Source organism: Lissotriton vulgaris, unplaced genomic scaffold, assembly GCF_964263255.1.
Source record: "Lissotriton vulgaris unplaced genomic scaffold, aLisVul1.2 SCAFFOLD_346, whole genome shotgun sequence".
Classification (NCBI taxonomy): Eukaryota; Metazoa; Chordata; class Amphibia; order Caudata; family Salamandridae; genus Lissotriton; species Lissotriton vulgaris.
Genome location: NW_028246697.1, coordinates 250,317 through 1,403,749, shown reverse-complemented (window position 1 = coordinate 1,403,749; position 1,153,433 = coordinate 250,317).

Below are 1,153,433 nucleotides of genomic sequence, written 5' to 3'. Positions count from 1 at the left end.
ATTGTAAATCTAAAGATGTGTTAATCTGCACTTCCAGTGACAAATGTTCTGCTTTACCGGCTACATCTCCTCTGTTGTGCAGCACAAGTTGGAGCTACACTGAACTATACAAACCTTTATGTCTATCAATCCCAAAGACCTCTCTGACAATTTCAAACTTCAGCAAGATTCGGGTAAACATTCAAAATGAATGGCATTCCGCCTTGTGGTATACAAAGATGCCTATGCGTGAGTTTCAGAGTAATAGTTCTTCAAATCCAGCATGGTTATCAACCTATAGAGAACTTGTCCTGCAACCCGCCTGCCCTCTGCTCTGCGAGTAATCTTAACACGCATTGCCAAAGCCAATAGGTCTCGAGACGCCTTTGGAACCTTTACAGATATTTAGTTATGCAGTACTTGTAAGGTCCCAAAGGCAAGACGTATTTGCTATGCTAATGCTTGTTTGTCAAGGTTACTGCCTAAGATCCTGTATGAGGACAAGCACCAGTTGGGTGAGCCCTAATTGGGTAGTAGCTCCGGCCCTTGCCAGACTGAATGCACCTGCATATGTAAGGAAGGATCAGATAGCAAGAGACTGGTGGTTGGTGCCCTGGCAGCACAGGAGCAAATCCGTCTGCATCCTGGTACCCATCTGTCCTTACGGCCGCATGCCAGCCCAGTACTTTTCTTGCGTCCCAGAGACCCTTGCTCTATTTTACCTAAAATGGCATCTTCTGGCCTATCTAGAATTTCCTCCTAGACAATTCCACTTGCATTCATGGCAGTAAATGACATGTCAGGGTAAAAAAAGAAACCATGCTGTGACGAGAGACTTGCCCTTCTTCCATTGCTTTTGCTTGGACAGCAGCCTGGCTCTGACCTGGTAGTTCTCAAGTTTGTTCAGTCTTGGTCCACCTCGTCAGTAGGTTTTTTCAATTCTCTTGTACTTTCTGAGGCTGGGGTGCTCAGAAGGTTCTCCCTGCCTTCAGTGACATGCGTACAATTTGAGATTATTGATAAAATCACGGACCTGGTTTGAAAACATTCTAATAATGCTAGTGATTACCAAAACTTTTCATAGGCTTTCTTATTGTCCTTTGTTGCTTTCAGTGACAATGTACATTTATTTAACAATGTTGCCTTTGCATGTATATATATGTATTTATATAAATGCAACTTTTCACTTTATAATTAACAACTAGCTCTATCTGTACCATTTAGAAATCACCTCGGACAGTATTTTCACTAGGTCTATGGTCATCTGACCCAGCAGGAGTTTTTTTTCTGGGGGGCGTGCACTCTGTATCACATTATAAAAACAAGAAAAAAATGTAATTGCTCTGCATGTGATCAATGGCTCACGAGCCCGAAACGCGTCATTGCCAGTAAAATTTCTGTTTGGCCAGATCCTGTGGTCCGTCTCCTGTTTTGCTTCGCCGGTCCGTGGATTAGAGGTGGCTTTGGGAGTGTTTTCCTGCATGTTACTTTGGAAGTTGGTTTGCTTCCGGTAACGGACCCCCTCTCCAGAAGTCGGCGTTCAAAATCAAACTGCCCTTTTTTCGGAATCCTCGTTGGAATCTCGGTGGACGCCCCCTCTCGCAGCCGGAAGACTCTGGTCGAATACTAGGGAAGAAAAAGGTGACGTCTGGGCCGGAGGATCCGTCGAAGGTTTGAGTACGCGCTACGCGGTGAGTCTTTGGCATAGCTGAGGTGAGGAGGTTTTGTGATCGGCGTTGTCAAGGGTGTAGCTGCCTGTGAAGAAGCAGTGCTACTTACTGAAGTACACAGGTTTTGTAACAGCATGTCTCCTGAAGCTGTCCGTGCATGAAAGGCGGAGGCTGGAGCTATTTGGGAACATACCGGCTTCAGTGGCAGGTTCCAATACAGTCAGGCCCGGCTCCAGGAATTTTTATTTGGGTGGGCCAAGGGTGCATTTGGGTGGGCCACTGCGGGCTCGAATTGTTGCATATATTTCTGAGCAGGCCTCCTTCAGGGCCCTCCTTTGTCTCTTCTTAGTCTTGGAAGGTCCAGTAAAACCCACTCTTTTCCAAATCTCTTTCTAAATATTATCACTCTCAAAAAGTGTTTTTTCCATGTAATGGTCCTTTGATGGGAAGAGGAGGTTTCTGAGGTGGGGGTATCAGGCAAGTGATACTTCTCGGGCTCCCTCTGTGCGAGCCTTCAGGGAGAATCCCTCTTCGTTACTACCTCCACCTGACCCCAGACTCTGCAACACACTCCCTTACAGGCTTGAATATCCACTACTCCTCTCCAGTGCACATTATGTCACAGCTGACCTCGGGCCCCAGCCCCATATCAGGCACCATTGGGCTCCACTTTCATTTTGCCCGGTAAAAACATTAGAAAAATCACCTTCAAACTTAAAACATTGAATATAGCAGTAAATGTAATTAGCACACTCTTTAAAGTATGTTCCACAGTAGCCCTTATGACCTGACTGCTAAATAAATAAACAAAAAAACAGAAAGGCCATGACAGGCCCGCCTTTATCGCTGATGCAAAAGTCTTATTTGGGGCCACACCAATAACCTCTTTCTCCTTAAATACCTTTACTACCACCTTCCGAAAGTGCCCCTCATCCCTCCATGACCCCCTATTGACCTCCTCCTCAGATTTCCTCACTGCCTCACGCCACAAGTGCCCCTCATAGCCCCATAGCCCCTCCCCCTCATGACCGCCTCTTTGGAGACCAGTACCCCATATCTCTCTGTAGCCCCTCTGTAGCCCCTCCCACTCATAACCTCATCGTCTGACTTCCTCACTACCACCCTCCACCAGTGCCTCTCATCTCTCCCCCTCCACCCCATGACCTTTTCCTCAGATTCCCTCACTGCCACCCTCCAACAGTGGCCCTCATCCCTCCATGGCCCTCCCCATTGACCTCTTCCTTGGATTCCCTCACTGCCACCCTCCACAAGAACCCTTCATCTCTCCGTAGCAACTCCCCCTCAGGACCTCCTCCTCGGACTCCCTCACTGCCACCCTCCAACAGTGCCCCTTATCGCTCCATAGCCCCTCCCACTACCCCCAACAGTGCCCCTCATCGCTCCATAGCCCCTCCCACTACCTCCTCCTCGGATTCCCTCACTGCCACCCTCCAACTGTGCCACTCATCTTTACGTAGCCCCTCTCTCATATGCATTTCATTTGTTGTATAGTGCTATTCATATCAGTGTAGTGTGTGTCAGTACTTTACACCACGCACACATTATACAGAGGCAATGAATCATACAAGTATGTAAATCAGTCTATAGGGAATGTCACATAAACCAATGAGGATTACAAGTTGTATGAATCACATGTCATCCATACTGGTGGGTGGGATATTTTAAGAGGGTTTGGTCTGGGGAAACAAAACCTTAGGATTTAAAGAGTATTCCATGGGGGTCAGCTTTACTGATAACAATTTATATCTGTCCAAGCATACTCATTTTAGCAACATTAGAATAACGAAAGACCGGGGAAGTTCTAACTATATCACAAAACAAAAAATTCGAAGTATTAACTATACCATTCAGGTTTGTATGTAGCTCTTTGGTGACAGTTCATTGGTGTAGGAAGGGGGAGTCTCTAGTTGGCGCAGTGTGACACTAGCGACAAGCAGGGACTCTCCTCTTCCTCGTCAGGGCTGAGGGTTACCTTCCAGACAACCTCTGCTTACCCTCTAGGTAGTGTGGCTTAAGCAGTCGCAGGCTAATCTTTGGGGCATATATGTTAAACACTTGCAATAGTACACCTTTACAACCAACCCACCACACAACGAGACCAGACTGTATTCTGTAAAAATATATATCTTTATATAGATTTTAAGCAGGCTTGAGAATACAGTCAACGTACTTTACGATAACGGTTGCAAGTTACTCAGTTCAGGTTACCACAGTTCTTTCTAGCAGTTTAAGCGTTCTCTTGGGGCCCTCAGTCCGATGTCAACAAAAGTTCTTGTGGAGCAGGCGGCTTCCAGGGGATCTGTCCCACGTCGCGTTGCCTTCCCGGGGTCGCTGTACGTCGCGGCTCTCAGCCGAGCAGTTCACGGGTCATCCGGGGCAGCGGTGCTCTGTGGCGGCAGGGTCCTCTTCTCGTCGTCCGCTCCGACCCTGGAGGCGGCGGCTGTGCGGTGGCGGCAGGTGGCAGTACGGTCCCCAAGTGCAGGACGTACCCAGCCAAGTGCCGGTGCAGCTGTGCGCTCACAGCTGGGCTGTCGGGCAGGCTACCGACCTTACGGATTCTCACAGGGCAACTGTCCGTCTTTGCAGGTGAGTGGCTGCTCGTTGCGCAGTCCACTCGAGAGCTTGGACCGGACGGGTCCTCCTTTGCTTTGCTCTCGAGCTCCCGGTGCAGTTGCGGTCACGGTGTTCGGGCCAGCGGCGGCTGGTCCTCACTTTGCTTTCGCTGTTGCTTTGGGCCCCGGTCACGGTGGTCAGGTGGATGTCGTTGCCTTGGAGGAGATTCCTCCGTTGAGGTTCCGTGACAATTGTAAGCAGTGTTTTCGACTCGCACGAATATGGTCGAGTCTGGTATCTATGAACCGCAAATGACGAGTTTAGTAAGTGTGCGCAGTTTCGCTGTGCTAACTTAAACCGTTCGTTTGTTATGTGGGTTTTTCATCTGTACCCACGGGTTCCATCTTAGATACGGCATCCATTTTGTCTCTTGCCCTCAAGTAGCCAGCGAACGGACGTTGTCCGCTTCGCGACCCTGGGACTCCCAAGATATTTGCGGAAGACACATGTCTTTTGTAAGTGTCTTTATGATGAGGGGGATGATACTGTAAGGCAGATGGCCCCGCTCGAGGCTCATCTTGCCGTGCCGGTTTATTGTCTCAGCCGTGCATCTCATTAGGCACGTCCCTTTGATGCCTGTATCTCGTGTTTCCCGATACCTCCCCTTTTACACCCTTTCCGATCTCCCCACTGTCTCCATATTCCTCTGCACCTGTCTTTGTTCCTATTTCGATCTGTTTTACTGCTGATTGGAATGCACTAATGTTGGGAAGATGGGTTTTTACAGTTGGGAACCGCCAAATGTTTCCGCACTTATGTTCCGGACCTTGTGTGAATCAAAGTGACCAAAGCGACCTCTCTGGGGGATAATTGTGGGAACCGGGTTGTAAACCTTTGTGTATCATGTTGTCCTATGGGTAAATTCTGTATAAAAGGAGCGATCCACAGAACCAATTTGAAGCAGTCTCCCCAAGTTGCACGTGTTGTACTTGTCGTGACTTCTGTGTTCCCTGCAGTAAATAAACCTTGAATCTTTGACGCCGAAGGAAGTGTCCCGTGTCTCTGTCATTCGTACGCCGGAGCAGGTTACCCACGAAGGTTTCAGGTGTTGTGCCCTGGCACCGCTGGGTACTAAATAACCCAGTCCTTCAGTTGGCGCCCAACGTGGGGCTGCATCAGTGGTACCGGTCCAAGCCCGACGATCGTGAGGAACTTCGTGTGAAATCTCCGAGGGAAGGTGCACTCCGCTTCATCGATCCTGTTGTCGAAACAAGTGGCCCGAAGACTTTTCCTGCGAAGATTCCCGCCTCCTGACGGCTGCGACGGACTGCTGCCCTGACTGTAGACCTGTTTTGGCGCCTGGCGTAGACCTTGGTAGAGCGAGACGATTGACGGGCCTTCCTGGTGACGCCATCGATCTTTGAGTTAAGTATTTGTGGGTCGCTCCCAGAGTCCTTAGTTGTTGACACTTTAGCGAGTGTTTTTGTTGTTGACGCTGTGTGAGTGTTTTTGTCGGCGACACTTTGCTAGCGTACTTTGTTGTGTTATTTGACGACTGCAGCCGCCAAAAACCGGGGGTTTTTGCTCTTTGCTGGGACTTGGTAAATCCCGTAACCCTTGAAGTTTGTGAAACTCGGCTAGTGTGCAAGATGCCTGGTCGTAGTACTTTGTTTAGTTGTTTCAGACCTTGTGGTGCGGATTCCCGACTGGAGGACTCGTGTCCGATACCTCCGGTTGGAACTCCGACTTATGAACTGTACAGTAAACATGGGCTAGGCCCGATTACCTTTAACGATTACTGGATTCGCTATACAAAGAAGGACGGTGTCCTTAGTTGGCCACCTCATGGTAGCTTTGAGACCCCGATTTTAGATAACCTAGAGGCGAAATTGTTCGAGAAAAAGTCAAGGCCGGCCATGTTTGATGCCTTTCGGTTGTGGCGTAAAGAAGCCCGACAGAAAGAAATCAGACAGACTAAACGAAATCAGAGAGATAGTGTTGCTGCCATTGTAAAGAAAGCGGAGCAATTTCAGCATGATAAGGAGGTTAAGGAAAAGGAAGTGTTTGATAGGCTACAGCGCATGACTATATATAAATGCTACCCTGCTTTGCCTACGGAGTCGGAAAAGAAGGAAGAAGCAGTTGAGGATCCTTTAATGTCCTATCTTATGAAATCGCCACCTCCGTATGTACAGGGTATCGCAGCTCCTGTGATTCCCCCTGTACCTGTTCCTGCACCTATTCTTCCTTTGCCTGTTCCTCAACCTGCACCCGTTCTTCCGACTGTTCCTGCTCCTTTGCCTGTTGCTATCCCTACTGCTCCTCCGCTTCCACATACTCCTGCTCCCGCTACTGCTCCTGCTCTGTTAACTCCTGCTGTTGCTTCTGTTTCTACTCCTTCACTTGTTAGTCCTGTGTCCTATACTTCTCCCTCTACTCGTAGTCGTAATTCTCCTCTTGCGGCTAGTTTCTTTCATTCGCTTGGACCTGTTCTTGGGTCTGCAGGTTCAGATGGTCCTCAGAGACGTAGTCAGCTTCCTGGTAACAGGGAACGCGCTTCGCTATTCAATATGGCGATGGGTTGGATGACACATCCTCTTCGAAATCCACCACGTATTGTACTCGACACATTCTGTCAATTCAATATTCCAACCCAGAGATTTGTGTTCGAGGAAATGTGTAAGGTCCTTCGCGATCAGATATCGGCCGACGCACCTGACGAGGTGCTGACCGCTTTGTCTGATCTACAGGGTATGCACCTGTTACAACGCATTTTTTACTCCGCACTACCACTACAACGCAGGCATTACAACGCATACCGTTACAACGCATTGCGCTGGGGGCGCTCTAGGATAAGAGGTAAGTTTAATTTACTATCCAACACCTTCCCTAGGGTCCACCGGGACTGGAGTTAGAATAGTAAATTATACTTACCACTATCCAGCACCCCAAAGCGCTATGCGTTGTAGCGGTATGCGTTGTAAATACCGCGTTGTAATGGTATGCGGAGTAAAAGTATGCGTTGTAACGACATACATCCGATATACAGCTTCAGTTCTCGACTGGACTGATAGTGGATACCAATGTTCGACGTGCTGTTGAACGGTTGTTATCTTTTCGTCCCACTCCTATACCTCAAGCTTTGTTTGTTGAGGATGTCGAAAGACAACCAGACGAGTCTGGTCAGTTTCCTATGCGAGAAGTTCCGCCAGTTTGGATGCCAGGTAATCCTGCTGCTAACCCCCCGATTCCGCCATTCTTTCAGAGAGTGTGGATACATCTCCCATGGAAACGCTCAGAAGTGTTACAGGTGAAACAATCCTTGCCTGACCCTCGCAAAAATCCTGCAGGGTATTATAAGGAATTATCGCAGCTCGTAGACGCTACGGTAATGAATCTTGCCGATATTGACATGCTGTTTGGCAATGTCGTACCGCAACCGGTATGGGCTAAGATTCGTCAGGAAAACCATCCGAATGAACTAGGTGGTGCTTGGGCTGCCATTGTAGCGGCGGATGCTCGACAAGTTGGTGGTGCTAAACCCGAGCAATTGGTTGCTGATCTTCCTCAAAGAATAATAACGTTGATGAAAACTCTTATGCCAGCTATGAGGGTGAATTGGGACAAATTGTCAGCTTGTAAACAGAAGAAGGACGAGAGTGTCTCCGACTTCTTTACGAGGTTTGAGGAGGCATTCATTGATCACAGTGGTCAGGATATGAGCACTGAGGGTGGTCAAAGGTTGTTCGTGGATAAATTTGTTTCGAACTTATTGCCCGATTTGAGCAATAAATTAAAGAATTCAGAAAGTGCGTGGGCCGTTTCTACTTCAGCTCAGATATTGGCCACGGCACAATATTATGAGAACAGAGAGAAAGAAGAGAGCGACCGTGCTGATAAAAAGACGAAAGAACTTAAAACTAAAGTGTTGTTGCAGCAGGCCTACCCTCCACGTTCGAATCAGAATTCTTCGCAACAAAATAGATCGCAGCCGCAATCGAACCGATCACAATCTCGTAATGATTCCTCTTTCCAAAGATCGTCATTAGGCTACAATCAATGTGCTTATTGTAGACAGGAGGGACATATCAAATTCAATTGTCCTGTTCTAAACGAACGTAATAGTGGTAATTCATCTAGAGGAGGTCGTGGTGGTTCACAGCAGGCACCACGTGGTAGAGGTCGTGGTGCTCAGAATGATCGTTCAGATAACTCATCCAATTCCGATAATTGTTTTGATCAACGTGGATCGTCGCAAGGACGCTCTGCGCAGTACAATGTAGACGATTATTACGTCGATCAGGGAACTGACGACAGTAATTACTAGGACAGCCATAGACAAGGAGAGGGAGTGGTATCAGTTCCGGTTGATCAGAGAGGGCCTTACGTTGCAGTTGCTACATCGGGCGTCGTTGAGCCTTTTCTGTTGGACACTGGTGCAGCGAAAAGTTCCATTAAGCATTCGAAACTCCCTGGCGCACCTTTGTCTGGCTTAACAAATGTTTCCGTTGGATTCTCTGGCGCCCCCGTTAGCAATCCAGTTTCGCGCCCTTTGCCCCTTACAATTGGGCCTCGTGCACTAGAAGCTCCGTTGATTTTGACTACTGGCTGTGGTGAAAATCTTTTGGGCCTGGATTTGCTTAAACGTTTGTATGCAACTCTGTATTGTTCTCCTGCGGGTGTAAAGCTTACGCTGGGAGAGAGGGTTGTCTCTCCTATGTACTTGTCTCTCGATAAGCTTCCACCGGAATTGAGTTCTCTTCCTGTATCTTTGTGGGCGACAGGTCCCAATGATGTGGGCCTGCTTGACATCTCACCTTATGTTGTTCAGTTGAAATCTAATGTGCGATTGCCACGTATTCCCCAGTATCGTATCTCTCTTGATGGTGAACGAGCATTGTTAGCGATCATCTATGATTTGATCGAGAAAGACGTCATTGAGGAAACACGGGGAAACGTGTGCAACAGCCCTGTACTGCCCATTCTAAAACGTACTGATCCTTCGAAACCACCTGTTTATCGTTTTGTTATCGATTTACGGGAGGTGAATAAAATTGTGATTCCTCAGTTCCCCGTTGTGCCTGACATCACAGCACTACTGACTCTGATTCCAGCTTCTGCATCGTGGTTTTCAGTGATTGATTTGAAGAATGCGTTCTTCAGCATTCCCATTGCAGAAGAGAGTAGAGACCTCTTCGGTTTCTCTCTTGGTGGACGCAGCTTCCGGTTTAAACGCGCTCCTCAGGGCTACTGTGAAAGTCCATCGATTTACAGTCAAGCCTTGAAGGGTCAACTGGATGCGTTTAGGTTGCCGGCTGGTGCGGCCTTAATCCAGTACGTCGATGACCTATTGGTGGCTGCTGATACTCAGGACATTTGCAAAATTGCTACGGTGTCGTTGCTGCAACATCTCTGCGAGTTAAATCACAAGGTGTCACCTTCTAAACTCCAATATTGTTGTCAAGAAGTAACCTATCTAGGTCACTTATTGTCAAAGGAGGGAAGACGGTTGACCCCAGAGAGAATTGCAGCGATTGCGCGAATGGCTGTGCCAACAACCCAAAGAGATGTGCGTGCCTTTTTAGGTATTACGTCGTACTGCAGGCAATGGATTCCTAACTTTTCATTGCTAGCGAAACCATTAGTGGCTCTTACGTGCAAGGATGTTTCGACTCCTTTACCATGGACGGAAGAATGTCAGAAAAGTTTTTCTGAATTACGTGATTCATTGTGCTCGGCTCCTGTGTTAGGTACTCCTGACTATAGCAAGCCGTTTACATTATATGTTCACGAGAGGGAAGGTTGTGCGTTGAGTGTCTTAACGCAACCTTTTGGTGGTAAGCAACGTCCATGTGCATATTTTTCCTCGACCTTGGACCCGGTAGCTAGAGCATTGCCGAGTTGTTTACGAGCAACGGCGGCAGCTGCGGTCTCCATCCGACAATCAGCAGGATTGGTCATGGATAATATGCTTACCGTGATGGTTCCGCATGCAGTCGACACTCTTTTGAATCGTACGAAAACTCAGCACTTGACGAGTGCGAGGTTGTCTGGGTACGAGTTGACGCTGTTGGCAAGCCACATTCAAATAAAACGTTGTAATGTTCTGAACCCGGCAACTTTGTTACCGATTAGCTCAGAGTCAGATGAAATAACAGAACACGATTGTTATTTGAGGACAGAGGAGGAAACAAAAGGTCGAGTGGACCTTAAAAACACCCCATTGGAAGACCCAGATGGAACACTGTATGTGGATGGTTCATGTTTCAAGTTGCCGAATGGCGATGTGACTACTGCTTATGCTGTTGTAACATTGAATACTGTTGTTGAGACTGCGAGATTAAATCAGAATTCTGCCCAAGCCGCAGAGCTGATCGCTCTCACTAGAGCGTGTGTGTTAGCGAAAGGGAAACGTGTGAATGTGTTTACCGACAGTCAATATGCCTTTGGCGTCGCACATAGTTTTGGACGGTTGTGGAGAGAGAGAGGTTTTCTAACATCGCATGGTACGAAGATTCAGCATGGCCAGCTTGTGAATGATCTTTTGGATGCACTTACGTTGCCTAAGCAAGTGGCGATTGTCAAATGTAGTGCGCATCGTAAGGTGACGGATGATGTTGGTCGTGGTAATGCGTTTGCGGATGAGACTGCTAAGGAGACTGCCCGGAACCTTAGTACTCGAATGTATGTGATGAGTTCGGTTAGGTGGCCTACAGAATCGAGTATGTGTGAGGACACTATCGAGAGTGTGAAAGCAATTCAGAATGAGGCCACCGAGACTGAAAAGACGAAGTGGAAAGAAAGTACGGGAAAGTTGGATGCAAGTGGTTGTTGGATTGATTTATCGGATCAGAAAAGGTGGATGTTGCCCGATGCGTATGTGCTGGCCGTTGTGATAATGGCGCATGGGTTAGCACATATTAGCGCGAAAGGTATTTGTAAGTTGCTGTCCCCTGTGTGGAAGAATGATGGTATTACGAAATGTGCTGAACGCTTGGTTAAGAACTGTATGGTGTGTATGTTGTACAATCCTGGTAAGGGAACCCCAACTCCTCCTGGCAGTTTTGCTCCCCCTTCATGTCCCTTTGAGGTGATTCAATTGGACTTCATCCATATGGAGCGATGCAATAACCTGAAATACGTTTTAGTTGTGGTTTGCGCATTCTCCCGATGGATCGAGGCCTATCCTCTCAAAGACAATACTGCTTTGTCTACTGCGAAAATCCTACTGAAGGAATACTTTCCTCGGTACGGAATGCCTAGAGTTGTGTGGTCAGATAATGGAAGTGAGTTTGTGGGGAGTGTGATGAAGAGTGTGTGTAAGGGCCTTGGAATTAATCAGAAATTCCATAGCGCCAACCATCCCCAGTCAGCTGGTTTGGTTGAATGGTATAACGGCACCCTTAAACTAAAGCTAGCAAAGATTCAGGCTACGACTGGTCTCTCGTGGCCTGACGCTTTACCCTTAGCATTACTGTCAACTAGGGCGACTGTACACTCCCGAGTAGGGCTTAGCCCCTACGAAATAGTGTTCGGTCGTCCTGCGAATGTTTGGGGGGTTCCTAGGCCAGGTGCGTTCTGTGATCTTGAGTATCCAATGTTGATCGATTATCTTCATGACTTGACTGCTAAACTGAGGTTAATTCACCAACAGGTTCACGAAGCATTGCCGGCGCAGACGGAGGGTCCAGGCCACCAGCTCCAGCCCGGAGATTGGGTGGTAACGCGAAACTTTTCGCGCAAGAACAATTTGGATCCCAGGTTCACTGGACCCTACCAGGACCTCCTTGCCACGAGAACTGCAGTTCGTCTTGAGGGACGGAAGAATTGGGTGCACGCCACCCACACCAAAAAGGTCCCTATCCCGTTGCCGGCAGACTCGTGGGTGAGGAGAGGCATTGCATCAACTGAAACTGAAGGATTGCCGGCGTTTGTACCTTTCAGTGACGCACAACCTGTCGGAGAATCCTCAGTGCAGCAAAAAGACAAAGTTGAACATTTGTCATCAAAAGACTCAAGACCAGAACATTCAGCTGATCAACAGGACGCTGTCCCTTCGACGGATCCTTTGTTTGACGAACAGACACGTCCTGGGAAAACCCGATACTTTTTGCGATCTAGCACCAGAGACTAATAAAAGATCCTGTTCTGTCCCTTGACAATTGCATTATCCCGTTTTCCACGATCAGTTTGAACATTTGTATCGTTATGATTAGTTTTGTATATATTCATTGAGTTTCGTTCCTTACACTTTTTTTGCTTCCACAGCTGAGAAACATTGTTTTCGCATATATATATTTGTGAAATAAAGGCCGTAGGGCCGCGTGCGTACTTCCTTCTGGTAGGTAGGTCTTGACGCTAGGTTAAAGACCGTCGGTTCCTGGGAACTCCTAGGGATTGACTACTGCTACACAGAACGAAGTGCGTCAAGAAACGTTGCGGACGGTCATAGGGGATGGCATTTTCGAAGCTGATGGACTTGGAAGGAGCTCAAGCGCAAAGATTCAAGCTGCAGCAACTTAGTCGTACCAAATGTTTTATGTTCCAAATATTCGTATTGTTTTTGACTGTTTCTGCATTATTGGCGCGTGGGGTGTGTTACACGATGTCTTACTTCTTACCTTCTGCCATACCTACTCCTACCCCTGACCTTAAACTCACTTCCACTGCTTCTCCTCATTCTTTTCATATCTTACCTGAACACGAGCAGGCTAGACGTGCAGAATTCCGCAATAATTCCTTTATTCAGCTCCTTCACCAGCATCAGTTAGTGGTTAACACTACTAATTGTTGGGTGTGTGGGTTGATGCCACATACTACGGATAAGGGAATTCCATATCTGGTGTTACCGTATAGTTCCCAAGGGTCTGCTCGAGCATTTCAAACAATGTTTCGAAGCGCACTAGGTTTCCACCCCATTCGAGAACCACGTTCCCCCTACTCTGGTCCTACCTCGTATCAAAAACCCCTGTCTATAGCAATAGAGGATTTAGATAGCGATATCTATGATCCCTCGCTTATTCCTGAAGAAGAGGTACAAGCCTATAGGGTCCTGAGTAGAGGCGAGTATAGTGTGTTCACTAGTGAAAAACAGCTTAAAAGCTCGCCTCCGATATGGGTCCTACCCCACATTGGTAATTTTTGTCTAATAGGTCGTGGCCGAAGATCGAAAGCCCGACTTGGAGAGAGTGCTTGCACTGAAAATTACATTCTGCCGATGGTCTCGTCCCCTGTGTTTTTGGCTGCCAAGGGTACATACTTTATCTGTCATGATCGTGCGTATGCATGGCTGCCCTCTGACTTCATGGGCTCATGTTTTATCGCAAACTTGTTGCCTCCGACGTTCACTGTAGATGCAGATTATCATAAGACTAGAGTTGTGAGAGGCGTAATTAGCGAAGAGGATACTGCCGGTCAAGAGGCAGGAGACTTTTTCAAGGGTTTCCTCCCGTTTTGGGGACCTATGGTTAATAGTAGGAACCTGAGACAGTTGACTCGAGTGGTAGAATCGACAGCTAATATTACTGCCAGTGCCCTTGGTAATATCACCACTGAACTTCAGGCGGATAGACTTATGACGTTACAAAACCGTATGGTTTTAGACGTGATCTTAGCAGATCGAGGTGGGGTATGTAAGGTGATCCATTCGAGCTGCTGTATTTTCATTCCTGATAACGCTCCGACTGTCTATCAAGCCATCTCAAAGTTGCATAAGATCTCCGAATCCATACACGTGGATGTAGGGGATTGGACGCTGCTTGGATGGTTTTGGGGCCTGATGTCGACTTGGGGTTGGAAGATTCTGATGATCATCGGAGTCGTTGTGGCGTTCCTGTTCACGTGTTGCCTTTGTGTGCAGTGCGGTCCTGCCTTATGTGGCCTCTGTGCTACAACGTGTATGAGACAGCCACCTGTTACCAAGGGGACTCGGTTGGACAGAGCTATGCTACAGCAACATCTAGATGGTCTGATGAATATCGAATATGATTCCGACTAGTGCTTGCCTACATGAGGGCAAAAGGAGCGTCTGAGGTTCCGTGACAATTGTAAGCGGTGTTTTCGACTCGCACGAATATGGTCGAGTCTGGTATCTATGAACCGCAAATGACGAGTTTAGTAAGTGTGCGCAGTTTCGCTGTGCTAACTTAAACCGTTCGTTTGTTATGTGGGTTTTTCATCTGTACCCACGGGTTCCATCTTAGATACGGCATCCATTTTGTCTCTTGCCCTCAAGTAGCCAGCGAACGGACGTTGTCCGCTTCGCGACCCTGGGACTCCCAAGATATTTGCGGAAGACACATGTCTTTTGTAAGTGTCTTTATGATGAGGGGGATGATACTGTAAGGCAGATGGCCCCGCTCGAGGCTCATCTTGCCGTGCCGGCTTATTGTCTCAGCCGTGCATCTCATTAGGCACGTCCCTTTGATGCCTGTATCTCGTGTTTCCCGATACCTCCCCTTTTACACCCTTTCCGATCTCCCCACTGTCTCCATCTTCCTCTGCACCTGTCTTTGTTCCTATTTCGATCTGTTTTACTGCTGATTGGAATGCACTAATGTTGGGAAGATGGGTTTTTACAGTTGGGAACCGCCAAATGTTTCCGCATTTATGTTCCGGACCTTGTGTGAATCAAAGTGACCAAAGCGACCCCTCTGGGGGATAATTGTGGGAACCGGGTTGTAAACCTTTGTGTATCATGTTGTCCTATGGGTAAATTCTGTATAAAAGGAGCGATCCACAGAACCAATTTGAAGCAGTCTCCCCAAGTTGCACGTGTTGTACTTGTCGTGACTTCTGTGTTCCCTGCAGTAAATAAACCTTGAATCTTTGACGCCGAAGGAAGTGTCCCGTGTCTCTGTCATTCGTACGCCGGAGCAGGTTACCCACGAAGGTTTCAGGTGTTGTGCCCTGGCACCGCTGGGTACTAAATAACCCAGTCCTTCACCGTCGGTACTGCAGCGATGGCCAGCACCCGCAGTCGCTTTCTTTCAGGGGGTAGCGTCCACTGGTCCTGGGACGCTGGTCAGGGGGCAAGTTCAGTTGCAAGCCCTTGGAGATCTCTTTAGCAGAGTTTGGCACAAAGTTAAAGCAAAAGTCTTCTGGTAGTCTTTTCTCCTTCCTCTCCTTCGGCAGCAAGGCACCAGACACAGGCAAGAGTCAGCACCCTTCCTTGTCTCTCACGGTCCTCCTCGTCGGGCAGAGTCCTTCTGTGGCCCAAACCGGATCTAATTTTCAAGGAGCAGGGCTCCTTCTTTTATAGGCCAATTCTTTTGTTCTTGCAGGCCAGGGGGGCCTTTGCATAGCCACTCTCAGTCCTTGAGTACCCCGGTGGGTGTACTCCGGCTTCTGCTTTCAGTGTGAGGGGCAGGCGCATCAGACGCCCCACAGGAGGTGGAGCCAGCATTGTGCGGACAGGGGCGGCCAGAGTACCTTGTTGATGGGGGCTTCGCCCTTCCTGGGCCAGGTGCCGGCCGAGTCATCCGCCGCTCCCCAGGAGGGTGGAGCCAGCATTGTGGTGGCCGAGCACGGCTACAGTTCGAGTCAAGAGGCACTCCTACCTCCCACTAAGGTGTAATCTGCGCATTCACCACCTGTCATCCCTCCAGCCCTGTCACTCACACGTCCCAGACAGTCAGATACACATACCAGCAGAGGCGGGCTGAAATGGTTAAGCAAGCAAATGCTAACTTTCTAAAAGTAGCATTTGCAAACCCAGGATACTAAAATAAACTTTACTAAAAGAAATATTTTATCATCCTGAGTTCAGGCATACTAAACACGACTCGCTACCATGCTCCTTGAGCCTGCTGGGATTATAGGGTGTAAAAATTCCGGCAGCTCAGTCTGGCCTAATGGAGCAGGTAGCCTTCAATAGTGAGATACGGTTTTGGTTGTAAGTCACTACTAGGACATGCCACACACATCAGGGCTTGTCCTACCTTACACCTACAACGCACCCTGCCCGCAGGCCTACCATAGGGGTGACTAATATGTAGTCAAGGGAAGGTTCGAGGCTGGCAAGTGGGTGCACTTGCCCAGCTAGCGTGGCAGTACGAGACCGCACGCGGGTTCTGCGGTCGCAGTTCCCAGACACATCTTTACGGCTGCTTCGGTGGGTGGCGCAACCAGCGCTGCAGGCCCACCAGCAGTATTGGCATCTACAAGCCCCGGCACTCTCTAGTGCGCGTTACTAGGGACTAACAGTAAATCCAATGCACCAATCATGGATACCAATCGCATGTACAATTTACAGTAGGGAGCACTTGCACTGCGGCACGGGTTAGCCGTGGCGCAGTGCCCTGAGTATCGGAAAACCAGCAAAACATCGGAGGCACATCAGCAAAAAGTGGAAGGGAGACTCACGCCAAGGTGCCAGGTCTAACATGTGTCCCCTCCAGCTGAAATGTGGGGGGAACTACCCTTCCCCAGGGAGTTCCACATCACTAAGGCGGAAAAATCTGGACAGACCGTCAGCGTTGGCGTGATCGGTGCCAGGGCGGTGTTCCACCGTAAAGTCCATACTCTGTAGAGAAATGGACCACCTCAACAGTTTCGGGTTCTCACCCCTCATTTGCATCAACCATCTGAGGGGCCTGTGGTCCGTCTGAACTCGGAAGTGAGACCCAAACAAGTAGGGTCTTAGCTTCTTCAGCGCCCAGACCACAGCAAATGCTTCACGCTCTATTGCACTCCACCTACTTTCCCGTGGAAGTAACCTCCTACTTATGAAGGCTACGGGTTGGTCAAAGCCCTCCTCAGTCATCTGTGAAAGAACAGCCCCTACACCATGCAGCGTCTGTTTGCACTGTGAACTCCTTGGAGAAATCAGGGGCCAGGAGCACGGGCGCCGTGCACATGGCAGTCTTCAGGGTGTCAAAAGCCTTCTGACAGGTGTCAGTCCAAATCACATTCCTGGGCTGCTTCTTCGAAGTCAGCTCTGTCAAGGGGGTCACGATCGTGCCATAACCCTTGACAAACCTCCTGTAGTACCCAGTGAGCCCCAGGAAGGCTCTCACTGCAGTCTGGGTCTTGGGGGGTTCCCAAGCCAGGATGGTCTCAATTTTGGGCTGCAAGGGCGCTACCTTGCCACTCCCAACTTGGTGTCCCAAGTACACCACTGAACCCTGCCCAATCTGGCACTTGCTTGCCTTGATTGTGAGGCCTGCTCTGCGCAGGGCCATCAACACTTCCCAGAGGTGTTGCAGGTGTTCGGGCCAGGTGCCACTGAACACCGCGATGTCATCCAGGTAGGCGGCACTGAACTCGTCCAGTCCAGCCAACACCTGGTTGACCAATCTCTGAAAGGTGGCAGGGGCATTCTTCATTCCAAATGGCGTAACCCGGAACTGGAAATGCCCATCTGGTGTAGAGAATGCCGACCTCTCTTTTGCCCCATCGGTCAAGGCGATCTGCCAGTACCCAGACGTTAAATCAAACGTGCTGAGGAACCGGGCAGCCCCTAGCCGATCAATGAGCTCGTCAGCTCTGGGGATGGGGTGCGCGTCAGTCTTTGTGACTGAATTGAGTCCTCTGTAGTCCACACAGAACCGGAGTTCGGGTGTGGCTCCCGGCGCAGCAGCCTTCGGAACCAAGACCACAGGGCTGGACCAAGGACTGCTGGAAGACTCAATCACCCCTAGGGCAAGCATCTTGGAGACCTCCTCCTTGATGCAGGCCCGGACCCTGTCAGTCACCCTGTAAGCCTTATGCTTCACAGGTAAGCTGTCTCCAGTGTCCACATCATGGACGCACCAATCTGTGGCACTCGGAACCAGGGAGAACAGGTCTGGAAACTGCCCCAGCAGCTGGCAGCAGTCCTCCTGTTGTTCGGTGGTCAGGGTGGGTGAGAGGTTAACTCCATCCACTGACCCATCTTTCTCACAGGCCACCAAGAGGTCAGGAAGAGGCTCCGACTCCTCCTCCATTCCGTCATCAGTTGCCAACAACATGCCCACTTCGGACCTTCGCAAGTGGGGCTTGAGGCGGTTGACATGTAGGACCCGCAAAGGGTTCCTGGGCGTCTTCATGTCCACCAAGTATGTCACAGGGCTCTTGCGCTCCACAACCTCAAATGGGCCTGTCCACTTATCTTGAAGGGCACAGGGCTCCACTGGGGCCAGGACATACACCTCTTGTCCAGGTTGAAGCTCGACCAGAGTGGCATTCTGATCGTACCACCGCTTCATTTCCTCCTGGCTCGCTTCCAGATTTGCCTCGGCAAGTTGTCTGAAGCGTCTGGTCTGGTTTCTGAAGGCCAGCATGTAGCTATATACATTCTGGGGAGGTTTCCTGGGAGATTGCTCCCAGCCTTCTTTTACCAAACTCAGCGGTCCTCTCACGGGGTGACCGTACAGTAGTTCAGAGGGGCTGAACCCTAGGGACTTCTGTGGCACCTCGCGATATGCAAAGAGCAGGCATGGTAAGAGGACGTCCCACTTACGCCTCATCGGACCTTCTAGGCCCATGATCATGCCTTTCAGGGTTCGGTTGAATCTCTCAACCAACCCGTTACCTTGGGGATGGTAAGGCGTGGTGAACTTATACGTTACGCCACACTCTTGCCAAAGGGACTTCATATACTTGGATATGAAATTGGTCCCCCTGTCGCTCACCACCTCTAGAGGGAATCCTACTCGTGAGAAAATTCCCATCAGTGCACGTCCCACCACGGGGGCCGTCACTGTCCTCAGAGGGATGGCTTCAGGGTACCGGGTGGCATGATCCACCAAGACCTGGATGAACCTGTTGCCCATGGCTGTCTTGGGGTCCAGAGGCCCAACAATGTCAATACCCACTCGCTGGAATGGCGTACCGACCACAGGGAAGGGTTGGAGGGGAGCCTTGTTCTTCCCTCCCGTCTTCCCACTTGCCTGGCAAGTCGGACAGGTTCTGCAATGAGCATCTGAACTCTTATGCATTTGGGGCCAGTAAAAGTGGGTGACAAGCCTGTCATAGGTCTTGTCCATCCCCAAATGTCCTGCTAAGGGTACATCATGAGCCAGACCCAGTAGGAAGGCTCTGAACTTCTGGGGTACCACCAGCACACGGGCTGACCCAGGTTCAGCAGCCTTAGGCTCCGAATACAGGAGGTCGTTCTCCCAGTACACGTAATGTGTTTTGGCCTGAACACCATTGGCCTGGTCTGCAGCCTGCTGCCGCATACCCACGAGAGAAGGGCATTCTTTCTGCTCCCTGCAGAATTCCTCCCTGGAGGGTCCTCCTTCTTGCTGCCAATGGGTCAGCTCAGGCAGGTCCCCCAGTTCGGCGATCCGTTCCCCTGTAGGCTCCAGGGCATCCCCCTCAAGGTCTGCTTCCTCCTGGACCGTGGGAACTTCAGGAGCCGGTTTCCCGCGCCCCCTGCGTCTTCTCCCTAAGGCCGGTTCCTGGGCCTCTCCTTCAGACCCCAGGACCTCTCGATCACCCCTACTGGCTGCCATAGACCGGGTGGTCACGCACGCCCAGTCAGGCAGACCCACCATCCGCAGGTGAGTCGTCTTCTCCACCTTCTCCCAAGGGGAGTGCTCCAAGTCGTTCCCTAGCAAACAGTCAACAGGCATGGTTTTTCTCACACAGACCTGCAGAGTACCAGAGACCCCCCCCCCACTCGAAGGGAACTTGAGCCATCGGACACTGACTCTCAGAATTATCAGCGTTGATAACCCTACAGTAGGCATGGGGTACAACCTGCTCTTGAGACACCAGGTGCTGCCTCACTGCAGTCACGCTGGCTCCTGTATCTCTAAGAGCCTCAGCTTCCTTACCATTGATGATCACCACCTGCCCATACTTCTTAGTGTTAGAGGGCAGGTAGTTCGTAGGGATCATCTCACTGTCTCCTAGCGAGACCAGGGTCATGTGAACGGGATCTCCACCCCCCGGGACCATCATTTCTTCTCCCAGGTGAACGCTAGTCACTTGTCGGGGCGGAGCACCAGTGGGTGCGGGTTTTCCAAACAGGCGACACTTGGGGTCACTGGATATGTGCCCAGGCTCGCCACATTTGAAACAATTGAAGGACCCCTTTGGAACAGGTTTACCTGTCGGGGCTCCGTTCTGCTTCGGGGGTGGGGAAGGCTGAGAACCCTGCTGCGGGCTCCCCTGGGAACTACTTTGGGGGCCTTTTTGGAACCCTTTCTGTTTTCCCCCCTTGTCCCCCCCACTCTTCTGCTGGGGACCCTGCCCACTCTTGGCGGAGTCTCCCACGGGACCCTTGTGGACCCTGGTGCTGAGCCAGCGGTCCGCCTCCTCAGCAAGCTTCCTCTGGTTGGACAGCTTGCTATCGATCAGGTGTTGGGGTAACTCAGGAAAACAGTGATCAGACAAGTGCTGCCATGCAATCAAATCAAAGAGACCTTGAAAATCATTAACTTTGTTACCCTTCACCCAACCATCCAGTGCTCTGCAAAAGTAAGTCACATACTCCACATACATATTCCCAGGCCGCTTAGTACATCCCCTAAACTTCTGTCTATACATTTCAGGGGTAAGCCCGTACCTGTTCATTAAAGCTTCTTTCATGTGGGAATAGGATCTCTGATTTTCAACGGGCAAATCTAGCAAGGTATCTCTCCCTTCGCTAAGGAACCTTCCCCACAACCCCGCTCCCCAATCCTTGTCAGGGACCCGGTGGGAGGACATGGCTACCTCGTATGCCCTAAACCACTGTCCTATGTCATCCCCCTTAAAGAACTCCTTAACTACGTCCTTCGGGATGTGCACTCTTGACTCTACCTGCACTGACGATGTGCTGCCACCAGAGGGAGGATGATCCAAGTCTCTCTCCTTGAGACTTATCTCCCTCATTTTCACTTCATAATCCATTTGGTGCTTTCGCTCTTCCAGCGCCATTCTTTTTGTTTCAAGCTCCAGTTGGATTTTCAATTCTGCCAGCTTTCTTTCGTGATTCCTCGTTTCCTTCCTGTCCGCCAGCTCCTCTGGCGACAGGCCTTTACCAAAGCTGTGCACGCTGTCTTGTCTCTCGAGGTCAATCAGATCCCCAAGTGCATTCTGCTCCTCCGTTGCATTCTGCTCGGCGAGGGCGTCTTGATCCTCCGGGGTCTTTCTGGACTCTATCCAGGCTTTCAGGGCCTTGGAGAGCTGTGTCTTGTTTTTGCAGCCAGCGTGCGGAACCTTGAGTTTCTTGCAAAAGAACTTCAGTTCATCCCTGGAATATTTATCCAGTTTTGCGGGGTCCCACTCCACCTCCAACACCTCGGAGGTCGTGGATTCCGCTCCATCCAGGCTCTTCGTGCCCGGCATGGCTTTCACACTCGGAATCTTCTTTTCTGCAAAATTCAAAAGCAAAGTCTGTGGCTAAGTAACTGGACCGTAATCCTTGTGTAGTGGTCAGAAGCTCAGGTATAGATATCGCAAGTTTAAATTCGAAAATCCCACCGCTGCCACCAATGTAGGAAGGGGGAGTCTCTAGTTGGCGCAGTGTGACACTAGCGACAAGCAGGGACTCTCCTCTTCCTCGTCAGGGCTGAGGGTTACCTTCCAGACAACCTCTGCTTACCCTCTAGGTAGTGTGGCTTAAGCAGTCGCAGGCTAATCTTTGGGGCATATAGGTTAAACACTTGCAATAGTACACCTTTACAACCAACCCACCACACAACGAGACCAGACTGTATTCTGTAAAAATATATATCTTTATATAGATTTTAAGCAGGCTTGAGAATACAGTCAACGTACTTTACGATAACGGTTGCAAGTTACTCAGTTCAGGTTACCACAGTTCTTTCTAGCAGTTTAAGCGTTCTCTTGGGGCCCTCAGGCCAATGTCAACAAAAGTTCTTGTGGAGCAGGCGGCTTCCAGGGGATCTGTCCCACGTTGCGTTGCCTTCCCGGGGTCGCTGTTCGTCGCGGCTCTCAGCCGAGCAGTTCACGGGTCATCCGGGGCAGCGGTGCTCTATGGCGGCAGGGTCCTCTTCTCGTCGTCCGCTCCGACCCTGGAGGCGGCGGCTGTGCGGTGGCGGCAGGTGGCAGTACAGTCCCCAAGTGCAGGACGTACCCAGCCAAGTGCCGGTGCAGCTGTGCGCTCACAGCTGGGCTGTCGGGCAGGCTACCTTACGGATTCTCACAGGGCAACTGTCCGTCTTTGCAGGTGAGTGGCTGCTCGTTGCGCAGTCCACTCGAGAGCTTGGACCGGACGGGTCCTCCTTCGCTTTGCTCTCAGGCTCCCGGTGCAGTTGCGGTCACGGTGTTCGGGCCAGCGGCGGCTGGTCCTCACTTTGCTTTCGCTGTTGCTTTGGGCCCCGGTCACGGTGGTCAGGTGGATGTCGTTGCCTTGGAGGAGATTCCTCCGTCGGTACTGCAGCGATGGCCAGCACCCGCAGTCGCTTTCTTTCAGGGGGTAGCGTCCACTGGTCCTGGGACGCTGGTCAGGGGGCAAGTTCAGTTGCAAGCCCTTGGAGATCTCTTTAGCAGAGTTTGGCACAAAGTTAAAGCAAAAGTCTTCTCGTAGTCTTTTCTCCTTCCTCTCCTTCGGCAGCAAGGCACCAGACACAGGCAAGAGTCAGCACCCTTCCTTGTCTCTCACGATCCTCCTCGTCGGGCAGAGTCCTTCTGTGGCCCAAACCGGATCTAATTTTCAAGGAGCAGGGCTCCTTCTTTTATAGGCCAATTCTTTTGTTCTTGCAGGCCAGGGGGGCCTTTGCATAGCCACTCTCAGTCCTTGAGTACCCCGGTGGGTGTACTCCGGCTTCTGCTTTCAGTGTGAGGGGCAGGCGCATCAGACGCCCCACAGGAGGTGGAGCCAGCATTGTGCGGACAGGGGCGGCCAGAGTACCTTGTTGATGGGGGCTTCGCCCTTCCTGGGCCAGGTGCCGGCCGAGTCATCCGCCGCTCCCCAGGAGGGTGGAGCCAGCATTGTGGTGGCCGAGCACGGCTACAGTTCGAGTCAAGAGGCACTCCTACCTCCCACTAAGGTGTAATCTGCGCATTCACCACCTGTCATCCCTCCAGCCCTGTCACTCACACGTCCCAGACAGTCAGATACACATACCAGCAGAGGCGGGCTGAGATGGTTAAGCAAGCAAATGCTAACTTTCTAAAAGTAGCATTTGCAAACCCAGGATACTAAAATAAACTTTACTAAAAGAAATATTTTATCATCCTGAGTTCAGGCATACTAAACACGACTCGCTACCATGCTCCTTAAGCCTGCTGGGATTATAGGGTGTAATAATTCCGGCAGCTCAGTCTGGCCTAATGGAGCAGGTAGCCTTCAATAGTGAGATACGGTTTTGGTTGTAAGTCACTACTAGGACATGCCACACACATCAGGGCTTGTCCTACCTTACACCTACAACGCACCCTGCCCGCAGGCCTACCATAGGGGTGACTAATATGTAGTCAAGGGAAGGTTCGAGGCTGGCAAGTGGGTGCACTTGCCCAGCTAGCGTGGCAGTACGAGACCGCACGCGGGTTCTGCGGTCGCAGTTCCCAGACACATCTTTACGGCTGCTTCGGTGGGTGGCACAACCAGCGCTGCAGGCCCACCAGCAGTATTGGCATCTACAAGCCCCGGCACTCTCTAGTGCGCGTTACTAGGGACTAACAGTAAATCCAATGCACCAATCATGGATACCAATCGCATGTACAATTTACAGTAGGGAGCACTTGCACTGCGGCACGGGTTAGCCGTGGCGCAGTGCCCTGAGTATCGGAAAACCAGCAAAACATCGGAGGCACATCAGCAAAAAGTGGAAGGGAGACTCACGCCAAGGTGCCAGGTCTAACAATTGGTCACTGTCTTATGATACGATTGTAACTTCTGAACTGCAAGTAACACATGGGTCTCTGTGACAAACGCAGTAACCCACTGAGATATCCAGATACAATACAGTTCATCTGCATTTAAAAACTACTAACAGACAATTGATTGCTCTCCAGAATTTTCATTTATCACCAGCGTTATCTGGGCATTTTGTAATGTCTTATTGTTGTCCTGCACCAGCCATGATCAAGATAAAAACCGTTTAAATGAAGCACACACGAAGTATGTGTCCTGCTGGGCCTGTGCAGATTTCAAAAAGAAAAAAATGTAGCAACACATTCTCTTACCTACTCCATTAGTCAAACTTTGTGTCACAGCCTGATGTGATAAGCCACTGCAGGGGTTAGGAAAGGTGACTAAGAATAAACAAATTTCTTTTCGCCTGAGCTGCGTAGAAAAAGAACGCAGCAGGACAGTAGGCAAAGGTTATCAAAGTCAAAGAAAGGATTTGTCACCTTTCCCCATGCCGAGATGAAGGGGTGAAAAAAGTAAACAAAGCCTCGTTAACATGTTAATGGTCTTCAAAGACCTGAGAAGTACTGGGTGCAGGGCTGTGATAAGGTCTAAAACTGTTGGTGTGTGTGCGCCCAGGAAAGCTGTCTCAGCCCGGGCTGACACACACAACTTGCACATTGTGCGCCTGCCTTCAGCCCTCACTACTGAGGGCCAAGGCTACTGTTTGGGTGGGCCAGGCTTATATTTGGGTGGGCCTGGCCCACCCGGCCCACCTGCTAGAACCGGGCCTGAATACATTCCGATTAACAACGATGCTAAAGAGAATACTAATGTTAAAACCTTATATAAAGATTTAGAGAAAAAATAAAAGACTCAAAATTACGAAGTGGTGGGAGCACTACTCACTAAACAAATATGCTGATGTAGGGAAAGTGCAAAAACAACAATTGATGGACAGAATGCAGAACAATGTCATACATTCACCCCAGTACAAAGATCTGGGCCTAAATCCATCGTTTTTTTGCACTCCACACCATCCCAGTTCAGACATGGCCATATGCAAATCAGCCTTGACCCTGTGCCTCATGGGAACAGTCCAGCCCGAACTGCCAAGCCATGTCTTTCCTGGACCGGAATCAAGCATCCTAGGACCAGTTTCAGGCTATCAGCCGTCTTCAGCCAGGATAGCTTGACTCCAGTGGTGTGGAGAGCATGGGACTCACGTCTGAGCATACCCATCCCACTCGGGGTGACAAATGCAAAAACAACATTTGATGGGCAGAATGCAGAACAATGTCATACATTCACCCCAGTACAGAGATCTGGGCCTAAATCCATCGGACCTCATTTATGAGGCTGTGAGTCACTTTTACGCCGCCGGTGCGTCACTTTTTGTGACACACCAGTGGCGTAAAAAATGCGCCTTGTTGGGCGATATTTACAAAGTGACGCATCTAGGTAGATGCGTCACTTTGTAAACACCGGCGCTACATTATACCTATGCCAGGTATAATATATGCAAGGGGGGTGTTTTGACGCAAGAAAGGGTCATGGGAGTGACGCAGTGAAATCTATAAGATTTCACTGCGTCACTTTTAGGACACAAATGCGTAAATTTCTTACGCCTGCCTCACAGCAGGCGTAAGACTGACGCACGCCCTTTTACATGGGGCTTGCCCCATGTGAAAGGATGCATTGCTGGAGTTGCGTCACTTTTGTGACACACTCCAGCAATGCGTCACTTTTGCACCATACAGATACGCCAGAAATACTGACGTATCTGTAACTCCTTGCGCCATGATGCGTCATACTGTAAATACAACGCATCATTAATGTTGCAAGGAGGGCGCAAAAAAAAGTGACGCTTCGCTGTTTTCACGCAGCGATGCATCACTTTTCATAAATGAGGACCATCGTTTTTTTGCACTCCACACCACCCCAGTTCAGACATGGTCATATGCTAATGAGCCTTGACCCTGTGCCTCATGGGAACAGTCCAGCCCGAACTGCCAAGCCATGTCTTTCCTGGACCGGAATCAAGCATCCTAGGACCGGTTTCAGGCTATCAGCCGTCTTCAGTCAGGATAGCTTGACTCCAGTGGTGTGGAGAGCATGGGACTCACGTCTGAGCATACCCATCCCACTCGGGGTGATAAATGCAAAAACAACAATAGATGGACAGAATGCAGAACAATGTCATACATTCACCCGAGAACAGAGATCTGGGCCTAAATCCATCGTTTTTTTGCACTCCACACCACCCCAGTTCAGACATGGCCATATGCAAATGAGCCTTGACCCTGTGCCTCATGGGAACAGTCCAGCCCGAACTGCCAAGCCATGTCTTTCCTGGACCGGAATCAAGCATCCTAGGACTGGTTTCAGGCTATCAGCCGTCTTCAGTCAGGATAGCTTGACTCCAGTGGTGTGGAGAGCATGGGACTCACGTCTGAGCATACCCATCCCACTCGGGGTGACAAATGCAAAAACAACAATTGATGGACAGAATGCAGAACAATGTCATACATTCACCCCAGTACAAAAAAACACAACAAAAAAACGATGGATTTAGGCCCAGATCTCTGTACATTTACACACTGGAATTACTAGATGATGATGTAACCTCCACAGCCAGGAAACGTAGGTGAGTATATGTCGCTGTAGTATGTAGCTGTATATATCCTGTTACGCTTGCAGTGTGACTACCAATGTCAAAGGTTACAAGGAAGCCTAACCACATAATTCTAGATTCTTTACGATTGTGGAAATGTCATTAGAGACTTTTACACCCCCAGGGAATGGAATTGCAGATGCCTCTTAAGCAGCTATTGTACATTTCTGACGACCCATGGGGTGTTAGCGCAGCTGTTTGGGAATGTGCAGTGCCACTGTGTTATTCAGTAGATGTGCAGAGGTGAGGCAGCTTTGGGAACGAGGTTAGACAACTCGGGCAATGAGTAGGTAAGTAGGTGAGCGGCCTAAATGGAGGAATGACTGCCCGAATGCTAACTGACCAGCTTTGGAAATCTCAACTGATCATTGATTCAGAGAGCAGAACATTCTTGCGAGAGGAGAGAGGGGGCAGGAGGAAGGAGGGGGCAGGCAGCCATGAAAAGGGAATACTGTGTAACCTGGTTCCTTTGCTTCAAGCCTTTGCTGGCTCTTGGAATTATGCTCTGGGGCTCTGTGTATTGCTCTGTGTGTGTGTGTGTGTGTGTGTGTGTGTGTGTGTGGCTGTGTGTGTGTGTGGCTCTGTGTGTGTCTCTGTGTGTGTGGGTGGCTCTGTGTGTGTGGGTGCAAATGCAATAGGTCTCGCATTTGCGAGTGATTAAGCTATTGGCATTGTAAATGACAATGCCATGTATTTATCTGTTTTCAAAACCAACACATAAATAACAATTTTGTCATTTACAATGCCAATAGCTCTAACTTTTGCAAAGGCGAGACCGTTGCATTGTAAATGTTTGTTTCCTTAGCTGTCAGGAGCACGGAGAAAGAGCTATGGCAGGCAGGGAGCGCTTGACACACATGTTGTGCACCAGCCCTTGGCACACATGTTGTGAATTGGCCCTTGACACACATGTTGTGCACCGGACCTTGTCACACATGCTGTGCACTGGCTTGTGACACACATGTTGTGCACCGGTCATTGATACACATGTTGTGGACAACTCTTGACACACATGTGCATTGGCTCGTGGCACACATGTGAATCGGCCCTTAACACACATGTTGTGCACCGGACCTTGACACACATGTTGTGCACTGGCTTGTGATATACATGTTGTGCACCGACCCTTGACATGCATGTTGTGCAGAGCCCTTGACATACATGTTCTGCACTGGCTCGTGACACACATGTTGTGCACCAGTCATTGACACACATGTTGTGTACCGGCCCTTTACACACATGCAGGGTTGGCTTCAGCAATTGTGGCGTCCTGTGTGACAATGTTTGTTGGCACACTCATACTGGTGTAGGGTGTCAGAGCACTTTAAATCACACACAGAGACAATCATAAGTGTGTAAATCAGTTTATGTAAGTAAGTAAAAAGTAAGAGGACTACAAGGTGTAGGAGTCACATATGATCCATACTAGTAGGCCGTATACTTTAAGATTCATTGGTCTGGAAAAGCACAAATTCAGAATTTAAAACGTAACATTGTTAGGGGTTTCCTTTGATAAAAATTGATTTCTTTTACCCAACAGAACCCTTTTTTAAAGTTTAGGATAATGAAAGACTGGGGAAAAAGACATGGCGCCAATACATATCTTGTAGTCTGTATGGAGCTCTTTGATGACAGTTAATAGCTCACTGTGTTATATTAGGATTTTAACTGATAAACTGGAAGTAACAAAGGATCCCTGGGAAACCAGCAGTAACCCACTGACCTGTTTACATTATATGTACTTTGTGATCTGCATGGTATATATTCTTTGCAATGGGCACATTAACCCACTGCACTACCTTAGGATGAGTTCAAACGTCCACCAGACAAACCTCCATCTCTCTCCAGCGGGACACTCATCACTGGAGTGATCTTGGCGTTTTTATTGACGCCTAAAAATTGCTGGAAGCAAGGAACGTGGCAGCATGGGCTTTTAAAAGGAAAATATACTTGCAAGCAGGCGCCCCCAACGCAAGTCAGCCCCGGTGCGGTGGCACCGCTCGCACCGCCCTAGAGCCGGCCCTGCACACATGCTGTGCAGGTGGCTGGCGTCCATCCTCCGAGTCAGGCGCGCAACACCCATTGGGCTCACAGGGCTCCAGCCCCCACCCCCCCCGCCCCGTGTGTGTCAGCCCGGGATATGAGAGCGTCCCCCGGCACCCCCCAGCACTTCACCTTTTGCTTGTTAATGAGGCGTTAATGCCCCCACCATGCTTGGAGCCCCTGCAGCTCCACTCTGCTTGAAGAATCACCCCCCCTCGAAAATATTTCTTAGCTCCCCCCCTCCCCCAAATTTGACTGTAGGTGCGCCTCTGCTCCGAGTCACACAAGTCCGGTCCTTGTCGGGGTTCTGCATGCGGGGGGCCTTGAACCCGGGAGCCCCCCGCCTGCACCGAGAGGCCTGTCCCCCCCCTGCCTGCAAGGGGGGTGGGGGCTGGCATGTATGTGCTAGTCGCCTCACAATCCTGGCGCCTTCCTAATGTTAATGATGAGTTTGCTTCAGACGGAGGTCATTGCGCGCACCACAAATATTCAAATAGAATCACGTGACCCCCGCCCCCTCCTCACAGTCCCCGCCTCGAGGTCTCTCCTCACCCGCGCGGTCTCTCCTCACCCGCTCCCACCTCCCATTGGCTGGATCCGCCGCAGGCGGGACCGCAGCATTCTTCGAGCGCAGCGGCGACCACGAGCTTCGATTAGCTGTCTCTACGCAGGACTCCGATTTCTAAAATGCGCCTGGTGCTGATTGGTGGCGGTCCGCCTGCCTTGCCTCCCTTGAGGTCACAGGATTGCTTGCAGAGGATGCCCGTCCCCCTGGGGTGCGGGGTGTGAGGGGCACGTGCAAGAGTTGAGGAGGGGGCGCGGCGAGCACAGAAGAGCCCCCCTAAGAGTGAGCGCCCCAGAGCCACCGACCCTGCGACGCGAGCGGCACCCCGAGGCACCCTGGACATGTGAGAGCCCCCCCCCCAGAAGGCACCCCAGAAATGTGAGAGGACCAAAGAGGAACCCCAGAAATGTGAGAGGACACAAGAGGCACCCTGGACATGTGACAGCACCCCAGAGGCACCCCAGACATCTGAGAGCCCCCCCCCCCGAGAGGCCCCCCAGAATTGTGAGAGCCCCCCCCAGAGGCCCCACAGAAATGTGAATGCCCTAACCCCCCCCCCTCCGAAAGGCCCACCAGAATTGTGAGAGGACTGAAGAGGCACCCTGGACATGTGAGAGGACACAAGAGGCACCCCGACACAAGAGGCACCCCAGAAATGAGAGGACACAAGAGGCACCCCGACACAAGAGGCACCCCAGAAATGAGAGGACACAAGAGGCACCGCAGAAATGAGAGGACACAAGAGGCACCCCGACACAAGAGGCACCCCAGAAATGAGAGGACACAAGAGGCACCCCGACACAAGAGGCACCCCAGAAATGAGAGGACACAAGAGGCACCCCGACACAAGAGGCACCCCAGAAATGTGAAAGGACCGAAGAGGCACCCTGGACATGAGAGGACTCAAGAGGCACCCCAGAAATGAGAGGACACAAGAGGAACCCCAGAAATGTGAGAACTCCCTCCGAGAGGCACCCCAGAAATGTGAGAGGACCGAAGAGGCACCCTGGACATGCGAGAGGATACAAGAGGCACCCCAGAAATGAGAGGACACAAGAGGCACCCCAGAAATGAGAGGACCGAAGAGACACCCCAGAAATGTGAGCGGACCCGAGAGCCACCCCAGGAATATGAGAGCGAAGAGGCACCCCGGAAATGTGAGAGCTCCGTCCGAGAGGCACCCCAGAAATGTGAGACGACCGAAGAGGCACCCTGGACATGTGAGAGGACACAAAAGGCACCCCAGAAATGAGAGGACACAAGAGGCACCCCAGAAATGTGAGCGGACCCGAGTGCCACCCCAGGAATGTGAGAGCGAAGAGGCCTCCCAGAAATGTGAGAGCTCCCTCCGAGAGGCACCCCAGAAATGTGAGAGTACAGAAGAGGCACCCTGGACATGTGAGAGGACACAAGAGACACCCCAGAAATGAGAGGACCGAAGAGACACCCAAGAAATGTGAGCGGACCCGAGAGCCACCCCAGAAATGTGAGAGCTCCGTCCGAGAGGCACCCCAGAAATGTGAGAGGACCGAAGAGGCACCCCAGAAATGAGAGGACACAAGAGGCACCCCAGGAATGTGAGAGCGAAGAGGCACCCCAGAAATGTGAGAGGACCGATGAGGCACCCCAGATATGTGAGAGCTTCCTCCAAGATGCACCCCAGAAATGTGAGAGCTCCCCTGAGGCACCCCGAGGTGTGAACAGTCCAAGGTACCATAGGGGACCCCAGAAATGTGAGAGAACGCAAGGGGCACCCCTGAGGTGTTCACACCCCAGGCTCAGCCGTCATTTTCTGAGCACCCGAGAGGCCCCCCCAGAGACACCCTAAAGACACCCTAGGAACCAAGAGGCCAGCAGAAGTGCAAGCAGCCCAGGCCCAGCCGTCTGCTTGTGAGAGCGCCAGCAGGACACCCCTCGGGCGTGGACGTTCAGGGGCGCCCGAGATGTGAACGTGGCCCAGGGTGCAGACTCCGAGACCCCCGCGACGTGTGAGCGCCATCGAGCTCCCCTCGGTTGCTGAGCCCGCAGGTCGGGCAGCACCAGACCCGGTGAGTGATTTATTGAAAAATGATGTCCCGGGTTGAGGCGGGGGTGCATGAGAAGAGCGGGGGGCATGTGAAGAGGGTGGAGGGGCATGTGAAGAGGGTGGAGGGGCATGTGAAAAGGGTGGAGGGGCATGTGAAGAGGGTGGAGAGGCATGTGAAGAGGGTGGGGGGCATATCTAGTGGGGCAGGTCACTTGCAATGGGAGGGGCCCCAGTGGACAGGCGCATTAGTGGGGTGCCGGGGGGGTGGTGCCAAATGTACTCGGAGGTTGGAGGGCAGGGGGCGGGGGTCACTGACCACGTGAACAGTCCGAGGGGGCGTTTGATGGCACAATGGCAGGGTGGGTATAATGCAACAAGTGTATTTCTTTCTGCTCAGGTTGAGAGCACTTTTATTGTATTGGCCATGTTAACAATAGAAATGGAAATAACTAGACTATGCCAATATAATGCAGACCAACTGCTTCCCGAAAGCCTGGAAGATGGCTTCCGTGTTGCAACTTCTTTAGGAGCCCAATCTTGATCCTACCATTCCCGCCAATTTCAGGCCAATCTCAAGAATCCCATTCCCGGCGAAGATATTGGAAAAATTACTGAATACACAATTTGCATGGTTTGTTAGGGACTCCCATGCCTTAGATGTTTCCCAATATGGGTTCCGAGAGGAACATGGCAGCGGAGGAAATTAGGAGCATATTGGACGTAGGGGGGAAGGCCGCCCTATTTTTGTTAGATCTGTCGACGGCCTTCGACGCGGTGAACCATAGGATCCTCCTAACCCGGTTGCAGGAAATAGGCCTACATTCATTTGCAATTGCTTTACTGGCCTCCTTCCTGGGAGAAAGATCTTTCTCGGTCCAGCTCGGTGAATTCACATCAAGGTCCTTCAGTTTGCCTTGGGGGGTACCACAGGGCTCCTCGCTGAGCCCTTCCCTGTTCAATATTTATGTTGCCCCCTTAGCCAACATCATTGGAAACTGCGGGTTTGGAGTTCTGGACTTTTTGGTTCCGTCCAGAGGTGTCAGGGATAACACCCGAAGACCCCGGAGGTCTACCTGTCTCGGTGCACAAATAAACAGAAACACGGGCTTCTCGATGGTGGCGTCAAAGACCAAAGGTTTATTACTGCAGGGACACAGAAGTCACAGAAACTACACACGGGCAGAATCTAGGAGACTGTTCGATTTGTACAAAGTGGGTTGCTCCTTAAATATTAGATTTTCAGGTTGGGGCAAATTCTTTACATGCGAGTACATTTCTAAACCTTCATGTCCTAAACAATAAATATTTGGCGTTACACAAGAATCGTCAACAATATCTGATGTCAAAACATTACGAACGAGGGGTTCCCACTGTTCCATCATAATCCCATGTCAACTTTCCATGTAAGAGCCGGACCGCCTCATCGTAAATTTCATTACCTCCCCCTAATAAAGGCCCAGAAGGAAAGGAGCAGAGCCAGGTGCAGAAGATAGAAAAGCAGGATTAGAGATGTTTGTGGGTCATAAATGGGCAAGGCTACCAGCTTCGGCCGCCTAATCATGATCAGGCCAACGAACACGAGAACCAGTATAGCAGGACTGGCCTCAGGCTGGGGAGGCAGTTTCTGTCGAGTCATGCGGCCATGGCGTTTTCTGTCCTAAGGTGCACGTGTCACTAGCAAGGTGAATCGCCGGCTAAAGCTTACATGTCCTTAAGTAAAAGAGGTCACTGCATGTCCATTGACTATGTGAGGGCAAGAATACAAAATGGCTGCCGTACTCTAAGATGGATGCCATGGGTGAACCAGAATTGTGTTCATAACAGGAGTGCTCTTGCTCGTAGTATAGCGAAAACACCAGGATATGCTAAATGGATCATTTGCGGTTCACTGATACCAAAATTATGAATTTACGACAATGTTGAAAACACGGGTTCAAATCGTCACGGAACCTCAGACCCTCCTTTTGCCCTTACATAGGCAATTACTCAGTCTATGTCAGAGTCTATCTCGATGCTCATCAGGTCAGTGACATGTTGTTGTATCATCATCCTTTCTTGTACCTTGTCTCCAAACGCAGGTGGTTTTCTAAGACAGGTTGCAGCACAGAGACTACACAAAGCGGGACCACATTGGATAATAAGGCAGCACGAGAACAGGAATACTAGGATGATACCAACGACCATCAGAACCTTCCATCCCCACGCTGATAGCAGAGTCCAAAGCCACTCCATTAAGGACCAGTTTCCTTTGTCTACGTGTATAGAGTCGGAGATCTTGTGTAGCTTAGAGATCGCTTCGTATACTGTCGGAGCATTATTGGGTATAAAAACACAGCAGCTCGATTGGATCATTCTGCATACCCCACCTCGATCTGCAAGTATTACGTCTAGAACCATACGATTCTGCAACGTCATGAGACGATCCGCCTGAAGCTCAGCTGTCAAGTTACTAAGGGCACCAGCAGTTTCTGTAATAGTAGATTCAACTACCCGTGTTAGCTGACGTAGATTTCTACTATTGGCCATAGGCCCCCAGAATGGAAGGAAACCTTTGAAGAAGTCTCCAGCTTCCTGACCAGCGGTATCTTCCTTGCTGAAAACACCTCTTGCTACTCTGGTCTTGTGATAATCTGGGGAAGCAGTGTACGTTGGAGGCAACAGTCGAGCAATATAGCATGAACCTGAAAAGTCAGCAGGCAGCCATGTATATGCTCTATCCAGACAAATGAAGTAGGTACCCCTAGCAGTAAGAAAGGCAGGGGAAGAGTTAGACGGATACACGTAAGTCTCAACGCACTCACTCTTCCCTAGCTGAGCTCTTGGATTTCTCCCACTACCTTGCAAACAGACTTGACCTTGGTGAGGTACGACCCAGACTGGAGTGGAGCTCTTACGCTTGCTTTCACCCAAACTAATGCGATACTCCGTAGAATTCCAACTCAGATATACTCGTAATTCATCTCTAGGATAAGATGGGGTGTTATTGACGTCTTTAATCATGTCAATGATTCCCTTGACTAAAGCTTTATTGGCAGAGTTATATTTAGTGGAACGTGGTGGACGCGGAGGATAGGTCTCAACGGCATAGACAAAAATAGTCTGAAAGGCCTGAAATGATCCATTATAGCTAAAAGGCAAGACTAGATAGGGAATGCCTTTGTCCATAGTGTGGGGTAGGTATCAAACCACACACCCAGCAGTCTGTTGTGTTAACTACCAGTTGGTGTTGATGCAAGAGCTGTACAAAAGTGTTATTAATGAATTCAGAACGTCGAGCTTGTTCGTGTTCAGGAAACGAGTGAAAAGAATGGTAAGAAGCAACAGTAGAAGGAACAGGATTAAGGGGAGGTACTGTAGCTGTTATCGGTGACAAACTTAAATGGACACCAAAAACGATTCCACCCACCAACGTTATTAAAACAAAAACGTAATTGCACATTGCATCAGAAAACATTTGTTAAGAAGAATCTTGTAAAGTCTATTTCTGCGAACATAAATTACATTCTCTCGGTGCAGCTCAGGAAGCTCCATCTTCTACAACCGCTCGCGACCACTGATGATGTGTACGTAGTTGAAAATGCCTCTATCAGCCCTGGGAGTTCCCAGAACTAACAGAAAGATCGACCTTGTGTCTGACCCCCGCAAATTCAATTAGGCACACAGCCACGACCCTACGGCTACCCAGACGGCAAGGCAATTTTAAAACAACATACAAATACAAAATATTAGCAAACTTCCTGGCTGGAGGCAATGTATCGAAATTCAAATACGTAAAACAGGCAGTTTCCTGCTTTATTTGTCCTTTGTGTGAGAACGTAAGTTGTATTTCAATTTTCCTGGAGCTGTTTGATCCGGAAACAGTGTATTTTCAGCAGAGGTTGCAATGTTCAGGTTCGCAGATGGCAAATGTTCTTTTGATGCAGAGGACAAATGCTCGGAGTTCAAAGGAGCAGTTTCAGAAGGGGAGCCAGAGTTCGGTGAATCAGTGATCAGTTCTGCATCGCTGAAAGGGATGAACCTGGGGACTGGTTCAGTTTCAGAGGCACCGATTCCTTTCTTCACCCAGTTGTCATAAGGAAGTGGAAGGGGCACACGTTTTGCGTGCGTCGCATGGATCCAGTTCTTTCTGCCAGCCACACGTATAGCGGTCCTCGTCGCCAACAAGACCTGGAATGGTCCGACGAATTTGGGTTGGAGATTTCTCGTCCGTCCAAAGTTTCTGATGACCACTTGGTCACCGGGTTTCAGCTGATGACCTGGACTCTCCGGTGGCTTTGGCAATGCATCGAAAACCTGTTGGTGAATAAGACTCAATTTAGTAGTCAAGTCGAAAAGGTAATCAATTAACATTGGATATTCCAGCTGCTTAAACTCCTTCGGTCTAGGTACCCCCCAAATATTCGCAGGTCGACCGAATACAATCTCATAAGGGCTAAGCCCTACTCTAGAATGTACAGTCGCTCTTGTGGATAACAGAGCCAAAGGTAGTGCATCTGGCCAGGACAAACCCGTGGAGGCCTGTATCTTGGCAAGTTTCAGTTTGAGGGTGCCATTGTAACCCTCAACTAAACCAGCAGACTGGGGGTGATTCGCACTGTGGAACTTTTGTTTTATCCCTAAACCGGCACACACACTCTGCATAACTTTCCCTACGAATTCACTTCCGTTATCTGACCATACAATCCGTGGCATACCAAACCTGGGGAAGTATTCTTTGAGAAGGATTTTGGCAGTGGACAAGGCAGTATTGTCCTTTAGTGGATATGCTTCGATCCATCTGGAAAAAGCACAGACTACCACTAGGACGTACTTTAGATTATTGCAACGATCCATGTGAATGAAATCTAACTGGATCACTTCGAAGGGGCAGGAAGGAGGAGCAAAATGACCAGCGGGTGTGGGGATTCCCTTGCCAGGATTATGCATCAGGCATATCATGCAATTTCTCACCACTCTCTCTGCACACTTACTAATCCCATCATTCTTCCAGACTGGAGCCAACATCTTACAAATCCCTTTAGAACTGATGTGCGCTACTCCATGCGCCATTGTTACTTCTGCAAGCACATATGCATCGGGCAACATCCAACGCTGCTGTTCCGACAAATCGATCCAACACCCACTCGAGTCCAATTTACCCGTATTCTCTTTCCATGCAAGCTTTTCCTCCTCAGTCGCCTCTTTCTGAATTTCTTTCACACTTTCCACTGTATCCTCACACATTCCTGACTCAGTGATCCATCTTGCAGACGTTGCAACATACATTCTACTCATCGTGTTTCTAGCTGTCTGCTTAGCGGTCTCATCAGCAAAAGCATTTCCACGACCAACATCATCCGTGATTGCTCGATGAGCACTGCACTTCACAATCGCAACTTCAGTCGGCAAGGTTAGAGATTCCAACAAGTCATTAACTAGCTGACCATGTTGGATCTAAGTCCCATGGGACGTAATGAAACCTCTCTCTTTCCACAAACGACCAAAACTATGGGCCACGCCAAATGCGTACTGACTATCTGTGAACACATTCACTCTCTTTCCCTTAGCTAAAACACACGCTCTTGTCAACGCGATCAATTCTGCAGCTTGGGCAGAATTCTGACTCACTCTTGCAGTCTCCACAATCGTACTCAAAGTCGTTACTGCGTAAGCAGCTGTCACATCACCATTCTCCAATTTAAAACATGACCCATCAACATACAACGTGCCATCTGGATCTGATAACGGAGTGTCTTTAAGATCAATTTGTCCTTTTGTCTCTTCCTCGGTTCTGAAACAACAGTCATGTGGTTCCGAATCACTCGACTCCTGACTAGTCGGCAACAATGTTGCTGGATTCAATACATTGCATCTTTTGATCTGAATATGACTCGCTGACAGTGTCAGCTCGTAGCCTGATAATCTAGCACTGGTAAGGTGCTGTGTCTTGGTTCAGTTCATGAGTGTGTCCACAGCATGAGGAACCATGACCACTAGCATGTTGTTCATCACCAAACCAGCAGATTGTCGAATGGACGCTGCAGCTGCTGCTGTAGCTCTCAAACAACTAGGCAATGCTCTGGCTACCGGATCTAATGTTGATGAAAAATACGCACAAGGGCGTTGTTTATCACCAAATCTTTGCGTCAGAACACTCAACGCACAACCTTCTCTCTCATGAACATAGAGCGTAAACGGCTTACTGTAGTCAGGTGTACCCAACACAGGAGCTGAACACAGTGCATTTCGTAACTCAGAAAAACTCTGCTGACATTCGGCAGACCATGGCACCGGACTGGGAACACCTTTCCCAGTCAAAGCCACCAATGGTTTTGCCAAAAGAGAAACATTTGGGATCCATTGCCTACAGTATGAGGTAATACCTAAAAAGGCACGCACTTCTCTCTGTGTGCTAGGAACATTCATCTGCGTAATTGCTTTTATTCTCTCTGGGGTCAACTTTCTTCCCTCCTTTGACAAGAGATGACCTAAGTAGGTCACTTCTTGACAACAGTATTGCATTTTCGAAGGTGACACCTTGTGATTCAAACTAGACAAATGATGCAATAAGGAAATTGTAGCTGCTTTGCAAGTTTCCTTGTCATCGGCAGCCACTAGAAGATCATCGACATATTGCACTAAAGCAGAACCAGGAGGAAGTACAAAGGAGTCTAACTGACTTTTTAATGCCTGACTGTAAATAGACGGACTCTCACAATAGCCTTGTGGAGCACGTTTAAACCTGAAGCTTCGACCTCCTAGAGAGAAGCCGAAGATATCTCTGATTTCCTCGGCTATCGGAATGCTGAAAAAGGCATTCTTCAAGTCGATAACTGAAAACCATGTGGCTGTAGCAGGAATCAACGTTAATAATGCAGTGATGTCTGGAACCACAGGAAACTGTGGAATTACAATTTTGTTAACCTCTCTAAGATCGATTACAAATCTATAGACTGGAGGCTTTGAAGGATCAGTGCGTTTCAGAATCGGCAATACAGGACTATTACAGACATTTCCTCTAGTTTCTTCTACTACGTCTTTCTTGATCAAATCTTGCACAATCAATAAAAGCGCACGTTCACCTTCACTAGAGATCTTGTATTGTGGGATTCATGGAAATTTGACATTCACTTTCAAAGTGACTACATATGGTGGAATTTCTAAAAGACCTACATCGTTAGGACCAGTCGCCCAAAGAGAATCAGGGAGAGAACGCAGCTCTGGTGGGAGCGGATCCATTGACAAGTACATAGGGGAGATGATTCTCTTACCTAATGTAAGCTGTTCTCCTGAAGGAGAACAGTACAATGTCGCATATAGGCGTTTTAACAAGTCTAAACCAAGCAGATTTTCATTACAACCAGTCGTCAAAATCAAGGGATCTTTCAATTGACGCGGTCCAACAGAAATAGACAAGGGACCAGATACAGGGTTGTAAACAGGGGCGCCTGAAAAACCTACTGAAACATTTGTTAAGCCGGACAAAGGTGCGCCAGGGAGTTTCGCATGTATGATAGAACTTTTTGCTGCACCAGTATCCAACAGAAATGGTTCAACTACACCTGATGTTGCTACTGCGACATAAGGCCCACTCTGATCTACTGGAACTGATACTACTCCCTCTCTTTGTCCATGGCTGTCCTAGTACTCATTTTGCTGAAATTCTTCACTAACTCCACAGTAGTCTTCAACGTGATACTGTTGAGATCTATTTTGTTGGGCAGACTGTCCATTTCGCTGATCAAAATAATTAGAAGGGCGATCATTCGCCTGTGGAGGCATAGCACCTCGTCCTCGACCTCTAGAATTTGGCATAGAACCACCACGACCTCTCTGAGCTGCTGCAGCATTATTTTGTGCTAATACCGGACACTCATTCTTATAATGACCTTCTTTCTTGCAGTAAGCACACTGATTCCATTGATATTGCGGTCTCTGAGAACCATAATCTGTCCTTTGATATGACCCTTGCTGTGTGTTAGTCTGATTCGTGCGAGGCGGATATGCTTGTTGCAAAAGAACTTTAGTTTTTAAATCTTTCGTTTTCTTATCTGACTTTTCCTTCTCTTCTTTATCCCTATTTTCATAATACTGGGCAGTTGCAAGTATTTGCGCAGTCGTAGAGACAGCCCACGCACTTTCAGAATCTTTCAATTTATTACTGAGCTCTGGTAACAGATTGTGCACAAATTTATCAACAAATAGTCTCTGTCCTCCTTCCGTGCTCATATCCTGACCACTGTGATCTACGAAAGTTTCTTCAAACCTTGTGAAGAAGTCGGAGACACTTTCGTCCTTCTTCTGCCTGCATGCGGACAACTTGTCCCAGTTAACGCGCAATGCTGGCATCAGAGTCTTCATTAAATCGATTATTCTACCGGGCAAATCAGCAATTAGAGGTTTGGGTTTAGAACCACCTATTTGTTGACCATCTGCCGCTATTATAGCTGCCCAATCACCACCTAGGGCAACTGGATGATTTTCTTTACGAATTTTAGCCCAAATTGGTTGTGGCACTACATTGCCAAAAAACATGTCAATGTCCGCTAAATTCATTACGCAAGCTTCAACTGTCTGCGCTAACTCTTTGTAGTATCTGGCTGGATTTTTACGCGGATCTGGCAAGGCCTGTTTCACTGCTAACACTTCGGCTCGCTTCCACGGAATGTGTATCCACACTCTCTGGAATTGCGCCGGAGCGGCTGCAATACCACGGACCGCATCAGCTTGCACAGCTTCGCGCCATATTGGAGGAACCTCCCTCATAGGATATTGGCGACCTTGTTTCGTACAACGTTTCTCTAACTCTCTTAGTGAACGAAGGGATGGGTCATTCCTATAACTTAAAATCAATTCCATCGCTTCCTTTATACTCTGTCCAACTATCAAACCTGCAGCAAATTCTTTCTGAACATGAATTAATTTGTCTAGAATTGATTCAGAGTCATCCTCTTCCAATTCCTCACGCAAAAGGGAGCACATTTCATCAAACACATATCGCTGTGTCGGTTCATTCCATTGCATAAATGTATCTAATACATCTCTTACACTATATCTTCCACTTTTCGAAATCCATCTAAGAGCTGTGGAATCTAATATTCCCCGTTCTTCAGTACTGGGAAGCTGACTACGTCTCTGAACGGAGTCAGAAGCAGGAGTCTTAATCAAAGTTTTATAGAAGGGAGATAGAATATTGGAGACAGAATCAGTGATTCTCCGACGAACAGAAAGCAGAGTCATAATGTTAGCAGAAGCCGTAAGTAGAGTAGCAGTCGGAACAGATAAAACAGGAACAGTAGGAGTAGTAGGCAAAGTAGCTTGTGAAACAACAGGTATGAGCGGTACAGGCACAGGCAAAGGAGCCGGCAACCCTGGAAGAGGGGGTGCCGGAGGAACATTAACATTGACCACAGGAAGTACAGGAGCTTGATTCAGGGGAGCAGGAGCAGGAATACCAGGCTGTCCAGCAACCGGTAATTGAACATTCGGTAAGGGTGGAGCTGTAGCACCCTGTGCATACGGTGGGGGTGACCTTAACAAGTAAGACAACAGGGGATCCTTTTTGGGGTCCTCTACTATCTTAGCTGTACTCGATGGCAAGGCAGGATAGCACTTGTCTATCGCTAAATTACGCTCTCTATTGGCCACCTCCATCGCTTTCTCAGACTCGTTTAGTTGCAGCTGCTTGGCAGACTGTTCTAAAGTCAACTCTTGTTCTTTCTGTTCTTTCTTTAACTTTTTAGTTTCTCTCTGTTTGGATTCTTTTCGCCAATAACGGAAAGAATCAAACATTGCCGGCCGGGCTTTCTTCTTAAACAATTTCACTTCTAAATTATCAAGAATTTCGGGCTCAAAACTACCATGCAGTGGCCAACTAAGGACACCGTCTTTCTCTGTATGTCGGATCCATACCTCATTATAAGATATAGGACCCACTCCGAACTCATAAAGAGGAGTTCCATTCGGAGGAACCAGACATGAGTCCTCCAACCGGGAATCACTGTTGCAACCAAAACACGACAACATACAATTTTTCCGACTTACCATTTTATAGTCTGGAACACAGAACAGACAAAACACAAACGAAGGTGCGCGCTCGAACCAAGAACTTAGGCCTACCAAAACGAACAAATGTATCGATACCCAAACTAAACCAAATGATTATCGTAACTAGAACAACCAGTGATAATCTTACGAAACCAAACCAAACCAAGAACTAAAATGATTATCCAAACGGGAGCAACCCTTACGAAGTAACCAAACAACTAGCAACCACTTAATACTTAACTGAGGCACTGAAGACGTCACCAAGGAGAAACCCGTCACGTCTCGCCGTACTAAGGTCTGCACCTCAGGTCCAAGACAGGGCAACAGTCAAGGCAGCGGACCACTGCAGCCGTCCGAACGGGAACCCTCGTGGAAGAGAACGTCGGGCCACTTTTGCGATATGCCGGGATCGATGAAGTGGGGCGCCTCCCTCTGGAATCTTCACACGAAGCTTCTCGAACTCTTCAGGCTTTTGGACCGGTACCGAATGACGTCGCCCCACGTTGGGCGCCAATTGGAGTTCTGGACTTTTTGGTTCAGTCCAGAGGTGTCAGGGATAACACCCGAAGACCCCGGAGTTCTACCTGTCTCGGTGCACAAATAAACAGAAACACGGGCTTCTCGATGGTGGCGTCAAAGACCAAAGGTTTATTACTGCAGGGACACAGAAGTCACAGAAACTACACACGGGCAGAATCTAGGAGACTGTTCGATTTGTACAAAGTGGGTTGCTACTTAAATATTAGATTTTCAGCTTGGGGCAAATTCTTTACATGCTAGTACATTTCTAAACCTTCATGTCCTAAACAATAAATATTTGGCGTTACACAAGAATCGTCAATATTATCTGATGTCAAAACATTACGAACGAGGGGTTCCCACTGTTCCATCATAATCCCATGTCAACTTTCCATTCAAGAGCCGGACCGCCTCATCGTAAATTTCGTTACCTCCCCCTAATAAAGGCCCAGAAGGAAAGGAGCAGAGCCAGGTGCAGAAGATAGAAAAGCAGGATTAGAGATGTTTGTGGGTCATAAATGGGCAAGGCTACCAGCTTCGGCCGCCTAATCATGATCAGGCCAACGAACACGAGAACCAGTATAGCAGGACTGGCCTCAGGCTGGGGAGGCAGTTTCTGTCGAGTCATGCGGCCATGGCGTTTTCTGTCCTAAGGTGCACGTGTCACTAGCAAGGTGAATCGCCGGCTAAAGCTTACGTGTCCTTAAGTAAAAGAGGTCACTGCATGTCCATTGACTATGTGAGGGCAAGAATACAAAATGGCTGCCGTACTCTAAGATGGATGCCATGGGTGAACCAGAATTGTGTTCATAACAGGAGTGCTCTTGCTCGTAGTATAGCGAAAACACCAGGATATGCTAAATGGATCATTTGCGGTTCACTGATACCAAAATTATGAATTTACGACAATGTTGAAAACACGGGTTCAAATCGTCACGGAACCTCAGGTTCATCCCACTCTCCTACGCGGATGATACCCAAATAGTGGTGGCAATTTCAAGCAACACTCCTGAGACTGCAGAAAGATTTAAGCATTGTATGGGCCAGGTCAGTCATTGGATGCAAGCTAACTGCTTAAAACTTAATGGCGACAAATCGGAGGTGATGCTCCTTGGGGCTGAACGCAATATCTGGTTTAGCAACTGGTGCCCGACAGCCTCGGAAGATGTCCATCGCCACTTGACAACGTAAGGAACCTTGGGATCACATTTGACTCCAAACTCACCTTTAAGACCCAAATAGACAAACTCGCATCCCCGGTATGGTACACACTAAAACTAATCAGGAAGCTGTTGCCATACATTCCACCGGATACATGCAAAACCCTGGTCACCTTGCTGGTCCTTTCAAAATTAGATTATGGAAACGCACTGTATGCAGGCTTACAAAAACAGCTACTATCAAAACTCCAGCGAATGCAGAACGCAGCAGCACGGCTGGTACTGAACATTCCTAGGTTCAAACCAGTAGCCCAAAAAATTAGAGGTTTACACTGGCTCCCTATAAATAAAAGGATCCAGTTCAAGTCAGCGTGCCTGGCCTACAAAACACTGCATGGATCGGGTTCTCATTTCCTAAAGAGAAATCTAAAACCATACGAACCATCCAGGACACTCAGATCAAGTAATACTAAACTTCTCATAACCCCCAGATTTAAACAACTACGCTGGAGGGGAAGAAGTTTCCTACTAAATACAGCAAAAACATGGAACAAGCTTCCGATGGAATTAAAAAACAGCCCCTCACTGATGGCCTTTCGGAAAAACCTGAAAACCTGGCTTTTCTCAGTTTAGACCAGCACTATGCACAGCTAGGCTCTTTCACTTCTGCAGTCAGATCATCAGCGCCAAGACGCCCGCGGGCATTTGCGCGCTCTATCAATCCCCTAATCAAATCAATCAAAAAATTCCCCACACACACCTCACACACCACCCTTACCTCAATACATCACCCTTACCCCACACCACCCTTCCCCACACATGCCTCACACACCACCCTTACCTCAATACACCACCCTTACCCCACACCACCCATCCCCACACATGCCTCACACACCATCCTTACCTCAGACACCACCCTTACCCCACCCCACCCCACCCCACACCACCCTTCTCCACACATGCTTCACACACCAGCCTTACCTAAGACACCACCCTTCCCCACACATGCTTCACACACCACCCTTACCCCACACCACCCTTCCCCACACATGCCTCACACACCACCCTTACCTCAGACACCACCCTTACCCCACACCACCCTTCCCCACACATGCCTCACACACCATCCTTACCTCAGACACCACCCTTACCCCACCCCACACCACCCTTCCCCACACATGCCTCACACACCAGCTTTACCTAAGACACCACCCTTCCCCTACACCACCCTACCCCACACATGCCTAACACACCATCCTTACCTCAGACACCATCCTTACCCCACACCACCCTTCCCCACACGTGCCTCGCACACCACCCTTACCTAAGACACCACCCTACCCCCACACCACCCTTCCCCACACATGCCTTGCACACCACCTTTACCTCAGACACCACCCTTCCCCACACATGCCTCACACACCACCCTTACCTCAGACACCACCCTTCCCCACACATGCCTCACACACCACCCTTAGCTCAGACACCACCCTTCCGCACACACCATCCTTACCTCAGACACCACCCTACCCCCACACCACCCTTCTCAACAAGTGCCTCATACACCACCCTTACCTTAGACACCACCCTTACCACACACCACCCTTACCCCACACCACCCTTCCTTACATTTGCGCAGTGTCATTTCAGAAGCTGATAATTATAACGTAGGCTACGCATGTTATTAGACCGACTGTCATAGCGCTTGAAATTGTAGCGCCGCCCGCCCCGCTTTTTAATTGAGTGTGTTTGCTTTCTTCTACCAGCAACTGCAATACTTTGATTTCTCTCTCGGTATCTCAGGCTGCCCCTGCCTCGCCTCCCCTTTGACCTCCATTTTGTATTCCGTGTTGTTGTTGTTCCCAGGCACGCCCCTCCTCCCCGCTACCGCCTCCCAGCTGCTGACCCTCCCACCCACGTTCATAGAGCTCGCCACCCCCTCTCTACCCTTGTGACCGCCCGGACTCGTTCCTGACCGGTTGCTCCCTCCTCGCTCCTCTCCCACTGCTGCTGCTGCCTGCCTCTCATTGCTACTGCTGCCTGCCTGCCCTGAGGATCATCGCAGCCCTCACTGAACAATACGGTATCGCCTGCGATCACTTACATTTGCGCAGTGTCATTTCAGAAGCTGATAATTATAACGTAGGCTACGCATGTTATTAGACCGACTGTCATAGCGCTTGAAATTGTAGCGCCGCCCGCCCCGCTTTTTAATTGAGTGTGTTTGCTTTCTTCTACCAGCAACTGCAATACTTTGATTTCTCTCTCGGTATCTCAGGCTGCCCCTGCCTCGCCTCCCCTTTGACCTCCATTTTGTATTCCGTGTTGTTGTTGTTCCCAGGCACGCCCCTCCTCCCCGCTACCGCCTCCCAGCTGCTGACCCTCCCACGCTCCGCCCCCTCCACCATCCTTTAAATGCCAGATGTTCCAACGCGCAGCGTCCACGCGCTTCGGACATGCCGAAGGTGCGCCAAAGGTAAGCCCGTCTACGCCCGTCCGCGCCTGGACCGCGCCCAGCGCCAGACCCCCTGCCCCTCGCGCTCCACAGCCCTCCCGCATTACCTATGATGCCGCCACCCTCCTAGCCCTTGACCCCGGTCGCGCCCCCAACTGCGTCCAAGCCGCTCCCGGACGCACCCATGGACCGTTCTCCTGCTTCTCCTGCAAATTTAGCGGCACCGACAACATCTCCGCTACGACCACACCACAGATTCCCGACCCCAACCACCTAGAATGCATCCTTCTCAACACCCGATCAGTCCACAGGCACGCCATTGACCTTTGGAACCTACTTGACACCATCTCTCCTGACGTCGCCTTCCTAACGGAAACTTGGATGAACGCTTCCTCCGCCCCTGACATCGCCATCGCTATCCCTGATGACTATAAGATCACACGCAAGGACCGCACCGACCATACAGGAGGTGGAATCGCTATTGTCCATAAGAAAACAATCCGCATCTCAACCAGCTCCGACGTCAACCTCGCCAACTCTGAACACCTTCACTTCCAGATCCACATCGACCCCAAGACCACACTCAGAGGCACCCTCCTCTACAGACCACCTGGACCCCGCGCAAAATTCAGTGAAGACATCACGGACTTCATCACTCCACACGCGCTCCCCTCCAAAGACTACATCCTTCTGGGAGACCTCAACTTCCACCTTGAAAAGATCAACGACCGCAACACCGCCACCCTCTTGGACAACCTCGCCAACCTCGGACTTAAACAACTGGTCACTTCCCCCACCCACATCGCAGGTCACACTCTCGACCCCATCTTCACCTCCAGCAACCATGTCTCCTTCAGCCACACTACGGAGCTCCTCTGGACTGACCACAGCTGCGTTCACTTCATCTACAACAAGCCGAAACCCATCAACCACCCCCAACCAACTCTGCAAAGAAACTGGAACAAAATCACCACAGAGCAGATCTCCACATCACTCCTTCAATCCTCCCCAGCCCTCTCTTCTAACGCCAACGAAGCCGCCTCCAACCTCACCCTTTGGTTATCCAACACCGCCGACACCTTAGCACCACTGAAAAAACGTCAACACAAACTTGGCTTCAAGAAGGCCTCATGGTTCAACGACGACCTCAAGAAATCCAAGAAACTGTGCCGCTCCCTTGAAAAGGCATGGAAAAAAGACCCATCCACCAGCAACAAGGACGCCTTCAAAAGCTCCATCCGTACTCACCACCAACTGATCCGAAAAGCCAAGAAAACAGCATTCAAAGATCGACTTGACAACAACGCCCACAACAGCAAGGAACTTTTCAACATCGTCAAGGAATTTTCCAACCCCTCGGCCAACTCTAACGACATCACCCCCTCTCAAACCCTCTGCGATTCCCTAGCCTCATTTTTCCACAACAAGATTGCTGACATCCACAACAGCTTTGACAACCAACCCGGAAGGCAACCCACCCTACCATCAGCTGACCATCCTCCCCCCGTTAACACCCTTAACGCCTGGAACCCAATCTCCACTGAGGACACCATCCGCCTGATGAATTCCATCCACTCCGGATCCCCCACAGACCCATGCCCCCACCACATCTTCAACAAAGCAGACTCCGTCATAGCTCCGCACCTCCGAGACGTCATCAACTGCTCCTTCAACTCCGCTACCTTCCCAGAAGACTGGAAACACGCTGAGCTCACCGCCCTTCTGAAAAAACCAACAGCAGACCCCACCGAACTCAAAAACTACCGCCCCATCTCACTTCTTCCATTCCCGGCCAAAGTCATCGAGAAAGCTGTCAACAACCAGCTCTCCACCTTCCTCGAAAACAACAAATCACTCGACCCCTCACAATCTGGCTTCCGAGCCAAACACAGCACTGAGACCGCCCTCATCGCAGCAACAGACGACATTCGAACTCTACTGGACAATGGAGACACAGTCGCCCTCATCCTCCTCGACCTCTCTGCAGCCTTTGACACAGTCTGGCACAGCACCCTTTTACAACGCCTCAGAAACATCGGAATCCAAGGAAAGGCACTGGAATGGATCACCTCGTTCCTCACCGGAAGAACCCAGAGAGTCCGCCTCCCACCATTCAAGTCCGAGGCCTCTGAAATCATCTGCGGCGTACCACAAGGATCCTCACTCAGTCCCACCCTCTTCAACGTATACATGAGCCCCCTCGCGGCCATCGCCCGCCAACACAACCTCAACATCATCTCTTACGCGGATGACACTCAACTGATCCTATCTCTCACCAAGGACCCCAGCACCGCCAAAACTAACCTACACGAAGGAATGAAAGAAGTCGCCGAATGGATGAAACAAAGCCGTCTGAAACTGAACTCAGACAAAACAGAAGTCCTCATCTTAGGTAAATCCCCCTCTGCATGGGACGACTCCTGGTGGCCGGAAGCCCTCGGAAATGCACCCATCCCGACAGACCACGCACGGAACCTTGGCGTCATCCTGGATTCCTCACTCTCAATGAACAGACAAGTCAGCGCCGTATCCTCTTCCTGCTTTAACATTCTTCGCATGCTCAGAAAAACATTTCGCTGGATCCCCTCCGAAACAAGGAAAACAGTCACCCACGCTCTAGTCACGAGCCGACTGGACTACGGAAACACCCTCTACACAGGTACCACCGCTAAACTCCAGAAGAAACTACAACGAATCCAAAACGCCTCAGCCAGGCTCATATTAGACATCCCACGCAACGAACACATCTCTGGTCACCTTAAAGACCTCCACTGGCTACCCGTCAATAAGAGGATTACTTACCGACTGCTTACCCACGCACACAAATCACTCTACGACATCGGACCAGATTGCCTCAACTTTCGACTGTCCTTCTACACCCCCTCCCGCCAACTGCGCTCTTCCAGCCAAGCCTTCGCCACTGTACCTCACATCAACAAAACCACCATGGGAGGCAGATCCTTCTCATACCTGGCTGCCAAAACATGGAACTCACTCCCCGCTTACCTTCGCCTCACCCAGAATCACCTAGCGTTCAGAAAGCAGCTTAAAACGTGGATATTTGACAAATAATCCACCTCCCCTTCCTAAGCGCCTTGAAACCCTCTGGGTATGTAGTGCGCTATATAAGTATTATGACTTGACTTGACTTGACATCAGACACCACCCTTCCACACATATGCCTCACACATCACCCTTACCTCAAGACACCACCCATACCCACACATGCCTCTCACACCATCCTTACCTCAGACACCACCCTTCCCCCACACCACCCTACCCCACACATGCCTCTCACACCATCCTTATCTCAGACACCACCCTTACCCCACACCATCCTTCCCCACACGTGCCTCACACACCATCCTTACCACAGACACCAACCTTACCCCACACCACCCTTTCCCACATGTGCCTCACACACCACCCTTACCTAAGACACCACACTTACCCCACACCCCCCTTTCCCAAACAAGCCTCGCACACCATCCTTACCACAGACACTACCCGCACCCCACACCACCCTTCCCCACACATGCCTCACACACCATGCTTACCTCAGACACCACCCTTAACCCACACATGCCTCACACACCACCCTTACCTCACCAGTTGCCATCCATTCACAACCCTCCGCCATACCCCAGCTGTGCCCAGCACATGCCTCCGCCATACCCCAGCTGTGCCCGGAACATGCCTCCACCATACCCCTTCTATGCCCGACTCCTACCCTCATGCTTAGCACTGTCTTCTACCCTTCCTCATACCCCAGCTGTGCCCGGCACATGCCTAAATGCTTAGCACTGTCTTCTATCCTCCATCACACCCCAGCTGTGCCCGGTACATGCATCTGTGCTTAGCCCTCTCTTCTATCCTCTGTCATACCCTAGCTGTGCCCAGCACATGCCTCTGTGCTTAGCACTGTCTTCTACCCTTCGTCATACCCCAGCTGTTTCAAGAGATTGGAGAGGATTTGCTTTAGATTTCTATGGGGTATAGCCGTCCGAGAAGGGCTTATAAGAAAATTATGCTTCCAAAAGATCGTGGTGGTTGGGGTATTCCACATTTTATGCTGAATTACTGGGCAGCGATGATGCAGTATATAAGTCCCTTTGTAGTTGGTGATAGTGCAGAAATTTTGGCATGTCATAGTCCATCAGTATATTAATTTGGGTTGGATGATGAGACAAGTGAATGTTTAGTCAAAATTATAGAACCAAGCAATTTTAAGAAAACCAAATTCAAGATTCTTCGAGCAGCATATTTTGTTTAGAGGCAAGTCAAGCGCAAATTAGGTATCTCTAATCTTAATGCGTATACCCCATTTTCAGCTCCTGGGCTTCTCCCATTAATTTTTCATGATCAAGTGGCTTACAGATGGCGATCAAAGGGAATCCACAGTTTAGGTGATCTTTGTGAAGATGGCCAACTTGTATCATTTGTAGACCTGCAATTGAAATATGGACTAGCTTAACAAGCGCTTTTCAAATGCCTTCAAATTCGCAGTTTCTTAACTAAACAAGGGCCTGGTTACGAACATCCGTTTGTTAAGATTGCGCTCATCGAAAAAATGAAGAGAAAAACACCTATAGGTCAATAGGTCAATACTACACTCATTTATTAGAGATATTCCCTGATGATTTAGATCTATTTCAAGGGAACTGGGGAAGAAAATTGGGGGTTGAGGAGGTCAACATAAGGGATTCTTTCGGGCTCGCAAATCAAGTTTTGATGACAGGGAGGATGCACACTCAGCACTATATTGCCCTTTTTGATCAGTATTACACCTAGGCTGTTCGGAATTCGGTTAAAACCGAATGTAAACGAAAATACCCCACTGAATGAAAATCAACTGAGCTGGTTTAAACCGAGTCTCACCGATTTTCATTGTTGTTGCGCCTCTTGACCACTTGATGGTGCCAAAGCAATGCAAATCATTGCCTGCCTGTGATGTCTGGTACGGAGGTGTCAGGGGAAAGCTCTGCTTTTTCAAATGGGCAGACGAGGTGTGAATGGCCCAAGGGTGAGAGTAACACCAGGCCCCCTGCCTGGCTCACGTGGGGGGAGAGGAGCTGTTCAGTTGTGGTTTGCTGTCTTACTGAGGCCGGGTGCACTGGAGTACTTAACAGGTCTTTCAAAAGACCATTTACTTAACAAGGCTTTGTCAATAAAGTAATGGTGGTGGACGGGCGCCGGAGAAAGAGGTTGTGCGCTCGTTTCTGGATTGTTAGTTCTCGCCTAGCACAGCCCTCCACTGCCTTCCTTGATGGCGTTGAACCCTGACGTGTGTGGCCCTCTCTGCACAGTTTAGTCTATGCTTGCAAGAGTGCTCAAGTGTGGTTTGATACGCTTTTAAACCGGCTCTAAAGAATGCTGTTGAAATACAAGCCACCCTTCCTGATTCAGGCGGGAGACTACCGATTTGATGGCTAGTCTCCGCCTCCCGATTTATGCATCTAGAAACCCGATGCCAGCACGTAATTGAATAATGTGCCTCTCTTCTTTAATGCGAGGAAGTGGCAACCTAAACCTGCAGCAGCAAACTGGAAAGAGTGGCTGATGGCACTGTGTGTCTCTAAACGGAAGTTACAACTAGCCTGTTAGAGCAGCAGGGGAGCCCTCGTTTTGCGTTATCTTTATTGAAGTGAAAGCCGGTTTGTAGAAGCTGGAAACAATAGAGATAAGGGGTGAGTATTTTCCTTCGCACCCAGCAGTGGGCCGTTTATACGCCTGCAAAAGATAATTTATTTTGCAGGCATATAAACGGCCCACTGCTGGGTGTGAAGGAAAATACTCACCCCTTATCTCTATTGTTTCCAGCTTCTACAAACCGGCTTTCACTTCAATAAAGATAACGCAAAACGAGGGCTCCCCTGCTGCTCTCAGAGTTGACATAGAATGCTGGGGTGGTCATAGCTGCCGAGGTTGCAGATTCCTTATGTGTGGCATTTTTATAATCTTGGTGTTTTTAGGAGTGATATTCAATGACTATGAATGACACTTTCCAGTTAGCAAAATCAAGCAATGTAGAGAAGGAGAACGTGTAAATATCAGAAATTACACCCATTTGCTCAACAAGAAATTCTAAGATCTTAAAACTGCATTAAAGCACCAGAAATGGAAAGGCACTGTAGGACCCAACTGCTCCAAACGGGGTTATTTCATTGCTGAATTGTACAAAATTTTTACGTGGCAGCAGTTGAGTGCAGCTGTGAGCTTGAGGTGGAAGAAGATCAGTACCCCTTCTATGTGCCAACAATGCGTATGCAGAACTTGATATTTATATTTTATTGAAAACGTTTTTAAGGTGATAAAAAAACACTACCCTTTTTAAAATGTGCATTCATCTCTTCCAAAAACAAAACGCATATTTTCAGGTGACCGTAAGCAGCAGCAGCTTACCTCAACATGTAAATTCAGGCATCCGCTTTATGCAGAGGGTCTGTCTGCAGCATTTCGTATTGTTGCCAATGTTTTGGGGGCATAGCTTTCACTGTCAGACTCTGACTCACGTTGCTGCACCTCCTATGTGCTGACGCTCCTCGACCCCCAGTGTATGGGATCTCAGAGTATTTCTTCTGCCTCCAGCCTGACTCTACTGGTCCCCATCAACTATTCCCCTAGAGTGAGTGGAAGCGAAGGCGGCCTCGGAGTCCCGGGTCGGTGCCAAGCTCTCTCGCCTCACTCTGCCGCCGGGGGCATTTTAGCGCATAGACACAAGAACTGTACAACAGGCAGAATAAACAATCAGATGGGCTGTTATCATCCCCGCTTTATTTAACGCCACATCCAGTAGCAGCACTAGCAGTCCTGTGACCTCACCAAGGAAGGCCCACATCTAACCCCATGAAACACTGCGTCGCCCCTGTATGAGTCACCTTGACGGACCTTGCAGCACAATCTGCGCATAACACACAGATTAGCACAGCAGTGACTGGCAGTACCACAGGGTGGCTGTGCAGTGCAGTGTGGGTCGTCTGAACGTATAGTGTCAGGCAGGGGGAGGCTAGAAGCACCCTTGCGAGACCGTGGTGCTGACCGAAACAGAGCAATTTAAAGGCAGCAGGAAGAGCAGCTTTCGGAGCCGACTTCGGTGCCCTGCTCAATTCAGACACACATGCTCCTGTCCCAGAGCTGCCCTGCAAATCGCATAGGAACCCTGATTAATTTAAAACTTGAACGCAGAGCTGCTGTTTGCAGTGTGACTGCAGTCACTACCTGCTTCACCCGGGCTTAATCCCGAAGGTGGTCAAGGCGCTAAAAATGCGTGACTAATGCATTTTAATGCAGTGATGCGGATCACCACATTAAAATGCGTTAGTGTAATGCCTGATGTGTGGTACTTGGCAGTGCTGCGTGTTCAAGCCCCTGCGACGGGCAGGGCGTGTCTACCGAGATTCCCGCCTAAATTGGATTCCTGAACAAACAGGACAGACCAGGTTAGGGAAGAGATAGGGAACACAAGTTAGCTTAAAGGCATTATCTGTTTTAACAAACAAAACTTCTGTTAATGCTTGCTCATTTTAGAGTCAGAAATTAGCTGTACAAGCCCTCATTCCGTCAAGCATGGATTATCGTTATAGTCTCTATCTTGGCATTTCAAATGCTGGGCTGTCCAAAATTCAGGTAGTACAGATTTCAGTCATCCAGTTAATACTTGGTTTGAGGAGACAGGAGCATGTGTCTGTTTTCACTCATAGATTACATTGGCTCCCTACTGAGAAGGATTTAATTTGAGTCTGCCATGTTTCTTATTCAATACATGGAAGAGAGCCCCTTTCCAAACAAACTTTCACCTGTAGCAACCCAATTGCCGACCCCGCTCATAACCTTGTGCTCCTCAAGGTGAGACCTATTGCCTGTGCCAATGCTTGTTTTTTAAATGTGCGCGATTCCCCGTCTTCATTGAACTGCAAACTCAAACTATGCAACTGATGTTGACCAAGTCCTTATCAGAGTTGGTAGGCTACCAGAAACATGCTTAAAAAGCAGACACTGCACTAGTCAGGTGACCATGTACTTCGTGGAGTGCAACACTCTCTGAGCAGAAGAGGGGTAGTGACTCTGGAACACAGACTGTAACTTCCAACTTGCTGAGTGATTAATTCACGCTCTCATTTAAAACAAGCATTTGCAATGCATTAGGTCTGGCATTTACGCAAGTTTGAGCTATTGGCATTGCAAATAACAATGCCTTTTATTTTTGTTTTCGTTTTTAAAACATTAATAAAAGGCTTTGTCATTTACAATGCCAATAGCTTAAACTCGCATAAATGTGAAACCTATTGCATTTCAAATGCTTGTTAAATCTGAGCTGCAGAATCAAAGGACAATGGAAAGTATTTCATGACTGTATTAAGCTTCTGAAATGTAGAACAGTACACAATTTCTGACGAAAAATGGGAAAAGCAATAATAAAAGCAAAGCGTTCCATAAACACCGGTAAAACACTGTTTCAATTGTTTTTTTATGGCGCGAAAACGAGTAACCACTGAAAAGCACTGTTTTTATGAGGTATTGAAATCACTGGAAAACACTGAGAAAACACCACCAGAATTTCCCAAAAATAGAAACTGAAAACAGGAAAGCCTAATTATACCCCAAGCAAGATCTCTAAATGGGGGACATCCGCTGGTGTCAATTGTAATAGATGTGGTCTTTTTGCAGCAGATTCAATTAATATGTTTTTTTCATGTCCTAAGTTAGGGGAATTTATCAGGGAAATTGAGCAGTTTCTCTGCATAATAATGGGAGCTTCTGTGTGTATAACGGAAGAATTGGTGTTGATTGGGGTGGGGTCTGATATTTCAGCACATACAAGATCATGACCCAACATATCTTTCTTGTTTATTTGTATGGCAGTGATACAGACTTGTGTAACTAAGGATTGGATTAGCCCAGAACCCCTGACTTTCGTGAGATAGCACTCAAGGCTATTAGCCATGTATAACCTAGAATTTACAATATATAAAACTAAAGGGACAAGGAAGAGAGCAATGGGAGTCCAGATCTGGTCTCCCATAACCAATTGGATTTAGGTGTCATTGGTCTGTGCTCATCCTGCTCTGGGCAAGGCATGAATTGAAAGTGAATGACATTTCTGTTTTGCATGTTTACTTATTTGGGTTTGTATTTCATTGATGTATATGGGATGTGCTTCAACTTCATTCTTTTTAAATGTTTGCAGTACTTGTTACTGATTTATTTTGTTTAGTTTTTGTATCATAACCTTGTTGCAAGATGTATGTGTCTATCCTTACAAAAAAGGGGAACACAACTAAGTTAAAAAAAAATGCCCCAGCAGTGCCCCTCACATGCCTCTGTGCTTAGCACTCTCTTCTATCCTCTATCATACCCCAGCTGTGCCCGGAGCATGCCACTACGCTTAGCACTGTCTTCTGACCTCAGGGATACCCCAGCTGTGCCCGACACATGCCTCCTTGCTTAGCAGTGTTTTCTACCCTCCGTCATATCCCAGCTGTGCTCGGCACATGCCTCTGTGCTTAACACTGTCTTCTGGCCTCCGTGATATGACATCTGTGCCCAGCACATGCCTCCTTGCTTAGCACTGTCTTCTGTCCTCCGCCATACCCCAGCTGTGCCTGGCACATGCCTCCGTGTTTAGCACTCTCTTCTATCATCCGCCATACCCCAGCTGTGCCCGGAGCATGCCTCTACACTTAGCACTGTCTTCTGTCCTCAGGGATACCCCAGCTGTGCCCGACACATGCCTCCATGCTCAGCACTGTCTTCTACTCTCTGTCATATTCCAGCTGTGCCCGGCACATGCCTCTGTGCTTAGCCCAGTCTTCTGTCCTCCGTGATACCCCAGCTGTGCCCAGCACATGCCTCCGTGCTTAGTACTGTCTTTTACCCTACATCATTCCCCAGCTGTGCCCAGCACACGCCCCCATGTTTAGGACTGTCTTCTGTTGTCTGCCATACCCCAGCTGTTCCCGTCACCTGCTTCTGTGCTTGGCACTCTCTTGTATCCTCTGTCATACCCTAGCTGTGCCCAGCCCCTGCTGTAGCAGGGTTTCCGTTCTCCCACAGAACTGTGCATAGAGATCTAGAACCTTAGTGAATTAGGGTGACCCAAAACTCACCGTAGTATCAGAAATCCCCTTACCGAGCTAGCTACAGTGTCTCATTGGTCATAACAAACTCCCAATGACTTAGACAAACCAGAACATGAACTTTGAATACCTCAGGAATCGTGGAACACATGAACACTCTTTCGCTCTATAATCATTTCAAACCAGAACTTGGAGTAAAGAGGACACGTGCATATTTGAAATATTTATTAATCAATGCAATGTTCTCAAACGCAGTATCTTATACAATACTAACAAACAGATTATAAGTATCAAAGTTATCAGCATAGTTACTAGTCCATAGTACGCAAAAGGTGATAGCATGTTATAATGCTGAAAATAATAGGAATTAACACCTATTTCTCACCTCCCTATTTAGCATATTATATTATAGTATGAAGATCTCTTTTGGGTTTTAGCAGGGCGGGCCCATACCTCTAAATGTCAGGATGAGAGGATCACATCATCAGCTAACAGCTCTCTGCATGCGAAGCATCTTCAAGTGTGTTGATTCATTCCCTGTAACTCTATCTTAAACCCGCGTAGAGCCCAATGTTGGCAGCAACTGTATTTATGTTATGTCTAATGTGGTGCGAAGATCAGACCTCCCAGCAACCTTGTATCGAGTTATTCTTAGAGGTTTTAGCACTCACTGTTCAGACAGTGTACCAAGCAAAACTGATATCAGAGTAATAACATATTATTCTCAAATAAATCACATCGGCTTCTAGGTTGAAAGCTACAACAATAAGTTTGTGTCGTGTGCAAAGCTGAAGCCGAAGGTAAAATGGCGTTTAAACATGTAAAAAACTCATGCTAACTTAACACAATATATATAATGAAGTATCTATATGACACCCCCCCCAATGATCCGAGCACGGTCAAAAAAAGAAAGGAGAGCCAATACTAGAATAGAGGCTTAACATGAAAGCAGAGTTCAACAATATTGAGCTAAGTTAAATGTAAAAAAATGTATGACTGCGTATAGTGGCCAAACAAAATAAATCAAAACACTGCAAAGCAATGCCTCAAGTAGTTATAGGGTAATAGGACCAGGCCGTATAAGTCCAAATGTCTATACCAAAAAGAAAAAAGGGGCACTCTCCAAAAAGGAAAAAGTCACGTGCCATAATAATGAAAGTCTCCAAGGCAACTCACGATTGGACAGAATATGCAAAATATGTAGCAACCGCTTCCAACATGAAATCACTGTTATCATCCGAAAACAGTTCAGCCATCCAATTAAGCAATGGGAATGAACATACGTGCTCCTCCATCACCGGATCCTCTAGCAACATCAGAAGACAACTCAGTGGGTTCTCAAGAACGCTATGTGCGGGGGGAGGAGCTTCGCGGGCAACCAAGATGGCCGCGTAAGCTCGGAGCTCCGCGGACCCTCCGATCCTCCTCATATATCCTGCCTGAAATCCTGTTCCACGTGGGTGGATTCTTATCGCTGATGGTCTACTGAGGCGGGTGCTACCTTCCGATGTCGAATCGGTGGTTCCTCCGCTGAGCTACGTCGAGTTGAACTCCGTGCCAGGGCTGTGCCATTGTCTCTCCGGTCTCCGCCACTCCGCACGATTGGACTGCGGAGTTCTCGCCTGCTGTCTCTGTTGGCGGAGAGCGGGTGCCTACTTCACGTTCCTTCATCGGCCTGTCTAACTATCTAGCCCGGATTCTCTACTTGACTCGCTGGGGTCGGGCTCGGCTGGTGGAGCCCTTTGTCCTCTTCGGAACCAACATGTCGGGCATAGGGGACCCCGACAAGACGTCGAACAAAGGCGTCCGCGGGAAAACACAGCCGCAACAGAACAGAATTGAGCGATATGTCCAGCCGAAGACGCCGCCCGCTACGGGACCCTCTGCCAAGGGCGTCCCACCTACGGGCTCGCATGACGGCTCCGAGCCTACCCTAAGCGACATCATGGGGGCCATCACCAGTTTTCGGGCTGACATGCAGAAACAACATGAGATCTTAACCCACAAGGTGGACACAATGGCTGTTGATCTGACTCTCATTAGAGCCGACCTGGGCAAAACTAATGATCGTGTGAAGACACTAGACATTAAGACCTCCAGTTTAACGGCTGATGTCTCGGACCTGCAAACCGAGGTCCGGAACCTGCGGATGACTGCGGACCAATTCTCTAGGAGACTGGAGGACTTTGAGGGCCGTGCCAGGCGGCAGAACGTCCGCATTGTCGGTGTTCCGGAGGGATCGGAGAAAGCGGCGACGGACCTCTTTGTGGAGGAACTGATAAAGACCCATTTGGCACCGTCTGGCCTTAGTAACTTTTTCTCTGTGGAGCGTGCCCATCGAGTGCCAGGCGCCCCGCCGAAGTCGGGCGTGGCGCCCAGGCCCATCGTGGCACGGCTTCTCAACTTTCGGGACCGGGATGCGGTCCTGCAGGCATCCAGACGGCGCGGACCGCTTAAATATCAGAACGCTGAAGTACACTTCTACCCGGACTTTACCAGGACTGTTCAGCGGCAGCGCCAGAGCTATGCGGGAGTAAAGCGAAGACTGCGAGATATGGGATATAAGTACTCCATGATGTTTCCTGCTAAACTCCGGATTGAACATGAGGGCCGTGCCCTGTTCTTTGACTACGCTGAGAATGTGAGTGACTGGTTAGACACTTTGTCGCCGCGTCGGGACACTCAAGATGACCACGATGGAGGTGCGGCTGGTGGCTCGGATCTATGAGACTTGGCTTTACTGTGTACTACCGGCGCTTGGTGACCCAGCTTCGTGAGACTGTTGGTATTGTTTCTACAATGACCCTGTTGACTTTCCTGTTGATTACATGGTGGGTGGCGGGAGGTGTTCGCGGAGATTCCTTACTCCTCTGGGACTTTTTGTAGAGTAGTTATGGGGCGACAGGCACACTGCTGGTTGGGGGGGCTTTTTAGTCTGATGCAGGGGTGCAGGGTGGGGGGTGCAATTATGCAAGTTTCTTTGTTTGTTAGTTCTTTCTCTTTTTCTTTCTATAGGCAATGGAACGTGTTTACTGCTGTTCTCCATTTGATGGTTGGGTTGGCTGGGATTGGGTGGGACGGGTTGCGGGACGATGGGGGGTAGGAAATTAAAAGTGATCAGTTGGAATGTTAATGGGATGGGTGACCGTGTTAAGAGAGGGGTGGTGATCCAATCGCTTAAGAGACATATGCCCGATATTGTGCTTTTACAAGAGTCGCATTTGATAGGAAACTCTTGCAAGGCTCTTAACCGTAAAGGTTACAAGATGGTGGCCCACTCTGGGTTCTCTTCGGGCTCCCGGGGGGCGGGTATCCTTGTGCGTGCATCCCTTCCTCTTGAGATAGACGTGACTGTGATTGATGAGAGGGGGTGCTACGCTGCAGTGGCGGGGAGATGGGAGGGGCGTTCCCTGACGCTACTTTCGGTTTATGTTCCCCCGGGCCTGCAATCTAGTACCTTCCAGGACCTTGGTGCCGCCATTTTGTCCTTGCTTGATGGTCTATTGATAGTGGGGGGTGATTTCAATTCAGTCTGCTCTGGTTCCCTAGACCGCCAACCGCCGAGAGATCTCCGCAGTTCTCAACTGTGGTTGCCTTCATTTCTGGACTCCATGGGCCTTGTGGACAGTTGGCGTCTACTACACCCCGTGCTCCGCCATTTCTCCTTCCTCTCGAGTGCCCATGGTAGTCTCTCCCGTATAGACTATGTCTTTACCCTAGCCGCACATGCATCTTCTGTGTCTGAGGCCCGTTTTTTGGCACGGGGTATTTCCGACCACTCCCCGCTGTGGGTCTCGTTTGATTTTAACATCGTCCTGTCTGACCGCCCGGTAGCGGTTAACCCGTGGTATTTCCGTAACTTCAAGACTCGTGCACTCCTTGCTAAGGCCATCGACCTCTACTTTTCGGAGAATGTGGGCTCGGTTGGCTCGGCTATCACCTTGTGGGAGGCATTCAAGACTGTGTTGAGAGGTGAGGCTCTTGCTCTCATTGCGGAGGCCAGGCAAGTCAGAGATGCCGACCTCGCGTGTACAGAAGACAAGGTTTTGCGCCTTGAGTCCCGACTGGGGCCCGAGCCCGATCCCTCTCTTTTGCATGACCTTTTCCTCAAACAGGCGGAGTACCATGATCTCGCCACGAATGCTGCTCTCACCCTGGCCAAGGAACAGCAAGGTCGTATCTATGACGTCGGGGATAAAGCTCGAAAACTGCTGGCGTGGTTGGACAGGCGCGAGATGGCTAGCCGCGTTGTGCCCGAGATCTTGGGCGACGATGGGGTTGCCGTCACGAACCCCAGTGCTATTGCCGAGTCTTTTGCTGACTATTTCCGGGGTGTCTACACTTCTAACTCGGACCGCTCCGAGGCTGACTCGGCTGAGTTCCTATCAACGATTGACCTTCCCTGTCTCTCTGAAGAGGACCGTGCCGACTTAGATCGAGACATATCCGCTGATGAGGTCGCCTTGGCGATCCGTGCACTGAGGTCGGGTAAAGCGACTGGCCCCAATGGTCTTCGAGTTATACAAAATTCGACCGGATGTGGTATCCCCGCACCTGCGGACTATGTTTTTGAAGGCACGGGACGAGGGCCTCCTCCCCTTAGATCAGAGGCTGGCCACCATCGTGGTTATTCACAAGGAGGGAAAACCGAGAGACGTATGCCGATCCTATCGCCCCATCTCTCTCCTCAATGTGGAACCCAAGATCCTAGCCAAACTGCTTGCCAATCGATTGGTTGGAGTCATCGGAGATTTGGTGCACCCGGACCAGTCGGGTTTTATTCTCCGCCGTAACACTGCCCTCAATCTGCGTCGGCTCCATGGTGTCATGGCCAGAGCTCACACCCTTGAGGAACCGGCGGTACTTGCTTCGCTTGACGCCACAATGGCCTTTGACTCACTTGAATGGAGTTATCTTTGGGCGGTGCTGACGAAGCTTGGGTTTGGACCGGTCTTTCTGAGCTGGGTACAACTCCTTTACGCTTGCCCGCTGGCTAATGTCACGGTCAATGGCCGCGTGTCGGCGTCCTTTGCCCTTCACCGAGGTACCAGGCAGGGTTGCCCCCTGTCTCCTCTCCTGTTTGCCCTGGCTCTGGAACCACTTGCGGCCATGCTACGTTCACACCCGGACTTACATGGTATAACCTGGGCCCCGGGCGTTGAGGATAGGGTTTCCCTTTACGCAGATGATATTCTGCTCTACCTTACCTCTCCCTGCAAATCGCTCATTGTAGCGTGCGATGTGCTCAGGCTGTTTGGACGCCACTCTGGCCTTGTCATCAACTGGGCCAAGTCCTCTCTTTACATTCTAAAGGGGGACACGCCGTGCCTCCCCAGAGGTTGCAATATCCAGATGGCCGGACAAGGTTTTAAGTATCTGGGAATATACATTTCCGGTAGCCCTAGGGCGCGATACGACCACAATCTACTCCCCCCACTCCAGCGCCTGCGGAGAGACGTGGATAGCTGGCGCAGGCTCCCGCTCTCTCTCCTGGGCCGGGCAGCATTGTTTAAAATGATGTCCTTACCCAGGTTTCTGTATGCCTTACAGAACACTCAGGACTTGGTTCCTGCCCGCTATTTTCGGGAGATTGAGAGCTTGCAAAGGGCCTTGCTCTGGGATGGCAGACCCCGTGTCGCCATCCAGAAGCTCACGTTGCCGTGGTACGACGGAGGCATCGCCCTGCCGGATGTACGTAGGTACTATTGGTCCTCTCAGCTTACTGCCATCAACCACGGCTTTTATGGCCCTATAGATAGCCCAGGCTATGCAATGGACAGGTGGCTCTTGCGCGGTGGTAACTACTACCGTACCTTGTATTCCAGATCCTTTGATCGGCGCCTATCGGGCCCGACCAAGGCGGCGGTTCTAAGCATGGGCGAATTTTGCGGATCTCGCGTTCGCGAATTTTGCGGATTTGCGAACTCGCAATCCGCAAAATCCACGAATTCCCGCGAATTTGGGGATTTTTTTTTTGTGTGTTCGCAATTGTTTCTGCCAGTTCGCGAGGATTTGGTACTAGTTCGCAATTGCGAACTTACTTGTTGGCTCGCAACGGTCGCGACTATGTTGTTTCTACGTCTGGTTCATCATCACAGCCTCCCAGCACCCTCTGTTTCACCACTGGCACCCTCTCTTTGACCCATGCCACCCTCTGTTACATCAATGCCACCCTCTGGTTCATCATCACTGTAGAAGATGGGGGGGAAAAGCAAGCCCACCTGCCCTGCTTGAACTGACATGAATTAATTTGGGGTTAGTTTATTAACAACACCTGCCCTGCCCCAACTGACAATAATGAATTAGGGGCTAATTAATGTGTCACTGAAAAAATTTCAAGTTCCAGCCTGGCACCTGCTTGTCTGCTCCTTTAGCTGTAAATCAGGACCTTTGTGGCATACAGTTAAGGTCAGAGCAGGGTCACACAATAGTTGCAAGCAGGCAACCGAATTCTGGAGGGCCCCCTCAGGAAGCACTACAAAGAATCGTTACAAATCATGAGGTTGACCTTTTGCACCTGCTCATTGCTTTTGCTTTTGCTGAAATCGTTTTTCGGTTTTTTCGTGCTATTCGCGGAGCGCAGCGTCGTGCGAAACCGACCGCGGAAGCCGCCAATTCGTGCGAATGAGCATTTTATTTTTTTGCGGCTTGTTGTTTCGCGAGTTTTTTTGCAGTATTCGCAAGCCGCTTGCAGCGCAACACGCGAATTTACCCCAAGGTCGAGTACGGGCGCGGCCATTTTGTTTGCGTGACGTATTTCCGTTTCCGCCCGCTATGTATAATCTCGCGCAGTAAGCGCATTGCGAGTAGAGGTTCGCACGAGATCGCGCGGTGTGAGAAGTTGGCCTGATATGTAGTGTTTCCAATTCTGGAACCACTGGGTATCAGTCCAAACAAACCCCAAAGATGTCAGGTTGTAAGTCAACCTTCTTAGACAAGCTATCCTAGTGGTAGCATGGACTAAGCAGCCTTAAAGGCTTAACTTAAGAGGTTGTGTTAAGCGAGCTGTTTTACCACATACAATCCTATAATCAAATGAAAGGACACCACACAAGTATATATTATAAAAATATATGTATTTATTTCTAAATTACTCCCCAGTACTCTTTATGAGGAAAGGGGCACAAGCGTTAAATCAAAAGCACTGTTACACATATAAAGTTGCACAATTATGGATGAGGGCGGGTGGCCACTCAGACCATATACTAAAAAAGTGGTATAAGTAACACTTATCGAATAATGGTTAGGCCTAGGGCCTAGAGATTCGCTGGGAGCAGTCAGGACTAGCAATGATGAAGTCGGGAGTAGCCCACAGGAGACGGGTGCAGCACGGAAAGTGCGGCGCGCACCAATGCACTGTCAATGGTGCGTAAAAGTCAGTTAAAGTGAATTAAAAGATACTTCCGCTGAACCTAGGAACACAAAACTTTAGACACAGACCCTAGTGGTGTGTACCAGTGTGGGAACACCGGCGTTGCAATGTTACCTCACCCACAGGCCGTGGATGCACAGGGTCGAAGTGGCGTCGGGTTCTGGCACGCAGGTTCTTGGTGCTTGAAGCTGTTGCAGCTGCAGGCGCTGTGAAGCAGAAGTGTCCGGTGCGATCCAAGGGTGGATCGAAGTAGAAAAGTACCTGAAAGCAGAGGGGACAGAGTCTGGGTCACTCAGCAGTGACCAGGGTGGAACCAGGACGGAACCAGGCAATGTCGGGCGCAATCAGGCGGTTGTCGATAGGCTTCTCTCCGCTGTCACGTGGGCTCTGGGGCATCTGCGACATCCAGGAGCAGGTCACGATTTGTCCCACGTAGGCTCTCGCCGTCAGCACCGTCGGCTTCAAGATTGCAGCAAACAGCACTTGGCAAAAGCAATCCACGCGGAACCGGGAGATTGCTTATCACTCGAACCAGGAGGGTCAGAGTGGGGGCTCCTTTTCACAGGAGCTGGTGCAGATCTGGAGCAACCAGAAAAGCGAGTCGTATTTCAAGTTTCGTCGGCACAGGGGCCACAAGCCAGCTGGCAAGTGACCGGGCCAACGCGTCAAGCGCACACAAGCAGAAGGGCCCCACGCAGCACTCGTCGAGTGTGGAGGGGTGAGCTTTGGTGCAAGTGGAGCTCGGGGCTGGGGCTTCTCAAACCCCGGTGCACAGCTTCGAGGATCACTCGTGGGCTGCACGGTCAGCGTCTCGTGGCCTTTTCAAGATGGCGTGCCCCACGCTTCCGGTCGCCTCCACGGGTCTCAGCTCTGCAGGGACTGTGGATCGGGCAGGTAGAAGGCAGGCAAGCTTGATCTCGTCGATCTCTGTCGCTCGAGTTCCGGCGGGAACTGCAACAAAGCAAGGGTCGAGGGCTGGATGGTGCCTGTTTGCACAGGGTGGTCACTCCTTGACCACAAGGGAGATTCTTCAGTCTTCTCACGTCGTGTAGAAAGTCGAAGGGTCCAGAATTCGTTTCTTATGTTTCTTCAGGATGATATGAGTTGCATTGGGACTGCTCCCCCTCTTATTCGAATCTGAGGGGTTGGACATCCTGCTAGGTCCCCTCCTATGGGTGGGACCCAGGAAGGGGGTGGTTACACCCCTCTCCTTTGATCCTGGCCACGCTGGGACAGGGGCTGGGAGGCCCCAGAACCGGTTTGGCCGGATTATGCAAGGGGCAGCCTTGTGCTCCCCAGGCAGTGTCTGGTTTCTTTGAAACCTCCCTACTCCAATCCACTATCTCCTGTCTGGGGTGGTTTGACACCGCCCTGTGACAGGAAACTCTTTGTCCAGGCCTCCTCTGCCGGGTTTCGGTCAGCAGCAGGAGGCCAGACCCGTGTCTGTGGCAGGGGCATCCATTTTGTGGATCTGAGGCTCATTTTAAATCAACCGCGTTTCAGTAAAGTAACATGTCTTCTCCCTCTAGAAGGGTGGAATGCTACCCCCGTCGCCAGAACTGGCGAGGGGGTAGTATTCCAATTCGTATGACACCTTACACGACATGTTTTGATAAAGCCAAACCAAAGTTGCTATATAACCGCGAGGATTATAAGGCGCTTAAGAGTATATGGTATGGCATTATCCCGGATCAGCTTAGGGAGTTGTTCCCGACAGCTGCAGACAGGCTCAGCTCATGCCAGAGCACCATCTCACATAAAACCACGCACTCTGCCTCCAGGATTGACGAGGCCTTCCATAGGAGTGGCTTACAGGCTATATATGTGTCCAGATATAGGTTTAGATATAGGTATACTATATCTAAGCAAGGGGTGATTACACCCACTTGCCCCAGCTGAGTGATCAGCCAGTTGTGTCAATTTAAGAACCAGCCAGGGGTGGCAAAAGCTATGCTTCAGCCCCTGGTAGGCCTTGGTGGCACCTATGCCCTGAGCACCTATAGTGCATGGTACAGGGGCTGACAAGGAGTCCATTTCCAATTGTGGTATGTGCCTATAGCACATGTATTATAAATTTAGAGAGAGAACAGCAGGCTGGGGGTCTGATTAGCAGGCCCACAGCCTCAGTAAGTCGAAAACCAGTGAAGCAAAAAGCAAAAATTGGGGTGACCATAGGATAGCAGACCCTACTCTCCTACACGCGGGAAATCTAGAGGTTCGCACGAGATCGCGAGGAAAATCTCGCGCGAACTTACTTTCGCGCTCGTGAACGGGCGCCAGCCATCTTGTTTTTCATTCATTTCCTGTGTCTGGGCATGGTGTGTAATCCTCTTGGTATCTTTGCCATCCTTTGCTTGTTTTCAGTTTTTTTTTTACGATTTTGCTTCTTATCTATCCCTCTCTTTTCCTAGCTGTATATTTTTGTCTTTTCTGCTATTTTTCTTTACTTTTAAACTACTTTTTTAAACTCTTTTCTTTTCTTCTTCCCTATCCTATTCTTTCTTAATTTTCTACTTCTTCCTACCTTACCTGCCCAGACCATGGTCAAGCCAGGCGCCGTGAAGCTGCCCAGGCACTTGAGGGCTGCAGCGGCGGCGGGGAGTAGTGCTGGACCCAGTGCCAGGACAGCATGCGGGAGATTGAGGGGGGAGCAGGTGACGCGACGGGAGATATTCAGCCCGGAGGAAGTGGGCGCGCTGGTCTACTTCGTCCAGCGCCGCCTGCCCAGGACCATCGCGGGAGGCGGCAGGATCGCGGCCGGCGGCTACAACATGCGGGAGCGCCGGAAGCGGTGGGAGAAGGTGTGCTGGGCCATATCCCACCTCTACGGGGTCCAGCGCACCTACAGCCAGGTCACCCATCGCTGGACGGACCTCCTGGACCGCGAGCGCGACCTGCTGGACCAGCTCGGCTTGGAGATCCCCGGGCTTGGTGAGTAGTAGTAGCCATTTAATCACTCACTACTATGATGTTTTCTCCTGCTCTGTGTTGTTGTATTGCAAATATTTGTTTTTTACATGGAGCAAGCCAATAATGCCGCTGATGACGATTACATTGTAGTTAAATTATATTTCAAAATCTTCTGTGCATTTCAGGTGCACTGCTCTCCTTCTCAGTGGCGTTGCTACTATGCTTATTTGTTTTCTATTTCGTGGTCTCATTGGCCTGAGTAACTATTATGTATGAGTGTACTTTACAGAACTGCGTAATGCTAGACACTAGGGGGCAGATTACATTTACAAGCCCCTTGCGCCACGTTTACGTTGCCTTGCGTGACGCAACAGCGGCGTAAACGTGCCGCATCCCTGCGAGTCATTTACAGCATGACGCATCTAGGGAGATGCGTCACGTTATAAAGCCATGGGCCTGCACCACAATGGGTGCGTTCCTAGTACGCAGGGTGGGCGGTCCGGCGGCTGTGCGCCTCGCAAAATTGCCTGCGTGAAATCTACAAGATTTAACGCAGGAACTTCTGCGACGCTGCTACGTCAATTCAATTCCTTATGTCTGCTCGAAGCAGGCTAAAGGACTGACACAGCATGTTAAGTATTGGGTGGCCCTGAGCATTACTGGAGTTGCATTGCTTTGGCGACGTGACTCCAGCGATGCGCCGCTCTTACGTGACGAGATGCGTCACGCAAGTGCCTACCCTTGCGCCAGGGTGCGCCGCATTGTAAATGAGGCGCATCTGCCGTGTCGCAAGGGTAGTTTTGCGTGACGCATTTGATCTGGCACATCTCTGGAGATGCGCCAGAACGCGTAAGTAAGTATGCCCCTAAGGGGCAGAATTGCAATTACCGTCGCATCCCTGCAAAGTAGCAGGGATGCGCCATTAATTGTGCGGCCCGCTACCACCACCAAACATGGTGCGCCGTATTTGCAATGCGGGGCACCATGGGCCCAAAACGTTACCGAAGCTTTACTGCTGGAGTTGCGTCACAACGATGGCGCAGCTCCAGTAATGTTCTGGGGTACCCTATCTCCCCAATGCTGGGTCAAGCCGTACGTCTGCTTCAAGCAGGTGCAGGGTTTGTGTGACGCATCATTGTCCTAAAGGTGACTGATTGAAATGTTGTAGATTTCCCTCAGCCACTATTAGGATGTGTTCCAGCGCAGGAATGCCCTCCCTTGCGCCGGAACGCCCCCTGATGGCGCAGGGCTTTATAACGGGATGCATCTCCCAAATGCGTCACGTTGTTATAATATTATACGCCGCACCATGGCGCCCTTTTTTGTTTAGCTGCTGCGTCACAAAAGTCACGCAAGAACGGCGCAAAAGAGCCGCAAGGGGCTTAAATCTGCCCCTTCCTTTGTACCCCTGACAATAAGAAAAATAGTGGCGGTGGATTGATAGTTCGACTATTTAAATGACTGGTAATGTAGCAGGCAACTGTTAGTGTTGTCACTGATCTGACTGAAATCACAATGGAGTTTGTCTGTCACTTTGCGTCTTGCCTGCGGACTGCTGCCTGCCAGTCCTAGGTGAACGTTTCAGTACTTTGTTTAGTGAGTTACGTGACTTTCGAAGTCACAGGTCCGCAAATAAATGAAAACTAACCCTAATCAATATAATTTCGCGGAAATATTTTGTTATTCTTTTGAAATGTTTGATTTAGTTGACATTGACAAGCAACAATCATCCATGTTTTCTGTTCTTTCTTTCATGTTGTACGTCAGCTCCCCCCAGGGGCGAGAGGAGGACACAGGAGCAGCAGGCGGTGGATGCTGTTCAACAGGGCCAGGATCGGGCAGGCGAGGGCTCCTCTGCTGGCCCCAGTAAGTTTTCATTTTAGACTAGTACCTATTTTTCCTAGCGTTCCTCATTTGACTTTTTTCAAAATTGTCTTTGCTCTTCTTGTAGACTGTATCTAAATTCTTATCCTGCCTCTACTATGACTCCCTGTGGTATTACTAGATTATTCTTATTAGTCTGTCTGTGTAGCTAACTAAGATTGCACGGTTGGCGAAACTCCCATGATTCTAGTCAGCAATAGCTCTATCAACTTAGTGCAGTCCTCTGGGATTGTCCATAATGTCTTTTGAAGTGTTCTATCTGGACTCATGCTTGCAAAAATTGCAAAACCTTTCGCTCAGTCACTCTAGTCTGGACCAAAAAACACAGATTGTATTTAAGTTTAAAAGCTTTATTAAAAGTAAACACATTTATTAAAATGAAGTCATAATAAAACTAAACGTTTAACTGATAATGGAAAAGTGGTTAGTGCTGACGATTAATTGAAGACATTTCTTGTGGCCGAGCCGAGCTCTCACCTCGTTTCAACTTGATCTTGTTGTTAGAAGTCCATCTTCTGTCTGTGTGGAGAAAAATGGTGCGTGTTAAAAAAACAGCCTTCATCAGTTGTGCCAAAAAGTGCAGCAAGACAACCTTCCCTGGAAAAAGGGACATTTTTTTTAACTTTAACGTAGACAGTCACAAATTACATTGTTTTCACATGTCTTCATTCCTAGACCAAAGACTAGTGAGTGCTTTATTCTAACATTCTTAAATGTACTTTGTAGGTGAAATATCTGGTGGCGGGGCCAGTGTGGAGGTGGTAGTGCTCGACACGGAGGCGGAGGGCGATTCTTCAGGGGAGGAGGCGGCGGCTGTGAGAGTTGAGACGGTGGTGGTGGCGGCCAGAGGTAAGCTCTTATATATTCCTTACTTATTGAGATTGAAGACTAGCTGGGAAGGCAAGAATATGAGATGCATGGCTGGGTGAATGATGAAGCAATGATGGGTGGAAGGACAACAGCCTGGGTGGGTGACACAGAAACTGTATGTGTCCATATACCTGGATCATGCTACTATCTGACTCTTAGATAGCATATGTGTATCTAGAGCAGGGGTACTCATAGTACGGCCCACGAGCCGGTGATGGCCCGGCAAGCCTTCCTTGGCGGTGCGCAGACCTTGCAGACAATCACTGCTCCCCCGGCTCCCACAGAGCAGAGGCTTTTTTGTATTTCACCTGTTAGCGCCCCTGCATCTCCACTCTGACAATCACTGCTCCCCCGGCCCCCACAGAGCAGAGTGGAGATGCAAGGCCACAAAGAGGTGAAATAGAACAAAGCCTCTGCTCTGTGGGGCCGGGCAAGCAGTGATTGTCAGGGTGGAGAAGCAGGGGCGCTACAACAAACAAAGCCTCAATAATATGTTAATGACTTAATGGTCTTTTAAAGACCTGTTAAGTACTTTGGTGTTGTTGTCTGTGTGTGCGCGTTGAGGAAGCGGTCTCAACCCGGGCTGAAGGCTGACACAGTTAGACACACGCACAGTGACATGACAGAGGGGGAGGGAGAGGGAGGGCAGGAGGGAGAGAGAGATGGAGAGGGAGGGCAGGAGGGAGAGCAGGAGGGAGAGAGATGTATGTAAATGCTGGGTCTGGTGGCTCAGTGGATGAGGGCATCTGCTGCAGGGACCTGTGTGCAACCTCATGGTCACAAGTTATCGTTTTGCTTTAGCCCCGCCCCCTCTGACTCAGCCCCCACCAGTGCGGTCCTCGGCCCCAAACTACACTGTAAATGTAGCCCCTGAGAGAAAGTTTGTGAGTACCCATGATCTAGAGAGAGTAGACGGTCAGTGGATGAACTAAGTGTAACTTAGAAGAGCATGTAACACTGCACCCGCACGTCCGTTCCAGTGTAGGAAAGGCAAGGAAAAGAACTTTTAATTTTGTCAAAATACTACCGTCAATAGTAGCAGAAGTTTGTATTGCAAGCACTGCATAGATCCGGTTATTATGGTGGCCACTCCCTACCTCTCTTAATAAGTTTAGTAGTACTCAGTCATTCATGTGTGGATGTATCACTGGTCACTCAATAAAAAGCAAAGCACCTAAAGTCATCCCATATATAAGCAAAAACATCCCATGTGAAGTGATAGATAATCAGATTATTTATCTTCTTCAATTTTCCATTTCTAGTACTCATTTCCACTGTAGGGTGAAAGTTAAATTAATTAAGCAGTAGCCCTTGAGTTGTAACAGAGTATTCTCAGTGCCACCCGTAATAGAAAAGTAAGAGCTTCACCACCTGCATGTACTGGACGGGTACAGTAACGCAACGCAAGTCTAGGTCACTCCTCATGGCGTGCGTCTCTTTTTCTCGGGTGCAAGTTTACTGCGCTGCCATTATGCCGGCTTGCAGAAGATAACGTACCAATTTTCCAAAACAAGAGACAAGAAGAAGAATAAGACTGGTGTACTTTCATAGTCGACTCCAATGGAAGTCCATAGTGCTCGTAGAATTTGTTCCTTAAACTCCAAACTAATGTTAGAGCAAGGATGAAGAAGTGTGAGGTTAGATAGATACTGGCCTCAATAGTTATGTAATGCGTTTGCAAGTTGCTAGTTGTAGTGCAACACAAATTTCTGCTAAATGATTGAGTTAATCTTAAAGAGCATTGGTTACAGACTATGTCTTTCTTTCTTCATATAGGTTCTCCTTCCAAACGAACAAGGAGGAAGGAGCTGGCTAGAGCGGCCCGGCAACGGCGGATCGATGCCACTGTGGCCGAATATCGGCGGCTGGTGGCCCTGGAGGACGAAGAAAGTGTGCAGTCGACCACAACAACTACGTCGTCTGCATCGGCCTCCGTTCCCCCACGGGCTGCCAGTGCCACCCAGCACAGTGGTCCACCCAGACTGAGCCGGGCTGCCAGAGCCAAACGCCACCGCCGAGTAGCAAGGACAACAGCTACAGCTTCCTCTCACAGCCGTTGCACCTACAAGGCATTGAAGGCACGCCTGCGCCGCAGTACCCTGATGGTGTCCCGCCTCCAGCAGGAGCTCCACCACTTTTCCAACCAGTTGGAGGGGCTCCGCGTAGAGCACGCCTTGCTCCGCCAGGAGCATGATGCCCTGGCCCAAAAAGTTGACAGCATCCACCCATAGTGTCCCTTGCCCCTTTTTTAGAGACTTTTGGGGGGTGGGAAATGGGAGTTGGGTTTTTGGGGACTTTTGAAGGACAATCGTTGGGGTTAGGGAGGGTCTTGCGGGAGATTATTTTGTTAGGGATATAAATATACTTTTTCAAACTTTATCTGAGCATACCCGTTTCTTACTGCTTGCCTGGTGGGTGGGGGTTTAACAGTGACTTTGTTTTCCTGAAAGTTTAGTTCCATTTTCTTCCTTTAAGTGTAAATGCCCAAATGTTTTCAACACTAAGTGCCTCTCACAGACTAAGTGAAGTGAATCCAAGAGTCCTAGGACTTTAGTAGTACTACCTTCAGTCTCTCGTCTCTCGTACTAATACTCCATTATACCCCCAAACCACCAAACGCTTATCTTACCTGTAATTTGTGTTTGAAAGTAGGGCTAGACCCAGGGCTGGCTCCAAGGGAAACAGCGAATAAGGTTGGCAATCTTGGTCGGATAAAATTTCCTCATAGCAGTGGTACTAGTGGTGTGACACAGTGGCAGTTGCATGCCTATGAAAAAAAAGAAAATGAAATCTGGTTTGTCCTCCTGAGCAATTCAACGGTACAACTGAGAATATAGCAGGTGACAGAAGTACAGTAGAACAGTGCCACATTGTAGCCTAACAAATGGTAATGTATAACTACTAATTCGGTTGAAGTTCTTTCACATTAGCAATGGTTCTTTGTCAAGCAGAGTAAGAATATATCCTCGGATTTCTTCACCAGCCTGTTGCTATTACCTTATCCTCCCCAGCAAGTGTGTGGATTTATTGCTGTAATTTAGTCACACATCAATCAAAACCACACAGCCCGGGGGAAGAGGGTTAGGGTTTGAAAAATGGATGGGTACGGGGGTTTTTGGGAAAGGTTTTGGGAGACAAGAAAAAATAGCACAGCATAGACAAAGAATTGTGAACATAAACAAATCTTTGGGTACAAACCTATCCATCAATCTTTGAAAGTGGATGCACTACTGCATGCATGTCAGTGAAAAGTAAGTAGTACATTCGACAACTGTGGAAGAAAGAATGCGACAGTACAGGGCCTGTGTGGAATTATTGATAACGATATTCAACATAAGGTCTCTGTAGCCAGATACCCGAGAGCCTTGCTAGTCACTATAAATCCATTCACAACAACACTCAGTGGGGTTGGTCTGGAAGGTATAGTAGATAGAAAAGGAGAAATTGCTTTTTTTCTAGGTGTCCCCTCACTCCTTAGGGTTGCCCCTTGGTGACATGCTTCATCATTGGGGCCATCCCAGTCCTCTACGGCCTGGGGCGTGCTGCGAATTACGTAGGAGCACTTACAAATGACTATGTGTGGTGCAGATGTGATAGTGGAGTGGACTAAGTGATGTGTTAAGGGATCAATTTAGAAGCAGAGAGAGATCCAAGAAATGCAGTCACAGTCAGAGAAAAAGGCAAGGGATACTGTATCTATGTGGTTGTAGTGGTCCTGTTGGAAGTGGTAAGTCAGTTGCCTGCAGAAAAAAAATCCTCCTATTAGCGGCACTCCTCCATTGCAGCCGACGCTTCGTCCATCGATGTTGGTCACCAGAAGACACCCTGTAAAAAAAAGCACAGCATAGACAAAGAATTGTGAACATAAACAAATCTTTGGGTACAAACCTATCCATCAATCTTTGAAAGTGCATGCACTACTGCATGCATGTCAGTGAAAAGTAAGTAGTACATTCGACAACTGTGGAAGAAAGAATGCGACAGTACAGGGCCTGTGTGGAATTATTGATAACGATATTCAACATAAGGTCTCTGTAGCCAGATACCCGAGAGCCTTGCTGGTCACTATAAATCCATTCACAACAACACTCAGTGGGGTTGGTCTGGAAGGTATAGTAGATAGAAAAGGAGAAATTGCTTTTTTTCTAGGTGTCCCCTCACTCACCAGGGTTGCCCCTTGGTGACATGCTTCATCATTGGGGCCATCCCAGTCCTCTACGGCCTGGGGCGTGCTGCGACTTGCGAATTACGTAGGAGCACTTACAAATGACTATGTGTGGTGCAGATGTGATAGTGGAGTGGACTAAGTGATGTGTTAAGGGATCAATTTAGAAGCAGAGAGAGATCCAAGAAATGCAGTCACAGTCAGAGAAAAAGGCAAGGGATACTGTATCTATGTGGTTGTAGTTGTCCTGTTGGAAGTGGTAAGTAAGTTGCCTGCAGAAAAAAAATCCTCTTATTAGCGGCACTCCTCCATTGCAGCCGACGCTTCGTCCATCGATGTTGGTCACCAGAAGAGACCCTGTCCACTGCCTGCCTGATGCTGAATTGTGGCTCGCTACTGTGAAGCCTGACTCCATCCTTTTTTCCCCATTACAGAGACTGAAACCCGGCCTGTAATTATTCAACGAAAAACAGGAAGTGATATAATATTACAACACCACTGATAAATAAATATAAGGTATGTAGGCTGTGGAGTGCAAAAAGTCACAATTTGATTTTCCTAGTAGACAGTACAATATTTTTGAAAGTGCGTACTCTGTCTGAGTCACCTTTTGAAGGATAAATAAGTATGGGCAAATTAATGTAGCAGATCTTTACCCTCAAGCTAGGTGTACTGTAAAGTGTTTTTTAGAACAAAATTAGATCTTCCTAGCAGTGCTCCCACCCAGACCCTTACTAAAGCCAGTCGCAAAAATGTAGAAGACCCCCAATCAAATCTCAAAAAACGAGGCCTAGCAGAAAACTGGTGACAAAACTTACTTTGAAAGTAACAGTAGGCCGAAGTACCCCCTTCCTAATTACCCCTTACCCACCGTGGATTGCATTCAAACCACTTGCAAGCAACCAAGCAAAAGTAGCCATAGCCAGCATCGCTCCAAGACTCGAAATCCCCCCCACTCAAACACATGCAATAGAAATACTGCTAACCCTAACGAACCCTAAGTTAAGAATAGTGGCAAAGGCTTTCTTTAACTATGCCAAATCCCCCCTTTCCCACCATGGATTTTCTTCAAATGACTTGCAACCAAAATTACACATTCTCACGAGTGCTCTAAGACCCCAGAACTCAGTTGCAAAAATCTAGAACACCCTGAAACACATGCAATCCTGCTGCTAGGGCTAACCCTAACGAACCCTAAGTTACAAAAAGTGCCAAAAGGCTTTTCCGCCTGGATTTTGTCCCAACCACTTCTACCCGGTATTAGACCTTCCCAGGAATGCCCCAAGACCCGCCAACCCACCCGCCAAGAAGCATAACACCCCCAAACAGGCCAAAAGCAAAATCTCATACTTGCAATATTTCTCGGCCTTCGGTCCAAACGCGCTGCGTAGCTAGGCCATAAGTCGGGGTTGCCACGACGGATTTCCTGAAAAGCAAATGCAATCAAGATTAGAGTGTCCCAGCAGTGCTCCCAGACCCCGAAACTCACCCACAAACACCAGGAAGCCCCCCAAACAGGCCCCCGAAAAGGCCACATTGAGCAAAATGTCAGAAATAGCCAAAAAAAAATCGGCCTGGATTTTGTCCCAACCACTTCTACCTGGTATTAGACCTTCCCAGGAATGCCCCAAGACCCGCCAACCCACCCGCCAAGAAGCATAACACCCCCAAACAGGCCAAAAGCAAAATCTCATACTTGCAATATTTCTCGGCCTTCGGTCCAAACGCGCTGCGTAGCTAGGCCATAAGTCGGGGTTGCCACGACGGATTTCCTGAAAAGCAAATGCAATCAAGATTAGAGTGTCCCAGCAGAGCTCCCAGACCCCGAAACTCACCCACAAACACCAGGAAGCCCCCCAAACAGGCCCCCGAAAAGGCCACATTGAGCAAAATGTCAGAAATAGCCAAAAAAAAATCGGCCTGGATTTTGTCCCAACCACTTCTACCCGGTATTAGACCTTCCCAGGAATGCCCCAAGACCCGCCAACCCACCCGCCAAGAAGCATAACACCCCCAAACAGGCCAAAAGCAAAATCTCATACTTGCAATATTTCTCGGCCTTCGGTCCAAACGCGCTGCGTAGCTAGGCCATAAGTCGGGGTTGCCACGACGGATTTCCTGAAAAGCAAATGCAATCAAGATTAGAGTGTCCCAGCAGTGCTTCCAGAGCACGAAACTCACCCACAAACAGACGGAACCCCCCCTAAGAGCACCTGAAAGGCAAGCAAGTCATCAAAAACACTAAAAATTTTCCGCCTGGGATTTGGTCCAAAACACTTTTATCCGGTATTAGAGCTTCCCAGCAATGGCCCCAGAGCCGTCAACCCAGGCGAAAACTAGTAGAAGACCCCCAAACAGCCAAAGAGCAAAAGTACAAAAATGGGGACTTAGTCAATTTTTCACAAATTTCCCAAATCACTCCACGCGCGCTCTGCAGCTAGGCCCTAACTCCCCTCTGCCACCATGGATTTGCTTCAAACCTCTTGCAAAGTAAAGTATATATAGCCAGCAGTGAGCCCAGACCCCGAAACACACCCACAAACACCAGGAAGCCCCCCAAACAGGCCCCCGAAAACGCTACATTGAGCAAAATGTCAGAAATAGCCAAAAAAAATTCGGCCTGGATTTTGTCCCAACCACTTCTACCCGGTATTAGCCCATCCCAGGAATGCCCCAAGACCCGCCAACCCACCCGCCAAGAAGCATAACACCCCCAAACAGGCCAAAAGCAAAATCTCATACTTGCAATATTTCTCGGCCTTCGGTCCAAACGCGCTGCGTAGCTAGGCCATAAGTCGGGGTTGCCATGACCGATTTCCTGAAAAGCAAATGCAATCAAGATTAGAGTGTCCCAGCAGTGCTTCCAGAGCACGAAACTCACCCACAAACAGACGGAACCCCCCCTAAGAGCACCTGAAATGCAAGCAAGTCATCAAAAACACTAAAAATTTTCCGCCTGGGATTTGGTCCAAAACACTTTTATCCGGTATTAGAGCTTCCCAGCAATGGCCCCAGAGCCGTCAACCCAGGCGAAAACTAGTAGAAGACCCCCAAAAAGCCAAAGAGCAAAAGTACAAAAATGGGGACTTAGTCAATTTTTCACAAATTTCCCAAATCACTCCGCGCTCTGAAGCTAGGCCCTAACTCCCCTCTGCCACCATGGATTTGCTTCAAACCTCTTGCAAAGTAAAGTATATATAGCCAGCAGTGAGCCCAGACCCCGAAACACACCCACAAACACCAGGAAGCCCCCCAAACAGGCCCCCGAAAACGCTACATTGAGCAAAATGTCAGAAATAGCCCAAAAAAAATTCGGCCTGGATTTTGTCCCAACCACTTCTACCCGGTATTAGACCATCCCAGGAATGCCCCAAGACACACCAACCCACCCGCCAAGAAGCATAACACCCCCAAACAGGCCAAAAGCAAAATCTCATACTTGCAATATTTCTCGGCCTTCGGTCCAAACGCGCTGCGTAGCTAGGCCATAAGTCGGGGTTGCCACGACGGATTTCCTGAAAAGCAAATGCAATCAAGATTAGAGTGTCCCAGCAGTGCTTCCAGAGCACGAAACTCACCCACAAACAGACGGAACCCCCCTAAGAGCACCTGAAAGGCAAGCAAGTCATCAAAAACACTAAAAATGTTCTGCCTGGGATTTGGTCCAAAACACTTTTATCCGGTATTAGAGCTTCCCAGCAATGGCCCCAGAGCCGTCAACCCAGGCGAAAACTAGTAGAAGACCCCCAAACAGCCAAAGAGCAAAAGTACAACAAGCATTGGAAATGCAATAGGTCTCGCATTAGAAAAGTTGGAGTTATTGGTATTGTAAATGACATATGTTATTTATTTGTTGGTTTTTAAAATTGCTAAATTGATGGCTGTGTCATTTACAATGCCAATAGTTATAACTTTTGCGAATGTGACACCTATAGCATTTGGAATGCAACATATTTTGTATTTACGTGACTTAGATGGCAGCTCTTGTCGTTAGGCCACATCTCTAGAGAGCAGGAGAGTGCAGCAGGGGAGAGAAGCACAGCAATGCAATAGGTCTTGCATTAGGAAAGTTTGAGCTATTGGTATTGTAAAGGACACATTTTTTATTTATGTGCTTGTTTTGAAAATAGCGAATTAATAGCTTTGTTATTTACAATGCCAATAGTTTTATCTTTTGCAAATGTGACACCTATTGTAACACAATATGTGTTGTGAGGGTGAGTGAGGGGTTGAGGGTGAGGGGTTGAGGGTGAGGTGTTGAGGGTGAGTGAGGGTGAGGTGTTGAGGGTGAGTGTGGGTGAGGTGTTGAGGGTGAGTGAGGCTGAGTGAGGGTGGGGGGTTAAGGGGGAGGGGTCGAGGGTGAGGGGTTGAGGGTGAGGGAGGGTGAGGGGTTGAGGGTGAGCGAGGGTGAGGTGTTGAGGGTGAGTGAGGGTGAGGGTGGGTGAGGGGTTGAGAGTGAGTGAGGGTGAGTGAGGGTGAGGTGAGGTGTTGAGGGTGGGTGAGGGTGAGGGTTAGGGGTTAAGGGGGAGGGGTCGAGGGTGAGTGAGGGTGAGTGAGTGTGAGTGAGTGAGTGTGAGTGAGTGAGGGTGAGAGAGGGTGAGTGAGGGTGAGTGAGGGTGAGTGAGGGTGAGTGAGGGTGAGGGGTTGAGGGTGAGTGAGGGTGAGGGGTTGAGGGTGAGTGAGGGTGAGTGAGGGTGAGGGATTGAGGGTGAGGGGTTGAGGGTGAGTGAGGGTGAGGGTGAGTGAGGGTGAGGGGTTGAGGGTGAGTGAGGATGAGGGGTTGAGGGTGAGTGAGGATGAGGGTGAGTGAGGATGAGGGGTTGAGGGTGAGTGAGGGTGAGTGAGGGTGAGGGTGAGTGAGGGTGAGGGTGAGTGAGGGTGAGTGAGGGTGAGGGTGAGGGTGAGTGAGGGTGAGGATGAGGGGTTGAGGGTGAGTGAGGGTGAGGGGTTGAGGGTGAGTGAGGGTGAGGGGTTTAGGGTGAGTGAGGGTGAGGGTGAGTGAGGATGAGGGGTTGAGGGTGGGTGAGGGTGAGGGTGAGTGAGGTTGAGGGTGAGTGAGGTTGAGGGTGAGTGAGGGTGAGGGTGAGTGAGGGTGAGGGTGAGGGTGAGTGAGGGTGAGTGAGGGTGAGTGTGAGTGAGGGTGAGTGAGGGTGAGGATGAGGGGTTGAGGGTGAGTGAGGGTGAGGGGTTGAGGGTGAGTGATGGTGAGGGGTTGAGGGTGAGTGAGGGTGAGGGTGAGTTAGGGTGAAGGGTTGAGGGTGGGTGAGGGTGAGTGAGGGTGAGGTGTTGAGGGTGAGTGAGGGTGAGTTAGAGTGAGGGTGAGTGAGGGGTTGAGGGTGAGGTGTTGAGGGTGAGTGAGGGTGAGGCATTGAGGGTGAGTGAGGGTGAGGTGTTGAGGGTGAGTGAGGGTGAGGGTGAGTGAGGGTGAGTGAGGGTGAGGTGTTGAGGGTGAGTGAGGGTGAGGGTGGGTGAGGGGTTGAGAGTGAGTGAGGGTGAGTGAGGGTGAGGTGAGGTGTTGAGGGTGGGTGAGGGTGAGGGTGAGGGGTTAAGGGGGAGGGGTCGAGGGTGAGTGAGGGTGAGTGAGTGTGAGTGAGTGAGTGTGAGTGAGTGAGGGTGAGTGAGGGTGAGTGAGGGTGAGTGAGGGTGAGTGAGGGTGAGGGGTTGAGGGTGAGAGAGGGTGAGGGGTTGAGGGTGAGTGAGGGTGAGTGAGGGTGAGGGATTGAGGGTGAGGGGTTGAGGGTGAGTGAGGGTGAGGGTGAGTGAGGGTGAGGTGTTGAGGGTGAGTGAGGATGAGGGGTTGAGGGTGAGTGAGGATGAGGGTGAGTGAGGATGAGGGGTTGAGGGTGGGTGAGGGTGAGTGAGGGTGAGTGAGGGTGAGGGTGAGGGTGAGTGAGGGTGAGGGTGAGTGAGGGTGAGGGTGAGTGAGGGTGAGGGTGAATGTGAGTGAGGGTGAGTGAGGGTGAGGGTGAGGGTGAGTGAGGGTGAGGGTGAGGGTGAGTGAGGGTGAGGATGAGGGGTTGAGGGTGAGTGAGGGTGAGGGGTTGAGGGTGAGTGAGGGTGAGGGGTTGAGGGTGAGTGAGGGTGAGGGTGAGTGAGGATGAGGGGTTGAGGGTGGGTGAGGGTGAGTGAGGTTGAGGGTGAGTGATGTTGAGGGTGAGTGAGGGTGAGGGTGAGTGAGGGTGAGGGTGAGGGTGAGTGAGGGTGAGTGAGGGTGAGTGTGAGTGAGGGTGAGTGAGGGTGAGGATGAGGGGTTGAGGGTGAGTGAGGGTGAGGGTTGAGGGTGAGTGAGGGTGATGGGTTGAGGGTGAGTGAGGGTGAGGGTGAGTTAGGGTGAGGGGTTGAGGGTGGGTGAGGGTGAGTGAGGGTGAGGTGTTGAGGGTGAGTGAGGGTGAGTTAGACTGAGGGTGAGTGAGGGGTTGAGGGTGAGGTGTTGAGGGTGAGTGAGGGTGAGGCATTGAGGGTGAGTGAGGGTGAGGTGTTGAGGGTGAGTGAGGGTGAGGGTGAGTGAGGGTGAGTGAGGGCGAGTGAGGGTGAGTGAGGGTGAGTGAGGGTGTGGGTGAGGGGTTGAGGGTGAGTGAGGGTGAGGGGGTTGAGGGTGAGTGAGGGTGAGGGGTTGAGGGTGAGTGAGGGTGAGGGTGACTGAGGGTGAGGGATTGAGGGTGAGAGATTGAGGGTGAGAGATTGAGGGTGAGTGAGGGTGAGGGTGAGTGAGGGTGAGGGGTTGAGGGTGAGTGAGGGTGAGGGGTTGAGGGTGAGTGAGGGTGAGGGTGAGTGAGGATGAGGGGTTGAGGGTGGGTGAGGGTGAGTGAGGGTGAGTGAGGGTGAGTGAGGGTGAGTGAGGGTGAGTGAGGGCGTGTGAGGGCAAGTGAGGGTGAGTGAGGGTGAGTGAGGGTGAGTGATGGTGTGGGTGAGGGGTTGAGGGTGAGTGAGGGTGAGGGGTTGAGGGTGAGTGAGGGTGAGGGTGAGTGAGGGTGAGGTATTGAGGGTGAGGGGTTGAGGTTGGGTGAGGGTGAGTGAGGGTGAGGTATTGAGGGTGAGGGGTTGAGGTTGAGTGAGGGTGAGGGTGAGGGGTTGAGGGTGAGTGAGGGTGAGGGGTTGAGGGTGAGTGAGGGTGAGGGTGAGTGAGGATGAGGGGTTGAGGGTGGGTGAGGGTGAGTGAGGTTGAGGGTGAGTGAGGGTGAGTGAGGGTGAGGGTGATTGAGGGTGAGTGAGGGTGAGTGAGGGTGAGTGAGGGTGAGGGTGAGGGTGAGTGTGAGTGAGGGTGAGGGGTTGAGGGTGAGTGAGGGTGAGTGTGAGTGAGGGTGAGTGAGGGTGAGGGGTTGAGGGTGAGTGAGGGGTTGAGGGTGAGTGAGGGTGAGTGAGGGTGAGGGGTTGAGGGTGAGTGAGGGTGAGGGTGAGTTAGGGTGAGGGGTTGAGGGTGGGTGAGGGTGAGTGAGGGTGAGGGGTTGAGGGTGAGTGAGGATGAGTGAGAGTGAGGGTGAGTGAGGGGTTGAGGGTGAGTGAGGGTGAGGGTGAGGGTGAGTGAGGGTGAGGGTGAGTGAGGGTGAGGGGTTGAGGGTGAGTGAGGGTGAGTGAGGGTGAGTGAGGGTGAGGGTGAGTGAGGGTGAGTGGTTGAGGGTGAGTGAGTGTGAGTGAGGGTGAGGGTGAGTGAGGGTGAGTGAGGGTGAGTGCGGGTGAGTGAGGGTGAGGGTGAGTGAGGGTGAGTGAGGGTGAGGGTGAGGTGTTGAGGGTGAGTGAGGGTGAGTGAGGGTGAGTGAGGGTGAGGGGTTGAGGGTGAGTGAGGGTGAGTGAGGGTGAGGGGTTGAGGGTGAGTGAGGGTGAGTGAGGGTATGTATGTATGTATGTATGTTGAGTTTGAGGGTGAGTGAGGGTGAGGTGTTGAGGGTGAGTGAGGGTGAGGGGTTGAGGGTGAGTGAGGGTGAGGGGTTGAGGGTGAGTGAGGGTGAGTGAGGGTGAGTGAGGGTGAGGGTGAGTGAGGGTGAGGGGGTGAGGGGTTGAGGGTGAGTGAGGGTGAGTGAGGGTGGGTGAGGGTGAGGGGTTGAGGGTGAGTGAGGGTGAGGTGTTGAGGGTGAGTGAGGGTGAGTGAGGGTGAGGGTGAGGTGTTGAGGGTGAGTGAGGGTGGGTGAGGGTGAGTGAGGGTGAGTGAGGGTGAGTGAGGGTGAGGGGTTGAGGGTGAGTGAGGGTGAGGGTGAGGGTGAGTGAGGGTGAGGGGTTGAGGGTGAGGGGCTGAGGGTGAGGGGTTGAGGGTGAGTGAGGGTGAGTGAGGGTGAGGGGTTGAGGGTGAGTGAGGGTGAGAGGTTGAGGGTGAGTGAGGGTGAGGGGTTGAGGGTGATAGAGGATGAGTGAGAGTGAGGGTGAGTGAGGGGTTGAGGGTGAGGGGTTGAGGGTGAGTGAGGGTGAGGGGTTGAGGGTGAGTGAGGGTGAGGTGTTGAGGGTGAGGGTGGGTGAGCGTGAGGGTGAGCGTGAGGGTGAGTGAGGTGTTGAGGGTGAGGAGTTGAGGGTGAGTGAGGGTGAGGGATTGAGGGTGAGTGAGGGTGAGGGGTTGAGGGTGAGTGAGGGTGAGGTGTTGAGGGTGAGTGAGGGTGAGGGTGGGTGAGCGTGAGGGAGGGGTTGAGGGTGAGGTGTTGAGGGTGAGTGAGGGTGTGGGTGAGGGGTTGAGGGTGAGGGGTTGAGGGTGAGTGAGGGTGAGTGAGGGTGGGTGAGGGTGAGGGGTTGAGGGTGAGTGAGGGTGAGGTGTTGAGGGTGAGTGAGGGTGAGTGAGGGTGAGGGTGAGGTGTTGAGGGTGAGTGAGGGTGGGTGAGGTTGAGTGAGGGTGAGTGAGGGTGAGGGGTTGAGGGAGGGTGAGGGTGAGTGAGGGTGAGGGGTTGAGGGTGAGTGAGGGTGAGGGGTTGAGGGTGAGGGGCTGAGGGTGAGTGAGGGTGAGGGGTTGAGGGTGAGTGAGGGTGAGGGGTTGAGGGTGAGTGAGGGTGAGAGGTTGAGGGTGAGGGGTTGAGGGTGATAGAGGATGAGTGAGAGTGAGGGTGAGTGAGGGGGTGAGGGGTTGAGGGTGAGTGAGGGTGAGGGGTTGAGGGTGAGTGAGGGTGAGGTGTTGAGGGTGAGGGTGGGTGAGCGTGAGGGTGAGGGTGAGTGAGGTGTTGAGGGTGAGGAGTTGAGGGTGAGGGGTTGAGGGTGAGTGAGGGTGAGGGTGAGGGGTTGAGGGTGAGTGAGGGTGAGGGGTTGAGGGTGAGTGAGGGTGAGGTGTTGAGGGTGAGTGAGGGTGAGGGTGGGTGAGCATGAGGGAGGGGTTGAGGGTGAGGTGTTGAGGGTGAGTGAGGGTGTGGGTGAGGGGTTGAGGGTGAGTGAGGGTGAGGGGTTGAGGGTGAGTGAGGGTGAGTGAGGGTGAGGGGTTGAGGGTGAGTGAGGGTGAAAGGTTGAGGGTGAGTGAGGGTGAGGGGTTGAGGGTGAGGGGTTGAGGGTGAGTGAGGGTGAGGGGTTGAGGGTGAGTGAGGGTGAGGTGTTGAGGGTGAGGGTGGGTGAGCGTGAGGGTGAGCGTGAGGGTGAGTGAGGTGTTGAGGGTGAGGAGTTGAGGGTGAGTGAGGGTGAGGGGTTGAGGGTGAGTGAGGGTGAGGGTGAGGGGTTGAGGATGAGTGAGGGTGAGGGGTTGAGGGTGAGTGAGGGTGAGGTGTTGAGGGTGAGTGAGGGTGAGGGTGGGTGAGCGTGAGGGAGGGGTTGAGGGTGAGGTGTTGAGGGTGAGTGAGGGTGTGGGTGAGGGGTTGAGGGTGAGTGAGGGTGAGTGAGGGTGGGTGAGGGTGAGGGGTTGAGGGTGAGTGAGGGTGAGGTGTTGAGGGTGAGTGAGGGTGAGTGAGGGTGAGGGTGAGGTGTTGAGGGTGAGTGAGGGTGGGTGAGGGTGAGTGAGGGTGAGTGAGGGTGAGGGGTTGAGGGTGAGTGAGGGTGAGGGTGAGGGTGAGTGAGGGTGAGGGGTTGAGGGTGAGTGAGGGTGAGGGGTTGAGGGTGAGGGGCTGAGGGTGAGTGAGGGTGAGGGGTTGAGGGTGAGTGAGGGTGAGGGGTTGAGGGTGAGTGAGGGTGAGAGGTTGAGGGTGAGGGGTTGAGGGTGATAGAGGATGAGTGAGAGTGAGGGTGAGTGAGGGGTTGAGGGTGAGGGGTTGAGGGTGAGTGAGGGTGAGGGGTTGAGGGTGAGTGAGGGTGAGGTGTTGAGGGTGAGGGTGGGTGAGCATGAGGGTGAGGGTGAGTGAGGTGTTGAGGGTGAGGAGTTGAGGGTGAGTGAGGGTGAGGGGTTGAGGGTGAGTGAGGGTGAGGGGTTGAGGGTGAGTGAGGGTGAGGTGTTGAGGGTGAGTGAGGGTGAGGGTGGGTGAGCGTGAGGGAGGGGTTGAGGGTGAGGTGTTGAGGGTGAGTGAGGGTGTGGGTGAGGGGTTGAGGGTGAGTGAGGGTGAGGGGTTGAGGGTGAGTGAGGGTGTGACCATATCCATTCCAGACACTGATAATTAATTGGCGACAAAAGTTATTATTTGACGTGGCATATCTTAATTGCTAGGTTGTTTAATTACTAGTTGATGTTTAATTTTTGTAATCATTTTTTTAAGTATGCACCTCTTAAAAAATAAATAAAAATATTGCTTGTTATGTATTTCCATTTGTAGACCTAGAATAGTTACGGTGCATTGTATGTAGCTTTAAAAAATAAAAATGTAGACTGCTCAATGTATTTCCGTGAATAGATGCAGGTTGCCTCTTTCTGTCAAATAATATCCCTTGTTCAACTTACTATAGTGGCGCGGCATACTATGAAGCAGAGGAGGACTGACTGTCAGAGCCTTGCTCTTTCCTCTCTTGCCAACAGGGCTACTCCAGAATAAGACCACGAAAACCATAATTTGTGAAACATGGCCATTTGACTCGCAGCCCGGTCCGTGGAGGGGCTCCGCTTTCTGATCCGTAGAGGCTGATGCGCAGTCACTTTCTTGAAGAGGAAATGGGGAATAAAAACTTTACTTTTGCAGTGATGTCGATGAACCTGGCTTGATGTCACACTGCTGCATTGTGCTGATTTTCTAAGTAAAAACATGCATAGTGAGGAGCACTAATACGGGTTTGAGATGGTGGAAGAGCTGCTTATCTCTTATGGAGATAGATTATCTGGGGGGAGGAAGGGCTCCTAATGGGAAGTGTAGACGGGGAGAAATTGAGAAAAAAAAGCTGAGCAGGGAGGGTGTTATTGCGGCTATCTGTTTGCCCGAGGGGAGGAGAAATGCAGGCCTGAGGCAGAGCACACGCTGAGAAGCTTGTGGGAGGAGGGCTGGGCTGCCTTTGATCTGGTAATGCGAGGCAGGCAGGCAGGGGGCTGGTGGCATTGTGCACGCGCTTTTTAGGGCTTGCGCTTGCGCAATGACCTAAAAAGCACATGCACTTGAAGAAATCGCCAGTGGAATCGCCAGTGGTGGATCAACACTGGATAAGCCGTAATAGAGCTTCGCCAGCGATGCGCAGAAGCGCATCAGCAGGCGAGCCCTAAAAATGGGGACTTAGTCAATTTTTCACAAATTTCCCAAATCACTCCGCGCGCGCTCTGCAGCTAGGCCCTAACTCCCCTCTGCCACCATGGATTTGATTCAAACCTCTTGCAAAGTAAAGTATATATAGCCAGCAGTGAGCCCAGACCCTGAAACACACCCACAAACACCAGGAAGCCCCCCAAACAGGCCCCCGAAAACGCTACATTGAGCAAAATGTCAGAAATAGCCAAAAAAAAATTCGGCCTGGATTTTGTCCCAACCACTTCTACCCGGTATTAGACCATCCCAGGAATGCCCCAAGACCCGCCAACCCACCCGCCAAGAAGCATAACACCCCCAAACAGGCCAAAAGCAAAATCTCATACTTGCAATATTTCTCGGCCTTCGGTCCAAACGCGCTGCGTAGCTAGGCCATAAGTCGGGGTTGCCATGACCGATTTCCTGAAAAGCAAATGCAATCAAGATTAGAGTGTCCCAGCAGTGCTTCCAGAGCACGAAACTCACCCACAAACAGACGGAACCCCCCCTAAGAGCACCTGAAAGGCAAGCAAGTCATCAAAAACACTAAACATTTTCCGCCTGGGATTTGGTCCAAAACACTTTTATCCGGTATTAGAGCTTCCCAGCAATGGCCCCAGAGCCGTCAACCCAGGCGAAAACTAGTAGAAGACCCCCAAAAAGCCAAAGAGCAAAAGTACAAAAATGGGGACTTAGTCAATTTTTCACAAATTTCCCAAATCACTCCGCGCGCGCTCTGAAGCTAGGCCCTAACTCCCCTCTGCCACCATGGATTTGCTTCAAACCTCTTGCAAAGTAAAGTATATATAGCCAGCAGTGAGCCCAGACCCCGAAACACACCCACAAACACCAGGAAGCCCCCCAAACAGGCCCCCGAAAACGCTACATTGAGCAAAATGTCAGAAATAGCCAAAAAAAAATTCGGCCTGGATTTTGTCCCAACCACTTCTACCCGGTATTAGACCATCCCAGGAATGCCCCAAGACCCACCAACCCACCCGCCAAGAAGCATAACACCCCCAAACAGGCCAAAAGCAAAATCTCATACTTGCAATATTTCTCGGCCTTCGGTCCAAACGCGCTGCGTAGCTAGGCCATAAGTCGGGGTTGCCACGACGGATTTCCTGAAAAGCAAATGCAATCAAGATTAGAGTGTCCCAGCAGTGCTTCCAGAGCACGAAACTCACCCACAAACAGACGGAACCCCCCCTAAGAGCACCTGAAAGGCAAGCAAGTCATCAAAAACACTAAAAATTTTCTGCCTGGGATTTGGTCCAAAACACTTTTATCCGGTATTAGAGCTTCCCAGCAATGGCCCCAGAGCCGTCAACCCAGGCGAAAACTAGTAGAAGACCCCCAAACAGCCAAAGAGCAAAAGTACAAAAATGGGGACTTAGTCAATTTTTCACAAATTTCCCAAATCACTCCGCGTGCGCTCTGCAGCTAGGCCCTAACTCCCCTCTGCCACCATGGATTTGCTTCAAACCTCTTGCAAAGTAAAGTATATATAGCCAGCAGTGAGCCCAGACCCCGAAACACACCCACAAACACCAGGAAGCCCCCCAAACAGGCCCCCGAAAACGCTACATTGAGCAAAATGTCAGAAATAGCCAAAAATAAATTCGGCCTGGATTTTGTCCCAACCACTTCTACCCGGTATTAGACCATCCCAGGAATGCCCCAAGACCCGCCAACCCACCCGCCAAGAAGCATAACACCCCCAAACAGGCCAAAAGCAAAATCTCATACTTGCAAAATTTCTCGGCCTTCGGTCCAAACGCGCTGCGTAGCTAGGCCATAAGTCGGGGTTGCCACGACGGATTTCCTGAAAAGCAAATGCAATCAAGATTAGAGTGTCCCAGCAGTGCTCCCAGACCCCGAAACTCACCCACAAACACCAGGAAGCCCCCCAAACAGGCCCCCGAAAAGGCCACATTGAGCAAAATGTCAGAAATAGCCAAAAAAAATCGGCCTGGATTTTGTCCCAACCACTTCTACCCGGTATTAGACCTTCCCAGGAATGCCCCAAGACCCGCCAACCCACCCGTCAAGAAGCATAACACCCCCAAACAGGCCAAAAGCAAAATCTCATACTTGCAATATTTCTCGGCCTTCGGTCCAAACGCGCTGCGTAGCTAGGCCATAAGTCGGGGTTGCCACGACGGATTTCCTGAAAAGCAAATGCAATCAAGATTAGAGTGTCCCAGCAGTGCTTCCAGAGCACGAAACTCACCCACAAACACCAGGAAGCCCCCCAAACAGGCCCCCGAAAAGGCTACATTGAGCAAAATGTCAGAAATAGCCAAAAAAAAAATTGCCCTGGATTTTGTGCCAACCACTTCTACCCGGTATTAGACCTTCCCAGGAATGCCCCAAGACCCGCCAACCCACCCGCCAAGAAGCATAACACCCCCAAACAGGCCAAAAGCAAAATCTCATACTTGCAATATTTCTCGGCCTTCGGTCCAAACGCGCTGCGTAGCTAGGCCATAAGTCTGGGTTGCCACGACGGATTTCCTGAAAAGCAAATGCAATCAAGATTAGAGTGTCCCAGCAGTGCTCCCAGACCACGAAACTCACCCGCAAACACCAGGAAGCCCCCCTAAGAGCACCTCAAAGGCAAGCAAGTCATCAAAAACACAAATAATTTTCCGCCTGGGATTTGGTCCAAAACACTTTTATGCGGTATTAGAGCTTCCCAGCAATGGCCCCAGAGCCGTCAACTCACCTGCAAAGAGGTACAACAACACCCCCACAAGTGCTGAGTCTTTCTTCATTGGGCGTAAACCAGCCCTCTGGTTTGATGGAAATAGGAGTCTGGAGGAGGAGGATAGAGGAGCATGTTCTTCTGAAATTGTGAACCTGAGGAATGCAGACTGCGGCAACTTCAAATCAATTAGCAAACCAGTGAAGACAGTTCTGCTGATGGGCTTGATTTTGTGATTATCTGATTAAAGTTTGTAATATATTAACTGTGCACAACAAAGAAAGACAGACAGACAGGAATAAAAGTGAATAGGGACGAAAAAGAAAGTTATTGATTCGTTGTCTCATTTTCAGGGCTCGGTATCACGGTCCAGGAATAAGAATAAGGCTTCGTCATCATACTCTGCGAATTCAGGCAGGGTGAGCTCAGTGTCACCTGACAGAGTAGAAATTCCCTCATCTATGTTGCTGGCCACCTCCTCTTCATCCGGCACGCTTTCTCGTACTCTGAAATCTGGTGGTATGAGGTGCTGATTCATCTTGATCATTGTTAACCTCTCCACATTTTTGGGCGAGAGGCGGCTCCGTTTGGGAGTTACAATCCCACCAGCCGCACTGAAAACCCGTTCAGAAGACACGCTTGCGAGTGGGCAAGACAAGTAGTTTAAAGCCAGGTTGGTGAGCTGTGGCCACAATTCTTTTTTCCCATGCCAATACGCCAATGGGTCAGAATTAACATAGACCTCTGTTGAGTCATTCAGATAGTCCTTCACCATCGACTCAAGGTCCTCTTCCAAGGTTCCTCCACTTTGCTTAGCTCTTGCTGTGCCTCTGACCTTTTGAGAACCAAACCCACGCAGAGCTAGCCAATCCTCTTCAGCCTCCAATGTTCCTGTTGTGTCTCGTGCAGATGATCCGGTTGCCGGTGTCTTTAACGGCTGAGAGGTCACTTGTGCCCAGCCACAGGTGCAGAAGTGGATTGTTTTGACTGGGGATGGCCTGCTGATGTACTGCCATTTCCTTCAATTTTCAGCCGTTCTGTTTCAAACTTCTTGGCTGACAAGGCTAGCCAACGTTTGTACTTTGGAACATGTTCATCATCAAAAGGAAAGAATGCTTGGCCTGCCAGCGCCTTTTTGTAGCGTGGATCCAGAATAGTAGCACAAATGTAATGCTGTTCTGAGTGGATCTTTTTAAGACGTTCATCACCTTGTAGGAGCTCTAATAATTGCTCAGCCAGAAGCAAAGAGTCTTGGTTTTTGTCATCTTTTTCAAACACAGAACACACACAGAGTCCTCCAGCATGTACAACAATGGGATAGCTTTTCCCAAATTAGAGTCCTCCTTGCTGACTGCACGCGTGAAGAACTCAAAAGGACGAAGCATGTGTGTCAGGCCTTGAACTATGTTCCATTGCGGCCCACCCATCCTCAGCTCCTCTGTACCCTCTGTAAGGAAATATTGATCGAGTTCCATACACTGCTCATACAGACGCTCAAGCATGTAGAAGGTTGAGTTCCAACGTGTTACCACCTCCTGGATGAGTGCTTTCACTGGCATTTTACGTTGATATAGCAGGCTCCTCAGCTGCTTCCGGGCCTTAAAAGAATGGCTGAAATGCTTGCACATTTTTCGGCAGGTGTCCAATACACTGTACGCTGCACTGGCTTTATTAGCCAAGAATTTTTGGACAACCAGGTTTATACAGTGCGCCAAACACGGCACTCTGAAATAGTAACCGTCCCTCATGGCCTTAACTATATTGGCGCCATTGTCCGTGGAAACATAACCAACCTGGTGTTTTAGTGGGGACAGCCAGTTAAGGACCTTTGTGTTAAAGACATCCAAAATGTTTTCTGCTGTGTGACGTTTCTCCAAACCAAACATGGCTAGTGTTGCATGTTTCCGAGCAGCTTTAAAAACAATGTCCGTGTCAACACCTGCGTTTAGCTTTGCTTTAGCCCCTGAAAAAGAGACCCAGTGTGCAGTGATGCACATGTAATCAGCGCCTGCGCCACTGGTCCACATGTCTGTTGTCAGATGTATAGTGTGAACAGCACTCTTCTGCAAAGCTGCCCCAATCACCTTCAGAACATCTTCATGTAGTGCTGGAACCGCAACTCGGGCAAAATAGAACCGGCTAGGAACCTTCCATTTAGTGCAGAGCGCTGCCACTAATTTTAGAAAACCAACCCCTTCTACAAAAGAAAAAGGGAGAAGGTCCAGAGCTAGCATTTTAGCCAGCTTAGTGTTATACAGACGCGTCATTGGGTGGTTGCGTTCATATTGCGCTTCTGTAAACAACATCTTTTTAATGTTGCCCTGGACCAAGGATTTACGGGATGATGATGATCTCTTCGACCCAGTTACGCTCGCTGATGTACTTTTCCGCATTGATGTCTCACTCTCTCCCACACTCTTAGTGTGGCTCACATGGGGTGTGCTGCTGACAGGGGTACTGGGTGTAAGTGAAGTGTTTGAATCGTCTTCTTCCTCCTCGTCATCATCAGATGAAAAATCAACGTTTTCATTACGTGCAATTCGGGCTTCCTTGACCGCGTCTAGGTGCGCAAACCATTGGACAGCGTGCGTTCTCCTAAGATGACCTCTCTGGCCTCCGGTACCATAGTTGGTACCAAACTTACCACGACTAACTCGTAGCTAACAAATGCTACAAATGGCTACGTTTTCCTTTTTTGGGCAAACACTAAAGAAGTCCCAAACTGGAGACTTGAAATGTCTTTGGGGGCCGGAGGAGGCGGCGATACTGGTGGTGGTGGTCCTGCTGCTAATGCCAGATGAAGTGGAGGATGTGGATTGCCGAACTTCAGTACGTTTTGCACTTTCACCACCACGAATTGAGGTCGAGGACGAGGTGGGTACCTTCTTGCGAGGAAGAAATATGGAAGCGGTAGGTTTTGGTGTACTACTTAACTCCAAATCTAATGATTCCATTTCCATTGCCTCCTCGCCGACATCATCATCACGCTCAGCAGCTTCTCGGGATAGGGTCAAAATGTCTCTTTGCTGCATGCCCGGTGGGGCTGCAGTGACCTTTGTGATGACTGGCTCGTCGTCATCGTGAGAGGCTTCATCACCAGCAGTATCTGTCACTTCTTGTTGAGCCTCATCACACTCCATAGGTTTGAGTTTTTGGACGACCTTCCTTTTACGCTTAGGTACCTCTGTCAGATCATGGTGTGCCTCACTGTCAGACCGCAGTTGTGGTTCCCAAGACAGATCACTTGCATCAGAACGAGGTGGGCTTGAAGAAGATGTAGACACCCCCCTTGATCTTTTCCTTGCTAGGGATGTGGAAGACAATGAATGATCATCAGGAGGAGTGGCTTCCAATGATACCTCGGCTTCATTGTCGATTTACTGATGTGCCCCTACTTCGGGAGGAACAACTATTGTGGGCACTTGTGAACCTCCATGCACCTTTGCTTGCGCATCTCCTTTTGCTGCCTCTCCTTCCACATGTACTTGGGCGTGTACTTGCACATGGTGTTGTTGTTGCGGCTGTGGTTGTTCAACACTTTTCAGATGAGTTACAACAACCTGTGTTGATTCAGGGACATTGCTGCTACTTTCTTGCGATGAGCCAACATCACTGGTCGATGGTGATTGGAGAAGTACACTGACTGCCTCTAAAGCACTCAAGGGCTTTGACTTAAGTTGGCGTGGTGGTGGAGGCACTGAACCCAATGGAGCAGGGGTGCTGCTCCCAGCTTGGTCCCCAGCAGATCCTGCTGCTGCAGGCGTACTTTTTTTTTTTCTCCCAAAAAACGTGGCGGGTGGCACACCAGCCTCCTTGGTAACTTGCTTCTTCTGCTCCTTACTAGCAACTTTCTTGCTAGAGGAGCTACGGAGACCTTTCTTTGGGGCCATCTTCTTCAGAGCAGGTCAGACAGCAGGCCGCAGTTGCACGAATTGTAGAGTTGTCTGAGGCCAGACGTGACGTCGCGTGACGTTATGCTGCACACACACACCGCTGCAGGACTTCTTCCTGGCACTGGTGGTTCTCTTGAGTCTTGTGCACCTAAAAAAAATGGAAGACAGAGGAACATCAGTTCAGTTATACAGCACCCAAAAAATCAAAAAACACTGCAAAATCAGGACAATCCCAATCCATCCATGCCCTCCATAATGTTTAAATTCAAGACAACCCACAGAAAGACTAGGCCCATGCAAGACTCACTACCCCTGGGCATAAATAAAGGTTGAAAAGTAGGCAAAATGGTTGGAGGCCTAACAACAAAGCCTGCATTAAAAATGGCCACTTGCCTGCCAGCACATGGCCAGTGCCTGTAGCTGCACTCAAAATGGCCACCAGCCACATGGCCTGTCCCTCCCCATGAACACCCCCAAAAATCGAAAAACACTGCAAAATCAGCACAATCCCATTCCATCCATGCCCTCCATGATGTTTAAGTTCAAGACAGCCCACAGAAAGACTAGGCCCATGCTAGACTCACTACCCCTGGGCATAAATAAAGGTTGAAAAGTAGGCAAAATGGTTGGAGGCCTAACAACAAAGCCTGCATTAAAAATGGCCACTTGCCTGCCAGCACATGGCCAGTGCCTGTAGCTGCACTCAAAATGGCCACCAGCCACATGGCCTGTCCCTCCCCATGAACACCCTCAAAAATCGAAAAACACTGCAAAATCAGCACAATCCCATTCCATCCATGCCCTCCATGATGTTTAAGTTCAAGACAGCCCACAGAAAGACTAAGCCCATGCTAGACTCACTACCCCTGGGCATAAATAAAGGTTGAAAAGTAGGCAAAATGGTTGGAGGCCTAACAACAAAGCTTGCATTCAAAATGGCCACTTGCCTGCCAGCACATGGCCAGTGCCTGTAGCTGCACTCAAAATGGCCACCAGCCACATGGCCTGTCCCTCCCCATGAACACCCCCAAAAATCGAAAAAACACTGCAAAATCAGCACAATCCCATTCCATCCATGCCCTCCATGATGTTTAAGTTCAAGACAGCACACAGAAAGACTAGGCCCATGCTAGACTCAAATACCCCTGGTGAAAAGGCCACAAGTACAGGCCCAAAAAACGAAAATCACTGAAAAATCAGCACAATCCCATTCCATCCATGGCCTCCATGATGTTTAAATTCAAGACAACCCACAGAAAGACTATGCCCATGCAAGACTCACTACCCCTGGGCATAAATAAAGGTTGAAAAGTAGGCAAAATGGTTGGAGGCCTAACAACAAAGCCTGCATTCAAAATGGCCACTTGCCTGCCAGCACATGGCCAGTGCCTGTAGCTGCACTCAAAATGGCCACCAGCCACATGGCCTGTCCCTCCACATGAACACCCCCAAAAATCGAAAAACACTGCAAAATCAGCACAATCCTATTCCATCCATGCCCTCCATGATGTTTAAATTCAAGACAACCCACAGAAAGACTAGGCCCATGCAAGACTCACTACCCCTGGGCATAAATAAAGGTTGAAAAGTAGGCAAAATGGTTGGAGGCCTAACAACAAAGCCTGCATTCAAAATGTCCACTTGCCTGCCAGCACATGGCCAGGGCCTGTAGCTGCACTCAAAATGGCCACCAGCCACATGGCCTGTCCCTCCCCATGAACACCCCCAAAAATCGAAAAACACTGCAAAATCAGCACAATCCCATTCCATCCATGCCCTCCATGATGTTTAAGTTCAAGACAGCCCACAGAAAGACTAGGCCCATGCTAGACTCAAATACCCCTGGTGAAAAGGCCACAAGTACAGGCCCAAAAAACGAAAATCACTGAAAAATCAGCACAATCCCATTCCATCCATGGCCTCCATGATGTTTAAATTCAAGACAACCCACTGAAAGACTAGGCCCATGCAAGACTCACTACCCCTGGGCATAAATAAAGGTTGAAAAGTAGGCAAAATGGTTGGAGGCCTAACAACAAATCCTGCATTAAAAATGGCCACTTGCCTGCCAGCACATGGCCAGTGCCTGTAGCTGCACTCAAAATGGCCACCAGCCACATGGCCTGTCCCTCCCCATGAACACCCCCAAAAATCGAAAAACACTGCAAAATCAGCACAATCCCATTCCATCCATGGCCTCCGTGATGTTTAAATTCAAGACAACCCACAGAAAGACTAGGCCCATGCAAGACTCACTACCCCTGGGCATAAATAAAGGTTGAAAAGTAGGCAAAATGGTTGGAGGCCTAACAACAAAGCCTGCATTCAAAATGGCCACTTGCCTGCCAGCACATGGCCAGTGCCTGTAGCTGCACTCAAAATGGCCACCAGCCACATGGCCTGTCCCTCCCCATGAACACCCCCAAAAATCGAAAAACACTGCAAAATCAGCACAATCCCATTCCATCCATGCCCTCCATGATGTTTAAGTTCAAGACAGCCCACAGAAAGACTAGGCCCATGCTAGACTCAAATACCCCTGGTGAAAAGGCCACAAGTACAGGCCCAAAAAACGAAAATCACTGAAAAATCAGCACAATCCCATTCCATCCATGCCCTCCATGATGTTTAAATTCAAGACAACCTACAGAAAGACTAGGCCCATGCTAGACTCAAATACCCCTGGTGAAAAGGCCACAAGTACAGCCCCAAAAAACGAAAATCACTGAAAAATCAGCACAATCCCAATCCATCCATGGCCTCCATGATGTTTAAGTTCAAGACAACCCACAGAAAGACTCAGTCCACCCACCACTGAGTACCCCTGGGCAAAAGGCCCCAAAACAGCCAAAAAATCGAAAATTCCAAAATTTTAATTGCAGCAACTGTAATGCCCCAAACAAACTTACTTGTAAAATTTCTAATCCAACAGTGATCCAAAGAAAGTCAAAAAGGCCTCAAATCCAAATATCCAGCAGCATCCACAAAAAGTAATCCTTCCAGCTCCAGACCCAAATGAAAAGTGACCAGGAGATGGACAAAGCACTGGGAGGAGCCTGCTGAACAGGAACAGGAAGTTGAAGACTGTGGGGCACTTCCTTCCTCCCACCCCCCTGCCCCCCTCCCCAAAATGGACTCCTCGCTAAAAAAGTGCAGGCAAATGTCAAACTAAGGAGTTATTCAGATAAAAATCATCATTTCTAGAAGGTTTATGCTGCTTGCTGGTGGATTTCTTGTGCAGAATTGCAAATTTTATATTTTCGCTCGCCGCATCTCAAATCTCGCAATTGCGAAGTACCGCGAGACATGATCTCGCCGTACTCGCGTTGACAAACTATCGCTGGCAAGCCGCGATGACGTAATCGCGCTCGCCAATTCCCGCGGGATCACACAGCAAGATCCAAAATGGCGCAGCACTCGCAAACTATCGAGAAAAACAACTCGGCAAACGATGATAAACGCCGCGCGCCGCAAAAATTGTATCACCAACGCCGCGCGCCGCAAAAAAAATCCGCTGCGTGCGAATTTGCGGATTTTGCGGGAAATTCGCAAATCTCGCGGATTGCGAATTTCCCAAAAATCCGCAAAATCCGCGAGCGTAACGGATTTTCCGCCCATGCTTAGGCGGTTCACGTCTGGCGGACGATTACTAAAACGCAGGTTTGGCAGGGCAGACTGACTCGATTTACCCCACTGTATGACTCCGATATCCTGGGTAGACTGTGGCACACCAAGGGCTTCGACAAATGGGATCTTATAGGCATTTCCAGGGTTGACGACATGGTCATTAAGGGCGCAATCAAGACCTTTCCCCAACTGCAGACCGAATACCATTTGGGCGCTTTGGAGTTTTTCCGCTACGCCCAGCTGAGACACGCGCTGCTCTCCGCCAGGCCGACGGAGGGTGAGATCCCCGAGAGCACCCCCTTGGAGGACAGGATACTGGATGCCTGACAGTGCTATTTCCCTGTCCTACAAGAAATTGATTAATGTGCGCACTGATCTCCTCCTGCGCTTGCGAGACCAATGGACTGCGGACGGCCTGGAACTGGACGATGAGGACTGGCAGAGTGCAGTGTCCTCCCCTAAGGAGGTCGCTATCTCCTCACGTCTCCGACTGGTGCAGTTCAAAATTCTTCACCGGGTCTATGTCACCGGCCCTCGGCTCTTACACATGGGGTTCTCGTCCGATGGCCTTTGTCGCCGAGGTTGTGGGGCTCTCGCAACCTTCTTACATATTCTTTGGGAGTGCCCCGTCATTGCCCCTTACTGGGCGAAAGTGCACCGTATAATGGGAGAGGTAACTGGTGTGGTGTTGGCAGCGGAGGCGCGGAGGTGCCTCCCTAATGTTTGGGAACCATCTGATCACAACACGGCGCAGACTCGTTGGGTGACGTTGGGCAATATGGTTGCCAAACGCGATATTGCTCAAAAGTGGGGTGCTGCTACAGCCCCCCTGGTGGTACAATGGAAAGCCAACATGGATTGGTGCATGATCAGAGAAAAGACGGTCTACGTTGCCAGGGGGAGGCCACAGACATGGAATAAAGTGTGGGGGGCATGGAATGCATATAGGGGAGATGTGTGTCTACCACCGGAACCTGTCCCTCAGGACGAGCACCTATCACCTTAAACCTGTGACACCAACTGTTTTATGCTGTATGTATTTCTCCTGCCTTTTCCTACCCCCCCCATCCTACTATTTGTTCTTTTCCTCGATTCTCTACCTGTCCCCCTCTACCTGTAGCCGACTCCTTCCCATTTCTGATGCTCCATTGCCACTCTCACGCGCCCTTTGGCGTTTCTTCTCTTGGTTTAGTTATCTTTCTTGTAAATAAAAATACAAAACAACCTGCAATGTTCTGCTGTGAATCACCTTGCTCCTCCTGATTCTTTGCTGCCTTGCCTCCGGGATGTTAGGCTGAATAGCTGTGTGCTCTTTCACAATAAAGGTTTTAAAAAAAAAAATTTAAAAAAAAGAACGCTATGTGCCAGAAAGTCATGCGCCGCTGCGGGTATATCCCACTGACCCATTAGTCCATGCATCGCTGCCACGGCCATAACCCTTTTGCCAGAACAAACCAACTCGTGAGCAACTACGGGGCTCATCAGCTGATCAAAATCGACGTCAGGAGATGTCGTCAAGCAGAGACACAAATCAATGGCCCAGTCGAAATCACAGCTCAGGCAATGAAACACAGGCTGGACACACGTGAAATAGGAAAATCGAAATGATAATCCAAAAGCCGTGCTTAAAGTCGCAAGCGGCAGGGTGCCATAGTAATCAAGCATCCTATTACGAAACAGTGTCAGGAGCTGTTGAACGGCTTCTTGCGCAGGATGGGCATCCATGTTTTATAAAGCAAAATATCACCAAAAATCCTGCAGCCAAAGCCAGCAAAACAGGGAATCCGCCAAACAAACTCGCGAATATAGAATGAAAGAACGCGGGGATAACACCAAATACTTTTTCAAACGTAGTCACGAGACCACTGCTAACCAATTTAAAAAAATATGCGAGTCCAGACGTGGAGGAGGCATTAAAGATTTGATGAACCAGCTCGCAGAAATGAAACGGCAAGTCAGTATTTAAAAGTGCCTGCACCTCTGTGCATGTGTTAGCTATGTGAAGGACATAAGTTTCACGGGCCGAGCTCAGGGCCACTTCTTTTTGAGACAAAAGGGTTCTTATTCGGCTCAAACCGTTGAACTTCGCTCTCAAGGTTGGGATGCGCAGCCAGATGGAAACATCTGAGTTCCCATGTGTGGGAGGGTATAGAACGTTCTTGCAACACACCACACGCTCAGATACAGTTACCACATAAGCGATACCGATTATTAACCCACAACACTCCTCGTTATTTAAAAGTAAATAACTACCATTTGTCAATAACGTAAACGTGGGAACTATCGCTGGAACTGGTGTGCCTTTCAAAACACAGGCTAAATTAGGCCGGTCCTGATTACAAGAACCGTGTAACTGGATGTGTCTGCATATCAATGAACGGTCAGGTGACTGCGTGCATTCTTCACCATTAAGATTCACTTCCTTTCCATCCTTCAGACATCTGTATGTGTATGGTAAGGACCAAGCCTCATGGAGGAATGCGCTGCCTAGTGGTTCTTATCGTCCTATAGCAATATACTGCATACAATTAGTGAATTTGTACAAAGCAAATGGTAATGTAATTAGTCCATGGATAAGCCACGTTGCAGCAGTGTCTTCAGCTACAGAAAAAGGTAAAGATTCTAACCTTTCAATATGTAACATAGAAAATGATGCATCACGCATTGAAAGCATGGGCTGTTTGTCAGTCAAATTAAATGGGGCAAAAAGGGAAGAAACGTTCATATAGCTCCAGGGCACTCGACCTGCCTTAAGTGTCTTTAGGGTCCATGCAAACTGCATCACAGAACGCAATTGATTTTGACCATGGTATAACACAGACACCTCATCATGCACAATGTCAACAACAGAAGAAACAATATTATCTAACGTGTAAATTCTGGAAGAAAGCATGTTAATACTGTTATCGACCACTGCAAGCACTTTTTCCAAATTAGCTTGGTCAATAGCTCTCAGGCGTCTAGCAGCTTCAATTTGTGAAAATTTCCAAATTTCATTGTACACTGCATAAATCCAGCGCTTAGTTCTACCCTTAGCCGGGCCTTTTATAAAATCATTTAAATCCACATTATCACTCAACTGGGACAGATGTAGTTTAACTGTAGCTAATGTGGAATGTTGTAGCCAATTCTGACACAATTTACCCACTGAGTGAGTAGTAACCGTGTGATCTGTCTCAAAACGGGGATCAGGCCTGACTTGTGTAAAACCTTCAGACAAACCCAGAAAACGAAGTCGGCAAGAATCAGAGCTTCTATGCCACATCAGCCAACCCTTTGGATCCAAACTGGACACATTAAAGGATGAATTGTGCAATAGTGTTTGTAAATCACAAATGGACAATTTTGTGTAATTACCCCAACCCGAATATTCTTCCAATTCTGGGATAGTTGGTGTATTCAATTTTTTAGAAGTAGCCAATCCAAAGCATGTTGTTTGAGAAATGGTAGAATTTAGAAACAACTTGTGATTCGGGATGAGACATGCACGATGCAAAGCCTCAGTGCCTTGTACCTGCCAATCTTTGGTACCCCAAACCGATTTAAGGTCAATTATCTCCTTCCATAGCTCGTAGCCATCCACAGCTAACTTGTCTAGAAAGGACTTCGAATACAGCAATTTTGTATCGGTAAGTCTAACTTTGGACATGGACCTTTGTGTCATTTTAAAATAAAACGACTCAGGATTTGATTGATTAAAGTCTGTAAAATAAGTGTATTTTTCCAGAAACGTACTGGAGCTCCCTTGTAATGGAGCTGGGCAGTGTTCCCACTGCGTGTAATTAACAGGAACCCTCCTTGAATTTGTTTTATGCAAAAAATGATTTCCATAATGTTGAAAGCAAAACAAATCACCATAATTAACAGAATCTAAGTATAAATCCTCAGCATCAAAGGCAGCATAATATTTTAAATCATTGAACAAAGCTTCAACTGCCTTAATATCCCAATCATCAGACCGGGTGTTTTGTTTCACTACATCCCCCATATTCACTCTAAGTACATTAGGAACATTAATTACTTCAGTGGGGCCATGAATTTGAAACCTAACCGCATCCCACACAATCCCATCAAGGACAGGCCAAGCAGTGATGTTAACTGTATTCAGTTCTCTTTTTAGTCTGTGTGCTGAATGTGAAGAGGAAAGTGGGGCCAAAGTTCCATTAAGGTGCCGTATTCCTGTTCTTTCTTTGACATAATGTCCATTAATCAGACGGAAAAAATAAAACACAAAACCAATTGACATAAAAAGATAAACCGAAAAGAGAACCATCCAAATGTATGTCCAAGGGGGAATCAAAAAATGTTTTTTAAATAAAGTGACATATTTTGCCAAACGTGATGGTTTTTTCGAATGTGTTGAAACAGAGTCAAATGAAAATCTGGATTCCGTGGCCAAACGAGTCTGTAAATCGGGCATTGATAAATCAGCTGGGTAGGTATAATTCAGATCATCATTGTCATTAATAGCAAAAGTATTTAATAAAGGAGTGGAAACAACAGGCATCTCGATGTGCACCGCTGGCTCAGCACTAGAAGTAATGGCCAACACAGAAAGCCTCACAATGGAAGGACAGGATACTGCTGGTGTCATGCTATGAAGAATCGGCCACCCTGTGTGTCTTGACATTGTCAATTGAGATAAACCTGTTTTCCTTACGACCTGGAAGTGGTGGTAAAATGACTGTTCTTGTGCCCTTCGCTCCAAGAACACGAACCGGCGTACGATATGAAGGACCAAATTCTTTCTTGTCATCGATCTTCTCCCGAACCAGTTCTCCAACTTGGGGTAGCCAGCCAACTACCGGGATCTGCAACGCATCATCCGAGGTTGAGGGCAAATGTTCCTTAGCTAGACTGTCTCTGGTCTTTTGTAGATTCTGTAAAACATTGCAATGTTCATCTACGTCAAAGGCCGCGGCCTGGCAGTCTAGACCATCGAGGTCAGGAACATACATCTTGATACCAAAGAGCATTTCGTATGGGGTCCGCCCACCCAGAGACCTTCTAAGGGGGGTTATTAAGAGCACGCTGCACGCCATTAAGGTGGGCCAACCAGTTTCTGCCAGTGCCTATAACTAGAGCTGTCAAAGATTGCTTTAAGTCACGGTTCATTCGTTCCACTACACTGTTACCCTCAGGTCTGTACGGACTCGAAAACTTGACTTGGACCCCCAACGAAACCATAGCATCCTTATACGCCTTAGAGGCGAAAACCGGACCCTGATCCGAATGGAAGGTACCACAGGCAAAAATCCCTACAAAGACACGCAAATCTCTTATGACAGTCCGTGAATCAGCGCTGCGATGGGGCCATACCCACACAAAGCGTGTGCATGAATCAACTGCTACTAAGATGTACTTATACGCAGTATCAGAAGAAAAAGGACCGCAGTGATCTAAATAAACACATCCTAGCGGTTTATTAGAAAATTACAACTGTGTCTGTGGCGGACGCGCAGCAGTCGAAGGCTTGATCTGCTGGCAAATGTCACATTGAAGGACATAATCACGCGTTTGTTTGTACAGTCCCCGCCACCAAAACCTCTGTTGTAACTGAGTAACAGTGGCTGAGACGCCCGCATGCGCAGACGCCACACCTTCATGAGCCGCTGTAATCAGAGTTGCTCTGCGATCCGAGTTGGGAACTAAACGTTCACCAACTTCAGGAATTTTCACATAAGGAACCTTATCGGGACTTAAGTGGTACGTGTACTTTGAAGGGAACCCTGCAGGATATTTACCTCCTTTCTCAGTGGCAGCTACAGCCGCCAAGATGTCATCATCTATTTTACTTTTGGACCGTGTAACAGCTGCAACTAAGTATTTCGATACTGCAGATTTCGCCTCCCACGCGCTGGTGGCCAAGAGTATGAATCACAAACATGAGCGGCAACTTGTCTTTAAGTTCTGCCACTCGGACCCAGATCATTTTATGTTTTATTGTGCTACCTTTGGAATCACGAAAATCATTCTGAATCCAAAAGAACAAGTTCTCATTGTAAGACTGGACACAGTAGTAAGAATCACTTACGATTAAAGTCGTCACACAAGGATCAGCGTACTCCAATGCAAGCATCAGAGCACGAAGCTCTGCTAACTGAGCGGTGCAGTGCCCAAGCGTCTGCGTGTGCACGACACTGGACTTGAACTCATCGTTCAGCATGGCACCGACCACAATGGCGCACGCGGAAACGTAGGCATGTTTAGAGCCATGCGCAACCTGCGCCGAACCATCAGTGTAAATGATGCAATGGAAATCCTCCAACGGCAGCATTGCTAACGGAGCAGGATGAACAAACTCATACTGTAAGTACTCCTGCGACCGTAAAGTGGCGTCAAAAATAAACGTGACATCCTGGGATGACAAGGATACAGCCCATTGAATCCACCGAGGGTGCAAAGCTTTGGAATTAGGTACACTGGCTTTCGTAACCGCCTCTAAGGCAGGACACGGGGTAACAACCAACATGCGTTTTCCCTGTGACAGGGCTCTTTCCTTGAGAATTGCCATCTGCACAGCCGTCAAAACTTTCTCCACAGTGGAAAATCGCATTTCAGCCGAAGTGTACAAATGTGACTTGCAAGAAATAGGTACTGTATCTCCCTCATTAAAAGTTAGGTACGTGAAACCCACCGTCCCAGGGACAATTCTTATCACCAGGTTGGTCTGGTTATCACGAGTCTGTAAGTATTCAGAAGCGAGCAAATCAGCTTGCAAAGACTGCAGAATAGCTGAATGCTCAGGCAGCCAGCATGATTCGGAAAAAGATGGTTGTATCAAAGCATATAAAGACTTGATACGCTGGGCATATTCCGGAATGTAAGTCCTCCCGAAATTCAAGAAGCCCAGTAAAGACTGTAATTTTTTCAGTGTTGTTGGAGAGCGCAACTGGGCGCATTTCTCCAGGAAATGAGGAGCCAACCCCTTTCCTTCATTGTTAAGCTAGTAACCCAGAAACAACACTGTGTACTCTGCAATGTGCGATTTTGCTAAGTTAAATTTGTAACCCATGTCTGCAAAGCTACAAATTATGCTGTTAACACAACACAGATGCTCCCAAAGATCGTCGTCTGTGAGATAAATGTCATCCACATAAGAACAAGCAACTGGGTCGATTCTCTCCAAAAGAGAGACTATGCGGGCGGAAAAAACTCCAGGACTGTTCTTATAGCCCATCGGGAGACGCCGAAACATTTTTTGCACACCGCCGTAAGTAAAGCTGGTCCATTGGGAACTTAGACCATCTAATCTATGGGCATAAAAACCATTGGAAATGTCAAGCGTGGTTTTGAACCGTTTACGCTCAAGACTATTCACTAAAGCAGAGCCGTGTGTATTCTATACTGCGCAGTTACGGCAATGCGAGTTTAAATGCCTATAATCCAAAACCAAACGATATGAGATGTCCGGCTTGTTTACAGTAAAAAGGGGGTTATTCATCGGTGACACACACGTTTCAATTACACCTTGATATTCCAATTGTTCAAGGATAGCCGCGACTGAAGCTTTGGCTTCACGCCGTATGGGATATTGAGGTTGAGGCTGCGGTTGAGACCGTAAAGGAATCTCGTGGCTAGGAGACAATTTATCCCAGCCACATTGATTGTGGTACACAGCCGGCGCAAGCGCCAGAGCCCACTCTTCTGCAAAATGCAGCGCTTCCACTCTCAAACAGTATGCGCGAAACAGGGGAGGATCACCTCCTCCCCTCGCGGAGCTGCGAGAACAAAAGGCGGGGGCCAGTCAGCAAAATGTCATACGTAGACGAAAGATTTTCCCAAAATACCCCTTTTACAGTTCGCTGTATGTCACCTTCAATTAACAGGATAATTTCAAAAAGTCTTTCAGGGGGAGCAACATGTGTATCAGCCGTTTCAATCACAACATAAGTGTCAGTCGCTGTCACCTTCAACAGTGGACGGAGGGCCTCTTTCACTATGGTAATCTCCGCCGCGCTGTCCAGCAAGGTCAGAGCCCATGTCAGATTCCGAAGCCGCGTTCTCACTATCTGGGGCATATCGATGCGCTGTTAAGGCGGCGACTTTCTTCTTGGCAAACTGCGGTCTCTTGGGCGTAGTGCCTTCCTGTTGATCTCCACCGTTTCACGGGCGGGGCTGACCACGTCCTTGCTGGCCACCCCGGCCCCTGCGGCCCCCTCCACCACCGGTTGACGGAGCCGATGAGTGCTGAAAGGAACGAGGAGAGCGTTGGTCAGAAGCCTGAAACCTTTCAGGTGATTTAATCATCGCGCGATCGCGCAAATCATAAACTTGATCCGACTGCGCAGGCAACGGAGACGCAGGACGAGAAACCTGTGTTTGTTGTTGTTGCTGTTGCTTACCCTGATTCTGCTTCTTTGGCCAATTTTGTTTCTTGGACTTGGGTTGAACACCCGCTTCCGAAGACTGTCCCTGGGGCTGCTTTTTCTCTTTATCAGAAAAAGACTTAAGACCCTTGGCATTGCGGCTAACCGTTTTATAAGCCGCCACAATTATCCTTGCTAACTGACGGGGTTTCTCGGCATCGGGAATCAACGCCAGAGCGTTAGCCACCTGAAAGTTCACTGCATCCCCCTTGACATTCGCAAGGATCAGATCGCAAACTACATCAAAGGTGCCACACAGGCGCATACCCAACTCAACCGCAGACTCCGGTCTGTGTTCATCTTGAACACGTTTAAGTACCGTAGACAGGTTGGACATAGACGGGGTGCCAAAGCATCTCGAATAGACCGCTGCAAAAGTCTTACCCCAGGTCTCACAGTCAACAAGTTCAGGGGCTATATCTTTCGGCAAACTAAGCGTAAGAATCCGGTGTTTTTCACCAGGAGTCGAATTAGGAAACACAGCCTCCAGCTGGTCGAATTTCTCGGCAAGCCAGAAAGGAAAATCATCCTTATCCTGGGGCTTCTTGCCCATTACTGAATTCACCATGACAGGACTGATTTTCAAACCAGCCTGCCCTGCTTGAAGCTGCGCACCTCTAGGGGCCGCGCCTTGAACATTACGACTTGTGTACAAGCGCCCTAATCACTTCTACCGCGACCTCATGAAGCCGCCGCAGATCTCCCACGTTACAAGTGGCGCGATTAGGGTGAGGAGTGAATCCAGCCAAAGCGGGCCAATTTGTGCCCGGAATGGACAAAGGACCCAACCTCGGAGCTGTCAAAGAATGGGGTAGGGCGCCACCAAACCAAACTCCATGCTGCCATACATCAATAGGAATCTCCAGTGCTCTGTACGGAGCATACGCAGCCGGCACAGCCGAGGCAGTGTAAGAATGGAACATTCCAGAATTAGCGTCCACCGGCGGAAATGTCACCCACGAATAAAAGAGTTTGTACGGGTAAGCATGTTCCGCACTCACCACCAGAACCACAGCAAGCCTTCCACAGGAACATCATGAGCCCGCAAATGGTCACGCACCGCAATGCAACTATGAAGCAGGATGTCCACGGCTTGAGCCATGACAGCACAGGAAATTGAAAAAACAAAGTAACCTTTGTAGCACAACTGGGTAGTAATTCAAGGAAACCGTTTTAGATAGATTCAAGCTTAAAAAAACCTATTTCAAAAATAGGTAGGTTTATTCCGACACCACCGTTTTCCGGAAACAGCAATGAAGGGGTTAAGGTTTGAATGATATACTACACGAGTGTCATGATATAAGTCCACCAGCGTATGGGTGCCATGTAGCAGGGTTTCCGTTCTCCCACAGAACTGTGCATAGAGATCTAGAACCTTAGTGAATTAGGGTGATCCAAAACTCACCTTAGTATCAGAAATCCCCTTACCGAGCTAGCTACAGTGTCTCATTGGTCATAACAAACTCCCAATGACTTAGACAAACCAGAACATGAACTTTGGATACCTCAGGAATCGTGGAACACATGAACACTCTTTTGCTCTATAATGATTTCAAACCAGAACTTGGAGTAAAGAGGACACGTGCATATTTGAAATATTTATTAATCAATGCAATGTTCTCAAACGCAGTATCTTATACAATACTAACAAACAGATTATAAGTAACAAAGTTATCAGCATAGTTACTAGTCCATAATACGCAAAAGGTGATAGCATGTCATAATGCTGAAAATAATAGGAATTAACAACACCTATTTCTCACCTCCCTATTTAGCATATTATATTATATTATGAAGGTCTCTTTTGGGTTTTAGCAGGGCGGGCCCATACCTCTAAATGTCAGGATGAGAGGATCACATCATCAGCTAACAGCTCTCTGCATGCGAAGCATCTTCAAGTGTGTTGATTCATTCCCTGTAACTCTATCTTAAACCTGCGTAGAGCCCAATGTTGGCAGCAACTGTATTTATGTTATGTCTAATGTGGTGCGAAGATCAGACCTCCCAGCAACCTTGTATCGAGTTATTCTTAGAGGTTTTAGCACTCACTGTTCAGACAGTGTACCAAGCAAAACTGATATCAGAGTAATAACATATTATTCTCAAATAAATCACATCGCGCTTCTAGGTTGAAAGCTACAACAACAAGTTCGTGTTGTGTGCAAAGCTGAAGCCGAAGGTAAAATGGCGTTTAAACATGTAAAAAACTCATGCTAACTTAACACAATATATATAATGAAGTATCTATATGACACTGCCTCCATGCTTAAAACTGTCTTCTACCCTCCATCATACTCCAGCTGTGCCCAGATCATGCCCCGTCCTTAATACTGTCTTCTATCCTCCATCCTACCCCAGCTGTTTCTGGCACATAACTCTGTGCTTATTTATTTATTTTATTTATTTAGAAAGTTTTATAGAGCGCAGATAAGACCCTTGCGGGTATCAGAGCGCTTTACAGTCTGCATGTATAGGTATATCAAACATTAAAGATAAGCAGCACCATAAAAAATAGCAACAGAAAGCTTAACAAACAAAAGGACAAATCCAATATGATGCAGAACTGGAGCGGCCTGATAGGTCATGGTAGTACATTAATGATAAGAACGTCAAATAAATAGAACAAACTGAACATATAAAAGCAAAGCAGTGAGGTGCAGAGCAAGGGTGAAACATACGAATCATGGTAATGGCAAAAATATTGATTAGGTTGATAAGTAAGATGAAGGGAATGGAGGTTCTCACAGACACTTGAGGATATGTTTACGTAAATTTTGCCATAAGGGGTTCAGTCTTATTTCTGGTGGAAGGGCATTCCATATCCTGGGTGCCATTCCTGAAAAGGATCGATTATAAGTTTTGTTCTTGTTGAATTTTTGTGGTTTTAGAAGGAGTTTTTCCACACTTCTTGTTGATCTCGTCCCTCCAGATATTGTGGGTTTTTGTGTGAGATAGCTGGGTGCATTATGATGTAAGGCTTTGTGCGTCATGCAAGCTATTTTCAGGTGGATTCTGGCTTCAAATGGCAGCCAGTTTAAAGATTTTAGGTCCTGGGAGATGTGGGCCCTTCTTTTTGAGCCATTGATGAGTCTCGCTGCCGCGTTGGTAGAGGCTCTTAGAGGAGCTGTAGTGGCTTTGGGGAGACCGCATAGTGAGAAACTTCCATAATCCAGCCGTGGTAGAACTAAAGCCTGTACCGCCATCTTGAAGTCATTGGGAGGTAGGAAGGGCTTCAGCTTCCTTAGTGTATTAATCTGAAAGTTTGCTCGCTTCGTTTCATTACTAATATGTTTCTGCATATTGAGGTTACAGTCCAGAGTTATACCCAGTGATTTTGCTGAATCCACAATGATTGGTTGAACATTGAGTGCTGTAAGGTGTTTGATCAAGTTGTGCATTGTGGGGACTTTTGGCGGGTGGGGCAATAAGGAGGAATTCAGTTTTTAAAGAATTTAGCTTGAGGTGATTCTCTGCCAGCCATGTTTGGGTTTTCTTAATAGTATTGTTAAGCAAACTAATGTCGTCCAAGGTGTTAATCTTGAGGTACAGTTGGGTATCGTCAGGGTACATGTGAAATTGCACATTGGATGTTTGTAACAGATCGGTGAGTGGTTCCATGAATAGGTTGAAGAGTGTAGGGGATAGCGAGGAACCTTGTGGGACGCCTAGCGTAAATGGAACAGTTTTGGACAGGGTGTTGACCTTGAATTTTTGAGTCCGGTATTGCAGAAAAGAGGTAAACCATTTGAGCACTATTCCTGAGAGACCCATTCTGTGTTTCAACAGATCTATCAATTGCTCGTGTTTGACCATATCGAACTCTGAAGAGAGGTCTAGTAGGATAAGAAGGCATGCTTCGTTTTGATCAAGTATTTGAGGTGCATCATCAATGATGTGTGTCATGGCTGATTCCGTGCTGTGGTTTGCACGGAAGCCGCATTGGTGTTTGTTTAGGAGGTTAAAGTGATCGATATGTTTTTTCAGTTGGTGTTGGACACATTTTTCCAGAAGTTTGGCCAGAGTGGGGATATCGGAGATTGGGCGGTAGTTTTTAGGTCCGTGGGGGTCAGCTGTGGGTTTCTTAAGGAGGGGAGACACCTGCCCTACCTTTAGGGAGTCAGGGATGCAACCTTGTAGGAGTGAACTGTTGATGATTTTGGTCCAGAGAGGTAGTAGCAAAGGGTTAAGATCTTTAACCGCATTTGCGGGGAGAGTGTCAGTGAGGTGATTGGAAGGCTTCAGGGCATTGAGACATTTGCCTATAGCGTCTTCAAAATAGGTGTAAAAGTATGACCATGCCGCATCGTTTTTTAGGGTAAACTTTGATGGGATTTGTTGTGATGCAATTGGGGGTAGATGGGAGGTTTTGGTGAGCGGGCAAGAGTGAGAGATTAGGTCCTTGAGGAGATCTTTCTTGATGTTCTCAGTCTTTAGGTTAAAGTAGATAGAAAAGTCCTCACATGTGGGTTGTGGGTGAGTTAGTTGTGGCCGTTGAGGTTGGTCCTTAGTTTGAGTTTTGATTAATTCAAAACGTTTTTTTGGTCGATTTCTTGCCTGGTCAAGTTGTTGGCTGAAGAAGTCTGCTTTAGTGCATTAAACCTTTCGATAGTAAGCATTTCTCTTTCTTTTTTAGAGTCATAAGGAGCTTGGCAGATGGGACTGATCTCCAGTTGCGTTCGGCAGTTCTGAGAGAACGTCTGTCCTTGTTAAGGAGACCGTTGAACTAGGGTTTAGAGTCTTTCGAGGAGACTCTCTTTAGTTGTAGGCGAGCAAATTCGTTAATTATCGAAGTCATGGAGTTGAGGTAGTGGTTGGTGAGATCATATGGCTGAGATACCCGCCACCCCCTCTCAACACAATCCCCAAGAATGGGAAGACGGAAACGGTTCTGAGCTTTTTGGAAGGCGGGAGGGAGTTACCCTCCCGGCCGTATTTATTAAAATATGAAACAAAATTAAAACATTAAAATAACAGTTTCATATCATGTACAATTTCATTTACACATTATGATGTTCTTGGCTGACCTTAACACATCTCTAATACAAAGGATCACCTAGCCGATACTAAACATCCTGTAAATGCATTTCTCTACATTGAAATTGTACATCCTAACATTACAGGCCAACGGCAAGGTCGTAACCGGTGTCAGATCCCTAATACCAGAACTCCCCCCTCACTTGTGAGGGGCGGGCGCACAGAGGACTGTACCTCTGTGCCTACTTCCAATTTCCCTTGTCTTAGCGGGGCCCCTGTTAACTCAACGCCATCTTAGTGGTCGTCCGAGGACTCGTGTGAGGTGTCTAGAAGGTAGCGTAGACCCCCCTCCCACCCCACACAACTTACCACATCTGCCGTCGCAGATGTCCTGGCCCTGGGAAATTCCCAGGAGGGGCCCGTAGCCCCTCCTCCCCAGGGAGGGGCCTATGACCGCCTTCCCTTTCGGCGTCCCCCTCCTTAGAGGGGACCGCCTCCCCGCTTGAGGGGCCAATGGCCGCCTCCCCCCGGGCGCTCCCATCCATAATGGGTGACGCCCCACCTCTAGGGATCTTCCAATTACTGCTCACCGATCATGACCTTACCGCCCGACCAAAATAAATACGACAATCTAAGACTAAAGAGGAGAAAAGACAATTATACTTAAGCAATTCAAAGTATACCTCCACTGCGCATCACTGTTCAACTCTGGTGCAACTACTTTGCCTAAAAAAACCATGCTGAAAATTATCAACTTTATTACATACCAAATCATCAACTTTTATTCACAACAACCTGTAAAAGAAACAATATCACGTCACTCGACTTTATTCAAACAAATCGCTGTCATCAGGGGCTGGTGGGTGGGTCAAAACTGGCTCTTCGTTCCGTCTCGAGCTCACGTGCAAAGGGGAGGTGCAGCTTCAGAGCACAGGAACAAGAGGATGCTTCCTTGGCTTGTCGCTCCTTTTATCCTTCTTCGGGCGGGCGTGGACCCACCTCCAATCCGCCTCCGGGGCGTGGCTAGCGGTGTCGGTGTCTAGGACAACCCTCTCTTGGGCGGGAAAAGGCGCGCCCCGGCTACGCCGCTTCGGGCATACCAGCCGAGACTCGCATCCCGCCCAAAATGGCTTCCCGGGGGGATCGGGGTACTCCACCATACGTTCGGGGGGACCGAGTGGTCGCCCCTTTCCATATGGCTGAGATACCCGCCACCCCCTCTCAACACAATCCCCAAGAATGGGAAGACGGAAACGGTTCTGAGCTTTTTGGAAGGCGGGAGGGAGTTACCCTCCCGGCCGTATTTATTAAAATATGAAACAAAATTAAAACATTAAAATAACAGTTTCATATCATGTACAATTTCATTTACACATTATGATGTTCTTGGCTGACCTTAACACATCTCTAATACAAAGGTTCACCTAGCCGATACTAAACATCCTGTAAATGCATTTCTCTACATTGAAATTGTACATCCTAACATTACGGGCCAACGGCAAGGTCGTAACCGGTGTCAGATCCCTAATACCAGAACTCCCCCCTCACTTGTGAGGGGAGGGCGCACAGAGGACTGTACCTCTGTGCCTACTTCCAATTTCCCTTGTCTTAGCGGGGGCCCCTGTTAACTCGACGCCATCTTAGTGGTCGTCCGAGGACTCGTGTGAGGTGTCTAGAAGGTAGCGTAGACCCCCCTCCCACCCCACACAACTTACCACATCTGCCGTCGCAGATGTCCTGGCCCCGGGAAATTCCCAGGAGGGGCCCTTAGCCCCTCCTCCCCAGGGAGGGGCCTATGACCGCCTTCCCTTTCGGCGTCCCCCTCCTTAGAGGGGACCGCCTCCCCGTTTGAGGGGCCAATGGCCGCCTCCCCCCGGGCGCTCCCATCCATAATGGGTGACGCCCCACCTCTAGGGATCTTCCAATTACTGCTCACCGATCATGACCTTACCGCCACAGGCCGGATAGTTGACCGGCTATCCGGATCCCCCACAAAACTCCTACTTAAAGGTCATGGCTGCACAAACTCTTTAACCAAGCTAAGAAGTCTCCTATGAGTAAGGTATTCCCCACCCGGGACAAATGGACCCCATCCTCTAGATACATATTTTCCCCCCTGATACATCCATGAGGAATAGAATGCAATGTACTTGTACGGAACAATCTACCAAGTTTGTTATTCACTTTCTTCACCGAATGATTTAAAGCTGACACAGAATTAGCCCCCCGCCACACCTTCCGTGGAATCATATGGGACCATGCAATCGTGCACCCCGGAACCCTTCTCGCCAACCAACTTACTGTGGATAGTATCAACTCGAGAAGTACTCGTCGACCAGTGGTCACCAAATCATTGCCCCCAAGATGCACTATGATTACAGATGGCGGTGACCTTGTCCGCCCTAACAAACCCTCCACAAAAGTTTGGAACTGGTCAATACAGAGCCCGCCCCTTCCGTGGAAGGTCACCCTGTACCCGTATTCCCCAGCCATGTGAATCATGTCACCTGCTTTGAATACGTCTGCGGCACGCCTCACGTATGAGTGGCCCACGACCCACACCACTCTTTCCTCAGCCGGTGATCTTTGACCGCTGGTTCCCAGGTGTCGGGTCGACTGCACAGTCCGCCCCGCCTCGCAAGCTCGCGAAACTGTAAACCAAACAAAAACAAGAAGCGTGAGTGCATGACATTTGCTTCACAACATGTGCAACCGCACATACCTTTTATAACAATTCGAGGACCAACGCCCCAACCGTTTCACTTTCTCCACACTCAGACCCCTGGCTGTAGCCTCTGTAGCAGCCCCTATCCGAAAGGAATGGGTCCCAAACTCGCACGGGTTCAAGCCCGCAGCTGCGATTGCCATTGTTAGCACCCGCTGGAACTGAAACCTAGTCAGTGGGGTGGCGTTGGCGTGCCTCAGCAAACTTCCCCCCCATGATGCCGCCCTCTGCGCCAAATACTCCTCAACGCATGTTACCGGGCACATGGGAGATCCCGGAATCCGCTGGACTACTACGCTGTCCCCGATCCCACCCTGATCGGTCTTGGACCTGGCAAATGAGACTACCATTGTCTCCCCCTTAATTTGAATGTGCTCTCGGCACAGACCTCCCCCCGTATCCTGCTTGTTCCTTGCTACCAGTTCGCTTACCCGCATAGCCCCATGGAATGCTAATGCAAAAGCGGCCCGGAATAGCACTGTCTCTGATTGAGATGAACATGTCGCAGGGAGTACGGACAGTAACAGGGCCAACCTTTCCAGACCTATCGGGTGCCTCTCATCCATTCTGCGACCCTCCAGGCGTTGCCACCCACGCAGCGCCTTTTGTACCAGAAAAGACGCTGTGGGGTCCTGGATGCCATGAGCCCGTGCCATGAAAGAAATGGCGGCCCGGTGCCTATTGGCCGTAGCCACTGATTTGCCTGCCTGATGTAATGATAACAGAAATTTTAGGACATACTCCTCCTGTCCGCAAAGCTCCCCCCTAGCCGAACCCAAAAAGGACCAATAGGAATGGAACGCCCCTTCATATGCCTTCCTTGTCCTGGGTGCTAGACTCTCTCCCACGAGGTCTTGTAGTCCAGGGCACCGAGAGACCAGAGAGCTTCGGGAAATGGTGCCGCCACCGGGTCCGCTGAGGGCAGAAAACCCCAGAAGGCCTGCATACAGGAACGAGAAAGCGCATCAGCTGCCAGATTTAACACCCCTGGCACATGTCTTGCCCTAAAGTGGACGTTTAGTCTCATACAGAGCAGGACAATCTCCTTCAGCAATCTCAAGATCCATTTGCAGCGGGCTCCCTGACTATTGATACACTCAACCACTGTCATATTATCAGACCAGAACACCACAGAGCGATCACGAAACCCCTCAGGCCATGTTTTTAAGGCCACCAAAATAGGGAACAGTTCGAGAAACCCAATGTTACCTCTGAGCCCACTCTCGTGCCACCATGCCGGCCAGGTTCGTGCTGACCAATGATTACCAAAGATGGCGCCAAAGCCCACACTCCCTGCCGAGTCTGTCCACAACCCCAGCTCCTCGGAGGAAACCGCTGGTTTGTTCCACACGACATGACCGTTGAAATCCGCCAGGAATGCCAACCATATGCGCATGTCCTGGCGAACCTCTGCCGAGAGCCTTGTGCGGTGGTGCCCTTCCTTAAGGCCAACCATGGCTTGAGCTATAGAGTGGGAAAAAGGGCGAGCCATCGGTATCACTCTAAGGGCAAAATTCAGCTGACCCACAGCCTGCTGCAACTGATGCAAATTTACTTTCGTCTCGCTAATACATGTTTCAAGCGAGGCCTTAAATTTCGTTACCTTTTCCTTAGGCAAACGGAAGCACCCCTCTTCGGAATCGAGCTCTATTCCAAGAAACTCGAGCGAAGTAGACGGCCCCACTGTCTTACCTGGTGCCAATGGCACGCCAAAGCGTCTCATGAGATCACAAAATTCATTCAAAGCCTGTGCACATTCTGTTTCCCCGGCTGCCCCCAGGAACAGAAAATCGTCAAGATAATGCATAACATGTGTAAACCCCGTTGTTCTTGTGAACGCCCATTGCAAAAAACTACTGAATCTCTCAAAATACGCACAAGAGATGGAGCAACCCATTGGCATACATTTATCCATGTAATAGCGTCCCTGAAACATGAAACCAAGGAGACGCTGATCATCTGGGTGTACCGGGAGCAACCGGAACGCCGACTCGATGTCTGATTTAGCCATCAGCGCTCCGGGCCCCAGGCGATTCAAAATGGCGACGGCCTAATCAAAAGATGCGTACCGCACCGAACAAACTCCCGGGTCAATCGCATCGTTCACCGAAAGACCCCCTGGAGCTGACAAATTATGTATCAACCTGAATTCCCCTGGATCCTTTTTGGGGACCACTCCCAGAGGCGAACAAACAAAATTAGCAACTGGCGGCATGTCATATGCTCCAGCAACCCGACCTCGGGCCACCTCTTTCCCAATCTTTGCTTGTACCACCGCAGTATTCTGCTGAACCGATAGTTGGTTCCTACATTGTGCTTTCCCCTGTAAATCCCCCGCCGGGATGCGGAATCCATACGAAAAACCATCTCGCAACACCCCAGCGGAGATATGATCCGGGTATTCGTTCAGCCAAGGGATCAGTGCCATGATATCAACCGGGGTAGGTAGAGGCGCCCCTCGGACTATTTCAGACCTGTTTGGCGCCTCCTCTACTTCCCGTATCACCAGTCTTGGCTCTGCACATAGTCTCGGGGTGCGAGGACTGCCCGCACCCTGCACATTCATGCCTGAACCTGCAAGACCCCTGTGGCCTAGAACATTTGCCTCTGTTAAAGCTCCAGCAGACCCCTTTTTTACCTGAGTTGCCATTATTCCTTGTGTTCTGGTCATTGCTTGATCCCGCCCGAAAGGGCGCCCCTGACGAATGGCGGGAAGACTCAACCACGTTTCCCCCTAAAGATGGCGACTTCGCCATGCCCGACTTCTCAATTTTTTGCCAGGAAATGGAGTCGAAACAATCCCACCCCAGGGATGAGTCGTGCTCCTTGGACTTACGAAATATGCTATCATAACAAAACCATTGACTACCCCCATATGTTTCATAAAATTCCATGATACGTGTCTGATATACGGCTAATTCCACCAATAATTCGGGCCTACGTTCCCCCATAATTGCAGTGAACATTCCAAACGCTCTGGCCCAATTGGCTATCGATTCATCAACTCTGAAACCGGCCATCTTTGCGCGCCATACACTAGGATGCAAAAACTCTTTTTGATTTTTTACATGCTCAATCTCATAGTGATCGGTCAACAAGGAAAACATGTTCACATATTTATCCGCCCATATCCTTTCTTTTACCTCAATCGGGATATGCTGAACAACTTTTTCCCTCCTTGAAGGTACCGATCCCTCCCCCGCCATCGGCAGCAGTGGCTGCTTACCTGAACCGGTAGCTGTGACCGTTGTCCCTGCCGAACCAACGCCCGATACTGGTTGTTCCACGGGAGCCTGCGGGGAAACAAGAGGACACGGTGCCTTCGCAGCATCTTTCGATTGCCGCAAAACTGGCTCTTCGTTCCGTCTCGAGCTCACGTGCAACGGGGAGGTGCAGCTTCAGAGCACAGGAACAAGAGGATGCTTCCTTGGCTTGTCGCTCCTTTTATCCTTCTTCGGGCGGGCATGGACCCACCTCCAATCCGCCTCCGGGGCGTGGCTAGCGGTGTCGGTGTCTAGGACAACCCTCTCTTGGGCGGGAAAAGGCGCGCCCCGGCTACGCTGCTTCGGGCATACCAGCCGAGACTCGTCTCCCGCCCAAAATGGCTTCCCGGGGGGATCGGGGTACTCCACCATACGTTCGGGGGGACCGAGTGGTCGCCCCTTTCCATTCCAGCAGGGGGTTGAGATTTTTCCAATCTCTTTTCCATACTTTAGGTTTTGGGGCTTGGGCCGAATTCAGTTTGACCCTTTCCTTGATGAAGAAGGTGATGATGTGATGGTCAGACCAACCACAGGGGAGGATCAACTCCAAATGGGTGGAATCACACTTAGAGATTATTAAGTCTAAAATTACGCCTTTAGTGTGTGTAGGGCTGTTGCACAATTGGTTGAGGTCTAAGGCATTGAGGAAGTTTTTGAGGCTGTTCACGACTGTATCGTTGGGGTCCTTCCAGTGGAGGTAAAAGTCACCCGGGAAAATGCGTGTGTTTCGTCGACCGGCGTGTGTTGTGATCAGATCCATGAGGTGTTCTGTGAATAGGAGGTTGTCACCAGGTGGGTGATAGATGATGTGTAGCGAGCAGACAGGTTTACCATTACTGTTGATGTCGAGGCTTATGTATTCACAAGAAGGGAGTACCGAGGATATAGCTCTGTTTACGGTAATGTTGCTTCGGTGTATGCATGCAATACCTCCTCCAATCTTACCAGTCCTGTCTAGTCTGATGATGTCATAGTTAGCGGGTACTAGGATGTCGATGAGGGGCTAGAAAGATTCTGTAAGCCATATTTCAGTGAGAATTATGAGGTCAAGATCAGTAGAGGTAATGAGGTCGGCTATGTCAGTGGTGTGTATCGAGGCCGATCTGCAATTCAGGAGTGTGCATTTATGACGGGGGTGACGGGGGGAGTTATGTGTTCCTGGATGAGTGGGACTTTACAGAGATTATTGTCGATGATTCCTCTGTTGTTGTGAGTCGAGGGCCTGTGAGGGTTTGTGAGGATAGAGGGGATGGGCATGTGTGTGAGAGAATCAGGGGTCGCAATGACCGATTCGTAGGAGAGCAGGAGAGAGCGAAGATCGGTCTCCGAAAAATGGTTGTTGTTACGCAATGGGCGGGAGGATAGGTTACGGGAGGGTATTGATTTCCACCTGTGAGCATTGTGTTTGGGGGTGCTATGGGGGTGAGTAGGGGACTTGCTAGGTATATTGGTTCTGTAGGATATGGGGAGCCATGGATGACTCGATAGCATCACTTTAAAAGCGTGGAGATCCTCTTTGATTGAATGAAGTGTGGACATGATCTCATCTAATCTAGTGTCTGGTGTGGTTATGATGAGATGAGTGTGTGTCTAGGGTGTAGGCTGGTTGGGTGTATGGGCTGGTGCAGGGGAGCGTGAGTTAGAAAGTGCAGATGTGTGTGTGTGTGTGTGTGGTAGGGATGGTGATGTAAGTGGCTGAATAGAGGGTTTGTCATGTTGGTGGGCAGGTGTGTGAGATGTGGTAGGAGGCATTGGTTGTTCAGAGGGTGGACTGATGTCTGAGAAATCGAGGGATGAACGGTGGAGTGCAAGAGACTGAGCTGTGGGGGACTGGTTAGCATGCGTGGAGTCCTTGAAAGGTGTGTTATTGCAAGTAGGGGAAGAGGTGAGGGGGGAGAGAGTAGTGGGGGGAGTGTGTTAGCACTGTATTCTATCCTGTGCCATACCCCAGCTGTGCCCGGCACATGCCTCCGTGCTTAGAACTGTGTTCTATCCTCTGTCATACCCCAGCTGTGCCCCGCACATGCCTCCATGCTTAGTACTCTCTTCTATCCTCTGTCATGCCCCAGCTGTGCCCGACACATGCCTCTGTGCTTAGCACTTTCTTCTACTGTAGTATTGGGGTTCCCAAGGCCTACATGCTCCGTAGATAACCCACTTACATTCAAGAACTGTTGGCGCGGAAACTGTAAAATTCAAAGAACAAGTTTATTAAGACCCCATGGGGTGGTGGTACACTCCTACAGCACCCTTAGGTAATGCAAGAAGTATCACACCGAACATCGGTGTGACTCGTTCTTTTATACAGTTTACAGGTAATTAAAGATAGGCGGCACAAAGTTACAAAGCGTTATGTACATATAAGGTCATCTTTTGGAACACAGCCAGCTCATTGGAGGGTTACAACCCCGCTGGTCAGTTTGGAGGCACATTCCTGAGGGACGACTGGTCAGTGGGGACTGCGCATGTACGGGTTGACCAATACTAAAAATAGCCTGTTGCTGGGCAAACTCGAGTGGTCAGTGGTACGGACAACGGACTAAAGGGCACGCTAGCCACGAGGCTGCTTATGGTCTAAGATGGCCGCCGTAACCTACAAAATGGCGTTTTCATGTATAGCCAATTTAAGCGGGAAAACGTGTAGCACAGCTAAGCGCTAACTCGGCCATTGTCAAATTACGACAGACGACCCTTTTAGCGTTTAGCTGAAGCTACCTTATAGTGAACATAGTCAGGGTGTTCATCTTCGATATCTATCAACATTATTTGGGTTACTTCTTTATGAAGCATCATTTTGTCATGGGCAAGAGCTCGTCTTGATGGTACACAAGCTGATAAACACATAGAGCATAAAGCTGGGCCACATTGGATACATAAGCATACAAAGAACAGTATTCCAACAATGATACATAGAATCGTTAACAGTTTCCAACCCCAAGTGGTGAGCATTGACCAGAACCATCCCGAAAGTGTCCAAGTTCCATTGTCCGGATGAATTTCAGCAGCGATTTTATGTAACTTAGAAATGGCATCATAAACAGATGGGGAATTGTCAGGTACGTATACATAACAGCTGCTTCCGATAATTCTACATGCCCCCCCACGGTCAGCTAGGACAACATCTAAGACCATCCTATTTTGGAGCGTAACGATCCTGGAAATCTGAAGTTCTTCAGTGATATTCCCAAGTGCAATGGCAGTGTCATTTGCTACAGCCTCAACAACACGTGTCAATCGTCTTATTTTCCGACTGTTCAACGCAGCCCCCACAAAAGAAAACAGTCCCAAATTGAAGTCCACATATTGCTGCAAGGCAGTATCAGTCTGGTCGATGTCGTCCAGAACAACAGTCCGTTTAACCCGATTCAAAACAAAATCATGGTATAAGACATAATCATTATGATACATTGGTGGGGCAATGAATACAGGGGGTAGTACAAAAGATACATAGCACGTGCCTAACCATCCCAACGGAAGCTGATGATAACCCTTCGTTCCACAGATAAAGTAAGTATTGCGAGATGCTACAAATGATATGCCAATTGGACTGTCAAATGTGAGTGTGGTGTTGCATTCACTTTTCCCAACTGAAATTGTACCTTTATTGCGTATACACAAATCAGCTTTTGTAGCAATAACATTAATGACATGCGAACTGGATACGTTGATATTCCGCTGATTACTGTAAACACGTGGGGCAGACACATTATCGGGGCGGTACTCCTCCCATTCAAATCGAGTACCCTCAGCTCGTGGATACCCATCCCGATCATGATAGCAGATTTTATTCAGACGGAAAAGTACCCCCCCCTTTCGTTGGCCATCTCAAAGTGAATAAGAGGGTGTACCAAGCATTGCAGGATCCATTATGTGAAAACGGGAGTGGAATGAGTGGTGTACCCCCTTTTTTCTGATGCCCAGGCAACATCCCACACACCCAACAGTTGGACGTATTTGTCATGTTATGCGTATGATGTAGGATCTGAATAAAGCTATTGTTCAAATAAGTCTGTCTGTGCCGTTCTTCATGGTAGGGCAAAGTGAAGTGAAAATGTTCAGATGGAGCCGGGGTAGTCGGCAGCAAATGTTCACGTGCAGGTACCACAAGTTCAACTACCCAAGCTATCACCGCTATTACCACAATGGTCAAGACGAAAAGGATGGCACCAAGTATTCTTTTATCTCGTGCTGCAGACGACGCCATAGTTCAAAAAGTTCTCAAATAGTTCACAAAGTTCACAAAGTCTCAATGCACATATGCATATACCTAAAAAAGAAAAATACGGTGCTGAGCTCCGAGGTAGCCGTTGTTTTCTTCTCCGGGCCAAGACGGGTGTCGCTACACTTGGCAGAACTGATCCCCCCCCTTGGAATTCCCGGTTTCCGTTTCACAAACCCCAGAGCGGTAACCAACCAGTCTCGAAAAAACCAAAAAATCTTCTTTATCGTGGCCGCAGATTGTAACGCTCTCGTCCAGAAACAGTATGGTCCGGGAAGGCTCCCTCAACTTCGGCCGATGTCGCAGCTGGGCTCTTTTCTTTATCCAGAATCTCCTTGTAGTCAGTCAGCACAGCGGGATTCACCAGATCAGGAGAGACACGCCGGCAGTGAGTTGAGTGCACCCACCGCTTCCTATTGGTCACTCGTACTGCTGTCCGGGTCGCCAGAAGGACCTGCTCAGGGCCCCGCCACCTCGGTTCCAAGCTGCTCGCCCTCTCAAACGATCGAATCATTACATGATCACCAGGGCGAAGATCATGGCCCTCTCCAGTAGAGTTGTCAGGGAGCGCTTCTCGAACCTGTTGATGAATAGAAAGCAAATCATTTGTTAATCGTGCCAAATAATCATTCATCATTATACAAGGCACATCATGTATCAATCGCGGCTTGGGCACTCCCCAAATGTTCATCGGCCTTCCGAACACCACTTCGTATGGTGTGAGGCCAGTTCGGGAGTGGGGTACTGATCTAAGAGAGAGTAATGCTAGCGGTAAGGCATCCGGCCACTTCAATGACGTGGATGCCACAATCTTAGCCAGTTTGAGTTTCAACGTAGCATTCTACCGCTCAACCAGACCTGCCGACTGAGGGTGGAACACAGCATGAAACTTCTGCTGAATCCCTAACCCCTTCAGCACATACTCCACAATCTTCCCAACAAAATGAGGCCCATTATCGCTCCACAAAAATTTGCAAACTCCAAAGCGAGGAAAGAATTCCTTAAGCAACACCTTAGCCGTTGTTAGAGCTGTATTGTCTTTTGTGGGGAAGGCCTCAACCCATTTGCTAAAGGCACACACCACCACTAGGACGTACTTCAGATTGTTGCAACGCTCAAGCTGGATATAATCCATTTGGAGTACCTCGAATGGTGCGGAAGGTGGAGCGAACCCTCCTTTTGGAGTATAGGTCCCCTTTCCAGGATTGTGTTGCAAACATACCAGGCAGGTCTGCACTACTCTCTTGGCAGTATTAGCAATCTCGGGATGTTCCCAAACTCGTGTTAGCAGTCGAGTGATTGCAAGAGCTCCCACATGCGCCAACCCATGTGTCATCTGGACCATCGCCTGCAAGTAAGCTGCAGGCAATTTCCATTTTTCCATATCCTTGCTTCTCCAACAACCTTCATCATCTAGCACCCCATCTGCTGCCCATGCCGCAAGTTCTGATTCAGTAGCTGATTTCTGAATATCTAAGATTTCTGCTCTAGCATCGCTCCATCGCTCAGCCTGTGATTGTGTCACATACATGGGGGAGTCAGTCCGAGACATAGCCGTTTGTCTCGCTATGCTATCTGCGAAGGCATTTCCCTGACCCACTTTATCAGTGATCTTTTTGTGGGCGCTACATTTTATTATCGCCACTTTCTTTGGACAAAGCAACGCGTTTAAGAGATCACGCACTAGTTCTCCGTGCATAATATGAACTCCATGAGAAGTCAAAAACCCACGTTCTTTCCAGAGTAGCCCGAAGTCATGCGCTACTCCGAAGGCGTACCGGCTGTCCGTGTATATGTTCACACATAGGCCAGCACTCAACTCGCAGGCTCTCGTTAAGGCTATCAGCTCTGCTGCCTGAGCCGATTTCTGAGGTATCCGTGCTGTTTCTACCACCGTTTTAAGTGTCGTGATTGCATAGGCTGCGGAAGTCGTACCATCTGGCAGCCTCAAACACGATCCATCAACCCACAGTTCCCCATCCACATCTGGAAGTGGCATATCCTGTAAGTCGACACGACCCTTTGTCTGTTCCTCAGTCAGGAAAACACAATCATGGTGTTTTTCTTCCTGACCCTCCTCGACCGGATAGGGCAATAAAGTGGCAGGGTTCAGGGTAGCGCACCTTTTCAGTGTGATATGTGGCGCCAAAAGTGTAAGCTCATATTCCTGTCAAACGTGCACTCGTGAGATATTGGGTCTTTGTTTGATTTAACAAGGCATCTACTGCATGGGGGACTAGCACCAACAATTTGTGCGATAACACTATTCCCTCACTCTGCCGTATAGCTACTGCTGTTGCTGCCACTGCTCGAAAACACCCAGGTAACCCTCGTGCTACAGGATCAAGAATGGCAGAGAAATACGGACATGGCCTCTGCTTATCCCCGTGTGTCTGCACTAACACTGACAACGCGCACCCGTCTTTCTCGTGCACGTACAATGTGAAAATTTTCGTGTAATCTGGTGTACCTAACACGGGTGCAGAGCAAAGGGCCTGTCTCAATTGTTCAAAAGCATTTTGACATTCATCTGTCCATTCAAGGGGCATTGGTGTAGTTTTGGACAGTAACGCTAACAAAGGTTTTATAATGTGCGAAAACCCCATGATCCACTGCCTACAAAATGACGTTAACCCTATGAAGGCACGTACATCTCTCTGTGTGCGGGGGACTGGTGTATCTAAAATCGCCTGAATTCGATCTGATGTTAATGCACGCCCCTCCTTAGACAAAAGATGACCGAGGTAGGTCACCTTGGGTCTACAGTCTTGAAGCTTTTTCTTAGAAACCTTGTGATTATTCTGTGCCAGAAAAGAAAGCAACGCAATCGTACTCTCCTCACATTGTGCATAAGAGTCTGCAGCAAGCAGAAGGTCATCCACGTATTGGATAAGGACAACCCCAGACTGTAACTCAAAGGAATCAAGCTGTCTTTTCAGGGCCTGGCTGTAGATGCTCGGGCTCTCAGTGTAACCTTGAGGAACACGACAAAATCTATACGATTTATTATTTAACGTGAAGCCAAACAAATATCTGCTATCAGGATGGACAGGGATGGAAAAGAATGCGTTTTTCAAATCAATTACACTAAAGGTCGTGGCCGTTGGTGGCACCAGTGTAAGCAAGGTCGTAATATCGGACACCACCGGGTATTGGGGAATGACAATTTTGTTAATCTCTCTCAAGTCAATAATAAACCGATAGACTTTGTCGTCAGTATCTCTCTTAAGGATCGGGAGAATAGGGCTGTTACAAACATTATAAGGAACCTCCTCCACCACTCCTGCAGTTATCAAATCTTGAACAATGTGTGTCAGGGCAATTTCACCTTCCCTCGAAATCTTATACTGTGGCACCCGTGGCAGAGAGGCCCCTCCTGAACAGTAATGTGAATAGGTGGAATACGCATCTCTCCCACATCCGTATCTGAGGTCGCCCATAACGTGTGCGGGAGAGAGGCCAAAGCTGGAATGTCCAGTATAGTGCAAAATCTATCCGAGTCAGGGTAATTATCATTCAGGATAACCCGCACTCCCTCAGGAGCACACCGTATCGTTGCTCGAAAATACTTAAGCAAGTCAATACCCAGGATATTATCTGGAGTATGGGGTGATAACAAAAATTGACCAAAACTAAAAAATTTGTCAAGATAAAGTGCAAGGGGTTTTGACAATGGGCTAGGGGAGGGTGTGCCATCAGACCCTACGCATGTTATCATTTCGCCAGACAGGGGAGCCCTCGGAACCAAGTTTTTTGACAAAGCGCTACGAGTAGCCCCTGTGTCGACTAGAAATTAATCAGTAGAACCCAGAATACCCGCTGTTACATATGGACCCTTCTGATCTACCGGCACTTCAATTGATTCCGTACCCCATCCTACGCAGTCCTATGCATGCACATAATCCTGGTGCTCCACATTCTCACCCTCCGATATCTGATATTGGTTTCGTCTATCAAACGTATTACGTTCATCCTGGCCACGGCCCCTCTCTTCAAACCTGCTACGATCACCTCCACTACCTCTTGCTCCCGAATAACCTCCTCTCGACCTTCCACCTCCTCGACCACGCTGACTACGCTGTTCACGCAGTACCGGACAATCATCAGCCCAATGCCCAAACTCCTTACAATAAGCACATTGGTCCTCCGCTATATCTGTACGCCCGTACGATGCATTGCCCGTCCCTCGTCTACCTCTATCATTCCCTCTAGATTGCGTTCCACGAACCTGTGCCAACATCACTTTTGTTTTCAACTCCTTCGCTTTCTTATCAATACATTCTTAGCCTCCAATTCCTGTCGCTCATAATACTGAGCCATAGTTAACAAAGACGCAGGGGTCGCCGTGGCCCAGGAACTTTCACTCGATTTCAATCGCTTTGCAATCTCCGGTAGGAGATTAGCTACATACTTATCGACAAACAAATGCCTACCCGTATCCTCTGTTAAAGATTGACCACTGTAATCATGAAACGCCTCTTCGAAGCGTGTAAAGAAATCTGAAACCGTTTCGTCTGGCTTTTGCTTGCACGAAGCTAACATAGTCCAATCGATCTTTTTAGAAGGTACGAGCATTTTTAATTTAATCAAAATAGCCGCCGGGAGGTCCAAAATCAACTGGCAAGGCTTACATGCCGGTTCCCTGTCTAAATCGGCTGCCGTTATTTCTTTCCAAGTTCCCCCAAGTATCGTTTCATCATTATTTTTACAAATCTGTCTCCACATATCAGGTGGAAGAATTAACCCAAAAAACAAATCTATATCAACAAGAGTCATCACACAAGACGAGATAGCCCCTTCCACCCCTTCATAAAATGCCACTGGATTTTTACGAAGATCAGGTAAAGAATTTTTAAACGCCATAACATCTGCTCTGTTCCAAGGCGTATACACCCAGTTATATACAAAATATCCCTTTGCATCCTTTGACAATTTATCATCATCTGTACCTTCCCCTTTAGGTGGAACATACAAGGGTGCAGCTTCACGCATAGGCATAACATGCAATGCAGAATTCTTATCTGAACCCCGGAGAGAACACTCCTTAGACTGCACGTTAGACTCCGGCCCGGACTCCTTATTCTTTTTCCACTCGTCCCGCAATCCGGTAGTCTCATCTCGCAGCTGGATCAGTAGCTTGTAAAAGGCATCAACATCTGCAAGATCAAATAAACCTTTATCCAGATTCTCACGGTGAACTGACACAGCTTTAGATTCTAACGTATCTGAAAGTTGACGATATGCGGTAACAACTTCATCTGCCAAATTAGCCAGAAAATACAGTAATTCATGATCCGTCCATCTACCCCTTTCCGTAACAACTTCAGACTGAGAAACATAGTTCGTATTCACTTTACGAGCCCAACTACGTAAATGTGCGGATCTCTCCGCAGAAAACCTGAGAGCAGATACACCCTTCTTCTCCGGCTTATCCTGTCCATCATCCTCCGAATCTGCAGCTGGAGCCGTAGGCGAAACGTACGGAGGCGGTGACCGATCTAGCAATGAAAAATCATCAATTTCATTATTAAGGACAGGATAAAGCGGCCGGCGAATAGGGAATTGACCAGTCGTTTGCAATTTACGTTCCCGTTCCTCCCTCTCTTTCTTCTCCTGAACCTCTTTGTCCTCAAGCTGTAAAGCCTTATCCCGAGCAGCCTTGCGCTGCTCTTTGTCCGCCAAGGCGACTTCACGTTTCATACGCTCACGCACCGCTTTCTCCCACATTCGCACACAATCAAACATGTTTTGTCTAGACCTGCGTTGAAACAAACATTGCTCCACAAACTGTACTTTACGTAAATCGAACGACCCATGTAGAGGCCATTGCAATTCAGGATCGGACTTAGTATACGTATGCCATAATTTGCTGTACATTATAGGGGGAAGGCCAAATTTTATGTACATATCACGGTTTGGTGTTCCTTCTGGGGGAGCCGGCTGTGCTTCTGCTAACCTAATTGTGGTACCATTTCCAAGACAACACATCCCTCGGAGTGTGCTTAAAACAGGCATGTTCACAAAGTATCACGAAAGCGTGACACCGTATAAAATGGCACTTACAGTACTCCACACAAATGTGCCGTTCAAAGGAAAGAAACAAAATTAGAGAAACATCTCTACATGCCTGCCTATGTGAAGTGCAATACACATATAGATTCAAAGATCACAAATTCACAAACGTTAGCTAACTCAAATCAAATCATAGGTCATAGAACTCCGGCAAGCCTCCGAAGACTACCTTACCGATCACAAATCATAGGACTTCAGTAAGCGTCCGCAGACTACCTTACCGATCACAAATCTTACCCAAACTCTCAAATGTCCAGATTCCAACTGCCAAGGTCTTGTAATCGAATCAGCCAAACGGCACTTTCCCAGCAACGCAGACGATCGAAAACTCAGTCCGAGACCGGCGCCACCTGGAAGGTCAGATCGGAAGGAAAGGAAGAAACACCGCGGGTGCCAAGACTCGGGTCACTCGGTGGCAGCGTACGCGTCCATGGCGAGTTTCCAAACCTTCGTCACGACCTCTCCTTCGGGCATCCGAGTCGCCGATGAGTCCCTTCGTGGTCGCCAATTTGTAGTATCGGGGTTCCCAAGGCCTACATGCTCCGTAGATAACCCACTTACATTCAAGAACTGTTGGCACGGAAACTGTAAAATTCAAAGAACAAGTTTATTAAGACCCCATGGGGTGGTGGTACACTCCTACAGCACCCTTCGGTAATGCAAGAAGTATCACACCGAACATCGGTGTGACTCGTTCTTTTATACAGTTTACAGGTAATAAAAGATAGGCGGCACAAAGTTACAAAGCGTTATGTACATATAAGGTCATCTTTTGGAACACAGCCAGCTCATTGGAGGGTTACAACCCCGCTGGTCAGTTTGGAGGCACATTCCTGAGGGACGACTGGTCAGTGGGGACTGCGCATGTACGGGTTGACCAATACTAAAAATAGCCTGTTGCTGGGCAAACTCGAGTGGTCAGTGGTACGGACAACGGACTAAAGGGCACGCTAGCCATGAGGCTGCTTATGGTCTAAGATGGCCGCCGTAACCTAAAAAATGGCATTTTCATGTATAGCCAATTTAAGCGGGAAAACGTGTAGCACAGCTAAGCGCTAACTCGGCCATTGTCAAATTACGACACTACCCCCCGTCATATCCCAGCTGCGCCTGGCACATGCCTCCTTGTATACCCCAGCTGGGCCTGGCACAGGCCTCCGATCTTAGCACTGTCTGCTACCCTCCATCATACCCCAGTTGTGCCCAACACATGCCTCCGTGCTAAGGACTGTCTTCTGTCCTCTGTGATAACCCAGCTGTGCCCGGGACATGCCTCTGTGCTTAGCACTGTCTACTACACTCCGTCACACCCCAGCTGTGCTCAGCACATGCCTCTGTGCTTAGCACTGTCTTCTACCCTCTGTCATAACCCAGCTGTGCCCGGGACATGCGTCCGTGCTTAGCACTGTCTTCTATCGCCACCATTCTCATGTTTACCACTCTGCCTCGGTGTCTTCTATTTTTCATAATTCTCTGTGATAATTGAAGGCTGTCTTGGATTTCAGGGCCTTGTGTCCTACAGCTCATGTCCGGTGCCACACTTCGGCTCTGTTCATCCCTTAATACAGACATCCAACACCTCGCAACTGGTGCCTAGCGGCTGGAAATCAGTAACATGGTGGAATAGCAGTGTTCCCCGCATGGTAAACACGTGTGTGCCCCTGCTCTGCGTGCCTCTATTCTGTGTATCCCTACAGTGTGTGCCCCTACTATGTGTCCCCCCTACTCTGGGTTCACTCTACTCTGAGTACCCCTACTGTGTGCTCCTACTTTATGTACCCCAACTTTGCTTATCCCTACTCTGTGTACACCTACTCTGTGTATCTTTACTCTGTGCCCCTACTTTCTTTACCCCTACTCTGTGTGCCCCCTATTTGGTGTATCCCTACTCTGTGTACCCCAACTCTGTATATCCTTACACTTTGCCCCTACTTTCTGTACCCCTACTCTGTGTGCCCCTACTTTGTGTATCCCTTCTCTGTGTGCCCCATCTCTGCATAGGTGTACGTACCCCTGCTCTGTGTGCCCCTACTCTAAATACCCCTTCTCTGTGTGCCCATCTCTGTGTATCCTTACTCTGTGCATCTACTTTTTGTATCGCTACTTGGTGTAACCCTACTCTGTGACTGCTTACTCTCTGTCCTTACTTTCTGTATCCCTACTCTGTGTGCCCCAACTTTGCTTATCCCTACTCCGTGCCTTTAGTCTGTGTGCCCCTTCTCTGTGTGCTCCTTCTTTGCATAGGTGTACGTACCCCTGCTCTGTATTTCCCTACTCGTTGTACCTCTACTCTGTGTGCCTGGCTGCATATGAAACAAACATCTTGTTTTTATTTAGCTCTGGCATCATGCTAACCTAGGGTATATCTAAGCGTGTTCATGGTAATGCAGGCGCAGAACCCATGTTGTGACCTGCAGCGGTGCACAATGCTCGCCCTCATAGTGGGCGTTGAACAGCTTTCCATGTTCTGGGTAAGTTGCACAAAGCGGTGGTGGCCGCGTTCCTGGCTTTTTGTAAATCGTTTGCGTGACCAGACCTTTTCATCCGTGCCAGGTAGAGGCTATTCTGCCAGCACCTCAAATGCAGTTTTCTGCTTTCATGTGAGCCCCAGATTCATTCCTACATACAGTACGTGTATATACAGTGACTGCTTGGCACATATATGTCAGTAGGACTGTATGTGTGGTGAGAGGCTTTATATCAATGCGGATGCCTCTGGTTTATCACGATTCAGAAAAGGGGGTGGTGATGAACAGAGTGTCTGAATTAAGCAGACCACTCTTACCCAGTCCAAAGATCAGGGCTTGATCCATCACAGTTATTTAGCTCACTGCACCATCCCAGCTCAGAACCTGGCTATATGCAAATCAGTCTGTCCCTGGCCCAGTGCATCATGGGAACAGGGCAGACTCAACTACCAAGCCAATTCTTCACCAGAAAGGAGACAAGCTTCTGGGGACCGGTTTCTGGCATTTCAGCCGTCGTCGGCCCGGCTTGCTTGAATCCTGATGGTGCAGTGAGCAAGGGACTCATGTCTGAGTTTACCCTGCCACACCTATAGTGGCCAAAAACGATTCAGAAAAGGGGGTGGTGATGAACAGAGTGTCTGAATTAAGCAGACCACTCTTACCCAGTCCAAAGATCAGGGCTTGATCCATCACCGTTATTTAGCTCACTGCACCATCCCAGCTCAGAACCTGGCTACATGCAAATCAGTCTGTCCCTGGCCCAGTGCATCATGGGAACAGGGCAGACTCAACTACCAAGTCAATTCTTCACCAGAAAGGAGACAAGCTTCGAGGGACCAGTTTCTGGCATTTCAGCCATCGTCGGCCCGGCTTGCTTGAATCCTGATTATTATTATTATTATTATTATGCTGTTTTATAACGCGCTCCATTACTGCCGGAGTATCCTGGCGCGAAGAAGAAAAAACAGAATAAACAGCCTACCCTACACAGAACAAAAAACTAAAAGGCTTGGCGAAACAGATGGGTTTTCAACCCTTTTTTAAAAGAAATAAAGTTCCCAGTAGCTCGCAAGGATAGAGGAAGCTCATTCCAAGCCAAAGCGGCCTTCACCGCCACTGATTGCCCTCCCAGCCGAGAAAGCCGGAAGAGCGGGACCTGAAGCAGATGTTGAGCGGCAGAGCGCAACAGTCGCTTAGGAGAGTAGCGCCTAAATCGTTTCATCAGGTAGGCGGGGCCTTGTCCATAGATAGCTTTGTGGGCCAGGGTCAAAATTTTAAAAGTAATCCTCTGGGAAACTGGCAGCCAGTGCAGACTCTGTAGGTGATTCCTAGCACTGACCCGACTGGGGATATTACCCAACAGTCTGACGGTTGCGTTTTGGATCACCTGGAGACGTCTCACCATATAAGCCGGGGATCCACTCAGCAGGCCATTGGCATAGTCAAGTCGCGAGAGAATTAAAGCTCTCGCAACTGACTCTCTTGCTGAGGCAGGCAGATAGGGGAAAAACTTCCGCAACGCCTTAAGAATCCCGAAACAGCCTCCTGCCAGCTTCTTGATATGCCCCTCAAACCGGAGGTCTTCCCCAAACCAAACCCCTAGGTTCTTGGCGAGGACATTGACTGAACTGGGCATCGGGAAACCGGCCGGCCAAAGTGCTTCTCTAAAGTTAGGGGGGAATTGACCGTAGAGCAGTATTTCCGTCTTATCCTCGTTGCACTTCAGTTGCGCGGAGGCTAACCAGTTGAAAACCACAGATAAACAAAACTGAATCCGCTCGGTATCTAAGACAGCACTGGGCCAGGTGAACAACAGCTGCGTATCATCGGCATAGGTGATGATTTTGGACCCCAATTGTTCGGCAAGCTCAATCAAGGGGGTCAGGTATACATTAAAGAGAAGAGGGCTCAAGGTGGAGCCCTGAGGGACCCCAGTCATGAGGGGCTTAGCCAAAGATGAAAAAGCAGAGAGCCAAACCTGTTGCGATCGAGACGAGAGAAAGGAGCGCAGCCAGTCCAAAGCGAGGCCAGCAACCCCAATGTCCGCAAGTCTAGTGAGGAGGCGTTGGTGCGGCACTGTGTCAAACGCGGCAGAGAGGTCCAATAGAATTAGAGCTGCTCTGCCGCCACAGTCCAGACACTCCCTAACTGCCTCAGAGATCTCCACCAAAGCAGATTCCGTGCTGTGCGCAGCACGGAAACCAGATTGAGCAGGATGGAGAGCCCCAGATGATTCCACAAACTCATTAAGCTGCCGGAAATCCAGTTTTTCTCCTATTTTTGCCATAGCCGGGAGCAGGGAAATTGGCCGGTAATTGGCCAGCCCTTCAGGGTCAGCTCCAGCCTTTTTCAGCAGGGGAAGTAGCTTAGCTTGTTTCCACTCAACAGGAACTGTGGCTGATTTAAATGAAAGGCTGACGATATGCGTCACTTCCTGCACCACCACTTCCGCTACCCCTGCCAACACCCGCGCTGGACGCGGGTCAGAAGGTGATCCAGATTTCAAGGATTTAATCACGGCCAGTATGTCAGTAGCAGTGGGAGGAGTGAGCTCCACTATCCGGGGAGATGAGCCCTCTAAAGGAGGGGAAAGATGGAGAGAGCCATCCGGAAAGTGGCTAGAGCTAAGACTCGCCTGAATAGCCGCTATTTTTTGTTCAAAGAACCCGGACAAGCTCTCACACCATACTGCAGAAGCTGGAACCACCTGTTGCTCAGCACAGGGAGAAAGGAAACTCTTAACAATCGCAAAGATCTCGCGACTGCTGTTGTTAGCTGTGTCAATCCGGCTAGCAAAATATTCTCCCTTAGCTGTTTTAATGCTGGCATAGTAGATTCTCTGCTCCCTCCGTAAAGCAGCCTTAGCTAAGGGGCAATAGGATTGACGCCAGGCCCGTTCAACCTTTTTACAGGCCAACTTGTGAATGCGTAGTTCGGGGGAGAATGGTGGTGCAGTGAGCAAGGGACTCATGTCTGAGTATACCCTTCCACACCTATAGTGGCCAAAAACGATTCAGAAAAGGGGGTGGTGATGAACAGAGTGTCTGAATTAAGCAGACCACTCTTACCCAGTCCAAAGATCAGGGCTTGATCCATCACCGTTATTTAGCTCACTGCACCATCCCAGCTCAGAACCTGGCTATATGCAAATCAGTCTGTCCCTGGCCCAGTGCATCATGGGAACAGGGGAGACTCAACTACCAAGCCAATTCTTCACCAGAAAGGAGACAAGCTTCTGGGGACCGGTTTCTGGCATTTCAGCCGTCGTTGGCCCGGCTTGCTTGAATCCTGATGGTCCAGTGATTAAGGGACTCATGTCTGAGTATATCACAGCACAAGATGGGGCGTTGATGCACCTTTCCTGGACAGTGGGATGTATTGATTGCATTTCTGTGGCTTGAAGGCGGACACACAGATACTGACATGTAGGAGAATGGAGGCCAGGACCCTTTTAGAAATTCACTGAGGGCAAAGTGATGGAGATCAGTAGTTCTGGAACACTTCTGTTTAGTGGATGGTTGGGGCCTATCCCTACTCTAACTGTCCTAGTTCCTGTCCCCGGCTCCTCCCGTTCCTGCTCCTCCCTTTAACTCCACCCCCCAACCACTAGACTACATCACACAATCCTACATCTCCCCCTTTCTTAACAAAATGAATTTAGGGGCATATTATCAAGGGGGTTTATCTCCGCTTTTTTGGCTTTAAAAGCCAAGAAAGAGGAGATAAAATTATCTCCCTATTACCAAGCTGTCGCTAACACCAGTTAGCGACAGCTAGTAGGAGATAGCGACCATCTTGGGCCCCACTTTGCATGTCAGTGATATTTATCACTAATGAGATGCAAAGTGGGCGTGCCAAGATGTTAGAGACTGAAAACAGTCGCTAACATCGCTATCTCCTATTACCAACTTTTGGAGATATTCGCGCTTAGCGGGAAAATCTCCAAAAGCTAACACCTGCCCTGAGCAGTTCTTAGCCATGTTATCCAATGGGAGGTGGATAACATGGCTAAGAGCATTTGCTCGATAATGCATGAATATCGCTGACTTTTCAGCGATATTCATGCATTTCGGCCTTTTTTTATCGCATTTGCGATAAACCTTGTTAATAGCAAGGTTTATCTGCGATAAAAATCGCCGATGTGCGGCGATAATTTTTGTCTCTAAACAAGTTAGAGACAAAAATTATCGCTAGTTGTTGGTAATATGCCCCTTAATTTCCACAGTGTTCGCAATTCTTCAATCCACCACACGGGTTGGCTGACAGCCTGTTCTTCAAGCATCAGTAGTGTCGAATCCGTGGTGGGCCTTGTGAGAAGTTGGCCCGATATGCAACGTTCGCTATTCTAGCGACCGCTATGTATCGTTCCAACGACCCTTATGGTGTTTTGGTTGTAAGTCAACCTATAGACCAGCTATCCTAGTAGCGTGGATACGAGCAGTCTAAGGCTAAAGACTCGAGAGGGCGCGTTAAGCCAGCTGTTTACCACACATGTACCCCTTGAACACCCAGTGAAAGGACACCACACAAGTGTTATGAAAATAAACAGTATATTTATTAAGAATCACAACAGCCCTGTACTCTTTATGAGGACAGGGTACTAAGCACAAACCAAATCTCTTTAGCAAATACTTCAAGTGCACAATTAAAACAAGTGTCCGAGGACACGGAAAGATTAAGGTCTCGGGCGGACCCGATAAGGCAAGTCGGAAGCGAGGGACTCAGGACCCTAGAGTAAGGAGGCTATGCAGGCACCGAAATGCCGAGTTACCTAGCCACGAGGGCTGCGGCTGCACAAGTCTTACAGGCGTCGGGGTCTTCGCTGACGAGCCAGGAGCCGGAAGAAAAGGAGTTGCTGGCCGGCGACCAGTGCTGAATAGTTTGTAGAGATCCAAGCCTGGATCGGAGATTGATGAAACCTGAAAGCAGAGGGGACCAAGTTCGTACTACTAGCCAGTAGTCAGAGGGTACCAGGAAGGCACCGGTTGGCCGTCACCTCGACCAGGTGAGTGGGCGACGCTAGGCTCTGCAGTCTCACGGACCAGGAGGCGTTGTCGGCGACCACGGTGGAGGTGCGAGCTGTCCCACGAAGGATGATGCTGTCGGCGTCGCTAGGCCCAGGATGGGGCAACAAGCCTTGGCAGATCTCAGGGCCACGTGGTGGGCCTAAGATGGCGTCTTGAGTGGACCAGGAGGGTCCGGGGTGCTTCTCGCAAAGATGGAAGCAAGGGCCAGTCTTTAGCAACCAGACCAGCAGTGATGATTCTCGGATGTCGTCACAGAAGGGCACAAGCCAGCGGCTAGTGACCAGACAACGTGCTGAGCAGCGAGCAGAAGGGCCCCACGCAGATCGTGGAGATGCTGGGAGACTGCACTTCGGTGCTGGAGCGGCTCAGGGTCGGGGCTTCTCGGACCCCAGAGCACTCACCAGAGAGTTACCTCGATGGTCGTGCTGGTTTTAAGAGCGTGCAGGTTCTGAGGATGGCCGGTCCCTCGAGGTCTCGTCGCACCCACAGATCACAGCTGAGCTGATGACGTGGGTAGAGGTCAGAGGTACCAGGGAAGCCGGTTCTCGTCGAGCTGGGCAGTCGGATTCCTTGAGGAAGGACTTACAGCAAACCGCAGAGTTCTTAGTTGGTGCCCGCTGATGCAGGGTGACTACTCCTTAGTCACAAGGGAGAAATCTTGAGAAGAGTCTTGAATGTCCTTTCGTAGAAAGTAGTTCTTGAATCAAAGATGATCTAATTTGGAAGGGTCCCCGCTCCGGTCTTTATTCTAAAGAAAGGGGTGGGTACATGACTAGGTCCTGCCCTAAGGGTGGGACCAGGAAGGGGGGTAGTTACACCCCTCTCCCCTGCCGGACTTTCCCCAGGCCAGGGCTGTCGCCCCTGGAACTGGTTCTAACCGGCAGATGCGTAGTGAGCACCGGGGTGCCACTCCGCAGTCACCTTCTCGCCAAAGCCCTACCTACCCAGAATACACAAACCCCGTCTGGGACGGTGCGAACACCGCCCTCGACAGGAAACCCTTTGTCCAAGTGCTCCTCGCTGGAAGGACTCCCAGCAGCAGGAGGTCAGACTCGTGTCTGTGGTGGCAGCATCCATTTTGTGGAGCTGAGGCTTCAGTTAACTTTAACCGGGGTTCACAGTTACGTACATGTCGTGTCCCTCTAGAAGGGTGGAATGCTAACCTCGTCGCCAGCATTGGTGAGAGGGCAGCACCCCGATTCGTATGACACCTTACTCGACATGCCTTGATAACGCGACACCGGAGTTACCGATATGGTACGCGTTATCATGGAACAGCTATTGGGTCTTGATTCCGCAAGCTGCAACCGGGCTCGGCTCGGGCCTGAACCTAGCTCACACGAGCCCACGCACTCTGCCTTCAGGATCGTTAAGGCCTGCCATAGGAGTGACTGATAGGAACTCGGGTGTCCATTGTATGGTTAGATATAGAGCTACTATACCTAAAGCGAAGGGTGGTTACACGTCTTCGCCCCAGCTGTCGTGCAGCCAGTTGTGTCAAATTTAGGAGGCCAGCCAGGGGTGGCACAATACATGCTTCAGCCCCTGGCGGCCCTGGGTACACCTATGCCCTGCGTTACGGGGTCTGATAAGGTGGCCCAGTACCAATTGGTAAATGCACCTAGGGTACATATCGTAATTTAGAAAGAGAACAGCCAGGCTGTGGGTCTGATTAGCAGGCCCACAGCCAGAGAAAGTCGTAAACCAGTGAAACAAAAGCAAAAAATCTGGGTGATCATAGGATTGCAGACCCTACTCTCCTACATGACCCCCCCCCCAAACGTCGGAACAATAAGCTAACCTTGACCAGGTGAGTCTTCTTGTTCTAAGTGGAAATATCTGGAGAGCCCATCGGCATTGCCATGATCAGTACCAGGTCTATGTTCCACTGTAAAGTCCATCCCCTGTAGGGAAATGGACCACCTAAGCAGTTTGGGGTTTTCACCCTTCATCTGATTTAGCCACAAGAGGGGCTTATGGTCGGTCTGAATCTTGAAGTGAGTGCCAAACAAGTATGGCCTCAGCTTCTTCAGGGCCCAAACCACAGCAAAGGCCTCCCTCTCAATAGCTGACCAATTCTTCTCTCTAGGGGTCAGCCTTCTGCTTATAAAAGCAATGGGCTGGTCTTGACCATCAAAATTCAGTTGAGAAAGAACAGCTCCCACACCCAACTCAGAAGCATCTGTTTGGACAATGAATGGTTTGGAGTAGTCCGGACTCTTGAGGATAGGCGCCGTGCACATGGCCTGCTTTAGGTCATCGAATGCTTTTTGACAGCTCGCTGTCCACTGAACTTTTTTTGGCATTTTCTTACTTGTCAGTTCGTTTAATGGTGTCACAATTGAACCATAGTTCCTGACAAACTTCCTATAGTAACCAGTCAGGCCCAAGAAAGCTCGAACCTGAGTCTGGGTGGTTGGAGGAGCCCAGTCCCTCATTGACTGTATCTTGCTCTCCAGTGGCTGAACCTGACCTCCACCTACAAGGTGGCCCAGGTATACAACCTGTGTCTGCCCTATCTGGCACTTGGTGGCCTTGATAGTGAGACCTGCTGCTTGCAGTGCCTCTAACGTCTTCCGCAGGTGGACCAGGTGATCCTCCCAGGTGGAGCTAAAGACAGCAATATCGTCAAGATACGCCGCACAGAAGTCATCCAGCCCAGTAAGGACTTGATTCACCAACCGTTGGAAGGTGGCAGGTGCATTTTTCAGACCAAAGGGCATCACCACGAACTGATAATGCCCACCAGGGGTTGAAAATGCGGTTTTAGGCTTGGCGTCCTCAGCTAACCTGATTTGCCAATACCCAGCTGTCAGGTCAAACGTACTTAAGTAGTTGGCCGAAGCCAATCTATCGATAAGCTCGTCTGCCCTTGGTATTGGGTGGGCGTCAGTCTTAGTGACTGCATTGAGACCCCTGTAGTCTACGCAAAACCTCATCTCTCTCTTACCACCCTGGGTGTGAGGTTTCGGCACTAGAACTACGGGACTAGCCCAAGGGCTATCCGAGGGTTCAATGACTCCCAGCTCCAACATTTTCTGCACTTCACTCTTGATGCAGTCTCTAACGTGATCAGGCTGCCTGTAGATTTTACTCTTGACGGGCAAGCTGTCACCAGTGTCAACCTCATGGGTGCACCAATCGGTCTGACTGGGTGTTAGAGAAAACATATGTCTGAACGACTGAAGAACCTGTTTACAGTCGCTCTGTTGATGTTCGGAGAGGCTGCCACAAAAGACAACACCATCTACCGAGCCATCGTCAGGATTCTGAGTGAGCAGGTCGGGGAGAGGGTCACTCTCCTCTTCCTGTCCCTCATCTAGGGCCATGAGCAAACTCATGTCCTTCCTGTCGACATATGCTTTTAGCCTGTTGACATGAAGCACCCTGTGGGGGCTCCGGGGAGTTCCCAGGTCGACCAGGTAGGTGACCTCTCCCTTTTTCTCCAGGATGGTGTAGGGCCCGGACCATTTGTCCTTGAGTGCTGCTGGGGCCACTGGCTCCAACACCCACACCTTCTGTCCGGGCTGGTAAACAGTCAAGACAGCCTTTTGGTCATGCCAAGCTTTTTGGAGTTCTTGGCTGGCCTTAAGGTTTTCAGATGCCCTTTCCATGTATTCAGCCATCCGCGAGCGGAGGCCAAGCACATAGTCCACTATGTTGGCTGCAGGCTTTTTGAGAGGTCTCTCCCATCCTTCCTTCACCAAACACAGGGGTCCCCTTACATGATGCCCGTACAAAAGTTCAAAAGGGCTGTAGCCAACCCCCTTCTGCGGGACTTCTCTGTAGGCGAACAAGAGGCAGGGGATCAGGACGTCCCATCTACGCCGAAGCTTTTCCGGTAGTCCATGAATCATCCCTTTTAGGGTCCTGTTGAATCTCTCAACAAGCCCATTGCATTGTGGATGATAGGGTGTAGTGAACTTGTAGTTAACACCACATTCCTTCCACATAGCAGTTAAGTAGCTCGACATAAAGTTTGCACCTCTGTCGGAGACGACCTCCTTAGGGAAGCCCACTCTGGAGAACACTCCAACTAGGGCTCTTGCCACAACAGGTGCTGTAGTGGTCCTAAGGGGAATAGCTTCAGGATACCTGGTGGCATGATCCACTACCACCAGTATAAACTTGTGCCCTGATGCTGTAGGTGGTTCCATGGGACCGACGATGTCGATCCCCACCCGTTCAAAGGGCACCCCCACCACAGGCATTGGTATAAGGGGGGCCTTTGTCGTGCCACCTGACTTACCACTGGCTTGGCAAGTGACACAGGAGCGGCAAAACTCCTTGGTATCTTCGTTCATGTGAGGCCAGTGAAAGTGTGCGACAAGCCTGTCCCACGTTTTCGTCTGACCTAAGTGACCTGCTAAGGGAATCTCGTGGGCCAAGGTAAGTAGGAAACCACGCTGAGACAAGGGTACAACCAGCCTCCTGGTCATGCCAGGCTTGGGGTCTCTTGACTCAGTGTACAGGAGTCCATCTTCCCAGTATACCTTGTGGGTACCTGTGGCGTTCCCAGCAGCCTCAGCAGCAGCCTGCTGTCTGAGGGGTTCAAGAGAAGGGCAGTCTAACTGGTCCTTCCCCAGGTCTTCCCTTGAGGGTCCCCCTGAACCCAAGAATTCAACTTGATCAAGTTCGAATTCCCTAGGCTCAGTTTCCCTCAATTCCTGTAGGTCAGCCTCCTCTGAGACTTGATCCTCGACCTGGGGCAAGGGGGAAGGCGCAGCCTTAACCCTACTGCTCTTTTTCTTGGGAGGTGTCTGGTCCGTTGTTCCAGGATCCAGCACCTGTTCAGTGGGGCATTTCCTGACCTGTGACCTAGTCACAGCGAACACATGTGCTGGCAAACCTAACATTTCCATGTGAGTCCGGTGCTCCACTTCTGACCATTGTGACGACTCCAAATCATTGCCCAACAAACAATCCACTGGGAGGTCTGGACTAACTACAACCTTCTTTTGGCCAGTTACCCCTCCCCAGGAGAAAGCTACAATTGCCATACTGTGATTGGTAGTGACATTGCTTGCATTGGTCACCAGGAATTCTGTACCTGGCATGATCTGTCCAGGGTCCACAAAGTTAGGCGTCACCATGGTGACACTGGCACAAGTGTCCCTATAGGCCTGAGCCATCTTTCCATTTATGAAAGGCGTCTGTCGGTATTTGCCCAAAGTATTGGGGCTTACGTCAGGGGATACGTCCGCGTCCCCTGTACTGACAAGGACAGCCTGAGTGAGTGTGCCAACTAAGTTGTCACGCCCCTCAGAACCCAGGGTTAACCCTACTAAACCCTTGGGAGGCGCACTACCACTGCTGACTGTACTAGGGGGCACAGGTGCCTTAGGGGCTGCAGTGGCAGGAGTCTGCCCTCCTCCTTTCTTGGTGCACTCACTAAACCAGTGAGATTTACTTTTACAGTACTGGCACCATCTTTTGGATTGGCCTTCTTTCTTCTTTTGGGGAGCCTGACCCCCACCCTCTTTGGGTTGTTGGGGACCTGTCGAAGACTTCTGGTCGTTTTGTTCCCCTTTAGAATCTTTACCCTTCTGGTCTGCTTTCTTCTGACCACCTTGATTCTGGCCCTGGTTCTGTTTAACTCTTGTACGAACCCATCTGTCTGCCTTCTTTCCCAATTCTTGGGGAGAGGTCAGATCCGAGTCGACAAGATGCTGATGCAACAACTGGTTCTGACAATTGTTTAAAATTTGTTCTCTCATCATCAAATTATACAATCCTTGATAATCAGTAACCTTACTGCCCAGCAACCAGCCCTCAAAAGCCTTAGTGGCACAATCGACAAAATCAGACCAATCTTGAGACTGCGTTTTCTGGGTATCCCTGAACAGCACCCTGTACTGCTCAGTGGTTAGGCCGAACCCTTCAACGAGTGTATTTTTCAAGATTTGGTAATTGTTAGCATCCTCCACCCTTGTGGTGAGGAGCTTGTCTCTTCCTTTTCCTTCAAAGGAGAGCCACAAGATAGCTGCCCACTGACTCTGGGGAACACCCTGCACAGTGCAGGCCCTCTCCAAAGCAGTAATCCATTTGTGGATGTCGTCCCCTTGTTTAAAGGGGGGCACTATCTTACCAAGGTGTTTCGTATCGAAACTCTTTTCCCTATTACTAGGTACTTTGCTGCCACCAGTGGGGACTGCCCCACTTAACTGTTGCTCTCTAGCAAAGGCAAGCCTTTCTTTGGCCAGGGCAAGTTCTTCCCTTTCGATCCTCAGATTAGCTGCCCTTTCCTTAGCTTCGTACACTCTCCTCTGAGGGGACGTCATCCCTCTTTGAGAAGAGTTGTGAGAGCCATTGGTTTGAAGGGATCTGCCAGAGTCTCTTGACAGAGATCGGGCTCGTCCATTCCCAATGTTAAGCTGACCTGATAGTGGCCCCAGGGGTCCCCCAGTACCGCTATCATGTTTGCTTAAGTTGGACCTGCTTAGTCTGACGACTTCTACCTGTCCCTTATCTGCCTCATCCCCAGAGAGATCCTCATCCTCATCCTCCTCCACATCTTCGTTCTCAGTTGCGAGGTGGATGAGTGTTGTGAAGTCAGCGTACCAGTAGTTGGGTGTGGGCGGAGCTAGGGGGTCAGAGGAAGAGGAGGAGCGGACTTAGGAAGTGGGCAGTTAGAGCAGGGACATGGAGAAAGTAAGATGCATGGAATAAAGCTCCTGAAGATAAGCCCTGGTGTCTGTGGTTATTTGTAGCTGGACGCTACAACTGGCGACGAGGGTGGGATGAGCAAAACCCCACAAGCCACAGCACCTCGTGGAATCATCCTGTTCCTACAGCGTCGAGAAACGAGCTCCGCTGCTGAAGCAAGCGCCAAGAAGAAGAAACCGCCGTTGCACGGAGCTGCCCCAGAGAGGAGCTGGCAGCCGGTGGCCCTGCCCCCTCGGAGGCTTTGGGGAAGGAGAGAGGGAGCCGCAGTACGAGCGTTGAAGCGCTCGAGAAGTCGGCGCAGTTCGCGCCAAAACGCGACATTGCTGCAGCCTCGGCAGATAGAACAGAGGTCACATAGAACAGAGGTCGAGAGCCCACCCCGACTCTGCACAGTGCTGAAAAAGCGGAAAAGAGTGCCCCCAGGCGAAGAGCATCGCCCCAGAAGATTTGGCGGTAAGCGCTGCCGAGAGCGATAGAGCTGGAGCTCGAGTGACCCCAGCGCTGGGAACCTCACGCCTGATGCGTGTGTCTTTGGCACGCTGTCGACGCGTGGAAGCGGCCCCCCTAGCGCAGCGAAGCGGGAACTTGCTCCAACCTCACCTGTGGCTCAGCGTGGGGACCGGGAGAAGTGCTGATGTCCCTGGGACCGGCGGCCGGTGAGTCCCGATTGAGTCTGCTGGGTCTGAATGAGCCACGTGAGTGAACGAAGTGAAAGTCTCGTGCAAGCCGGGATTTCAGGGGCGGCGGCCATCTTAGAGTCAGGCAGCTGGAAGGACATCCCTGTGAAATTTAGCGGCGGCCATCTTTAAGTCAGGCGAACAGTGGGAATAAGCATTGGCAAAGGACAAACATTGGCAAAGACCAAACAGCCATTGGCAAAGGCAACAGACATCCAAACAAGCACTGGCGACTACAAGAAACAAGCATTGGCAAAACAAACAAGCACTGGCGACTACAAGAAACAAGCATTGGCAAAATAAACAAACACTGGCGACTACAAGAGACAAACTTTGGCAAAATAAATAAGCACTGGCGACTACAAGAAACAAGCATTGGCAAAATAAACAAACACTGGCGACTACAAGAGACAAACTTTGGCAAAAAAAAAATAAACAAGCACTGGCGACTACAAGAAACAAGCATTGGTACATGCCAGTAAACAAGTATTGATACATGCAAATCAACGAGCATTGGTGCATGCAAAGGCAAGTGAAGCAAGCATTAGTGACTAACAAAACAAACATTGACACATGCAAACAAACATTGGCAAATGCAAGTGAAGAGTAAACAGACATTGGCAACTGTAGGTGAAGCAAGCATTGGTGACGGCAACAGTACAAACATTGACGCATGCAAACAAGCGTTGGTGCATGCAAGTGAATATTAATAAAGTGCCGAAAAGACGACAAACCAGCCCATGCAAATGCAAGAAGCAATCTAAGAAGACGAGCATTGGTAAAGGAAAGTCACCAAGCATTGGTGCCTGTAAGGGCAAGCATTGGCCCAGAGCGAACAAACATTGATACATGCAAACAAACAAGCACTGACACGTGCAAATCAACAAACGGAAGCAGGCGTTGACAGTGACCAAACTAACACTGGGGAAGACAAGTAAACAAGCACTGGTGCAGGCAAACGATCACGTGTTGGTGCGTACAAGTCAACAAGCCTTGGTATGTGCCACTAAACAAACGCTGGTAAATGCAACAGCAGTAAGCGAGGACAACGACACGTGGACAACATTGCACGGATCGTGGCAACCAACCAGAATAAGCACATGCTAACGCGAGAGTGTATCAATCAACAAGCACGAGCAACCACAAGAGTGACTTAACGAACAAGCAGCGACAAAACTAAGGTCAGCACGGGTGGAAACGCGAACAGTGGGATACGCAAGTGACTGTGCAGTGGCAAATGTCAGGAAGTAACGCGCGTCCGTCAAATAGAGGAGGCCACAAACAAATATAAACCACGACAAAGCATAAGTAATTACTCCCGAATCAGCAACGAGCACAAGCCAATGCGCATGTGGGGTAGCCAATGACCACACACAACAAGCAAGGGAAATCCAACATTGTCACCAACAATGGACAAGTTCAGGAATGTAATGTCGACCGAATACTGAAGAACTAGTGAGCAAGCTCATGCTAAAACGGAAACGGAAGCACCTGAAATCCAAGGAAACATGGACAGCACAAGGTCCCGCGTCTACGACCGGTCAGGATTTCCTTCTCTCAGGGCGGGAGGAGACGTAACTCAATGCTTCAATCCACATCTTGAAGTATCGCCCCCAGTGGCACAGAGTAACGATTGGATTCAGGACCTCAAACGGCACTGGTGGCTGGAAGCATTGGACGATTTCTTGAAAGCCAACGGTGAGCAAAGGGAAAGAAAATGTCTACTATTACTCCTCCGTCTGGTGGGTCCCGGGGGCCGATGCCCAATTAGAACATTTTCCAAGGAAGAAGCAGACACTTATGACAAACTCCAAGAGGAACTCCATGCCCATCTCAACGCACAGGCAGAGGTAGATCACAATCGCATGGTCTTCAACACGGCACGGCAGGAACCAGGCGAACCATTGCCGCATTTCATCATTCGGTTGCAAAGTCTGGTTCAAGGCTGTCATTTCAACACGTTTACGAATGAGGATGCTGTTCGGCTCAGAATAATCGAAGGCTGTGAAAGCCCCGAAACAAGCCGCAAGATACTTAGAGGACATTGGTCGCTAAATGAAATTATCAAGAAAGCTGAAATTGGGATGCACGTCCAGACAAGAGGCAAATGGAGGGATGTGCATCTGAGTACAAAACTTCGAAATACCTGGGAAGAGAGAACCCAGAATTCCAACAACCACAAAAAGAGAGAGAGAGAAGGCAGGCCAGAGAAAAGACAAAAAAGACAGCGGAGGAGACACAGTAACATGGAATGCTCAGAGTCAGACTACTCAGCGTCTGGCCACTCGGAGAGAACCAAAGAATACTCGGAGTCACCCCGGACTCATCCATCCTCCAGGAGTCCCTCAAGAAGTCAGTCACCGCACAACACACGTCACTCTGACAAAGAGGGAGCGTCCAGTGGGACAGACTGCACTCCTGGGCAAAACGACATTCTGCACAACCAGTGGGGGAGAGAGACAAACAATAGGAGGAGCGGCAGTGATCAAGACAGGAAATCGACGTGGGAACATCAATCACCAAGGGGCAAAGATAAGCCCGAGGAAACAGCTAGCAGAAGGATGCACCCCCCACCGATCAGAGACGCTAGATCACCAAACAAATGGAGAGGAAAAGACCCACACAGTCATGGGCCTCAAGGCATCCCTGGGCCCCGCGACAACGTAGAAACAGAGCGTGGATGGATAACATCAGACGAGGAGAACGAAGAGGCAACCGCCTGGGATCAAGCGCAAGGAACAAGCGCGGAATCTTCAAACAATCTCTCAAATGAGACAACCGTGAAAATGTTACGACACAGACACACGAAGAAGCCTTGCAAAGGCAATTCCGAGACGGAAAGCAGCTCGTCACGGACTACCCGGTTCCGAAGACCACCGGGTAAGACATTCCCAAAGGAGCACTCACAGGGGAGACCAAAGGAGCACCCCTCTGATTCAGAGAGCATGTCGGTCCGATCCTTTGAATCAGGAGAATCGTGGTCCCGACAACGACCACACGCAACATTTTTAAAGAAACATTCTCAGCGGGAAGTGAGTGAGGACCCCTCTGACTTAGATAACATCTCGGTCCGATCCGTTGAGTCGACAGAATCGTGGTCCCGACAACGGCCATGGCGCCAAGCACCTGAACACATCAGCGGGCCAAGGGACACTTTTCCCGTTCAGAACAACGTGTCTAGCCCCAATGACAATGCACACTCGATTACTCCACCAGACAACCTGCCACATCGAGCACAGGTGCCTTACGACGCAAAGACTACACCGTCACCCCGGGTAGGGGCAGAAAGGCTGACTCGAAGGTCCTGGTCCTGGTCCCACAAAGGGGAAACAGATATCGTGGCCAGTAGCACTCAAATAAGGATGGACCAACCAGTTGATCCGCAAAGGAAGTTGGGCCCGCCCGGAGAGCCAAGTCATCATCAGACAAGAACGAAACACACAACTATCCAGCCGGTTCCAAGGTTTGTTTGGATCAGGTGCGAGCAGGAGTGGGAGAAGCAACCCGAGGCAACCACTCAATCTCCGAGTCATACCAAGATGGCCTCCCCAGGTCATACTCCACCGGCTGGCATCTCAGACTCGAAACAGGAAGACAGTGTTGGTCTCGACCTGACAAGGCAAAATGAAGCGAAAACACATACAGACACTTGGAAGGGAACTAAAGTAACATCCCCGTGGAAAAGAGGCCGAGCGTCGCGAGAGTCACAATGGGGGACAGACTACCGATATCAAACTGAGCTCACCGGAGGCACCCCAGACATTGAAGGCCCCATCCCTCCAGACATCCACAACAGAGCTTTTCTAGTCAAAGACGAACCATTGGCGAATACTTATCACGACATACGTCCATCCCAGAGACTGATAGGGGAGATGGACTGAGAAGTCAGTTTATTTGTTTGTTTTGTTACAAAGGGGGGAGATGTTGTGAAGTCAGCGTACCAGTAGTTGGGTGTGGGCGGAGCTAGGGGGTCAGAGGAAGAGGAGGAGCGGACTTAGGAAGTGGGCAGTTAGAGCAGGGACATGGAGAAAGTAAGATGCATGGAATAAAGCTCCTGAAGATAAGCCCTGGTGTCTGTGGTTATTTGTAGCTGGACGCTACAATGAGGTCAGGATCGTCTCGGGTTCCCTCGAGGGGAGGCATGTCTCCTTCTGGATTAGAAGAGCTACGAAGTTTCTCAGCTCTTCTGGCATCATAAGTCTCCAAGAGACCAATCAGAAAGGACGTTGTGGGGTTAGACCCCTGCTGAATCTTCCTGGAGTGACACAGTCGTCTTAACTCCTTGAAGCTCAGCACAGTATATCCTGAAGGGATGACCTGTGGAGGGTCAACTGACACAAGGGGAGACCCAGAGTTTCCTCCTTTGTCCGACATACTGTTTCTAGTGTGGTGTAAGTGATGCACCTACCTACACTACGTGTTTACCTACTGTACCCTTGCTAAGAGTTGTAGCCAAGGTGTGCTAAGCCTTGAGGAGCTACAACAGCTGGTTCAGTAGAACTCAGAGTATTCTAAGCTTTTAGTTATATGTACTAACAGTACTTGTGCGATCTTTCAACAAGATATTCTTAGGATACGTGTGGTAAAACAACAGCAAGCTCAAATCCCAACCGCTGCTCACCAATGTGAGAAGTTGGCCCGATATGCAACGTTCGCTATTCTAGCGACCGCTATGTATCGTTCCAACGACCCTTATGGTGTTTGGTTGTAAGTCAACCTATAGACCAGCTATCCTAGTAGCGTGGATACAAGCAGTCTAAGGCTAAAGACTCGAGAGGGCGCGTTAAGCCAGCTGTTTACCACACATGTACCCCTTGAACACCCAGTGAAAGGACACCACACAAGTGTTATGAAAATAAACAGTATATTTATTAAGAATCACAACAGCCCTGTACTCTTTATGAGGACAGGGTACTAAGCACAAACCAAATCTCTTTAGCAAATACTTCAAGTGCACAATTAAAACAAGTGTCCGAGGACACGGAAAGATTAAGGTCTCGGGCGGACCCGATAAGGCAAGTCGGAAGCGAGGGACTCAGGACCCTAGAGTAAGGAGGCTATGCAGGCACCGAAATGCCGAGTTACCTAGCCACGAGGGCTGCGGCTGCACAAGTCTTACAGGCGTCGGGGTCTTCGCTGACGAGCCAGGAGCCGGAAGAAAAGGAGTTGCTGGCCGGCGACCAGTGCTGAATAGTTTGTAGAGATCCAAGCCTGGATCGGAGATTGATGAAACCTGAAAGCAGAGGGGACCAAGTTCGTACTACTAGCCAGTAGTCAGAGGGTACCAGGAAGGCACCGGTTGGCCGTCACCTCGACCAGGTGAGTGGGCGACGCTAGGCTCTGCAGTCTCACGGACCAGGAGGCGTTGTCGGCGACCACGGCGGAGGTGCGAGCTGTCCCACGAAGGATGATGCTGTCGGCGTCGCTAGGCCCAGGATGGGGCAACAAGCCTTGGCAGATCTCAGGGCCACGTGGTGGGCCTAAGATGGCGTCTTGAGTGGACCAGGAGGGTCCGGGGTGCTTCTCACAAAGATGGAAGCAAGGGCCAGTCTGGAGCAACCAGACCAGCAGTGATGATTCTCGGATGTCGTCACAGAAGGGCACAAGCCAGCGGCTAGTGACCAGACAACGTGCTGAGCAGCGAGCAGAAGGGCCCCACGCAGATCGTGGAGATGCTGGGAGACTGCACTTCGGTGCTGGAGCGGCTCAGGGTCGGGGCTTCTCGGACCCCAGAGCACTCACCAGAGAGTTACCTCGATGGTCGTGCTGGTTTTAAGAGCGTGCAGGTTCTGATGATGGCCGGTCCCTCGAGGTCTCGTCGCACCCACAGATCACAGCTGAGCTGATGACGTGGGTAGAGGTCAGAGGTACCAGGGAAGCCGGTTCTCGTCAAGCTGGGCAGTCGGATTCCTTGAGGAAGGACTTACAGCAAACCGCAGAGTTCTTAGTTGGTGCCCGCTGATGCAGGGTGACTACTCCTTAGTCACAAGGGAGAAATCTTGAGAAGAGTCTTGAATGTCCTTTCGTAGAAAGTAGTTCTTGAATCAAAGATGATCTAATTTGGAAGGGTCCCCGCTCCGGTCTTTATTCTAAAGAAAGGGGTGGGTACATGACTAGGTCCTGCCCTAAGGGTGGGACCAGGAAGGGGGGTAGTTACACCCCTCTCCCCTGCCGGACTTTCCCCAGGCCAGGGCTGTCGCCCCTGGAACTGGTTCTAACCGGCAGATGCGTAGTGAGCACCGGGGTGCCACTCCGCAGTCACCTTCTCGCCAAAGCCCTACCTACCCAGAATACACAAACCCCGTCTGGGACGGTGCGAACACCGCCCTCGACAGGAAACCCTTTGTCCAAGTGCTCCTCGCTGGAAGGACTCCCAGCAGCAGGAGGTCAGACTCGTGTCTGTGGTGGCAGCATCCATTTTGTGGAGCTGAGGCTTCAGTTAACTTTAACCGGGGTTCACAGTTACGTACATGTCGTGTCCCTCTAGAAGGGTGGAATGCTAACCTCGTCGCCAGCATTGGTGAGAGGGCAGCACCCCGATTCGTATGACACCTTACTCGACATGCCTTGATAACGCGACACCGGAGTTACCGATATGGTACGCGTTATCATGGAACAGCTATTGGGTCTTGATTCCGCAAGCTGCAACCGGGCTCGGCTCGGGCCTGAACCTAGCTCACACGAGCCCACGCACTCTGCCTTCAGGATCGTTAAGGCCTGCCATAGGAGTGACTGATAGGAACTCGGGTGTCCATTGTATGGTTAGATATAGAGCTACTATACCTAAAGCGAAGGGTGGTTACACGTCTTCGCCCCAGCTGTCGTGCAGCCAGTTGTGTCAAATTTAGGAGGCCAGCCAGGGGTGGCACAATACATGCTTCAGCCCCTGGCGGCCCTGGGTACACCTATGCCCTGCGTTACGGGGTCTGATAAGGTGGCCCAGTACCAATTGGTAAATGCACCTAGGGTACATATCGTAATTTAGAAAGAGAACAGCCAGGCTGTGGGTCTGATTAGCAGGCCCACAGCCAGAGAAAGTCGTAAACCAGTGAAACAAAAGCAAAAAATCTGGGTGATCATAGGATTGCAGACCCTACTCTCCTACAGGCCTGACTTTGGTCAATCTTTCTGTTGTCTTAACCAAGGCATCCTTGACTACGGGAGTGCACTTTTGAGAATGCAACCCATTGCGTGTGGGCTGCTTATTCTCCGGTTCCGCAGTTATCATGGTTCTTTCTTGTTGTGTGACTGCTACTGGCTCAGCTCGGCAGTGGCAGTCTGCTTTCCTTGGTGACTCTTGTTCTATTGATGATCGAACTCCTTCAGGAGTGGACGATGTTCTGGTTCTCTTCCGAGCTCCCACCTGTAAGGTTACTTCTCTTTGCCTTGTCAGGTTGGGAGCAGCACTGTTCTTCTGTTCACCGTCAGGCATGCCAGACGTTCATGTACTATCTGAAATGGGTGTCTTGGCTTGATTCTTGGACTCGTTTGCTGCCTCTGTTTGTCTCTCCCACTCCCACTCATGTTTGAGACTGGTAAATCCCTTGAACATCCGGGCATGTACCTGTTTCTCTCTCATCCAGTGACACTCTATCTCTGTCACCACATTTGGTCCTCCTCGCAGGGTGACAGGATAGTCCTTTTCCACTTGGTCGATGCTGTCCCATCTCCTTGTTTTCCTTCTGTCAGTCCTTTGAGTCAGCCTCGCTGACCCCATCAGGGGTGACGGTATATTACTCGTGTCTTGATATGGCGATGACTGACATGACATGTTGTCCTTTGGTTCCATTGCGCGTTCGGGTGATTGATGCCATAGACGTGGTTAGGACCGTGATTTTGTTGACCCGAGTGATTGGACCGACATGCTTTCCGAATCGGAGGAGTCGTTCACCGATTCCCTTTGAGAACGTTCCTTTGAGGGTGTCTTGACTGGTAAGTTTATTGAGTTGGTAGACTGTGATGACATGCTCCTGGAGTCGAAACTATCTGCGGGACATTCCTTTGGGTACCTCTCTTTACGTGTCTTCTATGTTGTTGCTGTGGAGAGGTTGTTTGCTAACCACGCGTTTACTTCTTTAGTTTGATCCTGGAACATTTGGTCTCTGCCCCTCTCACGTGACAGCAATTGTCTCTTCCCCGTTTTCTCATTGTCATGACTGTCTTGAGTGCACATGCCTCTCCCGTTTCGGTGTCTGAGTGGCTTACCACTCCTCATGTGGTTAGTTTCTTCTTCTCGCTTTTTGGGTGTACTGACGTTCGTGCCATTGGGGTGATGTGTCTCGCTGCTTGATGCTTCCTCGGACTCATCTACAGACTTTTGTGAATAGTGGGAGGATGCCCGGGGGTGTTCGTGTGCCGATTTCCAGTGTTGACGGGATTGGTCCCGTCTTCTGTAGTTTGTCTTTCTTGCCCTCTTGTTGGGCAGGCTGCCATCTTGTCCATGGGTGTGATCTGTCCCACTTGACACTTCATCTGCTTCAGAACCGTTTTCACCATCGGTTGACTGACTCCTTGAGGTTGAGTAACTCCGTGAGGTTGTATCAGTACCACGATCTGTTGACTGACTCCTTGAGGTTGAATAACTCCGTGAGGTTGTATCGGTGCCGCTATCGCAATCCTGACTCATCCTGGTCTTTTGTGTTGTTGACTTGGAGTATTCCATGATGCTTTGTCTCTTGTTTCATCTTGGCTCTGATCTGCCTTCACCCTCCCTCTTTCCGGTTTTGTTTGTTTCCTGGGCCTTGCCCCCAGACATGAGGGATGTCTCTTTCCAGACATCCATGTGTCTTGCATTTGAGTGCACGTCTTTTGATAAGTCTTTTGCTTTGACCCGCACTCCAACCTCGGCCCCTCTGATGATTCTCTTTAGCGACCACTGCCCCTGAAGAATCTTGTGCTTTGTGTCTGCATTTGAAAACCCTTCGATTATCCGAAGCCGAACGGCTTCTTCATTTGTAAAGGTATTGAAGTAGCAGCCGGGTACCAATCTTTGCAACCGGGCAATGAATTTTGGCAGTGGTTCTCCTGGTTCCTGCCGTGCTGTGGTGAAGGCGATGCGAGCATGATCCACGTCTACCGGTGCATGGAAATGGGTATGTAGTTTCTTTTGGAGTCTCTCATAGGTCTCTGTATCCTTTTCAGGGAATGTTCTTACTAAACGTCGGCCCTCATGACCTATCAGCTGGAGAAGTAGTGTCAGACATTTTCTATCTCTTCGTTCACCGATCGCGTCAAGGAAATCGTCCAATGATTCCAGCAACCGGTTCCATTTGGGGCCAAAACTCTGACTGTCAGTCTGGGTCACTGGGGGCGGTACTTCAAGGCAGGGATTGGGCCGATGAGTTGCTGTAACCACCGCCATGAGGAAGGAAAGTTTCCGTCTGCTACCGCCGCAGGCTTGTTCACTTTGCTTCCCGTCTTATTTGCTGACCTTCTTCTGCCGAGTTCTTGTGTCTGGTTGTTTCCTTTGATTCTGGGAATGTTCACCACACCTGGGTGACTACTGTGTTCTGTCCACCTTTAGTATGACTGTCTCAGTGAGTTCAGCTTGGATTTTCTGACCATGCGTGACTCAGCAAATCCCCACTTTCTTTTGAGTTGCCTGCTAGCTGCAGGTGATTTGAGGCTCTTTCGGGATGATGTGCGACGCAATTGACATCTCGTTCTTGTGTGTCTTTTCGGCCTAACACAGGTTATCCAGTGATTTTAATGATGAGAGAATGCTTCCGTGGTATTCGTTTACTCATGCTTCTGGATCATTTGCTTTCTTAGGTCTTCTTACTGTTGATCATTTACCTTTTGCGTGGTGCTGGAAGTTTACTTCGATACTTGCCTTGGCTCGTGTTTGTTACGTTCAGGGTCTGTATTTGCTTGGTGCATTCAGGACGTGCACTTACTTGTGATCACTGACTTCGGGACTTGTATTTGTCCGTACTTGGCATGCTGGGGTCTGTATCGGCTCGTGCTTGTAGCGTTCTGGATTTGCATTTGCTTGTGCTTGTTGTGTTTATTGACACTTTTGTTCCTTTTGCTTCATGTTTCTTAGACTCGTGCTTGTTTACATTCAGTGTGATCTTCGGTTGTTTCTGGTACTGCCTTCTTCTGGGTGTTCTGCAGTTCTGCCCCCTTCGGGTCTTCTGCCGTTCTGCCCTCTTCGGGTCTTCTGCCGTCCTGCCCTCTTCGGGTACTTCTGTAGGACTGCCCTCTCCAGGGTCTTCTGCAGGACTGCCCTCTCCGGGGTCTTCTGCAATTCCGCATTCTTCGGTTTGTGCTCGCCGTTGTCTTTATCCGTCCCTTGCATGGGCTTGGTGCACTGTAAATCTTGCCTTTGCCAATGCTCGTTGCTAACAGTCGCTTTTGTTCATTCGCCTTCTGATCACTTGTATTGGTGCTTGTTTGTGTTTACCGTTGTCTTTAGTTGTCTCTGGCATTTGCTTTTACTCGTTTCGTTACTCTGCTTGCATTAACTTATGCTTGCTCTGTTGCACTTCTTGCATTTGCTCATACTTACTTGATTACCTTTCTTGCATTTGCTTAGGCTTATTCCATCACACTCCCTGTATTGGCCAGTGCTTGTTCATTTACCCTTGCCAACGCTTGCTCCTTTGCATATACCAGTGTTCGTTCTCTCGCGTTTACGGATGCTTGTTGTACTCTCTCCTCTTGTCTATGTCAATGCTTGTTTTGTAGTTGCTCGTGTTTCTTTATTCTGTTCTCTTGCATTTACTTGTGCACGTTTCACCTCTTGCCTTATCTTGCGCTTGTTTTCTTTTATACTTCTTGCATTCGCTAATGCTTGTTTCATTACAGGTGCCAATGCTTGTTTTCAGTTTCCAAATGCTTGTTTCATCAAGCTGGAGGTTGCCTAACTCCAAGATGGCCGCTTCTAGTTCTCACATAGGGGATGTCTGTGGCTGCCTGACTCAAAGATGGCCGCCGGGCTTAAAATCTAGTGTCTCCCGAGATTTGGATCCCTCTATTGAATTTCAACTATCGGGTACCGGCAGGCTTCAGGCACTCACCGGGCATATGAGGTCCACGCTGGATGCTGGGATCTTTGCTCCTCGCAGCTCTCACTCGCTCAGGATCTCCTCACATCAGGTAGGACCGGGGTGGGCTCCCGACGTCGCTACCACCTTGCTTCTTTTCGCTTCGCGCTCACTCGGCGACAGCGCGCCGAAGCTCACGCATCGGGCGTGAGGTCCCGATGTCGGGCGCACTCAAGTTCCGTTTCCCTGCGCTCTACAGCGCTTACCGGCTGGCCTTCTTGGGGGCAGCGCCCTCTTCCACAGCGATCCTCACCACTGCGGGGCGCTAGGCAGAGTCGGAGTGGGCTCCCGACTTCTGCTCCTTCAGGGCACGCCGATTCCCACGCATCACGCGTGAGTCGCGTTTTGGCGCGAACGAGCGCTTCTCCTCCAGGCGCTCTGGCGCTCGTTTTCCCGGTTCCTTCGTGCTCCCTTCGTCGTCTGGCTTGGGGAGAAGGTCACCTGCTGCTGGCTTCTTTCTTCAGGCAGCAGCTCCACACGGCAGCGTTCTCCTTTCCTCGACGCTGCATGAGACAGGGCACTCTCGTCGGATTCTGTGGGCAGTGGTCATGCCCATCCCACCCTCTTCGCCAGTTGTCATGTCCACACAATGATGACAGACAAGTATCCTATGTGTATAAAGGAGCTTTATTTCACACGTCCTTCATTGTCCCTATCCCTACTCTAACTGTCCTAGTTCCTGTCCCCGGCTCCTCCCGTTCCTGCTCCTCCCTTTAACTCCACCCCCCAACCACTAGACTACATCACACAATCCTACAGGTCCGTGCAGGTAACAGTGGTGAAGTGGCGGGGCAGGTTGGTGGGATTTCATGGGACGATGCAGAGGGAAAATTAAATAAATGATTAATTTTTCCTCGTCTGTCAGAAACCTACCGCTGTTACCTGCACGGACGGTTGCTGGTGCACCGGCTCATTTGTCATGGTGTACCATGGCCATCAAACTCTAAATCCCTCTTTGAGTGGCTAGGCGCTATGGTGTTTTCTTCCTCTTAACATACAGTGGTGTCGCTATTGGAAGGGGACGACTGTAATTGTCCTACCCACCCTTTGTGCCCCTCTGTGAGCGACAACAGCAGCCATCAAAAACAGACTCTGGCCTCTCAGCCTGGGGACAGCTGTGTTGTTCTTGTTTGCATTTCGTGTTTCACTCACTCTTGAATTACATAAGAGCATTTGTTTTTCTGGATGTTGTGTTTGTGTAGTTTTTTCATGCAACATATAGCTCATAAAGTGCATAAGTTGAAAAGAGCATCCACCATGTATTTTTGTAAATTCTAGTTGGTGAGTGTTTATAATGGGCAGTGATTGAGGATTGTGAATTTCTCACAGTGCCCGTCAGTGGCTCATATAGGAGATCAGAGTACATGCTCATACAATCGCTGGCCTCTCCTCAGAGCATATAGCGCAAGGGCTAGGTGTGCAAATGTGAATCTTTGTGAAAGTGAGTGAAGCAGGTACATCGCTGTCAAAATATTGCAAAAGCAAAAAATAAAGAAAAGCAGTACTTCAGGTGAGAGGGTGCATTGTGTGTTGAGGTGCGAGGAAAAAGAGATGCATTGAATTATGTGTAGGTGCAGAAAGCTGAAGCTGGCTTTCTGTGTAGTGTACCAAAACGAGGTACATAATGCAGAAAGTCCCGGTAACCTTTATTGCCTTCAGGGACTTGATTTAACAATACAAAAAAGCTCTATTTGTGGTAGTGTGGCAGAGCAGTCTAGGCTTATCCGAGTGAAGTGTTGGGCATTTGTTGAACACAGAATCAATAAATGAGACACACACTCAATAAAAAACAATCCAAGACCAATTTAGAAAAATAACACAGTATTTTATATATTTTTAGACACTAAACTCATCATGATCAGGTAAGTACTTAAGACGTTATTGATTTTTACAGTGAAAACAGTAGAAAATTACAGTTGTCAGATTTGAAGCATGAGCCTGGAGCACGGTCATGCTATCCTATGGGAGTAAAAAACGTGTACTGCACGGGTATACTTTCAAACCAGCGTAGAAAGTATCTTTTAGAGCGTAAGGTGCTTAGGGCCCAGGGTCCAAGAAACCACCAGCAGTTCGAGAATCGATGCGCTTGTGTGTCGAGGTGCAGAGGTGCTGGTCGCATTGGTAGTCTCGAGCGCTAAGCTCTAAAATTTAAAGGGACATGTCAAAAACCATAGTGTTTGCAATGGATGGACTTGCGGACAAGTCTGGTAGAGCCCAATGAGGGGCTCGACTCGTGGGGACTCCTAGGCCAAGGGGACACAGTCAGAAGTTGTGTACTTGGGTTGTGGGGCTGGCTGGGTGGCTGGCCACTTGGAGTTAGAGGCTTTCACGCTCCTTGGTGCACCTGCAGAGGAAGGAAAAGAAACAACATGGGGCCATTCTTGTTGTGTAGCCCATCTCTCCTGAAGTCCCTCGACATGCAGGTATGTTTTGACGGCGGTGGTGTCCAGACTGGACCCAAACAGGCCGTGGTGAGTGCAAATGACCTAGAATCAGGGTATTTATGCAATTGGGCTCCTGGAGGTTCTAGCGACTCATAACTCAGCAGAGAAATGGGCTCTGACCTCCTAGTGCCACAAGAACCTCTTCCTGGCGAGCTGCTCCTTCGGTGGGTCCAATGGCCAACAACACGGAGTACCGGACAGATGTGGGTGGTGCCTGCAGATGCAGGGGGATGCCTCCACCAAGCTCTGGACAGTTCAGCACAGCTTTTGGATGAGTCGGGTCGGTGCAATTGTCAAGGTTCCAGTACGATGGCAGAGTTTGGCACCAAGATGCGGTAAATTCTCAGTTCTCGTGGTGACTGTACTACTTTAGTCCTTCCTCGGGTCCCAGGAGCCTAATCAGAGTTTCCGGTGTCAAGGGGACCCCTAAATACGGTATTTAGGGGCATGAGGAGGAGGATACCGTAGTAGCCAATGGGTTACTTACTCCCTGAGATGACTACACCCACTTTATGACCAACTCCAGTCAGGAGTGGGAATAACCATGACCAAAAGTTCCTAGTTTCACCCTTTTTAAAACGGTGAAACCCTTTCTTGGCTGTCCACTTCAGGTGGCTCACCTTAGGGGTGTACCTGGACTGAGAGCGTGACACGCCTCTTGACTAGCTAATTTCTCCTCCTGCTCTGGTGTTAATTGGACTGCAGGGCAGGGGGCGGCATCTCCGAGGTCTGGGGGATGCTGAGGTCACATATCAAAAGTGGCTGAGGCTTTGAAGCCTTCTGGCCTTGACATGCTAAATTACTAACCTTCCTGCTGGAGGAGGTGAGAACACCTTCCGCCAGAGTAGGCATTTTTAAAGACCTCCGAGCGTGAGCTCTCCCTGGCAAGGACTTCAAAACTCATCTGTGGTGGCACACTGGATGTTACTAGTTAGCCAGCACTCTAAGAGACTAATAGTTTTTCAGGAGAAATGTATACGGTGCCCTCTGGGAGCCACTGGATTCAGGCTAGCCTGGCTGATGAAGGGTGTTAGACAGAAACTGGTCCCAGGATTCTTGTTTCCGGTTCAGGGAAGACCTGGCCTGGCAGTTCAGGCTAGACTGTTCCCATAAGGCACAGGGACACAACTGGTTTGCATATAGCTGGGTCTGAACTGACGTGGTGAAGTGAGCTAAAGAAGGATGATGGATTCAACCCTGATCTGTGACTGGGAGTGAGTGCCTGAAAAGTTTCAGCACTCCGTCCATCATCTCTTTGTGTTTGCTTTGTTTGCCCTCTTGGAGCATGCCATAAAAACCAACGCACAGCAGCAGAATGATCAGCACCGGGTCTATGCTAACCATTCAGACCCCCATGGCCATCGTGTCGTCCACCGACCCCTACCCTCACTATCTTTTCAACCTCGGAACCAACCCAGTCAGCATTGAACTCACCAGAACATCAACCCTGCCATCACCACAGCAGCCTTGCAAGACAGATTTAAACACGCAGAGGTCAGTCCTCTCTTAAAGAAACCCTTCTCTGACCCCTGTAAGTTCTCAAATTATCTACCGGACTCCCTGCTTCCCTACCCTGCCAAAGTACTCAAGCTGGCCATCAATGAACCGCTCACAAAATACCTGGAACAAAACCACCTACTTGACACCTCCCAATCAGGATTCCGTGCCAGCCACAGTAGCAAGACTGTGCTGATCACTGCCACAGACGACATCAGAATCCTCCTCGACCACAGAGACTGTGGCCCTGATCCTCCTCGATCTCTCTGTTGCGTTCAAAACCGTCTCCCACTTCACTCATCGACAGACTCTACAACGTTGGCATACAGCAAAACACCCTCAAGTGGATAGTCTCTTTCCTTACGGGATACACAAAGAGCATACAACTGCAACCCTTTACCTCGTACCCTTGGACATCATATGCGGCGTACCCCAAGGATCATCCCTCAGCCCCACCCTGTTCAAAATCTACTTAAACGCCCTTGCAAACATCATCGAATGTGATAGACCCAACATAATCTCCTACGCATAGGACGCTCAACTATTCCTCTTGCTCTCGGAGGACCTTCAGCGCCAAAACCAACTTCTGCATGCCACCACCAGTGTAGCCAAATGGATGAGAGACAGCTGCTGACTCAAACTCAACTCCGACACAACAGATGTACTGATCTTTGTGAAGAACAACTCTTTATGGGACCACAGCTGGTAGCCAACAGAACTCAAACTTACACCCACACCAACAGAGCACGCATGCAACCTCTGAATCATCCTTGACAGCCAACTGACCATGAAAGTGACAAAGGGAGAATCGAGATGCCCTTTGAGTGTGGTCACCTCAACTGTGGTCACAAGCCACCGACGCAACCCTTCACTGAGGAAAAAGGAAGAAAGATGTAAGACGACGAATAATCTTGTTGAAGTGGCACTTTTATTCGTTAAGTCAAAAGCATATCAATAAATGCATATTATTTCATAATCTAAGCAAAACCATTAAGAAAGCTGACTTCACTCTATCAGGAAAACCCACATGATCACCTTTATAATGCTCAAAAGTCTAGAAAGTGGGCTGGAATTTGCCCTGTAAAGAGGCATAATTGAAATCAGTAAGACATTCGAAGACATAGAATACATTTTATGAAAATCTAGTGCCTAGAAACAAGCTTTTCTGAAGAGAATTATCCATGCAGGTTTAACATTTTAAAGAACCCAAAATGCGAGGGACTGGGATCTTTAAAAAGGCACCGTTGAAATTAGTTAGGGAATACAGAACACATTCTATAAAAATCTAGTGCCTTGAGGCAACCTAACTAGGGAGACTAGCCATGCAAGATCTTAATGATTCAAGAGACCTTAAATGCAAGGAATTGGGTGTGGATTAAAAATACTTAGAATAATCAAAGTTTAAAAAGGCAAAAAGCTTATGTAGATTGGCAGTTACCACCTGAGAGAGGCTTTTGAAGTCCCAAACCAGATAAACGGCTGGCCGGAGAACCAACGCTCATGCCAAGCACTTGCAGGAGAGTTCTGGCTTCTAATTGTGGTGTTGGATCCTTTACACCTGAAAATGCAGAACCAACACCTAGGACACGGAAATGGTCAGGTGGTCTGAGTGGGTGGTTTGGCCATGCTTGACCACAGAATATAAACAAAGAACATCTTATCACGTACATATCTTTAAAAATATATTTGAGAGCGGAACTTAAGACAAGTGCTACTAACACAAGATGTTGCGGTTTTCATTTGAGCAAGCTATCTTTCAAAATAGTACTGTTAGTAAAGGTCCACGATGTACCAACTTGTACCAGCTGGCCCTGTGTACGTGCGTGTGGGGAGGTGTCCTGCAATTGTGCTGTGGAAAGATACTGTACTTTCATGGTTGCTCAAGTTACCTTGTTGTGTTGTGTTCATCAGAAATGCACGTTTAAAAATCATTGAGGCCTAGTGGATTATTATGAGGCGGTGGCATTTGGCCTTTGGCCTTTGGCTTAGGTCTATGAACCCGGGGTACAGGGGATCTGTTGGATTTCATTTACTGATTGTATATGGTAAAAACATGGGGGATTTTAAGCATATTTTCAGATTCTCTCTATCAGGGCCATATGAAACCTTCATTCTATTGGTGTTGATCAAAATGCCATGTTTGGAAATCAGATGGTAAAACTCGATCCTCCATCAAAAGACAAGTCAATGCAGTAGCATCTTCCTGCTTCCATACTCTACATGCTCATCAGAATCTTCAGATGGGTCCCAATCAACACCAGTAAGACCGTCACGCAGATCCTCGTAACCAGCTACACACTCTATGCCAGAATTTCAACCCAGCTCCTCAAGACCATACAGAACACTGCAGCCAGACTCATTCTGGAATACCCCAAACAGATCCACATCACCCCTAACCTCAAATATCTCCACTGGCTCCAAATCCAGAGCTCTACATGATCCCAGATCAGCCTACACAACTACCGACTGAACTTCTATATACCAGCAAGATGCATGCAATCCTTCTCACTGGCCTGTGCACACACCCGCATCCGTCGCTGCCACAGCGGAGGTCGATCCTTCTCCTACATCGCCGCCAAGACCAGGAACGACCTGCTCCTCCATCTTCAAACAGCACCCTCCCTGGCAGACTTTCTTTTATTTTTTATTTTTATTTTTTAGATGTTTTGTGTCCTCATATATGCCACCAGTAAGTACTCTAGATGGGAACCCCATATGCCTTTCACATTGTCAAGATTGATACCGTCCTGGACTCAATGTGCGGCAATCAAGGGTCACCCAGAGGTAGGCTGTCTCCTTGTCCAACTCCCCTGTCCTCTGATGGAATACCTCAGACCTGGGGAGGACAGGACCGACACAAACCTCTGGCATAATCATCGGACCGTTATCTCGATAGCCCGGCCACCAGTTCCAACCACACATTCTCTGTGCTCTCTACTCAGCACGCTATGTCCATCTTACTGACTTCTATGATATTTCGTAAACAGTCAGTAAACCTGGGAGGGGCCGCTGATTTCCATTCTTTACAGATCTCTCTCCTTGCTATAACCATCACATAGAATATACATTGTGAGGAATAGTTGTTAATGTTGTAACCAGGTGGTAAACCAAAAATAACTAACCTCGGAGAGCATGTAATAGTGGTTGTTAAAACCTTCCCCAGGAAATCTCCTTCCAGTATTCAAGAATCTTTGGACATTCTAGAAATATATGTATGTCATCAGCTGCCAGGAGTTTACAGCGGGGGCAACAATAATTCTCAAGTGTAAACCTCGACAGTTTAGCCGGGGTCCAGTACACCCGATAGACCGTGTACAGATGATTTCTCCTTAGATTAGCTGGTTTTATTAGGCTCTGGGACAAGGAGAAAGAATCTGTCCAGATCTTACTAGTTACTTAGGGACTATCTGATATCACATTACCCCAAAGACTCGACAGCTCACAGTTTAACATTCCTGTTGCCCCCATTAGTGCCCTGTACCAACATGAGACGTCTTGTTTCCACCCTCCTCCCCTGCAGACGGAATCAAGGATCTCAGACTCCCTTTCCCACTGTAACGTCTGTCTTGACCACCAGGCGGAGAGTTGGTAAAACTTAAATCTCGTTAAAGATCCATTTGTCAGTGACACTAAAGAATCCCAATCCATAAGACCGGAATTGCCCCTGAGATCCCCCCATCTCCTCACACCTGCTGTTTTTAAAGGCTGGGACAGCTGATCCTGAAGGCACTCCAGAGTGCCCGGGGAATCCCAAACTGGTGCATTAGTATGGTAATATGGGAATCCCAGAGCTCTCCGGACATATACCCAGTTCCTAAGTGCCGCCTGCAGGATCTTTAGGAGGACTTTTTTTATAGAATTTCTGGTTGCCGAATTTGAATAGGAAAAACTCCTATCCCTGTGGTAAATCATAGAGCAATGCCTGGAATAAGCGGCCCTGCGAAGTTGAGTCCAATTTGTTAGCCAATAATCTAAAGTTTTTAAAATGAAAGGCATGACAATACATGAGTAGGTCTGGTAGGGCTAAACCCCCGATTTTTAACCCCCTCCTTAACTTTTTCCAGGCTATCCTGGGAGATTTACAAGCCCAGATAAAGGAGCTGATCTTGCCTTTGAAGGCTCTTAATCTCTTTCTGTGGAAATTATAGAGGAATGGAGTTATAAAGAAAAGTTAATTTAGGGAGTATAGACATTTTGATGAGATTAACTCGTCCGTATATATTTAATGGCAGGCTACCCCATCTTGTTAATGTTTTTGTAATTTCTTTTACTACTGTCTGCTAACTAATTTTCGGTATATTCTTTAGTTCTTGAGTCAAATTGATTCCCAAGTATCTCATTTTATATATTACACCCTGAATGGGCGTACTATTATTGCAACCCATTATTTCTGTCTTCTCCCTGTTTATTTGATATCCCGAAAGCCTTCCACATTCCTCAGCTAGATAAAATAGCCTAGGTATGGCGTCCACGTGATTGGAGGTGTATAAAAGAAGGTCGTCTGCATACAGTGCGGCCTTAAGCTCTAGGTCTGCTATTCTAAAAGGTTGAATTACATGGTCAGCCCTAATACAACATACAAAAGGCTTAATATAAATGTCAAACAAAAGGGGGGATAGGGGGCAGCCCTGTCTCATGCTGCAGGATATTTGGAACCAGTCGGACAGGCCATTATTAACCAAAACTTTAGCTCTTGGATGCTGATACAAAGATTTAATGCCCTCTATGAAGATTGGAGGAAACCCAAACCCAGCCATAGTAGCCCACAGGTATTTCCAGTTTACCTGGTCAAAAGCCTTGGCCACGTCTATCGCAATTAAAGCTAACAGTAGCCCTCTGTCCTCAGCATAATCTATGGCTCCAATCACCTGGAAGGTTAGCTCATTCTGCTGCCTCCCCGAGATAAACCCTCTTTGATCCTGGTGAATTATAGATTTTATAATTTTGGCAAGTCTAGTTGCCAAAATCCTCGAGTGAAGTTTAAAATCTGAATTCAAAAGAGAAATAGGCCTATAGGACTCAATTTTTTTAGGGTCCTTATTAGGCTTTGTGATAAGAGTGATCGTGGCTTCAGCCCAGGTGAGGGGGATGCTGTGGGCGTGAATCAATAAATGGTTAAAAAATGTAGTAAGCACATGTACCATTTGCTCTGAATAATCAATATAAACTTCACTTAGTAGCCCATCTGGGCCAGCAGCTTTTCCCCGCTTCATTTTCTTGAGTTGAGCTATTACTTCCCCTTCCATGATCTCACTCTCTAAATACTTCCTGTCTATTTCTGAAATTTGTGGTAAATTTCTCTGGCTTAACCAAGTCTGAGCTTCCTCCATCCCAAAACTCTTATCTTCCGTATATAGGACTTGCATGAACCCCCTAGCTTCCTCTCTAATGCCTCCATCCTCCATGATTGATATACCTGTCTCCCTTTGCGTTAGAACTTTGATATTATTCCTGGATCTTTCTTCTCTGGCTTTCCAAGCGAGAAGGGCCCGCACTTTTCCCCATACTCGAAATTTTTCAGCTTACTGGTTTCCCATTTTTTTAGGTCGAGCAGACCTTACTCTCAATGCGTGAGCATTGAGAGTGTCTGCTTCAGACCTTTTGCCGCCTGTATGGGGAATGAGTTGGGAATGAGGACACCAATCTGTTACGAGCGTTTTTCCTCGCGGGAGCGCGCGTCTGATACCTGCGCATGCGCGGTGCAAGCCCTGGCTCTCACACAGACACAGGCAGCCCCCACCCCTCTGCATGCACGCACGCACACACACAGGCGCAAGCCCTCGCTCACACACAGACACAGGCAGCCCCCACCCCTCTGCATGCACGCACACACACACAGGCGCGCGCATGCACACACAGGCACACTATCCCCTGCCTCGCATTCTCTCAATCACACACAGTCACGCATGCGCACACACATGCACACACACACACACACGCACACACGCATACACACAGGCCTTCACATTAGCCCTGGCCGGCCCCCCCCTCCCCTCCCCTCCCACTCACCGGGCTCTTTCGGCGTGTTCCGTGTCTCCTCTGCAGCGCTGGTCGGAGTCGGCCGGCTTCACTGCTTCCTCGGCGGCGGCGGGCGGAACTTCCTGCTGGATTGCAGGCCCCGCCCCCGTCTCGGCCAAAAGTGCCTGACTTCCGGTTTACACGGAGCAGGGCTGATTTAAAATCTGCCCTGAGAAGGATGCGCGAAGAGGAGCAAAGAGAAGGGAATTAGGACTTGAGCTGATGTGTGATTGTCTAATTCAAAGCTCGTAGGAGTCTATAGTCACTGGAGCAGATTCCTGCACTTCCTCTTCAGTCCCTCTGATTTGAACTCATGGTACACTTAATTGTCGCAGTCTGCTTCTTTTTTGTGATATCGTCGTGCTGATGCCGCTCGTACTTAGCTGGCCGCGGTGCAGTGCACAGTGACTACAATAAAAATATTGACTCAGACTGACAGACATAACTACCATTGTTGAGTTAACCACGATTATAATACCACTTAATAATTTTAGCAGCCCGGGCGTCTACCTGGTAGAAGGCTGCTTACAGTGTCTCGAGCCTTCATCGGGCTCTTGCCACGGTTTTGGTGCTGGGCTCAGCTGGCTGCATTAGCAGCTGAGACCCCACGATTGTCTCAACTCTCTGTCACGTGGCTGATGCCTGCAGAACTAACTTCTGTGCCCGGTCCCTGTGCAGGTCATTTACATCCATCGCACAAACTGCCTGAACCCGTGCCTTGCTCGTCAACACTGTTATCTTTAAATAGACAGTCAGTGCCTCGTGTGTATCCAGGGGGACTGCGCTTTGCCTTTTCACATCTTCTGCCAAGTTGCGCCTCTCACTGTACTCATGCAGTGGTTGACTTCCGAGGCAAACACAACAGTGGGCGCCTGCTTAAAGTTTTGTTTTTCCACGCGCCCAACACTCCTGCTAGTGCTAGCGTCAAGTGTTGCCTGGCCTCCGTCGGAGTTAGGGGATCGAGTGTGTCATTCTGGGACCGTTCGATGCACCATGATTCTTTACTACTGGTTCCGGTACACAATCTACAGTGTAGGGCTGCAAGTCCTTCATATAACATGTAGACAAAACATGCAGCAAAAAATTACAATTCATTTTATGACACCATGCTACTTATGATGTCTCCTAAAACCCCAGCACACACACCCTGTTTCCGTATGGTACAACACCACTATAAACTAACCTGTGTCTGGTACTTGTAGTGCTTTTGCTTCAGCTACGGTTGTTTCCTTTCCACCAACAAAATACTGGCCAGTTGTTGTTTTAAAAGTCTGAAAGTCCCGTGTATCATATGAAATATGATTTTAAACAAAATCATATACATTTATTTATAACATCACTTTTTTGCCTTTGTTGCCTACAATTATTAACCAGGTCTCGTTAAAGTAGCCCAAGCACACATTTAAAAGTGCTTTATATTTATTGTTTGAAGTATGTACAGATAATGTATACAAATACTGCTTTCGTGATTTTGCTTATTGTTGTGCCAGCCTGTACAGCAAAATAAATACCAGTGGTGCTGGTAGAACACTGGCCAGGTCCCAACACAAGCCTCAGCAGTCCCTCCTCCCGGAGCATTTCACCCTCAACTGGCACCGGGCCTGCAGGCACTGAACCCGTCCCTTGCCCTCCCAGGTGTGTTGTGAGAGCAGGGTTGGGGCTGCAGGGCCTCGTGTCCCTCCGAGAGAAGTGAAGCAGCCTGTCAAGGTAATGACATGACCCAGCCTGCTGTGAGAATGAGTGACAGTATATCTCCTTGTTGCACTCGCTATGCTGTAAGATTTGTTTTTTAGGCTAGCGTGCGGTTATGAAGGATCCAATCAATGAGACAATCTCAGCAGCTGCAGTGCCTGCCTTCCCTCTGTCACTGAGAACTGCAGTCCCTCAGTCCGTCTTCAATCATTGTCCTTCCATTTCTGGTGCTTTGCAGGAGTTTTAAGAATTTCTTAGTTTTTTGTTGCTCAAATGGGTGTAATTTGCGATATTTGTATTTTTCCCTCGTCTTCATTGCTTGGTTTTGCTTGTGAGAAAGTGTCACTCATAGTCCTTGAAATGTCACTCATAATTACACTGAAATTATGAAAATGTCACACATAGCAATCTGAAACCTTGGCAGCTATGCAGACTGTGTATTTATTAATCCTGGCCTCCCGTGAGGACTCAAACCCCCTTCAGTGCATTGGACCCTCCAGACCATCAAACATAGAATGTCAACAGCTCCGTGCGTCAGCCCTGGGACCCGGAGATAAACAAATTCACATTCGAGGCCCTGGCTCACCTGAGAGGGTTCTGGAAGGGTGAGGGGCTTCTTGTTCCCCAGATAGCAGCGGTAGGCCAGCTCAGCGAAGGAAGATGTGCCCCTCTGCACGCGCTGACTCCGAGAGCAGTCTCGAGCGCAGCTGCGGGTGCTTCCTACCGTGTCCTAATGCCCCAATTATCAGCTTATTGTTTTACAGTAGCTGAGAAAAACCTTTTAATATTGCCAAAGGACACAGTGCAGCAGAGAGTGCGCAACAGAGGTTTATACATTTCATTCGAAAACAGTGCTGGGCCGACAGGATAAGCGCCAGGGTGGACAAACTCTTGGTTTACTAAGGATTTCGCTCCTCCTTAACCTCTCGCTGCCCTCCAGAGGCGACGGGACCTCAGGACGTCCCCTCAGATTAGCAAACTCCCACTGCGCGCCAAAACTTTGAAAGTAGCAAAAATAACCAGGTTTCGTGTTCCTTGTTAGCTGGCTGACAGGCAGCTGAGGGTGCTAATTCTGAAGGGGCTAACAACCGCGCTAGGGTCCTATCTGGCACGTGCCCTACAGGGCAGTTATATGTGGCACTGCTGAGAGCCGAGCCACAGAGATGCTTATCTGCGGATGACACTGATGAGGAGTACCTCGGAGGAAATGAAGAACTGACTCTCCCACCCACTCACTGACTCTCCCACCGGCTCACTGACTCTCCCACCGGCTCACTGACTCTCTCACCGGCTCACTGACTCTCTCACCAGCTCACTGACTCTCCCACCCACGCACTGACACTCCCACCCACGCACTGACTCTCCCACCCACTCACTGACTCTCCCTCCCATTCACTGACTTTCCCTCCCACTCACTCTACCTCACACTCACTCTCCCTCCCACTCACTATCCCTCCCACCCACTCACTCTCCCACCCACCCACCCACCCACTCACTGACTCTCCCACCCACTCACTGACTCTCCCACCCACTCAATAACTCTCCCACCCACTCACTAACTCTCCCACCCACTCACTGACTCTTCCACCCACCCACTCACTGACTCTCCCACCCACCCACTCCACCCACCCACTCACTGACTCTCCCACCCACCCACTCACTGACTCTCCCGCTGTCACGCTCTCCCACTCTCAACAATACATATATTGCATTACAAATGCAATAGGTGTCACATTTGCGAAAGTATAAGCTATTGGCATTGTAAATAACAATGCTATTAATTTATCCATTTTCAAAACCAACACATAAAAAAAATTGTCATTTACAATGCCAATAGCTCAAACTTTCCTAATGCGAGACCTATTGCATTGCAAATGCTTGTCCTAATGGTCTTTTCATCACTGACTTTAAGAGATAGTTGTAGATCGAAAAGCTCCTTTTCCAGTTCCGGAATCCTCTCTCTATCTGAAACAATAGCCACTTGTAATTCAGAGTCTTTTTCAATAATTGCTTTCAAATCATCATGCTTTTTTAAAAAATAATCTTCCTATTGTGAGCCATTAAAGAGCTCAACACGCCTCGTAAAAAGGCCTTATATGATTCCCACACGGTCTGAATGGTGGAGGAGCCAATGTTAATATTTAGAAATTCGATTGTTTTTTCTCTCACTTCTACTTTTACTCAATCATCTAAAAGTAGTGTCCTCTCTAGTGTTCATCTAATATCCAGGAATCTAGAACATAATGAAAAAACCATTTCAACAACCGCATGATCTGATATCCCCATTGGGGTTTGCGAAAGAGAGGTTATGTCTGTAAGCAAATGTTGGTCTACCAGGAAGTAATCTATTCTCGAATAGTGTTTATATTTCTTACTATAGAATGTGAACCCACTAGTAGAACCATATATAGCCCTCCAGACGTCCAACAAATTAAAATCTTTTATCATAGATCCCAGGACAGAAAGTGATTTAGTAGGAGCATGGTATTTAGCCTTTGTGGTCCTATCCAAGTTGTAATCAAAAATCAAATTAAAGTCACCTCCCAAGACCACAGGACCTGAGGTCTCTAGTAGAACTGCTGCCAATTTCAAAAGAGGACCGGGATTGTCATCATTGGGGCCATAATACACTGCACATGTGTAATGAATACTATAAATAGAAAGGGCCGCCACAATCCATCTACCAGTCTGGTTCGTTTCAGTCTTTATCAGCCTTATCCCCCTATTTGCCCTAACAATTATCGCAACCCCCCTGGTTGCCCCCCTCTGTCTAGAACACACTATTTCCTGCACCCACCCCAGTTTCTCAAAAAGTGCCTTACATACGTTCAACTCAAGGTGTGTTTCTTGTAATGGTCAACAATGATGGCCTGTCCCTTATGCGCTCTATGGCTAAAAGAAGTTTATAGTTTATATTTTAGTATAATCAAACAGAGATGTACATACATCTTCTATCTGTGTGAATTGCGCTTTTGTTACAATCAGCTGATCCTGAAGGCACTCCAGAGTGCCCGGGGAATCCCAAACTGGTGCATTAGTATGGTAATATGGGAATCCCAGAGCTCTCCGGACATATACCCAGTTCCTAAGTGCCGCCTGCAGGATCTTTAGGCGGACTTTTTTTATAGAATTTCTGGTTGCCGAATTTGAATAGGAAAAACTCCTATCCCTGTGGTAAATCATAGAGCAATGCCTGGAATAAGCGGCCCTGCGAAGTTGAGTCCAATTTGTTAGCCAATAATCTAAAGTTTTTAAAATGAAAGGCATGACAATACATGAGTAGGTCTGGTAGGGCTAAACCCCCGATTTTTAACCCCCTCCTTAACTTTTTCCAGGCTATCCTGGGAGATTTACAAGCCCAGATAAAGGAGCCGATCTTGCCTTTGAAGGCTCTTAATCTCTTTCTGTGGAAATTATAGAGGAATGGAGTTATAAAGAAAAGTTAATTTAGGGAGTATAGACATTTTGATGAGATTAACTCGTCCGTATATATTTAATGGCAGGCTACCCCATCTTGTTAATGTTTTTGTAATTTCTTTTACTACTGTCTGCTAATTAATTTTCAGTATATTCTTTAGTTCTTGAGTCAAATTGATTCCCAAGTATCTCATTTTATATATTACACCCTGAATGGGCGTACTATTATTGCAACCCATTATTTCTGTCTTCTCCCTGTTTATTTGATATCCCGAAAGCCTTCCACATTCCTCAGCTAGATAAAATAGCCTAGGTATGGCGTCCACGTGATTGGAGGTGTATAAAAGAAGGTCGTCTGCATACAGTGCGGCCTTAAGCTCTAGGTCTGCTATTCTAAAAGGTTGAATTACATGGTCAGCCCTAATACAACATACAAAAGGCTTAATATAAATGTCAAACAAAAGGGGGGATAGGGGGCAGCCCTGTCTCATGCTGCAGGATATTTGGAACCAGTCGGACAGGCCATTTTTAACCAAAACTTTAGCTCTTGGATGCTGATACAAAGATTTAATGCCCTCTATGAAGATTGGAGGAAACCCAAACCCAGCCATAGTAGCCCACAGGTATTTCCAGTTTACCTGGTCAAAAGCCTTGGCCACGTCTATCGCAATTAAAGCTAACAGTAGCCCTCTGTCCTCAGCATAATCTATGGCTCCAATCACCTGGAAGGTTAGCTCATTCTGCTGCCTCCCCGGGATAAACCCTCTTTGATCCTGGTGAATTATAGATTTTATAATTTTGGCAAGTCTAGTTGCCAAAATCCTCGAGTAAAGTTTAAAATCTGAATTCAAAAGAGAAATAGGCCTATAGGACTCAATTTTTTTAGGGTCCTTATTAGGCTTTGTGATAAGAGTGATCGTGGCTTCAGCCCAGGTGAGGGGGATGCTGTGGGCGTGAATCAATAAATGGTTAAAAAATGTAGTAAGCACATGTACCATTTGCTCTGAATAATCAATATAAACTTCACTTAGTAGCCCATCTGGGCCAGCAGCTTTTCCCCGCTTCATTTTCTTGAGTTGAGCTATTACTTCCCCTTCCATGATCTCACTCTCTAAATACTTCCTGTCTATTTCTGAAATTTGTGGTAAATTTCTCTGGCTTAACCAAGTCTGAGCTTCCTCCATCCCAAAACTCTTATCTTCCGTATATAGGACTTGCATGAACCCCCTAGCTTCCTCTCTAATGCCTCCATCCTCCATGATTGATATACCTGTCTCCCTTTGCGTTAGAACTTTGATATTATTCCTGGATCTTTCTTCTCTGGCTTTCCAAGCGAGAAGGGCCCGCACTTTTCCCCATACTCGAAATTTTTCAGCTTACTGGTTTCCCATTTTTTTAGGTCGAGCAGACCTTACTCTCAATGCGTGAGCATTGAGAGTGTCTGCTTCAGACCTTTTGCCGCCTGTATGGGGAATGAGTTGGGAATGAGGACACCAATCTGTTACGAGCGTTTTTCCTCGCGGGAGCGCGCGTCTGATACCTGCGCATGCGCGGTGCAAGCCCTGGCTCTCACACAGACACAGGCAGCCCCCACCCCTCTGCATGCACGCACGCACACACACAGGCGCAAGCCCTCGCTCACACACAGACACAGGCAGCCCCCACCCCTCTGCATGCACGCACACACACACAGGCGCGCGCATGCACACACAGGCACACTATCCCCTGCCTCGCATTCTCTCAATCACACACAGTCACGCATGCGCACACACATGCACACACACACACACGCACACACGCATACACACAGGCCTTCACATTAGCCCTGGCCGGCCCCCCCCTCCCCTCCCCTCCCACTCACCGGGCTCTTTCGGCGTGTTCCGTGTCTCCTCTGCAGCGCTGGTCGGAGTCGGCCGGCTTCACTGCTTCCTCGGCGGCGGCGGGCGGAACTTCCTGCTGGATTGCAGGCCCCGCCCCCGTCTCGGCCAAAAGTGCCTGACTTCCGGTTTACACGGAGCAGGGCTGATTTAAAATCTGCCCTGAGAAGGATGCGCGAAGAGGAGCAAAGAGAAGGGAATTAGGACTTGAGCTGATGTGTGATTGTCTAATTCAAAGCTCGTAGGAGTCTATAGTCACTGGAGCAGATTCCTGCACTTCCTCTTCAGTCCCTCTGATTTGAACTCATGGTACACTTAATTGTCGCAGTCTGCTTCTTTTTTGTGATATCGTCGTGCTGATGCCGCTCGTACTTAGCTGGCCGCGGTGCAGTGCACAGTGACTACAATAAAAATATTGACTCAGACTGACAGACATAACTACCATTGTTGAGTTAACCACGATTATAACACCACTTAATAATTTTAGCAGCCCGGGCGTCTACCTGGTAGAAGGCTGCTTACAGTGTCTCGAGCCTTCATCGGGCTCTTGCCACGGTTTTGGTGCTGGGCTCAGCTGGCTGCATTAGCAGCTGAGACCCCACGATTGTCTCAACTCTCTGTCACGTGGCTGATGCCTGCAGAACTAACTTCTGTGCCCGGTCCCTGTGCAGGTCATTTACATCCATCGCACAAACTGCCTGAACCCGTGCCTTGCTCGTCAACACTGTTATCTTTAAATAGACAGTCAGTGCCTCGTGTGTATCCAGGGGGACTGCGCTTTGCCTTTTCACATCTTCTGCCAAGTTGCGCCTCTCACTGTACTCATGCAGTGGTTGACTTCCGAGGCAAACACAACAGTGGGCGCCTGCTTAAAGTTTTGTTTTTCCACGCGCCCAACACTCCTGCTAGTGCTAGCGTCAAGTGTTGCCTGGCCTCCGTCAGAGTTAGGGGATCGAGTGTGTCATTCTGGGACCGTTCGATGCACCATGATTCTTTACTACTGGTTCCGGTACACAATCTACAGTGTAGGGCTGCAAGTCCTTCATATAACATGTAGACAAAACATGCAGCAAAAAATTACGATTCATTTTATGACACCATGCTACTTATGATGTCTCCTAAAACCCCAGCACACACACCCTGTTTCCGTATGGTACAACACCACTATAAACTAACCTGTGTCTGGTACTTGTAGTGCTTTTGCTTCAGCTACGGTTGTTTCCTTTCCACCAACAAAATACTGGCCAGTTGTTGTTTTAAAAGTCTGAAAGTCCCGTGTATCATATGAAATATGATTTTAAACAAAATCATATACATTTATTTATAACATCACTTTTTTGCCTTTGTTGCCTACAATTATTAACCAGGTCTCGTTAAAGTAGCCCAAGCACACATTTAAAAGTGCTTTATATTTATTGTTTGAAGTATGTACAGATAATGTATACAAATACTGCTTTCGTGATTTTGCTTATTGTTGTGCCAGCCTGTACAGCAAAATAAATACCAGTGGTGCTGGTAGAACACTGGCCAGGTCCCAACACAAGCCTCAGCAGTCCCTCCTCCCGGAGCATTTCACCCTCAACTGGCACCGGGCCTGCAGGCACTGAACCCGTCCCTTGCCCTCCCAGGTGTGTTGTGAGAGCAGGGTTGGGGCTGCAGGGCCTCGTGTCCCTCCGAGAGAAGTGAAGCAGCCTGTCAAGGTAATGACATGACCCAGCCTGCTGTGAGAATGAGTGACAGTATATCTCCTTGTTTCACTCGCTATGCTGTAAGATTTGTTTTTTAGGCTAGCGTGCGGTTATGAAGGATCCAATCAATGAGACAATCTCAGCAGCTGCAGTGCCTGCCTTCCCTCTGTCACTGAGAACTGCAGTCCCTCAGTCCGTCTTCAGTCATTGTCCTTCCATTTCTGGTGCTTTGCAGGAGTTTTAAGAATTTCTTAGTTTTTTGTTGCTCAAATGGGTGTAATTTGCGATATTTGTATTTTTCCCTCGTCTTCATTGCTTGGTTTTGCTTGTGAGAAAGTGTCACTCATAGTCCTTGAAATGTCACTCATAATTACACTGAAATTATGAAAATGTCACACATAGCAATCTGAAACCTTGGCAGCTATGCAGACTGTGTATTTATTAATCCTGGCCTCCCGTGAGGACTCAAACCCCCTTCAGTGCATTGGACCCTCCAGACCATCAAACATAGAATGTCAACAGCTCCGTGCGTCAGCCCTGGGACCCGGAGATAAACAAATTCACATTCGAGGCCCTGGCTCACCTGAGAGGGTTCTGGAAGGGTGAGGGGCTTCTTGTTCCCCAGATAGCAGCGGTAGGCCAGCTCAGCGAAGGAAGATGTGCCCCTCTGCACGCGCTGACTCCGAGAGCAGTCTCGAGCGCAGCTGCGGGTGCTTCCTACCGTGTCCTAATGCCCCAATTATCAGCTTATTGTTTTACAGTAGCTGAGAAAAACCTTTTAATATTGCCAAAGGACACAGTGCAGCAGAGAGTGCGCAACAGAGGTTTATACATTTCATTCGAAAACAGTGCTGGGCCGACAGGATAAGCGCCAGGGTGGACAAACTCTTGGTTTACTAAGGATTTCGCTCCTCCTTAACCTCTCGCTGCCCTCCAGAGGCGACGGGACCTCAGGACGTCCCCTCGGATTAGCAAACTCCCACTGCGCGCCAAAACTTTGAAAGTAGCAAAAATAACCAGGTTTCGTGTTCCTTGTTAGCTGGCTGACAGGCAGCTGAGGGTGCTAATTCTGAAGGGGCTAACAACCGCGCTAGGGTCCTATCTGGCACGTGCCCTACAGGGCAGTTATATGTGGCACTGCTGAGAGCCGAGCCACAGAGATGCTTATCTGCGGATGACACTGATGAGGAGTACCTCGGAGGAAATGAAGAACTGACTCTCCCACCCACTCACTGACTCTCCCACCGGCTCACTGACTCTCCCACCGGCTCACTGACTCTCTCACCGGCTCACTGACTCTCTCACCAGCTCACTGACTCTCCCACCCACGCACTGACACTCCCACCCACGCACTGACTCTCCCACCCACTCACTGACTCTCCCTCCCATTCACTGACTTTCCCTCCCACTCACTCTACCTCACACTCACTCTCCCTCCCACTCACTATCCCTCCCACCCACTCACTCTCCCACCCACCCACCCACCCACTCACTGACTCTCCCACCCACTCACTGACTCTCCCACCCACTCAATAACTCTCCCACCCACTCACTAACTCTCCCACCCACTCACTGACTCTTCCACCCACCCACTCACTGACTCTCCCACCCACCCACTCCACCCACCCACTCACTGACTCTCCCACCCACCCACTCACTGACTCTCCCGCTGTCACGCTCTCCCACTCTCAACAATACATATATTGCATTACAAATGCAATAGGTGTCACATTTGCGAAAGTATAAGCTATTGGCATTGTAAATAACAATGCTATTAATTTATCCATTTTCAAAACCAACACATAAAAAAAATTGTCATTTACAATGCCAATAGCTCAAACTTTCCTAATGCGAGACCTATTGCATTGCAAATGCTTGTCCTAATGGTCTTTTCATCACTGACTTTAAGAGATAGTTGTAGATCGAAAAGCTCCTTTTCCAGTTCCGGAATCCTCTCTCTATCTGAAACAATAGCCACTTGTAATTCAGAGTCTTTTTCAATAATTGCTTTCAAATCATCATGCTTTTTTAAAAAATAATCTTCCTATTGTGAGCCATTAAAGAGCTCAACACGCCTCGTAAAAAGGCCTTATATGATTCCCACACGGTCTGAATGGTGGAGGAGCCAATGTTAATATTTAGAAATTCGATTGTTTTTTCTCTCACTTCTACTTTTACTCAATCATCTAAAAGTAGTGTCCTCTCTAGTGTTCATCTAATATCCAGGAATCTAGAACATAATGAAAAAACCATTTCAACAACCGCATGATCTGATATCCCCATTGGGGTTTGCGAAAGAGAGGTTATGTCTGTAAGCAAATGTTGGTCTACCAGGAAGTAATCTATTCTCAAATAGTGTTTATATTTCTTACTATAGAATGTGAACCCACTAGTAGAACCATATATAGCCCTCCAGACGTCCAACAAATTAAAATCTTTTATCATAGATCCCAGGACAGAAAGTGATTTAGTAGGAGCATGGTATTTAGCCTTTGTGGTCCTATCCAAGTTGTAATCAAAAATCAAATTAAAGTCACCTCCCAAGACCACAGGACCTGAGGTCTCTAGTAGAACTGCTGCCAATTTCAAAAGAGGACCGGGATTGTCATCATTGGGGCCATAATACACTGCACATGTGTAATGAATACTATAAATAGAAAGGGCCGCCACAATCCATCTACCAGTCTGGTTCGTTAAAGTCTTTATCAGCCTTATCCCCCTATTTGCCCTAACAATTATCGCAACCCCCCTGGTTGCCCCCCTCTGTCTAGAACACACTATTTCCTGCACCCACCCCAGTTTCTCAAAAAGTGCCTTACATACGTTCAACTCAAGGTGTGTTTCTTGTAATGGTCAACAATGATGGCCTGTCCCTTATGCGCTCTATGGCTAAAAGAAGTTTATAGTTTATATTTTAGTATAATCAAACAGAGATGTACATACATCTTCTATCTGTGTGAATTGCGCTTTTGTTACAATCTAGAGTGGTGCTGATCACCTATGTATGTGTGTATGCGAGGTTCCCTCTCTCATCCAACTGTGAAAAAAGGGGAGGGAAGGTTGACAGTGCCTCACGGAAGCAACACCAAGGGGAGGATTCTGACAGACTGGTACTCGCCTGTTTCCTCACTTCTCATCATTAGCTACTGTCAACCCGAAAATAAAATGGGAGAAAACGATTGTGCAATCAAACCAAACAACCATAGTGTAATACACGTGTTATATAACCAAATGGGATGTTCCCATATCCCTACCAGAATGGAATACAGATAAATCACCCTTTAAAAAGAGCAAAGCTAACTGGCAACTATATCTTTATTCTGTGCTGTTAGCTCACTCTATTAAAAAGTCCACCGACATGTTTCATCACTGTTTGCTACTTTACCAGTGATTTCTTCAGGGTTTCGGGTCAGCATGTGATTTGCACGTTTTAAATTCTTCCCTTATTGTACCTGTAGTCGGGTATAGGACAAACAATACACACATATATGTCATACATTAATCTTGTCTCAACATGTAGCACCGGTTCCGGTGCAGGTTACAAAGTAGTAGTTGTGCTTCTGGTTACTGGCTATGATGGATAATACATTACCAGGTGGCCTCCACTGACGTGCCTACCCGGCCCCCGTGGAAGAATATATCGCTTTTCGGAGCCCCTATCTCTGTAGTGGGTCCCGTTGACCGCCCATAGGTCGGTATCTGTGGTAAAACAATTAGAGGGTGTGAGTCACATCGTACATGTATCCCCTTACTCATGCCTGTCCTCATCTCAACCACTCGTCATTGTGTTCGCCTTACGGCCAGTTGTGATCACATTTTTACAAGTTTCGTTCACTTTACAATTCACAAAATCTCCTGCCTTTCCTAGTTGCCCGTACCGCCCTGGAGTCTGCCGATACTGCTCCTTACCATTAGCGTGCACCGGTGTGGTCTCTGCTCACCCCTGGTGTAGCGCTGCTACGGCGGTGTTTTCCGTATACATCCGCATTGTCCCGATCACATGATCGTGACGTGCACTCAGACCGCCCACATTGCATGTCGCGTCATCGTAGCTAGACGTGAGCGCCATTTTGGATTGGGGGTTTTTCTATTGGTAGTAAAAGATACCTGCCGCATTACCAGTGTATTTAAATCGATTTAACATTTAAACTGCAATCTAATGTATATTGCGGAGGCTGACAATTTATAGCTGTTAGTTTTAATAATTGTCAGCCGATATCTGGCCATTATTTATTGCAATTAATGTTTTGTATGCATAGTATTTACGGTATGCTTATCTACATGGTCACCTTGACAGGTGAGCAATTATCAAGCTTCTGTGTCTGCGCCCTAGTCCGAGGGTGTTCTTATACTCCCGGGAGAATGCCCAAACACTCAATATTTATTTCATCACTGTGTTCCATCATAAGGAAGGTTTATGTCTATAGGTGTAGCCCTCACCACTGATGCGCATATTGGGGAAAAGCCCTATACTGCTGATACTTTATTCCACTCAATAATTTCATTGAGACCATGCTCATCCGTGGATTCTTCAAATATCCAGTGGGCCTCCTTTTTGAGCAGTCTATTACTCATATTGTGCTGATCTCCTTGCACCCTTTCAATGACTACCCAACGTAGGGCCCTTGGTTTGTGGTTTTGATTGGAAAAATGTTGCACAAGTTTGGTAGAGAGTTTCCCTGCTTTGAGTGTACTGAGGTGTTCCTGGATTCTGACTTTGATTTTCCTAGTCGTTAGTCCAATGTAATGCATTCCGCAGGGGCATGATAACCTATAGATCACATTGCATGTGTTGCAATTACTGAAACAATTTAGGTGCCAGGTCCTCCCATTTGCTCTTATGATTGAACTAGTTTTTATAGTGAGGGAGCAAATCGTGCACTCACCACATGGGTAATGACCCGGTGGGAGATTGGAATGTGGTAACTTCTCCTGAGGGCGTGTGTGGACCAGCCGGTCCTTCAGACTTGATGATCGCTTAAAGGCAAAACGTGGTTGCGGCATTCGCATGGATTTTGTACTTAAGATATGCCAGTGTTTCCTCAGTATTTGGCGAATCTTGGTGGAATGTGGTCCAAAGGTAGTGATTATAGGAATGCAATCCTGTGATTCCTTGACGCGTCGGTCCAGAAGGGCCTCTCGAGGAGTGTTTAATGCCCGTTTCTTGGCCTGGTTCACAGTTTTTCGTGGATAGGCTCTGGCAGCAAGTTTGTCAGCCAAACTAGCGGTCTGCTCTAAAAAACTGTCAGTTGTGGAGCAATTCCTACGGTACCTCATGAATTGCCCTACCGGGAGATTATCTCGCAAGGACCTGGGATGGAATGACCTGTAATGTAACAGAGAGTTCTTATCTGTTGGTTTCTGGTGGACTGATGTTAAAAGCTTGTGATCTCTGGCATATATATCTAAATCTAGATATGTAGCTTTTTGGCGATCCACAGACCATGTGAATCTAAGGCAGCTGTCGAGACTATTCAGCCACGATAGGAATTGATTGAGTGTTTCAGAGGATCCCCTCCAGATGCACAGTATGTCATCTATATATTTCTTCCAGAGGACAATGTTCCCATGGAAGAGATTGGCTGCATGATAGATGTAGTTTGCCTTGAATTGCCCGACATAGATACATGCCAGGCTGGGGGCAAAAGTTGCCCCCATCGAGGTCCCGGAGGTCTGCAGGTAGAGTTGATGTTTATAGGCAAAGAAATTGCGAGTCAAGGCTATCTCAATGCACTGTAGTACGAAGGTTTGTGCAGTGTCATAGAACCACTCGAGTTCCCCCAGGGAGCGGGCTGCTGCCACCAGCGTCGCCTCCTGGGGTATATTCGTGTATAGTGACTCGATGTCAATCGTCACTAGGAGGTTCTCATCAGGATCATATGTAACTGACTGCAGGTGTCTCAAAATGTCAGTTGTGTCCTGTACAAATGAAGGTTGGGTAATTACACACTCCCGCAAGAAAAAAATATGCAAATTGTGACAGTGGCTCAAGTATCGAGTTTATACCAGAGACTATCGGCCTCCCGGGTGGAGGCCGTTGTGCTTTGTGAATTTTAGGCACAATGTAGAACGCTGGTACCCTGGGAGATGGATTGACCAGGAACTCAGCTTCTTTTGTTGTTATCCATTTCTTTTCTCTGGCAGTAGCTACCATGGTTTGTATTATGGTTTGCAGTTCGGGTGTTGGGTCTCTAGCTAGAGGTTTATAATGTTCTCTAACTCTTAAAAGTCTATTTACTTCAATCTCATAGTCCGAGGTGTTCATCACCACCACCGCCCCGCCCTTATCGGCCGGTTTGATGGTGATGGAATCATTGTCCTGAATGGACTTGACCGCCAGCCAATCGGCTTTAGACATGTTGCTCTGTTTGATGGAGTGCTGTTCAAGTTCTAAGCCAGCAATATCTTGCAAAACTTTCTGCTCGAATACCGCGACTTCAGGCCCAACTTGCTGGTTCAAGGGCGTGAAGTTAGAAGGGCGCCGTAGGTCGGTGCAGAATGTCATATTCACCGGGGTGTTGTCTTTACCATCAAAGAATTTTCGGAGTTTGATTTTTCTCATTATCCCATTTCTTGTAATAACATAAGGTGGGCATCTGTGTTTCTTAAAAATTCGCAGACCCTAGATTGTTTCCTCCTTTCACCCATACCATTCACATTCCAGGAGAGGGTTTTAATACTTATTGACCTACTCATGACCGTACTCTGCGTTTTGATTTTTCCTATATATGAGGACTTTTTTTTTTGCTTTTTTCCCCACCACCCAACACCCCACCCTGACCCCTCCCCTGAGGAACCCCCCCACTCTCCCTTTTCAAGCCATGCTATCAGTTTTCCGGCATTATTTCCGTGCTCGTACACCCTACTTTGAGTCTCATCATTCTGCGCTCTAGCCTTGCCCCTAGTGATTCAGAAAAGGGGGTGCTGATGGACAGAGTATCTGAATTAAGCAGAACACTCGTACCCAGTCAACAGATCAGGGCTTGATCCATCACCGTTTTTTAGCTCACTGCACCATCCCAGCTCAGAACCTGGCTACATGCAAATTAGTCTGTCCCTGGCCCAGTGCATCATGGGAACAGAGCAGACCAAACTACCAAGCCAATTCTTTTACTGGAAAGGAAACAAGCTTCCGGGGACCGGTTTCTGGCATTACAGCCGTCTTCGGCCCGGCTTGCTTGAATCCTGATGGTGCAGTGAGCAAGGGACTCATGTCTGAGCATACCCTTCCACGCTTATGGTGGACAAAACGATTCAGAAAAGGGGGTGGTGATGGACAGAGTATCTGAATTAAGCAGAACACTCGTACCCAGTCAACAGATCAGGGCTTGATCCATCACCGTTTTTTAGCTCACTGCACCATCCCAGCTCAGAACCTGGCTACATGCAAATTATCCTGTCCCTGGCCCAGTGCATCATGGGAACAGGGAAGACCAAACTACCAAGCCAATTCTTTTACTGGAAAGGAAACAAGCTTCCAGGGACTGGTTTCTGGCATTACAGCCGTCTTCGGCCCGGCTTGCTTGAATCCTGATGGTGCAGTGAGCAAGGGACTCACATCTGAGTATACCCTTCCACGCTTATGGTGGACAAAACGATTCAGAAAAGGGGGTGGTGATGGACAGAGTATCTGAATTAAGCAGAACACTCGTACCCAGTCAAGAGATCAGGGCTTGATCCATCACCGTATTTTAGCTCACTGCACCATCCCAGCTCAGAACCTGGCTACATGCAAATTAGTCTGTCCCTGGCCCAGTGCATCATGGGAACAGGGCAGACCAAACTACCAAGCCAATTCTTTTACTGGAAAGGAAACAAGCTTCCAGGGACCGGTTTCTGGCATTACAGCCGTCTTCGGCCCGGCTTGCGTCCCGGCTTGAGTCCCTTGCTCACTGCACCATCAGGATTCAAGCAAGCTGGGCAGAAGATGGCTGTAATGCCAGAAACCGGTCCCCGGAAGCTTGTTTCCTTTCCAGTAAAAGAATTGGCTTGGTAGTTTGGTCTGCCCTGTTCCCATGATGCACTGGGCCAGGGACAGACTAATTTGCATGTAGCCAGGTTCTGAGCTGGGATGGTGCAGTGAGCTAAAGAACGGTGTTGGATCAAGCCCTGATCTCTTGACTGGGTACGAGTGTTCTGTTTAATTCAGATACTCTGTCCATCACCACCACCTTTTCTGAATTGTCCCTAGTGAGGCACTTATACTCATCCTGTCGCAATTTTAGCCGGTGTAGCACTTCTGGGGTCACTGCCCTAGACACCTCCGCCTCCAACCTCGTCACCTCCCTCTGCCCTCTCCATTTCTGACTGCCGTTTCTTTTTCTTCCCCGCAACCAGGGATTAAGCCTCCCCGGAAGACAGTTTTATACGCCTCCCACAGAGTCTATGCCTGGTCCACCGTACCCGCATTCTCCTGGAAGTACCTGTCTGAGACCGTAACAATTTCTTTCTTAGTGGTGGGGTCCTTCAGGTGCCATGCGCTAATAGGGGTAACCCTACCTACATCAGACTGATTGAACTCCAACCGGAGCCAAACTCGAGAGTGGTCCGAGATGCCCCTCCCTAGGTGTCGAGACTCCCGAAACGCATTTGCCTGAGCAGCTGGCACCAACACATAGTCTATCCTAGACAGGCTATGGTGTGCGGCGGACATATGCGTATAGTGCACACCACTCGGATTGCGCACCCTCCAACCGTCCACAAGCCCCATTGTTTCTAAGAAATCGGGAAGCCACCTCTGTGCCGGTCTCAAAGCTCGGGCTGGGTGCCGATCTACCTCCCCATCCACCACCGCATTAAAGTCCCCCCCCATCACAAGGAGGCCCAATAGCATAGTTGGGAAGATAGAACCCAGGTCTAGGAAAGTGTTGAATTGGAGGCCGGGTGGGACATAGATGGAGACGAAGGTGACCGTCCTCCCCTCCCACTTCCCTGATATGCTAATGTACCGCCCTTGCTGGTCAGACCATGTGGCCTGAATCGTTAGGGGAAAGGATTTTTTCACCAAGACACCAACCCCTCTCGACCCAGTGGTGAATCCAGCGTGCGCTACCAATTTATAACCCCCTCTATGTAGGGCCATGCAATGATTGCCAGTGAGATGTGTCTCCTGTAATAGCACTACATCTGGGGAGTGCCTTCTGACCAACTGACTGACCATTCCTCTCTTAATTTTGTCCCCAAGACCGTTCACATTCCAACTAAGCACATTCATCCCCGATCCCCGTCTAACATTTGACATTGAACTGGTATGGAAGCAGTACACTCATGGCATTGTCTCCTGACGTGAAAACGGAAAAAAAAGAGAAAAGCACATTGCAAACCATATTTGACATTACACTAATATTGAAGTGTTACGTTCGCTGAACTGTCCCCTGATGTTGTAAACATAAAACAATAACCCAACAAACACACAAACAGCGTGACCCCAAACACCGAGAGCCCCGCCTACCCCGAACCCCTCCCCCCCTCCCCCTCCCTGCACCCCTGCTATCGGCTTACGCCCATCCCCAACTGGCAGTGTGCCTGTCGCCCCACACTCTAACTCTACAACTAAATAAAGGTAGTAACGAGGAGGAGAGTTGATATCCCACACCCCCCCCACCCCGGCTCATAAGCAAACCTTAGCTTCCGGAACTCAGAGTGACCCACACACCTAACACTATCTCTATTCTAAACAGGATAAAAAACATCCCGGGGGCAAACCCCACTACCCGTCATTACTCATCAGTCCCACAGTTCCTACTGCCACCACCAGTCCTGCTCCTGTTGCTTGCCTCTTCCTTCACAATCACGCCCCTCTGGCGCTGCCAGGGGATGATTGTCAATCCAGTCCGACACCACCTCCGGGTTATCGAAAAAACCAGGCTCTCCCATCAGCTTTCACCCTTAGCCACACCGGGAACATCATTGCATACCTCAAGCCTTTGTCCCTAAGTTTCTTCTTCACTTCTAGAAAACTTTGACATTGTTTCTAGACAAGCTGTGTGAAATCAGGGAAGAAAGAGAGGGTGGCGTTCTCGTATCGAAGGGGGTCCCCCGAGCGTGCCGCCTGCAGTATAGTGTCTCTGTCCCTGAAGTTCAGGACCCTCTCGATCATCGGACGAGGCGGCTCCCCCGGTCTGGGCCGATACCCAGGCACCCTATGCACACGCTCAATTGTAAAAAAGTTACCCAGTCCCTTGGGCTTAAGATAATTAAGGATGATGTCCTCGACTAACAGATCAGGGGCAGGGTTCTCAACTTTCTCTGGGACCCCAAGAATGCGAATATTATTGCGTCGGGCTCTCCCCTCGAAATCATTCAGCTTCTTGTCAGTCAGATCCCGGGAGGCCTTTAGGTCACGCACTTCCTGCTGGAGCAGCGCTACGTCGTCAATCAAGCTGGCCGTTTCAATATCCAACGATTTCACTTTTTCACTCGCTTTCATGAGAAACGCCCGGATGAGGTTAACCTCCATCGTGACCGTGTCCAGCTTATTGTCTAATAACTCCATGTTTTGGCCCAGAGAGGACTGGACACCCTCTATCGCAGCCATCACGTCCAGTAACATCAATTCCACCGGCTGTTCCGAAGCGTCATCCCCCACAGGGTGAGCCCGCTTTGGGTCTCTGGGCGAGCCTTTAGGTATGGTTAGGCGTTCCGGAATTCGGTTTAAATCGACTCTGCCCAATAGTACTCTACCAGATGAAAATCAGCTGACCCGGTTTAAACCGAGTGTCACTGATTTTCATTGCTGTTGCACCTTTCTGCCACTTGATGGAGCCAAAACATTGGTGACTTAAATAAAAATGGGATTTAAAGAAGAGCCAACGCTACGCTTTGCTGCGGGGTGGGGGGCATGGTATCTGCAGACTTGCGCCGAGATGTTACATTTTGGGACTGAGAGCAGCAACCAAATTTGCCCCCAGAATAGCATTAACCCCTGGTGCGCACAAGGGGCAGGGAGCCGGGGACACACACTTCTATTTTCCCTGTAGTAACATTTAGCGTTTTTTTTTTTCATTTTCTTTTTAGCACACAACAAAAAAGTCAAGGGTTCGGGAATCACGGGCTTCTGAGCCTTGTCACCGAGGCGGGGCTCTGACCCCTGTCCTGTGTGCAGGGAGCCCTTGAGGTCACGCACTACCTGCTGGAGCAGCGCTACGTCGTCAATCATGCTGGCCATTTTAATGTCCAACTATTTCACTTTTTCACTCGCTTTCGTGAGAACTGCCCGGATGAGGTTAACCTCGATCGTGACCGTGTCCAGCTTATTGTCTAATGACTCCATGTTTTGGCCCAGTGAGGACTGGACACCCTCTATCGCAGCCATCACGTCCAGTAACATCAATTCCACCGGCTGTTCCGAAGCGTCATCCCCCACCGGGTGAGCCCGATTTGGGTCTCTGGGCGAGCCTTTAGGTATGGTTAGGCTGTCCGGAATTCGGTTTAAATCGACTCTGCCCAATAGTACCCTACCGGATGAAAATCAGCTGACCCGGTTTAAACCGAGTGTCACTGATTTTCATTGCTGTTGCACCTTTCTGCCACTTGATGGAGCCAAAACATTGGTGACTTAAATAAAAATGGGATTTAAAGAAGAGCCACCGCTACGCTTTGCTGCGGGGTGGGGGGCATGGTATCTGCAGACTTGCGCCGAGATGTTACATTTTGGGACTGAGAGCAGCAACCATTGTGCCCCCAGAATAGCATTAACCCCTGGCGCGCACAAGGGGCAGGGAGCCGGGCACACATACTTCTATTTTCCCTGCAGTAACATTTTGCGTTTTTTTTTCATTTTCTTTTTAGCACACAACAAAAAAGGCGAGGGTTTGGGAATTATTGGCTTCTGAGCCTTGTCACTGAGGCGGGGCTCTGACCCCTGTCCTGTGTGCAGGGGCAGACAGCACGAAAACAAGAAAAAATAAACTTCCCAGAACTTGGGCCTGCAGCAGCCCCTCCCGGACCTCGCACACTTGCTGGGGAGTTACTGAGGTAAGGTTATCAATGTCTGCGTAAAGGGGCTAGAGGGAGTGATGCACGCAAACCAAATGAATGGTCTGAGCTAATTTTCACAGAGGTGCTATTTGATGCTACAATAATTGTCCTCTGTATGACAAATTGATATTTTTCCGTGGATGCATGGACAACAGAAAATACATTGTTTTTGTTACTAACTTAATTGTAGGCAGTTTAGTGTTTTGCTCATGTATTTTACCAGCAGTCTGCAAAACTATTTTGATGCGCATGGAAGAAGTGAAGTTACCTATGATTTTACACACTAAAATACAACTGGATATCCTAGACCGTAAACTTCAGTCACTCAACCACGTTCCCACCTTACGAGTTACTCAAATGTTTGGAATTGGGATTGGAATTGGAAGTGGATTTGTAGAGCGCGTAGCTACCAGTGGGCGTCCCAGCGCTGGACTTGTGAGGTTACATCTGGAACATAATGACCTAGCGGAACAACCAGGTCTTCAAAAGCCTGAGGAACTTTAGTAGATTGGTCTCTTTATGGATGTTGAGGGGTGGGGAGTTCCACAGCTTGGAGGCATTGTATGAGAATAGGCGTCCTCCTGACCGTGCTTTCTTGATTCTGGGGATGCTTGCCAGGGAGAGGAGATCGGATCTTAGCTTCCTGTTGGCTTTGTGTGATTTGACCAGGGATCTCAAGATTGGGGGTCCCTTGTCTTGGAGGATTTTATGTGTAATGCAGAGGGATTTGAAAATGATTCTTTCATGGATTGGGAGCCAGTGTAGGGAGCTTAGGGCCGGCTTAGCAGAGCATAGGTTTTTTGTGCCTGGTAGCAGCCTAGCTGCCGAGTTCTGGACCTGTTGCAGTTTGTTGATGACCGATTTCGGAGCGCCGAGGTATAGGGCATTTCCGTAATCTAGTCTGGACATGATAAGGCCCTGAATGAGGAGTTTTCTGAAATGGGGGGGTTAAAGAGGGAGGATTTTGTGAGCGGTACGTAGGAGGCCAAAACAGGTTCCCGCTGTTTTCCTCGTTTGTGTTTGAAAGTTGAGGTCCTGGTCGAGCCAGACACCTAGGCTCTTTATTTCTTTTTTTGGGATGGGGTTTGGTCCCATGCATGATGGCCACAGAAGTTTGGTGGGGAGTTTGGATTGATTGCCAAGCAATAAGATCTCTGATTTGTCACCATTAAGTTTGAGGAGAGATTCACTCATCCATTTGGAAATGTCTTTGAGACAAGAGCATAGGTTTTTCTGTCAATGGTCCGACTGATTTAGGGAGACTATGAGTTAGGTGTCGACGGCATACATAACTAAGTTTATGCCAAAGGGGGCTACAATTTCCTCCAAAGGGGCTATATATACGTTAAATAGTGTGGGGCTTAAGGATGAGCCCTGGGGGACCCCACATTGGAGAGGAACAGCTCTAGATGGTGTGTTTCCTTCGGCGACCTCAAAAGTTCTGTGTTCAATGAAGGATTTGAGCCAGGATAGGGCAAGACTGGTGACTTCAAGTCATCCTCTCCAACTCAGGTGCGCAACGATCATTGGGCTCAACCCCTCCCTGTCGTGTGTGTGTGTCAGCCCGTTTGAGGCAGCTTTCCGGGCACACATACAGCTGCACCCGAGTACTTCACAGGTCTTTAAAAGACCATTGACTTGCTTAACGAGGCTTTTTTGTGTATTCACCTCCCCCCGTAATTTTTAGTAGCCCCTACCCCCCCGCCCCGTAATTTGAGTCTAGTTGTGCCTCTGGGTTCCTTCGTCAATCCCTCAGTCAAAACACACACAACCTTGGTTTATTTCAAGTGTATGTTAAACGTGGGTGCACAAAATGCTAGGTGATTCGGGCCAGGACGTTTCCAGATTTGATGAGATGAGTATGTGATACTATGAATTTCAGGTGGAGTAGTCTGACATTCAGTAACGTGGTTATTTTATGCTTCCCTAAAAGAAAACAGACCGAAACAGATTAACTCTTGATTACAGCTTTTCTTGGTCTTAAAAGTCAATTTTAGATGTATAAATATCCCTGAAGTAAACACATGTGAGATAGATAATGCTGTTACAGCACCATCCACGCAGCTGTGCAGCAAACATATTTCACAATGCCATAGCGCATATATAAACCCTTTATGTTACAGACCATCAATCAATGTTTTATTTGCTTGCGACTATTTAAGGCTATTGCCAGAGATAATAATAAATAGTACTTGTGAACACTGGTATTTCGCTGTCTCATGTGGCTTGAAACGTAGTTTATTAGAAAGGTACACATCCACAGCCCCAGATTTGAGATGAGATCTCAGAGTACAAAGTGCAGAAAGCTGTTTATTAGTGAAGGCAGCAGATAATAAAAATAAAGAGGGGATTATGGGTGTTTGTGTGCTTGAGTGGGCTGGTGAGGAGTACCACTTTACAGCCATATTGCGTTGCTAAAATGGCATGTGTTCCAAGGGGTGAGAGGAGTTTACTAGTATATGCTGAGCCTCAGTCCCTCTATATTGTTTGCCCTCGTTCATGGTGGATATTATTTACATTGAGCTCATAGAACCAGCCTGATGCTAACTTTAAGGTTGCAGGGTGATCGTGGGCTGTTAGACTGTCATTTGCAATCCACATTACGCATTGTTTAGGAGTCACGCTTGTAGGGTCAAGTCATCAGATTTACCATGGCGAGCCCCCGATGGGGGAGGGAGGGATCAAGTTTATATTCCTGTCCAGTTTTTCCTTCTGCAATCTATCATGATACAGAACTGTAGTCCAGATGTTTCAAGTGAGGCCAATCATTCCTTAATTTTCCCGATAAAACCAGTATTGGAGAATGGTGTTCTTCATGGAAACCTTGACTTGAAATGTGGGTGTCCAAGGCATTGAAAGGTTCAAGCATTTTGGGGTTCAAGGCTTCTTGTCTTCATATAGGTACCCCCTTTTGTCTGCTGATCAGTAAGTTCTTTGAATCTTCTTAGTTAAAGTCCTGACTTCATCAGGAGCGGTCGCTCCCCACGGCACCTGGTCTCTCCTGGGTATCGTTGTGCTGCTCGCATTGCTTTGCTGCCTTTAATCGAACTGGTGCCTGCTTGTGCTCCGTAGCGCTCGTCCGCTCATTTGTGCATTGCTCGCATTGCCTCTTTGGATAATTCTGCCATTCTGTAAATTGATAGCTTTGCCTTTAAGAGTGTCTGGGCCAGTTTATATTGTAGCGCTCACATTGCATGATAGATTATAATTATTACTGCCTGATTGTGCCAGTGCCTCTGCCCACAGCGTAATTCCTATTTGTGCCCCAACCTGTTCCGGTTTCGCTTTTGCTGCCATTTTATTGTTGTTGTGCCTCGGAGCCCGTCCTCTCCAACCCGCTCCCGCCTCCCAGCTGCTCCTCCCTCGCTCCGCCCCCTCCACTCTCCACATATGTCAGATGCATTTGCGCGCAGCGGTCGCGCCCTATGCGCGCCGAAGGTGCGCCAAAGGTAAGCCCGTCTATACCCGTCCGCGCCTGGACCACGCCCAGCGCCAGACCCCCTGAACCCCGCAAAATTCACTCCTCCCGCATAACGTACGACGCCGCTACCCTCTCAGCCCGTAAACCCGGCCGACCACCAAACTGCCACCAGGCCGCCCCAGGTCACACCCATGGACCCTTCATCTGCCACTCCTCCAAGTTCGACTGCATCAAGCCCCACACCAAATCCACAAACCCCAAACAGAGCTCCAACACTAACCACCTGAAGTGCATCCTGCTCAACACCCGCTCGGTCCAGAGACATGTCATTGACCTCTGGAACCTACTCGACACCACATCGCCGGACGTCGCCTTTCTTACAGAAACCTGGATGAACGCCTCATCAGCACCCGACATCGCCATAGCCATCCAGGACGGCTACTAGATCATCCGAAAGGACCGCATCAACCAAACAGGAGGAGGCATCGCCATCGTCCATAAGAACACCATCCGCATCACGACCAGTTCCGGCGATAACCTCGCAGCCGCCGAACACCTTCACTTCCAGATCCACATCGACCCCAAGACCACACTCAGAGGCACCCTCATCTACAGGCCACCAAGATCCTGCACACAATTCAGCGAAGACATTACTGACTTCATCAGTCCACACGCCCTCCCCTCCGAGGACTACATTCTACTGGGAGACCTCAACTTCCACCTGGAAAAGAACAACGACAGCAACACCACCACCCTTCTTGACAACCTCGCCAATCTCGGACTCAAACAACTTGTTAAAACCCCCACCCACTAAGCCGGACACACGCTCGACCCAATCTTCACCTCCAGCAAGCACATCTCCTTCGATCACACCACAGCTCTCCATTTGACAGACCACAGCTGCGTTCACTTCAACTACAATAAGACTACGGCCCACAACCACCCACAACCAATTCCACGCAGAAACTGGAACAAAATTACCACCGACCAACTCTTCACATCGCTTCACCAAAACCCTCCTGAAAAATCATCGGACCCAAACCTTGTAGCCACTAACCTCACACAATGGATCACCCACAGCGCTGATGAACTAGCACCCTTGAAAAAACATAAAATCAAGCAAGGTAGCAAAAAAGCCCCCTGGTTCAACGATGACCTCAAGAAATCCAAGAAGTTCTGTCGCACCCTCGAGAAAGCCGAAAAAACCAAACCACTGACAATCTGGCCACCTTCAAGAGCGCCACCCGCAAACACCACCAGCTGATCCGATCCACCAAGAAATCAGTATTCAAGAATCGACTCGACAACAACACCCACAACAGCAAGGAACTATTCAACATCGTCAAAGAATTTACCAACCCCACTGCCGGCACCAACAACATCACTCCATCCCAAGACCTCTGCGACTCCCTAGCCTCATTCTTCCACAACAAAATTGCTGACATACATAACAGCTTTGAAAACCAGTCCGGAAACCAGTCCACCCGAGCCACCTCCGAACTAAAACCCCCCTCCAGCAACCTTTGCGCCTGGAACCCAATCACCACTGAAGACACCATCCACCTGATGAACTCCATCCACTCTGGATCGTCAACCGACTAATGTCCCCATAACATTTTCAACAAAGCAGGCTCCATTATCGCACCCCATCTCCAAGACATCAACTGCTCCCTCAACTCCGCTACCTTCCCAGAAAGCTGGACACATGCCGAACTCAGCGCCCTTCTGAAGAAACCCACAGCAGACCCCACTGAACTTAAGAACTACCGCCCCATCTCGCTCCTCCCATTCCCTGCCAAAGTCATTGAGAAAGCCGTCAACAGTCAGCTCGCCGCCTTCCTCGAATCCAACAATTCCCTCGACCCTTCACAGTCCAGCTTCAGAGCCAAACACAGCACCGAGACCGCCCTCATCGCAGCAACAGAGGACATTTGAACACTACTGGACAACGGAGACACAGCTGCCCTCATCCTACTCGACCTCTCCGCAGCCTTCGATACAGTCTGTCACAGCACCCTTATACAACGCCTCAGCAACATCGGAATACAGGGAAAAGCATTGGACTGGATCATCTCGTTCCTCGTCGGAAGAACCCAGAGAGTCCGCCTCCCCCCTTTTAGATCAGAGGCCACCAAAGTCATCTGCGGCGTACCACAAGGATCATTACTCAGTCCCACCCTCTTCAACGTATACATGAGTCCCCTCGCATCCATCGCGCGCCAACACAGCCTCAACATTATCTCCTACGCAGACGACACCCAGCTGATCCTCTCCCTCACCAAAGACCCAAACACTGCCAAAACTAACCTACACGAAGGAATGAAAGAAGTAGCTGAGTGGATGAAGAACAGCCGTTTAAAACTGAACTCGGACAAAACGGAAGTCCTCATCTTAGGTTCATCCCCCACCGCCTAGGACGACTCATGGTGGCCACCAGCCCTGGGAAACGCACCCATACCCAAGGACCACGCACGTAACCTGGGCTTCATCCTGGACTCCTCCCTTTCGATGACCAGACAAGTCAACGCCGTCTCATCATCATGCTTCAACATCCTACGTATGCTCAAAAAAACCTTCCGTTTGATCCCCATCGAAACAAGAAAGATGGTCACCCACGCACTAATCACAAGCCGACCGGACTACGGAAACACCCTTCATGCCGGAACCACAGCCAAACTACAGAAAAAACTCCAACGCATCCAAAACGCATCAGCCAGACTCATACAAGACATCCCCCGCCAAGCTCACATTTCCGGTCCCCTGAAAGACCTCCATTGGCTACCCGTCAATAAGAGAATAACGTTCCGTCTCCTCACCCACGCACACATAGCCCTCTACGACTTAGGACCCGATTGCCTCAACACGCGCCTGTCCTTTTACACTCCCACTCGCCAACTACGATCGTCCAATCAAGCCATCGCCGCAATTCCACGCATCCATAAATCCACCATGGGGGGAAGATCCTTCACCTACTTAGCGGCCAAATCCTGGAATTCTCTCCTCACCCATCTCCGCCTCACACAGAACCACCTCTCCTTCAGAAAACAACTAAAAACTTGGATCTTCAACAAATAATATACCTCCTTCCCTCAAGCGCCTTGAGACCCTCTGGGTGAGTAGTGCGCTATACAAATGTTAAACTTGAACTTGAACTTTCCCTTCTGATCTATAGACCTCCAACAATTTGCGCCTAAGGAAATTATTGGAGCGACGCACATTGTGATGCCATCATGTCATTGTTCCAGCTGCCATAACCATTGGTTGACGAAAGGTCCAGGGCATGCCCTGTGCTCCGGGCTTTGACCAGTGGTGCGGCAGCTAGGACAGTGTCTCTCAGGTTCAGTCAATGCAAGGTGCTTCTCTCTGATAGCATTGCAAGGAGAGGCGCTACTTACAGATACGGCCTAGAGAACAAGAGGTGCAACATATGGACACTGCACACACAGCAAGAGATGCCTGTCGCTTACACCACATAGACTGAGAGATATCTCAGAATGGGGCTGGACTGAGAAGCCATCTACAGCCCTGGTGGTACGCGACCACAGTCAAGTTTAGAAACTCACACCATATCCACCTCTTCGCGAGCACCTTTGTGGCAGTCATTTATTGATAAGTGTCTGTGGGAGGAACGTGCTGCAGGGCAGTAGGCGTCAGACCAAAGTCTTTTACCCTTAGAATTGGTAGTTAAGCACCTTCGGTTAGGCCTCTGTTGAGGGATTCCTTGACTAGGTGTAGCATAGATGGTTGCACGAAATGTATTCCAGATCCAAGCAATAATAAAAGCAAAGCGTTCCATAAACACCGGTAAAACACTGTTTCAGTTGTTTTTTATGGCGCGAAAACGAGTAAACACTGAAAAGCACTGTTTTTTTAGGTATTGGAATCACTGGAAAACGCTGAAAAAACACCACCAGAATTTACCAAAAATAGAAACTGAAAACAGGAATGCCTAGGTATGGTGTAGCAGTGCAACCTGTTGGATTGCACTGGTTTCGAAAACCTAGGTGGATGCTTGTCAGTGTCTGGTTTAGATGCCATCTGATAACTCCTTGATGGGCTTGACCACTCCCGGGCTCTTCGCGGAAATTAATGACCCAGACCGGGTCCGCCACGCTCGTCCACTGTGACCACCCCTCTGCTGTCCAACGTCCACGACCAGGGTAGGGTCAAAGCCACATAGCGTCCTAGGAAGCGTGACAGCGCGGATCCGGGTACACAAACTCCGCAGGCACAAGTCAGGGCCACCACCGGTTAAGCCACTTCCATGGCTGGCCGGGCAGCCCGAACTCTGTGCAGCACACCCAGGCCACACCAAACGGCCAATAAGCCGGAGGTCCAGTGGGACCCCACACGGGAGGTCACGACACAATCGAGGGACCGTCCGAAGCGATGAATCCAATGTGGCCCAATGTTACAGAATGGACGCCCCACGGTGCATGGTGCAAGCACTGAGCGGGACAGTCACCACCCCAGCCAATCACAGGTTACACCGGACACACTTTAGGTGTATGGCGCAGTACTGCTCTCCAAGTCCCCTGCGTGGTCACTCAGCCGGGGCATTTTCCAGAGCCCCCACGTTGCAGGATCACCAATGCGGCCGTCGCCGCGCGGGGGGCCTAACTCCGCCACAATATGCTGTCTGACCCAGAAGTCCACAAGCGGGGGGAACGACCGATCTCACCCCCCCAATGCCCCCACTATCCAAGCCACTGGCTCACCGCCGGACTTCCGCTGCTTTGCATCACAGGATAACTTCAGCGCCGCCCAAGGGCCACAAAGGAGATGATGGGGTCACCGACAGGGCCGCCCGCCAGTCAATAGCGCATCCCCCGTTCCGGACAGGACCTGCGCACCTCTGTCGAATTTCGGCGGGCCCGACCGGCGACTTCCGGTGTCCTGCCCCGCTGTGGATGCAGTTCACTCCGGCCACCAATAAAACTCGAGCCCCCTGTCTCAGCCGCTTTCCAGACCGCAACTGCTAGGCGATGTATCTCTGGCCCCGGGAGTCGTAGCGGGGCCAGAGTCGCAGTCAGGAGCTCCGACGCACTTTCCCTCCCAGGCGGTGGGCTCCGATGCCAGGATTATTTGCAGGATATCGGAGCCGGAGGGTAGGTAACCAGGAGCCGAGGTCCTAAGCGGCCATCGTGCTCAACGTGTAGCTCCTCCTCCGACTGAGTCTTGTTTTAAGGAAAAGAGCTCTGGCACTGGGGACATGGTTAGCAGGACCCAGTGCACCTTCAGTCAAGAAATAATCCGTAAAAAGGTGGGGGTGACCATGTCAAAAAGTGGCACGTTCCTAAAGCAGATGAGTGAAAAGAGTGTGCTGAAGAGGAAAGATGAGGTGTGAGATATGAAGATGGGCTTTTTAGAAAGATATCCTGAGAAAACAGACATGCATGTCTAGCGAGCAACTACAGAAGAAAGTGGTGTGTGTAGGAGAACTAGAGTGTTTGGGACACTTCAAAGTTCACTATCTCTCCTACAGACCAATTATCTGATAACTTAAAATGGTTACATGTCTGTGTGTCTGTGTATGTATGTTTACATGTTTATATGATACACATGCACACAATCGGCACAGTTGCTTGCATAGGTGGCCTCTCCACTTTTATCTGTGGCCCCTTGTGTGCCCCACTATAATATCTTCTAGAGACGGCACCGTTAACATAACCTGTCAGCCCATTTATATTTAGTGATGTTATATTTATGGGCATTGGATTATTCGTGAGTAAGTTTTGCATGGATACTTTGAGAAGGAAAATATATGGCAAACATAGGAGAGACCAAAACTGGTAATAATAGTAAAGAACATCATGCCTTCACTACGAAGCCCCTTCTAGAGGGACCCAGAATGTTTAGCAGATGGGCTATTTGACGGGTTGGGCATAGCTAGCCTCCATTAGCTCTAGGTTCAGTATAGAGTGGCCATCAAGATGTGGTGGATTGTGTTAATTTTGGTTCAGATGATAGAACACACTTTTCCAGTTTTGTCCAAGGTTCGATGCAAAATATCCAAAGACAAACCAGCAAAGTCACAAACTTTGTCTATCCCCACGACCACACCAGAGTTAACAGTTAGGTTAGAAACCTGGGCTACAGGCACTCTGCACTATTGGGGTATGGGCAGTTCTAAGCCCAGAGTGCGTGAGCCAGGGAGGGGGCAAGTTGGGGATTTATTATTAAGTTGGTTCATTTGAGACATCAACAGGTATATGCTAGGGTGGAGTTGGATAGAGATGGTACAATGGAGGCACATACATGCAGCAGTGACGTAGCAGTGAGTACGTCACCCTCGCCCCGCTGAAGAACCCCTCCCCCCACAGAGACACCAGCAAGAGGACCAGCTGGTTCACCCCAGAACTCCTAGTCTCCAAGCAAGCCTGCCGGAAACTAGAGAAGAAATGGCACAGTGAACAAACTCCGGACAGCCACGCAGCACACAAGGACGCCATCCGCAACCACCACCAACTCATCAGGGCGACCAAGAGGACCTCCTTTAAAGACCGCCTCGACAACAACACACACAATAGCAAGGAGTTCTTCAACATCGTAAAGGAACTCTCCAACCCCAGCTCCAACACCAACAACATCCCACCGTCGCAAGCCCTGTGCGACTCCCTCGTCACCTCGTTCCACCGCAAGATAGCAGACATCCACGACAGCTTCAACACCCAGACAGCCAACAGACCCTCCGCACACCATCAACCATAAACCCCTGCTAGCCTAGGCCAGCATGAGTATCGATGACACCATCAAGACCATGCACACAATCCACTCTGGCTCTCCGTCAGACCCATTCCTACACCACGTCTTCAACAGAGCAAGCAGCTCCATGGCACCCTACCTGCGCAACATCATCAATTTCTCCCTCGAGAATGCGACCTTCCCAGAGATCTGGAAACACGCTGAGATCAATGCCCTACTCAAAAAACATAAGGCAGACCCAAGAGACCTCAAGAACCTCTGACCCATCTCTCTGCTCCCCTTCCGGCCAAGGTCATCGAGAAAACCGTCAACAGACAGCTAACCCGATACCTCAAAGAAAACAGAATCCTGGACCCTTCCCAGTCAGGGTTTTGCAGCAACCACAGCACCGAGACTGCCCTCCTAGCTGCCACCAACGTCATCCGGACCCTGCTGGACAACGGTGAGACCTCAGCACTCATCCTACTAGACCTCTCTGCCGCCTTCAACACCACCTGCCACCGGACACTACACGCATGCCTCCACGCCACAGGGATCCGAGACAACACTCTGGATTGGACCACCTCCCCATATTCCATTCCAAAGCCTCTGAGATCATCTGCGGTGTACCCCAGGTATCCTCCCTCAGCCCGGCGCTGTTCAACATTTACATCGACCCGCTCGCACACGTAGCCCGACAGCACGACCTCAACATAATCTCCTACGCCGACGACACTCAGCTGATCCTCTCCCTCACCAAGGACCCCATCACTGCCAAAACCAACCTCCACGAAGGAATGAAGGATGTTGCAGACTGGGTGAAGACCAGCCTCCTGAAGCTGAACTCGACAAGACGGAGTTCCTCATCCTCTGCTCCAACCCTTCAGCCTGGGACGACTCCTGGTGGCCGATGGCACTGGGGGTAGCCCCGACACCCACCGACCACGCACGCAACCTGGGAATCATTCTCGACTCAACCCTCTCAATGACCAAGCAAGTCAACGCCGTCTCCTCCTCCTGCTTCAACACCCTCCACATGCTCCGCAAGATCTACAGATGGATCCCGACGAATACAAGAAAGACAGTCACCCAGGCCCTCGTCAGCAGCAGACTTGACTACGGAAACACCAACTACGCGGGAGCCCCGGCCAAGCTCATCAAACGACTACAACGCATCCAAAACGCCTTGGCACGACTGATCCTCGACATACCACGCCATGGCCATGTCACCCCCCACCTGAGAAATCTGCACTGGCTCCCCGTCAATAAGAGGATAACCTTCAAGCTCCTCCTCACTCTCGCACACAAGGCACTCCACAAGACTAGCCCAGCCTACCTCAACAGATGGCTCTCCTTCTACATCCTCAACTGCCAGCTACGCTCCGCCGATCTCTTACTCGCCACCCGCATCCGAAGAAAAACCACTGGTGGGAGATCCTTCTCCCACCTCGCCGCCAAGACATGGAACGCCCTCCCACTGAGCCTACGACAGACCCAAGACCTGCTGACCTTCAAGAGGATACTCAAGACCTGGCTGTTCGATCAGTAGATCCCCCCCCCCCACCACCTTGAGACCCTCGCAGGTATGCAGTGCGCTTTACAAATGATTTCTTTATTTATTTATTTAGAAGTTTTCTATAGCGCTAACAAGACCCGAAGGTAGAAGAGCGCTTTACAGTAGAGGGAATGAAAAAGAGAACAACATGACACAAATCCAATAAAAGTGATCAGCGAGCGACAATTTGGAATGAGGAAAAGTTCGGACAGCAGGACTTCTTGGTAACAGGATTCAGTGTTACCGCATGGATTCCGGAGACGCTTGCTGATCCAAGTTACCCGCAACCAAGGGAACGGATAAGGCACAAGGATTTGAGTTGGCTCTTGAATTCTGCATAGGACGGTATAGTTCTGATGTGCGGGGGGATGGCGTTCCATATTTTGGGGGCATTTCCTGAGAAAGAGCAGTCCGCAGTTCTCTTCTTTCTGGTTTTTGGTAGGATGAGCAGCAGGGAGTTAGAGCTTCTCAGATTTCTGGCTTGGCCTGCTTTTTTGAGCTTGTTTGACAAGTATTCCAGTTTGCCGGTGTGGAGGGCCTTGTGGGTGAGGCAGGCCGTTCTGAAGGTACTCCGCATTTCCGCAGGGAGCCATTGGAGTTCTTTGAGTGCCGGGGAGATGTGGTCAGATTTTTTGCAGTCTGTGATCATTCTCGCTGCCGCATGAAGTGTTGTTTTTAGTTAGGGCCAGGTGCGATTTGGGGATGCCTGTTAGGATTGAGTCCCCATAGTCCAGTCTTGATAGAACTAGAGATTGCGCGGCTAGTTTGAGGTCCTTGTTAGGAATGTAAGGTTTGATTTTGGTCAGAAGTCTGAGGTTGAGAAATGCGCTTTTCGTCGAATTCTTAATGTGGTTTGTCAGGGTTAGTTTGGGGTCTAGGGTGAAGCCCAGGGATTTGACGGAGTTGGCTAGCGTGAGGTTACCTTTGAGAGCATCGATCGACTTTAGCCACTCGGTGATTTGAGGGTTGTCTTCTTTGTTTGAGATGAGGAATGTTTCTGTCTTGTCGGGGTTGAGTTTCAGGTGATTCTTTGTCAGCCAATCTTGAACTTCATTTAGGACATCGTTAAGTCTGTGGATGTCTTTAAGAGAAGAGGTTTCCAGGTAAATCTGCGTGTCATCCGCGTAGAGGTGGAAGTGGATGTTGGCGTTCCTGAGTAACTTGGCGAGCAGTTCCATGTAGATGTTAAAGAGCTGAGGAGAGAGCACTGATCCTTGCGGGACACCCTTGTTGACTTGCTGGGTTTCGGAGGTGAAGTTCTTCATTTTTATTATTTGCGTACGGTTATGTAAGAAGGAGGAAAACCACTTGAGAACTACCTCACCAAGGCCGGCTCTTTCTTGAAGAGTCATGATGAGGAGCTTGTGGTCCACCGTGTCGAACGCTGCGGAGAGATCAAGGAGTATGAGGAGGCAGCACTTGTCTGCGTCAAGAGAACCATGAATGTCGTCTATGATGTTCAGCATAGCGGTTTCTATGCTGCGGCCTTGTCTGAAGCCGGATTGGAGGGGGTCCAGGAGATTGATGTAGTCCAGATGTTGCGTCAGTTGCAGGAGTACGCAGCGTTTAAGTGTTTTCGAAAGCAAAGGGAGGTTGGATATCGGTCTGAAATTGTTCAAGTCAGTTGATTGATTGACTGAATGGCATGGTGAGCAAAAAAACTATGGATTCAGGCAAAGATCTCTGTACTGGCGTGAATGTATGACATTGTTCTGCATTCTGTCCATCAACTGTTGTTTTTGCATTTGTCACTACGAGTGGGACGGGTATGCTCAGGCATCAGTCTGTGCACTCCATGCCACTGGAATCAAGCTATCCTGGCTGATGAGGACTGAAAGCCCGAAACTGGTCCTAGGATGCTTGGTTCCAGTCCAGGGAGGACCTGGCTTGGCAGTTCGGGCTGGACTGTTCCCATGAGGCACATGGTCAAGACTGATTTGCCTATGGCTGGGTTCAAACTGGAATGGCATGGTGAGCAAAAAAACAACGGATTGAGGCCCAGATCTTTGTACTGGGTTGAATGTATGACATTGTTCTGCATTCTGTCCATCAACTGCTGTTTTTGCATTTGTCACCCTGAGTGAGACGGGTATGCTCAGACGTGAGTCCCATGCTCTCCATGCCACTGGAATCAAGCTATCATGGCTGATAAGGGCTGAAAGCCCGAAACCGGTCCTAGTATGCTTGGTTCCAGTCCAGGGAGGACCTGGCTTGGCAGATCGGGTTGGACTGTTCCCATGGGGCACAGGGTCAAGACTGATTTGCATATGGCTGGGTTCAAAAAGGAATGGCATGGTGAGTAAAAAGAACAATGGATTTATGCCCCGATCTCTCTACTGGGGTGAATGTATGACATTGTTCTGCATTCTGTCCATCAACTGCTGTTTTTGCATTTGTCACCCCGAGTGAGATGGGTATGCTCAGACGTGAGTCCCGTGCTCTCCATGCCACTGGAATCAAGCTATCCTGGCTGATGAGGGCTGAAAGCCCGAAACCGGTCCTAGGATGCTTGTTTCCAGTCCAGGGAGGACCTGGCTTGGCAGTTCGCCCTGGACTGTTCGAATGGGGCACAGGGTCAAGACTGATTTGCATATGGCTGGGTTCAAACTGGAATGGCATGGTGAGCAAAACAAAACAATGGATTTAGGCCCAGATCTCTGTACTGGGGTGAATGTATGACATTGTTCTGCATTATATCAACTTTTGTTTTTGCAGGTGGGTAGGACGGCACCTATAAACCCGTTTCACTTAGGTAACCCCAACATACATCACAATGTTATTTTATCAATTGAGCATTATTTCCAGGAGAATGAGGGTTGGGTGGGCTTCGCCCACACGCTTTGGGAAGCATTCAAAACCGTGGTGTGTGGCCAAGCAATCTCCCAAATACCTGGGGCCAAAAAGGAGAGTAACGCCACACTACTGCAGCTGGAATGTTGGTGCTAGAGGGGCAATTGTTGATATCCGGGGGATCTGGATGTACTACTTAACTTCACTCTCAAGAAGGAAGAATATAAGAGTGTAGTGACGGACAGGGCTACAGAATTGCAGAGAGATAAACTTAGTAGGATATATGAGCTCGGAGATAGAGCAAGTACATTTCTTGCGTGGCTAGATCGGCGTGAACAGGCCAACCACCTGTTTGTGGAAATCACAAGCGGAGTGGGGAAGACAATCAATGATGTGTAACTGGTTGCAGATGAGTTAGCTGAATATTATACTCCAATATATAAATCACAAATGATAATTCCTAAAGATGAGTCCAGAGTCTTGTTAAGTGACGTTCGGCTCCCAGTGTTGTCGGAAGTGGACCGGGACTTCCACGATAGTGAGCTTACAAATTACGAAATAGCACTGGCTATCAGGGATTTGCAATCCGGGAAAGCTTTGGGCCCCAATGGTCTCCCAATAAAACTCTATAAACTAAAGCCTGACAAAATAGCCTCCTATCTCAAGGTCATGTTTGAGGGAAGCCTGGAGGCCGGGCTGCTTCCACAGGATCAACAACTTGCCCCAGTGGGGGTTCTACTTAAAAAGGGTAAACCTAGGAATCGATGCTCCTCGTACAGACCCATCTCGCTTTTGAATGCCGAAGTGAAGATCCTAGCCAAGTTGTTGGCTACACGGTTGATTGGAGTTATTTCAGATCTGGTCCATCTGGACCAGTCTGGTTTCATGCCATCTAAGAATACTTCTAGAAATCTTTGATGGCTCCATGGGGTACTTGGGAGAGTAGACATTCTGAGAGAGGACACGGTGGTAGTGTCCTTGGATGCCGCCATGGCGTTTGACATGATCGAATAGCCCTATCTCTTTGCGGTATTGGAGAAGATGGGGTTTGGACCTGGATACATTGGATGGGTGAAACGCCTATATTCTGAACCATTGGTATAAGTGGTGGTAAATAAGAGGAAATCGACTATCTTCCCCCTCAGAATGGAGACAAGGCAGGGACAACCCCTGTCTCCGCTGCTTTTTTCCTTGGCACTTGAGCCCCTTGTGAGCTGGATTCGTAGGGACCCAGTAATGCGGGCCTGAAATGGTCAGAAGACTGGGAGAAGCGTATTTCCCTGTACGCCAACGATAACCTTTTGTACCTAGCATTGCCGCGGTCCAGGATCTTCAGAGTCTTGGACATCTTTGCTACATTTTGCAAATAATCTGGGTATGCCATCAACTAGGCTAAATCTGTGATCTATGTACTCAGAGGGAGATTCCCGCATCTGCCCAGGGGGTGTAGTCTGATGGAGGCAATCAATGGCTTTAAGTATCTTGGCATGCACATCACGGGGGATCCTTAGCAGTACTACGAGCGTAACCTTTTGCCACCATTGAGATGACTCCGGAGCGATGTGGAGCAAAGGAAGACCCTTCCGCTCTCCCTGCTGGGCAGGGCTGTTCACTTCAAATTGATGTCCCTGCCTTGCTATTTATATATTCTATATAATTCGCCCACCGGTCCCAGCTTCCTATTTCGCGGCAATCGAAGGAGAGCAGAGAGCCCTACTGTGGGCTACGGGTATACCTTGTATATCACTTCCCAATTGGTGTGGGGCTGGCATGATGGGGGAATAGGACTTCTAGATTTCAAACAATACTACTAAGCGGCACAATTGTCCGCAATTAGTCAGGGTATATACCGTCCTCCTAACGACCCAGGATATCTAATGGACAGGTGGCTGCTACCAGGGGAGTCTTACACAAGGGCGCTCTATTCCAGACCAGCTAGTTTACGCCTCACAGGTCCGACGGCACGTTCAGTCCAAATCTGGCAGACAGCCCACAAGAGTCTTGGGTGGGACAAGAAAATCATGCAAGCCACCCCCCTGTGGGACTCCTATTTATTGTGCACCCTTAGAAACTCCATGGACTTTGATAGGTGGGACCTGATAGAACTGTCGAAAGTGGGAGACATGTAGAACGGGTAAAGTCATTGAGTTCTCCACGTTGCAGCAAGAATATGATATGTCGGACTCAGAAATATTTCGATAGTGTCAAGTAATACACACCCTGTATACACATATCCCAAAAAGGAAACTCTACCCAAAGCAACACCGCTGGAAGACAGGCTCCTTGACGGCTAATGGCCAAAAATTCAATATCTCTCACGTACCGTAAATAAATTAACCATGCCATAGATTGTCAGGTTCAGCTGCAAAAGAAGTGGACAGGTGACCTGTTAGAACTGGACGATGAGGACTGGACTGAAGCGCTAGCGTCTCCAAGGGAAGTGGCAATCTCATTGAGACTTAAACTACTACAGCTGAAAATATTGCATAAAACGTATTAGTTACTCGCAGCCCTGGCCCGAATGGGCTATGGAGACAACGCACGGTGTAAGAGAATGTGGAGGGAAGGATACATTCTTCCACATTTTATGGAAATGTCATATCATTTGTAAGTAATGGAATAGTGTGTTAAGCATGACAAACGAACTAGTCCAAGAATTAGACCTGAAGGGCAGAAGATGTTTACTTAATGTGTGGGGGCAGACAGATCTAAACAGCAAAGAGAAGCTGTGGGCGACCTTGGGGCACATGATAGCTAAAAGCAATATAACCTGATTGTGGTTTGCGAGTGAGGCCCCGACACTGGCACTATAGAAACAGGACATGGATTGGTGTATGTTTAGGGAAAAAACTGTCAATGTATCTAGGGGATGTCCAAAAAAATGATCACTAATATGGACAAAATGGAATGACTATCGTGGTTGTATGTGTGTCCCCCGTGTCTCTCCACTCTCCCTGCCCTTGATGAAGCTATATCGGCTGATTAGTGTGATACCGAAATAAGTGTTTATAATGACCGTCAATAAAGTCGGGTGAGGTCACGCACAGACGAAGGTGAAAGCCCCAGATTTGCCATAGGCGGCAGTGAAGTTAGGAAGCCCTGTATCTGAAGCAGTGCAACACCCTGGGCCGCATCTTGCAGCTAGTGATCCGGTGCCTCCAGGGGAGCGAGGGGAGACCGAGGCGAGACTCCATTCTACAGCCGGTAGTACGAGGAGAAATAACCACGCAGTGCCTGATGGTGTGCATGTGGGACCCCAGGGTATGCACATAAAGGGGTAAAGCTGATAAGTCTTCGGCCTGGAACAACCACATTGAGTGCCCTGGCGGCCTGTCCCTCAATTACAGCAGCGCAACAAGTAGTGCCAGCTGCACTGTTTAGGCCTTTTACAGCTGCGCAGGGAGACTGGAAGGTTTATTGGGCGCCAGGCCATATTACTATTATGTGGTGCTAGGACATTTTTTTCATGTAGTATGATTTACGCACCCTGTTCTGAGTACCTCTGAAGGTGGTTTTATGATGATGAGGTTGTCTTGCTTGATTTGGCTATGCTAGTGAGGTTTTGTTCCACCCTATGCTTTATGCCCCTAATGTTAGTGATTCTCAGGTGGTTTGGGCCCAATATTAGTCTGTTGAGATTATGGGCGTTCAATGCGGTTGGTGCCGAATGTGATTTTTGTTACAGGCTGATGCTGAGTACAGCGATCACCAGTGGTTATTGGGTGTTCATTTATGATCTATTTTACTTTTACTAAATTTGCTTTGTGATGGTTCTGACAGTGGTCCAGTTGGCCCTGTCATATGTAAACTATTCCCTTGCGAACATTATCCAGTTCCAGGTGGCATCATGTATACCTAGATGAAGGGCCCAACAAATCCCACCCGGAATCATTGAGACTCCTAAGCCCCCCATCTTCTTCTGCTCTGAAGTAGTAACCTCTTCCTAATCACCTCACTTCCCGGACGGCACATTAGTTCAGATATCTTCACCCAACATCTGTAATATGTGCCCCCATTTATGTCCTTATACTTCTCTTTACCACCGCTTTCCTAGTAACACCCTTCTCATATCCCCCACACACTCCTCCTCCTCATTTTCCCAACATGGCCACCACTCCAGTTAAGGCTGGAATTAATTGCTACAAAATCATTTATCCTCCAGACCAGACTAAAGCTTCAGTAAAACGATTGAAGCATAACACTATTGAATGTTTCCCTGATTCCCTTTTTGTTGATCAATTTTACAATGGTCGTTTTGGGAGGCTCAAAAACGATTTCATTTTCTTCACTCACAACACCCCCTCTTGGTCCACCAGTTTATATAATTCCCTTAATGTCACCTACTCCTCCTCTATCCCTCATGGGAAAGAACTAAAAATGCCCCCCTCTGCGTGTTTCAACGGCTCCCTCACTATCTCACTCTATAAAAACAGTACTGTCATGATCCAAGGCAAAGACTCCTGTCTCTCTCTCTTTGACCACCTCTTCCCCTCCCTACGCCCCTCCTCTGTGGCAGGGTTATCCCCTGACACTTCATCTAGCTCCACCCATTACTCCCTTTCTCCTCCCCTGACCCCCCTACACTCCAATAGGCTGCAACCTCGAGAAGCAGAGGTCGGCCCTGTTCCCTTCCCCGTGCCCCCCCCATTCCTCCCCACTTCCTCACTTCAGCCTTACCTCTAGCTAATACGCTCCTTGTCCCATCTGCACAGTCCTGGTACTCCAATCTCATCTCCTCCCCCCTATTCCTACCTGCCACCCCACTTTTTAGTCCACCTCTCCTCCAACCTTCTCCCCCAGGTAACTTTCCTTATGCTCCCTTTTACCTACCTCTCCCCCTCCTCTCTACCCCTTCTCCCCTCGCTATTTACTCCGATTTCTCCACAAACCCATTACATCTCTCTCCTTCCCCCTACTCCTCCAGCAATGCTGTGCTACCCCCTTTCCCCCCTTGGTAACCCTGTCTATTTTTCTCCCTCGGGCCCAGCAGAACCATTTCCTTTCTTCAACTTCCCTATCTGCGTACCCCCTCACGCTGCCGGATACCCGTTCCCTCACAGCCACCTCTCCTAGCTGACAGAACCTCTCCAACCACCTCCCCTCTTTTCCTCCCAAACCTCCTACATTCCTATGACTCCACACAGTCCTCCCCTCTCCTTCTACCCCACCGCCTTGATCCACACCCATCTCCCCCTAATTAAGTCCTTAATTCCTTTCCTTCTTGCAACGCGAACATAGACAACTCTCCCTTCACCTCTGATACACCAACTCCTGCTCTCAACCTCCACCTTTCCCTACCTATGAACCGGTTGTATGTCAATATAACGCGGTTGTTACACCGCCCTACCATTGCAAAGCAGGCTTTTTCAATGCAAGTCGTTACCACTACTTGGGCTGTAGGGTGCTGGACTTAGGAATAGTAAGATTTACTATTCCAACCCCAGCCCATGTACAGTAGGGAAGGTGTTGGAATAGTAAATCTACTATTCCTTAGCCTAAAGCGCCCTCCAGCGCCAGTCGTCGTAACGACTTGCGTTGTATTGCCCGCGTTGTAATGGTAGCGCGGTGTAACAACCGCGTCGTAATGGATGTTCCCCTATGAACCCTACACCTCAACTCTCCTCCTGTCCCCCCACCTCTCCCTCCCTTCCACAACCAATTTCACCCCCTCCTGTTTCCATCGAGCCACCCAAACTTCCGTGCTCTGTCCTACTCTCTCTAAAAAATAAGCTAGGCTATCTTTTCACCTCCATCTCCCAGCTTGTAGCTACCATTTCACTTTTAAGCTCCAGGATTTCCACTTTTCCATAGACCTCAACTCCTTTGGAAAACTCTCACCTTCCCACAAGATGCACCTCGCCTCCTCACCCCATTATAGCCAAGCATAACCTGTGGTCTGCAAACATCATCAACTCACAGAAGCACTTGAACACCACCATTCTTCAACTTCCATCTCCTAGTAACCGTACTATCTACACTATTATGACCATCTCCTCTGTCAGAACCAAGCATCCACCCAAACCCTCCCGAGCACCCCCATATAAGAACAATATCCCTATCACCCTTCATAGCCAAAGTGCCCCCGTCATCAAAACAGTCTTGTCAGAGCTGCGCTGTCTGCTCCACAATTGCAGATCTGCAATAAAACACAAACTTGAAATCTCCAATATCATCACCCTTCACAGTATTGACATGCTCTTCCTCACAGATTCCTGGTTCAACGATACCTCTCAATCTATGTTTGATCTCCTATTACCTACAGGCTATTCTTTATTTAGGAATGACAGAATTGACAAAGTTGTGGGAGGTGTTGCAGTCATCTTTAGAAACTCCCTTCAACTTAAGTCTTTTCCTATCAGCTCCTTCCACACTTTTGAATGCCTATCTCTCGAGCTTAAATTACACCACCGTTCACCCCTCAGATTCCATGCCAAAAACCGCCCGCTTTGTAGCGGCCCTTCGTTTTTGGAGGAACTCACTGACTTCAGCAGCGGCCAATACTCGCAAAGTGAGAATCAGACCTTCGTGGGTGACTTCAATCTCCACTGGGGCTTACCACAAGACACTTCTGCGAATTTGCTGGCCACCTACCTCTCTGAAAACGATCTGATCAAACACTGCACAGAATAAACACACTTCAAGGGCTCTATCCTGGACCTTGTTATCTCTAAAGCAGGCATGCTTTCTATCGCTACCCCGATTCATGTAGACTGGTCTGACCAACTCCTCATCCTTTTCGCTCTTCACCTATCACACTCTATAACTCTTGGCCAACCTAAGAGGGCTACCTCCTGGTTCCGTGACACTAAAAATATTGACGTTGGTACCCTCTGTGAATCAGCTTTGCTATCACTTCCGCGGCTAGACCCGAACCTAGATGTTGATGAGCTCACCTCCCAATGCCTCACAGTCCTTGCAGTCGAAATCAATAATCTTGCTCCTCTCCAAAGCAACAAGAAAAGGCCCACTCCCTCAGCACCTTGGTTCAACAATTCCCTCTATGAAGAAAGGAAGCACATAAGATGCCTGGAGGAACAATGGAGGCAAGCGCCCTCCACCAATAATTTGGCCACGCTTCGTTCAGCAAGATCCAAGTACCACAAGCACATCTTTCTTTGGAAAGCGTCACACTTCAGAACCCTCCTTGACTCAGTCAAAAATAGATCCAAAAAACTATTTGATCTCATCAAGAATCCCAACTGCTCTCCCCCAACCTCCAAGTTGGAGGATTCTACAAAGAAAGCAGCGGATTTTGCTATATTCTTTGACGAAAAAGTGTAATCACTCGTGGATCAGGTCGTTCATCCTACCCCTCCAGAAGAGCGCAAATCCTTAGCCATTTGGCAGAACTTTGAACCCATCTCTGAAGATGCCCTCCTCAATTGCATCCTCGAAACAAAGCCCTCCAACCATTCCTAGTGCCATTGCCATTGACTTCTATACCCATTCTCTTACCTATTGGACCACTCTGGTCAACCTCTCCCTCTGTCAAGGCTCCCTTCCTGTCTCCTTCAAAACTGGGCAGGTCATCCCTCAGTTTAAAAAACCCACTGCTGATGCGAATGACCTCAACAATTTCTGCCCCATCACTAACCTACCCTTTCTTGCAAAGATCACAGAAAGATGTGTAGCGAAACAACTCTCTCGTCATATCAAGGACAATGATCTTTTTGACAATTGTCAGTCTGGTTTCATCCAAAACTGCAGCACTGAAACAGCCTTGCTGCAAGTGATTGATGACGTACTGCGGATACTCGATTCGGGGGGGAGGTCTTGTCTTCTAATTCTCTTTGACCTTTCTGCAGCCTTTGACACTGTCAATCACAGCACTCTTCAACATATGAAGAGTGCTGTAGTGTAGTCTGATGGAGGCAATCAATGGCTTTAAGTATCTTGGCATGCACATCACGGGGGATCCTTAGCAGTACTACGAGCGTAACCTTTTGCCACCATTGAGATGACTCCGGAGCGATGTGGAGCAAAGGAAGACCCTTCCGCTCTCCCTGCTGGGCAGGGCTGTTCACTTCAAATTGATGTCCCTGCCTTACTATTTATATATTCTATATAATTCGCCCACCGGTCCCAGCTTCCTATTTCGCGGCAATCGAAGGAGAGCAGAGAGCCCTACTGTGGGCTACGGGTATACCTTGTATATCACTTCCCAATTGGTGTGGGGCTGGCATGATGGGGGAATAGGACTTCTAGATTTCAAACAATACTACTAAGCGGCACAATTGTCCGCAATTAGTCAGGGTATATACCGTCCTCCTAACGACCCAGGATATCTAATGGACAGGTGGCTGCTACCAGGGGAGTCTTACACAAGGGCGCTCTATTCCAGACCAGCTAGTTTACGCCTCACAGGTCCGACGGCACGTTCAGTCCAAATCTGGCAGACAGCCCACAAGAGTATTGGGTGGGACAAGAAAATCATGCAAGCCACCCCCCTGTGGGACTCCTATTTATTGTGCACCCTTAGAAACTCCATGGACTTTGATAGGTGGGACCTGATAGAACTGTCGAAAGTGGGAGACATGTAGAACGGGTAAAGTCATTGAGTTCTCCACGTTGCAGCAAGAATATGATATGTCGGACTCAGAAATATTTCGATAGTGTCAAGTAATACACACCCTGTATACACATATCCCAAAAAGGAAACTCTACCCAAAGCAACACCGCTGGAAGACAGGCTCCTTGACGGCTAATGGCCAAAAATTCAATATCTCTCACGTACCGTAAATAAATTAACCATGCCATAGATTGTCAGGTTCAGCTGCAAAAGAAGTGGACAGGTGACCTGTTAGAACTGGACGATGAGGACTGGACTGAAGCGCTAGCGTCTCCAAGGGAAGTGGCAATCTCATTGAGACTTAAACTATTACAGCTGAAAATATTGCATAAAACGTATTAGTTACTCGCAGCCCTGGCCCGAATGGGCTATGGAGACAACGCACGGTGTAAGAGAATGTGGAGGGAAGGGTACATTCTTCCACATTTTATGGAAATGTCATATCATTTGTAAGTAATGGAATAGTGTGTTAAGCATGACAAAAGAACTAGTCCAAGAATTAGACCTGAAGGGCAGAAGATGTTTACTTAATGTGTGGGGGCCGACAGATCTAAACAGCAAAGAGAAGCTGTGGGCGACCTTGGGGCACATGATAGCTAAAAGCAATATAACCTGATTGTAGTTTGCGAGTGAGGCCCCGACACTGGCACTATAGAAACAGGACATGGATTGGTGTATGTTTAGGGAAAAAACTGTCAATGTATCTAGGGGATGTCCAAAAAAATGATCACTAATATGGACAAAATGGAATGACTATCGTGGTGGTATGTGTGTCCCCCGTGTCTCTCCACTCTCCCTGCCCTTGATGAAGCTATATCGGCTGATTAGTGTGATACCGAAATAAGTGTTTATAATGACCGTCAATAAAGTCGGGTGAGGTCACGCACAGACGAAGGTGAAAGCCCCAGATTTGCCATAGGCGGCAGTGAAGTTAGGAAGCCCTGTATCTGAAGCAGTGCAACACCCTGGGCCGCATCTTGCAGCTAGTGATCCGGTGCCTCCAGGGGTGCGAGGGGAGACCGAGGTGAGACTCCATTCTACAGCCGGTAGTACGAGGAGAAATAACCACGCAGTGCCTGATGGTGTGCATGTGGGACCCCAGGGTATGCACATAAAGGGGTAAAGCTGATAAGTCTTCGGCCTGGAACAACCATATTGAGTGCCCTGGCGGCCTGTCCCTCAATTACAGCAGCGCAACAAGTAGTGCCAGCTGCACTGTTTAGGCCTTTTACAGCTGCGCAGGGAGACTGGAAGGTTTATTGGGCGCCAGGCCATATTACTATTATGTGGTGCTAGGACATTTTTTTCATGTAGTATGATTTACGCACCCTGTTCTGAGTACCTCTGAAGGTGGTTTTATGATGATGAGGTTGTCTTGCTTGATTTGGCTATGCTAGTGAGGTTTTGTTCCACCCTATGCTTTATGCCCCTAATGTTAGTGATTCTCAGGTGGTTTGGGCCCAATATTAGTCTGTTGAGATTATGGGCGTTCAATGCGGTTGGTGCCAAATGTGATTTTTGTTACAGGCTGATGCTGAGTACAGTGATCACCAGTGGTTATTGGGTGTTCATTTATGATCTATTTTACTTTTACTAAATTTGCTTTGTGATGGTTCTGACAGTGGTCCAGTTGCCCCTGTCATATGTAAACTATTCCCTTGCGAACATTATCCAGTTCCAGGTGGTATCATGCATACCTAGATGAAGGGCCCAACAAATCCCACCCGGAATCATTGAGACTCCTAAGCCCCCCATCTTCTTCTGCTCTGAAGTAGTAACCTCTTCCTAATCACCTCACTTCCCGGACGGCACATTAGTTCAGATATCTTCACCCAACGTCTGTAATATGTGCCCCCATTTATGTCCTTATACTTCTCTTTACCACCGCTTTCCTAGTAACACCCTTCTCATATCCCCCACACACTCCTCCTCCTCATTTTCCCAACATGGCCACCACTCCAGTTAAGGCTGGAATTAATTGCTACAAAATCATTTATCCTCCAGACCAGACTAAAGCTTCAGTAAAACGATTGAAGCATAACACTATTGAATGTTTCCCTGATTCCCTTTTTGTTGATCAATTTTACAATGGTCGTTTTGGGAGGCTCAAAAACGATTTCATTTTCTTCACTCACAACACCCCCTCTTGGTCCACCAGTTTATATAATTCCCTTAATGTCACCTACTCCTCCTCTATCCCTCATGGGAAAGAACTAAAAATGCCCCCCTCTGCGTGTTTCAACGGCTCCCTCACTATCTCACTCTATAAAAACAGTACTGTCATGATCCAAGGCAAAGACTCCTGTCTCTCTCTCTTTGACCACCTCTTCCCCTCCCTACGCCCCTCCTCTGTGGCAGGGTTATCCCCTGACACTTCATCTAGCTCCACCCATTACTCCATTTCTCCTCCCCTGACCCCCCTACACTCCAATAGGCTGCAACCTCGAGAAGCACAGGTCGGCCCTGTTCCCTTCCCCGTGCCCCCCCCATTCCTCCCCACTTCCTCACTTCAGCCTTACCTCTAGCTAATACGCTCCTTGTCCCATCTGCACAGTCCTGGTACTCCAATCTCATCTCCTCCCCCCTATTCCTACCTGCCACCCCACTTTTTAGTCCACCTCTCCTCCAACCTTCTCCCCCAGGTAACTTTCCTTATGCTCCCTTTTACCTACCTCTCCCCCTCCTCTCTACCCCTTCTCCCCTCGCTATTTACTCCGATTTCTCCACAAACCCATTACATCTCTCTCCTTCCCCCTACTCCTCCAGCAATGCTGTGCTACCCCCTTTCCCCCCTTGGTAACCCTGTCTATTTTTCTCCCTCGGGCCCAGCAGAACCATTTCCTTTCTTCAACTTCCCTATCTGCGTACCCCCTCACGCTGCCGGATACCCGTTCCCTCACAGCCACCTCTCCTAGCTGACAGAACCTCTCCAACCACCTCCCCTCTTTTCCTCCCAAACCTCCTACATTCCTATGACTCCACACAGTCCTCCCCTCTCCTTCTACCCCACCGCCTTGATCCACACCCATCTCCCCCTAATTAAGTCCTTAATTCCTTTCCTTCTTGCAACGCGAACATAGACAACTCTCCCTTCACCTCTGATACACCAACTCCACCTTTCCCTACCTATGAACCGGTTGTATGTCAATATAACGCGGTTGTTACACCGCACTACCATTGCAAAGCAGGCTTTGCAATGCAAGTCGTTACCACTACTTGGGCTGTAGGGTGCTGGACTTAGGAATAGTAAGATTTACTATTCCAACACCAGCCCATGTGTGAGAAGTTGGCCCGATATGCAACGTTCGCTATTCTAGCGACCGCTATGTATCGTTCCAACGACCCTTATGGTGTTTGGTTGTAAGTCAACCTATAGACCAGCTATCCTAGTAGCGTGGATACGAGCAGTCTAAGGCTAAAGACTCGAGAGGGCGTGTTAAGCCAGCTGTTTACCACACATGTACCCCTTGAACACCCAGTGAAAGGACACCACACAAGTGTTATGAAAATAAACAGTATATTTATTAAGAATCACAACAGCCCTGTACTCTTTATGAGGACAGGGTACTAAGCACAAACCAAATCTCTTTAGCAAATACTTCAAGTGCACAATTAAAACAAGTGTCCGAGGACACGGAAAGATTAAGGTCTCGGGCGGACCCGATAAGGCAAGTCGGAAGCGAGGGACTCGGGACCCTAGAGTAAGGAGGCTATGCAGGCACCGAAATGCCGAGTTACCTAGCCACGAAGGCTGCGGCTGCACAAGTCTTACAGGCGTCGGGGTCTTCGCTGACGAGCCAGGAGCCGGAAGAAAAGGAGTTGCTGGCCGGCGCCCAGTGCTGAATAGTTCGTAGAGATCCAAGCCTGGATCGGAGATTGATGAAACCTGAAAGCAGAGGGGACCAAGTTCGTACTACTAGCCAGTAGTCAGAGGGTACCAGGAAGGCACCGGTTGGCCGTCACCTCGACCAGGTGAGTGGGCGACGCTAGGCTCTGCAGTCTCACGGACCAGGAGGCGTTGTCGGCGACCACGGCGGAGGTGCGAGCTGTCCCACGAAGGATGATGCTGTCGGCGTCGCTGGGCCCAGGATGGGGCAACAAGCCTTGGCAGTTCTCAGGGCCACGTGGTAGGCCTAAGATGGCGTCTTGAGTGGACCAGGAGGGTCCGGGGTGCTTCTCGCAAAGATGGAAGCAAGGGCCAGTCTGGAGCAACCAGACCAGCAGTGATGATCCTCGGATGTCGTCACAGAAGGGCACAAGCCAGCGGCTAGTGACCAGACAACGTGCTGAGCAGCGAGCAGAAGGGCCCCACGCAGATCGTGGAGATGCTGGGAGACTGCACTTCGGTGCTGGAGCGGCTCAGGGTCGGGGCTTCTCGGACCCCAGAGCACTCACCAGAGAGTTACCTCGATGGTCGTGCTGGCGTTAAGAGCGTGCAGGTTCTGATGATGGCCGGTCCCTCGAGGTCTCGTCGCACCCACAGATCACAGCTGAGCTGATGACGTGGGTAGAGGTCAGAGGTGCCAGGGAAGCCGGTTCTCGTCGAGCTGGGCCGTCGGATTCCTTGAGGAAGGACTTACAGCAAACCGCAGTGTTCTTAGTTGGTGCCCGCTGATGCAGGGTGACTACTCCTTAGTCACAAGGGAGAAATCTTGAGAAGAGTCTTGAATGTCCTTTCGTAGAAAGTAGTTCTTGAATCAAAGATGATCTAATTTGGAAGGGTCCCCGCTCCGGCCTTTATCCTAAAGAAAGGGGTGGGTACATGACTAGGTCCTGCCCTAAGGGTGGGACCAGGAAGGGGGGTAGTTACGCCCCTCTCCCCTGCCGGACTTTCCCCAGGCCAGGGCCGTCGCCCCTGGAACTGGTTCTAACCGGCAGATGCGTAGTGAGCACCGGGGTGCCACTCCGCAGTCACCTTCTCGCCAAAGCCCTACCTACCCAGAATACACAAACCCTGTCTGGGACGGTGCGAACACCGCCCTCGACGGGAAACCCTTTGTCCAAGTGCTCCTCGCTGGAAGGACTCCCAGCAGCAGGAGGTCAGACTCGTGTCTGTGGTGGCAGCATCCATTTTGTGGAGCGGAGGCTTCAGTTAACTTTAACCGGGGTTCACAGTTACGTACATGTCGTGTCCCTCTAGAAGGGTGGGATGCTAACCTCATCGCCAGAATTGGTGAGAGGGCAGCACCCCGATTCGTATGACACCTTACTCGACATGTCTTGATAACGCGACACCGAAGTTACCGATGTGGTACGCGTTATCATGGAACAGCCATTGGGTCTTGATTCCGCAAGCTGCAACCGGGCTCGGCTCGGGCCAGAACCTAGTTCACACGAGCCCATGCACTCTGCCTTCAGGATTGTCAAGGCCTGCCATAGGAGTGACTGATAGGAACTCGAGTGTCCATTGTATGGTTAGATATAGGGCTACTATATCTAAAGCAAAGTGTGATTACACGACTTCGCCCCAGCTGTCATGCAGCCAGTTGTGTCAAATTTAGGAGGCCAGCCAGGGGTGGCATAATACATGCTGCAGCCCCTGACGGCCCTGGGTACACCTAGGCCCTGAGTTACAGGGTCTGATAAGGTGGCCCAGTACCAATTGGAAATGTACCTAGGGTACATGGAATCCATTTTAGAGAGAGAGCAGTAGGCCTGGGGTCCTGATTGGCAGGGTCCCAGGTCGACTATGTCCAAAACCAGCTAAAACACAGGGCAAAAAGTTGGGGGCAACCATAGTCAGGATGTACCTTCCTACACAACCCCCCCCCAAACGAAAGGAGATAAGGCTATCCTTGTCCAGGTAAGCCTCTATTACCTAAGTGGCCATATAAGGAAGGACCAGCTCTGGCTTGGTTTCCCCCTGTGTCATGGTCCACTAGGCAACCCCTCACCCTAAGGGTATCTGAGGGTCTCCACCATAGGGAATCTCTGTCTCGGGTGTGTCTTGGGAAAGAAGAAGGCTGATGCTGGGATGGAGTACTGAAGTGAGGCTCCTCTACCTTTGGGCTCAACTTCCTCCAATCACCATTCATCATGTGTGCCTTTCTTTCTTTAGCTGAGATGCACTGAGCTCTCAGGGTCAGCCTCTGGCTACCTAAAGCTGGAGGCTGAGTCCCTCTGTTTGGCTTACTGGAGGGACAGGTCAGGTCTGGGGTTTTTAGGCCCCATGTTTGGCTGTGCCCAACAGTGTCCAGCTGTGGGAGTTCCCTAACTACTTTTAAGGGGGATCCCTCAGGAGTCTGTTCTATTTTCACTTGGCTAGGTTTACCAGCTTCAGTGATCCTAATCTGTTGATTAAGGGGTTCTTTTGGACAGGGGGCCCTTTTGGGTCCGCCGCTGGCCTCCCTGTCCTCTTCAGCCCTGGGCTGACTGAGGCAGGGTAGAGAGGTGCAGGTTACCTGCTCCAGACTGGGTCCCACCTGGGAAGGGTCCACTGCCATCAGGGGTTCTGCCAGGCTAGGCCTGACTACCTCTGGGGCAGTTCCTTCAACAGGGGTAGAGTCAGTTCCCTGAGGAGGCTGGCTCTCACCTAGTGTCTGGGAGGGGGAAGACTCTTCTTCCTCCTCAATGCTCTCTGTTTGAGTGGAGTGATCCATCGTTTCAGGCTTCACAACCTCACTATCTGTCTGAGTAGAGGCTGAGACCATTTCAACCTTGCCAACCTTTTCAGGAGGGCACTCAGTCTGTGTTTGGGCTGTGACTGTCACAGCTCTCCTATCCTGCTCTGGAAAGTCTGTCTGAGCCTGGGCAGTGGCTACCACTGCCCTTCCAACCTTTTCAGGGAGGAATGGTGCTTGGACTGGGGCTGTAGCTATTACTGCCCCACTAACCTGTCTGGATAGGCCTATCATTCTGGAATGAGTTTCTTGCTCCACCCCAGCCCATGCTGAGAGTTCCAGGTCATTCCCCAGTAAGCAATCTACAGGTAGGTTATCTGTCACTGCCACTCTCATGGGCCCTGTGACATTACCCCAGCTGATCTTGACTACTGCCATGGGATGCCTTCTCTTCACTCCATGAATGTCTGTCACCTGATAAGTAAAACCAGGGGTCAGTTGAGCAGAGGGGACCAGATGGTCACTCACCATGGTGAGGCTGGCCCCTGTGTCTCTGAATGCCTCAACTTTCTGACCATTCACTAAAACTTCTTGTCTATACTTTCCCAAAATGTGGGGTCCAGTAGTGAAGTTGGCAAACCCCATGCCAGTCTCACAGACAAGAGTGTGGTCAGGGAACCTGGCTAAGCCATAGTCCTCCTGATTGCCCAAAGTAATGCCCACCACATTCTTGGGGCACTCCCACCACCTGGGGGATTACCACTAGTGGTAACAGGAGGTTTGGGAGTGTTACTTGGGGGTATGTTTTCCTTATTGCTATTTTTAGGGCACTTGGCATCACTTTTGTAATGGCCCACCTGTTTACAGGTATGGCAATAAGGCTTCTTCTGTTCTGAAGGAGTGTTCTGGGACCCACCACCCTTGTTGGAGTTTTGGGGCCCTTGGGAAGTCTTCTCTGTGGATTTATCCCCACCCTTCACTTGAGGCTTGGTTGATTCCTTTTTCTGGTCACCACCCTGGTTTTTAGGCCTAACCCTGGTCCTGACCCATTTGTCTGCCCTCTTACCCAATTCCTGTGGAGAGGTCAACTCAGAGTCTACCAGGTGCTGATGTAATAGCTGGTTCTGACAATTATTTAAGATCTGCTCCCTTATAATTAGATTATACAATCCTTTAAAATCAGTAACCTTACTACCCAGTAGCCAGCCTTCAAAAGCCTTAGTGGCACAATCGACAAAATCAGACCAATCTTGAGACTGCGTTTTCTGGGTATCCCTGAACAGCACCCTGTACTGCTCAGTGGTTAGGCCGAACCCTTCAACGAGTGTATTCTTCAAGATTTGGTAATTGTTAGCATCCTCCACCCTTGTGGTGAGGAGCTTGTCTCTTCCTTTTCCTTCAAAGGAGAGCCACAAGATAGCTGCCCACTGACTCTGGGGAACACCCTGCACAGTGCAGGCCCTCTCCAAAGCAGTAATCCATTTGTGGATGTCGTCCCCTTGTTTGAAGGGGGGCACTATCTTACCAAGGTGTTTCGTATCGAAACTCTTTTCCCTATTACTAGGTACATTGCTGCCACCAGTGGGGACTGCCCCACTTAACTGTTGCTCTCTAGCAAAGGCAAGCCTTTCTTTGGCCAGGGCAAGTTCTTCCCTTTCGATCCTCAGATTAGCTGCCCTTTCCTTAGCTTCGTACACTCTCCTCTGAGGGGACGTCATCCCTCTCTGAGAAGAGTTGTGAGAGCCATTGGTTCGAAGGGATCCGCCAGAGTCTCTTGACAGAGATCGGGCTCGTCCATTCCCAATGTTAAGCTGACCTGATAGTGGCCCCAGGGGTCCCCCAGTACCGCTATCATGTTTGCTTAAGTTGGACCTGCTTAGTCTGACGACTTCTACCTGTCCCTTATCTGCCTCATCCCCTGAGAGATCCTCATCCTCATCCTCCTCCACATCTTCGTTCTCAGTTGCGAGGTGGATGAGGTCAGGATCGTCTCGGGTTCCCTCGAGGGGAGGCATGTCTCCTTCTGGATTAGAAGAGCTACGAAGTTTCTCAGCTCTCCTGGCATCATAAGTCTCCAAGAGACCAATCAGAAAGGACGTTGTGGGGTTAGACCCCTGCTGAATCTTCCTGGAGTGACACAGTTGTCTTAACTCCTTGAAGCTCAGCACAGTATATCCTGAAGGGATGACCTGTGGAGGGTCAACTGACACAAGGGGAGACCCAGAGTTTCCGCCTTTGTCCGACATACTGGTTCTAGTGTGGTGTAAGTGATGCACCTACCTACACTACGTGTTTACCTACTGTACCCTCGCTAAGAGTTGTAGCCAAGGTGTGCTAAGCCTTGAGGAGCTACAACAGCTGGTTCAGTAGAACTCAGAGTATTCTAAGCTTTTGGTTATATGTACTAACAGTACTTGTGCGATCTTTCAACAAGATATTCTTAGGATACGTGTGGTAAACCAACAGCAAGCTCAAATCCCAACCGCTGCTCACCAATGTGAGAAGTTGGCCCGATATGCAACGTTCGCTATTCTAGCGACCGCTATGTATCGTTCCAACGACCCTTATGGTGTTTGGTTGTAAGTCAACCTATAGACCAGCTATCCTAGTAGCGTGGATACGAGCAGTCTAAGGCTAAAGACTCGAGAGGGCGTGTTAAGCCAGCTGTTTACCACACATGTACCCCTTGAACACCCAGTGAAAGGACACCACACAAGTGTTATGAAAATAAACAGTATATTTATTAAGAATCACAACAGCCCTGTACTCTTTATGAGGACAGGGTACTAAGCACAAACCAAATCTCTTTAGCAAATACTTCAAGTGCACAATTAAAACAAGTGTCTGAGGACACGGAAAGATTAAGGTCTCGGGCGGACCCGATAAGGCAAGTCGGAAGCGAGGGACTCGGGACCCTAGAGTAGGGAGGCTATGCAGGCACCGAAATGCCGAGTTACCTAGCCACGAGAGCTGCGGCTGCACAAGTCTTACAGGCGTCGGGGTCTTCGCTGACGAGCCAGGAGCCGGAAGAAAAGGAGTTGCTGGCCGGCGACCAGTGCTGAATAGTTCGTAGAGATCCAAGCCTGGATCGGAGATTGATGAAACCTGAAAGCAGAGGGGACCAAGTTCGTACTACTAGCCAGTAGTCAGAGGGTACCAGGAAGGCACCGGTTGGCCATCACCTCGACCAGGTGAGTGGGCGACGCTAGGCTCTGCAGTCTCACGGACCAGGAGGCGTTGTCGGCGACCACGGCGGAGGTGCGAGCTGTCCCACGAAGGATGATGCTGTCGGCGTCGCTGGGCCCAGGATGGGGCAACAAGCCTTGGCAGTTCTCAGGGCCACGTGGTAGGCCTAAGATGGCGTCTTGAGTGGACCAGGAGGGTCCGGGGTGCTTCTCGCAAAGATGGAAGCAAGGGCCAGTCTGGAGCAACCAGACCAGCAGTGATGATCCTCGGATGTCGTCACAGAAGGGCACAAGCCAGCGGCTAGTGACCAGACAACGTGCTGAGCAGCGAGCAGAAGGGCCCCACGCAGATCGTGGAGATGCTGGGAGACTGCACTTCGGTGCTGGAGCGGCTCAGGGTCGGGGCTTCTCGGACCCCAGAGCACTCACCAGAGAGTTACCTCGATGGTCGTGCTGGCGTTAAGAGCGTGCAGGTTCTGATGATGGCCGGTCCCTCGAGGTCTCGTCGCACCCACAGATCACAGCTGAGCTGATGACGTGGGTAGAGGTCAGAGGTGCCAGGGAAGCCGGTTCTCGTCGAGCTGGGCCGTCGGATTCCTTGAGGAAGGACTTACAGCAAACCGCAGTGTTCTTAGTTGGTGCCCGCTGATGCAGGGTGACTACTCCTTAGTCACAAGGGAGAAATCTTGAGAAGAGTCTTGAATGTCCTTTCGTAGAAAGTAGTTCTTGAATCAAAGATGATCTAATTTGGAAGGGTCCCCGCTCCGGCCTTTATCCTAAAGAAAGGGGTGGGTACATGACTAGGTCCTGCCCTAAGGGTGGGACCAGGAAGGGGGGTAGTTACGCCCCTCTCCCCTGCCGGACTTTCCCCAGGCCAGGGCCGTCGCCCCTGGAACTGGTTCTAACCGGCAGATGCGTAGTGAGCACCGGGGTGCCACTCCGCAGTCACCTTCTCGCCAAAGCCCTACCTACCCAGAATACACAAACCCTGTCTGGGACGGTGCGAACACCGCCCTCGACGGGAAACCCTTTGTCCAAGTGCTCCTCGCTGGAAGGACTCCCAGCAGCAGGAGGTCAGACTCGTGTCTGTGGTGGCAGCATCCATTTTGTGGAGCTGAGGCTTCAGTTAACTTTAACCGGGGTTCACAGTTACGTACATGTCGTGTCCCTCTAGAAGGGTGGGATACTAACCTCATCGCCAGAATTGGTGAGAGGGCAGCACCCCGATTCGTATGACACCTTACTCGACATGTCTTGATAACGCGACACCGAAGTTACCGATGTGGTACGCGTTATCATGGAACAGCCATTGGGTCTTGATTCCGCAAGCTGCAACCGGGCTCGGCTCGGGCCAGAACCTAGTTCACACGAGCCCATGCACTCTGCCTTCAGGATTGTCAAGGCCTGCCATAGGAGTGACTGATAGGAACTCGAGTGTCCATTGTATGGTTAGATATAGGGCTACTATATCTAAAGCAAAGTGTGATTACACGACTTCGCCCCAGCTGTCATGCAGCCAGTTGTGTCAAATTTAGGAGGCCAGCCAGGGGTGGCATAATACATGGTGCAGCCCCTGACGGCCCTGGGTACACCTAGGCCCTGAGTTACAGGGTCTGATAAGGTGGCCCAGTACCAATTGGAAATGTACCTAGGGTACATGGAATCCATTTTAGAGAGAGAGCAGTAGGCCTGGGGTCCTGATTGGCAGGGTCCCAGGTCGACTATGTCCAAAACCAGCTAAAACACAGGGCAAAAAGTTGGGGGCAACCATAGTCAGGATGTACCTTCCTACACCATGTACAGTAGGGAAGGTGTTGGAATAGTAAATCTACTATTCCTTAGCCTAAAGCGCCCTCCAGCGCCAGTCATCGTAACGACTTGCGTTGTATTGCCCGCGTTGTAATGGTAGCGCGGTGTAACAACCGCGTCGTAATGGATGTTCCCCTATGAACCCTACACCTCAACTCTCCTCCTGTCCTCCCACCTCTCCCTCCCTTCCACAACCAATTTCACCCCCTCCTGTTTCCATCGAGCCACCCAAACTTCCGTGCTCTGTCCTACTCTCTCTAAAAAATAAGCTAGGCTATCTTTTCACCTCCATCTCCCAGCTTGTAGCTACCATTTCACTTTTAAGCTCCAGGATTTCCACTTTTCCATAGACCTCAACTCCTTTGGAAAACTCTCACCTTCCCACAAGATGCACCTCGCCTCCTCACCCCATTATAGCCAAGCATAACCTGTGGTCTGTAAACATCATCAACTCAAAGAAGCCCTTGAACACCACCATTCTTCAACTTCCATCTCCTAGTAACCGTACTATCTACACTATTATGACCATCTCCTCTGTCAGAACCAAGCATCCACCCAAACCCTCCCGAGCACCCCCATATAAGAACAATATCCCTATCACCCTTCATAGCCAAAGTGCCCCCGTCATCAAAACAGTCTTGTCAGAGCTGCGCTGTCTGCTCCACAATTGCAGATCTGCAATAAAACACAAACTTGAAATCTCCAATATCATCACCCTTCACAGTATTGACATGCTCTTCCTCACAGATTCCTGGTTCAACGATACCTCTCAATCTATGTTTGATCTCCTATTACCTACAGGCTATTCTTTATTTAGGAATGACAGAATTGACAAAGTTGTGGGAGGTGTTGCAGTCATCTTTAGAAACTCCCTTCAACTTAAGTCTTTTCCTATCAGCTCCTTCCACACTTTTGAATGCCTATCTCTCGAGCTTAAATTACACCACCGCTCACCCCTCAGATTCCATGCCAAAAACCGCCCGCTTTGTAGCGGCCCTTCGTTTTTGGAGGAACTCACTGACTTCAGCAGCGGCCAATACTCGCAAAGTGAGAATCAGACCTTCGTGGGTGACTTCAATCTCCACTGGGGCTTACCACAAGACACTTCTGCGAATTTGCTGGCCACCTACCTCTCTGAAAACGATCTGATCAAACACTGCACAGAATAAACACACTCCAAGGGCTCTATCCTGGACCTTGTTATCTCTAAAGCAGGCATGCTTTCTATCGCTACCCCGATTCATGTAGACTGGTCTGACCAACTCCTCATCCTTTTCGCTCTTCACCTATCACACTCTATAACTCTTGGCCAACCTAAGAGGGCTACCTCCTGGTTCCGTGACACTAAAAATATTGACGTTGGTACCCTCTGTGAATCAGCTTTGCTATCACTTCCGCGGCTAGACCCGAACCTAGATGTTGATGAGCTCACCTCCCAATGCCTCACAGTCCTTGCAGTCGAAATCAATAATCTTGCTCCTCTCCAAAGCAACAAGAAAAGGCCCACTCCCTCAGCACCTTGGTTCAACAATTCCCTCTATGAAGAAAGGAAGCACCTAAGATGCCTGGAGGAACAATGGAGGCAAGCGCCCTCCACCAATAATTTGGCCACGCTTCGTTCAGCAAGATCCAAGTACCACAAGCACATCTTTCTTTGGAAAGCGTCACACTTCAGAACCCTCCTTGACTCAGTCAAAAATAGATCCAAAAAACTATTTGATCTCATCAAGAATCCCAACTGCTCTCCCCCAACCTCCAAGTTGGAGGATTCTACAAAGAAAGCAGCGGATTTTGCTATATTCTTTGACGAAAAAAAGTAATCACTTGTGGATCAGGTCGTTCATCCTACCCCTCCAGAAGAGCGCAAATCCTTAGCCATTTGGCAGAACTTTGAACCCATCTCTGAAGATGCCCTCCTCAATTGCATCCTCGAAACAAAGCCCTCCAACCATTCCTAGTGCCATTGCCATTGACTTCTATACCCATTCTCTTACCTATTGGACCACTCTGGTCAACCTCTCCCTCTGTCAAGGCTCCCTTCCTGTCTCCTTCAAAACTGGGCAGGTCATCCCTCAGTTTAAAAAACCCACTGCTGATGCGAATGACCTCAACAATTTCTGCCCCATCACTAACCTACCCTTTCTTGCAAAGATCACAGAAATATGTGTAGCGAAACAACTCTCTCGTCATATCAAGGACAATGATCTTTTTGACAATTGTCAGTCTGGTTTCATCCAAAACTGCAGCACTGAAACAGCCTTGCTGCGTGATTGATGACGTGCTGCGGATACTCGATTCGGGGGGGAGGTCTTGTCTTCTAATTCTCTTTGACCTTTCTGCAGCCTTTGACACTGTCAATCACAGCACTCTTCAACATAGAGTGGGCATGGAGGGCACTGTGCTTTGATGGTTTGCTTCCTTCCTCTCTAATAGATCCCGTAAAGCGCCGGGATTCTCTTTTTGAGTAACCGTTGCGCTATACTAAATAAAAAATAACATAACATAACATAACAAATGATCAAAATAGCGAACAGTCTTTCATCTCCTTTGGTGGTAGATCAAGGTGTTCCTCAAGGCTCCATACTTGCACCCACATTGTTCAATCTCTACTTAGAACCACTGGGAAATCTCCTAAGTAAATCCGGGATCCACTATCATCTCTATGCAGACGACACTCAAATCTACCTCAAGGTTGCCTCCACTCACAATCTCTCCATCCTAAGCTCTACTCTCGACTCCATTCAAAACTGGATGTCAAATCATCAACTGATTCTGAATCCCTCCAAAACTGAATTCCCCCTCCTCTCCTCCTCACTTTCTCCTCCCTCGGTACAATCATGAATGGATCAGATGAATCTACTTAACAATAAACCCATCATTGTCGACAGCGCAAAATCCCTTGGTTCCATACTCGACAAAAAACTCAACCTAATCTCCCACATCAATTCCGTTGCAAAGTCTGCTCAATACCAACTGTGCCTTCTTTAGGGAATTTGTCACTTTTTCCCGGGGCAAGACCTTAAAACCCTGGTCCAATAGCTGGTCCTCTCCAGACTGGACTACTGTAATTCTGTTACTGGCCTCCCCAAATCCCACCTGTCCCCCCTTAAATCTGTTCTCAATTCAGCAGCTCGTTTCATTTATGGGGTCAAAAGAAGCGACCACATCACACCCATGTTATCCACCCTCCGCTGGCTTCCCATCGAGGCTAGAGCTATCTACAAGACTGCCTGTATCCCCCACAAAGCCTTGCACTACTCCTCTCCTCGCTACCTGGCGAATAAGCTGGAACTCTATGGAGGCTCTAGACCATCACATAATGCGGAAAATGTACTGCTTAAACCTCCTACTTTCAAGAAGGAAAGATCGATGGCCCAATCCTTTTCAGGCAACGCAGTGAGAATCTGGAACTCACTTCGGCCTCAGCTCCAGACCACCACCTGCTCCCAGGCCTTCAAAACTGACCTCAAAGTTCTCCTCCTTCAAAGACACTTCCAATTTTAATTCAAGCCCTCTCTATTATCTGAAGGAAGACCTTCCATTATAGGAAATTCTATTCTCCATGACTGTGGAAGTGCCTTCCCAGTGTGCTCTTGTGGTTTGAGTGTCTGCCATTTATTGCAGTATTATCCTTCTGCCTGTGTCTGGTACTCTTTTGTAACATGCACACGTCACTTTTCTCTTGTAACACACTGTTTGCTCCCTCTCACATTTTGTTTGCTTTAGATAGTTGCAAAAGTGCCACTATTGCCTACGTAACGTTTGTTCTTGTGTTTGAGTGTCTGCCATTTATTGCAGTAGTCAGTCATAAAACTTTTATTCTGTTACATCTTAGCGAAACCATAAAAAGTACAAAGATAAAACACTACAATACATATAAGAAAAAAAGAAAAGAAATCACAGTGTCTAAATACATTAAAAATAATTGTCGTTTAAATCCATTGCTAACAATAGTTCATTGGCATACTAAACAAGAAATGGGGTAAGCTGGATCACTCAGGAATTATAGCGAATTTTTAAACATGATTTTAGAAAGCAAGCTACGCACTTAGCAGTATATTGAGAATCCAAAAACTGCAGAGCCAGATAAGCCAGCCGACATGTTCTCAGGCCCATTTTTCGCAGTAAGGGAATAATCCAGCGCTTGCGAGGGAGCTCATAGTGTCTACAGAACAGTATTACATGCATCGTAGACTGAGATGATATGCCGTCACAAGGGCATTTCATTGGATCAAGTGACCAATCCTGCTCTTTTGGGAATGTAACTAGGCGAAAGAAAGAATTAAATCGGAACCTAGTCAATACATATTTTTCATAAGTAGTTAGATGGAATGTTAGGTTTGGTTGAATACCAAAGCAGTCTGGACTGATAGGATCTGTACGTTTGAGGGTTTGTTTATTTCTTGAGAAAGACGTAGTTCCCTAAGATTGGTTAAGCATAGTTTTTTCCAGTCTTTCCTGGTGATGTCTATCATCGTGGAAGGTTCTAAAAAATAAGAAGTACAGTCCAAGTCCTTAAGGAATTTGGAGACGTACAGAAGCCATGGAATTTTACACCAGTTTGCCAAGGCCAAACAATCGGTTATCAGTGAGCGGGTTAGATGGCATTGTGTTTTGGTCCAGATACGGTGCCACAGCAAGATCGGCTGGCATCTAATAATATCTAACAAATAATCTATACCCAGCTCGATGTGGCAACCGTATGTTGGAGCACTTTGAGGTACTGCCAATAAGTATTTTAGAAACCCATTCTCAACCGTTTGCAGGGTATCGATGGGAGCGTAACCCCAAACCCCTGCACCGTAGGTTGCTACGCTATGACACTTTACGTGATACATTTTTAGCAACTCCACTGGGGGAGGCTTACCCAGTTTCCTCGAAAAGGAAACTAGAGCTGAGGTCGCTCTCTGAAAAAGTAGCTTTTTACTGACCAGGGCTTGTTTCCAGCTTAATCTATCGTCCACTAAAATTCCTAGGTAGGGATATTCCCTGGTACGTTCCAACCTAACTTTATCAATAAAAACTGGTTTAGGTTTCTTTGCCCTGGGACCGATATGCATAACATAGGTTTTATTTTTATTCACTTTTAGGCCTAAAGAGAGCATAAATTGACAGTATTAATTTAGCTGTTTTTGTAGCTGATTTAAGGTTCTGGCTAAAATGACGGAGTCATCCGCGTATAATAAAGCGGGAATAGGGCGATGGTTAATGGATGGTAGATCCTGGCTCCCTTCGAGCACGTTTGTTCTTGTGTTCGAGTTTCTGCCATTTATTGCAGTATTATACCTCTACTTGTACTTTGTACGCCTTTGTAACTTGCACACATGTCACTTTTTCCTCCTGTAATATACTGTTTGCTACCTCTTGTATTTTGTTTGCTCACAATTGTCACTTTTACCTCATGTAACTTAACTTTTGCTTTTGTAATTTGTTCACTTGCAATTTTCTCCTCATGTATCATTAAGGTTCCTATTGTGAAGCGCTCTGACACCTTCGGGTAAAGTCTGCGCTATAAAAAAAAAGCATACGATAAATAAATAAATAAAAATAAATAAAATCATTGTACAACACTGAAGTTTGTGGTGATCAATACCCTTTGCTTTGAGAAAGACATGGTGGTTCTGTCTGTGATCCCAGTAGCCCAATATACTCCCTGACCTGATTACTTCCTAGAGTGCTTCTGAGGAAGTAGACCAAGACGGTCATCAAAACCGTCAGGAGCCCAAACTAAGAATGCACCCAGGGGCCTCAGTACTACTCCACTGCCATCAAGCCAGGGGACAAAGCCCTGCCCATTTAAGTGCCCCCACACCAAGGCAAAACTCCTCACCCGCTAGAGTCAGACATCAGTTTCCAAAAAGTGTAGTAGGAAACTCCCGTCTAAGGCCCACAACCGCGCTCCTGCTTCAGCAGCACTGGGAGAAGACTTCGAGCTAGGTCTTGACGAAGGGTATTGAGCAATGACAGTCAGCAATCCCCTCGCTGTTAAAATTTGCAAACCTCCGGAGCAAAAAAGACGCGGAGCACCTCTGAGACCGAGCACTAAATTAACACTCGGTGCTCCTTCGATTCACAGATGGAAGGAATCTGAGGCTGGAATGACTGGCTGAAAACCTCAAAGCTAGGAGAAAGCATTTTTATTCAGGAAGAAAAACAACAAAACTACAAGCCATCCACCCGACTCCCTATACCCAGGGAATCATCTCCACCGCCGCCTCCTACACCACCATGCCCATTCTCACCTCTTACTCCACTTTTGACATTTCAGCACACTCACTTTCAGACCCTAGTGTCCCATTCGGGGAGGGAAACCCTTATGAGCAGCCTCTTTGGACAGGTGACAGGTAACATCTCCATGATATTATGTTGACCCTGTGCTAGATCCATTGCCACTCAATTGATCTCCATTATGTGATACTACCACATACACTCATTCAGAGAGCAGCCTGTCACTATTGAGTAAACTAACATCCCCTACAGGAGGATGATCATGTTTTAGTGGAGTCCCACTCCAAGACTAAACCTACAGTTAGGTTCCTGTCCAGTGCTGAAGGGCGTTTGTAGCAAAAGTGCCTCTTTTAGACCTCGTCACCATCACTTTTAGACTACTGGTGCTGATGCTCTTTATAGGCAGTGCTCAGAGTATTTTGTTCTGTCTGTGATCCCAGTAGCCCAATATACTCCCTGACCTGATTACTTCCTAGAGTGCTTCTGAGGACGTAGACCAGGACGGTCATCAAAACCGTCAGGAGCCCAAACTAAGAATGCACCCAGGGGCCTCAGTACTACTCCACTGCCATCAAGCCAGGGGACAAAGCCCTGCCCATTTAAGTGCCCCCACACCAAGGCAAAACTCCTCACCCGCTAGAGTCAGACATCAGTTTCCAAAAAGTGTAGTAGGAAACTCCCGTCTAAGGCCCACAACCGCGCTCCTGCTTCAGCAGCACTGGGAGAAGACTTCGAGCTAGGTCTTGACGAAGGGTATTGAGCAATGACAGTCAGCAATCCCCTCGCTGTTAAAATTTGCAAACCTCCGGAGCAAAAAAGACGCGGAGCACCTCTGAGACCGAGCACTAAATTAACACTCGGTGCTCCTTCGATTCACAGATGGAAGGAATCTGAGGCTGGAATGACTGGCTGAAAACCTCAAAGCTAGGAGAAAGCATTTTTATTCAGGAAGAAAAACAACAAAACTACAAGCCATCCACCCGACTCCCTATACCCAGGGAATCATCTCCACCGCCGCCTCCTACACCACCATGCCCATTCTCACCTCTTACTCCACTTTTGACATTTCAGCACACTCACTTTCAGACCCTAGTGTCCCATTCGGGGAGGGAAACCCTTATGAGCAGCCTCTTTGGACAGGTGACAGGTAACATCTCCATGATATTATGTTGACCCTGTGCTAGATCCATTGCCACTCAATTGATCTCCATTATGTGATACTACCACATACACTCATTCAGAGAGCAGCCTGTCACTATTGAGTAAACTAACATCCCCTACAGGAGGATGATCATGTTTTAGTGGAGTCCCGCTCCAAGACTAAACCTACAGTTAGGTTCCTGTCCAGTGCTGAAGGGCGTTTGTAGCAAAAGTGCCTCTTTTAGACCTCGTCACCATCACTTTTAGACTACTGGTGCTGATGCTCTTTATAGGCAGTGCTCAGAGTATTTTGTTCTGTCTGTGATCCCAGTAGCCCAATATACTCCCTGACCTGATTACTTCCTAGAGTGCTTCTGAGGACGTAGACCAGGACGGTCATCAAAACCGTCAGGAGCCCAAACTAAGAATGCACCCAGGGGCCTCAGTACTACTCCACTGCCATCAAGCCAGGGGACAAAGCCCTGCCCATTTAAGTGCCCCCACACCAAGGCAAAACTACTCACCCGCTAGAGTCAGACATCAGTTTCCAAAAAGTGTAGTAAGAAACTCCCGTCTAAGGCCCACAACCGCGCTCCTGCTTCAGCAGCACTGGGAGAAGACTTCGAGCTAGGTCTTGACGAAGGGTATTGAGAAATGACAGTCAGCAATCCCCTCGCTGTTAAAATTTGCAAACCTCCGGCTTCGGAGCAAAAAAGACGCGGAGCACCTCTGAGAACGAGCACTAAATTAACACTCGGTGCTCCTTCGATTCACAGATGGAAGGAATCTGAGGCTGGAATGACTGGCTGAAAACCTCAAAGCTAGGAGAAAGCATTTTTATTCAGGAAGAAAAACAACAAAACTACAAGCCATCCACCCGACCCCCTATACCCAGGGAATCATCTCCACCACCGCCTCCTACACCACCATGCCCATTCTCACCTCTTACTCCACTTCTGACATTTCAGCATACTCACTTTCAGACCCTAGTGTCCCATTCGGGGAGGGAAACCCTTATGAGCAGCCTCTTTGGACAGGTGACAGGTAACATCTCCATGATATTATGTTGAGCCTGTGCTAGATCCATTGCCACTCAATTGATCTCCATTATGTGATACTACCACATACACTCATTCAGAGAGCAGCCTGTCACTATTGAGTAAACTAACATCCCCTACAGGAGGATGATCATGTTTTAGTGGAGTCCCGCTCCAAGACTAAACCTACAATTAGGTTCCTGCCCATTGCTGAAGGGCGTTTGTAGCAAAAGTGCCTCTTTTAGACCTCGTCACCATCACTTTTAGACTACTGGTGCTGATGCTCTTTATAGGCAGTGCTCAGAGTACCTGCTAGCCAGGCCCAGTGCCAGTGATCATTTCCTAAATATGACTAAAATGTTAATTGTAAACAAAGTGGCACAGACTGTAGCACCCTTGTAAGTCCCTGGCAAAGGGCACCTATGGTACCCAGGGCAATGTTATTAAAGAAGGTCCCTAAGAACTGAAACATGTATTATGCCATTCCAAAGTGACACTCACTCAAACACAGACTGCCATTTCAGGATGGGTGAAATGGTGGAGACCATTCAGAAAACTTAACTTTGCACACACATGTGAAATGCCCATGTGCACCTCATGTACTATATGTAAGTCACCCCTTCAGCAGGCATTACAGCCCTAAGGCAAGGTGCATTATATTACATGTGAGGGTGCATTAGCATGAGCAGATAGATATGCCCCTGTGATGCCTAGTTCCATTGCTAGACATTGCAAGAGGTCCGGAAGCCAATTCGAGAACATGTACTGGACACTGGTCATTACAAGTTAATCAGCCACATGATGATTTCCCTGAAAGGAATGGTGTTTGACATCACACACCTTGTATTAATGTAGGAAAGTATGATCTGCTTTCATGGTTACCCCAACTTTTTGCCTGGTGCTAAGCTGTATCTGGGATCCTGCTAATCAGGACTCCAGTCTACCTGATTTCTCCCTAATTTGTTATTTACAGTACATAGGTGCATCCCAGATTGGATACTGGGGTACCCCTATACATCCCTAGTATATGGTACTCAGGTACCCAGGGCATAGGTACCCCTGAGATCCCCATGTTCTGAAGAATGTATTATGCCACCCATAGGAGACCATTGACAATGGAACTTCAGGCCTGCCATTCAATCAATCAATTATTAGTAAAGCGCACTACATACCCACAAGTGTCTCATGGCGCTGGGTAGGGGGGGGGGGGGCGCTACTGATCGAACAGCCAAGTCTTGAGTATCCTCCCGAAGGTCAGCAGGTCTTGGGTCTGTCGTAGGCTCAGTGGGAGGGTGTTCCATGTCTTGGCGGCAAGGTGGGAGAATGATCTCCCACCAGTGGTTGTTCTTCCGATGCGCGGGATGGTGGCCAGTGATAGGTCGGCGGAGCGTAGCTGGCGGTTGGGGATGTAGAAGGAGAGCCGTCTGTTGAGGTAGGCTGGGCCGGTCTTGTAGAGTGCCTTGTGTACGTGGGTGAGGAGCTTGAAGGATATCATCTTGTTGATGGGGAGCCAGTGCAGGTTTCTCAGGTGGGGGTGATGTGGCTGTGGCTTGGTACGTCGAGGATCAGTTGTGCTGAGGCGTTTTCAATGCGTTTTAGTCATTTGATGAGCTTGGTCGGGGCTCCCGTGTAGAGGGTGTGTTTGTTATCAAGTCTGCTGCTGACGAGGGCCTGGGAGACTTTCTTTATTGTATCTGTCGGGATCCATCTGTAGATCTTGCGGAGGGTGTTGAAGCAGGAGGAGGAGACGGCGTTGACTTGCTTGGTCATTGAGAGCGTTGAGTCGAGGATAATTCCCAGGTTGCATGCATGGTCGGTGGGTGCTGGGGCTTCCCCAAGTGCCATCGGCCACCAGGAGTCGTCCCAGGCTGAAGGGTTGGAACCGAGGATGAGGACCTCCGTCTTGTCCGAGTTCAGCTTCAGACAGCTGGTCTTCATCCAGTCGGCGACAGCCTTCATTCCTTCGTGGAGGTTGGCTTTGGCGGTTATGGGGTCTTTGGTGAGGGTGAGGATCAGCTGAGTGTCGTCGGCGTAGGAGATTATGTTGAGGTCGTGCTGTCAGGCTACGTGTGCGAGCGGGGCCATGTAAATGTTGAACAGCGTCGGGCTGATGGAGGATCCCTGGCGTGGAGTGGTGTGGGTTACTGGTTAGAGGCGACAGACACGGAAGCAGAGAACAGCCTGGGACCAGGGTTCAATTCCCGACACGGCAGGGTCGTGGACCAGGGTCAGCAAACTCGATAATTCTCGCCTCGGTGCCTACTCTAACCAGGGATCACACTCGGCAACTCTGGGCATTAGCTTGCCTCATCTCTACAACGATTCAGAAAAGGGGGTGGTGATGAACAGAGTGTCTGACTTAAGCAGACCACTCTTACCCAGTCCAAAGATCAGGGCTTGATCCATCACCGTTTTTTAGCTCACTGCACTATCCCAGCTCAGAACCTGGCTACATGCAAATTAGTCTGTTCCTGTCCCAGTGCATGATGGGAACAGGGCAAACCAAACTACCAAGCCAATTCTTATACTGGGAAGGAAACAAGCTTCCGGGGACCGGTTTCTGGCATTTCAGCCGTCGTCGGCCCGGCTTGCTTGAATCCTGATGGTGCAATGAGCAAGGGACTCACATCTGAGTATACCCTTCCACGCTTATGGTGGACAAAATGATTCAGAAAAGGGGGTGGTGATGAACAGAGTGTCTGAATTAAGCAGACCACTCTTACCCAGTCCAAAGATCAGGGCTTGATCCATCACCATTTTCTGGTGAAGAATTGGCTTGGTAGTTTGGTCTGCCCTGTTCCCATGATGCACTGGGCCAGGGACAGACTACTTTGCATATAGCCAGGTTCTGAGCTGGGATGGTGCAGTGAGCTAAATAACGGTGATGGATCAAGCCCTGATCTTTGGACTGGGTAAGAGTGGTCTGCTTAATTCAGACACTCTGTTCATCACCATCCCCTTTTCTGAATCGTTTTTGGCAACTATAGGTGTGGCAGGGTATACTCAGACATGAGTCCCTTGCTCACTGCACCATCAGGATTCAAGCAAGCCGGGCTGACGACGGCTGAAATGCCACAAACCGGTCCCCGGAAGCTTGTCTCCTTTCTGGTGAAGAATTGGCTTGGTAGTTTGGGCTGCCCTGTTCCCATGATGCACTGGGCCAGGGACAGACTAATTTGCATATAGCCAGGTTCTGAGCTGGGATGGTGCAGTGAGCTAAATAACAGTGATGGATCAAGCCCTGATCTTTGGACTGGGTAAAAGTGGTCTGCTTAATTCAGACACTCTGTTCATCACCACCCCCTTTTCGGAATCATCTCTACAACGGCCCCCCACATTCGCCGGGGATGCCTGGTTTCACCTTGGAGATACCCAGTAGGGACCATCTCACAGGGATAGCCAGGACGGGTTCCCCAGCGGTCTACAGCGCCACGACGCCTCAGGGCAGCAGTGCGCTTTACAAGACACATACATTACATTACATTACATTACGCCGCAGATGATCTCGGAGGCTTTGGAACGGAATGGGGGAGGCAGACGCTCTGGGTTTTGCTGGAGAGGAAGGAGTTGGTCCAATCCAGAGCCTTGTCTTCAGCCACGCCTCTGAGCTCACATGGACCGACCACCACTGCGTCCACTTCATCTTCCAGAAACCCATCACACACCACCGCACCCTACAGATCCCCCGCCGCCGCTGGGGCAAAGTCACCAAGGATCTACTTGAAACACACCTCACACTCAACCCTCTGACCAGCCCCACCAACCCTGAGGATGGGGCCCGTACCCTCAGACTCTGGATGGAAGACTGCACCAACACCTTAGCACCAGTGAAACAACCCACCGACAGAGACACCAGCCAGAGAGCCAGCTGGTTAACTGCAGGGCTCCTGGCCTCCAAGCACACCTGTCAGAAACTTGAAAACATCTGGCTCAGCGATAGAACGCCCGCCAACCGAGCAGTCCACAAAGACGCCATTCGCAACCATCACCACCTCATCAGGACCACCAAAAGAGCCTCGTTCAAAGACCGCCTCTACAACAACGCCCACAACAGCAAAGAGCTCTTCAACATCGTGAAACAACTCTCCAATCCTAACTCCTGCACCAACGACATCCCGCCATCACAAACCCTGTGCGACACCCTCGCTGCCTTCTTCCACCGCAAGATCTCCAACATCCACAACAGCTTCAACCCTCGGCTGAACCCTATGAACCCCCGCCATGACGAACACTTCGAACCCCACCGACCACGACCTTCTGACCACATGGATCAACGTGAGCACCGAAGACATAATCAAGACCATGAGCACCATCCACTCAGGCTCCCTGTCCGATCCTCTTCCCCACCATATTGTCAACAAAGTCGACAGCCTCATCGCACCCCACCTGCGTAACATCATCAACCACTCCTTCGAAACCGCCACCTTTCCTGACAGCTGGAAGCACGCCGAGATCAACGCCCTACTAAAGAAACCCAAGGCGGACCCGAGTGTCCTCAAGAACTTACGGCCCATCTCCCTGCTTCCGTTCCCAGCGAAAGTCATCGAAAAGATCGTCAACGCCCAGCTCACCCGCTACCTAGAAGACAACAGCATCCTGGACCCTTCCCAGTCAGGCTTCCGCAGCAACCACAGCACCGAGACCGCCCTCATCGCCGCCTTCCATCAGAATCCTACTCGACAATGGCGAGACAGCAGCCCTCATCCTCCTTGACCTCTCCGCCACCTTCGACACCGTCTGCCACCACACAAATGCCTCTACGACACAGGGTTCCGAGACAAGGCCCTGGATTGGACCACCTCCTTCCTCTCCAAAAGAACCCAGAGAGTCCGCCTCCCCCGTTCCAATCTGGAACCACCAAAACCATCTGCGGCGTCCCGCAGGGATCCTCCCTCAGCCCGACGCTGTTCAACATCTACATGGCTCTTCTCGCTCGCATCACCAGACTACACAACCTCAACATAATCTCCTACGCCGATGACACCCAGCTGATCCTCTCCCTCACCAAGGACCCCCTCACCGCCAAATCCAGCCTGCACCAGGGTATGAAGGCCGTCGCCGATTGGATGGAGGCAAGCCGGCTCAAGATGAACATGGACAAGACAGAGATCCTCATCCTTGGGCCCAACCCCTCTGCGTGGGACGATTCCTGGTGGCCAGCCTCACTGGGAACATCCCCCGGCACCTACCAACCACGCACGCAACCTGGGAGTCAGTCTCGACTCTAAGCTCAGCATGACCAACCAAGTCAACGGAGTCTCCTCCTCCTGCTTCCACACCCTCAGTATGCTCCGCAAGATCTACAGATGGATCCCGGCAGACACACAAAAAACCGTCACCCGCGCCCTTGTCAGCAGCTGACTCAACTACAGAAACGCCCTCTACGCCGGAACCCCGTCCAAACTCATCAACAGACTCCAAAGAATCCAAAACGCCTCCGCACGCCTGATCCTAGACGTCCCACGCCAGGACCACATCGCCCCACACTTGAGAGACCTGCACTGGCTCCCCGTAGAAAAAAGAATCACATTCAAGCTCATGATCCACGCACACAAAGCACTCCACAAGACCGGCCCAGCCTATCTCAATAACAGACTCTCCTTCTACGCACCCAACAGGAAACTCCGCTCCGCCGACCTGTCCCTGGCCGCCGTCCCGCGCATCCACAGAACCACTTCCGGGGGCTGATCCTTCTCCCACCGCGCCACCAAGACCTGGAACGCCCTCCCCCTCCACCTACGTCAGACTGCAGACCTCCCAGCCTTAAGAAGACTGCTCAAGACCTGGCTCTTCGACCACTAGCTGCAGCTCCCCCCCACCCCCCCTAGCGCCTTGAGACCCTAGCGGGTAAGTAGGGCGCTTCACAATTCCCCTGATTGATTGATTGATCCCTGCGGCGTGGAGGCGGGCGTGCGCGTGGTGTGTGGTGGCAGACGGTGTTGAAGAGGGCAGAGAGGTCTAGGAGCATGAGTGCTGAGGTCTCGCCATTGTCCAGCAGGGTCCTGATGTCGTTGGTGGCAGCGATGAGGGCAGTCTCGGTGCTGTGGTTGCTGCGGAAACCTGACTGGGAAGGGTCCAGGATTCTGTTTTCTTCGAGGTATCAGGTTAGCTGTCTGTTGACGGTTTTCTCGATGACCTTGGCCGGGAAGGGGAGCAGAGAGATGGGCCAGAAGTTCTTGATGTCTCTTGGGTCTGCCTTAGGTTTTTTGAGTAGGGCGTTGATTTCGGCGTGTTTCCAGATCTCTGGGAGGGTCGCGGTCTCGAGGGAGAGATTGATGACGTTGCACAGGTGGGGTGTGATGGAGCTGCTTGCTCTGTTGAAGACGTGGTGCTGGAATGGGTCTGACGGAGAGCCGGAGTGGATTGTGCTAGTAGGGGGTTGTGGTCAATGGTGTACGGAGGGTCTATTGTGTTGCTGTATGTTGGGGCTGTCTGGGTGTTGAAGCTGTTGTGGATATCTGCTATCTTGTGGTGGAAAAAGGTGGTGAGGGAGTCGCACAGGGCTTGCGACGGCGGGATGTCGTTGGTGTTGGAGGGTTCCTTCACGATGTTGAAGAGCTCCTTGCTATTGTGTGCGTTGTTGTCGAGGCGGTCTTTGAAGGAGGTCCTCTTGGCCGCCCTGACGTGGTGGTGGTGGTTGCGGATGGCGTCCTTGTGTGCTGCGTGGGTGTCTGGAGTTTGCTCACTGTGCCATTTCTTCCCTAGTTTCCGGCAGGCTTGCTTGGAGGCTAGGAGTTCTGGGGTGAACCGGCTGGCCCTTCTTCTGGTGTCCCTGTGGGGGGTGTTTCTTCAGCGGGGCGAGGGTGTTGGTGCAGTCCTCGATCCAGCTTCAGAGGCTGTGGGTAGCGTCGTCGGTGTTGGAGGGTTCGGTGGGTGGGCCTAGAGCGAGGTTTGCGTGTAGTTGGTCTTCGGTGATTTTGCTCCAGCAGCGGTGGGGGATCGGTTTGGTGCAGTGGTGTGTGGTGGGTTTCTGGAAGGCAAAGTGGATGCAGCGGTGGTCGGTCCAGAGGAGTTCGTGGTGTTGTTGACGGAGACGTACGGGCTTGAAAAGAAGACGGGGTCGAGCGTGTGTCCGGCAGAGTGGGTGGGCGTTGTGATGAGTTGCTTCAGTCCGAGGTTGGCGAGGTTATCAATCAGGGTTGTGGAGTTGTTGTCGTTGTTGTTCTCAAGGTGAAAGTTCAGGTCTCTGAGGAGGATGTAGTCGGTGGAGGTCAGGGAGTGCGTGCTGATCGAATCGGTGATGGAGTCGCTGAACTGGGGGCGGGGTCCGGGGGTCAATAGACGAGGGTGCCTCTGAGGGTGGAATTAGGGTCTGTGTGGATCTGGAAATTCATGTGTTCGGCGGTGCTGAGTGAGTCGTCGACGCTAGTCAAAACCCTGATGCTGTTCTTGTGGACGATGGCGATTCCTCCTCCTACTCCGTTGGTGCTGTCTCTGCGTGTGATCTTGTAGCCGTCTGGGATGGCTATGGCGATTTCGGGTGCGGAGAAGTTGTTAAACCAGGTCTCTGTCAGGCAGGCGACATCCGGGGATGTTGTGTCGAGCAGGTTCCACAGCTCGACGGCATGCTTGTGTGTAGAGCAGATGTTCAGTAGTATGCATCGGAGGTGTTTGGGGTCTTCCTTCTTGGCGGGTGGTTCGTCGGCTATGAGGCTGTTGTAGTTGCAGTTCCAGCAGTGTGTGCATTGCGGGGCGGCCTTGCAGGAGGTGTGGCTCCGTCCTGAGTTGAGAGCAAGCAGTGTGCTGGTGTCGTAGTGGCAGTGGTCGTCATGGCAGGTGTGGGGACAGGGTTTCTGGTGCTGGGCCCAGTATAGGCGTGGACGGGCGCAGACTGGCTTGCCCTAGGCGCACCAGAGGCGCGGCCGCGCAGCGGCTGGCATATATGGGGAGATGGGAGGGAGGAGCAGCTGGGCGGCGGGAGGCGGGGGCAGCGAATGGGCAGTGGGGGGGTGGGGATGCAGCAGCGAGGGCGGTGAGGGACAACAAAGGTAACAGAAGGAAAAAATTCACAAAATCAAGTGAAAATGAGTGAAACAGAAGTTAAAACCTACAAGTCACCCCTACTGCAGGCCTTTACAATCCTGAAGGCAGGGTGCTTGGTTCTAAGTGTGAGGGTGCCCCTGCATTAGCATGACTCCCCTACAGCCTATGGAGTCCATTCTCCTGGGTTGTCATTGAAGCAGCTGTATACTATATAGAGGAGCACCGTGTAATTAGGTGATGACCATCTCGAAACTGGCTGCAAGGAATCCTGTTGTGTTTGGTATCAAACACACTGGAATCATACCCCCACACTGTAAATGGTATGGGAGGTATGATTCCAAGCACTGGAAGAGCCCTCAGTTAGGCTCTCAGTGTTCCTGGTACCAGCCTTCTTGACCCTGGACAGCACAAAATGGTTGCTGCCAACCAGAGACACACATCTGTACTCCTGCTGTTGAGCCAAGCTCGGGCAGGGGAAGGCAGAACAATAGGTATCCTGTCACAGGGAGGTTTGACCACCCCCCAGACAGGGATCAGTGTATTGGGGCAGGGTGGGAGCACTTGCCTGCGCCACTCAGTCTGCTTGAAGGCCACTCTAGGAGCCATTGGCTCCTGCTCTTGCACGAAACTGGACAAAGGACATGGGAGTAACCTCTACTTGTCCAGACCCTCAGCTGGGGGGGTCCCCTGAATCGTCCCAACCCTATTCTTAGGGTACTTTAGGTCCCTAGATTTGTCGTGGGACAAGGTTCAGATCAGACACCATTTCTTCTTCTACTGTCTGGGCACTCTGGACTTTGTTTGGGCTCGACTTCATCTCCCTTCCAGTCCTCTGCATCATCTGTGCCTGTGCATCATACATGAACCTTTCAAGGCCTGTGGGCATCAAAGACACCTGAAGGAATCTCCCCTAGAGTGAAGGAGTCACTCCCCTGCATTTGTAGGCACCGCAACAAAGTTGACCGGTCTGCTGATCCTGAGCTCCTCCGGACTCTGTAAGGTTCTGCAACACAGGTGGTGGTTTTCCACAGCTGCAGAGGCTGGCCCTCTCACCAAGTTTGAGGCAAGTATACCTCGTGGGGGTTGCAGTAACCGGACCCCTGTGCACCGCACACAAATAGAGCACTTGCGATTATGAAAGTAAGTCTTGTAAACCAATAAGGGTTGTCTGGATGTTTTGCATGCTGTGCCCTTACGTTGGCATCGCTGCATAAAATGTAAGCTTCCTACAATGTTGAAGTTGAGATGAGGGCACCATAGATACAAAGGCTGGCACTTTACCATTGACAAATGTGTGACTACAGAAAGTCCCCCCTCACCAGGACCATGATATCCCCATAACCCATATTGGGGCTTTGCAACCATCAGAAGAAACAAAGAGGGCGACTATAGGGAAGTGCCCCTCACACAACCATGACAACCTGTTAACCCATATTAGGGGTGTTGGAAAGTGGGTTATTAGTTATGGTAAATATGCATCTACCTCTGGCAATAAGGCCATGGACACAGTCTAGGGCTCAGACATGTCTCAGAAAATTATTCCTATGCTCAACCCTGGGTAGCTTGGCTGCGGGCAGGCAGGCTTATCTAATGAGGCAGGTATGTAAAGCATTTAAAAAGAATTGAGTCAGTAAATAATTAAGACCCAACATCCAATAAAAATCCAACACCAACTTATAAACATAGGAAATATTTGTATCTTTAAAATTACAGCATAACAACAAAAACCTAATATAGGGAACCAGAGATATAAATTGTTAAAGAATAAACTTTTTCTAGCACTTAGTCATCTTAGCTTTTTTTCCAAATTTGCTCCAAACTTCTTGAATTTCTTCCTGATGGTCCAAAGGGTCCAAAACCCAATCCTAGGGTCTTGAAGCTCCAAGATTCTCCTACAAAGTTTGGGACCACAATCCCCCTGGGCAAAACCCTTAATAGTCCATTGGATACACTCAAGGCAGGGGACTCTTGGCGGAGTTGACGCAGGTGAGCTCTGTTAACCTGTAGCTTGCAGGGAGCCCACTCTATATTGCTCATGTAAAGGGCTGTAGTTCCAGATAATGCAGCAGGGGCAGTCAGTCAGAATGCAGGGCCTGGTAGTGAAAATCAAGTTTTCAGCATGGCAGTCCTTCTCTTAGTTTCGAGCAGCAGATCTGACAGGCTCTGCTCCTCACTTGTTTATTCAGTGGTCTTGGGGTCAAGCAGGAGAGCACTGTTGTCCAGTGATGTGGTGGGCAACACCCAAGAGCATGACCCTACGTGTGGCATAATCTTCTCCCAGGAATAACTATTCCTCCACACCTCAGTATGGCTGAAATCTCAGCAGAGGAGCAAGAACCAGTTAAACCAAATTCCAGTATGGCTCATTTCCATAGCTCTCCTCCCCCTGCCATCTGTAAAAATGCCTGCCTGAAGCCTACCATCTGGCTGGGTCAGAGGGGTTGGGGTAGATGGACCTGACATTCCCTTTCTGTCCTAATCCCTCTTTGAAACTTCATGCTTTACAACCCCTCCCACCTGCTCTGGCATTCCTGTGTAGCAGAGCTCTCTCCACTAGAAAGCCCTTCCCTGTGTGAGGCACTTATCACTTCATCAAAGCAGCCTTGCTAATCCTGTTAACTCTGACCAACCAGGAAAGCAAACAGGAAGGCTGAATTTTGGCTTACATGCAAGCAAGCTTTATAACTTATTTTCTGTATACTTTAGGACAAATTCAACAATGTCATAATGTTGAATTTATCAATACCTTTCTCCTAAGTCCTTGAATGGTATTTATATTTAATTCCTAGTAATAGTTATGCATCCATAAACGATTGCAATGTTATCCTATGGGACTACTTATCTACAATGGGAACATTAAATGACCCATTTCTCCATCGCCAGGGCTTATAAAACATCTTTATATAGAGACCCTGCTTGAAGTCCCATGACATGCCAAAATACTGTGGTTTGTTACTTTTTAAATGCCCCTGCCACCAAAGTCGAGATTGTACACAATTTACATTTTAAAAGCAGTGCTGCAAAACTGGGCTGCTTTTAAAATGAGCTCAGGCTCTCAGCAGTGCACACAGCAAGTGCAGAAGGCATTTAAAGGGTAGGTGTCGCCAGTTATAATTGTACCCTTGTATATAGGGTACCCTCATGTATGTGTGATTTCACTGTGTTTTTCAAGATAGCACTGGCCCTGGGCGTGGTTAGACAGAGCCCAGGGACAGTCAGTGTCCGTTACCACCAGTACCAGTGATTAAAAATGGGGGTACATAGGGCACAGGATGACTTTGCAACAATAGTTTTTACTTTTGAAAGGCTAGTAGCCCCATTGATAAGTACAGGGTTACATGCTAACTACTCAGATGATTCCAGAATATGATTACTAAAGTTTCAGCAGTAAAAAACCCAAATTGTAATTTTTACTTTGGAAAGCTAATAGCACGATTGGCAAGTACAAGGTTACATGCTAACAACTCAGCGGGCTCCTGGTTACAATTACTAAAGTTGGTACTTCAAGGTATCAAAAGAACTGTTACATTATATCGACTTGACGCCCAAGTTGAATTTAATGGATTTTTTTTTCCTTTTAAATTTCTTTTTATTATGATCATAATCAGCAAGGCAAAAATCTTCCAGATGGTGTACAAACACATTGTAAATCAACATTACGCATTCCCACAACATTATTACTTTGGCATTCATTTCATCATAATAACAATACCCCTCATGTTATTCACGCTACCCTCCCCAGTGTTCTTCATCTGTACTTTCTTCCTCCTGTTCCCGCGGTGGTTCACAAATGTCTCTCCTGAATTTATTCCACGCCCCTCATATCTTGCTCCATTTCTGGTGACAACCACGAATAATGAAAACTGTTTTCTCGGCCACCAAAGCTGTGTCCATGTCTTTGCACCATGCGGCGAGAGATGGTATTTCCGCTGCCCCCCATTTTTGCGCGTTATTGTGTTTTGCAACCATTATCCCTAGCGTGGCCCTTTCTTATGCCGGATGAGTAAGGTCATTTGGCTCCCATATATTTAACAAACACCTCTTGGGCTCCGGTACCAACAACACCCCCTCTGTCTGCGATATTGTTCTCATCACTTTTATCCAGTAGTCAGCGATCTTCAGGCAATGCCATATGGTGTGGTAAAAAGTACCCTCCTCCCCACAGCGCCGCAGGCAACTTGAGTGTGATGATTTTCCCATCATAGATAGGGGTGGGCCTAGTGTAATAGGTTTGATGCAGAATTTTAAGCTGCACTAGTCTGAGTCGTGAAGGTATACCCACCTCCCGTGGTTATGTTATGTTATGTTAGGAGGTTCTTGTAGAGCGCACTATCACCGTAGGTTTCCTGGCGCTGATTGGGATACTGAAAGTGGCAGAATAGAGTTTATCCAGATTGGGGGAAAAGCCAGGTTTTAAGGGACTTACGGAAAAGGATGAGTGAAGTGACAGATTTGAGAGAAAGGGGAAGAGAGTTCCAGAATGTGGGGGCAAGATATGAGAAACTTCGGTCTCCCATCCTCGTAAGCTTAAAGGGTGGGATGACCAGGAGGTGAAGATGAGAGGATCTGAGAGTGCGAGAGGGGCAGTACGGAGTGATAAGAGATTTCAGAAAACTAGGAGAAGGGCCAGTGAGGGACTTGAATACTAGGCAGCCGGTCTTAAAGGCTGCCCTGAGATTGATAGGGAGCCAATGCAGTTTAGCAAGGAGGGGTTTGGCCGACTGCCATTTAGGGGTCCTAAATACAAGTTGCGCCGCTTGGTTCTGCACGACCTGTAGCCTGTAGAGCAAGGTTTTTGGCAGGCCATGATATAGAGAATTGGAAAAGTCCAAACGGGAAAGGACTAAGGCCAGAGTGACTTGAAGTAGGACTGCGGGGGACAGGAGGTAGGCAACCTTCCTGGTCCTGCGGAGCTGGTACATGCAGGAGGAGACCACTGCCCCCACCTGGGCCTTGAGGGAGAGTTCGGAGTCAATGATGACACCCAAGCTCTTCACGGATGTCACAGGGACAGGGGGAGGGCCGAGTCCAGAAGGCCAAAAGTGTGGACCCCAATAGATGGAGCTCCTGCCAGGAAGAAGGAGCTCTGTCTTTCCAGGATTCAGCTTAAGCTGATTTTGGCTCATCCAGAGAAGAATATGAGACATAACAGAATGAAAATTAGAGACAGCAGAAGGGGTGGAAAGAGGAAAGATGAGTTGTAGGTCGTCAGCGTAGTTAAAGACGGTGACGTCCCACTGCCTCAGAGAAAGAAGAAGGGGGCGAAGATAGAGGTTGAAAAGGAGGGGGGACAGAGAAGAACCCTGGGGGACACCGCAAGTGGAGGAGACTTTGGGTCCACGAAAGGTCCCCAGACTGACCGTCTGAGACCTACCAGATAGAAAGGAGTGGATCCAGGCCAGCGCCGGGCCCTGGAGGCCGGCCTGCTCGAGACGGCGGATGAGAATGTCATGATCCACCGTGTCGAACGCGGCCGACAGATCTAACAAGACCAGGGCCTGGGGGATGCCCTTGTCGGCATTGCCTCTCAGAGTGTCGAGCACGGCTAAGATGACTGCCTCCTTGGAGTGGTCGGGTCGGAAACCGGCTTGGTTAGACTCCAGGAAGTTCGAATTTTCGACAAACTGTGAGAGGCTAGCCGTAACATGGGCTTCCAGGATTTTGGAAAGATAGGGAAGGAGGGAAATAGGTCGGTAATTGGCTGGGACCGATGGGTTGGCCCCCGGCTTCTTCAAGAGAGGAACTAAAACGGCCTCCTTAAAAGAGCCAGGCACCGTGCCCGAGGATAGAGACGAGTTCAGCAACGGAAGAATGCTTTCGGGAAGAGAGAGGCAGATGTCTCGCAGTATAGACGGGGGGCAACAGTCGTCCGGGGAACCAGACTTGACCCGGATAGCTAGTTTTGCTAGGGTGGTTGAGTCAAGAGTAGGAAAGTGCAGAAGTGAGGAAGAGTTATGGGGGACCGGAGTAGTAACAGCGTCAGGAGAGGGGGCGGTGATAGAGTCCTTAATCATAACAATTTTTTCAACAAAAAAGGAGCTAAGGGCATTGCAAGATTCCTGGGTAGGGGCCTGGATGGGGAGAGTCCTGGTGTCAGTGGTGAGTTCCCCAATCACTTTAAAAATTTCTTTGGATTGAATGGGTGCAGAGAGAATTCTTTCCGCGATATATGCAGATTTGGCCGCGATGATGGCTTTCTTATACTTGTTGCGTGCGACCAAGTAAGTCTCCCTGCTTGAGGTGTGATAGTCCCTTCTCCACCTGCGCTCCAGTTGGCGAAGTTCAAGGTGTTGCTGTTTAAGATCGGAGTTATACCACTTATGGGAGTGATTGTGCCGTGACCGAGGGAATTTGGTGAGGGGGGCTAAGATGTCGCTAGCCAAGACAAGCCAGTGAGAGATGTCATGAGCTAGCTTGTCAGTGCTGAGGTCAGACGTGAGGGAAGGGCGGGATTTCGAGAGGAGGTCAAGAAGGACCTGAGTGTCTACGGCCCTCCATTTTCGTGCCATGCCGCCCTCTGAGGGAGGGGCTCTGATATGGCCAGTAATGGTGAGGGTGGCGTCGACCAGAAAATGGTCGGACCAAATACAGGGAGTGATCACCGGATGGGAGAGCTTGACCCCATGGGTCCAGATGTGATCGAGAATGTGACCTCCAGTGTGTGTGGGGACGTCAATGTGTTGTTTTAGGGTAAGGGACGATAGGGCCTCGAAGAGCTCAGTAGCCTGAGGGCCAGCGTCCTGATGTAAGTACCAGTAGTTGAAGTCCCCAAAAATGGCTACACGAGGGGAGGAGGTGGTGAGATTGGCTATTTGTTCAACAAAAGAAGAGGGAAAAAGAGGCATAGGGTATGGGGGGCGGTATAGCACCACGTGGTGAGGCCAATGCCTCCTGCCATTCTCTGTCATCACGGTCACCTACATCGAGAGACCATTTTTCCCTGAGTGGTACGGTGGGGTCCGGAAGGCCGTTAACTAATTTGCGATATGTGAATGATGTAGCCCGATTATGCATACAATCTGTCCGTAACCTGTCCTCCAAGGGAGAGGCCTCCGGGACCTCAGTACCAGGTGGTAGGGCCGCTGTCAGTGCGTGTTTTATCTGCGGGTATCAAAAGATTTCAGAGGGTGCCAGCTCATATGTTTGCTGCAGACGCTTGAATGTAATTACTTCCCTCTTATTCCACATGTCAACCATCGTGGATATGCCTAAAGCGTCCCATTGCTCGAAGCCTTTACTATTCCTGAGCCTTCCCAGCCCCCTCGTGTCCCAAAGAGGAGTGAGTTGGGTTATAACCCCTTGCCAGCACATTTTAGCCTGCGCAGGGTGCCATATGGTGACAGTGTTTTTTGTGGGCCCTATTAATGCAGGGGTTTGCCTCTTGTTATAAAGGGCAGACAGCATATTTCAAGTTCCCAATATAAATCTGTGTGCCTTAAATTCGGGGTCTACTTGTGGGGCATGTATTTACTGGTTGATTACCTTTAATTGCGCCGCCCAGTAGTATAATTGTATGTTTGGGAGTGCTATCTCACCGTCGTACCATCCATGAACCAAGTTGGTCTGCGCTATGTGCACCGGTTTGCTACCCCATAACAGGTTGGTAACCTGGGCAGCTATCGTTTTGAAGTAGCTTGGTGGTACTGGGAGCGGTGTGTTTTCCAGCGCATACAGAAATTGAGAAAGCGCTATCATTCTAAAAAGCGCTGCCTTTCCCAACAATGGTACAAAAGGGGGTGGCAGTGCTGGATTCAAGCAAGCCGGGCTGAAGACGGATGGAATGCCAGAAACCGGTCCTCGGAAGCTTGTTTCCGGTCCAGGGAAGACATGGCTTGGCAGTTCGGGCTGGACTGTTCCCATGAGGCACAGGGTCAGACTGATTTGCATATAGCCATGTCTGAACTGGGGTGGCAGAGTGGGCTAAAGAACGGTGATGGATTAAACCCAGATCTTTTGACTGGGTGTGAGTGTTTGATTGATTCAGATGCTCCGTCCATCACCACCCCCTTTTGCACCCTTTCCCAACAGTGTCAGCGGCAATGTCTCCCAGTGTGTTGCATCTCTTTTTAGGCGCTATAATGTGGGGAGCAGATTTATTTTAAAGAAATCATCCGGATTGGCTGTTATGTATATACCTAAATATTTAAATGTGTCTTCCGTGATCTGGAGCGGGCAGTCTTTAGGGAGTTGCGTAGTCTTTAGGGTGTTGCGGTGGGGGGCCGGTTAGTACGTATAAGACAGATTTGGACCAGTTTATGGTGTATCCAGATGCCCGCCCAAAGAGCTCGCATATATTTAGGAGAACCAATATGTAACGCCCAGGGAGGCCATATAAAACAATACGTCATCCGCATATAAGGAGATGCGGTCTTCCCACCCTTCCGCCCATTTGATTTCCCGTAACATTGGTTCCCCCCTAATCCATGCTACCAGCAGCTCCAGCACTAGGGCAAAAAGCAGTGACGACAAGGGACAGCCTTGGCGTGTTCCCCGTGCCAGTGGAAAGTTGGCAGAAATGTGTCCATTGGCCGTAGCGTGCGCCACTGGTTTAGTGTATAGGAGACGAACCCATGCGCAAAATTTGGGCCCGAAGCCCATGCAGGCGTCTCAGGTTCAGTGCCGTACATCTGCCTTGCATAAAACCGGACTGATCCGGATGTATCAAGGTCGTGCGGCGCAGTGTCAGTCTAATCGCCAGTAACTTCGCAAGCCTCTGCATTGATCAGCAATATTAGGCGATGCGGGGTACATTTTGCAGCAGGCTTTCCCGGTTTAGGTACTATGATGGCCAGTCACTGATCTAGTGGTAGTTCACCTACCTGCAGGCTATCGGAATACATATGCAGCAGGTGTGGGGCAACAGTCCCGCCGTCTTTTTATAGAGTTCAACAGATATACCGTTAGGTCCTACCGCTTTACCACATTGCAATGACTCGATCGCCACTTGTAATTAATCCACCGTGAGGTCTGTCTCAAGCATGAGGGCCACCTCCCGGGTGAGCTTAGGCATATCTATATCTTTTATATAAGTCAGCGCTTCTTCTAATGTCATCGCGGAGGACGGCGTATACACCTGCCAAAAATGTAGTGCTAGTGTGTGCACTATTGTATGCGGGTCCGTTGTCATTTGCCCCTCCCCCATGCAAATCTGTGCTATACATTTATTACCCCGTTCCCATATATCTAGACACAGCAGAAGCTTTCCTGCTTTGTCACCGGTTTCATATAACTTACGTTGTGTGGCTGAGAGCTGCAACTTGGTCGCTTCCCTAAGATATTCTTTGTGCTGTTGGTGTCTAATGCGCAAAGTCTGGGATGTAGCCGGCACTTCTCCCGCTTGTGCCCTGCAATAGAAACAATGGCCTGCCCTCTAAGTACAGATTTATAAGCCTCCCACAGGGTAGTTGGAGAGCTAACCGAAATGACATTCTTCTGGAAGTAGTGTTTCAAGACCTGCTGACCTTCATGAGGATACTCTAAACCTGGCTGTTCGATCAGTAGCGCGCCCCCCGTGCCTTGAGACCCTTGCAGGTATGTAGTGCACTTTACAAATGATTGATTGATTGATTGATTTTGTCGCCATAATGACAGCTTTTTTGTTCTTCTGGACCTGTAGATCGCCAGGGTAAATAGGGTAAATATGCCTCTGTGTCTTGTGGTGATATGTGTATGTTAATAGCACCGGAGAATGGTCGGAGATACCTCTAGGTCTAATCTCTATACTGTCAATATTTCCGAGACTATCTGCTGAGGCTAGGAAGTAGTCTATTCTGGATAGGCTATTGTGTGCCCAAGAGTGGAAGGTAAATTGCTGTGCCATGGGGTGGTGCCGTCTCCATACGTCAGTAAGCCCAAGTGCCTCCATAAAACTCTTAGGTCGTGACACGCTAGGTACGCGCGTCGTCACAGGGTATCAGTCTAAAGTTTCATCTATAGTCACATCAAAGTCCCCTCCACTCAGTAGCTCTCCCTCCGGAAAGTCAAGTAAGAACTCACTAAGAGCTGTGAGTGCTACCGCGTGTAGTGCAGGAGGAATGTAAACGGATACTATTTTGACAGACCGCCCCTCCCACTGAACCACTATTGCTGTGAAGCGGCCGTGACCGTCTGTTTTTGTTTTATGCACTATTAGCGGAGATTGTTTTTTCACTAAGATACCAACCCCCCTGGAAGCAGAAGAGAATTCTGAATGTACTATCATTTTAACCCCTCATCTGTCCATCGCATTATATGTGGTACCAGTAAGGTGTGGTACCAGTAAGGTGTGTCTCCTGCAGAAGGGCATCCGCTGAAGCGCACCACTTTAAACACTGCAGAACCATGCCCCTCTTTATTTTGTCTCCCAAGCAGTGTACGTTCCACGTAAGCAAGGACAGGGGCGCCACTTGGGTCATGGTTTACGTCCTTGGATCGGGGTCAGTTTGTACTGCCATTTCTGGTAAAATGTATAAGAGTAGTTACGGAGTCATCTGCGCATTGTCTCTGTCGGCCAATGTGTAGGAATACTTCTAACTTGAATGGCTCACTAAAAAATAAAGCGGTACAAAAGGGGGTGGTGATGGGCGGAGCATCTGAACCAATCAAACACTCACACCCAGTCAACAGATCTGGGTTTAATCCATCACCGTTCTTTAGCCCACTCTGCCATCCCAGTTCAGACATGGCCATATGCAAATCAGTCTGACCCTGTGCCTCATGGGAACAGTCCAGCCCGAACTGCCAAGCCATGTCTTCCCTGGACCGGAAACAAGCATCCTAAGACCGGTTTCTGCCATTTCAGCCGTCATCAGACAGGCTTGCTTGAATCCAGTGGCAAAGTGAGCAAGGGACTCATGTCTGAGCATACCCTTCCAACTTATGGCGAACAAAGCGGTACAAAAGGGGGTGGTGATGGACGGAGCATCTGAACCAATCAAACACTTACACCCAATCAACAGATCTGTGTTTAATCCATCACCGTTCTTTAGCCCACTCTGCCACCCCAGTTCAGACATGGTCATATGCAAATCAGTCTGACGTTGTGCCTCATGGGAACAGTCCAGCCCGAACTGCCAAGCCATGTCTTCCCTGGACCGGAAACAAGCATCCTAGGACCGGTTTCTGGCATTTCAGCCGTCATGAATGAATGAATGAGGTCTTGTACAGCGTGTACTTAGCCCAAGGGCATCAAGGCGCTAAAGCGGTACATCCAACACAAAAACAATAGGGGAAGCTTACACATATGCCTCAGAGAAAAGCCATGTTTTTAAGGCCTTGCGAAACAAAAGGAGGGAGGGTTTCCCTGAGAGCTCTGGAGGGAGAGAATTCCACAGTCTGGGCGCCGCAGTGGAGAACGCTCTACCACCCCATGTGGCCTTGAAAAACCTAGGAACAGCAAGAACATTTTTGTTGGAAGATCGAAGGGATCTGCTAGTGGTGTAATGATGAACAAGTGACTTGATGCCCTCAGGACCGGCGCCATAAAAGGCTTCATGAGTCAAACACAAGATCTTAAAGGTGATCCAACGGTCCATCAGAAGCCAGTGTAAGTTCTTGAGTGCAGCCGAGGCTGAGCCGTATCTGGGAAGATTCAACACCATCCTCGCTGCAGCATTCTGGACCATTTGAAGACGGCGGATGAGACTCTTGTTAATGCCCATATAGAGGGCATTACAATAGTCCAGTCTGGAAGGAACTAAGGCCAGAGTGGCCTGCTTGCGAGAGTCCAGGGAAAGATAGTGAGAGATCTTTCTGAGGACCCTGATGATCCCAAAACAGGTGGAGACAGTCCTGTTTACCTGATGATCGAAAGAAAGGGCAGTGTCCTTAATCACCCCCCGGTTCTTACTGTGGCGGACTGGACAGGGGCATTCCCCAAGCGAGGGCGGCCACCAGTCACTAGACCAGATTTCCTGGTTTCTCCCAAAAATCAATACAATATCATCAGCCGGGCTTGCTTGAATCCAATGGCAAAAGTGAGCAAGGGACTCACGTCTGAGCATACCCTGCCAACTTATGGTGAACAAAGCGGTACAAAAGGGGGTGGTGATGGACGGAGCATCTGAAACAATCAAACACTCACACCCAGTCAACAGATCTGGGTTTAATCCATCACCTTTCTTTAGCCCACTCTGCCACCCCAGTTCAGACATGGCCATATGCAAATCAGTCTGACCCTCTGCCTCATGGGAACAGTCCAGCCCGAACTGCCAAGCCCTGTCTTCCCTGGACCGGAACAAAGCATCCTAGGACCGGTTTCTGGCATTTCAGCCTTCTTCAGCCAGGCTTGCTTGTATCCAGTGGCAAAGTGAGCAAGGGACTCAAGTCTGAGCATACCCTGCCAACTTATGGCAAACAAAACAGTACAAAAGGGGGTGGTGATGGACGGAGCATCTGAACCAATCAAACACTCACACCCAGTCAACAGATCTGGGTTTAACAGACCACCCCTTCCACTGACCAACTATGGCCAGAAAGCGGCCGTGATCGTCTGTTTTTGTTTTATGCACTATTAGCGGAGATTAGTGATTGTTTTTTCACTAAGATACCAAACCCCCTGGAAGCAGAAGAGAATTCTGAATGTACTATCATTTTAACCCCTCATCTGTCCATCGCCTTATATGTGGTACCAGTAAGGTGCGTCTCCCGCAGAAGGGCCTCTGCCGAAGCGCACCGCTTTAAACACTGCAGAACCATGCCCCTCTTTATTTTGTCTCCCAAGCAGTGTACGTTCCACGTAAGCCAGGACAGGGGCGCCACTTGGGTCATGGGGTACGTCCCTGGATCGGGGTCAGTTGGGGTTTGTACTGCCATTTCTGGTAAAATGTATAAGAGTAGTTACGGAGTCATCTGCGCATTGTATCTGTCGGTCAATGTGTAGGAATATGTCAAACCTGAATGCCTCACTAAAAAATAAAACAAAGAACATACAAAACCATAAGAACATTCCTATCCCCTCCATCCCCCACCCTGCCTACCTGCCAGACGGAGTCAAAACTACCCGGCACCCCAACTTTGCAGAGTGCTTAGTCCCAAACCCCATGAACAGTACTTGCTTGTAGGAGGTGAGGAGTCCGAAGAAGGTCGCAGTCCTTTCCCACCCCAAAGACAATCTTTACATAAAGTTTTGTAGCCGTCTCATAGTGCTAGTAAGTTCGCCTGAGTGTCCTTGCTTATCGTCCGTTCGTGGTGTTCAACCGCCTCACTCAATCTCACTCCTCGGTCTCACTCCGGTGCGGGTGTTCCTCCTCCTTTTCCTGACCACGGTCCGAAGGGTCCTCCTCCACCCTGTGATGTTGCTGGCGTCTCCACTCGACGCCATCCCTCGAGCCAGTCGTGGGCCTCTTCAGATGTCTCGAAAAAACACGTTTTTCCATCCGCCACAACACGCAGTTTCACTGGGAACAGCATCAAGTATGGCAATTCCCTGGTTCTCAATTCTTTTTTGACCTCCAGGAAGCTCCTGCGATGTTTTGAGACTGCTGCCATATAGTCTGGGAAGAAAGACACCACTGAGTTCTCGATGCGTAGTGTCGGAGCCACCCTTGCTGTTTTTAGTATGGCATCTCTACCCCGGAAATTTAAAATGCGGCCCAGAATAGGTCTAGGGGGAGCCCCAGGTTTGGGCTTACCCCCTGGCACCCTGTGGGCCCTTTCAACTGAGAAAAAGGTGGAGAGACTTCTGGGTTGAAATCTAGTTTTTATGAGGTCCTCTACATACAGGTCCATGGCAGGGGCCCCCTGGCTCTCAGGAATGCCCGAAATTCTGACATTATTGCACCGGGAACACCATTCCTGGTCATCCAGCTTTGCCATCATGCGCTTTCTTCATCTTCCAATCAATTTACTTTGTGGATCAGAGTGGTAGTGTCCTTCGCAAGAGATTTCGTCACCTGTTCAACTTCTGTGACCCTGGCGGTCATCTTTTAAAAATCCGCCTGCAGGAAAGAGACATCCACAGAGATCGTTCCCACCGTCGACTGTAAATTAGTGAGGGCAGACACTACGTCTTCCAATGTTACTTTGGTCGCACCCTCCTCTCCAGGGGCCTTGTCTGAGAGATCCTTACGCTCAGTCAGCGCAGGAAAGTGTTTTCCCTGTGCAAATGTCTAGTTTGACCTGGGAGGTCGTGCGTGGGCCTCTGCCAGTCATTCTTGCCTGGATTGTTCAGCGCTGGTCGTAATCGCTGCCGCCTGCCACAAGACTGCCCGCCCTGCGTGGTCTCTCGGTTTTCCCTCTGCGCACAAAATGCTTTTGTGGGGTTTGTAACTGTCGATGCAGGGCCAAGGATGCTGCCTACAAAGTACTTCAGTATTGTGTACCCCGTAAACTCTGCTGCCCTACTCTCGGGGGCCACCAGCTAGTAAGTTCATGCAAGCCTCCGTTTGCGGCCTGTAGTGGTGTTTGGGACCTACAAGCCGTGCCGCCGCCGATGTCAGTAATCTGGCCCTGAGCCGTGAGCCCCCCGTACCTGCACACCGGATGTTAGGAGCAGTCCCGGGTGTCTGTCAAGCCTACACGCCACTTGCCAGCGCTCAGCCCTCAGTTAAGTGGATGCCACAATATTGGGTGTCTCCCGCCCCCTGTTCCAGTCTATCAGACAGGACTCTGCCGTACTTGAGGTCCCAGCTACAGCTGGGCGTTCAGGCCGCGACCCGAGGCTGGGCCGCTGATGTTACCGTGCGGGTCCCACTATGCCCCAGCAGGGCCGTTTCTAGGTGTTTTGCCGCCCTAGGCGAGAATTGAAAAATGCCGCCCTCTCCCTTTCACAACCATGACTCTGTCCCCCTCCCCCTCCCTTTTACAACCATCACTCTGTCCCCCTGTCATCTAGGCCTCTTCAGTTTCTCACCCTCTATACGCTTTCATTCTTTCTCTTCCAACAAAATCGTTTAGCACTCTTTGAGAACTTCAACTGCCAGTTACAGTGGCACCTCTGCTTGTTTTGCTGCAGAGTAGACTGGCCTTGGTGACTGGCCCATCCCTATACCAGGCTGTCATCTCATCATCTTCCATCTCATTAAAGCCTCACTGACCTCACTCGATCCAGTGACATGATGTGAGAGGGTACAGAGAAAAATCTAGAAGTGAAAACTGAACTCTGCACAGTGAAGACAGACTGATGTCAGCTTTCAGATACCTGCCTCAGAGCCAGAGCCTGGAAGTAACTGCATGCTGCCCGAGGGTCCATGCACCAGCAGCTGAGGGGCAGTAGTGGATTGATGCTGGCAGCTGAAGCCGGAAAAGTTGGAAAAAAACTGACTTTGTGTGTGTGTGTGCGTGTGTGTGTGTGTGTGTGTGTGTGTGTGTGTGTCTGTCTGTGTGTGTGTGTGTGTGTGTGTGTGTGTGAGAGAGAGAGAGAGAGAGAGAGAGAGAATGTGTGTCTCTCTGAACATGTGAGCACGTGTGTTTGTGAGTAGAAATTACACATTTCTGTCAATGGCATATGTAAAGTAATTATTGGCACAATTATGGCACTGGCGTACTAGATGTAATTGTTAACATAAGGGAATACACCCAATTCATATTGGGTGCACCAATTGACATACACAGTGTATCCACTGCACATTTTGAATAAATGGGGTACACGCCTGGGGAGCGTCAGGCTGCACTGGCTTGGCACACCAATGGCTATTGAGCCAATCAGTGTAACATTTGACCCCATATCATTCAACATTTTCCCAGTGGAGAATCTCCCTGAGCCCTTATAGCAGAAGTCTATGAATTGAATATGATTCACACCTGCACTCCTACCATCAATGCTGATCCTGATCGCTGTGCCTTTCGTACATAGTTTTGCCTTTTCATGTGGTGCTGTGGCTGGTATTGAGACAGAAACTGGACATTGGGGCTGCAATTGGACAGAATAGCACGGTCATCTGGATATATATGCCCATAGATATATGATAGCCAATGAACACTTTAGACCTGGCTAGCAAGACAAGAAATAGGCCCTATGGTTCACCAGAAACCACTCCAAATTTCATCTAGTGGTCTAAGTGCAAAACATCCACCCTTCTGGATGTCGAGTTCAGAAATTCAAAGGGAAATGTAAAACTTTATCCACTAGTGGACTGGCACGTGTTAAGGGAAGTAGAAATTTAATTGGATACATTACTAATGCACAGTCTGCTTCAAATGAACTAGGGGTGGGCACAATTTATCACAAAAACCAAAAGCAGTATTTCGTTGGTGCGTGCAGCAAGAGGAATTTTGCATGAAAATTCAACTACCTACGGAAGCATGATTCTGAAAGGTATAAATAAAAGGGGTAGAGTTCTACAGAGTGCATTTGTTTTTCGGTCTGGTCTTAAGATATGTTGGAATGGAGCAAAACAGGCTGTGGCAGAGTGCCAATTTAGTGAAAGTTTGCAATCAGAGTGTCGAAGATTGGTCTAGGAAGGCGCGCAGAAGGAAAGCGATCTGGCAGTGAGCATGGTGAAGTCTTGTATCTGTAAACAGGAAGCAGTTTACACCTGCTGAACTTTTTCTTCTAACAGGCTAAAGAACCAGACACAAGACTGTTGCTCTCCCTTTACTTTAGAAACATCTTTGGGGTCACGGGTGACAAGACGGACTGCGTTTAACTTTCTCCTCTGCATCCCTAAACTGTTGCAAGAAAGTGAAAGGCAATCCCAAACTCCTGCTTTTTGCCGCCCTCCCCCTTTTGCCGCCCTAGGCGGCTGCCTAGTCTTGCCTAATGGCAGAAACGGCCCTGAGCCCCAGGCTCCGGATCTGGCCGCACTGCAGGACCATTCCTGCCCCTGTTGTCCTCGTGGTGTATCGAGCCCCGGCACAGCCCCGGAGGTAGCGGAGAGCAAGCTCCGGGGTGGTGGTGGTGGTGGGGGGGGGGTGGGGGGGGGGCTGCACCTCATGCATTTATCCCGGACCGGATCGAATTCCAGTAGGGGCAAGCCACCCCTGGCGTCTCTGTTTTCAGTGCTGCAAGGCTGTTGAGCTGCGTCCCTAGATGGTCGTAGCGCGGCGATCCTCGCCCCTCTCAGACAGGCTCTCGCTAAAGTTCAGTCCCCAGCTGCTGCCGTATCAGCAGACCGCTGCCGTCTCTGCGCTCTCCCCAGCGCGCTGAGCATCGGATAGTGACCACAGTCGGATCAGCAGATTTCTCTCGCTCTCCGCTGTCAATGTGCGTCTTTGGGCTATAATTAGTGGCCGGATTGTGTGGCGGATTGTCGGGGGAGTCTACTTTGCCCTCGGAGCTCCTCTAAGCAGCAGCCATTTTGCTCGGCTGCAAGCCCCGCCCACCCTTTTATGAAACTTTTGATTAAAAGTCAACTTCAGGAAGTTGCCACTCTGTTGCCCAAGTTTAACTGCGACTATTGGTAGATTCGGAACACACTTCAGCCTTCTGTCCTAACGGGGGGAGGTGTGAACAACTCCCAGGAAAGGACAAAATAAGCCTGCTGTTTAAATAGGTGTTACCTCTCCCTGGTAGGAAGATCTATTTTTATAAATTGTTGCCAGATTTCTTTTGTGTCACGTTTCTTTACCATTCAGTTGCTTTGATACTACTAACTGCTTTGCAATTGTTAAAGTGTAGCTACTTGAAGCCACAGCTACCCAGGTTTGAGCTAAGGTTTCGAAATCGAGCCAGACTGTACCCAAGGCAGGTTTCTAAGTTTATTTCTTGGTGAGGCGGCACAACCCCACCATATAATTAACCACATTTCCTCACAGGGTATGACTGGTTTAATTGAAAGGAGATATCTCCCTGAGACCTATACGAAGAGGGGGAAAACTAGTGGCTGAAGGGCAGATTATTTTCAATGCCATTAGCTGCTGTGCCCTCAGTGCTGCCGTTGCAGCCTCCCTTTTGATGAACCACAGAATCCTGCCACACCACCTTGCATGGCTACGCATCTCAGAGTTTAAGCCAAAGATACAAAAACACCTCAGCAGCATCCTATGAGATGTGGAACACTTCCTTGGGCCCCAAGTGTACGAGCCACAAGAAAAGAAAGTGTTCCTTGCTAAGTCCATTGGCATTGTAGCCTGCCACTTCCCTGGTGTTTTTTCCTTGGCAGTAACCCATTGGGGAGCTTAGCTTACACACTCTCTGTCCAGACACAAATATACCAGTTTCAAGGGCAGGACCTTCACGACTCTTAGCAGGACGAGGTCATACCATGAGTGGCTACCAGAGTATCAATGGCAGTGATGGAGGCGGCTCTGACAGAGGAGAACCCGCCCCCAAACACTGCCTCACCAACACCCCCACGATCCCACAACACCTATCAGAGACTAACAGATTTTAGACCCTTGCATTTAGAAGCAGGGATAAAACTCATTCTCTTCAACTGTCTGTTAGCACATGAGATCCATCTCTGTGCAATTTACAACCAGTTACAGCTCTTATATACTTATTTTTAAGTTTTATATAGCACTAGCTAGACCCGAAGGTATCGGAGCGCCTTACGTGTTACGTGCATATGTTTCCCTGAGCTACATGCAAGGATTTATGTGGGTCAAATTAGTCAAGAGAGTAGAACAATTCAGCTTTAAGATTGTTAAGAAACAGCCACAAAAGTATATACCAATACAACATTAAGGTAACTGCATTAGTGGCAGATAAGAGATTGAGCAAGCTGGCCACCACATAGAGGGTCCTGTTAGTGAGGGTATGATCTTTGGGAACCTAGCTCCGTTTATGAGCTTGTTGAAGTAGTTGTTGAGCAGCATTGATTTGAGGTCTCATTTGAAGCAGGAAAAGGAGGGGTTGCAGCAGAGATCCGTAGAGAGTGAGTTCAAATTCCTCTGCTTTTCCTGAGAGCGCGCGTCTGGGATAATCAGCTTTGGAGGTATGAGAAGAAGTGATTTGGAGCATCTTGATGCCCAGTTTCTTCCTGCTCTCGATAGTTTGGCTTCTAGGTATTTCGGCTTCTTTGTATGAAGGGCTTTGTGGATGATACAGGCTGTCTTGAAGGTGCATCTTCCTTCAATGGGAAGCCAAATGAGACTCTTGAGGGCAAGTGAGGTGTGGTGATCGGCCGTTTGATTCCGGTGAGGAGTCTAGCAGCGGTATTGAGAGTTGCTCTTAAGGGTGGAAGGTATAATCAAGGGTAAAGAGGACTAGAGATTGCGCTACTGTCTTAAGATCGTCAGGGGGAATGAACGGTTTGATTTTCTTGAGGTGTTTTAATTTGTGGAGCTCTCCTTTGGCTGAGTTGATGTACTCCTTCATTGACATGCTTTTGTCTAAGGTGAAACCCAGGGATTTTACAGAGTTAGAAACTGAGGGAGAACAGCGTACTGCGTCCAGATTCATTAGACATTCTTGGACTGCTAAAGGTTTATTTTTAGGGGAGAGGAGTAGTATTTCAGTCTTGTTGGGTTTCATCTTTAGTTGATTGGTGTTTAAGCAGGTTTGATACTTATTTAGTGTAGAATTCAGATGACGGATATCGCTGGGTGATGTTATTTTGTATTAGAGTTGTGTCGTCATAATATAGGTGATATGTGGTTCAGAATAACTATGAGGGGTTACATGAAGAGATTAAATAGTGCTGGCAAAAGGACAGAGCCTTGAAGTACACCTTTCGGGACTGGAGCACGCTTTGAGATTCAGCTGTTGATTTTTATTTGTTTTGAGCTATGTTGCAGGTAGTATGTGAACCATCTCAGGACTGTGCCATAGATACAAGTGTTGTTTTTGAGTGTCTCAAGTAAGGCCTGATGACTTACTGTATCAAATTCAGTCGATAAGTTGAGTAGGATTAGGAGGCAGTAGTCACCTTTATTTAGGGATCTGTGAATGTCATCTGATATATTGAGCATTGCAGTTTCTGTGGTACAGCCTTTTCTGAATCTTGATTGGAATGTATGGAGATTGAATTTATCTGTGTGTTGGTTGAATTGTAGTAGGACACATGTCCCAATTGTTTCAGCTAAGAAAGGAAAGTTGGTAATTGGTCTGAGGTTAGTGAGGTCATTTGACTATAACCTTGTTTTTTTGAGAATTGGCGTGACTTGGAGGTAGTCAGGTACCTATCCTGATTAGAGAGAAGCATTGATGATTTTGGTCCAAAGCAAAGAGATGATGTAGTGTAGGGGAGGGCATCAGCAGTGTGGGATGTGGTCTTCAGCTTTGCGATTATTTTGAAGACTTCTCCTTCTGTCATAGGTTTGAAATCACATTGTTTTTCAGTTGTGGGAGATCATTACTGCCTTGAATCTCTTGGTGGAACACCTGCCAGAGTGGACAATAAGTTTGCGGAGCTGTTGTAAAGGACACATCAACAAGTCTGCTTTTGGGAACTCCATCCGCTGGTCCTATGCAGGTACTTCTAACTGCGGGAAACCCCAACCATCAGCTTCTTCACCATTCCAGGATACTTAAAATGCCTAATTATCACCTCTTGGTGCCCCCACGAACATTTTATGAGCAATGCACTGTGGATGAATTGGTCAGGCATCCATGCTTCTTTTTTTTCTGCTTTCATTTCTCTGTGTTGGGGGTGAAGCTGAGACAAGTGTCCATTATACACATCTTAGTGATCTCAACTTGGGCCGGCAGCTCTGGTACTCCGTACTAATGGAGATATCGATCAGTCTCCATAAGAAGTTACCAATCAGGCTGAGCCTTCTCACACAACAGCTCGGCCAGTGAGGATTGCGGATAGCCAAGCACTGCAACCTAGCACTTGATATTTTCGAGTTTGGCACCTTCTCCTCCCTGATAAATGTATAACCATATTACATGAGGCTCATAGACACACCACACACATGTCCACACATACCACACCCCTTCAAGTCATGCGTCAAACCTTTAACACCTTCGTAAGGCATCTACACGTAGCCACTGACACACATGCAGACAGCACTCATCGTTTTGCAAAATCCCTGTGATTAACATTAACACGTTCATGGAGGGACTTACTACAGCCAAAAAACTGCTCCGCCTCAGTGCAGAATCTTAACATAGTTCTCACAAGGCTGACTGGTCGATCTTTTGAACTGCTCCACTCTTACCACCTAAAGGTTATGTCGTTGAATGGGTGTTTCTCATAGCCATAACCTCACTCAGGCACATAAGTATGTTAAAAGCACTCCCCATTCACAAGGGCAATATCTGTCCTTCGGGGGGCGGGGGGCATTACCTTTCACCATCCTGATATCAAATTTAGAGATGACCACCGACCCAGCAGTCCTCTATCTACATTGAAAGGAATCCCATTGTGGTGGTTCCTTTCAAATGTACAACTAGTTTAGTGGACGGCCGCTGTCAGTTTTAATGGGCATTCACCAAATGTTTCACGTTTTTCATTTTTCATAAAGAAACTCCCAAAGTAGGAGTTTGCTTCACGCACAATAAAAAACAAATGATCCCCACACCACGTTTCCTTGCAGGGAGTGGGGGGGTCTTTATTTGTTTTCTGTACCTCACTACCAGATTTTTCCTAGTAGTCCATCTTAAATAGGGTGAGGGTGTAATGTCCTTCATCTGATGCTCCCTATCCTGATGGGCCATCGGTTGATGTTTCCTGTCAACAGAAAGTTGAAGGTCCACTTGTGTAAATTGTCAAAACGAAATACTTTGACACCAGTGTGTATTCAGTCAGGATTGTGCTTCTAAAATCTGTACTTTCTATGTGTCACTTTAAAGCCGATATTTATCTTGGTAAGCTATCACTAGTTATTTGTTCTAAGAGACAAATATAAAACTTTAATTATATAAAGTTACCTGTGTTCTCACTACAGTAATTTACAACTGGTGAATGTTTTGAAGGATCACTGCAGTGACAATAGAGATGCGATGAAGTGGCCATAGTTGAGGGTAAAGGTGGCTTCAGAGATATTTATTCTAAAATGATTCTTGTTGGTAAGAACAGGAATATCAACGATATTTTTACACAGTGGACATGTGGATCCATCTTGTACCTCCAGCAGTCTGCAAAAAAATGGCCTATTAATCGGAAAATCACCGGACGCCTTTTGTCTGAACTTATTTATCAGCGTTTGTTGATAGACAAGAAGTAACCTCTCTCGTGTTGTCCTCTTTTCAGGCCAGTGAGCAGCGGACATCTTCCTTGTAAACCTGCAGCTGTTGTGCGGACAACAAAGGTAGGACATTGGTTTTGGTCCGGATGTTGTCAGTTGCAAGCTTCACAGCTGCAAAAACCTTTTGTAAACGACGCCATAGCTAACAGGCATATAAAAAAGCTAAGCTCACATGTGACGTGTGACAACGATTGTGTTTGTTACGTTACTTCTTTCATATTGTAAGGATGTGGACTTTGTCAAATTTGTGTGGCATCTGGTGGGCTGACTGGGAGAAGACATTGCTAAATTTGTAAGTCAATAGTGGTATTGACATCTTACAACACAAAAAGACTTTTTCAATTGAATAACAGTATTTAATAAATATTTATAACATTGTATTACCTGAGATGCAAATGTGCTTGAATGGAGTGCTAAGGTCCCATGTGAAAAGAGCGCTGTCATATTGAGTTATTATGGCAGGTAATGTCAGGTGTGAAGCTGAAATTAGTTTTGGGGTCATTGTTAACCCCACTGGACCTTGGTAGCCCCATCTTGTCTGGTGAGACACTTAATGTGGCTGAACTCTGGGGCCTTCAGATTATTAGGAATGCTTCTGGCACAGGATTCTTTTTTAAGGATGATGTTTTAAATTATACAATGAACTCCAGTGAATCTGCTTAGGATTTTGCAAGGGTCAACAGTGGAGTTCTAGAGGCAGCTCATAAGTTTGCTGTTTCCTAAGCGAGCTATGGGTCAATGCGTCTTCTAAAGAATAACAAAACTCTGTAGACCTCTTGAGCTTGGATTATGTGTTACCATTACCATGGGAATCTAATAAGAACATCTTACCATGTATGGGTCTTAACAAAGAATGGGCAACTCCAACTAACTGCAGTAAATCAAACTTGGCATTAATTATGGGTGAACGTTAGGAGCAGCTACTTCTTTTTGTTGTTGTTGTTGCTGCAATTGTTTATTTATTTGAATCGTTGCGCAAGAACAATGCCAGTAATACCATAGAGTAATACAAAAAGTGGTTGGCAGCGATAACATATTTGCTCTTCTGGATAGTTACAGTTACACAAACCTATAACATTAAATGTATGCTTGTGCCAGGTTCAGAAGGCATAAAAAAGAACCTCAAAGAAGATAAAGTAGGGTTTGGGGATTTGTTTTCAAGTTGAAAGGAGGTGGCTGGGAGTTGGTGAGAGGAAGGGGGGGGGGGGGCGGCGTGTAACAAAAAATTGGGGAGGGGAAAATTGAACCAAAGGCAAGGAAGGGACCACAGGAAGGGTGGGGGTTAGGCGACAGAGCATGCAGCTGAGGAGCATGGCTGCATTCTTGTGAAGCTCCCGGTGAGCGCTGGCCTTGTCGATGGTTCCAGCCCGGCTTGCAGGTATACTTACTGGGCATCCACTGCCTGACCTCGCCTACATGTCCTGCTGCCCCCTGGACCTGGATGGTGGATGATGCAATACATAAAAGTAGAGGTATGAATGTTTAAAAGAGTAAGTGAAAGATAGCACCTAGAATCAAAATAGTACTTTGGGGTTACTTTAGCTCACGCTGGACAGGAACAAAGTCAAGAGTTCAGGCCGCCGGTAACCGAGTGCATGCCGGCTGCAGGACTCACACAGGGCCCCCTAAGAAAATTACCTTAATCCTTGTAGAACGAAATGCAGTAATGGCAAAACGTCAGTTCCGTGAAGAAGGGTCGAGTCCAGTCACAAGGACAATACGCCACGTTAATCCACCCTGGAGAGGATGTGTTGATCTTTTCCACACTCTGGCGGAGATACGTTGATCACTGAAGCAGTGATTGCATTGATGCTGCAGCGGTGCTGAGTGCGATATTGCTGGTGCAGACATTGCAGCTTCAGTGATGCGTTGATCACAGTGTCACAGCAGGTAATACGTTGGTGTCCAATGTACACAAACATGTCAAATCTCAGGTTCTGGCAGATGCAGCACTTTAAACACACTTTCATGGTGTCCAGGGCTGGATTGGCACCAATTGGCAGAGCAGGGCTTACGGCAAGTACATTCCAGGCGCTGGGATAAAGATGAAGCCTTTGATATCCCTGAGACTTCAGCAACAGGAGGCAAGCCAACAAGCCCTTGGAGAAACTTCAGTCCTTGAGATGTACAGAGCAGGTCTAGGCCTTCTCACTTTCAGGCAAGAAGCAGCAGGCCAACAGAGCTGAGCAGGTAGCAAAGTGGCACCGCAATCAGCAGGCAGCAGGGGTTGTATGGTATTACCATACGTGCTTTTACCACACACATCTTTTCAACACATATTTAACCACGCACACCATTACCACCCATGTACATCCATTACCATTAAAAGTACACTTACCATGCAAACTACAAGCGCACACACTTTCACCATGCATACCATTTCTGTAGTAGGGGATCTCTGTGTATAGTCATAATCTAGTGAATAGTCCCGCCCATGTGCGGGGACCCCGGAGCAATCAAAAATAGTCTCTTAAGTTGTCTTCTTCGGCAGTCCTGCATAGACACTTAAGAGAAAATCAAAGACAAATAATGCAGCCTAAACTACAAGGCTACATTGGCCAGCACTTCATCATGAAGTGAAAAGGATAGCCAAATTAAAATCAAATTTTATACATTCTGCCAAGTTTTACACATAGAGAAACTCCTCTCCACACAAATCCTTTGAAATGATAGAGAGGAAGGGTTGGACAGACAAACCCCATAGGCTGCCATTATGTGTCTGGAAAAGGGATACAGTGCCTTTAAGAAACCATCCAGAGACCCTCGGTATCCCAGATTGCACAGCCAAGCCCTTTAACTTTCAGTTATTTTTTCCGGCTCCTGCTAGCAGGACCCTGGAGCATTAACTCTTCATTTTTGAGCTTTTTTTATTCACTTTTAGTGATTATTTCTGGATTTTTGCAGCTTCACTCGACGTCTTTGGCCTTTATCTACGTTTTTTTGTGTTTTTTTTGGCAGAATTTCTGCAGTCTCTTGTCTTTATGCTATTTCTATCAGACAAGTGCTTTGTCTGCAGTTGAAATAAAGACCAAAGCTGAAGCTCACAGAGTTTGTATTCTGTGCTCACAGAGTTTGTATTCTGTGCTTGCCTGTGTCTTATGTCTTTGACACCTGTCTTCTCTGTAACTTCTTTTCCAGGAGGCTTCGCCTCCCAGGTTTGCAGCAGGGGAGTTTGAAGGCATCTTCTTCAGCCTCTGGGTAAGGAGAGGGTAGGTCTTCTACCGAGTCCCATGCTGGACCTCTGGGGTTCTCCCCAGTAGGAACGCGTCTGAACTATTACGCAGTTCCGGTCAGCGTCGTGGATAGCGACGTTGAGAGCAGGTATACTCTCCGTCAACCCAGGACTCCAGTCGACGTGATGTTAGAAATGGGATTTCTGGCTGGCCAAGGCTTGTGCCAAAGTCAGTCAGAGACCACCACTCTACGTCAGGGCAAGGGAGTTACACGCCGAGATAACCCCTGCAAACCGTCTGTTTGTGGGTGAGTTTCGTGGTCTGGGAGCACTGCTGGGACACTCTAATCTTGATTGCATTTGCTTTTCAGGAAATCCGTCGTGGCAACCCCGACTTATGGCCTAGCTACGCAGTGCGTTTGGACCGAAGGCCCAGAAATATTGCAAGTATGAGATTTTGCTTTTGGCCTGTTTGGGGGTGTTATGCTTCTTGGCGGGTGGGTTGGCGCCGCGGGTCTTGGGGCATTCCTGGGAAAGGTCTAATACCGGGTAGAAGTGGTTGGGACAAAATCCAGGCTGATTTTTTTTTGGCTATTTCTGACATTTTGCTCTATGTAGCGTTTTCGGGGGCCTGTTTGGGGGGCTTCCTGGTGTTTGTGGGTGAGTTTCGTGGTCTGGGAGCACTGCTGGGACACTCTAATCTTGATTGCCTTTGCTTTTCAGGAAATCCGTCGTGCCAACCCCGACTTATGGCCTAGCTACGCAGCGCGTTTGGACCGAAGGCCCAGAAATATTGCAAGTATGAGATTTTGCTTTTGGCCTGTTTGGGGGTGTTATGCTTCTTGGCGGGTGGGTTGGCGCCGCGGGTCTTGGGGCATTCCTGGGAAAGGTCTAATACCGGGTAGAAGTGGTTGGGACAAAATCCAGGCCGATTTTTTTGGCTATTTCTGACATTTTGCTCTATGTAGCGTTTTCGGGGGCCTGTTTGGGGGGCTTCCTGGTGTTTGTGGGTGAGTTTCGTGGTCTGGGAGCACTGCTGGGACACTCTAATCTTGATTGCATTTGCTTTTCAGGAAATCCGTCGTGCCAACCCCGACTTATGGCCTAGCTACGCAGCGCGTTTGGACCGAAGGCCCAGAAATATTGCAAGTATGAGATTTTGCTTTTGGCCTGTTTGGGGGTGTTATGCTTCTTGGCGGGTGGGTTGCCGGGTCTTGGGGCATTCCTGGGAAGGTCTAATACCGGGTAGAAGTGGTTGGGACAAAATCCAGGCCGATTTTTTTTTGGCTATTTCTGACATTTTGCTCTATGTAGCGTTTTCGGGGGCCTGTTTGGGGGGCTTCCTGGTGTTTGTGGGTGAGTTTCGTGGTCTGGGAGCACTGCTGGGACACTCTAATCTTGATTGCATTTGCTTTTCAGGAAATCCGTCGTGCCAACCCCGACTTATGGCCTAGCTACGCAGCGCGTTTGGACCGAAGGCCCAGAAATATTGCAAGTATGAGATTTTGCTTTTGGCCTGTTTGGGGGTGTTATGCTTCTTGGCGGGTGGGTTTGCCGGGTCTTGGGGCATTCCTGGGAAGGTCTAATACCGGGTAGAAGTGGTTGGGACAAAATCCAGGCCGATTTTTTTGGCTATTTCTGACATTTTGCTCTATGTAGCGTTTTCGGGGGCCTGTTTGGGGGGCTTCCTGGTGTTTGTGGGTGAGTTTCGTGGTCTGGGAGCACTGCTGGGACACTCTAATCTTGATTGCATTTGCTTTTCAGGAAATCCGTCGTGCCAACCCCGACTTATGGCCTAGCTACGCAGCGCGTTTGGACCGAAGGCCCAGAAATATTGCAAGTATGAGATTTTGCTTTTGGCCTGTTTGGGGGTGTTATGCTTCTTGGCGGGTGGGTTGCCGGGTCTTGGGGCATTCCTGGGAAGGTCTAATACCGGGTAGAAGTGGTTGGGACAAAATCCAGGCCGATTTTTTTTTTGGCTATTTCTGACATTTTGCTCTATGTAGCGTTTTCGGGGGCCTGTTTGGGGGGCTTCCTGGTGTTTGTGGGTGAGTGTCGTGGTCTGGGAGCACTGCTGGCTATATATACTTTACTTTGCAAGAGGTTTGAAGCAAATCCATGGTGGCAGAGGGGACTTAGGGCCTAGCTGCAGAGCGCGCGCGGAGTGATTTGGGAAATTTGTGAAAAATTGACTAAGTCCCCATTTTTGTACTTTTGCTCTTTGGCTGTTTGGGGGTCTTCTACTCGTTTTCTCCTGGGTTGACGGCTCTGGGGCCATTGCTGGGAAGCTCTAATACCGGATAAAAGTGTTTTGGACCAATTCCCAGGCGGAAAATTTTTTGTGTTTTTGATGACTTGCTTGCCTTTGAGGTGCTCTTAGGGGGGGTTCCGTCTGTTTGTGGGTGAGTTTCGTGGTCTGGGAGCATTGCTGGGACACTCTAATCTTGATTGCATTTGCTTTTCAGGAAATCCGTCGTGCCAACCCCGACTTATGGCCTAGCTACGCAGCGCGTTTGGACCGAAGGCCCAGAAATATTGCAAGTATGAGATTTTGCTTTTGGCCTGTTTGGGGGTGTTATGCTTCTTGGCGGGTGGGTTGCCGGGTCTTGGGGCATTCCTGGGAAGGTCTAATACCGGGTAGAAGTGGTTGGGACAAAATCCAGGCCGATTTTTTTTTTGGCTATTTCTGACATTTTGCTCTATGTAGCGTTTTCGGGGGCCTGTTTGGGGGGCTTCCTGGTGTTTGTGGGTGAGTGTCGTGGTCTGGGAGCACTGCTGGCTATATATACTTTACTTTGCAAGAGGTTTGAAGCAAATCCATGGTGGCAGAGGGGACTTAGGGCCTTGCTGCAGAGCGCGCGCGGAGTGATTTGGGAAATTTGTGAAAAATTGACTAAGTCCCCATTTTTGTACTTTTGCTCTTTGGCTGTTTGGGGGTCTTCTACTCGTTTTCTCCTGGGTTGACGGCTCTGGGGCCATTGCTGGGAAGCTCTAATACCGGATAAAAGTGTTTTGGACCAAATCCCAGGCGGAAAATGTTTTGTGTTTTTGATGACTTGCTTGCCTTTGAGGTGCTCTTAGGGGGGGTTCCGTCTGTTTGTGGGTGAGTTTCGTGGTCTGGGAGCATTGCTGGGACACTCTAATCTTGATTGCATTTGCTTTTCAGGAAATCCGTCGTGCCAACCCCGACTTATGGCCTAGCTACGCAGCGCGTTTGGACCGAAGGCCCAGAAATATTGCAAGTATGAGATTTTGCTTTTGGCCTTTTTGGGGGTGTTATGCTTCTTGGCGGGTGGGTTGCCGGGTCTTGGGGCATTCCTGGGAAGGTCTAATACCGGGTAGAAGTGGTTGGGACAAAATCCAGGCCGATTTTTTTTTTGGCTATTTCTGACATTTTGCTCTATGTAGCGTTTTCGGGGGCCTGTTTGGTGGGCTTCCTGGTGTTTGTGGGTGAGTGTCGTGGTCTGGGAGCACTGCTGGCTATATATACTTTACTTTGCAAGAGGTTTGAAGCAAATCCATGGTGGCAGAGGGGACTTAGGGCCTAGCTGCAGAGCGCGCGCGGAGTGATTTGGGAAATTTGTGAAAAATTGACTAAGTCCCCATTTTTGTACTTTTGCTCTTTGGCTGTTTGGGGGTCTTCTACTCGTTTTCTCCTGGGTTGACGGCTCTGGGGCCATTGCTGGGAAGCTCTAATACCGGATAAAAGTGTTTTGGACCAAATCCCAGGCGGAAATTTTTTTGTGTTTTTGATGACTTGCTTGCCTTTGAGGTGCTCTTAGGGGGGGTTCCGTCTGTTTGTGGGTGAGTTTCGTGGTCTGGGAGCATTGCTGGGACACTCTAATCTTGATTGCATTTGCTTTTCAGGAAATCCGTCGTGCCAACCCCGACTTATGGCCTAGCTACGCAGCGCGTTTGGACCGAAGGCCCAGAAATATTGCAAGTATGAGATTTTGCTTTTGGCCTGTTTGGGGGTGTTATGCTTCTTGGCGGGTGGGTTGCCGGGTCTTGGGGCATTCCTGGGAAGGTCTAATACCGGGTAGAAGTGGTTGGGACAAAATCCAGGCCGATTTTTTTTGGGCTATTTCTGACATTTTGCTCTATGTAGCGTTTTCGGGGGCCTGTTTGGGGGGCTTCTTGGTGTTTGTGGGTGAGTTTCGTGGTCTGGGAGCACTGCTGGGACACTCTAATCTTGATTGCATTTGCTTTTCAGGAAATCCGTCGTGCCAACCCCGACTTATGGCCTAGCTACGCAGCGCGTTTGGACCGAAGGCCCAGAAATATTGCAAGTATGAGATTTTGCTTTTGGCCTGTTTGGGGGTGTTATGCTTCTTGGCGGGTGGGTTGCCGGGTCTTGGGGCATTCCTGGGAAGGTCTAATACCGGGTAGAAGTGGTTGGGACAAAATCCTCGCGAAAAAGCCTTTAGTTTTGGCACTTTTTGTAACTTAGGGTTCGTTAGGGTTAGCCCTAGCAGCAGGATTGCATGTGTTTCGGGGTGTTCTAGATTTTTCCAACTGAGTTCTGGGGTCTTAGAGCACTCGTGAGAATGTGTAATTTTGGTTGCAAGTCATTTGAAGAAAATCCTGTGTGGGAAAGGGGGGATTTGGCATAGTTAAAGAAAGCCTTTGCCACTATTCTTAACTTAGGGTTTGTTAGGGTTAGCAGTATTTCTATTGCATGTGTTTGAGTGGGGGGGATTTCGAGTCTTGGAGCGATGCTGGCTATGGCTACTTTTGCTTGGTTGCTTGCAAGTGGTTTGAATGCAATCCACGGTGGGTAATGGGTAATTAGGAAGGGGGTACTTCGGCCTACTTTTACTTTCAAAGTAAGTTTTGTCACCAGTTTTCTGCTAGGCCTCGTTTTTTGAGATTTGATTGGGGGTCTTCTACATTTTTGCGACTGGCTTTAGTAAGGGTCTGGGTGGGAGCACTGCTAGGAAGATCTAATTTTGTTCTAAAACACAGTTTACAGTACACCTAGCTTGAGGGGCAAGATCCGCTACATTAATTTGCCCATACTTATTTATCCTTCAAAAGGTGACTCAGAGTACGCACTTTCAAAAATATTGTACTGTCTACTAGGAAAATCAAATTGTGACTTTTTGCACTCCACAGCCTACATACCTTATATTTATTTATCAGTGGTGTTGTAATATTATATCACTTCCTGTTTTTCGTTGAATAACTACAGGCCGGGTTTCCGTCTCTGCAATGGGGAAAAAAGGATGGAGTCAGGCTTCACAGTAGCGAGCCACAATTCAGCATCAGGCAGGCAGTGGACAGGGTGTCTTCTGGTGACCAACATCGATGGACGAAGCGTCGGCTGCAATGGAGGAGTGCCGCTAATAGGAGGATTTTTTTTCTGCAGGCAACTTACTTACCACTTCCAACAGGACCACTACAACCACATAGATACAGTATCCCTTGCCTTTTTCTCTGACTGTGACTGCATTTCTTGGATCTCTCTCTGCTTCTAAATTGATCCCTTAACACATCACTTAGTCCACTCCACTATCACATCTGCACGACACATAGTCATTTGTAAGTGCTCCTACGTAATTCGCAAGTCGCAGCACGCCCCAGGCCGTAGAGGACTGGGATGGCCCCAATGATGAAGCATGTCACCAAGGGGCAACCCTGGTGAGTGAGGGGACACCTAGAAAACAAGCAATTTCTCCTTTTCTATCTACTATACCTTCCAGACCAACCACACTGAGTGTTGTTGTGAATGGATTTATAGTGACCAGCAAGGCTCTCGGGTATCTGGCTAAGTATAGAGACCTTATGTTGAATATCGTTATCAATAATTCCACACAGGCCCTGTACTGTCGCATTCTTTCTTCCACAGTTGTCGAATGTACTACTTACTTTTCACTGACATGCATGCAGTAGTGCATGCACTTTCAAAGATTGATGGATAGGTTTGTACCCAAAGAATTGTTTATGTTCCATTCTTTGTCTATGCTGTGCTTTTTTTTACAGGGTGTCTTCTGGTGACCAACATCGATAGACGAAGCGTCGGCTGCAAAGGAGGAGTGCCGCTAAAAGGAGGATTTTTTTTCTGCAGGCAACTTACTTACCACTTCCAACAGGACCACTACAACCACATAGATACAGTATCCCTTGCCTTTTTCTCTGACTGTGACTGCATTTCTTGGATCTCTCTCTGCTTCTAAATTGATCCCTTAACACATCACTTAGTCCACTCCACTATCACATCTGCACCACACATAGTCATTTGTAAGTGCTCCTACGTAATTCGCAAGTCGCAGCACGCCGCAGGCCGTAGAGGACTGGGATGGCCCCAATGATGAAGCATGTCACCAAGGGGCAACCCTGGTGAGTGAGGGGACACCTAGAAAACAAGCAATTTCTCCTTTTCTATCTACTATACCTTCCAGACCAACCACACTGAGTGTTGTTGTGAATGGATTTATAGTGACCAGCAAGGCTCTCGGGTATCTGGCTAAGTACAGAGACCTTATGTTGAATATCGTTATTAATAATTACACACAGGCCCTGTACTGTCGCATTCTTTCTTCCACAGTTGTCGAATGTACTACTTACTTTTCACTGACATGCATGCAGTAGTGCATGCACTTTCAAAGCTTGATGGATAGGTTTGTACCCAAAGAATTGTTTATGTTCCATTCTTTGTCTATGCTGGGCTTTTTTTTACAGGGTGTCTTCTGGTGACCAACATCGATGGACGAAGCGTCGGCTGCAAAGGAGGAGTGCCGCTAAAAGGAGGATTTTTTTTCTGCAGGCAACTTACTTACCACTTCCAACAGGACCACTACAACCACATAGATACAGTATCCCTTGCCTTTTTCTCTGACTGTGACTGCATTTCTTGGATCTCTCTCTGCTTCTAAATTGATCCCTTAACACATCACTTAGTCCACTCCACTATCACATCTGCACCACACATAGTCATTTGTAAGTGCTCCTACGTAATTCGCAAGTCGCAGCACGCCCCAGGCTGTAGAGGACTGGGATGGCCCCAATGATGAAGCATGTCACCAAGGGGCAACCCTGGTGAGTGAGGGGACACCTAGAAAACAAGCAATTTCTCCTTTTCTATCTACTATACCTTCCAGACCAACCCCACTGAGTGTTGTTGTGAATGGATTTATAGTGACCAGCAAGGCTCTCGCTCGGGTATCTGGCTAAGTACAGAGACCTTATGTTGAATATCGTTATCAATAATTCCACACAGGCCCTGTACTGTCGCATTCTTTCTATTCTTCCACAGTTGTCGAATGTACTACTTACTTTTCACTGACATGTATGCAGTAGTGCATGCACTTTCAAAGATTGATGGATAGGTTTGTACCCAAAGATTTGTTTATGTTCACAATTGTTTGTGTATGCTGTGCTATTTTTTCTTGTCTCCCAAAACCTTTCCCAAAAACCCCTGTACCCATCCATTTTTCAAACCCTAACCCTCTTCCCCCGGGCTGTGTGGTTTTGATTGATGTGTGACTAAATGACAGCAATAAATCCACACACTTGCTGGGGAGGATAAGGTGATAGCAACAGGCTGGTGAAGAAATCCGAGGATATATTCTTACTCTGCTTGACAAAGAACCATTGCTAATGTGAAAGAACTTCAACCGAATTAGTAGTTATACTTTACCATTTGTTAGGCTACAATGTGGCACTGTTCTACTGTACTTCTGTCACCTGCTATATTCTCAGTTGTACCGTTGAATTGCTCAGGAGGACAAACCAGATTTTATTTTCTTTTTTTTCATAGGCATGCAACTGCCGCTGTGTCACACCACTAGTACCACCGCTATGAGGAAATTTTATCCGACCAAGATTGCCAACCATATTCGCTGTCTCCCGTGGAGCCAGCCCTGGGTCTAGCCCTACTTTCAAACACAAATTACAGGTAAGATAAGCGTTTGGTGGTTTGGGGGTATAATGGAGTATTAGTACGAGAGACGAGAGACTGAAGGTAGTACTACTAAAGTCCTAGGACTCTTAGATTCACTTCGTCTGTGAGAGGCACTTAGTGTTGAAAACATTTGGGCATTTACACTTAAAGGAAGAAAATGGAACTAAACTTTCAGGAAAACAAAGTCAACGTTAAACCCCCACCCACCAGGCAAGCAGTAAGAAACGGATATGCTCAGATAAAGTTTGAAAAAGTATATTTATATCCCTAACAAAATAATCTCCCGCAAGACCCTCCCTAACCCCAACGATTGTCCTTCAAAAGTCCCCAAAAACCCAACTCCCAATTCCCACCCCCCAAAAGTCTCTAAAAAAGGGGCAAGGGACACTATGGGCGGATGCTGTCAACTTTTTGGGCCAGGGCATCATGCTCCTGGCGGAGCAAGGCGTGCTCTACGCGGAGCCCCTCCAACTGGTTGGAAAAGTGGTGGAGCTCCTGCTGGAGGCGGGACACCATCAGGGTACTGCGGCGCAGGCGTGCCTTCAATGCCTTGTAGGTGCAACGGCTGTGAGAGGAAGCTGTAGCTGTTGTCCTTGCTACTCGGCGGTGGCGTTTGGCTTTGGCAGCCCGGCTCAGTCTGGGTGGACCACTGTGCTGGGTGGCACTGGCAGCCCGTGGGGGAACGGAGGCCGATGCAGACGACGTAGTTGTTGTGGTCGACTGCACACTTTCTTCGTCCTCCAGGGCCACCAGCCGCCGATATTCGGCCACAGTGGCATCGATCCTCCGTTGCCGGGCCGCTCTAGCCAGCTCCTTCCTCCTTGTTCGTTTGGAAGGAGAACCTATATGAAGAAAGAAAGACATAGTCTGTAACCAATGCTCCTTAAGATTAACTCAATCATTCAGCAGAAATTTGTGTTGCACTACAACTAGCAACTTGCAAATGCATTACATAACTATTGAGGCCAGTATCTATCTAACCTCACACTTCTTCATCCTTGCTCTAACATTAGTGGGAGTTTAAGGAACAAATTCAACGAGCACTATGGACTTCCATTAGAGTCGACTATGAAAGTTCACCAGTCTTATTCTTCTTCTTGTCTCTTGTTTTGGAAAATTGGTACGTTATCTTCTGCAAGCCGGCATAATGCCAGCGCAGTAAACTTGCACCCGAGAAAAAGAGACGCACGCCATGAGGAGTGACCTAGACTTGCGTTGCGTTACTGTACCCGTCCAGTACATGCAGGTGGTGAAGCTCTTACTTTTCTATTACGGGTGGCACTGAGAATACTCTGTTACAACTCAAGGGCTACTCCTTAATTAATTTAACTTTCACCCTACAGTGGAAATGAGTACTAGAAATGGAAAATTGAAGAAGATAAATAATCTGATTATCTATCACTTCAAATGGGATGTTTTTGCTTATATATGGGATGACTTTTGGTGCTTTGCTTTTTATTGAGTGACCAGTGATACATCCACACATGAATGACTGAGTACTACTAAACTTATTAAGAGAGGTAGGGAGTGGCCACCGTAATAACCGGATCTATGCAGTGCTTGCAATACAAACTACTGCTACTATTGATGGTAGTATTTGGACAAAATTAAAAGTTCTTTTCCTTGCCTTTCCTACACTGGAACGGACGTGCGGGTGCAGTGTTACATGCTCTTCAAAGTTACACTTAGTTCATCCACTGACCGTCTACTCTCTCTAGATCATGGGTACTCACAAACTTTCTCTCAGGGGCTACATTTAACGTGTAGTTTGGGGCCGAGGGCCGCACTGGTGGGGGCGGAGTCAGAGGGGGCGGGGCTAAAGCAAAACGATAACTTGTGACCATGAGGTTGCACACAGGTCCCTGCAGCAGATGCCCTCACCCACTGAGCCACCAGACCCAGCATTTACATACATCTCTCTCCCTCCTGCTCTCCCTCCTGCCCTCCCTCTCCATCTCTCTCTCCCTCCTGCCCTCCCTCTACCTCCCCCTCTGTCATCTCACTGTGTGTGTGTCTATCTGTGTCAGCCTTCAGCCCGGGTTGAGACCGCTTCCTCAACGCGCACACACAGGCAACAACACCAAAGTACTTAACAGGTCTTTAAAAGACCATTAACATATTATTGAGGCTTTGTTTGTTGTAGCGCCCCTGCTTCTCCACCCTGACAATCACTGCTTGCCCGGCCCCACAGAGGCTTTGTTCTATTTCACCTCTTTGTGGCCTTGCATCTCCACTCTGCTCTGTGGGGGCCGGGGGAGCAGTGATTGTCTGCAAGGTCTGCGCACCGCCAAGGAAGGCTTGCCGGGCCACCACCGGCCCGCGGGCCGTACTATGAGTACCCCTGCTCTAGATACACATATGCTATCTAAGAGTCAGATAGCAGCATGATCCAGGTATATGGACACATACAGTTTCTGTGTCACCCACCCAGGCTGTTGTCCTTCCACCCATCATTGCTTCATCATTCACCCAGCCATGCATCTCATATTCTTGCCTTCCCAGCTAGTCTTCAATCTCAATAAGTAAGGAATATATAAGAGCTTACCTCTGGCCGCCACCGCCACCGTCTCAACTCTCACAGCCGCCGCCTCCTCCCCTGAAGAATCGCCCTCCGCCTCCGTGTCGAGCACCACCACCTCCACACTGGCCCCGCCACCAGATGTTCCACCTACAAAGTACATTTAAGAATGTTAGAATAAAGCACTCACTAGTCTTTGGTCTAGGAATGAAGACATGTGAAAACAATGTAATTTGTGACTGTCTACGTTAAAGTTAAAAAAAATGTCCCTTTTTCCAGGGAAGGTTGTCTTGCTGCACTTTTTGGCACAACTGATGAAGGCTGTTTTTTTAACACGCACCATTTTTCTCCACACAGACAGAAGATGGACTTCTAACAACAAGATCAAGTTGAAACCAGGTGAGAGCTCGGCTCGACCACAAGAAATGTCTTCAATTAATCGTCAGCACTAACCACTTTTCCATTATCAGTTAAACGTTTAGTTTTATTATGACTTCATTTTAATAAATGCGTTTACTTTTAATAAAGCTTTTAAACTTAAATACAATCTGTGTATTTTGGTCCAGACTAGAGTGACTGAGCGAAAGGTTTTGCAATTTTTGCAAGCATGAGTCCAGATAGAACACTTCAAAAGACATTATGGACAATCCCAGAGGACTGCACTAAGTTGATAGAGCTATTGTTGACTAGAATCATGGGAGTTTCGCCAACCGTGCAATCTTAGTTAGCTACACAGACAGACTAATAAGAATAATCTAGTAATACCACAGGGAGTCATAGTAGAGGCAGGATAAGAATTTAGATACAGTCTACAAGAAGAGCAAAGACAATTTTGAAAAAAGTCAAATGAGGAACGCTGGGAAAAATAGGTACTTGTCTAAAATGAAAACTTACTGGGGCCAGCAGAGGAGCCCTCGCCTGCCCGATCCTGGCCCTGTTGAACAGCATCCGCCGCCTGCTGCTCCTGTGTCCTCCTCTCGCCCCTGGGGGGAGCTGACGTACAACATGAAAGAAAGAACAGAAAACATGGATGATTGTTGCTTGTCAATGTCAACCAAATCAAACATTTCAAAAGAACAATAACAAAATATTTCCGCGAATTTATATTGATTAAGGTTAGTTTTCATTTATTTGCGGACCTGTGACTTCGAAAGTCACGTAACTCACTAAACAAAGTACTGAAACGTTCACCTAGGACTGGCAGGCAGCAGTCCGCAGGCAAGACGCAAAGTGACAGACAAACTCCATTGTGATTTCAGTCAGATCAGTGACAACACTAACAGTTGCCTGCTACATTACCAGTCATTGAAATAGTCAAACTATCAATCCACCGCCCCTATTTTTCTTATTGTCAGGGGTACAAAGGAAGGGGCAGATTTAAGCCCCTTGCGGCTCTTTTGCGCCGTTCTTGCGTGACTTTTGTGACGCAGCAGCTAAACAAAAAAGGGCGCCATGGTGCGGCGTATAATATTATAAGAACGTGACGCATTTGGGAGATGCATCCCGTTATAAAGCCCTGCGCCATCAGGGGGCGTTCCGGCGCAAGGGAGGGCATTCCTGCGCTGGAACACATCCTAATAGTGGCTGAGGGAAATCTACAAAATTTCAATCAGTCACCTTTAGGACAATGATGCGTCACACAAACCCTGCACCTGCTTGAAGCAGACGTACGGCTTGACCCAGCATTGGGGAGATAGGGCACCCCAGAGCATTGCTGGAGCTGCGCCATCGTTGTGACGCAACTCCAGCAGTAAAGCTTCGGTGACGTTTTGGGCCCATGGTGCGCCGCATTGCAAATACGGCGCACCATGTTTGGTGGTGGTAGCGGGCCGCACAATTAATGGCGCATCCCTGCTACTTTGCAGGGATGCGACGGTAATTGCAATTCTGCCCCTTAGGGGCATACTTACTTACGCGTTCTGGCGCATCTCCAGAGATGCGCCAGATCAAATGCGTCACGCAAAACTACCCTTGCGACACGGCAGATGTGCCTCATTTACAATGCGGCGCGCCCTGGCGCAAGGGTAGGCACTTGCGTGACGCATCTCGTCACGTAACAGCGGCGCATCGCTGGAGTCACGTCGCCAACGCAATGCAACTCCAGTAATTCTCAGGGCCACCCAATACTTAACATGCTGTGTCAGTCCTTTAGCCTGCTTCGAGCAGACATAAGGAATTGAATTGACGTAGCAGCGTCGCAGAAGTGCCTGCGTTAAATCTTGTAGATTTCACGCAGGCAATTTTGCGAGGCGCACAGCCGCCGGACCGCCCACCCTGCGTACTAGGAACGCACCCATTGTGGTGCAGGCCCATGGCTTTATAACGTGATGCATCTCCCTAGATGCGTCATGCTGTAAATGACTCGCAGGGATGCGGCACGTTTACGCCGCTGTTGCGTCACGCAAGGCAACGTAAACGTGGCAACGTAAACGTGGCGCAAGGGGCTTGTAAATGTAATCTGCCCCTTAGTGTCTAGCATTACGCAGTTCTGTAAAGTACACTCATACATAATAGTTACTCAGGCCAATGAGACCACGAAATAGAAAACAAATAAGCATAGTAGCAACGCCACTGAGAAGGAGAGCAGTGCACCTGAAATGCACAGAAGATTTTGAAATATAATTTAACTACAATGTAATCGTCATCAGCTGCATTATTGGCTTGCTCCATGTAAAAAACAAATATTTGCAATACAACAACACAGAGCAGGAGAAAACATCATAGTAGTGAGTGATTAAATGGCTACTACTACTCACCAAGCCCGGGGATCTCCAAGCCGAGCTGGTCCAGCAGGTCGCGCTCGCGGTCCAGGAGGTCCGTCCAGCGATGGGTGACCTGGCTGTAGGTGCGCTGGACCCCGTAGAGGTGGGATATGGCCCAGCACACCTTCTCCCACCGCTTCCGACGCTCCCGCATGTTGTAGCCGCCGGCCGCGATCCTGCCGCCTCCCGCGATGGTCCTGGGCAGGCGGCGCTGGACGAAGTAGACCAGCGCGCCCACTTCCTCCGGGCTGAATATCTCCCGTCGAGTCACCTGCTCCCCCCTCAATCTCCCGCATGCTGTCTTGGCACTGGGTCCAGCACTACTCCCCGCCGCCGCTGCGGCCCTCAAGTGCCTGGGCAGCTTCACGGCGCCTGGCTTGACCATGGTCTGGGCAGGTAAGGTAGGAAGAAGTTGAAAATTAAGAAAGAATAGGATAGGGAAGAAGAAAAGAAAAGAGTTTAAAAAAGTAGTTTAAAAGTAAAGAAAAATAGCAGAAAAGACAAATATACAGCTAGGAAAAGAGAGGGATAGATAAGAAGCAAAATCGTAAAAAAAAAACTGAAAATAAGCAAAGGATGGCAAAGATACCAAGAGGATTAAACACCATGCCCAGACACAGGAAATGAATGAAAAACAAGATGGCCGGCGCCCGTTCACGAGCGCGAAAGTAAGTTCGCGCGAGATTTTCCTCGCGATCTCGTGCGAACCTCTAGATTTCCCGCGCGATCTCGTGCGAACCTCTACTCGCAATGCGCTTACTGCGCGAGATTATACATAGCGGGCGGAAACGGAAATACGTCACGCAAACAAAATGGCCGCGCCCGTACTCGACCTTGGGGTAAATTCGCGTGTTGCGCTGCAAGTGGCTCGCGAATACTGCAAAAAAACTCGCGAAACAACAAGCCGCAAAAAAATAAAATGCTCATTCGCACGAATTGGCGGCTTCCGCGGTCGGATTTCGCACGACGCCGCGCCCCGCGAATAGCGCGAAAAAAACCGAAAAACGATTTCAGCAAAAGCAATGAGCAGGTGCAAAAGGTCAACCTCATGATTTGTAACGATTCTTTGTAGTGCTTCCTGAGGGGGCCCTCCAGAATTCGGTTGCCTGCTTGCAACTATTGTGTGACCCTGCTCTGACCTTAACTGTATGCCACAAAGGTCCTGATTTACAGCTAAAGGAGCAGACAAGCAGGTGCCAGGCTGGAACTTGAAATTCTTTCAGTGACACATTAATTAGCCCCTAATTCATTATTGTCAGTTGGGGCAGGGCAGGTGTTGTTAATAAACTAACCCCAAATTAATTCATGTCAGTTCAAGCAGGGCAGGTGGGCTTGCTTTTCCCCCCCATCTTCTACAGTGATGATGAACCAGAGGGTGGCATTGATGTAATAGAGGGTGGCATGGGTCAAAGAGAGGGTGCCAGTGGTGAAACAGAGGGTGCTGGGAGGCGGTGATGATGAACCAGACGTAGAAACAACATAGTCGCGACCGTTGCGAGCCGACAAGTAAGTTCGCAATTGCGAACTAGTACCAAATCCTCGCGAACTGGCAGAAACAATTGCGAACACACAAAAAAAAAAATCCGCAAATTCGCGGGAATTCGCGGATTATGTGGATTGCGAGTTCGCAAATCCGCAAAATTCGCGAACGCGAGATCCGCAAAATTCGCCCATGGTTATCTGAAACCCAATTATTCCTTTTAAGAAAAAGTGCCTGGAGTTCTGTATCATAACTCAGTGCTCTGACCAGATGTGTAGACCGTAGTAATGCTGTTAACAGACTGCACCATAACTATAGACTCGGGCAGCTTAGTTTGAAAACACGAACACGCTGAGCTGCAGTATCGGTGACCCAGTATTGAGGTTCTTTGAAATCTGAACCTGTGTTTAAAATATCATTATTCTGCTATGATTTTGATATCAGAGAAACGAAAATGGCAAGTTTAATATGTGTGTGTATTTTCATCACAATACAATGATGCATGCAGGAGTTATTGGCAAATTCATTCTGAGCCCACAGGCCCCAGGTGGTGAACAAGCGTCCATTTTAGTTGTTGCCCTTTACATAGGCATATACATGAGCCAATGATTCTTAAAGGACACGTATTCCTTAGCTTGAGTTCTTCCTGACTCCCATTTGACCTGAACAGGCTGAATCTGCCTACGTGATGTTGGCCTCACCAAACCAGTCCATGCCCTCTAGTCAATCTATATTAAAGATCTGAGCAACTTGTTGTGTACATTGGCCTGAGCAAGATTAGAAGGCCGAATACAGTAGCCATGCCTGTTTATGACCCACAAGCATCCCTTATCCTACATTTCTATCTTCCACACCTGGCTCTGTTTCTCTGCTTCTGGGCTTTTACAATGGGGAGGTGACTGTTTATATGATGGGGAGGAAACCAGTTCTATTGTGAGCTTCTCCGGACTGCACAGGAAAATATGTGAAGTTTGACATATGTTCATGATGGAAGATGGGTTGGTCAGTTTGGGCAAGTAGAATGGAATTCATAATTATAGCCTGCTTTGTTATGGTACCATGGGAGCGACCTACAATGATGTGTTTCACAGCAAGAATGTGAGCCTAGGGCCAAACTTTTTGTATAAAAGGCCTGCCTGAGAAAGCTCAGGCAGGCTCCCTCTTTCAATTGTAAAACTACGGTTGGACGACGAAGCCTCATAATTAATTATAATAAAGATGTCTTTTGATTTTACAGATTGGCTGTCAATTCCTATTCTGCTTTATTATGCAAACTGCTGGATAGATCCCTGCTGGGGAGAGTGAGTCATTTTCCACTTTTCTTCAGTTGGCGCCCAACGTGGGGCCTTATCATGGAGTGGTTATCTGCAGGAGTGTTTTGTCAAAGGATGGAAGAACTACTGGGGAAGACAAGACAGAATTCTACCAAAAAGAGGTACTCTGGGCACAGGGTTTTCTGGGGGATTATCTGTCTCTGTGGCCTAGTATGTTTTTTTTGATTTTTCTGACTTAAAACTCTCCTAAAGATGTCACTCCTGACTAAGGAACCCATTCTTTTTTTGCTGTAAGTATTTTTTAACAGACTGTTAGTGCAGTGGGGAATTGACAGTTATAATCTGGACAAATATTTGTGTATATGCAAATTGCAATTTGTATAGGCAGTTGAAGAGATATTTTCTCCATCTGTTTTAGTTGAAGAATAAAAATGGGTCGCTCCCAGTCCTTTTTTGGTTCTGAGTCCTTGGTTATTTATTGGTCGCAGAAATGTGACGCTTTGGTTTGGGTACAGGTACATTTGGTTCATTTGGTAGGCCTTTGGTTGCTGTGGTTCAGATTATCGTTGGATAATCTTCCTCAGTATTGGTTTCTTAGTTTTATTTGAACACTGCAGTATTCAAAAACCGTGGGTCACGTACATTTGCGTGTATATCGTTGGAGATAGCCCCATGAAGTTTGAAACCCGACTAGTGAGCGCAGATGCCTGGTCGCGGTATTTTGTTTGGTATTAGTATTGACTAGGTTGCAACAAAGGATTCCCATTTGGAGGATTCGCGTCTGATACCTCCGGTTGGAACTCCAATTTATGAGCTCTCTCTAAAGGTCTGTGAGGCTGTCTCTTTTGCAGCCTTCTGGAAATCTGTTGAAGAATTTTAAAAAAAACAAAAAAGAGAAAAATAGGAACTAAAACGTTTTTGTTGTAAATATGGTTTACAACTAGTTTTGGCAGGTTATTTTTGAACACAATCTGTAGGCTGTTCCTTGTTCCTGTCCTAAGTGTTTACCTATGGGTTAAAATGTGTGTTTAAATGTCTATGTTGTTTGTGGGTTTTGTTGTAAATTGCGACGACGCGATTTACAAGAAATGGTTAGAGCGCGCTGTTTTGTGTGTCCTGAGTGTTTGACCCCCCTTCTGTTTTGTGTCTGGAATGAGCTCAATGTATGTATGTGTATGGGTCACGTTCAATAGATGTAAATAAGGCTCCAAAGAAAAAAAAATGAAAAAACGAAATTGCTTGTTCTTTAGACGCACGGTGTTAGATGTTCACAGCCAAGTCTTTTCAGCTGCAGTATTATCTAATAAAAATGTTCATTCAGCCAGCACCTCTCTAGTTAAACACGGGTGGTGGAATTTTGCAAACAGTCCTTTCTAAATGTGGCGCAGTAATCTCACGCATTCCCAGTTAGGCAGCTGCGCTTAGGCTTGTGTGTTAATATGTATCTAAATAATAGGCAAGGGATGTAGTGAGCATTTTATATGTAGAACAGTCACAAATAGCAATAATTAGGCTTCATTAGGAAAAAATAATTATTAATTATGAAATATAATTATTAAAAACAAGTGCTACAAAAATCGTTTTTTAATATTTGTGAAGCTTAACACTCATACTATGACCCCCTAGCATTAAAATGTTTGATTTAAGTTATGTTGTACCACGAAAATGACCAAACACCTCTGTGCGCAATTTCCCTTACCCTAGGCGCAAACAAGCTCATTTCTATAAGGTATAACTTAGTATTTTCAAAAGTATGGCTCATAAATTAGGTATTAGACATTCTAGTAATACCCAGTATGCACTAAAATTATAGAATATTTTTTCTTAGTATCCAGAATACAAAAGTCGATTTTCACATAAATAGACTGTTTTAAATGGTTTCAGGGCCCCTGTTTAAAGTGTTTCTTTAGCAAATACATACATTTAGATCTTAATATATATGTTTGCAGGTTGTGCCTTCTTATGATTCAGCGAGTCAATGTGTCATAGAAATTGTTTTAAATATAGTGAAATATTGCAGGTTATGTGGAAGTGGTTAAACCTACTGGCCTTGTCAGCTTCAGTTACCAGGAGCAGGGGACTGGCAGAACCTGTATAACGTGTTCCAGCAGTAGCGGCCGAGATGTTATCTTGTAAGGCTGTCTTGTTGACATTTGTGACCTTTTAATTAGGGCCTCGCCTGTGGAATGCAGCATGCTTTGTATTTAAATCCCTGCCCCTGCCACGGTCCTGACCTGAGGTCACTTGAATAGCCTGACTTGCTCGATAAATTTAATTCCTGCTCATGTTCATAATTTAAAAGTGTCTTCTTGTTACAAATTTGACATTAGCTGGGATGGGGTTTTTGTTTTTGAACTAAAATGAGCAAAGGATGCAGGGACATGTACAGCAATGATGATTGCATTTTAGCCAAAGAATAAATAGTAGCTTCAGCATGTTTCCCACAAAACGCTTGTTGTTCGGTAAATTATGTCATCAACACATTTATCTCAAATTAGAAATACGGCAGGGCTGACACAGCATTGCATCCCGCTAATAATAATAAAAAGGAACACTATTTAATTTGTAAAACTGCAGCCTCATTTGTCAGTGCCCTGAAGGATTGTAGAGCCCACACGTGGTTTGCATAGCTCCCAGTTGCTTTCAAAATGCTGCACACAAGCGCTTTATATGAGATGTAGTTGATTGTATATGATTTAAATCTGTAACCTTCATTCATTGCAGGCTGGCTTGTTCTCATTTGCCGCATTCACATTACATCTGCGTTAAAAGCGCACATCTGAGATAATAAACAAATAGGAAAGGTATTCCTCATGCAAAATTGTAGCACCTGCACTTCATGTCTTACAAATTAAGCACTGTGTAAAATGAGGGAACATGATTTCAAAAGGGCAAATGCAAAAGTGATTTCTTTGAAAAAAATCAAACATTCTGCTAAATGATCTGTAGAACTGGTATATGTGTGTCTCCATGCTAGGAACGAATTTTTTTAGTCAAGTTTATTTGACAAAAAGAAAAACGAAGTGTTACATTGAGTTTTAGATAAGCAATAAGTAGAAACTCTTCCCAAAAATTCTGCAACTTAAAGGCCTTAGGCCTGAGTGAGAATGGGCGTTTTTGCAAGGTACATGAAAAAAAGGTTACAGGTAAGTAATGAAAAGTTTTTGTATGTCACGTTGTGTCATGTTTTGTAGTCTGATAAAAAGGGTTATAATTGATGTTGTATTATGAGGAATGTGTGTGTTGTGTATCTTTTCTACTTCTTCCTACAGATAATTCATGGATTAATTCACAAGACACGTGAGTTGGCTGGTTGAAGAGAAATGGTTTTTTTTGCGTAATTTCTTTAAGGAAAAAATGTGTGTGTTTATGTTTCATTTATACATTTGGTCCACTGAAACGCGTTATTTGACACAGCGACATTATATTTTACAGCAGAGTATCAATTACCTGATGCCCTGCTGTCAAAAGAAGGGAATACTTGACAATTGAGATTGGGCTGCAGGTTTATAGTATACTTGATATGTGTATTTTTTTAATGTTTTGTGTGTATGTTCTGTTCTATGGTGCTACTTTGAATTACAAGTTCCCCTGTGTTGTGAAGGAACGCATATGACGATATGCATTGTTTCACAATAAATTGAATGAATATTGTATTAAGATAAATTTCACAGATATGGACCTCATACTGTGAGCGAGTAAGGCAGCAGTTTTTTCAGTGCATGCCTCGATTTGGCTGTAATGATTTTTTTAAGAAAACTAAAATGATATACTAAATCAAGGATTGCCATCCGTTGTTAGTCACTTAACTGCCCTTTTTCCTTAAGGACAGGCAGCTCTGCATTTATGTATCCTTGATTGGGCCTAAGGATGGAATTATAGATCCGTGACTAAAGGTGGCCTAATTTCGATATCGCATTTTTTTGATCGCATTTTTTGATTCCTGAATAAGCCTATGGATTCATTTTTTTCCCAGAAGAGACAACTGAACATTAGTTAGAATTACCGTGTAGGGTATGGATTGTCAGCGGTAGAGTTAAAATTCTGTAACATTGGTCTTTTCATGTATCCCCGTGCTCTTGGTGCTGTGTCACATGCCTTAGGCCACCCAAGCAAACTCTTGTCCTTCCTATAGATTTTTCTTTTTGCTCCTTACCTGACCAATGTTGCATCATGTTTAGTTATTGAAGACTTTTGTTGTGTTCTACTTCCATTTTCCCTTCTCCATCTTCCTTTCACCTGTCAGCCCATTTATTATTATGGGTGTATTGTTCATGTTCACACTTTTAGGCAGTGATGTATTAGGAACCCCTCTTATGCTACATACCATTCCCTTTTGTGTGACCAGACTAGTTTTCGAGAATTTTCTTTAGGCCCACTTCAAATGTCTTTTTTCAGACTGACTGTCAGGATAGTGATAGCCTGGTTAAATGACCCAATACAAGTTTTCCATCTCAATAGGAGATATCTCAAGTTTACATTCTTTTTAGTACGACATATTTTTAATGTCTATTTTTAATTTTTCAGTTCTCCTCTGTTTCTGCTGTTTCAATTTTTTATAAGATGTGTTCTAATCATGCAGATACCAGGACTCTCTAGTTCTTGTCCTCTTGTCTGCACAGTTGATCATTAGCCTTTGTATTACATAGCGCACTTGATGCACATTGTTTTAAAAAGGGACTTTTCTTCATGTCCTTGATAATGTGTATTATGCCATTGCTCTATTTGAGATGTTCTAGATAAGGAGTTTAGGAACACCTAGGCTTCATCATTAAGGAGAATATGTATTTACCCCATTAAATAATGTATCCTATTAGATAATGCCACTGTATGAGGGCATCCATTTAGGTTCCCATGACGAATTGCCACTCCTTTGCAGATTGCAGGCCACTTGCTTGCAGCCCTCTTGTCAAAAAGCCAACCCATGAACTGTTTTTATATCTGACTTGAAGGAAACTAACAATTGTGTTACACTTCCTATATCACTAGGTTCTGCGGGAATCTTCCAGAGTCAAAAAGGAAGAATGTTACCCTGCAGACCGGTGATCAAAAAAAGCCTGGTCCCCATCAGTAAACATGGCAGACGACTACAGACTTCTTGGCCTTGCAATTCCTGACAGCAATCAGCAGCGTGACAGCAATCAGCAGCGTGAACAGCAATCAGCAGCGTGAACAGCAATCAGCAGCGTGGGCAGCGGTCATCAGCATGGACAGCGATCATCAGCGTGCCTCCAGTGGTACCTCCTAAGCAAGCCATTTGTTTCATCAGAAGGCGTTGTAAAAAGAAAAAAAAAAGGAGCTGATTTTCTGTTTTGCCTCAGAAGTTCAGTGCAAAGATGCGAAGGATCCCTGCTTTTGATGGCAGGACTGTCATCCACTTTGTGCAATTTGTTCAAACTGTCATGTGCTTGAACCTCTGGCAGGGCGCGGTCCCCTGACCCCCTTGGCCTGAGTTTTTGGCCTTTCCCCACACACACCTCTTTTCCCTTTGCTCCAGCAGAAAGGCAGTGCACCTGAGAATCCAAGTTTGGAAAAGGCACTACATTCCGGTGCCCATGAAAAGAGCAGCTTGATCGTCCTCTGACACTAAATGATGAGTGTTGGAGTCTGAAAGGAGCTACTGATCTTGAGAGGTTGATTCTCAGTGGTGCTTGTTTCTTCACAAGATGTTTTGTGCCCTTGATCAATGAAGAGCACATTTCCTGAGGTGTCACAGAGAAGAGACACTGGTGCATTTGTTTTAAGACATTGAGACTTTGAATGAACTGTGGGTGTTCCAGGAGGGCACTCCTACTGAGCATGAAAAGGCCTGGATCGAGAGGCCCAACGCGGAAGAAGATGATGGAAGCGGATTTGATGGACAATAGAAGCCTTCCAAGAGGCTTATAACGAATTTTGGACACAGCTGCTAATATAGACTGAGTAATTGCCTATGTAAGGGCAAAAGGGGCGTCTGAGGTTCTTTGAAATCTGAACCTGTGTTTAAAATATCATTATTCTGCTATGATTTTGATATCAGAGAAACGAAAATGGCAAGTTTAATATGTGTGTGTATTTTCATCACAATACAATGATGCATGCAGGAGTTATTGGCAAATTCATTCTGAGCCCACAGGCCCCAGGTGGTGAACAAGCGTCCATTTTAGTTGTTGCCCTTTACATAGGCATATACATGAGCCAATGATTCTTAAAGGACACGTATTCCTTAGCTTGAGTTCTTCCTGACTCCCATTTGACCTGAACAGGCTGAATCTGCCTACGTGATGTTGGTCTCACCAAACCAGTCCATGCCCTCTAGTCAATCTATATTAAAGATCTGAGCAACTTGTTGTGTACATTGGCCTGAGCAAGATTAGAAGGCCGAATACAGTAGCCATGCCTGTTTATGACCCACAAGCATCCCTTATCCTACATTTCTATCTTCCACACCTGGCTCTGTTTCTCTGCTTCTGGGCTTTTACAATGGGGAGGTGACTGTTTATATGATGGGGAGGAAACCAGTTCTATTGTGAGCTTCTCCGGACTGCACAGGAAAATATGTGAAGTTTGACATATGTTCATGATGGAAGATGGGTTGGTCAGTTTGGGCAAGTAGAATGGAATTCATAATTATAGCCTGCTTTGTTATGGTACCATGGGAGCGACCTACAATGATGTGTTTCACAGCAAGAATGTGAGCCTAGGGCCAAACTTTTTGTATAAAAGGCCTGCCTGAGAAAGCTCAGGCAGGCTCCCTCTTTCAATTGTAAAACTACGGTTGGACGACGAAGCCTCATAATTAATTATAATAAAGATGTCTTTTGATTTTACAGATTGGCTGTCAATTCCTATTCTGCTTTATTATGCAAACTGCTGGATAGATCCCTGCTGGGGAGAGTGAGTCATTTTCCACTTTTCTTCAGTATGCACCGTCTGCTTTGGGGAAAAAACTATTTGCTTCAATTAACAGAAAACAGGCACATGCATCTCAGTAGCTCTGGCTTTGAAGCGTGGAAGAAACAACTACAGCTCTGTAGGTTAATTTACCGGAAGCCGCAATACGTGTGCAACCTGCAGTCACCGGTTTAAATCCGAGAAGGTAGGACGCAACCTTACATTTCACATTAATATAATTGTTTGAAGTATACAAATCTGTGTTTACGATAAACAGGTATTACCTTCACTGTCCTCCTTCTGTTTATTTGCTCCCTGTGAAATGGATCCAAACAAGAACAAGAAACGTCCCCAGCACAGACTAGTCAAAATAGGTCACGATACACAGACCTACTCAACCCCGATGGAAACCTCAGTGCAAGGGACTGGACACATTCAAACCTCCACGGCGTTTATCTCCCTATATTTACGCACTAGCCAAGAGTATAACCCACAGCCCCATCCATCCCCAGCAGCCTGTGCCCTCCAATGTCAATACTGCACGTATGGTCTGAAAACAACAGGCCTCTATTGACATTCTCCAGCCTGCGCCCATGGTTAACTGTTTCTAGGCCGCCCTCTGGTGCACGCGACTCTACCATGGATGTCCCAAGCCCCACTCCCCCTTCCAGCTCAGAGAAGCAGCCCCTGATGGAGACCCGACGGCTGAGATCACTTACCCAGCGCCGGCGGGACTGCGTCTGCGGCCTCCTCCACCGTGGCGAGCTGGGGCATCATATACTGAATATGTGGGGGCACCCCCAAGTCCACCTGCTCGGAGACCGTGGGACAGGCGGATGCAGTTCAGGCGCGGCGTCATCCTAAAACAAGTCGGCCTGTAGCGGAGAACAGCCTAGGAGACGCGGTAGGGCATGAGCGTGACGCCGTGAGCGTGCAAGTTGGCGTTCCCTGCGGCTCCTGCCAGTGGCGGCCCTGCAAAGCTAGAAGCGCGTTCACAGACCTGAATCGGCTCGTGCCCATACTAGAATCGGCTCGTGCACAGGTCTGTCTCCAGGTCTGTCTCCCTTGGAGGCAAACACGGCAGCTATAAGTCTCGTTGGCGGCCGCGCTTCGCGCTGCAACGCCAGCGAGACCTAAAAAGGTGTGGGAGGGGGGACAACCGGGAGATGGAGCAAGGTGGGGGCAGAATCCTTGGCACACTAGACCAAGCACTACTGTTTTATTCGTACCTATTATCTGCTCTGTGATTATTGCATTTATTTGACTATAGTAAAGCACTGGGTTGGATAATCAGTTAATGCACTACTAGGTGAATGCTGAGTTCTGAGCTTGTGCACACACACACTAACGTTTGGAGAAGCTTGCTAATACCTGGCATTACCACCACTGAGAATCCAGTGATGATGGGGTAGTACTTGATCCAGTTTTACATGGAGATAACAGGACGCACCCCAGGACAGCATACGGTAAGCAATCCCAGCCCACACGGCTGAGGCCCAGTAGCCCCTACTTGCCCTGGGGACCTGAAGAGAGTGTGGCATTATTCGTCTAACAGCTCGCTAATTTAAATCTAGACACTAAAAACACAACTCTAGGTCTCATAGTAGATTAAAGGACTGGTCAAGGCCTAACACACTTGCTCCACACATGCACTTTGGTGACTCCTTGGGGGTATGAAGTGATACATATATGTGTAATCCAATGCAACTTCTGAGGATTTGATTTAGAATATTTAGAGAATGTTGTCTTGGCTTCTGAGATCAATAAACACCTTACATTGTTAAAGACACAACAATCACAAAAAACAGTTCCAAAGGAGAAGGTTGCAGACGTGTGGGATAGCGCGGAAGAAGGACCATTGAGAGGAGGTTATACAACGGCGCGAGTTTGGCGGGAGTGGGGGTGGATGTGCCCAATTGAAAGATCTTTAGCTGCTTTCTAAACGGTACGAGGTCTTAGTGCCAATATCGGTCCACTCACCAGTCCTCTCGCAGCAACATGCATGTTGCATAAATTAAGCAGACAAGACAACTTTTTGTTGGAGAAAATTAGCTGCCCTGGGGGGGTTTCACACCTTGGGTGTCCGGGGGGGTCACACCTGGGGGGGTTCGGGGGGCTGGGGGGGTTTCACACCTCTGGGGGGCTGGGGGGGTTTCACACCTCAGGGGGGTCGGGGGGGGTTTCACACCTCGGGGGTCCCTGGGGGGTAACACCTCGGGGGGGCCTGGGGTGGTGACACCTCAGGGGGGCCCTGGGGGGTCACACCTTAGGGGGACCCTGGGGGGGTTTCACACCTCGGGGGGCCTAGGGGGGTCACATCTCAGGGGGTCACACCGGGGGGCCCTGGGGGGTCACACCTTGGGGGGGCCTGGGGGGGTTTCAAACTCGGGGGGCCCTGGGGGGGGTTTCACACCTCATGGGGGCCCTGGGGGGTCACACCTCGGGTGGTCTGGGGGTCACACCTTGAGGGGGCCCTGGGGGGGTCACACCTCGGGGGCTCTGATGTCAGTGGCTCCCGGGGGCCCTGGGGGGGTTTGACACCTTGTGGGGGCCCTGGGGGGTCACACCTTGGGTGGTCTGGGGGTCACACCTCAGGTGGTCCAGGGATCACACCTCGGGGGGGCCCTGGGGTGTCACACCTCAGGTGTTCTGGGGGTCACACCTCGGGGGTGTCCAGGGGGTCACACCTTGGGGGGCCCTGGGGGGTTCACAACTCGGGGCGGCCCTGGGGGGTCACACCTCGGGGGCTCTGACATCAGTGGCTCCGGGGCGCGCACACTCGGGGGGTCTCCAGAGCTCGGTCGCTCGCCCCTCCTCCCTGTAGAGAGCAACTCGGGTGCTCCCATACAATGTATCTGCACCACACGCATACCTACACCCCTCGGGGCGGGCTCGCTCGGGGGTTATAAATAAACGGGCGGAAGACCGCTCGTGGTCTTCCTGCAAACGGTATATCACTGTGTCCTGTGTGGTCTTTTGCTGGTGTTTCTAGAGCCAAATATCACATAGGCCCCGCCGCACCACATTGACGACGAGGCCGGTCGCAACTCACGTGTGCCCGCCTACCTGCGGTATCGTGATCGCCTGCTCCCGTGGTGCTGCCTACATCGAGAAGAGGAGCTGCGGTGCCCACCCGTGTCGCTCCGTGTGCTGCTTGCTGTGGCCGTTCGACGCAGCCAGTTCGAGCCCGCCCACGCATCTCCCTTCTCCTCTTGAGCGCCTTCAGCTGGCGGGACTCGCCGACAGCGTGCTGGTGCCTGGGTGAGTGTTTAGCCGCCCCACCCTGCCCGCGGACTGCCCTGTCTGTGCAGTGGTACCTCGAAGCCTACCTCTCCCTTCGGCAGCTCCCAGCGAGAGGCCCTGCTCCAGGCATCTGCCCTCCTCCCTGCTGCAGGCCCGAGTGAAGCCGAGAGACCGGGGGTGTCAGGAAACTGCTCCGAGGCCCCGAGATTGGGCTGACCTCTCCACTGCCTGCACTTATCCTCCTACCTGCCGCCTGCTCGAGGTACAAGGGTTTTCTTTAATTCTGGTGAGAAGAAGCTAAGGGTTGGGACGCCCTGAGAAGATAAGGGTTGGGACGCCCTGAGTGAGCCATCAAGCATTGGCACATTCAAACGCTCCTGCACCGGTGAAGACACGTGCGAGCTTCCTCGAAGGCCGCGAGCGGGGTGGTGCTGCCGTAGGAGAAGGAAGGATCATCAGGGGAGACCTGAAGTGGATAGGCCCTTACACAACTCCCCTGCCGCCACGACACCTGAAGAAGGGGCAAGCAACGCCGTCGCATGGCGAGGACATCAGGCCCACGTGTCCGTGAAACGCCCCATTGCTGTGCACCTTGACGCAAGCCGCACCCGTGCACTCTCTAGCACTCGTGCCCAGGCCAAATGAGCAACACTGCGCCAGGGTTGGCAGCGGCCCCTCAGCAAGATGGAGGGCTTAATCAAGCTGGCACTGCGGCTCCTCAGCTGCACACAGCGGTGGCGCCGTTACCCCCATTCAGCGAAGCCACAGATCCGGCGACGGCGGCACCCAAATGGAAGGCATTGGTCGGGAGGCTCAACCACTACTTCAAAGGAACCAGAGAGACAGACGGGACTGTCAAGAGGTCACTCCTCATCTACTATGGTGGAGCGGAAATATACGATCTATTTGAGACGCTCCCCAACACCGGGGAGGATGACGACTACGAGGCGGCGGTCGACACGCTCAACAAGCATTTTGATCCACAACTCAATCACGACTTTGAGAAGTTCAAATTCAAGAGAGCATGGCAAACCGAATCAGAGTCCGCCGGCTGGCCAGCACGTGCTCCTTCTTGAAGCCAAGGGACGAAATCAGAGACCAGATCATACTCGGATATCGCTCGAAACTTTTATGGAAGGTCATCCTGAGACAACCGGGGATCTCGCTAGACGAGATCCTGATCCTGGCTCGGTCTCACGAACTATCAGACATCAGAGCGGAGGAGATGGAGGCGGCCCTACACACCCCAGTTACCGCACCATCATCGTCAAGGCTCCTGCTGGTCAAGGAGGAAAAGGTGGATGCCATCCAGAGAAGACCTCCGACGGTCCGCCAACCACCTAAGCCCACACCGGGGAACCAGTGTGGGTATTGCGGAGAGGACCACCCTGCTGGGGCCACGTGCGGGGCAAAAGCGAAGACATGTTCCCGCTGCGGAAGGCTGAACCACTACGCCAAAGTGTGCCGCGGGGGAAGATTTCGGTCGACGATGTCCAGACCCATAGGCCTGCCACAGCGCATCTGTCAGATCTCCCTGGATAACCCATCACTCCCGTCTGATGATCAGCCCCAGGAGAGGTGCCCCATGTACGAAGATGATGACGATGATGAAGTGTTCCTCGTGTCGTATGTCAGTCGATCGGGGACCAAGCGAAGACCACCCCCCATGTGCTCCGTCTCCGTCGAAGGACCGGATGTGCAGGCCCTCATCGACACCGGAGCCTCAGTTAATGTAATGGATTCTGATCAGTATGAGAGACTGTCGCCGAAGCCTCCCCTCGCACCATCTGGTACAAGAATCTATACCTAAGGAGGGACTGATCCTCTACCGCTGCGGGGCGTCATTCAGACTACCATCGTGAGTGGGAGCTACTCCACGGAGGCGAAGTTTCACGTGACTGAAGGAAAGAAGGGGACTCTGCTCAGCTGTCACACTGCGGAGGACCTCGGACTCGTCTTCTTCGTGAACCAGGTGCACGAGTCACATGCAGAAGCTCTGTTGAAGGAATTCCCATCGCTCCTCCAAGGTTTGGGTAAACTAAAGGGGAAGAAGTTCCGACTCCACATCGACACCTCTGTGCGTCCCTTGGCCCTCCGGCACCGGCGTGTGCCCTTCAACCCACGCCTACAGGTGGAGGAAGAGCTCCGGAAGTTAGAGGAACTGGGAGTAATCGAGAAGGTGTCCTGGCCCACACCATGGGTGTCTCCGCATGGCGCCAAAGCCCAAGCAACCAGGAGCGATTCGACTCTGTGTCGACATGAGGCTGCCTAACATGGCGGTGAGGTTCCGTGACGGTTCCGTGACGATTTGAACCCGTGTTTTCAAGTTTGTCGGAAATACACAATATTGGTATCAGTGAACCGCAAATGATCCATTTAGCATACCCTGGTGTTTTCGCTACGCTACAAGCAAGAGCACTCCTTTTATTAACACATTTCTGATCTACCCACGGCATCCATCTTAGATCATGGCAGCCATTTTGTGTTTCTTGCCCTCACATACGCAATAACCTTTGATCACTTCATTTCGATTAAGGACACGTAGCCTTAGCCGGAGATTCACCTCTTTCATGACACGTGCACCTTAAACCAGATCACGCTGTAGCTGCATGACTCGACAAAGGCTGCCTCCTCTGCCCGAGGCCAGTCTCACTAAACTGGTCTTCGTGTCCATTGTCCTGATCATGATTAGGCGGCCGAAGCCGGTAGCCTTGCCCATTTACAACCCACAAGCATCTCTTATCCCGCTTTCCTATCTTCCACACCTGGCTCCGTTCCTTTCTTTCTGAATCTTTAATAGGGGGAGGTAACGAAATTTACGATGAGGCGGTCCGGCTCTTGAATGCAGTATTGACAAGGGATTGTGATGAACTAGTGGGAACCCCTCTTCGTAGATGTTTCGTATCAGATTTTATCAACGGTTCCTGTGTACGCCAAATATTTATTGTTTATGACACAAAGGTTTTGGGAATGTACCAACATGTGAAGAATTCGCCTGAAGGCCAAAAACTAGTATATAAGGAGCAACCCACTTTGTACAATTTGAACAGGCTCCTAGATTCTGCCCGTGTGTAGTATCTGTGACTTCTGTGTCCCTGCAGTAATAAACCTTTGGTCTTTGACGCCACCATCGAGAAGCCCGTGTTTCTGTTCATTTGTGCACCAAGGCAGGTGGAACTCCGGGGTCTTTGGGTGTTGTTCCCTGACACCTCTGGACGGAACCAAAAAGTCCAGAACTCCAGCGGTGAAGCGAGAGCGGCACAACCCCACTATGGATGACATCGTAGCCGACCTGAATGGCGCAAAATGGTTCTCAAAACTAGATCTTAATGCGGGGTACCATCAATTGGAGCTGGAGCCAGAAAGTCGGTACATCACCACCTTTTTAACGCACATGGGTCTGCGCCGGTACCGGAGGCTCAGCTTCGGCGTGTCCTCAGCTGCCGAAGTATTTCAAAATGCCATTTGTGAGGTGCTGTCAGGGCTGCGGGGAGTAATCAACCTCAGCGACGGCATCCTGGTGTATTCGGACACGCTTGAGGAACACCACTCGCACCTGAGGGCGACGTTGCAACGGCTGGTGGACTGCGGACTGACCCTACACAAGACGAAGTGCTCTTTCAACCAAGAAAGCATTGATTTTTTCGGTTGCACCTTCAAGCGAGAGGGACTCTGGGTGGATCCAAAGAAGGCCGAGGCCATCCGTGCAGCGAGCACCCCACGAAACCCCACGGAGGTAAGGAGTTTACTTGGCATGGCTACGTATTGTGGCCGATTCATCCCCAATTTGGCGGCGATGTCAGAACCCCTGCGGGCGCTCACGCGCCAAGACCATAAGTGGGAATGGTCTTGTGCAGCCAACAAGGCCTTCCAGGATATCAAGGCGAGCCTGCTCGACAAAACTGTGATGGCGTACTTCCATCCACAGCGCAAGACGGAACTGGTTGTTGATGCAAGCCCCGTGGGCCTTGGAGCGGTGCTCATGCAAGAACATGGCCCGGAGATGTGGATGCCGGTTGCCTATGCCAGCAAAGCTTTGACCTACACCGAGACACGCTATGCTCAGATCGAGCGAGAAGCGCTGGCCATCAAGGGGGCATGCCAACATTTTCATCTATATCTGTGCAGCCAGGAGTTCAATGTGGTGACCGACCACAATGCGTTGCTTGCACTGTTTGTGGGATCGTCCCGGCTGGCTCCCCCACGGATTGAACAGTGGGCCGTACAGCTGCAAGGGTATAACTTCAAGGTCATCTTCCGCCTTGGGGCTCACAAACCGGCAGACTACCTGCCCCGACATCCGGAAGTGGCAGTGCCAGCACGCCCTCCGGCTGGCGGCTGCAGCGAGGAGGTCTTCGTCCACATGGTATCACAGGTGGCGTGCCCCAAGGCCATGACGCTGAAGGAGCTAGGCCAAGCCACCCAGGAAGACGCCACTCTATCTCGGGTCCGGGAAGCCCTGGAGAACAACAGCTGGGCTCACTTTATGGATTGGGCTCGAACCCTCCGGCTGGTGGTTGGCCATTCACGGCAACAGTTGTGGCAAGTTCGGAATGAGCTGAGTGTGGGGGAAGAAGGAGTCGTCCTTAGGGGACATCTCATCGTGGTCCCGAGAGCCTACAGAAGAGGATCCTTGCCCTAGGGACACCAGGGAATGGCCAAGACCAAGGCAAGGCTGAGGAACAAAGTCTGGTTCCCGGCCATGGACACGATGGTGGATGAGATGGTGCGGTCATGCCTTGCCTGCACGATCACCGGGGGAGACCCCGCGCCAGCACCAGTGATCATCGAGGGACCGTGCAGTACCCCGTGGACACATTTGAGTGTGGACTTTGGAAGTTTCCCCAACGGTCATCACATGATGGTCATAGTAGACTCGTTCTCAAAGTTTCCCGTTGTTGAGGTCATCCCATCGACAGCTTCCCTCAAGTAGAGAAAGTTATGGACCGCGTCTTCGCCATGATGGGGCTGCCGGAAGAAATCAAGTCTGACAACGGACCCCCCTTCCAGGGGCGAGAATTCCAGGACTACCTTGCGAACCTGACAATACGACACCGGAAGATCACCCCATTGTGGCCCCAGGCGAACGGGGAGGTAGAGAAGCTGATGAGAACCATCAATCGTGCACTTCACATCGCTGTAGACAACGGGGAGGATCCGGAGACAGCCCTTGACCGGTTCCTCGGCACATATCGTCAAACTCCTCACAGCACCACTAAGTGCGCCCCCGCTCATCTACTGTTTAAGAGAGCTCCCCGAGACAGCATCCCGTCGGATCCAACATGGGTGCCCTCGGCATGGGATGACGAGGCCGTCCAGGTGAGAAGAGAAACCATGAACCGGAAAGCAAGCGAGGCTCGTCCAGCTCAGGAGCCAAATCTCAAAGTGGGAAACCCGGTGGTGATCAAAGACCGACACCCCGGGTGGAAGTTTCGAACACGCTATGAGCTGGAGGTATGGGTTGTAGAAAGGGTTCAAGGGACGATGGTGACGGCCTGGAAGGGGCAGCACCTGGTCACTCGCAACGTGTCCAGCTTCAAGAAGGCTACGGCCGTCGTGGATCAGGACATGGCACCAAGGACACCCCTCTCGGGGTCACCAACGGCGTGGAGTCCGTCAGTGGAGTTGTCCTGGCCATTGGGCCAAGGGGCAGGGGCAGTCCCCTGTTGACCAGTCAGACCAAGGACGACGAGCTGGCCGAGGGAACCCCGACTGGGGTTGCGACATCTTCCTGTGGCCGAAGCCAAAGATACAGCCTCCGGCCTAACCCTGGCCCAAGCCAACGGCTCCGAGACTTTGCCGGTGCATCCCCATGAGTGTGGTGAAGTCGGTGGTATAGGACTAAAAGGAAGGAGGGATGTAGAGAGCCACTCGGGCGCTCCCATACAATGTATCTGCACTACACGCATACCTACACCCCTCGGGCGGGCTCGCTCCGGGGGTATAAATAAATGGGCGGAAGATCGCTCGTGGTCTTCCGGCCAAGGTATGTCCTGCGTGGTCTTTTGCTGTAGTTTCTAGGGCCCAATATCACATAGGCCCCGCCGCACCACACGCCCCTCCTCAGCTCACAGTTTCCCCCTCAAATCCACACACGGGCACCCACGGGAGGGGCATGCTCAGCAGCCAATCCCGTGTCCCGCAGGAGCCAGGGCGGGCACACATTAACCAATCAGCCCCGGGCACAGGTTTCAAATCCGAGCCCGTTCTCGCGCTGCGCGCACAAAATGCACGATCCTGCCCGTGGCGGACTCAGCCAATGGGAGCAGAGAGCGGTTCAGCGTGGTGACGCTCCGGGGCACGGTGACGCTCCGAGGCGCACGTGATGACACACTCTGGGGTCTCAGCCTGAGGGGAGAGGGCGCCTGAAGCAGGGTCCGTTTGTCAAAGAAAAAGGGGCAGATTTACAAGCCCCTTGCGCCACTTTTGCGTCATTTTTAACATTGGAAAAATGACGCAAAAGTGGCGCAAGAGGCTTGTAAATCTGCCCCAAAGAGCCTCAAATTCAGCCCCGCTCTGGCGTACATTGATTTTATTTGTATTCCTGTGAAGCGCCTGGCTGCACCGGAGCGGTGTTTCTAGCGCTGGGAGGTTTGACGAATTAAGAAAAGAGTTATTGAGAATCAATATAACACACGTGTTCATTGCTCTGTTAAAACCCTGCAAGTGCTGGGACGAGGAACACGGAGTGCTTAGAAGGGGTAGTAAATTCATATGAAGAAATCCAATAATGGGGTAACCCAAATGTAAGTTTAATAGGAGAAAAGGACCCACGACCTCCTGCTCACAGCTTCAATGCAGGCTCTACCAAGAGCCATGTACAACATTCATCATAAGAGTTCTACATTCAACATTCCTTAGAGATAACACCTAAATACATTATATCGCACCACCCTTTCCTTAAAAGTAATAAAAATAAGTGACTATTTACACAAACAATATACAATTAATAATACACATAGGGGCAGATTTACAATAAGTGGCGCATCCCTGCATATCAGCAGGGATGCGCCAGTTATTGTGCGCCGCGGCTCCGCCAGCATGGATGCAATGCGGCGCATCATGGGGCAAAAACGGCACAGATGCATCACGCATCTGTGCCGTAAAGGCGGCGCATTGCTGGAGTTGCGTCTCAAGCGCGACACAGCAACAGCAATGCTCTACGGGCCCTATCTGTACAATGCTGCGTCAAGCCTTACGCCTGCTTCAAGCAGGCGCAGGGGTTTGACGCAGCATGGGCTCAAAAGTGACTGAGTGAAATCTTGCATATATCACTAAGCCACTTTTAGTAGGCGTTCCTGCGCCTGAACGCCCCCCCACCTGCGCCTACTTCTGGCGCAGGACTTTACAACATAACGCATCTCCCAGAAGCGTCACGTTGTAAATACCCTGCACCATGGCGTATCGTTTGCGCCGCCGCATCACAAAAGGGACGCAACTGCGGCGTAAAAGAGGCGCAAGGAGCTGCGGTTCACAATGCTAATTTGCAGGGATGCGCCAGTAATTGTAAATCTGCCCTCAAGTGTTTCGTAAACTGGAAACTCATGTTGTGAAAACGAGGTAACCCGGCGTGTCTCTCCCCCCTCCCCCCCTCTCCCACTCCAACCCCTGCTGTGAGACAGTACAAACTCAGTAAGATGCCCTAAGTCGAAGTGATTCCTTTCTCGCCACGTACATCAGAACCGTATGTCCAGGGAATCTGTTTTTAAACTTCATCTGGGAACAGCTGGAAGGTTGTCATCCTTTCCAAATGGACATAACAAACGATGGCGTGTCCATGTTCTTCCTGCCCCTGGTTTCCTTTCCTGGAATGCATCTCCCTTAAGTGATGGAAGGCAAGTGAGGCTGATTTTAAAAAGCCCCGCCATTGGTAGTTGAACTTGAATGCTGAGTTAATTGGTGGTGATGGGTAAAGGGGTGCTTGCTGTCTGTCTGACTAAAAGCAGCGCTTTGCCTGAGGTTTACACTGCGCGAGAGCTGTGAATGCCACGTACGTCGCATCTCAAGAGGAGCATAGGAAGGTACTATGGGGCATATTACCAACGATTAGCGATATTTATCGCTAACTAGGCTCAGCAATGAATTTTTTATCGCTGAGATAACGTGCTATTAGCAACGTTTATCTCCAAAGCGATACATTTTCCGGCGATAGAGTGAATATCACTGAGAATACAGTGATATTCACGCATTAGCGACAAAATGCTCTTAGCCATGTTATCCACCTCCCATTGGATAACATGGCTAAGAACTGGTCAGCGCAGGCGTTAGTTTTTGGCGATAGCGGGAATATTTCCATCGCTACGCCTGCCTTGCTAATAGGTGATAGCGACGTTAGCGACTGCTTTCAGTCGCTAACAGGTTGGGTACGCCCACTTTGCATGTCATTAGCGATAAATATCGCTGACATGCAAAGCGGGACCCAAACCGCTCGCTATCGCCTAAAGCTGTCGCTAACTGCTGTTAGCGACAGCTTGCTAATAGTGGGATAGAATTAGTGCCGCTTAGCGGACGAAAACAGCCGCTAAAGCGGCGATAATTGCCTATCGCCCTGCTTGGTAATATGCCCCAATATATTTTTTTATCTCTACTCAAATTTCATGTCCGGCATTTCGTAAAGGCTTCCTGCAGACGGAATTAATTTAGAACTATTAACTTCGCTTGTATTTGGAAGCACGCCTTTACTCATTCGGGCATTTACCAATTTACCAGCTGTTACCCGATTGAAGGACATGCATTTTATCGACTTTGGAAGAATGAAAGGCTAGGCTTTGGGATTCGAACCTGTGGCCATGAAGGTCAGCATACATTCCTTAGTAGTCTGTAGACAAAACAGTGGATCTCACGACAGACTAAAAACCCTGAAGGGTCAGTAGAGCTAGTGCAGAGTCAGTGTTATGTGAGGGACTCCAGACCAGCCCTTCTTGCCTCTCAGGTTTGCTTAATTCCGTTATAGTTTAATTATAGTAGTCCATGGCATCCTGCATGTCTATTTCCATTGCTGTTCGCTCCTATGCGCCCCTTTTCATGCAGAGAGTCGTCAGCTCGTCCGTTCTATTCTATTGCTGACCTTTCAATAGTCACCAAGGTCCTCATAATTTCCGACCGCCACCTCCCCCAAGACTAGTGGTGGCGGCATTTGCAGAGGACAAGGTTTGAATGGGCCTTTAGAGTGCTGAAGTTTCTCTCTGTGGACGAGTGTGGCCGAGGGCAGTGTGAGTGGTTGGCAATCCTTTCACCCATACCAACAAGCATTTGCTCGCATTATTAAAGTTTGAGCTATTGGCATTGCTAAATAATGCAACTTTAATAATGCAACATTGCAAATGCTTGTTTTTTGCAGATTTTTATATAGCGGGAACTCGAACCGAACCGGGTATCAGAGCGCTTTACATATCACCGCTCATTACATTTCTATTTTGTCTGCTCGGGGAGATGAATTGAAATGCCCAGTATCACAGGATGTTTGAGCGACATTACCGAGACTCGATCCCGGTTTCCGTTCCCCATGGTCTGAGGTCGAGCGCCATAGCCATTAGGCCACCTCCTCTTCCCTTAAAGATTTTGCCCACTTCTGCCATCAGCTTCACTTTTGCGGGGGAAATTAAGTTCTGTCACTCAAGAGAAAAAAAACAGCCGCCTCAGGTGTGAGCGGTTACTCTTCAGGTACATAAAGGGCCGGGCCCGGGCCGAACCCAGCTGACCCTGATTGTGGCTCTGCGTTGCTACTGTGCGTGTGGACCCAGACTCTACTCGGACCCGGCTGCTCGTGCTCTCCAGGCCCCCCTGGACCCTGCTCCTGAGCCCCCCTGGACCCTGCTCCTGAGCCCCCCTAGACCCTGCTCCTGATCCCCCTGGACGCTGCCTGTGCTCTCCAGGCCCCCCTGGACCCTGCTCTTGCTCCAGGCCCGCTCGTGCTGCTGTGGATGGCCGGAGCGCCCCCCCCCTCCATGCCCTCAGACCCCGGGGCTGTGATGGTCTTCCTCCGGAACCTCCTGGAGGAGGCCTGCGGGCGGGTGCTGAGCCGCCTCATCGAGGCCGTACAGCTGAGAGACGAGGACCTCCAGCGCCCCGCCGCCCAGCTCCTGGAGGCCGTCCTTGGCCTGCCCGCCCCTTGCCAGCCCCAGCAGGTCACCCCGCTGCTCCTGGAGGCCTGTGACTGCAGCCCGCTGCCCCCGCCGCCCTGCAGGCCCTGGTTGGGAGGCTGCTGGAGCGCCTGGACCCGGCCCACTTCGAGCTGGTGCTGGGGCACCTGCAGCAGGCCGTGGAGACAGAGCGTCGCCTCCAGGCGCTGCTGGCCACCCCGGGCGGCTTCAGCCAGGCGCTCTTTCAGGAGCTGGACGAGCTGCGGGGCCGCCACTGCCCCCACCTGCTGCTGGAGCTGGACTACACCGCCCGGTTGACCTCCCCCGCCGCTGCCCCGGAGCAGGAAGAGCAGCAGACCCTGGACCTGGTCCTGGCAGAGCTCCCCAGCAAGATCTGCTACTACATGAACGTCTGTCTCAACCCGCCGGATGCGGAGGCACTGAGGGCCCCCACGGGCCCCGCTCCGCGCCCTCCTGGAGGCCGAGAGGACCAGCGCCCCCGGAGCCGTCACCATCGGGCAGGAGGGCCGCGTCTGCCGGCTGATCGTGCTCCAGACAACCGAGGCCCCGGAGGTCGGCAGGCTGCTGAAGGCGCACTGCACCTACCGCGAGCCACAGCAGCTGTACCAGGAGGCCTAGGGGCTGCCCCCCCGGGAGGTGGCGGTCGCCATCCTGTACATATACCTGTGGCCACACTAGCTCAAGAGCCCTGTCTGTAAAAATGTATATAAAGGATAATGTGTGCACTGCATCTCGAGTCAGTTCACTCTGTTCCAATCCCAAAGACTCCTCCTTGGGCCTCTCCGTCCTTTCTCTGCCACCACCATCGTCCAATCCTGCTTTCTTCCTCCTCCTCCACCCCTGCTCTCTTCTTCCTCCTCCACCCCTGCTCTCTTCTTCCTCCTCCACCCCTGCTCTCTTCTTCCTCCTCCACCCCTGCTCTCGTCCTCCTCCTCCACCCCTGCTCTCTTCCTCCTCCTCCACCCCTGCTCTCTTCCTCCTCCTCCACCCCTGCTCTCTTCCTCCCTCTCTTCCTCCTCCTCCACCCCTGCTCTCTTCCTCCTCCTCCACCCCTGCTCTCTTCTTCCTCCTCCTCCACCTGCTTTCTTCCTCCTCCTCCACCTGCTTTCTTCCTCCTCCTCCACCCCTGCTCTCTTCTTCCTCCTCCACCCCTGCTCTCTTCTTCCTCCTCCACCCCTGCTCTCTTCCTCCTCCTCCTCCACCCCTGCTTTCTTCCTCCTCCTCCACCTGCTTTCTTCCTCCTCCTCCACCTGCTTTCTTACTCCTCCTCCACCCCTGCTTTCTTCCTCCCCCTGCTTTCTTCCTCCTCCTCCACACCTGCTTTCTTTCTCCTCCACACCTGCTTTCTTCCTCCCCCTGCTTTCTTCCTCCTCCTCCACACCTGCTTTCTTCCTCCTCCACACCTGCTTTCTTCCTCCCCCTGCTTTCTTCCTCCTCCTCCACTCCTGCTTTCCTCATCCCCCTTCTTTCTTCCTCCCCCTGCTTTCTTCCTCCTCCACACCTGCTTTCTTTCTCCTCCCCTCCTGTCCTCTCTTCCTCCTCCTGTTGAGCGTCCCTCCCTCTCCCCGGCTCTTGCTTGTGTCCTCTCTCTTCCAGGTGTGGTCGTGTTTAGGTCTCCTGTACGCCTGCGGCCTCCCCTGCTAGGGGTCTCATGGGGGCCGGGCAGTGAGCCATTGGTTTGTAATCTTAGCCAGCAGGCCTCGGTCAGGCCCGGGCCCGCTGCCGCCTTCAGCCCCCTTTCATGGGTGGGAGGGGGGGGAGGGGTCACGGGAGGTTTGCCCAGGCAGCAAGTGTTTCCCCTTGGCTGCGGGAGGCCCGTTTGTGGGGGTTTGTGCCCGGCGGGGGCTGCCTCTTAGCGTCAGCCCTGGCGGGGGCCTTCGCCTGTGGGTCCGGCTACCGCAGGGCATGTATCTCGGCCAGCGGGCATCAGAGCTGCCCCCCTGGCCAGAGGACGCGCTGCCCGGGGTGACCCGCGGGCCTGCCGCGTGTCCTGAGCTGGGTACCAATGGGTGCTGGCGGAGGTGTCATATGCAGGGCTGAGCCGGAACGCCCCAGTGAGCTGGGTCACACAGGCTGGAGGGTACCTTCGTGTAAACGGTTTCAATACATGCCACAGTCCTTTTCACCCAGAAGTGTGACAAAGAATGGGTTGCTCGCCGTGTTTGCATTAATTTCTTCAGAGCAAATCCTGTATTGAGGGCGGGTGCTAGAGGCATTGCTACACGTGGCACCCCCGCCCTACCTCACAGCACCTCTGCTGGCGATGAGCGGGAATCCCTCTTGTCCACGTAGATCACTTGTTAGGCCTCGTCTGTCTGTCTGCCTGCCTGTCTGTCTGTCTGTTTGTCTGGATGCGAGCTCAGAGGCCCTGGCGCTGCGCTGCAAGCCCGGGGGGCTATCCCTCAACTAAACCCTGCTGCCCCCATATAAAGTTTTTTTCAAGTTTAAATACTTTATTCGACAACATTGTCATAAAAGCATGTTTCCCTAAGCTAAACAGAATAAATACTACCCTAGAATTTGAAAAACAAGATAAAATACTTATTAAATACCATTCATTTCATACAGTGTTGGCGAATATTTCAATTTGTAAAATTCCTACATTATAAAATTAAGTCACAGCACAAGGCTTTAGCAAGTTGAAATTTGTCATTACATATACATTTCGCATATGTAGTTACAGTTTTAAAGTGCGCGGGCGTATTATCCAGGCCATGCCCATGTATTTGGCTACAGCGATTGCAAGATTGGGGGCACAATTTGTTTTTAATATCCATATCCTAGCAGCCTCCTGCTCTGGCGGCCCTGCTGCCCCCATATCCTGCGCCTCCTGCTCTGGCGGCCCTGCTGCCCCCATATCCTGCGCCTCCTGCTCTGGCGGCCCAGCTGCCCCCGTATCCTAGGCAGCCTCCTGCTCTGGCGGCCCTGCTTCCCCCATATCCTGCAGCCTCCTGCTCTGGCGGCCCTGGCCTGCTGCCCCCATATCCTAGCAGCCTCCTGCTCTGGCGTCCCTGCAGCCCCCATATCCTGCGCCTCCTGCTCTGGCGGCCCTGCTGCCCCCATATCCTAGGCAGCCTCCTGCTCTGGCGGCCGTGCTGCCCCCATATCCCAGGCAGCCTCCTGCTCTGGCGGCCGTGCTGCCCTCATATCCTAGGCAGCCTCCTGCTCTGGCGGCCCTGCTGCCCCCATATCCTAGCAGCCTCCTGCTCTGGCGTCCCTGCTGCCCCCATATCCTAGGCAGCCTCCTGCTCTGGCGTCCCTGCAGCCCCCATATCCTGCGCCTTCTGCTCCGGCGGTCCTGCTGCCCCCATATCCTGCGCCTCCTGCTCTGGTGTCCCTGCAGCCCCCATATCCTAGGCAGCCTCCTGCTCTGGCGGCCCTGCTGCCCCCATATCCTAGCAGCCTCCTGCTCTGGCGTCCCTGCAGCCCCCATATCCTGCGCCTCCTGCTCTGGCGTCCCTGCTGCCCCCATATCCTAGGCAGCCTCCTGCTCTGGCGGCCCTGCTCTGCTGCCCCCCATATCCTGCAGCCTCCTGCTCTGGCGGCCCTGCTGCCCCCATATCCTAGGCAGCCTCCTGCTTTGGCGGCCCTGCTGCCCCCATATCCTAGGCAGCCTCCTGCTCTGGTGGCCCTGCTGCCCCCATATCCTAGGCAGCCTCCTGCTCTGGCGGCCCTGCTGCCCCCATATCCTAGGCAGCCTCCTGCTCTGGCGGCCCTGCTGCCCCCATATCCTAGGCAGCCTCCTGCTCTGGCGTCCCTGCAGCCCCCATATCCTGCGCCTCCTGCTCTGGCGGCCCTGCAGCCCCCATATCCTAGGCAGCCTCCTGCTCTGGCGGCCCTGCTGCCCCCATATCCTAGGCAGCCTCCTGCTCTGGCGGCCCTGCTGCCCCCATATCCTAGGCAGCCTCCTGCTCTGGTGGCCCTGCTGCCCCATATCCTAGGCAGCCTCCTGCTCTGGCGCCCTGCTGCCCCCATATCCTAGGCAGCCTCCTGCTCTGGCGGCCCTGCTGCCCCCATATCCTAGGCAGCCTCCTGCTCTGGCGGCCCTGCTGCCCCCATATCCTCGGCAGCCTCCTGCTCTGGTGGCCCTGCTGCCCCCCTATCCTGCGCCTCCTGCTCTGGCGGCCCTGCTGCCCCCATATCCTAGGCAGCCTCCTGCTCTGGCGGCCCTGCTGCCCCCATATCCTAGGCAGCCTCCTGCTCTGGCGGCCCTGCTGCCCCCATATCCAAGGCAGCCTCCTTCTCTGGTGGCCATGCTGCCCCCATATCCTAGGCAGCCTCCTGCTCTGGCGGCCCTGCTGCCCCAGATCCTAGGCAGCCTCCTGCTCTGGCGTCCCTGCAGCCCCCATATCCTGCGCCTCCTGCTCTGGCGGCCCTGCAGCCCCCATATCCTAGGCAGCCTCCTGCTCTGGCGGCCCTGCTGCCCCCATATCCTAGGCAGCCTCCTGCTCTGGCGGCCCTGCTGCCCCCATATCCTAGGCAGCCTCCTGCTCTGGCGGCCCTGCTGCCCCCATATCCTGCGCCTCCTGCTCTGGCGGCCCTGCTGCCCCCATATCCTAGGCAGCCTCCTGCTCTGGCAGCCCTGCTGTCCCCATATCCTGCGCCTCCTGCTCTGGCGGCCCTGCTGCCCCCATATCCTAGGCAGCCTCCTGCTCTGGCATCCCTGCTGCCCCCATATCCTAGGCAGCCTCCTGCTCTGGCAGCCCTGCAGCCCCCATCTCCTGCGCCTCCTGCTCTGGCGGCCCTGCTGCCCCCATATCCTAGGCAGCCTCCTGCTCTGGCGGCCCTGCTGCCCTCATATCCTAGGCAGCCTCCTGCTTTGGCGGCTCTGCTCTGCTGCCCCCATATCCTAGCAGCCTCCTGCTCTGGTGGCCCTGCTGCCCCCATATCCTGCGCCTCCTGCTCTGGCGGCCCTGCTGCCCCCATATCCTAGGCAGCCTCCTGCTCTGGCGGCCCTGCTGCCCCCATATCCTGCTCCTCCTGCTCTGGCGGCCCTGCTGCCCCCATATCCTGCGGCCTCTTTCTCAGGCGGCCCTGCTGCCCCCATATCCTGCACCTCCTGCTCTGGCGGCCCTGCTGCCCCCATATCCTAGGCACCCTCCTGCTCTGGCGGCCCTGCTGCCCACATATCCTAGGCAGCCTCCTGCTCTGGCGTCCCTGCAGCCCCCATATCCTGCGCCTCCTGCTCTGGCGGCCCTGCAGCCCCCATATCCTAGGCAGCCTCCTGCTCTGGCGGCCCTGCTGCCCCCATATCCTAGGCAGCCTCCTGCTCTGGCGGCCCTGCTGCCCCCATATCCTAGGCAGCCTCCTGCTCTGGCGGCCCTGCTGCCCCCATATACTGCGCCTCCTGCTCTGGCGGCCCTGCTTCCCCCATATCCTAGGCAGCCTCCTGCTCTGGCGGCCCTGCTGCCCCCATATCCTAGGCAGCCTCCTGCTCTGGCGGCCCTGCTGCCCCCATATCCTAGGCAGCCTCCTGCTCTGGCGGCCCTGCTGCCCCCATATCCTAGCAGCCTCCTGCTCTGGCGTCCCTGCTGCCCCCATATCCTAGGCAGCCTCCTGCTCCGGCATCCCTGCAGCCCCCATATCCTGCGCCTCCTGCTCCGGCGGTCCTGCTGCCCCCATATCCTGCGCCTCCTGCTCTGGCGTCCCTGCAGCCCCCATATCCTAGGCAGCCTCCTGCTCTGGCGGCCCTGCTGCCCCCATATCCTAGCAGCCTCCTGCTCTGGCATCCCTGCAGCCCCCATATCCTGCGCCTCCTGCTCTGGCGTCCCTGCTGCCCCCATATCCTAGACAGCCTCCTGCTCTGGCGGCCCTGCTCTGCTGCCCCTCATATTCTGCAGCCTCCTGCTCTGGTGGCCCTGCTGCCCCCATATCCTAGGCAGCCTCCTGCTTTGGCGGCCCTGCTGCCCCATATCCTAGGCAGCCTCCTGCTCTGGCGGCCCTGCTGCCCCCATATCCTAGGCAGCCTCCTGCTCTGGCGGCCCTGCTGCCCCCATATCCTAGGCAGCCTCCTGCTCTGGCGGCCCTGCTGCCCCCATATCCAAGGCAGCCTCCTGCTCTGGCGGCCCTGCTGCCCCCATATCCTAGCCAGCCTCCTGCTCTGGCGGCCCTGCTGCCCCCATATCCTGCAGCCTCTTGCTCCGGCGACCCTGCTGCCCCCATATCCTGCGCCTCCTGCTCTGGCGGCCCTGCTGCCCCCATATCCTAGGCACCCTCCTGCTCTGGCGACCCTGCTGCCCCCATATCCTAGGCAGCCTCCTGCTCTGGCGGCCCTGCTGCCCCCATATCCTAGGCAGCCTCCTGCTCTGGCGGCCCTGCTGCCCCCATATACTGCGCCTCCTGCTCTGGCGGCCCTGCTGCCCCCATATCCTAGGCAGCCTCCTGCTCTGGCGGCCCTGCTGCCCCCATATCCTAGGCCGCCTCCTGCTCTGGCGGCCCTGCTGCCCCCATATCCTAGGCAGCCTCCTGCTCTGGCGGCCCTGCTGCCCCCATATCCTAGGCAGCCTCCTGCTCTGGCGTCCCTGCAGACCCCATATCCTGCGCCTCCTGCTCTGGCGGCCCTGCAGCCCCCATATCCTAGGCAGCCTCCTGCTCTGGCGGCCCTGCTGCCCCCATATCCTAGGCAGCCTCCTGCTCTGGCGGCCCTGCTGCCCCCATATCCTGCGCCTCCTGCTCTGGTGGCCCTGCTGCCCCCATATCCTAGGCAGCCTCCTGCTCTGTCGGCCCTGCTGCCCCCATATCCTGCGCCTCCTGCTCTGGCGGCCCTGCTGCCCCCATATCCTAGGCAGCCTCCTGTTCTGGCGTCCCTGCTGCCCCCATATCCTAGCAGCCTCCTGCTCTGGCGGCCCTGCTGCCCCCATATCCTGCGCCTCCTGCTCTGGCGGCCCTGCTGCCCCCATATCCAAGGCAGCCTCCTGTTCTGGCGTCCCTGCTGCCCCCATATCCTAGCAGCCTCCTGCTCTGGCGGCCCTGCTGCCCCCATATCCTAGGCAGCCTCCTGCTCTGGCGGACCTGCTGCCCCCATATCCTAGGCAGCCTCCTGCTCTGGCGGCTCTTCTCTGCTGCCCCCATATCCTGCGCCTCCTGCTCTGGCGGCCCTGCTGCCCCCGTATCCTAGGCAGCCTCCTGCTCTGGCGGCCCTGCTGCCCCCATATCCTAGGCAGCCTCCTGCTCTGGCGGCTCTGCTCTGCTGCCCCCATATCCTAGCAGCCTCCTGCTCTAGCGGCCCTGCTGCCCCCATATCCTGCAGCCTCTTGCTCTGGCGGCCCTGCTGCCCCCATATCCTAGGCACCCTCCTGCTCTGGCGGCCGTGCTGCCCCCATATCCTAGGCAGCCTCCTGCTCGTCTCAGGGCAGGTCTCCGCGTCCACTGTGGGATACCGCATGGAAGGGGTGCGGGGAGAGGGTTTGATTGCACTTGAAATAATAATTCAACTCTACAGATTGAATGATCCGAGTGCACCTGGACGCCTGCCGTCCATCCGCCTCAAATGTCCTTCTTCCAGTGGACATCTGATGAGCCCCACCTGGAATAAAGGAAGGATGAAGGCCCTCGACAGGAATGCACTCACAGCCGAGGTCTGGCTTGACCGTGCCTGGGGGGGTCATTCCAAGCTCCAGTCCGGCAGAATGATGAGGGGGGGGGGGGGGGGGGGGGGAGTCGTGTGACCTTAGCGCTGTACAGATGTGGTCAGTTCGTCTCAGCACGATACCCCCTTTTCTTTCTGCTCCCCAAGGTGCAGCTTAACGGCTCGAAGACCTGAAGGGGATGTTTCACAGCAGGGGTCCCTTTGATGATCTTAAATCCCGTGCCAGCGGTTTCAGTGGGGGGTGCAGTGGCAAAGAACGGACAGTGGCCACAGTAATCTACTGGACCATGACCTGCTCCAGCCAGGCAGGGCGCTGCCCGAGAGATGCTGGGGCCACTCTGGCTTTGCTTAGTGAATGCTGCCCTCCTTCTCCCTATTCGATGGAGCGCCAGACCCCCGGCGCCCGGGGTCAGGGATGGATCATTGCCGCGGGCGGGCAGACCCGGGTTCGAGGTTCCAATTCAGTGTCTCGAATGCTCGTTGAAGGGGCGCTGCGGCAGCCAGCAGCCTCTGACGGGGGCGGTGGGATGGGCTGCCTCAGTCCTTGGCGGGGGGCTTGGATGGCAGCCCTTGGCCCTGGCACTCCGTGGAGCTGCTGCACCCCTTGCTTTCCATCCACAAACTGCGGGTGTCTCTTGCAGGCATCTGGTTTTAACGCGCTGCATTGCTAGAACTCTGATTTAAAAAGCGTCTTTCATTTGATTTCATATCGCCTGCTGTATTAATTATTTGTTAGCGCTGCCTTGTCTGAACTGATTTGTTACATTCCGCCTGCTGCTGTATTGACTATTCCATAACGCTGCCTTGCCTGAACTGCTTTAATTGTACTAGTTCATTTGGATACTCTTCATCTGCTGTGTTGATTATTGCCGCTTTGCTTCGCTAGCGCTTATTAATTGTTTCCACACTGCTTACAGTCCTGTTAGCGCGTTTAACTGTAGCGCTACGCTGTGCCCCCCCCTCCGCCTCCATTTTGTTTGTTGTTGTCCTCGTGTGCCCGCCCCGCCTCCCAGCTGTGACGCCCTCCCACAGAATAGAAAGTGTGCTCCACTCCCTACATGCTTCGTGACTCGCTCCTCGCCTACAAGCTGAGTGGTCGCTCCCAGTGTCTCTTGCAGGCATCTGGTTTTAACGCGCTGCATTGCTAGAACTCTGATTTAAAAAGCGTCTTTCATTTGATTTCATATCGCCTGCTGTATTAATTATTTGTTAGCGCTGCCTTGTCTGAACTGATTTGTTACATTCCGCCTGCTGCTGTATTGACTATTCCATAACGCTGCCTTGCCTGAACTGCTTTAATTGTACTAGTTCATTTGGATACTCTTCATCTGCTGTGTTGATTATTGCCGCTTTGCTTCGCTAGCGCTTATTAATTGTTTCCACACTGCTTACAGTCCTGTTAGCGCGTTTAACTGTAGCGCTACACTGTGCCCCCCCCTCCGCCTCCATTTTGTTTGTTGTTGTCCTCGTGTGCCCGCCCCGCCTCCCAGCTGTGACGCCCTCGCCCCGCCCCCTCCACTATCCATATATGACAGCGGTTCCCACGCGCAGCGTCCGCGCCCAATCCGCGCCGAAGGTGCGCCAAAGGTAAGCCCGTCTACACCCGTCCGCGCCTGGACCGTGCCATACCCCCTGGCCCCCGTCCCTCCCAGCCCCCCCGCACTACCTACGATGCCGCAACCCTCCTAGCCCTTAACCCCGGTCGCGCTCCCAACTGCGTTCAAGCCGCTCCTGGACACATCCATGGACCTTTCTCCTGCTACTCCTGCAAATTCATCGGCACCGACAACATCTCCGCTACAACCTCACCACAGATTCCCGACCCCAACCACCTACATTGCATCCTTCTCAACACCCGATCAGTCCACAGGCACGCCATTGACCTATGGAACCTACTAGACACCATTTCTCCGGACATCGCCTTCCTTACGGAAACATGGATGAATGCTTCCTCAGCACCAGACATCACCATTGCCATCCCTGAAGAATATGAGATCACACGCAAGGATCGCACCAGCCACACAGGAGGAGGAATCGCTATCATCCATAAGAAATCAATCCGCATCTCAACCAGCTCTGACGCCAACCTCGCCAACTCCGAACACCTTCACTTCCAGATCCACATCGACCCCAAGACCACACTCAGAGGCACCCTCCTCTACAGACCACCAGGACCCCGCGCAAAATTCAGTGAAGACATCACGGACTTCATCACCCCACACGCGCTCACCTCCAAAGACTACATCCTTCTGGGAGACCTCAACTTTCACCTCGATAAGATCAACGACCGCAACACCGCCACCCTCGTGGACAACCTCACCAACCTCGGACTTAAACAACTAGTCACTTCCCCAACCCACATCGCAGGCCACACACTCGACCCCATCTTCACCTCCAGCAACCATGTCTCCTTCAGCCACACTACGGACCTCATCTGGACTGACCACAGCTGCGTTCACTTCACCTACAACAAACCAAAACCCAGCATCCACCTCCAACCTACCTTGAAAAGGAACTGGAACAAAATCACCACGGACCAAATCTCCGCATCGCTCCTTCAACACACCCCAGCCCCCTCTTCCAACGCTAACGAAGCCGCCGCTAACCTCACCCTATGGTTATCCAACACCGCTGACACCTTAGCACCACTGAAAAAACGTCAAAACAAACCTGGCAGCAAGAAGGCCTCATGGTTCAACGATGATCTCAAGAAGTCCAAGAAACTCTGCCGCTCCCTTGAAAAGGCCTGGAAAAAAGACCCAACCACCAGCACCAAGGACGCCTTTAAAAACGCCACCTGCACTCACCACCAACTAATCCGAAAAGCCAAGAAAGCAGCATTCAAGGATCGACTCGACAACAACGCTCACAACAGCAAGGAACTTTTCAACATCGTCAAGGAATTTTCCAATCCCTCGGCCAACTCCAACGACATCACCCCCTCTCAAAGCCTATGCGACTCCCTAGCCTCTTTTTTCCACAACAAGATTGCAGACATCCACAACAGCTTTGACAACCAACCCGGAAACCAACCCACCCTGCCGTCTGCTGTCCATCCTCCCCCCGTGAACACCCTTAACGACTGGAAGCCAATCTCCACTGAGGACACCATCCGCCTGATGAACTCCATCCACTCAGGATCCCCCACAGACCCATGTCCTCACCACATCTTCAACAAAGCAGACTCCGTCATAGCACCGCACCTCCGAGACGTCATCAACTGCTCCTTCAACTCCGCTACCTTCCCAGAAGACTGGAAACACGCTGAACTCACCGCCCTTCTGAAAAAACCAACAGCGGACCCCACCGAACTCAAAAATTACCGCCCCATCTCGCTTCTTCCATTCCCGGCCAAAGTCATCGAGAAAGCCGTCAACTACCAGCTCGCCGCCTTCCTCGAAGCCAACAAATCCCTCAACCCCTCACAATCTGGCTTCCGAGCAAAACACAGTACTGAGACCGCCCTCATCGCAGCAACAGATGACATTCGAACTCTACTGGGCAATGGAGACACAGTCGCCCTCATCCTCCTCGACCTCTCTGCAGCATTCGATACAGTCTGCCACAGCACCCTTCTACAACGCCTCAATAACATCGGAATCCAAGGAAAAGCACTGGAATAGATCACCTCGTTCCTCACCGGAAGAACCCAGAGAGTCCGCCTTCCTCCATTCAAGTCCGAGGCCTCTGAAGTCATCTGCGGCGTACCTCAAGGATCCTCACTCAGTCCCACCCTCTTCAACGTATACATGAGCCCCCTCGCGGCCATCGCACGCCAACACAACCTCAACATCATCTCTTACGCGGACGACACTCAACTGATCCTTTCTCTCACCAATGACCCCAGCACCGCCAAAACTAACCTGCACGAAGGAATGAAAGAAGTCGCCGAATGGATGAAACAAAGCCGTCTGAAACTGAACTCAGACAAAACAGAAGTCCTCATCCTAGGCACATCCCCCTCTGCTTGGGACGACTCCTGGTGGCCGGAAGCCCTCGGAAAAGCACCCATCCCGACAGACCACGCACGGAACCTTGGCGTCATCCTGGATTCTTCACTCTCAATGAACAAACAAGTCAGCGCCGTATCCTCTTCCTGCTTCAACATTCTTCGCATGCTCAGAAAAACATTTCGCTGGATCCCCTCCGAAACAAGGAAAACAGTCACCCACGCTCTGGTCACGAGCCGACTGGACTACGGAAACACCCTCTACGCAGGCACCACCGCTAAACTCCAGAAGAAACTCCAACGAATCCAAAACGCCTCAGCCAGGCTCATATTAGACATCCCACGCAACGAACACATCTCTGGTCACCTTAAAGACCTCCACTGGCTACCCGTCAATAGGAGGATCACTTTCCGACTGCTCACCCACGCACACAAATCACTTTACGACATCGGACCAGATTGCCTCAACTCTCGACTGTCCTTCTACACCCCCTCCCGCCAACTACGTTCTTCCGACCAAGCCCTCGCCACTGTACCTCGCATCAACAAGACCACCATGGGAGGCAGATCCTTTTCATACCTGGCTGCTAAAACATGGAACTCACTCCCCGCGTACCTTCGCCTCACCCAGAACCACCTAGCGTTCAGAAAGCAGCTTAAAACGTGGATATTTGACAAATAATCCCCCTCCTCTTCCTAAGCGCCTTGAAACCCTCTGGGTATGTAGTGCGCTATACAAATTTTATGACTTGACTTGACTTGACTTGGCTGAGAGTGAAACCTGAGGTGAAACGGGGTCCAGCCTGCCCTGTGCGTCAGATGGAAAGCGCGCGTGAGCCTCGGGGTGCGGAGAAGACGGGGACACACGGGAAGGGACGGGAAGGGATTTCCTTCTGAAGCCGGGAGTGGCACCCTTGGTCCAGGGCGCTGGGGCACTCTAGGAACTGCCTGGCTAGAAGGAAGGAGGGTAGGGATGCAACGTCTACAGTCAAATGAGTCCTTGGGAAGCGCACACGCTCCACTGGGATTAGGACACGCTGCAAATGTCGGCCATCCTTCTTGGCAGGGGACTGGCATGCCTAAAGTGCGTGTAGCCAATGGAATGGATCTACTGAAGTCAAAACAGTCCATGGCGACTTGTGGGGCTCGGAGGCTCTCATTGAGGTCATGAGGAAGGGTCCGCACGTGGAGGGGTCAGCTGTAATGGGAGAGGCGGTCCATCCTCATCCTCCGTGGGAAGGCAGCTCCCAGCCAGGTTCATGGATCCAGGCGATGCCGTCCAAGCAGGGTTGCATCGGGTGGCCTGCTCTTCCCACGGTGCTTGGCGTTGGTGACAGCCCGCCCCTCCGGGCCCTGTCTCTCTGTGAGAGGACCAAAGCAACGGACAATAATAATTATTTCAACATACAGAACATCTATTGCCTGCTGCCCATGCCAACCGTATAGCACTGGGGGCCTGGAATAGTTTGAATCTTCACACTTGCACAATTGTTTGGGTTAGGAGTTGTCATGTTACTAGGACTGGCAGCAAGTCAGGAGCAAGGTGGTGCAAACTGAAGTGGCCTCCGGACGCGAGGAGGGCCACTTATGCTGTGGGGGTGATTTGGCAGACAGAGGACAACGCATACATCCTGGGTGCCGTTTTGACTAAATGGACTTTGCAGTAAGAGACGGGGTTGTATTTTGCATTGAGCGGATTCTTCGCTGCGTGACCAACAAGGTCCTTGGGCCACCTGGAGTGAGGCACGTGCCCTCTCTCTGATTTATGGATAAATGCTGCCACTTTGAAAAAAACAAAAGGAAACGGGGTGTGAACGAAAGGGGCCGCCTGCCACCAGCCCTGGCATACAGGTATGCATATCAAGCACGTGACGTTTGGAATCTGTGGGCACGGCTGGGCCGCGCGTAGGTCAACCATAGTGGGGTATGTCGCATGTGCTCTCCTGCTCAGGTCTCAACACAAGGGGTAGTTACTTGGGCATGCTCCTTGCTGTGTTCAGCGCGCTAATCTAATGCATGTGTATTTAAGGGCATGGTATATCGCAAGAACTGCAAATTACATACATCCTTCAGTACCTCCAAGATACGGGTATGCCCATTTCACACACTTCCGGTGGAGGGCTAGCAATTCCGGGGGATACGAAGCGAACCAGGACATGGTTGGTTCAGCACCAAAGGTCACTTGGTCAGCAGGTAGGGTTCCCTGGGATAGGATTACAGCAAGTAGGCAGGATGGGCAGTGTTAGAATTGGGGGTCTCTGGTTGGCGCAGTGTAGCACTGGTGACAAGCAGGGACCCTCTCCTCTAAGTCAGGGCGAAGGATTACTCACAGACATAACCCCTGCTCACCCTCTAGGTAGTGTGGCGCAAGCAGTCTAGGCTAAACTCTGGAGTGCATGAGGTTAAACATTTGCAGTATCACACATAATAACCATCAACCCACCACACAATGACACTAGACTGTATTTTTGTAAAAATATATCTCTTTATATATATTCAAAGCAGGCTTGTAAATACAGTCTTATGCAGGTTATGAAATGGTTCCAGTTACTCTTAATCAGGTTGCCACAGTTCTTGTTCAGCTTCTCAAAATAGTTCTTAAATGCAATCTTTGGGGCCTTCTGCCCAGTTCCTAGAAAGTACAGTACTCCCTAGCGCTTCTGTGCGGTTCCCAGCGCCTCCGTACGCTTCTGGCGAGTGAATCGGGCCCGGCCTGCCAAAGCTCACGCTTCTCGCGTGAGAGGCGTACGGCACGGCCGGGTCTAACTTCGAGTACGAGTCGTACCACTGTGAGTGACTCTACCCGGAGGGTGCGCCGGCCACGGAAGGTACCAGGGGGGCCTCGGGGGAGCAAGATGTAATGTTACTCGTCTTCTAAATAATGACTCTGCAGCGGTTTGTAGTAGCAACACTTATTTATTTAGGAAGCATCCCTAAAGAGCGCCGAGCCGATCTGTATCGCCGGTCGGCTTTCGCGCCTCTAACCAAGTTGCGCGTGCATCCGCCAACATGGCCGCCCGCACGTCACGTCATGACGTGACGTGCAACAACTAGTGCGCGACATTACATATCTCCCTTTTTTCCAAACAATGAATATATGTAACTTACAGTTCGCTGTCCATATCAAAGTCTCGAAACCTTGCAGGTCTCACCACAGTTCTTCCACTCCGGGTTACCCTGGCAGGGGTAGACGGCGTCCCCCTATCCTGGGTTTCTGTGCTTAACCTTCCCTCTCTCAGCGCAGCCGCACTTCCATCAGTTCTCTTCACTTGCGTTTCCATTGCAGTTTCTTGGTCGCTGCCAGGGTTATTCTCCTCGTGCTGTTCGCTTCTCCTCTCCTGCAGCTCTACGGCGTGTTGTTCCTGCTCCCCATTGGGTTCCTCCATATCTTCCCATTCTGCTCCACCTTGAGCCATCGTAAGACTTTGTTGCACCTGGCCATGCGGTCTTGGGACCACACATTCCCATCACTCAACAAGGCTGCTCGGTCATACACCTCCCGGACCTGCATCGGTTTACTATACTTGCTGTCCCCCTTCCTTTGCAACATTGCCAACTTTACCCGCACCCACTTGCCTTTTTCCAGTTCTATCCTTTTCACATTCCTGCGTTTGTTGTAGTGGTTGGCATAAATGGTCTGTGCTTTTTCCAGGTTGGCTTGTACCACTGCGGGGGACCACTCACTCGTTAGGATTTTTTTCTTCCATGCACGGTTGTCATGAGTGAATGGTTCGCGCGCTCTTAGTATTTGGAAGGGGCTGTACCCTGTACCTGTGGGTGTAATTCTGTACGCCCACACCATGTGCCACATCTCTTTTTCCCAGTCCTTGTTGTTGGAGATCGCTGCCTGTACAGCTCCCATCACCACTCTATTGAATCGTTCCACCAGACCGTTACCAGCCGGATGGTAGATCGACGTGCGTTTGGTGATGATGCCATTCCTCTGCATGAAATTGTTCCATTTGTCAGAGGTGAATTGTGGGCCATTATCACTCAGGATGGATTTGGGGATGCCCTCTCTCACGAAAGTGTCCGATAGAAACTTTAAAATGTTCTCCGCATCCATAGCTTCATCTACTTTTACCTCAGGCCATTTCGAGTATCTGTCTATGAGGACACATACGTACTTGTGGATACCTTGGCCATTGAGAATTGGGCCCAAAATGTCTATCGACAGTTCCTCCCACGGATTCTGTGGGGGGTCGAATTTTAATAATGCTGGACGCAAGGGTTTGAGCGTCTTGTCTGCTTCCTGGCACTGTAGACAATCTCTGACATGTCTCTCTGCCCGTAGGTCCATACCTGGCCACCAGTAATTTTGTTTGGTTATTAATTTCATTTTTCCTATGCCCAGATGGCCTTTGTGTAGTATGTCCAGTAACTTGGGAATGATGCCTCCCGGGGGGATACTTTATCTCCTCTGTACACGAATACTCCTCGGTCATCCAACGACAACTCTTCCCTGACCTCATAGTATGGTTTAAGGCTCTCGTTCATTTGTCTTTTGTCCGGCCAACCCTTGATGATGTGTAACTTCACTTCCTGTAAGCTTCTGTCCACTCCTTATTGCAGATGACTCTCTCTCTTAGTCCTCCGTGAGTGCTACCATCTCCTCCTTTCCTGCTTGGTCTTCTTCTCCTGGCTCCATGGCCACCGCTCTGCTTAGGTAGTCTGCTACTCTGTTCTGATTTCCTGGGATGTACTCTACGTCGTACCTGAATTCAAGCAACTTCAAGGTCATCTTTGAGATCCGGGGCGTGGTGCTGGCATGTCCACTGGATGTTAACACTTTCACCAAGGGCTTGTGATCCGTCTTCAGTTGGAATCGGGTGCCTGAACCTTGTCATCGCCCACACGACGGCCAGCATCTCTTTTTCGATAACACTGTATTTCTTTTCCGTATCACTCAATGTACGGGATGCGAAGCTGATTGTCTCCATTTTCCCGTGTCCCCGATCTTGCATGAGTACAGCACCCAGCCCCTGGTCGCTGGCGTCGGTTGTGAGCACCGTTATGCCCTGGGGGTCATATCCCTGGAGTGGCACGGCTCCTGCAACGTCCTTCCTAATGGTTTCAAATTCACTCTGAGCCTCTGCTGTCCACTGGAACGCAGTGTTCTCCCTTGTCAGCATCCGCATGTGGTGTGTCTTTGTGGCAAAATGTATCACAATTTGCTGCAATACTCCGCCATGCCCAAGAATGACCTGACCTCCTCTTTGTTGGTGGGTGGCGGAGCTTCATCAATAGCTTTTACGTTTTCTGTCTTAGGCGTGATCCCTTGCACCCCTATCTCGTGGCCTAGGTAGGTTACCGACTCCAAGCCCAGTCGGCACTTGGCCCATTCTGCTGTGAGGCCCTTGACCTCCAGGGTCTTCAGCACCTTGAGCTTCGAGTCGTGGTCCATTTTGGCGCGCCCCATTACCAGGATGTCGTCCTGGAAGTACTGGATGCCGTCTATGTTCCTAAACAGCTGGTGCATCAGTTTCTGGAATACTGCTGCCGCCGAGGCTAGTCCGAACGGCATGCGGCAGAACTGATAGCACCCAAATGGGGTGATGAATGACGTTAATTTCCTGCTGTCAGGGTGCAAGACAATTTGATGGTAAGCCGAGGTCAAATCGATGGTAGAGTACCACTTGACTCCCCTGGTTTTTGCCAACATTTCCTCGATTCTTGGTAGAGGGAACTTCTCCACCACGATATTCTTGTTCAACTCCCTCAGGTCAACACATAGCCTGACCTTTCCGCTGGGCTTCATGACCACCACTAATGGTGCAAGCCACTCTGCACACGTGATGGGTTCGATAATTCCTTTTTTCTCTAAGTCCTGTAGTTCTGCTTGAACAGCGTCTCTCACCGCTAGGGGCACGTTTCTCACTTTGTGGGCGACTGGTATGGCTCCTTCCTTCAGTACAATTTTGTGTAGGAATTTCTCCAGCCTCCCCACTGTGCCTTCAAATACTTTGGGGTAGTCTTCTTTCCACCTGGCTCGGTCTGGCCATGCTTCTGGTTCTGTGAGGAGTATCTGCTCCTTCCCGCCTGGATCTAGTTTGATACACAGGTCGCCTTGATCCAGCCATCCCAATACTGACGGTCCCTTCTCTGATATGTACAGCTTGCAAAATGCGGACTGGCCTCTGAACTCAAAATTTAAGGGTCGGAATCCAGCCATCGGTATGCTTTCCCCATTGTATGTGACTGGTCGAATGTCCAGTTTCTCCAGTTCTGGGCCTAAGTGTGGTCTGAAGATTTCATTCCACACCGCTCTCTGGACGATGGTGTAGGAAGAGCCGGTGTCCGCCACTACGCTTATGGGTATTCCACCGATCGTCATTTCTAGTACAGGTTTGGTTGTCCTTTTTCCGTCTACACTCAGCACCTGGTCGTATATACACAGTACGGTGACTACTTCTTCCTCCGTGCTTCCCTCATGGTCTTCATGATCCTGGTCGATGTATTTCACCATGCTCTTTGAAGATTTTCTCCGGCACACCTTCTCGTAATGACCCATTATGCCACAGTACATACATTTGGCCCTGAACGCTGGGCATTTCCTGTCGTGTGCTTCATGGGACCAGCTTCCGCATCTGTAGCACGTTTTCTTGTTGATTCCTGCTTGTTTCCCTGGTGGTCCGGGGTTGCCTTGCCATTTATTTGGTCCCTTTGGGGCCGAACTTTTGTATTTGTAGTCTCTGAGAGGTTCCTCGTCGTCTACTTTGTTCACCATGGGACTGGGTGTCGTTTCCTTCTTTGCAGCGTCTGCGCACCTGCGTGCCAATTCCGCCCTTTTGACTATGACCATCACCTCCTTCAGCGTGGTTTCTCCACTGGCCCACAACTTGTCCTGTACGTTCGTGCTCGTGGTGTGCATCACTATTTGGTCTTTGATGAACTCATCTTCCCACGCGTCATATTTGCACGTAGTCGCCAGTTTCTTCAGGGCTGCCACATACTCATCTACCAACTCCCCGGAACGTTGTTTCCTTTGTTGGAAGTTAAATCTGTCGACTGATACGCACACTGCCGGTCGGTAGTGTTCGTTCAAATCATCAATGGCATGGGCATACACGTCGTCGTCTGTGCTTCCTCTTGGTTTGGGTACCAGGCTCTTGTAAATTCTGAGTCCTTCCGGTCCTAAATTGAGTAGTAGGATGCGCTTTTTTCTCTTGGGGTTAAATTGTTCCTCATTCTCATCTTCTAGGACTCCTATGAAGTTGTCTACATATTCCCTCCAATCTTCCCACTTCATGAGTGGTTCCCCCGGTTTCGGCAGGAATTGAACTGGCGCTATTGCGTATCCTGCTTGTGCGCTCATTTTCTCCTCTTTGACCGTGGGCGGTGTGTTTCCTTGGCTTCTGGGACTGCCTGGAGTGTTATCAGACTCCTGTTTTTCCCACTTGTAACTGGGGACTATCTATATCAGTCTCCTCGCCCTCCTTTAAGGTAGCCAGCGCGATTTCCCTTGTTTAAGTTGGCCGTGTGTATTCGGCACGCTCAGTCTTGACTACGCCTGGGTCCTTTCTGTCCCCCCTGCATGGATATCTTCCCCCTGGGGTATATCTGGGCTCTGCCGTGCTCTTTAGGGTGTGGTACCTCATGCAGTGGCTTGTTCGTCCTTCCTTGACACTGTGCTTCTCTTGGCTGCTCGGCCGTGCTGTCCTGTTCCCTGCTTGGGTATGGATACACCGGTGTGTAGCTGTCTCCCTCGGTGTATTTTCCTGATGAGGTTCGTGTTTTTTTTCTTTTTTTCTCCAGGGTGCAGGGGTTAAGATCCCGTCCTCGTCGCCATTGTAATGTTACTCGTCTTCTAAATAATGACTCTGCAGCGGTTTGTAGTAGCAACACTTATTTATTTAGGAAGCGTCCCTAAAGAGCGCCGAGCTGATCTGTATCGCCGGTCGGCTTTCGCGTCTCTAACCAAGTTGCGCGCGCATCCGCCAACATGGCCGCCCGCACGTCACGACGTGACGTGCAACAACTAGTGCGCGACATTACACAAGAGCGGTGCGAGCCTTGCTGAAGGGGGCGGCTCGTACCGTGGCTCAGGTTGCACGCTGGGGGCTCCCGGGGGCAGCAGAGGGTCACAGAGCGGTGCGAGCTTCAAAGGCAGGACGGCTCGCACCGCGGCTTGGACACAGTACCTTAGAGATCCTTGTAGAGGGTCGAGGCGGCAATACAGGGGTCGGCTGGTAGTCCAGCGTCGCGGTGTCTTCCTTCCTGGGAAGATGAGAGCGACGGCTCGGCTTGGGCCCGAAGGTTGGCGTTGCGGCGCGGGCCGGGTCAGTCGGGCACAGTGCCTCGGGTCTTGGATAGAGGGGGCGGTGCCCCGGGCAGCAGAGTGAGGCACAATCCTTGGTAAACGCAGGGGGTGCTCCTTCTCTCCCCACACCGCTGCTGCACACGAGCGGCGGCTGGTGCTTCAGGGCAACTTCTCCTTAGGAGCAGACAGCAGAAGGCAGAGTCCGGTCTTGCGGTGCAGTCCGCAGTTAGGCAGGCGACAGGCACGGTGCTTGGGCCAGCGAGGCTGGTCTTTGCGATGTTAGCTGGGAACTGCCAGGTAGCAGATGCGTTGCTCGGCGGGACGGGGGTGCTAAGGGCCTCTCAGGGGGCGCAGTGATTCCTTCTCAGCGCACTCAGCTTTTCCTTAGGAGGGTTTACCAGGCAGATGCAAATCTCACGGCGGCTTCTCTTTCCAGGGGGGGTAGTGCCCACTGTTCCTGGGGCGCAGTTCGGGGGGCAAGTTCCACAGCAAGCCCTTGGAGATCTTTGTAAAAGTTTGGCACAAGTTGAAATGAAGCAAAGTCTTTCAGTCTTTCTCTCCTGCTCTTCTTCAGCAGCAAGGCACCCACCACAGGCCAGTCTCTTGGGGTCAGAGTCAGTACTTCTCCATGCAGCTTCCAGGGTCCTCCTCTTCAGGCAGAGCTTCTTCTTTGGCGCAAACAGGATCTAATTTACCAGGAGCAGGGCTCCTACTTTTATACCACATTTTCTTTGTTCTTGCAGGCCAGGGGGGCCTCTGCATAACTCCTTTCAGTCTCTGAGCACTTGTTGGGTGTACTCTGGCTGTTGCTTTGTAGGCAGGATGGGCTGTATATGGGTCACCCCACAAGGGGTGCAGTAACTGCAATAGTGGCCACATTATAAGCCTTCCCTCTATACATATTGTCTCCATTCATGAGTTTGTCATGTTACAGGATGCCTCAATTAAACAACATTCCCTGCCCGGAGCACCATAGATACATGGGTGAGGAAGCTGGCTTCTAGCAGGGGGGGCCTCTCTCCCACAATGAGGGAACAAGGTGTTTAGAGCACTAATGCTACAAGGTTGAAGGAATGGTGGCAGGGCCATTATTTATTTGATTTGTTTTAGAGGTTTTATATAGCGCTGGCTGGACCTGGGGGCATCAGAGCACTTTACATTTTGTGAGCCAGACGGTCAAACAACAGGACCCCAAAACATAACAGTATAGTATATACACAACATATGGGGGACTTCAGGAAGATAAATATGGGAAGACAAAAACACCATACTGTGGAGAAAGTGATAATTATAATTACATACGGCACAAGATTAAGAAGAGAGCTGGGAAAATAGGGCAGTCAGGAAAGGGAAGTTAGGTTGATAAGGAAAGGTAGGGCAGGGCAGTAAGTGGAGGGGGTTGGAGAGGGATGATGAGGGCTGAGGGTTGACGATGGATGGGGGGTGCAAGGGAATGTGAGGGTGGTAGACAGAAAGGGGATGTGATGAGAGCAAGGGCGGGTGGGGCTGGTCACGGGGCGGGGGGCGGAAGCATCTACGGTCGGACAGAAGTGGCCGGTGAAGGGGAGCAGATAGGGGTTAGAGTCCCCAGTATTTATTGAGGAGATATAGTTTGAGTTCTTTTTTGAAGCTAGAATAGGAAGGATTGCATCGAAGGTTAGTGGGAAGGGCATTCCATATGGAGGGAGCATTGCCGGAAAAAGATAGAGGCTGAGTGGTTTTCTTTTTCAGAAGGGGGGGATAAGAAGGAAGGAGTTAGTGCTTCTCAGGGATCGGGAGCAGCCGGCTTTACTAAGTTTGTTAGTGAGGTAGGATGGTGTGTTCTGATGGATAGTTTTGTGTGTAATGCAGGCCGTTTTGTAAGTGGACCTACCTTCAATGGGGAGCCATTTAAGGGTTTTGAGGGCAGAGGAAATGTGGTCGAATCGTTTGCAGTCTGTGATAAGCCTCGCTGCAAGGTAGAGAACAGATTTGAGAGGTGCTAGGTGGATCTTGGGAATTCCAGTAAGAATGGCATTGCCGTAGTCAATTCGAGAGAGGGCAAGGGATTGGACAGCTAGTTTGAAGTCCTCTCTAGGGATAAAGGGCTTGATTTTATTAAGGTGGCGGAGAGTGAAGAGGGCCCCTTTGGCAGAATTGTTGATGTGGACCTTGAGGGTGAGGAGGTTGTCAAGGGAGATGCCTAGTGATTTGACTGAGGAGGACAGGGATAAGGAGCAGTTGAGGGCATTAAGGTCTGTGATCCAGTTCTGAAAGGGAAGCTGGTTGTTTTTTGGGGAAAAAAGAATAATTTCGGTTTTTTTGGGGTTAAGTTTGAGGTGGTTCATGTGGAACCAGGCTTGAATCTTGATGAGGGTGTTGTTGAGGTGAATGATGTCGGCATGAGTTTTAATCCCATAGTAGAGTTGGGTGTCGTCGGCGTAGAGATGTTAAATGTTAAATGTTAATGTTAAAAATGGGACTTCTATAGCGCAACGGCTACTCCAAAGGAGTGTCCCGGCGCTTTGGGCTTCAGACCATGAAGAAGAACAAAAACATAACAGTAACAGAAGGGACACAGAGGAAAGGAAAATTATCCAGCAAACAACCAGGTTTTCAAGTTTTTCCTGAAGACAAGCAGATTTGAGGTGTTTCGCAGGGACAATGGTAAAGAGTTCCAAAGCTGAGGAGCGAGGAAGCTAAAAGACCGGCCACCTAGCCGAGCCTTTTTAATGCGTGGTACCCGAGCCAAAGCCAAGGCTTCTGACCTGAGGGATCGTATGGTAGTTGATCCCGGCTTGTTTAAGAATGAGTGTGAGGGGTTCCATGAGAGGTTAAAGAGAGAGGGAGCGAGGATAGATCCTTGCGGAACTCCTGAGGAGGTGGGGGTAGGGTTAGATAGGCAGTTATGGACTTTGATTTGTTGAGTGCGGTGTGGAAGGTAAGAGACAAACCATTTGTGTGTCATACCATTTAGGCTGAATCTATCTCTAAGAACATTAAGTAGAGCAGAGTGATTAACGGTCTCAAACGCTGCGGAGAGATCTAGGAGGATCAGAAGGCTAGATTCGCCATTGTTGAGTGAGTGGTGGATGTCGTCTACAATGTTGAGCATGGCGGTTTCCGTACTGCATCTTCTCCTACAGCCAGATTGGAAGGGGTCAAGTAAGTTAAAGTGTTCAATCTGTCTGTCTAGTTGGAGAAGGACGCATTTTTCCAGGGCTTTAGAGAGAAGGGGAAGGTTGGAGATGGGACGGAGATTGTTGAGGTCATTTGGGTCCGCCAGTGGATTTTTGATAATGGGGGGGATTTGTCCAAGTTGCAAGGAAGAGGGTACACAGCCAGTGGCAAGGGAGGTGTTGATAATAGCAGTCCAGGGAGGGGTGATATGTTTGAGGTTTTGGACAAGTTGGGAGGAAGGCTTAAGTTTGGTGATGATGTTGAAGACGTCTCTTTCAGTGACTGGCTGGAAACTAAGCCATTCGGCATTATTTTTAAGAAGAGAGTTAGGTAGCTTAGGGTCCAGGAGACTGTGGGGCAGGGAAGGGATAGGGAGATCAGAGTTACGGTGGGTAGTAGCAGGAGTAAGGGGAGTTATGATGGAGGGGGCGGGAAATAAGAGATGTCAGGAGTGGTGGTAGGGATCACACTAGGGAGGAAGGATTGCTCAATCTTTTTAATTTTGTCAGAGAAAAAGAGAGCTTTTTCCTCACATCTAGTCGTCGAGGCAGGTGGGACAGGGGAAACAGAAGCAGTTTGATTGCGTACAATGTTGAAAAGTTCTCTAGGCCTGTTCTTAGCTCAATCTAGTTGAGTCCTGAAGAAGGAAGCTTTTTGTCTCTAGATGTGTTTTCGTATGACTACTGTGAGAAGTTGGCCTGATATATGATGTCTCCAATTCTGGGGTCACCTTCTATCAGTCCAAACAATACCTTATGGTGATGGTTGTAAGTCAACCTTATAGACAAGCTATCCTAAGGGTAGCATGGACAGAGCAGCCTTAACGGCTTAACTCAAGAGGGGATGTGAAGCCAGCTGTTTTACCAATTACAATCCTGTAATATCAAATGAAAAGACACAACACAAGTTATATATTATAAAAATATATGTATTTATTCTCAGAATAATCCCCTAGACTCTTTATGAGAATAGAAGCACAAGCGTTTAAACAAAAGCACAGTAAAACATATGAAAGTTGCACAATTATGGATGAGGGCAGGAGCCACTCAAACCATATACTAAATAAGTGGTATAAGTATCACTAATCAAACAGTGGTCAGGCCTAGGGCCTGGAGAATCGCTGGGACTAATTGGGACTAGCAATGCTGAAGTCCGGAAAAGCCCGCGGGAATCGGGTGCAGCGCTGAAAGCACACACATGCACCAATGCAAAGTCAATGGTGCGTAAAAGTTATTGAGTTACAGTTTTAGGAGTCTTCCGACTGGACTAGAAATACCAAACTTTGGACTTAGACACTAGAGGTGTATACCACTACAGGAGCACTGGTGTTCAAGAGTTACCTCACCCACAGGAAGCAGGTGCACAGGTGCAAAGTCGTGTCGGCTTTCGTCGTGTAGATCTATGGAGCCTGGAGATTAAGATGATGCAGGCGGCCAGAAGAGAAGTGTCCGGTTCGATCCAAGGGAGGATCGAAGATGTAGCGAACCTGAAAGCAGAGAGGACAGAGTCTGGGTCACTCAGCAGTGACCAGGGTGGACCAGGAAGGAACCAGGCAATGTCGGGCGCAATCAGGTGGTTGTCGTGAAGCTTGTCTCCGCTTCCACGTGGACTCTGGGGCAACAAGAATGTCCAGGAGTGGATCACAAACTGCCCCACAAAGGCTCTCGCTGTCGGCGGTGTCGGCTTCTGGATTGGAGCAAACAAACCTTGGCAAGCGCAACCCATGCAGGATTCGAAGATCGCTTCTTACTCGGACCAGGAAGGTCAGAGCGGGTGCTCCTTTTCAGGGAAGCGAGGGCCAGTCCAGAGCAACCAGACTGGCAGAGCAAATTCAAAGGTTCATCAGTACTGGGGTCACTAGCCAACGGGCAAGCGACCGGACCAACATGTTGAGCAGAAAGATACAGAAGGGCCCCACGCAACACTCTGAGAGCGTGGAGGGGTGAGCTTTGGTGCAAAAACTGCTCGGGGCTGGGGCTTCTCAAACTCTACTGCACAGCGTCAAGGGAGCCTCTGGAGCTGCGCGGTCAGCACTTCGTAGTTTTTCCAAGATGGCCGGCCCCACACTTCAGGTTGCCTCCACGGGTCTCAGACTTGCTGGGACTGTGGATCAGGCTGTTGGAAGGCAGGAACGCTGGGTCTTGTCGATCTCTGTTGCTCGAGTTCCGGCAGGAACTGCAACAAAGTAAACGGTGAGGCACTGGATGGTGCCTGTTTGCACAGGGTGGTCACTCCTTGACCACAAGGGAGATTCTTCAGTCTTCCACGTCGAGTGGGATGTCGAAGGGTCCAGAGTTTCATTTCATAAGTTTCAGTCAGTATAATCTGATGTGCGTTGGCACAGCTCCTACCTTTATTGCAAATCAAGGGGCTGGATTACCTGCTAGGCCCCTCCTATGGGTGGAACCCAGGAAGGGGGCGGTTACACCCCTTTCCCTTTGTCCAGCTTCACGCCAAAGCTGGGATTGGAGGGTCCCAGCACCGGTTTGAACTGGACTATGCATGGGACACCTTGTGTGCCCCAGGCAGTGTCTAGTTTCATTCAGCCCACCCCAATCCACTATCTCCTGTCTGGGGAGGTGTAGCACCTCCCTGCGACAGGAAACCTATTGTCCAGGCCTCCCCTGCCAAGTTTCGGTCAGCAGTAGGTCAGACTTGTGTCTGTGGCAGCAGCATCCATTTTGTGATGCTCAGGCTCTGGTTAGGATTAACCGCGTTTTAGCGAAGTAACATGTCTTTCTCCCTCTAGAAGGGTGGAATGCTACCCCCATCACCAGGACTGGCGAGGGGGTAGTATTCCAAAGCGTATGACACCTTACACAACATGTTTTGATAAAGCCAAACCAAAGTTAGCAAGTAACCGCGAGGATTATAATGCACTTAAGAGTATATGGTATAGCAATATCCCGGAACAGCTAAGGGAGTTTGTCCCGACAGCTGCAGACAGGCTCAGCTCATGCTAGAGCACCACCTCGCATAAAACCACGCACTCTGCCTCCAGGATTGTTAAGGCCTGCCATAGGAGTGACGTATAGGTATACATATGTGTCCAGACATAGGTTTAGATATAGGTATACTATATCTAAGCAAGGGGTGATTGCACGACCTTGCCCCAGCTGAGTGATCAGCCAGTTATGTCAGTTTGGATAGCCAGCCAGAGGTGGCAAGAGATATGCTGCAGCCCCTGGTAGGTCTTGCACCTATAGTGCACTGTACAGGGGCTGATAAGGTGAACCAAGCCAATTTAGTTATGCACCTAGGGTACATGGGATCCATTTTAAAGAGAGAGCAGATAGCCTGGGGCCCTGATTAGCAGGGATCCAGGCCAACTAAGTCGAAAACCAGCTAAACACAAGGCAAAAAATTCTGGGGTAACCATAGTCAGGTATCCACCTTCCTACATAACCCCCTCCCCCACCCCCAAAACGAAAGGAGATAAGGCTATCCTTGACCTGGTAAGCCTATATTGCCTGAGTAGCCATATAAGGAAGTACCTGCACTAGCATGGTTACCCCCTGTATCATGGTCCACTAAGCAATCCCTCACCCTAGGGGTGTTAGAGGGTCTCCACCATAGGGAATCACTACCTGTGGTGTGTTTTTGCATAGTAAAAGGCTGGTGTTGATATGGAGTACTGAAGTGAGGCTCCACTAATGTAGGGCTCAGCTTCCTCCAATTATCTTCCACTATGTGTGCCTTTCTTTCATTGACTGAGTTGCACTGTGCTCTCAGGGTCAACCTCTGGCTGCCTACAGCTGGAGGCTGGGTCCCTTTTGTTGGCTTACTGGAGGGACAGGTCAGCTTTGGGGCCTTGGGGTCCCAGGTTTGGCTGTGCCCAACAGTGTCCTTACCACTCCTTAACTAGTGGTAAGGGAGATCCCTCAGGAATTTTTAAAGTTTTCACCTTGTTAGGGCTGCTAGCTTTGGTGCCCCTAATCTGCTGAAGGGGGTGCTTTATATGACAGGGGGTCCTATGGGGCTCACTGACTTCCCTGACCTCGGTAGCCCTGGGCTGACTGAGGCTGGGTAGAGAGGGGCAGGTTAGCTGCTCCAGACTGGGTCCCACCTGGGAAGGGTCCACTGACATCAGGGGTTCTGTCAGGCTAGGCCTAACCACCTCTGGGGCAGTTCCTTCATCAGGGGTAAGATCAGTTCCCTGAGGAGGCTGATCCTTTCCTAAAGTCTGGTGGGAGGGAGATTTCTCTTCCTTCTCAATGCTCTCTGTTTGTGTGGCGTGATCCATTGTTTCAGGCTTCACAACACATGAATCAATTTGAGTTTGGGCTCGGGCCATCAAAGCCCCACCAACCTTTTCAGGAGGAGACTCAGTTTGGGTATGGGCTGTTACAATCACAGCCCTGCTAATCTGTCTAGGAAGGGAGTTAGCTAAAGATGGGGCAGATACTTGCACAGTCCTACCAACCTTTTCAGGAAGGACATCTTGGATTGGGGCTGTAGCCATCACAGCCCCACTAACCTTTCCATGGAGATTTTTCATTCTAGAATGGGTTTCTTGTTCAACCTCAGCCGAGGCTGAGACTTCCAAATCATTCCCAAGTAGGCAATCTACAGGCAAGTTTGGGGACACTGCCACTCTCTTGGGGCCAGTGACTCCTCCCCAGCTGAGATTGACCACTGCCATGGGATGCTTTTTCTGCACTCCATCAATGTTTGTCACCTGGTATGTGGCACCAGGTAAAAGTTGCCTTGAGGGGACTAGGCTCTCAGTCACCATCGTGTCCCTATAGGCCTCAACTTTCTGACCATTGATGTTGGGTTCCTGTCTATACTTGCTCAAAGTGTTTGGGCAATCAGTGAAATTGGCAAACCCCATGCCAGTTTCATAGACAAGATCATTTGGGGACCTGGTTAGGCCAGAGTCCACCTGTGTTCCAAAAGTAAACCCACCCAAATTCTTGGGGTGCTACCACCACCTGGGGGACCACTGCTAACAGTGACAGGAGGTGTTGGAGCTTTACCTGGAGGTATATTTTCCTTATTACTATTCTTTGGACAACAGCTGTCTGTTTTCCAGTGGCCAACCTGTTTACAGGCATGGCAGTAAGGCTTTTTCTGTGTAGAGGAAGTGTCTTGGGACCCACCCCCATCCTTGGAGTTTTGGGGCCCTGGGGAAGTCTTCTCTTTAGAAATATCCCCACCCTTTTCTTGAGGTTTGGTAGACTCCTTCTTCTGGTCATTACCCTGATTTTTAGGCCTAATCCTGGTTCTGACCCATTTGTCTGCCCTCTTACCCAATTCTTGTGGAGAGGTCAGATCTGAGTCCACCAGGTGCTGATGTAAAAGCTGGTTCTGACAATTACGTAAGATCTGCTCCCTCATAATCAAATTATACATTCCTGTATAGTCATGTACTTTGCTGCCATGTAGCCAACCTTCCAGAGCCTTAGTAGCCCAATCTACAAAATCAGTCCAGTCCTGAGTCTGTGTCTTCTGGGTATCTCTGAACATTAACCTGTACTGTTCAGTGGTTAAGCCAAACCCATCTATTAGAGCACTCTTCAGGACAGTGTAGTTTTTAGCATCCTCATGTCTGACAGTGAAGAGCTTATCTCTCCCTTTCTCAGAAAAGGAGTACCATAAGATTGCTGCCCACTGTTCCTGAGGAACCTGCTGTACCATGCAGGCTCTCTCAAGAGCAGTTATCCACTTGTGGATGTCATCCCCATCTCTGTAGGGGGGCACAATTTTGCTCAGGTTTCTATGTTCATAGGACCTGTCTTTATCTTTAGGGATAATGTTGCTGCCACCAGTGGAATCTAATCCACACAATGTGTGTTCCCTTGCTAAAGCAAGTTTAGCTTGGGCCAAGGCTACCTCTTCCCTCTCTATCTGGAGTTGGACAGCCCTCATCCTGGCCCTATGCTCTTTTCTCTGGGGGGAAGTCATTCCCCTTTGAGATTCCCTTGAGGCACTAGAAAGGTGAGAGTCCCTGGAAGGAGATCTGTCCCTTCTGTTGCCTGGAAGTATTCTGTTATGTACTCTGGGGAGGTGCTGGACCTCTCCATTTCCATGTAGGTCCAAGTTGGCCTGGCTAAGCCTCCCAACTGGTACCTGGTTGTTCCCTTGATCCTGATCTGACTCATTATCTTCTGATTCTGGGTCCACCTCATCTTCTGGGGTGCTGTTTTCAGTCTCTGGGGGGTTCACTCCATCTCCTGATCCTAAGGGAGGTAGTCTAGCTTTCTCAAGATCATCCTTCTCCAGGATGCCTATCAGGATGGGAATGGTAGGGTTGTGACCCTTTTTCAGCCCTCTTGCAGTGCACAAGGCACTCGTCCTTATGGCTGAATTTGTCATAACTGGAAGGTGCCTTGGTAAGGTCAACCAACACAGGCAGAGAGCTGGAAGCTTCGCCTGTGCCAGACATGACTGCTAGTGAGGTGTAAGTGGTGCACTTACCTACACTAAGTGTTTTCCTACTGTACCTTGCTAGTGAGGTGTAGGCAGGGTGTGCTAAGCCCTTTAATCTACAACTACTAAGTTCAGTAGAACTTAAATATGTACGCTTTGTTTATATGTACCTATGGTACTTGATGTGATCTTTCAATTTGATAAAAAGATTGCAATGGTAAAACAAAAGCAAGCTCAAATCCGCACCGCTGCGCACCAATGTGAGAAGTTGGCCTGATATATGATGACTCCAATTCTGGGGGCACCTTGTATCAGTCCAAACAATCCCTTATGGTGATGGTTGTAAGTCAACCTTATAGACAAGCTATCCTAAGGGTAGCATGGACTAAGCAGCCTTAAAGGCTTAACTCAAGAGGGCATGTGAAGCCAGCTGTTTTACCAATCACAATCCTGTAATATCAAATGAAAGGACTCCACACAAGTTATATATTATAAAAAATATGTATTTTTTCTCAGAATAATCCCCTAGACTCTTTATGAGTATAGAAGCACAAGCGTTTAAACAAAAGCACAGTAAAACATATGAAAGTTGCACAATTATGGATGAGGGCAGGGGCCACTCAAACCATGTACTAAATAAGTGGTATAAGTATCACTAATCGAACAGTGGTCAGGCCTAGGGCCTGGAGAATCGCTGGGACTAATTGGGACTAGCAATGCTGAAGTCGGGAAAAGCCCGCGGGAATCGGGTGCAGCACTGAAAGCACACACATGCACCAATGCAAAGTCAATAGTGCGTAAAAGTTATCGAGTTTTAGGAGTCTTCCGGCTGGACTAGAAATTCCAAAATTTAGACTTAGACACTAGAGGTGTATACCACTACAGGAGCACCGGCATTCAAGAGTTACCTCACCCACAGGAAGCGGGTGCACAGGTGCAAAGTCGTGTCGGCTTTTGTCGAGTAGATCTATGGAGCCTGGAGATGAAGATGCTGCAGGCGGCCAGAAGAGAAGTGTCCGGTGCGGTCCAAGGGAGGATCAAAGATGTAGAGAAAATGAAAGTAGAGGGGACAGTCTGGGTCACTCAGCAGTGACCAGGGTGGAACCAGGCAATGTCGGGCGCAATCAGGTGGTTGTCGTGAAGCTTGTCTCCGCTGCCACGTGGACTCTGGGGCACCGAGGATGTCCAGGAGTGTATCACAAGCTGTCCCACGAAGGCTCTCTCTGTCGGCGAAGTTGGATTCCGGATTGGAGCAAACAAACCTTGGCAAAAGCAACCCATGCAGGATTCAAAGATTGCTTCTTACTCGTACCAGGAAGGTCAGAGCGGGTGCTCCTTTTCAGGGGAGTGAGGGCCAGTCCAGAGCAACCGGACTGGCAGAGCAAATTTAAAGGTTCATCAGTACTGGGGCCACTAGCCAACGGGAAAGCAACCAGACCAATGCGTCGAGCAGAAAGATGCAGAAGGGCCCCACGCAGCACTCGGAGAGTGTGGAGGGGTGAGCTTTGGTGCACAACCTGCTCGAGGCTGGGGCTTCTCAAAACCCAATGCACAGCATCGAGGGAGCCTCGGGAGCTGCACGGTCAGCACTTCGTAGTTTTTCCCAAGATGGCTGGCCCCACGCTTCAGGTCGCCTCCACGGGTCTCAGACTTGCTGGGACTGTGGATAGGGCTGTTGCAAGGCAGAAACGCTGGGTCTTGTCGATCTCTGTTGCTCGAGTTCTGTCGGGAACCGCAACAAAGCAAAAGGTGAGGCGCTGGATGGTGCCTGTTTGCACAGGGTGGTCACTCCTTGACCACAAGGGAGATTCTTCAGTCTTCCACGTTGAGAGGGATGTCGAAGGGTCCAGAGTTTCATTTCATAAGTTTCAGGCAGGATAATCTGATGTGCGTTGGCACAGCTCCTACCTTTATTCCAAATCAAGGGGCTGGATTACCTGCTAGGTCCCTCCTATGGGTGGAACCCAGGAAGGGGGTGGTTACACCCCTTTCCCTTTGTCCAGCTTCATGCAAGAGCTGGGACTGGAGGGTCCCAGCACGGGTTTGAACTGGACTATGCATGGGACACCTTGTGTGCCCCAGGCAGTGTCTAGTTTCATTCAGCCCACCCTGCCCCAATCCACTATCTCTTGTCTGGGGAGGTGTAGCACCTCCCTGCGACAGGAAACCTATTGTTCAGGCCTCCCCTACCAAGTTTCGGTCATCAGTAGGAGGTCAGACTTGTGTCTGTGGCAGCAGCATCCATTTTGTGATGCTGAGGCTCTGGTTAGGATTAACCGCGTTTTAGCGAAGTAACATGTCTTTCTCCCTCTAGAAGGGTGGAATGCTATCCCCTTCACCAGGACTGGCGAGGGGGTAGTATTCCAAAGCGTATGACACCTTACACGACATATTTTGATAAAGCCAAACCAAAGTTAGCAAGTAACTGCGAGGATTATAATGCACTTAAGAGTATATGGTATGGCAATATCCCGGAACAGCTAAGGGAGTTGGCCCCGACAGCTGCAGACAGGCTCAGCTCATGCTAGAGCACCATCTCACATAAAACCACGCACTCTGCCTCCAGGATTGTTAAGGCCTGCCATAGGAGTGACTTATAGGTATACATATGTGTCCAGATATAGGTTTAGATATAGGTATACTATATCTAAGCAAGGGGTGATTACACGACCTTGCCCCAGCTGAGTGATCAGCCAGTTGTGTCAGTTTGGATAGCCAGCCAGGGGTGGCAAGAGATATGCTGCAGCCCCTGGTAGGCTTTGGATGCACCTATGCCCTGGGCACCTATAGTGCACTGTACAGGGGCTGATAAGGTGAACCAAGCCAATTTAGTTATGCACCTAGGGTACATGGAATCCATTTTAAAGAGAGAGCTGTTAGCCTGGGGCCCTGATTAGCAGGGAACCAGGCCAACTAAGTCGAAAACCAGCTAAACAAAAGGCAAAAAAATCTGTGGTAACCATAGTCGGGTATCCACCTTCCTACAACTACCTAGCAAGTCCTAAGGTGGGCAAGGCTGGAAGGGGAGGGGTGCTGTCACCATGATCTCTCCATCTGTCTGAGTGTGCATCTTTCCTTTTTTAGTTCTGTGTTAAACCAAGATTTTGAGGGGATATTTCTCTGGTTTTTGAGTTTGAGCGGGACTAGTATGTCAAGAGTATCAATGACAGCTTTGTTATAGTGTTCGGTTAGCTCGTTCGCATTAAGGGAGGGGGATGGCGAGAAGTTGGGCATGGAGGTTAGATTCAAGTACGCCGGGAGAAATGTGGCTAAGATTTCTGGTCAGTTTCATGGGTTTAATAGTTTTGGTGGGCGGGGGAAAGGTATGGGTAGTTATGGAGAACAGGATGAGGTGATGGTCGGACCAGTCGATGGGAATGATGTTAGATAGGAGGGCTAGATCCTTGCTGGTAATGATAGCGTCAAGGGTGGCTCCTTTGGCATGGGTTGGTGCTTTACAGATTTGTTTAAGTTCATTTATTTCTAGAAGGTTAGAGAGGAGGAAGATTGAGGGATCTTTGGTATCATTCCAGTGGAGGTTAAGATCTCCCAGGAAGATGTTTTTAGAAGTGAAAATTGAGGATTGGGTAAGCAGGTTAGATAGCTCGTCAATGAATGGGTGGGAATTTCCGGGGGGGTTATATATATTGTGAAGGCGGATGGGGTTGGAGCCCTGTATTTTGAGTTCAGCTACAAGGTATTCAAAGGAGGAGAGTTTGGCGCTATTGATAAGGGAGAGCTGTAGTTCGTCTTTGAAGATGATAGCTACCCCCCCCGCCTATACTGATGGGTCTATCTTTCCTAAGGATGGAGTAGCCCGGGGGTACGAGGTGGTCAAGATTGCTTGCAGAGTGGACATTTAGCCTGGTTTCCGTAAGAAACGTGATGTCAAAGGATTCACTAAGGATGGTTTCAGAGATTTCTGTGGCATGTCGGGCCGCGGAGCGACAGTTAACTAGCATGCTGGCGAGGGGTTTGGGAGTAGGTTTGTAATAGGGGAGGGTGTGGATGGTGGTGAGATGAGGAGGGGGCCTGGGTGAGGCCGGTGAGCGGGGAGTATGACTCATCCCCAGTATAATGGGGATGTTTGCAAAGGGGGGAGGCGTATACACGGTGAATGAGCAGGGAGGATAGGAGTTAAGAAGGTCAGAGACCTCCCCAGGGGAGAGGGAGCAAGATGTGTGAAATGGTCTACGCGCTCGGCACAGCAGGGGAGTTGTTTTCCACGGCTTGGAGGTGGGAGGGTTTAAAAGATCAGTGCTAGCAGCGTTTCTTCGGGCAGGGAGGTAGCTGGATTTGAGGTTGTAGAAATCGTTCCTGAGTCGAGAGAGATCTCTCGTTAGAGTGGCGAGGTAATGTTCGATGTTGCGAAGGGAGTGTGAGAGAGGAGTGTGGGGAGAAGTAGGGTGTGGGGGGGAGGAGGACAAGGGGGTTCAGATTTGGCAGTATATGGTGGTCTTTTCTGGGGGGGCAGTGAGCAGGTACACGCGGGAGGCCGGTTCTGAGGAGGAGGTGAGCGGAGACCGGCAGGAGAGCAGGGAGGGCTGTAGTTGTAGGGGAGGAGGTGTGGCATGGCGGGGTAGGGTGGAGAAGTGAACTCGGGAGATAAGGATTTTAGAGATAGAGGGGTGGAGCAGTTGCGGTGCGGTGTAGGAGTGATGGGGGGGATACTGGGAGCGGAGATGTTCTGAGGAGGACTGGATGAGTTGGGAGAAGGGGGGAGCGGGGAAGTGTAATTCAGAAGTTGTAAGGATGAGTTGGGAGAGGAGGATTGGGGAGGGGGAGGAGGATGTAGGGAGGGGGGATCTGGGTGGGGAGAAGTATGATTCGGAGGGTGTGAGGGTGAGTTGGGAGGGGATGATTGAGGAGGGGGTAGCAGCGGAAGGTGAGGGGAATCTGGGTGGGGAGTAGTGCGATTAGGTGGTTGTGAGGATGTAGCGGGAATTCCGTTCTCCTACAGAACTGTGCATAGAGACCTGGAACCTCGGTGAATTAGGATGGCCCAAAACTCACCTCAGTACCCAAAATCCCCTTACCGAGCTAGCTTCAGTGTCTCATTGGTCATAACAAACTCCCAATGTTTAGACAGACCAGAACATGAACTTAGAATACCTCAGGTATTGTGGAACACATGAACACTCTTTCGCTATATAATCCAAACCAGAACGTGGAGTAAAAGAGGACACGTGCATGTTTGAAATATTTATTTACTAATGCAAGGTTCTCAAACGCAGTATCTTGTATAATACTAGCAAACATATTATAAGCAACAAAGTTATCAGCATAGTTATCAGTCCATAAAAGGCGAATGGTGACAGCATACTAAGATGCTGAAATGAATAGAAATTAACAACGTCTAATTCACACCCTCCCTATTTAGCATAGTATTTTATATCTATAAAGGTCTCATTTGGGTTTAAGCAGGGCGGGCCCATACCTCAAAATCTCAGTGGCAGGAGGATCACATCATCTTCCACTAGCTCTCTGCATGCGAAGCACATCAAGTGTGTCTTTGTGCGTTCAGCACAACAATATAAAACTCACTAGAGCCCGATTTTGGCAGCAGCATGTGTGTTATGTCTATATGGGTGCGAAGATCAGACCTTACAACAACACTGGGTTAAGTTATCCAAGAACTCATGCGCTGCTGCGAGTACATCCCAACGACCCATTAGTCCATGCATCGCTGCCAAGGCCATAATCCTTTCGCCAGAACAAACCAACTCGTGAGCAACTACGGGGCTTATCAGATGATTAAAATCAACGTCAGGAGACACCGTCAAGCAGAGACACAAATCAAGGGCCCAGTGATAATCGCAGCTCAGGCAATGAAACACGGGCTGGACACATGTGAAATAGGAAAATCGAAACGATAATCCAAACGCCGTGCTTAAAGTCGCAAGCGGCAGTGCGCCATAGTAATCAAGCATCCGGTTGCCTAACAGTGACTGGAGGGGCTCTTCTGCTCCTAATGCAGGATGTGCATCCATTTGTAATAAAACAAAATATCACCAATACGCCTGCAGCTAAAGCCAGCAAGACAGGGAAGCCGCCAAACAAACTCGAAAAAATAGAATGAAAGAAAGCAGGGATGACCCCAAGTATTTTTTCAAATGAAGTCACGAGACCGCTGCTAACTAATTAAAAAAAGTGAGCAAGGCCGGAAGTGGAGGAGGCATTAAAGATTGATGAACTAGCTCGCTGAAATGTAATGTTAAATCAGTATTTAAAAGCGCCTGCACTTCTGTGCGTGTGTAAGCTATGTGAAGGACGAATGTTTCTCGGGACAAACTCAGGGCCACCTCTTTCTGAGACAAAAGGGCTCTTATTCTAGTCATACCATTGAACTCTGCCTTCAAGGTTGGGCTGCGCGGCCAGATGGAAACATCTGAATTCCCATGCGTAGGGGGATACAAAACGTTTTTGCAGCACACAACACGTTCCGATACAGTTACCACATAAGCGATACCAATAATTAAACCACAACACTCCTCGTTATTCAACAGCAAATAACTACCATTTGCCAGAAGTGTAAACGTGGGAACAATTGCGGGAACAGGAGTCCCTTTTAACACACAAGCTAGATTACAGGAACCATGTAACTGGATGTGTCTGCATATTAATGAATGGTCAGGGGACTCAGTGCATTCCTCCCCATTAAGATAAACTTCTTTACCGTCTTTCAGGAACCTATATGTGAAAGGAAGAGACCATGCCTCATGGAGGAAGGCACCACCTAACGGTTCATAACGTCCTATTGCAACATATCGCATACAACTAGAGAATTTGTACAAGGCGAATGGTAACGTAATTAATCCGTGGATAAGCCACGTTGCATCAGTGGCCTCAGCAACAGAGAACGGTAAAGATTCCAACCTCTCAATGTGTAACATGGAAAATGATGCATCTCGCATTGAAAGAATGCGCTGTTTGTCAGTCAAATTAAACGGGGCAAAGAGGGAGGACACATTCATGTAATTCCAGGGCACACGGCCAGACTTAAGAGTCTGCAGAGTCCACGCAAACTGCATTACAGAACGCAATTGATTTTGGCCATGGTATAAAACAGACAGCTCATCATTTACAATATCAACCACTGAAGAAACAATATTATTCAACGTGTATATGCGTGAAGAAAGCATGTTAATACGGTTATCGACAACTGCAAGCACCTTTTCTAAATTAGTTTGATCAATAGCCCTCAGGCGCTTAGCAGCCTCAATTTGTGAAAGCTTCCAGATTTCATTGTAAACAGCATAAATCCAACGTTTAGATCTACCGCTAGCCGGGCCCTTTATAAAATCATTTAGGTCCACATCATCAGTTAGCTTAGATAGATGTAATTTAACAGCAGCTAATGTAGAATGTTGTAACCAATTCTGACATAATTTGCCAACTGAGTATGTTGTAACAGTGTGGTCAGGATCAAAACGTGGATCAGGCCTGACTTGTGTAAAACCTTCAGATAAACCCATGAAGCGACGCTGGCAAGAGTCAGAGCTTCTGTGCCACAGCAGCCAACCCTTTGGATCAAAACTGGACACATTAAAGGATGCATTATGTAGTAATGTTTTCAACTCTCGAATGGAAAACTTTGTGAAATTATCCCAACCGGAATATTCTTCCAAATCAGGGACAGCAGGGGTATTTAACTTTTTTGAAGTAGCCAATCCAAAGCACGTTGTCTGAAAAATAGTAGAATTCAAAAACATGTGATTCGGGATGAGACATGCACGGTGCAAAGCCTCAGTGCCTTGTACCTGCCAACTTTTAGAACCCCAAACCGATTTAAGGTCAATGGTTTCCTTCCATAGCTCGTAGCCTTCGACAGCCAACTTTTCTAGAAAGGACTTCGATTACAATAATTTAGTATCGGTAAGTCTAACTTTGGACATGGGCTTCTGTGTCATCTTAAAATAAAAGGACTAAGGACTCGATTGATTAAAGTCGGTAGAGTAAGTGTACTTCTTCAAAAATGTACTGGAGCTGCCTTGTAATGGTGCTGGGCAATGTTCCCACTGTGTGTAATTTACAGTACCCCTTCTGGAACTTGTTTTATGCAGGAAATGGTTACCAAAATGTTGAAAGCAAAATAAATCACCATAATTAGCAGACTCTAAATATAAATCTTCAGCATCAAAGGCAGCATAATATTTTAAATCAGAGAATAATGATTCTACGGCCTGAACATTCCAATCAACAGAGCGTATGTTTTGTTTTACCACATCCCCCATGTTCACTCTCAGTACATTTGGGACATTAACCACTTCAGTGGGGCCATGAATTTGAAATGTAACTGCATCCCACACAATCCCATCAAGAACCGGCCAAGCAGTGATGTTAACAAAGTTCAAGTCTCTTTTCAGTCTGTGTGCAGAATGTGAAGAGGAAAAGGGGGCCAAAGTTCCATTAAGATGCCGAATTCATGTTCTCTCCTCGACATAGTGTCCATCCATGATACGGAAAAAATAAAACACAAAATCAAATGACATAAAAAGGTATACTGAAAAAAAGCACTAGCCAAATATATGTCCAAGGGGGAATCAAAAAATGTTTCTTGAATAAAGAGGCATAAATTGCACAACGTGAGGGTTTTGTCGAAGTCACTGAAGCAGAGTCAAATGAGAATCTTGAGTCTGTGGCCAAATGTGTTTGTAAGTCATGCATCGATAAATCAGCAGGATAGGCATAATCGAGGTCATCAATGTTATTAATCGGGAAAGTGTTCATTAAAGGATTGCAAATGACAGGCATCTCGAGGGCCACTTCTGGCTCAGCAGCTCCAGTAATGGCCAAAACAGAATTTCTCACCATCGAAGGACAGGAGACTGCCGGTGTCATGCTATGAAGAATCGGCCACCCTGTGTATCTTGACATTATCAATTGAGATAAACCTGTTTTCCTTACGACCTGGAAGTGGTGGTAATATGACTGTTCTTGTGCCCTTCACTCCAAGGACTGGGACCGGTGCTCGATAGGAAGGACCAAATTCTTTCTTGTTATCGATCTTCTCTCGAACCAGTTCTCCAACTTTGGGTAGCCAGCCAACTACCGGGATCTGCAACGCATCATCTGATGTGGAGGGCAAATGTTCCTTTGCAAGACTGTCTCTGGTCTTTTGTAGATCCTGTAAAACATTGCAATGTTCATCTACATCAAAGGCCGTGGCTTGAGCCACGCAGTCTAGACCGTCGAGGTCAGGGACATACATCTTGATACCAAAGAGCATTTCGTACGGGGTCCGCCCACCCAGAGACCTTCTAGGGAGATTATTAAGAGCACGCTGCACGCCATTGAGGTGGGCCAGCCAGTTTCTGCCAGTGCCTATAACTCGAGCTATCAAAGATTTCTTTAAGTCACGGTTCATTCGTTCCACTACACTGTTACCCTCAGGTCTGTATGGAGACGAAAACTTGACTTGGACCCCCCAACGAAACCATAGCATCCTTATAGGCCTTAGAGGCGAAAGCCGGACCCTGATCCGAATGGAAGGTACCGCAGGCAAAAATCCCTACAAAGACACGAAAATCTCTTATGACAGTCCGTGAATCAGCGCTGCGATGGGGCCATACCCACACAAAGCGTGTGCATGAATCAACTGCTACTAAGATGAACTTATATGCAGTATCAGAAGAAAAAGGACCGCAGTGATCTAAATAAACGCATCCTAGTGGTTTATTAGAAATGTACAACTGTGTCTGTGGCGGACGCGCAGCAGTCGAAGGCTTAATCTGCTGGCAAATGTCACATTGAAGGACATAATCGCGCGTCTGTTTGTACAGTCCCCACCACCAGAATCGTAGTTGTAGCTGAGTTACAGTGGCTGAGACGCCCGCATGCGCAGACGCCACACCTTCATGCGCCGCAGTAATCAACGTAGCCCTGTGATCCAAGTTGGGAATTAGCTGTTCCCCAACATCAGGAATTTTCACATAAGGAACCTTGTCGGGACTTAAGTGGTATGTGCACTTTGAAGGGAACCCCGCAGGATAGTTACCTCCCTTCTCAGTGGCAGCGACCGCCGCCAAGATGTCATCATCTATTTTGCTTTTGGACCGTGTAACTGCGGCAACTAAATATTTAGATACTGCTGACTTCGCTGCTTCATCAGCAAGCGAATTACCGACAGCGTGGACTTCCACACACTGATGGCCGAGAGAATGAATCACAAACACAAGTGGCAACTGCTCTTTAAGCTCAGCCACTCGGACCCAGATCATTTTATGTTTCATTGTGCCACCCTTGGAATCACGAAATTCATTCTGAATCCAAAAGATTAAGTTCTCATTGTAAGACTGGACACAGTAGTAAGAATCACTTACAATTAGAGTAGTCACCTTAGGATCTGCGTACACCAATGCAAGCATCAGAGCACGAAGCTCTGCTAATTGTGCAGTGCAGTCTCCAAGTGTCTGCGTGTGCACGACACTGGACTTGAAGTCATCGTTCACCATGGCACCGACCACAATGGCGCATGCGGAAAGGTAGGCATGTTTAGAGCCATGCGCAACCTGCGCCGAACCATCGGTGTAAATGATGCAATAGAAATCCTCCAGGGGTCGAATTGCTAAAGGAGCTGGATGAACGAATTCATACTGTAAGTACTCCTGCGACCGTAATGTGGCGTCAAAGATAAACGTGACATCCTGAGATGTCAAGGACGCAGCCCATTGAATCCACCGAGGGTGCAAAGCTTTAGAATTAGGTACACTGGCTTTTGTGACTGCCTCCAAAGCAGGACACGGGGTAACAACCAACATGCGCTTTCCCTGTGACAGGGCACGTTCCTTAAGAATATCCATCTGCACAGCCGTCAAAACTTTCTCCACAGTGAAAAGCGCAATTCAGCCGAAGTGTACAAGTGTGACATGTAAGCAATAGGTACTGTGTCTCCTTCATTAAAAGTCAGGTACGTGAAATCCACCGTCCCAGGGATAATTCTTATCACCAGGTTAGTCTGGTTATCACGAGTCAGTAAGAATTTAGAAGCTAGCAGATCAGCTTGCAAAGACTGCAGAATAGCCGAATGCTCAGGCAGCCAGCATGATTTGGAAAATGATGGTTGTATCAAAGCATACAAAGGCTTGATACGCTGGGCATATTCCGGAATGTAAGTTCTCCCGAAATTCAAAAAGCCCAGTAAAGATTGTAATTTTTTCAGTGTTGTCAGAGCGTGCAATTGTGCGCATTTCTCCAGGAAGTGAGGAGCCAATCCCTTACCTTCATTGTTAAGCTCGTAGCCCAGAAACAACACTGTGTACTCTGCAATGTGCGATTTTGCAAAGTAAAACTTGTAACCGAGATCTGCAAAGTTACAAATTATTCCGTTCACTCGACACAGATGCTCCCATAGTTCGTCATCTGTGAGATATATGTCATGCACATACGAACAAGCATCTGGGTCAATCCTCTCCATAAGAGAGACAATGCGGGCGGAAAAAACACCAGGACTATTCTCATAGCCCATAGGTAGACGCCGAAACATTTTTTGCACACCGCCGCATGTGAAGGAGGTCCATTGGGAACTTAGACCATCCAATCTATGGGCCTAAAAACCATTGGAAATGTCAAGCGTGGTTTTGAACCGCTTACGCACAAGACTATTCACTAGGGCAGAGCCGTGAGTATTCTGTACTGCACAGTTACGGCAATGAGAATTTAAATGCCGGTAATCCAAAACCAAACTATATGAGCCGTCAGGCTTGTTTAAAGTAAAAAGAGGGTTATTCATCGGTGACACACACGTTTCAATTACACCTTGATATTCCAATTGTTCAAGGATTGCCGCGACGGAAGCTTTCACTTCACATCGTATAGGATATTGTGGTTGAGGCTGCGGCTGAGACCGCAAAGGAATCTCGTGGCTCGGGGACAATTTATCCCAACCACACTGATTGCGGTGCACAGCCGGCGCCAGAGCTAGAGCCCACTCTTTTGCAAAATGCAGCGCATCCTCTTTCGAGACTGTGTTCGCGAAACTGGGGAGGATCACCTCCTCCCCTCGCGGAGCTGCGAGCACAAAAGGTGGGGGCCAGTTGGCCTCCGAAATCAAAATGTCATATGTAGACGAAAGATTTTCCCAAAATACCCCTTTTATGGTTCGTTGTATGTCACCTTCAATTAACAGGACAATTTCAAAAAGTCTATCAGGGGGAGCAACTCTGGTGTCAGCTGTTTCAATGACAACATAAGCATCAGTCGCTGTCACCTTCAGTAGTGGACGGAGCGCCTCTCTCACTATAGTAATCTCCGCCGCGCTGTCCAGCAATGTCAGAGCCCACGTCAGATTCCGAAGCTGCGTTCTCACTATCTGGGGCATATCGATGCGCTGTTAAGGCTGCGACTTTCTTCTTGGCACGCTGTGGTCTCCTAGGCGTAGCGCCTTTCTGCTTTTCTGCACCGTTCCGTGGGCGGGGCTGATCACGTCCTTGCTGGCCACCCCGACCCCTGCCGCCCCCTCCACCACCGGTCGTCGAAGCCGATGAGTCCTGAAAGGAACGAGGAGAGCGTTGGTCAGAAGCCTGAAAACGATCAGGAGTCTTAATCTTCGCGCCGTCGCGCAAGTCATAAATACGTTCCGACTGCGTAGGCAACGGAGACGCAGGACGAGAAACCTGTGTTTGTTGTTGTTGAGATTGCTTTCTCTGTTTCTGTTTTTTAGGCCAATTTTGTTTTTTGGACTTGGGCTGAACTTCCGTCTCCGAAGTTTGTCCCTGGGGCTGCTTTTTATCTTTAACAGAAAAAGGCTTTACAGCCTTACAATTGCGACCCACGGTTTTATAAGCCGCCACAATAATCTTCGCTAACTGTCGGGGTTTCTCGGCCTCGGGAAGCGCCGCTAACGCGTTAGCAACCTGAAAGTTCACTGCATCCCCCTTGACATTAGCAAGGATCAGATCGCAAACTACATCAAAGGTGCCACACAGGCGCATGCCCAACTCGACCACAGATTCCGGTCCGTGATAATCTTGAACACATTTAAGGACCGAAGACAGCACGGACATAGACGGGGTGCCGTAGCACCGAGCATAGACCGCTGCAAAAGTCTTACCCCAGGTCTCAAAGTCAACGAGTTCAGGGGCCAAATCTTTCGGCAAACTAAGCGTAAGAATCCGGTGTTTTTCACCAGGAGTCGTATTAGGAAATACAGCTTCCAGCTGGTCAAATTTCTCGGCAAGCCAGAAAGGAAAATCATCCTTTTCCTGGGGCTTCTTACCCATAACAGCATTGGCCATGACAGGACTGATTTTCAAACCACCCTGCCCCACCGGAAGCGCCGCACCCCCCGAGGCTCCACCCGGAAGATTACGGCCCATGTAATGCACTAAGGCTCTAATCACGGCAATCGCGACTACATGTAGTGGTCGGAGTTCAGCCACATTACAATTGCCATGTAGAGGATGAGGAGTAAATCCAGCCAAAACAGGCCAACTAGCACCTGGAATGGACAAAGGACCTAACCTCGGAGCGGTTAAAGAATGGGGTAGGGCGCCACCAAACCAAACTCCATGCTGCCAAACATCAATAGGCACTTCCTGTGCTCTGTACGGAGTATACTCATTAGGTACAACCGTGGGAGTGTATGTGTGGAATACGCCAGAATTTGCATCCACCGCCGGAAATGTCACCCACGAATAAAAGAGTTCGTAACGGGTAAGCATGTTCCGCACTCACCACCATAATCACAGCCAAGCCTTCCAAAGGTACATTGTAAGCCCGCAAATGATCTCGCACCGCAGTGCGACTATGCTGCGGAATGTACACGGCTTGGGCCATGACAGCACAGGAATGAGAAAAAACAAAGTAAACTTTGTAGCACAACTGGGTAGTAATTCAAGGAAACCGTTTTAGTAAGAATCAAGCTTGAAAAGACCTATTTCAAAAATAGGTAGGTTTTTCCGACACCACAGTTTTCCGGAAACAACAGTGAAGGGGTTAAGGTTTGAACGATATACTACTCGAGTGTCATGATATAAGGCCAACAACGTATGGGCGCCATGTAGCGGGAATTCCGTTCTCCTACAGAACTGTGCATAGAGACCTGGAACCTCGGTGAATTAGGATGGCCCAAAACTCCCCACAGTACCCAAAATCCCTTTACCGAGCTAGCTACAGTGTCTCATTGGTCATAACAAACTCCCAATGTTTAGACAGACCAGAACATGAACTTAGAAAACCTCAGGTATCGTGGAACACATGAACACTCTTTCGCTATATAATCATCACAAACCAGAACGTGGAGTAAAAGAGGACACGTGCATGTTTGAAATATTTATTTACTAATGCAAGGTTCTCAAACGCAGTATCTTGTATAATACTAGCAAACATATTATAAGCAACAAAGTTATCAGCATAGTTATCTGTCCATAAAAGGCGAATGGTGACAGCATACTAAGATGCTGAAATGAATAGAAATTAACAATGTCTAATTCACACCCTCCCTATTTAGCATAGTATTTTATATTTATGAAGGTCTCATTTGGGTTTTAGCAGGGTGGGCCCATACTTCAAAATCTCAGTGGCAGGAGGATCACATCATCTTCCACCAGCTCTCTGCATGCGAAGCACATTAAGTGTGTCTTTGTGCGTTCAGCACAACAATATAAAACTTGCCTAGAGCCCGATTTTGGCAGCAGCATGTGTGTTATGTCTATATGGGTGCAAAGATCAGACCTTACAACAACACTGGGTTAAGTTATCCGTGTAGCCTTCAGCACTCACTGTGCAGACAGAGTGCAGAACAAAACTGATATCAGAGCAATAACATATTATTTCTCTAGTAAATCACGAAGCTCTTCTGGGTTGAAAGCTAAAACAACAATTATGTGTCGTGTGCAAAAGTGAAGCAAGAATGAAAACGGCGTGCAAACATTTAATAAACTCGTGCTAACTTAACACAGTATGTAGAAAAGAAGTAGCTATATGACAAGGATGAGTTGGGAGAGGAGTGATGAGGGGTTGTGGTAGGAATGGACGGGTAGACTGTCTGGAGAGGATGTGAGTCTATAAGGGTTGGTGGATGGAGGGCTGGGTGGGGGGACTGAGCGAAATGGGGGGGAAACTGGTGGGTGGATTGCTTGCGAAGGGGATTGTGAGTGGGGAAGTGTGGTGCGGATCACGGGGAGCGGGGGTGTCCAAGTGGGGAAAGATGGGGTTGGAGACAACGTATGCAGTGTGTCAGAGGAAGTAGAAAGGTCTGGCGAGGGGGAGGTGGGTTGGGGGGCCTGTGGGGAGAGAGGAAATTGAGAGTGTGGGAGGTTATTTGCAGAGTTGGGAATATGTAAGGCCAGGGATCAGAAATGGAGTTCGAAGGTACGGCCGCTTGAATGAGGATGTTCCCCGTTTTAAAAATTGAGATGTTGATTTCCCCACAAAAGGTTGGTGAGGAAGTGGTGGAAAGTTTGTGGCCTTGGGGTATTTTGGAAGTTTTAGTGATTGTGCGGTGTTTTAAGAAAATGCTTTTCCATTTAGAGGGGCGTTTGGAATAGAAAATGTAATTAGTTTTAATAGGGGCGGTAAGACTGTAATAGTTGTCAACTATAAGTGTTTCCGGATTACTAATAAGGAGATTGTGTTTGAGTTTTTCCTTGCATTTTTGGAAAGTTTAGGCAGGTAAGGGATGGACTAAGAGTTGGGACCGTGTCTAGATAGAGAAAGGTCCTGGGTGTGGGAGGGGATATTGAGAGGAGGCATATTGGCAAAGGTGGTGGAGAAGAGGTGGGGGGAAAAATCGGAGGGAAAAGTGAGTCGTGCCAGGAGGGCAGAGGGTCGAAGCTGTAGGGGGAGGGACGTGGAAAGGGAGGAGTGGAAGGACGCGATGGAAAGAATGAGAAGGGGAGGGATAGGCCGTGAAGAAGAAATGGAATGTGGTCACAGGATAATAATAGAGAGGGGGGCCAGAGTCAGGAGAAAATAAGTCTAGTAAGTGAGTACGACGGAAGAGGTAGTCAGACGGCGATCAGAGTGAGTGGGATAGGCATATGAGATTAGTTGTGCGTTAAATTCTTCATACAGTCTTGTATGGCCTGTAGGAGAGTAGGATCTGCAATCCTATGATCACCCAGATTTTTTGCTTTTGTTTCACTGGTTTACAACTTTCTCTGGCTGTGGGCCTGCCAATCAGACCCACAGCCTGGCTGTTCTCTTTCTAAATTACCACATGTACCCTAGGTGCATTTACCAATTGGTACTGGGCCACCTTATCAGACCCTGTAACTCAGGGCATAGGTGTACCCAGGGCTGCCAGGGGCTGCAGCATGTATTATGCCACCCCTGGCTGGCCTCCTAAATTTGACACAACTGGCTGCATGACAGCTGGGGCAAAGTCGTGTAATCACCCTTTGGAGTAGGTGTAGTATACCTATACCTAACCCTAAAACGGACACACAGATTCCTATCAGTCACTCCTATGGCAGGCGTTGACAATCCTGAAGGCAGAGTGCTTGGAATCGTGTGAGATGGTGCTCTGGCATGAGCTGAGCCTGTCTGCAGCTTGCGGAATCAAGTCCTAATAGCTGTTCCATGATATCGCATACCATATACTCTTAAGTGCATTATAATCCTCGCGGTTAAATGCTAACTTTGGTATTGCTTTATCAAAACATGTCGAGTAAGGTGTCATACGAATTGGAATACTAACCCCTCACCAATTCTGGCGACGGGGTTAGCATTCCACCCTTCTAGAGGGACACGACATGTATGTAACTGTGAACCCCGGTTAAAGTTAACTGAAGCCTCAGCTCCACAAAATGGATGCTGCCACCACAGACACGAGTCTGACCTCCTGCTGCTGGGAGTCCTTCCAGCGAGGGAGGCCTGGACAAAGGGTTTCCTGTCCGGGGCGGTGCTAGCACCATCCCAGACATGGTTTTGTGTATCCTGGGTAGGCAGGGCTTTTCAGGAAGGTGACTGTTGAGTGGCACCCCGGTGCTCACTACGCATAGGCCAGTCAGAACCAGTTCCAGGGGCACACCAACCCCTGGCCTGGGGAAGTCCGGCAGGGGAGAGGGGTGTAACCACCCCCCTCCTAGTCCCACCCATAGGCAGGACCTAGTCACCGGGTCAGCCCCCTTTTTTAGTATAAAGATGGGAGCGGGCCCCCTGTTCAAATTAGATCATCTTTGGAATCAAGACACGACTTTCTTCGAAAGGACTTCAAGATTTCTTCATCAAGATTCTCCCTTGTGGCTAAGGAGTAGTCACCCTGCATCCGCAGGCACCATCCTAAAGAACACTGCGGTCTGCTGCGAGTCCTTCATCACGAATCCGACGACCCAGCTCGACGAGACCCGGCTTCCCTGGCATCTCTGACCTCTACTCACCTCTACAGCAAAGCTGAGAACCGTGAGCGCGACGAGACCTCAAGGGACCGACGATCGCCAAGACTGCACGACTTCTTTACAACAAGCCCACTGTGTCCTCCACTGGTGAGTGCTTTGGGGTCCGAGAAGCCCCAACCCTGCGCAGCTCCAGCACCCAAGGTCAGCCTCCCTGCATCTCCACGATCTGCGTGGGGCCCTTCTGCTGTTTGCTGTGCACCGCGTTGTTTGGCTACTAACCGGCTGGCTTGTGGCCTTCTGAACGACGCCCGACGACATCACTGCTGCTGGTCTGGTTGCTCCAGACTGGCCCTTGCTTCCTTCTTCAAGAGAGGCACCCCGGACCCTCCTGGTCCACTCCAGACGCCATTTTAGGTCCACCGCGTGCGCTTGAATTTGCCAAGGCTTTGTTGCCCAATCCTGGGTCCAGCGACGCCAACAGCTTCTATCTTCGTGGGACAGCTTGATCCTCCTTCCTGGTTGCCGACAACGCCTCCTGGTCCGTGAGATCTCCGAGCACAGCGTCACCCACTCACCTAGTCGAGGTGGCTACCATCCGGTGCCCTCCTGGTGCCCACTGACTACTGGCTAGTAGTCTCGAACTTGGTCCCCTCTGCTTTCAGGTGTCATCTTCCATCGATCCAGGCTTGGATCCACCGAACTTTCTTCACTGGTCGCCTGCCAGCAACTTCTTTCTTCCAGGCTCCTGGTCTGTCAACGAGGATTCCCGACGTCTTTTGAGTCCTATGCAGCTGCAGCCCCTGGGCTAGGTAACTTCGGCATTTCGGTGCCCCAGCATAGCCTCACTATCCAAGGGTCAGGATCTACTTTCGTTTTCCTCCCACCAGGTCGGGTTCGCCCGAGAACACTAACTTTGCAATTTCTAGCTAACATAGACTTTGTCCCGCATCACGCGTGAGAGTGCACACTCTGCACCCGAGTCCCCTGGGTCTCCTAGAAGTAATCTAACGATTCTATAGTCAAGTCCTAGCGATTCCAAAGCCTATTAGTACTGTACTTACCTGCTAGTAATTTCACATTCCACTTTTCAAGTATATGGTTTTCCGTGCCCCTCGGGCCTTTGTACATACTGTGCTAACTTAAGTATTTTTGTAAGAGTTTTGGTTTGTGCTTAGTACCCTGTCCTCATAAAGAGTACAGGGCTGTTGTGATTCTTAATAAATAACTGTTTATTTTCATAACACTTGTGTGGTGTCCTTTCACTTGGTGTTCAAGGGGTATATGTGTGGTATAACAGCTGGCTTAACACGCCCTCTCGAGTCTTTAGCCTTAGACTGCTCGTATCCACGCTACTAGGATAGCTGGTCTATAAGGTTGACTTACAACCAATCATCAATAAGGGGTGCTGGACTGATACATAGTGTTCACTAGAATAGTGAGCACTGCATATCAGGCCACCTTCTCACATGGCCTGCCCTAGACAGTCCAAGTATGAGGATAGGGGATAAAAAGGTAAAAAAAGATAAAAGGGGGATAGGTAAATAGGTGAAGAGCTGTTATAATAGCAATATGAGGCCACAGACAATAGTGTAGTGGAAAACACAAGACATGATACATAAACAATAAAAACTGTCACAATAAGATCACTATAAACTTGTCAATAGGAGGTCATGGGCAGTTAACACAAAATAGAAGTGGCCGTGATAAAAATATATTTAAAATATAGTGGCTAGGAAGGAGAGCTAGCAAAACTGGTCATATAAGAGAAAACAATGAGGGACGAAGTTCAGGATAAGACCACATGGATCAGGAGTGGTGCAGTGAAAGTTCAGAGGAGATAGTCATCGGATAGGGGTGTTGTTGTTGACGCAAGAGTCTTCAGACCCTAATTCGACGCCATTTTGCAGGGCTTTCTGGTGGTGGGCATGTTTAGATCCAAAAACATCCCTTAAGTCAGTAACAGTGCCGCAATAAGTCATCTCTTACTGTCTGTGCAGATACGGTCCTCCAGTTCTGGATCGGCCAGTGATTCGCAGCCCCTGCACAGTTAGCAAAGCTATGTAGCTGGAATTGGCAGAACTTTCTATGTGCATGACTTGCACGAGGAAGGGTTATCAGCCTGGAATCACAGCAGTTATATTTGCAGGCAGAAGGTGAGGGGGTAGCACGCATTATGGCCAGGTTATGTAGCAGGTCTACAGGTATTTTATCTATAGGTCTCAGATGTGAATACTAGTACATTTCTTAAGGTGTACTTGCATTTGGCATAGAGATCGCAGTGTAATCCCCAGGTCAAAGATCCTTTCCAAGCAGGATAGCCCACTAGGGTATGTGCCTGCTGATAACCCCTTTTATAATGGGTAGTGCATCAGTAGCTAGCTCAATCTTTCACTCCTTTAGTGTGATAAAATTAGCAACAGTAAGTTTCCTTGCAATTTACAGCCTTTATTAAATAGCAAAGTAATAATTACGATTGTACCAAGTTTACTATGCACAGTTATTGGGTAAGGATTCCACTACACCCGCACAACATCACATATATTGGGCATTCAGAACACATGCTAGATGTTCTGCCCATACCCTAACGGGAGGAAAACACACATTGTCAGCTAAGTTAACAGGACACCTGCAACAGGGAGTGCCGCCATGCGGCAAGGAGTTGAAGGGTAGGTAGGACTGGCAGGTCCTGCTGGCCACTTTCAACAGACAGGGTGCTTTCTAAGGGCATAGGAGGGGTCAAGCACCTATCATCCTAAAGTATGAGGTCACTGTTACATTTTAACAGGTATAATGAGCAGGGGACTATGGACTTGGTGTGGCACAAAAGACAATGCACCAAGGGTACAGGACTACAACACAACATGGGCAAGCAGTTTATCAATAGTTATGTGGAGGTGCATACTTAGTGGCCAGCTAACGAGAATGCCTATTTGCATAACCGGTGGGTACCACAGGACGATCATCAGTAGAAGGGATAAGCGGGTGCCACGCAGCTGGTAGAAGGTGTGAGGCTAGGGTGCAATCACCATGCCCCTCAACATAAGCAGTAGGTACCACAGGACGCTTCACTTAAGGTTGAGACTGCCTGCCCCATAGCTGGCCCAGCCAAATGGGTAGGATTGGTTGCCTTTAGAGGGGGAAAGGTCCTCAGGGTGTGGGGTACACTTGTTGGAGAACTGCGGATGATAGTTTATTAGAGCTCCTACTTTTCCGCTTCTGCATCAAAAAGAAAGGGCAGGCAAGTTATTTGTATGATTTACTACAGGGCTTCACGAGCCACTTGACTCTCTTGGGGAAGAGGGATCTCCCCTCCCAACATGTTGGGCACTCAACTGGGAAACAATGATTTGAATTTCCTGGGTAGGAGGGCACAACGGTAAGGCATGATTTCCTCCAGGTGTAAGGAGTGGTATGGGTTGTTTACAATGAGTCAAGAAAGGGGTTTGGCAACTTTTCGTTGCTTTTCTGCCAGGATCTTACATCTGGCTGACTGGCCATACAGGTGTGTTGTGAGCGGCACAGGGGGCGGAAAGCAGGGAATGGAGGCAGGGCTTTTCCGTCACCAGGTTCACTGGGGGAGGCACCCAGGAGGGCGCTGGGACAGCTTGCTGAGTAAGCTGCAGCACAGGCTGGGGGGGGGTTCCCCTCCCAACGTCCTGGTCCGACACCTGGGAAGCAATTGATCGGATTCTCTGTGGGGAAGAGGGATCTGTTGCAAGAAATGAAGTCTTCCAGGTGTAAGTAGCACCCATTGGGGGGCATGTGAGTTAAGGGGGCAGAAATAACACCTCGTTGAGGGTAAGGAGGAGCCCGGTCTGGGGAGGCTGTGGTTACCTCAGGCAGAAGAGTTAACAGTGCCAGGTGTAAATACCCTGATCAGAGAGGGTTGGCTTTTTAGGCATGGCTTGCTGCATGCCAAGTCCACAGGGTGTTTTCAAGTAGATGGGGGTTCCACCTGGTTAAGAGGGTACTGCTCAAAGAATTTGAGGCCACATTTTGAAGCATTGCAAACTTTCATCTCTTTAATTACCAGGAACTATGGTCTGGGTGATTGGCCATTCGTGCATCTTGCGAGTATCACAGTGGGCTGAAAGCAGGAAATGGAGGCACGGCCTCACAGACATTATTCTGGCTAGGATACCCAGGAATGCACTGGACCTGCTTGCTTTAGAAGCTGCAGTAGAGACTGGGGGGGATTCTGCCTTCCAATATGTTGTTCATACACCTGGGAGGGAATGATCTGCCATCCCTGGGGAGAAGGACACTGATCCAAGAAATGACGTCCACAAGGTGTAAGTTGAGCAAGCAGCTGGGTACCTGTGCAATATGGTGGTTGGAGATAACTCCCTGGCGGGTGTGGCAGGGGGCACGATCGAAGGAAGCCATGGAAGTCTTTCGCAGGAAGGATAACAGCGCCATGAAAAAATTCACTGAGCAAAGGGGGTTTGGTTTAATCCATCATGAGTTGCTGCACGCAAAGGCCACAGGGTGTTTTGATGAAGATGGTGTACACCTGTCCAGAGTGGGTATGGACTTGTTCCTACTTGACCTGGGGGAGGCCTTAGAGACAGCAGGGTGTAAGTAACGAAGGCTATCTTGGTGGGGGGCTCTGGGGTGTGGCGGAGTTACAGGGCGATCCAGAGGCTGTAAGGTGCATACGGGTACCATCTGCAGAAGCACAACAAGGGTGCAAAGGCCAAATATCCACAGGGAGGTCCTCACGTGGGACCATGGAGGAGCAACGGCACCCCGTTAGTCCTATCAGCGGTTGTGGACCTGAGCTACCGGGGGTTGCCTGACAGGCTCCGCCCCCTTATGGGGCATGAGCAAAGGGGTGGGCTGGTGGCCCACCAGTGGGAGGGTCAATCTCCTCCCCCAAAATATGGGACACACCGTTGGGGAAGGCCACGGTGTAATTTGGCTCCTCAGGTGGCAGACGGCGAGGGGTTGCCTGCCTTGGGATCGCCCGTAAGATAACCCACCAATGTTGGCATATTTGTAATGCTAATAAACCTGCAGCAGTTTTCTCCACAAAAAAGGTGTCTTGTCTGGTTATTGCTCTAGGAGAATGCCGTATTGGGGGAGGCAGAGTGTTTGCCGATATTGGCACTAAAAGCACAGCAACTGTGGGAGATCAGCTGGAGGCTTTCAATAGAGGAGCACAGAGGAGGGGAAATAGTAGAAAAGAGTTGAAGGTCCATTTCTGAGAGCCCACATCCTTCTTTCCTCAGTTGAAGCAGCTTTTCTTGTGGTGCTTGTAGCTCCTCTCCACACTCTCCTGTGTAGGTCTCTCCCAGCGCTTCATCCTGTACTTTTCACCCTGCTGCCCCCTCACCTCTCCTGTTTGACCTGCAACAATGCTGTACAGCGTCCCTCGCAGTTCATACCATATTTGCTGACATTTTGAACATGAAGCAAGCACACTAGGTGGAACTGAAGGAGTGCTCTTTTAAAGCCCTGGCACTGTCAGATTTAGAATTAATGAATAATTAAAATATACATGTCTGTGGTGTTTCCAATCCATATATGGCGGTGTCTGCTTTAAATCCCAAAGCTTATAAACCTTAGGCACATTATATACACAGTGTTGTACTGGTGGGGACGGAGGGGAGCAACAAGAAGCAAAGAGATGTGGAAATCAATTGTGGTGAAAACTCAAAACACAGAAGATGAGCCTTCGGAGCAGTCTGGGATGGCAGTGGTGTAGTGATAGCTCATAAGGTGCCACAGAGCTCCCTTCACAACCCCCAGGGCCTCCAGCCGCACAGACAACACAGCAGCAGCAACAAAGGCAGCAACAACAGCAGCAAAGGCAGCAACAACAGCAGCAACAACAGCAGCAGCAGCAGCAGCAGCAGCAACAACAGCAACAGCAACAGCAAAGGCAGCAGCAACAGCAGCAAAGGCAGTAGCAACAGCAGCAAAGGCAGCAGCAACAGCAGCAACGGCAGCAGCAACAGCAGCAGCAGCAGCAGCAGCAACAGCAGCAACAGCAACAACAGCAACAAAGGCAGCAACAACAGCAGCAGGAACACCAGCAGCAAAGGCAGCAACAACAGCAGCAGGAACAACAGCAATAACAGCAGCAGCAGCAGCAACAGCAGCAACCGCAGCAGCAACAGGATAGCCCCTGGATCCACTCCACTGGCTTTGCTCAGCCTCCTGTCCCGAAGTATGGAGGTCCTCGCTCCACTGGAATCCTTCTCTGCCGGGGAAGACTTTATTTCATGTTACGCAGTCACTGTCAGTCACGTTTTAGAGTGCCCAAAGGGCGCTCAGTAAATTCAGATGTGTAACTTCGAAAACAGTACTTTCAAGGCATCGTCTGTACTGATTCACATAGTTACAGCAAAGAACATTCGCCTGGCATCACAGGGAAGAAAACTCGTCAAGTGCTGCCTCTGGGTGTGCACCTTGCCTCGCTCAGGCCCAGGTCCACCACCGGACACCAGCAGGACAAGGATTGGCTGTGTCAGGTTCTGCCAATCCTCATTGGGAGCCTTGGGGGCTGAGGCAACATCCACCGGGGTCCGACATTGCAGAGCCTGGTGAGCATTTAAGTGTGCATGTTGAGCTGGTCGGAACAAAGCACCCGCCCAACCAGACACGCGCAGTTCACCCCAAGGAGGCGCGGCACCACCCAATCAACAAGCAGGCTCGAGCGGACGTTCCCCTCTCTATCACGAAACTTCTTTGCCCAAGTCATGCAGCTGCACACAATGCCGCAAACAAAAACGATGGAATCAACAGGGTTAATTACAAATTATTAATTGGGCACACAAATGGTGGTGACTCCCCCGCGCCCCAATAGGGAAAACGCTGCTGCACAACCAACACCAGATGGGTCTTAGGAGGTTATCTTGGATGTTGTGTCTGGTCAGGAGTAATCAGGGGTCCATTTAAAGGCCGGAGATGGTAAGCAACTGGATGGAACCTTGCAATATGCTGTATGTCTTCACGACACACTCTGATCTATAGGTCCCTTTTATAATATATACGGAACAGCATGGCAAGGGTCTCAAGCAACGCTAACATGAAGCGATCGTTCTGAAGCGACACCAACAATACGAGTTGTGAATTAATTGTAATGCTCGCGCCATGAGGTGAATCTGAAGCAACACCAACGCGGACCATAGGGGGAAGTACTGAAGTGACACAGCACTATGCGTCGCTTTAAATCAACCACGCACACTGAACCAGTTCGGAAGCTTACAGCATGAGCCAGTTTTGAAGTAACCACGACACCAAGAGTGTGAGGATTTGGGTGCATTATATGGTATGGCTGTGCAGCCTTACTGTGGAATACACTCGCAAAAACTGTATTGGGTCTAGTCAGGCTCGTTTGACTTAAACTCAACCCTGGGTAGCTATTGCTTCAAGCAGCAAGGCGTGAACAAAGGAGCTAGTGTCAATCAATCAATCAGGAGTTTGTATAGCGTGACTATTCACCGGTGAGGGTCTCAAGGAGCGGAGTCTAAAGCATTCAACACTAACAAACAATGAAATATGAAAGCCACAGAGCACAAAAGAAACACAACACCAATTTATAAAACTACATTCTCTCTAAATACATTTTTAGAGTCAAAGTTGAGCAATCTCCACCAGAGGGTTCTGGAGGTATGGATTTCTAAATAAATCTTAATTCTTAACCAACTGCAAACAAGCATGGGTAACCATAAAGTTTAAAAACATTTAAAGTTTGTATAAGTTAATTTGGCTACTCTGGCCTGGCTCGGGTGACCAAATCGGAGATGGGTAAGGTCTGGGGGCCAATGGGTTAGATCGGGACATTTACCTGGCTACCAGAGAGTTTTCCAGTTCACTTCCAAACTTTACAGGACGTCCACCATAGACTTCAAAACTGTGGTCCTGATGCTGTGGATAGAGGGCATGAAGATGCTCAAAGATACTCCAGATACTGTACAGTCGATAAAGGAGCCGTTGCGGTTTTTCCACGGGTCAGGTGTGGAGACACTGGCCACAGAGGTTGGAGTCTCTCAAAAGTCCTCTTGAGCCAGTAGGAGGCCAGTGGCTTCAGCTGTATCCTGATGTAGAGGCTGTTGTCCCTCCTGTGTCACCAATCTAGACTCAGGTGACACTCCTGGGTCCAGGTGACTCAGGTGCAATTTTTGGCCATCAAGGATTGGTCTCTTGGGGTGCCCAGTGGCTGTCTGTGGAGATTCTTATGAAGAGGCTACTGAGTGGGGCTACTTCAGCTCTTGTGTTCCTAGAGCTGGTTCCAGAGGGGTCAGTCGACTGAACCTTGAAGTCACTTCTATGGTTTGGGGCATGACTTTTTCCGGAGCCAGGAGCTACTGGCACAGTCCTTTTTTTGCTAGCCTTTGTGCAGTAGGAGCAGTCCAGCAGATGGTACAACTTCCCATTTGTGAAGTCGAGGGGTCAGCTGGGAAGTACTTTGGTACTTCTTACAGTTCCGACATGATTGGAGGTTCAGGGTGCCGTATGTGTTCCCAGAAAGTGCCCTGGGGGACGATGCAGTCAGTAGCAAATGGGAAACCAGGTACCCTTCCTCTTGGAGATGGCATACCTGCTATGTGTGGCATCTGACAGTCCCAGAGTGCACTATTCTGCCCACTTCCAAGATCTCTGCACCCTTCCCCAGCTGTCAAGAGCTTGGTAGCCCACCCTAGAGGCGTGACTATCTGGGGCTACACACTCACAAGAAAATCAGGTTGAGCACTAGCCTTCCCTCGGTCACCAGCTCATCTACCTGAACAAAGGGCAGACCCTCTGGAGTGTGATCACCTTGTGCCCACCAAAGGCTGCTTTAACTTTGAAGTTCGCGTTTCAGGCTCACACCCTAAGTGGCTATCGTTCCTACACCTGGAAGTCATTCACACAACTCCCCATGTGGGCAGAACGCTGACCATGTGAGACAGTCAATATTGAAACAGTCAATGTCAATATGAATAACAATACATTCATGTATAAAAAATAAATTGCAACTTTATTGCCAGCACTGCACAGCTATTGGCAAAGCTGGTCTCCCCAGCAGGTGGAGGATCCGCCGGTGCCACTAAATCAGGGAGTGTTTTGCCCCAGCCTGAATCACCCTGCACTCTCCAAGTGTTGGCAGAGTGGTCTGAGTGTCCCGGGGTAGCCACGGCAGGAAGGGGTGGGCATGGCCTCCATCACTAGTCCCGCCTGCTGCAACACGTCAGCTGAACCCCTCCGCTCGCGATCTTGGTTCTTCCTCCTTCCTTTGGCTCCCTCTGCAGCTTCTGCCTAAGGCTCTCACCGCCGCGCTGCTGTAAGGGAGCCAAATAGGGTTTGGGGTCTGCAACGCGACCCCCGTTCGACGGGCTGCAACTGTAAGACAGTTGGGAAGGGTGGGCACTACTACCCTCACTGGGCTCCGCCCACTGTAGGATGCGAGTAGGGATCCTTGGCTCTTCCTGGAGTCAGACCTTGCTCACTGTTACGGCACCTCCCGCCTCACAAGCAGCGCAGGACAATGTAAGGAGCGCTTCCCATGCGCTTTCACCTGTAGGCTCCACAAGTGATCAGGGAAGTACCATCACACGCTCCCCATGCTTGTGGCCACGATAAAGCTCTCACACGTGCAGCTCCTGGCACAAGATAGGCTAAAGGAAAAGTGGTCTCCAGACCCTGTACATTGCTCCACAAGTGCTTCAAAATAACAGGGCGGGAAAACCCAGTGCTAACTATGTGTCGTTTCAAATAACACAGGGCAAGCCACAAAGCCCTGGGGGATCACTGAGGGCCCGAGCAGGAAGCAGGCTCAGGCCAGCACACAAAGGCAAAGTCCAGATGGCGGTTACCTGATAGCACAGCAATCCTCTGGGGAGCAGGTAGAACCAGCAGCATCTGGTTCTAAGTCCACGCAGTGTCTTCTCATTTCCATTGGATCACAGCCCCTGAATTTATAGTGCAAAAGTCTTTGTTCTGGGGGCATGTCAAACACATATTCCAAGTGCACAACAACCCCATTCACATTGTAAACCCTGGCCCCAGACACAACACAGGGGGTGGTGACAGCATTGCGGAATGCAGGCATAGCCCTATTCAGGTGCAACTCCTCCCACCACTCCAAATGCAGACCAGGCCTAATCAGGTGCAAGGTAAACCCTCCGGTACTCTAAATTCAGCCAAGTTCTATGCAGCCTATCACTCAGTCACCCACGAAAGGCCAGACATACCTCAACCCCCCCTTGTGACTGGCTAGAGTGAATGCACTTCCCCTGTCTCCTGTCAGTCAAAACATCCAGGCAGGGCACAAAGACTCTTAAGCACAAAGAAATCCCCACTTCTAAAAGTGTCATTTCTAAAATACTAATAAAAATTAGCATTCACCAGTAAGCAGGATTTATCACTACTATTCCAACCATACCAACCATGGCCATGCTACCCCTCTCAGATCAGAAATTGCCACAGAAGCACATATCAGTGAATTCCCAATGCAACCCTATGAGAGGGCAGCCTCACAGCAGTTAGAAACCAAATAGGCTGTTTGTCACTACCAGGACATGTCACACACTTAAGGTACATGTCCTACCTTTTACCTACACCTGCCAATAGGGCTAGCTGAGGCCTAACTTAGGGGTGATTTATATGTAGTTAAAGGGGAGACACAGACGTGGCAACCTCTTTATGTGCCCAGTCACTGGGGCAATAAACTGAGCGCTCAGGCCCTGCAGAGGCAGAGTCTTAACAGGTTTGAAAGGCTACTTCGGTGGGTGGCGCAATTAGCGCTGCACGCCTGCTAGTATCATTTAATTTACAGGCCTTGGGTATATGAGATACCACTGTACAAGGGACTTACAGGTAAATTAAATATGCCAAGCAGGTGTAGACCAATCTTACCAAGTTTGTGAGAGAGAGCACATGCACTTTAGCACTGATCAGCAGTGGAAAGTGCCCAAAGTCATAAAGCCACCAACAGGTAAAAAAAATACAGGAGGAAGACAAAATGTTCTAGGGTGGCCCTACAAAAAGGGCCAAGTCCAACAGTTAGGAACACATAGCCAATTAGGACACAGCACACTCAGTACACGCAGTGATCACATGCTCCTCATGCCGGACATCTGGACACGTAACTGGCTGCATTGTGTCCACGCAAGGTTGAGGTCCACCTGGATTCCTCATTCAATACATTCATTAATGACTCCAAAGACAGAGGTTCACATTCCTTACCAAAAAAGGATTGCAGGAACTATTTTATTGCATTCAATGAATTGTATAAAAACAAATTTCAGACAGATTGTAAATTGAGACAGTGCTCAGACCCTATGCCTGTGCCGGTGCTCCCGGCCGCATTGTTTCATTAAATGAACGGTTCCTGTTTTGCCAAGCGCCTCTTGTGCTTTTCAAGGTATTTCATGTTCAAGCAACATTCTAGCGAGCCACCATCGGAGAGTATTGGTACCTCAAACCCAGCTGCAGCCAAAGGAGGGAGACCCTGCCCGGACAGATTCACATTTGCACAACAAGGAAGGTGAGCAGACACCACAACTGATTGAAGTTCTGCTGAATCTGCAGGGCGGAGGTCCATCCTTAAGCAGCTGCCACAGAGGGTAAGAGACAACACCAGAACCCTAGTAAAGCTAATGGTGTATGGCAAATTAGGAGAAGCGTAAAAAGATAACCTGAGACCCCTGTCACTGACAGAATCTGGCATATTACCTATTTTTGTAATGTCCTTGTTAAATAGTCGCAAGACGGCCTCAAAGGCAATCCTGCAGAAGTCACCTTTTTCGCTAGTCAGAACACTAACTAGGCAAGGTGAATGTTTATTTATATAGCCCTCTATGACTCCCAGGATGCTATTTTTGTATTAGGCTATCCTAATTTGACAGAGTTGGCACATCAATCCTATTTCTAAGTCTAAAAGGGTTCTCTCAGTGCCACTCGTTTCTTAGCATTGTTGGTACCTGAAAGGAGTGAGAGTTGCTGGTCGCTTGAACCGTCAGGTGTAACACAGATTGTACTCTTGGTTCCGGGGTGTGATACAGGATGCGGTTTTGACATATAGGAAAAAGATTTGGACCTGAGAGATTAGGTGTAACTTGTAGTTGGCCGAGAGGGGCCTGTGCTTTTCGAGTTATTCCCTTTTTTTCACAAACTATTATTCTCTTGTCCTGGAGCCGATATTGACAGACTATCAGGCTCAATTAGCCCTGTGTACTGCGCAGAGCTTCCCTTCATCACAGGATAGCATACGCTAGGAGCGGGCTAAGGGATTTTTGACAAAGTCATCCTTTTTTCTGTCAGTTTTTATTGCGATAGATGTATGGTAGATTTGTGATGTTGTGGTGCTGTTAATTACTGCAAACTGTGTTTTGTCTTAAGTAGTGTGTTTTTGTCATTGACCCAATGTTTATGAAGGCGCTGCTATTTCTCACAAACTGTATGTGATGCCAAGAGTCAATATTGTTCAGATATTGTTTATAATGAGAAATTGCAATTTCCCTATGTTGCAACCCTTCTTTTTCATTGTTATTTGTGTATTACATGATGATGTAATCTTTCATCTTCCCTGCTACTCTATTTTTTTTTATTCAAATGTTCTTATGATACTACTATTTTATCGTGATTTTAATCCTTGTTTATCTAGGATGCTCGATTCTCCCCAAAAGTTAGTCAGGGTCAATCTGTAGAGGGGCAGTTCTCACATTTATACTGTACTAGCAGCCCGTCTCGACGTTGTACGGGGATGAAAAGTAAAGTGTGTAATGTTGTTACTGATGAAGTGTGACCTTATTGTAAGATGTTGCGGTAAACAACATTTTTAGTTTCATTTGAATGAGGATGTAGAATAAATAGATTTTTGGCATCACCGGTGCGAGAGAGTGCAACATATAACTGGCCATGAGTGAAGCAGTCTTCTCGTAAGTCAATGCCTATAACTTTGTATGTTTGACCTTGCGATTTGTTAATGGTGGATGCAAAGGCAATGTTAATAGGGAATTGCAATCGTTTAAATTGGAAAGGTAGATCTGTAAGGATCATGGGTATGCGTGGAATGTGAGCTAACTGTCCTGCTGCTGGTCCTGATAGAATAGTTGCTTTAATGAGATAAGGTAAAAGACTTTTAATTTGTAGTCGTGTTCCATTGCATAGATTGGGTGGATGTAGGTTGCGCAATAAGATGATTGGAATGCCTATTTTTAATTGTAGTACATGAGGCGGAAGTCCTGAAGGGTTAAGCGAATTGAGGAATTCTTGAGGATAATGTACTGCGTCTTCAGTATCTAATACTGTGTCAATGGATTTATATATTTTATTTTCACCTGGGACTTGTTGGAGTATATGTTCATTGATGTGGTTGACATTTGTGTTTCTGGGTGCAACTATAGCTCTTTCATAAATCCATTGATAGATAGTGTTTGTTAATAATCAGTTGAACGTCTTGGTATACATGTTGTATGAGTTCTTGTAACGTAGAGACAGCCGTTCCTAATTTCTCAATGTTAATGTTATCATTTATGTTTGTGAATTTGCCATTACCAACTTGAAGTAGAAGATCAGCAAACATGTTATCTCCACCTCCTAAATGTGTTCTCATGTTAGTGCGTAAGGTAAGAGTTTGTATGGAGTCCCATAGGTGTGATGCTTTTAAACATGCTTTAAGTATATCGGCACGTGTTCCTCTTGGGACAACAGGAAGAGTCTGACGGAAGTCACCTGCAAAGACGAAAGTGACACCACCCACGATTTCATGAGAATTTCGAATGTCTTGTAGAGTTCGGTGTACAGCGTCTATATGTGCGCGGTGTCATAGTGCATTCGTCCCACATAATAAGAGACACCCTTTGAAGCATGGTGCCTACGGGTCCGTTTTTGCGTATTGAGCAAGTGGATTCTTTTTCAATGGAAACTGTTAAAGGTAGTTTAAAGGTGGAGTGTGCTGTTCTTCCTCCAGTTAGCAAAGTGGCAGCTATTCCAGAAGATGCAACTGCAAGAGCCAGTAGTCCTAAAGACCGTACTTTTGCAAGTATTAGGTTAATTAAGTACGTTTTACCAGTCCCTCCTGGTGCGTCTAAGAAGAAAATTGTCCCTTTATTTTTTTCAACACTTTCAACAATGGTGTTGTATGCTATTGTTTGATCGCGCACTAAGTTTGGTAAATGTTGTGCAACGTAATGCATTAGGTTGTCTGTAGAGTTTTGCAGATCAGTATGATTGTACAGTGTATGTATATTTCTATTTGTTTGGGGTAGTTTGAAGTCTTTTAATGTTTTTTCACTTGGTACATACAGCGAGTTTTCAATTTCAATGAGACCTTTGTTAAAGATGTCATTACTCATTGGTATTGATTCATCATTTGTTTCTTGACGCCTATTGTGTAGTATATCTTCACACAAATCTCCCATAAAGTAAGTGGATCAGATGGGTTACAAAACAGCAGAATAGTAACAAACAATTCACGTAGCTTAGATGGGGAATGTGAAAGTGCAGCATCACCTAATGTATGTTTCCAATGTTGGTCGTCTTCAATGAGTCCAAGTTCTTTACACGCTGCTTGATAGGTAGGCATTAGTTGTCCGTTAACAGTTAAAAGAGTGTCAAAGCCTGTAGATCCGCGAACATGTTGTAAAAGAATGCGTAAGTGGAAACACTCTGATTGGTTTGGGTGAATAGTGTACATTCTACCAAGAGCTGAGTCTTTTTTTACACCAGGGTGTCCTAATATTTGCTGTCCGCGTTTTCGCCGTTTAAAATTTGCTTTTGACCATGTATAGTATTGTGGTACTTCTTGGTATAGCAATGTTTTTGCAAAATTGTCGGTGGCACAAAATTGGAAGAAGGCAGTAAGCATTGTGTGCGTTGGGTTCTCTGCTACATGTTGAATGTTCTTGTCATTGAAATAGACTCTTTGACCATTTTCAAGATGCACAGCTAGATGTGTGACAGTGGGATGGGGTTCATGAATGTGAAACTCAAGAATGCGCCACACTGCTTCGGAAATGCTAATATACCGTCCATTTAGATATGTGTCTATTTCATTGTGTTTGTTTTCAATAGCAGCAGTTGCTTGATCCAAGCCTTTGTTAATATATTTGCAAATATATTTGATTGCTTTAACAGATTGGCAGTATTCAATATTAATGTGAGCATTGAAAGTGCGACAGAGTAGTGGTGAATATGGAACAACCCACTGATTATTGACAGTGACTTCCTGTCCTCTGACTGTCATTGTGACAGTATGTCCACCATGTTCGGTGTTCCTTCTACGATAAATGGGGTAGCCGTTAACCCCAGTTTCGGTCTCATTAATGAGAGGGCGTGGGTATTTTTTGATGCAAATGCCGTTTTTCATACATGGTGAAAGAATGTTGTGTTCACCACAAGGACCATGTATCATGTTTTTCTTGACAATTAGAAATAGTTTTGGATCGTTAATAGGATCAGGCAGCTCTGCGGAGATAATGAGATCAACGTCATCAGCATTAATTTTTGGATCAAGCCATAATAGTATGTGTACATGAGGTAGTCCTCTCTTTTGCCATTCAATAGTAAATATGTAAGCTTTAGTAGATCCAAAGATACCCTGTTGTGTTAATAGTTTCATTAGTGTTTTAACTTTTAAATTGAATACCCGTGCAACTATGTCATGTCTATCGCATGGTTTTTGTTTCGGGAACAATTGATCTTTAATTTCTTGCCAGTCTGGATTGCATGTGAAAGTAATGAATAAATCTGGTCTGCCATAGCGCCTGACGTATGTCATAACATCTTGTGTTTTTTCGTGCATGTACCTTGGTGATCCAGTGAAGGTAGCTGGTAAAATAACGTGCTGTCCAAGGTCTTGAGCTTGTACGTTGTGATCTTGATTGACAGCATCTTTTAAATTGATGTAGTTGTCTGCGCGTAGTTGTTTTTGATTGTGCCTGATAAAGTCTAGTCTTTCTGTGATCATTTTGTCCATCATATCTACAATGTATTGATTGAAGAGATTGCGAAACCAATGCAAGGTATTGAAAGTTGTATTTCTAACCATAAGAGTATAGGCATAGTACTGCATGCATGTAACTGTTTTGTTTCTTGCAGAGTTTGTTTGTGGTATATTGAGACAATAACCATCTTCACCTGTAGGGAATAGGATGGGGTATTGTAAAGGATCATAGGATCTATGTAATTCAGATACTTTGCGTAATACTCCTTCTCGGGTATTTAATACGATGTCGCGTGGTCCCTTGTTCTCGTTGACTAAAAGAACTGCAACTTCATCTGTAGTTGGTGCATTATATCTTCCTACATGTGTATTTGGTGGCCGTTTATCAGCGTGTATAATAATGCGCAAATCTTCCTCTTGTGAATTAATTTCATAGTTGTACTTTAGTGAACGAATGTATGTGTTATGATGGTGCAATGTGTCTTGTAGTAGTTGTATAAGGTGTGTGTTTAAATTTGGCACCATGTGTGAGCGTGCGTCTATTTGTTGTTGTTCAGATAGGAAATATATTTGTAGGAACTGTGGCGCTTTCCCTTCCATTGGAAGCATACTTCCAATCAAGTGGTATAACTGTCCTTGTATTTTAAAAGTTGGCATGAAGGTGCCTTCCCTAACTTCATTTGCACCAAAGGATGTCATTTGGAATAGAGTATTATAACGACGTGTGTTTGTTAAGAAATGATTTGAAAGTGTGTGAGTGCCATCTAGTAGTTGTCTAATGAGTGGCGGTGGATCTTGAATGTTGTTAATAAGTACTTTTCCTGATGAGCAGCAAAGGCCTTTAGGTTCTGCCTTCCATTTAAGTGCGTTGCAGTGAGTACAGACATTGTCCATGTCTCCAATTTTGACAGGTGGACTGTTGCAGTAGTCATGAAGTGGGTTGTAGTTGAATGCAGATCTGAGAGTGTGTGTGTGTTGTACTGTATGTTCTTCTTGTTGTGATTGCATATTTGGAGTTATTAAAGTTTGCTGTTTTTGTATGTGAGTGGTGTCTTTGTTGGTCTTGTTAGTGTTGTCCACGTGTGTGGTATTAGAGGTTGTTGGCTGTGGAGTACTGTTATGATGCTGTTGTGAATGTGTTATATTGTTTGTTTGTGGAAGATGTGAGGTTGATGGTGCATCGATGTTATGTAACGTTTCCTCATGATTTGTCTGTGTCAGTTTTATGCGCTTGTTTGTGTTTGCGCGTTTTTTGTATGTAGTCCGTGAAAGATGTGTTTTCCTCTTCACCATATTGAAATGTATGTTTTGTAAATATTTTCAGAAGAGAGAGTAATGTAGTTATGTTTATGTTCACTGTTGCTTTCCCTAATTGTTTTTGCGTAGTAATGTGTGTGGCACCGTTGCCTACGTAACGTTTATTCTTGTGCCTGAGTGTGTAGCATATATTGCAGTATTATACCTCTATTTGTAGTTTGTTTTGTCTTGTAACCTGCACACTTGTCACTGTTTCCTGCTGGCAGTTTTTGCTACCTCATGTATTTTGTTTGTTCCCAATTGTCACTTTTCTGTCATGTATCTTAACGTGTGGTCTAGTAATCTGTTCACATGTAATGTGCTCCTTATGTTTCAATTCTGTTTGTTTCACACACCAGTTTTCCCTTGTACCAGACAGTATGGTAGCTCTCACATTTTGTTTGCTGTTGATACTTGCACAAGTGCCACCATTGCCTACTTAATGTTTATTGTTGTGGCTGATTGTATAGCATATATTGCAGTATTATACCTCTTATTGTACTTTCTTTTGTTTTGTAACCTATCTTGTAACCTGCACACTTGTCACTGTTTGTTACGTAACGTTTATTGTTGTGCCTGAGTGTGTAGCATATATTGCAGTATTATACCTCTAATTGTACTTTGTTTTGTCTTGTAAGCTGAAAACTTATCACTGTTTCCTCCTGGCAGTTTTTGCTATCTCATGTTTTTTGTTTGGTCACAATTGTTATTTTTCTGTCATGTATGTTAAAGTCTGGTTTTGTAATCTGTTCACGTGTAATGTGCTCCTTATGTTTCAATTATGTTTCAATTCTGTTTGTTGCACACACCAGTTTTTCCTTCTAACAGACAGTATGGTAGCTCTCACATTTTGTTTGCTGTTGATACTTCCACAAGTGCCACCATTGCCTACTTAATGTTTATTGTTGTGCCTGAATGTGGAGCATATATTGCAGTATTATACCTCTTATTGGTTTTTTTTTCTCTTGTAACCTGTTTTGTAACCTGTGACTTGTTTCCTCCTGTCAGTGTTACCGTAAGTATTTTCTTTGGTCAGAATTATCACTATTATGTGTATCTTAACATCTGCTTTTGACGTGTAATGTGCTCCTTGTGTTACTTGCACACACCACTTTTCCCTTGTAACACAGTATGCTACCACTCACATTTTGTTTGCTGTGTGCTATTTTGCAGTATTGTACCTCTAATTGTACCTTAACGTCTGCTTTTGACGTGTAATGTGCTCCTTATGTTACTTGCACACACCACGTTTCCCTTGTAACACAATGTTACCATTCACATTTTGTTTTCTGTGTGCTATATTGCAGTATTGTACCTCTAATTGTACTTTGTTTGGTGTGCACACTTGCTCTGACGCCTTTGGTTAAGGCCGGCGCTATGTAAAGACGCCTTCGGCTAATTAGTGCGCTGTGTAGAAACGGGTCCGTGCTACCTAACCTGCACACTTGCTCTGACGCCTTTGTAATTGTAGTTGGCCTTTGTAATATTAGTTAGTTTGGTCTGCACTATCGAATGCCGCCTTCGGCTAATTTCTGCGCTACTTAGGAAGGGCTCCGCGCTATCTAAAGACGCGTTCGTGAGATTTCCGCGCTCTTTTGCAAGTTCAAAATGATGCAATGATCGTGTTTGTATTTCCGAAGAAATGCCGCCTTGTTTATTTCCTGTTTGGCCCCTTTATGACATCATTGGCCAATGGTTCCCGTGTTGTGTTTTTTTTACAAAGAAGTCGTGTGTGTGTTTCAGTAGATGCATCGTGATTCGTTAACAATGTTATTCAGCCTGCCCCCCTGTGTGACGTCATGTTCGAGTTTTCGTGTATGGAAGGCATGTCCGCTTTTGATTCCAATGGGACGAAGGCGTCAAGGGTAACTAAAAGGAATGTGTTTGTATCACAATATTTGTTATAGCGCTCATCCTGCGCCGTATAAAAAGATTTTCCGATTTATGGTTTTGTCTTATTTTCAAATCGTGTGAAAAGCGCATTTCGGTCTGGGTCTGGATATAATGCCTGGGTCTGCATAATGCGTTTAAAATTTGGTGAAAGTGCATAATTCTGCATTTGTGCTGTATGTGTGCAATGTAAGGTGTTGTTAGCAGTTGGCATGTCCCTGTAAACGCCGACACATGACCACGCCCCCAAGGGACTACTTTTACAGTTTTTGCGTTTTTCTTTCTTAATGTATATGGTGTACATATGTATAGCCTATGTCCTTCTGCTATATCTCCCCTTTCAAATGGTGTATTGTGTGTAGTGATTGGTGCATTACTTTTCTAGTTTACCTGGCTCAAAGGTTTGTGTTTTCTCTTTATAATAGTAGTATAGATAAGTCTCTGACTTCAAGGGTTACAACGTGAGAGATGTAGGAGAGTAGGGTTCGCTTCCTATGGTCACCCCCACTTTTTGCTGTGATTTAGTGGTTTTTCGACTTTAGTGTGGCTGTGGGCCTGCTAATCAGACCCACAGCCCAGCTGTTCTCTCTCTAAATTGAAACCATGTACTTTAGGTACATACCTATTTGGGAATTGGGTCACCTCTTTGAGCCCCTGTAGAGTGTACCCTAGGTACCCAGGGCATAGGTGCAGCCAAGGCCTACCAGGGGCTGCAGCAGTTATTATGCCACCCCTAGCTGGCCATCCAAACTGACACCACTGGCTGATCACTCAGCTGGGGTAAGGTGGTGTAAGCAACCCTTACTTAGATATAGTATACCTATATCTACCTTATATATAGACACATATATACCTCTAAGCCACTCTTATGGTAGGCCTCGACAATCCTGCAGGCAGAGTGCTTGGTTTTATGTGAGAGGGTGCTCTAGCATGAACTGAGCCCTTCTACAGCTTTCGGAACCATCTCCTTATAGCTGTTCTATGATATAGCCATACCATATACCCTTAAGTGCATTATAATCCTCGCGGTTAATGCTAACTTTGGTTTGGCTTTATCGAAACATGTCGTGTAAGGTGTCAAACACTTTGTAATACTACCCCCTCGCCAGTTCTGGCAACGGGGGTAGCATTCCACCCTTCTAGAGGGAGAAGACATGTAGTTACTGCTTTACCCGGTTAAAGTTAAACAGAACCTCAGCATCACAAAATGGTTGCTGCTGCCACAGACACAAGTCTGACCTCCTGCAGCTGGGAGAAACTTCAGCGAGGGAGGCCTGGACAATAGGTTTCCTGTTGAGGGAGGTGCTAGCACCTCCCCAGACAGCCTTTAGTGTATTGGGGCAGGGTGGGTTGAATGGAAAGATGCTTTTCTAGACACTGCCTGGGGCACACAAGGTGCTCCATGCATAACCCGGTTCAAACCAGTTGCTGGGGCACTCCAGCCCCGCTCTGGCATGAAACTGGACAAAGGGAAAGGGGTGTAACAACCCCCTTCCCAGGTCCACCCATAGGAGGGACCTAGCAGGTAATCCATCCCCTTAGATTAGTATAAAGATAGGAGCTGTGTCTAGAGACATTAGATTATCCTGGAACGAAACTCTTAAATGAAACTCTTGGACCTTCAACATTCCACAGCGACTACAAGATGGAAGAAATCTCTCTTGTGGTCAAGGAGTGACCACCCTGTGCAAAACAGGCACCACCAGTAACTTGCCAGTTTGCTTTGTCGATGCTCCTGCCGGAACCCGAAGACTCAGCTACTCAGGCCTGGACTTCCAGGCATTTCTGACCCTGACCAAAGCTGAGACCCGTGGCGGACATGAGAGACGTGGGACCAGATACCCTGGACATCCTGCATTTTGCTAACCGTGCAACAACTGAGGCACCCTTGATGTTGTGCATTGGGGTTTGAGAAGCCCCAGACCCGAGCGCCATTTGCACCAAAGCTCAGCCCTCCACACTCCACAAGTGCCGTGTGGGGCCTGCTCCTGCATTTCAGCTTGACGCGTCTTCCTGGTTGCTAGCCCGTTGGCTAGTGAGCCCTCTGAGGACGAACCTTTAAAACTACACTGCTTTCCTGGTTGCTCCAGCTTCCCTCCAAAGGAGAAGCTCCACAGACCTTGCTGGTCTGATCTGAAGCCAATCTTCCCTTCCTGCATGGATTGCGTTTGCCAAGGATTGTTGGGTCAAATCCGGATACCGACACCGCAGTCAACTAGATCCTTTGTGGTACTGCTCGAATCCAGCTCCTGGTTGTTGTTGAAACCTCCTGGTCCTCGTGGCTGCAGAGACAAGCTTCACCTTCTTCACCTGAAATCACTCGACATCGCCTGGTTCCTTCCTGGTCACTGGCTAGTGACCCAGACTCTGTCCCATCTGCTTTCAGGTTCTTCACATCGCTGATACACCCTTGGATCCACCCAGACACTTTTCTTCTGGTCGCCTGCAGCACTTCTTTGCAGCTCTCCATAGGAAACAGCGACGAAACCCGACACGAAAAGACACCTATGCACCCGGATTCCCTGGGTGAGGTAACTCGAGTACTCCAGTGCTCCCATGGGTATTGGCTATCCAAGTGTCCTAGTTTAAAGGGGTTTTACCGTAGTCCATCCGGAAGTGTCCTGAATGAACTACTTTATAACTTTTACGTTTACTATGGTAACTCGCGACTGTGTTTAGATACTGCGCGCGTCTCCCTTGGGCCTCCTACTTCCAATCCTTTGGTTGTCCAGTGTAGCCCCAGCGATTTCCTAGGCTCTCTGCCTATTCACCATTCCTAAAGTGGTTCTTATACCACTTACTTAGTATATGGTTTGTGAGGCCCCTAGGGCAGAACTGTATTTTGTGCAACTTATAGTATGCTAATTGAGTAACTTGTAATGTACTTCGATCTATGACCTCATAAAGAGTCCAGAGGGGTTGTGTTAGAAATAAATACATATATATTTGATATATACCTTGTGTGGGGTCCTTTCATTTGGTATTCAAGTGATTATATATGGTAAAACAGCTGGCTTCACATGCTCTCTGAAGTTTTAGCCTAAGACTGCTGGTCCATGCTACCACTAGCATAGCTTGTCTACAACCACCATCCTTAAGGGTCGTTTAGACTGGTGCAAGGTGCCCACTAGAATAGTGGACATCATATGCCAGGCTAACTTCTCACAAGAGAGCAATCATTGTAAATTGTTTATACCCTGTATAATGTTATCTTATGATGTGATATATATTTTTCCCTTAAATGAAATTATGTGACCTTTTTATTGTGCTTTTATGGCAGTAATGCTGAAATAAAGTTTTCTTGAAGTGAAAAAGTGAATTTGTGTTTATGAGATGTCCATGTTAAATTGTTGTTGCATCTATAGTTCAAAGTTCAAAGTGCTTTATTTCGATAAAAACATATCTTAAAAGCATAAATACAACTCGACAATTTAAGAACCATAAAAACAGTTTGTTGAAACAACCATAATGACTGTTACAAAATTCAATCAATTAGAAAGTGCACATAGTCCATTCTGCAATCTATACATATAGTCCGGTGCAAAAGCACATGGTTTCAATTCATTACATCAGTATTTAAAACTTGTATTAAACAATAGCCTTTAACCTTTGAGATCTGATGGGCCAAGCCCATCTTAAGAACTTTGCAATACCGCATACGTAGAGTGTGCGAGTATCTGATTTAAAAATACGAAGTGCCACAGAGTGTTGCCTAGTTCCCAATTCTTTAGATAGCGCTCAGCTTGTAGTTAGGTAATTAGAAGCAGTGACAACCCCTGTATATTTTCTCTGCGTTTCAGATCAAAACCAAAGAGTCCCTAAAACAAAGAAGCTAATAATCTTGTCCTTTAGACCTACCAAACTTATCATCGAGACACTAAAACACATGCAAACCAGATACCCCAGACAGGCTAAAAAACATAATAAGGTTTGCCAAGAATGGTACAAGGACACAAAGGTGCACAAATTTCCCCGGCCAAAGGAGGGAACTTTTGACACTAACGCAATTGAACACATTAGAACACACATGAAAACTAAATACACAGGTCAAAAGAAAGATAGGAGAGAGGCCTTATAAGACCTGTGGGCCATCTTGCAGGAAGCCCTGAAGAACAGCCCTGCACTGCAGACAGCAAGCAAGGTGTCAGCACCCTCCCCCCTCCCTTATGCAGGTGTAAAGGTGCTCTCACGTGCTCGCCTTGTTCTTGACCGCTCTCCCCACATTAGGATATTCCAATTCCCTAGTTGAAGAAGCCGGCGGACACCCTACAGAACAATGAATGGTTAGGCCTAGGAATGAGAAATAAACAGGTCAATTGGTCCAGGCAGTTCCAGCGCAACCCCAGTCCCGTGAAAGGGCTTCCAGAGTTCTGTGACCCAACACATAAAACCCAAGCAGCATGCAGTACACTCACTCCTCCTGGCTTAGGCAAACAGACACAAGTGACAAGGAAGTTTGTAGCAGTTCTAGAGTGTGATAGAGCTAGCAGGAAAAAGGAAGGGAGCCCCAGTCCCCTGGAATCCATTGATAAGTGCAGTTACAGAATTTTCTCAGGTAGCCGAGGAAACAACAGAGTGAAATTGAGGGCAAAGCCAGACTGAAAAGCTCAGAGTGAAGAAGGCAACTTAGACAAGATGTGGAAGAAAGTCTCGAGCTATGGAGGGAAAGAGAAAGAGCTCACACCCACGAGGCCCAGCGAGAAAATTGAGCATCACCCGCCCCCCCCCCACACACATGAGGAGAGCGGGGTAGGGACAGGGCACCGATCAGGAAAGAATCAGAGTTCGAATTCGATAAGAGACTTCTGGCTGTGAGCCATGCCTCATCACATTTTTAACGCAGGAGAGGGGCTGACCAGGAAATAAGAAACAAAGGTAACCTGATACTGACCCAGCCAAGACATAGGAAAAACAGGATGGAACCTTTGCATGTGCATGAGGAGAGCAGCGACGAAGACATACGCTGCTCCACCCGAACTCAAGGAATAGATAGACCATCGAAAGGAAGATGGAGGCCAAAGAGGAAGACGAGACCTTTGTGCGGCCATTCAACCACCTGCTAGCCCACTGGACCGAGGGAAAGGACCAGTACGATAGACCCTAGCCGAAGGAGGTATCCTTCGAACCAGAGGACATGGCCATAGCAGAAGACTGCATCCCGCATGGCGGGGGAGATCCTGATTGGAACTTCCCCTACATGCGGGAATGTCTATAAAGATGGGAACACTATGTTAGGGCGAAACCAGTAGAGCTACATAAAGTAAAAATGTACCCGCTACTACAGAAGGGCACATCAGGGACCATTTATAAGTGAGTAAGAAAATAATTTGTAGAGCGCACAAATGGTGAGACGTCTTGGCAGTAGGGTTTGCAAAGGAAATTTTAGCGTGAGTGGGAAGAACTGGATCATTCCTGAGCAAGGAATAACCACGTTTTAACTATTTTCCTAAACAGGGGTCTGGTAGATTGAAGCCTAATATAGGTAGGTAGCTCATTTCAGAACTTCGAAGCTCAGTAGGTGAAGCATCTGCCTCCCTATCTTGCCTTATTGACTTTAGGAACTCGAACAAAGGCTTTACTGGCTGATCTGGGATTCAGGTGGGGGTGTACCACTGAAAAAGTCTTTGTAGGTCCAATTACCCTTTACCGTAGAGTGCTTTATGCACCAGGCATAGCGCCTTAAACTCAATGTGCTGCCTGAATGGAAGCCAGTGAAGCTTCCTGATGCTGCTAGAAATGTGATGGTATTTAGGAATATTGAGCACAATTCATGCAGCAGAATTTTGCAGTGATTTCAATTCTAGCAGTTGACGTTCGTCAACGCCCAAATAAAGTGTGTTACACTAGTCAATTCGAGAGAGAATTAAAGTGACTACAACCGTTTTTCTAAGGTCTGAATTTTACTCATAATGTTTCAGTAGAAAAAAACAGGATGATGTCACAAGGTTAATCTGCCCTGAAAAATGTAACTGGACATCACACCAAAATCCAAAGTTCCTTACTTTTGCCACCGGGTCCGAGCAAACCCCTGCTATAGCCGGCCATTAAGATTGTTTTCAGATTGGAGGTCCATTTCTAAACTCCATGATCTCCGTTTTATCCTTGTTTAATTTGAGGTCAATATTATGCATCCATTCCATAATGTGCTCAAGACAACTGTGGAATCTCACCCTGCACTGTATCTACACTTGAAGATATGGAAATAACAATCCGTGTGACTTCGGCATACGATACCAACGAGAAACCGCAAACCCCTATAAGTTTGGGCAGAGGCGTGACATGGATGTTGAATAATGTTGGCGACAGTGGTGAACCTTGGGGGACTCCACAAGGGAGGGAAAATCACTCAGATTTGAGGTTGTCCCAGCACACACTCTGTTCTCTTGCAGTCAGGAACGAGGTGAAAGGGTTAGAGCGACCTTTTTGATTCCTGTTGCCTTCAGCCGTTGCGTGAGTACCAAATGATTCACAGTATCAAAGGCGGCTGCTAGATCAAGTAGGATCAGGACTGCTCTACCTCCACCATCAATCTGAAAGCGTATTTCTTGAGTGGCCATGATTAGCACGGACTCGGTGACGTGGTCGGAAGCCATGTTGAGTGGAATCTAGGTGGTCATTTATGTGCTGTGGGCTCAAACGGATAAGGGATGGCTAAGGACAAAGTTACTGCCATTGCTGAATGGAGCGGGAAGTGGAACTCATGTTTTGAGAAGAACGTCATTGGAATAAACCTAGTGATAGGCGATATCAAAACTCTGCTAAGTAGTCTTATCCGAGAGCATATTAAACGCGCATCGCAGCAATTATACTGACAAACACCGAGCATGATGGGGCCGCATTCAATTGGAGATTGGCCCCAATAAAGCACACATGGCTGGAGGGGTGCAGGCACTCTCATAAAACCATAACATCATATTCCACATGAAGTTAAGAACACACATCCAATCAGAACACAGCACACAGTACACACAGTATCACACGTTCCCCATGCCTGACATCTGGATATGTTACCCTATGGCCGCATTGTGTCCACGCGGGGTCGAGACCCACCTGGATTCCTCACCCAATGCATTAATTTGTGACTTCAAAGACAGAGGTTCACATTCCTTACCAAAAAAGGACCACCAAAACAATTTTATTGCATTCAATGAAACGTATGAAAACCCATCTCAGAACGATTATAAATGGAGACAGTCCTCGGACCCTTAGCCTGTGCTCCAGGACGCATTGTTTAATTAAACAAACTGTTCCTGTTTTGCCAAGCGCCTCTTGTGCTTTTCAAGGTATTTCATGTTCAAGCAACATTCTAATGACAAGACCACTGGTCAAGTGGGTCACAGAGTGGCAACTTTCTAAAAGTTGCATTTCTTTAATAGTGACATAAATTTGACCTGGGCATCAACTCGGGTACAATGCCACAATTAATTTGATACCTTACAGTATCAAGCTAGGTACTTTCATTCAGAAGTTGGCAGCCGAACTGAGGTGTCTTCTGGTAACCCTGGCAAAATTTCCCGGGGTTCAAGGCCAGACTCTGAGCCAGTCCAGCATGATGGGCAACTTGTCTCACATGTCATGACACATTCTACGTTATGCCGTTGTGCAGAGGATTCCGGGCCATACTTGAAGTCATGCCAACCACAAATCTTCTCAGCACACCGGATGTGACGTTTTGCACCCTACCATACATCTTACTAGAGTGTAAAGGTTGAAGTCTTGGAGGTGTCACTGTGTTGGCTCTACACACATGCACATGGCATGACACAGTTACATCCATAGAGTGCTTTGGCTTCAAGGCCAGAGCTTAGGGCTCGGTTTGCACTAGGCACACACTGATAAGATTCTGTACCATATTCTTTTATGCAAACCCATCGCTGTCACGCCATGTTTGCTATGGCTTCAGACTGGGTCCAGGGTGAAGCCTCAATAAACGATCTGCCAGGCCAGGCCATATCATATCATGCCATACCATACCATGTAAGCTGCAAACAGTGGCAAGTCTTTAACTTGCTTGTAAAGACATAACAGAGACTTGTAATTGAAGCATGGAAAGGTGCAGGAAAAGATACAGACCCCGGTGACAGAGACATGTCCAGGCCTTGTGGCAGGGTGAGACACCGGGGAGGAACCAGGGTCCATCATCTTTTTGCAGCTACGCTATCTCTTTGTAATGAAACCCTTTTTGCAGGCTTCTCACCCACCATTTGCCCCCATTTCCACTACTAGCTGCTGATTTTCTGACTCAGAGCGCACGGAGGGCTGCTAACCAGACTCCAGTGCCAGTGTTCGAACTCCTTACAAAGGGCACGTCAAATTGGCTACTTGCTTTCTGAGCTGCTCAGTTGCTCCTGCAGAGAAGTGAACACTTTGTACAGGGTTCTCACCTGTAAGCTCTGGTGTATCTCCAGGACAGCCATCCTTACACAGGAGGGGATGGGAGGATTGTGGCAGCAGGCCAAGGGATATCAGCATTACTGCAAACGTGAGGGATAAGCACCGCCAGTTGTTTCTGATTCGCACATTTCCATCCCAATGCTGAGTATGTGGGGACCCCACTCTAACGACAGGAGCTTGGCGCGAAGCTTTCACTTGCCTTGCTTTGCCTCTGATCCATCCTTTCGTTAATCACGAAAGGAACAGATTATGTTAATCACTTCAAGCTGACAGTCATTCCCTTTACATAATATCTAGTCAGCCTTGCAGCATCCTACCATCCGCTCAAGATGCCAAATATAGTAATAGAATTCGCTGCGCTGCTCTTGGCGCACCCAGCGGGCACACATGCAAGGGACATTCAGGAGATCTGCCACATATGTTTCCTCATTGACTACTGAGGGAAACCGGGTTTTTGATTAAGGCATGCAAACCCTCCTTAACCAACAACCACCATTCTTGTCAGGGTGAACCACAAAAGTCATTAAATTAACTTGGGGGGGCGATTGAGCATGCCAACGAGGTGCATGGTGGCATCCTCCCAGGTTCCCGGCTAGCGCGGCTGTAGCCGATGAGTCCGGCCCGACTGCAGGCAGATTTTGCCAGGCCCTTCTCGCCGGATCGTATCGATGTGCCCTGATGCCTCCTGATACCTGGATGGCAGGGACAGAGCAGCATTAAGAGACACTCGCACCCACAGCTTAATGGAACCAGACGTCACTGGAGGTGGTGGGGACGCGTCACGGCCTGAATTGTGGCTCGTTTTATGTCAGACCTGGGGGGTGCATATTGCCCAGCTGCACTAACCCTGTGCCAGGCTTCCATGACCTGCATGGGTAGAAGGGCAGCTGCTCAGGGACCCCATCTGTGGTGCTCATGCTGTGGTATGATCTTGGTGGGGCTTCGAAGTCCCAGGCTCTAGCTGTATTGCCACTTGGAAGGCTGATGCCCCTACCAAAGCCCAATATAGGGGCTGATAGACTTCAGCCCTTTTTCTTTGGCCCACATGCTCTGCTTGGACCTTGAGGCCTTTAAGATTGGACCACCTGAGGCCTGAACCGGATGTGGCATGCACAGAGGGGGACTTACCCCAGACACTTCTTGGGACGGTGATGGATGCTCAGTACTTCGGATGGGGTGGCCTTGTCCCTGTTCCGTGGAGTGTGTTGACTCATCTACTGACGACGTGCGGCAGCCTTGTTGTAGTATTTTAGGCCTATAGAGTTCTCCTTTACCTGACCCGTGGAATTCATCGACTTTGTCTCTTCAGAGATGCTGCGTGTTACCTCTGGATGGGACCTAACCGTCGCCCATGTCCTAGTCCATGCGCCAACTGGTATTCCTGGAAACGATCTCCAGGATGATGCCGCCCCACTGTTCACAACAGAAAACATGGCAAAAGCCCCACCATCTTTAGCGCCTTCTGCTACGGACACCCTGCTTTGCGATTTCTCCGAAATCAAAGTCTCCATGGGCTCCATTACCACTGCTGTCGCAAACAGGCTGAGGACGTGGAGTCGATTTGCATGGACATTGCCTCCTTTAACCAACGACTTGAGGCCACAAAAACCTGCCTCACAGAAGTGGAGGCATGCACTGATGGCATCCAGGACTGGTCTATGGAGGTGGGTGTGCTGCAGAGGAAAGTGATTGACCTGGAGGATAGGAGCAGACGGGACAATGTTTGCTTCTCCGGCCTGCCAGAAAACATGGAGGGCTGCACATGATCTAATTTCTTTGTGACTTTTTGGCAAAACTATTGGACCCATCCTTTGTCCCAAAACTGGAGATCAGGGTCGGGTCTAGGGCAGTGCGACCGGTGCCACCGCACCGGGCGCTGACTTCGGGAGGTGCCATGCTTTCAAATATATAATAGATTTAAAAGCACCTGCTGCAGCGTTGCTGGTCTCCATTAATTTTCAACAAAAAAAATGGCAAGATAACGCTGGTGATTAATGGAGCTTCTCAGGGGCGTAACCCCGCGCTTTGGGGGCCCCGCCGGGCCCCAGACTTAATACATGATGTGCCGCACTGCCGCAGAGTAGGCTCTGACAAATGGTGCGCACTGCGCGGCGCGGGCCCCGGCGGGGGCCCCTACGTGCAAGCATTTGAAATGGTGCGGCCTGGGGGCCCTGCGTCACAAGTCTTTGAAATGGCCGGCCCGAGAGTCAAGTTGAAGACAAGTTCGACTTCGAAATCTGGTGGGGGTCCCCGGCCGGGTCCCGTCAGCCGTGTGAGTGACTGTGAGCTGCCCTGAGGCACATATGTTGTTGTCCACTTGTCTGGTCCCCGGACGACGGGGCCCTGCCTGCGGCTCGAGGACAGGTGTTGGTGCGGTCAAATTGCGGCAGGCCCTGCTGGGCAGGCCCCTGGCCGGGCCGGGCCCGTGAGGGCGTCAGTAATTTAAACTGATGCCAGTCTCACTCTGGCTCTTGATGCATGCAGGCAGGAAATGGAATGGCCGGTCAGGACAGCAGGTGCGGCCCGGGGCCCCGGCTGGCTATACAAAATGGTATGCGGGCCTCGGCATGGATGGGGCAGGGGCCCGGGTGTGACGTGCGCACATTATCCCATATGTAGCCCCGTGGATCTTTAGTTATGCGTTATAAAAAAATTTAAAGTTATATAAACATAACATACCAACACTGTTAAAGGAGCAGACGATAACCCCCCCATCCACTAAAGTTTTCCTCATACAAATCACTGCCCCTCCAAAAGACAAGAGTAGCGAAAAATAGCATTTTATTTGGTGTGACGTGTACAATGTTAACAAACAAAGGCATGGATACAAAAAGGTTAAATTCATGCATGGAGATCAAATCATATTAAGTAAGAAGACTACTGAGTGAGGTGAGCATAGTGGCTGTAATGGTGCACACTGTGACGGACTGACTGACACTCACTGCGGGGGCAGGCCTGTCTCTCGTTGCGATACTCTGGGAGAACTGTGCTCGCCGTGCTCGGCAGGGGCAGCGGCAGCACGGCCGCAGCGGCTCTGATGCCATTATAAATGGTGCCGGGGCCGCCCATGAGCAGTTATTAATTTATCAGTCGATGAAAATGGCGGCGGACAGGGTGGATGCGCGCGGGCGCGCACACACTTGTTTACTCCCCGAGAGTCCTGTGTCCTGACTTTCACTTTCCGCCGGGTATGCGTGTGCCCTCATTACATTTGTCGGCACAGGGGTACAACACATGCGCAATCGCCGGCGGCGCAATGAGCTCAATGCAAATGCGCGTTACTAGTAAGGTGTGGCGTGTGGTATCAGGAGCGTGCATAGCCATAGTCAAGAGAAGACAAGGCCAGGCCCACCCTCACTCAGTACTGTCCGAAGAAGTCCGTCACCGGCGGGGCCTTTATTTTAAATTTTTTCATAATTTAAATTGCCCGGCCCCTACCTGGATAGCCTTGCGCTGCCCCCCCCTTCAGCCCCTGCCTGCCTTCAAGTTCTGCCCGGCCGGTGGCAGTGCCCGCCTTCTGCCCATCACCTGCGCTCGCCTCGCGCCGCCCTAGAGTCTGAGCTGCAGCCTCCTCAGGCCAGAGCAGCAGGCCCCCGGCCCTCAGGTGAGTGAGTCTCCTCTGCTTCAGTTCACACACGGTCTGAGGTGACCCAGGATAGGCAGCACTGCAGCAGGGGCCAGGGAGTGGTTTGGGCCGGGGTGGGGGAGCGAGGAGGACCGTGACAATCGTCGGACTGTTAAAGTAAGGGCTAAGGGGTCACTAGTCTCCGCTTGCAGAAAAGCCCTGCGCAGTTGATTTTGGTTCCTTTTTAGGTTTCGCCTCATCGAGAGCTGTGCACTGCGCAGCTTTTCGGCGCAGGCGAAATCTAATGTTAGAACAGTTGGCTTGGGAATCCGCCCCTCTGTTCCATTGGCTAGCTCCATAAATGGAGGCTAGCCATTGGAACAGAGATCTGTCCATCATGGCCGGACCAGATTCGTGGGCGTTCTCGCGATTTCTTCCCTCCCTGCCCCTCTGTGCGCGTCATCTCGGCGGTGGGCGGGTTGTTTTTTTTTTTTTTTAAGGTTTGTTTTCTTCATTCCAGGCCGACCGCCGCCGGAAGAAGTCCAGGTGAGTGCCCGTTCCCACCCCCCCTCCCGCTGTCCGTGTGCCGTTCCCGCCCCCCCTCCCGCTGTCCGTGCCTTTCCCGTCCTCCCTCCCGCTGTCCGTGTGCCCGTAGGTGCTTGTTGTTTCTTTGCTAATGCCATGACCCCGGGGTCTTGCAGTCAGCGTCCAATAAGAGTCTTAGCAGCTCGCAGAGCCCAGGCTCAGTGCCTGCCCCCGCTCCTGCCTTTTAAAGGGGACGCGGCAATCCCCGGTTCTGTGGCGTCCAGGTCTCTGCTCGAGCGTCCTCGGAGGAGAGCTCCAGGCAGAAGGACTCTGACGACACAACGAGGTGAACCTCCTGCTCCCCTCTGTAGAGTGGCAGTGACTGAGAGCGCAGAGAGCCCCAATGCAGGGTGAAGGGGTGGGGAAGGGAAGGGAAAGGTACCGCCCACTCAGGGGATCCCACTGCAGCCTGCACACTGAACTGATCACAGAGTAAGGGTCTGTACACAGGAAGCACTGTTGCTTCACAGACCCTCCCGCATCCTCAAGTCAAGTCAAGTCAAGTCAAAGAATTTATATAGCGCTCTACATACCCAGAGGGTCTCAAGGCGCTTGAGGAGGGGAGGGGAATTACTTGTCAAATATCCACGTTTTAAGTTGCTTTCTGAATGCTAGGTGATTCTGAGTAAGGCGAAGGTGAGTGGGAAGGGAGTTCCAGGTTTTAGCTGCCAGGTAGGAGAAGGATCTACCTCCCATGGTGGTTTTGTTGATGTGGGGTACAGTGGCAAGGGCTTGGTTGGATGATCGTAGCTGGCGGGAGGGGGAGTAGAAGGACAGTCGTGTGTTGAGGCATTCTGGTCCGGTTTCGTAGAGTGCTTTGTGTGCGTGGGTTAGGAGCAGGAAGGTGATCCTCTTATTGACGGATAGCCAGTGGAGGTTTTTCAGGTGACCAGAGATATGTTCTTTACGCGGGATGTCTAATATGAGCCTGGCTGAGGCGTTTTGGAATTCGTTGGAGTTTTTTCTGGAGTTTAGCGGTAGTACCGGCGTAGAGGGTGTTTCCGTAGTCCAGTCGGCTCGTGACCAGGGCGTGGGTGACCGTTTTCCTAGTTTCGGTGGGGATCCAACGAAATGTTTTTTTGAGCATGCGAAGAATGTTGAAGCAGGATGAAGAGACGGCGTTGACTTGTTTGTAAATCGAAAGTGAGGAATCCAGGATGACGCCCAGGTTCCGTGCGTGGTCTGTCGGGATGGGTGCTTTTCCAAGGGCTTCTGGCCACCAAGAGTCGTCCCATGCAGAGGGGGAGGTACCTAAGATAAGGACTTCTGTTTTATCAGAGTTCAGTTTCAGACTGCTATGTTTCATCCATTCGGCAAGTTCTTTCATTCCTTCGTGTAGGTTAGTTTTGGCGGTGTGTGGGTCATTGGTGAGTGATAGGATCAGTTGAGTGTCATCCGCGTAGGAGATGATGTTGAGGTTGTGTTGGCGTGCGATGGTTGCGAGGGGGCTCATGTATACGTTGAAAAGGGTGGGGCTGAGTGAAGATCCTTGTGGAACGCCGCAGATGACTTCAGTGGCTTCTGACTTGAATGGTGGAAGGCGGACTCTCTGGGTTCTTCCGGTGAGGAACGAGGTGATCCATTCTAGTGCTGTTCCTTGGATTCCGATGTTTCTGAGGCGCTGTAGAAGGGTGTTATGGCAGACTGTGTCGAAGGCTGCGGAGAGGTCGAGGAGGATGAGGGCGACTGTGTCTCCATTGTCCAGTAGGGTTCGAATGTCATCTGTTGCTGCGATGAGGGCGGTTTCAGTGCTGTGTTTGGCTCGGAAGCCGGACTGTGAGGAGTCGAGGGAGTTGTTGGCTTCGAGGAAGGCGGCGAGCTGGTTGTTGACGGCTTTCTCGATGACTTTGGCCGGGAATGGAAGGAGCGAGATGGGATGGTAGTTTTTGAGTTCGGAGGGGTCCGCTGTGGGTTTTTTCAGAAGGGCGCTGAGTTCTGCGTGTTTCCAGCTTTCCGGGAAGGTGGCGGAGTTGAGGGAGCAGTTGATGACGTCTCTGAGGTGCGGTGCTATGATGGAGTCTGCTTTGTTGAAGATGTGGTGAGGGCATTGGTCTGTGGGGGATCCTGAGTGGATGGAGTTCATCAGGCGGATAGTGTCCTCAGTGGAGATTGGGTTCCAGTCATTAAGGGTGTTCGATGGTGGTGAAGGTCCAGCAGATGGTTGGGTGGAATGGTCTCCGGGTTGGTTGTCGAAGCTGTTGTGGATGTCTGCAATTTTGTTGTGGAAGAATGAGGCTAGGGAGTCGCAGAGGGCTTGAGAGGGTGTGATGTTGTTGGAGTTGGCCGAGGGTTTGATGAATTCCTTGACGATGTTGAAAAGTTCCTTGCTGTTGTGGGCGTTGCTATCTAGTCGGTCCTTGAAGGCGGTTTTCTTAGCTTTTCGGATCAGTTGGTGGTGTGTGCGAGTGGCGTTTTTGAAGGCTTCCTTGGTGCTGGTGGTTGGGTCTTTTTTCCAGGCCTTCTCCAGGGATCGGCAGAGTTTCTTGGATTTCTTAAGATCATCGTTGAACCAGGAGGCTTTCTTGCTGCCAAGTTTGATTTGTCGTTTTTTCAGTGGTGCTAGGATGTCGGCGCTGTTGGATAACCATAGGGTGAGGTTGGTGGCGGCTTGGTCGGGGTTTGAGGAGGGGGCGGGGGGCTTTTGAAGAAGCGATGAGGAGATCTGGTCGATGGTGATTTTGTTCCAGTTTCTTTGCAGAGTTTGTTGGGGGTGGTTGTTGGGTTTGGGCTTGTTGTAGGTAAAGTAGCAAGGGACCACGATCACCTTTTTCAAAACATACATTAAATGGAAGGTGGGTCACTTTTTCTGATGACATAGTTCCTCTTTCAAACTTCCTCTAGTTGGGATGCCTTTCTGAATATCTTTATAGAAGGCATGGTAGAGTGCCCGTAAAAGTACTTTAGAGAGTCTTTTGAGTGGCAGACCCGCTCCTTCCCTTCACGCCCGAGGACATGCAACGAGCCAGCCCCTTAGCCCAGCCCCCGGGACTGAAGTGCAAGCATCCACCAGCCCTGGAATAAAATCGTTTCACCAAATGCATTTCTGGGTTTCCAACGAAGGGGCAGTGCGAGTTACAGTGGCCTAACAGCATTATGCAGCTTTTACCAGCTCCCGGAGTCCGCGACCCATGCCCAGCTGGGAGGATAGATTGAGCAAGGGTGGCTCGAGCAACAGATGTGAAAATCAAACACTGAAAGCTGGAGCCGCGCGCCCGCTAGTGGAGAGAGAAGGGATCGGTGCCACAGCATGATGAATTAAAGTAGAGGGTATTTTCCCATGGACACAAATGGGATTGTTCCGTACTCTCCACATAGTGGGATTTGTAAAATGCTCACCTTTGAGGTGTTGAGGTTACAAGTCGGCACCTCTGTAACCAGAAATGCTTGTCACATGCCCTCACTACACTTCTATTGTCAGAAGAATTGAATCGACGTGATAGGAAAGTCCCATTTTACCTGATACCACACAACTGCCTCTTACAATCAATGCCAGTCCCTAGTACTAATAAAGTTCAGCTACTATCATTTACCCTTCCCGGTGACTGTACCTGTTGTCAGCAAGAAGTGGCGGAGCCGGGAGTCCTGCCGAGTATCTGCATTCATTCCCGCTAGCACTGCGCTCTAACGCAAGACCGTTGACACCAGGCAGACTCCTTATTCCATATTTAAAGGCATGGTGCCTGATGACTTCACAGGCAGCGGAGCTACCTCAAAGTGTGTGTCTCTGTATAGCTTCCAAAAACTTATCCAGGGTGACTCAGGCACTCTCGCTGGAATGCCATTGGCACAGGGCACTTGCTACGTTTTATTACTATCTTTACCCTCAATGTTTAATAATAGCATGATTGGCATATTTTTATTAAACGTTTTTGGGAAAATTATGCAAATGGCCCTACATTTGGGAACTTGTGAGGACGATGAAAGGACTCTGCATTTGCATAACGCTGAGACACCTCTTTGCAGGTTGAAGCAGCATGCGCTGATTGTGTCTGAGTGCCCTGTGTGTTTGTTGTCAGCTGAGCTGAGGTGTGCAGTGTACTCCAACCCCTTATATCGCACAGGGCCATCTTTCAGTATAGCACTGCGCATGGGAAAGTGCGAGACCCCAGGGCGCTGGCACTTCCTTTCTCTGAGTTACATCCACTCCCCATGAGTAGCCCTACTCCGAAGAAACGCACTTACAGATTCCAGTGAGCAAAAGTCAATATTAGCTGTCAGACCTAAACTTAGAAATGGAGGGAACCAGGTTACACCAGAGACAAAAATACAACATAGCCTTGAACTGGCCCAGTGTTCATAAGGAGGAAAACGTTCCACGGACACGCTAAAAGGTCAACATTGTGTCTTCTATGCACTTTAGTGTTTTTTTTCAAACTTGACTTTAGTGGACCCATGCCAGGATAAAATATTTCAAAAACAGTTATCAATAGCAGCGTACCTATCTTTAGCAGGCCTGCCCACATAGACGTATATCCAGGTGCTAATTGCAACGCAGGATGCCAGACTCTTGAAAATTACATAAGTGCATCACCAGGTAACCAAATGTATTCCACCCTTATTTTCAAAACACTGCAGTCCAACTAAATGGTCCCAAATGTGCGAGAAGGTCATGTTTCTAATTTCGAACGCCACTGGCTGGTGTGTGTGTGCGGCTGGCTGGCTCTGTGTGTGTGTGTGTGCGGCTAGCTGGCTCTGTGTGTGTGTGCGGCTGGCTGGCTCTGTGTGTGTGTGTGTGTGCGGCTGGCTGGCTCTGTGTGTGTGTGTGTGGCTGGCTGGCTGTGTGTGTGTGTGCGGCTGGCTGTGTGTGTGTGTGTGTGCAGCTGGCTGTGTGTGTGTGTGTGTGTGCAGCTGGCTGTGTGTGTGTGTGCGGCTGGCTGTGTGTGTGTGTGTGCGGCTGGCTGTGTGTGTGTGTGCGGCTGGCTGTGTGTGTGTGTGCGGGCGGCTGTGTGTGTGTGTGCGGCTGGCTGTGTGTGTGCGCGGCTGGTTCTGTGTGTGTGTGTGCAGTTGGCTGGCTCTGAGTGTGTGTGTGTGTGCGGCTAGCTGGCTCTGTGTGTGTGTGTGCAGCTGGCTGGCTCTGTGTGTGTGTGTGTGTGTGCGGCTGGCTGGCTCTGTGTGTGTGTGTGCGGCTGGCTGGCTGTGTATGTGTGTGCGGCTGGCTGTGTGTGTGTGTGTGTGCAGCTGGCTGTGTGTGTGTGTGTGTGTGTGCAGCTGGCTGTGTGTGTGTGTGCGGCTGGCTGTCTCTGTGTGTTTGCGGCTGGCTGTGTGTGTGTGTGTGTGCGGCTGGCTGTGTGTGTGTGTGCGGCTGGCTGTGTGTGTGTGCGGCTGGCTCTGTGTGTGCGTGGCTGGCTTTGTGTGTGTGGCTGGCTGTGTGTGTGTGTGCGGCTGGCTCTGTGTGCGGCTGGCTCTGTGTGTGTGTGTGTGTGTGTGTGCCTTTGTGTGCGTGTGTGTGTGGCTCTGTGTGTGTGTGGGTGCAAATGCAATAAATGCAATAGGTCTCACATTTGCGAGAGATTAAGCTAATGGCAATGTAAATGACAATGCCATTTATTTATCTGTTTTCAAAACCAACATATAAATACAAGTTTTGTCATTTACAATGCCAATAGCTCTAACTTTTCCAAAGGCGAAACCATTGCATTGTAAATGCTTGTTATTTACAGCACGCCACATCATGGATCAGTAAATAGATTACAACATAGCTGCCAAAGTTTCAAATTGCGATGTGTGACATTTTCATATTTTTAGTATAATTATGAGTGACAATTGAATGACTATGAGAGCGACATTTTCTTGTGAGCGAAATCATGCAATTGATAAGAAATTACACCCAACGAGAAACTAAGCACCAGACATAAAAGAAAGCCTGGAGTCTAAGAAGGGGAGAGCAGAGAGTTAAAGGAATTATGAGAGTGCTGTCCTCATTCTGATTTAGCAGAACCCCGACTCGAGCTCACTGCAGAACATCCATGGTGGCGTGGAGAGGAAGGAAAGAGTGTGGGTGTGGTGGGAAAGCTTGCATTCTTGTAAGTCACAAGTTGTAACCCTGATAGCATTGGGTGGAGGGAATGAGAAAAAGGGGGTTGGCTGGCAAACTACGGAGGTTTTGTGCCCATTTCCAGTGACAAGATAGATCTGTGTTACACCTTTCACAATTCAATATTTTGCACTTTTTTTGTTAAAAGGTAATTTTAGGTTGCAGTTTAATTCGTAAACTACTAATATTTCCATGTGTAAATGGTGTCTCCCACTAGAAGAATTTAAATGTTGGAGGTTTCAAAGCAAAATATGCTAGATTTCTGGGTGGTAGGGCAAAGTGGTACATGGTGGGCCGCGCCGCGGGGGGGGGCCTCCATGTGCTTTGCAGGGGGGCCCCCTCAAGTTTCGTTACGCCACTGTCTAGTGGAACTTTTGACTCAAAGTGGCACAGGGGATTAATACTGTTGCTGCATAGCATGTGTACCATGCAGATCACAGACGTGCAAATAAATAGCTCAGTGGGATACCATTTTTTATACAGAGATATTTTTGCTACTTGCAGTTTATAGGTTAGAACCTTAGTTAATAGCTCACTGTGCCATACTGTCAAAGAGCTGCATGCAAACTACAAGGTATAGGTTACAGCACTAGGATTTTTCCCCCAGTCCTTCATTATCCTAATGCCGCTTAATGGGTTAATTTGGGTAGAAATCAGTTCTTATTAATAAAGACAACCCCCAACCACTGTGGCACATCTCAATTTCTGAGTTTGTGCTTCTCCATACCAAGGACTCTTAAATTATACTGCCTTCCCATATGGACGACATTTGACTCCACACCTTGTAGTCTTATGTAACCTTTCTCATAGACTGATTTACATAAATATGATTCATGGTCTGTATAATGTGTGTGATGTAAAGTGCTCTGACACCTTTCACTGGTACGAGTGGCATTATAGAACCAAAGGAATGCATGTTAGAGATGGTGGTTATGGAGACTTGAGGGGCACTGGTAAAGAGTGGTAGTGAGGGAGTCCATGGAGAAGGAGGTCATTTGGGGTGCCCCCGGGTGCCCTCCAGCACTAAAGCCGTCTCTGCTGGAAGATACAGCAGGCAAACATATGCGTCCCTCCTTCTCTTCTAAATGGAGACCATGCCCATCCTGGCATGCTTTCTGTGGCACCAGCAAGGGCAGCAGAGTTTCATGGCAGCAAAACAGCCTGGCTGGGGCTGCCAGCTGATAAACCAGGACGTTGCACTAGGCGTCCTAAAGCCCTGGCCTTAGAAAACAAGCCTCTGCATTTAGGTTTTGTTCTTTCTTTTAGCGGCTTCCCCTGTTGAGCTCTTTTGTGGCTTAGTCGCTGCATCTCTGCACGACAACGGAGACGAGATGGGCTCAAAGATGAGCAGGGGGTGTGAAGTTAAGGAAGACCTCACCGTCCAGAAATTAACACCAGGGTATCCTGTAAAACGTACAAAAATCAGAAAGGGAATAAGCTCCACCCACAATTGGCATGGCTTCCTTGTCATAGACTCGGGGGGGAGGTGAATTTGAAGTGGAGAGGTGATAGATGTGTACAGAGTTACCAACTATTTCATATCAAATATAGCCACTGAACTGGTTTATCAATATGGGGAAAATCTGATGTATGCCTTTTATTTCCCAATTCCGCCTCAGTTAGCTTTAATAATCATTGAGAGATTCATTAGTGGCTGGTACTAAACAAGGGTGGCTTAAAAAATTACTATCAGTTACTGTGCAAGGGCGCCCACTCTCCTCCATCGTTGTCTCTGATCCGCTTCGGTCTGGGTGGAACAGGAAGCACACAGGCTCCCCATAGCCAATCAAACGCTGCTGTATGCTGCACTGTGATTGGTCTGAGTGCAGTGGTACAGCCTGGTGGGGAACATGGCAAGTGTGCATGACTGTCCGGCCGGCCCAAGAGGGACGGCCAAACAGACATGCACGCTTAAGTGCACAGATTCCCCCCCCCCCCCGGGTGGCTGTGACACAGCCAAGCCCAACACGCCCCAAAACAAGACTTAGAACGGAAAAATAGAATGATAACTGTTGGACAGGCCACGTGACGGGCCGCTCCCCCCTCTGCCCGACCAGGCCCGAGCCCGGTCCCTCAAGTGTCACACACCACCACTTCACGTTTTCCGTCCCCTCCGGGACCCTTGCCTCTGAACATATCGACCTCGTGGGCCCGATCCATTACTGGCCCGCGCGCCCAGCCTGGGCGCCATCTTGGACACTCCGCCACGAGGCCGCGTGGCCCCCGATCGACCCCAACCCTGGGCCTGGCCAGGCCTCAGACATCCCGGCACCACCATCCACCCAGGAGGTGAGCGGACTACTTGGCAGGTCAATGGGAGAAAGAGGTGTCGATGGTTCTTCCTCGCCAGGTGCCACTCGCCCACAACCTCCCCGGGCGCTGGCTCCACCCCCCTGCTGGGTGTCTGGACCCCTTCATCCCGGACCCCCCAACCTCCAAGTGCGAGGGTCCGGACATCAAAGGGCATCAGCCCTATAACTGGGGCAGCTCCAGAGCAGGAAGGCAGTTGTATCCTGGAGTCGAGAGACGCAGTGAAGAACTCATCCTTGACGGACTACTGGCGCTGCCGTAGCCCTGCCTTGCGAACCATCGTCCTGCCTGTTGGCGCTGCCGCAACCTTCGTAACCATCATCGTCGTCGGGACCTGCTGGCGTGGCCGCGGACCGTTTGTAACCACCATCTTCATCGGGACCTGCTGGCTCCGCCGCGGACCGTCGCTTCCTTCATCCATCTCGGGACCTGCTGGCTCCGCCGCGGCCCGATCATCTAGAACGCCGAGCTCGAGGATTGAGAGCTATTTTCATCTATTGGTAACAAGACTGTCCCGCTACCCTTTTCCCAATCCAGAGACCAGAATCGAGGGGACCCCTGAGTCCAGACCTCCTTGTATAATTTTACCGTACCTAAAGAATTGCTGATAAAGTATCGTTGAAACCTTATCCTGGTGTGGTGTCCGTCTGTGGGGGGGAAGTTACTTGTCTGTACGATCGTTGGAGACGGCTCTCCCCGGAGACCTCTCCCCTTTTCCTCGGCCGACCCTCCCGGTCCGTCTAACAATAACATTGTGTTAAGCTGAAAACCAGTGGGGCGTCACTCCACTGCCTTAGCGGAGGAGCCGCCACTGTACATTGCTTGGAAATCATTTAGGGGCGATTTATGCTTGTAATAACTGTTTAAACATTTTTTTTCTAGCCGGAATAAACACCAGGCTTTGCTGACGTTCTAAGTTTTCTTTTATCACCCTTGTTTAAAAAAATACCATCCATTTTACAAACAGGCGAGAGACGAGTAAGATTGAGGTGGGTGAGGCCAACACATTAACAGGGAGAGCCGAAGCATGGGTCTGGCTCAGATCTTAGAGTTCGCGGACGAGCCGAGCCAGAGCCGAAGCACAGGACTGGCTCAGATCTTAGAGCCTGTGGCAGAACCAAGCCGGAGCCGAAGCATGGGTCTGGCTCAGATCTTTGAGCCTGTGGACGAACCAAGCCGGAGCCGAAGCACGGGACTGGCTCAGATCTTAGAGACTATGGACGAGCCGAGCCTGAGCCAAAGAATGGGTCTGGCTCAGATCTTAGAGCCCGTGGATGTGCCGAGCCAGAGCCGAAGCGTAGGTCTGGCTCAGATCCTAGAGCCTTTGGACGAGCCAAGCCGGAGCCGAAACACGGGACTGGCTCAGATCTTAGAGCCTGTGGACGAACCAAGCCGAAGCCGAAGCACGAACTGGCTCAGATCTTAGAGCCTGTGGACGAGCCAAGCCCTGAAAATATTTGCTGTTAATCATACAACAAACAAAGCTAAATATGTTCAATTCTCTTCAAAATTCTAAAAAGTATTTCTTTAAAGTGTGGAAGCTTTGGCATTTTAGGGCACATTATAGCACTGTATTGAGAAGTACTTGTTATAAGTGATAGTTTTGAACAACTGGCAGTTTGAACTCATGTATTTTGAAGTGCTTTCAGACACCATAAAAATGAAGAAAAAAAGTTTTGGTGAAATAAAATATTCACCTAAGATCACACAATTTAGAGTAGAAGCTGCGATTTATCCAAAGTTTCTGGTGTCACTTTGCTGAAATCAGCCAGTAAATGGGAATCTATGTGCCTGTCATTGTGTTCAGGGTTTGTTTTTACCTCTTAGTGCATTTTTTTTAAATGTTGCAAATTTACCCAAAAGTCTGGGAACTTGTCACATAAGCACCGGTTCCATTACACAACGGCACGTGCCTTTGTTATAGGCTCAGAGAGATGAAGTGATCGACCCATAATCACAGAATGTTGAGCCAACGCTGAGACTCGATCCTGGCTCCCCAGTCCCCCCTCTAACAGTGATGCGGCATCTGGGGTAGAGAAAGCCAGGATAGCTTGGCCTGGGCTCGAGGTTCCAACAAAACCTCGAGCTGAACTAGACCAGGCTTCAGACTCGAGCTTTCAGTGGCTCGCCCGACTCCAATGTCTCCCGGGCAGAACCAGAGACGGAGCCAGGCTTCAGGCTCGAGCTTTCAGTGGCTCACCCGCCTCCAATGCCTGCCGTGCAGAACCAGAGCCAGGCTTCAGGATCGAGCTTTCAGTGGCTCACCCGCCTCCAATGTCTGCCGAGCAGAACCAGAGTCAGAGCCAGGCTTCAGGGTCGAGCTTTCAGTGGCTCACCCACCTCCAAGGTCTGCCGGGCAGAGCCAGGCTTCAGGCTTGAGCTTCCAGCGGCTCGCCCACCTCTAATGTCTGCCGGGCAGAACCAGAGCCAGGCTTCAGGCTCGAGCTTTCAGTTGCTTGCCAGCCTCCAATTTCTTCTGGGCAGAGCCAGGCTTCAGGCTCGAGCTTTCAGTGGCTCGCCCGCCTCCAATGTCTGTCGGGCAGAGACAGAGCCAGGCTCGCGCTTTCAGTGGCTCGCCCATCTGCTGAGCTGAACCAGAGCCAGGCTTCAGGCTCGAGCTTTCCGTGGCTCGCCTGTCTCCAATGTCTGCCGGGCAGAGCCAAGCTTCAGGCTCGTGCTTTCAGTGGGTCGCCCGCCTCCAATGCCGCCGTGCAAAACCAGAGCCAAGGTTCAGGATCGAGCTTTCAGTGGCTCACCCGCCTCCAATGTCTGCTGAGCAGAACCAGAGTCAGAGCCAGGCTTCAGGGTCGAGCTTTCAGTGGCTCACCCACCTCCAATGTCTGCCGGGCAGAGCCAGGCTTCAGGCTCGAGCTTCCAGCGGCTCGCCCACCTGTAATGTCTGCCGGGAAGAACCAGAGCCAGGCTTCAGGCTCGAGCTTTCAGTTGCTCGCCAGCCTCCAATTTCTTCTGGGCAGAGCCAGGCTTCAGGCTCGAGCTTTCAGTGGCTCGCCCGCCTCCAATGTCTGTCGGGCAGAGACAGAGCCAGGCTCCAGGCTCGCGCTTTCAGTGGCTCGCTCATCTGCTGAGCTGACCCAGAGCCAGGCTTCAGGCTCGAGCTTTCCGTGGCTCGCCTGTCTCCAATGTCTGCCGGGCAGAGCCAAGCTTCAGGCTCGTGCTTTCAGTCGGTCGCCCGCCTCCAATGTCTGCCGGGCAGAGCCAGAACCAAGCTTCAGGCTCGACCTTTCAGTGGCTCACCCACCTCCAATGTCTGCAATGCAGAACCACAAATAGGCTTCAGGCTCAAGCTTTCAGTGGCTCGCCCGTCTCCAATGTCTGCTGGGCAGAACCAGAGACAGAGCCAAAGACAGAGAAAAGCATGGAAGTGAGAGGTGCATATAGGAGAGCTTATAACAAGCACGTAAAACTAAAAGGAGAGGGAAGAGAGAGGGAGATGCAGGAGAGGCAGGACCGGCAAGAGAAGAGAAGCTGCTGGGAGGGGAGACAAGAGGTGGATGTAAAAGGGACAGGACCAGCATGAGAAGGCCAGGGGAAGACTCTAGACTCTCGCCCAAGACACCGCCTCGTCCGTGGTGAGATCTCCTTGGTACAGGAGCACAAGGCCTCCTTCTTGCAGAAGAGTGGATTGATCATCACTTTTCAAAAAGACTGCGGCAAAGAAGGCCAGGAGCCCAAATCCCATTTCCTAAATAATAAGTCAGTTGGCAGTGAAGAAAGTTCAATTGTTTATTTAAGCAAAATACTCTATAGAGGAGCCTCTCCGACCCTCACCCATCATGTGCACAGAGAAGACTGCTGGCTTACAGTCAAAACCAAACATATATACTTTCAGATCAACACATGCAGCAAGAAGGCCTCATGGTTCAACGATGATCTTAAGAAATCCAAGAAACTCTGCCGCTCCCTTGAGAAGACCTGGAAAAAAGACCCAACCACCAGCACCAAGGACGCCTTCAAAAACGCCACCCGCATACACCATCAACTGATCCGAAAGGCCAAGAAAACCGCCTTCAAGGAACGACTAGATAACAACGCCCACAACAGCAAGGAACTTTTCAACATCGTCAAGGAATTTACCAATCCCTCGGCCAACTCTAACGACATCACCCCCTCTCAAGCCCTCTGCGACTCCCTAGCCTCATTCTTCCACAACAAAATTGCAGACATCCACAACAGCTTCGACAACCAACCCGGAGACCAACCCACCCAACCATCTGCTGGACCTTCACCCCCCTCAAACATCCTTAATGACTGGAACACAATCTCCACTGATGAACTCCATCCACTCAGGATCCCCCACAGACCCATGCCCTCACCACATCTTCAACAAAGCAGACTCCATCATAGCACCGCACCTCCGAGACGTCATCAACTACTCCTTCAAATCCGCCACCTTCCCGGAAAGCTGGAAACACGCTGAACTCAGCGCCCTTCTGAAAAAACCCACAGCGGCCCCCACCGAACTCAAAAATTACCGCCCCATCTCGCTCCTTCCATTCCCGGCCAAAGTCATCGAGAAAGCTGTCAACAACCAGCTCGCCGCCTTCCTCGAAGCCAACAAATCCCTCGACTCCTCACAGTCCGGCTTCCGAGCAAAACACAGCACTGAGACCGCCCTCATCGTAGCAACAGACGACATTCGAACTCTACTGGACAATGGAGACACAGTCGCCCTCATCCTCCTCGACCTCTCCGCAGCCTTTGACACAGTCTGCCATAGCACCCTTCTACAGCGCCTCAGAAACATCGGAATCCAAGGAAAAGCACTGGAATGGATCACCTCGTTCCTCACCGGAAGAACCCAGAAAGTCCGCCTCCCACCATTCAAGTCAGAGGCCACTGAAGTCATCTGCGGCGTACCACAAGGATCTTCACTCAGCCCCACCCTTTTCAACGTATACATGAGCCCCCTCGTGGCCATCGCCCGCCAACACAACCTCAACATCATCTCCTACGCGGATGACACTCAACTGATCCTATCACTCACCAATGACCCTAGCACCGCCAAAACTAACCTACACGAAGGAATGAAAGAAGTAGCCGAATGGATGAAACACAGCCGTCTGAAACTGAACTCTGATAAAACAGAAGTCCTCATCTTAGGTACCTCCCCCTCCGCATGGGACGACTCTTGATGGCCAGAAGCCCTTGGAAAAGCACCCACCCCGACAGACCACGCACGGAACCTGGGCGTCATCCTGGATTCCTCACTTTCAATGAACAGACAAGTCAACGCCGTCTCCTCATCCTGCTTCAACATTCTTCGCATGCTCAAAGAAACATTTCGTTGGATCCCCACCGAAACTAGGAAAACGGTCACCCACGCTCTGGTCACGAGTCGACTGGACTATGGAAACACCCTCTACGCCGGGACTACCGCTAAACTCCAGAAAAAACTCCAACGAATCCAAAACGCCTCAGCCAGGCTCATATTAGACATCCCGCGTAAAGAACATATCTCTGGTCACCTGAAAAACCTCCACTGGCTTCCCGTCAATAAGAGGATCACTTTCCGGCTCCTAACTCACGCACACAAAGCACTCTACGAAATCGGACCAGAATGCCTCAACACACGACTGTCCTTCTACACCCCCTCCCGCCAGCTTCGATCTTCCAACCAAGCCCTTACCACTGTACCTCGCATCAACAAGACCACCATGGGAGGTAGATCCTTCTCCTACCTGGCAGCTAAAACCTGGAACTCACTTCCCACTTACCTTCGCCTTACCCAGAACCACCTAGCATTCAGAAAGCAACTTAAAACGTGGATATTTGACAAGTAATTCCCCACCCCTCCTTAAGCGCCTTGAGACCCTCTGGGTATGTAGTGCGCTATATAAATCCTTTGACTTGACTTGACTTGACTATAGATGGCAAAATACCACTTGGCTCTGGGGCCCCAAGGAAAGACCATGTATGACACACAAGATTGGTTCAAAGTGTGAGAAGTTGGCCTGGTATATAATGCTCACTAATTCTTAGTGATCACTTTGTACCATGCCAAGCAACCCTTATGATGATGGTTGTAATTCAACCTTGTAGACCAGTTATCCTAGTGGTAACGTGGACAAAGCAGTCTTAGGCTAAACTCTGAAAGGCATGTGAAGCCAGCTGTTATACCATACACAACCCCCTTGAATACCAAATGAAAGGGACACCACACAGATATATATTGAAAATATATATTGATTTATTAACTATAAAATCCCCTGGACTCTTTATGAGCACAGAAGCACAAGCGTTAAATCACAAGACAGTTTAAAATACACAAAAGTTGCACAATATGGATGAGCCCTAGGGGCCACCTAAACCATATACTAAGAAAGTGGTATAAGAGATACCAATAGGAAAGGGAAGAGGCCTAGGGCCTTGGGAATCGCTGGAGCTATTCGAGACTAGCAATGATTAAGTCGGGAAAGGCCCACGGGACTCGGGTGCAGTGTTCAAAGTGCATGCACTTTCCAATGAAAAGTCTATGGTGCGTAAAAAGTACAAAGTTAGAAAGTTAGGAACCTTCCGAGTGACCTACGGAGCTGAAACTTAAGACACAGGCCCTTGAGATGTGTACCAGTGCAGGAGCACCGGCGGAGCTGAGTTACCTCACCCACAGGAAGCGGGTGCACAGGGTCGAAGTAGTGTCGGGTTTCGTCACGCTGGTCGATGGTGCTTGGAGCTGAAGATGCTGCAGGCGGCTCGATGTGAAGCGTTCCGGTGGATCCAAGGGTGGATCTGAAGATGTGAAGACCTGAAAGCAGAGGGGACAGTGTTCAAAGTCACTAGCCAGTGACTACCGTGGAACCAGATTGGAACCAGGCGATGTCGGGTGCAAACAGGCGTTGTAGGGTAGCTTCTTTCTGCAGCCACGTAGATACCCGGGGTCGAGGACGTCCAGAAGTCGGTCACGAGCTGTCCCACGCAGGCTTCTCGCTGTTGGCGGTGTCGGCAACTTGATCGGAGCAAACAGGCCTTGGCAAAGGCAAGCCAAGCAGAAGTTGAAAGATGCTTAGCACTCGGACCAGCAAGGTCAGAGCGGGTGCTCCTTTTTACAGGAGCTTGGGTAGGTCTGGAGCAACCAGACCTGCTGTGTAAATTGTCGGTTTCGTCGCCAAGATGGCCGCTGACCACGTGGCTAGTGGCCGGGATGGCGCGTCAAGTGGCACAATGCAAAAGGGCCCCACGCAGATCGTGGAGATGCTGGAGGGCTGATCTTCGGTACAAAGGCTGCTTGGTGGTGGGGGTTCTCAATCCCCAAAGCACAATGTCGAGGATGCCTCAGAAGCTGCACAGTCAGCTTTTCAAGTGTCTTCCAAGAGGTCCGGTCCCACGTCACTCGGTGCCTCCACGGGTCCCTTCTTTGCAGGGACTGTGGATCGGGCTGTGAGAGGTCTGGGAGTCTGGTTCTTGTTGGGCTCTGGGCTCGGGCTCCGGTGGGAGGCGGCGGCAAAGCAGACATCGAGTTGCTGGTTGGTACCTGTGTTCACAGGGTGGCCACTCCTAGACCACAAGGGAGATTCTCTTCAGTCTTCTGTGCAGCAGAATGTCGAACTCCAGTCTTCTTCTTCGTGTAAAGTTGATTCAGGATGATCTGCTGTGCAATGGCACTGCTCCCACTCTTATTCCCAATCTGAGGGGTGGATCACCTACTAGGTCCCTCCTCTGGGAGGAACCAGGAAGGGGGGCGGTTACACCCCCTTTCCTTTGTCCAGTTCCGCACCAAGCCTGGGTCTGGAAAGTCCCAGGACCGGTTTGGACTGGCCTATGCACGGGGACACCTTGTGTGCCCTGGGCATGTCTGATTCTATTCAGCCCTGTCCTACCCAATACACAAAACCCTGTCTGGGGTGGTGCTCGCACCTCCCAAGGCAGGAAACCCTTTGTCCAGGCCACCATCTGCCGAGTTTCGGTCAGCAGCAGGAGGCCAGACTCGTGTCTGTGGTGGCAGCATCCATTTTGTGATGCTGAGGCTCTGTTTAACTTTAACCGGGGTTAAGGCTACACACATGTCGTGTCCCTCTAGAAGAGTGGAATGCTATCCCCGTCGCCAGAATTGGCGAGGAGATAGTATTCCAATTCGTATGACACCTTACTCGACATGTTTCGATAAAGCCAAACCAAAGATAGCAAATAACCGCGAGGATTATAATGCACTTAAGAGTATATGGTATGGCAATATCCCGGAACAGCTTAGGGAGTGGTTCCCGACAGCTGCAGACAGGCTCAGCTCATGCTAGAGCACCATCTCACATATTTCCAAGCACTCTGCCTCCAGGATTGATGAGGCCTTCCATAGGAGTGGCTGATAGGAACATATGTGTCCAGTTTAGGGTTAGGCACAGACATACTGTACCTAAGTAAGAGGTGATTACACCAACTTACCCCAGCTGAGTGATCAGCCAGTTGTGTCAAATATGGAGGCCAGGCCAGGGGTGGCATAATACATGCTGCAGCCCCTGGTAGGCCTTGGATACACCTATGCCCAGGGGCTCATAAGGTGAACCAGTTCCAATTCGTAATGCACCTAAAGTGCATTGGCAGTAATTTAGAGAGAGAACAGCAGGCTGTGGGTCTGATCAGCAGGCCCACAGCCACATTAAGTCAGAAACCAGTGAAGCAAAAAGCAAAAATTTGGGGTGACCATGGGATAGCAGACCCTACTCTCCTACAGAAAGCTTTTCAGAAGTTATTACTGGGTAGGTCAGAAAGGCTGACTCCCCTTCGTCCTGGTGCCCGGGAGTGTAGAAAACGGCGCCTCCAGGCGCTTATCGCACCCAAAACCAGATGCGACCTTGAGTACCAGGAGAGAGGGAGAACAGTTTACTTTCAGCTGCTATCATTAACTCAAATTGACTGGGACTTGACAACTACTAGCATGTGATCACAGCTCAGGCCTAACACAGCCAGAACAAAGATGGCATCTATATGGTTCTCGGCCTGCTCCATTAGTATGAGCAAAACGGAGAGAATAAACCTTTCCCTACTGGCTAAGCATATGAGAAGCATGCGGCGTGCATATTTTAGCATGGAAGAAATATAGTTACATCATGCTAACATAATATAGGTATACCTGATACTTCTCATGTAGGGAAAATCTGACTTTCATCCTTCAGCCTGGCTAGCCCCGATGTCTTTCAGAGCAGTGACTGGGACCCCATTCACTGTCACATGGTGGAAGTGACATCTCCCACTCACAGGAATCACCAGCTCACTGTCCAGCACCCACTAGGTCCTCCTCCCAGTTTCTCAGAAGGGCATGGGACGCCTTCCTCCTCTCTTACCCTGGGATCTGTCTGTGTCCCCCATGACCTCCCCCTCACTCTGCTGGGGTGAGCCTGAACCAAGAAGGTGGTGGCGCAGATCTGGAAAACAAAGACTAAACATGTGCTCTGTTGCAAACAAATGACACACACCCTGGTAATACTTACCTCACTGCCCTGCACCCAACCATCCAGTGCCTTGAAAAAGGTATCTACACAATCCACCCAAGTCTTTTGGTACTTCTGATACTCCTCCTACTTTCGCCTATGCCAACACACATCAACCCACCACACCGAACCCCCAACCCAACACAAATGAAGCTACCTACACGCCCATACCCACTTCCCGTCCAGCCATTCCCACAAGCCACCCACCTGCATTCACTACTCTTCCCGCCCCAACAGTCCTGCCACCCTCCCCCAGAGCCCTCCTAACACACACACACACACTCCTGCAACACCCTTACCGCCACCACATACAGTGGCCCCTAACCACATTCCAGGCCGGCCCCCAGAGCCTACTTCTACACCCTTAACACGGCCCCATTCCCCACTCGTACCCACTCCCACAGCCCCCCCAACACTCACACCCCCACCAGCTGCACCCCTCCTATGCACACTCACACATACAACAGCCCCTACACCAAGCCAGACTCTACTCCTTGCACCCTTATCCACACCCACAACACAGCCACTTACTTCGCGCCCGCCTGTACAAAACGACAGACTTGATGAGATTATAATCTCATTGAATCAAATCCAAGAAGAACTCCAAGCACTCAAGGACCGTTTCTCGAAACAACCTTGGGGCACTAGAGCAACAAGACTCCCCAAATCTAGTGGGCCCAGAATCCTTCCTACATCAAACTCGAATCCCTATCATCCCAACTGGCCCTCAGTCCCCCCCCTACAACAATTCATCTCGGCAAATTAGAAGCACTAACCCGGTCCCATAGAGAGATTTACTCTCCTTGGTGAACTCATATGTCGCGGCTCCCATGAAGCCCACCTCACCTGCATCATTGCTGATTCCTACTATCACCTCCAATCCCCATAGGACCAGTAAACCAAACACTAGAGGCGTCACAAACAACAACCTCAGAAGAATCCCTATTACTCAGATACCTTCTCCATCTGCCAGTACGCCCAAACTCAAATGTATACTCCTAAACTGTAGATCGGCCGCCAGACATGCAGCGGACATAGCTAACCTCATTCTCACACATGAGCCAGACCTGATTATCCTCACAAAAACCTGGCTAAAAGAATCCTCCACACCAATCATTGACATTTTAGTCCCACCTAATTACAACATCATCAGATTAGATAGAGACAGAGCTGATAAGTCCGGGGGAGGTATAGCCTGTATACATCGTATGAGCATTACAGTAAATAAAGCCATTTCCCCTTCTTTTCAGTCTTGCGAATACATGTGCCTCAACATCACTAGCAAGGGCAAACCTGTCTGTTCTCTGCACATCATCTATCACCCACCAGGTGAAAACCTCACCTTCATTGAACACTTCATGGACATGGTATCTTCAAACATGGGACAACAAAATACCCAAATATTCCTTGGAGATTTAAATCTCCACTGGAACGATCCTAATGATACAGCAGTAAACAGTCTCAAGAACGTCCTTATTGACCTGGACTTAATGCAATTCTGCAGCATCCCAACACACGACAAAGGCTCTATCCTGGACTTACTAATCTCTAAAATGGAATCCATTCAGCTAGCGGCGATCCAACCCTGCGACTGGTCAGACCATCATATCATCACTTTCTCCATTAAGGAAAAGGTGAAACTAAACTCAGTGCAATCCACAAGACCGAAAGTGTGGAAAAGAGATCTGAAAAAACGTAACCCCAACACCCTGCCATCTTCCTGCTCCAACCTACTGCTGCCCCCCGTAGGGTCTTCCAAAGTACACGATCTCACCAACCACTACCTATCGACCATGAAATTGATAATAGAAGAGGTAGCACCTCTGCAACTTAAAGAGTGTCTTTGAAAGACTCAAAACCTTGGTACAACGGTACACTCAACGCAGACAGGCGTTCTCTCAGAACATCGGAACAGGCTTGGAGATCTATACTATCCGCCAACCACCTCAAGATACTCAGGACAAAAAGGAACACATATTTCCGAAAGATCAAACGCACCAAAGCCGACTTTTTCAGCCTTCAGCTTGATCAGGCAAGAAATTGTCCCAAAAAACTCTTTGAACTGATCATAACTCAAACCAAGGAGGCATCTCATCGTCCACAAGATCTAGAATGCCGGCAGCCAAGTTGTGAAGAATTCTCCACCTTCTTCACCTTCAAGACTGATTCCATCAAGAAAGACCTCCTAAAGGATCTATCCTTATACGCTAGACCCAATACACAAATCACTCTTGCTCCCCAAACCGCCCCATGCCAACTTCTATCAAAGGCCCACCCAAAAAATAATGCAGACTGGTCATCATTTACCTCCTACTCCGAAGAGGCCATAGGCAAAATACTCAGGGCACTGAAGCCAGCTAACCACCTTTCTGACCTGCTTCCGGCAAGCGCAATTAAAGTTTTCACGCCACTGCTTCTACCCCTCTGGTCTAAGATCATTAACAGTTCACTTCAACAAGGATGCATTCCAGATACGCTCAAAGTAGGCCAGGTTTCACCCATTCTAAAGAAGCCCACGGCAGATCCTAGTGACCTTACCAACTATCGACCTATCTCCAATATCCCTACCTTAGCCAAGCTGCTGGAAAAATGTGTGCACCTACATAATCTGCCATGGCACACATAATTAACGACGAGCTGCAAATACTCGACCAAAATAGATCCTGTCTTCTCATCCTACTGGACCTCTCCTCTACCTTTGATACGGTTAAAAATGAGAACTTGTTAGACCTCCGAAAACGCTGAATGGGTCTGTCTGGCTCAGTCCTTGCTTGGTTCACCTTATTTCTCCAAAATCGGACACAGCAACTCATAGTCAATAACACCCTGTCCAAACCTGTCCCAGTATCTGTAGGTGTCCCGCAAGGATCCGCACTATCCCCAACACTGTTTAATCTCTTCCTAGAACCTCTCACTGAAATCCTACAAGCCTCTAACGTGCAATATCACATGTACGCAAATGATACACAACTATACCTCAAGATACACACCCTAGAGGACATCAAAGTACTTAATACAGCGCTTAGGAACACCCAATCTTGGTTGGCAGAGAACCATCTCAAACTGAATGCCCTAAAAACCGAATTCCTTTTAATAGCTCCTCCGGCCCAAATCCCCAAAATGCAAGATTGGATCAAACATATCACAGCGTTTAACGTCCAACCTACCATCGTAGACTCAGCGAAATCACTAGGAATCACTCTAGACAGTAACCTCAACATGCAAAAACATATCAGCAATGCTACTAAAGGAGCCAATTTCCAGATATACACATTGAGGAAATTGAAACCCTTCCTACCTCACAATGACTTCAAAAAGGCAGTACAAGCTCTGGGTATACCCAGAGTTGAATACGGATGTGTTTCTCTCTGTGGCCTTCCCAAAACATCATCTGCACCACTCAGAGCATCAATCAACGCTGCAGCAAGACTCATAACTGGATCTAAAAGTACCTCCCACATCTCCCGGGACCTTCAATCCTTGTACTGGCTACCCCTGGAGGCGAGAATCCACCTGAAAATTGCCTGCATGACACACAGAGCCATGCATCACACGTCAACCAGCTATCTGGCACAGAAATTGACGATATCGGGTGGGTCCAGATCCTCATGAGGTGCAGCAAAACTACTTCTAAAACCACAAAAATTCCATAAGAAAAAAATTATAACAGATCCTTCTCTGGGATGGCACCCAGAATTTGGAACGCCCTACCCCCAGAAACCAGACTCAACACCTCCACTACCTTGTTTAAAAAGGAAGTTAAAACCATCCTCATGGCCAAGTTCACATGATTATAATCTACTGAAACCCGGTGTCGGAACACACATGCGCCCCCACCCCCAAGACACTTTCGTTTTTGATGTTACACCTATTTATGCAGTTTATACTATATGCCTTGTACACATGTCTTGATTTGCTCTTATTTTCGGTATTGGTAACATTTACTGTTTGTACAGCGCTCTGATATCCGCGAGGATCTTGTTCGCGCTCTACAAAAGTTTCTAAATAAATAAATAAAGACCTTGGAGCTTCAGTCTATTTGCCTGCATCACTCTGCTTCAGCCAATAAAGAACAATTTGGAGCAAAACATTGATAGAGCCAGTTTCCATAATTGTTGTAGCCATAACATGTGTGGGGAGCCGAATCACCGTTCACACCATCTCTATAATCATGTATTCCTCAGTCATGCTCAAGCCTTATATGTTTCTTTTTAACACTGTGTGGGCAAGTAACATTGATCAAAACAAAAGATGATGTATAGTTAGGATGGAGACAGGTTTCCCTAAGAAATTTTAGGGAAAAATGATGAATGATGCATTTTAATGCTTTCTGGGCCAGGAAAATGGAGAAAAAATTGGACTTACCCTACATTTTGCATGGGACTTCTAGCTTCTTTCCAGTGATTACTTACAAAAAAGGCATGGGGCGCTTAGAACACGTAGGTGTTTTCTGGAAAAAAAAGCCCAATAGAGAACTGTTCTAAAGTGCCCGAAAACAGGGCGTAGTACATAAAAACCAGGGGCCTCATTTACAAGCTCCTGTGCACTGCCGGAACATCACTGACGGAACATCACTTTTATAGACATTCCTGCGGCGCACAGTGCTGTGTCATATGTACAAGGCCACGTTCATGGTCTTGCAGATATGGTGTGAGGCAATGCAGCGCAAGTCGCTGTGTTTCCTCACACCGCAATAGGGAGCCTGCCATGGGCGCTACTGTGGGTGTTTTCACGTAACACCCGCGGCATTTGACACATTCCCAGATTTACAACGTTCTATAAATCTTGGAATTCATCTAAAGCCTCCTCCTCCCCTGGGGTGGAACAACAAGGAGAAAGAACTTTCTATCTCCTTGCTAGGTCGAGCAGAGCGGCAGCGCGCATGCGCTGCTCGCTCTGTGAGGCACGCTGTATTGGACTATGCACTGGACGCCCCGCTCGTTCTCCGCCCATTTTTTTAATTGGCGTGTGTCATAGTCCTTTGTCAATGCTGGCTTCTGACTGGTTAATAGGCTTGTTAGTCCCTCCTTGGTACAGCCTTGTCTTCATTTGTAACTTCCCTTGGCGACTGGCCCTTTTACTTCTGTTGCAACATAGTATGTCTTATTTAGTCTGTAAGCAGTATTTTGTTTAATACATTTCTCCTACTGCAGGCACCACCTGCTTTTCTTACATTCAGCTCACCGTGCGCGCTTACACTTTCAAGCAGCCCAAGCCCCAAATAGTAGACACTTCTCTGAAGTTCGATTGGTCTAGCATTTACATGAGTTTGAGCTAAAACTCTCGTAAATGCAAGACATGCGCCTATATTTTTAGGTAAACCCCTGCCTTTCGAGAGCACGAACATCACACATTGGCTGTACCGAGGAGTTGGACGAAGTGCAGAGTGCTGTACAGAAACGCAGATACGTTTACGAAGATCACATATCATTTTGGCGGCGTTGTTTACTGGAATGCTTTTACGGAGAAGGGGTAGCCTGGCCTGGTGCCTAAGCTGCTGGTTGTGGAACAAAGAGCCCCGGTTGTCCGTCTTGCATTTTGAACAGATTGTGCAGTACTGCATAAGTCACCATGGTGCAAGGGTGCCTGCGTTGGCGCATGGCAGCCAATTGTGCACCAGTGATGGGGAAGAGGACAGGAATGCGCCGTATTTCATAGATAAAGCACATTCCTGTTTTTTTTCTTTTGACAAAGGGCAGCGCAGCAAGAAGGCTTGCGGTGCAGCACTACGCCAAAAGCTTGTTAATGAGGCCCCAGGTGACTATGAAAAGGGGCCGGGCTGGGACGGATTCAGTCGCATGCCAGGCAACAATATAATTAAGTATCCTCTGACATATGATTTGATTCTTACCCATCCCTGTCAGCCTTTCAGAGACACCACCTGTCTCATCATTAAACACCAATCACAAGATTTTTGAGGATTTACCAAAATGGCTGCATTTTTATTTCAAGGCCAGAAAAACCTTTGGGTAAATAGAAAAAAAAAACATTTCAACTTTGAGATATAAAGTCATAAAGTCATAACATCTCCATAATGATTTCATTTCAAAGGTTTTTTAGAGCTGTTATATGGAGGCAGTACCCGGCTGAAAACGAATGCCAAACATTTTACATAAAGTTATAAACATGAGGCCCTCCAGAGTCCCATAAAGTGCAGAAATAGCCAATATTTTTCTCAGACAAATGTCACAACCCAGTACTGCACATAGAAAACTCTGGACAACCCTGTCAGCCAATAAGGTTTGGTTTGAGCAAATTAAGAAAGCATGGAATTCTTTACAGCAGAAAAGTCCTTTGCCTCAGCTCTCCTGCTAGCGAGATCGACAAAAGCACGAGCCTCAGGCAAAAGTGATGTTTTATAACGATAAGGCACAAATGGGTGCTCTTCTACTTCTGGATCAGCATTGGGTGGGCCAGATAATTTCCACTAGAACAGGGCCTTAAAATAGAGGGCCTCATTCATAAGGAACTTACACATCTGCATTGATGCGTCAGTTTCCTTGTGCCAGTGCCGAATGTCCTTGCGCCACTAAGCATGCGTTGTATTCACAATACAGTGCTCCATGGCACAAGGTTTAAAAGATGAGTCTGAAATTCTGACGCATCTGTTGGCACAAAAGTGACTCATGCTGGAGTAGGACGGATGGTTGAGTCCCATTCAAAAAGCCCTGCGTCATTCCTTACCCCTGGTCTGAGCAGGCGTAGTTATTTTAACGCAGTGAAGGTGTAGAGTGACACCATGAAATCTAAAAGTCTCCCAGTCACTGGAAGTAGAGGAAATAAAGCGGTGAAGCAATCCTACCATTGGAACAGCTACCCTTTGTATGGTATTGTGATTAATATCAGGAGCACGGGTACTGGACCACAACCAGCTCCTAGTCCCCCTCTTATTTGTTGAGATATATCAAGCGCGGCGGTTCAGCAGAGGGACTCCCCTATTCTCTTTCTTTTTCGCTCTCTCCTTGATGCTCCCCCTCCCCCCCCCGAGACATGACTACCTCCACCATGAATGACAATTTGGGATTGAGCTTTGGTGAGGACATCGTAGCAGAAATCCTTTGATAACCATGACTACTCGATAGTGAAGGACACATTGCAGGTGCCAGTCTACAGGGAGACTGGAATTTCCTAGCTACAAGTTAAAATTGCAGTCCAAGAGCCTGTAATGAGAATGGAGCCAAATCGGGTGGAAATGTACCCACGACTGGCTCATATTGATCATTGGCACAGCTAAGCGTCCCTCAGAAGCCCTAATTATTAAAATCAACATAGCAGAAAATGGCTTCAAAACAGGCATTAGCATCTCTGCCTTCAAATCCCTCCTAGCTGAGATCAATGCCGAGATGTCGGACTACCACAAGTACCTTTTGCAACAGAAAATCCAGAAGTTGCAAAAGGATATCAAAAGATTTGACAGGAAAAAGATATACCCCTATACCAGAGAGGATTTTCAAGCTTAGGAGACAGACGCACTCTCAGATGACGGCTCAACAACCTCTAACAATTCAAACCGTTCAACCAACAGTAACTCGAGCAATAACAGCTGGGGCAGAAACACCAACACAGAGGGACTCCTCCCACAACATCCACTACCAGCCATGTACGGGTACCCCAACACACCATATCCCCACAGGGACCTATGTGGTACCCAGCCTACCCAGGACCTCAGCAAGGCTTCCAACAGAGGCAGAGGCAGACGGTGAGGAAGAAGAAAAGGAAACAAGCAGGGCCAGTAGCAAGAGACCCTTCTGAGCTGTCATGGACTGAGTGGTTGCACACGCCCTCTCAGGCAGACCCAACATTTCCAAGTGAGACTTTCTCTTCACCGCAACCCACAGGGAGTTCTCTAGATCATTGCCCAACACAGTCTACAGGCATGGGGGGCCTCACAGCCACCTGAAGAGTTCCTGAGACCCCCCACTCAAAGGGAACCTGAGCCACCTCACACTGGCTCTCTGAGTTGAGACACTACAGGGCAGAATGCATGGGGAACAACCTGCTCTTTGGACACCAACTTGGAGCTGACAGCAGTCACACTGCTCTGGTATGCCTGAGAGCCTCCACCCTATGGCCATTGATGGTCACCCACTGACGGTATTTTTTAGTTTAATTAGGCAGTCTGGGGTTAGGGACCTTCTCAAAGTCTCCTAGCGAGACAAGGGTTAACTCTACGGGATCCCACCCACCTTGGACCTCCATCTCCTCCCCTCCCAGGACTACACTGGCAATCTGGCGAGAGGGTGCCCGTGGTGGTGCACGAGGGAGTGCATTGGGGTCCCTCTGGGTATACTGGGGCTCATAATACTGGTTTCCCACTTGACCACTCTTGAAACAAGTAAGTTGTCCCCTCTGAACAGGCCCACCTGTCGGGACAATGGCTTCTTCTCAGGGGGAGGCTGGGACACCACTGCTTGGTTCCCTTGGGAATTACTTTTGGGCCCTTTCTGGAACTCCCTCGGTTTACCCTTGTCCCGCCACTTCTCTGCTAGGGACCCTGCTCACCTCTGGCGAAGTCTCCCACAAAACCTTTGCAGACCCGGGTGCTCACCCAGCAGTCTGCCTCCTACGCAGGCTTCCTAGGGTTAGTCAGCTTGCTATCAATCAGGTGCTGGCATAGCTCTGGAAACCAGTTACTAGAAAAATGCTCCCACGCAAACAAATCATACAGCTACTTAAATGTTTCCACTTTGCTACCTTTCACCCAGCGATTCATTGCTCTGCAGAAATAAGACACATATTCATCCCACATGGTACCCTCTAACTTCTTACAGGTTCTATACCTCTGCCTGTACATTTCTGTGATAGAGAAAAACAGTGGTCCTCAAGGCAATTATTTGCACGAGTGAAAGTATTCATAATATTTACTGAGTTTGGTGCTAAAGTAAAATTGGCACTCCTTTTGGACAACATTGTTCCAACATATAGAATTAGCAATATAACCAATTTATGTATATACAATAAATGTAAACTTTCTGCGAAAACAGAAAAAAAGGATGTTCAGAGACTAACTTTTGTCAGCATACAACATAAATTTATTTTAATTTCAAGCTTTACTGACATTTATCATGAGAAACAGTGGTTGCTCCGAGGGGAACGTGCAGAGAAAAAGTGCTTGAAGGTATGAGTAGGGTGGGGAAGTATTCCCAGCGTGAAATCTTAGAAGGAAAAGTAGACAGATTCAGAGTGAGATTGATCAAGTGTATCAATCTGGGTGTCCTGGCCCGATCACATATTTTACGAACACATTCCCCTGTACCTGGACCTACCAAGCCCTTAATGATCACGTGCCACAGATGACTACATGTAAAATATATGATCGGCCTATCTCAGAGGCAGTGTGTTAAGCGTTTATGACCACGTACAATAAGGAAGTAATGACACCACAAAAGGACACAACTCAGGTAGGCATAGAAAAATAATATCTTTAGCTAACAGTTTAACTCAAAACTCTCAAAGCGTTTCAACAACTACAATTCATGTCAACCCGTAGGGACTCAAAAAGCGTGACACTGACTGAGTTCAGGGCTTGGGCCTACGCGACCCATTGCGCACCATATACCTGTCGTTTGAAAGGGGAAACAGCACGCAGCTTCTTGAAGAAGCGGAGACGGTGACAGGTGGACTCCCAGTGACCACAAGTCTTGGAGGCTGAGGTCCACAGCGTGCACCCACAATGATCCGGGAACTCAGGGACAGGCGGCCGCTCAGCTTCAGCAGCACGCAGCTGTGACAGCCCGAGATGGTGGTGGCGATGACTCTCGTCATGCAGCTCCATTGTGGGCTCACAGCGACAGCAGCTCTCTCTTAGCTGTGCTGGCCCACGAGAATATAGCGACAATCCTCAAAAAGGGAGGACAAGGTGTGGGCACACAGTGGCAGCAGCTCTCTCTCAACTGCGGTGGCCCACGGAACAAATCCCAAGGATGCAAAGTTGCCAAAGGTACGGGCGGTTAGCGGCCATAGCTGTCAAGTTCCCCTTCAGTCTTCGCGGAAGCAGAATGGACGCTGAATCCCAATGCCTGCCCGCCAGTAAAGTCGCTTAATAAGCAACGTCACCAACTGGGGGGGAAAGGGGAAGTGGATAGAGAGAGACACTCCAACTACAGCTGACATTCCACGAACCTTCCTAGAATCTTCTAGATTGTCACAGGACCGCTGTCTGCTACCTAATGCACAAAGGGGGGAAAAAAACATAAACACTTCCTTCTAACTGTACTTCTACCTTCAATTAAAGTTAAGGACAATTCATACCAGCTGTCTTCGGAGTATTGCCCCTCTCTTATGGGTAGTTACAGGGCATTTGTGTATTTGGAGATATGTGAATCTAGAAGACAAGGTGACAAGGTTAAAGTCTGCACTGACAATTGTCTTTCACTATAAATGCATTAACAGCAATCTCTACCTTCTCCAATAGCGCTTTACTCAGGAATTGGATGACTGTCTTATCAAAGTTAGTAGATGCTGCGCAAGAGATTCCCTGAAGATCCAAAAGGTGCGCGCAAAAAGGAACTAGGGTGGGAAGATAGGGAAGGCAAGAATTGGGTAAGCGCAATGGGGAAATTAATCCTTTGGAAGGAATGGGGGAATTTCTGATGCGCAATTGAGGGTGAGACTGGATAGTTCTTACTTGAGAGATGTGTCGTAACTTTCGCCGTCAGTTGCCTTCTACTCCGACACCTTCCTCGACCTTAGAAGGGAGGATAGTATCGAAGGTAGATACCTGCTTGCCTGACTCCACAATGGTTGAACTGGAGAATGTCCGTAATTACCCTCAGAGTCACGGACTCACGCTGCCAATTCGAACTCCCTGTAAACTGCCTTCAAACTCCATGTATTAGTAACAGAACACCAAAGTAACTAACTCGGGCTTCAGAACTTCTTTAAACTCCGTTTTCTACCGAAACACGGAGAGCGTGACAGAAGCTGCTCTTCATAATGAATTCTTTGTTGAAGTGCGCAGGTGAGAACGCGCGCACTTCCCACAAAGCCTATAAACTAGAATGTGCAATTAACGGAATACCGCGGCTAAAGCGGCGCCGTCTTAGAATGTCCAGAGTAACAGAATACAGCGGCTAAAGCAGCGGCCATCTTAGAATGTAAGCCAGAAGTTCACCAAGTGAGGCTTTACAATCACTCGGTGTCTCTTGCCAGCATGACAGGGTTTTGCCCACCTAACTGCACTTACAGAATGGTTCCTGACAGTACCCCCTCTCAAAGACAGATTTATTGGTCTTGGCTTGGATGGATATTGAGAATGAAATCGTTTTACCAACTGAGGGGCATGAACATCCTTTGCTAACTCCCAGGATCTGTTTTCAGGACCGTAACCCTTCCAGTCAAATAAATAAAACAGTTTTTTCAACCGAATCTTGGAGTCCAAAATCTCCTTAACCTCATACTCAGGACCACCATGAACCTGAAGTGGCGGAGGGGGCCTGGATATTCGAACATGTGGAGAAGTTTTCTTCAGAAGAGACAATGGAATACAGGATGAATTCCTAGTTTAGGGGGAAGTTTCAGTTTCACAGTGACCGGTCCCAAAATCTTATCAATGGAATAAGGACCCACAAAACGAGGCTCAACCTTCCAATTCCCTTTCAAATGCAAATGCTTGGTGGACAACCACACTCGATCTCCCACCTGATACGGAGGAGCTGGTTTTTGGTACCTATCTGCACTTTCCTTGTACTTTTCCTTAGCTTTAATTAAATTAGTCTCAGCTGTCTTATGAAGAAGAGAGATGTCTTTCAACAAAACTCCAACTGCAGGAACTCCTAACTCTTCTTGAATGAGAAAAGGATTGGGGTGTCAACCATAATTGAGATAAAAGGGAGAGTAACCAGTAGAGGTGCTCTTCGCAATATTACATGCGAACTCAGCCATCCATAACATGTCAGACCAATCCCCACCCCGATCCAGAAGGAACAACCTATGGTACTGTTCTAGTTCTTGATTCTGTCTTTCAGTCTGACCATCTGTCTCGGGATGATAGCTGGTAGAGTATCTAGCTTCCACCCCTAAGCCATGCAAGAATGCCTTCCAGAAATGAGACACAACCTGCGAACCCCTAACAGAGATCACAATCTTTGGTACTCCATGCAACTTCACTATATGTTCCCCAAATAACTGTGCTAAATCTTGTGCTGTCGGAATCCCAGTTAACGGAACAAAATGGCTCATCTTCGTGAAGGTATCCACAAAGACCAATATGGTATTGTGACCCTGACTCTTAGGTAATTCTACAATAAGATCCATCGAAATGGTGTGCCATGGATAAGTTGGAGTGGGTAAAGGTTGCAACATTCCCTGAGGAGCCTGCCGAGTAGGTTTACTACGGGCACACAGTTGACAAGACAAAACATATTGTTTAACAGAAGAGGACAATCCAGGCCACCAAAAATAACGCTGAACCAAATCCAAGGTCTTCAAAATTCCTTTATGCCCTGCTAAAGGTTGATCATGACACATTTTGAGAGCCTTTTCTTGTAAAGCAGAAGTAGGAAGGTACAAAGCATCTTTGTGGAAAGGCAATTGCTGATGACACTTTCGCTCTGGATCCTGAGCTACCCAATTGTTTACTTCTTCTGAAGTCAAATATTTCCTAACTTCATCGTGAAAATTGTCCAGAGAGATGGTACAGATGACCTTAGATTCTGGAATGATCGGCTGTGACTCCACTGGATGCTGAGTCTCCACTGTGTGAAATTGGGACAAGGCATCTGCTTTCCCATTCTTGCTGCCAGGACGATAAGTGATTACGAAATCGAAGTCAGCGAAATATAAAGACCAACGTAGCTGTCGTGGGGTCAAAGTCTTTGCAGTCTTCAAAAATTGCAAGTTTTTAGGATCCGTAAATACAGTTACCGTATGTCGGGCTCCCAAAAGATAATGCCTCCAGTCTTCGAATGCATCCTTCACAGCCAGAAGCTCTTTCTCTGCGATAGTGTAGTTGATTTCGCCAGGATTCAATTTACGAGAACGATAGGCTACTGGATGCAATTGTCCGGTCTCAGGATGTCTCTGTGAAGGAACCCCTCCACTTGCTTGATCTGAAGCATCTGCTTCCACGAAAAAAGGTTCCGAGGGATCAGCATGAAGTAGAAGGGGGGCAGACGTGAAACTTTTCTTAAGAGTCAAAAAGGCACCTTCAGCCTCGGATGACTATTGAAATTTCACCCCTTTTTTCAGTAACCGAGTGATGGGAACAATCAATTGAGAGAATACTGAAATAAAGCGTCGATAAAAATTGGCAAATCCCAAGAATCTCGGGACTTCCTTGACATCTTTTGGAGATGGCCAACTCTCAACCGCTTGTACTTTTCCAGGATCCATCATGATACCTTGAGGTGACAACACAAAGCCCAAAAATGCCACTTTTCGGAGCTGAAAACACATTTTTCCAATTTCACACACAGACGATGAGAACGAAGGCGTTCCAAAACAGTTCTTACATGTTCTGGGTGATCTTGCGGGTCTTTAAAATAGGTCAAGATGTCATCCAAATAAATGCAATCTTGTCAATTAAGTCTCCCATGACGTCGTTTATAAAGTGTTGGAACACTGCGGGAGCGTTACACAACCCAAAGGGCATTACTCTGTATTCAAATAAACCGAACTTGGTTCAGAATGCTGTTTTCCACTCATGGCCTTCTTTCATCCTGACCAAATGATAAGCGCCACGAAGATCTAACTTGGTAAAGACTTGTGCATCTTTGATTTGATCTAAAAGAACAGAGATCAAAGGAAGCGGGTAACGATTCTTAATAGTTGCTCTATTTAAAGCTCAATAGTCGATGCATGTCCTCAAGGTTCCTTCCTTTTTTGGTATGAAAAACAAAGGAGACGAGACTGGAGATTGAGAAGGTCTTATAAACCCATTGGCCAGATAACGATCTAGGTATTCTTTGAGATGTTGATTTTCCGTTTCCGTGAGAGCGTAAATTCGACTACATGGAAGGTTCCAGGTTCTAAGTCAATGGCACAATCGTATGAACGATGTGGGGGTAATTGCTCAGCTTCCTGCTCACTAAAAACTTCTTTAAACTCTTGATACTCCTTTGGAATTTCAGTAGAATCAATTACACCAATTGATTGCCCTCCAAAAGAGAGTAATAGGGCTTGTGAAGGTTCCTCCACCACTGGAACACATTGATAGCAATGTTCTTGACAAAAGGTGGATTGTATCTTGACCGTTCGACTTTCCCAATCTATGGTAGGATTATGAATCATTAACCACTGTAATCCAATAATCATTTGGAACTGATGGACATCAATCAAATTAAACTGTAACACTTCACAATGTCCATCTGACTGGATTAACTCCAAAGGTTCTGTGTGACTAGTGATAGGGCCTGACGACAAATTTGTCCCATCAACTGCTCGCACTGGTTCATTCTTTGCCTTGCGAATTGCTTGAATGCCCATTTGTTGAGCATATTTGATGTCACAAAAATTTCCAGTGGCTCCAGAATCCAACATTATAGCCACTCCCTTAATTTCTTGATTCCAAAATTTTATGGTCAAATGAAGAATTACATGAGGAATCAGAGTCTGTAATGTATTCAAAATTGAATGGGAATCTGGGATCGTTTTTGTATCTTTCGCCATCAGAGCGACCCCTTCTACTGATGGTTCAAGGCGTTTCCCTTCACAGGAACCTTAGGACTCTTCGGACACTCTTTCACAAAATGCCCGGGCATGCCACAATACAAACACAGTTTCTTTAATCGCCGCTGATCCTTTTCTTCTTTACTCAAGGGACCTCGAACAGCTCCAATATGCATTGGTTCCACCTCAGAGTTGGTTCCTGAGCCTCTTGATCCATCGGTCTTTACTCTGTCAAAACGTGGAAAATTCATCCGAAATTCCTTCTTCTTCTCTCCTTTCCTCTCAAAACTACGAAAATCCAATTCAAGAACTAGATCCACTGACGCAGAAAGTTCCGTAGGTCTATTGGGTATTTGTGCTAAGGAGTCCTTAATGTCGTCTCGTAATCCTCGATAAAAGAGAGCTGCTCTCTTTTCTTCTGGCCAATTATATTCTACGATCAATTTGTTGAATTGTGTCAGATAAGTAATCAAATCTCCTGAACCCTGTCGGAGTTCTAATAATTCGTTATCAGTGGCCTGGGAAATTCGCCTCCTGTCAAAAATGTGAAGGAACTCAGTCTTGAACCGATCAAAATCATGCAAAAAGGGGTCATCTCTGGATACTAGAGGCATAGCCCAATTAGCAGCATCCCCATCCAGATAAGAAAAAAAAAAAGCCACACGAGACTGGGTGTCAGGAAACAAAGTGGGACGACATATAAAATGTAACGAACATTGAGTCAAGAACAACTGAGCCTTTTGTGGGTCTCCCTGAAATCTTTCTTGGGCTGATAGGGGGATCAATGGGGAAACTGAATGGATAACCTGGGCTACAGACCTGGGATCAGTGTCTGGTGATACCTTACTTGAGCTGGAAGACGGAACCACTGGATCACTCATGGCTAACCCATCTACCTTTTGAGAAAGTAACATGGTTTCCTGACGAGAGGCTATCAGTTCCTGTTTTAACGTCTTGTTCTCCTCTCTAACTGCCCCAATTTCCCGCTGGATTCCTACAAGCATCTCTCCTAACATCTTTAAATTGAACCCTTCAACCATTCTGCTTGGGCGAGCAAACCACGTGGGCACTTCAAACTGTCAAGTTCCCCTTCAGTCTTTGCAGAAGCAGAATGGACGCTGAATCCCAATGCCCGCCCGCCGGTAAAGTCGCTTAATAAGCAACGTCACCAACTGGGGGGGAAAGGGGAAGTGGATAGAGAGAGACACTCCAACTACAGCTGACACTACGCGAACCTTCCTAGAATCTTCTAGATTGTCACAGGACCGCTGTCTGGTACCTAATGCACAAAGGGGGGAAAAGAACATAAACACTTCCTTCTAACTGTACTTCTACCTTCAATTAAAGTTAAGGACAATAACTACCAGCTGTCTTCGGAGTATTGCCCCTCTCTTATGGGTAGTTACAGCGCATTTGTGTATTTGGAGATATGTAAATCTAGAAGACAAGGTGACAAGGTTAATGTCTGCACTGACAATTGTCTTTCATTATAAATGCATTAACAGGAATCTCTACCTTCTCCAATAGCGCTTTACTCAGGAATTGGATGACTGTCTTATCAATGTTGGTAGATGCTGCGCAGGAGATTCCCTGAAGATCCAAAAGGTGCGCGCAAAAAGGAACTAGGGTGGGAAGATAGGGAAGGCAAGAATTGGGTAAGCGCAATGGGGGAATTAATCCTTTGGAAGGAATGGGGGAATTTCTGATGCGCAATGGATGGTGAGACTGGATAGTTCTTACTTGAGAGATTTGTTGTAACTTTCGCAGTCAGTTGCCTTCTACTCCGACACCTTCCTCGACCTTAGAAGGGAGGATAGTATCGAAGGCAGATTCCTGCTTGTCTGACTCCACAATGGTTGAACTGGAGAATGTCCGTAATTACCCTCAGAGTCACGGACTCACGCTGCCAACTCGAACTCCCTGTAAACTGCCTTCAAACTCCATGTATTAGTAACAGAACACCAAAGTAACTAACTCGGGCTTCAGAACTTCTTTAAACTCGGTTTTCCACCGAAACACGGAGAGCGTGACAGAAGCTGCTCTTCATAACGAATTCTTTGTTGAAGTGCGCAGGTGAGAATGCCCGCACTTCCCACAAAGCCTATAAACTAGAATGTGCAATTAACGGAATACCGCGGCTAAAGCGGCGGCCATCTTAGAATGTCCAGAGTAAAGGAATACCGCGGCTAAAGCGGCGGCCATCTTAGAATGTCCAGAGTTAATGAAGATCAAGCCAGGAGTTCACCAAGTGAGGCTTTATAATCACTCGGTGTCTCTTGCCAGCATGACAGGGTTTTGCCCACCTAACTGCACTTACAGAATGGTTCCTGACAATAGCTCTCTCTTAGCTGCGGCGGCCCACGGGACAAATTACGATGATGTAAAAGTTGCCAAAGGGTACGGGCACTCAGAGGCAACAGCTCTCTCTTAGCTTCGGCAGCCCACACGACAGGGGATAGTCTCGGCCAGGCTGGCACAAGTGTGGACTCTCAACGGCTACAGCTCTCTCTTAGTTGCAGGGGTCCACACAGATTCAGTGAAGGGCTGGAATGTGCAGATTCCGGCGGGCTCTCAGCGGCGGCAGCTCTCTCTCAGCGGCAGCGGCCCACACAGATCCAGCGGAAGAGATGAAGGTGCAGATTAAGGCGGGCTCTCAGCAGCGGCAACTCTCTCTTAGCTACTGTGGCCCACGCAGGTTTAGCAAAAGATTAAAAAGTTCAGATTTAGACAGGCCCTCAGCGTCCGGCAGCTCTCTCTTAGCTGCAGCAGTCCACACAGGGTCAGCGAAAGTGTCGAAGATGCCCAGTCCGCGGTCCTCACAGTAGAACTAGAGGCTCCGGATTACTCGACGGAGGCTTTACCTGCAAGTAGAATTCCTCGCACATGAATACTGATGGCTGACGGGGTGAAATCTAATGTCCCTGAGATTTCGCAGGAGGTGCGCTCGATTTAGGCCCTCGGGTAGTTTCTTCAGCAAGCTTGGTTAAAGTTTCAAAGTCCTTTCCTCTGTTCACTCGGACAGAGTTTTGTCTTGACATCCAGAAGGAACACACTTGGACAAAGTTCCAGCACAGCATTTTATACCTAAAAACTTCTTTGTTCTCTTAAGTCTCAACTCCCTGACTGCAGTCAGAACCAGTTTGGTGGGGCTGGGGAGCACTTGGTTTACGAGGCGACATCCTGCCCTTTCAGAATGGTGGAGCCATCATTCACCTTGCCAGGCACAGCCCTGCTCGGATCAAAGAGTCACCCCTCCCCATGCTCTGAATACTGATCTCTCTCTCCAGCCAGGTCTGAACCAGCTGGCCCTGCTGCTCTAAAACCAGATGGCCAATAGACATACTCGCAACAGCCTAGAGTAAAGCTTAGGCAAGAAACTACTGCGTTTTCAGGAAAGGCATTTCAAAACATGTGATATATTAAATGGTCCTTACTAAAAGGTGTCCCTCAATGTCCTGAGCATAAACATATCAATCTCGATGCTCTTATCAGGTTCCTAGGACCAGATAGGTCCATCCCGGCCTATGAGAACGTATAGTTTCACAGTAGCAACAGTGAAATGGAGGGTAACTCACTATTGGAACAGGCTACACAGATTTAGGAATTATGGTTACCCTTATTCATACAGTCATTTATATACAGGGAGCATTCGCGCTGTTGCACTGATTAGCAGTGGCACAGCGACCAGAACATCCAAATCCAGCCAACATAAAAGACAGAAAGAGTAGAGGGGAAGGGAGACCCACGTCAATGATGCCAGGTCTAACAGGGTGATTAACATCCAAACAGAAAGCAATCATAAGTAAGCAAAGGGTGACCTACACCCAACCAGAAATTAAGCAACCCAACCATAAATCGAGCAGAGGGTGGGTTACACCCAACATAAAACAAGCAATGGGTGGAAGCACCCAACCAGAAAGCAAAAACGGGTGGCTTAGACATCATCCCAGGGGACGGACATGTAGTGAAAAGTATAGAAAGAGTGAATAACATCAAATTGTGAATCCCCAAACAGTAAGTGCAAGGAAAATGTGATTGGGGTGAACTGCACCACACAGAAAAGAAATAGTGCAATCACACCTCAAATAAGAGCACACTTGAGAAAAACGCAAAGGGGATACACGCACAAAAAACTGTGTACCCTAGAAGATACACTGTCAATTAAAGTAATATAAAGAAGCAAAGGTTAGCAAAGAGAAAACGGCCCATGTCAGAACATATGAAGAAGCAAAGGATAAAAAGAAAATGCTCAACATAGAAGTAGTGAAAAAAGTATGAACTTGCATGCTAAAGAAGAAATGCATTACCAGCAGAATACCATGTAAATGGCATTATGATAAAAAGTACATAATATGATTAAATTAGGGCAGGAATGTTAGAAATGTAATGGTAGTATTATACAAAACAAATGAGCATCAATGCACCAATCACAACGCAGCGGGGGAGGGAGGCTGCCTGCCGCCTTCCTGATGAGTCATGATGTGCACAGTGACAGTGCTGCAGGAATTCGAAACTAAGACGGCGGGAGTCGGAAGTCTCGGCAGTGACGGTATGTTTACTTTATTTTATATATATTTCCATTTCCATTAAACCCCTCCTGCCTCCCCACCATCCCTTCCGCAGCGCGACCCCCCCCTCCAGCCGCCCGTAATGCCGGCCGCGACTGCAACATGTTACTAGCCTTAACTCCTTCGACACTCATGACGAGCTCAGCTCGTCATGCAGTGTACTGCTGGTACACTGATGACGAGCTGAGCTCGTCATGAAACCATTGTTTTGGATCATCCCCAGCACAGCAGGGGAAAATGCCTAGCATTGATGTGGTTAAGAACTAATCGATTTTGCATTAACTTCAAAGTATACCAGGGCGTGCTGCCACCGTCCTTCCTGTGTCTCACTTTCTCTTTCTCTGTCGTTCTCTGTCGTTCTCTGTCTCTTATTTCAGGTCTCCTCGCTTTCCCTTTCGTTTTTTCTCTCGCTCCCTACGGAATGTGTCATCAACTTATACCAGCAGCTTTCTCACACTCGAGTTATTGGTCATTCCTTTATTTGGGTTCGCCGAGTCAGCCGAGTTTATTCACGTGATCGCATGCTCTGGCAAAGGCAGAAATTGCATGTTTTACAAATGTTTCCTTATTTGTTTTTAGACTTGCCTGTTTCTTTCGAAGTAGGTCAGTGTGCGTTTATAAATTTGTTCTAACGTGTATTTTGGCATGTTATCTCTTGATGTTATGCAATATTTGTCTCAAGTATGGCATGACAACGTTACCGGCATTGCAGGACTGCCCACACAGTGCCAAGGTTTCCAATGGCTGATTCAACTTTTTGAATGTGTGCGACAGTCACAGTAGCGTGAACCTTTATATTAACATTGCTGCATTAGGTGAATTTGTGAACTTCAGTGACCTGTGACTGTTTTATGAGTGACACTAGGTGGCTCAAATTAGGTGCTGCCGAATACTCGAGGCTGGAGGTTTGTGTCAGTGTGTGGTAGATTGCTGTTATTCTGGGCTGTGTTGATTAAAGGACAGTGTCATTTCTCTAAGAAACACTGCCCATAAACTCAACCACGCAATAGGTGGTGGCCATCTTGTGTTGTCACATACAGCTTTCGAGTTGGACGTGTGGAGAATAGGAGGCAGGAGTCCGAAAAGTGTTATTGCACCATTTGCCCACGCTTTTTTCGAACTTTTCTTGGGGGAGAACCCCCCTCGAACCACCCGTAGAGGGTTCAGGCTTGCTCACTACGCTCCCTCGCCGCAGTCAAGTACAACAAACCGGATCAAATGCCACGTTTCAATTTTCTGCAGAAGTAGGAGGGACAAGCGTGCATTGCATCAAGTATATAGTGAGAGGGGAAAGACAAAATGTAATGTGCAGACATGCAAGGTTGAAAAATATGTAACGTTAAAGAAACTTTGTTGCAATCATATATATATTTGAGTAGAGTGGTGTTTATAATTATTCTGTCATTATTCATTGTAGTAACCCCCGAAGAAGGGCACCAAGAGGCCCGAAATGCATTGAGTTTTTAACATGAAATAAAGACTGCTTGCGATGAATTTTGCATTACTCATATTCTTACAAGAGGCCTGGATTGGCACAGTTTGAATGGCAGAAAATTGAAAATTGGCATTTGACCGCTTGTGGATTTGGATTAAAGTGAGAATAAAATGTTTCAAGAGAAGTTAAAATATTGGATAAAAGTTGGCATATCAAAAAGAAGCGGTTAAAAGTTTTGGTGAAAACATGCACGCCAGGGGCGGCATGAAGCTGTGCGACTGGTTCTTTGGGGCTAGATGTTGTCCCATTTCATACAAGACCACTTGTGGGAGGGCAGGTTTGATAAACAGGCGAGGAGGCTGTATGTATTTGCCAAAAGGACGATTTTTATTGTCAATAGTAGAAGTTGTATGTTGTTCAGGGCATTTTTCTTCTTGGTCCTCTTCTGATGTGATCTTGATTGAGCTTGATGGGGATTCAGAGGTCGATGTTCCTTGCTCCTCTTCTTCATTGTCAAGGCTGTCTCCCCAGAGGCTCCTAAGAGAGGAAAAGAGGGGAAGTGCTCACCGGTTTTCTCTATATGTGATGGTTCTGGGGCGGGGGGGGAAATATTTATACAGTGCGTGTGGGACCTATTAGTGTTCGGTCTAACAGAGTGCCTTAAAAAAGAATCGCAATACGAAATGAAATTTGTTATCTGTCACGCTGGTTAAATAGAGTAATTGCAAATAAGAATGAGGCTTGTTATCTGTTACGCTGGGTAAATAGATTAATTGCAAATAAGAAATGAGGCTTGTTATCTGTTACACTAGGTAAATAGAATGCCACCTGTTCAGGCAACCAATATACGTGAGCGTACAACACACAGGTACTTTCAAAACGGAACCCCTAGTTCCCTGCCCGCATTCCTTCCCGTGTTTGCCACCGCTTCCCTCGTACCCACCCCCTGGTCCCTGGAGACGCTATCACTCAACAGCTCTGCCGCAACTCTCCTGAGTCGCGGCCGCTCTCCAGCATCCTCCGGCGGACACCACCACTCCTCGCACCACCGCTCGTCTGGTTCCGCGTCTCCTTCTCCCAGGGTGTCCTCGTTCCTTGGGTCTCCTTCGGTCATCTGCTTGCAGGGTCCGTCTTCTTCCTTCCGCTCTCCGGACACTGTTCCTGCTGCTCCGGCACCACCGGTCTGAAACCCCTCCTGTTTGTTTCCTCCTCCTTTGGGCTCTGACAAGGTCTTCCGGGGTTATGCTCGTCTGCTTCTGGGTTCAAGTCAACGCCTTGCTGTAGAGAGACAGGATAGGGGAGTGGATTTTGTAGTTCTTCGTAGTCCTGCATGTCCCAAACGTGGAAAGGAGTACGGGCTCTTAGGAAAAGGTCCTCCCATGGCGGCACACCGGTGAGCCCTTCCTGCATTTTCTCACATGGTGCAAGCCAACGAATTGAGAGAGACCCGAGCCAAGGGTCTCTGGCTTCGTTCTCGGAACCAACATGCAGACAGGACCATTTTGTTACCTAAGATTATATGACTGCCTTAAGAGGCATTTATCTGATGGTTTTTAAATATCAACTTTTAAACGTTCATGCCTCTGCTCGCCCCCTCCACCCCCCAATAAAGTTGTCGTTTATGAAATATGAGGCAAAGCACCTGTCTCGTTCCCCCTATATGTGGTCTGACCAACATTATAGTAGGGGCCACTGGAATTATACTATAATCTTCTGCTATTTAGAGATTTACCACATAATCCATTATCTTCTCCATAGCGTGTAGATTTTAGCACACTAGCATATATTTATTTTCTAGTTTAAACGGATGAAGTGTATATTTAAAAAAAAAACTACCACTCATTTTGCTGCACAGTGGCAGGCCTTTTGACACACATACACGGGTCACCTTTCAGTCCGTGATTGCTGTTTTGAGATGCTAAAGATATTTAGGTCAAACCGTTAATCATGCAGTGTTAACGTTTAAAAATAATTGAGCAATGCTGCTTCAAAATGTGGTCCATAACAGTGCATTGCCACATAATTTGTACCTCCCATGCCACTTAATTTCAGCAGCAGTATATTACACCCGAGTCATTCTGCACAGCACACATCCTAAGCTCACGTGCCTGAAAGTGCTCTCATATGCATTAATGAAGGGGTCTCCTCAGGAGGAGCAAACTGGTCAGTGTTATTTGTCAAAATGATATAGACATTAATTAGGATTGGAAACTTCCTAGTGAACAAGTTCTTGGGGCCTGAGTTTAGGACGCAGAAGCCACATGAAAAGCTCGTAGTATGTTAGAGTTTAAGGATCCCAGCCAGAACTCGGCATCTGGATTAACCCTTTTTTAGGTCTCATCTGAGCCAATGCGCTTGCACATTGCTCTGGCGAGATTATAGTAAGCTTAAAAGAAAAGTCTACCAAAACGGCTGCGGATCGCTTACAGTTCATGTGATCTATGCGCGTGCACACCAGCCACATAACACACCACCATTTGTGCGTGCCTCGGCATCAGATTTCAAAGGCTGCCGCTCCCCCGGCCTCCCACAGCATATCCTTCCCTTTCATGCTTCCGTACTTATTTTGGTTTGCTGAAGGTAGCGTGAATATCTCAGTAAAATCCAGCCGCGAATGAGAGCTCGCCCCAATAATATCTAAATGTAAACGTCTCACTAGCAGGAAGTGAGACTTCAGGACCATCTTTGGTTTATTTTAATCATCAACGTCCCTCATCTATTCGCTCAGCAAAATGACAATAGGAAAAAAATGCAATCTAAAAAAATCAAAATGTTTCCCAACCTGGCATGGCCGCCTCCTACAAGATGTGGTCTAGTCATTTTCCCTCTCATTTCCGCTTGTATTTCATCGTTATTATTTGATCCAATTTCAGTCTAAAATGTAACTACTCCATTACGCCATTTGGAATCACTAGCACGGCCTTGGCATCAGACTTCAAAAGAAGCCGCTTCCCCGCTCCCCCCCCCTCATCAGACTTCAAAGGAAGCCGCTCACGCACCACTGCAATGCCGAGAGCTTGTTTTAAGAAGGTATTACTTTTGAGTGCCTGAAAGTGTTTCCCTGAGGGGCAGCTCAGCGCAAAAACACGGAATACCCAATGGATCTCCAGAAAAGTACAACAAGCCCTAAATTTGTTATTTAGTTTACAAACGCCCAACCACTTTGTTCGCCCTCATGATGCGTGTGGGGTGCTGGAAATAAGGCATGTTGCTTTAGTCTCTCCTTTTTAGCTACTCATTTAAGCATGTATAACTACTTTTCTCTGATTTGAGTAATTATTTCTCTTTGGGGCAGCATCAAATTTGCAATGTCAGCTCAATGTAACCTGTTACCATAATGTTCTCTCCGGTATCGAACAAGACACTTCTTTGACTGTTGCTCATGTTATCCAGCACTCTTCCTTCGTCTGTCTCTGTTGATACAATCTGAGACCACTCAATAGACATCCCCTCCTTTCTATATGAAGCTGCTGATCTTTACTTCTTCATTTGCTTTGAGTATACATCTTTACTAATCACTCTTTTGAATAGTATGTTGAAGGGTCTTGGTGGTTCGGAATATTGATGAGTGCATGCTGAGCTGCTCGAGCAGCTCTGAATCTGCCTTCCATATTTTCAAACTATTTCTGAATACACCCCCTAGCGATTTAAATCGGCCAACACACACTTGTGCAAGTCCTTGGGGCTTATTGTGGTGTTCATTTTCTTTTAGGTTCATAATATCAATGGTTTGCAAATTCTGCCTCTTGGAGTGCTGTGTTGTTCGGACAGCTCCTAATCCTTCCATAAATTACCTTAGTTTATGCCTTTCCTAGTCTGACATGGAGTGAACACCTTGATGGTCACCCATTTGTTAGGTTTCTCCCTGGCCGTAGCACTGCGAAGCAGTGCCCCGCCCAGGGCGAAATCTTATGATCTACAGTATGGGGCTTTGTCCGGCCTCTGTCTTCCATTGGCTAGCTCCATAAATGGAGGCTAGCCATTGGAACAGATTGGCTGTCAATCACGCTTTCCCTGTGAAAATGCGAATCGTGGGCATTTCTGACTCTTTTTTTAAGTCCCGCCCCTTGTTGCCGTGTGTCCCAGGCCGCGCTGTGATTGGCTGCCGGCCCGGGACCTGACTTGTTTACCTATGAAATGCAAAAATTGACAACTTTGGCTATAATACACAAATGTCAAGCTTATGTAGGTAAAGACCAGCACAGCTAAATGGTTCTTTAAAAGGTTTCACAACATGCATTCATTTCTTTTATGCCCTGTCTGTTTAAAAAACAAAAACGAAAGAAGCAATGAGCTTAGGCGATATTAGGTTACATCCAGGATGCTTTTCATTTCTCTGAGATTTCCCTCTCTTGGTTAGTCACTGCAAGTACTCTTATTTTAGTTTTGGTAAAGGTTGTCCTTCTAAAGGAGATAATTAATCATTAGGAAAAGTTCCGCAATGTATGTGCAAAAAACATTTTCACAACTTATCCCGGCATCCGTAGCCGGTTTAAATGCTATTTTGTAAAGGACGTGGGAACACCGCAGCAGGTCACGGGTGTCAGTGTCTATTAAAGGAATACAAGAATAGCCCGGAGCGGGAGGGAAGTCGGTCTGTCCCACCTGCGGCGGACACGGACACCGTGTAGGACCCGCACATGCCCGAGGATCCGTCTCCGAGAAATACCTTCCCCTCAAGTATCACGTGCACTGTTGAGCAAGGCTTGGACACTGCCTGGAGCGTGAATTGATTGACACGAGTCCATCTGTGTGAAAACGAAGACTGATATAACGAAGAAGTAAGAAAATGACGAATACACAGAATGAAATTTAAATGACACATTTTTACAAAACTGTCTAGATTTTTTTTCAGGCGTTCCCGCAGTCCAAGCAGCTCTGCCTCGAAGCGGCCTGGGATGCGTTTCGCCAGCACACTTGAGGAGGAAGTAATTGTCTAGGGATTGATTCAATGTCCAGACAGACAAGAGCCCAGTCTGAAACCCAGACACCGTTCTAGTGCTAATGCCAAACCCTGTCTGGGTGCGAAGTGGAATGTTTTCAAACCTTCACCGCCCATTGCGCAGCAGCTGCTCAAAGTTGCATTGTTGCTTACCTTTCTATTTGTGACTGGCTTGATACATTTCTTAAACATCCATCCCTCATTCAAGTGAATTGCTTCTTCAGCAGAGATAATAGCGCTTCAGAAAGATAACAGAAGGAAATGTTGCTAAAACACTTGCGTAATAAGTTCTCTTCATTCGCTATGTGCTGTGATCCTACGCAGGTCCCATGTTATGTGCAGCACCTTATACTCTTCCTGCTATTTTTCGATAGCCAATACCAATCTGCTATCAGGGATATGTATTTTTGTGTGGCAAATTATGGGTAAATCACTAAATCTTCCAGTGCCTCTAAAAAATGTTCCTGTGTCCTTATATAATGTAACTGGTGCTCATGTAAAGTGTTCAGGTCGAGTTCACGATATATAAATAGAACTGCAAAAAAAAGTATGGTCAAATCGCGATTGTTTCGAAAGCCAAGAGGTCATACTGCTATTCAGCCGCCGTTCTTCACACAGTTTGTTTACGTAGTCATTTACATGCCCAAGGTGCAGGGCTTTCATAAAGTCTGCAGGGCATGCAGGCGCTTAGATGTTTTCAAAACTGTCACGGCCATGGTTTACAGTGAACAGACAACACAGAACTGGAAATGCGCTAGGCTAACAGGCATGAATGAGGCTGCCTAAATGCCTGATGGGAAGCGCAGGAATAGAGAGCAGTACGATTGGTATAGTGCAAGGGCGTTGTCACAGTCAACTTTTCATGGCTGGTAATATGCGTGACTGGAAGGCTCTGTACCTGCCGGCATTGCAAAGGGGCCATGGCTGGTATTAACGAGTGCTGGTCGTCTGCTTGACTGGCACAGTGCAATGTTGTCTTTATTGCCACAAGTGTGCAAGGATAGCAGAGAGGGCTTAGAGCTGCACGAGCATTGGTGCACAAGGCCAAATTTGCACACAAATGTCACTAGGGCTGATGGTGTGAGGCAGCTTGAAGGACTGTCTGTGCAATGCTGTCTATACAAAGCTACCTGTTGGCTCTCTGCCTAAGGCGATCTCTTTACATTTATCAATATATAACCACAATAGATAGTCCAGTGAAAAGCAAATAAGGAATAACACGAAGAAACCCTCATTCGGGTGTGTATATTACTCGGTCAGTATGTGATGCTTGTTTACATAAAGGACGCAAAGTCCTCAGTCACCCTAGCATGGCACGCTTCATCATAAGGCTGGCTCCTCACTCATACTACGCGTAGGAGATGTGCACTCCGTGCGCGTGCACATCTCCTGTCCCTAGAGGCTGGTAGCGCGCGCAGCTTCCCCCGTCAGCTCAACTTTCAGCGCAAGTTGTTTTTTTCAAAGACCATACACTGTGACTCCCTCGCGAAGCCGTTTTATGGATCTGTCTTTCACACAACGTCCACGTTACGTCAAGTGTGTTATTTTTAAAGTGGCCCTGTCATATTAAGTATATACAGATTTTCATTTAAAAATACTTCTTTTCTCTACTGTGGATATGGCGCTGGAGAAGAGGTCAGAGGCTGCGTGGGTCTCAAAAAATAGAATATGGGCCGGCAAGGATGGCTCCTCGTTGACAGCCGTTGCATTATCTAGTTTATGATTATCCATTTGTACATGGCTCTGTCTGTCTGTGTGCCTCTGGGAGTGGGTGGCACAGCAACAACTAGAACAGTGACCATCAGGTCACTACAGTAACATGGACCATCCCAGTGTCTCCTCCTGCCAGCCGAGATCAGGGTGGACAGAGTTCTTTTTATGCCACTAACATACTTGGAGATACGTGCCTTTCTTACTTGTCAAGGGCTCCAAACTCTAACCACGAGGGGCCACGAGCTCTGGACCCCCAGGGCACTAGCAGAATCTCTACTGTGACCAGTAGATTTTTGTTGTGTTTCTAGACCCCCCAATCTTGACGAAAGGTCTGGGTGGTCCTTGGACACACACAAGACATCCCTGGACCTAGCGTCCAGGAGCTGTTCTCTCTTCCACCCCAGCAAGGCCCAGTTCCATCAGTGGACCATCGCGTGAGTGAAACCTTCAAGGGGCTGCCTCAACCAAGGCTCCATTGAAACATATCTTTCTATCCAGTGCTACTCCGGATAGCTCTGTTTCTCTTCGTGCTGTGTTTTAAGAAATGCAATAGGTCTTGCATTTGTGAGAGATTAAGCTATTGCCATTGTAAATTACAATGCCTTTTATTTATCTGTTTTCAAAACCAACACATAAATAAAAAGTTTGTCATTTACAATGCCAATAGCTCAAACTTTTGCAAAGGTGAAACCGTTGCATTGTAAATGCTTGTTTTTGCTTTTCCTTTTGCTGTCCCTGTTGACTTTTGTTGTTGTGAGGTACCGGGTTTTTCAGAACCGGTACGGATCCGGTAACCCAGCGGTGTCAGGGGCAACACCCAAAGACCTCGAGTACTTTCCTGATTCAGACCACAGAAACACGAGTTTTCTAGGTGAAGTCAAAGATCGAATTTATTGGCTGCAACCAAGTAACAAGTGTCCTAGAAGTACAACAACACGGTGTGTATATTCTCAGGAGACTGCTCAACCTTACAAAGTCAGGCTCCTCTTTTATACTAAATATTGAGCCTCAGGCAAACATTCTTAGATTTACAGTGCAAACATTCTTGGATTTACAGTGAGCTATTCACATATTTTCATTACAAAGAAATAGCAGAGACATGATGACAAGTCCAAATTTGATTGTGTCCAGTTCGTGATCAATTACCCGGCAAGGCCCAACATCTTCATCAGATATCGGTGTACCCTCAATAAAACCGGGCTCCTCCTCATCATAAAGCAAAAGAAGAGAAAAGAGCAGGGACAGGTGTGAGCAAGATTTGGGCGGGGGTGTGTGCGCGATGGGAACAGTTTATGGCCTGTTGTGCTTTGATGCTATCTCGTTCGGCCACTGGGAGAGGAACTGACCAAACAGGTTTGGCTTGGGGCAATGGTTCCAGCTTGCCCAGGTCACAGAAGAGTCAATTAAGGTGTATGTGTCCTTTGATATCGAATTCAGCTGTGGTTACAAGCCTATGTGAAGGGCAACTCACAAAATGGCTGCCAAGCGTAAAATGGAACCCAAGGGTTCAAAAACGAAAATGACGATTTCAAGGTGAAATCGTTACTCGATTATGACGAAAATGCTTGTGCATAGTGTACTAGCCATTATCGGTCTTTTGATACAAAAATCGTCATGCTACGACAAAGTTTGTTGCACGAGTCCAGAATTTTCAGAACTACAGTTGTGTGTGTGACCCTGATGTCGAAGAAGTGCTGCGCCCCTCCACACCCCACTACTCACAGCAGTACAGCAACCACAGTCTACATTTAACAGATTGTCTTCTAGTTTCGGCCCATTAATCTATGCCTGTACTGAGAAATGTGCGCCCTGCAATAGAGGGGTGTTCTGTTGGCTTCTTGTGACTATTGTTTCCCACCATGTGTCTCTTCTCCCAACTGCTGCTGGACAGTATCACGACGAAGTCCCTCCTCTTGAATACATGACACTAAGTGTCCCAGTTTTATTTGCATCCGCATGACTGCTAGGTGCACACATTTCCATCTAAAAGCAGGCCTGGAAACATAACTGCATCCAGTACTACATTGTTAATGGGAGGGTGGGGACCACTACACAGGTTTGCTCCTTTCATGAAGCTGTGTCCCCTAGTGCATTGAAGTTTTGTGCACAAATACCGGTGACAGTGATATGAGCTGCCTCTAGTGACGCAAACCCTGAAATATAGCCTATGCTGGTACCCTGGGAAAACAGTTGTGTCCCACAGCGTGACCTGCTCTGCTTCTCTCCACACGTGTGAAGTCAAATTTGTTTTTTGTTACACATCGATATTGTCAGTGACTAGGCTCCTCGAGGTCCAGTTCGTCTCCCCTAGGACCCATCCAAGAGTAAACCCTAAGTTGCTTTTTACTCGTGAAAGCGTTAGGAGGTTACTTTTTTATGGGCCGTTCAAATTGTATTACCCGCATCCGTGCGGCGAGAATTCCCCGCCCATGCTGACTCCGCCTTGCGCGGGCGGAGTCATGACGGAACGGTTCCGTCATCAGCACAGCTCAGCCGATGCTGATGACGGAACCGTTCTGTCATCAGCATCGAAGGGGTTTTAAACCAATAAATCTGTCTACTTCCTTTAAGATAAAACTTTGGAAAGAGGTGTTGGCTAAATCTGAATTCGTATTAGAGTGGTTTCTTTGATGTGCTGTGCTCCTCACTGCTCCACTCCGGGGCAGCAGTGACGTGGCATTGGTTTTGATGCAGCGCCTCGTCTACTGATGTAGCGCCAACCCTGCTGGATCTGCGTACTCCGATGGCGTCTGGAGTGAGACTGCCTGCTCCCTGCCTCCCATCGAGTCCTTGGGGCAAGGAAGAGGAGTATCGGCACAGGCCCTTGGGGACCCCGCAGCTCCCCGAATCCCACGGCAGAGCCCCAATGCAGCCGCGAATGACGCCCCAGAACAGTGCAGCCTGAAGCCATCACCACAAGCCGCCTCCAGGTCACACATACTTCATGCGAGTTCTGATAAGCAGCATTCTGCCTGCCTTACCCAGGTTACAAGATAGCAATGAGCAAGCTCAGCCCGCGGGGTAATAAAGGCCTTAACAGACTCTATCATAATACAGGGGGTCACTTGTCCGCGCGTGACGTAGTATTGCAGCCAATGCAGTTCCGGCACAGCCTAAGGCATCGTCACAACAAAAGCAGATGTCTGCACAGCTGCAGCCATGTGGGGGTTTAGCATTGTTTTGAAGGGAAAGCTGAGCCTGTGCTTTAATAATGGCTCGAACCAATAACATTGCAAGAAGGAGCCCATCAGCTAACAGAATCACAACAATGCTGCGACAGCAGTGACGTCAATGCTACTGGGCACTGAGCGTTTCGAAGACTGGAAACTCATGTTGTGAAAACGAGGTAACCCGGCGTGTCCCCCCTCCCCACCGTCTCCCACTCCAACCCCTGCTGTGAGACAGTACAAACCCAGTAAGATGCCCTAAGTCGAAGTGATTCCTTTCTCGCCACGTACATCAGAACCGTATGTCCAGGGAATTTGTTTTTAAACTTCATCTGGGAACAGCTTGAAGGTTGTCATCCTTTCCAAATGGACATAACAAACGATGGCGTGTCTATGTTCTTCCTGCCCCTGGTTTCCTTTCCTGGAATGCATCTCCCTTAAATGATGGAAGGCAAGTGAGGCTGATTTTAAAAAGCCCCGCCATTGGTAGTTGAACTTGAACGCTGAGTTAATTGGTGGTGATGGGTAAAGGGGTGCTTGCTGTCTGTCTGACTAAAAGCAGCGCTTTGCCTGAGGTTTACACTGCGCGAGAGCTGTGAATGCCACGTACGTCGCTCCTCAAGAGGAGCATAGGAAGGTACTATTTTTTTTTTTATCTCTACTGAAATTTCATGTCTGGCATTTCGTAAAGGCTTCCTGCAGACGGAAATAATGTAGAACTATTAACTTCGCTTGTATTTGGAAGCACACCTTTACTCATTCGGGCATTTACCAATTTACCCAATTTACCAGCTGTTACCCGATTTAAGGACATGCATGTTATCGACTTTGGAAGGATGAAAGGCTAGGCTTTGGGATTCGAACCAGTGGCCATGAAGCACACATTCCTCAGTAGTCTGGACAGAGTAAAAACCCTGAAGGGTGAGTAGGGCTGCTACAGAGTCAGTGTTATGTGAGGGACTCCAGACCAGCCCTTCTTGCCTCTAAGGTTTGCTTAATTCTGTTATAGTTTAATGATAGTGTCCATGGCATGCTGCATGGCTACTTCCATTGCTGTTCGCTCCTGCAGAACTTTTAATGGTCACCAAGGTCCTTAAGATTTCCGACCGTCACCTTCCCTACCCACGACACCTCATCCCACCCCATCCCACCCCCATCCCACCCCACCCCACCCCTTGAGAGTGGTGGCGGCATTTGCAGAGAGGACAAGATTTGAATGGGCCTTTAGAGTGCTGAAGTTTCTCTCTGTGGACGAGTGTGGCCCGGGGCAGTGTGAGTGGTTGGCAATCCTTTCACCCATACCAACAAGCATTTGCTCGCATTATTAAAGTTTGAGCTATTGGCATTGCTAAATAATGCAACACCAATGGCTAAAACTTTAATATATTGCAAATGCTTGTTTTTTTTGCAGAGTTTTACATAGGGGGAACTCGACCCCAACCGAACCGGGTATCAGAGCGCTTTACTTATCACCAGTTCCGTTACATTAATTGTGTTAGGTTCGCGGAGATTAAGTGATTTACCCAGAATCACAGGATGTTTTAGCGACATTACCGAGACTCGAACCCAGTTCCCCAGGTCCGAGGTCCAGTGTTCTAGCCGTTAGGCCACCTCCTCCCCATGTCCACTTCTACCATTAGCTTCACTTTTACGAGGGAAATAATCTAAAAAAAAAACAGCCGCCTCAGGTGTGAGCGGTTACTCTTCAGGGATATAAAGGGCCGGCGGGAGGCCGAGCCCAGCTGACCCTGATTGAGGCTCCGCGTTGCTGCTGTTCGTGTGGACACAGACTCTACTCGGACCTTGCTGCTCGTGCTCTCCAGGCCCCCCTGGACCCTGCGCCTGAGCCCCCCTGGACCCTGCGCCTGAGCCCTCCTGGACCCTGCGCCTGAGCCCCCTGGACCCTGCTCCTGAGCCCCCCTGGACCCTGCTCCTCTGCCCCCCTGCACCCTGCTCCTAAGCCCCCCGCACCCTGCTCCTGAGCCCCCCCTAGACCCTGCTCCTGAGCCCCCCTGGACCCTGCTCCTGAGCCCCCCTGGACCCTGCGCCTGAGCCCCCTGGACCCTGCGCCTGAGCCCCCTGGACCCTGCTCCTCAATCAATCAACCAATCAATCAAAGACATTTATAACGCGGGGCCGTGAGTGTCTTCCTCGGGCGCCTCCTGACGCAGGCCTGCGGGCGGGTGCTGCGCCGCCTCTGGAGGAACCTGCTGCCCAGAGCCGAGGCCCTCCCCGCCGCCCAGCTCCTGGAGGCCGTCCTTGGCCTGCCCGCCCCCGCCAGCCCTAGCAGGTCACCCCGCTGCTCCTGCAGGCCTGTGACTGAGGCCCGCTGCCCCCCGCCGCCCTGCAGGCCCTGGCCGGGAGGCTGCTGGAGCGCCTGGTCCCGGCCCACTTCGAGCTGGTGCTGGGGCACCTGCAGCAGGCCGCGGGGAGAGTGCGGCGGCTCCAGGCGCTGCTGGCCACCCCGGGCGGCTTCAGCCAGGCGCTCTTTCTGGAGCTGGACGGGCTGCGAGGCCGCCACTGCCCCCACCTGCTGCTGGAGCTGGACTACACCGCCCGGCTGACCTCCCCCGCCGCTGCCCCGGAGCAGGAAGAGCAGCGCACCGTGGACCTGGTCCTGGCAGAGCTCCCCAGCAGGGTCTGCTACTACATCAACGTGTGCCTCAACCCGCCGGATGCGGAGGCACTGAGGGCCCCCCGGGCCCCGCTCCGCGCCCTCCTGGAGGCCGAGAGGACCAGCGCCCCGGAGCCGTCACCATCAGACGCCCGGGCCGCGTCTGCCGGCTCCTGGTGCTGCACACAGGCGACGCCGAGGAGGCCGTGGCGCTGCTGAGGGGGCAGTACAGCTCCCACGAGAGACGGCAGTACCAGGAGGCCTGGGGGCTGCCCCGCCGGCAGGCGACGGTCGCCGTCATCCCCATAGACTAGAGAGCCCCCGTCTAGAGCGAGCTTGTACATATGTAAATAAATAAATAAATACTGTTCACTGCACCTCGAGTCCGTGCGCTCTGTTTGCAGCGGGCGATCTAGTTAGAAGACGAAAGACTGTCCGTCCTTTCTCTGCCACCACCATCCTCCACCCTGCCCTCTTTCTCCTCCACCCCTGCTCTCTTCCTCCTCCACCCCTGCTCTGTTCCTCCTCCACCCCTGCTTTCTTTCTCCTCCACCCCTGCTTTCTTTCTCCTCCACCCCTGCTTTCTTTCTCCTCCACCCCTGCTCTGTTCCTACTCCCCTCCTGCCCTCTTTCTCCTCCACCCCTGCTCTGTTCCTCCTCCACCCCTGCTCTGTTCCTCCTCTACCCCTGCTCTCTTTCTCCTCCACCCCTGCTTTCTTTCTCCTCCACCCCTGCTCTCTTTCTCCTCCACCCCTGCTCTCTTTCTCCTCCACCCCTGCTCTCCTCTTCCTCCCCTCCTCCGCTCCTGCTCTGTTCCTTCTCCTCCACCCCTGCTCTGTTTCTCCTCCACCCCTGCTCAGTTCCTCCTCCACCCCTGCTCTCCTCTTCCTCCCCTCCTCCGCTCCTGCTCTGTTCCTCCTCCCCTCCTGTCCTCTCTTCCTCCTCCTGTTGAGCGTCCCTCCCTCTCCCCGGCTCTTCTTGCTCTGTTTCCTCTCCCTTCCAGGTGTGGTCTCCTCTGCTCCTACAGCCTCCCCTGGTAGGGGCCTCATGGGGGCCGGGCAGTGAGCCATTGGTTTATAATCTCGGCCAGCAGGCCTCGGTCGGGCCCGGGCCCGGGCCCACTGCCGCCTTCAGCCCCCTCTCATGGGCGGGAGAGGGGGGGAGGGGTCATGGGAGGTTTGCCCAGGCAGCAAGTGTTTCCCCTTGGCTGCGGGAGGCCCGTTTGTGGGGGTTTGTGCCCGGCGGGGGCTGCCTCTTAGCGTCAGCCCTGGCGGGGGCCTTCGCCTGTGGGTCCGGCTACCGCAGGGTCAGGGATGAGTGGGGTTAGGAGTGGTGCACAAGAGCCCCCTGGTCTGACCGGGCTTCTGTCAGGGGCACTGAGTGCTGCCCCCACCTTTGGGCTCCTGATGCTTCGGCCCTCCCCTCGAGGCGAGCGCTGGTGCCCCTGGCCCAACTGGGAGTGCCGGGCTCCCACGAGGAAGGTACTGCCTGTGCGGGGGGGAGGGGCAGCGCAGGGGCATGTATCTCGGCCAGTAAGGGGGGCGCAGCGCATGGGCAGATGGGGGCACGCATTAGTCAAAGCGGGCATAAGAGCTGCCCCCTTGGCCAGAGGACGCGCTGCCCGGGGTGACCCGCGAGCCTGCCGCGTGTCCTGGGTTGGGTACCAATGGGAGGTGGCATATGCAGGGCTGAGCCGGAACGCCCCAGTTAACTGGGTCAGACAGGATGGAGGGCACCCTCGTGTACACGGTTTCACTACATGCCACACAGTCCTTTTCACCCAGAAGTGTGGCCAAAGAATGGGTTGCTCGCCGTGTTTGCATTAATTTCTTCAGGGCAAATCCTGTATTGAGGGCGGGTGCTAGAGGCATTGCTACACGTGGCTCACAAGCACTACCTCACAGCACCTCTGCTGGCGATGAGCGGTAATTCCTCTTGTCCACAGTAGATCACTTGTTAGGCCTCTCGCCTGCCTGTCTGTCTGCCTGCCTGCCTGCCTGCCTGTCTGCCTGCCTGTCTGCGAGCTCAGAGGCCTTGGCGCTGCGCTGCGAGCCCGGGGGGCTATCCCACAACTAAACCCTGTTGCCCCCATATCCTGCGCCTCCTGCTCTGGCGGCTGTGCTGCCCCCATATCCTGCGCCTCCTGCTCTGGCGGCCCTGCTGCCCCCATATCCTAGGCAGCCTCTTGCTCTGGCGGCCCTGCTGCCCCCATATCCTGCGCCTCTTGCTCTGGCGGCCCTGCAGCCCCCATATCCTAGGCAGCCTCCTGCTCTGGTGGCTGTGCTGCCCCCATATCCTGCGCCTCCTGCTCTGGCGGCCCTGCAGCCCCCATATCCTAGGCAGCCTCCTGCTCTGGCGGCCCTGCTGCCCCCATATCCTGCGCCTCCTGCTCTGGCGGCCCTACTGCCCCCATATCCTAGGCAGCCTCCTGCTCTGGGGGCCCTGCTCTGCTGCCCCTCATATCCTGCAGCCTCCTGCTCTGGCGGCCCTGCTGCCCCCATATCCTAGGCAGCGTCCTGCTCTGGCGTCCCTGCAGCCCCAATATCCTGCGCTTCCTGCTCTGGCGGCCCTGCTGCCCCCATATCCTAGGCAGCCTCCTGCTCTGGCGGCCCTGCTGCCCCCCTATCCTAGGCAGCCTCTTGCTCTGGCGGCCCTGCTGCCCCCATATCATAGGCAGCCTCCTGCTCTGGCGGCCCTGCTGCCCCCATATATTAGGCAGCCTCCTGCTCTGGCGGCCCTGCTTCCCCCATATCCTGCAGCCTCCTGCTCTGGCGGCCCTGCTGCCCCATATCCTGCAGCCTCTTGCTCTGGCGGCCCTGCTGCCCCCCATATCCTGTGCTTCCTGCTCTGGCGGCCGTGCTGCCGTCTCAGGGCAGGTCTCCGCGTCCTCTGTGGGATACCGCACGGAAGGGGTGCGGGGAGAGTGTTTGATTGCACTTGAAATAATAATTAAACTCGACAGATTGAATGATCCGAGGGCACCTGGACGCCTGCCGTCCATCCGCCTCAAATGTCCTTCTTCCAGTGGACATCTGATGAACCCCGCCTGGAATAAAGGAAGGATGAAGGCACTCGACAGGAATGCACATCACAGCCGAGGTCTGGCTTGACCGTGCCTGGGGGGGGGTCATTCCAAGCTCCAGTCCGGCAGAATGATGAGGGGGGGGGAGTCGTGTTACCTTAGCGCTGTACAGATGTGTTCAGTCAGTCTCCGCACGACACCCCCTTTTCTTTCTGCTCCCCAAGGTGCAGCTTAACTGCCCGAAGACCTGAAAGGCATGTTTCACAGCAGGGGTCCCTTTGATGATCTTAAATCCCGTGCCAGCGGTTTCAGTGGGGGGTGCAGTAGCAAAGAACGGACAGTGGCCACAGTAATCTACTGGACCGTGACCTGCTCCAGCCAGGCAGGGTGCTGCCCGAGTGATGCTGGGGCCACTCTAGCTTTGCTTAGCGAATGCTGGCCTCCTTCTCCCTATTCGATGGAGCGCCAGCCCCCAGCGCAAGTGTTTCCCCTTGGCTGTGGGAGGCCAATTTGTGGGGGCTTGTGCCCGGCGGGGGCTGCCTCTTAGCGTCAGCCCTGGCGGGGGCCTTCGCCTGTGGGTCCGGCTACCGCAGGGTCAGGGATGACTGGGGTTAGGAGTGGTGTACAAGAGCCCCCCGGTCTGACCGGGCTTCTGTCGGGGGCACTGAGTGCTGCCCCCACCTTTGGGCTCCTGATGCTTCGGCCCTCCCCTCGAGGCGAGCGCTGGTGCCCCTGGCCCAACTGGGAGTGCCGGGCTCCCACGAGGAAGGTACTGCCTGTGCGGGGGGCAGCGCAGGGGCATGTATCTCGGCCAGTAAGGGGAGGGGGGCAGCACAGGGGCATGTATCTCGGCCAGTAAGGGGGGGGCTGCGCGGGGGCAGAGGGGGGCACGCATTAGTCAAAGCGGGCATCAGAGCTGCCCCCCTGGCCAGAGGACGCGCTGCCCGGGGTGACCCGCGAGCCTGCCGCGTGTCCTGGGTTGGGTACCAATGGGAGGTGGCATATGCAGGGCTGAGCCGGAACGCCCCAGTTAACTGGGTCAGACAGGATGGAGGGCACCCTCGTGTACACGGTTTCACTACATGCCACACAGTCCTTTTCACCCAGAAGTGTGGCCAAAGAATGGGTTGCTCGCCGTGTTTGCATTAATTTCTTCAGGGCAAATCCTGTATTGAGGGCGGGTGCTAGAGGCATTGCTACACGTGGCTCACAAGCACTACCTCACAGCACCTCTGCTGGCGATGAGCGGTAATTCCTCTTGTCCACAGTAGATCACTTGTTAGGCCTCTCGCCTGCCTGCCTGCCTGTCTGCCTGCCTGCCTGCCTGTCTGCGAGCTCAGAGGCCCTGGCGCTGCGCTGCGAGCCAGGGGGGCTATCCCACAACTAAACCCTGCTGCCCCCATATCCTGCGCCTCCTGCTCTGGTGGCCGTGCTGCCCCCATATCCTGCGCCTCCTGCTCTGACGGCCCTGCAGCCCCCATATCCTAGGCAGCCTTCTGCTCTGGCGGCCCTGCTGCCCCCATATCCTAGCAGCCTCCTGCTCTGGCGGCCGTGCTGCCCCCATATCCTGCGCCTCCTGCTCTGGCGGCCCTGCAGCCCCCATATCCTAGGCAGCCTCCTGCTCTGGCGGCCCTGCTGCCCCCATATCCTAGCAGCCTCCTGCTCTGGCGGCTGTGCTGCCCCCATATCCTGCGCCTCCTGCTCTGGTGGCCCTGCTGCCCCCATATCCTAGGCAGCCTCCTGCTCTGGCGGCCCTGCTGCCCCCATATCCTAGGCAGCCTCCTGCTCTGGCGTCCCTGCAGCCCCCATATCCTGCGCCTCCTGCTCTGGCGGCCCTGCAGCCCCCATATCCTAGGCATCCTCCTGCTCTGGCGGCCCTGCTGCCCCCATATCCTAGGCAGCCTCCTGCTCTGGCGGCCCTGCCCTGCAGCCCCCATATCCTAGGCATCCTCCTGCTCTGGCGGCCCTGCTGCCCCCATATCCTAGGCAGCCTCCTGCTCTGGCGGCCCTGCCCTGCTGCCCCCATATCCTAGCAGCCTCCTGCTCTGGCGGCCGTGCTGCCCCCATATCCTGCGCCTCCTGCTCTGGCGGCCCTGCAGCCCCCATATCCTAGGCAGCCTCCTGCTCTGGCGTCCCTGCAGCCCCCATATCCTGCGCCTCCTGCTCTGGCGGCCCTGCAGCCCCCATATCCTAGGCAGCCTCCTGCTCTGGCGTCCCTGCAGCCCCCATATCCTGCGCCTCCTGCTCTGGCGGCCCTGCTGCCCCCATATCTTAGGCAGCCTCCTGCTCTGGCAGCCCTGCTGCCCCCATATATTAGGCAGCCTCCTGCTCTGGCGGCCCTGCCCTGCTGCCCCCATATCCTGCAGCCTACTGCTCTGGCGGCCCTGCTGCCCCCATATCCTGCAGCCTCTTGCTCTGGCGGCCCTGCTGCCCCCCATATCCTGCGCCTCCTGCTCTGGCGGCCGTGCTGCCGTCTCAGGGCAGGTCTTCGCATCCTCTGTGGGATGCCGCACGGAAGGGGTGCAGGGAGAGTGTTTGATTACACTTGAAATAATAATTCAACTCGACAGATTGAATGATCCGAGTGCACCTGGACGCCTGCCATCCATCCGTCTCAAATGTCCTTCTTCCAGTGGACATCTGATGAGCCCCGCCTGGAATAAAGGCAGGATGAAGGCACTCAAAAGGAATGCACATCACACTACCTGGAATCGTTTGAAATTTGTAATGTTCAGACCGCCCTGATCTTTTGAGAGCTTGAGCTTGTGTAGGCTTATTCTGTTTTTTTTTCCCCTCCACAAGAAATTGTTCAGTATCTGTCCAGTCTCTTGTGGAAGTCTTCTGTGTTAATCAGTGGAAGCATGCTTAGCATATAGTTAACCATCGGTGTGAGCATCATTTTTATCGCTTCCACTCTTCCCCACCATGTTGTGAACTTGGGGGACCACCCTTCTACCTTATCCTTAATTTTCTGGATTGTTGCTTGTTCGTTGTGTTCCAGTGTTGTTCTTAGGTCTCTCTCAAAGAGGATGCCCAAGTATTTTATGGGCTTCTGTTGCCGTGTTAGTCCGGACATTCCTAATACTGTTCTAGTTGTGTGGATGTTTAACGGTTTGCACTTTGATTTGTCCTTGTTGAGTTTGTACCCCGAGACCTGGGCGTATTTTTCTATAGTGTCAGTCAGTGCTTTGATGGATCTTTCTGGGTCTTCTGTGACTATTAGTACGTCGTCTGCGCAGGCCGCTAACTTGAAGGTCTCTCCCCCTATTGGTATCCCTGCTATCTCTTCGTTCTTTCTAATCATCGTCAGGAGCGGTTCTATGGCAAGTAGGAATAGGGCTGGTGAGAGCGAGCAACCTTGTCTCGTTCCCCTACCTAAGTTGAGTATGTTTGATGTGCCTCCGTTAACTACCACCCGCGCCTTTGGGTTGTTGTATAGGGCCATCACCATCTTCCTATAGTTTGGTCCTAATCCGAATTTCCCCATGCATTGATCTAAAAATGGCCATGATACCCTATCGAAAGCTTTCTCAGCGTCTAGGCCTGTCATGACTGCTGCATTGCTGCTTCGGGAGGGGTGGTTAATTATGTGGCATAGTAGTCTCGTATTGTCGTGGGACATGCGGTTTTTAAGATAGCCTACTTGGGAGTTGTATATGAGCTTAGGTAGGTATGCGTTGAGTCTATTAGCTAGTATTTTTGCGTAGATCTTGCAGTCTACATTTATGAGGGAGATCGGTCTGAAGTTCTTTGCCTCAGTTGTGTCCTTCCCTTCCTTTGGTATAACTATTATGTTTGCCTCAGCCATAGAATGTGTCATGCGTCCATTTTGGACACATTCTGTGAATACCTCTTTCATTGTGGGTTTGAGAATATGCAGGTACTGCTTGTAGAACCCGGCCGTGAAGCCATCTGGCCCCGGTGCCTTGTTGTCCTTCAGGCTTGCCGTGGCTTTCCCTATCTCATCTTCTGTTATGGTCAGCTCAAGGATGTCGCGTTCCTGGTCTGATAGTGTGGGTGTGGATATGCTACCTAACAGTTCTTTGCCTCCATTGTCTTTTAGCGTTTCGTCTTTGGTATACAGTCCCTCGTAGAAGTCTCTGAAGACCTCTAGGATGTCTTTGTTTGCAGTCTGGGACTTGCTATGTCGATCTTTAATGGCCCCTATCGTGTGCTGTTTCTGTTTCCCCCTTAGATAGGATGCTAGGTTTTTGCCCGCTTTGTTTGCAGTGCACAGGTTAATAGATGTGTATTTATTAATCCAAGTCCCTGCTCGCTCGCTCAGTATTCTGTTAAGTTCGTACTTCCGTTTGGTCAGGTCGTAAGTGTGTTCTTATCTTCTATTCTGGCTATGTGGCTGTTCTCCAGTTTTTTAATCTCTTTCTCTAGGTCTCCAATTTTTTTGTTCCTTTCTTTGTTCATCCTGCCCTTAACTGTCATAACTGTTCCCCTGATGGTGGCTTTTAGGGCGCCCCATAGCAGCTCCCTATTTGTCTCTGGTGTGTCATTCATTATCATGTATTCCTTTATCGCCTCCTCTATCTCAGCTTTCGCTGAGATGTCGTGGAGTAGATTGTCATCAAATCGCCATCTATTTCTTATATTTACATATACAATTTGGGTCAGTGCCTATAGCTCCCTTTGAGTGCTTTGAATATCTTTCCTTTTTATATACAACAGCTGTTCTGCGTGCATAGTCACGCCGAAGTGTGGGGGTGGGTGCCTAGAGGTAACGGCCTCGCGCTAATCGGGTATTTACCTAGAAGCAGAGGTCCCACAAGAACAGTCTGTGGGGACCATTCCAAGGGCTTGAGGGGCTGATCCCCATGCAGGACACCGGCCTGCTTTGGTCACTGACCCCTCAGGTTGTATACTATATACTTTATAGCCCCTTTTGGGCATATTATGAGTCTATGAGCACAATTTGGTCCTGAAGAATTGCCAATAGAGCATGAAACATGTTGACCGACCATAGCTGAGGGTTGAACGAGGCCAAACTACATTGTCTTTGAGTCCCGGTACCCCTCCCTTCACTATTTTAACAAGGCAGTTAGCCACATGAATAAAGTTGTCTTAGTGGACTAAACTAACCTTTTTTAAAACACCTTTACACGCTCACTTCTTCACCTCCTTAGGCCCCTCACACGCACTCAACAACGGCCAGGAACAAAAGAACTCCACAAAAGTGTAGCACTTAGTGCTACCCATCAGGCATTGCAGCGCCGTCTTGACGTTGGAGCAGGAAGCCGATGATGAGATGATACAACCATCTTGCTGGATGGCAATAGTCACCCAGCTCATCAGTTGTGTGAGGCATCCTAAGTTCCGACAAGGGACCCCCTCGGTTCCCTGACGATTGATTATACATTCATTCAGAGAGAGAGAGACTACCCTGCCATATTAACATTACTCCTAGGGGAACTTTGTACACCACTTGGTTATATTGAATGATGACATACCATGGGTGGCTCTATAAGAACGTGACAGTCTGACTACTTTAGGCTTCCATCACTTTTACGAGAAGGACCCATCTCAACGAGTGAGTAAGGGAAACCACTCTTTGACAACATAGTGAGTATACACTATATATATATATATATATTTGTCACTCCCCTGAGAAACTGTTAATAACGGTTCTGTATGCTATATAGTACACACTTTAATTAATGCTGCAGAGTCCTAAGGATCAATGACTACCCTATTGGTCTTTAGCTACACTAGACTCTGTTATGGTACATACATCACAGCATTATACATTATATATGACATAATTTGCTGCATAAACAAACATAATAACAAAGCAGGAGTGTTTACCACTGCATTGTATCTGTCATTTTCCACAACAATAACTCTGGTTATGAAGGAAGACGCAGATGCGTGGGTAGCTCTTTAAGACAGTTATGGCACCTATTGCATTTTCTTTTCTGTGTTTACATAACATCCTCCCTTCCCTTCTAGGGACTCTGCCAGCTCTCCCTGCTATGTCTTTTTAATACCGGCTTTTGTGTTGGGCCTAAATACCCACAGCTCGGTCCAGACACATACACTGTTTCGAACGCGTTATACTCGCGTTAGAGACATAGAGCGCATACACGCCGGTCACCTAGCGTTCCTTGACGCATGCGCGATAACTATCAGAGATGTGACTCTGCTTTCCGTCTACACGCATGCGCGGGACCCTTACACTTGTTCCCGGCGCATGCGCATTCCGCATACAGGCGATATGATTAGACGCCTCTGAGAGGGCAGGACCCCGTCTCTACAGCTGCGGGCAATTACAAACATGCTATTAAAGCACAGAGTCTTCCTGCTGTTCGGCACCTCCCGGGGCTAGCTCTACTTGAGCAACGAGGTACCGACGGACAGGTAAGACTTCTGGAGCACTACATTCGTGTTACTAGTACTAAGGGGTATTATTGTAGTTACAGGAAAGGCTTTGGCTACTTTAGTATTTCAAGCTGTGCAGAATCTAGTTAGCCTTTAAACTTACAATGGAATTCCCCTTTACTATTTCTTATATTTACATATACAATTTGGGTCAGTGCCTATAGCTCCCTTTGAGTGCTTTGAATATCTTTCCTTTTTGTTGAGCCTATATTTGGAAGTTGTATGGTGTACTAGCCTAGACACCTTAGTTCTTGCAACAAACATATAGATACATAAAAATCAATATTTTTCCTCCCCATAGCGCGGGGCCTCCTCCCAGAGCAGCCAGCCAGGTAGAGGTGAGGCAGGATTTTCCTACTAGTGAGGGTAAGTCCTAATGAGTGTAAACTTACTGTACACCATTAAATCAATGACATATCATTCATCAACATATGTAATCTAAACAAATGTGTATATGTTTTTCTCTTGTCTCTCTTTGCTTTGCTACTTACCTTGCAGATACCTGGGTATGACCTGATCAACTAATAAAGACAGGAATACGGGTGGAGTATATAAATTCAGTTTATTTGTTGTCACATACAATTGCAGCAGCAGTATCACATGATTTTTCCATCTGGTCCTGAAGAAAGCTTATGATACCTTTGGATCAATAGGCTGAAACATGTTGACCATCTAGTGACAGTGGTTCTACCTCTATACCACTGTGCTGTTACTTTTTAACCCTGTCAAGCGGAACACATTAATAAAGTACTTTAGTGTATCCACTTAGATAGTTTTAATATTCACTTACCCTTCCTTCACAGCGCTGCTAACCTCACTACACCTATTTACTCACATATGGGATTACCATCCCTTTGTCCAAAAAAACATCTCTAAGCTCCTCCTTTAAACTCCGGAGTAGTAGCTCCCAGTGTTGACTAGGATTTCTACACTGGTAAGGAGGACCCATATGATGAAGCATGTCACCCTCGGGTGAGTGAGGGTTCTTATCCTTAAGGGATGTCTCCCCCAGTCAGGTTTGTAGCTTCACATTGGTTATGAGAGAGGTAACCTAGCACATTTATCGTATACATATGACCGTGACCACAGTTGTGCAATTTTGTGTTGTGCTTAAATTGGGGAACGCACACTGAGTGGTCTATAGACATCCCTACAGACCCCCAATCTACAGTAGTTTTTTCATTTTCATTGTGCTTGCCAGATAGGGTTAGGCTTATGTGCGAGTGATCTGATATTGATCTGGGTCCTATCTCCGTGTGGTCTATGAGGTGGGTGTGTGTTTCTGACATTAGGATGTAGTCTATACGGCTGTATGAGTTGTGTGGGTTGGAGTAGAATGTATATTCTCTGGCATCTGGGTTGCTTATGCGCCATGGGTCTCTCCGTCCAAGTTTGGAGCATAGGTTCTTCAAGATGTTGGAATTGTTTGTTGATTGGCTCGGTCTGTGAGGGTGCTTGTCTATCGCTGGGTCGAGAACCTGGTTCATATCCCCTGCGACGATCAGCAGGTCGCCCAGCGGTAGGTTGTGTAGTTGTGCTCCTACGCCATCCCAGAATGGTTTGTCTTCGGTGCTGGGACCATATATGTTGGCCACATGAATTGTTTCTCCTGCTCTTCTCAGGGTGGTCACTAGGGTTCTTCCCTGGGTGTCTGCTTGTGAGTCTACGACTGTTAGTTTGGAGTTTTTGCTGATGATTGTTACTACCCCATTCTTCTTGCTCTGTGCCGGTGATCCCACCACTTCGTCTATCCAGCTAGTTCCTAGGCGCCTAATGTCAGCTGCTTCTAATCTTGTTTCCTGGAGTACATATATGTCACTCTTTAGTTTCTTAAGGTGTTCCAGCACCTTCCTCCTTTTCACCGGACTGTTGAGGCCCTTGACATTTAGGGATACTATCTTAATGTCAGTCGCAATGCTAGTCTGGCTATTGTTTGTCATTTGTGATGTTTTTATCTTGCGGTCCGTGTGGCCCTACTCTGTGTGCTTCTGGTTTCTGTGTTCTGTGTGGGTCCATGTCCCTACGTCTGTGCTTGCTGCTCCTAGATGTGAGTGTATAGAAAGAGAGGTAGTAGAAGAAGAGAAGATGATAGAAAGTAAGCCCATGTATACGCTCCCCGCTTCCCCTGCCCCCTCCGCCCATCCCTCCCCTCCCGCCCCCCGCCCTCCCTTACTTGCTGAGTGGGTGTGCGACGACAAAGTTCCTCTGCACCGCATCATCCTGGAGGTAGAGTTTGTGTTCTTCCTTTGGTATAGCCTTTGAGGTAGGAGAGAAAAGGCACAGTCTTCCTCTGTCTCTGCATCGTCTTGGCTTGTTCGTTTTGTGCCTTTTTTGTCCTGTGGTCCGTTGGACATGCCACAGTCCGCTGGTGAGCCTTGTTGTATCTGCTTGGGTCTGCTACCAGGCCATTGTGTCTAGTTCTAACTCCTTTTTATCTGTCCTGGGTATCGTAAGGTAGATATGTTGTCTTGTATTTTGTATTTTGTAGTTTGTAGTGCGTCTTATTCAGATTGTCCGTTCACGTCTGGTGAGGCACTTATTTTCGCTGCCCCGGGGCTTTTGATTTCCTCCATCTCTTCCACCGGCGGTCCTTGCAGGTAGCGCCTTAGGTCTCCCGGGGATTCAAAAATCATTGTTTTCCATTTATCTGTTACTTTGAACCTGGCAGGACCAACGAAGCTGAAGGTGGCGCCTCTTTTGCGCAGGGTTTCTCTGAGGGCCAGGAATCCTTTTCTTGTCTCTACCGTTGGCTTTGAGTAATCCTAGGTCAGCACGATCTTGCTTCCTGCCCACGTCAGGTTCTGATTTTTCCTGGCAAAGGCAAAGACGGCGTCTGTTTGGCTTAGTCTAAGCGGGTTGCATATTATTGCCCTTGGCCTCTTGACTGTCGTTGGTTTTCCTGCTGGTACTCTGTAGACCTTTTGCACCTCGAACCTTCTTTCGAAGGTGATGCCTGTGAGTTGGGGGATCATCTCCTCTAGCATGGCTGCACACGAGCCCGCCTTGTCTTCTGCCCCTTCTGGTACGCCCAGGATCCTTACGTTGCCTCTTCTTGCCCTGTCGTCCTGCTCCGCTAGCTGTTTTTGTATGGCTTTCGTGGCTTTCTGCAGTTCTGCTATGGCCTTGGTGTTCTCACCTGTTTCGTCTTCCACTGAGCTTATTCGGCCTTCTGCTGCTTCCATTCTTGTGTTGGTTTTGTGAAGGTCCGCTCTTATAGCCGCCAGCTCAAGTTACATGTTCTCCACTTTGAGTTTTGTCTCTTTCGCCACTTCATTGCCTTCGTTTATTCTCCTTAGGATGGTCTCTAGGGTGGCTGTTTCGCCTTTAGTTTTCAATGGGGATCCTTGATTGTCTATTTTGGGCTTTTTTTGATCACCCACCGTCTTCCACTCGTTTCCCGCCATTGTTCCAATGCCCCTTCTTGATAGAATGTTGCCTAGCCGCCCCTCTACTTGGACCACCTATGGCATGCTTGTTGCCCTTGACGCCGGTGCGTAAATTCCTTGAGATCTATATCTGCTGGGCTCTCTGATGTGCCTTGTTCTGGTCTTTGCTTTAGGCCCTGCCAGCGTGTGCTTTGTCTCGTTTGCGGCTGTTCAGGCCGCTTGCTCCCTAATTTTGCGGCACTCTGCGTCTTGCGCTTGAGGGGATGTTGGTTGGGGCGATTGTGATTGTGGTCTTATTGAGCACTTGTTGGTCCTCTTTGTCCGCCGCGCGTCTTTGGGTTTCCGCTTCTTGCCCCTTGCTCGGGCACTGCCTTCGCCTTCCTCTGTGTCGCTTTCTGGGCACTTTGCGTGCTTCTGCGGCTTTTGGGGCCGGCGCTCCTTCTTGTTCTTGTGCCTCTTCTTTCTATGCTCTCTTTGTCCACCATGCGCTCTTGGGTTCCCTTTCTTAGCCCCTTACTCGGGCCTGAAGGCTTGCTGTGTTGTCTATGGGTCACAGGCCTCTGAGTGGTGGCAGTCGTTGGATTTTTGTAGGCTTGACTCCGCTGTTCTGAGCTCAGAGCGATGGGTTATGTGTCTTTTCCCCAGGTAAGGGCAGGCTCGGTCTGGTGGTGGTTCACAGTGCATACACCCTGTGGTAGTCTGGCAGGCAGCTACTCCAGCCTCACCCCCTCCGCACTGTTAGTTGTGGTTACCAGCGCTCGGTTCTCCTCGCTGGACAGAGATTTCTGGTGGAGCAGGCTTAGGTGGGCAATTGCTCACTCACTCTTTTTAGCCCTCTGGCCTCACCCCCTCCGGGCTGTTGGTTGTGGTTGCCAGCTCTCGTACCTTCTTTCTGCTCTGCAGCTCCTCGCTCCGCCGCCCAGGGAGTAAGCCCCGCCTCCTCCGATCTGCTGGGCCGGACGCTGTCCCAAGCTGGGCTCGCGTTCTCTCCTCGCCTGTGATCCGCCTATGTTCCGCCTGGGATGGGTCCCTTTTCCTCTCCTTGTACGTGCCCAGAGTTACTTAGAGTGCCGACGTGGAGTCTCTCTGTTGTCGCTTAGTTGCACCGGCGCTGCCTTAGTTGTGTTGCCTGGTTGCGCGCGGTGCAGCTTAGCACTGCCGTTAATATGCCCCTGCACTTTTTGGCTCCGGCACTGATTCTCGTAACCTTCTTCGTTCATGCGGGAGCTTCCGGTGATGGCCGCCCTGTTTCCGGTCCTCCACTTCCGCCTGGAGCTGGTGAAGACTTCCGGCAATGGCGCCCTCTACTGCAGCTCCTTCCGGTTTTACCCTGACTCTACCCAGTCGGTAAGTCTCCCCTTTGGTTGGCACGATGGGTCGTTGAGCGGTCCCCTCCATTGCGGCTTGCTCCCCTTGCTGTACTTTTGTGCCGGTCACCGGCGTTGTTCACCCTGCTACTTGCTACTTCTTTTTTTGGATCCCGGAGTGGCATGAGTTTTGGCATGTTGGTGCGGGTCTCCGCTTCCGATTGCCGGGGGTGATGGCACAATGGTGGGGTACCTCCTCTGTTCGCCTCTCTGTTGGTTTTTTCCGATGGCTCCACAATAGCCTCAGGGCGCCATCTTGTCCTTCCTGTTGCTGCTGCCCAGTGATGAATATAAGGGCAGATTTCTTGGTGTTGTGGCTGCTTTTCCTTCTTTTCCGTCGGTTTCCATGTTGCCTAGATCTTCCCCTGCCTGTTTCCGTGCTTTGAGGCAGGATCTGGCTAGTTTGGCGGGTTGGTTTGTCCTCAGGGATACGGAGCCGACGGACTCAGACGACCGTCCACATTGCCGTCCAAGCCACGTTCCAGGTAGCGTGCATAGCCAGAGAGGGGCTCCACTGGCTTGACCCAAGACAGGAATACACCCCCGCATGGCTAACACTCGAGCGAGGACTTCTAAAAGGCATTAACCCCATCACCCTCCTCACCGCCACCAGGCACCCAGCAATCAAAGAGAACCCCGTCCTGAAGAACACAAAAATAGCGCTCCTGGGCGTCGACAAACTACTGACAACAAGCATCAGGAAGAGCCAATTTGAGTCCATCTGGCACAACTCCACACTAAGATACAGGGATAAGGTTCTCGACATGCACGAATGGTACAGACTCGGCATTGCCACCGCCCATGACCTTCAGAAACAGGGCACGCACACAACCTTTGACACCCTCAAGGAAGCTCACAACCTACAAAGCATGGAACTCTACAACTTTCTGAAAATCAAGGTAGCAATTAGAAAGGCAAACGTCAACAGTCTGACACCATTGCTCATACAACTTGCCGCCAATCTCAACACACTAGGACACCAAGTGGCACAAATATACAAAACCCTCCGCCCCAAAACCACCAAACTCAACGACAAGGTCACGAATTCCTGGGGAACCTTAGCAGGCAGGGAACTAAGTGAGGCCGAGAAGGCAGAGCTATGGAGATCCACATCTAGGAAAAAGATAACGGCAACGCTAAACCAGACAAAATACTGGCTAGTGCACAAGGCATACTGGACACCGGCCCGCCTGGCCTCCATAGGGATCCGAGAGAGTGATGCATGCTGGAATTGTGACAGAGGGAAGGGGGACCTAGAACACCTACTCTTCAGCTGTCCTAAGATCAGGGGATTCTGGGACAGCAGAATTGGAACACTTACCAATGAGATCACAGGAGTAGACATACACATAGACTTCCCAAGTCTAGTCCTAGGGTTCGCATCCCCATCAATCGCAACGACAGAAGATCGTGACCTCGTTGACCTATTGCTGACAGCGGCAGTCAAAATAGTCCTAAGTAATTGGAAGGACACCTCGAAAGCTGCGCCCCAGGCATGGCTCAACTGGATCACCTTCCTAAGGGGGGCAGATAACATCACAGCGAAACACTCACCGAAAACCCACAGGCAGTCGAACATGTGGAGGCCCCTAGACCTCTACCTATCATCGCATAAACCCCCATAGGCGCAAACTCTAGCTAACCAACGAAGTGGCACATTTGGCGGATCCATGAGCTTACAAAAAGAAAATAGCATGCAATGCTCCTCTCCTCTTTCCTTTCCTACTCCTATTCCTATCCTGTTCTATCCTCCGGGGCGTAGGACAAGGACACTAACCAAGCAGCACGAAGGGGGCGGCAGACGACAACGACAAGCAGAACTTTGAAGGACTGGCAATCGAACTATCGCTAGGACACGGAAGGCCGATGGCCAACCCCCCCCCCCGAGCATCTTTTGTCCCCCCCTCTCTCTTCCCTTTTCCTCCACCCATGTATATTCCATGCTCCATGTAAATATATATATTTTTTTATACAATAAAAAATTACAGAAATAAAAAAAAAAAGGAATGCACATCACAGCCGAGGTCTGGCTTGACCGTGCCTGGGGGGGTCATTCCAAGCTCCAGTCCGGCAGAATGATGAGGGGGGGGGGGAAATTGTGTGACCTTAGCGCTGTACAGATGTGTTCAGTCCGTCTCCGCACGACACCCCCTTTTCTTTCTGCTCCCCAAGGTGCAGCTTAACTGCCCGAAGACCTGAAAGGCATGTTTCACAGCAGGGGTCCCTTTGATGATCTTAAATCCCGTGCCAGCGGTTTCAGTGGGGGGTGCAGTAGCAAAGAACGGACAGTGGCCACAGTAATCTACTGGACCGTGACCTGCTCCAGCCAGGCAGGGTGCTGCCCGAGTGATGCTGGGGCCACTCTAGCTTTGCTTAGCGAATGCTGGCCTCCTTCTCCCTATTCGATGGAGCGCCAGCCCCCAGCGCAAGTGTTTCCCCTTGGCTGTGGGAGGCCAATTTGTGGGGGCTTGTGCCCGGCGGGGGCTGCCTCTTAGCGTCAGCCCTGGCGGGGGCCTTCGCCTGTGGGTCCGGCTACTGCAGGGTCAGGGATGACTGGGGTTATGAGTGGTGTACAAGAGCCCCCCGGTCTGACCGGGCTTCTGTCGGGGGCACTGAGTGCTGCCCCCACCTTTGGGCTCCTGATGCTTCGGCCCTCCCCTCGAGGCGAGCGCTGGTGCCCCTGGCCCAACTGGGAGTGCCGGGCTCCCACGAGGAAGGTACTGCCTGTGCGGGGGGGCAGCGCAGGGGCATGTATCTCGGCCAGTAAGGGGAGGGGGGCAGCACAGGGGCATGTATCTCGGCCAGTAAGGGGGGGGCAGCGCGGGGGCAGAGGGGGGCACACATTAGTCAAAGCGGGCATCAGAGCTGCCCCCCTGGCCAGAGGACGCGCTGCCCGGGGTGACCCGCGAGCCTGCCGCGTGTCCTGGGTTGGGTACCAATGGGAGGTGGCATATGCAGGGCTGAGCCGGAACGCCCCAGTTAACTGGGTCAGACAGGATGGAGGGCACCCTCGTGTACACGGTTTCACTACATGCCACACAGTCCTTTTCACCCAGAAGTGTGGCCAAAGAATGGGTTGCTCGCCGTGTTTGCATTAATTTCTTCAGGGCAAATCCTGTATTGAGGGCGGGTGCTAGAGGCATTGCTACACGTGGCTCACAAGCACTACCTCACAGCACCTCTGCTGGCGATGAGCGGTAATTCCTCTTGTCCACAGTAGATCACTTGTTAGGCCTCTCGCCTGCCTGTCTGTCTGCCTGCCTGCCTGCCTGCCTGTCTGCCTGCCTGTCTGCGAGCTCAGAGGCCCTGGCGCTGCGCTGCGAGCCCGGGGGGCTATCCCACAACTAAACCCTGCTGCCCCCATATCCTGCGCCTCCTGCTCTGGCGGCTGTGCTGCCCCCATATCCTGCGCCTCCTGCTCTGGCGGCCCTGCAGCCCCCATATCCTAGGCAGCCTCCTGCTCTGGTGGCTCTGCTGCCCCCATATCCTAGCAGCCTCCTGCTCTGGCGGCCGTGCTGCCCCCATATCCTGCGCCTCCTGCTCTGGCGGCCCTACTGCCCCCATATCCTAGGCAGCCTCCTGCTCTGGGGGCCCTGCTCTGCTGCTCCTCATATCCTGCAGCCTCCTGCTCTGGCGGCCCTGCTGCCCCCATATCCTAGGCAGCCTCCTGCTCTGGCGTCCCTGCAGTCCCAATATCCTGCGCTTCCTGCTCTGGCGGCCCTGCTGCCCCCATATCCTAGGCAGCCTCCTGCTCTGGCGGCCCTGCTGCCCCCCTATCCTAGGCAGCCTCTTGCTCTGGCGGCCCTGCTGCCCCCATATCCTAGGCAGCCTCCTGCTCTGGCGGCCCTGCTGCCCCCATATATTAGGCAGCCTCCTGCTCTGGCGGCCCTTCCCTGCTTCCCCCATATCCTGCAGCCTCCTGCTCTGGCGGCCCTGCTGCCCCATATCCTGCAGCCTCTTGCTCTGGCGGCCCTGCTGCCCCCCATATCCTGTGCTTCCTGCTCTGGCGGCCGTGCTGCCGTCTCAGGGCAGGTCTCCGCGTCCTCTGTGGGATACCGCACGGAAGGGGTGCGGGAAGAGTGTTTGATTGCACTTGAAATAATAATTAAACTCGACAGATTGAATGATCCGAGGGCACCTGGACGCCTGCCGTCCATCCACCTCAAATGTCCTTCTTCCAGTGGACATCTGATGAACCCCGCCTGGAATAAAGGAAGGATGAAGGCACTCGACAGGAATGCACATCACAGCCGAGGTCTGGCTTGACCGTGCCTGGGGGGGGTCATTCCAAGCTCCAGTCCGGCAGAATGATGAGGGGGGGGGAGTCGTGTTACCTTAGCGCTGTACAGATGTGATCAGTCCGTCTCCGCACAACACCCCCTTTTCTTTCTGCTCCCCAAGGTGCAGCTTAACGGCCCGAAGACCTGAAAGGCATGTTTCACAGCAGGGGTCCCTTTGATGATCTTAAATCCCGTGCCAGCGGTTTCAGTGGGGGTGCAGTGGCAAAGAACGGACAGTGGCCACAGTAATCTACTGGACCTTGACGTGTTCCAGCCAGGCAGGGTGCTGCCCGAGTGAAGCTGGGGCCACTCTAGCTTTGCTTAGCGAATGCTTCCCTCCTTCTCCCTATTCGATGGAGCGCCAGACCCCCGGCGCCCGGGGTCAGGGATGGATCATTGCCGCGGGCGGGCAGACCCGGGTTTGAGGTTCCAATTCAGTGCCCTCGAATGCTCCTTGAAGGGGCGCTGTGGCAGCGAGCAGCCTCTGACGGGGGCGGTGGGATGGGCTGCCTCAGTCCTTGGCGGTGGCCTTGGATGGCAGCCCTTGGCCCTCTGTGGAGCTGCTGCACCCCTTGCTTTCCTTCCACAAAATATGGGCTGGATTTTAAGGCAACACACTGGCTGAGAGTTAAACCTGAGGTGAAACGGGTCCAGCCTGTGCGTCAGATGGAAAGGGGGGGGGGAGCGCTCTGTCCCCCCGCACTCTAAAGGCTCAATCCTGGACCTTGTTATTTCTAAAGCAGGCATGCTTTCTATCGCTACCCTTATTCACGTAGACTGGTCTGACCACCTCCTCATCCCATTCTCTATTCAACTATCTCACGCTATAACACTTGGCCAGCCCAAGAGGGCTATCTCCTGGTTCCGTGATGTTAAAAATATTGATGTCGGTCCCCTCTGTGAATCAGCTTTGTTATCACTTCCAAGGCTAGACCCGAACCTAGATGTTGACGATCTCATCTCCCAATGCTTCACAGTTCTTGCAGATGAAATCAACAACGTCGCTCCACTCAAAAGCAAAAGGTGAAGGCCCACCCCCTTAGCACCTTGGTTCAACAAATCCCTCTTTGAAGAACGGAAGCAGCTAAGATTCCTGGAGAAACAATGGAGGCAAGTGCCCTCCACCGATAACTTGTCCATGCTTCGCTCCGCAAGATCCAAGTACCACAAACGCATCTTCCTTGGGAAAGCGGCGCACTTCAAAACCATCCTTGACTCAGCCAAAAATAGACCCAAAAAAACTATTTGATCTCATCAAGAGTCCAGACTGCTCTCCCCCCATCCTCCAAACTGGAGGATTCTGCAAAGAGAGCAGCTGATTTTGCTAAATTCTTCGACAAAAAAGTGAAATCACTTGTGGATCAGGCCGCTCATCCTACCCCTCCAGAGGAGTGCAAATCCTTAGCCATTTGGCAAAACTTTGACCCCATTTCTGAAGATGCCCTCCTCAAGTGCATCCGCTAAACAAAGCCCTCCAACCATCATCTGGACCCCATCCCCAGTGCCATTGCCATTGACTTTTATACCCTTTCACTCTCCTACTGGACCACTCTGGTCAACCTCTTCCTCTATCAAGGCTCCCTTCCTGTCTCCTTCAAAACTGGGCAGGTCACCCCGCTTCTTAAAAAACCAACTGCTGATGCGTCTGACATTAACAATTTCAGCCCCATCACTAACTTACCCTTTCTTGCGAAGGTTACAGAAAGATGTGTAGCGAAACAACTCTCTTGTCATATCAAGGACAATGATCTTCTTGACAATTTCCAGTCTGGCTTCATTCAAAACTGCAGCACTGAAACCGCCCTACTGCAAGTGGTTGATGACGCGCTGAGGATCCTCGACTCGGGGGTGGGGGGTCCTGTCTTCTAATTCTCCTTGACCTCTCTGCAGCCTTTGACACTGTCAATCACAACACCCTCCTTAACACTCCTGTCTCCTTCAAAACTGGGCAGGTCACCCCGCTTCTTAAAAAACCAACTGCTGATGCGTCTGACATTAACAATTTCGGCCCCATCACTAACTTACCCTTTCTTGTGAAGATTACAGAAAGATGTGTAGCGAAACAACTCTCTTGTCATATCAAGGACAATGATCTTCTTGACAATTTCCAGTCTGGCTTCATTCAAAACTGCAGCACTGAAACCGCCCTACTGCAAGTGGTTGATGACGCGCTGAGGATCCTCGACTCGGGGGGGGGGGGAGTCCTGTCTTCTAATTCTCCTTGACCTCTCTGCAGCCTTTGACACTGTCAATCACAACACCCTCCTTAACACTCTTCAACAGAGAATGGGCATGGAGGGCACTGTGCTTAAATGGTTTGCCTCCTTCCTCTCTGATAGATCACAAATGATCAAAATAGCGAACAGTCTTTCTTCTCCTGTGGCCGTAGGTCAAGGTATTCCTCAAGGCTCTATACTTGCACCCACATTGTTCAACCTCTATTTAGAACCACTAGGAAATCTCCTAAGTAAATCCGGGATCCACTATCATCTCTATGCTGACACTCAAATCTACCTCAAGGTTGCCTCCACTCACGATCTCTCTATCCTAAGCTCTACTCTCGACTCCATTCATAACAGGATGTTTACTCATCAACTGATTCTGAATCCCTCCAAAACCGAATTCCTCCTCTTCTCCTCCTCACTCTGTCCTCCCCCGGTTCAATCATGGATGGATCAGTTGAATCTACTGAACACTAAACCCATCATTACCGACAGCGCAAAATCCCTGGGTGTCATTCTCGACAAAAAACTCAATCTAACCCCCCACATCCATTCCATTGCAAAGTCTGCTCGATACCATCTGTGCCTTCTTTGGGGAATCTGTTGCTTCTTCCTGGAGCAGGACCTTATAACCCTGGTGCAATCGCTGGTCCTCTCCAGACTTGACTACTGCAATTCTCTTCTTACTGGCCTCCCCAAATTCCACCTTAAATCTGTTTTCCATTCAGCAGCTCGTTTCATTTATGGGGCCAAAAGAAGCGACCACATCACACCGATGTTATCCACCCTCCGCTGGCTTCCAATCGAGGCTAGAGCTATCTACAAGACTGCTTGTATCACCCACAAAGCCTTGCACTCCTCCTCTCCTCGCTACCTGGCGAATAAACTGAAACTCTCCGGAGGCTCTAGACCATCACTCAATGCGGAGAAGCTACTGCTTGAACCTCCCACTTTCAAGAAGGAAAGAACGATGGCCCAGTCCTTCTCAGGCAAAGCAGTGAGAATCTGGAACTCACTTCCACCTCAGCTCCGGACCACCACCTCCTCCCAGGCCTTCAAAACTGACCTCAACGTTCTCCTCATTCAAAGACACTTCCAAATGTAATCCATGCCCTCTCTATTGTCTTAAGGAACCGCTTCCATTATAGAAAAATCTACTCTACATGACTATGGAAGTGTCTTCCCAGTGTGTTCTTGTGGTATGAGAGTCTGCCATTTATTGCGGTATTATCTTTCTACCTGTGTTTGGTACTCGTGTGTAACATGCACCCGTCACTTTCCCTTGTAACACACTGTTTTCTACCTCTTACATTTGTTTTTTTTCGATACCTGCACAAGTGCCACCATGACCTACGTAACGTTTGTTCTTGTGCTTGAGGGCCCTCCATATATTGCAGTATTATACCTCTGTTTACTTTGTACGCTTTTGTAATCTGCACACGTCACTTTTTCCTCCTGTAATGCACCATTTGCTACCTCTTGTATTTTGTTGGTTCACAATTGTCCTTTTGTAATGCACCGTTTGCAACCTCTTGTATTTTGTTGGCTCACGATTGTCATTATTGCTTCATTTAATGTAACGTTTGCTTTTGTATTTTGTTCACTTGTAATGTTCTCATGTATCAGTTCTGTTCCTATTGTGAAGTGCTCTGACACCCTCGGGTAAAGTCCGCGCAATATAAAAACGCACAAATAAATAAATAAGTATGGCGGGGCGCCCGACCCTTCCTGTAGCCCTCTCGATGGTGGGGAGTGCCTCTGAGTCGTGTCTTGATGACGCGGTGGGGCGTGCCCCGACATGGATTGGTGGAGTGCACCGCCTTGACCCGGAAGCAGTTGTTTGCTTCCAGGGATAGGTGGGAGGCTCTGGAGGGGCGGGGGGAGGGGGTGGACCAGTGCAAACTGGTCGGCCTCCTCCCCCTTTATGGGCATTTAAAAGGACTTGGGAGCGCGGGAGGCATCCTCTTTCTCCCGAGCTCCTCAGCAGGCTGCACCGGCATGGAGCCCCTGGCGTGGCCGGTGAAGTTTTTTTGTCGTAATCCTCTTTTTGTTTTCCAGGTTCTTCGGCAGGCGAGACTGGAGCGACGCTTGAGAACAGTGGAAGAAGGTGGTAGCGTGGACGATTCGCAACCGAAAACCGTCCGTTTTGGCTCCGGCGCGGCAAGAAAGTGCTGGGGGGACGTATGTAATGTGATGCTCAGCCTGATTACGTGTGTGTTGGAACGTTGGTAATTGGAATGTTAGTACGGTTTGAGTCCTCAGGACACCCCCGCGCCGCACGGCCACCAGCTGTAGCGAGTGCGTTCCCCCCGCTCCTGTCCTCAGCCTCGCTGAGCCCGCCCCGTCGACCCCGCCCCCCGCCGTAACATATTGCGTGTGATTTTCTATTATGCTGCTTTATTTCTGTTTTTGCCTCCCTGCTCTGTCCCCCATATTGCCTGCCTGTTTCCCATAGTGTGTGCCTTATCGTTGTTCAGTGCCGTTCTCTGTGCCCCTGTGCCCCCCGCCCCGCTCCCCGCTTCCCGCCGCCTGCGTGCGGCCACACCCCCTTTACCTTCTGTGCCCTTCCCCGCTCCCGCCTCCCAGCTGCTCCTCCCTCCCTCCCACTTCGCCATAAATGGCAACCGTGCATACGCGCAGCGTTGACGCGCAGCGGGCGCGCCTACTGTGCGCCGAAGGCGCGCCAAAGGTAAGCCCGTCTGCGCCCGTCCGCGCCTGGACCGCGCCCAGCGCCAGGACCCCTGGCCCCCGCAGTCCCCTGTCCACCCGCCGGACGTACGACGCCGCCACCCTCAACACACTCAACGCCGGCCGAGTCCCGGGCTGCTACAGAGCCACCCCGAGACGCACCCACGGACCCTTCTGCTGCACCGCCTGCAAGTTCACCTGCATCCGGACCTGCACCACTCCAGCAGCGCCCAAGTCCTCGACGAGCAACAGCAGCAGCCACCTGAGATGCATCCTGCTCAACACCCGCTCCGTCCACAGGCACGCCATCGAGATCTGGAACCTGCTCGACACCACAGCCCCAGACGTCGCCTTCTTCACGGAAACCTGGATGAACGCCTCCTCCGCACCTGACATCGATATCGTCATCCCAGACGGCTACAAGATCATCCGAAGGGACCGCATCAACCACACCGGAGGAGGCATCGCCATCGTCCACAGCTGTGGTTCCCAAACTGTGCGCCGCGGCGCCCCGGTGCGCCGTAATGAGGTGCCAGGGGCGCCGCGCACACTATCTGTAATTTTGGCCATCACAGGGAGCAGGGCTGCTCCCCTGTGAGAGGCATCACCCCTGCTGCTGGAGGCGCCTCGCACTCCTACAGGAGCACAAGAGCAGCCCCCACTCCCGCCCATTGTCATTCAGCATGCCGCTGATTGCCATTACTGAATGTCAATGGGGCAGTCTGGTGGTGTGACGCCATGTTGCGGCCTCCTCCTGCCTCAGTGTACAGAAGGGCATTCTGTACGATAAAAAGTCAAACGTCCACGCTGCAACGTTAGAAAACACTTCATTCAAAGAAGCCTGTAAAATAAGTTTAAAAGAACAGGTCTCTCACTGTCCTGTCATTTTTGGAACTGAAGTATTTTCAATATAGTATTCAACAAAAACGTGGTTGCTCCTTTTTTTTTTTTTAAGGAACTAGCAACCATTGACAAAGCCAATAGTCCTGGCTTGTTGGGTGTAATGATACTTGCTGTATTAAATATTTGGATGCAATGACAGAGACAACATAATACCAGTGAGGCAGAACACTATGCCAAGCGCATATTTTTAGCCTAGGTGTTTTAAGCTGCGCTCTTAATTACGTCAAACACCCCCTTTGAAGAGACCGCCCAGTTTTTTTTACACCGCTTAAAGCCCTGGAAACAACACCATGTTACAGTAACCTCACATCCTGGCACTGTGCATCATGCATGACTTCTACGTTTTCAGTCTGCCTATATGCAGGGGCATAGTGAACTCTCCCCCACCGCACCCCACCCCTTGCTGTAGTTTGTTCTTGATAGGCCTCTTCTGCCTGCAACTCTGCACACAAAGGCTCAGCTCATACTGTGAAAAGGTGGGTGAGTAAATAAGTGAAGGAATGTCTGAATGGCTGGATGGATTACTGAAAGGATGAATGCATGAATGAAAGGGGGAATGGATAGATAATGAAAGAAAGGATGGACGGATGAGTGAATGAATGGAAGTATGGATGAGAGAAAAGGTAAATAGATGGATGTATGGGTGGAAGGGTAGATGTATGGGTGGAAGGGTAGATGGATGGGTACAAGTGTGGATGGGTGTGTGAAAGGATTGATGGATGAGTGAAAGGGCAGCTGATGGGCGAGTGAATTGGTGGATGGGTGTGTGAAAGGATGGGTGAATGAATGAAAGGGTAGATGATGGGCAAGTGAATGGGTGGATGGATGAATTGATAAGTGAAATGGTGAATGGATGGATGAGTGAAAGGGTGGATGTAAGGATTGATGAGTTAGTGAAAGGGGGTAGATGGACAAAAGGATGGACAGAGGAGTGAAGTGAAAGGGTGGATGGTTGAGAGAACGGATGGCTGGATGAGTGAACGGATGGTTGGATGAGTGAAAGAATGGATGAGTAATAGGATCAATGGATGGATTCATGAATGGATGAGTAAATGGGTGGGTAGATGGATGGATAAGTGAAAGGGGGATGGAGAGAGAAAGGGAGGATGAATGACTGAAAGGGTGAATGGGTGGAAGGATAAATGACTGGGTGAATGGATGAGTAAGTGAATGGGTGGATGGATGAGTAAGTGAATGGATGGCTGGGTGGAAATGTGGATGCATGGATGATTGTACAGATGGATGGGGTGAACGGGTGGGTAGATGAATAATGGATGGATGAGTGAAAGGGTGGATGGAGGGATGGATGAGTGAAATGATGGACGGAAGGATATATGGTGGATAGGTGTGCAAATGGTTGAATATGTTTGGATATAGATGGGAACACAGATGGAAGGACAGACCTTTTTTGTGTAAAAATAAGGCTGCGGATACTGATTACGACAGACCAAACTCAATGTTCCATTTTCTCAGAGCGGGTCTCAGTACCAAAAGGTACTGAAAGCAGCAGCTGGCATAAATAAGGGTTTGGGACCAGGTACTCTGTTGGGGAAAAAAACGATGGATTGGGATGCAGCCAGTGGATGAGATTAACAATTCAAGCATTCCAACCAATATAATACCTTCATTTCGTCCCAAATACTTTAAGGAAGATAACAGGAGGTACACACCACCCAACCACCCACCGGTAAAAAAATGGTGGGGAGCCACGGCCAACTGCCGATTAGGTCAGGGGAGCCACAGGTCAAAAAAGTTTGGGAACCACTGGTCCACAGGAACACCATCCGCATCACGACCAACACCGATGACACCCTCGCTAACGCCGAGCACCTGCACTTCCAAGTCCACATCAACCCCAAGACCACCCTCAGAGGCACCCTCATCTACAGACCCCCTGGACAACGCACACAATTCAGCGAAGACATCGCCGACTTCATCAGCCCGCACGCCCTCTGCTCCGCTGACTACATCCTCCTCGGGGACCTCAACTTCCACATGGAGAACAACAACGACCACAACACCACCACCCTGCTGGACAGCCTCGCCAACCTGGGACTCAAGCAACTGGTGACCACCCCCACCCACTACGCCGGACACACACTCGACCCCGTCTTCTCTTCCAGCAAGGACATCGCCTTCAGTCACGCCACCGGACTCCACTGGACGGACCACAGCTGCGTCCACTTCAGCTTCGCAAGGACCACGATCCACCACCACCACCAACAAGCTGCACGCAGGAACTGGAACAAGATCACAGCCGACCAGCTCGCTTCCTCCCTGAGCACGAACCCCCCCCCACCAGGACAACGAACCCTAGCCAGGCGGCCACCAACCTCACGAAGTGGATCAGCGGCTGCGCATATGAGCTCGCCCCCCTGAGGACCCCGCCCAGCAGACCCGGCAGCAAGAAAGCCCCATGGTTCACCGACGAACTCAAGAGCTCCAAGAAGAACTGCCGAGCCCACGAGAGAACCTGGCGCAGAGACCCAACACCGGACAACATGACTGCCCTCAAGCTCGCCACCCGGAAACACCACCAACTCATCCGCGCCACCAAGTGAGGTTCCGTGACAATTTGAACCCGTGTTTTCAACATTGTCGTAAATACATAATTTTGGTACCAGTGAACCGCAAATGATCCATTTAGCATATCCTGGTGTTTTCGCTATGCTACGAGCAAGAGCACTCTTGTTATAGACACATACTGATCTACCCATGGCATCCATCTTAGATCACGGAAGCCATTTTGTGTTTCTTGCCCTCACGTAGACAATGGACACGCAGTGACCCCTTTCACCTAAGGACACGTAAGCTTTAGCCGGAGATTCACCTTGCTAGTGACACGTGCACCTTAGAACAGAACACGCCATGGCGGCATGACACAGCAGAAGCTGCCTCCCCAGCCCGAGGCCAGTCCTGCTATACTGGTTCTCGTGTTCGTTGGCCTGATCATGATTAGGCAGCCGAAGCTGGTAGCCTTGCCCATTTACGACCCACAAACATCTCTTATCCTGCCTTTCTATCTTCTGCACCTGGCTCTGCTCCTTTCCTTCTGGGCCTTTATTAGGGGGAGGTAACGAAATTTACCATGAGGCGGTCCGGGTCTTGAATGAAAAGTTGACATGGGATTATGATGGAACAGTGGGAACCCCTCGTTCGTAATGTTTTGACATCAGATATTGTTGACGATTCCTGTGCAACGCCAAATATTTATTGTTTAGGACACAAAGGTTTGGGAATGTACTAACATGTAAAGAATTTGCCTCAAGCCCAATTTTTAGTATATAAGGAGCAACCCTCTTTGTACAAATCGAACAGGCTCCTAGATTCTGCCCGTGTGTAGTTTCTGTGACTTCTGTGTCCCTGCAGTAATAAACCTTTGGTCTTTGACGCCACCATCGAGAAGCCCGTGTTTCTGTTTATTTGTGCACCGAGACAGGTAGAACTCCGGGGTCTTCGGGTGTTATCCCTGACACCTTTGGACGGAACCAAAAAGTCCAGAACTCCACAAGAAAACTGCATTCAAGGAACGACTGGACAACAACGCACACAACAGCAAAGAACTCTTCAACATCGTCAAAGAGCTCTCCAACCCCAACGCCGGAAACAACAACATCACCCCTTCGCAAGACCTCTGCAACTCCCTCGCCTCCTACTTCCACAACAAGATCGCGGACATACACAACAGCTTCAGCACTCAACCGACGAGCACCACGACCGAACCACCGCCCCCCACCACCACCCTCCGCTCCTGGACTCCGATCAGCACCGAAGACACCGTCCGCACGATGAACTCCATCCACTCCGGATCTCCAACCGACCCCTGCCCTCACCACTGTTGGACAGGCCACATGAAGGGCCGCTCTCCCCCGGCCCGACCCGGCCCGAGCCCGGTCCCGCAGGTACCACACACCACCATTGCACGTCCTCCGTCCCCTCAGGGACCCCTGCCTTCGAACCTATCGACCTCGTGGACCCGATCCACTGCTGGCCCGCGCGCCCATCCTGGGCGCCATCTTGGACACTCCACCACGAGGCCGCCTGGCCCCCGATCGACCTCAACCCTGGGCCTGGCCAGGCCTCAGACATCCCGGCACCACCATCCACCCAGGAGGTGAGCGGGCTACTTGACAAGTCAATGGGAGAAAGAGGTGTCGATGGCTCTCCCCGCCAAGTGCCGCTCGCCCATCGCCTCCCCGGGCGCTGGCCCCACCCCCCTGCTGGGTGTCTGGACTCCCCCATCCCGGACCTCCCGACCTCCAAGTGCGAGGGTCCGGACATCAAAGAACACCAGCCCTATAACTGGGGCAGCTCCAGAGCAGGAAGGGAGTTGTATCTTGGAGTCGAGAGACGCAGAGAAGAACTCATCCTTGACGGACTACTGGCGCTGCCATAGCTCTGTCTCGTGCACCATCGTCTTGCCTGCTGGCGCTGCCGCAACCTTCGGAACCTTCATATCCTTCATCGTCGTCGGGACCTGCTGGCGTGGCCGCGGACCGTTTGTAACCATCATCGTCATCGGGACCTGCTGGCTCCGCCGCGGACCGTCGTTTCCTTCGTCCATCTCGGGACCTGCTGGCTCCGCCGCGGCCCGATCATCTAGAATGCCGAGCTCGAGGATTGAGAGCTATTTCCACCTTTTTGGTAACAAGACAGTCCCGCTACCCTTTTCCCAAACCAGAGACCAGAATCGAGGGGACCCCTGAGTCCAGACCTCCTTGTACCATTCCATCGTAAACTAAAGAATTGCCTATAAAGTCTCGTTGAACTTTAACCTTGTGTGGTGTCCGTCTGTGGGGGGGAAGTTACTTGTCTGTACGATCGCTGGAGACGGCTCTCCCCGGAGACCTCTCCCCTTATCCTCGGCCGACCCTCCCGGTCCGTCTAACATTGGTGGCAGCGGTGGGATCCGAATCACCGCATAACCGTACAGAGAGTAGCTCACCCCACGGCGAATCACGATGTCAACTAAAGAAAGCGGATCAACGGAGAAATTCCAGATGGAGAAATTGGACGAGTACAGCCATCGTGAACTAAAGCAGTTCTGCATCGAACTAGATATCGCTACCACCGGTCTCAGTACCAAAGACGATTTTAAGCAGGCCCTAGAATCTTGGGCAGAAACCGGGGCTGCCGGAACCCCCGATCAAAGCATCGCAACAAAAATCACCACGGCCCCTGAAGAGCGAAGAACGGGTCTCTCGCAAGACGAGATCCAGGAACGAGAGAAAACCCGACTACACGAGCTGGAAATGGCCCGGCTCAAAATGGACATTGAACTTAAATTAGCCGAACAAAAAATCAACTTAGAGCACCTGCGTCTCCGAGAAGAAAGAGAGGAGAAACAGAGACAAAGGGAGCTCGAGGAAAAGAAACTGGCATATGAGCATGAGCAGAAACTAGCTGAGATCGACCTACGCAAGAATAAAGAAGTCGGGGCGTCCGAGCAACCCCACACCCCAGGGGCAACAGAGAAAAAGGTACACATCCCCAAGGATGTCGTTCGAGAGTACTTCCGAGAGGACGACATCCAGCAATGGTTTAAGGCCTATGAAATCGCTATGACTGCACACCGGATCGATAGAAGCGATTGGGGGGCCGGTCTATGGGGGAGATTCCTCAATGAGGGCCGCGACGCCCTGCTGCAACTCCCGGACCACCAGATGACCTCCTATGACCATATGAAAGCTGCACTCCTCACCCGCTATGGCCTCACACCCGAGATGTACCGTCAGAGGTTCCGAGACTGCACCCGCATCCCGGGTACAACTTGGGTGGACTATGTAAACTACTTTAGCCGAGCCTTCGAAGGCTGGATCAAAGGAAGCAAGGTCACAACCTACGAACAACTGTTCAATCTTATGGTCTGGGAGCATCTGTCGAACAATTGCTTCATTGAACTCCGCCAGCACCTCCTCGACAGCAAGTTAACAGATCCCCGGCAGCTCGCAGCCGAAGCTGACCGGTGGGAAATCACCAGAGTAGGCCGAAATGGGTCCTACGAACAAAACCGGAACAACAATGGTCAACACCGTCCCCGAGGAGGAGGAGGAGGCCAAGGACGCGGAAGAGACAACGCTCCGGTCGCCCCCGCTACAAGCACCACCCCCCCGGCCAACCGGGGCAGCACCCCGGCGCGACCGGGATATCGAGCCAACGTTACGTGCCATCGATGCCAACGAATCGGACACTATGCCAACGACCCAAACTGCCCCCAGTACCAGAGCCCAAGACCCCGCCAAGTGGCCGCTGCTGCTCTGGGGGAAGAACAGATCTCAGAGGAACAGGAGGAATATGAACAGGAACACCAAGAATGGGAGCCAGCCGCCATGGCCCTAGCCTGCTTAGGGGGGAGAGACATGGTCCCGCGGGTCCCCCTACCCGCTAACACCCAGAAGTACAGTCAATGGGTGAGCATCAATGGACGCCGGGCCGAAGCCCTTCGTGACACTGGGGCCAGTGTAACAGCCGTCCGCTGTCACCTGGTGACCCCCGAACAATATCTACCGAACATCCTCTGCCCTGTACGTTCAGCCGATAACTCGGAAAGTCTGTGTCGGATGGCCTGCGTCCCCTTCGAATGGGGACTGGGGAGGGGTCTCCGGCATGTTGAAAGTAACGGTCCGAGACGATGCCCCCGTAGACTGCCTCCTGGGGAATGACCTTGAAAGCTCTCCGTGGGCAGCCGTAGAACGAAGAGAACACCTGGGGATGTTGGGCGTCCCGGACTGGGCGTGCGTCACCACCCGGTCCATGGCCGCCCGTGCCAACCCCCGCCCAGAGGAACCCGAATGGCCGGCGCCACCGCCTCCGGTCGCCCCAGCCGAAACCACCGACCGTGACGTCCCCCCAGAACCAGCTCAACCTCCAGACCTCGCTAACCTCGACCAGTGGCCTCAAGAGGGGGGGCCCACGCAAGAACAATTTCGCCAAGAACAGAAGACCTGTCCCTCCCTCGAGGGACTCCGCCAACAAGCGCTCGCCCAAAGCGCAGGGGATACCTCCGGAACGCACTGGGTCTACTGGGACAATGATCTGCTGTACAGTGAGCAAAGAATCGCGGAGCTGGGGGCTAGCCGAGTACTGGTGGTGCCCCTCTGTTTTAGAGACTTTCTGCTAAACCTGGCCCACGATGTCCCCCTGGCGGGACACCTGGGTCAAGATAAAACCTACAGTCGTCTGGTGACCCACTTCTTCTGGCCCAAAATGAGGAACGATGTACACCAGCATTGCCGATCTTGCCCCACGTGCCAAGCCAGTGGAAAGAGCGGCCGCAAACTAAAAGCCCCCCTGCAACCTTTTCCCGTGGTCACCACCCCATTCGAGAGGGTCGGGATAGACATCGTGGGGCCCCTGGACCCACGCACCAAACAAGGCCATCGATTCATCCTGGTGCTAGTGGACCACGCCACCCGCTACCCCGAGGCTGTTCCCCTGCGAACTGTGACAGCCCCGGTAGTCGGCCGGGCTCTGATGGGGATCTTCTCCCGTGTGGGCTTCCCCAGAGAAGTCGTCAGCGACAGAGGCACGAACTTTATTTCTAAATATATGAAGTCTCTCTGGCAACAGTGCGGGGTTACCTACCGATTCACGACCCCCTATCACCCTCAAGGAAACGGACTCGTTGAGCGGTTCAACCGCACGCTCAAAGGGATGATCGGGGAGTTGGAAGAGCCCCTCCGTCGCCAGTGGGACGTGCTGCTACCGTGCCTCCTCTTCGCCTATCGAGAGGTTCCCCAGAAATCCCTGGGCTTCAGCCCGTTTGAACTCCTATATGGACACCCAGTGCGGGGGCCGCTCAGCCTAGTCAAGGAAGGCTGGGAGATGCCCCCTCTAAAAAACCCACCAGATGTCTTCCGATACCTCCTAACCCTCCGCAACCAGACCCGGCGGTTCAGAGAGCTGGCAAAAGCCAACCTAGAGGCCAGTCAAGAGGACATGAAAAAGTGGTATGACCGGAATGCCTCTTCCATCGAATTTGAACCTGGGCAACAGGTATGGGGGATGTCCCCCACCGAACCCTGCGCCCTGCAAGACAAGTGGACGGGGCCCTTCAAAGTAGTCGAGCGCAAGGGGCCTGCCACCTATCTCATCGACATGGAATCTCCCCGGAACCCCCTCCGGGTCCTCCACGCTAACAGACTGAAACCCCACTTCGTGCGTTCAGAACTCAGCCTCCTGATGGCCACAGACAACGGGGCTGAAGAGGACTCCGAACCCCTCCCTGACCTCCTACGGACTCGGGAGAAAGATGGCTCCATGGATGGGGTCCGACTCTCGGAGGCCCTCACCCGAGAGCAACGCCAGTGAGGTTCCGTGACGGTTCCGTGACGACTTGAACCCGTGTTTTCAAGTTTGTCGGAAATATATAATATTGGTATCAGTGAACCGCAAATGATCCATTTAGTATATCCTGGTGTTTTCGCTACGCGACGAGCAAGAGCACTCCTTTTATAAACACATTTCTGATCTACCCATGGCATCCATCTTAGATCATGGCCGCCATTTTGTGATTCTTGCCCTCACATATGCAATAGCCTCTGATCACTTCATTTCGATTAAGGACACGTAACCTTAGCCGGAGATTCACCTCTTTCATAACACGTGCACCTTAAACCAGATCACGCTGTAGCTGCATGACTCGACAAAGGCTACCTCCTCTGCCCGAGGCCAGTCCTGCCAAACTGGTCTTCGTGTCCATTGTACCTGATCATGATTAGGCGGCCGAAGCCGGTAGCCTTGCCCATTTACAACCCACAAACATCCCTTATCCCACTTTTCTATCTTCCACACCTGGCTCTGTTTCTTTCTTTCTGAATCTTTATTAGGGGGAGGTAACGAACTTTACGATGAGGCGGTCCGGGTCCTGAATGCAATATTGACAGGGAATTGTGACAAACTAGTGGGAACCCCTCTTTTCGCAATGTTTGGCCTCAGATATTATCGACGGTTCCTGTGTAACGCCAAATATTTATTGTTTTAGACACAAAGGTTTTTGAGAATGTATTACATGTAAAGAATTTGCCCCTAGCATAAAAAACAGTATATAAGGAGCAGCCCTCTTTGTACAAATCGAACAGGCTCCTGATTACTGCCCGTGTGTAGTATCTGTGACTTCTGTGTCCCTGCAGTAATAAACCTTTTGTCTTTGACGCCACCATCGAGAAGCCCGTGTTTCTGTTTATTTGTGCACCAAGGCAGGTTGGAACTCCGGGGTCTTTGGGTGTTGTTCCCTGACACCTCTGGACGGAACCAAAAAGTCCAGAACTCCAATTGGCGCCCAACGTGGGGCGACGTCATTCGGTACCGGTCCAAAAGCCTGAAGAGTTCGAGAAGCTTCGTGTGAAGATTCCTGAGGGAGGCGCCCCACTTCATCGATCCCGGCATATCGCAAAAGTGGCCCGAAGTTCTCTTCCACGAGGGTTTCCCGTTCAGGACGGCTGCAGTGGGCCGTTGCCTTGACCGTCGCCCTGTCTTGGACCCGAAGTGGTGCAGTCCTTAGTACGGCGAAACGTGACGGGTTTCTCCTTGGTGACGTCTTCAGTGACTCAGTTAAGTATTTAGTGATAGCTAGCTGGTTACTTTGTGAGAATTGTTAAAAATCCTTGATCGGTTCTTGGTTTGGTTTGGTTTTGTCAGATTATCACTGGTTGTTCTAGTTACGATAATCTATTTGGTTTAGTTTGGGTATCGATACATCAGTTCGTTTTGGTAGGCCTAAGTTCTTGGTTCAAGTGCACATATTTGTTCCGTGTTTGTTTGTTTTGTGTTCCGGACTGAAAATGGTAAGTCGGAAAATGTTGTCTTGTTTTAGTTGCAACAGTGACTCACGATTGGAGGACTCTTGTCTGGTTCCTCCGATTGGGACTCCCCTATATGATTTATATTGTAAGTATGGCGTGGGTCCTATATCTTATAATGAGGTATGGGTCCGTTATTGTAAGAAGGATGGTGTCCTTAGTTGGCCACTGCATGGTAGTTTTGAACCAGAGATTCTCGACAACTTAGAAGCGAAATTGTTTAGGAAGAAAGCCCGGCCGGCAATGTTTGATTCTTTCCGTTACTGGCGAAAAGAATCCAAACAGAGAGAAATGAAAAGGTTGAAGAAAGAACAAAAAGAACAAGAAGAGTTAACTCTAGAGCAAGCGGCTAAACAGTTGCAGGCTAACGAGTGTGAGAAGGCCATAGATGTAGCTATTCGAGAGCATAATTTAGCGATTGACAAGTGCTATCCTGCCTTGCCATCGAAAATGGCTAAGATACTGGAGGATTCTGAAAACGATCCTCTGCTATCTTATCTGTTAAGGTCACCTCCACCGTATGCACAAGGTGCTACGGCTCCGCCTGTCCCGAATGGTCAATTGCCGGTTGCTGGACAACCTGGTGTTCCTGCTCCTGTCCCCCAGAATCAAGTTCCCGTACCTCCTGTGATGAATGTGAATGTTCCTACAGCTCCTCCTCTTCCTATACTGCCAGCCTCTATACCTACATCTGTACCTACTGCTCCAGAAACTATTTTCCTCGATACTCCTACTGTTCCGTTATCTATTCCTACCTCTACTGCGTTCTCTATGTCTGCGAGTGTGCTAACTCCACTTTCTGTTCGTCGAAGAATCACTGATTCTGTTACTAATATGCTGTCTCCTATATATAAAACTTTGATTAAGACTCCTACTCCTGATTCAGTTCAGAGACGTAGTCAGCTACCAAGTACTGAGGAACGAGGAATTTTAGATTCCACGGCTCTCAGATGGATTTCGAAGAGTAGAAGATATAGTACGAGAGATGTGTTAGACACATTTATGCAGTGGAACGAACCAACGCAACGGTACGTCTTTGATGAGATGTGCTCGTTGTTACGTGAGGAGATAGAAGAAGACGATGTCGAATCAGATTTGGAAGATTTAATTAGGGTTCAAAAGGAGTTCGCTGCTGGAATGATAGTGGGTGAGAATATAAAGGAAGCGATGGAACTTATTTTAAGTTTTAGGAATGATCCATCTCTTCGTTCACCGAGAGACTTAGAAAAAGGTAAAATGAAGCCAAGTCGCCAATATCCTATGAGGGAGGTTCCTCCAATTTGGCGCGAAGCAATACAACGTGATGATAATGCAGGAATTGCAGCTGCTCCAGCACAGTTCCAACGAGTGTGGATACACATTCCATGGAAGCGAGCAGAAGTGTTAGCGGTGAAACAAGCCTTGCCAGATCCACGTAAGAATCCAGCTGGATATTACAAGGAATTAACACAGACAGTTGAGGCTTGTATAATGAACCTAGCCGACATCGATATGTTGTTTGGTAACGTAGTTCCGCAACCAGTGTGGGCTAAAATCCGTAGAGAGGATCATCAAGCTGCCTTAGGTGGTGATTGGGCAGCTATCACTGCAGCAGATGGTCAGCAAATAGGTGGTGCGAAACCCGAACCTCTGATTGCTAATCTGCCAGGTAGAATAATTGATCTAATGAAGACTCTGATGCCAGCATTGCGTGTTAATTGGGACAAATTGTCAGCATGCAGGCAGAAGAAAGACGAAAGTGTCTCCGACTTCTTCACGAGGTTCGAAGAGACTTTTGTAGATCATAGTGGTCAGGACATGAGTACAGAAGGAGGGCAAAGACTGTTTGTAGATAAATTTGTGCATAATTTGTTACCTGAATTATGCAATAAATTAAAGGATTCAGAAAGTGTGTGGGCTGTATCTACGACAGCGCAAATACTTGCGACTGCACAGTACTACGAAAATAGAGATAAAGAGGAAAAGGAGAAATCAGAAAAGAAAACGAAAGATTTAAAAACTAAAGTTCTTTTGCAGCAGGCGTATCCGCCTCGCACGAATCAGACTAATACGCAGCAAGGTTCATACCAAAGGACAGATTATGGTTCATCAAGACCTCAATATCAGTGGAATCAGTGTGCGTACTGCAAGAAAGAGGGTCACTATAAAAATGAATGTCCGATCTTAGCGCAAAATAATGCAGCAGCAGTTCAGAGAGGTCGTGGTGGTTTTGTACAGAATTCTAGAGGACGAGGACGAGGTGCTATGCCTCCACAAACGAATGATCGTCCCTCCAATCACTTTGATCAGCGAAATGGACAATCTGCTCAGCAAAATAGATCTCAACAGTATCTTGTTGAGGACTATAATGAAGTAGATGAGAGTTATCAGCAAAATGGGTACTAGGACAGCCATGGACAGAGAGAGGGAGTAGTATCAGTTCCAGTGGATCAGAGTGGGCCTTATGTCGCAGTAGCAACATCAGGTGTAGTCGAACCGTTTCTGTTGGATACTGGTGCCGCAAAAAGTTCTATCATTCATGCGAAACTCCCTGGCGCACCTTTGTCCGGCTCAACAAATGTTTCCGTAGGTTTTTCAGGCGCCCCTGTTTACAACCCGATATCTGGTCCTTTGTCTATTTCTGTTGGACCGTGCCAATTGAAAGCACCCCTGATTTTGACGACAGGTTGTAATGAAAATCTGCTTGGTTTAGATTTGTTAAAACGACTATATGCGACATTGTACTGTTCTCCGGAAGGAGTACAACTTACATTGGGTAAAAATATCACCTCTCCGATGTACTTGTCAATGGATGCACTCCCGCCGGAGCTACATTCACTCCCTGATTCTCTTTGGGCGACTGGTCCTAATGATGTAGGTCTCCTAGAAATTCCACCGTATGTGGTAACTTTGAAAACAAATGTGAAATTTCCAAGAATTCCCCAATATAAAATATAGAGTGAAGGTGAGCGTGCACTTTTATTGATTGTGCAAGACTTGATTAAGAAAGGTGTGGTTGAAGAAACTAGAGGAAATGTCTGTAACAGTCCTGTCTTACCGATTCTGAAGCGAACTGATCCTACAAAACCTCCAGTTTATAGGTTTGTCATAGACCTTAGAGAAGTTAATAAGATTGTGGTCCCGCAGTTTCCTGTAGTGCCAGACATTACTGCCTTGTTAACATTGATTCCTGCCACAGCCACATGGTTCTCAGTTATTGACCTAAAGAATGCCTTTTTCAGCATCCCGATAGCCGAAGAAAGTAGGGATATTTTCGGCTTCTGTCTAGGAGGTCGCAGTTTCAGATTTAAACGCGCTCCACAAGGCTATTGTGAAAGTCCATCCATTTATAGTCAAGCATTAAAAAGCCAGTTAGATTCTTTTGTCCTTCCTCCAGGTTCTGCCCTAGTACAGTACGTAGACGATCTTTTAGTGGCTGCCGATGACAAGGAAACTTGCAAAGCAGCTACAATTTCCCTATTGCATCATTTGTCTAATCTGAATCACAAGGTGTCTCCTTCGAAAATGCAATACTGCTGCCAAGAAGTAACCTACCTAGGTCATCTCTTGTCAAAGGAGGGAAGGAAGTTGACCCCAGAAAGAATAAAAGCCATTACGCAGATGAGTGTTCCACGCACACAGAGAGAAGTACGTGCCTTCCTAGGTATTACCTCTTACTGTAGGCAGTGGATTCCAAATTTTTCTCTGTTAGCAAAACCATTGGTAGCTTTGACTGGGAAAAATGTTCCGAGTCCGGTGCCATGGTCTGATGAATGTCAAGAGAGTTTTTCTGAATTACGAAAAGCATTGTGTTCAGCTCCTGTATTGGGTACACCTGATTACAGTAAGCCATTCACGCTCTACGTTCACGAAAGAGAAGGTTGCGCGTTGAGTGTTCTGACACAGAAGTTTGGTGATAAACAACGCCCTTGTGCGTATTTTTCATCAACATTAGATCCGGTAGCTAGAGCGTTACCTAGTTGTTTGAGAGCTACAGCGGCAGCTGCAGCTTCCATTCGACAATCTGCTGGTTTGGTGATGAATAACATGCTAGTGGTCATGGTTCCTCATGCAGTGGATACACTCATGAACCGAACGAAGACTCAACACCTTACTAGTGCGAGATTATCTGGTTACGAGCTGACATTACTAGCGAGTCATATTCAGATCAAAAGATGCAATGTATTGAATCCAGCAACATTGTTGCCGACTGATCAAGAGTCGAGTGATTCCGAACCACATGATTGCTATTTCAAAACGGAGGAAGAGACAAAAGGACGCATCGATTTGAAAGATACTCCTCTATCAGATCCGGATGGTACGCTGTATGTGGACGGGTCATGTTTTAAATTGGAAAATGGTGATGTGACTGCTGCTTACGCAGTAACGACTTTGAAGACGATTGTGGAGACTGCAAGAGTAAGTCAGAATTCTGCCCAAGCTGCAGAATTAATAGCTCTAACGAGAGCATGTGTTTTAGCTGAGGGAAAGAGAGTGAATGTGTTTACAGATAGTCAGTACGCATTTGGCGTGGCCCATAGTTTTGGCCGGTTGTGGAGAGAAAGAGGGTTCATTACGTCCCATGGGACTAAGATCCAACATGGTCAGCTAGTTAACGACTTGTTGGAATCTCTAACCTTGCCGACTGAAGTTGCGATTGTGAAGTGCAGTGCTCATAAAGCAATCACGGATGATGTTGGTCGTGGGAATGCTTTTGCTGACGAAATCGCTAAACAGACAGCTAGAGACACGATGAGCAGAATGTATGTTGCTACGTCTGCAAGATGGATTGCTGAGTCTGGAATGTGTGAGGATACTATGGAAAGTGTGAAAGAGATTCAGAAAGAAGCGACTGAGGAAGAGAAACGTGTATGGAGAGAAAGTACGGGCAAGTTGGACTCGAATTGATGTTGGATTGATTTGACAGAACAGCAGCGTTGGATGTTGCCCGATGCGTATGTGCTTGCAGTAGTGACGATGGCGCATGGAGTAGCGCATATAAGTTCTAAAGGGATATGCAAGATGTTAGCTCCGGTCTGGAAGAATGAGGGAATCAGTAAGTGTGCAGAGAGAGTGGTGAAAAATTGTATGGTGTGCTTGATGCATAATCCTGGCAAGGGAACTCCAACTCCAGCTGGTCATTTCGCTCCTCCTTCCTGCCCCTTTGAAGTAATTCAGTTAGACTTCATTCACATGGAACGCTGCAACAATTTGAAATATGTCCTGGTGGTAGTTTGTGCTTTTTCCAGGTGGATAGAAGCATACCCACTAAAGGACAACACTGCCCTATCTACTGCCAAAATTCTTCTCAAGGAATTTTTCCCTAGATATGGAATGCCACGGATTGCATGGTCAGATAACGGAAGTGAGTTTATAGGGAAAGTTATGCAGAGTGTGTGTGCCGGCCTAGGATTGAAACAGAAATTTCACAGTGCAAACCATCCCCAGTCTGCTGGTTTAGTTGAGGGTTACAATGGCACCCTCAAGTTGAAAATAGCCAAAATACAAGCATCCACAGGTTTAGCCTGGCCAGACGCACTTCCTTTGGCCTTGTTATCAACGAGAGCAACAGTACATTCTAGAATAGGGCTTAGTCCATACGAGATTGTGTTTGGCCGCCCGGCAAATATCTGGGGTGTGCCGAGGCCTAAACAATTTTGCTCCATTGAATATCCTATGTTGATAGACTACCTTTACGACTTGACTGCTAAATTGAGTCTTATTCATCAACAGGTTTTCAATGCTTTGCCAAAACCTCCAGAGAGTCCAGGGCACCAGCTGAAACCGGGTGACTTCATTGTAATCAAGAACTTCGCGAGGACGAAGAACCTTCAGCCAAGATTTGTGGGGCCTTTTCAGATCTTACTGGCAACGAGGACAGCAGTTCGTGTAGCTGGCCGCAAGCACTGGATACACGCCTCTCACGTAAAGCGTGTTCCGTTGCCGCTCCCTTACGACGACTGGGTGAAAAAGGGAATTGGTGCCTCCGAATCTGAAATCACACCGAAGTTCATCTCTTTCAGCGATGCCGAATTAATTACTGACACTTCGAAACCTGACTCTCCTCCTGAAAAGACTCCTTTGAACATTGAACATTTGTCTCCAGCATCAGAAGAAACTTTGTTATCTGCGAACTTAAACTCTGCAACAGCTGCTAGTGATACGCTATTTTCCGATCAGACAGTACCAGCGAAGCAGAGATACAACCTAAGAAGCCATAAAATGGACAAATAAAGCAGGCAACTGCATATTGTGATTTTGATATATTGAACTTTTGCCTTCAGCCAGGAAGTTTGCTATTGTTTATTGTTTTAAAAAATTGCCTTGCCGTCTGGGTAGCCGTAGGGTCGTGGCTGTGTGCCTAGTTTGAATTTGCAGGGGTCTGACACAAGGTCGATCTTTCTTTTGGTTCTGGGAACTCCCAGGGCTGATAGAGGCATTTTCATCTATGTACACATCATCAGTGGTCGCAAGCGGATTGTAGAAGATGGAGCTTCCTGCGCTGCAACGAGAAAATGTGATTTATGTTCGCAGAAACAGACTTAATAGAATTCTTCATAGCAAATGCTTTTTGATGCAATGTGCCATTACATTTTTGATTATTTTAGCAACATTGGTGGGTGGAATCGTCTTTAGTGTAAATTTGATTTTTGTGCCAGTTTCTACAGTACCTCCCCTTGATCCTGCTATTTCTACTGTTTCTTCTATACACTCTTTTCACTCATTTCCGGAACATGAGCAAGCCAGACGCTCAGAGTTCATTAACAACACTTTTGTACAGCTCTTGCATCAACACCAACTGGTAGTCAACACTACAGACTGCTGGGTGTGTGGCTTGATACCCCACACTATGGATAAAAGTATTCCATATCTGGTTTTGCCTTACAGCTATAATGGATCATTTCAGGCCTTCCAAACCATCTTTGCTTATGCCCTTGAAACCTATCCTCCACGTCCACCGCGTTCCACTAAATATAACTCTGCCAACAAAGCCTTAGTCCAGGGAATTATTGACATGGTCAAGGACGTCAATAATACTCCATCTTACCCTAGAGACGAATTGCGAGTATATTTAAGTTGGAATACTTCAGAGTATCGCCTTAGTTTAGGAGAAAGCAAGCGTAAAAGCTCAACTCCAATCTGGGTCGTACCTCACCGAGGTCAGGTCTGTTTGCAAGGTAATGGGAGAAATCCGAGAGCTCAGCTAGGGAGGAGTGAGTGCGTAGAGACTTATGTGTTTCCGGCTAACTCTTCCCCTGCCTTTCTTACTGCTAGGGGTACCTACTTCATTTGTCGAGACAGAGCTTATACATGGTTGCCTGCCGACTTTTCTGGATCATGTTATATTGCTCGACTATTGCCTCCGACATACACTGCTTCACCTGATTACCACAGAACCAGAATAGCGAGAGGTGTCTTCAGCAAGGAAGATACCGCTGGTCAGGAAGCTGGAGACTTCTTCAAAGGCTTCCTTCCGTTCTGGGGACCTATGGCCAATAGTAGAAACATACGTCAGCTAACACGGGTAGTTGAATCTACTATTACCGAAACTGCTGGTGCCCTTAGCAATCTGACAGCTGAGTTTCAGGCGGATAGGCTCATGACGTTGCAGAACCGTATGGTTCTAGACGTTATACTTGCAGATCGAGGTGGGGTATGTAAAATGATCCAATCGAGCTGCTGTGTCTTTGTTCCTAATAATGCTCCAACAGTCTATGAGGCGATCTCTAAGTTGCACAAGATTTCAGATTCCATACATGTAGACAAGGGAAACTGGTCCTTCATGGAGTGGTTTTGGACTCTGATAACAGCGTGGGGATGGAAGGTTCTAATGGTCATTGGTGTCATCTTAGTATTCCTATTCTCATGTTGTCTGATTATCCAGTGTGGTCCTGCTCTGTGTAGTCTTTGTGCTGCAACTTGTCTCAGAAAACCACCTGCGTTTGGAGAAAAGACACGAGAAAGGATGATGATACAACAGCATGTCACTGACCTGATGAGCATAGAACTAGATTCTGACATAGACTGAGTAATTGCCTATGTAAGGGCAAAAGGAGGGTCTGAGGTTCCGTGACGGTTCCGTGACGACTTGAACCCGTGTTTTCAAGTTTGTCGGAAATATATAATATTGGTATCAGTGAACCGCAAATGATCCATTTAGTATATCCTGGTGTTTTCGCTACGCGACGAGCAAGAGCACTCCTTTTATAAACACATTTCTGATCTACCCATGGCATCCATCTTAGATCATGGCCGCCATTTTGTGATTCTTGCCCTCACATATGCAATAGCCTCTGATCACTTCATTTCGATTAAGGACACGTAACCTTAGCCGGAGATTCACCTCTTTCATAACACGTGCACCTTAAACCAGATCACGCTGTAGCTGCATGACTCGACAAAGGCTACCTCCTCTGCCCGAGGCCAGTCCTGCCAAACTGGTCTTCGTGTCCATTGTACCTGATCATGATTAGGCGGCCGAAGCCGGTAGCCTTGCCCATTTACAACCCACAAACATCCCTTATCCCACTTTTCTATCTTCCACACCTGGCTCTGTTTCTTTCTTTCTGAATCTTTATTAGGGGGAGGTAACGAACTTTACGATGAGGCGGTCCGGGTCCTGAATGCAATATTGACAGGGAATTGTGACAAACTAGTGGGAACCCCTCTTTTCGCAATGTTTGGCCTCAGATATTATCGACGGTTCCTGTGTAACGCCAAATATTTATTGTTTTAGACACAAAGGTTTTTGAGAATGTATTACATGTAAAGAATTTGCCCCTAGCATAAAAAACAGTATATAAGGAGCAGCCCTCTTTGTACAAATCGAACAGGCTCCTGATTACTGCCCGTGTGTAGTATCTGTGACTTCTGTGTCCCTGCAGTAATAAACCTTTGGTCTTTGACGCCACCATCGAGAAGCCCGTGTTTCTGTTTATTTGTGCACCAAGGCAGGTTGGAACTCCGGGGTCTTTGGGTGTTGTTCCCTGACACCTCTGGACGGAACCAAAAAGTCCAGAACTCCACCAGGAGTGTCGAGTCCTCCTGTCACAGTTCGCCAGCCTGTTCTCCCTCGCCCCAGGTGTCACTTCCTGGTGTGTGCACGACGTGGACACGGGGGACAGCCCCCCTATCCGCCACCGGGCCTACCGCGTGCCAGATCGGGTACGGGCCTGCATCCAGGAAGAGGTAGCAAAAATGCTCACGCTCGGGGTCATTGAGCCCTCAGACAGCCCCTGGGCCAGTCCGGTCGTACTGGTCCCCAAAGCGGCCGCCCCTGGCACCACACCGGAACTCCGGTTCTGCGTCGACTACCGGGGCTTGAATGCGGTCACCAGAACAGACGCACATCCCATCCCCCGGGCAGATGAACTGATCGACCGCATGGGAGCTGCCCACTACCTCAGTATCTTCGACCTGATGGCGGGCTACTGGCAAATCGGCCTCACACCCCGGGCCCAAGAACGTTCTGCCTTTTCCACCCCCGATGGCCATTACCATTTCAAGGTCATGCCCTTCGGCATGAAGAATGCCCCAGCAACATTTCAGCGGCTCATCAATCAGGTCCTGGCGGGGCTCGAAGGGTTCAGCGCCGCCTACCTAGACGACATCGCTGTATACAGCCACCATTGGTCCGAGCACCTCCACCACCTCCGAGCAGTGCTACAAGCCCTTCAGCGAGCTGGCCTCACGATCAAGGCCAGCAAATGTCAAATTGGGCAAGGGTCTGTGACCTACCTCGGGCACCAGGTGGGAAGCGGCCTGGTGGCCCCTCTGCAGCTCAAAATTGCCGCCATCCAGTCCTGGCAGCCCCCCATCACCCAGACCGAAGTACGAGCCTTCTTGGGCCTCACGGGCTATTACCGAAGGTTCGTGAAAGACTATGGTACTATAGTGGGGCCCCTCACAGAAGTCACGTCAAAAAATCAACCCAAGAAAGTCAACTGGACCCCAGAGTGTCAAACAGCATTCGAACAATTGAAAGCCGCCATGTGTTCCGCCCCTGTGCTCCAGGCCCCCGACTACAGCAGGGAGTTCGTCGTCCAGACGGATGCCTCCGACCATGGCATTGGGGCAGTCCTGTCTCAAGTGAACACCGAAGGCCTTGATCAGCCCGTGGCCTTCATCAGCAGGCGCCTCCTACCACGGGAACAACGCTGGAGCACCATAGAGAGGGAGGCCTTCGCTGTGGTATGGGCTCTCAAGAAGCTCCGGCCCTACCTCTTTGGCACACACTTTCGGGTGCAGACCGATCACCGACCCCTGCAGTGGCTGATGCAGATGCGGGGGGAAAACCCGAAGTTACTACGTTGGTCCATCTCCCTACAAGGGATGGACTTCACAGTTGAACACCGGCCTGGGCCGGATCACGCCAACGCAGATGGCCTGTCCCGGTTCTTCCGCCTCGACGAGGAGAGTCCCCAAGAGGATGGGTAACTCTCCCCGCCTTCAGCTGGGGGGGACGCATGTTGGACAGGCCACATGAAGGGCCGCTCTCCCCCGGCCCGACCCGGCCCGAGCCCGGTCCCGCAGGTACCACACACCACCATTGCACGTCCTCCGTCCCCTCAGGGACCCCTGCCTTCGAACCTATCGACCTCGTGGACCCGATCCACTGCTGGCCCGCGCGCCCATCCTGGGCGCCATCTTGGACACTCCACCACGAGGCCGCCTGGCCCCCGATCGACCTCAACCCTGGGCCTGGCCAGGCCTCAGACATCCCGGCACCACCATCCACCCAGGAGGTGAGCGGGCTACTTGACAAGTCAATGGGAGAAAGAGGTGTCGATGGCTCTCCCCGCCAAGTGCCGCTCGCCCATCGCCTCCCCGGGCGCTGGCCCCACCCCCCTGCTGGGTGTCTGGACTCCCCCATCCCGGACCTCCCGACCTCCAAGTGCGAGGGTCCGGACATCAAAGAACACCAGCCCTATAACTGGGGCAGCTCCAGAGCAGGAAGGGAGTTGTATCTTGGAGTCGAGAGACGCAGAGAAGAACTCATCCTTGACGGACTACTGGCGCTGCCATAGCTCTGTCTCGTGCACCATCGTCTTGCCTGCTGGCGCTGCCGCAACCTTCGGAACCTTCATATCCTTCATCGTCGTCGGGACCTGCTGGCGTGGCCGCGGACCGTTTGTAACCATCATCGTCATCGGGACCTGCTGGCTCCGCCGCGGACCGTCGTTTCCTTCGTCCATCTCGGGACCTGCTGGCTCCGCCGCGGCCCGATCATCTAGAACGCCGAGCTCGAGGATTGAGAGCTATTTCCACCTTTTTGGTAACAAGACAGTCCCGCTACCCTTTTCCCAAACCAGAGACCAGAATCGAGGGGACCCCTGAGTCCAGACCTCCTTGTACCATTCCATCGTAAACTAAAGAATTGCCTATAAAGTCTCGTTGAACTTTAACCTTGTGTGGTGTCCGTCTGTGGGGGGGAAGTTACTTGTCTGTACGATCGCTGGAGACGGCTCTCCCTGGAGACCTCTCCCCTTATCCTCGGCCGACCCTCCCGGTCCGTCTAACAACCACGTCTTCAACAAGGCCGACGCTATCATCGCACCCCACCTGCGGGACATCATCAACACCTCCTTCGACACCGCTAACTTCCCGGAGAGCTGGAAACACGCCGAACTCAGCGCTCTACTCAAGAAGCCATCGGCTGACCCCACCGACCTCAAGAGCTACCGCTCCATCTCGCTGCTCCCGTTTCCTGCAAAAGTCATCGAGAAGACCGTCAACAAGCAGCTGGCCGCCTTCCTCGAGACGAACGGCTCCCTCGACCCCTCGCAGTCGGGCTTCCGGGCCAACCACAGCACCGAGACCGCCCTGATCACAGTCACCGATGACATCCGAGCGCTGCTCGACAACGGAGAAACAGCGGCCCTCATCCTCCTCGACCTCTCCGCGGCCTTCGACACTGTCTGCCACCGCACCCTAGTACAACGCCTCAGCAACGTCGGAGTCCAGGAGAAGGCACTGGAGTGGATCATCTCCTTCCTCGCTGGAAGGACACAGAGAGTCCGCCGCCCCCCGTTCAGATCTGAAGCCACCGAAGTCATCTGCAGCGTCCCTCAAGGTTCCTCGCTCAGTCCAACTCTCTTCAACATCTACATGAGCCCTCTCGCAGACATCACACGCCAGCACAACCTCAACATCATCTCCTACGCCGACGACACCCAGCTGATCCTCTCCCTTACCAACGACCCCGCCACCGCCAGAGCCAACCTTCACGAAGGGATGAAAGAGGTAGCCGAATGGATGAAGAACAGCCGCCTGAAACTGAACTTGGACAAGACGGAAGTCCTCATCCTGGGATCCTCACCCTCCGTCTGGGACGACTCCTGGTGGCCCCCCGCCCTAGGCAGCGCACCCAAACCAACAGACCACGCACACAACCTGGGCTTCATCCTGGACTCCTCCCTCTCCATGACCAGACAAGTCAACGCCGTCTCCTCGTCGTGCTTCAATATCCTGCGCATGCTACGTAAGATCTTCCGGTGGATCCCCACCGAGACCAGGAAGACGGTCACCCAGGCCCTCGTCACCAGCCGTCTGGACTACGGCAACACCCTCTACGCCGGAACCACCACCAAACTCCAGAAGAGACTCCAGCGGATCCAGAACGCCTCAGCACGACTCATCCTGGACATCCCCCGTCGCAGCCACATCTCTGGACACCTGAGAGATCTGCATTGGCTCCCGGTCAACAAGAGAATCACCTTCCGTCTCCTCACCCACGCACACAAAGCCCTACACAGCCAAGGCCCAGGATACCTCAAGGCCGCCTCAACTTCTACGCTCCCAAACGCCAGCTCCGTTCGACCAGCCACGCCCTCGCCGCCGTCCCCCGCATCCGCAGAGCCACCACAGGGGGACGGTCCTTCTCCTACCTCGCCGCCAAGACATGGAACTCCCTCCCCACCCACCTCCGCCTGACCCAGGACCACTTCGCCTTCAGGAGGCAACTCAAGACCTGGCTGTTCGAGCAGTAGCAGATCCCCCCCCCCAGTGCCTTGAGATCCTATGGGTAAGTAGCGCGCTATATAAATACGATGATTGATTGATTGATTGAGTCTGTTGGTTTAAGGGCTGAGCGACATTCAGACTGCTCCTGGTGGGGTTCGTTATTTATATACTTTATTTCCTGTAACTTCTATCTTCAATAAATGTACATGAAGTTACCAACAACGAATGGACAATTATTCATAATTCTACAACGTAGCCGGTCCGGTGCTTCCAGGTGGCCGAGAGCTAGCGTGTGGTAGCTGGGCAACTTTGTCAGGGACGGAGGATTGGGGTATTGTGAGGAGCGCTGGGGGGCACGGGGGATTAAAGGCTGAGCTCGCGTAGTACAGACTGTGCAGTGGTTTCGGTTGGAACGCGTGTTGGGCACACAGCGCCGTGTATTGTTGCATTTGTCCTGATAAACAGCCGTAAAGCAGCGCGCACCGAGTCGGGTGTTAGGAGCGCTGGGGGTCCCGGTGGTGAGGCTAATTTAGCGCCCGAAGAGCATTTTGTTTTCATGTTAAGTCACGATGGCCCAATGGTCTAAGGCGCTGCGTTCAGGTCGCAGTCACTTCTGACAATCCTGTGTATAGTCTACTTTTAAAGTACTGGGTTCGAGTTTCGGCAAAGACGCTGAACATACTTGTTATGTTCCCGAGGGTCTGCCCCCAGAGCCCCGAGGGCTGGACGAGTTGGTCATGTGACTCCCTATAATAAAAAGAGGTCTAGCACGTGCGTGGGCGTTCAGAGAGAGACGCACTGACCGAGCAAGCAAACTTATTCCCAGAGTCCGACTGAGTTTATTCTAGGGCCACGTGTCAGGCCTAGTTAGGATTAGATGCCCCTGAGAGTAGGTCCCAGGGCGATCTCCCTAGGGCATCCCTGTCCCGATCACCCGACACAACAATTGGCGACGAGGGTGGTGGTCGATCCCTCGCTCGGGGTGTGTGGGTGCCCCTCTTGGGGTGTGGCGGCCGCGGGCATTTCCAATTGCCTGCGGTGCTCGTGCCCTGCCATCACACACTCCCCCGCACTGCTCGCTTGGAGGAACGACTCTGATCCCTGGCCCTCGACAGGTGAGCGGCGCTGGCTTGCACCTTCCTGCTGCGCACAGGAGCTTGATTGGTCGCGCGAGGCCATTCATTGGTGGACCCTCCACGTCTGGTGCCGCACCGTGCTGGGCTGCACGTGCGTGAATCGCACCTCGGCCCGCCTGGCGAGGCGCTCCGGTCGGCGCCCGGTCCTACCCAGCTGTTCGAGGGGACGTGGTGCTGTCCCGTCCCGGGCCTTCACCCCACTGCCCGACTCTGGAGTGCCGGGACCATCGGTGACTCGGCCCGTGGACCTCGCCTCGCCGGAGCGCAGTCGCCGCTCCCTCCGCACCGATCGGAGTGCCCCTTCAGACCGTCTCCCGGCCACCCACGGACCCACTCCAGCGCGTCCAGGGCGATGGCTACCATTCCGTCCATTGAACCGTTTGTGGTGGAGGGTGAGCCCTCCACTCTCGCACCAAAGTGGAAGGAGTGGGTGGACAGGCTCCTGATTTTCTTCGAAGCCACTAAAGTTCACAAGGAACAAAAACGCGCTATGATCCTCCATCTTGGTGGCAAGGACATCCACTCCATCGCCCGGACTCTCACGGAGGCGACTCCCAAAACCCATCACACTTTGATCAATGCACTCAACGCGCACTTTGAACCAATGGCCAACCAAGACTATGAACGATTCATTTTTCGACAAGCACGGCAGCTGCCAGACGAGTCGCTGGATGCCTACCACACCAGGCTAAAGAAACTAGCATTAACATGTGGGTTCCAGGACGTCACGGAAGAGATCAGGGGCCAAATCATCCAAGGATGCGCCTCTGCTAAGCTGCGCGAGAGAATACTGGAGGAGTCGGGGAAGCCTCTACCAGACATCCTCACGCTGGGTCGCACAAAGGAGCTGTCCAAGGCCAGGGCAGCCCACATGGAAGCGGCCCTACAAGCCAACGTGAAAATGGAGCCGGTCAACAAACTACAAGTCCGCCCACAGCCCAAATGGGCAAAGCGAACAACAACTCCTCAGGGCGGAGCTTCAGCGCAGTCATGCGGATACTGCGGCGGCCCGAAACATCCGGCGCCAGAATGCCCGGCCCGGGGCAAGCGGTGCTCAGGGTGTGGAAAAATGAATCACTTTGAGAAAGTGTGCCGGTCCAAGAAGTTCGGCAAGCCTCGTCAGACAATACACGCGGTGGCTGAACCCGAAGGTGCTGAAGGAGAACCCAGCAACAGTGATATGGACGATGACGAGGAGGAGCGATCCGTACACAAGGTGCACATGATCGGCACCGCCACCAGACACATCAGGATGCTGCCACAGTGCGCCATACAGGTGGCTGATCAGGACATCATGGCGACAGTTGATACCGGCGCCTCGATAAATCTCATGAGTGCCTCCCTCTACGGGGAAATGTCTACTCCTCCTAGTCTCCGCTCCACTCCGATCACCGTCTTTGCCTATGGTCAGGACGTACCCCTCCGCATTCGGGGCAAATTCAAGGCAGCAGTCCGACACGGGGACAAGATCACGCGAGCCAACATCTTTGTGTCAGAAGAGGGTCAAGGCATGCTCCTAAGTTGCCGGACGGCGGAGGACCTGGGGGTGGTCACGTTCGCATTTGGGGTGCATGAGGAATCGGTACAGCAACTGATTGTAGACTTCTCTGACCTATTTGAAGGAATTGGCTGCTTCAAGGGCCGGGAGATACATCTGCACGTGGACCCCACTGTTCAACCGGTGGCCCTGCGACACCGTCGCGTGGCTTTCCATTTGCGACCACTGGTTGAGGAAGAGCTGCAGAAGTTGGAAGCAGCGGGGATCATTGAGAAGGTGTCCGGTCCCACCCCCTGGGTGTCGCCCATTGTGGTCACGAGGAAGCCAAAACAGCCTGGAGCAGTCCGGATATGTGTGGACATGCGCTTACCCAATGCTGCCATCAAGAGGGAGCGCCACATCACCCCCACCATAGATGACCTGATTGGTGAGATGGCTGGGGCCCGGTGGTTCTCCAAATTGGACCTCCGGGCGGGGTACCATCAACTCGTTCTAGACAAAGACTCCCGGAACATTACGACGTTCTCCACCCACATTGGACTGCGCAGGTACACCCGGCTGAGTTTCGGAATCTCAAGTGCTGCCGAAGTGTTCCAAAATGTCATCCAGGAACTGATTGCCGGCATACCGGGAGTAATCAATGTCAGTGATGACATCATGGTGCACGCCAGAACAATCCCGGAACATAACCAACGACTGGCGCAGGTCTTCCGCAGGCTCCGAAGTGCCAGGCTCACCCTGCACCGAGACAAGTGCGAGTTTCTCCAGAACAAACTGGGATTCTTCGGATATGTATTCTCAGACGAGGGCGTCCACCCTGATCCTGACAAGGTCAAGGACATCAAGGATGCACCACCGCCCACCACAGTCACGGAGGTCCGGAGTTTTTTCGGGATGGTGAATTACTGTGGCCGCTTCATAAGAGACTTAGCCAACCTGACTCTCCCTCTGCGTGAACTGACCAAAGACTCCACCCCTTGGAGCTGGGGACCCGAACAGGAAAGGGCCTTTCAGGACATTAAGAGTGCACTCTCTAGCAGCACCACGTTAGCATTTTTTGACCCCCGTCACTCCACTCTCATCGCCGTGGACGCCGGACCGGCAGGACTGGGGGCCGTTCTGATGCAGAGAGCCCGAGATGAGATTGACTGGGCCCCAGTTGCGTTCGCCAGCCGGTCCCTCACAGAAACGGAACAAAGGTATTCTCAAATAGAAAAGGAGGCCATCGCAATACACTGGGGATGTCGTCACTTCCACTTGTACGTCTACGGCAAGCCCTTCACAGTGGTGACGGACCATAAACCGCTGCTGGCTCTGTTTTCAGGCACCTCCTCTAAGCCGCCCCCTCGAATCGAAAAATGGATCTTACAACTACAAGAATATAATTGTACCATCGAGTACCAGCCAGGGGCAAGAAATCCGGCGGACTACCTATCACGGCACCCTAGGCCCGCAACCCCTGAGGAGAGGGATGAGGCAGAAGAGACGGAGGCCTATGTGCAGTGGGTCGTGGCCAGATCATGTCCGCGTCCCATCTCACTGGAAGAGATCGTAAGCACCACGGCTCAGGATGCCTGCATACAGCGGGCCAAGGATCTGCTCCGAACAGCCAACTGGCAGAAGGCCAAGGAGGGCTGGAAAGTACTCACGCCGGAGGCTCAGAAGATAATGGACAGCTTGTACCACGTGAGGGCTGAGCTAAATGAAGACGCGGCCGGATGCCTCCTGCGGGGGCATCGCCTGGTAATCCCGACGGCTCTGACAGGACGACTGGTCCAACTGGCACACATAGGCCACCAGGGGATGGTCAAGACGAAGGCCCGGCTGCGGACGAAGGTATGGTTCCCGCTCATGGATGACATGGTGGAGAGCGTGGTGCGATCGTGCGAGGCCTGTCAAGTCACGGGCGATAGCCCCCGTGAGGCCCCCATCATCGTGGAACCCAGGCCACGAGGACCCTGGGAGAGAGTCAGTATGGACTTCGGCAGCCTGCCGGATGGAAGGCACACGATGGTAATGATTGACGACCACTCAAAATATCCTGAAGTCGAGATTGTCACAAGCACCAGTGCCGACTGTGTCATACCCAAAATAGAAAAAATCATTGCCACTCATGGAGCCATGAGAGAACTCAGAACAGACAACGGACCGCCTTTCCAGGGTCAAGACTTCGCGGAATACCTCTCGTCTCTGGGAACACGTCACAGGCGCATAACACCGAGGTGGCCTCAAGCCAACGGGGAGGCCGAGAGGTTCATGAGGACTTTGAATAAGGTCATCCGAATTGCCCATGACAAGGGACAGTCAGTGGAAATGGCTATTTTCACATTTCTCAGAAGTTATCGCCAGACCCCACACTCCACAACTGGGGTGGCTCCTGCACACCTCCTTCTAGGACGGGTAATAACTGACTCCATTCCTCATCACCCCCAGTGGGCCCCTGCAACAATAGATGAGCGTGCCGTGGAAAAGCAAAGGAACTCTGCATGCGAAAAAATTAGTAAGAGACGCAGGGCTGTGGCCCCGAACTTTAAGCGAGGTGATATGGTGCTCATCAGAAATCGGGTAACTGGTGGAAAGTTTAAACTCAACTACGAGAAGCGACCATGGCGAGTCATTGGAGTGAAAGGAACCCGCCTCACAGTCAGTCGAGGACGTGACCGGGTGACGCGCAATGTATCTCATTTCAAACTGTATCATCCTTCAAACAGTGAGTCAGGGCGCCAGCAAGGCGGTGAACAAACCGAAACTGCAACTACTGGGCCGGCCGTTGAATTAACACCTCGTCACGAGTTCAGGCAAAGTAGCGAGCAACAGGCTTCCAGCGAAGAAGTGGGAGGTGACGCGGAGGCCCTGGACGAGGCCCCAGATCCGGAGGGGGCAGACAGAGAGGCGCCAAGACACGAGGTGGAGGTTGGAGCGGAAATGATGACTCATCGGGGGTCCCAACGTCAGCTACGTGATAACCCTACCCCCTCCAGCTGGCTGAGAGATTACTATACGTAAGACTGTTCCCATTTACACCTATAAATGTGCTGTTTGAACTGAGTGCATTGGCATTTAATGGACGCTGAAGGTATCGGTCCAAGTATTCGATGAGCGAGAAAAGTTACAGGTTGATTGTGTTCATTGTTTGCATTTTTGTTGGTTTTTCCTTATTTTTAGGAGGAATGTTATGTTCCCGAGGGTCCGCCCCCAGAGCCCCGAGGGCTGGACGAGTTGGTCATGTGACTCCCTATAATAAAAAGAGGTCTAGCACGTGCGTGGGCGTTCAGAGAGAGACGCACAGACCGAGCAAGCAAACTTATTCCCAGAGTCCGACTGAGTTTATTCTAGGGCCACGTGTCAGGCCTAGTTAGGATTAGATGCCCCTGAGAGTAGGTCCCAGGGCGATCTCCCTAGGGCATCCCTGTCCCGATCACCCGACACAACAATACTGTGATACGAGTCACTTCATCTCCTCGTGCTTTGCTTAGCTTAACAAGACAACGTGCTCCATGTAATAAAAGGTAAACAGTCTAATCTGTAGGCAAGCGCGGGCAGTAAGCCGCTTGGAGCATAACGCGGAGGTTTTGTGACAGCAGGGCAATAGTTCTGGGTGACAGTGCGGGGTTCATTTAATTGTCAGCCTTGCTTCAAGTTTAGCGCTAAACCTGTGTTCGTCGAGTCGGGCGTTTGAAGAGTCAGCAGGGAAGCTCATGAGCCACTGCATGTAAAGCAGGGTCGACCAGGGCAGGCCGTGGATGGGGGACCACAAGTTAATGACGCATTACAAATACGATTTAAAGCCTGTTTGGGGGTGAAATCGTATGCCCAGGGCAGAAGTACTGGTCAGGCGGGCTCTCCTGGGAGGGGGATTGTGGATATCATGGATTGTCTGCTGTGCGCCATGGTGGTGGGTTCTGTTAAGAAGACTCGGCAGGCTTGGTTGAAAATCACAACAGTTCTGTCCCCATAGTGAGCACACTTTGCGCCATTCTCGGGTACTGGGCGAGGGGCGAAAGATAACTACTGGGATTGCCAGTTGGACATGAATACATGACAGCGGATTACTATCTGAAGCTGCACAGTTGATGTCTGCATTTACTTACGCTCTTGGTGCCTATGTTGCGATGGTATTAATTTGAAAGCCTATCATACATTACCAGATAGATATGCACTTCTTATCATCAAATGCCCAACGAGCGTGTTTGGCATTTACACACAGTGTTTTGGTATTATGCTAACGCATTTAAAAGTAAAAGGCGGTCACTTCTGTTTAGTTGCTTAAGGGACTAGCTTGGTTCTCGGTTCCTCTTCAAGGACTGAATGCAATAATGTTATTGAAGACATATCTTGCAGTTACTTTATGGCGGCGAAGCAGGGAGAACAAACGCCCTTTCCCATGCTCACGCCATCGAGGTCTCAGTGACAACTTGGCGAATAGGTTCACAGGTAGGGAAAACCCTTTCTGCTCTAGGTTTAGCGAAATATGCACCCTTTGCAACACTTTCATCTGTGACAACAAGGGTTACCCCGTGGGTTTTACCGCGTCGGTGGTTAGCGCGTTTGAGGTTTACCGCATTGGTGTGTTACCAGGGGGTGTTACCACGGGGTGGGTGTTACTGCGTGACTGTATGCTGCCACGAAGGTTTGAACTGTTGGTTGTTCAGGTTACTAACATATATAATAGAGCAAGCTTATGGGGAGCAAAATAAGTTTGCATTCTTTGGTCCAACACTTGCAGCAGATTTCTCGGGGATGTATGACCCGGCAATTGTCACGTTTCAGCGGGCGGGCACGGGTAGCATGTTACTTTTAATGGGGCAGAGCCTCCCCGCGGGAGGGGCCCCAGCTTATGTAATATTCGAAGGGTACTGTAAGGCTCTATGTGCACGCACAATGCGCTTGTACTTGGTGTCTGTGAGAAAAATCTGTGTGTTCTGTGGCTCAGTTAGTACAGCATGTGTCTTCTAAACTGGGGATCGGGAGTTCGGATCTCGGCAGAGCCTTGGTTTTGCAAACACACTCCTAGCGTGATTTCCTGAATGTTCCCACGACTGAATGTCTCCATCTGATCTCAAACTGAAGTTCGAGTAGGTTTTTTGTGGAGGGGTTTACTTGGAGGGACAAGTATGGGCTAAAGTACTGCACAAACTCAAGCATGCATTGGGCAGTTTATGGCATCTCGGCTAAGTACATAAAAATGTTAGTTATCTTGTCGGGGTGATGGATCCCGGATTAGCTAAGGTAGATGCCTGCATTTCTGAAGAAGAGCAGTACCTCGTGGGTGTTTACCACAGGGCTGGGGCTTTCCAGTTTGAAGTTTACCGAATTTTTACAGGGGGGGGGTTTGACCGCGTAGGTGTTACCGCGTTACCATATTATTGCCACGTAAGTGTCACCGCGTGACGGTGACCGCGTGTTATCGCATAACTTCGATCATGTTATCACGTAGGTGTGACCACGGCCAGATGTTTACCACATGGGGTTCACTGCATGGGTGTTTACCATTTTGAAGTTACCGCAGCATAAGTGTTACTGCGCGACCATTTTACTGCGCAGGCATTACCGCATGACCGCCTTACAGCGCGACCGTGTTACTGCGCAACTGTTACCACACGACCGTGTTACCGTGCGACTGTATTACTGCTTAGGTGTTACTGGGCAACTGTGGACTTGTTACCACGTGATTGGGTGTTACCATGTGACTGACCGTGTGTTACCACGTAGGTATGACCGCATGACTGGCCAAGCGTTACCTGCGTGGGTGGCCGCGTAGCTGTGACTATGTTACATACTTGTGACCATGTTACATACCTGTGACCGTGTTAACACGTAGGTGTTACCGCAGGACTGACTTTGTGTTAACACATGGGGGTAACAAGTAGTGGTTGCTGTGAGTATTACCGTGGGTTATCAAAGTAGCTGTTGCCACATGAAATAGCTGCCGTGATGGTACCGCAGGGTCGTTTCTGGGTATTGCCACATAGATGTTACCACATGGCTGGTTAACAAGTATTATCATGTCCATCTCAGCAGGACTGCATCGCATGATACGCAGGGGTTAAGGCAGGAGAACATTTCATCTCCCCGTACTAACAAATATGAATGTGTCCTCATATAGTGCAATTGGGTTATACTAAAGTGCTCTCAACATAATATCCAATCTCAACTAGGTGAATTTTAGCCAGCTCTGGAATGAGCCAAGACACTCTGACATTAATCATAATGCCGAGAGTAACTAATAACTAAAAACATGGAAATTCGTTTCGGCGCAGATCTTGTGAAGGCTGGCCCCAGTGACATGGTCCGTGAGTGGTCGGATGTCAATGTTCAGTAGCTAACGCAACTGTTGCTACACTAAGCGCTCTCATTAGAATGTCTGATTTTAATGTTCTACAGGTAAACGCAACTAGTGCTACTCTAAGCACCCTCATTAAAAATACAAATGCAATGTTTCTCATGTAATGAAATTGGTGCTCTGCTTAGTGCTCTCAAAATCGTTGAAAATCGTATTTCAATGTTCTTCATGCACAACCGGTGTTATACTTAGCGCCCTTAATTGGATTTGTTGATTTGGGTGTTCCTCCCTTAATGAAATGGGTACTAGGCTAGGTGCCTTTAATTTGAAGTATGATTACAATGTTCCACACGTAAAACAGCTGGCACTATGCTAGGCACTTTTTAATTGGAAGATGATTTCAATGTTCTTCGCTTAATGCAACCGGCGCTATGCCCCTGGCGGAAGCGAAGAAATCTCCTACTTGCGCTAATTTTATGCCATAGTTTGGGGTAGAACTTACTCATGGAGTAAGAACACAATGCTACACATACATCAAGTGCCCACTATTTGCCACTGAATGGTCGAAACTTGGGCATTTTCTCAGGATGACACATGACTGCTTACTATTGGCGTCACGTGATGACATCACTAGCCATTGTAATATCACGTAAATAAGTCTTTGATGCCAGTCTTGGGATTTTTTTGGGTAGCAGAGGCTTGCGCCAAAGTCAGGCAGAAACCACCACTCAAGTTAGGGACAAGGAAGTTACACTCCAAAGATAACCCCTGCTCACCCCCTTTAGCGCTTATGCATTACATGTCCATGGCACCCTTTGTGCCCATGTGCCCAAACACTATGCATTGGATGCCCCTTTTTTATACGACTGAACCTATGCCCCCTTGGGCTTCTTCATTTAAGCAGTATATTCCGGTGTTGTCACCCGTACCTAGTCACGTTGTGCTTGGGCACATTTTGGCATTAGATGCCTAGGTCAGATCATATGGTACCTATTGCGACCTGTGCTTGCACACTTTTGCACTAGAGACGTATGTGGTGGCACACAGGGGTTTGAATCCCAAGGAGTTTGGGACACACTCATTCAGGATAGGCGCTGCCACAGAAGCGACAGCACGAGGGTTGCAAGTGGGCAATGTCAAGCACATAGGGAGATGGTCTTCTGATTGTTATAAACGTGATGTGTGGCTGCACATGTTGTAAGTGCATGGTAAAGTTCGCACTGACGCTTGTTTGTTTTTGTTTCGCTTGCAGTTTCACGATCCGGTCCCAGTTCCACCCCTGCATGACAGGGTCAACATCGAGCACTTCAACTCAATGGATGGAACAAGGCGACAGGACTCGAGTGACATGGGTTGTTGGTCATTCATTTGGAAGACGTGCTGCTTCTGTCTTCTTTTCAGGTGATTTAGTGCGTAAGGCTGAACAGTGCGGTTTCAGGTTATCCTTCCATGGGAAGGGAGGTCTGGGGATTGGTCACTTCAGACGGTACTTTGGTGAGTTGCTTGACCAGCACGCTACACCTCCATTGGTTGTAATTATACACGTAGGGGGCAACGATTTGGCCAAAACTGGGTAGACGGGTTCTATTAGAGGAGATTATTTCTTTAGTGAATTGAATGGCTTCTGTTAAGGCGTTGAATCACTCGGTAAAGAGGGTCAACAACAAGATAAAGAAGCTGTTTAGGTCACCTCATTTACAGAATATCTCTCATGGATGCATTCGGGGTGACCAATACTTCATACCGGATGGGGTACACTTGTCCAGGTCAGGTAATGAATTACTGTTAACAAAACAGGGTAGCATGGTTAGTGGGGTTGTCAAGGGGGGCATGACCTATTGGAAGAGGAGGTTTGTGGGGGGGCCAGATAGTCGGTCAACAATGCTGGCCTGTGGCGGTAAGGTCCTGATCGGTGAGCAGTTTATTGAAGGTCCCTAGGGGGCGGCACCATTACGAATGGGCTCGACCAGGGGGAAGGGGCCATTGGCCTCTCCCAGAACTCCAGGGGCAGAATATCCGCTTGGTTGGATGGGTGCGGGGATAGGGGGGAGTCACGCTTTCTTCTTTCGGCTGCGTAAGTCACCCTGCACGGACACTATGACGTCATTAAACGGCGCAGAGTGAAAGGGCCCCCTTTTAGATCAATGGAGTTTCAGGGAGCGTACGTGGGTAACCGGGAGGGGGGGGAATACTCTCCCGGTAACGGGCCTTCTGCGCATGCGCACTCACACGTGAGGGCGTAGCTGGTTAACAGGGATCTGACACCGGTTAAGACCTTGCCATAGGCCCAAAAATGTTATGCAAAATTCATAAGTACGATGTTAGATTTGGTTAGGAAACTCTTTGTATTAGAGATTTGTTAAGGTTAGTCCTTGGATACCTGTCTACATCATGTGTAATCTAATGTCTGAATTTTGTATAAATCTGTAATTGAAAATGTTTATTTTTTAAATTTTAATTTGTTTTCATGTTTTAATAAATACGGCCGGGGGGTCGCAAGGCCCCCTGCCTTCCAAAAGAACCCGGTGTTAGACTAGTTTCCTTGGGGGCGGGGGGGGGGTATGGTGGTGGAGGGGGGTGGCCGGCATCCCTGACTATATAGAAAGCACGTGTGAGCCTCGGGGTGGGGAGAAGACGGGGACACACGGGAAGGGATTTTATTCTGAAGCCTGGAGTGGCACCCTTGGTCAAGGGCACTGGGGCACTCCACAGAACTGCCTGGCTAGAAGGAAGGAGGGTACGGATGCGGAGTCTACAGTCAAATGAGTCAGTGGGAAGCACTGGTATTAGGACACCCTGCAAATGCCGGTCATCCTTCTTGGCAGGGGACTGGCATGCCTAAAGTGTGTGTGGGCAATGGAACGGATCTACTGAAGTCAAAACAGTTCATGGCGACTTGTGGGGTTTGGAGGCGATCTCATTGATGTCATTAGGAAGGGTCTGAACTTGGTGGGGGTCAGCTATAATGGGAGAGGCGGTCCATCCTCATCATCCGTGGTAAGGCGGCTCCCAGCCAGGTTCATGGATCCAGGCAATGCCGCACAAGCAGGGTTGCATCGGGCTGCCTGCTCTTCCCACGGTGCTTTCCGGTCCTCAGCATGTTGGCGATGGTGACAGCCCGCCCCTCTGGGCCCTGTCTCTCTGTTAGAGATCACCAAAGCAACGGACAATAAATATTTCAACATACATAACATCTATTGCCTGCTGCCCATGCCAACCTTACAGCACCGGGGGCCTGGAATAGTCTGAATGTTCACAATGGCACAATTGTTTGGGTTAGGAGTTGTCATGTTACTAGGACTGGCAGCAAGTCAGGAGCAAGGTGGTGAAAACTGAAGTGGCCTCCGGACGCGAGGAGGGCCACTTATGCTGGGGAGGGGAGGGGGGGGGGGATTTGACAGACAGAGGACAACGCATACATCCTGGGTGCCGTTTTGACTAAATGGACTTTGCAGTCAGAGACGGGGTTGTATTTTGATTGAGAGGATTCTTTGCTGCGTGACCAACAAGGTCCTTGGGCCACTTGGAGTGAGACACGTGCCCTCTCTCTGATTTATGGATAAATGCTGCCACTTCTGAAAAGAAAAAGAAGAAAAAAAAGAAACTGGGTGTGAACGAAAGGGGCCGCCTGCCACCAGCCTTGGCATACAGGTATGCATATCAAGCACGTGACGTTTGGAATCTGTGGGCACGGCAGGGCCGCGCGTAGGTCAACCATAGTGGGGTATGTTGCATGTGCTCTCCTGCTCAGGTCTCAAAACAAGGGGTAGTTACTTGGGCATGCTCCTTGCTGTATTCAGTGCGCTAATCTAATGCATGTGTATGTAAGGGCATGGTATATCGCAAGAACTGCAAATTACATACATCCTCCAGTACCTCCAAGATACAGGTATGCCCATTTCACACACTTCCGGTGGAGGGCTAGCAATTCCGGGGGATACGAAGCGAACCAGGAAATGGTTGGTTCAGCACCAAAGGTCACTTGGTCAGCAGGTAGGGTTCCCTGGGATAGGATTACAGCAAGTAGGCAGGATGGGCTGCGTTTGGGTCACCCCACAAAGGGGTGCAGTGACTGCAATAGTGGCCACATTATAAGCCTTCCCTCAATACAGATTGCCTCCATTCATGAGTTCGCCATGTTACAGGATGCCTGAATTAAACAACATTCCCTGCCCGGACCACCATAGATACATGGGCGAGGAAGCTGGCTTCTAGCAGGGGGGCTGCTCTCCCACAAAGGGGGAAGCATGGTGTTTAGAGCACTAATGGCTACAAGGTTGAAGGAATGGTGGCAGGGCCATTATTTATTTATTTGATTTGTTTTAGATGTTTTATATAGCGCTGGCTGGACCTGGGGGCATCAGAGCGCTTTACATTTTGTGAACCAGACGGTCAAACAGGGACCCCAAAACATAACAGTATAGTATATACACAACATATGGGGGACTTCAGGAAGATAAATATGGGAAGACAAAAAACACCATACTGTGGAGAAAGTGATAATTATAATTACATAAGGCACAAGATTAAGAAGAGAGCTGGGAAAATAGGGCGGTCAGGAAAGGGAAGATAGTGGTCAGTTAGGTTGATAAGGAAAGGGAGGGCAGGGCAGTAAGTGGAGGGGGTTGGAGAGGGATGATGAGGGCTGAGGGTTGACTATGGACGGGGGTGCAAAGGAATGCGAGGGTGGTAGACATGGAGGGGATCTGATGAGAGGAAGGGCGGCTGGGGCTGGTCGTGGGGCGGGGGGGGCGGAAGCATCTACGGTCGGACAGAAGTGGCCGGTGAAGGGGAGCAGATGGGGGTTAGGGTCCCCAGTATTTATTGAGGAGTTGTAGTTTGAGTTCTTTTTTGAAGCTAGAATAGGAAGGATTGGATCGAAGGTTAGTGGGAAGGGCATTCCATATGCAGGGAGCATTGCCGGAAATGGATAGAGACTGAGTGGTTTTCTTTTTCAGAAGGGGGAGATAAGAAGGAAGGAGTTAGTGCTTCTCAGGGATCGGGAGCAGCCGGCTTTACTAAGTTTTTTAGTGAGGTAGGATGGTGTGTTCTGATGGAGAGTTTTGTGTGTAATGCAGGCCGTTTTGTGGACCTACCTTCAATGGGGAGCCATTTAAGGGTTTTGAGGGCAAGGGAAATGTGGTTGAATCGTTTGCAGTCTGTGATAAGCCTCGCTGCATGGTAGAGAACAGATTTTAGAGTTGCTAGGTTGATCTTGGGAATTCCAGTAAGAATGGCATTGCCGTAGTCAATTCAAGAGAGGACAAGGGATTGGACAGCTAGTTTGAAGTCATCTCTTGGGATGAAGGGCTTGATTTTCTTAAGGTGGCGGAGAGTGAAGAGGGCCCCTTTGGCAGAATTGTTGATGTGGACCTTGAGGGTTAGGAGGTTGTCAAGGGAGATCCTTAGTGATTTGACTGAGGCGGGCTGGAATAAGGAGCAGTTGAGGGCATGAAGGTCTGTGATCCAGTTCTGAATGGGGAGCTGGTTGTTTTTTGGGGAAAAAAGAATTTTGTTTTTTTGGGGGTTAAGTTTGAGGTGGTTCATGTGGAACCAGCCTTGAACCGTGATGAGGGTGTTGTTGAGGTAAATGATGTCGGCATGAGTTTTAATCCTATAGTAGAGTTGGGTGTCATCAGCGTAGAGATGGTGGTTGATCCTGGCTTGTTTAAGAATGAGTGTGAGGGGTTCCATGAGAGGTTAAAGAGAGAGCGAGAGAGGATAGATCCTTGCGGAACTCCTGAGGAGGTGGGGGTAGGGTTAGATAGGCAGTTATGGACTTTGATTTGTTGAGTGCGGTGTGGAAGGTAAGAGACAAACCATTTGTGTGTCATACCATTTAGGCCGAATCTATCTCTAAGAACATTAAGTAGAGCAGAGTGATTAACGGTCTCAAATGCTGCGGAGAGATCTAGGAGGATCAGAAGGCTAGATTCGCCATTGTCGAGTGAGTGGTAGATGTACTGCATCCTCTCCTAAAGCCAGATTGGAAGGGGTCAATGTTGGACTTGGCCCTTCTGGCAGGTTCACCCCTAGACTTTTTGCTTTTAATGGTGACCTGGTAATGGTGATTTTTGGGTTCTGGGCACTTTCACTGTGTCCCAGTGGAAAGTGCGTGCACACTTTGAGTGCATGTGATGAGATAGGCCTGCCCTCCCATAGGAATGCATGGAGAATGTCTGTGTCCCTGGTAGTTCCTGATGCGTGAGGTGTGCATTCTCAAGTTTGGTATGTGCGAACTCGTGTGATTGAATGCTTCGCAATGGTGTATGTGGCATGAGTGTGTCTTGTGTACAAATGCCACTTCTAGGAGTTGGCATATTAGTGTAAAATATGCTTGGTGTGTGATTGGCTGGAGCTGGCTGGTGAGCCTGGCTCCAGGAAGTCTGTGAGGGTCTGCCCCGGTGGTGAATGAAGAGAGTAGCATGCTGATGTGAAGGAGGGGCTGTACCTGTGTCCTGAAAGAGGCTGGGTTTCCCCCACACAATGCTGGCTCCGCCCCCTGTGGTACGACTGATGACCCTAGCCTGCCTGGTGAATGAAAGGGGTGGTTGAGCCATCAAGGGTACTCCAAAACCAGCTGCGACTGGTTCTCCCCCCACCCTGCACCTACAGACAAAGGAATTTGAAGTATAAGAAGGGGCTGTTTCCCCTAACAAAATGTTCTCTTCCAGGATCCTGATAGGAGGGGGCTGCTGCTGGTGGGGCCCAGGAGGGACCGCCATGGGGGCTGTATCCTGCCCTGTGCGCTGGCCCCTGGGCCCTGCATGCCCCTCCTGATGCCCAGGACCTTCTGCTGAGCCTTGTCCTGTGTTTCCTAAAGCGCCTGGGAGCGCTTGTTCTTTGCTCTAGCGCTGTGGAGCGCTGTGTCTTGCCTTTCTAGCGCTTGGGAGCGCTGGATTGTGAGGTTCCGTGACGATTTTAACCCGTGTTTTCAATATTGTCGGAAATACATAATTTTGGTATCAGTGAACCGCAAATGATCCATTTAGCATATCCTGGTATTTTCGCTATGCTACGAGCAAGAGTACTCCAGTTACAAACACATTTCTGATCTACCCATGGCATCCATCTTAGATCATGTCAGCCATTTTGTATTTCTTGCCCTCACATAGACAATGGACACGCAATGACCTCTGATTTCTCCATTTCAATTAAGGACACGTAGACTTAGCCGGAGATTCACCTCTCTAGTGACACGTGCACCTTAGATTAAAACACGCTGTGGCTGCATGACTCGACAAAGACTGCCTCCTCTGTCCGAGGCCAGTCCTGCTATACTGGTTCTCGTGACCGTTGGCCTGATCATGATTAAGCGGCCGAAGCCGGTAGCCTTGCCCATTTACGACCCACAAACATCCCTTATCCTACTTTTCTATCTTCCACACCTGGCTCCGCTCCTTTCTTTCTGAATCTTTATTAGGGGGAGGTAACGAAATTTACGATGAGGCGGTCCGGCTCTTGAATGCAATATTGACAAGGGATTGTGATGGACTAGTGGGAACCCCTCTTCGTAATCTTTGACATCAGATATTATCGACGATTCCTGTGCAACGCCAAATATTTATTGTTTAGGACACAAAGGTTTGGGAATGTACTAGTATTGTGAAGAATTCGCCTGAAGGTTAATATTTTGTATATAAGGAGCAACCCTCTTTGTACAAATCAAACAGGCTCCTAGAATCTGCCCGTGTGTAGTTTCTGTGACGTCTGTGTCCCTGCAGTAATAATCCTTTGGTCTTTGACGCCACCATCGAGAAGCCCGTGTTTCTGTTTATTCGTGCACCGAGACAGGTAGAACTCCGGGGTCTTTGGGTGTTGTCCCCTGACACCTCTGGACGGAACCAAAAAGTCCAGAACTCCAATTGGCGCCCAACGTGGGGCGACGTCATTCGGTACCGGTCCAAAAGCCTGAAGAGTTCGAGAAGCTTCGTGTGAAGATTCCTGAGGGAGGCACCCCACTTCATCGATCCCGGCATATCGCAAAAGTGGCCCGAAGTTCTCTTCCACGAGGATTCCCGTTCAAGACGGCTGCAGTGGGCCGTTGCCTTGACCGTCGCCCTGTCTTGGACCCGAGGTGCAGTCCTTAGTACGGCGAGACAAGACGGGTTTCTCCTTGGTGACGTCTTCAGTACCTCAGTTAAGTATTTAGTGGTTGCTAGTTGGTTACTTCGTGAGGGTTGTTAAAATCCTTTTTGGTTCTTGGTTTGGTTTGGTTTCGTAAGATTATCACTGGTTGTTGTCCTGGTTATGATAATCTATTGGTTTAGTTTGGGTATCGATACATTAGTTCGCTTTTGGTAGGCCTAAGTTCTTGGTTCGAGTGAACATTCCTGTTTGTGTTTTGTTCGTTCTGTGTTCTGGATTGCAAAATGGTAAGTCGGAAAAATTGTATGTTGTCATGTTTTGGTTGCAACAGTGATTCACGGTTGGAGGACTCATGTCTGGTTCCTCCGATTGGGACTCCTCTATATGATCTGTATTGTAAGCATGGTGTGGGTCCTATATCTTACAATGAGGTGTGGGTCCGCTATACAGAAAAGGACGGTGTCCTTAGTTGGCCACTGCATGGTAGTTTTGAACCCGAAATCCTTGATAATTTAGAAGCGAAATTGTTTAGGAAGAAAGCCCGGCCGGCAATGTTTGATTCTTTCCATTATTGGCGAAAAGAATCTAAACAGAGAGAAATTAAAAGGTTAAAGAAAGAACAGAAAGAGCAAGAATTGACTTTAGAACAGGCTGTTAAGCAGCTGCAAGTCAACGAGTCTGAGAAGGCCGTAGAGGTGGCTATTAGAGAGCATAATTTAGCGATCGACAAGTGCTATCCTGCCTTGCCATCGAAAACAATTAAGACAGTAGAGGACCCCGAAAACGATCCTCTGTTGTCTTACTTGTTACAGTCACCTCCACCGTATGCACAGGGTGCTACGGCTCCGCCTGTACCTAATGTTCAATTGCCGGTTGCTGGACAACCTGGTATTCCTGCTCCTGTCCCTCAGAATCAAGCTCCTGTACCTCCTGTAATTAATGTGAATATTCCTTCGGCACCCCCACTTCCTGGGTTGCCGGCTTCTTTGCCTATACCTGTATCACTTACACCTACTGTTTCACAAGCTGCCTTGCCTGATACTCCTACTATTCCTGTTCTATCTGTTCCTACTGCTACTGTGTTCTCTACATCTGCTAGTATTATGACTCCGCTTTCTGTTCGTCGAAGAATCACTGATTCTGTCTCTAATATTCTGTCTCCTTTCTATAAAACTTTAATTAAAACTCCTGCCTCTGACTCTGTACAGAGACGTAGTCAGCTTCCAAGTACTGAAGAACGGGGAATCTTGGATTCCACGGCTCTCAGATGGATTTCGAAGAGTAGGAGATATAGTACGAGAGATGTACTAGATACATTTATGCAGTGGAATGAACCAACGCAACGATATGCGTTTGACGAGATGTGCTCTCTTTTACGTGAGGAACTAGAAGAAGATGACTCTGAATTGAATTTAGAAGACTTAATTAAAGTTCAGAAAGAGTTTGCTGCAGGAATGATAGTAGGTCCAAATATAAAAGAAGCGATGGAACTGATTTTAAGTTATAGGAATGATCCATCTCTTCGCTCACCGAGAGACTTAGAGAAAAGTAGTACGAAGCAGAATCTCCAATATCCAATGAGGGAGGTTCCTCCATTTTGGCGCGAAGCTGTGCAAGCTGATGCTATTAATGGTATTGCAGCCGCTCCGGCACAATTCCAGAGAGTGTGGATACACATTCCGTGGAAGCGAGCCGAAGTGTTAGCAGTGAAACAGGCCTTGCCAGATCCGCGTAAGAATCCTGCTGGATACTATAAGGAGTTAGCACAGACAGTTGAGGCTTGTGTTATGAATCTAGCGGACATCGATATGTTATATGGGAATGTAGTTCCACAACCAATTTGGGCTAAGATACGTAAAGAGAATCATCCAGTTGCTCTAGGTGGTGACTGGGCAGCTATCATAGCGGCGGATGGTCAGCAAATAGGTGGTTCCAAACCCGAACCTCTAATTGCTAATCTTCCAGGTAGGATAATTGACTTAATGAAAACTCTGATGCCAGCACTGCGAGTTAACTGGGACAAGTTGTCCGCATGCAGGCAGAAGAAAGACGAAAGTGTCTCCGACTTCTTCACGAGGTTCGAAGAGACTTTTGTAGATCATAGTGGTCAGGATATGAGCACAGAAGGAGGACAGAGATTGTTTGTTGATAAATTTGTACACAATTTGCTACCAGAGCTCTGCAACAAATTGAAAGATTCCGAGAGTGCGTGGGCTGTCTCTACAACTGCGCAAATACTTGCAACTGCACAGTATTATGAAAATAGGGATAAAGAGGAGAAAGAGAAATCAGATAAGAAAACGAAAGACTTAAAGACTAAAGTTCTTTTGCAACAGACATATCCGCCTCGCATGAATCAGACTAATACGCAGCAAGGGTCATATCAAAGGACAGATTATAGTTCACCGAGGCCTCAATATCAGTGGAATCAGTGTGCGTACTGTAAGAAAGAGGGTCACTACAAAAATGACTGTCCGATCTTAGCGCAAAATAATGCTGCAGCAGCTCAGAGAGGTCGTGGTGGTTCTATGCAAAATTCTAGAGGTCGAGGACGAGGTGCTATGCCTCCACAGACGAATGATCGCCCCTCCAATCACTTTGATCAACGAAATGGACAGTCTGCCCAACAAAATAGATCTCAACAGTATCATGTTGAGGACTATTGTGAAGTGGATGAGGGATTTCAGCAAAATGAGTACTAGGACAGCCATGGACAAAGAGAGGGAGTAGTATCAGTTCCAGTGGATCAGAGTGGGCCTTATGTCGCAGTAGCAACATCAGGTGTAGTCGAACCGTTTCTGTTGGATACTGGTGCAGCAAAAAGTTCTATCATTCATGCGAAACTCCCTGGCGCACCTTTGTCCGGCTTAACAAATGTTTCTGTAGGTTTTTCAGGCACCCCTGTTTACAACCCCGTATCTGGTCCTTTGTCTATTTCTGTTGGACCGTGTCAATTGAAAGCACCCCTGATTTTGACGACAGGTTGTAATGAAAATCTGCTTGGTTTAGACTTGTTAAAACGCCTATATGCGACATTGTACTGTTCTCCGTCAGGAGTACAGCTTACATTGGGTAAAAGAATCACCTCTCCGATGTACTTGTCTATGGATGCACTCCCGCCAGAGCTGCGTTCACTCCCTGATACTCTTTGGGCGACTGGTCCTAATGATGTAGGCTTTTGGAAATACCACCATATGTAGTCACTTTGAAAGCAAATGTCAAATTTCCACGAATTCCTCAATACAAAATTTCTAGTGAAGGTGAACGTGCACTTTTATTGATTGTACAAGATTTGATTAAGAAAGGTGTGGTTGAAGAAACTAGAGGAAATGTCTGTAACAGTCCTGTATTACCGATTTTGAAACGTACTGATCCTACAAAGCCTCCAGTTTATAGGTTTGTTATAGATCTCAGAGAGGTTAATAAGATTGTAGTTCCACAGTTTCCTGTGGTTCCAGACATTACTGCCTTGTTAACGTTGATTCCTGCTACAGCCACATGGTTTTCAGTCATCGACTTGAAGAATGCCTTTTTCAGCATTCCGATAGCCGAAGAAAGTAGAGATATTTTCGGTTTCTGTCTAGGAGGTCGAAGTTTCAGGTTTAAACGAGCTCCACAAGGCTATTGTGAGAATCCGTCCATTTACAGTCAGGCATTAAAAAGTCAGTTAGACTCCTTTGTACTTCCTCCTGGTTCTGCCCTAGTGCAGTATGTAGATGATCTTCTAGTAGCTGCCGATGACAAGGAAACCTGCAAAGCAGCTACAATTTCGTTATTGCATCATTTGTCCAATTTGAATCATAAGGTGTCACCTTCAAAAATGCAATACTGCTGCCAAGAAGTGACCTACCTAGGTCATCTCTTGTCAAAGGAGGGAAGGAAGTTGACCCCAGAGAGAATAAAAGCAATTACGCAGATGAGTGTTCCCCGCACACAGAGAGAAGTACGTGCCTTTTTAGGTATTACTTCGTACTGTAGGCAGTGGATCCCAAATTTTTCTCTTTTAGCAAAACCATTGGTAGCTTTGACTGGGAAAGGTGTTCCGAGTCCGGTGCCATGGTCTGCTGAATGTCAGGAGAGTTTTTCTGAGTTACGAAAAGCATTGTGTTCAGCTCCTGTCTTGGGTACACCCGATTACAGTAAGCCATTCACGCTCTATGTTCACGAAAGAGAAGGTTGCGCGTTGAGTGTTCTGACACAGAGATTTGGTGATAAACAACGCCCTTGTGCGTATTTTTCATCAACATTAGATCCGGTAGCCAGAGCATTACCTAGTTGTTTGAGAGCTACAGCAGCAGCTGCGGCTTCCATTCGACAATCTGCTGGTTTGGTGATGAACAACATGCTAGTAGTCATGGTTCCTCATGCTGTGGATACACTCATGAATAGAACTAAAACGCAACATCTTACCAGCGCTAGATTATCAGGTTATGAGCTGACATTGCTAGCTAGTCATATTCAAATCAAAAGATGCAATGTATTGAATCCAGCAACATTGTTGCCGACTAATCAAGAGTCGAGTGATTCCGAGCCCCATGATTGTTGTTTCAGAACCGAGGAAGAGACAAAAGGACGAATTGATTTAAAAGACACTCCGTTGTCAGATCCAGATGGCACGTTGTATGTGGATGGGTCATGTTTTAAATTGGAGAATGGTGATGTGACCGCTGCCTATGCAGTAACGACTTTGAGGACGATTGTGGAGACTGCAAGAGTGAGTCAGAATTCTGCCCAAGCTGCAGAGTTAATCGCTCTAACAAGAGCGTGTGTTTTAGCTAAGGGAAAGAGAGTGAATGTGTTCACAGATAGTCAGTACGCGTTTGGCGTGGCCCATAGTTTTGGCCGTTTGTGGAAAGAAAGGGGTTTCATTACGTCCCATGGGACTAAGATTCAACATGGTCAGCTAGTTAACGACTTGTTGGAATCTCTAACCTTGCCGACTGAAGTTGCGATTGTGAAATGCAGTGCTCATAAAGCAATCACGGATGATGTTGGTCGTGGGAATGCTTTTGCTGATGAAACCGCTAAACAGACAGCTAGAAATATGATGAGTAGAATGTATGTTGCAACGTCTGCAAGATGGATTTCCGAGTCTGGAATGTGTGAGGATACAGTGGAAAGTGTGAAAGAAATTCAGAAAGAAGCGACTGAGGAGGAAAAGCGTGCATGGAAAGAAAGTACGGGCAAATTGGATTCGAATGGATGTTGGATTGATTTGTCAGAACAACAGCGATGGATGTTGCCTGATGCGTATGTGCTTGCAGTAGTGACAATGGCACATGGAGTAGCACATATAAGTTCTAAAGGGATCTGTAAGATGTTAGCTCCAGTTTGGAAGAATGATGGGATTAGTAAATGTGCTGAGAGAGTGGTGAAAAATTGTATGGTATGCCTGATGCATAATCCTGGCAAGGGAATCCCAACACCTGCTGGTCACTTCGCTCCTCCTTCCTGCCCCTTTGAAGTAATTCAGCTAGATTTCATACACATGGATCGTTGTAATAATCTAAAATACGTCCTGTTGGTAGTCTGTGCATTTTCCAGATGGATCGAAGCATATCCACTGAAGGACAATACTGCCCTATCAACTGCCAAAATTCTTCTCAAGGAATATTTCCCTAGATACGGAATGCCACGGATTGTATGGTCAGATAACGGAAGTGAGTTTATAGGGAAAGTTATGCAGAGTGTGTGTGCCGGTTTAGGCATAAAACAAAAGTTCCACAGTGCAAACCATCCCCAGTCTGCTGGTTTAGTTGAGGGTTACAACGGCACCCTCAAACTAAAACTAGCTAAAATACAGGCATCCACGGGTTTATCCTGGCCAGACGCACTACCCTTGGCTTTGTTATCCACGAGAGCGACTGTACATTCTAGAGTAGGGCTTAGTCCGTATGAAATTGTCTTTGGCCGTCCCGCTAATATTTGGGGAGTGCCAAGGCCAAAGGAATTTTGTTCACTGGAATATCCAATGTTGATTGACTACCTTTACGACTTGACTGCTAAATTGAGTCTTATTCACCAACAGGTTTTCGATGCATTGCCAAAGCCACCGGAGAGTCCAGGTCATCAGCTGAAACCAGGTGACCACGTTGTGGTACGGAATTTTGTGAGGACGAAGAACCTTCAACCCAGATTTGTTGGCCCCTACCAAGTACTGCTAGCAACAAGAACTGCTGTTCGAGTGGCTGGACACAAGCACTGGATCCATGCGACACACGTCAAACGTGTGCCCCTGCCACTTCCTTATGACAACTGGGTTAAGAAGGGAATTGGTGCCTCTGAATTCGAGCAAACACCCAAGTTTGTCCCAACGTTGATGACGTTGGTGGGTGGAATTGTCTTTGGCGTGAATTTAATTTTTATGCCAGTAACTACAGTACCTCCCCTTGATCTTGCTACTTCTACTGTTTCTTCTATGCATTCTTTTCATCAGTTTCCTGAACATGAGCAAGCTCGACGCTCAGAATTCATCAATAACACTTTCGTACAACTCTTGCACCAACACCAACTGGTAGTTAACACTACAGACTGCTGGGTGTGTGGCTTGATACCCCACACTATGGATAAAGGTATTCCCTATCTGGTGTTGCCTTTTAGCTATAATGGATCATTTCAGGCCCTTCAGACCATTTTTGCTTATCCCCTTGAAACCTATCCTCCGCGTCCACCACGTTCCACTAAATATAACTCTGCCAACAAAGCGTTAGTCCAGGGAATCATTGACATGATCAAGGATGTCAATAATACTCCATCTTACCCTAGAGATGAATTACGAGTATATTTGAGTTGGAATTCTTCAGAGTATCGCCTTAGTTTGGGAGAAAGCAAGCGTAAAAGCTCAACTCCAATCTGGGTCGTGCCTCACCGAGGTCAGGTCTGTTTGCAAGGAAATGGGAGAAATCCGAGAGCTCAGCTAGGGAGGAGTGAGTGCGTTGAGACTTACGTGTTTCCGTCTAACTCCTCCCCTGCTTTTCTTACTGCTAGGGGTACCTACTTCATCTGTCAAGACAGAGCGTATACATGGTTGCCTGCTGACTTTTCAGGGTCATGTTATATTGCTCGATTGTTGCCTCCGACATACACTGCTTCATCTGATTACCGAAACTGCTGGTGCCCTTAGCAACTTGACAGCTGAGCTTCAGGCGGATAGACTCATGACGTTGCAGAACCGTATGGTTCTAGACGTAATACTTGCAGATCGAGGTGGGGTATGCAGAATGATCCAATCGAGCTGCTGTGTTTTTATTCCCAATAATGCTCCAACTGTCTATGAGGCGATCTCTAAGCTACACAAGATTTCCGACTCTATACACGTAGACAAGGGAAACTGGTCCTTCATGGAGTGGTTTTGGACTCTGATATCAGCGTGGGGATGGAAGGTTCTGATGGTCATTGGTGTCATCTTAGTATTCCTGTTCTCGTGTTGCCTGATTATCCAGTGTGGTCCAGCTCTGTGTAGTCTTTGTGCTGCAACCTGTTTTAGAAAACCACCTGCGTTTGGAGAAAAGGCTCGAGAAAGGATGATGATACAACAGCATGTCACTGACCTGATGAGCATAGAACTAGATTCTGACATAGACTGAGTAATTGCCTATGTAAGGGCAAAAGGAGGGTCTGAGGTTCCGTGACGATTTTAACCCGTGTTTTCAATATTGTCGGAAATACATAATTTTGGTATCAGTGAACCGCAAATGATCCATTTAGCATATCCTGGTATTTTCGCTATGCTACGAGCAAGAGTACTCCAGTTACAAACACATTTCTGATCTACCCATGGCATCCATCTTAGATCATGTCAGCCATTTTGTATTTCTTGCCCTCACATAGACAATGGACACGCAATGACCTCTGATTTCTACATTTCAATTAAGGACACGTAGACTTAGCCGGAGATTCACCTCTCTAGTGACACGTGCACCTTAGATCAGAACACGCTGTGGCTGCATGACTCGACAAAGACTGCCTCCTCTGCCCGAGGCCAGTCCTGCTATACTGGTTCTCGTGTCCGTTGGCCTGATCATGATTAAGCGGCCGAAGCCGGTAGCCTTGCCCATTTACGACCCACAAACATCCCTTATCCTACTTTTCTATCTTCCACACCTGGCTCCGCTCCTTTCTTTCTGAATCTTTATTAGGGGGAGGTAACAAAATTTACGATGAGGCGGTCCAGCTCTTGAATGCAATATTGACAAGGGATTGTGATGGACTAGTGGGAACCCCTCTTCGTAATGTTTGACATCAGATATTATTGACGATTCCTGTGCAACGGCAAATATTTATTGTTTAGGACACAAAGGTTTGGGAATGTACTAGTATTGTGAAGAATTCGCCTGAAGGTTAATATTTTGTATATAAGGAGCAACCCTCTTTGTACAAATCAAACAGGCTCCTAGAATCTGCCCGTGTGTAGTTTCTGTGACGTCTGTGTCCCTGCAGTAATAATCCTTTGGTCTTTGACGCCACCATCGAGAAGCCCGTGTTTCTGTTTATTCGTGCACCGAGACAGGTAGAACTCCGGGGTCTTTGGGTGTTGTCCCCTGACACCTCTGGACGGAACAAAAAAGTCCAGAACTCCAATTGGCGCCCAATGTGGGGCGACGTCATTCGGTACCGGTCCAAAAGCCTGAAGAGTTCGAGAAGCTTCGTGTGAAGATTCCTGAGGGAGGCACCCCACTTCATCGATCCCGGCATATCGCAAAAGTGGCCCGAAGTTCTCTTCCACGAGGATTCCCGTTCAAGACGGCTGCAGTGGGCCGTTGCCTTGACCGTCGCCCTGTCTTGGACCCGAGGTGCAGTCCTTAGTACGGCGAGACAAGACGGGTTTCTCCTTGGTGACGTCTTCAGTACCTCAGTTAAGTATTTAGTGGTTGCTAGTTGGTTACTTCGTGAGGGTTGTTAAAATCATTTTTGGTTCTTGGTTTGGTTTGGTTTCGTAAGATTATCACTGGTTGTTGTCCTGGTTACGATAATCTATTGGTTTAGTTTGGGTATCGATACATTAGTTCGCTTTTGGTAGGCCTAAGTTCTTGGTTCGAGTGAACATTCCTGTTTGTGTTTTGTTCGTTCTGTGTTCTGGATTGCAAAATGGTAAGTCGGAAAAATTGTATGTTGTCATGTTTTGGTTGCAACAGTGATTCACGGTTGGAGGACTCATGTCTGGTTCCTCCGATTGGGACTCCTCTATATGATCTGTATTGTAAGCATGGTGTGGGTCCTATATCTTACAATGAGGTGTGGGTCCGCTATACAGAAAAGGACGGTGTCCTTAGTTGGCCACTGCATGGTAGTTTTGAACCCGAAATCCTTGATAATTTAGAAGCGAAATTGTTTAGGAAGAAAGCCCGGCCGGCAATGTTTGATTCTTTCCATTATTGGCGAAAAGAATCTAAACAGAGAGAAATTAAAAGGTTAAAGAAAGAACAGAAAGAGCAAGAATTGACTTTAGAACAGGCTGTTAAGCAGCTGCAAGTCAACGAGTCTGAGAAGGCCGTAGAGGTGGCTATTAAAGAGCATAATTTAGCGATCGACAAGTGCTATCCTGCCTTGCCATCGAAAACAATTAAGACAGTAGAGGACCCCGAAAACGATCCTCTGTTGTCTTACTTGTTACAGTCACCTCCACCGTATGCACAGGGTGCTACGGCTCCGCCTGTACCTAATGTTCAATTGCCGGTTGCTGGACAACCTGGTATTCCTGCTCCTGTCCCTCAGAATCAAGCTCCTGTACCTCCTGTAATTAATGTGAATATTCCTTCGGCACCCCCACTTCCTGGGTTGCCGGCTTCTTTGCCTATACCTGTATCGCTTACACCTACTGTTTCACAAGCTGCCTTGCCTGATACTCCTACTATTCCTGTTCTATCTGTTCCTACTGCTACTGTGTTCTCTACATCTGCTAGTATTATGACTCCGCTTTCTGTTCGTCGAAGAATCACTGATTCTGTCTCTAATATTCTGTCTCCTTTCTATAAAACTTTAATTAAAACTCCTGCCTCTGACTCTGTACAGAGACGTAGTCAGCTTCCAAGTACTGAAGAACGGGGAATCTTGGATTCCACGGCTCTCAGATGGATTTCGAAGAGTAGGAGATATAGTACGAGAGATGTACTAGATACATTTATGCAGTGGAATGAACCAACGCAACGATATGCGTTTGACGAGATGTGCTCTCTTTTACGTGAGGAACTAGAAGAAGATGACTCTGAATTGAATTTAGAAGACTTAATTAAAGTTCAGAAAGAGTTTGCTGCAGGAATGATAGTAGGTCCAAATATAAAAGAAGCGATGGAACTGATTTTAAGTTATAGGAATGATCCATCTCTTCGCTCACCGAGAGACTTAGAGAAAAGTAGTACGAAGCAGAATCGCCAATATCCAATGAGGGAGGTTCCTCCATTTTGGCGCGAAGCTGTGCAAGCTGATGCTATTAATGGTATTGCAGCCGCTCCGGCACAATTCCAGAGAGTGTGGATACACATTCCGTGGAAGCGAGCCGAAGTGTTAGCAGTGAAACAGGCCTTGCCAGATCCGCGTAAGAATCCTGCTGGATACTATAAGGAGTTAGCACAGACAGTTGAGGCTTGTGTTATGAATCTAGCGGACATCGATATGTTATATGGGAATGTAGTTCCACAACCAATTTGGGCTAAGATACGTAAAGAGAATCATCCAGTTGCTCTAGGTGGTGACTGGGCAGCTATCATAGCGGCAGATGGTCAGCAAATAGGTGGTTCCAAACCCGAACCTCTAATTGCTAATCTTCCAGGTAGGATAATTGACTTAATGAAAACTCTGATGCCAGCACTGCGAGTTAACTGGGACAAGTTGTCCGCATGCAGGCAGAAGAAAGACGAAAGTGTCTCCGACTTCTTCACGAGGTTCGAAGAGACTTTTGTAGATCATAGTGGTCAGGATATGAGCACAGAAGGAGGACAGAGATTGTTTGTTGATAAATTTGTACACAATTTGCTACCAGAGCTCTGCAACAAATTGAAAGATTCCGAGAGTGCGTGGGCTGTCTCTACAACTGCGCAAATACTTGCAACTGCACAGTATTATGAAAATAGGGATCCGGCTCTTGAATGCAATATTGACAAGGGATTGTGATGGACTAGTGGGAACCCCTCTTCGTAATGTTTGACATCAGATATTATCGACGATTCCTGTGCAACGCCAAATATTTATTGTTTAGGACACAAAGGTTTGGGAATGTACTAGTATTGTGAAGAATTCGCCTGAAGGTTAATATTTTGTATATAAGGAGCAACCCTCTTTGTACAAATCGAACAGGCTCCTAGAATCTGCCCGTGTGTAGTTTCTGTGACTTCTGTATCCCTGCAGTAATAAACCTTTGGTCTTTGACGCCACCATCGAGAAGCCCGTGTTTCTGTTTATTCGTGCACCGAGACAGGTAGAACTCCGGGGTCTTTGGGTGTTGTCCCCTGACACCTCTGGACGGAACCAAAAAGTCCAGAACTCCAATTGCCTACTAGCGCTTGAGAGCGCTTTATTTTGCAGATAGCGTTTGATTTTGCCCATAGCGCTTGGCAGCGCTTTCATTTTCCTTTCGCGGCTGCCCACGCCGCTTTCCGGTCCTCGAGCCCCCTGGCAGGTGCCCACCCTACCAGGGACCTGGTGCCGTGGGTTTGACCCCATAGCGAGTGTCACCTCGCTTTATATTTAAATTCTGGAGGGAGCCTACCCCTCGTGTGTCTCCCCGCATCACCGCCGCAGCCCGGGACAAACCGAACATCACTGCCGGCCCGCGACCAGGAAGTCAGGCAGGCCGAGCGGGACAACCGGAAACCGGAAGTAGGAGGGCGGGAGCCTACCCCGCCTCCCAGAGACGAACTGCAGCTGCACGAGCACCGGGGCAGGCAGGAGCCTACTCTGCGCCCCGGTGCACTTGTCCAGGAGAGGGAGAAGCCCTCTGCCCAGCAGTGGGGCCCCCGTGGTGTGGGGAGAGCCCCGCAGCTGCCGATGCCGAGAAGGAGCCTGGAGACCCGGGGAGCGCCCGCCAGAGACCGGTGAGTGGGGCCCGTGTGTGGAATCAGGGAGGAGGGCGTTGGGGCACATTGCCGGTGCCCGCCCCTCCCCTCCGGAGTGTAGAGCCGATTGAGGCTCTGAGGGCATTTGTTTTGTTTAGGAGCCCAGAGGGGCTCACGGCGCCAGCGTGATTCTGCGAGCCCAGAGAAGGCTCAGGGGCATTCCTGTGTTTGAGCCCACGAGGCTCCACACGCACCTCGGTGACGAGCCCTGAGAAGCTCAGGAGGGCCAAATTTTGTTTGAGAGCATGAGAGAGGCTCAGGAGGGCCAGTTCTTGTTCAGAGCCCGGCGAGGCTCACAGCCCAGATTCGTTCTGCAAGCCCAGAGAGGCTCTGAGGGTGCCATTTGCTTTGCGAGTCCCAAGGGGCTCAGCAGTGCCACAGTTGTGGTTCTTGAGCCCACAAGGCTCCAACGTTGCCCTATCATTACCTACACCAGTTGCTCAGCACTTTGTGGGCAACTGCCACATTTAGGCTTGTGTTCTTGGCTGCCTGCGCAGCCTGCCTGACATTGTGGACACAGGACATTTCCGCCCTTGCGAGGCCAGAGGGCCTAGGGACTGCCACAGGTTGTGGCTCCTGTGAGTTTGGCGCAATTGTTCTTTTTCTACACCTCTGAATGTGTTGATTATGCATCATGTGTTCTCCTTCCCTACACCGCTGAATGTATGTTTATGCATCGTGTGTTTTGTCCCCAGGTCTATGCCCCTACTTGTATTGTGATACTTAGGTGGTTGTTCTTGCTAGTACAGGTGGTCCTAGTGAGGTCCTGGTTCCCTGCGTGACCTGTTCCTAAGGTGGTTAGGATTGCGTAGGTGGTACTTACCTGATTACCAGCAGTTACTGGTGGTGAGCTATTTTGTGCTACAGTGATTTATATTCTGTGTTCTAAGTGCTAATTCTACCTAGTGCTAAGTTCTAAAAGTGCCTATTCCTGACAGTGGTCCATGTGGCCCTGTCTTGTACATATCCCCTGTAAATTCTGCCCGTGCCTGTTGGCACATTGTAAAGTGTGTGTTTTATCTAATGTGTTTTAGTGTAATACAAAGGCTATTTTTACATATAACCTTGTGTGGAGTTTCCTTTGTGGTGGGCCTTGGGTGTTGTTCCTGGGGTTTATGCGCAAATACTTAACTCACATCGCCTCCAAGTTTAGCCTTGCTGCTCGCGCCATGTTACCTAGAGGGTGAGCAGGGGTTATCTTGGCGTGTAACTCCCTTGCCCTGACTTGGGAGTGGTGGTCTCTGACTGACTTTGGCGAAAGCCCTGGCCAGCCAGGGGTCCCATTTCTAACATTGGACGCAGCTGTGAGGATAAGGATTTGTGTTTGCGTTGTACCACAGTGGCAACTGGCCGCACTACAAAACTCTGCATTTTAGATGAATCACATTGTGGGGATTATTGTATGGAGTTTGCTAAAAATGTCATTTCTGTGGAAATGTGTTTCTTGTGCACTTTGAGTTAGGTGTCCCTAGCTCGGGAGGGTAGATCATCCCCCTAAGTGCAATGTGTTTTCTGGATTCACCAGAAGGGTGGGATCCAGTGGTGGCAGCATAAGTGTGTCCAGTGCATGTGTCCCCCGTCCCTGTCCTGGAGTAATGGTACCTGTGTCACGTGGTGGTCAGGTTGAGAAATCAGGGGCGGTAGAAACTGTCTTACCAGTCTGGGGAGGGGTGTGTGTGGATGAATCGTGTGTTGCACTGGACAAGTGGTGTGAGTTCTCTGGATGGGGAGCTTGCTGAATGCTTGTGTACTCTTGTTTTGCTCAGATACCTAAGTTCCGTGTGTTAAACTTTTCCCAAGAACGTCTGCAGACAGTGGAGCCTGATTTTGATTTCTGTGGTCTGTTTAGAGACAGAATTTAAGAGTTGGTAATGTTCTGGGAGTAGGTAGACATAGGTGATGGAGTGATTCCAAAAGGAGTGGCTGAGGTGTCTTCCAACCCAGTGTGGTGGAAGAGGTTGTGTGGCCCAGCTAGGTCTCGGTGTAGGGGCTCACGTCCTGTCTCAAGAGGAGAAGGAGTGGGTGGGACTGCATGTCTCCAGGTGCCCGAAACCCAGTTTCAGGGCCTGGAATGTTTCTGAAGGGAACGTCAGGTCGGGGGCCTAGGCTGTACCAATAGGTCATTTGAGGAGGATCTTCCAGAGTGTCTGGAGAACGTGGAACCTCTGTAACCAGGGTTCCAGTAGTTCTGGTGTCTGGCAGTACTGCTCCAGTTGGGAGGGTGCAGAGGTCCAGATGGAGGGGTTCGAGGGGGATAGGTTCCCCAGTGGAAGAGCCAGTGGGTCAGGGGCCATCCAGAAGGGTTGTGTCGCCAGGGAGTGACCATGGTGATGCCACTTCTGTCCTGAGTGTCAGGCAGACTTGTACACAACACATTAGTTGTGTCACCCTCAAGGAAGTCCTGGTGCACAAGGCATCTGACCAAAGGGGTACGTCCCTCGGTTGGGGAGCCAGTAGCCGGTGTGTCCGGATCTGGACGTAAGGGCAACTGTACGTAGTGTCCTGAAGTTACAAGAAGGAACTCCTGCCTGAAGAGAAGCAACCGGGTAAGCTGTATGGGGGATTGACCTGCAGTGGTTGCCTTGCTGCTGAAGGAGGAGAGAATTTGAATCCCAGGTGGTAAACTAGTTAAGGGAGCTGTGACTCAGTCATGACCACCCTGGTGTCCTGTAGGCACCGCACTGAGCAACGTCCCCCTCGAGCAACGCCGCCTCTGCGCTCACCGATGCCGTCTCGACGGCGTCAACGAGCCATAGGATGCACCGCAACTGGAGGGCAACACAACGTGCAACGCCTCGCTACACCATTCTTGTGGTGGTCTGACCACGGTCACTGCTGCTGAGGAAGTAAGGTCCTAAACTGGTGGGAGAGTTGTGTTCTGGAGGGTGCTTCAGAAGTAGGGGTAGGGTGGGGCATTCTTGCCCGTGACCTCTGGTCAGCCTGAGGGTGCGGACCCTAGGTTGAAGGATCAATGGTAGTTTGGAACTACACTGAGAAAGGGAGCAAAGAATGGCTATTGTAGGCCAGGGGTTACCACCCCCCACTCTGTGTATTGGCAGGGACCAGTGGTATCTGGGTGGCCTAGGGCCTGGTCCTAGCCGTGGACAACTAAGGAGTACCAGTGGGGTAGCCTAGTTGGGCCTGTTTTTTTAAGTATGTGCTTGTCTTATGGATCAACGTGGTGTAGAACCGGAGGGTGTCCCTGCAGTGCGGGCCCGCGTCCGTGTTCTATCGCCCCAAGCAGGGAAGTCCATCCCGGTGGTGATTGGTCTCCCCTGCGTTTTGGCTGGAAGGGGGTAGTGTTGGACTTGGCCCTGCTGGCAGGTTCACCCCTGAACTTTTTGCCTAGTAATAATAAATAATTATAGTGATTTCTGGTCTTTGCGCACTTTGACACTGTGGCGCAGTGTAAAGTGCGTGCGCTACCTGAGTGCGTGTGTGAGATTGGCCTGCCCTCCCATAGGAATGCATGGGGAATGTCTGTGTCCCTGGTAGTTCCTGATGCATGAGGTGTGCATGGTCGAGTTTGGTATGTGCGAATTCGTGAGAGTGAATGCTGTGCAATGGTATGTGCGGCGTGTATGTGTCTTGTGCGGAAGCGCCACTTCTAGGAGTTCGCATATTAGTGTAAAATATGCCTGGCGTGTGATTGGCTGGAGCTGGCTGGTGAGCCTGGCTCCAGGAAGTCTGTGAGGGTCTGCCCCGGTGGTGAATGAAGAGATTAGCATGCTGATGTGAGGGAGGGGCTGCACCTGTGTCCTGAATGAGGCTGGGTTTCCCCCACACAATGCTGGCTCCACCCCCTGTGGTGCGACTGATGACCCTAGCCTGCCTGGTGAATGAAAGGGGTGGTTGAGCCATCAAGGGTACTCCAAAACCAGCTGCGACTGGTTCTCCCCCCACCCTGCACCAAAGGAATTTGAAGTATAAGAAGGGTCTGTGTCCCCTAACAAAATGTACTCTTCCAGGATCCTGATAGGAGGGGGCTGCTGCTAGTGGGACCCAGGAGGGACCGCCATGGGGGCTGTCTCCTGCCCTGTGCGCTGGCCCCTGGGCCCTGCATGCCCCTCCTGATGCCCAGGACCTTCTGCTGAGCCTTGTCCTGTGTTTCCTAAAGCGCCTGGGAGCGCTTGTTCTTTGCTCTAGCGCTGTGGAGCACTGTGTCTTGCCTTTCTTGCGCTTGGGAGCGCTGGATTGCCTACTAGCGCTTGAGAGCGCTTTATTTTGCCGATAGCATTTGATTTTGCCCATAGCGCTTGTCAGCGCTTTCGTTTTCCTTTCGCGGCTGCCCACGCCGCTTTCCGGTCCTTGAGCCCCCTGGCAGGTGCCCACCCTACCAGGGACCTGGTGCCGTGGGTTTGACCCCATAGCAAGTGTCACCTCGCTTTATATTTAAATTCTGGAGGGAGCCTACCCCTCGTGTGTCCCCCCGCATCACAGCCGCAGCCCGGGACAAACCGAACATCACCGCCGGCCCGCAACCAGGAAGTCAGGCAGGCCGGGCGGGACAACCGGAAACCGGAAGTAGGAGGGCGGGAGCCTACCCCGCCTCCCAGAGACGTACCGCAGCTGCACGAGCACCGGGGCAGGCAGGAGCCTACTCTGCGCCCCGGTGCACTTGTCCAGGAGAGGGAGAAGCCCTCTGCCCAGCAGCGGGCCCCCGTGGTGTGGGGAGAGCCCCGCAGCTGCCGATGCCGAGAAGGAGCCTGGAGACCCAGGGAGCGCCAGCCAGATACCGGTGAGTGGGGCCCGGTGTGTGGAATCAGGGAGGAGGGCGTCGGGGCACATTGCCGGTGCCCGCCCCTCCCCTCCGGAGTGTAGAGCCGGTTGAGGCTCAGGGGCCTTTGCTTTGTTTAGGAGCCCAGAGGGGCTCACGGCGCCACCATGATTCTGCGAGCCCAGAGAAGGCTCAGGGGCATTCCTGTGTTCGAGCCCACGAGGCTCCACGCCCATTTCGGTGACGAGCCCTGAGAGGCTCAGGAAGGCCAATTCTTGTTTGAGAGCCTGAGAGAGGCTCAGGAGGGCCAGTTCTTGCTCAGAGCCCGGTGAGGCTCATAGCCCAGATTCGTTCTGCAAGCCCAGAGAGGCTCTGAGGGTGCCATTTGCTTTGCGAGTCCCAAGAGGCTCAGCAGTGCCACAGTTGTGGTTCTTGAGCCCACAAGGCTCCAACGTTGCCCTATCATTACCTACACCAGTTGCCAAGCACTTTGTGGGCAAATGCCACGTTTAGGCTTGTGTTCTTGGCTGCCTGCGCAGCCTGCCTGACATTGTGGACTCAGGACATTTCCGCCCTTGCGAGGCCAGAGGGCCTAGGGACTGCCACAGGTTGTGGCTCCTGTGAGTTTGGCGCAATTGTTCTTTTTCTACACCTCTGAATGTGTTGATTATGCATCATGTGTTCTCCTGTGCTGCACCTCTGAAAGTGTTGTAGATGCATCATGTGCCTCCTTCCCTACACCGCTGAATGTATGTTTATGCATCATGTGTTTTGTCCCCAGGTCTATGCCCCTACTTGTATTCTGATACTTAGGTGGTTGTTCTTGCTAGTACAGGTGGTCCTAGTGAGGTCCTGGTTCCCTGCGTGACCTGTTCCTAAGGTGGTTAGGATTGCGTAGGTGGTACTTACCTGATTACCAGTAGTTACTGGTGGTGTGCTATTTTGTGCTACAGTGATTTATATTCTATGTTCTAAGTGCTAATTCTACCTAGTGCTAAGTTCTAAAAGGGCCTATTCCTGACAGTGGTCCATGTGGCCCTGTCTTGTACATATTCCCTGTAAATTCTGCCCGTGCCTGTTGGCACATTGTAAAGTGTGTGTTTTATGTAATGTGTTTTGGTGTAATACAAAGGCTATTTTTACATATAATCTTGTGTGGAGTTTGCTTTGTGGTGGGCCTTGGGTGTTGTTGCTGGGGTGCGTGCGCAAATACTTAACTCAAATCGCCTCCAAATTTAGCCTTGCTGCTCGCGCCACGTTACCTAGAGGGTGAGCAGGGGTTATCTTGGCGTGTAACTCCCTTGCCCTGACTTGGGAGTGGTGGTCTCTGACTGACTTTGGCGAAAGCCCTGGCCAGTCAGGGGTCCCATTTCTAACAGTCAAGTAAGTTAAAGTGTTCAATGTGTCTGTCTAGTCGGAGAAGGACACATTTTTTCAAGGCTTTAGAGAGATGGGGAAGTTGGAGATGGGACGGAGATTGTTGAGGTCATTTGGGACCGCTAGTGTATTTTTGATAATGGGGGTGATTTGTCCAAGTTGCAAGGAAGAGGGGACACAGCTGGTGGCAAGGGACGTGTTGATAATAGTGGCCCAGGGAGGGGTGATGATATTTTTGAGGTTTTGGACAAGTTTGGAGGGGAGTGGGTCTTTGGTGTGGGAGGAAGGCTTAAGTTTGGTGATTATGTTGAAGACTTCTCTTTCAGTGACTGGCTGGAAATTAATCCATTCGGCATTATTTTTAAGGAGAGAGTTAGGTAGCTTAGGGTCCAGGAGACTGTGGGGCAGGGAAGGGAGAGGGAGATCAGAGTTACGGTGGGTAGTAGCGGGAGTTAATATTATTATTATTATTTGGGTTTTGTAAAGCGCGTAGTAACCCGTAAGCATCCCAGCGCTATTAAGCGCTATTAGCGGAGTAAGGGGAGTTATGATGGAGGGGGGGGAATAAGAGAGATGTCAGGAGTGGTGGTAGGGGTCACAGTAGGGAGGAAGGATTTCTCAATCTTTTTAATTTTGTCAGATAAAAAGAGAGCTATTTCCTCACATCTAGTCATCGAGGCAGGTGGGACGGGGGGAACAGAAGCAGTTTGATTGCGTACAATGTTGAAAAGTTCTCTAGGCCTGTTCTTAGCTCAATCTAGTTGAGTCCTGAAGAAGGAAGCTTTTTGTCTCTATTTTTTTTTTTTTAATCTTTTTATTAGCATAGTATGTAGAGTAGTGACATGCATACATATTCATATTCGAGCTCAGTAGTAATCAGGTGGTACATGCATGTGTTTGCCCAGAGCATATATAGACATAGGTACATTGATTTTCCATTTTGTCGTTGAACCAGAGCAAACGAACGAACCCCAATCGTTCCCAAACCCACCCCCCACCCTCAAGTAATCCCTCCCGACACTCTCTCAACAGGCATATAACTGAAGTGTTGACAATTGGGTCACTCCTGACATTGTAACACGTAGCTTAATCTATACACACAGGTAGGATGAGGCAGTATGGCCGATGGTTCAGATCTCTCCGTACCCCATCGCTGTGCACCACGGTCAGTGTCTGTGCATGTAAGAGTGAATCAGGACACAAGTGTTCTACGAGTGGCTAGTCATGTGTATCCCCGTCGTCCTCGTCATCCCCAACCTCAAACGTCCCCAACGTGTCAAACCATTCCAGCGAAATCGGCATTTTTCGGAGACCTCTGCGTTCCTCTCGCTGTAGTGCTTCGCCTTCTGCCTTACCCCACCGCACTACCTCTGCTTTCCATAATTCAGGGCTGGGTGGTTTGGATGATTTCCATCTCATCGTGATGGCTCGCTTCGCCAGTAACAGGGCTAGATCTGAAAAGCGTGCCGCCACGATTCTGGTGCGTGTTGATGGCCCCAGCCCCAGGAGTGTATGTTCTAGTGTAGGTGGTCGGGACAGAGTACCAGCCCTCTCAAGCGAGTCATGGACAGTGGTCCAGTAATACCCCAGCTTAGGGCATTGCCACAGCATGTGTACTAGCGATGCGTCGTCAGTGTCGCATCGGGGGCAGTTGCTATTCGTTTCAGGGAACATCACATGGAGGCGGTGCGGGGTCAGGTAGGCTCAATGTAGCAGCATCAGTTGAATGAACTTGAATTTGGGGTTTATAGCTACTTTTTTGGGAAACTGGAGTATGCGCTCCCACTCCTTGTCTCTCAGTGGCCTACCGATATCTGCTTCCCATGTCACCCGGAGTGGCGACAGCGTGAGTGCCCTCCCCATTTTGATGCTAGCAGTGAGCCATCTGGTCAGATGGCCGTCTGTGCCCATGAGGTAGTGCATTGTGATTAGAGGGTTTGTAACAGGCTCCTGGCCCTCAGGTGACCATATGTGTGTAATATAATGGCGGAGTCCGGCGTGCAAAAGGAATGAGCCTCTAGGGACGCCCTGTGTGGCTCTAAAATCTTCGAAGGATAATAGGTGTCCCTCTGCAAACAGGTCACCCACATGTGTCACACCTGCGTCATGCCAGGGCTCCAGCGAGGTCGTCGTGAGTGTTCCCGAGCCCAGTGGTATACCCAAGAGCGGGATCGTGGGGGCATAAGTTGTCTCGGGGGACGTGTACTTCAATGCCTTCCGCCAGTACGTTATCGCCAGCCTGAGGAGCAGCGGGGCGTTTCTCGGTAAATCCGAGCTGGGTAGGAGTAATGTGTGTACTCTCCCTTTCGCATGGTCATCCTTCGAGACATTGATCTCATGAAGATTGCGGCCCGCCACCCAGAAGGCCAGCCATTGTAGCTGACACGCATAATTATAAGCCCTGAAGTCCGGTAAGCCCATGCCACCGGAGTCGGAGGGGAGCTGCAGTTTGGCTAGACCTACGCGTCTGCGGCCATGTCCCCACACAAGTTCGGTGAGGAGAGAGTCAAGGGTCTTAAATGTCGCTGCTGGGATCAGGAACGGCAAATTGGTGAAGTAGTAGATGAGACGGGGGAGCATCACCATCTTGGAGATTGCCGCTCTGCCGGGTATTGAGAGTGGCAGCGTTAGCCAGAATTGAATTTGCGACTTCAGCGTTCTGATGGCCCTCCCCAGGTTGCCGTCTATCATCATGTCCGCCTCCCTGTAGATATGCATCCCAAGGTATCGGAAAGTGGTTTCCGCCATCTGGAATTCGTGAGGGGCGAATGGTAGGGGGTAGACACGCCTGTGGCCGTAAAGGTGAACCCATAGGACTTAGATTCGCTGATGTTGAGGCCAGAGATCGCTCTAAAGTCCTCAAAAACCTGGGAAATAGGGCTCAAGTCGCCCCTCAGGTCACGAAGATATAATATAATATCACCTGCATAAGCGGACACAATGTGCGCCGTCCCATGCCTCTGTACGCCATGGCGGGGGGCCATCAACCTGAGCCTACAGAGCATTGGTTCAAGGGCAAGGACAAAGAGGAGGGGGGAGAGCGGGCAGCCCTGTCTGGTGCCTCTCGCTATAGCTATGGGACCTGATATTTGGTTGGAGGTACGCACCCTAGCCGTGGGGATGGTGTACAGTAATCTGACCCAGGCAATAAATTCGGGTGGTATCCCAAATATTAACAGGGTAGCGAACATATAGTCCCACCTTAAGGAATCAAACACTTGTTTCAAATCCAGAGATATGCAGCCTTCGGAGCTCGTGTCCACATGGTCGCCGAGCATAAGCTGGGCTAAGCGCCTGAGGTTCATGGCCGTATTACGGCCCGTTACAAAACCACATTGATCCGGGTGGATCAGCTGTGGCACGTATTGCACGAGCCTCGACGCCAGCACTTTGCTCAATATCTTGGAGTATTGAGAAGGTACAGGGGTCTGTAATCGGCCATCTGTAGTCCGTCTTTGGCCGGCTTCAAGAGGGACGTGATTAATGCCTGCATGGATGATTGAGGTAGAGAGGCTGTTCGTAGAGCTTCCAGATAAACAGTGTGCAACCGTGGGGCCAGGAGGTCTATGAATGTTGCGTAGAATTCGGCCCGTAGGCCATCTGTTCCGGGGGCCTTACCCTTCGGGAGAGCTTGTATTGCCTGCCTGATTTCTGCTACTGAAATAGTACGCTTCAGTTCTTTGTTCTGCTTGTCAGTGAGCTGTGGTAGGTCTAGACCCTTCATGAAGGCCTCAAACGCAAACTCTGACAGGGGCTGTGGGGGGGCGTACAGCGTGGTATAATAGTCCTTGAACGCCGTATTAATCCCTATTTGGGTGGTAGCCGGGCTGCCTGTCTGGTCTAAGACCCTCAGGATGGGGTGGCTGATCGGGGAGTCTCCAGGAGGCGGGCTAGTAAGGGATCGGCTCTATCTGCCTGTGTATCCTGCCTATTCGTGTATTCCCTATAGTCTAGAAGCCGCAGGTCTTCCAGCAGTTCTGCGTGTCTAATGTGAGCCTCCTGCAGTGGTGTAAAGGGTGCATTTGTGCCCGCTGCCTCATTCTCTAGGGACGCTAGTGAGCCCTCCACCTCCTTCAGTTGGCTGATTACCTCCCGTTTCCTGCCCACCCTAGCGGTCATAGCAGTCCCCCTGAGACAGACTTTGAAAGCGTCCCATTCTATCTGACGGGAGCTGGCTGTGTTTGCGTTTGTGGAGAAGTAGGTTTCTATAGTGTCGGATAGGGAGGACCGGAAGACAGAGTCTTCAAGGAGATCAGGAGACAGTCTCCAAGTTGGGATGGGATCCAGCCTCCTGCCCCACTGCCATGTAATCTCTACGGGGTTGTGGTCGGATAGGGTTTTCCCCATATGTTGGGTCTGGACAATCGAATCTGTAAGGGAGCGGGAGCAGAAAGAATGGTCAATTCTGGTGTGGAGCTGGTGGGGTGGGGAGAAGAAAGTATATTCCCTCTCCTGTGGGTGTGTGCTGCGCCATGCATCTGCCAAATCCCAGCCCTCAGCCCAACTTGTAAGTGCGTCTGCCTGTTTCTTGCTCTCAGCAGCCTGTAAAGGGGGGTGTGACCTATCCAGTGTAACATCAAGCACAGCATTGAAATCACCCCCAATGAACCAGCGGTGATCAGCCCAATCTGCAAGTACCCTGTTTACAGTTAACAAAAATTCCGACTGGCCTGAGTTCGGTGAGTATACACATCCAAATACAACCGCATCCCCGTCCAACAGTCCCCGCACAAATACATAACGACCCTCTTGATCAATCCTTTGCTCCAACATCTGGAAGGGGAGAGAGCCGCGGAGCCAAATCGCCGCCCCCCTGGAGAACGCAGAATAGGAGGTAGCAAAGAGCTGTCCTCTCCATTTCTTGCGCAGTTTCACGTTTTCAGCAGCGTTCAAATGTGTCTCTTGCAAGCAAGCAATCCGTGTCCCCTTGCGGTTAAGTTGAGCCAGAATTCTATGTCATTTTTGCACTGATCCCATGCCACGTGCGTTCCAGGTGCACAATTGCTAATTATTAAGAGGCCCCATATCTATCTGTGTGGTGCGGCAATGTGAGATATCCGGGTGACCACGTTTGTTCTGCTGTGTTATAAGGTGAGAGTGTCCTGCAAACATGTAACCCCTTAAAAAAAGGTCCCCGAGCCAACGTGCCCAGGAGCCAAACCATGGTGACCAACGTGGGCTTAAGTCAGTTAAGTTCGTGTGCATACCGGGGGTGGTAGGCCTCTGTCGACTGTCACTGAACGGCCTGCATGGGCATGATAGCCCTCGATATGATGGGCCCCTATGCAACCCACCATATGTGAAGGAGGGGATCAGTTATACGTTACCACCCGGAGGGGATCAATCGTGTCGTGGTTCAGAACTCCGCCGCCATCTGGGCTGTGATCTTCGGGAATAGCTGCAGGCTGTCTACTGATCCGGATACCTCAGTGTGGGTGTCGGTGGTAACGGTGAGTCTGTCTCCGGTTGCTCCTGCGTCGTGAGCGGCTAGTGCCTCCTCTGTTAGTCGTTGCTGTGGAGATGATGATGAGAGGCCCGCCGTCTGATGTCCAGGGGGGTGCGTCTTCGCCGATGTTCCGTGGGAAGAGTGATGTTCGGGGCTGTGAGTGCTGTTCCGTCGGCCTGGTGAGCCCAGTTGTGGGTGTCGTTGCGGTGATCTGCGAATGGGTCCTGTGAGGCCGGTGGGGTCATAGTGACTTCCATCCATTCCTCCGCCTCTTCAGGCGAGTCAAAAAAGTGGGATTTGTTGTCATGCAGTATTTTGAGCCGAGCGGGGAACAGAAGTGCATATTTCATATTCCTGTCTCTCAATTTGCGTTTCACTCCCATGAAGGTGGACCTGGCTCGCTGCACAGTGGGCGTGAAATCAGGGTAGACCGATATATTCTTATCCTCAAAGCGTATCGGTGCTTTCTCCCTGGCCACTCGTAGGACAGTGTCTCGGTCTCTGAAGTGGAGGAGGCGAGCGATCAGGGGGCGAGGAGGTGCCCCTGGTTGTGGGGGCCGCGACGGCATCCTGTGTGCCCGTTCCACACTGTATAGGGCGGTGAGGTCTTCTTGGCCCACCAACTTCCGTAGCCAATCCTCCACGAACTGGGTGGGGTTCCTCCCCTCGCTTCTCTCCGGAATACCCAGGATGCGGACGTTGTTGCGGCGGGCACGTCCTTCGGCATCGTCCACTCTATCCCACAGTTGTTTGAGCTGTTTCTCCACGTTTTCCAATTTCATGGAGTGTTCTGTCTGCTGTGGTATGAGGTCACCCAACGCTATCTTCTGCTCCGCGACCCATTCCGCTAACTTGTTATGGTCAGCCCTTAGTAGGGACAGGCCAGTCGCCATATTGTCTATGCACGATTCTAGTGCTTCGCGCGTTGTGCGTATTTCATTCAGTATAAGGTCTAGCTTGGCGTCCTGCGATCCCTTACCGGTCGGTGGGATGATGTCCATGTTGGAGGAGGCCAGCGGGTCCTCAGAGCCCGTGGACTGCATGACCGTCGGAGCGCCCTGGTCCTGAGTCTTGCCCCTGTGTTTGCCCATGGATCTCGTTAGCAGGGTGGCGCTGTAGTGGATGCAGCAGACTGCCGCAGCCTTCTTAAGTGTCCACTCAAAGCGCCGGGCAGTGGTTGCGGAGGGTCCGCGCTGCGTTGGAGAGAGGCGGCTGCGGTGAAGGTCCCCGGGCTGGCAGGGACAGTGTAGGCTCTCTGAACGAGGCGCCAATGTAGGGTGGGCCGATGCTCCACTGGTGGCCTCGTGGGTAGGTGTGATCCCGGTCCTGCAGAGGCGGATGGGGGGAGAGATGGTATGACCCAGGTCACTGCAAAGCGAGTTTTTTGTCCAAACTGGGAGCGTGGCAGAGGTCGGGACTGTAGCACTGTGGCAGGGCGCCAAGGCGCGTGGCGCACTCCCTCACCTTGGGCTCGGGTACCTGGGGTCCGCGTCTCGCTTCAAGGTGCGCGGGTCCTCGATGCGCGACACCCCATGCTGAGTCCTCGCTCCAGGCCCGCCGGCCGGTGTATCAGGGGTAGGCGAGGTGTCACTGCCAGAACCCGACGGTCCCGTCCCAGCCCTGGCGTGGAGACAAGATGGCGCCAATAAATTTGCCTCGGAGTTGGGCCGACCCACGTCACGTTGTGCCCGGTGTAATCAGGAGGAAGCCGGGCTCACGGTGACGGTGACGGGTTGCATGCACCGCCCGCACCGCAGTCCTCCCCTGTGCAGCCGAAGGTAGGAGTCTCGCTAGCTTCGCGGGCGGGCGGCGGGCAGGTCTGGGAGTGCTCCTGTGTCCCAACGGGCCTCACAGCAGGGCGGCCGGCCAGGGGCGAAGCGACTGAGAGGGGGGCAGTGGAACCACAGGCAGGGTAGGGCACCTCTCAGCACTCCGGTGTCTCGGCTGGCGTCTCACTCCCGGAGGCAACCTGTACAGGAATCAGGTGGGTTGCAGGCAGGGGAATGCAGGATAATCCGCTAGTATTTAGGGCTAAGGACGGAGCTGGAAAACTACACGTCCACCTTAGTCGGCTCCAGGCCACGCCCGCCCAGGAAGCTTTTTGTCTCTAGATGTGTTTTTTGTATGACTACCTAGCAAGTCTAAGGTGGGCAAGGTTGGAAGGGGAGGGGTGCTGTCGCCATGATCTCTCCGTCTGTCTGAGTGTGCGTCTTTCCTTATTTAGCTCTGTGTTAAACCAAGATTTTGAGGGGATATTTCTCTGGTTTTTGAGTTTGAGCGGGTCTAGTATGACAAGGGTATTAATGACAGCTTTGTTATAGTGTTCGGTTAGCTCGTTCGCAATAAGGGAGGGGGGATGGCGAGAAGTTGGGCATGGAGGTTAGGTTCAAGTACGCCGGGAGGAATGTGGCTAAGATTTCTGGTCAGTTTCATGGGTTTAATAGTTTTGGTGGGCGGGGGAAAGGTATGGGTAGTTATGGAGAACAGGATGAGGTGATGGTCGGACCAGTCGATGGGAATAATGTTAGATAGGAGGGCTAGATCCTTGCTGGTAATGATTGCGTCAAGGGTGGCTCCTTTGGCATGGGTTGGTGCTTAACAGATTTGTTTGAGTTCATTTATTTCGAGAAGGTTAGAGAGGAGGGAGATTGAGGGATCTTTGGTATCATTCCAGTGGAGGTTAAGATCTCCCAGGAAGATGTTTTTAGAAGTGGAAATTGAGGATTGGGTAAGCAGGTTAGATAGCTCGTCAATGAATGGGTGGGGATTTCCTGGAGGATTATATATATTGTGAAGACGGATGGGGTTGGAGCCCTGTATTTTGAGTTCAGCTAAAAGGTATTCAAAGGAGGAGAGTTTGGCGTTATTGATAAGGGAGAGCTATAGTTCGTCTTTGAAGATGATAGCTACCCCCGCCTATCCTGATGGGTCTATCTTTCCTAAGGATGGAGTAACCCGGGGGTTCGAGGAGGTCAAGAATGCTTGCAGAGTGGACATTTAGCCAGGTTTCAGTAAGAAACGCGATGTCAATGGATTCACTAAGGATGGTTTCAGAGATTTCTGTGGCATGTCGGGCCGCGGAGCGACAGTTAACTAGCATGCAGGCGAGGGGTTTGGGAGTAGGTTTGGGATAGGGGAGGGTGTGGATGGTGGTGAGATGAGGAGGGGGCCTGGGTGAGGCCGGAGAGCGGGGAGTACGACTCATCCCCAGTATAATGGGGATGTCTGCAAAGGGGGGAGGCGTATACACGGTGAATGAGCAGGGAGGATAGGAGTTAAGAAGGTCGGAGACCTCCCCAGGGGAGAGGGAGCAAGATGTGCGGAGTGGTCTACGCGCTCGGCACAGCAGGGGAGTTGTTTTTCCACGGTTTGGAGGTGGGAGGCTTTAAAAGATCAGTGCTAGCAGTGTTTCTTCGGGCAGGGAGGTCGCTGGATTTGAGGTTGTAGAAATCGTTCCTGAGTCAAGAGAGATCTCTCGTTAGAGTGGCGAGGTAATGTTCGATGTTGCGAAGGGAGTGTGAGAGAGGAGTGTGGGAGGAAGTAGGGTGTGGGGGGGAGGAGGACAAGGGGGGTTCAGATTTGGCAGTAGATGGTGGTCTTTTCTGGGGGGACAGTGAGCAGGTACACGCGGGAGGCCTGTTCTGAGGAGGAGATGAGCGGAGACCGGCAGGAGAGCAGGGAGGGCTGTAGTTGTAGGGGAGGAGGAGTGGCATGGCGGGGTAGGGTGGAGAAGTGAACTCGTGAGATAAGGAGTTAAGAGATAGAGGGGTGGAGAAGTTGCGGTGCGGTGTAGGAGTGATGGGGGGATACTGGGAGCAGAGATTTTCTGAGGAGGAGTGGATGAGTTGGGATAAGGGGGGAGCGGGGAAGTGTGATTCAGAAGGTGTAAGGATGAGTTGGGAGAGGAGGATTGGGGAGTGGGAGGAGGATGTAGAGAGGGGGGATCTGGGTGGGGAGAAGTATGATTCGGAGGGTGTGAGGGTGAGTCGGGAGGGGAGTTGTGAGGAGGGGGTAGCGGCGGAAGGTGAGGGGAATCAGGGTGGGGAGTAGTGCGATTATGTGGTTGTGAGGATGAGTTGGGAGAGGAGGAGTGATGAGGGGTTGTGGTAGGAATGGACGGGTAGACTGTGTGGAGAGGATGTGAGTCTAGTGGGGGTTGGGGGATGGAGGGCTGGGTGGGGGGACTGAGTGAAAGGGGGGGAACGGGTGGGCGGATTGCTTGCAAAGTGGATTTTGAGTGGGGGAGTGTGGTGCGGATCACGGGAAGCGGGGGGGGGGGGTCCAAGTGGGGAAAGAGGGAGTTAGAGACAACGTATGCAGTGTGTCAGAGGAAGTAGAAAGGTCTGGCGAGGGGGAGGTGGGTTGGGGGTGTGGGGCCTATGAGGAGAGAGGAAATTGAGAGTGTGGGAGGTTATTTGCAGAGTTGGAAATAGGGAAGGCCAGGGATCGGAAATGGAGTTCGAAGGTGTTGAGATGTGGTACTGCTGCTTGAATGAGGATGTTCCCCGTTTTAAAAATGGAGATGTTGATTTCCCCGCAAAAGGTTGGTGAGGGAGTGGTGGAAAGTTTGTGGCCTTGGGGTATTCTGGAAGTTTTAGTGATTGGGAGGTGTTTTAAGAAAATGCTTTTCCATTTGGAGGGGCGTTTGGAATAGAAAATGTAATTAGTTTTAATAGGGGCGGTAAGACTGTAATAGTTGCAACTATAAGTGTTTCCGGATTACTAATAAGGAGATTGTGTTTGAGTTTTTTCCTTGCATTTTTGGAAAGTTTGAGGGGTAAGGGATGGACCAAGAGTTGGGACCGTGTTTAGATAGAGAAAGGTCCTGGGTGGGGGAGGGGATATTGAGAGGAGGCATATTGGCAAAGTTGGGGGGGAAAATCGGAGGGAAAATTAGTCCTGCGGGATGGCAAAGGGTCGAAGCTGTAGGGGGCAGGACGTGGAAAGGGAGGAGTGGAAGGACGCGATGGAAAGAATGATAAGGGGAGGGATAGGCCGTGAAGAAGAAATGGAATGTGGTCACAGGATAATAAGGTGTGAGGATAGGGGATAAAAAGGTAAAAAAAGATTAAAGGGGGGTGGGTAAATAGGTGAAGAGCTGTTATAATAGCAATAGTGTAGTGTAAAACACCAGACATGATACATAAACAATAAAAACTGTCACACTAAGATCACTATAAAGTTGTCAATTGGAGGTCATGGGCAGTTAAAACAAAATAGAAGTGGCTGTGATAAAAATATATAAAACATATAGGGGCTAGGAAGGAGAGCTAGCAAAACTGGTCATATAAGAGAAAACAATGAGGGACGAAGTTCAGGATAAGACCACATGGTGGCGCCCACGGTTTAAGGAAGGAATGGATCAGGAGTGGTGCAGTGAAAGTTCAGAGGAGATAGTCATTGGATAGGGGTGTTGTTGTTGACGCAAGCGTCTTCGGACCCTAATTCGACGACATTTTGCAGTGCTTTCTGGTGGTGGGAATGTTTAGATCCAAAAATATCCCTTAAGTCAGTAACAGTGCCGCAATAAGTCATCTCTTACTGTCTGTGCAGATACGGTCCTCCAGTTCTGGATCGGCCAGTGATTCGCAGCCCCTGCACAGTTAGCAAAGCTAGGTAGCTGGAATTGGCAGAACTTTCTATGTGCATGACTTGCACGAGGAAGGGTTATCAGCCTGGAATCACAGCAGTTATATTTGCAGGCAGAAGGTGAGGGGGTAGCACGCATTATGGCCAGGTTATGTAGCAGGTCTACAGGTATTTTATCTATAGGTCTCAGATGTGAATACTAGTACATTTCTTAAGGTGTACTTGCATTTGGCATAGAGATCGCAGTGTAATCCCCAGGTCAAAGATCCTTTCCAAGCAGGATAGCCCACTAGGGTATGTGCCTGCTGATAACCCCTTTTATAATGGGTAGTGCATCAGTAGCTAGCTCAATCTTTCATTCTTTAGTGTGATAAAATTAGCAACAGTAAGTTTCCTTGCAATTTACAGCCTTTATTAAATAGCAAAGTAATAATTACGATTGTACCAAGTTTGCTATGCACAGTTATTGGGTAAGGATTCCACTACACCGGCACAACATCACATATATTAGGCATTCAGGACACATGATAGATGTTCCGCCCATACCCTAACGGGAGGTAAACACACATTGTCAGCTATGTTAACAGGACACCTGCAACAGGGAGTGCCGCCATGCGGCAAGAAGTTGAAGGGTAGATAGGACTGGCAGGTCCTGCTGGCCACTTTCAACAGACAGGGTGCTTTCTAAGGGCATAGGAGGGGTCAAGCACCTATCATCCTAAAGTATGAGGTCACTGTTACATTTTAACAGGTATAATGAGCAGGGGACTATGGACTTGGTGTGGCACAAAAGACAATGCACCAAGGGTACAGGACTACAACACAACATGGGCAAGCAGTTTATCAATAGTTATGGGGAGGTGCATACTTAGTGGCCAGCTAACGAGAATGCCTATTTGCATAACCGGTGGGTACCACAGGACGATCATCAGTAGAAGGGATAAGCAGGCATCACACAGCTAGCAGAAGGTGTGAGGCTAGGGTGCAATCACCATGCCCCTCAACATAAGCAGTAGGTACCACAGGACGCTTCCCTTAAGGTTGAGACTGCCTGCCCCATAGCTGGCCCAGCCAAATGGGTAGGATTGGTTGCCTTTAGAGGGGGCAAGGTCCTCAGGGTGTGGGGTACACTTGTTGGAGAACTGCGGATGATAGTTTATTAGAGCTCCTACTTTTCCGCTTCTGCATCAAAAAGAAAGGGCAGGCAAGTTATTTGTATGATTTACTACAGGGCTTCACGAGCCACTTGACTCTCCTGGGGAAGAAGGATCTCCCCTCCCAACATGTTGGGCACTCAACTGGGAAACAATGATTTGAATTTCCTGGGTAGGAGGGCACAACGGTAAGGCATGATTTCCTCCATGTGTAAGGAGTGGTATGGGTTGTTTACAATGAGTCAAGAAAGGGGTTTGGCAACTTTTCGTTGCTTTTCTGCCAGGATCTTAGATCTGGCTGACTGGCCATACAGGCGTGTTGTGAGCGGCACAGGGGGCAGAAAGCAGGGAATGGAGGCAGGGCTTTTCCGCCACCAGGTTCACTGGTTGAGGCACCCAGGGAGGTGCTGGGACAGCTTGCTGAGTAAGCTGCAGCACAGACTGGGGGGTCTCCCCTCCCAACATCCTGGTCCGACACCTGGGAAGCAATTGATCGGGTTCTCGGGGGGGAGAGGGATCTGTTGCAAGGAATGAAGTCCTCCAGGTGTAAGTAGCACCCATTGGGGGTATGTGAGTTAAGGGGGAAGAAATAACACCTAGTTGAGGGTAAGGAGCAGCCCGGTCTGGGGAGGCTGGGGTCACCTTGGGCAGAAGAGTTAACAGTGCCAGGTGTAAATACCCTGATCGGAGAGGTTTGGCTTTTTAGGCATGGCTTTCTGCATGCCAAGTCCACAGGGTGTTTTCAAGTAGATGGATGGTTAAAAGGGTACTGCTTCAAGAATTTGACGCCACATTTTGAAGCGTCGCAAACTTTCATCTCTTTAATTACCAGGAACTATGGTCTGGGTGATTGGCCATTCGGGTGCCTTGCAAGTATCACAATGGGCTGAAAGCAGGAAATGGAGGCACGGCTTCACAGCCACAGACATTATTCTGGCTAGGATACTCAGGCATGCGCTGGACCTGCTTGCTGTAGAAGCTGCAGTAGAGACTGGGGGGGATTCCGCCTTCCAATGTGTTGTTCATACACCTGGGAGGGAATGATCTGCCATCCCTGGGGATAAGCGGTACAAAAGGGGGTGGTGATGGACGGAGCATCTGAACCAATCAAACACTCACACCCAGTCAAAAGATCTGGGTTTGATCCATCACCGTTCTTTAGCCCACTCTGCCACCCCAGTTCAGACATGGCTATATGCAAATCAGTCTGACCCTGTGCCTCATGGGAACAGTCCAGCCCGAACTGCCAAGCCATGCCTTCCCTGGACCGGAAACAAGCTTCTGAGGACCGGTTTCTGGCATTCCAGCTGTCTTCAGCCCCGCTTGCTTGAATCCAGTGGCAAAGTGAGCAAGGGACTCATGTCTGAGCATACCCTGCCACACTTATAGCGGCCAAAAGCGGTACAAAAGGGGGTAGTGATGGACGGAGCATCTGAACCAATCAAACACTCACACCCACACCCTAAGCAAAGGGGTGGGCTGGTGGCCCACCAGTGGGAGGGTCTTCCCCTCCCCCAAAATATGGCACACACCGTTGGGGAAGGCCAAGGTGTAATTTGGCTCCTCAGGCGGCAGACGGCGAGGGGTTGCCTGCCTTGATCGCCCGTAAGATAACCCACCAATGTTGGCATATTTGTAATGCTAATAAACCTGCAGCAATTTTCTCCACAAAACAGGTGTCTTGTGTGGTTATTGCTGTAGGAGAATGCCGTATTGGGGGAGGCCGAGTGTTTGCCGATATTGGCACTAAGAGCACAGCAACAGCAAACCCTGCAGCTTCTGGGCGCTGTGGGAGATCAGCTGGAGGCTTTCAATAGAGGAGCACAGAGGAGGGGAAATAGTAGAAAAGAGTTGAAGGCCCATTTGTGAGAGAGCACATCCTTCTTTCCTCGGTTGAAGCAGCTTTTCTTGTGGTGCTTGTAGCTCCTCTCCACACTCTCCTGTGTATATCTCTCACAGCGCTTCATCCTGTACTTTTCACTCTGCTGCCCCTCACCTCTCCTGTTTGACCTGTGATGATGCTGTACAGCGTCCCTCGCAGTTCATACCATAATTGCTGACAATTTGAACACGAAGCAAGCACACTAGGTGGAACTGAAGGAGTGCTCTTTTAAAGCCCTGGCACTGTCAGATTTAGAATTAATTAATAATTAAAATATACATGTCTGTGGTGTTTCCAATCCATATATGGCGGTGTCTGCTTTAATTCCCAAAGCATTATAAACCTTAGGCACATTCTATGCACGGTGTTGTGCTGGTGGGGACGGAGGGAAGCTGTGAGAAGTTGGCCCGATATGCAACGTTCGCTATTCTAGCGACCGCTATGTATCGTTCCAACGACCCTTATGGTGTTTGGTTGTAAGTCAACCTATAGACCAGCTATCCTAGTAGCGTGGATACGAGCAGTCTAAGGCTAAAGACTCGAGAGGGCGCGTTAAGCCAGCTGTTTACCACACATGTACCCCTTGAACACCCAGTGAAAGGACACCACACAAGTGTTATGAAAATAAACAGTATATTTATTAAGAATCACAACAGCCCTGTACTCTTTATGAGGACAGGGTACTAAGCACAAACCAAATCTCTTTAGCAAATACTTCAAGTGCACAATTAAAACAAGTGTCCGAGGACACGGAAAGATTAAGGTCTCGGGCGGACCCGATAAGGCAAGTCGGAAGCGAGGGACTCAGGACCCTAGAGTAAGGAGGCTATGCAGGCACCGAAATGCCGAGTTACCTAGCCACGAGGGCTGCGGCTGCACAAGTCTTACAGGCGTCGGGGTCTTCGCTGACGAGCCAGGAGCCGGAAGAAAAGGAGTTGCTGGCCGGCGACCAGTGCTGAATAGTTTGTAGAGATCCAAGCCTGGATCGGAGATTGATGAAACCTGAAAGCAGAGGGGACCAAGTTCGTACTACTAGCCAGTAGTCAGAGGGTACCAGGAAGGCACCGGTTGGCCGTCACCTTGACCAGGTGAGTGGGCGACGCTAGGCTCTGCAGTCTCACGGACCAGGAGGCGTTGTCGGCGACCACGGCGGAGGTGCGAGCTGTCCCATGAAGGATGATGCTGTCGGCGTCGCTAGGCCCAGGATGGGGCAACAAGCCTTGGCAGATCTCAGGGCCACGTGGTGGGCCTAAGATGGCGTCTTGAGTGGACCAGGAGGGTCCGGGGTGCTTCTCGCAAAGATGGAAGCAAGGGCCAGTCTGGAGCAACCAGACCAGCAGTGATGATTCTCGGATGTCGTCACAGAAGGGCACCAGCCAGCGGCTAGTGACCAGACAACGTGCTGAGCAGCGAGCAGAAGGGCCCCACGCAGATCGTGGAGATGCTGGGAGACTGCACTTCGGTGCTGGAGCGGCTCAGGGTCGGGGCTTCTCGGACCCCAGAGCACTCACCAGAGAGTTACCTCGATGGTCGTGCTGGTTTTAAGAGCGTGCAGGTTCTGATGATGGCCGGTCCCTCGAGGTCTCGTCGCACCCACAGATCACAGCTGAGCTGATGACGTGGGTAGAGGTCAGAGGTGCCAGGGAAGCCGGTTCTCGTCGAGCTGGGCAGTCGGATTCCTTGAGGAAGGACTTACAGCAAACCGCAGAGTTCTTAGTTGGTGCCCGCTGATGCAGGGTGACTACTCCTTAGTCACAAGGGAGAAATCTTGAGAAGAGTCTTGAATGTCCTTTCGTAGAAAGTAGTTCTTGAATCAAAGATGATCTAATTTGGAAGGGTCCCCGCTCCGGTCTTTATTCTAAAGAAAGGGGTGGGTACATGACTAGGTCCTGCCCTAAGGGTGGGACCAGGAAGGGGGGTAGTTACACCCCTCTCCCCTGCCGGACTTTTCCCAGGCCAGGGCTGTCGCCCCTGGAACTGGTTCTAACCGGCAGATGCGTAGTGAGCACCGGGGTGCCACTCCGCAGTCACCTTCTCGCCAAAGCCCTACCTACCCAGAATACACAAACCCCGTCTGGGACGGTGCGAACACCGCCCTCGACAGGAAACCCTTTGTCCAAGTGCTCCTCGCTGGAAGGACTCCCAGCAGCAGGAGGTCAGACTCGTGTCTGTGGTGGCAGCATCCATTTTGTGGAGCTGAGGCTTCAGTTAACTTTAACCGGGGTTCACAGTTACGTACATGTCGTGTCCCTCTAGAAGGGTGGAATGCTAACCTCGTCGCCAGCATTGGTGAGAGGGCAGCACCCCGATTCGTATGACACCTTACTCGACATGCCTTGATAACGCGACACCGGAGTTACCGATATGGTACGCGTTATCATGGAACAGCTATTGGGTCTTGATTCCGCAAGCTGCAACCGGGCTCGGCTCGGGCCTGAACCTAGCTCACACGAGCCCACGCACTCTGCCTTCAGGATCGTTAAGGCCTGCCATAGGAGTGACTGATAGGAACTCGGGTGTCCATTGTATGGTTAGATATAGAGCTACTATACCTAAAGCGAAGGGTGGTTACACGTCTTCGCCCCAGCTGTCGTGCAGCCAGTTGTGTCAAATTTAGGAGGCCAGCCAGGGGTGGCACAATACATGCTTCAGCCCCTGGCGGCCCTGGGTACACCTATGCCCTGCGTTACGGGGTCTGATAAGGTGGCCCAGTACCAATTGGTAAATGCACCTAGGGTACATAGAATCCATTTTAAAGAGAGAGCAGTAGGCCTGGGGTCCTGATTGGCAGGGTCCCGGGTCGACTATGTCCAAAACCAGCTAAAACACAGGGCAAAAAGTTGGGGGCAACCATAGTCAGGATGTACCTTCCTACAGAAGCAACAAGAAGTAGAGAGATGTGGAAATCAACTGTGGTGAAAACTCAAAACACAGAAGTTGAGCCTTCGGAGCAGTCTGGGATGGCAGTGGTGTAGTGATAGCTCATAAGGTGCCACAGAGCTAGCTCCCTTCACAACCCCCAGGGCCTCCAGCCACACACACAACACAGCAGCAGCAACAGCAGCAGCAACAAAGGCAGCAACAACAGAAGCAAAGGCAGCAACAACAGCAGCAAAGGCAGCAACAACAGCAGCAAAGGCAGCAGCAACAACAGCAGCAGAAACAACAACAGCAACAGCAAAGGCAGCAGCAACAGCAGCAAAGGCAGCAACAACAGCAGCAACAGCAACAGCAGCAGCAGCAGCAACAGCAGCAAATGCAGCAACAGCAGCAGCAGCAGCAACAGCAGCAACAGCAACAAAGGGAGCAACAACAGCTGCAGGAACAACAGCAGCAAAGGCAGCAACAACAGCAGCGGGAACAACAGCAATAACAGCAGCAGCAACAACAGCAACAACAGCAGCAACCGCAGCAGCAACAGGATAGCCCTGGATCCACTCCACTGGCTTTGCTCAGCCTCCTGTCCCGAAGTATGGAGGTCCTCGCTCCACAGGAATCCTTCTCTGCCGGGGGAGACTGAATTTCATGTTACACAGTCACTGTCAGTCACGTTTTAGAGTGCCCAAAGGGCGCTCAGTAAATTCAGATGTGTAACTTCGAAAACAGTACCTTCAAGGCATCGTCTGTACTGATTCACATCGTTAGAGTGAAGAACATTCGCCCGGCATCACAGGGAAGAACACTCGTCAAGTGCTGCCTCTGGGTGTGCACCTTGCCTCGCTCAGGCCCAGGTCCACCACCGGACACCAGCAGGACAAGGATTGGCTGTGTCAGGTTCTGCCAATCCTTATTGGGAGCCTTGGGGGCTGAGGCAACATCCCCCGGGGTCCGACATTGCAGAGCCTGGTGAGCATTTAAGTGTGCATGTTGAGCTGGCCGGAGCAAAGCACCCGCCCAACCAGACACCCGCAGTTCACCCCAAGGAGGCGCGGCACCACCCAATCAACAAGCAGGCTCGTGCAGACGCTCCGCTCTCTCTCACGAAACTTCTTTGCCCAAGTCATGCCGCTGCACACAATGCCGCAAACAAAAAAGATGGAATTAACAGGGTTAATTACAAATTATTAATATGGCACACAAAAAGTGGTGACTCCCGCGCACCCCCATAGGGAAACCGCTGCTGCACAACCAATGCTAGATGGCATTCAGAGAGGTCTTAGGAGGTTAACTTGGATGTTGTGTGTGAGAGGTTGGCCTGATATATGATGTTTCCAATTCTGGAACCACCTTGTATCAGTCCAAACAACCCCTTATGGTGTCTGGTTGTAAGTCAACCTTGTTAGACAAGCTATCCTAGGGGAAGCATGGACTAAGCAGCCTTAAAGGCTTATTGCGAGCTGTTTTACCAATCACAGTCCTGTAATACCAAATAAAAGGACACCACACAAGTATATATTATAAAAATATATGTATTTATTTCTAAATTAATCCCCAGTACTCTTTATGAGCAAAGGGGCACAAGCGTTAAATCAAAAGCACAGCATAACATACAAAGTTGCACAGTTATGGATGAGGGCGGGTGGCCACTCGAACCATATATTAAAAAAGTGGTATAAGAGATACCAATCGAACAGTGGTTAGGCCTAGGGCCTAGGGAATCGCTGGGAGCAGTCGGGACTAGCAATGCTGAAGTCGGGAAAAGCCAGCGGGATTCGGGTGCAGCACGTAAAGTGCGGCTTGCACCAATGCAATGCCAATGGTGCGTAAAAGTTACACAAATAGAGTTTAAGGACACTTCCGCTGAACCTAGAGGAACCAAACTTTATACACAGACCTTAGAGGTGTGTACCAGTGTGGGAACACCGGCGTTGCAATGTTACCTCACACACAGGAAGCGGGTGCATAGGGTCGAAGTGGCGTCGGGTTTTGTCATGCAGGTTCTTGGTGCTTGGAGCTGAAGATGCTGCAGGCGATGTGAAGGAGAAGTGTCCGGTGTGATCCAAGGGTGGATCAGAGTAGAAAAGTACCTGAAAGCAGAGGGGACAGAGTCTGGGTCACTCAGCAGTGACCAGGGTGGAACCAGGACGGAACCAGGCAATGTCGGGCGCAACCAGGTGGTTGTCGAGGAGCTTCTCTCCGCTGTCACGTGGGCTCTGGGGCATCTGCGATGTCCAGGAGCTGGTCACGATCTATCCCACGCAGGCTCTCACGGTCAGCGCAGTCGGCTTCAAGATTGGAGCAAACAACACTTGGCAAGAGCAATCCACGCAGGACCGGAAGATTACTTCTTACTCGGACCAGGAGGGTCAGAGCGGGGGCCCCTTTTCAGAGGAGCTGGTGCAAGTCTGGAGCAACCAGAATCGCAGGTTGGTTTTAGGTTTTAGTCGGCACAGGGGCCACAAGCCAGCTGGCAAGTGACCAGGCCAACGCGTTGAGCCAAAGAAAGCAGAAGGGCCCCACGCAGCACTCGTTGAGTGTAGAGGGGTGAGCTTTGGTGCAAGAGTGGCTCAGGGTTAAGGCTTCTCAGACCCCGGTGTACAGCTTCGAGGGTCACTCGTGGGCTGCACGGTCAGCGTCTCGTGGCCTATTCAAGATGGCGTGCCCCACGCTTCCGGTCGCCTCCACAGGTCTCAGCTCTGCAGGGACTGTGGATCGGGCTGTAGGAAGGCAGGCAAGCTTAATCTCGTTGATCTCTGTTGCTCGAGTTTCGGTGGGAACTGCAACAAAGCAGGCGTTGAGGTGCTGGATGGTACTTGTTTGCACAGGGTGGTCACTCCTTGACCACAAGGGAGATTCTTCAGTCTTCTACGTTGAGTAGGATGTCGAAGGGTCCAGAGGTTTTTTTCTTATGTTTCATCAGGATGATCTGAGTGCTTTGGCACTGCTCCCATTCTTATACCAATCTAGGGGGCTGGATTACCTGCTAGGTCCCCTCCTATGGGCGGGACCCAGGAAGGGGGTGGATACACCCCTTTCCCTTTGTCCAGGTCGCACTGGAGCTGGGGCTGGTGTGCCCCAGAACCGGTTTGACCGGATTATGCAAGGGGAAGCCTTGTGCTCCCCAGGCACTGTCTGGTTTCATTGAAACCTCCCTGCTACAATCCACTATCTCCTGTCTGGGGTGGTGTGACACCTCCCTGTGACAGGAAACCCTTTGTCAAGGCCTCCTCTGCTGAGTTTTGGTCAGCAGCAGGAGGTCAGACTCGTGTCTGTGGCAGAAGCATCCATTTTGTGTATCTGAGGCTCATTTTAAAATCAACTGCGTTTTAGCAAAAGTAACATGTCGTCCCCTCTAGAGGGGTGGAATGCTATTCCCGTCAACAGGACTGTTGAGGGGATAGTATTCCAAATCGTATGACACCTTACATGACATGTTTTGATAAAGCCAAACCAAAGTTGACATATAACCGCAAGGATTATAATGCACTTAATAGTATATGGTTTGGCATTATCCCGGAACAGCTAAGGGAATTGGTCCCGACAGCTGTAGACAGGCTCAGCTCATGCTAGAGCACCATCTCACATTAAACCACGCACTCTGCCTTCAGGATTGTTAAGGCCTGCCATAGGAGTGACTCACAGGTTTATATGTGTCCAGATAGGTTTAGATATAGGCATACTATATCTAAGCAAGGGGTGATTACACCACCTTGCCCCAGCTGAGTGATCAGCCAGTTGTGTCAATTTTAGATAGCCAGCCAGGGGTGGCAAAAGATATGCTGCAGCCCCTGGTAGGCCTTGGGTGCACCTATGCCCTGGGCACCTATAGTGCTCTGTACAGGGGCTGATAAGGTGACCCAAGCCAATCTAGTTATGCACCTAGGGTAAATGGAATCCATTTTACAGAGAGAGCAGATAGCCTGGGGCCCTGATTAGCAGGGAACCAGGCCAACTAAGTCGAAAACCAGCTAAACACAAGGCAAACAATCTGGGGTAACCATAGTCAGGTAGCCACCTTCCTACATTGTGTCTGGTCAGGAGTAATCAGGGGTCCATTTAAAGGCCGGAGAGGGTAAGCGACTGGATGGAACCTTGCAATATGCTGTATGTCCTCACAACACACTCTGATCTATAGGTCCCCTTTATAATATACGGAACAGCATGGCAAGGGTCTCAAGCAACGCTAACATGAAGCGATCGTTCTGAAGCGACACCAAAAATACGAGTTGTGAATTAATTGTAATGCTCGCGCCATGAGGTGAATCTGAAGCAACATCAACGCGTACCATAGGGGCCAGCACTGAAGTGACACGGGCACTATGCGTCGCTTTAAATCAACCACGCACACTGAACCAGTTCGGAAGCAATATAAACACTTACAGCATGAGCCAGTTTTGAAGTAACAGTGACACCACGAGTGTGAGGATTTGGGTGCGTTATATGGTATGGCTGTGCAGCCTTACCGTGGAATACACTCGCAAAAACTGTCTTGGGTCCAGTCAGGCTCGTTTGACTTAAGCTCAATCCTGGGTAGCTATTGCTTCAAGCAGCAAGGCGTGAACAAAGGAGCTAGTGTCAATCAATCCATCAGGAGTTTGACTTAAGCTCAACCCTGGGTGGCTATTGCTTCAAGCAGCAAGGCGTGAACAAAGGAGCTAGTGTCAATCAATCAATCAGGAGTTTGACTTAGGCTCAACCCTGGGTGGCTATTGCTTCAAGCAGCAAGGCTTGAACAAAGGAGCTAGTGTCAATCAATCCATCAGGAGTTTGACTTAGGCTCAACCCTGGGTGGCTATTGCTTCAAGCAGCAAGGCTTGAACAAAGGAGCTAGTGTCAATCAATCAATCAGGAGTTTGACTTAGGCTCAACCCTGGGTGGCTATTGCTTCAAGCAGCAAGGCTTGAACAAAGGAGCTAGTGTCAATCAATCAATCAGGAGTTTGACTTAAGCTCAACCCTGGGTAGCTATTGCTTCAAGCAGCAAGGCTTGAACAAAGGAACTAGTGCCAATCAATCAATCAGGAGTTTGACTTAGGCTCAACCCTGGGTAGCTATTGCTTCAAGCAGCAAGGCTTGAACAAAGGAGCTAGTGTCAATCAATCAATCAGGAGTTTGACTTAGGCTCAACCCTGGGTAGCTATTGCTTCAAGCAGCAAGGCTTGAACAAAGGAGCTAGTGTCAATCAATCAATCAGGAGTTTGACTTAGGCTCAACCCTGGGAAGCTATTGCTTCAAGCAGCAAGGCTTGAACAAAGGAGCTAGTGTCAATCAATCAATCAGGAGTTTGACTTAAGCTCAACCCTGGGTGGCTATTGCTTCAAGCAGCAAGGCGTGAACAAAGGAGCTAGTGTCAATCAATCAATCAGGAGTTTGACTTAGGCTCAACCCTGGGTGGCTATTGCTTCAAGCAGCAAGGCTTGAACAAAGGAGCTAGTGTCAATCAATCAATCAGGAGTTTGACTTAGGCTCAACCCTGGGTAGCTATTGCTTCAAGCAGCAAGGCTTGAACGAACTGTGGTAAAATCGATTACCTATACTTAATTTGCTATCAATAATCAATAAGAATAACTCAGAAAAATAAGAGGCAAAATCCGGGATATTGAGGTTAACTCAAAAGGGTTTTATTCCTGTAAAAGGAATTGGGTTATTGGCTCGAGCCAAGGTGGCATAACCATTCCATCACCACACAGGGTTCAGGAAGGGAAGACAGACAACATATTGTTTACAGAAATACAGATATATAGTCAATGCAGTACAATGTATGAGCATGTAGTAGGCGTAACAGTAGGCGTAACAGCTGGAAAAGAAGAGATAAAACATGGAAACGTCACAAAACGTCATTAAAAAGGCGGTATAATAGGCGTGCATAAAGGCGTACACTAGAAACGTCATTGATCATGAGGTCACAAAATGGGTGGATACATAAGAGAATCTTGCAATGTCAGCAGAAATATATGGCAGAGATGCGCGCGCAGCTGCTTGACGTGTGTCTGACGTATAACCAGAAGGTGAAAGGACTTGACATTTCGCACTACAAGTGTAGACATAAGTGTAGACATAAGTCTGGGATGTCAGATCAACCTAATCCCAAATCGTATCTGGTATCATATGTTTAAGGAACAGTAGTGTCTGGAAGGGAAAAGGTCTCTCGGGCAGGGACTACTCTATACTGTCTGCATGTATGCGTCTACGTGTTGGCATGCGGGGTGAGGGGGCATGGTCCTACCATGGCAACGGAGTCTATGAATTACTTGCACGGAGACAGAAGAACCGGGCCTCTGCTCCTGCAGCTGGGAGGATGTTTACTTGAACTACGAGACAGGAATGTGTTTTCGAGGAGTGGAACAGATAATTCGAAGGTTGAAGACGGTCTTGGCAGGCAGAGGTTAGGCTATGCGCCGGAGCCGCGCAGGGAAGTAAGGTGGGGGCCACTGGCACAGAGGTAGCCTGGGCTGAGGCCCTTGGAGTCAGGAAGCAGGAGAGAACTCGAAAAAGGCTCAATGGCATATTCTGGGCCTACTTCGCCAGAGCTGAAAAACGTGTAAAGTGTACCACAAAAAGACGGTGGCACGACATATATAGGAACTGAATATTCAAACCGTTCATGGCGGATCTGAAAGAGGACAAGTTAAAGATGGACGCAAATGTATTTGCGTCTTCATGGCTGGCACAGGAGGGAAATAACATGCACTGCAAGCTAGTACATGGAGACGGTGGGGTACTCACTGGGGAACACTACTTGATCAAAAATTATATTTCCTCATTCCCTCCTTGTTCCCCACGGACCCTTCATGAAACATCGATTCTCATTAATTGATCGACTTGTTCACTTAACATCATTTGCTCTTCTTTCTTTAGGCGCTTTGAATGAGACCTGGAACGTGGAACACATGAAGTGGCACACAGGCCGCAAATTGCCGGTCCACATTGGATACACAGGCAACAACTGAATACTACAAGAAAACCAATACCTAGGAGGGATAGGATCTTCCACCCCCAGGCAGACAACGTTGTCCAGAACCAACCGGACCAAGTCCAGGTGCCTGGAGTCTGATGAATTAAACTTGCGATCTTATGGAGACGTGTAATAGCTTTGTACACGGATGGTGCGTTATTAGGGATGAAAATACAGCAGCTTGACCCGATGACCTTACAAGCTCCACCCCTATCTGCCAAGATGACGTCAATAACAAGACGATTTTGAAGAACAACAACCCGCATAGCGGACTGCTCCTCCGTTAAGTTACCTAGAGCTGAAGCGGTCTCAAGTACCACTGCTTCGAGGGTTCTGGTCAATCTACGGATTAGTTTACTATTTGAAACAGTACCTAGGTAGGGGAAGAAACCTTTATTGAAATCTGTATATTGTTCCCATGTAGTTTCTTTATAATTGACAAGCGGGAGATCTCTCTTGTATCTATGCTTAACCAGATTGGTGTTTCTATGATAGTCGGGAGGGGCTAGAAAAACAGGTGGCAGAAGGAATGCAATATAACAAGTGCCATCCCAGTCTAAAGGCAAACGGACATATGCGGTGTGACCACAAACAAAATAGGAATGACGTAGAGCCCTAAACGTGGATCTACCATGATCAGTAAATTCAACTACAGTGGTACATTTACTATGACCTACGTGTACAGAACCATTCTTGCGAACACATAGTTCACCAGTAACAGGCAAGACTGCCATAGCAGGTAGAACAGGAGCAGCTTCGGATTCGACAGATAAAATCATGAAAGTGACTGTGTAATTTCCTAACCCATATACTTTGTTTTCTAGATCAGTTCCAGTATCAACGGGGAGTCCCTCCTTGTCAGGGTAGCATACCTTAAGCAGGACTAAGTTCAGGTCACCCCAAACCCAGTTACCGTCATAAATAGCAGCAGTAGAAACTAGGGAATTGAGCATTTTAAACCACGCGGCACATGTGCCATTGTGAGTGAACGGGTACGGGAAAAGGGGCAAAACACCCTTGTTTTCTTGGTAAGGAGGGAGACGACCACATATCCAGCAATTAGTAGCATTAGTAGCCTGATGGGAGTGATGTAACATACTGATGAAAGTGTTGTTGCGCAGCGCAAGTCTATATGATAATTCATGAGGCGGTAATTCACTAAAAGAATGTTCAGTAGTAGCATTATAAGTAGCACGCTTGAATATAGGGTAGTATATATGCAGAAGAATACCAGCAGTGATAACCAGCAAACATAGGAAAAACATAACAAGTAATGTCACTATACAGCGACTACGAAGTGATTTGCAATACGCCTTTTTCTTATGTTGTCGTTGTCTATCTGTCTCTCTATCTTGATCTAGGGGATACATGTCAGAAACTAATTTAACCGATTCACCTAGGGGAGGACTTAAACAATTAAACTGTCTGACTTGCTAGATCGTAACTTTTGTCTGTAAATTTCTGAAGCAGTTTTCTCAACCAAAGGGAGTTTTGTGTCAGTTTGTGGAGGAGGGCAGGGCTTAGTGTCCAAGTCCGAAGGAAGTCCAAAGTATTTCTTTACGTGGCTGGAATGCAGCCACCCTTTCCTGCCCTCGATTTTTACAGCGGTCCTCGTCGTAAGCAGAACCAACTTCGGCGACTGCCAGCGGGGCTCCAGCGGGCTCTTCCGATCGAAATTTCGGACATATACAAAGTCACCAGGTACCACTTCATGGGGCTTCGTCTCAGTGTTGTCGGGAAAGGCTGCAGCTACCTGTGAACGACAAGATTGTAGTGCAGACATCAAGGAGGCAAGGTAATCTGTCAGCATAAGACAATCAACATCAGTTATTTTACGCGGGATGGGCGTCCCCCACATATTCGGTGGCCTACCGAAGACCACTTCATACGGGGATAGTCCAGAACGGGAATGGGCCACCATCCTCATATAGAAGAGGGCGACCGGCAAGGCAACTATCCAGTCTATACCTTTATCTCTACAGATCTTGGAAAGTCGGATTTTCAATGTTTGATTATGACGCTCCACGAGACCTGCTGCCTCGGGATGCCGGACACAATGGAACTTCCACTTGTAACCTAACAGAAGTGTAACGTGTTCCATTAGCTTGGATGAGAATGGCTGGCCATTATCTGAGTACACGATACGGGGCAAACCATACCGCGGGAAGTATTCACGAACCAACTGCTTGGCAGTGGTCGGAGCAGTGTAGTCGGGAACTGGGTATGCCTCTATCCATCGGGAAAGAACACACACGACTACGAGAACATACTTGAATCCTCGACACCGTTCCATCTGGATATAATCCATCTGGAGGACTTCAAAAGGGTGATCGGGAGGCTGAAATCCACCTTGTTCTACGGGGATGCTTTTACCTGGATTGAACTGACCACAAATCATGCAAGTACGTACTTTCTGTTTGGCTGCTGCCCGTAAGTTTTTATTGGACCATATGTGTTGAATACTGTCTAGCATTGCTTTCTCACCAAGGTGTGCAGGACTATGTATTGTATTAATGATGACTTGTACCATAGAGTCGGGGAGAAACCATGTAGATTTTCCCTTCGTCATCCATCCCTGGTCTGTTTGGACCCCTCCTAGTCTAGTCCATTCCTTAATTTCATCTGGTGTTGCATGTGACTGTATGTCGATCACATCATGTGCGGGATCCCTAACTGTCATGCAGTGTGCTGGTACCCCTATTTGTGTCTGATCAGTTACATGAATTCGGTTCTGAGCGGTCTGCTTTGCTGTTCGGTCTGCCAGGTCGTTACCCTGGGAAATGACATCAGTAATCTTAGTGTGTGCCTTGCATTTCATGATAGAGATTGCAGTAGGTAGATGTATTGCATCTAACAGAGCTTGAATGAGGGGACCATGCTGGATGTTGGCACCGTGAGAAGTTAAATAACCTCTCTCTCGCCAGAGGACTCCAAAGTCGTGAACGACTCCGAATGCATAACGTGAATCAGTATATATGTTAACTCTCTTATTTCGGGCTTGAATACATGCTTGTGTCAGAGCAATAAGCTCTGCTGCTTGGGCTGACAAAGTGTCAATACAATTGGTTTCAATGACTTCCGTGTCTGTCGTGACGGCGTAAGCTGCCACTAATTCACCTGTCTTTGTTCTCATACATGAACCATCCACATAAAGTGTCAGGTCTGGATCTGGTAACGGGACATCTGTCAAGTCTTGTCTGGGTTTTGTTGTGATAGTAATAACTTCAATGTAATCATGTGCTAATGGATCTACCCCATTTACTGGCAATAACGTGGCAGGATTCAATGTGCTGCAGCGTCTGATTTCGATGTGTGGCTGAAACAATGTCAATTCATAACCTGTCAGTCTTGCTATGGTTAGGTGTTGGGTCTGAGTTCGATTCAAGAGGACTTCTACAGAATGTGGAACCTGTACTGTCAATGGATGTCCTAACACAATAGAATCACTCTGTCTGATTGCTAAAGCTGTAGCTGCAACTGATTTCAAACATGCTGGAAGGGCTTGTGCGACTGGGTCTAATGTACTGGAAAAATAAGCACAAGGCTTATGTGAACCTGCTTGTTCCTGGGTGAGGACTGACAATGCAGTACCTTCACGTTCTGTAACAAAAAGTGTAAAAGGCTTACTGTAACATGGTGTCGCTAAAACAGGTGCTTGACATAAGGCTTTCTTTAAGTCCTCAAAAGCTTGTGTATGTTCCTGAGTCCAAGGGAGGACAGACGAAGTCGCTGCCTCCTGCGTTGTTAACTGAATGAGTGGCTTTGCTAGAAATGCATATTGGGGAATCCATTGTCTACAGTATGAGGTGAGGCCTATAAAGGCCCGTACCTCCTTTTGTGTTCTGGGTGGTGACATGTTTACAATTAACTGAATGCGATCAGGTGTGAGCTGTCTCCCCACTTTGGACAGCAAGTGACCCAGGTACACAACTTGCTGAACACAGAATTGTAGCTTCGAAGGAGACACCTTGTGTCCCTTGTCAGCCAGGAAATTCAAAACAATCAGAGATGCATTTTCACATTCGGGTTCGCTTCGAGCGGTGATCAGCAGATCATCGACATACTGAAGCAGAGCAGTGTGAACTGGCATGTGGATACTGTCTAGTTGTTTTTTCAATGCTTGGCTATAGATGCTGGGGCTTTCTGTGAACCCTTGAGGTGCACGGGCAAATTTAAAAGATCGTCCATTTAAACTGAATCCGAACAAATATTGGCTTTCCGGATCAATGGGAACACTGAAGAAAGCATTCTTGAGATCGATTACAGTAAAGAACGCTGCTTCGGAATCAATGGCTGTCAGCAACGAAGAGATATCTGGGACCACAGGGTACTGCGGTACAATGCATTTGTTCAATTCGCGCAGATCAATAACCAATCGATAAACAGGTGGGGAATTCTGGTCAGTACGTTTGAGAACAGGAATGATAGGGGAATTACACACATTAGAGTCGGTTTCCACAACCACACCTTGTGCGATTAGCTCGTCAATGATTCTCAGTAAAGCCACTACAGCATCTGGAGGTAACTTGTATTGTCGAATTCGTGGTAATACCACTCCTGCTTTAAGTGTGACTCGATACGGAGTAATGTGCATGCAACCTACATCAGTGGGGCCCTGCGCCCACAGGTGGGCAGGGACGTTCTGTAATCGGGGATCCATGTCTCTCAATACATAATGGCCTTTGAAATCTCGCAAAAATAATCGTACTCCCTCGGGAGAACAACAAATAATAGCCCCTAGAGCTTTCAGTGTTTTAATGCCCAATAGATTTTCTGGACAGGATTTCGTGAGCAATAAGTCTGTAGTCCGTGTCAGAGGACCTACTGCAAGAGGGAGGGGTTGTGATACTTCGTTGATAATCGGTTTTCCTGAAAATCCGAGGGACACGTTCTGTGAGCCTGAGAGGGGTGCCCCTGGTACTTCACTGTGACTTATCGTGGTTCTGCTTGCCCCTGTATCAATGAGAAACTTTCTGTCTTTCCCTAAAACTTGACTATGTACATAAGGACCATTCTGATCTACAGGAACTTCAATAAGGGGCAAGCGGAATTCACTCTCTAGGCTGTTTCATGTGTATCGTTGGTAGTCAGGGTAATCGTTCTGTGCATACTGATACATTTGCTGTGTCGTGGTTTGCGTTGCAGTAATGGGCTGTTGCTGAGGTATCGCTACTGTCTGTGAAGGAGCTGGCATGGGTGCGATCTGCTGTGTATTCTGGGGTACTTGTTGTGAAGTCTGATCTTGTCTAGGAGGACGCGGTCTTTCTTTAGTCTTGCCCGTGGCAATATTATGCTTCAAAACGGCACATTCATTTATATAATGACCTGGCTGCTTGCAATAATTACATACACCTTTTACGGGAGCTGACGAATTACTAGATTGGTTCGCACCCTTTTTCTGACCATCAGCAGGAACTGACTGAGCAACTAACATTTTCATTTTCGTATCTTTCATACGTCTCTGTTCATGTTCTTGTTCTTCTCTAAGCCTATTCTGGTGATACTGTAACATTTGTAACATTTGCGAAGGAGTATTAGCTTGCCAAGTGCTTTCTACTTTCAGTACTCTATTCTTAACCTGGGGTAGGGAATTCTCGACTAATTTCGTTACAAAAAGATGTGGATATGACTCGCTACTTGCTTTCAGACCGCTGTTAATACCAAAACATTTCTCAAATCGTGTATAAAAATCACTAGTGTCTTCATCAGGTTTCTGTTTGCATGCTGAAATTGCACCCCAATCCTCCTTTTTCGTACTCAATAAACGTGGCAACACTTGTACTAATAAACCTGGTAACGCTTTAACTTTATCCCCAAGCCCTAGGCCTGGCACTCGGGTATTCTCTTCATCTTGTAATGCAGCCCAATCAATCTTCGCATCACCCACCTCCCACTCTTTTTCTCTGAGTTTCTCGTATATGCCTGGAGGTAGTAACACTTTCAGTATTTTCATAAGGTCGGGATATGTGTAATCGCCCATCAATAACATATCCTTTATTTCGCGGTGAAAACCTGCAGGGTCTTTATCGTGACTGGGTACTAATTTCTTCATTTCCAATAATTCCATTTTAGTTACAGGAGTATACACAAATACGCGTCTAAGCGTGTGGTCTGCATTCTGTACGGGGTGCACTTCTCGCAACGGATTCTGTCTATCCATGTAATACATGGTCTTTCGTTCCATAGCGGGTGCTGCGTTAATCTGTGGACATAAGAATGTACTATACTTGTGGCGGTGTTCTAGAATTACTTTAATTAGATCAGTACTTAAACCTGTCCATCTGTTCGTGACCAGTTCTATTAGTATATCACGCAGGGGACCTGGATCAGAATGCTGGCTTTTATATAACAAGAGCAGATGCTGTATCATGTACATGCCAGCTAAACGCTGCTCACTCGGTGTCAAGTTCAGGAACGTATGCGCTAGCACATCATCACCATATTTCTCGGAGTTGTCAGCCCATCGCACGGCTGACCTGGCTAATTCTTGTTCATCCATAGAGTCAAGTGCATGATACCCCATGCGCTCTTGAAGTACTCGGTCGGTGGCTTGGAATAAGTGTTCGGGTGTTTTAGGATTACACATGGCTTCCTGATATATTCTTTTACATTCCGGGCGCACTAGACGCACTGGATCTTTAAACGGTCTTCCTTTACCTACATACGCGACCATCTCTCTGACTGGCGCCTGTGCTTGTGCTAGTGTCTCTGGTTCTTCCTCTGGCTCCTCCTCTGTGGATTCATGTTTATCTGCATCTGCTTCTAGAGCAGCCTTTCTTTTCTCGTGCATCTTAGTTATTGAAGTTCTGATTCTTCGGTACATGTTATCTATACTGGCTTCTTTGTCATGCTGACCATCGGATATATGTCGGCCCCACTTGTGGAGTGCTTTCAAATCATCCGGGTTCGCACCCGGCCTATCTGCTTCTCGAATAAAACAGTTTATAAGAAACCGTAATAGCTTGGCTTTAGTATCCACTTTCTGATGCTCCATGGCCTCTTTAATGCTTTCAGGCCCCACTCCTGTCTGCACAAACTTATATATTCGATCCATATGTTCTGTCATTTCAGGTAGTGACATTAGGAAGTTCGTGACTCGCCGTAAACGTACTGATGCAAGTAACATGTCTACATCATTCTTTTTACCAGGTACCGGATCATATCTACAATCTGCAAGGCGATCTCCATAAAATGTAATATCTGTTCTAGGTGTACGCTGTTGCGCTATTTCTCTAAGACTCAGGCGATGATTTGGTGGCGGAGTCTGGTAACCAGCCCCTCCGGACGCGCCTCCTGAGGCACCGTCTCCGAAAGGGTTAGTCGGATCTGTATCAAGGGAAGTAGGAGGATTCTGGGGAGGAGTAGCTTGCGGGGGAGGAAGAGCATAAGGGTTCAGACCGTTAGGCACAGGCCCTGGCGCAGGCAAGGGCGCAGGCAATGGGGTATTAACATAGGTGGGAGCAACATCATCTAAGTAGGAAGAAAGGAAAACGTCCTTTGCTGTCCTCGGGTGTGTCTTAGTCGGGAGCAATGGGGGTGGTAGGTCCTTCGGTATTTCTGGAGAGGCCTTAGGCAGGCCTTTTGACAGGATGGGGAACATGCCATTCATAAGCGTATTTCGCTGTCTGTCTACTTGCTCTAATTTTACTCTGATACCTTCCTCTACTAATGCGTCTTCTCGGACCTTGTCGGGTTCTTCCTTACTCTTTTCTTCTAGTCTGTGAGCTTTTTCTGTGCGTCTATGCGACTCTTTACGCCATAACTCGATGGCATCTTTCTGTGACTGTCTGGCTTTCTTTTTCCATAATGCTTCTTCTACTCTCATGATGCAATCTGCATCCCATGTCCCAGCAGCGGGCCATCTCTGATTCTCGGACAGTTCTTTAGTGTAGTCTACCCACAAGTCGAGAAATAAAACAGCATCTAAGCCATGTTTATGGTACATAAAGTACCCTGGAGTGTCCCTAGGTGGAATGGGAACAGCTTCCTCTAAAACCCCCTTACGGGTTTTTATTTGTCTTAATTTAGAGAACAACGGCATTCTGAAATCTGGCTACTTGATTCTTACTCAGATATGAACACACTATACATAAGACACGTCGAAGCACAACAATGAAAATCGAACATTCACTCATACCACGACATTTGAATGACACATTAAAACATTTCAAGAACGAACCACATTAATTGAGTACAATAACAAGTGCAACAGGATGTACCGCTAAACGGCACGGATACACCTTATACAGGTGCAGACTAGATGTACTGCTATACAGTACAGATACACTGCTAAACAGTGCAGACCAGGCTCGTGCACCCGAACCTGTCTTGACCGGCACAAACTAATGCGCACGTCAGGATGCGTCCCTAGCAACGGTACTCACCAGGAAGCACGGAAACGGAAGGCCTCGGAAACTCTGGACTGGACTCAACACGGACTGGATTCGGACTCGACTCGCGACGTGGATACTTCGGAACTTCGGAACCTGGCGGGCCTCGGTATACCACGGATCTTGCTCTCTCAGCTAGGCTCGGGTTGGGATCCTCCGCACTCCTCACCGCCTCGTCTGGGTGTCGATCGCAGCCTCAGTCACCTCCGTTGGCCTGAGGGAGATACAGGAAATCCTGCGGATACGCGTAGTTGTCCGTCCGGCTGTGGCAGGGGGCTAGGCCTGCAACGCACCGCCGGCGCGTGGGGTGGGGGAGGGGTCCCTGTTCGGGCGCCAGAACTGTGGTAAAATCGATTACCTATACTTAATTTGCTATCAATAATCAATAAGAATAACTCAGAAAAATAAGAGGCAAAATCCGGGATATTGAGGTTAACTCAAAAGGGTTTTATTCCTGTAAAAGGAATTGGGTTATTGGCTCGAGCCAAGGTGGCATAACCATTCCATCACCACACAGGGTTCAGGAAGGGAAGACAGACAACATATTGTTTACAGAAATACAGATATATAGTCAATGCAGTACAATGTATGAGCATGTAGTAGGCGTAACAGTAGGCGTAACAGCTGGAAAAGAAGAGATAAAACATGGAAACGTCACAAAACGTCATTAAAAAGGCGGTATAATAGGCGTGCATAAAGGCGTACACTAGAAACGTCATTGATCATGAGGTCACAAAATGGGTGGATACATAAGAGAATCTTGCAATGTCAGCAGAAATATATGGCAGAGATGCGCGCGCAGCTGCTTGACGTGTGTCTGACGTATAACCAGAAGGTGAAAGGACTTGACATTTCGCACTACAAGTGTAGACATAAGTGTAGACATAAGTCTGGGATGTCAGATCAACCTAATCCCAAATCGTATCTGGTATCATATGTTTAAGGAACAGTAGTGTCTGGAAGGGAAAAGGTCTCTCGGGCAGGGACTACTCTATACTGTCTGCATGTATGCGTCTACGTGTTGGCATGCGGGGTGAGGGGGCATGGTCCTACCATGGCAACGGAGTCTATGAATTACTTGCACGGAGACAGAAGAACCGGGCCTCTGCTCCTGCAGCTGGGAGGATGTTTACTTGAACTACGAGACAGGAATGTGTTTTCGAGGAGTGGAACAGATAATTCGAAGGTTGAAGACGGTCTTGGCAGGCAGAGGTTAGGCTATGCGCCGGAGCCGCGCAGGGAAGTAAGGTGGGGGCCACTGGCACAGAGGTAGCCTGGGCTGAGGCCCTTGGAGTCAGGAAGCAGGAGAGAACTCGAAAAAGGCTCAATGGCATATTCTGGGCCTACTTCGCCAGAGCTGAAAAACGTGTAAAGTGTACCACAAAAAGACGGTGGCACGACATATATAGGAACTGAATATTCAAACCGTTCATGGCGGATCTGAAAGAGGACAAGTTAAAGATGGACGCAAATGTATTTGCGTCTTCATGGCTGGCACAGGAGGGAAATAACATGCACTGCAAGCTAGTACATGGAGACGGTGGGGTACTCACTGGGGAACACTACTTGATCAAAAATTATATTTCCTCAAAAGGAGCTAGTGTCAATCAATCAATCAGGAGTTTGACTTAGGCTCAACCCTGGGTACCTATTGTTTCAAGCAGCAAGGCGTGAACAAAGGAGCTAGTGTCAATCAATCAATCAGGAGTTTGACTTAAGCTCAACCCTGGGTGGCTATTGCTTCAAGCAGCAAGGCGTGAACAAAGGAGCTAGTGTCAATCAATCAATCAGGAGTTTGACTTAGGCTCAACCCTGGGTAGCTATTGCTTCAAGCAGCAAGGCGTGAACAAAGGAGCTAGTGTCAATCAATCAATCAGGAGTTTGACTTAGGCTCAACCCTGGGTGGCTATTGCTTCAAGCAGCAAGGCTTGAACAAAGGAGCTAGTGTCAATCAATCCATCAGGAGTTTGACTTAGGCTCAACCCTGGGTGGCTATTGCTTCAAGCAGCAAGGCTTGAACAAAGGAGCTAGTGTCAATCAATCAATCAGGAGTTTGACTTAAACTCAACCCTGGGTGGCTATTGCTTCAAGCAGCAAGGCTTGAAAAAAGGAGCTAGTGTCAATCAATAAATCAGGAGTTTGTATAGCATGACTGTTCACCGGTGAGGGTCTCAAGGAGCGGAGTGTAAAGCATTCAACACTAACAAACAATGAAATAAGAAAGCCACATCACACAAAAGAAACACAACACCGATTTATAAAACTACATTCTCTCTTTATACATTTTTAGAGTCAAAGATGAGCAATCTCCACCAGAGGGTTCTGGAGGTATGGATTTTTAAATAAATCGTAATTCTTAACCAACTGCAAACAAGCATGGGTAACCATAAAGTTTAAAAACATTTAAAGTTTGTATAAGTTAATTCGGCTACTCTGGCCCGGCTCGGGTGACCAAATCGGAGATGGGTAAGGTCTGGGGGGTCAATGGGTTAGATCGGGACATTTACCTGGCTACCAGAGAGTTTTCCAGTTTACTTCCAAACTTTATAGGACGACCACCATAGACTTCAAAACAGTGGTCCTGATGCTGTGGATAGAGGGCATGAAGATGCTCAAAGAGACTCCAGATACTGTACAGTCGATGAAGGGGCCTTTGCGGTTTTTCCACGAGTCAGGTGTGGAGACATTGGCCACAGAGGTTGGAGTCTCTCAAAGTCCTCTTGAGCCAGTAGGAGGCCAGTGGCTTCAGCTGTATCCTGATGTAGAGGCTGTTGTCCCTCCTGGGTCACCAATCTAGACTCAGGTGACACTCCTGGGTCCAGGTGACTCAGGTGCAATTTTTGGCCACCAAGGATCGGTCTCTTGGGGTTGGGGATTCTTTTGAAGTGGCTACTGACATGCTGAGTGGGGCTACTTCAGCTCTTGTGTCACTGGAGCTGGTTCCAGGGGGTCAGTCGACTTAACCTTGAAGTCACTTCTTTGGTTTGGGGCATGACGCAGGGTCCGTTTGTCAAAGACAAAGGGGCAGAATTACAAGCCCCTTGCGCCACTTTTGCGTCATTTTTAACATGGGAAAAATGATGCAAAAGTGGCGCAAGGGGCTTGTAAATCTGCCCCAAAGTGCCTCAAATTCAGCCCCGCTCTGGCGTACATTGATTTTATTTGTATTCCTGTGAAGCACCTGGCTGCACCGGAGCTGTGTTTCTAGCGCTGGGAGGTTTGACGATTTAAGAAAAGGTTATTGAGAATCAATATAACACACGTGTTCATTGCTCTGTTAAAACCCTGCAAGTGCTGGGACGAGGCACACGGAGTGCTTAGAAGGGGTAGTAAATTCATATGAAGAAATCCAATAATGGGGTATCCCAAATGTAAGTTTAATAGGAGAAAAGGACCCACGACCTCCTGCTCACAGCTTCAATGCAGGCTCTACCAAGAGCCATGTACAACATTCATCATAAGAGTTCTACATTAAACATTCCTTAGAGATAACACCTAAATACGTTATATCACACCCCCCTTTCCTTAAAAGTAATAAAAATAAGTGATTATTTACACAAACAATATACAATTAATAATACACATAGGGGAAGATTTACAATAAGTGGCGCATCCCTGCATATCAGTTATTGTGCGCCGCGGCTCCGCCAGCATGGATGCAATGCGGCGCATCATGGGGCAAAAACGGCACAGATGCGTCACACATCTGTGCCGTAAAGGTATCGCATTGCTGGAGTTGCGTCGCATGCGCGATGCAGCTCCAGCAATGCTCTGGGGGGCCCATTCTACTAATGCTGCGTCAAGCCTTACGCCTGCTTCAAGCAGGCGCAGGGGTTTGACGCAGCATGGGCTCAAAAGTGACTGAGTGAAATCTTGCATATTTTACTAAGGCACTTTTAGTAGGCGTTCCTGTGCCGGAACGCCCCCCCCCCCCCACCTGCGCAGCAACGCCTACTTCTGGCGCAGGACTTTACAACGTGACGCATCTCCCAGAAGCATCACGTTGTAAAAACCCTGCACCATGGCGTATCGTTTGCGCCGCCGCATCACAAAAGTGACGCAACTGTGGCGTAAAAGAGGCGCAAGGAGCTGCGGTTCACAATGCTAATTTGCAGGGATGCGCCAGTAATTGTAAATCTGCCCCTGAGTGTTTCGTAAACTGGAAACTCATGTTGTGAAAACGAGGTAACCCGGCGTGTCTCCCCCTCCCCCCTCTCCCACTCCAACCCCTGCTGTGAGACAGGACAAACCCAGTAAGATGCTCGAAGTCGAAGTGATTCCTTTCTCGCCACGTACATCAGAAGCGTATGTCCAGGGAATCTGTTTTTAAACTTCCTCTGGGAACAGCTTGAAGGTTTTCGTCCTTTCCAAATGGACATAACAAACGATGGCGTCTCCATGTTCTTCCTGCCCCTGGTTTACTTTCCTGGAATGATTCTCCCTTAAGTGATGGAAGGGAAGTGAGGCTGATTTTAAAAAGCCCCACTACTGTTAGTTGAACTTGAAGGCTGAGTTAATTGGTGGTGATGGGTAAAGGGGTGCTTGCTGTCTGTCTGACTAAAAGCAGCGCTTTGCCTGAGGTTTACACTGCGCGAGAGCTGTGAATGCCACGTACGTCGCTCCTCAAGAGGAGCATAGGAAGGTACTATTTTTTTTTGTCTCTACTGAAATTTCATGTCCGGCATTTCACAAAGACTTTCTGCAGACGGAATTAATGTAGAACTATTAACTTGGCTTGAATTTAGAAGCACACCTTTACTCATTTGGGCATTTACCAATTTACCAACTGGTACCCGATTTAAGGACATGCATTTTATCGACTTTGGAAGGATGAAAGGCTAGGCTTTGGGATTCGAACCTGTGGCCATGAAGGGCAGCATATTCCTCAGTAGTCTGTAGACAAAACAGTGGATCTCACGACAGACTATAAACCCTGAAGGGTGAGTAGGGCTGCTACAGAGTCAGTGTTATGTGACGGACTCCATACCAGCCCTTCTTGCCTCTCTTGTTTGCTTAATTCCATTATCCATGGCATCCTGCATGGCTACTTCCATTGCTGTTCTCTCCTGCAGATCTTTTATAATTTCCGACCGCCCCCACCCCCCATGACGAGTGGTGGCAGCCTTTGCAGACAGGACAAGGTTTGAATGGGCCTTTAGAGTGCTGACGTTTCTCTCTGTGGACGAGTGTGGCCCGGGGCAGTGTGAATGGTTGGCATTTGCTCGCATTATTAAAGTTTGAGCTATTGGCATTGCTAAATAATGCAACACCAATAGCTGAACCTTAAATAATGCGAGAGCGGGGATCAGAGCGCTTTACATGTCACCTCTCATTCCTTTTGGTCGGCTCCAGGAGATGAAGTGATTTGCCCAGAGCGACATTACCGAGACTCGAACCCGGCTCCTCCTGGTCCGAGGTGAGCGCTCTAGCCGTTGGGCCACCTCCTCTCCCCTTAAAGGCCGTGCCCACTTCCGCCATCAGCTTCACTTCTACGGGAAATAAAGTTCTCTCACTCGTGAAAAAAACAAGCACTGGCGTTGCCAATAGGTCTCGCATTAGGAAAGTTTGAGCTATAGGTCTTGTAAATGACAATTTTTTTTTATGTGTTGGTTTTGAAAATAGCTAAATTAATAGCTTTGTCATTTACAATGCCAATAGTTTTAACTTTCGCAAATGTGACACCTATAGTATTTGTAATGCAACATGTTTGTATTTTCGTGACTAAGATGTATTGATATTACAAATTACAATGGCTTTTAATTGTTTTAAATAATTAATACTTAAATAAAAGTGATTTTAATTTATAATGGCAATAGCTTAAACTTTTGTAAATAACTTTTGTGAAGATTATGTTCAGTGTATTTTATTGGGACAAAAATCCAAGAACAGGAGTGAAATATTACCATCTTTTTGTGACATTTGTAATAAAGCTTGAAACATTGAGAGAACATATTTAAACCAGTTGTTGTTGAATGGTTGTGCAGATTGATGCTGGGGTGGCGCTGAGGGGTGCTGTGGTGGTGCTGAGTGGTGTTGTGGTGATGCTGAGTGGTGCTGCTGAGTGATACTGGGATGGTGCTGAGTGATGCTGAGGTGGTGCTGAGTGGTGCTGTAGTGCTGCTGAGTGGTGCTGTGGTTGTGCTGTGGTGGTGCTGAGTGGTGCTGTGGTGGTGCTGAGTGGTGCTGTGGTGGTTCTGAGTGATAATGATTGATGAGTGATAATGTGGTGGTGCTGAGTGGCGCTGCTGAGTGATGCTGTGGTGGCGCTGCTGAGTGATGCTGTGGTGGTGCTGCTGAGTGATGCTGTGGTGGTGCTGAGTGGTGCTGTGGTGGTGCTGAGTGGTGCTGCTGAGTGGTGCTGTGGTGGTGCTGAGTGGTGCTGTGGTGGAGCAGAGTGGTGCTGTGGTAGTGCTGAGAGGTGCTGTGGTTGTGCTGAGTGGTGCTGCTGAGTGGTGCTGTAGTGGTGCTGAGTGGTGCTGTGGTGGTGCTGAGTGGTGCTGTGGTGGTGCTGAGTGGTGCTGTGGTAGTGCTGAGTGATAATGTGGTGGTGCTGAGTGATAATGTGGTGGTGCTGAGGGGGTGAGATTGTGTGTGAGGGTGAGAGGGTGAGTGAGGGTGTGTGAGGGTGGGGGGTGTGAGGGTAAGGGTGAGGGAGGGTGAGGGTATGTGAGAGTGGGGTGTGTGAGGGTGAGTGAGGGTGTGTGGGTGAGTGAGGGGGAGTGAGGGTGAGGGAGGTGAGGGTGAGTGAGTATATGTGAGGGTGAGAGAGGGTGAGTGAGGGGGTGTGAGGGTGAGGGTAAGGGTGAGGGGGTATGAAGGTCATAGAACAATCTCCCCTGCAGCATTGTACATATCAATTAATAATAGTGCCTCGCAATGGTCATCCTACACCCATGATGGAGAAGGAAATGGAGCATCCCGTATGTAGAAGAAAATCGAACGGATACCAGAGAAAGAAAGTGACTGGCTCTCCTTGGAAAGAATGAACGCGGGAGATGAGGCGAATATGTCACAATGTTAGAAGACATAAAACCACATCACTGGTTAGGCAGCTGACTCTAGTACAGAGTCTGCCATGAATAGGATTATACATTTCGATTTCGGGTACCTGAAGATTCACCAGAGCTGCTGATGACCAGCCATGCCCCACAGGGGGAGCCAGTGAGTGGGAGGGAGGGCCAGATCTTTTGGAATGTGTATGTGCTAAGATCGGAGTTGAAGGGATACGATAGCGATGAATGCGGAAAAAAAAGGAGTTGGGAGGGTATAGAGAGAGAGTTAGCCGGTGCCAGGGTGTAGTGAAAACGAACAGGCAGCTGTTCCTATGCACAGGGCATCTGGATGCTCATCTTCATAACCACAATGGAGTGAGTCAGCCAGTCCCGAGTGGTATTTGGAGTGTATGTTGCATTCAGTGCAGTGTAATTATGTGGCGTGTAATTATGTGGCACTGAGTAGTATTTGGAATGTACGTTGCATTGAGTGCAGAGTAATTATGTGGAGTTTAATTATGTGGCACTGAGTGGTATTTGGAGTGTATGTTGCATTGAGTGCAGTGTAATTATGTGGCGTGCAATTATGTGGCACTGAGTGGTATTTGGAGTGTATGTTCCACTGCAGGGTGTGTGAGAGTGCTGAGTGTGAGGGAATGGTGGCATGCTGCGCTTTAGATGAATATGTTTAAAAGTAAAGTGTGCCACTGCGATTGCTACAATAGTTAATTGTGGATGCTTTAACAATTGATGTGTGCACTGATGGCTGGTGGTGTTTGTGCCTGTAGAAATGGTGCACTGATGGCTGGTGGTGTGTTTGCCTGGTGAAAGCGTGCACTGACGGCTGATGGTGTCTGTGCCTGGTGAGAGTGTGCACTGATGGCCGGTGGTGTGTATGCCTGGTGAAAGCATGCACTGGTGGTGTGTGTGTGTTCCTGGTGAAAGCGTGCACTGACGGCCGGTGGTGTATATGCCTGGTGAATGTGTGCACTGATGGCTGATGGTGTCTGTGCCTGGTGAGAGTGTGCACTGACGGCCAGTGGTGTGTATGCCTGGTGAAAGCGTGCACTGATGGATGGTGGTGTGTGTGTGTGCCTGGTGAAAGCATGCACTGACAGCCGGTGGTGTGCATGCCTGGTGAAAGCGTGCACTGATGGCTGGTGGTGTGTGTGTGTGCCTGGTGAAAGCGTGCACTGACAGCTGGTGGTGTGTGCCTGGTGAAAGCGTGCTCTGACGGCTGGTGGTGTGTGTGCCTGGTGAAAGCGTGCACTGCCGTTTGGTGGTGTGTGTGCCTGGTGGAAGCGTGTACTGACGGCTGGTGGTGTTTGTGCCCAATGAAAGCATGCACTGATGACTGATGGTGTCTGTGCCTGGTGAAAGCATGCACTGATGGCTGGTGGTGTGTCTGTGCCTGTCCGGCTTGTGGTTTGTGTGCCTGGTGGAAGCGTGCACTGATGGCTGGTAGTGTGTGTCTCTGGTGAAAGCGTGCACTGACAGCTGGTGGTCTGTGCCTGGTGAAAGCGTGCACTGACGGCTGGTGGTGTGTGTGCCTGGTGAAAGCATGCACTGACGGCGGTGGTGTGTATGCCTGATGAATGCAGGCACTGATGGCTGATGGTGTCTGTGCCTGGTGAGAGTGTGCACTGAGGGCCGGTGGTGTGTATGCCTGGTGAAAGCGTGCCCTGATGGCTGGTGCTGTGTGTGTGTGCCTGGTGAAAGCGTGCACTGACGGCCGGTGGTGTGTATGCCTGGTGAATGCGTGCACTGATGGCTGGTGGTGTGTGTGTGTGCCTGGTGAGAGAGTGCACTGACGGCCGGTGGTGTGCATGCCTGGTGAATGCGTGCACTGATGGCTGGTGGTGTGTGTGTGTGTGTGTGCTCCTGGTGAAAGCGTGCACTGATGGCTGGTAGTGTGTGTGTGTATGTGCCTGGTGAAAGCGTGCACTGATGGCTGGTGATGTGTGTGTGCCTGGTGAAAGCATGCACTGATGGCTGGTGGTGTGTGTGTGCCTCTGATGGCCGGTGGTGTGTATGCCTGGTGAATGCGTGCACTGATGGCTGATGGTGTCTGTGCCTGGTGAGAGTGTGCACTGACGGCCGGTGGTGTGTATGCCTGGTGAATGCGTGCACTGGTGGCTGGTGGTGTGTGTGTGTGCCTGGTGAAAGCGTGCACTGATGGCTGGTGGTGTGTGTGTGTGCCTGGTGAAAGGTAAAAGGAAGCGCTATGGACTGTGTGTGAAATCCAAGAAAGAGTTCAGAATGCAAAGGCAGAGGGCAGCTCAGGTTACAAGCTGCCTGTGAAGAAGATCAGGCAGCACTGGGCAACTATGCCAGCATTCCAAGGAGCAGATGGTCATTCACGTTAGAAGTGTGATGCCCTGAGGACATATGGCACTGTGAGGTGCCTGGGAGACACACGTAGACGCTAAGTGCCTGAGGAGATAAGGAGCGGAAGGAATTCCTTTGAAGTGTGATGCTGAGGCTCTGGAGTTGGTTTCAGCACAATAGTTTCGAGTAATAAATTACTCGACCTAAAAACAGCCGCAGGAATTTGCGCTAGTCTGCACATCTGCCAAAGGGAAAAAAATATAGTATTCTGTCCCAAGTTTCTACAGTAAATTATTCACCAAATTCCTGATTACGGATTTTAAAGTATGTCCTTTTTTTGTAAACTAAGTTGGCACTTCCTCGGTGAAAGATGCATGGTGCGATGCATTCAACGAAATCACAGCATCTCCAAACAATCTTGAAAAACAAATTGCGGACAAACCTGTTCTGGATTCAGCATGCGCAGAGTAGAATGTAAAACATCGGCGGGGGGGGGGGAAACTTTATAGAAGGAATTTAATGAGGAGTGGGCGCCAACGAGCAACAAAAAATGGACAAGTAAGCAATTCATAGTAAAGGCTAAATGAGAATATACTTTGGTTACTTATTAATTGTAAAACCGAGTGCACGGGGAGAAAGCACTAGATAAACCTTTCTAAGAAACCTTTCCAACTTTCAACTTTTTGAAATACTAAACACATCGTAATTTTCCCATGAAATCATACGTTCAAAAACTCCATTAGCAGACCCAAAGACGATAATGAAAACATAAGGTTTAATAAAAACTCGGAATCGACGTGGGTGGCTGATATGAGGTTCGTGAATTAAAAGCTCTTGCCAAACATGTCCTTTCTACAACACGTTTACTAAACTCGTCCTTTGTTTTGTAGTAATGAAAGAAGATTTGAGTTGTGCACCGAGACAAACATGTGTGCGGAAGTTTCTACAGTAAATTATTCACCAAATGCCCGATTACGGATTTTAAAGTATGTCCTTTTTTTGTAAACTAAGTTGGCACTTCCTCGGTGAAAGAAGCATGGTGCGAAGCATTCAACAAAATCACAGCGTCTCCAAACAATCTTGAAAAACAAATTGCGGACAAACCTGTTCTAGATTCAGCATGCGCAGAGTAGAATGTAAAGCATCGGCGGGGGGGGGAAACTTTATAGAAGGAATTTAATGAGGAGTGGGCGCCAACGAGCAACACAAAATGGACAAGTAAGCAATTCATTGTAGAGGCTAAATGAGAATATACTTCGGTTACTTATTAATTGTAAAACCGAGTGCACGGGGAGAAAGCACTAGATAAACCTTTCTAAGAAACCTTTCCAACTTTCAACTTTTTGAAATACTAAACACATCGTAATTTTTCCATGAAATCATACGTTCAAAAACTCCATTAGCAGACCCAAAGACGATTATGAAAACATAAGGTTTAATAAAAACTCGGAATCGAAGTGGGTGGCTGATATGAGGTTCGTGAATTAAAAGCTCTTGCCAAACATGTCCTTTCTACAACACGTTTACCAAACGCGTCCTTTGTTTTGTAGTAATGAAGGAAGATTTCAGTTGTGAACCGAGACAAACATGTGTGCGGGGAGAGAGAGGGGAGGTGCTGGAGCTGGGGAACAGATGGCCGTGAAAGTTTATGGCCCAAAAGCGCGTGCCTGTGGCCACGTGAACGCGAAGAAAACCGCACCAAAAAACCCTTGGTTTGACGAGTATTTTGAGCACTTGAATTCTCGCTCCGCTCAATGCGCATGCGCATTGATAGGTCGCGAGACCTAAAAACAAGCCCCGTCAGGTGTGAGTGGTTGCTCTAGAAGTATATAACGGCCCGGCCCGAGCCCAGCTGACCCTGATTGTGCCTCCGCCCTGTGCTGATCCGCCCCGTGCTCCTGCTGCTGGTGATCCGCCGTGTGCTCCTGCTGCTGGTGATCCGCCCCATGCTCCTGCTGCTGGTGATCCGCCCGTGCTGCTGGTGATCCGCCGTGTGCTCCTGCTGCTGGTGATCTGCCCGGTGCTGCTGCTGCTGGTGATCCGCCCCGTGCTGCTGCTGCTGGTGATCCGCCCGTGCTCCTGGTGATCCGCCGTGTGCTCCTGCTGCTGGTGATCCGCCGTGTGCTCCAGCTGCTGGTGATCCGCCCCGTGCTCCTGGTGATCCGCCGTGTGCTCCTGCTGCTGGTGATCCGCCGTGAGCTCCTGCTGCTGGTGATCCGCCGTGTGCTCCTGCTGCTGGTGATCCGCCCCGTGCTGCTCCTGGTGATCCGCCGTGTGCTGCTGCTGGTGATCCGCCGTGTGCTGCTGCTGGTGATCCGCCGTGTGCTCCTGCTGCTGGTGATCCGCTGTTTGCTCCTGGTGATCCGCCCTGTGCTGCTGCTCCTGGTGATACGCCCTGTGCTCCCGTCCTCTCCCGCGGACCCCTCTTGCTCCAGGGCCCCGCGTCGTGCTGCTCCAGGGCCCCGCGTCATGCTGCTCCAGGGCCCCGCGTCATGCTGCTAGAAGGAATGAGGATGCAGACTCGAGGGAACAAAAGACTCGATTTATTTCCATCAAGAGTCCAGTCAGCAGTCGCCCCTGATTAGCCCGATGCAGGTTAGTGATTGGCAAGGAGGCGATTAGACAAGTGACCCTCAGAGAGAAAATCACCGAGCTCCGGTGAAAGGGAGGGGGTCGGCAAGAGATGAGGGAGGAAAGGGCTCAATCAGTGAGGTCCCTGAGCTGCAGGGAGGCGTCATATCAGCATGGGCACCACCACCCTCCATGTGCCCTGGCCTGCTGCAGGGGGCGTCATATCAGCATGGGCACCATCAACCTCCATGTGCCCTGGCCTGCTGCAGGGGGCGTCATATCAGCATGGGCACCATCACCCTCCATGTGCCCTGGCCTGCTGCAGGGGGCGTCATATCAGCATGGGCACCATCACCCTCCATGTGCCCTGGCCTGCTGCAGTGCCAGCCACCGAGCAAACCCGTGCGCGCCTGTGCCACCAGATCTCAAATCAAAGGAGCATTGCTCCATTCGGGGCAGGAAATCAGGATCATTACAGACAGCGGAAAGAGAGAAAGGGCGAGGTCAAGAAGACAATAGAAAGAGACGAGGAGAAAGACCTTGGGGAAGAGACAGGAGGGTAGAAGACAGGCTCTGCATAGGAGCAGAGACAGGAGGGCAGAAGACGGGCTCTGCATAGGAGCAGAGACAGGAGGGCAGAAGACGGGCTCCGCATAGGAGCAGAGACAGGAGGGCAGAAGACGGGCTCTGCATAGGAGCAGAGACAGGAGGGCAGAAGACGGCCTCCGCATAGGGGAAGAGACAGGAGGGCAGAGGACGGGCTCCGCATAGGAGCAGAGACAGGAGGGCAGAAGACGGGCTCCGCATAGGGGAAGAGACAGGAGGGCAGAAGACAGGCTCCGCATAGGAGCAGAGACAGGAGGGCAGAAGACGGGCTCCGCATAGGGGAAGAGACAGGAGGGCAGTTGATGGGCTCCGCATAGGAGCAGAGACAGGAGGGTAGAAGACGGGCTCCGCATAGGGGAAGAGACAGGAGGGCAGAAGACGGGCTCTGCATAGGGGAAGAGACAGGAGGACAGAAGACGGGCTCCGCATAGGAGCAGAGACAGGAGGGCAGAAGACGGGCTCCGCATAGGAGCAGAGACAGGAGGGCAGAAGACGGGCTCCGCATAGGAGCAGAGACCGGAGGGCAGAAGACGGGCTCCGCATAGGGGAAGAGACAGGAGGGCAGAAGACGGGCTCCGCATAGGAGCAGAGAAAGGAGGGCAGAAGACGGGCTCCGCATAGGGGAAGAGACAGGAGGGCAGAGGACGGGCTCCGCATAGGAGCAGAGACAGGAGGGCAGAAGACGGGCTCCGCATAGGGGAAGAGACAGGAGGGCAGAAGACGGGCTCCGCATAGGAGCAGAGACAGGAGGGCAGAAGACGGGCTCCGCATAGGGGAAGAGACAGGAGGGCAGAAGATGGGCTCCGCATAGGAGCAGAGACAGGAGGGCAGAAGACGGGCTCCGCATAGGGGAAGAGACAGGAGGGCAGAAGACGGGCTCTGCATAGGGGAAGAGACAGGAGGACAGAAGACGGGCTCCGCATAGGAGCAGAGACAGGAGGGCAGAAGACGGGCTCCGCATAGGAGCAGAGACAGGAGGACAGAAGACGGGCTCCGCATAGGAGCAGAGACCGGAGGGCAGAAGACGGGCTCCGCATAGGGGAAGAGACAGGAGGGCAGAAGACGGGCTCCGCATAGGAACAGAGACAGGAGGGCAGAAGACGGGCTCCGCATAGGAGCAGAGACAGGAGGGCAGAAGACGGGCTCTGCATAGGAGCAGAGACAGGAGGGCAGAAGACGGGCTCCGCATAGGAGCAGAGACAGGAGGGCAGAAGACGGGCTCTGCATAGGAGCAGAGACAGGAGGGCAGAAGACGGCCTCCGCATAGGGGAAGAGACAGGAGGGCAGAGGACGGGCTCCGCATAGGAGCAGAGACAGGAGGGCAGAAGACGGGCTCCGCATAGGGGAAGAGACAGGAGGGCAGAAGACGGGCTCCGCATAGGAGCAGAGACAGGAGGGCAGAAGACGGGCTCCGCATAGGGGAAGAGACAGGAGGGCAGAAGATGGGCTCCGCATAGGAGCAGAGACAGGAGGGCAGAAGACGGGCTCCGCATAGGAGCAGAGACAGGAGGGCAGAAGACGGGCTCCGCATAGGAGCAGAGACCGGAGGGCAGAAGACGGGCTCCGCATAGGGGAAGAGACAGGAGGGCAGAAGACGGGCTCCGCATAGGAGCAGAGAAAGGAGGGCAGAAGACGGGCTCCGCATAGGGGAAGAGACAGGAGGGCAGAGGACGGGCTCCGCATAGGAGCAGAGACAGGAGGGCAGAAGACGGGCTCCGCATAGGGGAAGAGACAGGAGGGCAGAAGACGGGCTCCGCATAGGAGCAGAGACAGGAGGGCAGAAGACGGGCTCCGCATAGGGGAAGAGACAGGAGGGCAGAAGATGGGCTCCGCATAGGAGCAGAGACAGGAGGGCAGAAGACGGGCTCCGCATAGGGGAAGAGACAGGAGGGCAGAAGACGGGCTCTGCATAGGGGAAGAGACAGGAGGACAGAAGACGGGCTCCGCATAGGAGCAGAGACAGGAGGGCAGAAGACGGGCTCCGCATAGGAGCAGAGACAGGAGGGCAGAAGACGGGCTCCACATAGGAGCAGAGACCGGAGGGCAGAAGACGGGCTCCGCATAGGGGAAGAGACAGGAGGGCAGAAGACGGGCTCCGCATAGGAGCAGAGAAAGGAGGGCAGAAGACGGGCTCCGCATAGGGGAAGAGAGACAGGAGGGCAGAAGACGGGCTCCGCATAGGAGCAGAGGCCGGAGGGCAGAAGACGGGCTCTGCATAGGAGCAGAGACAGGAGGGCAGAAGACGGGCTCCGCATAGGAGCAGAGACAGGAGGGCAGAATACGGGCTCCGCATAGGAGCAGAGACAGGAGGGAAGAAGACGGGCTGCGCATAGGACCAGAGACAGGAGGGCAGAAGACGGGCTCCGCATAGGGGAAGCGACAGGAGGGCAGAAGACGGGCTCCACATAGGAGCAGAGACAGGAGGGCAGAAGACGGGCTCCGCATAGGGGAAGAGACAGGAGGGCAGAAGACGGGTTCCGCATAGGAGCAGAGACAGGAGGGCAGAAGACGGGCTCCGCATAGGGGAAGAGACAGGAGGGAAGAAGACGGGCTCCGCATAGGAGCAGAGACAGGAGGGCAGAAGACGGGCTCCGCATAGGGGAAGAGACAGGAGGGCAGAAGACGGGCTCCGCATAGGGGAAGAGACAGGAGGACAGAAGACGGGCTCCGCATAGGAGCAGAGACAAGAGGGCAGAAGACGGGCTCCGCATAGGAGCAGAGACTGGAGGGCAGAAGACGGGCTCCGCATAGGAGCAGACACAGGAGGGCAGAAGACGGACTCCGCATAGGTGCAGAGACAGGAGGGCAGAAGACGGGCTCCGCATAGGAGCAGAGACCGGAGGGCAGAAGACGGGCTCCGCATAGGGGAAGAGACAGGAGGGCAGAAGACGGGCTCCGCATAGGAGCAGAGATAGGAGGGCAGAAGACGGGCTCCGCATAGGGGAAGAGAGACAGGAGGGCAGAAGACGGACTGCGCATAGGAGCAGAGACAGGAGGGCAGAAGACGGGCTCCGCATAGGAGCAGAGACAGGAGGGCAGAAGACGGGCTCCGCATAGGAGCAGAGACAGGAGGGCAGAAGACGGGCTCCACATAGGAGCAGAGACAGGAGGGCAGAAGACGGGTTCCGCATAGGAGCAGAGACAGGAGGGAAGAAGACGGGCTCCGCATAGGAGCAGAGACAGGAGGGCAGAAGACAGGCTCTGCATAGGAGCAGAGACAGGAGGGCAGAAGACGTGCTCCACATAGGAGCAGAGACAGGAGGGCAGAAGACGGGCTCCGCATAGGAAGAGAGACAGGAGGGCAGAAGACGGGCTCCGTATAGGAGCAGAGACAGGAGGGCAGAAGACGGGCTCCGCATAGGAGCAGGCATGCAAGAACAAGATCTTCATTTCTAAAGATAGTTCTTGGGGATGAGGAAAGCGATCGCTTTTGAAAACAACATGAAAGTATCACCAACTGAAATCAAAGTAGCTTCAGAGGTGTAACTTAATATGAGGTACCTCTGCAGTTGGCAAGCCCACCCTTTAAGCATTTTGTAAGCAAAGTAATAGTTGTTGTTAGTTACCAGAAATATTATATTTAGTAGCGAGTGTTTAACTCACTGAGCCATGGACCAGAATGGGTATAAGTGCGGACTCATACACAACCTCCTAAAGAAGCCATTGAAGAAAAAGAGAAACATTCCTTAGACTCCTGGGGCCTCATTTATGAGAAATGACGCATCGCTGTGTGAAAGCAGCGATGCGTCACTTCTCAGTGCGCCCTCCTTGCGACATACCTGATGCGTCATATTTAATGTATGACGCATCATGTCGCAAGGAGTTACAGATACGTCAATATTTCTGACGTATCTGTAAGCGCAAAAGTAACGCATTGCTGGAGTGTGTCACAAAAGTGACGTAACTCCAGCAATAGGTCCTTTCATATGGGGCAAGCCCCATGTAAAAGAGCCTGTGTCAGTCTTACACCTGCTGTGAGGCAGGTGCAAGATTTTGACGCAACGGCATCCTAGAAGTGACGCAGTGAAATCTCATAGATTTCACTGCGTCACTTCTTCGAGGCTTTTTGTGGGGGAACGCCCCCCCTGCATACATTATACCTGATGCAGGAATAATGTAGCGCAGGGGTTTACGATTGGTATTGATAGTGCCTGTATCGCGTTGGGTGTGGTAATGCTTACTCTTATTGCTTCCATTGCTCCAATGGTTGATATTGAGGCGAATGTCGCCAAGCCACCTGAGCTGTGGCCATATTGAGAGCCTCTGGTTGCCGGATGGGTTTGGGTTGTGTGCCCTTGTAGTAGTATATCATTTGCTTCCCACGTTTCCTGGAGAAGAATCAGGTCAAAAGATTTTAAATGATTTAGTATTTTGGGATCACCCAGTTTGTCTGAGAGACCATTGATGTTCCAGTTGCATATTTTGATTTTGGGGGGGGCAGCAGAGTTTGAAGATTTGGCTGGTACTCTTTGTCAGTTGGTGTTGCTTCCAGGTATGGTTTGTGATATTGTCATTCTCCTTGATTCGGTTCGGTAGGAAGTTAAATGTTGGAGGTGTGATGAATAGTTATCCAGTCCCGGGGGTGGCTGCGAGCCCCTTTCAGTATTGATTTAGCTGTTTGGAGGCGTTCTTGTTTCCTTTCTTCAAGGAGCAGAGTGGGGTAAGCTGGCCTTTTTGCGGCTTCTAGCTTGATTCCCCACTGGGAGAATCTGAGTGATTCCTGCATGATTGAGTTTGCTACGTTGTTTGTTGTCCATATGGTCTTTGTTGTTTCATTACCATGTGGGTGAGGGGCTGGTAGAAATTCAATTGTAAGTAAATCTGAGGTGTTTATGTTTATTAATTTGTCAATTGAGTTGATTAGCTTTAATATGTTGCCTCTGTTTAGAGTGTCCACTCTTCCCCTAGATTTGAATTCTGGGATGAAAAAGATTGTGTCCGAATCAGTTTCCCCAGGGGGCAGTATTTGCTGATGTTTTTGTTGTTCGAAATCGTTAGCCCCTTGTGGGTGCTGGATGTTGAGTGTTGTAGGACCGCTATTGGAACTCGCCCGCTGAGGTTGCTCCTTGATGTGGCCGCTATCTACTTAAGTGATGTTTGCTATCCAGGGGTTCCCTTTTGGTTCAATGCTAGTGGCCTCAGTGTTGTGGCAGGTAAAAAATTTTAGGAAGTCGATAGTTGTAGCCTTTGTGCTCGCTGTGTCAGGCTCCTCTGTATCTCCTTGTGTTTTTAAAACTGCGTGTAAGTGGACTTTGTTTGCGCATGGCGATGCTGTGTCTTGATCATTTTTTGCCTCAGCCGCTGCCTGCTGGGTGAGTAAGGAGGGATGAGTTGGAGATGAGTAGCCACTTATAGTGTTGTTGGTACTAGGGTGCCCCGGAGACCTTTCCAGTTGAGAAGACGCAGCTCGTACCTTCTCCACAGATAAAATATAAGGGAGGACTAGACCATACTTACCGACTGGAAGTGGGTCTTTTGACTTGTAAAGACGTGATCATAAGTGGTATGATAGCAAAAGCCGAGAGCCAGCACGCTCAACATAGTATTGCTGGCAGTGGCTTTTTATAAACATTTGCCCTGAAGAAATTGCCTGAAACCCTACCATGGCAATGAAACATGTCGGCAGTGAGCTGTAAGCGAATCGATAGGTAGTATTCGCTTCTCTCCTTTTTTTAAGTATATATGTTTACTGTGGCAGACAAGAGGATACAAATAAAAAGGTTTCTTGTTTCTTGTTTGCACAGTATTTGTTTAGTTATATGTTGAATGTTGTTAGTCCTTGTCACATATAAGTTTGTGTACACTGCACCATTCACTGTCTCTTTACTTTTGGGAGTCGGACACGTTTGCGTTAAGCTAGTGGACACCGATGATGAGAACAGGGCTAACCTGGTGAGTACCAACCAGGAGCCCCATTGGTGGTGCGCCCGTGAGGTGTCCTCTAGCTATTCACACATTTTTTCAAATGTCGTCTTTCTAGTGAATGTTTGTACTGTGTTGTCTAGTGTTAGACTTATCAGAGAGTGGCTACTTTTATAACTTTTTTTGGCAAGCAACTTGAGCATGACACCTACTTCTATTTTTAGGAGAGCTATTGGAATGATCTGTTGACAAATCCAAGTATGCCCATAGATTTATAATAATTATTGCCTTTGGGACTAGGTTTCTGTGATTTGTGATTGAATGAGTGGAGGGCTACCTAGTCCTAAAAATCCCTCTTAACTCCAATTATTTGAGCATCAATGCTAGTGGCCTCAGTGTTGTGGCAGGTAAATTTTTTTAGGAAGTCGATAGTTGTAGCCTTTGTGCTCGCTGTGTCAGGCTCCTCTGTATCTCCTTGTGTTTTTAAAACTGCGTGTAAGTGGACTTTGTTTGCGCATGGCGATGCTGTGTCTTGATCATTTTTTGCCTCAGCCGCTGCCTGCTGGGTGAGTAAGGAGGGATGAGTTGGAGATGAGTGGCCACTTATAGTGTTGTTGGTACTAGGGTGCCCCGGAGACCTTTCCAACTCTGGGGCGTGTTTACTCGATGTATCCGTCTTTGATGCTGGGCTGATTTGGGTTATTTCCTTCCTGGCTACTTCCCTCTATTGGTGGGGCTTGACTGGTGACGCCTTCTGATGCTATTGGTCTTCTAGCTTCTTGTGCCCGTTGGTCTCCAGACCCTGATCTGCCTCTGGTGTGGTCCGTATTTCCCAATGGAGTCAGTAACGTGTGTATTTCTGCAAATGTGTAATTTGGAATTTGGGGCAAGGAGTTGTTTGTGCCGGCAGGTTGCAATGGAGATTGAAGACCTATAATGGAATCATTTAAAGAGTAGATGACGTTTCCTGGGTTTTTTAAAAACTTGAATTTTGTGTAAATTTTCGGTTGGTAGTTGTATTTTATTTTCGCTGGCTGACCTGCTAGATTTATTAGTTCGTGGGTGTTTTTCCTTTTATTGCTTATAGGTAAATCTGGTGTTGGGGTTGGTCTGTGGACTATGTCGGTTGCCAGACCTTCGTTTGTGCAAATGTTAGTGCCATTATGGTTACTTTCCTGTAGGGGGGCATTGCTGGGGGTATTGCTGGCTTCCTTGATGCTGTTAGATGCTTGCTTATTTTTTCCTGGTGTCACTCTACTCGTGATTGTGTTGTTCCTTTTTCGTTTAGTCGGTGGCCTTGTTGGAGGTCTTCTTTCTCTTCCTGACCTCGTGATAGATGTGCTGGGTCCCCTCTCAATTTCTCTCCCGGTGTATAATTTTCTTCCTGCTCCTAGCACCAACTGAGCGTGGTTGCTGGAAGAAGTGATCGGGACTGGGTAGAGGCTTGCCTGAAGGGACAAAGTTGTTGGTTCTGAAGGACAAGGCGGGAACCACCCAGCACAGGGGCGCAGAGATGCAGGGGCGCAGGGACACTTCTTAGTTTGCCCCCACTCTCCTCGCCTGTGCGCCTGCTATGTGCTAATGGGGCTTGGTGGTGATTGGTGCTTGATGGTTAAAGCCGCGAAAAGCGAAAGACTCTAAGGCAGAGGTCTTCAATCTGTGGGGCGCGACCCCCAGGGGGGTCGTGGAGTCCTTTAAAGGGGGTCGCAGATTCGGTCCCTGGCTTGAGCTGATGAGGGTGCTCATGGCGAGGCCTAATTCACACCGAGGTGTGAAAAACATCGAAGCCTCATTAACAAGTAAAAGACTTGTCAAGTACTCGGGTGTGGCTGTGTGTGTCCCTGAAGCCGTTTCGAGCTGGGGGAAGTCGGGGAGGGGGGCTGGGGGAGCAGGCTGTAGTGTAGCCTGCCCTTTGAGGTCAATGGATATGCGCCTGGAGCTGTGGGTCCCGTGACACATCCCCCGCCACCAGCAGGGAGGCACAGAGATGCCCTCCCATGATCGGGAAAGAAGGAAAAACACGCAGAGAGATACTGACCCCCCCACGCCCCCTCATGAGAAAGGCACAGAAAAGGTGGGTGAATGAATGATGGGTGGATGGATGGATGTAAGGATGAAGGATGGATGGATGTGTGAAAAGGTGGGTGGATGAATGATGAATGGGTGGATGAAAGGGTGGATGGATGAAAGGGTGGATGGAAGAAAGGATGAAAGGGTAGCTGGATGAATGATGGATGGATGGATGTGTGAAAAGATGGGTGGATGAATGATGGGTGAATGGATGGATGAAAGGGTGGATGGATGAACGATGGATGTATGGATGGATAAAAGATTGCATGGATGAATGATGCATGGATGGATGTGTGAAAAGGTGGGGGGATGAATGATGGGAGGATGGATGAAAGGGTGGGTGGGTGGATAGATGAAAGGGTGGATGGATGATGGATCGATGTATGGATGGGAGGATGAATGGGTGGATGGATGTATGTATGGATAAAAGGTTGCATGGATGAATGATGGATGGATGTGTGAAAAGGTGGGTGGATGAATGATGGGTGGATGGATGGAAGGGTGGATGGGTAAAGGATGGATGTATGGATGGAAGGATGAAAGGGTGGATGGATGAAGATGGATGTAAGGATGAAAGGTTGGATGGGTGAAGGATAGATGGATGAAGGATAGATGTATGGATGTAAGGATGAAAGGGTGGACGGATGATGGAGGATGGATGAAAGGGTGGATGGATGGAAGGAAGGATGAAAGGGTGGACGGATGAAGGATGGATGGATGTATGGATGGATAAAAGGTTGCATGGATGAATGATGCATGGATGGATGTGTGAAACGGTGGGGGGATGAATGATGGGTGGATGGATGGATGAAAGGGTGGGTGGATGAAGAATGGATGTATGGATGGATAAAAGATTGCATGGATGAATGATACATGGATGGATGTGTGAAAAGGTGGGGGGATAAATGATGGGTGGATGGATGGATGAAAGGGTGGGTGGGTGGATGGATGAAAGGGTGGATGGATGATGGATAGATGTATGAATGGGAGGATGAAAGGGTGGATGGATGTATGGATGGATAAAAGGTTGCATGGATGGATGGATGGATGTGTGAAAAGGAGGGTGGATGAATGATGGGTGGATGGATGGAAGGGTGGATGGGTAAAGGATGGATGTATGGATGGAAAGATGAAAGGGAGGATGGATGAAGGATGGATGGATGGATGGATGGATGGAAGGATGAAAGGATGGATGGATGTGTGAAAGTGTGGGTGGATGAATGATGGATGGATGTGATGAGGTCTAACAGGCACATTTATGGTTATCAAAAGATGATGATGAGGAGTACCAGTTTCTAGAAACTTTTGTCAGAAGGGGGTCCTTACCCCTAAAAAGGTTTTACAAGGGGGTCTCGGCATCAAAAAGTTTGAAGACCTCTGCTCTAAGGTCTTTCTTGCTCTCGTCGTGTGTGGTTCGTGACCTCCAAGGCAGGCTCCGAGTTGGAGCCTATACTGGGTTTGCTGCCTGTGTCTGTTGAGTTTTCAGCAGTATTTCCCCGCTGTGCTTCAGGCTGTTTCTTTGTTGGCAAATAAGCCCGAAATACCGTTCCTGCCCTTCCTCAAGATCGAAGGTGCGAAGATGCAAAGGTGCAGATGCACCGCGGGGAGACTGTGGGTGCACCTTGCTCGCTCCCTGCCATGAGGTTTGACCTCGTATCCGGGTTGCTGCTCAGAATCCTGGCCTCAAGGACCTCCTGGAGCCTGCAAGAGCCGTGGCTGCCACGGCCTGACAGACTCTCAGCAAAACTCTCATAATCCGCAGGAACACTTTGAGTTTGGTTCTGAGAGCTGATGAGTGTTGTGATTATGTTTTCCAATGAGCGCCTTCCCCAGTGTCTGCAGTTTCTGGGACCGCAACAGGCCCCCGCAGCCTTCCACGCGGCTCTGCTGCAGCCTCTGTGTGGCACCTGTGTGGCTCCTGCGTGGTCCCGCTGCAAGTCGCGGCTCCCAATCTCGCCTCGTCGGTTCAGGCAAAAGCAGGCAATTCCGGCAAGCAGGCAAAGCCGCAGGCTCCAAAACGTCTTCCCCCAGCCTGAAGCGGATTGTGGTTCTCAGCGTGTTTTTTTGGCGTCTTGTGGTTCGCAGTTTTCACAGTTTTCCAGGCCTCCTGGCTTCTGCTGCTCCGCTCCGCCGCCACTGCCGCTCACTCCGGTCTCCTTCAAAAACTGGACTGGACTCAAAAGTTGGAGTTGGTGGGGTTGCTGGGGGTTAAAATGTCTTTCCCGTATATTTCCTGTGCTGGGGGGCACTTCAGAGAAAATGCAAAGCAATATGGGTTCAAGGCGGGGTCTGGCCAGAGCAAGGGGCCGGGAGCAGGTAGCGTTGGAGCAAGCCTCACCCAGCTGGGCTGCTCCCCTGGGTCCTACCCTGCTGGTCCCGCTGCAGAGCTTCCCAGCCTCACCGCCGTTGTCTCTGTCCCAGTGGGCTGGCCAGGAGCGCTGGAGCCACGGGAGTCACCGCTGTAGTCACGGCGGGGAGCCAGTAGGTCCAACCCGAGGACCAGCGGGGACAAAAAGGGTTAAATGGCAGCTGAGCCGCAGCTCGGTTTCGTGGCTCACTCGCACCACACAGACAGCTCCGCCCCCATAGCCTCGCCCGCTACTCCTGCTGCGAAGGACGATCCATGAAAGGAGCTCCACGGCTCCCGCCACGCTCCTCGGGACACCCCACGCCGCGGCCCGAGGAAAGCCCAGTGAAAGAGCACGGCTCCGGCCGCACTCCTCGGACACTCACCGCGCCCGCGGTTCAAGGAGAGCTGTGTGATCAAGGAGAACGCCTCCAGCCGACCCCCTGGGAGCCGCCAGCAACCTCCGAGAACTGTTGGCGGCAAGAAAGCAGCGGTGGCTGGAGCGGCGAGTTGTGGTGAGTGTCGACTGCGCTGCCGTGAGCCTCCCTGGAGATTACTCTGGCACGCTAGCCTCACACTTCACCAGGCACCTGAAGCAGAGCCCCACGGAGTATTACTATTAATCTCAACCCCAAATCAATATACATTAGCCAAGAGTAGGTCGGATGGCTGCTTTGTACAAGGTAGACCTAAGGAAAATGTGTGTAAGGATTGACACATCCAGCAAGCAATGGCTGGAAAGGACTAACCCAAATTATCTACATGTGTTATTTTTGTTTCATTGTATGTGCTTTAGTAAATCGCTCAGGCTGCCTTTACTCCAGACCTGGCCAGCAGGAGCTGTTTAGCTCCCACTTTTAAAATAAAGGGTCACCTGCCAGGAGCGAAGTTGTCGCCCCCAGAAGTCATAGCCTGGGTTCATTTGCTCTTGCTGATTGAGGGTGCCCATCATGCCTGTCGTAGGTTCTGGGGTACAGGCAGAGGATTCGCTCTGAATGAGGGTGGGACAATATCACCTTTGACAGCATCCTCCATTGCCCCTTCCTTTGGAGCAGGTCCTCTCATGTTTATCTGTGGCACATGGCGATGCCGTCGGTGCCTAGTGGGGGTGGCGCAGAAGGCTGATCTTTTCACCTCTGAGGCTCTGCTGCATCTATCTATGAATGTTGAATTATCGCCACGTTATTGATGTAAGAATAACGTTTTTATAATCTTTGTAAATATTTTAAAAGTACATTTTTAACTGTAGTTCGCACCTGGGTGCGAGACTTGCGTCGCCCAAGGTTGCAATTTGTACTTGCCTGGTACAGCGCCGCTGTTGTCACTCGCTGATTAGCCCTTCCAGCCACTTCACTCGCCATATTACGTAGGGGAAGGCTGGCGGTCTAGCCGATCGTCCCTCCCACCCTCCTCCCTCTTATCAAATCATGGATAAAAACAACAGACCATTTCGCCCGCGCAGCTGGCGCGCCGGCAGCGCGCCAAAGGCAAGCCCGTCTGCGCCCGTCCGCGCCGGGTCCGGGCCTTGGGCCATGACCTATGGCCCAAAACATAACACTCGACATACTGTCTACTCACGCGCATCTCTGCTGGACCTACGACCACCTGTGGTACCCGGTTGTACCCAACATGACCAGACACTAATCCCAAAGGATGCGGTGTTGCACTGCGCACACTGTAACGTTGTGTTAACAAAAAACATGCACAGACAGCAAGCTAAGATACATATTAAAGGTAGAGATATACCCATAACCATGGCCCTTATAAATGCTCGCTCTCTCTGTAAGCACAGACAGGAAATAGCCGACCTTATAACTGATTATAATCTAGATCTTCTGTTCATTACCGAAACATGGACTGACAATGCCTCTGAACCGGACTTAGTAGTCACTACACCCAACGGTTATAAAATCTACAGACAGGATAGAACTAGGAAAAAAGGAGGAGGATTAGCAATCTTAGCAAGGGAAAGGTTTGCCATTACAACCTCACATATTCCAGATATATCCTGTGAAGCCCTACAGTTCAGAGGTAAACTTAACGCTCTATGTAATTTTAAAGGGATACTCCTTTATCGACCCCCAGGAGGGAGGGCAGCTTTTTTATCTGGCCTAAGTACTATACTGGAATCACTGGCCATCGAGGATTCCTTTACGGTCCTAGGTGACCTGAACTTCCATTTGGAAGACAAGAACCAGAGTGACACCCTTGCTTTGCTCTCGGATATGGATATATTGGGGCTCAGACAATTGGTGGCCTCACCTACCCATGTGGCAGGACACACACTAGACAGCATATTCTCTAACATCAAGGGCCTTCAGGTCTCAGATATTTTACCAATGTCACGGACTGATCACTACGCCGTCTTCAGTACCTTGACAATTGCAGCCCCAGAGTATAAGAAAGTCGACACTCAGGCCCCTACATCCTTTAAAGTCTGGAAGAATACAGATCAATAAAAGCTGAAAAACCTGTTAGATAGTACGCGACCACTGATCTCATCCGAACCAAACATGGCAACATCACCGTTTCATGACTGTCTTGGCCATGCCACCAATCTCCTGGCCCCCACAAACTCTATATCCAAAAACCGATCCAGACCAACAGCCCCATGGTATACAGACAAACTAAAAAAGCAAAAACAACATAGCAGGAACTGTGAAAGACAGTGCAGGAAAACATATGATGCGGTAAGCAGAAAGCGATATAAAGATTCATTGACTGTTTACAAGGGAATGGTAGCAATAGCCAAAAAGTCTTTTTACTCTGCTCAAATTGAGCAAGCTCAACACTCCAGTAAAAAACTTTACGAAATAACCAAACTATTGTCAGGCAACGTTCCTGACCTCATTCCACCTCCATCACAAACAATATGCGATGAGCTCGCCAGCTTCTTCTTTTCTAAAGTAGATGATATTTACCAAGCTTTCGCATCCGATCCCACTACAACCAATTCCACTCTTTCCAATTTACATTCCACTAGCTTTGACAGTTTTATTTCCTTAACCGATGACCAAGTAAGAACCATTCTGACCACAATTAAATCAGGTTCCGCGTTGGACCCCTGCCCTCTCTCTGTGCTTCTTCCGGTGATGGACGCTATAATACCTATCATAACTCATGTATGTAATTCCATCTTGAGCTCAGGAACATATCCCACTGCCTTAAAAAAGACACTATTGAAACCCCTTTTAAAGAAACCAGGCCTGGACAAAAGCGAACTAAAAAACTACAGGCCCATAGCCAGTCTCCCTTTCATAGCAAAAGTAGTTGAAAAGGCTATGAACCTACAACTGTCGGAGTATATCGAGAACCACAGTCTGCTCGATGACACACAATTCGAATTCCGAAAATATCACGGGACCGAAACCGCCTTAATTAAAGCGGCAGACGATGTGCGAGAAATCCGAGACCAGGGTGGGACAGCAGTCTTGGTGCTGCTGGATCTGTCTGCGGCTTTCGACGCGGTCGACCATAAGATCTTGGTCGACCGTGTCGGTAAAATGGGCGTTGGACATACAGCAATAAAACTGTTGGCCTCGTTTCTCAAGGACAGAACCCAGGCTATTGCCAATCTGCCCAGTTGTCTCTGCCATGCGGAGTACCTCAAGGCTCATCCCTAAGTCCGACACTTTTTAACATCTATGTGTCGGACCTTGCTAGTGTCATCAAAAGCCATGGGATGAGCCTAACTTCATATGCAGATGACACGCAATTGGTATTGGCCATAAAAGGCGACGGTCTGGAGGTTGCCCAGCGCTTTCAAAGGGGCATGTTGGACATAGGAGAGTGGATGGCATCAAATTGCCTAAAGCTCAACTCGGAAAAATCCGAGGTCGTCATTTTTGGACCACTTCAACCACCTTGGTCTCTGGTCTGGTGGCCATCTACCTTTGGAGCACCTCCTACACCAGTAGCTAAGGTCAGAAACCTAGGAATTATCTTTGATGAGGGCCTTACTTTTATGGACCATGCGAATAAAGTGGCATCAACAGCTCACTGCAAGTTGCGCATGATCAGGAAAATAAGTCCGTTTCTACCAGCAGCTGCCACCAAAACGCTGGTTAGCTCCTTGGTACTCTCGGCACTTGACTACTGTAATGGCTTATTTTTAAACACCCAGGTCAAGGTTTTAAAAAAGCTGCAATCAATACAAAATGCTGCAGCATGCCTACTTTCAGGAACTCCAAAATTTGCTGCCATTTCCGGAACAATAAAACAATTACATTGGCTGCCCATCCAGAATAGGATTAAGTTTAAATCGCTATGCATAGTGTATAAATCCTTAAATAATAAAGGCCCCCAATTTCTGAAGGACCAGCTGGTACGATATCTCCCCCCTAGACAGCTTCGGTCCTCTAACCGTAACCAGTTAATGATCCCCCGTTCCAAAACAGTATCTTGGGGTGATCGTCGTTTCTTGACAGCAGCACCCAAACTATGGAACACTCTACCGCAGGATATTAAACTAAGCCCGACTCTCTTGCAGTTTCGCAAGAAACTAAAAACCTGGTTGTTTAACCAATAGTGCCTGCCCTGAAACGATCCCTGAAGTTGCTAGCCGCACTGAGCATTGCCTATGCAAATATTTCTTAGCGCCAAGACGCCTGCGGGTATTTGTCGCGCTTTACAAATGGCAATAAATAAATAAATAAAACCCACCTATGTGCTGGGGAAGAGTTCTAATGTATTAGCATTTGATGTGCAGTCCTAGACCAATCAATGCAACTTCTGTAACTAATCATGCTAGAAGTGTACTCCATACTAGGAGGATAAACTAAGGAATATGTATGGGAATTTTTAAGGAACTAATTGGAACTGGAGTAGCAGTCCAGTATTGTTATCTACCCTGGAGGTTTTTAAATAAAAAAATAGTTTTGAAAAGATGTTTTATGGATCCTCAAGGCAGGTGAATTTAAGTTATTGTTTCCATCTGAAGTGATTCATTCACTGTTGGATTTTGTGTTTTAGATGCATGGTTTCCAATATGCGAATGTTCTTAAATCTGTAGATAGAATATTTTTTTGTCTCTAACTGTGAGTTGTACTGTACAGATGTTGTATTGTGGCATGAGCCAGATATTGGTTTGCTACAAATGTTAAATGTATAATTTTAGTAAACCAATAATATACTTGTTAATCTATAAAGAAATTCCTACTTTTGTGAACGAAACTCATTGGTTGTTGGATTCTGCTCTTGTGTTTAAACAATGAAGAACTAAAGAACATTTCTCCATTCTCCTATTTGGAGGAATAAAAAATGAAATAAGTTTAGTGGAGTATTTAAAATGCTTGAACATATTCATTTTCTCGGTGTACACGTTGAATTAAGAGCAAGAACAGTGCATCTGTAACTATAAAACTTGTAGGGCTATTGGAAGTCACCAAAGAGTTCCATCGCCATGAAGAGGGATGAGGTCGAAGGTCATGGAACTGTGTTGACCTGCAATATCCTTTTAACATACAACAGAGGGTATTTTATTCCTCATAGTACATGACCCCACCGCCCTTCCTACAACCAGTCTAAATCCTTATTTTCATGCTCTTCTATATTAAAAATACCATTGTTGCAGGCATGACGAATACAGGCAGAATATCTAGTGTTAACACATCATTAAGCAGCTAAACTTTTTGCAAAAATATTCAAATCCCTTTAACATGTCAGATTTTAAACATTGCTGTAATTCAGAATGTATAGAACCATGCATACATATTCTAGTTGTTCTGTAATGATGTAGTAGTATGCAAAAGTGAAACATGCCACTTTAGTTATTTCCTTTCCTGCTGATTGCTGCTCATTTTAGAAAAACAGCAACAAGCAGGAAATGGACAGTTCTTGTTATTTGTTGCTGAAATGTCAGCTGTAACTCAGATCTGTCTGTGGAGATCAGACGTGCTCTGGAAAGGTGCGGTATTGTGTTTTTTTATGGCTGTAAGAAGTAAACATTTCATGTTCTCTCTTGTTAGTAAATCCAGCACATATGCCATAAGGGTCGTCGTTTACGAGGGTAACCTTACCAAATGCACTTCAGTGCCTTGCCATGGGTATGAAGTGCTATATAAATGCAATTACAAGGTATAGTTCCTAATACTAGTGCTCCACCAGTTTGACAAATATGTGAGTACAGGGAGTTACCTGTTTTCAGATTACACAATTTGTTCTAGTGGAGGAACTGGGAATGACTTCCTGTCTTCTGGCTCCACATAAGAAATTGTGGATAGACCATCTTTCCTTGAGATAAGAAGTCACTCCATCTTCTCTATGGCTAGAGTTACCAGACATATGGTGGATAGGCTGTGTGGGTAACATTTTAATTTGTTTCTCTGTCAAACGCGGAGAATGCATTCTTTGCTGCTAACATTACCCATATGCACGTGAATACATTTCAAAGGTTGCAATAACAAATGCATAACCCCACACACAAGGGATGTTTAGTTGACAGAAAGAAAATACACTCAGGCCTTAGAAATTTTCAAAGTGCAACTTTTCATCAATTTTTAGTAATGCGTTGAAGCGGACCCACAGTTAAGCAGTAACATTCAGAGGCAAGCCAGAGACTTTAAAAGGCTAATGAAACTGGGTGAGAATTGGTCACATGCAAGGCTAGCTTGACCAAGGACTTTCTGTGATATAAAGCTCCAAGATGAAGCAGTTCTTCGCTGATAGTACCAGATGGATTTGTGTTCAAAGGCCTCTACTGAGCTCTCTGCATATTTTGTAGCGATCTTACACCTCAGACATTACTCAAGATGCCTGTCAACACCTTTAGTAACCTGCCTTTCTCATAATGTCTCCTCAGAACCAAGGAAAGAATAGGAGAAGTCAAGAGAACAAATACTCTATCTTCCTTAACGTATTGATATGTATTTCAAACACAGATCCTTTTTGGTCTCTTGTTCTTTCATTGACCCTGGAAAAGTCCAAAAGTGCTATAGGGGTTATGTTCAACCTGTCTTGAATCTACATGGTTACCACAGAAGCTCTAATGCCCCCCAGCCTTCTGTTTGGTTGTGTGTCATCTGGGCCCAGGTAAAACATAATCTATTAACCCACTCCAGTACCCTGTTCAATCATTCACCCTCGGTTCCCATCCCCAACACCATCCCCAATCCCACACTGGACAAGATTATGTCCACCCTCCTCCAAGTCAAAGAAGATCTTCACACCATCAAAGAACTTCTCTTCATACACCCCAGACACCCCCACCCACCACCACTTCCCCGCCCAACAAGTCACCCACCCTCCCCACTGACCCTCTCACTCAATACTCCCCACATTGGACCTCTATCCCCAGTCGCAATCACACCAACCGCCCGACGCGCCCTCAATCCCCTTTCGGACCACGACATACACACCCTCCTCCGCTCATATGTCCCAGTTCCCCTAAACCACACAACCACCACACACCTTTCCATACCCACGATTCACCTAAATCCCCTTAGGCCCCCCACACAAAACTACAGAAGCTCCGTCCCCAATAACCTTAGAAAAGTCCCCCTCTCTCTAGAACCCTCTACCACCCTTTTCACTCCCTGACTCAAATGCATACTACTCAACTGCAGATCGGCCCCTAGACACTCCTCCGACATCGCGGATCTCATCATAACAATGGACCTTGACCTAGCCATTCTGACCAAAACCTGGCTGACTGAATCTTCTACACATATAATGGACATTCTAGTCCCCCCCCCCAACTACCAGATCATTAGACTTGACAGGACCGGCAAGATGGTCGGGGGAATCGCATGCATTTTTAGGAGCAGCCTCTCTGTTACTAAAGTCCCTTCCCCCTCCCTCACCTCCTGTGAACTCATCTGCCTCGATGTCACCAGCAAGGGCAAACCTGTATGCTCTCTACATGTCATCTACCACCCACCCGGGGACAACCCCACCTTCACTCAACAACTCATGGACACGATCTCAACCAATTCCGGACGGCAGAACACTCAAATCTACCTGGGTGACTTCAATCTCCACTGGAACGATCACAATGACGCAGTGGTGAATAGTCTTAAAACCTTCCTAAACGCACTTGACCTCACCCAAATCTGCAACAGCCCGACCCGTGACAAAGGCTCTATCCTCGACCTTATCATCGCCAAAGAGGACTCCACCCAACTGGGGGCAATCCAACCCTATGACTGGTCAGACCACCACATTATCACATTCTTCATCAACAAAAAAGTTAAACTTAACCAGGCTCAACCCACCAAATCCAAGATCTGGAAAAGGGACCTGAAGAAACTCAACCCGAACTCCTTACCTTCCCACAGCTGCAATCTCCTCCTTCCCCCTACCGGCGCCTCTGACGTACAATCTCTGACCGACCTCTACCTCAACTCTATGACCTCAATAATCAATGAAGCCGCCCCCCTGCAACTGAAGAGAGTCTCCACCAAGAACTCTAACCCATGGTATGATAGTAGACTCAACGAAGATAGGCGTGCCATGTGAATGGCAGAGCGCACCTGGAGATCAGACCCCTCAGCACTGCACGTTAAAACTCTTAAGAAAAAGAGAAACGCCTACTTTAGGAAAATCAAGCGCTCAAAATCATATTTCTTCAGCCTCCAGCTCGATCAAGCAAAAATCCGACCAAGAAAACTGTTTGAACTAGTCAAAACTCAAACCAAGGAACAACCTCTACAATCAAATAGCACAACAGGCGATATACCATCCTGTGAAGACTTCTCTGCGTTCTTTAAGCTAAAGGCTGATAACATAAGAAGCGATCTCCTCAATGATGTAAGCCGCTACTCCAGCCCCAACAGCATAACTTCCACTCAACCTAAAAACAACGCGGCATGGTCGTCCTTCGACACCTACTCAGAAGAAACTATTAACAAACTGTTCGGCACCTTGAAACCCTCTAATCACCTCACAGACCCCTTACCTGCTAATGCTGTAAAAGACTTCATCCCCCTGCTCCTCCCACTTTGGACTAAAATCATTAACAGTTCCCTTCAACAAGGACTCATCCCTGACTCCCTCAAGGTGGGACAAGTCACGCCTATACTCAAGAAACCTACAACTGGCCCTGCTGACCTAAACAATTACCGCCCTATCACCAATATCCCCACCCTGGTCAAACTGCTGGAAAAATGCGTACAACTCCAACTGACAAAACACATCGATCAGTTTGACCTCCTCAACCCTCATCAATCAGGCTTCCGAGCAAGACACAGTACGGAAACGGCTATGACACACATAATTGATGACACCCTACAAATCCTAGATCATAACGACTCCTGCCTCCTCATCCTACTTGATCTCTCCTCAGCATTTGACACCGTCAAACATGAGAATCCACTTGAGCTGTTAAACACCAGAATGGGTCTATCTGGGACTGTTCTCAAGTGGTTCACTTCCTTTCTACATAACCGGTTTCAGAAGTTCAAGATCAACAACGTGTTATCCCCATCTGTGCCTGTAACATTAGGCGTCCCACAAGGATCTTCCCTATCCCCAACTTTGTTCAACCTAGTCATGGAACCACTCACCACCTTGTTACAAGCATCTAATGTACACTTTCACATGTACGCCGATGACACTCAACTCTATCTCAAACTACAATCCCCGGAAGACATCAAACTTCTGAACTCTATGCTCAGAAACACCCAATCATGGTTGGCCGATAATCACCTCAAACTAAATGCTCTGAAAACTGAGTTCCTTCTGATCTCACCTCCTGCGAAAATCTCCACCACCCAAACTTGGCTCAAGCACCTAACTGCACTCAATGTCCAACCCACTATCGTGGACTCCGCGAAATCCTTAGGCATCACACTTGACGCCAATCTCAACTCTTACGAGGATACCCAAAAAAAATCATCACTCGGGCACGCAAGAGAGCGTGGTATTGCCACAGAGAACACCTTCTCGAGCCTCAGACCAAACAACCTCTGAAGAGAATCCCCTTTGTCTCAAAATTTTCCCCTAACAGCAACGTGGTAGCCAAAATAATCAGAAAAAAATGGTCCATCTTAGGCCCATTCGCCCCCTTTAAGGATGAGCCTCTGTTCTCCTATCAAAGAGGTGACAATCTCTCTACACATCTAGTACGAGCCATCACCTGGCCTGAAAAAAACCCAGAAAAAAACAGCATTACTGCAGCATGGGGACTGCCCCCGATCCTTGGACATTATAAATGCCAAAACTGCTCTGTATGTGAAATGACCGTGAACACCAAGACATTCAAATACAAAGGAAAGGTACAGACCCTCAAGAGTCATACCAATTGCAGATCATCTAACGTAATTTACGCAATTGAATGCCCGTGTGGCCTCCTGTACATCGGCCAGACCACACAAATGATCAAAAACAGAATCATACAGCACAAGAGTCGCATCAATTGTGAAGTGACTACATCACCCATGGTCCGGCATTTCTTGCTACTGAATCACAAAGACACAGACTTGAAATGGCAGGTCATTGAACAGATCTCTTTACCAACCAGAGGGGGCAACATTCATGCATTGCTCAATAAAAGTGAAAGTAAATGGATTACCCTTTGTGACTCAGTGAACACTATTGACGAATGGAATAGTACCATTCTGATATGACCCCCCTTTGCTGCATGTATTCTCCCCTGCCTCCCCTGTGCTACTGACAAGCAGCTTATTTGCCTAAGTAATCCACCCATTAGGCAATCACTATTAACCAGTACTACATGAATGTATTTTTCTAAACTCCTGTAGAACCTGTAATTCGGCAAACAGTAACTCCTCTATACTGTCTCTCACTTTCCATGACGTAATGTAAATGTGAATGTCGACCACTGTACACACGCTTCACGGTCTATCACATGTATGTTGATTCAGTATATATTCAGGATCAGAGCACACATACACGCTGCCGCCCCATGAAGTTGGCCTTCCACGTTAATAACGCCACATGTATCACAATGGTGTTACATGCCTCCAAAACGGGCCATTGTTTCCTAGCCAAATATCTCCCCCTGTCTCATCGTAGTCAACCCACTGTACAAAATTCAACACAATGTCCAGCACTCTACGAAAGTGTAAAGGATCTATTTCTATACAGTATAATAAACAAGAAAAAAACAATGTTCTTTATGAAATCTACACCATATAGTCACAGCATTATATTCATGCAATCCAGGTGAATCAAGAGTCTTCAGTGGTAGAGTAATGAATTCTTTATTCGGATCAAAAGTGCATGGATTCTATCCTCGTAAAAACAATGTTGTAGCCGGTGCCTACGCGTTTCGTCCAAACGGACTTCTTCAGGGCAGGTAATTCACTGTCTTTATTCAATCTGCCGTATCATCTAGGTAGTTATCTGCGAGTTGTTTTCTCAGCAGGCTTACACAAGCATTGTGTTAAGTGTCTTGTAAAAAAGTATTATCTTTTGGTTGGGAATCCCTTGTCTTTAAGAAGCGTCTCGTGATGTCTTTGGTAAAGATCACAGCTGAGCCGGGTTATAGTAGGTCCAACTCATTGGTAGAGAGTGAAGATCCCAAACTCCATGGCATCGTAACCGCATCCGCTTGCACGCTGCAGCCCCATGAAGTTGGCCTTCCATGTTAATAACGCCACATGTATGGCTGTATCACAATGGTGTTACATGCCTCCAAAACGGGCCATTGTTTCCCAGCCAAATATCTCCCCCTGTCTGATCGTAGTCAACCCGCTGTACACTCGATGACTATACTTCCTTGACTTTCGGTCACTCGGGTCGACCGGGAACCCTGTTTACATTCCCACACACTCATGTGGGTGGTTTACATCCATGCCCTGGTTGCCAATGATCCTGCGCGTCATCCTTTGCCGGGACCCTATCCAAGCCTCCCTAACACCAGTGGGCGTTCCCTATTACCGGATTTGAAGTGAACGGCCGATCCCCATAGCAACTGAGTGCAGCCTCTCGATTTATTGCTTGAACAGAAGACGGTAAGACGCCGCGTCTGCGCCCCCCCCCCCCTTCTCCCCTGTTTTGTGTGATTCCAACTCGTCACCCCTTAGGCGTTTTTTTGACCCAAGCTCTCTGTCCCCACAGATTTGTTCCTTCTCCGTGCGATTCAAACAACAGCTTGAAGGTAAGACACTGAAGTTCGCTCAGCGCGTTTCAATTGTTTTGGGTTTTTGTCTTAGCCCCGAGATTGTTGCTCCAACCCCCACCCTCCCTTCTTCTCATTAGATAATTGATTTCCTCACCACCGAAGTGGACGTTCTTACGCCACCCAACGGCCTACGTCCGGCCTGGACCACCCGCTACCCCAGGATTTTGCTGGTGAGTAGGGATCTTGCCCATGCTACACAGACCTACTCCCCTATATCGTCACTCATGGTTGATATACATATACATTTTATTTTCAGTTCTCCACTACCCGGATCAGGACCTTTACTGGCTTAACTCCCATTGAGTCCACTCTTACTGGTCAGATATTCACTGGACCACGGTAAGCCAATACATACCCTTAACCCCCCCCTCCTTTCCCTCCCCGCCCGCCCGCCCGCACCATATGACCCCATTCCAGTTCTTGCCCCTCACCATTGTCTCCCTCCTTTACAGCACTGCACCCAGGCCACCCTGTCCTGAAGATGATCCTCAGTGATACGGATCGAAACGCCGTCGACTAAACAGCCAGACTCTAGGCGCCCCCCCCACAGTGGTTCTCCTTATGAACATTGAACTAAGACACCATCATTGAATTGGAAACCATTGTGTACCTTCAATGTAAATATTTGCACCTTGCACTTTGCGCCATTCACGCTGTATTCCTTGTCACTTGCGCTGCCGTAGTGTCACAACCCACTGCACTCGTGCACCATGTACAAACCCTTTGGGCTGATATATGTAATTTGTTTAATTGTTTATACAGTGCTGAAACCATTTGTATTCATCTGTCCCCTCTCTCTACAATTTTGTGAATTATAAAATGATGCTTTTCAGCACAACCATGAACAAAATAACTGACTCCTTGATCTTTTTAGGATAATACTGTATAGATATCCTTACCAGGTATTGTTTACTGTTTTATTTAATTATACCCTTTGGGATATTGTTTTGTATACACTTCCTTATACCCCAATCCCAAAAGGTTGATGGGTTCATACTCCTGTTTCTCTGTATATAATCTCAACATGCAGCAGCATATCAGCAAGGCAACTAAGGGAGCTAATTTCCAAATCAACACTTTGAGGAAACTTAAACCCTTCCTCCCAGCTAAGAACTTCCAAACTGCAGCACAAGCCCTAGTCATCCCACGCATAGACTACGGAATCGTCGCTCTCTGCGGACTCCCCCTATCAACAACCGCACCCCTAAGAGCCTCATTGAACGCTGCAGCGAGACTTATCACTGGATCAAAAACACATTTGCATATTTCCCCTGACTTAAAATCCCTGAACTGGCTGCCTTTTGAAGCCAGGATACAGCTGAAAATCGCTTGTAGGACTCACATGGCTGTACACCACAAGTCACCCAACTACCTCACTCAAAAGCTGACTATATCAGGGGGCTCGAGATCCACTAGAAGCACAAAAAAATCTCCTCCTGAAACCACGAAGATTCCGGAAGGAAAAAATATATAAACGCTCCTTCTCTGGAATGGCACCCAGGATCTGGAATGCACTCCCTCCCGAAACCAGGCTTATCTCCTCCACTGCATTTTTTAAGAAAGAAGTAAAAGCCATCCTTATGGCTAAATTCACTTGAACCCTCTTTTTCTAAGACATTGCACCGACTTTGTATTATTTGCTTATCTGATTGTCTAATTGTACTATTTGTTAATCTGATTGCTATCCTATTTCGCTACTCACTTACTACCTTAATCACTCTCTTGTTTCCCTTACCCCTTGTTTCTGTAAAGCGCTCTGATATCTGCAAAGAACTTGTTCACGCTATATAAAACTTTGAAAAAATAAATAAAATAAATAAATTATGGGAAGAATGGAATAATGAGGGATTTACCCGCAACAATTTGGGTAAATTCCATAACGTTTTCCACTATCAGAGTTTTTGCTCCATATTTGGCTTCTTACAAACATCTACTCCTTCATGTCACAGTTGAATAAAGCAACATTATTTTGTTCAGTCCCATATTCAAAAAACTGTTCTAAAAACAGTTTGCTCTAGGTTTGTCTAAGTGCAAAACTTAATGCATTACTTTTGTTTTTTTATGAGAAATTGACTCTAGTGTCATTTATAGCGTTATGGCTATTTCTTGTGTGCTCAAAATCAAAAATGTCTGGGAAAAGATGATAACACCTATTGGTTAAAGACTGCCAGGGCCCATTGTGCCCCAAACAGGCCCTCAGCTCAGAGGACCATGAGCAAAGTATTTTACAGCACAGGATGAGTGTAAGAATTTTGCTCCATGTTGGCGATGGAGCATTCAGCTCGCTTGACATTTAGAGGGCCAAATGTGCTGCTTGTAAATGCAATCTGTTGCTTTTTTTGACCACAACCACCAATAATCAGCAGACACCTGTGTTTCATTGCTCTAGAACAGGGGTCTCCAAACCGGTCCTGGAGGGCCGGATCCATGCCAGAATTTTTGGATATCCCCATTGAGATACATGTAGTAATTGTAAAAATCTGGCATGGATCCGGCCCTCCAGGACCGGTTTGGAGACCCCTGCTCTAAAACCTGCTACAACACAGACTGCATGGGGTTCAGCACTTTCCTTCGTATGATGGTTCTGCGCATGCAGGTAGGGACGCTGGGTAAGACACAGTGAGGAAAGACACAATTTGTTTTGAACAAAGACCAATAGATAGGATTAGCCACGGGTTAGTGGACGCCCCTCCAGAAAGCACAGGACCACGGTCACCAGACTGCAGAGAAAGCCCACAGGCAAAGAACAGAAGCAGAGGCAGTCCCATGGGAGACAAAAACAAGAGCTAGACGAAAAAAAAGGATGGGGTTCTTACATCCACGTGGCAGGCGAGCTTCACCCTGCTCTGGAGAAAGAACACAGGTGTACAGTTTGGATAGTGTCGGAAGACCACAGAAAGATACCCTAAGCTATCTCTGCTGCCATACACGGTCTCTCCATATGCTATCCTGAACCCCTTTCCCTTTCACCCTGACCTTTCGCTGAGAGCCTCAACCCATTCCACTTCCCATCCCATGGAATGCTGTGATCTAAACACTGTTCTCTAGTAAAGGAGAAAGTGGAGGCGATTGTACCCGGGATCTAAAGGAAATATGTTATGTCTACTTGAAGTAGAAGCAGCCTGATGCCTTTAGTAGCTTTAACTGATTTTTTTTCAGTTAGGTTGCTTTCTCAGCAGCTTGAATGAAGCAATTAAAACATTTTAAAACAAAAATGTTATATCAATCGGTCTACTAGGCATTGCTTTGTGGTGAGAATTGACTGCAGGTATGAACAAAATCTGAAGCAGGGTGTGAAGTCCTTTCCGACCCTCCAAATCATGCAACAGTAGAGTACATGGTCAAGTTGGCAACAAAGAGACTCTATATATGGAAGGGAGGCAAGCCAAGGGATGCAGTTTGAGGGTAGGCCCTAGACTCTTGTGGGAAGATCCTGCTCTCTGGCTACATAAAGTATCTTGCATGTATGCTAGCGTGCTTATAAGGACTATCAGCAAACCTTGATGATCAGCTGATTTTAGCACACACTGTGGTATGAGCCCCAGCATGTATTAGACGGACCCCCAGGGGATGCAATCAGAGTGGACACACGCAGATATGTCAATGACTACAGAAGGAGGCCCACGGAGGGCAGATCACTTATGGTGTCTAAAGGGACTATTCTTGACTCCGAAACAGACCTGTCGCACGACGGACCGTGTGGAGTGCCTGCCCTCTGTAAAGCTCTGGGAATGATGGGAAGAGTCAATGGGACGCTGCTACCCCAGGCCATTTATCTCATCACTGGACCACAGTGAAATAGATGAAGTGCAATACTGTCTCATGCATAATCATTTTATTATCCGCCCTCATAGTGAATATTTTCCAGAGAAGTGAATAAGCGCTGGAATAACGCACACGTGTGCGGATACCTTTTTTGTAACCTGTGTACTGAATAATCCAACCACTTTTAATTGTGACTAGAATTTATCACCAAGGGGAGCAGCGGGCTCTATTCGGCGGAATGTGATATAAATAATATGCAGGCTTTAAAGAGCCCGACCCATAACGATTGAAGGTTGTAACTGGTACAAGATTTCAAGCAGGCACAAGACTCATGCTCTAGAGAGGGTGAGTTACTTTGCCACTGCGACAGGACTCTAGGATTTATACATTGATTAAAAAACACAACAGCAACTGATGTGTAATTGAGAGAGGGCACATCAACAGTCAGTCACTGCTTCTGGGTAGGAGATAGGTTAATGACCATACACGAGTGCTGTGCTTCCATTGTTTTCCTTCTGGGCCAATGATGAGACTGAGGAGCTGAGGGCGCATTATAGCATCTGCCCCCACTCTCGTCTTCAGCAGCACAGGAAGGCCCACCCATCACACAGCCTGTTCTATGAAGAGTTCAGTGGGAACCAGCCCTGCACCCAAACAGAGTCAAGCCTAAGTGACCCATCCCGGCCCTGGGTATTCTTCCTGCTCCCTAGGTGGACTTGTGATTCTGGCATAGCAGTCTCACAACGATTATTGAGCTACTAAGTGCCTTGGCACAGGACCGATGTGTACAAAGGAGCAGCGATACTTGACAGCGATAGTCCATGTATGGGGTGTGTGGGACCATCAAAGTAGCTCTGCAGACTGACTGTTAGGACTTGAGCTGCACCAATGGTGATACCAGAAGGCGATAGTCCATGAATGGGGTGTGTGGGACCCTCAAAGTAGCGCTGCAGACTGACTGTTAGGACTTGAGCTGCACCAATGGTGATACCAGAAGGCAATAGTCCATGTATGGGGTGTGTGGGACCCTCAAAGTAGCGCTGCAGACTGACTGCTAGGACTTGAGCTGCACCAATGGTGATACCTGACAGGCAATAGTCCATGTATGGGGTGTGTGAGACCATCAAAGTAGCAATCCTGACTGACTGTTAGGACTTGAGCTGCACCAATGGTGATACCAGAAGGCAAGCAGGGACGTCGCACTCAACAGTGGTCAGATGACAGGTGAGAGGATAAGTCAATTGATTTGAACCCCGCAAAAAATGTGAGTGATTCCCAACTGTGTGCTTACAATATAGTTAATCTATGAGACAAACTTTGAAGCTCCCATCTCAGGAGCCGAGCAAAGATGGGTTGCAGGACAGCAACTTCAGGGCAAAGAACATGGGGTCCCTCCTCGAGAGATCCGGAATGTGGCGGCCTATGAGAGCAGACTCTAACCTTTAGTTGAGGAAAAGAAAACTACCGCAGAGAACGGAAATTCACAGGTTGAGAAGAGCAAGAGCTTCCGGCTAACAGAGGCTTGGCCAAATGGATGGACCAAGGCTGGGTAGTTGGCAAGCAAGCACTTATAGACCTGATTTTCTGGGAGATATTCCCCTAGTGCAGCTTTGAGTAGGTTCCCTCTTCTCACGTCGCGCTCGGGTGAAGTGAGACAGGGTCTCTTCTCATATTGTGTTCTTCCATTGAAACCTCATTTATGTCTGATCGAATACGTATATTAGTTATCAACTCTTGTTTCTGAGTGTCTTGTGGGATATGAGACTGTGATAACTAGCCCCCAGCCTGAGGGGTGAGGTCATAGTTGGGCAAACTTGTGCTAGCAGAAGTGTTAAAATGCAGAACTCGGTGGGTTTAGCACTGGGACTAAGGACTACGAGTGCTGCTTCAATGTTCTTCACAAGAGATTCGGAGGTAAGGAGGCAGCAGGGCTTGAGATAAGCAACATTTCGACAGTGAGCAGAAGGAATTTCCACCACAAATCAATGACCACTGCTTCAGTCAATGGAGGTGTCACCGGGATTGCAAAAGTCTGTCTATTGATTCATACAATCCTCTGCATGCTGCCCTTCTAACTAGCAGGATTTTTATTTAAATAATAGAAATAAAGGCCAAAAATGCACATTTGCGTTTGTCCAATTTAGCGCCTGAAGCACAAAGCTTTCATGTAACATAACCAATTTTATTAAGGAGACAATCCTAACCTGCAGCACAGCCGGATACCTGTGCTGATGCCCCAGCCCTGCCCTGCAGCACACCCGGATACCTGTGCCAATGCCCCAGCCCTGCCCTGCAGCACACCCGGATACCTGTGCTAATGCCCCAGCCCTGCCCTGCGGCACACCCGATACCTGTGCTGATGCCCCAGCCCTGCCCTGCAGCACACCCGATACCTGTGCTAATGCCCCAGCCCTGCCCTGCAGCACACCCGGATACCTGTGCTGATGCCCCAGCCCTGCCCTGCAGCACACCCGATACCTGTGCTGATGCCCCAGCCCTGCCCTGCAGCACACCCGATACCTGTGCCAATGCCCCAGCCCTGCCCTGCAGCACACCCGATACCTGTGCCAATGCCCCAGCCCTGCCCTGCGGCACACCCGGATACCTGTGCTAATGCCCCAGCCCTGCCCTGCAGCACACCCGATACCTGTGCCAATGCCCCAGCCCTGCCCTGCGGCACACCCGGATACCTGTGCTGATGCCCCAGCCCTGCCCTGCAGCACACCCGGATACCTGTGCTGATGCCCCAGCCCTGCCCTGCAGCACACCCGATACCTGTGCTAATGCCCCAGCCCTGCCCTGCGGCACACCCGGATACCTGTGCTGATGCCCCAGCCCTGCCCTGCAGCACAGCCGGATACCTGTGCTGATGCCCCAGCCCTGCCCTGCAGCACACCCGATACCTGTGCCAATGCCCCAGCCCTGCCCTGCAGCACACCCGGATACCTGTGCCAATGCCCCAGCCCTGCCCTGCAGCACACCCGGATACCTGTGCTGATGCCCCAGCCCTGCCCTGCAGCACACCCGGATACCTGTGCTGATGCCCCAGCCCTGCCCTGCAGCACACCCGATACCTGTGCTAATGCCCCAGCCCTGCCCTGCGGCACACCCGGATACCTGTGCTGATGCCCCAGCCCTGCCCTGCAGCACAGCCGGATACCTGTGCTGATGCCCCAGCCCTGCCCTGCAGCACACCCGATACCTGTGCCAATGCCCCAGCCCTGCCCTGCAGCACACCCGGATACCTGTGCCAATGCCCCAGCCCTGCCCTGCAGCACACCCGGATACCTGTGCTGATGCCCCAGCCCTGCCCTACAGCACACCCGGATACCTGTGCTAATGCCCCAGCCCTGCCCTGCAGCACACCCGGATACCTGTGCTGATGCCCCAGCCCTGCCCTGCAGCACACCCGATACCTGTGCCGATGCCCCAGCCCTGCCCTGCAGCACACCCGGATACCTGTGCTGATGCCCCAGCCCTGCCCTGCAGCACACCCGATACCTGTGCTGATGCCCCAGCCCTGCCCTGCAGCACACCCGGATACCTGTGCTGATGCCCCAGCCCTGCCCTGCAGCACACCCGGATACCTGTGCTGATGCCCCAGCCCTGCCCTGCAGCACACCCGGATACCTGTGCTGATGCCCCAGCCCTGCCCTGCAGCACAGCCGGATACCTGTGCTGATGCCCCAGCCCTGCCCTGCAGCACACCCGATACCTGTGCTAATGCCCCAGCCCTGCCCTGCAGCACACCCGGATACCTGTGCTGATGCCCCAGCCCTGCCCTGCAGCACACCCGGATACCTGTGCTGATGCCCCAGCCCTGCCCTGCAACACACCCGATACCTGTGCTGATGCCCCAGCCCTGCCCTGCAGCACACCCGATACCTGTGCTAATGCCCCAGCCCTGCCCTGCAGCACACCCGGATACCTGTGCTGATGCCCCAGCCCTGCCCTGCAGCACACCCGATACCTGTGCTGATGCCCCAGCCCTGCCCTGCAGCACACCCGGATACCTGTGCTAATGCCCCAGCCCTGCCCTGCGGCACACCCGGATACCTGTGCCAATGCCCCAGCCCTGCCCTACAGCACACCCGGATACCTGTGCTGATGCCCCAGCCCTGCCCTGCAGCACACCCGGATACCTGTGCTGATGCCCCAGCCCTGCCCTGCAGCACACCCGATACCTGTGCTGATGCCCCAGCCCTGCCCTGCAGCACACCCGGATACCTGTGCTGATGCCCCAGCCCTGCCCTGCAGCACACCCGGATACCTGTGCTGATGCCCCAGCCCTGCCCTGCGGCACACCCGGATACCTGTGCTGATGCCCCAGCCCTGCCCTGCAGCACACCCGGATACCTGTGCTGATGCCCCAGCCCTGCCCTGCAGCACACCCGATACCTGTGCTAATGCCCCAGCCCTGCCCTGCGGCACACCCGGATACCTGTGCCAATGCCCCAGCCCTGCCCTACAGCACACCCGGATACCTGTGCTGATGCCCCAGCCCTGCCCTGCAGCACAGCCGGATACCTGTGCTGATGCCCCAGCCCTGCCCTGCGGCACACCCGGATACCTGTGCTAATGCCCCAGCCCTGCCCTGCGGCACACCCGGATACCTGTGCTAATGCCCCAGCCCTGCCCTGCAGCACACCCGGATACCTGTGCTGATGCCCCAGCCCTGCCCTGCAGCACACCCGATACCTGTGCTAATGCCCCAGCCCTGCCCTGCGGCACACCCGGATACCTGTGCCAATGCCCCAGCCCTGCCCTACAGCACACCCGGATACCTGTGCTGATGCCCCAGCCCTGCCCTGCAGCACACCCGGATACCTGTGCCAATGCCCCAGCCCTGCCCTGCAGCACACCCGGATACCTGTGCTGATGCCCCAGCCCTGCCCTGCAGCACACCCGGATACCTGTGCTGATGCCCCAGCCCTGCCCTGCAGCACACCCGGATACCTGTGCTGATGCCCCAGCCCTGCCCTGCAGCACACCCGGATACCTGTGCCGATGCCCCAGCCCTGCCCTGCAGCACACCCGGATACCTGTGCTGATGCCCCAGCCCTGCCCTGCAGCACACCCGGATACCTGTGCCGATGCCCCAGCCCTGCCCTGCAGCACACCCGGATACATGTGCTGATGCCCCAGCCCTGCCCTGCAGCACACCCGGATACCTGTGCTGATGCCCCAGCCCTGCCCTGCAGCACACCCAGATACCTGTGCTGATGCCCCAGCCCTGCCCTGCAGCACACCCGATACCTGTGCTAATGCCCAAGCCCTGCCCTGCGGCACACCCGGATACCTGTGCTGATGCCCCAGCCCTGCCCTGCAGCACACCCGGATACCTGTGCTGATGCCCCAGCCCTGCCCTGCAGCACACCCGGATACCTGTGCTGATGCCCCAGCCCTGCCCTGCAGCACACCCCGATACCTGTGCTAATGCCCCAGCCCTGCCCTGCAGCACACCCGGATACCTGTGCTGATGCCCCAGCCCTGCCCTGCAGCACACCCGGATACCTGTGCTGATGCCCCAGCCCTGCCCTGCAGCACACCCGGATACCTGTGCTGATGCCCCAGCCCTGCCCTGCAGCACACCCGGATACCTGTGCTGATGCCCCAGCCCTGCCCTGCAGCACACCCGGATACCTGTGCTGATGCCCCAGCCCTGCCCTGCAGCACACCCGGATACCTGTGCTGATGCCCCAGCCCTGCCCTGCGGCACACCCGGATACCTGTGCTGATGCCCCAGCCCTGCCCTGCAGCACACCCGGATACATGTGCTGATGCCCCAGCCCTGCCCTGCAGCACACGCGGATACCTGTGCTGATGCCCCAGCCCTGCCCTGCGGCACACCCGGATACCTGTGCTGATGCCCCAGCCCTGCCCTGCAGCACACCCGGATACATGTGCTGATGCCCCAGCCCTGCCCTGCAGCACACCCGATACCTGTGCTAATGCCCCAGCCCTGCCCTGCAGCACACCCGGATACCTGTGCTAATGCCCCAGCCCTGCCCTGCAGCACACCCGGATACCTGTGCCAATGCCCCAGCCCTGCCCTACAGCACACCCGGATACCTGTGCTGATGCCCCAGCCCTGCCCTGCGGCACACCCGGATACCTGTGCTGATGCCCCAGCCCTGCCCTGCAGCACACCCGGATACCTGTGCTGATGCCCCAGCCCTGCCCTGCAGCACACCCGGATACCTGTGCTGATGCCCCAGCCCTGCCCTGCAGCACACCCGGATACCTGTGCCGATGCCCCAGCCCTGCCCTGCAGCACACCCGGATACATGTGCTGATGCCCCAGCCCTGCCCTGCAGCACACCCGATACCTGTGCTAATGCCCCAGCCCTGCCCTGCAGCACACCCGGATACCTGTGCTGATGCCCCAGCCCTGCCCTGCAGCACACCCGGATACATGTGCTGATGCCCCAGCCCTGCCCTGCAGCACACCCGGATACCTGTGCTGATGCCCCAGCCCTGCCCTGCAGCACACCCGGATACCTGTGCCGATGCCCCAGCCCTGCCCTGCAGCACACCCGGATACATGTGCTGATGCCCCAGCCCTGCCCTGCAGCACACCCGATACCTGTGCTAATGCCCCAGCCCTGCCCTGCAGCACACCCGGATACCTGTGCTGATGCCCCAGCCCTGCCCTGCAGCACACCCGGATACCTGTGCTGATGCCCCAGCCCTGCCCTGCAGCACACCCGGATACCTGTGCTGATGCCCCAGCCCTGCCCTGCAGCACACCCGATACCTGTGCTAATGCCCTAGCCCTGCCCTGCGGCACACCCGGATACCTGTGCCAATGCCCCAGCCCTGCCCTACAGCACACCCGGATACCTGTGCTGATGCCCCAGCCCTGCCCTGCAGCACACCCGATACCTGTGCTGATGCCCCAGCCCTGCCCTGCAGCACACCCGATACCTGTGCTGATGCCCCAGCCCTGCCCTGCAGCACACCCGGATACCTGTGCTGATGCCCCAGCCCTGCCCTGCAGCACACCCGGATACCTGTGCTGATGCCCCAGCCCTGCCCTGCAGCACACCCGATACCTGTGCTGATGCCCCAGCCCTGCCCTGCAGCACACCCGATACCTGTGCTGATGCCCCAGCCCTGCCCTGCAGCACACCCGGATACCTGTGCTGATGCCCCAGCCCTGCCCTGCAGCACACCCGGATACCTGTGCTGATGCCCCAGCCCTGCCCTGCAGCACACCCGGATACCTGTGCTGATGCCCCAGCCCTGCCCTGCAGCACACCCGGATACCTGTGCTGATGCCCCAGCCCTGCCCTGCAGCACACCCGGATACCTGTGCTGATGCCCCAGCCCTGCCCTGCGGCACACCCGGATACCTGTGCTGATGCCCCAGCCCTGCCCTGCAGCACACCCGGATACCTGTGCTGATGCCCCAGCCCTGCCCTGCAGCACACCCGGATACCTGTGCTAATGCCCCAGCCCTGCCCTGCAGCACACCCGGATACCTGTGCTGATGCCCCAGCCCTGCCCTGCGGCACACCCGGATACCTGTGCTGATGCCCCAGCCCTGCCCTGCAGCACACCCGGATACATGTGCTGATGCCCCAGCCCTGCCCTGCAGCACACCCGGATACCTGTGCTGATGCCCCAGCCCTGCCCTGCGGCACACCCGGATACCTGTGCTGATGCCCCAGCCCTGCCCTGCAGCACACCCAGATACATGTGCTGATGCCCCAGCCCTGCCCTGCAGCACACCCGATACCTGTGCTAATGCCCCAGCCCTGCCCTGCAGCACACCCGGATACCTGTGCTAATGCCCCAGCCCTGCCCTGCAGCACACCCGGATACCTGTGCCAATGCCCCAGCCCTGCCCTACAGCACACCCGGATACCTGTGCTGATGCCCCAGCCCTGCCCTGCGGCACACCCGGATACCTGTGCTGAAGCCCCAGCCCTGCCCTGCAGCACACCCGGATACCTGTGCTGATGCCCCAGCCCTGCCCTGCAGCACACCCGGATACCTGTGCTGATGCCCCAGCCCTGCCCTGCAGCACACCCGGATACCTGTGCCGATGCCCCAGCCCTGCCCTGCAGCACACCCGGATACATGTGCTGATGCCCCAGCCCTGCCCTGCAGCACACCCGATACCTGTGCTAATGCCCCAGCCCTGCCCTGCAGCACACCCGGATACCTGTGCTAATGCCCCAGCCCTGCCCTGCAGCACACCCGGATACCTGTGCCAATGCCCCAGCCCTGCCCTACAGCACACCCGGATACCTGTGCTGATGCCCCAGCCCTGCCCTGCAGCACACCCGGATACATGTGCTGATGCCCCAGCCCTGCCCTGCAGCACACCCGATACCTGTGCTAATGCCCCAGCCCTGCCCTGCAGCACACCCAGATACCTGTGCTGATGCCCCAGCCCTGCCCTGCAGCACACCCGGATACCTGTGCTGATGCCCCAGCCCTGCCCTGCAGCACACCCAGATACCTGTGCTGATGCCCCAGCCCTGCCCTGCAGCACACCCGGATACCTGTGCCAATGCCCCAGCCCTGCCCTACAGCACACCCGGATACCTGTGCTGATGCCCCAGCCCTGCCCTGCAGCACACCCGGATACCTGTGCTGATGCCCCAGCCCTGCCCTGCAGCACACCCGATACCTGTGCTGATGCCCCAGCCCTGCCCTGCAGCACACCCGGATACCTGTGCTGATGACCCAGCCCTGCCCTGCAGCACACCCGGATACCTGTGCTGATGCCCCAGCCCTGCCCTGCGGCACACCCGGATACCTGTGCTGATGCCCCAGCCCTGCCCTGCAGCACACCCGGATACCTGTGCTGATGCCCCAGCCCTGCCCTGCAGCACACCCGGATACCTGTGCTGATGCCCCAGCCCTGCCCTGCGGCACACCCGGATACCTGTGCTGATGCCCCAGCCCTGCCCTGCAGCACACCCGGATACCTGTGCCAATGCCCCAGCCCTGCCCTGCGGCACACCCGGATACCTGTGCTGATGCCCCAGCCCTGCCCTGCAGCACACCCGATACCTGTGCTAATGCCCCAGCCCTGCCCTGCGGCACACCCGGATACCTGTGCCAATGCCCCAGCCCTGCCCTACAGCACACCCGGATACCTGTGCTGATGCCCCAGCCCTGCCCTGCAGCACACCCGGATACCTGTGCTGATGCCCCAGCCCTGCCCTGCAGCACACCCGGATACCTGTGCTGATGCCCCAGCCCTGCCCTGCGGCACACCCGATACCTGTGCTAATGCCCCAGCCCTGCCCTGCAGCACACCCGGATACCTGTGCTGATGCCCCAGCCCTGCCCTGCAGCACACCCAGATACCTGTGCTGATGCCCCAGCCCTGCCCTGCAGCACACCCGGATACCTGTGCCAATGCCCCAGCCCTGCCCTACAGCACACCCGGATACCTGTGCTGATGCCCCAGCCCTGCCCTGCAGCACACCTGGATACCTGTGCTGATGCCCCAGCCCTGCCCTGCAGCACACCCGATACCTGTGCTAATGCCCCAGCCCTGCCCTGCAGCACACCCGGATACCTGTGCTGATGCCCCAGCCCTGCCCTGCGGCACACCCGGATACCTGTGCTGATGCCCCAGCCCTGCCCTGCAGCACACCCGGATACCTGTGCTGATGCCCCAGCCCTGCCCTGCAGCACACCCGGATACCTGTGCTGATGCCCCAGCCCTGCCCTGCAGCACACCCGGATACCTGTGCTGATGCCCCAGCCCTGCCCTGCCCTGCGGCACACCCGGATACCTGTGCTGATGCCCCAGCCCTGCCCTGCGGCACACCCGGATACCTGTGCTGATGCCCCAGCCCTGCCCTGCAGCACACCCGGATACCTGTGCTGATGCCCCAGCCCTGCCCTGCAGCACACCCGGATACCTGTGCTGATGCCCCAGCCCTGCCCTGCGGCACACCCGGATACCTGTGCTGATGCCCCAGCCCTGCCCTGCGGCACACCCGGATACCTGTGCTGATGCCCCAGCCCTGCCCTGCAGCACACCCAGATACCTGTGCTGATGCCCCAGCCCTGCCCTGCAGCACACCCGGATACCTGTGCTGATGCCCCAGCCCTGCCCTGCAGCACACCCGGATACCTGTGCTGATGCCCCAGCCCTGCCCTGCGGCACACCCGGATACCTGTGCTGATGCCCCAGCCCTGCCCTGCAGCACACCCGGATACCTGTGCTGATGCCCCAGCCCTGCCCTGCAGCACACCCGGATACCTGTGCTGATGCCCCAGCCCTGCCCTGCGGCACACCCGGATACCTGTGCTGATGCCCCAGCCCTGCCCTGCAGCACACCCGGATACCTGTGCTGATGCCCCAGCCCTGCCCTGCGGCACACCCGGATACCTGTGCTGATGCCCCAGCCCTGCCCTGCAGCACACCCGGATACCTGTGCTGATGCCCCAGCCCTGCCCTGCAGCACACCCGGATACCTGTGCTGATGCCCCAGCCCTGCCCTGCGGCACACCCGGATACCTGTGCTGATGCCCCAGCCCTGCCCTGCAGCACACCCGGATACCTGTGCTGATGCCCCAGCCCTGCCCTGCAGCACACCCGGATACCTGTGCTAATGCCCCAGCCCTGCCCTGCAGCACACCCGGATACCTGTGCTGATGCCCCAGCCCTGCCCTGCGGCACACCCGGATACCTGTGCTGATGCCCCAGCCCTGCCCTGCAGCACACCCGGATACATGTGCTGATGCCCCAGCCCTGCCCTGCAGCACACCCGGATACCTGTGCTGATGCCCCAGCCCTGCCCTGCGGCACACCCGGATACCTGTGCTGATGCTCCAGCCCTGCCCTGCAGCACACCCGGATACATGTGCTGATGCCCCAGCCCTGCCCTGCAGCACACCCGATACCTGTGCTAATGCCCCAGCCCTGCCCTGCAGCACACCCGGATACCTGTGCTAATGCCCCAGCCCTGCCCTGCAGCACACCCGGATACCTGTGCCAATGCCCCAGCCCTGCCCTACAGCACACCCGGATACCTGTGCTGATGCCCCAGCCCTGCCCTGCGGCACACCCGGATACCTGTGCTGATGCCCCAGCCCTGCCCTGCAGCACACCCGGATACCTGTGCTGATGCCCCAGCCCTGCCCTGCAGCACACCCGGATACCTGTGCTGATGCCCCAGCCCTGCCCTGCAGCACACCCGGATACCTGTGCCGATGCCCCAGCCCTGCCCTGCAGCACACCCGGATACATGTGCTGATGCCCCAGCCCTGCCCTGCAGCACACCCGATACCTGTGCTAATGCCCCAGCCCTGCCCTGCAGCACACCCGGATACCTGTGCTAATGCCCCAGCCCTGCCCTGCAGCACACCCGGATACCTGTGCCAATGCCCCAGCCCTGCCCTACAGCACACCCGGATACCTGTGCTGATGCCCCAGCCCTGCCCTGCAGCACACCCGGATACATGTGCTGATGCCCCAGCCCTGCCCTGCAGCACACCCGATACCTGTGCTAATGCCCCAGCCCTGCCCTGCAGCACACCCAGATACCTGTGCTGATGCCCCAGCCCTGCCCTGCAGCACACCCGGATACCTGTGCTGATGCCCCAGCCCTGCCCTGCAGCACACCCAGATACCTGTGCTGATGCCCCAGCCCTGCCCTGCAGCACACCCGATACCTGTGCTAATGCCCCAGCCCTGCCCTGCGGCACACCCGGATACCTGTGCCAATGCCCCAGCCCTGCCCTACAGCACACCCGGATACCTGTGCTGATGCCCCAGCCCTGCCCTGCAGCACACCCGGATACCTGTGCCAATGCCCCAGCCCTGCCCTGCAGCACACCCGGATACCTGTGCTGATGCCCCAGCCCTGCCCTGCAGCACACCCGGATACCTGTGCTGATGCCCCAGCCCTGCCCTGCAGCACACCCGGATACCTGTGCTGATGCCCCAGCCCTGCCCTGCAGCACACCCGGATACCTGTGCCGATGCCCCAGCCCTGCCCTGCAGCACACCCGGATACCTGTGCTGATGCCCCAGCCCTGCCCTGCAGCACACCCGGATACCTGTGCTGATGCCCCAGCCCTGCCCTGCAGCACACCCGGATACATGTGCTGATGCCCCAGCCCTGCCCTGCAGCACACCCGGATACCTGTGCTGATGCCCCAGCCCTGCCCTGCAGCACACCAGGATACCTGTGCTGATGCCCCAGCCCTGCCCTGCAGCACACCCGATACCTGTGCTAAAGCCCCAGCCCTGCCCTGCGGCACACCCGGATACCTGTGCTGATGCCCCAGCCCTGCCCTGCAGCACACCCGGATACCTGTGCTGATGCCCCAGCCCTGCCCTGCAGCACACCCGGATACCTGTGCTAATGCCCCAGCCCTGCCCTGCAGCACACCCGGATACCTGTGCCAATGCCCCAGCCCTGCCCTACAGCACACCCGGATACCTGTGCTGATGCCCCAGCCCTGCCCTGCGGCACACCCGGATACCTGTGCTGATGCCCCAGCCCTGCCCTGCAGCACACCCGGATACCTGTGCTGATGCCCCAGCCCTGCCCTGCAGCACACCCGGATACCTGTGCTGATGCCCCAGCCCTGCCCTGCAGCACACCCGGATACCTGTGCCGATGCCCCAGCCCTGCCCTGCAGCACACCCGGATACATGTGCTGATGCCCCAGCCCTGCCCTGCAGCACACCCGATACCTGTGCTAATGCCTCAGCCCTGCCCTGCAGCACACCCGGATACCTGTGCTGATGCCCCAGCCCTGCCCTGCAGCACACCCGGATACATGTGCTGATGCCCCAGCCCTGCCCTGCAGCACACCCGGATACCTGTGCTGATGCCCCAGCCCTGCCCTGCAGCACACCCGGATACCTGTGCCGATGCCCCAGCCCTGCCCTGCAGCACACCCGGATACATGTGCTGATGCCCCAGCCCTGCCCTGCAGCACACCCGATACCTGTGCTAATGCCCCAGCCCTGCCCTGCAGCACACCCGGATACCTGTGCCGATGCCCCAGCCCTGCCCTGCAGCACACCCGATACCTGTGCTAATGCCCCAGCCCTGCCCTGCGGCACACCCGGATACCTGTGCCAATGCCCCAGCCCTGCCCTACAGCACATCCGGATACCTGTGCTGATGCCCCAGCCCTGCCCTGCAGCACACCCGGATACCTGTGCTGATGCCCCAGCCCTGCCCTGCAGCACACCCGGATACCTGTGCTAATGCCCCAGCCCTGCCCTGCAGCACACCCGGATACCTGTGCCAATGCCCCAGCCCTGCCCTACAGCACACCCGGATACCTGTGCTGATGCCCCAGCCCTGCCCTGCAGCACACCCGGATACCTGTGCTGATGCCCCAGCCCTGCCCTGCAGCACACCCGGATACCTGTGCTAATGCCCCAGCCCTGCCCTGCAGCACACCCGGATACCTGTGCCAATGCCCCAGCCCTGCCCTACAGCACACCCGGATACCTGTGCTGATGCCCCAGCCCTGCCCTGCAGCACACCCAGATACCTGTGCTGATGCCCCAGCCCTGCCCTGCGGCACACCCGGATACCTGTGCTGATGCCCCAGCCCTGCCCTGCAGCACACCCGGATACCTGTGCTGATGCCCCAGCCCTGCCCTGCAGCACACCCGGATACCTGTGCCAATGCCCCAGCCCTGCCCTGCAGCACACCCGGATACCTGTGCCAATGCCCCAGCCCTGCCCTGCAGCACACCCGGATACCTGTGCTAATGCCCCAGCCCTGCCCTACAGCACACCCGGATACCTGTGCTGATGCCCCAGCCCTGCCCTGCAGCACACCCAGATACCTGTGCTGATGCCCCAGCCCTGCCCTGCAGCACACCCGGATACCTGTGCCAATGCCCCAGCCCTGCCCTACAGCACACCCGGATACCTGTGCTGATGCCCCAGCCCTGCCCTGCAGCACACCCGGATACCTGTGCTGATGCCCCAGCCCTGCCCTGCAGCACACCCGATACCTGTGCTGATGCCCCAGCCCTGCCCTGCAGCACACCCGGATACCTGTGCTGATGACCCAGCCCTGCCCTGCAGCACACCCGGATACCTGTGCTGATGCCCCAGCCCTGCCCTGCGGCACACCCGGATACCTGTGCTGATGCCCCAGCCCTGCCCTGCAGCACACCCGGATACCTGTGCTGATGCCCCAGCCCTGCCCTGCAGCACACCCGGATACCTGTGCTGATGCCCCAGCCCTGCCCTGCGGCACACCCGGATACCTGTGCTGATGCCCCAGCCCTGCCCTGCAGCACACCCGGATACCTGTGCCAATGCCCCAGCCCTGCCCTGCGGCACACCCGGATACCTGTGCTGATGCCCCAGCCCTGCCCTGCAGCACACCCGATACCTGTGCTAATGCCCCAGCCCTGCCCTGCGGCACACCCGGATACCTGTGCCAATGCCCCAGCCCTGCCCTACAGCACACCCGGATACCTGTGCTGATGCCCCAGCCCTGCCCTGCAGCACACCCGGATACCTGTGCTGATGCCCCAGCCCTGCCCTGCAGCACACCCGGATACCTGTGCTGATGCCCCAGCCCTGCCCTGCGGCACACCCGATACCTGTGCTAATGCCCCAGCCCTGCCCTGCAGCACACCCGGATACCTGTGCTGATGCCCCAGCCCTGCCCTGCAGCACACCCAGATACCTGTGCTGATGCCCCAGCCCTGCCCTGCAGCACACCCGGATACCTGTGCCAATGCCCCAGCCCTGCCCTACAGCACACCCGGATACCTGTGCTGATGCCCCAGCCCTGCCCTGCAGCACACCTGGATACCTGTGCTGATGCCCCAGCCCTGCCCTGCAGCACACCCGATACCTGTGCTAATGCCCCAGCCCTGCCCTGCAGCACACCCGGATACCTGTGCTGATGCCCCAGCCCTGCCCTGCGGCACACCCGGATACCTGTGCTGATGCCCCAGCCCTGCCCTGCAGCACACCCGGATACCTGTGCTGATGCCCCAGCCCTGCCCTGCAGCACACCCGGATACCTGTGCTGATGCCCCAGCCCTGCCCTGCAGCACACCCGGATACCTGTGCTGATGCCCCAGCCCTGCCCTGCCCTGCGGCACACCCGGATACCTGTGCTGATGCCCCAGCCCTGCCCTGCGGCACACCCGGATACCTGTGCTGATGCCCCAGCCCTGCCCTGCAGCACACCCGGATACCTGTGCTGATGCCCCAGCCCTGCCCTGCAGCACACCCGGATACCTGTGCTGATGCCCCAGCCCTGCCCTGCGGCACACCCGGATACCTGTGCTGATGCCCCAGCCCTGCCCTGCGGCACACCCGGATACCTGTGCTGATGCCCCAGCCCTGCCCTGCAGCACACCCAGATACCTGTGCTGATGCCCCAGCCCTGCCCTGCAGCACACCCGGATACCTGTGCTGATGCCCCAGCCCTGCCCTGCAGCACACCCGGATACCTGTGCTGATGCCCCAGCCCTGCCCTGCGGCACACCCGGATACCTGTGCTGATGCCCCAGCCCTGCCCTGCAGCACACCCGGATACCTGTGCTGATGCCCCAGCCCTGCCCTGCAGCACACCCGGATACCTGTGCTGATGCCCCAGCCCTGCCCTGCGGCACACCCGGATACCTGTGCTGATGCCCCAGCCCTGCCCTGCAGCACACCCGGATACCTGTGCTGATGCCCCAGCCCTGCCCTGCGGCACACCCGGATACCTGTGCTGATGCCCCAGCCCTGCCCTGCAGCACACCCGGATACCTGTGCTGATGCCCCAGCCCTGCCCTGCAGCACACCCGGATACCTGTGCTGATGCCCCAGCCCTGCCCTGCGGCACACCCGGATACCTGTGCTGATGCCCCAGCCCTGCCCTGCAGCACACCCGGATACCTGTGCTGATGCCCCAGCCCTGCCCTGCAGCACACCCGGATACCTGTGCTAATGCCCCAGCCCTGCCCTGCAGCACACCCGGATACCTGTGCTGATGCCCCAGCCCTGCCCTGCGGCACACCCGGATACCTGTGCTGATGCCCCAGCCCTGCCCTGCAGCACACCCGGATACATGTGCTGATGCCCCAGCCCTGCCCTGCAGCACACCCGGATACCTGTGCTGATGCCCCAGCCCTGCCCTGCGGCACACCCGGATACCTGTGCTGATGCTCCAGCCCTGCCCTGCAGCACACCCGGATACATGTGCTGATGCCCCAGCCCTGCCCTGCAGCACACCCGATACCTGTGCTAATGCCCCAGCCCTGCCCTGCAGCACACCCGGATACCTGTGCTAATGCCCCAGCCCTGCCCTGCAGCACACCCGGATACCTGTGCCAATGCCCCAGCCCTGCCCTACAGCACACCCGGATACCTGTGCTGATGCCCCAGCCCTGCCCTGCGGCACACCCGGATACCTGTGCTGATGCCCCAGCCCTGCCCTGCAGCACACCCGGATACCTGTGCTGATGCCCCAGCCCTGCCCTGCAGCACACCCGGATACCTGTGCTGATGCCCCAGCCCTGCCCTGCAGCACACCCGGATACCTGTGCCGATGCCCCAGCCCTGCCCTGCAGCACACCCGGATACATGTGCTGATGCCCCAGCCCTGCCCTGCAGCACACCCGATACCTGTGCTAATGCCCCAGCCCTGCCCTGCAGCACACCCGGATACCTGTGCTAATGCCCCAGCCCTGCCCTGCAGCACACCCGGATACCTGTGCCAATGCCCCAGCCCTGCCCTACAGCACACCCGGATACCTGTGCTGATGCCCCAGCCCTGCCCTGCAGCACACCCGGATACATGTGCTGATGCCCCAGCCCTGCCCTGCAGCACACCCGATACCTGTGCTAATGCCCCAGCCCTGCCCTGCAGCACACCCAGATACCTGTGCTGATGCCCCAGCCCTGCCCTGCAGCACACCCGGATACCTGTGCTGATGCCCCAGCCCTGCCCTGCAGCACACCCAGATACCTGTGCTGATGCCCCAGCCCTGCCCTGCAGCACACCCGATACCTGTGCTAATGCCCCAGCCCTGCCCTGCGGCACACCCGGATACCTGTGCCAATGCCCCAGCCCTGCCCTACAGCACACCCGGATACCTGTGCTGATGCCCCAGCCCTGCCCTGCAGCACACCCGGATACCTGTGCCAATGCCCCAGCCCTGCCCTGCAGCACACCCGGATACCTGTGCTGATGCCCCAGCCCTGCCCTGCAGCACACCCGGATACCTGTGCTGATGCCCCAGCCCTGCCCTGCAGCACACCCGGATACCTGTGCTGATGCCCCAGCCCTGCCCTGCAGCACACCCGGATACCTGTGCCGATGCCCCAGCCCTGCCCTGCAGCACACCCGGATACCTGTGCTGATGCCCCAGCCCTGCCCTGCAGCACACCCGGATACCTGTGCTGATGCCCCAGCCCTGCCCTGCAGCACACCCGGATACATGTGCTGATGCCCCAGCCCTGCCCTGCAGCACACCCGGATACCTGTGCTGATGCCCCAGCCCTGCCCTGCAGCACACCAGGATACCTGTGCTGATGCCCCAGCCCTGCCCTGCAGCACACCCGATACCTGTGCTAAAGCCCCAGCCCTGCCCTGCGGCACACCCGGATACCTGTGCTGATGCCCCAGCCCTGCCCTGCAGCACACCCGGATACCTGTGCTGATGCCCCAGCCCTGCCCTGCAGCACACCCGGATACCTGTGCTAATGCCCCAGCCCTGCCCTGCAGCACACCCGGATACCTGTGCCAATGCCCCAGCCCTGCCCTACAGCACACCCGGATACCTGTGCTGATGCCCCAGCCCTGCCCTGCGGCACACCCGGATACCTGTGCTGATGCCCCAGCCCTGCCCTGCAGCACACCCGGATACCTGTGCTGATGCCCCAGCCCTGCCCTGCAGCACACCCGGATACCTGTGCTGATGCCCCAGCCCTGCCCTGCAGCACACCCGGATACCTGTGCCGATGCCCCAGCCCTGCCCTGCAGCACACCCGGATACATGTGCTGATGCCCCAGCCCTGCCCTGCAGCACACCCGATACCTGTGCTAATGCCTCAGCCCTGCCCTGCAGCACACCCGGATACCTGTGCTGATGCCCCAGCCCTGCCCTGCAGCACACCCGGATACATGTGCTGATGCCCCAGCCCTGCCCTGCAGCACACCCGGATACCTGTGCTGATGCCCCAGCCCTGCCCTGCAGCACACCCGGATACCTGTGCCGATGCCCCAGCCCTGCCCTGCAGCACACCCGGATACATGTGCTGATGCCCCAGCCCTGCCCTGCAGCACACCCGATACCTGTGCTAATGCCCCAGCCCTGCCCTGCAGCACACCCGGATACCTGTGCCGATGCCCCAGCCCTGCCCTGCAGCACACCCGATACCTGTGCTAATGCCCCAGCCCTGCCCTGCGGCACACCCGGATACCTGTGCCAATGCCCCAGCCCTGCCCTACAGCACATCCGGATACCTGTGCTGATGCCCCAGCCCTGCCCTGCAGCACACCCGGATACCTGTGCTGATGCCCCAGCCCTGCCCTGCAGCACACCCGGATACCTGTGCTAATGCCCCAGCCCTGCCCTGCAGCACACCCGGATACCTGTGCCAATGCCCCAGCCCTGCCCTACAGCACACCCGGATACCTGTGCTGATGCCCCAGCCCTGCCCTGCAGCACACCCGGATACCTGTGCTGATGCCCCAGCCCTGCCCTGCAGCACACCCGGATACCTGTGCTAATGCCCCAGCCCTGCCCTGCAGCACACCCGGATACCTGTGCCAATGCCCCAGCCCTGCCCTACAGCACACCCGGATACCTGTGCTGATGCCCCAGCCCTGCCCTGCAGCACACCCAGATACCTGTGCTGATGCCCCAGCCCTGCCCTGCGGCACACCCGGATACCTGTGCTGATGCCCCAGCCCTGCCCTGCAGCACACCCGGATACCTGTGCTGATGCCCCAGCCCTGCCCTGCAGCACACCCGGATACCTGTGCCAATGCCCCAGCCCTGCCCTGCAGCACACCCGGATACCTGTGCCAATGCCCCAGCCCTGCCCTGCAGCACACCCGGATACCTGTGCTAATGCCCCAGCCCTGCCCTACAGCACACCCGGATACCTGTGCTGATGCCCCAGCCCTGCCCTGCAGCACACCCGGATACCTGTGCTGATGCCCCAGCCCTGCCCTGCAGCACACCCGGATACATGTGCTGATGCCCCAGCCCTGCCCTGCAGCACACCCGGATACCTGTGCCAATGCCCCAGCCCTGCCCTGCGGCCCCATTCTGCACCATAATCATGATGTGGAAACGCTCAACTCCGCCCAAATACAGCTCTGGTAAAGCCATTCGCTTCCGACTTCAGTGGCCTGCTAGCAGCAACACCCCTTTTATACCACTGGGTTCACACTCTGCTCTAATAATGTTCTTTTTTTTATAAACTTTTATTGAAAACCAGCTGTGTATACAAGTAGGCTCTAATAATGTTCTTATTCCTGGCCTGCAGTGCCATCTCTCACCTCCTGCCTCCTCTCTGGTCGCTGCCACAATACTGTCCCAGAACTTCATTTTCAGATGCATTTAATTCCTGCCTGCAGATCCCTTAATAGTACAATACTGTGTTGGCCAGTACAACGTCATGCCTGCAGCAACCCCTGCTCTTTCTTATAACACCGGCCCAAACACAGATCTGCAGACGCGCACTGTTCCTGAAGAGCAGCATCACCTGTTAGCACAATACGGTGAAAGCTGCGACTCCACAGAGTGCGTTTCCTGTCCTGCGGCACCACTTCCTATTACACTACCTCATTCTTCGTATACTTCAGCACTCTGCTACAATACTGTGCCTGCACATGGTGTCGCAGACCAAGCGATCCTTCCTTCCTTCCATGCACCACCAACTATCAGAGCAATACAGTGCACACAGGCAAATGGACGCGCCCACCCTTTGCAGCCCTGCAGCAGCGCTTCGATTACACTGCTACAGCTTCTCAGCGCACTCCCTTCCTCCCCTGCAAAAGTGCGGCTCTACTCCGGCCCCCGCAGCCGGTCTGCCAGGGCCCCTGAATCCGGAGTGCCCACGCAGTTTTCTAATCTAGGGGGGCACTGAAGGAAAGCGGCGTTATGAACAGTCTGCTTCTCCTGCCAGTTTTGCCCGCTTGAATAGAGCTGCCAGCAGGCCTGGACGCCCCCCCACAACCCTCTTTCACAAGCGCCAGGAAATCAAGTCTCCGCGGGCCTTCAGGGCAGGGCCAGCATTTGTTTTAACTTCGATTTACATTTCAAAATGAAAACTGCTGCCCAAGATTCCAACATAGAAGCTCCGCATACAACACAACCGGAGGATTGCACAACTGCGAACAGTAAAGAACTACAGCCTGATTCATGTACGGGCCGTTTTGCGTGTCCCTAATAGCGAATCATAGCGATTCGCTATTGAGGACACGCAAAACGGCATTCATGTAGGAATTGCTACTTAAATAGCGATTCCTACATGTTCTTTATTTGCGAGTAGCAATTTGCTACTCGCAAATACTCCCCATTCATTCCTATGGGCCAAGAGGCCCATTGGAATGAATGGGGATTTGCGAGTAGCAATTTGCTACTCGCAACTGAGATAGCGATTTTAATGGTGACAGGGGTGTCCAAAGGACGCCCTGTAGCACCCCTAAAATGCACTTTTGGACAGGTGTTGCGCACACACATGTCCAAAGGACATGTGTGCGTGCTACATGCAACTTTGAAAAATGCTTTTAAAAGCATTTTTCTGAGTTTTTGCTATTTACCGACAGGTCTGACCTGTCGGTAAATAGCGGCCCCAAATGTCCAATATCGCTATTTTGTTGTGTGTCATAAATAGCATTTAAGGAATCTCTATTAGAGATTCCTTAAATGCCATTCCACGCAAATATGCGAATTCTTAAATAGCGATTTTTGCATTTGGTATCATGAATACCAAATGCAAAAATTGCGCGCGCAAAGGGCCAGATTCTGAGAATCTGGCCCTCTGCGAGTGCAATTTAGCTACATGAATCAGGCTGCTAGTCTTTAGTTGTCTCAAGTCAAAAGCAGGTTTTTTTTTTTGCGCCTAAGAACTTGGGAACGACACCTCCAATGACCCAGAGGCAGGGTCTAGCACCAGCCGCCCCTAAGGCGGTGGGTATTGCCCTAGGCCTGGCAGACAGCGGCCCTCCAATGACCCAGAGGCAGGGTCTAGCACCAGCGGCCCCTAAGGCGGTGGGTATTGCCCTAGGCCTGGCAGGTAGCGGCCCTCCAATGACCCAGAGGCAGGGTCTAGCACCAGCGCCCCCTAAGGCGGTGGGTACTGCCCTAGGCCTGGCAGGCAGCGACCCTCCAATGACCCAGAGGCAGGGTTTAGCACCAGCGGCCCCTAAGGCGGTGGGTATTGCCCTAGGCCTGGCAGGCAGCGGCCCTCCAACATTTTATAACAGAAAAGTGGATTTTTTTTTGCACTCAGAAAAACGGGGAAATATAATTTCCGCACTGACTTCTATTAAATCAGGGACATTTTCAGGCGGGAGACACCCAAATTAGGCCGTTTGGTTTAACAAATGTCAGGAAGCGGAGGCGAGGATTATGCATAGCTTTACTCCAGCAAGTTAGAAGAAACAGAAAAACACAGACTGCCAACTACATATTCCATGAGGCATGGCAGTAACTATAGTAATCAGTCCACCAATCCCAGTCCATCCTAATATATATAACAGCTCCCGTGCCAAAGTCCGTCCTCTTTTTCCATTGCTGCCTTCAGTTGAGTCCCTTTGACAGGTCTTGGCGTCCCCGCTCTTCTTGTTCTGATGTGGGTGATGGAGAACAGGTTCATTCGGATATGTTTGACCCTTCCTGTATTTTCCGCCCACGGGTTTCTGATAAAAAGACAGCGGATTATGTTGCCGCAAAGGTTAGGCAACCTCTTTCTCAAGAGGTGAGATCTCGCCTTAGATCAGAGTGTCCTAGACCATCTCTCCCCAATGGTGTTGCTAGCACCCCTGTGTTGGACCCCAAACTTTGCACCTTTTTTGCAAAATACATGAAGGACCCGAAAAAGGGGATAGATAGATCCTGGAGAGGACAAGCTTCTTGGCATTGTTGGACCCTTCACAAAAATCATAGAGTTGGCGGAACGGTCCAGAGAGTCTGGCGTTCCTCTCCCAATGGATGATGTAGCGGGATGGGCGCAAAGGGCAACGTGTCTCTTGGGCAATGCCAATTGTGCCCTCTCCGCCGAGCGTCGCCGTTCATTGCTTTTGAAAATTGATCCCAAGCTGGGAGAGCTGTCTTCCTCCGAAGCAGGTTTTGTTGCTCAAGGTACACTCTTTGGGGGCCCCTTCGTTCAGGAGTTAGGGAAATTTTTAGACACCTTTTCTGCCCTAGATAAGGCTCAAGCATCCATGAGAAAGATTTTTCCCAAGAAGGTTTTTGGTGGGGCCGGGCGAGGCAGGGGTCGCTCTTCCGGCCGCCAGTTCAACCAAGGTCCCAATAGAGCCCAGGCGTAAAGAAATAATGGATGGAACGATGGCAGACAAGGAACCTTCTACCCTTCCCATGGAGTAAAGGGACAAGGCAGAGGCCGCGGTGACAACCAGAATTTACGAGGATTCAATGGTGAGCTTGAAAATCCTCTCTCCTGTTCGTCTGGGGGGGGCAGAATTTCTCTGTTTCTGGCAAACTGGGCAGATCTAACGTCGGATCCTTGGGTTTTAGAGACAGTTCGAGGGTTTCACATAGAGTTCTACGGATCCCCCGTCCAAACATCTCGTCCTTGACCTCTGGTTTTTTCAGCCTCAGAGATTGCTCTCATAGACCACGAAGTTCAGGATCTTCTTTCAAAAGGCGCGATCGCCCCCTCCCATCTTCATCCGCGCGGATTCCTAAGCAATCTATTTCTGGTAGAAAAGAAGGAAAAAGGCTTCCGCCCGGTAATCAATCTCAAATCCTTCAACGAGTGGTTGGTTTACCGGCACTTCAAGATGGAGGGAATCCATCTTCTTAGAGATCTTCTTCTACAGAACGATTGGTTGGTCCGGTTAGACCTCAAGGATGCGTACCTGTCTGTTCCCATTTTCCCCCCTCATTGCAGGTTTCTGCAGTTCCAATGGAAGAGTCAAACTTACGAGTTAACAACTCTTCCCTTTGGTCTCTCCTCAGCTCCTTGGTGTTTTACCAAGCTTCTTCGCCCAGTGGCGAAGCATCTCCGCTTCAAGGGGATTCAGCTGATAATTTACCTGGACGATATCCTGCTCATGGACCAATCCAGGGATCATCTTCTCCTTCACCTAAAGATTACCGTTTCCCTATTACAGAATCTGGGGTTCACCATCAATGTCCAGAAATTGGACTGGGTTCCCCATCAGAGCATGATCTTCCTAGGCTTCTGCATCGACACGAGGGATGCCACCTTGAATCTTACATCTCAGAAGATTTCCAAAATCAAGAAGGAAATTCGGCAGGTTCTCCGCAGAGACAGGATCTCCCTGTGACAGTTGGCCAGGATTGTTGGCTTGTCATCATCCTCGATTCAAGCCATCTTCCCGGGTCCTTTATACTACCAGGCCCTTCAGAGGTTCAAGGCCTCGCACCTTCGCAGGGGTCTCACTTATTCTGAGTTGATCTCGGAGGCCAGGTCGTAACTTCTTTGGTGGATGGACCATATGGAAGCCTGGAATGGGAGAGCGATCTTCGGCTCCCGTTCGGATCTAGTAATAGAGTCGGATACCAGCCGTCTGAGCGGGGGCGCCCGATGCGGCTCTCTTTCGGTGGGAGGTCGGTGGACGGAGGAGGAACTCCTTCTCCACATCAATTGCCTGGAACTCCTTGCGGGCTCCTTTGCCATCCACTCTTTCACGACCAACAAGGTGTCCTGTTGTGTCCTTCTCCGGATGGACAACACGACAGCAGTGAGGTACATCAATGGCCTTGGAGGAAACTCATTCCAAAATTCTGGCGGATCTCGCCAAGGATTTCTGGCATTACTGCCTCCAACGTCAGATTTCAGTGACGGCAGAATATCTCCCGGGAGATCAGAATTGTGTGGCGGACTGGAACTCCAGGAATTTCAGAGATGCCAGCGACTGGAGGCTAGATCCAGGAGTGTTTTCTCAGATTGTGTCCCTTTGGGGGCTTCCCCAGGTGGATCTTTTTGCCTCCAAGTGGAACGCTCATGTTCCCCTATTCTTCAGCTGGAAACCGGAACCGGAACGCATTCCTTCAGGATTGGTCGGGGATAGCAGCTTATGCCTTTCCCCCCTTCCTTTTCATCCAGAGGGTTGCAGCCCAGGTCTGCAGACAGAGGGCCTCTCTGATCCTGATTACTCCAATCTGGAGAGCCCAGATTTGGTTTCCGTCCCTTCTAGAATTGGATCACTGACAGAATTTCGACCTCATAAATATCGACCTACAAGAATATCGAGTCAACAATATCGAAGGCAAAAATATCGACATCCTATCTACAACATGGTAAGTACAAAAATATCGAAAAAATAATATAGATGTAAAAAATATCGATGTTAAAAATATCGATTTTTTTCTTTTAATATATAAATGTAAAATTAAGTATATAACACTAATAAATAAAATATACATATTTAAAAGTATCTAATAATGTTTAAAATAAATAAATAATACATATATATTAATAATACAATAGTTAAATATATACAGTAAATATATAATATCTATGTACTGAACAATAATTATTAATAATTATTTTACTAATATATAAATTAATAAAATATATTCTAAATTAGTAATACATTTACAAACATAAAACAATAACTAAAATGTAAGTAATATAAAAAATAAAATAAACATTTAATTTTTTACAATTAATCATATAAAATGTTGGATAGCGTAAGGGTAAAAATTACTATTCCTACTCCAGAGAGTGCAACAGTGGGGAAAGCGTTTCATAGCGTAGGGGTAAAATTACTATTCCCAATCCAGAGAGTGCAACAGTAGGGAAAGCGTTGGATAGCGTAGGGGTAAAAATTACTATTCCCACTCCAGAGAGTACAACAGTAGGGAAAGCGTTGGATAGCGTAGGGGTAAAAATTACTATTCCCACTCCAGAGAGTGCAACAGTAGGGAAAGCGTTGGATAGCGTAGGGGTAAAAATTACTATTCCCACTCCAGAGAGTGCAACAGTAGGGAAAACGTTGGATAGCGTAGGGGTAAAAAGTACTATTCCTACTCCAGAGAGTGCAACAGTAGGGAAAGCGTTGGATAGCGTAGGGGTAAAAATTACTATTCCCACTCCAGAGAATGCAAAAGTAGAGAAAGCATTGGATAGCGTAGGGGTAAAAATTACTATTCCCACTCTAGAGAGTGCACCAGTAGGGAAAGCATTGGATAGCGTAGGGGTAAACATTACTATTCCCACTCCAGAGAGTGCAACAGTAGGGAAAGCGTTGGATAGCGTAGGGGTAAAAATTACTATTCCCATTCCAGAGAGTGCAACAGTAGGGAAAGCGTTGGATAGCGTAGGAGTAAAAAATACTATTCAAACTCCAGAGAGTGCAACAGTAGGGAAAGTGTTGGATAGTGTAAGGGTTAAAATAACATACTTAGAAATAAACAATTTTTGTAGTTATAAAAAAAAATATCAAATAAATATAAACCATATACAATACCTATACTTAATTATAAAACACATGCTTAGCAAAATATATTTTACCTAAAATAAATTTAAAATAATACCATTTAATAATATTTAATTACCAATTATTAATTAATTAACAATTATAATATTAACAATACAATTAGTTTTTATACATTATTAATTAATTAAATTAACTTTACTTCCCACCATATTTCCCTATAAAACCACTACCCACAACATAACACATTAATCCATTTATGAATGAATGAAAATTAATTAGCAAATATTTAAAATTAATTAACTATTAATTAAAATTATTTACCAATTAATTAAATTTATTTTTTAATTCCTACTAATTATTAAATAATTAACCATAATTAAATTACTCCCCACCCAATTCCCCTATAAACCCACATCCCGCTACAGAAAATATATATCAATTAATCAATTAATTCTTTTTTCTTCAATTAATTAACATTAATTAGCAATTAATTATAATTAATTAATTAATCCTACTAAATATTCATCAACTTACCATAATTAAATTACTTCCCACCCTATTCCCCTATAAACTCACAACCCGCTACAGAACATATATATCAATTAATAATTTATTTAAAATTATTTTCCTATTATTTTCAAATAATTACCAATTAATTATAATTTAATAATAAATCCTACTAATTAATAATCAATTTAACATAATTAAATTACTTCCCACCCTATTCCCCTATAAACCCACAACCCGCTCCGGTACTAAAACATACAATTTTCTTATAAAATAATTTATTTTTATATCAAATTAATACACATATAATAGTAATTATTTTATAAACTTAAGTTAAACATATAACACATACATAATAAAAAACGATAAAATAATACAAATATCGATATTAGTGTCATCTAAATTAGTAACATCGATATATATGCTATCAATATTACTAACTTCGATATTACTTACATCGATACTAAGAATTTCGATATTACTTACCTTGGGTCGATATTCTGTCCTACGATATTCTTGCCTTCGATATTCTGCTCCTTCGATATTTCAGACTCGATATTATGGTAGGTCGATATTTCCTACTCGATATTTTGACTGTGTACCTCTAGAATTATCTTGGGATAGACCTCTTCGGTTGCCGTCTTTCGACAATATTCTCTCCGACCCTCTAGGACTTCCTCACCCCCTGGTTCTCCAAGGCCATCTACATCTTATGGCATGAAGGATTTCAGGGGACGATGGTCTGACGTCTCGCTTTCACGAGAAACTGAACTCCTTATCCAGCAGGCTTTTTTTTTTTTAAACTTTATTTTTGTGCAGAGCAAATATACGTATATTTCCAGCCCCTGAAATCAGAAAAAGATCTCCTTTGCGCCCCCCTCCCCCCCAAGACGTCAGATTCGTGTTCATACCCATCATCACAGCCATTTTGCCCACATCCCGGAGGCCGGGCGGCGCTCAATCCTTCATACACTAAGTGTATCTGGGCCAAAGTCCATTTAGGCTGTCCATCGTATGATAAATCTCTGCTTTTACTTTTTTCCCACTCCCTCCCCCCCCTCTTCCAAACTGTAGAAATAGAAAAGGATAACTAATATAACGTATACCCTCTGGAAGAACAACAGTCATCACATATCCTTCTATTACAAATAGTAGCAATTTACCGACTCCAGGTACGGAGTCTCACACAACTCTACCTCCCCCCACCCGCCACCCACCAATGGAACCACTGATTTCTGCTCCCTTCGGTATCTGATTAACTCACCTCCCTCTCCAGGCAGTATCCCTGCTAACTCGTCTATCCTTTCTGACCCTTTTTTTTGCCCTTGCCTGTCGTGCTGTTCCACCCTACTGCCCCCCTTCCAGACCATGATATTGTCTCCATTTCTTCCACACTTTCCGAAACTTATTAGGGCAGCCCCTGGTTTTATAGGTTACTCTTTCCGCCACCATGTACAGATCTAGGCCCCGCCTCCATTCCTCTATCTCTGGTGCCTCTGCAACTCCCCAATATTTTGCGATGTCTCTCTTCGCCACTACTAAGGCTAATACCAAAAAGATAAGTTGTGGGCGTGGCAGGTCCACCTCATTTGTCATGCCCAGCAGTGCCAGTTTCGGGTCTCGTGTCAATTCAATACCCAGAACCTCTCCCAATTCTGTGAAGATGTGTGCCCAATACGTTTGAATGTTTTCGCAAGACCATATAGTGTGGTAAAAGTCCCCTTGGTGGTATCCGCATCTAAGACATGAGGGGTCGGTTATCCTTCCCATCTTGAGGAGGCGCCTCCTGTCAAAGTAGGTCCTATGGAGTACATTTAACTGTATTAGCCTCAACCTCGACTTGATTGCTACTTCCAGAGGGTGCATCAGGACTATTTCCCAGTCTAGGTCTTCCATTTCCCCTACATCTGCCTCCCAGACGTCTCTAAGTTTAGCTAAATCGCCAAGCATGTTATTCGTTAGTGTCTTGTACGTGAGGGAAACCGCCTGATGCACTATCTGCTCTTGAAGGAGTCTGCCCTCTAATGGTGCATATTCCGGTATGTCTGTGAGTGTGATGTTCTGGGCTCTCCATGCATGTGCCAACTGTGTGTGTTTAAATATTTGCGAACGATGCAGCCCATAGTCCGCCTGTAGCATGCTAAATGATTTTAGTTCACCCTTCCTGATCACATCTCCTATGGTTGATATACCAATGTCATCCCACCTTCGGAAGCCCTTTAGTTTTTTAATTTCCGTTAACCATTGGCAGTGCCATAGTGGCGTCTGTCGGGTCGGTCTCTCCTCCCAACCCATGCGTTTCGTAGCCTATGTCCATGCCCGCAGGGTAATAACCGTGGCCGGCAGAAGCGATCTCCCCGCCTCCCCCCCGTAGAGGTAGTAGAGTACATTGTGTGGAGACAGTTTGCTTCGTTCCAGTGCATAAGTCGGGTGGTCCGCCGGTGCATGAATCCAGTCATTTATTGGGGTCAGGTGTTCCGCCCAGTAATACGCCTCTAAGTTTGGCAATGAGATCCCCCCACTATACTGGTGTCGTTGGAGTGTCTGAAGGGCTATGCGCGGTTGCTTCCCCAGCCACAGGAAAGAACGCAGCTCAGCATGTATTCTAGATATAGCGGTTGTCGGGAGTGGGTAGTACTCATTTTGGAGTGCGTATAGGAATTTTGGGAGAGTGGTCATTTTATACATAGCAGCTCTGCCTAGTAGGGTTAGGGGTAGTAATCTCCATCTTACCATGTCCTCCACTGCCTCTCCCATAATGCGCTCCACGTTTCTGCTAAACGAGAGTGTCTTGTTGAGGGTAATAGAAACTCCCAAGTATTGAAGCCCCTCCGAGGTGATGAGTAGTTGACCCGGTAAATTTGCCCACCCTTCGGCACCTCGTGGTGCATACAGGGCTGACTTGTGCCAGTTGATAGTGTGGCCCGCCCTTGCTCCAACACCGTCAAACTCCTTGAACAACTCCGGCACTGAGGTATCGGGATCTGTTATGTATAGCAGTACGTCGTCCGCATATAGCGATATTTATTCCTGTGTTCCCCCTTCACCGTCCCACGAGAATCCGTGGATGTCTGGGTTCTGTCGGATTCTAGCCGCCAGGATTTCGATCGTGAGCGTAAATAGGAGGGGGGATAGTGGGCACCCTTGTCTCGTGCCCCTGCCGACTTGGAATTCGCGTGATAGTTGGCCATTTACCCGTACGCGAGCTTTCGGGGTCGTATACAGCAGCTTTATCCAGCCCTGAAATTTCGGACCTAGGCCGAACCGTTGTAGCGCGGCCATAAGAAAGGGCCAGTGGACTGCATCAAACGCTTTTTCCGCGTGTAGGGAGAGGAACCAGTGTGGTTCCTTCCTGTCCTTAACTTCTTGGAGCCAGTTGTGTGTGTGTCGGAGGTTGAGCTTAGTCGCTCTATCCGTCAGGAACCCGGATTGGTCCGAGTGGATGAGATCTGGAATCACCGATCTCAGACGTACCACCAGGACTGTTGCCAGTACCTTCACCTCAATGTTAAGGAGCGAGATGGGGCGATAGGAGGCACATTCATCCTTGGGTTTACCCTGTTTGTGGATCGGGACAATGGTGGCCAGTGCAAGGTCTGGTGGTAGGCACCCTTCCTTGTATGATGCTGTGTAAAGGGCTTGGAGGTGGCGAGTTATCAGGTCCGACGTGCGTTTAAAGAATTCCGCCGGGAAGCCGTTCGGCCCCGGTGTTTTCCCTGTTTTTAGTTTATTTATTGCTTCTGAAATCTCATCGCTTGTAATGTCCGCCTCCAGCGTCGTGCTGGTTTCGACATCCAATATTGGTATGTCCACCCCCTCAAAATATCGGTGTACCTCAATGTCCGTCCCGAGGTCTCTTGCCTTGTAGAAGGTTTCATAGTGGGACGCAAAAGCCTCTGCTATCCCCTGCTCGGTGTTCACCATATCTCCATCCCCCTGTCTGATTTGCTCCACCCATCTCGCCGCTCTTTCTTTCCTGCTCAGCCATGCCAAGAGTTTACCTGACTTGTCACCTACGTCATATAGACGGTGTAGGGTAGCTAGCGATTGTGTCCGGGCCTCGTTAGAGACTAATTCTCTATATTCCCGTTGTTTGTCTAGTAATTGCCTCAAGGTTCCCTCCTCTTTACGTGTCTGGTATTCTCTTTCTAGGGTCAAAATTGTGGTTTCTAGTGCTGCTGCCTCCGTATGTTGTTTTTTCCGCTCATCCCTCAGTCTGCCCTTTATTCTGTCCCGCAGAACAGGTTTCATTGCCTCCCAGAATGTGATCTCAGAGTCGACCGACCTTTCGTTCTCTGCCACATATACCTTAATATCAGCTCTGATTCCTTGTGCTATCTCCGGTGTCTGAAGGTCCCATGCTGCAACGTGCCATTCCTTGCCTCCCTTCCTCCTCCCTGCCCCTATTTTTGCATATAGTGGTGAGTGGTCCGAGATTCCCCTAGCTTTGTATACGAACTCATCCGCTGCCGTTAGGTATTGCCTGGCCACAAATATGTAGTCCAACCTGGAGAAGACTTTATGGGCACCTGAGTAGAAGGAATATGCTTCTTGTGTCGGGTATCTCCATCGCCATACATCGACGAGGCCCATGTTAGCTATGTACTGTGTGAGTGCAGTTTGTGCCCCCCCCCTACGTGTCGACCCTGAGCGGTCTTGTTCTTCAGACATTACATCGTTGAAGTCTCCCCCGATTATTTGCATAGAGTCTGCCGTCTCCAGGAGGATGGTCGCTACAGCCCTGAGTGTGCGTGTCTGTAGTTTCGGTGGCGCATATACCGAGATTATAGTATACCTTTGCCTCTTCCATGTCCCCTGTACTCCTACATATGTTCCTTGTGGGTCGCTCCAAGTACGTGTTATGGTGAACGGGCATGATTTATTGATTATTATAGCTACCCCCCTTGAATCTGAAGTGTATCCTGCATGTGCCAGCACCATGTACCTCCCTCTCGCCATGAATGCACACTTCCCTTCTCTAAGGTATGTTTCTTGCAGAAGTACAAGGTCTGGGGCCGCCCTCTGAATGTATGCATTTACAAGTCCCCTCTTTATTTTGGCGCCTAGGCCATTCACATTCCACGTCAGGATTGAGAGCCCTCTATGTTCCTGTCCTGGGGCTGTTAGTGTACCTGCCATGGGATGGAGTAACGTTCATGTTCTGTGGTTGTCCGTGGCAGCCGCGAGTGGCAGTGTTGCTTCATGTATGCTTGATTCTGTTTCTTCTTCCGTTTCCCTTCCCAACAATCCCCCCAACCCCCGAACTTGAAGAACTTTCCCTGCCCCGTCTCCCCCCCCCCTCCCCACCTCCCTCTCCCTCCAGTCTCATCCTTTGGTTAAGGACCTAACTTACGGTAAGAATCGGTCTGTTGCCCCCCCTCTCCCACCCTCTTATTCAAATATATCTTGCTAATCCTGTCTAAGCAGAAGGTAGTGTCGCCAATGTTCCGGGTAGTATGCCCAGATGTAGCTTCTACCCACCCCTGCACTTCAAATAAAGAGGAAAGAGCCTCTGAACTTTCAACAACAACAAACAAAGATTAGATTAGATAAGAGAAAACAAGGGGGGTGTGTGAAAAAACGTGCGTGTCCCTTTTGTGTGCTCCGGCCGACGTCTCCAATAGTCCACTTCACCGGTTTTTATGAGTGTGAGTCTTGTGTGGTAGTTTCAGTTCCACTGATCTTATCGGAGGCATCTTGTTCCAGGTTGCGGATTTCCTTCACTAGCGGGTGAACTGAGGTTTGATCGCTGTCCAATTCATCTTCTTCTTCGGCATCCGAGTCTCTGGGCTCCACTTCGTCATCTCCTTCACCCTCCGAGCGAATCTGTTTCCGTGCACCCCGGAGTGTTCGGTCAGCTGTTGCCGATGCATCCGGCGACTCCGATCTCCCCCTCCTAGCACCTGTCACTATGCGTGCCTGATACGGGGTTCCTGTGTGGCGTGAGTATATTCTTCTGGATTTCCTTCATTGTTGCTTGGGTGATCCCCATTGTGTCTTTTCCCTTACGGCTTTTTCCAGTTCCTCTCGCCCTGCTGCTTCACGCCCATTGAGGATTGGTCTCTCTTCCAACCACTGCCATGCGTTCTCTGGGTGGTTGAAGAAAAGTGCTGTTTAGCAGGGAAGAGTAGCATGTATGTGATGTTCATGGACCTGAGTTTGGCCTTCACCGAGTCAAAGGAGCGTCTCTGCTTCTGGACTTCTTGGCTGTAGTCCGGGAAGATCATGACATTGGTATTCTCCAGCCGAATGTCCCCTAGCTTCCTTGCTTCCCGCAATATCAGGTCCTTATCCGCAAAGTTGAGGAAGCGTGTGATTATCGGCCTGGGTCTCGCTCCCTCTGGAGGTTTGGCCAGTAGCGCTCTGTGTGCCCTTTCAATTACAAAGCATGGTGAGAATTGCGCCGCTGGGAAGGTTTCGATGAGCCATTTATGTAGGAACGCCGACATGTTATTCCCCTCAATCCCTTCTTTAAATCCCACAAAGCGTAGGTTGTTGCGACGTGCCCTATTTTCGGCATCGTCCACCTTCCAGAGGAGCTGTCTGTGTGAAGCTTGGAGCTCAGCCATATCTTTCCTGAACGTGGTGATCGACTCCTCCGCCTCCCCGATACGCGATTCGGTCTCAGTCACTCTGGCGGAGAGATTCCTGAAGTCCTGGCGTAGGAGCGTGACCTCAGATCCCACCTCGCCGATTTTGACCTCCAGTGCCGCCCGTGATTCTTGGATGTCTGTTCTGGATGCCTGGATCGCTGCGAGTAGTCGTCCTGTATCGATGGGCCCTTCTGGCGCAGTTCACGGGTTCTCTTTGGTTTGTCGCGGAGCTGTAAAAATGTCCATTGTGCCCTGTTTTGGTGGCTTGGTTAGTTGGTCTTTCTTTCCCATCTTTGCTGCTATGGTTTGGATTCGTAGGTTAATGGCCCTGGGTGTCCTTCAGTAGTGTTCGCTTAGTGATGCTTCCCAACTGCACCTTAGTTTTCGATGCACTACCAGCGTTACCTCCAGTACCTGCCCCTCTCGGATCTTTCTTATGTGCGACCACTCCTTCGGTGGTGGTGTCCAGGCGCGGCTCCGCTGTGCGTCCTACTGGCGCCTTCCTGTTCGCTCACTCTCCTTCTCGCCAACTTCTCTACCTCAGTTTGCACGTTTATGGCGGTCCTTGGTACTGATCCTGTGGCCTTCACTTTTCCTGTTTGCGGCAGGCTAGTATGCCCGGCTTCCGCGCCCCACTTTTGCACTCCCTGAAATGATGAGAGGATGTGGTGGGGAGTGGTGAGTCACACTCCTTTGGTGTGTCCCTGCGGGTATCGGGGTGTTGCTACCGCACGGCTTGCGTTTTCCCACACTCACCACCACTGCCAATAATGCTGGGTCTCCTCCTCACGGTGGTCTGATTGTTATCCCTCTATTCCACTTTCATGATGCCATCCGTGTCCACTGCTGTTGCTTAGTTCGTAGTTCCCACGTGGCCTCGGTGCCCCCACCTACTTCGTCCACTGCTGGCACTGTGGACTCTGTCTTGTGGTGCCTGGCTATGGAGTTGCACGTCCTGTCACCCCTCCAGGTGCATGTGGCTGGCGATACTGCTCTTACTCGCCCCCCCTCACCCCGCCGCCCCAGATGGTGTTGGGCGCTCGGGGGGGTCGTGGAACCACTGCCTCTGTCTCGTATAGTGCGGGGGGGGGTTGTGTCACCCCCGGGTACTATTTGCCGGTGCCTTGGGATTGTGGCCTCTCCTTCCGGTTTCACCTGTCCTCCGCTGGTGGCGGTGTCGTTTTGTGCCTTGCCCCGCCCCTCCCTTGCGCTCCGGTGGCAGTGTGCGCTCAGGGTACAGGGGGGGGGGTCCTCCGCTACTGAACACCGACCTATGCGGGTCCTCCGCTGGTGGCGGTGTCGTTGTGTGCCTTGCCCCGCCCCTCCCCTGCGCTCCGATGGCAGAGTGCGCTCAGGGTAGAGGGGGGGGTGGGGGCCCTCCACTTCTGTGCACCGGCCTGTGGGGGTGATCAATTGTGGCTTACTTGGCCTCCGGGCCGTTCTGTCTTCCCCCGGTGTGGTGTCCTTCACTTCGCCTGTGTCTTCCTCCCGGTAGAAGGTGCGGCCGCCATCTTGGTAAGGTTTCCCGGCCCCCGGGGCCTCGCGCCCTCTCACCTGCTGTTCGCCGGCGGTTGGGTCAGGTTACTTCTGCCGGCTGCCGACTGGGCCTCCGATGTGCTCTTCCTCACCGTGTCTTCACCGGAGTCAGGCCGCCATGTTGCTTAAGGTGTTCCCGGGCTCCGGTGTTTCCTGATGCCTTCGGTCCCGCTCCTGGGTGTCCTTTATTCGGGACCGCACCTCCGCTTGCCTTCTACACTGGGTATCACCTCTGTGTGCCTCTCTCCGCTCTCTGCAGCCATCTGACCGCCGATACGATTACGGCGCCGCCATCTTGCCTCTTCACCACAGTTTCGGATTGCCCGCCCAAACTTCACTTTTACACTACCTCGGGGCTTCAATGTCTCTCGTCCCCTTGCTCCGCCGCTTCCTGGATTAGTGCTGCACCTTTTGTGCTGTTTCTCGTGATGTGGGATTTCTTATTTCGACGGATTAATTATCGCCGGCCGGGAGCTCCCTAGAGACACGTCTACCTCGGCATGTTGTTGGCTACGCCCCCCCCCCCTTATCCAGCAGGCTTGGGCCCCGGGTACCACCAAGCGATACAGATCAGCTTGGAGACGATGGGTTCATTGGTGTGTGGCGAAACACCTGGATCCAGTGGGTGCCTCCGTTGCACAGGTTGTGACCTTTTTGTCTGAGCTTTTTCATCAGAAATTGGCTTATTGCACTATCAACTCTTTTAGGTCAGCCATTTCTGCTGGTCACTCTCATGTGGATGGGGCTCCGATTGGAGAACATCCATTAGTTTGTAAGCTTTTGAAAGGCATTCATCTTTCACGTCCTCTGGAGCCTCGCTACTTAGGCCTCTGGGACGTTAATGTGGTCCTTCGTTTTATTTTATCTTGGCAAGATAATGACGATCTCTCCAGGAAGGAGATTTCGGCTAAACTTGCTATTCTTTTGTGCCTTATTTCTTGTAAGAGAGTATCAGATGTCAGGGCCCTTGATATCTCCGCCCGTGTTTTTTCCGCGGATGGGGTTACCTTTACCATTTCAAGGAGAACTAAATCAAGTACAAGGTCAGTAACCTATCCTGCTTTTCTAGATTCTCCGAAATTGTGTTTTACGATGTCTAAAATCTTATGAGAATATGACTTTGGAGGTTCGACCTCTGGGTGAACAGCAGCTCTAGATTGCCATAAAAAAAACATTTCATGCGGTCTCTTCCCCTACCATTGCTAGATGGGTCAAATGGATCATGACTGAATCCGGTATTGATGTCCGGCACTTTGGGGCTCATTCTAATAGGGGAGCTATGGCCTCCAAGGCTGTCCAGGTAGGTGGCAGATTGGAGGACATTATGAATGCGGCTGATTGGTCTTCGGAATCTACTTTTAAGTAGTTTTATTTTAAACCAATTCATGAAGCCGCTGCGCTGGTGGTGAGTAAGCTTTGAACTTGCATAATCCTCGCCTCCGCTTCCTGACATAGAATGAGAAATTTCCTAGTAATCACAAAGGAAAGTTTAAATTCTATTAAGGACGCGGAGGCGAGGATTATCCCCCCCCTGGCTTTTCTAGCCTCCCTCCCTTATGCTTGGAGGTCTTGCTGGAGGTCATTCTTTCTACATTTCAGGAAAGTAATGTTCTTTGTGTATATTTATGGTCTTGTGCATTGATTTGTTATGTATCTTGCACAGTATTTTGGATTGTGTTGATGCTACTGATAATGTTTGCATTTGCATTTTTTCTTATTTATGTGGTTCTTTTACTTGCGCTCTGAGTTTCCATGGTCAAGAGATTGTAACGTTTTCTATTCTCCTAGGTTCCGATCAGAAGACGGATTAACATGGGGACGACTTAACTTCCTGCAGCGACGAAAGAGGACGGACTTCGGCGCGGGAGCTGTTATACATTTTAGGATGGACTGTGATTGGTGTACTGGTTACTATAGTTACTGCCATGCCTCATGGGATATGTAGTTGGCAGTCTGTGTTTTTCTGTTTCTTCAAACTTGCTGTCTAATAAATGGAATAAGGCTATACATAAACCTCGCCTCTGTGTCCTTAATAGAATTGAAACTTTCCTTTGTGATAACTAGGAAATGTCTCATTTTCCGTTGCAAAGCCCTGCGCTTTGTAAAGCTCTGCAAACATGGCGGCCATGACAGCCGACCGGAAACGGAAGGCTGCAGGTGACCCGTGCACTCTCGCAAGACAAGAGCACCGCTTGTCTTGCGCGGTAAGGAGATCCGTCTTCTTAGCAGCAAGTAGGTGTGCTGCAGCGAGCTCCTGTGGACGAGATGTCGTCCTCGTCAACTTTACGTCCACTAAATTCACAGATTCAAGTCTTGTTGATCGCAAGTCACACTAAACGTCAGCAACCGCTGCAGGACCGTCACCAGGGGGCACACCATCGGCTTAAAGGGAGCACTGAGGTTGGGCCCTCTGTTCCAAGCTCAAATGACACCCACGTGGCCTACATCCACCAGTTCCATGTTAACTCCCTGGGCTTAACGTGGGATGAAAAAACTGTGGGGTCTCTCAAAGGGGTGTGGCCAATGTAAGTAAGGGCGTGGCTTAAAAACAAATAATCTGTGCTCAGCATAGTGCGCCGCCCGGCTTATATTGTGAAGTGCTCTGACACCTTCGGGTAAAGTCCACGCTATATAAAAACGCATCACATCAAATAAAATGTATACATTTGCTGTTTCTGTCATTGCATCCAGATATATGATACAACAAGTAACATTATACCTACAACAAGGCAGGACTATTGGCTTTGTCAATGGTTGTTTGTTGCATAAGATTAATAAGCAGCAACTATGGCGTGTTGTATACTATATTGAAAAAGTTTCCACTTAAAGCCCTGGTGACACCACAACAATGTTGCTGCTCCTGAGTTTCTGAAAGAGAAGGGAAATCCAGAGAGAAACAAATGACTTCCTTTAAAGGATTTCCCTTCTACAACCCTCACCTGGCATGACGTTATGCCGTAACTTCTCCATTAGTGAGAAGAGCAGTGTGAGCACGCGCACATCGACATGCCTGCTGTCACTGCAGCCTGTGGAAAAAAACGGACCGCCTATGCCAGGGTACAAAACAGAGCCTTATAGAGACCCTTTTCGAGGTCCCAATAAAAAGAAAATGCTGGTGCTCAGACCGGGCCCACTTAAAGCCCTGTCCAACACTTGTAAGTACGCATTGGCCCAAGGGGTTCCTAAGCACTGTAATGGGGCATCAAAATGAAACTGATTGTCTCGGACTCAATGACTTTATGCATGCTTCATGAGAGAGGTGCCACCTTACGGGCACCTGGAGACCACAATGTGCATTTGTCTTTCGTAACACATGGCATCTCATGGCCACTTGCAGGGTCCAACTCTTGAAATGAGGGGATCTAATGCAGATACCCGACAGGCGCTACAATTAGTGCAAAATCACCCAGGACATGTCAATGGCTAGAGCGGCAGACCCTGATGCCGAGGTCTGGTCCGGGACCAGGGTTCAATTACCGCCTCGGTGGGTCTTGGGCTCAATTTCCGCGGACCGGATAATTCTCACCTCTGTGCCTATTCTAATCATGGGTCCCACTCTGCAACTCTGGGCAATAGCTTGCTTAATCTCTACAATGGCCCCAACATCGCTGGGATGCCTGGCTTCACCTTGGGGGTCCCCAGGAGTGGGCATTTCACAGGGAAAAGCCAGGAAGGGTTCCACAGCGGTATGCATACAGCGCCAAGACGCCTCAGGGTATAAGTGCGCTATACAAGTACAAAAGGACGCTGAATTAGTGAGCTACAGTTAGAAGCCCTGACACATACAGCCCTTAGTCATGCCAAATATAAGGAAACCAATGAGGACTAGAGCAGGCCACACCTTAAGCCATTTAGAAGCCAGACCGAACGGCGGACTCAATACGCCTCTCTTTTCCAACATTCCTCCAATAAGCAGTAAGTTGGTGGTTGAATCAAACTTGTTACTGAGGTTCCGTGACGGTTCCGTGACGACTTGAACCCGTGTTTTTAAGTTTGTCGGAAATACATAAAAATGGTATCAGTGAACCGCAAATGATCCATTTAGTATATCCTAGTGTTTTCGCTACGCTACGAGCAAGAGCACTCCTTCCACTGACACATTTCTGATATACACACGGCATCCATCTTAGATCGTGGCCGCCATTTTGTGTTTCCTTGCCCTCACATATGCAATAGCCTCTGATCATTTCATTCACTTCACTTTGATTAAAGACACGTAGCCTTAGCCGGAGATTCACCTCTTATGTGACACGTGCACCTTAAACCAGATCACGCTGAAGCTGCATGACTCGACAAAGGCTGCCTCCTCTGCCCGAGGCCAGCCCACCTGAACTGGTTTTCCTGTCCATTGTACCTGATCATGATTAGGCGGCCGAAGCCGGTAGCCTTGCCCATTTACAACCCACAAACATCTCTTATCCCGCTTTTCTATCTTCTGCACCTGGCTCTGCTCCTTTCCTTCTGGGCCTTTATTAGGGGGAGGTAACGAACTTTACGATGAGGCGGTCCGGGTCTTGAATGCAATATTGACAAGGGATTGTGATGGACTGGTGGGAACCCCTCTTCGTGATGTTTGGTATCAGATATTATCGACAGTTCCTGTGTAACGCCAAATATTTATTGTTTAGAGATACAAAGGTTTGGGAATGTACCGACATGTGAAATATTTGCCTAGAGCACAATTTTTAGTATATAAGGAGCAACCCACTTTGTACAAATCGAACAGTCTCCTAGATTCTGCCCGTGTGTAGATTCTGTGACTTCTGTGTCCCTGCAGTAATAAACCTTTGGTCTTTGACGCCACCATCGAGAAGCCCGTGTTTCTGTTCATTTGTGCACCAAGGCAGGTGGGACTCCGGGGTCTTTGGGTGTTGTACCCTGACACCTCTGGACGGAACCAAAAAAGTCCAGAACTCCAATTGGCGCCCAACGTGGGGCGACGTCATTCGGTACCGGTCCAAAAGCCTGAAGAGTTCGAGAAGCTTCGTGTGAAGATTCCTGAGGGAGGCGCCCCACTTCATCGATCCCGGCATATCGCAAAAGTGGCCCTGAAGTTCTCTTCCACGAGGGTTCCCGTTCAGGACGGCTGCAGTGGGCCGTTGCCTTGACCGTCGCCCTGTCTTGGACCCGAAGTGGTGCAGTCCTTAGTACGGCGAAACGTGACGGGTTTCTCCTTGGTGACGTCTTCAGTGCCTCAGTTAAGTATTTAGTGATAGCTAGCTGGTTACTTTTGTGAGGATTGTTAAAAATCCTTGATCGGTTCTTGGTTTGGTTTGGTTTTGTAAGATTATCACTAGTTGTTCTAGTTACGATAATCTATTTGGTTTAGTTTTGGGTATCGATACATCAGTTCGTTTTTGGTAGGCCTAAAGTTCTTGGTTCAAGTGCACAAATTTGTTTCGTGTTTGTTTGTTTTGTGTTCCGGACTGAGAATGGTAAGTCGGAAAATGTTGTCTTGTTTTAGTTGCAACAGTGACTCACAATTAGAGGACTCTTGTCTGGTTCCTCCGATTGGGACTCCCCTTTATGATTTATATTGTAAGTATGGTGTGGGTCCTATAACTTATAATGAGATATGGGTCCGCTATTGTAAGAAGGATGGTGTCCTTAGTTGGCCACTGCATGGTAGTTTTGAACAAGAGATTCTCGACAATTTAGAAGAGAAATTGTTTAGGAAGAAAGCCCGGCCGGCAATGTTTGATTCCTTCCGTTATTGGCGGAAAGAATCCAAACAGAGAGAAATGAAAAGGTTGAAGAAAGAGCAAAAAGAACAAGAAGAGTTAACTCTAGAGCAAGCGACTAAGCAGTTGCAGGCTAACGAGTGTGAGAAAGCCATAGATGTAGCCATTAGAGAGCGTAACTTAGCGATTGACAAGTGCTATCCTGCCTTGCCATCGAAAATGGCTAAGATACTGGAGGATTCCGAAAACGATCCTCTGCTATCTTATCTGTTACGGTCGCCTCCACCGTATGCACAAGGTGCTACGGTTCCACTTATACCGGATGTTCAATTGCCGGTTGCTGGACAACCTGGTGTTCTTGTTCCTCAGAATCAAGTTCCTATACCTCCTGTGGTAAATGTAAATGTTCCTACAGCTCCTCCTCTTCCTGCACTGCCCGCTCCTATACCTACCACTGTACCTATTGGTCCTCAAACTATTTTCCTCGATACTCCTACTGTTTCGTCATCTATTCCTACCTCTACTGCATTCTCTATGTCTGCGAGTGTACTAACTCCACTTTCTGTTCGTCGAAGAATTACTGATTCTGTTACTAATATGCTGTCTCCTATATATAAAACCTTGATTAAGACTCCTACTCCTGACTCTGTTCAGAGACGGAGTCAGCTTCCAAATACTGAGGAACGGGGAGTTTTAGACTCCACGGCTCTCAGATGGATTACAAAAGTTAGAAGATATAGTACGAAAGATGTGTTAGAGACATTTATGCAATGGGGAGAGCCAACATAGCGATACGTCTTCGACGAGATGTGCTCGTTGTTACGTGAGGAAATAGAAGAAGACGATGTCGAATCAGATTTGGAAGATTTAATTAAGATTCAAAAAGAGTTTGCTGCTGGAATGATAGTGGGCGATAATATAAAGGAAGCGATGGAACTCATTTTGAGTTTTAGGAATGATCCATCTCTTCGTTCGCCGAGAGATTTAGAGAAAGGTAGAATGAAGCTAAGTCGCCAATATCCTATGAGGGAAGTTCCTCCAATTTGGCGCGAAGCAGTACAACGTGATGATAATGCGGGTATTGCAGCTGCTCCAGCACAGTTCCAACGAGTGTGGATACATATTCCATGGAAGCGAGCAGAAGTGTTAGCAGTGAAACAGGCCTTGCCAGATCCGCGTAAGAATCCAGCCGGATATTACAAGGAATTAACACAGACAGTTGAGGCTTGTATAATGAACTTAGCCGACATTGATATGTTGTTTGGTAATGTAGTTCCACAACCAGTGTGGGCTAAAATTCGTAGAGAGGATCATCAGGCTGCTTTAGGTGGTGATTGGGCAGCTATCACTGCAGCAGATAATCAACAAATAGGTGGTGCGAAACCCGAACCCCTGGGCACACCTGATTACAGTAAGCCATTCACGCTCTACGTTCACGAAAGAGAAGGTTGCGCGTTGAGTGTCTTGACACAGAAGTTTGGTGATAAACAACGCCCTTGTGCGTATTTCTCATCAACATTAGATCCGGTAGCTAGAGCATTGCCTAGTTGTTTGAGGGCTACAGCGGCAGCTGCAGCTTCCATTCGACAATCTGCTGGTTTGGTGATGAACAATATGCTAGTGGTCATGGTTCCTCATGCAGTGGACACACTCATGAACCGAACGAAGACACAACACCTTACTAGTGCGAGATTATCTGGTTACGAGCTGACGTTATTAGCGAGTCATATTCAGATCAAAAGATGCAATGTATTGAATCCAGCAACATTGTTGCCGACTGATCAAGAGTCGAGTGATTCTGAGCCACATGACTGTTATTTCAAAACGGAGGAAGAGACAAAAGGTCGTATCGACTTGAGGGATACTCCTCTATCCGACCCAGATGGTACGCTGTATGTGGACGGGTCATGTTTTAAATTGGAGAATGGTGATGTGACTGCTGCCTACGCGGTAACGACTTTGAAGACGATTGTGGAGACTGCAAGAGTGAGTCAGAATTCTGCCCAAGCTGCAGAGTTAATAGCTCTTACGAGAGCGTGTGTTTTAGCTGAGGGAAAGAGAGTGAATGTGTTTACAGATAGTCAGTACGCATTTGGCGTGGCCCATAGTTTTGGCCGGTTGTGGAGAGAAAGGGGTTTCATTACGTCCCATGGGACTAAGATTCAACATGGTCAGCTAGTTAACGACTTGTTAGAATCTCTAACCTTGCCGACTGAAGTTGCGATTGTGAAGTGCAGTGCTCATAAAGCAATCACGGATGATGTTGGTCGGGGAAATGCCTTTGCTGATGAAACCGCTAAACAGACAGCTAGAGACATGATGAGTAGAATGTATGTTGCTACGTCTGCAAGATGGATTGCTGAGTCTGGAATGTGTGAGGACACTATGGAAAGTGTGAAAGAGATTCAGAAAGAAGCGACTGAGGAAGAGAAACGCGTATGGAGAGAAAGTACGGGCAAATTGGACTCGAATGGATGTTGGATCGATTTGACAGAACAGCAGCGTTGGATGTTGCCTGATGCGTATGTGCTTGCAGTAGTGACGATGGCGCATGGAGTGGCGCACATAAGTTCTAAAGGGATATGTAAGATGTTAGCTCCGGTTTGGAAGAATGAGGGAATCAGTAAGTGTGCAGAGAGAGTGGTGAAAAATTGTATGGTGTGCTTGATGCATAATCCTGGCAAGGGAACTCCAACTCCAGCTGGTCATTTTGCTCCTCCTTCCTGTCCCTTTGAAGTAATACAGTTAGACTTCATTCACATGGAACGCTGCAACAATTTAAAATACGTCCTGGTGGTAGTTTGTGCTTTTTCCAGGTGGATAGAAGCATACCCACTAAAGGACAACACTGCTTTATCAACTGCCAAAATTCTTCTCAAAGAATTTTTTCCTAGGTATGGAATGCCACGGATTGTATGGTCAGATAACGGAAGTGAGTTTATAGGGAAAGTTATGCAGAGTGTGTGTGCTGGTCTAGGATTGAAACAAAAATTTCATAGTGCGAACCATCCCCAGTCTGCTGGTTTAGTCGAGGGTTACAATGGCACCCTCAAGCTTAAAATAGCCAAAATTCAAGCATCCACAGGTTTGGCTTGGCCAGACGCACTTCCTTTGGCCTTGTTATCAACGAGAGCAACAGTGCATTCTAGAATAGGGCTTTCTCCATATGAGATTGTATTTGGCCGCCCGGCAAATGTCTGGGGTGTGCCAAGGCCTAAACAATTTTGCTCCATTGAATATCCTATGTTGATAGACTACCTTTACGACTTGACTGCTAAATTAAGTCTTATTCATCAACAGGTTTTTGATGCACTACCAAAACCTCCGGAGAGTCCAGGGCATCAACTGAAACCGGGTGACTTCATAGTGGTCCGGAACTTCGCGAGGACAAAGAATCTTCAGCCTCGCTACATCGGCCCCTTCCAAATCCTACTGGCAACGAGGACAGCTGTACGTGTTGCTGGCCGGAAGAACTGGATCCACGCTTCTCACGTAAAGCGTGTTCCACTGCCGCTGCCCTACGACGACTGGGTGAAGAAGGGAATTGGTGCCTCCGAATCTGAAATAACTCCAAAATTTGTCCCTTTCAGCGATGCCGATTTGATTTCTGACACTTTGAAACGTGACTCTCCTCCTGAAAAGACTACTTTGAACATTGAACATTTGTCTCCAGCATCAGAAGAAACTTTGCCATCTGCGAACGTAAACTCTGCAACAGCTGCTAGTGATACACTATTTTCCGATCAAACAGTACCAGCGAAGAAAAGATACAACCTTAGAAGCCATAAAAAGAACTAATAAAGCAGGCAACTGCATATTGTGATTTTGATATTTATATACATTGGACTTTTTTGCTTTTCAGCCAGGAAGTTTGCTATTGTTTATTGTTTTTAATAAATTGCCTTGCCGTCTGGGTAGCCGTAGGGTCGTGGCTGTGTGCCTAGTTTGAATTTGCAGGGGTCTGACACAAGGTCGATCTTTCTGTTAGTACTGGGAACTCCCAGGGCTGACAGAGGCATTTTCATCTACGTACACATCATCAGTGGTCGCGAGCGGATTGTAGAAGATGGAACTTCCTGCGCTGCAACGAGAAAATGTGATTTACGTTCGCAGAAACAGACTAAGTAGAATTCTTCACAGCAAATGTTTCTTGATGCAATGTGCCATTACATTTTTGATTGTTTTAGCAACACTGGTGGGTGGAATTGTCTTTAGCATAAATTTGATTTTTGTGCCAGTATCTACAGTACCTCCCCTTGATCCTGCTATTTCTACTGTTTCTTCTATACACTCTTTTCACTCGTTTCCGGAACATGAGCAAGCTCGACGCTCAGAATTCATTAATAATACTTTTGTACAGCTCTTGCATCAACACCAACTGGTAGTTAACACTACAGACTGCTGGGTGTGTGGCTTGATACCTCACACTATGGATAAAGGTATTCCCTATTTGGTTTTGCCTTACAGCTATAATGGATCATTTCAGGCCTTCCAAACCATCTTTGCTTATGCCCTTGAAACTTATCCTCCACGTCCACCACGTTCCACTAAATATAACTCTGCCAACAAAGCTTTAGTCCAGGGAATTATTGACATGGTCAAAGACGTCAATAATACTCCATCATACCCTAGAGACGAATTGCGAGTATATTTAAGTTGGAATACTTCAGAGTATCGCCTTAGTTTAGGAGAAAGCAAGCGTAAAAGCTCAACTCCAATCTGGGTCGTACCTCACCGAGGTCAGGTCTGTTTGCAAGGTAATGGGAGAAATCCGAGAGCTCAGCTAGGGAGGAGTGAGTGCGTAGAGACTTATGTGTTTCCGGCTAACTCTTCCCCTGCCTTTCTTACTGCTAGGGGTACCTATTTCATTTGTCGAGACAGAGCTTATACATGGTTGCCTGCCGACTTCTCAGGATCATGTTATATTGCTCGATTATTGCCTCCGACATACACTGCTTCACCTGATTACCACAGAACAAGAGTAGCGAGAGGTGTCTTCAGCAAGGAAGATACCGCTGGTCAGGAAGCTGGAGACTTCTTCAAAGGCTTCCTTCCGTTCTGGGGGCCTATGGCCAATAGTAGAAACATACGTCAGCTAACACGGGTAGTTGAATCTACTATTACCGAAACTGCTGGTGCCCTTAGCAATCTGACAGCTGAGCTTCAGGCGGATAGGCTCATGACATTGCAGAACCGTATGGTTCTAGATGTTATACTTGCAGATCGAGGTGGGGTATGCAGAATGATCCAATCGAGCTGCTGTGTCTTTATTCCTAATAATGCTCCAACAGTTTACGAGGCGATCTCTAAGTTGCACAAGATTTCGGACTCCATACATGTAGATGAGGGAAACTGGTCCTTTATGGAGTGGGTTTGGACTCTGATCTCAGCGTGGGGATGGAAGGTTCTAATGGTCATTGGTGTCATCCTAGTATTCCTATTCTCATGTTGTCTGATTATCCAGTGTGGTCCTGCTCTGTGTAGTCTTTGTGCTGCAACTTGTCTCAGAAAACCACCTGCGTTTGGAGAAAAGACACGAGAAAGGATGATGATACAACAACATGTCACTGACCTGATGAGCATAGAACTAGATTCTGACATAGACTGAGTAATTGCCTATGTAAGGGCAAAAGGAGGGTCTGAGGTTCCGTGACGGTTCCGTGACGACTTGAACCCGTGTTTTTAAGTTTGTCGGAAATACATAAAAATGGTATCAGTGAACCGCAAATGATCCATTTAGTATATCCTAGTGTTTTCGCTACGCTACGAGCAAGAGCACTCCTTCCACTGACACATTTCTGATATACACACGGCATCCATCTTAGATCGTGGCCGCCATTTTGTGTTTCCTTGCCCTCACATATGCAATAGCCTCTGATCATTTCATTCACTTCACTTTGATTAAAGACACGTAGCCTTAGCCGGAGATTCACCTCTTATGTGACACGTGCACCTTAAACCAGATCACGCTGAAGCTGCATGACTCGACAAAGGCTGCCTCCTCTGCCCGAGGCCAGCCCACCTGAACTGGTTTTCCTGTCCATTGTACCTGATCATGATTAGGCGGCCGAAGCCGGTAGCCTTGCCCATTTACAACCCACAAACATCTCTTATCCCGCTTTTCTATCTTCTGCACCTGGCTCTGCTCCTTTCCTTCTGGGCCTTTATTAGGGGGAGGTAACGAACTTTACGATGAGGCGGTCCGGGTCTTGAATGCAATATTGACAAGGGATTGTGATGGACTGGTGGGAACCCCTCTTCGTGATGTTTGGTATCAGATATTATCGACAGTTCCTGTGTAACGCCAAATATTTATTGTTTAGAGATACAAAGGTTTGGGAATGTACCGACATGTGAAATATTTGCCTAGAGCACAATTTTTAGTATATAAGGAGCAACCCACTTTGTACAAATCGAACAGTCTCCTAGATTCTGCCCGTGTGTAGATTCTGTGACTTCTGTGTCCCTGCAGTAATAAACCTTTGGTCTTTGACGCCACCATCGAGAAGCCCGTGTTTCTGTTCATTTGTGCACCAAGGCAGGTGGGACTCCGGGGTCTTTGGGTGTTGTACCCTGACACCTCTGGACGGAACCAAAAAAGTCCAGAACTCCATTACAAACATCTAGACCTATTGTCCTTACAGGTGGTGGGCACCAGTGCTTTTTGTGTGCCCCCTCCCACTGCACAAAGTGCCTCGGCTGTGCCTAACAATCCTGCACTTTTCAGCACCCAGGCAGCTAGCACTTGGCTGCAGAATGCAAGTGTTCTCGTTGGTGCATTGGCCCTTCCTGTTCACTTTTTCCCTGCTGCTCTCCAGTGTGTTGGTTCCTCTAGTGCCAGCCCTCTTCACAAGGATCCTGTTTCCAGTCATCATTCTCACATCACACATATCCTCTGTGACCACATACATACATCCAGTCACTTCTCCATTACAACTCATGGTCCAAGGCAAAAGAAGATACAAGGTCCTTCACAGCTTTCCCAAATGTACCTGGCTTGAGGAGCATGTTGGTCTGGTCCTCAGGGTGCCCTGGCTGGCATCGGACAAAATCATTCCGTGAACATTTCGAAATTGTGCAGAATTCATGAATTCTGAACATATTTGTAAAAAAATGCTAAATTGATTTAGTGTAAGTGCAACAAATGATGGACGGAATGCTGAATGATTCAAACATTCTCTCCTAGTCATGAGATCTGGGTTGAATCCATCGTTATGTTGCCCACTAAGCCAGCCCAGTTTGGACCCAGCCATATGCAAATCAGTCTCGACCATGTGCCTCATGGGAACAGTCCAGACTGAAATTGATTTAGTGAGCAAAATGTCTCTTGGGGCAAGTGCTTATTTTGGTGTAGAACTTTACCCACCGCTTATTTCTACCCTGCAGATTCAACTGCATTTCTCCCCACCTACCCCCCCCCCCCTTAATTACTTCGAAGCTGCATTACAGGAGTTGCTTCTAAGAGCTCTTTGTACTCTTGGGATCACTGAAATAATATCGAGGGACAAAATATCGACTTGCAAAAATATCGTGGACAAAATATCGACAGACAAAATATCGAGTTTGTATCTACAAACAGGTAAGTACAAAAATATCGAGTACAAAATATCGTTTAAAATAATATAGTTTTAAAAAATATCGACTTTATTAAAAACAGTGTTAAATTAAATTAATATTAAAATTTAATTACTAAAATATACTTAAAAATACTTAAATTAACTTATAATAATTAAATATTAAATGAAATTAATAAAAATACATTTTTACAATCATATTTGTTAAAACATATATATATAGTAACATACTATAATTAAATAAGATACTATTATATTACCGTACCATAGCAGAAGTGTAAAAAATACTATTCCCACTCCAAAGAGTGCAAGCGTAGGGAAAGCATTGGATAGCGTAGGGGTTAAAATTACTATTCCCACTCCAGTGGGTGCAACAGTAGGGAAAGCGTTGGATAGCGTAGGGGTTAAAATTTCTATTCCCACTCCAGTGAGTGCAATAGTAGGGAAAGGGTTGGATAGCGTAGGGGTTTAAATTACTATTCCCACTCCAGTGGGTGCAACAGTAGGGAAAGCGTTGGATAGCGTAGGGGTTAAAATTACTATTCCCACTCCAAAGAGTGCAACAATAGGGAAAGCGTTGGATAGCGTAGGGGTAAAAATGACTATTCCCACTCCAGTGGGTGCAACAGTAGGGAAAGCGTTGGATAGCGTAGGGGTTAAAATTACTATTCCCACTCCAAAGAGTGCAACAGTAGGGAAAGCGTTGGATAGCGTAGGGGTAACAATTACTATTCCCACTCCAGTGGGTGCAACAGTAGGGAAAGCGTTGGATAGCGTAGGGGTTAAATTTACTATTCCCACTCCAGTGGGTGCAACAGTAGGGAAAGTGTTGGATAGCGTAGGGGTTAAAATTACTATTCCCACTCCAGTGGGTGCAACAGTAGGGAAAGCGCTGGATAGCGTAGGGGTAAAAATTACTATTCCCACTCCAGTGGGTGCAACAGTAGGGAAAGCGTTGGATAGCGTAGGGGTTAAAATTATTATTCCCACTCCAGTCGGTGCAACAGTAGGGAAAGTGTTGGATAGCGTAGGGGTTAAAATTACTATTCCCACTCCAGTGGGTGCAACAGTAGGGAAAAAGTTAGATAGCGTAGGGGTTAAAATTACTATTCCCACTTCAGAGAATACAACATTAGGGAAAGTAAATGCTTCATAAATAATTATAAAATGTATTATTGAATATCTATTAATAATTAACTAAAAATAATTAATATTTGTATAAAATTTAATAATTAATATATTATATTTACTAATTAACAATAATTATTTCTATTGATCACCTATTAATACTAATTAATAAAAATATTTACTATTAATTATTTAATAATGAAAAAGTATTTAACAATTATTTGAAATTAAATAAATATAAATAAATGTAATTAATTAATTATTTATAATTTAATCACTTCCCACCCAATTCCCCTATAAACTCACAACCCGCTACAAAAATAATTTAGTAAAATTTACATAATTACCAATTAATCAATTAATTAAAATTAATTACCAATTAAAATTTAATTAATTAACTATTATAAATTAATTAAGTATTAATTTAAATTTACTATCAATAAATACATTTAAATATTTAATTAATTATAATTAAAATACTTCCCACCCTATTCCCCTATAAACCCATCACCCGCTACAGAATTAAATTACGCAATGATTATAAAAACAAAAATCATTAATAAAAATTAATTATAACATAAATACACACTTTTCACACATATTATACCATAAAAATACACTATAAAAAATTAGATATTATTAAAAATTCGATATTTTTTACTATCTATATTTTTAACAGTCGATATTATATCACTTACCTTAAAAACGATATTTTGGTCTTCTATATTCTGTCCTGTCGATATTTTGTCCAGTCTATATAAAAAAGTCAATATTATGTCCAGTCGATATTTTGGAGTCGATATTATGTCTGTGCACCGTACTCTTGTATGGCTTGCTCTTCTCTGTTTAGAGATTTCCTCCTGTGTGCCTAAGGTTTGCACTTTGATATCTTGATCGGGCTGCCAGATACAGATGCACACTAGGAAGTTTGGGCAACTGTGTAGATATCTTTGTGATAGAATAGTTTATCTATTTCCAATGTTTGATTTGCGCCAGGCAAATGCGTGACTAGATCAACCATTGTTTTGTCTACTTCTATCTCCCCCTCGCACCTCCCAGCGATGCTGCTATCATAACAGCCTCCTGTCCTTCCACAGTACTTCTGCAATACGGCTCGCAGTCAGTGGTGCTCAGAGCAGTCCTGTAGCGCTTAGTTTCATTCTCACCCCTCACCCAAGAGTTTTCTTCACTCACAAGTCTGCAACCAAGTTCTGATTTAACGTTCCACTTCTCTTTAACCATGTTACCCCTCACTTCGCAGACCCCTCTCACAGGTCTGCTTTCCCTCATCAAACATCAGTCACAATTCTTGATAGCGCCATCATGGCGCCTCCACGGAGTCACCTGTTCTCGCCCCCCTCTCCTCTGATGGTGGTGCTGTCCTTGTTATTGACTCATCCCCTGGTGCTGCTTTATGCTTCTCACCCAAGTACTGTTTCCGTGCATAGCACATCCCAGTCCTGACACCTCCCTGCACTCCTCTTTAGCAATGCTGAATTCCAGATGCCTTTTTAACAGCGCTGCGTTCTGTAATCGCTTTGAGGTTGCCATATTGGGGTAGTTTGGCGATACCTAACACAAAGTAAACATTTACACTCATACTACTTTCTAACATGTGCTGCCCTTCACATATGGCACTGCCTTCCCTCGGGCACATATCCCTACACTGCTGCTCTCCTTCATGAGCCCCTCAGCCCAGGGTGCCTCCTCCCACCAGGCTGACTGTGCTGGCTTTCCACCTCTTCCTCCCAGCCCAGCTCCACTGCCCTCAGGAGACCAGTTACCTTCTCTAATCCCTTGCCGTGTTTTCTCAGGAGCGTCCCCTGTAGAAACACAGCAAAGTTGATCAATGGTCCACAACAGATGCATTATGGGATTTAGGCCCCACTGTGCGCGCGAGCAACATGAGGTTCACAGGCACATGTGCCTGCATAGCTTTTGGTAAGTCAAGTTAGATGCCACCACAGGCACAGACGGTTTCCTTTTTGCGCATACATGAATGCAAAAATGGGTACCCAAGCCGGATTTTGGTTGCCTGCTTGCAATAACTGCTACTCTATGGGTGTGAAGAGAAATGTGAAAGGTGAGTGTATGCAGTGTATGTGGTGAGGGCATGCCATGATATCGAAGTGTAGGATAAGGGCAGACAAACCTCCCTTCCAAGAACCATGGTGTGGCCTTCATATAGACAAGCCAGTCAGTGCCAGCCGCAAAACTCCGGTGTCGCTACTCTCTGCCTTTTAGCGCCAAACAGGACAGCTGACTGACATGTGTCAACAGGAATTGTGAGTCCATTGATTTCTCGGTTTCAGCTTCCAAGGCCGAAGGTATTGATGGGATAGAATGCACAAAGAACATGTAGAAGACCCATGAAACACAAGGATGACAAAGATCGAAGAGACACCAAGCGCTACAAAGGAGCGGCAACAATCGCAACACAGGCCCGTGAACATGGCTTGAAGAAACTTGTAGCAGAGCCGGGGGACTTCTGCTTGAACTGGGAGGGAAGAAGAGTCAACTCCAGGTAGCAGTGGTAGGATGTGGTGTGGCAAAGGAGGGGAGCAGGCACTTGAGGTATGACAGTGCCATCCTTCCACTCACAAATCTCAAAGTGAGCGAAAACGTGCAAAGGTCCCTGAGAGAGGGGCACAGCTGCCGGAAAGTATGTTGAAAATAACAGGCGTAAAGCAACATTTGAAATGTTGTAACAAGGAGCTAAACGAAAGGGATCTGGGGTGAGAGGGGGGTTGATTTTGCAAAGACCTTGATTGGCTGGCACCAAGCGTCTCAGTTTCAGAGCAGGACAGAGCGAGTGTAGTGTAGTTCCTATTTTCCCAATAGGCCCTGCGCATTGGAATAACATAAACAGTAGTATCGACGTAGAAGTGCGGATCTTCCAGGTCTCCACTTGAGGTTCCGTGACGGTTCCGTGACGACTTGAACCCGTGTTTTCAAGTTTGTCGGAAATACATAAAATTAGTATCAGCGAACCGCAAATGATCCATTTAGTATATCCTAGTGTTTTCGCTACGCTACGAGCAAGAGCACTCCTTCCACTGACACATTTCTGATATACACACGGCATCCATCTTAGATCGTGGCCGCCATTTTTGTGGTTCCTTGCCCTCACATATGCAATAGCCTCTGATCATTTCATTCACTTCACTTTGATTAAAGACACGTAGCCTTAGCCGGAGATTCACCTCTTACATGACACGTGCACCTTAAACCAGATCACGCTGAAGCTGCATGACTCGACAAAGGCTGCCTCCTCTGCCCGAGGCCAGCCCACCTGAACTGGTTTTCCTGTCCATTGTACCTGATCATGATTAGGCGGCCGAAGCCGGTAGCCTTGCCCATTTACAACCCACAAACATCTCTTATCCCGTTTTCTATCTTCTGCACCTGGCTCTGCTCCTTTTCCTTCTGGGCCTTTATTAGGGGGAGGTAACGAACTTTACGATGAGGCGGTCCGGGTCTTGAATGCAATATTGACAAGGGATTGTGATGGACTGGTGGGAACCCCTCTTCGTGATGTTTGGTATCAGATATTATCGACAGTTCCTGTGTAACGCCAAATATTTATTGTTTAGAGACACAAAAGGTTTGGGAATGTACCGACATGTGAAATATTTGCCTAGAGCACAATTTTTGGTATATAAGGAGCAACCCTCAATGTACAAATCGAACAGTCTCCTAGATTCTGCCCGTGTGTAGATTCTGTGACTTCTGTGTCCCTGCAGTAATAAACCTTTGGTCTTTGACGCCACCATCGAGAAGCCCGTGTTTCTGTTCATTTGTGCACCAAGGCAGGTGGGACTCCGGGGTCTTTGGGTGTTGTACCCTGACACCTCTGGACGGAACCAAAAAGTCCATAACTCCAATTGGCGCCCAACGTGGGGCGACGTCATTCGGTACCGGTCCAAAAGCCTGAAGAGTTCGAGAAGCTTCGTGTGAAGATTCCTGAGGGAGGCGCCCCACTTCATCGATCCCGGCATATCGCAAAAGTGGCCCTGAAGTTCACTTCCACGAGGGTTCCCGTTCAGGACGGCTGCAGTGGGCCGTTGCCTTGACCGTCGCCCTGTCTTGGACCCGAAGTGGTGCAGTCCTTAGTACAGCGAAACGTGACGGGTTTCTCCTTGGTGACGTCTTCAGTGACTCAGTTAAGTATTTAGTGATAGCTAGCTGGTTACTTTTGTGAGGATTGTTAAAAATCCTTGATCGGTTCTTGGTTTGGTTTGGTTTCGTAAGATTATCACTAGTTGTTCTGGTTACGATAATCTATTTGGTTCAGTTTTGGGTATCGATACATCAGTTCGTTTTTGGTAGGCCTAAGTTCTTGGTTCAAGTGCACAATTTGTTCCGTGTTTGTTTGTTTTGTGTTCCGGACTGAGAATGGTAAGTCGGAAAATGTTGTCTTGTTTTAGTTGCAACAGTGACTCACAATTAGAGGATTCCTGTCTGGTTCCTCCGATTGGGACTCCCCTATATGACCTATATTGTAAGTATGGTGTGGGTCCTATAACTTATAATGAGATATGGGTCCGTTATTGTAAGAAGGATGGTGTCCTTAGCTGGCCACTGCATGGTAGTTTTGAACAAGAGATTCTCGACAATTTAGAAGCGAAATTGTTTAGGAAGAAAGCCCGGCCGGCAATGTTTGACTCTTTTCGTTATTGGCGGAAAGAATCCAAACAGAGAGAAATGAAAAGGTTGAAAAAAGAGCAAAAAGAACTAGAAGAGTTAACTCTAGAGCAAGCGACTAAGCAGTTGCAGGCTGACGAGTGTGAGAAAGCCATAGATGTAGCCATTAGAGAGCGTAACTTAGCGATTGACAAGTGCTATCCTGCCTTGCCATCGAAAATGGCTAAGATACTGGAGGATTCCGAAAACGATCCTCTGCTATCTTATCTGTTACGGTCGCCTCCACCGTACGCACAAGGTGCTGCGGCTCCACTTATACCGGATGTTCAATTGCCGGTTGCTGGACAACCTGGTGTTCTTGTTCCTCAGAATCAAGTTCCTATACCTCCTGTGGTGAATGTAAATGTTCCTACAGCTCCTCCTCTTCCCGCACTGCCCGCTCCTATACCTACCACTGTACCTATTGGTCCTCAAACTATTTTCCTCGATACTCCTACTGTTTCGTCATCTATTCCTACCTCTACTGCGTTCTCTATGTCTGCGAGTGTACTAACTCCACTTTCTGTTCGTCGAAGAATTACTGATTCTGTTACTAATATGCTGTCGCCTATATATAAAACCTTGATTAAGACTCCTACTCCTGACTCTGTTCAGAGACGGAGTCAGCTTCCAAGTACTGAGGAACGGGGAGTTTTAGACTCCACAGCTCTCAGATGGATTACAAAAGTTAGAAGATATAGTACGAAAGATGTGTTAGAGACATTTATGCAATGGGGAGAGCCAACGCAGCGATACGTCTTCGACGAGATGTGCTCGTTGTTGCGTGAGGAAATAGAAGAAGACGATGTCGAATCAGATTTGGAAGATTTAATTAAAATTCAAAAAGAGTTTGCTGCTGGAATGATAGTGGGCGATAATATAAAGGAAGCGATGGAACTCATTTTGAGTTTTAGGATTGATCCATCTCTTCGTTCCCCGAGAGATTTAGAGAAAGGTAGAATGAAGCCAAGTCGCCAATATCCTATGAGGGAAGTTCCTCCAATTTGGCGCGAGGCAGTACAACGTGATGATAATGCGGGTATTGCAGCTGCTCCAGCACAGTTCCAAAGAGTATGGATACATATTCCGTGGAAGCGAGCAGAAGTGTTAGCAGTGAAACAGGCCTTGCCAGATCCACGTAAGAATCCAGCCGGATATTACAAGGAATTGACACAGACAGTTGAGGCTTGTATAATGAACTTAGCCGACATTGATATGTTGTTTGGTAATGTAGTTCCACAACCAGTGTGGGCTAAAATTCGTAGAGAGGATCATCAGGCTGCTTTAGGTGGTGATTGGGCAGCTATCACTGCAGCAGATGCTCAACAAACAGGTGGTGCGAAACCCGAACCCCTAATTGCTAATCTTCCTGGCAGAATAATAGATTTAATGAAGACTCTGATGCCAGCATTGCGTGTTAATTGGGATAAATTATCCGCATGCAAGCAGAAGAAAGACGAAAGTGTCTCCGACTTCTTCACGAGGTTCGAAGAGACTTTTGTAGACCATAGTGGTCAGGATATGAGCACTGAAGGAGGACAGAGATTGTTTGTCGATAAATTTGTGCATAATTTGTTACCCGAATTATGCAATAAATTGAAAGACTCAGAAAGTGCGTGGGCTGTATCTACGACAGCGCAAATACTTGCGACTGCACAGTACTATGAAAATAGGGATAAAGAGGAAAAGGAGAAATCAGAGAAGAAAACGAAAGATTTAAAGACTAAAGTTCTTTTACAGCAGGCGTATCCGCCTCGCACGAATCAGACTAATATGCAACAGAATTCGTATCAAAAGACAGATTATAATTCGACCAGGCCTCAATACCAGTGGAATCAGTGTGCGTACTGTAAGAAAGAGGGTCACTATAAAAATGATTGTCAGATTTTAGCGCAAAATAATGCGGCAGCAGCTCAGAGAGGTCGTGGTGGTTTTGCACAGAATTCTAGAGGTCGGGGACGAGGTGCTATGCCTCCACAAACGAATGATCGTCCTTCTAATCACTTTGATCAACAAAATGTACAGTCAGCTCAACAGAATAGATCTCAGCAATATCTTGTTGAGGATTATTGTAAAGTTGAAGAGGGATTTCAACAAAATGGGTACTAGGACAGCCATGGACAGAGAGAGGGAGTAGTATCAGTTCCAGTGGATCAGAGTGGGCCTTATGTCGCAGTAGCAACATCAGGTGTAGTCGAACCGTTTCTGTTGGATACTGGTGCCGCAAAAAGTTCTATCATGCATGCGAAACTCCCTGGCGCACCTTTGTCTGGCTCAACAAATGTTTCCGTAGGTTTTTCAGGCGCCCCTGTGTACAACCCGATATCTGGTCCTTTGTCTATTTCTGTTGGACCGTGTCAATTGAAAGCACCCTTAATTTTGACGACAGGTTGTAATGAAAATCTGCTTGGTTTAGATTTGTTAAAACGACTATATGCGACATTGTACTGTTCTCCGGAAGGAGTACAGCTTACTTTGGGTAAAAGACTCACCTCTCCGATGTACTTGTCAATGGACAAACTCCCGCCGGAGCTACGTTCACTCCCTGATTCTCTTTGGGCGACTGGTCCCAATGATGTAGGTCTACTAGAGATTCCACCGTATGTAGTAACTTTGAAAGCGAATGTGAAATTTCCAAGAATTCCTCAATATAAAATATCGAATGAAGGTGAGCGTGCACTCTTATTGATTGTGCAAGATTTGATTAAAAAAGGTGTGGTTGAAGAAACGCGAGGAAATGTTTGTAATAGTCCTGTATTGCCGATTTTGAAACGAACAGATCCTACAAAGCCTCCAGTCTATAGGTTTGTCATAGACCTTAGAGAAGTTAATAAGATTGTAATTCCGCAGTTTCCTGTAGTGCCAGACATTACTGCCTTGCTAACATTGATTCCCGCTACAGCCAATTGGTTCTCAGTCATCGACTTGAAGAATGCCTTTTTCAGCATTCCGATAGCCGAGGAAAGCAGAGATATTTTTGGCTTCTGTTTAGGAGGTCGCAGTTTCAGATTTAAACGCGCTCCACAAGGCTACTGTGAAAGTCCATCTATTTACAGTCAAGCTTTAAAAAGCCAGTTAGATTCTTTTGTCCTTCCTCCAGGTTCTGCCCTAGTACAGTACGTAGACGATCTTTTGGTGGCTGCCGATGACAAGGAAACTTGCAAGACAGCTACAATTTCACTATTGCATCATTTGTCTAATTTGAATCATAAGGTGTCACCTTCCAAAATGCAATATTGCTGCCAAGAAGTAACCTACTTAGGTCATCTCTTGTCAAAGGAGGGAAGGAAGTTGACCCCAGAAAGAATAAAAGCAATTACGCAGATGAGTGTTCCACGCACACAGAGGGAAGTACGTGCCTTTCTAGGTATTACCTCTTACTGTAGGCAATGGATCCCAAATTTTTCACTTTTAGCAAAGCCATTGGTAGCTTTGACTGGGAAAAATGTTCCGAGTCCGGTGCCATGGTCTGATGAATGTCAAAAGAGTTTTGCTGAATTACGAAAAGCTTTGTGTTCAGCTCCTGTATTGGGCACACCTGATTACAGTAAGCCATTCACGCTCTACGTTCACGAAAGAGAAGGTTGCGCGTTGAGTGTCTTGACACAGAAGTTTGGTGATAAACAACGCCCTTGTGCGTATTTCTCATCAACATTAGATCCGGTAGCTAGAGCATTGCCTAGTTGTTTGAGGGCTACAGCGGCAGCTGCAGCTTCCATTCGACAATCTGCTGGTTTGGTGATGAACAATATGCTAGTGGTCATGGTTCCTCATGCAGTGGACACACTCATGAACCGAACGAAGACACAACACCTTACTAGTGCGAGATTATCTGGTTACGAGCTGACGTTATTAGCGAGTCATATTCAGATCAAAAGATGCAATGTATTGAACCCAGCAACATTGTTGCCGACTGATCAAGAGTCGAGTGATTCTGAGCCACATGACTGTTATTTCAAAACGGAGGAAGAGACAAAAGGTCGTATCGACTTGAGAGATACTCCTCTATCCGACCCAGATGGTACGCTGTATGTGGACGGGTCATGTTTTAAATTGGAGAATGGTGATGTGACTGCTGCCTACGCGGTAACGACTTTGAAGACGATTGTGGAGACTGCAAGAGTGAGTCAGAATTCTGCCCAAGCTGCAGAGTTAATAGCTCTTACGAGAGCGTGTGTTTTAGCTGAGGGAAAGAGAGTGAATGTGTTTACAGATAGTCAGTACGCATTTGGCGTGGCCCATAGTTTTGGCCGGTTGTGGAGAGAAAGGGGTTTCATTACGTCCCATGGGACTAAGATTCAACATGGTCAGCTAGTTAACGACTTGTTAGAATCTCTAACCTTACCGACTGAAGTTGCGATTGTGAAGTGCAGTGCTCATAAAGCAATCACGGATGATGTTGGTCGGGGAAATGCCTTTGCTGATGAAACCGCTAAACAGACAGCTAGAGACATGATGAGTAGAATGTATGTTGCTACGTCTGCAAGATGGATTGCTGAGTCTGGAATGTGTGAGGACACAATGGAAAGTGTGAAAGAGATTCAGAAAGAAGCGACTGAGGAAGAGAAACGCGTATGGAGAGAAAGTACGGGCAAATTGGACTCGAATGGATGTTGGATCGATTTGACAGAACAGCAGCGTTGGATGTTGCCTGATGCGTATGTGCTTGCAGTAGTGACGATGGCGCATGGAGTGGCGCACATAAGTTCTAAAGGGATATGTAAGATGTTAGCTCCGGTTTGGAAGAATGAGGGAATCAGTAAGTGTGCAGAGAGAGTGGTGAAAAATTGTATGGTGTGCTTGATGCATAATCCTGGCAAGGGAACTCCAACTCCAGCTGGTCATTTTGCTCCTCCTTCCTGTCCCTTTGAAGTAATACAGTTAGACTTCATTCACATGGAACGCTGCAACAATTTAAAATACGTCCTGGTGGTAGTTTGTGCTTTTTCCAGGTGGATAGAAGCATACCCACTAAAGGACAACACTGCTTTATCAACTGCCAAAATTCTTCTCAAAGAATTTTTCCCTAGGTATGGAATGCCACGGATTGTATGGTCAGATAACGGAAGTGAGTTTATAGGGAAAGTTATGCAGAGTGTGTGTGCTGGTCTAGGATTGAAACAAAAATTTCATAGTGCGAACCATCCCCAGTCTGCTGGTTTAGTCGAGGGTTACAATGGCACCCTCAAGCTTAAAATAGCCAAAATTCAAGCATCCACAGGTTTGGCTTGGCCAGACGCACTTCCTTTGGCCTTGTTATCAACGAGAGCAACAGTGCATTCTAGAATAGGGCTTTCTCCATATGAGATTGTATTTGGCCGCCCGGCAAATGTCTGGGGTGTGCCAAGGCCTAAACAATTCTGCTCCATTGAATATCCTATGTTGATAGACTATCTTTATGACTTGACTGCTAAATTAAGTCTTATTCATCAACAGGTTTTTGATGCTTTGCCAAAGCCTCCGGAGAGTCCAGGGCATCAACTGAAACCGGGTGACTTCATAGTGGTCCGGAACTTCGCGAGGACAAAGAATCTTCAGCCTCGCTACATCGGCCCCTTCCAAATCCTGCTGGCAACGAGGACAGCTGTACGTGTTGCTGGCCGGAAGAACTGGATCCACGCTTCTCACGTAAAGCGTGTTCCACTGCCGCTGCCCTACGACGACTGGGTGAAGAAGGGAATTGGTGCCTCCGAATCTGAAATAACTCCAAAATTTGTCCCTTTCAGCGATGCCGATTTGATTTCTGACACTTTGAAACGTGACTCTCCTCTTGAAAAGACTACTTTGAACATTGAACATTTGTCTCCAGCATCAGAAGAAACTTTGCCATCTGCGAACGTAAACTCTGCAACAGCTGCTAGTGATACACTATTTTCCGATCAAACAGTACCAGCAAGGAAAAGATACAACCTTAGAAGCCATAAAACGAACTAATAAAGCAGGCAACTGCATATTGTGATTTTGATATTTATATACATTGGACTTTTTTGCTTTTCAGCCAGGAAGTTTGCTATTGTTTATTGTTTTTAATAAATTGCCTTGCCGTCTGGGTAGCCGTAGGGTCGTGGCTGTGTGCCTAGTTTGAATTTGCAGGGGTCTGACACAAGGTCGATCTTTCTGTTAGTACTGGGAACTCCCAGGGCTGACAGAGGCATTTTCATCTACGTACACATCATCAGTGGTCGCGAGCGGATTGTAGAAGATGGAACTTCCTGCGCTGCAACGAGAAAATGTGATTTACGTTCGCAGAAACAGACTAAATAGAATTCTTCATAGCAAATGTTTCTTGATGCAATGTGCCATTACATTTTTGATTGTTTTAGCAACACTGGTGGGTGGAATTGTCTTTAGCATAAATTTGATTTTTGTGCCAGTATCTACAGTACCTCCCCTTGATCCTGCTATTTCTACTGTTTCTTCTATACACTCTTTTCACTCGTTTCCGGAACATGAGCAAGCTCGACGCTCAGAATTCATTAATAATACTTTTGTACAGCTCTTGCACCAACACCAACTGGTAGTTAACACGACAGACTGTTGGGTGTGTGGCTTGATACCCCACACTATGGATAAAGGTATTCCCTATCTGGTTTTGCCTTTCAGCTACAATGGATCATTTCAGGCCCTTCAAACCATCTTTGCTTATGCTCTTGAGACCTATCCTCCACGCCCACCACGCTCCACTAAATATAACTCTGCCAACAAAGCTTTAGTCCAGGGAATTATTGACATGATCAAAGACGTCAATAATACTCCATCTTACCCTAGAGACGAATTGCGAGTATATTTAAGTTGGAATACTTCAGAGTATCGCCTTAGTTTAGGAGAAAGCAAGCGTAAAAGCTCAACTCCAATCTGGGTCGTACCTCACCGAGGTCAGGTCTGTTTGCAAGGTAATGGGAGAAATCCGAGAGCTCAGCTAGGGAGGAGTGAGTGCGTAGAGACTTATGTGTTTCCGGCTAACTCTTCCCCTGCCTTCCTTACTGCCAGGGGTACCTACTTCATCTGTCGAGACAGAGCTTATACATGGTTGCCTGCTGACTTTTCAGGTTCATGTTATATTGCTCGATTGTTGCCTCCGACATACACTGCTTCACCGGATTACCACAGAATAAGAGTAGCTAGAGGTGTTTTCAGTAAGGAAGATACCGCTGGTCAGGAAGCTGGAGACTTCTTCAAAGGCTTCCTTCCGTTCTGGGGGCCTATGGCCAATAGTAGAAACATACGTCAGCTAACACGGGTAGTTGAATCTACTATTACCGAAACTGCTGGTGCCCTTAGCAATCTGACAGCTGAGCTTCAGGCGGATAGGCTCATGACATTGCAGAACCGTATGGTTCTAGATGTTATACTTGCAGATCGAGGTGGGGTATGCAGAATGATCCAATCGAGCTGCTGTGTCTTTATTCCTAATAATGCTCCAACAGTTTACGAGGCGATCTCTAAGTTGCACAAGATTTCGGACTCCATACATGTAGATGAGGGAAACTGGTCCTTTATGGAGTGGGTTTGGACTCTGATCTCAGCGTGGGGATGGAAGGTTCTAATGGTCATTGGTGTCATCTTAATATTACTATTCTCATGTTGTCTGATTATCCAGTGTGGTCCTGCTCTGTGTAGTCTTTGTGCTACAACCTGTTTTAGGAAACCACCTGCATTTGGAGAAAAGACACGAGAAAGGATGATGATACAACAACATGTCACTGACCTGATGAGCATAGAACTAGATTCAGACATAGATTGAGTAATTGCCTATGTAAGGGCAAAAGGAGGGTCTGAGGTTCCGTGACGGTTCCGTGACGACTTGAACCCGTGTTTTCAAGTTTGTCGGAAATACATAAAATTAGTATCAGCGAACCGCAAATGATCCATTTAGTATATCCTAGTGTTTTCGCTACGCTACGAGCAAGAGCACTCCTTCCACTGACACATTTCTGATATACACACGGCATCCATCTTAGATCGTGGCCGCCATTTTTGTGGTTCCTTGCCCTCACATATGCAATAGCCTCTGATCATTTCATTCACTTCACTTTGATTAAAGACACGTAGCCTTAGCCGGAGATTCACCTCTTACATGACACGTGCACCTTAAACCAGATCACGCTGAAGCTGCATGACTCGACAAAGGCTGCCTCCTCTGCCCGAGGCCAGCCCACCTGAACTGGTTTTCCTGTCCATTGTACCTGATCATGATTAGGCGGCCGAAGCCGGTAGCCTTGCCCATTTACAACCCACAAACATCTCTTATCCCGTTTTCTATCTTCTGCACCTGGCTCTGCTCCTTTTCCTTCTGGGCCTTTATTAGGGGGAGGTAACGAACTTTACGATGAGGCGGTCCGGGTCTTGAATGCAATATTGACAAGGGATTGTGATGGACTGGTGGGAACCCCTCTTCGTGATGTTTGGTATCAGATATTATCGACAGTTCCTGTGTAACGCCAAATATTTATTGTTTAGAGACACAAAAGGTTTGGGAATGTACCGACATGTGAAATATTTGCCTAGAGCACAATTTTTGGTATATAAGGAGCAACCCTCAATGTACAAATCGAACAGTCTCCTAGATTCTGCCCGTGTGTAGATTCTGTGACTTCTGTGTCCCTGCAGTAATAAACCTTTGGTCTTTGACGCCACCATCGAGAAGCCCGTGTTTCTGTTCATTTGTGCACCAAGGCAGGTGGGACTCCGGGGTCTTTGGGTGTTGTACCCTGACACCTCTGGACGGAACCAAAAAGTCCAGAACTCCACACTGACTATGCTAAACTTAATTGGGTTTGTTACCAACTAGCTCAGAGGTCACTGGAAACTTTCTTCTCTGAATAGGAAGTGATCAGCTTCCCTGGTACAGACAAGAAGGGATTCAGTTTTCCAACAACCGTGCAACATGACAACTTTGCTCCTCAGATCAAGAGTCGATCTCTAGGGTCGTGTGAAACAATAGACAGTTATTTTACTCAGTCAGGTTGGTGCAGATTACTTTCACAATATGTAGAGAATAGAGAGACGGGCGTTTGTCAATAAAGGGTAACATTTATTGAACAGTCTTTCTTCTCATACAAGAGAAATGAATTGCCACAATTGCAAGACTTGTTATTATAAAAAGTACGTACAGTAAGATAAGTATTGCGAGATAATACTGTAAAAGCATTGATATGGTTTCTTAGCCATACAATGGTTTAAAATGAATAAAACATATATACAGTCATATATACATTAGGCTAAAATACTCAACTGGTGCTTCTAACTACGCCTACCCCAGTGTACCTGACCTAAGCCTAATACGTGGGAGGGGAGTAAGTAAGTAGCTTTAGTTTAAGTTGATTTTACCAAGGTTTGCTTCAAGAATTCTCCATAAGGGTTTAGTCAACACCATACCTCTGGAATAGAATGATGGAGGTCTGGTATCTCCCTCAGGGCTCGGTATCCCAGTCACCCGCAAGGGTAGACTAGAAACGCTGGAGCTGGATTTCTCTGCAGGAGAAAGACAGCATCTCTCTTCAGCGCGTCGAGGAGGAGGAGGGGGGACAGCGTCCGCGGGCAGCTTGCATCTGCTGGGCTCTTTGCAGGGGACGGCTGTTCGGCTCCTAAGTTCACCGCACCATCGCTCGCCAGTTAGCAGCGATAGCAGTAGCGATAGCAGCTATGATATCTTCAGCATAACAGCAGCTTCAGGCGGCGTGCAACAGGAGGCTAGCTTTAGCGAACCATAGCTAACAACCGGTATCAGCGAGACAGCGTTTGCTTAAGGCAGAGGTCTTCAAACTTTTTGATGCCGAGACCCCCTTGTAAAAACTTTTTAGGGGTAAGGACCCCCTTCCGACAAAAGTTTCCAGAAACTGGTACTCCTCATCATCAACTTTTGACAACCATAAATGCGCCTGTTAGACCTCATCACATCCATCCATCATTCATCCACCCACACTTTCACACATCCATCCATCATTCATCCACCCACACTTTCACAAATCCATCCATCATTCATCCATGCAACCTTTTATCCATCCATACATCCATCCACCCTTTCATCCTCCCATCCATGCATCTATCCATCCACCCTTTCATCCATCCACCCACCCACCCTTTCATCCATCCACCCACCCTTTCATCCATCCACCCATCATTCATCCCCCACCTTTTCACACATCCATCCATGCATCATTCATCCATGCATCCTTTTATCCATCCATACATCCATCCTTCATCCATCCACCCTTTCATCCATCCATCCACCCATCATTAATCCCCCCACCTTTTCACACATCCATCCATGCATCATTCATCCATGCAACCTTTTATCCATCCACCCTTTCATCCTTAATCCATCCACCCTTTCATCCTTCCATCCTTTATCCGGCCACCCTTTCATTCATCCCCCCACCCATCATTCATCCCCCCACCTTTTCACACATCCATCATTCATCCATGCAACCTTTTATCCATCCATACATCCATCCACCCTTCCATCCATCCTTCATCAATTCACCCTTTCATCCTTCCATCCATCTACCCTCTCATCCATTCATCCACCCTTTCATCCATCCATTCATCCTTCAAACGTCCACCCTTTCATCCTTACATCCATACATCTATCCTTCATCCATCTATCCTTCACCCATCCACCCTTTCATCCTTCCATCCATACATCCATCCTTCATCCATCCACCCTTTCATCCATCCATTGACCCATCATTCATCCACCCATCTTTTCACACATCCATCCATCCATCATTCATCCATGCAATCTTTTATCCATCCATACATCCTTCATCCATCTACCCTTTCATCCTTCCATCCATCCACCCTTGTATCCATCCTTTCATCCATCCACCCACCCTTTCATCCATCTATTCATCATGCATCCAACCACCTTTTCACACATCCATCCATCCTTCATCCTTACATCCATCCATCCACCCATCCACCCACCTTTTCTGTGCCTCTCTCATGAGGGGGCGGGGGGGGGTCAGTATCTCTCTGCGTCTTCCTTCTTTCCCCATCATGGGAGGGCATCTCTGTGCCTACCTGCTGGGGGCGGGGGACGTGTCACGGGACCCACCTCTCCAGGCGCGCAATATCCATTGACCTCAAAGGGCTACACTACAGCCTGCTCCCCCAGCCCCCCTCCGCCCCAGCCCCCACTTCCCCTCCTCCCCCAGCTCGAAACGGATTCAGGGACACACACACACAGCCACACCCGTACTTGACAGGTCTTTAGAAGACCTTTTACTTGTTAATGAGGCTTTGATGCTTTTCACACCTCGGTGTGAATTAGGCCTCCACCGTGAGCACCGATCAGCCCAAGCCAGGAACTGCACTCTGACAGATTCTGCGACCCCCTTCCAAGGACTCCACGACCCCCCTGGGGGTCGGGCCCCACAGTTTGAAGACCTCTGGCTTAAGGCAACGTTGGTAATATTTATACCTGAATCGCCTTGTTTGACGTACGTTTTTGGACATTGTATTGTAAAATTGTAAAAGTACTTGTAAAGCGCGTTTGCTGCCCGAAAGCGTCCAAGCGCTGAGTAGAAGCAGGGAGCACCTGAAGGGGAGTACCTGGAGGGGATCTAGGGGGAGGCGGATTTGGCGAACAGTAGGGTCTTTAGACTTTTACTGAATGAAAGGAGGTCTGGGTTGGACCGAAGTGAGATGGGGAGGGCATTCCAGAGCTTGGCGGTGTTCAAGGAGAACATCCTGCCCCCAGACCTGGCTCGCTTCACTCTGGGAACAACCGCGAGACATAAGATGTCAATAAAGATGTCACTAGGAAGTGATCGCCTATCAGTTGCTCATTAGAGTTCTATTACTAATCAAAACACAGCAAGCGGGGATTTCCAGGTTTGCTGAGTTTTTATCTTGTTGAAGAACTCGGAGTGTTAATCTAGGAATCTCAGATAGTGACTTCTGCTATGTCATTGCACTAATTGGTTGCAAAGGAAGTGGCAGAGAAAACTATTCTGAAATGTGGCTCTGTTCGTGTGAGGCCAGAGATGAGTTTCTGAATATTGCACTTGAACGGTTATGCCAATATAGGGGAATAAATGGATTATAGCCGTATAGGGGCACAAAGGTCATAGGGTAGATCAGGGTCCTAGATTAGAACGCAACAACCACTCCACGAATTCATGTCCATCAAATTACTAAAACTAGAGCAATAAGATGCATGTGTAACATCGCCCACCCCAAAATACATATATGCATTTGAAATAGGCGTATTTGTAATACGTGAAAATTTAGGTACTGTACGTTTTAAAGCATAGAAATCATTCAAAAATTTATAGCATATGAAATCAATGAACAATTATGCAAAAGAATTACACATGAAATATCTCTGAAACAGAAGAAGGGCGAGATAAATTATCACATATAAATGCATTGCAATAACATGTGCTAGAGGCTGGTGCAATGTTGCTATGTCTCTAGATGTGTGTAGAAATAGAAGGTGAAGCTTCTGTTCTCTAAGAATAGTTTTTACTTTAAGCAAAGAATCTTTCGTGCCAAAAAAAGGGTGAATATTAAAAAGTGTTCAATTCAAAAGAATTAATGCTTGAACGGGGAAATAGAGTTCCAACGCTTTTAGCAGTTTTTGTTGTTCAAAACTGAAGGCCGAATTCAGAGTTCATGGGAACGCTGTGTGTCGGAATGCTTTTCTAAAGTTATTGTTTCTGTTCGGGTGAGAACATCATATCAGACAGGCTCTCAAAGAATTGGTCTACAAAATCAGGTGACAGTTCGACCAAATCCGATAGTGCTGTAACTTGGCAGGTGTGAGAGTGATTGCTGTCATCAAAGTCGGGATCAGCAATGCTCACAGATGGTCGTACCAGGGTGATGTTGCTTTTGTCACTCGCTCAACTGTTACCACCTACTCGTAGCACAGGAGTCTCAACGAATGCCGTCATCAGGATTGGTAGCCGCTGGGGACAACACAATGCGTGAGCCTTTATCGGACTGAGCAAAGTATCGACGTCCATTGGTACTGCTGATGGAAGTGAAAGACAGATGTCTAACACGCACTCATCTCCGCATAGCATACATCAAAGTACCGGTAAGATACAGTTCTGCCATATAGGTCTGAATGAAAGGAACCAGGTCATGTTTAGATCTCTCAGCCTGGCCAATCCAAGGACGTTAGTTATTCTGTCCCGGTAGAGCATTGCTAGGATTGTCTCTTCCATTCCCATAGGAGTCATGTCTGAGCTCTGGCTTGCCATAACGAAGCTGGAGGGTCAAAAATAAAATCCCTGCTACGAGTCCCAAAAATAAGGGTATGCCGCCAAAAACAGAGTGGACAAAATTTGGAACGATTCCCAGAATTGCTTGAAATGGTGTTAGCAGTCCCGTAAAAATCGTCTTAAATATGCCTGGGATGCCTGTGGCACTAGACATGTTAAGGAGTTGGCTCAACATTTCTACGAAATGCACGGGGCAATTTGTTGATAAAAGGTCATGAACCTCCGTAGCTGTCCTTGCAACTAGGAGATCATACGTCTCTTTTGATGACGTTATGGGCACTGTGGTCTGTAAAAGCACAGACTTCATTTTGCTTAAAGTATCAATTCGTATAGAAGAGAAATGCAGACGAGGCCAGATGGGAGTCTCTATGTCTCCAGGCCCGCTCGGGAACAATGCTTGCATACAGCATTTGACCATGGAGCTTACGCTTACGAGATAACTTTTCCCTGGAACAAGGCCACAACATCTGTGATCCGTTCTTAGAATGTAACTCCCATTCGCGAGTTGCATAAAGAAGGGCTCTATCTGCGTTGCAGGTGTGACAAGCTGGTGGCATGAAAGGTTGTTAGAATTACCTTCACAGGCTCCATGTAAATTATTACCCTGGCACAAAAGTATACCGCTTAGTGAACGTTTACGATTATCACCACTAAGGAATACATTTTTGTCGCTGTCACTGTAGCATGAATGTGTGTATGGTAATTTCTATGCTAACTTAGCATAACCTTTACCCAATCGTTCATACTGGCCAGTAGGTATGTACTCAAGGCACTTTTTAAATCGGAAAGTTGTTATCGGAATAGTGATAATTCCGTGTATTATCCATTCAATGACAGGACTCTCTGACATTGTCAATGGTAATCTCTCAAGTTTTTCGATGCTCAGGATTGTATAGTCTGCTCCTTTCTGTGCCAAGCTGATTTGTTTATCAGTAAGGTTAAAGATGGAAAACAATGACGTTGTGTTTATCAAACGCCAAGGCACATAGCCTGAACGAAGATTTTGCAGCGTCCAGCCTAATTGTACAATAGAACGTAATTGTGACTGGCCATGCTGTAACATTAGCAAGTCTCTGTCTATTATGTCAAAGGCAGAGGATACAATATTGTCCAACGAATATATTCTGGAGGACAGAGTCATTAACCCATTGTCCACTACAGAAAGTGATTTTTCCAAATTAATACGATCAATTTCTCGTATTTTTCCAGCTGTTTCAATTTGTGTGACTTTCCAAGCCTCGTTGTATGCAGCATAGATACTGGCCGCTATGAAACGCTTTTGACGCTGTTTGCGTGGTCCAAGAATGAAATCGCGCAAATCAGCACCATCTTTTAGTAAAGACAAGTGTTGCTTAATTTCAGCCAGTGTGGATGATCCTAGCCCTTCGAGGCAGAGTTTCCCTACACTGTATGTTGTTACTATCCCTGGATGTTGTCTCTGGGAGTATCTAGGGTCTTGTCTGGTCATTTTTAACCCCTGTGTTTTGTTCAGGAATCTATCTTGACAGCTGTTTGGAAAAAGTGGTTAATCTGGCCTACTGACACAATCAGGATGTGTTCTGTTAAAATGTAAAATTTTTGTTACGTCTATCTCGATATCTGTTGTTGCATTTTCAGGTATTGGCTTTGGAATAGACGGTGTGTTTAGGTCTTTGATCTTAGCTAGGCCAAGACAGGATGTTTGGTGAATTGTGTCATTTAAAAACATCATTTGTTCTGGTATCATGCAGGTTCTGAATAGTGCTTCAAGGCCTTGTACCTGCCAATCTTTCGTACCTCAAACGGTTTTTGTTTCAATGTTATTTTTCCAATAATCAAAACCAAATGTCATCATTTTTTCATAAAATGCTTCTGAATATATCAATTTAGAATTTGTCAGCATTGTTTTCATTCCTATTTTATCTAACAATTTGTAATAAAACGTTTCTGCATCACTGGTGTTAAACCCTGAGAAGTACTTGAATTTCTCAAAGAACATTTTAGAACTGCTTTTAGGTGGTGTTGCACAATGTTCCCATTGATTATACTTAAAAACATTTCTAGGCTGTGCAGATTTATGCAAATAATGATCACCATAATGTGAGTAGCAGAATGTCTGCTCATAACTAGATGAACCTTGTAAATAATCATGATTTGTGAATCTAGCTGACATTACTAAATCAGACATCATGTCATTAATACTGTTAAAGTCCCAATCATCAGAGAATGTACTAGGTTTTACAAAGTCACTTAAGGAAACCTTCAGTTGATGAGGATACTTCAGGATCTCGACCGGACCATAGATCTCATAGTCAGTTTTCTCCCATACTACCCCACCGGGTATTGGAATGGCTGTGACATTTACTGTTGACAGTTCTCTTTTCTTCACGTGGGATGATCTGTGTGGTTTGAGGACTAAGTTGATGTTCTGACTTGCTGTGTCCATTGTACTATATTTTCCCTCAATGAATTTTCCCAAACAAAGTACCATGATGAGCCAAAGCAGGAGGAAAAATACACCTAGACCGAACCAGAACTCTAACCAAGGGGAAACAAGGTAGATTTCCTTCAGTTGATGAAAGAGTTCTGTTGCTTTTTCTTTAAAAGTCATTTTTGTTTCTGGCATCACTTCGGGGTCGTTTTGATCTTCAGAGAAGTTGTCGAAGTCGATGAAATAACCAGAGGCAGTTCTGTCAATTGTTGGGATTGTTCTTTCAATTTGTCTTTCGGTAGCACTTTCTGATGCCACATTTATTGTAGACTGGTGTTTCTTGACGAACTGTTTCAATCTGTGTTTCAAGAGGCACAAGTTCCATGGCATTATTGCATAGTCCTTCTCTGTGCACTGCAGGCTGATCGAATGTGATTAGTCTTTCAGTTTGAACCTCTTGGATTGTTGCAAGTTTGGGTATTCTGTTGTTTCTCGGGAGTCCACTGGGCCTACTGTTGATTATCGGCCACATGCTTGTGGTTTTACCAGGTCGATTGATACAACTCCGTTCTCCTTTTTACCAGCAAGGGGCGGTAGTACTACTGATCTTGTTCCGGTGACTGCCAAGACAGGTACTGCTTTTCTGTAAGAAGGCCCAAATTTCTTCTTCACCGCTATTTTTTCTCTGACTAGATCCCCAATCTTTGGAATCCAGACAGGCCTTGCTGGGGCTGTTGCTTGTGGTGCCTCGTCAGTGGTAGATGGCTTTTGCTTTAACTTTATGTTGCTTAAGGATTTTCTTGTTTCATTCAGTTCCTGTAAAACAGCCAAACGATCTTTTACATCAAAGACTGTTGTTTTTTCTTGTACCACTGACACCTGACTATCGAGGTCCTGAATTTTCATTCTAATTCCAAACAATAGTTTGTATGGGCTGAAACCTTTTAGAGATTTTCTTGGCAAATTGTTAAGACTGGTCTGGACACTTATTAAATGTTTGACCCACCCAGCGCCTGAACCTAATACCTTCGCTGTTATAGATCGCTTTATGTCTCTGTTTTTTCTTTCTACCACACTATTCCCTTCGGGGTGCGACGGACAAGAATACCGCAACCCAATTCCCATGCTGGCCATGGCCTCCTTATAAGCTCGAGAGCTAAAAGCAGGACCCTGGTCAGAATGGAACGTGGTAATTGCGTATGTGCCGATAAAGACTCGCAGATCTTTTATAACCGTTCTGGCGTCCGCCGAGCGCTGGGGCCACATCTTTTAAGTGTGTTTAGCCTTAAGGATGTACAATGGGACGCGCTTCTCTTCTTTGATTGCGCAGATAGATCGCCTTATGCTGTCTATCAGGGTTCCTGAAACTACACTGGCCTGTTCTTCACTGCGATCTCTGTTGCAGTCTTCACAATTTTGAGCAAAACATTGAATATCTATGCTCATTCCTGGCCACCAGTACTCTGATAGTAATTCTTTCAGAGAATCCTAATTGTTTGATGTCTCAGACCCAACCCCATGTGTGCTTCCAGTAAGAGGAAGCCCCTCCTGCTCCTGTTTGGAATCACTCTATCCCCCACTCCAGGGATTCGAGCAAAAGGAACGGAGTTTGCATCGATTATGTACGCATAATTGAGTGGATAGTTCATGGGTAGTGCTGCACAGTCGCCTTTTACGGTCGTTTTTACTGCCAGCATGGTTTCCCCGTCAATGTATTTTTTTGCACGCTTTTTTGTGGCTACGGAAGCCGGTTTAGTTGCTTCCGCTGTGGCTGTATTAGCCAATGAATTCCCTGCAACGTGAACGCCATCACGTTGAAGACTCTGTGTGTGTATCACGTGAGTCTTTGTAGTTCTTTCTGTAAAAGAGCTACCTGTTTCCATAGCAATTTATGCTTTATTGTGGCACCTGTGTCATCTTTGTAATCGTTTTCAATCCAGCTCTGCAACTTATTGTTGTAAGAGTTGACGCATAAATGAGAATCACACACGATAAGTGTCGGGAATTCACGTTCTGCATTTTCGAGTGCCATCTTTAAACATCTGATTTCAGCTCTCTGAGCCGAACAGTACTTTACTGATTCAGTTTTTGTTATTTTCGGTCTGAATTTACCGCACAGCCAACGACCTTTAATAATCGCACAGGCTGCATCGTAGCATTTGCTCTCTACGTTAAAATGCTGTACAAATCTATCTGTATAGTTTATACAGGCATATTGTGGGAGAGGCAGAAGTTCGATTGGCAGAGGATATTCTTCTTCATATTCTAAATCATTCAGTTCTTCGAATTGCTGGGCGAAATAGTATTTCACATCTTCCGCTCCTAGAGAATCTACACACTGTATCCATTTCGGATCCAGTGACACTGTAGGCAGGTTTACTGGGCTGAATAGCGCCTCGAAGGCGGATTCCGCTGTGAGGATATTAATCCTTTTGCCGTGTGCTAGTTCTCGTTCATTTGCTAATGCAATTTGCACTGCTTTCACAGTTCTTTCTGTGTGACTGAATGTTTTTTCTGCTTGTGTGTACAAGTGTGATTTATAAGCTATTGGTACCGTTTCTCCCTCATTAGAGGTTAGGTACGTGAATCCGCATCTTCCTGGGATGACTCGGATTACAAGATTGCGTGTATTGTCAAGTGTATCTAATTTTGTTTTTGCTAACATGTCTGTTTGCAGTGATCTCAACATTCCTGTGTGTTTTTGAGTCCAGGTGATTTGTTTAAAATCAGGTTTAATTAGTTCGTAGAGAGGTTTAACCCTTTCTGCGTAATTTAGAATGTAAGTTCTTCCGAAATTCAGAAAACCTAGTATGGATTGTAAATTCTTCAGCGTTTTTGGAGCTTGGAGTACAGCGCACTTCTCTAACAAGTTGTCCGCTAGGCTTTTCCCTTCACTTGATAATTCGTATCCTAAAAATAGTACTGTCAGATGGGCAATTCAAGACTTTTTAAAGTTGAATTTGTAACCCTCTGCTGCGAACCCAAGTATAATGGTGTTCACTCTTTTCAAGTGAGTATCCAAGTCATCATCTGTTAGATAGATGTCATCGACATAAGATAATGCCTCCTCATCATATATTTGTAGTAACTCTGTTACTCTAGCTGAGAATAGTCCTGGGCTGTTCTTGAACCCCTGTGGGATCCTACAGAAATTTTTCTGCGACCCAAATGCTGAGAAAGCGGTCAAATACCTGCTTTCTGGAGCAATGTTTTGACAAAAGAAACCAGTAGATATGTCTAATGTCGTTTTATATTTTTTCCTAACTATGTTATTCATTAGGGCTGCACTATGCGAGTTTTGTACTGCAAATGTTTTGCAACATGCATTAAGGTGTCTGTAGTCCAAAACTAGACGATATGAATTGTCTGGTTTGGAGACAGGAAACAAAGGATTGTTCATTTGAGAGGTGCATGTTTCAATCACCCCCTGGTATTCAAGTTGATCTAAGATCTCCCTGACTTGTTTTTTAGCTTCTTGCTTAATGGGATACTGCCGTTGGGCAGTTGGTTCACTTTTTAATTGGATTTTGTGAGGAGGAGAGTCCTCATCCCATCCTACATGATTTTGATATAATGCTGGTGCCTGGGCTACTGCCCATTTCCTTGCATATGTATATTTTTTGTGAATCGGAATGTGATTCGAGAAGGCAGGCATAATCATTTCTTCGCCACGAGGGCACTCCCTGACAAACTCTGGGGGCCAATCTTTTTCAGCTAACAGAATATCATAGCCTTTTGAGAGTTTATCCCAAAATAGACCCCTTATTTTCCTAGTCTTATCACCCTCTATACGCAATGTTATTTCATATATTTTATGGGGCTCGCTAAGTCTGGTGTCGGCAGTTTCAACCTGAATGTATTCATTCGTGTCCACTGTCTCCAGATGACTCATCAAGATCTTGCGTGCTATACTGATTTCTGCTGCACTGTCTAACATTGTCTGTGCCCACTCCCCGTTTTTCAACTGTGTCCTCAGTATTCTCGGCATGTTCGATTACTCTAATACTGGCTACCTTCTTTTTCGGAAATTGAGATTTTTTACTCTGAGCAGGTTCCTTGTCTTTGGACTTGGTGTGCTCTCCTGGGTCTGACCGTCCTCTTCTTTCCGATTTCTGCGAAAAAGATCGAGAGGGACGTGTATCAATACTTTGATATCTATCAGGTTTTTTCAAATTATCCCTATTTCTAAGGTTATATCTTTTCTCAGAGGACTCCCTCTGGGGAGACTGGTGTTCCCGAGTCGGAGTTCTTTCCCTCCGTCGAGGAGACCTTCCTCTGGACTGGAAAACTTTTTCCTTGGGAGTGGATTGTTTATTTCCATCCCAGCTCTTTTTAGGTGTATTTGAATTATTTTTAATAAATAATTTTTCAGGATTTTCGAGCAGTTGGGGCTTTACAGGTTTCCCACCCAAGCTGTCTCTACCTAGTTCTTCATAGCATTTCTCTATGATTCTGGCAAGCTCAATTGGTTGATCTGTTATATCTGTTTCCCTCAAATTCTGGCGGATCGCCACAGATGCTGCTTCTCCTGGAGTTCTGGACTTTTTGGTACCGTCCAGAGGTGCCAGGGACAACACCCGAAGACCCCTGAGTTCTACCTGTCTCGGTGCACAAATAAACAGAAACACGGGCTTCTCGATGGTGGCGTCAAAGACCAAAGGTTTATTACTGCAGGGACACAGAAGTCACAGAAACTACACACGGGCAGATTCTAGGAGCCTGTTCGATTTGCACAAAGTGGGTTGCTCCTTAAATACAGTTTTTTCTAGCTGGGGGCAACATGCTCCACATACTCGTGTGTTTCTAAACCTTTAAGTTCTAAACAATAAATATTTGGCTTTGCACAGGAATCGTCAACAATATCTGATGTCAAAACATTACGAATGAGAGGTTCCCACTGTTCCATCATAATCCCATGTCATCTTTTCATTCAAGAGCCGGACCGCCTCATCGTAAATTTCGTTACCTCCCCCTAATAAAGGCCCAGAAGGAAAGGAGCAGAGCCAGGTGCAGAAGATAGAAAAACAGGATAAGGGATGTTTGTGGGTCGTAAATGGGCAAGGCTACCAGCTTCGGCCGCCTAATCATGATCAGGCCAACGAACACGAGAACCAGTATAGCAGGACTGGCCCCAGGCCGGGGAGGCAGCTTTTGCTGAGTCATGCGGCCACAGCGTTTCTGTCCTAAGGTGCACGTGTCACTGACAAGGTGAATCGCCGGTTAAGGCCTACGTGTCCTTAAGTGTAATGAATTGACCAGAGGTCACTGTGTGTCCATTGACTATGTGAGGGCAAGAATACAAGATGGATGACAGAATCTAAAATGGATGCCATGGGTAAATCGGAAATGTGATTATAATACCAGTGCTCTTGCTTGTAACGTAGCGAAAACACCAGGATATGCTAAATGGATCATTTGCGGTTCACTGGTACCAAAATTATGAGTTTACGACAATGTTGAAAACACGGGTTCAAATCGGCACGGAACCTCAGCCCCTCCTTTTGCCCTTACATAGGCAATTACTCAGTCTATGTCAGAGTCTATCTCGATGTTCATCAGGTCAGTGATATGCTGTTGCATCATCATCCTTTCTCGTACCTTGTCTCCAAACACAGGTGGTTTTCTAAGACAGGTTGCAGCACAGAGGCTACACAAAGCGGGACCACATTGGATAATAAGGCAGCACGAGAATAAGAATACTAAGATAATACCAACGACCATCAGAACCTTCCATCTCCACGCTGATAATAGAGTCCAAAGCCACTCCATTAAGGTCCAATTTCCCTTGTCTACGTGAATAGAGTCGGAAATCTTGTGTAGCTTAGAGATCGCTTCGTATACAGTCGGAGCATTATTGGGTATGAAAACACAGCAGCTCGATTGGATCATTCTGCATACCCCACCTCGATCTGCAAGTATTACGTCAAGAACCATATGATTCTGTAACGTCATGAGACGATCCGCCTCAAGCTCAGCTGTTAAGTTACTAAGGGCACCAGCAGTTTCTGTAATAGTAGATTCAACTACCCGTGTTAGCTGACGTAGATTTCTACTATTGGCCATAGGCCCCCAGAACGGAAGGAAACCTTTGAAGAAGTCTCCGGCTTCCTGACCAGTGGTATCTTCTTTGCTGAAAACACGGCATGCTACTCTGGTCTTGTGATAATCTGGAGAGGCAGTGTATGTCGGAGGCAACAGTCGGGCAATATAGCATGAACCTGAAAAGTCAGCAGGCAGCCATGTATATGCCCTATCCTGACAAATTAAGTAGGTACCCTTAGCAGTGAGGAAGGCAGGGGAAGAGTTTGACGGATATACGTAAGTTTCAACACAGTCATTCTTCCCTAGCCGAGCTCTCGGATTTAGCCCATTACCTTGCAAGCAGAATTGACCTCGGTGAGGTACGACCCAGACTGGAGTGGAGCTCTTACGCTTGCTTTCACCCAAACTAATGCTATACTCCGTAGAATTCCAACTCAGATAAACTCGTAGTTCATCTCTAGGGACAGATGGTGAGTTATTGACGTCTCTAACCATGTCAGTTATTCCCTTTATCAAGGCTTTATTAACAGATGTATACTTAGCGGAGCGTGGAGGGCGCGGGGGATAGGTTTCAAGAGCATAGACGAATACAGTTTGGAAGGCCCGACATGATCCATTATAGCTAAAAGGCAAGACCAGGTAAGGAATGCCTTTATCCATGGTGTGTGGTATCAACCCACATACCCAGCAGTCTGTTGTGTTAACTACCAGTTGGTGTTGGTGCAAGAGCTGTACAAAAGTGTTATTTATGAATTCTGAGCGTCTAGCTTGCTCATGTTCGGAGAACTGATGAAAATAATGAAAACAAACAGTAGTAGGAGAAAGAAGATTAAGGGGAGGTACTGTAGCTGTTATTGGTGACAGAATTAAATGAACACCAAAGACGATTCCACCCACCAACGTACTAAAACAATCAAAAACGTAATTGCACATTGCATCAGAAAACATTTGTTATGAAGAATCTTGTAGAGTCTATTTCTGCGAACATAAATCACATTCTCTCGGTGCAGCTCAGGAAGCTCCATCTTCTACAACCGCTCGCGACCACTGATGATATGTACGTAGTTGAAAATGCCTCTATCAGCCCTGGGAGTTCCCAGAACTAACAGAAAGACCGACCTTGTGTCTGGCCCCCGCAGATTCAACTAGGCACAAAGCCACGACCCTACGGCTACCCAGACGGCAAGGTTATTAAAACAACATAACATACATAGAAAAATACAAAATATTAGCAAACTTCCTGGCTGGAGGCAATGTAATTAAAATATGAAAAACAGGCAGTTTCCTGCTTTATTAGTTCTTAGAATGAGATCGTAGGTTGTATCTCAATTTTCCTGGAGTTGTTTGATCCGGAAACAGTCTATCTTCAGCAGAGGTTACAATGTTCGAGTTCGCAGATGACAAATGTTCATTTGATGCTGGGGACAAATGTTCAGTGTTCAAAGGAGCAGTTTTAGAAGGGGAGTCAGAGCTTGGTGAATCAGTAATCAGTTCTGCATCGCTGAAAGGAATGTATCTAGGAACTGGTTCGGTTTCAGAAGACCCAATTCCTTTCTTCACCCAGTTATCATAAGGAAGTGGAAGGGGTACACGCTTAGCATGCGTCGCATGGACCCAATTCTTTCGGCCAGCCACACGTATAGCAGTCCTTGTCGCCAGCAGGACCTGGAATGGTCCGACGAATTTGGGTTGGAGATTTCTGGTCCGTCCAAAGTTCCTGATGACGACTTGGTCGCCGGGCTTCAGCTGATGACCTGGACTTTCCGGTGGCTTTGGCAATGCATCGAAAATCTGTTGGTGAATGAGACTCAATTTAGCAGTCAAGTCAAAAAGGTAATCGATTAACATTGGATATTCCAGTTGCTTGAACTCCCTCGGTCTAGGTACCCCCCCAAACGTTTGCAGGTTGACCGAACACAATCTCATAGGGGCTAAGCCCTACTCGAGAATGTACAGTCGCTCTTGTGGATAACAGAGCCAAGGGTAGTGCGTCTGGCCAGGACAAGCCCGTGGAGGCTTGTATCTTGGCCAGTTTCAGCTTGAGGGTGCCATTGTAGCCTTCGACTAAACCGGCTGATTGGGGGTGATTCGCACTGTGGAACTTTTGTTTAATTGACAAACCTGCACACACACTCTGCATAACTTTCCCTACGAATTCACTTCCGTTATCTGACCATACAATCCGTGGCATACCGTATCTGGGGAAATATTCCTAGGAACTTTTTGCTGCACCAGTATCCAACAGAAACGGTTCGACTACACCTGATGTTGCTACTGCGACATAAGGCTCACTCTGATCTACTGGAACTGATACTACTCCCTCTCTTTGTCCAAGGCTGTCCTAGTACTCATTTTGCTTGAATTCCTCACTAACTTCATTGTAATCTTAAACATGATACTGTTGAGATCTAGTCGGTTGTGCAGATTGTCCATTTCGCTGATCAAAATAATTAGAAGGGCGATCATTTGTTTGTGGAGGCATAGTACCTCGTCCTCGACCTCTAGGATTTTGCATAGAACCACCACGACCTCTCTGAGCTGCTGCAGCATTATTTTGTGCTAATACTGGACACTCATTCTTGTAATGACCTTCCTTTTTGCAATAAGCACATTGATTCCATTGGTATTGCGGTCTCTGAGAACCATAGTCAGTTCTCTGATACGATCCTTGTTGTGTATTCGTTTGATTTGTGCGAGGCGGATATGCTTGTTGCAAAATGACTTTAGTTTTTAAATCTTTCGTCTTTTTATCTGATTTTTCCTTCTCTTCTTTATCCCTATTTTCATAGTACTGGGCAGTTGCAAGTATCTGCGAAGTCGTAGAGACAGCCCACGCACTTTCAGAATTCTTTAATTTATTACTAAGCTCTGGCAATAGATTGTGCACAAACTTATCAACAAATAATCTCTGACCTCCTTCTGTGCTCATATCCTGACCACTATGATTTTTTTTTTTTTTTTTTTTTTAAATATATTTTTATTGCAGGAATTAGTAAATCGTTACAAAATCGACCAGCATTATAACACAAGCAATATCAACGAAATACAACCCTCTGTCCCCGCACCGTAAGTTCCGTACACAGCCATCCGGCCCACATCCCTGGGGTCGGGCGGCGAAATTCAATGGGGGCTCAGAAGGATGTCAGAGCTGGTCCGGATGATCCACTGTCCGTCATCTGCTTTTCCAAATAAGCCTATAAAACCCCAAAAGAAAACCCCCCACCCTCAAAATACTACTAACCAAAGTAAACCCCACCCAACCCCGCCATCAGCGCCTGGGAACAACTGCAACAGGATCTGCTATGGGACCCATGGGGAAAGCAACATGACTAATAGTGCAAATGTTTAATGGGACTCGGGGCGAGTCGCTTCTTCACCTTCAGAGTCGCTGGGGGCGCAATAATCCCTGAGGGCCTGCACTAACATTTCCCACTCCAACGCTGCTTCCTGCGCCTTCTCATTACGCTGCCTCCAAGCCAGTTGGTATCTCAGTGTGCTCTCCCCCGCCGCCCACTTCAAGAGCTCGCTGTGCCATCGACTTCCTGTCGGACCAACACGTGCCTTCCAGTTCCTGGTCACCTCTCGCTTAGCAAGAAGGAGCCCTAGGTCGATAAATTTGCTGCAAATTTTATTCTTGGGGGTATGAGGGAACCAGTGTAGGAGTCCCACCGCCGCATCAAATGATAAGGATCTCCCCGTCACCTCTTCCAGGGTCTTCCCCATGTGGAAATTAGCAAAATTAATGTACCTAAGCGGCGTTCATTTGCCCTCTCCCGTCCCCCTCCCTGTAGACACCACGTATACCCTGAAATATTGACCGTATCACTCCGCCAGTAAAAGCCCGTGCCCATATGTACATGACAGCCATTTTAGGCACCTTGGCCTCTTGCCCACTCATTAGAATCACTGGCTTCCCTCCTGCGCGCATTTGAGCACCCCCCTCCCACTCTCACATGCATAGACCATGAAACCCAGCACTCTGCGCGACCCTGCTATGAAAGGCAACCCTCCTGCTTGACCCAGGCACCCCCCCCATTTCCCTCTTGAAGAAGCATCCTTCGCCTCAGCTGACATAGCCCCCCAGCTGTATCTGACTGCCCCTGTTCTCTCATGTACGGGTCATAAGACCTCTCTCTCTCTCTGTGCGACTCTGACCCTGCGCGCACCCTGACCCCCTCCTTCTCCCTCACATGGACAAGTCATAAACCTTCCTCCTCTGCAAGACCCTGTCCTTGGGAGTCACGGCCGCGCCTGACCAACACCTCCTTTCCTTCCATGAATGCCCCTCTGTTGACGAGCCTTCCCTCCGCGCTCGATTGTCCACGTGGCATGAATACCACTCCTTTGATGACCCCTTCCCCCGAGTCCGGCTGACCACACATGTCCGAGGCCATCGCCTGAGCCAGGAGATACCATTTACTGCCCTTATTGTATGAAGTCACTCCTCTTCAAAGGACCCACTATTGATCCTAGCCACCCCACCCCCTGGGCTATGATCAGGCGCACACATCCTAATAATCAGCGGAACATTCAGCTGCGTCATTGCCCCCTCTCTTATCAGCAGGTCAAGGGTCCCAATTGTGAACACATGTGGGGTAGGATTGACACGAGGATTATGGGGTTGTCTTTTCTGTGTTTCACAATGCTGTGACTGTAATGCCAAGTGTTTTGTAAAGTATAAAAGACAGAGTCTCAGCTCACTTGTTAGAGCACCTCCCGATGGCACCTTGTTTCGTGTCTGACATGACTGGCTCTCCTCATGAGAATTAAACTCTGTTCTTGATTCCTGCTTCCAGCGCCCGTCTCTTTATTTTGGTAATTATTCAGAATGGGAACTAAGAGGCGACTTGCGCCAGCAGCCTGGGCATCGATAGTAATGCGGGCTCCTGTTCCACAATTGGCGTCCCAACTCGGGGCCCATCAGTGACATAAGGTCCAGTAAGAGAGATCCAGACGATGAGGTGAATATCTAAATGATCGGAGTATACCTGCCTTGAGAGGGCCCTCGTCCGGCTGCCGATTGAATGAACTTCACCTATTCTGAACGGACCTCTCTTGAGTGACCTACTGTCCTGACTGGAATCCCACAGGACTGCTGCGGTAAAATCATGGAGTAAGAGAACGATCGGGCGCTGGAAGGAGGAAGGCGAAGAACTGCCCACACGGTCCGGTCCGGGTAAGGTCGCGTAAATGCGACAAATTGTGAAATGATTGTTTTGGATAATACTAGTATTACGTTTTGTTGAAACCTCTGGAGATTCACCGTCTGCAAACGGAGAAAACAACAGGCTCTCTCTTTGCAAGCAGTGAAGGATAGGTAACGCAGACTTTTGTCCCCATTGTAATCCGTCGTGCCTATCTTCCTCCCCCACTGTTTCCCGAACTGTCGTTCGTGGATTATTGTCTGGAGATTCTTTGTCTGCAAACAGGGAAGAACAAGGTCTCTCTTTGCAGGTAGAGAAAGAGTAGGTAACGATAACTTTTCGTGCCCACTTATTCTCCCCACTGATTGTTTGATTGACCGAACATTGATTGTTCGATATTGGTTCTTTTGAGGTATTCACCGCCGCCAAACAACGGAGAATAGAAATATTCTGCCTAGTCTTTGCCCGCTGTGATAAGATAGGTAATGCAGACCTTTGTCCCCGTTGTAATCCGTCATGCCTATCTTCTCCCCACTGGTTGGTAGCCTGTTTAGCCCGGACCGCTTATTAGAGATGAACCACCCAGCTCCACTGGAGGGTACACCTAATAAGGACATGTTCATTAAGTGTGGACTAGTCGCTATAGCTTATAATAGGTTATGGCATAAAAATACAGGAAAAAGAGTTGAGCGAAATCAGTAGGCCACTGATGAGTTATCAACTTCGCTAAAAATAAAATAAGAAATGTTAGAAATAACTCGCAATAAGAAACATAAAAATGGCGAGGGAAGACAAGCTTGACACCAAGGCAGCGAGGCCTCGAGGCACGAGGGGCCCGCCTGGCCACGGTCAGGAGGAGATGATGTTGGGCAGGCGGTCCAAAGAATGGCAGAGTGCTCTCGTTCTCTCCTGCTGCCCTGCAGGCCACGGGGGGGGGGGGCTGTCTTGCCTCAGCCACCGACCACCCCTCCCCTCCTGTCTCCCGCCTGGTCCGACCCACGAAGAAGGCCGAAGCCAAAAGCGAGAATGGCGGCGCTTGCAAGTAGTCCCACCACATGCCAAATTCCTGCATAGTTACAGGTAGTCCCGCCACATGTCGACGAGAAAAGGGGGGGATGTCTTGCCGCAGCCACCGACCCCCCCCCCATCTTCAATGGCTGGCACGGCCAATATCGAAGCGACGGAGCCGAGGAACGGCGCGGGGTCGCTGGAAGGGGGAGGCGGCGCGAACGAGCCTCCCCCACCTCCCTCCAGGTGGAGGCTTCCAGCGACACCCCAATGCTCTTACTTAAAGAGGGTCAACATCAAAAAGCGGTCTTTTGCCCTGGACGGGCGCACGCCCCATGTCTGTTCTTCTCCTCAACCTTGAAGATTCTCCACATGGGCGCCCCCGTCCCCCTCACTGGGAACAGCGACATCGACGCACTCCTGCCAGCGCCAGCTTCAGTTTGGAAATGGCTAAGGTGCAGCCACGGCACAGACTTGTTCAGTTCCGGTGAAACACCAGAGTGACCCGGTAGGAAAATTGTTGCCGCCCTCCCCACTCTTTGACTATCGTTAGACTGTTACCACATGATTCAAAACTTTTTGAACTTCCAACGGAAGGCCTCGGTCCAACCACGAATCATTGGAGACATTCTGACTGTGCTGGAACTCGCCTGACCCCACCCAAAAATGGCGCCGACACAAAATGAAACGTTTTGAATAAACTTTGTTGCACCCTGATTGCGCAGCCTTTTGTCCCGAGATATATGCGCAGTTTTTGGATAATGAAAGTAGATATGAAGGTTATTAAGTATGTGCTTGGACAATGAACTGACTTAGAGTGGGTACTGATTATAAGTTGGAAAATGAATTGGTGTAATTTAGGTAACGAATGAACTTGGATAATGAATTTATGAATTTATTAAAGATGAATCACTGACATGCATCATGCTTGCTCTGTAGGGAAGTTTAACGCGATTTTATTGCACCGCTGCACTTTATGCAATGAACTGCCACCTATTTCGTTCTTCTTATGTACAGTTTCAATCTGCTTTGTAGCCGGCCCACCGAGTTGCAGGCCTGTATTTGTACATCAACACTTTTTATTAAAAGTATTTTGAAAAGGAAAGCATGGTTGTAGCAGTTGCATTAATGAGTTTTGGATGTCTTACTACTGTGAGCTAAGAATAAGTATGATGAAGGATGTAGATCAAAAGGGATTAGATATTTAGCAGCTACATTGTGTGTCACAGGCAGCCAGAAAAGCGTTTTGGACACCCTTAAAACGACACCACGGAGATGCCACCTGACCGCCACCTTTGCATCCGACGAAGAGGGTTGCGACCAAGTAACTCATGTAGATACGCAGATCGTCAATGATTATCTATCTGACATTACTGGTCCCTCTGGGCTTAAACGCCGAGATGGTAAAGAAAGGCGGTACGTGGAGATAGGTCGAGTAAGTGGTAAGTAAAGGCATTTTCGGACTACTGCATGCTGATGTACTTTGAATGCTGTCCCCCACCCCTTCTTCTTCCTCCCTTCTGCAGGTCACGCCAGAACGACGGCTGAAGTGTGGGAGAGCGACGGTCGAACCACCGACGAAAAGGGAAAGAGGGGATAAGTGTATAGTCCTCATAACGATAAGTTTTAAAAAAAAAAAAGACGTAGACTTAAACATGACTGTTCCTCCTTAGAACACAGCGACTGAAAGGATAGACTGACATAGAAACTGGACAGGTACTGAATGACGAAAAATTGACTAGAAATGACATGTTAAATAATGTAACTGGACGCTTGACTAGGTAGGGAAAGGACAAAGCAAAATATACGGGTAAGGGTTGCCACGGCACCACCCGTCTAGGAAGTTAGAAATGTTGCTGATGTTCAAAATGCACTGCTCCCCTTTTTCACACTCTTATAGATATAGCCAAGCTGCCCGACTGTTCTCCCGATCAATACTTGCCGTTGCCTCAGCCTGGAGAACTTCCCACCAAAGTAAGGGACTGAAAATGGATTAAGATCCAACCATGGGTAAATAGCACGACCAGGTTAAATTCTGATCGACTAACCGAGGTGTAAGTATTGGCAATTGAGAACGCTCGCAGAGATAACTGGCGAGAATGAAAAGGAGGGAAGGGTAGAAAGAGCTAAGCACGTAGATAAATAGGATAGTAAAGATACGTAGGATATAATATGAATTTTGTTGGCCACCTGTCGTTTTCTGTTTGTCGTGGATGTCTTATATATATGTGTAATACATGTGCCGTTTTCCCTGTCTGAGTTTGTGTGTGTGTAATGTATGAATTTATGTCTTCCCTCTGTCCGTATCTGCGTGTTACCTGACCTATGCTGTTCTGTGTTGTGAGCGCACTAAATGACCTATTTGCGTACACGTCTCTCTCTCTCTCTCTATCTCTCTCTCTATCTCTCTCTACATGTCATACGTGTACCGAATGGCTCGTTTAGATCGCGGACGACTCTCGCTCTCTACGAGAGTCTCCCTATTTTCTCTCCTTCTTTTTGGTAAAATTGTGCCCCACCGGCACCAGTCTGATTTGATACATATTGAATGCGAGGGCGTTCAGCGAAATTGACCGAAACTAAAATTGATTGAATCTCGCCATATTACTGCCTCTCCTTTCTGTAAAATGAATGAACTTGAATTGGCTGAGAAGGAAAGGACAGGTAAGACGACTAAAGTCCCCCAAATCTGGCCAGTTATAGGGGAACTGTATGTCAATGGCACCTTATGTCTGTTCTTCAGAGACGAACACCAACGTCTAGATCGACCCCCAATGCCCAGATTGCCCCACCCCCTTTTGCACCGAAGCGCGAGCGCCCGAAGCATCCCCGCCCCATTTGATAGACCCCAGCTGCTGTCTCGGATATAAACATGATGACCATGAGTAACTGTCGTCCCTCGAGAAATCCCTGTTTTACCTGACTCTCGATGATAGCGCCCCCGCCCTGTTTGAAAAGGTTAGCCAGCCTTGAAGGGAAATGTTCCGAAATATTGAATATGATGAAATGCACAGTTGATGGGAATCTTGTTTGTCCTCACTTGAGTTATAAATAGGACGATGAGTAAACTTGGCATGAACTCAGTAGGAATGCCGACATATGCACTGCTTGGTAATAGACCTCTGACTGTGACCGATGAGCGTATCTCCCAAATGCGTAGGATTAAGGGAGGAACTCACATGCATAAATGTCTTCGTCTGCCAGTTCTCTAAAAGCTTGTTTTGTACCTATTCAAAGATTCACGACCACCGAAGGAGAAGGGTCGGATGTGACGTACAGCCTGGCTGCAGATCTTGAGACACGTGTGACCTCGACCAAAGGTGGAGCTGCAGAGCAACAAGATGCGGGACGAGACAGCAATTTCAAACGTGGAAAATGAAACTTGACGGGCTGCCCTGAAGCCCTCCGTCTGCTAACCCACGTGTGCCTGGAGTCTCCGTCCCCCTTCTTTGGGCCCGATTGATGGGCCTGCCTGCTTGTTATCCTTTGCTCCCTTGGTCTCTTTTGTGTGTCCCAGGAACTCTGACCCAACTCCTCCTCTCTCCTATCGACTGTTTGAACAACACACACCCTCTTTTCCATATAGGTGCCGAGCATAAGGCGCCGCTAAACGGATTGTTTAGGGAACAGGACTGTGGTCTAACAGCAGAGGACTGACCGCACCCTGCAACGCGTAAGGATAGAACCGAGCTGGACCTATAGCTCCACCGCCGGTGCTCAACAGCGCCAACGAAAGGACACGGACTAGAGCCTACCAGTGATGGCTCACTGATAAAAGACACTGTGACGAAGAGACTTTGTATATTGAACTGATTCCGCCCTCAACTGCTTGGTCAAAATGTTCACTGGTCACATTTTTAAGTCAGAAACATTTATGCTATGTAGTGCTTTTGAAATGATAGGAACTCGACAAATGCAATTTCCTATGTGCTGCATTCTGCCCATCACATCAACTGTTCATGATTTTTATGCAATATGTTAGTATTGACAAATGCTATTTCATCAACCACATGTTTATATGTACGCCCATCAACTAGGAAGAATAGGAAAATGAACTCGCTTATGTTAAAAGCGGCGACTGTGGAAATTAGCAAAATTAATGTACCTAAGCGGCGTTCATTTGCCCTCTCCCGTCCCCCTCCCTGTAGACACCACGTATACCCTGAAATATTGACCGTATCACTCCGCCAGTAAAAGCCCGTGCCCATATGTACATGACAGCCATTTTAGGCACCTTGGCCTCTTGCCCACTCATTAGAATCACTGGCTTCCCTCCTGCGCGCATTTGAGCACCCCCCTCCCACTCTCACATGCATAGACCATGAAACCCAGCACTCTGCGCGACCCTGCTATGAAAGGCAACCCTCCTGCTTGACCCAGGCACCCCCCCCATTTCCCTCTTGAAGAAGCATCCTTCGCCTCAGCTGACATAGCCCCCCAGCTGTATCTGACTGCCCCTGTTCTCTCATGTACGGGTCATAAGACCTCTCTCTCTCTCTGTGCGACTCTGACCCTGCGCGCACCCTGACCCCCTCCTTCTCCCTCACATGGACAAGTCATAAACCTTCCTCCTCTGCAAGACCCTGTCCTTGGGAGTCACGGCCGCGCCTGACCAACACCTCCTTTCCTTCCATGAATGCCCCTCTGTTGACGAGCCTTCTCTCCGCGCTCGATTGTCCACGTGGCATGAATACCACTCCTTTGATGACCCCTTCCCCCGAGTCCGGCTGACCACACATGTCCGAGGCCATCGCCTGAGCCAGGAGATACCATTTACTGCCCTTATTGTATGAAGTCACTCCTCTTCAAAGGACCCACTATTGATCCTAGCCACCCCACCCCCTGGGCTATGATCAGGCGCACACATCCTAATAATCAGCGGAACATTCAGCTGCGTCATTGCCCCCTCTCTTATCAGCAGGTCAAGGGTCCCAATTGTGAACACATGTGGGGTAGGATTGACACGAGGATTATGGGGTTGTCTTTTCTGTGTTTCACAATGCTGTGACTGTAATGCCAAGTGTTTTGTAAAGTATAAAAGACAGAGTCTCAGCTCACTTGTTAGAGCACCTCCCGATGGCACCTTGTTTCGTGTCTGACATGACTGGCTCTCCTCATGAGAATTAAACTCTGTTCTTGATTCCTGCTTCCAGCGCCCGTCTCTTTATTTTGGTAATTATTCAGAATGGGAACTAAGAGGCGACTTGCGCCAGCAGCCTGGGCATCGATAGTAATGCAGGCTCCTGTTCCACACCCACTTCCACCCAGTAGGATGATAATCCCGGGCAGGCCCATAACATGTGGAGGAGGTCCGCCTCCTGAGCTGGGCACCTAGGGCAATCCGCCGAATTCGTGGCAAAATATCGCTTAATTTTCACTGGGGTCAGATATGCTCTATGGAGAACGTAATAGTGGACCAGCTGAAAACGGGCGTGGCGTGTGCCCTTCCAGGCTCGCCGCACCAGCTGGGACCAGGTCGTCTCCGGGATCTCCCTGCCAATGTCCTCCTCCCAGCGGTTTCTCAAAGTAGTGAGAGGAGCCAACCCTTCGTTGATCATTCTACCGTAAAGGCAAGTGACCGCCTTCACCGTGCCCGCAGACATCATCACGTATTGGCACACCGGGGATAAGGCGGGTTCCTCCTGCCCGCTCTTCCAGTGTGCCTGGATCGCTCGAACAATGGCCGCGTGCAACAGGAAGTCACCACGGGGGATCTCGAAGCGGTCGATAAGATCCTGGAAGGTCAAGAGCGCTCCGTTCTCATACAAATCCCCAACTAGCTGTAAGCCGGCATCCTCCCAGGCCACCAATCGTGACCAATCGCCTCCATGGGGGAGGGCCGTCAGCATCCCCAAAGGTATTTCGGGCGCATACGGTGTTCTCAGATGGCCTCGGGCGTGAGCTCGATTCCAACACAGGCGGACGGTCCGCTCCTCCAGCGACAAATCCCGCAGGGCCAAACGTTGTCGCAGCGCTATGAAGGAGAGAACATGCCTGGCCATGCCCGACCCCCTTCTGTCTTCCGGGCCCCGGAATTCCCGGGCGATCTCCTGGGTGAAGGTCTGGAGCTGCGCCGCCAGATAATACTTTTCAAAGTCTGGCACCGCAAGCCCCCCCTCATCTTTCGGCCTCATCAGGGTCCTGAGGGCCATCCGACGGCGGCCCGAGCCCCAGAGGAATCCGACCACCATAGATCGTAATAGTCGCAACGTGGCCGGTGGGACCCATATCGGTAGTGTCCGGAAATAATATAAGAGCCTGGGAAGCGCCACCATTTTAAGCAGAGCGATCCGTCCCGCCACCGAGAGCGGCAGCGTGGCCCAGAAGTCCATGCAGCCTCGAAGTGCTCGAGTGCTGCGGGCAATGTTCCCATCCAGGAGGTCGGATGGGTCGTGATAGACGAATACTCCCAGGTACTTAAAGCAGTCGGGTTCCCATCTAATCTCCCTACTTAAAGTAGGGGCGGGGGCACCCTTACGAACCGGGAAAAGACAGGTCTTAGACCAATTCACCTGGAGGCCCGAAACCTCCCCAAACTCCGTGAGCGCCGTCGCCGCTCCATGTAAAGCGTCGAGCGGGTCTTCTAGGAAGAGCAACAGATCGTCTGCATACAGTGAAACGTAGTGCGGGCCCGAAGGCGTCCACAGGCCCATATAGTGGGCTCCCGATCGAAGGTGCAGCGCGAGTGGTTCCACCGCCAGCGCAAAGAGAAGTGGGGACAACGAACACCCCTGCCTCGTGCCTCGCTCAACCGGATATTGCGAGGAAATCAGTGGTCCCGCCCGGACCCTGGCCGATGCAGAGGCATAGAGAACCGCGGTCCATCTGATGAAGCCCTCACCGAGGCCGAATCTCCGCAGCACCGTGCAAAGGTAGTCCCACTCCAGGCTATCAAAAGCCTTCTCTAGGTCCACCGACAAGACAACCGGGGACGGGGCATCCACAAACGGCTCCCCTAGCAAACGGAACAACCTGCGAATGTTCATAGTCGTGTTACGCCTTGGGATAAAACCTGCTTGGTCCTCATGCACCAGGGAACTCATGTGTCCCAGCAGCCTCGAGGCCAAGATACTGCTCAGTATTTTATAGTCCACCGTCAGCATCGATAAGGGACGGTAAGACCCCGGGTCGGACGAGTCCCTTCCTGGTTTGAGGAGAGGAACCACCAGCGCCTCACACATCGAGCTCGGGAGCTGCCCCAGCCTCTTCGCCTCTCTGTAGACCACCAACAGCCTAGGGGCTAGGAGGTCAGCATAAGCTGCATAAAACTCCACGGGCAGGCCGTCCAGGCCCGGGGTCTTATTTCTCGCCATCCGTTTAATGGCACCGCGGATCTCCCCCAATTCAATGTCGGACCCCAGGGCTTTCGCCACTTCTTGCTCCACTGTTTGGAGCTCCAGCGGGCGTAGATAATTATCAAGCCGGTCAGGGTCTCGGGCGGAGCGACTGCGGTACAAACTTTCGTAAAAATGCCGGAAGCAGCTAAGAATCTCCGGTTGAGTGTATACCTCGGTTCCATCTGCCGTACGCATACTTGTCGTCAGCGAAGACTGACGCGTGGGGTTGGCCAGCCACGCCAGCAACGCGCTCGATCTGTCCCCCTCCGCGATGGACTGGACCATATAGGCCTTGTAGTCAAAACAGCGAAGCCGTTCGACCTCCGCCGCCACCTTCTCCCTCGCCTCCGCCATGTGTACCTGTAGTTCCGGGCGCCCGGGGCGGCGAAGTTCCAGCTCGCGGAGTTTCCGGTCCGCTGCATCTAGGTCGGCTAGGATAACTCGCCTCATGCCCACCTTTTTAGAGATGCAGTAACCCCTCACCACCACCTTAAAAGCGTCCCACTCTAACGCTCTTGTACTCGCGGTGCCGCTGTTGGACGCAAAATATTCCAATACCGTGTCCCCCAGGCCCGCCCTGAAAACACTGTCCTCAAGAATCTCGGGACGTAACTTCCAGGTGGGCACCGCCGGCGCCCCGGGGAGCCAGCGAAGGTCCAGCAGGAGGGGGTAATGGTCTGAAATGGTTCTGGACAAGTACTCAGATCGGACCGCTGCCGAAACCAGTTCGGGCGAGCCAAGAAATCCATCCAGTCTGACATGCAACTCTTGCAGGCTCGAGAAGTATGAATAGTCCCTAGATGTGGGGTGGTGCGCCCTCCAGATATCCGTCAGACCCCAGTGGGTCTGCCAATCCTTATGACCCTTAGCCGTGCGACGAACCGGAGAATCGGGAAGGGGTAGGTGTGAGCGGTCAGTGTCTACGTCCACTACCGAGTTGAAATCTCCCCCGAGCAAAAGGGGCCCGGAGAAGAAGTGGGCCAACGAGCCCGATAACCTGGAAAGGAAGGCAGTCTGGTCTATATTAGGAGCGTACACACAGCAAACGTTCAAGTCCCTCCCTCCTAAAGTGCCCGAAATGGCCACGTAACGCCCCTCTGGATCTATCACTGTTTTCGTGACCTGGAAGGGGACCCCAGCTCTAACCCATATTAGCGCCCCCCTGGCATACGCGGAGTACGATGTGTAGAAGACCTGCCCCCTCCATCTACGCTGTAGCGCCGCCCCTTCCGCCTTGTTCAGATGAGTTTCCTGCAGCAGCGCTATTTGCACTCCCCTACGCACTAAATAAGCGTGGACTTTGTGGCGCCTGGACATAGTATGAAGCCCCCTTACGTTCCAAGTAACACATTTCAAGTTAGCGACATCAGCCATTGTCCCATATTGTTCTCGCATAGTCTCCCCATCCGGGTCCCCACACAAAAAAAGTACATCATTCACCCCAGCACTGATGGCGGCCATTTTCCCCAACCAAAGCCAAACAACCCAAGAACGAACCAAACCCCCACCCACCCTCCCCAGAACAGGACCCAAACTGCACCATCCAGATCCCATCCAAACCTTGCCCTCCAACAACCCAATAACCCCTACTACTCCTGCGGTCGCCACCGTAGGAAGGCCTTAAGGGCCAGGTGCGGGCCGGGCGGAGGCAGTGGGCCCTCGACGCTCAGGCTACCAGGACCAAAACAAGCCCAAAACAGTACCTAAGACCCTCGGGGCAAGAACAGGGGCACCCCACCCTCCCCGCCCTCGTTGTCAGCATCAATTGACGGCAACCGCCTCCCCCCTGCCGGGACCCCTCCCAAAATGAGGTAGCTCACCCCGTTACCCCTGTCCATCCAGGAGGTCTTCCACCGACTTCGGTGTGATCACCGGTGTATGGGCGCTATCAGTCACCGAGTCCTCGGAGTCCGATGGTGCCCCCTCGTCACCCGGGTCCGCTTCCTCTTCAATGGCACTGTCCCGTGCGCCAGACAACTCAGATAACACCTCCAGCACTCCCCTCCGCTCCGTCGACGTCTCTGCAGTTGAGGGCCCCCCTGAGCGGCCGCGGCGATTCCTAATCCTCCTGGATCGCCGTCTCTGTTCCGGCTCCTCCGCCTGTTGGGATGAGGAGCCGAAGCCATCTTTCCCTGCTCTGTAAAGCTCGAGCCAGGCACAGACATCCTCCGGGGTGTCGAAGAATTGAGTCTTGTCATCGACAATGATGCGGAGCCTAGCAGGATAGAGTAACGAGTACTGGATGCCCTCGCTCCTGAGCTCGCGCTTGATGGCCAGGAAGGAGAACCGCCTGCGTTGAGTTTCGTAGGTGTAATCCGGGAAGATGTTCACCTGACTGTTCGCCACTTTAAAAGGACCATTATGTCTGGCGGCATTGAGGATGAAGTCTCTGTCCCGAAAGTGCAATAACCGCGCCACCACTGGTCTCGGGGCACGTCCCTGCTGCGGTGGCCGCGCCGGGACTCTGTGGGCACGCATCAAGGTGTAGAAGGAGGATAGCCCCTCCGGGGCCACCGTGTCACGGAGCCAGGCCTCCAAGTACGCCACCATGTCGCCATCCTCGATCTTTTCCGGAAGGCCCACCACACGGATGTTGTTCCTCCTATTGCGGCCTTCCGCATCTGCCGCTCTCTGCTCTAGGGGCGCAATCCGGGATAAGGCATCCTTCATAGTCGCAGCCAAGGTTCGCTGCGCCGGCTCCAAGGTTTTCACCGAGCTCTCTACTTCCTTGACCCGGTCCGAGAGTTTGCCGTGGTCCGCTCTAAGGAGACCAAGGCTCGTCGCCACCTGGGCAATGTCCTGTTGGAGGGCCGATCGCGTGGTCGCTATCGCCTCCAGGACGCGGTCGAACTGCTGTTGCATCGATGCACCACCAGAACTCTTTGGGTCCCCATGTTCCTCTTTGTCCTGGGTCTCCGAGTCTGAGGCGGTTGGGGTAGTCCCCTTGGCTCCTCTAGGTTTCCCCATGTCGCCGGGGGCACTCCGTGATGGTCCAGGAGCAGGCGTCTCCGGGTGCAGATGCCGACCACGACCCTCCCGGTTACTGGACCTCAAGTCGAGTATCGGAGACCTCCTTCTCCAGGGCCTGTGGGAACTTCTTCGCTTGGGCTTGCGCCACCACCACGGCGTCCGAGGGCACCGATACGGGGGCGGAGACAACCGCCGCCAGGTCGGGCAGGCCCGCACAGCCGCTAAAGTCCCGGGGTGAGGGTCACCAACTCCGCCGGACGATTTGTGGCGCCAGAGTGTCGCGCCTCCCATAGAAGTGGACTGGCCAGGAAAATGTAGCTAGGTGCGGTGTCGTGAGTGGGGCCACCGCCTGGTTCACCAGACGTCCGCTCACGGGACCCGCTATAACGTGGGCATCCGCCCAGTCACCCAACCGAGTGCATTCTCATTGTAGAAAGTCCGATCTGGCCGATATCTAGTGCACAAATCGGCAGGGGATGACAAAGCCGGGGGCGAGACGCTGCTGGCGACGCTCCCCCAGCTCAATGGATCCGGCTAGGGGGACAATGAAGTCCGGGCGCCATGTTGGGTCGCACTCCGCAACTCCGCAAACTTCGGTTTTACGCCGGATCACCACTCGTCCGAGCCACATCAAGGGTCCTGGCAGGTCTTCGTCGGTCCGTTCAGTAGAATGCGGGCTTCGGGGTGCCCCGCAGCCTCCGATTTACAGGATAATCACGGGCTCAGTCCCGGAGCCGAGCTCTCAGGCGACCATCGCCATCGGCGCCCAAGCCACGCCCCTGACCACTATGATCTACGAAAGTTTCTTCAAACCTGGTGAAGAAGTCGGAGACGCTTTCGTCCTTCTTCTGCCTGCATGCGGACAACTTGTCCCAGTTAACGCGCAATGCTGGCATCAGAGTTTTCATTAATTCGATTATTCTACCAGGCAGATCAGCAATTAGAGGTTCGGGTTTAGAACCACCTATTTGTTGACCATCTGCCGCTATTATAGCTGCCCAATCACCACCTAATGCAACTGGATGATTTTCTTTACGAATTTTAGCCCAAATTGGTTGTGGTACTACATTGCCAAATAACATATCAATGTCTGCTAAATTCATTACGCACGCTTCAACCGTTTGTGCCAATTCTTTGTAATATCCGGCTGGATTTTTACGCGGATCTGGCAAAGCCTGTTTTACTGCTAACACTTCAGCTCGTTTCCACGGAATGTGTATCCACACTCTCTGGAATTGGGCTGGAGCGGCTGCAATACCACGGACCGCATCAGCTTGTACAGCGTCGCGCCAAATTGGAGGAACTTCTCTCATAGGATATTGATGACCTTGTTTCGTACTATGCTTCTCTAACTCTCTTGGTGAACGAAGGGAAGGATCGAATCTAAAATCTAAAATTAATTCCATTGCTTCTTTTATCTCCTGTGAAACTATCATACCTGCAGCAAATTTTTGTTGAACTTGAATTAATTCATCCGGTACTTGCTCAGACTCGCTCTCCTCCCATTCTTCACGTAAAAGGGAACACATGACATCAAACACATAGCGCTGTGTCGGTTCCTTCCATTGCATGAATGTATCTAATACATCTCGCACACTATACCTTCCAACTTTCGAAATCCACCTCAGGGCAGTGGAATCTAATATTCCACGTTCTTCACTACTAGGAAGCTGACTAAGTCTCTGAACAGATACTGAGAGAGGACTTCTAATTAAAGTTTTGTAGAAGGGAGACAGAATATTAGTGACAGAATCAGTGATTCTCCGACGAACAGAAAGCGGAGTCATATAGCTTGCAGAAGTTTGGAGTAGAGTAGTAGTCGGAACAGAAGAAACTGCAACAGTAGGGGTAGCAGGCAAGGTAGCTTGTGAAACAACAGGTATAAGCGGTACAGGCATAGGCAAAGGAGCGGGCAACCCTGGAAGAGGGGGTGCCGGACGAGGAACATTAATATTGACCACAGGAAGTACAGGAGCTTGATTCTGGGGAGCAGGGGCAGGTATACCAGGCTGTCCAGCAACCGGTAATTGAACATTCGGTAAAGGTGGAGCCGTAGCACCCTGTGCATACGGTGGGGGTGACCTCAACAAGTAAGACAACAGGGGATCCTTTTCAGGGTCCTCCATTATCTTAGCTGTACTCGATGGCAAGGCAGGATAGCACTTGTCTATCGCTAAATTACGCTCTCTATTGGCCACCTCCATCGCTTTCTCAGATTCATTAAGTTGCAGCTGCTTGGCAGACTGCTCTAAAGTCAACTCTTGCTCTTTCTGTTCTTTCTTTAACTTTTTAGTTTCTCTCTGTTTGGATTCTTTTCGCCAATAATGGAAAGAATCAAACATTGCCGCCTGGGCTTTCTTCTTAAATAATTTCATTTCTAAATTATCAAGAATTTCGGGTTCAAAACTACCATGCAGTGGCCAACTAAGGACACCGTCTTTCTGTGTGTATCGGACCCACACCTCATTATAAGATATAGGACCCACACCATGTTTACAGTACAGATCATAAAGAGGAGTTCCAATCGGAGGAACCAGACATGAGTCCTCCAACCGGGAAATCCCTGTTGCAACCAAAACACGACAACATACAATTTTTCCGACTTACCATTTTACACCGGAACACAGAACAAAACACAAACAAAGATGCACGCTCGAACTAAGAACTTAGGCCTACCAAAGCGAACAAATGTATCGATACCCAAACTAAACCAAATGATTATCGTAACTAGAACAACCAGTGATAATCTTATGAAAACCAAACCAAACCAAGAATTAAAAAGGTTTATCCAAACAGGAGCAAACCCTTACGAAGTAACCAAACAACTAGCAACCACTTAATACTTAACTGAGGTACTGAAGACGTCACCAAGGAGAAACCCGTCTCATCTTGCCGTACTAAGGTCTGCACCTCGGGTCCAAGACAGGGCAACAGTCAAGGCAGCGGACCACTGCAGCCGTCGGAACGGGAACCCTCGTGGAAGAGAACGTCGGGCCACTTTTGCGATATACCGGGATCGATGAAGTGGGGCGCCTCCCTCTGGAATCTTCACACAAAGCTTCTCGAACTCTTCAGGCTTTTGGACCGGTACCGAATGACGTTGCCCCACATTGGGCGCCAATTGGAGTTCTGGACTTTTTGGTACCGTCCAGAGGTGCCAGGGACAATACCCGAAGACCCCTGAGTTCTACCTGTCTCGGTGCACAAATAAACAGAAACACGGGCTTCTCGATGGTGGCGTCAAAGACCAAAGGTTTATTACTGCAGGGACACAGAAGTCACAGAAACTACACACGGGCAGATTCTAGGAGCCTGTTCGATTTGCACAAAGTGGGTTGCTCCTTAAATACAGTTTTTCTAGCTGGGGGCAACATTCTCCACATACTCGTGTGTTTCTAAACCTTTAAGTTCTAAACAATAAATATTTGGCGTTGTACAGGAATCGTCAACAATATCTGATGTCAAAACATTACGAATGAGAGGTTCCCACTGTTCCATCATAATCCCATGTCATCTTTTCATTCAAGAGCCGGACCGCCTCATCGTAAATTTCGTTACCTCCCCCTAATAAAGGCCCAGAAGGAAAGGAGAAGAGCCAGGTGCAGAAGATAGAAAAACAGGATAAGGGATGTTTGTGGGTCGTAAATGGGCAAGGCTACCAGCTTCGGCTGCCTAATCATGATCAGGCCAACGAACACGAGAACCAGTATAGCAGGACTGGCCTCAGACCGGGGAGGCAGCTTTTGCCGAGTCATGCGGCCACAGCGTTTCTGTCCTAAGGTGCACGTGTCACTGACAAGGTGAATCGCCGGTTAAGGCCTACGTGTCCTTAAGTGTAATGAATTGACCAGAGGTCACTGTGTGTCCATTGACTATGTGAGGGCAAGAATACAAGATGGATGACAGAATCTAAAATGGATGCCATGGGTAAATTGGAAATGTGATTATAATACCAGTGCTCTTGCTCGTAACGTAGCGAAAACACCAGTATATGCTAAATGGATCATTTGCGGTTCACTGGTACCAAAATTATGAGTTTACGACAATGTTGAAAACACGGGTTCAAATCGTCACGGAACCTCACTCCCTTTATATTGGCTAATAATATAGCCGAGACCTGCTTGAAGTCTTTCAGTAATTTCATACCAAGAGTTAAAGCGGGCTCTGGACCATATTCATTCTGAATCTGTTTTAGCACATCTGGTATTACCGCCATAGACGGAACACCATGTGTTTTTGTGTAAATGGAAGCAAAGACTGTACCCCAAGTGTCACAGTCCTCCACATGTGGTGCGATTCCCATAGGAAGGCAGATGGTCAAGATTCTGTGTTTCTCAATAGGGGTAGTATCCGGAAATACTGCCTCTATTTGAGTGATTTTCTGTGCTAACCAGAAAGGAATTTGTTCCCGGTTTACGGGTGTTTTACCAAGACATGACTGTATGTTCTGTGGTGTAATTTTATTAGTGTTTACCTGATGAGGGGTCAGCTGTGGTACATTAACAGCTGGTTGGACTGTTGCAGTCCGCATTACATATTGGACTAATTGCCTATGTATTTTTATTAATGTTTTTAGCTGTACTAGCAGCTCTTCTTTAGACATTTTTGCAATGTCCGGATGTGGTGTGTAGCTGGCTAGAACCGGCCACGTTGCTCCTGGTCTACCTAGTGGTAAGCGTGGGCGTAAAATCCGTTTCGCGGGCGAATTTACGGATTTTCTGCGATTTCGCGATCCGCGAATCTCGCGAAATCGCGGTAAAATCCGCAAATCAGCGGGGACGTATTTTCTGCCAAGCAAGGGTTACAGCAGCAGGTGCAAAAGTTGAACCTAATTTCTTTGTAACCTTTTACAAAAGGGTTACAAACAAATTAACTTCAACTTGGACACCTGCTGCTAATTGCTTACTGGCGCCTCGTTGCCTACTTGCAACTATTTTCTGACCCTGCTCTGACCCTTGAAGCAGGGTCAGAGAATAGTTACAAGTAGGCAACGAGGCACCTGTCCAAGGAATTAAACCTCATCAGGAAGCACTTACAGATATAAAAAACAGGAAGAAGGGAGAGGATGGAAAATACACCCATTTTGAGTTGTCAGGAGGGGTTAAACTAAAAGAGACCTTTACAGCACAATTTTCATATGCTGAGGTTCCGTGACGGTTCCGTGACGACTTGAACCCGTGTTTTCAAGTTCGTCGGAAATACATAATATTGGTATCAGTGAACCGCAAATGATCCATTTAGTATATCCTAGTGTTTTCGCTAAGCTACGAGCAAGAGCACTCCTTCCATTGACATATTTCTGATATACCCACGGCATCCATCTTAGATCATGGCCGCCATTTTGTGTTTCCTTGCCCTCACATATGCAATAGCCTCTGATCACTTCATTCACTCCACTTTGATTAAGGACACGTAGCCTTAGCCGGAGATTCACCCTTTTATGACACGTGCACCTTAAACCAGATCACGCTGTAGCTGCATGACTCGACAAAGGCTGCCTTCTCTGCCCGAGGCCAGTCTTGCCAAACTGGTCTTCGTGTACATTGTACCTGATCATGATTAGGCGGCCGAAGCCGGTAGCCTTGCCCATTTACAACCCACAAACATCCCTTATCCCGCTTTTCTATCTTCCACACCTGGCTCTGTTTCTTTCTTTCTGAATCTTTATTAGGGGGAGGTAACGAACTTTACGATGAGGCGGTCCGGGTCCTGAATGCAATATTGACAGGGAATTGTGACAAACTAGTGGGAACCCCTCTTTTCGCAATGTTTGGCCTCAGATATTATCGACGGTTCCTGTGTAACACCAAATATTTATTGTTTTAGACACAAAGGTTTTGGGAATGTATTACATGTAAAGAATTCGCCCCCAGCTAAAAATTTCGTATATAAGGAGCAACCCACTTTGTACAAATCGAACAGGCTCCTAGTCTCTGCCCGTGTGTAGATTCTGTGACTTCTGTGTCCCTGCAGTAATAAACCTTTGGTCTTTGACGCCACCATCGAGAAGCCCGTGTTTCTGTTCATTTGTGCACCAAGGCAGGTGGAACTCCGGGGTCTTTGGGTGTTGTACCCTGACACCTCTGGACGGAACCAAAAAGTCCAGAACTCCAATTGGCGCCCAACGTAGGGCGACGTCATTCGGTACCGGTCCAAAAGCCTGAAGAGTTCGAGAAGCTTCGTGTGAAGATTCCTGAGGGAGGCGCCCCACTTCATCGATCCCGGCATATCGCAAAAGTGGCCCGAAGTTCTCTTCCACGAGGGTTTCCCGTTCAGGACGGCTGCAGTGGGCCGTTGCCTTGACCGTCGCCCTGTCTTGGACCCGAAGTGGTGCAGTCCTTAGTACGGCGAAACGTGACGGGTTTCTCCTTGGTGACGTCTTCAGTGACTCAGTTAAGTATTTAGTGATAGCTAGCTGGTTACTTTGTGAGGATTGTTAAAATCCTTGATCGGTTCTTGGTTTGGTTTGGTTTTGTCAGATTATCACTAGTTGTTCTAGTTACGATAATCTATTTGGTTTAGTTTGGGTATCGATACATCAGTTCGTTTTGGTAGGCCTAAGTTCTTGGTTCGAGTGCACATATTTGTTCCGTGTTTGTTTGTTTTGTGTTCCTGACTGAAAATGGTAAGTCGGAAAATGTTGTCTTGTTTTAGTTGCAACAGTGACTCACGATTGGAGGACTCTTGTCTGGTTCCTCCGATTGGGACTCCCCTATATGATTTATATTGCAAGTATGGCGTGGGTCCTATATCTTATAATGAGATATGGGTCCGTTATTGTAAGAAGGATGGTGTCCTTAGTTGGCCACTGCATGGTAGTTTTGAACCAGAGATTCTCGACAACCTAGAAGCGAAATTGTTCAGGAAGAAAGCCCGGCCGGCAATGTTTGATTCTTTCCGTTACTGGCGAAAAGAATCCAAACAGAGAGAAATGAAAAGGTTAAAGAAAGAGCAGAAAGAACAAGAAGAGTTAACTCTAGAGCAAGCGGCTAAACAGTTGCAGGCTAACGAGTGTGAAAAGGCCATAGACGTAGCCATTAGAGAGCATAACTTAGCGATTGACAAGTGCTATCCTGCCTTGCCATCGAAAATGGCTAAGATACTGGAGGATTCCGAAAACGATCCGCTGTTATCTTATCTGTTACGATCACCTCCACCGTATGCACAAGGTGCTACGGCTCCGCCTGTCCCGAATGTTCAATTGCCGGTTGCTGGACAACCTGGTGCTCCTGCTCCTGTTCCTCAGAATCAAGTTCCTGTACTTCCTGTGGTGAATGTGAATGTTCCTACAGCTCCTCCTCTTCCTACACTGCCAGCTCCTGTACCTACTGCTCCAGAAACTATTTTCCTCGATACTCCTACTGTTTCGTCATCTATTCCTACCTCTACTGCATTCTCTATGTCTGCGAGTGTGCTAACTCCACTTTCTGTTCGTCGAAGAATCACTGATTCTGTTACTAATATGCTGTCTCCTATATATAAAACTTTGATTAAGACTCCTACTACTGACTCTGTTCAGAGACGGAGTCAGCTTCCAAGTACTGAGGAACGGGGAGTTTTAGATTCCACGGCTCTCAGATGGATTTCGAAGAGTAGAAGATATAGTGCGAGAGATGTGTTAGACACATTTATGCAGTGGGGGGAACCAACACAACGATACGTCTTTGATGAGATGTGCTCGTTGTTACGTGAAGAGATAGAAGAAGACGATGTCGAATCAGATTTGGAAGATTTAATTAGGATTCAAAAGGAGTTTGCTGCTGGAATGATAGTGGGTGAGAATATAAAGGAAGCGATGGAACTCATTTTACGTTTTAGGAATGATCCATCTCTTCGTTCACCGAGAGATTTAGAAAAAGGTAAAGTGAAGCTAAGTCGCCAATATCCTATGAGGGAGGTTCCTCCAATTTGGCGCGAAGCTGTGCAAGCTGATCATAATGCTGGTATTGTAGCTGCTCCAGCACAGTTCCAACGAGTATGGATACACATTCCATGGAAGCGAGCAGAAGTGTTAGCGGTGAAACAGGCCTTGCCAGATCCACGTAAGAATCCGGCTGGATATTACAAGGAATTAACACAGACGGTTGAGGCTTGTATAATGAACTTAGCCGACATTGATATGTTGTTTGGTAATGTAGTTCCGCAACCAGTGTGGGCTAAAATTCGTAGAGAGGATCATCAGGCTGCTTTAGGTGGTGATTGGGCAGCTATCACTGCAGCAGATGGTCAACAAATAGGTGGTGCAAAACCCGAACCTCTGATTGCTAATCTGCCAGGTAGAATAATTGATCTAATGAAGACTCTGATGCCAGCATTACGTGTTAATTGGGACAAGTTGTCAGCATGTAGGCAGAAGAAAGACGAAAGTGTCTCGGACTTCTTCACGAGGTTCGAAGAGACTTTTGTGGATCATAGTGGTCAGGACATGAGTACAGAAGGAGGACAAAGATTGTTTGTCGATAAATTTGTGCATAATTTGTTACCTGAATTATGCAATAAACTGAAAGACTCAGAAAGTGCGTGGGCTGTATCTACGACAGCGCAAATACTTGCGACTGCACAGTACTACGAAAATAGGGATAAAGAGGAAAAGGAGAAATCAGAGAAGAAAACGAAAGATTTAAAAACTAAAGTTCTTTTGCAGCAGGCGTATCCGCCTCGCGCGAATCAGACTAATACGCAGCAAAACTCATACCAAAGGACAGATTATAGTACATCAAGGCCTCAATATCAGTGGAATCAGTGTGCGTACTGCAAGAAAGAGGGTCACTATAAAAATGAATGTCCGATCTTAGCGCAAAATAATACAGCAGCAGCTCAGAGAGGTCGTGGTGGTTTTGTGCAGAATTCTAGAGGACGAGGACGAGGTGCTATGCCTCCACAAACGAATGATCGTCCCTCCAATCACTTTGATCAGCGAAATGGACAATCTGCTCAGCAAAATAGATCTCAACAATATCTTGTTGAAGACTATTGTGAAGTAGATGAGGGTTTTCAGCAAAATGGGTACTAGGACAGCCATGGACAGAGAGAGGGAGTAGTATCAGTTCCAGTGGATCAGAGTGGGCCTTATGTCGCAGTAGCAACATCAGGTGTAGTCGAACCGTTTCTGTTGGATACTGGTGCCGCAAAAAGTTCTATCATTCATGCGAAACTCCCTGGCGCACCTTTGTCTGGCTTAACAAATGTTTCCGTAGGTTTTTCAGGCGCCCCTGTGTACAACCCGATATCTGGTCCTTTGTCTATTTCTGTTGGACCGTGCCAATTGAAAGCACCCCTGATTTTGACAACAGGTTGTAATGAAAACCTGCTTGGTTTAGATTTGTTAAAAAGACTATATGCAACATTGTACTGTTGTCCGGAAGGAGTACAGCTTACGTTGGGTAAAAATATCACCTCTCCGATGTATTTGTCAATGGACGTACTCCCGCCGGAGCTACGTTCACTCCCTGATTCTCTTTGGGCGACTGGTCCTAACGATGTAGGTCTCCTAGAAATTCCACCGTATGTAGTAACTTTGAAAACGAATGTAAAATTTCCAAGAATTCCCCAATACAAAATCTCGAGTGAAGGTGAGCGTGCACTTTTATTGATTGTGCAAGACTTGATTAAGAAGGGTGTGGTTGAGGAAACTAGAGGAAATGTCTGTAACAGTCCTGTATTACCGATTCTGAAACGAACTGATCCTACAAAACCTCCAGTTTATAGGTTTGTCATAGACCTTAGAGAAGTTAATAAGATCGTAATCCCGCAGTTTCCTGTAGTACCAGACATTACTGCCCTGTTAACATTGATTCCTGCCACAGCTACATGGTTCTCAGTTATTGACCTAAAGAATGCCTTTTTCAGCATTCCGATAGCCGAAGAAAGTAGGGATATTTTCGGCTTCTGTCTAGGAGGTCGCAGTTTCAGATTTAAACGCGCTCCACAAGGCTATTGTGAAAGTCCATCCATTTACAGTCAAGCATTAAAAAGCCAGTTAGATTCTTTTGTCCTTCCTCCAGGTTCTGCCCTTGTACAGTACGTAGACGATCTTTTAGTGGCTGCCGATGACAAGGAAACTTGCAAAGCAGCTACAATTTCCCTATTGCATCATTTGTCTAATTTGAATCATAAGGTGTCTCCTTCCAAAATGCAATACTGCTGCCAAGAAGTGACCTACCTAGGTCACCTCTTATCAAAGGAGGGAAGGAAGTTGACCCCAGAAAGAATAAAAGCCATTACGCAGATGAGTGTTCCACGCACACAGAGAGAAGTACGTGCCTTCCTAGGTATTACCTCTTATTGTAGGCAGTGGATTCCAAATTTTTCTCTTTTAGCGAAACCATTGGTAGCTTTGACTGGGAAAAATGTTCCGAGTCCGGTGCCATGGTCTGATGAATGTCAAAAGAGTTTTACTGAATTACGAAAAGCATTGTGTTCAGCTCCTGTATTGGGTACACCTGATTACAGCAAGCCATTCACGCTCTACGTTCACGAAAGAGAAGGTTGTGCGTTGAGTGTTCTGACACAGAAATTTGGTGATAAACAACGCCCTTGTGCGTATTTTTCATCAACATTAGATCCGGTAGCCAGAGCGTTGCCTAGTTGTTTGAGAGCTACAGCGGCAGCTGCAGCTTCCATTCGACAATCTGCTGGTTTGGTGATGAACAATATGCTAGTGGTCATGGTTCCTCATGCAGTGGATACACTCATGAACCGAACAAAGACTCAACACCTGACTAGTGCGAGATTATCTGGTTACGAGCTGACATTACTAGCGAGTCATATTCAGATCAAAAGATGCAATGTATTGAATCCAGCAACATTGTTGCCGACTGATCAAGAGTCGAGTGATTCTGAGCCACATGACTGCTATTTCAAAACGGAGGAAGAGACAAAAGGACGTATCGATTTGAAGGATACTCCCCTATCAGATCCGGATGGTACGCTGTATGTGGACGGGTCATGTTTTAAATTGGAGAATGGTGATGTGACTGCTGCTTACGCAGTGACGACTTTGAAGACGATTGTGGAGACTGCAAGAGTAAGTCAGAATTCTGCCCAAGCTGCAGAATTAATAGCTCTAACGAGAGCGTGTGTTTTAGCTGAGGGAAAGAGAGTGAATGTGTTTACAGATAGTCAGTACGCATTTGGCGTGGCCCATAGTTTTGGCCGGTTGTGGAGAGAAAGGGGTTTCATTACGTCCCATGGGACTAAGATCCAACATGGTCAGCTAGTTAACGACTTGTTGGAATCTCTAACCTTACCGACTGAAGTTGCGATTGTGAAGTGCAGTGCTCATAAAGCAATCACGGATGATGTTGGTCGTGGGAATGCCTTTGCTGATGAAACTGCTAAACAGATAGCTAGAGACATGATGAGTAGAATGTATGTTGCTACGTCTGCAAGATGGATTGCTGAGTCTGGAATGTGTGAGGACACTATGGAAAGTGTGAAAGAGATTCAGAAAGAAGCGACTGAGGAAGAGAAACGTGTATGGAAAGAAAGTACGGGCAAGTTGGACTCGAATGGATGTTGGATTGATTTGACAGAACAGCAGCGTTGGATGTTGCCCGATGCGTATGTGCTTGCAGTAGTGACGATGGCGCATGGAGTAGCGCATATAAGTTCTAAAGGGATATGTAAGATGTTGGCTCCGGTCTGGAAAAATGAGGGAATCAGTAAGTGTGCAGAGAGAGTGGTGAAAAATTGTATGGTGTGCTTGATGCATAATCCTGGCAAGGGAACTCCAACTCCAGCTGGTCATTTCGCTCCTCCTTCCTGCCCCTTTGAAGTGATTCAGTTAGACTTCATTCACATGGAACGCTGCAACAATTTAAAGTACGTCCTGGTGGTAGTTTGTGCTTTTTCCAGGTGGATAGAAGCATACCCACTAAAGGACAACACTGCTCTATCTACTGCCAAAATTCTTCTCAAGGAATTTTTCCCTAGGTATGGAATGCCACGGATTGTATGGTCAGATAACGGAAGTGAGTTTATAGGGAAAGTTATGCAGAGTGTGTGTGCCGGCCTAGGATTGAAACAGAAATTCCATAGTGCAAACCATCCCCAGTCTGCTGGTTTAGTCGAGGGTTATAATGGCACCCTCAAGCTTAAGATAGCCAAAATACAAGCATCCACAGGTTTAGCTTGGCCAGACGCACTTCCTTTGGCCTTGTTATCAACGAGAGCAACAGTGCATTCTAGAATAGGGCTTTCTCCATACGAGATTGTGTTTGGCCGCCCGGCAAATATCTGGGGTGTGCCGAGGCCTAAACAATTTTGCTCCATTGAATATCCTATGTTGATAGACTACCTTTACGACTTGACTGCTAAATTGAGTCTTATTCATCAACAGGTTTTCGATGCCTTGCCAAAACCTCCGGAGAGTCCAGGGCATCAACTGAAACCCGGCGACCACGTGGTGGTCAGAAACTTCGCGAGGACAAAGAATCTTCAGCCTCGCTACATCGGCCCCTTCCAGGTCCTGCTGGCAACGAGGACAGCCGTACGTGTCGCTGGCCGAAAACACTGGATTCACGCTTCTCACGTAAAGCGTGTTCCGTTGCCACTGCCTTACGACGACTGGGTGAAGAAGGGAATTGGTGCCTCCGAATCTGAAATCACCCCGAAATTTATCCCTTTCAGTGATGCCGATTTGATTACTGACACTTCAAAACCTGACTCTCCTCCTGAAAAAACTCCTTTGAACACTGAACATTTGTCTCCAGCATCAGAAGAAACTTTGTTATCTGCGAACTTAAACTCTGCAACAGATGCTAGTGATACACTATTTTCCGATCAGACAGTACCAGCGAAGCAGAGATACAACCTTAGAAGCCATAAAAAGGACAAATAAAGCAGGCAACTGCATATTGTAATTTTTGATATATTGAACTTTTGCCTTCAGCCAGGAAGTTTGCTATTGTTTATTGTTTTTTTAATTGCCTTGCCGTCTGGGTAGCCGTAGGGTCGTGGCTGTGTGCCTAGTTTGAATTTGCAGGGGTCTGACACAAGGTCGATCTTTCTGTTGGTTCTGGGAACTCCCAGGGCTGATAGAGGCATTTTCATCTACGTACACATCATCAGTGGTCGCGAGCGGATTGTAGAAGATGGAGCTTCCTGCGCTGCAACGAGAAAATGTGATTTACGTTCGCAGAAACAGACTTAATAGAATTCTTCACAGCAAATGTTTTCTGATGCAATGTGCCATTACATTTTTGATTGTTTTAGCAACATTGGTGGGTGGAATCGTCTTTAGCATAAATTTGATTTTTGTGCCAGTTACTACAGTACCTCCCCTTGATCCTGCTATTTCTACTGTTTCTTCTATACACTCATTTCACTCATTTCCTGAACATGAGCAAGCCAGACGCTCAGAGTTCATCAACAACACTTTTGTACAGCTCTTGCACCAACACCAACTGGTAGTTAACACTACAGACTGCTGGGTGTGTGGCTTGATACCTCACACTATGGATAAAGGTATTCCCTATCTGGTTTTGCCTTACAGCTATAATGGATCATTTCAGGCCTTCCAAACCATCTTTGCTTATGCCCTTGAAACCTATCCTCCACGTCCACCGCGTTCCACTAAATATAACTCTGCTAACAAAGCCTTAGTCCAGGGAATTATTGACATGGTCAAGGACGTCAATAATACTCCATCCTACCCTAGAGACGAATTGCGAGTATATTTAAGTTGGAATACTTCAGAGTATCGCCTTAGTTTAGGAGAAAGCAAGCGTAAAAGCTCAACTCCAATCTGGGTCGTACCTCACCGAGGTCAGGTCTGTTTGCAAGGTAATGGGAGAAATCCGAGAGCTCAGCTAGGGAGGAGTGAGTGCGTAGAGACTTATGTGTTTCCGGCTAACTCTTCCCCTGCCTTTCTTACTGCTAGGGGTACCTACTTCATTTGTCGAGACAGAGCTTATACATGGTTGCCTGCCGACTTCTCAGGATCATGTTATATTGCTCGACTATTGCCTCCGACATACACTGCTTCACCTGATTACCACAGAACAAGAGTAGCAAGAGGTGTCTTCAGCAAGGAAGATACCGCTGGTCAGGAAGCTGGAGACTTCTTCAAAGGCTTCCTTCCGTTCTGGGGACCTATGGCCAATAGTAGAAACATACGTCAGCTAACACGGGTAGTTGAATCTACTATTACCGAAACTGCTGGTGCCCTTAGCAATCTGACAGCTGAGCTTCAGGCGGATAGCCTCATGACGTTGCAGAACCGTATGGTTCTAGACGTTATACTTGCAGATCGAGGTGGGGTATGCAGAATGATCCAATCGAGCTGCTGTGTCTTTATACCTAATAATGCTCCAACAGTCTATGAGGCGATCTCTAAGTTGCACAAGATTTCAGACTCCATACATGTAGACAAAGGAAACTGGTCCTTCATGGAGTGGTTTTGGACTCTGATATCAGCGTGGGGATGGAAGGTTCTAATGGTCATTGGTATCATCCTAGTATTCCTATTCTCATGTTGTCTGATTATCCAGTGTGGTCCTGCTCTGTGTAGTCTTTGTGCTGCAACTTGTCTCAGAAAACCACCTGCGTTTGGAGAAAAGACACGAGAAAGGATGATGATACAACAGCATGTCACTGACCTGATGAGCATAGAATTAGATTCTGACATAGACTGAGTAATTGCCTATGTAAGGGCAAAAGGAGGGTCTGAGGTTCCGTGACGGTTCCGTGACGACTTGAACCCGTGTTTTCAAGTTCGTCGGAAATACATAATATTGGTATCAGTGAACCGCAAATGATCCATTTAGTATATCCTAGTGTTTTCGCTAAGCTACGAGCAAGAGCACTCCTTCCATTGACATATTTCTGATATACCCACGGCATCCATCTTAGATCATGGCCGCCATTTTGTGTTTCCTTGCCCTCACATATGCAATAGCCTCTGATCACTTCATTCACTCTACTTTGATTAAGGACACGTAGCCTTAGCCGGAGATTCACCCTTTTATGACACGTGCACCTTAAACCAGATCACGCTGTAGCTGCATGACTCGACAAAGGCTGCCTTCTCTGCCCGAGGCCAGTCTTGCCAAACTGGTCTTCGTGTACATTGTACCTGATCATGATTAGGCGGCCGAAGCCGGTAGCCTTGCCCATTTACAACCCACAAACATCCCTTATCCCGCTTTTCTATCTTCCACACCTGGCTCTGTTTCTTTCTTTCTGAATCTTTATTAGGGGGAGGTAACGAACTTTACGATGAGGCGGTCCGGGTCCTGAATGCAATATTGACAGGGAATTGTGACAAACTAGTGGGAACCCCTCTTTTCGCAATGTTTGGCCTCAGATATTATCGACGGTTCCTGTGTAACACCAAATATTTATTGTTTTAGACACAAAGGTTTTGGGAATGTATTACATGTAAAGAATTCGCCCCCAGCTAAAAATTTCGTATATAAGGAGCAACCCACTTTGTACAAATCGAACAGGCTCCTAGTCTCTGCCCGTGTGTAGATTCTGTGACTTCTGTGTCCCTGCAGTAATAAACCTTTGGTCTTTGACGCCACCATCGAGAAGCCCGTGTTTCTGTTCATTTGTGCACCAAGGCAGGTGGAACTCCGGGGTCTTTGGGTGTTGTACCCTGACACCTCTGGACGGAACCAAAAAGTCCAGAACTCCAATGCATTTTGCTAAAAATAAAAAGCTGTATGTTCTGTAGGGGCAACTCAGGAATCTGGCCCTTCAGAGATCCGGCCTCTCTTTCTTTCTCTCGTTCTCTCTCTCCCTCTCTCTTTCCCTCTCTTTCTCTCTCTTGCTATCTATCTATCTATCTCTCTCTCCCTCTCCCATAAACGACTGCATGGGTAACTTCGCTATGCAAGCGGCTCGCGAAGATGCAAAAATTCCCGCGAACACGCAAAAAACCCCGCAAACACGCAAAAAACCCCGCAAACACGCAAAAACCAAAAATCCGCAAATTCGCACAATTCGCGAATTTTGCGGATCGCGAATTCGCAAATCCGCAAATTCGCGGATCGCGAATTCGCAAAATTCGCCCATGCTTACCTAGTGGACCGAGCCTGGTAATATGATCATTATGTTTTAGGGCGCCATTAAACCAGAGCAGGTGCTCTTGGAATTTTAGTGGGATTTCAGTCTCCTCGAAAGGAGCGTACTCTTCCGGTGGTTTCTCTATTTTGTAATAGTGAAACTCTTTTGTTCTAGCGTTTGCCGCTGGAAAGTTCATCCATGAATAGAATACCTCTGTCTGCCGATATTCGTGTGCCTCTATCACGGAAATGACTGTACCACCTTGTGGTGTCAGTCCGTTTTCTATAAGTTTTAACGTTATAGATTTTCTTAAGTGGACCGGGATGTCGATAGCATCCGGGTCTGTCTGTAGGTGACTCGAGTCTTCCTCTATTAGTAGGGCTGCCAGCCTAGCTGCTTCCCTTTCCTCTTCACTGTCTGACATTATATAAATGCAGGTTTTTGCAGAGTTGGTCTCCAAGGAGACAAAGATTAGGTGCACAATATTTTGGAACACTGTATCCTTCAACGTTGAATAAACCAGAGCTTTACATAGGAATCTCTTCCTACTAAGGTCGGGCGGATATTAACCTTTCACCCACTCCAAACGTCTATTGGAGTATTTACGGGAGAAAGGGGTGTGAAATATGCACGACTGAGTTACTCTAACGTTTTGCGTTAGTTTATCGCCTTACCAAACGGTTGGGCGCCATGTAGTGTAGTTCCTATTTTCCCAATAGGCCCTGCGCATTGGAATAACATAAACAGTAGTATCGACGTAGAAGTGCGGATCTTCCAGGTCTCCACTGACTATGCTAAACTTAATTGGGTTTGTTACCAACTAGCTCAGAGGTCACTGGAAACTTTCTTCTCTGAATAGGAAGTGATCAGCTTCCCTGTTACAGACAAGAAGGGATTAAGTTTTCCAACAACCGTGCAACATGACAACTTTGCTCCTCAGATCAAGAGTCGATCTCTAGGGTCGTGTGAAACAATAGACAGTTATTTTACTCAGTCAGGTTGGTGCAGATTACTTTCACAATATGTAGAGAATAGAGAGACGGGCGTTTGTCAATAAAGGGTAACATTTATTGAACAGTCTTTCTTCTCATACAAGAGAAATGAATTGCCACAATTGCAAGACTTGTTATTATAAAAAGTACGTACAGTAAGATAAGTATTGCGAGATAATACTGTAAAAGCATTGATATGGTTTCTTAGCCATACAATGGTTTAAAATGAATAAAACATTTATACAGTCATATATACATTAGGCTAAAATACTCAACTGGTGCTTCTAACTACGCCTACCCCAGTGTACCTGACTTAAGCCTAATACGTGGGAGGGGAGTAAGTAAGTAGCTTTAGTTTAAGTTGGTTTTGCCAAGGTTTGCTTCAAGACTTCTCCATAAGGGTTTAGTCAACACCATACCTCTGGAATAGAATGATGGAGGTCTGGTATCTCCCTCAGGGCTCGGTATCACAGTCACCCGCAAGGGTAGACTAGAAACGCTGGAGCTGGATTTCTCTGCAGGAGAAAGACAGTGTCTCTCTTCCATGCGTCCAGGAGGAGGAGGGGGGACAGCGTCCGCGGGCAGCTTGCATCTGCTGGGCTCTTTGCAGGGGATGGCTGTTCGGCTCCTAAGTTCACCACACCATCATTCGCCAGTTAGCAGCGATAGCAGTATCGATAGCAGCTATGATATCTTCAGCATAACAGCAGCTTCAGGCGACGTGCAACAGGAGGCTAGATTTAGCGAACCATAGCTAACAACTGGTATCAGCGAGACAGCGTTTGCTTAAGGCAACGTTGGTAATATTTATACCTGAAAGGTGCCTTGTTTGACGTAAGTTTTTGGACATAAGACGTCAATAAAGATGTCACTAGGAAGTGATCGCCTATCAGTTGCTCATTAGAGTTCTATTACTAATCAAAACACAGCAAGCGGGGATTTCCAGGTTTGCTGAGTTTTTATCTTGTTGAAGAACTCGGAGTGTTAATCTAGGAATCTCAGATAGTGGCTTCTGCTATGTCATTGCACTAATTGGTTGCAAAGGAAGTGGCAGAGAAAACTATTCTGAAATGTGGCTCTGTTCGTGTGAGGCCAGAGATGAGTTTCTGAATATTGCACTTGAACGGTTATGCCAATATAGGGGAATAAATGGATTATAGCCGTATAGGGGCACAAAGGTCATAGGGTAGATCAGGGTCCTAGATTAGAAAGCAACACGAGGAGGGAGCCAGAGGGGTAAAAGGGTTTGGAGCATAGCTACACAAAACATGGAGCGGATGATTGGAGTCGGGACATAGCAGACAGACCGAGACAGTCAGACAGGGAGCTGCCGCACTTACTATCATCTGCCGTTGAAGGAGAGGGTCATGTGAGTGCCATTGCTGCAGAGCATTCATGTATATCTCATCATAGACCTATGTGAGTGCCATTGCCGCAGAACATTCATGTATATCTCAGCATAGACCCATGTGAGTGCCATTGCCGCAGAGCATTCATGTATATCTCAGCATAGACCCATGTGAGTGCCATTACCGCAGAGCATTCATGTATATCTCAGCATAGACCTATGTGAGTGCCATTGCCGCAGAGCATTCATGTATATCTCAGCATAGACCTGTGTGAGTGCCATTGCCGCAAAGCATTCATGTATATCTCAGCATAGACCCATGTGAGTGCCATTGCCGCAGAGCATTCATGTATATCTCCGCATAGACCTATGTGAGTGCCATTACCTCAGAACATTCATGTCTATCTCAGCATAGACCTATGTGAGTGCCATTACCGCAGAGCATTCATGTATATCTCAGCATAGACCTATGTGAGTGCCATTGCCGCAGAGCATTCATGTCTATCTCAGCATAGACCCATGTTAGTGCCATTACGGCAGAGCATTCATGTATATCTCAGCATAGACCTATGTGAGTGCCATTACCGCAGAGCATTCATGTATATCTTAGCATAGACCTATGTGAGTGCCATTGCCGCAGAGCATTCATGTATATCTCAGCATAGACCTATGTGAGTGCCATTACCGCAGAGCATTCATGTATTTCTCAGCATAGACCTGTGTGAGTGCCATTCCTGCAGAGCATTCATGTATATCTCAGAATAGACCTGTGCTAGTGCCATTACCGCAGAGCATTCATGTATATCTCAGCATAGACCTATGTGAGTGCCATTACCGCAGAGCATTCATGTATATCTCAGCATAGACCTATGTGAGTGCCATTACCGCAGAGCATTCATGTATATCTCAGCGTAGACCTATATGAGTGCCATTACCGCAGAGCATTCATGTATATCTTAGCATAGACCTATGTGAGTGCCATTGCCGCAGAGCATTCATGTATATCTTAGCATAGACCTATGTGAGTGCCATTGCCGGAGAGTATTCATGCATATATCAGCATAGACCTATGTGAGTGCCATTACCGCAGAGCATTCATGTATATCTCAGCATAGACCTATGTGAGTGCCATTACCGCAGAGCATTCATGTATATCTTAGCATAGACCTATGTGAGTGCCATTGCCGCAGAGCATTCATGTCTATCTCCGCATAGACCTATGTGAGTGCCATTACTGCAGAGCATTCATGTATATCTCAGCATAGACCTATGTGAGTGCCATTACCGCAGAGCATTCATGTATGTCTCAGCATAGACCTATGTGAGTGCCATTGCCGCAGAGCATTCATGTCTATCTCCGCATAGACCTATGTGAGTGCCATTACCGCTGAGCATTCATGTATATCTCAGCATAGACCTATGTGAGTGCCATTGCCGCAGAGCATTCATGTATATCTCAGCATAGACCTATGTGAGTGCCATTGCCGCAGAGCATTCATGTATATCTCAGCATAGACCTATGTGAGTGCCATTGCCGCAGAGCATTCATGTATATCTCAGCATAGACCTATGTGAGTGCCATTGCCGCAGAGCATTCATGTCTATCTCAGCATAGACCTATGTGAGTGCCATTGCCTTAGAGCATTCATGTCGATCTCAGCATAGACCTATGTGAGTGCCATTGCCGCAGAGCATTCATGTATATCTGAGCATAGACCCGTGTGAGTGCCATTGCCGCAGAGCATTCATGTCTATCTCAGCATAGACCCGTGTGAGTGCCATTGCCGCAGAGCATTCATTTCTATCTCAGCATAGACCTATGTGAGTGCCATTACTGCAGAGCATTCAGGTATATCTCAGCATAGACCTGTGTGAGTGCCATTGCTGCAGAGCATTCATGTATATCTCAGAATAGACCTGTGCGAGTGCCATTACCGCAGAGCATTCATGTATATCTCAGCATAGACCTATGTGAGTGCCATTACCGCAGAGCTTTAATGTATATCCCAGCATAAACCTATGTGAGTGCCATTACCGCAGAGCATTCATGTATATCTCAGCATAGACCTATGTGAGTGCCATTACCGCAGAGCATTCATGTATATCTCAGCATAGACCTATGTGAGGGCCATTGCCGCAGAGCATTCATGCATATCTCAGCATAGACCTATGTGAGTCCATTACCGCAGAGCATTCATGTATATCTCAGCATAGACCTATGTGAGTGCCATTACCGCAGAGCATTCATGTATATCTTAGCATAGACCTATGTGAGTGCCATTGCCGCAGAGCATTCATGTATATCTCAGCATAGACCTATGTGAGTGCCATTACCGCAGAGCATTCATGTATATCTTAGCATAGACCTATGTGAGTGCCATTGCCGCAGAGCATTAATGTATATCTCAGCATAGACCTATGTAAGTGCCATTACCGCAGAGCATTCATGTATATCTCAGCATAGACCTATGTGAGTGCCATTGCCGCAGAGCATTCATGTCTATCTCCGCATAGACCTATGTGAGTGCCATTACTGCAGAGCATTCATGTATATCTCAGCATAGACCTATGTGAGTGCCATTGCCGCAGAGCATTCATGTATATCTCAGCATAGACCTATGTGAGTGCCATTGCCGCAGAGCATTCATGTACATCTCAGCATAGACCTATGTGAGTGCCATTGCCGCAGAGCATTCATGTCTATCTCCGCATAGACCTATGTGAGTGCCATTACCGCAGAGCATTCATGTATATCTCAGCATAGACCTATGTGAGTGCCATTACCGCAGAGCATTCATGTATATCTCAGCATAGACCTATGTGAGTGCCATTGCCGCAGAGCATTCATGTATATCTCAGCATAGACCTATGTGAGTGCCATTACTGCAGAGCATTCATGTATATCTCAGCATAGACCTGTGTGAGTGCCATTGCTGCAGAGCATTCATGTATATCTCAGAATAGACCCATGCGAGTGCCATTACCGCAGAGGATTCATGTATATCTCAGCATAGACCTATGTGAGTGCCATTACCGCAGAGCATTCATGTATATCTCAGCATAGACCTATGTGAGTGCCATTACCGCAGAGCATTCATGTATATCTCAGCATAGACCTATGTGAGTGTGTGATGGGTCCACGGCACCGTCAGCGCGGATATCACGTCGCCCCTCCTGGTCACAACCACCATTCCCTGTTGGCCGGACAACCAAAACAACCAGGACTCCACCCCTTTCTCTTTCCCTGCAGGAACCAGTATTGACGCGGAACACACTGGAACTGCATCCCCGCGACCCCGGAAATCCCTCCCCCTTTCCGGAGGCGGATCACAGAAAAGCCGGAAGACCCAACAACACAGCATTCAAGCAGGAAGACTCGTGGCAGGAGACGGCGTGCGAAGAACCCCCGGAGAAGAGAGACGATCCCGAACCAGGAGACGAGGTCTGGACGGAGGACTGGTGGAGTCCAGAGGAGGACGCTGGAGAGCGGCCGCAGCTCAAGGACGGAGTTGCGGCGGGCCAAGTGAGTACCAGTTCCTCGTGTGTGTAGATAGTAGGCGGTACGAGTGTCTGTAAATAAGTAGTCTGTAAATACCACCCTTGTACAATAGAGTTCCCCCTTCACGATTCACCGCGCACTGTGAATAGAGTATATACGTGTGAGAGTGGCACAATCACGACTGTAGATAAAAACCTCCCACACGTCCTGGCACCAAACCACGCTACCCCCTGTCCGAGCTATCTCTTCTCCTCTCTTACCTTCCCCTCCCTTTCCTCACATTCCTTCTAGCCCCAACACTCCGGTGAAGGAACCAGGATCTTGCCCTCGGGTTTACCGACGGATCTAACGGCCCCTATTTTCTCTCTCCTTTTCCCCCCTCCGAGGAACCACCGTCCGGGAGCTGAGCCGATTGCTACCTCAAGGACCAGCCCCGACTACAGTCAAGACCCACAGCTGTCCCTGGACGTTCAACACAGGAAGACTCCTCACCTCGGATCCGGAACCTGCAAACCTTTCGAACTCTCTTTTCCCTTGTACCCTACCCTTGAAACACTGTACTATAATAAACACCGGCTACGAGATAGCCCACTACATACGGCCTCCACGCTTGTTATTCCGGTCCGCTCCCCCCACCCGTCCACAGAGTGCCATTGCCACAGAGCATTCATGTATATCTCCGCATAGACCTATGTGAGTGCCATTGCCGCAGAGCATTCATGTATATCTCCGCATAGACCTATGTGAGTGCCATTGCCGCAGAGCATTCATGTATATCTCAGCATAGACCTATGTGAGTGCCATTACTGCAGAGCATTCATGTATATCTCAGCATAGACCTATGTGAGTGCCATTGCCGCAGATTTCATGTCTATCTCAGCATAGACCCATGTTAGTGCCATTACGGCAGAGCATTCATGTATATCTCAGCATAGACCTATGTGAGTGCCATTACCGCAGAGCATTCATGTATATCTTAGCATAGACCTATGTGAGTGCCATTGCCGCAGAGCATTCATGTATATCTCAGTATAGACCTATGTGAGTGCCATTAATGCAGAGCATTCATGTATATCTCAGCATAGACCTGTGTGAGTGCCATTGCTGCAGAGCATTCATGTATATCTCAGTATAGACCTGTGCGAGTGCCATTACCGCAGAGCCTTCATGTATATCTCAGCATAGACCTATGTGAGTGCCATTACCGCAGAGCATTCATGTATATCTTAGCATAGACCTATGTGAGTGCCATTGCCGCAGAGCATTCATGTCTATCTCCGCATAGACCTATGTGAGTGCCATTACCGCAGAGCATTCATGTATATCTCAGCATAGACATATGTGAGTGCCATTGCCGCAGAGCATTCATGTATATCTCAGCATAGACCTATGTGAGTGCCATTGCCGCAGAGCATTCATGTATATCTCAGCATAGACCTATGTGAGTGCCATTGCCGCAGAGCATTCATGTCTATCTCAGCATAGACCTATGTGAGTGCCATTACCGCAGAGCATTCATGTATATCTCAGCATAGACCTATGTGAGTGCCATTACCGCAGAGCATTCATGTATATCTCAGCATAGACCTATGTGAGTGCCATTGCAGCAGAGCATTCATGTATATCTCAGCATAGACCTATGTGAGTGCCATTACTGCAGAGCATTCATGTATATCTCAGCATAGACCTGTGTGAGTGCCATTGCTGCAGAGCATTCATGTATATCTCAGAATAGACCTGTGCGAGTGCCATTACCGCAGAGCATTCATGTATATCTCAGCATAGACCTATGTGAGTGCCTTTACCGCAGAGCATTCATGTATATCTCAGCATAGACCTATGTGAGTGCCATTACCGCAGAGCATTCATGTATATCTCAGCATAGACCTATGTGAGTGCCATTACCGCAGAGCATTCATGTATATCTTAGCATAGACCTATGTGAGTGCCATTACCGCAGAGCATTCATGTATATCTTAGCATAGACCTATGTGAGTGCCATTGCCGCAGAGCATTCATGTCTATCTCAGCATAGACCTATGTGAGTGCCATTGCCGCAGAGCATTCATGTATATCTCAGCATAGACCTATGTGAGTGCCATTGCCGCAGAGCATTCATGTCTATCTCAGCATAGACCTATGTGAGTGCCATTGCCTTAGAGCATTCATGTCTATCTCAGCATAGACCTATGTGAGTGCCATTGCCGCAGAGCATTCATGTATATCTCAGCATAGACCTGTGTGAGTGCCATTGCCGCAGAGCATTCATGTATATCTCAGCATAGACCCGTGTGAGTGCCATTGCCGCAGAGCATTCATGTCTATCTCAGCATAGACCCGTGTGGGTGCCATTGCCGCAGAGCATTTATGTCTATCTCAGCATAGACCCGTGTGATTGCCATTGCCGCAGAGCATTCATGAATATCTCAGCATAGACCTATGTGAGTGCCATTGCCGCAGAGCATTCATGTATATCTCAGCATAGACCTATGTGAGTGCCATTGCCGCAGAGCATTCATGTATATCTCAGCATAGACCTATGTGAGTGCCATTGCCGCAGAGCATTCATGTATATCTCCGCATAGACCTATGTGAGTGCCATTGCCGCAGAGCATTCATGTATATCTCCGCATAGACCTATGTGAGTGCCATTGCCGCAGAGCATTCATGTATATCTCAGCATAGACCTATGTGAGTGCCATTACTGCAGAGCATTCATGTATATCTCAGCATAGACCTATGTGAGTGCCATTACCGCAGAGCATTCATGTATATCTTAGCATAGACCTATGTGAGTGCCATTACCGCAGAGCATTCATGTATATCTTAGCATAGACCTATGTGAGTGCCATTGCCGCAGAGCATTCATGTCTATCTCAGCATAGACCTATGTGAGTGCCATTGCCGCAGAGCATTCATGTATATCTCAGCATAGACCTATGTGAGTGCCATTGCCGCAGAGCATTCATGTCTATCTCAGCATAGACCTATGTGAGTGCCATTGCCTTAGAGCATTCATGTCTATCTCAGCATAGACCTATGTGAGTGCCATTGCCGCAGAGCATTCATGTATATCTCAGCATAGACCTGTGTGAGTGCCATTGCCGCAGAGCATTCATGTATATCTCAGCATAGACCCGTGTGAGTGCCATTGCCGCAGAGCATTCATGTCTATCTCAGCATAGACCCGTGTGGGTGCCATTGCCGCAGAGCATTTATGTCTATCTCAGCATAGACCCGTGTGATTGCCATTGCCGCAGAGCATTCATGAATATCTCAGCATAGACCTATGTGAGTGCCATTGCCGCAGAGCATTCATGTATATCTCAGCATAGACCTATGTGAGTGCCATTGCCGCAGAGCATTCATGTATATCTCAGCATAGACCTATGTGAGTGCCATTGCCGCAGAGCATTCATGTATATCTCCGCATAGACCTATGTGAGTGCCATTGCCGCAGAGCATTCATGTATATCTCCGCATAGACCTATGTGAGTGCCATTGCCGCAGAGCATTCATGTATATCTCAGCATAGACCTATGTGAGTGCCATTACTGCAGAGCATTCATGTATATCTCAGCATAGACCTATGTGAGTGCCATTGCCGCAGAGCATTCATGTCTATCTGAGCATAGACCCATGTTAGTGCCATTACGGCAGAGCATTCATGTATATCTCAGCATAGACCTATGTGAGTGCCATTACCGCAGAGCATTCATGTATATCTTAGCATAGACCTATGTGAGTGCCATTTCCGCAGAGCATTCATGTATATCTCAGCATAGACCTATGTGAGTGCCATTACTGCAGAGCGTTCATGTATATCTCAGCAGAGACCTGTGTGAGTGCCATTGCTGCAGAGCATTCATGTATATCTCAGAATAGACCTGTGCGAGTGCCATTACCGCAGAGCATTCATGTATATCTCAGCATAGACCTATGTGAGTGCCATTACCGCAGAGCATTCATGTATATCTCAGCATAGACCTATGTGAGTGCCATTACCGCAGAGCATTCATGTATATCTCAACATAGACCTATGTGAGTGCCATTACCGCAGAGCATTCATGTATATCTTAGCATAGACCTATGAGAGTGCCATTGCCGCAGAGCATTCATGTATATCTTAGCATATACCTATGTGAGTGCCATTGCCGCAAAGCATTTATGCATATCTCAGCATAGACCTATGTGAGTGCCATTGCCGCAGAGCATTCATGTATATCTCAGCATAGACCTATGTGAGTGCCATTACCGCAGAGCATTCATGTATATCTTAGCATAGACCTATGTGAGTGCCATTGCCGCAGAGCATTCATGTATATCTCAGCATACACCTATGTAAGTGCCATTACTGCAGAGCATTCATGTATATCTCAGCATAGACCTATGTGAGTGCCATTGCCGCAGAGCATTCATGTATATCTCCGCATAGACCTATGTGAGTGCCATTGCCGCAGAGCATTCATGTCTATCTCAGCATAGACCTATGTGAGTGCCATTGCTGCAGAGCATTCATGTATATCTCAGCATAGACCTATGTGAGTGCCATTGCCGCAGAGCATTCATGTCTATCTCCGCATAGACCTATGTGAGTGCCATTACCGCAGATCATTCATGTATATCTCAGCATAGACCTATGTGAGTGCCATTTCCGCAGAGCATTCATGTATATCTCAGCATAGACCTATGTGAGAGACATGAATTCTCTGCGGCAATGGCAATCTCAGCATAGACCTATGTGAGTGCCATTGCCTTAGAGCATTCATGTCTATCTCAGCATAGACCTATGAGAGTGCCATTGCCGCAGAGCATTCATGTATATCTCAGCATAGACCTATGTGAGTGCCATTGCCGCAGAGCATTCATTTCTATCTCCGCATAGACCTATGTGAGTGCCATTACCGCAGAGCATTCATGTATATCTCAGCATAGACCTATGTGAGTGCCATTGCCGCAGAGCATTCATGTATATCTCAGCATCGACCTATGTGAGTGCCATTGAAGCAGAGCATTCATGTATATCTCAGCATAGGACTATGTGAGTGCCATTGCCGCAGAGCATTCATGTCTATCTCAGCATAGACCTATGTGAGTGCCATTGCCTTAGAGCATTCATGTCTATCTCAGCATTGACCTATGTGAGTGCCATTGCCGCAGAGCATTCATGTATATCTCAGCATAGACCCGTGTGAGTGCCATTGCCGCAGAGCATTCATGTATATCTCAGCATAGACCCGTGTGAGTGCCATTGCCGCAGAGCATTCATGTCTATCTCAGCATAGACCCGTGTGAGTGCCATTGCCTCAGAGCATTCATGTATATCTCAGCATAGACCTATGTGAGTGCCATTGCCGCAGAGCATTCATGTATATCTCAGCATAGACCTATGTGAGTGCCATTGCCGCAGAACATTCATGTATATCTCAGCATAGACCTATGTGAGTGCCATTGCCGCAGAGCATTCATGTATATCTCCGCATAGACCTATGTGAGTGCCATTGCCGCAGAGCATTCATGTATATCTCAGCATAGACCTATGTGAGTGCCATTACCGCAGAGCATTCATGTATATCTCAGCATAGACCTATGTGAGTGCCATTGCTGCAGAGCATTCATGTATATCTCAGCATAGACCTGTGTGAGTGCCATTGCCGCAGAGCATTCATGTATATCTCAGCATAGACCTATGTGAGTGCCATTGCCGCAGAGCATTCATGTCTATCTCAGCATAGACCCATGTGAGTGCCATTGCCGCAGAGCATTCATGTATATCTCAGCATAGACCTGTGTGAGTGCCACTGCTGCAGAGCATTCATGTGAATGAATGAATGAATGAAAATACACTTGGTATAGCGCATGGCTACCCTAGGGCATCCCAGCGCTTTGACCCAGGTAACATCATCATCACTCATCGGAAAAGAAAGGTTTTTAGTTGTTTCCGGAACATGAGATCGTTCGGTAGGAGTCGAATGCTCTCAGGAAGGTTATTCCAGAATTTGGCCACTTGCAAGGAAAACCGCCGACCCCCCGTACGGGATCTCTTGATCCTAGGGACTGTCAGAAGATTGAGTTCACTGGACCTAAGGGTTCTGGAGGGTCGGTATGGGCAGAAGAGAGGGCGAAGAATATCTGGACCGTTGTTTGTGATGGATTTATGGGCCATACACATGGCCTTAAAACCTATCCTCTCTTGAATCGGAAGCCAGTGAAGAGCACGCAGAGCAGGCTTAACCGAGCTGTGTCTGGGGACTTTGACCAGAAGTCGAGCAGCGCAGTTCTGGACTGACTGCAGAATTTTGATAGTGCCTAACGGTGCGCCAAGATAAAGTGCATTGGAGTAATCCAATCTAGAGATGATCAAGGACTGCACCAGGAGCCGTCTGGAATCAAAAGGAAGGAGGTTGAGAACCTTCCTTAATGTCCTTATCAAGCCAAAGCATGTTGCAGCTACCTTCTTTGCCTGCACTTGAAAGCCGAGAGAGGGATCAAGCCAGACTCCCAAACTCTTGATTTGTTTCTTTGGGGTCTGAGGGGGACCCAGGCAGCTCGGCCACCATGGATTAAGGTTCAGAGGAGCCTTGTAACCCAAGATCATGATCTCGGTTTTAGTCCCATTTAGTTTAAAAAATGATGCTTCCATCCATTCACAGACCTTAGTGAGACAGGGGGACAGATTGTTTGGTTCAGAGGTCCCGTCTTCAGAGCTAGTGAGTGAGACCACCAACTGGGTGTCATCGGCGTAGGTAACCACTTTTATTCCCCAGGGAAGCACCACCTCAGCCAAGGGCCTCATATAGATATTAAATAATGTGGGGCTTAATGAGGATCCCTGGGGAACGCCGTAGTGAAGGGGGAACTGTCTTGAGGTATACTCCCCTTCAAAGACAGAGAATGATCTTTCTGCTAGGAAGGATTGAAGCCATTTAAGGGCAACCCCGGAAACGCCAGCCTCGCCGAGGCGGCTGATCAACAGGGAGTGGTTGACCGTATCGAAGGCTGCGCTGAGGTCCAAAAGGACCACCGCAGCGCAGCCTCCGGCATCTACAATCTTCCTCGCTTCCTCCACTACCCCCACCAGGGCGGTCTCAGTGCCCTGTTTTGTTCTGAAGCCAGTTTGAGTAGGGTGAAGTACAGCCTCGTTCTCGATAAAGGCGGATAAGGCAAGATTGACATGCTTTTCTGTTATTTTACTAATCCCTGGCAACAGGGAGATAGGGCGGTAGTTTGACCAGTCATCAGGGTCGAGATTGGCTTTTTTTAAAAGAGCTTTAACTCTGGCCTGTTTCCACAGTGGGGGAACCACTCCAGTGGAAAGGGAGGAGTTAATTACGTCCTTTGTAATAGGTACTACCACCTCAGAAACTTGTTTTAGGGCAGAGGGCGGGGCAATGTCCGCCGGAGAGCCTGATTTCAGATTCTGCAGAAGTTTTTCTACTGTGGAATGATCTATCAAGGGCAGAACATCCAGAGTAGTTGAGGAGATCAATCGAGTGGTGAGCTCAATGGAGTGTCCAAGATCATTTGTAGCTTCCTTCGCACAGAAGGAGGAGTAGATGGTAGCAACCTTTGAGCTAAAAAAATTGGCTAACTCCTTGCACCGTTTTAGGGGATCGGCCGCTTCATTCAAGGGACAAGGCGGAGTTACCAGAGACTTGAAGATTTTGTACATTTCCCTAGGGGAGTTAGCGCTTTTAGATATCTCAAGCTGGTAAAAAGAGGCTTGGGCTAATTTTAGTTGGGTCTTATACTTCCTAAGAGTAGCTCTGTATTCCGCTTTATCCTCTGGGGTGAAGTTCTTTCTCCATTTCCTCTCTAGCCTCTTACAGTTCCGTTTGAGACATTTAAGTTCTGCAGTATACTAGTGCATTTTATTGGAACCTCCACGGTGCACTATTTTGTGTTTAAGGAGACTGAGGTCAAGAGAGGACTCTAGCCACTTATTAAAGGAACTGTAAGCTTCAATCGAATTATCCTTCTTAATTAACGGAATGGAGTCTTTTAAAACAGTTGTTAACTCTGACACAGGCAGTTTTGACCAAGTCCGACCAGTCTTGGCTGTAGTTGTAAAAGGATGGACAGCATCCATGGGCGTCCATGCAAATGATAGAAGTGCGTGGTCTGACCATGGGATAGGTAACGACTCCTTCCACTGCATGTCAGTGAGATTGGTGTAAAAATGGTCAATCAGATGGCCAGCAGAGTGAATGGCTCCCTCCTCAATTTGTTTCAATGCTAAAGTCCCCATTCCCTCCAAAACAATTTGCGGAATCAGTGCCTCAGGGTCATCAATATGAATATTAAAATCCCCGATAATGGAGAAATTCGAAGAGGTACTGCTAGGGTGAGAAATTTTTTCAAGAAGGGCATTACAAAAGTTATTGCAGGAGCCTGGTGGACGATAAAGTAGGATGCCCGAGAGTGTACAGGTAGGGGAGAAGGAAATAGCGAATTCCAGACTTTCGCAGTCAGACAGCGGGTTATCCACAGTGCGACATTTGAGAAAGTCCTTACAGATAATGGCTATGCCTCCGCCCCTGCTCTTGGGACGATCAAGCCTACTTATCCCATAGCCATGGGGCAGGGCCCTAACAATATCCGGACCTGAGACCTCCGAGAGCCATCAGGACTAAATTCTTCTAATAGCAGATGGATTTCGGCGCTATGTTTAGGAAGGGAACGGCAGTTCAGGAGCATTAAGGAGTATGTGCTCGGAATGTGTGTGGAAGATGGGGGGGACCCCTCCTGGTTATTTTCGCAGTGTGGGCAGGGAATCAAAGGAGGGATAAATGGGGTTATGCGTGGACAGGACAAACCCCTACCAGCGCTAGGTGACACCAGTTGATCTCTACCGTATACCAGGTAATCTTCTCTTCTGAGGTCAGTCTCCCTGGCCCCTGGTCCCGTCCTGTCACGGACGGGCACAGACGGGCTTTCCTTAGGCGCTCCTTCGGCGCGGGACCGGCGCCTCCGCTGCTCGCGTCCGCTGCACGGAGGAGTAGCCATCTTAATTTATACAAGCCCGCCTACCTCCTTCCCAACCCTACACCGCTGACCTGCCTCACCTAGTATGGCCGGAAACACGACTCAGCTAGCAATAGGCTGAAGGTCATACAGGTCCAGAATACGGCGCAAAGTAAAAAAACGCGTGTGATTTAAAATCCGGACAGAACAAATTATTACTCAATCACTCGTGGAGCCAAGTTTTGCTGCCAAAGACTGCTGTGAACCTGTTTCCCCTGCTACAGGAGTAGCATAGATCACTGCCAGAGACTCTGATCAACGCGAGGCCGCAGAGGAGGACAAGGCGCCGGCCCCGGGACTGCGAGGACCAGCATACACCATCTCCAGCTGGTCTTCTTCCCGTGAGCGCCGCGCCCCCTTCCAGTGCCCAGCCCCCAGCGAAGCGCTATAACTTCTCGCGGCACCCGCTTCGCGGGTGCCACTCGTGGAGCCAAGTTTTGCTGCCAAAGACTGCTGTGAACCTGTTTCCCCTGCTACAGGAGTAGCATAGAGCACTGCCAGAGACTCTGATCAACGCGAGGCCGCAGAGGAGGACGAGGCGCCGGCCCCGGGACTGCGAGGACCAGCATACACCATCTCCAGCTGGTCCTCTTCCCGTGAGCGCCGCGCCCCCTTCCAGTGCCCCGCCCCCAGCGAAGCGCTATAACTTCTCGCGGCACCCGCTTCGCGGTTGCCACTCGTGGAGCCAAGTTTTGCTGCCAAAGACTGCTGTGAACCTGTTTCCCCTGCTACAGGAGTAGCATAGAGCACTGCCAGAGACTCTGATCAACGCGAGGCCGCAGAGGAGGATGAGGCGCCGGCCCCGGGACTGCGAGGACCAGCATACACCATCTCCAGCTGGTCCTCTTCCCGTGAGCTCCGCGCCCCCTTCCAGTGCCCCGCCCCAAGCAAAGCGCTATAACTTCTCGCGGCACCCGCTTTGCGGGTGCCACTCGTGGAGCCAAGTTTTGCTGCCAAAGACTGCTGTGAACCTGTTTCCCATGCTACAGGAGTAGCATAGATCACTGCCAGAGACTCTGATCAACGCGAGGCCGCAGAGGAGGACGAGGCGCCGGCCCCGGGACTGCGAGGACCAGCATACACCATCTTCAGCTGGTCCTCTTTCCGTGAGCGCCGCGCCCCCTTCCAGTGCCCCGCCCCCAGCGAAGCGCTATAACTTCTCGCGGCACCCGCTTCGTGGGTGCCACTCGTGGAGCCAAGTTTTGCTGCCAAAGACTGCTGTGAACCTGTTTCCCCTGCTACAGGAGTAGCATAGATCACTGCCAGAGACTCTGATCAACGCGAGGCCGCAGAGGAGGACGAGGCGCCGGCCCCGGGACTGCGAGGACCAGCATACACCATCTCCAGCTGGTCCTCTTCCCGTGAGCGCCGCGCCCCCTTCCAGTGCCCCGCCCCCAACGAAGCGCTATAACTTCTCGCGGCACCCGCTTCGCGGGTGCCACTCGTGGAGCCAAGTCCAGCTGGTCCTCTTCCCGTGAGCGCCGCGCCCCCTTCCAGTGCCCCGCCCCCAGCGAAGCGCTATAACTTCTCGCGGCACCCGCTTCGCGGGTGCCACTCGTGGAGCCAAGTTTTGCTGCCAAAGACTGCTGTGAACCTGTTTCCCCTGCTACAGGAGTAGCATAGAGCACTGCCAGAGACTCTGATCAATGCGAGGCCGCAGAGGAGGACGAGGCGCCGGCCCCGGGACTGCGAGGACCAGCATACACCATCTCCAGCTGGTCCTCTTCCCGTGAGCTCCGCGCCCCCTTCCAGTGCCCCGCCCCCAGCAAAGGGCTATAACTTCTCGCAGCACCCGCTTCGCGGGTGCCACTCGTGGAGCCAAGTTTTGCTGCCAAAGACTGCTGTGAACCTGTTTCCCATGCTACAGGAGTAGCATAGATCACTGCCAGAGACTCTGATCAACGCGAGGCCGCAGAGGAGGACGAGGCGCCGGCCCCGGGACTGCGAGGACCAGCATACACCATCTATATATAATGTTTTTTTGTATTCGCATGCACTAAAAATTTTGTGCTAAAAAGTAAAAATTTGATGAAGGAGAATAAATCTCATGTGATGCTATATTTTGAGCAGGTTGTTTTTGATTGATTTTCCAACAGCATTTTTGTGAATGGTCATATTATAGTCAGGTTTCTCAGCATTGGCCCTTGTTTTGTTTCATAACTTTGGTTGGACTCAGCCTTGCTGAGACAGGAGTCAAGACCCTTTTTTGATTCTTTGAACAGGAGTAGCATAGAGCACTGCCAGAGACTCTGATCAACGCGAGGCCGCAGAGGAGGACGAGGCGCCGGCCCCGGGACTGCGAGGACCAGCATACACCATCTCCAGCTGGTCCTCTTCCCGTGAGCGCCGCGCCCCCTTCCAGTGCCCCGCCTCCATACCTCCTCATTCCCTAAAAGCGCCACCTGGATCGCGCATCGCGGGACGCGCGCGGGGCAAACACCGGGGCGAAGACCGGGCAAAGAGCGGGCCGTTTGAGGCCGTTCGAGAACGGGAGAGTCCGGTCCGGCCCACCCCTCTAACAACTACATCCCGGTTCCCCCAATACAGGTATTCATTAACATCTTGACATCCTCCACAATCGGTCACGCAATTTAGTATCCTTTTAAGGTGAACACTCATTGTAAAATGAACACGAGATCCACCAAGCAGAAAAAATCAAAAAAGAATGGAATAGGAGAACAATTACTAGGTCCAATGGATGACTTTTTGGCCAAAGCAAATACTTTCATTGACCAGAGTATAAGTTTAATTGAGGGTAGAGTTTCTACCGAACTGGCAATCGCACGTCGTTCCTCAATGGGACTACTTGCAACAGCAAAAACTCCTGAAATACATCCAGCCCCAACACAAACGGCGGGGAACACAAACAGACTTAGTCTGCCTAATAATGTCGACCTTTCAGCATCCCAATTATCTGTAACTTTCTCAGAAACCGATCTCGAAAAAAACCCTGATATCTTTCTTGACCCTACACCTGAAGAAACTAGGCAAATGAGAGGCAGGCGGGAGGGGGCCATAAAGAAACGGAATGCTAAGAATAAACCAGATCATACTATAAATTCTATAACATCCGAGCATCCAATATTGGTCACCGACACAAACCCTTCAGCGATACCTAACCACTCCGCTCCTCCAACTAACAACGTGGTAACAATTCATCATGTACCGCGCGACCTCCAAGATGCTTTAATGCCAGATCCGTTAAGTCCACAAAACACAGGAAGACAAAGAGAACCAGCAAGATTAATTAAAGAGATAGCTTCCCTCTTAAATTCTTATATACGCCCACTAGAATCCAGACTCAGCAATATAGAGAGTCAGTTAACAAAAATCACTGGCTCTCTTAAATCTATATCTTCACAACCTCATACTAAACCTTCTTCAAACCCAGGAACCACTCTCCCAGTACCCAAGAAACCTGCAACCTTACCTCCCCCACAGTCCAAAAAACAAACCACAATAACCCTCCCAACAAACTCCACCATTGCACAAAAGCCAACTCCAACGTCCCTGGTTATCCCCCCACAAGTCAGTTCCCAACCAATACCAACAGCAAATACTTCATCCATAAAAACACCCGCTCCCAAAACTCCCGTCATAACAAACACTAAACCATTGCAAACAAAAGGTGCCCGAGAGGGACAACTGAACACATACCTACCCTAAATTTACCACCTGTGGCCACTCCATATGTGGTAGTTATGACGGGGGTCCCCGAACTTACAGGAGAGGGGACTGAACCCAACTGGTCATTAAAGAACAAAGTCCAGTATTGGTTGAACACAAACCGTCCCGTCCCGCCACCTTGGAAAAGTAAAATAGCGTCAGTATCCAGGACCTCGTGGGTAGGTTACAAGAAAAAAACTATCCGGGGAGACTGCATAGTCATTACGTTTGAGGACCCCAGTATAGCTGAATATATATGCTCCTGGGAACATAACAACTCCTCTGGGGGGATTGTAACAAGACCCTTGTCCTATTTCTACCCAAAAAGGTACAATAATAACAATCACCCACGTAACACTGACAACATTTGGAGGAAGCCAATCCCGCAACCATGGGAGCTAGATATTGCCGCCCCAAATCCATCAACGCGATTCACTGATCCTACTAACTCCTGGTATCCATCTAATCTGAACTATCAGCAGAGAGAAGCCCCATGGCAGATCGTGGGCCCTCAAAGCAGATTCAGAAACTGGGAGCAATGGGAGAGACCATCCCACCAATCATTTGGCCCTAACTATGGAGACACCAGCAACGGGCAACACTGGCTAGGCTTCCCGACCACGAACCGGTTCAGCGGCCTGGAAATGGTCGATTGACCAATAACGAAATCCCCGGAGCCCTCATCAATAAAAGCGGCACCTTCACATTCTATTCCATCGTCTACCCCACCCATATCACATATGAACAATGACGTACAAGAATATGAACCTACCCAGCTTTCTGTGGTGTTCTGGAATGTGGCCGGCCTCCGAAACAAGATTGAGGACGGTTCGGCAGCTGCATTCTTGAAGGACTATCAAATCATCTGTATACAAGAAACCTGGGCAACGGTTCCCCTTCACCTAGTGGGATACAGAACATTTATATCTCCCGCCCTTCCCAATACTTCAGGCAGACCTAAAGGGGGTTTAGTAATTTATATGGCTAATACAATTGCTGACATAAAGATCATTAAGATAGACCTCCTTTCGAACTTTCAGATCCTCACTCTTACTGTAGGAAAAAAAACTCGTATTTCAATAGTAAATACATACAATAATCTGGATCCTGACAACTTTGTGAGTGTTCTTTCTCTAATTCAAGATAAAATAACTGAACACTCTCACTTCAAACAGAAAACGGACATTGCTCACGTAATCTGGGGTGGTGATTTTAATCTGCATCCTTGCCCCAACATTGATACCTGTGGAATAGTGGACGAGTCTGATAACCCTTTAATCCACTTTATCCACTCAGGAGTGGGGCCTGTTATGAACAAAATACTCTCAGACCTGGACCTGCAAATTATGAATCCCACTTAACAAACAACCAATAAATTAGAACCTATGTATAGAGGAAGGGGCCACGAGACTACTGTGGACTACGTAATAGTTACAGAAGGACTGAAAGCTCAAATCAGAACAATTAAAATCCTGGAAAACCATCTCAGTGACCACTCTGCACTAAGTCTAACTACATCATCCGAAATCTTTGATGGTAAGCATAGCTAATACATTATCACAGAACAGGCTTGAACTGAACAAAACTAACGGCTTCACAATTAAATGGGAAAAAGTAGATCCCAATATTCTTATGAAGAGATTAGTTACTTCTGCATATAAAAACATTCTGACTTGTCTTGATCCTCAAGCGGACCCGAACCAAATCTTGGAAAACTTCAATATCATAATAGAATATGTCAAAACCCTGTTAACTAGAACTTCCAACCAAAATAAGAAAAACATCACAGGTTGGTTTAACCGAGATTGTACGAAAGCACAGACTAACTTGAGGAAAGCTCTTGGAGAACCGAACAGAGATATAATAAAGATCCAAGGCCTTCGAAGAGAATACATCATCGCTAGGAAAACGAGGAAAAAATAATTAAAATCATCCTTGTGGAAGGCCTTGCACGAGAGCACACTCTCGAAGGACAGCCAGGCTTTCTGGAAAATAGTCAAATCCCCTTCCTTAACTGATTCCAGCGGTCCAAAAATAGATGTGGCTATTGACGAGGCCACATGGGTGAGTCATTTCTCGAAAATCTTCCAATCGACACCCAACAGCGATTCGTACCAGTCTACTTACAATCCAGTCACCTTCCCTGGAAGTTGACTTACAAGACTTTGAAACGGCACTATCTTTAAGTAGGCCCGGAAAAGCCCCCGGCCCTGACGGGGTCCCTGTCGACCTATTCAAATTTCTCCCTGACCTCTGGGCTCCAATAATCACGAGAGTCTGTATTGCAACTATGGAACTCGGATTGCTAGATTCATGGTCATCATCTATAATGGTCCCAATTTTCAAGAAGGGGGATCGACAAGATGTCAAGTGCTACCGTCCAATCTCGCTTCTCGACTCTCTGGGCAAAGTGGTTGGCAGAGTCCTCCTTGGCAAGTTACAACAGTGGGTAGCCGACAAAAACATTCTCTCCGGCCTACAGTTCGGCTTCAGGGAGGGCTTTGGAACCATCGAGCAAGCATTAAATCTTAGCCTGCTGACATCCAAATATACCCACGCCAAAACAGGTACTATGTTTATGACATATGTGGATTTGTCCTCCGCATTTGACTGTGTCTCACATGCCAAGCTCTGGTCGCTGCTGAGCGAGATGGGGGTAGATCCTCCTCTTTTGGATTTTCTAAGGGAGCTCTATAGCGAAGCCACGGCGTGAGTGAGGTTCGGGACAAGAGGAGAACTAACAGCTCCATTTAGGGTAGAGCGGGGAGTGAGGCAAGGTTGTGTCCTCGCCCCCTTTCTTTTTTCACTCTATACCAACGGCCTCGAAGAGTGTATGTTGAAAGGGGGGAGATACCTCCCAAAAGTAAAAGGTCGTCTGATCCCCGCACTGCTCTATGCGGATGACGCTGTCATTTTAGCCCGAACTCCGAACGAACTGCAGAAATCATTAACTAAATATGCAGATTTTATGGCTGCCTTGGACCTGCATATAAATGTTAAAAAAACTTTTGTTATGGTGGTCGGTGGAACAAGAAAACCTGTAAAGTCTATCTTTCTGAAAGATCAAAAAATTGAAAGAACTTCGCAATACCCCTACTTAGGTATGATAGACGATGCCCTAAATTGGAAACCGGCGGTAGAGGCCAGGAGACATCTTTTTAAACGAGCGATTATGGCCCTAATGAAATTTTCAAATAAACTTGGAAAAAGACCTCCAGTGGAACTGCTACAGATATATGCTGCGAAATGCCAATTTATAGCATTATATGGCGAGGGATCTGGGGGCATATAAATACTGGCCCCATTCAAAAAGAGGAAAATTTCTTCACGAGATTCCTCCTATCAATTCAACGAGGCACTTCCACCTATGCCTCACATATAGAATTGGGAATCTCATTTATTGAAGATTTGATCAAAATCCAACCTCTTATGCTTTGGAGGAGAGTCTGGCTATCCGAGGAAAACAACCTGACAAAAAGCATCCTACGGGATATCATGGAGTTGGACCATGCCAAAAAAATACCCTGGCTCTCCTATATTAGACATTTCTTTTGCGATCTGGGGATTCAGAAATATTACTACAATCCAGAACAATTAAAGGAAATTTCTAAAAAAGAACTAAAGCAAATGGCACTGAGCCACTTGGACTCCCTGAGACTATCTTCGTTGGCCACAAAAAAATCTGTTACGCACGCAATCATCATACAGCAGTCTCCAAAAATTCAGCCATATCTTACACTAGAGATTACCACGTATGAAAAGATGCTCCTAACAAGGTTCAGATTGAACCTATTCTTCAGATTGGTGACTTTTCCAGAAAAAAATAACTGGAGCACTCAGATGGCCTTGTGCCCTTGTGACGATCATTCCCAACAGTCCACCATCCATACAATACTTTTTTGCAAGTTCTAGCACCCCTTCCGAAAGACATGGCTTATTCCCTTATTAAAAAAATGGGGCTATAGACAATGTCGCCCAGTGATGCTGGCACTCCAATTCTTGGACTCTGAATGCACTGTGTACCACGTACTAAACTTTTTAAAGTGTATCATGAGACACAGAAATAATTTGTAACTGTAAATTACTATTCTTCACTTTTCTTAACAAGTTGGCAAAATTTGATCTTTTAACCTTATACTTAATTGTAATCTTTTTTAAAATTGAAAGTTTGTATGTTATCTTTTATGGTTTTTCAACTGCAAAAAAACCGAATAAAGATTATTATTATTATTATTATTACTCAATTTGTGCAGCCTGACAGTATTTAAAACATTACAATTGTCAGACACAGTTTACAGTGTTGAAAACGAACAGCTCCCGGCTTCCGCCTCAGGAGTGGGGTGATGTGCAGGGGTCTGACACGAGCGTTTCCAAGGGCTCAATTTATACAAGCCCGCCTACCTCCTTCCCAACCCTACAACGCTGACCTGCCTCACCTAGTATGGCCGGCAACACGACTCAGCTAGCAATAGGCTGAAGGTCACACAGGTCCAGAATACGGCGCAAAGTAAAAAAATGCGTGTGATTTAAAATCCGGACAGAACAAATTATTACTCAATTTGTGCAGCGTGACAGTATCATGTATATCTCAGCATAGACCCATGTGAGTGCCATTGCCGCAGAGCATTCATGTATATCTCAGCATAGACCCATGTGAGTGCCATTGCCGCAGAGCATTCATGTATATCTCAGCATAGACCCATGTGAGTGCCATTGCCGCAGAGCATTCATGTATATCTCAGCATAGACCTGTGTGAGTGCCATTGATGCAGAGCATTCATGTATATCTCAGCATAGACCTATGTGAGTGCCATTGCCGCAGAGCATTCATGTCTATCTCAGCATAGACCCATGTGAGTGCCATTGCCGCAGAGCATTCATGTATATCTCAGCATAGACCTATGTGAGTGCCATTGCCGCAGAGCATTCATGTATATCTCAGCATAGACCTATGTGAGTGCCATTGCCGCAGAGCATTCATGTATATCTCAGCATAGACCTATGTGAGTGCCATTGCCGCTGAGCATTCATGTATATCTCAGCATAGACCCATGTGAGTGCCATTGCCGCAGAGCATTCATGTGTATCTCAGCATAGACCTGTGTGAGTGCCATTGCCACAGAGCATTCATGTATATCTCAGCATAGACCCGTGTGAGTGTCATTGCTGCAGAGCATTCATGTCTATCTCAGCATAGACTGGAGTTCTGGACTTTTTGGTTCCGTCCAGAGGTGTCAGGGAACAACACCCAAAGACCCCGGAGTTCCACCTGTCTTGGTGCACAAATGAACAGAAACACGGGCTTCTCGATGGTGGCGTCAAAGACCAAAGGTTTATTACTGCAGGGACACAGAAGTCACAGAAACTACGCATGGGCAGTAACTAGGAGCCTGTTCCATTTGTACAAAGAGGGTTGCTCCTTATATACTAAATATTGTGCTCCAGGCAAATATTTCACATGTTAGTACATTCCCAAACCTTTGTGTCCTAAACAATAAATATTTGGCGTTACATAGGAATCGTCGATAATATCTGATGCCAAACATTACGAAGAGGGGTTCCCACTAGTTCATCACAATCCCTTGTCAATATTGCATTCAAGAGCCGGACCGCCTCATCGTAAATTTCGTTACCTCCCCCTAATAAAGGCCCAGAAGGAAAGGAGCAGAGCCAGGTGCAGAAGATAGAAAAGCAGGATAAGGGATGTTTGTGGGTTGTAAATGGGCAAGGCTACCAGCTTCGGCAGCCTAATCGTGATCAGGACAATGAGCACGAAGACCAGTTTAGCAGGACTGGCCTCGGGCAGAGGAGGTAGCCTTTGTCGAGTCATGCAGCTACAGCGTGACCTGGTTTAAGGTGTACGTGTCATGAAAGAGGTGAATCTCCGGCTAAGGCTACGTGTCCTTAATCGAAATGAAGTGATCAGAGGTTATTGCGTATGTGAGGGCAAGAAACACAAAATGGCTGCCATGATCTAAGATGGATGCCGTGGGTAGATCACAAATGTGTTCATAACAGGAGTGTTCTTGCTTGTAGCGTAGCGAAAACACCAGGATATGCTAAATGGATCATTTGCGGTTCGCTGATACCAATATTATGTATTTCCGACAATATTGAAAACACGGGTTCAAATCGTCACGGAACCTCAGACCCTCCTTTTGCCCTTACATAGGCAATTACTCAGTCTGTATCAGAGTCTAATTCTATGCTCATCAGGTCAGTGACATGCTGTTGTATCATCATCCTTTCTCGTGCCTTTTCTCCAAACGCAGGTGGTTTCCTAAAACAAGTTGCAGCACAAAGACTACACAGAGCAGGACCACACTGGATAATCAGGCAGCATGAGAAGAGGAATACTAAGATGACACCAATGACCATTAGAACCTTCCATCCCCACGCTGAGATTAGAGTCCAAAACCACTCCATGAAGGACCAGTTTCCCTTGTCTACGTGAATAGAGTCGGAAATCTTGTGTAGCTTAGAGATCGCCTCATAGACTGTTGGAGCATTATTAGGAATAAAGACACAGCAGCTCGATTGGATCATTCTGCATACCCCACCTCCATCTGCAAGTATTACGTCTAGAACCATACGATTCTGCAACGTCATGAGTCTATCCGCCTGAAGCTCAGCTGTCAAATTGCTAAGGGCACCAGCAGTTTCGGTAATAGTAGATTCAACTACCCGTGTTAGCTGACGTATGTTTCTACTATTGGCCATAGGCCCCCAAAACGGAAGGAAGCCTTTGAAGAAGTCTCCGGCTTCCTGACCAGCAGTATCTTCTTTGCTGAAGACACCTCTCGCTACTCTAGTTCTGTGGTAATCAAATGAAGCAGTGTATGTCAGAGGCAACAATCGAGCTATATAGCATGATCCTGAAAAGTCGGCAGGCAACCATGTATAAGCTCGGTCTCGACAGATGAAGTAGGTACCCCTAGCAGTAAGAAAGGCAGGGGAAGAGTTAGCCGGAAACACATAAGTCTCTACGCACTCACTCCTCCCTAGCTGAGCTCTCGGATTTCTCCCATTCCCTTGCAAACAGACCTGACCTCGGTGAGGTACGACCCAGATTGGAGTTGAGCTTTTGCGCTTGCTTTCTCCTAAACTAAGGCGATACTCTGAAGTATTCCAACTTAAATACACTCGTAATTCGTCTCTAGGGTATGATGGAGTATTATTGACGTCCTTGACCATGTCAATAATTCCCTGGACTAAAGCTTTGTTGGCAGAGTTATATTTAGTGGAACGTGGTGGACGTGGAGGATAGGTTTCAAGGGCATAAGCAAAGATAGTTTGAAGGGCCTGAAATGATCCATTGTAGCTGAAAGGCAAAACCAGATAAGGAATAACCTTTATCCATAGTGTGGGGTATCAAGCCACACACCCAGCAGTCTGTAGTGTTAACTACCAGTTGGTGTTGGTGCAAGAGCTGTACAAAAGTGTTGTTAATGAATTCTGAGCGTCGAGCTTGCTCATGTTCGGGAAACGAATGAAAAGAGTGTATAGAAGAAACAGTAGAAGTAGCAGGAGCAAGGGGAGGTACTGTAGTAACTGGCACAAAAATCAAACTCATACCGAAAACGATTCCACCCACCAACGTTATCAAAACAATCAAAAATGTAATGGCACATTGTATCAAAAAGTATTTGCTGTGAAGGATTCTGTAAAGTCTGTTTCTGCGAACATAAATCACATTTTCTCGTTGCAGCGCAGGAAGCTCCATCTTCTACAATCCGCTCGCGACCACTGATGATGTGTACGTAGATGAAAATGCCTCTATCAGCCCCAGGAGTTCCCAGAACCAACAGAAAGATCGACCTTGTGTCAGACCCCTGCAAATTCAACTAGGCACACAGCCACGACCCTACGGCTACCCAGATGGCAAGGCAATTTTTAAAAACAATAAAACAATAGCAAACTTCCTGGCTGAAGGCGAAAGTTCAAAATTTCAAGATATCACTATAGGCAGTTGCCTGCTTTATTTGTCCATTTTACGATTTCGTAAGTTATATCTTTGCTTCGCAGGTACTGTCTGATCGGCAAATAGCGTTTCACTGGTAGCTGTTGCAGTGTTCAAGTTCGCAGATGACAGAGTTCTTTCTGATGCTGGGGACAAATGTTCAGAGTTCAAAGGAGTCTTTTCTGAAGGAGAGTCAGAGATCAATTCGGCTTCGCTGAAAGGGATGAATTTTGGCGTGCTTTCAAATTCGGAGGAACCAATTCCCTTCTTCAACCAGTCGTCGTAAGGAAGTGGCAAAGGTACACGCTTTACATGGGATGCATGCACCCAGTGCTTGCGTCCAGCCACACGAACCGCTGTTCTCGTTGCAAGTAGGATTTGGAAGGGACCGACAAATCTCGGCTGAAGGTTCTTCGTCCTCGCGAAGTTTCTGATAACCACAAACTCGCCTGGTTTCAGCTGATGCCCTGGACTCTCCGGAGGCTTTGGCAAAGCATCGAAAACCTGTTGATGAATAAGACTCAATTTAGCAGTCAAGTCGTAAAGGTAGTCTATCAACATAGGATATTCTAGAGAACAAAACTTTTTAGGCCTTGGCACACCCCAAATATTTGCCGGGCGGCCAAAAACGATTTCGTAAGGGCTAAGCCCCACTCTAGAATGTACAGTTGCTCTCGTTGATAACAAAGCCAGAGGAAGGGCGTCTGGCCAGGCTAAACCTGTGGATGCTTGTATTTTAGCTAATTTCAGCTTGAGGGTGCCATTGTAACCCTCTACTAAACCAGCAGACTGGGGATGGTTCGCACTGTGGAATTTTTGTTTCAGACCCAAACCGGCACACACACTCTGCATAACTTTCCCTATAAACTCACTTCCGTTATCTGACCATACAATCCGTGGCATTCCAAATCTAGGGAAATATTCTTTGAGAAGAATCTTGGCAGTTGATAGGGCAGTATTGTCCTTTAGTGGATATGCTTCAATCCACCTGGAAAAAGCACAGACTACCACCAGGACATATTTCAAAATATTACAGCGATCCATGTGAATGAAATCTAACTGAATCACTTCAAAGGGGCAGGAAGGAGGAGCGAAATGGCCAGCTGGAGTTGGAGTTCCCTTGCCAGGATTATGTATCAGGCATACCATACAATTTTTCACCACTCTCTCTGCACACTTACTGATCCCATCATTCTTCCAGACCGGAGCCAACATCTTACAGATTCCTTTAGAACTTATATGCGCTACTCCATGCGCCATTGTCACCACTGCAAGCACATACGCGTCAGGCAACATCCAACGCTGCTGTTCTGTCAAATCAATCCAACATCCATTCGAATCCAACTTGCCCATACTTTCTTTCCATACACGTTTTTCTTCCTCAGTTGCCTCTTTCTGAATCTCTTTCACGCTTTCCATGGTATCCTCACACATTCCAGACTCAGCAATCCATCTTGCAGACGTAGCAACATACATTCTGCTCATCGTGTCTCTAGCTGTCTGTTTAGCAATTTCATCAGCAAAAGCATTCCCACGACCAACATCATCCGTGATTGCTTTATGAGCACTGCACTTTACAATCGCAACTTCAGTCGGCAAGGTTAGAGATTCCAATAAGTCGTTAACTAGCTGACCATGTTGGATCTTAGTCCCATGGGACGTAATGAAACCTCTTTCTCTCCACAAACGGCCAAAACTATGGGCCACGCCAAATGCGTACTGACTATCTGTGAATACATTCACTCTCTTTGCCTTAGCTAAAACACACGCTCTTGTTAGAGCGATTAATTCTGCAGCTTGGGCAGAATTCTGACTCACTCTTGCAGTCTCCACAATTGTCTTCAAAGTCGTTACTGCGTAAGCAGCAGTCACATCACCATTCTCCAATTTAAAACATGACCCGTCCACATACAGCGTACCATCTGGATCGGATAACGGAGTATCCTTTAAGTCGATGCGTCCTTTTGTCTCTTCCTCCGTTTTAAAACAACAATCATGTGGCTCGGAATCACTCGACTCTTGATCAGTCGGCAACAGCGTTGCTGGATTCAATACATTACATCTTTTGATCTGAATATGACTCGCTAGTAATGTCAACTCGTAACCAGATAGTCTCGCACTGGTAAGGTGTTGTGTCTTCGTTCGATTCATGAGTGTATCCACCGCATGAGGAACCATGACCACTAGCATATTGTTCATCACCAAACCAGCAGATTGTCGAATGGAAGCCGCAGCTGCCGCTGTAGCTCTCAAACAACTAGGCAACGCTCTAGCTACCGGATCTAATGTTGATGAAAAATACGCGCAAGGGCGTTGTTTATCACCAAACTTCTGTGTCAGAACACTCAACGCGCAACCTTCTCTCTCGTGAACATAGAGCGTAAATGGCTTGCTGTAATCCGGTGTACCCAATACAGGAGCTGAACACAATGCTTTTCGTAATTCAGTAAAACTCTCTTGACATTCATCAGACCATGGCACCGGACTCGGAACATTTTTCCCAGTCAAAGCTACCAACGGTTTTGCTAAAAGAGAAAAATTTGGGATCCACTGCCTACAGTAAGAGGTAATACCTAAAAAGGCACGTACTTCTCTCTGTGTGCGTGGAACACTCATCTGCGTAATTGCTTTTATTCTCTCTGGGGTCAACTTCCTTCCCTCCTTTGACAAGAGATGACCTAGGTAGGTCACTTCTTGGCAGCAGTATTGCATTTTCGAAGGAGACACCTTATTATTCAAATTAGACAAATGATGTAATAACGAAATCGTAGCTGCTTTGCAAGTTTCCTTGTCATCGGCAGCCACTAGAAGATCGTCTACATACTGTACTAGAGCAGATCCTGGAGGAAGGACAAAGGTATCTAACTGGCTTTTTAATGCTTGACTGTAAATGGATGGGCTCTCACAATAGCCTTGTGGAGCGCGTTTAAATCTGAAACTTCGACCTCCTAGACAGAAGCCGAAAATATCTCTGCTTTCCTCGGCTATCGGAATGCTGAAAAAGGCATTTTTCAAGTCGATGACTGAGAACCAAGTAGCTGTAGCAGGAATTAGTGTTAACAATGCAGTGATGTCTGGAACTACAGGAAACTGCGGAATTACAATCTTATTAACTTCTCTAAGGTCGATAACAAACCTATAAACTGGAGGCTTTGTAGGATCAGTTTGTTTCAAAATCGGTAGTACAGGACTGTTACAGACATTTCCTCTCGTTTCCTCAACCACACCTTTCTTAATCAGATCTTGCACAATCACTAAAAGTGCACGCTCACCCTCACTAGATATTTTGTATTGAGGAATTCTTGGAAATTTTACATTTGCTTTCAAAGTTACTACATATGGTGGTATTTCTAAAAGGCCTACATCATTAGGACCAGTCGCCCAAAGAGAATCAGGGAGTGAACGTAGCTCTGGCGGGAGTGCATCCATTGACAAGTACATCGGAGAAGTGATATTTTTACCCAACGTAAGCTGTACTCCTTCCGGAGAACAGTACAGTGTCGCATATAATCGTTTTAACAAATCTAAACCAAGCAGATTTTCATTACAACCTGTCGTCAAAATCAGAGGTGCTTTTAAGTGACACGGTCCAACAGAAATAGACAAAGGACCAGATATCGGATTGTAAACAGGGGCGCCTGAAAACCCTACAGAGACATTTGTTGAGCCGGACAAAGGTGCGCCAGGGAGTTTCGCATGAATGATCGAACTTTTTGCGGCACCAGTATCCAACAGAAACGGTTCGACTACACCTGATGTTGCTACTGCGACATAAGGCCCACTCTGATCCACTGGAACTGATACTACTCCCTCTCTCTGTCCATGGCTGTCCTAGTAGCCATTTTGCTGAAATCCCTCATCCACTTCACAATAATCTTCAACAAGATATTGTTGAGATCTATTTTGCTGGGCAGATTGTCCATTACGTTGATCAAAGTGGTTGGAAGGACGATCATTCGTTTGAGGAGGCATAGCACCTCGCCCTCGACCTCTAGAATTTTGCACAAAACCACCACGACCTCTCTGAGCTGCTGCTGCATTATTTTGCGCTAAGATCGGACACTCATTTTTGTAATGACCCTCTTTCTTACAGTATGCACATTGGTTCCACTGATATTGAGGCCTCGTTGAACTATAATCTGTCCTTTGATATGAACCCTGTTGCATATTAGTCTGATTTGTGCGAGGCGGATACGCCTGCTGCAAAAGAACTTTAGTCTTTAAATCCTTCGTTTTCTTGTCTGATTTCTCTTTTTCCTCTTTATCCCTATTCTCGTAATACTGTGCAGTTGCAAGTATTTGCGCAGTTGTAGAAACAGCCCACGCACTCTCTGAATCTTTTAATTTATTGCATAATTCAGGTAACAAATTATGCACAAATTTATCGACAAACAGTCTCTGTCCTCCTTCTGTGCTCATATCCTGACCACTGTGATCCACAAAAGTCTCTTCGAACCTCATGAAGAAGTCGAAGACACTTTCGTCTTTCTTCTGTCTGCATGCTGATAACTTGTCCCAGTTAACACGCAATGCGGGCATCAGAGTCTTCATTAGATTCTACCTGGAAGATTAGCAATTAGGGGTTCGGGTTTTGCACCACCTACTTGCTGACCATCCGCTGCAGTGATAGCTGCCCAATCACCACCTAAGGCAACTTGATGATCCTCTCTACGAATTTTAGCCCACACTGGTTGCGGAACTACATTACCAAATAACATATCGATGTCTGCTAAATTCATTATACAAGCCTCAACTGTCTGTGTTAATTCCTTATAGTATCCAGCAGGATTCTTACGCGGATCTGGCAAGGCCTGTTTCACTGCTAACACTTCAGCTCGTTTCCATGGAATGTGTATCCATACCCTTTGGAATTGCGCCGGAGCGGCTGCAATATTATTCGGTGCGTCAGCTTGCACAGCTTCGCGCCAAATTGGAGGAACCTCCCTCATTGGATATTGGCGACTTAGCTTCGTCTTACTTTTCTCTAAATCTCTCGGTGAACGAAGTGATGGATCATTCCTATAACTTAAAATCAGTTCCATCGCTTCTTCTATATTTTCACCCACTATCATTCCAGCAGCAAACTCTTTCTGAACCTTAATTAAGTCTTCTAAATTCGATTCAACATCGTCTTCTTCTATCTCCTCACGCAACAACGAGCACATCTCGTCAAAGACATACCGTTGCGTTGGTTCTTTCCACTGCATAAACGTTTCTAGCACATCTCTCGTACTATATCTCCTACTCTTCGAAATCCATCTGAGAGCCGTGGAATCTAAAATTCCCCGTTCCTCAGTACTTGGAAGCTGACTACGCCTTTGAACAGAGTCGGAAGTAGGAGTCTTGATTAAAGTTTTATAGAAAGGAGACAGAATGTTAGATACAGAATCAGTGATTCTTCGACGGACAGAAAGTGGAGTCAACATACTCGCAGAAGCAGAAAACACAGTAGAGGTAGGAACAGATAACGGAACAGTAGGAGTATCGAGAAAAATAGTTTGTGGAACAGTAGGTGTAAGCGAGACAGATACAGGTATAGAAGTCGGCAATCCAGGAGGAGGAGGAGCCGTAGGAACATTTACATTGACCACAGGAGGTACAGGAGCTTGATTCTGAGGGACAGGAACAGGAATACCAGGTTGTCCAGCAACCGGCAATTGTACATTCGGTAAAGGTGGAGCCGTAGCACCTTGTGCATACGGTGGAGGTGACCGTAACAAATAAGACAGCAGAGGATCGTTTTCAGAATCCTCCAGTATCTTAGCTGTTTTCGATGGCAAGGCAGGATAGCACTTGTCAATCGCTAAATTATGCTCTCTAGTGGCCACCTCTATGGCTTTCTCACACTCGTTCACTTGCAGCTGCTTAGCCGCTTGTTCCAGAGTCAACTCTTCTTGTTCTTTTTGTTCTTTCTTTAACCTTTTCATTTCTCTCTGTTTGGATTCCTTTCGCCAGTAACGGAAAGAATCAAACATTGCCGGCCGGGCTTTCTTCCTAAACAATTTCGCTTCTGAATTGTCGAGAATTTCGGGTTCAAAACTACCATGTAGTGGCCAACTAAGGACACCATCCTTCTCAGTGTAACGGACCCACACCTCATTATAAGATATAGGACCCACACCGTGTTTACAATATAAGTCATATAGGGGAGTCCCAATCGGAGGAACCAGACATGAGTCCTCCAATCGTGAGTCACTGTTGCAACCAAAACAAGACAGCATACAGTTTCTCCGACTTACCATTTTCAGTCCGGAACACAAAACAAACAAAACACGAAACAGATATGTGCACTCGAACCAAGAACTTAGGCCTACCAAAAACGAACTGATGTATCGATACCCAAACTAAACCAAATAGATTATCATAACCAGAACAACCAGTGATATTCTTACGAAACCAAACCAAACCAAGAACCAAAAAGGATTTTAACAACCCTCACAAAGTAACCAGCTAGCAACCACTAAATTCTTAACTGAGGCACTGAAGACGTCACCAAGGAGAAACCCGTCACGTTTCGCTGTACTAAGGACTGCACCTCGGGTCCAAGACAGGGCGACGGTCAAGGCAACGGCCCACTGCAGCCGTCCTGAACGGGAATCCTCGTGGAAGAGAACGTCGGGCCACTTTTGCGATATGCCGGGATCGATGAAGTGGGGCGCCTCCCTCAGGAATCTTCACACGAAGCTTCTCGAACTCTTCAGGCTTTTGGACCGGTACCGAATGACGTCGCCCTACGTTGGGCGCCAATTGGAGTTCTGGACTTTTTGGTTCCGTCCAGAGGTGTCAGGGAACAACACCCAAAGACCCCGGAGTTCCACCTGTCTTGGTGCACAAATGAACAGAAACACGGGCTTCTCGATGGTGGCGTCAAAGACCAAAGGTTTATTACTGCAGGGACACAGAAGTCACAGAAACTACGCATGGGCAGTAACTAGGAGCCTGTTCCATTTGTACAAAGAGGGTTGCTCCTTATATACTAAAAATTGTGCTCCAGGCAAATATTTCACATGTTAGTACATTCCCAAACCTTTGTGTCCTAAACAATAAATATTTGGCGTTACATAGGAATCGTCGATAATATCTGATGCCAAACATTACGAAGAGGGGTTCCCACTAGTTCATCACAATCCCTTGTCAATATTGCATTCAAGAGCCGGACCGCCTCATCGTAAATTTCGTTACCTCCCCCTAATAAAGGCCCAGAAGGAAAGGAGCAGAGCCAGGTGCAGAAGATAGAAAAGCAGGATAAGGGATGTTTGTGGGTTGTAAATGGGCAAGGCTACCAGCTTCGGCCGCCTAATCGTGATCAGGACAATGGGCACGAAGACCAGTTTAGCAGGACTGGCCTCGGGCAGAGGAGGTAGCCTTTGTCGAGTCATGCAGCTACAGCGTGACCTGGTTTAAGGTGTACTTGTCATGAAAGAGGTGAATCTCCGGCTAAGGCTACGTGTCCTTAATCGAAATGAAGTGATCAGAGGTTATTGCGTATGTGAGGGCAAGAAACACAAAATGGCTGCCATGATCTAAGATGGATGCCGTGGGTAGATCACAAATGTGTTCATAACAGGAGTGTTCTTGCTTGTAGCGTAGCGAAAACACCAGGATATGCTAAATGGATCATTTGCGGTTCACTGATACCAATATTATGTATTTCCGACAATATTGAAAACACGGGTTCAAATCGTCACGGAACCTCAAGACCCATGTGAGTGCCATTGCCGCAGAGCATTCATGTATATCTCAGCATAGACCTATGTGAGTGCCATTGCCGCAGAGCATTCATGTATATCTCAGCATAGACCTATGTGAGTGCCATTGCCGCTGAGCATTCATGTATATCTCAGCATAGACCTATGTGAGTGCCATTACCGCAGAGCATTCATGTCTATCTCAGCATAGACCTATGTGAGTGCCATTGCCGCAGAGCATTCATGTCTATATCAGCATAGACCTATGTGAGTGCCATTGCCGCAGAGCATTCATGTATATCTCAGCATAGACCTATGTGAGTGCCATTGCCGCAGAGCATTCATGTATATCTCAGCATAGACCTATGTGAGTGCCATTGCCGCAGAGCATTCATGTCTATATCAGCATAGACCTATGTGAGTGCCATTGCCGCAGAGCGTTCATGTATATCTCAGCATAGACCTATGTGAGTGCCATTGCCGCAGAGCATTCATGTATATCTCAGCATAGACCTATGTGAGTGCCATTGCCGCAGAGCATTCATGTATATCTCAGCATAGACCTATGTGAGTGCCATTGCCGCAGAGCATTCATGTATATCTCAGCATAGACCTATGTGAGTGCCATTGCTGCAGAGCATTCATGTATATCTCAGCATAGACCTATGTGAGTGTCATTGCCGCAGAGCATTCATGTATATCTCAGCATAGACCTATGTGAATGCCATTGCCGCAGAGCATTCATGTATATCTCAGCATAGACCTGTGTGAGTGCCATTGCCGCAGAGCATTCATGTATATCTTAGCATAGACCTATGTGAGTGCCATTGCCGCAGAGCATTCATGTATATCTCAGCATAGACCTATGTGAGTGCCATTACCGCAGAGCATTCATGTATATCTCAGCATAGACCTACGTGAGTGCCATTACCGCAGAGCATTCATGTATATCTCAGCATAGACCTTTGTGAGTGCCATTGCCGCAGAGCATTCATGTATATCTCAGCATAGACCTATGTGAGTGCCATTGCCGCAGAGCATTCATGTATATCTCAGCATAGACCTTTGTGAGTGCCATTGCCGCAGAGCATTCATGTATATCTCAGCATAGACCTATGTGAGTGCCATTACTGCAGAGCATTCATGTATATCTCAGCATAAACCTATGTGAGTGCCATTACTACAGAGCATTCATGTATATCTCAGCATAGACCTATGTGAGTGCCATTGCCGCAGAGCATTCATGTATATCTCAGCATAGACCTATGTGAGTGCCATTACCGCAGAGCATTCATGTATATCTCAGCATAGACCTATGTGAGTGCCATTGCCGCAGAGCATTCATGTATATCTCAGCATAGACCTGTGTGAGTGCCATTGCCGCAGAGCATTCATGTATATCTCAGCATAGACCTATGTGAGTGCCATTGCCGCAGAGCATTCATGTATATCTCAGCATAGACCTATGTGAGTGCCATTACCGCAGAGCATTCATGTATATCTCAGCATAGACCTACGTGAGTGCCATTACCGCAGAGCATTCATGTATATCTCAGCATAGACCTTTGTGAGTGCCATTGCCGCAGAGCATTTATGTATATCTCAGCATAAACCTATGTGAGTGCCATTGCAGCAGAGCATTCATGTATATCTTAGCATACACCTATGTGAGTGCCATTGCCGCTGAGCATTCATGTATATCTCAGCATAGACCTATGTGAGTGCCATTACCGCAGAGCATTCATGTCTATCTCAGCATAGACCTATGTGAGTGCCATTGCCGCAGAGCATTCATGTCTATATCAGCATAGACCTATGTGAGTGCCATTGCCGCAGAGCATTCATATATATCTCAGCATAGACCTATGTGAGTGCAATTGCCGCAGAGCATTCATGTATATCCCAGCATAGACCTATGTGAGTGCCATTACCGCAGAGCATTCATGTCTATCTCAGCATAGACCTGTGTGAGTGCTATTGCCGCAGAGCATTCATGTATATCTCAGCATAGACCTATGTGAGTGCCATTACCGCAGAGCATTCATGTATATCTCAGCATAGACCTATGTGAGTGCCATTGCCGCAGAGCATTCATGTATATCTCAGCATAGACCTATGTGAGTGCCATTACTGCAGAGCATTCATGTATATCTCAGCATAGACCTATGTGAGTGCAATTACTGCAGAGCATTCATGTATATCTCAGCATAGACCTATGTGAGTGCCATTGCCGCAGAGCATTCATGTATATCTCAGCATAGACCTATGTGAGTGCCATTGCCGCAGAGCATTCATGTCTATCTCCGCATAGACCCGTGTGAGTTCCATTGCCGCAGAGCATTCATGTCTATCTCAGCATAGACCCGTGTGAGTGCCATTGCCACAGAGCATTCATGTATATCTCAGCATAGATCTATGTGAGTGCCATTGCCGCAGAGCATTCATGTCTATCTCCGCATAGACCCGTGTGAGTTCCATTGCCGCAGAGCATTCATGTCTATCTCAGCATAGACCCGTGTGAGTTCCATTGCCGCAGAGCATTCATGTCTATCTCAGCATAGACCCGTGTGAGTGCCATTGCCACAGAGCATTCATGTATATCTCAGCATAGATCTATGTGAGTGCCATTGCCGCAGAGCATTCATGTATATCTCAGCATAGACCTATGTGAGTGCCATTGCCGCAGAGCATTCATGTATATCTCAGCATAGACCTATGTGAGTGCCATTGCGGCAGAGCATTCATGTATATCTCAGCATAGACCTATGTGAGTGCCATTACCGCAGAGCCTTCATGTATATCTCAGCATAGACCTATGTGAGTGCCATTGCAGCAGAGCATTCATGTATATCTTAGCATAGACCTATGTGAGTGCCATTACCGCAGAGCCTTCATGTATATCTCAGCATAGACCTATGTGAGTGCCATTGCAGCAGAGCATTCATGTATATCTTAGCATAGACCTATGTGAGTGCCATTGCCGCAGAGCCTTCATGTATATCTCAGCATAGACCTATGTGAGTGCCATTGCAGCAGAGCATTCATGTATATCTTAGCATAGACCTATGTGAGTGCCATTGCCGCAGAGCATTCATGTATATCTCAGCATAGACCTATATGAGTGCCATTACCGCAGAGCCTTCATGTATATCTCAGCATAGACCTATGTGAGTGCCATTGCAGCAGAGCCTTCATGTATATCTCAGCATAGACCTATGTGAGTGCCATTGCAGCAGAGCATTCATGTATATCTTAGCATAGACCTATGTGAGTGCCATTGCCGCAGAGCATTCATGTATATCTCAGCATAGACCTATGTGAGTGCCATTGCCGCAGAGCATTCATGTCTATCCCAGCATAGACCCATGTTAGTGCCATTACGGCAGAGCATTCATGTATATCTCAGCATGTATATCTCAGCATTGACCTATGCCACCAGAGCACCCAAAGCGTGAGTGTTCGTGCCCTGCAGAGGATCACAGATACCCAAAGACACCACCTCCTACCATCCATATCCCCCATTCCATCCCAAGATTTTCATCTCCTCCATTACATACCAAGATTCATCTCCCCTACTCTCCCTTAACTTTCATGCCCTCTACTCTCAATTACTTCTCTCCTCTTGGCATAGCTTACCTTCATTCTCCTTATGCTCCCTTGCCTTCATCCAACTCTATTCTCTTTCTTCCAAAATATCTCTCCTCCTCAACTTAGTTTGCATACTTACAGTACATGGCAAATCTATTTCTTCCGTCCCTGACAACCCAGTTCTCAATGCTCTCTTTTAGAGGATTCCCCCATCTCAATGTTCCCTCTCTCCTCAGCCTACCTTTATAATGCGTGTATCTTATACGCTGTTTTTCCTAACTCACTTTGAACTCGATGTTTCACTTGCAACCTTTACACACAGATACCTGTAATGTTAATGGTTCTTAAGCGGATAGGACCTCTCGCCCTTTTATTTCTCCCTCACAACTTCTGATTGGCCAGAAGTAGGCATAGGATGAGTCTCTTTAATATATGTAAATCAACTGACTTAGTTGAGGAACAGAGGGCTGAGGATTAGCCCTCTGCCAGTGTAGTTTTTTTGTATCGAAAACACAGGTGTTGACTTGCCATGTAAGCATAGTACGTGTGCCTGTGCATAGACATCTCTTGGGTAGAAATCCGGACTCATGCATGTGAGTTAGCCGCTGTGCATTGCACTGTCCTACACTGGAGAGACTGCTTTCGCACACGGAGTCATGATAAGCGCGAGCCGCACTCACAAAGCAAACCTAGCTGCTGGTGCCCTACGTGTACCGTTCCGCCTTCACTACATTATCCTTTCCAAGCAATTTCATACCTTTGACTTTGTTGACATCACCAACTTATAGATATTACGCTTATTCTGTGACTCATTGTTTGTCAATGGATGAATGCATTCGGGTTCGATTACTCACCTTTTTGTCAGTGTGATAGTCTGTATTATACATTTTGAACTAACCGCAGCCTCTCAGTCCATTTCTGTTTGGGGAGGACAGTATGCCTCCTCCCCACAATGCTTTCCCTCAGCCTTCCTCTACCTCAATATATTTCTTTTACCTAGTTTCATGATCACTCTCTTATCATCACCCACAAAAGCACCAGCCTTCATTTTCTTCTGCCATTATATACAAGTTATTTGCAAGATTTCTCCTCCTCCTTTCCTTCAATCTCCATCTTTATGTTACCCTTCAAAGCCACATCTCTACACGCCTTACCTCTAAATCCATTCTTTATCGCTTAACTTCATTCCGACTCTGTCCTTGGTTTTTTGCCTGGTTAACCCGCGTGTGCTCCAATACATTTATTCTGCAAACCCTTCATCTATTTAACCTCTACACCTCCTACCCCATTATGTGTCCTGAAGACACTGTAGTGTACTCTAATCTTCAATACCACTCCAAATCCCCATATTTACATTTACTTTCTCTTACTATACTTACAATACCCATATTTATCGGTAACCACAGATGTCTCACTCTCAGGCCTTTTCATCCACTACAACACTTTCCCTCTACAAGCTCAAAGAAATGTTGTCCAAACTTTACTCTTTGCATTGCCTGTCACGGTTCATTTACACTAAAGACCACTTTCGACTGTTTGGACACAACCCTATATCCGTTCTCCTACCCAAGTGCCCTAGCTCAACATTTTTTATTATGGTCCTATAATATATGACGTCAATTTTAGTTCTAATTCTATCTCATCTACATGTACTCTCTAACCCTATGCCTTGTCTATATGGGTCTATATTGGTCCTATAATACATGATGTAAATGTTATTGAGTCTAACTCTAGGTTTGCTGTCTGTCAATGAACCTTAAATTGGTCTTCCCGCCTCTCAAGATAACTTCATTGGTGTTAGTGTGGAGCATTAACTCACTGCCCCCAACATCCACCGTCCTTAGCATAACTCTCATTCTGCTGTAATCTATCTTTTCCGTCAACGTATCTTGCAGACGTACCACAAGCAACTGCCCAAAACCCTATTTACCCATACACTACCTTAATACAACACATCCTGGTCAGGACACATTTGGTCTTCAATGCAACCTAAAACTGACTCTCCTGCCATTCAGGTCCTGGGCCAAAATGCTACAAACTCTAAACTTTACCAAGGCTTACTGTTTCTAACACTGACATGACCTAATGAAAAGCCCTTTGTACATGATGAAAGAGCTTTGCATCATTTCATCAGCCAGCACAGTGTAGAACTTAACACTGACATAATCACCTTGCCACTCGTGATTGAAGCAGCAAACCACTGGATCCACTGGGCAGGATCAACCCACACCAAACACATTGATATGGCTCTCCCATGCATACCTTTTCTCAGCTTATTTCATCCTCTTTGTCCCGTGAACAAGGTTGTCGAAACCTGATCCTTCTCTTTTGCGCCCCCTCTTACCCAGGCTTCTTTCAGCTTCTGCTTCTTTGTTTCTCAAAAGAGTCTGTACACTCATCCAATTTCCATCCCACAGGTTATTAACTTCAATTTGCAACTCTAGTCTTCAGTGACCAGCACCTACCACATTTTAATGTAGATTGGAGTGGGAATAGTCAATTAATAAGGTTCAGTGTCCAGCACCTACCCCGATTTAATGTTGATTAGAGTGGGATTAGTCAATTAATTAGGTTCAGTGTCCTGCACCTACCCCAATTTAATGTTGATTGGAGTGGTGATAGTAAATTATTAGGTTCAGTGTCCAGCACCTACCTCAATTTAATGTAGTTTGGAGTGGGAATAGTCAATTAATAAGGGTTCAGTGTCCAGCACCTACCCCATTTTAATGTAGATTTGAGTGGTAATAGTACATTAATTAGGTTCAGTGTCCAGCACCTACCTCATTTTAATGTAGATTTGAGTGGTAATAGTAAATTAATTAGGTTCAGTGTCCAGCACCTACCTCAATTTAATGTAGATTGGAGTGGGAATAGTAAATTAATTAGGTTCAGTGTCCAGCACCTACCCCATTTTAAAGTAGATTTGAGTGGTAATAGTAAAGTAATCAGGAGCAGTGTCCAGCACCTCCCCCAATTTAATGTAGATTGGAGTGGGAATAGTCAATTAATTAGGTTCAGTGTCCAGTACCTACCCCAATGTACAGTAGATTGGAGTGGGAATAGTCAATTAATAGGTTCAGTGTCAAGCACCTACCCCAATTTAATATATATTGGAGTGGGAGAAGTAAATTAATTAGGTTCAGTGTCCAGCACCTACCCCCAATTTAATATAGATTGGAGTGGGAATAGTAAATTAATTAGGTTCAGTGTCCAGCACCTACCCCAATTTAATGTAGATTTGAGTGGGAATAGTAAAGTAATCAGGAGCAGTGTCCAGCACCTCCCCCAATTTAATGTAGATTGGAGTGGGAATAGTCAATTAATTAGGTTCAGTGTCCAGTACCTACCCCAATGTACAGTAGATTGGAGTGGGAATAGTCAATTAATAGGTTCAGTGTCCAGCACCTACCCCAATGTAATGCCTATTGGAGTGGGAATAGTCAATTATTTAGGTTCAGTGTCCAACACCTACCCCAATTTAATGTAGATTGGAGTGGGAATAGTCAATTAATTAGGTTCAGTGTAGAGCACGTACCCCAATTTAATGTAGATTGGAGTGGGAATAGTCAATTAATTAGGTTCGGTGTCCAGCATGTACCCCAATTTAATGTAGATTGGAGTGGGAATAGTCAATTAATTAGGTTCAGTGTCCAGCACTACTCCAATTTAATGTTGATTGGAGTGGGAATCATCAATTAATTATGTTCAGTGTCCAGCACCTCCCCCAATTTAATATAGATTGGAGTGGGAAGAGTAAATTAATTAGGTTCAGTGTCTACTATTCCCACTCAAATCTACATCAAATTTGGGTAGGTGCTGGACACTGAACCTAATTAATTTACTCTTCCCACTCCAATCTATATTAAATTGGGGGAGGTGCTGGACACTGAACATAATTAATTGATGATTCCCACTCCAATCAACATTAAATTGGAGTAGTGCTGGACACTGAACCTAATTAATTGACTATTCCCACTCCAATCTACATTAAATTGGGGTACATGCTGGACACCGAACCTAATTAATTGACTATTCCCACTCCAATCTACATTAAATTGGGGTACGTGCTCTACACTGAACCTAATTAATTGACTATTCCCACTCCAATCTACATTAAATTGGGGTAGGTGTTGGACACTGAACCTAAATAATTGACTATTCCCACTCCAATAGGCATTACATTGGGGTAGGTGCTGGACACTGAACCTATTAATTGACTATTCCCACTCCAATCTACTGTACATTGGGGTAGGTACTGGACACTGAACCTAATTAATTGACTATTCCCACTCCAATCTACATTAAATTGGGGGAGGTGCTGGACACTGCTCCTGATTACTTTACTATTCCCACTCAAATCTACATTAAATTGGGGTAGGTGCTGGACACTGAACCTAATTAATTTACTATTCCCACTCCAATCTATATTAAATTGGGGGTAGGTACTGAACACTGAACCTAATTAATTGACTACTCCCACTCCAATCTACATTACATTGGGGTAGGTGCTGGACACTGCACCTAATTACTTTACTATTCCCACTCAAATCTACATCAAATTTGGGTAGGTGCTGAAGTAATTAGGTGCAGTGTCCAGCACCTACCCCAATGTAATGTAGATTGGAGTGGGAGTAGTCAATTAATTAGGTTCAGTGTTCAGTACCTACCCCAATTTACAGTAGATTGAAGTGGGAATAGTCAATCAATTAGGTTCAGTGTCCAGCACCTACCCCAATTTAATGTACATTGGAGTGGGAATAGTCAATTATTTAGGTTCAGTGTCCAACACCTACACCAATTTATTGTAGATTGGAGTGGGAATAGTCAATTAATTAGGTTCAGTGTAGAGCACGTACCCCAATTTAATGTAGATTGGATTGGGAATAGTCAATTATTAGGTTCAGTTTCCAGCACATACCCCAATTTAATGTAGATTGGAGTGGGTATAGTCAATTAATGAGGTTCAGTGTCCAGCACCTACTCCAGATTATTGTTGATTGGAGTGGGAATCATCAATTAATTACGTTCAGTGTCCAGCACCTCCCCCAATTTAATGTAGATTGGACTGGGAATAGTAAATTAATTAGGTTCAGTGTCCAGCACCTACTCTATTTTAATGTAGATTTGAGTGGTAATAGTAAATTAATTAGGTTCAGTGTCCTGCACCTACCTCAATTTAATCTAGATTGGAGTGGTAATAGTAAATTAATTAGGTTCAGTGTCCAGCACCTACCTCAATTTAATCTAGATTGGAGTGGTAATAGTAAATAATTAGGTTCAGTGTCCAGCACCTACCTCAATTTAATCTAGATTTGAGTGGTAATAGTAAATTAATTAGGTTCAGTGTACAGCACCTACAACATTTTAATGTAGATTGGAGTGGTAATAGTGAATTAATTAGGTTCAGTGTCCAGCACCTACCCCAATTTAATGTAGATTGGAGTGGGAATAGTCAATTAATTAGGTTCAGTGATCAGCACCTACCCCATTTTAATGTAGATTGGAGTGGGAATAGTAAATTAATTAAGTTCAGTGTCCAGCACCTACCCTAGTTTAATATAGATTGGAGTGGGAATAGTAAATTAATTAGGATCAGTGTCCAGCACCTACCCCAATTTAATGTAGATTGGAGTGGGAATAGTCAATTAATTAGGTTCAGTGTCCAGCACCTACCCCAATTTAATGTTGATTGGAGTTGGAATAGTCAATTAATTAGATTCAGTGTCCAGCACCCCCCCCCCAATTTAATGAAGATTGATGTGGGACTAGTAAATTAATTAAGTTCAGTGTCCAGCACCTATCCTAATTTAATATAGATTGGAGTGGGAATAGTAAATTAATTAGGATCAGTGTCCAGCACCTACCCCAATTTAATGTAGATTGGAGTGGGAATAGTCAATTAATTAGGTTAAGTGTCCAGCATGTACCTCAAATTAATGTTGATTGGAGTGGGAATAGTCAATTCATTAGGTGAAGTGTCCAGCACCTACCCCAATTTAATGTAGATTGCAGTGGGAATCGTCAATTCATTATGTTCAGTGTCCAGCACCCCCCCAATTTAATGTAGATTGGAGTGGGACTAGTAAATTAAGAAGGTTCAGTGTCCAGCACCTACCCCTATTTAATGTAGAATGGAGTGGGACTAGTCAATTAATTAAGTTCAGTGTCCAGCACCTACTCTATTTTAATGTAGATTTGAGTGGTAATAGTAAATTAATTAGGTTCAGTGTATAGCACCTACCCAATGTCAATGTAGATTTGAGTGGTAATAGTAAATTAATTAGGTTCAGTGCCAGCACCTACCCCAATTTAATGTAGATTGGAGTGGGAATAGTCAACTAATTATGTTCAGTGATCAGCACCTACCCCATTTTAATGTAGATTGGAGTGCCAATAGTAAATTAATTAAGTTCAGTGTCCAGCACCTACCCTAATTTAATATAGATTGGAGTGGGAATAGTACATTAATTAGGATCAGTGTCCAGCACCTACCCCAATTTAATGTAGATCGGAGTGGGAATAGTCAATTAATTAGGTTCAGTGTCCAGCACCTACCCCAATTTAATGTTGATTGGAGTGGGAATAGTCAAATAATTAGGTTCAGTGTCCAGCACCTACCCCAATTTAATGTAGATTGCAGTGGGAATTATCAATTCATTATGTTCAGTGTCCAGCACCTCCCCCAATTTAATGTAGATTGGAGTGGGAATAGTACATTAATTAGGTTCAGTGTCCAGTACCTACCCCAATTTAATGTAGATTGGAGTGGGACTAGTCAATTAATTAGGTTCATTGTCCAGCACCTACCCCAATTTAATATAGATTGGAGTGGGAATAGTCAATTAATTAGGTTAAGTGTCGAGCACCTACCCCATTTTAATGTAGATTTGAGTGATAACAGTAAATTAATTAGGTTCATTGTCCAGCACCTACCTCAATTTATTGTAGATTGGAGTGGTAATAGTCAATTAATTAGACTCAGTGTCCAGCACCTACCCCATTTTAATGTCGATTTGAGTGATAATAGTGAATTAATAAGGTTCAGTGTCCAGCACCTACCTCAATTTATGTAGATTGGAGTGGTAACAGTCAATTAATTAGACTCAGTGTCCAGCACCTACCCCATTTTAATGTAGATTTGAGTGATAACAGTAAATCAATTAGGTTCAGTGTCAAGCACCAACCTAAATTTAATGTAGATTGGAGTGGTAAAAGTCAATTAATTAGACTCAGTGTCCAGCACATACCCCATTTTAATGTAGATTTTAGTGATAATAGTTAATTAGGTTCAGTGTCCAGCACCTACCTCAATTTAATGTAGATTTGAGAGGTAATTGAAAAATGTATTAGGTTCAGTGTCCAGCACCTACCTCAATTTAATGTAGATTGGAGTGGGAATAGTCAATTAATTAGACTCAGTTTCCAGCACCTACCCCATTTTAATGTAAATTTGAGTGATAATAGTAAATTAATTATGTTCAGTGTCCAGCACCTACCACAATTTGATGTGGATTTGAGTGGTAATTGTAAATTAATTAGGTTCAGTGTCCAGCACCTACCTCAATTTAATGTAGATTGGAGTGGTAATAGTCAATTAATTAGACTCAGTGTCCAGCACCTACCCCATTTTAATGTAGATTTGAGTGATAATAGTAAATTAATCAGGTTCAGTGTCCAGCACCTACCTCAATTTAATGTACATTGGAGTGGTAACATTCAATTAATTAGACTCAGTGTCCAGCACATACCCCATTTTAATGTAGTTTTTAGTGATAATAGTAAATTAATTAGGTTCAGTGTCCAGCACCTACCTCAATTTAATGTAGATTTGAGAGGTAATTGTAAATTCATTAGGTTCAGTGTCTAGCACCTACCTCAATTTAATGTAGATTGGAGTGGAAATAGTCAATTAATTAGGTTCAGTGCCCAGCACCTACCCCATTTTAATGTAGATTGGAGTGGGAATAGTCAATTAATAAGGTTCAGTGTCCAGCACCTACCCCAATTTAATGTTGATTGGAGTGGTGATAGTAAATTATTAGGTTCAGTGTCCTGAACCTACCCCAATTTAATGTAGTTTGGAGTGGGAATAGTCAATTATTAAGGGTTCAGTGTCCGGCACCTACCCCATTTTAATGTAGATTTGAGTGGTAATAGTAATATAATTAGGTTCAGTGTCCAGCACCTACCCCATTTTAATGTAGATTTGAGTGGTAATAGTAAATTAATTAGGTTCAGTGTCCAGCACCTACCCTAATTTAATATAGAATGGAGTGGGAATAGCAAATTAATTAGGTTCAGTGTCAGGCACCTATTCCATTTTAATGTAGATTGGAGTGGGAATAGTAAATTCATTAGGTTCAGTGTCCAGCACCTACCCCATTTTAATGTAGATTTGAGTGGGATTAGTAAATTAATTAGGTTCAGTGTCCAGCACCTACCCTATTTTAATGTAGATTTGACTGGTAAAAGTAAATTAATTAGGTTCAGTGTCCAGACCCTACCTCAATTTAATGTAGATTGGAGTGGGCATAGTACATTAATTAGTTTCAGTGTTCAGCACCTACCCGGTTTTAATGTAGATTGGAGTGGTAATAGTAAATTAATTAGGTTCAGTGTCCTGCACCTACCCCAATTTAATATAGATTGGAGTGGTAATAGTAAATTAATTAGGTTCTGTGTCCAGCACCTACCCCATTTTAATATAGATTGGAGTGGAAATAGTAAATTAATTAGGTTCAGTGTCCTGCACCTACCCCAATTTAATATAGATTGGATTGGGAATAGTAAATTAATTAGGTTCAGTGTCCAGCACCTACCCAAATTTAATGTAGGTTTGAGTGGGAATAGTAAAGTAATCAGGAGCAGTGTCCAGAACCTACCCCAATTTAATGTAGATTGGAGTGGGAATAGTCAAATAATTAGGTTCAGTGTCCAGTACCTACCTCAATGTACAGTAGATTGGAGTGGGAATAGTCAATTAATAGGTTCAGTGTCCAGCACCTACCCCAATTTAATGCACATTGGAGTGGGAATAGTCAATTATTTAAGTTCAGTGTCCAACACCTACCCCAAGTTAATGTAGATTGGAGTGGGAATAGTCAATTAATTAGGTTCAGTGTAGAGCACGTATCCCAATTTAATGTAGATTGGAGTGGATCTAGTCAAATAATTAGGTTCAGTGTCCAGCACCTACCCCATTTTAATGTAGATTGGAGTGGGAATAGTCAATTAATAAGGTTCAGTGTCCAGCACCTACCCCAATTTAATGTTGATTGGAGTGGTGATAGTAAATTATTAGGTTCAGTGTCCTGAACCTACCCCAATTTAATGTAGTTTGGAGTGGGAATAGTCAATTATTAAGGGTTCAGTGTCCGGCACCTACCCCATTTTAATGTAGATTTGAGTGGTAATAGTAATATAATTAGGTTCAGTGTCCAGCACCTACCCCATTTTAATGTAGATTTGAGTGGTAATAGTAAATTAATTAGGTTCAGTGTCCAGCACCTACCCTAATTTAATATAGAATGGAGTGGGAATAGCAAATTAATTAGGTTCAGTGTCAGGCACCTATTCCATTTTAATGTAGATTGGAGTGGGAATAGTAAATTCATTAGGTTCAGTGTCCAGCACCTACCCCATTTTAATGTAGATTTGAGTGGGATTAGTAAATTAATTAGGTTCAGTGTCCAGCACCTACCCTATTTTAATGTAGATTTGACTGGTAAAAGTAAATTAATTAGGTTCAGTGTCCAGACCCTACCTCAATTTAATGTAGATTGGAGTGGGCATAGTACATTAATTAGTTTCAGTGTTCAGCACCTACCCGGTTTTAATGTAGATTGGAGTGGTAATAGTAAATTAATTAGGTTCAGTGTCCTGCACCTACCCCAATTTAATATAGATTGGAGTGGTAATAGTAAATTAATTAGGTTTTGTGTCCAGCACCTACCCCATTTTAATATAGATTGGAGTGGTAATAGTAAATTAATTAGGTTCAGTGTCCTGCACCTACCCCAATTTAATATAGATTGGATTGGGAATAGTAAATTAATTAGGTTCAGTGTCCAGCACCTACCCAAATTTAATGTAGGTTTGAGTGGGAATAGTAAAGTAATCAGGAGCAGTGTCCAGAACCTACCCCAATTTAATGTAGATTGGAGTGGGAATAGTCAAATAATTAGGTTCAGTGTCCAGTACCTACCCCAATGTACAGTAGATTGGAGTGGGAATAGTCAATTAATAGGTTCAGTGTCCAGCACCTACCCCAATTTAATGCAAATTGGAGTGGGAATAGTCAATTATTTAAGTTCAGTGTCCAACACCTACCCCAAGTTAATGTAGATTGGAGTGGGAATAGTCAATTAATTAGGTTCAGTGTAGAGCACGTATCCCAATTTAATGTAGATTGGAGTGGATCTAGTCAAATAATTAGGTTCAGTGTCCAGCATGTGCCCCAATTTAATGTAGATAGGAGTGGGAATAGTCAATTAATTAGGTTCAGTGTACAGCACTACTCCAATTTAATGTTGATTGGAGTGGGAATCATCAATTAATTATGTTCAGTGTCCAGCACCTCCCACAATTTAATGTAGATTGGAGTGGGAAGAGTAAATTAATTAGGTTCAGTGTCCAGCACCTAACCAAATTTAATGTAGATTTGAGTGGGAATAGTAAAGTAATTAGGTGCAGTGTCCAGCACCTACCTTAATTTAATGTAGATTGGAGTGGGAGTAGTCAATTAATTAGGTTCAGTGTTCAGTACCTACCCCAATGTACAGTAGATTGGAGTGTGAATAGTCAATTAATTAGGTTCAGTGTCCAGCACCTACCCCAATTTAATGTACATTGGAGTGGGAATAGTCAATTATTTAGGCTCAGTGTCCCACACCTACCCCAATTTAATGTACATTGGAGTGGGAATAGTCAATTAATTAGATTCAATGTAGAGCACGTACCCCAATTTAATGTAGATTGGAGTGGGAATAGTCAATTAATTAGGTTCAGTGTCCAGCACCTACCCCAATTTAATGCAGATTGGAATGGGAATAGTCAATTAATTAGGTTCAGTGTCCAGCACCTACTCCATTTAAATGTAGATTTGAGTGTTAATAGTAAATTAATTAGGTTCAGTGTCCAGCACCTACCTCAATTTAATGTAGATTTGAGTGGTAACAGTCAATTAATTAGACTCAGTGTCCAGAACAATGAGGAAAATGAAATTTTATATGGCCAATATGTGTCCCCTGTGCTACCCCAACGTTTAGTGTATGTGCATGCCACCCATGCATTTTCCCTCTATGGCTGAAATGATGACGCCTATGCATTTGCGTCCAACGTAAACATGTCAGTTACCAGGCCCTCCATGTAAGAAACGTTAATTCTGCATTGAGGCCTATGTTGCCAATGTAATTGCATTGTGCACGTGTTTTAAGTCAAGATGGACCCATTCTGTGGCTCACCCCGAGCCAGGACCCGAATTAAGGTTTTCATGCTTCCAGACACTCTGAGGGCTGCAGCTCCGCATCCCTGACCTCTCGCATACTTTCAGTCAGCCGATGAGGCCCCGCACGGGGGTGCCAAGACAGTATTCCGCACACAGTAATCTGCCTGCCCTACAGAATCACATTCCTGCTTAGTGAGGAAAGGTAAACAGAGCTCGTTTGCAGAGATAGAGCCCAGTCTTCCTGTCTCCGTTTAAGTGATTTGCACAGCTCGCATCCATAGAAATCCCATGGCCCCCATGTAATGAACCAAGAAATGTATGCCCACACTGGCTCTTGTAGATGAGCAACCCTTGTTTAAGTGACCTTTATTTCAGATAATAACTCCCCTGACTTAAGATATCAGATATTACTAGATGTGCAGGTCGTCCTGACACCGAAGGCCTCTCTACTAGCACGAAAGTCAGCTCCCCCCAGCTCCCCCCCAGTTACACGTCAATTACACGTCAGGACCAAGTTGCGCACACAAGTAGGGCAAAGGTTCCAGCTGGCCATGCAAACCCCCCTCCATGTATCCACCCACCTATGACTCACTTATGACTCCTCAAGTGAACGCCCACATGTACGCCCATATGTTTCTTATCTTTCTTTCTCTTGCTCGGCCTAGAGCACTCCTCCTCTCTATGCAATCTAATGTATAAATATTGTACTCTGTGAATAAAGTTCAGAAGACCCTTCCTGAACCTTAGTGGTGATGGAACCGATTCTCCGCTAACCCGGGTTATTGAAATAAAGCCCTTTTGAATCAGACACCATGGACTCTGCCTCTCATTTAATGCATGAACTTTCATTTAAGTATAGAAATTATGACAGGGTAATATTTTATTTACCACAACATACCCCATGTTAATGTAGATTTTAGTGATAATAGTAAATTAATTAGGTTCAGTGTCCAGCACCTACTCCAATTTAATGCACATTGGAGTGGGAATAGTCAATTATTTAGGTTCAGTGTCCAACACCTACCCCAAATTAATGTAGATTAGAGTGGGAATAGTCAATTAATTAGGTTCAGTGTAGAGCACGTACCCCAATTTAATGTAGATTGGAGTGGGAATAGTCAATTAAGTAGGTTCAGTTTCCAGCACGTTCCCCAATTTAATGTAGATTGGAGTGGTAATAGTAAATTAATTAGGTTCAGAGTCCTGCACCTACCTCAATTTAATTTAGATTGAACCTAATTATTTACTTTTCCCACTCCAATCTAAATTAAATTGAGGTAGGTGCAGGACTCTGAACCTAATTAATTTACTATTACCACTCCAATCTATATTAAATTGGGGTAGGTGCTGGACACTGAACCTAATTAATTGACTATTCCCACTCAAACCTAAATTAAGATGGAGTAGGTGCTGGACATTGAACCTAATTATTTACTTTTCCCACTCCAATGTCCAGCACCTACTCCATCTTAATTTAGGTTTGAGTGGGAATAGTCAATTAATTAGGTTCAGTGTCCAGCACCTACCCCAATTTAATATAGATTGGAGTGGGAATAGTAAATTAAATAGGTACAGTGTCCAGCACCTACCCCAATTTAATATAGATTGGAGTGGGAATAGTAAATTAATTAGGTTCAGTGTCCAGCACCTACCCCAATTTAATGTAGATTTGAGTGGGAATAGTCAATTAATTAGGTTCAGTGTCCAGTACCTACCCCAATGTACAGTAGGTTGGAGTGGGAATAGTCAATTAATTAGGTTCAGTGTCCAGCACCTACCCCAATTTAATGCACATTGGAGTGGGAATAGTCAATTATTTAGGTTCAGTGTCCAACACCTACCCCAAATTAATGTAGATTAGAGTGGGAATAGTCAATTAATTAGGTTCAGTGTAGAGCACGTACCCCAATTTAATGTAGATTGGAGTGGGAATAGTCAATTAAGTAGGTTCAGTTTCCAGCACGTTCCCCAATTTAATGTAGATTGGAGTGGGAATAGTCAATTAATTAGGTTCAGTGTCCAGCACCTACTCCAATTTAATGTTGATTGGTGTGGGAATCATCAGTTAATTACGTTCAGTGTTCAGCGCCTCCCCCTATTTAATGTAGATTGGAGTGGGAATAGTCAATTAATTAGGTTCAGTGTCCAGCACCTACCCCATTTTAATGTAGACTTGAGTGGTAATAGTCAATTAATTAGGTTCAATGTCCAGCACCTACCCCAATTTAATATAAATTGGAGTGGGAATAGTCAATTAATTAGGTTAAGTGTCCAGCACCTACCCCATTTTAATGTCGATTTGAGTGGTAATAGTAAATTAATTAGGTTCAGTGTCCAGCACCTACCCCATTTTAATCTAGATTGGAGTGGTAATAGTAAATTAATTAGGTTCAGTGTCCAGCACCTACCTCAATTTAATCTAGATTGGAGTGGTAATAGTACATTAATTAGGTTCAGTGCCCAGCACCTACCTCAATTTAATCTAGATTTGAGTGGTAATAGTAAATTAATTAGGTTCAGTGTCCAGCACCTACCCCATTTTAATGTAGATTTCAGTGGTAATAGTATATTAATTAGGTTTAGTGTCCAGCACCTACCCCAATTTAATGTAGATTGGAGTGGGAATAGTCAATTAATTAGGTTCAGTGATCAGCACCTACCCCATTTTAATGTAGATTGGAGTGGGAATAGTAAATTAATTAGGTTCAGTGTCCAGCACCTACCCCAATTTAATGTAGATTGGAGTAAAATTAGTCAATTAATTAGGTTCAGTGTCCAGCACCTACCCGAATTTAATGCAGATTGGAGTGGTAATAGTAAAATAATTAGGTTCAGTGTCCAGCACCTACTCCATTTTAATGTAGATTTGAGTTGTAATAGTAAATTAATTAGGTTCAGTGTCCAGCACCTACCCCATTTTAATGTAGATTGGAGTGGGAATAGTCAACTATTTAGGTTCAGTGATCAGCACCTACCCCATTTTAATGTAGATTGGAGTGGGAATAGTAAATTAAATAAGTTCAGTGTCCAGCACCTACCCTAATTTAATATAGATTGGAGTGGGAATATTAAATTAATTAGGATCAGTGTCCAGTACCTACCCCAATTTAATGTAGATTGGAGTGGGAATAGTCAATTCATTAGGTTCAGTGTCTAGCACCTACCCCAGTTTAATGTTGATTGGAGTGGGAATAGTCAAGTAATTAGGTTCAGTGTCCAGCACCTACCCCAATTTAATGTAGATTGCAGTGGGAATCGTCAATTCATTATGTTCAGTGTCAAGCGCCTCCCCAATTTAATGTTAAATGGAGTGGGTATAGTAAAAAAATTAGGTTCAGTGTCCAGCACCTACCCCAATTTAATGTAGATTGGAGTGGGAATCGTCAATTCATTATGTTCAGTGTCCAGCACCTCACCCAATTTAATGTAGATTGGAGTGGGAATAGTCAAATAATTAGGTTCAGTGTCCAGCACCTACCCAAATTAATGTAGATTGGAGTGGGAATGGTCAATTCATTATTTTCAGTGTTCGGCACCTCCCCCAATTTAATGTAGATTGGAGTGGGAATAGTCAATTAATTAGGTTCAGTGTCCAGCAACTACCCGAATTTAATGTTGATTGGAGTGGGAATAGTCAATAATTTAGGTTCAGTGTCCAGCACCTACCCCAATTTAATGTAGATTGCAGTGGGAATTGTCAATTCATTATGTTCAGTGTCCAGCGCCTCCCCCAATTTAATGTAGATTGGAGTGGGACTAGTAAATAATTAGGTTCAGTGTCCAGCACCTACCCCAATTTAATGTAGATTGGAGTGGGACTAGTCAATTAATTAGGTTCAGTGTCCAGCACCTACCCCAATTTAATGCAGATTGGAGTGGTAATAGCAAATTGATTAGGTTCAGTGTCCAGCACCTATTCCATTTTAATGTAGATTTGAGTGATAATAGTAAATTAATTAGGTTCAGTGTCCAGCACCTACCTCAATTTAATGTAGATTGGAGTGGTAACAGTCAATTAATTAGACTCAGTGTCCAGAACATACCCCATGTTAATGCAGATTTTAGTGATAATAGTAAATTAATTCGGTTCAGTGTCCAGCACCTACCTCTATTTAATGTAGATTGGAGTGGTAACAGTCAATTAATTAGACTCAGTGTCCAGCACATACCCCATTTTAATGTAGATTTTAGTGATAATAGTAAATTAATTAGGTTCAGTGTCCAGCACCTACCTCAATTTAATGTAAAGTTGAGTGGTAATTGTAAATTAATTAGGTTCAGTTTCCAGCACCTACCTCAATTTAATGTAGATTGGAGTGGAAAAATTCAATTAATTAGGTTCAGTGTCCAGCACCTACCCTATTTTATTGTAGATTGGAGTGGGAATAGTAAATTAATTAGGTTCAGTGTCCAACACCTACCCTAATTTAACATAGATTGGAATGGAAATAGTAAATTAATTAGGATCAGTGTCTAGCACCTACCCCAATTTAATGTAGATTGGAGTGGGAATCGTCAATTCATTATGTTCAGTGTCCAGCACCTCACCCAATTTAATGTTAAATGGAGTGGGTATAGTCAAAAAATTAGGTTCAGTGTCCAGCACCTACCCCAATTTAATGTAGATTGGAGTGGGAATCGTCAATTCATTATGTTCAGTGTCCAGCACCTCACCCAATTTAATGTAGATTGGAGTGGGAATAGTCAAATAATTAGGTTCAGTGTCCAGCACCTACCCCAATGTACAGTAGGTTGGAGTGGGAATAGTCAATTAATTAGGTTCAGTGTAGAGCACGTACCCCAATTTAATGTAGATTGGAGTGGGAATAGTCAATTAATTAGCTTCAGTTTCCAGCACGTTCCCCAATTTAATGTAGATTGGAGTGGGAATAGTCAATTAATTAGGTTCAGTGTCCAGCACCTACTCCAATTTAATGTTGATTGGAGTGGGAATAGTCAATTATTTAGGTCCAGTGTCCAACACCTACCCCATATTAATGTAGATTGGAGTGGGAATAGTCAATTAATTAGGTTCAGTGTAGAGCACGTACCCAAATTTAATGTAGATTGGAGTGGGAATAGTCAATTAATTAGGTTCAGTGTCCAGCACCTACTCCAATTTAATGTTGATTGGAGTGGGAATCATCAGTTAATTACGTTCAGTGTCCAGCGCCTCCCCCAATTTAATGTAGATTGGAGTGGGAATAGTAAATTAATTAGGTTCAGTGTCCAGCACCTACCCCATTTTAATGTAGACTTGAGTGGTAATAGTCAATTAATTAGGTTCAATGTCCAGCACCTACCCCAATTTAATATAGATTTGAGTGGGAATAGTCAATTAATTAGGTTAAGTGTCCAGCACCTACCCCATTTTAATACCGATTTGAGTGGTAATAGTAAATTAATTAGGTTCAGTGTCCAGCACCTACCCCATTTTAATGTAGATTGGAGTGGGAATAGTAAATTAATTAGGTTCAGTGTCCAACACCTACTCCAATTTAATGTTAATTGGAGTGGGTATAGTCAAAAAATTAGGTTCAGTGTCCAGCACCTACCCCAATTTAATGTAGAATGGAGTGGGAATCGTCAATTCATTATGTTCAGTGTCCAGCACCTCCCCCAATTTAATGTAGATTGGAGTGGGAATAGTCAAATAATTAGGTTCAGTGTCCAGCACCTACCCCAATTTAATGTAGAATGGAGTGGGAATCGTCAATTCATTATGTTCAGTGTCCAGCACCTACCCCAATTTAATGCAGATTGGAGTGGTAATAGCAAATTGATTAGGTTCAGTGTCCAGCACCTATTCCATTTTAATGTAGATTTGAGTGATAATAGTAAATTAATTAGGTTCAGTGTCCAGCACCTACCTCAATTTAATGTAGATTGGAGTGGTAACAGTCAATTAATTAGACTCAGTGTCCAGAACATACCCCATGTTAATGCAGATTTTAGTGATAATAGTAAATTAATTCGGTTCAGTGTCCAGCACCTACCTCTATTTAATGTAGATTGGAGTGGTAACAGTCAATTAATTAGACTCAGTGTCCAGCACATACCCCATTTTAATGTAGATTTTAGTGATAATAGTAAATTAATTAGGTTCAGTGTCCAGCACCTACCTCAATTTAATGTAAAGTTGAGTGGTAATTGTAAATTAATTAGGTTCAGTTTCCAGCACCTACCTCAATTTAATGTAGATTGGAGTGGAAAAATTCAATTAATTAGGTTCAGTGTCCAGCACCTACCCTATTTTATTGTAGATTGGAGTGGGAATAGTACATTAATTAGGTTCAGTGTCCAACACCTACCCTAATTTAACATAGATTGGAATGGAAATAGTAAATTAATTAGGATCAGTGTCTAGCACCTACCCCAATTTAATGTAGATTGGAGTGGGAATCGTCAATTCATTATGTTCAGTGTCCAGCACCTCACCCAATTTAATGTTAAATGGAGTGGGTATAGTCAAAAAATTAGGTTCAGTGTCCAGCACCTACCCCAATTTAATGTAGATTGGAGTGGGAATCGTCAATTCATTATGTTCAGTGTCCAGCACCTCACCCAATTTAATGTAGATTGGAGTGGGAATAGTCAAATAATTAGGTTCAGTGTCCAGCACCTACCCCAATGTACAGTAGGTTGGAGTGAGAATAGTCAATTAATTAGGTTCAGTGTCCAACACCTACCCCAAATTAATGTAGATTGGAGTGGGAATAGTCAATTAATTAGGTTCAGTGTAGAGCACGTACCCCAATTTAATGTAGATTGGAGTGGGAATAGTCAATTAATTAGCTTCAGTTTCCAGCACGTTCCCCAATTTAATGTAGATTGGAGTGGGAATAGTCAATTAATTAGGTTCAGTGTCCAGCACCTACTCCAATTTAATGTTGATTGGAGTGGGAATAGTCAATTATTTAGGTCCAGTGTCCAACACCTACCCCATATTAATGTAGATTGGAGTGGGAATAGTCAATTAATTAGGTTCAGTGTAGAGCACGTACCCAAATTTAATGTAGATTGGAGTGGGAATAGTCAATTAATTAGGTTCAGTGTCCAGCACCTACTCCAATTTAATGTTGATTGGAGTGGGAATCATCAGTTAATTACGTTCAGTGTCCAGCGCCTCCCCCAATTTAATGTAGATTGGAGTGGGAATAGTAAATTAATTAGGTTCAGTGTCCAGCACCTACCCCATTTTAATGTAGACTTGAGTGGTAATAGTCAATTAATTAGGTTCAATGTCCAGCACCTACCCCAATTTAATATAGATTTGAGTGGGAATAGTCAATTAATTAGGTTCAGTGTCCAGCACCTACCCCATTTTAATGTAGATTGGAGTGGGAATAGTAAATTAATTAGGTTCAGTGTCCAACACCTACTCCAATTTAATGTTAATTGGAGTGGGTATAGTCAAAAAATTAGGTTCAGTGTCCAGCACCTACCCCAATTTAATATAGAATGGAGTGGGAATCGTCAATTCATTATGTTCAGTGTCCAGCACCTCCCCCAATTTAATGTAGATTGGAGTGGGAATAGTCAAATAATTAGGTTCAGTGTCCAGACCCATCCCCAATATCATGTTGATTGGAGTAGGAGTAGTCAATTAATTAGGTTCAGTGTCCAGCACCTAGCCCAAATTAATGTAGATTGGAGTGTGAATCGTCAATTCATTATGTTCAGTGTTCAGCACCTCCCCGAATTTAATGTAGATTGGAGTGGGAATAGTCAATTAATTAAGTTCAGTGTCCAGCCCCTACCCAAATTTAATGTTGATTGGAGTGGGAATAGTCAATTAATTAGGTTCAGTGTCCAGCACCTACCCCAATTTAATGTAGATTGCAGTGGGAATCGTCAATTCATTATGTTCAGTGTCCAGCGCCTCCCCAATTTAATGTAGATTGGAGTGGGACTAGTAAATTAATTAGGTTTAGTGTCCAGTACCTACCCCAATTTAATGTAGATTGGAGTGGGACTAGTCAATTAATTAGGTTCAGTGTCCAGCACCTACCCCAATTTAATGCAGATTGGAGTGGTAATAGCAAATTAATTAGGTTCAGTGTCCAGCACCTACTCCATTTTATTGTAGATTTGAGTGATAATAGTAAATTAATTAGGTTCAGTGTCCAGCACCTACTCCAATTTAATGTTGATTGGAGTGGGAATCATCAGTTAATTACGTTCAGTGTCCAGCGCCTCCCCCAATTTAATGTAGATTGGAGTGGGAATAGTAAATTAATTAGGTTCAGTGTCCAGCACCTACCCCATTTTAATGTAGACTTGAGTGGTAATAGTCAATTAATTAGGTTCAATGTCCAGCACCTACCCCAATTTAATATAGATTGGAGTGGGAATAGTCAATTAATTAGGTTAAGTGTCCAGCACCTACCCCATTTTAATATCGATTTGAGTGGTAATAGTAAATTAATTAGGTTCAGTGTCCAGCACCTACCCCATTTTAATGTAGATTTCAGTGGTAATAGTATATTAATTAGGTTCAGTGTCCAGCACCTACCCCAATTTAATGTAGATTGGAGTGGGAATAGTCAATTAATTAGGTTCAGTGATCAGCACCTACCCCATTTTAATGTAGATTGGAGTGGGAATAGTAAATTAATAAAGTTTAGTGTCCAGCACCTACCCTAATTTAATATAGATTGGAGTGGGAATATTAAATTAGTTAGGATCAGTGTCCAGTACTTACCCCAATTTAATGTAGATTGGAGTGGGAATAGTCAATTCATTAGGTTCAGTGTCTAGCACCTACCCCAGTTTAATGTTGATTGGAGTGGGAATAGTCAATTAATTAGGTTCAGTGTCCAGCACCTACCCCAATTTAATGTAGATTGCAGTGGGAATCGTCAATTCATTATGTTCAGTGTCCAGCGCCTCCCCAATTTAATGTTAAATGGAGTGGGTATAGTCAAAAAATTAGGTTCAGTGTCCAGCACCTACCCCAATTTAATGTAGATTGGAGTGGGAATTGTCAATTCATTATATTCAGTGTCCAGCACCTCACCCAATTTAATGTAGATTGGAGTGGGAATAGTCAAATAATTAGGTTCAGTGTCCAGCACCTACCCAAATTAATGTAGATTGGAGTGGGAATGGTCAATTCATTATTTTCAGTGTTCGGCACCTCCCCCAATTTAATGTAGATTGGAATGGGAATAGTCAATTAATTAGGTTCAGTGTCCAGCAACTACCCAAATTTAATGTTGATTGGAGTGGGAATAGTCAATTATTTAGGTTCAGTGTCCAGCACCGACCCCAATTTAATGTAGATTGCAGTGGGAATTGTCAATTCATTATGTTCAGTGTCCAGCGCCTCCCCCAATTTAATGTAGATTGGAGTGGGACTAGTAAATAATTAGGTTCAGTGTCCAGCACCTACCCCAATTTAATATATATTGGAGTGGGACTAGTCAATTAATTAGGTTCAGTGTCCAGCACCTACCCCAATTTAATGCAGATTGGAGTGGTAATAGCAAATTAATTAGGTTCAGTGTCCAGCACCTATTCCATTTTAATGTAGATTTGAGTGGTAATAGTAAATTAATTAGGTTCAGTGTCCAGCACCTACCCCATTTTAATGTAGATTTGAGTGATAATAGTAAATTAATTAGGTTCAGTGTCCAGCACCTACCTCAATTTAATGTAGATTGGAGTGGTAACAGTCAATTAATTAGACTCAGTGTCCAGAACATACCCCATGTTAATGCAGATTTTAGTGATAATAATAAATTAATTCGGTTCAGTGTCCAGCACCTACCTCTATTTAATGTAGATTGGAGTGGTAACAGTCAATTAATTAGACTCAGTGTCCAGCACATACCCCATTTTAATGTAGATTTTAGTGATAATAGTAAATTAATTAGGTTCAGTGTCCAGCACCTACCTCAATTTAATGTAAAGTTGAGTGGTAATTGTAAAATAATTAGGTTCAGTTTCCAGCACCTACCTCAATTTAATGTAGATTGGAGTGGAAAAATTCAATTAATTAGGTTCAGTGTCCAGCACCTACCCCATTTTATTGTAGATTGGAGTGGGAATAGTAAATTAATTAGGTTCAGTGTCCAACACCTACCCTAATTTAACATAGATTGGAATGGAAATAGTAAATTAATTAGGATCAGTGTCTAGCACCTACCCCAATTTAATGTAGATTGGAGTGGGAATCGTCAATTCATTATGTTCAGTGTCCAGCACCTCACCCAATTTAATGTTAAATGGAGTGGGTATAGTCAAAAAATTAGGTTCAGTGTCCAGCACCTACCCCAATTTAATGTAGATTGGAGTGGGAATCGTCAATTCATTATGTTCAGTGTCCAGCACCTCACCCAATTTAATGTAGATTGGAGTGGGAATAGTCAAATAATTAGGTTCAGTGTCCAGCACCTACCCCAATGTACAGTAGGTTGGAGTGGGAATAGTCAATTAGGTTCAGTGTCCAACACCTACCCCAAATTAATGTAGATTGGAGTGGGAATAGTCAATTAATTAGGTTCAGTGTAGAGCACGTACCCCAATTTAATGTAGATTGGAGTGGGAATAGTCAATTAATTAGCTTCAGTTTCCAGCACGTTCCCCAATTTAATGTAGATTGGAGTGGGAATAGTCAAATAATTAGGTTCAGTGTCCAGACCCATCCCCAATATCATGTTGATTGGAGTAGGAGTAGTCAATTAATTAGGTTCAGTGTCCAGCACCTAGCCCAAATTAATGTAGATTGGAGTGTGAATCGTCAATTCATTATGTTCAGTGTTCAGCACCTCCCCGAATTTAATGTAGATTGGAGTGGGAATAGTCAATTAATTAAGTTCAGTGTCCAGCCCCTACCCAAATTTAATGTTGATTGGAGTGGGAATAGTCAATTAATTAGGTTCAGTGTCCAGCACCTACCCCAATTTAATATAGATTGCAGTGGGAATCGTCAATTCATTATGTTCAGTGTCCAGCGCCCCCCCAATTTAATGTAGATTGGAGTGGGACTAGTAAATTAATTAGGTTTAGTGTCCAGTACCTACCCCAATTTAATGTAGATTGGAGTGGGACTAGTCAATTAATTAGGTTCAGTGTCCAGCACCTACCCCAATTTAATGCAGATTGGAGTGGTAATAGCAAATTAATTAGGTTCAGTGTCCAGCACCTACTCCATTTTATTGTAGATTTGAGTGATAATAGTCAATTAATTAGGTTCAGTGTCCAGCACCTACCTCAATTTAATGTAGATTGGAGTAGTAACAGTCAATTAATTAGACTCAGTGTCCAGCACATACCCCATTTTAATGTAGATTTTAGTGATAATAGTACATAAATTAGGTTCAGTGTCCAGCACCTACCTCAATTTAATGTAGATTTGAGTGGTAATTGTAAATTTATTAGGTTCAGTGTCCAGCACCTACCCGATCTTAATGTAGGTTTGAGTGGGAATAGTCAATTAAGTAGGTTCAGTGTCCAGCACCTACCCCAATTTAATATAGATTGGAGTGGGAATAGTAAATTAAATAGGTACAGTGTCTAGCACCTACCTCAATTTAATATAGATTGGAGTGGGAATAGTAAATTAATTAGGTTCAGTGTCCAGCACGTACCTCAATTTAATGTAGATTTGAGTGGGAATAGTCAATTAATTAGGTTCAGTGTCCAGTACCTACCCCAATGTACAGTAGGTTGGAGTGGGAATAGTCAATTAATTAGGTTCAGTGTCCAACACCTACCCCAAATTAATGTAGATTGGAGTGGGAATAGTCAATTAATTAGGTTCAGTGTAGAGCACGTACCCCAATTTATTGTAGATTGGAGTGGGAATAGTCAATTAATTAGGTTCAGTTTCCAGCACATTCCCCAATTTAATGTAGATTGAACCTAATTAATTGACTATTCCCACTCCAATCCACATTAAATTGGGGAATGTGCTGGAAACTGAACCTAATTAATTGACTATTCCCACTCCAATCTACATTAAATTGGGGTACGTGCTCTACACTGAACCTAATTAATTGACTATTCCCACTCCAATCTACATTAATTTGGGGTAGGTGTTGGACACTGAACCTAATTAATTGACTATTCCCACTCCAGTGTCCAGCACCTACTCCAATTTAATGTTGATTGGAGTGGGAATAGTCAATTATTTAGGTTCAGTGTCCAACACCTACCCCAAATTAATGTAGATTGGAGTGGGAATAGTCACTTAATTAGGTTCAGTGTAGAGCACGTACCCCAATTTAATGTAGATTGGAGTGGGAATAGTCAATTAATTAGGTTCAGTTTCCAGCACGTTCCCCAATTTAATGTAGATTGGAGTGGGAATAGTCAATTAATTAGGTTCAGTGTCCAGCACCTACTCCAATTTAATGTTGATTGGAGTGGGAATCATCAGTTAATTACGTTCAGTGTCCAGCGCCTCCCCCAATTTAATGTAGATTGGAGTGGGAATAGTAAATTAATTAGGTTCAGTGTCCAGCACCTACCCCATTTTAATGTAGACTTGAGTGGTAATAGTCAATTAATTAGGTTCAATGTCCAGCACCTACCCCAATTTAATATAGATTGGAGTGGGAATAGTCAATTAATTAGGTTAAGTGTCCAGCACCTACCCCATTTTAATATCGATTTGAGTGGTAATAGTAAATTAATTAGGTTCAGTGTCCAGCACCTACCACATTTTAATGTAGATTTCAGTGGTAATAGTATATTAATTAGGTTCAGTGTAGAGCACGTACCCCAATTTAATGTAGATTGGAGTGGGAATAGTCAATTAATTAGCTTCAGTTTCCAGCACCTACCCCAATGTACAGTAGGTTGGAGTGGGAATAGTCAATTAATTAGGTTCAGTGTCCAACACCTACCCCAAATAATGTAGATTGGAGTGGGAATAGTCAATTAATTAGGTTCAGTGTAGAGCACGTACCCCAATTTAATGTAGATTGGAGTGGGAATAGTCAATTAATTAGCTTCAGTTTCCAGCACGTTCCCCAATTTAATGTAGATTGGAGTGGGAATAGTCAATTAATTAGGTTCAGTGTCCAGCACCTACTCCAATTTAATGTTGATTGGAGTGGGAATCATCAGTTAATTATGTTCAGTGTCCAGCGCCTCCCCAATTTAATGTAGATTGGAGTGGGAATAGTAAATTAATTAGGTTCAGTGTCCAGCACCTACCCCATTTTAATGTAGACTTGAGTGGTAATAGTCAATTAATTAGGTTCAATGTCCAGCACCTACCCCAATTTAATATAGATTGGAGTGGGAATAGTCAATTAATTAGGTTAAGTGTCCAGCACCTACCCCATTTTAATATCGATTTGAGTGGTAATAGTAAATTAATTAGGTTCGGTGTCCAGCACCTACCCCATTTTAATGTAGATTTCAGTGGTAATAGTATATTAATTAGGTTCAGTGTCCAGCAGCTACCCCAATTTAATTGACTATTCCCACTCCAATCTACATTAAATTGGGGTAGCTGCTGGACACTGAACCTAATTAATATACTATTACCACTGAAATCTACATTAAAATGGGGTAGGTGCTGGACACCGAACCTAATTAATTTACTATTACCACTCAAATCGATATTAAAATGGGGTAGGTGCTGGACACTTAACCTAATTAATTGACTATTCCCACTCCAATCTATATTAAATTGGGGTAGGTGCTGGACATTGAACCTAATTAATTGACTATTACCACTCAAGTCTACATTAAAATGGGGTAGGTGCTGGACACTGAACCTAATTAATTGACTATTCCCACTCCAATCTACATTAATTAGGTTCAGTGATCAGCACCTACCCCATTTTAATGTAGATTGGAGTGGGAATAGTAAATTAATTAAGTTCAGTGTCCAGCACCTACCCTAATTTAATATAGATTGGAGTGGGAATATTAAATTAATTAGGATCAGTGTCCAGTACCTACCCCAATTTAATGTAGATTGGAGTGGGAATAGTCAATTCATTAGGTTCAGTGTCTAGCACCTACCCCAGTTTAATGTTGATTGGAGTGGGAATAGTCAATTAATTAGGTTCAGTGTCCAGCACCTACCCCAATTTAATGTAGATTGCAGTGGGAATCGTCAATTCATTATGTTCAGTGTCCAGCGCCTCCCCAATTTAATGTTAAATGGAGTGGGTATAGTCAAAAAATTAGGTTCAGTGTCCAGCACCTACCCCAATTTAATGTAGATTGGAGTGGGAATCGTCAATTCATTATGTTCAGTGTCCAGCACATCACCCAATTTAATGTAGATTGAACCTAATTATTTGACTATTCCCACTCCAGTGTCCAGCACCTACCCAAATTAATGTAGATTGGAGTGGGAATGGTCAATTCATTATTTTCAGTGTTCGGCACCTCCCCCAATTTAATGTAGATTGAACCTAATTAATTGACTAGTCCCACTCCAATCTATATTAAATTGGGGTAGGTGCTGGACAGTGAACCTAATTATTTACTAGTCCCACTCCAATCTACATTAAATTGGGGGAGGCGCTGGACACTGAACATAATGAATTGACAATTCCCACTGCAATCTACATTAAATTGGGGTAGGTGCTGGACACTGAACCTAAATAATTGACTATTCCCACTCCAATCAACATTAAATTCGGGTAGTTGCTGGACACTGAACCTAATTAATTGACTATTCCCACTCCAGTGTCCAGCAACTACCCGAATTTAATGTTGATTGGAGTGGGAATAGTCAATTATTTAGGTTCAGTGTCCAGCACCTACCCCAATTTAATGTAGATTGCAGTGGGAATTGTCAATTCATTATGTTCAGTGTCCAGCGCCTCCCCCAATTTAATGTAGATTGGAGTGGGACTAGTAAATAATTAGGTTCACTGTCCAGCACCTACCCCAATTTAATATAGATTGGAGTGGGACTAGTCAATTAATTAGGTTCAGTGTCCAGCACCTACCCCAATTTAATGCAGATTGGAGTGGTAATAGCAAATTAATTAGGTTCAGTGTCCAGCACCTATTCCATTTTAATGTAGATTTGAGTGGTAATAGTAAATTAATTAGGTTCAGTGTCCAGCACCTACCCCATTTTAATGTAGATTTGAGTGATAATAGTAAATTAATTAGGTTCAGTGTCCAGCACCTACCTCAATTTAATGTAGATTGGAGTGGTAACAGTCAATTAATTAGACTCAGTGTCCAGAACATACCCCATGTTAATGCAGATTTTAGTGATAATAGTAAATTAATTCGGTTCAGTGTCCAGCACCTACCTCTATTTAATGTAGATTGGAGTGGTAACAGTGAATTAATTAGACTCAGTGTCCAGCACATACCCCATTTTAATGTAGATTTTAGTGATAATAGTAAATTAATTAGGTTCAGTGTCCAGCACCTACCTCAATTTAATGTAAAGTTGAGTGGTAATTGTAAAATAATTAGGTTCAGTTTCCAGCACCTACCTCAATTTAATGTAGATTGGAGTGGAAAAATTCAATTAATTAGGTTCAGTGTCCAGCACCTACCCCATTTTAATGTAGATTGGAGTGGGAATAGTAAATTAATTAGGTTCAGTGTCCAACACCTACCCTAATTTAACATAGATTGGAATGGAAATAGTACATTAATTAGGATCAGTGTCTAGCACCTACCCCAATTTAATGTAGATTGGAGTGGGAATCGTCAATTCATTATGTTCAGTGTCCAGCACCTCACCCAATTTAATGTTAAATGGAGTGGGTATAGTCAAAAAATTAGGTTCAGTGTCCAGCACCTACCCCAATTTAATGTAGATTGGAGTGGGAATCGTCAATTCATTATGTTCAGTGTCCAGCACCTCACCCAATTTAATGTAGATTGGAGTGGGAATAGTCAATTAATTAGGTTCAGTGTCCAGCACCTACTCCAATTTAATGTTGATTGGAGTGGGAATAGTCAATTATTTAGGTTCAGTGTCCAACACCTACACCATATTAATGTAGATTGGAGTGGGAATAGTCAATTAATTAGGTTCAGTGTAGAGCACGTACCCAAATTTAATGTAGATTGGAGTGGGAATAGTCAATTAATTAGGTTCAGTGTCCAGCACCTACTCCAATTTAATGTTGATTGGAGTGGGAATCATCAGTTAATTACGTTCAGTGTCCAGTGCCTCCCCCAATTTAATGTAGATTGGAGTGGGAATAGTAAATTAATTAGGTTCAGTGTCCAGCACCTACCCCATTTTAATGTAGACTAGAGTGGTAATAGTCAATTAATTAGGTTCAATGTCCAGCACCTACCCCAATTTAATATAGATTTGAGTGGGAATAGTCAATTAATTAGGTTAAGTGTCCAGCACCTACCCCATTTTAATATCGATTTGAGTGGTAATAGTAAATTAATTAGGTTCAGTGTCCAGCACCTACCCCATTTTAATGTAGATTGGAGTGGGAATAGTAAATTAATTAGGTTCAGTGTCCAACACCTACTCCAATTTAATGTTAATTGGAGTGGGTATAGTCAAAAAATTAGGTTCAGTGTCCAGCACCTACCCCAATTTAATGTAGAATGGAGTGGGAATCGTCAATTCATTATGTTCAGTGTCCAGCACCTCCCCCAATTTAATGTAGATTGGAGTGGGAATAGTCAAATAATTAGGTTCAGTGTCCAGACCCATCCCCAATATCATGTTGATTGGAGTAGGAGTAGTCAAATAATTAGGTTCAGTGTCCAGCACCTACCCCATATTAATGTAGATTGGAGTGGGAATAGTCAATTAATTAGGTTCAGTGTAGAGCACGTACCCAAATTTAATGTAGATTGGAGTGGGAATAGTCAATTAATTAGGTTCAGTGTCCAGCACCTACTCCAATTTAATGTTGATTGGAGTGGGAATCATCAGTTAATTACGTTCAGTGTCCAGCGCCTCCCCCAATTTAATGTAGATTGGAGGGGGAATAGTAAATTAATTAGGTTCAGTGTCCAGCACCTACCCCATTTTAATGTAGACTTGAGTGGTAATAGTCAATTAATTAGGTTCAATGTCCAGCACCTACCCCAATTTAATATAGATTTGAGTGGGAATAGTCAATTAATTAGGTTAAGTGTCCAGCACCTACCCCATTTTAATATTGATTTGAGTGGTAATAGTAAATTAAGTAGGCTCAGTGTCCAGCACCTACTCTATTTTAATGTAGATTTGAGTGATAATAGTAAATTAATTAGGTTCAGTGTCCAGCACCTACCTCAATTTAATCTAGATTGGAGTGGTAATAGTAAATTAATTAGGTTCAGTGTCCAGCACCTACCTCAATTTAATCTAGATTGGAGTGGTAATAGTACATTAATTAGGTTCAGTGTCCAGCACCTACCTCAATTTAATGTAGATTGGAGTGGTAACAGTCAATTAATTAGACTCAGTGTCCAGCACATACCCCATTTTAATGTAGATTTTAGTGATAATAGTAAATTAATTAGGTTCAGTGTCCAGCACCTACCTCAATTTAATGTAGATTTGAGTGGTAATTGTAAATTTATTAGGTTCAGTGTCCAGCACCTACCTCAATTTAATGTAGATTGGAGTGGAAATAGTCAATAAATTAGGTTCAGTGTCCAGCACCTACCCCATTTTAATGTAGATTGGAGTGGGAATAGTAAATTAATTAGGTTCAGTGTCCAACACCTACTCTAATTTAATGTTAATTGGAGTGGGTATAGTCAAAAAATTAGGTTCAGTGTCCAGAACCTACCCCAATTTAATGTAGAATGGAGTGGGAATCGTCAATTCATTATGTTCAGTGTCCAGCACCTCCCCCAATTTAATGTAGATTGGAGTGGGAATAGTCAAATAATTAGGTTCAGTGTCCAGACCCATCCGCAATATCATGTTGATTGGAGTAGGAGTAGTCAATTAATTAGGTTCAGTGTCCAGCACCTACCCCAAATTAATGTAGATTGGAGTGTGAATCGTCAATTCATTATGTTCAGTGTTCAGCACCTCCCCGAATTTAATGTAGATTGGAGTGGGAATAGTCAATTAATTAAGTTCAGTGTCCAGCCCCTACCCAAATTTAATGTTGATTGGAGTGGGAATAGTCAATTAATTAGGTTCAGTTTCCAGCATGTGGTAAATAAATTATTACCCTGTCATAATTTCTATAAATAAACAAAGGGTCATGCATTAAATGAGAGGCAGAATCCGTGGTGTCCGATTCGATAGGGCTTTATTTCAATAACTCAAGTTAGGGGAGAATCGGTTCCTTCACCACTAAGGTTCAGGAAGGGTCTTCTGAACTTTATTTACAGAGTACAATATTTATACATTCAATCTCGTACATAGGGAGGAGCGCTCCAAGCAGAGCAAGGAAAAGAGAGATAAGAGCATGTGGGCGTACATGAGGGCGTACACTTGAGGAGTCATAGGTGAGTCATAGGTGGGTGGATACATGGAGGGGGGTTGCATGGCCAGCTGGAACTTTGCCCTACTTGTGTGCGCAACTTGGTCATGACGTGCAATTGATGTGTAACTGGGGGGAGCTGACTTTCGGTCTAGTAGGGAGGCCTTCAGTGTCAGGGTGACCAGCACGTCTGGTATTATCTGATATCTTAAGTCCGGGGATGTATCATCTGAAGCAAAGGTCGCTCATCACCAAGAGCCGGTGTGGGCATATATTTCTTCGTTCATTGCATGGGGGCTTTGGGCTTTCTATGGATGCGAGCTCTGTAAATCACTTAAACTGAGACAGAAAGGCTAGGCCCTATCTCTGCAGACGGGTTCTGTTTACCTTCTTCACCAGGCAGGAATGTGATTCTGTAGAGCAAGCAGATAACTGTTGTGCAAAATACTGTCTTGGCACCCCGTGCGGGGCCTCTCTCAGCTGAGCCAAAAGTATGCGAGGTCAGGGATACGTAACTACAGCTTTCAGAGTGTCTGGAGGCATATAACCTTAATTAGGAGACTGGCTCTGGCTGAGCCACAAAATGGGTTCATCTTGATCTATTAAACGTGCACAATGCAAACACATGGGCAACATGGGCCTCATTGCAGAATTAACATTTCTTTCATGGGAGACTTGATGACTGGCATCCTAATGCAGGACGTAAATGCAGAGGCCTCTTTATTCAGGCCACTAAGGACAAAATGCATGGGTGACATGCACATACACTAAACGTTGGGTACACGCAGGGGACATATTGGTCATGTAAAATTTCATTTTCCTCATTCCCTCCTTGTCCCCTACGTACCCTTCAGGACACATCTATTTTCATGAGACCGTATATTTGATCATACAGCATCATTTGTTCATCTTTGATCCTTTTTATACGTGGATGTGGAACACAGGCAGTGGCACACAGGCCGCAAATCGCCGGGCCACACTGCAGACAGAGACAGCAGCCAAATATCATAAGCAGTATCATTCCTAGGAACGACAACACTTTCCATCCCCAAGCTGATATTACACCCCAGAGCCAACCGGACCAAGTCCATGTGCCTGGGTCCTGATGTATATCATGAGCATTCTTGTGGAGCCTTGTTACTGCTGCGTACACAGATGGCCCATTATTCGGAATGAAATTGCAGCAACTGGAGCCAATCACTCTACAAGCCCCGCCCCTATCTGCCAGGATGACGTCAAGAACAAGACGGTTCTGAAGAACAACAAGTCTCATGGCAGACTGCATCTGCCCTGGCAAACTTGACCCAGGAGCAGTCTCATTTACTACTGCTTCCAGAGTTCTTGTTAACCTGCATATGAGTTTACTGTTTTGGACGGGACCTATGTAAAAAAAGAATCCTTTGTTGAAATCTGTATATTGCTCCCAAGCTGTCTCAGTCTGATCAATCTCTGAGGCATCGGTCTCTCTCCTGTGTCTAACATGCTCTAGTCGTGAATCTCGATGATAATGGGATGGGGCTAGAAAGACAGGGGGCAGCAGGAACGATATATAACATGTTTCACCCCAGTTTAAGGGCAGATGTACATAGGCTGTCTGACCGCAAATGAAATAGGTATGGCGAGATGCTTTGAAAGAAGACTGTCCTTTATCATTAAACTCTACTACAGTATTACATTCACTGTGTCCCATATATACTGATCCTTTCTTTCTAACGCACAGATCACCTTTTGCTGGTAGGACTGAAATAGACGGTGGACCTACATTTTGCATGGGCTGAACATTCAGCATTATAAAGCTGAGGGAAGCATTTCCTTGCTCGTACTCTTCATTTTCTAGATCGGTCCCCTTCCTTTGGGGGAGTCCGTCTTAGTCTAGAAAACATACCTCATTCATTACTTTATTCAGGTTTCCATATATCCAGTCACCCTGGTAAACTGCGGACCTTTTGTCGATTGATGTCATTAAGGCAAACCATGCTCCGCACGAACCATTGTGGGAGAACGGAAAAGGGAAGAAGGGCAGAACTCCCTTCGTCTTTTGAAAAGGTGGAAGTTGGCCACATACCCAGCAATCTGTCGCATTGCTGGTCTGATGAGAACGGTGCAACATCCGAATAAAAGTATTGTTGCGCAGGGCTAGTCGATATGACAGTTCATGGGGTGGCAGTTCACTAAATGTATGCTCTACAGTGTCATTAATGAAAGAGTGTATATGTGAGGCAATAGGGGGAAAGAAAACATGTAGTATTAAGCTGACACAGACTATAGCGATGCACAGAAGAGACATAAAAATCAAAGTTACTATACATCTACTGCGTAATATCTTGCAGTATTTTTCTTTCATATTGCTCTTTTTACTATTCTGGTCCGTGATCCTATACATGTCAGAAATCCTGTCTAACCGATTCACCACCTAGTGGACTTAAACAATTAAACGCTGTCTGACTTTCTAGATCGTAATTTGGACCTGTACTCTTGCTGTGGAGTCTTTTCTAGCAAAGGGGGCTCAAAGTCTGTAATGTCTTTATTCTTTACCAAAGTTCCATAGTCTCCAAAGTACTTCTTGCAATGATGGGCATGGAGCCATCCTTTTCTCCCTTCGACCTTGATCGCTGTCCTCATGGTCAGTAACACTAATTTTGGTGTCTTCCAGCGCGGCTCAAGGGGGCTTGATCGATCAAAATTCCGGACGAAAACAAAGTCACCAGGGACGATGGCGTGCTCCTTGACCTGGGTGTTGCCAGGGAAGGCGGCGGCAACCTGTGAACGACAAGAGAGTAGTGCAGACATCAAGGAAGCCGGGTAATCTGTAAGCATGTTACTGTCAACATCAGTTATTTTCTTAGGCATAGGCGTACCCCACATGTTCGGTGGTCTACCGAAAACCACTTCATATGGAGATAGGCCTGTTCTGGAATGGGCTACCATACGCATGTAAAAGAGGGCAACCGGCAAGGCTACCATCCAATCCACGCCTTTTTCTGCACAGATCTTTGCTAGTTTTGTCTTTATTGTCTGATTATGTCTTTCTACAAGGCCTGCTGCTTCAGGGTGTCGTACACAATGGAACTTCCAAGTATATCCTAACAAAAGTGACACTTGTTTCATTAATTCAGAAGAAAAAGGCTGACCATTGTCTGAGTACTCGACACGGGGCAATCCGTATCTGGGAAAGAATTCGCACACCAATTGCCTGGCGGTTGTTACAGCAGTATAATCTGGGACTGGATACGCTTCTGTCCATCTAGTTAGTGCACACAAAACTACAAGGACATACTTGTAACCTCTACATCTGTCCATTTGGATATAATCCATCTGGAGGACCTCAAAAGGGTGGTCAGGAGGATGAAATCCGCCTGGTTCCACCGGGATGCCTTTACCTGGATTGAACTGGCAACAGATCATACATGTTCTTACTTTTTGTTTCGCTGCTGCACGCAGGTGCTTGTTAAACCAGATATTCTGTAAGCTGTCTATCATTGCCTTCTCTCCCAAGTGTGCTTGACTATGTGTTGTGTTTATGATCACTTGTACCATGGAATCTGGAAGAAACCATGTGGCTTTTCCCTTAGTCATTCAACCTTGGTCAGTCTGGACCCCTCCTTGTTCAGTCCATTTCTTTATTTCATCTGAAGTGGCATGTGTCTGTATGTCGAGTACATCTTGAGAAGGATCCCTGACTGTCATGCTTTTTGTCAGTAATGGTACCTCTGTCCTTGTCGTGTCTGTTGGTGTCTGGGCTGTAAGTTTAGCAGTTCGGTCTGCCAGGTCATTACCCTGGGAAATGGTGTCTGTAACTTTGGTGTGTGCTTTGCATTTCAGGATAGCTATGGCTGCAGGTAAATGTATTGCTTCCAACAGGGCCTGAATAAGCGGGCCGTGCTGAATTTTGGCCCCATGAGAGGTCAAGAAACCTCTCTCCCTCCATAGTACTCCAAAATCATGAACTACGCCAAAAGCATATTGTGAATCTGTATAAATGTTCACTTTCAAGTGCTTAGCTCCTATGCAGGCTTGTGTCAGAGCGATGAGCTCTGCTGCTTGTGCTGACAGTGTGTCTATTCTTTGTGTCTCTATGACTTCAGTAGCAGTGGTCACGGCATATGCTGCCACTAACTCTCCTGCACTCGTTCTCATGCATGATCCATCTACATAGAGTGTCAGGTCAGGGTCTGGAAGTGCCACATCTGTCAGGTCTTGTCTTGGTTTCGTCACTATATTCATTACTTCCACACAGTCATGTGGTGCGGTGTCTACTGTACTTGAGGGCAAAAGTGTAGCAGGGTTAAGAATGTTACATCGTCTGATCTCTATGTGTGGCTGAAATAACGTCAGTTCATATCCTGTCAGTCTCGCTACAGTCAAGTGTTGTGTCAGTGTCCTGTTCAAGAGAACTTCCACTGCATGTGGTACCTGTACTATCAGGGGGTGTCCCAGCACTATCGAGTCACTTTGTCTTATGGCTAGGGCTGTTGCTGCAACTGATTTCAGGCACGCAGGCAGAGCCTGGGCCACTGGATCCAGTGTACTAGAAAAATAAGCACAAGGCTTGTGTTTACCTGCTTGATCTTGTGTGAGGACAGATAGTGCTGTTCCATCTCGTTCAGTCACGAAAAGCATAAAAGGTTTGCTGTAACTAGGAGTCGCTAGAACTGGCGCTTGACATAATGCTCTTTTTAATTCTTCAAATGCTAAGGTATGTTCTTGTGTCCAAGGGAGGACAGTCGAAGACGCTGCCTCCTGTGTTGTCAATTGTATGAGTGGTTTGGCTAGATAGGCATATTGGGGAATCCATTGTCTGCAGTATGAAGTGTGGCCAATGAAGGCCCGTACTTCCTTTTGTGTCTTGGGCTGTGTAAGGTTAGCAATTAACTGAATACGTTCTTGTGTCAGCTGTCTACCCCTCTTGGACAGCAAGTGTCCAAGGTACACCACTTTCTGTGCACAGAATTGTAACTTCGAAGGGGACACTTTGTGCCCCTTCTCTGCCAGAAAGTGTAAAACTGTCAGTGATGCATTTTCGCAGTCTGGTTCTGATCGTGTTGTAATTAGGATGTCGTCTACGTACTGGAGCAGTGCAGTGTTGGTAGGCATGCTAATACTGTCCAGCTGTCTTTTTAATGCTTGACTGTAAATGCTAAGACTCTCTGTAAAACCTTGGGGAGCTCTCGAAAATTTAAAGCTGCGTCCATTTAAACTGAATCCGAAAAGATACTGGCTATCTGGATGAATGGGAACACTAAAGAAAGCATTCTTCAAGTCAATGACAGTAAAGAACGTTGCCTCAGAATCAATAGCAGTCAGTAATGAAGAAATGTCTGGGACCACTGGGTATTGAGGGACTACACATTTGTTCAATTCTCGAAGGTCAACAAATAGTCGATAAACTGATGGTGCATTAGGGTCTGTTCGTTTAAGGATAGGAATGACAGGTGAATTACATACATTCGAGTCAGTCTCCACCACCACCCCTTGTGCAATGAGTTTGTCAATAATTTTCAATAAGGCCACTACGGCATCAGGTGGTAACTTGTATTGTCGTATACGTGGTAGTACTACTCCTGCTTTGAGAGTGACACCGTGTGGTGTTATGTCCATGTAACCTACGTCAGTCGGACCTTGTGCCCATAGGTGCTGTGGTACATTCTGGAGTCTGTGGTCAAAATCTGTCAACACATAATGTCCCTTAAAATCACATAAGAACAGTCGCACTCCTTCTGGAGAACAACAGATAACTGCTCCTAGTTCTTTTAATGTCTTTATACCAAGTAAGTTTTCTGGACATGATTTAGTAAGTAGCAAGTCTGTGGTACGTGACAATGGACCAACTCCTAGGGAGACTGGTTTCGATACTTCATTAACAATAGGCTTTCCTGAAAATGCCAGGGAAACATTCTGTGAGCCCGAGAGGGGTGCCCCTGGAACCTCGTCATGGCTGATGGTAGTTCTGCTTGCCCCTGTGTCAATCAGAAACCTTCTGTCTTTTCCCAATACACGACTATGTACATAGGGACCCTCTTGATCTACAGGAACCTCAATAAGGGGCAAGCCAACTTCCCTCTCAAGGCTGTTTCATGAGAACTGTTGGTATTCTGGATAGTCTGACTGCGTGTACTGATACATTTGTTGTGTGGCATGAACAGGCGGTGGTGGGGGTGGAAAATTCGCTACTGTCTGTTGTGTGTTCTGTGGGGTGCTATTCTGCCTAGGAGGGTGTGGTCGTTCTTTTGTCTTGCCTGTAGCTATATTTAAGTATGAGCTTAAAATCCGTTCCGCTCGCGGATTTTGCGAATTTTCGGTAAATTCACGATCCGCAAACTCCCGCGAATTTACCGAGAATTCGCAAATCCGCGAGCGGCGGATCTGGGGGCAAAAGTTGAAGCCTGGCCTGTTAGTAACTATTTTAGGATGGCGCTGGTAGCTTGCTGTCGCCATCGTAAAATAGTTACAACAGGCCAGGCTGGTGTGCTTTTTTTCCCAAATGCACCGTGGAAAATCAGCTGTGATGCTGGATAGAGGCTTTTGCATCCTTGACTTTCACGAGCGCAATACCCGTGCTGTTCCTGTGACCAGGAGCTTTTTCTCTTCATCTGCTGAACTGATCTTTCTCTGACCTTTTATGCACACAAGAGGCATGTGAACTCGCATGGAAGCCCCGCACGTTTGGCCCCGCGCACACACTCGCGGTTTGCATCGTCTTCCCGCCATTCACCCACCAGGATGGACAGCTCACTCATGGGACCCCTGCGCCCTTCGGGGCGATTGCATAGTAACACACACATGGTCGCTCAAACTAGTTGATGCTCAAATTCAGTGACTCATTCATTAGCCCAAAAACAATCGTGAGCGTCGTCGAGGCTGGACAGGTGTGCCTTTTTTCCCAACTCTACCGTGGAAAATCAGCTGTGATGCTGTATAGAGGCCTTTGCATCCTTGACTTTCACGAGCACAATACCCGTGCTGTTCTTGTGACCAGGGGCGTCTTTCTCTTCATCTGCTGAACTGATCTTTCTCTGACCTTTTATGCACACAAGAGGCATGTGAACTCGCATGGAAGCCCCGCACCGTTGGCCCCGCCCACACACTCGCGGTTTGCACCGTCTTCCCGCCATTCACCCACTATGATGGACAGCTCACTCAAGGGACCCCTGCGCCCTTCAGGGCGATTGCATAGTAACATACACATGGTCGCTTGAACTAGTTGATGCTCAAATTCAGTGACTCATTCATTAGCCCAAAAACAATCGTGAGCGTCGTCGAGGCTGGACAGGTGTGCCTTTTTTCCCAACTCTACTGTTGAAAATCAGCTGTGATGCTGTATAGAGGCCTTTGCATCCTTGACTTTCACAAGCACAATACTCGTGCTGTTCTTGTGACCAGGGGCGTCTTTCTCTTCATCTGCTGAACTGATCTTTCTCTGACCTTTTATGCACACAAGAGGCATGTGCACTCGCATGGAAGCCTCGACCCAAACCCGCGGATCCGCAAATCCGCAAAATCCGCGGATTTTGCGGATCCACGATCCGCAAATCCGCAAAATCCGCGGATCGTGGATCCCCAAAATCCGCCCATGCCTAGCTATATTGTGTTTCAGGACAGCACAATCTTTTACAAAATAACCTGGTTGTTTGCAATAATTACAGTTCCCTTTAACAGGTATCGTGCCATTTTTGTTCGTGTTTGCCGGTACCGTTTGGGCAACCAGCACTTTCATTTTTGTCTCTTTCATGCGTCTCTTTTCCTGATCCTGCTCTTCTCTAATCCTGTTCTGGTGGTATTGTAGCATTTGCAACATTTGTGAAGGGCTGTTTGCTTGCCAAGTACTCTCAACCTTCAGTACTCTATTCTTGATCTGGGGTAAGGAATTCTCTACTAATTTGCTCACGAAAAGATGTGGATATGATTCGCTACCTGGCTTAAGGCCACTATTAATAGCAAAGCATTTCTCGAATCTAGAATAGAAATCACTTGTGTCCTCATCTTGTTTCTGTTTACAGGCTGAAATAGCATCCCAGTCTTCCTTTTTAGTAATCAATAGTCTCGGCAAAACCTGTATTAGGAGTTCAGGCAGTTCTTTAGCTTTGTCCCCAAGACCAACCCCCGGGAGCCTGCCTTTATCCTCTGTTTCCAATGCTTCCCAGCTTAACTTTTTCTCTCCCACCTCCCAGTGTTTTTCCTTAAGCTTTTCATAAATACCTGCAGGCAACAGTACTTTCAATAGTTTCAGAATGTCTGCGTACGTGTAATCTCCAATCCGGAGAATGTCTTTTAATTCTCGGTGAAACCCCCCTGGGTCTTTATCATGGCAGGGCAACATCTTTTTCATTTCCAGTATTTCTAATTTCGTCAAGGGGTGTAAACATACACTCGCTGAAGCTCACCATTTGCATTTTTGATGGGATGTACCTCTCGTAGGGGGTTCTGTCTGTCTATGTACAGGTGCTTTCTGTCGTGGTGTGGGGCGGGAAGCATGCATGTGGTCAGAGAATTCAGGTACTTATGTCGTTGATCCAGGATGACGTTAATTAATTCAGTACCCAGGCCTGTCCATCTGTCTAGAAGTATGTCGTCCAGTAATTTATACAATTGACCGCGATCGGAATATTGATGCTCATACAACGTTATCAAATGTTGGACCATGTAAATACCAGCCAAACGCTGTTCGTTCGGTGGAAGGCTCAAGAAAGTCTGGGCCACTATATCATTGCTATATATATTGGAATTGGACACTCACTGGGTGGCTGACCGGGCCAACTCCTTTTCGTGTGGGGTGTGAGATCTCTCGCTCCCTATCCGTCGTTTCAGGGCTTTTTCAGTAGCTTGGAACAGATTTTCAAGGGAATATCTTTTTTTTATAGCTGGCCCCTGTTTACGGTAGTCGAGGCATTTGGGCCTGTCAAACTGTCGTGCCTTGCCTACATAATTCATTTTGTCCTTTGCCTTGTTTTCTAACTCTACCTCTTCCGTTGATGACTCACTCTTCTTGTCAGACCCTACTCTGTGTATTGCTAATATTTCCTTTCGTATTTTCTTGTACAAGCTATCTGTCTGTCCCTGTTTATCATGCCGACCGGCATCTATGTTATCACTCCATTCTATCAAACCATCCTTTACATCCCCGTCTCCTTCGTCTTGTTCCCTGATCAGGCAGTTAATCATAAAACGTAGGATGTAGTTCTTAACCCCCACCTTTCTGTGTTCCATGGCCTGTTCTATACTCTCGGGTCCATCCCCCGTCCTGATGAAACGGTATATTTTATCTAGGTGTTCTTTCATGTCTGGTAGTGTGTCCAAATAATCGACGGCCTTTCGTAGTCTTAGTGAAATCACGAGCATTGAGCCCTTTCCTGGTACTGGATCGTATATACAGTGAGGGATTGCTACATTTACAGTAAACCTATATGGCGTTGACGTTGGCGTTGGCCCCCCTCCCCCTACGGCCCCTGGCCCTACGTCGTCTTTCACGACCTGCTGAAGCTGTTGGAGCTGATCCGCTGATGGGGGCGGAGGGAAATCTGCGTTTACGTAGTCCGGTGCGGGCTCTTCTAGATAGGAGGAAATAAAAGCCTCTGATGCTGTTGGCTTCTTTCTACATACTCTAAAGGGTACAGGTGGTCGCGTTCGCGACCTACGGGGTGTTTCTGAGGGGGTCACTCTAGCTAGTTCTTCTGAGAGGACGGGATAAATACCAGTAACAACTGCATTTCTTTCTCTATCAGCCTGTTCTGCTTTGACCCGTTCCCCCTCCTCCCGCAGTTCTTTTTCTTTGGCTTTTTCAGCTGCTTGTTTACTTCTCTCTGCTTGGTGGAATTCTTTCTCTGCTCTCCTATGTGACTCTTTACGCCATAACTCAATAGCATCTTTCTGTGAGGGTCTTGATTTCCTTTTCCATAGCGCTTCCTCTACTCTCATAATGCATTCAGAATCCCACATTCCCGAGATAGGCCATCTGTACTTCTCCTCTAAATCCTTCGTGTAATCTACCCATAAGTCTAAAAACAATATGGCGTCTAGCCCGTGCTTATTATACATAAAATGACCAGGTGTGTCTCTAGGCGGGATGTTAACTGACTCTTCTAATATGCCTTTCCTAGTCCCTATCTGACGTAACTTTGAAAACAGTGGCATGTTGAAACCAACACAATGAAAACTCAATACACACAAAATAGACTGACTGAAACAATCATTCGCACTACAACACTAAAACACTAAAACAGATACAGTCTAACCTGATACATGGAATAAAACATGTACTTGAAAACAGTTAACTTTATGCACTGGAATACAGTACAACCATACCGGTCTCAGAAAGAGACACGTCTTTACCGTGCCCACGTTTACCGTGGACCCGTCTTTACCGTGTTCGTGTGAACGCACACGTCTTTACCGTGTTCATAGAAATGAACCCGTCTTTAACATTATGCGTTCCCAATAGTGGTACTCACCAGGAAGCAGAACTTGGAGGCCTCGGAAACTTGATACTGCGCATGCGCCTCGGAACAGGTGGGCCTTCGGAAAACTCGGACCTTGCTCTCTCACGGGTTGGGCTCTGGTTGGGATGATCCGCAATCCTCACCGCCTCGTGTGGATGCCTGGTCGCAGTCCGTCTCCTCCGTGGGCCTGAGGGAGTAAGCAGGAAGTCCTGCTGGCGTGTACACTTTGAAGTCCGTCACAGCTGTAGAAGGGGGCAAGGGCTGGACCTACATCGGCGGCGCATGGGGAAGGGGATTTGTCCCTATTCGGGCACCAGATTTATGTGGTAAATAAAGTATTACCCTGTCATAATTTCTATAAATAAACTTAGGGTCATGCATTAAATGAGAGGCAGAATCCGTGGTGTCCGATTCAAAAGGGCTTTATTTCAATAACTCGAGTTAGGGGAGAATCGGTTCCATCACCACTAAGGTTCAGGAAGGGTCTTCTGAACTTTATTTACAGAGTACAATATTTATACATTCAATCTCGTACATAGGGAGGAGCGCTCCAAGCAGAGCAAGAAAAAGAGAGATAAGAGCATGTGGACGTACATGAGGGCGTACACTTGAGGAGTCATAGGTGAGTCATAGGTGGGTGGATACATGGAGGGGGGTTGCATGGCCAGCTGGAACTTTGCCCTACTTGTGTGCGCAACTTGGTCATGACGTGCAATTGACGTGTAACTGGGGGGAGCTGACTTTCGGTCTAGTAGGGAGGCCTTCAGTGTCAGGGTGACCAGCACGTCTGGTATTATCTGATATCTTAAGTCCGGGGATGTATCATCTGAAGCAAAGGTCGCTCATCACCAAGAGCCGGTGTGGGCATATATTTCTTCGTTCATTGCATGGGGCTTTGGGCTTTCTATGGATGCGAGCTCTGTAAATCACTTAAACTGAGGCAGAAAGGCTAGGCCCTATCTCTGCAGACGGGTTCTGTTTACCTTCTTCACCAGGCAGGAATGTGATTCTGTAGAGCAAGCAGATAACTGTTGTGCAAAATACTGTCTTGGCACCCCGTGCGGGCCTCTCTCAGCTGAGCCAAAAGTATGCGAGGTCAGGGATACGTAACTGCAGCTTTCAGTGTGTCTGGAGGCATTAAAACCTTAATTAGGAGACTGGCTCTGGCTGAGCCACAAAACGGGTTCATCTTGATCTATTAAACGTGCACAATGCAAACACATGGGCAACATGGGCCTCATTGCAGAATTAACATTTCTTTCATGGGAGACTTGATGACTGGCATCCTAATGCAGGACGTAAATGCAGAGGCCTCTTTATTCAGGCCACTAAGGGAAAATGCATGGGTGACATGCACATACACTAAACGTTGGGTACACTCAGGGGACATATTGGTCATGTAAAATTTCATTTTCCTCAAGCACCTACTGTGAGAAGGTGGCCTGATATGCAGTGCTCACTATTCTAGTGAACACTATGTATCAGTCCAGCAACCCTTATTGATGATTGGTTGTAAGTCAACCTTATAGACCAGCTATCCTAGTAGCGTGGATACGAGCAGTCTAAGGCTAAAGACTCGAGAGGGCGTGTTAAGCCAGCTGTTATACCACATATACCCCTTGAACACCAAGTGAAAGGACACCACACAAGTGTTATGAAAATAAACAGTTATTTATTAAAGATCACAACAGCCCTGTACTCTTTATGAGGACAGGGTACTAAGCACAAACCAAAACTCTTACAAAAATACTTAAGTTAGCACAGTATATACAAATGCCCGAGGGGCACGGAAAACCATATACTTGAAAAGTGGAATGCGAAATTACTAGCAGGTAAGTACAGTACTAATAGGCTTTGGAATCGCTAGGACTTGACTATAGAATCGTTAGATTACTTCTAGGAGACCCAGGGGACTCGGGTGCAGTGTGTGCACTCTCACGCGAGATGCGGGACAAAGTCTATGGTAGCTAGAATTTGCAAAGTTAGTGTTCTCGGGCGAACCCGACCTGGTAGGGAGAAAACGAAAGTAGATTCTGACCCTTGGATAGTGAGGCTATGCTGGGGCACCGAAATGCCGAAGTTACCTAGCCCAGGGGCTGCAGCTGCATAGGACTCAAAGGACGTCGGGAATCCTCGTTGACGGACCAGGAGCCTGGAAGAAAGAAGTTGCTGGCAGGCGACCAGTGAAGAAAGTTCGGTGGATCCAAGCCTGGATCGATGGAAGATGACACCTGAAAGCAGAGGGGACCAAGTTCGAGACTACTAGCCAGTAGTCAGTGGGCACCAGGAGGGCACCGGATGGTAGCCACCTCGACAAGGCGTGTGGGTGACGCTGGGCTCGGAGATCTCACGGACCAGGAGGCGTTGTCGGCGACCAGGAAGGAGGATCGAGCTGTCCCACGAAGATAGAAGCTGTCGGCGTCGCTGGACCCAGGATTGGGCAACAAAGCCTCGGCAAATTCAAGCCCACGCGGTGGACCTAAAATGGCGTCTGGAGTGGACCAGGAGGGTACGGGGTGCCTCTCTTCAAGAAGGAAGCAAGGGCCAGTCTGGAGCAACCAGACCAGCAGCAGTGATGTCGTCGGGCGTCGTTCAGAAGGCCACAAGCCAGCCGGCTAGTAGCCAAACAACGCGATGCACAGCAAACAGCAGAAGGGCCCCACGCAGATCGTGGAGATGCAGGGAGGCTGACCTTGGGTGCTGGAGCTGCGCAGGGTCGGGGCTTCTCGGACCCCAAAGCACTCACCCGTGGAGGACACGGTGGGCTTGCAGTAAAGATGTCGTGCAGTCTTGGCGATCGTCGGTCCCTCGAGGTATCGTCGCACTCACGGTTCTCAGCTTGGCTGTAGAGGTGAGTAGAGGTCAGAGGTGCCAGGGAAGCCAGGTCTCGTCGAGCTGGGTCGTCGGATTCGTGATGAAGGACTTGCAGCAGACCGCAGTGTTCTTTAGGATGGTGCCTGCGGATGCAGGGTGACTACTCCTTAGCCACAAGGGAGAATCTTGATGAAGAAATCGTGAAGTCCTTTCGAAGAAAGTCGTGTCTTGATTCCAAAGATGATCTAATTTGAACAGGGGGCCCGCTCCCATCTTTATACTAAAAAAGGGGGCTGACCCGGTGACTAGGTCCTGCCTATGGGTGGGACTAGGTGGGGGGTAGTTACACCCCTCTGCCATGCCGGACTTCCCCAGGCCAGGGGCTGGTGTGCCCCTGGAACTGGTTCAGACCGGCCTATGCGTAGTGAGCACCGGGGTGCCACTCAGCAGTCACCTTCCTGTAAAGCCCTGCCTACCCAGGATACACAAAACCATGTCTGGGACGGTGCTAGCACCGCCCCTGACAGGAAACCCTTTGTCCAGGCTCCCCTCGCTGGAAGGACTCCCAGCTGCAGGGGGTCAGACTCGTGTCTGTGGTGGCAGCATCCATTTTGTGGAGCTGAGGCTTCAGTTAACTTTAACCGGGGTTCACAGTTACATACATGTCGTGTCCCTCTAGAAGGGTGGAATGCTAACCCCGTCGCCAGAATTGGCGAGGGGTTAGTATTCCAATTCGTATGACACCTTACTCGACATGTTTTGATAAAGCAATACCAAAGTTAGCATTTAACCGCGAGGATTATAATGCACTTAAGAGTATATGGTATGCGATATCATGGAACAGCTATTAGGACTTGGTTCCGCAAGCTGCAGACAGGCTCAGCTCATGCCAGAGCACCATCTCACACGATTCCAAGCACTCTGCCTTCAGGATTGTCAAGGCCTGCCATAGGAGTGACTGATAGGAATCTGTGTGTCCATTTTAGGGTTAGGTATAGGTATACTACACCTACAGCAAAGCGTGTTTACACGACTTTGCCCCAGCTGTCATGCAGCCAGTTGTGTCAAATTTAAGAGGCCAGCCAGGGGTGGCATAATACATGCTGCAGCCCCTGGTAGCCCTGGGTACACCTATGCCCTGAGTTACAGGGTCTGATAGGGTGGCCCAGTACCAATTGGTACATGCACCTAGGGTAAGCATGAGCGAATTTTGCGGATCTCACGTTCGCGAATTTTGCGGATTTGCGGATTCGCAATCCGCAAAATCCGCGAATTCCCGCGAATTTGCGGATTTTTTTTTTTTGTGTTCGCCCGTGTTTCTGCCAGTTCGCGAGGGTTTTGTACACTTTCGCAAATTGCGAACTTACCTGTCGGGTCGCAAGTTTCGCGAACTTGTTGTTTGTACGTGTCCAGCCTGTTTGGGACACTCTTCTTCATCACTGCCACTCTCTGTCACCACTGCCACTCTCTGACTACTCATGCCACCCTCTGGCCCACCCATGCCACCCTCTGTTTCATCACCACACCCTCTGGTTGTCCAGTGTACATTATTTTCGGCAAAGCAAAGCACACCTTCCCTGCCTCAAGTGACCTGAATTAATTTGGGGCTGATTAATGTGTCACAGAATATTTTTTTAGCTGGCACCTGCTTCCTTAGTGCGCCCTGATTAGTGATCTTTTGCACTTGCTAAGTGCTTTCATTGTTGCAAAATTAGTTACAACACCTGCCCTGCCCCAACTGACAATAATGAATTAGGGGCTGATTAATGGATTTTAACTTCCAGCCTGGCTCCTGCTTGTCTCCCTTAGCTGTAATTCAGGACCTTTGTGGCATATGTGTAACTATTCTGAGGTTCAGAGCAGGGTCACATAATAGTTTCAACTGGCAACTGAACTCTGGAGGGGCCCCTCAGGAAGCACTACAGGAAATGGCTACAAATGATGAGCCTGAACTTTTGAACCTGGTAAGTAGTTACTTTCAGTTTTGCTAAGATCGTATTTCTGCAATTTTGCACTTATTCGCGGGGCGCGAACTCACGCGAACTCACGCGAACAGTGCGAGCAGTGCGAGCAAAATCCGCTGTTCGCGGATTTGCGGATTTTGCGGGAGATTCGCAAATCTCGCGGATTGCGGATTTCCCGAAAATCCGCAAAATCCGCGAGCGGAACGGATTTTCCGCCCATGCCTAACCTAGGGTACATGTAGTCATTTAGAAAGAGAACAGCCAGGCTGTGGGTCTGATTGGCAGGCCCACAGCCAGAGAAAGTCGTAAACCAGTGAAACAAAAGCAAAAAATCTGGGTGATCATAGGATTGCAGACCCTACTCTCCTACATGACCCCCCCCCCAAACTTTGGGACAATAAGCTAACCTTGACCAGGTGAGTCTTCTTGTTCTAAGTGGAAATATCTGGAGAGCCCATCGGCATTGCCATGATCAGTACCAGGTCTATGTTCCACTGTAAAGTCCATCCCCTGTAGGGAAATGGACCACCTAAGCAGTTTGGGGTTTTCACCCTTCATCTGATTTAGCCACAAGAGGGGCTTATGGTCGGTCTGAATCTTGAAGTGAGTGCCAAACAAGTATGGCCTCAGCTTCTTCAGGGCCCAAACCACAGCAAAGGCCTCCCTCTCAATAGCTGACCAATTCTTCTCTCTGGGGGTCAGCCTTCTGCTTATAAAAGCAATGGGCTGGTCTTGACCATCAAAATTCAGTTGAGAAAGTACAGCTCCCACACCCAACTCAGAAGCATCTGTTTGGACAATGAATGGTTTGGAGTAGTCTGGACTCTTAAGGATAGGTGCTGTGCACATGGCCTGCTTTAGGTCATCGAATGCTTTTTGACAGCCTGCTGTCCACTGAACCTTTTTTGGCATTTTCTTACTTGTCAGTTCATTTAATGGTGTCACAATTGAACCATAGTTCCTGACAAACTTCCTATAGTAACCAGTCAGGCCCAAGAAAGCTCAAACCTGAGTCTGGGTGGTTGGAGGAGCCCAGTCCCTGATTGACTGTATTTTGCTCTCCAGTGGCTGAACCTGGCCTCCACCTACAAGGTGGCCCAGGTATACAACCTGTGTCTGCCCTATCTGGCACTTGGTGGCCTTGATAGTGAGGCCTGCTGCTTGCAGAGCCTCTAACACTTTCCTCAGGTGGACCAGGTGATCCTCCCAGGTGGAGCTAAAGACAGCAATATCATCTAGATATGCTGCACAGAAGTCATCCAGCCCAGTAAGGACTTGATTCACCAACCTTTGGAAGGTGGAAGGTGCATTTTTCAGACCAAAGGGCATTACCACAAATTGATAATGCCCACCAGGGGTTGAAAATGCTGTCTTGGGCTTGGCATCCTCAGCTAACCTGATTTGCCAATACTCAGCTGTTAAGTCAAATGTGCTTAAGTAGTTGGCAGAAGCCAATCTATCTATCAGCTCATATGCCCTTGGTATTGGGTGGGCATCAGTCTTAGTGACTGCATTGAGACCCCTGTAGTCTACGCAAAACCTCATCTCTCTCTTACCACCCTGGGTGTGAGGCTTTGGCACTAGAACTACTGGACTAGCCCAAGGGCTATCTGAGTGTTCAATGACTCCCAACTCCAACATTTTCTGCACTTCAGTTTTTATGCAGTCTCTAACATGATCAGGCTGCCTGTAGATTTTACTCTTAACTGGCAGACTGTCACCAGTGTCAACCTCATGGGTACACCAATTGGTCTGACTGGGTGTCAGAGAAAACATATGTCTGAAAGACTGAAGAACCTGTTTACAGTCTTTCTGTTGATGCTCAGAGAGGCTGCCACAAAAGACAACACCATCTACTGACCCATCATCAGGATTCTGAGTGAGCAGGTCTGGGAGAGGTTCACTCTCTTCCTCCTGTCCCTCATCTATGGCCATGAGCAAACTCATGTCCTTCCTGTCGACATATGCTTTGAGCCTGTTGACATGGAGCACCCTGTGGGGGCTCCTGGGAGTTCCAAGGTCCACCAGGTAGGTGACCTCTCCCTTTTGCTCAAGAATTGTGTGGGGCCCAGACCATTTGTCTTTGAGTGCTGCTGGGGCCACTGGCTCCAACACCCACACCTTCTGTCCAGGCTGATAAACAGTCAGGACAGCCTTTTGGTCATGCCGAGCTTTTTGAAGTTCTTGACTGGCCTTAAGGTTTTCTGATGCCTTCTCCATATACTCGGCCATCCTGGAGCGGAGACCAAGTACATAGTCCACTATGCTGGTTGCAGGCTTTTTGAGAGGTCTCTCCCATCCTTCCTTCACCAAACACAGGGGGCCTCTCACAGGATGCCCATACAAAAGTTCAAAAGGGCTGTAGCCAACCCCCTTTTGTGGGACCTCTCTGTAAGCAAACAGAAGGCAGGGAATCAGGACATCCCATCTACGCCTGAGCTTTTCAGGTAGTCCATGAATCATCCCTTTTAGGGTCCTGTTGAACCTTTCAACAAGCCCATTGCATTGTGGATGATAGGGTGTAGTGAATTTATAATTGACACCACACTCCTTCCACATAGCAGTTAAGTAGCTTGACATGAAGTTTGCACCTCTGTCAGAGACAACCTCCTTAGGGAAGCCCACTCTGGAGAACACTCCAACTAGGGCCCTTGCCACCACAGGTGCTGTGGTGGTCCTAAGTGAAATAGCTTCAGGATACCTGGTGGCATGATCCACTACCACCAGTATAAACTTGTGCCCTGATGCTGTCTGGGGTTCCATTGGTCCAACAATGTCAATCCCCACTCTTTCAAAGGGCACCCCCACCACAGGCATTGGTATAAGGGGGGCCTTTGTTGTGCCACCTGACTTACCACTGGCTTGGCAAGTGACACAGGAGCGACAAAACTCCTTGGTATCCTCATTCATGTGAGGCCAGTGAAAGTGTGAGACAAGCCTGTCCCAAGTCTTTGTCTGGCCTAAGTGACCTGCTAAGGGAATCTCATAGGCCAAGGTAAGTAGGAAACCTCTCTGAGACAAGGGTACAACCAGCCTCCTGGTCATGCCAGGCTTGGGGTCTCTTGACTCAGTGTACAGGAGTCCATTTTCCCAGTATACCTTGTGGGTACCTGTGGCGTTCCCAGCAGCCTCAGCAGCAGCCTGCTGTCTGAGGGGTTCAAGAGATGGGCAGCTTAACTGGTCCTTCCCCAGGTCTTCCCTTGAGGGTCCCCCTGAACCCAAGAATTCAACTTGATCAAGTTCAAACTCTCTGGGCTCAGTTTCCCTCAATTCCTGTAGGTCAGCCTCCTCTGAGACTTGATCCTCAACCTGGGGCAAGGGGGAAGGCACAGCCTTAACCCTGCTGCTCTTTTTCTTGGAAGGTGTCTGGTCCATTGTTCCAGGATCCAGCACCTGTTCAGTGGGGCATTTCCTGACCTGTGACCTGGTCACAGCAAACACATGTGCTGGCAAGCCTAACATTTCCATGTGAGTCCTCTGCTCCACTTCTGACCATTGTGATGACTCCAAATCATTGCCCAACAAACAATCCACTGGGAGGTCTGAACTAACTACAACCTTCTTTTGGCCAGTTACCCCTCCCCAGGAGAAAGCTACAATTGCCATACTGTGACTGGTAGTGACATTGCTTGCATTGGTCACCAGGAAATCTGTACCTGGCATGATCTGTCCAGGGTCCACAAAGTTAGGTGTCACCATGGTGACACTGGCACAAGTGTCCCTATAGGCCTGAGCCATTTTTCCATTTATGAAAGGTGTCTGTCTGTATTTGCCCAAAGTATTGGGACTTATGTCAGGGGACATATCCATATCCCCTGTACTGACAAGGACAGCCTGAGTGAGTGTACCAACTAAGTTGTCACACCCCTCAGAACCCAGGGTTAACCCTACTAAACCCTTGGGAGGTGCACTACCACTGCTGGCTGTACTAGGGGGCACAGGTGCCTTAGGGGCTGCAGTGGCAGGAGTCTGCCCTCCTCCTTTCTTGGTGCACTCACTAAACCAGTGAGTTTTACTTTTACAGTATTGGCACCACCTTTTAGATTGGCCTTCCTTCTTCTTTTGGGGAGCCTGACCCCCACCCTCTTTGGGTTGTTGGGGACCTGTCGAAGACTTCTGGTCATTTTGTTCCCCCTTAGAATCTTTACCCTTCTGGTCTGCTTTCTTCTGACCACCTTGATTCTGGCCCTGGTTCTGTTTAACTCTTGTTCTAACCCATCTGTCTGCCTTCTTTCCCAATTCTTGGGGAGAGGTCAGATCTGAGTCAACAAGATGCTGATGCAACAACTGGTTCTGACAATTGTTTAAAATTTGTTCTCTCATCATCAAATTATACAATCCTTTATAATCAGTAACCTTACTGCCCAGCAACCAGCCCTCAAAAGCCTTAGTGGCACAATCTACAAAGTCAGACCAATCTTGAGACTGAGTTTTCTGGGTATCCCTGAACAGTACCCTGTACTGCTCAGTGGTTAGGCCAAACCCTTCAACCAGTGTATTCTTCAAGATTTTGTAATTGTTAGCATCCTCTACCCTTGTGGTGAGGAGCTTGTCTCTGCCTTTACCTTCAAAGGAGAGCCACAAGATAGCTGCCCACTGACCCTGGGGAACACCTTGCACAGTGCAGGCCCTCTCCAAAGCAGTAATCCATTTGTGGATGTCATCCCCTTGCTTAAAGGGGGGCACTATCTTACCAAGGTGTTTTGTGTCAAAACTCCTTTCCCTATTGCTAGGTACAATGCTGCCACCAGTGGGGACTACCCCACTTAACTGTTGCTCTCTAGCAAAGGCAAGCCTCTCTTTGGCCAGGGCAAGTTCTTCCCTTTCAATCCTCAGATTGGCTGCCCTTTCTTTAGCTTCATACACTCTCCTCTGAGGGGATGTCATCCCTCTTTGAGAAGAGTTGTGAGAACCATTGGTTTGAAGGGATCTGCCAGAGTCTCTTGATAGAGATCTGGCTCGTCCATTCCCAATGTTAAGCTGACCTGATAGTGGCCACAGGGGTCCCCCAGTACCACTGTCATGTTTGCTTAAGTTGGACCTGCTTAGTCTAACGACTTCTACCTGTCCCTTGTCTGCCTCATCCCCAGAGGGATCCTCATCCTCATCATCCTCTACATCTTCATTCTCAGTTGAGAGGTGGATGAGGTCAGGGTCACCTCTGGTTCCCTCAAGGGGAGGCATACCTCCTTCTGGATTAGAAGAGCTGAGAAGGGTCTCAGCTTTTCTGGCATCATAAGTCTCCAAGAGACCAATCAGAAAGGAAGTCGTGGGGTTAGACCCCTGCTTGATCTTCCTGGAGTGACACACCTGTCTTAACTCCTTGAAGCTCAGCACAGTATATCTTGAAGGGATGACCTGTGGAGGGTCAGCTGACACAAGGGGAGACTCAGAGTTTCCTCCTTTGTCCGACATACTGTTTCTAGTGTGGTGTAAGTGATGCACCTACCTACACTATGTGTTTACCTACTGATCCCTTGCTAAGAGTTGCAGCCAAGGTGTGCTAGGCCTTGAGGAGCTGCAACAGCTGGTTCAGTAGAACTCAGAGTATTCTAAGCTTAGTTATATGTACTAACAGTACTTATGTGATCTTTCAACAAGATATTCTTAGGATACGTGTGGTAAAACAACAGCAAGCTCAAATCCCAACCGCTGCTCACCAATGTGAGAAGGTGGCCTGATATGCAGTGCTCACTATTCTAGTGAACACTATGTATCAGTCCAGCAACCCTTATTGATGATTGGTTGTAAGTCAACCTTATAGACCAGCTATCCTAGTAGCGTGGATACGAGCAGTCTAAGGCTAAAGACTCGAGACGGCGTGTTAAGCCAGCTGTTATACCACATATACCCCTTGAACACCAAGTGAAAGGACACCACACAAGTGCTATGAAAATAAACAGTTATTTATTAAAGATCACAACAGCCCTGTACTCTTTATGAGGACAGGGTACTAAGCACAAACCAAAACTCTTACAAAAATACTTAAGTTAGCACAGTATATACAAATGCCCGAGGGGCACGGAAAACCATATACTTGAAAAGTGGAATGCGAAATTACTAGCAGGTAAGTACAGTACTAATAGGCTTTGGAATTGCTAGGACTTGACTATAGAATCGTTAGATTACTTCTAGGAGACCCAGGGGACTCGGGTGCAGTGTGTGCACTCTCACGCGAGATGCGGGACAAAGTCTATGGTAGCTAGAATTTGCAAAGTTAGTGTTCTCGGGCGAACCCGACCTGGTAGGGAGAAAACGAAAGTAGATTCTGACCCTTGGATAGTGAGGCTATGCTGGGGCACCGAAATGCCGAAGTTACCTAGCCCAGGGGCTGCAGCTGCATAGGACTCAAAGGACGTCGGGAATCCTCGTTGACGGACCAGGAGCCTGGAAGAAAGAAGTTGCTGGCAGGCGACCAGTGAAGAAAGTTCGGTGGATCCAAGCCTGGATCGATGGAAGATGACACATGAAAGCAGAGGGGACCAAGTTCGAGACTACTAGCCAGTAGTCAGTGGGCACCAGGAGGGCACCGGATGGTAGCCACCTCGACAAGGCGTGTGGGTGACGCTGGGCTCGAAGATCTCACGGACCAGGAGGCGTTGTCGGCGACCAGGAAGGAGGATCGAGCTGTCCCACGAAGATAGAAGCTGTCGGCGTCGCTGGACCCAGGATTGGGCAACAAAGCCTTGGCAAATTCAAGCCCACGCGATGGACCTAAAATGGCGTCTGGAGTGGACCAGGAGGGTCCGGGGTGCCTCTCTTCAAGAAGGAAGCAAGGGCCAGTCTGGAGCAACCAGACCAGCAGCAGTGATGTCGTCGGGCATCGTTCAGAAGGCCACAAGCCAGCCGGCTAGTAGCCAAACAACGCGATGCACAGCAAACAGCAGAAGGGCCCCACGCAGATCGTGGAGATGCAGGGAGGCTGACCTTGGGTGCTGGAGCTGCGCAGGGTCGGGGCTTCTCGGACCCCAAAGCACTCACCCGTGGAGGACACGGTGGGCTTGCAGTAAAGATGTCGTGCAGTCTTGGCGATCGTCGGTCCCTCGAGGTCTCGTCGCACTCACGGTTCTCAGCTTGGCTGTAGAGGTGAGTAGAGGTCAGAGGTGCCAGGGAAGCCGGGTCTCGTCGAGCTGGGTCATCGGATTCGTGATGAAGGACTTGCAGCAGACCGCAGTGTTCTTTAGGATGGTGCCTGCGGATGCAGGGTGACTACTCCTTAGCCACAAGGGAGAATCTTGATGAAGAAATCGTGAAGTCCTTTCGAAGAAAGTCGTGTCTTGATTCCAAAGATGATCTAATTTGAACAGGGGGCCCGCTCCCATCTTTATACTAAAAAAGGGGGCTGACCCGGTGACTAGGTCCTGCCTATGGGTGGGACTAGGTGGGGGGTGGTTACACCCCTCTGCCATGCCGGACTTCCCCAGGCCAGGGGCTGGTGTGCCCCTGGAACTGGTTCAGACCGGCCTATGCGTAGTGAGCACCGGGGTGCCACTCAGCAGTCACCTTCCTGTAAAGCCCTGCCTACCCAGGATACACAAAACCATGTCTGGGACGGTGCTAGCACCGCCCCTGACAGGAAACCCTTTGTCCAGGCTCCCCTCGCTGGAAGGACTCCCAGCTGCAGGGGGTCAGACTCGTGTCTGTGGTGGCAGCATCCATTTTGTGGAGCTGAGGCTTCAGTTAACTTTAACCGGGGTTCACAGTTACATACATGTCGTGTCCCTCTAGAAGGGTGGAATGCTAACCCCATCGCCAGAATTGGCGAGGGGTTAGTATTCCAATTCGTATGACACCTTACTCGACATGTTTTGATAAAGCAATACCAAAGTTAGCATTTAACCGCGAGGATTATAATGCACTTAAGAGTATATGGTATGCGATATCATGGAACAGCTATTAGGACTTGGTTCCGCAAGCTGCAGACAGGCTCAGCTCATGCCAGAGCACCATCTCACACGATTCCAAGCACTCTGCCTTCAGGATTGTCAAGGCCTGCCATAGGAGTGACTGATAGGAATCTGTGTGTCCATTTTAGGGTTAGGTATAGGTATACTACACCTACAGCAAAGCGTGTTTACACGACTTTGCCCCAGCTGTCATGCAGCCAGTTGTGTCAAATTTAAGAGGCCAGCCAGGGGTGGCATAATACATGCTGCAGCCCCTGGTAGCCCTGGGTACACCTATGCCCTGAGTTACAGGGTCTGATAAGGTGGCCCAGTACCAATTGGTAAATGCACCTAGGGTACATGTAGTAATTTAGAAAGAGAACAGCCAGGCTGTGGGTCTGATTGGCAGGCCCACAGCCAGAGAAAGTCGTAAACCAGTGAAACAAAAGCAAAAAATCTGGGTGATCATAGGATTGCAGACCCTACTCTCCTACACCTACCTCAATTTAATGTAGATTTGAGTGATAATAGTAAATTAATTAGGTTCAGTGTCCAGCACCTACCCCATTTTAATGTAGATTTGAGTGATAATAGTAAATTAATTAGGACCAGTGTCCAGCACCTACCCCAATTTAATGTTGATTGGAGTGGGAATAGTCAATTAATTATGTTCAGTGTCCAGCACCTACCCCAATTTAATGTAGATTGCAGTGGGAATCGTCAATTCATTATGTTCAGTGTCCAGCGCCTCCCCCAATTTAATGTAGATTGGAGTGGGACTAGTACATTTATTAGGTTCAGTGTCCAGCACCTACCCCAATTTAATGTAGATTGGAGTGGTAATAGTAAATTAATTAGGTTCAGTTTCCAGCACCTACCCCATTTTAATGTAGATTTGAGTGGTAATAGTACATTAATTAGGTTCACTGTCCAGCACCTACCACAATTTAATATAGATTGGAGTAGGAATAGTCAATTAATTAGGATAAGCGTCGAGCACCTACCCCATTTTAATGTAGATTTGAGTTTTAATAGTAAATTCATTATATTCAGTGTCCAGCGCCTCGCCCAATTTAATGTAGATTGGAGTGGGACTAGTAAATTAATTAGGTTCAGTGTCCAGCACCTACCCAATTTAATGTAGATTGGAGTGGGACTAGTCAATTAATTAGGTTCAGTGTCCAGCACCTACCCCAATTTAATGTAGATTGGAGTGGGACTAGTCAATTAATTAGGTTCAGTGTCCAGCACCTACCCCAATTTAATGTAGATTGCAGTGGGAATTGTCAATCCATTATGTTCAGTGTCCAGCACCTCCCCCAATTTAATGTAGATTGGAGTGGGACTAGTCAATTAATTAGGTTCAGTGTCCAGCACCTACCCCAATTTAATGCAGAATGGAATGGTAATAGTAAATTAATTAGGTTCAGTGTCCAGCACCTACTCCATTTTAATACAGATTTGAGTGGGAATAGTCAATTAATTAGGTTAAGTGTCGAGCACCTACCCCATTTTGATGTAGATTTGAGTGCTAATAGTAAATTAATTAGGTTCAGTGTCCCGCACCTTCTCCAATTTAATATAGATTGGAGTGGTAATTGTCAATGAATTAGGTTCAGTGTCCAGTACCTACCCCATTTAATAAAGATTTGAGTGATAATAGTAAATGAATTAGGTTCAGTGTCCAGCACCTAACTCAATTTAATGTAGATTGGAGTGTTAATAGTCAATTATTAGAATCAGTGTCCAGCACCTATCCCATTTTAATGTGGATTTGAGTGATAATAGTAAATTAATTAGGTTCAGTGTCAAGCACCTACCTCAATTTAATGTAGATTTGAGTGGTAATAGTAAATTAATTAGGTTCAGTGTCCAGCACCTACCTCAATTTAATGTAGATTGGAGTGGTAATAGTCAATTAATTAGACTCAGTGTCCAGCACCCACCCCATTTTAATGTAGATTTGAGTGATAATAGTAAATTAATTAGGTTCATTGTCCAGCACCTACCTCAATTTAATGTAGATTGGAGTGGTAATAGTCAATTAATCAGACTCAGTGTCCAGCACATTCCCCTATTTTAATGTAGATTTGAGTGATAATAGTAAATTAATTAGGTTCAGTGTCCCGCACCTACCCGAATTTAATGTTGATTGGAGAGGGAATAGTCAATTAATTAGGTTCAGTGTCCAGCACCTACCCCAATTTAATGTAGATTGCAGTGGGAATCGTCAATTCATTATGTTCAGTGTCCAGCGCCTCCCCCAATTTAATGTAGATTGGAGTGGGACTAGTAAATTAATTAGGTTCAGTGTCCAGCACCTACCCCAATTTAATGTAGATTGGAGTGGTAATAGTAAATGAATTAGGTTCAGTGCCCAGCACCTACCCCATTTTAATGTAGATTTGAGTGGTAATAGTACATTAATTAGGTTCACTGTCCAGCACCTACCACAATTTAATATAGATTGGAGTAGGAATAGTCAATTAATTATGTTATGTTATGTTAATTGAATTTTTGAGCGCACAGCTGCCCCAGCAAAGGGGCGTCCTGGCGTTATATCTGAAAAGAACATAACTAACAAAGCAGAAAATGAAAGGAAGCTAATAGGGCAGAGGGAAAAGATAAGTTTTGACAGCTTTCCTGAAGGCAAAGAGGTCTTCTAAAGAACGAATGTGGGCAGGAAGTGCATTCCACAATTTGGAAGCCATCACCATGAACGATCGGCCACCCAATCTGCATTTTTGGAATAGGGGAACAAGTGCCAGACTTTGGCCAGCAGAACGCAGGCTACGCGAAGGGGTATAAGGAGTCAGAAGGTGCTGAAGGATGGCGGGAGAGTCTGATTTCAGGATTTTAAACCAAAACATAGGGTCTTAAATTCAATGCGTCTAGTAACTGGCAGCCAATGTAGTTTAAAGATTGTACTGCGGGCTGAGCAGAACCGCGGGAGACCCACCAGGGCTCTGGCTGCCGCATTCTGGACCCGTTGGAGTCGCAGGACTTCCGCCTGGTTGGCACTTAAAAACAGTGAGCTAGCGTAGTCGAGTCTTGATAATACGCTAGCTTGAACCACCATCTGGCGAGTGGGGGCATCGAAAAATTTGAGGATGGGCCTCAAACCACGTAAAATGCCAAAGCACATAGATGCCACCTTCTTAGTGTGGAACGAGAAGGTGAGTTTGGAATCCAGCCAGACGCCAAGATTTTTAAGTTCCGACACAGGTTTTGGGGGGGGTCCCAGCTCCTTAGGCCACCAGTTTGCACCCCACAGATCAGGATGTTTCCCCAATACCATCACCTCGGTTTTGAGGGCGTTGAGCTGTAAACAGTTGGCCGTACGCCAACTAGCAACAGCCCTCAAACCATCCGCAAAGTTAGATGCCAGTTGGTCGGAATCTCCGTTGAGGGCCACCGCCAACTGGGTATCATCGGCGTATGATACCATAGTGAGACCCCAACTCTTCGCAACCTCCGCCAACGGTTGGACGTAAAGGTTGAAGAGAGTGGGGCTCAACGCCGAACCCTGCGGGACTCCTTGGGTGATGGCATGCGGCTTAGATCTAAACGGTGGTACAACCACCTGAAAAGATCGTTCCGAAAGGAACGACTGAAACCAGTCCAACGCCCTGCCTGAAATGCCTGCCTCACCGAGCCTCTGGACAAGAATGGTGTGGGATACAGTGTCAAAGGCGGCACTAAGGTCCAAGAGGACCAGTGCCGCCGTTTGACCTGCATCTAGTACAGAGCGGAGGTGTTCAACCATAAATAGGAGTGCCGTCTCTGTACTATGTCCAGGTCTAAAACCATTCTGTGTGGGATCCAATAAGTGTGCTGAAATCAGATGTTTCGTTAAGATTTATTCAGATGGGCCTCTGTGATCTTTGCCACCCATGGAAGGAGAGAGATAGGTCGATAGCTCTCCGGCTTCAACGGATCCAGTCCCGGTTTTTTTATAATGGGCATGACGCAGGCAGCCTTCCAGGCGGGTGGAACTGAACCGGTGGTGAGGGATTGCTCCACCAGATGGCGAATAGGAGGAAGGCAGAGGGACGCCGAGTCTATAAACTGGGCTGGTCTCAAAGGGTCATCCGGAGAGCCAGATTTGACCTTGGCCGCTAGGAGATTAAACTCCAGTTCCGATGGTGTGGGAAGAGTGGCCAAGCATTGAGAAGTACAAGTTGTTAAGGTCGTACTATCAAGGTCAACTTTGGGAAAAAAGCGATAGATGGCGTTTACTTTTTCCACAAAGAAGCTGGCTAACGCCTCACAGTGGGCAAGGGAACAAATCTCCGTATTAGGAAGTCTGTTCACTGTGAGCTCCTTCAAGACTTTAAAAAACAGTTTGGACGGGTTAGAACTCGCCTGGAATTCCCGTGCATAATAGTCAGCTCGAGCCCGGCAGACAGCTCTATGGTATGCCTTAACCTTAGCCAGGTAGGACTTTTAGGTCTTTGTCGTAGTTCTTCCTCCATGCTCTTTCGGCTTGTCGACAGGTAGCTTTTATACGCCTGAGTGCCTCCGAATACCAGGGATTCGGCTGAGAAGATCGATTCCTACTCCAAGTGCCCGGTATCAGTACATCGAGCGCTTGAGCAATCCAAGCGCAAAAGGTGTTATACCCAGTTTTGACGTCATCCAAATGAGCCAGGGGTGTAGTGATCAAAAAGCGATGGAAATCCTCCAATTTGAGCTTTTTCCAGGGACGCCTGAAAGATGTTTCTCAGTAGATCGAGCTGCCGTTGTAATAAAAAGCTCAATGAGGTGGTGATCACTCCATCCCATGGGTCTAGGGGGTGAGACCTCGGCCAGTTGAAGATTAGTAAAGACCGGATCTAGAATATGACCACCCTCATGAGTCGGATGACAAACCAGTTGGGGTAGCTGTACTGCTTCGAGATCGTCCAACAGGCCACTAACCGCTGGTGTCTCCAAGGCATCGAAATGGATGTTAAGATCGCCGATGATGGTGAGGTTGGAGGAGAGCAGAGAAAGAGAGCTTACCAGCTCAGGAAAAGCTTTCCTAAAAGCACAGTCACTCCCAGGAGGGCGGTATATCACCAGACCTGAGAGAGTTTGGTTCGGACTAATGCTGATGGAAAATTGAGCACACTCTGCGCCAACCAAGTCCATAGGCTTCCAAATACAAGTAAAACAGGTTTTAAAAGCCACAGCAATACCTCCGCCTCTCCCCTTGCGGTTCAAGGTGTGGATTGCATAGCCCGGGGGGAGGGCCAGATTAATAATGGCCGCATCCTCATCGCCTAGCCAGGTCTCCGTCATAAAGAAGCCATCAGGGTCTTCTAAAGAGATAAGTTCGTAAATATCCCGATGGTGTTTCGACAAGGATCTGACATTATGGTGCCAAAGTTTAATGGCACTAGGGAGAGAAAGTTCCTTCTTCCGATGTAACACTGCCTGGCTAGGAGCCATCATCGGCGCCGATAATTCCCACCAGCCACATGGACAGGTACGAGGACCACACAGGGGATGTTGAGCCGAGTGCGAGCAAGAGGGCAGACTGCGTCTGATCAGGCGCAGAGCCTCAGAAGAATAGTGATAGATCATTCTTGCGAGATGATAGAGTCCTACCGCGGCCCGCGCGTCCTTAGCGCGGACGGGCACAGACGGGCAGGACTCTGGCTTGACTCCGGCGTGAGTCAGGTGCTACCGCTGCGCGTCACCGCTGTGCGGGGGGAGTGAGCTTTAAGTACAGCCTCACCTGGTCTCCAAACGGAGCACTAGAGTGCTGAGTCAGGTGGCGCGCTGGAAGAACAGCACCCCCAATATGGCGGCCAGGCGCCACAAGTAAGCAATACCAACACGAAGAACTCCGCTCTACAAGCGGTGGGGGGCCCAATTATGGTGCAAGTCTGTGGGCGCGGCGACAATAATTAAAGCAGGGGCTAAGGAAATAAATTTAAACTAAATACAAAAAGCGGTAAATATTAAAAATCAGAAGTGTCGAGCACCTACCCCATTTTAATGTAGATTTGAGTTTTAATAGTAAATTAATTAGGTTCAGTGTCCCGCACCTTCTCCAATTTAATATAGATTGGAGTGGTAATTGTCAATGAATTAGGTTCAGTGTCCAGCACCTACCCCATTTAATGTAGATTTGAGTGATAATAGTAAATTAATTAGGTTCAGTGTCCAGCATCTAAATCAATTTATTGTAGATTGGAGTGGTAATTGTAAATTTATTAGGTTCAGTGTCCAGCACCTACCTCAATTTAATGTAGATTGGAGTGGAAATTGTCAATTAATTAGGTTCAGTGTCCAGCACCTACCCCATTTTAATCTAGATTGGAGTGGGAATAGTAAATTAATTAGGTTCAGTGTCCAACACCTACTCCAATTTAATGGTAATTGGAGTGGGTATAGTCAAAAAATTAGGTTCAGTGTCCAGCACCTACCACAATTTAATGTAGAATGGAGTGGGAATCGTCAATTCATTATGTTCAGTGTCCAGCATCTCCCCCAATTTAATGTAGATTGGAGTGGGAATAGTCAAATAATTATGCTCAGTGTCCAGCACCTACCCAAATTTAATGTTGATTGGAGTGGGAATAGTCAATTAATTAGGTTCAGTGTCCAGCACCTACCCCAATTTAATGTAGATTGCAGTGGGAATCGTCAATTCATTATGTTCAGTGTCCAGCGCCTCCCCAATTTAATGTTAAATGGAGTGGGGATGGTCAAAAAATTAGGTTCAGTGTCCAGCACCTACCCCAATTTAATGTAGATTGGAGTGGGAATCATCAATTCGTTATGTTCAGTGTCCAGCACCTCACCCAATTTAATGTAGATTGGAGTGGGAATAGTCAAATAATTAGGTTCAGTGTCCAGCACCTACCCAAAATAATGTAGATTGGAGTGGGAATGGTCATTTCATTATTTTCAGTGTTCGGCACCTCCCCCAATTTAATGTTGATTGGAGTGGGAATAGTCATTTAATTAGGTTCAGTGTCCAGCACCTACCCCAATTTAATGTAGATTGCAGTGGGAATTGTCAATTCATTATGTTCAGTGTCCAGCGCCTCCCCCAATTTAATGTAGATTGGAGTGGGACTAGTAAATAATTAGGTTCAGTGTCCAGCACCTACCCCAATTTAATGTAGATTGGAGTGGGACTAGTCAATTAATTAGGTTCAGTGTCCAGCACCTACCCCAATTTAATGCAGATTGGAGTGGTAATAGCAAATAATTAGGTTCAGTGTCCAGCACCTACTCCATTTTAATGTAGATTTGAGTGGTAATAGTAAATTAAATAGGTTTAGTGTCCAGCACATACCCCATTTTAATGTTGATTTGAGTGATAATAGTAAATTAATTAGGTTCAGTGTCCAGAACATACCCCATGTTAATGCAGATTTTAGTGATAATAGTAAATTAATTAGGTTCAGTGTCCAGCACCTACCTCCATTTAATGTAGATTGGAGTGGTAACAGTCAATTAATTAGACTCAGTGTCCAGCACATACCCCATTTTAATGTAGATTTTAGTGATAATAGTAAATTAATTAGGTTCAGTGTCCAGCACCTACCTCAATTTAATGTAGATTTGAGTGGTAATTGTAAATGTTTTAGGTTCAGTGTCCAGCACTCACCTCAATTTAATGTAGATTGGAAGGAAATAGTCAATTAATTAGGTTCAGTGTCCAGCACCTACCCCATTTTAATGTGGATTGGAGTGGGAATAGTAAATTAATTAGGTTCAGTGTCCAACACATACTCCAATTTAATGTTAATTGGAGTGTGTATAGTCAAAAAATAAGGTTCAGTGTCCAGAACCTACCCCAATTTAATGTAGAATGGAGTGGGAATCGTCAATTCATTATGTTCAGTGTCCAGCACCTCCCCCAATTTAATGTAGATTGGAGTGGGAATAGTCAAATAATTAGGTTCAGTGTCCAGCACCTACCCCAATATCATGTTGATTGGAGTAGGAGTAGTCAATTAATTAGGTTCAGTGTCCAGCACCTACCCCATTTTAATATCGATTTGAGTGGTAATAGTAAATTAATTAGGTTCAGTGTCCAGCACCTACCCCAATTTAATGTAGATTGGAGTGGGAATAGTCAATTAATTAGGTTCAGTGATCAGCACCTACCCCATTTTAATGTAGATTGGAGTGGGAATAGTAAATTAATTAAGTTCAGTGTCCAGCACCTACCCTAATTTAATATAGATTGGAGTGGGAATAGTAAATTAATTAGACTCAGTGTCCAGCACCTACCCCAATTTAATGTAGATTGGAGTGGGAATAGTCAATTAATTAGGTTCAGTGATCAGCACCTACCCCATTTTAATGTAGATTGGAGTGATAATAGTAAATAAATTAGGTTCAATGTCCAGCACCTACCTCAATTTAATGTAGATTTGAGTGGTAATTGTAAATTTATTAGGTTCAGTGTCCAGCACCTACCCCATCTTAATGTAGGTTTGAGTGGGAATAGTCAATTAATTAGGTTCAGTGTCCAGCACCTACCCCAATTTAATATAGATTGGAGTGGGAATAGTAAATTAAATAGGTACAGTGTCTAGCACCTACCTCAATTTAATATAGATTGGAGTGGGAATAGTAAATTAATTAGGTTCAGTGTCCAGCACCTACCCCAATTTAATGTAGATTTGAGTGGGAATAGTCAATTAATTAGGTTCAGTGTCCAGTACCTACCCCAATGTACAGTAGGTTGAAGTGGGAATAGTCAATTAATTAGGTTCAGTGTCCAACACCTACCCAAAATTAATGTAGATTGGAGTGGGAATAGTCAATTAATTAGGTTCAGTGTAGAGCACGTACCCAAATTTAATGTAGATTGGAGTTGGAATAGTCAATTAATTAGGTTCAGTTTCCAGCACGTTCCCCAATTTAATGTAGATTGGAGTGGGAATAGTCAATTAATTAGGTTCAGTGTCCAGCACCTACTCCAATTTAATGTTGATTGGAGTGGGAATAATCAATTATTTAGGTTCAGTGTCCAACACCTACCCCAAATTAATGTAGATCGGAGTGGGAATAGTCAATTAATTAGGTTCAGTGTAGAGCACGTACCCCAATTTAATGTAGATTGAACCTAATTAATTGACTATTCCCACTCCAATCTACATTAAATTGGGGTACGTGCTCTACACTGAACCTAATTAATTGACTATTCCCACTCCAGTTTCCAGCGCGTTACCCAATTTAATGTAGATTGGAGTGGGAATAGTCAATTAATTAGGTTCAATGTCCAGCACCTACTCCAATTTAATGTTGATTGGAGTGGGAATCATCAGTTAATTACGTTCAGTGTCCAGCGCCTCCCCCAATTTAATGTAGATTGGAGTGGGAATAGTAAATTAATTAGGTTCAGTGTCCAGCACCTACCCCATTTTAATGTAGACTTGAGTGGTAATAGTCAATTAATTAGGTTCAATGTCCAGCACCTACCCCAATTTAATATAGATTGGAGTGGGAATAGTCAATTAATTAGGTTAAGTGTCCAGCACCTACCCCATTTTAATATCGATTTGAGTGGTAATAGTAAATTAATTAGGTTCGGTGTCCAGCACCTACCCCATTTTAATGTAGATTTCAGTGGTAATAGTATATTAATTAGGTTCAGTGTCCAGCAGCTACCCCAATTTAATTGACTATTCCCACTCCAATCTACATTAAATTGGGGTAGCTGCTGGACACTGAACCTAATTAATATACTATTACCACTGAAATCTACATTAAAATGGGGTAGGTGCTGGACACCGAACCTAATTAATTTACTATTACCACTCAAATCGATATTAAAATGGGGTAGGTGCTGGACACTTAACCTAATTAATTGACTATTCCCACTCCAATCTATATTAAATTGGGGTAGGTGCTGGACATTGAACCTAATTAATTGACTATTACCACTCAAGTCTACATTAAAATGGGGTAGGTGCTGGACACTGAACCTAATTAATTGACTATTCCCACTCCAATCTACATTAATTAGGTTCAGTGATCAGCACCTACCCCATTTTAATGTAGATTGGAGTGGGAATAGTAAATTAATTAAGTTCAGTGTCCAGCACCTACCCTAATTTAATATAGATTGGAGTGGGAATAGTAAATTAATTAGGATCAGTGTCCAGTACCTACCCCATTTTAATGTAGATTGGAGTGGGAATAGTAAATTAATTAGGTTCAGTGTCCAACACCTACTCCAATTTAATGTTAATTGGAGTGGGTATAGTCAAAAAATGAGGTTCAGTGTCCAGCACCTACCCCAATTTAATGTAGAATGGAGTGGGAATCGTCAATTTATTATGTTCAGTGTCCAGCACCTTCCCCAATTTAATGTACATTGGAGTGGGAATAGTCAAATAATTAGGTTCAGTGTCCAGCACCTACCCCAATATCATGTTGATTGGAGTAGGAGTAGTCAATTAATTAGGTTCAGTGTCCAGCACCTACCCCAATTTAATGTAGATTGCAGTGGGAATCGTCAATTCATTATGTTCAGTGTCCAGCGCCTCCCAATTTAATGTTAAATGGAGTGGGTATAGTCAAAAAATTAGGTTCAGTGTCCAGCACCTACCCCAATTTAATGTAGATTGGAGTGGGAATCGTCAATTCATTATGTTCAGTGTCCAGCACCTACCCCAATTTAATGTAGATTGGAGTGGGACTAGTAAATAATTAGGTTCAGTGTCCAGCACCTACCCCAATTTAATGTAGATTGCAGTGGGAATCGTCAATTCATTATGTTCAGTGTCCAGTGCCTCCCCCAATTTAATGTAGATTGGAGTGGGACTAGTAAATAATTAGGTTCAGTGTCCAGCACCTACCCCAATTTAATGTAGATTGGAGTGGGACTAGTCAATTAATTAGGTTCAGTGTCCAGCACCTACCCCAATTCAATGCAGATTGGAGTGGTAATAGCAAATTAATTAGGTTCAGTGTCCAGCACCTACTCCATTTTATTGTAGATTTGAGTGGTAATAGTAAATTAATGAGGTTCAGTGTCCAGCACCTACCCCATTTTAATGTAGATTTGAGTGATAATAGTAAATTAATTAGGTTCAGTGTCCAGCACCTACCTCAATTTAATGTAGATTGGAGTGGTAACAGTCAATTAATTAGACTCAGTGTCCTGAACATACCCCATGTTAATGCAGATTTTAGTGATAATAGTAAATTAATTAGGTTCAGTGTCCAGCACCTACCTCTATTTAATGTAGATTGGAGCGGTAACAGTCAATTAATTAAACTCAGTGTCCAGCACATACCCCATTTTAATGTAGATTTGAGTGATAATAGTAAATAAATTAGGTTCAGTGTCCAGCACCTACCTCAATTTAATGTAGATTTGAGTGGTAATTGTAAATTTATTAGGTTCAGTGTCCAGCACCTACCCCATCTTAATGTAGGTTTGAGTGGGAATAGTCAACTAATTAGGTTCAGTGTCCAGCACCTACCCCAATTTAATATAGATTGGAGTGGGAATAGTAAATTAAATAGGTACAGTGTCCAGCACCTACCCCAATTTAATATAGATTGAACCTAATTAATTTACTATTCCCACTCCAATCTATATTAAATTGGGGTAGGTGCTGGACACTGTACCTATTTAATTTACTATTCCCACTCCAATCTATATTAAATTGGGGAAGGTGCTGGACACTGAACCTAATTAGTTGACTATTCCCACTCAAACCTACATTAAGATGGGGTAGGTGCTGGACACTGAACCTAATAAATTTACAATTACCACTCAAATCTACATTAAATTGAGGTAGGTGCTGGACACTGAACCTAATTAATTGACTAGTCCCACTCCAATCTACATTAAATTGGGGTAGGTGCTGGACACTGAACCTAATTAATTTACTATTCCCACTCCAGTGTCCAGCACCTACCCCAATTTAATGTAGATTTGAGTGGGAATAGTCAATTAATTAGGTTCAGTGTCCAGTACCTACCCCAATGTACAGTAGGTTGGAGTGGGAATAGTCAATTAATTAGGTTCAGTGTCCAACACCTACCCCAAATTAATGTAGATTGGAGTGGGAATAGTCAATTAATTAGGTTCAGTGTAGAGCACGTACCCCAATTTAATGTAGATTGGAGTGGGAATAGTCAATTAATTAGCTTCAGTTTCCAGCATGTTCCCCAATTTAATGTAGATTGGAGTGGGAATAGTCAATTAATTAGGTTCAGTGTCCAGCACCTACTCCAATTTAATGTTGATTGGAGTGGGAATAGTCAATTATTTAGGTTCAGTGTCCAACACCTACCCCAAATTAATGTAGATTGGAGTGGGAATAGTCAATTAATTAGGTTCAGTGTAGAGCACGTACCCAAATTTAATGTAGATTGGAGTGGGAATAGTCAATTAATCAGGTTTAGTTTCCAGCACGTTCCCCAATTTAATGTAGATTGGAGTGGGAATAGTCAATTAATTAGGTTCAGTGTCCAGCACCTACTCCAATTTAATGTTGATTGGAGTGGGAATCATCAGTTAATTACGTTCAGTGTCCAGCGCCTCCCCCAATTTAATGTAGATTGGAATGGGAATAGTAAATTAATTAGGTTCAGTGTCCAGCACCTACCCCATTTTAATGTAGACTTGAGTGGTAATAGTCAATTAATTAGGTTCAATGTCCAGCACCTACCCCAATTTAATATAGATTTGAGTGGGAATAGTCAATTAATTAGGTTAAGTGTCCAGCACCTACCCCATTTTAATATCGATTTGAGTGGTAATAGTAAATTAATTAGGTTCAGTGTCCAGCACCTACTCTATTTTAATGTAGATTTGAGTGATAATAGTAAATTAATTAGGTTCAGTGTCCAGCACCTACCTCAATTTAATCTAGATTGGAGTGGTAATAGTAAATTAATTAGGTTCAGTGTCCAGCACCTACCTCAATTTAATGTAGATTTGAGTGGTAATTGTAAATTTATTAGGTTCAGTGTCCAGCACCTACCTCAATTTAATGTAGATTGGAGTGGAATTAGTCAATTAATTAGGTTCAGTGTAGAGCACGTACCCCAATTTAATGTAGATTGGAGTGGGAATAGTCAATTAATTAGCTTCAGTTTCCAGCATGTTCCCCAATTTAATGTAGATTGGAGTGGGAATAGTCAATTAATTAGGTTCAGTTTCCAGCACGTTCCCCAATTTAATGTAGATTGGAGTGGGAATAGTCAATTAATTAGGTTCAATGTCCAGCACCTACTCCAATTTAATGTTGATTGGAGTGGGAATCATCAGTTAATTATGTTCAGTGTCCAGCGCCTCCCCAATTTAATGTAGATTGGAGTGGGAATAGTAAATTAATTAGGTTCAGTGTCCAGCACCTACCCCATTTTAATGTAGACTTGAGTGGTAATAGTCAATTAATTAGGTTAAGTGTCCAGCACCTACCCCATTTTAATATCGATTTGAGTGGTAATAGTAAATTAATTAGGTTCAGTGTCCAACACCTACTCCAATTTAATGTTAATTGGAGTGGGTATAGTCAAAAAATTAGGTTCAGTGTCCAGCACCTACCCCAATTTAATGTAGAATGGAGTGGGAATCGTCAATTCATTATGTTCAGTGTCCAGCACCTCCCCCAATTTAATGTAGATTGGAGTGGGAATAGTCAAATAATTAGGTTCAGTGTCCAGCACCTACCCCAATATCATGTTGATTGGAGTAGGAGTAGTCAATTAATTAGGTTCAGTGTCCAGCACCTACCCCAAATTAATGTAGATTGGAGTGTGAATCGTCAATTCATTATGTTCAGTGTTCAGCACCTCCCCGAATTTAATGTAGATTGGAGTGGGAATAGTCAATTAATTAGGTTCAGTGTCCAGCCCCTACCCAAATTTAATGTTGATTGGAGTGGGAATAGTCAATTAATTAGGTTCAGTGTCCAGCACCTACCCCAATTTAATGTAGATTGCAGTGGGAATCGTCAATTCATTATGTTCAGTGTCCAGCGCCTCCCCAATTTAATGTAGATTGGAGTGGGACTAGTACATTAATTAGGTTTAGTGTCCAGTACCTACCCCAATTTAATGTAGATTGGAGTGGGACTAGTCAATTAATTAGGTTCAGTGTCCAGCACCTACCCCAATTTAATGCAGATTGGAGTGGTAATAGCAAATTAATTAGGTTCAGTGTCCAGCACCTACTCCATTTTATTGTAGATTTGAGTGGTAATAGTAAATTAATTAGGTTCAGTGTCCAGCACCTACCCCATTTTAATGTAGATTTGAGTGATAATAGTAAATTAATTAGGTTCAGTGTCCAGCTCCTACCTCAATTTAATATAGATTGGAGTGGTAACAGTCAATTAATTAGACTCAGTGTCCAGAACATACCCCATGTTAATGCAGATTTTAGTGATAATAGTAAATTAATTAGGTTCAGTGTCCAGCACCTACCTCTATTTAATGTAGATTGGAGTGGTAACAGTCAATTAATTAGACTCAGTGTCCAGCACATACCCCATTTTAATGTAGATTTTAGTGATAATAGTAAATAAATTAGGTTCAGTGTCCAGCACCTACCTCAATTTAATGTAGATTTGAGTGGTAATTGTAAATTTATTAGGTTCAGTGTCCAGCACCTACCTCATCTTAATGTAGGTTTGAGTGGGAATAGTCAATTAATTAGGTTCAGTGTCCAGCACCTACCCCAATTTAATATAGATTGGAGTGGGAATAGTAAATTAAATAGGTACAGTGTCTAGCACCTACCTCAATTTAATATAGATTGGAGTGGGAATAGTAAATTAATTAGGTTCAGTGTCCAGCACCTACCCCAATTTAATGTAGATTTGAGTGGGAATAGTCAATTAATTAGGTTCAGTGTCCAGTACCTACCCCAATGTAAAGTAGGTTGGAGTGGGAATAGTCAATTAATTAGGTTCAGTGTCCAACACCTACCCCAAATTAATGTAGATTGGAGTGGGAATAGTCAATTAATTAGGTTCAGTGTAGAGCACGTACCCCAATTTAATGTAGATTGGAGTGGGAATAGTTAATTAATTAGGTTCAGTTTCCAGCATGTTCCCCAATTTAATGTAGATTGGAGTGGGAATAGTCAATTAATCAGGTTCAGTGTCCAGCACCTACTCCAATTTAATGTTGATTGGAGTGGGAATAGTCAATTATTTAGGTTCAGTGTCCAACACCTACCCCAAATTAATATAGATTGGAGTGGGAATAGTCAATTAATTAGGTTAAGTGTCCAGCACCTACCCCATTTTAATGTAGATTTGAGTGGTAATAGTAAATTAATTAGGTTCAGTGTCCAGCACCTACCCCATTTTAATGTAGATTTCAGTGGTAATAGCATATTAATTAGGTTCAGTGTCCAGCACCTACCCCAATTTAATGTAGATTGGAGTGGGAATAGTCAATTAATTAGGTTCAGTGATCAGCACCTACCCCATTTTAATGTAGATTGGAGTGATAATAGTAAATAAATTAGGTTCAGTGTCCAGCACCTATCTCAATTTAATGTAGATTTGAGTGGTAATTGTAAATTTATTGGCGGAGTCCAAGATGGCGGAGTGAGGGCTCTGCTGGCGGCGGATCGAGAGCTCCCTCCCTTCACTCCGATGCCGACAGAGATTACTGGCGCTTTTGAAGGATTGCAGGAGCTGTATTATGCCATGATTTTATAGAACTAACGCGGCAGGCTGAGAGCCGCGAGTCGGCGTGCTGGTGAAAAAAAAAAACGGCCGGGGAGAAAGGGAGCGCGGTGATCTACAAATCTACAAAGCTAATGCAGCAGGCTGAGAGCCGCGAGCCAGCATCCTGGTGAGGAGAGGAAAAAGGACAGCAAGGCTACGATTGTGGACGCCGTGATTGTGCTGAACTACTAATGTGGCTGGCTGAGAGCCGCGAGGCTGGTGTATGGAGCCGGTGAGTCAGAGTGGTACGCGTGTGATACAGGAGAGGAAGGGGGGAAAAAAAACGGCCGGGAGTGACGGAAAACAAGCAAACAAGCACACGGAGTAGCTGGAAGTACAGAAGCTGCATCTGTTCCTGTCCCTGTTTCACCTACCTGGTTACACTCTGCAGCGTTTTTGCCTTTTGCCTTACAAGCAGCAGCATCACATATCCACATTTCTACACTCTGCTCTTGACGGATATTTCGGTCCATGCTGTGGCTTTCTTCAGATATCTGGTGTGCAGTGCGGGGCTGGCTGGAGAAAAGACTTACCCGATCTGGCAGCAACTTGTTGGGTCTGGCCAAGGCGAGGTTTGCTCTGTTTTCATCTGAGACTATGTCACCTAAACCTCCTCCTCGTACAACGCGGAATACTAAAACCGCTGCAACTGCGGCTGCAACTGCGGCTGCTATAACGGCTGCACTTAAATGTAATACAGAAATAACGTCCTTCGCTCCAGCCTCTGCCTCTGCCCCAGCCCAAACCCCCGCTCTAGCTTCTGCTATTCTCTTAAAAGCTATAGCAGCTACGAGAGACACAAAGACGGGGGAGGCTGAGAAAAGGGCAGTGAACACTGAGCCAGCAACACTGGTAGTACCGGCGCCGGGTGCTACTTTAAAAGGGAGCGACAGGAAGGCGGCAGGTAAGACAATATTGCGCCCTCCTCAATTTAACTGTGGAACTGTTCCTAAAAAGTTAACACAAACAGGCGCAGACGTCAATGATATTACTAATGAAAATGTTAAAGATGAGGCTATTCTGGTGGAGAATGGAACTGTAATAAGAGCTGAGAATAACATTACATTGGTTAGTACAAATCATGAAGACTCAGATTTACTTATACATCAGGCAGTACCTCCAACTTTCAATGAGAATGAGAATAATGAGAATAATGAGATTCGGGTGGCCCTAATATGCACTGAGACAACAGCAGAGAATAGTGAGTCAAATGAGGCAGCAGAAGGGGGATCCCAATCATTAGACTCATCCAATTCAGTCTCAGACTTGGCTATACCCTTGAGGATGGAGGACTTAACTGATAAAGATAAAGACAAAGAAACTCTGGAAGTAAGCAATAGTCATGAAACAAACTTAATGAATAATCATGGCTCAGAATATACTCCGGAGCTAGCTGATGAACATCTCTTTTCTGAAGACTGTGAATATGACACAGAAGAGGAAATGGATAAGCCTATGGATAAAACTTTGAGTAAGCTGCCTTCGAAGAGACGCAGAGGTAAAGCTAAGACAACCCACAAGAAGAAAGGTAAGGCCCTATCTAACTTAGCTACAGACACAGTTTCTTTTAACTCAAAAAGAATGGCCAGTGAAAAAAGTCCGCTAAGGAAATGGATTGAGGCTAAAGGGCTAGTTAAGACTATGACTCTAAGGCTCTCTGGGGGGAGTCCTACAGAAAGCCCTATAGATAACAAGGTATCGCAAATTCGTAACCATGAATCTTTTGAAGAGTCTAAAAAAGAAGAAGAAAAAGACCTTCTATCAACGGAAAAGGCAACGACATCTACTCTATCGGCATCTGTGGCTACGGATATCGAACTAAACAAACTATCTGCTGAAAGGATGTATGCAAATTCAACCGAAGCTACTAAGCCAGGAGGTACCGATCACCCTCAATTAGACACTATACTGAAACTCCTGATAAATCAAAGAGCAGAATCAGAGCTACATTATCAACAGCTGAAAAATGATAATATAAGACTGCAAAATTCCATAACTGATATAGCCTCTATACTAAAGGGTATCACACAGGAGATAACAGAGCTCCAGCAACGTGCTGTCTTAGTTGAAGAAGGAACCCAACGACTAGATTCCACTGTTGAACGTCATGATGCCGAGCTAACTCAACTTCAGGGGAAAGTTGAGGATTTAGAGAATCGCCAAAGAAGATCCAACCTCAAACTTTATGGAATCCCGGAAGGACTGGAGGGATCTGACCCGAGAGCTTTTTTAGTGAAATTACTACCTCGAGCATTCCCGGATCTCTCAGATTGGGATTGGGACTCCCAGGTGCAGAGAGCACATAGACTACCACTTGTCCAAAAGCGTCAGAGCAATAAATTCCCACGCCCAATCTTGATGTATTTCGGTAATTTCCTGCTCCGACAAGCGGTCTGGCAAAAAGCTAAACCTAACTCTCCAATAGTTATTGATAACCTTACCATCTTTGCTCGGTCAGATCTTAGCAAAGCCACGATGGACAAAAGATGGGAAATGCGCAAACTGATAGACCCAATCAATAAACTGGGAGGCTCGGCTTATCTACAAGAACCTGCCCGACTGAAAGTAATCATGAAGGGGCGTGTACATTTTTTTAGTGAAGTATATGAGGCACAGGAATATTTGGCCAGTCTGAATAAAAGTCAAAGGAGTAATGACTGAAAAGAAGAAAGGAACATTTCAGTCGTTTTCAGTTGTCCTCAGCTCTATTCATATAAAGAGACTCAGAAACTCTCTTATAGATAGCAATTGAATATTAAGACATAGGATATAGGCTGGGTTATAAGCTAGGGCATGGATACGGACACGGATACGGACATTTTCAATACTGAAATACTTAACTTTGCTCTTCCTTTTCTCTTTCTTTTTTTTTTTTTGGACACATTTAGTCACCAATTTTGATGCAGCATAATAATAACACTAGTTGGCATTCTGGGTGGAGGTGGAGGTGGAGGTGGAGGGAGCTCTATGGTTCCAGCCGCAGGCGCTGCCTTGTCAGCGGCAGCATTAGGTAGGGGGGGGTGGGGCGGGTGGGTCTTCGCAGGCTAGGATGGGTGGAGGTGTGGGAGATGGGGGTAGGGGGAGGGAGGTCTGGGGAAAAAAAGAAAAAAAATATTTTCAACCTGGTAGAAAAACTTGATGAGTCTTTTGTTATTAAATTGTGTTCTATATTTTGAACTGCGCATAATAATGCTGTATTTCGACAATACCTTTTTTTTTAGAGATATATTACATTAGATGCTTGGCTTGGAATGTTTCAGGACTGAATAACAAACGTAAGAGACAGTTAGTGGCTGAAGAATTAAAGCTATATAATCCTCATCTAGTATTTCTGTCAGAAACTCACATTATAGACAAAGATAAGAAGCTGTTAAATCAACTGGGTTTTGAGATGATAATAAGTTCAGCAGCTACGTCCTCTATTAGAGGGGTAGCTATCCTAAAAGACAAAAGGTTCAAGGCAGAAATAACTAAAACACAGGGCGATAAATGGGTAAGATGGGCAATAGTCCAATTTTGTTTCGGTAATATGAAGTATGTTGCATGTGTAATATATGGACCGAACAAAGAAGATCCTAGAATATTTGAACAACTAAACATAGCATTATTAGATTGGGAGGGAGAAATAATAATTATGGGAGATTTTAATTGTATTCTGAACTGTCAGACGGATACAACACGCCCAGGCAATTATAAACGAATGCCTAAAAATAGAGCATCCATTTTAGATCTATGTAAAATACACAATGTTAAGGATGTATGGAGCTCACTATACCCAAATTCTCCAGGCTATACATTTTATTCAGCTCCTCATAGACTGTGCTCACGCTTAGACATGGCCTTCATATCAAACACTCTAATAAGATCCACAAACATGGTAATATATCCACGTATTACATCGGACCACAACTCTATCATGATCGAATTTGCTTTGTCTTTGAAACATAAACCTCCAAGAGCTTTCACCTTCCCTAGGAATTTAGTATCAGATACTAATTTTATTTCACAATTAAAACAACACATTACAGAATTTTTTACTTTCAACAGAAATACAACTTCATGCTTAACAGTGTGGGACACTTGTAAAGCTAGTATTCGAGGGTTTACACAAACCTTTGTCTTGAAACAAAATTATGAAAGAAACAATCATAAATTAACTTTGACCTCTGATATTGTAGCTGAGGAGATAAAACTTGTAAAAGCCTTAAGAAATAATCTCCCAACCCTGGATATTAGTGCAAATCTTAGCCAGCTAAAATGTAAAACCAAAGAAACTCTTTTAAAAAAAAGAAGTGCACAAGTTCATAAATATAAATTTTCACAATATGAAGGTGGTGACAAAATCGGGAAAATTTTAGCATTTAAAGTTGCAGAGGATAGAGCACCGTCTATGATTTCTCAAATTGTGGGGGTTGACAACAAGAGATATAATCAGCCGGAAGATATAATTCAACAATTTGCTAAATATTATGAAATTTTATATACACCAGAGAATATGTCTAATGATAAAATAATTGAAAATTATTTAAAAGAAAACTTTACAACTAAATTAACAAGAAACGAGACAGAGGAATTGACTTCAGAAATAACTAATGAAGAATTAAAAGAGGCCATAAAATCACTCCCATTAGGAAAATCTGCTGGTGAGGACACCATCCCTTTGGAAATTTACAAATCATGTATGGAAGAGCTAACACCTTTTCTTTTGGAAGTAATTACCTATATTGGCAGAATCGGATCAGCTCCCCGTTCTTGGAATAAAGCCAAAATTATCTTCTTTCATAAAAAGGGTAAACCTAAAGAGGAGATGGGCTCATATAGGCCAATCTCCCTGATCAATGCTGATGCAAAGATTTTCACTAAATGTTTGGCCAGAAGATTAGCACCATTCATGCCTAAAATTGTAAACACGCATCAACATGGATTTATAACAGGGAGAGATACATCAGCTCATGTTAATACGGCAATAACTGCGTTCGACATAGCAGAAATAGAGGCTACCCCCCTGGCTATGATAATGCTTGATGCCGAAAAGGCGTTTGATCGGGTGGGGTGGGACTATTTATGGCACGTCATGGGATCAATGGGGTTTGGTGGAAAATTTTTAAATGGGATTCAGGCACTTTATGACAATCCAATAGCATACACCAGCTACGGCGGTCTTACCTCACAATGTTTTTCAATTAAGAGGGGTACACGTCAAGGGTGTCCCCTATCACCTTTATTGTTTGCTCTTTCACTAGAACCGTTTTTAAAGGCTTTGGATACTCAGGCAGGAATAATACCCTTTAAGACTGGCAGTCAAAGTTTAAAAATTACTGTGTATGCGGACGATATTGCTATATACTCTACCGAAACAACTGATACTTTAAAAGCTATCAAATCTGAAGCATTAAGATTTGGTAATGCTTCAGGTTATAAATTAAATGCTGACAAAACTCAAATAATAGCTAACTTTGCCCCCCCTCAGCCAACGCCTGAAATATGTAAGACCGCGACATATCTCGGAATTAAAATTACCTCAAACGTTAAAGAACTTAATAACATTAACTATAAAAATCTAATGAAAACTACCACTTCAAATTTAAAAAAATGGCACCGACTTCCATTAAACTTAATCGGCAGAATAAATCTGATAAAAATGAAAATAATACCAAAATACTTATATTTATTCAGATCAATTCCTCTGGCACAGAATAGACTCTTCTTTAAACAACTAGATAAGATCTTCTGCAACTTTATCTGGGGTTATAAGAAGGCTAGAAGATCGCTAAAAATGTTGAAAAACCAAATAGGATCTGGTGGTCTTAATTTTCCAGACCTGAAATTATACTTCTGGGCTTCTTTTATAAGACGTATTCGATCACTACTAAATGAAGAGGACTTACTTTTCTTTCACTATTTATCATTAAAGGGAGATACTAAACAATTTTTTCTTCGCATTACAGACCCAAACTTTTACAAAAGGGTTAAGTTTAAGACCATACGAGACACAGTAAGGATATGGAAGGACATACTTATATATTGTAAAACCACTATATTTCACTCACAGCTAATCTTATGGGATAATCCCGGACTGCCTAGTATATTTGGCGACGGGCTGTCTCGTGAATGGCAACGGAAAGGAATTATGGTTTTGGGCGATTTATATAACTCTCGAGGTATACTGAATTTTCTAACTTTAAAGCAATTATATGGCCTATCCGACACACATAGATTTAAATATATACAAATACACGACTTTCTAATACGGAAGAATAGAATCAACACTCTGTCGAATGGGGGTATATGGGATATCTTTAACTCTAAAAAAGAGAAATCAATAATAAGTACGGCTTATACATTTTTTATAGGTTTAAGCTCCGACGACAATGACGCATTAGCAAATAAATGGAATTTTAAACTCGGAACTAATTTAACCGGAAAACAAATGAATACATCTTATACTAACATTCATGACTATGTAAGATCATCCAGTTTATGACTACAACAGTATAGAACTATATATATGCTATATTATACCCCTGAAAGATTTTCTAAATGGTCCTCGAACAACATCACGAGAGAAAAAACTAAATGCCCGAAATGTGACGAGTATGCGGCAGATCTTGTCCATATGTTGTTTTCATGTCCGAAATTAGGAAAATTCTGGGAAGAAGTGGGAAAGATTCTAACCACAAAAAACATTCTTAGCTTACCACTAACCGCACCCATGGTAATATTTGGCCCACTCATGACAAATCAACCACATTATATACTACTATCAATTTTACTTTCTTGTGCCAAATTAACTTTAGCCCGGGCCTGGATTAATCCCAACCCACCCAACGCTTTGGAATGGTGGTACCTGGTCAATGAAATAAAAATTATGGAAGGTACGCTGGCAGAACTAAGGGGTGTCAGATCGCTAAAAAAAATTGAGAAAATTTGGGGGAGTCTAGAAATGAATTGATGTACTTAGACAATCATAATATGTGTTCATCTATGTTTTTTTTTTTGATCTTATGTTAAGTTATCTTCTACAAAATGAGGAGAATGATCAATTTATTTTTAATTTGGTATTTATTGGTTGAATGACAACTTTGTCGAATGTTTTGTAATCTTATACCAGGTGAAAATAAAATGAAAAAATAATTAAAAAAAAAAATTGTAAATTTATTAGGTTCAGTGTCCAGCACCTACCCCATCTTAATGTAGGTTTGAGTGGGAATAGTCAATTAATTAAGTTCAGTGTCCAGCACCTACCCCAACTTAATATAGATTGGAGTGGGAATAGTAAATTAAATAGGTACAGTGTCTAGCACCTACCTCAATTTAATATAGATTGGAGTGGGAATAGTAAATTAATTAGGTTCAGTGTCCAGCACCTACCCCAATTTAATGTAGATTTGAGTGGGAATAGTCAATTAATTAGGTTCAGTGTCCAGTACCTACCCCAATGTACAATAGGTTGGAGTGGGAATAGTCAATTAATTAGGTTCAGTGTCCAACACCTACCCCAAATTAATGTAGATTGGAGTGGGAATAGTCAATTAATTAGGTTCAGTGTAGAGCACGTACCCAAATTTAATGTAGATTGGAGTGGGAATAGTCAATTAATTAGGTTCAGTTTCCAGCACGTTCCCCAATTTAATGTAGATTGGAGTGGGAATAGTCAATTAATTAGGTTCAATGTCCAGCACCTACTCCAATTTAATGTTGATTGGAGTGGGAATCATCAGTTAATTATGTTCAGTGTCCAGCGCCTCCCCAATTTAATGTAGATTGGAGTGGGAATAGTAAATTAATTAGGTTCAGTGTCCAGCACCTACCCCATTTTAATGTAGACTTGAGTGGTAATAGTCAATTAATTAGGTTCAATGTCCAGCACCTACCCCAATTTAATATAGATTGGAGTGGGAATAGTCAATTAATTAGGTTAAGTGTCCAGCACCTACCCCATTTTAATATCGATTTGAGTGGTAATAGTAAATTAATTAGGTTCAGTGTCCAGCACCTACCCCATTTTAATGTAGATTTCAGTGGTAATAGTATATTAATTAGGTTCAGTGTCCAGCAGCTACCCCAATTTAATGTAGATTGGAGTGGGAATAGTCAATTAATTAGGTTCAGTGATCAGCACCTACCCCATTTTAATGTAGATTGGAGTGGGAATAGTAAATTAATTAAGTTCAGTGTCCAGCACCTACCCTAATGTAATATAGATTGATCCTAATTAATTTACTATTCCCACTCCAGTGTCCAGTACCTACCCCATTTTAATGTAGATTGGAGTGGGAATAGTAAATTAATTAGGTTCAGTGTCCAACACCTACTCCAATTTAATGTTAATTGGAGTGGGTATAGTAAATTAATTAGGTTCAGTGTCCAGCACCTCACCCAATTTAATGTAGATTGAACCTAATTATTTGACTATTCCCACTCCAATCTACATTAAATTGGGTAGGTGCTGGACACTGAACCTAATTATTTGACTATTCCCACTCCAGTGTCCAGCACCTACCCAAATTAATGTAGATTGGAGTGGGAATGGTCAATTCATTATTTTCAGTGTTCGGCACCTCCCCCAATTTAATGTAGATTGGAGTGGGAATCGTCAATTCATTATGTTCAGTGTCCAGCACCTCACCCAATTTAATGTTAAATGGAGTGGGTATAGTCAAAAAATTAGGTTCAGTGTCCAGCACCTACCCCAATTTAATGTAGATTAAACATAATGAATTGACGATTCCCACTCCAATCTACATTAAATTGGGGTAGGTGCTGGACACTGAACCTAATTTTTTGACTATACCCACTCCATTTAATATTAAATTGGGTGAGGTGCTGGACACTGAACATAATGAATTGACGATTCCCACTCCAGTGTCCAGCACCTACCCCAATTTAATGTAGATTGGAGTGGGAATAGTCAATTAATTAGGTTCAGTGTCCAGCACCTACTCCAATTTAATGTTGATTGGAGTGGGAATAGTCAATTAATTAGGTTCAGTGTCCAGCACCTACCCCAATTTAATGTAGATTGCAGTGGGAATCGTCAATTCATTATGTTCAGTGTCCAGTGCCTCCCCCAATTTAATGTAGATTGGAGTGGGACTAGTAAATAATTAGGTTCAGTGTCCAGCACCTACCCCAATTTAATGTAGATTGGATAGGGATAGTAAATTAATTAGGTTCAGTGTCCAGCACCTACCCCATTTTAATGTAGGTTTGAGTGGGAATACTCAATGAATTAGGTTCAGTGTCTAGCACCTACCTCAATTTAATTTAGATTAGAGTGGGAATCATAAATTAATGACGTTCAGTGTCCAGCACCTCCCCCAATTTAGTGTAGATTGGATAGGGATAGTAAATTAATTAGGTTCAGTGTCCAGCACCTACCCCATTTTAATGTAGATTAGAGTGGGTATAGTAAATTAATTAGGTTCAGTGTCCAACACCTACCCCATCTTAATGTAGGTTTGAGTGGGAATAGTAAATTAATTAGGTTCAGTGTCCAGCAGGTACCTCAATTTAATGTAGATTTGAGTGGTAATAGTAAATTAATTAGGTTCAGTGTCCATCACCTACCCCATCTTAATGTAGGTTTGAGTGGGAATAGTCAAATAATTAGGTTCTGTGTCCACCACCTACCCCAATTTAATATAGATTGGAGTGGGAATAGTAAATTAATTAGGTTCAGTGTCCAGCACCTGTCCCATTTTAATGTAGATTTTAGTGGTAATAGTAAATTAATTATGTTCAGTGTCCAGCACCTACCCCATTTTAATGTAGATTTGAGTGATAATAGGAAATTATTTAGGTTCAGTGTCCAACACCTACCTCAATTTAATTTAGATTGGAGTGGGAATAGTAAATTAATTAGGTTCAGAGTCCAGCACCTACTCCATTTTAATGTAGATTTGAGTGGTAAAAGTAAATTAATTAGGTTCAGTGTCCAGCACCTACCCCATCTTAATGTAGATTTGAGTGGGAATAGTAAAATAATTAGGTTCAGTGTCCAGCACCTACCCTATTTTAATGTAGATGTGAGTGGTAAAAGTAAATTAATTAGGGTAAGTGTCCAGCACCTACCTCAATTTAATGTAGATTGGAGTTGGAATAGTAAATTAATTAGGTTCAGTGTCCAGCACCTGCCCCATTTTAATGTAGATTTTAGTGGTAATAGGTAATCAATTAGGTTCAGTGTCCAGCACCTACGCCATTTTAATGTAGATTTGAGTGATAATAGTAAATTATTTAGGTTCAGTGTCCATCACCTATCCCATCTTAATGTAGGTTTGAGTGGGAATAGTAAATTAATTAGGTTCAGTGTCCAGCACCTACCCCATCTTAATGTAGGTGTGAGTGGGAATACTCAATGAATTAGGTTCAGTGTCCAGCACCTACCCCAATTTATTATAGATTGGAGTGGTAATAGTAAATTAATTAGGTTCAGTGTCCAGCAACTATCCCAATTTAATGTAGATTTGAGTGGGAATAGTAAATTAATTAGGTTCAGTGTCCAGCACCTACCTCAATTTAATGTAGATTGGAGTGGGAATAGTAAATTAATTAGGTTCAGTGTCCAGCACCTGCCCCATTTTAACGTAGATTTTAGTGGTAATAGTAAATTAATTAGGTTCAGTGTCCAGCACTTACCCCATTTTAATGTAGATTTGAGTGATAATAGTAAATTATTTAGGTTCAGTGTCCAGCACGTACCTCAATTTAATGTAGATTTGAGGGGTAATAGTAAATTAATTAGGTTCAGTGTCCATCACCTACCCCATCTTAATGTAGGTTTGAGTGGGAATAGTAAATTAATTATGTTCAGTCTCCAGCACCTACCCCAATTTAATATAGATTGGAGTGGGAATAGTAAATTAATTAGGTTCAGTGTCCAGCACCTATCCCAATTTAATGTACATTTGAGTGGGAATAGTAAAGTAATTAGGTTCAGTGTCCAGCACCTACCCTAATTTAATGTAGATTGGAGTGGGAATAGTCAATTAATTACGTTCAGTGTCCAGTACCTACCCCAATGTACAGAAGATTGGAGTCGGAATAGTCAGTTAATTAGGTTCAGTGTAGAGCACGTACCCTAATTTAATGTAGATTGGAGTGGGAATAGTCAATCAATTAGGTTCAGTGTCCAGCACGAACCCCAATTTAATGTAGGTGTGAGTGGGAATAGTCAATTAATTAGGTTCAGTGTCCAGCACCTACCCCAATTTAATATTGATTGGAGTGGGAATAGTAAAATAATTAGGTTCAGTGTCCAGCACCTACCCCAATTTAATATAGATTGAAGTGGGAATAGTAAATTAATTAGGTTCAGTGTCCAGCAACTATCCCAATTTAATGTAGATTTGAGTGGGAATAGTAAATTAATTAGGTTCAGTGTCCAGCACCTACCCCATTTTAATGTAGATTTGAGTGGTAAAAGTAAATATGGCTGAGATACCCGCCACCCCCTCTCAACACAATCCCCAAGAATGGGAATACGGAAACATTTCTGAACTTTTGGAAGGCGGGAGGGAGTTACCCTCCCGGCCGTATTTATTAAAATATGAAACAAAATTAAAAACATTAAAAATAACAGTTTCATATCATGTACAATTTCATTTCCACATTACGATGTTTTGGCTGACCTTAACACATTTCTAATACAAAGGTTCTCCTAGCCGATACTAACATCCTACAAATGCATTTTCAAATTGAAATTGTACATCCTAAAGTTAAGGGCCAACGGCAAGGTCGTAACCGGTGTCAGATCCCTAAACCAGAACTCCCCCCTCACTTGTGAGGGGCGGCCGCACAGAGGACTGCACCTCATGTGCATATACCAATTTCCCTTTTCTTGACGGGGGCCCCAATTAACTCGCCGCCATCTTAGTGGTCGTCCGAGGACTCGTGTGAGGTGTCTAGAAGGTAGCGTAGACCCCCCTCCCCACCCCACACAACTTACCACATCTGCCGTCGCAGATGTCCTGGCCCTGGGAAATTCCCAGGAGGGGCCCGTAGCCCCTCCTATCCAGGGAGGGGCCTTGACCGCCTTCCCTTTCCTTTCGGCGTCCCATCCTTAGAAGGGATCGCCTCCCCGTTGAGGGGCCAATGGCCACCTCCCCCCGGGCGCTCCCATCCGTAATGGGTGACGCCCCCTCTAGGGATCTTCCAATTACTGCTCACCGATCATGACCTTACCGCCCGACCAAATAATAAATACGACAACTAAACTAGAGAGACTAATTACTAAAGAGAAAAAGACAAAAAGATATTCAAGTATGAACTGTCTAAACATCACTGATTACCTCTGGTGCAAATACCTTTATTCGATAAAGCATACTGTAAAGAATTATCCACTTTATTGCATACTGAATCACAACTTTATTCAGAACAACCTGTAAGAAAACATTGAATTACCACGTCAAATAACTTTATTTCAAAACAACTTGCTGTCTTCAGGGGCTGGTGGGTGTGTCAAAATTGGCTCTTCGTTCCGTCTCGAGCTCACGTGCAGCGGGGAGGTGCAGCTTCAGAGCACAGGAACAAGAGGATGCTTCTTTGGCTTGTTGCTCCTTTTATCCTTCCTCCGGCGGGCGTAAACCCGCCTCCGCCCGCCTCCGGGGGCGTGGCTGGCGGCTTCAGTGTCTAGGACAACCCACTCTTGGGCGGGAAAAAGCGCGCCACGGCTACGCCGCTTTGGGCATACCAGCCGAGACTCGCCTCCCGCCCAAGATGGCTTCCCGGGGGGATCGGGGTACTCCACCATACGTTCGGGGGGACCGAGTGGTCGCCCCTTTCCATATGGCTGAGATACCCGCCACCCCCTCTCAACACAATCCCCAAGAATGGGAATACGGAAACATTTCTGAACTTTTGGAAGGCGGGAGGGAGTTACCCTCCCGGCCGTATTTATTAAAATATGAAACAAAATTAAAAACATTAAAAATAACAGTTTCATATCATGTACAATTTCATTTCCACATTACGATGTTTTGGCTGACCTTAACACATTTCTAATACAAAGGTTCTCCTAGCCGATACTAACATCCTACAAATGCATTTTCAAATTGAAATTGTACATCCTAACGTTAAGGGCCAACGGCAAGGTCGTAACCGGTGTCAGATCCCTAAACCAGAACTCCCCCCTCACTTGTGAGGGGCGGCCGCACAGAGGACTGCACCTCATGTGCACATACCAATTTCCCTTTTCTTGACGTGGGCCCCAATTAACTCGACGCCATCTTAGTGGTCGTCCGAGGACTCGTGTGAGGTGTCTAGAAGGTAGCGTAGACCCCCCTCCCCACCCCACACAACTTACCACATCTGCCGTCGCAGATGTCCTGGCCCCGGGAAATTCCCAGGAGGGGCCCGTAGCCCCTCCTATCCAGGGAGGGGCCTTGACCGCCTTCCCTTTCCTTTCGGCATCCCATCCTTAGAAGGGACCGCCTCCCCGTTGAGGGGCCAATGGCCACCTCCCCCCGGGCGCTCCCATCCGTAATGGGTGACGCCCCCCCTAGGGATCTTCCAATTACTGCTCACCGATCATGACCTTACCGCCACAGGCCGGATAGTTGACCGGCTATCCGGACCCCCCACAAAACTCCTACCTAAAGGTCATGCTGTAAACTCTTTAACCAAGCTACAAAGTCTCCTATGAGTGAAGAATTACAAATGGACCCCATCTTCTAGATACATATGGTCCCCCCTGATACACCCATGAGGAATCGAATGCAATGTACTTGTACGGAACAGTCTACCAAGCTTGTTATTTACTTTCTTCACCGAATGATTTATAGCAGACACTGAATTAGCCCCCCGCCACACCTTTCGTGGAATCATATGGGACCATGCAATCGTGCACCCTGGAACCCTCCTCGCCAACCAACTTACTGTGGATAGCATCGCCTCGAGGAGTAGTCGTCTACCAGTGGTCACCAAATCATTGCCCCCAAGATGCACTATGATTATAGATGGCGGTGACCTTGTCCGCCCTAACAAACCCTCGAAAAAAGGTTGAAACTGGTCAATACAGAGCCTGCCCCTTCCGTAGAAGGTCACCCTGTACCCGTATTCCCCAGCCATGTGAATCATGTCACCTGCTTTGAATACGTCCGCGGCACGCCTCACGTATGAGTGGCCCACGACCCACACCACTTTTTCCTCAGCCGGTGATCTTTGACCGCTGGTTCCCAGGTGTCGGGTCGACTGCACAGTCCGTCCCGCCTCGTAAGCTTGCGAAACTGTAAACCAAACAAAAACAAGAAGCGTGAGTACATGATATCAGCTTCACAACATGCACCACAAATATGGACAGATCACTGTCTCATTCCCTTCTCCATCAATAACAAAACCTTGCCCCCTCCTCCCATTAAACTCTCTCACACCCCCTTCCCTGTTAATTCGAAAAAGGTAGCTGAGTACATCAAACTCAATCCACAACCGGCTGTACCCCCCCCCCTTCCATCATGGGTGACGCTTCACTAGATTCCACAAACTTCCACCTGTGGATTGAGAGAGTAATCTCTGCCAATGCAAAATCCGTCATCCAAAAACCCGTCCGAGGAAAAAAGAAACCCAATGCCCCCTGGTATACTCCGGCCCTCGCTGACTGCCACCTCAAGTGTAGGCTTTTGGAGAGAGAATGGAGAAAAACCTACGATCCAACGTCCAGTTCCATATACATTCTCCAGAGAAAGCAATATCTCTCCAATATAAAAAAAGCAAAAAAGGCATTCTTCACTCTAGCAATAGACTCAGCTAAACAGAAACAACAAACGATTTTCAATATCGTAAAATCTTTTACTCATCCCAAAGCACTGGCACTTGAAATCCCCCCCTCACAAGCCCTCTGTGATCAAATTGCTGATTTCTTTGAGGAGAAAATTAATAATATCCATAAGGACTTCCCCCCTGCACCTATTCCAACCCAAGAGCCTGACACAACTATTCCCTCACTAAATCAATTCACAGCAGTCTCCCTATTGCAAACGCACAAAGCCATACTAGCCTGCAAATCAGGTGCACCCACGGACTCCTGCCCCCCAGTCATCTTGCACCACCTTATTGAGTCCGTCAACCCTCTAATCAATGCGATTGTGAACGAATCCCTCGACTCCGGTATTGTTCCTATTGAGTGGAAGAAGGCCACAGTCAAGCCCCTCATGAAAAAGCAAAATAAATCCCCTACTGATTTGTCTAATATGCGCCCAATCTCACTTCTCCCTGCGCTAGGCAAAATCACCGAGCAACTAGTCCATGAGGAATTAAAGAATTTTGTGGAAAATCAATGTATCCTGCACCCACAGCAATCTGGCTTCCGCTCCGGCCACTCCACAGAGACCGCTTTGATTGAGTTGTCAGACACCATCAAGTTCTTGCAGGATGAGGGCAGACAGGCCGTCCTCATCCTGATCGACTTAACCGCGGCCTTCGACACCATCTCACACGCTATTCTAATTAATAGGATGCGTGAGATTGGTGTCTCGGGCTCCGCGCTTGCTTGGATAACTTCATTCCTGTCCAATCGCTCTCAAACGGTCTCATTAGGCCCCTTTCTTTCTGGTGAACGATCCATCATCTCAGGGGTACCCCAGGGTTCCATCCTGAGCCCCCTCTTTTTTAATGTATATATGGCCCCCCTTCTCACGTTGATCGAGTCACATGGGATTCTCGTGACATCCTACGATGACGACACCCAGCTTGTCGTCACTATCGATAAAAGACTTCCGGATGCTGCCATCAGATTCCAAAACTGTCTGTCAGAAGTCTTTTCTTGGCTCAACCTGCATCATTTAAAATGCAACAGCGCCAAAACAGAAATAATTCCCCTAGGTAAAGGCACATTCTTTTCCCCCAAAGACTGGTGGCCTCATAACTCCGAAGCACCACCTAGCGCGGTCGCTTCAGCCCGCAACTTGGGCGTTCAATTTGACGCTTCCCTCAGCTTCGATGAACATGTGCGTATTACCGCAGGGCGCTGTTTCAGTCTGATCAGGCAATTAAAGAAATTTTTTAATTTTCTGCCTATCACAGCCAGGAAATCAGTCGCGGTGGCGCTTATCCTCTCCCGGCTGGATTATTGTAACGGCCTCCTAGCAGGCATCAAGAAGTCCTCTCTGAAAAAACTACAAAGTGTCCAACATGCAGCAGCCAGGCTTGTTTTGAAACTCCCCCGTAGGTCCTCGGCCTCTGCAGCCCTCAACGCCCTCCATTGGCTGCCCCTCCATAAGAGAATCTTATTCAAGCTCTTAGTCACTGTATTTAAAGCTAACAGGTGCATGGGTCCATCCTACCTGACCAAGCGCTTCCAGCGTTACACTCCAACCCGCTGTTTGAGGTCATCTGGCGCCAATTTCATCTCTGAACCCCGTATAAAATTAAAATCCAAGGGTGGAAAGACCTTTTCTTTTCTGGCGGCTAAGGCATGGAACCGTCTCCCCCCCAACCTTAGGCACGCTCCCTCAGACAGCCTATTTAGGAAATCCCTGAAAACCTGGATTTATTCTCAGTCTGACTCTTCAGTTCTCGCAGCTATCTGATCCATGCTCCCCATAGACGACCTTCTGTGTGCTCAGCGCCAAGATGCTCCCTCCGGAGCGAAAGTTTGCGCTTTACAAATGCCAATAAATATCAAATATCAAATATCAACTGCACATACCTTTTGTAACAATTTGAGGACCAACGCCCCAACTGTTTTACCTTTTCCACACTCAGACCCCTGGCTGTAGCCTCTGTAGCAGCCCCTATCCGGAAGGAATGGGTCCCAAACTCGCCGGGGTTCAAGCCCGCGGCCGAAATTGCCATTGCAAGCACCCGCTGGAACTGAAACCTCGTCAGTGGGGTGGCATCGGCGTGTCTCAACAAGGTCCCCCCCATGATGCCGCCCTCTGCGCCAAATATTCCTCAACGCATACGACGGGGCACATGGGAGATCCGGGAATCCGATGGACTACTATGCTGTCCCCGATCGCACCCTGATCGGTTTTGGACCTGGCAAACGAGACAATCATCGTCTCCCCCTTAACTTGAATGTGCTCTCGGCACAGTCCCCCCCCGTATCCTGCTTGTTCCTTGCCACCAGTTCGCTTACCCGCATAGCCCCATGGAATGCTAATGCAAAAGCGGCCCGGAATAACAGTGTTTCCGACTGGGATGAACATGTCGCAGGGAGTACGGACAGTAACAGGGCCAACCTTTCCAGACCTATCGGGTGCCTTTCATCTACTCTGCGACCCTCTAGGCGTTGCCACCCACGCAGCGCTTTCTGTACTACGAAAGACGCTGTAGGGTCCTGGATACCATGAGCCCGTGCCATGAAGGAAATGGCGGCCCGATGCCTCTGGGCCGTGGCCACCGATTTGCCTGCCTGATGTAATGACAGCAAAAAATTTACGACAAACTCTTCCTGGCCCCAAAGCTCCCCCCTAGCAGAACCCAAAAAGGACCAATAGGAACGGAACGCCCCTTCATATGCCTTCCTTGTCCTGGGTGCTAAACTCTCTCCCACGAGGTTTTGTAGTTCGGGGCACCGAGAGAACAGAGAGCTTCGGGAAATGGTGCCGCCACCGGGTCCGCTGTGGGCAGAAAACCCCAGAAGGCCTGCATACGGAAACGAGAAAGCGCATCAGCAGCCTGATTCAGCACCCCTGGCACATGTCTCGCCCTGAAGAGCACGTTCAATTGCATACATAGTAAAACAATTTCCTTGAGCAATCTCAGAATCCATTTGCATCGTGCTGCCTGACTATTGATACACTCAACCACGGTCATGTTATCAGACCAGAACACCACAGAGTGATCCCGAAAACCCTCAGGCCATGTTTTCAAGGCCACCAGAATAGGGAACAGTTTGAGAAAGGCAATGTTACTCGTAAGCCCACACTCGTGCCACCATGACGGCCACGTTTGGGCCGACCAGTGATTACCAAATATGGCGCCAAAGGCTATACTCCCCGCCGAATCTGTCCACAGCCCCAACTCCTCGGAGGACACCGCCGGCTTGTTCCAGACAACCCGACCATTGAAATCCGCCAGGAATGCCAACCAAAATGCGCATGTCCTGGCGAATCTCTGCCGAGAGCCTCGTGCGGTGGTGCCCCTCTTTAAGACCGACCATGGCTTGTGCAATCGAGCGGGAAAAAGGGCGGGCCATTGGCATTACTCTAAGGGCAAAATTCAACTGACCCACAGTCTGCTGCAATTGATGCAAATTCACCTTAGTCTCGCTAATACATGTTTCAAGCGAGGCCCTGAATTTCCTCACCTTTTCTTTGGGCAACCGGAAGCAACCCTCTTCGGAATCGAGCTCTATTCCAAGAAACTCGAGCGAAGTTGATGGCCCCACAGTCTTACCTGGCGCCAATGGCACACCAAACTGACTCATCAGATCACAAAATTCTTTTAAAGCCTGTGCATATTCTGGGTCCCCGGCTGCCCCAAGGAACAGAAAATCGTCAAGATAATGCATAACATGCTGAAACCCCGTCATTCTTGTGAATACCCATTGCAGAAAACAACTGAATTTCTCAAAATAAGCACAAGATATGGAGCATCCCATTGGCATACATTTATCCATGTAATAGCGCCCCTGAAACATAAAACCAAGGAGACGCTGATCGTCTGGGTGTACCGGGAGCAACCGGAACGCTGACTCGATGTCTGATTTGGCCATCAGCGCTCCGGGCCCCAGGCGATTCAACATGGCGACGGCATCATCAAAAGATGCGTACCGCACCGAACATACCTCCGGGTCTATCGCATCGTTCACCGAAAGACCTCACGGGGCTGACAAGTTATGTATCAATCTAAACTCACCCGGGTCCTTCTTGGGGACCACTCCCAAGGGTGAACAAACAAAATTAGCAACTGGTGGCATGTTGAATGGTCCGGCAACCCGACCCCGGGTCACCTCCTTCCCAATCTTCGCTTGTACCACCGCCGTGTTCTGCAGGACCGAGAGTTGGTTCCTACAATGCGCTTTACCCTGAAAATTCCCCACTGGGATGCGGAAACCATACGAAAAACCGTCTCGAAACACCCCAGCGGAGACATGATCCGGGTATTCATTGAGCCAAGGAATCATTACCTACCCCGGTTGATACCATGGCAAAGGCGCCCCTCGGACTATTTCAGACCTGTTTGGCACTTCCCCTACTTCCGTTATCACCTGTTTTGGCTCTGCACATGGTCTCGGGATGCGAGGACTGTCCACACCCCCCACAGTCGTGCCTAAACTTGCATGACCCCTGGGGCCTTGTACACTTTCCCCTGTTAAAATTCCAGCAGATCCCTTTTTTACCTGTATTGCCAATCGACCTTGAGTGATGCTCGTTACTTGAACCCGCCCGAAAGGGCGCCCCTGATGAATGGCGGGAAAACTCGCCCCCGTTTCCCCCAACAATGGCGCCTTTGTCATGCCTGATTTCTCCATTTTTTGCCAGGAAATGGAGTCGTAACAATCCCACGTCAGAGATGTGTCGAACTCCTTGGCCTTACGAAAAATATTATCATAACAAAACCACTGATTGCCCTCATATTTCTGAGAAAATTCCATAATACGTGTCTGGTACACTGGCAACTCGGCCAACAGTTCAGGCCTCCGTTCCCCCATAATTGAAGTGAATATACCAAATGCTCTGCCCCAATTACCTATCGTCTCATCGACTCTAAAAGCGGCCATCTTGGCGCGCCAAACACTCAGGTGCATAAACTCTTTTTGAACTTTCACGTGCTCAATCTCGTAATGATCAGTTAGTAAAGAAAACATGTTTACATATTTCTCAGCCCATATCCTCTCCTTGATTTCCATCGGAATATGCTGAGCCACTTTCTCCCTTCTCGAGGGTACTGACCCCTCCCCCGCAATCGGCAGTAGCTGCTTACCTGAACCAGAAGCTGTAACCGTAGTCGCTGCCGAACTCATGCCCGCTGCGGGTTGACCCACTGGAGCCTGCAGGGGAACAAAAGGACATGGAGCCTTTGCAGCCTCTCTTGATTGCCGCAACTGCCTCATTACTGCCCTGGCGTCATCTGCCGTAGCCCCCTCACTCTCTTTCCCCAACCATGCTGCCAGCTGTGCAGCCAACTCGGGAGGCATATCCTCCCTGTTCACAGGGGTGACTACAACGGGGATTGGTTGCCCCTCCTTCGGGACCGGGATCGGCGCCTCAGTCGGTGTATCAGGGTGCGCCGGCGGTGCCTCGGGAACCGGGGCCTCTTCCCCAGTTGCTCCCTTCTTGGCCCTTCTACCTCTCCCATTAGGGACTACTCCCGGCAATGCTGGTCCGACGACTCGCTTAGGGCCCCCTACACCATTCATTGCCGCCATTTGTTTCTTCATCTCGGCCATGTCTTCTGATCGGTTCCGACCCGCTTTCCGGCCTTCTTGCCCGGCATTGTCCAACGATGATTCTCTGAAAGAACAAAGACAAGAATTAAAACGCTCAAAATTGGCTCTTCGTTCCGTCTCGAGCTCACGTGCAGCGGGGAGGTGCAGCTTCAGAGCACAGGAACAAGAGGATGCTTCTTTGGCTTGTCGCTCCTTTTATCCTTCCTCCGGTGGGCGTAAACCCGCCTCCGCCCGCCTCCGGGGGCGTGGCTGGCGGCTTCAGTGTCTAGGACAACCCACTCTTGGGCGGGAAAAAGCGCGCCCCGGCTACACCGCTTTGGGCATACCAGCCGAGACTCGCCTCCCGCCCAAGATGGCTTCCCGGGGGGATCGGGGTACTCCACCATACGTTCGGGGGGACCGAGTGGTCGCCCCTTTCCATTAATTAGGTTCATTGTCCAGCACCTACCTCAATTTAATGTAGATTGGAGTGGAAATAGTAAATTAATTAGGTTCAGTGTCCAGCACCTGCCCCAATTTAATATTGATTGGAGTGGGAATAGTAAAATAATTAGGTTCAGTGTCCAATCTATATTAAATTGGGGTAGGTGCTGGACACTGAACCTAATTATTTTACTATTCCCACTCCAATCAATATTAAATTGGGATAGTTGCTGGACACTGAACCTAATTAATTTACTATTCCCACTCCAATCTATATTAAATTGGGGTAGGTGCTGGAGTGGGAATAGTAAATTAATTAGGTTCAGTGTCCAGCAACTATCCCAATTTAATGTAGATTCGAGTGGGAATAGTAAATTAATTAGGTTCAGTGTCCAGCACCTACCCCATTTTAATGTAGATTTGAGTGGTAAAAGAAAATTCATTAGGTTCAGTGTCCAGCACCTACCTCAATTTAATGTAGATTGGAGTGGGAATAGTAAATTAATTAGGTTCAGTGTCCAGCACTTACCCCATTTTAATGTAGATTTGAATGATAATAGTAAATTATTTAGGTTCAGTGTCCAGCACCTACCTCAATTTAATTTAGATTGGAGTGGGTATAGTAAATTAATTAGGTTCAGAGTCCAACACCTACTCCATGTTAATGTAGATTTGAGTGGTAATAGTAAATTAATTAGGTTCAGTGTCCAGCACCTACCCCAATTTAATATAGATTGGAGTAGGAATAGTAAATTAATTAGGTTCAGTGTCCAGCACCTACCCCAATTTAATATAGAATGGAGTGGGAATAGTCAATTAATTAGGTTCAGTGATCAGCACCTACCCCATTTTAATGTAGATTGGAGAGGGAATATTAAATTAATTAAGTTCAGTGTCCAGCACCTACCCTAATTTAATATAGATTGGAGTGGGATAGTAAATTCATTGAAATCAGTGTCCAGCACCTACCCAATTTAATGTAGATTGGAGTGGGAATAGTCAATTAATTAGGTTCAGTGTACAGCACCTACCTCAATTTAATGTAGATTGCAGTGGTAATCGTCAATTCATTATGTTCAGTGTCCAGCACATCCCCCAATTTAATGTAGATTGGAGTGGGAATAGTAAATTAATTAAATTCAGTGTCCAGCACCTACCCCAATTTAATGCAGATTAGAGTGGTAATAGTAAATTAATTAGGTTCAGTGTCCAGCAACTACTCCATTTTAATGTAGATTTGAGTGGTAATAGTAAATTAATTAGGTTCAGTGTCCAGCACCTACCTCATTTTAGTGTATATTGGAGTGGTAATAGTCAATTAATTAGACTCAGTGTCCAGCACCTACTCCATTTTAATGTAGATTTGAGTGGTAATAGTAAATTATTAGGTTCAGTGTCCAGCACGTACCTCAATTTTAGGTAGATTTGAGTGGTAATGGACACTGAACCTAATTAATTTACTATTACCACTCAAACCTACATTAAGATGGGATAGGTGATGGACACTGAACCTAATTAATTTACTATCACCTACCCCATCTTAATGTAGGTTTGAGTGGGAATACTCAATGAATTAGGTTCAGTGTCCAGCACCTACCCCAGTGGGGTTCCCACTGTTCCATCATAATCCCATGTCAACTTTTCATTCAATACCCGGACCGCCTCATCGTAAATTTCGTTACCTCCCCCTAATAAAGGCCCAGAAGGAAAGGAGCAGAGCCAGGTGTAGGAGATAGAAAAGCAGGATAAGGGATGTTTGTGGGTTGTAAATGGGCAAGGCTACCGGCTTCGGCCGCCTAATCGTGATCAGGCCAACGGACACAAGAACCAGTATAGCAGGACTGGCCATTGGGCAGAGGAGGCAGCCTTTGTCGAGTCATGCAGTGTTCTGTTCCAAGGTGCACGTGTCACTAAAGAGGTGAATCGCCGGCTAAGCCTACGTGTCCTTAATTGAAATGAAGTGATCAGAGGTTATTGCGTATGTGAGGGCAAGAAACACAAAATGGCTGCCAGGATCTAAGATGGATGCCATGGGTAGATCAGAAATGTGTTTGTAACAGGAGTACTCTTGCTCGTAGCATAGCGAAAACACCAGGATATGCTAAATGGATCATTTGCGGTTCGCTGATACCAATATTATGTATTTCCGACAATATTGAAAACACGGGTTCAAATTGTCACGGAACCTCAGTGCCGTGGTGTGTTTTAGCGCTTGGGAGTGGGCTGCAATGAACTTTAGTAATAGGCAGTTCAATCGCGTGTCTGCTGCCTCTAGCTTTGTTCCCTCCAGGTAGATGTTTGTGCTGGCTGTCCGCCGCCTGGTGATAAGCATTGTTTTTGTTTTTGTTGTGTTTATCTCCAGGTTGTTATTTGTTATAAATTCTGCCAGCCCTACTAGTAACCTTTGAATGCCAATCTTCGTTAGATTCAACAATACCACGTCGTCTGCATAGGATAGATGAGTTAGAGGAAGGGAGCCAAGTTTAGGTGGATGAGATGGGATCTTATTTAGACTTGATGTTAGGTCTGCCATAAAAAGGTTAAAAAGATGGGGGGCTAGGACACAGCCCTGCTTGAGGCCTTTACTGGTGTTGATTTTTCTTGAGAGCCGTGTTCCACTCCCCAATTTAACTTCCATCCAAGTATTGGAGTAAAGAAGTAAGATCCCTCTCAGGATTTTATCCGGAATGTTCCAGCTGCACAATTTCCTCCATAAGATGTTCCGATCCACACTATCGAATGCTGCCTTTAAGTCAATAAAACATAGATGAAGAGGCTGTTTTCTCCGAAGATATTTGTCGGCTTGCACTGAGAGAGACATAATGTTAGTTAGTGTCCCAGTTCCTTTCCTGAAGCCTGTTTGGTTCAGTGGTATTCTCTTTGTGACGTCGGACCAATTTATTAGATCTTCCAGGACGTGGGATGCAAAGTACTTTGCCTCCACATCTAGGAGGGCAATCAGTCTGTAATTAGCTGGGGATGTTCTGTCTCCTCCTTTAAAGATGGGTGAAATTATGGAGCCCTTCCAACTGGATGGTATTTGGTTTTCACCTATTATTTCTTCAAATAATATTTTTAATTTTCTGCACCAAAAGTCCGGATCAGTTTTGTAAACTATTGGAGGGATCCCATTCGGCCCTGGTGCTCCGTTGCCCCGTGACTTCCTTATGATTCTTCTTATGTCCTCTTCACTATACCATGTTTGTTTGACCTTATTTGTTGCGTCCTTCTCCCATAGGCTAACCACGTCGCTGGGAAGCCTGGGAGTGACGCTTCCTTCTTTTCTTTTTTGGGACACTTCGTTGGTAATTTGTTGGATTGCTGGTTGGTTATGCTGGTCAAGTGTTATCTCTGCGAACCTCTCTGTTAATAACGCAACCCAGTCCGCTTCTTGGACATTGGATGATGTTGGATTTGAAGGGTGATTTAAGCTGTTAATAATCCTCCAAAATGCGTTTGAGTTGGTGTTCTTGGCGGAGCAGAGTAGTTTTGCCCAGAGGTCATCCTTCAGAGATCTTTTGTATTCCCACATTTTCTTTTTGTATTCTTTCTTGAGGTTTTGTCTTTGGATCCAGTCTTTGGATGACGTAGCCTTGAGGCAGTCAAGGTTCCTAGGTGGGTGTGCTGCGGCGGATTGTCACCTTCGATTCTCCCATTAAGGAACCGCAGCCCGAGGAATTCCAGGCTTGTTACCAGTTTTCGCCCAATTGCTCTGTTTGCAGCTGAGTTTGGGTTTTGACGTTCCAAAATTTGTTGTCAGCTGCTATTGTCTCGTCATCCTCAGGCGTATAGATTAAGTTTGAATTAAAATCACCCGTTACGATGATTTCCCAGGATGGGTTATTGTTTCGAGTATCCATGATTGTGGATACTAGCTGATCCAATGCGACTTGCTTCTCTTTCACCTTTGGGGGTGCGTAGTACCGGGGTTGGTCTGCCTGGCATTGATAGTTTTATTAATTGCATGTTTGGCCCATATGGGGCTATTTGTTCTGAGTTAATCTTGATGTCTGACGCGATATAAACTGATAGACCCCCTTTTGGTCGACCAAAGTTGAATTTTTTCCGTGCTGGTATATTGTAGTGAGTGTACCCGACAAGAGGTAGCTCCTCCAATGCCCATGTTTCTTGGAGGGTAATAATGTTGCATGCTGTCCAGTTGTGGAGTGGCAAGCCGTCTTCCATCCATTTCCTCGCTCCGGCTATGTTCCAGGACAATAGGTGGAGAATTTCATGGGTACTATCCTTTTGAGGTTTTTTGGGAGGTCAATTATTTTTCTGTTTATTTAATGTGTCTGTTAGCCAGCGCCAGTAGGCTGCGTCATCCTTGGGCTTTGTTTGATTGCCTGTTGTGGTTAGGGAATAGATTGTCGATGAAGGACTGTTCCCTCTGGCGTTCCATAGTACTGAAATTGCCTGATCCTTATTATCTGTTCGCTTTTCTTTTTTCCCTTTTGTCACCAGACGAGCTTCAAGAGGACCTGGATAGCGTGGTTTTACCGGCCTGGAAAGTCTTATGCCCCATAATTTGAACTTCTCTCTAAAGGATATTATTAACTGGGCGATTTCTGGTGTTCTCCATGTTGTTAATGTTTGTTCCAATGAACTAGTTATGTCTTGTTTGCAAAATTTGACTGACAGTAGATCAGTGTTAGTTAGTTGTTGAAGCCCTTCAATGTTTGCGCAAAGTTTAAACAAATTTCCCCTGTTGAGGATGTCATGTTGCCCCTGAGATTCGTATTCCGGGGTAAAAAAGAGTTGTTTAAGTTGTCATTACTAGACCAGTTCTCAGGGCCTTTCCCTAGTTCTGGTGCATTGTCTGGACTGATTTTACAGTGATGCCCGGTACCAGCGGGTGTTTGTGTTCCGTGCGTATCGGTTTCTTGTATGCGCTGGGATATCGTGGTCGTTATGGTCTGGTTACTCTCTTTTGTTAAGTCTCTGTTCGTGGCTATGTTAGTCTGGGGATCTCTGATGTACTCAGACTCTGTTCCGCGCCCAAGAATAGGGTCCTCATTGCAGTTCAAGTTTATGTGACGGACTCCGTGCTTTAGTAGTATTTTTATACCCACAGTGGGGGGTAGACTTTTTCAACCCCAAATCCTACTTTTCCAGTTTACAGTTCTTTCATTTATTTTTGATGGTACCTCCTGGTTGTTAGTGGGTATGTCCTCTATTGTAGAATCTCCTTGAGACCGGCTTTGTCTTTGAATTGTTTCTTCTCTGCCATATGGGCAGTGTTTGATTCCTTCTTGTTGTTTTTCTTGGGTGACATCATGTCTTTGTCCGGCTGGTGTTAGTTTGTTATTCTCGGCCGCCTCTTGGTATTTCCCGGGGATCTCCGCTGTTATACATAGGCCTGAAGGGCCGGTTGGTTGTGGTGTGCTGCCGGTTTCTATGCGGCTTCCTTTTCTCACTGCATCAATTTTCTGTGTTCCGTTGCCCAAGACCAACCTTGGCTGTACGTCTCTGCTGTTTGTCTCGCCTATGGCAGTTAATAATGTGCATATGCCAGTGTTGCTTATCGTCTCTGCGCAAAGGGCCTCCCTTTCTTTTTTTGTTTGGAGCTGTTGTCCTGATGAGTTGTGTGTTTGATCAAATGATTCGTCAGATTGTAATGTCGTATTTGAAGTTTCCTCTTTGTTTATAGCTGAGGTGAATATGGGAAATATTCTAGTGCCTTCTTCCGCTTGTCCTGTCGGTTGTTTATTCCTTGCTTTTCTTTCGCGTTTTTTTTGTCGCCTTGTTAAGGAGGTTTTTAGGTCTCGCCTGTCGATGCGCATGCGCATCGAGCAAGCAAGACTATGGGGGCTTATCCACTCTTTTCCAACTTGCAAGGAATCGTGGCGATTCCTTGCAGTGCCCGTGACTTTTAAGCTTAATGCGCATGCGCATTGAGCTTAAAAGCGCGTGCACATCAGTTCCCTCAGCCGCACTCCAGGCCCCCGCTCCGCCCCCTCCCGCCGTGTCGCATTTCTCCTCCCCCCTCCCCTTATCTGCCGTCCCTTCGTCTGTTCCCTCTTCCCGCTCCACCCCCTCCCGCCGTGTCGCATTTCTCCTCCCCCCCTCCCCTTATTTGCCTTCCCTCCGTCTGTTCCCTCTCCCCGCTCCGCCCCCTCCCCTGCCCGCCATGTCGCATTTTTTTTTAAATCCCCACTTCCCCCCTGCCCCCCAGCAATGCCAACACTGACGCCGTGCTCTGCTGCTTGTGTTACCACATTATTCCAGTGGCCCGGCTCATAGCGGCCTCTGTTCAGCACCTCCTTGCACGGGCATGCTGGGGTCGAGCCATGTGATGGAACGCTTCTGTGCTGGTCAGTGCTGACGGCGCATATCCTGGCAGTAAGGCGGGCGGGCGGGCACTAGCTTTGCCGCATATGCAGACCGGGGATTACAAACCCGTGCGGCGCAACTCTTCTGGATAAAGACTTCGGCCACTCATGTATTTAATTATTCATTTCTTCTTGGGTTGTTGTGCGTCCATTGCAAGGTTTCTTTAGATCTACTTTCCCCTAGATTCGACAGTTTTACTTCTGTATTGATCATTCATTGAGCGTGATTGATCGCGAGTGACATTCTTTAGGCCGCATAGCCTTAAAAGAAAGGGATTCAAATGCTGCTATGTTCATCAGAACCGTTTTTATTTCCCATTTCAGGCGAAATTAGAAATTGGGTCAATATTTAGCTGGTTTGTGTTTCACCAAAAGAAACTCACCAATCCTGTAACCCACATATTTATTTTATTTTGATATTGTCAAAAAACATTTTATCCGTGCGGTGCTCTCCTTCCACTACGTTGGTGTCCGGGTAGCGGAGCCGCCTTCCAGTGGTTCCAGTTCTCTTATCTCCAAGACCCGCTCTAAAGTCTTTGGCACGGAGCATGGCTAGCGCCTAAAGACCAGTCCTGTACACTGTAAAAATTATTTTCACTCAGTCATTGCTCCGCTCTTCATAAAGCATTTTTGTTCAACATATATTTACACAGGATTTGGTGAAAAACTCGGATGCATGCCCAACAGCTAAAGGAAGTGCGTCAGCCACATGACATAGGGTTCTCGTGGTCACTGCACGATGTTGTTATTGTACGCAGGGATTATGTTTCTCTGTAATGTACAAGCATCATTTGCATAAACACTGCCTTGCGGCAGCCTCTTCTCACTGCACGCCCAAGGACAACAGCCAAGATTTGAAGTGCAGGCTGTTTTGCTTTACAGAACCTGCTTCGCACAAAAAACATTTTATCCGTGCGGTGCTCTCCTTCCACCTCGTTGGTGTCCGGGTAGCGGAGCCGCCTTCCATTGGTTACAGTTCTCCTATCTCCAAGACCCGCTCTAAAGTCTTTGCCACGGAGCATGGCTAGCGCCTAAAGACCAGTCCTGTACACTGTAAAAATTATTTTCACTCGGTCATTGCTCTGCTCTTCATAAAGCATTTTTGTTGCTACATCTGAGACTCACAACTGGGAGTGATTGCGTAGAACTAGTCAGATGAATCACGTGCATTTTCAATTTCTACAAAATTGCAATGGCCTTTCTTTCGCTTGTTTTTACTGTTATTACCAAATATAACTGATCATGTTTCAGTGCTTGCTGATGTTGTGTTTGCAGTGCATATTTTGTTTTATATGGTACATAATTTACATTTTTATTGCTATGCTCGTATTATGTGGTACTTCTCCTTGTCAGAAGATGTCTTGAAGTTGTGGCATAACTGACTATGGGGCCTGCACTCCAGTTATTGACTCGAGCCGCAAGTAAAGTCGTACACGGGCCGTGAGGGGCAATAACTAATATTCCACTGAATGTACCATTAGTCTAGACGTTAATTCCATTGGCACAGCTTCTGGGAGCTCGCATTCCATCATCAAAGGCATTAGCCTCGCTCTGGCCTCACTTCTCCTCCCCCCTGATTGCTCTCACTCTCCATCTGTTGCCACATGCACTAACCAGGCAGCCCACCCCCTCCCTCTCCAGCACGCGCACCATTCTCTCTCTGTTGCCACACGCATTAGTAGGCAGCCCACCCCCTCCCTCTCCATTTGTTTCTATGCCTACTGGTTGTGCAGCACTTGTGAAATCCTTCGGGTGGGTGATGCAAGCGAGGAACATACGTGGTGCACACTCAGCTCAGGCGCCTGGATTCCTTGCTGCTTGTGGCCTGGACGAATATATTAATTCTCCCATCTGGTAGTTATTGTTTTCTGTTCGTTTTTTGGGGGGTGATGGGCTACGACACAGTGGACTTCTCGCTCTTTTTTTTAAGGTATTAAATGAGAAGAAAATGTGTAGAGCAAGAATCGATCTAAAGGAATTTTTGCTCCAGCCGTGAACAGGAAATGCTAATTACCATACATACCTCCAGAATCCTTTGTGCACAAAACATCGTGTTTATGAGGCTGATAGGTAATAGAGTACAGTTTGGAGTTTTGCTCCTGCTTTCTTATTGCCCATTGACACTGTGGTTTGCACACTGTCAATTTGTTTTTTATTCTACCACTGGGCAAAGTACCATTAGATCATAGCTCTCTCTCTCCCTCTCCCTCTCCCTCTTCCTCTCTCACTCATTCCCACACTTGACAGGACCAACACTGGGTGCTTCTTACATACAGGTACAACAGAGGGCGCATCTCACACACACAGGCAGGAACAGGGGGTGCATCTCACACACACAGGCAGGAACAACAGACATCTATCTATCACCCTCACTCTATCTATCAGAATCTATCTATCTATCGGAATCTATCTATCGCCCTCACTCACCCTCACCCTCACCCTCACTCACCCTCACTCACCCTCACTCACCCTCACTCACCCTCACTCACCCACCCTTACCCTCACTCACCCTCACTCACCCACCCTCACTCACCCTCACCCACCCTCACTCACCCTCACTCACCCTCAACCCCTCACCCACCCTCACTCACCCTCAACCCCTCACCCTCACTCACCCTCAACCCCTCACTCACCCTCATCCACCCTCAACCTCACTCACCCTCACTCAGCGCAACCACAGCATCTTCACTAAATATATTTAATAAACTTTAAGCTATTGGCAATATAAAATAAAATCCATTTTATTTACGTATTAATTATTAATTGTTTTTTAAAGCCATGATTTTTTTTATATCAATACATATAAGTCACATATAAGTCCCGTTAATACAAAACATGTTGCTTTACAAATGCTAGAGGTGTCACATTTACAAAAATTATAACTATTGGCTTTGTAAAGAAGAAAGCTATTAATTTAGCTATTTAGAAAAAACAACACATAAATAAAAAACAAAAAAATAAATAACACCTATAGCTCAAACTTTACTACTGCGAGACCTATTGCATTTCCAATGCTTGTTTTGTTTGGCGTTGTTATGTTTACTGCTGGACTTATTTCTGCCCTGTTCTTTCCTTTAGATGTATCCGTTTCTGAGATCTTAATAGTGTTATGGTCAGTAATTTTTTGGGTTAAATTTACTGTTTCTGGACTGTTAGCTTGGTTGTGTTCAATAGTTTTCCTGGTTGAGTTTCCTTTCGAGAAATGTTGGTCTGATTTTCTTACAGCCAGTATTTGTTCTATTAGGTTGGGAAGGAGGTTTAATTTATCTGTAATAGGACCGCAGGTGCAGGGACTCTGTTCCAGTGTATACTTTGATTGAGCAGTTATTATCAGATTGTTGAGTTTATCCAGTTTGTTGTCGATCCCCGCAATGTGGTGGGCTATGGTGTTCATTATGTCGACTTGGATATCCAGTTTATCGGATTGCCAGTTTAAAGCCTTTACTGTTGATTGAAGTGTTTCTATTGTGGTAAGTAACAACCCTGAGTTGCTTACACTAGCACTCTGTTCATAGTTCTGATTGAGTGAAAAATCAAAACGTTCTTTGGGAAGTTGGGAATTGTCTGATTTTGGAGTAACAATTCTTCCATCTCTGGGGTATTCCACTGATTTTCCTTTGCTTTGCAGTTGAGTAGACTGCCCTTCCTCGTTTGTATTACCTAGTTTTTTATCTAAGATATCTTCCCTTGTGTGATTAGTTATACTTGTGTTTTGCTGCTTTCCCTTGTTTATTGTTGGGCTTGATGCAAGACTTTCTGTGGGGCTTGATGATTTTTTTTCCCCCATGTTTTTTCCCTCTTTATTTTTACTTAGGTCTTGCATTATTTCGTTGTTCGATGTTGGGCTTGATGTAAAGTTTAATAGCTTCAGCCATGATGTTTCTGAAGTGTTCTGACTAGTCAATTCCATTTGGGAATGTGTTTTGGTCCCTGTGTATCTGGGCTTTGAGTATCTGGGGCTCTTTGTTAAGTAATTTCTGTATTTGCGGAGCTGTTGGGAGGTTTTGTGTATTGGTTTCTGAGAATTTTCCAAAAAAGGTTAGTGCTGCTGTTGTTGCTTTAAGTTCTGCATTGGATGCAGATTTTTCTGTGCACGTCAATTCTTCTTTCGTCCTCTTGTTATCCATGGGGACCTCTGTTGTAATTCCAGTTGCCTGTGTTATACTCAGATCCAGGACAAATATGTCTCCTGTACTGCATTTTTGCGGCAGGGAGGTTTCCTGGTCAAGACCCTCTCCCAGTTCATCCTGCTTATGGGCCATTGCTATAAATTCATCCTGGTACCTATTTTGGCGTGGAGAGCTAGTTGAATTCGCCCCAGGTAACCGGGGAGTTAGTTTCATGAATATTGATGATAGGCCTTTGTCGCAGGAAACCTTCTCGGGAGTTAAAGGCGTAGGTAGCCCCGGAAGAGATTGTTGGGTCGTAAGGAGAGTGGCTCCTGGATTTTTCAGAAAGAAGAAAGCTTTGTTTGCCTCTGATTTCTCTCTCTCGCCCTGATTTGTTCTGAACATTGATGCAATTGGAGAGATAAGTTGAGTGGGTAACACTCTTGTTACCCCTTTTTTTATGTCCGTTTTGTTTGGTGATGTTTTTTCCTGGTTTGCTTTGCCCTGGTCAGTTGGTAGGGAGTTCTTTGCCTTTGATGTCCGTTTATTTTGCTTTGGTGTCCTCCTTACCCTACTTGATCTCATCCTTTAAGGGCTGTGTGGACAGTTTCCTTGTATCGTTGCAGCCTGTTGTCTGTACCCCCTGTACACCCTGTGCCTCTTGCACCGCACCAACCTCTGTCTCCCACTTCGCTCCACTCCACTCCACTCCCTCCCAAGCCTGTCTGCCCCCACTGAGCAGGAGCAGCTGCCGTCTGGGAGGATGGTGAGGTGTGACTGCAGTATGAGGCGTACTAGGTGGAGCGGCTATGTAAGAAACACAGTGCCTCTACAATGGTGATCGCATGGGGATTTTGATGGGGCAGGGGTAGTGCAGAAGAAACCGTGCAAGATACAGCAAAATACAGCAGCTGTTTGTTGGTAGTTAGTGGGAGGTTGCAACGTCGCTTTAAATGGTTTATTACTGTTGGTGCGAGCAATGTGGCGCACTTTAAACAGTGGTTAATTACCCCCTTTAGTTCTGCTGAGAAGCGCTATGCCGCCCTCCTGGAAGTGGTATCCACTTACAAAGGGCAGCGATGGAGGCTGTCCTGGCGGATTGAGAAGTATGATGCTCAGTAATCCATAGGGCTCTGATAGCAACTCTCTGATGGCAGCGTTTAAAAAAAAAAAAACTAGAGCACTACACTGCACTGCACTGCTAATACTCCGTGGCACTCCGAAGCACTCCCGTAGCTCTGAGCTCAGAGGAGGAAGGAAAAGATGCTGCAAAGGGAGAAGGAAGCCATAGAGACAGGGGCCGGCCGGTAAACCAGCAGTCAGCGGCCAGAAGCGTAATCCACCACTCGCTCAGCTCTCTCTCACTTTACTGCATCGCAGCATCGCAGCCGGCTCTCCGGGACTCACCAGGACTGTGCTCGCCCGTCCTCTCACTCGGCACAAGCTAGCTCCGTAATGCAGCTGGGTCCGCTCTTGCCTGCCGCCTCCGCTTTGCACGGCCGCACTCTGCTCACCAACAGCACGCAGCGCGGCTCGTCAGCAACTCTCGCTCACAGTCCAACAGGCTACAGGCTCGCCACTAGTTTGCTGCTGTTACCGCCACAGAGCCACAGAGCCCCCACAGGGCCCCCGGAGTTTGCAGAGCGCCCTGAAGCCGCCGCCTCTCTCCTCTCCGCAGCTCAGCTCAGCTCGTGACTCGCTGACTTGCTAGCTCGGAATAACGTCGGTCTTGTCTGCAGCTCTCTGCTGCACTCTAGTGGATGCACAAGAGTGGGAATAGTAAATTAATTAGGTTCAGTGTCCAGCACCTAGCCCAATTTAATGTGATTTGAGTGGGAATAGTAAAGTAATTAGGTGCAGTGTCCAGCACCTACCCCAATTTAATATAGATTGGAGGGGGAATAGTTAATTAATTAGGTTAAGTGTCCAGTACCCCAATGTACAGTAAGTATGGGCGGAAAATCCGTTACGCTCGCGGATTTTGCGGATTTTCGGTAAATTCGCAATCCGCGAGATTTGCGAATTTCCCGCTAAAATCCGCAAATTCGCACGCAGCGGATTTTTTTTCTTGGTGATACAATTTTGCGGCGCGCGGCGTTTATCATCGTTTGCCGAGTTGTTTTTCTCTATATTTTGCGAGTGCTGCGCCATTTTGGATCTTGCTGCGGGATCCCGCGGGAATTTGGCAAGCGCGATTACGTAATCGCGGCTTGCCAACTTTTGCAGCGAGCGTTTGTCAACGCGAGTACGGTGAGATCACGTCTCGCGGTACTTCGCAATTGCGAGATTTGAGATGCGGCGAGCAGCAACAATCTCGCACAAGCGAAAATATAAAATTTGCAATTCTGCACAAGAAATCCACCAGCAAGCAGCATAAACATTCTTGAAATGATGATTTTTATCTGAATAACTCCTTAGGTTGACATTTGCCTGCACTTTTTTAGCGAGGAGTCCATTTTGGGGAGGGGGGAGGAGGGTGGGAGGAAGGAAGTGCCCCACAGTCTTCAACTTCCTGTTCCTGTCCAGCAGGCTCCTCCCAGTGCTTTGTCCATCTCCTGCTCACTTTTCATTTGGATCTGGAGCTGGAAGGATTACTTTTTGTGGATGCTGCTGGATATTTGGATTTGAGGCCTTTTTGACTTTCTTTGGATCACTGTTGGATTAGAAATTTTAAAAGTAGGTTTGTTTGGGGCATTACAGTTGCTGCAACTACAATTTTGGAATTTTCGATTTTTGGGCTGTTTTGGGGCTTTTTGCCCAGGGGTACTCAGTGGTGGGTGGACTGAGTCTTTCTGTGGGGTGTCTTGAACTTAAACATCATGGAGGGCATGGATGGAATGGGATTGTGCTGATTTTGCAGTGTTTTTCGATTTTTGGGGGTGTTCATGGGGAGGGACAGGCCATGTGGCTGGGGGCCATTTTGAGTGCTGCTACAGGCCCTGGCCATGTGCTGGGAGGCAAGTGGCCATTTTGATGTAGGCATTGTTGTTAGGCCTGCAACCATTTTGCCTACTTTTCAACCTTTATGCCCAGGGGTAGTGAGTCTTGCATGGGCCTAGTCTTTCTGTGGGTTGTCTTGAATTTAAACATCATGGAGGGCATGGATGGAATGGGATTGTGCAGATTTTTCAGTGATTTTCGTTTTTGGGGGCTGTACTTGTGGCCTTTTCACCAGGGGTATTTGAGTCTAGCATGGGCCTAGTCTTTCTGTGGGGTGTCTTGAACTTAAACATCATGGAGGGCATGGATGGAATGGGATTGTGCTGATTTTTCAGTGATTTTCGTTTTTGGGGGCTGTACTTGTGGCTTTTCACCAGGGGTATTGAGTCTTGCATGGGCCTAGTCTTTTTGTGGGGTGTCTTGAACTTAAACATCATGGAGGGCATTATTGGAATGGGATTGTGCTGATTTTTCAGTGATTTTCGATTTTTGGGGGTGTTCATGGGGAGGGACAGGCCATGTGGCTGGGGGCCATTTTGAGTGCTGCTACAGGCCCTGGCCATGTGAAGGGAGGCAAGTGGCCATTTTGAATGTAGGCATTGTTGTTAGGCCTGCAACCATTTTGCCTACTTTTCAACCTTTATGCCCAGGGGTAGTGAGTCTTGCATGGGCCTAGTCTTTCTGTGGGTTGTCTTGAATTTAAACATCATGGAGGGCATGGATGGAATGGGATTGTGCAGATTTTTCAGTGATTTTCATTTTTGGGGGCTGTACTTGTGGCCTTTTCACCAGGGGTATTTGAGTCTAGCATTGGCCTAGTCTTTCTGTGGGGTGTCTTGAACTTAAACATCATGGAGGGCATGGATGGAATGGGATTGTGCTGATTTTTCAGTGATTTTCGTTTTTTGGGGCTGTACTTGTGGCCTTTTCACCAGGGGTATTGAGTCTTGCATGGGCCTAGTCTTTCTGTGGGGTGTCTTGAACTTAAACATCATGGAGGGCATGGATGGAATGGGATTGTGCTGATTTTTCAGTGATTTTCGTTTTTGGGGGTGTTCATGGGGAGGGACAGGCCATGTGGCTGGGGGCCATTTTGAGTGCTGCTACAGGCCCTGGCCATGTGCTGGGAGGCAAGTAGCCATTTTGAATGTAGGCATTGTTGTTAGGCCTGCAACCATTTTGCCTACTTTTCAACCTTTATGCCCAGGGGTAGGGAGTCTTGCATGGGCCTAGTCTTTCTGTGCGGTGTCTTGAATTTAAACATCATGGAGGGCATTGATGGAATGGGATTGTGCTGATTTTTCAGTGATTTTCGTTTTGGGGGGCTGTACTTGTGGCCTTTTCACTAGGGGTATTTGAGTCTAGCATGGGCCTAGTCTTTCTGTGGGGTGTCTTGAACTTAAACATCCTGGAGGGCATGGATGGAATGGGATTGTGCTGATTTTTCAGTGATTTTCGTTTTTTGGGGCTGTACTTGTGGCCTTTTCACCAGGGGTATTGAGTCTTGCATGGGCCTAGTCTTTCTGTGGGGTGTCTTAAACTTAAACATCATGGAGGGCATGGATGGAATGGGATTGTGCTGATTTTTCAGTGATTTTCGTTTTTGGGGGCTGTACTTGTGGCCTTTTCACCAGGGGTATTTGAGTCTAGCATGGGCCTAGTCTTTCTGTGGGGTGTCTTGAACTTAAACATCATGGAGGGCATGGATGGAATGGGATTGTGCTGATTTTTCAGTGATTTTCGTTTTTTGGGGCTGTACTTGTGGCCTTTTCACCAGGGGTATTGAGTCTTGCATGGGCCTAGTCTTTCTGTGGGGTGTCTTGAACTTAAACATCATGGAGGGCATGGATGGAATGGGATTGTGCTGATTTTGCAGTGTTTTTCGATTTTTGGGGGTGTTCATGGGGAGGGACAGGCCATGTGGCTGGGGGCCATTTTGAGTGCTGCTACAGGCCCTGGCCATGTGCTGGGAGGCAAGTAGCCATTTTGAATGTAGGCATTGTTGTTAGGCCTGCAACCATTTTGCCTACTTTTCAACCTTTATGCCCAGGGGTAGGGAGTCTTGCATGGGCCTAGTCTTTCTGTGAGGTGTCTTGAATTTAAACATCATGGAGGGCATTGATGGAATGGGATTGTGCTGATTTTTCAGTGATTTTCGTTTTTGGGGGCTGTACTTGTGGCCTTTTCACCAGGGGTATTTGAGTCTAGCATGGGCCTAGTCTTTCTGTGGGGTGTCTTGAACTTAAACATCATGTAGGGCATGGATATAATGGGATTGTGCTGATTTTTCTGGGTTTTTTTCAATTTTTTTGGGGTGTATAACTGAACTGATGTTCCTCTGTCTTCCATTGTTTTTAGGTGCACAAGACTCAAGAGAACCACCAGTGCCAGCAAGAAGTCCTGCAGCGGTGTGTGTGTGCAGCATAACGTCACGCGACGTCACGTCTGGCCTCAGACAACTCTACAATTCGTGCAACTGCGCCCTGCTGTCTGACCTGCTCTGAACAAGATGGCCCTAAAAAAAGGTCTCTGTAGCTCCTCTAGCAAGAAAGTTGCTAGTAAGGAGCAGAAGAAGCAAGTTACCAAGGAGGCTGGTGTGCCAACCGCCACGTTTTTTGGGAGCAAAAAAAAAAGTACGCCTGCAGCAGCAGGATCTGCTGGGGACCAAGCTGGGAGCAGCACCCCCGCTCCATTGGGTTCAGTGCCTCCACCACCACGCCAACTTAAGTCAAAGCCCTTGAGTGCTTCAGAGGCAGTCAGTGTACTTCTCCAATCACCATCGACCAGTGATGTTGGCTCATCGCAAGAAAGTAGCAGCAATGTCCCTGAATCAACACAGGTTGTTGTAACTCATCTGACAAGTGTTGAACAACCACAGCCGCAACAACAACATGTGCAAGTAGTACAAGCCCAAGTACATGTGGATGGAGAGGCAGCGCAAGGAGATGCGCAAGCAGAGGTGCATGGAGGGTCACAAGTGCCCACAATAGTTGTTCCTCCCGAAGTAGGAGCATATCAGGAAATTGACAATCAGACCAAGGTATCATTTGAGGAAGCCACTCCTCCTGATGATCATTCATTGTCTTCCACATCCCTAGCAAGGAAAAGATCAAGGGGGTGTCTACATCTTCTTCAAGCCCACCTCCTACTGATGATCTGGATGACGATTGGGTAACACCACGGCAGCCTGAGAGTGAGGCACACCATGATCTGACAAAGATACCTAAGCGTAAAAGGAAGGTCGTCGAAGAGTGTGGGAGAGAGTGAGACATCAATGCGGAAAAGTTCATCAGCGAGCGTAACTGGGTCGAAGATATCATCATCATCCCGTAAATCCTTGGTCCAGGGCAACATTAAAAAGATGTTGTTTACAGAAGCGCAATATGAACGCAACCACCCACTGACACGTCTGTATAACACTAAGCTGGCTAAAATGCTAGCTCTGGACCTTCTCCCTTTTTCTTTTGTAGAAGGGGTTGGTTTTCTAGAATTAGTGACAGCGCTCTGCCCTAAATGGAAGGTTCCTAGCCGGTTCTATTTTGCCCGAGTTGCGGTTCCAGCACTACATGAAGATGTTCTGAAGGTGATTGGGGCAGCTTTGCAGAAGAGTGCTGTTCACACTATACATCTGACAACAGACATGTGGACCAGTGGCGCAGGCGCTGATTACATGTGCATCACTGCACACTGGGTCTCTTTTTCAGGGGCTAAAGCAAAGCTAAACGCAGGTGTTGACGCGGACATTGTTTTTAAAGCTGCTCCGAAACATGCAACACTAGCCATGTTTGGTTTGGAGAAACGTCACACAGCAGAAAACATTTTGGATGTCTTTAACACAAAGGTCCTTAAGTGGCTGTCCCCAAAAAAACGCCAGGTTGGTTATGTTTCCACGGACAATGGCGCCAATATAGTTAAGGCCATGAGGCTGGGTGACTATTTCAGAGTGCCGTGTTTGGCGCACTGTATAAACCTGGTTGTCCAAAAATTCTTGGGTAATAAAGGCAGTGCAGCGTACAGAGTATTGGACACCTGCCGAAAAATGTGCAACCATTTCAGCCATTCTTTTAAGGCCCGGAAGCAGCTGAGGAGCCTGCTATATCAACGTCAAATGCCAGTGAAAGCACTCATCCAGGAGGTGGTAACACATTGGAACTCAACCTTCTACATGCTTGAGCGTCTGTATGAGCAGTATACGGTACTCGATCAATATTTCTTTACAGAGGGTACAGCTCAGGAGGACCTGAGGATGGGTGCGGTGCAATGGAACATAGTTCAAAGCCTGACACGCATGCTTCGTCCTTTTGAGTTCTTCACGCGTGCAGTCAGCAAGGAGGACTGTAATTTGGGAAAAGCTATCCCATTGTTGTACATGCTGGAGCACCAACTGAAGGAGGTGTGTTCTGTGTTTGAAAAAGCTGTAAAAAACCAAGACTCTTTTGTTCTGGCTGAGAAATTATTACAGCTCCTACAAGGTGATGAACGTCCTAAAATGATCCACTCAGAAGAGCATTACATTTGTGCTACTATTCTGGATACACGCTACAAAAAGGCGCTGGCAGGCTAAGCATTCTTTCCTTTTGATGATGAACATGTTCCAAAGTACAAACGTTGGCTAGCCTTGTCAGCCAAGAGGTTTGAAAGAGAACGGCAGAAAATTGAAGGAAATGGCAGTACATCAGCAGGCCATCCCCAGTCAAAACAATCCACTTCTGCACCTGTGGCTGTGGCACAAGTGACCTCTCAGCCGTTAAAGACACCGGCAACCGGATCATCTGCACCAGACACAACAGAAACATTGGAGGCTGAAGAGGATTGGCTAGCTCGGCTTGGGTATGGTTCTCAAAAGGGCAGAGGCACAGCAACAGCTAAGCAAAGTGGAGGAACCTTGGATGAGGACCTTGAGTCGATGGTGAAGGACTATCTGAATGACTCAACAGAGGTCTATGTTAATGCTGACCCATTGGCGTATTGGCATGGGAAAAAAAAAATTGTGGCCAGAGCTCACCAACCTGGCTTTAAACTACTTGTCTTGCCCACTCGCAAACGTGTCTTCTGAACGTGTTTTCAGTGCTGATGGTAGCATTGTAACTTCCAAACGGAGCCGCCTCTCGCCCAAAAATGTGGAGAGGTTAACAATGATCAAGATGAATCAGCACCTCATACTACCAGATTTCAGAGTACGAGAAAGCACGCCGGATGAAGACGAGGTGGCCAGCAACATAGATGAGGGAATTGCTACTCTGTCAGGTGACACTGAGCTCACCCTGCCTGAATTTGCAGAGTATGATGACGAAGCCTTATTCTTATTCCTGGACCGTGATATCGAGCCCTGAAAATGAGACAACGAATCAATAACTTTCTTTTTCGTCCTTATTCACTTTTATTCCTGTGTGTCTGTCTTTCTTTGTTGTGCACAGTTAATATATTTCAAACTTTAATCAGATAATCACAAAAACAAGCCCATCAACAGAACTGTCTTCACTGGTTTGCTAATTGATTTGAAGGTGCCGCAGTCTGCATTCCTCAGGTTCACAAGTTCAGAAGAACATGCTCCTCTATCCTCCTCCTCCAGACTCCTATTTCCATCAAAGCCGAAGGCTGGTTTACGCCCAATGAAGAAAGACTCAGCACTTGTGGGGGTGTTGTTCTACCTCTTTGCAGGTGAGTTGACGGCTCCGGGACCATTGTTGGGAAGCTCTAATACCGGATAAAAGTGGTTTGGACCAAATCCGAGGCGCAAATTTTTTAGTGTTTTTGCTGACTTGCTTGCCTTTGAGGTGCTCTTAGGGGGGGTTCCGTCTGTTTGTGGGTGAGTTTCGGGGTCTGTCAGCACTGCTGGGACACTCTAATCTTGATTGCATTTGCTTTTCAGGAAATCCGTGGTGGCAACCCCGACTTATGGCCTAGCTACGCAGCGCGTTTGGACTGAAGGCCGCAAAATATTGTAAGTAGATGTTGGTTTTGGCCTGTTTGGGGGTGTTATGATTTCTGGCGGGTGGGTTGGCGGGTCTCGGGGCATTCCTGGGAAGGTCTAATACCGGGTAGAAGTGGTTGGGACAAAATCCAGGCCGATTTTTTTTTGTTGCTATTTCTGACATTTTGCTCAATGTAGCGTTTTCGGGGGCCTGTTTGGGGGGCTTACTGGTGTTTGTGGGTGGGTTTCGGGGTCTGGGAGCACTGCTGGCTATATATACTTTACTTTGCCCCCATGGATTTGCTTCAAACCTCTTGCAGAGGGGAGTTAGGGCCTAGCTGCAGAGCGCGCGCGGAGTGATTTGGGAAATTTGGAAAAAAATGACAAATTCTGTTGGATTCCAACCAGCCCGAGCACTGCAGGAACGTAGCAAGCACCAGTCCCCTTTCCCTGCCCACTGACCACTCACAGGATAACCACTATGAGTAAGACAATGAACCTGAAAAGAGGGTGGTTTAAGGAGATACCAAGTCTACCACCCTTGTGAATCACTAGGACACTGCTCCCTTCTTCCTTCACGCTTCTGCACCTGTAGGGAAGACAACCTTTTCATGTAAACATTGTCCACAGGGTAGGTCCCAGTCCCCTATGACCATGCACTGACACACACATAAACAACCCCTCTTACCGGTTTACTGCGCAGGCTTTGCTTCGTGAAGGCACTTGTAAACAGCAATGCAAGAGCACTGGAACGCTAATTAATATTGCAATGTTCTCAAACAAAACGGGAGATTTTAATCAGTGTCCTTAGTAAAAGAGGAAAAAAGGACTTTTATAAGTACCAGAAAAAAAACCCTTCGTAAAAAGAGAAGCGAAAGGGAACCGGGACATATTTGGCAAGAAGTGGAATCCCTAAACAACTCCCAGCGTCAGAGGCACAGCTATCGCGGAGTGACCCAAAACGTCACTTCCGCGAACAAAAACATGAACAGGCGTCTAACCAAGACACGCTGTACACAAACTCCGCTTTCTAAACGATCGGTGGCAAAAGCCTTCACCCACCAATTAGGCGGACAACTAAAGAAAGTGAACGGGATCCCCCGGACACCCACCACCCCACACGCTGGGAAGGGAAAAACGGAATTAAGGGAAACACCAACCCGGGACCCTACGCTAAAGTACACAAGGAGGGGACAAGGACGGGAGAAGGGAACAAACGGAATATTGCCAAAAGCAACAGGGTTTCTTCTCACGAGCCCGTGAAGAAGACAAGAAAAAAGGGTTTTCAATCAGCAGTTAGCGTTCTCGACAGCAGCCAGCAACCGGAATCCAAATTAGGCGATTTCAAGCAAGGAGTAAAGGTAGGACTACTCTTTTATCCTACAGGTCATTGGTCATGTGATGCCGGGGCATGGTCACTGTAAAAGGACTAGCTGCCCTAAACCCTAACAGTACCCCCCCCAATGATTCTCCCAACTGGGCGGGGTTTCGATGGGCGTTGTCTATGAAAGGAACGCACCAAACGTGGTGCGTGCACTCCCCCAGCTGGTTCCCAAGTCCTGTCCTCCTGTGTATAACCTTTCCAATCCACCAAGTAAAAGAGGCGACACCTAACCCGCTTGGAATCCAGGATAGCCTGAACCTCGAATTCTTCTTGTCCATCCACCTCCACAGGAGGAGGGGGTGGCAAGGCCTGAGCCGAGGGTAAATAGGGTTTCAGTAGTGATGTATGGAATACGGGATGGACTCCATACTCAGGAGGCAATTCAAGCTTCATTGCCACGGGGTTGATGATCTGGAGTATAGGGAATGGACCCACAAACCGGGGTTGCAGCTTACGCGAACCTCCCAGTCGCAGGTTGCGTGATGCCAGCCACACTAGATCCCCTGTCTTGTAGGTGGGAGCAGGAACACGATGTTTATCCGCCTGTGCCTTCATTGTCACCTTAGCCTCCCTCAGACTGTCCCTAGCCATCCCCCAAATCCCATTCAATCGCTCACACACATCATCAATGGCTGGCATGCGGTCCGTGGGTTGAATAGCGACCGCTCTGGGATGGTATCCGAGTGAACAAAAGAAAGGAGTCATACCCAATGCGGAGTGCAGACTGTTATTATACGCAAATTCCGCAATGGGTAGAGCTGTCACCCAGTCACAAGACAAAAAAGCAACCAGACACCTCAAATATTGCTCCATCGTCTGGTTGGTACGCTCCGTCTGACCATCCGACTGGGGATGGTAAGCCGAGGACAAACGGATCTCAGTCTTGAGCACCAAACATAATTCCGTCCAGAAATGGGAGACGAACTGTGCTCCCCTATCTGAAATGATAACCTCGGGTAGCCCATGCAACCGTACCACTGAAGACATAAAGACCACCGCCATCTCTTTGGCCGTAGGGAGTTTGGACAGCGGTATAAAGTGCGCCATCTTGGTAAACAAATCCACCACCACCAGAATGGTGGTAAAACCAGAGACAGAGGGTAGATCCGTCACAAAATCCATGCTTATGGTATGCCAGGGGGCGGGAGGAACTTCCAAGGGTTGCAAGAGGCCTGAGGGCATATTGTGTGATGGTTTACTGGTGGCACAAACAGGACAAGCACTCACATAGCCCTGCACATCACCAGTCATGGCCTCCCACCAAAACGACCTCTTGCACAGTTCTTCTCTTTCTCATACCTGGATGTGCCACCAAGGCAGAGGAATGACACCATTCCAGTACCTAGTTCCTCAAACTGAGGGGTATAAACAACCTATCCTCGTAATGTAGATTGGAGAGTGAATAATAAATTAATTAAGTTCAGTGTCCAGCACCTACCCTAATTTAATATAGATTGGAGTGGGATAGTAAATTAATTGAAATCAGTGTCCAGCATCTACCCAATTTAATATAGATTGGAGTGGTAATAGTAAATTAATTAGGTTCAGTGTCCAGCACCTACCCCATCTTAATGTAGGTTTGAGTGGGAATAGTCAATTAATTAGGTTCAGTGACCAGCACCTACCCCAATTTAATATAGATTGGAGTGGGAATAGTAAATTAATTATGTTCAGTGTCCAACAGCTACCCCAATTCAATATAGAATGGAGTGGGAAAAGTAAATTAATTAGGTTCAGTGTCCAGCATCTATCCCAATTTAATGTAGATTTGAGTGGGAATAGTACAGTAATTAGGTTCAGTGTCCAGCACCTTTCCCAATTTATTGTAGATTGGAGTGGGAATAGTCAATTAATTAGGTTCAGTGATCAGCGCCTACCCCATTTTAATGTAGATTGGAGTGGGAATAGTCAATTAATTAGGTTCAGTGTCCAGCACCTACCCCAATTTAATATAGATTGGAGTGGGAATAGTAAATTAATTAGGTTCAGTGTCCAGCACCTACCCAATTTAATATAGAATGGAGTGGGAAAAGTAAATTAATTAGGTTCAGTGTCCAGCATCCATCCCAATTTAATGTAGATTGGAGTGGGAATAGTCAATTAATTAGGTTCAGTGTCCAGCACCTACCCCAATTTATTGTAGATTGGAGTGGGAATAGTCAATTAATTAGGTTCAGTGATCAGCACCTACCCAATTTTAATGTAGATTGGAGAGGGAATATTACATTAATTAAGTTCAGTGTCCAGCACCTACCCTAATTTAATATAGATTGGAGTGGGATAGTAAATTAATTGAAATCAGTGTCCAGCACCTACCCAATTTAATGTAGATTGCAGTGGTAATCGTCAATTCATTATGTTCAGTGTCCAGCACCTCCCCCAATTTAATGTAGATTGGAGTGGGAATAGTAAATTAATAAGGTTCAGTGTCCAGCACCTACCCCTATTTAATGTAGATTGAAGTGGGACTAGTCAATTCATTATGTTCGGTGTCCAGCACCCCCCCCCCCAATTTAATGTAGATTGGAGTGGGAATAGTAAATTAATTAGGTTCAGTGTCCAGCACCTACCCCAATTTAATGCAGATTGGAGTGGTAATAGTAAATTAATTAGGTTTAGTGTCCAGCAACTATTCCATTTTAATGTACATTTGAGTGGTAATAGTAAATTAATTAGGTTCAGTGCCCAGCACCTACCTCAATGTAATGTAGATTGGAGTGGGAATAGTAAATTAATTAGGTTCAGTGTCCAGCACCTACCTTATTTTAATGTAGATTTGAGTGGTAATAGTAAATTAATTAGGTCCAGTGTCCAGCACGTACCCCATTTTAATGTAGATTTGAGCGGTAATAGTAAATTAATTAGGTTCAGTGTCCAGCACCTACCTCATTTTAGTGTATATTGAAGTGATAATAGTCAATTAATTAGACTCAGTGTCCAGCACCTACCACATTTTAATGTAGGTTAGAGCTATAATAGTAAATTAATTAGGTTCAGTGTCCAGCTCCTACCTCAATTTAATGTAGATTGAACTTAATTAATTTACTATTACCACTCCAATCTACATTAAATTGAGGTAGGAGCTGGACACTGAACCTAATTAATTTACTATTATAGCTCTAACCTACATTAAAATGTGGTAGGTGCTGGACACTGAGTCTAATTAATTGACTATTATCACTTCAATATACACTAAAATGAGGTAGGTGCTGGACACTGAACCTAATTAATTTACTATTACCGCTCAAATCTACATTAAAATGGGGTACGTGCTGGACACTGGACCTAATTAATTTACTATTACCACTCAAATCTACATTAAAATAAGGTAGGTGCTGGACACTGAACCTAATTAATTTACTATTCCCACTCCAATCTACATTACATTGAGGTAGGTGCTGGGCACTGAACCTAATTAATTTACTATTACCACTCCAATGTCCAGCACCTACCTCAATTTAATGTAGATTGGATGGGGATAGTAAATTAATGAGGTTCAGTGTCCAGCACCTACCCCATTTTATTGTAGATTTGAGTGGGTATAGTAAATTAATTAGGTTCAGTGTCCAACACCTACCCTATTTTAATGTAGATTTTAGTGGTAAAAGTAAATTAATTAGGTTCAGTGTCCAGCACCTACCTCAATTTATTGTAGATTGGAGTGGGAATAGTAAATAATTAGGTTCAGTGTCTAGCACCTGCCCCATTTTAATGTAGATTTGAAAGGTAATAGTAAATTAATTAGGTTCAGTGTCCAGCACCTACCCCAATTTAATATAGAATGGAGAGGGAAAAGTAAATTAATTAGGTTCAGTGTCCAGCACCTACCCCAATTTATTGTAGATTGGAGTGGGACTAGTCAATTAATTAGGTTCAGTGTCCAGCACCTACCCTAGTTTAATGCAGGTTGGAGTGGTAATAGTAAATTAATTAGGTTCAGTGTCCAACAACTACTCCATTTTAATGTAGATTTCAGTGGTAATAGTAAATTATTTAGGTTCAGTTTCCAGCACCTACCTCAATTTAATTTAGGTTGGAGTGGGATTAGTAAATTAATTAGGTTCAGTGTCCAGCACCTACTCCATTTTAATGTAGATTTGAGTGGTAATAGTAAATTAATTTGGTTCAGTGTCCAGCACGTACCTCAATTTAATATAGATTTGAGTGGTAATAGTAAATTATTAGGTTCAGTGTCCATCACCTACCCCATCTTTATGTAGGTTTGAGTGGGAATAGTGAATTAATTAGGTTCAGTGTCCAACACCTACCCCAATTTAATATAGATTGGAGTGGGAATAGTAAAATAATTAGGTTCAGTGTCCAGCACCTACCCCAATTTAATATAGATTGGAGTGGGAATAGTAAATTAATTAGGTTCAGTGTCCAGCTCCTACCCCATTTTAATGTAGATTTGAGTGGGAATAGTAAATTAATTAGGTTCAGTGTCCAGCACCTACCCTATTTTAATGTAGACTTGAGTGGTAAAAGTAAATTAATTAGGTTCAGTGTCCAGCACCTACCTCAATTTAATGTAGATTGGAGTGGGACTAGTCAATATTTAGGTTCAGTGTCCATCACCTACCCCGATTTAATGCAGATTGGAGTGGTAATAGTAAATTAATTAGGTTCAGTGTCCAGCAACTACTCCATTTTAATGTAGATTTGTGTGGTAATAGTAAATTAATTATGTTCAGTGTCCAGCACCTGCCCAATTTTAATGTAGATTTTATTGGTAATTGTCAATTAATTAGGTTCAGTGTCTAGCACCTACCCCAATTTAATAAAGATTGCAGTGGTAATCGTCAATTCATTATGTTCAGTGTCCAGCACCTCCCCCAATTTAATGTAGATTGGAGTTGGAATAGTAAATTAATTAGGTTCAGTGTCCAGCACCTACCCCAATTTAATGTAGATTGGAGTGGGACTAGTCAATTAATTAGGTTCAGTGTCGAGCACCTACCCCAATTTAATGCAGATTGGAGTGGTATCAGTAAATTAATTAGGTTCAGTGTCCAGCAACTACTCCATTTTAATGTAGATTTGAGTGGTAATAGTACATTAATTAGGTTCAGTGTCCAGCACCTGCCCCATTTTAATGTAGATTTTAGTGGTAATAGTAAATTAATTAGGTTCAGTGTCTGGGACCTACCCCATTTTAATGTAGATTTGAGTGATAATAGTAAATATTTAGGTTCAGTGTCCAGCACCTACCTCAATTTAATTTAGATTGGAGTGGGAATAGTAAATTAATTAGGTTCAGAGTCCAGCTCCTGCTCCATGTTAATGTAGATTTGAGTGGTAATAGTAAATTAATTAGGTTCAGTGTCTAGCACCTACCTCAATTTAATGTAGATTGGAGTGGGAATAGTAAATAATTAGGTTCAGTGTCCAGCACCTGCCCCATTTTAATGTAGATTTTAGTGGTAATAGTAAATTATTTAGGTTCAGTGTCCAGCACCTACCTCAATTTAATTTAGATTGGAGTGGGAATAGTAAATTAATTAGGTTCAGAGTCCAGCACCTACTCCTTGTTAATGTAGATTTGAGTGGTAATAGTAAATTAATTAGGTTCAGTGTCGAGCACGTACCTCAATTTAGGTGAACAGACAAAATATCGACTCCAAAATATCGACTGGACATAATATCGAGTTTTAAATATAGACTGGACAAAATATCGACTGGACATAATATCGACTACAAAAATATCGTTTTTCAGGTAAGTGAAGTAATATAGACTGTTTAAAATATAGATAGCAAAAATATCGAATTTTTAATAATATATAATATTTTATAGTGTATTTTTATGTAATAATATGTGTGAAAAGTGTGTATTAATGTTATAAAATATTTTATTAAATGGAATTTGTTTTTTTAATAATTGCGTTATGTAATTCTGTAGCGGGTTGTGGATTTATAGGGGAATAGGGTGGGAAGTAATTTAATAATAATTAATTAATTAATATATGTTTGTAAATATTTATAATTAATAATTAATTGATAATTAATAATAATTAGTTAATTAATTAATATAATTTTGTACATATTTTGAATTAGTAATTAATTGGTAATTGATTAATTGTAATTAGTTAATTACATTAATTAGAGTACATTTTAATATATATAATTTTGTGTTATTGTTAAGTAATTAATTGGGAAAAATAATATTAATTATTAAAATAATTACAGCTAATGTGCTAATATATTTACTTTATTGTTATTGTTAATTAATAATTAATTGGTAATTAAATAATATTGATAAATTTTGGGTAAAGGAGTATTTTTAGGGTTCAGGGTCAGTTTTTAGTTTTTGGGTAAAGGGACATTTTTAGGGTTCAGGGTCAGTTTTCAGTTTTTGGGTAAAGGGGCATTTTTAGGGTTCAGGGTCAGTTTTCAGTTTTTGGGTAAAGGGGCATTTTTAGGGTTCAGGGTCAGTTTTCAGTTTTTTGGGTAAAGGGGCATTTTTAGGGTTCAAGGTCAGTTTTCAGTTGTTGGGTAAAGGGGCTTTTTTAGGCGTTCAGGGTCAGTTTTCAGTTTTTGGGTAAAGGGGCATTTTTAGGGTTCATGGTCAGTTTTCAGTTTCTGGGTAAAGGGGCATTTTTAGGGTTCAGGGTCAGTTTTTAGTTTTTGGGTAAAGGGGTATTTTTAGGGTTCAGGGTCAGTTTTGGGTTTTTGGGTAAAGGGGTATATTTTAGGGTTCAGGGTCAACAAATAAGATTGTAATTTTTTTTTATTATTTTCATTTATTATTTAATTATTATAATTTAATTTAAGTATTTTTAAGTATATTTTAGTAATTAAAATTTAATATTAATTTAATTTAACACTGTTTTTAATAAAGTCGATATTTTTTACATCTATATTATTGTTAACGATATTTTGTACTCGATATTTTTGTACTTACCTGTTTGTAGATAGAAAGTCGATATTTTGTCTGTCGATATTTTGGCAACGATATTTTTGCAGGTCGATATTTTGGCAGTCTATATTATTTCAGTGATCCCTCAATTTAATGTATATTTGAGTGGTGATAGTAAATTAATTAGGTTCAGTGTCCATCACCTACCCCATCTTAATGTAGGTTTGAGTGGGAATAGTCAATTAATTAGGTTCAGTGTCCAGCACCTACCCCAATTTAATATAGATTGGAGTGGGAATAGTAAATTAATTAGCTTCAGTGTCCAGCACATACCCCAATTTAATATAGAATGGAGTGGGAAAAGTAAATTAATTAAGTTCAGTGTCCAGCACCTACCCCAATTTAATGTAGATTGGAGTAGGACTAGTAAATTAATTAGGTTCAGTGTCCAGGAACTACTCCATTTTATTGTGGATTTGAGTGGTAATACCCTCACCCATACCCATACCCTCACCCATACCCTCACCCATACCCATACCCTCACCCATACCCATACCCATACCCTCACCCATACCCATACCCTCACCCATACCCATACCCATACCCTCACCCATACCCATACCCTCACCCATACCCATACCCTCACCCATACCCATACCCTCACCCTCACCCATACCCATACCCATACCCTCACCCATACCCATACCCTCACCCATGCCCATACCCTCACCCATACCCATACCATACCCTCACCCATCCTAATACCCATACCCTCACCCATACCATACCCTCACCCATACCCATACCCATACCCTCACCCTCACCCTCACCCATACCCATACCCATACCCTCACCCATACCCATACCCATACCCATACCCTCACCCATACCCATACCCATACCCATACCCTTACCCATACCCTCACCAATACCCATACCCATACCCTCACCCATACCATACCCATACCCTCACCCATACCCATACCCTCACCCATACCCATACCCATACCCTCACCCTTACCCATACCCATACCCATACCCATACCATACCCTCACCCATACCCATACCCATACCCTCACCCATACCATACCCTCACCCATACCCATACCCATACCAATACCCTCACCCATACCCATACCCATACCCTCACCCTCACCCTCACCCTCACTCATACCCTCACCCATACCCATACTCATACCCATACCCATACCCTCACCCATACCATACCCTCACCCATACCCATACCCATACCCTCACCCATACCCATACCCTCACCCATACCATACCCTCACCCATACCCATACCCATACCCATACCAATACCCTCACCCATACCCATACCCATACCCTCACCCTCACCCTCACTCATACTCTCATCCATACCCATACTCATACCCATACCCATACCCTCACCCATACCATACCCATACCCTCACCCATACCCATACCCATACCCATACCCTCACCCATACCATACCCTCACCCATACCCATACCCATACCAATACCCTCACCCATACCCATACCCATACCCTCACCCTCACCCTCACTCATACCCTCACCCATACCCATACTCATACCCATACCCATACCCTCACCCATACCATACCCTCACCCATACCCATACCCATACCCTCACCCATACCCATACCCTCACCCTCACCCATACCCATACCCATACCCTCACCCTCACCCATACCCATACCCATACCATACCCTCACCCATACCCATACCCTCACCCATACCCATACCCTCACCCATACCCTCACCCATACCCATACCCACACCCATACAATACCCTCACCCATACCCATACCCTCACCCATACCCATACACTCACCCATACCCATACCCATACCCTCACCCATACCCTCACCCATACCATACCCTCACCCATACCCATACCCTCACCCATACCCATACCCATACCCTCACCCATACCCATACCTTCACCCATACCCTCACCCTCACCCATACCCATATCCTCACCCATACCCTCACCCATACCCATACCCTCACCCATACCATACCCATACCCTCGCCCATACCCATACCCTCACCCATACCCATACCCTCACCCATACCATACCCTCACCCATACCCATACCCATACCCTCACCCATACCATACCCTCACCCATACCCATACCCTCACCCATACCCATACCATACCCTCACCCATACCATACCCTCACCCATACCCATACCCTCACCCATACCCATACCCATACCCATACCCTCACCCATACCCATACCCTCACCCATACCATAACCCTCACCCATACCCATACCCATACCCATACCCTCACCAATACCATACCCTCACCCATACCCATACCCTCACCCATACCCATACCCATACCCATATCCTCACCCATACCCATACCCTCACCCATGCTAATACCCATACCCTCACCCATACCATACCCTCACCCATACCCATACCCATACCCATACCCATACCCTCACCCATACCCATACCCATACCCTCACCCATACCATACCCTCACCCATACCCATACCCATACCCATACCAATACCCTCACCCATACCCATACCCATACCCTCACCCTCACCCTCACTCATACTCTCATCCATACCCATACTCATACCCATACCCATACCCTCACCCATACCATACCCATACCCTCACCCATACCCATACCCATACCCATACCCTCACCCATACCCATACCCATACCCTCACCCATACCATACCCTCACCCATACCCATACCCATACCAATACCCTCACCCATACCCATACCCATACCCTCACCCTCACCCTCACCCTCACATCATACCCTCACCCATACCCATACTCATACCCATACCCATACCCTCACCCATACCATACCCTCACCCATACCCATACCCATACCCTCACCCATACCCATACCCTCACCCTCACCCATACCCATACCATACCCTCACCCATACCCATACCCTCACCCATACCCATACCCTCACCCATACCCTCACCCATACCCATACCCATACCCACACCCATACAATACCCTCACCCATACCCATACCCTAACCCATACCCATACACTCACCCATACCCATACCCATACCCTCACCCATACCCATACCCATACCCTCACCCATACCATACCCTCACCCATACCCATACCCATACCCTCACCCATACCCATACCTTCACCCATACCCATACCCTCACCCATACCCATACCCTCCCCCATACCATACCCATACCCTCGCCCATACCCATACCCTCACCCATACCCATACCCTCACCCATACCATACCCTCACCCATACCCATACCCTCACCCATACCCATACCCATACCCTCACCCATACCATACCCTCACCCATACCCATACCCTCACCCATACCCATACCATACCCTCACCCATACCATACCCTCACCCATACCCATACCCTCACCCATACCCATACCCATACCCATACCCTCACCCATACCCATACCCTCACCCATACCATACCCTCACCCATACCCATACCCATACCCATACCCTCACCAATACCATACCCTCACCCATACCCATACCCTCACCCATACCCATACCCATATCCTCACCCATACCCATACCCTCACCCATACTAATACCCATACCCTCACCCATACCATACCCTCACCCATACCCATACCCATACCCATACCCTCACCAATACCATACCCTCACCCATACCCATACCCTCACCCTCACCCATACCCATACCCATACCCTCACCCATACCCATACCCTCACCCTCACCCTCACCCATACCCATACCCATACACTCACCCTCACCCTCACACATACCCATACCCATACCCTCACCCATACCATACCCTCACCCATACCCATACCCATACCCATACCCATACCCTCACCCATACCCATACCCTCACCCATACCATACCCTCACCCTCACCCATACCCATACCCTCACCCATACCCATACCATACCCTCACCCATCCTAATACCCATACCCTCACCCATACCATACCCTCACCCATACCCATACCCTCACCCTCACCCTCACCCATACCCATACCCATACCCATAGTCTCACCCATACCCATACCCTCACCATTACCCTCACCCTCACCCTCACCCTCACCCATACCCATACCCATACCCTCACCCATACCCATACCCATACCCATACCCTCACCCATACCCATACCCATACCCTCACCCATACCATACCCTCACCCATACCCATACCCATACCCATACCAATACCCTCACCCATACCCATACCTTCACCCATACCCATACCCTCACCCATACCCATACCCTCCCCCATACCATACCCATACCCTCGCCCATACCCATACCCTCACCCATACCCATACCCTCACCCATACCATACCCTCACCCATACCCATACCCTCACCCATACCCATACCCATACCCTCACCCATACCATACCCTCACCCATACCCATACCCTCACCCATACCCATACCATACCCTCACCCATACCATACCCTCACCCATACCCATACCCTCACCCATACCCATACCCATACCCATACCCTCACCCATACCCATACCCTCACCCATACCATACCCTCACCCATACCCATACCCATACCCTCACCAATACCATACCCTCACCCATACCCATACCCTCACCCATACCCATACCCATATCCTCACCCATACCCATACCCTCACCCATACTAATACCCATACCCTCACCCATACCATACCCTCACCCATACCCATACCCATACCCATACCCTCACCAATACCATACCCTCACCCATACCCATACCCTCACCCTCACCCATACCCATACCCATACCCTCACCCATACCCATACCCTCACCCTCACCCTCACCCATACCCATACCCATACACTCACCCTCACCCTCACACATACCCATACCCATACCCTCACCCATACCATACCCTCACCCATACCCATACCCATACCCATACCCATACCCATACCCTCACCCATACCCATACCCTCACCCATACCATACCCTCACCCTCACCCATACCCATACCCTCACCCATACCCATACCATACCCTCACCCATTTTAATACCCATACCCTCACCCATACCATACCCTCACCCATACCCATACCCTCACCCTCACCCTCACCCATACCCATACCCATAACCATAGTCTCACCCATACCCATACCCTCACCATTACCCTCACCCTCACCCTCACCCTCACCCATACCCATACCCATACCCTCACCCATACCCATACCCATACCCTCACCCATACCCATACCCATACCCTCACCCATACCATACCCTCACCCATACCCATACCCATACCCATACCAATACCCTCACCCATACCCATACCGATACCCTCACCCTCACCCTCACTCATACCCTCATCCATACCCATACTCATACCCATACCCATACCATACCCATACCCTCACCCATACCCATACCCATACCCATACCCTCACCCATACCCATACCCATACCCTCACCCATACCATACCCTCACCCATACCCATACCCATACCCATACCAATACCCTCACCCATACCCATACCCATACCCATACCCTCACCCTCACCCTCATTCATACCCTCACCCATACCCATACTCATACCCATACCCATACCCTCACCCATACCATACCCTCACCCATACCCATACCCATACCCTCACCCATACCCATACCCTCACCCTCACCCATACCCATACCCATACCCTCACCCTCACCCATACCCATACCCATACCATACCCTCACCCATACCCATACACTCACCCATACTCATACCCTCACCCATACCCTCACCCATACCCATACCCACACCCATACCATACCCTCACCCATACCCATACCCTCACCCATACCATACCCTCACCCATACCCATACCCTCACCCATACCCATACCATACCCTCACCCATACCATACCCTCACCCATACCCATACCCTCACCCATACCCATACCCATACCCATACCCTCACCCATACCCATACCCTCACCCATACCATACCCTCACCCATACCCATACCCATACCCTCACCAATACCATACCCTCACCCATACCCATACCCTCACCCATACCCATACCCATATCCTCACCCATACCCATACCCTCACCCATACTAATACCCATACCCTCACCCATACCATACCCTCACCCATACCCATACCCATACCCTCACCAATACCATACCCTCACCCATACCCATAACCTCACCCTCACCCATACCCATACCCATACCCTCACCCATACCCATACCCTCACCCTCACCCTCACCCATACCCATACACTCACCCTCACCCTCACACATACCCATACCCATACCCTCACCCATACCATACCCTCACCCATACCCATACCCATACCCATACCCATACCCATACCCTCACCCATACCCATACCCTCACCCATACCATACCCTCACCCTCACCCATACCCATACCCTCACCCATACCCATACCATACCCTCACCCATCCTAATACCCATACCCTCACCCATACCATACCCTCACCCATACCCATACCCTCACCCTCACCCTCACCCATACCCATACCCATACCCATAGTCTCACCCATACCCATACCCTCACCATTACCCTCACCCTCACCCTCACCCATACCCATACCCATACCCTCACCCATACCCATACCCATACCCTCACCCATACCCATACCCATACCCTCACCCATACCATACCCTCACCCATACCCATACCCATACCCATACCAATACCCTCACCCATACCCATACCGATACCCTCACCCTCACCCTCACTCATACCCTCATCCATACCCATACTCATACCCATACCCATACCATACCCATACCCTCACCCATACCCATACCCATACCCATACCCTCACCCATACCCATACCCATACCCTCACCCATACCATACCCTCACCCATACCCATACCCATACCCATACCAATACCCTCACCCATACCCATACCCATACCCATACCCTCACCCTCACCCTCATTCATACCCTCACCCATACCCATACTCATACCCATACCATACCCTCACCCATACCATACCCTCACCCATACCCATACCCATACCCTCACCCATACCCATACCCTCACCCTCACCCATACCCATACCCATACCCTCACCCTCACCCATACCCATACCCATACCATACCCTCACCCATACCCATACACTCACCCATACTCATACCCTCACCCATACCCTCACCCATACCCATACCCTCACCCATACCCATACCCATACCCTCACCCTCACCCATACCCATACCCATACCATACCTTCACCCATACCCTCACCCTCACCCATACCCATACCCTCACCCATACCCTCACCCATACCCTCACCCATACCCATACCCATACCCTCGCCCATACCCATACCCTCACCCATACCATACCCTCACCCATACCCATACCCTCACCCATACCCATACCATACCCTCACCCATACCCATACCCATACCCTCACCCATACCATACCCTCACCCATACCCATACCCTCACCAATACCCATACCATACCCTCACCCATACCATACCCTCACCCATACCCATACCCTCACCCATACCCATACCCTCACCCATACCCATACCCTCACCCATACTAATACCCATACCCTCATCCATACCATACCCTCACCCATACCCATACCCATACCCTCACCAATACCATACCCTCACCCATACCCATACCCTCACCCATACCCATACCCATACCCTCACCCATACTAATACCCATACCCTCACCCATACCATACCCTCACCCATACCCATACCCATACCCATACCCTCACCAATACCATACCCTCACCCATACCCATACCCTCACCCTCACCCATACCCATACCCATACCCTCACCCATACCCATACCCTCACCCTCACCCTCACCCATACCCTCACCCATACCCATACCCATACACATACACTCACCCTCACCCTCACCCATACCCATACCCATACCCTCACCCATACCATACCCTCACCTATACCCATACCCATACCCTCACCCATACCCATACCCTCACCCATACCCATACCCTCACCCATACCCATACCCTCACCCATACCATACCCTCACCCTCACCCATACCCATACCCTCACCCATACCCATACCCATACCCTCACCCACACCCATACCCTCACCCATACCCATACCCATACCCTCACCCATACCATACCCTCACCCATACCCATACCCTCACCCTCACCCATACCCTCACCCTCACCCGCACCCATACCCATACCCATACCCATACCCTCACCCATACCCATACCCTCACCCATACCCATACCCTCACCTATACCCTTACCCATACCCTCACCCATACCCATACCCATACCCTCACCCATACCATACCCATACCCATACCCATACCCATACCCTCACCCATACTCATACCCTCACCCATACCCATACCCATACCCTCACCCATACCCATACCCTCACCCATACCCATACCCATACCCATACCCTCACCATCACCCATACCCATACCCTCACCCATACCCATACCCATACCCTCACCCATACCCATACCCATACCCTCACCATTACCCTCACCCTCACCCTCACGCATACCCATACCCATACCCTCACCCATACCCATACCATACACTCACCCATACCCATACCCTCACCCATACCATACCCTCACCCATACCCATACCCTTATCCATACCCATACCCTCACCCATACCCATACCAATACCCTCACCCATACCCATACCCATACCCTCACCCTCACCCTCACCCTCACTCATACCCTCACCCATACCCATACTCATACCCATACCCATACCCTCACCCATACCATACCCTCACCCATACCCTCACCCATACCCATACCCTCACCCATACCCATACCCTCACCCATACCCATACCCATACCCTCACCCATACCCATACCCATACCCATACCCTCACCCATACCCATACCCATACCCTCACCCATACCATACCCTCACCCATACCCACACCCATACTAATACCCATACCCTCACCCATACCATACCCTCACCCATACCCATACCCATACCCTCACCCTCACCCATACCCATACCCATACCCATACCCTCACCCATACCCATACCCATACCCTCACCCATACCCATACCTATACCCTCACCCATACCCATACCCTCACCCATACCCTCACCCATACCCATACCCACACCCATACCATACCCTCACCCATACCCATACCCTCACCCATACCCATACACTCACCCATACCCATACCCATACCCTCACCCATACCCATACCCATACCCTCACCCATACCCATACCCATACCCTCACCCATACCATACCCTCACCCATACCCATACCCTCACCCATACCCATACCCATACCCTCACCCATACCCATACCTTCACCCATACCCTCACCCTCACCCATACCCATACCCTCACCCATACCCTCACCCATACCCTCACCCATACCCATACCCATACCCTCGCCCATACCCATACACTCACCCATACCCATACCCTCACCCATACCATACCCTCACCCATACCCATACCCATACCCTCACCCATACCCATACCCATACCCTCACCCATACCATACCCTCACCTATACCCATACCCTCACCCATACCCATACCATACCCTCACCCATACCATACCCTCACCCATACCCATACCCTCACCCATACCCATACCCATACCCTCACCCATACCCATACTAATACCCATACCCTCATCCATACCATACCCTCACCCATACCCATACCCATACCCATACCCTCACCCTGACTGAGACTGACTGAGACTGAGACTGACTGAGACTGACTGAGACTGACTGAGACTGAGACTGACTGAGACTGACTGAGACTGACTGAGACTGAGACTGACTGAGACTGAGACTGAGACTGAGACTGAGACTGAGACTGAGACTGACTGAGACTGACTGAGACTGACTGAGAATGAGACTGACTGAGACTGACTGAGACTGAGACTGACTGAGACTGACTGAGACTGACTGAGACTGACTGAGACTGAGACTAAGACTGACTGAGACTGAGACTGAGACTGAGACTGACTGAGACTGACTGAGACTGAGACTGACTGAGACTGACTGAGACTGACTGAGACTGACTGAGACTGAGACTGACTGACTGAGACTGACTGAGACTGACTGAGACTGACTGAGACTGACTGAGACTGACTGAGACTGAGACTGACTGAGACTGACTGAGACTGACTGAGACTGAGACTGAGACTGAGACTGAGACTGAGACTGACTGAGACTGAGACTGACTGAGACTGACTGAGACTGACTGAGACTGAGACTGAGACTGAGACTGAGACTGAGACTGAGACTGAGACTGAGACTGAGACTGAGACTGAGACTGAGACTGACTGAGACTGAGACTGACTGAGACTGACTGAGACTGACTGAGACTGAGACTGAGACTGAGACTGAGACTGAGACTGACTGAGACTGACTGAGACTGACTGAGACTGACTGAGACTGACTGAGACTGACTGAGACTGACTGAGACTGACTGAGACTGACTGAGACTGACTGAGACTTACTGAGACTGACAGAGACTGACTGAGACTGACTGAGACTGACTGAGACTGACTGAGACTGACTGAGACTGACTGAGACTGAGACTGACTGAGACTGACTGAGACTGACTGAGACTGAGACTGACTGAGACTGTGCCTGACTGAGACTGAGACTGACTGAGACTGAGACTAAGACTGACTGAGACTGACTGAGACTGACTGAGACTGACTGAGACTGACACTGACTGTGACTGACTGAGACTGACTGAGACTGACTGAGACTGAGACTAAGACTGACTGAGACTGACTGAGACTGAGACTGACTGAGACTGAGACTGACTGAGACTGAGACTGACTGAGACTGACTGAGACTGACTGAGACTGAGACTGACTGAGACTGACTGAGACTGACTGAGACTGACTGAGACTGAGACTGACTGAGACTGACTGAGACTGAGATAGACTGAGACTGACTGAGACTGAGACTGACTCAGACTGAGACTGACTGAGACTGACTGAGACTGACAGACTGAGACTGACTGAGACTGAGACTGACTGAGATTGACTGAGACTGACTGAGACTGACTGAGACTGACTGAGACTGAGACTAAGACTGACTGAGACTGACTGAGACTGACTGAGACTGAGACTGACTGAGACTGAGACTGACTGAGACTGACTGAGACTGACTGAGACTGACTGAGACTGACTGAGACTGAGACTGACTGAGACTGACTGAGACTGACTGAGACTGAGACTGACTGAGACTGACTGAGACTGAGACTGACTGAGACTGACTGAGACTGAGACTGAGACTGAGACTGAGACTGAGACTGAGACTGACTGAGACTGACTGAGACTGACTGAGACTGACTGAGACTGAGACTGACTGAGACTGACTGAGACTGACTGAGACTGACAGACTGACTGAGACTGAGACTGAGACTGAGACTGACTGAGACTGAGACTGACTGAGACTGAGACTGAGACTGAGACTGAGACTGAGACTGACTGAGACTGAGACTGACTGAGACTGACTGAGACTGACTGAGACTGAGACTGAGACTGAGACTGAGACTGAGACTGACTGAGACTGACTGAGACTGACTGAGACTGACTGAGACTGAGACTGACTGAGACTGACTGAGACTGAGACTGAGACTGAGACTGACTGAGACTGACTGAGACTGACTGAGACTGACTGAGACTGAGACTGACTGAGACTGACTGAGACTGACTGAGAATGAGACTGACTGAGACTGACTGAGACTGACTGAGACTGACTGAGACTGACTGAGACTGACTGAGACTGACTGAGACTGACTGAGACTGAGACTGACTGAGACTGACTGAGACTGACTGAGACTGAGACTGAGACTGAGACTGAGACTGAGACTGACTGAGACTGAGACTGACTGAGACTGACTGAGACTGACTGAGACTGAGACTGAGACTGAGACTGAGACTGAGACTGACTGAGACTGACTGAGACTGACTGAGACTGACTGAGACTGACTGAGACTGACTGAGACTGAGACTGACTGAGACTGACTGAGACTGACTGAGACTGACTGAGACTGACTGAGACTGACTGAGACTGACTGAGACTGAGACTGACTGAGACTGACTGAGACTGACTGAGACTGAGACTGACTGAGACTGAGACTGAGACTGAGACTGAGACTGAGACTGACTGAGACTGAGACTGACTGAGACTGACTGAGACTGACTGAGACTGAGACTGAGACTGAGACTGAGACTGAGACTGACTGAGACTGACTGAGACTGACTGAGACTGACTGAGACTGACTGAGACTGACTGAGACTGAGACTGACTGAGACTGACTGAGACTGAGACTGACTGAGACTGACTGAGACTGACTGAGACTGACTGAGACTGAGACTGACTGAGACTGACTGAGACTGACTGAGAATGAGACTGACTGAGACTGACTGAGACTGACTGAGACTGACTGAGACTGACTGAGACTGACTGAGACTGACTGAGACTTACTGAGACTGACAGAGACTGACTGAGACTGACTGAGACTGACTGAGACTGACTGAGACTGACTGAGACTGACTGAGACTGAGACTGACTGAGACTGACTGAGACTGACTGAGACTGAGACTGACTGAGACTGTGCCTGACTGAGACTGAGACTGACTGTGACTGACTGAGACTGACTGAGACTGACTGAGACTGACAGACTGACTGAGACTGACTGAGACTGAGACTGACTGAGACTGACTGAGACTGACTGAGACTGACTGAGACTGACTGAGACTGAGACTGACTGAGACTGACTGAGACTGACTGAGACTGACTGAGACTGACTGAGACTGACTGAGACTGAGACTGACTGAGACTGACAGACTGAGACTGACTGAGACTGAGACTGACTGAGACTGACTGAGACTGACTGAGAATGAGACTGACTGAGACTGACTGAGACTGACTGAGACTGACTGAGACTGACTGAGACTGACTGAGACTGACTGAGACTGACTGAGACTGACTGAGACTGAGACTGACTGAGACTGACTGAGACTGACTGAGACTGACTGAGACTGACTGAGACTGACTGAGACTGACTGAGACTAAGACTGACTGAGACTGACTGAGACTGAGACTGACTGAGACTGAGACTGACTGAGACTGACTGAGACTGACTGAGAATGAGACTGACTGAGACTGACTGAGACTGACTGTGACTGACTGAGACTGACTGAGAGTGAGACTGACTGAGACTGACAGACTGACTGAGACTGACTCAGACTGACTCAGACTGAGACTGACAGACTGAGACTGACTGAGACTGACTGAGACTGACTGAGACTGACTGAGACTGACAGACTGAGACTGACTGTGACTGACTGTGACTGACTGTGACTGACTGTGACTGACTGAGACTGACTGAGACTGACTGAGACTGAGACTAAGACTGACTGAGACTGACTGAGACTGAGACTGACTGAGACTGAGACTGACTGAGACTGAGACTGACTGAGACTGACTGAGACTGTGACTGACTGAGACTGACTGAGACTGACTGAGACTGACTGAGACTGACTGAGACTGAGACTGACTGAGACTGACTGAGACTGACTGAGATTGACTGAGACTGACTGAGATTGACTGAGACTGACTGAGACTGAGACTAAGACTGACTGAGACTGACTGAGACTGACTGAGACTGAGACTGACTGAGACTGACTGAGACTGACTGAGACTGACTGAGACTGACTGAGACTGACTGAGACTGACTGAGACTGACTGAGACTGACTGAGACTGACTGAGACTGAGACTGACTGAGACTGAGACTAAGACTGACTGAGACTGACTGAGACTGAGACTGACTGAGACTGAGACTGACTGAGACTGACTGAGACTGACTGAGACTGACTCAGACTGACTGAGACTGACTGAGACTGACTCAGACTGACTGAGACTGAGACTGACTGAGACTGAGACTAAGACTGACTGAGACTGACTGAGACTGACTGAGACTGACTGAGACTGACACTGACTGAGACTGACTGAGACTGACTGAGACTGACTGAGGCTGACTCAGACTGAGATAGACTGAGACTGACTGAGACTGAGACTGACTCAGACTGAGACTGACTGAGACTGAGACTAAGACTGACTGAGACTGACTGAGACTGAGACTGACTGAGACTGAGACTGAGACTGAGACTGACTGAGACTGACTGAGACTGACTGAGACTGACTGAGACTGAGACTGACTGAGACTGAGACTGACTGAGACTGACTGAGACTGACTGAGACTGAGACTAAGACTGACTGAGACTGACTGAGACTGAGACTGACTGAGACTGAGACTGACTGAGACTGACTGAGACTGACTGAGAATGAGACTGACTGAGACTGACTGAGACTGACTGAGACTGACTGAGACTGACTGAGACTGACTGAGACTGACTGAGACTGACTGAGACTGACTGAGACTGACTGAGACTGACTGAGACTGACTGAGACTGACTGAGACTGAGACTGACTGAGACTGACTGAGACTGACTGAGACTGACTGAGACTGACTGAGACTGAGACTAAGACTGACTGAGACTGACTGAGACTGACTGAGACTGACTGAGACTGACTGAGACTGAGACTGACTGAGACTGAGACTGACTGAGACTGAGACTGACTGAGACTGACTGAGACTGACTGAGACTGACTGAGACTGACTGAGACTGAGACTGACTGAGACTGACTGAGACTGACTGAGACTGACTGAGACTGAGACTGACTGAGACTGACTGAGACTGACTGAGACTGAGACTGACTGAGACTGACTGAGACTGACTGAGACTGACTGAGACTGACAGACTGAGACTGACTGAGACTGAGACTGACTGAGATTGACTGAGACTGACTGAGACTGACTGAGACTGACTGAGACTGAGACTGACTGAGACTGACTGAGACTGACTGAGACTGACTGAGACTGAGACTAAGACTGACTGAGACTGACTGAGACTGACTGAGACTGACTGAGACTGACTGAGACTGACTGAGACTGAGACTGACTGAGACTGACTGAGACTGAGACTGACTGAGACTGACTGAGACTGACTGAGACTGACTGAGACTGACTGAGACTGACTGAGACTGACTGAGACTGAGACTGACTGAGACTGAGACTGACTGAGACTGAGACTGACTGAGACTGAGACTGACTGTGACTGACTGAGACTGACTGAGACTGACTGAGACTGACAGACTGACTGAGACTGACTGAGACTGAGACTGACTGAGACTGACTGAGACTGACTGAGACTGACTGAGACTGAGACTGACTGAGACTGAGACTGACTGAGACTGAGACTGACTGAGACTGAGACTGACTGTGACTGACTGAGACTGACTGAGACTGACTGAGACTGACAGACTGACTGAGACTGACTGAGACTGAGACTGACTGAGACTGACTGAGACTGACTGAGACTGACTGAGACTGAGACTAAGACTGACTGAGACTGACTGAGACTGAGACTGACTGAGACTGAGACTGACTGAGACTGAGACTGACTGAGACTGACTGAGACTGACTGAGACTGAGACTGACTGAGACTGACTGAGACTGACTGAGACTGACTGAGACTGAGACTGACTGAGACTGACTGAGACTGAGATAGACTGAGACTGACTGAGACTGAGACTGACTCAGACTGAGACTGACTGAGACTGAGACTGACTGAGACTGAGACTGACTGAGACTGAGACTGACTGAGACTGAGACTGACTGAGACTGACTGAGACTGACTGAGACTGACTGAGACTGACTGAGACTGAGACTGACTGAGACTGAGACTGACTGAGACTGAGACTGACTGAGACTGACTGAGACTGACTGAGACTGACTGAGACTGAGACTGACTGACTGAGACTGACTGAGACTGACTGAGACTGACTGAGACTGAGACTGACTGAGACTGACTGAGACTGAGACTAAGACTGACTGAGACTGACTGAGACTGACTGAGACTGACTGAGACTGACTGAGACTGACTGAGACTGAGACTGACTGAGACTGAGACTGACTGAGACTGACTGAGACTGACTGAGACTGACTGAGACTGACTGAGACTGAGACTGACTGAGACTGACTGAGACTGACTGAGACTGACTGAGACTGAGACTGACTGAGACTGACTGAGACTGACTGAGACTGAGACTGACTGAGACTGACTGAGACTGACTGAGACTGACTGAGACTGACAGACTGAGACTGACTGAGACTGAGACTGACTGAGATTGACTGAGACTGACTGAGACTGACTGAGACTGACTGAGACTGAGACTGACTGAGACTGACTGAGACTGACTGAGACTGACTGAGACTGAGACTAAGACTGACTGAGACTGACTGAGACTGACTGAGACTGACTGAGACTGACTGAGACTGACTGAGACTGAGACTGACTGAGACTGACTGAGACTGAGACTGACTGAGACTGACTGAGACTGACTGAGACTGACTGAGACTGACTGAGACTGACTGAGACTGACTGAGACTGAGACTGACTGAGACTGAGACTGACTGAGACTGAGACTGACTGAGACTGAGACTGACTGTGACTGACTGAGACTGACTGAGACTGACTGAGACTGACAGACTGACTGAGACTGACTGAGACTGAGACTGACTGAGACTGACTGAGACTGACTGAGACTGACTGAGACTGAGACTGACTGAGACTGAGACTGACTGAGACTGAGACTGACTGAGACTGAGACTGACTGTGACTGACTGAGACTGACTGAGACTGACTGAGACTGACAGACTGACTGAGACTGACTGAGACTGAGACTGACTGAGACTGACTGAGACTGACTGAGACTGACTGAGACTGAGACTAAGACTGACTGAGACTGACTGAGACTGAGACTGACTGAGACTGAGACTGACTGAGACTGAGACTGACTGAGACTGACTGAGACTGACTGAGACTGAGACTGACTGAGACTGACTGAGACTGACTGAGACTGACTGAGACTGAGACTGACTGAGACTGACTGAGACTGAGATAGACTGAGACTGACTGAGACTGAGACTGACTCAGACTGAGACTGACTGAGACTGAGACTGACTGAGACTGAGACTGACTGAGACTGAGACTGACTGAGACTGACTGAGACTGACTGAGACTGACTCAGACTGAGACTGACTCAGACTGAGATAGACTGAGACTGATTGAGACTGTGACTGACTGAGACTGACTGAGACTGACTAAGACTGACTGAGACTAAGACTGACTGAGACTGAGACTGACTGAGACTGACTGAGACTGAGACTGACTGAGACTGACTGAGACTGACTGAGACTGACTGAGACTGACTGAGACTGAGACTGACTGAGACTGACTGAGACTGACTGAGACTGAGACTGACTGAGACTGACTGAGACTGAGACTGACTGAGACTGACTGAGACTGACTGAGACTGAGACTGACTGAGACTGAGACTGACTGAGACTGACTGAGACTGACTGAGACTGACTCAGACTGACTGAGACTGACTGAGACTGACTCAGACTGACTGAGACTGAGACTGACTGAGACTGACTGAGACTGACTGAGACTGAGACTGACTGAGACTGACTGAGACTGACTGAGACTGAGACTGACTGAGACTGACTGAGACTGAGACTGACTGAGACTGAGACAGACTGAGACTGACAGACTGACTGAGACTGAGACTGACTGAGACTGAGACTAAGACTGACTGAGACTGACTGAGACTGACTGAGACTGAGACTGACTGAGACTGACTGAGACTGAGACTAAGACTGACTGAGACTGACTGAGACTGACTGAGACTGACTGAGACTGACTGAGACTGACTGAGACTGAGACTGACTGAGACTGAGACTGACTGAGACTGACTGAGACTGACTGAGACTGACTGAGACTGACTGAGACTGAGACTGACTGAGACTGACTGAGACTGACTGAGACTGACTGAGACTGAGACTGACTGAGACTGACTGAGACTGACTGAGACTGAGACTGACTGAGACTGACTGAGACTGACTGAGACTGACTGAGACTGAGACTGACTGAGACTGAGACTGAGACTGAGACTGAGACTGACTGAGACTGACTGAGACTGACTGAGACTGACTGAGACTGACAGACTGAGACTGACTGAGACTGAGACTGACTGAGATTGACTGAGACTGACTGAGACTGACTGAGACTGACTGAGACTGAGACTGACTGAGACTGACTGAGACTGACTGAGACTGACTGAGACTGAGACTAAGACTGACTGAGACTGACTGAGACTGACTGAGACTGACTGAGACTGACTGAGACTGACTGAGACTGAGACTGACTGAGACTGACTGAGACTGAGACTGACTGAGACTGACTGAGACTGACTGAGACTGACTGAGACTGACTGAGACTGACTGAGACTGACTGAGACTGAGACTGACTGAGACTGAGACTGACTGAGACTGAGACTGACTGAGACTGAGACTGACTGTGACTGACTGAGACTGACTGAGACTGACTGAGACTGACAGACTGACTGAGACTGACTGAGACTGAGACTGACTGAGACTGACTGAGACTGACTGAGACTGACTGAGACTGAGACTAAGACTGACTGAGACTGACTGAGACTGAGACTGACTGAGACTGAGACTGACTGAGACTGAGACTGACTGAGACTGACTGAGACTGACTGAGACTGAGACTGACTGAGACTGACTGAGACTGACTGAGACTGACTGAGACTGAGACTGACTGAGACTGACTGAGACTGAGATAGACTGAGACTGACTGAGACTGAGACTGACTCAGACTGAGACTGACTGAGACTGACTGAGACTGACAGACTGAGACTGACTGAGACTGAGACTGACTGAGATTGACTGAGACTGACTGAGACTGACTGAGACTGACTGAGACTGAGACTAAGACTGACTGAGACTGACTGAGACTGACTGAGACTGAGACTGACTGAGACTGAGACTGACTGAGACTGACTGAGACTGACTGAGACTGACTGAGACTGACTGAGACTGAGACTGACTGAGACTGACTGAGACTGACTGAGACTGAGACTGACTGAGACTGACTGAGACTGAGACTGACTGAGACTGACTGAGACTGAGACTGAGACTGAGACTGAGACTGAGACTGAGACTGACTGAGACTGACTGAGACTGACTGAGACTGACTGAGACTGAGACTGACTGAGACTGACTGAGACTGACTCAGACTGACTGAGACTGACTGAGACTGACTGAGACTGACTGAGACTGACTGAGACTGACTGAGACTGACTCAGACTGAGACTGACTCAGACTGAGATAGACTGAGACTGATTGAGACTGTGACTGACTGAGACTGACTGAGACTGACTAAGACTGACTGAGACTAAGACTGACTGAGACTGAGACTGACTGAGACTGACTAAGACTGACTGAGACTGACTGAGACTGACTGAGACTGAGACTGACTGAGACTGAGACAGACTGAGACTGACAGACTGACTGAGACTGAGACTGACTGAGACTGAGACTAAGACTGACTGAGACTGACTGAGACTGACTGAGACTGAGACTGACTGAGACTGACTGAGACTGAGACTAAGACTGACTGAGACTGACTGAGACTGACTGAGACTGACTGAGACTGACTGAGACTGACTGAGACTGAGACTGACTGAGACTGAGACTGACTGAGACTGAGACTGACTGAGACTGACTGAGACTGACTGAGACTGACTGAGACTGACTGAGACTGACTGAGACTGAGACTAAGACTGACTGAGACTGACTGAGACTGACTGAGACTGACTGAGACTGACTGAGACTGACTGAGACTGAGACTGACTGAGACTGACTGAGACTGACAGACTGACTGAGACTGACTCAGACTGACTCAGACTGACTCAGACTGAGACTGACAGACTGAGACTGACTGAGACTGACTGAGACTGAGACTGACTGAGACTGAGACTGAGACTGAGACTGACTGAGACTGACTGAGACTGAGACTGACTGAGACTGAGACTAAGACTGACTGAGACTGACTGAGACTGAGACTGACAGAGACTGACTGAGACTGAGACTGACTGAGACTGACAGAGACTGACTGAGACTGAGACTGACTGAGACTAAGACTGACTGAGACTGACTGAGACTGACTGAGACTGAGACTGACTCAGACTGAGATAGACTGAGACTGAGATAGACTGAGACTGACTGAGACTGAGACTGACTCAGACTGAGACTGACTGAGACTGACTGAGACTGACTGAGACTGACTGAGACTGACTGAGACTGACTGAGACTGACTGAGACTGACTGAGACTGAGACTGACTGAGACTGACTGAGACTGAGACTGAGACTGAGACTGAGACTGAGACTGAGACTGACTGAGACTGACTGAGACTGACTGAGACTGACTGAGACTGAGACTGACTGAGACTGACTGAGACTGACTGAGACTGACTGAGACTGAGACTGACTGAGACTGACAGAGACTGACTGAGACTGAGACTGACTGAGACTAAGACTGACTGAGACTGACTGAGACTGACTGAGACTGAGACTGACTCAGACTGAGATAGACTGAGACTGAGATAGACTGAGACTGACTGAGACTGAGACTGACTCAGACTGAGACTGACTGAGACTGACTGAGACTGACTGAGACTGACTGAGACTGACTGAGACTGACTGAGACTGACTGAGACTGAGACTGACTGAGACTGACTGAGACTGACTGAGACTGAGACTGACTGAGACTGACTGAGACTGACTGAGACTGAGACTGACTGAGACTGACTGAGACTGAGACTGACTGAGACTGACTGAGACTGAGACTGAGACTGAGACTGAGACTGAGACTGAGACTGACTGAGACTGACTGAGACTGACTGAGACTGACTGAGACTGAGACTGACTGAGACTGACTGAGACTGACTGAGACTGACTGAGACTGAGACTGACTGAGACTGACTGAGACTGACTGAGATTGACTGAGACTGACTGAGATTGACTGAGACTGACTGAGACTGACTGAGACTGACTGAGACTGAGACTAAGACTGACTGAGACTGACTGAGACTGACTGAGACTGAGACTGACTGAGACTGAGACTGACTGAGACTGACTGAGACTGAGACTGAGACTGAGACTGAGACTGAGACTGAGACTGACTGAGACTGACTGAGACTGACTGAGACTGACTGAGACTGAGACTGACTGAGACTGACTGAGACTGACTGAGAATGAGACTGACTGAGACTGACTGAGACTGACTGAGACTGACTGAGACTGACTGAGACTGACTGAGACTTACTGAGACTGACAGAGACTGACTGAGACTGAGACTGACTGAGACTAAGACTGACTGAGACTGACTGAGACTGACTGAGACTGAGACTGACTCAGACTGAGATAGACTGAGACTGAGATAGACTGAGACTGACTGAGACTGAGACTGACTCAGACTGAGACTGACTGAGACTGACTGAGACTGACTGAGACTGACTGAGACTGACTGAGACTGACTGAGACTGACTGAGACTGAGACTGACTGAGACTGACTGAGACTGACTGAGACTGAGACTGACTGAGACTGTGCCTGACTGAGACTGAGACTGACTGTGACTGACTGAGACTGACTGAGACTGACTGAGACTGACAGACTGACTGAGACTGACTGAGACTGAGACTGACTGAGACTGACTGAGACTGACTGAGACTGACTGAGACTGACTGAGACTGAGACTGACTGAGACTGACTGAGACTGACTGAGACTGACTGAGACTGACTGAGACTGACTGAGACTGACTGAGACTGAGACTGACTGAGACTGACTGAGACTGAGACTGACTGAGACTGAGACTGACTGAGACTGACTGAGACTGACTGAGAATGAGACTGACTGAGACTGACTGAGACTGACTGAGACTGACTGAGACTGACTGAGACTGACTGAGACTGACTGAGACTGACTGAGACTGAGACTGACTGAGACTGACTGAGACTGACTGAGACTGACTGAGACTGACTGAGACTGACTGAGACTGAGACTAAGACTGACTGAGACTGACTGAGACTGACTGAGACTGACTGAGACTGACTGAGACTGACTGAGACTGACTGAGACTGACTGAGACTGACTGAGACTGAGACTGACTGAGACTGAGACTAAGACTGACTGAGACTGACTGAGACTGAGACTGACTGAGACTGAGACTGACTGAGACTGACTGAGACTGACTGAGACTGACTCAGACTGACTGAGACTGACTGAGACTGACTCAGACTGACTGAGACTGAGACTGACTGAGACTGAGACTAAGACTGACTGAGACTGACTGAGACTGACTGAGACTGACTGAGACTGACACTGACTGAGACTGACTGAGACTGACTGAGACTGACTGAGGCTGACTCAGACTGAGATAGACTGAGACTGACTGAGACTGAGACTGACTCAGACTGAGACTGACTGAGACTGAGACTAAGACTGACTGAGACTGACTGAGACTGAGACTGACTGAGACTGAGACTGAGACTGAGACTGACTGAGACTGACTGAGACTGACTGAGACTGACTGAGACTGAGACTGACTGAGACTGAGACTGACTGAGACTGACTGAGACTGACTGAGACTGAGACTAAGACTGACTGAGACTGACTGAGACTGAGACTGACTGAGACTGAGACTGACTGAGACTGACTGAGACTGACTGAGAATGAGACTGACTGAGACTGACTGAGACTGACTGAGACTGACTGAGACTGACTGAGACTGACTGAGACTGACTGAGACTGACTGAGACTGACTGAGACTGAGACTGACTGAGACTGACTGAGACTGACTGAGACTGACTGAGACTGACTGAGACTGACTGAGACTGAGACTAAGACTGACTGAGACTGACTGAGACTGACTGAGACTGACTGAGACTGACTGAGACTGAGACTGACTGAGACTGAGACTGACTGAGACTGAGACTGACTGAGACTGACTGAGACTGACTGAGACTGACTGAGACTGACTGAGACTGAGACTGACTGAGACTGACTGAGACTGACTGAGACTGACTGAGACTGAGACTGACTGAGACTGAGACTGACTGAGACTGACTGAGACTGACTGAGACTGACTGAGACTGACTGAGACTGAGACTGACTGAGACTGACTGAGACTGACTGAGACTGACTGAGACTGAGACTGACTGAGACTGACTGAGACTGACTGAGACTGAGACTGACTGAGACTGACTGAGACTGACTGAGACTGACTGAGACTGAGACTGACTGAGACTGAGACTGAGACTGAGACTGAGACTGACTGAGACTGACTGAGACTGACTGAGACTGACTGAGACTGACAGACTGAGACTGACTGAGACTGAGACTGACTGAGATTGACTGAGACTGACTGAGACTGACTGAGACTGACTGAGACTGAGACTGACTGAGACTGACTGAGACTGACTGAGACTGACTGAGACTGAGACTAAGACTGACTGAGACTGACTGAGACTGACTGAGACTGACTGAGACTGACTGAGACTGAGACTGACTGAGACTGACTGAGACTGAGACTGACTGAGACTGACTGAGACTGACTGAGACTGACTGAGACTGACTGAGACTGACTGAGACTGACTGAGACTGAGACTGACTGAGACTGAGACTGACTGAGACTGAGACTGACTGAGACTGAGACTGACTGTGACTGACTGAGACTGACTGAGACTGACTGAGACTGACAGACTGACTGAGACTGACTGAGACTGAGACTGACTGAGACTGACTGAGACTGACTGAGACTGACTGAGACTGAGACTAAGACTGACTGAGACTGACTGAGACTGAGACTGACTGAGACTGAGACTGACTGAGACTGAGACTGACTGAGACTGACTGAGACTGACTGAGACTGAGACTGACTGAGACTGACTGAGACTGACTGAGACTGACTGAGACTGAGACTGACTGAGACTGACTGAGACTGAGATAGACTGAGACTGACTGAGACTGAGACTGACTCAGACTGAGACTGACTGAGACTGACTGAGACTGACAGACTGAGACTGACTGAGACTGAGACTGACTGAGATTGACTGAGACTGACTGAGACTGACTGAGACTGACTGAGACTGAGACTAAGACTGACTGAGACTGACTGAGACTGACTGAGACTGAGACTGACTGAGACTGAGACTGACTGAGACTGACTGAGACTGACTGAGACTGACTGAGACTGACTGAGACTGAGACTGACTGAGACTGACTGAGACTGACTGAGACTGAGACTGACTGAGACTGACTGAGACTGAGACTGACTGAGACTGACTGAGACTGAGACTGAGACTGAGACTGAGACTGAGACTGAGACTGACTGAGACTGACTGAGACTGACTGAGACTGACTGAGACTGAGACTGACTGAGACTGACTGAGACTGACTGAGACTGACTGAGACTGACTGAGACTGAGACTGACTGAGACTGACTGAGACTGACTGAGATTGACTGAGACTGACTGAGATTGACTGAGACTGACTGAGACTGACTGAGACTGACTGAGACTGAGACTAAGACTGACTGAGACTGACTGAGACTGACTGAGACTGAGACTGACTGAGACTGACTGAGACTGACTGAGACTGACTGAGACTGACTGAGACTGACTGAGACTGACTGAGACTGACTGAGACTGAGACTGACTGAGACTGAGACTGACTGAGACTGAGACTGACTGAGACTGACTGAGACTGACTGAGACTGACTGAGACTGACTGAGACTGAGACTGACTGAGACTGAGACTGACTGAGACTGAGACTGACTGAGACTGCCTGAGACTGACTGAGACTGACTGAGACTGAGACTGACTGACTGAGACTGACTGAGACTGACTGAGACTGACTGAGGCTGACTCAGACTGAGATAGACTGAGACTGACTGAGACTGAGACTGACTCAGACTGAGACTGACTGAGACTGACTGAGACTGACTGAGACTGACTGAGACTGACTGAGACTGACTGAGACTGAGACTGACTGAGACTGACTGAGACTGACTGAGACTGAGACTGACTGAGACTGAGACTGACTGAGACTGAGACTGACTGAGACTGACTGAGACTGACTGAGACTGAGACTGACTGAGACTGACTGAGACTGACTGAGACTGACTGAGACTGAGACTGACTGAGACTGACTGAGACTGACTGAGACTGACTGAGACTGACTGAGACTGACTGAGACTGACTGAGACTGAGACTGACTGAGACTGAGACTGACTGAGACTGAGACTGACTGAGACTGAGACTGACTGTGACTGACTGAGACTGACTGAGACTGACTGAGACTGACAGACTGACTGAGACTGACTGAGACTGAGACTGACTGAGACTGACTGAGACTGACTGAGACTGACTGAGACTGACTGAGACTGAGACTGACTGAGACTGACTGAGACTGACTGAGACTGACTGAGACTGACTGAGACTGACTGAGACTGACTGAGACTGAGACTGACTGAGACTGAGACTGACTGAGACTGAGACTGACTGAGACTGACTGAGACTGACTGAGACTGAGACTGACTGAGACTGAGACTGACTGAGACTGACTGAGACTGACTGAGACTGAGACTAAGACTGACTGAGACTGACTGAGACTGACTGAGACTGAGACTAAGACTGACTGAGACTGACTGAGACTGACTGAGACTGACTGAGACTGACTGAGACTGACTGAGACTGAGACTGACTGAGACTGACTGAGACTGACAGACTGACTGAGACTGACTCAGACTGACTCAGACTGACTCAGACTGAGACTGACAGACTGAGACTGACTGAGACTGACTGAGACTGAGACTGACTGAGACTGAGACTGAGACTGAGACTGACTGAGACTGACTGAGACTGACTGAGACTGACTGAGACTGACTGAGACTGACTGAGACTGAGACTGAGACTGAGACTGACTCAGACTGAGACTGACTGAGACTGACTGAGACTGACTGAGACTGACAGACTGAGACTGACTGAGACTGAGACTAAGACTGACTGAGACTGACTGAGACTGAGACTGACTGAGACTGAGACTGAGACTGAGACTGACTGAGACTGACTGAGACTGACTGAGACTGAGACTAAGACTGACTGAGACTGACTGAGACTGACTGAGACTGACACTGACTGAGACTGACTGAGACTGAGACTGACTGAGACTGACTGACACTGACTAAGACTGACTGAGACTGACTAAGACTGAGACTGACTGAGACTGACTGAGACTGACTGAGACAGAGACTAAGACTGACTGAGACTGACTGAGACTGAGACTAAGACTGACTGAGACTGACTGAGACTGAGACTGACTGAGACTGAGACTGACTGAGACTGACTGAGACTGACTGAGACTGAGACTAAGACTGACTGAGACTGACTGAGACTGACTGAGACTGACACTGACTGAGACTGACTGAGACTGACTGAGACTGACTGAGACTGACTGAGACTGACTGAGACTGACTGAGACTGACTGAGACTGACTGAGACTGAGACTGACTGAGACTGAGACTAAGACTGACTGAGACTGACTGAGACTGACTGAGACTGACTGAGACTGACTGAGACTGACTGAGACTGAGACTGACTGAGACTGAGACTGACTGAGACTGAGACTGACTGAGACTGAGACTGACTGTGACTGACTGAGACTGACTGAGACTGACTGAGACTGACAGACTGACTGAGACTGACTGAGACTGAGACTGACTGAGACTGACTGAGACTGACTGAGACTGACTGAGACTGACTGAGACTGAGACTGACTGAGACTGACTGAGACTGACTGAGACTGACTGAGACTGACTGAGACTGACTGAGACTGACTGAGACTGAGACTGACTGAGACTGAGACTGACTGAGACTGAGACTGACTGAGACTGACTGAGACTGACTGAGACTGACTGTGACTGACTGAGACTGACTGAGACTGACTGAGACTGAGACTAAGACTGACTGAGACTGACTGAGACTGAGACTGACTGAGACTGAGACTGACTGAGACTGACTGAGACTGACTGAGACTGACTGAGACTGACTGAGACTGACTGAGACTGAGACTGACTGAGACTGACTGAGACTGACTGAGACTGAGACTGACTGAGACTGAGACTGAGACTGAGACTGAGACTGAGACTGAGACTGACTGAGACTGACTGAGACTGACTGAGACTGACTGAGACTGAGACTGACTGAGACTGACTGAGACTGACTGAGACTGACTGAGACTGACTGAGACTGAGACTGACTGAGACTGACTGAGACTGACTGAGACTGACTGAGACTGAGACTAAGACTGACTGAGACTGACTGAGACTGACTGAGACTGACTGAGACTGAGACTGACTGAGACTGAGACTGACTGAGACTGACTGAGACTGACTGAGACTGACTGAGACTGAGACTGACTGAGACTGACTGAGACAGAGACTAAGACTGACTGAGACTGACTGAGACTGTGACTGACTGTGACTGACTGAGACTGACTGAGACTGACTGAGACTGACAGACTGACTGAGACTGACTGAGACTGAGACTGACTGAGACTGACTAAGACTGAGACTGACTGAGACTGACTGAGACTGACTGAGACTGACAGACTGACTGAGACTGACTGAGACTGAGACTGACTGAGACTGACTGAGACTGACTGAGACTGACTGAGACTGACTGAGACTGAGACTGACTGAGACTGACTGAGACTGACTGAGACTGACTGAGACTGACTGAGACTGACTGAGACTGACTGAGACTGAGACTGACTGAGACTGAGACTGACTGAGACTGAGACTGACTGAGACTGACTGAGACTGACTGAGACTGAGACTGACTGAGACTGACTAAGACTGAGACTGACTGAGACTGACTGAGACTGACTGAGACAGAGACTAAGACTGACTGAGACTGACTGAGACTGAGACTAAGACTGACTGAGACTGACTGAGACTGAGACTGACTGAGACTGAGACTGACTGAGACTGACTGAGACTGAGACTAAGACTGACTGAGACTGACTGAGACTGACTGAGACTGACACTGACTGAGACTGACTGAGACTGACTGAGACTGACTGAGACTGACTGAGACTGAGACTAAGACTGACTGAGACTGACTGAGACTGACTGAGACTGACTGAGACTGACTGAGACTGAGACTGACTGAGACTGAGACTGACTGAGACTGAGACTGACTGAGACTGACTGAGACTGACTGAGATTGACTGAGACTGACTGAGACTGACTGAGACTGACTGAGACTGACTGAGACTGAGACTAAGACTGACTGAGACTGACTGAGACTGACTGAGACTGAGACTGACTGAGACTGAGACTGACTGAGACTGACTGAGACTGACTGAGACTGAGACTAAGACTAACTGAGACTGACTGAGACTGAGACTAAGACTGACTGAGACTGACTGAGACTGAGACTGACTGAGACTGAGACTGACTGAGACTGACTGAGACTGACTAACACTGACTGAGACTGACATAGACAGAGACTGACTGAGACTGACTGACACTGACTAAGACTGACTGAGACTGACTTAGACTGAGACTGACTGAGACTGACTGAGACTGACTGAGACTGAGACTAAGACTGACTGAGACTGACTGAGACTGAGACTGACTGAGACTGAGACTGACTGAGACTGACTGAGACTGACTGAGACTGACTGAGACTGACTTAGACTGACTGAGACTGAGACTAAGACTAACTGAGACTGACTGAGACTGACTGAGACTGACTGAGACTGAGACTAAGACTGACTGAGACTGACTGAGACTGAGACTGACTGAGACTGAGACTGACTGAGACTGACTGAGACTGACTGAGACTGACTGAGACTGACTGAGACTGACTGAGACTGAGACTGACTGAGACTGACTAACACTGACTGAGACTGACATAGACAGAGACTGACTGAGACTGACTGAGACTGACTGAGACTGACTAAGACTGACTGAGACTGACATAGACAGAGACTGACTGAGACTGACTGAGACTGACTGACACTGACTAAGACTGACTGAGACTGACTAAGACTGAGACTGACTGAGACTGACTGAGACTGACTGAGACTGAGACTAAGACTGACTGAGACTGACTGAGACTGACTGAGACTGAGACTAAGACTGACTGAGACTGACTGAGACTGACTGAGACTGAGACTGACTGAGACTGACTGAGACTGACTGAGACTGACTGAGACTGAGACTAAGACTGACTGAGACTGACTGAGACTGACTGAGACTGACTGAGACTGACTGAGACTGACTGAGACTGAGACTGACTGAGACTGAGACTGACTGAGACTGAGACTGACTGAGACTGACTGAGACTGACTGAGACTGACTGAGACTGAGACTGACTGAGACTGACTGAGACAGAGACTAAGACTGACTGAGACTGACTGAGACTGAGACTAAGACTGACTGAGACTGACTGAGACTGAGACTGACTGAGACTGAGACTGACTGAGACTGACTGAGACTGACTGAGACTGAGACTAAGACTGACTGAGACTGACTGAGACTGACTGAGACTGACACTGACTGAGACTGACTGAGACTGACTGAGACTGACTGAGACTGACTGAGACTGAGACTAAGACTGACTGAGACTGACTGAGACTGACTGAGACTGACTGAGACTGACTGAGACTGACTGAGACTGAGACTGACTGAGACTGAGACTGACTGAGACTGAGACTGACTGAGACTGACTGAGACTGACTGAGATTGACTGAGACTGACTGAGACTGACTGAGACTGACTGAGACTGACTGAGACTGAGACTAAGACTGACTGAGACTGACTGAGACTGACTGAGACTGAGACTGACTGAGACTGAGACTGACTGAGACTGACTGAGACTGACTGAGACTGAGACTAAGACTAACTGAGACTGACTGAGACTGAGACTAAGACTGACTGAGACTGACTGAGACTGAGACTGACTGAGACTGAGACTGACTGAGACTGACTGAGACTGACTAACACTGACTGAGACTGACATAGACAGAGACTGACTGAGACTGACTGACACTGACTAAGACTGACTGAGACTGACTAAGACTGAGACTGACTGAGACTGACTGAGACTGACTGAGACAGAGACTAAGACTGACTGAGACTGACTGAGACTGAGACTAAGACTGACTGAGACTGACTGAGACTGAGACTGACTGAGACTGAGACTGACTGAGACTGACTGAGACTGACTGAGACTGACTGAGACTGACTTAGACTGACTGAGACTGAGACTAAGACTAACTGAGACTGACTGAGACTGACTGAGACTGACTGAGACTGAGACTAAGACTGACTGAGACTGACTGAGACTGAGACTGACTGAGACTGAGACTGACTGAGACTGACTGAGACTGACTGAGACTGACTGAGACTGACTGAGACTGACTGAGACTGACTGAGACTGAGACTGACTGAGACTGACTAACACTGACTGAGACTGACATAGACAGAGACTGACTGAGACTGACTGAGACTGACTGAGACTGACTAAGACTGACTGAGACTGACATAGACAGAGACTGACTGAGACTGACTGAGACTGACTGACACTGACTAAGACTGACTGAGACTGACTAAGACTGAGACTGACTGAGACTGACTGAGACTGACTGAGACTGAGACTAAGACTGACTGAGACTGACTGAGACTGAGACTGACTGAGACTGAGACTGACTGAGACTGACTGAGACTGACTGAGACTGACTGAGACTGACTGAGACTGAGACTAAGACTGACTGAGACTGACTGAGACTGACTGAGACTGAGACTGACTGAGACTGACTGAGACTGACTGAGACTGACTGAGACTGAGACTAAGACTGACTGAGACTGACTGAGACTGACTGAGACTGACTGAGACTGACTGAGACTGACTGAGACTGAGACTGACTGAGACTGAGACTGACTGAGACTGAGACTGACTGAGACTGACTGAGACTGACTGAGACTGACTGAGACTGAGACTGACTGAGACTGACTGAGACTGACTGAGACTGACTGAGAATGAGACTGACTGAGACTGACTGAGACTGACTGAGACTGACTGAGACTGAGACTGACTGAGACTGAGACTGACTGAGACTGAGACTGACTGAGACTGACTGAGACTGACTGAGACTGACTGAGACTGAGACTGACTGAGACTGACTGAGACTGACTGAGACTGACTGAGAATGAGACTGACTGAGACTGACTGAGACTGACTGAGACTGACTGAGACTGAGACTGACTGACTGAGACTGACTGAGACTGACTGAGACTGACTGAGGCTGACTGAGACTGAGATAGACTGAGACTGACTGAGACTGAGACTGACTCAGACTGAGACTGACTGAGACTGACTGAGACTGACTGAGACTGACTCAGACTGAGACTGACTCAGACTGAGATAGACTGAGACTGATTGAGACTGTGACTGACTGAGACTGACTGAGACTGACTAAGACTGACTGAGACTAAGACTGACTGAGACTGAGACTGACTGAGACTGACTAAGACTGACTGAGACTGACTGAGACTGAGACTGACTGAGACTGAGACAGACTGAGACTGACAGACTGACTGAGACTGAGACTGACTGAGACTGACTGAGACTGACTGAGACTGTGACTGACTGTGACTGACTGAGACTGACTGAGACTGACTGAGACTGACAGACTGACTGAGACTGACTGAGACTGAGACTGACTGAGACTGACTGAGACTGACTGAGACTGACTGAGACTGACTGAGACTGAGACTGACTGAGACTGACTGAGACTGACTGAGACTGACTGAGACTGACTGAGACTGACTGAGACTGACTGAGACTGAGACTGACTGAGACTGAGACTGACTGAGACTGAGACTGACTGAGACTGACTGAGACTGACTGAGACTGACTGAGACTGACTGAGACTGACTGTGACTGACTGAGACTGACTGAGACTGACTGAGACTGAGACTAAGACTGACTGAGACTGACTGAGACTGAGACTGACTGAGACTGAGACTGACTGAGACTGAGACTGACTGAGACTGACTGAGACTGACTGAGACTGACTGAGACTGACTGAGACTGAGACTGACTGAGACTGACTGAGACTGACTGAGACTGAGACTGACTGAGACTGAGACTGAGACTGAGACTGAGACTGACTGAGACTGACTGAGACTGACTGAGACTGACTGAGACTGAGACTGACTGAGACTGACTGAGACTGACTGAGACTGACTGAGACTGACTGAGACTGACTGAGACTGAGACTAAGACTGACTGAGACTGACTGAGACTGAGACTGACTGAGACTGAGACTGACTGAGACTGAGACTGACTGAGACTGACTGAGACTGACTGAGACTGGGACTGACTGAGACTGACTGAGACTGACTGAGACTGACTGAGACTGAGACTGACTGAGACTGACTGAGACTGAGATAGACTGAGACTGACTGAGACTGAGACTGACTCAGACTGAGACTGACTGAGACTGACTGAGACTGACAGACTGAGACTGACTGAGACTGAGACTGACTGAGATTGACTGAGACTGACTGAGACTGACTGAGACTGACTGAGACTGAGACTAAGACTGACTGAGACTGACTGAGACTGACTGAGACTGAGACTGACTGAGACTGAGACTGACTGAGACTGACTGAGACTGACTGAGACTGACTGAGACTGAGACTAACTGAGACTGACTGAGACTGACTGAGACTGACTGAGACTGAGACTAAGACTGACTGAGACTGACTGAGACTGAGACTGACTGAGACTGAGACTGACTGAGACTGACTGAGACTGACTGAGACTGACTAACACTGACTGAGACTGACTGAGACAGAGACTGACTGAGACTGACTGAGACTGACTGAGACTGAGACTGACTCAGACTGACTGAGACAGAGACTGACTGAGACTGACTGACACTGACTAAGACTGACTGAGACTGACTAAGACTGAGACTGACTGAGACTGACTGAGACTGACTGAGACAGAGACTAAGACTGACTGAGACTGACTGAGACTGAGACTAAGACTGACTGAGACTGACTGAGACTGAGACTGACTGAGACTGAGACTGACTGAGACTGACTGAGACTGACTGAGACTGAGACTAAGACTGACTGAGACTGACTGAGACTGACTGAGACTGACACTGACTGAGACTGACTGAGACTGACTGAGACTGACTGAGACTGACTGAGACTGAGACTAAGACTGACTGAGACTGACTGAGACTGACTGAGACTGACTGAGACTGACTGAGACTGACTGAGACTGACTGAGACTGAGACTGACTGAGACTGAGACTGACTGAGACTGAGACTGACTGAGACTGACTGAGACTGACTGAGACTGACTGAGACTGACTGAGACTGAGACTGACTGAGACTGACTGAGACTGACTGAGACTGAGACTGACTGAGACTGACTGAGACTGACTGAGACTGACTGAGACTGAGACTGACTGACTGAGACTGACTGAGACTGACTGAGACTGACTGAGGCTGACTCAGACTGAGATAGACTGAGACTGACTGAGACTGAGACTGACTCAGACTGAGACTGACTGAGACTGACTGAGACTGACTCAGACTGAGACTGACTCAGACTGAGATAGACTGAGACTGATTGAGACTGTGACTGACTGAGACTGACTGAGACTGACTAAGACTGACTGAGACTAAGACTGACTGAGACTGAGACTGACTGAGACTGACTAAGACTGACTGAGACTGACTGAGACTGACTGAGACTGAGACTGACTGAGACTGAGACAGACTGAGACTGACAGACTGACTGAGACTGAGACTGACTGAGACTGACTGAGACTGACTGAGACTGTGACTGACTGTGACTGACTGAGACTGACTGAGACTGACAGACTGACTGAGACTGACTGAGACTGAGACTGACTGAGACTGACTGAGACTGACTGAGACTGACTGAGACTGACTGAGACTGACTGAGACTGAGACTAAGACTGACTGAGACTGACTGAGACTGAGACTGACTGAGACTGAGACTGAGACTGACTGAGACTGAGACTGACTGAGACTGACTGAGACTGACTGAGACTGAGACTGACTGAGACTGACTGAGACTGACTGAGACTGACTGAGACTGACTGAGACTGAGACTGACTGAGACTGACTGAGACTGAGATAGACTGAGACTGACTGAGACTGAGACTGACTCAGACTGAGACTGACTGAGACTGACTGAGACTGACTGAGACTGACAGACTGAGACTGACTGAGACTGAGACTGACTGAGACTGACTGAGACTGACTCAGACTGACTGAGACTGACTGAGATTGACTGAGACTGACTGAGACTGACTGAGACTGACTGAGACTGACTGAGACTGAGACTAAGACTGACTGAGACTGACTGAGACTGACTGAGACTGAGACTGACTGAGACTGAGACTGACTGAGACTGACTCAGACTGACTCAGACTGACTGAGACTGACTGAGACTGAGACTAACTGAGACTGACTGAGACTGACTGAGACTGACTGAGACTGAGACTAAGACTGACTGAGACTGACTGAGACTGAGACTGACTGAGACTGAGACTGACTGAGACTGACTGAGACTGACTAACACTGACTGAGACTGACTGAGACAGAGACTGACTGAGACTGACTGAGACTGACTGACACTGACTAAGACTGACTGAGACTGACTAAGACTGAGACTGACTGAGACTGACTGAGACTGACTGAGACAGAGACTGACTGAGACTGACTGAGACTGACTGAGACTGACTGAGACTGACTGAGACTGACTGAGACTGACTGAGACTGACTGAGACTGACTGAGACTGAGACTAAGACTGACTGAGACTGACTGAGACTGACTGAGACTGACTGAGACTGACTGAGACTGAGACTGACTGAGACTGAGACTGACTGAGACTGAGACTGACTGAGACTGACTGAGACTGACTGAGACTGACTGAGACTGACTGAGACTGAGACTGACTGAGACTGACTGAGACTGACTGAGACTGACTGAGACTGAGACTGACTGAGACTGACTGAGACTGACTGAGACTGACTGAGACTGAGACTGACTGACTGAGACTGACTGAGACTGACTGAGACTGACTGAGGCTGACTCAGACTGAGATAGACTGAGACTGACTGAGACTGAGACTGACTCAGACTGAGACTGACTGAGACTGACTGAGACCGACTGAGACTGACTCAGACTGAGACTGACTCAGACTGAGATAGACTGAGACTGATTGAGACTGTGACTGACTGAGACTGACTGAGACTGACTAAGACTGACTGAGACTAAGACTGACTGAGACTGAGACTGACTGAGACTGACTAAGACTGACTGAGACTGACTGAGACTGTCTCAGTCTCAGTCAGTCTCAGTCTCAGTCAGTCTCAGTCAGTCTCAGTCAGTCTCAGTCAGTCTCAGTTAGTCTCAGTCTCAGTCAGTCTCAGTCAGTCTGAGTCAGTCTGTCAGTCTCAGTCTGTCTCAGTCTCAGTCAGTCTCAGTCTCAGTCAGACTGAGACTGACAGACTGACTGAGACTGAGACTGACTGAGACTGACTGAGACTGACTGAGACTGACTGTGACTGACTGAGACTGACTGAGACTGAAAGACTGACTGAGACTGACTGAGACTGAGACTGACTGAGACTGACTGAGACTGACTGAGACTGACTGAGACTGAGACTGACTCAGACTGACTGAGACTGACTGAGACTGACTGAGACTGACTGAGACTGACTGAGACTGAGACTGACTGAGACTGACTGAGACTGACTGTGACTGACTGAGACTGACTGAGACTGACTGAGACTGAGACTGACTGAGACTGACTGAGACTGACTGAGACTGAGACTGACTGAGACTGAGACTGAGACTGAGACTGAGACTGAGACTGACTGAGACTGACTGAGACTGACTGAGACTGACTGAGACTGAGACTGACTGAGACTGACTGAGACTGACTGAGACTGACTGAGACTGACTGAGACTGACTGAGACTTACTGAGACTGACAGAGACTGACTGAGACTGAGACTGACTGAGACTAAGACTGACTGAGACTGACTGAGACTGACTGAGACTGACTGAGACTGACTGAGACTGACTGAGACTGAGACTGACTCAGACTGAGATAGACTGAGACTGAGACTGACTGAGACTGACTGAGACTGACTGAGACTGACTGAGACTGACTGAGACTGACTGAGACTGAGACTGACTGAGACTGACTGAGACTGAGACTGACTGAGACTGAGACTGACTGAGACTGAGACTGACTGAGACTGACTGAGACTGACTGAGACTGAGACTGACTGACTGAGACTGAGACTGACTGACTGAGACTGACTGAGACTGACTGAGACTGACTGAGACTGAGACTGACTGAGACTGAGACTGACTGAGACTGACTGAGACTGAGACTGACTGAGACTGAGACTGACTGAGACTGACTGAGACTGACTGAGACTGACTGAGACTGAGACTGACTCAGACTGAGATAGACTGAGACTGAGACTGACTGAGACTGACTGAGACTGACTGAGACTGACTGAGACTGACTGAGACTGACTGAGACTGACTGAGACTGAGACTGACTGAGACTGACTGAGACTGAGACTGACTGAGACTGAGACTGACTGAGACTGAGACTGACTGAGACTGACTGAGACTGACTGAGACTGAGACTGACTGACTGAGACTGAGACTGACTGACTGAGACTGACTGAGACTGACTGAGACTGACTGAGACTGAGACTGACTGAGACTGAGACTGACTGAGACTGACTGAGACTGAGACTGACTGAGACTGAGACTGACTGAGACTGACTGAGACTGACTGAGACTGACTGAGACTGAGACTGACTGAGACTGACTGAGACTGACTGAGACTGACTGAGACTGACTGAGACTGACTGAGACTGACATAGACTGAGACTGACTCAGACTGAGACTGACTCAGACTGAGACTGACTGAGACTGACTGAGACTGACTGAGACTGACTGAGACTGACTGAGACTGAGACTGACTGAGACTGAGACTGACTGAGACTGAGACTGACTGAGACTGAGACTGAGACTGACTGAGACTGACTGAGACTGACTGAGACTGACTGAGACTGACTGAGACTGACTGAGACTGAGACTGACTGAGACTAAGACTGACTGAGACTGACTGAGACTGACTGAGACTGACTGAGACTGACTGAGACTGACTGAGACTGAGACTGACTGAGACTGAGACTGACTGAGACTGAGACTGACTGAGACTGACTGAGACTGACTGAGACTGACTGAGACTGACTGAGACTGAGACTGACTGAGACTGACTGAGACTGACTGAGACTGACTGAGACTGAGACTGACTGAGACTGACTGAGACTGACTGAGACTGAGACTGACTGACTGAGACTGACTGAGACTGACTGAGACTGACTGAGGCTGACTCAGACTGAGATAGACTGAGACTGACTGAGACTGAGACTGACTCAGACTGAGACTGACTGAGACTGACTGAGACTGACTCAGACTGAGACTGACTCAGACTGAGATAGACTGAGACTGATTGAGACTGTGACTGACTGAGACTGACTGAGACTGACTAAGACTGACTGAGACTAAGACTGACTGAGACTGAGACTGACTGAGACTGACTAAGACTGACTGAGACTGACTGAGACTGACTGAGACTGAGACTGACTGAGACTGAGACAGACTGAGACTGACAGACTGACTGAGACTGACTGAGACTGACTGAGACTGTGACTGACTGTGACTGACTGAGACTGACTGAGACTGACAGACTGACTGAGACTGACTGAGACTGAGACTGACTGAGACTGACTGAGACTGACTGAGACTGACTGAGACTGACTGAGACTGACTGAGACTGAGACTAAGACTGACTGAGACTGACTGAGACTGAGACTGACTGAGACTGAGACTGAGACTGACTGAGACTGAGACTGACTGAGACTGACTGAGACTGACTGAGACTGAGACTGACTGAGACTGACTGAGACTGACTGAGACTGACTGAGACTGACTGAGACTGAGACTGACTGAGACTGACTGAGACTGAGATAGACTGAGACTGACTGAGACTGAGACTGACTCAGACTGAGACTGACTGAGACTGACTGAGACTGACTGAGACTGACAGACTGAGACTGACTGAGACTGAGACTGACTGAGACTGACTGAGACTGACTCAGACTGACTGAGACTGACTGAGATTGACTGAGACTGACTGAGACTGACTGAGACTGACTGAGACTGACTGAGACTGAGACTAAGACTGACTGAGACTGACTGAGACTGACTGAGACTGAGACTGACTGAGACTGAGACTGACTGAGACTGACTCAGACTGACTCAGACTGACTGAGACTGACTGAGACTGAGACTAACTGAGACTGACTGAGACTGACTGAGACTGACTGAGACTGAGACTAAGACTGACTGAGACTGACTGAGACTGAGACTGACTGAGACTGAGACTGACTGAGACTGACTGAGACTGACTAACACTGACTGAGACTGACTGAGACAGAGACTGACTGAGACTGACTGAGACTGACTGACACTGACTAAGACTGACTGAGACTGACTAAGACTGAGACTGACTGAGACTGACTGAGACTGACTGAGACAGAGACTAAGACTGACTGAGACTGACTGAGACTGAGACTAAGACTGACTGAGACTGACTGAGACTGAGACTGACTGAGACTGAGACTGACTGAGACTGACTGAGACTGACTGAGACTGACTGAGACTGAGACTGACTGAGACTGACTGAGACTGACTGAGACTGACTGAGACTGACTGAGACTGACTGAGACTGAGACTAAGACTGACTGAGACTGACTGAGACTGACTGAGACTGACTGAGACTGACTGAGACTGAGACTGACTGAGACTGAGACTGACTGAGACTGAGACTGACTGAGACTGACTGAGACTGACTGAGACTGACTGAGACTGACTGAGACTGAGACTGACTGAGACTGACTGAGACTGACTGAGACTGACTGAGACTGAGACTGACTGAGACTGACTGAGACTGACTGAGACTGACTGAGACTGAGACTGACTGACTGAGACTGACTGAGACTGACTGAGACTGACTGAGGCTGACTCAGACTGAGATAGACTGAGACTGACTGAGACTGAGACTGACTCAGACTGAGACTGACTGAGACTGACTGAGACCGACTGAGACTGACTCAGATTGAGACTGACTCAGACTGAGATAGACTGAGACTGATTGAGACTGTGACTGACTGAGACTGACTGAGACTGACTAAGACTGACTGAGACTAAGACTGACTGAGACTGAGACTGACTGAGACTGACTAAGACTGACTGAGACTGACTGAGACTGTCTCAGTCTCAGTCAGTCTCAGTCTCAGTCAGTCTCAGTCAGTCTCAGTCAGTCTCAGTCAGTCTCAGTTAGTCTCAGTCTCAGTCAGTCTCAGTCAGTCTGAGTCAGTCTGTCAGTCTCAGTCTGTCTCAGTCTCAGTCAGTCTCAGTCTCAGTCAGACTGAGACTGACAGACTGACTGAGACTGAGACTGACTGAGACTGACTGAGACTGACTGAGACTGACTGTGACTGACTGAGACTGACTGAGACTGAAAGACTGACTGAGACTGACTGAGACTGAGACTGACTGAGACTGACTGAGACTGACTGAGACTGACTGAGACTGAGACTGACTCAGACTGACTGAGACTGACTGAGACTGACTGAGACTGACTGAGACTGACTGAGACTGAGACTGACTGAGACTGACTGAGACTGACTGTGACTGACTGAGACTGACTGAGACTGACTGAGACTGAGACTGACTGAGACTGACTGAGACTGACTGAGACTGAGACTGACTGAGACTGAGACTGAGACTGAGACTGAGACTGAGACTGACTGAGACTGACTGAGACTGACTGAGACTGACTGAGACTGAGACTGACTGAGACTGACTGAGACTGACTGAGACTGACTGAGACTGACTGAGACTGACTGAGACTTACTGAGACTGACAGAGACTGACTGAGACTGAGACTGACTGAGACTAAGACTGACTGAGACTGACTGAGACTGACTGAGACTGACTGAGACTGACTGAGACTGACTGAGACTGAGACTGACTCAGACTGAGATAGACTGAGACTGAGACTGACTGAGACTGACTGAGACTGACTGAGACTGACTGAGACTGACTGAGACTGAGACTGACTGAGACTGACTGAGACTGAGACTGACTGAGACTGAGACTGACTGAGACTGAGACTGACTGAGACTGACTGAGACTGACTGAGACTGAGACTGACTGACTGAGACTGAGACTGACTGACTGAGACTGACTGAGACTGACTGAGACTGACTGAGACTGAGACTGACTGAGACTGAGACTGACTGAGACTGACTGAGACTGAGACTGACTGAGACTGAGACTGACTGAGACTGACTGAGACTGACTGAGACTGACTGAGACTGAGACTGACTGAGACTGACTGAGACTGACTGAGACTGACTGAGACTGACTGAGACTGACTGAGACTGACATAGACTGAGACTGACTCAGACTGAGACTGACTCAGACTGAGACTGACTGAGACTGACTGAGACTGACTGAGACTGACTGAGACTGACTGAGACTGAGACTGACTGAGACTGAGACTGACTGAGACTGAGACTGACTGAGACTGAGACTGACTGAGACTGAGACTGAGACTGACTGAGACTGACTGAGACTGACTGAGACTGACTGAGACTGACTGAGACTGACTGAGACTGAGACTGACTGAGACTAAGACTGACTGAGACTGACTGAGACTGAGACTAAGACTGACTGAGACTGACTGAGACTGACTGAGACTGACTCTGACTGAGACTGACTGAGACTGAGACTGACTGAGACTGAGACTAAGATTGACTGAGACTGACAGACTGACTGAGACTGACTGAGACTGAGACTAAGACTGACTGAGACTGACAGACTGAGACTGACTGAGACTGACTGAGACTGAGACTGACTGACTGACTGAGACTGACTGAGACTGACTGACACTGAGATTGACTGAGATTGACTGAGACTGACTGAGACTGACTGAGACTGACTGAGACTGACTGAGACTGACTGAGACTGACTGAGACTGAGACTAAGACTGACTGAGACTGACTGAGACTGACTGAGACTGACTGAGACTGACTGAGACAGAGACTGACTGAGACTGACTGAGACTGACTGAGACTGACTAAGACTGACTAAGACTGACTGAGACTGACTGAGACTGAGACTAAGACTAACTGAGACTGACTGAGACTGACTGAGACTGACTGAGACTGAGAGAGACTGACTGAGACTGACTGACACTGACTGAGACTGAGACTGACTGAGACTGACTGAGACTGAGACTGACTGAGACTGAGACTGACTGAGACTGACTGAGACAGACTGACTGAGACTGAGACTAAGACTGACTGAGACTGACTGAGACTGAGACTGACTGAGACTGAGACTGACTGAGACTGACTGAGACTGACTGAGACTGAGACTGACAGACTGAGACTGACAGACTGAGACTGACTGAGACTGACTCAGATAGACTGAGACTGACTGAGACTGAGACTGACTCAGACTGAGACTGACTCAGACTGACTGAGACTGATTGAGACTGACTGAGACAGACTGAGACTGACTGAGACTGACTGAGACTGAGACTGACTGAGACTGAGACTGACTGAGACTGACTGAGACTGATTGAGACTGACTGAGACAGACTGAGACTGACTGAGACTGACCGAGACTGACCGAGACTGACCGAGACTGACTCTGACTGAGACTGACTGAGACAGACTGAGACAGACTGAGACTGACTCTGACTGAGACTGACTGAGACTGACTGAGACTGACTGAGACTGACTGAGACTGACTGAGACTGAGACTGACTGAGACTGAGACTGACTGAGACTGACTGAGACTGAGACTGACTCAGACTGACTCAGACTGACTGAGACTGACTTAGACTGACTGAGACTGACTGAGACTAAGACTGACTGAGACTGAGACTGACTGAGACTGACTGAGACTGACTGAGACTGACTGAGACTGACTGAGACTGAGAGAGACTGACTGAGACTGACTGACACTGACTGAGACTGAGACTGACTGAGACTGACTGAGACTGAGAATGACTGAGACTAAGACTGACTGAGACTGAGACTGACTGAGACTGACTGAGACTGACTGAGACTGACTGACACTGACTGAGACTGACTGAGACAGAGACTGACTGAGACTGACTGAGACTGACTGACACTAAGACTGACTGAGACTGACTAAGACTGAGACTGACTGAGACTGACTGAGTCTGACTGAGACAGAGACTAAGACTGACTGAGACTGACTGAGACTGACTGAGACTGACTGAGACTGACTGAGACTGACTGAGACTGAGACTGACTGAGACTGAGACTGACTGAGACTGACTGAGACTGACTTAGACTGACTGAGACAGACTAAGACTAACTGAGACTGACTGAGACTGACTGAGACTGACTAAGACTGACTAAGACTGACTGAGACTAAGACTAAATGAGACTGACTGAGACTGACTGAGACTGACTGAGACTGACTGAGACTGACTGAGACAGAGACTGACTGAGACTGACTGAGACAGAGACTGACTGAGACTGACTGAGACTGACTGAGACTGACTAAGACTGACTGAGACTGACTGAGACTGAGACTAAGACTAACTGAGACTGACTGAGACTGACTGAGACTGAGACTGACTGAGACTGAGACTAAGACTGACTGAGACTGACTGAGACTGACTGAGACTGACTGAGACTGAGACTGACTGAGACTGACTGAGACTGACTGAGACTGACTGAGACTGACTGAGACTGACTGAGACTGACTGAGACTGACTGAGACTGACTGAGACTGACTGAGACTGAGACTGACTGAGACTGAGACTGACTCAGACTGAGACTGACTGAGACTGACTGAGACTGACTGAGACTGACAGACTGAGACTGACTGAGACTGAGACTGACTGAGACTGACTGAGACTGACTCAGACTGACTGAGACTGACTGAGATTGACTGAGACTGACTGAGACTGACTGAGACTGACTGAGACTGACTGAGACTGAGACTAAGACTGACTGAGACTGACTGAGACTGACTGAGACTGACTGAGACTGAGACTGACTGAGACTGACTGAGACTGACTGAGACTGACTGAGACTGACTGAGACTGACTCAGACTGACTGAGACTGACTGAGATTGACTGAGACTGACTGAGACTGACTGAGACTGACTGAGACTGACTGAGACTGAGACTAAGACTGACTGAGACTGACTGAGACTGACTGAGACTGACTGAGACTGAGACTGACTGAGACTGAGACTGACTGAGACTGACTGAGACTGACTTAGACTGACTGAGACTGAGACTAAGACTAACTGAGACTGACTGAGACTGACTGAGACTGACTGAGACTGAGACTAAGACTGACTGAGACTGACTGAGACTGAGACTGACTGAGACTGAGACTGACTGAGACTGACTGAGACTGACTGAGACTGACTGAGACTGACTGAGACTGACTGAGACTGACTGAGACTGAGACTGACTGAGACTGACTGAGACTGAGACTAAGACTGACTGAGACTGACTGAGACTGACTGAGACTGAGACTGACTGAGACTGAGACTGACTGAGACTGACTGAGACTGACTTAGACTGACTGAGACTAAGACTAACTGAGACTGACTGAGACTGACTGAGACTGACTGAGACTGAGACTAAGACTGACTAAGACTGACTGAGACTGAGACTGACTGAGACTGACTGAGACTGACTGAGGCTGACTGAGACTGACTGAGACTGAGACTGACTGAGACTGACTGAGACTGACTGAGACTGACTGAGACAGAGACTGACTGAGACTGACTGAGACTGACTGACACTGACTAAGACTGACTGAGACTGACTGAGACTGACTGAGACAGAGACTAAGACTGACTGAGACTGACTGAGACTGAGACTAAGACTGACTGAGACTGACTGAGACTGACTGAGACTAACTGAGACTGACTGAGACTGACTGAGACTGACTGAGACTGAGACTAAGACTGACTGAGACTGACTGAGACTGACTGAGACTGACTGAGACTGACTGAGACTGACTGAGACTGAGACTGAGACTGACTGAGACTGACTGAGACTGAGACTGACTGACTGAGACTGACTGAGACTGACTGAGACTGAGACTGACTGAGACTGAGACTGACTGAGACTGAGACTAAGACTGACTGAGACTGACTGAGACTGACTGAGACTGAGACTGACTGAGACTGACTGAGACTGACTGAGACTGACTGAGACTGAGACTAAGACTGACTACGACTGACTGAGACTGACTAAGACTGACTGAGACTGACTGAGACAGAGACTGACTGAGACTGACTGAGACTGACTAAGACTGAGACTGACTGAGACTGACTGAGACTGACTGAGACTGACTGAGATTGACTGAGACTGACTGAGACTGACTCAGACTGACTGAGACTGACTGAGATTGACTGAGACTGACTGAGACTGACTGAGACTGACTGAGACTGACTGAGACTGAGACTAAGACTGACTGAGACTGACTGAGACTGACAGACTGACTGAGACTGACTGAGACTGACTGAGACTGACTGAGACTGACTAAGACTGACTGAGACTGAGACTAAGACTGACTGAGACTGACTGAGACTGACTGAGACAGAGACTGACTGAGACTGACTGAGACTGACTGAGACTGACTGAGACTGAGACTGACTGAGACTGACTGAGACTGACTGAGACTGACTCAGACTGACTCAGACTGACTGAGACAGAGACTGACTGAGACTGACTGAGACAGAGACTGACTGAGACTGACTGAGACTGACTGAGACTGACTAAGACTGACTGAGACTGACTGAGACTGAGACTAAGACTAACTGAGACTGACTGAGACTGACTGAGACTGACTGAGACTGAGACTGACTGAGACTGAGACTGACTGAGACTGACTGAGACTGACTGAGACTGACTGAGACTGAGACTGACTCTGACTGAGACTGACTGAGACTGAGACTGACTGAGACTGACTGAGACTGACTGAGACTGAGACTGACTCAGACTGAGATAGACTGAGACTGATTGAGACTGAGACTGACTGAGACTGACTGAGACTGACTGAGACTGACTGAGACTGACTGAGACTGAGACTGACTGAGACTGAGACTGACTGAGACTGACTGAGACTGAGACTAAGACTGACTGAGACTGACTGAGACTGACTGAGACTGAGACTAAGACTGACTGAGACTGACTGAGACTGAGACTGACTGAGACTGAGACTGACTGAGACTGACTGAGACTGACTGAGACTGACTGAGACTGACTGAGACTGACTGAGACTGAGACTGACTGAGACTGACTGAGACTGAGACTAAGACTGACTGAGACTGACTGAGACTGACTGAGACTGACTGAGACTGAGACTGACTGAGACTGAGACTGACTGAGACTGACTGAGACTGACTTAGACTGACTGAGACTGAGACTAAGACTAACTGAGACTGACTGAGACTGACTGAGACTGAGACTAAGACTGACTAAGACTGACTGAGACTGAGACTGACTGAGACTGAGTGAGACTGACTGAGACTGACTGAGACTGACTGAGACTGACTGAGACTGAGACTGACTGAGACTGACTGAGACTGACTGAGACTGACTGAGACTGACTGAGACAGAGACTGACTGAGACTGACACTGACTAAGACTGACTGAGACTGACTGAGACTGACTGAGACAGAGACTAAGACTGACTGAGACTGACTGAGACTGAGACTAAGACTGACTGAGACTGACTGAGACTGACTGAGACTGAGACTGACTGAGACTGACTGAGACTGAGACTAAGACTGACTGAGACTGACTGAGACTGACTGAGACTGACTGAGACTGACTGAGACTGACTGAGACTGACTGAGACTGAGACTGACTGACTGAGACTGACTGAGACTGACTGAGACTGACTGAGACTGAGACTGACTGAGACTGAGACTGACTGAGACTGAGACTAAGACTGACTGAGACTGACTGAGACTGACTGAGACTGAGACTGACTGAGACTGACTGAGACTGACTGAGACTGACTGAGACTGAGACTAAGACTGACTGAGACTGACTGAGACTGACTGAGACTGACTGAGACTGACTGAGACTGACTGAGACTGACTGAGACTGAGACTAAGACTGACTGAGACTGACTGAGACTGACTGAGACTGAGACTGACTGACTGAGACTGACTGAGACTGACTGAGACTGACTGAGACTGAGACTGACTGAGACTGAGACTGACTGAGACTGAGACTGAGACTGACTGAGACTGACTGAGACTGACTGAGACTGAGACTGACTGAGACTGAGACTGACTGAGACTGAGACTGACTGAGACTGACTGAGACTGACTGAGACTGACTGAGACTGACTGAGACTGAGACTGACTGACTGAGACTGACTGAGACTGACTGAGACTGACTCAGACTGAGATAGACTGAGACTGACTGAGACTGAGACTGACTCAGACTGAGACTGACTGAGACTGACTGAGACTGACTGAGACTGACTGAGACTGAGACTGACTGACTGAGACTGACTGAGACTGACTGAGACTGAGACTGACTGAGACTGACTGAGACTGACTAAGACTGACTGAGACTGACTGAGACTGAGACTAAGACTAACTGAGACTGACTGAGACTGACTGAGACTGAGACTGACTGAGACTGAGACTGACTGAGACTGACTGAGACTGACTGAGACTGACTAAGACTGACTGAGACTGACTGAGACAGAGACTGACTGAGACTGACTGAGACTGACTAAGACTGAGACTGACTGAGACTGACTGAGACTGAGACTGACTGAGACTGAGACTGACTGAGACTGAGACTGACTGAGACTGACTGAGACTGACTCAGACTGACTGAGACTGACTGAGATTGACTGAGACTGACTGAGACTGACTGAGACTGACTGAGACTGAGACTAAGACTGACTGAGACTGACTGAGACTGACTGAGACTGACTGACACTGACTGAGACTGACTGAGACTGACTGAGACTGACTGAGACTGAGACTGACTGACTGAGACTGACTGAGACTGACTGAGACTGACTGAGACTGAGACTGACTGAGACTGACTGAGACTGAGACTGAGACTGACTGAGACTGACTGAGACTGACTGAGACTGAGACTGACTGAGACTGAGACTGACTGAGACTGAGACTGACTGAGACTGACTGAGACTGACTGAGACTGAGACTGACTGAGACTGACTGAGACTGACTCAGACTGACTGAGACTGACTGAGATTGACTGAGACTGACTGAGACTGACTGAGACTGACTGAGACTGACTGAGACTGAGACTAAGACTGACTGAGACTGACTGAGACTGACTGAGACTGACTGAGACTGACTGAGACTGACTGAGACTGACTGAGACTGACTGAGACTGACTGAGACTGAGACTGACTGAGACTGACTGAGACTGACTTAGACTGACTGAGACTGAGACTAAGACTAACTGAGACTGACTGAGACTGACTGAGACTGAGACTGACTGAGACTGAGACTGACTGAGACTGACTGAGACTGACTGAGACTGACTGAGACTGACTGAGACAGAGACTGACTGAGACTGACTGACACTGACTAAGACTGACTGAGACTGACTGAGACTGACTGAGACAGAGACTAAGACTGACTGAGACTGACTGAGACTGAGACTAAGACTGACTGAGACTGACTGAGACTGACTGAGACTGAGACTGACTGAGACTGACTGAGATTGACTGAGACTGACTGAGACTGAGACTAAGACTGACTGAGACTGACTGAGACTGACTGAGACTGACTGAGACTGACTGAGACTGACTGAGACTGACTGAGACTGAGACTAAGACTGACTGAGACTGACTGAGACTGACTGAGACTGAGACTGACTGACTGAGACTGACTGAGACTGGCTGAGACTGACTGAGACTGAGACTGACTGAGACTGAGACTGAGACTGACTGAGACTGAGACTGACTGAGACTGACTGAGACTGACTGAGACTGAGACTGACTGAGACTGAGACTGACTGAGACTGAGACTGACTGAGACTGACTGAGACTGACTGAGACTGAGACTGACTGAGACTGACTGAGACTGACTGAGACTGAGACTGACTGAGACTGACTAAGACTGACTGAGACTGACTGAGACTGAGACTAAGACTAACTGAGACTGACTGAGACTGACTGAGACTGAGACTGACTGAGACTGAGACTGACTGAGACTGACTGAGACTGACTGAGACTGACTAAGACTGACTGAGACTGACTGAGACAGAGACTGACTGAGACTGACTGAGACTGACTAAGACTGAGACTGACTGAGACTGACTGAGACTGAGACTGACTGAGACTGAGACTGACTGAGACTGACTTAGACTGACTGAGACTGAGACTAAGACTAACTGAGACTGACTGAGACTGACTGAGACTGACTGAGACTGAGACTAAGACTGACTAAGACTGACTGAGACTGAGACTGACTGAGACTGAGACTGACTGAGACTGACTGAGACTGACTGAGACTGACTGAGACTGACTGAGACTGAGACTGACTGAGACTGACTGAGACTGACTGAGACTGACTGAGACTGACTGAGACTGAGACTAAGACTGACTGAGACTGACTGAGACTGACAGACTGACTGAGACTGACTGAGACTGACTGAGACTGACTGAGACTGACTAAGACTGACTGACACTGACTGAGACTGAGACTAAGACTGACTGAGACTGACTGAGACTGACTGAGACTGACTGAGACTGACTGAGACTGACTGAGACTGAGACTAAGACTGAGACTAAGACTGACTGAGACTGACTGAGACTGACTGAGACTGACTGAGACTGAGACTGACTGAGACAGACTGAGACTGACCCAGACTGACTCTGACTGAGACTGACTGAGACTGACTGAGACTGACTGAGACTGACTGAGACTGACTGAGACTGACTGAGACTGAGACTGACTGAGACTGACTGAGACTGACTGAGACTGACTGAGACTGACTGAGACTGAGACTGACTGAGACTGACTGAGACTGACTGAGACTGAGACTGACTGAGACTGACTGAGACTGACTGAGACTGAGACTGACTGAGACTGACTGAGACTGACTGAGACTGACTGAGACTGACTGAGATTGACTGAGACTGACTGAGATTGACTGAGACTGACTGAGACTGACTGAGACTGACTGAGACTGAGACTGACTGAGACAGACTGAGACTGACTGAGACTGACTGAGACTGAGACTGAGACTGACTGAGACTGACTGAGACTGACAGACTGACTGAGACTGACTGAGACTGACAGACTGACTGAGACTGACTGAGACTGACTGAGACTGACTGAGACTGACTGAGATTGACTGAGACTGACTGAGACTGACTGAGACTGACTGAGACTGACTGAGACTGACTGAGGCTGAGACTGACTGAGACTGACTGAGACTGACTGAGACTGACTGAGACTGACTGAGACTGACTGAGACTGACTGAGACTGACTGAGACTGACTGAGACTGACTGAGACTGAGACTGAGACTGACTGAGACTGACTGAGACTGACTGAGACTGACTGAGACTGACTGAGACAGACTGACTGAGACTGACTGAGACTGACTGAGACTGACTGAGACTGAGACTGACTGAGACTGACTGAGACTGAGACTGACTGAGACTGACTGAGACTGACTGAGACTGACTGAGACTGACTGAGACTGAGACTGACTGAGACTGACTGAGACTGAGACTGACTGAGACTGACTGAGACTGACTGAGACTGACTGAGACTGAGACTGACTGAGACTGACTGAGACTGACTGAGACTGACTGAGACTGACTGAGACTGACTGAGACTGACTGAGATTGACTGAGACTGACTGAGATTGACTGAGACTGAGACTAAGACTGACTGAGACTGACTGAGACTGAGACTAAGACTGACTGAGGCTGACTGAGACTGACTGAGACTGACTGAGACTGAGACTGACTGAGACTGACTGAGACTGAGACTGACTGAGACTAAGACTGACTGAGACTGACTGAGACTGAGACTGACTGAGACTGACTGAGACTGAGACTGACTGAGACTGAGACTGACTGAGACTGAGACTGACTGAGACTGAGACTGACTGAGACTGACTGAGACTGACTCAGACTGACTGAGACTGACTGAGACTGAGACTGACTGAGACTGACTGAGACTGACTGAGACTGACTGAGACTGACTGAGACTGAGACTGAGACTGACAGACTGAGACTGACTGAGACTGACTGAGACTCAGACTGAGACTCAGACTGAGACTGACTGAGACTGAGACTGACTGAGACTGACTGAGACTGACTGAGACTGACTGAGACTGACTGAGACTGACTGTGACAGACTGAGACTGACTGTGACTGACTGAGACTGACTGAGACTGACTGAGACTGAGACTGACTGAGATTGACAGACTGACTGAGACTGACTGACTGAGACTGACTGAGACTGACTGAGACTGACTGAGACTGAGACTGACTGAGACTGACTGAGACTGAGACTGACTGAGACTGACTGAGACTGACTGAGACTGACTGAGACTGACTGAGACTGAGACTGAGACTGACAGATTGAGACTGACTGAGACTGACTGAGACTGACTGAGACTCAGACTGAGACCGACAGACTGAGACTGACTGAGACTGACTGAGACTGACTGAGACTGACTGAGACTGACTGAGACTGACTGAGACTGAGACTGACTGAGACTGACTGAGACTGACTGTGACTGACTGAGACTGACTGTGACTGACTGAGACTGACTGAGACTGAGACTGACTGAGACTGACAGACTGACTGAGACTGACTGAGACTGACTGAGACTGAGACTGACTCAGACTGAGACTGACTCAGACTGACTGAGACTGACTGAGACTGACTGAGACTGAGACTGACTCAGACTGACTGAGACTGACTGAGACTGACTGAGACTGACTGAGATTGACTGAGACTGACTGAGACTGACTGAGACTGAGACTGACTGAGACTGACAGACTGACTGAGACTGACTGAGACTGAGACTGACTCAGACTGAGACTGACTCAGACTGAGACTGACTGTGACTGAGACTGACTGAGACTGACTAAGACTGACTGAGACTGACTGAGACTGAGACTGAGACTGACAGACTGAGACTGACTGAGACTGACTGAGACTGACTGAGACTGACTGAGACTGAGACTGACTGAGACTGAGACTGACTGAGACTGACTGAGACTGACTGAGACTGACTGAGACTGAGACTGAGACTGACAGACTGAGACTGACTGAGACTGACTGAGACTGAGACTGACTGAGACTGACTGAGACTGAGACTGACTCAGACTGACTGAGACTGACTCTGACTGAGACTGACAGACTCAGACTGACTGAGACTGACTGAGACTGACTGAGACTGAGACTGACTGAGACTAAGACTGACTGAGACTGACTGAGACTGACTGAGACTGACTGAGACTGACTGAGACTGACTGAGACTGACTGAGACTGACTGAGACTGAGACTGACTCAGACTGAGACTGACTCAGACTGACTGAGACTGACTGAGACTGACTGAGACTGACTGAGACTGAGACTGACTGAGACTGACTGAGACTGACTGAGACTGACTGAGATTGACTGAGACTGACTGAGACTGACTGAGACTGAGACTGACTCAGACTGAGACTGACTCAGACTGACTGAGAGTGACTGAGACTGAGACTGACTCAGACTGAGACTGACTCAGACTGAGACTGACTCAGACTGAGACTGACTGAGACCGACTGAGACTGACTAAGACTGACTGAGACTGACTGAGACTGAGACTGACAGACTGAGACTGACTGAGACTGACTGAGACTGACTGAGACTGAGACTGACTGAGACTGAGACTGACTGAGACTGACTGAGACTGACTGAGACTGACTGAGACTGAGACTGAGACTGACAGACTGAGACTGACTGAGACTGACTGAGACTCAGACTGAGACCGACAGACTGAGACTGACTGAGACTGACTGAGACTGACTGAGACTGACTGAGACTGAGACTGACTGAGACTGACTGAGACTGAGACTGAGACTGACAGACTGAGACTGACTGAGACTGACTGAGACTGATTGAGACTCAGACTGAGACCGACAGACTGAGACTGACTGAGACTGACTGAGACTGACAGACTGAGACTGACAGACTGAGACTGACTGAGACTGACAGACTGAGACTGACAGACTGAGACTGACTGAGACTGAGACTGACTGAGACTGACTGAGACTGACTGAGACTGACTGAGACGGACTGTGACTGACTGAGACTGACTGTGACTGACTGAGACTGACTGAGACTGACTGTGACTGACTGAGACTGACTGAGAGTGAGACTGACTGAGACTGACAGACTGACTGAGACTGACTCAGACTGACTCAGACTGAGACTGACAGACTGAGACTGACTGAGACTGACTGAGACTGACTGAGACTGACTGAGACTGACAGACTGAGACTGACTGTGACTGACTGTGACTGACTGTGACTGACTGTGACTGACTGAGACTGACTGAGACTGACTGAGACTGACAGACTGAGACTGACTGTGACTGACTGTGACTGACTGAGACTGACTGAGACTGACTGAGACTGACTGAGATTGACTGAGACTGACTGAGACTGACTGAGACTGACTGAGACTGAGACTGACTGTGACTGAGACTGACAGACTGAGACTGAGACTGACTGAGACTGACTGAGACTGAGACTGACTGAGACTGAGACTGACTGAGACTGACTGAGACTGACTGAGACTGACTGAGACTGACTCAGACTGAGACTGACTGAGACTGACTGAGACTGACTGAGACTGACTGAGACTGAGACTGACTGAGACTGAGACTGACTGAGACTGACTGACTCTGACTGAGACTGACAGACTGACTGAGACTGACAGAGACTGACAGAGACTGACAGAGACTGACAGAGACTGACTGAGACTGACTGAGACTGACTGAGACTGACTGACTGAGACTGACTGACTGAGACTGACTGAGACTGACTGAGACTGACTGAGACTGACTGAGACTAAGACTGACTGAGACTGACTGAGACTGAGACTGACTGAGACTGACTGAGACTGAGACTGACTGAGACTGAGACTGACTGAGACTGAGACTGACTGAGACTGAGACTGACTGAGACTGACTGAGACTGACTCAGACTGACTGAGACTGACTGAGACTGAGACTGACTGAGACTGACTGAGACTGACTGAGACTGACTGAGACTGACTGAGACTGAGACTGAGACTGACAGACTGAGACTGACTGAGACTGACTGAGACTCAGACTGAGACTCAGACTGAGACTGACTGAGACTGAGACTGACTGAGACTGACTGAGACTGACTGAGACTGACTGAGACTGACTGAGACTGACTGTGACTGACTGAGACTGACTGTGACTGACTGAGACTGACTGAGACTGACTGAGACTGAGACTGACTGAGATTGACAGACTGACTGAGACTGACTGACTGAGACTGACTGAGACTGACTGAGACTGACTGAGACTGAGACTGACTGAGACTGACTGAGACTGAGACTGACTGAGACTGACTGAGACTGACTGAGACTGAGACTGAGACTGACAGATTGAGACTGACTGAGACTGACTGAGACTGACTGAGACTCAGACTGAGACCGACAGACTGAGACTGACTGAGACTGACTGAGACTGACTGAGACTGACTGAGACTGACTGAGACTGAGACTGAGACTGACTGAGACTGACTGAGACTGACTGTGACTGACTGAGACTGACTGTGACTGACTGAGACTGACTGAGACTGACTGAGACTGAGACTGACTGAGACTGACAGACTGACTGAGACTGACTGAGACTGACTGAGACTGAGACTGACTCAGACTGAGACTGACTGAGACTGACTGAGACTGACTGAGACTGACTGAGACTGAGACTGACTCAGACTGACTGAGACTGACTGAGACTGACTGAGACTGACTGAGACTGAGACTGACTGAGACTGACAGACTGACTGAGACTGACTGAGACTGAGACTGACTCAGACTGAGACTGACTCAGACTGAGACTGACTGTGACTGAGACTGACTGAGACTGACTAAGACTGACTGAGACTGACTGAGACTGAGACTGAGACTGACAGACTGAGACTGACTGAGACTGACTGAGACTGACTGAGACTGAGACTGACTGAGACTGAGACTGACTGAGACTGACTGAGACTGACTGAGACTGACTGAGACTGACTGAGACTGACTGAGACTGACTGAGACTGACTGAGACTGAGACTGAGACTGACTGAGACTGACTGAGACTGACTGAGACTGACTGAGACTGACTGAGACAGACTGACTGAGACTGACTGAGACTGACTGAGACTGACTGAGACTGAGACTGACTGAGACTGACTGAGACTGAGACTGACTGAGACTGACTGAGACTGACTGAGACTGACTGAGACTGACTGAGACTGAGACTGACTGAGACTGACTGAGACTGAGACTGACTGAGACTGACTGAGACTGACTGAGACTGACTGAGACTGAGACTGACTGAGACTGACTGAGACTGACTGAGACTGACTGAGACTGACTGAGACTGACTGAGACTGACTGAGATTGACTGAGACTGACTGAGATTGACTGAGACTGAGACTAAGACTGACTGAGACTGACTGAGACTGAGACTAAGACTGACTGAGGCTGACTGAGACTGACTGAGACTGACTGAGACTGAGACTGACTGAGACTGACTGAGACTGAGACTGACTGAGACTAAGACTGACTGAGACTGACTGAGACTGAGACTGACTGAGACTGACTGAGACTGAGACTGACTGAGACTGAGACTGACTGAGACTGAGACTGACTGAGACTGAGACTGACTGAGACTGACTGAGACTGACTCAGACTGACTGAGACTGACTGAGACTGAGACTGACTGAGACTGACTGAGACTGACTGAGACTGACTGAGACTGACTGAGACTGAGACTGAGACTGACAGACTGAGACTGACTGAGACTGACTGAGACTCAGACTGAGACTCAGACTGAGACTGACTGAGACTGAGACTGACTGAGACTGACTGAGACTGACTGAGACTGACTGAGACTGACTGAGACTGACTGTGACAGACTGAGACTGACTGTGACTGACTGAGACTGACTGAGACTGACTGAGACTGAGACTGACTGAGATTGACAGACTGACTGAGACTGACTGACTGAGACTGACTGAGACTGACTGAGACTGACTGAGACTGAGACTGACTGAGACTGACTGAGACTGAGACTGACTGAGACTGACTGAGACTGACTGAGACTGACTGAGACTGACTGAGACTGAGACTGAGACTGACAGATTGAGACTGACTGAGACTGACTGAGACTGACTGAGACTCAGACTGAGACCGACAGACTGAGACTGACTGAGACTGACTGAGACTGACTGAGACTGACTGAGACTGACTGAGACTGAGACTGACTGAGACTGACTGAGACTGACTGTGACTGACTGAGACTGACTGTGACTGACTGAGACTGACTGAGACTGAGACTGACTGAGACTGACAGACTGACTGAGACTGACTGAGACTGACTGAGACTGAGACTGACTCAGACTGAGACTGACTCAGACTGACTCAGACTGACTGAGACTGACTGAGACTGAGACTGACTCAGACTGACTGAGACTGACTGAGACTGACTGAGACTGACTGAGATTGACTGAGACTGACTGAGACTGACTGAGACTGAGACTGACTGAGACTGACAGACTGACTGAGACTGACTGAGACTGAGACTGACTCAGACTGAGACTGACTCAGACTGAGACTGACTGTGACTGAGACTGACTGAGACTGACTAAGACTGACTGAGACTGACTGAGACTGAGACTGAGACTGACAGACTGAGACTGACTGAGACTGACTGAGACTGACTGAGACTGACTGAGACTGAGACTGACTGAGACTGAGACTGACTGAGACTGACTGAGACTGACTGAGACTGACTGAGACTGAGACTGAGACTGACAGACTGAGACTGACTGAGACTGACTGAGACTGAGACTGACTGAGACTGACTGAGACTGAGACTGACTCAGACTGACTGAGACTGACTCTGACTGAGACTGACAGACTCAGACTGACTGAGACTGACTGAGACTGACTGAGACTGAGACTGACTGAGACTAAGACTGACTGAGACTGACTGAGACTGACTGAGACTGACTGAGACTGACTGAGACTGACTGAGACTGACTGAGACTGAGACTGACTCAGACTGAGACTGACTCAGACTGACTGAGACTGACTGAGACTGACTGAGACTGACTGAGACTGAGACTGACTGAGACTGACTGAGACTGACTGAGACTGACTGAGATTGACTGAGACTGACTGAGACTGACTGAGACTGAGACTGACTCAGACTGAGACTGACTCAGACTGACTGAGAGTGACTGAGACTGAGACTGACTCAGACTGAGACTGACTCAGACTGAGACTGACTCAGACTGAGACTGACTGAGACCGACTGAGACTGACTAAGACTGACTGAGACTGACTGAGACTGAGACTGACAGACTGAGACTGACTGAGACTGACTGAGACTGACTGAGACTGAGACTGACTGAGACTGAGACTGACTGAGACTGACTGAGACTGACTGAGACTGACTGAGACTGAGACTGAGACTGACAGACTGAGACTGACTGAGACTGACTGAGACTCAGACTGAGACCGACAGACTGAGACTGACTGAGACTGACTGAGACTGACTGAGACTGACTGAGACTGAGACTGACTGAGACTGACTGAGACTGAGACTGAGACTGACAGACTGAGACTGACTGAGACTGACTGAGACTGATTGAGACTCAGACTGAGACCGACAGACTGAGACTGACTGAGACTGACTGAGACTGACAGACTGAGACTGACAGACTGAGACTGACTGAGACTGACAGACTGAGACTGACAGACTGAGACTGACTGAGACTGAGACTGACTGAGACTGACTGAGACTGACTGAGACTGACTGAGACGGACTGTGACTGACTGAGACTGACTGTGACTGACTGAGACTGACTGAGACTGACTGTGACTGACTGAGACTGACTGAGAGTGAGACTGACTGAGACTGACAGACTGACTGAGACTGACTCAGACTGACTCAGACTGAGACTGACAGACTGAGACTGACTGAGACTGACTGAGACTGACTGAGACTGACTGAGACTGACAGACTGAGACTGACTGTGACTGACTGTGACTGACTGTGACTGACTGTGACTGACTGAGACTGACTGAGACTGACTGAGACTGACAGACTGAGACTGACTGTGACTGACTGTGACTGACTGAGACTGACTGAGACTGACTGAGACTGACTGAGATTGACTGAGACTGACTGAGACTGACTGAGACTGACTGAGACTGACTGAGACTGACTGAGACTGACTGAGACTGACTCAGACTGAGACTGACTGAGACTGACTGAGACTGACTGAGACTGAGACTGACTGAGACTGAGACTGAGACTGACTGAGACTGACTGACTCTGACTGAGACTGACAGACTGACTGAGACTGACAGAGACTGACAGAGACTGACAGAGACTGACAGAGACTGACTGAGACTGACAGAGACTGAGACTGACTGAGACTGAGACTGACTGAGACTGAGACTGACTGAGACTGACTGAGACTGACAGAGACTGAGACTGACTGAGACTGAGACTGACTCAGACTGAGACTGACTGAGACCGACTGAGACTGACTAAGACTGACTGAGACTGACTGAGACTGAGACTGACAGACTGAGACTGACTGAGACTGACTGAGACTGACTGAGACTGAGACTGACTGAGACTGAGACTGACTGAGACTGACTGAGACTGACTGAGACTGATTGAGACTGAGACTGAGACTGACAGACTGAGACTGACTGAGACTGACTGAGACTCAGACTGAGACCGACAGACTGAGACTGACTGAGACTGACTGAGACTGACTGAGACTGACTGAGACTGAGACTGACTGAGACTGACTGAGACTGACTGAGACTGAGACTGACAGACTGAGACTGACTGAGACTGACTGAGACTGATTGAGACTCAGACTGAGACCGACAGACTGAGACTGACTGAGACTGACTGAGACTGACAGACTGAGACTGACAGACTGAGACTGACTGAGACTGACAGACTGAGACTGACAGACTGAGACTGACAGACTGAGACTGACTGAGACTGACAGACTGAGACTGACAGACTGAGACTGACTGAGACTGAGACTGACTGAGACTGACTGAGACTGACTGAGACGGACTGTGACTGACTGAGACTGACTGTGACTGACTGAGACTGACTGAGACTGACTGTGACTGACTGAGACTGACTGAGACTGAGACTGACTGAGACTGACAGACTGACTGAGACTGACTGAGACTGACTCAGACTGACTCAGACTGAGACTGACAGACTGAGACTGACTGAGACTGACTGAGACTGACTGAGACTGACTGAGACTGACAGACTGAGACTGACTGTGACTGACTGTGACTGACTGTAACTGACTGTGACTGACTGTGACTGACTGAGACTGACTGAGACTGACTGAGACTGACTGACTGTGACTGACTGAGACTGACTGAGACTGACTGAGACTGACTGAGACTGACTGAGACTGACTGAGATTGACTGAGACTGACTGAGACTGACTGAGACTGACTGAGACTGAGACTGACTGTGACTGAGACTGACAGACTGAGACTGAGACTGACTGAGACTGACTGAGACTGAGACTGACTGAGACTGAGACTGACTGAGACTGACTGAGACTGACTCAGACTGACTGAGACTGACTCAGACTGAGACTGACTGAGACTGACTGAGACTGACTGAGACTGACTGAGACTGAGACTGACTGAGACTGAGACTGAGACTGACTGAGACTGACTGACTCTGACTGAGACTGACAGACTGACTGAGACTGACAGAGACTGACAGAGACTGACAGAGACTGACAGAGACTGACTGAGACTGACTGAGACTGACTGAGACTGACTGAGACTGACTGACTGAGACTGACTGACTGAGACTGACTGAGACTGAGACTGACTGAGACTGACTGAGACTGACTGAGACTGGCTGAGACTGACTGAGACTGACTGAGACTGAGACTGACTGAGACTGACTGAGACTGACTGAGACTGACTGAGACAGACTGACTGAGACTGACTGAGACTGAGACTGACTGAGACTGACTGAGACTGACTGAGACTGACTGAGACTGACTGAGACTGAGACTGACTGAGACTAAGACTGCCTGAGACTGAGACTGACTGAGACTGAGACTGACTGAGACTGACTGAGACTGACTGAGACTGACTGAGACTGACTGAGACTGAGACTGACTGAGACTGAGACTGAGACTGACTGAGACTGACTGAGACTGACTGAGACTGACTGAGACTGACTGAGACTGACTGAGACTGACTGAGACTGAGACTGACAGACTGAGACTGACTGAGACTGACTGAGACTGAGACTGACTGTGACCGACTGAGACTGACTGAGACTGACTCCGACTGAGACTGACTGAGACTGACTGAGACTGACTGAGACTGACTCAGACTGACTCAGACTGACTCAGACTGACTCAGACTGACTCAGACTGACTCAGACTGACTCAGACTGACTCAGACTGACTCAGACTGACTCAGACTGAGACTGACTCAGACTGAGATAGACCGAGACTGATTGAGACTGTGACTGACTGAGATAGACCGAGACTGATTGAGACTGTGACTGACTGAGACTGACTGAGACTGACTGAGACTGACTGAGACTGAGACTGACTGAGACCGACTGAGACCGACTGAGACTGACTGAGACTGACTGAGACTGACTGAGACTGAGACTGACTGAGACTGACTAAGACTGACTCAGACTGACTCAGACTGACTCAGACTGACTCAGACTGACTGAGACTGAGACTGACTGAGACTGACAGAGACTGAGACTGACTGAGACTGAGACTGACTGAGACTGAGACTGACTGAGACTGACTGAGACTGACTGAGACTGAGACTGACTGAGACTGACTGAGACTGACTCAGACTGACTGAGACTGACTAAGACTGACAGACTGAGACTGACAGACTGAGACTGACAGACTGAGACTGACAGACTGAGACTGACTGAGACTGACTGAGACTGACTGAGACTAAGACTGACTGAGACTGACTGAGACTGACTGAGACTGACTGACTGAGACTGACTGAGACTGAGACTGACTGAGACCGACTGAGACTGACTGAGACCGACTGAGACTGACTGAGACTGACTGAGACTGACTGAGACTAAGACTGACAGACTGAGACTGACAGACTGAGACTGACAGACTGAGACTGACTGAGACTGAGACTGACTGAGACTGACTGAGACTGACTGAGACTGAGACTGACTGAGACTGACTGAGACTGACTGAGACTGACTGAGACTGACTGAGACTGACTGAGACTAAGACTGACAGACTGAGACTGACAGACTGAGACTGAGACTGACTGAGACAGACTGAGACTGACTGAGACTGACTGAGACTGAGACTGACTGAGACTGACTGAGACTGAGACTGACTGAGACTGACTGAGACTGACTGAGACTGAGACTGACTGAGACTGACTGAAACTGAGACTGACAGACTGATTCAGACTGACTCAGACTGACTCAGACTGACTGAGACTGACTGAGACTGACTGAGACTGACTGAGACTGACAGACTGAGACTGACTGTGACTGACTGTGACTGACTGTGACTGACTGTGACTGACTGAGACTGACTGAGACTGACTGAGACTGACAGACTGAGACTGACTGTGACTGACTGTGACTGACTGAGACTGACTGAGACTGACTGAGACTGACTGAGATTGACTGAGACTGACTGAGACTGACTGAGACTGACTGAGACTGAGACTGACTGTGACTGAGACTGACAGACTGAGACTGAGACTGACTGAGACTGACTGAGACTGAGACTGACTGAGACTGAGACTGACTGAGACTGACTGAGACTGACTGAGACTGACTGAGACTGACTCAGACTGAGACTGACTGAGACTGACTGAGACTGACTGAGACTGACTGAGACTGAGACTGACTGAGACTGAGACTGAGACTGACTGAGACTGACTGACTCTGACTGAGACTGACAGACTGACTGAGACTGACAGAGACTGACAGAGACTGACAGAGACTGACAGAGACTGACTGAGACTGACTGAGACTGACTGAGACTGACTGACTGAGACTGACTGAGACTGAGACTGACTGAGACTGACTGAGACTGGCTGAGACTGACTGAGACTGGCTGAGACTGACTGAGACTGACTGAGACTGAGACTGACTGAGACTGACTGAGACTGACTGAGACTGACTGAGACAGACTGAGACAGACTGACTGAGACTGACTGAGACTGACTGAGACTGACTGAGACTGAGACTGACTGAGACTGACTGAGACTGACTGAGACTGACTGAGACTGACTGAGACTGACTGAGACTGACTGAGACTGACTGAGACTAAGACTGCCTGAGACTGAGACTGACTGAGACTGAGACTGACTGAGACTGACTGAGACTGACTGAGACTGACTGAGACTGACTGAGACTGAGACTGACTGAGACTGAGACTGAGACTGACTGAGACTGACTGAGACTGACTGAGACTGACTGAGACTGACTGAGACTGACTGAGACTGACTGAGACTGACTGAGACTGAGACTGACAGACTGAGACTGACTGAGACTGACTGAGACTGAGACTAAGACTGACTGAGACTGACTGAGACTGACTGAGACTGACTCTGACTGAGACTGACTGAGACTGACTGAGACTGACTGAGACTGACTGAGACTGACTGAGACTGACTCAGACTGACTCAGACTGACTCAGACTGACTCAGACTGAGACTGACTCAGACTGAGATAGACCGAGACTGATTGAGACTGTGACTGACTGAGACTGACTGAGACTGACTGAGACTGACTGAGACTGAGACTGACTGAGACCGACTGAGACCGACTGAGACTGACTGAGACTGAGACTGACTGAGACTGACTAAGACTGACTCAGACTGACTCAGACTGACTCAGACTGACTCAGACTGACTGAGACTGACTGAGACTGACAGAGACTGAGACTGACTGAGACTGAGACTGACTGAGACTGAGACTGACTGAGACTGACTGAGACTGACTGAGACTGAGACTGACTGAGACTGACTGAGACTGACTCAGACTGACTGAGACTGACTAAGACTGACAGACTGAGACTGACAGACTGAGACTGACAGACTGAGACTGACAGACTGAGACTGACTGAGACTGACTGAGACTGACTGAGACTGACTGAGACTGAGACTGACTGAGACTGACTGAGACTGACTGAGACTGACTGACTGAGACTGACTGAGACTGAGACTGACTGAGACCGACTGAGACTGACTGAGACCGACTGAGACTGACTGAGACTGACTGAGACTGACTGAGACTAAGACTGACAGACTGAGACTGACAGACTGAGACTGACAGACTGAGACTGACTGAGACTGAGACTGACTGAGACTGACTGAGACTGAGACTAACTGAGACTGACTGAGACTGACTGAGACTGACTGAGACTGACTGAGACTGACTGAGACTAAGACTGACAGACTGAGACTGACAGACTGAGACTGAGACTGACTGAGACAGACTGAGACTGACTGAGACTGACTGAGACTGACTGAGACTGACTGAGACTGAGACTGACTGAGACTGACTGAGACTGACTGAGACTGAGACTGACTGAGACTGACTGAGACTGACTGAGACTGAGACTGACTGAGACTGACTGAAACTGAGACTGACAGACTGATTCAGACTGACTCAGACTGACTCAGACTGACTGAGACTGACTGAGACTGACTGAGACTGACTGAGACTGACTGAGACGGACTGTGACTGACTGAGACTGACTGTGACTGACTGAGACTGACTGAGACTGACTGTGACTGACTGAGACTGACTGAGACTGAGACTGACTGAGACTGACAGACTGACTGAGACTGACTGAGACTGACTCAGACTGACTCAGACTGAGACTGACAGACTGAGACTGACTGAGACTGACTGAGACTGACTGAGACTGACTGAGACTGACAGACTGAGACTGACTGTGACTGACTCAGACTGACTGAGACTGACTCAGACTGACTCAGACTGACTGAGACTGACTCAGACTGACTCAGACTGACTCAGACTCACTCAGACTGACTCAGACTGACTCAGACTGACTCAGACTCACTCAGACTGACTCAGACTGACTCAGACTGAGACTGACTGAGACTGAGACTGACTGAGACTGACTGAGACTGACTGAGACTGACTGAGACTAAGACTGACAGACTGAGACTGACAGACTGAGACTGACAGACTGAGACTGACTGAGACTGACTGAGACTGACTGAGACTGACTGAGACTGAGACTGACTGAGACTGACTGAGACTGACTGAGACTGACTGGGACTGACTGACTGAGACTGACTGAGACTGAGACTGACTGAGACCGACTGAGACTGACTGAGACTGACTGAGACTGACTGAGACTGACTGAGACTACGACTGACAGACTGAGACTGACAGACTGAGACTGACAGACTGAGACTGACTGAGACTGACTGAGACTGACTGAGACTGACTGAGACTGACTGAGACTGACTGAGACTAAGACTGACTGAGACTGACTGAGACTGACTGAGACTGACTGACTGAGACTGACTGAGACTGAGACTGACTGAGACCGACTGAGACTGACTGAGACCGACTGAGACTGACTGAGACTGACTGAGACTGACTGAGACTAAGACTGACAGACTGAGACTGACAGACTGAGACTGACAGACTGAGACTGACTGAGACTGAGACTGACTGAGACTGACTGAGACTGACTGAGACTGAGACTGACTGAGACTGACTGAGACTGACTGAGACTGACTGAGACTGACTGAGACTGACTGAGACTAAGACTGACAGACTGAGACTGACAGACTGAGACTGAGACTGACTGAGACAGACTGAGACTGACTGAGACTGACTGAGACTGAGACTGACTGAGACTGACTGAGACTGACTGAGACTGAGACTGACTGAGACTGACTGAGACTGAGACTGACTGAGACTGACTGAAACTGAGACTGACAGACTGATTCAGACTGACTCAGACTGACTCAGACTGACTGAGACTGACTGAGACTGACTGAGACTGACTGAGACTGACAGACTGAGACTGACTGTGACTGACTGTGACTGACTGTGACTGACTGTGACTGACTGAGACTGACTGAGACTGACTGAGACTGACAGACTGAGACTGACTGTGACTGACTGTGACTGACTGAGACTGACTGAGACTGACTGAGACTGACTGAGATTGACTGAGACTGACTGAGACTGACTGAGACTGACTGAGACTGAGACTGACTGTGACTGAGACTGACAGACTGAGACTGAGACTGACTGAGACTGACTGAGACTGAGACTGACTGAGACTGAGACTGACTGAGACTGACTGAGACTGACTGAGACTGACTGAGACTGACTGAGACTGACTCAGACTGAGACTGACTGAGACTGACTGAGACTGACTGAGACTGACTGAGACTGAGACTGACTGAGACTGAGACTGAGACTGACTGAGACTGACTGACTCTGACTGAGACTGACAGACTGACTGAGACTGACAGAGACTGACAGAGACTGACAGAGACTGACAGAGACTGACTGAGACTGACTGAGACTGACTGAGACTGACTGACTGAGACTGACTGAGACTGAGACTGACTGAGACTGACTGAGACTGGCTGAGACTGACTGAGACTGGCTGAGACTGACTGAGACTGACTGAGACTGAGACTGACTGAGACTGACTGAGACTGACTGAGACTGACTGAGACAGACTGAGACAGACTGACTGAGACTGACTGAGACTGACTGAGACTGACTGAGACTGAGACTGACTGAGACTGACTGAGACTGACTGAGACTGACTGAGACTGACTGAGACTGACTGAGACTGACTGAGACTGACTGAGACTAAGACTGCCTGAGACTGAGACTGACTGAGACTGAGACTGACTGAGACTGAGACTGACTGAGACTGACTGAGACTGACTGAGACTGACTGAGACTGACTGAGACTGAGACTGACTGAGACTGAGACTGAGACTGACTGAGACTGACTGAGACTGACTGAGACTGACTGAGACTGACTGAGACTGACTGAGACTGACTGAGACTGACTGAGACTGACTGAGACTGAGACTGACAGACTGAGACTGACTGAGACTGACTGAGACTGAGACTGACTGAGACTGACTGTGACTGACTGAGACTGACTGAGACTGACTCTGACTGAGACTGACTGAGACTGACTGAGACTGACTGAGACTGACTGAGACTGACTGAGACTGACTGAGACTGACTCAGACTGACTCAGACTGACTCAGACTGACTCAGACTGAGACTGACTCAGACTGAGATAGACCGAGACTGATTGAGACTGTGACTGACTGAGACTGACTGAGACTGACTGAGACTGACTGAGACTGAGACTGACTGAGACCGACTGAGACCGACTGAGACTGACTGAGACTGACTGAGACTGACTGAGACTGAGACTGACTGAGACTGACTAAGACTGACTCAGACTGACTCAGACTGACTCAGACTGACTCAGACTGACTGAGACTGACTGAGACTGACAGAGACTGAGACTGACTGAGACTGAGACTGACTGAGACTGAGACTGACTGAGACTGACTGAGACTGACTGAGACTGAGACTGACTGAGACTGACTGAGACTGACTCAGACTGACTGAGACTGACTAAGACTGACAGACTGAGACTGACAGACTGAGACTGACAGACTGAGACTGACAGACTGAGACTGACTGAGACTGACTGAGACTGACTGAGACTGACTGAGACTGACTGAGACTGAGACTGACTAAGACTGACTGAGACTGACTGAGACTGACTGACTGAGACTGACTGAGACTGAGACTGACTGAGACCGACTGAGACTGACTGAGACCGACTGAGACTGACTGAGACTGACTGAGACTGACTGAGACTAAGACTGACAGACTGAGACTGACAGACTGAGACTGACAGACTGAGACTGACTGAGACTGAGACTGACTGAGACTGACTGAGACTGACTGAGACTGAGACTAACTGAGACTGACTGAGACTGACTGAGACTGACTGAGACTGACTGAGACTGACTGAGACTAAGACTGACAGACTGAGACTGACAGACTGAGACTGAGACTGACTGAGACAGACTGAGACTGACTGAGACTGACTGAGACTGACTGAGACTGACTGAGACTGAGACTGACTGAGACTGACTGAGACTGACTGAGACTGAGACTGACTGAGACTGACTGAGACTGACTGAGACTGAGACTGACTGAGACTGACTGAAACTGAGACTGACAGACTGATTCAGACTGACTCAGACTGACTCAGACTGACTGAGACTGACTGAGACTGACTGAGACTGACTGAGACTGACTGAGACGGACTGTGACTGACTGAGACTGACTGTGACTGACTGAGACTGACTGAGACTGACTGTGACTGACTGAGACTGACTGAGACTGAGACTGACTGAGACTGACAGACTGACTGAGACTGACTGAGACTGACTCAGACTGACTCAGACTGAGACTGACAGACTGAGACTGACTGAGACTGACTGAGACTGACTGAGACTGACTGAGACTGACAGACTGAGACTGACTGTGACTGACTCAGACTGACTGAGACTGACTCAGACTGACTCAGACTGACTGAGACTGACTCAGACTGACTCAGACTGACTCAGACTCACTCAGACTGACTCAGACTGACTCAGACTGACTCAGACTCACTCAGACTGACTCAGACTGACTCAGACTGAGACTGACTGAGACTGAGACTGACTGAGACTGACTGAGACTGACTGAGACTGACTGAGACTAAGACTGACAGACTGAGACTGACAGACTGAGACTGACAGACTGAGACTGACTGAGACTGACTGAGACTGACTGAGACTGACTGAGACTGACTGAGACTGAGACTGACTGAGACTGACTGAGACTGACTGAGACTGACTGGGACTGACTGACTGAGACTGACTGAGACTGAGACTGACTGAGACCGACTGAGACTGACTGAGACTGACTGAGACTGACTGAGACTGACTGAGACTACGACTGACAGACTGAGACTGACAGACTGAGACTGACAGACTGAGACTGACTGAGACTGACTGAGACTGACTGAGACTGACTGAGACTGACTGAGACTGACTGTGACTGACTGAGACTGACTGAGACTGAGACTGACTGAGACTGACTGAGACTGAGACTGACTGAGACTGACTGAGACTGACTGAGACTGAGACTGAGACTGACTGAGACTGACTGAGACTGACTGAGACTGACAGACTGACTGAGACTGACTGAGACTGACTGAGACTGACTGAGACTGACTGAGACTGACTGAGACTGACTGAGACTAAGACTGACTGAGACTGACTGAGACTGACTGAGACTGACTGAGACTAAGACTGACAGACTGAGACTGACAGACTGAGACTGACTGAGACTGACTGAGACTGACTGAGACTGACTGAGACTGACTGAGACTAAGACTGACTGAGACTGACTGAGACTGACTCAGACTGACTGAGACTGAGACTGACTGAGACTGACTGACTCTGACTGAGACTGACTGAGACTGACAGACTAACTGAGACTGACTGAGACTAAGACTGACTGAGACTGACTGAGACTGACTGAGACTAAGACTGACTGAGACTGACTGAGACTAAGACTGACTGAGACTGACTGAGACTGACTGAGACTGACTGAGACTAAGACTGACAGACGGAGACTGACAGACTGAGACTGACAGACTGAGACTGAGACAGACTGAGACTGACTGAGACTGACTGAGACTGACTGAGACTGACTGAGACTGAGACTGACTGAGACTGACTGAGACTGACTGAGACTGAGACTGACTGAGACTGACTGAAACTGACTGAAACTGAGACTGACTGAGACTGATTCAGACTGACTCAGACTGACTCAGACTGACTGAGACTGACTGAGACTGACTCAGACTGACTGAGACTGACTCAGACTGACTCAGACTGACTCAGACTGACTCAGACTGACTCAGACTGACTCAGACTGACTCAGACTGACTCAGACTGACTCAGACTGACTCAGACTGAGACTGACTGAGACTGAGACTGACTGAGACTGACTGAGACTGACTGAGACTGACTGAGACTGACTGAGACTAAGACTGACAGACTGAGACTGACAGACTGAGACTGACAGACTGAGACTGACTGAGACTGACTGAGACTGACTGAGACTGACTGAGACTGACTGAGACTGAGACTGACTGAGACTGACTGAGACTGACTGAGACTGACTGACTGAGACTGACTGAAACTGAGACTGACTGAGACCGACTGAGACTGACTGAGACTGACTGAGACTGACTGAGACTGACTGAGACTAAGACTGACAGACTGAGACTGACAGACTGAGACTGACAGACTGAGACTGACTGAGACTGACTGAGACTGACTGAGACTGACTGAGACTGACTGAGACTGACTGTGACTGACTGAGACTGACTGAGACTGAGACTGACTGAGACTGACTGAGACTGAGACTGACTGAGACTGACTGGGACTGACTGAGACTGAGACTGAGACTGACTGAGACTGACTGAGACTGACTGAGACTGAATGAGACTGACTGAGACTGACTGAGACTGACTGTGACAGACTGAGACTGACTGTGACTGACTGAGACTGACTGAGACTGACTGTGACAGACTGAGACTGACTGTGACTGACTGAGATTGACTGAGACTGACTGAGACTGACTGAGACTGACTGAGACTGAGACTGACTGTGACTGAGACTGACAGACTGAGACTGAGACTGACTGAGACTGACTGAGACTGAGACTGACTGAGACTGAGACTGACTGAGACTGACTGAGACTGACTGAGACTGACTGAGACTGACTCAGACTGAGACTGACTGAGACTGACTAAGACTGACTGAGACTGACTGAGACTGAGACTGACTGAGACTGAGACTGAGACTGACTGAGACTGACTGAGACTGACTGAGACTGACTGAGACTGACTAAGACTGACTGAGACTGACAGACTGACTGAGACTGACTGAGACTGACTGAGACTGACTGAGACTGACAGACTGACAGACTGACTGAGACTGACTGAGACTGACTGAGACTGACTGAGACTGACTGAGACTGACTGAGACTGACTGAGACTGACTGAGACTGACTGAGACTGACTGAGACTAAGACTGACTGAGACTGACTGAGACTGACTGACTGAGACTGACTGAGACTGAGACTGACTGAGACCGACTGAGACTAACTGAGACTGACTGAGACTGACTGAGACTGAGACTGAGACTGACTGAGACTGACTGAGACTGACTGTGACTGACTGAGACTGACTGAGACTGAGACTGACTGAGACTGACTGAGACTGAGACTGACTGAGACTGACTGAGACTGAGACTGACTGAGACTGACTGAGACTGACAGACTGACTGAGACTGACTGAGACTGACTGAGACTGACTGAGACTGACTGAGACTGACTGAGACTGACTGAGACTAAGACTGACTGAGACTGACTGAGACTGACTTAGACTGACTGAGACTGAGACTGACTGAGACTGACTTAGACTGACTGAGACTGAGACTGACTGAGACTGACTTAGACTGACTGAGACTGAGACTGACTGAGACCGACTGAGACTGACTGAGACTGACTCAGACTGACTGAGACTGAGACTGACTGAGACTGACTGAGACTGACTGAGACTGACTCAGACTGACTGAGACTGACTCAGACTGACTCAGACTGACTGAGACTGACTGAGACTGAGACTGACTGAGACTGACTGAGACTGACTGAGACTGACTGAGACTGACAGACTGACTGAGACTGACTGAGACTGACAGACTGACTGAGACTGACTGAGACTGACTGAGACTGACTGAGACTGAGACTGACTCAGACTGAGACTGACTCAGACTGACTGAGACTGACTGAGACTGACTGAGACTGAGACTGACTGAGACTGACTGAGACTGACTGAGACTGACTGAGACTGACTGAGACTGACTGAGACTGAGACTGACTGAGACTGAGACTGACTGAGACTGAGACTGACTGAGACTGACTGAGACTGACTGAGACTGACTGTGACTGACTGAGACTGACTGAGACTGACTGAGACTGACTGAGACTGACTGAGACTGACTCTGACTGAGACTGACTGAGACTGACAGACTGACTGAGACTGACTGAGACTGAGACTGACTGAGACTGACTGAGACTGACTGAGACTGACTGAGACTGACTGAGACTGAGACTGACTGAGACTGACAGACTGACTGAGACTGACTGAGACTGAGACTGACTCAGACTAAGACTGATTCAGACTGAGACTGACTCAGACTGACTGTGACTGACTGAGACTGACTGAGACTGAGACTGACTGAGACTGACTGAAACTGAGACTGACAGACTGATTCAGACTGACTCAGACTGACTCAGACTGACTGAGACTGACTGAGACTGACTGAGACTGACTGAGACTGACTGAGACTGACTGAGACGGACTGTGACTGACTGAGACTGCCTGTGACTGACTGAGACTGACTGAGACTGACTGAGACTGACTGAGACTGACTGAGACTGAGACTGACTGAGACCGACTGAGACTGACTGAGACTGACTGAGACTGACTGAGACTGAGACTGACTGAGACTGACAGACTGACTGAGACTGACTGAGACTGAGACTGACTGAGACCGACTGAGACTGACTGAGACTGACTCAGACTGACTGAGACTGAGACTGACTGAGACTGACTGAGACTGACTGAGACTGAGACTAAGACTGACTGAGACTGACTGAGACTGACTGAGACTGACTGAGACTGAGACTGACTGAGACTGAGACTGACTGAGACTGACTGAGACTGACTGAGACTGACTCAGACTGACTCAGACTGAGACTGACAGACTGAGACTGACTGAGACTGACTGAGACTGACAGACTGAGACTGACTGTGACTGACTGTGACTGACTGAGACTGACTGAGACTGACAGACTGAGACTGACTGTGACTGACTGTGACTGACTGAGACTGACTGAGACTGACTGAGACTGACTGAGATTGACTGAGATTGACTGAGACTGACTGAGACTGAGACTGACTGTGACTGAGACTGACAGACTGAGACTGAGACTGACTGAGACTGACTGAGACTGAGACTGACTCAGACTAAGACTGATTCAGACTGAGACTGACTCAGACTGACTGTGACTGACTGAGACTGACTGAGACTGAGACTGACTGAGACTGAGACTGACTGAGACTGACTGAGACTGAGACTGACTGAGACTGACTGAGACTGAGACGAGACTGACTGAGACTGACTGAGACTGACTGAGACTGACTGTGACTGACTGAGACTGACTGAGACTGACTGAGACTGACTGCGACTGACTGAGACTGACTGAGACTGACTGAGACTGACTGAGACTGACTGAGACTGACTTAGACTGACTCTGACTGAGACTGACTGAGACTGACTGAGACTGACTGAGACTGACTGAGACTGACTGAGACTGACTGAGACTGACTGAGACTGAGACTGAGACTGAGACTGACTGAGACTGACTGAGACTGACTGAGACTGACCCAGACTGACTGAGACTGACTGAGACTGACTGAGACTGACTGAGACTGACTGAGACTGACTGAGACTGAGACTGACTGAGACTGACTGAGACTGAGACTGACTGAGACTGACTGAGACTGAGACTGACTGAGACTAAGACTGACTGAGACTGACTGAGACTGAGACTGACTGAGACTGACTGAGACTGAGACTGACTGAGACTGAGACTGACTGAGACTGAGACTGACTGAGACTGAGACTGACTGAAACTGACTGAGACTGACTCAGACTGACTGAGACTGAGACTGACTGAGACTGAGACTGACTGAGACTGACTGAGACTGAGACTGACTGAGACTGACTGAGACTGACTGAGACTGAGACTGACTGAGACTGACTGAGACTGACTGAGACTGACTGAGACTGACTGAGACTGAGACTGACTGAGACTGACTGAGACTGACTCAGACTGACTCAGACTGACTCAGACTGACTCAGACTGACTGAGACTGAGACTGACTGAGACTAAGACTGACTGAGACTGACTGAGACTGACTGAGACTGACTGAGACTGACTGAGACTGACTGAGACTGACTGAGACTGAGACTGACTGAGACTGACTGAGACTGACTGAGACTGACTGAGACTGACTGAGACTGAGACTGACTGAGACTGACTGAGACTGACAGACTGACTGAGACTGACTCAGACTGACTCAGACTGACTCAGACTGAGACTGACAGACTGAGACTGACTGAGACTGACTGAGACTGACAGACTGAGACTGACTGTGACTGACTGTGACTGACTGAGACTGACTGAGACTGACAGACTGAGACTGACTGTGACTGACTGTGACTGACTGAGACTGACTGAGACTGACTGAGACTGACTGAGATTGACTGAGATTGACTGAGACTGACTGAGACTGAGACTGACTGTGACTGAGACTGACAGACTGAGACTGAGACTGACTGAGACTGACTGAGACTGAGACTGACTGAGACTGACTGAGACTGACTGAGACTGACTGAGACTGACTGAGACTGACTGAGACTGACTGAGACTGACAGACTGACTGAGACTGACTGAGACTGACTGAGACTGACTGAGACTGAGACTGACTCAGACTGAGACTGACTGAGACTGACTGAGACTGACTGAGACTGACTGAGACAGACTGACTGAGACTGACTGAGACTGACTGAGACTGACTGAGACTGACTGAGACTGAGACTGACTGAGACTGACTGAGACTGAGACTGACTTAGACTGACTGAGACTGACTGAGACTGACTGAGACTGACTGAGACTGACTGAGACTGAGACTGACTGAGACTGACTGAGACTGAGACTGACTGAGACTGACTGAGACTGACTGAGACTGACTGAGACTGACTGAGACTGACTGAGACAGACTGACTGAGACTGACTGAGACTGACTGAGATTGACTGAGACTGACTGAGATTGACTGAGACTGAGACTAAGACTGACTGAGACTGACTGAGACTGAGACTAAGACTGACTGAGGCTGACTGAGACTGACTGAGACTGACTAAGACTGAGACTGACTGAGACTGACTGAGACTGAGACTGACTGAGACTAAGACTGACTGAGACTGACTGAGACTGAGACTGACTGAGACTGACTGAGACTGAGACTGACTGAGACTGAGACTGACTGAGACTGAGACTGACTGAGACTGAGACTGACTGAGACTGACTGAGACTGACTCAGACTGACTCAGACTGACTGAGACTGACTGAGACTGACTGAGACTGACTGAGACTGACTGAGACTGAGACTGAGACTGATTGAGACTGACTGAGACTGACTGAGACTCAGACTGAGACCGACAGACTGAGACTCAGACTGAGACTGACTGAGACTGACTGAGACTGACTGAGACTGAGACTGACTGAGACTGACTGAGACTGACTGAGACTGACTGAGACTGACTGAGACTGACTGTGACTGACTGAGACTGACTGAGACTGACTGAGACTGACTGAGACTGAGACTGACTGAGATTGACAGACTGACTGAGACTGACTGAGACTGACTGACTGAGACTGACTGAGACTGACTGAGACTGAGACTGACTGAGACTGACTGAGACTGAGACTGACTGAGACTGACTGAGACTGACTGAGACTGACTGAGACTGACTGAGACTGAGACTGACAGATTGAGACTGACTGAGACTGACTGAGACTGACTGAGACTCAGACTGAGACCGACAGACTGAGACTGACTGAGACTGACTGAGACTGACTGAGACTGACTGAGACTGAGACTGACTGAGACTGACTGTGACTGACTGAGACTGACTGTGACTGACTGAGACTGAGACTGACTGAGACTGACAGACTGACTGAGACTGACTGAGACTGACTGAGACTGACTGAGACTGAGACTGACTCAGACTGAGACTGACTCAGACTGACTGAGACTGACTGAGACTGACTGAGACTGAGACTGACTCAGACTGACTGAGACTGACTGAGACTGAGACTGACTGAGACTGACAGACTGACTGAGACTGACTGAGACTGAGACTGACTCAGACTGAGACTGACTCAGACTGAGACTGACTCAGACTGAGACTGACTCAGACTGAGACTGACTGTGACTGAGACTGACTGAGACTGACTAAGACTGACTGAGACTGACTGAGACTGAGACTGAGACTGACAGACTGAGACTGACTGAGACTGACTGAGACTGAGACTGACTGAGACTGAGACTGACTGAGACTGACTGAGACTGACTGAGACTGACTGAGACTGAGACTGAGACTGACAGACTGAGACTGACAGACTGAGACTGACTGAGACTGACTGAGACTGACTGAGACTCAGACTGAGACCGACAGACTGAGACTGACTGAGACTGACTGAGACTGACTGAGACTGACTGAGACTGACTGAGACTGAGACTGACTGAGACTGACTGAGACTGAGACTGAGACTGACAGACTGAGACTGACTGAGACTGACTGAGACTGATTGAGACTCAGACTGAGACCGACTGACTGAGACTGACTGAGACTGACAGACTGAGACTGACAGACTGAGACTGACTGAGACTGACAGACTGAGACTGACAGACTGAGACTGACTGAGACTGAGACTGACTGAGACTGACTGAGACTGACTGAGACTGACTGAGACGGACTGAGACTGACTGTGACTGACTGAGACTGACTGTGACTGACTGAGACTGACTGAGCCTGACTGTGACTGACTGAGACTGACTGAGACTGAGACTGACTGAGACTGACAGACTGACTGAGACTGACTGAGACTGACTGAGACTGACTCAGACTGAGACTGACAGACTGAGACTGACTGAGACTGACTGAGACTGACTTTGACTGACTGTGACTGACTGTGACTGACTGAGACTGACTGAGACTGACTGAGACTGACAGACTGAGACTGACTGTGACTGACTGTGACTGACTGAGACTGACTGAGACTGACTGAGATTGACTGAGACTGACTGAGACTGACTGAGACTGAGACTGACTGTGACTGAGACTGACAGACTGAGACTGAGACTGACTGAGACTGACTGAGACTGAGACTGACTGAGACTGACTGAGACTGACTGAGACTGACTGAGACTGACTCAGACTGACTCAGACTGACTCAGACTGACTGAGACTGACTCAGACTGAGACTGACTGAGACTGACTGAGACTGACTGAGACTGAGACTGACTGAGACTGACTGAGACTGAGACTGAGACTGACTGAGACTGACTGACTCTGACTGAGACTGACTGAGACTGACAGACTGACTGAGACTGACAGAGACTGACAGAGACTGACTGAGACTGACTGAGACTGACTGAGACTGACTGAGACTGACTGTGACTGACTGAGACTGACTGAGACTGACTGACTGAGACTGACTGAGACTGAGACTGACTGAGACTGACTGAGACTGACTGAGACTGAGACTGATTGAGACTGACTGAGACTGACTGAGACTGACTGAGACAGACTGACTGAGACTGACTGAGACTGACTGAGACTGAGACTGACTGAGACTGACTGAGACTGACTGAGACTGACTGAGACTGACTGAGACTGACTGAGACTGACTGAGACTGACTGAGACTGAGACTGACTGAGACTAAGACTGCCTGAGACTGAGACTGACTGAGACTGAGACTGACTGAGACTGACTGAGACTGACTGAGACTGACTGAGACTGAGACTGACTGAGACTGACTGAGACTGAGACTGACTGAGACTGAGACTGAGACTGACTGAGACTGACTGAGACTGACTGAGACTGACTGAGACTGACTGAGACTGAGACTGACAGACTGAGACTGACTGAGACTGACTGAGACTGACTGAGACTGAGACTGACTGAGACTGACTGTGACTGACTGAGACTGACTGAGACTGAGACTGACTGAGACTGACTGAGACTGAGACTGAGACTGACAGACTGAGACTGACTGAGACTGACTGAGACTGATTGAGACTCAGACTGAGACCGACTGACTGAGACTGACTGAGACTGACAGACTGAGACTGACTGAGACTGACTGAGACTGAGACTGACTGAGACTGACTCTGACTGAGACTGACTGAGACTGACAGACTGACTGAGACTGACTGAGACTGACTGAGACTGACTCAGACTGACTCAGACTGACTCAGACTGACTCAGACTGACTCAGACTGAGACTGACTCAGACTGAGATAGACCGAGACTGATTGAGACTGTGACTGACTGAGACTGACTGAGACTGACTGAGACTGACTGAGACTGAGACTGACTGAGACCGACTGAGACCGACTGAGACTGACTGAGATTGACTGAGACTGACTGAGACTGAGACTGACTGAGACTGACTAAGACTGACTCAGACTGACTCAGACTGACTGAGACTGACTGAGACTGAGACTGACTGAGACTGAGACTGTCTGAGACTGAGACTGACTGAGACTGACTGAGACTGACTGAGACTGACTGAGACTGACTGAGACTGAGACTGACTGAGACTGACTGTGACTGACTGAAACTGACTGAGACTGACTGAGACTGACTCTGACTGAGACTGACTGAGACTGACAGACTAACTGAGACTGACTGAGACTGACTGAGACTGACTGAGACTGACTCAGACTGACTCATCCTGAGACTGACTCAGACTGAGATAGATTGAGACTGATTGAGACTGTGAGAGACTGTGACTGACTGAGACTGACTGAGACTGACTGAGACTGACTGAGACTGAGACTGAGACTGACTGAGACCGACTGAGACCGACTGAGACTGACTGAGACTGACTGAGACTGACTGAGACTGAGACTGACTGAGACTGACTAAGACTGACTCAGACTGACTCAGACTGACTCTGACTGACTGAGACTGAGACTGACTCAGACTAAGACTGATTCAGACTGAGACTGACTCAGACTGACTGTGACTGACTGAGACTGACTGAGACTGAGACTGACTGAGACTGACTGAGACTGACTGAGACTGACTGAGATTGACTGAGATTGACTGAGACTGACTGAGACTGACTGAGACTGACTGAGACTGACTGAGATTGACTGAGATTGACTGAGACTGACTGAGACTGAGACTGACTGTGACTGAGACTGACAGACTGAGACTGAGACTGACTGAGACTGACTGAGACTGAGACTGACTCAGACTAAGACTGATTCAGACTGAGACTGACTGAGACTGACTGTGACTGACTGAGACTGACTGAGACTGAGACTGACTGAGACTGAGACTGACTGAGACTGAGACTGACTGAGACTGACTGAGACTGACTGAGACTGAGACTGACTGAGACTGAGACTGACTGAGACTGAGACGAGACTGACTGAGACTGACTGAGACTGACTGAGACTGACTGAGACTGACTGTGACTGACTGAGACTGACTGAGACTGACTGAGACTGACTGTGACTGACTGCGACTGACTGTGACTGACTGCGACTGACTGAGACTGACTGAGACTGACTGAGACTGACTGAGACTGACTGAGACTGACTGAGACTGACTGAGACTGACTGTGACTGACTGAGACTGACTGAGACTGACTGACTGAGACTGACTGAGACTGAGACTGACTGAGACTGACTGAGACTGACTGAGACTGAGACTGATTGAGACTGACTGAGACTGACTGAGACTGACTGAGACTGACTGAGACAGACTGACTGAGACTGACTGAGACTGACTGAGACTGAGACTGACTGAGACTGACTGAGACTGACTGAGACTGACTGAGACTGACTGAGACTGACTGTGACTGACTGAGACTGACTGAGACTGAGACTGACTGAGACTGACTGAGACTGAGACTGACTGAGACTGACTGAGACTGACTGAGACTGAGACTGAGACTGACTGAGACTGACTGAGACTGACTCAGACTGACTCAGACTGACTCAGACTGACTGAGACTGACTGAGACTGACTGAGACTGACAGACTGAGACTGACTGTGACTGACTGTGACTGACTGAGACTGACTGAGATTGACTGTGACTGACTGAGACTGACTGAGACTGAGACTGACTGAGACTGAGACTGACTGAGACTGACTGAGACTGACTGAGACTGAGACTGACTGAGACTGAGACTGACTGAGACTGAGACGAGACTGACTGAGACTGACTGAGACTGACTGAGACTGACTGAGACTGACTGTGACTGACTGAGACTGACTGAGACTGACTGAGACTGACTGTGACTGACTGCGACTGACTGAGACTGACTGAGACTGACTGAGACTGACTGAGACTGACTTAGACTGAGACTGACTGAGACTGACTGAGACTGACTGAGACTGACTGAGACTGACTGAGACTGACTGAGACTGACTGAGACTGACTGAGACTGACTGAGACTGACTGAGACTGACTGAGACTGACTGAGACTGAGACTGAGACTGAGACTGACTGAGACTGACTGAGACTGACTGAGACTGACTGAGACTGACTGAGACTGACTGAGACTGAGACTGACTGAGACTGACTGAGACTGAGACTGACTGAGACTGACTGAGACTGAGACTGACTGAGACTAAGACTGACTGAGACTGACTGAGACTGAGACTGACTGAGACTGACTGAGACTGAGACTGACTGAGACTGAGACTGACTGAGACTGAGACTGACTGAGACTGAGACTGACTGAGACTGACTGAGACTGACTCAGACTGACTGAGACTGACTGAGACTGAGACTGACTGAGACTGAGACTGACTGAGACTGACTGAGACTGAGACTGACTGAGACTGACTGAGACTGAGACTGACTGAGACTGACTGAGACTGACTGAGACTGACTGAGACTGAGACTGACTGAGACTGACTCAGACTGACTCAGACTGACTCAGACTGACTCAGACTGACTCAGACTGAGACTGACTGAGACTAAGACTGACTGAGACTGACTGAGACTGACTGAGACTGACTGAGACTGACTGAGACTGACTGAGACTGAGACTGACTGAGACTGACTGAGACTGACTGAGACTGACTGAGACTGACTGAGACTGAGACTGACTGAGACTGACTGAGACTGACAGACTGACTGAGACTGACTCAGACTGACTCAGACTGACTCAGACTGAGACTGACAGACTGAGACTGACTGAGACTGACTGAGACTGACTGAGACTGACAGACTGAGACTGACTGTGACTGACTGTGACTGACTGAGACTGACTGAGACTGACAGACTGAGACTGACTGTGACTGACTGTGACTGACTGAGACTGACTGAGACTGACTGAGACTGACTGAGATTGACTGAGATTGACTGAGACTGACTGAGACTGAGACTGACTGTGACTGAGACTGACAGACTGAGACTGAGACTGACTGAGACTGACTGAGACTGAGACTGACTGAGACTGACTGAGACTGACTGAGACTGACTGAGACTGACTGAGACTGACTGAGACTGACTGAGACTGACTGAGACTGACTGAGACTGACTGAGACTGAGACTGAGACTGACTGAGACTGACTGAGACTGACTGAGACTGACTGAGACAGACTGAGACAGACTGACTGAGACTGACTGAGACTGACTGAGACTGACTGAGACTGACTGAGACTGACTGAGACTGAGACTGACTGAGACTGACTGAGACTGAGACTGACTTAGACTGACTGAGACTGACTGAGACTGACTGAGACTGACTGAGACTGACTGAGACTGAGACTGACTGAGACTGACTGAGACTGACTGAGACTGAGACTGACTGAGACTGACTGAGACTGACTGAGACTGACTGAGACTGAGACTGACTGAGACAGACTGACTGAGACTGACTGAGACTGACTGAGATTGACTGAGACTGACTGAGATTGACTGAGACTGAGACTAAGACTGACTGAGACTGACTGAGACTGAGACTAAGACTGACTGAGGCTGACTGAGACTGACTGAGACTGACTAAGACTGAGACTGACTGAGACTGACTGAGACTGAGACTGACTGAGACTAAGACTGACTGAGACTGACTGAGACTGAGACTGACTGAGACTGACTGAGACTGAGACTGACTGAGACTGAGACTGACTGAGACTGAGACTGACTGAGACTGAGACTGACTGAGACTGACTGAGACTGACTCAGACTGACTGAGACTGACTGAGACTGACTGAGACTGACTGAGACTGACTGAGACTGACTGAGACTGACTGAGACTGAGACTGAGACTGACAGACTGAGACTGATTGAGACTGACTGAGACTGACTGAGACTCAGACTGAGACCGACAGACTGAGACTCAGACTGAGACTGACTGAGACTGACTGAGACTGACTGAGACTGAGACTGACTGAGACTGACTGAGACTGACTGAGACTGACTGAGACTGACTGAGACTGACTGTGACTGACTGAGACTGACTGAGACTGACTGAGACTGACTGAGACTGAGACTGACTGAGATTGACAGACTGACTGAGACTGACTGAGACTGACTGACTGAGACTGACTGAGACTGACTGAGACTGACTGAGACTGAGACTGACTGAGACTGACTGAGACTGAGACTGACTGAGACTGACTGAGACTGACTGAGACTGACTGAGACTGAGACTGACAGATTGAGACTGACTGAGACTGACTGAGACTGACTGAGACTCAGACTGAGACCGACAGACTGAGACTGACTGAGACTGACTGAGACTGACTGAGACTGAGACTGACTGAGACTGACTGTGACTGACTGAGACTGACTGTGACTGACTGAGACTGAGACTGACTGAGACTGACAGACTGACTGAGACTGACTGAGACTGACTGAGACTGACTGAGACTGAGACTGACTCAGACTGAGACTGACTCAGACTGACTGAGACTGACTGAAACTGACTGAGACTGAGACTGACTCAGACTGACTGAGACTGACTGAGACTGACTGAGACTGACTGAGATTGACTGAGACTGACTGAGACTGACTGAGACTGAGACTGACTGAGACTGACAGACTGACTGAGACTGACTGAGACTGAGACTGACTCAGACTGAGACTGACTCAGACTGAGACTGACTCAGACTGAGACTGACTCAGACTGAGACTGACTGTGACTGAGACTGACTGAGACTGACTAAGACTGACTGAGACTGACTGAGACTGAGACTGAGACTGACAGACTGAGACTGACTGAGACTGACTGAGACTGAGACTGACTGAGACTGAGACTGACTGAGACTGACTGAGACTGACTGAGACTGAGACTGAGACTGACAGACTGAGACTGACTGAGACTGACTGAGACTGACTGAGACTGACTGAGACTGACTGAGACTCAGACTGAGACCGACAGACTGAGACTGACTGAGACTGACTGAGACTGACTGAGACTGACTGAGACTGACTGAGACTGAGACTGACTGAGACTGACTGAGACTGAGACTGAGACTGACAGACTGAGACTGACTGAGACTGACTGAGACTGATTGAGACTCAGACTGAGACCGACTGACTGAGACTGACTGAGACTGACAGACTGAGACTGACAGACTGAGACTGACTGAGACTGACAGACTGAGACTGACTGAGACTGAGACTGACTGAGACTGACTGAGACTGACTGAGACTGACTGAGACGGACTGAGACTGACTGTGACTGACTGAGACTGACTGTGACTGACTGAGACTGACTGTGACTGACTGAGACTGACTGAGCCTGACTGTGACTGACTGAGACTGACTGAGACTGAGACTGACTGAGACTGACAGACTGACTGAGACTGACTGAGACTGACTGAGACTGACTCAGACTGAGACTGACAGACTGAGACTGACTGAGACTGACTGAGACTGACTTTGACTGACTGTGACTGACTGTGACTGACTGAGACTGACTGAGACTGACTGAGACTGACAGACTGAGACTGACTGTGACTGACTGTGACTGACTGAGACTGACTGAGACTGACTGAGATTGACTGAGACTGACTGAGACTGACTGAGACTGAGACTGACTGTGACTGAGACTGACAGACTGAGACTGAGACTGACTGAGACTGACTGAGACTGAGACTGACTGAGACTGACTGAGACTGACTGAGACTGACTGAGACTGACTCAGACTGACTCAGACTGACTCAGACTGAGACTGACTGAGACTGACTGAGACTGAGACTGACTGAGACTGACTGAGACTGAGACTGAGACTGACTGAGACTGACTGACTCTGACTGAGACTGACTGAGACTGACAGACTGACTGAGACTGACAGAGACTGACAGAGACTGACAGAGACTGACTGAGACTGACTGAGACTGACTGAGACTGACTGAGACTGACTGAGACTGACTGTGACTGACTGAGACTGACTGAGACTGACTGACTGAGACTGACTGAGACTGAGACTGACTGAGACTGACTGAGACTGACTGAGACTGAGACTGATTGAGACTGACTGAGACTGACTGAGACTGACTGAGACAGACTGACTGAGACTGACTGAGACTGACTGAGACTGAGACTGACTGAGACTGACTGAGACTGACTGAGACTGACTGAGACTGACTGAGACTGACTGAGACTGACTGAGACTGACTGTGACTGACTGAGACTGAGACTGACTGAGACTAAGACTGCCTGAGACTGAGACTGACTGAGACTGAGACTGACTGAGACTGACTGAGACTGACTGAGACTGAGACTGACTGAGACTGACTGAGACTGAGACTGACTGAGACTGAGACTGAGACTGATTGAGACTGACTGAGACTGACTGAGACTGACTGAGACTGAGACTGACTGAGACTGACTGAGACTGAGACTGACAGACTGAGACTGACTGAGACTGACTGAGACTGACTGAGACTGAGACTGACTGAGACTGACTGTGACTGACTGAGACTGACTGAGACTGACTGAGACTGACTGAGACTGACTGAGACTGAGACTGAGACTGACAGACTGAGACTGACTGAGACTGACTGAGACTGAGACTGACTGAGACTGAGACTGACTGGGACTGAGACTGACTGAGACTGAGACTGACTGAGACTGACTGAGACTGACTCAGACTGACTGAGACTGACTGAGACTGAGACTGACTGAGACTGAGACTGACTGAGACTGACTGAGACTGACTGAGACTGAGACTGAGACTGACTGAGACTGACTGAGACTGACTCAGACTGACTCAGACTGACTCAGACTGACTGAGACTGACTGAGACTGACTGAGACTGACAGACTGAGACTGACTGTGACTGACTGTGACTGACTGAGACTGACTGAGACTGACTGAGATTGACTGTGACTGACTGAGACTGACTGAGACTGAGACTGACTGAGACTGAGACTGACTGAGACTGACTGAGACTGACTGAGACTGACTGAGACTGACTGAGACTGACTGAGACTGACTGAGACTGACAGACTGACTGAGACTGACTGAGACTGACTGAGACTGACTGAGACTGACAGACTGACTGAGACTGACTGAGACTGACTGAGACTGACTGAGACTGACTCTGACTGAGACTGACTGAGACTGACAGACTGACTGAGACTGACTGAGACTGACTGAGACTGACTGAGACTGACTGAGACTGACTGAGACTGACTGAGACTGACTCAGACTGACTCAGACTGACTCAGACTGACTCAGACTGAGACTGACTCAGACTGAGATAGACCGAGACTGATTGAGACTGTGACTGACTAAGACTGACTGAGACTGACTGAGACTGACTGAGACTGAGACTGACTGAGACCGACTGAGACCGACTGAGACTGACTGAGATTGACTGAGACTGACTGAGACTGAGACTGACTGAGACTGACTAAGACTGACTCAGACTGACTCAGACTGACTGAGACTGACTGAGACTGAGACTGACTGAGACTGAGACTGTCTGAGACTGAGACTGACTGAGACTGACTGAGACTGACTGAGACTGACTGAGACTGACTGAGACTGAGACTGACTGAGACTGACTGTGACTGACTGAAACTGACTGAGACTGACTGAGACTGACTGAGACTGACTCTGACTGAGACTGACTGAGACTGACAGACTGACTGAGACTGACTGAGACTGACTCAGACTGACTCAGACTGACTCAGACTGACTCATCCTGAGACTGACTCAGACTGAGATAGACCGAGACTGATTGAGACTGTGAGAGACTGTGACTGACTGAGACTGACTGAGACTGACTGAGACTGACTGAGACTGAGACTGAGACTGACTGAGACCGACTGAGACCGACTGAGACTGACTGAGACTGACTGAGACTGACTGAGACTGACTGAGACTTACTAAGACTGACTCAGACTGACTCAGACTGACTCTGACTGACTGAGACTGAGACTGACTCAGACTAAGACTGATTCAGACTGAGACTGACTCAGACTGACTGTGACTGACTGAGACTGACTGAGACTGAGACTGACTCAGACTGACTGTGACTGACTGAGACTGACTGAGACTGAGACTGACTGTGACTGACTGTGACTGACTGAGACTGACTGAGACTGACTGAGACTGACTGAGATTGACTGAGACTGACTGAGACTGACTGAGACTGACTGAGATTGACTGAGATTGACTGAGACTGACTGAGACTGAGACTGACTGTGACTGAGACTGACAGACTGAGACTGAGACTGACTGAGACTGACTGAGACTGAGACTGACTCAGACTAAGACTGATTCAGACTGAGACTGACTCAGACTGACTGTGACTGACTGAGACTGACTGAGACTGAGACTGACTGAGACTGAGACTGACTGAGACTGACTGAGACTGACTGAGACTGAGACTGACTGAGACTGAGACTGACTGAGACTGAGACGAGACTGACTGAGACTGACTGAGACTGACTGAGACTGACTGAGACTGACTTGACTGACTGAGACTGACTGAGACTGACTGAGACTGACTGTGACTGACTGCGACTGACTGTGACTGACTGCGACTGACTGAGACTGACTGAGACTGACTGAGACTGACTGAGACTGACTGAGACTGACTGAGACTGACTGAGACTGACTGAGACTGACTGTGACTGACTGAGACTGACTGAGACTGACTGACTGAGACTGACTGAGACTGAGACTGACTGAGACTGACTGAGACTGAGACTGATTGAGACTGACTGAGACTGACTGAGACTGACTGAGACTGACTGAGACAGACTGACTGAGACTGACTGAGACTGACTGAGACTGACTGAGACTGACTGAGACTGACTGAGACTGACTGAGACTGACTGTGACTGACTGAGACTGACTGAGACTGAGACTGACTGAGACTGACTGAGACTGAGACTGACTGAGACTGACTGAGACTGACTGAGACTGAGACTGAGACTGACTGAGACTGACTGAGACTGACTCAGACTGACTCAGACTGACTGAGACTGACTGAGACTGACTGAGACTGACTGAGACTGACAGACTGAGACTGACTGTGACTGACTGTGACTGACTGAGACTGACTGAGACTGACTTAGATTGACTGTGACTGACTGAGACTGACTGAGACTGAGACTGACTGAGACTGAGACTGACTGAGACTGACTGAGACTGACTGAGACTGAGACTGACTGAGACTGAGACTGACTGAGACAGAGACGAGACTGACTGAGACTGACTGAGACTGACTGAGACTGACTGAGACTGACTGAGACTGACTGAGACTGACTGAGACTGACTGAGACTGACTGCGACTGACTGAGACTGACTGAGACTGACTGAGACTGACTGAGACTGACTTAGACTGACTCTGACTGAGACTGACTGAGACTGACTGAGACTGACTGAGACTGACTGAGACTGACTGAGACTGACTGAGACTGAGACTGAGACTGAGACTGACTGAGACTGACTGAGACTGACTGAGACTGACCCAGACTGACTGAGACTGACTGAGACTGACTGAGACTGACTGAGACTGACTGAGACTGAGACTGACTGAGACTGACTGAGACTGAGACTGACTGAGACTGACTGAGACTGAGACTGACTGAGACTAAGACTGACTGAGACTGACTGAGACTGAGACTGACTGAGACTGACTGAGACTGAGACTGACTGAGACTGAGACTGACTGAGACTGAGACTGACTGAGACTGACTCAGACTGACTGAGACTGACTGAGACTGAGACTGACTGAGACTGAGACTGACTGAGACTGACTGAGACTGAGACTGACTGAGACTGACTGAGACTGACTGAGACTGAGACTGACTGAGACTGACTGAGACTGACTGAGACTGACTGAGACTGACTGAGACTGAGACTGACTGAGACTGACTCAGACTGACTCAGACTGACTCAGACTGACTCAGACTGACTGAGACTGAGACTGACTGAGACTAAGACTGACTGAGACTGACTGAGACTGACTGAGACTGACTGAGACTGACTGAGACTGACTGAGACTGAGACTGACTGAGACTGACTGAGACTGACTGAGACTGACTGAGACTGACTGAGACTGAGACTGACTGAGACTGACTGAGACTGACAGACTGACTGAGACTGACTCAGACTGACTCAGACTGACTCAGACTGAGACTGACAGACTGAGACTGACTGAGACTGACTGAGACTGACAGACTGAGACTGACTGTGACTGACTGTGACTGACTGAGACTGACTGAGACTGACAGACTGAGACTGACTGTGACTGACTGTGACTGACTGAGACTGACTGAGACTGACTGAGACTGACTGAGATTGACTGAGATTGACTGAGACTGACTGAGACTGAGACTGACTGTGACTGAGACTGACAGACTGAGACTGAGACTGACTGAGACTGACTGAGACTGAGACTGACTGAGACTGACTGAGACTGACTGAGACTGACTGAGACTGACTGAGACTGACTGAGACTGACTGAGACTGACTGAGACTGACTGAGACTGACTGAGACTGACAGACTGACTGAGACTGACTGAGACTGACTGAGACTGACTGAGACTGAGACTGACTCAGACTGAGACTGACTGAGACTGACTGAGACTGACTGAGACAGACTGACTGAGACTGACTGAGACTGACTGAGACTGACTGAGACTGACTGAGACTGAGACTGACTGAGACTGACTGAGACTGAGACTGACTTAGACTGACTGAGACTGACTGAGACTGACTGAGACTGACTGAGACTGACTGAGACTGAGACTGACTGAGACTGACTGAGACTGACTGAGACTGAGACTGACTGAGACTGACTGAGACTGACTGAGACTGACTGAGACTGAGACTGACTGAGACTGACTGAGACAGACTGACTGAGACTGACTGAGACTGACTGAGATTGACTGAGACTGACTGAGATTGACTGAGACTGAGACTAAGACTGACTGAGACTGACTGAGACTGAGACTAAGACTGACTGAGGCTGACTGAGACTGACTGAGACTGACTAAGACTGAGACTGACTGAGACTGACTGAGACTGAGACTGACTGAGACTAAGACTGACTGAGACTGACTGAGACTGAGACTGACTGAGACTGACTGAGACTGAGACTGACTGAGACTGAGACTGACTGAGACTGACTGAGACTGACTGAGACTGACTGAGACTGACTGAGACTGACTGAGACTGACTGAGACTGACTGAGACTGACTGAGACTGAGACTGAGACTGACAGACTGAGACTGATTGAGACTGACTGAGACTGACTGAGACTCAGACTGAGACCGACAGACTGAGACTCAGACTGAGACTGACTGAGACTGACTGAGACTGACTGAGACTGACTGAGACTGACTGAGACTGACTGAGACTGACTGAGACTGACTGTGACTGACTGAGACTGACTGAGACTGACTGAGACTGAGACTGACTGAGATTGACAGACTGACTGAGACTGACTGAGACTGACTCAGACTGACTCAGACTGACTCAGACTGACTGAGACTGACTGAGACTGACAGACTGAGACTGACTGTGACTGACTGTGACTGACTGAGACTGACTGAGACTGACTTAGATTGACTGTGACTGACTGAGACTGACTGAGACTGAGACTGACTGAGACTGAGACTGACTGAGACTGACTGAGACTGACTGAGACTGAGACTGACTGAGACTGAGACTGACTGAGACTGAGACGAGACTGACTGAGACTGACTGAGACTGACTGAGACTGACTGAGACTGACTGTGACTGACTGAGACTGACTGAGACTGACTGAGACTGACTGTGACTGACTGCGACTGACTGAGACTGACTGAGACTGACTGAGACTGACTGAGACTGACTTAGACTGACTCTGACTGAGACTGACTGAGACTGACTGAGACTGACTGAGACTGACTGAGACTGACTGAGACTGACTGAGACTGACTGAGACTGACTGAGACTGACTGAGACTGACTGAGACTGACTGTGACTGACTGAGACTGACTGAGACTGAGACTGACTGAGACTGACTGAGACTGAGACTGACTGAGACTGACTGAGACTGACTGAGACTGAGACTGAGACTGACTGAGACTGACTGAGACTGACTGAGATTGACTGAGATTGACTGAGACTGACTGAGACTGAGACTGACTGTGACTGAGACTGACAGACTGAGACTGAGACTGACTGAGACTGACTGAGACTGAGACTGACTGAGACTGAGACTGACTGAGACTGACTGAGACTGACTGAGACTGACTGAGACTGACTGAGACTGAGACTGACTGAGACTGACTGAGACTGAGACTGACTGAGACTGAGACTGAGACTGACTGAGACTGACTGAGACTGAGACTGACTGAGACTGACTGAGACTGACTGAGACTGACTGAGACTGACTTAGACTGACTCTGACTGAGACTGACTGAGACTGACTGAGACTGACTGAGACTGACTGAGACTGACTGAGACTGACTGAGACTGACTGAGACTGAGACTGAGACTGAGACTGACTGAGACTGACTGAGACTGACTGAGACTGACCCAGACTGACTGAGACTGACTGAGACTGACTGAGACTGACTGAGACTGACTGAGACTGAGACTGACTGAGACTGACTGAGACTGAGACTGACTGAGACTGACTGAGACTGAGACTGACTGAGACTAAGACTGACTGAGACTGACTGAGACTGAGACTGACTGAGACTGACTGAGACTGAGACTGACTGAGACTGAGACTGACTGAGACTGAGACTGACTGAGACTGACTCAGACTGACTGAGACTGACTGAGACTGAGACTGACTGAGACTGAGACTGACTGAGACTGACTGAGACTGAGACTGACTGAGACTGACTGAGACTGACTGAGACTGAGACTGACTGAGACTGACTGAGACTGACTGAGACTGACTGAGACTGACTGAGACTGAGACTGACTGAGACTGACTCAGACTGACTCAGACTGACTCAGACTGACTCAGACTGACTCAGACTGAGACTGACTGAGACTAAGACTGACTGAGACTGACTGAGACTGACTGAGACTGACTGAGACTGACTGAGACTGACTGAGACTGAGACTGACTGAGACTGACTGAGACTGACTGAGACTGACTGAGACTGACTGAGACTGAGACTGACTGAGACTGACTGAGACTGACAGACTGACTGAGACTGACTCAGACTGACTCAGACTGACTCAGACTGAGACTGACAGACTGAGACTGACTGAGACTGACTGAGACTGACAGACTGAGACTGACTGTGACTGACTGTGACTGACTGAGACTGACAGACTGAGACTGACTGTGACTGACTGTGACTGACTGAGACTGACTGAGACTGACTGAGACTGACTGAGATTGACTGAGATTGACTGAGACTGACTGAGACTGAGACTGACTGTGACTGAGACTGACAGACTGAGACTGAGACTGACTGAGACTGACTTAGACTGAGACTGACTGAGACTGATTGAGACTGACTAAGACTGACTGAGACTGACTGAGACTGACTGAGACTGACTGAGACTGACTGAGACTGACTGAGACTGACTGAGACTGACTGAGACTGACTGAGACTGACTGAGACTGACTGAGACTGACTGAGACTGACAGACTGACTGAGACTGACTGAGACTGACTGAGACTGACTGAGACTGAGACTGACTCAGACTGAGACTGACTGAGACTGACTGAGACTGACTGAGACTGACTGAGACAGACTGACTGAGACTGACTGAGACTGACTGAGACTGACTGAGACTGACTGAGACTGAGACTGACTGAGACTGACTGAGACTGAGACTGACTTAGACTGACTGAGACTGACTGAGACTGACTGAGACTGACTGAGACTGACTGAGACTGAGACTGACTGAGACTGACTGAGACTGACTGAGACTGAGACTGACTGAGACTGACTGAGACTGACTGAGACTGACTGAGACTGAGACTGACTGAGACTGACTGAGACAGACTGACTGAGACTGACTGAGACTGACTGAGATTGACTGAGACTGACTGAGATTGACTGAGACTGAGACTAAGACTGACTGAGACTGACTGAGACTGAGACTAAGACTGACTGAGGCTGACTGAGACTGACTGAGACTGACTAAGACTGAGACTGACTGAGACTGACTGAGACTGAGACTGACTGAGACTAAGACTGACTGAGACTGACTGAGACTGAGACTGACTGAGACTGACTGAGACTGAGACTGACTGAGACTGACTGAGACTGACTGAGACTGACTGAGACTGACTGAGACTGACTGAGACTGACTGAGACTGACTGAGACTGACTGAGACTGACAGACTGAGACTGATTGAGACTGACTGAGACTGACTGAGACTCAGACTGAGACCGACAGACTGAGACTCAGACTGAGACTGACTGAGACTGACTGAGACTGACTGAGACTGAGACTGACTGAGACTGACTGAGACTGACTGAGACTGACTGAGACTGACTGAGACTGACTGTGACTGACTGAGACTGACTGAGACTGACTGAGACTGACTGAGACTGAGACTGACTGAGATTGACAGACTGACTGAGACTGACTGAGACTGACTGACTGAGACTGACTGAGACTGACTGAGACTGACTGAGACTGAGACTGACTGAGACTGACTGAGACTGAGACTGACTGAGACTGACTGAGACTGACTGAGACTGACTGAGACTGAGACTGACAGATTGAGACTGACTGAGACTGACTGAGACTGACTGAGACTCAGACTGAGACCGACAGACTGAGACTGACTGAGACTGACTGAGACTGACTGAGACTGACTGAGACTGACTGAGACTGACTGTGACTGACTGAGACTGACTGTGACTGACTGAGACTGAGACTGACTGAGACTGACAGACTGACTGAGACTGACTGAGACTGACTGAGACTGACTGAGACTGAGACTGACTCAGACTGAGACTGACTCAGACTGACTGAGACTGACTGAAACTGACTGAGACTGAGACTGACTCAGACTGACTGAGACTGACTGAGACTGACTGAGATTGACTGAGACTGACTGAGACTGACTGAGACTGAGACTGACTGAGACTGACAGACTGACTGAGACTGACTGAGACTGAGACTGACTGAGACTGAGACTGACTGAGACTGAGACTGACTCAGACTGAGACTGACTCAGACTGAGACTGACTGTGACTGAGACTGACTGAGACTGACTAAGACTGACTGAGACTGACTGAGACTGAGACTGAGACTGACAGACTGAGACTGACTGAGACTGACTGAGACTGAGACTGACTGAGACTGAGACTGACTGAGACTGACTGAGACTGACTGAGACTGAGACTGAGACTGACAGACTGAGACTGACTGAGACTGACTGAGACTGACTGAGACTCAGACTGAGACCGACAGACTGAGACTGACTGAGACTGACTGAGACTGACTGAGACTGACTGAGACTGACTGAGACTGAGACTGACTGAGACTGACTGAGACTGAGACTGAGACTGACAGACTGAGACTGACTGAGACTGACTGAGACTGATTGAGACTCAGACTGAGACCGACTGACTGAGACTGACTGAGACTGACAGACTGAGACTGACAGACTGAGACTGACTGAGACTGACAGACTGAGACTGACAGACTGAGACTGACTGAGACTGAGACTGACTGAGACTGACTGAGACTGACTGAGACTGGCTGAGACGGACTGAGACTGACTGTGACTGACTGAGACTGACTGTGACTGACTGAGACTGACTGAGCCTGACTGTGACTGACTGAGACTGACTGAGACTGAGACTGACTGAGACTGACAGACTGACTGAGACTGACTGAGACTGACTGAGACTGACTCAGACTGAGACTGACAGACTGAGACTGACTGAGACTGACTGAGACTGACTTTGACTGACTGTGACTGACTGTGACTGACTGAGACTGACTGAGACTGACTGAGACTGACAGACTGAGACTGACTGTGACTGACTGTGACTGACTGAGACTGACTGAGACTGACTGAGATTGACTGAGACTGACTGAGACTGACTGAGACTGAGACTGACTGTGACTGAGACTGACAGACTGAGACTGAGACTGACTGAGACTGACTGAGACTGAGACTGACTGAGACTGACTGAGACTGACTGAGACTGACTCAGACTGACTCAGACTGACTCAGACTGACTCAGACTGAGACTGACTGAGACTGACTGAGACTGACTGAGACTGAGACTGACTGAGACTGACTGAGACTGAGACTGAGACTGACTGAGACTGACTGACTCTGACTGAGACTGACTGAGACTGACAGACTGACTGAGACTGACAGAGACTGACAGAGACTGACTGAGACTGACTGAGACTGACTGAGACTGACTGAGACTGACTGTGACTGACTGAGACTGACTGAGACTGACTGACTGAGACTGACTGAGACTGAGACTGACTGAGACTGACTGAGACTGACTGAGACTGAGACTGATTGAGACTGACTGAGACTGACTGAGACTGACTGAGACAGACTGACTGAGACTGACTGAGACTGAGACTGACTGAGACTGACTGAGACTGACTGAGACTGACTGAGACTGACTGAGACTGACTGAGACTGACTGAGACTGACTGAGACTGACTGAGACTGACTGAGACTGACTGTGACTGACTGAGACTGAGACTGACTGAGACTGCCTGAGACTGAGACTGACTGAGACTGAGACTGACTGAGACTGACTGAGACTGACTGAGACTGACTGAGACTGAGACTGACTGAGACTGACTGAGACTGAGACTGACTGAGACTGAGACTGAGACTGACTGAGACTGACTGAGACTGACTGAGACTGACTGAGACTGACTGAGACTGAGACTGACTGAGACTGAGACTGACAGACTGAGACTGACTGAGACTGACTGAGACTGACTGAGACTGAGACTGACTGAGACTGACTGTGACTGACTGAGACTGACTGAGACTGACTGAGACTGACTGAGACTGACTCTGACTGAGACTGACTGAGACTGACAGACTGACTGAGACTGACTGAGACTGACTGAGACTGACTGAGACTGACTGAGACTGACTCAGACTGACTCAGACTGACTCAGACTGACTCAGACTGAATCAGACTGACTCAGACTGAGACTGACTCAGACTGAGATAGACCGAGACTGATTGAGACTGTGACTGACTGAGACTGACTGAGACTGACTGAGACTGACTGAGACTGAGACTGACTGAGACCGACTGAGACCGACTGAGACTGACTGAGATTGACTGAGACTGACTGAGACTGAGACTGACTGAGACTGACTAAGACTGACTCAGACTGACTCAGACTGACTGAGACTGACTGAGACTGAGACTGACTGAGACTGAGACTGTCTGAGACTGAGACTGACTGAGACTGACTGAGACTGACTGAGACTGACTGAGACTGACTGAGACTGAGACTGACTGAGACTGACTGTGACTGACTGAAACTGACTGAGACTGACTGAGACTGACTGAGACTGACTCTGACTGAGACTGACTGAGACTGACAGACTGACTGAGACTGACTGAGACTGACTGAGACTGACTCAGACTGACTCAGACTGACTCATCCTGAGACTGACTCAGACTGAGATAGACCGAGACTGATTGAGACTGTGAGAGACTGTGACTGACTGAGACTGACTGAGACTGACTGAGACTGACTGAGACTGAGACTGAGACTGACTGAGACCGACTGAGACCGACTGAGACTGACTGAGACTGACTGAGACTGACTGAGACTGAGACTGACTGAGACCGACTGAGACTGACTGAGACTGACTGAGACTGACTGAGACTACGACTGACAGACTGAGACTGACAGACTGAGACTGACAGACTGAGACTGACTGAGACTGACTGAGACTGACTGAGACTGACTGAGACTGACTGAGACTGACTGTGACTGACTGTGACTGACTGAGACTGAGACTGACTGAGACTGACTGAGACTGAGACTGACTGAGACTGACTGAGACTGACTGAGACTGAGACTGAGACTGACTGAGACTGACTGAGACTGACTGAGACTGACAGACTGACTGAGACTGACTGAGACTGACTGAGACTGACTGAGACTGACTGAGACTGACTGAGACTGACTGAGACTAAGACTGACTGAGACTGACTGAGACTGACTGAGACTGACTGAGACTAAGACTGACAGACTGAGACTGACAGACTGAGACTGACTGAGACTGACTGAGACTGACTGAGACTGACTGAGACTGACTGAGACTAAGACTGACTGAGACTGACTGAGACTAAGACTGACTGAGACTGACTGAGACTGACTGAGACTAAGACTGACTGAGACTGACTGAGACTAAGACTGACTGAGACTGACTGAGACTGACTGAGACTAAGACTGACAGACTGAGACTGACAGACTGAGACTGACAGACTGAGACTGACTGAGACTGAGACTGACTGAGACCGACTGAGACTGACTGAGACTGAGACTGACTGAGACTGACTGAGACTGACTGAGACTAAGACTGACAGACGGAGACTGACAGACTGAGACTGACAGACTGAGACTGAGACAGACTGAGACTGACTGAGACTGACTGAGACTGACTGAGACTGACTGAGACTGAGACTGACTGAGACTGACTGAGACTGACTGAGACTGACTGAAACTGACTGAAACTGAGACTGACTGAGACTGATTCAGACTGACTCAGACTGACTCAGACTGACTGAGACTGACTGAGACTGACTCAGACTGACTGAGACTGACTCAGACTGACTGAGACTGACTCAGACTGACTCAGACTGACTCAGACTGACTCAGACTGACTCAGACTGACTCAGACTGACTCAGACTGAGACTGACTGAGACTGAGACTGACTCAGACTGACTGAGACTGACTGAGACTGACTGAGACTGACTGAGACTGACTGAGACTAAGACTGACAGACTGAGACTGACAGACTGAGACTGACAGACTGAGACTGACTGAGACTGACTGAGACTGACTGAGACTGACTGAGACTGACTGAGACTGAGACTGACTGAGACTGACTGAGACTGACTGAGACTGACTGACTGAGACTGACTGAAACTGAGACTGACTGAGACCGACTGAGACTGACTGAGACTGACTGAGACTGACTGAGACTGACTGAGACTAAGACTGACAGACTGAGACTGACAGACTGAGACTGACAGACTGAGACTGACTGAGACTGACTGAGACTGACTGAGACTGACTGAGACTGACTGAGACTGACTGTGACTGACTGAGACTGACTGAGACTGAGACTGACTGAGACTGACTGAGACTGAGACTGACTGAGACTGACTGGGACTGACTGAGACTGAGACTGAGACTGACTGAGACTGACTGAGACTGACTGAGACTGACTGAGACTGACTGTGACAGACTGAGACTGACTGTGACTGACTGAGACTGACTGAGACTGACTGTGACAGACTGAGACTGACTGTGACTGACTGAGATTGACTGAGACTGACTGAGACTGACTGAGACTGACTGAGACTGAGACTGACTGTGACTGAGACTGACAGACTGAGACTGAGACTGACTGAGACTGACTGAGACTGAGACTGACTGAGACTGAGACTGACTGAGACTGACTGAGACTGACTGAGACTGACTGAGACTGACTCAGACTGAGACTGACTGAGACTGACTGAGACTGACTGAGACTGACTGAGACTGACTGAGACTGAGACTGACTGAGACTGAGACTGAGACTGACTGAGACTGACTGACTCTGACTGAGACTGACAGACTGACTGAGACTGACAGAGACTGACAGAGACTGACAGACTGACTGAGACTGACTGAGACTGACTGAGACTGACTGAGACTGACTGAGACTGACTGAGACTGACAGACTGACTGAGACTGACTGAGACTGACTGAGACTGACTGAGACTGACAGACTGACAGACTGACTGAGACTGACTGAGACTGACTGAGACTGACTGAGACTGACTGAGACTGACTGAGACTGACTGAGACTGACTGAGACTAAGACTGACTGAGACTGACTGAGACTGACTGACTGAGACTGACTGAGACTGAGACTGACTGAGACCGACTGAGACTAACTGAGACTGACTGAGACTGAGACTGAGACTGACTGAGACTGACTGAGACTGACTGTGACTGACTGAGACTGACTGAGACTGAGACTGACTGAGACTGACTGAGACTGAGACTGACTGAGACTGACTGAGACTGACAGACTGACTGAGACTGACTGAGACTGACTGAGACTGACTGAGACTGACTGAGACTGACTGAGACTGACTGAGACTAAGACTGACTGAGACTGACTGAGACTGACTTAGACTGACTGAGACTGAGACTGACTGAGACTGACTTAGACTGACTGAGACTGAGACTGACTGAGACTGACTTAGACTGACTGAGACTGAGACTGACTGAGACCAACTGAGACTGACTGAGACTGACTCAGACTGACTGAGACTGAGACTGACTGAGACTGACTGAGACTGACTGAGACTGACTCAGACTGACTGAGACTGACTCAGACTGACTCAGACTGACTGAGACTGACTGAGACTGAGACTGACTGAGACTGACTGAGACTGACTGAGACTGACTGAGACTGACAGACTGACTGAGACTGACTGAGACTGACAGACTGACTGAGACTGACTGAGACTGACTGAGACTGACTGAGACTGAGACTGACTCAGACTGAGACTGACTCAGACTGACTGAGACTGACTGAGACTGACTGAGACTGAGACTGACTGAGACTGACTGAGACTGACTGAGACTGACTGAGACTGACTGAGACTGACTGAGACTGACTGAGACTGAGACTGACTGAGACTGAGACTGACTGAGACTGACTGAGACTGACTGAGACTGACTGTGACTGACTGAGACTGACTGAGACTGACTGAGACTGACTGAGACTGACTGAGACTGACTGAGACTGACTCTGACTGAGACTGACTGAGACTGACAGACTGACTGAGACTGACTGAGACTGAGACTGACTGAGACTGACTGAGACTGACTGAGACTGACTGAGACTGACTGAGACTGAGACTGACTGAGACTGACAGACTGACTGAGACTGACTGAGACTGAGACTGACTCAGACTAAGACTGATTCAGACTGAGACTGACTCAGACTGACTGTGACTGACTGAGACTGACTGAGACTGAGACTGACTGAGACTGACTGAAACTGAGACTGACAGACTGATTCAGACTGACTCAGACTGACTCAGACTGACTGAGACTGACTGAGACTGACTGAGACTGACTGAGACTGACTGAGACTGACTGAGACGGACTGTGACTGACTGAGACTGACTGTGACTGACTGAGACTGACTGAGACTGACTGAGACTGACTGAGACTGACTGAGACTGAGACTGACTGAGACCGACTGAGACTGACTGAGACTGACTGAGACTGACTGAGACTGAGACTGACTGAGACTGACAGACTGACTGAGACTGACTGAGACTGAGACTGACTGAGACCGACTGAGACTGACTGAGACTGACTCAGACTGACTGAGACTGAGACTGACTGAGACTGACTGAGACTGACTGAGACTGAGACTAAGACTGACTGAGACTGACTGAGACTGACTTAGACTGACTGAGACTGAGACTGACTGAGACTGAGACTGACTGAGACTGACTGAGACTGACTCAGACTGACTCAGACTGACTCAGACTGAGACTGACAGACTGAGACTGACTGAGACTGACTGAGACTGACAGACTGAGACTGACTGTGACTGACTGTGACTGACTGAGACTGACTGAGACTGACAGACTGAGACTGACTGTGACTGACTGTGACTGACTGAGACTGACTGAGACTGACTGAGACTGACTGAGACTGACTGAGATTGACTGAGATTGACTGAGACTGACTGAGACTGAGACTGACTGTGACTGAGACTGACAGACTGAGACTGTGACTGACTGAGACTGACTGAGACTGAGACTGACTGAGACTGAGACTGACTGAGACTGACTGAGACTGACTGAGACTGAGACTGACTGAGACTGACTGAGACTGAGACGAGACTGACTGAGACTGACTGAGACTGACTGAGACTGACTGAGACTGACTGTGACTGACTGAGACTGACTGAGACTGACTGAGACTGACTGTGACTGACTGCGACTGACTGAGACTGACTGAGACTGACTGAGACTGACTGAGACTGACTTAGACTGACTCTGACTGAGACTGACTGAGACTGACTGAGACTGACTGAGACTGACTGAGACTGACTGAGACTGACTGAGACTGACTGAGACTGACTGAGACTGACTGAGACTGAGACTGAGACTGAGACTGACTGAGACTGACTGAGACTGACCCAGACTGACTGAGACTGACTGAGACTGACTGAGACTGACTGAGACTGACTGAGACTGACTGAGACTGAGACTGACTGAGACTGACTGAGACTGAGACTGACTGAGACTGACTGAGACTGAAACTGACTGAGACTAAGACTGACTGAGACTGACTGAGACTGAGACTGACTGAGACTGACTGAGACTGAGACTGACTGAGACTGAGACTGACTGAGACTGAGACTGACTGAGACTGAGACTGACTGAGACTGACTGAGACTGACTCAGACTGACTGAGACTGACTGAGACTGAGACTGACTGAGACTGAGACTGACTGAGACTGACTGAGACTGAGACTGACTGAGACTGACTGAGACTGACTGAGACTGAGACTGACTGAGACTGACTGAGACTGACTGAGACTGACTGAGACTGACTGAGACTGAGACTGACTGAGACTGACTCAGACTGACTCAGACTGACTCAGACTGACTCAGACTGACTGAGACTGACTGAGACTAAGACTGACTGAGACTGACTGAGACTGACTGAGACTGACTGAGACTGACTGAGACTGACTGAGACTGACTGAGACTGAGACTGACTGAGACTGACTGAGACTGACTGAGACTGACTGAGACTGAGACTGACTGAGACTGACTGAGACTGACTGTGACTGACTGAGACTGACTGAGACTGACTGGCTGAGACTGACTGAGACTGAGACTGACTGAGACTGACTGAGACTGACTGAGACTGAGACTGATTGAGACTGACTGAGACTGACTGAGACTGACTGAGACAGACTGACTGAGACTGACTGAGACTGACTGAGACTGAGACTGACTGAGACTGACTGAGACTGACTGAGACTGACTGAGACTGACTGAGACTGACTGAGACTGACTGAGACTGACTGAGACTGACTGAGACTGACTGTGACTGACTGAGACTGAGACTGACTGAGACTGCCTGAGACTGAGACTGACTGAGACTGAGACTGACTGAGACTGACTGAGACTGACTGAGACTGACTGAGACTGAGACTGACTGAGACTGACTGAGACTGAGACTGACTGAGACTGAGACTGAGACTGACTGAGACTGACTGAGACTGACTGAGACTGACTGAGACTGACTGAGACTGAGACTGACTGAGACTGAGACTGACAGACTGAGACTGACTGAGACTGACTGAGACTGACTGAGACTGAGACTGACTGAGACTGACTGTGACTGACTGAGACTGACTGAGACTGACTGAGACTGACTGAGACTGACTCTGACTGAGACTGACTGAGACTGACAGACTGACTGAGACTGACTGAGACTGACTGAGACTGACTGAGACTGACTGAGACTGACTCAGACTGACTCAGACTGACTCAGACTGACTCAGACTGACTCAGACTGAGACTGACTCAGACTGAGATAGACCGAGACTGATTGAGACTGTGACTGACTGAGACTGACTGAGACTGACTGAGACTGACTGAGACTGAGACTGACTGAGACCGACTGAGACCGACTGAGACTGACTGAGATTGACTGAGACTGACTGAGACTGAGACTGACTGAGACTGACTAAGACTGACTCAGACTGACTCAGACTGACTGAGACTGACTGAGACTGAGACTGACTGAGACTGAGACTGTCTGAGACTGAGACTGACTGAGACTGACTGAGACTGACTGAGACTGACTGAGACTGACTGAGACTGAGACTGACTGAGACTGACTGTGACTGACTGAAACTGACTGAGACTGACTGAGACTGACTGAGACTGACTCTGACTGAGACTGACTGAGACTGACAGACTGACTGAGACTGACTGAGACTGACTGAGACTGACTCAGACTGACTCAGACTGACTCATCCTGAGACTGACTCAGACTGAGATAGACCGAGACTGATTGAGACTGTGAGAGACTGTGACTGACTGAGACTGACTGAGACTGACTGAGACTGACTGAGACTGAGACTGAGACTGACTGAGACCGACTGAGACCGACTGAGACTGACTGAGACTGACTGAGACTGACTGAGACTGAGACTGACTGAGACCGACTGAGACTGACTGAGACTGACTGAGACTGACTGAGACTACGACTGACAGACTGAGACTGACAGACTGAGACTGACAGACTGAGACTGACTGAGACTGACTGAGACTGACTGAGACTGACTGAGACTGACTGAGACTGACTGTGACTGACTGTGACTGACTGAGACTGAGACTGACTGAGACTGACTGAGACTGAGACTGACTGAGACTGACTGAGACTGACTGAGACTGACTGAGACTGACTGAGACTGACTGAGACTGACAGACTGACTGAGACTGACTGAGACTGACTGAGACTGACTGAGACTGACTGAGACTGACTGAGACTAAGACTGACTGAGACTGACTGAGACTGACTGAGACTGACTGAGACTAAGACTGACAGACTGAGACTGACAGACTGAGACTGACTGAGACTGACTGAGACTGACTGAGACTGACTGAGACTGACTGAGACTAAGACTGACTGAGACTGACTGAGACTAAGACTGACTGAGACTGACTGAGACTGACTGAGACTAAGACTGACTGAGACTGACTGAGACTAAGACTGACTGAGACTGACTGAGACTGACTGAGACTAAGACTGACAGACTGAGACTGACAGACTGAGACTGACAGACTGAGACTGACTGAGACTGAGACTGACTGAGACCGACTGAGACTGACTGAGACTGAGACTGACTGAGACTGACTGAGACTGACTGAGACTAAGACTGACAGACGGAGACTGACAGACTGAGACTGACAGACTGAGACTGAGACAGACTGAGACTGACTGAGACTGACTGAGACTGACTGAGACTGACTGAGACTGACTGAGACTGACTGAGACTGAGACTGACTGAGACTGACTGTGACTGACTGAAACTGACTGAGACTGACTGAGACTGACTGAGACTGACTCTGACTGAGACTGACTGAGACTGACAGACTGACTGAGACTGACTGAGACTGACTGAGACTGACTGAGACTGACTCAGACTGACTCATCCTGAGACTGACTCAGACTGAGATAGACCGAGACTGATTGAGACTGTGAGAGACTGTGACTGACTGAGACTGACTGAGACTGACTGAGACTGACTGAGACTGAGACTGAGACTGACTGAGACCGACTGAGACCGACTGAGACTGACTGAGACTGACTGAGACTGACTGAGACTGAGACTGACTGAGACCGACTGAGACTGACTGAGACTGACTGAGACTGACTGAGACTACGACTGACAGACTGAGACTGACAGACTGAGACTGACAGACTGAGACTGACTGAGACTGACTGAGACTGACTGAGACTGACTGAGACTGACTGAGACTGACTGTGACTGACTGTGACTGACTGAGACTGAGACTGACTGAGACTGACTGAGACTGAGACTGACTGAGACTGACTGAGACTGACTGAGACTGAGACTGAGACTGGCTGAGACTGACTGAGACTGACTGAGACTGACAGACTGACTGAGACTGACTGAGACTGACTGAGACTGACTGAGACTGACTGAGACTGACTGAGACTGACTGAGACTAAGACTGACTGAGACTGACTGAGACTGACTGAGACTGACTGAGACTAAGACTGACAGACTGAGACTGACAGACTGAGACTGACTGAGACTGACTGAGACTGACTGAGACTGACTGAGACTGACTGAGACTAAGACTGACTGAGACTGACTGAGACTAAGACTGACTGAGACTGACTGAGACTGACTGAGACTAAGACTGACTGAGACTGACTGAGACTAAGACTGACTGAGACTGACTGAGACTGACTGAGACTAAGACTGACAGACTGAGACTGACAGACTGAGACTGACAGACTGAGACTGACTGAGACTGAGACTGACTGAGACCGACTGAGACTGACTGAGACTGAGACTGACTGAGACTGACTGAGACTGACTGAGACTAAGACTGACAGACGGAGACTGACAGACTGAGACTGACAGACTGAGACTGAGACAGACTGAGACTGACTGAGACTGACTGAGACTGACTGAGACTGACTGAGACTGAGACTGACTGAGACTGACTGAGACTGACTGAGACTGACTGAAACTGACTGAAACTGAGACTGACTGAGACTGATTCAGACTGACTCAGACTGACTCAGACTGACTGAGACTGACTGAGACTGACTCAGACTGACTGAGACTGACTGAGACTGACTCAGACTGACTCAGACTGACTCAGACTGACTCAGACTGACTCAGACTGACTCAGACTGACTCAGACTGACTCAGACTGACTCAGACTGAGACTGACTGAGACTGAGACTGACTCAGACTGACTGAGACTGACTGAGACTGACTGAGACTGACTGAGACTGACTGAGACTAAGACTGACAGACTGAGACTGACAGACTGAGACTGACAGACTGAGACTGACTGAGACTGACTGAGACTGACTGAGACTGACTGAGACTGACAGACTGAGACTGACTGAGACTGACTGAGACTGACTGAGACTGACTGACTGAGACTGACTGAAACTGAGACTGACTGAGACCGACTGAGACTGACTGAGACTGACTGAGACTGACTGAGACTGACTGAGACTAAGACTGACAGACTGAGACTGACAGACTGAGACTGACAGACTGAGACTGACTGAGACTGACTGAGACTGACTGAGACTGACTGAGACTGACTGAGACTGACTGTGACTGACTGAGACTGACTGAGACTGAGACTGACTGAGACTGACTGAGACTGAGACTGACTGAGACTGACTGGGACTGACTGAGACTGAGACTGAGACTGACTGAGACTGACTGAGACTGACTGAGACTGACTGAGACTGACTGAGACTGACTGAGACTGACTGTGACAGACTGAGACTGACTGTGACTGACTGAGACTGACTGAGACTGACTGTGACAGACTGAGACTGACTGTGACTGACTGAGATTGACTGAGACTGACTGAGACTGACTGAGACTGACTGAGACTGAGACTGACTGTGACTGAGACTGACAGACTGAGACTGAGACTGACTGAGACTGACTGAGACTGAGACTGACTGAGACTGAGACTGACTGAGACTGACTGAGACTGACTGAGACTGACTGAGACTGACTCAGACTGAGACTGACTGAGACTGACTGAGACTGACTGAGACTGACTGAGACTGACTGAGACTGAGACTGACTGAGACTGAGACTGAGACTGACTGAGACTGACTGACTCTGACTGAGACTGACAGACTGACTGAGACTGACAGAGACTGACAGAGACTGACAGACTGACTGAGACTGACTGAGACTGACTGAGACTGACTGAGACTGACTGAGACTGACTGAGACTGACAGACTGACTGAGACTGACTGAGACTGACTGAGACTGACTGAGACTGACAGACTGACAGACTGACTGAGACTGACTGAGACTGACTGAGACTGACTGAGACTGACTGAGACTGACTGAGACTGACTGAGACTGACTGAGACTGACTGAGACTAAGACTGACTGAGACTGACTGAGACTGACTGACTGAGACTGACTGAGACTGAGACTGACTGAGACCGACTGAGACTAACTGAGACTGACTGAGACTGAGACTGAGACTGACTGAGACTGACTGAGACTGACTGTGACTGACTGAGACTGACTGAGACTGAGACTGACTGAGACTGACTGAGACTGAGACTGACTGAGACTGACTGAGACTGACAGACTGACTGAGACTGACTGAGACTGACTGAGACTGACTGAGACTGACTGAGACTGACTGAGACTGACTGAGACTAAGACTGACTGAGACTGACTGAGACTGACTTAGACTGACTGAGACTGAGACTGACTGAGACTGACTTAGACTGACTGAGACTGAGACTGACTGAGACTGACTTAGACTGACTGAGACTGAGACTGACTGAGACCAACTGAGACTGACTGAGACTGACTCAGACTGACTGAGACTGAGACTGACTGAGACTGACTGAGACTGACTGAGACTGACTCAGACTGACTGAGACTGACTCAGACTGACTCAGACTGACTGAGACTGACTGAGACTGAGACTGACTGAGACTGACTGAGACTGACTGAGACTGACTGAGACTGACAGACTGACTGAGACTGACTGAGACTGACAGACTGACTGAGACTGACTGAGACTGACTGAGACTGACTGAGACTGAGACTGACTCAGACTGAGACTGACTCAGACTGACTGAGACTGACTGAGACTGACTGAGACTGAGACTGACTGAGACTGACTGAGACTGACTGAGACTGACTGAGACTGACTGAGACTGACTGAGACTGAGACTGACTGAGACTGAGACTGACTGAGACTGACTGAGACTGACTGAGACTGACTGTGACTGACTGAGACTGACTGAGACTGACTGAGACTGACTGAGACTGACTGAGACTGACTGAGACTGACTCTGACTGAGACTGACTGAGACTGACAGACTGACTGAGACTGACTGAGACTGAGACTGACTGAGACTGACTGAGACTGACTGAGACTGACTGAGACTGACTGAGACTGAGACTGACTGAGACTGACAGACTGACTGAGACTGACTGAGACTGAGACTGACTCAGACTAAGACTGATTCAGACTGAGACTGACTCAGACTGACTGTGACTGACTGAGACTGACTGAGACTGAGACTGACTGAGACTGACTGAAACTGAGACTGACAGACTGATTCAGACTGACTCAGACTGACTCAGACTGACTGAGACTGACTGAGACTGACTGAGACTGACTGAGACTGACTGAGACGGACTGTGACTGACTGAGACTGACTGTGACTGACTGAGACTGACTGAGACTGACTGAGACTGACTGAGACTGACTGAGACTGAGACTGACTGAGACCGACTGAGACTGACTGAGACTGACTGAGACTGACTGAGACTGAGACTGACTGAGACTGACAGACTGACTGAGACTGACTGAGACTGAGACTGACTGAGACCGACTGAGACTGACTGAGACTGACTCAGACTGACTGAGACTGAGACTGACTGAGACTGACTGAGACTGACTGAGACTGAGACTAAGACTGACTGAGACTGACTGAGACTGACTTAGACTGACTGAGACTGAGACTGACTGAGACTGAGACTGACTGAGACTGACTGAGACTGACTCAGACTGACTCAGACTGACTCAGACTGAGACTGACAGACTGAGACTGACTGAGACTGACTGAGACTGACAGACTGAGACTGACTGTGACTGACTGTGACTGACTGAGACTGACTGAGACTGACAGACTGAGACTGACTGTGACTGACTGTGACTGACTGAGACTGACTGAGACTGACTGAGACTGACTGAGACTGACTGAGATTGACTGAGATTGACTGAGACTGACTGAGACTGAGACTGACTGTGACTGAGACTGACAGACTGAGACTGTGACTGACTGAGACTGACTGAGACTGAGACTGACTGAGACTGAGACTGACTGAGACTGACTGAGACTGACTGAGACTGAGACTGACTGAGACTGACTGAGACTGAGACGAGACTGACTGAGACTGACTGAGACTGACTGAGACTGACTGAGACTGACTGTGACTGACTGAGACTGACTGAGACTGACTGAGACTGACTGTGACTGACTGCGACTGACTGAGACTGACTGAGACTGACTGAGACTGACTGAGACTGACTTAGACTGACTCTGACTGAGACTGACTGAGACTGACTGAGACTGACTGAGACTGACTGAGACTGACTGAGACTGACTGAGACTGACTGAGACTGACTGAGACTGACTGAGACTGAGACTGAGACTGAGACTGACTGAGACTGACTGAGACTGACCCAGACTGACTGAGACTGACTGAGACTGACTGAGACTGACTGAGACTGACTGAGACTGACTGAGACTGAGACTGACTGAGACTGACTGAGACTGAGACTGACTGAGACTGACTGAGACTGAAACTGACTGAGACTAAGACTGACTGAGACTGACTGAGACTGAGACTGACTGAGACTGACTGAGACTGAGACTGACTGAGACTGAGACTGACTGAGACTGAGACTGACTGAGACTGAGACTGACTGAGACTGACTGAGACTGACTCAGACTGACTGAGACTGACTGAGACTGAGACTGACTGAGACTGAGACTGACTGAGACTGACTGAGACTGAGACTGACTGAGACTGACTGAGACTGACTGAGACTGAGACTGACTGAGACTGACTGAGACTGACTGAGACTGACTGAGACTGACTGAGACTGAGACTGACTGAGACTGACTCAGACTGACTCAGACTGACTCAGACTGACTCAGACTGACTGAGACTGACTGAGACTAAGACTGACTGAGACTGACTGAGACTGACTGAGACTGACTGAGACTGACTGAGACTGACTGAGACTGACTGAGACTGAGACTGACTGAGACTGACTGAGACTGACTGAGACTGACTGAGACTGACTGAGACTGAGACTGACTGAGACTGACTGAGACTGACAGACTGACTGAGACTGACTCAGACTGACTCAGACTGACTGAGACTGACAGACTGAGACTGACTGAGACTGACTGAGACTGACAGACTGAGACTGACTGTGACTGACTGTGACTGACTGAGACTGACTGAGACTGACAGACTGAGACTGACTGTGACTGACTGTGACTGACTGAGACTGACTGAGACTGACTGAGACTGACTGAGACTGAGACTGACTCAGACTGAGACTGACTCAGACTGACTGAGACTGACTGAGACTGACTGAGACTGAGACTGACTGAGACTGACTGAGACTGACTGAGACTGACTGAGACTGACTGAGACTGACTGAGACTGACTGAGACTGAGACTGACTGAGACTGAGACTGACTGAGACTGACTGAGACTGACTGAGACTGACTGTGACTGACTGAGACTGACTGAGACTGACTGAGACTGACTGAGACTGACTGAGACTGACTGAGACTGACTCTGACTGAGACTGACTGAGACTGACAGACTGACTGAGACTGACTGAGACTGAGACTGACTGAGACTGACTGAGACTGACTGAGACTGACTGAGACTGACTGAGACTGAGACTGACTGAGACTGACAGACTGACTGAGACTGACTGAGACTGAGACTGACTCAGACTAAGACTGATTCAGACTGAGACTGACTCAGACTGACTGTGACTGACTGAGACTGACTGAGACTGAGACTGACTGAGACTGACTGAAACTGAGACTGACAGACTGATTCAGACTGACTCAGACTGACTCAGACTGACTGAGACTGACTGAGACTGACTGAGACTGACTGAGACTGACTGAGACTGACTGAGACGGACTGTGACTGACTGAGACTGACTGTGACTGACTGAGACTGACTGAGACTGACTGAGACTGACTGAGACTGACTGAGACTGAGACTGACTGAGACCGACTGAGACTGACTGAGACTGACTGAGACTGACTGAGACTGAGACTGACTGAGACTGACAGACTGACTGAGACTGACTGAGACTGAGACTGACTGAGACCGACTGAGACTGACTGAGACTGACTCAGACTGACTGAGACTGAGACTGACTGAGACTGACTGAGACTGACTGAGACTGAGACTAAGACTGACTGAGACTGACTGAGACTGACTTAGACTGACTGAGACTGAGACTGACTGAGACTGAGACTGACTGAGACTGACTGAGACTGACTCAGACTGACTCAGACTGACTCAGACTGAGACTGACAGACTGAGACTGACTGAGACTGACTGAGACTGACAGACTGAGACTGACTGTGACTGACTGTGACTGACTGAGACTGACTGAGACTGACAGACTGAGACTGACTGTGACTGACTGTGACTGACTGAGACTGACTGAGACTGACTGAGACTGACTGAGACTGACTGAGATTGACTGAGATTGACTGAGACTGACTGAGACTGAGACTGACTGTGACTGAGACTGACAGACTGAGACTGTGACTGACTGAGACTGACTGAGACTGAGACTGACTGAGACTGAGACTGACTGAGACTGACTGAGACTGACTGAGACTGAGACTGACTGAGACTGACTGAGACTGAGACGAGACTGACTGAGACTGACTGAGACTGACTGAGACTGACTGAGACTGACTGTGACTGACTGAGACTGACTGAGACTGACTGAGACTGACTGTGACTGACTGCGACTGACTGAGACTGACTGAGACTGACTGAGACTGACTGAGACTGACTTAGACTGACTCTGACTGAGACTGACTGAGACTGACTGAGACTGACTGAGACTGACTGAGACTGACTGAGACTGACTGAGACTGACTGAGACTGACTGAGACTGAGACTGAGACTGAGACTGACTGAGACTGACTGAGACTGACCCAGACTGACTGAGACTGACTGAGACTGACTGAGACTGACTGAGACTGACTGAGACTGACTGAGACTGAGACTGACTGAGACTGACTGAGACTGAGACTGACTGAGACTGACTGAGACTGAAACTGACTGAGACTAAGACTGACTGAGACTGACTGAGACTGAGACTGACTGAGACTGACTGAGACTGAGACTGACTGAGACTGAGACTGACTGAGACTGAGACTGACTGAGACTGAGACTGACTGAGACTGACTGAGACTGACTCAGACTGACTGAGACTGACTGAGACTGAGACTGACTGAGACTGAGACTGACTGAGACTGACTGAGACTGAGACTGACTGAGACTGACTGAGACTGACTGAGACTGAGACTGACTGAGACTGACTGAGACTGACTGAGACTGACTGAGACTGACTGAGACTGAGACTGACTGAGACTGACTCAGACTGACTCAGACTGACTCAGACTGACTCAGACTGACTGAGACTGACTGAGACTAAGACTGACTGAGACTGACTGAGACTGACTGAGACTGACTGAGACTGACTGAGACTGACTGAGACTGACTGAGACTGAGACTGACTGAGACTGACTGAGACTGACTGAGACTGACTGAGACTGACTGAGACTGAGACTGACTGAGACTGACTGAGACTGACTGTGACTGACTGAGACTGACTGAGACTGACTGGCTGAGACTGACTGAGACTGAGACTGACTGAGACTGACTGAGACTGACTGAGACTGAGACTGATTGAGACTGACTGAGACTGACTGAGACTGACTGAGACAGACTGACTGAGACTGACTGAGACTGACTGAGACTGAGACTGACTGAGACTGACTGAGACTGACTGAGACTGACTGAGACTGACTGAGACTGACTGAGACTGACTGAGACTGACTGAGACTGACTGAGACTGACTGTGACTGACTGAGACTGAGACTGACTGAGACTGCCTGAGACTGAGACTGACTGAGACTGAGACTGACTGAGACTGACTGAGACTGACTGAGACTGACTGAGACTGAGACTGACTGAGACTGACTGAGACTGAGACTGACTGAGACTGAGACTGAGACTGACTGAGACTGACTGAGACTGACTGAGACTGACTGAGACTGACTGAGACTGAGACTGACTGAGACTGAGACTGACAGACTGAGACTGACTGAGACTGACTGAGACTGACTGAGACTGAGACTGACTGAGACTGACTGTGACTGACTGAGACTGACTGAGACTGACTGAGACTGACTGAGACTGACTCTGACTGAGACTGACTGAGACTGACAGACTGACTGAGACTGACTGAGACTGACTGAGACTGACTGAGACTGACTGAGACTGACTCAGACTGACTCAGACTGACTCAGACTGACTCAGACTGACTCAGACTGAGACTGACTCAGACTGAGATAGACCGAGACTGATTGAGACTGTGACTGACTGAGACTGACTGAGACTGACTGAGACTGACTGAGACTGAGACTGACTGAGACCGACTGAGACCGACTGAGACTGACTGAGATTGACTGAGACTGACTGAGACTGAGACTGACTGAGACTGACTAAGACTGACTCAGACTGACTCAGACTGACTGAGACTGACTGAGACTGAGACTGACTGAGACTGAGACTGTCTGAGACTGAGACTGACTGAGACTGACTGAGACTGACTGAGACTGACTGAGACTGACTGAGACTGAGACTGACTGAGACTGACTGTGACTGACTGAAACTGACTGAGACTGACTGAGACTGACTGAGACTGACTCTGACTGAGACTGACTGAGACTGACAGACTGACTGAGACTGACTGAGACTGACTGAGACTGACTCAGACTGACTCAGACTGACTCATCCTGAGACTGACTCAGACTGAGATAGACCGAGACTGATTGAGACTGTGAGAGACTGTGACTGACTGAGACTGACTGAGACTGACTGAGACTGACTGAGACTGAGACTGAGACTGACTGAGACCGACTGAGACCGACTGAGACTGACTGAGACTGACTGAGACTGACTGAGACTGAGACTGACTGAGACCGACTGAGACTGACTGAGACTGACTGAGACTGACTGAGACTACGACTGACAGACTGAGACTGACAGACTGAGACTGACAGACTGAGACTGACTGAGACTGACTGAGACTGACTGAGACTGACTGAGACTGACTGAGACTGACTGTGACTGACTGTGACTGACTGAGACTGAGACTGACTGAGACTGACTGAGACTGAGACTGACTGAGACTGACTGAGACTGACTGAGACTGAGACTGAGACTGACTGAGACTGACTGAGACTGACTGAGACTGACAGACTGACTGAGACTGACTGAGACTGACTGAGACTGACTGAGACTGACTGAGACTGACTGAGACTGACTGAGACTAAGACTGACTGAGACTGACTGAGACTGACTGAGACTGACTGAGACTAAGACTGACAGACTGAGACTGACAGACTGAGACTGACTGAGACTGACTGAGACTGACTGAGACTGACTGAGACTGACTGAGACTAAGACTGACTGAGACTGACTGAGACTAAGACTGACTGAGACTGACTGAGACTGACTGAGACTAAGACTGACTGAGACTGACTGAGACTAAGACTGACTGAGACTGACTGAGACTGACTGAGACTAAGACTGACAGACTGAGACTGACAGACTGAGACTGACAGACTGAGACTGACTGAGACTGAGACTGACTGAGACCGACTGAGACTGACTGAGACTGAGACTGACTGAGACTGACTGAGACTGACTGAGACTAAGACTGACAGACGGAGACTGACAGACTGAGACTGACAGACTGAGACTGAGACAGACTGAGACTGACTGAGACTGACTGAGACTGACTGAGACTGACTGAGACTGACTGAGACTGACTGAGACTGAGACTGACTGAGACTGACTGTGACTGACTGAAACTGACTGAGACTGACTGAGACTGACTGAGACTGACTCTGACTGAGACTGACTGAGACTGACAGACTGACTGAGACTGACTGAGACTGACTGAGACTGACTGAGACTGACTCAGACTGACTCATCCTGAGACTGACTCAGACTGAGATAGACCGAGACTGATTGAGACTGTGAGAGACTGTGACTGACTGAGACTGACTGAGACTGACTGAGACTGACTGAGACTGAGACTGAGACTGACTGAGACCGACTGAGACCGACTGAGACTGACTGAGACTGACTGAGACTGACTGAGACTGAGACTGACTGAGACCGACTGAGACTGACTGAGACTGACTGAGACTGACTGAGACTACGACTGACAGACTGAGACTGACAGACTGAGACTGACAGACTGAGACTGACTGAGACTGACTGAGACTGACTGAGACTGACTGAGACTGACTGAGACTGACTGTGACTGACTGTGACTGACTGAGACTGAGACTGACTGAGACTGACTGAGACTGAGACTGACTGAGACTGACTGAGACTGACTGAGACTGAGACTGAGACTGACTGAGACTGACTGAGACTGACTGAGACTGACAGACTGACTGAGACTGACTGAGACTGACTGAGACTGACTGAGACTGACTGAGACTGACTGAGACTGACTGAGACTAAGACTGACTGAGACTGACTGAGACTGACTGAGACTGACTGAGACTAAGACTGACAGACTGAGACTGACAGACTGAGACTGACTGAGACTGACTGAGACTGACTGAGACTGACTGAGACTGACTGAGACTAAGACTGACTGAGACTGACTGAGACTAAGACTGACTGAGACTGACTGAGACTGACTGAGACTAAGACTGACTGAGACTGACTGAGACTAAGACTGACTGAGACTGACTGAGACTGACTGAGACTAAGACTGACAGACTGAGACTGACAGACTGAGACTGACAGACTGAGACTGACTGAGACTGAGACTGACTGAGACCGACTGAGACTGACTGAGACTGAGACTGACTGAGACTGACTGAGACTGACTGAGACTAAGACTGACAGACGGAGACTGACAGACTGAGACTGACAGACTGAGACTGAGACAGACTGAGACTGACTGAGACTGACTGAGACTGACTGAGACTGACTGAGACTGAGACTGACTGAGACTGACTGAGACTGACTGAGACTGACTGAAACTGACTGAAACTGAGACTGACTGAGACTGATTCAGACTGACTCAGACTGACTCAGACTGACTGAGACTGACTGAGACTGACTCAGACTGACTGAGACTGACTGAGACTGACTCAGACTGACTCAGACTGACTCAGACTGACTCAGACTGACTCAGACTGACTCAGACTGACTCAGACTGACTCAGACTGACTCAGACTGAGACTGACTGAGACTGAGACTGACTCAGACTGACTGAGACTGACTGAGACTGACTGAGACTGACTGAGACTGACTGAGACTAAGACTGACAGACTGAGACTGACAGACTGAGACTGACAGACTGAGACTGACTGAGACTGACTGAGACTGACTGAGACTGACTGAGACTGACAGACTGAGACTGACTGAGACTGACTGAGACTGACTGAGACTGACTGACTGAGACTGACTGAAACTGAGACTGACTGAGACCGACTGAGACTGACTGAGACTGACTGAGACTGACTGAGACTGACTGAGACTAAGACTGACAGACTGAGACTGACAGACTGAGACTGACAGACTGAGACTGACTGAGACTGACTGAGACTGACTGAGACTGACTGAGACTGACTGAGACTGACTGTGACTGACTGAGACTGACTGAGACTGAGACTGACTGAGACTGACTGAGACTGAGACTGACTGAGACTGACTGGGACTGACTGAGACTGAGACTGAGACTGACTGAGACTGACTGAGACTGACTGAGACTGACTGAGACTGACTGAGACTGACTGAGACTGACTGTGACAGACTGAGACTGACTGTGACTGACTGAGACTGACTGAGACTGACTGTGACAGACTGAGACTGACTGTGACTGACTGAGATTGACTGAGACTGACTGAGACTGACTGAGACTGACTGAGACTGAGACTGACTGTGACTGAGACTGACAGACTGAGACTGAGACTGACTGAGACTGACTGAGACTGAGACTGACTGAGACTGAGACTGACTGAGACTGACTGAGACTGACTGAGACTGACTGAGACTGACTCAGACTGAGACTGACTGAGACTGACTGAGACTGACTGAGACTGACTGAGACTGACTGAGACTGAGACTGACTGAGACTGAGACTGAGACTGACTGAGACTGACTGACTCTGACTGAGACTGACAGACTGACTGAGACTGACAGAGACTGACAGAGACTGACAGACTGACTGAGACTGACTGAGACTGACTGAGACTGACTGAGACTGACTGAGACTGACTGAGACTGACAGACTGACTGAGACTGACTGAGACTGACTGAGACTGACTGAGACTGACAGACTGACAGACTGACTGAGACTGACTGAGACTGACTGAGACTGACTGAGACTGACTGAGACTGACTGAGACTGACTGAGACTGACTGAGACTGACTGAGACTAAGACTGACTGAGACTGACTGAGACTGACTGACTGAGACTGACTGAGACTGAGACTGACTGAGACCGACTGAGACTAACTGAGACTGACTGAGACTGAGACTGAGACTGACTGAGACTGACTGAGACTGACTGTGACTGACTGAGACTGACTGAGACTGAGACTGACTGAGACTGACTGAGACTGAGACTGACTGAGACTGACTGAGACTGACAGACTGACTGAGACTGACTGAGACTGACTGAGACTGACTGAGACTGACTGAGACTGACTGAGACTGACTGAGACTAAGACTGACTGAGACTGACTGAGACTGACTTAGACTGACTGAGACTGAGACTGACTGAGACTGACTTAGACTGACTGAGACTGAGACTGACTGAGACTGACTTAGACTGACTGAGACTGAGACTGACTGAGACCAACTGAGACTGACTGAGACTGACTCAGACTGACTGAGACTGAGACTGACTGAGACTGACTGAGACTGACTGAGACTGACTCAGACTGACTGAGACTGACTCAGACTGACTCAGACTGACTGAGACTGACTGAGACTGAGACTGACTGAGACTGACTGAGACTGACTGAGACTGACTGAGACTGACAGACTGACTGAGACTGACTGAGACTGACAGACTGACTGAGACTGACTGAGACTGACTGAGACTGACTGAGACTGAGACTGACTCAGACTGAGACTGACTGAGACTGACTGAGACTGACTGAGACTGACTGAGACTGAGACTGACTGAGACTGACTGAGACTGACTGAGACTGACTGAGACTGACTGAGACTGACTGAGACTGACTGAGACTGAGACTGACTGAGACTGAGACTGACTGAGACTGACTGAGACTGACTGAGACTGACTGTGACTGACTGAGACTGACTGAGACTGACTGAGACTGACTGAGACTGACTGAGACTGACTGAGACTGACTCTGACTGAGACTGACTGAGACTGACAGACTGACTGAGACTGACTGAGACTGAGACTGACTGAGACTGACTGAGACTGACTGAGACTGACTGAGACTGACTGAGACTGAGACTGACTGAGACTGACAGACTGACTGAGACTGACTGAGACTGAGACTGACTCAGACTAAGACTGATTCAGACTGAGACTGACTCAGACTGACTGTGACTGACTGAGACTGACTGAGACTGAGACTGACTGAGACTGACTGAAACTGAGACTGACAGACTGATTCAGACTGACTCAGACTGACTCAGACTGACTGAGACTGACTGAGACTGACTGAGACTGACTGAGACTGACTGAGACGGACTGTGACTGACTGAGACTGACTGTGACTGACTGAGACTGACTGAGACTGACTGAGACTGACTGAGACTGACTGAGACTGAGACTGACTGAGACCGACTGAGACTGACTGAGACTGACTGAGACTGACTGAGACTGAGACTGACTGAGACTGACAGACTGACTGAGACTGACTGAGACTGAGACTGACTGAGACCGACTGAGACTGACTGAGACTGACTCAGACTGACTGAGACTGAGACTGACTGAGACTGACTGAGACTGACTGAGACTGAGACTAAGACTGACTGAGACTGACTGAGACTGACTTAGACTGACTGAGACTGAGACTGACTGAGACTGAGACTGACTGAGACTGACTGAGACTGACTCAGACTGACTCAGACTGACTCAGACTGAGACTGACAGACTGAGACTGACTGAGACTGACTGAGACTGACAGACTGAGACTGACTGTGACTGACTGTGACTGACTGAGACTGACTGAGACTGACAGACTGAGACTGACTGTGACTGACTGTGACTGACTGAGACTGACTGAGACTGACTGAGACTGACTGAGACTGACTGAGATTGACTGAGATTGACTGAGACTGACTGAGACTGAGACTGACTGTGACTGAGACTGACAGACTGAGACTGTGACTGACTGAGACTGACTGAGACTGAGACTGACTGAGACTGAGACTGACTGAGACTGACTGAGACTGACTGAGACTGAGACTGACTGAGACTGACTGAGACTGAGACGAGACTGACTGAGACTGACTGAGACTGACTGAGACTGACTGAGACTGACTGTGACTGACTGAGACTGACTGAGACTGACTGAGACTGACTGTGACTGACTGCGACTGACTGAGACTGACTGAGACTGACTGAGACTGACTGAGACTGACTTAGACTGACTCTGACTGAGACTGACTGAGACTGACTGAGACTGACTGAGACTGACTGAGACTGACTGAGACTGACTGAGACTGACTGAGACTGACTGAGACTGACTGAGACTGAGACTGAGACTGAGACTGACTGAGACTGACTGAGACTGACCCAGACTGACTGAGACTGACTGAGACTGACTGAGACTGACTGAGACTGACTGAGACTGACTGAGACTGAGACTGACTGAGACTGACTGAGACTGAGACTGACTGAGACTGACTGAGACTGAAACTGACTGAGACTAAGACTGACTGAGACTGACTGAGACTGAGACTGACTGAGACTGACTGAGACTGAGACTGACTGAGACTGAGACTGACTGAGACTGAGACTGACTGAGACTGAGACTGACTGAGACTGACTGAGACTGACTCAGACTGACTGAGACTGACTGAGACTGAGACTGACTGAGACTGAGACTGACTGAGACTGACTGAGACTGAGACTGACTGAGACTGACTGAGACTGACTGAGACTGAGACTGACTGAGACTGACTGAGACTGACTGAGACTGACTGAGACTGACTGAGACTGAGACTGACTGAGACTGACTCAGACTGACTCAGACTGACTCAGACTGACTCAGACTGACTGAGACTGACTGAGACTAAGACTGACTGAGACTGACTGAGACTGACTGAGACTGACTGAGACTGACTGAGACTGACTGAGACTGACTGAGACTGAGACTGACTGAGACTGACTGAGACTGACTGAGACTGACTGAGACTGACTGAGACTGAGACTGACTGAGACTGACTGAGACTGACAGACTGACTGAGACTGACTCAGACTGACTCAGACTGACTGAGACTGACAGACTGAGACTGACTGAGACTGACTGAGACTGACAGACTGAGACTGACTGTGACTGACTGTGACTGACTGAGACTGACTGAGACTGACAGACTGAGACTGACTGTGACTGACTGTGACTGACTGAGACTGACTGAGACTGACTGAGACTGACTGAGATTGACTGAGATTGACTGAGACTGACTGAGACTGAGACTGACTGTGACTGAGACTGACAGACTGAGACTGAGACTGACTGAGACTGACTGAGACTGAGACTGACTGAGACTGACTGAGACTGACTGAGACTGACTGAGACTGACTGAGACTGACTGAGACTGACAGACTGACTGAGACTGACTGAGACTGACTGAGACTGAGACTGACTCAGACTGAGACTGACTGAGACTGACTGAGACTGACTGAGACTGACTGAGACAGACTGACTGAGACTGACTGAGACTGACTGAGACTGACTGAGACTGAGACTGACTGAGACTGACTGAGACTGAGACTGACTTAGACTGACTGAGACTGACTGAGACTGACTGAGACTGAGACTGACTGAGACTGACTGAGACTGAGACTGACTGAGACTGACTGAGACTGACTGAGACTGACTGAGACTGAGACTGACTGAGACTGACTGAGACAGACTGACTGAGACTGACTGAGACTGACTGAGATTGACTGAGACTGACTGAGATTGACTGAGACTGAGACTAAGACTGACTGAGACTGACTGAGACTGAGACTAAGACTGACTGAGGCTGACTGAGACTGACTGAGACTGACTAAGACTGAGACTGACTGAGACTGACTGAGACTGAGACTGACTGAGACTAAGACTGACTGAGACTGACTGAGACTGAGACTGACTGAGACTGACTGAGACTGAGACTGAGACTGACTGAGACTGAGACTGACTGAGACTGAGACTGACTGAGACTGAGACTGACTGAGACTGACTGAGACTGACTCAGACTGACTGAGACTGACTCAGACTGACTGAGACTGACTGAGACTGACTGAGACTGACTGAGACTGAGACTGAGACTGACAGACTGAGACTGATTGAGACTGACTGAGACTGACTGAGACTCAGACTGAGACCGACAGACTGAGACTCAGACTGAGACTGACTGAGACTGACTGAGACTGACTGAGACTAAGACTGACTGAGACTGACTGAGACTGACTGAGACTGACTGAGACTGACTGAGACTGACTGTGACTGACTGAGACTGACTGAGACTGACTGAGACTGACTGAGACTGAGACTGACTGAGATTGACAGACTGACTGAGACTGACTGAGACTGACTGACTGAGACTGACTGAGACTGACTGAGACTGACTGAGACTGAGACTGACTGAGACTGACTGAGACTGAGACTGACTGAGACTGACTGAGACTGACTGAGACTGACTGAGACTGAGACTGACTCAGACTGAGACTGACTCAGACTGACTGAGACTGACTGAGACTGACTGAGACTGAGACTGACTGAGACTGACTGAGACTGACTGAGACTGACTGAGACTGACTGAGATTGACTGAGACTGACTGAGACTGACTGAGACTGAGACTGACTGAGACTGACAGACTGACTGAGACTGACTGAGACTGAGACTGACTGAGACTGAGACTGACTCAGACTGAGACTGACTCAGACTGAGACTGACTCAGACTGAGACTGACTGTGACTGAGACTGACTGAGACTGACTAAGACTGACTGAGACTGACTGAGACTGAGACTGAGACTGACAGACTGAGACTGACTGAGACTGACTGAGACTGAGACTGACTGAGACTGAGACTGACTGAGACTGACTGAGACTGACTGAGACTGACTGAGACTGAGACTGAGACTGACAGACTGAGACTGACAGACTGAGACTGACTGAGACTGACTGAGACTCAGACTGAGACCGACAGACTGAGACTGACTGAGACTGACTGAGACTGACTGAGACTGACTGAGACTGACTGAGACTGAGACTGACTGAGACTGACTGAGACTGAGACTGACAGACTGAGACTGACTGAGACTGACTGAGACTGATTGAGACTCAGACTGAGACCGACTGACTGAGACTGACTGAGACTGACAGACTGAGACTGACAGACTGAGACTGACTGAGACTGACAGACTGAGACTGACAGACTGAGACTGACTGAGACTGAGACTGACTGAGACTGACTGAGACTGACTGAGACTGACTGAGACGGACTGAGACTGACTGTGACTGACTGAGACTGACTGTGACTGACTGAGACTGACTGAGCCTGACTGTGACTGACTGAGACTGACTGAGACTGAGACTGACTGAGACTGACAGACTGACTGAGACTGACTGAGACTGACTCAGACTGAGACTGACAGACTGAGACTGACTGAGACTGACTGAGACTGACTTTGACTGACTGTGACTGACTGTGACTGACTGAGACTGACTGAGACTGACTGAGACTGACAGACTGAGACTGACTGTGACTGACTGTGACTGACTGAGACTGACTGAGACTGACTGAGATTGACTGAGACTGACTGAGACTGACTGAGACTGAGACTGACTGTGACTGAGACTGACAGACTGAGACTGAGACTGACTGAGACTGACTGAGACTGAGACTGACTGAGACTGACTGAGACTGACTGAGACTGACTGAGACTGACTCAGACTGACTCAGACTGACTGAGACTGACTCAGACTGAGACTGACTGAGACTGACTGAGACTGACTGAGACTGAGACTGACTGAGACTGACTGAGACTGAGACTGAGACTGACTGAGACTGACTGACTCTGACTGAGACTGACTGAGACTGACAGACTGACTGAGACTGACAGAGACTGACAGAGACTGACTGAGACTGACTGAGACTGACTAAGACTGACTGTGACTGACTGAGACTGACTGAGACTGACTGACTGAGACTGACTGAGACTGAGACTGACTGAGACTGACTGAGACTGACTGAGACTGAGACTGATTGAGACTGACTGAGACTGACTGAGACTGACTGAGACAGACTGACTGAGACTGACTGAGACTGACTGAGACTGAGACTGACTGAGACTGACTGAGACTGACTGAGACTGACTGAGACTGACTGAGACTGACTGAGACTGACTGAGACTGACTGAGACTGAGACTGACTGAGACTAAGACTGCCTGAGACTGAGACTGACTGAGACTGAGACTGACTGAGACTGACTGAGACTGACTGAGACTGACTGAGACTGACTGAGACTGAGACTGACTGAGACTGACTGAGACTGAGACTGACTGAGACTGAGACTGACTGAGACTGACTGAGACTGACTGAGACTGACTGAGACTGAGACTGACAGACTGAGACTGACAGACTGAGACTGACTGAGACTGACTGAGACTGACTGAGACTGAGACTGACTGAGACTGACTGTGACTGACTGAGACTGACTGAGACTGACTGAGACTGACTGAGACTGACTCTGACTGAGACTGACTGAGACTGACAGACTGACTGAGACTGACTGAGACTGACTGAGACTGACTCAGACTGACTCAGACTGACTCAGACTGACTCAGACTGACTCAGACTGACTCAGACTGAGACTGACTCAGACTGAGATAGACCGAGACTGATTGAGACTGTGACTGACTGAGACTGACTGAGACTGACTGAGAATGACTGAGACTGAGACTGACTGAGACCGACTGAGACCGACTGAGACTGACTGAGATTGACTGAGACTGACTGAGACTGAGACTGACTGAGACTGACTAAGACTGACTCAGACTGACTCAGACTGACTGAGACTGACTGAGACTGAGACTGACTGAGACTGAGACTGTCTGAGACTGAGACTGACTGAGACTGACTGAGACTGACTGAGACTGACTGAGACTGAGACTGACTGAGACTGACTGTGACTGACTGAAACTGACTGAGACTGACTGAGACTGACTCTGACTGAGACTGACTGAGACTGACAGACTAACTGAGACTGACTGAGACTGACTGAGACTGACTGAGACTGACTCAGACTGACTCATCCTGAGACTGACTCAGACTGAGATAGACCGAGACTGATTGAGACTGTGAGAGACTGTGACTGACTGAGACTGACTGAGACTGACTGAGACTGACTGAGACTGAGACTGAGACTGACTGAGACCGACTGAGACCGACTGAGACTGACTGAGACTGACTGAGACTGACTGAGACTGAGACTGACTGAGACTGACTAAGACTGACTCAGACTGACTCTGACTGACTGAGACTGAGACTGACTCAGACTAAGACTGATTCAGACTGAGACTGACTCAGACTGACTGTGACTGACTGAGACTGAGACTGACTGTGACTGACTGTGACTGACTGAGACTGACTGAGACTGACTGAGACTGACTGAGATTGACTGAGATTGACTGAGACTGACTGAGACTGAGACTGACTGTGACTGAGACTGACAGACTGAGACTGAGACTGACTGAGACTGACTGAGACTGAGACTGACTCAGACTAAGACTGATTCAGACTGAGACTGACTCAGACTGACTGTGACTGACTGAGACTGACTGAGACTGAGACTGACTGAGACTGAGACTGACTGAGACTGAGACTGACTGAGACTGACTGAGACTGACTGAGACTGAGACTGACTGAGACTGAGACTGACTGAGACTGAGACGAGACTGACTGAGACTGACTGAGACTGACTGAGACTGACTGAGACTGACTGTGACTGACTGAGACTGACTGAGACTGACTGAGACTGACTGTGACTGACTGCGACTGACTGTGACTGACTGCGACTGACTGAGACTGACTGAGACTGACTGAGACTGACTGAGACTGACTGAGACTGACTGAGACTGACTGAGACTGACTGTGACTGACTGAGACTGACTGAGACTGACTGACTGAGACTGACTGAGACTGAGACTGACTGAGACTGACTGAGACTGACTGAGACTGAGACTGATTGAGACTGACTGAGACTGACTGAGACTGACTGAGACAGACTGACTGAGACTGACTGAGACTGACTGAGACTGAGACTGACTGAGACTGACTGAGACTGACTGAGACTGACTGAGACTGACTGTGACTGACTGAGACTGACTGAGACTGAGACTGACTGAGACTGACTGAGACTGAGACTGACTGAGACTGACTGAGACTGACTGAGACTGAGACTGACTGAGACTGACTGAGACTGACTCAGACTGACTCAGACTGACTGAGACTGACTGAGACTGACTGAGACTGACTGAGACTGACAGACTGAGACTGACTGTGACTGACTGTGACTGACTGAGACTGACTGAGACTGACTGAGATTGACTGTGACTGACTGAGACTGACTGAGACTGAGACTGACTGAGACTGAGACTGACTGAGACTGACTGAGACTGACTGAGACTGAGACTGACTGAGACTGAGACTGACTGAGACTGAGACGAGACTGACTGAGACTGACTGAGACTGACTGAGACTGACTGAGACTGACTGAGACTGACTGTGACTGACTGAGACTGACTGAGACTGACTGTGACTGACTGAGACTGACTGAGACTGACTGAGACTGACTGAGACTGACTGAGACTGACTGAGACTGACTTAGACTGAGACTGACTGAGACTGACTGAGACTGACTGAGACTGACTGAGACTGACTGAAACTGACTGAGACTGACTGAGACTGACTGTGACTGACTGTGACTGACTGAGACTGACTGAGACTGACTGAGACTGAGACTGACTGAGACTGAGACTGACTGAGACTGACTGAGACTGAGACTGACTGAGACTAAGACTGACTGAGACTGACTGAGACTGAGACTGACTGAGACTGACTGAGACTGAGACTGACTGAGACTGAGACTGACTGAGACTGAGACTGACTGAGACTGACTGAGACTGACTCAGACTGACTGAGACTGACTGAGACTGAGACTGACTGAGACTGAGACTGACTGAGACTGACTGAGACTGAGACTGACTGAGACTGACTGAGACTGAGACTGACTGAGACTGACTGAGACTGACTGAGACTGACTGAGACTGACTGAGACTGAGACTGACTGAGACTGACTCAGACTGACTCAGACTGACTCAGACTGACTCAGACTGACTGAGACTGAGACTGACTGAGACTAAGACTGACTGAGACTGACTGAGACTGACTGAGACTGACTGAGACTGACTGAGACTGAGACTGACTGAGACTGACTGAGACTGACTGAGACTGACTGAGACTGAGACTGACTGAGACTGACTGAGACTGACAGACTGACTGAGACTGACTCAGACTGACTCAGACTGACTCAGACTGAGACTGACAGACTGAGACTGACTGAGACTGACAGACTGAGACTGACTGTGACTGACTGTGACTGACTGAGACTGACTGAGACTGACAGACTGAGACTGACTGTGACTGACTGTGACTGACTGAGACTGACTGAGACTGACTGAGACTGACTGAGATTGACTGAGATTGACTGAGACTGACTGAGACTGAGACTGACTGTGACTGAGACTGACAGACTGAGACTGAGACTGACTGAGACTGACTGAGACTGAGACTGACTGAGACTGACTGAGACTGACTGAGACTGACTGAGACTGACTGAGACTGACTGAGACTGACTGAGACTGACTGAGACTGACTGAGACTGACTGAGACTGAGACTGACTCAGACTGAGACTGACTGAGACTGACTGAGACTGACTGAGACAGACTGACTGAGACTGACTGAGACTGACTGAGACTGACTGAGACTGACTGAGACTGACTGAGACTGAGACTGACTGAGACTGAGACTGACTTAGACTGACTGAGACTGACTGAGACTGACTGAGACTGACTGAGACTGACTGAGACTGAGACTGACTGAGACTGACTGAGACTGACTGAGACTGAGACTGACTGAGACTGACTGAGACTGACTGAGACTGACTGAGACTGAGACTGACTGAGACAGACTGACTGAGACTGACTGAGACTGACTGAGATTGACTGAGACTGACTGAGATTGACTGAGACTGAGACTAAGACTGACTGAGACTGACTGAGACTGAGACTAAGACTGACTGAGGCTGACTGAGACTGACTGAGACTGACTAAGACTGAGACTGACTGAGACTGACTGAGACTGAGACTGACTGAGACTAAGACTGACTGAGACTGACTGAGACTGAGACTGACTGAGACTGACTGAGACTGAGACTGACTGAGACTGAGACTGACTGAGACTGAGACTGACTGAGACTGAGACTGACTGAGACTGACTGAGACTGACTCAGACTGACTGAGACTGACTGAGACTGACTGAGACTGACTGAGACTGACTGAGACTGACTGAGACTGACTGAGACTGAGACTGAGACTGACAGACTGAGACTGATTGAGACTGACTGAGACTGACTGAGACTCAGACTGAGACCGACAGACTGAGACTCAGACTGAGACTGACTGAGACTGACTGAGACTGACTGAGACTGAGACTGACTGAGACTGACTGAGACTGACTGAGACTGACTGAGACTGACTGAGACTGACTGTGACTGACTGAGACTGACTGAGACTGACTGAGACTGACTGAGACTGAGACTGACTGAGATTGACAGACTGACTGAGACTGACTGAGACTGAGACTGACTGAGATTGACAGACTGACTGAGACTGACTGAGACTGACTGACTGAGACTGACTGAGACTGACTGAGACTGACTGAGACTGACTGAGACTGACTGAGACTGACTGAGACTGAGACTGACTGAGACTGACTGAGACTGACTGAGACTGACTGAGACTGAGACTGACAGATTGAGACTGACTGAGACTGACTGAGACTGACTGAGACTCAGACTGAGACCGACAGACTGAGACTGACTGAGACTGACTGAGACTGACTGAGACTGACTGAGACTGAGACTGACTGAGACTGACTGTGACTGACTGAGACTGACTGTGACTGACTGAGACTGAGACTGACTGAGACTGACAGACTGACTGAGACTGACTGAGACTGACTGAGACTGACTGAGACTGAGACTGACTCAGACTGAGACTGACTCAGACTGACTGAGACTGACTGAAACTGACTGAGACTGAGACTGACTCAGACTGACTGAGACTGACTGAGACTGACTGAGACTGACTGAGATTGACTGAGACTGACTGAGACTGACTGAGACTGAGACTGACTGAGACTGACAGACTGACTGAGACTGACTGAGACTGACTCAGACTGAGACTGACTCAGACTGAGACTGACTCAGACTGAGACTGACTCAGACTGAGACTGACTGTGACTGAGACTGACTGAGACTGACTAAGACTGACTGAGACTGACTGAGACTGAGACTGAGACTGACAGACTGAGACTGACTGAGACTGACTGAGACTGAGACTGACTGAGACTGAGACTGACTGAGACTGACTGAGACTGACTGAGACTGACTGAGACTGAGACTGAGACTGACAGACTGAGACTGACTGAGACTGACTGAGACTGACTGAGACTGACTGAGACTCAGACTGAGACCGACAGACTGAGACTGACTGAGACTGACTGAGACTGACTGAGACTGACTGAGACTGACTGAGACTGAGACTGACTGAGACTGAGACTGAGACTGACAGACTGAGACTGACTGAGACTGACTGAGACTGATTGAGACTCAGACTGAGACCGACTGACTGAGACTGACTGAGACTGACAGACTGAGACTGACAGACTGAGACTGACTGAGACTGACAGACTGAGACTGACTGAGACTGAGACTGACTGAGACTGACTGAGACTGACTGAGACTGACTGAGACGGACTGAGACTGACTGTGACTGACTGAGACTGACTGTGACTGACTGAGACTGACTGAGCCTGACTGTGACTGACTGAGACTGACTGAGACTGAGACTGACTGAGACTGACAGACTGACTGAGACTGACTGAGACTGACTCAGACTGACTCAGACTGAGACTGACAGACTGAGACTGACTGAGACTGACTGAGACTGACTGAGACTGACTGTGACTGACTGTGACTGACTGAGACTGACTGAGACTGACTGAGACTGACAGACTGAGACTGACTGTGACTGACTGTGACTGACTGAGACTGACTGAGACTGACTGAGACTGACTGAGACTGACTGAGATTTACTGAGACTGACTGAGACTGACTGAGACTGAGACTGACTGTGACTGAGACTGACAGACTGAGACTGAGACTGACTGAGACTGACTGAGACTGAGACTGACTGAGACTGACTGAGACTGACTGAGACTGACTGAGACTGACTCAGACTGACTCAGACTGACTCAGACTGAGACTGACTGAGACTGACTGAGACTGACTGAGACTGAGACTGACTGAGACTGACTGAGACTGAGACTGAGACTGACTGAGACTGACTGACTCTGACTGAGACTGACTGAGACTGACAGACTGACTGAGACTGACAGAGACTGACAGAGACTGACAGAGACTGACTGAGACTGACTGAGACTGACTGAGACTGACTGAGACTGACTGTGACTGACTGAGACTGACTGAGACTGACTGACTGAGACTGACTGAGACTGAGACTGACTGAGACTGACTGAGACTGACTGAGACTGAGACTGATTGAGACTGACTGAGACTGACTGAGACTGACTGAGACAGACTGACTGAGACTGACTGAGACTGACTGAGACTGAGACTGACTGAGACTGACTGAGACTGACTGAGACTGACTGAGACTGACTGAGACTGACTGAGACTGACTGTGACTGACTGAGACTGAGACTGACTGAGACTAAGACTGCCTGAGACTGAGACTGACTGAGACTGAGACTGACTGAGACTGACTGAGACTGACTGAGACTGACTGAGACTGAGACTGACTGAGACTGACTGAGACTGAGACTGACAGACTGAGACTGAGACTGACTGAGACTGACTGAGACTGACTGAGACTGACTGAGACTGAGACTGACTGAGACTGACTGAGACTGAGACTGACAGACTGAGACTGACTGAGACTGACTGAGACTGACTGAGACTGAGACTGACTGAGACTGACTGTGACTGACTGAGACTGACTGAGACTGACTGAGACTGACTGAGACTGAGACTGAGACTGACAGACTGGGACTGACTGAGACTGACTGAGACTGAGACTGACTGAGACTGAGACTGACTGAGACTGAGACTGACTGAGACTGAGACTGACTGAGACTGACTGAGACTGACTCAGACTGACTGAGACTGACTGAGACTGAGACTGACTGAGACTGAGACTGACTGAGACTGACTGAGACTGACTGAGACTGAGACTGAGACTGACTGAGACTGACTGAGACTGACTCAGACTGACTGAGACTGACTGAGACTGACTGAGACTGACTGAGACTGACTGAGACTGACAGACTGAGACTGACTGTGACTGACTGTGACTGACTGAGACTGACTGAGATTGACTGTGACTGACTGAGACTGACTGAGACTGAGACTGACTGAGACTGAGACTGACTGAGACTGACTGAGACTGACTGAGACTGACTGAGACTGACTGAGACTGACTGAGACTGACTGAGACTGACAGACTGACTGAGACTGACTGAGACTGACTGAGACTGACTGAGACTGACTGAGACTGACAGACTGACTGAGACTGACTGAGACTGACTGAGACTGACTGAGACTGACTCTGACTGAGACTGACTGAGACTGACTGAGACTGACTGAGACTGACTGAGACTGACTGAGACTGACTGAGACTGACTGAGACTGACTGAGACTGACTCAGACTGACTCAGACTGACTCAGACTGACTCAGACTGACTCAGACTGAGACTGACTCAGACTGAGATAGACCGAGACTGATTGAGACTGTGACTGACTGAGACTGACTGAGACTGACTGAGACTGACTGAGACTGAGACTGACTGAGACCGACTGAGACCGACTGAGACTGACTGAGATTGACTGAGACTGACTGAGACTGAGACTGACTGAGACTGACTAAGACTGACTCAGACTGACTCAGACTGACTGAGACTGACTGAGACTGAGACTGACTGAGACTGAGACTGTCTGAGACTGAGACTGACTGAGACTGAGACTGACTGAGACTGACTGAGACTGACTGAGACTGACTGAGACTGAGACTGACTGAGACTGACTGTGACTGACTGAAACTGACTGAGACTGACTGAGACTGACTGAGACTGACTCTGACTGAGACTGACTGAGACTGACAGACTGACTGAGACTGACTGAGACTGACTGAGACTGACTGAGACTGACTCAGACTGACTCATCCTGAGACTGACTCAGACTGAGATAGACCGAGACTGATTGAGACTGTGAGAGACTGTGACTGACTGAGACTGACTGAGACTGACTGAGACTGACTGAGACTGAGACTGAGACTGACTGAGACCGACTGAGACCGACTGAGACTGACTGAGACTGACTGAGACTGACTGAGACTGAGACTGACTGAGACTGACTAAGACTGACTCAGACTGACTCAGACTGACTCTGACTGACTGAGACTGAGACTGACTCAGACTAAGACTGATTCAGACTGAGACTGACTCAGACTGACTGTGACTGACTGAGACTGACTGAGACTGAGACTGACTGTGACTGACTGTGACTGACTGAGACTGACTGAGACTGACTGAGACTGACTGAGATTGACTGAGATTGACTGAGACTGACTGAGACTGAGACTGACTGTGACTGAGACTGACAGACTGAGACTGAGACTGACTGAGACTGACTGAGACTGAGACTGACTCAGACTAAGACTGATTCAGACTGAGACTGACTCAGACTGACTGTGACTGACTGAGACTGACTGAGACTGACTGAGACTGAGACTGACTGAGACTGACTGAGACTGAGACTGACAGACTGAGACTGACTGAGACTGACTGAGACTGACTGAGACTGAGACTGACTGAGACTGACTGTGACTGACTGAGACTGACTGAGACTGACTGAGACTGACTGAGACTGAGACTGAGACTGACAGACTGGGACTGACTGAGACTGACTGAGACTGAGACTGACTGAGACTGAGACTGACTGAGACTGAGACTGACTGAGACTGAGACTGACTGAGACTGACTGAGACTGACTCAGACTGACTGAGACTGACTGAGACTGAGACTGACTGAGACTGAGACTGACTGAGACTGACTGAGACTGACTGAGACTGAGACTGAGACTGACTGAGACTGACTGAGACTGACTCAGACTGACTGAGACTGACTGAGACTGACTGAGACTGACTGAGACTGACTGAGACTGACAGACTGAGACTGACTGTGACTGACTGTGACTGACTGAGACTGACTGAGATTGACTGTGACTGACTGAGACTGACTGAGACTGAGACTGACTGAGACTGAGACTGACTGAGACTGACTGAGACTGACTGAGACTGACTGAGACTGACTGAGACTGACTGAGACTGACTGAGACTGACAGACTGACTGAGACTGACTGAGACTGACTGAGACTGACTGAGACTGACTGAGACTGACAGACTGACTGAGACTGACTGAGACTGACTGAGACTGACTGAGACTGACTCTGACTGAGACTGACTGAGACTGACTGAGACTGACTGAGACTGACTGAGACTGACTGAGACTGACTGAGACTGACTGAGACTGACTGAGACTGACTCAGACTGACTCAGACTGACTCAGACTGACTCAGACTGACTCAGACTGAGACTGACTCAGACTGAGATAGACCGAGACTGATTGAGACTGTGACTGACTGAGACTGACTGAGACTGACTGAGACTGACTGAGACTGAGACTGACTGAGACCGACTGAGACCGACTGAGACTGACTGAGATTGACTGAGACTGACTGAGACTGAGACTGACTGAGACTGACTAAGACTGACTCAGACTGACTCAGACTGACTGAGACTGACTGAGACTGAGACTGACTGAGACTGAGACTGTCTGAGACTGAGACTGACTGAGACTGAGACTGACTGAGACTGACTGAGACTGACTGAGACTGACTGAGACTGAGACTGACTGAGACTGACTGTGACTGACTGAAACTGACTGAGACTGACTGAGACTGACTGAGACTGACTCTGACTGAGACTGACTGAGACTGACAGACTGACTGAGACTGACTGAGACTGACTGAGACTGACTGAGACTGACTCAGACTGACTCATCCTGAGACTGACTCAGACTGAGATAGACCGAGACTGATTGAGACTGTGAGAGACTGTGACTGACTGAGACTGACTGAGACTGACTGAGACTGACTGAGACTGAGACTGAGACTGACTGAGACCGACTGAGACCGACTGAGACTGACTGAGACTGACTGAGACTGACTGAGACTGAGACTGACTGAGACTGACTAAGACTGACTCAGACTGACTCAGACTGACTCTGACTGACTGAGACTGAGACTGACTCAGACTAAGACTGATTCAGACTGAGACTGACTCAGACTGACTGTGACTGACTGAGACTGACTGAGACTGAGACTGACTGTGACTGACTGTGACTGACTGAGACTGACTGAGACTGACTGAGACTGACTGAGATTGACTGAGATTGACTGAGACTGACTGAGACTGAGACTGACTGTGACTGAGACTGACAGACTGAGACTGAGACTGACTGAGACTGACTGAGACTGAGACTGACTCAGACTAAGACTGATTCAGACTGAGACTGACTCAGACTGACTGTGACTGACTGAGACTGACTGAGACTGAGACTGACTGAGACTGAGACTGACTGAGACTGACTGAGACTGACTGAGACTGAGACTGACTGAGACTGAGACTGACTGAGACTGAGACGAGACTGACTGAGACTGACTGAGACTGACTGAGACTGACTGAGACTGACTGTGACTGACTGAGACTGACTGAGACTGACTGAGACTGACTGTGACTGACTGCGACTGACTGTGACTGACTGCGACTGACTGAGACTGACTGAGACTGACTGAGACTGACTGAGACTGACTGAGACTGACTGAGACTGACTGAGACTGACTGTGACTGACAGACTGACTGAGACTGACTGACTGAGACTGACTGAGACTGAGACTGACTGAGACTGACTGAGACTGACTGAGACTGAGACTGATTGAGACTGACTGAGACTGACTGAGACTGACTGAGACAGACTGACTGAGACTGACTGAGACTGACTGAGACTGACTGAGACTGACTGAGACTGACTGAGACTGACTGAGACTGACTGTGACTGACTGAGACTGACTGAGACTGAGACTGACTGAGACTGACTGAGACTGAGACTGACTGAGACTGACTGAGACTGACTGAGACTGAGACTGAGACTGACTGAGACTGACTGAGACTGACTCAGACTGACTCAGACTGACTGAGACTGACTCAGACTGACTCAGACTGACTGAGACTGACAGACTGAGACTGACTGTGACTGACTGTGACTGACTGAGACTGACTGAGACTGACTTAGATTGACTGTGACTGACTGAGACTGACTGAGACTGAGACTGACTGAGACTGAGACTGACTGAGACTGACTGAGACTGACTGAGACTGAGACTGACTGAGACTGAGACTGACTGAGACTGAGACGAGACTGACTGAGACTGACTGAGACTGACTGAGACTGACTGAGACTGACTGTGACTGACTGAGACTGACTGAGACTGACTGAGACTGACTGTGACTGACTGCGACTGACTGAGACTGACTGAGACTGACTGAGACTGACTGAGACTGACTGAGACTGACTGAGACTGAGACTGAGACTGAGACTGACTGAGACTGACTGAGACTGACTGAGACTGACCCAGACTGACTGAGACTGACTGAGACTGACTGAGACTGACTGAGACTGAGACTGACTGAGACTGACTGAGACTGAGACTGACTGAGACTGACTGAGACTGAGACTGACTGAGACTAAGACTGACTGAGACTGACTGAGACTGAGACTGACTGAGACTGACTGAGACTGAGACTGACTGAGACTGAGACTGACTGAGACTGAGACTGACTGAGACTGACTCAGACTGACTGAGACTGACTGAGACTGAGACTGACTGAGACTGAGACTGACTGAGACTGACTGAGACTGAGACTGACTGAGACTGACTGAGACTGACTGAGACTGAGACTGACTGAGACTGACTGAGACTGACTGAGACTGACTGAGACTGAGACTGACTCAGACTGACTCAGACTGACTCAGACTGACTCAGACTGACTCAGACTGAGACTGACTCAGACTGAGATAGACCGAGACTGATTGAGACTGTGACTGACTGAGACTGACTGAGACTGACTGAGACTGACTGAGACTGAGACTGACTGAGACCGACTGAGACCGACTGAGACTGACTGAGATTGACTGAGACTGACTGAGACTGAGACTGACTGAGACTGACTAAGACTGACTCAGACTGACTCAGACTGACTGAGACTGACTGAGACTGAGACTGACTGAGACTGAGACTGTCTGAGACTGAGACTGACTGAGACTGAGACTGACTGAGACTGACTGAGACTGACTGAGACTGACTGAGACTGAGACTGACTGAGACTGACTGTGACTGACTGAAACTGACTGAGACTGACTGAGACTGACTGAGACTGACTCTGACTGAGACTGACTGAGACTGACAGACTGACTGAGACTGACTGAGACTGACTGAGACTGACTGAGACTGAGACTGATTGAGACTGACTGAGACTGACTGAGACTGACTGAGACAGACTGACTGAGACTGACTGAGACTGACTGAGACTGAGACGAGACTGACTGAGACTGACTGAGACTGACTGAGACTGACTGAGACTGACTGTGACTGACTGAGACTGACTGAGACTGACTGAGACTGACTGTGACTGACTGCGACTGACTGTGACTGACTGCGACTGACTGAGACTGACTGAGACTGACTGAGACTGACTGAGACTGACTGAGACTGACTGAGACTGACTGAGACTGACTGTGACTGACAGACTGACTGAGACTGACTGACTGAGACTGACTGAGACTGAGACTGACTGAGACTGACTCGGACTGACTGAGACTGACTGAGACTGAGACTGACTGAGACTGAGACTGACTGAGACTGACTGAGACTGAGACTGACTGAGACTGACTGAGACTGACTGAGACTGAGACTGACTGAGACTGACTGAGACTGACTGAGACTGACTGAGACTGACTGAGACTGAGACTGACTGAGACTGACTGAGACTGACTCAGACTGACTCAGACTGACTGAGACTGAGACTGACTGAGACTAAGACTGACTGAGACTGACTGAGACTGACTGAGACTGACTGAGACTGACTGAGACTGACTGAGACTGAGACTGACTGAGACTGACTGAGACTGACTGAGACTGACTGAGACTGACTGAGACTGAGACTGACTGAGACTGACTGAGACTGACAGACTGACTGAGACTGACTCAGACTGACTCAGACTGACTCAGACTGAGACTGACAGACTGAGACTGACTGAGACTGACTGAGACTGACAGACTGAGACTGACTGTGACTGACTGTGACTGACTGAGACTGACTGAGACTGACAGACTGAGACTGACTGTGACTGACTGAGATTGACTGAGATTGACTGAGACTGACTGAGACTGAGACTGACTGTGACTGAGACTGACAGACTGAGACTGAGACTGACTGAGACTGACTGAGACTGACTGAGACTGACTGAGACTGACTGAGACTGACTGAGACTGACTGAGACTGACTGAGACTGACTGAGACTGACAGACTGACTGAGACTGACTGAGACTGACTGAGACTGACTGAGACTGAGACTGACTCAGACTGAGACTGACTGAGACTGACTGAGACTGACTGAGACTGACTGAGACAGACTGACTGAGACTGACTGAGACTGACTGAGACTGACTGAGACTGACTGAGACTGAGACTGACTGAGACTGACTGAGACTGAGACTGACTTAGACTGACTGAGACTGACTGAGACTGACTGAGACTGACTGAGACTGAGACTGACTGAGACTGACTGAGACTGACTGAGACTGAGACTGACTGAGACTGACTGAGACTGACTGAGACTGACTGAGACTGAGACTGACTGAGACTGACTGAGACAGACTGACTGAGACTGACTGAGACTGACTGAGATTGACTGAGACTGACTGAGATTGACTGAGACTGAGACTAAGACTGACTGAGACTGACTGAGACTGAGACTAAGACTGACTGAGGCTGACTGAGACTGACTGAGACTGACTAAGACTGAGACTGACTGAGACTGACTGAGACTGAGACTGACTGAGACTAAGACTGACTGAGACTGACTGAGACTGAGACTGACTGAGACTGACTGAGACTGAGACTGACTGAGACTGAGACTGACTGAGACTGAGACTGACTGAGACTGAGACTGACTGAGACTGACTGAGACTGACTGAGACTGACTGAGACTGACTGAGACTGACTGAGACTGACTGAGACTGACTGAGACTGAGACTGAGACTGACAGACTGAGACTGATTGAGACTGACTGAGACTGACTGAGACTCAGACTGAGACCGACAGACTGAGACTGACTGAGACTGACTGAGACTGACTGAGACTGAGACTGACTGAGACTGACTGAGACTGACTGAGACTGACTGAGACTGACTGAGACTGACTGTGACTGACTGAGACTGACTGAGACTGACTGAGACTGACTGAGATTGACAGACTGACTGAGACTGACTGAGACTGACTGACTGAGACTGACTGAGACTGACTGAGACTGACTGAGACTGAGACTGACTGAGACTGACTGAGACTGAGACTGACTGAGACTGACTGAGACTGACTGAGACTGACTGAGACTGAGACTGACAGATTGAGACTGACTGAGACTGACTGAGACTGACTGAGACTCAGACTGAGACCGACAGACTGAGACTGACTGAGACTGACTGAGACTGAGACTGACTGAGACCGACTGAGACCGACTGAGACTGACTGAGATTGACTGAGACTGACTGAGACTGAGACTGACTGAGACTGACTAAGACTGACTCAGACTGACTCAGACTGACTGAGACTGACTGAGACTGAGACTGACTGAGACTGAGACTGTCTGAGACTGAGACTGACTGAGACTGAGACTGACTGAGACTGACTGAGACTGACTGAGACTGACTGAGACTGAGACTGACTGAGACTGACTGTGACTGACTGAAACTGACTGAGACTGACTGAGACTGACTGAGACTGACTCTGACTGAGACTGACTGAGACTGACAGACTGACTGAGACTGACTGAGACTGACTGAGACTGACTGAGACTGACTCAGACTGACTCATCCTGAGACTGACTCAGACTGAGATAGACCGAGACTGATTGAGACTGTGAGAGACTGTGACTGACTGAGACTGACTGAGACTGACTGAGACTGACTGAGACTGAGACTGAGACTGACTGAGACCGACTGAGACCGACTGAGACTGACTGAGACTGACTGAGACTGACTGAGACTGAGACTGACTGAGACTGACTAAGACTGACTCAGACTGACTCAGACTGACTCTGACTGACTGAGACTGAGACTGACTCAGACTAAGACTGATTCAGACTGAGACTGACTCAGACTGACTGTGACTGACTGAGACTGACTGAGACTGAGACTGACTGTGACTGACTGTGACTGACTGAGACTGACTGAGACTGACTGAGACTGACTGAGATTGACTGAGATTGACTGAGACTGACTGAGACTGAGACTGACTGTGACTGAGACTGACAGACTGAGACTGAGACTGACTGAGACTGACTGAGACTGAGACTGACTCAGACTAAGACTGATTCAGACTGAGACTGACTCAGACTGACTGTGACTGACTGAGACTGACTGAGACTGAGACTGACTGAGACTGAGACTGACTGAGACTGACTGAGACTGACTGAGACTGAGACTGACTGAGACTGACTGAGACTGACTGAGACTGACTGAGACTGACTGAGACTGACTGAGACTGACTGCGACTGACTGTGACTGACTGCGACTGACTGAGACTGACTGAGACTGACTGAGACTGACTGAGACTGACTGTGACTGACTGCGACTGACTGCGACTGACTGAGACTGACTGAGACTGACTGAGACTGACTGAGACTGACTGAGACTGACTGAGACTGACTGTGACTGACAGACTGACTGAGACTGACTGACTGAGACTGACTGAGACTGAGACTGACTGAGACTGACTGAGACTGACTGAGACTGAGACTGATTGAGACTGACTGAGACTGACTGAGACTGACTGAGACTGACTGAGACAGACTGACTGAGACTGACTGAGACTGACTGAGACTGACTGAGACTGACTGAGACTGACTGAGACTGACTGAGACTGACTGTGACTGACTGAGACTGACTGAGACTGAGACTGACTGAGACTGACTGAGACTGAGACTGACTGAGACTGACTGAGACTGACTGAGACTGAGACTGACTGAGACTGACTGAGACTGACTCAGACTGACTCAGACTGACTGAGACTGACTGAGACTGACTGAGACTGACTGAGACTGACAGACTGAGACTGACTGTGACTGACTGTGACTGACTGAGACTGACTGAGACTGACTTAGATTGACTGTGACTGACTGAGACTGACTGAGACTGAGACTGACTGAGACTGAGACTGACTGAGACTGACTGAGACTGACTGAGACTGAGACTGACTGAGACTGAGACTGACTGAGACTGAGACGAGACTGACTGAGACTGACTGAGACTGACTGAGACTGACTGAGACTGACTGTGACTGACTGAGACTGACTGAGACTGACTGAGACTGACTGTGACTGACTGCGACTGACTGAGACTGACTGAGACTGACTGAGACTGACTGAGACTGACTTAGACTGACTCTGACTGAGACTGACTGAGACTGACTGAGACTGACTGAGACTGACTGAGACTGACTGAGACTGACTGAGACTGACTGAGACTGACTGAGACTGAGACTGAGACTGAGACTGACTGAGACTGACTGAGACTGACTGAGACTGACCCAGACTGACTGAGACTGACTGAGACTGACTGAGACTGACTGAGACTGAGACTGACTGAGACTGACTGAGACTGAGACTGACTGAGACTGACTGAGACTGAGACTGACTGAGACTAAGACTGACTGAGACTGACTGAGACTGAGACTGACTGAGACTGACTGAGACTGAGACTGACTGAGACTGAGACTGACTGAGACTGAGACTGACTGAGACTGACTCAGACTGACTGAGACTGACTGAGACTGAGACTGACTGAGACTGAGACTGACTGAGACTGACTGAGACTGAGACTGACTGAGACTGACTGAGACTGACTGAGACTGAGACTGACTGAGACTGACTGAGACTGACTGAGACTGACTGAGACTGACTGAGACTGAGACTGACTGAGACTGACTGAGACTGACTCAGACTGACTCAGACTGACTCAGACTGACTGAGACTGAGACTGACTGAGACTGAGACTGACTGAGACTGACTGAGACTGACTGAGACTGACTGAGACTGACTGAGACTGACTGAGACTGAGACTGACTGAGACTGACTGAGACTGACTGAGACTGACTGAGACTGACTGAGACTGAGACTGACTGAGACTGACTGAGACTGACAGACTGACTGAGACTGACTCAGACTGACTCAGACTGACTCAGACTGAGACTGACAGACTGAGACTGACTGAGACTGACTGAGACTGACAGACTGAGACTGACTGTGACTGACTGTGACTGACTGAGACTGACTGAGACTGACAGACTGAGACTGACTGTGACTGACTGAGATTGACTGAGATTGACTGAGACTGACTGAGACTGAGACTGACTGTGACTGAGACTGACAGACTGAGACTGAGACTGACTGAGACTGACTGAGACTGAGACTGACTGAGACTGACTGAGACTGACTGAGACTGACTGAGACTGACTGAGACTGACTGAGACTGACTGAGACTGACTGAGACTGACTGAGACTGACAGACTGACTGAGACTGACTGAGACTGACTGAGACTGACTGAGACTGAGACTGACTCAGACTGAGACTGACTGAGACTGACTGAGACTGACTGAGACAGACTGACTGAGACTGACTGAGACTGACTGAGACTGACTGAGACTGAGACTGACTGAGACTGACTGAGACTGAGACTGACTTAGACTGACTGAGACTGACTGAGACTGACTGAGACTGACTGAGACTGAGACTGACTGAGACTGACTGAGACTGACTGAGACTGAGACTGACTGAGACTGACTGAGACTGACTGAGACTGACTGAGACTGAGACTGACTGAGACTGACTGAGACAGACTGACTGAGACTGACTGAGACTGACTGAGATTGACTGAGACTGACTGAGATTGACTGAGACTGAGACTAAGACTGACTGAGACTGACTGAGACTGAGACTAAGACTGACTGAGGCTGACTGAGACTGACTGAGACTGACTAAGACTGAGACTGACTGAGACTGACTGAGACTGAGACTGACTGAGACTAAGACTGACTGAGACTGACTGAGACTGAGACTGACTGAGACTGACTGAGACTGAGACTGACTGAGACTGAGACTGACTGAGACTGAGACTGACTGAGACTGAGACTGACTGAGACTGACTGAGACTGACTCAGACTGACTGAGACTGACTGAGACTGACTGAGACTGACTGAGACTGACTGAGACTGACTGAGACTGACTGAGACTGAGACTGAGACTGACAGACTGAGACTGATTGAGACTGACTGAGACTGACTGAGACTCAGACTGAGACCGACAGACTGAGACTGACTGAGACTGACTGAGACTGACTGAGACTGAGACTGACTGAGACTGACTGAGACTGACTGAGACTGACTAAGACTGACTGAGACTGACTGTGACTGACTGAGACTGACTGAGACTGACTGAGACTGAGACTGACTGAGATTGACAGACTGACTGAGACTGACTGAGACTGACTGACTGAGACTGACTGAGACTGACTGAGACTGACTGAGACTGAGACTGACTGAGACTGACTGAGACTGAGACTGACTGAGACTGACTGAGACTGACTGAGACTGACTGAGACTGAGACTGACAGATTGAGACTGACTGAGACTGACTGAGACTGACTGAGACTCAGACTGAGACCGACAGACTGAGACTGACTGAGACTGACTGAGACTGACTGAGACTGACTGAGACTGAGACTGACTGAGACTGACTGTGACTGACTGAGACTGACTGTGACTGACTGAGACTGAGACTGACTGAGACTGACAGACTGACTGAGACTGACTGAGACTGACTGAGACTGACTGAGACTGAGACTGACTCAGACTGAGACTGACTCAGACTGACTGAGACTGACTGAAACTGACTGAGACTGAGACTGACTCAGACTGACTGAGACTGACTGAGACTGACTGAGACTGACTGAGATTGACTGAGACTGACTGAGACTGACTGAGACTGAGACTGACTGAGACTGACAGACTGACTGAGACTGACTGAGACTGAGACTGACTCAGACTGAGACTGACTCAGACTGAGACTGACTCAGACTGAGACTGACTGTGACTGAGACTGACTGAGACTGACTAAGACTGACTGAGACTGACTGAGACTGAGACTGAGACTGACAGACTGAGACTGACTGAGACTGACTGAGACTGAGACTGACTGAGACTGAGACTGACTGAGACTGACTGAGACTGACTGAGACTGACTGAGACTGAGACTGACAGACTGAGACTGACTGAGACTGACTGAGACTGACTGAGACTGACTGAGACTCAGACTGAGACCGACAGACTGAGACTGACTGAGACTGACTGAGACTGACTGAGACTGACTGAGACTGACTGAGACTGAGACTGACTGAGACTGACTGAGACTGAGACTGAGACTGACAGACTGAGACTGACTGAGACTGACTGAGACTGATTGAGACTCAGACTGAGACCGACTGACTGAGACTGACTGAGACTGACAGACTGAGACTGACAGACTGAGACTGACTGAGACTGACAGACTGAGACTGACAGACTGAGACTGACTGAGACTGAGACTGACTGAGACTGACTGAGACTGACTGAGACTGGCTGAGACGGACTGAGACTGACTGTGACTGACTGAGACTGACTGTGACTGACTGAGACTGACTGAGCCTGACTGTGACTGACTGAGACTGACTGAGACTGAGACTGACTGAGACTGACAGACTGACTGAGACTGACTGAGACTGACTGAGACTGACTCAGACTGAGACTGACAGACTGAGACTGACTGAGACTGACTGAGACTGACTTTGACTGACTGTGACTGACTGTGACTGACTGAGACTGACTGAGACTGACTGAGACTGACAGACTGAGACTGACTGTGACTGACTGTGACTGACTGAGACTGACTGAGACTGACTGAGATTGACTGAGACTGACTGAGACTGACTGAGACTGAGACTGACTGTGACTGAGACTGACAGACTGAGACTGAGACTGACTGAGACTGAGACTGACTGAGACTGACTGAGACTGACTCAGACTGACTCAGACTGACTCAGACTGACTCAGACTGACTCAGACTGACTCAGACTGACTCAGACTGAGACTGACTGAGACTGACTGAGACTGACTGAGACTGAGACTGACTGAGACTGACTGAGACTGAGACTGAGACTGACTGAGACTGACTGACTCTGACTGAGACTGACTGAGACTGACAGACTGACTGAGACTGACAGAGACTGACAGAGACTGACTGAGACTGACTGAGACTGACTGAGACTGACTGAGACTGACTGTGACTGACTGAGACTGACTGAGACTGACTGACTGAGACTGACTGAGACTGAGACTGACTGAGACTGACTGAGACTGAGACTGACTGAGACTGAGACTGACTGAGACTGAGACTGACTGAGACTGAGACTGACTGAGACTGACTGAGACTGACTCAGACTGACTGAGACTGACTGAGACTGAGACTGACTGAGACTGAGACTGACTGAGACTGACTGAGACTGACTGAGACTGAGACTGAGACTGACTGAGACTGACTGAGACTGACTCAGACTGACTGAGACTGACTGAGACTGACTGAGACTGACTGAGACTGACTGAGACTGACAGACTGAGACTGACTGTGACTGACTGTGACTGACTGAGACTGACTGAGATTGACTGTGACTGACTGAGACTGACTGAGACTGAGACTGACTGAGACTGAGACTGACTGAGACTGACTGAGACTGACTGAGACTGACTGAGACTGACTGAGACTGACTGAGACTGACTGAGACTGACAGACTGACTGAGACTGACTGAGACTGACTGAGACTGACTGAGACTGACTGAGACTGACAGACTGACTGAGACTGACTGAGACTGACTGAGACTGACTGAGACTGACTCTGACTGAGACTGACTGAGACTGACTGAGACTGACTGAGACTGACTGAGACTGACTGAGACTGACTGAGACTGACTGAGACTGACTGAGACTGACTCAGACTGACTCAGACTGACTCAGACTGACTCAGACTGACTCAGACTGAGACTGACTCAGACTGAGATAGACCGAGACTGATTGAGACTGTGACTGACTGAGACTGACTGAGACTGACTGAGACTGACTGAGACTGAGACTGACTGAGACCGACTGAGACCGACTGAGACTGACTGAGATTGACTGAGACTGACTGAGACTGAGACTGACTGAGACTGACTAAGACTGACTCAGACTGACTCAGACTGACTGAGACTGACTGAGACTGAGACTGACTGAGACTGAGACTGTCTGAGACTGAGACTGACTGAGACTGAGACTGACTGAGACTGACTGAGACTGACTGAGACTGACTGAGACTGAGACTGACTGAGACTGACTGTGACTGACTGAAACTGACTGAGACTGACTGAGACTGACTGAGACTGACTCTGACTGAGACTGACTGAGACTGACAGACTGACTGAGACTGACTGAGACTGACTGAGACTGACTGAGACTGACTCAGACTGACTCATCCTGAGACTGACTCAGACTGAGATAGACCGAGACTGATTGAGACTGTGAGAGACTGTGACTGACTGAGACTGACTGAGACTGACTGAGACTGACTGAGACTGAGACTGAGACTGACTGAGACCGACTGAGACCGACTGAGACTGACTGAGACTGACTGAGACTGACTGAGACTGAGACTGACTGAGACTGACTAAGACTGACTCAGACTGACTCAGACTGACTCTGACTGACTGAGACTGAGACTGACTCAGACTAAGACTGATTCAGACTGAGACTGACTCAGACTGACTGTGACTGACTGAGACTGACTGAGACTGAGACTGACTGTGACTGACTGTGACTGACTGAGACTGACTGAGACTGACTGAGACTGACTGAGATTGACTGAGATTGACTGAGACTGACTGAGACTGAGACTGACTGTGACTGAGACTGACAGACTGAGACTGAGACTGACTGAGACTGACTGAGACTGAGACTGACTCAGACTAAGACTGATTCAGACTGAGACTGACTCAGACTGACTGTGACTGACTGAGACTGACTGAGACTGAGACTGACTGAGACTGAGACTGACTGAGACTGACTGAGACTGACTGAGACTGAGACTGACTGAGACTGAGACTGACTGAGACTGAGACGAGACTGACTGAGACTGACTGAGACTGACTGAGACTGACTGAGACTGACTGTGACTGACTGAGACTGACTGAGACTGACTGAGACTGACTGTGACTGACTGCGACTGACTGTGACTGACTGCGACTGACTGAGACTGACTGAGACTGACTGAGACTGACTGAGACTGACTGAGACTGACTGAGACTGACTGAGACTGACTGTGACTGACAGACTGACTGAGACTGACTGACTGAGACTGACTGAGACTGAGACTGACTGAGACTGACTGAGACTGACTGAGACTGAGACTGATTGAGACTGACTGAGACTGACTGAGACTGACTGAGACAGACTGACTGAGACTGACTGAGACTGACTGAGACTGACTGAGACTGACTGAGACTGACTGAGACTGACTGTGACTGACTGAGACTGACTGAGACTGAGACTGACTGAGACTGACTGAGACTGAGACTGACTGAGACTGACTGAGACTGACTGAGACTGAGACTGAGACTGACTGAGACTGACTGAGACTGACTCAGACTGACTCAGACTGACTGAGACTGACTCAGACTGACTCAGACTGACTGAGACTGACAGACTGAGACTGACTGTGACTGACTGTGACTGACTGAGACTGACTGAGACTGACTTAGATTGACTGTGACTGACTGAGACTGACTGAGACTGAGACTGACTGAGACTGAGACTGACTGAGACTGACTGAGACTGACTGAGACTGAGACTGACTGAGACTGAGACTGACTGAGACTGAGACGAGACTGACTGAGACTGACTGAGACTGACTGAGACTGACTGAGACTGACTGTGACTGACTGAGACTGACTGAGACTGACTGAGACTGACTGTGACTGACTGCGACTGACTGAGACTGACTGAGACTGACTGAGACTGACTGAGACTGACTGAGACTGACTGAGACTGAGACTGAGACTGAGACTGACTGAGACTGACTGAGACTGACTGAGACTGACCCAGACTGACTGAGACTGACTGAGACTGACTGAGACTGACTGAGACTGAGACTGACTGAGACTGACTGAGACTGAGACTGACTGAGACTGACTGAGACTGAGACTGACTGAGACTAAGACTGACTGAGACTGACTGAGACTGAGACTGACTGAGACTGACTGAGACTGAGACTGACTGAGACTGAGACTGACTGAGACTGAGACTGACTGAGACTGACTCAGACTGACTGAGACTGACTGAGACTGAGACTGACTGAGACTGAGACTGACTGAGACTGACTGAGACTGAGACTGACTGAGACTGACTGAGACTGACTGAGACTGAGACTTACTGAGACTGACTGAGACTGACTGAGACTGACTGAGACTGAGACTGACTCAGACTGACTCAGACTGACTCAGACTGACTCAGACTGACTCAGACTGACTGAGACTGAGACTGACTGAGACTAAGACTGACTGAGACTGACTGAGACTGACTGAGACTGACTGAGACTGACTGAGACTGACTGAGACTGAGACTGACTGAGACTGACTGAGACTGACTGAGACTGACTGAGACTGACTGAGACTGAGACTGACTGAGACTGACTGAGACTGACAGACTGACTGAGACTGACTCAGACTGACTCAGACTGACTCAGACTGAGACTGACAGACTGAGACTGACTGAGACTGACTGAGACTGACAGACTGAGACTGACTGTGACTGACTGTGACTGACTGAGACTGACTGAGACTGACAGACTGAGACTGACTGTGACTGACTGAGATTGACTGAGATTGACTGAGACTGACTGAGACTGAGACTGACTGTGACTGAGACTGACAGACTGAGACTGAGACTGACTGAGACTGACTGAGACTGACTGAGACTGACTGAGACTGACTGAGACTGACTGAGACTGACTGAGACTGACTGAGACTGACTGAGACTGACAGACTGACTGAGACTGACTGAGACTGACTGAGACTGACTGAGACTGAGACTGACTCAGACTGAGACTGACTGAGACTGACTGAGACTGACTGAGACTGACTGAGACAGACTGACTGAGACTGACTGAGACTGACTGAGACTGACTGAGACTGACTGAGACTGAGACTGACTGAGACTGACTGAGACTGAGACTGACTTAGACTGACTGAGACTGACTGAGACTGACTGAGACTGACTGAGACTGAGACTGACTGAGACTGACTGAGACTGACTGAGACTGAGACTGACTGAGACTGACTGAGACTGACTGAGACTGACTGAGACTGAGACTGACTGAGACTGACTGAGACAGACTGACTGAGACTGACTGAGACTGACTGAGATTGACTGAGACTGACTGAGATTGACTGAGACTGAGACTAAGACTGACTGAGACTGACTGAGACTGAGACTAAGACTGACTGAGGCTGACTGAGACTGACTGAGACTGACTAAGACTGAGACTGACTGAGACTGACTGAGACTGAGACTGACTGAGACTAAGACTGACTGAGACTGACTGAGACTGAGACTGACTGAGACTGACTGAGACTGAGACTGACTGAGACTGAGACTGACTGAGACTGAGACTGACTGAGACTGAGACTGACTGAGACTGACTGAGACTGACTCAGACTGACTGAGACTGACTGAGACTGACTGAGACTGACTGAGACTGACTGAGACTGACTGAGACTGAGACTGAGACTGACAGACTGAGACTGATTGAGACTGACTGAGACTGACTGAGACTCAGACTGAGACCGACAGACTGAGACTGACTGAGACTGACTGAGACTGACTGAGACTGAGACTGACTGAGACTGACTGAGACTGACTGAGACTGACTGAGACTGACTGAGACTGACTGTGACTGACTGAGACTGACTGAGACTGACTGAGACTGACTGAGATTGACAGACTGACTGAGACTGACTGAGACTGACTGACTGAGACTGACTGAGACTGACTGAGACTGACTGAGACTGAGACTGACTGAGACTGACTGAGACTGAGACTGACTGAGACTGACTGAGACTGACTGAGACTGACTGAGACTGAGACTGACAGATTGAGACTGACTGAGACTGACTGAGACTGACTGAGACTCAGACTGAGACCGACAGACTGAGACTGACTGAGACTGACTGAGACTGAGACTGACTGAGACCGACTGAGACCGACTGAGACTGACTGAGATTGACTGAGACTGACTGAGACTGAGACTGACTGAGACTGACTAAGACTGACTCAGACTGACTCAGACTGACTGAGACTGACTGAGACTGAGACTGACTGAGACTGAGACTGTCTGAGACTGAGACTGACTGAGACTGAGACTGACTGAGACTGACTGAGACTGACTGAGACTGACTGAGACTGAGACTGACTGAGACTGACTGTGACTGACTGAAACTGACTGAGACTGACTGAGACTGACTGAGACTGACTCTGACTGAGACTGACTGAGACTGACAGACTGACTGAGACTGACTGAGACTGACTGAGACTGACTGAGACTGACTCAGACTGACTCATCCTGAGACTGACTCAGACTGAGATAGACCGAGACTGATTGAGACTGTGAGAGACTGTGACTGACTGAGACTGACTGAGACTGACTGAGACTGACTGAGACTGAGACTGAGACTGACTGAGACCGACTGAGACCGACTGAGACTGACTGAGACTGACTGAGACTGACTGAGACTGAGACTGACTGAGACTGACTAAGACTGACTCAGACTGACTCAGACTGACTCTGACTGACTGAGACTGAGACTGACTCAGACTAAGACTGATTCAGACTGAGACTGACTCAGACTGACTGTGACTGACTGAGACTGACTGAGACTGAGACTGACTGTGACTGACTGTGACTGACTGAGACTGACTGAGACTGACTGAGACTGACTGAGATTGACTGAGATTGACTGAGACTGACTGAGACTGAGACTGACTGTGACTGAGACTGACAGACTGAGACTGAGACTGACTGAGACTGACTGAGACTGAGACTGACTCAGACTAAGACTGATTCAGACTGAGACTGACTCAGACTGACTGTGACTGACTGAGACTGACTGAGACTGAGACTGACTGAGACTGAGACTGACTGAGACTGACTGAGACTGACTGAGACTGAGACTGACTGAGACTGACTGAGACTGACTGAGACTGACTGAGACTGACTGAGACTGACTGAGACTGACTGCGACTGACTGTGACTGACTGCGACTGACTGAGACTGACTGAGACTGACTGAGACTGACTGAGACTGACTGTGACTGACTGCGACTGACTGCGACTGACTGAGACTGACTGAGACTGACTGAGACTGACTGAGACTGACTGAGACTGACTGAGACTGACTGTGACTGACAGACTGACTGAGACTGACTGACTGAGACTGACTGAGACTGAGACTGACTGAGACTGACTGAGACTGACTGAGACTGAGACTGATTGAGACTGACTGAGACTGACTGAGACTGACTGAGACAGACTGACTGAGACTGACTGAGACTGACTGAGACTGACTGAGACTGACTGAGACTGACTGAGACTGACTGAGACTGACTGTGACTGACTGAGACTGACTGAGACTGAGACTGACTGAGACTGACTGAGACTGAGACTGACTGAGACTGACTGAGACTGACTGAGACTGAGACTGACTGAGACTGACTGAGACTGACTCAGACTGACTCAGACTGACTGAGACTGACTGAGACTGACTGAGACTGACTGAGACTGACAGACTGAGACTGACTGTGACTGACTGTGACTGACTGAGACTGACTGAGACTGACTTAGATTGACTGTGACTGACTGAGACTGACTGAGACTGAGACTGACTGAGACTGAGACTGACTGAGACTGACTGAGACTGACTGAGACTGAGACTGACTGAGACTGAGACTGACTGAGACTGAGACGAGACTGACTGAGACTGACTGAGACTGACTGAGACTGACTGAGACTGACTGTGACTGACTGAGACTGACTGAGACTGACTGAGACTGACTGTGACTGACTGCGACTGACTGAGACTGACTGAGACTGACTGAGACTGACTGAGACTGACTTAGACTGACTCTGACTGAGACTGACTGAGACTGACTGAGACTGACTGAGACTGACTGAGACTGACTGAGACTGACTGAGACTGACTGAGACTGACTGAGACTGAGACTGAGACTGAGACTGACTGAGACTGACTGAGACTGACTGAGACTGACCCAGACTGACTGAGACTGACTGAGACTGACTGAGACTGACTGAGACTGAGACTGACTGAGACTGACTGAGACTGAGACTGACTGAGACTGACTGAGACTGAGACTGACTGAGACTAAGACTGACTGAGACTGACTGAGACTGAGACTGACTGAGACTGACTGAGACTGAGACTGACTGAGACTGAGACTGACTGAGACTGAGACTGACTGAGACTGACTCAGACTGACTGAGACTGACTGAGACTGAGACTGACTGAGACTGAGACTGACTGAGACTGACTGAGACTGAGACTGACTGAGACTGACTGAGACTGACTGAGACTGAGACTGACTGAGACTGACTGAGACTGACTGAGACTGACTGAGACTGACTGAGACTGAGACTGACTGAGACTGACTGAGACTGACTCAGACTGACTCAGACTGACTCAGACTGACTGAGACTGAGACTGACTGAGACTGAGACTGACTGAGACTGACTGAGACTGACTGAGACTGACTGAGACTGACTGAGACTGACTGAGACTGAGACTGACTGAGACTGACTGAGACTGACTGAGACTGACTGAGACTGACTGAGACTGAGACTGACTGAGACTGACTGAGACTGACAGACTGACTGAGACTGACTCAGACTGACTCAGACTGACTCAGACTGAGACTGACAGACTGAGACTGACTGAGACTGACTGAGACTGACAGACTGAGACTGACTGTGACTGACTGTGACTGACTGAGACTGACTGAGACTGACAGACTGAGACTGACTGTGACTGACTGAGATTGACTGAGATTGACTGAGACTGACTGAGACTGAGACTGACTGTGACTGAGACTGACAGACTGAGACTGAGACTGACTGAGACTGACTGAGACTGAGACTGACTGAGACTGACTGAGACTGACTGAGACTGACTGAGACTGACTGAGACTGACTGAGACTGACTGAGACTGACTGAGACTGACTGAGACTGACAGACTGACTGAGACTGACTGAGACTGACTGAGACTGACTGAGACTGAGACTGACTCAGACTGAGACTGACTGAGACTGACTGAGACTGACTGAGACAGACTGACTGAGACTGACTGAGACTGACTGAGACTGACTGAGACTGACTGAGACTGAGACTGACTGAGACTGACTGAGACTGAGACTGACTTAGACTGACTGAGACTGACTGAGACTGACTGAGACTGACTGAGACTGAGACTGACTGAGACTGACTGAGACTGACTGAGACTGAGACTGACTGAGACTGACTGAGACTGACTGAGACTGACTGAGACTGAGACTGACTGAGACTGACTGAGACAGACTGACTGAGACTGACTGAGACTGACTGAGATTGACTGAGACTGACTGAGATTGACTGAGACTGAGACTAAGACTGACTGAGACTGACTGAGACTGAGACTAAGACTGACTGAGGCTGACTGAGACTGACTGAGACTGACTAAGACTGAGACTGACTGAGACTGACTGAGACTGAGACTGACTGAGACTAAGACTGACTGAGACTGACTGAGACTGAGACTGACTGAGACTGACTGAGACTGAGACTGACTGAGACTGAGACTGACTGAGACTGAGACTGACTGAGACTGAGACTGACTGAGACTGACTGAGACTGACTCAGACTGACTGAGACTGACTGAGACTGACTGAGACTGACTGAGACTGACTGAGACTGACTGAGACTGACTGAGACTGAGACTGAGACTGACAGACTGAGACTGATTGAGACTGACTGAGACTGACTGAGACTCAGACTGAGACCGACAGACTGAGACTGACTGAGACTGACTGAGACTGACTGAGACTGAGACTGACTGAGACTGACTGAGACTGACTGAGACTGACTAAGACTGACTGAGACTCACTGTGACTGACTGAGACTGACTGAGACTGACTGAGACTGAGACTGACTGAGATTGACAGACTGACTGAGACTGACTGAGACTGACTGACTGAGACTGACTGAGACTGACTGAGACTGACTGAGACTGAGACTGACTGAGACTGACTGAGACTGAGACTGACTGAGACTGACTGAGACTGACTGAGACTGACTGAGACTGAGACTGACAGATTGAGACTGACTGAGACTGACTGAGACTGACTGAGACTCAGACTGAGACCGACAGACTGAGACTGACTGAGACTGACTGAGACTGACTGAGACTGACTGAGACTGAGACTGACTGAGACTGACTGTGACTGACTGAGACTGACTGTGACTGACTGAGACTGAGACTGACTGAGACTGACAGACTGACTGAGACTGACTGAGACTGACTGAGACTGACTGAGACTGAGACTGACTCAGACTGAGACTGACTCAGACTGACTGAGACTGACTGAAACTGACTGAGACTGAGACTGACTCAGACTGACTGAGACTGACTGAGACTGACTGAGACTGACTGAGATTGACTGAGACTGACTGAGACTGACTGAGACTGAGACTGACTGAGACTGACAGACTGACTGAGACTGACTGAGACTGAGACTGACTCAGACTGAGACTGACTCAGACTGAGACTGACTCAGACTGAGACTGACTGTGACTGAGACTGACTGAGACTGACTAAGACTGACTGAGACTGACTGAGACTGAGACTGAGACTGACAGACTGAGACTGACTGAGACTGACTGAGACTGAGACTGACTGAGACTGAGACTGACTGAGACTGACTGAGACTGACTGAGACTGACTGAGACTGAGACTGACAGACTGAGACTGACTGAGACTGACTGAGACTGACTGAGACTGACTGAGACTCAGACTGAGACCGACAGACTGAGACTGACTGAGACTGACTGAGACTGACTGAGACTGACTGAGACTGACTGAGACTGAGACTGACTGAGACTGACTGAGACTGAGACTGAGACTGACAGACTGAGACTGACTGAGACTGACTGAGACTGATTGAGACTCAGACTGAGACCGACTGACTGAGACTGACTGAGACTGACAGACTGAGACTGACAGACTGAGACTGACTGAGACTGACAGACTGAGACTGACAGACTGAGACTGACTGAGACTGAGACTGACTGAGACTGACTGAGACTGACTGAGACTGGCTGAGACGGACTGAGACTGACTGTGACTGACTGAGACTGACTGTGACTGACTGAGACTGACTGAGCCTGACTGTGACTGACTGAGACTGACTGAGACTGAGACTGACTGAGACTGACAGACTGACTGAGACTGACTGAGACTGACTGAGACTGACTCAGACTGAGACTGACAGACTGAGACTGACTGAGACTGACTGAGACTGACTTTGACTGACTGTGACTGACTGTGACTGACTGAGACTGACTGAGACTGACTGAGACTGACAGACTGAGACTGACTGTGACTGACTGTGACTGACTGAGACTGACTGAGACTGACTGAGATTGACTGAGACTGACTGAGACTGACTGAGACTGAGACTGACTGTGACTGAGACTGACAGACTGAGACTGAGACTGACTGAGACTGAGACTGACTGAGACTGACTGAGACTGACTGAGACTGACTCAGACTGACTCAGACTGACTCAGACTGACTCAGACTGACTCAGACTGACTCAGACTGAGACTGACTGAGACTGACTGAGACTGACTGAGACTGAGACTGACTGAGACTGACTGAGACTGAGACTGAGACTGACTGAGACTGACTGACTCTGACTGAGACTGACTGAGACTGACAGACTGACTGAGACTGACAGAGACTGACAGAGACTGACTGAGACTGACTGAGACTGACTGAGACTGACTGAGACTGACTGTGACTGACTGAGACTGACTGAGACTGACTGACTGAGACTGACTGAGACTGAGACTGACTGAGACTGACTGAGACTGACTGAGACTGAGACTGATTGAGACTGACTGAGACTGACTGAGACTGACTGAGACAGACTGACTGAGACTGACTGAGACTGACTGAGACTGAGACTGACTGAGACTGACTGAGACTGACTGAGACTGACTGAGACTGACTGAGACTGACTGAGACTGACTGAGACTGACTGTGACTGACTGAGACTGAGACTGACTGAGACTAAGACTGCCTGAGACTGAGACTGACTGAGACTGAGACTGACTGAGACTGACTGAGACTGACTGAGACTGAGACTGACTGAGACTGACTGAGACTGAGACTGACTGAGACTGAGACTGAGACTGACTGAGACTGACTGAGACTGACTGAGACTGAGACTGACAGACTGAGACTGACTGAGACTGAGACTGACTGAGACTGAGACTGACTGAGACTGACTGTGACTGACTGAGACTGACTGAGACTGACTGAGACTGACTGAGACTGACTCTGACTGAGACTGACTGAGACTGACAGACTGACTGAGACTGACTGAGACTGACTGAGACTGACTCAGACTGACTCAGACTGACTCAGACTGACTCAGACTGACTCAGACTGACTCAGACTGAGACTGACTCAGACTGAGATAGACCGAGACTGATTGAGACTGTGACTGACTGAGACTGACTGAGACTGACTGAGACTGACTGAGACTGAGACTGACTGAGACCGACTGAGACCGACTGAGACTGACTGAGATTGACTGAGACTGACTGAGACTGAGACTGACTGAGACTGACTAAGACTGACTCAGACTGACTCAGACTGACTCAGACTGACTGAGACTGAGACTGACTGAGACTGAGACTGTCTGAGACTGAGACTGACTGAGACTGACTGAGACTGACTGAGACTGACTGAGACTGACTGAGACTGAGACTGACTGAGACTGACTGTGACTGACTGAAACTGACTGAGACTGACTGAGACTGACTGAGACTGACTCTGACTGAGACTGACTGAGACTGACAGACTGACTGAGACTGACTGAGACTGACTGAGACTGACTGAGACTGACTCAGACTGACTCATCCTGAGACTGACTCAGACTGAGATAGACCGAGACTGATTGAGACTGTGAGAGACTGTGACTGACTGAGACTGACTGAGACTGACTGAGACTGACTGAGACTGAGACTGAGACTGACTGAGACCGACTGAGACCGACTGAGACTGACTGAGACTGACTGAGACTGACTGAGACTGAGACTGACTGAGACTGACTAAGACTGACTCAGACTGACTCAGACTGACTGAGACTGAGACTGACTGAGACTGACTGAGACTGAGACTGACAGACTGAGACTGACTGAGACTGACTGAGACTGACTGAGACTGAGACTGACTGAGACTGACTAAGACTGACAGACTGAGACTGACAGACTGAGACTGACAGACTGAGACTGACAGACTGAGACTGACTGAGACTGACTGAGACTGACTGAGACTGACTGAGACTGACTGAGACTGACTGAGACTGAGACTGACTGAGACTGACTGAGACTGACTGAGACTGACTGAGACTGAGACTGACTGAGACCGACTGAGACTGACTGAGACTGACTGAGACTGACTGAGACTGACAGACTAAGACTGACAGACTGAGACTGACAGACTGAGACTGACTGAGACTGAGACTGACTGAGACAGACTGAGACTGACTGAGACTGACTGAGACTGACTGAGACTGAGACTGACTGAGACTGACTGAGACTGAGACTGACTGAGACTGACTGAGACTGACTGAGACTGAGACTGACTGAGACTGACTGAGACTGAGACTGACTGAGACTGACTGAAACTGAGACTGACTGAGATTGACTCAGACTGACTCAGACTGACTGAGACTGACTGAGACTGACTCAGACTGACTCAGACTGACTCAGACTGACTCAGACTGACTCAGACTGACTCAGACTGAGACTGACTGAGACTGAGACTGACTCAGACTGACTGAGACTGACTGAGACTGACTGAGACTGACTGAGACTAAGACTGACAGACTGAGACTGACAGACTGAGACTGACAGACTGAGACTGACTGAGACTGACTGAGACTGACTGAGACTGACTGAGACTGACTGAGACTGAGACTGACTGAGACTGACTGAGACTGACTGAGACTGACTGAGACTGACTGAGACTGACTGAGACTGACTGAGACTGACTGAGACTGACTGACTGAGACTGACTGAGACTGAGACTGACTGAGACCGACTGAGACTGACTGAGACTGACTGAGACTGACTGAGACTGACTGAGACTAAGACTGACAGACTGAGACTGACAGACTGAGACTGACTGAGACTGACTGAGACTGACTGAGACTGACTGAGACTGACTGTGACTGACTGAGACTGACTGAGACTGAGACTGACTGAGACTGACTGAGACTGAGACTGACTGAGACTGACTGAGACTGACTGAGACTGAGACTGAGACTGACTGAGACTGACTGAGACTGACTGAGACTGACAGACTGACTGAGACTGACTGAGACTGACTGAGACTGACTGAGACTGACTGAGACTGACTGAGACTGACTGAGACTGACTGAGACTGACTGAGACTAAGACTGACTGAGACTGACTGAGACTGACTGAGACTGACTGACTGAGACTGACTGAGACTGAGACTGACTGAGACCGACTGAGACTGACTGAGACTGACTGAGACTGACTGAGACTGAGACTGAGACTGACTGAGACTGACTGAGACTGACTGTGACTGACTGAGACTGACTGAGACTGAGACTGACTGAGACTGACTGAGACTGAGACTGACTGAGACTGACTGAGACTGACTGAGACTGAGACTGACTGAGACTGACTGAGACTGACTGAGACTGACAGACTGACTGAGACTGACTGAGACTGACTGAGACTGACTGAGACTGACTGAGACTAAGACTGACTGAGACTGACTGAGACTGACTTAGACTGACTGAGACTGACTGAGACCGACTGAGACCGACTGAGACTGACTGAGACTGACTGAGACTGACTGAGACTGACTGAGACTGACTGAGACTGACTGAGACTGACTCAGACTGACTGAGACTGACTCAGACTGACTCAGACTGACTCAGACTGACTCAGACTGACTCAGACTGACTCAGACTGACTCAGACTGACTCAGACTGAGATAGACTGAGACTGATTGAGACTGTGACTGACTGAGACTGACTGAGACTGACTAAGACTGACTGAGACTGACTGAGACTGACTGAGACTGACTGAGACTGACTGAGACTGAGACTGACTGAGACTGACTGTGACTGACTGAAACTGACTGAGACTGACTGAGACTGACTGAGACTGACTCTGACTGAGACTGACTGAGACTGACAGACTGACTGAGACTGACTGAGACTGACTGAGACTGACTGAGACTGACTCAGACTGACTCATCCTGAGACTGACTCAGACTGAGATAGACCGAGACTGATTGAGACTGTGAGAGACTGTGACTGACTGAGACTGACTGAGACTGACTGAGACTGACTGAGACTGAGACTGAGACTGACTGAGACCGACTGAGACCGACTGAGACTGACTGAGACTGACTGAGACTGAGACTGACTGAGACTGAGACTGACTGAGACTGACTGAGACTGAGACTGACTGAGACTGACTGAGACTGACTGAGACTGAGACTGAGACTGACTGAGACTGACTGAGACTGACAGACTGACTGAGACTGACTGAGACTGACTGAGACTGACTGAGACTGACTGAGACTGACTGAGACTGACTGAGACTAAGACTGACTGAGACTGACTGAGACTGACTGACTGAGACTGACTGAGACTGAGACTGACTGAGACCGACTGAGACCGACTGAGACTGACTGAGACTGACTGAGACTGAGACTGAGACTGACTGAGACTGACTGAGACTGACTGAGACTGACTCAGACTGACTCAGACTGACTGAGACTGACTCAGACTGACTCAGACTGACTCAGACTGACTCAGACTGACTCAGACTGACTCAGACTGAGACTGACTCAGACTGAGATAGACTGAGACTGATTGAGACTGTGACTGACTGAGACTGACTGAGACTGACTAAGACTGTGAGGAAATATAAATTTTATGGTCAAGTTATGTTCCCTATCGTAGACCCCAACGTCTCCATGTACGAGTTAAAGTGCATGTAACTTCCCTCCTGTGCCAGCTATGAAGACGCAAATACATTTGCGTCCACCGTTAACATGTCTTCTTTCAGATCCACCATGAATAGATTGATTATTCAGTTCCTAAGTATGCCGTGCCACCGTCTTTATGTGGTACACTCTCATGTTTTCCTAGCCTGCAGAGCTAGGCCCTGATTTCTGCCATCAAGCTCATTTCTGTTTTCTGCCTCTGACCACGGTTGCCTGCCTGCACCGTAACCTTTATCCTACTCCCTGTGCGGCGCGGGGCCTGGCTCAGTCCGGCCTGCCTGCCAAGATGGTATTTTGCCTTTATGTTATCAGTTCTGCTCCGTGAATCCACATTCCTAGCTAACGAGTAGGATAAACATATCCTGCCTGCAATAGATACAGTCCAGTCTTTCCGTCTCCATGCAAGTGTATTACTGTACCAATTTCCATAGAAAACTCCAGTTACTTAAAGAAATATATGCATCTCCTAGCCTTAGTGACAAGTAACCTCTGTCCCGATAGCCTTTAGTTTCCAGCAACATGTACTCCAAACACAAGATACCAGATATGATTTAGGAACAAGTTGATCTGACCCACCAGACTTCTGTCTCTCCCCTCTAAGGCTAAATGTCAAGTCCCCTGCACCCTCCAGTTTACATCAGTCACACGTCATGCTGCTGCGCACGCATCCTTGCTACAGATTCCTGCTGACACTGCAAGATTTCATTATGTATCCACCCACTTGTGACACTTTTATGTGACGTTTCTAGTACCCACCCCCGTGTACGCCCTAGTGCACGCCTTCTGATTACGTATTGCTACGCACATGTTTCCTATCTCGCTTCTCTCAGCTGTTACGCCTTCTGCATGAATGAACTATAAATATTGTACCTTGTTAATAAAGCATTGCTCTGTCCCTTCCTGAACCCCAGTGGTGAAAGGAACATGATATCCTGGTCCGGACCATACAATTCCATTTTATGGAATAAAACCCCTTAAAACTCAGATGCCACGGACTCTGTGTCTCTTATTTTGATTGAGCTATTTTATTGAATTTTACCGCATAGAAATTAAGTACTAGGTAATTTTATTTACCACATAAATTGGCACCCCAGATGGGACCCTCCCCCACCTTACTCGCCGGCGGTGCGTTGCAGGCCTAGTTCCCTGCCACAGCCGGACGGACACTCATGCGCATCCGCAGGATTTCCTGTATCTCCCTCAGGCCAACGGAGGTGACTGAGACTGCGATCGACACCCAGACGAGGCGGTGAGGAGTGCGGAGGATCCCAACCCGAGTCCAGCCGAGAGTGCAAGGTCCGAGGTGTCTTGAGGCCCACCAGTTCCGAAGTTCCGAAGTATCTACGTCGCGAGTCGAGTCCAGTCCAGGGTTCAGTCCAGTCCAGTCCAGTTTCTGAGGCCTTCCGTTTTCTGTGCTTCCCGGTGAGTACCGTTGCTGGGGGAGTATCTAGACGGGTGTGTTACTATGCATCCGGTAAAGATGGGTTTGGGTACACAGATCCAGTCTGCACTGTTTAGCAGTGTATCTGTACTGTTTAGCAGTGCATCAAGAATTCCAGTCTGCACTGTTTTAGCAGTGTATCTGCACTGTTTAGCGGTGTATCTGTACTGTTTAGCAGTATATCAAGAAGTTTTTTAGTGAGTATTTTCGTTATAGAAATGAAGTATAGTCAATATATGTATAGGATTTTTGTGATTAATGTCGTGGTATGAGTGACTGTTTGATATATGTTACTGTGTTCTTTTATGTAATAATTGTGTTCAAAATTCAAGTAAAAGTCTAGTCAAAAATATTACGATGCCACTGTTCAGTAAATTAAGACAGATAGGAACTAGAAAAGGGATTCTAGAAGAAGCAGTGCCTGTTCCACCTAGGGACACTCCAGGGCACTTTATGTACCACAAACATGGCTTAGATGCCATACTGTACTTAGACTTGTGGTGGACTACACCAAGGAGTTAGAAGAGAAATATAGATGGCCTGTTTCAGGAACATGGGATGCCGAGTGCATCATGAGAGTAGAAGAAGCTCTATGGAAAAAGAAATCAAGACCCTCACAGAAAGAGGCCATTGAGTTATGGCGCAAAGAGTCACATAGGAGAACAGAGAAAGAAATTCATCAAACAGAGAGAACTAGACAAGGTCAAGGCAGAACAGGCTGATAGAGAAAAATGCCGTTGTTATGAGGTAATATAAATTAGAATGGTCATGTTGTGTTCCCTAGCGAGTACCCCACCGACTCCATGTACGAGTTAAAAGTGCATGTAACTTCCCTCCTGTACCAGCTATGAAGACGCAAATACATTTGCGTCCAACGTTAACTTGTCCTCTTTCAGACCCACCATGAATGGGTTTGATGGTCCGTTCCTAAGTATGCTATGCCAACGTCTTTTTGAAGTATACTCCTACGTTTTTCAGCCTGGCTGAGAGTAGGCCCTGAATCTCTGCCATCGAGCCTCTTTTCTGGCTTCTGACTGCGAGGGCCTCTGCCCAAGCAGCCCCCGTACCCGTGAACTCTGACTTACTTCTAGCGCGGCCCTCCGTGCTCAGCTCAGCCTGCTGCCTGCCAAGATTGACTATAACCTTCGAGTTATCTGTTTTCCTCCCCGAAGATACATTCCAGCCTGCTAGCTTCAGTAAACATCCTTCCTCAGCTACAGGGCTAAAGGGCCGACCTGTCTTTATGCAAGTAATTCATAGCCTCTGTTGCCATGCCCCCATGCTTCTCATACAGACACTCAGGCGCTTATACACGCACTCACAGCAAGTATAGAATAGCTTCTGCTCTAGAGACCTTTCTGCCCAGATAGCTTAGTTCCTAAACACCAGATATCAGATATGATAGAAGCACAAGTTGATCTGACATGCCAGACTTCTGTCTCTCCCCGTCAGTGTAAATGTCAAGTCCCCTGCACCCCGTCTATCACACGTCATGCAGCTGCGCGCGCATCCAAGCTTCCGATTTCTGCTGACATTGCAACATTCTGTTAGCACCACCCCTTGGTGCCACCCACTTGCGTCACCTATCAGTGACGTTTCTAGCACACGCCCTAGTTCACGCCTAGTTTACGCCTCTTGATGATGTACTAGCACCACGTGTATACTGTTATCTTGTCTTCTCTCAGCTGTTACGCCTCTTACATTGAACATTATGATGTAAATCAAGTATATAAGCTATGTATTGTCAATAAACGTGGGCGCGCTCATCTATCCCTTCTGACACCCTGTGTGGTGGTCAGAACATGATATCCTGATTCCTTTATGAGGAATAAAACCCTTAGAAACTCTTACACCACGGACTCTGTTTTCCTTCATTTCGATTGAGTTATTATTGATTAAGTACTTACCTGCATAGAAATTAAGAGAGTAAATTAATTATTTACATCATTTTGGCGCCCGAATAGGGACCCCTCCCCCACCTCACGCGCCGGAAGGTGCGTTGCAATCCGTGTCCCCTGCCATCAGTTAGACGGACAACACGTGTACTGGCAGGATTTCCTGCATTCCCCTCTGACACACGGAGGTGACGAAGACTGCGATCAGTGCCCAGACGAGGCGGTGAGGAGTGCGGAGGATCCCGACCAGAGCCCAGCCGAAGGAAGCAAGGTCCGAGGTGTGAAGAGGCCCACCAGTTTTCCGAAGTTTTCCGAAGTTTTCCGAAGTTTTCCGAAGTTTTCCGAAGTTCCGAGTCGAGTCCAGTCGAGTTTTCCGAGGCCTTCTGTTTTCCGTGCTTCCCGGTGAGTACCATTGCTGGGTCGTATCTAGACGGGTTTGGGTACGCAAGTCCGGTCTGCACTGTTTTTAGGCAGTGTATCTGTACTGTTTAGCAGTATATAAAGTATTCCGAATTTCTGCACTGTTACAGCAGTGTATCTGTATCGTTGAGCGGTACATTCAGAGAAGGGGGAAGTTAACTATGTCTTTAAATGTTTCATGTGATTAATGTCGTGGTATGAATGTGATTGTTTTTGTGCATTATTGTGTTTTTGTATAAATAGTTACAGTTGACATTAAGTATCAAGGATCAAGCATTCCAGTATCAAGTAGGCACAATGCCGTTTTTCAACAAATTAAAGCAGATAGGAACTAGGAAAGGGATGTTAGAGGAAGAGATTCCAATCCCCCCTAGGGACACTCCAGGTAATTTCATGTATAATAAGCATGGCATAGACGCCATCCTGTATCTAGAGTTATGGACCGATTATACCAAGCACTTAGAGGAAAGATACCGATGGCCAGTTAACGGAACATGGGATGCCGAGTGCATCATAAAGGTAGAAGAAATATTACGGAAAAAGAAAGCTAGACAATCTCAGAAAGACGCCATAGAATTTTGGCGTAAGGAATCACGTAAGCGTGCTGATAGAGCACTCCGTAGAGAAGACAGGCTTAAAGAATCAGAAAAGGCCCAAGAAAACGAATTAGTTACTGAGGGAATTCGAGTAAAAGTAGAACAAATAGATCGTATCCGAAATGGCAAAGTGAACAACATGTATCTTTTGGCCGATGGTACCCCTGACGCCATTTCAGAAATACCGAAAAATTTGCCGTCACCATTAGTTCCAACTAAAGTAATGCATAAGACTACTAAAGACATATTCCTAAATTCATATCTCGAAGATGTAGCGCCAGCTTACACCAATCTGCCTGTTCGTGCCCTGCCTACTGACAGGGCCGGGGGTGGTACTGCTCCCCAAGATCACGCTCAGCCGACACCGAAAAAGACTAGTTCCGTTCCGCCAGCCCCGCCACTTCCCTCACCTAAAACTGATTTGCCGAAACCACTTCAATCAGATCCTACTAAAAGACAAATTCAGATACTGACTACACACAGAGATAATGCCCAAGCTTCCGCTTCAGGAGGTGCGACCGCGGGTCTCCAGACCCCGCCACCGACTCACAGATTAAATCTCAGAGGTATGCAGAGTCCTCTTACGCACAGATCCCCCCGTTCTTCTAATTCGTCCCGTCTTGATGCACTAAAAGAAAATATGTCAGTTTGTAGATATGATCCAGAACCTGGACAGGACGACTTAATGGTATTAGCGTCTTTACGGTTAAGATCTGCTACTGATAGTTTGTTATGTTATGCAGGAATGAAGGAGCGCCTAGATAGAATATATGAGTTCGTTCAAACGGGAAAGGACCCCGACAGTATTAGGGATGCCCTGGAGAAACAGAAAGTTAACATGCAAGCACTGATACTCCGATTTTTCATAAATTGTCTAATAAGAGAACGAGACAGGCCCGGAACAGATCAGAGTGAATTAGATGCATTGAACAAGTGGGGTCAAAATATAGCTGATGGAAAACATGACAGACAAAATTGCATAGAGGCCATGTATAAAAAGATTAAGAAGGCAGTGATAGCAGTACACGACAAAGAGAAAGAAAAGGCTCCCTCCGAGGAGGAAGAAGAATCTGAAGAACTAGAACCAACTACAAGCACTATAGCATATGTAGGTAAGGGAACTTATCTTAGGAAGGGTATCCGTCCAGAAAGCAAGAGAGTTTTCTTCTCTGCCTTAACGAATCCGAATTCTGCTGAGCATCAGTTCCAGGAAACTGATAAACGGCTTCGAGATCGAGTTGGGTACCATGTACTCAATTCTATGGATGAACAAGAACTAGCCCGATCAGCGGTATCATGGGCCGAAAATGCAAACATATATAATGATGACACGGTAGCACAGACATTTCTGAACCTCTCCCCCGACGAACAGAAATTAGCAGGGGTATATATGATTCAGCACCTTCTCATCAAATACAGAAAACATTATTCCGATCCAGGTCCCTTACATGAGACACTAGAAGCACTACTGATGGATAGATGGAGAGGCCTAAGTACTAAATTAGTTCAAATAATTCTAGAACAACGACGCAGATATGATACCTTTGTAAGTCCTGAATATGTTCCCGCCCCACCCCCAGAAAGGAAAATGTACCATATGCAGTGCGGGAGTGGTATAGAAAGTCAGAACCCCTTGCGAGAAGTGCACCCTGTTATGGGTGAGGATAAAATTTTGAAACGCGTGTATGTACACACGCCTCTGACTAAGTTAGAACTGTTAGAAATGAAGAAATTAGTACCGTGCCATGATAAAGACCCTGCAGGTTTTCATAGAGAGCTTAAAGACATGTTACTGATGGGGGACTACACATATGATGATATCATGAAAATGTTGAAAGTATTATTGCCTACGGGTATATTCGAGAAATTAAAGGAAAAGGACTGGGAGGTGGGAGACGCAAAGATTGCCTGGGCAGAAATAGAGGATGAAGAAAAGAAACGGGTTCCAGGGTTAGGCCTTGGGGACAAAACTAAAGCATTACCAGGTTTAATAGTACAGGTCCTGCCCAGATTATTGACAACTAGAAAGGAGGATTGGGACGCAATCTCGTCCTGTAAACAGAAACATGATGAAGATACTAGTGACTTTTATTCAAGATTCGAGAAATGTTTTATTATCAATAGTGGCCTCCAGCCAAGTAGCGAGTCGTACCCACATCTTTTCGTATCAAAGTTAGTCGAGAATTCCCTACCGTTAGTTAAAAATAGAGTGTATAAAGTCGAGAGTACATGGCAAGCAAATACGCCATCCCAGATGTTACAAATGTTACAATATCACCAGAATAGAATTAGGGAAGAACAAGATCAGGAACAGAAGCGCATGAAAGACACGAAAATGAAAATGTTAGTAGCCCAGACGGTCCCATCCGACAGTCACAGAAAAGGTACGACCCAGACAAGTCACACTGCAGCTCCTGTGAAAGGGACATGCAATTATTGCAAGCAGCCAGGTCACTACGTACACGAATGTGCAGTTCTGAAACATAACATAGCGACAGGTAAAACTAAAGAAAGACCGCATCCGCCTAGACAAGACCATAACCAGCATCAGTCTACACAGAATACACAGCCCATGCATGCATCTGCACAGACAGCACAGACCGTAGCAGTACCACAGCCACAGCCCATTGCTGCAACTCAGCAAGTCTCACAACAGATGTACCAGTATGCCCAGTCTGCTTACCCCGAATATTCCCGATATACATGAAACAGCCTAGAGAGGGAAGGTGGCTTGCCTCTTATCGAGATTCCTGTAGATCAAGAAGGTCCTTATGTACACAGTCAAGTATTGGGGAAAGATAGAAAGTTTTTAATTGACACAGGGGCAAGTCGCACTACAATAAGTCATGACGAAGTTCCAGGGGCACCCCTCTCAGGCTCACAAAATGTTTCCCTTGGGTTTTCAGGACAGCCTATTGTAAATGAAGTATCAGAACCAGTTCCCCTGGCTGTGGGTCCATTATCACGCGTTACAGACCTGTTACTAACAAAATCATGTCCGGAAAATCTGTTAGGAATTAAAACACTGAAGGCTCTAGGAGCTATAATATGTTGCTCCCCGGAGGGGGTTAGACTCTTTCTACGGGATTTCAAGGGTCATTACGTTCTTCGTGAGTTTGACGTCAGATTGAAAAATGTACCTGATTACTTGTGGGCAAAAGGCCCAACTGATGTAGGATGTATGCACATTACACCATACCGCGTTACCCTCAAGGCAGGTGTTGTATTACCCAGAATCAGACAATACAAGTTACCACCCGATGCTGTAGCGGCTTTACTGAAAATCATTGAAGAGCTCATTGCCCAAGGAGTGGTCGTCGAAACCGACTCCAATATCTGTAATTCACCCATAATTCCGATTCTTAAACGTACTGATCCCAATGCACCGCCAGTATATCGGCTGGTGATTGATCTTCGAGAATTGAATAAATGCATTATCCCACAGTATCCTGTGGTCCCCGATATATCATCTCTATTGACTGCTATTGATTCAGAAGCAACGTTCTTTACTGTAATTGATCTCAAGAACGCCTTCTTCAGCGTGCCTATTGATCCCGAGAGCCAATATCTCTTCGGATTCTGTTTAAATGGACGCAGTTTCAAATTTTCGCGCGCACCTTAAGGATTTACAGAAAGCCCCAGCATCTATAGTCAAGCACTGAAAAGACAACTAGATTGTATTCAAATGCCAGTTAACACCGCTTTACTACAATACGTCGATGATCTGCTGATCACCGCACGAAGTGAGCCCGAATGTGAAAAAGCATCACTGACAGTTTTACATTTCCTGGCTGACAAGGGACACAAGGTGTCTCCTTCGAAGCTACAATTCTGTGCTCAGCAAGTTGTGTACTTGGGTCACTTACTGTCCAAAGTGGGGAGACAGCTCACTCCCGATCGCATTCAGTTAATTGTGAACATGCCGCAACCCAAGACACAAAAGGAAGTGCGGGCCTTCATAGGCCTCACCTCGTACTGCAGACAATGGATTCCCCAGTATGCATTTTTAGCTAAACCACTCATCCAGTTAACGACACAGGAGGCAGCAACTTCGACTGTCCTCCCTTGGACTCAGGAACACACACAAGCTTTTGAAGAATTAAAGAAAGTTTTATGCCAAGCACCAGTTTTAGCGACACCATGTTACAACAAACCGTTTGCACTTTTTGTTACAGAACGTGATGGTACAGCGTTGTCTGTCCTCACTCAAGACCAAGCAGGTTCACATAAGCCTTGTGCTTATTTTTCTAGTACATTGGATTCAGTAGCTCAAGCACTCCCTGCGTGCTTAAAGTCAGTAGCAGCAACAGCGCTAGCAATAAGACAAAGTGATTCAATTGTTTTAGGTCATCAGTTAACAGTTCAAGTACCACATTCTGTAGAGGTTTTGTTAAACAGAACCCAGACTCAACACTTAACTATAGCACGACTGACAGGTTATGAATTAACACTATTCCAGCCACACATAGAAATCAGACGTTGCAGCATCCTGAACCCAGCAACACTGTTACCTACAGTTACGACAGATCCAGCTCCGCATGATTGTATAGAAATAATTAATGCAGTAACTAAGCCTAGACGAGACTTAACAGATGTCCCATTGACAAATCCAGACCTGACACTTTATGTGGATGGTTCATGCATGAGAACAAGTACAGGAGAATTAGTGGCCGCGTACGCCGTGACCACTGAAACTGAAATTAAAGAAACACATCGTATTGACACCCTGTCTGCTCAAGCAGCAGAGCTCATCGCTCTGACCCGAGCTTGTATTCTAGCCAAGAACAGAAATGTTAACATATACACAGATTCCCGCTATGCCTTCGGAGTTGTACACGACTTCGGAGTCCTCTGGCAAGAACGAGGTTTTCTGACTTCTCATGGGGCCAAGATACAACATGGCCCCCTCATTCAAGCACTGTTAGAAGCAATACATTTGCCCTCGGGCATATCAGTCATGAAGTGTAAGGCACATACCAAAGTCACAGATTCTGTTTCCCAGGGTAACGACCTGGCAGACCAGACAGCAAAACATACAGCATTGACTCACACCCAGACTACTGATGTGACAAAGACAATAGTACAAACACAGTGTATGACAGTTAGAGATCCCGCCCTAGACGTAATTGACATCCAGACACATGCTACTCCAGAGGAGATAAAGAAATGGACTGAACTAGGAGGGATTCAGACAGACCAAGGTTGGGTGACGAAGGGAAAATCTATATGGTTTCTCCCCGACTCAATGGTTCAAGTCATGATAAATACAGCACATAGTCCTGCCCATCTTGGAGAGAAAGCCATGTTAGACAGTTTACAGAATCTCTGGTACAACAAACACTTACGAGCAGCAGCAAAACAGAAAGTGCGTACTTGCATGATCTGTTGTCAGTTCAATCCAGGTAAAAGCGTCCCTGTTGAGCAAGGTGGATTCCATCCTCCCGATCACCCTTTTGAAGTCCTCCAGATGGATTATATCCAGATGAATAGCTGTAGAGGATTTAAGTATGTTCTTGTAATTGTTTGTGCTCTGTCCCGCTGGACCGAAGCATACCCAGTCCCAGACTACACTGCTCCGACCACTGCCAGACAGTTGGTTCGTGAATTCTTCCCACGGTACGGTTTGCCCCGTGTCGTGTACTCAGATAACGGACAGCCGTTCTCGTCCGAGTTGATGAAACAAGTTTCCCTCTTGCTAGGATATCAGTGGAGGTTCCACTGTGTCCGACATCCCGAAGCAGCTGGCCTTGTAGAAAGGCATAATCAGACACTAAAAATCCGTCTTGCCAAGATCTGTCAGGAAAAAGGGGTCGACTGGATAGTCGCCCTGCCCGTGGCACTATTCTACATGAGAATGGTCGCCCACTCAAGATCAGGGCTATCCCCGTACGAAGTGGTCTTTGGCAGACCGCCGAATATGTGGGGGACGCCCGTTCCGAAAAAGATCACTGATGTTGATTGTAACATGTTGACAGATTACCTTGCCTCCTTGATGTCTGCACTCCAATCATGTCGTTCACAGGTTGCCGCAGCCTTCCCTGACAACACCGATGTAAAGGCGCATGAGGTCCGTCCAGGGGACCTGGTACTCGTCAGGAACTTCGACCGGAAAAGTCCGCTGGAGCCCCGCTGGAAGTCTCCAAAGACCGTTCTGAGGTTCCGTGACGGTTCCGTGACGACTTGAACCCGTGTTTTCAAGTTTGTCGGAAATACATAAAATTAGTATCAGCGAACCGCAAATGATCCATTTAGCATATCCTGGTGTTTTCGCTACGCTACGAGCAAGAGCACTCCTTCCATTGACATATTTCTGATATACCCACGGCATCCATCTTAAATCATGGCCGCCATTTTGTGTTTCCTTGCCCTCACATATGCAATAGCCTCGGATCACTTCATTTACTTCACTTTGATTAAGGACACGTAGCCTTAGCCGGAGATTCACCTCTTACATGACACGTGCACCTTAAACCAGATCACGCTGAAGCTGCATGACTCGACAAAGGCTGCCTCCTCTGCCCGAGGCCAGCCCACCTGAACTGGTTTTCCTGTCCATTGTACCTGATCATGATTAGGCGGCCGAAGCCGGTAGCCTTGCCCATTTACAACCCACAAACATCTCTTATCCCGCTTTTCTATCTTCTGCACCTGGCTCTGCTCCTTTCCTTCTGGGCCTTTATTAGGGGGAGGTAACGAACTTTACGATGAGGCGGTCCGGGTCTTGAATGCAATATTGACAAGGGATTGTGATGGACGGGTGGGAACCCCTCTTCGTGATGTTTGGTATCAGATATTATCGACAGTTCCTGTGTAACGCCAAATATTTATTGTTTAGAGACACAAAGGTTTGGGAATGTACCGACATGTGAAATATTTGCCTAGAGCACAATTTTTGGTATATAAGGAGCAACCCACTTTGTACAAATCGAACAGTCTCCTAGATTCTGCCCGTGTGTAGATTCTGTGATTTCTGTGTCCCTGCAGTAATAAACCTTTGGTCTTTGACGCCACCATCGAGAAGCCCGTGTTTCTGTTCATTTGTGCACCAAGGCAGGTGGGACTCCGGGGTCTTTGGGTGTTGTACCCTGACACCTCTGGACGGAACCAAAAAGTCCAGAACTCCAATTGGCGCCCAACGTGGGGCGACGTCATTCGGTACCGGTCCAAAAGCCTGAAGAGTTCGAGAAGCTTCGTGTGAAGATTCCTGAGGGAGGCGCCCCACTTCATCGATCCCGGCATATCGCAAAAGTGGCCCTGAAGTTCTCTTCCACGAGGGTTCCCGTTCAGGACGGCTGCAGTGGGCCGTTGCCTTGACCGTCGCCCTGTCTTGGACCCGAAGTGGTGCAGTCCTTAGTACGGCGAAACGTGACGGGTTTCTCCTTGGTGACGTCTTCAGTGCCTCAGTTAAGTATTTAGTGATAGCTAGCTGGTTACTTTTGTGAGGATTGTTAAAAATCCTTGATCGGTTCTTGGTTTGGTTTGGTTTTGTAAGATTATCACTAGTTGTTCTGGTTACGATAATCTATTTGGTTCAGTTTTGAGTATCGATACATCAGTTCGTTTTGGTAGGCCTAAGTTCTTGGTTCAAGTGCACAATTTGTTTCGTGTTTTGTTTGTTTTGTGTTCCGGACTGAAAATGATAAGTCGGAAAATGTTGTCTTGTTTTAGTTGCAACAGTGACTCACAATTAGAGGACTCTTGTCTGGTTCCTCCGATTGGGACTCCCCTATATGACCTATATTGTAAGTATGGTGTGGGTCCTATAACTTATAATGAGATATGGGTCCGTTATTGTAAGAAGGATGGTGTCCTTAGTTGGCCACTGCATGGTAGTTTTGAACAAGAGATTCTCGACAATTTAGAAGCGAAATTGTTTAGGAAGAAAGCCCGGCCGGCAATGTTTGACTCTTTTCGTTATTGGCGGAAAGAATCCAAACAGAGAGAAATGAAAAGGTTGAAAAAAGAGCAAAAAGAACTAGAAGAGTTAACTCTAGAGCAAGCGACTAAGCAGTTGCAGGCTAACGAGTGTGAGAAAGCCATAGATGTAGCCATTAGAGAGCGTAACTTAGCGATTGACAAGTGCTATCCTGCCTTGCCATCGAAAATGGCTAAGATACTGGAGGATTCCGAAAACGATCCTCTGCTATCTTATCTGTTACGGTCGCCTCCACCGTATGCACAAAGTGCTACGGCTCCACTTATACCGAATGTTCAATTGCCGGTTGCTGGACAACCTGGTGTTCTTGTTCCTCAGAATCAAGTTCCTATACCTCCTGTGGTGAATGTAAATGTTCCTACAGCTCCTCCTCTTCCTGCACTGCCCGCTCCTATACCTACCACTGTACCTATTGGTCCTCAAACTATTTTCCTCGATACTCCTACTGTTTCGTCATCTATTCCTACCTCTACTGCGTTCTCTATGTCTGCGAGTGTACTAACTCCACTTTCTGTTCGTCGAAGAATTACTGATTCTGTTACTAATATGCTGTCTCCTATATATAAAACCTTGATTAAGACTCCTACTCCTGACTCTGTTCAGAGACGGAGTCAGCTTCCAAGTACTGAGGAACGGGGAGTTTTAGACTCCACGGCTCTCAGATGGATTACAAAAGTTAGAAGATATAGTACGAAAGATGTGTTAGAGACATTTATGCAATGGGGAGAGCCAACACAGCGATACGTCTTCGACGAGATGTGCTCGTTGTTGCGTGAGGAAATAGAAGAAGACGATGTCGAATCAGATTTGGAAGATTTAATTAAGATTCAAAAAGAGTTTGCTGCTGGAATGATAGTGGGCGATAATATAAAGGAAGCGATGGAACTCATTTTGAGTTTTAGGATTGATCCAGCTCTTCGCTCGCCGAGAGATTTAGAGAAAGGTAGAATGAAGCTAAGTCGCCAATATCCTATGAGGGAGGTTCCTCCAATTTGGCGCGAAGCAGTACAACGTGATGATAATGCGGGTATTGCAGCTGCTCCAGCACAGTTCCAAAGAGTATGGATACATATTCCGTGGAAGCGAGCAGAAGTGTTAGCAGTGAAACAGGCCTTGCCAGATCCACGTAAGAATCCAGCCGGATATTACAAGGAATTGACACAGACAGTTGAGGCTTGTATAATGAACTTAGCCGACATTGATATGTTGTTCGGTAATGTAGTTCCACAACCAGTGTGGGCTAAAATTCGTAGAGAGGATCATCAGGCTGCTTTAGGTGGTGATTGGGCAGCTATCACTGCAGCAGATGCTCAACAAATAGGTGGTGCGAAACCCGAACCCCTAATTGCTAATCTGCCAGGCAGAATAATAGATTTAATGAAGACTCTGATGCCAGCATTGCGTGTTAATTGGGATAAATTATCCGCATGCAAGCAGAAGAAAGACGAAAGTGTCTCCGACTTCTTCACGAGGTTCGAAGAGACTTTTGTGGATCATAGTGGTCAGGATATGAGCACTGAAGGAGGACAGAGATTGTTTGTCGATAAATTTGTGCATAATTTGTTACCCGAATTATGCAATAAATTGAAAGACTCAGAAAGTGCGTGGGCTGTATCTACGACAGCGCAAATACTTGCGACTGCACAGTACTATGAAAATAGGGATAAAGAGGAAAAGGAGAAATCAGAGAAGAAAACGAAAGATTTAAAGACTAAAGTTCTTTTACAGCAGGCGTATCCGCCTCGCACGAATCAGACTAATATGCAACAGAATTCGTATCAAAAGACAGATTATAATTCGACCAGGCCTCAATACCAGTGGAATCAGTGTGCGTACTGTAAGAAAGAGGGTCACTATAAAAATGATTGTCAGATTTTAGCGCAAAATAATGCGGCAGCAGCTCAGAGAGGTCGTGGTGGTTTTGCACAGAATTCTAGAGGACGAGGACGAGGTGCTATGCCTCCACAAACTAATGATCGTCCTTCTAATCACTTTGATCAGCGAAATGTACAGTCAGCTCAACAGAATAGATCTCAGCAATATCTTGTTGAGGATTATTGTGAAGTTGAAGAGGGATTTCAACAAAATGGGTACTAGGACAGCCATGGACAGAGAGAGGGAGTAGTATCAGTTCCAGTGGATCAGAGTGGGCCTTATGTCGCAGTAGCAACATCAGGTGTAGTCGAACCGTTTCTGTTGGATACTGGTGCCGCAAAAAGTTCTATCATGCATGCGAAACTCCCTGGCGCACCTTTGTCTGGCTCAACAAATGTTTCCGTAGGTTTTTCAGGCGCCCCTGTGTACAACCCGATATCTGGTCCTTTGTCTATTTCTGTTGGACCGTGTCAATTGAAAGCACCCTTAATTTTGACGACAGGTTGTAATGAAAATCTGCTTGGTTTAGATTTGTTAAAACGACTATATGCGACATTGTACTGTTCTCCGGAAGGAGTACAGCTTACTTTGGGTAAAAGACTCACCTCTCCGATGTACTTGTCTATGGACGCACTCCCGCCGGAGCTACGTTCACTCCCTGATTCTCTTTGGGCGACTGGTCCCAATGATGTAGGTCTACTAGAGATTCCACCGTATGTAGTAACTTTGAAAGCGAATGTGAAATTTCCAAGAATTCCTCAATATAAAATATCGAATGAAGGTGAGCGTGCACTCTTATTGATTGTGCAAGATTTGATTAAAAAAGGTGTGGTTGAAGAAACGCGAGGAAATGTTTGTAATAGTCCTGTATTGCCGATTTTGAAACGAACAGATCCTACAAAGCCTCCAGTTTATAGGTTTGTCATAGACCTTAGAGAAGTTAATAAGATTGTAATTCCGCAGTTTCCTGTAGTGCCAGACATTACTGCTTTGTTAACATTGATTCCTGCTACAGCTACATGGTTCTCAGTCATCGACTTGAAGAATGCCTTTTTCAGCATTCCGATAGCCAAGGAAAGCAGAGATATTTTTGGCTTCTGTTTAGGAGGTCGGAGTTTCAGATTTAAACGCGCTCCACAAGGCTATTGTGAAAGTCCATCTATTTACAGTCAAGCTTTAAAAAGCCAATTAGATTCTTTTGTCCTTCCTCCAGGTTCTGCCCTAGTACAGTACGTAGACGATCTTTTGGTGGCTGCCGATGACAAGGAAACTTGCAAGGCAGCTACAATTTCACTATTGCATCATTTGTCTAATTTGAATCATAAGGTGTCACCTTCCAAAATGCAATATTGCTGCCAAGAAGTAACCTACCTAGGTCACCTCTTATCAAAGGAGGGAAGGAAGTTGACCCCAGAAAGAATAAAAGCAATTACGCAGATGAGTGTTCCACGCACACAGAGGGAGGTACGTGCCTTTCTAGGTATTACCTCTTACTGTAGGCAATGGATTCCAAATTTTTCACTTTTAGCAAAGCCGTTGGTAGCTTTGACTGGGAAAAATGTTCCGAGTCCGGTGCCATGGTCTGATGAATGTCAAGAGAGTTTTGCTGAATTACGAAAAGCTTTGTGTTCAGCTCCTGTATTGGGCACACCTGATTACAGTAAGCCATTCACGCTCTACGTTCACGAAAGAGAAGGTTGCGCGTTGAGTGTCTTGACACAGAAGTTTGGTGATAAACAACGCCCTTGTGCGTATTTCTCATCAACATTAGATCCGGTAGCTAGAGCATTGCCTAGTTGTTTGAGGGCTACAGCGGCAGCTGCAGCTTCCATTCGACAATCTGCTGGTTTGGTGATGAACAATATGCTAGTGGTCATGGTTCCTCATGCAGTGGACACACTCATGAACCGAACGAAGACACAACACCTTACTAGTGCGAGATTATCTGGTTACGAGCTGACGTTATTAGCGAGTCATATTCAGATCAAAAGATGCAATGTATTGAATCCAGCAACATTGTTGCCGACTGATCAAGAGTTGAGTGATTCTGAGCCACATGACTGTTATTTCAAAACGGAGGAAGAGACAAAAGGTCGTATCGACTTGAGAGATACTCCTCTATCCGACCCAGATGGTACGCTGTATGTGGACGGGTCATGTTTTAAATTGGAGAATGGTGATGTGACTGCTGCCTACGCGGTAACGACTTTGAAGACGATTGTGGAGACTGCAAGAGTGAGTCAGAATTCTGCCCAAGCTGCAGAGTTAATAGCTCTTACGAGAGCGTGTGTTTTAGCTGAGGGAAAGAGAGTGAATGTGTTTACAGATAGTCAGTACGCATTTGGCGTGGCCCATAGTTTTGGCCGGTTGTGGAGAGAAAGGGGTTTCATTACGTCCCATGGGACTAAGATTCAACATGGTCAGCTAGTTAACGACTTGTTAGAATCTCTAACCTTACCGACTGAAGTTGCGATTGTGAAGTGCAGTGCTCATAAAGCAATCACGGATGATGTTGGTCGGGGAAATGCCTTTGCTGATGAAACCGCTAAACAGACAGCTAGAGACATGATGAGTAGAATGTATGTTGCTACGTCTGCAAGATGGATTGCTGAGTCTGGAATGTGTGAGGACACAATGGAAAGTGTGAAAGAGATTCAGAAAGAAGCGACTGAGGAAGAGAAACGCGTATGGAGAGAAAGTACGGGCAAATTGGACTCGAATGGATGTTGGATCGATTTGACAGAACAGCAGCGTTGGATGTTGCCTGATGCGTATGTGCTTGCAGTAGTGACGATGGCGCATGGAGTGGCGCACATAAGTTCTAAAGGGATATGTAAGATGTTAGCTCCGGTTTGGAAGAATGAGGGAATCAGTAAATGTGCAGAGAGAGTGGTGAAAAATTGTATGGTGTGCTTGATGCATAATCCTGGCAAGGGAACTCCAACTCCAGCTGGTCATTTTGCTCCTCCTTCCTGTCCCTTTGAAGTAATACAGTTAGACTTCATTCACATGGAACGCTGCAACAATTTAAAATACGTCCTGGTGGTGGTTTGTGCTTTTTCCAGGTGGATAGAAGCATACCCACTAAAGGACAACACTGCTTTATCAACTGCCAAAATTCTTCTCAAAGAATTTTTCCCTAGGTTTGGAATGCCACGGATTGTATGGTCAGATAACGGAAGTGAGTTTATAGGGAAAGTTATGCAGAGTGTGTGTGCTGGTCTAGGATTGAAACAAAAATTTCATAGTGCGAACCATCCCCAGTCTGCTGGTTTAGTCGAGGGTTACAATGGCACCCTCAAGCTTAAAATAGCCAAAATTCAAGCATCCACAGGTTTGGCTTGGCCAGACGCACTTCCTTTGGCCTTGTTATCAACGAGAGCAACAGTGCATTCTAGAATAGGGCTTTCTCCATATGAGATTGTATTTGGCCGCCCGGCAAATGTCTGGGGTGTGCCAAGGCCTAAACAATTCTGCTCCATTGAATATCCTATGTTGATAGACTATCTTTACGACTTGACTGCTAAATTAAGTCTTATTCATCAACAGGTCTTTGATGCTTTGCCAAAACCTCCGGAGAGTCCAGGGCATCAGCTGAAACCCGGCGACCACGTGGTGGTCAGAAATTTTGCGAGGACAAAGAATCTTCAGCCTCGCTACATCGGCCCCTTCCAAATCCTGCTGGCGACGAGGACAGCTGTACGTGTTGCTGGTCGCAAGCACTGGATCCACGCTTCTCACGTAAAGCGTGTTCCACTGCCGCTGCCCTACGACGACTGGGTGAAGAAGGGAATTGGTGCCTCCGAAGCTGAAACAACTCCGAAATTTGTCCCTTTCAGCGATGCCGATTTGATTTCTGACACTTTGAAACGTGACTCTCCTCTTGAAAAGACTGCTTTGAACATTGAACATTTGTCTCCAGCATCAGAAGAAACTTTGCCATCTGCGAACGTAAACTCTGCAACAGCTGCTAGTGATACACTATTCTCCGATCAGACAGTACCAGCGAAGCAGAAATACAACCTTAGAAGCCATAAAAAGGACTAATAAAGCAGGCAACTGCATACTGTGATTTTGATATATATATATATATTTTGAACTTTTGCCTTCAGCCAGGAAGTTTGTTATTGTTTATTGTTTTTAAAATTGCCTTGCCGTCTGGGTAGCCGTAGGGTCGTGGCTGTGTGCCTAGTTTGAATTTGCAGGGGTCTGACACAAGGTCGATCTTTCTGTTAGTACTGGGAACTCCCAGGGCTGACAGAGGCATTTTCATCTACGTACACATCATCAGTGGTCGCGAGCGGATTGTAGAAGATGGAACTTCCTGCGCTGCAACGAGAAAATGTGATTTACGTTCGCAGAAACAGACTAAATAGAATTCTTCATAGCAAATGTTTCTTGATGCAATGTGCCATTACATTTTTGATTGTTTTAGCAACATTGGTGGGTGGAATTGTCTTTAGCATAAATTTGATTTTTGTGCCAGTATCTACAGTACCTCCCCTTGATCCTGCTATTTCTACTGTTTCTTCTATACACTCTTTTCACTCGTTTCCGGAACATGAGCAAGCTCGACGCTCAGAATTCATTAATAATACTTTTGTACAGCTCTTGCACCAACACCAACTGGTAGTTAACACGACAGACTGTTGGGTGTGTGGCTTGATACCTCACACTATGGATAAAGGTATTCCCTATCTGGTTTTGCCTTTCAGCTACAATGGATCATTTCAGGCCCTTCAAACCATCTTTGCTTATGCTCTTGAGACCTATCCTCCACGTCCACCACGTTCCACTAAATATAACTCTGCCAACAAAGCTTTAGTCCAGGGAATTATTGACATGGTCAAAGACGTCAATAATACTCCATCATACCCTAGAGACGAATTGCGAGTATATTTAAGTTGGAATACTTCAGAGTATCGCCTTAGTTTAGGAGAAAGCAAGCGTAAAAGCTCAACTCCAATCTGGGTCGTACCTCACCGAGGTCAGGTCTGTTTGCAAGGTAATGGGAGAAATCCGAGAGCTCAGCTAGGGAGGAGTGAGTGCGTAGAGACTTATGTGTTTCCGGCTAACTCTTCCCCTGCCTTCCTTACTGCTAGGGGTACCTACTTCATTTGTCGAGACAGAGCTTATACATGGTTGCCTGCCGACTTCTCAGGATCATGTTATATTGCTCGATTATTGCCTCCGACATACACTGCTTCACCTGATTACCACAGAACAAGAGTAGCAAGAGGTGTCTTCAGCAAGGAAGATACCGCTGGTCAGGAAGCTGGAGACTTCTTCAAAGGCTTCCTTCCGTTCTGGGGGCCTATGGCCAATAGTAGAAACATACGTCAGCTAACACGGGTAGTTGAATCTACTATTACCGAAACTGCTGGTGCCCTTAGCAATCTGACAGCTGAGCTTCAGGCGGATAGGCTCATGACATTGCAGAACCGTATGGTTCTAGATGTTATACTTGCAGATCGAGGTGGGGTATGCAGAATGATCCAATCGAGCTGCTGTGTCTTTATTCCTAATAATGCTCCAACAGTTTACGAGGCGATCTCTAAGTTGCACAAGATTTCGGACTCCATACATGTAGATGAGGGAAACTGGTCCTTCATGGAGTGGTTTTGGACTCTGATCTCAGCGTGGGGATGGAAGGTTCTAATGGCCATTGGTGTCATCCTAGTATTCCTATTCTCATGTTGTCTGATTATCCAGTGTGGTCCTGCTCTGTGTAGTCTTTGTGCTACAACCTGTTTTAGGAAACCACCTGCGTTTGGAGAAAAGACACGAGAAAGGATGATGATACAACAGCATGTCACTGACCTGATGAGCATAGAACTAGATTCAGACATAGATTGAGTAATTGCCTATGTAAGGGCAAAAGGAGGGTCTGAGGTTCCGTGACGGTTCCGTGACGACTTGAACCCGTGTTTTCAAGTTTGTCGGAAATACATAAAATTAGTATCAGCGAACCGCAAATGATCCATTTAGCATATCCTGGTGTTTTCGCTACGCTACGAGCAAGAGCACTCCTTCCATTGACATATTTCTGATATACCCACGGCATCCATCTTAAATCATGGCCGCCATTTTGTGTTTCCTTGCCCTCACATATGCAATAGCCTCGGATCACTTCATTTACTTCACTTTGATTAAGGACACGTAGCCTTAGCCGGAGATTCACCTCTTACATGACACGTGCACCTTAAACCAGATCACGCTGAAGCTGCATGACTCGACAAAGGCTGCCTCCTCTGCCCGAGGCCAGCCCACCTGAACTGGTTTTCCTGTCCATTGTACCTGATCATGATTAGGCGGCCGAAGCCGGTAGCCTTGCCCATTTACAACCCACAAACATCTCTTATCCCGCTTTTCTATCTTCTGCACCTGGCTCTGCTCCTTTCCTTCTGGGCCTTTATTAGGGGGAGGTAACGAACTTTACGATGAGGCGGTCCGGGTCTTGAATGCAATATTGACAAGGGATTGTGATGGACGGGTGGGAACCCCTCTTCGTGATGTTTGGTATCAGATATTATCGACAGTTCCTGTGTAACGCCAAATATTTATTGTTTAGAGACACAAAGGTTTGGGAATGTACCGACATGTGAAATATTTGCCTAGAGCACAATTTTTGGTATATAAGGAGCAACCCACTTTGTACAAATCGAACAGTCTCCTAGATTCTGCCCGTGTGTAGATTCTGTGATTTCTGTGTCCCTGCAGTAATAAACCTTTGGTCTTTGACGCCACCATCGAGAAGCCCGTGTTTCTGTTCATTTGTGCACCAAGGCAGGTGGGACTCCGGGGTCTTTGGGTGTTGTACCCTGACACCTCTGGACGGAACCAAAAAGTCCAGAACTCCAGTTCTGCTTACCACCAGAACCGCCGTGAAAATCGAGGGGAGAAAGGGGTGGGTCCACACGAGTCACATCAAGCTATGCAATGAACTAAAAAACGGACTGAAACAGGACTCTGACTCGTCCACCCCCACCAAAGACTGTGTTGAAGCACAAGACGTTACTGTGCCTAAAAGAGAAAAGACTCCTCAAGAACTTTACCGTATGAAGCTTCGATCTAGCAAGTCAGACAGTTTAATTGTTTAAGTCCTCCCCTAGGTGAATCGGTTAAATAGTTTCTGACATGTATCCCCTAGATCGAGTTAGAGAGAGAGAGGAAAAGAGAAGAACATATTGCAAATCACTTCGTAGTCACTGCATAGTGACACTAATAATCATGTTTATTCTGAGTATTCTAATTATTATTGCCAGCATTCTGCTTCCTATGTACTGGCCTATTTTCAGGCGTAAACAATCTGCTTACAATGCCTCTGCTGAACACACTTTTAGTGAACTTCCTGCACATGAACTCTCTTACAGACTTGCGCTGCGCAACAATACATTCATTAGTATGTTACACCATTCCCATCAGACAAGTAATGCTACAGACTGTTGGATATGTGGCCGACTCCCTCCCTACCAGAATTACAAGGGAGCTCTGCCTCTCTTTCCGTACCCATTCACTCACAATGGCTCTTGTGGAGCATGGTTTAAAATAATTAACTCTTTAGATCCTGATATTGCTGTTTTCGATGGGGGCTGGGTTTGGGGAAACTTGAACTTAGTCCTGCTCAACGTCTGTTATCCTGATAAAGAGGGACTTCCCACTCGAATAGGAACTGATCTAGAAAATGAAGTATATGGATTAGGTAATTACACAATTAGCCTTATGATCCTCACTGTTGAATCTGAAACTGCTCCAGTTCTGCCCCATATGTTAGTGTTACCAGTCACAGGTGAATTATGTGTTAGCAAGAAAGGTTCAGTACACGTAGGTCATAGTAAATGCACTACTGTGGTCGAGTTCAGTGACCATGGTAAATCGTCTTTTAAAGCTACCAGTCATTCCTATTTTGTTTGTGGTCATACCGCATACATACGTTTGCCTCCAGATTGGGACGGTACCTGTTACATTGCATTCCTTCTGCCACCTGTTTTCCTAGCTCCTCCTGATTACCATAGAAACACGAATTTAGCACCGAATAGACCCAAAAGAGATATTCCCCTTGTCGACTACACAGAAACGGCATGGGAACAGTACACTGATTTCAATAAAGGATTCTTTTTCTTCCTAGGACCTGTCCAAAACAGTAAATTAATACGCAGATTAACGAGAACACTTGAAGCAGTAGTGAACGAAACTGCCTCCGCTCTAGGTAACCTAACAGAGGAGCAGTCTGCTATACGGACTGTTGTCCTTCAAAATCGTCTTGTGATTGACGTCATCTTGGCAGATAGAGGTGGAGCCTGTAAGGTCATCGGGTCAAGTTGCTGTGTTTTCATTCCACAAAATGCACCATCTGTCTATCAAGCTATCACCCGTTTACATAAAATTGCAAATCAGATACATCAGAATCCAGGCACCTGGACTTGGTCCGGTTGGTTCTGGACTACGTTAACAGCTTGGGGATGGAAGATCTTATCCTTCCTAGGCATTGGTCTTGTTATAGTATTCAGTTGTTGCCTATGCCTGCAGTGTGGGCCAGCGATATGTGGACTGTGTGCCACATCCTGCATTGAGCATTCCAGTTGCCTCTCAAACAGTCAAAGAAAGAAAGACGAACATATAATGTTACAAGAACAAACCGATCGATTTATGAGGATCGATATATCATGAAGGGTCCGTAGGGAACAAGGAGGGAATGAGGTAATATAAATTAGAATGGTCATGTTGTGTTCCCTAGCGAGTACCCCACCGACTCCATGTACGAGTTAAAAGTGCATGTAACTTCCCTCCTGTACCAGCTATGAAGACGCAAATACATTTGCGTCCAACGTTAACTTGTCCTCTTTCAGACCCACCATGAATGGGTTTGATGGTCCGTTCCTAAGTATGCTATGCCAACGTCTTTTTGAAGTATACTCCTACGTTTTTCAGCCTGGCTGAGAGTAGGCCCTGAATCTCTGCCATCGAGCCTCTTTTCTGGCTTCTGACTGCGAGGGCCTCTGCCCAAGCAGCCCCCGTACCCGTGAACTCTGACTTACTTCTAGCGCGGCCCTCCGTGCTCAGCTCAGCCTGCTGCCTGCCAAGATTGACTATAACCTTCGAGTTATCTGTTTTCCTCCCCGAAGATACATTCCAGCCTGCTAGCTTCAGTAAACATCCTTCCTCAGCTACAGGGCTAAAGGGCCGACCTGTCTTTATGCAAGTAATTCATAGCCTCTGTTGCCATGCCCCCATGCTTCTCATACAGACACTCAGGCGCTTATACACGCACTCACAGCAAGTATAGAATAGCTTCTGCTCTAGAGACCTTTCTGCCCAGATAGCTTAGTTCCTAAACACCAGATATCAGATATGATAGAAGCACAAGTTGATCTGACATGCCAGACTTCTGTCTCTCCCCGTCAGTGTAAATGTCAAGTCCCCTGCACCCCGTCTATCACACGTCATGCAGCTGCGCGCGCATCCAAGCTTCCGATTTCTGCTGACATTGCAACATTCTGTTAGCACCACCCCTTGGTGCCACCCACTTGCGTCACCTATCAGTGACGTTTCTAGCACACGCCCTAGTTCACGCCTAGTTTACGCCTCTTGATGATGTACTAGCACCACGTGTATACTGTTATCTTGTCTTCTCTCAGCTGTTACGCCTCTTACATTGAACATTATGATGTAAATCAAGTATATAAGCTATGTATTGTCAATAAACGTGGGCGCGCTCATCTATCCCTTCTGACACCCTGTGTGGTGGTCAGAACATGATATCCTGATTCCTTTATGAGGAATAAAACCCTTAGAAACTCTTACACCACGGACTCTGTTTTCCTTCATTTCGATTGAGTTATTATTGATTAAGTACTTACCTGCATAGAAATTAAGAGAGTAAATTAATTATTTACATCAGTTACTGGTCCTCTCAGAAGAACTAGCTAAAGTGACCCCCTCAGAAACACCCCGTAGGTCACGAGCGCCACCACCTGTACCCTTTAGAGTATGTAGAAAGAAGCAATTCCCCACTGTATATACGATCCAGAACCAGGAAAGGGCTCAATGCTCGTGATTTCACTAAGACTAGGAAGATTTGTGTAGTTTCTTGTAAATAGCTCCTTGTAAATATGGCTTGTGAGGAGCATATTCTCATTTAGACTTGTTGTGTTCCTTGTGCAATTTCGCCTTGGAAATATGCCTTGTGAAGAGCATGTCATTTTTGGACTTGTTGACTTTCTTGTAAATATGGCTTGTGAATAGCGCCATGTGGATATGGCTTGTACAGAGCATGTTATCATTGCGTTAGTCAGGAGAGAGCTGGATCTCTTTCAAGTGCTTGGAGAAAATGTTTTGAATAAGGGTTAATTTCTTGGATTGAGAGGGCAGTATTTGTTTTGACAAGGTGTTGAGGAATTTTAGCGTTTTTTTGGTGTTTGGGGGGGGGCGTGTTTTTGAGCGGAAATTCGTACCCGTTCCAGTTGAGGGATTTGGTTGCTTTTTGGTGAGGATTTAGGGAATAGCTTGGACTACTGTGATGCAAAAGGATCCGAGCTGTGGAAGTGGTGGAAAAAGCATGTTTTGTGCGGGGGTGCGATTTGCCATGTTATCCAATGGGCGTATTCAGTTTGCAGATTGAATGGTAAAATGTTGCATGGAGGGTAAAGGAGTGTTTTTGTGAAGGGTTTTGTCTTGGAATACTTGATATAATGTGTTTAGCTCAGAAGACGGTAACGTTGTAAATAGACCAGTCGAATTGAGATAAGGGTTTTGCACAGAGGGTGCTTAGATGTTTTTTTAGGGTTGACAAGAAAATATAAATCAGACCCTTCATAGAATGCGTTTTTATTAGTGTAAATGAACAGTGTGTTTTTTAAATAGGAATGTTTCTACAGAATATTTTTTCCCAATGTGTCCCCTACATTAGTTTAATTTGCATTTAGTTTTAAGACTGACCTATGTACTTTGACAGGCTGCTTCAATTGATGTGTGCAGAGAACAGTCCCCACTAAAATTAGAAAACATGGCCTTTTGAAAAAGTATGAATCCTGGCCCTCTTAATAGGTAGAATAGATAAGTTTGCACACTTACTTATGAAAATATTGGTTACGCAATGCAGAATTAAGGAGTTCGACATGTTATTTTCAAAAAAAAAAAGAGAGTAAAATATGGTGTGTTTCCATGCCATGAATGTTTTGTTTCCCTTGCAGCTAGTAGCAGTACAGAATTATTTTTAAAATGCTAGCATGTCACTCAGTTACAGAAAAATATATGTCTTTATTAATTAACGTTTTAAAGGTTTGCTTCAATTAAAGTTAGAAAAGCTCTGGCCTGGGAAGAGATATGTTATGACGTACAAGGAATGTGTTTTTTAACCTTGAGACAGTCCGTCCGAGATCGAGATGGCCTGGTTCCCAGTAAAATTATGTTTATATAAAGGGAGGGCTACTGCCTCTTGGAGCCATCCTCCGATTCTTTTCCGCGGACAATTATTGGCTGTTCTCCAGCTGAGCCAGGCAGCATTTTTTCTCTATGTTTATGTAAGGGAGGGGTCAAGTTGCTCTTCCTCACAGTCAGTACTAAAAGCTTCATTGACTTCAGATAAGGCATGCTTGCAAATGAATAGTTTTTCCCTCAGTAGTGTAAACAGGATAATTGGCAGGAGTATTGCTCCTGCCATGAGATCAACATTTGGCAGTCATTCAATTTTAGATCGCAATTAAGCTCGGCTTCTACTTGATAATGCTTGGATCAGATTCAAGCTCGGAGCGCGAACATCTTTCTAGAGGTGGGGGCTGCTTCTCGGAGTAGTGAGGCAGTATATGCAGTCAGACTACCCATCTTTTTCATGAAACAGCCTAGAGAGGTTAGAGTAAGTGTCAAAGCCAGTTTCCCTTGGAGTTGGTCCACTGTCACGTGCCACAGACTTGGTACTTACCAAATCATGTCCAGAAAACTTGCTAGGTATAAAGCACCTATGGGCACAAGGTCCAACTGACGTAGGTCACATGAACATAACACCACGCCGTGTCACTTTCAAAGCAGGAGTAGTACTCCCACGTATATGACAATACAAGGTACCACCTGATGCCATAGTGGCCTTATTAAAGATTGTTGACGAACTCATTGCACATGGGGGGGTGGTGAAGACTGACTCAAATATATGTAACTCACGTGTCCTTTCTATCCTTAAACGATCAGACCCTAATGCACCACCAGTTTACAGACTAGTGGTTGAACAGATGTGTGGTACCACAATACCCAGTGGTCCCAGCCATTTCTTCATTACTGACTGCTATTGATTCTGAAGCATCATTCTTTACAGTAACTGACCTGAAAAATGTTTTTTTTCAGTGTTCCAATTCATCCAGGTAGCCAGTATCTCTTCTGATTCAGTTTAAGTGGACGTAGCTTTGAATTTTTTAAAGGTTTTACAGACTGTCCCTTTCAAAGTGCACAGCAAGTGGTGTGTACCTTGTACACTTGCTGTCCAAATGGGGGAGACAGCTAAACACCCGACCGTATCCAGTTAATTGTAAATATGTCACAGCCCAGAACACAATGTCTTAGTGAGTCACTTCTTATTGCAGACAATGGATCCCTCAGTATGCATTTCTAGCCAAGCCACTTTTACAGTTGACAACACAGGAGGCAGCGTCATCGACTGTCCTCCCTTGGACTCAGGAACATACACAGGCTTTTGACGAATTAAGGAAAGCTTTATGTCAAGCACCAGTGTTAGGACACCAATTGACAGTACAAGTTCCACATTCCGTGGAAGTTCTTTTAAACCGTACACAGACTCAGCACTTGACTATAGCACGACTGACAGGTTATGAATTGACATTGTTTCAGCCACACATAGAAATCAGACGCTGTAACACATTAAATCCAGCTACACTTTTGCCATTAAATATGACAGACCCTTTGGCACATGATTGTGTCGAAGTCATTACCATCACGACGAAACCCAGACAAGACTTGACAGACACCGCATTACCAGATCCAGACCTGACACTTTATGTGGATGGTTCATGTATGAGAACAAGTACAGGAGAGTTAGTGGCTGCATATGCAGTAACAACAGAAACTGATGTCATAGAAACACATCATATTGACACCCTGTCAGCCCAAGCAGCAGAGCTCATTGCTCTGACCCAAGCCTGTATTTTAGCTCTGTTAGAAGCAATACATTTGCCTACAGCAATAGCCATTATGAAGTGTAAAGCACATATTAAAGTCACTGACAACATTTCCCAGGGCAACGACCTGGCAGACCGAACAGCCAAGCTTACAGCACAGACTCACACACCTGACTTGACAAAGACAATAGTCCCGACGCCAACTCATTGCATGACAGTTAAGGATCCCGCCCTAGATGTAATTGACATACAGACACATGCTACCCCAGACGAAATCAAGAAATGGACTGAACTAGGAGGGATCCAGACAGACAAAGTGCGTACTTGCCTGATCTGTTGTCAGTTCAACCCAGGTAAAGGCATTCCCGTAGAGCAAGGTGGATTTCATCCTCCTGACCATCCTTTTGAAGTCCTCCAGATGGATTATATCCAAATGGACAGATGTAAAGGTTATAAGTATGTTTTAGTAGTGTGTGCACTAACCAGATGGACAGAAGCGTACCCAGTCCCAGATTATACTACAGCAAGCCTTGTAGAAAGCCATAATCAGACACTTAAAACGAAATTAGGGGTACGCCTATGCCTAAAATAGAATATCTGATGTTGACAATAACATGCTGACAGATTACCTAGCTTCCTTGATATCTGCACTACTCTCTCTTCATTCACAGGTTGCCACCGCCTTCCCTGACAACACCCAAGTCCAGGAGCCTGCCATAGTCCCTGGAGATGTTATCTATGAGCGGAACTTTGGACCGATCAAGCCCCCTTAAGCCGCATTGGAGGATGCCGAAGCCTGTGCTACACACCACAAGGACTGCTATCCGGCTCGAAGGACGAAAAGGAAATTCTATGGACAATTTGGAACTTTCTCTTTGCCCAAATCTTTGATAACACCCAAAAGACTGCCTTGAAACCAGTGACTCAAAATCCCCTTTTCTAAAAAAACTCTGCATCAGTAAAATTAATACAAATTACGGTCTAGCAAGTCAGACAGTTTAATTGTTTAAGTCCTCCCCTAGGTGAATCGGTTAAACCTGATTCTGACATGTACCCGTTAGACCCCAATAGAGAGAGAGATAGAAAGAAACAGTTCAAGAAACGTACATACTGCAAATCACTGCGTAGTCACTGTATAGTGACATTGTTAATAATGTTTTTCCTAAGTCTTCTGATAATAGTTGCAAGTGTACTTCTCCCTATATATTACCCTATTTTCAAGCGTGAACAATATGCTTACAATGTTTCTGCTGAACACACTTTTAGCGAGTTACCTCCACATGAACTCTCCTACAGACTTGCGCTGCGCAACAACACTTTCATTAGTATGCTTCATCATTCCCATCAGACTAATAATGCTACAAATTGTTGGATATGTGGCCGACTCCCTCCTTATCAGAAATACAAGGGAGTTCTGCCCCTCTTTCCGTACCCGTTCACTCACAATGGCTCCTGTGGTGCATGGTTTAAAATAATTAACTCCTTAGATCCTGACATTGCTGTTTTCGATGGGGGCTGGGTTTGGGGAAACCTGAACTTGGTCCTGCTCGACGTCTGTTATCCTGATAAAGAGGGACTCCCCACTAGAATAGGAACCGGTAATTACACAATTAACCTCATGATTCTCAGTGTTGAATCCGAAGTAGAACTAGTCTTGCCCGCCATGTCCGTACTTCCAGTTAAAGGAGAATTATGTGTCAGAAAGAATGGTTCAGTACACCTGGGTCATAGTAGATGTGCTACTGTGATCGAATTCAGTGATAAGGGCAAGTCTACCTTTAAAGCTTCACGTCATTCCTACTTCGTTTGTGGTCATACCGCATATATACGTTTACCCCTAGATTGGGATGGTACTTGTTACATTGCATTCCTTCTGCTACCTGTTTTTCTAGCCCCACCTGATTATCATAGGAACTCCCACCTAGTACATACTAGACACAAGAGAGAACTCCCGATTGTTGATTATACTGAAACGGCATGGGAGCAATATACAGATTTCAATAAAGGTTTCTTTCCCTACTTAGGTACTGTCTCGAATAGTAAACTGATACATAGATTGACCAGAACTCTTGAAGCTGTAGTGAATGAAACTACCTCTGCCCTAGGTAACCTAACAGAGGAACAGTCTGCTATGAGACTCGTAGTTCTTCAAAATCGTCTTGTCCTTGACGTCATCCTGGCCGATAGGGGCGGGGCTTGTACCGTCATCCACTCGAGCTGTTGCGTTTTCATTCCAGACAACGCACCATCGGTTTACAAAGCCATCACTAGGCTTCACGAAATAGCTCATCTGATACATCAGAATCCAGGCTCTTGGACATGGTCCGGTTGGTTCTGGAATGTAATCTCTGCATGGGGATGGAAAGTCCTATCCTTCCTAGGAATAGCCCTTCTCATAGTATTCAGTTGTTGCCTATGTCTACAATGTGGGCCGGCGATATGCGGCTTGTGCGCCACATCATGTATTCCCCATTCAAGTTCAAGTTCAAATTCCCGTCAGAAAAAGGAAGAGCAAATGATGTTATATGAACAAATAGATGGATTAATGAAGATTGATATATCATGAAGGGTCCCGTAGGGAACAAGGAGGGAATGAGGAAATATAAATTTTATGGTCAAGTTATGTTCCCTATCGTAGACCCCAATGTCTCCATGTACGTGTTAAAGTGCATGTAACTTCCCTCCTGTGCCAGCTATGAAGACGCAAATACATTTGCGTCCACCGTTAACATGTCTTCTTTCAGATCCACCATGAATAGATTGATTATTCAGTTCCTAAGTATGCCGTGCCACCGTCTTTATGTGGTACACTCTCATGTTTTCCTAGCCTGCAGAGCTAGGCCCTGATTTCTGCCATCAAGCTGAGGTTCCGTGACGGTTCCGTGACGATTTGAACCCGTGTTTTCAAGTTTGTCGGAAATGCATAATATTGGTATCAGCGAACCGCAAATGATCCATTTAGTATATCCTGGTGTTTTCGCTATGCTACGAGCAAGAGCTCTCCTTTTATAAACACATTTCTGATCTACCCACGGCATCCATCTTAGATCATGGCCGCCATCTTGTGTTTCTTGCCCTCACATATGCAATAGCCTCTGATCACTTCATTTCGATTAAGGACACGTAACCTTAGCCGGAGATTCACCTCTTTCATGACACGTGCACCTTAAACCAGATCACGCTGTAGCTGCATGACTCGACAAAGGCTACCTCCTCTGCCCGAGGCCAGTCCTGCCAAACTGGTCTTCGTGTCCATTGTCCTGATCATGATTAGGCGGCCGAAGCCGGTAGCCTTGCCCATTTACAACCCACAAACATCCCTTATCCCACTTTTCTATCTTCCACACCTGGCTCTGTTTCTTTCTTTCTGAATCTTTATTAGGGGGAGGTAACGAACTTTACGATGAGGCGGTCCAGGTCCTGAATGCAATATTGACAGGGAATTGTGACAAACTAGTGGGAACCCCTCTCTTCGCAATGTTTGGCCTCAGATATTATCGACGGCTCCTGTGTAACGCCAAATATTTATTGTTTTAGACACAAAGGTTTTGGGAATGTATTACATGTAAAGAATTCGCCCCCAGCTTAAAATTTAGTATATAAGGAGCAACCCGCTTTGTACAAATTGAACAGGCTCCTGGTTACTGCCCGTGTGTAGTATCTGTGACTTCTGTGTCCCTGCAGTAATAAACCTTTGGTCTTTGACGCCACCATCGAGAAGCCCGTGTTTCTGTTCATTTGTGCACCAAGGCAGGTGGAACTCCGGGGTCTTTGGGTGTTGTTCCCTGACACCTCTGGACGGAACCAAAAAGTCCAGAACTCCAATTGGCGCCCAACGTAGGGCGACGTCATTCGGTACCGGTCCAAAAGCCTGAAGAGTTCGAGAAGCTTCGTGTGAAGATTCCTGAGGGAGGCGCCCCACTTCATCGATCCCGGCATATCGCAAAAGTGGCCCGAAGTTCTCTTCCACGAGGGTTTCCCGTTCAGGACGGCTGCAGTGGGCCGTTGCCTTGACCGTCGCCATGTCTTGGACCCGAGGTGCAGTCCTTAGTACAGCGAAACGTGACGGGTTTCTCCTTGGTGACGTCTTCAGTGACTCAGTTAAGTATTTAGTGATAGCTAGCTGGTTACTTTTGTGAGGATTGTTGAAATCCTTGATCGGTTCTTGGTTTGGTTTGGTTTTGTAAGATTATCACTGGTTGTTCTAGTTACGATAATCTATTTGGTTTAGTTTGGGTATCGATACATCAGTTCGTTTTGGTAGGCCTAAGTTCTTGGTTCGAGTGCACATATTTGTTCCGTGTTTTGTTTGTTTTGTGTTCCGGACTAAAAATGGTAAGTCGGAAAATGTTGTCTTGTTTTGGTTGCAACCGTGACTCACGATTGGAGGACTCATGTCTGGTTCCTCCGATTGGGACTCCCCTATATGATTTATATTGTAAGCATGGCGTGGGTCCTATATCTTATAATGAGGTATGGGTCCGTTATTGTAAGAAGGATGGTGTCCTTAGTTGGCCACTGCATGGTAGTTTTGAACCAGAGATTCTCGACAACTTAGAAGCGAAATTGTTCAAGAAGAAAGCACGGCCGGCAATGTTTGATTCTTTCCGTTACTGGCGAAAAGAATCCAAACAGAGAGAAATGAAAAGGTTGAAGAAAGAACAGAAAGAACAAGAAGAGTTAACTCTAGAGCAAGCGGCTAAACAGTTGCAGGCTAACGAGTGTGAGAAAGCCATAGATGTAGCAATTAGAGAGCATAACCTAGCGATTGACAAGTGCTATCCTGCCTTGCCATCGAAAATGGCTAAGATACTGGAGGATTCCGAAAACGATCCTCTGCTATCTTATCTGTTAAGGTCACCTCCACCGTATGCACAAGGTGCTACGGCTCCACTTGTCCCGAATGTTCAATTGCCGGTTGCTGGTCAACCTGGTGTTCCTGCTCCTGTCCCTCAGAATCAAGTTCCTGTACCTCCTGTGATGAATGTGAATGTTCCTACAGCTCCTCCTCTTCCTGCACTGCCAGTCTCTATACCTACTTCTGTACCTACTGCTCCACAAACTATTTTCCTCGATACTCCTACTGTTCCGTTATCTATTCCTACCTCTACTGCGTTCTCTACGTCTGCGAGTGTGCTAACTCCACTTTCTGTTCGTCGAAGAATCACTGATTCTGTTACTAATATGCTGTCTCCTATATATAAAACTTTGATTAAGACTCCTACTCCTGACTCTGTTCAGAGACGGAGTCAGCTTCCAAGTACTGAGGAACGGGGAATTTTGGATTCCACGGCTCTCAGATGGATTTCGAAGAGTAGAAGATATAGTACGAGAGATGTGTTAGACACATTTATGCAATGGAAGGAACCAACACAACGGTACGTCTTTGATGAGATGTGCTCGTTGTTACGTGAGGAAATAGAAGAAGATGATGTCGAATCAGATTTGGAAGATTTAATTAGAGTTCAAAAAGAGTTCGCTGCTGGAATGATAGTGGGTGAGAATATAAAGGAAGCGATGGAACTTATTTTAAGTTTTAGGAATGATCCATCTCTTCGTTCACCGAGAGACTTAGAAAAAGGTAAAATGAAGCTAAGTCGCCAATATCCTATGAGGGAGGTTCCTCCAATCTGGCGCGAAGCAATACAACGTGATGATAATGCAGGAATTGCAGCTGCTCCAGCACAGTTCCAACGAGTGTGGATACACATTCCATGGAAGCGAGCTGAAGTGTTAGCGGTGAAACAGGCCTTGCCAGATCCACGTAAAAATCCAGCCGGATATTACAAGGAATTAACACAGACAGTTGAGGCTTGTATAATGAACTTAGCCGACATCGATATGTTGTTTGGTAACGTAGTTCCGCAACCAGTGTGGGCTAAAATTCGTAGAGAGGATCATCAAGCTGCCTTAGGTGGTGATTGGGCAGCTATCACTGCAGCAGATGGTCAGCAAATAGGTGGTGCGAAACCCGAACCTCTAATCGCTAATCTTCCAGGTAGAATAATTGATCTAATGAAGACTCTGATGCCAGCATTGCGTGTGAATTGGGACAAGCTGTCAGCATGCAGGCAGAAGAAAGACGAAAGTGTCTCCGACTTCTTCACGAGGTTTGAAGAGACTTTTGTAGATCATAGTGGTCAGGACATGAGTACAGAAGGAGGGCAAAGACTGTTTGTCGATAAATTTGTGCATAATTTGTTACCCGAATTATGCAATAAATTAAAAGACTCAGAAAGTGCTTGGGCTGTATCTACGACAGTGCAAATACTTGCGACTGCACAGTACTATGAAAATAGGGATAAAGAGGAAAAGGAAAAATCAGAGAAGAAAACGAAAGATTTAAAAACTAAAGTTCTTTTGCAGCAGGCGTATCCGCCTCGTACGAATCAGACTAATAAGCAGCAAGGTTCGTACCAAAGGACAGATTATGGCTCATCGAGACCTCAATACCAGTGGAATCAGAGTGCGTACTGTAAAAAAGAGGGTCATTATAAAAATGAATGTCCGATCTTAGCGCAAAATAATGCAGCAGCAGCTCAGAGAGGTCGTGGTGGTTTTGTGCAGAATTCTAGAGGTCGAGGACGGGGTGCTATGCCTCCACAAACGAATGATCGTCCCTCCAATCACTTTGATCAACGAAATGGACAATCTGCTCAGCCAAATAGATCTCAACAGTACCTTGTTGAGGACTATAATGAAGTAGATGAGGATTTTCAGCAAAATGGGTACTAGGACAGCCATGGACAGAGAGAGGGAGTAGTATCAGTTCCAGTGGATCATAGTGGGCCTTATGTCGCAGTAGCAACATCAGGTGTAGTCGAACCGTTTCTGTTGGATACTGGTGCCGCAAAAAGTTCTATCATTCATGCGAAACTCCCTGGCGCACCTTTGTCCGGCTCAACAAATGTTTCCGTAGGTTTTTCAGGCGCCCCTGTTTACAACCCGATATCTGGTCCTTTGTCTATTTCTGTTGGACCATGCCAATTGAAAGCACCCCTGATTTTGACGACAGGTTGTAATGAAAATCTGCTTGGTTTAGATTTGTTAAAACGACTATATGCGACATTGTACTGTTCTCCGGAAGGAGTACAGCTTACATTGGGTAAAAATATCACCTCTCCGATGTACTTGTCAATGGACGCACTCCCGCCAGAGCTACATTCACTCCCTGATTCTCTTTGGGCGACTGGTCCTAATGATGTAGGTCTCCTAGAAATTCCACCGTATGTGGTAACTTTGAAAACAAATGTAAAATTTCCAAGAATCCCCCAATATAAAATATCTAGTGAAGGAGAGCGTGCACTTTTATTGATTGTGCAAGATTTGATTAAGAAAGGTGTGGTTGAAGAAACTAGAGGAAATGTCTGTAACAGTCCTGTATTGCCGATTCTGAAGCGAACTGATCCTACAAAACCCCCAGTGTACAGGTTTGTCATAGACCTTAGAGAAGTTAATAAGATTGTAGTCCCGCAGTTTCCTGTGGTGCCAGACATTACTGCCTTGTTAACATTGATTCCTGCCACAGCCACATGGTTCTCAGTTATTGACCTAAAGAATGCCTTTTTCAGCATTCCGATAGCCGAAGAAAGTAGGGATATTTTCGGCTTCTGTCTAGGAGGTCGCAGTTTCAGATTTAAACGCGCTCCACAAGGCTATTGTGAGAGCCCATCCATTTACAGTCAAGCATTAAAAAGCCAGTTAGATTCCTTTGTCCTTCCTCCAGGTTCTGCCCTAGTACAGTACGTAGACGATCTTCTAGTGGCTGCCGATGACAAGGAAACTTGCAAAGCAGCTACAATTTCCCTATTACATCATTTGTCTAAATTGAATCACAAGGTGTCACCTTCCAAAATGCAATACTGCTGCCAAGAAGTGACCTACCTAGGTCATCTCTTGTCAAAGGAGGGAAGGAAGTTGACCCCAGAAAGAATAAAAGCAATTACGCAGATGAGTGTTCCACGCACACAGAGAGAAGTACGTGCCTTTCTAGGTATTACCTCTTACTGTAGGCAGTGGATCCCAAATGTTTCTCTTTTAGCGAAACCATTGGTAGCTTTGACTGGGAAAAATGTTCCGAGTCCGGTGCCATGGTCTGATGAATGCCAAGAGAGTTTTACTGAATTACGAAAAGCATTGTGTTCAGCTCCTGTATTGGGTACACCCGATTACAGTAAGCCATTCACGCTCTACGTTCACGAAAGAGAAGGGTGCGCGTTAAGTGTTCTGACACAGAAGTTTGGTGATAAACAACGCCCTTGTGCGTATTTTTCATCAACATTAGATCCGGTAGCTAGAGCATTGCCTAGTTGTTTGAGAGCTACAGCAACAGCTGCAGCTTCCATTCGACAATCTGCTGGTTTGGTGATGAATAACATGCTAGTGGTCATGGTTCCTCATGCAGTGGATACACTCATGAACCGAACGAAGACACAACATCTTACTAGTGCGAGATTATCTGGTTACGAGCTGACATTACTAGCGAGTCATATTCAGATCAAAAGATGCAATGTATTGAATCCAGCAACATTGTTGCCGACTGATCAAGAGTCGAGTGATTCCGAGCCACATGATTGCTGTTTCAAAACGGAGGAAGAGACAAAAGGACGCCTTGATTTAAAAGATACTCCGCTATCAGATCCGGATGGTACGCTGTATGTGGACGGGTCATGTTTTAAATTGGAGAATGGTGATGTGACTGCTGCTTACGCAGTAACGACTTTGAAGACGATTGTGGAGACTGCAAGAGTGAGTCAGAATTCTGCCCAAGCTGCAGAATTGATAGCTCTAACGAGAGCGTGTGTTTTAGCTGAGGGAAAGAGAGTGAATGTGTTTACAGATAGTCAGTACGCATTTGGCGTGGCCCATAGTTTTGGCCGGTTGTGGAGAGAAAGAGGTTTCATTACGTCCCATGGGACTAAGATCCAACATGGTCAGCTAGTTGACGACTTGTTGGAATCTCTAACCTTACCGACTGAAGTTGCGATTGTAAAGTGCAGTGCTCATAAAGCAATCACGGATGATGTTGGTCGAGGGAATGCTTTTGCTGACGAAATTGCTAAACAGACAGCTAGAGACACGATGAGTAGAATGTATGTTGCTACGTCTGCAAGATGGATTGCTGAGTCTGGAATGTGTGAGGATACTATGGAAAGTGTGAAAGAAATTCAGAAAGAAGCAACTGAGGAAGAGAAACGTGTATGGAGAGAAAGTACGGGCAAGTTGGACTCGAATGGATGTTGGATTGATTTGACAGAACAGCAGCGTTGGATGTTGCCCGATGCGTATGTGCTTGCAGTAGTGACAATGGCGCATGGAGTAGCGCATATAAGTTCTAAAGGGATATGTAAGATGTTAGCTCCGGTCTGGAAGAATGAGGGAATCAGTAAGTGTGCAGAGAGAGTGGTGAAAAATTGTATGGTATGTTTGATGCATAATCCTGGCAAGGGAACTCCAACTCCAGCTGGTCATTTCGCTCCTCCTTCCTGCCCCTTTGAAGTGATTCAGTTAGACTTCATTCACATGGAGCGCTGCAATAATTTGAAGTATGTCCTGGTGGTAGTCTGTGCTTTTTCCAGGTGGATAGAAGCATATCCATTGAAGGACAATACTGCCCTATCAACTGCCAAAATTCTTCTCAAAGAATTTTTTCCTAGATATGGAATGCCACGGATTGTATGGTCAGATAACGGAAGTGAGTTTATAGGGAAAGTTATGCAGAGTGTGTGTGCCGGCCTAGGATTGAAACAGAAATTTCACAGTGCAAACCATCCCCAGTCTGCTGGTTTAGTCGAGGGTTACAATGGCACCCTCAAGCTGAAAATAGCCAAAATACAAGCATCCACAGGTTTAGCCTGGCCAGACGCACTTCCTTTGGCCTTGTTATCAACGAGAGCAACAGTACATTCTAGAATAGGGCTTAGTCCTTACGAGATAGTCTTTGGTCGCCCGGCAAATATCTGGGGTGTACCAAGGCCTAAAGAATTTTGCTCCATAGAATATCCTATGTTGATAGACTACCTTTACGACTTGACTGCTAAATTGAGTCTTATTCATCAACAGGTTTTCGATGCTTTGCCAAAACCTCCGGAGAGTCCAGGGCATCAGCTGAAACCAGGAGATCTGGTTGTCATCAAGAACTTCGCGAGGACGAAGAACCTTCAGCCGAGATTTGTGGGGCCTTTTCAGATCTTACTGGCAACAAGGACAGCAGTTCGTGTAGCTGGCCGTAAGCACTGGATACACGCATCTCATGTTAAGCGTGTTCCTTTGCCGCTCCCTTACGACGACTGGGTGAAAAAGGGAATTGGTGCCTCCGAATCTGAAAGCACACCGAAGTTCATCTCTTTCAGCGATGCCGAATTGATTACTGACACTTCAAAATCCGACTCTCCTCCTGAAAAGACTCCTTTGAACACTGAACATTTGTCTCCAGCATCAGAAGAAACTTTGCTATCTGTGAACTTAAACTCTGCAACAGCTGCTAGTGATACCCTATTTTCCGATCAGACAGTACCAGCGAAGCAGAGATATAACCTAAGAAGCCATAAAATGGACAAATAAAGCAGGCAACTGCATATTGTGATTTTGATATATATTGAACCTTTGCCTTCAGCCAGGAAGTTTGCTATTGTTTATTGTTTTTTAAAATTGCCTTGCCGTCTGGGTAGCCGTAGGGTCGTGGCTGTGTGCCTAGTTTGAATTTGCAGGGGTCTGACACAAGGTCGATCTTTCTGTTGGTTCTGGGAACTCCCAGGGCTGATAGAGGCATTTTCATCTACGTACACATCATCAGTGGTCGCGAGCGGATTGTAGAAGATGGAGCTTCCTGCGCTGCAACGAGAGAATGTGATTTATGTTCGCAGAAACAGATTTAATAGAATTCTTCATAGCAGATGCTTTTTGATGCAATGTGCCATTACATTTTTGATTGTTTTAGCAACTTTGGTGGGTGGAATCGTCTTTAGTATAAATTTAATTTTTGTGCCAGTTTCTACAGTACCTCCCCTTGATCCTGCTATTTCTACTGTTTCTTCTATACACTCTTTTCACTCGTTTCCGGAACATGAGCAAGCCAGACGCTCAGAGTTCACCAACAACACTTTTGTACAGCTCTTGCACCAACACCAACTGGTAGTTAACACTACAGACTGCTGGGTGTGTGGCTTGATACCCCACACTATGGATAAAGGTATTCCCTATCTGGTTTTGCCTTACAGCTATAATGGATCATTTCAGGCCTTCCAAACCATCTTTGCTTATGCCCTTGAAACCTATCCTCCACGTCCACCGCGTTCCACTAAATATAACTCTGCCAACAAAGCCTTAGTCCAGGGAATTATTGACATGGTCAAGGACGTCAATAATACTCCATCTTACCCTAGAGACGAATTGCGAGTATATTTAAGTTGGAATACTTCAGAGTATCGCCTTAGTTTAGGAGAAAGCAAGCGTAAAAGCTCAACTCCAATCTGGGTCGTACCTCACCGATGTCAGGTCTGTTTGCAAGGTAATGGGAGAAATCCGAGAGCTCAGCTAGGGAGGAGTGAGTGCGTAGAGACTTACGTGTTTCCGGCTAACTCTTCCCCTGCCTTTCTTACTGCTAGGGGTACCTACTTCATTTGTCGAGACAGAGCTTATACATGGTTGCCTGCCGACTTTTCAGGATCATGTTATATTGCTCGATTGTTGCCTCCGACATACACTGCTTCATCTGATTACCACAGAACCAGAGTAGCGAGAGGTGTCTTCAGCAAGGAAGATACCGCTGGTCAGGAAGCTGGAGACTTCTTCAAAGGCTTCCTTCCGTTCTGGGGGCCTATGGCTAATAGTAGAAACATACGTCAGCTAACACGGGTAGTTGAATCTACTATTACCGAAACTGCTGGTGCCCTTAGCAATCTGACAGCTGAGCTTCAGGCGGATAGGCTCATGACGTTGCAGAACCGTATGGTTCTAGACGTTATACTTGCAGATCGAGGTGGGGTATGCAGAATGATCCAATCGAGCTGCTGTGTCTTTATTCCTAATAATGCTCCAACAGTCTATGAGGCGATCTCTAAGTTGCACAAGATTTCAGACTCCATACATGTAGACAAAGGAAACTGGTCCTTCATGGAGTGGTTTTGGACTCTGATATCAGCGTGGGGATGGAAGGTTCTAATGGTCATTGGTGTCATCTAATGTTCCTATTCTCATGTTGTCTGATTATCCAATGTGGTCCTGCTCTGTGTAGTCTTTGTGCTGCAACTTGTCTCAGAAAGCCACCTAAGTTTGGAGAAAAGACACGAGAAAGGATGATGATACAACAGCATGTCACTGACCTGATGAGCATAGAACTAGATTCTGACATAGACTGAGTAATTGCCTATGTAAGGGCAAAAGGAGGGTCTGAGGTTCCGTGACGGTTCCGTGACGATTTGAACCCGTGTTTTCAAGTTTGTCGGAAATGCATAATATTGGTATCAGCGAACCGCAAATGATCCATTTAGTATATCCTGGTGTTTTCGCTATGCTACGAGTAAGAGCTCTCCTTTTATAAACACATTTCTGATCTACCCACGGCATCCATCTTAGATCATGGCCGCCATCTTGTGTTTCTTGCCCTCACATATGCAATAGCCTCTGATCACTTCATTTCGATTAAGGACACGTAACCTTAGCCGGAGATTCACCTCTTTCATGACACGTGCACCTTAAACCAGATCACGCTGTAGCTGCATGACTCGACAAAGGCTACCTCCTCTGCCCGAGGCCAGTCCTGCCAAACTGGTCTCCGTGTCCATTGTCCTGATCATGATTAGGCGGCCGAAGCCGGTAGCCTTGCCCATTTACAACCCACAAACATCCCTTATCCCACTTTTCTATCTTCCACACCTGGCTCTGTTTCTTTCTTTCTGAATCTTTATTAGGGGGAGGTAACGAACTTTACGATGAGGCGGTCCGGGTCCTGAATGCAATATTGACAGGGAATTGTGACAAACTAGTGGGAACCCCTCTCTTCGCAATGTTTGGCCTCAGATATTATCGACGGTTCCTGTGTAACGCCAAATATTTATTGTTTTAGACACAAAGGTTTTGGGAATGTATTACATGTAAAGAATTCGCCCCCAGCTTAAAATTTAGTATATAAGGAGCAACCCGCTTTGTACAAATTGAACAGGCTCCTGGTTACTGCCCGTGTGTAGTATCTGTGACTTCTGTGTCCCTGCAGTAATAAACCTTTGGTCTTTGACGCCACCATCGAGAAGCCTGTGTTTCTGTTCATTTGTGCACCAAGGCAGGTGGAACTCCGGGGTCTTTGGGTGTTGTTCCCTGACACCTCTGGACGGAACCAAAAAGTCCAGAACTCCAAAGCTCATTTCTGTTTTCTGCCTCTGACCACGGTTGCCTGCCTGCACCGTAACCTTTATCCTACTCCCTGTGCGGCGCGGGGCCTGGCTCAGTCCGGCCTGCCTGCCAAGATGGTATTTTGCCTTTATGTTATCAGTTCTGCTCCGTGAATCCACATTCCTAGCTAACGAGTAGGATAAACATATCCTGCCTGCAATAGATACAGTCCAGTCTTTCCGTCTCCATGCAAGTGTATTACTGTACCAATTTCCATAGAAAACTCCAGTTACTTAAAGAAATATATGCATCTCCTAGCCTTAGTGACAAGTAACCTCTGTCCCGATAGCCTTTAGTTTCCAGCAACATGTACTCCAAACACAAGATACCAGATATGATTTAGGAACAAGTTGATCTGACCCACCAGACTTCTGTCTCTCCCCTCTAAGGCTAAATGTCAAGTCCCCTGCACCCTCCAGTTTACATCAGTCACACGTCATGCTGCTGCGCACGCATCCTTGCTACAGATTCCTGCTGACACTGCAAGATTTCATTATGTATCCACCCACTTGTGACACTTTTATGTGACGTTTCTAGTACCCACCCCCGTGTACGCCCTAGTGCACGCCTTCTGATTACGTATTGCTACGCACATGTTTCCTATCTCGCTTCTCTCAGCTGTTACGCCTTCTGCATGAATGAACTATAAATATTGTACCTTGTTAATAAAGCATTGCTCTGTCCCTTCCTGAACCCCAGTGGTGAAAGGAACATGATATCCTGGTCCGGACCATACAATTCCATTTTATGGAATAAAACCCCTTAAAACTCAGATGCCACGGACTCTGTGTCTCTTATTTTGATTGAGCTATTTTATTGAATTTTACCGCATAGAAATTAAGTACTAGGTAATTTTATTTACCACAACTGACTGAGACTGACTGAGACTGACTGAGACTGACTGAGACTGACTGAGACTGACAGACTGACTGAGACTGAGACTGACTGAGACTGAGACTGACTGAGACTGACTGAGACTGAGAGAGACTGACTGAGACTGAGACTGACTGAGACTGACTGAGACTGACTGAGACTGACTGAGACTGACTGAGACTGACAGACTGAGACTGACTGAGACTGACTGAGACTGACTGAGACTGAGACTGAGACTGACTGAGACTGACTGAGACTGACTGAGACTGACTAAGACTGACTGAGACTGACTGAGACTGACTGAGACTGACTGAGACTGAGACTGACTGAGACTAAGACTGACTGAGACTGAGACTGACTGAGACTGACTGAGACTGACTGAGACTGACAGGCTGAGACTAACTGAGATTGACTGAGACTGACTGAGACTGACTGAGACTGACTGAGACTGACTGAGACTGACTGAGACTGACTGTGACTGACTGAGACTGACTGAGACTGAGACTGACTGAGACTGACTGAGACTGACTGAGACTGAGACTGAGACTGACAGACTGACTGAGACTGACTGAGACTGACTGAGACTGAGACTGAGACTGACTCAGACTGACTCAGACTGACTCAGACTGACTCAGACTGACTCAGACTGACTCAGACTGACTCAGACTGACTCAGACTGACTGAGACTGACTCAGACTGAGATAGACTGAGACTGATTGAGACTGTGACTGACTGAGACTGACTGAGACTGACTAAGACTGACTGAGACTGACTGAGACTGACTGAGACTGACTGAGACTGACTGTGACTGACTGAGACTGACTGAGACTGACTGAGACTGACTGAGACTGACTGAGACTGAGACTGACTGAGACTGACTGAGACTGACTGAGACTGACTGAGACTGACTGAGACTGACTGAGACTGACTGAGACTGAGACTGAGACTGACTGAGACTGACTGAGACTGAGACTGACAGACTGACTGAGACTGACTGAGACTGACTAAGACTGACAGACTGAGACTGACAGACTGAGACTGACTGAGACTGACTGAGACTGACTGAGACTGACTGAGACTGACAGACTGACTGAGACTGACTGAGACTGACTGAGACTGACTGAGACTGACTGAGACTGACTGAGACTGACTGAGACTGACTGAGACTGACTGAGACTAAGACTGACTGAGACTGACTGAGACTGACTTAGACTGACAGACTGAGACTGAGACTGACTGAGACTGAGACTGACTGAGACTGACTGAGACTGACTGAGACTGAGACTGACTGAGACTGACTGAGACTGAGACTGACTGAGACTGACTGAGACTGACTGAGACTGACTGAGACTGACTGAGACTGACTGAGACTGAGACTGAGACTGACTGAGACTGACTGAGACTGACTCAGACTGACTCAGACTGACTGAGACTGACTCAGACTGACTCAGACTGACTCAGACTGACTCAGACTGACTCAGACTGACTCAGACTGAGACTGACTGAGACTAAGACTGACTGAGACTGATTGAGACTGTGACTGACTGAGACTGACTGAGACTGACTAAGACTGACTGAGACTGACTGAGACTGACTGAGACTGACTGAGACTGAGACTGACTGAGACTAAGACTGACTGAGACTGAGACTGACTGAGACTGACTGAGACTGACTGAGACTGACTGAGACTGACTGAGACTGACAGACTGACTGAGACTGAGACTGACTGAGACTGAGACTGACTGAGACTGACTGAGACTGAGAGAGACTGACTGAGACTGAGACTGACTGAGACTGACTGAGACTGACTGAGACTGACTGAGACTGACTGAGACTGACTGAGACTGACTGAGACTGAGACTGACTGAGACTGACTGAGACTGACTGAGACTGAGACTGACAGACTGAGACTGACAGACAGACTGACTGAGACTGAGACTGACTGAGACTGACTGAGACTGACTGAGACTGACTGAGACTGACTGAGATTGACTGAGACTGACTGAGACTGACTGAGACTGACAGACTGAGACTGACTGAGACTGACTGAGACTGACTGAGACTGACAGACTGAGACTGACTGAGACTGACTGAGACTGACTGAGACTGAGACTGACTGAGACTGACTGAGACTGACTGAGACTGAGACTGACTGAGACTGACTGAGACTGACTGAGACTGACTGAGACTGACTCAGACTGACTGAGACTGACTCAGACTGACTCAGACTGACTCAGACTGACTCAGACTGACTCAGACTGACTCAGACTGACTCAGACTGACTCAGACTGAGACTGACTCAGACTGAGATAGACTGAGACTGATTGAGACTGTGACTGACTGAGACTGACTGAGACTGACTGAGACTGACTGAGACTGACTGAGACTGACTGAGACTGACTGAGACTGAGACTGACTGAGACAGACTGACTGAGACTGAGACTGACTGAGACTGACTGAGACTGACTGAGACTGACTGAGACTGACTGAGACTGACTGAGACTGAGACTGAGACTGACTGAGACTGACTGAGACTGACTGAGACTGACAGACTGACTGAGACTGAGACTGACTGAGACTGACAGACTGACTGAGACTGACTGAGACTGACTGAGACTGACTGAGACTGAGACTGACTGAGACTGACTGAGACTGACAGACTGACTGAGACTGACTGAGACTGAGACTGAGACTGAGACTGACTCAGACTGAGACTGACTCAGACTGAGACTGACTGAGACTGACTGAGACTGACTGAGACTGACTGAGACTGACTGAGACTGACTGACTGAGACTGACTGAGACTGACTACGACTGACTGAGACTGACTACGACTGACTACGACTGACTGAGACTGACTGAGACTGACTGAGACTGAGACTGACTGAGACTGACTGAGACTGAGACTGACTGAGACTGACTGAGACTGACAGACTGACTGAGACTGACTGAGACTGAGACTGACTAAGACTGACTGGGACTGACTGAGACTGAGACTGACTGAGACTGACTGAGACTGAGACTGACTGAGACTAAGACTGACTGAGACTGACTGAGACTGACTGAGACTGACTGAGACTGACTGAGACTGACTGAGACTGACTGAGACTGACTGAGACTGGCTGAGACTGACTGACTGAGACTGACTGAGACTGAGACCGACTGAGACCGACTGAGACCGACTGAGACTGAGACTGACTGAGACTGACTGAGACTGACGGAGACTGACTGAGACTGACTCAGACTGACTCAGACTGACTCAGACTGACTCAGACTGACTCAGACTGACTCAGACTGACTCAGACTGACTCAGACTGACTCAGACTGAGACTGAGACTGACTCAGACTGAGATAGACTGAGACTGATTGAGACTGTGACTGACTGAGACTGACTGAGACTGACTAAGACTGACTGAGACTGACTGAGACTGACTGAGACTGACTGAGACTGACTGTGACTGACTGAGACTGACTGAGACTGACTGAGACTGACTGAGACTGACTGAGACTGAGACTGACTGAGACTGACTGAGACTGACTGAGACTGAGACTGAGACTGACTGAGACTGACTGAGACTGAGACTGACAGACTGACTGAGACTGACTGAGACTGACTGAGACTGACTGAGACTGACTGAGACTGACTGAGACTAAGACTGAGACTAAGACTGACTGAGACTGACTGAGACTGACTGTGACTGACTGAGACTGAGACTGACTGAGACTGACTGTGACTGACTGAGACTGAGACTGACTGAGACTGACTGAGACTGACTGAGACTGAGACTGACTGAGACTGACTGAGACTGACTGAGACTGAGACTGACTGAGACTGACTGAGACTGACTGAGACTGAGACTGACTGAGACTGACTGAGACTGACTGACTGAGACTGACTGAGACTGACTGAGACTGACTGAGACTGACTGAGACTGAGACTGACTGAGACTAAGACTGACTGAGACTGACTGAGACTGACTGAGACTGACTGAGACTGACTGAGACTGACTGAGACTAAGACTGACTGAGACTGACTGAGACTGACTGAGACTGACTGACTGAGACTGACTGAGACTGAGACTGACTGAGACCGACTGAGACTGACTGAGACCGACTGAGACTGACTGAGACTGAGACTGAGACTGACTGAGACTGACTGAGACTGACTGAGACTGACTGAGACTGACTCAGACTGACTCAGACTGAGACTGACTCAGACTGAGATAGACTGAGACTGAGATAGACTGAGACTGATTGAGACTGTGACTGACTGAGACTGACTGAGACTGACTAAGACTGACTGAGACTGACTGAGACTGACTGAGACTGAGACTGACTGAGACTAAGACTGACTGAGACTGAGACTGACTGAGACTGACTGAGACTGACTGAGACTGACTGAGACTGACTGAGATTGACTGAGACTGACTGAGACTGACTGTGACTGACTGAGACTGACTGAGACTGAGACTGACTGAGACTGACTGAGACTGACTGAGACTGACTGAGACTGACTGAGACTGACTGAGACTGACTGAGACTGACTGAGACTGACTGAGACTGACTGAGACTGACTGAGACTGACTGAGACTGAGACTGAGACTGACTGAGACTGACTGAGACTGAGACTGACAGACTGACTGAGACTGACTGAGACTGACTGAGACTGACTGAGACTAAGACTGACTGAGACTGACTGAGACTGACTGAGACTGACTGAGACTGACTGAGACTGAGACTGACTGAGACTGAGACTGACTAAGACTGACTGAGACTGACTGAGACTGAGACTGAGACTGAGACTGACTGAGACTGACTGAGACTGACTGAGACTGACTGAGACTAAGACTGACAGACTGAGACTGACAGACTGAGACTGACAGACTGAGACTGAGACTGACTGAGACAGACTGAGACTGACTGAGACTGAGACTGACTGAGACTGACTGAGACTGACTGAGACTGACTGACTGAGACTGACTGAGACTGACTACGACTGACTGAGACTGACTACGACTGACTGAGACTGACTGAGACTGACTGAGACTGACTGAGACTGACTGAGACTGACTGTGACTGACTGAGACTGACTGAGACTGAGACTGACTGAGACTGACTGTGACTGACTGTGACTGACAGACTGAGACTGACTGAGACTGACTGAGACTGACTGAGACTGACTGAGACTGACTGAGACTGACTGAGACTGAGACTGACTGAGACTAAGACTGACTGAGACTGACTGAGACTGACTGAGACTGACTGAGACTGACTGAGACTGACTGAGACTGACTGAGACTGACTGTGACTGACTGAGACTGACTGTGACTGACTGAGACTGACTGAGACTGAGACTGACTGAGACTGACTGAGACTGACTCAGACTGACTCAGACTGAGACTGACTGAGACTGACTGAGACTGACTGAGACTGACTGAGACTGAGACTGACTGAGACTGACTGGGACTGACTGAGACTGAGACTGACTGAGACTGACTGAGACTGAGACTGACTGAGACTAAGACTGACTGAGACTGACTGAGACTGACTGAGACTGACTGAGACTGACTGAGACTGACTGAGACTGACTGAGACTGACTGAGACTGACTGACTGAGACTGACTGAGACTGAGACTGACTGAGACCGACTGAGACTGACTGAGACTGAGACTGACTGAGACTGACTGAGACTGGCTGAGACTGACTGAGACTGACTGAGACTGACTGTGACTGACTGAGACTGACTGTGACTGAGACTGACTGAGACTGACTGAGACTGACTGAGACTGACTGAGACTGACTGAGACTGAGACTGACTGAGACTAAGACTGACTGAGACTGAGACTGACTGAGACTGACTGAGACTGACTGAGACTGACTGAGACTGACTGAGACTGACTGAGACTGAGACTGACTGAGACTGACTGAGACTGACTGAGACTGAGACTGAGACTGACTGAGACTGACTGAGACTGACTGAGACTGACTGAGACTGAGACTGACTGAGACTGACTGAGACTGACGGAGACTGACTGAGACTGACTGAGACTGACGGAGACTGACTGAGACTGACTCAGACTGACTGAGACTGACTCAGACTGACTCAGACTGACTCAGACTGACTCAGACTGACTCAGACTGACTCAGACTGAGACTGACTCAGACTGAGATAGACTGAGACTGACTCAGACTGACTCAGACTGACTCAGACTGACTCAGACTGACTCAGACTGACTCAGACTGACTCAGACTGAGACTGACTCAGACTGAGATAGACTGAGACTGATTGAGACTGTGACTGACTGAGACTGACTGAGACTGACTGAGACTGACTGAGACTGACTGAGACTGAGACTGACTGAGACTGACTGAGACTGACTGAGACTGACTGTGACTGACTGAGACTGACTGAGACTGAGACTGACTGAGACTGACTGAGACTGACTGAGACTGACTGAGACTGACTGAGACTGAGACTGACTGAGACTGACTGAGACTGACTGAGACTGACTGAGACTGAGACTGAGACTGACTGAGACTGACTGAGACTGAGACTGACTGACTGAGACTGACTGAGACTGACTGAGACTGACTGAGACTGACTGAGACTAAGACTGACTGAGACTGACTGAGACTGACTGAGACTGACTGAGACTGACTGAGACTGAGACTGACTGAGACTGACTGAGACTGACTGAGACTGACTGAGACTGACTGACTGAGACTGACTGAGACTGACTACGACTGACTGAGACTGACTACGACTGACTGAGACTGACTGAGACTGACTGAGACTGACTAAGACTGACTGAGACTGACTGAGACTGACTGAGACTGAGACTGAGACTGAGACTGACTGAGACTGACTGAGACTGACTGAGACTGACTGAGACTAAGACTGACAGACTGAGACTGACAGACTGAGACTGAGACTGACTGAGACAGACTGAGACTGACTGAGACTGACTGAGACTGAGACTGACTGAGACTGACTGAGACTGACTGAGACTGACTGAGACTGACTGACTGAGACTGACTGAGACTGACTACGACTGACTGAGACTGACTACGACTGACTGAGACTGACTGAGACTGACTGAGACTGACTAAGACTGACTGAGACTGACTGAGACTGACTGTGACTGACTGAGACTGACTGAGACTGAGACTGACTGAGACTGACTGTGACTGACTGAGACTGACAGACTGAGACTGACTGAGACTGACTGAGACTGACTGAGACTGACTGAGACTGACTGAGACTGACTGAGACTGAGACTGACTGAGACTAAGACTGACTGAGACTGACTGAGACTGACTGAGACTGACTGAGACTGACTGAGACTGACTGAGACTGACTGAGACTGACTCTGACTGAGACTGAGACTGACTGAGACTGACTGAGACTGACTGAGACTGACTGAGACTGACTCAGACTGAGACTGACTGAGACTGACTGAGACTGACTGAGACTGAGACTGACTGAGACTGACTGGGACTGACTGAGACTGAGACTGACTGAGACTGACTGAGACTGAGACTGACTGAGACTAAGACTGACTGAGACTGACTGAGACTGACTGAGACTGACTGAGACTGACTGAGACTGACTGACTGAGACTGACTGAGACTGAGACTGACTGAGACCGACTGAGACTGACTGAGACTGAGACTGACTGAGACTGACTGAGACTGACTGAGACTGACTGAGACTGACTGAGACTGACTGTGACTGACTGTGACTGACTGAGACTGACTGAGACTGAGACTGACTGAGACTGACTGAGACTGACTGAGACTGACTGAGACTGACTGAGACTGACTGAGACTGACTGAGACTGACTGAGACTGAGACTGACTGAGACTAAGACTGACTGAGACTGAGACTGACTGAGACTGACTGAGACTGACTGAGACTGACTGAGACTGACTGAGACTGACTGAGACTGACTGTGACTGACTGAGACTGACTGAGACTGAGACTGACTGAGACTGACTGAGACTGACTGAGACTGAGACTGAGACTGACTGAGACTGACTGAGACTGACTGAGACTGACTGAGACTGAGACTGACTGAGACTGACTGAGACTGACTGAGACTGACTGAGACTGAGACTGAGACTGACTGAGACTGACTGAGACTGAGACTGACAGACTGACTGAGACTGACTGAGACTGACTGAGACTGACTGAGACTGACTGAGACTGACTGAGACTGAGACTGACAGACTGACTGAGACTGACTGAGACTGAGACTGAGACTGACTGAGACTGACTGAGACTGACTGAGACTGACTGAGACTGAGACTGACTGAGACTGACTGAGACTGACTAAGACTGACAGACTGAGACTGACAGACTGAGACTGACAGACTGAGACTGACTGAGACTGAGACTGACTGAGACTGACTGAGACTGACTGAGACTGACTGAGACTGACTGAGACTGACTGAGATTGACTGAGACTGACTGAGACTGACTGAGACTGACAGGCTGAGACTAACTGAGATTGACTGAGACTGACTGAGACTGACTGAGACTGACTGAGACTGACTGAGACTGACTGAGACTGAGACTGAGACTGACAGACTGACTGAGACTGACTGAGACTGACTGAGACTGAGACTGACTGAGACTGACTGAGACTGACTGAGACTGAGACTGACTGAGACTGACTGAGACTGAGACTGACAGACTGACTGAGACTGACTGAGACTGACTGAGACTGACTGAGACTGACTGAGACTGACTGAGACTGACTAAGACTGACAGACTGAGACTGACAGACTGAGACTGACAGACTGAGACTGACTGAGACTGAGACTGACTGAGACTGACTGAGACTGACTGAGACTGACTGAGACTGACTGAGATTGACTGAGACTGACTGAGACTGACTGAGACTGACAGGCTGAGACTGACTGAGATTGACTGAGACTGACTGAGACTGACTGAGACTGACTGAGACTGACTGAGACTGACTGAGACTGACTGTGACTGACTGAGACTGACTGAGACTGAGACTGACTGAGACTGACTGAGACTGAGACTGAGACTGACTGAGACTGACTGAGAGTGACTGAGACTGACTGAGACTGAGACTGACTGAGACTGACTGAGACTGAGACTGACTGAGACTGAGACTGACAGAGACTGACTGAGACTGACTGAGACTGACTGAGACTGACTGAGACTGACTGAGACTGACTGAGACTGACAGACTGACTGAGACTGACTGAGACTGACTAAGACTGACAGACTGAGACTGACAGACTGAGACTGACTGAGACTGAGACTGACTGAGACTGACTGAGACTGACTGAGACTGACTGAGACTGACTGAGACTGACTGAGATCTGAGACTGACTGAGACTGACAGACTGAGACTGACTGAGATTGACTGAGACTGACTGAGACTGACTGAGACTGACTGAGACTGACTGAGACTGACTGAGACTGAGACTGACTGAGACTGACTGAGACTGACTGAGACTGAGACTGACTGAGACTGACTGAGACTGACTCAGACTGACTGAGACTGACTCAGACTGACTCAGACTGACTCAGACTGACTCAGACTGACTCAGACTGACTCAGACTGACTCAGACTGACTCAGACTGACTCAGACTGAGACTGACTCAGACTGAGATAGACTGAGACTGATTGAGACTGTGACTGACTGAGACTGACTGAGACTGACTGAGACTGACTGAGACTGACTGAGACTGACTGAGACTGACTGAGACTGACTGAGACTGAGACTGACTGAGACAGACTGACTGAGACTGAGACTGACTGAGACTGACTGAGACTGACTGAGACTGACTGAGACTGAGACTGAGACTGACTGAGACTGACTGAGACTGACTGAGACTGACAGACTGACTGAGACTGAGACTGACTGAGACTGACAGACTGACTGAGACTGACTGAGACTGAGACTGACTGAGACTGACTGAGACTGACAGACTGACTGAGACTGACTGAGACTGAGACTGACTCAGACTGAGACTGACTCAGACTGAGACTGACTCAGACTGAGACTGACTGAGACTGACTGAGACTGACTGAGACTGACTGAGACTGACTGAGACTGACTGACTGAGACTGACTGAGACTGACTGAGACTGACTGAGACTGACTACGACTGACTGAGACTGACTACGACTGACTGAGACTGACTGAGACTGACTGAGACTGACTGAGACTGACTGAGACTGACTGAGACTGAGACTGACTGAGACTGACTGAGACTGACAGACTGACTGAGACTGACTGAGACTGAGACTGACTGAGACTGACTGGGACTGACTGAGACTGAGACTGACTGAGACTGACTGAAACTGAGACTGACAGACTAAGACTGACTGAGACTGACTGAGACTGACTGAGACTGACTGAGACTGACTGAGACTGACTGACTGAGACTGACTGACTGAGACTGACTGAGACTGAGACTGACTGAGACCGACTGAGACCGACTGAGACTGACTGAGACTGAGACTGACTGAGACTGACTGAGACTGACTCAGACTGACTGAGACTGACTCAGACTGACTCAGACTGACTCAGACTGACTCAGACTGACTCAGACTGACTCAGACTGACTCAGACTGACTCAGACTGAGACTGACTCAGACTGAGATAGACTGAGACTGATTGAGACTGTGACTGACTGAGACTGACTGAGACTGACTAAGACTGACTGAGACTGACTGAGACTGACTGAGACTGACTGAGACTGACTGAGACTGACTGAGACTGACTGAGACTGAGACTGACAGACTGAGACTGACAGACAGACTGACTGAGACTGAGACTGACAGACTGAGACTGACAGACAGACTGACTGAGACTGAGACTGACTCAGACTGACTGAGACTGACTGAGACTGACTGAGACTGACTGAGATTGACTGAGACTGACTGAGACTGACTGAGACTGACAGACTGAGACTGACTGAGACTGACTGAGACTGACTGAGACTGACAGACTGAGACTGACTGAGACTGACTGAGACTGACTGAGACTGAGACTGACTGAGACTGACTGAGACTGACTGAGACTGAGACTGACTGAGACTGACTGAGACTGACTGAGACTGACTGAGACTGACTCAGACTGACTGAGACTGACTCAGACTGACTCAGACTGACTCAGACTGACTCAGACTGACTCAGACTGACTCAGACTGACTCAGACTGACTCAGACTGAGACTGACTCAGACTGAGATAGACTGAGACTGATTGAGACTGTGACTGACTGAGACTGACTGAGACTGACTGAGACTGACTGAGACTGACTGAGACTGACTGAGACTGACTGAGACTGACTGAGACAGACTGACTGAGACTGAGACTGACTGAGACTGACTGAGACTGACTGAGACTGACTGAGACTGACTGAGACTGACTGAGACTGAGACTGAGACTGACTGAGACTGACTGAGACTGACTGAGACTGACAGACTGACTGAGACTGAGACTGACTGAGACTGACAGACTGACTGAGACTGACTGAGACTGACTGAGACTGACTGAGACTGAGACTGACTGAGACTGACTGAGACTGACAGACTGACTGAGACTGACTGAGACTGAGACTGAGACTGAGACTGACTCAGACTGAGACTGACTGAGACTGACTGAGACTGACAGACTGACTGAGACTGACTGAGACTGAGACTGACTAAGACTGACTGGGACTGACTGAGACTGAGACTGACTGAGACTGACTGAGACTGAGACTGACTGAGACTAAGACTGACTGAGACTGACTGAGACTGACTGAGACTGACTGAGACTGACTGAGACTGACTGAGACTGACTGAGACTGGCTGAGACTGACTGACTGAGACTGACTGAGACTGAGACCGACTGAGACCGACTGAGACCGACTGAGACTGAGACTGACTGAGACTGACTGAGACTGACGGAGACTGACTGAGACTGACTCAGACTGACTCAGACTGACTCAGACTGACTCAGACTGACTCAGACTGACTCAGACTGACTCAGACTGACTCAGACTGACTCAGACTGAGACTGAGACTGACTCAGACTGAGATAGACTGAGACTGATTGAGACTGTGACTGACTGAGACTGACTGAGACTGACTAAGACTGACTGAGACTGACTGAGACTGACTGAGACTGACTGAGACTGACTGTGACTGACTGAGACTGACTGAGACTGACTGAGACTGACTGAGACTGACTGAGACTGAGACTGACTGAGACTGACTGAGACTGACTGAGACTGAGACTGAGACTGACTGAGACTGACTGAGACTGAGACTGACAGACTGACTGAGACTGACTGAGACTGACTGAGACTGACTGAGACTGACTGAGACTGACTGAGACTAAGACTGAGACTAAGACTGACTGAGACTGACTGAGACTGACTGTGACTGACTGAGACTGAGACTGACTGAGACTGACTGTGACTGACTGAGACTGAGACTGACTGAGACTGACTGAGACTGACTGAGACTGAGACTGACTGAGACTGACTGAGACTGACTGAGACTGAGACTGACTGAGACTGACTGAGACTGACTGACTGAGACTGACTGAGACTGACTGAGACTGACTGAGACTGACTGAGACTGACTGAGACTGACTGAGACTAAGACTGACTGAGACTGACTGAGACTGACTGAGACTGACTGAGACTGACTGAGACTGACTGAGACTAAGACTGACTGAGACTGACTGAGACTGACTGAGACTGACTGACTGAGACTGACTGAGACTGACTGAGACCGACTGAGACTGACTGAGACCGACTGAGACTGACTGAGACTGAGACTGAGACTGACTGAGACTGACTGAGACTGACTGAGACTGACTGAGACTGACTCAGACTGACTCAGACTGAGATAGACTGAGACTGAGATAGACTGAGACTGATTGAGACTGTGACTGACTGAGACTGACTGAGACTGACTAAGACTGACTGAGACTGACTGAGACTGACTGAGACTGAGACTGACTGAGACTAAGACTGACTGAGACTGAGACTGACTGAGACTGACTGAGACTGACTGAGACTGACTGAGACTGACTGAGATTGACTGAGACTGACTGAGACTGACTGTGACTGACTGAGACTGACTGAGACTGAGACTGACTGAGACTGACTGAGACTGACTGAGACTGACTGAGACTGACTGAGACTGACTGAGACTGACTGAGACTGACTGAGACTGAGACTGACTGAGACTGACTGAGACTGACTGAGACTGACTGAGACTGACTGAGACTGAGACTGAGACTGACTGAGACTGACTGAGACTGAGACTGACAGACTGACTGAGACTGACTGAGACTGATTGAGACTGACTGAGACTAAGACTGACTGAGACTGACTGAGACTGACTGAGACTGACTGAGACTGACTGAGACTGAGACTGACTGAGACTGAGACTGACTGAGACTGACTGAGACTGACTGAGACTGAGACTGAGACTGAGACTGACTGAGACTGACTGAGACTGACTGAGACTGAGACTGACAGACTGAGACTGACAGACTGAGACTGACAGACTGAGACTGAGACTGACTGAGACAGACTGAGACTGACTGAGACTGAGACTGACTGAGACTGACTGAGACTGACTGAGACTGACTGAGACTGACTGACTGAGACTGACTGAGACTGACTACGACTGACTGAGACTGACTACGACTGACTGAGACTGACTGAGACTGACTGAGACTGACTGAGACTGACTGAGACTGACTGTGACTGACTGAGACTGACTGAGACTGAGACTGACAGACTGACTGTGACTGACTGAGACTGACAGACTGAGACTGACTGAGACTGACTGAGACTGACTGAGACTGACTGAGACTGACAGACTGAGACTGACTGAGACTGACTGAGACTGACTGAGACTGACTGAGACTGACTGAGACTGACTGAGACTGAGACTGACTGAGACTAAGACTGACTGAGACTGACTGAGACTGACTGAGACTGACTGAGACTGACTGAGACTGACTGAGACTGACTGAGACTGACTGAGACTGACTGAGACTGACTGAGACTGACTGAGACTGACTGTGACTGACTGTGACTGACTGAGACTGACTGAGACTGAGACTGACTGAGACTGACTGAGACTGACTCAGACTGACTCAGACTGAGACTGACTGAGACTGACTGAGACTGACTGAGACTGACTGAGACTGAGACTGACTGAGACTGACTGGGACTGACTGAGACTGACTGAGACTGACTGAGACTGAGACTGACTGAGACTAAGACTGACTGAGACTGACTGAGACTGACTGAGACTGACTGAGACTGACTGAGACTGACTGAGACTGACTGAGACTGACTGAGACTGACTGAGACTGACTGAGACTGACTGAGACTGACTGTGACTGACTGTGACTGACTGAGACTGACTGAGACTGAGACTGACTGAGACTGACTGAGACTGACTCAGACTGACTCAGACTGAGACTGACTGAGACTGACTGAGACTGACTGAGACTGACTGAGACTGAGACTGACTGAGACTGACTGGGACTGACTGAGACTGAGACTGACTGAGACTGACTGAGACTGAGACTGACTGAGACTAAGACTGACTGAGACTGACTGAGACTGACTGAGACTGACTGAGACTGACTGAGACTGACTGAGACTGACTGAGACTGACTGAGACTGACTGAGACCGACTGAGACTGACTGAGACTGAGACTGACTGAGACTGACTGAGACTGGCTGAGACTGACTGAGACTGACTGAGACTGACTGTGACTGAGACTGACTGAGACTGACTGAGACTGACTGAGACTGACTGAGACTGACTGAGACTGAGACTGACTGTGACTGAGACTGACTGAGACTGACTGAGACTGACTGAGACTGACTGAGACTGACTGAGACTGAGACTGACTGAGACTAAGACTGACTGAGACTGAGACTGACTGAGACTGACTGAGACTGACTGAGACTGACTGAGACTGACTGAGACTGACTGAGACTGAGACTGACTGAGACTGACTGAGACTGACTCAGACTGACTCAGACTGACTCAGACTGACTGAGACTGACTCAGACTGACTCAGACTGACTCAGACTGACTCAGACTGACTCAGACTGACTCAGACTGACTCAGACTGACTCAGACTGAGATAGACTGAGACTGACTCAGACTGACTCAGACTGACTCAGACTGACTCAGACTGACTCAGACTGACTCAGACTGACTCAGACTGAGACTGACTCAGACTGAGATAGACTGAGACTGATTGAGACTGTGACTGACTGAGACTGACTGAGACTGACTGAGACTGACTGAGACTGACTGAGACTGACTGAGACTGAGACTGACTGAGACTGACTGAGACTGACTGAGACTGACTGTGACTGACTGAGACTGACTGAGACTGAGACTGACTGAGACTGACTGAGACTGACTGAGACTGACTGAGACTGACTGAGACTGAGACTGACTGAGACTGACTGAGACTGACTGAGACTGACTGAGACTGAGACTGACTGAGACTGACTGAGACTGAGACTGACAGACTGACTGAGACTGACTGAGACTGACTGAGACTGACTGAGACTGACTGAGACTAAGACTGACTGAGACTGACTGAGACTGACTGAGACTGACTGAGACTGACTGAGACTGACTGAGACTGAGACTGACTGAGACTGAGACTGACTGAGACTGACTGAGACTGACTGAGACTGAGACTGAGACTGAGACTGACTGAGACTGACTGAGACTGACTGAGACTGACTGAGACTAAGACTGACAGACTGAGACTGACAGACTGAGACTGAGACTGACTGAGACAGACTGAGACTGACTGAGACTGACTGAGACTGAGACTGACTGAGACTGACTGAGACTGACTGAGACTGACTGAGACTGACTGACTGAGACTGACTACGACTGACTGAGACTGACTACGACTGACTGAGACTGACTGAGACTGACTGAGACTGACTAAGACTGACTGAGACTGACTGAGACTGACTGTGACTGACTGAGACTGACTGAGACTGAGACTGACTGAGACTGACTGTGACTGACTGAGACTGACAGACTGAGACTGACTGAGACTGACTGAGACTGACTGAGACTGACTGAGACTGACTGAGACTGACTGAGACTGACTGAGACTGACTGAGACTGAGACTGACTGAGACTAAGACTGACTGAGACTGACTGAGACTGACTGAGACTGACTGAGACTGACTGAGACTGACTGAGACTGACTGAGACTGACTGAGACTGACTCTGACTGAGACTGAGACTGACTGAGACTGACTGAGACTGACTGAGACTGACTCAGACTGAGACTGACTGAGACTGACTGAGACTGACTGAGACTGAGACTGACTGAGACTGACTGGGACTGACTGAGACTGAGACTGACTGAGACTGACTGAGACTGAGACTGACTGAGACTAAGACTGACTGAGACTGACTGAGACTGACTGAGACTGACTGAGACTGACTGAGACTGACTGACTGAGACTGACTGAGACTGAGACTGACTGAGACCGACTGAGACTGACTGAGACTGAGACTGACTGAGACTGACTGAGACTGACTGAGACTGACTGAGACTGACTGAGACTGACTGTGACTGACTGTGACTGACTGAGACTGACTGAGACTGAGACTGACTGAGACTGACTGAGACTGACTGAGACTGACTGAGACTGACTGAGACTGACTGAGACTGACTGAGACTGAGACTGACTGAGACTAAGACTGACTGAGACTGAGACTGACTGAGACTGACTGAGACTGACTGAGACTGACTGAGACTGACTGAGACTGACTGAGACTGACTGTGACTGACTGAGACTGACTGAGACTGAGACTGACTGAGACTGACTGAGACTGACTGAGACTGAGACTGAGACTGACTGAGACTGACTGAGACTGACTGAGACTGACTGAGACTGAGACTGACTGAGACTGACTGAGACTGACTGAGACTGACTGAGACTGAGACTGAGACTGACTGAGACTGACTGAGACTGAGACTGACAGACTGACTGAGACTGACTGAGACTGACTGAGACTGACTGAGACTGACTGAGACTGACTGAGACTGAGACTGACAGACTGACTGAGACTGACTGAGACTGAGACTGAGACTGACTGAGACTGACTGAGACTGACTGAGACTGACTGAGACTGAGACTGACTGAGACTGACTGAGACTGACTAAGACTGACAGACTGAGACTGACAGACTGAGACTGACAGACTGAGACTGACTGAGACTGAGACTGACTGAGACTGACTGAGACTGACTGAGACTGACTGAGATTGACTGAGACTGACTGAGACTGACTGAGACTGACAGGCTGAGACTAACTGAGATTGACTGAGACTGACTGAGACTGACTGAGACTGACTGAGACTGACTGAGACTGACTGAGACTGACTGTGACTGACTGAGACTGACTGAGACTGACTGAGACTGAGACTGACTGAGACTGACTGAGACTGACTGAGACTGAGACTGAGACTGACAGACTGACTGAGACTGACTGAGACTGACTGAGACTGAGACTGACTGAGACTGACTGAGACTGACTGAGACTGACTGAGACTGAGACTGACTGAGACTGACTGAGACTGAGACTGACAGACTGACTGAGACTGACTGAGACTGACTGAGACTGACTGAGACTGACTGAGACTGACTGAGACTGACTGAGACTGACTGAGACTGACTGAGACTGACTGAGACTGACTAAGACTGACAGACTGAGACTGACAGACTGAGACTGACAGACTGAGACTGACTGAGACTGAGACTGACTGAGACTGACTGAGACTGACTGAGACTGACTGAGACTGACTGAGACTGACTGAGATTGACTGAGACTGACTGAGACTGACTGAGACTGACAGGCTGAGACTGACTGAGATTGACTGAGACTGACTGAGACTGACTGAGACTGACTGAGACTGACTGAGACTGACTGAGACTGAGACTGACTGAGACTGACTGAGACTGAGACTGAGACTGACTGAGACTGACTGAGAGTGACTGAGACTGACTGAGACTGAGACTGACTGAGACTGACTGAGACTGAGACTGACTGAGACTGAGACTGACAGAGACTGACTGAGACTGACTGAGACTGACTGAGACTGACTGAGACTGACTGAGACTGACTGAGACTGACAGACTGACTGAGACTGACTGAGACTGACTAAGACTGACAGACTGAGACTGACAGACTGAGACTGACTGAGACTGAGACTGACTGAGACTGACTGAGACTGACTGAGACTGACTGAGACTGACTGAGACTGACTGAGATCTGAGACTGACTGAGACTGACAGACTGAGACTGACTGAGATTGACTGAGACTGACTGAGACTGACTGAGACTGACTGAGACTGACTGAGACTGACTGAGACTGAGACTGACTGAGACTGACTGAGACTGACTGAGACTGAGACTGACTGAGACTGACTGAGACTGACTCAGACTGACTCAGACTGACTCAGACTGACTCAGACTGACTCAGACTGACTCAGACTGACTCAGACTGACTCAGACTGACTCAGACTGAGACTGACTCAGACTGAGATAGACTGAGACTGATTGAGACTGTGACTGACTGAGACTGACTGAGACTGACTGAGACTGACTGAGACTGACTGAGACTGACTGAGACTGACTGAGACTGAGACTGACTGAGACAGACTGACTGAGACTGAGACTGACTGAGACTGACTGAGACTGACTGAGACTGAGACTGAGACTGACTGAGACTGACTGAGACTGACAGACTGACTGAGACTGAGACTGACTGAGACTGACAGACTGACTGAGACTGACTGAGACTGAGACTGATTGAGACTGACTGAGACTGACAGACTGACTGAGACTGACTGAGACTGAGACTGACTCAGACTGAGACTGACTCAGACTGAGACTGACTCAGACTGAGACTGACTGAGACTGACTGAGACTGACTGAGACTGACTGAGACTGACTGAGACTGACTGACTGAGACTGACTGAGACTGACTGAGACTGACTGAGACTGACTACGACTGACTGAGACTGACTACGACTGACTGAGACTGACTGAGACTGACTGAGACTGACTGAGACTGACTGAGACTGACTGAGACTGAGACTGACTGAGACTGACTGAGACTGACAGACTGACTGAGACTGACTGAGACTGAGACTGACTGAGACTGACTGGGACTGACTGAGACTGAGACTGACTGAGACTGACTGAAACTGAGACTGACAGACTAAGACTGACTGAGACTGACTGAGACTGACTGAGACTGACTGAGACTGACTGAGACTGACTGACTGAGACTGACTGAGACTGAGACTGACTGAGACCGACTGAGACCGACTGAGACTGACTGAGACTGAGACTGACTGAGACTGACTGAGACTGACTCAGACTGACTGAGACTGACTGAGACTGACTCAGACTGACTCAGACTGACTCAGACTGACTCAGACTGACTCAGACTGACTCAGACTGACTCAGACTGACTCAGACTGACTCAGACTGACTCAGACTGACTCAGACTGAGACTGACTCAGACTGAGATAGACTGAGACTGATTGAGACTGTGACTGACTGAGACTGACTGAGACTGACTAAGACTGACTGAGACTGACTGAGACTGACTGAGACTGACTGTGACTGACTGAGACTGACTGAGACTGACTGAGACTGACTGAGACTGACTGAGACTGAGACTGACTGAGACTGACTGAGACTGAGACTGACTGAGACTGACTGAGACTGAGACTGACAGACTGACTGAGACTGACTGAGACTGACTGAGACTGACTGAGACTGACTGAGACTGACTGAGACTGACTGAGACTGACTGAGACTGACTGAGACTGACTGAGACTAAGACTGACTGAGACTGACTGAGACTGACTGTGACTGACTGTGACTGACTGAGACTGAGACTGACTGAGACTGACTGAGACTGACTGAGACTGACTGAGACTGAGACTGAGACTGACTGAGACTGACTGAGACTGACTGAGACTGAGACTGACAGACTGACTGAGACTGACTGAGACTGACTGAGACTGACTGAGACTAAGACTGACTGAGACTGACTGAGACTAAGACTGACTGAGACTGACTGAGACTGACTGAGACTGACTGAGACTGACTGAGACTGACTGACTGAGACTGACTGAGACTGACTGAGACTGACTGAGACTGACTGAGACTGACTGAGACTGAGACTGACAGACTGACTGAGACTGACTGAGACTGAGACTGAGACTGACTGAGACTGACTGAGACTGACTGAGACTGACTGAGACTGAGACTGACTGAGACTGACTGAGACTGACTGAGACTGACTAAGACTGACAGACTGAGACTGACAGACTGAGACTGACAGACTGAGACTGACTGAGACTGAGACTGACTCAGACTGACTGAGACTGACTGAGACTGACTGAGACTGACTGAGATTGACTGAGACTGACAGACTGAGACTGACAGACTGAGACAGACTGAGACAGACTGAGACTGACTGAGACTGACTGAGACTGACAGACTGACTGAGACTGACTGAGACTGACAGACTGACTGAGACTGACTGAGACTGACTGAGACTGACTGAGACTGACTGAGACTGACTGAGACTGAGACTGACAGACTGACTGAGACTGACTGAGACTGAGACTGAGACTGACTGAGACTGACTGAGACTGACTGAGACTGACTGAGACTGAGACTGACTGAGACTGACAGACTGAGACTGACAGACTGAGACTGACAGACTGAGACTGACTGAGACTGAGACTGACTCAGACTGACTGAGACTGACTGAGACTGACTGAGACTGACTGAGATTGACTGAGACTGACAGACTGAGACTGACAGACTGAGACAGACTGAGACAGACTGAGACTGACTGAGACTGACTGAGACTGACAGACTGACTGAGACTGACTGAGACTGACAGACTGACTGAGACTGACTGAGACTGACTGAGACTGACTGAGACTGACTGAGACTGACTGAGACTGAGACTGACAGACTGACTGAGACTGACTGAGACTGAGACTGAGACTGACTGAGACTGATTGAGACTGACTGAGACTGACAGACTGACTGAGACTGACTGAGACTGAGACTGACTCAGACTGAGACTGACTCAGACTGAGACTGACTCAGACTGAGACTGACTGAGACTGACTGAGACTGACTGAGACTGACTGAGACTGACTGAGACTGACTGACTGAGACTGACTGAGACTGACTGAGACTGACTGAGACTGACTACGACTGACTGAGACTGACTACGACTGACTGAGACTGACTGAGACTGACTGAGACTGACTGAGACTGACTGAGACTGACTGAGACTGAGACTGACTGAGACTGACTGAGACTGACAGACTGACTGAGACTGACTGAGACTGAGACTGACTGAGACTGACTGGGACTGACTGAGACTGAGACTGACTGAGACTGACTGAAACTGAGACTGACAGACTAAGACTGACTGAGACTGACTGAGACTGACTGAGACTGACTGAGACTGACTGAGACTGACTGACTGAGACTGACTGAGACTGAGACTGACTGAGACCGACTGAGACCGACTGAGACTGACTGAGACTGAGACTGACTGAGACTGACTGAGACTGACTCAGACTGACTGAGACTGACTGAGACTGACTCAGACTGACTCAGACTGACTCAGACTGACTCAGACTGACTCAGACTGACTCAGACTGACTCAGACTGACTCAGACTGACTCAGACTGACTCAGACTGACTCAGACTGAGACTGACTCAGACTGAGATAGACTGAGACTGATTGAGACTGTGACTGACTGAGACTGACTGAGACTGACTAAGACTGACTGAGACTGACTGAGACTGACTGAGACTGACTGTGACTGACTGAGACTGACTGAGACTGACTGAGACTGACTGAGACTGACTGAGACTGAGACTGACTGAGACTGACTGAGACTGAGACTGACTGAGACTGACTGAGACTGAGACTGACAGACTGACTGAGACTGACTGAGACTGACTGAGACTGACTGAGACTGACTGAGACTGACTGAGACTGACTGAGACTGACTGAGACTGACTGAGACTGACTGAGACTAAGACTGACTGAGACTGACTGAGACTGACTGTGACTGACTGTGACTGACTGAGACTGAGACTGACTGAGACTGACTGAGACTGACTGAGACTGACTGAGACTGAGACTGAGACTGACTGAGACTGACTGAGACTGACTGAGACTGAGACTGACAGACTGACTGAGACTGACTGAGACTGACTGAGACTGACTGAGACTAAGACTGACTGAGACTGACTGAGACTAAGACTGACTGAGACTGACTGAGACTGACTGAGACTGACTGAGACTGACTGAGACTGACTGACTGAGACTGACTGAGACTGACTGAGACTGACTGAGACTGACTGAGACTGACTGAGACTGAGACTGACAGACTGACTGAGACTGACTGAGACTGAGACTGAGACTGACTGAGACTGACTGAGACTGACTGAGACTGACTGAGACTGAGACTGACTGAGACTGACTGAGACTGACTGAGACTGACTAAGACTGACAGACTGAGACTGACAGACTGAGACTGACAGACTGAGACTGACTGAGACTGAGACTGACTCAGACTGACTGAGACTGACTGAGACTGACTGAGACTGACTGAGATTGACTGAGACTGACAGACTGAGACTGACAGACTGAGACAGACTGAGACAGACTGAGACTGACTGAGACTGACTGAGACTGACAGACTGACTGAGACTGACTGAGACTGACAGACTGACTGAGACTGACTGAGACTGACTGAGACTGACTGAGACTGACTGAGACTGACTGAGACTGAGACTGACAGACTGACTGAGACTGACTGAGACTGAGACTGAGACTGACTGAGACTGACTGAGACTGACTGAGACTGACTGAGACTGAGACTGACTGAGACTGACAGACTGAGACTGACAGACTGAGACTGACAGACTGAGACTGACTGAGACTGAGACTGACTCAGACTGACTGAGACTGACTGAGACTGACTGAGACTGACTGAGATTGACTGAGACTGACAGACTGAGACTGACAGACTGAGACAGACTGAGACAGACTGAGACTGACTGAGACTGACTGAGACTGACAGACTGACTGAGACTGACTGAGACTGACAGACTGACTGAGACTGACTGAGACTGACTGAGACTGACTGAGACTGACTGAGACTGACTGAGACTGAGACTGACAGACTGACTGAGACTGACTGAGACTGAGACTGAGACTGACTGAGACTGACTGAGACTGACTGAGACTGACTGAGACTGACTGAGACTGACTGAGACTGACTGAGACTGAGACTGACAGACTGACTGAGACTGACTGAGACTGAGACTGAGACTGACTGAGACTGACTGAGACTGACTGAGACTGACTGAGACTGAGACTGACTGAGACTGACAGACTGAGACTGACAGACTGAGACTGACAGACTGAGACTGACTGAGACTGAGACTGACTCAGACTGACTGAGACTGACTGAGACTGAGACTGACTGAGACTGACTGAGACTGACAGACTGACTGAGACTGACTGAGACTGAGACTGACTGAGACTGACTGGGACTGACTGAGACTGAGACTGACTGAGACTGACTGAAACTGAGACTGACAGACTAAGACTGACTGAGACTGACTGAGACTGACTGAGACTGACTGAGACTGACTGAGACTGACTGACTGAGACTGACAGACTGAGACTGACTGAGATTGACTGAGACTGACTGAGACTGACTGAGACTGACTGAGACTGACTGAGACTGACTGAGACTGAGACTGACTGAGACTGACTGAGACTGACTGAGACTGAGACTGACTGAGACTGACTGAGACTGACTGAGACTGACTGAGACTGACTGAGACTGACTGAGACTGACTGAGACTGACTGAGACTGACTGAGACTAAGACTGACTGAGACTGACTGAGACTGACTGTGACTGACTGTGACTGACTGAGACTGAGACTGACTGAGACTGACTGAGACTGACTGAGACTGACTGAGACTGAGACTGAGACTGACTGAGACTGACTGAGACTGACTGAGACTGAGACTGACAGACTGACTGAGACTGACTGAGACTGACTGAGACTGACTGAGACTAAGACTGACTGAGACTGACTGAGACTAAGACTGACTGAGACTGACTGAGACTGACTGAGACTGACTGAGACTGACTGAGACTGACTGACTGAGACTGACTGAGACTGACTGAGACTGACTGAGACTGACTGAGACTGACTGAGACTGAGACTGACAGACTGACTGAGACTGACTGAGACTGAGACTGAGACTGACTGAGACTGACTGAGACTGACTGAGACTGACTGAGACTGAGACTGACTGAGACTGACTGAGACTGACTGAGACTGACTAAGACTGACAGACTGAGACTGACAGACTGAGACTGACAGACTGAGACTGACTGAGACTGAGACTGACTCAGACTGACTGAGACTGACTGAGACTGACTGAGACTGACTGAGATTGACTGAGACTGACAGACTGAGACTGACAGACTGAGACTGACTGAGACTGAGACTGACTCAGACTGACTGAGACTGACTGAGACTGACTCAGACTGACTGAGACTGACTGAGACTGACTCAGACTGAGATAGACTGAGACTGACTCAGACTGAGATAGACTGAGACTGATTGAGACTGTGACTGACTGAGACTGACTGAGACTGACTAAGACTGACTGAGACTGACTGAGACTGACTGAGACTGAGACTGACTGAGACTAAGACTGACTGAGACTGAGACTGACTGAGACTGACTAAGACTGACTGAGACTGACTGAGACTGACTGAGACTGACTGAGACTGACTGAGACTGACTGAGACTGAGACTGACTGAGACTGACTGAGACTGACTGAGACTGAGACTGACTGAGACTGACTGAGACTGACTGAGACTGAGACTGAGACTGACTGAGACTGACTGAGACTGAGACTGACAGACTGACTGAGACTGACTGAGACTGACTGAGACTGACTGAGACTGACTGAGACTAAGACTGAGACTGACTGAGACTGACTGAGACTGACTGAGACTGACTGAGACTGACTGAGACTGACTGAGACTGAGACTGAGACTGAGACTGACCGAGACTGACTGAGACTGACTGAGACTAAGACTGACAGACTGAGACTGACAGACTGAGACTGAGACTGACTGAGACAGACTGAGACTGACTGAGACTGACTGAGACTGAGACTGACTGAGACTGACTGAGACTGACTGAGACTGACTGAGACTGACTGAGACTGACTGACTGAGACTGACTACGACTGACTACGACTGACTGAGACTGACTACGACTGACTGAGACTGACTGAGACTGACTGAGACTGACTGAGACTAAGACTGACTGAGACTGACTGAGACTGACTGAGACTGACTGACTGAGACTGACTGAGACTGACTGAGACTGACTGAGACTGACTGAGACTGACTGAGACTGACTGAGACTGACTGTGACTGACTGAGACTGACTGAGACTGAGACTGACTGAGACTGACTGTGACTGACTGAGACTGACTGAGACTGAGACTGACTGAGACTGACTGAGACTGACTGAGACTGACTGAGACTGAGACTGACTGAGACTAAGACTGACTGAGACTGAGACTGACTGAGACTGACTGAGACTGACTGAGACTGAGACTGACTCAGACTGAGACTGACTCAGACTGAGACTGACTCAGACTGAGACTGACTGAGACTGACTGAGACTGACTGAGACTGACTGAGACTGACTGAGACTGACTGACTGAGACTGACTGAGACTGACTGTGACTGACTGAGACTGACTGAGACTGAGACTGACTGAGACTGACTGTGACTGACTGAGACTGACTGAGACTGACTGACTGAGACTGACTGAGACTGACTGAGACTGACTGAGACTGACTGAGACTGACTGAGACTGACTGAGACTGACTGAGACTGAGACTGACAGACTGACTGAGACTGACTGAGACTGAGACTGAGACTGACTGAGACTGACTGAGACTGACTGAGACTGACTGAGACTGAGACTGACTGAGACTGACTGAGACTGAGACTGACTGTGACTGAGACTGACTGAGACTGACTGAGACTGACTGACTGAGACTGACTGAGACTGACTGAGACTGACTGAGACTGACTGAGACTGACTGACTGAGACTGACTGAGACTGACTGTGACTGACTGAGACTGACTGAGACTGAGACTGACTGAGACTGACTGTGACTGACTGAGACTGACTGAGACTGACTGAGACTGACTGAGACTGACTGAGACTGACTGAGACTGACTGAGACTGACTGAGACTGAGACTGACTGAGACTAAGACTGACTGAGACTGAGACTGACTGAGACTGACTGAGACTGACTGAGACTGACTGAGACTGACTGAGACTGACTGAGACTGAGACTGACTGACTCAGACTGAGACTGACTCAGACTGAGACTGACTCAGACTGAGACTGACTGAGACTGACTGAGACTGACTGAGACTGACTGAGACTGACTGAGACTGACTGTGACTGACTGTGACTGACTGAGACTGACTGAGACTGAGACTGACTGAGACTGACTGAGACTGACTGAGACTGAGACTGAGACTGAGACTGAGACTGACTGAGACTGAGACTGACTGAGACTGACTGAGACTGAGACTGACTGAGACTAAGACTGACAGACTGAGACTGACAGACTGAGACTGACAGACTGAGACTGACTGAGACTGACTGAGACTGACTACGACTGACTACGACTGACTGAGACTGACTGAGACTGACTGAGACTGACTGAGACTGACTACGACTGACTGAGACTGACTGAGACTGACTGAGACTGACTGAGACTGACTGAGACTGACTGAGACTGACTGAGACTGACTGAGACTGACTGAGACTGAGACTGACTGAGACTGACTGAGACTGAGACTGAGACTGACTGAGACTGACTGAGACTGACTGAGACTGACTGAGACTGACTGAGACTGACTGAGACTGACTGAGACTGACTGAGACTGAGACTGAGACTGACTGAGACTGACTGAGACTGACTGAGACTGACAGACTGACTGAGACTGAGACTGACTGAGACTAAGACTGACTGAGACTGACTGAGACTGACTGAGACTGACTGAGACTGACTGAGACTGACTGAGACTGACTGAGACTGACTGTGACTGACTGAGACTGACTGAGACTGAGACTGACTGAGACTGACTGAGACTGACTCAGACTGACTCAGACTGAGACTGACTGAGACTGACTGAGACTGACTGAGACTGAGACTGACTGAGACTGACTGGGACTGACTGAGACTGAGACTGACTGAGACTGACTGAGACTGAGACTGACTGAGACTAAGACTGACTGAGACTGACTGAGACTGACTGAGACTGACTGAGACTGACTGAGACTGACTGAGACTGAGACTGACTGAGACCGACTGAGACTGACTGAGACTGAGACTGACTGAGACTGACTGAGACTGACTGAGACTGACTGAGACTGACTGTGACTGACTGAGACTGACTGAGACTGAGACTGACTGAGACTGACTGAGACTGACTGAGACTGACTGAGACTGACTGAGACTGAGACTGACTGAGACTAAGACTGAGACTGACTGAGACTGACTGAGACTGACTGAGACTGACTGAGACTGACTGAGACTGACTGTGACTGACTGAGACTGACTGAGACTGAGACTGACTGAGACTGACTGAGACTGACTGAGACTGAGACTGAGACTGACTGAGACTGACTGAGACTGACTGAGACTGACTGAGACTGACTGAGACTGAGACTGAGACTGAGACTGAGACTGAGACTGACTGAGACTGACTGAGACTGAGACTGACAGACTGACTGAGACTGACTGAGACTGACTGAGACTGACTGAGACTGACTGAGACTGACTGAGACTGACTGAGACTGACTGAGACTGACTGAGACTGACTGAGATTGACTGAGACTGACTGAGACTGACTGAGACTGACAGGCTGAGACTAACTGAGATTGACTGAGACTGACTGAGACTGACTGAGACTGACTGAGACTGACTGAGACTGACTGAGACTGACTGAGACTGACTGTGACTGACTGAGACTGACTGAGACTGAGACTGACTGAGACTGACTGAGACTGACTGAGACTGAGACTGAGACTGACAGACTGACTGAGACTGACTGAGACTGAGACTGACTGAGACTGACTGAGACTGACTGAGACTGAGACTGACTGAGACTGACTGAGACTGACTGAGACTGACAGACTGACTGAGACTGACTCAGACTGACTGAGACTGACTCAGACTGACTGAGACTGACTGAGATTGACTGAGACTGACTGAGACTGACTGTGACTGACTGAGACTGACTGAGACTGACTGAGACTGACTGAGACTGACTGAGACTGAGACTGACTGAGACTGACTGAGACTGAGACTGACTGAGACTGACTGAGACTGAGACTGACAGACTGACTGAGACTGACTGAGACTGACTGAGACTGACTGAGACTGACTGAGACTGACTGAGACTGACTGAGACTGACTGAGACTGACTGAGACTGACTGAGACTAAGACTGACTGAGACTGACTGAGACTGACTGTGACTGACTGTGACTGACTGAGACTGAGACTGACTGAGACTGACTGAGACTGACTGAGACTGACTGAGACTGAGACTGAGACTGACTGAGACTGACTGAGACTGACTGAGACTGAGACTGACAGACTGACTGAGACTGACTGAGACTGACTGAGACTGACTGAGACTAAGACTGACTGAGACTGACTGAGACTAAGACTGACTGAGACTGACTGAGACTGACTGAGACTGACTGAGACTGACTGACTGAGACTGACTGAGACTGACTGAGACTGACTGAGACTGACTGAGACTGACTGAGACTGACTGAGACTGAGACTGACAGACTGACTGAGACTGACTGAGACTGAGACTGAGACTGACTGAGACTGACTGAGACTGACTGAGACTGACTGAGACTGAGACTGACTGAGACTGACTGAGACTGACTGAGACTGACTAAGACTGACAGACTGAGACTGACAGACTGAGACTGACAGACTGAGACTGACTGAGACTGAGACTGACTCAGACTGACTGAGACTGACTGAGACTGACTGAGACTGACTGAGATTGACTGAGACTGACAGACTGAGACTGACAGACTGAGACAGACTGAGACAGACTGAGACTGACTGAGACTGACTGAGACTGACAGACTGACTGAGACTGACTGAGACTGACAGACTGACTGAGACTGACTGAGACTGACTGAGACTGACTGAGACTGACTGAGACTAAGACTGACTGAGACTGACTGAGACTAAGACTGACTGAGACTGACTGAGACTGACTGAGACTGACTGACTGAGACTGACTGAGACTGAGACTGACTGAGACTGACTGAGACCGACTGAGACTGACTGAGACTGACTGAGACTGACTGAGACTGAGACTGAGACTGACTGAGACTGACTGAGACTGACTGAGACTGACTGAGACTGGCTGAGACTGACTGAGACTGACTCAGACTGACTGAGACTGACTGAGACTGACTCAGACTGAGATAGACTGAGACTGACTCAGACTGAGATAGACTGAGACTGATTGAGACTGTGACTGACTGAGACTGACTGAGACTGACTAAGACTGACTGAGACTGACTGAGACTGACTGAGACTGAGACTGACTGAGACTAAGACTGACTGAGACTGAGACTGACTGAGACTGACTAAGACTGACTGAGACTGACTGAGACTGACTGAGACTGACTGAGACTGACTGAGACTGACTGAGACTGAGACTGACTGAGACTGACTGAGACTGACTGAGACTGAGACTGACTGAGACTGACTGAGACTGACTGAGACTGAGACTGAGACTGACTGAGACTGACTGAGACTGAGACTGACAGACTGACTGAGACTGACTGAGACTGACTGAGACTGACTGAGACTGACTGAGACTAAGACTGAGACTGACTGAGACTGACTGAGACTGACTGAGACTGACTGAGACTGACTGAGACTGACTGAGACTGAGACTGAGACTGAGACTGACCGAGACTGACTGAGACTGACTGAGACTAAGACTGACAGACTGAGACTGACAGACTGAGACTGAGACTGACTGAGACAGACTGAGACTGACTGAGACTGACTGAGACTGAGACTGACTGAGACTGACTGAGACTGACTGAGACTGACTGAGACTGACTGAGACTGACTGACTGAGACTGACTACGACTGACTACGACTGACTGAGACTGACTACGACTGACTGAGACTGACTGAGACTGACTGAGACTGACTGAGACTAAGACTGACTGAGACTGACTGAGACTGACTGAGACTGACTGACTGAGACTGACTGAGACTGACTGAGACTGACTGAGACTGACTGAGACTGACTGAGACTGACTGAGACTGACTGTGACTGACTGAGACTGACTGAGACTGAGACTGACTGAGACTGACTGTGACTGACTGAGACTGACTGAGACTGAGACTGACTGAGACTGACTGAGACTGACTGAGACTGACTGAGACTGAGACTGACTGAGACTAAGACTGACTGAGACTGAGACTGACTGAGACTGACTGAGACTGACTGAGACTGAGACTGACTCAGACTGAGACTGACTCAGACTGAGACTGACTCAGACTGAGACTGACTGAGACTGACTGAGACTGACTGAGACTGACTGAGACTGACTGAGACTGACTGACTGAGACTGACTGAGACTGACTGTGACTGACTGAGACTGACTGAGACTGAGACTGACTGAGACTGACTGTGACTGACTGAGACTGACTGAGACTGAGACTGACTGAGACTGACTGAGACTGACTGAGACTGACTGAGACTGACTGAGACTGAGACTGACTGAGACTAAGACTGACTGAGACTGAGACTGACTGAGACTGACTGAGACTGACTGAGACTGACTGAGACTGACTGAGACTGACTGAGACTGAGACTGACTGACTCAGACTGAGACTGACTCAGACTGAGACTGACTGAGACTGACTGAGACTGACTGAGACTGACTGAGACTGACTGAGACTGACTGTGACTGACTGTGACTGACTGAGACTGACTGAGACTGAGACTGACTGAGACTGACTGAGACTGACTGAGACTGAGACTGAGACTGAGACTGAGACTGACTGAGACTGAGACTGACTGAGACTGACTGAGACTGAGACTGACTGAGACTAAGACTGACAGACTGAGACTGACAGACTGAGACTGACAGACTGAGACTGACTGAGACTGACTGAGACTGACTACGACTGACTACGACTGACTGAGACTGACTGAGACTGACTGAGACTGACTGAGACTGACTACGACTGACTGAGACTGACTGAGACTGACTGAGACTGACTGAGACTGACTGAGACTGACTGAGACTGACTGAGACTGACTGAGACTGACTGAGACTGAGACTGACTGAGACTGACTGAGACTGAGACTGAGACTGACTGAGACTGACTGAGACTGACTGAGACTGACTGAGACTGACTGAGACTGACTGAGACTGACTGAGACTGACTGAGACTGAGACTGAGACTGACTGAGACTGACTGAGACTGACTGAGACTGACAGACTGACTGAGACTGAGACTGACTGAGACTAAGACTGACTGAGACTGACTGAGACTGACTGAGACTGACTGAGACTGACTGAGACTGACTGAGACTGACTGAGACTGACTGTGACTGACTGAGACTGACTGAGACTGAGACTGACTGAGACTGACTGAGACTGACTCAGACTGACTCAGACTGAGACTGACTGAGACTGACTGAGACTGACTGAGACTGAGACTGACTGAGACTGACTGGGACTGACTGAGACTGAGACTGACTGAGACTGACTGAGACTGAGACTGACTGAGACTAAGACTGACTGAGACTGACTGAGACTGACTGAGACTGACTGAGACTGACTGAGACTGACTGAGACTGAGACTGACTGAGACCGACTGAGACTGACTGAGACTGAGACTGACTGAGACTGACTGAGACTGACTGAGACTGACTGAGACTGACTGTGACTGACTGAGACTGACTGAGACTGAGACTGACTGAGACTGACTGAGACTGACTGAGACTGACTGAGACTGACTGAGACTGAGACTGACTGAGACTAAGACTGACTGAGACTGAGACTGACTGAGACTGACTGAGACTGACTGAGACTGACTGAGACTGACTGAGACTGACTGTGACTGACTGAGACTGACTGAGACTGAGACTGACTGAGACTGACTGAGACTGACTGAGACTGAGACTGAGACTGACTGAGACTGACTGAGACTGACTGAGACTGACTGAGACTGACTGAGACTGAGACTGAGACTGAGACTGAGACTGAGACTGACTGAGACTGACTGAGACTGAGACTGACAAACTGACTGAGACTGACTGAGACTGACTGAGACTGACTGAGACTGACTGAGACTGACTGAGACTGACTGAGACTGACTGAGACTGACTGAGACTGACTGAGATTGACTGAGACTGACTGAGACTGACTGAGACTGACAGGCTGAGACTAACTGAGATTGACTGAGACTGACTGAGACTGACTGAGACTGACTGAGACTGACTGAGACTGACTGAGACTGACTGTGACTGACTGAGACTGACTGAGACTGAGACTGACTGAGACTGACTGAGACTGACTGAGACTGAGACTGAGACTGACAGACTGACTGAGACTGACTGAGACTGAGACTGACTGAGACTGACTGAGACTGACTGAGACTGAGACTGACTGAGACTGACTGAGACTGACTGAGACTGACAGACTGACTGAGACTGACTCAGACTGACTGAGACTGACTCAGACTGACTGAGACTGACTGAGATTGACTGAGACTGACTGAGACTGACTGAGACTGACAGGCTGAGACTGACTGAGATTGACTGAGACTGACTGAGACTGACTGAGACTGACTGAGACTGACTGAGACTGACTGAGACTGACTGAGACTGACTGTGACTGACTGAGACTGACTGAGACTGAGACTGACTGAGACTGAGACTGAGACTGACTGAGACTGACTGAGACTGACTGAGACTGACTGAGACTGACTGAGACTGACTGAGACTGACTGAGACTGACTGAGACTGAGACTGACTGAGACTGACTGAGACTGAGACTGACTGAGACTGACTGAGACTGACTGAGACTGACTGAGACTGACTGAGACTGACTGAGACTGACTGAGACTGACTGAGACTGACTGAGACTGACAGACTGACTGAGACTGACTGAGACTGACTAAGACTGACAGACTGAGACTGACAGACTGAGACTGACAGACTGAGACTGACTGAGACTGAGACTGACTGAGACTGACTGAGTCTGACTGAGACTGACTGAGACTGACTGAGACTGACTGAGATTGACTGAGACTGACTGAGACTGACTGAGACTGACAGACTGAGACTGACTGAGATTGACTGAGACTGACTGAGACTGACTGAGACTGACTGAGACTGACTGAGACTGACTGAGACTGACTGAGACTGACTGAGACTGACTGAGACTGACTGAGACTGACTGAGACTGAGCCTGACTGAGACTGACTGAGACTGACTGAGACTGACTGAGACTGACTGAGACTGACTGAGACTGACTGAGACTGACTCAGACTGACTCAGACTGACTCAGACTGACTCAGACTGAGACTGACTGAGACTGACTCAGACTGAGATAGACTGAGACTGATTGAGACTGTGACTGACTGAGACTGACTGAGACTGACTGAGACTGACTGAGACTGACTGAGACTGACTGAGACTGACTGAGACTGAGACTGACTGAGACAGACTGACTGAGACTGAGACTGACTGAGACTGACTGAGACTGACTGAGACTGACTGAGACTGAGACTGAGACTGACTGAGACTGACTGAGACTGACTGAGACTGACAGACTGACTGAGACTGAGACTGACTGAGACTGACAGACTGACTGAGACTGACTGAGACTGACTGAGACTGAGACTGACTGAGACTGACAGACTGACTGAGACTGACTGAGACTGAGACTGACTCAGACTGAGACTGACTCAGACTGAGACTGACTCAGACTGAGACTGACTCTGACTGAGACTGACTGAGACTGACTGAGACTGACTGAGACTGACTGAGACTGACTGAGACTGACTGAGACTGACTGACTGAGACTGACTGAGACTGACTGAGACTGACTACGACTGACTGAGACTGACTACGACTGACTGAGACTGACTGAGACTGACTGAGACTGACTGAGACTGACTGAGACTGACTGAGACTGAGACTGACTGAGACTGACTGAGACTGACAGACTGACTGAGACTGACTGAGACTGAGACTGACTGAGACTGACTGGGACTGACTGAGACTGAGACTGACTGAGACTGACAGACTAAGACTGACTGAGACTGACTGAGACTGACTGAGACTGACTGAGACTGACTGAGACTGACTGACTGAGACTGACTGAGACTGACTGACTGAGACTGACTGAGACTGAGACTGACTGAGACCGACTGAGACCGACTGAGACTGACTGAGACTGAGACTGACTGAGACTGACTGAGACTGACTGAGACTGACTGAGACTGACTGAGACTGACTGAGACTGACTGAGACTGACTGAGACTGACTGAGACTGACTCAGACTGACTCAGACTGACTCAGACTGACTCAGACTGACTCAGACTGACTCAGACTGACTCAGACTGACTCAGACTGAGACTGACTCAGACTGAGATAGACTGAGACTGATTGAGACTGTGACTGACTGAGACTGACTGAGACTGACTAAGACTGACTGAGACTGACTGAGACTGACTGTGACTGACTGAGACTGACTGAGACTGACTGAGACTGACTGAGACTGACTGAGACTGAGACTGACTGAGACTGACTGAGACTGAGACTGAGACTGACTGAGACTGACTGAGACTGACAGACTGACTGAGACTGACTGAGACTGACTGAGACTGACTGGGACTGACTGAGACTGACTGAGACTGACTGAGACTGACTGAGACTAAGACTGACTGAGACTGACTGAGACTGACTGAGACTGACTGTGACTGACTGAGACTGAGACTGACTGAGACTGACTGAGACTGACTGAGACTGACTGAGACTGACTGAGACTGAGACTGAGACTGACTGAGACTGACTGAGACTGACTGAGACTGAGACTGACAGACTGACTGAGACTGACTGAGACTGACTGAGACTAAGACTGACTGAGACTGACTGAGACTGACTGAGACTGACTGACTGAGACTGACTGAGACTGAGACTGACTGAGACTGACTGAGACTGAGACTGACTGAGACTGACTGGGACTGACTGAGACTGAGACTGACTGAGACTGACAGACTAAGACTGACTGAGACTGACTGAGACTGACTGAGACTGACTGAGACTGACTGAGACTGACTGACTGAGACTGACTGAGACTGACTGACTGAGACTGACTGAGACTGAGACTGACTGAGACCGACTGAGACCGACTGAGACTGACTGAGACTGAGACTGACTGAGACTGACTGAGACTGACTGAGACTGACTGAGACTGACTGAGACTGACTGAGACTGACTGAGACTGACTGAGACTGACTGAGACTGACTCAGACTGACTCAGACTGACTCAGACTGACTCAGACTGACTCAGACTGACTCAGACTGAGACTGACTCAGACTGAGATAGACTGAGACTGATTGAGACTGTGACTGACTGAGACTGACTGAGACTGACTAAGACTGACTGAGACTGACTGAGACTGACTGTGACTGACTGAGACTGACTGAGACTGACTGAGACTGACTGAGACTGACTGAGACTGAGACTGACTGAGACTGACTGAGACTGAGACTGAGACTGACTGAGACTGACTGAGACTGACAGACTGACTGAGACTGACTGAGACTGACTGAGACTGACTGGGACTGACTGAGACTGACTGAGACTGACTGAGACTGACTGAGACTAAGACTGACTGAGACTGACTGAGACTGACTGAGACTGACTGTGACTGACTGAGACTGAGACTGACTGAGACTGACTGAGACTGACTGAGACTGACTGAGACTGACTGAGACTGAGACTGAGACTGACTGAGACTGACTGAGACTGACTGAGACTGAGACTGACAGACTGACTGAGACTGACTGAGACTGACTGAGACTAAGACTGACTGAGACTGACTGAGACTGACTGAGACTGACTGACTGAGACTGACTGAGACTGAGACTGACTGAGACCGACTGAGACTGACTGAGACTGACTGAGACTGACTGAGACTGAGACTGAGACTGACTGAGACTGACTGAGACTGACTGAGACTGACTGAGACTGACTGAGACTGACTCAGACTGACTGAGACTGACTGAGACTGACTCAGACTGAGATAGACTGAGACTGACTCAGACTGAGATAGACTGAGACTGATTGAGACTGTGACTGACTGAGACTGACTGAGACTGACTAAGACTGACTGAGACTGACTGAGACTGACTGAGACTGACTGAGACTAAGACTGACTGAGACTGAGACTGACTGAGACTGACTGAGACTGACTGAGACTGACTGAGACTGACTGAGACTGACTGAGACTGACTGAGACTGAGACTGACTGAGACTAAGACTGACTGAGACTGAGACTGACTGAGACTGACTGAGACTGACTGAGACTGACTGAGACTGACTGAGACTGACTGAGACTGACTGAGACTGAGACTGACTGAGACTGACTGAGACTAACTGAGACTGAGACTGACTGAGACTGACTGAGACTGAGACTGAGACTGAGACTGAGACTGACTGAGACTGACTGAGACTGAGACTGACAGACTGACTGAGACTGACTGAGACTGACTGAGACTGACTGAGACTGACTGAGACTGACTGAGACTAAGACTGAGACTAAGACTGAGACTGACTGAGACTGACTGAGACTGACTGAGACTGACTGAGACTGACTGAGACTGAGACTGAGACTGAGACTGACCGAGACTGACCGAGACTGACTGAGACTGACTGAGACTGACTGAGACTGACTGAGACTAAGACTGACAGACAGACTGACAGACTGAGACTGAGACTGACTGAGACAGACTGAGACTGACTGAGACTGACTGAGACTGAGACTGACTGAGACTGACTGAGACTGACTGAGACTGACTGAGACTGACTGAGACTGACTGAGACTGACTGACTGAGACTGACTGAGACTGACTACGACTGACTGAGACTGACTACGACTGACTGAGACTGACTGAGACTGACTGAGACTGACTGAGACTAAGACTGACTGAGACTGACTGAGACTGACTGAGACTGACTGAGACTGACTGACTGAGACTGACTGAGACTGACTGAGACTGACTGAGACTGACTGAGACTGACTGAGACTGACTGAGACTGACTGTGACTGACTGAGACTGACTGAGACTGACTGAGACTGACTGTGACTGACTGTGACTGACTGAGACTGACTGAGACTGAGACTGACTGAGACTGACTGAGACTGACTGAGACTGACTGAGACTGACTGAGACTGAGACTGACTGAGACTAAGACTGACTGAGACTGACTGAGACTGACTGAGACTGACTGAGACTGACAGACTGAGACTGACTGAGACTGACTGAGACTGACTGAGACTGACTGAGACTGAGACTGAGACTGAGACTGACTGAGACTGACTGAGACTGACTGAGACTGAGACTGACAGACTGACTGAGACTGACTGAGACTGACTGAGACTGACTGAGACTAAGACTGACTGAGACTGACTGAGACTGAGACTGACTGAGACTGACTGTGACTGACTGAGACTGACTGAGACTGACTGAGACTGGGACTGACTGAGACTGACTGAGACTGACTGAGACTGACTGAGACTGAGACTGACTGAGACTAAGACTGACTGAGACTGAGACTGACTGAGACTGACTGAGACTGACTGAGACTGACTGAGACTGACTGAGACTGACTGAGACTGACTGAGACTGACTGTGACTGACTGTGACTGACTGAGACTGACTGAGACTGACTGAGACTGAGACTGACTGAGACTGACTGAGACTGACTGAGACTGAGACTGAGACTGAGACTGAGACTGAGACTGAGACTGACTGAGACTGAGACTGACTGAGACTGACTGAGACTGACTGAGACTGAGACTGAGACTGACTGAGACTGACTGAGACTGAGACTGACTGAGACTAAGACTGACAGACTGAGACTGACAGACTGAGACTGACAGACTGAGACTGACTGAGACTGACTGAGACTGACTGAGACTGACTACGACTGACTGAGACTGACTGAGACTGACTGAGACTGACTGAGACTGACTACGACTGACTGAGACTGACTGAGACTGACTGAGACTGACTGAGACTGACTGAGACTGAGACTGACTGAGACTGACTGAGACTGAGACTGACTGAGACTGACTGAGACTGACTGAGACTGACTGAGACTGACTGAGACTGACTGAGACTGACTGAGACTGACTGAGACTGACTGAGACTGACTGACTGAGACTGACTGAGACTGAGACTGACTGACTGAGACTGAGACTGAGACTGAGACTGACTGAGACTGACTGAGACTGACTGAGACTGACTGAGACTGACAGACTGAGACTGAGACTGACTGAGACTGACTGAGACTAAGACTGACAGACTGAGACTGACAGACTGAGACTGACAGACTGAGACTGACTGAGACTGACTGAGACTGACTGAGACTGAGACTGACTGAGACTGACTGAGACTGAGACTGACTGAGACTGACTGAGACTGACTGAGACTGACTGAGACTGACTGAGACTGAGACTGACTGAGACTGAGACTGACTGAGACTGACTGAGACTGACTGAGACTGAGACTGACTGAGACTGAGACTGACTGACAGACTGAGACTGACTGTGACTGACTGTGACTGACTGACTGAGACTGACTGAGACTGAGACTGACTGAGACTGAGACTGACTGAGACTGACTGAGACTGAGACTGACTGAGATAGACTGAGACTGACTGAGACTGAGACTGACTGAGACTGACTGAGACTGACTGAGACTGACTGAGACTGACTGAGACTGACTGAGACTGAGACTGACTGAGACTGACTGAGGCTGACTGAGACTGACTGAGACTGACTGAGACTGACTCAGACTGACTGAGACTGAGACTGACTGAGACTGACTGAGACTGACTGAGACTGAGACTGACTGAGACTGACTGAGACTGACTATGACTGACTGAGACTGACTGAGACTGACTGAGACTGACTGAGACTGACTGAGACTGACTGAGACTGACTGAGACTGACTGAGACTGACTGAGACTGACTGAGACTGAGACTGACTGAGACTGACTGAGACTGACTGACTGAGACTGACTGAGACTGACTGAGACTGACTGAGACTGACTGAGACTGACTGAGACTGACTGAGACTGACTGAGACTGACTGAGACTGACTGAGACTGACTGAGACTGACTGAGACTGACTGACTGAGACTGACTGAGACTGAGACTGACTGACTGAGACTGACTGAGACTGACTGAGACTGACTGTGACTGACTGAGACTGAGACTGACTGAGACTGAGACTGACTGAGACTGACTGAGACTGAGACTGACTGAGACTGACTGAGACTGACTGAGACTGAGACTGAGACTGACTGAGACTGACTGAGACTGACTGAGACTGACTGAGACTGACTGAGACTGACTGTGACTGACTGAGACTGACTGAGACTGACTGAGACTGACTGAGACTGACTGAGACTGACTGAGACTGACTGAGACTGAGACTGACTGAGACTGACTGAGACTGACTGAGACTGACTGAGACTGACAGACTGACTGAGACTGAGATTTACTGAGACTGACTGAGACTGACTCAGACTGACTCAGACTGACTCAGACTGACTCAGACTGACTGAGACTGAGACTGACTGAGACTGACTGAGACTGAGACTGACTGAGACTGAGACTGACTGAGACTGACTGAGACTGACTGAGACTGACTGAGACTGACTGAGACTGACTGAGACTGACTGAGACTGACTGAGACTGACTGAGACTGACTGAGACTGACTCTGACTGAGACTGACTCTGACTGAGACTGACAGACTGACTGAGACTGACTGAGACTGACTGAGACTGACTGAGTCTGACTGAGACTGACTGAGAATGACTGAGACTAAGACTGACTGAGACTAAGACTGACAGACTGAGACTGACAGACTGAGACTGACTGAGACTGACTGAGACTGACTGAGACTGACTGAGACTGACTGAGACTGACTGAGACTGACTGAGACTGACTGAGACTGACTGAGACTGACTACGACTGACTGAGACTGACTGAGACTGACTGAGACTGACTGAGACTGACTACGACTGACTGAGACTGACTGAGACTGACTGAGACTGACTGAGACTGACTGAGACTGACTGAGACTGACAGACTGAGACTGACTGTGACTGACTGTGACTGACTGACTGAGACTGACTGAGACTGAGACTGACTGAGACTAAGACTGACTGAGACTGACTGAGACTGAGAGAGACTGACTGAGACTGAGACTGACTGAGACTGACTGAGACTGAGACTGACTGAGACTGACTGACACTGACTGAGACTGACTGACTGAGACTGACTGAGACTGACTGAGACTGACTGAGACTGAGACTGACTGAGACTGACTGAGACTGAGGCTGACTGAGACTGACTGAGACTGACTGAGACTGAGACTGAGACTGACTGAGACTGACTGAGACTGACTGAGACTGACTGAGACTGACTGAGACTGACTCAGACTGACTCAGACTGACTCAGACTGACTCAGACTGACTGAGACTGAGACTGACTGAGACTGACTGAGACTGAGACTGACTGAGACTGAGACTGACTGAGACTGAGACTGACTGAGACTGACTGAGACTGACTGAGACTGACTGAGACTGAGACTGACTGAGACTGACTGAGACTGACTGAGACTGACTGACTGAGACTGACTGAGACTGACTACGACTGACTGAGACTGACTACGACTGACTACGACTGACTGAGACTGACTGAGACTGAGACTGACTGAGACTGAGACTGACTGAGACTGAGACTGACTGAGACTGAGACTGACTGAGACTGACTGAGACTGACTGAGACTGACTGAGACTGAGACTGACTGAGACTGACTGAGACTGACTGAGACTGAGACTGACTGAGACTGACTGAGACTGACTGAGACTGACTGAGACTGACTGAGACTGACTGAGACTGACTGAGACTGACTCAGACTGACTCAGACTGACTGAGACTGACTGAGACTGAGACTGACTGAGACTGACTGAGACTGAGACTGACTGAGACTGAGACTGACTGACTGAGACTGACTGAGACTGACTGAGACTGAGACTGACTGAGACTGACTGAGACTGACTGAGACTGACTGAGACTGACTGAGACAGACTGAGACTGACAGACTGAGACTGACAGACTGAGACTGACAGACTGAGACTGACTGAGACTGACTGAGACTGACTGAGACTGACTGAGACTGAGACTGACTGAGACTGACTGAGACTGAGACTGACTGAGACTGAGACTGACTGAGACTGACTGAGACTGACTGAGACTGAGACTGACTGAGACTGACTGAGACTGACTGAGACTGACTGAGACTGACTGAGACTGACTGAGACTGACTGAGACTGACTCTGACTGAGACTGACAGACTGACTGAGACTGACTACGACTGACTGAGACTGACTACGACTGACTACGACTGACTGAGACTGACTGAGACTGACTGAGACTAAGACTGAGACTGACTGAGACTGACTGAGACTGACTGAGACTGACTGAGACTGACTGAGACTGACTGAGACTGACTGAGACTGACTGAGACTGAGACTGACTGAGACTGACTGAGACTGACTGAGACTGACTGAGACTGAGACTGACTGAGACTGACTGAGACTGAGGCTGACTGAGACTGACTGAGACTGACTGAGACTGACTGAGACTGAGACTGAGACTGAGACTGACTGAGACTGACTGAGACTGAGACTGACTGAGACTGACTCAGACTGACTCAGACTGACTGAGACTGACTGAGACTGAGACTGACTGAGACTGACTGAGACTGACTGAGACTGACTGAGACTGACTGAGACTGACTGAGACTGAGACTGACTGAGACTGACTGAGACTGACTGAGACTGACTGAGACTGAGACTGACTGAGACTGACTGAGACTGACTGAGACTGACTGAGACTGAGACTGACTGAGACTGACTGAGACTGACTGAGACTGACTGAGACTGACTGAGACTGACTGAGACTGACTGAGACTGAGACTGACTGAGACTGAGACTGACTGAGACTGAGACTGACTGAGACTGAGACTGACTGAGACTGAGACTGACTGAGACTGAGGCTGACTGAGACTGACTGAGACTGACTGAGACTGACTGAGACTGACTGAGACTGAGACTGACTGAGACTGACTGAGACTGACTGAGACTGACTGAGACTGACTGAGACTAACTGAGACTGACTGAGACTGAGACTGACTGAGACTGACTCAGACTGACTCAGACTGACTGAGACTGACTGAGACTGAGACTGACTGAGACTGACTGAGACTGAGACTGACTCTGGCTGAGACTGACTGAGACTGACTGAGACTGACTGAGACTGAGACTGACTGAGACTGACTGAGACTGACTGAGACTGACTGAGACTGACTGAGACTGACTGAGACTGACTGAGACTGAGACTGACTGAGACTGACTGAGACTGACTGAGACTGACTGAGACTGAGACTGACTGTGACTGACTGAGACTGACTGAGACTGACTGAGACTGAGACTGACTGAGACTGAGACTGACTGAGACTGACTGAGACTGAGACTGACTGAGACTGAGACTGACTGAGACTGACTGAGACTGACTGAGACTGACTGAGACTGACTGAGACTGACTGAGACTGACTGAGACTGACTGACTGAGACTGACTGAGACTGACTACGACTGACTACGACTGACTGAGACTGACTGAGACTGAGACTGACTGAGACTAAGACTGACTGAGACTGACTGAGACTGACTGAGACTGACTGAGACTGACTGAGACTGAGTGACTGAGACTGACTGAGACTGAGACTGACTGAGACTGACTGAGACTGACTGAGACTGACTGAGACTGACTGAGACTGACTGAGACTGACTGACTGAGACTGACTGAGACTGACTACGACTGACTGAGACTGACTACGACTGACTACGACTGACTGAGACTGACTGAGACTGAGACTGACTGAGACTAAGACTGAGACTGACTGAGACTGACTGAGACTGACTGAGACTGACTGAGACTGACTGAGACTGACTGAGACTGACAGACTGACAGACTGACTGAGACTGACTGAGACTGACTGAGACTGAGACTGACAGACTGAGACTGACAGACTGAGACTGAGACTGAGACTGACTGAGACTGACTCAGACTGACTCAGACTGAGACTGACTCAGACTGAGACTGACTGAGACTGACTGAGACTGACTGAGACTGACTGAGACTGACAGACTGAGACTGACAGACTGAGACTGACAGACTGAGACTGACAGACTGAGACTGACAGACTGAGACTGACAGACTGAGACTGACTGAGACTGACTGAGACTGACTGAGACTGACTGAGACTGACTGAGACTGAGACTGACTGAGACTGACTGAGACTGAGACTGACTGAGACTGACTGAGACTGAGACTGACAGACTGAGACTGACAGACTGAGACTGAGACTGAGACTGACTGAGACTGACTGAGACTGACTGAGACTGACTCAGACTGACTCAGACTGACTCAGACTGACTCAGACTGAGACTGACTCAGATTGAGACTGACTCAGACTGACTCAGACTGACTGAGACTGACTGAGACTGACTGAGACTAAGACTGACAGACTGAGACTGACAGACTGAGACTGACAGACTGAGACTGACTGAGACTGACTGAGACTGACTGAGACTGACTGAGACTGACTGAGACTGACTGAGACTGACTGAGACTGACTGAGACTGACTGAGACTGACTGAGACTGAGACTGACTGAGACTGACTGAGACTGAGACTGAGACTGACTGAGACTGACTGAGACTGACTGAGACTGAGATTGACTGAGACTGACTGAGACTGACTCAGACTGACTCAGACTGACTCAGACTGACTGAGACTGAGACTGACTGAGACTGACTGAGACTGAGACTGACTGAGACTGAGACTGACTGAGACTGACTGAGACTGACTGAGACTGACTGAGACTGAGACTGACTGAGACTGACTGAGACTGACTGAGACTGACTGAGACTGACTGAGACTGACTCTGACTGAGACTGACAGACTGACTGAGACTGACTACGACTGACTGAGACTGACTACGACTGACTACGACTGACTGAGACTGACTGAGACTGAGACTGACTGAGACTAAGACTGAGACTGACTGAGACTGACTGAGACTGACTGAGACTGACTGAGACTGACTGAGACTGACTGAGACTGACTGAGACTGACTGAGACTGACTGAGACTGAGACTGAGACTGAGACTGACTGAGACTGACTGAGACTGACTGAGACTGACTGAGACTAAGACTGACAGACTGAGACTGACAGACTGAGACTGAGACTGACTGAGACAGACTGAGACTGACTGAGACTGACTGAGACTGAGACTGACTGAGACTGACTGAGACTGACTGAGACTGACTGAGACTGACTGAGACTGACTGACTGAGACTGACTGAGACTGACTACGACTGACTGAGACTGACTACGACTGACTGAGACTGACTGAGACTGACTGAGACTGACTGAGACTGACTGAGACTAAGACTGACTGAGACTGACTGAGACTGACTGAGACTGACTGAGACTGACTGACTGAGACTGACTGACTGAGACTGACTGAGACTGACTGAGACTGAGACTGACTGAGACTGACTGAGACTGACTGAGACTGACTGAGACTGACTGAGACTGACTGAGACTGACTGAGACTGACTGACTGTGACTGACTGTGACTGACTACGACTGACTGAGACTGACTGAGACTGACTGAGACTGACTGAGACTGACTGAGACTGACTGAGACTGACTGAGACTGACTGTGACTGACTGAGACTGACTGAGACTGACTGAGACTGAGACTGACTGAGACTGACTGTGACTGACTGAGACTGACTGAGACTGACTGAGACTGACTGAGACTGAGACTGACTGAGACTGACTGAGACTGACTGAGACTGACTGAGACTGAGACTGACTGAGACTAAGACTGACTGAGACTGAGACTGACTGAGACTGACTGAGACTGACTGAGACTGACTGAGACTGACTGAGACTGACTGAGACTGACTGAGACTGACTGAGACTGACTGAGACTGACTGAGACTGACTGAGACTGACTGTGACTGACTGTGACTGACTGAGACTGACTGAGACTGAGACTGACTGAGACTGACTGAGACTGACTGAGACTGAGACTGAGACTGAGACTGAGACTGAGACTGACTGAGACTGAGACTGACTGAGACTGACTGAGACTGACTGAGACTGACTGAGACTGAGACTGAGACTGACTGAGACTGACTGAGACTGAGACTGACTGAGACTAAGACTGACAGACTGAGACTGACAGACTGAGACTGACTGAGACTGACTGAGACTGACTGAGACTGACTGAGACTGACTGAGACTGACTGAGACTGACTACGACTGACTACGACTGACTGAGACTGACTGAGACTGACTGAGACTGACTGAGACTGACTGAGACTGACTGAGACTGACTGAGACTGACTGAGACTGACTGAGACTGAGACTGACTGAGACTGACTGAGACTGACTGAGACTGACTGAGACTGACTGAGACTGACTGAGACTGACTGACTGAGACTGACTGACTGAGACTGACTGAGACTGACTGAGACTGACTGAGACTGACTGAGACTGACTGAGACTGACTGACTGAGACTGACTGAGACTGAGACTGACTGACTGAGACTGACTGAGACTGACTGAGACTGACAGACTGAGACTGAGACTGACTGAGACAGACTGAGACTGACTGAGACTGACTGAGACTGACTGAGACTGACTGAGACTGACTGAGACTGACTGAGACTGACTGAGACTGACTGACTGAGACTGACTGAGACTGACTGAGACTGACTGAGACTGAGACTGACTGAGACTGACTGAGACTGACTGAGACTGACTGAGACTGACTGACTGAGACTGACTGAGACTGACTGAGACTGACTGAGACTGACTGAGACTGACTGAGACTGACTGTGACTGACTGTGACTGACTGAGACTGACTGAGACTGAGACTGACTGAGACTGACTGAGACTGACTGAGACTGACTGAGACTGACTGAGACTGACTGAGACTGACTGAGACTGACTGAGACTAAGACTGACTGAGACTGACTGAGACTAAGACTGACTGAGACTGACTGAGACTGACTGTGACTGACTGAGACTGAGACTGACTGAGACTGAGACTGACTGAGACTGACTGAGACTGAGACTGACTGAGACTGACTGAGACTGACTGAGACTGAGACTGAGACTGACTGAGACTGACTGAGACTGACTGAGACTGACTGAGACTGACTGAGACTGACTGTGACTGACTGTGACTGACTGAGACTGACTGTGACTGACTGTGACTGACTGAGACTGAGACTGACTGAGACTGACTGAGACTGACTGAGACTGACTGAGACTGACTGAGACTGACTGAGACTGACTGAGACTGACTGAGACTGACTGAGACTGACTGAGACTGACTGACTGAGACTGACTGAGACTGACTACGACTGACTACGACTGACTGAGACTGACTGAGACTGACTGAGACTAAGACTGACTGAGACTGACTGAGACTGACTGAGACTGACTGAGACTGACTGAGACTGAGTGACTGAGACTGACTGAGACTGAGACTGACTGAGACTGACTGAGACTGACTGAGACTGACTGAGACTGACTGAGACTGACTGAGACTGACTGACTGAGACTGACTGAGACTGACTACGACTGACTGAGACTGACTACGACTGACTACGACTGACTGAGACTGACTGAGACTGAGACTGACTGAGTCTGACTGAGACTGACTGAGACTGACTGAGACTGACTGAGACTGACTGAGACTGACTGAGACTGACTGAGACTGACAGACTGACAGACTGACAGACTGACTGAGACTGACTGAGACTGACTGAGACAGACTGACAGACTGAGACTGACAGACTGAGACTGAGACTGAGACTGACTGAGACTGACTGAGACTGACTCAGACTGACTCAGACTGACTCAGACTGACTCAGACTGACTCAGACTGAGACTGACTCAGACTGAGACTGACTCAGACTGACTGAGACTGACTGAGACTGACTGAGACTGACTGAGACTAAGACTGACAGACTGAGACTGACAGACTGAGACTGACAGACTGAGACTGACAGACTGAGACTGACTGAGACTGACTGAGACTGACTGAGACTGACTGAGACTGAGACTGACTGAGACTGACTGAGACTGAGACTGACTGAGACTGACTGAGACTGAGACTGACAGACTGAGACTGACAGACTGAGACTGAGACTGAGACTGACTGAGACTGACTGAGACTGACTGAGACTGACTCAGACTGACTCAGACTGACTCAGACTGACTCAGACTGAGACTGACTCAGACTGAGACTGACTCAGACTGACTGAGACTGACTGAGACTGACTGAGACTGACTGAGACTAAGACTGACAGACTGAGACTGACAGACTGAGACTGACAGACTGAGACTGACTGAGACTGACTGAGACTGACTGAGACTGACTGAGACTGACTGAGACTGACTGAGACTGAGACTGACTGAGACTGACTGAGACTGAGACTGAGACTGACTGAGACTGACTGAGACTGACTGAGACTGAGATTGACTGAGACTGACTGAGACTGACTCAGACTGACTCAGACTGACTGAGACTGACTGAGACTGAGACTGACTGAGACTGACTGAGACTGAGACTGACTGAGACTGAGACTGACTGAGACTGACTGAGACTGACTGAGACTGACTGAGACTGACTGAGACTGACTGAGACTGACTGAGACTGACTGAGACTGACTCTGACTGAGACTGACAGACTGACTGAGACTGACTACGACTGACTGAGACTGACTACGACTGACTACGACTGACTGAGACTGACTGAGACTGACTGAGACTAAGACTGAGACTGACTGAGACTGACTGAGACTGACTGAGACTGACTGAGACTGACTGAGACTGACTGAGACTGACTGAGACTGACTGAGACTGACTGACTGAGACTGACTGAGACTGACTGAGACTGACTGAGACTGACTGAGACTGACTGAGACTGACTGAGACTGAGACTGAGACTGAGACTGACTGAGACTGACTGAGACTGACTGAGACTAAGACTGACAGACTGAGACTGACAGACTGAGACTGAGACTGACTGAGACAGACTGAGACTGACTGAGACTGACTGAGACTGAGACTGACTGAGACTGACTGAGACTGACTGAGACTGACTGAGACTGACTGAGACTGACTGACTGAGACTGACTGAGACTGACTACGACTGACTGAGACTGACTACGACTGACTGAGACTGACTGAGACTGACTGAGACTGACTGAGACTGACTGAGACTAAGACTGACTGAGACTGACTGAGACTGACTGAGACTGAGACTGACTGAGACTGACTGAGACTGACTGAGACTAAGACTGACAGACTGAGACTGACAGACTGAGACTGACAGACTGAGACTGACAGACTGAGACTGACTGAGACTGACTGAGACTGACTGAGACTGACTGAGACTGAGACTGACTGAGACTGACTGAGACTGAGACTGACTGAGACTGAGACTGACTGAGACTGACTGAGACTGACTGAGACTGACTGAGACTGACTGAGACTGACTGAGACTGACTGAGACTGACTGAGACTGACTCTGACTGAGACTGACAGACTGACTGAGACTGACTACGACTGACTGAGACTGACTACGACTGACTACGACTGACTGAGACTGACTGAGACTGACTGAGACTAAGACTGAGACTGACTGAGACTGACTGAGACTGACTGAGACTGACTGAGACTGACTGAGACTGACTGAGACTGACTGAGACTGACTGAGACTGACTGACTGAGACTGACTGAGACTGACTGAGACTGACTGAGACTGACTGAGACTGACTGAGACTGACTGAGACTGAGACTGAGACTGAGACTGACTGAGACTGACTGAGACTGACTGAGACTAAGACTGACAGACTGAGACTGACAGACTGAGACTGAGACTGACTGAGACAGACTGAGACTGACTGAGACTGACTGAGACTGAGACTGACTGAGACTGACTGAGACTGACTGAGACTGACTGAGACTGACTGAGACTGACTGACTGAGACTGACTGAGACTGACTACGACTGACTGAGACTGACTACGACTGACTGAGACTGACTGAGACTGACTGAGACTGACTGAGACTGACTGAGACTAAGACTGACTGAGACTGACTGAGACTGACTGAGACTGAGACTGACTGAGACTGACTGACTGAGACTGACTGACTGAGACTGACTGAGACTGACTGAGACTGAGACTGACTGAGACTGACTGAGACTGACTGAGACTGACTGAGACTGACTGAGACTGACTGAGACTGACTGAGACTGACTGAGACTGACAGTGACTGACTGTGACTGACTGAGACTGACTGAGACTGACTGAGACTGACTGAGACTGACTGAGACTGACTGAGACTGACTGAGACTGACTGAGACTGACTGTGACTGACTGAGACTGACTGAGACTGACTGTGACTGACTGAGACTGACTGAGACTGACTGAGACTGACTGAGACTGACTGAGACTGACTGAGACTGAGACTGACTGAGACTGACTGAGACTGACTGAGACTGACTGAGACTGACTGAGACTGAGACTGACTGAGACTAAGACTGACTGAGACTGAGACTGACAGACTGAGACTGACTGAGACTGACTGAGACTGACTGAGACTGACTGAGACTGACTGAGACTGACTGTGACTGACTGTGACTGACTGAGACTGACTGAGACTGAGACTGACTGAGACTGACTGAGACTGACTGAGACTGAGACTGAGACTGAGACTGAGACTGAGACTGACTGAGACTGAGACTGACTGAGACTGAGACTGACTGAGACTGACTGAGACTGAGACTGACTGAGACTGACTGAGACTGAGACTGACTGAGACTGACTGAGACTGAGACTGACTGAGACTAAGACTGACAGACTGAGACTGACAGACTGAGACTGACAGACTGAGACTGACTGAGACTGACTGAGACTGACTGAGACTGACTGAGACTGACTGAGACTGACTACGACTGACTGAGACTGACTGAGACTGACTGAGACTGACTGAGACTGACTGAGACTGACTGAGACTGACTGAGACTGACTGAGACTGACTGAGACTGACTGAGACTGACTGAGACTGACTGAGACTGACTGACTGAGACTGACTGAGACTGACTGAGACTGACTGAGACTGACTGAGACTGACTGAGACTGACTGACTGAGACTGACTGAGACTGAGACTGACTGACTGAGACTGACTGAGACTGACTGAGACTGACAGACTGAGACTGAGACTGACTGAGACAGACTGAGACAGACTGAGACTGACTGAGACTGACTGAGACTGACTGAGACTGACTGAGACTGACTGAGACTGAGACTGACTGAGACTGACTGAGACTGACTGAGACTGACTGAGACTGACTGAGACTGAGACTGACTGAGACTGACTGAGACTGACTGAGACTGACTGAGACTGACTGAGACTGACTGAGACTGACTGAGACTGAGACTGACTGAGACTGAGACTGACTGAGACTGACTGAGACTGACTGAGACTGACTCTGACTGAGACTGAGACTGACTGAGACAGACTGAGACAGACTGAGACTGACAGACTGAGACTGAGACTGACTGAGACAGACTGAGACAGACTGAGACTGACTGAGACTGACTGAGACTGACTGAGACTGACTGAGACTGACTGAGACTGACTGAGACTGACTGAGACTGACTGAGACTGACTGACTGAGACTGACTGAGACTGACTGAGACTGACTGAGACTGAGACTGAGACTGACTGAGACTGACTGAGACTGACTGAGACTGACTGACTGAGACTGACTGAGACTGACTGAGACTGACTGTGACTGACTGAGACTGACTGAGACTGACTGAGACTGACTGAGACTGACTGAGACTGACTGAGACTGACTGAGACTGACTGAGACTGACTGAGACTGACTGAGACTGACTGAGACTAAGACTGACTGAGACTGACTGAGACTAAGACTGACTGAGACTGACTGAGACTGACTGTGACTGACTGAGACTGAGACTGACTGAGACTGAGACTGACTGAGACTGACTGAGACTGAGACTGACTGAGACTGACTGAGACTGACTGAGACTGAGACTGAGACTGACTGAGACTGACTGAGACTGACTGAGACTGACTGAGACTGACTGTGACTGACTGTGACTGACTGAGACTGACTGTGACTGACTGAGACTGACTGAGACTGAGACTGACTGAGACTGACTGAGACTGACTGAGACTGACTGAGACTGACTGAGACTGAGACTGACTGAGACTGACTGAGACTGACTGAGACTGACTGAGACTGACTGAGACTGACTGAGACTGACTGAGACTGACTGAGACTGACTGAGACTGACTGAGACTGACTCTGACTGAGACTGACTCTGACTGAGACTGACAGACTGACTGAGACTGACTGAGACTGACTGAGACTGACTGAGTCTGACTGAGACTGACTGTGAATGACTGAGAATGACTGAGACTAAGACTGACTGAGACTAAGACTGACAGACTGAGACTGACAGACTGAGACTGACTGAGACTGACTGAGACTGACTGAGACTGACTACGACTGACTGAGACTGACTGAGACTGACTGAGACTGACTGAGACTGACTACGACTGACTACGACTGACTGAGACTGACTGAGACTGACTGAGACTGACTGAGACTGACTGAGACTGACAGACTGAGACTGACTGTGACTGACTGTGACTGACTGACTGAGACTGACTGAGACTGAGACTGACTGAGACTAAGACTGACTGAGACAGACTGAGACTGACTGAGACTGAGACTGACTGAGACTGACTGAGACTGACTGAGACTGAGACTGACTGAGACTGACTGAGACTGACTGACTGAGACTGACTGAGACTGACAGACTGAGACTGAGACTGAGACTGACTGAGACTGACTGAGACTGACTCAGACTGACTGAGACTGACTGAGACTGACTGAGACTGACTGAGACTGACTGACTGAGACTGACTGAGACTGACTGAGACTGACTGAGACTGAGACTGACTGAGACTGACTGAGACTGAGACTGAGACTGAGACTGAGACTGACTGAGACTGAGACTGACTGAGACTGACTGAGACTGACTGAGACTGACTGAGACTGACTGAGACTGAGACTGACTGAGACTAAGACTGACTGAGACTGAGACTGACTGAGACTGAGACTGACTGAGACTGAGACTGACTGAGACTGACTGAGACTGACTGAGACTGACTGAGACTGACTGTGACTGACTGAGACTGACTGAGACTGAGACTGACTGAGACTAAGACTGACTGAGACTGACTGAGACTGACTGAGACTGACTGAGACTGAGACTGACTGAGACTGACTGAGACTGAGACTGACTGAGACTGACTGAGACTGACTGAGACTGACTGAGACTGACTGAGACTGACTGAGACTGACTGACTGAGACTGACTACGACTGACTGAGACTGACTACGACTGACTACGACTGACTGAGACTAAGACTGAGACTGACTGAGACTGACTGAGACTGACTGAGACTGACTGAGACTGACTGAGACTGACTGAGACTGACACAGACTGACAGACTGACAGACTGACAGACTGACAGACTGACTGAGACTGACTGAGACTGACTGAGACTGAGACTGACAGACTGAGACTGAGACTGAGACTGAGACTGAGACTGACTGAGACTGACTGAGACTGACTGAGACTGACTGAGACTGACTCAGACTGACTCAGACTGACTCAGACTGACTCAGACTGAGACTGACTCAGACTGACTCAGACTGACTGAGACTGACTGAGACTGACTGAGACTAAGACTGACAGACTGAGACTGACAGACTGAGACTGACAGACTGAGACTGACTGAGACTGACTGAGACTGACTGAGACTGACTGAGACTGACTGAGACTGACTGAGACTGAGACTGACTGAGACTGACTGAGACTGAGACTGACTGAGACTGACTGAGACTGAGATTGACTGAGACTGACTGAGACTGACTGAGACTGACTCAGACTGACTGAGACTGACTGAGACTGAGACTGACTGAGACTGACTGAGACTGACTGAGACTGAGACTGACTGAGACTGACTGAGACTGACTGAGACTGACTGAGACTGAGACTGACTGAGACTGACTGAGACTGACTGAGACTGACTGAGACTGACTGAGACTGAGACTGACTCTGACTGAGACTGACAGACTGACTGAGACTGACTGAGACTGATTGAGACTGACTGAGACTGACAGACTGACAGACTGACAGACTGACTGAGACTGACTGAGACTGACTGAGACTGAGACTGACAGACTGAGACTGACAGACTGAGACTGAGACTGAGACTGACTGAGACTGACTGAGACTGAGACTGACTGAGACTGACTGAGACTGAGACTGACTGAGACTGACTGAGACTGACTGAGACTGACTGAGACTGACTGAGACTGACTGAGACTGACTGAGACTGACTGAGACTGACTGAGACTGACTGAGACTGACTGAGACTGACTGAGACTGACTACGACTGACTACGACTGACTACGACTGACTACGACTGACTACGACTGACTGAGACTGACTGAGACTGAGACTGACTGAGACTGACTGAGACTGAGACTGACTGAGACTGACTGAGACTGACTGTGACTGACTGAGACTGACTGAGACTGAGACTGACTGAGACTGACTGAGACTGACTGAGACTGAGACTGACTGAGACTGACTGAGACTGACTGAGACTGACAGACTGAGACTGACTGTGACTGACTGTGACTGACTGACTGAGACTGACTGAGACTCAGACTGAGACTGACAGACTGAGACTGACTGAGACTGACTGAGACTGACAGACTGAGACTGACTGAGACTGACTGAGACTGACTGAGACTGAGACTGACAGACTGAGACTGACAGACTGAGACTGAGACTGACTGAGACTGACTGAGACTGACTGAGACTGACTGAGACTGAGACTGACTGAGACTGACTGAGACTGACTGAGACTGACTGAGACTGACTGAGACTGACTGAGACTGACTGAGACTGAGACTGACGGAGACTCAGACTGAGACTGACAGACTGAGACTGACTGAGACTCAGACTGTGACCGACTGACTGAGACTGACTGAGACTGACAGACTGAGACTGACTGAGACTGAGACTGACTGAGACTGACTGAGACTGACTGAGACTGACTGAGACTGAGACTGACTGAGACTGACTGAGACTGACTGTGACTGACTGTGACTGACTGAGACTGACTGACTGAGACTGACTGAGACTGAGACTGACTGAGACCGACTGAGACTGACTGAGACTGACTGAGACTGAGACTGAGACTGACTGAGACTGACTGAGACTGACTGAGACTGAGACTGACTGAGACTAAGACTGACTGAGACTGACAGACTGACTGAGACTGAGACTGACTGAGACTGACTGAGACTGACTGAGACTGACTGAGACTGACTGAGACTGAGACTGACTGAGACTGACTGAGACTAAGAGTGACTGAGACTGAGACTGACTGAGACTGACTGGGACTGACTGAGACTGACAGACTGACTGAGACTGACTGAGACTGACTGAGACTGACTGAGGCTGACTGAGACTGACAGACTGAGACTGACTGAGACTGACTCTGACTGAGACTGACTGAGACTGAGACTGACTGAGACTGAGACTGACTGAGACAGACTGAGACTGACTGAGACTGACTGAGACTGACTGAGACTGACTGAGACTGACTGAGTCTGACTGAGACTGACTGTGAATGACTGAGAATGACTGAGACTAAGACTGACTGAGACTAAGACTGACAGACTGAGACTGACAGACTGAGACTGAGACTGAGACTGAGACTGAGACTGACTGAGACTGACTGAGACTGACTGAGACTGACTGAGACTGACTCAGACTGACTCAGACTGACTCAGACTGACTCAGACTAAGACTGACAGACTGAGACTAAGACTGACAGACTGAGACTGACAGACTGAGACTGAGACTGACTGAGACTGACTGAGACTGACTGAGACTGACTGAGACTGACTGAGGCTGACTGAGACTGACAGACTGAGACTGACTGAGACTGACTCTGACTGAGACTGACTGAGACTGAGACTGACTGAGACTGAGACTGACTGAGACAGACTGAGACAGACTGAGACTGAGACTGACTGAGACTGACTGAGACTGACTGAGACTGACTGAGACTGACTGAGACTGACTGAGACTGAGACTGACTGAGACTGACTGAGACTGAGACTGACTGAGACTGACTGAGACTGACTCTGACTGAGACTGACTGAGACAAACTGAGACTGAGACTGACTGAGACTGACTGAGACTGAGACTGACTGAGACTGAGACTGACTGAGACTGACTGAGACTGACTGAGACTGACTCTGACTGAGACTGACAGACTGACTGAGACTGACTACGACTGACTGAGACTGACTACGACTGACTACGACTGACTGAGACTGACTGAGACTGACTGAGACTAAGACTGAGACTGACTGAGACTGACTGAGACTGACTGAGACTGACTGAGACTGACTGAGACTGACTGAGACTGACTGAGACTGACTGAGACTGACTGACTGAGACTGACTGAGACTGACTGAGACTGACTGAGACTGACTGAGACTGACTGAGACTGACTGAGACTGAGACTGAGACTGAGACTGACTGAGACTGACTGAGACTGACTGAGACTAAGACTGACAGACTGAGACTGACAGACTGAGACTGAGACTGACTGAGACAGACTGAGACTGACTGAGACTGACTGAGACTGAGACTGACTGAGACTGACTGAGACTGACTGAGACTGACTGAGACTGACTGAGACTGACTGACTGAGACTGACTGAGACTGACTACGACTGACTGAGACTGACTACGACTGACTGAGACTGACTGAGACTGACTGAGACTGACTGAGACTGACTGAGACTAAGACTGACTGAGACTGACTGAGACTGACTGAGACTGAGACTGACTGAGACTGACTGAGACTGACTGAGACTAAGACTGACAGACTGAGACTGACAGACTGAGACTGACAGACTGAGACTGACAGACTGAGACTGACTGAGACTGACTGAGACTGACTGAGACTGACTGAGACTGAGACTGACTGAGACTGACTGAGACTGAGACTGACTGAGACTGAGACTGACTGAGACTGACTGAGACTGACTGAGACTGACTGAGACTGACTGAGACTGACTGAGACTGACTGAGACTGACTGAGACTGACTCTGACTGAGACTGACAGACTGACTGAGACTGACTACGACTGACTGAGACTGACTACGACTGACTACGACTGACTGAGACTGACTGAGACTGACTGAGACTAAGACTGAGACTGACTGAGACTGACTGAGACTGACTGAGACTGACTGAGACTGACTGAGACTGACTGAGACTGACTGAGACTGACTGAGACTGACTGACTGAGACTGACTGAGACTGACTGAGACTGACTGAGACTGACTGAGACTGACTGAGACTGACTGAGACTGAGACTGAGACTGAGACTGACTGAGACTGACTGAGACTGACTGAGACTAAGACTGACAGACTGAGACTGACAGACTGAGACTGAGACTGACTGAGACAGACTGAGACTGACTGAGACTGACTGAGACTGAGACTGACTGAGACTGACTGAGACTGACTGAGACTGACTGAGACTGACTGAGACTGACTGACTGAGACTGACTGAGACTGACTACGACTGACTGAGACTGACTACGACTGACTGAGACTGACTGAGACTGACTGAGACTGACTGAGACTGACTGAGACTAAGACTGACTGAGACTGACTGAGACTGACTGAGACTGAGACTGACTGAGACTGACTGACTGAGACTGACTGACTGAGACTGACTGAGACTGACTGAGACTGAGACTGACTGAGACTGACTGAGACTGACTGAGACTGACTGAGACTGACTGAGACTGACTGAGACTGACTGAGACTGACTGAGACTGACAGTGACTGACTGTGACTGACTGAGACTGACTGAGACTGACTGAGACTGACTGAGACTGACTGAGACTGACTGAGACTGACTGAGACTGACTGAGACTGACTGTGACTGACTGAGACTGACTGAGACTGACTGTGACTGACTGAGACTGACTGAGACTGACTGAGACTGACTGAGACTGACTGAGACTGACTGAGACTGAGACTGACTGAGACTGACTGAGACTGACTGAGACTGACTGAGACTGACTGAGACTGAGACTGACTGAGACTAAGACTGACTGAGACTGAGACTGACAGACTGAGACTGACTGAGACTGACTGAGACTGACTGAGACTGACTGAGACTGACTGAGACTGACTGTGACTGACTGTGACTGACTGAGACTGACTGAGACTGAGACTGACTGAGACTGACTGAGACTGACTGAGACTGAGACTGAGACTGAGACTGAGACTGAGACTGACTGAGACTGAGACTGACTGAGACTGAGACTGACTGAGACTGACTGAGACTGAGACTGACTGAGACTGACTGAGACTGAGACTGACTGAGACTGACTGAGACTGAGACTGACTGAGACTAAGACTGACAGACTGAGACTGACAGACTGAGACTGACAGACTGAGACTGACTGAGACTGACTGAGACTGACTGAGACTGACTGAGACTGACTGAGACTGACTACGACTGACTGAGACTGACTGAGACTGACTGAGACTGACTGAGACTGACTGAGACTGACTGAGACTGACTGAGACTGACTGAGACTGACTGAGACTGACTGAGACTGACTGAGACTGACTGAGACTGACTGACTGAGACTGACTGAGACTGACTGAGACTGACTGAGACTGACTGAGACTGACTGAGACTGACTGACTGAGACTGACTGAGACTGAGACTGACTGACTGAGACTGACTGAGACTGACTGAGACTGACAGACTGAGACTGAGACTGACTGAGACAGACTGAGACAGACTGAGACTGACTGAGACTGACTGAGACTGACTGAGACTGACTGAGACTGACTGAGACTGAGACTGACTGAGACTGACTGAGACTGACTGAGACTGACTGAGACTGACTGAGACTGAGACTGACTGAGACTGACTGAGACTGACTGAGACTGACTGAGACTGACTGAGACTGACTGAGACTGACTGAGACTGAGACTGACTGAGACTGAGACTGACTGAGACTGACTGAGACTGACTGAGACTGAGACTGACTCTGACTGAGACTGAGACTGACTGAGACAGACTGAGACAGACTGAGACTGACAGACTGAGACTGAGACTGACTGAGACAGACTGAGACAGACTGAGACTGACTGAGACTGACTGAGACTGACTGAGACTGACTGAGACTGACTGAGACTGACTGAGACTGACTGAGACTGACTGAGACTGACTGACTGAGACTGACTGAGACTGACTGAGACTGACTGAGACTGAGACTGAGACTGACTGAGACTGACTGAGACTGACTGAGACTGACTGACTGAGACTGACTGAGACTGACTGAGACTGACTGTGACTGACTGAGACTGACTGAGACTGACTGAGACTGACTGAGACTGACTGAGACTGACTGAGACTGACTGAGACTGACTGAGACTGACTGAGACTGACTGAGACTGACTGAGACTAAGACTGACTGAGACTGACTGAGACTAAGACTGACTGAGACTGACTGAGACTGACTGTGACTGACTGAGACTGAGACTGACTGAGACTGAGACTGACTGAGACTGACTGAGACTGAGACTGACTGAGACTGACTGAGACTGACTGAGACTGAGACTGAGACTGACTGAGACTGACTGAGACTGACTGAGACTGACTGAGACTGACTGTGACTGACTGTGACTGACTGAGACTGACTGTGACTGACTGAGACTGACTGAGACTGAGACTGACTGAGACTGACTGAGACTGACTGAGACTGACTGAGACTGACTGAGACTGAGACTGACTGAGACTGACTGAGACTGACTGAGACTGACTGAGACTGACTGAGACTGACTGAGACTGACTGAGACTGACTGAGACTGACTGAGACTGACTGAGACTGACTCTGACTGAGACTGACTCTGACTGAGACTGACAGACTGACTGAGACTGACTGAGACTGACTGAGACTGACTGAGTCTGACTGAGACTGACTGTGAATGACTGAGAATGACTGAGACTAAGACTGACTGAGACTAAGACTGACAGACTGAGACTGACAGACTGAGACTGACTGAGACTGACTGAGACTGACTGAGACTGACTACGACTGACTGAGACTGACTGAGACTGACTGAGACTGACTGAGACTGACTACGACTGACTACGACTGACTGAGACTGACTGAGACTGACTGAGACTGACTGAGACTGACTGAGACTGACAGACTGAGACTGACTGTGACTGACTGTGACTGACTGACTGAGACTGACTGAGACTGAGACTGACTGAGACTAAGACTGACTGAGACAGACTGAGACTGACTGAGACTGAGACTGACTGAGACTGACTGAGACTGACTGAGACTGAGACTGACTGAGACTGACTGAGACTGACTGACTGAGACTGACTGAGACTGACAGACTGAGACTGAGACTGAGACTGACTGAGACTGACTGAGACTGACTCAGACTGACTGAGACTGACTGAGACTGACTGAGACTGACTGAGACTGACTGAGACTGACTGACTGAGACTGACTGAGACTGACTGAGACTGACTGAGACTGAGACTGACTGAGACTGACTGAGACTGAGACTGAGACTGAGACTGAGACTGAGACTGACTGAGACTGAGACTGACTGAGACTGACTGAGACTGACTGAGACTGACTGAGACTGACTGAGACTGAGACTGACTGAGACTAAGACTGACTGAGACTGAGACTGACTGAGACTGAGACTGACTGAGACTGAGACTGACTGAGACTGACTGAGACTGACTGAGACTGACTGAGACTGACTGTGACTGACTGAGACTGACTGAGACTGAGACTGACTGAGACTAAGACTGACTGAGACTGACTGAGACTGACTGAGACTGACTGAGACTGAGACTGACTGAGACTGACTGAGACTGAGACTGACTGAGACTGACTGAGACTGACTGAGACTGACTGAGACTGACTGAGACTGACTGAGACTGACTGACTGAGACTGACTACGACTGACTGAGACTGACTACGACTGACTACGACTGACTGAGACTAAGACTGAGACTGACTGAGACTGACTGAGACTGACTGAGACTGACTGAGACTGACTGAGACTGACTGAGACTGACACAGACTGACAGACTGACAGACTGACAGACTGACAGACTGACTGAGACTGACTGAGACTGACTGAGACTGAGACTGACAGACTGAGACTGAGACTGAGACTGAGACTGAGACTGACTGAGACTGACTGAGACTGACTGAGACTGACTGAGACTGACTCAGACTGACTCAGACTGACTCAGACTGACTCAGACTGAGACTGACTCAGACTGACTCAGACTGACTGAGACTGACTGAGACTGACTGAGACTAAGACTGACAGACTGAGACTGACAGACTGAGACTGACAGACTGAGACTGACTGAGACTGACTGAGACTGACTGAGACTGACTGAGACTGACTGAGACTGAGACTGACTGAGACTGACTGAGACTGAGACTGACTGAGACTGACTGAGACTGAGATTGACTGAGACTGACTGAGACTGACTGAGACTGACTCAGACTGACTGAGACTGACTGAGACTGAGACTGACTGAGACTGACTGAGACTGACTGAGACTGAGACTGACTGAGACTGACTGAGACTGACTGAGACTGACTGAGACTGAGACTGACTGAGACTGACTGAGACTGACTGAGACTGACTGAGACTGACTGAGACTGAGACTGACTCTGACTGAGACTGACAGACTGACTGAGACTGACTGAGACTGATTGAGACTGACTGAGACTGACAGACTGACAGACTGACAGACTGACTGAGACTGACTGAGACTGACTGAGACTGAGACTGACAGACTGAGACTGACAGACTGAGACTGAGACTGAGACTGACTGAGACTGACTGAGACTGAGACTGACTGAGACTGACTGAGACTGAGACTGACTGAGACTGACTGAGACTGACTGAGACTGACTGAGACTGACTGAGACTGACTGAGACTGACTGAGACTGACTGAGACTGACTGAGACTGACTGAGACTGACTGAGACTGACTGAGACTGACTGAGACTGACTACGACTGACTACGACTGACTACGACTGACTACGACTGACTGAGACTGACTGAGACTGAGACTGACTGAGACTGACTGAGACTGAGACTGACTGAGACTGACTGAGACTGACTGTGACTGACTGAGACTGACTGAGACTGAGACTGACTGAGACTGACTGAGACTGACTGAGACTGAGACTGACTGAGACTGACTGAGACTGACTGAGACTGACAGACTGAGACTGACTGTGACTGACTGTGACTGACTGACTGAGACTGAGACTGACTGAGACTCAGACTGAGACTGACAGACTGAGACTGACTGAGACTGACTGAGACTGACAGACTGAGACTGACTGAGACTGACTGAGACTGACTGAGACTGAGACTGACAGACTGAGACTGACAGACTGAGACTGAGACTGACTGAGACTGACTGAGACTGACTGAGACTGACTGAGACTGAGACTGACTGAGACTGACTGAGACTGACTGAGACTGACTGAGACTGACTGAGACTGACTGAGACTGACTGAGACTGAGACTGACGGAGACTCAGACTGAGACTGACAGACTGAGACTGACTGAGACTCAGACTGTGACCGACTGACTGAGACTGACTGAGACTGACAGACTGAGACTGACTGAGACTGAGACTGACTGAGACTGACTGAGACTGACTGAGACTGACTGAGACTGAGACTGACTGAGACTGACTGAGACTGACTGTGACTGACTGTGACTGACTGAGACTGACTGACTGAGACTGACTGAGACTGAGACTGACTGAGACCGACTGAGACTGACTGAGACTGACTGAGACTGAGACTGAGACTGACTGAGACTGACTGAGACTGACTGAGACTGAGACTGACTGAGACTAAGACTGACTGAGACTGACAGACTGACTGAGACTGAGACTGACTGAGACTGACTGAGACTGACTGAGACTGACTGAGACTGACTGAGACTGAGACTGACTGAGACTGACTGAGACTAAGAGTGACTGAGACTGAGACTGACTGAGACTGACTGGGACTGACTGAGACTGACAGACTGACTGAGACTGACTGAGACTGACTGAGACTGACTGAGGCTGACTGAGACTGACAGACTGAGACTGACTGAGACTGACTCTGACTGAGACTGACTGAGACTGAGACTGACTGAGACTGAGACTGACTGAGACAGACTGAGACAGACTGAGACTGAGACTGACTGAGACTGACTGAGACTGACTGAGACTGACTGAGACTGACTGAGACTGACTGAGACTGAGACTGACTGAGACTGACTGAGACTGAGACTGACTGAGACTGACTGAGACTGACTCTGACTGAGACTGACTGAGACAAACTGAGACTGAGACTGACTGAGACTGACTGAGACTGAGACTGACTGAGACTGAGACTGACTGAGACTGACTGAGACTGACTGAGACTGACTGAGACTGACTGAGACTGACTGAGACTGACTGAGACTGACTGTGACTGACTGTGACTGACTGAGACTGACTGAGACTGACCGACAGACTGACTGAGACTGAGACTGACTGACTGAGACTGACGGAGACTGACAGACTGACTGAGACTGACTGAGACTGACTGAGACTGACTGAGACTGACTGAGACTGACTGTGACTGACTGGGACTGACTGAGACTGACTGAGACTGACTGAGACTGACTGAGACTGACTGAGACTGACTGTGACTGACAGACTGACTGAGACTGACTGAGACTGACTGAGACTGACAGACTGACTGAGACTGACTGAGACTGACTGAGACTGACTGAGACTGACAGACTGACTGAGACTGACTGTGACTGACTGTGACTGACTGAGACTGACTGAGACTGACTGAGACTGACTGAGACTGACTGAGACTGACTGAGACTGACTGAGACTGACAGACTGACTGAGACTGACTGAGACTGACTGACTGAGACTGACTGAGACTGAGACTGACTGAGACCGACTGAGACTGACTGAGACTGAGACTGACTGAGACTGACTGAGACTGACAGACTGACAGACTGACAGACTGACTGAGACTGACTGAGACTGACTGAGACTGAGACTGACTGAGACTGAGACTGACTGAGACTGACTGAGACTGAGACTGACTGAGACTAAGACTGACTGAGACTGACTGAGACTGACTGAGACTGAGACTGACTGAGACTGACTGAGACTGAGACTGACTGAGACTGAGACTGACTGAGACTGACTGAGACTGACTGAGACTGACTGAGACAGACTGAGACTGACTGAGACAGACTGAGACTGACTGAGACAGACTGAGACTGACTGAGACTAAGACTGACAGACTGAGACTGACAGACTGAGACTGACAGACTGAGACTGACTGAGACTGACTGAGACTGACTGAGACTGAGACTGACTGAGACTGAGACTGACTGAGACTGACTGAGACTAAGACTGACTGAGACTAAGACTGACTGAGACTGACTGAGACTGACTGAGACTGACTGAGACTGACAGACTGAGACTGACTGTGACTGACTGTGACTGACTGACTGAGACTGACTGAGACTGAGACTGACTGAGACTCAGACTGAGACTGACAGACTGAGACTGACTGAGACTTACTGAGACTGACAGACTGAGACTGACTGAGACTGACTGAGACTGACTGAGACTGACTGAGACTGAGACTGACAGACTGAGACTGACAGACTGAGACTGAGACTGACTGAGACTGACTGAGACTGAGACTGACTGAGACTGACTGAGACTGACTGAGACTGACTGAGACTGACTGAGACTGACTGAGACTGACTGAGACTGAGACTGAGACTGACGGAGACTCAGACTGAGACTGACAGACTGAGACTGACTGAGACTCAGACTGTGACCGACTGACTGAGACTGACTGAGACTGACTGAGACTGACTGAGACTGACTGAGACTGACTGAGACTGACTGAGACTGACTGAGACTGACTGAGACTGACTGTGACTGACTGAGACTGACTGACTGAGACTGACTGAGACTGAGACTGACTGAGACCGACTGAGACTGACTGAGACTGACTGAGACTGACTGAGACTCAGACTGTGACCGACTGACTGAGACTGACTGACTGAGACTGACTGAGACTGACAGACTGAGACTGACTGAGACTGAGACTGATTGAGACTGACTGAGACTGACTGAGACTGACTGAGACTGAGACTGACTGAGACTGACTGAGACTGACTGAGACTGACTGAGACTGACTGAGACTGAGACTGACTGAGACTGACTGAGACTGACTGTGACTGACTGTGACTGACTGAGACTGACTGACTGAGACTGACTGAGACTGAGACTGACTGAGACCGACTGAGACTGACTGAGACTGACTGAGACTGAGACTGAGACTGACTGAGACTGACTGAGACTGACTGAGACTGAGACTGACTGAGACTAAGACTGACTGAGACTGACAGACTGACTGAGACTGAGACTGACTGAGACTGACTGAGACTGACTGAGACTGACTGAGACTGACTGAGACTGAGACTGACTGAGACTGACTGAGACTAAGAGTGACTGAGACTGAGACTGACTGAGACTGACTGGGACTGACTGAGACTGACAGACTGACTGAGACTGACTGAGACTGACTGAGACTGACTGAGGCTGACTGAGACTGACAGACTGAGACTGACTGAGACTGACTCTGACTGAGACTGACTGAGACTGAGACTGACTGAGACTGAGACTGACTGAGACAGACTGAGACAGACTGAGACTGAGACTGACTGAGACTGACTGAGACTGACTGAGACTGACTGAGACTGACTGAGACTGACTGAGACTGACTGAGACTGAGACTGACTGAGACTGACTGAGACTGAGACTGACTGAGACTGACTGAGACTGACTCTGACTGAGACTGACTGAGACAAACTGAGACTGAGACTGACTGAGACTGACTGAGACTGAGACTGACTGAGACTGAGACTGACTGAGACTGACTGAGACTGACTGAGACTGACTGAGACTGACTGAGACTGACTGAGACTGACTGAGACTGACTGTGACTGACTGTGACTGACTGAGACTGACTGAGACTGACCGACAGACTGACTGAGACTGAGACTGACTGACTGAGACTGACGGAGACTGACAGACTGACTGAGACTGACTGAGACTGACTGAGACTGACTGAGACTGACTGAGACTGACTGTGACTGACTGGGACTGACTGAGACTGACTGAGACTGACTGAGACTGACTGAGACTGACTGAGACTGACTGTGACTGACAGACTGACTGAGACTGACTGAGACTGACTGAGACTGACAGACTGACTGAGACTGACTGAGACTGACTGAGACTGACTGAGACTGACAGACTGACTGAGACTGACTGTGACTGACTGTGACTGACTGAGACTGACTGAGACTGACTGAGACTGACTGAGACTGACTGAGACTGACTGAGACTGACTGAGACTGACAGACTGACTGAGACTGACTGAGACTGACTGACTGAGACTGACTGAGACTGAGACTGACTGAGACCGACTGAGACTGACTGAGACTGAGACTGACTGAGACTGACTGAGACTGACAGACTGACAGACTGACAGACTGACTGAGACTGACTGAGACTGACTGAGACTGAGACTGACTGAGACTGAGACTGACTGAGACTGACTGAGACTGAGACTGACTGAGACTAAGACTGACTGAGACTGACTGAGACTGACTGAGACTGAGACTGACTGAGACTGAGACTGACTGAGACTGAGACTGACTGAGACTGACTGAGACTGACTGAGACTGACTGAGACAGACTGAGACTGACTGAGACAGACTGAGACTGACTGAGACAGACTGAGACTGACTGAGACTAAGACTGACAGACTGAGACTGACAGACTGAGACTGACAGACTGAGACTGACTGAGACTGACTGAGACTGACTGAGACTGAGACTGACTGAGACTGAGACTGACTGAGACTGACTGAGACTAAGACTGACTGAGACTAAGACTGACTGAGACTGACTGAGACTGACTGAGACTGACTGAGACTGACAGACTGAGACTGACTGTGACTGACTGTGACTGACTGACTGAGACTGACTGAGACTGAGACTGACTGAGACTCAGACTGAGACTGACAGACTGAGACTGACTGAGACTTACTGAGACTGACAGACTGAGACTGACTGAGACTGACTGAGACTGACTGAGACTGAGACTGACAGACTGAGACTGACAGACTGAGACTGAGACTGACTGAGACTGACTGAGACTGAGACTGACTGAGACTGACTGAGACTGACTGAGACTGACTGAGACTGACTGAGACTGACTGAGACTGACTGAGACTGAGACTGAGACTGACGGAGACTCAGACTGAGACTGACAGACTGAGACTGACTGAGACTCAGACTGTGACCGACTGACTGAGACTGACTGAGACTGACTGAGACTGACTGAGACTGACTGAGACTGACTGAGACTGACTGAGACTGACTGAGACTGACTGAGACTGACTGTGACTGACTGAGACTGACTGACTGAGACTGACTGAGACTGAGACTGACTGAGACCGACTGAGACTGACTGAGACTGACTGAGACTGACTGAGACTCAGACTGTGACCGACTGACTGAGACTGACTGACTGAGACTGACTGAGACTGACAGACTGAGACTGACTGAGACTGAGACTGACTGAGACTGACTGAGACTGACTGAGACTGACTGAGACTGACTGAGACTGACTGAGACTGACTGAGACTGACTGAGACTGACTGAGACTGACTGTGACTGACTGAGACTGACTGAGACTGACTGACTGAGACTGACTGAGACTGAGACTGACTGAGACTGAGACTGACTGAGACTGACTGTGACTGACTGAGACTGACTGACTGAGACTGACTGAGACTGAGACTGACTGAGACCGACTGAGACTGACTGAGACTGACTGAGACTGACTGAGACTCAGACTGTGACCGACTGACTGAGACTGACTGAGACTGACAGACTGAGACTGACTGAGACTGAGACTGACTGAGACTGACTGAGACTGACTGAGACTGACTGAGACTGACTGAGACTGACTGAGACTGACTGAGACTGACTGAGACTGACTGAGACTGACTGTGACTGACTGAGACTGACTGACTGAGACTGACTGAGACTGAGACTGACTGAGACCGACTGAGACTGACTGAGACTGACTGAGACTGACTGAGACTGAGACTGAGACTGACTGAGACTGACTGAGACTGAGACTGAGACTGACTGAGACTGACTGAGACTGACTGAGACTGAGACTGACTGAGACTAAGACTGACTGAGACTGACAGACTGACTGAGACTGAGACTGACTGAGACTGACTGAGACTGACTGAGACTGACTGAGACTGAGACTGACTGAGACTAAGAGTGACTGAGACTGAGACTGACTGAGACTGACTGGGACTGACTGAGACTGAGACTGACAGACTGACTGAGACTGACTGAGACTGACTGAGGCTGACTGAGACTGACAGACTGAGACTGACTGAGACTGACTCTGACTGAGACTGACTGAGACTGAGACTGACTGAGACTGAGACTGACTGAGACAGACTGAGACTGAGACTGACTGAGACTGACTGAGACTGACTGAGACTGACTGAGACTGACTGAGACTGACTGAGACTGAGACTGACTGAGACTGACTGAGACTGAGACTGACTGAGACTGACTGAGACTGACTCTGACTGAGACTGACTGAGACTGACTGAGACTGAGACTGACTGAGACTGACTGAGACTGAGACTGACTGAGACTGAGACTGACTGAGACTGACTGAGACTGACTGAGACTGACTGAGACTGACTGAGACTGACTGTGACTGACTGTGACTGACTGAGACTGACTGAGACTGACTGAGACTGAGACTGACTGACTGAGACTGACGGAGACTGACAGACTGACTGAGACTGACTGAGACTGACTGAGACTGACTGAGACTGACTGAGACTGACTGAGACTGACTGTGACTGACTGGGACTGACTGAGACTGACTGAGACTGACTGAGACTGACTGAGACTGACTGAGACTGACTGTGACTGACAGACTGACTGAGACTGACTGAGACTGACTGAGACTGAGACTGACAGACTGAGACTGACAGACTGAGACTGACAGACTGAGACTGAGACTGACTGAGACTGACTGAGACTGAGACTGACTGAGACTGACTGAGACTGACTCAGACTGACTCAGACTGACTGAGACTGACTGAGACTGACTGAGACTGAGACTGACTGAGACTGACTGAGACTGAGACTGACTGAGACTGAGACTGACTGAGACTGACTGAGACTGACTGAGACTGAGACTGACTGAGACTGACTGAGACTGAGACTGAGACTGAGACTGAGACTGACTGAGACTGACTGAGACTGAGACTGACTGAGACTGACTGAGACTGACTGAGACTGACTGAGACTGACTGAGACTGACTGAGACTAAGAGTGACTGAGACTGGGACTGACTGAGACTGACTGGGACTGACTGAGACTGACAGACTGACTGAGACTGGCTGAGACTGACTGAGACTGACTGAGGCTGACTGAGACTGACTGAGACTGAGACTGACTGAGACTGACTGAGACTGACTGAGACTGACTGAGACTGACTGAGACTGAGACTGACTGAGACTGACTGAGACTGAGACTGACTGAGACTGACTGAGACTGACTGAGACTGACAGACTGACTGAGACTGAGACTGACTGAGACTGACTGAGACTGAGACTGACTGAGACTGACTGAGACTGACTGAGACTGAGACTGACTGAGACTGACTGAGACTGACTGAGACTGACAGACTGACTGAGACTGACTGTGACTGACTGTGACTGACTGAGACTGACTGAGACTGACTGAGACTGACTGAGACTGACTGAGACTGACTGAGACTGACTGAGACTGACTGAGACTGACAGACTGACTGAGACTGACTGAGACTGACTGACTGAGACTGACTGAGACTGAGACTGACTGAGACCGACTGAGACTGACTGAGACTGAGACTGACTGAGACTGACTGAGACTGACAGACTGACAGACTGACAGACTGACTGAGACTGACTGAGACTGACTGAGACTGAGACTGACTGAGACTGAGACTGACTGAGACTGACTGAGACTGACTGAGACTAAGACTGACTGAGACTGACTGAGACTGACTGAGACTGAGACTGACTGAGACTGACTGAGACTGAGACTGACTGAGACTGACTGAGACTGACTGAGACAGACTGAGACTGACTGAGACTGACTGAGACTGACTGAGACTGACTGAGACTAAGACTGACAGACTGAGACTGACAGACTGAGACTGACAGACTGAGACTGACAGACTGAGACTGACTGAGACTGACTGAGACTGAGACTGACTGAGACTGAGACTGACTGAGACTGACTGAGACTAAGACTGACTGAGACTGACAGACTGACTGAGACTGACTGAGACTGACTGAGACTGACTGAGACTGACAGACTGAGACTGACTGTGACTGACTGTGACTGACTGACTGAGACTGACTGAGACTGAGACTGACTGAGACTCAGACTGAGACTGACAGACTGAGACTGACTGAGACTCAGACTGAGACTGACAGACTGAGACTGACTGAGACTTACTGAGACTGACAGACTGAGACTGACTGAGACTGACTGAGACTGACTGAGACTGACTGAGACTGACTGAGACTGAGACTGACAGACTGAGACTGACAGACTGAGACTGAGACTGACTGAGACTGACTGAGACTGAGACTGACTGAGACTGACTGAGACTGACTGAGACTGACTGAGACTGACTGAGACTGAGACTGAGACTGACGGAGACTCAGACTGAGACTGACAGACTGAGACTGACTGAGACTCAGACTGTGACCGACTGACTGAGACTGACTGAGACTGACAGACTGAGACTGACTGAGACTGACTGAGACTGACTGAGACTGACTGAGACTGACTGAGACTGACTGTGACTGACTGAGACTGACTGACTGAGACTGACTGAGACTGAGACTGACTGAGACCGACTGAGACTGACTGAGACTGACTGAGACTGACTGAGACTGAGACTGAGACTGACTGAGACTGACTGAGACTGACTGAGACTGAGACTGACTGAGACTAAGACTGACTGAGACTGACAGACTGACTGAGACTGAGACTGACTGAGACTGACTGAGACTGAGACTGACTGAGACTGACTGAGACTGACTGAGACTGAGACTGACTGAGACTGACTGAGACTAAGAGTGACTGAGACTGAGACTGACTGAGACTGACTGGGACTGACTGAGACTGAGACTGACAGACTGACTGAGACTGGCTGAGACTGACTGAGACTGACTGAGGCTGACTGAGACTGACAGACTGAGACTGACTGAGACTGACTGAGACTGACTCTGACTGAGACTGACTGAGACTGAGACTGACTGAGACTGAGACTGACTGAGACTGAGACTGACTGAGACTGACTGGAACTGAGACTGACTGAGACTGACTGAGACTGACTGAGACTGACTGAGACTGACTGAGACTGACTGAGACTGAGACTGACTGAGACTGACTGAGACTGAGACTGACTGAGACTGACTGAGACTGACTGAGACTGAGACTGACTGAGACTGACTGAGACTGACTGAGACTGACTGAGACTGACTCTGACTGAGACTGACTGAGACTGAGACTGACTGAGACTGAGACTGACTGAGACTGACTGAGACTGAGACTGACTGAGACTGACTGAGACTGAGACTGACTGAGACTGACTGAGACTGACTGAGACTGACTGAGACTGACTGAGACTGACTGAGACTGACTGTGACTGACTGAGACTGACTGTGACTGACTGTGACTGACTGTGACTGACTGAGACTGACTGACAGACTGACTGAGACTGAGACTGACTGACTGAGACTGACGGAGACTGACAGACTGACTGAGACTGACTGAGACTGACTGAGACTGACTGAGACTGACTGAGACTGACTGAGACTGACTGAGACTGACTGAGACTGACTGAGACTGAGACTGAGACTGACTGAGACTGACAGACTGACTGAGACACTGAGACTGACAGACTGAGACTGAGACTGACTGAGACAGACTGAGACTGACTGAGACTGACTGAGACTGACTGAGACTGAGACTGACTGAGACTGACTGAGACTGACTGAGACTGACTGAGACTGACTGAGACTGACTGAGACTGACTGAGACTGACTGACTGAGACTGACTACGACTGACTGAGACTGACTACGACTGACTGAGACTGACTGAGACTGACTGAGACTGACTGAGACTAAGACTGACTGAGACTGACTGAGACTGACTGAGACTGACTGACTGAGACTGACTGAGACTGACTGAGACTGACTGAGACTAACTGAGACTGACTGAGACTGACTGAGACTGACTGAGACTGACTGAGACTGACTGTGACTGACTGAGACTGACTGAGACTGACTGAGACTGACTGAGACTGACTGAGACTGACTGAGACTGACTGAGACTGACTCTGACTGAGACTGACTGAGACTGAGACTGACTGAGACTGAGACTGACTGAGACTGACTGAGACTGAGACTGACTGAGACTGACTGAGACTGAGACTGACTGAGACTGACTGAGACTGACTGAGACTGACTGAGACTGACTGAGACTGACTGTGACTGACTGAGACTGACTGTGACTGACTGTGACTGACTGTGACTGACTGAGACTGACCGACAGACTGACTGAGACTGAGACTGACTGACTGAGACTGACGGAGACTGACAGACTGACTGAGACTGACTGAGACTGACTGAGACTGACTGAGACTGACTGAGACTGACTGAGACTGACTGAGACTGACTGGGACTGACTGAGACTGACTGAGACTGACTGAGACTGACTGAGACTGACTGTGACTGACTGAGACTGACTGAGACTGACTGAGACTGACTGAGACTGACTGTGACTGACAGACTGACTGAGACTGACTGAGACTGACTGAGACTGACAGACTGACTGAGACTGACTGAGACTGACTGAGACTGACAGACTGACTGAGACTGACTGTGACTGACTGTGACTGACTGAGACTGACTGAGACTGACTGAGACTGACTGAGACTGACTGAGACTGACTGAGACTGAGACTGACTGAGACTGACTGTGACTGACTGAGACTGACTGAGACTGACTGAGACTGACTGAGACTGACTGAGACTGACTGAGACTGAGACTGACTGAGACTAAGACTGACTGAGACTGAGACTGACTGAGACTGACTGAGACTGACTGAGACTGACTGAGACTGACTGAGACTGACTGAGACTGAGACTGACTGAGACTGACTGAGACTGAGACTGAGACTGAGACTGAGACTGAGACTGACTGAGACTGACTGAGACTGAGACTGACTGAGACTGACTGAGACTGACTGAGACTGACTGAGACTGACTGAGACTGACTGAGACTGACTGAGACTGAGACTGACTGAGACTAAGACTGACTGAGACTGACAGACTGACTGAGACTGAGACTGACTGAGACTGACTGAGACTGAGACTGACTGAGACTGACTGAGACTGACTGAGACTGAGACTGACTGAGACTGACTGAGACTAAGAGTGACTGAGACTGAGACTGACTGAGACTGACTGGGACTGACTGAGACTGAGACTGACAGACTGACTGAGACTGGCTGAGACTGACTGAGACTGACTGAGGCTGACTGAGACTGACAGACTGAGACTGACTGAGACTGACTGAGACTGACTCTGACTGAGACTGACTGAGACTGAGACTGACTGAGACTGAGACTGACTGAGACTGAGACTGACTGAGACTGACTGGAACTGAGACTGACTGAGACTGACTGAGACTGACTGAGACTGACTGAGACTGACTGAGACTGACTGAGACTGACTGAGACTGACTGAGACTGACTGAGACTGACTGAGACTGAGACTGACTGAGACTGACTCAGACTGACTCAGACTGAGACTGAGACTGACTGAGACTGACTGAGACTGACTGAGACTGAGACTGACTGAGACTAAGACTGACTGAGACTGACTGAGACTGACTGAGACTGAGACTGACTGAGACTGAGACTGACTGAGACTGAGACTGACTGAGACTGACTGGAACTGAGACTGACTGAGACTGACTGAGACTGACTGAGACTGACTGAGACTGACTGAGACTGACTGAGACTGAGACTGACTGAGACTGACTGAGACTGAGACTGACTGAGACTGACTGAGACTGACTGAGACTGAGACTGACTGAGACTGACTGAGACTGACTGAGACTGACTGAGACTGACTCTGACTGAGACTGACTGAGACTGAGACTGACTGAGACTGAGACTGACTGAGACTGACTGAGACTGAGACTGACTGAGACTGACTGAGACTGAGACTGACTGAGACTGACTGAGACTGACTGAGACTGACTGAGACTGACTGAGACTGACTGAGACTGACTGTGACTGACTGAGACTGACTGTGACTGACTGTGACTGACTGTGACTGACTGAGACTGACCGACAGACTGACTGAGACTGAGACTGACTGACTGAGACTGACGGAGACTGACAGACTGACTGAGACTGACTGAGACTGACTGAGACTGACAGAGACTGACAGAGACTGACAGAGACTGACTGAGACTGACTGTGACTGACTGAGACTGACTGAGACTGAGACTGAGACTGACTGAGACTGACTGAGACTGACTGAGACACTGAGACTGACAGACTGAGACTGAGACTGACTGAGACAGACTGAGACTGACTGAGACTGACTGAGACTGACTGAGACTGAGACTGACTGAGACTGACTGAGACTGACTGAGACTGACTGAGACTGACTGAGACTGACTGAGACTGACTGAGACTGACTGAGACTGACTGACTGAGACTGACTGAGACTGACTGAGACTGACTACGACTGACTGAGACTGACTACGACTGACTGAGACTGACTGAGACTGACTGAGACTGACTGAGACTAAGACTGACTGAGACTGACTGAGACTGACTGAGACTGACTGACTGAGACTGACTGAGACTGACTGAGACTGACTGAGACTAACTGAGACTGACTGAGACTGACTGAGACTGACTGAGACTGACTGAGACTGACTGAGACTGACTGTGACTGACTGAGACTGACTGAGACTGACTGAGACTGACTGAGACTGACTGAGACTGACTGAGACTGACTCTGACTGAGACTGACTGAGACTGAGACTGACTGAGACTGAGACTGACTGAGACTGACTGAGACTGAGACTGACTGAGACTGACTGAGACTGAGACTGACTGAGACTGACTGAGACTGACTGAGACTGACTGAGACTGACTGAGACTGACTGAGACTGACTGTGACTGACTGAGACTGACTGTGACTGACTGTGACTGACTGTGACTGACTGAGACTGACCGACAGACTGACTGAGACTGAGACTGACTGACTGAGACTGACGGAGACTGACAGACTGACTGAGACTGACTGAGACTGACTGAGACTGACTGAGACTGACTGAGACTGACTGAGACTGACTGAGACTGACTGGGACTGACTGAGACTGACTGAGACTGACTGAGACTGACTGAGACTGACTGTGACTGACTGAGACTGACTGAGACTGACTGAGACTGACTGAGACTGACTGTGACTGACAGACTGACTGAGACTGACTGAGACTGACTGAGACTGACAGACTGACTGAGACTGACTGAGACTGACTGAGACTGACAGACTGACTGAGACTGACTGTGACTGACTGTGACTGACTGAGACTGACTGAGACTGACTGAGACTGACTGAGACTGACTGAGACTGACTGAGACTGAGACTGACTGAGACTGACTGTGACTGACTGAGACTGACTGAGACTGACTGAGACTGACTGAGACTGACTGAGACTGACTGAGACTGAGACTGACTGAGACTAAGACTGACTGAGACTGAGACTGACTGAGACTGACTGAGACTGACTGAGACTGACTGAGACTGACTGAGACTGACTGAGACTGAGACTGACTGAGACTGACTGAGACTGAGACTGAGACTGAGACTGAGACTGACTGAGACTGACTGAGACTGAGACTGACTGAGACTGACTGAGACTGACTGAGACTGACTGAGACTGACTGAGACTGACTGAGACTGACTGAGACTGAGACTGACTGAGACTGACAGACTGACTGAGACTGACTGAGACTGACTGAGACTGACTGAGACTGACTGAGACTGACTGAGACTGACTGAGACTGACTGAGACTGACTGAGACTGACTGAGACTAAGACTGACTGAGACTGACTGAGACTGACTGAGACTGACTGAGACTGACTGACTGAGACTGACTGAGACTGAGACTGACTGAGACTGACTGAGACTGAGACTGAGACTGAGACTGACTGAGACTGACTGAGACTGACTGAGACACTGAGACTGACAGACTGAGACTGAGACTGACTGAGACAGACTGAGACTGACTGAGACTGACTGAGACTGACTGAGACTGACTGAGACTGAGACTGACTGAGACTGACTGAGACTGACTGAGACTGACTGAGACTGACTGAGACTGACTGAGACTGACTGAGACTGACTGAGACTGACTGACTGAGACTGACTGAGACTGACTACGACTGACTGAGACTGACTACGACTGACTGAGACTGACTGAGACTGACTGAGACTGACTGAGACTAAGACTGACTGAGACTGACTGAGACTGACTGAGACTGACTGACTGAGACTGACTGAGACTGACTGAGACTGACTGAGACTAACTGAGACTGACTGAGACTGACTGAGACTGACTGTGACTGACTGAGACTGACTGAGACTGACTGAGACTGAGACTGACTGAGACTGACTGAGACTGAGACTGACTGAGACTGACTGAGACTGAGACTGACTGAGACTGACTGAGACTGACTGAGACTGAGACTGACTGAGACTGACTGAGACTGACTGAGACTGACTGACTGAGACTGACTGAGACTGACTGAGACTGAGACTGACTGAGACTGACTGAGACTGACTGAGACTGAGACTGACTGAGACTGACTGAGACTGAGACTGACTGAGACTGACTGAGACTGACTGAGACTGACTGAGACTGAGACTGAGACTGACTGAGACTGACTGAGACTGACTGAGACTGACTGAGACTGAGACTGACTGAGACTGACTGAGACTGACTCAGACTGAGACTGAGACTGACTGAGACTGACTGAGACTGACTGAGACTGAGACTGACTGAGACTAAGACTGACTGAGACTGACTGAGACTGACTGAGACTGAGACTGACTGAGACTGACTGTGACTGACTGAGACTGACTGAGACTGACTGAGACTGAGACTGACTGAGACTGACAGACTGAGACACTGAGACTAAGACTGACTGAGACTGACTGAGACTGAGACTGACTGTGACTGACTGAGACTGACTGAGACTGACTGAGACTGAGACTGACTGAGACTGACTGAGACTGAGACTGACTGAGACTGAGACTGACTGAGACTGACTGGGACTGAGACTGACTGAGACTGACTGAGACTGAGACTGAGACTGACTGAGACTGACTGAGACTGACTGAGACACTGAGACTGACAGACTGAGACTGAGACTGACTGAGACAGACTGAGACTGACTGAGACTGACTGAGACTGACAGACTGACTGAGACTGGCTGAGACTGACTGAGACTGACTGAGACTGACTGAGACTGACTGTGACTGACTGAGACTGACTGACTGAGACTGACTGAGACTGAGACTGACTGAGACCGACTGAGACTGACTGAGACTGACTGAGACTGACTGAGACTGAGACTGAGACTGACTGAGACTGACTGAGACTGACTGAGACTGAGACTGACTGAGACTAAGACTGACTGAGACTGACAGACTGACTGAGACTGAGACTGACTGAGACTGACTGAGACTGAGACTGACTGAGACTGACTGAGACTGACTGAGACTGAGACTGACTGAGACTGACTGAGACTAAGAGTGACTGAGACTGAGACTGACTGAGACTGACTGGGACTGACTGAGACTGAGACTGACAGACTGACTGAGACTGGCTGAGACTGACTGAGACTGACTGAGGCTGACTGAGACTGACAGACTGAGACTGACTGAGACTGACTGAGACTGACTCTGACTGAGACTGACTGAGACTGAGACTGACTGAGACTGAGACTGACTGAGACTGAGACTGACTGAGACTGACTGGAACTGAGACTGACTGAGACTGACTGAGACTGACTGAGACTGACTGAGACTGACTGAGACTGACTGAGACTGAGACTGACTGAGACTGACTGAGACTGAGACTGACTGAGACTGACTGAGACTGACTGAGACTGAGACTGACTGAGACTGACTGAGACTGACTGAGACTGACTGAGACTGACTCTGACTGAGACTGACTGAGACTGAGACTGACTGAGACTGAGACTGACTGAGACTGACTGAGACTGAGACTGACTGAGACTGACTGAGACTGAGACTGACTGAGACTGACTGAGACTGACTGAGACTGACTGAGACTGACTGAGACTGACTGAGACTGACTGTGACTGACTGAGACTGACTGTGACTGACTGTGACTGACTGTGACTGACTGAGACTGACTGACAGACTGACTGAGACTGAGACTGACTGACTGAGACTGACGGAGACTGACAGACTGACTGAGACTGACTGAGACTGACTGAGACTGACTGAGACTGACTGAGACTGACTGAGACTGACTGAGACTGACTGAGACTGACTGAGACTGAGACTGAGACTGACTGAGACTGACAGACTGACTGAGACACTGAGACTGACAGACTGAGACTGAGACTGACTGAGACAGACTGAGACTGACTGAGACTGACTGAGACTGACTGAGACTGAGACTGACTGAGACTGACTGAGACTGACTGAGACTGACTGAGACTGACTGAGACTGACTGAGACTGACTGAGACTGACTGACTGAGACTGACTACGACTGACTGAGACTGACTACGACTGACTGAGACTGACTGAGACTGACTGAGACTGACTGAGACTAAGACTGACTGAGACTGACTGAGACTGACTGAGACTGACTGACTGAGACTGACTGAGACTGACTGAGACTGACTGAGACTAACTGAGACTGACTGAGACTGACTGAGACTGACTGAGACTGACTGAGACTGACTGTGACTGACTGAGACTGACTGAGACTGACTGAGACTGACTGAGACTGACTGAGACTGACTGAGACTGACTGAGACTGACTCTGACTGAGACTGACTGAGACTGAGACTGACTGAGACTGAGACTGACTGAGACTGACTGAGACTGAGACTGACTGAGACTGACTGAGACTGAGACTGACTGAGACTGACTGAGACTGACTGAGACTGACTGAGACTGACTGAGACTGACTGTGACTGACTGAGACTGACTGTGACTGACTGTGACTGACTGTGACTGACTGAGACTGACCGACAGACTGACTGAGACTGAGACTGACTGACTGAGACTGACGGAGACTGACAGACTGACTGAGACTGACTGAGACTGACTGAGACTGACTGAGACTGACTGAGACTGACTGAGACTGACTGAGACTGACTGGGACTGACTGAGACTGACTGAGACTGACTGAGACTGACTGAGACTGACTGTGACTGACTGAGACTGACTGAGACTGACTGAGACTGACTGAGACTGACTGTGACTGACAGACTGACTGAGACTGACTGAGACTGACTGAGACTGACAGACTGACTGAGACTGACTGAGACTGACTGAGACTGACAGACTGACTGAGACTGACTGTGACTGACTGTGACTGACTGAGACTGACTGAGACTGACTGAGACTGACTGAGACTGACTGAGACTGACTGAGACTGAGACTGACTGAGACTGACTGTGACTGACTGAGACTGACTGAGACTGACTGAGACTGACTGAGACTGACTGAGACTGACTGAGACTGAGACTGACTGAGACTAAGACTGACTGAGACTGAGACTGACTGAGACTGACTGAGACTGACTGAGACTGACTGAGACTGACTGAGACTGACTGAGACTGACTGAGACTGAGACTGACTGAGACTGACTGAGACTGAGACTGAGACTGAGACTGAGACTGAGACTGACTGAGACTGACTGAGACTGAGACTGACTGAGACTGACTGAGACTGACTGAGACTGACTGAGACTGACTGAGACTGACTGAGACTGACTGAGACTGAGACTGACTGAGACTAAGACTGACTGAGACTGACAGACTGACTGAGACTGAGACTGACTGAGACTGACTGAGACTGAGACTGACTGAGACTGACTGAGACTGACTGAGACTGAGACTGACTGAGACTGACTGAGACTAAGAGTGACTGAGACTGAGACTGACTGAGACTGACTGGGACTGACTGAGACTGAGACTGACAGACTGACTGAGACTGGCTGAGACTGACTGAGACTGACTGAGGCTGACTGAGACTGACAGACTGAGACTGACTGAGACTGACTGAGACTGACTCTGACTGAGACTGACTGAGACTGAGACTGACTGAGACTGAGACTGACTGAGACTGAGACTGACTGAGACTGACTGGAACTGAGACTGACTGAGACTGACTGAGACTGACTGAGACTGACTGAGACTGACTGAGACTGACTGAGACTGACTGAGACTGACTGAGACTGACTGAGACTGACTGAGACTGACTGAGACTGAGACTGACTCAGACTGACTCAGACTGACTCAGACTGAGACTGAGACTGACTGAGACTGACTGAGACTGACTGAGACTGAGACTGACTGAGACTAAGACTGACTGAGACTGACTGAGACTGACTGAGACTGAGACTGACTGAGACTGAGACTGACTGAGACTGAGACTGACTGAGACTGACTGGAACTGAGACTGACTGAGACTGACTGAGACTGACTGAGACTGACTGAGACTGACTGAGACTGACTGAGACTGAGACTGACTGAGACTGACTGAGACTGAGACTGACTGAGACTGACTGAGACTGACTGAGACTGAGACTGACTGAGACTGACTGAGACTGACTGAGACTGACTGAGACTGACTCTGACTGAGACTGACTGAGACTGAGACTGACTGAGACTGAGACTGACTGAGACTGACTGAGACTGAGACTGACTGAGACTGACTGAGACTGAGACTGACTGAGACTGACTGAGACTGACTGAGACTGACTGAGACTGACTGAGACTGACTGAGACTGACTGTGACTGACTGAGACTGACTGTGACTGACTGTGACTGACTGTGACTGACTGAGACTGACCGACAGACTGACTGAGACTGAGACTGACTGACTGAGACTGACGGAGACTGACAGACTGACTGAGACTGACTGAGACTGACTGAGACTGACAGAGACTGACTGAGACTGACTGAGACTGACTGAGACTGACTGAGACTGAGACTGAGACTGACTGAGACTGACTGAGACTGACTGAGACACTGAGACTGACAGACTGAGACTGAGACTGACTGAGACAGACTGAGACTGACTGAGACTGACTGAGACTGACTGAGACTGAGACTGACTGAGACTGACTGAGACTGACTGAGACTGACTGAGACTGACTGAGACTGACTGAGACTGACTGAGACTGACTGAGACTGACTGACTGAGACTGACTGAGACTGACTGAGACTGACTACGACTGACTGAGACTGACTACGACTGACTGAGACTGACTGAGACTGACTGAGACTGACTGAGACTAAGACTGACTGAGACTGACTGAGACTGACTGAGACTGACTGACTGAGACTGACTGAGACTGACTGAGACTGACTGAGACTAACTGAGACTGACTGAGACTGACTGAGACTGACTGAGACTGACTGAGACTGACTGAGACTGACTGTGACTGACTGAGACTGACTGAGACTGACTGAGACTGACTGAGACTGACTGAGACTGACTGAGACTGACTCTGACTGAGACTGACTGAGACTGAGACTGACTGAGACTGAGACTGACTGAGACTGACTGAGACTGAGACTGACTGAGACTGACTGAGACTGAGACTGACTGAGACTGACTGAGACTGACTGAGACTGACTGAGACTGACTGAGACTGACTGAGACTGACTGTGACTGACTGAGACTGACTGTGACTGACTGTGACTGACTGTGACTGACTGAGACTGACCGACAGACTGACTGAGACTGAGACTGACTGACTGAGACTGACGGAGACTGACAGACTGACTGAGACTGACTGAGACTGACTGAGACTGACTGAGACTGACTGAGACTGACTGAGACTGACTGAGACTGACTGGGACTGACTGAGACTGACTGAGACTGACTGAGACTGACTGAGACTGACTGTGACTGACTGAGACTGACTGAGACTGACTGAGACTGACTGAGACTGACTGTGACTGACAGACTGACTGAGACTGACTGAGACTGACTGAGACTGACAGACTGACTGAGACTGACTGAGACTGACTGAGACTGACAGACTGACTGAGACTGACTGTGACTGACTGTGACTGACTGAGACTGACTGAGACTGACTGAGACTGACTGAGACTGACTGAGACTGACTGAGACTGAGACTGACTGAGACTGACTGTGACTGACTGAGACTGACTGAGACTGACTGAGACTGACTGAGACTGACTGAGACTGACTGAGACTGAGACTGACTGAGACTAAGACTGACTGAGACTGAGACTGACTGAGACTGACTGAGACTGACTGAGACTGACTGAGACTGACTGAGACTGACTGAGACTGAGACTGACTGAGACTGACTGAGACTGAGACTGAGACTGAGACTGAGACTGACTGAGACTGACTGAGACTGAGACTGACTGAGACTGACTGAGACTGACTGAGACTGACTGAGACTGACTGAGACTGACTGAGACTGACTGAGACTGAGACTGACTGAGACTGACAGACTGACTGAGACTGACTGAGACTGACTGAGACTGACTGAGACTGACTGAGACTGACTGAGACTGACTGAGACTGACTGAGACTGACTGAGACTGACTGAGACTAAGACTGACTGAGACTGACTGAGACTGACTGAGACTGACTGAGACTGACTGACTGAGACTGACTGAGACTGAGACTGACTGAGACTGACTGAGACTGAGACTGAGACTGAGACTGACTGAGACTGACTGAGACTGACTGAGACACTGAGACTGACAGACTGAGACTGAGACTGACTGAGACAGACTGAGACTGACTGAGACTGACTGAGACTGACTGAGACTGACTGAGACTGAGACTGACTGAGACTGACTGAGACTGACTGAGACTGACTGAGACTGACTGAGACTGACTGAGACTGACTGAGACTGACTGAGACTGACTGACTGAGACTGACTGAGACTGACTACGACTGACTGAGACTGACTACGACTGACTGAGACTGACTGAGACTGACTGAGACTGACTGAGACTAAGACTGACTGAGACTGACTGAGACTGACTGAGACTGACTGACTGAGACTGACTGAGACTGACTGAGACTGACTGAGACTAACTGAGACTGACTGAGACTGACTGAGACTGACTGTGACTGACTGAGACTGACTGAGACTGACTGAGACTGAGACTGACTGAGACTGACTGAGACTGAGACTGACTGAGACTGACTGAGACTGAGACTGACTGAGACTGACTGAGACTGACTGAGACTGAGACTGACTGAGACTGACTGAGACTGACTGAGACTGACTGACTGAGACTGACTGAGACTGACTGAGACTGAGACTGACTGAGACTGACTGAGACTGACTGAGACTGAGACTGACTGAGACTGACTGAGACTGAGACTGACTGAGACTGACTGAGACTGACTGAGACTGACTGAGACTGAGACTGAGACTGACTGAGACTGACTGAGACTGACTGAGACTGACTGAGACTGAGACTGACTGAGACTGACTGAGACTGACTCAGACTGAGACTGAGACTGACTGAGACTGACTGAGACTGACTGAGACTGAGACTGACTGAGACTAAGACTGACTGAGACTGACTGAGACTGACTGAGACTGAGACTGACTGAGACTGACTGTGACTGACTGAGACTGACTGAGACTGACTGAGACTGAGACTGACTGAGACTGACAGACTGAGACACTGAGACTAAGACTGACTGAGACTGACTGAGACTGAGACTGACTGTGACTGACTGAGACTGACTGAGACTGACTGAGACTGAGACTGACTGAGACTGACTGAGACTGAGACTGACTGAGACTGAGACTGACTGAGACTGACTGGGACTGAGACTGACTGAGACTGACTGAGACTGAGACTGAGACTGACTGAGACTGACTGAGACTGACTGAGACACTGAGACTGACAGACTGAGACTGAGACTGACTGAGACAGACTGAGACTGACTGAGACTGACTGAGACTGACAGACTGACTGAGACTGGCTGAGACTGACTGAGACTGACTGAGACTGACTGAGGCTGACTGAGACTGACAGACTGAGACTGACTGAGACTGACTGAGACTGACTGAGACTGACTGAGACTGAGACTGACTGAGACTGACTGAGACTGAGACTGACTGAGACTGAGACTGACTGAGACTGACTGAGACTGAGACTGAGACTGAGACTGACTGAGACTGACTGAGACTGAGACTGACTGAGACTGACTGAGACTGACTGAGACTGACTGAGACTGACTGAGACTGACTGAGACTGAGACTGAGACTGAGACTGACTGAGACTGACTGAGACTGACTGAGACTGACTGAGACTGACTGAGACTGACTGAGACTGACTGAGACTGACTGAGACTGACTGAGACTAAGACTGACTGAGACTGACTGAGACTGACTGAGACTGACTGAGACTGACTGACTGAGACTGACTGAGACTGAGACTGACTGAGACTGACTGAGACTGAGACTGAGACTGAGACTGACTGAGACTGACTGAGACTGACTGAGACACTGAGACTGACAGACTGAGACTGAGACTGACTGAGACAGAGACAGACTGAGACTGACTGAGACTGACTGAGACTGACTGAGACTGAGACTGACTGAGACTGACTGAGACTGACTGACTGAGACTGACTGAGACTGACTGAGACTGACTGAGACTGACTGAGACTGACTGAGACTGACTGACTGAGACTGACTGAGACTGACTACGACTGACTGAGACTGACTACGACTGACTGAGACTGACTGAGACTGACTGAGACTGACTGAGACTAAGACTGACTGAGACTGACTGAGACTGACTGAGACTGACTGACTGAGACTGACTGAGACTGACTGAGACTGACTGAGACTGACTGAGACTAACTGAGACTGACTGAGACTGACTGAGACTGACTGTGACTGACTGAGACTGACTGAGACTGACTGAGACTGAGACTGACTGAGACTGACTGAGACTGAGACTGACTGAGACTGACTGAGACTGAGACTGACTGAGACTGACTGAGACTGACTGAGACTGAGACTGACTGAGACTGACTGAGACTGACTGAGACTGACTGAGACTGACTGACTGAGACTGACTGAGACTGACTGAGACTGAGACTGACTGAGACTGACTGAGACTGACTGAGACTGAGACTGACTGAGACTGACTGAGACTGAGACTGACTGAGACTGACTGAGACTGACTGAGACTGACTGAGACTGAGACTGAGACTGACTGAGACTGACTGAGACTGACTGAGACTGAGACTGACTGAGACTGACTGAGACTGACTGAGACTGAGACTGACTGAGACTAAGACTGACTGAGACTGACTGAGACTGACTGAGACTGAGACTGACTGAGACTGACTGTGACTGACTGAGACTGACTGAGACTGACTGAGACTGAGACTGACTGAGACTGACAGACTGAGACACTGAGACTAAGACTGACTGAGACTGACTGAGACTGAGACTGACTGTGACTGACTGAGACTGACTGAGACTGACTGAGACTGAGACTGACTGAGACTGACTGAGACTGAGACTGACTGAGACTGAGACTGACTGAGACTGACTGGGACTGAGACTGACTGAGACTGACTGAGACTGAGACTGAGACTGACTGAGACTGACTGAGACTGACTGAGACACTGAGACTGACAGACTGAGACTGAGACTGACTGAGACAGACTGAGACTGACTGAGACTGACTGAGACTGACAGACTGACTGAGACTGGCTGAGACTGACTGAGACTGACTGAGGCTGACTGAGACTGACAGACTGAGACTGACTGAGACTGACTGAGACTGACTCTGACTGAGACTGACTGAGACTGAGACTGACTGAGACTGAGACTGACTGAGACTGAGACTGACTGAGACTGAGACTGACTGAGACTGACTGGAACTGAGACTGACTGAGACTGACTGAGACTGACTGAGACTGACTGAGACTGACTGAGACTGACTGAGACTGACTGAGACTGACTGAGACTGACTGAGACTGAGACTGACTGAGACTGACTGAGACTGAGACTGACTGAGACTGACTGAGACTGAGACTGACTGAGACTGACTGAGACTGACTGAGACTGATTGAGACTGACTCTGACTGAGACTGACTGAGACTGAGACTGACTGAGACTGAGACTGACTGAGACTGACTGAGACTGAGACTGACTGAGACTGACTGAGACTGAGACTGACTGAGACTGACTGAGACTGACTGAGACTGACTGAGACTGACTGAGACTGACTGAGACTGACTGAGACTGACTGAGACTGACTGAGACTGAGACTGACTGAGACTGACTGAGACTGAGACTGACTGAGACTGACTGAGACTGACTGAGACTGACTGAGACTGACAGACTGACTGAGACTGACTGAGACTGACTGAGACTGACTGAGACTGACTGAGACTGACAGACTGACTGAGACTGACTGTGACTGACTGAGACTGACTGAGACTGACTGAGACTGACTGAGACTGACTGAGACTGACTGAGACTGACTGAGACTGAGACTGACTGAGACTGACTGTGACTGACTGAGACTGACTGAGACTGAGACTGACTGAGACTGACTGTGACTGACTGAGACTGACTGAGACTGAGACTGACTGAGACTGACTGAGACTGAGACTGACTGAGACTGACTGAGACTGACTGAGACTGACTGAGACTGAGACTGACTGAGACTAAGACTGACTGAGACTGAGACTGACTGAGACTGACTGAGACTGACTGAGACTGACTGAGACTGACTGAGACTGACTGAGACTGACTGAGACTGAGACTGACTGAGACTGAGACTGACTGAGACTGACTGAGACTGAGACTGAGACTGAGACTGAGACTGACTGAGACTGACTGAGACTGAGACTGACTGAGACTGACTGAGACTGACTGAGACTGACTGAGACTGACTGAGACTGACTGAGACTGACTGAGACTGACTGGGACTGACTGAGACTGACTGAGACTGACTGAGACTGACTGTGACTGACTGAGACTGACTGAGACTGACTGAGACTGACTGAGACTGACTGTGACTGACAGACTGACTGAGACTAAGACTGACTGAGACTGACTGAGACTGACTGAGACTGACTGACTGAGACTGACTGAGACTGAGACTGACTGAGACTGACTGAGACTGAGACTGAGACTGAGACTGAGACTGACTGAGACTGACTGAGACTGAGACTGACTGAGACTGACTGAGACTGACTGAGACTGACTGAGACTGACTGAGACTGACTGAGACTGACTGAGACTGACAGACTGACAGACTGACTGAGACTGACTGAGACTGACTGAGACTGACTGAGACTGACTGAGACTGACTGAGACTGACTGAGACTAAGACTGACTGAGACTGACTGAGACTGACTGAGACTGACTGACTGAGACTGACTGAGACTGAGACTGACTGAGACTGACTGAGACTGAGACTGAGACTGAGACTGACTGAGACTGACTGAGACTGACTGAGACACTGAGACTGACAGACTGAGACTGAGACTGACTGAGACTGACTGAGACTGACTGAGACTGACTGAGACTGACTGAGACTGACTGAGACTGACTGAGACTGACTGTGACTGACTGAGACTGACTGACTGAGACTGACTGAGACTGAGACTGACTGAGACCGACTGAGACTGACTGAGACTGACTGAGACTGACTGAGACTGAGACTGAGACTGACTGAGACTGACTGAGACTGAGACTGAGACTGACTGAGACTGACTGAGACTGACTGAGACTGAGACTGACTGAGACTAAGACTGACTGAGACTGACAGACTGACTGAGACTGAGACTGACTGAGACTGACTGAGACTGACTGAGACTGACTGAGACTGAGACTGACTGAGACTGACTGAGACTAAGAGTGACTGAGACTGAGACTGACTGAGACTGACTGGGACTGACTGAGACTGAGACTGACAGACTGACTGAGACTGACTGAGACTGACTGAGACTGACTGAGGCTGACTGAGACTGACAGACTGAGACTGACTGAGACTGACTCTGACTGAGACTGACTGAGACTGAGACTGACTGAGACTGAGACTGACTGAGACAGACTGAGACAGACTGAGACTGAGACTGACTGAGACTGACTGAGACTGACTGAGACTGACTGAGACTGACTGAGACTGACTGAGACTGAGACTGACTGAGACTGACTGAGACTGAGACTGAGACTGAGACTGACTGAGACTGACTGAGACTGAGACTGACTGAGACTGACTGAGACTGACTGAGACTGACTGAGACTGACTGAGACTGACTGAGACTGACTGAGACTGAGACTGACTGAGACTGACAGACTGACTGAGACTGACTGAGACTGACTGAGACTGACTGAGACTGACTGAGACTGACTGAGACTGACTGAGACTGACTGAGACTAAGACTGACTGAGACTGACTGAGACTGACTGAGACTGACTGAGACTGACTGACTGAGACTGACTGAGACTGAGACTGACTGAGACTGACTGAGACTGAGACTGAGACTGAGACTGACTGAGACTGACTGAGACTGACTGAGACACTGAGACTGACAGACTGAGACTGAGACTGACTGAGACAGACTGAGACTGACTGAGACTGACTGAGACTGACTGAGACTGAGACTGACTGAGACTGACTGAGACTGACTGACTGAGACTGACTGAGACTGACTGAGACTGACTGAGACTGACTGAGACTGACTGAGACTGACTGACTGAGACTGACTGAGACTGACTACGACTGACTGAGACTGACTACGACTGACTGAGACTGACTGAGACTGACTGAGACTGACTGAGACTAAGACTGACTGAGACTGACTGAGACTGACTGAGACTGACTGACTGAGACTGACTGAGACTGACTGAGACTGACTGAGACTGACTGAGACTAACTGAGACTGACTGAGACTGACTGAGACTGACTGTGACTGACTGAGACTGACTGAGACTGACTGAGACTGAGACTGACTGAGACTGACTGAGACTGAGACTGACTGAGACTGACTGAGACTGAGACTGACTGAGACTGACTGAGACTGACTGAGACTGAGACTGACTGAGACTGACTGAGACTGACTGAGACTGACTGAGACTGACTGACTGAGACTGACTGAGACTGACTGAGACTGAGACTGACTGAGACTGACTGAGACTGACTGAGACTGAGACTGACTGAGACTGACTGAGACTGAGACTGACTGAGACTGACTGAGACTGACTGAGACTGACTGAGACTGAGACTGAGACTGACTGAGACTGACTGAGACTGACTGAGACTGAGACTGACTGAGACTGACTGAGACTGACTGAGACTGAGACTGACTGAGACTAAGACTGACTGAGACTGACTGAGACTGACTGAGACTGAGACTGACTGAGACTGACTGTGACTGACTGAGACTGACTGAGACTGACTGAGACTGAGACTGACTGAGACTGACAGACTGAGACACTGAGACTAAGACTGACTGAGACTGACTGAGACTGAGACTGACTGTGACTGACTGAGACTGACTGAGACTGACTGAGACTGAGACTGACTGAGACTGACTGAGACTGAGACTGACTGAGACTGAGACTGACTGAGACTGACTGGGACTGAGACTGACTGAGACTGACTGAGACTGAGACTGAGACTGACTGAGACTGACTGAGACTGACTGAGACACTGAGACTGACAGACTGAGACTGAGACTGACTGAGACAGACTGAGACTGACTGAGACTGACTGAGACTGACAGACTGACTGAGACTGGCTGAGACTGACTGAGACTGACTGAGGCTGACTGAGACTGACAGACTGAGACTGACTGAGACTGACTGAGACTGACTCTGACTGAGACTGACTGAGACTGAGACTGACTGAGACTGAGACTGACTGAGACTGAGACTGACTGAGACTGAGACTGACTGAGACTGACTGGAACTGAGACTGACTGAGACTGACTGAGACTGACTGAGACTGACTGAGACTGACTGAGACTGACTGAGACTGACTGAGACTGACTGAGACTGACTGAGACTGACTGAGACTGAGACTGACTGAGACTGACTGAGACTGAGACTGACTGAGACTGACTGAGACTGAGACTGACTGAGACTGACTGAGACTGACTGAGACTGATTGAGACTGACTCTGACTGAGACTGACTGAGACTGAGACTGACTGAGACTGAGACTGACTGAGACTGACTGAGACTGAGACTGACTGAGACTGACTGAGACTGAGACTGACTGAGACTGACTGAGACTGACTGAGACTGACTGAGACTGACTGAGACTGACTGAGACTGACTGAGACTGACTGAGACTGACTGAGACTGAGACTGACTGAGACTGACTGAGACTGAGACTGACTGAGACTGACTGAGACTGACTGAGACTGACTGAGACTGACAGACTGACTGAGACTGACTGAGACTGACTGAGACTGACTGAGACTGACTGAGACTGACAGACTGACTGAGACTGACTGTGACTGACTGAGACTGACTGAGACTGACTGAGACTGACTGAGACTGACTGAGACTGACTGAGACTGACTGAGACTGAGACTGACTGAGACTGACTGTGACTGACTGAGACTGACTGAGACTGAGACTGACTGAGACTGACTGTGACTGACTGAGACTGACTGAGACTGAGACTGACTGAGACTGACTGAGACTGAGACTGACTGAGACTGACTGAGACTGACTGAGACTGACTGAGACTGAGACTGACTGAGACTAAGACTGACTGAGACTGAGACTGACTGAGACTGACTGAGACTGACTGAGACTGACTGAGACTGACTGAGACTGACTGAGACTGACTGAGACTGAGACTGACTGAGACTGAGACTGACTGAGACTGACTGAGACTGAGACTGAGACTGAGACTGAGACTGACTGAGACTGACTGAGACTGAGACTGACTGAGACTGACTGAGACTGACTGAGACTGACTGAGACTGACTGAGACTGACTGAGACTGACTGAGACTGACTGGGACTGACTGAGACTGACTGAGACTGACTGAGACTGACTGTGACTGACTGAGACTGACTGAGACTGACTGAGACTGACTGAGACTGACTGTGACTGACAGACTGACTGAGACTAAGACTGACTGAGACTGACTGAGACTGACTGAGACTGACTGACTGAGACTGACTGAGACTGAGACTGACTGAGACTGACTGAGACTGAGACTGAGACTGAGACTGAGACTGACTGAGACTGACTGAGACTGAGACTGACTGAGACTGACTGAGACTGACTGAGACTGACTGAGACTGACTGAGACTGACTGAGACTGACTGAGACTGACAGACTGACAGACTGACTGAGACTGACTGAGACTGACTGAGACTGACTGAGACTGACTGAGACTGACTGAGACTGACTGAGACTAAGACTGACTGAGACTGACTGAGACTGACTGAGACTGACTGACTGAGACTGACTGAGACTGAGACTGACTGAGACTGACTGAGACTGAGACTGAGACTGAGACTGACTGAGACTGACTGAGACTGACTGAGACACTGAGACTGACAGACTGAGACTGAGACTGACTGAGACTGACTGAGACTGACTGAGACTGACTGAGACTGACTGAGACTGACTGAGACTGACTGAGACTGACTGTGACTGACTGAGACTGACTGACTGAGACTGACTGAGACTGAGACTGACTGAGACCGACTGAGACTGACTGAGACTGACTGAGACTGACTGAGACTGAGACTGAGACTGACTGAGACTGACTGAGACTGAGACTGAGACTGACTGAGACTGACTGAGACTGACTGAGACTGAGACTGACTGAGACTAAGACTGACTGAGACTGACAGACTGACTGAGACTGAGACTGACTGAGACTGACTGAGACTGACTGAGACTGACTGAGACTGAGACTGACTGAGACTGACTGAGACTAAGAGTGACTGAGACTGAGACTGACTGAGACTGACTGGGACTGACTGAGACTGAGACTGACAGACTGACTGAGACTGACTGAGACTGACTGAGACTGACTGAGGCTGACTGAGACTGACAGACTGAGACTGACTGAGACTGACTCTGACTGAGACTGACTGAGACTGAGACTGACTGAGACTGAGACTGACTGAGACAGACTGAGACAGACTGAGACTGAGACTGACTGAGACTGACTGAGACTGACTGAGACTGACTGAGACTGACTGAGACTGACTGAGACTGAGACTGACTGAGACTGACTGAGACTGAGACTGACTGAGACTGACTGAGACTGACTCTGACTGAGACTGACTGAGACTGACTGAGACTGAGACTGACTGAGACTGACTGAGACTGAGACTGACTGAGACTGAGACTGACTGAGACTGACTGAGACTGACTGAGACTGACTGAGACTGACTGAGACTGACTGAGACTGACTGTGACTGACTGAGACTGACTGAGACTGACTGAGACTGAGACTGACTGACTGAGACTGACGGAGACTGACAGACTGACTGAGACTGACTGAGACTGACTGAGACTGACTGAGACTGACTGAGACTGACTGAGACTGACTGTGACTGACTGGGACTGACTGAGACTGACTGAGACTGACTGAGACTGACTGAGACTGACTGAGACTGACTGTGACTGACAGACTGACTGAGACTGACTGAGACTGACTGAGACTGAGACTGACAGACTGAGACTGACAGACTGAGACTGAGACTGACTGAGACTGAGACTGACTGAGACTGACTGAGACTGAGACTGACTGAGACTGACTGAGACTGACTGAGACTGACTCAGACTGACTGAGACTGACTGAGACTGACTGAGACTGAGACTGACTGAGACTGACTGAGACTGAGACTGACTGAGACTGAGACTGACTGAGACTGACTGAGACTGACTGAGACTGAGACTGACTGAGACTGACTGAGACTGAGACTGAGACTGAGACTGAGACTGACTGAGACTGACTGAGACTGAGACTGACTGAGACTGACTGAGACTGAGACTGAGACTGAGACTGAGACTGACTGAGACTGACTGAGACTGACTGAGACTGACTGAGACTGACTGAGACTGACTGAGACTGACTGAGACTGACTGAGACTGACTGAGACTGACTGAGACTAAGAGTGACTGAGACTGGGACTGACTGAGACTGACTGGGACTGACTGAGACTGACAGACTGACTGAGACTGGCTGAGACTGACTGAGACTGACTGAGGCTGACTGAGACTGACTGAGACTGACTGAGACTGACTGAGGCTGACTGAGACTGACTGAGACTGACTCTGACTGAGACTGACTGAGACTGAGACTGACTGAGACTGAGACTGACTGAGACTGAGACTGACTGAGACTGAGACTGACTGAGACTGACTGGAACTGAGACTGACTGAGACTGACTGAGACTGACTGAGACTGACTGAGACTGACTGAGACTGACTGAGACTGACTGAGACTGACTGAGACTGACTGAGACTGACTGAGACTGAGACTGACTGAGACTGACTGAGACTGAGACTGACTGAGACTGACTGAGACTGAGACTGACTGAGACTGACTGAGACTGACTGAGACTGATTGAGACTGACTCTGACTGAGACTGACTGAGACTGAGACTGACTGAGACTGAGACTGACTGAGACTGACTGAGACTGAGACTGACTGAGACTGACTGAGACTGAGACTGACTGAGACTGACTGAGACCGACTGAGACTGACTGAGACTGACTGAGACTGACTGAGACTGACTGAGACTGACTGAGACTGACTGAGACTGACTGAGACTGACTGAGACTGAGACTGACTGAGACTGACTGAGACTGAGACTGAGACTGAGACTGAGACTGACTGAGACTGACTGAGACTGAGACTGACTGAGACTGACTGAGACTGAGACTGACTGAGACTGACTGAGACTGACTGAGACTGAGACTGACTGAGACTGACTGAGACTGAGACTGACTGAGACTGACTGAGACTGACTGAGACTGACTGAGACTGACTGAGACTGACTGAGACTGACTGAGACTGACTGAGACTGACTGAGACTGAGACTGACTGAGACTGACTGAGACTGAGACTGACTGAGACTGACTGAGACTGAGACTGAGACTGAGACTGAGACTGACTGAGACTGACTGAGACTGAGACTGACTGAGACTGACTGAGACTGAGACTGACTGAGACTGACTGAGACTGACTGAGACTGAGACTGACTGAGACTGACTGAGACTGAGACTGACTGAGACTGACTGAGACTGACTGAGACTGACTGAGACTGACTGAGACTGACTGAGACTGACTGAGACTGACTGAGACTGACTGAGACTGAGACTGACTGAGACTGACTGAGACTGAGACTGACTGAGACTGACTGAGACTGACTGAGACTGACTGAGACTGACAGACTGACTGAGACTGACTGAGACTGACTGAGACTGACTGAGACTGACTGAGACTGACAGACTGACTGAGACTGACTGAGACTGACAGACTGACTGAGACTGACTGTGACTGACTGAGACTGACTGAGACTGACTGAGACTGACTGAGACTGACTGAGACTGACTGAGACTGACTGAGACTGAGACTGACTGAGACTGACTGTGACTGACTGAGACTGACTGAGACTGAGACTGACTGAGACTGACTGTGACTGACTGAGACTGACTGAGACTGAGACTGACTGAGACTGACTGAGACTGAGACTGACTGAGACTGACTGAGACTGACTGAGACTGACTGAGACTGAGACTGACTGAGACTGAGACTGACTGAGACTGACTGAGACTGACTGAGACTGACTGAGACTGACTGAGACTGACTGAGACTGACTGAGACTGACTGAGACTGACTGAGACTAAGAGTGACTGAGACTGGGACTGACTGAGACTGACTGGGACTGACTGAGACTGACAGACTGACTGAGACTGGCTGAGACTGACTGAGACTGACTGAGGCTGACTGAGACTGACTGAGGCTGACTGAGACTGACAGACTGAGACTGACTGAGACTGACTGAGACTGACTCTGACTGAGACTGACTGAGACTGAGACTGACTGAGACTGAGACTGACTGAGACTGAGACTGACTGAGACTGAGACTGACTGAGACTGACTGGAACTGAGACTGACTGAGACTGACTGAGACTGACTGAGACTGACTGAGACTGACTGAGACTGACTGAGACTGACTGAGACTGACTGAGACTGACTGAGACTGAGACTGACTGAGACTGACTGAGACTGAGACTGACTGAGACTGACTGAGACTGAGACTGACTGAGACTGACTGAGACTGACTGAGACTGATTGAGACTGACTCTGACTGAGACTGACTGAGACTGAGACTGACTGAGACTGAGACTGACTGAGACTGACTGAGACTGAGACTGACTGAGACTGACTGAGACTGAGACTGACTGAGACTGACTGAGACTGACTGAGACTGACTGAGACTGACTGAGACTGACTGAGACTGACTGAGACTGACTGAGACTGACTGAGACTGAGACTGACTGAGACTGACTGAGACTGAGACTGACTGAGACTGACTGAGACTGACTGAGACTGACTGAGACTGACAGACTGACTGAGACTGACTGAGACTGACTGAGACTGACTGAGACTGACTGAGACTGACAGACTGACTGAGACTGACTGTGACTGACTGAGACTGACTGAGACTGACTGAGACTGACTGAGACTGACTGAGACTGACTGAGACTGACTGAGACTGAGACTGACTGAGACTGACTGTGACTGACTGAGACTGACTGAGACTGAGACTGACTGAGACTGACTGTGACTGACTGAGACTGACTGAGACTGAGACTGACTGAGACTGACTGAGACTGAGACTGACTGAGACTGACTGAGACTGACTGAGACTGACTGAGACTGAGACTGACTGAGACTAAGACTGACTGAGACTGAGACTGACTGAGACTGACTGAGACTGACTGAGACTGACTGAGACTGACTGAGACTGACTGAGACTGACTGAGACTGAGACTGACTGAGACTGAGACTGACTGAGACTGACTGAGACTGAGACTGAGACTGAGACTGAGACTGACTGAGACTGACTGAGACTGAGACTGACTGAGACTGACTGAGACTGACTGAGACTGACTGAGACTGACTGGGACTGACTGAGACTGACTGAGACTGACTGAGACTGACTGAGACTGACTGAGACTGACTGAGACTGACTGAGACTGACTGAGACTGACTGAGACTGACTGAGACTGACTGAGACTGACTGTGACTGACAGACTGACTGAGACTAAGACTGACTGAGACTGACTGAGACTGACTGAGACTGACTGACTGAGACTGACTGAGACTGAGACTGACTGAGACTGACTGAGACTGAGACTGAGACTGAGACTGAGACTGACTGAGACTGACTGAGACTGAGACTGACTGAGACTGACTGAGACTGACTGAGACTGACTGAGACTGACTGAGACTGACTGAGACTGACTGAGACTGACAGACTGACAGACTGACTGAGACTGACTGAGACTGACTGAGACTGACTGAGACTGACTGAGACTGACTGAGACTGACTGAGACTAAGACTGACTGAGACTGACTGAGACTGACTGAGACTGACTGACTGAGACTGACTGAGACTGAGACTGACTGAGACTGACTGAGACTGAGACTGAGACTGAGACTGACTGAGACTGACTGAGACTGACTGAGACACTGAGACTGACAGACTGAGACTGAGACTGACTGAGACTGACTGAGACTGACTGAGACTGACTGAGACTGACTGAGACTGACTGAGACTGACTGAGACTGACTGAGACTGACTGTGACTGACTGAGACTGACTGACTGAGACTGACTGAGACTGAGACTGACTGAGACCGACTGAGACTGACTGAGACTGACTGAGACTGACTGAGACTGAGACTGAGACTGACTGAGACTGACTGAGACTGAGACTGAGACTGACTGAGACTGACTGAGACTGACTGAGACTGAGACTGACTGAGACTAAGACTGACTGAGACTGACAGACTGACTGAGACTGAGACTGACTGAGACTGACTGAGACTGACTGAGACTGACTGAGACTGAGACTGACTGAGACTGACTGAGACTAAGAGTGACTGAGACTGACTGAGACTGACTGGGACTGACTGAGACTGAGACTGACAGACTGACTGAGACTGACTGAGACTGACTGAGACTGACTGAGGCTGACTGAGACTGACAGACTGAGACTGACTGAGACTGACTCTGACTGAGACTGACTGAGACTGAGACTGACTGAGACTGAGACTGACTGAGACAGACTGAGACAGACTGAGACTGAGACTGACTGAGACTGACTGAGACTGACTGAGACTGACTGAGACTGACTGAGACTGACTGAGACTGAGACTGACTGAGACTGACTGAGACTGAGACTGACTGAGGCTGACTGAGACTGACTGAGACTGACTGAGACTGACTGAGGCTGACTGAGACTGACTGAGACTGACTGAGACTGAGACTGACTGAGACTGACTGAGACTGAGACTGACTGAGACTGACTGAGACTGACTGAGACTGAGACTGACTGAGACTGACTGAGACTGAGACTGACTGAGACTGAGACTGACTGAGACTGACTGAGACTGACTGAGACTGACTGAGACTGACTGAGACTGACTGAGACTGACTGTGACTGACTGAGACTGACTGAGACTGACTGAGACTGAGACTGACTGACTGAGACTGACGGAGACTGACAGACTGACTGAGACTGACTGAGACTGACTGAGACTGACTGAGACTGACTGAGACTGACTGAGACTGACTGTGACTGACTGGGACTGACTGAGACTGACTGAGACTGACTGAGACTGACTGAGACTGACTGAGACTGACTGTGACTGACAGACTGACTGAGACTGACTGAGACTGACTGAGACTGAGACTGACAGACTGAGACTGACAGACTGAGACTGAGACTGACTGAGACTGAGACTGACTGAGACTGACTGAGACTGAGACTGACTGAGACTGACTGAGACTGACTGAGACTGACTCAGACTGACTGAGACTGACTGAGACTGACTGAGACTGAGACTGACTGAGACTGACTGAGACTGAGACTGACTGAGACTGAGACTGACTGAGACTGACTGAGACTGACTGAGACTGAGACTGACTGAGACTGACTGAGACTGAGACTGAGACTGAGACTGAGACTGACTGAGACTGACTGAGACTGAGACTGACTGAGACTGACTGAGACTGAGACTGAGACTGAGACTGAGACTGACTGAGACTGACTGAGACTGACTGAGACTGACTGAGACTGACTGAGACTGACTGAGACTGACTGAGACTGACTGAGACTAAGAGTGACTGAGACTGGGACTGACTGAGACTGACTGGGACTGACTGAGACTGACAGACTGACTGAGACTGGCTGAGACTGACTGAGACTGACTGAGGCTGACTGAGACTGACTGAGACTGAGACTGACTGAGACTGACTGAGACTGACTGAGACTGACTGAGACTGACTGAGACTGAGACTGACTGAGACTGACTGAGACTGAGACTGACTGAGACTGACTGAGACTGACTGAGACTGACAGACTGACTGAGACTGAGACTGACTGAGACTGACTGAGACTGAGACTGACTGAGACTGACTGAGACTGACTGAGACTGACTGAGACTGACTGAGACTGAGACTGACTGAGACTGACTGAGACTGACTGAGACTGACAGACTGACTGAGACTGACTGTGACTGACTGTGACTGACTGAGACTGACTGAGACTGACTGAGACTGACTGAGACTGACTGAGACTGACTGAGACTGACTGAGACTGACTGAGACTGACTGAGACTGACTGAGACTGACAGACTGACTGAGACTGACTGAGACTGACTGACTGAGACTGACTGAGACTGAGACTGACTGAGACCGACTGAGACTGACTGAGACTGAGACTGACTGAGACTGACTGAGACTGACTCAGACTGACTGAGACTGACTGAGACTGACTGAGACTGAGACTGACTGAGACTGACTGAGACTGACAGACTGACAGACTGACAGACTGACTGAGACTGACTGAGACTGACTGAGACTGAGACTGACTGAGACTGAGACTGACTGAGACTGACTGAGACTGACTGAGACTAAGACTGACTGAGACTGACTGAGACTGACTGAGACTGAGACTGACTGAGACTGACTGAGACTGAGACTGACTGAGACTGACTGAGACTGACTGAGACTGACTGAGACTGACTGAGACAGACTGAGACTGACTGAGACTGACTGAGACTGACTGAGACTGACTGAGACTAAGACTGACAGACTGAGACTGACAGACTGAGACTGACTGAGACTGACTGAGACTGAGACTGACTGAGACTGAGACTGACTGAGACTGACTGAGACTAAGACTGACTGAGACTAAGACTGACTGAGACTGACAGACTGACTGAGACTGACTGAGACTGACTGAGACTGACTGAGACTGACAGACTGAGACTGACTGTGACTGACTGTGACTGACTGACTGAGACTGACTGAGACTGAGACTGACTGAGACTCAGACTGAGACTGACAGACTGAGACTGACTGAGACTTACTGAGACTGACAGACTGAGACTGACTGAGACTGACTGAGACTGACTGAGACTGACTGAGACTGACTGAGACTGAGACTGACAGACTGAGACTGACAGACTGAGACTGAGACTGACTGAGACTGACTGAGACTGAGACTGACTGAGACTGACTGAGACTGACTGAGACTGACTGAGACTGACTGAGACTGAGACTGAGACTGACGGAGACTCAGACTGAGACTGACAGACTGAGACTGACTGAGACTCAGACTGTGACCGACTGACTGAGACTGACTGAGACTGACAGACTGAGACTGACTGAGACTGACTGAGACTGACTGAGACTGACTGAGACTGACTGAGACTGACTGAGACTGACTGAGACTGACTGAGACTGACTGAGACTGACTGTGACTGACTGACTGAGACTGACTGAGACTGACTGAGACTGAGACTGACTGAGACCGACTGAGACTGACTGAGACTGACTGAGACTGACTGAGACTGAGACTGAGACTGACTGAGACTGACTGAGACTGACTGAGACTGAGACTGACTGAGACTAAGACTGACTGAGACTGACAGACTGACTGAGACTGAGACTGACTGAGACTGACTGAGACTGAGACTGACTGAGACTGACTGAGACTGACTGAGACTGAGACTGACTGAGACTGACTGAGACTAAGAGTGACTGAGACTGAGACTGACTGAGACTGACTGGGACTGACTGAGACTGAGACTGACAGACTGACTGAGACTGGCTGAGACTGACTGAGACTGACTGAGGCTGACTGAGACTGACAGACTGAGACTGACTGAGACTGACTGAGACTGACTCTGACTGAGACTGACTGAGACTGAGACTGACTGAGACTGAGACTGACTGAGACTGAGACTGACTGAGACTGACTGGAACTGAGACTGACTGAGACTGACTGAGACTGACTGAGACTGACTGAGACTGACTGAGACTGACTGAGACTGAGACTGACTGAGACTGACTGAGACTGACTGAGACTGACTGAGACTGACTGAGACTGAGACTGACTGAGACTGACTGAGACTGACTGAGACTGACTGAGACTGACTCTGACTGAGACTGACTGAGACTGAGACTGACTGAGACTGAGACTGACTGAGACTGACTGAGACTGAGACTGACTGAGACTGACTGAGACTGAGACTGACTGAGACTGACTGAGACTGACTGAGACTGACTGAGACTGACTGAGACTGACTGTGACTGACTGAGACTGACTGTGACTGACTGTGACTGACTGTGACTGACTGAGACTGACCGACAGACTGACTGAGACTGAGACTGACTGACTGAGACTGACGGAGACTGACAGACTGACTGAGACTGACTGAGACTGACTGAGACTGACTGAGACTGACTGAGACTGACTGAGACTGACTGGGACTGACTGAGACTGACTGAGACTGACTGAGACTGACTGAGACTGACTGTGACTGACTGAGACTGACTGAGACTGACTGAGACTGACTGAGACTGACTGTGACTGACAGACTGACTGAGACTGACTGAGACTGACTGAGACTGACTGAGACTGACAGACTGACTGAGACTGACTGAGACTGACTGAGACTGACTGAGACTGACTGAGACTGACAGACTGACTGAGACTGACTGTGACTGACTGTGACTGACTGAGACTGACTGAGACTGACTGAGACTGACTGAGACTGACTGAGACTGACTGAGACTGACTGAGACTGACTGAGACTGACTGAGACTGACTGAGACTGAGACTGACTGAGACTGACTGTGACTGACTGAGACTGACTGAGACTGACTGAGACTGACTGAGACTGACTGAGACTGACTGAGACTGAGACTGACTGAGACTAAGACTGACTGAGACTGAGACTGACTGAGACTGACTGAGACTGACTGAGACTGACTGAGACTGACTGAGACTGACTGAGACTGACTGAGACTGAGACTGACTGAGACTGACTGAGACTGAGACTGAGACTGAGACTGAGACTGACTGAGACTGACTGAGACTGACTGAGACTGACTGAGACTGACTGAGACTGACTGAGACTGACTGAGACTGACTGAGACTGACTGAGACTGAGACTGACTGAGACTGACAGACTGACTGAGACTGACTGAGACTGACTGAGACTGACTGAGACTGACTGAGACTGACTGAGACTAAGACTGACTGAGACTGACTGAGACTGACTGAGACTGACTGAGACTGACTGACTGAGACTGACTGAGACTGAGACTGACTGAGACTGACTGAGACTGAGACTGAGACTGAGACTGACTGAGACTGACTGAGACTGACTGAGACACTGAGACTGACAGACTGAGACTGAGACTGACTGAGACAGACTGAGACTGACTGAGACTGACTGAGACTGACTGAGACTGAGACTGACTGAGACTGACTGAGACTGACTGAGACTGACTGAGACTGACTGAGACTGACTGAGACTGACTGACTGAGACTGACTGACACTGACTACGACTGACTGAGACTGACTACGACTGACTGAGACTGACTGAGACTGACTGAGACTGACTGAGACTAAGACTGACTGAGACTGACTGAGACTGACTGAGACTGACTGACTGAGACTGACTGAGACTGACTGAGACTGACTGAGACTAACTGAGACTGACTGAGACTGACTGAGACTGACTGTGACTGACTGAGACTGACTGAGACTGACTGAGACTGAGACTGACTGAGACTGACTGAGACTGAGACTGACTGAGACTGACTGAGACTGAGACTGACTGAGACTGACTGAGACTGACTGAGACTGAGACTGACTGAGACTGACTGAGACTGACTGAGACTGACTGAGACTGACTGAGACTGACTGAGACTGACTGACTGAGACTGACTGAGACTGACTGAGACTGAGACTGACTGAGACTGACTGAGACTGACTGAGACTGAGACTGACTGAGACTGACTGAGACTGAGACTGACTGAGACTGACTGAGACTGACTGAGACTGAGACTGAGACTGACTGAGACTGACTGAGACTGACTCAGACTGAGACTGAGACTGACTGAGACTGACTGAGACTGACTGAGACTGAGACTGACTGAGACTAAGACTGACTGAGACTGACTGAGACTGACTGAGACTGAGACTGACTGAGACTGACTGTGACTGACTGAGACTGACTGAGACTGAGACTGACTGAGACTGACAGACTGAGACACTGAGACTAAGACTGACTGAGACTGACTGAGACTGAGACTGACTGTGACTGACTGAGACTGACTGAGACTGACTGAGACTGAGACTGACTGAGACTGACTGAGACTGAGACTGACTGAGACTGAGACTGACTGAGACTGACTGGGACTGAGACTGACTGAGACTGACTGAGACTGAGACTGAGACTGACTGAGACTGACTGAGACTGACTGAGACACTGAGACTGACAGACTGAGACTGAGACTGACTGAGACAGACTGAGACTGACTGAGACTGACTGAGACTGACAGACTGACTGAGACTGGCTGAGACTGACTGAGACTGACTGAGGCTGACTGAGACTGACAGACTGAGACTGACTGAGACTGACTGAGACTGACTCTGACTGAGACTGACTGAGACTGAGACTGACTGAGACTGAGACTGACTGAGACTGAGACTGACTGAGACTGAGACTGACTGAGACTGACTGGAACTGAGACTGACTGAGACTGACTGAGACTGACTGAGACTGACTGAGACTGACTGAGACTGACTGAGACTGACTGAGACTGACTGAGACTGACTGAGACTGACTGAGACTGACTGAGACTGACTGAGACTGACTGAGACTGACTGAGACTGAGACTGACTGAGACTGACTGAGACTGAGACTGACTGAGACTGACTGAGACTGAGACTGACTGAGACTGACTGAGACTGACTGAGACTGATTGAGACTGACTCTGACTGAGACTGACTGAGACTGAGACTGACTGAGACTGAGACTGACTGAGACTGACTGAGACTGAGACTGACTGAGACTGACTGAGACTGAGACTGACTGAGACTGACTGAGACTGACTGAGACTGACTGAGACTGACTGAGACTGACTGAGACTGAGACTGACTGAGACTGACTGAGACTGAGACTGACTGAGACTGACTGAGACTGACTGAGACTGACTGAGACTGACAGACTGACTGAGACTGACTGAGACTGACTGAGACTGACTGAGACTGACTGAGACTGACAGACTGACTGAGACTGACTGTGACTGACTGTGACTGACTGAGACTGACTGAGACTGACTGAGACTGACTGAGACTGACTGAGACTGACTGAGACTGACTGAGACTGAGACTGACTGAGACTGACTGAGACTGACTGAGACTGAGACTGACTGAGACTGACTGTGACTGACTGAGACTGACTGAGACTGAGACTGACTGAGACTGACTGAGACTGAGACTGACTGAGACTGACTGAGACTGACTGAGACTGACTGAGACTGAGACTGACTGAGACTAAGACTGACTGAGACTGAGACTGACTGAGACTGACTGAGACTGACTGAGACTGACTGAGACTGACTGAGACTGACTGAGACTGACTGAGACTGAGACTGACTGAGACTGACTGAGACTGAGACTGAGACTGAGACTGAGACTGACTGAGACTGACTGAGACTGAGACTGACTGAGACTGACTGAGACTGACTGAGACTGACTGAGACTGACTGAGACTGACTGAGACTGACTGAGACTGACTGAGACTGAGACTGACTGAGACTGACAGACTGACTGAGACTGACTGAGACTGACTGAGACTGACTGAGACTGACTGAGACTGACTGAGACTGACTGAGACTAAGACTGACTGAGACTGACTGAGACTGACTGAGACTGACTGACTGAGACTGACTGAGACTGAGACTGACTGAGACTGACTGAGACTGAGACTGAGACTGAGACTGACTGAGACTGACTGAGACTGACTGAGACACTGAGACTGACAGACTGAGACTGAGACTGACTGAGACAGACTGAGACTGACTGAGACTGACTGAGACTGACTGAGACTGACTGAGACTGAGACTGACTGAGACTGACTGAGACTGACTGAGACTGACTGAGACTGACTGAGACTGACTGAGACTGACTGAGACTGACTGAGACTGACTGACTGAGACTGACTGAGACTGACTACGACTGACTACGACTGACTACGACTGACTGAGACTGACTGAGACTGACTGAGACTGACTGAGACTAAGACTGACTGAGACTGACTGAGACTGACTGAGACTGACTGACTGAGACTGACTGAGACTGACTGAGACTGACTGAGACTAACTGAGACTGACTGAGACTGACTGTGACTGACTGAGACTGACTGAGACTGACTGAGACTGAGACTGACTGAGACTGACTGAGACTGAGACTGACTGAGACTGACTGAGACTGAGACTGACTGAGACTGACTGAGACTGACTGAGACTGAGACTGACTGAGACTGACTGAGACTGACTGAGACTGACTGAGACTGACTGACTGAGACTGACTGAGACTGACTGAGACTGAGACTGACTGAGACTGACTGAGACTGACTGAGACTGAGACTGACTGAGACTGACTGAGACTGAGACTGACTGAGACTGACTGAGACTGACTGAGACTGACTGAGACTGAGACTGAGACTGACTGAGACTGACTGAGACTGACTGAGACTGACTGAGACTGAGACTGACTGAGACTGACTGAGACTGACTCAGACTGAGACTGAGACTGACTGAGACTGACTGAGACTGACTGAGACTGAGACTGACTGAGACTAAGACTGACTGAGACTGACTGAGACTGACTGAGACTGAGACTGACTGAGACTGACTGTGACTGACTGAGACTGACTGAGACTGACTGAGACTGAGACTGACTGAGACTGACAGACTGAGACACTGAGACTAAGACTGACTGAGACTGACTGAGACTGAGACTGACTGTGACTGACTGAGACTGACTGAGACTGACTGAGACTGAGACTGACTGAGACTGACTGAGACTGAGACTGACTGAGACTGAGACTGACTGAGACTGACTCAGACTGACTCAGACTGACTGAGACTGACTGAGACTGACTGAGACTGAGACTGACTGAGACTGACTGAGACTGAGACTGACTGAGACTGACTGAGACTGAGACTGACTGAGACTGACTGAGACTGAGACTGACTGAGACTGACTGAGACTGACTGAGCCTCTACTTGGCCAGGCCTAGAAGAGGAAGACCGCCTTATGGGGGCTCTGTGGCAGGGCCCTATAATAGCCACCCACCCCACTACCAACAGTTTGCTCAGGGATATGACAATGTTTTCAATTTCCCCACCTCTAATCGATATGATTATTTGTCAACTTTAGATGGGAATGATTGACAAACACAGGTCTCTCCCTGTATAGAAAAACCTGAAAACAACCCCTCATTCTCTATGCAAATGGATAAGAGCATTTTGGACGGGCAGATGTCCTGTTCAATTACCATTAATTGTGAGGGTGGGGAAGGAAGAGATCCTCTTAATGTAAAAACGGCTGGGCCTTGGAGGGGCGAGGATTTGTCAATAGCAACTTGGAATATTGCGGGACTCAAAAATAAAGTGGATAATCCAATTTGGCGGGACCAAATAGGTTCCATGGACCTAATAGCCCTGCAGGAGACCTGGGATACTGAAAATCTACTGACTCTGGACGGGTTTACCACCTTCTCAACCCCAGCAGTTGGATCCTCGAGGGGGCGTGCCAGAGGAGGTTTGGTTACTCTGATTTCTGCCAAAATCCCTGGGACATACACGCAAGTAGCCACTGGTTGTCCTTACTGTGTTGCTGTCTTAATCTCCTATAGGAATCATCACAATGTCTTGGTCATAAATTTTTATAACTCATTTGACAGGGACAGCCCAGTAAGTAATTTGATGATGTTAAGTGCTTTTCTGGCCAACTTTAAAGAGTCGGCAGAGCATGACTGTACCATTTTGTTGATGGGAGATTTCAATATTCATAGATGTAAGGAAAACTGCCCCCCCAATGTGTTATTTGGTACCCCGGACGAAGAAAATACCCATTTTGAACGCTCAGAGCAGGGTACCTTTCTGGAAATAATGTTGGCTGAACATGGGCTTATTTTACCAAAGGCGGATGATGAGGATATCCCCACTTTCACGGGCCATGGTAGTGGCTCTGTGATCGATTATATTTTCCTCTACAGTACTAATGGAGCCCAAAGCAGTAGCTACACAGTCTTAAGGTCCCATTTCAGTGATCATAACCTTGTGGTTTTAAAAGCAAAGAATATATTTGTCATCAAGGATAGCTGTAAAAACCTGACAGATAAGCATGATCTGCGGTTAACGGATCAAGCACGCAGAATCAGATGGTGTAGAGTAATCCCAGATGAGTTTTTTTGTAACTTGTGTGAGAGTAGTAGGGATGACCTGATGCTGTGTTTGGATGAACGGGCTGGGGATGGCGAAGTAATGGAGGCGTATAAAAAGGTCTGCATTGATATTCTCTCCAAATTGACTGTTCATGGTAAAAGTAGAACACAAGGGAATGACGGCTGGTTCGACAAAAAATGTTCAGCAGCAAACCGTAAACTTAAGGCTGCCCTCAAATTAGAACCAGTTGACAGACGGTTAGTAGCTACCCTTAGGAGAGATTATAAAACAACAATTGATGAAAGGCGGCGCGAGATTAGGGAAGACGCTTGGGCTGATCTAACCTCTACAGAGGTATTAAAAAACAGCGCCAAGTTTTGGGCGGTGGTAAATCAACCTTACTTCTCGGATTCCAACAACAATGAATTGGATTGTGGTATCAGAAAATATCATCATACCACGACGAATTTGGTATCAATAGACCGGTAATGATCAGGACATTATGCCTGTGTATTTTCATCACGATACAATGATGCATGCAGGAGTTATTGGCAAATTCATTCTGAGCCCACAGGCTCTAGGTTGTGAACAAGCGTCCATTTTAGTTGTTGCCCTTTACATAGGCATATACATGAGCCAATGATTCTTAAAGGACACGTATTCCTTAGCTTGAGTTCTTCCTGACTCCCATTTGACCTGAACAGGCTGAATCTGCCTACGTGATGTTGGCCTCACCAAACCAGTCCATGCCCTCTAGTCAATCTATATTAAAGATCTGAGCAACTTGTTGTGTACATTGGCCTGAGCAAGATTAGAAGGCCGAATACAGTAGCCATGCCTGTTTATGACCCACAAGCATCCCTTATCCTACATTTCTATCTTCCACACCTGGCTCTGTTTCTCTGCTTCTGGGCTTTTACAATGGGGAGGTGACTGTTTATATGATGGGGAGGAAACCAGTTCTATGGTGAGCTCCTCCGGCCTGCACAGGAAAATATGTGAAGTTTGACATATGTTCATGATGGAAGATGGGTTGGTCAGTTTGGGCAAGTAGAATGGAATTCATAATTATAGCCTGCTTTGTTATGGTACCATGGGAGCGACCTACAATGATGTGTTCGTCAGCAAGAATGTGAGCCTAGGGCCAAACTTTTTGTATAAAAGGCCTGCCTGAGAAAGCTCAGGCAGGCTCCCTCTTTCAATTGTAAAACTATGGTTGGACGACGAAGCCTCATAATAATAATAATAAAGATGTCTTTTGATTTTACAGATTGGCTGTCAATTCCTTACCTGCTTTATTATGCAAATTACTGGATAGATCCCTGGTGGGGAGAGTGAGTCATTTTCCACTTATCTTCAGTTGGCTGCCCAACTCGGGGCCTTATCATGGAGTGGTTACCTGCAGGAGTGTTTTGTCAAAGGATGGAAAAACTACTGGAGGCAGGACAGAATTCTACCAAAAAGAGGTACTCTGGGCACAGGGTTTTCTGGGGGATTATCTGTCTCTGTGGCACAGTACGTTTTTTTTGATTTTTCTGACTTAAAACTCTCCTAAAGATGTCACTCCTGACTAAGGAACCCATTTTTTTTTTTTTTTGCTGTAAGTATTTTTTAACAGACTGTTAGTGCAGTGGGGAATTGACAGTTACAATTTGAATAAATATTTGTGTATATGCAAATTGCAATTTGTATAGGCAGTTGAAGAGATATTTTCTCCATCTGTTTTAGTTGAAGAATAAAAATGGGTCGCTCCCAGTCCTTGGTTATTTATTGGTCGCAGAAATGTGACGCAGTCCTTGGTTATTTATTGGTCGCAGAAATGTGACGTTTTGGTTTGGGTACCGGTACATTTGGTTCAGTTGGTAGGCCTTTTGGTTGCTGTGGTTCAGATTATCGTTGGATAATCTTCCTCAGTATTGGTTCCTTGGTTTTATTTGAACACTGCAGTATTCAAAAACCGTGGGTCACGTACATTTGCGTGTATATCGTTGGAGATAGCCCCATGAAGTTTGAAACCCGACTAGTGAGCGCAGATGCCTGGTCGCGGTATTTTGTTTGGTATTAGTATTGACTAGGTTGCAACAAAGGATTCCCGGTTGGAGGATTCGCGTCTGATACCTCCGGTTGGAACTCCAATTTATGAGCTCTCTCTAAAAGGTCTGTGAGGCTGTCCCTTTTGCAGCCTTCTGGAAATCTGTTGAAGAATTTTAAAAAAACAAAGAAAAAATAGGAACTAAAACGTTTTTGTTGTAAATATGGTTTACAACTAGTTTTGGCAGGTTATTTTTGAAGACAGTCCGTAGGCTGTTCCTTGTTCCTGTCCTAAGTGTTGACCTATGGGTTAAAATGTGTGTTTAAATGTCTATGTTGTTTGTGGGTTTTGTTGTAAATTGCGACGGCGCTATGTACAAGAACGGCGCTATGTACAAGAAATGGTTAGAGTGCGCTGTTTTGTGTGTCCTGAGTGTTTGACCCCCCTTCTGTTTTGTGTCTGGAATGAGCTCAATGTATGTATGTGTATGGGTCACCTTCAATAGATGTAAATAAGGCTCCAAGAAAAAAATGAAAAAAAACGAAATTGCCTGTTCTTTAGACGCACGGTGTTAGATGTTCGCAGCCAAGTCTTTTCAGCTGTAGTATATCTAATAAGAATGTTCTTTCAGCTAGCACCTCTCTAGTAAAAACGGGTGGTGGAATTTTGCAAACAGTCTTTTTTTTAAAAAATTGTGGCGCAGTAATCTCACGCATTCCCAGTTAGGCAGCTGCGCCTAGGCTTGTGTGTTAATATGTATCTAAATAATAGGCAAGGGATGTAGTGAGCATTTTATATGTAGAACAGTCACAAATAGCAATAATTAGGCTTCATTAGAATTTTTTTATTAATTATGAAAAATAATTATTAAAAACAAAGTGCTACAAAAATCGTTTTTTAATATTTGTGAAGCTTAACACTCATGCTATGACCCCCTAGCATTAAAATGTTTGATTTAAGTTATGTTGTACCACGAAAATGACCAAACACCTCTGTGCGCAATTTCCCTTACCCTAGGCGCAAACAAGCTCATTTCTATAAGGTATAACTTAGTATTTTCAAAAGCATTTCTCGTAAATTGGATAGTAGACATTCTAGTAATACCCATTAACCAATAAAATTATAGAATATTTATTTCTTAGTATCCAGAATGCAAAAGTCGATTTTCAGATAAATAGACTGTTTTAAATGGTTTCAGGGCCCCTTTTTAAAGTGTCTCTTTAGTAAATACATACATTTAGATCTTAATATATATATTTGCAGGTTGTGCCTTCTTATGATTCAGCGAGTCAATGTGTCATAGAAATTGTTTTAAATATAGTGAAATATTGCAGGTTATGTGGAAGTGGTTAAACCTACTGGCCTTGTCAGCTTCAGTTACCACGAGCAGGGGACTGGCAGAACCTGTATAATGTGTTTCCAGCAGTAGCGGCCGAGATGTTATCTTGTAAGGCTGTCTTGTTGACATTTGTGACCTTTTAATTAGGGCCTCGCCTGTGGAATGCAGCATGACATGGTTAAGCATGCATCAGCTGCCTCTTTGTGTTTAAATCCCTGCCCCTGCCACGGTCCTGACCTGAGGTCACTTGAATAGCCTGACTTGTTTAAAAGTGTCTTCTTAAAGTGTTACAAATTCGACATTAGCTGGGATGGGGTTTTTGTTTTTGAACTAAAATGAGCAAAGGATGCAGGGCACATGTACAGCAATGATGATTGCATTTTAGCCAAAGAATAAATAATAGCTCTAGCATGTTCCCACAAAACGCTTGTTGTTCGGTAAATTATGTCATCAACACATTTATCTCAAATTAGAAATACGGCAGGGTTGACACAGCATTGCATCCCACTAATAATAATAAAAGGAACACCACACGTGGTTTGCATAGCTCCCAGTTGCTTTCAAAATGCTGCGCACAAGCGCTTTATATGAGATGTAGTTGATTGTATATAATTTAAATCTGTAACCTTCATTTATTGCAGGCTGGCTTGTTTTCCTTTACCGCATTCACATTACATCTGCGTTAAAAGCGCACATCTGAGATAATAAACAAATAGGAAAGGTATTCCTCATGCAAAATTGTAGCACCTGCACTTCATGTCTTACAAATTAAGCACTGTGTAAAATGAAGGAACATGATTTAAAAAGGGCAAATGCAAAAGTGATTTCTTTGAGAAAACAAATATCAAACATTCTGCTACATGATCTGTAGAACTGGTATATGTGTGTCTCCATGCTAGGAACACATTTTTTTTAGTTAAGTTTATTTGACAAAATGAAAAACGAAGTGTTACATTGAGTTTTAGATAGGCAATAAGTAGAAGCCCTTCCCCAAAATTCTGCAACTTAAAGGCCTTAGGCCTAAGTGAGAATGGGCGTTTTTGCAAGGTACATGGAAAATAGGTTACAGGTAAGTAATGAAAAGTTTTTGTATGTCACGTTGTGCCATGTTCTGTAGTCTGATAAAAAGGGTTAAAATTTATGTTGTATTATGAGAAATGTGTGTGTTGTGTATCTTTTCTGCTTCTTCCTACAGATAATTCATGGATTAATTCACAAGACACGTGAGTTGGCTGGTTGAAGAGAAATGTTTTTTTTGCGTAATTTCTTTAAGAAAAAATGTGTGTGTTTATGTTTCATTTGTACATTTGGTCCATTGAAACGCGTTATTTGATACAGCAACATTATAGTTGACTGCAGAGTATCAATTACCTGATGCCCTGCTGTCAAAAGAAGGGCATGTGCCATGGTATTATGCATGACCGTTTATTCATATATGCTGTTTGTTTGTCTGGGCTGTTTTTCCTTGTGCTTGATATACAGCAGGTATATCTTATGGCTTGAGATGGCTTGATATGTGTATTTATTTTTTAATGTTTTTTGTGTATGTTCTGTTCTATGGTGCTACTTTGAATTACAAGTTCCCGTTTTTGTTGTGAAAGAACACATATGACGATATGCATTGTTTCACAATAATTTGGATGAATTTGTATTAAGATAAATTTTCACAGATATGGATCTCATACTGTGAGCAGTAAGGCAGCAGTTTTTCCAGTGCACGCCTAAATTTGGCTGTAATAATTTTTTTAAGAAAACTAAAATGATATACTGGATCATAGATTGCCATCCGTTGTTAGTCACTTAACTGCCTTTTTCCTTAAGGACAGGCAGCTCTGCATTTATGTATCCTTGATTGGGCCTAAGGATGGAATTATAGATCCGTGACTAAAGGTGGCCTAATTTTGATATCGCATTTTTATGGATTCATTTTTTTCGCTGAAGAGACAACTGAACATTAGTTAGAATTATCGTGTAGGGTATAGATTGTCAGCGGTAGAGTTAAAATTCTGTAACATTGGTCTTTTCATGTATCCCCGTGCTCTTGGTGCTGTGTCACATGCCTTAGGCCACCCAAGCAAACTCTTGTCCTTCCTATAGATTTTTCTTTTTGCTTTTTCCCTGACCAATGTTGCATCATGTTGAGTTATTGAAGATTTTAGTTGTGTCCTACTTCCATTTTTCCCTTCTCCATCTTCCTGTCACCAGTCAGCCCATTTATTATTATGGGTGTATTGTTCATGTTCCACATACATTCCCTTTTGATTGATGAGACTAATTTTCAAGAATTTACTTTAGGCCCACTTCAAATGTCTTTTTCAGACTGACTGTCAGGATAGTGATAGCCTGGTTAAATGACCCAATACAAGTTTTCCATCTCAATAGGAGATATCTCAAGTTTACATTCTTTTTAGTACGGCATATTTTTATGTCTATTTTTAATTTTTCAGTTCCCTTCTGTTTCTGCTGTTTCAATTTTTTAATAAGATGTGTTCTAATCATGCAGATACCAGGACTCTCTAGTTCTTGTCCTCTTGTCTGCACAGTTGATCATTAGCCTTTGTATTACATAGCGCACTTGATGCACATTGTTTTAAAAAGGGACTTTTCTTCATGTCCTTGATAATGTGTATTATGCCATTGCTCTATTTGAGATGTTCTAGATAAGGAGTTTAGGAACACCTAGGCTTCATCATTGAGGAGAATACGTATTTACCCCATTAAATAATGTACCCCATTAGACAATGCCACTGTGTGAGGGCATCCATTTTGGTTCCCATGGTGTATTGCCACTCCTTTGCAGTATTCAGGCCACTTGCTTAACTGTTTTTATATCTGACTTGAAGGAAACTAACAATTGTGTTACACTTGCCACATCACTAGGGTCCTGCTGGATTTTCCAGAGTCAAAGGAAGAGTGATTCCCTGCAGACCTGTGATCAACACTAAACCCACTCCCCATCAGTAAACATGGCAGACGACTACAGACTTCTTGGCCCTGCAATTCCTGACAGCAATCAGCAGCGTGAACAGCAATCAGCAGCGTGGGCAGCGGTCATCAGCTGGACAGCGATCATCAGCGTGCCTCCAGTGGTACCTCCTAAGCAAGCCATTTGTTTCATCAGAAGGCGTTGTGAAAAGAAAAGAAAAAAGGAGCTGATTTTCTGTTTTGCCTCAGAAGTTCAGTGCAAAGATGCGGAGGATCCCTGCTTTTGATGGCAGGACTGTCATCCACTTTGTGCAATTTGTTCAAACTGTCATGTGCTTGAACCTCTGACAGCGCGCGGTCCCCTGACCCCCTTGGCCTGAGTTTTTGGCCTTTCCCCACACACACCTATTTTCCCTTTGCTCCAGCAGAAAGGCAGTGCACCTGAGAATCCAAGTTTGGAAAAGGCACTACATTCCGGTGCCCATGAGAAGAGCAGCTTGATCGTCCTCTGACACTAATTGATGAGTGTTGGAGTCTGAAAGGAGTTACTGATCTTGAGAGGTTGATTCTCAGTGGTGCTTGTTTCTGCACAAGATGTTTTGTGCCCTTGATCAATGAAGAGCACATTTCCTGAGGTGTCGCAGAGAAGAGACACTGGTGCATTGTTTTAAGACATTGAGACTTTCGAGTGAGCTGTGAGTGTTTGCCCGGAGGGCACTCGTACTAAACAGTATTGTCTTCTCATGAAAAAGCCTGAATTGAAGAGGCCCAACGCGAAGAAGACACTGGAAGCGGATTTGATGGACAATAGAAGCCTGCAATGAGAGGCTTTGGCGGACTCTGGGTATTTTCTGTGAGCTTGCATAGAATTGGAGTTTGGAAACTAATTTTTGCTGCTTTGCTGGCATTTGTTTTAAAGTACTATTCTGTTTAGTAAAAGCAGAATGAAGTCTCTCTGTGGAAGTGTATCCCTTTTTCATCTGAGAGCATTGATCAGGAACGCCACTGTTTCACTTGAACATATAATAGATTACTGAAATGCATAGGAAGCTATATAAAATGTTATTAAATTCTAGGATTTGCTTTTTGTTTAGGATTATGCAAGTATTTTGCATTTGACTTTTGTTTTTCTTTTTCTCTTGCTTTTTCTGAAATTGTATTATGGTTTTTTGTTAAATTTTTGATTGGTTACCATTTGCCAGTTGCAGGGTCACGTAGGAGTACCAACGGTTCAGTTTGTGACCTGAGTAGTGGCAGTAGGCCTGCAGGACTTGCAGTGTCCCTATGACCTGCTAATAATCACAGCTGAAGTACTCTATCAAGATCGCGTGAGCGACATTAGAAAATGGAGATTGTATTGAGGAATGACGATAAAAAGCAAGAGATGAAAAACCGAAATTATAGAATATTGTTCTCTAAGTGTGGTATAGCTCTATCTATTTTATTACTTTTATGTATTTTATTGGCTACTATATTTTGGTTTGTTTCTTCAACACAATTGACGTCTGCACCAACTTCCCAACATACTCTTTCTTTCTTCACTGTTTCTTCACATGACTCTCATGTTTTACCTGAACATACATTGGTTAGGCCAGAGTTTACTGATAGACCCTTCTGTACAGCTTCTACATCAACACTAGAACATCAATAATTGTTGGGTGGGTGATCTTATACCACGTACTTCAGATAGAGGTGTTCACTATTTGGTCCTGCCATATATGGCCTTTGTACCACTACGTGTGTAAGAATACTTGTCCCGAGAGAGTTGCTAAATAGTAAGATAATACTACAGCAACCCCTTGATGATCTGATAAGTATAGACCTAGATTCAGACTGACATGGGTTTAGGTTATTGCCTATATAAAGGGCAAAAGGGGCGTCTGTGGTTCTGAAAATTCCGGACACTGCCATAATGGTGTACCAAGGCCTAAACACTTGTGCAGAAAATATCATCATACCACGACGAATTTGGTATCAATAGACCGGTAATGATCAGGACATTATGCCTGTGTATTTTCATCACGATACAATGATGCATGCAGGAGTTATTGGCAAATTCATTCTGAGCCCACAGGCTCTAGGTTGTGAACAAGCGTCCATTTTAGTTGTTGCCCTTTACATAGGCATATACATGAGCCAATGATTCTTAAAGGACACGTATTCCTTAGCTTGAGTTCTTCCTGACTCCCATTTGACCTGAACAGGCTGAATCTGCCTACGTGATGTTGGCCTCACCAAACCAGTCCATGCCCTCTAGTCAATCTATATTAAAGATCTGAGCAACTTGTTGTGTACATTGGCCTGAGCAAGATTAGAAGGCCGAATACAGTAGCCATGCCTGTTTATGACCCACAAGCATCCCTTATCCTACATTTCTATCTTCCACACCTGGCTCTGTTTCTCTGCTTCTGGGCTTTTACAATGGGGAGGTGACTGTTTATATGATGGGGAGGAAACCAGTTCTATGGTGAGCTCCTCCGGCCTGCACAGGAAAATATGTGAAGTTTGACATATGTTCATGATGGAAGATGGGTTGGTCAGTTTGGGCAAGTAGAATGGAATTCATAATTATAGCCTGCTTTGTTATGGTACCATGGGAGCGACCTACAATGATGTGTTCGTCAGCAAGAATGTGAGCCTAGGGCCAAACTTTTTGTATAAAAGGCCTGCCTGAGAAAGCTCAGGCAGGCTCCCTCTTTCAATTGTAAAACTATGGTTGGACGACGAAGCCTCATAATAATAATAATAAAGATGTCTTTTGATTTTACAGATTGGCTGTCAATTCCTTACCTGCTTTATTATGCAAATTACTGGATAGATCCCTGGTGGGGAGAGTGAGTCATTTTCCACTTATCTTCAGGTGGTAGAACGCCTGACCGCATTCCCTCAATTACCATACACCCTATCTGTGAATGAGGAGGAGGTGGCAGTGGCCATTGGTTTGATGACCAGTAACAAAGCCCCCGGGCCCGATGGCGTCCCCTCGGACCTTTTTAAAGCTGATACTTTATTTTGGTCCAAAGTTTTAACTAATGTTTTTAATAGAGTCTCTAAGACGGGCATTCCTGAGTCATGGTCACAGTCGGTAATCGTGCCAATTTACAAAAAAGGGGATAGGGGGGACCCTGGTAATTACCGACCCATATCCCTTATTGACTCTGCAGTTAAGGTTTTGGGGAGGGTGGTTTTAGGTAAATTGACCACCTGGCTAGAGGAGACAAACACACTTTCACCTCTACAGTACGGCTTCCGCAAGGGACGTGGCACAATCGACCAAAGCCTAAATTTACAGCTGCTAATTGGGAAGTACACCTTAGCTAAACCAGGTTCATTGTTTATTGCTTTTATGGATCTGTCCTCGGCGTTTGACCGGGTAAACAGATCTAAATTGTGGGACCAGCTCCTTAATATCGGAACAGACCCCAATATAGTTTACTTTCTAGCAGATCTCCATAGGGATCTTTCTGCAACGGTCCGCTATGATAGAAAGGGGAACTGCACGGAGAAAATTAGCATTATCAATGGCGTGAGACAGGGGTGCATCCTTGCTCCCCTGCTTTTCACACTATATATCAACGACCTTGGCAAAGCTTTGAGTGGAGCCTGTAAGGATATCCCGAAGGCTGGGAAATA